We start from the raw sequence: 1,069,061 nt of genomic DNA on the forward strand, positions 1-1,069,061 counted from the left end.
GCTTTCTGAGGTGTAATATAATCCAAAGAACGCCAGCGCAGTTACTACTGTGGTGTTGGGGGGCACTGAATGGGGATGTACTAGTTACAACCTGGAAGAAGATTTAATATACTAAGTCTGAAAATTTAGAGTTGTGACTTTTCAGAGAGAAATGGGCAGGCTGGGAATAATTAGAGAAAGAAAAGGAGCAATTTGGTGTCTAGACCATTTTCTAATGTCCTCTTTTCTTTTCACACAATCTGGCCACCCTGAATGGACACCATTATTATAAATAATGGTTCAAGAATCAGACTTTAAATCCAAAAATCAACTACTACTTACCTGTGAATCTTTGTGAAAAACATGTTACCTCTTCTTTTAGCCTTAGTTCCTTAATCAGTAAAATTAGTATAATAATATTAAGTGGAAGATTTATGTTCCTATTACTGTATTTCATTGAATCTAAGATATAATTGGTTATAAGATAGAAGTATTTTATTACAACTAAGAAAAGGAAAAATTACTGCCACTTGAACTGATGTTGGGGATGTTAAAATGTGAAATCTTGGAATCAATGAGATAGAAATATTTAATGTTAAGGAGTCTTGTAAAACATAAAGTACAATACAAATATTATTTATTATCTATTTATTGAAATGTACAATGACATGAACCTGATGGATACACACAAATGATTAACTTTCATCAAATTTTGGCACATGAGAATGAGGAGCTATCCCTTGAAACTTGAGAAAGCAGCAACTTTATGAGATATTACATTAAGGTTTGCAACATAAAAGTAGAAATAAATTCAAAAGATAAACATATTCTTACAAAACCACATTATATATGACAGGTGAAAATTACATACGTGTTAGCACATAAATATCTGAGGTCTATTACATATAAAGGTTATGCCATTCAGCTCTTTCCTAGAGAAAATGCAAGTGGTCAGATTCAGAGCAATAGGTTTTGTTACATTCACTGTAAACGTTGCAATGGATAGGTGAAATTAGTAAATGAACAATTTTTAGGAGTGGTTAGTGAACTTCTTAGTTATTTTTCACATCCCAGACTATTGACACTGCTTCACAAGGGAAATATTTTGCATCTGTAGTCTTTCTAAGGAGAAGAAAAAAAACTTTAGCAATGAAACTAGAAAGTGTAAGTGGTAGGTGACACTGGGGTCATCTGAAAATCCTATTTTCAATAATGATTAACATTATCTAAGATTTTTCTTAGTTAAACTGGAGCAGAAAATACTTTAAACAGAATTTTAACAGAGATATTTAGAGAATAGCATATTTACTGAACATTCACCTGATCCTTTAAAGTTATGAGTACACTTCTATTTCTTGAGCATTGAAAAGATACTGATGCCATTTCTAGAATATCCAAATCTAAATTGTATCTTCAAATAGAGTACAAAAGAAACATGGTTCAAAGTTGTGTTTAATTTAAACCTCATATATATTTGCCTTTCACATTTATCAGTCAGGATATTTCACTGGGATTTCACAACAAATAGCTAAAGCATGTTTTAAAAACTAGTCTTTGCAATATTGAGGAATTCTCTAGTTTCATCCTTCTGACCCAAATTATCATACAACTCCTCTTTACAGCCTGGACCATGATGAGGGGCATGGAAAATGATTGCTTTCTGTACAAGACATCCAACTTGGTCTCAAACTTCTCCTAAGTCAAGAGCATGTCTTGAAAATGGGAGTCTTAGAAAGACTTTCCCAATTTGGAATTTTTGTCAAAATATTGACAGGATTATATCTGAGCAGAGAAAGTGGAGAAGGATGAAGAAGTTGAGGGTGGGGGCTTTAAGATTTTGCTCTGTATTTTAAAATTTGATTTATTTACATAGAAAAAATATTGTTTATATAATTTATTTTAAATATTAATTTTCCTCTAATGAGTAAGTATAGAGCAAAATTAGAGGAAAAATGTTTGTGAAATATTTGTTATATAAAAAGTTCCGATGTGAATGCTTATAACAAAACTTCAAAACACATTTAAAACACTGATAGAAATGACAAATCCACAAGTACAAAGAGTTATTATAACAATGCTTTCTTAATAGCACAAGCAGACAAAAATCAGGAAAGATATAACAGATTTGAATAATAACTAACAAACTAATTGTCATTTAAAAAACACTACATTCAACAATTGCAGAATACACGTTATTTTCAAGGACACATGGAATGCTTATCAAGATGGATTATATGCTGGGTCATAAAACAAGCCTGAATACATTAAAGAATTAAAATCATACAAGCTATATTCTCTAACCCACCATAGAAAAGTCCAACTGTGTCCTCAGAAAGCTCAAGACAAAAGCCAGTGTCCTGAGTTTCTGGTCCATATTAAAGTATAGTCCAGTCCAGCATCTGACCAGCTTAGTGTGTGTTCCCAGCTGTAGCCTGCATGTGGAGTTGAATGGCCATATGTTGAGAACAGGAGGCCACACCATGTGAGTACAGGTCATGAGCAAGCTTTCTTCCTTCTTCCCCTGAGATTATATTAGCTTGGGTTTAGGAAAGTGCCCTTTCAAAGAACCAATCAACACCGCAAGTTCCACAACCTTGGGACTGTCCACCTCCACCTCCCAAATAATCTCTTCTTTCCCCAGGCTAGACTGACAGTCCTCTTTGATTTAACACCTTCCCTGCACTATTTTGACTTCTGTTGTACATGTGCCTGCTTTCCTGTGCTTTCACCTGGCAATCTGGTACAGGAGGTAGAGGGTGAAAGGAAGGAGTGTTAATCGTCTTGGCCCAGAAAAGTTGTAATTCTCCGGAGTGTGAAACTGCAGCTTCCTGGCTAGCAAGCAAACAGGTTTATGCTTCCTAGTTTATTAAAATCAGTGCCTATTTCCCTTTTGCTCTCCTTTCTCAAAGTCTAACTAAATATTGACAATAACTGAGATAATTAAGTTGAAATGAGTAAACAAAAAAAAAAAAAAGAAAGAAAGAAAGAAAGAAAGCCCTGGCTGCTGTGGCTCAGTGGATTGAGCGTCGGCTTGCGAGCCAAGTGTTGCTGGTTCGATTCCCAGTCAGGGCACATGACTAGGTTGCACATCAAGTCCCCAGTTGGGAGCGTGAGTGAGAGGCAATTATACAGTGATGTTTCTCTCCCTCTCTTTTTCCTTTCCCCTCTCTCCAGAAATAAATAAATAAACAAAACAAATTAATTAATTAATTAATTACTTTTAAAAAAGTGAGTGAAACCAAAAGTTGGTTTTCTGAAAATATCAAAAACTAAAATTTTTGATAAAGACAGAAAACACAAATTATCAGTGTCAGAAGGAAAGAGGGATATGACTATAGATCTATAGACATTAAAAGAATAGGAAATAATATGATTATTTGAGTAAATTTGATAACTTAGATGAAATGGATGAAAATTTTAAAGACACAAATACCAAAACACATGCAAAGTAATATGAATGCCAATACATTTGACCACTTGAGAGACACAAATACTAAACTTAATACAAATATCTTTACCTATTATTCAAAATCAGCTTAAGTGTACACTCAGAGAAGTTTTAATAGTCCCATAATTTTAATTAAAATGAGTAGATAAATCATTTGTAAACATATCCATAGATATAGTAATCTGCTTCATCTGCCATAACAAAATACCACACAGACTGGGTGATTTAAACAACCAACATTTATTTTCCCACAGTTATGGAAGTCAAAAGACTATCAAGTGCCAGCAAATTCAGTTTCTGGTGAGAATTCTCTTTCTCATTGTGTCCTCAGTGAGAAAGCTGAGAGCTCCTCTAAGAGAAGGGTCCCTTCTTCTTCTTACAAGGACAACAGCTCTACTTAGGGTCCTATTTTTATGAACTCATAACTCATATAATTATCTCCATAAAGTTCCTTTGCCCAAATACAGTTTGGGGTTGGTGCTTTAACATATGAATTTTGGGAGACACAATTCAGTCCATAACAATAGGACATAACAAAAAATGATATAATGAAAAGCCACCAAGTTTTTAAATTTAATCTTTATTATGTATTTTTCCATTACCATTTAGTCCCTTTATACCCCACTCCCCCCAGCAATCACCACACTGTGTCCATGCCCATGAGTTCTTTTTCTTTTTTATTCAACCGCTCCATCCCCTAACCTCCCACCAAGTGTCATCTGCTCTCGATCTGAGTCTGTCTCTGTTTCACTTGTTAGTTTAGTTTGTTCATCAGATTCCACATAAGAATAAAATTGTATGGTATTTGTCTTTCTTTGACTGGCTTCTTATTTCACTTAGCATAATGTTTTCCAGGTCCATCCATACTGTCCCAGAGGGTAAAATTTTCTTCTTTACTGCTCATTACAATTCCAATGTGTAACTTTCCCATAGTTGGTACTATCTACTCATCTACTGATGGACACTTGGGTTGCTTCTATATCTTGGAGATTGTAAATAAGGCTGCAACGAAAATAGGGGTGCTTATGTTCTTTCAAATTAGTGTTTTTGGTTCCTTTGGTTATATCCCATAAGTGGGATATCTGGGTCAAAAGGCAATTCTATTTTTAATTTTTTGAGGTATCTCCACATTGCTTTCTACAGTGGTTGAATCAGTTTGCATTACCACCAACAGTACAAAAGGGTTCCATTTTCTTCACATCCTCACCAGCACTTGTTTGTTGAATTATTGATGATTTCCATTCTGACAGGTGTGAGATGGTATCTCAGAGTACTTTTAATTTACATTTCTCTGATGATTAGTAATGTTGAGCATCTTTTCATTTGCCTATTGACCATTTATATGTCCTCTTTGGAGAAGTGTATATTCAAATTATTTGGCTGTTTTTTAATGGAGCGTTGAGTTTTTTCTGGTGTTGAGTTTTGTAGGTACTTTATAAATTTAAGATGTTAATCCTTTATCATGTGTATCAGCAAATATGTTCTTCCATTCTGTGGGGTATCTTCTATTTTGCTGATGATTTCCTTTGTTGTGTAAAAACTAAAGATTAATTAAGTTTCATTTGTTTATTTTTTTCTCCTGTTTTTATTGCCTGGGGAGAGAGAGCCAATAAAAAATTTCTACAAGCAATGGCTGAGATTTTGCTGCCTACGTTTTCTTCTGGAATTTTTATGGTTTTGGTCTAACATTTAAGTCTTTGATCCATTTTGAATTTATTCTTGTATGTGGTGTAAAAATGTGGTATAGTTTTATTTTTCTGCATGTATCTGTCCAATTCTCCCAACATAATTTATTGAATGAACTATCTTTAGCTTGTTGTATGTTCTTGCTTCCTATGTCAAATATTAATTGACTATAAATGTGTAAATTTATTTATAGGCTCTCTGTTCTGTGTCATTGATCTGTGTATCTCTTATTTATGACAGTACCATGTTGTTTGATTACTATGGCCTTCTGGTAAAGTTTGAAATTAGGTAGCATGATTCCTCCAACTTTGTTCTTCCTTCATAGGACCGCTGTTGCTAAGTGGGGCATTCTGTGGTTCCATATAAATTTTTGAAATATTTGTTCTAGAGGTAAGCAGTATGCACAGGTGCACAATAAGATGCTGCCAGCCAGGGATGCAGGCTGGTGCTGCAGCTTGGAGGCAACACAGAGACTTTTTTGGAGGAGGAGGATTGGAGACAGGACCTAAAGCTGGGCAGGGACTAGGGGCTTGTTCACTGGCTTTCCAGCAGCCCAGCATTGTTAGACAAGCCTGAGGAGTGCTGGAGGGTGCCACAGGACAAGTGGGGAGAGACTCAACTCAGTGTGGCTCACAGCAGGGAGCTGCAGCAGGTCCATGAATGAGAGAATAGCAGGCTCGGAATCCAACTCAATTTCCTCACAGCCAGCCAGCCAGAAAAGATTTGAAATCCATGGAATTCTGACCAGAGGCATATCCAGAAAAAGAAGGACAGTGCCCAAAACATCTCATCAAAAGAACTCAAGACAAGGTGGGCAGAGTGACTCTCAATTAACTAGCCAGAGGGAAGGTTCCACTAAAGAGTAACTGAAATATAACCAGAGAGCTTAAACAAAGGACATAAAGGGCATCCGAAGAGCATCAATCTCAGGAGATTAAAGAGACTGCACCACTGAATCCCCCAGGTCTCCAATACAGAATCTTATACCATGAAAGCGGGAAATCGAAGCAGATGAATCTAAGAAACAAAAACAAAGAAGAAGCATACAATATGAGGAGACACAGAAACAACCTCCCAATGAAAGGAAGAGAGGAATCCCCAGAGACAGAAAGCGAAATGAAACAGAGGCAAGCAAACTATCAGACACGGAATTCAAATGATTGGTAATAAGGAAGCTCAATGAACTTGACAAACTTAGAGAAAACTACAACGAACTCCAGGGTAATTACAAAGAACTCCAGGGAAGCTATAAGGAACTTACGGAGAACTACACTAGCATGAAAAAGGACACAGAAACTATCAATAAGGACCAGGAAGAAGCAAAGAATACAATTTCTGAACTAAAGAACACAGTAGAATCAATCAAAAGCAGGCTAAATGAAGCAGAGGATCAGATCAGTGAATTAGAGGACAATATAGAAAAAAATTCCCAACAATACAACAAAATAAAAAAGGATTTAAAAAGAATGAAGAGGGTTTAAGAGAACTGAAGGATGACATGAGATGAAACAGAATTAGATACATAGGAATACAGGAAGGATCAGAAGAGGAGCAAGGGTTAGAAAACCCGATTGAAAAAGTAATAACAAAAAATTTTCTTAACTTGTTGAGAGAAAAAGTTATGCAAGTCCAGGAAGCACAGAGGGTCCCCATGAAGATGAACCCAAAAAGGCCCACTCCAAGGCACATCATAATTAAAATGGCAACACTCAAAGACAAAGAGAGAATCCTAAAAGAAGCAAGAGAAAAACAGCAAATAACATACAGTGAAGCTCTGATAAGGCTATCAACTGATTTCTCAACAGAAACACTACAAGCCAGAAGGAAATGGTAAAAGAAGTTTCAAGCAATAAAAATCAAAAACCTACAACCAAGACTACTCTACCCAGCAAGGCTCTCCTTCAGAATGGAAGGTGAAATAAGGAGTTGCCCAGACAAAGGAAGACTAAAAGAATACATCTCCACCAAACCTGCATTGCAAGACATGCTAAAGAGAATGCTTTAAGAAAAAGAAGAAAAATAGAGAGGGCGAGAAACACAGGTACAAAGGGAAATGAATAAATACTTGTCAATAATAACCTTAAATGTAAATGAGTTAAATGCTCCAATCAATAGACATAGGGTAGAGGAATGTATATGAAAACAAGACCTACATATATGCTGTCTACAAGAGACACACCTCAAAACAAAAGATTTACACAGACTGAAAATGAAGGGATGGAAAAAGATATTCCAGTCAAATGAACATAAAAAAAAAAAAGCTGAGGTAACAATACTTCTATCAGACAAAACAGATTTCACACCAAAGGCCATAAAAAAAGACAAAAAAGGAGCATTTCATAAGACTTAAGGAAACAATCCATTAAGAAGATATAACCCTGGTAAACATATATGCAGCCAACATAAGAGCACCCAAATATATAAGGGAAATACTAAAAGACTACAAGAAGGATATCAACAGCAACACACTCATAGTATGGAACTTTAACACTGCATTATCAACAATAGACAGATCTTCAAACAAAGAAACACCAAGGATGTGAGGCATTGAACAACACACTAGATCAAATGGACTTAATTGATATATATAGAACTTTTCACCCCAAAGAATCAAAATATACATTCTTTTCAAATACATATGGGACAATTTCAAAGACAGATCACATGGTAGGACAGAAAACAAGCTTCAACAAATTCAAGAAAATTGAAATTATATCAAGCATCTTCTCAGACCACAATGCTTTGAAACTCTAAATCAACCTCAAGGAAAAAACTCAAAGACACCCAAACTCATGGAGAATGAATAACATGCTTTTAAATAATAAGTGGGTTAACAATGACATTAAGGAAGAAATAAAAAAGTTTCTGGAAACTAATGATAATGAACACACAACAACCCAAAACCTATGGGACACAGCAAAACAGTCCTAAGAGGGAAGTTCATAGCAATACAGGCATATCTGAAAAGGATAGAAAACTCTCAAATAAAAAATCTAACCCTAAAGCTACAAGAACTAGAACAACAACAACAAACAAAGCCCAGAGAGAGTAGAAGGAAGGAAATCATCAAGATCAGAGCAGAATTAAATGACATAGAGTCTAAACAAACAATTCAAAAGATCAATAAAACCAGGAGCTGATTCTTTAAAAAGATAGACAAAATCAGCAAGCCTTTAGCCAAACTCATTAAGAAAAAAAGAGAGAAGACCCAAATAAACAAAATCAGAAATGAAAGAGGAGATATCATGACCGATATCCAATAAATACAAAGGATTGTTAGAAATTACTACAAACAACTGTACAGCAAGAAACATGACAACCTACATGAAATGGACACATTTCTAGAAACATATAACCTTCCAAAACTGAATCAAGAAGAAGCAGAAAGCCTAAACAGATCAATAATAACTAGTGAAATTGAAGAAGTAATCCAAAAAACTCCCAGCACAGAAAAGCCCTGGACAGATGGCTTCACATGTGAATTTTACAAAACATTTAGGAAAGTACCAACTCCTATCCTTCTCAGACTATTCCAAAAAATCCAAGAAGAGGGAAAAATCCCAACTTTGTTCTATGAAGCCAGTATTATTCTAATTCAAAAACCAGATCGAGACACAACTAGAAAACTACAGGCCAATATCACTGATGAACATAGATGCTAAAATCCTCAACAAAATATTGGCAAACCAGATCCAGCAACACATTAAATAGATCATACACAATGATTAAGTGGAATTCATCCCAGGGACGCAAGGATGGTTTAATATTTGCAAATCAATTAAAGTAACACACCATATAAACAAAATGAAAGACTAAAATCACATGATTATATCAATAGATGCAGAAAAAGCATTTGATAAAGTACAACACCCATTTATGACAAAAACACTCAGTCAAAAGAGAATAGAGGGAGCATACCTCAACATAATAAAGGTCATATACGAGGAACCTGAAGCCAACATCATACTCAATGGGCAAAAAACTGAAAGCATTCCCCCCCAAGATCAGTAACAAGACAAGGATGTCCACTCTCTCCAGTCTTATTCAACATAGTGTTGGAGGTTCTAACCATAGCAATCAGACATGAAAAAGAAATAAAAGACATCCAAATTGGAAAAGAAGAAGTAAAACTGCCATTATTAGCAAATGACATAATAGTGTACATAGAAACCTTTATAGACTCCACTAATAAATACTCTATATTATAGGTGAATTTGGCAGAGCAGCAGGGTACAAAGTCAATATTCACATATTGAACGCATTTCTGTACACCAACAATAAAATTTTAGAGATAGAAACTAAAAAAATTAAAATCCCATTTACTAGAGCAACAAGAAAAATAAAGTATATAGGAATAAACTTAACCAAGGAGGTAAAAGACCCTTACTCAGAAAACTAAATATCTCTGAAGAAAGAAATTAAGGAGGATACAAATAAATGGAAGTAAATAACATGTTTATGGATGGGAAGAATCAACATCATTAAAATGTTCATACTACCCAAAGCAATTTACAGATTGAATGTAATCCTTATAAAAATATCAGTGACATATTTCACAAACCTAGAACAAGTACTTCAAAAATTTATATGGAACCAAAAAAAAAAGACCCCGAATAGCCACAGCAATCTTAAGACAGAATAACACAGTAGGAGGAACCACAACACCTGAAATCAAACTATACTACAAAACCACTGTGATCAAGACAGCCTGGTAACGGCATAAGAACAGACATATAGATCAATGGAACAGAATAGAGAGCCTGGAAATAAACCCACATCTATATGGTCCACTAATAATCAACAAAGGGGAAAGGAACATAAAATGGAGTGAAAAGAGCCTCTTCAACAAATGGTGCTGGGAGAACTGGACAGGGACTTGCAACAACAAAAAAAAATGAAACTAGACCACCAACTTATGCCACACACCAGAATAAACTCAAGATGGATCAAAGACTTAAATATAAGCCGTGACACCATAAAAGTCTTAGAGAAAAACATAGGCAGGAAAATTTCAGATATCCCCCGTAGCAATATTTTTACCGATACATCTTCTAAGGCAAGGGAAATAAAGGAAAAAATAAACAAATGGGACTATATCAAACTAAAGAGTTCCCGTTCAACAAAAGAAAACATCAGCAAGATGAAAAGGGAACTAAACATATGGGAAAATATATTTGCCAATGATAGAAAGAAATTGATTTCTAAAATATATAAAGAACTTACATATCTCAACACCAAGAAGACAAACAGCACAATTAAAAAACGGGCAAAGGACTTGAACAAACACTTTTCCCAGGAGGAGACACAGAGGGTTCATAGACATATGAAAGAATGCTCAACATCACTAGCCATCAGAGAGATGCAAATTAGTACCACAATAAGATACTTTACTCCAGTCAGAATGGCCATCATCAACAAATCAACAAACGACAAGTGTTGGCAAAGATGTGGAGAACTGGGAACCCTAGTACACTGTTGGTGGGAAGGCAGACTGGTACAGCCACTATGGAAAACAGTATGGAATTTCCTCAAAAAACTAAAAATGGAACTGCCTTTTGAACCAGCGATTCCACTGCTAGCACTATACCAAAAAAATTCTGAAACCACAATTCAAAAGAACCTCTGGACCCCTATGTTCATAGCAGCACTGTTTACAATAGCTAAGTGCTAGAAACAGTGTAAGTGCCCATCTATAGACGAGTGGATTCAAAAACCTGTGGTACATTTACGCAATGGAATACTATACAGCAGAAAGAAAGAAGGAACTCCTACCATTTGCCACAACATAGGTGGAACTAGAGAGAATTAAGCTTAGCGAAATAAATCAGGCAATGAAAGAAAAATACCATATGATATTACCTAATATAGGAGACTAATGAACACCACAAAAAAATGAACAAAATTGAACAAGAAACAAAAAACAATTATCAAGGGCGGGGGGGGAAGGGGTAAATAGGGGAAGGGTTTTCTAGTAAAGGAACTAGTATAAATAACCCATGGATATGGACAACAGGGTGGGGAATGACTATGGGAGAAGAGGTCAGCTGGGGGGGAGGGGGAAAAATGGGACAACTGTAATAGAAAAACAATAAAATAAAATTAAATTTTAAAAAAGAAATATTTGTTCTAGTTCTGTGAAATACATCATTGGAATCTTGATAGGAATTGCCTTGATTCTATAGATTGCTTTGGGTAGTATGGACATTTTAATTATGCTAATTCTTCCCATCCATGAACATGGTATGTACTTCCATTTATTTCTGTTTTCTTTATTTCTTCAGTGTCATAATTTTCCAAGTACAAGTCTTTTATATCCTTAGTTAGATTTATTCCTAGTTATTTTATTCTTTTTGAAACAATTGAATGGGATTATCTTCTCAATTTCTCTTTCTGTTAGTTCATTATCGGCATATAAAAAAATACAACTGATTTCTGGATATTAATTTTGTATCATGCTATTTTGCTGAATTCATTTTTCAATTCTAGTAATTTCTCGGTGGAATCTTTGGGGTTCCCTAGGTACAGTGTCAAGTCATCTCCAAATAAAGATAGTTTTACTTCTTCCTCTCCAATTTGATGCCTTTTATTTCTTCTTCTTGTCTGATTGTTGTGGCTAGCACTTCCAGTACTATGTTGAATAAGAGAAGTGAAAGAAGACACCACTGTCTGGTTCCCCATCCCAAGGAGAATTCTTATCATTTTTGCCCATTGAGTATGATGCTGGCAGTGTGTTTGTCATATATGGTCTTTTTTATGTTTAGGTATGTTCCCTCTATTTCCACTTTGCTGAGTTTTTATCATGAATGGTGTTCAATTTTATCCTCTATTTTGTTTATGTGGTGAATCACATTAATTGATTTGCAAATGTTGTACCACCTTGCATTCCCAGTATAAATCCCACTTGATCATAGAGTATAATCTTTTTGATGAATTGTTGTATCCATTTGCTCATATATTGTTGAAGATTTTAGAATCTATGTTAATCAGAGATATTGACCTATAATTTTCTTTCTTTATAGTGTCTTTATCTGTTCTTGGAATTAGAATAATGATGCCCTCATAAAATGATTTTGGGAGCCTTCTCTCCTCTTGACTTTTATGAAATAGTTTGAGGAGAGGTGTTAGTTCTCAAAATGTTTGGTAAAATTCACCTGTGTAGCCATCTGGTCTAGGGCTTTTGTTTGTTGTGAGATTTTTAAAAAAATTTGTTACTGCTTCAATTTCATTATGTGTAAACTGTATACTCAGATTCTCTGATTCATCCTGATTTACTTTTGGAACAATGTATTTTTAGGAATTTATCCATTTCATCCAGGTTATCCTGTATGTTGGTATATGATATACTCATAATATTTTCTTACAATCCTTTGTATTCCTTGGTTCCAGTTGTTTTTTCTCCTCTTTCATTTCTGATTCTATTTATTTAGGTCTTTTTTCTTTCTTTCTTGATTAGTCTGGTTAAAGGTTTGTCCATCTTGTTTATCTTTTTAAAGAACCAGCTCTTCAATTTATTGATGTTTTGTATCATTTTTTTAGAGTCTATTTCATTTCTTTTTGCTCTGATCTTTATTATTTACTTCCTTCTCATTTTGGGCTTTGTTTGTTGTTCTTTCAAGTTCCTTTAAGTGTGAAGTTAAATCGTTTACTTGAGCTTTTCCTTGTTTTTTGAGATAGGCCTGTAATGCTATGAATTTCCCTCTATGATGGCTTTCCTCGTTTCCCACAGATTTCAAATTATTGTGCGCTCATTTTCATTTTTTTTCAAGGTATCGTTTGATTTATTATTTGATCTAATTGTTAACCCATTCATTGTTTAGTAAGTTATTTAGCTTCCTTGTCTTCACATGTTTTTCAGTGTTCTTGTGATTGATTTCCAGTTTCATAGCATTGTGATGAGAGAAGATATTTGATATGATCTCAATCTTCTTAAATTTCTTGAGATTTGTTTTGTATCCTAACATGTAGTCTATCCTAGAAAACATTCCATGTGTACTTGAAAAGTGTGTATTCTTCTGCTTTGGAGTGAAATGCTCTGAAGATATTTATTATATTTATTTGATCTAGTATATCCTTTAAGGTTGTTATCTCCTCATTGATTTTCTGCCTGGGAGACCTATCCATTGGTATAAATGAGGTGTTAAAATCCCAGACTGTGACTGTATTTCTGTCTCTCTCTCCTTTTATGTCCATCAAGATGTGCTTTACATATTTAGGTGCATAAAGGTTTACTAGGGTTATACCCTCTTGTTGGGTTTTTCCCTTTATCATTTTGTATTGTCCTTCTTTGTCTCTTATTATAGCCTTGGTTTTAAAGTCTATTTTGTCAGATATAAGTGTTGACCCCAGCTTTTTTTTTCTTTCCATTTGCATTAAATTTCTTTTTCCAACCCTTTACTTTGAGTCTGTGTGTATCTTTCAATCTGTGGTGGGTCTCTTTGACGCAGCATATATATGAGTCTTGTTTTCTTATCCATTCAGCTACACTCTGTTTTTTGGTTGGAGCACTTAAGCCATTTATATTTAAGGTGATTATTTGTAGACACATATTCAGTACCATTTTATTATTGGACTATTTTCCTCTGCTTTGTTTATTTTTTCTCTTTCTCTTTCTCTTTCTCCTTTTCTGAAACATGTCCTTTATGATTTGTTGCAGTACTGGTTTGGTATTAACAAACTCCTTTAGCTTTTTCTTTCTGGGAAGCTTCTTATTTCTCCTTCTACTTTGAATGATTGTCTTGCTTGGTAAAGTAGTCTTGATTGTAGGTCCTTGCTTTTCATCACCTTGAATATTTCATGCCACTCTCTCTGGCCCGAAATGTTTCTGTTGAGTAATCAAATGCCAGTGTAATTGGTGCTCCCTTTACATAGTTCCCTGTTTTTCTGTTGTGCCTTTTAGGATTCCCTCCTTGTCTTTAAACCTTGTCATTTTAATTATAATGTGTCTCGGTGTATGCCTCTTTGGGCGAACTCGTTTGGGACTCTATGAGCTTCATGGACTTGAATGACTTTTTCATTCACCAGGTTAAGAAAGTTTTCAGTTATTATTTCTTCCAATATCTCTCAGTCCCTTGCTCACTCTCTTCTGTTATTCCCGTAATGTGGATATTGTTAACTTTATGTTGTCCAAAATGTTTCTTAAGCTCTCCTCATTAACAATTTTTTTTTTCTTTTGCTGCTCTGCCTGGGCATTTTCTCTATTATGTCTTCTATAACACTGATCCTATCCTCTTTTTCATGTAACCCACTGTTTATTCTTTCCAGTGTATTATTTATTTCAAATACAGCTTCTTCATTTCTGACTGGTCCTTTTTAATGGTTTCTATGTCTTTTTTCATGCTATTGAGTATCCTTATAATTGTTACTCTAAACTCTCTGTCTGATAAATTGCTTGCTTCCATTTCATCTAGGTCTTCTGGAAAATTCACTTGTGCTTTCATTTGGAGTCTGTTTCTTAGTCTTCCCATTTTGGCTGCTTTGTATTCTCTGCCTTAGCTGTTAAACTAATCAGCTGTTAAAGTAATCATATGTTAATCTAATCATGCTATAATCAGTGGCCCAGCTTAAGCACCACAGGTTGGGACAGAGTAGTTCTTGGGGAAGCAGAATAGTGACTATTACTTCCCCTCAGGCTGTTGCCACTTGCAGAGGCATGCTCTGCCTGAGAAAGATGGCTTCTTCAGTATGGGGAATGACTCAGCACAGGGATTCTGGTGGATGTTTTTTTAGTTTTCTCCTCATAGCCACCAACCCCAGACTTCCCTGAAGAATCTCTGTTCTACTCTGCCTCCCTTTTGCCAGCACCCAGGGTAAGTGGCTGCAAACAAAATTTTGTGTTTTGGCTCTCTAAGAGGCTCTCTCTGTCTCCAGCCATCTCTCCCTGGGAGACAGAAACTCTGCTGCTTTTCACAGCTGGATATTATCTGGGTTTTTTTTTTTTTTTTTTTTTTTTCAGCTCTGGTGTTGTAGGCTGGGGAGCTTAGCTTGGGGTTTAGACATGATATATCTCAGGACCACTGAAATAGCTCTCTTGCATTTCAGCTGTTGCCCTTGGAAGCCCAGCCAGATCTCTTGTGTCTCCTCTGAACCACCTACCAGTCATGTTGTAGAGAAGTGGTGTCTCCTGTCTGTTCATGGTTATAAGGCTTCCCTCCAGCCAGTGTTCAGTTGGTTTTTCTGAATGATTTCTCTACAATTTAGTTGTAATTCCAGATTAGTCCTGGGAGGAGGTTAGTGTAGCTTCTACTTACGCCTCTGCAATCTTGGACCCCCCACCACCAAATTTTTTAAAAAGCAATTCTGGCCTTAATTTTGAAAACCCCTCCTTGCCCTTTGTAACCCTTTGTATCCTTGTGCAAAGATAACCGTTATCTTGAATATTGAGTTTAGCATCATCTTGCTTTTATTTAGAATACCACAAGTTTGTGTACCTAAGTAACAGAATTCATGTATATAGAACCATAGTGTAACCTAACAAAAATGGAAGCTCAATCGCTTGTCACCACAAAAGCCAAAATTGCTAGGCAGATGCTGGTGCAAAAAAGAAAGGTTTTATTCAGGTGCTGTCCTACTTGGGAGAATGATGGACTCCCAACTTAAAAACTATCTCATCTTTCTGATATGGAAAAAGTTCAACCATGTCCTCAGCAAGGCCAAAACAAAAGCAAGTGTCCAGAGTTACTGCTCCATTTTAAAGTATAGTCTTTTAGCCCACAGGCAGCTGCTAAATGGTCTTAATCCCAATCCAGGTAGCTTAGCTTGTTCCTGGCTGCTGTCCATATCGGGCTCCTTCCTAGAGCCTGCATATGAAGCTCACATGTCCATGAGCCATGTGGGTGCTGGAACCATTTGGTCACATGCTTTCAGGTGAGAAAGCATGCAGACATACCGGCAAGTGCATCACCAGATAAGCAAGACACAGAGAGAAGCCTCTTCTCCGAGGTCATGGAGCTAAGGCCTCATGACAATCAGGAGAACAGGTGTGTGTACAATGTGAGTTCAGGTCATGAGTAAGCAGACATTTTTGTTCCCATGGGATTATATTAGCTTGGGCTTGAGTCCAGGTACTTTCTTAAAATGACCCATCAATTTTCCAAACTTTCTACTGCTTTGAGTTGGTCCACCTCCCAACCAATTCCTTCTTTCTCCAAGCTAGACTGATAGGCCACTTTGGTCAGACACTTCTCTTGTGCCATTTTGACTTCCATGGTGCATGTGCCTGCTTTCCCCTGCTGCCACCTCAAATCTGGTGAGAGGGGCATTGAAGGGATTTTTTTCTCTATCCAATTATCTTGCCAGCTTTTTGAGTGCTCAATGTAAGAAATTACCCCTGCCGACATCTTGACCAATGAGGGACACCCCCATCATTCTGACTAACTTCCTTATGGTTATAATAGTGCATGTATTTTTCTGTAACTGGCTTATATTGCTCAACATTGTGCTACTGTGATTACCTTGTTTTTATGCTGCATAATAATTAAATAGTGATGAAAATCTTAGTCTCTTTCAGTTTCTTGCTATTAAAAACACTGCTGCTCTAAACATTCTTATAGGTATTTTTGGTGTAAAAATGCAATAATTTCTTCAGGTCATGGCTGGAAAACTTCTGTTACAGGTTAAAAAGTAAATGTTTTTTGAGAACTTCATGGTCTTTCTCTGTACTATCTAACTCTGCTCATATATTGTGAAAACAGCCATAAACAAGGTATAAAGAAAGGGACACATCTGTATGGCAATAAAATTTTACCTTAAAAAAGCAGGAGTTGGGCTGGATTTGGCCCTTGTGGCATAGATTGCTGACCTCTGTTCTAGGTTATTAACTAAGAGTCAACTGCTGAGTCATATTTAGTGTATATGTACTTTTAACTTGACTAAATAGTGTCAAGTTGTTTTCCAAAGCGATTGTTTCAATTTAAACTCCCACCAGCTTTTAAGAAGATTTTTGAGGTACGTCCATCACCAAGTCCTGAAAAGATTGGATGCTTTCCTTTTGGCTAATTTGAAAGGAATAAAATGACATCTAATTGTTATTTTGAAACGCATTTCTTTGTTTACCAATGAGATTGAACATCTTTTCCTATGTTTTCTCTTCTGTGAATTATTTATTGAAATGCTATCTCCATTTTCTATTGGGTTATTTGTTTCATTTTTATCATTTTGAAGGGGTTATTTATATATGAAAATTCTAATTTTTTTCCACTTCTAGTTTTGAAAATAATGTTTTCCCATTTTGTGGTTTGTCATTTTATTTTCCTCACAGTAAATTTTTAGACATGAAGGATTATAATTTTGATGTTATAAAACTTACCAATCATAAAAGATTGGCTTTTATTTTTGTGTTTAAACTCTGTTTAGTTTGATATTAATACTAAGTTTCTTTTGATTATAATTTGCATAGATTATTACCTTTGTTTATGTTTTTATTTTCACACATACCTCTTCTAAAGAGCAGAGTTAGATTTTGATCTTTCAAGACAATCTTACAATATTTTCTACTTTATTGGATCATTTTGTCTGTTTTATATACTTACATATATTAATATATATCTACATCTTATTTTATGCTTTTTTTCTATATGTCCTGTGTATATTTCTCTGTCTTTTAAAATTTTTATTTTTATTTTCTTAATAAGATTTGAAATTCATTAATAGGTCACTTTCATGTCTGGTCTAAAGTAAGGGTTGTATTACTCTCCCCATCTTACCTAAAAAAGTCAGACAAAATATGCATAACAATAGCTTTCAGATATGGTGCAACAGGCAGCAAAGAACAATGATCTCTAAGAGAAAGAATGAGTTGAACATTGTAAGTGCACTAGCTTATAACTAGAGACCATTTAAACACCACATAATGCAGTGGGGGGAACTCCAGGAAGACCCCAGTAGTCTTATTGAGTTGAAGAGATGAAGTTTGGAAACTAAAAGCAACTGGAATATTTTTTGTGTGTGGGAGACACACAAAGAGATGGAGAGAGAGAGAGGGAGAGAGAGAGATGCAGAGAACAGTTTTTGGCTGGGTACCAGTCTGTAAATATCTCCAAGGAAACTACTGAGCTTGGGAAAAGGAGTAGACAGAATAATTTTGAGAGCTCACAGAAAGTCAGGAGGAGTTTTTTATCACCAGCCAGATGGAAAGACCTCCTAACACACAGGCTATCAAGCAGAGTTCTCAGGAGTGTTTTTGTCAGCAGTGGGACCAAATGAGATTTAGACTAAAGACTTCTCTGCACACAAAGTGTAAAAGTGATGCTCACCACGATCAAATTGATTCCAAGTACCTTAACTGCATTCCAGAACAAAGACCAAAATCACTTAAAGAAATAATAATAACAAATTCATTCACCCATGTAAAAATTTAACAGTCTGGTAGCCAATGAGAAATGACCAGGAATACAAAGAAACAGGAAAATGCAACCCATAACTAAGAAAAATATGAATAAAAACATTCTCACAAATGCCACGGATGATAGATTTAGTGGACAACATTCAGACAATTATTATAAATATACACCACATGTTCAAGAAGGTAGAGGAAATTGTAAGCATAAGCAAAAACACCCAAATAAAGATTTTAGAGTTTAAAAAATAGAATACCTGAAAGTTAAAAGCCAATGAGTGGGATTAATAGCATATTAAACACTGTAAAAAGAATGATTGATAATCTTAAAGACAGAGTGGTAGAAACTATGCAAAATAAAACAAACAGATTAAAAAGACTAGGGGAAAAATGAACAGAGCATCGGTAAGCTCTGTGACCTATCAAGTGCCCTGACCTACATGTAAGTGGTAGAGATGGTGAGAAGAAAAAACAGAAGATATAAAAAAATTTCTTTGAAGAAATTACCTTAAAGCAGAAGTTTGAGGAAAACCAACACACATTATAATCGACCCTCTTAAAAGCATAATCTTTTAGACGTAAAAGCAGTTAGAGAAAAGGGACAGATTACATACAGAGGAACAAAGATAAGAATGAATAGCAGATTTCTTGTTGGAAATGCACTGAAAAACAGAAGACAGTGGAGCAGCACCTTTAGAGTACTGAAAAGAAAACAAAGCTGTAAAATTAGAATTCTATATCCAGCAAAAATGTCTTCCAGAACATAAGGCTAAAGACCTTTTTAGACATACAAAAGTTAAGAGAATTCATTGCCAGCAAACCAGCACTATAAGAAGTCCTAAAGGAACACCATTAGGTAAAAAGAAAATGATACCAGATGAAATTTAAGTCTACTTAAAAAATGAAGAGCACTGTGAATGATAAACACGTGGTAAGTAAAAATATACAAAAGATATTTTTGTTGTTATTTTAAATCTTTATGAGCTTAATTATGTCAGGAAGCATATCTCTTTTGATTATGGTATTTAGTACCTGATAGGCATTGTGTAAATATTATTGAATGACTTAAGTGCTCATGCAAATAAATATATCTATGCAAATTATAATGTAAAATGTACTGTAAAATAAAAGCAGAGAATATAGAAAGGAAGAGGGAGCCAAATATGATATTCTGCTCTATGGAGAAGAGACATTTAAGCTGAGACCTTAAGACCTCATCTAATCCTGTCTGCACCGCTGCCTCCTGAGACTGAACAGTTTGGCTGAACTAAGTGGTTGGGTTGGTGAAGTATGGGGTGATCTGTGGGCTTCACTTTAAAACTGGTTTCTCTTTTCTATCCTAATGGCTTGGACAGAAAGGGCCCAGAGGTCTGAAAGAGGGGGAAACCTAAAATATTCCCCTCAGCCCAAACTAAGTATAGTGGGCAAAAGGGCTTTGGACAGGTGCGGCGTGCCTTGCACACCTTCCTCCAAAGAAGCCTTTTTTTTCCGAATGTGGGACATTGAAAAATTAATCCTTGCCTTTTGTCATCTAGTGGTTATGAACTGAATGATGCATTTTAACCCTGTTGCCAAATCTTTTGCCCCCAGAATACAAGGATGCCAGCTTGTTAAACTGAGAATGCCATTGCCCAGGGACAGCCAACTGACCTGGAGTCTACAAGATCCTTCCCCATGTAGGAAGGCCACCCTCCCCTCCATACCCCAACACTTGTTAGGGATTTCTGGACCCAAGGGTAGGTAAGACAATGACCATGTCCAGCTTGAAGCAGCTAGAGGAGCATGAGAACTTTGCCTATTGTCCTTTATAGGATTATAAAGGGTCTTAAGTCTGAGAGAGGGGAATTGTTAGCAAGTGGGGGTCCCCCCACAAAATAAATAAATAAATAAGTTAATTAATTAATTTAAAAAATTAGTATAGGAAAGGGTGAAGCCAAAGAACTTACATGCATGACCCATGGACATGAACTAAGGGAGGAAGGATTGCTGGAGGGATGAGGGATACCAGGTGGCAGTTGGGGGATGGGACAACTGTAATAGCATAATCAATAAAATATACTTAAAAAGATAAATAAAAAAATTTTTAAAAAGTGCCGAGGCTGATGAGGCACAACAGACCAGGCAGTGCAGTTGAAGGAGCTTGTGCAGGAAAAATCTCAGCACTTCTTAGTAATCCAGAGCAGACCCAAAGAACTGGAGGTCAGAGAGCAAAAGGGAGAATCACAAGGAAGGAGTTTAAAAACTAGGTAGGGAAAGTTCTTGAGTAGGGAACAATTATGGGCCAAATTGTGTGTGCCCCACCACCACCATCTACAATTCATATGTTAAAATCTTAAATCTTAGTACCTTAGAATATGGATATATTTGGAAATAGGGCCTTTAAAGGGTAGCACAGTTGGTTGTAGCATCATCCCATACATCAAAGAAGGTTGCGGCTTCAATCCCAGTCAGGGCATATATGGGAAGCAACCAAGTAATGTTTCTCACTTCTCTCTCTCTCTCTCTCTCTATGTTTCTTTTCCTCTCTCTTTGAAATCAATAAACACATCATTGGGTGAGGATTAAAAAAGAAAGATAAAGTGGGATCATATAGATGGGCCCTAAGAAGAGAAGATTAGACACAGACACAGACACAACACAAGGAGGAAATAGCCCTCCACAAACCAAGGAGAGAGGCCTTGGAAGAAAACAATCTTTTGATTTTGACACTTTGCTTTTGGACTCCTAGACTTCAGAATTGTGAGAAAATACACTTTTGTTGTTTAAGACATTCAGTGTATAGTACTTTGTGATGGCAACATTTACAAGCTAATATAAGGATGCTTTGTGATATTTCAAAGCATTTAATTTTAATTGGTTTTTGGTAATCATGTCACTATTAAATACATATCAAATAAAGCTTCAGGGAATTATTGTGTGGATAAACCACCAGCATAGTCCTAAACTGGCTTTTTAATCTTCAAACACTAGATAAATACCCAAAGAGAATATTTCCCTCTGACCTTAATCATGGGTAAGATTGGTGAGAAAAATGTCTCTATGATATTTAACCTCTTATGCCCTGTCTAAAGTATATTTCATGAGGTGTACAGTAGTTAGCAAAGTTACCAGATGAGGTGCTTGACAGCTAAGTTCACTGATATTTGTGGGCTAACTTCATCTGCAGCATTAGCTTCTCTCATATTTAAAAAGACATTCTTGGACCACAGTTATCTAACCTTTCTTGGAGGATATGGGTTGGGTGGTCATTTAAATTTCAGGGTTCTTTCAAATTTAATATTAGAGGATTCTGCTGCTTTAAAATTTGTTTTTAAATTTTTAGATTTTCACCTGAAAATATGTTCATTTGAGAGAGAGAGAGAGAGAATTGAGAGAGAAACATTGATCAGTTGCCTTCTGCACATGCCCTGACTGGGACTGAACCCACAGTCTTTTGGTGTGCAGGAAGATGCTTCAACCAACACCTGGCAAGGGCAGGATTCTGTTGCTTTTTAAAACAAATCCTCATCCAAGGACATGCTTACTGATTTAGGGAGAGGGAAAGGGAGGGAGAGAAACACTGATGTGAGAGAGACATAGATTGGTTGCCTCTCATTTGAGCACTGGGGATTGAACCCATATTCTAGGTATGTGCCTGACTGGGAATCAAACCCATGATCTTTTGGTTTATGGGACAATGCTCCAACCAACTGAGCCACATCAGCCATGGCTCTGCTGCTTTTTAATCTATTCTGTTTACTGTGCTCAACATGAAGACTATGGAATACTTGTAATTGCAAATATTAACCTTCAGATATACATGCACAGTTATAGACAAATGTTATTGTCTGTGTTTAGCTGTTCCAAAACTAAGAATTCTTAACATCTAAGTCACTGCATTGGACTGTTAAAATAGCCTCTTTGATGCATTCTTAGCCTGCTATTCAGTTAGATATAATTGTGTCCATAGTGGAAGGTATGTTAGAAATACTCATAGCAGGATATACTTAAAGTAACTCATATTGTGTGGAGTTACATTATTCAAACTGAAAATGTGGTGAAAATTTTGTTACAGTGTTCCTTAACAAGTTAGATGTCTCATTTGGAGGGATATGATTATGATTTGCCATTTATTATGAAGTCTGCCTTTTATATCAATAATTGAGTAAAAGAGATAGCAAAAGATGTCTTGGATAAGAGTTTTTCAGGATAGCATCAGAAACTTTCAAATACAGTGTTAATCATTTGCTGTGGTTGGAACACAAGAAATAACAAAATATCATAGGTTTTATTTTGGTATATGGTCTCTAGCTAGTTACTCAGTAAGCAGTAGATATTCAGTATAGAATCAAGAAACAAAGTTAAGGAAAGGTAAACAGTCTAGTTTTGGAGGGTTAGGAAGAGTGGATTTAGAAGAAGAGTGCAATATAGCCAGAAGATCAAGATTTACATATCTCAAAAACAAAAAAGTCCTTCTCACAGTAAGAACACAAACCAAAAGCTATCCAGGACAAGGACCTCCGCAAGAGTTGTGAGAAAGTTATAAAAAGCAAATGAAACTTAAAAAAGAAAAGTGAATAAGTGAAGATCTTAGATGGATAGTAATGCAATTATTATAGATACTAGTAGTATATTTCTGGTGGTTTCTATTCCTATGTGTATGCTTTTCTGTATATACTAAACTTTACAAAAAGGTGCATGCATTTTTTTAATCAGGAAAAAGTTACTACAATTGTACTCCTTAGTTTTTAGTGCTGAAAATACCCTTGTATGCTGAGTGATAGCATACAGTTGGTGATTTAGGGGTCCATTGTCATTGCTTGAGACTGCAGGGCTTCTGTTTTGCACATTCATTTCTGAGAGTACCCAAGTCTATGTGAATAGCACTCATTAGAGTTGTGCAGTATATAACCTAAGCTGTTCTACTCGGTGACCTGCCTGTTTCTGCACACTGAGAGTTTTTTGTTCTTGCTTTTTTTTCTAATGTGCAAGAGAAATCTCTTATTCTTTCTTAAAAAATTTTTTAATAGATAATTTACTGTACCTAAGAGGTCACATCACCAAGTTACAGAAACATCAGCTGACTGAAAACATGACTGTTGTAAAGCTCTGAAGGTATTTTAAAGCTCTCCACTGCTTTAATGAAAAAGCAGCACACCCCATCAAAAACTTTCTGAACCCTAGACAGAATTTTTCATCTGAAAGGGAATGTAAGTGTTGGTTGGAAAGGCAGTCATTAGTTGCCCTTCACTCAGTAAAATAGATAGTAGAAATAATGCCAAATTGATTACTGATTGTGCTATAGAAAGGACAGATTTTGGATTTAAAACACTGTCAGAACTATTAACTTTCATAAATGAATATGTAATCTCATATTCCTTTGCAAAATCTAAATGTACAATAAAGTGTAAAATTTTTGTTTCACTTTTATTAAGTCCTCAGCAATGTTTGTTTCATATTTCTTTCAAATAGCAACAATGAGTTTATAATCCACATTGAACACGCTACATAGATTTCAACAGAGGCTACATGTGTGCTTTCTTGAATAGAATTGGAGATTTAGCTGAATGAATGCACTGTTTCTTTAGTAATTATATAAAGAAACAGAAATGGCACAGGAGCATGTATTACCCAGCAATGTGCTTCAGTAATGTCATCACAAGAAAATAAAGACTGAATAAATGTTGCACATTAAAAAAAAAAAATGAGGAGGGATGTGTGGAGGAGTAAGAGGAAGTTACACTAACTTCCTCCAAGGACCAATCTGAAATTACAACTAAATTGTAGAGAAATCATCCTGAATAACCAACTGAACACTAGCTGGAGAGAAGTCTTATAACTAAGGACAAACAGAAGAAACCAGTTCACCACAGCAAAACTGGTAGGGAGTGCAGAGGATGCACAAGAAGGCTGGCTCAGCTCCCATGGATGGTAGCTGAAGTCCTAGTGTAGGGGAACCAGATATTCCTTGTAAAAAGTTGCAGAGGCCTGCTAAATATGTAAATATGTAGAGGCTTCAGATGTTCTCTGTAAGAAGTAGCAAAGACCTGCTAAAAAGCCTTAAAAGGGAGGAATGTTACAGCCACTCAGTGGTTTACAAGTTAAAAGACCCCAGCTTAGCCCCTATCTCCTTCTATTTGCTTGTGACATGTTTATAACTCTTGTAAAGTTATGTCTCACAGAATGTCTAGCCTTTTTGCAAAAATAATTGGTTTACAAAAAATTCAACCTAACTAAGAGGATGCAGCTGCAGCTAAAGATAACCTTAGAGCCTTTCGATTTTCTTCTGTTCCTGTTACTGCCAAGACATTCCTGCAGCCTTGCCCAGCCCCTGCTTCCCAGGACTGCTTCCCAACAAAGGAGAAACAAAGAAGCACAGCCCCCTTTATAAACCTGGCCCTAAACCCATTAATCGTTGGAGATTTTTTAGAGACCTGCTCAGGGTCTCTGCTCAATCACTGGTAATTAAAATCCTTTGCTTGCCTTATACACTGCTTCAGAGTGTTCAATCTCACCTATGCAGCTGCAACACTAGAGGGGTATTTCAGTTGCTGGGGGTTCCCTCTGAGAAGTGTGGTATCTAAATCCCAAGTGGAGCTCCCAACCTATAGCATCAGAGCCAAGAAATGAATCCAGCTAACATCCAGCTGTGAAAAGCAGCACGGTTTCTGTCTCAAAGAGGGAAACATCTGGAGATAGAGACAGCCTATTAAGGGGGCAACATGCAAAATTTTGTTCACAGCCAATTACCCTGGACTCAAGCAGAAGCAACAGGATGCATTAGAGAATCACGAGGAGAGTCTGGGGCTGGTGGCTCTCAGGAGAGAACTGAAGGACCAGCCACAGGATCCCTGTTTTGAGTCATTCCCTGTACTGCAGAAGTGATCTTTCTCAGGCAGAGCACTCCCCTCCAAAGAGCAACAGCCTAAGGGAAGCAATAACCCCACCCACAGGAATTAATCTGCCCCACACTGTGGAGCTTAAGTCAGCTGCTGAGTACAGCTTGAGGCTATATCATGATTAGTTTAAGAAATAAGGCAAATCTCTGAGAACCCTGAGACTTTAGTGGACCCTCCAGCAGGCATGGTGTTGGTAAAAGCTGGCCTTGGTGTGCAGCCTGGTTTTTATGCATACATCCAGGCCCAGCAGAAAGAGCCTCACACTGTGGATCACTGATAGCTCAAACAGGTTACCCAGGGCCAATCATGGTCAGCATCTGACAAAGGCCTGCGTCCGTCTCTGCAGATCTACCTAATACACAGAAACAAATACAAAGAAGTAGCAAAACTGGAAAGACAAAGAAACAGACACTGATTGAAAGAACAAGAGAATCTTGACAAGAAGAAATGGAGGCAAACAATTTTTTAGACAGAGAGTTTAAAGTAATGATTACAAGGATACTCAACAACATGAAAATAAGACATAGAAATCACAAAAAAAGGACCAGTCAGAAAGAAAGAAAGCAATATTTGAAATAAAATACACTGGAAAAAAAATTAAAAGTAGGTTAGATAAAACAGAGAATTGAATCAGTGGGTTGGAAGACAATGTAAAAAACAAACAAACAAACAAATCAACAAAACAAACAAATAAAACACCCAAGCAGAGCAGCAAAAAGAAAAAAGAATTTTTAAAAATGAGGAGAGCTTAAGAAATATTTTGGACAACATAAAGCGTAACATCTGCATCATTGGACTACCAAAAGGAGAAGACAGCAAACAAGGGACTGAGAGCCTATTTGAAGAAATAATAACTGAAAACTTCCCTAATCTGATGAAGAAAAAATATACACAAATCCAGGAAGCTTAGAGAGTTCCAAACAAGTTGAATCAAAAGAGGCCTATACTCAGACACATCATAATTAAAATGGCAAGGCTTAAAGACTAGGAGAGAATTTTAAGAGCCACAAGAGAAAAAACAGGTAGTTACATACAAAGGAGTACCAGTTAGACTGACATTTGGTTATTCAACAGAAACATTTCAGGCCAGAGGGAGTGGCATTAAATATTCAAGGTGATGAAAAGCAAGGACTTACAACCATGGCTACTTTAACAAACAAAGCTATCATTTAAAGTAGAATAAGAAATAAGAAGCTTCCCAGACAAGAAAAAGCTAAAAGAGTTTGCTAACAACAAATCAGTACTGCAACATATCTTAAAGGGCTTGTTTTAAGAAAAAGAAGAAAAAGAGAATAGGAAAAAATAGCAGAGGGAAATAGTCTAACAATAAAATGGAATTAAATACCTATCTATTAATAATCACCTTAAAAGTAAATAGCTTTAATGTTCCAATCAAAAGGCATAGTGTAGCTGAATTGGTAAGGAAACAAGACCCATATATATGCTGCCTCAAAGAGATCCACCACAGATTGAAAGATACACACAGACTAAAATTAAATGGTTGGAAAGAGATATTTCATGTAAATGGAAAGAAAAAGAAGCTGGGGTAGCAGTACTTATATCAGACAAAATAGACTTTAAAACCAAGGCTACAGTAAGAGACAAAGAAGGACACTGCATAATGATAAAGGGAACAATCCAACAAGAGGATAAACTGTAGTAAGCATTTATACATCCAACACAGAAGCACCTAAGTATGTAAAACACATCGTGATGGACATAAAGGGAGAGATTGACAGAAAATATAGTCATAATCAGGGATTTTAACACCCTCTTTGACTTCAATAGATGGATAATCTAGAGAGAACAATCTGGCCTTAAAGAACATATTAGATCAAATGAATATAATTGATATCTTCAGAGTATTTCACGCCAAAGGAGAAGAACATATACTTTTCAAGTGCACATGGAATATTTTCTGAGAAAGAACATGTTAGGACACAAAACAAGTCTCATTACATTTAAGAAGATTGAAGTCATATCAACTATCTTCTCTGACCACAATGCTATGAAACTAGAAATCAATCACAAAAACACTGAAAAACATGTAAAAACATAGAAGCTAAGTAACAGGTTATTAAACAATGAATGGATTAATAATGTGATAAAGGAATAAATCAAAAGGTACAACAAAACAAATGAAAACGAGAACAAAACAACTCAAAATCTGTTGGAAATGGAAAGAAATTCTATGAGGGAAATTCATAGTATTACAGGCCTATCTCAAAAAATAAGAAAAAGCTCAAATAAACAATCTAACTTTACACTTAAAGAATCTTGAAAAAGAACAACAAACAAAGCTCAAAGTAGGTAGAAGGGAAGAAATAATAAAGATCAGAGCAGAAATAAATGAAACAGTCTTTAAAATGATACAAAAGATCAATAAATCAAAGAGCAGGTTCTTTGAAAAGATAAGCAAGATTAACAAACTAACTAGACTAATCAAGAAAAAAACAGAAAAGATCCAAATAAATAAAATCAGAAATGGAAGAGGAACAATAACAACTGACACCAAAGAAATACAAAATGATGTAAGAAAATATTATGAAAAACTATATACCAACAAAGTGGACAACCTGGTTGAAAATGATACATTTCTGGAAACATACAATCTTCCAGAACTAAATCATGAGGAATCAGAGGATCTGAATGGATTGATTACACCTACTTAATTAAAACAGTAATAAAAAGACTCCTAACAAATAAAACCCTGGGCTGGATGACTTCACAGGTGAGTTTTATCAAATATTATGAAAAGAACACTTCTTCTCAAGCTATTTCATAAAATTTAAGAGGAGGGAAGGCTCCCAAGCTCATTTTATAATGCCAGCATTATTCTCATGCCAAAACCAGATAAAGACACTATAAAAAATGGAAATTATAAGCCAATATCCCTATGAGCATAGAAGCTAAAATCTTCAACAAATATTAGCAAACCAAATACAGAAATGCATCAAAAAGATCATACATCATGCTCACGTGAGATTTATTCTAACATTGTAAGGTTGGTACAACATTTGTAAACCTAGAAATGTTTACCACATAAAGAAATGAAGGATAAAAACCACATGCTTATATGAATAAATACAGAAAAGACATTTGATAAAATCTAGCACCCACTTATGATAAAAACCTCAGCAAAGTGGGAATAGAGGGAACATACGTAAACATAAAAAAGGCCATATAAGCAAAGTCACTGCCATCATCATGCTCAACGGATAAGATCGTGAGCAAGATAGGGATGTTCGCTTTTACCTGTCTTATTCAATAGTGTACTGGAAGTCCTAGCCACAGCAATCAAATAAGAAGGAGAAGTAGAATACATCAAACTGGAAAGGAGGAAGTAAAGCTGTCTATATTTGCAGATGATACGATACTATGCATAGGGAACCCCAAAGATGCCACCAAGAAATTACTAGAACTGATCAATGAATTCAGCAAAGTTTTAGGATACAACATTAATATCCAGAAATCAGTTGCATTTATATGCCAATACGAACTAACAGAAAGGGAAATTAAGAAAACAATCCCATTCATAATTGCTTCAAAAAGGATAAAATAGCTAGGAATAAACCTAACCAAGAATGTATAAGACCTGCACATGAAAAATTATGAGACATTGAAGAAAGAAATTCAAGAAGATACAAATAAATGGAAGCACATACCATGTTCATATATAGAAAGAATTAACACCATTAAAATGTTCATACTACCCAAAGCAATCTGTTGATTCAACACAATTCTTATCAAGATTCTAATGACATATTTCACAGAACTAGAACAAGTATTTTAAAAATTTATATATAATCACAAAAGGCCCTGAATAAGAACAGCCATCCTGAGGAAGAAGAACAAAGTTGGAGGAATCACACTACCTAATTTCAAACTATACTATAAGACCATAGTAATCAAAACAGCATGGTACTGGCAAACAAACAGGCACACAGATCAATGGCACAGAATAGAAAGCCCAAAAATAAACCCATGCTTTTTTAGTCACTTAATCTTCAACAGAGGAAACAAGAACATACAATGGACTAAAGATAGTTTATTCAATAAATAGTGTTAGAATGATTGGACAGATACATGCAGAAAAATAATACTAGACCAGTTTCTTAGACCACGTGACAAGAATAAATTCAAAATAGATTAAACACTTAAATGTAAGACACAAAACCATAAAATCTTCAAAGAAAACATAGGTATCAAAATCTTGGATATTGACCATAGTAATATTTTTTTGGATATATCGCCCCGGGCAAAGGAAACAAAAGAAAAAATAAACAAATGGGACTACATCAAACTTAAAAGATTTTGCAAAGCAAAGGAAAGCATCAACAAAGTAAAAAGACAACCCACAGAATGGCAGAACATATTTGCTGATACATGTGATAAGAGGTTAACAACCAAAATTTGTAAAGGACTTAAAAACTCAACACCAGAAAAAAATAAACAATCCAATTGAATTGAAATTTCTCCAAAGAGGACATACAGATGGCCAATAAATATATGAAAGGGTGCTCAACATCACTAATCATTAGAGAAATGAAAGTTAAAACCACAATGAGATATCATCTCACACCTGGCAGAATGCCTATCATCAATAAATCAACAAACAACAAATGCTGGTGAGGATGTGAAGAAAGGGGAACACTTTTGCACTGTTGGTGTGAATACAGACGCGTGCAGCCACTGTGGAAAGCAGTATGGAGGTACCCGAAAAAATTAAAAATGGATCTGCATTTTAACACAGCAATTCCATTTATGAGAATATATAAGAAGAAACTCAAAGCATTAATTTGAAAGAACTTTAGCACCCCTATGTTCACAGTAGCATTATTTACAATCCCCAAAATATGGAAAGAGCCCAAGTGTCCATCAGTAGATGAGTGGATAAAACCACTATGGGACATACTACTTGGCTGTAAAATAGAAGAAAATTTTACCCTTTGAGACAGTATGCCTGGACCTAGAGAACAGGTGAAATAAGCCAGTCAGAGAAAAATAAAGATACCATATGATTTCACTTATATGCAGAATCTAATGAACAAATTGAACTAATGAGCAAAATAGAGACAGATTCATAGACAGAGAGCAGGATGACAGCTAAGGTGCGGGGCAGGTCAGGGAGTGGAGGGACTGAACGAAAAGAAAAAAAGGACTAATTTACATGGACACCAATGTGGTGATTGCTTGAGGGGGGAAGGTACAACGGGACTAAATAATAATGAAAAAAATACGATAAAAAAGAAATGCTAAACTGAGAATGTCAAAAAACACACATGAGAGAAAAATTTTAAATCACTCAATTTTTTTTTACTGGACATTTGGTTTTAAAACAAAGTAGAGATTAAATTAAAGAAGATTTTATTTTGTTAACTTACTAATGAAAATTATTAATTTTAAATTCAATTTTTAGTTAGAATTACAAGAATATATAGGCTTATAGTTAAAAAGTGAAATAATAATTCAAGGCTATAATGGAACACAGCTGTCCCTTTTGCTATACACTGGTATTTCCTTTCTCTTCTCTTCCTAAAATGGCAAACAATAATTTCTGGTTTAGCCCGTTGTCAGAGTTTTAACTTTATGACTGTATCTGTTAGCTTCCATTGGAAAGCACCTGCCTGGAATATCCACATACACTCTGTAGGGAGCAGCTGTAGCATCTTCTCTTGGTAAGTGCTCTATTCCAAGTAATCAGCATCTTAGACCACCTGGCTCAGTGGATTGAGCGTCGGCCTGCGAGCTAAGTGTCGCTGGTTCGATCTTCCAGTCAGGGCACATCAGAGAAGGGAAACTCTGACTCCAAAAAACCTCCGCTGCCTTGCGGCATACCTCTTCAGGGGAAAGGCTAAGGGAGTAAACCCCAACAGAAAATCCAGAGCCGGAGTCCCTAAGGCGGTTTGACGTTGTAGTCAACACTGGCAACTCCTGCGGCGCACCTGAAGCCAAGCTGTATTGACTCCTTCTTTCCCTTGGACCCTTCAGCTGCGAAGAGAGGGGGGGTCTGCTGCATGGGCAACAGCAGACCCTCCATATCACCCCGCCCAGGCTCTGTAGCTTCAGCTTCACTGGAGAGGACACTCCAGCGTCATCGCAAGATGTCGATTCAACACGGGAGGAGACAGATACCGTGTCACTCCCGAGTCGGACTGCACAACCATTTTCGGCAGTGCAGATAGACTCTTAAGAAGCTACACCATCGTCTCTTGAGACGGATGGCTGCCGAGAGACCACCTGGTTAATGAGTCAAAGTAGCACATGAAAATTGATACCTAATATCTAAAGATGTGCATCACGTATTTTGACTCTTCCTATAGGTAGGGGATGAAAATTGCAGGAATTTGTTCTTTATTTTGGAGAAAATATCTCAACATGCCATGGAACACTGACCCCTAGAAACTTCAGATTGCAGAGTTTTGTGTTCTAGATATTTACCCATACCTTCTGTCATGCCTATGTGTCATCACAGCATCTAGGGTACCTGCTCCTTCTAGATTTTTAGGCCCTTTCAGCAACAAGTTGGTGGGGTTCAGAACAGACCATCCCAAATTATGCCACTTTGGCATATTGGTTATTTTGAATTAAAGTTAGTTGAGAAATAGCTGGTACAAAAAGAACACTCTGACCCTCCTTTGTCCCTCTGAAAGCAGAAAATAAATCTCCCATGTGAAGTTATCCTTTCTGTACCAAGAAGATAAAAGTCCTCCTTATTGCCAGAGAGGAAATTTAAAGCCAAGAACTAAATAAATACACATTGTTACTTCTTCATTAATTTGCTGTCCCAAGCAAAAACCTCTTGTTTTGTCAAATCTTCACAAATGTTTCCTTGTCTAAAATGTATAAAAGCCGGCTGCTTTGGTTACTTCTTTGACTATCGTATCTTTGGGATTTATATATGTATGAAATTAAATTTGATTTTCTCCTGTTAATCGGTCTTATGTCATTTTAATTATCAGGCCAGCCAAAGAACCTAGAAGGTTATAGAAACTTTTTCCTCTCCTACAATGTCATTAAGATAGATGACCAGTCTAGTGTCTTGTCTTGTGGGATTAAACTTGCATTTCTCTATTAATGAGGAGCATAAAATAGACTCTATTGACTGTGTGTGATATGTTTAGCTTGGTTTTACTACTTTGCTTTTTCTAAATCTTCAGTTTTTGTTGAAATAATCAAGGATTTTAGATCCATACCATGCTTACTTCTTATGTAAATTATCTCATAAGTAATTATTTTTGTTATTTTTATTTTGACTTTCACAAATCAAGTTTCAAAACCAATTTTCAATAGAACTATCATTGTTCCTGAAGACTTTGTTAAGATCTCAATATTTCACCTTTGGAAACTCAATGGTTTAACCAAGATTTATAAACATTTTCAATAAGTTTGCATTCATCCAAGTTACCTATAGCTCTGAGTCTGTCTTCTAAATTTTCAAAGTTCATTCTACATTTTGTCCCAATGCTTCCAAAACATGCAACAGACTCCCTTCTCCTTAATTCTTCCATCCTTCAAAATGCTATTTGGTGAGGGAGGAGCATGTGCTTGTTTTTTGAAGTTTCAGGACAGTAACAGTGAAAGTAGGTGATGAGAAGATGGAAGGTAATGTTGGGTTTATTTCAGCATCATATAGTAGACAACTGAAAGCATAAGAGTAAATACATGCTCTTAAAAAGCCTCAATTCTATCAACTCAGCTCCAGCTTCTCTCTGACGTGCAGTCCATTCCCTTTCCTCTCCTTTACTCTTCTCTTGCCCCCTATACTCAAATTTCCACTGTTAACAATTACTGTCCTAAAGCACTAACCATGTACTTGGTGCTTTATGTAGATTGCCCACTTAAAGCTTTCACAACCCTGTGAGGTAAGTTACTATTATTTCCATTTTACAAGTGAGAAAATTTAAGTAGAGAAAGGCTCAGTAAAGTCAAAAAATACACATTTTATGGTTGTCTTTGTTTGCTATCTCAACCTGCTAATGAAGACATTGATCTAAATGAAGAAGTTTCTATTTTAGGAGGAAGTCAGGTGATAGTTGATAAAATATGACTTTTATTGATTCACCATATGTATTTAGATATCACCCCAAGTTTTACAGGTTTCACTGCTCTCTTCCTTTGGACTTCTTAAGACCAATAGTTGAATTTATTACCTTGGTTAGTTTCATTGAGCTCTAGAATATTTGTTTGGGTGTTGTATGTGTAAGAGTTTTTTTATGATTAAAAAAGTTTTTAAAATTTATTTTAGAGAGAGACAGGAAAGAGAAGAGAGAGTGAGAAAGAGGAGAGAGAGAGAGGAGAGAGAGATAGAGAGAGAAAGAGAGAGAGAGGGAGAGGGAGAGAGAGAGATTTGTTGTTCCACTTATTTATGCATTCATTGGTTGCTTCTTGTATATATGCACTGACAAGAGATCTAACCTGCAACCTTAGCATATTAGGACCGCATTCTAACCAACTGAGCTACCTGGCCAGGGCTGAGACTTTTTTAAGTAGTCCAAGATGAGAGACAAAGATGAAGAATTAATCAACTAGTTATAGTTACCCTCATGCAGAAAATAAAGCACGTTGACCAAAAAAAGAAACGTATTAGACTTATACGAGAAAAAGTTTAGAATTGAAAAAGATCCCAGATAGAAGATTAAGCCCACCAACCACGTGTCAGAAATGATGAACTAGGGAAAGAATAGAAAACATTCATCTTGGAGACCATTCTCTGACAGTAGGAAGATACCAAAAGGCCATGCAGCATTTTTTTTTCCAATTACTTGATGAACTTCATGAGAGAGTTGTGGCAAACATAAGAGCTGGAGATAAAGGAAACAGGAAGCCCACAGCTGATTTTATAACTACTGAAAATAACCTACTGAGCAAAGAAAAGTACATTAGAGAAAATGTTAAAACACAGTGGGTCCAGATATTCCAAATGAGGGGATTTGGAATAAAAGGAGAACAATGTTCCTGGGTTATGGGTGTTCCTTGTCCCAACTCCCCTCCCAAACCATGAACATCCAGTTCCCACACCACTAATTTTATCAGGAAAAGATTTAATCTCTATGTAAGTAAACAAGGATAGGAGTTGAGAAAGACCCAGCCATTAATGTTCTTGGCAAAATCATAGGTATAAATGCAACTGGCACCATTCCAACATGAACAAACCAAAAGCTATATAAATCATTATGAAACCCATACAAATATTCTGCAAAGGTATGCAATAATAAATTAGAAAAATGTAGGCTGCCAATAACAGACATAATTAATAATAAATGGAGCAAAAAATAGTCAAAGATATAACAAATTTAAACTTCTCAGAAGTGAAAGACTGAATTTGTTCATCAAAATGGCTTTCCTTGTTTCTGAAAAAATAAATAGATAATGACCAAGAATATGGTTTCTTTTATGAACGATTTTATACTCTAGGTTAAATAATTGCATACTTATGTTAATATGATTTTGAACTAAAATATTTATCATAAGAGAAAACAGGGACAAGAAATAGAGGAATAAAATAAATGAAGTAAAGGAAATCTCTGATTTGAAATTTTGAATTGGAAATATTGATGTGAACTCATAATTTTCATCTCAATGTTTTTTTCTAAATTCTTGATATCTTAAATATTGCATAATCATTGGATCTACATATCATTCTTTTCTAAAACAAACCTAGAACTGGTGTAGGAAATGTACAGGAAGATTCTGGAGCATCTAGTTGGCACAAAAAGCAAAGAAGCTATTAAAGGCTGATGGAATCACATCAAAGCTTGATGAATGTCCATGGCAGAAAATGTGACTGGAGCATCAATGAGAGTAATGATTGCAATTGTTAAAAACAAACCAAAAATATAAAACAACTTGAGTTATTCATAATATTAAAAAAATAAAATATAACTCATTGTAAAATGTTGGAGGTTGCTAGAGTATAAGCTCACTTTGAAAACTTATAAGAAAGGAAGAGGACTGAGCATTTGTCCTGTCTTAGCGTATGAATTGTGCTTCAGAGGAACCACATATCTCCAGTGGATGAAGGCAAGATTTTTTCTGTGCAAAAACTGCTAATACATGCAGAAGAAATTACAGCACTAGAAAAATTGTCATTTTGCAACTTCTAAAGCATAACAACTTCAGACAATGGTTATCAATGGACCATAAAATTGTTAGGTGAAATGTCAATAAACATTTTTATAATAAAGCACCTGAATATTGAACTTAGTATCCCCAAAATTGAGACAACCAGACTTTAGGTGTCTCCTAATAAAATGCAATGTACAACTACAGCACCACCAATGATGAAGTTTGTATCTGAATATAAGCAAGTCTATAGATGTAACTCTCAGTCTGCAGGAGATACAGGAGACAAAGAAACAAGTTAAATCATATTAGGAAAAAACAATCAGCAAAACTCAGAACATGGAGCAGATTCAGTTACTCCAACATTTAAAGTATAAGAAACAAAATGAAGAGGAGATGTTTTGTAGTAAGAGTTATATGAGAAACTTAAAGAAATAAAAAAATAAAAATAAACATTTTTAAATCTTAATTCAACCAAACAGAAATAAGACATTTTTGACAATGTATCAATTATGAGAGTTTGAATATGCACTGAATATTATAATACTAATTATTAGAATGTAAGAATTTGGCTAATAGGATTTTTAGTGTATTTTATTGATTATGCTGTTATAGTCATCTCAGTTTTTTCACTGATGAACATAGTTGCTAAGATCCTCAACAAAATATTGGCAAACTGATCTAGCAACACATTAAAAAGATCATGCACCATGATCAAGTGAGATTCATCCCAGCGATGCAAGGATGGTTTAATATTGGCAAATCAATAAACAAAATACACCACATAAACAAAATGAAAGACTAAAATCACATGATTATATCAATAGATGCAGAAAGAGCATTTGATAAAGTACAACACCCATTTATGACAAAAACACTCAGTCAAAAGGAAATAGAGGGAGCATACCTCAACATAATAAAGGTCATATACAAGAAACCTGAAGCCAACATTATACTCAATGGGCAAAAACTGTAAGCACTAAGATCAGGAACAAGACAAGGATGTCCACTCTCTCCAGTCCTGTTCAACATAGTTTTGGAAGTTCTAGCCACAGCAATCAGAGAAGAAAAAGAAATAAAAGGCATCCATATTGGAAAAGAGGAAGTAAAACTGTTATTATTTGCTGATGACATGAAAGTGTACATAGAAAATCCTATAGGCTCCATAAAAAGAAACTACTCAACCTGATAAGTGAATCTGGCAAAATAGCAGGGTACAAAGTCAATATTCAGAAATAGAAGGCATTTCTGTACACCAACAATAAAATATCAGAGATAGAAACTAGAAAAATAAATCCTGTTTACTATAGCAAAAAAGAAAAATAAAGCACTTAGGAATAAACCTAACCAAGGAAGTAAAAGGCCTGTACTTGGAAAACTACATAACACTGAAAAAAGAAACTAAGTAATATACAAATAAACGGAAGCATATACCATGTTCATGGATGGGAAAACTCAACATTATTAAAATATCCATACTACCCAAAGCAATTTATAGATTTAACACAATCCCTATTAAAATATATTTCACAGACCTAGAACAAATATTTCAAAAATATATATGGAACCAAAAAAGACCTCAAATAGCTACAGCAATCTTGAGGAAGAAAACAGTAGGAGGAAACACAGGACCTGGTATCAAACTATACTACAAGATTACTGTAATCAAAACAATCTGGTACTGGCATAAGAACAGACATGTAGATTTATGGAACAGAATAGAGAGGCCAGAAATAAACCCAGGTCTTTATGGTCAACTATTATTTGACAAAGGGGGAAGGAGCATAAAATAGTACTGGGAGAAATGGACAGGGACATGTAAAAAAATGAAACTAGACCACCAACTTACACCATACACCAGAACAATCTCAAGATAGATAAAAGACTTAAATGTAAGATGTGACACCATAAAAGTCCTAGAGGAAAACATAGGCAAGAAAATCTCAGATATCCCACGTAGCAATATTTTTGCCAATATATCTCCTAGAGCAAAGGAAATATAGGAAAGAATAAACAAATGGAGCTACATCAAACTAAAGAGTTTCTGTTCAGCAAAAGAAAACATCAGCAAGATGAAAAAGGAACCAACTGTATGGGAAAATATGTTTTCCAATGATACCTCAGGCAAGAGTTTGATCTTCAAAATATATAAAGAACTTATAAGACTCAACACAAAGATGACAGAAAATACAATTAAAAAATGGGTAAAGGACCTGAACAAACACTTCTCCAAAGAGAACATTCAGAGAGTCCATAGGCATATGAAAGAATGCTCAACATCACTAGCCATCACAGTGATGCAGATTAAAATCACAATGAGATACCACCTCACACCAGTCAGAATGGCCATCATCAACAAATCAACAAACAGTAAGTGCTAGTGAGGATGAGGAGTAAAGGGAATCCTAGTGCACTGTTTGGTTGGCATTACACAATCTATGATCAATTTTTGAAGAATTGAGCCTTCCAACACATAAATGTAGTATATCGGTCATTTACTTAAATCTCTTAATTTTTCTCAGCAATACTTTCTACTTTTAGTGTAGTTTTTCACATTTGTGCTGTATTTATCCCTACATTTTAAATATTTTTATATTATTGTAACTTGTATTTTAATTATAATTTCTGATTGCTTATTGCTAGTATATAGAAAGTAATTGGATTATTATATATTACTCTTAAACCTGGCAACGTTTCTAACCTCATTTATCAGTTCAAGTGTTTTTTTAAATGGATTTTATTAGAATTTCTAAAGTTTTAATAAGAAAGTAACACAGGAATGCTAATTTTTCTTATATTTTTGGGAATGGGAAGAGATAGTACTAGAGGCCACAGTTCTGAGGACTTTTTCTATGAAACAAAGCAAGGAAATAGGGTGAGAGCTGAAAGAGGTTCATCAGATAGGTGCTTTAAAAGATAATTTAGTGTGCTCTTTATGCTAATGGGCATACTCTAATAAAGATAGAAATTTTACTGATGCAGGAGAGACCAGGAAAGATTGTAAGAACAAAATCCTAGAGTAATTGAGGGGGAACAGATCTTGTGCACAAGCTGCACCATTCTTTTTATTCAGAAGCATGAGGCAAGGGACAGCATTGGGTACAAATATACATAAGTTGGCAGATTTGGTGGCAGGAGTGGGTGGACTTTCTCTCCCTCTGTGGTGTGTTGAAAGCAGAAGCAGAGTCATCTCTGAGAAGGAGAACTTATGGGATTGTTGCAGATTTTAGGTGGGAGAAGAAAATGAAGAATTGTACATCTGGAAAATGGGAAGCAATTGGACCAGGAGAAAGGCATTGGATTGCAGGCAGTACCAAGGTCTCATCTCTGGTAAATGAGCTTACAATAAGGCCAGTGAGCATGATTTTGTGTATTTCTCCTCCTACATTCTTACACTTGGCTATAGGAACAGAGTAGGAAAATTGCTGGATTTAATGTAGGCTGGGTTTTCCCATTAGTCTGACTGGCGAAAAGAAGGTTAGATTGTGCTTAGTGCAGTGCCCTCTCTGTGCAGTGCCCACTCTGGGGGGGGGCAGTTCTAGGGTTCAGATGGACAATCAAACCCATGAGAAACAATGGGCTCCACAAAGTCCCAAGTTTACTTAGATTTAAGAAAGAATAAAAGATGGACAACAAAGGATGCAGAGTGATGGCATAGAAAAGGTCTGTGACCCTTCAATGAACTACCAATTTCCCTGTCATTTTGTACTTGGAATGTATATACTCACAAGATAACGTCAACTGAGGGAAGTTATGGGCTCAGGGTCTCCAGCTTTTATACTTAAATGGTCTTGTAGCACCCTCAGGAGCAAGTTCTCAACTCATCACTCCCAAGATCTTGGTCTGATACCTAGTCCTCGACCAGATTCTCATTCTTTAATCTGATATAACATCTACCCCTTGTGTTAAAGTTTCAGGAGGAACTCAAATGCTAGCCAGATTCTTAGGTGTCCCTGAAGCTGAGTAAAGCTCACAGAACCAGCTGTTAATGCTTTCCTTGTAACAAGGAAATGATTATTATTATGAGCCATAAAATTTAAGCTTGTGAACTTCAGGCCAAGAAGGAGGCCTAGACTGACACGCTCCATCTCCCTCCATAACTTAGAAGGACTACAACTATCGCAAAGCCAGAAATAACCAGAAGTTCCAGAAAATAAAGCTACATGGAAGTCCAACGTATGAAGTTATAAACAAGTGGTGCTTATCCGGACGGGTAGGAGGGGCAAAGCCGGGGCAGAGAGGTCAAGCTGTGCTGGCAGTGGCAGCAGCGGTGACCGGCAGCAGGATTGCGGTAAGCACAGACACCTGTATTTAAGGGGAGGTGAGAAGCACCTGTGGAGCACCCCTAGCTGCAGACCAAACCCATCAGCTTGCGATTCCAACACCAGGGAAGGCAGACGCCCATTTCGTTGGACTTTGAGGCCCAGAGGGTGTGGGAATTGAGAAGGAGGCTTCTGGTCTTTCAACATAGAGAGAACGGAAGGAATCCATTTTGGACCCCCGCCCCCACACAAAGCACCACAGCATGGTGAGAAGGGTTGCCCGGTAGTGACGAGTGCACTGGGCTTCACCCCCTATAGCATGGGAGGGGCAACAGCCCTGCCCAGGAAGGAAAAACTGCCAGAATGGCAGGGATAATGATAGAGATCCCAATCACACAGCTGACCAGAAAGCAAATACATGAATTAATGGACGAACAGATAGATAACATTCCTGAGGCTCAGTTCAGAGGTATAGTTATAAGACAGCTTACAGAAATAACAGCGGGATTTAATCAAGATGGGGAAGAAATGAAGACTAGTCCTGCTCAAATGAATGAAAACACATATGAAACAAGTGGTGAGGGAAAGAAAACCAGGGATCAAATCAACAAATCAGAATGTAGGGAGGGAACAAACAGTCAACCAGTGCAGAAAGAGGAAACAAAAAGTGAGGAATGTGAGGAGAAGCTCAGAAACCTCTGGAAAACTATAAGAGAGTGAACATTTGAATTATAGGGTTGCCAGAAGGTGAAGAGGAAGAACTAAAAATTGAAAACTTATGTGAAAATATAATGAAGCAGAACTTCCCTAACTTGGGGAAGGAAATAGACTTACAGGTCCATGAAGCATAGAGTTCAAAATAAACTGGACCCAGGGAGAACCACATCAAGATACATTATAATCAAAATATCAAAAATTAAAGATAAAGAGAGAATCTTAAAAGCAGCAAGAGAGAAGAAGAGAATTATGTACAAAGAGGTCCCAATTAGACCATCAGCTGATTTCTCAAAGGAGACTCTGCAGGCAAGAAGGGACTGGCAAGAAATAGTCAAAGTAATGAAAAGCAAAAACCTACAACCATGATTACTCTATCCAGAAAAGCTGTCATTCAGAACAGAAAGGCAGAGAAAGTGCTTCCAGGACAAATTAAAACTGAAGGAGTTCATGAGGTCAAAACCACGGTTATATGAAATGTTAAAGGGACTTGTTTAGGAAAAAGAGGATCAAAACTATGACCATTAAAGTGAAAACTGTATCACAACAACCAACAACTGAAGCTAGGGAATCGAAACCAAGGCAAACTACGCAACAAGAGGGGAAAAAGAATTATAGGTATGGGGAACATATGGGGGGAGGTCAGTGGGGTTGGGGGATGGGGAAAGGGAGGGAGATGATGCGGGAATTAAGAAGCATAGTAGGAGGGAATGGAGTAGACAGGAAGATGTTGAGAAGAACTATATGCACAACCAATGGGCATGGACTAAGGGGGGGGTACAACTGGAGGGAGGGGTGTCACTGGGTGGAGGAGAGCAGAGGGAAAAGAAATTGGGACAACTGTAACAGCATAATCAATAAAACATATTTAAAAATTAAGCTTGTTAAAAAGTGAAATAACATCAAAGAGGATAGATGTCAGTGGTTTTGGGTATCAGTGGAATGATGAAATTGTGTTAAATCCTAGATATACGGAGGGTCAAAGGTGACTGGGACGCCTGGATTTGAGATAATAAGTTGCAGTTTTTGGTAGGATCTAGATTTGACTCTGGGAGTAACTGGCTGAAATGGCTGGGAGACAAGAACACTACACATGAGTAGGCAAAAGAGTCATCTACTGGTTAGTAAACATATTGTTTAATGTCTACGATTAAGATAGATTAAGACACTAGTTGTTGACCGCTTGGGTTTGACTGCTGCTACTAGAAACAACTCAAAAAGACATGGGTGCTTAATAAAATTTATCATTTTTAGTTGCATTTAGAATAATTAATTTCTTTAAGTGTAATTTTTTTGTGTTTTAAGCTGCATTCCCATCTTATTACCAGATCGACTTTTCTCTTCATGCTGACTGAACCCAAAGGCTAATTTTCACCGGTACTTTCACTGTATTATTTCTTGCTATCAGCAATTAATCTTCTGATTATTTCTCACCATTGCTGGCTCCTTGGTATCAACACCAACAGCATCTGTAAATTTGAATGCATTCAGTAATGTGATTGTGAAACAAAACAAGCATTTTGTGGTTTTATTGATGTCCCTATCATTTCTGTTTATAAAGAGGGTCCCAAATTTTGATATGCTACAGCAAATACAACTATACCTATGAATTTCTCTATACCAAGGTGGCATCCCATTTTTCTTGTTGTTTCATAACTTATAATTTTTTTCTTATTTAAAATGTATTTCCAGAATGCAACACTATTACTTAAACTCCAAGTTATATGCACTATATTCTGTAGAAGAAAAGAAGGAAAGTAGAAAAAGGGAATTACAATTTGTAAAAATGTACTATTATTCCAAGCAATGTGATCGGTATTCATGAACAATGCCATTTAAAACTCAAAACAGCCATCAGGTCAGGTGAGATCAGCCAGTTCTTTGACAAGTTAGGTAAAACTGATGCAAGCCTAGCCTATCATGCATCCTTCATGGATTGGCAAAACTTTTGTGAATTCTCAGAGGTAGTTGTAGTAGACTTTTTTTTTTAATTGTCCTTCTTTCTATTCAGCATTGTCTCTTTTTCTTAAAACCCCTGATTGCAGTTTGTAGATTCACATGTTTTCAGGGCTTCTGATTCTTGCCTCCAGAAGACTACTGCAGTAGGTCACACAACTGAGGCTAAGCCACCCTGTGTATTCTAGCTTATTGACAACAGAAATTGAGGGCTGTCTGGGTAACCTAATTTGGTCTAATCAGAGAGAATTTCCTGACTCCTGTTGCCATATTTGAAACAGAGTTTCTCTCTCCTGTTTTGGATGGTGTGGTTGTGGTGCCATGTAAGGCCTGGAGCTGTTGTAGCCATTTGCTATCATGAGGGAAGCCAGTCAAAGCTAAACAAATATTCAGATTGAAACAGAGACAAGAGATCCAAGTAGAGAGGTAGTTCTATTGGCATTATAAACCTCTAGATCAAGCCTACTCACCTCTGTACCTTTTAGATTTGTGAGACAGCAAATTCCTTACGTTGTCCAAGAAAGAATACAGTTTTGCATTTTGCATATGATAACAGATACTAGTTTATGTTCTGTCACTTCATTCAGACTCTGATTCTTTTCTTTTTCTTTTTTAAATCTTGACCTGAGGACATGTTTTTCATTTATTTTGAGAGAGAGAGAGAGAGAGAGAGAGAGAGAGAGAGAGAGAGAGAGAGAGAGAGAGAGAGAGAGAGAGAGAGAGAGAGAGAGAGAGAGAGAGAGAGAGAGAGAGAGAGAGAGAGAGAGAAAGAAAGAGAGAGAGAGAGAGATTGATGACTTGCCTCCTGTACACAACCCTGCATGTGCCCTGAGCAGGAATTGAACCTTCAACCTTTTGGTTCACAGAATAATGCTGCAATCAATTGAGTCACATGGCCAGGGCTGCATCTCACTTTCTATAGCTCTTCTGTTTGCCTGTTGCTATTGACTCAGATGTGAAATTCAGCTCTTCTGAAAAACAAATGCTCATCACACAACAATTTATGTATGTAGTAAATTTTGCTGAAGGTTTGGGAATCAAAGAGTAGGTACAATGCAGAAAAAAAAAAAAAACAATAGCAACACCATATTCAATTAGCATTGAATGTTAGCTGTTCCTGTTTGTAACACTCTTTTTCATTCACCTCATGGGATATGGTAGAAAATTTCTCACCTACTCCTCCAATGCTCTTAAGATCCTTGTCCTTCTTTTCTGTTCTCCCTGACCTTGAATTTTATTTTAGTTTGCTATGCCTTTGTTGCTTGTCTTCTTCAACTTTGCTTTTGGGCCTTCCTGGCTAAGCAGTTTATCAAATATTTTCCTGAAGAAATAAAATTCCTTCCCTAAAAGGATAATTCTGAATGGCACGGCTAGATAATTATGCATTACATACATTCTGCTCTACTTAATGGGTGTCATCACTTATTTTTTATTTTTGTCCAGCACTTCCAATTATAGTTTTATAATCAAATAAATGTTTAAGAATTGTGTATTATTCTTTTATGTTCTGTGTAGATCTGTTTGCCTACTTGACATGGGGATTTGGCAGGTACAAATGTTATAACTGGAAAGAGTGTTAAAAGTCCAACACCTTCATTCAGGCCCAATGTCATAAAGATGTTAGTGGCAGAGATAGGAGTGGAACCGGACAATTATTATTTTGGGATTTACTGGTACTTTGAGGCATGCGGCAGTCACCAGGGACACTTTTTAGTTACTGTGACATAGATCTGATACTGATCACAAGTGAGAATTTTATATAAAGCCTTTAAAGACCCTAATTTAATAATTTTTATAAAGCTCCCATTTAGGATGTGTTGCATATCTCAGTTTATTTATATATAAAATTATTTTTTGTATATCTCAGTTTACCTATATACAAAATTGTTATATTGTTTTGTTGATGTCTAAGAACCTTTGTATTCATAATAGTTAAAATACTGTAATCAGTGTCCCCATTTGTAAAATCAACATAAAAATCATCTCCCATCTAAAGGCAGTGTGAGGATAAAATGCAGCAATACATATGAAATGGTTAGGATAGTACATGGCATATAGTAAATACTCTATGGTGTCTGCAACTCTCCAACTTTTTGCTCTTTGTGCTTCTTTATTATTATAAAATTATTTAGCATCCCAAAAGCTTTTGTGTCTGTGGGTTATATTCAAGAAACTTAAAAAATATTTATTTGTGGCTGTGGCTGGGTGGCTAAGTTGGTTGGAGTGTCAGCCTGTACATCCAAAGGTTCTGGCCAGGGTACATACCTAGGTTGTGGGTTTAATTCCTGGTCAGGGCACATATGGGAGGCAACCATCAATGCTTCTCTCTCACATTGATGCTTCTCTATCTTGCTCAGTGTCTCTCTCTCTTCCTCTCTCTCTAAAATCAATAAACATACTCTCTCATGAGAATGTTAAAAAATGTTTATTTGTGAAGTCACTTAAATAACTACATAATAACATAATTTTTAAATGAAAAAGAAATCTATATTTTCCCCAAATGGAATTGTGAGAAGAGTGGCATTGTTTTATATTTTTACAAATCTAATCTTGGTAGTGCCTGGCTTACAAGAACATACTTTGAAACATATCTACTTCTGCATTCAATCTTCTATGAAACCACAAGTCAAGAAACCTTAGAAAAACTCAGTTGTACTCTCCTCATATAAATGAGAGGGGAAAAGACAAATCTCATTTTCTTATTATTTTGAGAAAGTTTTGACTCTATGGGCCCTCTAAAAGAGTCTCAGGGACCCTCAGGAGTCCGCAAACTAAACTCTACTTTGAGAACCACTCCTATATTTTCTATTGTTAGTATTGTTATGGTTATCGATAATGGTTATGAGAGAGAAATATATTTTCCAAAGTTAGAGCTGAAAGTTGTGAAGTTCTCTTAATGAAACTGGTTCCATGCAGACATCCATTTTAAAATGTGGGAGTCAGAGCAGGGCAGGGGAGAGCAATGGGGAAAAATTGGGACAATTGTAATTGAATAAAAATAAAATAAATTTAAAAATGCTTGTCTTTGAAAGAATGGAATCAGGTTAAAGTTTTAGTGCTGTGAAACTACTGACATAAAAAAGAGCTTTTTTAGGCATATGAAGCTATAGCCATGAAATAAAGAGGAAAAGCTCCTCTAAGTATTCTTTTTTGAAAACTTTATTTTTATTGTTGACGCTATTACAGATGTCCCCATTCCTCTCCCTTGCCCACTTCCACCCAGCCTTCACCTCTTCCCTCAGGCCATCGCCACACTGTTGTCTGTGTCTATGGGTCATGCATATGTGTTCTTTGGCTAATCCCTTCACCTTCTTTCATCCAGCGACCACAATCCTCTCCCCTCTAGCAGTTGTCAGTTTGTTCCATGTATCCATGCCTCTGTTTTATTTTATTAGTCAGTTAATTTTGTTCATTAGATTTCACATGTAAGTGAGATTAGCTGGTATTTGTCTTTCTTTGACAGTTTGATTTCACTTAGCATAATAATCTCCAGGTCCATCCATGCTGTTGTTAGGGAGTGGGGGGTCTCCAAAAATCCCCAGAGCCTGTGGGTTGGGGGATGGGGAAAAGGGAACAGCTTTTAAGATGCCTTTGCATGACTATGGCTAGTAGTTAGTGTCTCAGTTATGCAATGGCTTTGGTTCTTCCAAGGCCCCAAGAAGGTGGGAGGGGTTTTGACTATGGAATGGTGCAGAAACAGCACACAGAGCCTGCACAAGGTTCTGTGAATGATCAGAACTGGGTACCACACCCACTGCATCACAGGACTCAGGGATTTAAAAATAGGTGGCAGGAATTTTGAAGGAGAGAACTCTATTCAGCTTGGAAAGGAAAGAAAGAACTCCATGAGGTTTACAAGAAGGCTGGGAACTCCATGTGGTTCTGCATTAAGAGCTGGAGGGCACCACAACACAGGCAAAACTCCCCCAGTTAGGCTCAAATGATCGGGAGCTGCTGGTAAAACTGAACTGTGTCTGGGGAGTAGGAAAACTATATTTCTGACTTTTCTAAAACTAGCCTGGTTTGGTAGGGGGAGGCAGAACTATATGTTTGTGGGAGTTTTAAAAAAAAATAAGACTTAATGGCAGAAATCTGCCAATAATCTAAATCTGTATAACCTTTAAATAAACAAATTTTTTTCCCACCAAACTCTGGTATTGAGAGTTATGCTTCTGGTGGCAGGCAGTTGGGCCCCTCATAACTGAAGAGTTCGTGGGTTCTGCTACAATGTGGTAGAAAAGGTGGCAAAGTCAGAGGTCTAATAATGCATTACTATGTTCACAGGCCATCCTTGCTGGGAGTCCAAAGGCTTTTGAACTCTTCAGCTATTTATTTGAGAGGTGAAATTTTGTCCCTCTGTCTCAGGGGAAATTATATTGTAGAAGAAATCAAAATCACAGGTCCTCACAACAAATGGTGCCTGGCTCAGCATTGCCAAGCCACACCCCATCCTGTACCTGGGTCTTGGTGCAGTTTCCATCTTCCTGTTCTCTTATAAAAATAATCACTTGGCTTTGGGTACTTTTTCCTGGGCTAAATTTACCTAGGAAGATGAAGATAACCATAACAACAACAACAACAACAACAAAATCCCAGGATTTTAAAGTGCCCACAGAAATAAAATCCATCCAATGTTGCTTAAGGAAATTGATGGTGGTTGAAAAGACCATTCCAGAAAAATGACCTACAAAACTTGAAAGTATAGGCAAAAATGTGGTATTGAGCAGAGTGCAAAGAGAGAAAGCAATAGATCATTCCTAACGCTTATGGTGCGAAATGAAATTCTGGGGAAAAAAAATGACCTTAAAAAAGAGTGCAGGAGTTGTGCCAAAGGGGAGCGAACTGAAGACTGTGGAAAGGGAGTCAGCAAGAAGTCTTGACTATGTATGTACTTACTCCCACTGTGCTGTTTCTCATTCACCTGTTACCTGCTTTCTACATCAGCTTTGAAAATCATGCAGCAGCTGTATGGTGAATAAACTCTAGAGAATGCTCTGCCATGATTTATATTCTAGGAAAAAGGCTAAAGTAACATGGACATGTAAAGAAATGGGGGTAGTGGGAGATTGGAGTAAAACATAACAGAAGTTGAAGGAATGGTGAGATTGATTTTTTTTAGAGACCAGGAAGCAGAAGAATAAAAGGTGAAGAGAATTAGAGAAGTAAAAAAAAAAAAAAAAAAAAAAAAAAAAAAAAAAAAAAAAACTAACAAAGGAACAAACAGTAAGCAAGAGAAAGAGCAAGTTTTAACAGAAAGGGCAGGAGTATAGAATTCAAGTAAACCTACATGTTGTAATAGCATAAATGGAAATATAGTAGGAGTTGATTCTTTTTGATTTTTGTTGAACATTTTCTCTTGGTTCTGGCATTCTGAGGCACTCAGCTATACAGTAACTGCCCCCATCCAATAGTTTCACTTTCCATAGTTTCAGCCACCCACAGTCAATTCTGATCCAAAAATGTTAAATAGAAAATTCCAGAAAAAAATTGCTAGTTTTAAATTGCATGCTGCTCTATGTAGTGTGATGAAATCTCTCGTCACCTGACTCTGTCATTAATGGGACATGTCATCCTTTTGTTCAATGTCTCCACTTTGTATACATTAGTCACTTTGTCACTTAGTAGTTGTTTTAGTTATCAAATCAGTTACTGGAAGGAGGGATAACCTCATTTACTAATTTTTATTACAGTATATTATAATTCTATTTTATTAGTTATTGTTATTAATCTCTTACTGTACTTAATTTATAAATTAAACTACCATAGGTATGTATGTATAGGAAAAAACACAGTATATATAGGGCTCAGTACTGTCTACAGTTTCAGGTATCTGCTGTTGATCTTGGAACATATTCCTCTCAGATGGGAGCAGGGATTACTGGATTTTCTCTTCTCATCTAAAACATTGCAAAAGATTTACTGAATACCAGCGATGACTGATACATCTACTTGATCTTGGTTCTCTGTAAAACATTTACCTCTCAGTATACTTTATGGTTTAATGATTAAGAAATTAAGAATATCCCTATCCCAAGAAGTTGGGGACTAGATTCAATTTGTAGTGACCTGTTGTTATCTTGTATAGCAAATGGTCAGCATGAGGAATAGGGCAGGTCAAGTAGGTCTCTGATGTAAGGAGGGAGACTCAGATGACTGGGAAAAGCATAATTTTATAGAAATTTGGTGGAATGAAGGGGGAGCAGAGGAGGTGATGGTAATAGTAAATATTTCACGCATGGAATTTTCTTTCCTAAATTCTATTGTGGAAGTGGGAGTAAAAATTAGTTGAAATACATCTAGTCCTTTTCAACTTGTTTTCCATTGTTCTGATCTTAAAAGTCACTGCCACCCACTCTGATGGAGGAACAGATGGTTTTGCTCATGCCATTTTCTTTGACCTGAATAAAAGATGACCTCTGTTTATATCAAAATCCTCCTATCATCTCCATGGAGCCTTCCTCATTTCCCCTGCAGAACTCATCTTTCCTGCCTCTCCATAATCCTCACATATGAGAAAATAACTAACATTTGCTGGGTGCTTACAGAGTATAACTGAATATGCTCTCACAAAACATTATCTCCTCAATCCTTACAGTACCATTGAGGAGTTCTCAGAAACTCATGACACAAAAATGTTACCACACCTTATCAGAGGTAAGGAATGGAGTAGATCTTAATCCGACCTGTACTTTTTGGTGCTTAAAAATGGAAGCATCTTCAACCAAGTAGAATCAAATGATCACCATAGATATATATATTTATGCATTTAGTGTAGGGGACCATTTCGTGTGGTGGGAGGCAGCCTGCCTCAATTTATTTTTTAAAATACAATCTGTGCTGTATTTGAGTCATTTATATGTGTCTGTATTTCCCACTAGATTATTAATCTTTGAATTTCATGAAGCAGGTACTTATTCAAGTCTTTGTATTATCCAAAATGCCTACCAGGAGGTGGCTACATATAAATTGTTAATTGAGCTGTTAGGTAGAAGCTAGAAATGAACAACCAGAGGAGAAATAAAGGCAGAGCCTTCACCACCACAATTCAACAAATAACTTAATACAGGAGGTTAGAAGCAAAAGGAAAACATGTCTCACCAATAAACTCAGCAGTCCTGAGCTTGGTTTGATAAGATTGTGAGGTGTCTTAAACATTGCAAGCAAAATAGAGCAGGAGGAAAGAGTACTTGAGACTGTGCTGAGAAAAGAAGCTTCTGTAGCAATCTCTCTAAGAATGTGGGATGTTCTGAACATCACAAGTGGGAATTGCACAGGAGAAAGAGAGGGGACCTATTCTGGGAAATGGAGCCTCTGGAACAATTTCACTCTCTAAGACACAGAATCTTTACTGAGAAAGAAAACCTTTGTAGTTGTACATTATTTCCAAGGGGAAAGAGGGGAACCTAGAAGGTATATAACTCCTGAACCCCAATAGCTGGTGTACTTAGATTAGCTACATACCCACTTGTAGCCTTGGCTCAAGTGTATAGAACAAACTTATTAACAAACTTACTAACAACTTTATGGGTGCCTGCTGGCAGCTTTGTGCTTGTATATATTTCATAAATAAACTTGCTATCTCATTCCCACTATATGTGTTTGCCTCTTGCTTGAATTATTCTCTTGAGATTAGACAAGAACTGAGGTGGGGGAAAGAGGCCTCCTGACTCGGGTCTATATCTCTCTTCATCCATAATAGAAAAATTTAAAACTACCTTTGTGGTTTTTTTATTTTTATTTTTTGGTTTTTCAATTACAGTTGTCTCATTTTTCCCCCATTTCTCTCCCCCAACCAGCCCACCACTTCTCCCACAATCATATCCCTCCCCGTTGTCCATGTCCATGAGTCATTTATACATGTTCTTTGACTAAACCCTTCCCTTACTTATCCCCCTTCTCTCCCTAACCCCCTTCCCCCTATTGACTGCTATTCTGCTCTTTGTTCTATTTAGTTCTTTTGTTTGTGTTGTTCTTTAGTTTTCTGTATTAGTGATATCATATGATATTTTTCTTTCTTTGTCTGGCTTATTTCACTAAGCATAATTCTCTCTAGTTCCATCCATGTTGTCGAAAATGGCAGGAGTTCCTTCTTTCTTTCTGCTGCATAGTATTCCATAGTGTAAATGTACCACAGTTTTTTGATACACTCATCTACAGATGAGCATTTAGGCTGTTTCCAGCACTTATGTATTGGAAACAGTGCTACTATGAACATAGGGGTGCATAAGTTCTTTTGAATTAGGGTTTTAGGATTTCTCGGGTATAATCCTAGCAGTGGAATTGCTGGTTCAAAAGGCAGTTCCATTTTTAATCTTTTGAGGTAATTCCATACTGTTTTCCATAGTGGCTGCAACAGTCTGCATTCCCACCAACAGTGCAGTAGGGTTTTCGTTTCTCCACATCCTCGCCTGCACTTGTTGTTTGTTGATTTGTTGATGATGGCCATTCTGACTGGTGTAAAATAGTATCTCAAGGTGGTTTTTATTTGCATCTCCCTGATGGCTAATGATGTTGAGCATTTTTTCATGTGTCAATGGACCCTCTGTATGTCCTCTTCAGAGAAGTGTTTGTTCAGGTCCTTTGCCCATTTTTTAAATTGCATTCTTTGTTTTCTTGATGTTGAGTCATATAAGCTCTTTATATATTTTGAAGATCAGTCCCCTCTCTGTGATTTCATTGGCAAATATGTTTTCCCATATGGTTGGTTTCCTTCTCATCTTGCTGATGTTTTCTTTTGCTGAGTAGAAACTCTTTAGTTTGATGTAGTCCCATTTGTTTATTTTTTCCTTTATTTCTCTTGCCTTAGGAGATGTATCCGTGAAGATATTGTTACATGGGATACCTGAAATTTTCCTGCCTATGTTTTCTTCTAGGACTTTCATGGTGTCATGGCTTACATTTAAGTCTTTGATCCATCTTGAGTTTATTCTCGTGTGTGGTGTAAGTTGGTGGTCTAGTTTCATTTTTTTGCAAATCCCTATCCAGTTCTCCCAGCCCCATTTGTTAAAGAGGCTCTTCTCACTCCATTTGATGTTCCTTCTTCCTTTATCAAATATTAGTTGACCATAGAGGCCTGCGTTTATTTCTGGACTTTCTATTCTGTTCCACTGATCTATATGTCTGTTCTTATGCCAGTACCAGACTGTTTTGATCTCAGTGGCTTTGTAGTATTGTTTGATATCTGGTGTTGTGATTCCTCCTTCTGTGTTCTTCTGTCTCAAGATTGCTTTTGCTATTCGGGTTTTTTTTTGGTTCCATATAAATTTTTGGAGTATTTGTTCTAGGTCTGTGAAATATGTCATTGGTATTTTAATAGGGATTGCATTGAATCTGTAAATTGCTTTGGGTAGTATGGCCATTTTGATGATGTTGATTCTTCCCATCCAAGAACATGGTATTTGCTTCCATTTATTTGTATCTTCCTTAATTTCTTTCTTCAATGTTATGTAATTTCCAGGGTACAGGTCTTTTATCTCTTTGGTTAAGTTTACTCCTAGGTACTTTATTTTTCTTGTTGCTATAGTAAACGGTATTTTCTTTTTTGTCTCTTTTCTGCTATTTTATTGTTGGTGTACAGAAATGCCTTAGATTTCTGTATATTTATTTTGTACCCTGCTCTTTTGCCAAATTCACTTATTATATCAAGTAGTCTTTTAGTGGAGTTTATAGGGATTTCTAGGTATACTATCATGTCATCTGCATATAGTGATAGTTTTACTTCTTCTTTCCCAATTTGGATGCCTTTCATTTCCTTTTTTGTCTGATTGCTGTGACTAGGACTTCCAACACTATGTTGAATAGGAGTGGAGAGAGTGGACAACCTTGTCTTGTTCCTGATTTCAGGGGGAATGCTTTCAGTTTTTGTCCATTGAGTATGATGTTGGCTTCAGGCTTCTCATATATAGCCTTAATTATGTTAAGGTATGCTCCCTCTATTCCCGTTTTGCTGAGTGTTTTCATCATAAATGGGTGTTGTACTTTATCAAATGCTTTTTCTGCATCTATAGATATGATCATGTGATTTTTGTCTTTCATTTTGTTTAGGTGATTTATTATATTTATTGATTTGTGAATATTAAACCATCCTTGCATCACTGGGATGAATCCCACTTGATCGTGGTGTATGATCTTTTTGATGTATTGCTGGATCCTGTTTGCCAACACTTTGTTGAGGATTTTAGCATCTATGTTCATCAGTGATATTGGCCTGTAGTTTTCTTTCTTTGTTGTGTCTTGAACTGGTTTTGGGATTAGAAAAGTACTGGCTTCATAGAAAGAGTTTGGGATTTTTCCCTCTTCTTGAATTTTTTGGAATAGTTTGAGGAGGGTAGGAGTTAGTTCTTTCCTAAATCTTTTGTAAAATTCGCCTGTGAAGCCATCCGGTCCAGGGCTTTTGTGTTCAGGGAGATTTTTGATTACTGTTTCAATTTCCTTCTTTGTTATTGGTCTGTTGAGACTTTCCACTTCTTGATTCAGTTTTGGAAGGTTATATGTTTCTAGAAATTTGTCCATTTCTTCTGGGTTGTCAAATTTCTTGTCATACAGTTGTCTGTAGTAATTTCTTACAATTGTTTGTATTTCTGTGGTATCAGGCGTGATTTCTCCTCTTTCATTTCTGATTTTGTTTATTTGGGTCTTCTCTCTTTTTTTCTTGATGAGCCTGGCTAGAGGCTTGTCGATTTTTTTCATTTTTTCAAAGAAAGAGCTCCTAGTTTTGTTGATCTTTTGGATTGTTTGTTTATTCTCTATGTCATTTAGTTCTGCTCTGATCTTGATGATTTCCTTCCTTCTTCTTGCCCTAGGCTTTGTTTGTTGTTGTTCTTCGAGTTCTTGTAGCTTTAGGGTTAGATTTTTTATTTGAGATTCTTCTAGTCTTTTCAGATATGCCTGTATTGCTATGAACTTCCCTCTTAGGACTGTTTTGCTGTGTCCCATAAGTTTTGGGTTGTTGTGTGTTCATTATCATTAGTTTCCAGAAATTTCTTGATTTCTTCTTTGATGTCATTGTTAACCCATTCATTATTTAATAGCATGTTATTCATTCTCCATGAGTTTGGGTGTCTTTGATTTTTTTCGCTGAGGTTGATTTCTAGTTTCAAGGCATTGTGATCTGAGAAGATGCTTGATATAATTTCAATTTTCTTGAATTTGTTGAGGCTTGTTTTGTGTCCTATCATGTGGTGTAACTTTGAAAAAGTCCCACGTGCATTTGAAAAGAATGTATACTTTGCTTCTTTGGGGTGAAAAGTTCTATATATATCAGTTAAGTGCATGTGGTTTAGTGTGTTGTTCAATGCCTGTATATCCTTGGTGTTTCTTTGCTTGGATGATCTGTCTATTGTTGATAATGGAGTGTTGAAGTCCCCTACTATGAGTGTGTTGTTGTTGATATCCTTCTTGTGGTCTTCTAGTATTTTCTTTATGTATTTGGGTGCTCCTATGTTGCGTGCATATATGTTTATCAGTGTTATATCTTCTTGATGGATTGTTCCTTTAAGTATTATGAAATGTCCTTTGTCTCTTTTTATTGCCCTTGCTTTGAAATCCGTTTTGTCTGATATGAGGACTGCTACCCCAGCTTTTTTTTCAGGTCTGTTTGCTTGGAATTTTTTTTTATATCCCTTTATTTTCAGTCTATGTAAATCTTTTGTTTTGAGGTGTGTTTCTTGTAGACAGAAAATATGTGGGTCCTGTTTTCTTATCCATTCCGTTACCCTATGTCTTTTAATGGGAGCATTTAATCCATTTACACTTAACGTTATTATTGAAATGTATTTATTCATTTCCCTTTGTACCTCTGTTTCTCTCCTTTTTTTTTTTTCTTTTCCTTTTTCTTGGAACATTACCTTTAGCATCTCTTGCAATGCTGGTTTGGTGGAGATGTATTCTTTCAGTCTTCCTTTGTCTGAGAAACTCCTTATTTCACCTTTTATTTCGAATGAGAGCCTTGCTGGGTAGAGTATTCTTGGTTGTAGGCCTTTGTTTTTCATTGCGTGAAATATTTTTGACCATTCCCTTCTGGCTTGTAATGTTTCTGTTGAGAAATGGGTCGATAGCCTTATCGGAACTCCCTTTTATGTTATTTGCTGTTTTTCTCTTGCTGCTTTTAGGATTCTCTCTTTGTCTTTGAATGTTGCCATTTTAATTATGATCTGCCTTGAAGTGGGTTTTTTGGTGTTCCTCTTCATTGGAACTCTCTGTGCTTCCTGAACTTGTATAACGTTTTCTCTCATCAGGTTCGGAAAATTTTCGGTCACTATTTTTCCTATCAGTTTTTTAATTCCATGCTCCTTTTCTTCTCCCTCTCTTATTCCAATGATTCTGATATTATTTTTCCTCATGCTATCCTGTAATTCCCTTACATCTTGTTCATATTTTTTCAATCTTTTTTCATTTTGCTGTATTGTCTGGGAATTTTTCTCTACATTATCTTCTATCTCACTAATCCGATCCTCTGCTTCATTTAGTCTGTTTTTGACTGATTCTACTGTGTTTTTCAGTTCAGAGATTGAATTCTTCATTTCTTCCTGGTTCTTGTTAATAGTTTCTATGTCTTTTTTTATGCTGGTGTAGTTCTCTGCAAGTTCCCTGTAATTTTCTTGGAGCTGCTGGTAACTTCCTTGGAGGTTGTCATAGTTGTTTTTAAGGTTGTCAAGTATATTGAGCTTCTTCACCACCATTGTTTTGAATTCTGTGTCTGACATTTGGGCATGTCTATTTCACCTACCTCTCTTTCTGGGGATTCCTCTATTTTTTTCATTGAGAGGTTATTTCTGCATCTTACCATGTTGGATTCTTTTTGTTTGTTTTTATTTTTTTGGGTTTGTCTGCTTTGCCTTCCCACCTTTGTGGTATGAGATTCTTTATAGGAGATCTGGTGGTTCCAGTCGTGCAGTCTCTTTGATCTCCTGAGCCTGATGTTCTTGGGTTAACCTTTATGTCATTTGTTTATGCTGTCTGGTTATATTTCAGATGCTCTTTGGTAGGATCCTTCTGGCTAGTTGATTGAGAGTCACTCTATCCACTTTGTCTTGAGTTCTTTTGTGGAGATGCTGTTAAAAACATAAACACACAGCCCAGGCAGGAGACCCACACCCTCAAAAATATCCCCCACCCTCTCTCCCACTATCGTCAGCCAATGAGCCAGTATTAATATAAATGTAGAGAGATTAGAGCTTTTATACTATAGGAAGAATAGATAAGAGTTGTTTTTAGGGAGGAAAAGTGTGATTTTTGATAGAGGGGATGATAGATTAACAATAGTTGAGACTATGCAAGACAGTAGGTAATACTTACATTGTATGTTAATAAAAATAGAAGAAAAGGATGGAAAAATGCAGAATACAGTAAGAAAGTGGGATTGTATAGTATTAGATTTATATAGTAATTATATTCTATTTATTTAGAGTGAAAGGGAGGCTAAACTAGACACACAAAGAAATAAACAATGATTAAAGAGGAAGAATGAGAAGGAGAGATTATATAAAACGAATTAGAGATATAGTTGTTATTTTTTTCCCTTTCTCTCTTCTCTTCTTATTTCCCTTTCTTAAGGAAGGGGGGAAAAAAGAAAAGAAAAAAAGGAAAGGAATGTTTTTACTCAGTTCAGTCTTCATGTGTCATCTTCTTTTTCTGGGTCCCCAGCTGGTCTAATGTGGCGGGTCAGAGGTTCTTGTTCCTTGCATCAGTGGCATGCTCCCTTGGAGCCCGCTGGAGCCAGCTGAGGTGCCTTTGCGTGCATGCGCCTGCGCATGCAGGGCGGCCCAAGAGCTTACCTTGGGCCTGTGGAGCAGAGCTCTGTGAGCTGGTTTCTCACCTCCCAGGATGGGTTCTCAGACACTTGGACACAGTGGATGTGAGCGATTGGCGCCTATTGAAGCTGGGCCTAGGTGTTTCCGCGCTCGCACGCCGATGCGCACGCAAGGCGGCACGTGCGTACACAAGGCGGCCCGAGAGCTAGCCTAAGTCCCGCTGAGCTGAGCTCCAGGAGTTGGTCTCTCGCCTCTTAGGGTGGGGCCCCATACACTTGTGTACAGTGGAATTGAGCGTCTGTGAGATGCTGCCGCCCGCTGTTCCCATGACGCAGCCGCCCGCCGTTCCCGCACTGGTCTGGATGGGCACGAGCAGAGCCTGAGCATGTGGTCTGCATTCTGGCCTGGGGCCTGGCACCCAATGGAGCTGGCTGGGGGTGTCTGTGCACAGTCTTCTGCGTGTTCAGTGGGCCCTCCCTGTGCCCATCGGGGCACTGATCTTATGTTTGCTGGGGTGTGTCCAAGGGGCACCTGGACTTGTGGCCGCGCACCTGGGCCAGTGAATGAGGGCACTTCCCTATGCACGCCTGCGCGACCCAAGGGGAAGGTTGGGGAGTGGATGAGCACACCTCTGTGCCTGCACTCCTCAAGAATGTCCTACCACCCCCAAACTTTCCACCCCTCTCCGCAGTCCACAAGAGAAAAATATAAAGTAAAATTATGTTCTCACCTGCACATCAGTACGCTGTCTCCTGTCCTTCAGCGCTAATGCCACTTGGTCAAGTCCCATCTCTACCAGTGGGCAGATATCCACTCTCCTCCTGACTCCTCTCTGGGAAAGCTGTGGTCACCAAAAAGCCTTTGTGTACTTCCAGCCACAGCTTGGGAAGCCAACCAGTCAGAAATCTCATTTTGTCCCCTTTTTCTCTGCTATCCTCACTAAACAGGTTGTTCCCAGATGGTTTTTCTCTAATCCAGCAGTGCCAAGGCTCGACTCCTGCCAGTGTCCAGCTGCTCACTGAGATGTTCTGTCTGCAATTAGTCCAAACTGCAGACAGGTATCTGGATCCTGAAAGCTCAGCCTCCCCTCATTCTTCTGCCGTCTTCTCCAGTGTTTATCTTTGTGTTTTTATCTTCAAATCCTTCCTGCCATTTCCATGTTAGACTTGGAAACCAGTTTTTTTAATTTTATTTGGGCAGGGTCTTAGGGTCACAACCATACTTTCATGCCAAACTGAGATGACCAAATTCATGCCATGTGGAAACTTTTCATGATGGGGGCTCCTAAGAATGGTTTTGGTTATCAATTTTATGTTGGTTTCCTGGTAGGAAGATTTTCATTAACTCAATGCCAGAAGCACAAACATGTTCCAGAGCAGCTCAATGGAAGTGCCAAGAACCTTGATTTCCCCTCAGATGAACATTACCTGCTACTCCCTGGTTGTGGGCACATTGCTTTATCCCTCAGCTCCCTAGATTTTTCTTTTTAAAAAGGGGATAATCATTGATACCCTGAGGATTGTAGTAAAGTTAAATCTCAAACAAAAATTATGATACCTACCACACTCTTCCTGTCAGGGCAGCCTTGCTCTGAGAAATCACCCAGAGACCACTGTGGGATCAGGCAACAGGTTTATTGAGCAAAAAATGAGGAGAAGGGTGGAAGGGAGAGGCAACTCCTGGACCTACTCAAGGGCTGTAGGAGCAAGGGAACGGGGAATGGGGGCTCGCAGTCTTTCTCGTGGGCCCATAGAAGTCCCACTCACACTTCTGCAGGCACCTTTTTTATACAGTAGTCCCTCTCTATATCGCAGTTCACTTATCGCAGTCTCACTGTATTGTGGGATTTTAAAAAATATTATATTTAGGAGATTGGAAGATGGTGAAGGAGTGAGGGGAGGCTGCACTTTCTAGCTCCCAAGATCTGTCTGTAGTCTGGACTAATTGCAGACAGAACATCTCAGTTAACATCTGGACACTGGCAGGAGGTGAGCCTTGGCACTGCTGGATCAGAGAAGACCATCTGGGAGCAACCTGTTTGGTGAGAATAGCGGAGGAGAAAAAGACAAGATAAGATTTCTGACTGGGTTGGCTTCCCGAGCTGTGGCTGGAAGTACACAAAGACTTTTTAGTGACCACAAGCTTCCCGAGAGAGGAATCGGGAAGAGAGCGGAACCATGAGTAGGCCAGGTAGCATCTGGAGCTGAGAAGCAAGAAACAGCATACTGCTGTGTATGTAAGAATGTGTCTTTCCTCTTTCTTTTTCTCTTGTTTTCTGCGGAGAGGGGAGGAGAAATTAGGGGTGGGACAAGGTTCTTGAGGAATGCAGGTGCAGGAGTGCTCTTGCCCACTCCCCAACCCTCCGCCTGGGTTGCACAAGTGCTCACAAGGAGGTGCCCACGTCTGCTGGCCCAGGAGCACAACCAACTCGCTGACCGCCGGATCCAGGTGCCCCTCAGGCCCGCCCCAACACGCACAAAATTAACGCGCCAGCCAACAAGCACAGACACCCACCTCTGCTGTGCTCAGGTGCCTGCGGCCCCACCCCAATGGGCGCAAAATCAACCTGTTGGGCACACAGGCCACCGTGCGCAGGCATCCCTGGCCCGCCCCAATAGGTGCCAAACCAACGCACTGGCCACTTGCCCAGGCGCTACTTGCGCACACCCAAGCGGGTACAAGAACAGCGGGTGGCCACAGTTCATAGACACCCACCTCCACTCTGCACAGGTGTCTGGGGCCCCACCCCAACGGGTGAAAAACCAACTCCCTGGGCACAGCTCAGCAGGTGTGAGGCTGGCGCATGCACAAGCACCCCGGCCAGCTCCAACAGGCACAAAACAAACACACTGACCACCATGCACGGGTGTGACCCGGGCGCGGCATGTGACCCAGCGGGTGTGAGTCAAGCGTGCCCAATGCCGCACGCAGGCGCACACAGCTGCTGCTGCTCCCAGGACCTTCTGGCCCGCCTCAATAGGTGCCAAACCAATGTGACAGCCACTGCCCAGATGCCACCCGGACACGCCCCAGTGGGCGTGAAACCAATGCGCCATTCACCCCAATAGGCCCACAACAAACCCACCCACTGTTGAGTAGAGGAATCACCCTTCGCCGGAACAGGAGAGCAACCAGTCTGCCTTGGACCCACCCACCCCGATGCACAACAGGTCAACCTGCCCCTGGTCTTCACAAGGGAAGGCACTTGATTCTAGCTGAGGACAAAACACAATGAAATGAACTAGAGGCACTTTGTAATAAGTTATGGGTGCTGGCTCTTGAGAAAGATCTGGGAGAACAGCAGACTAGGTCCAAGTACAGAAGCATCCCAAGTGCTACAGGAGAAATCACTTAAGCAAACTGGTCCCCTCCAAGTAGTGTCAACTGGAGAGAACAGCTCAACAACTGTATGCAAGAAGTTCACACCATAAAGGCAGAAAATAAAAGAAGATCAATCTGAGAAGCAGAAACAAGACCAATGCCCAAAATGGGGAGGAAGAATAACACCCCACCAAACAGAAACAACACTCCACCAAAAAGAAAGGAGAAATTCTCAGAAAGAGGGATAGACAAAATAGAAGCAAGCAAGCTATCAGACATGGAATGCAAAACAATAGTAATGAGGAAGCTCAATGAACTCAACAAACTCAAAAAAATTATAACGATCTCCAGGGGAGCTATAAAGAGCTCCAGGGAAGCTATAAGGAGCTTACTGAAAACTATACCAGCATAAAAAAAAGACATATAAACTATCAACAAGAACCAGGAAGGAAAGAAGAATACAATTTCTGAACTGAAGAATGCAGTATAATCAATCGAAAGCAGGCTAAGTGAAGTAGAGGATTGGATCAGTGAGTTAGAGGACAACATAGAAAAAAATTCCCAAACAATACAACAAAATGAAAAAAGACTGAAAAGGAGCAAATAGGCTTTAAGAGAACTGCAGGACAACATGAGATGAAAAAATATTCAAATCATATGGGTACAAGAGGGAGAAGAAGAGGAGCAAGGGTTAGAAAACCCGATTGAAAAAGTAATGACAGAAAATTTTCCTAACTTGATGAGAGAAAAAGTCATGCAAGTCTGGGAAGCACAGCGGGTCCCATGAAAATGAATCCAAAAGGGCCCACTCCAAGGCACGTCATAATTAAAACGGCAACATTCAAAGACAAAGAGAGAATCCTAAAAGCAGTAAGAGAAAAACAGCAAATAACATACAAGGGAGCTCCAATAAGGCTATCAACTGATTTCTCAACAGAAACACTACAAGTCAGAAGGGAATCATCAAAAATATTTCAAGCAATGAAAAACCAAGAATACTCTACCCAGCAAGGCTCTCATTCGAAATAAAAGGTGAAATAAGGAGTTTCTCAGACAAAGGAAGACTAGAAGAATACATCTCCACCAAATCAGCATTGCAAGAGATGCTAAAAGGAATGCTGTAAGAAAAAGAAGAAAAAGAGAGAGGGAGAGGAACACAGGAACAAAGGGAAATGACAAAATCAAAAGACATAGGGTAGTGGATTGGATACAAAAACATGACCCACATATATGCTGTCTATAAGAAACACACCTCAGAACAAAAGATCTACACAGACTGAAAGTGAAGGGATGAAAAAAGTATTCCAGGCAAATGGACATGAAAAAAAAAAAGCTGGGGTAGCAATACTCATATCAGATAAAACAGATTTCACAGCAAAGGCCATGAAAAGAGACAAAGAAGGACATTTTATAATTCTTAAGGGAAAGTTGCATCAAGATGATATAGCCCTCATAAACATATATGCACCCAACATAGGTGCACCGAAATATATAAGGAAAGTATTGGAAGACTACCAAAAATATATCAACAGCAACACACACATAGTAGGGAACTTTAATACCCCATTGTCAACAATGGACAGATCTTCGAAGCAAAGAAACACCAAGGATATACAGGCATTGAACAACACACTAAACCAAATGGACTTAATTGATATATATATAGAACATTTCACCCCAGTGAAACAAAATATACATTCTTTTCAAATGCACATGAAACTTTTTCAAAGATAGACCACATGGTAGGACACAAAACAAGCCTCAAAAAATTCAAGAAAATTGAAATTATATCAAGCATCTTCTCAGATCACAATGCCCTGAAACTAGAAATTAACCTCAAGGAAAAAACTCAAAAACATTCAAACTCATGGAGAATGTATAACATGCTATTAAATAATGAATGGGTTAACAATGACATCAAGAAAGAAATCGGGAAGTTTCTGGGTACTAATGATAATGAACACTCAACAGCTTAAAGTTTATGGGACACAGAAAAAGCAGTCCTGAGAGGAAAGTTTATAGCCATACAGGCCTACCTTGAAAGGATAGAAGAATCCCAAATAAAAATCTAACCATACAGCTACAAGAACTAGAACAACAACAACAAACAAAGCCCAGAGAGAGTAGAAGGAAGGAAATCATCAAGATCAGAGCAGAATTAAATGACATAGAGACTAAACAAACAATTCAAAAGATCAACAAAAGTAGGAGCTGTTTCTTAGAAAAGATAAACAAAGTCGACAAGCTTTAGCTAGGCTCTTCAAGAAAAAAGGAGAGATAACCCAAATAAACAAAATCATAAATGAAAAAGGAGATATCATGATCAATATCACAGAAATACAAAGGATTGTAAGAAATTACTACAAGCAACTATATGGCTAGAAACTTGGCAACCTAGATGAAATGGAGAAATTTCTAGAAACATATAATCTTTCAAAACTAAATCAAGAAGAAGCAGAAAGCCTGAACAGACCGATAACAAAGAGTGAAATTAAAACAGTTACCAAAAAACTCCCGGTGCACAAAAGACCTGGACCAGATGGCTTCACAGGTGAATTTTATAAAACATTTAGGGAAGAACTAACACCTACTCTTCTCAAACTATTCCAAAAAATCCAAGCAGAGGGAAGACTCCCAAACTCTTTCTATGAAACCGGTATTACCCTAATTCCAAAACCAGGTCAAGACAGAACAGAGAAAGAAAACTATAGGCCAATATCACTGATGAACATAGATGCTAAAATCCTCAACAGAATATTGGCAAACCAGATCCACCAACACATTAAAAAGATCATACATTATGATCAAGTGGGACTCATATTTGCAAATCAATAAATGTAATACGCCACATAAACAAAATGAAAGACAAAAACCACATGATCATATCAATAGATGAGGAAAAGGCATTTGATAAATTACAACGCCCATTTGTAATAAAAAAACATTCAGCAAACTGGGAATAGAGGAAGCATACCTCAACATAATAAGTGCCATATACAGGAAACCCAAACCAATTTCATACTCAATGGACAAAAACTGAAAGCATTCCCCCTAAGATCAAGAACAAGACAAGGATGTCCACTCTCTCCACTCCTATTCAACATAGTATTGGAAGTACTAGCCACAACAATCAGACAAGAAAAAGAAATAAAAGGCATCCAAATTGGAAAAGAAGAAATAAAACTGTCAGTATTTGCAGATGACATGTAGTATATGTAGAAAACCCCATAGCTTCCACCAAAAAGCTACTTTACCTAATAAATTAATTTGGCAAAATAGCAGGGTACAAAGTCAATATTTAGAAATCGAAGGCATTTCTGTACATCAACAATAAAATATCAGAGATAGAAAGTAGGAAAAAAATCTCATTTATTATAGCAAGAAGAAAAATAAAGTACCTAGAAATAAATTCAACCAAAGAGGTAAAAAACCTGCACTCAGAAAACTACATAACCCTGAAGAAAGAAATTAAGGAAGATACAAATAAATGGAAGCATATACCATGTTCATGGATGGGAAGAATCAACATCATTAAAATACCCATACTACCCAAAGAAATGTATAGATTCAATACAATCCCTATTAAAATGCCAGCAACGTATTTCACAGACCTAGAACAAGTAACTCAAAAATTTATATGGAACCAAAAAAGAGCCTGAATAGCCACAGCAATCTTGAGACAGAAGAATGCAATAGGAGGACTCACAATACCTGATATCAAACTGTACTACAAGGCCACGGTAATCAAAACAGTTTGGTACTGTCATAAGAACAGACATATAGATCAATGGAACAGAATAGAGAGCTCATAAATAAACCCAGGCCTCTGTGGTTAACTAATATTTGACCAAGGGGGAAGCAACATAAAATGAAACGAGAATAGTTTCTTCAACAAATGGTGCTGGGAGAACTGGACAAGGATGTGCAAAAAAGTGAAACTAGACCACCAACTTATGCCACACACCAGAATAAACTCAAGATGGATCAAAGACTTAAATGTAAGCTGTGACACCATAAAAACCCTAGAGGAAAACATAAGCAGGAAAATTTCAGATATCCCACGTAAAAATATTTTCAATGATACATCTCCTAAGGCAAGGGAAATAAAGAAAAAATAAACAACTGGGACTACATCAAACTAAAGAGTTTCTGCTCAGCAAAAGAAAACATTAGCAAGATGAAAAGGGAACTAACTATATGGGAAGACATATTTGTCAATGATACATCAGATAAGGGAGTGATCTCCAAAATATATAAAGAACTTACACATCTCAACACAAAGAAGACAGACAATACAATTAAAAAATGGGCAAAGGACCTGAACAAACACTTCTCTAAGGAGGATATACAGAGGGTTCAGTGGCATATGAAAAAATGCTCAAAATCACTAGTCATCAGAGAGATGCAAATAAAAACCACAAAGAGATACCACCTCACACCAGTCAGAATGGCCATCATCAACGAATCAACAAACAACAAGCGCTGGCGAGGATGTGGAGAAATGGGAACCCTAGTGCACTGTTAGTGGGAATGCAGACTGGTGCAATCACTATGGAAAACAATATGGAATTTCCTCAAAAAACTAAAAATGGAACTGCCTTTTGAACTAGTTATTCCACTACTAGGTTTATACCTGAAGAATCCTGAAACCCTAATTCAAAAGAACTTATGCACCCCTAGGTTCATAGCAGTGCTGTTTACAATAGCCAAGTGCTGGAAACCACCCAAGTGCCCCTCTGTAGATGTGTGGATTAAAAAACTTTTGTACATTTACACAATGGAATACTACACAGCAGAAAGAAAGAAGGAACTCCTGCCATTTGCAACAACTTGGATGGAACTAGAGAGAATTATGCTTAGTGAAATAAGCCAGGAATGGAAAAAAAAGAATCTTATGCTATCACCCAATACAGGAGACTAATGAACAGCACAAATAAATGAACAAAATTGAACAATAAAGAGAGTAACAGTTATCGGGGGGGGGGGTGAGGGAGGGAAGGGGGTAAGTAAGGGAACAGTTTAGCAAAAGAACTAAAATAACTAACCCACGGACATGGACAATGGGGTCAGGATGGACCATGGGAGAAGGGGTGGGCTGTGTCGGGGATAGCAATGAGGGAAAAAGTGAGAAAATTGTAACAGAAAAACAATAAAAATAAAATTAAAAAAATTTTTTTTTTATTTATTGCAGATTTTTCGCTATATTGTGGAATTTTGTGGTACTGTATATGTATTTATATGTGCAGTATTTATGATTTTAATAATTTTTGCCTAAAAATTTTAAAAAATATATTAAAATATGATAAATGATTCTAATATTAAAAGAATATTAAATTGAAATAAAATAACTCTAACATGAAAAGAATATTAAATCGAAATAAAATACTGCACACTGTTTACAGTACATATTTTTTGCGGTTGATCACATACATTACTCTGAAAACAAGATGTACACTCGAGCTCATTTGCCTACATGAGATTGTACACTGCACACGTTTGGCTGATTGATGGAAGGCGACCAACCAGAGCATTGTCTGGTGTATCTTGGGTACTAATTGGCTCAGTAACCATAGCATCAGTCTGTCTGCTATCCCACACTGTGTACATACATTCTGCATCTTGCCTTGTCCACTTCACTACTACCTCCAATCTCTGTGTGTAGTTTTGCTCTGCGGTGTTGTGTTTTGTGAAATTTTCCTTAAAGACTGAATTTATTGCAAGCCCTACAATGCCACCCAAATGTTCTGCATCTTCTAAGGATTCTGGCAGTGAACTCAAGCACCAGAGGAAGATGCTTACCATAAAAGAGAAGGTGGAACTTCTCAACATGTTGAAGGAAGGGAGAAGCTATGTGTATGTTTGCTGCCATTATGGGATCAATGAGTCTATGGTTTGCTATATAAAGAAAGACGAGAAGAATATCAGGTCTATAGGCATCAGTGACTTTCAACAAAACAGCAAAGAGGGTGGTTATTTCCCGCAATAAGATCATTATGAAGATGGAGTCTGCATTAGCTGTGTGGATAAGTGATTGCAGAGAAAAGAATATTTCGCTGGATACAAACACCATCCAGACAAAGGCCAAGCAACTGTATGATCATTTAGCAGCAAAAAGGGATGATAATGATGGTGATGAGAATGAAGAGGATGATGATGATAACGCTGAAGCAGAACCTTCTAGTGCTTCTCCAACCAGACCAACCCCATTCAGTGCCAGCATGAGCTGGTTTGACAAATTTCAGAAATGCTTTGGACTCAAGAGCATTTCTCTGCATGGAGAGGCTGCCTCTGCAGATAAAGCTGGAGCCGAGGGGTATGTGAACAACATGTTCAAAGACATCATAGAGGAAGGAAGCTATAAGCCTGAACAGGTTTTCAACATAGATGAAATGGGCTTATTCTGGAAATGGATGCTGTCTCGCACTTTCATTATGAAGGAAGAAGAAAAAGCCCCTGGTTTCAAGGCCCAAAGAGATAGGGTAACTTTAATCATGTGCAGGAATGCTGCGGGCTTTATGATAAAACCAGGGCTTATTTATAAGTCCAAGAACCCAAGGGCCCTAAAAAAACAAAAATAAGAATGTGTTTCCTGTGAATGGGATGCACAACCCTAAGGCTTGGATGATGAAACTCCTCACGACTGATTGGTTTCATCAATGTTTTATCCCAGAGGTTAAGGTTTATCTGGCAGAGAAAGGCCTTGATTTCAAAGTGTTTCTGTTAATGGACAATGCTGGAGGCCATGCTGTCGATCTGACATCTGATGGCGTCCATATAGACTTCTTGCCGCCGAACACCACATCGCTCATTTAGCCAATGGATCAAGGCATTATTTGCACTTTTAAGGCTCTCTACACCCGAAACGCCCTGCAAAACCTTGTTGAAACTATGGACTTGGATGAGGACTTCTTGCTAAAGACATACTAGATGAGTACACAGTTGCATCGTGTCTCCAAAATATTCAAAAGGCCATAAAGGAGATGAAGAGTGAGATTTTGAATGCCAGCTGGAAAAAATTGTGGCCAGAAGTGGTCCATGATTACAAGGGATTCTCTCCTGATGAAATCCATCACTCTGTGGTGGATAGGCCATGAAGCTGGCAAAAATACTGGGAGGAGAGGGCTTCAGTGACATGACTACTGAAGATGTAAATACCCTGATCAATGTGCACTCTCAACTGTTGATGGACGAAAACCTGAAGGAGCTGACTAAGTCAGCAAGTGAAGAGGATGAGGAACAAGATGAACAACTGGTTGAAGAAGAAAAGGAGGTTGGCCTAACACTTGATCATCTTGCAACCATGGTCAGAATGGCCAAAGAACTTCAACAAGTGGCTGAAGAATGGGACCCCCATATGGTTCGTTAGTTGCAGTTTGCAAATTCAATCAACAGTTCCATGTCAGTTTACAAAAATATTCTCAATCAGAAGAAGAAGCAGTGCCAGCAACTCCCCATAACTATGTTCATCACTCAAACGAAGAGGTCGGTTACTATCTGCACCGCCGAGAATGGCTGTGCAGTCCGACTCGGGAGTGACACGGTATCTGTCTCCTTCCGTGTTGAATCGACATCTTGCGATGACGCTGGAGTGTCCTCTCCAGTGAAGCTGAAGCTACAGAGCCTGGGCAGGGTGATATGGAGGGTCTGCTGTTGCCCATGCAGCAGACCCCCCCTCTCTTCGCAGCTGAAGGGTCCAAGGGAAAGACGGAGTCAATACAGCTTGGCTTCAGGTGCGCCGCAGGAGTTGCCGGTGTTGACTACAACGTCAAACCGCCTTAGGGACTCCGGCTCCGGATTTTCTGTCGGGGTTTACTCCCTTAGTCTTTCCCCTGAAGAGGTATGCCGCAAGGCAGCGAGTTGTAGTATACTTCACTGGTAAGTACCCATATAAAATTTTACAGTACTGTATACATATGTTGTTAAAGTTACATAGGTTTTAAGGGTGTGGAATATGTTTAAGAATATAATTAGTGTTTATAAAAGTGTGGAAAAGGTTAATAAGGGAGTGGGAAAGGTTAATAAGGGACTGGAAACAGTTTATAAGTGTGTGGGAAGGGTTTATAAAGCCTTAAAATATATATAAATACTAAAATAAATGTAAGGTTCCTACTTCCCGGATTTTCACCTATCGTGGGGGAGTCTAGAATGTAATACACGCATCAAGTGAGGGATCACTATACTTGTCAACCACACATTTTGGTGAGGGTGAGTTTGCTTATCAACATATTTAGTAAGTCATTTACATCTCATTGCTTCCCCTCCCCACCCCTACCAGGTTAGTTAACATATCCTCTGGGAAGGGCTAGGTCCATCAGCATTTCCTCTGGGAGCCAGCCAGGACCAGGTCAATTAGCATATATCAAAAGTCCAGGTATGCATTCTAGCTGCTTTCATGTTCTGACACTCCCAACAGTCTTCCTGATTCCCCAGCTCAAGAAGTGGCATCACCATCTGTTCTTTTTGTGCAAATCAGAAACATATCTCCCTCTTCTTCAAGATCCAATATCAATAAACCACCAAATTCTGTGGATTATACGTCTTACTTTGAAATCATCAGTTTTCTTCATCACCAGCACTATCACCCTATAACTAACTGGTATCACCAAATTCACTTTTATTACCACCACCACCACCCCTAACTTTCCACTATAGCCAGAGACATATTTCAAATTAAATGTGAGACTACACTGCTTAAAGTACTCTAAGTGGCCAACCCAGGAGAGCCTGTGTGCTCTGCTCTGCCTCCAGCCTCTCTCCCTTGCTGTGCTCCACAAGGGCACCCCACTTTCTTTAAACTCCAATAAGTCATGCTCCCCCCCACATTTTTCACATTTCTTCTGTAGAGAATGTTAACCCCCATCACCCAATTTCCCCCTTTCCTGTGTTCTCCTAACATTTTTCCAGTTTTAGTTTATTTCAAGTCAATTGCCTAGGGAAAGTTTTCTGACTCCCCTTTGCTCACATACACACCCAACACTAGGTCAATGCCTGTCATATAGGTTCTCATATTACTCTTTTGCTTTTTTCCATAGCTTCCAGCATAGTTTAAAAGTGTACATTTCTGTGATTATTTGACAAATATCTCTCTAAACCACTAGAATGTAAGATTTCCAACGGACTCAGTCTGCTTTGCTGCACTGCTAGCACATAATACAACACATAGTACAGGCTCCATAATATTTATTGAATGAGCTCCACTCAGAATGTTCCTTGACTTTCAGGTTTCATACAAAAAGCTCCATCTTTGAATTCAGAGCAGGTTCAAATCATGCATGGCTCTGTTTATCTTGAAGAGTTATTTTGTTTGTTTGTTTGTTTTCCTTTTTTTTTTTTTTTTTGAAGTCTTATTGGTTAAACGGAAATAATTGTGTCCACCTTACTGAGTTGCCATTGAGGATTTAGTGAGTTAATGTAATGTCAGTGTCTGATCCAGAACCTGGCACAGGAGTCCCATCAGTGTTGGCTCGTTGTGATTGTGATTAATATAGGCCAGATGATCAGGTAAATAACCAGAGTGTAACCTGCCTTGTCTCTATGCCGACCTGGACCACTATAAGTTAGAAGATGGAGCTTCAAAAGGAGTCTGCTGCCTCCTTCTGCAACCCGGATACCTCCCCATCCCTGCACTTCCCTGGGGAGGCGCCCAAGAAGCTTAGATCCCAGAGGGAAGTTGAGCCTGCTGTGAGGTGGCTTCAAGTGCCATCCCAGCTGTGGTATAGAGGAACGGAGCTGCAGCACAGCCCGAGGCTCACTTCCACGACCCCCGCGAAGGCGCAGGAGGTGCAAAGCAGGGCTCTTGGGCGACTGATAGGGTAGCGCCACTGAGGTTGGGGGCTCGGGAGCTAGTGGAGGCCACTCAACTCGCTCTTCCTCCGCAACTTTCCCTGGTTCCCCCATACTCCGTGCGTGTCTGGCGTTTGCGTGGGCAGGGTCCCAGGAAGGCGACAGCAGAATCGGTCGCGCCGCATATGCCCTCTGCGAGCCCGCAGGGCTTCGGGCAAGTTTGGCACAGCCCTGGTTGGTTCCCATCACGCTCGGGCCACTTCCCGGTTCAACTGCCACTGCTTCTCTCTCCTCTGCCAGAGGTGGCGACGGACCCGCAAGCGGCATCCGGATCTGGGGAGACTGCTGGAACACAAGGGTAGGTCTGTCTCTATCTCCAGGGGCGTGGACAGGGTTTCAGCGCCTGTGCATTTCAGTCACGTTTAGGAGGACTTTTCCAGTCGTCAATTTCCAGTTTCTGGGAGGGCTACCCAGTTGGTTTATGGTTTCACTTTGGGGATGCTGTGTGTGTGTGTGTGTGTGTGTGTGTGTGTGTGTGTGTGTGTGTGTGTGTGTGTGTGTGTGTGTGTGTGTGTCTTGTGGGGCAATGCTTACTAAGTCTATGAGACTTCAATCTCCTAAAGCTTTCTTTTAAAATGTTGAATTTCTTCCCCTTTAAGTTCCTTTTATTTAATTTTAAGCTATGATATAATACAATGTTATAAAACACATAATAGTATTTATTCTGTATTAAACATTTCCCATAACTTATCTACCTCTCAATTCTGATGTTAATTTTGTACCTTGAAAAAGCATCCCCATTTTAATAACACAAAGTTTTACTGTAATTTTTTTTTTTGAAAAGTTAGGGTGGCCCAAGTAATGAACTTAAATTTAAAAAGTGGACAAATGCAAACTTTAATAACTCCACAAAGCTACCAAGTTAATGAGTACTATTTATGGATTTTCAAAGAGCAACCTTGCAATATATGTCAGGTTGTATTGAAAATCAGGTTCTCTAACAAACAGAAACAAAAGAGCAAAACAGAACTAGAAGCACGCAAACAAGGAACAGACTGAGAGTGACCAAAGGGGAAAGGGGAGAGAGGGAAAGAGAGAAAGAAGGGGAAGGGTCTAGTCAAGGAACTAGTATAAATGGCTCATGGACATGGACAACAGGGTGAGAATTGACTGTGGGAGCAGGGGAAGGTGGGAGGGGCAGGGGAGAACAATGGGGGCAAAATGGAACAACTGTAATAGAACATAATTAAAAGAAAATCAGGTTCTGATCTTAGTCCTGAAAGGGTTAAATAGCTACTAGGTTATATCCATGTTACCCTTACAATAGCTGATCCATAACACACCAACAATCTATCCCAGAATGTGTATTTATTTTAAATAAATTAAATGAAAAAAAGTTGAAATATTTGTCATCATGTTATATCAGTTTAGATGAGCTGCATGTAAATCATTTCCTAACTGTTCAGAAGATGAAAAGTTTAGTGACTACTATTAACACACTTTGAATATTTTATATTTTAGTGGTCATCACAGCTTACACAAATGATTGTTTATATCCATTTTTAATCAATAAATATCAGGATATCTTTGTTATGCAATGGTTAACTTTTATGGCATATATGGGACAGTTAACATCTCAAGCTTTTCTAGGAGGTGATGTTAAATAAAACTGCAGATTACGGCATATTGTCAAGAGGTCATTTATGAATGTGAAAATAAAATCATTAGATACAGCATAAGAGAAGCAGGGTAATTAATTATAACTGAAAAAATTTATATGGTATGTGGAAATCAAAGTCTCAATTAGCACACGAAACAATTTTGTTTTGTTTTAAACATAGGTTCCTAGAACATTTAAAAAATCCTTTTAGGTTTGTTAAACCATTAGTGGAAGATTACAGGCAACGTTTTGTCTTTGGTGTTAGGCTGTTTGTCTCACTTTATTTACTTGGTATTGGATATTTGTCAATGCCATTTCATATCTACAGAAAATTCTTACACTCTATGGAGGTACTGAACGTGTGTGTGCATGCCTGCCGGAGGTCACATGACGGTTTCATCTTATTTGGTGGAGCTGCTTGACTTTTTTTCCCCTTGCTTTTGGTGATGGTGGTGAGTGCAGAAGTTGATTGACAGATGCATGCCAGAAACACCTATTCTCCTTTTCAAAGACAACATATGATGGATTGCAATCTCTCGGCCCAGCAGAACACGGGAACCATGCAAGCTGTAATTGGTCAGGTATGGAGTCAGCCATTTCTCAACTCCCCTTTTTTTCACAAGGGTCTCACCATATCATTCACATAATTCATATTTACAGTACCATCTTTCTATCTGTATCTCCAGCTACCTGCCAGTATAGTGCTGAAAGTGCAAAAGGTAAAAGGCACCCATTAAATCTAGCCAGGAAAACTCAGCTTAAAACTTCATTGCAATATTTAAAAACTAAAACTAAAACAACAACAAAAAAATTGAAGAACAAATCTAATTTATAATTTGATCTAAATGTTTTAAAAAATCTATTTGTAAGAATTTATTTTCTGTTGAGATTGTGATTCTGAAAGAAAGAAAGTGTGAGAATAGTGTTATGTTGCCTAGGTAGTAGTTAAAATTTTTCTGTTCAATATTTTTATTTTGATATTTTTTGTATTCTCTCTTCTCTCTCTAGAAAATATAAGTATATAAATACACATGCTTTAACTTCAAAAACAGAAGGTGTGTAATTGAGCTTGGTAAATGTAGTAGTGGTCTTGGCTGCTGCAGAGGGGCAGGCTGCAAATTAAACACTGACACAATCTGAAAGGTCCAGGTGGTCTGCTTGTGTTTCCTAATGTAATCCAGCACAACAGCTTTAATAAACAGCTCTGTTTAGTTCTTCCTCCCTGGATACTGGTCTGGGGCTGCTGTGATGAAATGCTAGAAGAATATCTCTAAGAGGCCTCACAGGCTGATTTTTAGAGCTTTCCTGTTCTGTCGTCTTTGTCTTCCAAATGGGTCAGTGAGTCTTGCTTTCTGTTCTGTGCTTTCAGTTAAATCCATACTTTCTGTTTGTGTTGAAATGTTTGTGTTGTAAGCTAATGGGGAGAGAAAAGGATCATTGTATTTTCATTTGAATGCCAGTGCCTGGTTGCAAAGGAAGGGTGATTTTTCTGATTATGATGGGGGTGGGGTGAGGAAAAAGTGAATATATGTGGTTTGTTTGTTTGTTTTTTGTAATGTATTTTTGACCAAAAATTTTCTAAGTTTTATATGCTTATCTATGAACTGTTAACTTATCAATCAGAATATGGTTATGAATATTGATAAAAAACTAAGTTTTTTTTTGCACACTTTCCAATCAAGACATGCTGGCAAAGTGATGGCATAAAATTTGTTTGCTGTATGTTAAAAGTATGGGGGGAAATATACCATCTTACTCTGTTTTCAACAAAATTATAGCAAAGCATGTTAGGGTTCTGGAAGTACATGGTTTAATAATACCAGCATGATTCATAATGTACTCCTAGATGGAAAATGTCACATATATAATAATACCACATTTCTACAGGCTTATACTCTTTTAAAAGCTGTAGGTTTCTGTTTTAACAGAACAATATCTTTTTAAACTTTCAAGTTGGTTTTGTTATACAGATATTTATAAAGAGAAGTCTTCAGGCATATATTTGTCAGGAGAGAATATGTAAGGACTGAATTTATATACTGTTAATACCCATTTCAGTGTAAGTGTTCAATGATGAGCAAGTAAGTATATGAAATATAGAAAAAATAAATTTGGCATACAGAATTAAATATCTATTTAAAAAGACCTTTTTGTGTATAAATTAAACAAGCTCCTGATGACTGCCTTGTCCTGTTTAATAAAACTTTACTTAGATTGCAGACATGTTCTATCTTCCACATGTCATAGTATGATCTTAATGTTGTGGAAAACTACTGTGTTTCATTTCCAAATAAAAAATAGTATTTACTTTGTACATGTTTTCTTATTTGGGAAAAGAGAGGTTGGGAAAAAAAGATACACTTGTGATTTGTTATTTAATAATGTTTACTGGAAATAGTTGCCAAGATATATACTTTTAAAAGGTTCAAGTATATACTTAGCAAAAGGAGTCAGTATACACTTTACAGACACCAGATTTAACTTATAATTTGTCAGGATTTAAAATTGGTTATTATTTCATAGCTCTGTATTTTCTATGTACTCTTAATTTTTAAAGGCTCAGTAGGTTCAGGAACTATATATGTTAATGACTTATTATGAATACTTTGTAAATGTGTTGAAACTTTCTGAAGATTTAATTTATCATAAATTATTTGTTTACTTATGTCAAGCTAGTAAATTATAAAGAAATTGTTCTGAAGATTGTAAAATTTTCTATAGTAAAAATGTAGAAACTAAAATGCATTTTACTTTTTAGAATTGAAACACTAAGTATTCAAAAGTAAAGAAAAATAGTATACTGTCCCATATGCATAACATAAAAGTCAGAAAACCTAAATTTAACCCACATCTATAAATAAAAAAAGAAAGATGGCATATGGATTTGAAATGATATTCTTGTTATAGCACTGATAAAAATATTGACTCAAATGACTACTTCTAATAGTAAATAAAAGAATGTGAAAATATTTTTTATTGCTTTGGAGTCAGTCAGAAAGAGATGGTTTATTTTTCAGCTCTTGATTTCATTATCACTTATCTCTACTAACCAGGTGTGACAGTTCCATTTGATAGTGTAAATGCTTGTGTGTATTTCTTCTTAAATACATATTGCAATAATTATTTTTGTCCTTTTTTTCTTTTTTGAGTTCTGTTCCTAAATGACTTGAGGCTGGAGGAGTAAACAACCAGTTTTCAATGACATTTTCCATTCAGAACACTGAAAGATTCCCTTGAAATATGATCTTTAGGTTTTTAAAATTCATCTCTAAAATCAAATACCCAGTTGCTTCCACGGGAAGGGAAGAGTAGACCTCTGCGTTGCTGGCCATGATCCAGCTCGGGAGAGTGTACTGGCTTCATGGAGCAGATGTTGCTCATATATGCCTTTCCCCCATGATTTTTTCCCCTTAGCAGGCAATTAAGCAGTCTAGTACTTAACATAACTTCTGGTCTAGTATATCAAGGGCAAGAAACTTGGTTCATTCATACAGTTTTGGGAAATAAATCCAGATTTTTGATAGTTATCTGCAGCCAGCTTTCTAAACCTTGGAACCATAAAATGGATTGTTACCTGCAGATGATTTTTTAGATTATTCCAACTAAACATTTAAGCAGGTTCTGAGCCATATATTTGAATATCATTTAAAAACAAAGACTCACATTTCCACCTCTCATGGTCATTAAATGTTTACTTCATCTTTCCTTTTTTTGTGAGTGACATATTAGTTCATCAGTATTACAGATCTCCTTTTTTTTTTTTTTTTTTTTTTAATCTCATGAAGATGGGTCACCGTGTCCAATCCTCCTTCTGGCATTTCTGTCCCCAGGGGACCTTGGCCAGCCTGCCATCTAGATGTGCAGGCCTGAGGGTCTGAGCTGGCAGCATGTGTTTATATACTGACTACTGCAAATATTACAGAACAGAGGATATTAAATTAGTTGTTAATAAGAAAACAACAGATGAGGCAAATGAGATAAAATATTTATCAAGCATTTCTATGAGTGTTTGTGGGAATGGGACAGATACAGCAAGTTAAAAGTGCTCATGGGTACACTTGCAATGCACATGGCTAACATACTAGTGCAAAAATGAAGAAATCAGGTTTAAGAGCATTGCAAGTGCAATAAAAAGTTTTTGCAATCTTCTTACCAGTAAAATGAGTCTTTTTTCAAGGTAAATTTAGAAAATTTTAATGCAATTAAAAGTGGCACATTAGGAAGTGAATGCAGTTGTTCCAGACAATGCTCAATGTACTAATAATGGCTCAAAAAGGGAGTGAAGATAACAATTCATTTGGCTTAACAGTATCTCAGTGCATATTTTCTCATATGAAGTAAAAGACAAAAATACTTTATTATTCTAGTGCCAGAACAAGTTTATGTATCATTATCATTTTATTTTTCTCTCCCTTGTTCCAAAAAGTATTTAATGTGGCTCTAAGAACAATGTGCTTACTTAGAACATACTCAAGCTGATGTGAAACCGAGGTGGCCTAAGGGAGGGGATCCAGAAGTAATAATACAGCTGTAGATTGTTCTCAGTCCATTCAGACTGACTTTCATACCCTCTATGTGAAAATTAAACTTTGGGGCTAACCTAATGCTGTTTTACATATACTAACCATAACTCATAACCTAAAAAGTCATTTTTGTACATGTGACTATCCCTTTCTTTGAAACTTATATATCATTTCAACAAATTTATATATTTTGGAGATGTGAAGTTGTTGTTTGGATTTAATTACAAATGCTTTTTTTCAGGGTATTACAAGAAATAGTATACTAGGAAAATACAAATTAATTAAATATTATTCTTTCTGAATACAAAATTGTGCTAGTATTTCTTCTATAAGTGTGGGACTCACCAAAATTGAATTAATACTATAGATTTCTAATTGACCTTACACACTTCATTCAATACTCCACTTAAACTTAGAGGAAGTTTGATGTTAGCTTTTTATATTCTATTCATGAATTCAGTTTTTATTACTTTTAAAAAAATAAAAATTAAAGTTCAGTGTATTTTACCTGAGCAGGTGTTTAAATTGTAAAGCCAGTTTTGTCCATTAAAGTAAAATTTACCAATATATTCATAATGCTACAGAATACTGTTAATAATAATACTGAACAACCAGCACATGAAATCTGACTTTGAAACCAAATTTTCTTTTCAATTTCTCAGTTCAATTAATGGAACTCTCTATGTATATTATTCATTCAGTATTTAAGAATTTAAAGTTTTTGAATTCATATCTCTCAATTGTGGAGAAAAGTTGCTGAAACACATAAAATATAAATGCTTATGAAAGAAAGTTTGAATGTAACATGATTGTGTGTAAAATCTATAGCACTTGTTGTGAAGATGAAAGAAGGCATTCCTTTGTTGACTGATTCTTCACTGTGTAAAGTATGTTTTCTTAAAGTTTAAAACATTTTTCTCTTTTCATCTTTATTGTTTACCAAAATTAGAATTTAACTAATGTCTGCAAATGCTGTAGAACCTTTTAGGTTGCATTGTGATATCCTATAAGTTGTTGCTTTTTTCTAACACTTGATTGAGTAGAAAGTAAGGTTGTGAAATAAGATTCCAATGAAAAGAATCAGATTTAAAGAAAAAATATGGAAAAAAATAAATATTGACCATAATTTGAACACTAACAGAAAGTCCAAATTATGCAGCTTTTAAATTAATTTGTATTTTGTGGCCAAACTTTTACTTGAAACGTAATAACTGTTCTAAATATAATTTTAAACCTGCATTTATGTTCTTCTTTTTCTCCCTCCCTTTCTTTCTTCTTTTCTCTCTCACCTTTTCCCTTTCTTCTTCTTATTATTACTATTATTATTGGTAGTAGTATGTTCTGGTATCACATGTCAACTACTCTGTTAGCCATGTTGTCCTGATCTGGTTCAAAATTGTAATCAGAATTTGTACCAATTTCACTTTTTACACCTTCCTTCTTAATCTTAGATTGAAGAAGGGGTTCTGTGAGACTGTCAATACTTTTTAGTAAGATTCATTTTTCTTTCTATTATTTACTTGTTCTCCTCTTGCTCTGTGAGCAAATTATGGCAAAAATTGCCTGCTTTTTATATGATAACTTTCTTTTTGGATATCCCTATGCTTGTGCTATTTTATTTACTTCCCCCCCACCTATGGTTGACCATAGTTATTTCAGAGCTACCACTCCTTCTAAATATAAAACCATTGTATGTAAACAGTAAAAAAATAATTGCATACATTTCTGATTATTGTATTAAAAGCTGCTCTATAGGTTTAGAAACACTTTATTTTTCAATTTGGTTAGTTTCAGAAAGTAACTTTTTGTTTTATCTCTAGCTTTAAAAACCCCATGATAAGAAGGACTCTTTCTTCCAAAGACAGAGATTAACTGTTGATACTTGAACCTGATTCCTTGTGAGCTGCAACCTTATTCCTATTCAGTAGCATTTTTCTAACCTTAAGAACAGGAAAAAAAATCGAGGATCAACAGAATATTCTAAATTTTAGCTATTTTCAGTTTTTTCCCTCCTCAGATGATAGATTATTCCAGTGGGAAGAGACCAATACAATTTCCAGCTCCCACTTGAGGTCAAAGATGCAAAATAACATGTTGACAACTTGAAGGAAAAGGATATACAGGTAGTTACTCAAATGCATTGGTCTGGTATTTTGCTCTCTTCCTTCACTGTCATTTCTCCATCAGTTTTTCTTCTCTTTTCCACTGTAATCCAGAGTGAGTTTGATGAGTAATAAATGAAAAGTGAATCCTTGTGGGCTTCCTTAGGCAGCCAAGGGCACTGGAAAGATACAATACCTGAAGCAAAACAAATCAAAACAGTAGCAGAAAACTCACCAACATACTTGGTTCTGTAGTTAGCATTTTTGTTAAGTTATTTTGTAAGCTTACTTTATCTTACCTAGCAATTTTGTATCACACAAGTAAGCAGTAAATACTTTAGGAGAAAAATAAAATGAAAAAAACCAAACCAAAAAGAAAAAAACACTTTACAGTGCTTGTGCCATGGAACATGAATTTTGAAATTAAGGAACACTTTGTTTTTGGATCTCTTTGCATATTTTATGACTTTGATTTTTTTCATGACTAATTAGAAGTTATTTTAAGAAGAAAATATCCCTGGCACCTGAAAACTTAAAGAAACAGACATATTTTAAAAAAAAATTAAATACCTATTAAATGGTATTTCCATCATGGTTCTGAAAAACTCACTCAGGTAAACTCTGGAAAAGAATAAAGTGCATCACTTATAGAGATCTTAGTTTTCAATGCAGAATACATATACAGATGTTTTAAAATAAAATTATTTTTGAGAGTGAGAGGCAAATACGGCAACAATACAAATGCATGGGTGCCAGAAACCTCAACAGTTACTGAAGCTATATGAAAAAATAGGTAGATATTTCTTAGATCGTTGGTTGTATTTCTCCAAAATTGAAGGCCAGGGCAAGAATGGAACCAGGCACACAACACTAGGCTGTAACAGGACAGACTTACTTCAGACAGACCCAGTTAACTTTGCAAACTTTAAATAACACTGAAAAACAAGCCTCTTTCAACCTTTAGGAGAGAAGGTTGAAAGTTGGGACGAATGTAAAATGCTGCTCAATGTTCATGAATAAAGACAAGAATATCAAGCTCATTTCACTTAGTGTCAATCTCAATGATTCATCATTATGATCAGGGCAAACTGTGGTCTCTGGGTTGCAACAATTTTATCCATTTTTTAAAAACAGAATGTTCCAGCTTGGATCTTATATCTTTAGTGTTACAATATTGAATTCTGAATCGGGAAACTTAATCTTGCAGCCAGATTTGACAAGGTGCTGGTTGAATGGAAGGCACAAGTGATGATCATGGGATGAAATGCCCCAGGTCAGAATTTGGGAAACTAAGAGGTTTTGTGGAAATTTGATTGTGATACAAGAACCTCAACTTTTGAAAATTTCTCACTATTCACATCAGCAGATGATATTCTAGGGTCTGGAAAGTAGATCACTGGCATATTCATTTTCTTTCCTTCAAATCTTTCTTTAACTGTGAGTTTTTACACATTCTTAGATGTATTTCTTAGTGCATGTCTAATTTTGCTAATATAAAAGATGTTTCTAGAAATTTTCAAAAGGTTTCTGGGAATAAAGCATAACATTATTGCTCAAGACAAGACAATTATACTTTGTTTCTTGGCAAAATGTTAATTATTACTGAATTTAGGAACTAAAATAGTTTCTTTTTTGAACACTTTTTCCATTTGTAAATGAAACAATAACTAGATTCCCAGGAACTAAAGAATTTAGAATAAAATTAAAACGAGGCAATCTAGTAAACACACACACACACACACACACACACCTTAGACATTTTAGGAGTAAGAGAATATCTAACCTCTAATAACCTAAAAATATTTTAAGTCTCTCTGTTTTCAAGTTTAATACATTATGGTAAGTGTTTACTTAAAATACAGCTCCTCTCAACTAAGTTGCTCAAGAGAACAGTTCAGGCAGAGCTAATGGAGCATCTGTATAAAACCTACAGAATTTGAACTCTATTATATGGAGATGACCGAAGTGAGTTACATGGCAGAATCTTATGAGTCTATTAGAAATTTTTATTAAACAAAGTATAAAATTAGTATGTGCTTAGGACAAACAATTTCAACAATGAATGAGAGTATAAAGTGGAAATTAAGTGCCCTATCATTCCACTCTCCACAAATAACCACAGTAAATAACTTCTTATATATTCTTTCAGAAATTTTCTATGTATACATAAAATTGGTAAAAATTTTATACAACCTGAGTAGATCCATAGTATGCATAGAATTATGCAACTTGCCTTTACATTTTAAAAATATATGTTGGCCCTGGCTGAGTGTATCAGTTGGTTGGAGTATTGTCTCCTATACCAAAATTTGGTTACTTGTCAGGGCATAAAACTAAGTTGAGGGTTCGATCCCTGGTTGGGTTGCATATTGGAGGAAACCAGTTGATGTTTCTCAATCACATCAATGTTTCTCTCCCTCTCTCCTTTCCTATATCTCTAAAATCAATAAACATATCCTAGGGTGAGAGTTTTAAAATGTTATTTTCTTCAATACTAACAAGTAGAGATGTTTAATTTCTTCTAGCATAAAAATTCCAGAATCTTGCAAATTGGTATAATTTTAAAAGTGAAAGATAGCTTTCTACCACAAGATAGATGTTTGTCATTGATATATTGAATACTCAACCCAATTATTAAAATAGCAAAAAAGATCACAATATTTTATTTAGTAACAAAGAAGTAAAAATAAGAGATAATGACATAAAAGCACCACTTCTCAAGCAAATACATTATGACTTTAAAACTTCTATGTTTGGACTTCCGGCCAAGATGGAGGCATAGACTGATACACTCAGTCTCCCTCTACAACTAAGAAGGATTACAACTACTGCAAAACTAAAAATACGAAGTTCCTGAAAATAAAGCTACATGGAAGTCCAATGTATGAAGTCATAAACAAGTGGTGCTCATTCGGACGGATAGGAAGTGCGAGCCCGCGGCTGAAAAAAATCAAACTGTGCTGGAGGCAGCAGCCGCAGCAGCAAACAGCGGGACTTGGTAAGCAGACACCTGTATTTGGGTGGAGGAGAAAAGCACATGGGAGCTGGCCCTGGCTGCAGACCAGATCCGTTGGCTCACAATTCCAATGCCTGGGAAGGCAGACCCCATTGGGAGGCGGTCCTGTTCCTCAGCAGAGAGTAACAGCAGGCATCCATCTTGGACCCCCGCCCCAATGCAAAGCACCACAAGGTGGTGAGAAAGGTTGCCAGGTTGTGACGAGCACATGGGGCTCCACCCAATATAGCATAGGAGGTGTGACAGCACCCTGCCCAAGAAGGAAAGATAAAATGGTCAGAATGGCAGAATTAATGATTGAAATACGAATCATACAGCTAACAAAAAAATAAAAGCCTTGACCGATGAACAAATAGCAAATCTTTCTGAGGCTCAGTTCAGAGCTATAGTTATCAGACAGCTTACAGACCTAAAAGCGGGGCTGAATCAAGACAGCGAAAGAATGAAGGCTAGTCCTGCTGAAATGAACAAAAATACATACAAGACAAGTGGCGAGGAAGGGAAAGCCATGGATCAAGTTAACAAATTGGAACATAGGGTGGGATCAAACAGTCAACCAGTGCAGAAAGAGGAAACAAAAAGTGAGAAATATGATGAGAGGCTCAGAAAACCTCTGGGACAGCTATAAGAGATCGAACATTTGAATTGTAGGATTGCCAGAGGGCGAAGAACTAGAAATTGAAAAATTGTGTGAAAAAATAATGAAGCAGAACTTCCCTAACTTGGGAAAGGAAATAGACTTACAGGTCCAGAAAGCAAAGAGAGTTCCGGATAGGCTGGACCCAGGGAGGACCACACCAAGACACATTATCATCAAAAGGTCAAAAATTAAAGATAAAGAGAGAATCTTAAAAGCAGCAAGAGAGAAGAGAAGAATTGTGCACAAAGGGGTCCCAATAAGACTATCAGCAGATTTCTCGAAGGAGACTGTGCAGGCAAGAAGGGACTGGCAAGAAATATTCAAAGTAATGAAAATCAAAAACCTACAACCACGATTACTCTATTCAGTGAAGCTGTCATTTAGAATAGAAGGGCAGAGAAAGTTCATCCAGGACAAAGGAAAACTGAAGGGGAGTCTGTTAGATCCAAACCACTGTTATACGAGATGTTAAAGGGACTGGTTTAGAAGAAGGAGGATAAAAACTATGAACACTAAAATGAAAATTGTATCATAACAACCAACAGCAGAAGCTAGGGAATCGAAACAAAGGCAAACTAAGTAGGCAATGAGAAGGGAAAAAGAATTATAGGTACAGGGAACATATAGGGGGGAGGTCAGCAGGGAGGGGGAAGGGGGAAAAGGGAGGGAGATGATGCAGGAATTAAGAAGCATAGTAGGAGGGAGTGAAGTAGACAGGAAGATGTTGAGAGGAACTATATGCACAACTAAAGGTCATGGACTAAGAGGAGGAAACAACTGGAGGGAGGGGAGAGAAGGGAGGAAAGAAATTGGGACAACTGTAACAGCATAATCAATAATAAAAAAACATTTTTTAAATCTTCTATGTTTGTTCCAACTACCAATTCAACTGAACAAAATGCATAGCTTATTTTCTTTCATGGGCCTCAATGCTATTTATTAAGGTAATTGACAGAGATAAATGTTTTCAATGCATTATTCAGTTTGTACACCTAGATTAGTGAAAAAGAGCCCAGAAGAAATTTGTGGTAATTAATGTGAGTTAAATTCCTGTCTTCTATATTTCACATTGTCAGATCAATCTTTCAACATGATTCATAGGTTAAATAATGCAGTCAGGAGAAGGGATGAATCAAAACTAATCAGACATAGGCATTGAATTCAACTAACTTAGAGTTTTGGTAAGGTAGACAAAATAGATACTAAAGTATTTAAGAGAATGTGAAAAACTATAGTCTACATTTCTTTTAGGATATGTCTCTGCTCATTTATCTTAACCACATCCTTTCACACATGCTAAGAAGAAAGTGAAGAGGGTAGTAACAAAATCTTATATTTGTATGAGGTGGAAGTGTGAGCTGACCGTGATATCTTTCTCAGAATTGATTCTGTGGAACTGCTGGTTAGGTGGGAGTATTTTCTTCCTTTCTGTCCTTCCCTACAGATGCTGTTACAAGTACCCTGGATAGGAAATGATAAAGCCTCACTTACAGTTTTAAAAGCAGCTGGCTCCCTCACTGGAGGTTCAAAACAGGTTCTCATGAGCAAATTATAGAGCATATAATTGAGGGTAATGTCCTCATTTGAAACTTTCACGTGTGAGAAACAGCTACAAATTATCATTGTAATTTTATGGACATAAAAACTGACTCAGAGAGGTCATGTATTTTATAGCCAGCTGCTGAGTAGAAGTGAGGTTGGAAGCTAGACATTCTTTCTAAGGATTCACTGTTTTGCTCTAAACAGATCTTAACTTTGGTTGCCTTTTAGAAACATGTGGAACAACTACAGTAGTCTTTCTCTATATTGCAGTTTATTTATCGCAGCCTCACTGTATCACGGGATTTTAAAAAATATTATATTTAATTGTTTATCGTGGATTTTTCGCTATATCGTGGGATTTTGTGGTACTATGTTGCTAAAGTTACATAGGTTTAAGAGTGTAGAATATGTTTAAGAACATAAGTAGTGTTTATAAAAGTGTGGAAAAGGTTAATAAGGGAGTGGGAAAGGTTAATAAGGGATTGAGAATGGTTTATAAGTGTGTGGGAAGGGTTTATAAAGCCTTAAAGTATATATAAATACTAAAGTAAATATAAGGTTCCTACTTCGCGGATTTTCACCTATCACGGGGGGTGGGGGTGGCTAGAATGTAATACCCATGATAAGTGAGGGAATACTGTATTGAAAATATGATCTGCAAGACCCATTCCTAGAAATCTGATTCAATTTATTTGGGTATTGATATTTAAAAAGGTTTACAAGTGATTCTAGTGCATTGTATAAAGTGCCTCTTAAAATGAATGAAAGTTATTTGAAATACTATGAAAGGAAGCAGTAAAGATTAAATAACGTAAGCCCCCCTACCCCATCATAAATTCACAAGAGATGAGTGTAGGTAGTCTGGTATTTAGTGAGAGAGAGAGAGAGAGAGAGAGAGAGAGAGAGAGAGAGAGAGAGAGAGAGAGTGAGAGTGTGTGTATTCGGTGGGAATCTTATAAGCAGAAAAAATGGAAGCTACAGCCACCTGCTCCCCACCCCAAACCAGATTTGCAGCTAAATTATAGACCAATCAACCTGAATAACTAACTCAAGTCTAGCAAAACTGAAAATAATAACTGAGGACTTACAGAAGAAGCCATACACAGATTGGTAAAAATGGTGGAAATGCAAAAATGGACTGGCCCTTGTACCCAGGTGTGACAGTGGCTTAGAACCCAGAGGGATATCATGGCTGCACAACTCTCTCCTGAGGACCTGGGGTTTCAACCCCATGCAGGGATTCTCAACCCAGACCAACAGAGATGAGAAGAGTCTACATATCATCTGGTGGTGCAGATCAGTGGGATTCAGTCTGCCTGAGAGACCCCAGATGTTACCTTCCCAGGTATAAGCACTCCTATTGTTTTAGAACCAGTCTGGGAAGTTCAGTGGCCAGTCTGACTGCTGGAAAGGCCATGCTGCCATACTCGGCTCCTGTAAAGGGATCTGCTGCCTGCATGCAACAGTGACTTTTGGGGCCCTCTTTTTCTGGGGAGGCTTTTAGCAGAGACTCAGACGGTGATTAAACTATGTGGCTTGGGAAAGAGGGCCAGTCTTCCTCAGCTCGAGTGCACAGCCAAGCGCCTTTCTCCACACTTGTTGGATAACTTGGCAGGCCCTGTCCTGCTGAGTTCAGTGGTGCAGGGAGACCAGAGTACCAAGCAGAACTGGAACTTTCATACTTTGTCTCCTGGGGAAGCTTTTGTCTGGGAACTAGGTGGGCATGTGCTGATGGGTGTGACTACATTGCAGAGGGGTGAAAATCCTAGCTCCCCTCTGAGATCAGCCCACATTACTACCCCAGGAAGGGGAAGAATTCCCCGTCCCCTCTTATAGCCTTGCAGGGAACCATCCTCAATGGGAGGTTGTTAAGATCAGCCTTACCAAGTCCTGGATACCCCATCTCACTGGGCTCAGTTCAGTGGAGGGGATGAGAGAATGACTCAGAGCTCGGACATTTGAAATGTGAGTCCCTCAAAGTCTATTCTCTGGGATTAGGACAGAGAGTTTAGCTCCCTCCTGTGGGCTAGGCTGGCATCACCCCCAATGGAAGACTTGATCTTTCCCCCTCACCCAGGGTGGCTGAGATTTCTTCCACGGACTGGATGAATGGCTGCATCTGACCTGCACCTGTGCTGAACCCTACTAGGGGAACTAGAATTGAAGACTTTAGCAGAGACTGAGTGGTTTGGCTCTGGAGCAGAGGCCACTTTCACCTCACTGAGTGCCTGACTACATGATTCCCAAGTAGGAAACCCACTAGCCTTGTCCTCCCGACCCTTACCAAGCTCGCAAACCGTGGAAGGTGCTGTGGTTTGCAGCCAGCTTGGGCCCACCCTACAGTCTTCTTTAAAGGCTCTGGAGTAAGACCAGGAAACCTTGGGGAGGTAGAGTAGTTGACAGGTAGAGGGTAACTTCAGGGAGACTTGGTCCTTTTATAGATCTGCCCCTAGGTCTAAGTGGGAGGAAGCCAAGAATCACAAACACATTGCACCCTCCCAGGCACACCAAGGCCCAGTAAACACAGCCACAAATAGTGAACAGTGTGGTAGTTCCAGACAGGTAGCCCAAGGCCTGTTGCACATAATGTCTGACATTGACGTATGCCTGAACTCTGCCGAAGTGGATCCAGAAACAACACAACCAGTAGTGGGCATCATACCACATGAGAGCTATACCCAACTAGCCACACAAACACCATATCCAAAGGGAGATTCTGGCAGGCACAAGACCCTGCTGGGAACACCTCTGCCTCAGGGAACAGCCCCTGCACAGCATCTCATTATGGTGATTGAGTTTACTCTTATCATCAGTCAGCCTGAAAGATTAACTCCATCCAAAAAGAACCAACAGTATTCAAGGTTCAATTACAACAGGAGGGTGCAATTAACCCACAAGAAACATTCCTGGAGCACAGCTCAGGTGACCTGGAAGATTGTGTTGCTGAGCCCAACAAGACACCTTCATCATTAAGCCATTATTAAAAGTTTGGGAGTCATAGAAGATGTACCTAATACACAGAGACAAAATTGGAGGACAAATAAATATGCCCCAAATGAAAAAACAATAGAAATCTCCAGAAAAAGAATTAAATGAAAAAGAAGCAACCAAAATACCAGATGCAGCATTTAAAGGAATGTTTATAAAGGTGTTCAAGGACCTCAGGAGAAGAATGAATGAACTCAGTGAGAACTTAAACAAAGATAGTAAGCATTAAAAAAGACATAGAAATCATTAAAAAGAACCAATCAGAAATGAAGAGTACAATATCTGAAATGAAGAATACCCTATAAGGAATCAATAGCAAGTTATATGAAGCAGAGGATCAAATCAGCAATTCATACAACAAGATAACACTAAGCACCCAAACGGAGATTCAAAAAGAAAGAGAATTTTTAAAAATTAGGAAAATCCAATAAGACGGTCTTACAGATTTAGAGACTTGTTTGTGGGTTATGTTACATAAATTAACATGTGTTTTCTGTTTTCAAAGGGCATAAGCCTATGATCTCATTACCTGAGTGATTGTCTGTACGTATAAGCCTCACTTAATCCTGTCTGCAGCGCTGCCTCCTGAGACTCAATGGTTTGGCTGAACTAAGTGGTTGGGTTGGTGAAGTATGGGGTGGTCTGTGGGCTTCACTATACAAAACCGGTTTCTCTTTTTTATTCTAATGGCTTGGACAGAAAAGGCCCAGAGGTCTGAGAGGGGGAAACCTAAAATATTTTCCTCAGTCCAAACTAAGTATAATGGGCAAAAAGATTTTGAACAAGTGTGACGTGCCTGGCACACCTTCCTCCAAAGAAGCCCCTTTTTTCCCTAATGTGGGACATTGAAAAAGTAATCCCTGCCTTCTGTTATCTAGTGGTTATAGATTGAATGATGTGTTTTAAACCTGTTGCCAAATCTGTTGCCCCCAGAATACAACAAGGATGCCAGCCTGTTAAACCAAGCTCGCCATTGTCTGGGGATAGCCAACTGACCTGGAGTCTGCACGATTCTTCCCCATGTGGGAAGGCCACCCTCCCCTCTGCACGCCCACTCTTATTAGGGATTTCTGCACTCAAGGGTAGGTAGAACGACAACCATGTCCAGCTCAAAGCAGCTAGAGGAGCTGAAGACCTTCGCCCATTGTCTTTTATAAAATTATAAAGTGTCTTAAGTCTGAGAGGGAGGGACTGTTATTTTTTATTGTTAAAATAATTAATCATTTTTTATTAAAAAAAAAGAAGAAGAATATATGAAAGGGTGAAGCGGGAGAGTTTGTACGTATGACCCATGGGCATGGACTTGGGGGTTATTGCTGGGGGAGGGGGGATGCTGGGTGGAGGGGAGCAAAGGGGAAAAATTGAAACTATTGTAACAATATAATCATCAAAGTATACTTAAAAATAATAAAATAAAAGAACCTCACTTCCTAATCTTTATAAAGATACACATAACAAGATGTACCTATCCATCCATGTTAATACCTCTTTAGCAGAAAAATTTAGGCTGGTTTTATTAACACATAATATGTTAGAAGTGGGATCTCTATATACAGTTATTTTTTCTTGAGGTGACCTTAACTCCTACATAGGTGTAATAAAACTGTCAGGGGGATTTTACCCCAAACACATTAACGAAAAAAAAAAAAAAAAGAAAATCTAAGGGATATCTAGGACAACTTCCAGTATAAAAACATCTACCTCAGAGGGGTACCAGAAGGAGAAGAGAGTGAACAAGGTATAGAGAGCCTGTTTGAAGAAATAATGACTGAAAATTTTCCTAGCCTGATGAAGGAAACAGTCACACAAGGGAGCACAGAGAGTTCCAATCAAAATGAACCCAAAAAGACCCAAACCAAGACACATCATAAATAAAATCACAGAAAAATAAAGAAAAAAATGGCAATAAATAGGTACCTATCAGTAATAACCTTAAATGCAAATGGATTAAATGTTCCAATCAAAACACATAAGTAGTTGAGTGTCGGCCTGTGAACCAAGTGTCGCTGGTTTGATTCCCAGTCAGGGCACATGACTAGGTTGCACGTCAGGTCTAGTTGTGGGCCCAAGTGAGAGGCAACCACACAGTGATGTTTCTCTCCCTCTCTTTCTCCTTTCCCCTCTCTCTAAAAATAAATAAATAAATACACAAACAAATAAATAAATAATTTTATAAAAACAAAACAAAACACATAAGTAGTTGAATGAATAAGGAAGTGTGTCCCATATATATGATGCCTAAAAGAGACTCACCTCAGAACAAGATATACACACAAACTGAAAGTGAAGGGATGTAAGAAAATATTCCATGCTAATGAAAAACAAAACAAAACAGTATTGAGTTATTGATATAAGTATTGAGGTAGCAATACTTACAGACAAAATAGATATCAAAACAAAGACCATAACAAGAAATAAAGAAGGTTACTACATAATGCTAAAGGGATCAATACAACATGAGGATATAACTTTTGTAAACATATATGTACCCAATATAGGAACACCTAAATATATAAAGAAAATCTTGTTGGACATTAAGGAAGAGATCAACAGCAATACAGTCACAGTAGGGGATTTTAACATCACACTGTCATGATGGGTAAAACTTTCACACACACACACAAAAAAAAAAAAAAAAAATCAAGAAGAAAACAATGACCTTGTTGGATTTAATTGATATTTACAGAACATTTCATTGTAAAGAAGCAGAATATATATTCTTCTAATCTTAAGAAATTCAAGAAGATTAAAATCATATCAAGTATCTTCTTGGATCACAATGGTATGAAACTAGAAATCAACCACAATAAAAAAACTGAAAAAATATTCAAATATATGGGGGCTAAATAGCATGTTATTAAACAATGAATGGGTTAACAATGAGATCAAGGAAGAAACAAAAAATTACCTGGAAACAAATGAAATAAACAAAACCTAAAATCAATGGAACACAGCAAAAGCAGTCCTGAGAGGGAAGCTCAAAGCATTATAGGCCTATCTCAAGAAAAATCTCCAACAAACAATCTAACCCTAGACCTAAAAGAGTTAGAAAAAGAGCAACAAACAAAGCTCAGAGTAAGTACAAGGAAAGAAATAATAAAGATCAGAGTGTAAAAAATGACTTAAAAAAATACAAAAAAATCAATGAAACCAAGAACTGGTTCTTTGAAAAGATAAACAAGGTTGACAAACCTTTATCTAGACTCATCATGTAATAAAGAAAGAGGAATCAAATAAATAAAATCAGAAATTAAAGAGAAATAATAACTGACATCACAGAAATAAAAAGGATTGTAAGAAAATACTATGAACAACCATATGTCAACAAATTTGACAAACTGGGTGAAATGGATAAATTCCTAGAAACATACAATCTTTCCAGATTGAATTGGGAAGAGTCAGAAAACCTGAATAACCAATCACAACTAATGAAATTGAAGCTAATAAAAAAATTCCCAACCAACAAAAGTCCTGGACAGATGGTTCCACAGGTGAATTTTACCAAACAATCAAAGAACTAACACCTTACATTCTCATACTATTCCAAAACATTCAAAGGAGGGAAGAATTCCAAGCTCTTTTTACAAGGCCAGCATTACCCTAACTCAAAACTAGATAAATTTTCTACAAAGAAAGAAAATTATAGGCCAATATCTCTGAGGAGCATAGATGTTAAAATCCTCGACAAAATACTAGCAAACTGTAACCAGCAATACATTAAAAAGATCATACAACATGATCAAGTGGGATTATCCCAGGGATGCAATGTTGGTGCAATATTTGCAAATCACTAACTGTGATATATCACATAAACAAAAATGAAAGAAAAATCACATGATCATATCAATAGATGCAAAAATACATTTGATAAAATCCAGCACCCATATATGATGATAACCCTTAGCAAAGCAGGGATAGGAGGATCATATCTCTACATAGTAAAGGCTATATATGATGAGCTTACAGCCAACATCATACTCAATGGGCTAAAACTAAAAGCATTTCTCTTAAGATTAGGAACAAGACAGGCATGTTTGCTTTCAGCTCTCTTATTCAACATAGTACTGGATAATATACATAGTAATGTATATTTTGCTTCTTTAAAATGAAATGTTTTGTGGTCAGACAACAAGAAGAAACAACCCTGAATGGTGTAGCTTAGTGGATTGGATGTTGTTCTGTGAATTGAAAGGTCACCAGTTTGATTCCTGGTCAGGGCATGTGCCTGGGTTGCAGGTCAGGTCCTCAGTTGGGGGCATGAGAGGACAACCCATCAATATTTCTCTTGCACATTGATGTTTCTCACCCTCTCTTTCTCCCTCCCTTCCCCCTCTCTAAAGATAAAAAAATAGAATCTTAAAAAAGAAGAAAAAAGGCATTTAAATTGAAAAGGAGGAAGTAAAACATTACTTGCAGATGACATGATATTGTACAAAAAAACTAATGACTCCACCAAAAAGTACTAGATCTAATAAATTCAGCAAAGTAACAGGATACAAAATAAATATTCAGAAATTAGTGTTATTTTATACACCAATAATGAACTATCCAGAAGTGAAATAAGGAAAACAATCCCATTTACTATTGCAACAAAAATAAAAGATACCTAAAAATAAATTTAACCAAGGAGGTAAAGATCTGTACTTGAAAAACTATAGGACATAGAAGAAAGAAATTGAGGAGATACATATAAGTCAAACCATATATGTATCATGTTCATGGATTGGAAAAATTAACATCATTAAAATAGCCACACTACACAAAGCAATCTATAGATTTAATGCAATTCCTACTGAAATACCAATGACATATTTTGTAGACCTACAACAAATATTCCAAAAATTAATATGGAACCAAAAAGACCCTGAATATCCTCAGCAATCTTGAGAAAGAAGAACAAGGTTGGAAGTACCAAACTATACTACAAGGCCATTGTAATCAAAATAGTCTGGTACCGGCATAAGAACAGGGATATAGATCGATGGAGCAGAGGAAAGAGCCCAGAAATAAACCTATGCCTTTATGGTTAGTTGATATTTGACAAAGGAGGCAAGAACATACAATGGAGTAAAAACAGTCTCTTCAACAAATACTGTTGGGAAAAATTGGACTGGTATATGCAAAAAATTGAAACTAGACCACCAAAATACACCATAAACAAGAATAAATTCAAAATGTATAAAAGACTTAAATGTAAGTCATGAACCATAAAAGTCCTGGGAGAAAATATAGGTTGTAATATCTTAGATATTGTGTAGCAATATTTTTGCTGATATATCCTCTAGGGCAAGGGAAACAAAAAATAAATAAATAAGACTATTATACCAAAGTAAAAAGCTTTTGCACAGTAAAAGAAACCAACACGAAAAAGAAAAGGGAACCCACTGTATGGGATAACTTATTTCCCAATGATACATCTAATAAGGGTTTAAATTGCAAAAGATATGAAGAACTTATGCAACTCAACACCAGGAGAACAATCCAATTAAACAGTAGGCAAAGGACCTGAACTGACAGTTCTCCAAAGAGAACATACAAATGCTTAAAAGATATATAAAAAATCATCAAAAAGATGCAAATTAAAATCACAATGAGATATCACCTCACATCTGACAGAATGGCTACCATCAATAAATCAATAAACAGCAAATGCTGGCAAGGATGTGGAGAAAAGGGAACCCCAGTGCATTGTTGGTGGGAATGCAGATTGGTGCAGCCATTGTGGAAGACAGTATGGAGTTTCCACAAAAAAGTTAAAAGTGAAAATGCCTTTTGACCCAGTGATCCCACTTCTCGAAATATATCCTAAGAAATAGAAACACTTATTTGAAGGAATATATGCACCCCTATGTCCAGTGCAGCATTATTTACATTAGCCAAGATCTGGAAACAATTCAAGTGTCCATCAGTAGGTAAGTGGATAAAAAAAGCTGTGTGCATTTACACAATGGAATACTACATGGCTGTAAAAATGAATGAAATCTTACCTTTTGTGACAGCATCGATGGACCTGGGGATTATTATGCTAAGTGAAATAAGCCAGTCAGAGAAAAACAAGTACAATATGATCTCACCAATAAATGGAAACTAATGAACAAAATGAACTGATGAACAAAATAGAAAGAGAGGCATGGATACATGAAATGAACTGACAGCTGTCAGATTGGAGGGGGAAGGAGGAATTGGATAAAAGAAGGTGAAGGAATTAGGCAAAAAATGCATAGACATAAACAACAATGTGGTGATAGCCAGAGGGAAAGGGGGATGGGAGTTGGTAGAGGTGGGCAAAAAGGGGGGAAATGGAGACATTTGTAGTACTGTCAGCTTTAAAAATAAAGTTTACAAGTGTTTAATAACAATTTTCATCCAGAAAAGAGCTAGATATCATCTCAAAAGTAACAACACTAATTAATCTACCAATTAGTAGCACTTGCTAGATGCTGAGCGTAATTTATTTCTCAACAACTGTGAGGTAATTACTGTTGTTCTCTCCATTTTTCTAATTAAGTGTTTAAGGAAGTGGCATAAAATGATGCAGATACTAAGAAGCAAAAATTGAATTTGACCTAAGGACGTTAGAGACCAGGGTGTAAATCCTTAATTATACACAAAATCATGGACTTGAAACCTTTGGGAAGTATGATCCTTAGTATCATCTTTTGACTAAAGGCAGATTTTTTTAGGTGTTACCAATTTTATTGTTGTCATCATTACCTGTCACAATAGGGCTGTACATAGTGGCTTAGAAAATGATTCTTTTATAAAAAATAAAACAATAGAATAGATGGTCAGTAGAAGGGTGGAAGAGAAAGTTGGTGCTCTCTGCCAGGCTTCCTTAAAGAGTTGCTCCCTACTAAGTAGTAGTGCTGGCCTTGATTTTCTAGTAGTTCATAAAATACACCTTCAGACCCAAAAAATCTTAAATACAGTGGCCGGTAGGTACCGTTTTGTTTTGTATGTATGAGGAACACAATTTCTGTAGAAAAATTAAAGGAAGGTTTAAAAATAAGCTTATACTTTATTATATATAATATATAAAATACTTATTTTTTATAATACCAATTATATATTATAATGCATATAAAATAGAAAAAAAGTTTATATTTTAATAGTCCTCACTATTTGGGATTAATATTCTATGTTTTGTTTTTCATCTTTTAACTGATTAATATTATATTATATCTATCATCTATCTATCTATCTGATTAACATTCTTTCCTGAATTTAAATTTAGGCATTAAATTTGCAGAATAAGCTTGTTTTCTCTTTTCATTCTTTTTTTTAAATTGTGTTTTTCTATTATCATTTAACCCCCTTACATCTACTTCCCCCCGTAATCACCACACTGTTGTCCAAATCCATAAGTCCTTTTTCATTTTTGCTCAATCCCTCTACCCTCTAACCCTCCCCAATAGATGTCATCTTGCTCTCTATGAGTCTGTCTCTATTTTGCTTGACAGTTCTGTTTGTTCATTAGTTTCTATATATGAGCGAAATAATATGGTATTTGTCTTTCTCTGACTGGCTTATTTCACTTAGCATAATGTTCTTCAGGTCCCTCAATCCTGTCGCAAAGGGTAAAATTATTTTTTTGGCTGAATTGTATTCCATTATGTAAATGTTTCATATTTTTATCCACTTACCAACTGATGAACACTTGGGCTGCCTCCATATCTTGGCGATTGTAAGTAATGCTGCAATGAACATGGGAGTTTTGGGTTCCTTCGGATATATTCTTGTGAGTGGGATCACTGGGCCAAAAGGCAGATCCATTTTTAATTTTTTGAGGAAACTCCATACTGTCTTCCACAATGGTTGCATCAGTCTGCATTCCCACCAACAGTGCAAGAGTTTCTTTTTCTCCATATCCCTACCAGCACTTGTTGTTTGTTGGTTTATTTATGATAGCCATTCTGTCAGGTGTGAAATAATATCTCATTGTGGTTTTCCTTTGCATTTCTCTGATGACTAGTGACCTTGAGCATCTTTTCATATGTCTATTGGCTATTTGGATGCCCTCTCTGGAGAAGTATCTGTTCATGTCTTTTGCTCATTCCTTTAATTGGATTGTTTATTTTTTTGGTATTGAGTTTTGTAAGTTGTTTATAAATTTTGAATATTGACCCGTTATGAGATGTATTGGTGAATATGTTCTCCCATTTTGCATGTTGTCTTTTTTGTTTTGTTGATGGTCTCCTCTGTTGTGAAAAACCCTTTAATTTGATGTAGCCTTATTTGTTTTGTTTGTTTTGTTTTGTTTTTCTTACCTGGGAAGATATAGCAGATAAAATATTGCCTATGCTTTCTTATAGAATTTTTTATGGTTTGGGGTCTAATATTTAAGTCTTTAATCCATTTTGAATTTATTCTTGCATAAGGTGTAATAATATGGTAAGTTTCACTTTTCTGCATGTATATATCTAATTTATCCAACACCATTTATTGAATAAACTACCTTTAGCCCATTGTTTGTGCTTTCTTTTTCTGTTGAATAGTAATTGACTATAAAGGTATGGATTTATTTCTGGGCTCTCTATTCTGTTCCATTGATCTATGTGTCTGTTTTTATGTCAGTACCATGCCATCTCATTCTTTATAAAAACTCAACTAAATTCCAGCCAAATGTGCTTCAGAATCTCTAAACTAATTTTTATGAACTAATTGCATAATTAAGACTTATGGTTATGGGAAATTTTTGATTGTGCCAAGGGTATATTCTTAATGTAAATTTTGGAAAACTTTTAAAATAATATTGTGGTTTTTATTCTATTTCAAACTTTCTTAAAGAAATTGAAATAAATATAGAGTATCTTTTAGCCTGCTTAATTGTTTTCAACTAAATTTCTCCTTGTAAAGAGGCATTTTCAACATTTGTGGCCCTGGAGGCTATAGTGGGGTTGGAAAAGATAAATCTCTACTCAATAGTTTGAAATTGTTTCCTTTGCATTTGTGTTATGGATGCAGGACCAAGTAGAATTTACTCTTAAATATATCGTTAAACTTTTCCACATAATTCAGTTATGTTAGAACTTATAGATATGTGGTTAAGAAACAATATGATGATTTGGTGAAATGAATCACCACGATCTTAAACAAAGTACTAACTGGCTTTGGATCTTCAGAAGTGAACATAATGCTTGGTAAAGACTGATTTTTGGCTGAGGCTTGTAATTCACTGTAGTATATCTTATATCTTGGCCCACTACCTCTTCCACACCTACATCCCTTCTCTCAGTAACCACTCTGAGCAAAGGAAGGAGACGTGGTCATTGTTTAGACAGATGAGCTGAGTCTTGATAACATCTCCTGCAATAGCCCAGCAGTGTGGGAAATTACTGAGATGGAATACTAGTGAAGTGTGTGCTAGAATTTAATAAAGTAAAGAAGGATATGTGTCAAAAATTTTGTGCATCAAAATCTTTGAAGATTTTGCTCATCTATTCACATCTGTCTTCCGTCAATATTTCTTGACAGGTTTCTTTCCAGCTGGACCAAATCTTTATAGAAATAGAGTTTTAAAGGAAACCAGAAGGTGAAGGATCATTGTGCCTCCTGGTTATTTGGATAAAGTCAGTACATGAAGTTGATACCACATCATAACACAGGGAATCAAAGTTTGTTTATGAGCAAGTAAATGGGAGAGTGTATTTCTGATCCATCAGCCATTATTTAATTTGAGGGAAAAATATGATTATAAATTAATAAAAAAGAGAGATGCCTCATGCTTTCATATCTTTTATTCTTATTGTGGTTTCAAGGGGCAATAAATGACATACTTTCTTTAATTGCTGAGTTTATTTTTACTTTATTACTTACAGAACTTGTTGAAAATGTGGCTTTACGTATAAACCAGGATCGGCCTGCTAATTTCTCATGTGCTTACATTTTTATCTTGGAACATCCTACCAAAGGAAAGTTTGAGTCTAATGAAGAGATCCGTTTACCCTGGATTTTGCCTCTTGTTGGGAGTGGGGCAAAGAGAAAAAAAAAAGTCAAATTCCTGTATGGAAATGGAGGACCATGAATATCAGACTTGTCACTCACCATTATGATACAGAATTTCTCTTGTTGTAGGTGAGAAGTCCATTCACAGGAAAACAGAACTTCCTCCACTATCCATTTTCTAGGAAATTCCTTTTGGTCCACTTTGCATGAAATTGGTAGTATTGGTGTCTTATTGGAGCCATTGTCAGACTGAGAATCCAAAGGTGTTTGATTAAAATCAGGTCCTGGGATTTTTGTATTTTTAGATTAGACTGGTACCAAAATGCCTTCTTTTCCTTTTCTTCTCCATCTCTGTACTCATGCTCCTCCCACTTTTCACCCTACTTTCCCTCTTACTTCCCTTCCTTTCTTACCTCCTTACTTCCTATCCCCTCTCCCTCTCTTTCATCCATCCATCCATCCATCCACCCACCTTTCTTTCTGTGAAAATGGCCAATAATCATCTTAGAATAGTTACAGAGTTGAAAGAGTTGCTATAGGCCATGCAGATTTTTTCTCTCTATACTCACCATCTTATGCTCTCCCCTTGTTCTCTACTTTCTTAAACAACATTTAGGTCTTTCTAGAGGTAAACCTAGCATGTAGCTGGTACTCAATAATTGCTTTGAACATTACAACCATCACTCTTCTAGTATTTATCTTGATAGAATACTCTTCTCACATGGTTTTAAAATTTCAAGTTGCCCTTGCTCCATTTAATTCCATCTCAACATTACTTGTTTGAGAATTTTTTTGTGTGTTTTCTACTCCTAGTTTTATTTTGGAATATGTAAGTAGGTTATCCTTGAAAATTATTATTTGCTTTTTAATATTTATATATAAAAGGAAAGGGGCTTTCTTAGCTATAGTTTCTTATTCATATTCCATGCTGCATTTAATTTAAGCAACCATCACCAAATTATCCAGTGGATTCTTATTTTTAGCACATCATAATGTTGAATCTTAATACATGAAGGAGGGTTGCAAGGACCTATTTAATAGACTTTAAACGACAAAGACAAGTGAAGAACAGGAGCACAGAATTTGTGTTTCAAAAGTTTATATTCACTAGATGTTAAGTTGTATGTGGATCAAATAAACAAGACATAACCAAAAAAACATGACTAAAATACATCTTGTAAATCTAATATCATAGTTTTCAGGGATTTCATGAAAATATTCTTATATTGGTTTAGTGGTGAAAAGAAATCTGTTAACAACCACATATTTCTTAAAATATTATTGTAGGTGGAATGATTACTCACTAGTAATGTGTTATGCAATACAAATCTATTAACTGTGAATAATTTTTCTTTCTACTGTCTTAGAAATTGGTTATCCAAATTATGCTTTAAAACTTTTAATACCAAAGGCCACAGAGTAATTGGCATCTACATGTGTGTTTATAAATTGAAAAAGGTAATGAATAAAAAAATAATGAATTAAGAGATTATTTTGGTACTTGGAAAATAATGCCCTAAATTTAGTATCTACTCTAGTTGTTTCTAGAATAAATTTCTCAATATAAACTATAAGCAAAGTTATGTTAATGAACTATTTTATAGTTTATATTTCTGTGGGCTACAGAAATGGCAGTATTTGAACATTTGACATTACTTTTTTTCTTGTTTTTTCTCCTGAATTTTAAACATAATATTTTAATGAAATAAGTGTTGCTCCTCTGCATAACAAATTGAGGAAAAAGGAAGACAGGCATAGTTAGAAAAAAAAAGACTTTTAGACCAGATTAGTAAAAAATGAAATATTGATTGTTTGGTTTCATTTATTTAAATGAAAAACAATTATGAGTTTCAAGTTTCAAATTAGAATTACGTAGTTATAAAATATGAAATGGTATTTATAAAGGAAAACATGAAATGTCAGGGTTAATGTTTGAGGGCAAAATGGGGATTTTTCAGGGGCTGCAGATTTATGATTCCAAAAACAACCTAAAGGAGAATGGCTACCATCTTGTGGAAGACTGAGCAACACTGATATTTGAATTTCAGGACATTACACACATGCATGCGCACACACATGCATACATGCACACATATGAATCAATTATTTTTCCATATAGAAAACCTCTATTTTTTTCTTCAAAGGGATCAAAGCTTGTAACCTCTAATGTACTTTATGTTTGATGCATCACCATAAAATTCCATGGAAGAGGAAGTGTCTGGTGCTCTGAGAGCATCGAGTCTCTAAATAGGCAAGAGGAACAACACGTTCTATGGGTTTGGGCTCTCCCTCTGGGGGAAATTTTTTACTCCAGTTGTTCCATAGTACTGTTTACTGCCTTGGCTAATATTCATTTTCTTGCCTCTCCTAAAGGTGATTTTCCTGCTTGGCCTAACAAACCTTTTGCTCACCTAGAATTCAAAGTATCTGAGGCCAATACAAAGGCAAAAAAAAGCAATTTTGTTTTTTGACAACTCTTCATTATTCTCAGCTTTCTTGTATTAACAGATTTGGATAAACATTCCTTCCAGAAGGAATGGGAACTACAAGCTACAGCAGTGGTCCATGGATGAGGCCTGGTGAAGAAGCAACAACCTAGGAGTAGGAAACATACACTGGGAGAGTGGGACAGGAGAGGTAGAGCCTGCAATAGAGGTAGAGTGTCATAGAGATGTAATGACTGGCACCTAGCAGGTTTCAGAGTAGGTAAGGGAGTAGGAGGGAGAAAAAAAGGAGAAGGAGATGAATTCTGCAGGTCGCAGAGGAAGAAAGGAAGAATGATTCAGCAAGGAAGATTCAATGACCAGGACCAGGGTGCTGAGGGAGGTTTGGGCACAGAAACAAGGTGACTGCCTGACTGTGAAACACAGTGCAGTGCACAGGGACAGAGTAGGACTAGAAGGCTGACATATGCCAGTGGTGCTTCTTTTGCCATAATGGGGCTTTTTAGACAGAGCTTGCGTCAGCCTGAGCTTGAGGTGCTTGGTCAGTGGCCCTCAGAATGAGGAAGGGTTGTGTAGTCAGAAAACAAAACTTCTCTACAGAAATATGAATTTCACTATGGCTATAGAAGTTTTAGAGGAAAGAGAACATCAAGTCCAACTGATCCAAGCCCCTTGTTTTATTCAGGGGTGAAATGATTTAACCAAGGTCAGTAGCAAAATCTGGATGAGAGAGACCCCATTCTCTGGGCATTATGTCACAGTTCTTAGGCTATTTCTGATTGGCCCTAAGCATAATAGCAGAAAAGTGGGTGAAATGGGTGAAACAGATTGTTTTTGCAAGACTATCTTTATACCCTATTTTCTGTGACCATTTTTATAATGATTAAGTATTTTATCTTTCCCTTCTTTCCTCTCTATCCCATCCCTGTCATCAAACCCCTCCCTTCTAACAATCTGGTGAACAGTGTACACACTCTTGTTGTGCTGTCTATAAATGTCACAGTTAATAAGTAACCTGTGACATCACCTAGACCCTGAAACTCCCTGAAGTTAGGAGTTGGGGAGGAATGTTCTCCCAAGTTCTTTATCAAGTACACCCTAGCTTGCACTGTCATAAGTGATTAAGGTATACTAGAGTGAATGTTAAGAACTCAGGAAGGTGGGATTTTAGCCAGCTCCCAATGAGAGAGGGAGTTTACATGACATACAACATGTCTCATGTTTAAACAGCATACCTATATCTAGACGTAAGTATATTTTGATAGTTTCTGAGATTTCATGGGCTACATAGCAAGCGTTATGCAATCGGAACACATATAAAACACACAAACATGCTCTTTAAAGTACTTTTAATTCAAGGAGAATGTTAGGAAAATTTAAGCAGTAAATATTTTCGGCGCTTTATTGTATTTGTTGTTTTAAGGGTGAGTTGGAAGAGGTCAAGGGAAGGAAAAGTAGACCAACACATTAAGTTTAAAGATCCAGCAGTGGAAAGCTCAGTGATGGGCATTGGAGGGTAAGCTTTAAGGAGACAGTTGCTGGAGTTGAAGTAGTAGGCATTTAAGGGTAGTTTCTCATAGTATTTACACTTTACATACTTCTCCACATGGCGTTTGAAAGATACTGTGAGAAGTTTCTGCTAATTGGCCACAGAAGAAGGAATTTCCCATTCCTTGTAGAACAACTGGAAGGTCCCATTGGATATATTTTCAAACAAACTACTTGAGGCAGGGGCCATATTTTCTCACAGATTCTAGCACAATGTTTTACACATAGTAGGCACCCAATAAAGATTTGTTCAGTGTATGAATGCATAGGGTTTCCATAAAGACATGATCAAAAGCTTTTTGGGTGGTTCTTACTCTATTTTTACTGCCATTCTGAAGTTATAGCTCCCATAGCAACAATAACTTGTACCCCTGGAGCACACGTAAGTGTTTAGTATTTCTGTATGTGGTGTCAACTTTCATGCCGTCTCATACAATATATGTAACTGGTTAAATTACAGTTGTTTTGGGAACCACAGGCCTTTTCCCATCCATACTAAGCTCTTGCTGACCATACTAGTCTATGCAGTGGTAACATTCCTGTACAACCTTTCATGCCTAACTTCCTCTCCCTGACCCTGGACCCTGCTTGGTTGACACATCAAGTTGCAAACTTGTGTGCTGATTATATAATGATAATTCTGTGCTTAATAGTGTTTTTGCAAGTAACACTATGGCATTAATAGTTCTAAAGGTTATTGTTATATTTACTATTGTTTTGTCACAGGTACTTTTATATTATACATACAGTTTGAAAGGAGGATCAATTCAAGATTTGGGTTGATTATGTAAGGTGTTCCTAGGGACAATGACAGGATGTTACTTCATCCTGTCTCATGCAAGTGAAGATGAAATGCAATGGCTTTGTTTTCTTAAAGTAGATACTTTAACTTTTCCTTTTCTGTTTATAATTATAGATTTTAAAAAGGGAGTTTATTGGAATTTAGAAAAATAACTAAATTTCTTAGTTCTTCTCTTAGTTCTTAATTGAGCTTTATGAAGAGAAAGCCAAGGAGTGTGCTGGTAAGAGGGTGGTTAGGGCAAGTCAAGTGGAGTGAAATGCTCTCTTCTCCAGGTTCCAGCAGCACTTTCTGGTGGATATTGGAGTACACTCTTTAAACAGACTGGCTGTGAGCCAGCATATACTGCTGTTTGTGTTATTTGAAGCTTAGAGAGCTATCTGTTGTACTCTCTAAGGGAAAATGTCATCATATGTACATCTTTCTAAATTGAGAGCACCTTATTGTTTAAGACTGATTTATTTATAAGACTTTTACCCTTCTGGTGTCACTCAAACAGTTAGTGAAGCAAATATGATATTTTACCAGTGTTTATTACACATCAGCAATTAGCATCAGGCTCTTCTCCAGAGCACAATATAGTTATCTTTTATTTTTAAATTTGGGAGATTTAATCAGTGTTTATTACACATCAGCAATTAGCATCAGGCTCTTCTCCAGAGCACAATATAGTTATCTTTTATTTTTAAATTTGGGAGATTTAATGGCATGAAAAGAATCTCAGTCACTTTGTTAATTGGGGAAAGCAAGTTATAATACATTATGAACTACATGCTGCAACCTTATAAATAATACAAAAATATAAAATGCAAGGGCCATCGATGATGCACTGATGTTAATCTATTACTAGTGAGATACTTTGAGAACACTTTCTGTTTTTTCCTTCACTAATTTCTAAAATTGCAGCAATGAAGTGGCTACTTTTAAACATAAACCACAAAATAATAGGTTGTTTTGGCCTTTGACCTGGTAATTCTAGTAATTTAGAAAATAATCAGAGATCTGGGGGAACAAGTTATGCCACTTCAATCACTTATATTAGCACACACAAAAACAAAGAGTTTGATTTCATAAAAGAGGGGAGTGGTTAAGTGTATTAAGGTAAATTCATAGATCATGTGACATTCAAATTTTGTTTTAACAAGTTGAATGACCTAGGTGTATGCTTCTGATTTAATGTGTAATGCACATTAAATGAAAAAAATTAGCTTACATAAGTAAGATACTAATTATGTAAAACATAAAATGTATGTGTTGGAAAAAGATCATAGAAAAATAAGCTAACTTCTAGCAATGTTAATTTCTAGGTTTAAGGAATCATGTTCTTTAATTTTTCAATCAATAGGCATTCCCTTTAAAATGAGATATATAAACATTACTATATTTTTTTTTAATTTTTTAATTTTGGTTTTTCAATTACAGTTGTCCCCTTTTCCCCCAATTTCTCTCCCCCACCCAACCCACCCCCTCTCCCACAATCATATCCCTCCCCGTTGTCCATGTCCATGAGTCTTTCATACAGGCTCTTTAATTAAACCCTTCCCTTACTTATCCCCCTTCTCTCCCTCTCCCTTCCCCCCCTATTGACTGCTATTCTGCTCTTTGTTCTATTTAGTTCCTTTGTTTGTGTTGTTCTTTAGTTTCCTGTATTAGCTGATATCATATGGTATTTTTCTTTCTTTGCCTGGCTTATTTCACTAAGCATAATTCTCTCTAGTTCCATCCATGTTGTCGCAAATGGCAGGAGTTCCTTCTTTCTTTCTGCTACATAGTATTCCATTGTGTAAATGTACCACAGTTTTTTGATCCACTCATCTACAGATGGGCACTTAGGTTGTTTCCAGCACTTAGCTATTGTAAACAGTGCTGCAATGAACATAGGGGTGCATAAGTTCTTTTGAATTGGGGTTTCAAGATTCTTCGGGTATAATCCTAGTAGTGGAGTCATTGGTTCAAAAGGCAGTTCCATTTTTAATCTTTTGAGGTAATTCCATACTGTTCTCCAGAGTGGCTGCACCAGTCTGCATTCCCACCAACAGTGCAGTAGGGTTCCCGTTTCTCCACATCCTCGCCAGCACTTGTTGCTTGTTGATTTGTTGATGATGGCCATTCTGACTGGTGTAAAATGGTATCTCAAGGTGGTTTTTATTCTGCATCTCCCTGATGGCTAATGATGTTGAGCATTTTTTCATGTGTCTATGGACCTTCTGTATGTCCTCTTCGGAGAAGTGTTTGTTCAGGTCCCTTGCCCATTTTTTAATTGGGTTGTTTGTTTTCTTGATGTTGAGTCGTATCAGCTCTTTATATATTTTGGAAATCAGTCCCCTGTCTGTGATGTCATTGGCAAATATGTTTTCCCATATGGTTGGTTTCCTTTTCATCTTGCTGATGTTTTCTTTTGCTGAGCAGAAACTCTTCAGTTTGATGTAATCCCATTTATTTATTTTTTCCTTTATTTCTCTTGCTTTAGGAGATGTATCCGTGAAGAGATTGTTACGTGAGATATCTGATATTTTCTTGCCTATGTTTTCCTCTAGGACTTTTATGGTGTCACGGCTTACATTTAAGTCTTTGATCCATCTTGAGTTTATTCTCGTGTGTGGTGTAAGTTGGTGGTCTAGTTTCAATTTTTTGCAGGTCCCTATCCAGTTCTCCCAGCACCATTTGTTAAAGAGGCTCTTCTCACTCCATTTTATGTTCCTTCCTCCTTTATCAAAGATTAGTTGACCATAGAGGCCTGGGTTTATTTCTGGACTCTCTATTCTGTTCCACTGATCTATATGTCTGTTCTTATGCCAGTACCATACTGTTTTGATTACAGTGGCTTTGTAGTATTGTTTGTTATCTGGTGTTGTGATTCCTCCTGCTGTGTTCTTCTGTCTCAAGATTGCTTTTGCTATTCGGGGTCTTTTTTGGTTCCATATGAATTTATGGAGTATTTGTTCTAGGTCTATGAAATATGTCATTGGTATTTTAATAGGGATTGCATTGAATTTGTAAATTGCTTTGGGTAGTATGGCCATTTTGATGATGTTGATTCTTCCCATCCATGAACATGGTATTTGCTTCCATTTATTTGTTTCTTCTTTAATTTCTTTCTTCAATGTTATGTAATTTTCAGAGTACAGGTCTTTTATCTCTTTGGTTAAGTTTACTCCTAGGTACTTTATTTTTATTGTTGCTATAGTAAATGGTATTTTCTTTTTTGTCTCTGTCTCTGCTATTTTATTGTTGGTGTACAGAAATGCCTTAGATTTCTGTATATTTATTTTGTACCCTGCGATTTTGCCAAATTCACTTATTATATTGAGTAGTCTTTTAGTGGAGTTTATAGGATTTTCTAGGTATACTATCATGTCATCTGCATATAATGAAAGTTTCACTTCCTCTTACCCAATTTGGATGCCTTTTATTTCTTTTTCTTGTCTGATTGCTGTGGCTAGGACTTCCAACACTATGTTGAAAAGGAGTGGAGAGAGTGGACAACCTTGTCTAGTTCCTGAGTTCAGGGGGAATGCTTTCAGTTTTTGTTCATTGAGTATGATGTTGGCCTCAGGCTTCTCATATATAGCCTTAATTATGTTAAGATATGCTCCCTTTATTCCCATTTTGCTGAGTGTTTTCATCATAAATGGGTGTTGTACTTTATCAAATGCTTTTTCTGCATCTATTGATATGATCATGTGATTTTTGTCTTTCATTCTGTTTAGGTGATGTATTATATTTATTGATTTGCGAATATTAAACCATCCTTGCATCCCTGGAATGAAGCCCACTTGATCATGATGTATGATCTTTTTGATGTATTGCTGGATCCTGTTTGCCAATATTTTATTGAGGATTTTAGCATCGATGTTCATCAGTGATATTGGCCTGTAGTTTTCTTTCTTTGTTGTGTCTTGACCTGGTTTGGGGATTAGGATAATACTGGCTTCATAGAAAGAGTTTGGGATTTTCCCCTCTTCTTGGATTTTTTGGAACAGTTTGAGGAGGATAGGAGTTAGTTCTTCCCTGAATGTTTTGTAGAATTCGCCTGTGAAGCCATCCGGTCCAGGGCTTTTGTGTTCAGGGAGATTTTGGATTACTGTTTCAATTTCCTTTTTTGTTATTGGTTTGTTGAGACTTTCCACTTCTTCTTGATTTAGTTTTGGAAGGTTGTATGTTTCTAGAAATTTGTCCATTTCTTCTAGATTGTCAAATTTCTTGTCATACAGTTGTCTGAAGTAATTTCTAACTATCATTTGTATTTCTGAGGTATCAGTCGTGATTTCTCCTCTTTCATTTCTGATTTTGTTTATTTGTGTCTTCTTTCTTTTTTTCTTGATTAGACTGGCTAGAGGCTTGTCGATTTTGTTGATTTTTTCGAAGAACCAGCTCCTAGTTTTGTTGATCTTTTGGATTGTTTGTTTAGTCTCTATGTCATTTAGTTCTGCTCTGATCTTGATGATTTCATTCCTTCTTCTTGCCCTAGGCTTTGTTTGTTGTTGTTGTTCTAGTTCTTGTAGCATTGTGGTTAGGGTTTTTATTTGAGATTCTTCTAGCCTTTACAGATATGCCTGTATTGCTATAAACTTCCCTCTCAGGACTGCTTTTGCTGTGTCCCACAGGTTTTGGGTTGTTGTGTGCTCATTATCATTAGTTTCTAGAAATTTCTTGATTTCTTCTTTGATGTCATTGTTAACCCATTCATTATTTAATAGCATGTTATTCAATCTCCATGAGTTTGGGTGTCCTGGATTTTTTTCTCTGAGGTTGATTTCTAGTTTCAAGGCATTGTGATCTGAAAAGATGCTTGATATGATTTCAATTTTCTTGAATTTGTTGAGGCTTGTTTTGTGTCCTATCATGTGGTCTATCTTTGAAAATGTCCCATGTGCACTTGAAAAGAATGTATATTTTGCTTATTTGGGGTGAAAAGTTCTATATATATCAGTTAGATCCATGTGGTTTAGTGTGTTGTTCAATGCCTGTATATCCTTGGTGTTTCTTTGCTTTGATGATCTGTCTATTGTTGATAATGGAGTGTTGAAGTCCCCTACTATGAGTGTGTTGTTGTTGATATCCTTTTTGTGGTCTTCTAGTATTTGCTTTATGTATTTGGGTGCTCCTATGTTGGGTGCATATATGTTTATCAAAGTCATATCTTCTTGATGGATTGTTCCTTTAAGTATTATGAAATGTCCTTCTTTGTCTCTTTTTATTGTCCTTGCTTTGAAATCCATTTTGTCTGATATGAGAACTGCTACCCCGGCTTTTTTTTCCAGTCCGTTTGCTTGGAATATTTTTTTATATCCCTTTACTTTCAGTCTGTGTAAATCTTTTGTTTTCAGGTGTGTTTCTTGTAGACAGCAAATATGTGGGTCCTGTTTTCTTATCCATTCCGTTACCCTATGTCTTTGTATTGGAGCATTTAATCCATTTACATTTAAGGTTATTATTGACGTGTATTTATTCATTTCCCTTTGTACCTCTGTTCGTCTCCTCTCTTGTTTTCTTCTTCTTTTTTTCTTAGAACAGTCCCTTTAGCATCTCTTGCAATGCTGATTTGGTGGAGATGTATTCTTTCAGTCTTCCTTTGTCTGAGAAACTCCTTATTTCACCTTCTATTTTGAATGAGAGCCTTGCTGGGTAGAGTATTCTTGGTTGTAGGCCTTTGTTTTTCATTGCTTGAAATATTTTTGACCATTCCCTTCTGGCTTGTAATGTTTCTGTTGAGAAATCAGTTGATAGCCTTATCGGAGCTCCCTTGTATGTTATTTGCTGCTTTTCTCTTGCTGCTTTTAGGATTCTCTGTTTGTCTTGGAATGTTGCCATTTTAACTATGATGTGCCTTGGAGTGGGTTTTTGGGGGTTCCTCTTGATTGGAACTCTCAGTGCTTCTTGGACTGGCATAGTTTTTCCTCTCATCAGGTTCGGAAAATTTTCTGTCACTATTTCTCCTATCAGATTTTCAATTCCATGTTCCTTTTCTTCTCCCTCTCGTATTCCGATGATCCTTAAATTATTTTTCCTAATGCTATCCTGTAATTCCCTTACATCTTGTTCATATTTTTTCAATCGTTTTTCATTTTGCTGTATTGTCTGGGAGTTTTTCTCTACATTATCTTCTAACTCACTAATCCGATCCTCTACTTCGTTAAGTCTGCTTTTGACTGATTCTACTGTGTTTTTCAGTTCAGAGATTGTATTCTTAAGTTCTTCCTGGTTCCTGTTAACAATTTCTATGTCTTTTTTTATGCTGGTGTAGTTCTCTGCCAGTTCCCTGTAATTTTCTTGGAGCTGCTGGTAACTTCCTTGAAGGTTGTCATAGTTGATTTTAAGGATGTCGAGTATATTGAGCTTCTTTACCACCATTGTTTTGAATTCCATGTCTGACATTTGGGCTATGTCTATTTCGTCTATCTCTCTTTCTGAGGATTCCTCTTTTCTTTTCATTGAGGGGTTATTTTTGCGTCTTACCATGTTGGATTCTTTTTGTTTTTATTTATTTATTTATTTATTTATTTATTTAGGGGAGGTAGTCTGCTTTGACTTCCCTCCTTTGTGGTGTAATATTCTTTATCGAAGGTCTGGGAGTTTCAGTGGTGAAGTCTCTTTGATATCCTGAGCCTGATGGTCTTGAGTTACCCTTTATGTCGTTTGTTTATGCTGTTCGGTTATATTTCAGATGTTCTTTGATAGGATCTTCCTTCTGGCTACTTGGTTGAGAGTCACTCTATCTGCTTTGTCTTGAGTTCTTTTGTGGATATGCTGTTAAAGACATAAACACACAGCCCAGGCAGGAGACCCACACCCTCAGAAACTATCCCCCACTCTATCCTGCTATCGTTAGCCAACTAGCCCGTATTAATATAAATGTAAAGAGATTTGAGCTTTTATACTATAAGAAGAATAGATAAGAGTTGTTTTGGGGGAGGAAAAATATAATTTTTGATAGAGGGGTTAATAGATTAATAATAGTTGAGACTGTGCAAGCCAGTTAGTAATATTTACATTGTATGTTAATAAAAATAGAAGAAAAGGATAGAAAAATACATAGTATAGTAAGAAAGTGGGATTGTATTGTATTTGGGTTTATATAGTAATTATATTATATTATTTAGAGTGATAGGGGGGCTAAGCTAGACACACAAACGAATAAACCACGATTAAAGAGAAAGGATGAGAAGGAGAGGTTATATGCAACACGTTAGAGATAAAGTTTGTTATTATTGGAAGAGGTGAAGGAAAAACACCCCCCCAAAAAATCCCCAAGAAAATAGAAGAAAGAAAAGAAGAGAGAAAGAGAAGAAAATAAAAAATTTACCACAAAACCCCCCTAAAAAAAAACCCAAAAGGGAAGAAAGAAAGGAACAAAGAAAGATAGAAAAGAAAGAATAAAGAAGAAAGAAAGAAAGAAAAAAGAGAGAAAAAAATTTAAAAAATATATATATATGTACCCCCCAAAAACCCCCCAAAAAAACCCCAGGAAAAGAATAAAGAAAGAAGGAAAGAAAAGAAATAATTAAGAAGAAAGAAAGAACAAGGGAGAAAAAATTTGGGAGAAAAAATTTGGAAAAAAAAAATCGATGTTTTTACTCCGTTTTAGCCTTGGTGCGTTGCCTTCTTTTTCTGGGTCCGCAGCTGGTCTAGTGTGGCAGGTCAGAGGTTCTTGTTTTTTGCAGGACTGGTGTGCGCCCCCGGTTGCCGCTATGGTGCGCGCCCGCGGTTGCCGGCACGGCGCGCTCCCTTGCTGCTTGCTGGAGTCAGTTGAGGTGCCCTTGCGCGCAAGCCCCTGCGCTCTCGGGCGGCCCAAGAGTTTGCCCCGCAGTTGGAGCCCACTGCTGCCGGGCCGCGGCGGTTCCCAGTTCGCGCCGAGGTGTCCCTGCCCGCGCGGGCGGCCCCAGCTCTTTCCCCGGGATTGGCTCCTGCTTTCACTGGGCCGCGGCGGTTCCCCGTTCGTGCCGAGGTGTCCCTGCCCGCGCGGGCGGCCCGAGCGCTTTCCCCGGGATTCGCTCCTGCTTTCGCTGGGCCGCGGCAGTTCCCCGTTCGCGCCGAGGTGTCCCTGCCCGCGCGGGCGGCCCGAGCGCTTTCCCCGGGATTGGCTCTATACTAGTTTCTGATAGCAAGGATTGACACAACCTAGGTCTACATTTGCTTGGGCAGGCTCCAGGCTTTGAGATGTCAAAAAGGTGATGCCACCAGGCATGCCTGAACAGAGTCGGGCTTTGCAGAACTTGAGGAGCTCTGATGGAGGAAGAGAAATGATGGTGGTGGAGGTGATGGTGATGATGATGATGAAAGAAAACGATGATGATGAATGTCACCTGACCAGGTGTAGCAGCCCAGCCGCTGCAGCGAGGATGCTGCGAAGAAGGAGTCCACAGCCAGGAGCTACAGCGGCTGCTGCGCCTGCCTCAACATTACTATATTTTTTTTAAAAAGGATCAGAACAAGATGACCCAGATAATTTTTCTTACTGTTTTGGTGAAAATAATTAGACCTAGAGCATGTTACTTTTTTCTATGTTCATCTAGGGGCTTAAATGAACAATAACAAATAAAAGCCTTGAATTTATTGGACACTTCTCATATACTGTTAAAACTGTAGAGAAACACAAAGAAGTCTCAAGCTTTAGGATAGAACTAGTGGATTGTCTAATCAGTTATAGCTCAGACATATTATTGTTAATATGATTGTTAGACACATTATCAACTCTGTCCAATTGATTAGGAGAGTTCAGTCAGATTAATAAGAAACAGAAGGGCTACCTAAAGGTTTTGTTGCATACTGGACATATGGAATAAGAATTGGCTGTATTAACCTCAGTGCCCCAGTTAAGCTATAGGACAAACCCAATAGATGAACTGACCCAATCTCTTAGGCATCCCTGGATCCATGGGTTGGGGGAAGAAAACCTGTGAACTAGCAGTGACCTGCGCAGAGGAGGCCCCACATATATAAGTGAATGATTGCACCTAAAGCAATTTGGTCCTGCCTATATCCCATTTCATAGTAAGATACATAAAGTTGACATTGGAGCATCATGGGTTTGAACTATGTGGGTGCACTTATATATAGATTTTAAAAATACTGTAAGTGCATTTTCTGTTCCTTATGATTTTGTTAGTATTTTCTTTAGCTTCATTTATTATAGAAATACAGTATATTGTACATATAACATAAAACATGCGTTAATCAACTGTTTATGTTATTGGTAAGGATTTCAATAGTAGGCTGTTAGTAAAGATTTTGAGGAATCAAAAGCTATACACAGATTTTCAGTTGCATGTGTGAGGAGTGTTGGTGCCCCTAATCTCTGCATTGTTCAAGGATCAACTGTACATTATATATGACATTTACATGAATGGTATCTATCTGGGGTAAAAAAGTAAAAACAGGAGAAGTAATTGCAAGATGCTGAAAGTCTTGGTTGCCAATTATTGTGTACCTGCTGTAGGCCAGGCCTGTGCAAGAGATGCTGGCATTTGTTTTGCCATAATCATTGACTCCTGCTCTTGATTTGTTCTAGGACTTGTCCTTGCCTGATGGTTATAACATATAAAAAGACACAATGGCCAGGCTCTTGTTAACCCTTTACTCACTTTACACCTCTCATTTTTGGTCTGTGCCTTGATGGTGTTCCATCTAGGTCTGAAGCAGATGAGATTCAAAGTGAGAGAAAGAACAAATCCTGTAAGATAATTCTGTCACTCACCTCATCTTCATAATCTTTCCTGAGCTTCTTCTGCTGCTCACCCTGGTATTGATCATGTCACAGGCTATAGCAGACCGAGGCAGGGGGCTGAAAACCTTTCCTCATAAGCCTCACCAGTGCCCCTGTTTCAGCTCCAAAAATAAACGACTGCTGTGAAAACAATCAGTGCATTTGCTTTAGATCTAAGTGATTTCAACGAGGTCGATGCTTCATGCTGATGTGATGAAAACATTTAAAAAATTTCTTAAAGTTTGATTTCTACTGGAACATTGTGGCATGTGTCTCAATGTCTGAGTCTCTGCGGTTATTATTTCTCATGAATGCAGTGACAATTGCTTCCTGACACAACACACAAAAGCTGTAGGAAGAGAGAAGGAACTCCTACCATTTGCGACAACATGGATGGAACTAGAGAGAATTATGCTTAGCGAAATAAGCCAGGCAGTGAAAGAAAAATACCTTATGCTATCACCCAATACAGGAGACTAATGAACAATACAAACAAATGAACAAAATTGAACAAGGAACAGAGTAACAGTTATCAGTGGGGAGGGGGGAGAGAGGGAAGGGGGTAAGTAGGGGAACGGTTTAGCAAAAGAACTAATATAAATAACCCATGAACATGGACAAGGGGGTTGGGATGGACTGGGAGAAGGGGTGGGCTGGGTGGGGGGTAGCAATGAGGGAAAAAGTGGGACATTGAAACAGAAAAACAATTAAAATAAAGGTGTAGGAAAATGGAGGCTTTTGTCTGCATGGATATTTACTAAGAAGGCTTTTCTTTGACAGGGGGTGAGGAACATGTGTGCAGATCTGTTTGATAGCCACATGCTATATTGACCTGCAGTGGTAGGGTTTTTGTTTCTGTTTGGTTTACTCCTGAAGTGAATATGATCTAATGTTAATTGACTGTAAGTATGAAAGAATGCACAACTTTCTTGTTTGGTTTTGAGTTTTGATATTTTCTTTGTTTTGGCATATTTTTCCTAAAGCCAACCATTTATATTAGTCCCAAGAGTGGCTTATTTTCTAAAAGATCCACCAGAACTCTCCAAATTAATATTTATATTCAGAAATGACCGGACCTCTTCATCACATCTTGGAATCAAGTAGCAAAATAAGCCTTACTGAAAGGAGCTATCTGCATTAAAGTTAATATTTATTTAATCTGTGGCAAAGACCTGAGATAGTATTTAATTGTAGAATGTACAGTAACAAATTTTCCACCTGTAAAATAATCCCCAAAGAAAGGATATGCTGCACCAAGCATTTACATAGTGTTGGGGAACATGATTCAGGGTTGGGATCTAGTTTGAAAGTGTGGGGTCAGGGGCATTTATAAACATGCTATATTTGCTCACCTTTCTAAGCTCCTCATCCTGGTTACTAATGATAAAGCCCAGGATATGTTAAGAACAAAACAAAACTAATCTACAATCCATACCTTCAAAATTACTTTTTCTTTATTTCAGGATGAAGTCAGAGGATTGACATTAAGGCTTTTTTGTTTTTCCCATACAGCTCTATGGCTGAATAAATGAGAACTTTGTTGTTTAGTGTTCTGTCAAGTCCTATTAAAAGTATGTGTGTTGTTTCAGCTGAGTGTTTTAGGGAATGCCACCATTTAAACCAAATGTTGGGGTTCTCTTCTAGGAATGAACTCTCTGGTGTTGTTTCACCCTGTGTGCTGTTTGCTGTCAAGATGCTGAGAGAATGTTCTTATAATGATCCAAGAGGAAGTGGCAAATGAATGCTCTTCTTCAGGTATTTTGTTGATTTTTCAGAAAGCCTACCAATAGGAAAATTTCCTCAAAACTATAATCTGTTAGTTTATTGTATAAATCTAAATGGGGGAAGCATTGTTATGTTTCCTTTACTCAAATGAGTGAGACATCCTTTTACTCTGATATGCTGCTTTTCCAAAAGGTTAGATTTATTTTACACCAGAATTATTCCCTGTTCATCACCTGTTCCCACCTGTGTTTAGTCTTGTATCCATGAGTGATACAATGGTTTATTTTGCTGAACACTGAATTGAGTACATATTGTTCAATACTAGACTATTAGAATTTATATATATATATATTTTTTAAGTATATTTTATTGATTATATTGTTACAATAGTTCCAATTTTTTCCCCTTTGCTCCCCTCCACCCAGAACCCCCCCTCCTCCAGCAATACCCCCAAGTTCATGCCCATAGGTCATACATACAAGCTCTCCCGCTTCACCCTTTCATATATTCTTCTTTTTTTAATAAATAAATGATTAATTATTTTAACAATAAAAAATAACAGTCCCTCCCTCTCAGACTTAAGACCCTTTATAATCTTATAAAGGACAATGGGAGAAGGTCTCGAGCTCCTCTAGCTGCTTTGAGCTGGACATGGTCGTGGTCCTACATACCCTTGGGTCCAGAAATCCCTAATAAGATTGGGGGTGTGGAGGGGATGGTGACCTTCCCACATGGGGAAGGATCGTGCAGACTCCAGGTCAGTTGTCTGTCCCTGGACAATGGCGTGCTTGGTTTAACAAACAGGCTGGCATCCTTGTATTCTCTGGTTCAGTTTTGCTCATTTGTTTGTGTTGTTCATTAGTTTCCTGTAATAGGTGACAGCATAAGATATTTTTCTTACATTGCCTGGCTTATTTCACTAAGCATAATTCTCTCTAGTTCCATCCATGTTGTTGCAAATGGTAGAAGTTCCTTCTTTCTTTCTGCTACATAGTACTCCATTGTGTAAATGTACCACAGTTTTTTGATCCACTCATCTACAGATGGGCACTCAGGTTGTTTCCAGCACTTGGCTATTGTAAATAGTACTGCTATTAACATAGGGGTGCATAGGTTTTTTTAAATTGGTGTTTCAAGATTTTTCCGGTATAATCCTAGCAATGGAATTGCTGGTTCAAAAGGCAGTTCCATTTTTAGTTTTTTGAGAAAATTCCAAACTGTTTTCCACAGTGGCTGCACTAGTCTGCATTCCCACCAGCAATGCACCAGGGTTCCCATTTCTCCGCATCCTCTCCAGCACAAGTTGTTTGTTGATTTGTTGATGATTGCCATTCTGACTGGTGTGAGGTGGTATCTCATTGTGGTTTTTATTTGCATCTCTCTGATGGCTAGTGATGTTGAGCATTCTTTTATATGTCTAAGGACCCTCTGTATGTCCTTGTTAAAGAAGTGTTTGTTCAGGTCATTAGCCCATTTTTTAATTGGGTTGTCTGTCTTCTTGGTGTTGAGTCATATGAGTTCTTTATATATTTTGGAGACCAATCCCTTGTCTGAGATATCATTGGCAAGTATATTTTCTCATATGGTTGGTTTAGAGTTTATATTTTAAATACAAACAGCATATAAGTGATCTTTTATGGACTTTTTATTTTCTATTGTTATATTTCATTAAAAAAATAAGATAGAGTGAGGCTCTTATAGGGAACAACACTATAGATTTTTGAGTAATTATTTTACACTTGCATTTCCATATAATCTGTTTATCTGGAAAGCCCAAAGTGTTTTCAGGGTGTTAAGCTAGTGATACTTTTATAATTTCCTTATGAAGATTGGTAAGGAAATTTCAAAGGTATGTACTTACTGTGTCTGAAAGGCACAAAAGACTTGTGTTGTGTAAGGGTGCCTAGGTCAGTGCTGATGGCTCTAGAAACATAATTTGTCTACTGCTTTCTAATTCTCTTCTTCTTATATTAGATATATGCTTCTCTAAAATGGGTCAAGTCTTCAGAATGTCTCAGGGGATAAACTTTTAGAACCCTGGGGATGATATAATCAACTGCTTTTTCCATGAAAATACTATTTCACAGTGTTCTGTGGTATAAAGAAGGCAGCATGTATGTAAAACCTTGCTACTTTCTTTCTAATAACAACAGCATTTGTTTAAAAACATTAAGATAGTAGAGCAGTTACAAGTCAATGAGTGGGGAAAATAATTCTAAAATGTCATCTTTCCAGCATCATATCATTCATTTAAAAAATGAACTCTTTGGGTGTGCTGTAGAACTACTATTTCTACTTTATATGTACTATCAAGAGCCCTATTTGTATAGACTTTATGTACTTAATTTATGTGTTCAGCTTGTTAAGTTACTTTGTTTCCAGATCCGCCCCCCCCCCCCAGAGCCATGGGGAGAGTCCACATGAGTTAGAAAAGGAAGTATAGGCTTATAATAAGCTTATACTGGCTCATGTGTGAAAGTTATGCTACTGTAGATTTTCCAAAGAATAAAATATGAATGTTGCAGAAATATATTTTCTATAAACAGTTACTTAAAAACCAGTGTTTAGCAGCCAGACTTTCAGAGAAGCCTTACCCAATGGGGACAGTTCAGTAAAGCTGCTTTAAATGAACATTTCCCCGCCCCAAAAGTGATTACTTCAGATAGGCCTGTGAAAATGGCAGATGGCATGGAATACTCTTCCTGCTAATTGGAAGAGCATGCTTTCTCTAGAGTATTTGCTGTAACTATAAAAGATGAACATACTGAAAAATAAGTGGAGAAAATTGGTTTTACAGAAATAATAAAATTTTATACATTTTTTAGCAACTTTTTAATGTTAAAATACTCTTTCTTCTCTGCCGTAGCTATTGTGAAGACAACATTACTGAATAATTTAACGAGAAGTCTATGTATAGGGTTAGGCTTAATTAACTTAATGAATCCCACTGAAATAGTGTGTATGGAATCGTATGGATTCAGAAAGAGCTGAATTGTAGAATTTTCATACTTTGTCAATTTATTTTTATTCCTTTTTTACCTTCTACTTATCATTATTACTTAGACTTGCAAAGGAAGCTCTGCAGGTTGTGTTTTAATTTTTTTCCTAGTTTTTTTCCTCGCCTTCTCTGAACTTCAAAAGGGTCACATAGAGAGAGTCATCTCACAAATGTTGGAGAGTTCTATTTCACAGTAGGCAATAAAAATATATCCATGGTTTAATAAGTGGTGGGTTTTCCCTAGTTCTTAGTTTCCTTTTGGCAAAAACTGAGTTATTTCTATGAAGCTATCACTTCCTTCTTTTTACTGCTGTTGACTCTTCTCTTCCATTAGGGGATTCAAGAGCCTTTTGGCAAAAGAATGTCATATGAGAATAAATTATTGTTTCCCTCTCATGGTTCCATTCAGATGACCACTGAAGATATTTACCTTTTTAATATGGATTTAAAATGACAACACTGAATTTAAAAAATATATATTAGTAATGGTCAGACTATATTATTTTGTTTACAAGAAGAATTAAAATAAAACCTTAAATGCTTAATAATTTCTTGCTTTTCAAAACTATTTTCTCTTCTGTGTTTTAAAAAATAAGTATAGGTCTGATTGTATGCCTATGCTTCCTCTCATGGTATAAAACAGAAAGAGATTTAATTCAGAAGTAGAAGTTGGTTTTAGGAAAAAATTATTTTGCCTATTAATTTGGTTTATTATTCATTCACTAATTCATTCACAAGTTAATGAAAATATATTTGTTCAGCTTTATTATTGGTAGGCATTTTGTTGAATTCTGAAGATAAAAGTAAAAACATACATAGTTTCTGTGATCAGGGAGCTTCTATTTATTATAAAAATGCCAACAAATAATTGCAATATAATGATAATTGTTCTAATTCATCCAACTAACAAATACTTATTGAATCCCTACTGTGAGCCAAGCACAGTTCTAGGAGTGGGGATATGATAAGTATGGTCCCTTTCAACTTAAAGTCCAGTAGGCTTCATCTCTTACCATCTGTGCCATTGTCCACTCTGACCATTCTTGCAGTTCCTCAAATGTGCCCTGCATACTCTCAACTTAGAGGCTTTTAACTTTCTGTTCCCCTTGCCTGGATGCTCTTCCTTCAAACAGTTACATGACTCTGAAATTACATAAGACATTCAACATTCTTACTAAGCTTATTTCTACATATTGTGTGTATATGTGTAATTTGAATGTATTGTTTTTCAGAATTCTCTTAATTTATTAAGAAGTTCCCCTGGATTTTAATTATATTATCTGTTAATTATGTTAAATTTTATTCTTTTTTCTAATAGTTATACTATTTATTTTTCTTGTATTGGCTATTATTCTCATGTCAATGTAGGAATCTCATGGTGATGGCAGGCATGGTTGTTTTCTTCCTAGCCTATTGAATGCTCTTGTGATTTTTTAAAAATATAGAATCAATCTGAACTCTTTTAGTTACAAATGACAGAAACCCAAATCATACTGTTAAGCAAGCTAGTTTATGTAATTGATAAGTCCAGGGATAAGACTGTCTTCAGTCAGAGACTTTGAGGTTCAAATAATTATTTCAGGGCAATGTTTCTGTCTCTTATCTTTCACCATTATTTTCTTTTGTGCCAGTTTATTCTCAGAAACACTTCCTCCATGTAGTAGGAAATATGGAATAATTCTGATTGGTCTTTCTGGGGTTATAAACCCACTCTTTACTTCAATTTATCTGTCCAGTGGCAGGATTAACCATGCTTGAGGCAATGACCTGAGTTTATTTGTACACAAAACCTGTCTACAGAAATGTTAATAAGTATGATATTCCAGAATGTGCTGGAAGTGTTACTTGATATATAGTCTAAGTAGTCTACTGTCCTTGTAAAGTCTATGAAATTCTGGGTTCTGGTTCATATCTTTCTTCAATGGAATCACACACAGGATTATGAGCCTGTAAAATTAAGTTTTGTATATTTATCTGTGAGTTGAGATGGGAAAAATTTTAGTATTTGAAATATTCACTATAAAGCAAAACAGAACAGGAGCGACAGCTCTACCTAAGACACGGAGGCAAATACCACAGGAGACTTCTGGCCAAGATGGAGACCTAGACTGACACTCTCCATTTCCCTCCACAACTAAGAAGGAATACAACTACCACAAAACCAGAAATAACCAGAAGTTCCAGAAAATAAATGAAAGTCCAACGTATGAAGTTATAAAGAAGTGGTGCTTGTCTGGATGGGTAGGAGGGGCGAAACTGGGTTGAAGATGTCAAGCTGTGCTAGCTGCAGCAGCAGTGATGGTGGCGGGATGGCAGTAAGCACAGACACTGTATTTAAGGAGAGGCAAGAAGCGCCTGGGGAGCACCCCCAGCTGCAGACCAGACCCATCCATCAGCTTGAGATTCCAATGCCAGGGAAGACAGGCCCCTGTTGCTTTGGACTGTGAGGCCTGCAGTGGGTGGGAATGGAGGAGGAGGCTCCCAGTTTCTCAGCAGAGAGTGAATGGCAGGAATCCATCTTGGACACCCACCCCCACGGAAAATGCCACAGCATGGTGAGAAGGGTCACTTGGTTGTGATGAGTGCATAGGGCTCCGCCCCCTATAGCACAGGAGGTGTGACAGCCTCACCCAGGAAGCAAAGGTAAACACAAAACTGTCAGGATGGCACAGATCTTGATAGAGATCCCAGTGATGCAGCTGACCAGACAGCAAATATTTAATCTAACAGATCAGCAGGTAGGAAATTTTTCTGAGGCACAGGTCAGAGCTTTGGTTATAAAAATGCTTACAGACCTAATAGCAGGTCTTAAACAAGACAGGGAAGGAATGAAGGCTAGTCCTGCTGAAATAAACTAAAACACATATGAAACTAGTGGTGAGGGCAAGAAAACCAGGGATCAAATCAACAAATCGAACATATGAAAGGAACAAACAGTCAACCAGTGCAGAAAGAGGAAGCAAAAGGTGAGGAAAATGAGGAGAGGCTCAGAAACCTATGGAACAGCTATAAGCGGGCCAACATCTGAATTATAGGGTTACCAGAAGGTGAATAAGAACTAGAAGTTGAAAAATTATGTGAAAAAATAACGAAACATAACTTCCCTAACCTGGGGAAGGAAATAGACTTACAGTTTCAGGAAGCACAGAGAGTTCCAAAAAAACTGGACCCAGGGAGAACCACACCAAGAAACATTAAAATCAAAATGTCAAAAATTAAGGATAAAGAGAGAATCTTAAAAGCAACAGGAGAGAAGAAAAGAATTACATACAAAGGGGTCCCAAGAAGACTATCAGATGATTTCTCAAAAGAAACTCTACAGGCAAGAAGGGACTGGCAAGAATTATTCAAAGTAATGAAAGCAAAAACCTACAGCCATGATTACTCTATCCAATGAAGCTGTCATTCAGAATAGAAGGGCAGAGAAAGTGCTTTGAGGACAAAGTCAAACTGAAGGAATTCATCAGATCCAAACCACTGTTATATGAAATGTTAAAGAGACTTGTTTAGGAGAAAGAAAATCGAAACTGAACATTAAAAAGAAAATTGTATCACAACAATCAACAACAGAAGCTAGGGAATCGAAACAGAGGCAAACTAAGTAGGCAACAAGAGTGGGAAAAGAACTATAGGTATGGGGAACGTTATTGGGTGAGGTCATCAGGGAGGGGGAAGAGGGTAAAAGGAGGGAGATAATACAGGAATTAAGAAACATAGTAAGGGAGAGTGAAGTAAGCAGGAAGATATTGAGAAGAACTATAAGCACAACCAATGGGCATGGACTAAGGGGTGGGGAGAGAACTTGAGGGAGGGGGGTCACTAGGTGGAGGAGAACAAAGGGAAAAGAAATTGGGACAACTGTAACAGCATAATCAATAAAGCATATTTAAAAAATCAGAGTGTTTCATAGGTTGACATATAATTTTATGTCTTTAAAGCAATGTCACTAAAATTAGAAATAAAATTAATAAAAGTTGGAAGTAGGGAGTGAAACAGAGCAGGGTAATTTTACTTTTAAATATTTTAATATGCCTTTACTTCTTCATCAAGAATAATTACTTCTTCTACAAAGAAGTTTATTATTTGGAATTAATTTGCTTATGGGAAACACTCCATTCAGAGTTCCAGGATTCCAAGTTTTATTGCAGCCTGGCTTTCTAGATCCACTGTGTGGCCATGTCTTGGAATTTATTTTCATTTTGATGGCTTATTTGTTGCATGGTTGCTTAAATATCATCTTTTCCTTACTCTTAAATTTTATTTTATTTTTTTGTTGCTGTTATTGTCAGTGCACATTTTCAAGTATTTCTTTAAAAACAAATCTGTAGATGGTAAATTTTGTCAGTACCTATATGTCTAAAAAGGACTAGGTTCGAAATAATTTTCACTCAGAACTTTTAAAGGCATTACTCTAATGTTTTCTTGGCATCCAGCATTGTTTATAAAAATGTCTGAAACCAATTTGCTCCTTCTTTCTTTAAAGATAAATGTTGTAGTCTCTGGATGCTTTTAGGATCTTTAGAATTCCGGTGTTCTAAAATTTTATGCGGATAGACCCCCCCACCCCCAGTTTTTTTCTGCTCAACAGTAGATAGAATCTTTTAAAATCAGGGCATACTTATTGCTGGTTTGTTTAAGTTTTGGGTATTTTCATTCTTTTATTCCTTTGATAAATTGCTCACATCCTTTTTCTTAGTTGCCTCTTTCTGGAACTACCAGTTGGATGTAGATCCTCCTGGACTGTGTTGAAATCTTTCACGTTTTGTTTGTCATTTTTTCCCGGATACTAGGAGGTTTCCTTGACTTTTTTCATCTAGTATTCTATCAAGCTTTCAAATATCAAGAGTTACATTTTGAATTTTCACAAACCATTGTCCTTTCACCATTGCAACTTGTTCTTGTTTTATGGAGAAAATAATTTGTAGATCTCTCTTATAAAACCAATTAAAATTATTTTAAGATTCTCTTCTCTTTCCTGAATTGTTTATTTTCTCTAGCATCAGTGGATTGTTTATTCTTTTTTTTTTTTTTTTTTTTTGCTTATTTGATGTGATTTTCAAGAATCTGACAATAGTTGGTTGTTCAATTGAATTTATAAATGAAGTAGTAAGATAATTATTATGTGTCCTGTCATGGCTTTCCTTTGAAGCTTACCTATGTCAGATTTCACTCTGTTATGTCTGGAACTAGGAGCAGGTGATCAGGTTGGGTGGCCTTCCCTGACCCCAAAAGGAAGTTGATCCCCATTCTGGGATACCATCCTCACTCTGGACATTAGTGCTGCTATTTTAAAAAGTGTTGACAAGGATCAGAGTGGACTGCCTCATTCAGGCCCTGATTAAATAATTGTCTTTTTATAGGGCTCTGAGATGAAATGTACACAATGGTAACAGAAAGGAATAAATAATATTTATCTACTCAAAATATTCAAATACATACTCAGGATATTATTATGTAGTGACTTGATATCACTGATATTGTTTTCTCAGTTCACTATTGATGTGATTTTTTTAATTTCCAAAGGTTGTGCAGTAGTACAAATTTTTGCAATTATGGCACTGAGGATAAAATGTGGGCTAACTGGTATTTCTGCTTCGAGGATTTTTTGAGATGGTCTTTGCAGTTTCATCTATGTTCTTTTTCATCACTGTTTCATGAAAATCTGAAAATAAAATCTGTTTTTTCACCTGAAAGATAAAATGTTTTTTCTCTTATCTTTTTCTTCAATAAATCAAACTCCTTAATTGTGTTATTCAAGTACTCTCTGTATTTATCTACTTGATCACTAACATGCTGAAAGAGGTATGTTAAAAATTGAAGTTTCTGCCACCTTCTCATTGTGTTTCTAAAAGTTTTTTGTCTAATGTATTTTGAAATTAGATTTTTTTCAATGTATAAAGATTCTTGACATATCTGTTTGGCAGAATATGCCTTTCATAAATATTAAGTATCCCATTTAATGATTTTATTCCAGCTATACTCTGATAGTAATATTGCCACCTGCTTTTATTCTGTTTCCATTTATCATATTTTCAAACTTATAATTTAAAATGCTCTTTGAAACAGCTTCCAGATGGATTTTGCCTTCTTTTCTTGTTGTAATTATAGACATAGTCTTTTATAGAAACATTTACTTTATTTCATTTATGTTAATTGATTTGTTTGGTCTTGGTCTTATTCTTACCTGCTACATTTTATGTTGTGTGTGTTCCTATCTTTTGCTATCTTTCTTGACAGTGATCAATATTTTTTCTTTATTTGGAAGTTCTAAATCTTGTTTCTCTTGTACTAGTAGGTAATATTAATTTTTATAAGAAATATATTTGACTAAATGCATATATTTTTTTCTAACAGCAAAATCTAAATTGTATTTGTAGCCTATCTCCATAATCCTAGGATAAGATAAAATTTTTAATATTCACTTATTCCAATTCAGTTTGCCTTATTTTATTGTAGGTACATGAAATTTTAGTTCTAGAATTATTAAAATTTAATTTATTATTTTTTCTTTTAAAGAATACTTTTTTCATAATTGAAGAAGCTTCAAAACCGTATTGTTAACAATTACTTAGAATATTTATTTCATTGGTTTTATTCACAAAATATTTCCTGCATACCAAATTCCCTGCATTCTACTACATTTATGTTGAGTCATATCTTCCACAAGTAATATTTCACAAAGAGCACATAATGTCATATCTTAACCCTTGCATTAAAATGTATAAATATGATGATTTCCATAAGAATAAAATCTCAGGAGAGTAGTTCATTTTGCAGAAGACTTCTAGAAATCTATTATACACTAAATGTTTGAAGATTTTCACATGAAAATATATTTACTGATCTTCAAAGAAACAAGAAAATAACAATTATGTTTGTGCATATATATGTATATTTTTGAACAATGTCTGATTATAATTTTGACATATATTTTCTGCTTTTTTGTGGTGACATTAGATGATGGTGATGGATCATTATGACATAAATTTTTTTACTTGTATGAATAAGATTTGGCAATGATTTTTAAAAATGTTATATTGGAACCTCAAATCCAATTCTGTAAACTCAATTATAGCACTTTTTCCTTGAAAGTAATCTTTCTCTTTCTTCTCTCTACTAACATTCAGGGTTATCTTTGTCCTTAAAATTCAGAAATTTGTCAGGATATCTCAAGAAATGGGGCCCTTAGAAATAATCCTGCCATAACTTTTTTTTTTTTTTTGCCTGAAAGCATTTATTTTATTTTACTTTTTTCTACTCAGTTCTTTTTAAAGTACATTTTATTGATGTTGCTATTACAGTTGTCCCAATTTTTCCCTATTTACCCCCTTCCACCCGATACCCCCTTCCCTCCAGCGACCCCTCCCCTTAGTTCATGTCCGTGGGTTGTGCAAATAAGTTCTTCAGCTTCTCCATTTTCTATACTATACTTAACATCCCCATCTACTTGGTACCTACCAATTATGCTTCTTAATCCCTGCACCTTTTCCCCCATTCTCCCCCTTTCCTCTCCCAGCTATTGATCCTCCAAATCATCTCTGTATCTATGATTCTGTTACTGTTTTTGTTGTTTGCTTAGTTAGCTTTTGTTTTTATTTTTTAGATGCACTTATTGATAGTTGTGAGTTCACTGTCATTTTAATGTTCATAATTTTGATCTTCTTTTTCTTTAAGGAGTCCCTTTAACACTTCATATAATAATGGCTTGGTGATGATGAACTCCTTTAGCTTCACCTTGTCTGGGAAGCATTTTATCTGACCTTCCATTCTAAATGATAGCTTTGCTGGACAGAGAAATTTTGGTTGTAGATCCTTGTTTTTCATTACTTTGAATACTTCTTGCCAGTCCTTTCTTGCCTGCAAAATTTTTTTTTTTTAATCAATTGATAGTCTTATGGGAATTCCTTTGTAGGTAACTCCCTGCTTTCTCTTACTGCTTTTAAAAATCTCTCTTTATCTTTAACGTTTGGCATTTTAATTATGATGTGTCTTGGTGTGGTCCTCTTTGGGTCCAACTTGCTTGGGACTCTCTGTGCTTCCTGGATTGTATGTCTATTTCCTCTGTCAAATTAGGGAAGTTTTCTTTCATTATTTTTTCAAATATGTTTTCAATTTCTTTCTTTTTCTTAAACTTTATTTGTTGTTTTTCTATTAAAGTTTTCTCACTTTTTCCCTCATTGCTCCACCAACCCCGCCAACCCACCCCTCCACTGCCAATCCCATCCTGTTTTCCATGTCCATGGGTCATTTATATTAGTTCCTTGACTAGACCATTCCACTTCTTTCCCCCCTATCCTCTCTCTAGCCTCCTCCTTGGTCATTGTGACTCTGTTCCTTGCTTACATGACTCTTTTGCTTTTTTGTGTTGTTCAATAGTTTCTTGTATCAGGTGATATCTTATGGTATTTTTTCTTCTGCTCCCTGGCTTATTTCTCTAAGTATAATACTCCCCAGTTCCATCCTTTTTGTTGCAAATGGTAGAAGTTCCTTCTTTCTTTCTGCTGCATAGTATTCCTTTGTGTAAATGTACCATAGTTTTTTATCCACTAATCTACAGATGGGCACTTAGGTTGTTTCCAGACTTGGTTATTGTCAATAGAGCTTCTATGAACATAGGAGTGCATATGTTCTTCGAAATTGGTGTTTTGGGATTCTTCAGATAAAATCCTAGCAATGGAATCGCTGAATCAAAAGGCAGTTCTATTTTTAGTTTTCTGAGGAAATTCGATACTGTTTTCCATAGTGGCTGCACCAGGGTGCATTCCACCAATAGTGCACTAGGGTTCCCTTTTCTCCACATCCTCACCAGCATTTGTTTTTTTGTTGATTTGTTTATGATGGCCATACCGACTGGTGTGAGGTGGTATCTAATTGTAGTTTTAATCTGCATCTCTCTGATGACTGGAAATGCTGAACATTCTTTCATATGCCTATGGGCCCTCTTTATATCCTCCTCGGAGATGTGCTTGTTCAGCTCCTTTGCTCATTTTTTAACTGGATTGTCTACCTTCTTGGTTTTGAATCATATAAGTTCTTTATGTATTTTGGAGAGATCAAACCCTTGTCTGAGTTATCATTGGCAAATACATTTTTCCACAAAGTTGGTTCCCTTATCATCTTATTGATTTTTTTTTCCACTGAGCAGAAACTCTTTAGGCAAATGTAGTCCCATTTGTTTATTTTTTCCTTTATTTCCCTTACCCTAGGAGATATATCAGCAAAAGTATTGCTATGTGAAATATGTGAAATTTTACTGCTTTTGTTTTTCTCTATGATTTTATGGTGTCACGGCTTACATTTAAGCCTTTTATCCATCTTGAGTTTATTCTGGTATATGGTGTAAGTTGGTGCTCTAATTTCATTTTTTTTCATATCCCTGCCCAGTTCTCCCAGCACCATTTGTTGAAGAGGCTCTTTACATTCCTTCCTCCTTTTTCAAATATTTGTTGACCATAGAGACCTGGGTTTATTTCTGGGCTCTCTAGTCTGTTCCATTGATCTGTATGGCTGTTCTTATGCCAGTACCAGACTGTTTTGATTACAGTGGTCTTGTAATATAGTTTGATATCAGGTATTGTGATTCCTCCTACTGTGTTCTTCTTCCTCAAGATTACTGCAACTATTCAGTTTTTTGTGTGTGTGTGTTTCATATAAATTTTTGAAATATTTTTTTCTAAATCTGTGAAATATGCCATTGGTATTTTAATAGCAATTGCATTGAACCTATAAATTGCTTTGGGTAGTATGGACATTTTAATGATGTTGATTCTTCCATTCCATGAACATGGTATATGCTTCCATTTATTTCTATCTTCCTTATTTCTTTCTTTAGTGGTCTGTGGTTTTCTGAGTATAGGTCTTTTACCTCCTTGGTTAAGTTTAATCCTAAGCACTTATTTTTCTTGTAGCTATAGAAAATGGGATTTTTTTCTAGTTTCTATCTCTGTTATTTTATTGTGGGTGTACAGAAATGCTTTCAGTTTCTGAATATTGACTTTGTACCCTGCTATTTTGCCAAATTCACTTATTAAGTCAAGTAGTTTTTTAGTGGAGTATATAGGGTTTTTTATGTACACTATTCTGTCACCTGCAAATAATAACAGTTTTACTTCCTCTTTTCCAGTTTGGATGCCTTTTATTTCTTTTTCTTGTCTGATTGGTGACCTAGAACTTCCAAAGCTATGTTGAATAGGAGTGGAGAGAGTGGACATCTTTGTCTTGGTCCTGATCTTAGGGAGAATGCTTTCAGTTTTTACCCATTGAGTATGACGTTGGTTTTATGTTTCTCATATGTAGCCTTTATTATGTTGAGATATGCACTCTCTAGTCCCACTTTGCTGAGTGTTTTCATCATAAGTGGGTATTTTATTTTATCAAATGCTTTTTCAACATTTATATGAGCATGTAATTTTTGTGTTTAATTCTATTTATGTGGTGTATTATGTTTATTGATTTGAGAATATTAAACCATCCTTTTGTTCCTGGGATGAAACCCATTTGATCATGGTGTACAATCTTTTTAGTGTGTTGCTGGATCCATTTTGCCAATATTTTGTTGAGGATTTTAGCATCTATGTTCATCAGCAATATTGGTCTATAGAGTTCTTTCTTTGTTGTGTCTTGACCTGGTTTTGGAATTATGACAATGTTGGTCTCATAGAAGGAGTTTGTGAGTCTTCCTTCTTCCTGAATTTTTGGAATAGTTTGAGAAGGATAGGAGTTAGTTCTTCCCTAAATGTTTTATAAAATTCACCTGTGAAGCCATCCAGTTCAGGGCTTTTGTGCTCTGGGAGTTTTTTGAAGACTGTTTCAATTTACTGGTTGTTATCAGTCTATTTAAGCTTTCTGCTTCTTCTCTATTCAGTTTTGGAAGATTATATGGTTCCAGAAATTTGTCTATTTCATCTAGGTTGTAAAATTTCTTTCTGTATAGTTGTTCGTAGTAATTTCTTACAATCCTTTGTATTTCTATAGTATCGGTTGTGATTTCTTCTCTTTTATTTCTGATTTTGTTTATTTGGGTCCTCTCTCTTTTTTTCTTGATGAGCCTTATTAAAGGCTTGTTGATTTTGTTTTTCTTTGCAAAGAACCAGCTCCTGGATTTATTGATTCTTTGAATTGTGTGTTTAGTCTCTATGTCATTTAATTCTGCTCTGAATTTGATGACTTTCTTCCTTCTACTCACTCTGGGCTTTGTTGTTGTTCCTCTAGCTCTTGTCGCTGTTGGGTTAGATTTTTTATTTGAGATTTTTCCATCCACTTTAGGTAGGCCTGCATTGCGATGAATTTCCCTCTCAGGACTACTTTCACTGTGTCCCATAGGTATTGGACTGTTGTGTGTTCATTATCATTTGTTTCCTGAAACTTCTTGATTTCTTTCTTGATGTTGTTTTTAACCCATTTATTATTTAATAGCATGTTATTCATTCTCCATGAATTTGATTGTTGTTGAGTATTTTCTTTGAGGTGGTTTCCAGTTTCAAGCTATTATAATCTGAGAAGTTACTTGATATAATTTTAATTTTCTTGAATTTGTTGAGGCATGTCTGAATGAAATAAGAAAGGGGTATCAAAAAGTATTAGGCTTATACAGAAGTTATAGAATATATAGTTAGTGTGAGAGTGAACATAAACAAAACAACAAAAATGAAGAAGTAGAAGAAGAAGAGGAAGAAAAAGTAGGAAACAAATTTCTCCCCAGTACTATGGACAACCTTTAGGCTATGTTTGATATAGGTGAGATGGGAATAAGAGGGAAAACAGAAAGAAAGAAAAGTTTAAGAGGTGTCTAAAGGAAAGTGAAGTGAATTTGAAGTGATAGAGAGGGTAGGTTTACTAAGAATGGGGAATTAAAACCTGGCTAGGAGAGAGAAAACATTTCAAATTTAAGCTGAAAGAAGGAAAAGGCTGGAGGATGGTATTAATGGAGTAGGATAGGGGGACTATAGAATTTAAGATTTGGAATACTGAAAGAGTGAATATTGATTGATGCGTAAAATTGCAGTAATGCCACAACTACCACGATATCACAATTAATGTGCAGATTGATCAAGATGGAGAGAGAATAAGTGTATTTTATGAACCAGAAAAAGAGTGTGAGATGACTAATGACAAGAAAAACAGTTTTGAGAGGCTGTAAAGGGGAAAAATGGTAGTACAAAATGGATACTAGTCATAGTAAGAGAGGAGATAGAATTTAATACAAAAGTAGAAGAGAAGATTGGATGTAAAAGTGGAGTAATAGAGGGGAGGAGCAAAATATGATATTTGGAATAGACTATAATATAACAACTAGTGACTTAAAATGCATAAACTGGGAGGACAAGAAAATAACTCATGAAGAATATTGTGGTGGTATTTTTCCCAGTAATATCTGTTTTTTAGTGCTTTCTTCTCTTTCTGGATCCACCCCTGATCAAAGTTCCATGGGTTTCATGTCCTCCTTTCTGGCTGGCTGGCTGTGAGGAGATCTAGCTGGATCCTGAGGGTGCTATTCTCATGCCCATGAGTCTGCTTGCCTTTCCCCTTACCTCAGCTCTCTGCTGTGAGCCACACTGAGTTGTGTCCCCCCGACTGGTCCTGTGGTACTTTCTAGCCCTTTCCATTTTTGTTTAGTAGTACGACTATGCTGGAGCGCTGGTATGCATGCCCAGATTCCTTGCCAAGTCTTGGGTCTTGTTTCAGCTCTTCTTCCAAAAAAGTCTCTGCATGGCTTCTGAACTACAGCACTGGTCTATGTTTTAGTTCAGCAGATCCCTTGTCCTTGTTCACAGGCCTGCAAGCCCAGGGATCCTGAAAGAGTTTCAGTCTCGCCTCGGCTTTCCTTTGTGAGGGCCCCTCTCTGCGGCCCTGGTCTGTATTTTTGTTTAGCAAAGCCCTTGTGCCCTCATGCAGGCCTGCCAGCCCAGGAGTCCCTACCAAATCTCGAGTTCCTTCTCAGCTTTACTCTGTGTGGGCCTCTCTCTGTGGCAATGGTCTGCATTTTTGTTTAGCAGAGCCGTTGTGCCTGGGTGTAGGTCTGTAGCCTGGGGGTCCCTACTGAGTCTCTGTCAACCTCAGCTTTCCCCCCCTTCCTGTGGCTCCAGTCTGTGTTTTTGTTTAACAGATCCCTTGTGCTCATGCACAGGCCTGCAAGACCAGGGGTCCCTGCCGAGTTTTGGTTCCACCTCAACTTTTCTTCTAAAAGAGCTTCTGTGTGGCCCCCACACTTCAGCACCAGCCCCTGGGGGCTCTGATCTCCATGCTCTCCCTCACTCCAAAATCCAGTCGTTTGCAATTACGGCTGGCCTCTGTTTTCCCATCCCTCTTACAGTTTCATCTAAACCTTCTCCCTGACTCCCTCCCAGACATCACTGGACAGGGCACCTACAGTGGGAATGTTGTTTCCAGGCAGATCCCAGCTAACGAGCCAGTCAGCAGCTGACCCTACGTGATGCAGAGGAGGCGCTGGGTTGGGCAGCCTGGCAACTCCAGTTGGAAAGTGCAGGGCATAGTTCCCACGCTCCCATCCCTGTTCACCCTCTCTGAAAGCCTCTCTCACTCACTTTCCCAACTGTGTTTATATTCCAGGTCCTTCTGCATTGGGAGCAAGCAGACAAGACTGATACTTACTTTGCTGCCATCTTTTCCCCTCTCTCCCAGTTTTCAATTTCTGGCTCTTCCTCTTCTCCTTCCGGCATCCCTGTGATTTGGATGTTGGCACTTTTGGAGATGTCCCGGAATCTTTGTTAATTCTCCTCTTTTTTTGAATTCTTGTTTTTTCATTTTGTTCCTTATGTTCCAAATTGTTGATTTCAATCCAGGCTTTTTTCCCTTCACTTTTGGTTTCCTGTAGGTTTTTCTTTACTTCACACAGTGTAGCCTTCATGTCTTCCCTTATGCTTTTGAATGAAATCTCTGAGCATCTTTATCACCAGTGTTTTGAACTCTTCATGTGATAGGTTGGCTATCTCTGCTTTGCTTAACTTTTTCTGAGGTTTTGTTCTGTTCTTTCATTTAGCAACCTCCCCATGTTTGTTTCTCTGTACTAGGTAGAGTTTCTTTGACTCCCTGTCTTAGCACACCTGTTAAGTTATTTAGGGAGTATCCTTGGGTATTGCCAGTGTGGAACAACCTACTTCACTGCTTTGTGGCTCCATGTGTAGGGGAGGGGTTGGAGAGGGGACAATGCTGCTGTTGTCTGATTTCTGGAGGCTTGCCGGTCACTCGCCTTATTTCCAGTTATTTCACCACTTCCTATATTTGACTGGCACCCCTCCCATCACAGCCCTGGTGGTGGTTCCCAGAGTGGGTGGGTTTGTGTATGTTCTGGGCCCATGCGGTCCCTTTAAATGGACTCTCCTGAGCAACTTGCAGTTTCTTTCGCCACCCCAAATCCCACTGGTTTTAGCAGCCAGAAGTTATGAGGCTTTATTTTTTCTGGCGCTGGAACCCTAGGCTGTGAAGTCTGGCCTGGGGATGGAATTAACAAAGTAATCCCCCTGAGTTTTATCCACCTCACTTGAATGTGGGACCTCCTGTTCCACCAGCCATCACCACCTCACTGCTACTGTCTTGCCACTTCCACACTTTGTCCTCTTCACCCTGGCTCCCTGGCTCCTCCCTTTCTACCTCTCTGGATGAATATAGTTTCTTTAAATCCTTGGTCGTTGGACTTCTATACAGTTCGGTTTTCTGGCAGTTCTGGGTGTTTTTTGTTTTGAGGTTAGTTGTGATTCTTCTTATGGTTGTACAAGGAGGTGAAGCGTGTCTATCTACACCTTCATCTTCACCAGAATCCTGCCTTGCTTTTAGGAAGAGCTTTGGATGTAAAGACTTGACTTTCTTCAACTCAGGGAAAACTTATTTGGTTTTATCACTGATTAATGCTTTTCTTCCATTTTTTATGTGTTCTCTCTTTTCTTTTATAATATGCTCTATTTGTTATTTTCTCTCTGGCTTTTCATTTTACTAATTTGTCTTCTTAGTCATTTGTTAATTGCTTATTTTCCATGCTGATTACTCCTTTTTTCCTGGATAAAATGTCTTCTTAAAATTTTCTAAAATGGCTAAAATATGGATATTTAATATTCTGCAGTTTCCTACACTCAACCTTTTCTGTAAGTGTTAATCCTGATTGTTCAGTCTGTTTATCCCTTGTCCCTCATTTTTTATACTAAAATACACAGATGTTTGTTACAATAACTTTCGACACATGTGTATACCTGTGTAACCACTACTCCAGCCAAGGCATAAACACCTCCATGGGCACAGAAAGCTGCCTAATGCTTCAGAAGCAGCCACAAAAATTGATTTTGCCATCACAATTTAATTTTTCCCGTTTTAAGGTTTTATATAAATAGAATTATACTGTGTGTACTCTTTTATGTATTGCTTCTTTCCCTCACCAAGTCTGTTATATTCATTGATTTCTTAAAAGTTGATTTTAGGGTGATAGGAAGGGAGAGAGAGGGAGAAACATTGGTTTGAGAGAGAAACATGGACCAGTTGCCTCCCATAGGATCCCTGACCAAGAATCAAACCCTCAGCTTTTTGGTATATGGGTCAATGCTCCAATCAGCTGAGCCACCTGGCCATGGCTCATTAATATTCTTGCATGTATCAGTACTTCATTCTTTCTTTTATATTTTTTATCTTTTTCTTTTTTTCCCCTTTCCCCCTGGAGCTAAAACTGTTCACAATTATGAGGTCATATATACAGCTGAGCTTATTTCTTTCATCTTTCTTTTTATTTACTATATGCACATAACTATTTCTATGCATCTCTCTGTCACTCTCCTCTTTTTTGAGACATTTTGAGTTTTCGAAGGGTCCTTTATATTTTTACCGTTTTGTTGTCCCTTTTCTGATTTAGAACTTTTACACTGTTTCGATTCTCTAAGTGGTTACATTTTGATATTTCTATTTTGTATATTTAACTATTTTTTAAATCCTCACCATTACTGATTTTAGAGAGAGGGAGGGAAAAAGAGGAAGGGTGAGAGAGAGAGAGAGAGAGAGAGAGAGAGAGAGAGAGAGAGAGAGAGAGAGAGAGAGAGAGAACATCAATTGATCTGCTGCCCTCTCATGTGCATACCAGAAATCAAACTTGTAATCTTTTGGTCTGTGGGAGGATGCTCCAACCAACTGAGCCATACCAGTCGGGGTGGTGGAGATTTTATTTTATTTAAAAAATTCTACACTTTACAACTTATAGAGGAAAGTTCTGAGCTCTCTTTGGAGCAAAGATGTTGTCATGGAACGAGCAATGTTGGGAATCTATTTTGATAATGGAGAGCATTACAAAAAGAAACACATTTAGTATAGGAAACAGTGCTTGGCACTTTAGTAATCTCTCTAGGTATATTAATCAGCCCTGTTACTTGGTCATATTTATAGCTTCTGTTCTGCAGATGAAGAAACAGAGTGTTTAGTTAACTTGTCCAAGTTTGCCAGGCTGGTAAAAGGAATTTGATCCCAGCAATCTGATTCTAAAGCCTGCTCTTCTAACTTGTTCAACTGCTGCCTCCAACATCACTGGGCTCTCTCTTAATTTTACGCCAGACTTTATCTTTCTGTACCTTTGTAGAATTGGACAGAATTTAAAAAACTTTCTTGGAATTCCTGCCTGTATATAAAATGATATTTTTGGTGATGTTACAGATTTTGGCTTGTCAACTAATAGGAAGAGATATTAATTTCAAAATCTTGGAAGTTTGCTTTCTCTTCTGGAGAAGAGAGAATTGTCCAGCTAACTTATATATAAAATTAATAATTCTAATAAAATTTCTGTTTACCATAAAATGTTATTTATTTACAAAATAATAATTATAAACATATTTATAAAATAAATAATGCTAGTTATGTTATATCTCCTTTGAAAAGTACATCTATCTGTGTGCAGAAATTTATCTGCAAGGGTGTTCATTACAACTTTGTTTAGAATATAAAATTTGGAGACAGGCTAAATATCCAGAAATGAAGACTTACATTCCCTTTTCAATTGAAAAAAAGCTTCTTACAAAAATGCCATTTAGAGCAGAAGTTGGCAAGCTTTTTCTATAAAGTCCCAGATAGTAAATATTTAAAACTTTATAGACAACCAATATTGAGGGTATTACGTAGGTATAAGAATCCACTTGAAATCTGTACTAAAAACAGGTGTTTGGCTGGATTTGGCCATGAGCTATAGTTTGCTGATTCCTGATTTAGAGTATAATGCAGTTTTTCTCCACCCTCCAAAATCCACATATAAGCATAGAAAAAAATGGCCATGATATTATCACTAGGTTATGCGAGTCTCATTTTATTTATTATCATTATTTGACTTAATTTTCTAAATTTTCCATAACAAATATGCATTGCTTATATACTTAGAAAAACAATGATTATTATCATTATTATTCTAAAATCCTGTCCTCAGGATATGTTTATTGATTTTTTAAAAAAGATATTTAAGATTTATTTTTAGAGAAAGGGGATGAGAGGGAGGGAGAGAGGGAGAGAAACATGGATGTGAGAGAAAAACATTGATTGGTTGCCTCTCATTTGTATCCCATCCAGGGACCAAACTGAAACCTGGGCATGTGCCCTGACTTGGAATTGGACTGGGGACCTTTCTCTTTGCTGGACTATACCCAGCCAACTGAACCACATGGATCAGGGCTATTGATTTTTTTTTTTTTTTTTTTTTTTTTTTAGAGAGAGAGGAAAGGGGAGAGAGAAAGAGAGACATTGAAGTGAGAGAGAACATCCATCAATTGCCTCTTGTACACACTGACTGCGGATCAAACCCACAACCTAGGTGTGTGACCTGACCAGGAATCAAACCCTCCAAACCCTGTGGAATACAGGATGATGCTCCAACCAACCAAGCTCGCCCAGAAAGTGCATCGTATATTTAACTTTAAAAAAGGCTTACAGCTAAACACTTTAACTTCTTTAAGAAATAATAAAGGGATATTTTTAAAAATGTAATTTCACCTCTGGCTCAGTTGGTTGGAGTGTCACCCTGTAACTAAAAGGTTGTGGGTTCTATTCCTATCGGGGTGCATACCTGGGTTGTGGGTTCCATCCTGGGTCCAGACACCTGCCATCCCTGGTACAGGCATGTATGGGAGGCAAACAATTGATGCTTCTTTCTCACAGAAATGTTTCTTTTTATCCCTTCCTCTCTCCCTTCCACTCTGAGCAATGAAAGAAAATGTCCTGAGGTAAGGATTAAAAGACTAATTCCATTCAGTCCTTTCCCTATTGTATATGTTTCTGGTGTGCCTTTTTTTTTAATCCCTTCACTTTTTACACTCAGTCTCCAAACCTTGCTCCCCTCTGACAGCTTTCAGTCTGTTCTCTGTCTCTGAGTCTGTTTCTATTCTGTTAGTTTATTTTGTTCATTCAATTTCACATATAAGTGAAATCATATGGTGTTTGTCTTTCTCTGAAGGATGATTTCACTTAGCATAATATTCTGTGGATCCATCAATGCTCTCACAGAAGGTAAGATTTTCTTCTTTTTTATGGCTGAGTAATATTTCCTTGTGTAAATGTACCACAGCTTTTTTTTTTGTACCACAGTTTTTTTTATCCATTAATCTACTATTGCCACTTGGGCTGCTTTTAAATCTTGGCTATTGTGAGCAATGCTGCTATATACACCAGGGTGCATATATTCTTTTGAATTAGTATTTTTGGTTTCTTCAGATATATTCCTAAACTAAAATGGGAACCACTGGATCACAAGGCAGTTCCATTTTTAATTTTTTGAGGTATCTCCATACCACTTTCCATAGTGGCTATGCCAATCTGCAATTCCACCAACAATGCACTGGAGTTCCCTTTTCTCCACATCCTTGCCTGTACTTGCTGTTCTTGCTGTTTATTGAGTTACTGATGATAACCATTCTGACAAGTGTGAGATGATATCTCATTGTGGTTTTAATTTGCATTTCTCTGATGATTAGTGATGTGAGTATCTTGTAATGTCAATTGGCCCTGTATGTCCTCTTTGGAGAAGTGTCTTTTGAGTCATTTGCCCATTTTCTTTTTAATTTTTTTAATGTGTTTTATTGATTATAATGTTACATTTGTCCCAATTTCCCTTCCCTCTTCTCCCCTCAACCCGGTGGCCCCCTCCCTCCAGTTGTCCCCCCCTTTTAGACCATGTCCATTAGTTGTGCATATAGTTCTTCTCAACCTCTCTCTGTCTATTCCATTCCCTCCTACCATGCTCCTTAATTCCTATATCATCTCCCTCCCTCTCCCCTTCCCCCTCCCTGCTGACCTCCCCCCAATATGCTCCCCATACCTATAATTCTTTTTCCACTCTCGTTGTCTGTTTAGTTTGCCTTTGTTTCAATTCCCTAGCTTCTGTTGTTGTTTCTTGTGATGCAGTTTTCATTTTAGATTTCATAGTTTTGATCCTCCTTCTTCTAAACCAGTCCCTTTAACATCTCATATAATAGTGGTTTGGATCTAATGGACTCTTTCAGTTTTGTTTTGTCCTGGAAACACTTTCTCTGCCCTTCTATTCTGAATGACAATTTTGCTGGATAGAGTATTCGTGGTTGTAGATTTTGGATTTTCATTACTTTGAATATTTCTTGCCAGTCCCTTCTTGCCTGCAGGGTCTCCCTTGAGAAGTCAGCTGATAGTCTAATTGGGACCCCTTTGTACATGATTCTTTTCTTCTCTCTTGCTGCTTTTAAGATTCTCTCTTTATCTTTAACTTTTGACATTTTGATTATAATGTGTCTTGGAGTGGTTCTCCCTGAGTCCAGTTGTTTTGGAATTCTCTGTGCTTCCTGGACCTGTAAGTTTATTTCCTTCCCCAAGTTTGGGAAGTTCTACTTTATTATATTTTCACTTAATTTTTCAATTTCTAGTTCATCTTCTTCGCCCTCCGGCAAACCAATGATTCTTATGTTGGGCCTTCTATAGTTGTCCCAGAGGTTTCTGATCCTCTCATCATTTTCCTTGCTTCCCGTTTTTTCTCTCTGCACTGGTTGACTGTTTGTTCCTTCTTTGTGTTCTGGTTTGTTGATTTGAACTCTGGATTTTATTTCCTCACCATCTGTCTCGTATGTGGTTTTGTTCCTTTCAGTATGAGTGTTTTTCGATTCTTTCTCATCTTTTTCCAGATCTTTTGTTAATTCTGTAAGCCACCTGATAACAATGGCCCTGAACTGAGCCTCTGACAGGTTTCTTATTTGTTCATCTGTCAGATTCTTCATCTGTTGCCTGGTGAGCTGCGCCACCGGGATTTCTATAGTTGTCTGCCTCATTTTGACAGATGCGTTTTGTTTTCTTGGGCCGGCTATAGGGGGCAGTGCCTGTGTACTCGTCACAACCCAGCGACCGCGCAGATCCGCAACCTTTCTCGCCGGCGCTTTGTCGTCACTGCCCAGCGACCAGTGGTGATCCACAACCTATTTCCCAGCCCTGTGGGGGTTTGTGTGGGGGCGGGGGTCCAAGATGGATTCACACAGTTATTCCGCTAGGAGACCGGGATCTGTCCTCCCAGGTCCAAGATGGATTCACACAGTTATTCCGCTAGGAGACCGGGATCTGTCCTCCCACCCCCTGGGCCTCACTGTTCGAGGCGATGTGGTGGCTGCTTCTCCCAGCGTTGGGGTCGCGAGCTGCCGGGGTTTGACTGCAGCCTGGATTGTCCTCCCTGCTGCTGGGATTGTTCTCCCTGCCACTGTCCCTGGTGCGACCGCAAACAGCACCGCCCCCTTTCACTCTTCCTACCTGCCCAAAGAGCGCTGCTGGTTTATAACTTCATACCTTGGGCTTCCGTGTAGTTTTATTTTCTGGAATTTCTAGTTATCTTTTGTTTTGAAGTAGTTATATTCCTCTCTAGTTGTAGAGGGAGGCCGAGCATGTCCGTCTAAGCCTCCATCTTGGCCGGAAGGGTTTTTGCCCATTTTTTAACTGGATTGTTTATTTTTATTTTTTGGCATTATTATAAGTTCATTATATATTTTGGATATTAACACTTTATCAGAGATATCATTGGAAAATATATTCTCCCATTCAGTGGGTTGTCTTTTCATTTTTGAATAATTTTCTTTGCTCTACATAAACTTCTTAGTTTGATGTAGTCCCATTTTTTGTTTAAAAAATATTATTATCATTATTAAAAATATGTTTTATTGATTATGCTGTTACAGTTGTCCAAATTTCCCTTCCCTCTCTTCCCCTCCACCCGGTGGCCCCTGTCTCTCCCGTTGTCCCCCCCTTTTAGTCCATGGACATTGGTTGTGCATATAGTTCTTCTGAACCTCTTCCTGTCTATTCCATTCCCTCTTACTATGCTTCTTAATTCCTATACCATCTCCCGCCCTTTCCCCCTGACCTCCCCCTAGTATGTTCCCCATACCTATAGTTCTTTTTCCACTCTCGTTGCCTATTTAGTTTGCCTTTGTTTCGATTCCCTAACTTCTGTTGTTGGTTCTTGTGATGCAGTTTTTATTTTAATGTTAATAATTTTGATCCTCCTTCTTCTAAACCAGTCCCTTTAACATCTCATATAATAGTGGTTTGGATATAATGAACTCCTTCAGTTTTATTTTGTCCTGGAAGCACTTTCTCTGCCCTTCTATTCTGAATGGCAGTTTCGCTGGATAGGGTATTCATGGCTGTAGGTTTTTTGATTTTCATTACTTTGACTTTTTCTTGCCAGTCCCTTCTTGTCTGCAGGGTCTCCCTTGAGAAGTCAGCTGATAGTCTAATTGGGACCCCTTTGTACATGATTCTTTTCTTCTCTCTTGCTGCTTTTAAGATTCTCTCTTTATCTTTAACTTTTGACATTTTGATTATAATGTGTCTTGGAGTGGTTCTCCCTGAGTCCAGTTGTTTTGGAATTCTCTGTGCTTCCTGGACCTGTAAGTTTATTTCCTTCCCCAAGTTCGGGAAGTTCTGCTTCATTATTTTTTCACATAATTTTTCAATTTCTAGTTCTTCTTCGCCCTCTGGCAATCCTACAATTCAAATGTTCGATCTCTTATAGCTGTCCCAGAGGTTTCTGATCCTCTCCTCACTTTCCTTACTTTTTGTTTTCTCTTTCTGCACTGGTTGACTGTTTGTTCCTTCCTTATGTTCTGGTTTGTTAATTTGATCTCTGGATTTTATTTCCTCACCACTTGTCTCATATGTGTTTTCGTTCATTTCAGTATGAGTGGCTTTCTTTCTTTCCTTCCCTGTCCTGTTCCAAATCTTTTGTTAATTCTGTAAGCCACCTTATAACAATAGTTCTGAACTGAGCCTCTGAAAGGTTTCTTATTTGTTCGTCTGTCAGGTTCTTCATCTGCTACCTGGTGAGCTGAGTCACCGGGATTTCAATCATTGTCTCCTTCATTTTGATAGATTTATGTTTTGCTCTGCTTCCTGGGCAGGCTGTGGGGGGTGGAGCCCCATGTACTCATCACTACCTGGAGACTGGCGGCAGTCCCGACCTTTTTCTCTGCGCTGTGGTGCTTTGTGTGGGGGCGGGGCTCCAAGATGGATTCCTCCTGTTATTCTCTGCTGGGAGACTGGGATCTGTCCTCCTGCCCTCTGGGCCTCACCATCTGATGCATTGGGGGGGCTGTCTTTCCCTGCATTGGGGTCATGAGCTCCCGGGGCTCGACTGCAGCTGGGATTGCTCCCTCTGCTGCTCTCCCCACTGCTACCACAAACAGCGCTGCCTGACCTTTCCGTTGTGGTTCTGATTTCACCCCTCCTACCCATCCAGGCGAGCACCACTAGTTTATAACTTCATACGTTGGGCTTCCATGTAGTTTTATTTTCTGGAATTTCTGGTTATCTTTTGTTTTGAGGTAGTTGTATTCTTTTCTAATTACAGAGGGAAACTGAGTGTGTCCATCTAAGCCTCCATCTTGGCCGGAAGTCTAAAAATATTATTATTATTTTTAATCCTCACCTGAGGATATCTTCACTGATTTTAGAGTAAGAGGAAAGAGAAGGGGTGGGTGGGAGAAAGAGAGAGAGAGAGAGAATAAAGAAACATCAATGTGAAAGGGAAGCATTGATTGGCTGCCTTTTGTACATGTTTGACTGAGGATCAGACTTGCAACCTAGATATGTGCTCTGATTGGGGATCAAACCCAAAACCGCTGGTGTATTTGACTATACTCCAACTAACTCCAATTGAGCCACTTGGCCAGGGCTCCACTATATTTCTCTACTCAACTTTTATATTTTTATTTTGTTTATTCCTCTGTAATGCATCCTAGAAAATTTCTTTAGCTATATCTTCTAGTATTTCAATGTTCTTTTTGGGTATGTTTAATTTACTTTTAGGTTAACCTATTCAAAAAAGTGCTACTGAAGCAGAGAGATGAAGGGGAGGAAAAGGGCATCATTTAGTTATTTAGAGGAGAAGCATCTAGGCAGAGGGACAGCGCATGCCATGACTCCAAGAAGAGAGTGTGCTAGGTGCCTTAGGAAAACTGCAGAGACTGGGATAGCTGTAGCAGTGGGAACAAGGGGAAGCAGCTGGAGACAGGGTGGATAGGAGCTGGTGGGCTGAGTCATAAATGGTTCTAGGCCATTATAAGGACTTCGGCCTTTTTTTCTTAGTAAGTGAGAAGCCATCACAGCTTTTATTCAGAGTGACATAATATGAACAAGGATTCTTGTTGACAAGGGTGACACCAGTTAGGAGTCTATTGAAATAATCCTGGTGAGTAGTGGCATGGGCCAGGGTGGAAGTGGTGAAGATGGTGAGAAGTGTTAGGATCTGGATATATTTTTATTTATTGTTAGACTGGATATAGTATGTGGGAAAAGAGGAGTGAAACACAACCCCAAAGGCTGCTAGGAGGATAAAATTGTCATTTGTTAAGGTGCAGAAGCCTATAGGAGGAACAGATTTTGCAGGGTGAAAAACAGTCATTCAGTTTTTGACAAATAAAGCATAAGATGCTATTAGATATTTAAGTAGAAATACATTGAGTGTTTGAATATTTGACACTGGTACTTAGAAAACAGATCTAGGTTAGAATTAAGTATTTCAGCATATGGATGGACTTTAAAGCCAGAGCTGGAGTAATGGCTCCATGGGAGAAAAGTTATATATAGAAAGAAAAAAAAAAAGCAGGGAACTGGACTCGAGGGTACTTTAAAGCTCAGAAGATAGAAAATGTGCTTGCTTCTTCTGTAGAATATTAATTGACTATAAAAGTGTGGGCTTATTTCTAGGCTTTCTATTCTGTTCCATTGATCTATGTGTCTCTTTTTATGCCAGTACTGTGTTGTTTTGATTACTTTGGCCTTATAGTATACTTTGACAGTATGTAGTATAATTCCTCCAAATTTATTCTTCTCTCTCAGGATTGCTGTTGCTATCTGGGGCCTCTTGTGGTTCCATAAAAAATTCTGAAATATTTGTTCTAGTTCTATGTAATATGTCATTGGAATCTTGATAGGAATTGTGTTGAATTTATAGATTGCTTTGGGTATTAGGGACATTTTAATGATGTTAATACTTCCTGTCCATGAACACAGTATGTGCTTCCACTTATTTGTATTTTTTTCAATTTCTTTCTTCAGTGTCTTATAATTTCCCAGGTACAGGTCTTTTACATCCTTGATTGGGTTTAAAAATAGTTTATTTGATAAATGGTGTTGGGAAATTTGGACAGATACATCCAGAAAAATGAAACTAGACCACCTTCTTACACCACACAAGAATAAATTCAAAACAGATTACAGACTTAAGTGTTAAACCCAAAACCATAAAAATCATAGAAAAAAACATAACAATATTTTATCAGATGTATATCTCCCCAGGCAAGGGAAACAAAAGAAAAAATAAACAAATGAGATGATATCAAACTTAAAAGTTTTAGGACAGCAAAGCAAAATGTCAACAAAATAAAAATACAACTTATAGAATGTGAGGTATATTTGCCAATGCATCTGATAAGGGATTAATATGCAAAATTTATGAAGAATTAATAAAACTCAACATTAAAAAACACCCCAATTTAAAAATGGGAAAAATACCTGAATACACTTCTCCAAAGAGGACAGATAGCCAATAAACATATGAAAAGATAGTCAACATCACTAATCAACAGAGAAATGAAAATTAAAACCACAATGAGATATTGTCTCACACCAGTCAGAATGCTTATCATCAATAAATCAACAAACAATAAGGGCTGGTGAGGATGTGGAGAAAAGAGAACCCTAGTGCACTCTTGGTGGAAATGCAGATTGGTGCATCCACTGTGGAAAGCAGTATGGAGATACCTGAAAAAATTAAAAATGTATCTGCCTTTCGACCCAGTGATCTCACTTATTGGAGTAAATCTGAAGGAACCAAAACACTAATTCAAAAGAACATAAGCACCCCTATGTTCACTGAAGCATTATTTACAATCTCCAAGATAAGGAAGCAGCCCAAGTGTCCATCACTAGATAAATGGATAAAACAACTATGGGATATTTACACAGTGGAATATTACTTGTTTGTAAAAAGGAAGAAAATTTTACTCTTTGTTACAGTATGGAAGGACCTGGAGAACATTATGCTAAGTGTAATAAGCCAGTCAGAGAAAGACAAATACAATATTATTTCACTCATATGTGGAGTCTAATGAATAAACTTAACTAACAGGAAAACTAGAGACAGATTCATATAGAGAACAGGATGACAGCCACGGTGGGGGAGGTTAGGGGTGGAGGGATTGAGTGAAAAGGAAAAGGACTCATGAACATTGACAACAGTGTAGAGGGGTAAAAGGGGACTAAATGGTAATAGAAAAAATACAATAAAAAAAAGTAAATCAGTAGCTGAATATTAATAAAATGCAAATGAAATGTGAAAAACAAAAGAAGATGGGAAATGAAGAGGAACTTGCAAAGATATTGCTAAAACCTTAGAAATAAAAAAATACTCTATGAATGTAGTGTCCTGGAAGCAAAAAGGGTTTTAAGGAAAAGGGAGTGATTGTATCAAAGTGTGCTCAAAGGTCAAGTCATATGAGAACTGAGAATTGGCCACTGGATTTAGCAGTGTGATGTACCTGGTGACCTTTTATAGAGTGATATGTATTAAATAGTACTTACTTCCTCGGACTGTTGGGGAGGGCACATCGCACAGTATAAGCATTCAATAACTGTCACCATGATTGCTAATCTGCTGCATTTCAGCTTCAACTCCACTTTGGAGGACATAGATGCCAAGAAGAATAGGCAGAGCTTTCACATACACTTGTGATGCTACTTCAGAGGTACAGGGTCTAATAAGTGGGCCAACAAAGGCCATCCCTTATGTTCTCCCAGTGACTCGAGCACCGGAGCCGTGGTCACGCCATTCCCTCTGCTTCAGTGCAGCCATTCGCATTAGGCAGATGAAGCCAGGCACTAGAATTCAGTTAGCGCTGTCAACCTTGAGTGGTCCTCAAGATGAGAAGAGAGGACTTGAATAGCCCAGGGGACAGGGGTGGGAGACACTGCTGCTATTGCAGCAGAACTGAAAATCTTCGTTAGATCCAAAATAGTATTGATCCTGTCCCCTTCTAATGATTGATATTTGCAGAGAATGAAACAGCAGAGGAGATTCATAAAGAATGCCTGGTGAAGTAGGAGGAAAGGCTGGCAAAGGCAACATCCTGGAAGCTAAGTGAAGTGTATCAATGATCTGTGTTCTATCAGAAATTTTTTTTCTTGTACTAAAGAAAGCCCTGTGTCTGCTGACCAAAGAGCCCATTTAATACAATATCTGTTTAAAAAGTGTTAGAAACTATCTCACATTGTACACCAAAATTAATTCCATATTGACTTAATAGTTAAATAAATTAGGTAAAGAAATTTTAGAATAAAGAAATAGGAGAAAATTTATTTGCTACTAGTTTTCCCAGGTGTAAATAAGCCTGGAATAAGTAAAAAATGTAGAAATCTAAGAGATGTGACTTAAAAAAGTGAGAAGCTTCTATTGGTCCAAAATATGCTATAAACAAAATTCAAGGGGGAAACTAAAAACTTAAAAATATTTACATGAGTATGACAAGGGGTTGGCATCATTACTATAAAAAAATTATTTATTGTTTAAGAAAAATAATACTCCAAGTAGAAAATATTCAAAGAAACAATAAGCATGTGAAATAATAAACATATGAAGAAGTGTTTAGGCACACCCAAAAATTAAAGAAAGAAAACTAAAACTAAATTTACAATATGCTGTTCTTTATCTGAAAAATTTACAAAAATTAAAACAATTGAAAAACATAGACATTTCAGAAAAAGAGGGCGTTGCAATGCAAAGTGCTTAGATCTTTTTTTGAAAATAACTTGACATCATTTTAGTCAAAGCAGTGTGACTATCATAGTTAAAATTATTAATATAAACTTAAGGTGAAGTAATTTTTCATATTAGAAACTATCATATAATTATAGGGATCCAGACAAAATACATAATAAATTTATATGTGTCTGTATTAAAACAAATCAAATAGTATGACTGTTGGTCATTTTCTAATACATATATTTGTTTTCCAAGTTGTCTTTAGTAAACATGTGCTTCTTTAAGTATTATTATTTATTAACATATTAATTCTTATGTATTATATTATTAATAATCTTTATAATATTAAGTAATATTTTAATACCAAGAAGTCAGAGGAAAAGAGAAAAAATAAAACCAGAAAGTGATAATACCGAGAGCTATAGAGTTTATCTGAGGCCATTTAGGAGTAAAGGGGAATTTTCTAAAGCTGGTGCATTTTTCCGTTTTTCTCAGCTGTCCTTAGGGAGCAAAAGTTGCAGATCCTTCCCAAACTTTGAGGAAGTCAGCCCAGGGAGACCCATGGAATGATTTCCATGTTGCTAAAGACAATCATTTGGATCACTGAAATCATTTCCTTGCACCAAGAAAGTGTTTCATAGTGTAGATGAAGTTGGACAAGAACTGCTCAATTCACGAAAACCTTGAAGCAATAGTTTCATTATGGTCAGCTCATGATGTTGCTCAAGAAGTGATGCCTTTGGCTAGAACCTACTGTTATGTAGGTTCTGTAAACCATTTTATTTGAAGTTTAATAAAAAACAGTTCTTACGATCAGTAAGATAATTTTTGATACTAATACTTTTCATATTTAGTGTGCAAATTTAAATAGCAGAGAAAACATTTCATTTTAAGTTTCCCATGTGAATATGAGCACGTAACAAAACACCTACTCTATTTCTCCACCAGTATTTTATTTACTAAGCAGCCTCTATTTCCTTTTTAAAAAGGGTCTGAATTCCTTCCCTTTTATTACTTAGCTTTCTTAGAGCACTTGTCTTATGATAGGTTAGATGTAAGAGTCCATGTTATATCATAAGCCCTCATGTGTAGAAGTGTGAGTTTTCATATTTTAATAGTTGAATATGACTTGTGAATCCAAAGGAATGCTACTTATGATTTCCAGATTGAGGATCTATTTTGGATACATGAAAGAAGACATTTCCTTAAAATGTTGGGAGATACTGTTACCTGATAGGGGCCTGGCTCTAGTGGGTCTACCTAGGGCCATCTGTAGTGTGTGGATTCTTGACTTCATGTAGGAAAGATTTCACAACATGAGTCCAGGTGACTATGAGGATGTTTATTAAAGCTGTGGACAATGAAACAAGGAAGGGTTTAGCACAGAAGAAGCAACAGGAGAGCCTAGGCCTAGGCTGGGCTGCCTTACTCACTGGGAAGTCAAAGAAAAGAGGCTTTAGGGAGAGGTTCAGGGGATCAGCCTGGGACAAGCTGCCAGCTGCCTTAGAGTTTAGGAGACGCACGTCTGTGTAGAAAAAAGTGGATGGGGGTGGGGAGAAAAGAGGAAAGGAAAAGGCTAGAGGCTGCTCCCCAGAGGGAGCGCACACAGGCACTGCTTTGTCCTTTGTCTTGAGGCTTTTATTTCTCTTACAGGCAGTAATCTTAGGGGAGGTATCAGGAGGATTTCAGTAGAATATTCATCAGTTCTCCAGGTGTGCCCTTTCAGGGTCATGGTCACTGACATGGCAGGGGGTCTTCAGTCATTGCAGTTGATCCTGGTTTTGCCCACCTTGTTTTGCTATTTTTCTGGGCCTGGAGCTGAAATACAACTGAGGCCTAGAAGTTATCTCCAGGAAAGAAAGGCCAGTGAAAGAAAGGCTACCCTGGGGGATGAGATTCTTGTTTCCCAGTTTTGCCCCTTGCCCCAGGCAGTCAGGCTTTCTGCCCTGGTGACCATCTGCACCTGGCTGTAAATTGCTTGGTCATTGTTTTCAGCTATCTGCCTTAGTTTCCCCATTCTACTTGCCAAGGAATTTTCCTAGCTTCTTATTATCCTGTCTCAATACCAGAAACTAGCTCCACAGACTTTCCTGTCAGTATACTGTTTACTAGTTGGATGATGGACTTGATGGAGAAACTGACTTTCGTTTTTGCACCTCTTACATCCTCTGGTCAGAAAACATCACAAAGGCCAGATGGTGGGAGAGATTATAATTATAGTGAAGCCTTTTCATATCCACAATAAATGATAGTCCCTCTCTATTGTATCTGAATGTGTCAATATAGTATTATTCAATGAAAAAGGAGGAAAGGAGGCATTTAATAAGACATTTCAGCACAGCTTCTACCCCCGAAGAGATAGTATGGGGACAGTTGAAGGAAGTTTGCATACACTAATCATACCTGTTTACAAGGGTTTAACACTTTTTGTCCAAGGAGAAAGATAGTGCATTCCATGGAACAGCTTTTTATTCCAAGAGGAGCTATCCTGCTGTTAATTCTGACATAAACTTGCATGCAGTACAGGGAAATTCAGAATTAAGCCTGCCATGCTGAGAGTTTGCTTGGTTTTATCCAGGTATTACAAGAGACAGGATATTCAGCATGCTCCGAGGACCCTGAAGTACCTTTCTACCACACGGACCATATTTTTTAATAACCATTTTAACATAGTGCAGGGGAAATCTCAGCCACACACAGCTCAGGCTGCTATAATCAGGGAGCCTCCTGGGAGCAGTTGGTCCACTCCTAGGCTTGTTTTCTCGTGACACACATCTTCTGTCTAAATTATTTCACAAGGCTTCTCAGCCTTGGAGCTGTTAAGAGCATAGACTTCCTAGTTGTGAGACAAATAGAGAATACGTTAGTCGGGAAGGGCTGGTAGCTACACCAGGCCTGTGTCATCCAGTGTGTGTGATAAAACCAGTGACTAGGTCTCCTTGGTCTTTGCCTGGGAAGAGAAAGAAATAGTCCTGGGAAGACTAGTAACACCCACGATTCTATGCACACCACATTCCAGGTATTTTTAAGTATCAAGGGATATACAGTATGCATTGATAAACAGGTCCTACCTAAAAACAACACAGGTATAGATCATTGAGGAATGTCTGAAGCTTATAATGTGGCTACCCAGAGAACTGATGTGGTTAGAAACATAGATGTGTGTATGGTTATAATGACATTTTGTTGTATCACATATATCAGGTCACAAGCAGCTTATAATTTTTTTTCTAGTCACAGTCAAACATTATAATGGTACAAATCATAAATCACATCAACATGGAACACAGCCTAGCAAATATAAATGTATGTGCATTGCAAAATGATCTGAGATTACAAAAATACATCAGAAGTCAAAAGTAGCTGGTAGAGAAATACTATGTCTTTAGGTTATTGAGATTGTTTGGAGGATCCTAATGTACTGTCACTGCAAGAATAATTTTTCCTTTACAATCTAGTTAGCAAAGATTTATTGATTCCTTTCCCTTTCATAGAGAATTACTGATCCATTTTAGAAAATCAGATTTTCACACCTTTCAGGAGAATGTGCCCAGCACAGTTCTCAGGGGACTGTACAGGAAGTTGACTTTGACATGTAGTCCCTTGGAACTTGCATACCACAGCTGAGAATCTCATCACTGATTTGTTGCACCAGGCAGTAAAATACTTTCATACATTTATAGAGAAATGATTGTACTGCAGGGCTTATTTTTCCATGCTAGTGGCTGTGTTCAGGGTACTGTTATTTGTGTAAACAGCATTTTTTAGCTGCAGTGCTTTTTCTTTCTTACCCCTGTCTTCTCAGTTGTGATGTTATGAACAGTAAGGCAAGATAAAAGTTGTTGAAATTCAGGCTACAAAGCCATGGGATGCTGTAGAATTTCTTAGCGTGTGTGTAAATAATTGGAGATGTACATGTCTGCTACCCCTCATTATGGGAGTATCAGAGTAGAGAAGCAGTCAGCCTACTGTACTGAGGTATGCATCATAATGAAGGTGATTTATTATAATTAAAATTGTGTGGAGAAGGAGCTTTGTATTAGACATACTGTTTCACAGAAGAGCTTAATAAAGAGCATTATTATTAGTTATGGGTTTGGGTGAAGGATGCTGTTTACTGGGAGTTATGTGAGCATTACTCAAAGTCTGAAGTTGCTCTTTGAGTTGTGTTGCATTTGGAGGGAAGAAATGTTCAGTAAATGAAAATTTTTAATACTGGCAGGCATCTATATGTGTTTCCATGCAAGTAGGAGAGAGAGAGGAGAAAGAGAAGGAACTGATGTGCACCTGAAGTGTTCTCCACAGGAGCAGTTCTAGGATACTTTATTACATATCTATGGAGACAATGGCATAGACTGTAAGTAGCTCCTGTCTCTCGATATAATAATGCACATAAAGTTGGGGTCAGACTGGGTTCGCTCTGGGTTCTTATGTTGCGGAAGGTCACTAGGGGAATCGATGGACCAAAATGAGCCCTGAGTTTCATGCAATCAATGCGATTTTTCTGTTTAAAGGGGACACTGCTGGATGTGAGTCTCAAGCATCACATGGGGTTTGGCTCAGTTTTTCAGATCAAGAGCAGAGTGCAGTGCAAATAAACTGTTTATTGTCATGATTGAGATGAGATCATATGGTAAATGAAGAAGAGGAGAGGCAGTCTGCAAATGCTGCTTTCAAGTTTGCTGCCCTGTTTTTTTAGCAAGCAAATTAGTAGCCACTTGATTGCTAGGGGATACCTTGCATTTTGCTATTTTTCATGAATCAAAAAAAAATCCTTTAAAAATGAAAAACAAATTGTTGCTAAAACCAAATACATTTAAATCTTTTTAATATTCTACCTATCCATCCATCCATCTATCCTTCCATCTATAATCTAGCCATTCATCATCAGTTTTCTAATGAAAAGATAGGAGGATTTTCCAATATATGTAGTTTTCATCAATACCATTTATAAAATAAATGTTTAGAATGTTTTGTTTGGTTAGAATGTGAATGGAAGACTTTTATAGCCCATGAAGCTAGAAGAGTTCTGATGTTGCATCAAATTCTTTAAGCTCTCTTACTCCCTGCAGTGGAAAGCAGCTTCCTATTTAAAAAGACAAATTATAAATGCTGTTTTCCCACCATAATAAAAGTTCTGAAGCTGCTGAAGGATCTTTTATTGGTCTCTCTTCATCCTGTCACATTGCCACTGGGATATGCTATATGTCACTGAAGAAACAGGTTATGGGGGGAAGGCCCTATCTCTTTCTGTTTGGGGGAGAAGGCAAGTGAGAAAAGACTGGGGTTTATAAAATATAGTCTAAGTAAGGCTATGGAGGACACCTCTTTTGCTCTTTCCCACAAGAGGTATACCAGTTCCTAAGATAAAAGTAACTGGCAAATTCTGCATTTTACTTAGGCTAAAATTTTACTTCTTCCTGTGAATAAGGGCTCTAATCTACTGAGAAAAACAGCCCAAAGACCAGTTATTAAAGGTCACGAAGCTGGAGAAATTGAGGAATATTAGCCTTCCATGACATTAAAACACATTTGCTTCTGAATTGGTGTTTGATATTTTTTCATACACTCTAAAAGATAACATTGCTGCCCAACTTTTAATTTAAACTTAATTTAATTTGAAACTCTAGGGTTTTAATTTAGTAAAAGAAGGCAATAGGAAATAAGTTCAAATCACTCTTGACCCATGGCAGAGATCCAAGTTCATGCATCTTCACAGAGGCCCTGGCAGACTTTCACATTCAAGTATATGTATTTTTTAAAGTGTTAATTGTGTATATTTGTAACAGTGCAGTTCAAATCCAAAGGGATCTAAATTTATTTACTGAAACTGAAAAAATGCCCCCGGAGAATAGGAGGTGATCAGAATGAGGGAGGAGAGGTGTGTTAAGAACAAGAGAAGGATTTTGCCTATGGCACGTTATTATCAGGGCCTTTGCAACTGAAACAGGGTGTCTTTGTGCCTGCAATTATGGGTCCTTGTATGTAGTCCCAATTGTAGTAGTTTGGTTTGCATTATCATCTTATCCCTCAAAAGTCTTCTTTTGATGATCTTTAGGAATGATTAAAGTTCTTAGCCAAACCATTTTGAGTTTAATTATAATAATCCCCAAAACAACTCAGAAATAAGTTACTAGAAATGACATTTTAGAGTATGTTTCCATTTTGTAGAACCTTAAATTCTGGAATTTGAAATACTATATAAACCTCTAGAATATATGGAAAGAATGATTTCTTGGTAATTAATTGTCCTGAATGATGCTGTATTGTTTGATTCTAAATTATTCTTTAATGATTAAATTATTTTTTTAAGAAAGTCATCAACATTTATTTTACAGAATACTAAATACAAAATTTGACTTAGGAGAATTTTTTTTCTTTAACCAATGATTCTATAAGACATGTGACTTTTAAAAATGAGAGGGGGGGGACTTTGAAATTTGCTAATTGTGATCCATACTTTCCAAAATAATTATTATGAAAATAATAAGGTGTTTTAATTTTTTTCTGACACAGATATGTTTTATCTTCCATGAAGGAGTACCTGGTAAATGCAATTTGCATAGAAACTTACAACATATGTGATTTTATATGACATTTATTTATTTTTACTATTCTTTAATATTTTTCATTTCATTTATATTTATATTTATTATTCTTTGTATTTATTTTACTTTTATATTTAATATTATACTTATTATTCCATTTAACTCTTAGTGTCCTAGTATTTTAACTTGTACAGTCCATAGTAAAAAGGAAAGAGTTCCCCCTCATTGATTATGATTTTGAGATCTTTCTTATTTAGTCCTCATTTGAAAATGGGTTTGACAGACTCAGTCACTGTTTAAAGACTCTGAGGCCTTTTTGGGGAGGGTGAATTAAGATTGCCACTGTGATGTTTCTTTCTACAAAATTACTTTCTTTCAGATGAGGATACTGAAAAAATCTTCAATCTCAAAAGCCACCCTGAAAAAAAAAGACTTCAATCTGAATGTGCTACCCTGAAAATTAACCTGAATCACGCCCTCTCCCAACTTTCATTTATTTTTCTTTTTTGAGATCTCAGAAAAATTGAACATATAAATTAAAGAGTCCCTTTAACTGCCAGAACTTACACAGTCACATTCACTGAACAGAATTCTGGGGTTCAGAGACCTTGACAACATCACCAAGGTCATATTTTCACCCAGATGAACTGCTCATGATCAACTTTTTCAACATCTTAAACCCAAATGGGTTTTTCTTCAATTTCAGAGATGAAGGCTGTCTTTTTTTTCTTACTTTTTTTTTTTTTTTTTTTTTTTGAGAATACACTTATTGTGTTTATTTTTTGGAAAATCCCACTTTCCTCTGATGTTTGCTTTCTACAGTGCATCATCAGCAATATGTTAGGCAAATAAACAGGCATAGGATCTGATTCTGCACTTACATGGCTTGTTTTCATTTTTATTTGGAGGCACCCTTTCCATGTTTTCAGTACCACACAGACTGACAAGCCATGTTTATTGATCTTTTTAAAAAACTGGTCTAGTTCTAAGGAAAGGTTTTGATTGATTATGTTCTCCAAGAGATCCTTTTCTCATCAACTTGATGGTTTAGAAATATCATGAGTAGAGGTTAGGATATTTTTCTAGTTTCATGAAGGCCAAGAGTAAATAAAACATCTTTTTACAATTTATCACCCCAAATTAGATTTGGCAAAGAGGAAATGTGCAGTAAGCAATTTCCCATAAATCTCCTGAAATTCAAATAGATAGTAGATTTATGTTGATGGTTTTGAAGAAGGGGCCTTGTTGGAACCTTTTATTCCTGGATAATCTACTGAAGGGACAGTAGAAGCTGCAGCCTACTGAGCGTTGAAAGATTAAGAAGGAAAGTGCTTTACCAAGTCTGGAGTCCCTGTCTGTGTAGCATAGGATTGTTCTTTCCACTTGGAAGAACTATTGGAAGACATACTCTGTCCACCAAGATGCAGGTACAGTTCCCATTTTTCTGCCATGTACATGATTCTCTTACTCAATTGACTTGAACAACATGGGTTTGAACAGCATAGGTCCATTTATATGCAATTTTTTTTTTCAGTAAATACAGTTGACCCTTTATATCTGTGGGTTTTGCATCCATGGGTTCAACTGTCCAGGGATGGAAAACAGTATTTTCACTTTCCCAGCCTTGATTAATTGAATTTGCAGATGCAAAGAGCCAACTACGGTATAGGCAAGACTTTGCAGAGTCAAGTTATACATGGATTTCAGCTGGTGGGGATCAGCACCCCCCAATCCACCCTGCTAGGTTTACTGTACTTTTCTATCATTTAGCTAATCTAATCCCTCTGGGTATTAAAATTTGCATTTGTTTCAAAAGAAAATTAAGCTATTTCTAAAGAATTTGAATATGCTATGAACATGTGACACCTCTGTTTCACAGAAAATAGTAGCTTAATTTTGCCAAGAATTAATGTATTTGAATCCCAAAAGGTTTAAGTTACTTTAAAAGAAGATAACTAATAGCAAATGTCCCCCCCCACACACACACAAAATTCACATCTCTAAAGTAGCCTTAAGGCACTTTGAATCTTGGAAAAATGTCTTAATTTTCTAATCTGACCTGACTTTGTTATAACCTTGGAATTAAATGTATTGTTTATTCCTTCTTGTAAATCCCTAAGAAACCTTTTTTGTAATGCTGCTAAACTCCTAAAATCCTTACCTTATTATCTATACTCACTCTGGCTTTTCCTGTTACCATAATAAACTCTTTCAGTCCTCTGGTTAAACCTTGACTGCTATAGAATATGCCCTATTGAAAATAATACTATGTGGACTGACCTTAGTTGCACCTTTGTGATTTTGGGGGGGCAAATAAGAGAGCTTCCTCTTACCCTTGTATCTCCTTCTGTTGACAGAGAATACTATGTCACCACAGAGACAGCAGAGAAGAAAATGTGGGTGCTTAATAACCGTGGAAGACAAAACTGCCTATAAAATGTCTTTAGTTCCTTGGGAAGAGGTGATATCTCTTTCTCAGAGACAGAGAGAGAGAGAGAGAGAGAGATTAAGGCATAGATTTAAGCCACTTTGAATTCACATGACTTTTATTGGACAACTGTATCACAATATTGACTCAAGTCCAAATTAGGGCCTCTGGGGTGTCCCTTTCTCTGCTGATTTTCAGTTTATCAGTTCCATGATTCCTTTACTCTATCTGATCTTCACAACATTCCCCTTGCTGTCTTACTATAGTCAAAAGTTCGGTTTGGGAATGGCAGATATAAGAGGTTAAGCTTGTATTGTATAGATGCTGGTATCACGTTCAATTTTCTTGATTCTAGGACATTCACTTTGTTCTCTACAATTTTTTTTTAAGTAGAATTGATGGTTGAGAAACCTTATTAATTTACATTGAAATCTGACTTTTCTTTTTGTCATCTATTTCCCCTGATGTTGTTTTCTTTAATTTGGCAAAGTATAGATGAGTCCCCTTATGGATAATACATTAACTAAGTGAATTTGCTTAAAGAGCAAAAAGAGACTATTTTTTTCTTTACTCACTTACTATGGACATTCCCTGTAATTGCAAAAAGAAAAGAAAGATACAATAGTGATCCCAAGTAATCCTAATTAGTTCAATGGATATTTGGGCTCTGTCAATTACTTAAATACCTTAGGGAGTGGAAGTGTGTTGGGTAAAGAACTATTGTCATGTGGGTTGGTAGCCCCAAGTAAAAGAATTGGCTTGAAACACAGATAGTGAATGCCCCAGACTCGGGTCTTGAGATACCTTTGAATATAGTGCCTGATGGAAGCCATTTCTAAAAACTTGCATTTCCAGTTTTTGAGCAATTAATTTTGTGCAAGGGTTAGGTGAAGAATACATTTGGAATTTAGACTGTGAAACCAGAAGTTTGACTGGGGCTGGACCAGTAAGGTATTAGATTAGCTATAGAGCTGGATTTGATGACTTCAAATCCCTGTTGAAGGCAGGTGACTGGAATTCTGGGCTTAAGCGGGTTGTACTGAATTCCCTTACTTGCTTCTTTTTATCAGCAGCTGTATTGACAATATTTTTCATTCTTTCTTGCACTGGCTTGCTTTATTTTTCTTGTTAGTTCGAGATATATATATATATCGTCGTCGTCGTCGTCGTCGTCGTCGGCGTCGGCAGCCGTCCGTCTCGAGAGACGATGGTGTAGCTTCTTAAGAGTCTATCTGCACTGCCGAGAATGGCTGTGCAGTCCGACTCGGGAGTGACATGGTATCTGTCTCCTCCCGTGTTGAATCGACATCTTGCGATGATGCTGAAGCTACAGAGCCTGGGCAGGGTGATATGGAGGGTCTGCTGTTGCCCATGCAGCAGACCCCCCCTCTCTTCGCAGCTGAATGGTCCAAGGGAAAGACGGAGTCAATACAGCTTGGCTTCAGGTGCGCCGCAGGAGTTGCCGGTGTTGACTACAACGTCAAACCGCCTTAGGGACTCCGGCTCCGGATTTTCTGTCGGGGTTTACTCCCTTAGCCTTTCCCCTGAAGAGGTATGCCGCAAGGCAGCGGAGGTTTTTTGGAGTCAGAGTTTTCCTTCTCTGATGTACCCTGACTGGAAGATCGAACCAGCAACACTTAGCTCGCAGGCTGACGCTCAATCCACTGAGCTAAACCAGCCAGGGCACATATATATATTGTCGGCAGCCGTCCGTCTCGAGAGACGATGGTGTAGCTTCTTAAGAGTCTATCTGCACCGCCGAGAATGGCTGTGCAGTCCGACTCGGGAGTGACATGGTATCTGTCTCCTCCCGTGTTGAATCGACATCTTGCGATGTCGCTGGAGTGTCCTCTCCAGTGAAGCTGAAGCTACAGAGCCTGGGCAGGGTGATATGGAGGGTCTGCTGTTGCCCATGCAGCAGACCCCCCCCTCTCTTCGCAGCTGAAGGGTCCAAGGGAAAGACGGAGTCAATACAGCTTGGCTTCAGGTGCACCGCAGGAGTTGCCGGTGTTGACTACAATGTCAAACCGCCTCAGGGACTCCGGCTCCGGATTTTCTGTCGGGGTTTACTCCCTTAGCCTTTCCCCTAAAGAGGTATGCCACAAGGGAGCGGAGGTTTTTTGGAGTCAGAGTTTTCCTTCTCTGATGTGCCCTGACTGGAAGATCGAACCAGCGACACTTAGCTCGCAGGCCGACACTCAATCCACTGAGCCAAACCAGCCAGGGGCAATATATATATAATGTATATACATATGTGTGTGTGTGTATATACACACACATATATATAATATATATACATATATATGTGTATATGTGTGTGTATATATATGTGTGTGTGTATATATACACACACACAAGTAAATAGAAGCCATTGGTATCTCTATCATTTTAGACACTACAAATTTCATCATCTTTTCCATTTATTAATGGTCCTGCTTTCTCTCTAATACCTCTTTTCTTCATGACATATCTGTGAAACACTTTTTCTTCCCTTTAAATTTCTTTATCTGGAATTAACCCAGGCTACTTACACTGTCTTTTCTGTTTAAACACCACAGGGCTAACAATTTTCTTCATATAATGTAAAAAAATATATAACAAATATAAGGGTGGGCAAAAGTAGATAATACAATAATTAATATAAGAAAAACTTTTGTATACTCACAACTGTAAACCTACTTTTGCCAACCCCTGTATATTAATAGCATTTCTTTATCTCTATTGCCTTAAAAACCTATCTACAAGATTTTAGTAAATTTAAGAAATAAAATCTGGCTGCATAGTATTAGCACCAATTGCATTGAATAAAATTTAATCATCCTTGACTTCTGGCCAAGATGGAGGCATAGACAGACATGCTGCATCTCTCTCCACAACTACGAAGAAATACAACTACCTCAAAACTAGAAAAAACCAGAAGTTCCGGAAGATAAAACTACACAGAAGTCCAGCAAACGAAGATATAAAAAAGAAATACTCATCCAGACAGGTAGGCGGGGCTGAGCAAGGGCGGAGAAGACGCGGTGTGACGGAGGCAGCAGCGATGGCAGCAGCAGGCCTGCAGAAAGAGCAGTCACATGTTTTAAAAAGTCAGGAGGAACACCTGGGGAGCATTCCCACCTCCTCACCAGACCTCGCAGCTCACGGCAGTCCCAGCACTGGGGAAAAATCAAGCCTCATTACTTCTGACTGTGCAGACCAGTGGAGGTTAGGGTGGAGGCAGAAAATGTTGGTCTCTCAGCAGAGTCCACTTGTTTAAAGGGCCCCCAAGGTCCTAGAATGTCCGCAGACCCACCCACTCAGAGAATGATGACCAGGGCAGCAGCTAGAGAGGCTCCAGTCTGGTGCGGAAGTGGGAGAGGTGCCTGGAAAAGAAACGAGTGCTGAGCAAGTGGCATTATTCCCTCTCAGACCCCTTCCCCACATACAGCGCCACAACGTGGTGAAACACATCGCCCTGGACTGATGAATCCCTAAGGCTCTGCCCCTTAAATGTAACAGGAGTGACAGCTCTACCTAGGACGCTGAGGCAAACAAACACAGGAGCCTGTCAGAATGAGGAGATAGAGAAATATGGCCCAAAAGGGAATGGATCAAGTTCCAGTGGGAGACCTAAGTGACGAGGAGATAGCCAACCTCACAGATGAGGAGATAGACAACCTAACAGATGCAGAATTTAAAACACTGGTGATAAAGATGCTCACAGGCCTGACAGATATGCTTGAGTATGGCAAATGCATAAGAGAGAAGTGAAGGCCATGCTAAGTGAAATAAAGGAAAATCCACACAAAAGCAATGGTGAAGGGAAGGAAACCAGGGTACAAGTCAATGATTTGGAACATAAGGAAGAAAAAAACAGTCAACCAGTGCAGAATGAGGAGGCAAGAATTGAAAAAAGCGAGGAAAACTTCCCAAATTTTATGAAGGAGATGGACGTACAGGTCTGGGAAGCACAGAGGTTCCCAGATGAGGTGGACTCAGAGGGACCACATCGGGACGCATTATGATTCAGATGCCAAAGGTAAAAGATAAAGAGAGAATCCTGTGGGCAGCAAGAGAGAGGTGGAGAGTTGCCTACAGGGTGGTGCCTATAGGACTATTAGCTGATTTCTCAGAGGACACTTTGCATGCAGGAAGGGACTGGCAAGCAGTATTCAATGTGATGAAAGACAACCTACAACCAGGATTACTCTATCCAGCAAGGCTATCATTTGGAATGGAAGGGCAGATGAAGTGCTTTCCAGACAAGGTAAAGCTAAAGGAGCGCATTATCACTGAGCCCTTATTATATGAAATATCAAAGGGACTTACTTAAGAAAAAGTAGGTCAAAACTATGAACACTAAAATGACAACAAACTCACAACTATCAACAACTGAATCTAAAGAAGAAAAACAAAATCCAACTAAGCAAATCAGAATAAGAACAGAATCATAGGTGTGGGGATCATTTGGAGAGTTATCAGCTGGAGGGGGGGGAAGGGGAGAAATGGGGATATGGTGCAGGAATTAAGAAGCATAATCAGTTGGTACAAAATAAACAGGGGGATGTTAAGAATAATATAGGAAAGGGTGAAACCAAAGAACTTAAATGTACGGCCCATGGACATTTACTAAGGGGGGTGAGATTGCTGAAGGGAAGTGGGGTACTGGATGGAGGGGAGAAAAGAGAAAAAAATTGGGACTACTGTAACAACATAATCAATAAAATATACTTAAAAAATTAAAAATATTTAATCATCCTTTCTTTAAGATATATTTTATAATCTTACCTTTAAACAATAATTAATATCACTTATACAATAATAAACAATATTATTTCTTAAGGAAATAATCAGAAGTAAAGTCAAAAGTTATGTACAATGAAATTATTCACAAAATGTAAGCTTGGTTAGAACAAACCCAAAGCTATGTTTTCCTGAGAAAAGCAATTGGGAGAATCTACACCAAAATATTAACAGCAGTTATCCTGAAGAAGAATATTATGGGTAGTTTATATTTTCTCCTTTATCCTCTTTTGTATTTTGCAATATTTCTAAGGTAATAATATATTGTTTTTGTAATAAAATACTTAAATCTTAAGTATGAAAAGTACAAAATGGTGCTTTGCATCTGGTCCTATTATGATTTTGCTCTAGTTTCCGTTATATTTTCTGTGCCTTGATGCTCACATGCAAATACATGTTCACATACTTATACACATATGTACTTTTTAAAAAATGAAAATAGTCCCGTAAAATGGCTTGCAGAATTTTGCAATCCAAATATTATTTTTTTAATGTTTTTTATTGATTATATTGTTACAACAGTTCCAATTTTCTCCCCCTTGTTCCCCTCCCCCCAGCACCCCCCTCCCCCAGCAATCCCCCCCAAGTCCATACCCCTGGTTCGTAAAAATTAACTATCCCCCCCCTCTCAAATATTAGGACCCTTTGTAATCTTGTAAAGGACAATGGGCGAAGGTCTCAAGCTCCTCTAGCTGCTTCAAGCTGGACATGGTCGTCGTCCTACCTACCCTTGGGTCCAGAAATCCCTAATAAGAGTGGGGGTGTGGAGGGGAGGGTGGCCTTCCCACATGGGGAAGGATCGTGCAGACTCCAGGTCAGTTGGCTGCCTCCGGTCAACGGCGTGCTTGGTTTAACAGGCTGGTGTCCTTGTTGTGTTCTGAGGGCAACAGATTTGGCGAAAAGGTTAAAAGACATCATTCAATCCATAACTACTAGATGACAAAAGGCAGGGATTAATTTTTCAATGTTCCATATTAGGGGGAAAAAAAAGTTTCTTTGTAAGAAGGTGTGCTAGGCACATCTCGCCTGTCGAAAACCCTTTTGCCCATTATACTTAGTTTGGGCTGAGGTAAATAGTTTAGGTTTTTCCCCCTCTCAGACCTCTGGGCCTTTTCTGTCCAAGCCATTAGGATAGAAAAGAGAAACCCGTTTTAAAGTGAAGCCCACAGACCACCCCATTCTTCCTCAACCCAGCCATTTAGTTCAGCCAAACCGTTGAGTCTCAGGAGGCAGCGCTGCAGAGAGGATTAAGTGAGGCTTATGCGTACAGATAATCACTCAGGTAATGCGATCATAGGCTCATGTCCTTTGAAAACAAAAAACACGTGTTAATTTATGTAACATAACCCGCAAACAAGTCTCTAAATCTGGAGAAGAAACTTTTAAGACGGTTAGTTGCCCTGTTTTATACTCTACTACTGATCATTGTGATTTTCCTTGAATAATAATTTTTCTCCCTAAGGTTACCCTCCTTGTCTTTAAAGGGACTACATTAAGTCCATTTTTAATTTATCCTGTTCGTTTGCATAAACATAACAAGAGCAGCAAATGATCACTTATGATCTTTAGTTCTGCTTTGCTGGAACTTACCCAAGGAATATTTGGGGTGACCTTCAGTCTGTTCTTCAGGGCACAGAAGCTGTGCCACATATCTGGCATTCATCCTTGCCTGTACACACCTGTTTTTTCCAAGTCTTTCTGGTCTTTCCTTGTGCCTTAAGGTCCCTTCTAGCCATCTTTCAGGAAAACAACCTTCGTTCCTTCCCTGGAAAGATTGCTGTGGACCGCACAACCAACCATGGTACCAGGCCTTTTATCTCACGGGCTTTTATTACCTTTGAAAGTCATTCCCAGTTCCTCAGGGCTTTCTGGTAACAATCTGAGCCCAAGTATGTTTCCTTTAGGCTTGACATTCCAGTCAAAGACTTGGTCAAAAAAAAAAAAAAAAGAACCTCTGTTGACAACTGGTCTTATTAGTTCTATGCAAAGGAACTTATGTCATTATTTACTTGTTTAGAATGCCAAACTCTGGAGGGATCAAATAGGGAGAAAAATATACAACGTGAAGGAAAATCTTTGTCCTAATATTCACTGAAGTGGCATTTCCATTCTTCATATTTTCATTTTTCCCCCACTAAAAAATTTTTGTTTGATTTTCCATTACAGTTGTCTCACTTTTTTAGCCCTCTTGTTTCCCTGCACCCTGTCCCTCCCCTCCCCCACATTTAGTCCCCACTCAGTTGCACCTGCCTGTGGGTCATTCATATATATATATTTTTTTTTAACTTGACCCATCCCCTTACACCTTTCTTTTCCTCCCCCCCGCCCCCTTGTTACTGTTAGTCTACTTCTTGTTTACATACCTCTGGTTCAATTTTGCTCATTTGTTTGTGTTGTTCATTAGTTTCCTGTAATAGGTGACAGCATAAGGTATTTTTCTTTTGTTGCCTGGCTTATTTCACTAAGCATAATTTTCTCTAGTTCCATCCATGTTGTTGCAAATGGTAGAAGTTCCTTCTTTCTTTCTGCTACATAGAATTCCATTGTGTAAATGTACCACAGTTTTTTGATCCACTCATCTACAGATGGGCACTTAGGTTGTTTCCAGCACCTGGCTATTGTAAATAGTGCTGCTATGAACATTGGAGTGCATAGGTTCTTTTGAATTGGTGTTTCAGGATTTTTTGGATATAATCCTAGCAATGGAATTGCTGGTTCAAAAGGCAGTTCCATTTTTAGTTTTTTAAGGAAATTCCAAACTGTTTTCCACAGTGGCTGCACCAATCTGCATTCCCACCAGCAATGCACCAGGGTTCCCGTTTCTCCGCATCCTCTCCAGCACAAGTTGTTTGTTGATTTGTTGATGATTGCCATTTTGACTGGTGTGAGGTGGTATCTCATTGTGGTTTTAATTTGCATCTCTCTGATGGCTATTGATGTTGAGCATACTTTCATATGTCTATGGGCCCTCTGTATGTCTTCTTTGGAGAAGTGTTTGTTCAGGTCCTTTGCCCATTTTTTAATTGGGTTGTCTGTCTTCTTGGTGTTGAGTCGTATGAGTTCTTTATATATTTTGGAGATCAATCCCTTGTCTGAGATGTCATTGGCGAATATATTTTCCCATATGGTTGGTTTCCTTTGCATCTTGCTGATGTTTTCTTTAGCTGAGCAGAAACTTTTTAGTTTGATGTAGTCCCATTTGTTTATTCTTTCCTTTATTTCCCTTGCCTTAGGAGATATATCAGTGAAAATGTTGCTACGTGGGATATCTGAAATTTTCCTGCCTATTTTTTCCTCTAGGACTTTTATGGTGTCACGGCTTACATTTAAGTCTTTGATCCATTTTGAGTTTATTCTGGTGTATGGTGTGAGCTGGTGGTCTAGTTTCATTTTTTTGCATGTCCCTGTCCAGTTCTCCCAACACCATTTGTTGAAGAGGCTCTTTTCATTCCATTTGATGTTCTTTCCCCCTTTGTCAAATATTAGTTGACCATATGAACCTGGGCTTATTTCTGGGCTCTCTATTCTGTTCCATTGATCTATATGTCTGTTTTTATGCCAGTACCAGACTGTTTTGATTACCGTGGCCTTGTAGTATAGTTTGATATCGGGTATTGTGATTCCTCCTACTGTGTTCTGCCTCAAAATTGTTGTGGCTATTCCGGCTCTTTTTTGGTTCCATATAAATTTTTGAAGTATTTGTTCTAGGTCTGTGAGATATGTTGCTGGTATTTTAATAGGGATTGTATTGAATCTATAAATTGCTTTGCGTAGTATGGACATTTTAATGATGTTGATTCTTCCCATCCATGAGCATGGTATACGCTTCCATTTATTTGTATCTTCTTTAATTTCTTTCTTCAGTGTTATGTAGTTTTCTGTGTACAGGTCTTTTACCTCTTTGGTTAAGTTTATTCCTAGGTATTTTATTTTTCTTGTTGCTATGGTAAATGGGATTTTTCTTTCAGTTTCTATCTCTGAGATTTTATTGTTGGTGTATAAAAATGCCTTCGATTTCTTAATATTGACTTTGTATCCTGCTATTTTGCCGAATTCACCCATTAGATTGAGTAGTTTCTTTGTGAAGTCTAAAGGATTTTCTATGTACACTATCATGTCATCTGCAAATAATGACAGTTTTACTTCCTCTTTTCCAATTTGGATGCCTTTTATTTCTCTTTCTTGTCTGATTGCTGTGGCTAGAACTTCCAAGACTATGTTGAATAGGAGTGGAGAGAGCGGACATCCTTGTCTTGTTCCTGATCTCAGGGGGAATGCTCTCAGTTTTTGCCCATTGAGTATGATGTTGGCTTCAGGTTTCTCATATATGGCCTTTATTATGTTGAGGTATGCTCCCTCTATTCCCATTTTGCTGAGAGTTTTTATCATAAATGGGTGTTGTACTTTATCAAATGCTTTTTCCGCATCTATTGATATGATCATGTGGCTTTTGTCTTTCATTTTGTTTATGTGGTGTATCACATTTATTGATTTGCGAATATTAAACCATCCTTGCATCCCTGGGATGAATCCTACTTGATCGTGGTGTATGATCTTTCTAATGTGTTGCTGGATCCGGTTTGCCAATATTTTGTTGAGGATTTTAGCATCTATGTTCATCAGCGATATTGGTCTGTAGTTTTCTTTCTTTGTTGTGTCTTGACCTGGTTTTGGAATTAGGGTTATACTGGCTTCATAGAACGAGTTTGGGAGTCTTCCCTCTTCTTGTATCTTTTGGAATAGTCTGAGGAGGATAGGAGTTAGTTCTTTCCTAAATGTTTTGTAGAATTCACTTGTGAAGCCATCTGGTCCTGGGCTTTTGTGTGCTGGGAGTTTTTTGATTACTGCTTCAATTTTGCTAGCTGTTATTGGTCTATTCAGACTTTCTGCTTCTTCTTGATTCAGTTTGGGCAGACTATAGTTTTCCAGGAATCTGTCCATTTCCTCTAGGTTGTCAAATTTCTTGCCATACAGTTGTTCGTAATAATTTCTTATAATTCTTTGTATTTCTGTGGTATCAGTTGTGATTTCTCCTCTTTCATTTCTGATTTTATTTATTTGGGTTCTCTCTCTTTTTTTCTTGATGAGCCTGGCTAAAGGCTTGTCAATTTTGTTTATCTTTTCAAAGAACCAGCTCCTACTCTTGTTGATCTTTTGAATTGTTACTTTAGACTCTATGTCATTTAATTCTGCTCTGATCTTGATGATTTCTTTCCTTCTACTTGATCTGGGTTTTGCTTGTTGTTCTTCCTCTAGTTCTTGTAGCTGTAGGGTTAAATTTTTTATTAGAGATTCTTCTAGCTTTTTTAGGTAGGCTTGTATTGCTATGAACTTTCCTCTTAAGACTGCTTTCACTGTATCCCATAGGTTTTGGGTTGTTGTGTGTTCATTATCATTGGTTTCCAGGAACTTTTTGATTTCTTCCTTGATGTCATTGTTAACCCATTCATTATTTAATAGCATGTTATTCATTCTCCATGAGTTTGAATGTTTTTGAGTTTTTTCCTTGAGTTTGATTTCCAATTTTAAGGCATTGTGATCTGAGCAGATGCTTGATATAATTTCAATTTTCTTAAATTTATTGAGGCTTGTTTTGTGTCCTACCATGTGGTATATCTTTGAAAATGTTCCATGTGCACTTGAGAAATATGTATATTTTGCTTCTTTGGGGTGTAAACTTCTATATATATCGACTAAGTCCATTTGATCTAAAGTGTTGTTCAGTGCCTCAATGTCTTTGGTGTTTCTTTGCTTTGAAGATCTGTCCATTGTTGACAATGGGGTGTTAAAGTCCCCTACGATGAGTGTGTTGCTGCCTATATCTTTCTTGGAGTTTTTCAAAATTTTCCTTACATATTTGGGTGCTCCTAAGTTGGGTGCATATATATTTATAAGGGTTATATCTTCTTGATGGATTTTTCCCTTAAGTATTATGAAATGCCCTTCTTTGTCTCTTTTTATGGACTTTGCTATGAAATCTGTTTTGTCTGATATAAGTATTGCTACCCCGGCTTTTTTTTCATGTCCATTTGCTTGGAATACATTTTTCCATCCCTTTACTTTCAGTCTGTGTAGATCTTTTGTTCTAAGGTGGGTCTCTTGTAGACAGCATATATGTGGGTCATTCTTTCTAATCCATTCAGCTACCCTATGTCTTTTAATTGGAGCGTTTAATCCATTTACGTTTAAGGTTATTACTGATAAGTACTTATTCATTGTCATTTTCCCCCTTTGTACTCGTGTTCTTCTCTGTTTCTCTCTGTTTCTTTATCTTTTTAGAGCAGACCCTTTAGCATCTCTTGCATTGCTGGTTTGGTGGAGATGTATTCTTTTAGTCTTCCTTTGTCTGAGAAACTCCTTATTTCGCCTTCCATTTTGAATGAGAGCCTTGCTGGGTAGAGTATTCTTGGTTGTAGGCCTTTGTTTTTCATTGCTTGGAATATTTTTTGCCATTCCCTTCTTGCTTGTAGTGTTTCTGCTGAGAAATCTGAGGATAGCCTTATTGGAGCTCCCTTGTATGTTATTAGTTGTTTCCCTCTTGCTGCTTTTAGGATACTCTTTTTGTCTTTGGATGTTGCCATTTTAATTATGATGTGTCTTGAGGTGGGCCTGTTGGGGTTCATCTTCATTGGGACCCTCTGTGCCTCCTGGATTTGCGTGACTCTTTCTCTCCTCATGTGAGGGAAGTTTTCTGTCATTAGTTTTTCAAAGAGGTTTTCTATCCCTTGCTCTTCTTCTTCTCCTTCTGGAATTCCAATGATACGGATATTGTTACGTTTCATGTTGTCCTGCAGCTGTCTTAGAACCTCTTCAGTCTTGTTCAGTCTTTTTTCATTTTGTTGCATTGTCTGGGAGTTTTTGTGTACGTTGTCCTCCAGCTCGCTGATCCGATCTTCTGCTTCCTCTAGCCTGCTTTTAATTCCTTCTACTGTGTTCTTCAATTCAGAGATCGTATTCTTCATTTCCTCCTGGCTCTTATTGATAGCTTCCATGTCCTTTTTGATGCTGGTATAATTCTCAGTAAGTTCCTTATAGTTCTTCTGGAGTTCACTGTAGTTTTTCTGGAGTTCTTTGTAGTTTCCGCTGAGCTCATTTAGCTTCTCCATAATCCATGTTTTAAATTCTGTATCTGATATGTTGCTCCCCTCTATTTCATTTAGCACTCTTTCTGGGGATTCTACCTTTCCTTTTGATGGGGGGTTGTTTCTCTGTCTCCCCATTTTTGTGATTCCTTTTGTTTGTTGGTGCTTCTTAGAATGATCAGTTCTTCCCGGATCTGCCTCTGGTAGCGTCAGATCATGTACCAGACTGGCCCTAGGCAGCCTGTTGGAGACTTCCAGTGATCTACTGCCTTTGTCTCTCTTCTTTAGTTGTTACTATACTCAATCTGTGATCAGCCGTCAGGCTTAAGGACCGTGGGTGTGGCAACTTAATTCCTGTAGGCAGGGCTTTTATTTCCCCTTAGTATGACACCACTTGGAGGGGGATGGTCTGTCTGCTGTACTGGGGCTGAGTCAGCACTGGCTGGTCCTGGGAGGGGGTTAGTGTAGCTTCCACTTACTCCTTCGCCCTCCTGGATCTCCGTCTGTGTTGTCCTTGATGATATTTCTTTAATCTGTCTGGTTGTATTTCAGCTACTTTTTGGTGGATCTTTTTCTCTGGTTAGTTGATTGAGAGTCACTCTGCCCACCTTGTCTTGAGATCTTTTGTGAAGGTGCTGCTAAAACATAATTACACAACCCAGGCAAGAAACCCACACCCTCTAATGTCTCCCCCAAATACAATCCCACTATAGGCTGCAAATGAGCCCGTGTTAATATACTTGTGGAGATACTGGGACTCTTATTTCGTAGGAGAAACAGAAAGGAGTTGTTTTAAATGAAGGAAGGGTAATTTTTGAGCTGGAAGTTGATAGAGTATTAATATTAGCAATTGGGATCAAGGTTATGTAAGAGAGCAATTAACACTTACACTGTCTGTTTGAAAAGGAGGGGAGGGTTACAGTGTGGAGAGAGAAAGTGGAAGTGTATAGTATTAGGATTATATAATCGTTATATACTATATGATTAGCGTGGGAGGTAGGGTAGACACAACAGACATCCAGGTAGACAGACAGCCAGAAATTGAAAGAGAGGGCTGGGGAGGTTAGAAGGTAGGAAATAGATTGAGAGAGAATTTTTTAAGGATAAAAATACAGAGTAGAAAATAGCAAGACTGGAAGGGAGAGAGGAAAGAGAGAGAGAAAGTAGAGAAGAGAAGGGTAGGAGAGAGAACAAAAGAAGAAGGGGAGGTAGAAGAGAGGGGACTGGATTAAAATTCTTTTTTAAATTATATGTTATAAAAAAGATTAGGAGATTAAAACATGATATAAAGTTGCAAGATAGAGAGAAAGGTGAATATAGAGAGAGAGGAATAGGAGATAGGAAAGCAAGAGGATTTGGGAGGAAAAGAGCTCAGAGGAGGGAAGGAAATCAGGAGGAAGAGGAGATATTAGGGAGGGGAGGATTGAAATTGAATAGTTGGCAAAAGATAGGATGAAGGAGAGAAATACAAGAGGTAGGGAAAGAAGTGGGGGGGTGGGGTAGAAAAAGAGAAGGGGTAAGAATAGGAGAGTAAAGGGAGAGGGGGATAGATTAGAATTATAATTTGAATATTAAGAGATTAGAATATAAAGTGTAATAGGGAGAGAGAGAGATTATGTATAGGGAGAGAAGGAAAATAAGGACAAGAGATGAAAGAAAAATGAATGTAGACTGAAGGGGGACAAAATAAAGAAAGAAATTTAATAAAGTTGAAGGTGAATAGCGCAGAGAAAGGAGAGGGTGAGAAAGGGAGAGAACTTAAAATTATAAAATTAACTGCGAATAGGATGCAGGGGAGAATGCTAAGGGGAGAGAAGGGGGGGAAGGGGAGGGGAGAAAAGGAGCGAGAATAAGAAGGGACTGACGGTAGGGGTAGTTAGAGAGAGAGTGAGAGATAAAAGAATGAGGATTTTAACTCAATTCAACTTTTATGCACAGTCTCTGGGTGTTTTTGGTTTGTTTGTTTTTTGGTTTTTCCTTGCTTCCTTCCTGAGTCTGCTCCTATTCAAAATTCCATGAGTTTCAAATCTTTTCTGGTTGGTTGGCTGGCTGTGGGAGGGTTCTGCTTGATTCTGGGGTTGCTAGTCTTTTTTTCGTGGGCCTACCACCGCTCTGCTGTGAGCTGCCTTTAGTTGTCCCCTCCTGAGGCAGCCTCAGCCCTCCTCAGGCTTGTCCAGCTACTCCTTCCCCCTGTTGGTCCAGCCTGTGCCTGCCAGCAATCCCCGCCCTGCCTCCAGTCCTGTCTCTATTCCCAGGCTACAGCTTCTGCTCTCTTCCCTGTCTATATGCCTGCGCACCCCACCTCTCTCCCTGTCTCAAGATCGTCCTTTTGTTCTGCAGGACTCTGGCACAGTCGGTCAAAGTGCCGGGCCCAGTGGCCCTTTCCTGCCCAGGGCCTCTCCCCTAGTCTGGAGCTTTGCAGTGGCTTTCCTGCCTGTGCTCTTCTCCTTGCCCCAAAACTTTCTCTATTCCGAGCTACCGCTTCCGCTGGCTTCCCTGTCTATTGGCCTGCGCGCTCTATCTTTCTTCCCGCCACAGCACCGTCCCTTTGTTCTGTGGGACTCTAGTGTGGTCGGTCAGCGCAGCACTCTCCTACCCCGGAGCTCTCTGCCGGTCCGGAGCTTCACAGCAGCCCCTCCCCGCGGGCCTTTCTCCTTGCCCTAAAACCGTCTCCCCTCCAGAACCTCCGCCTCCGCTCTCTTCCCTACTTACACACCCTGCACGTCCTATTTCTCTCTTAGCCCCAAACCCGCCTTTTGTTCTGTGGGATTCTAGCGCGACTAAAGAGCAAACACTGATTTCAAGAACACAGTTCTCCCCCGGTCCGGAGTTCCGAAACAGCTTTTCTGTGCAGCCCGTCTCCTAGCCCCAAAACTGCTCCTTTGTTCTGTAGGGCCCTAGCGCAAGTGCTGGGTGCGCCCGGGATGCCGAGCTTTCCGTCGGAGGTTGCAGCTGAGGATGTTTCTCTCTAGACTCAGGTCACACAGTTTCTCCCAGTCCTGGTTGTTCACTGTTCTCTCACTCCTCTGGCTTTTTCGGCCAAATCCTCTCCCTAACTCCCTACAAGAATTCATTCCCGGCTAGTGAGCTCTCCGGCTTGATACTGCAAACGCACGGAGTCTCAGAATGACTCAGCCTGCAGTTTGTGATAAACCCCTCCACCCCCCTCCACGCTGCTCCCACGATCTCTTCCCCATTCACGTTATCAGATATTCCCACTCACTCAGTCATTCCTCCCCGAGTTTGTTCCTCCTGGATTGTCTCCTTAACAGGAGCGAGCTGAGAACACTGTTACTACTCCGCGGCCATCTTGGTCCCCCCCAAATATTATTAAACATTGGTAGCTGGAGTGCAGCTATGATGAGAGTGTTTACTTAACTGAAATCAACATATGCTAATAAGGGCTTTCTTTTAATTAATTAATTAATGTGTTTGCTTATTTATATTTTATTTATTCTTAGAGGAGAAGGGAGGGGGAAAGAGAAGGAGAGAAAGTGGATGCCAGGGAGAGGCATTGATCAGTTGCCTCTCCTATGCACTCAGACTGGGGACCGAACCTGCAATCCAGGCATGTCTCCTAACCAGGAATCAAACCAGTGACCTTTTGCTTTTGGGGAGGATGCCCAACCAACTGGGCCACACCAGTCAAGGCAAGGCTTTCTTTTGAAATGACACCTTGCCCTGGCCAGATGGATCAAGTTGGTTGGAGCATTGTCCTGTACACCAAAAAGATTGCTGGTTTGATTCCTAGTCGGGAAACATACCTAAAACTTAGTTGAGGGTTTCATCCTCAGTCCCTGGTTGGGGCATATTAGACTTCCCAATATCCCACAGAAGAAAATCTCCTTAATTTTATTCTTTTGTAAATTTTATATTTATATAATAGAAGTGAAGGTTTTTTTTTCTTTTTTGATTTGTTATTTTGTTTTTTATTTTTCAATTAACACTTTACATCCAATATTATTTTATATTAGTATCAGATGTACAGCATAGTGGTTAGACAAAGTGGTCTCCCTAATATTTCAAATACTCACCTAGCTCCGTACACAGTTATTGACAATATTAATATTTCCTATGCTATACTTTACATTTTCATGACTATTTTGTAACTATCAATTTGTATACCTTAATCCCTTTACCTTTTTTACCCAGTCCCCCAATCTCTCCCCTTCTGGCAACCATCAATCTGATCTCTGTATCTGTCAGTCTGTTTCTATTTTATTTGTTTATTTTGCTCCTTAGAGTCTACATATAAGTGAAATCATATGGTATTTATATTTCTCTGTCTGGCTTATTTCACTTAGCACAATACCCTTTAAGTCCATCCATGCTGTCACAAAAGATAAAATTTCATTCCTTTTTATGGAGAAGTAAATTCTATTGTGTTGTGTATATGTACCACACTTCTTTATCCACATCTACTGATGGGCAATAGGGTTGCTTCTATATCTTGACTACTGTAAATAACACTGCAATCAACAAAGGGGTGCATATATGTTTTAAAGTAAGTGTTTTGGGCTTCTTTGGGTGTATACCCAGATGTGGAATTTCTGGGTCATATAACAGTTCCTTTTTTTTTTTTTTTTAAAGAACCTTCATACTGTTTTCCATAGTGGCTGCACAAATCTGCATTCCCACCCATGGTGCAAAAGGATCCCCCTTTCTCCACATTCTTGTCAACCCTTGTTGTTCATGATTTATTAATGATAGCCATTCTGACAGACGTGAAGTGATATCTCATTTGGATTTAATTTGCATTTCCCTGATGACTAGTGATGTTGAGTGTCTTTCATATGTCTACTGGCCATCTGTACGTCCTCTTTAGAGAAGTGACTATTCAGGTCCTCTGCTCATTTCTTAATTTGATTGTTTGTTTGTTTGTTTTTGGTGTTGAGTTCTATGAATTCTTTATAAATTTTAAATAATAATCACTTATAGGATATATCATTGGTGAATATGTTCTCCCATTCATTGGGTTGGCTTGTAATTTTATGGATGATTTCCTTTGCTGTGCAAAAACTTTTTAGTTTGATATAGTCCCATTTGTTTATTTTTCTTTTGTTTCCCTTGCCTGAGGAAATATAGCAGAAAAATATCGCTAAGAGGAATGTCAGTGAGTTTACTGCCTATGTTTTCTTCTAGGAGTTTTTTATGGCTTTAAGTCTTACATCCATTTTGGGTTTATTCTTGTATATAAGAGGAGGTTTAGTTTAATTTTTTTGCACATATCTGTCCGATTTTCCTAAAACCATGTATTGAGTAGACTTTCCTTACCATATTGTATGTTCTTACCTCTTTTGTCAAAAGTAATTGACCATATAGGTGTGGGTTTATTTCTGGGCTCTCTATTCTGTTCTATTGATTCATATGTCTGTTTTTATGCCAGTACCATGCTATTTTGATTACTGTAGCCTTGTAGTGTAGTTTAATGTCAGGTAGTGTGATTCCCCAATTTTGCTCTTCTTTCTCAAAATCATAATGGCTATTTGGGGTCTTTTGTAATTACACATAGATTTTGGGGTTATTTGTTTTAGTTTTGTGAAAAATGACAGTGGTATTTTGATAAGTATTGGGTTGAATCTACAGATGTTTGGGCAGTATGTACATTTTAATGATGTTAATTATTGCTATCCATGAACCCAGCATATGCTTCTATTCATTTGTATCTTCTTCAGTGTCTTACAATTTTCGAAATACAGGTCTTTTACCTTCTTTGTTACATTTATTCCTAGGGCTTTTTTGGATGCAATTGTAAATAGAATTGTTTCCTTTTTTTTTTTCTTTTTTCTTTTTTGATTATTGTTTTTCAATTACAGTTGTCCCATTTTTCCCCCATTGCTCCCCCCACCCAGTCCACACCTTCTCCCACAGTCATATCCTGCTCCCATTGTCCATGTCGATGAGTCATTTAAACATGCTCTTTGAATAAACCCAACCTTTACGTATCCCCCTTCTCTCCCACCTCTCGCCACCCACACCACTGTTCTTCTGTTCCTTGTTCAATTTAGTTCATTTGATTGTGTTGTTCCTTAGTCTCCTGTATTAGGTGATATCATATGGTATTTTTCTTTCTTTGCCTGGCTTATTTCACTAAGCATAATTCTCTCTAGTTCCATCCATGTTGTTGCAAATGGCAGGAGTTCCTTCTTTCTTTCTGCTGCATAGTATTCCATTGTGTAAATGTACCAGTTTTTTAATCCACTCACCTACAGATGGGCAATTAGGCTGTTTCCAGTACTGGGCTATGTAAACAGAGATGCTATGAACATAGGGGTGCATAAGTTCTTTTGAATTGATGTTTTAGGATTTTTCGGGTATAATCCTAGCAGTGGAATCGCTGGTTCAAAAGGCAGTTCCATTTTTAGTTTTTTGAGGTAATTCCATACTGTTTTCCATAGTGGCTACACCAGTCTGCATTCCCACCAGCAGTGTGCTAGGGTTCCCATTTCTTCACATCCTCTCCGGCACTTGTTTGTTGATTTGTTGATGATGGCCATCCTGACAGGTGTAAAGTGAGATCTCATTGTGGTTTTTATTTGCATCTCTCTGATGGTTAGTGATGTTAAGCATTCTTTCATGTGTCTATGGACCTTCTGTGTATCCTCCTTGGAGAAGTGTTTGTTCAGGTCTTTTGCCCAATTTTTTATAGGGCTGTCTGTCTTCTTGGTGTTGGGACGTGTAAGTTCTTTATATATTTGGAGATCAATCCCTTGTGTCAGTTATCATTGGCAAATATGTTATCCCATATGGTTGGTTTCCTTTTCATCTTGCTAATGTTTTCTTTTGCTGAGCAGAAACCCTTTAGTTTGATGTAGTCCCATTTGTTTATTATTTTCTTTATTTCCCGTGTTTTAGGAGATATATTGGTGAAAATATTGTTACGTGGGATATCTGAAATTTTTCTGCCTATGTTTTCTTCTAGGACTTCTATGGTGTCACGGCTTACATTTGAGTCTTTGATCCATCTTGAGTTTATTCTCGTGTGTGGTGTAAGTTGCTGGTCTAGTTTCATTTTTTTGCACGTCCTTGTCCAGTTCTCCCAGCACCATTTGTTGAAGAGGCTCTTCCCACTCCATTTTATGTTCCTTCCCCCTTTGTCGATTATTAGTGGACCATATAGACATGGGTTTCTTTCCAGGCTCTCTATTCTGTTCCATTGATCGATATGTCTGTTCTTATGCCAGTACCAGACTGTTCTGATTACCGTGGCCTTGTAGTATAGTTTGATATCAGGTATTGTGATTCCTCCTACTGTGTTCTTCTGTCTCAAGATTGCTGTGGCTATTCGGGCTCTTTTTTGGTTCCATATGAATTTTTGAAGTATTTGTTCTAGTCTGTGAAATATGTAATTGGTATTTTAATAGAGAATGCCTTGAATCTATAAATTGCTTTGGGTAGTATGGACATTATAATGATGTTGATTCTTCTCATTCATAAAGATGGTATATGCTTCCATTTATTTGTACCTTCCTTAGTTTCTTTCTTCAGGGTTATGTAGTTTTCTGAGTACAGGTCTTTTACTTCCTTGGTTAATTTTATTCCTAGGTACTTTATTTTTCTTGTTGCTATGGTAAATAGGATTTTTCTTTTAGTTTCTATCTCTGAAATTTTTTTGTTGGTGTACAGAAATGCCTTCGATTTCTGAATATTGACTTTGTACCCTGCTGTTTTGCCAGATTCACCTGTTAGGTCGAGTAGATTTTTTGTGGAGTCTATAGGGTTTTCTATGTACACTATCATATCATCTGCAAATAATGACAGTTTTATTCCTCCTTTTCAATTTGGATGCCTTTTATTTTTCTTTCTTGTCTGATTGCTGTGGTTAGAACTTCCAAGACCATGTTGAATAGGAATGGAGAGAGTGGCCATCCTTTTCTTGTTCCTGACCTCAGAGGGAATGCTCTCAGTTTTTACCCATTGACTATGAAGTTGGCTTCAGGTTTATCGTATATGGCCTTTATTATGTCGAGGTATGCTCCCTCTATTCCCATTTTGCTGAGAGTTTTCATCATAAATGGGTGTTGTACTTTATCAAATGCTTTTTCTGCATCTATTTATATGATCATATGGTTTTTGTCTTTCATTTTGTTTGTATGGTGTATTACGTTTACTGATTTGCAAATATTAAATCATCCTTGTATCCGTGGGATGAATCCCACTTGTTTGTGGTGTATAATGTTACTAATGTCTTGCTGAATCTGGTTTGCCAATATTTTGTTGAGGATTTTAGCATCTATGTCCATCAGCGATATTGGCTGGTAGTTTTCTTTCTTTGTTGTGTATTGACCTGGTTTTGGAATTAGAGTAATACTGACTTCATAGAAAGAGTTTGGGAGTCTTCCCTCTTCTTTAATTTTTTGGAATAGTCTGAGGAGGATAGGAGTTAGTTCTTTCCTAAATGTTTTGTAGAATTCACCTGTGAAGCCATCCGGTCCAGAGCTTTTGTGTGCCGGGAGTTTTTTTATTTCCGCTTCAATTTTACTAGTTGTTATTGGTCTCCTCAGGCTTTCTGCTTCTTCTTGATTCAGTTTTTGAAGATTATATGTTTCTGGAAATTTGTTCATTTCATCTAGGTTGTCATATTTCTTGCCATACAGTGTTCATAATAATTTCTTACAATCTTTTGTATTTCCGTGGTATCGGTTGTGATTTCTCCTCTTTCGTTTCTGATTTTATTTATATGAGTCCTCCCTCTTTTTTTCTTGATGAGTTCAGTTAAAGGCTTGGTATTTTTGTTTATCTTTTTAAAGAATAAGCTCCTAGTTTTGTTGATCTTTTGAATTGTTTGTTTAGTCTCTACGTCATTTAATTCTGCTCTGAATTTGATGATTTTTTTCCTTTTCTCGCTCTGGGCTTTGTTTGTTGTTTTTGTTCTAGTTCTTGTAGCTGTAGGGTTAACTTTTTTATTAAAGATTCTTCTATCCTTTTTAGGTAGGCCTGTGTTGCTATGAACTTCCTTCTCAGGACTGCTTTCGCTGTATCCCATAGGTTTTGGATTGTTGTGTGTTCATTATCATTAGTTTCCAGAAACTTCTTGATTTCTTCCTTGATGTCATTTTTAACCCATTCATTATTTAATATCATGTTATTCATTCTCCATGAGTTTGAATGTTTTTGAGTTTTTTCCTTGAGGTTGATTTCCAATTTTAAGCCATTGTGATCTGAGAAGATGCTTGATATAATTTCAATATTCTTGAATTTGTTGAGGCTTGTTTTGTGTCCTGCCATGTGGTATATCTTTGAAAACGTTCTATGTGCACTTGAAAAAATGTATATTTTGCTTCTTTAGGGTGAAAAGTTCTATATATATCAACTAAGTCCATTTGATCTAGAGTGTTGTCCAATGCCTCAATATCTTTGGTGTTTCTTTGCTTCAAAGATCTGTCCATTGTTGACAATGGGGTGTTAAAGTCTCCTACTATGAGTGTGTTGCTGTCTATACCCTTTCTGAAGTCTTTCAAAATTTTCCTTACATATTTGGATGCTCCTAAGCTGGGTGCATATATGTTTACAAGGGTTATATCTTCTTCATGGATTTTTCCCTTAAGTATTATAAAATCTTCTTCTTTGTCTCTTTTTATGGCCTTTGCAGTGAAATCTGTTTTGTCTGATATAAGTATTGCTACCCCAGCTTTTTCTTTTTTATGTCCATTTGCTTGAAATACTTTTTTTCATCCCTTCACTTTTAGTCTGTGTAGATCTTTTGTTCTAAGGTGGGTCTCTTGTAGACAGCATATACGTGGGTCATGCCTTCCAATTCATTCAGCTATCCTATGCCTTTTGATTGGAGCATTTTACCCATTTACATTTATGGTTATTACTGATAGGTACTTATTCATTGTCATTTTCCCCCTTTGTGCTTATGTCCCTCTCTGTCTCTCTCCCTTTCTTCATCTTCAGAAAGCAGACCCTTTAGCATCTCTTGCAATGCTGCTTTGGTGGAGATGTATTCTTTTAACCTTCTTTTGTCTTGGAAACTCCTTATTTCATCCTCCATTTTGAATGAGAGCCTTGCTGGCTAAAGTATTCTTGGTTCCTGGCCTTTGTTTTTCATTCCTTGTGACATTTTTTGCCATTCCCTTCTGGCTTGTAGTGTTTCTGCTGATAAATCTGATGATAACCTCATTGGAACTCCCTTGTATGTTATTATTTATTTCTCTCTTGCTGCTTTTAGGGTTCTCTCTTTGTCTTTGAGTGTTGCTATTTTAATTATGATATGTCCTGAAGTGGTCCTGTTGGCATTCATCTTCATTGGAACCCTCTATTCTTCCTGGACTTGTGTGACTCTCTCATCATGTTAAGGAAGTTTTCTGTCATTAGTTTTTCAAACAGGTTTTCTATCCCTTGCTCTTCTTCTTCTCCTCCTGGAATTCCTATGATACGGATATTATTATGTTTCATGTTGTCTTGCAGCTGTCTTAGAACTTCCTCATTCTTGTTTAGTCAGTCTTTTTTCATTTTGTTGCAGTGTCTGGGAGTTTTTTTCTACTCTGTCTTCCAGCTCGGTGATCTGATATCCTGTTTCCTCTAGCCTGCTTTTAATTCCTTCTACTGTGTTCTTCAATTCAGAAATTGTATTCTTCACTTCCTCCTGGCTCTTATTGATAGCTTCTATGTCCTTTTTCATGCTGGTGTAAGTGTCAGTATGTTCCTTGTAGTTTCCCTGGAGTTCTTTGTAGTTTTCTTTAAGCTCGCTGAGCTCATTGAGCTTCCCTATAATCCACGTTCTGAATTTCATATCTGACAGTTTGCTTCCCTCTATTTCCTTTGGCACTCTTTCTGGGGATTTCTTATTACCTTTTGATAGGGCATTGTTTCTCTGTCTCCCCATTTTTGTGACTCTTCTTGTTTGTTGCTGCTTCTTAGATTGATCTGCACTTTTTGGATCTGCCCTTAGTGGTGTCAGATCGTGTACCAGTCAGGGCCTAGGCAGCCTGTTGGAGACTTCCAGGGATCTACTGCCTTTGTCTGTCTCCTTTCATTGTTAATGTATTCAATCTGGGATTAGCCTTCAGACTTAAGGACCGAGGGGTGTGGCAGCTTAATTCCTGTAGGCAGGGCTTTTGCTTCTCCTCAGGCTGATGCCACTTGGAGGGAAATGGTCTGCCTGCAGTATGGAGAATGAGTCAGCACTGGGACCCGGTTGGCTGCTCACTCAGTTATCCCCTCAAAGCCACTACCCCAAATTCTCCCCAAGCATCTCTAGTCCTCTCTGTCCTCCCTCTGCTTGAGCCCAGGGTAAGTGGGTGCCAAAATATTTTCCTGTGTGATCCACTTAAGAGCTCTTTTTTTTCATTTGTTTCTCTCAGGCCAGCAAGATACCCTGTAGCTTTTCGCGTTTCACAGCTGGGTACTATTTTATTTCCTGCTCTGTTGTAGGCTGGGAAGCCCGGCTGGGGGTTTAGACCCTGCCCTTCTCAGGGGGAATCCCCAGTTGCTGAGCTGTTTCTCAGTCCCTTCAGCTGCCACCCGTGGGAGCCCAGCCAGCCCTTTCGCGTCTCCGCACTTCCTATTGGTCACACTGTGATGTAGTGGCCTTTTCTGTCTCTCTGTTGTTATAAGACTTCTCTCTAGCTAGTGTTCAGTTGGTTATTCCAGATGATATCTTCCACAATTAAGTTGTAAATCCAGACTGGTCCTTGGAGGAGGTTAGTGTAGCTCCCACTTATTCCTCTGCCATTTTGGATTCTTTATTACTTTAAATTTACATTTTAAAATCAAAGCAATATAAACTAATTTTCTTTTGCTTTTAAAAAAATTAAATTTATTAGGGTGACATTGGATAATAAGATTAAATATGTTTCATGTGTACATTTCTACAATACATGATCCATATGTTGCATTGTGTGCCTACAATGCCAAGTCAAATCATTTTCCATCACCATATATTTGACCCTTTTTACCCTTTACTACTCCACTTCCCCTTTCCCTCTGGTAAACACCATACTGTTTTCTATGTCTATGAGTTTTGTTTTTTGTCTGTTAATTTGTTTCTTTCAGTTTTATAACCTACAAGGTGAATTCATATCTGCGATCATTCCAAGGACATAAGTTTGCCTTTTTTGGAGCCCTCCCACATACAAATCTTATGTGATCTACTTTGCAACACCTGTTTAAAGGCAGGCTGGTTAGAGACTTCTAGTTAGTGACTTCTGGGGGTATATCAATACCTCTCTTTGCAATGAGTTTCCTTGAAACTCTTTGAGGTTGTCAATAATCTAGTTATAACTCTAGTACACCTTTCCATCTGTTTCAACTCCTCACAGCTATAAGCATCATGAATTCACACCCTGTGCTCATATCTTGAATTAAGAAATTGTCAGCACCTCTGTTAGCCCCAGGATACAGTTGTTGGCAGCCAGAGGAGGTGGGCTCCCCACTCACACCTTAAAATATAAGAGAGCACTAGGGTTTCCAAAACACAAACTGTGGGCAACGCAGGTCTCATTCATCATCACAGAGGTGGAAGGAGTAGTTTCCAAGCTAGGTTTATATTTCGTTTTGTTTTTCTTTCCAAGACTGCAGACACATAGACTTTATCGTATTTTCCAATATCTGTCAATTTTTAAAAATTTCTTTCTCTTCTGACTCCTCTTACATATTACTTGCATCCTCGTATTGGAACTAAGCTCTTTGGAGTAATAACTGGCTTTGATTTAAAAAATATAAACTTTATTGTGGCAAAAGTTACATACCATACCCTCATTCATTGTAAATGTACAATTTAATCACTTTTTGTAAATTTACTGGGTTGTACAATCATCACCACAAACCAGTTTGTGAACATTTCCATCATTCCAAAATGTCTTCCTTAAATTACACCTTTAATTTCTCTCAGTACTTGTTTATAGTTTTCAGTGTACAAGTCATGTACTTTGTTAAATTTATTAAGAATTTTATTCTTTATCGTTATGTTGTGAATGAAATTATCTTCTTAATTTAATTTTCAGATTGTTCCTTTGTAGTATTTGAAACTAAAGTTGATTGTTGTATATTGTCATGTTACAGAACCCCTGGGCTGTTCCAGTTGAAAACAAACCCACGGGCTCTTTAGTTAGGGGCCCGATTGCCCGCCGCCAAAATTATAACTCTCAATACCAGAGTTTGGTGAAAAGAAAAAGAATTGTTTATTTAACAGTTATATAGATTCAGTTATTTGCGGATTTCTGTTGTTAAGTCTTATGCTCTTTAAAATACCCACAAACACATATCCTTGCCTCCCCCCCTTCCAAACCAAGCTAGTTTTAGGAAAGTCAGAGAAACCGTTTCCCTACTTTCCAAACACAGTTCAGCTTTACCAGCAGCTGCCAATCATTCAATCTGATTGGGGAGGTCCTTTCTGTGCTGTGGTGCCCTCCAGCTCTCAATGCAGAACCACCTGGATTCTCAGCCTCCTTGCAAACTGCCTTCTTCCTGCAAACCGCGTGGATCTTCTCTCCTTCTCAAAACTGCATGGCGAGAGCCTCTTAAAGCAGCCTGGAGACCCCTTCTCCAAGCCACATGGAGAAGGCCCCTTCACCAAGCCATGTGGAGGGAGCACACAAGAGAGCGAGAGCAAGAGAGCCCGAGAGCTAGAGTGAGAGAGAGAGTCAGAGCGCCAGAGCCAGAGCGCGAGTGAGAGCCCGAGTCAGAGAGCGAGAGTCTGAGCACCAGAGCGAGAGTCCCAGAGTGAGAGCACGAGCGAGAGCCAGAGAGAGTCTCCGAGCTAAAATGTCTGCAGCTGCTTATATATCCCTGACTGCGTCATCTGACGCAGTGGGCATTGCAAACAGTTCTGACCATTCACAGGTCCTTACGTAGGCTCTGTGTGCTTTCTCCATACTGTCCCCTGGTTCAAGACTCCTCCCATCTGCCTGAGGCTTTGGATGCATTAAAGCCATTTGCATAAGAAAGACACTAGCCACCAGCCTCAGGCATGTGGAGGCATTCCAAAAGCTGCTTCCTTCTCCCCATCCCCCAGCTGCAAGCTCTGGGGATTTTTGGACTCCCCTGTTTCTGTAACCGTCATATATTGTGCTACTTTGTAGTAAGTTTATGTGTATGTGTCTATTCCTTAGAATTTTCTCCATGTAAAATATGTCATCTGCAAATAAAAGCAATTTTAGTTCTTTCTTTCCAAGCTGGATGTCTTTAATTTTTTTTTTTTTTTTTTTTTTAGTAATGGTGAGGAAATTCCCTTCTATTCCAAATTCGTTGTCATCTTTTAAAAATAATCATGAATGGATGTGAAGTGGTCATGTAATATGATTATCAGACATTAAACCAAACATGCATTCTTAAGATAAATCTCACTTGATTATGGTGTAAAATATTTTTTATCTGTTGATGGGTTTTGTTTGCTAGTTTTTAGAAATATTTTTGCCTCTATATTTAATGAGGGATATTGAGCTACAGTATTATTCTCTTGTGACATGTAGCTTGTTAGCTATTACTGAAAACTTCACCTGGCGTGGGATTCTCCAACTACTTCTCCAAATCAAGTCATTTTCCTCCTAAAGTGAATCTGCTGGTTATTCAACACTTGCGCTGCTCAGTTGGAACTACTGTGAAGAGCTGGGGAAGAGAATGGAGGCATGCCCAGGCATGAACATGATGAGTTCCCACTGATTTTACCCCAAATTAAGTAATTTTTTATTAACTAAGTGTTCATCAGTTTGTTCTAAGCATTTGGTCATTTTCTAGGGTACTAAAACATTATTTTCGATACATTTGTCCACTTTTAAAAATACTTGTGCAATTAAAAAAATATTTTAACATTTATTTTTAGAGAGAGAGGAAGGGAGAGAGAAAGAGGAGGAGAAAAACATTAATGTGTGGTTACCTCTCATGCACCCCAAACTAAAACCTGGCTCACAACCCAGGCACATGCCCTAATTGAGAATTGAATTGGAAACCCTTTGGTTCATAGGCCAGCACTCAACCCACTCAGCCACACCAGCCCGGGCCATTTGTCCACTTTCATAATTGCTATTTGGTGAAAAGGTTTGGTGATTGGCTCACTCCATCAATCCACTAGTGTTCCTTTTTGTGTTCCCATAAACTGCAGCATCTTGGATGTTGCAGGTCCCAAGCCTAGTCCAGTCTACAGGGTGCCTCATGGAGCTAGCTTATAGCTTTGATGATGGGACTCAGACATCCTGAGGAAGAAAGAATTAAATCAATTTTTATTCTTTTGTAATTTTAATGCCAGTGAGCTTCTGTTAATTACTTAGAGTGAGTCTTGGCTAGGCAAACTTCCTGCTAGCAAAAGGGACACCAAGAGGGCAAAGGGCACTGATCTACATGTTGACTTCACTGAAAGCAACTCAGTTTCTATTTTTGCTTGAGATCAAACTGTAGAGCTGGCTAGTTTCATGATGTTTTGTATCTTATTGTATATGTTTGAAAGTATTTAGTTAAGAAATGCCCATTAGAGCTGATGCTCAATAGTCTACTTGTTACTCTGCATGCACATAATATTCAGGGTTTGAGATATTTGATAGAAAAATATTAGAACATTCAAAGAATGATCCCATTCATCCACCTGTGCTTTTCAGAGATAATCTGCAGAAATATTAATTTGTAAAAAGTCAAAGCTTTTAGTGTGTAAATTGAACAATATCTGTAAAAGACATTTAGTACACTGGGGAACACAATTTTCATTGAGTTAGATCTCTTGTTTTTTACTAACTTTTGGCAACTGATTCCAAAAATTAGACCAGTTTTTCTCTATCACGTCATCTTTTTAAGGTACAGGATACCCTCCCTTTGTCCCAAAAGTCATACAAAATGTACATACGAAGGAAAAATTTTAAAAATTACCTTAATATACTGTGTATTTAGAGTTATTTTATTCATATAAAGGCTATATATTGTTACTGTGAGTCAAATTGTGCACAAGTAATAAAGTTCTGCTACCAAACATACATATTAAAGTAAAAATTTAGCCTTATAGCATTTTGAAGTTCTCTAAGAGTTTCTGGACAATTTTGGTGTAATTCTGCACTTGTGTATTTCCAAGAAAGTCCTTGACAAAGTTTTTGAATGACAACGAAGCATTCTTTTGGAGTTCTGACATTGTCCCAATGAAATGTTCATCTTTAATAAGCTGACAAATTTGTGGACTGTCAGACACACCAGCCTTTATCTTTTCAAACGACAGGCTAGGAAATGCCAAAATGAGATACTTGAAACAGTCTCCTTCAGTTGGCAAAGCTTTAACAAATTGCTTCATGAGACCCAGTTTTATGTGCAGAGGTGGGAATATAATGTTCTTTCTGTCAACAAGTGGCTCATGTAGAGTTTGGATCACCAGGTTTTAGATCAGATCTTGGAGGCCAATTCGACTCCACCCAATGCTTCTCACGAGCTCTGCTGTCCCACATACACACAAAATATGGATACTTGGTGTATCCACATTGCTGACCAAGAAGGAAGTAGACCATTTTAAGGTCAACACAGATGATCCAGTTGCACTTGTGATATTGCAACTGATCAATGACTCTCTTTATGTCTTCATATTCTCCATGAAAACAAACTGAATGGCCAACTGGGACTGCACCAAATAAGTTGCCATTGTGGAGGAGGACACACTTCAAGCCCCACTTTGAGCTATCAATGAACAGTTGCCATTGAGTTGCATTCTAGATTGGAATTCCCAATTCCTTCATTAAACCGTATATGTTATGGCAATACACAAAGCCACCATCACTTCGAAAGTACTGCAGAAATGTACTATCTTGACCGAAAGTAGGGTGCCTTAGCTCCTTTTTCAAGCAAATTTTTCTCGTGCAGTCTTGATGCTAGAAGTTCTGAAGCCTTTTTGGATAGTCCCAATTCTTGTGCCAAATCATTCAACTCATGCTGATCAAATCCCTTATGAACTGAGTCATCTTCAATTTCAAAATCTTCATTGTTTCTGTTAATTAGTTCTTCACCATACTCCTGTTTTTTAAAAGAGGGAAGTTCAATGAAAACTAGCACTGGGATTTCAGCTGAACTAGGCACTTGTAGTATAGCTGATGGTAGACTAGGATACTCTATTTTACATTTATTTCTCTTGTTATATCCTGATGTTTTCACTATCCAAAAGTAACAGACACTTGAATGATCTCTTTGCTCTCGCCAAACCATAGGCATCCCAAATGGCAATTTATCATGTATTCCCTTTGTCCACATCCATAAACTCTTGACACACTGCATGCACATCTTGTGAGGGACCCAAGACTTACCTTGATCATCAAGTTTTACTTTAAAATATGCAAAACAGGCTTGCCTGACAAATGCGCTCATGTTTGTCCTTTGAAAATGGTGAAATTGCCACAGATATAACAAAATGAATCAGGGTTGTTTAGGCATTTATGATGAGAAATAGCAGAGGCAGACATGATCTGAAGGAAAGGAAATAAGTACATATATAAATAAAAAAAATTCTGCTAACTCCTTGTATACAGACAAGAACTTGGACTACACTTTGGAATATGAATCACTCTATAGAGTAGCACACAACCCCTCACCACACTGTCTCATGTGTAAATGAATAGCCTAGACAAGTATGAATCTGTCGCTGGTCTCCATGGTTGTGTCCCACCCCTCCCCACTCAAGGGATGTTTGCTCTCAGCTGATAGGAGAGCACTAGTACTTCCCTCAATCCAGGCTCAGTCCAGAGTAGAGTGGTCACATTAAGATAAGCTGTACAGAAAAAACTTGACATGATAGAAGAAAACTAACTGCAGTTTTGAAATCAGCATGTCTATTTAAGTCTAAAACAGCTGAAAAATCAAACTCAGCAGGAATTATGTTAAAAATTGTTCCCCTGTTTAATGAAATAGTCCCTTTAGGATGATGGGAGGAGAAGAACTTAGTTCTTCTTTTTCAGAAAAACTCCTAAAATGAAGAAGGAAAATTCCAGGGGCAGCATCACAGCTCTATCATATGGGCCTTTTATGATTATTCCAGAAAGTAAGCAGTCACTGGGGAAAGTTTACAATGTATTAATTATTTCCAACTGCCTTTTCTACATTGTTCTCTGGTAACTCTGTTCATGAGGGACTCTCTAATAGAGAACCTTGATGACTTCTTTTTCTTACCTTCTTTCTTCTCTCTTTCTTCTCCTACTTTTTTTCTTTCTCTCTTAGATATATTAAATATATGTACACATTTGGCAACAACACTATCTTTTTCCTCTCAGAAGATCCTTAGGGTAAAGATGAGTTACTTAAAATACTTTTTTTCTGAACATATGAAATGGATACGTTTGATTTGCAAATATATGTTATAAGCACAGTAGTCCTCACTTATCCACAGAAGATTCATTCCAAGACTCCCAGTTGATGCCTGAAGCCATGGATAGTACCGAACTCTACAAATACTATGTTTCACCCTATACATACATAAGTATTCTTTTAAAGGAAGCACTTGCAGATCTGAATAACCAGCATCATTACCCCATGTGCTTTGGGGCCATTAATAAGTAAAATTAGGGTTACTTGAACATAACACTGCAATACCGTGCCAGTGATCTGAAAATGGAGGTGGCTAAAAAGTGGCTGACAGGCAGGGAGTGGACTTAATGTGGAGGTGGAGACAAAGGGATGATTCAAATCTCGGGCGGGACTGAGTGGGGATGGCATGAGCTTTCATTGTGCTAATCACAATGGTGCTCAATTTAAAACTTATGAATTATTTATTTCTGGAATTTTCCATGTAATAGTTTTGGACTGAAGTTGACTGCATGTAACTGAAACTGCGGAAAGCAAAACAATAAATAAAGGTAATTACTGTAATTGTTCATTTTCTGACAGCAAATGCAGTTGTTCTGAACACTAATATTGCAGACAGATTCAAACCTTAAAAAATTCTACCTTCAAGAGTGAGAATATCAAACAAATAATTTTATTGCGGCTACTCTGCCTATTAGAGATATTTATCCTTAAACCCTTCAGTTAGCGGAAATGGAAATTTTTTCTTCCTTCAAACTGTGACTTTTTTCCTTCTTCTTTCCTTCCTCTATTAAGTCTTGTTTCTTTCTTTCTTTTTTTTTTTTTTTTTTGGTCAGAGTCTATGTGCTTGACCAATAACGAAAATTAAAGCAGGTAAATAAAATTCTAGACATTTGTAGAAAAAAATACTCCTTAAATTGAAAACAGTAGATTCCTTCTCTACACATAAAAACACAATATACAAAGCTTCCTTTTCTGTATAATAATGTGACTGTCTTTTCTTAAAATTTTTTTTACTTAAAGTATTTTTTTTATTGTTCTATTACAATTGTTCCAAGTTTTTCCCCATTGCTCTCCACTGCCCTATCCATCCCTTTTCTCCCCTAAATCCCCTCTCCCATCCTCCAGTCACTGTCATTGTGTTCCTTATTTCCATGCATCTGGTTCTATTTTGCTCATTTGTTTGTTTGGTTCATTAGGTTCTTGTTATAGGTAAGATTATGTGGTATTTGTATTCACCACCTGGCTTATTTCACTTAGCATAATATGCTCCAGTTCCATCCATGCTGTTGTGAAATGTAGGGGTTCCTTCTTTCTTTTTTTTTGCTATGTAGTATTCCATTGGGTAAATGTACCAGTTTTTGATCCACTCATTTACTGAGCACTTAGGCTGTTTCTAGCACTTGGCTATTGTAAATAATTCTGCTATGAACATAGGGATGCATAGGTTCCTCTGAACTGATGTTTCAGGATTCTTAGGTTATAATACCAGCATGGAATTGCTGGATCAAAAGGCAGTTCCATTTTTAGTTTTTTGAGAAAATTCCATACTGTTTTCCACAGTGGCTGCACCAGTTTGCATTCCCACCAACAGCGCACTAGGGTTCCCTTTTCTCCATATCCTCACCAGCACTTGTTGTTTGTTGATTTGTTAATGATGGCTATTCTTACAGGTGTGAGGTGGTATCTCATTGTGGTTTCAATTTGCATCTCTGATGACTTTGTATGTTGAACATCCTTTTATATGTCTACTGGCCATCTGGATGTCCTACTTGGAGAAGTGTCTATTCAGATCCTTTGCTCATTTTTAACTAGATTGCTTGTCTTTCTGGCATTGGGCCACATGAGTTCTTCATACATTTTGGAGATCAAACCCTTGTCTGAGGTATCATTGGCAAATATGTTTTCCCATATGGTTGCCTCCTTTTTCATTTTGCTGATATCTTCTGTAGCTGAGCAGAAGATTTTCAGTTTGATGTAGTCCTATTTTTTAATTCTTTTCTTTATTTTCTTGCCCTAAGAGATATAAAAGTGAAAATACTGCTGCATGGGATATCCTCTATGACTTATATGGTGTCATGGCTTACATTTAAGTCTTTAATTCATCTTGAGTTTATTCTGGTGTATGGTGTAAGTTGGTGGTCTAGTTTCAGTTTTTTTGCATTTACCTGTACAGATCTCCCAACACCATTTATTGAAGAGGCCATTTTTACTCCATTGTATGTTCATGCTCCCTTTGTCAAATACTAATTGATCATAGAGATCTGGGTTTATTTCTAGGCTCTCTATTCTGTTCCATTGCTCTATGTGTCTGTTCTTATTCCAGTACCAGAGTGTTTGAATTACAGTGCCCTTGTAATATAGTTTGATATCAGGTATTGTGATGCCTCCTACTTTGTTCTTCTTTCTCAAGATTGCTGAGGCCTTGAGGTAATTTTTGGTTCCATATACATTTTTGAAATATTTGTTCTAAGCTTGTGGATTATATTCATTGGTATTTTAATGGGGATTGCATTGACTCTATAGATTGCTTTGGGTAAAACGGACATTTAAAAAATGTTAGTTCTTCCCTCCATGAACACAGTATATGCTTTCATTTATTTGTATCTTCCTTATTTTCTTTCTTCAGTGTTCCATAGTTTTCTGAATATAGGTCTTTTACTTCCTTGATTACATTGATTCCTAGGTATGTTGTTTTTCTTGTTGCTATAGTAAATAAATTTTTTTCCCTAGTTTCTGTTTCTATATTTCATTGCTGGTGTACAAAAATTCCTTCAATTTCTGAATATTGACTTTGTATCTACTTGTCTTGTCAAATTCACTTATTAGGTAAGTAGTTTTTTGGTGGAGCCTCTAGGGTTTTCTATGTACATTATCATGTCATCTGCAAATAATGACAATTTTACTTCCTCCTTTCCAATTTGGATGCCTTTTGTTTCTTTTTCTTGTCTGATTGCTGTGGCTAGAACTTCCAATAATATGTTGAATGAAAGTGGTGAAAGTGGAACTCATGTTTTGTTCCTGATCTTAGGGGGAAAGCTTTTAGGTCTTGCTTGTTGAGTATGATGTTGCCTGTAGGTTTCTCACATATGGCCTTTATTATGTTGAAGTATGCGCTCTCTATTCACACTTTGCTGAGGGTTTTTATTATAAAAGAGTGCTGTACTTTGTTAAATGCTTTTTCAGCATCTATTGATATAATCATGCAATTTTTGTCTTTCATTTGTTAATGTGGTGTATTAAGTTTATTGATTGATGAATATTTTACCATCCTTGCATCCCTGAAATGAATCCTAGTTGATCATGGTGTATGATCTTTTTATTGTATTGCTGGAATCAATTTGCCAATATTTTGTTGAGAATTTTAGCATTTATTTTCATCACTGATATGGGCCTGTAGTTTTCTTTCTTTGTTGTATCTTGACCTGGTTTTGGTATTAAGATGATACTAGCTTCATAGAAAGAGTTTTAGAGTCTTCCCTCTTCTTGACTATTTTGGAATAAATTGAGAAGGATAGGAGTTAGCTCTTCCCTAAATGTTTGGTAAAATTTGTTTGTGAAGCTATCCAGTCCCAGGCTTTTTGTTTTGATTACTGCTTCAATTTCACTAGTTGTTATCAATCCATTCAGGGTTTCTGCTTCTTCTATATTCAGTTTTGGAAGATTATATGTTTCCTGAAATTTGTCCATTTTGTCAGATTGCCATATTTCTCGGCAAATAGTTGTTCATAGTAATTTTTTACAATCCTTTGTATTTCTGTGTTATTGGTTGTGATTTTTCCTCTGTAATTCTTGATTTTATTTATTTGGGTCCTCTCTTTTTTTCTTGATGAGTCTGGTTAAAGACTTGTTGATTTTGTTTATCTTTTCAAAGAATGAGCTCCTGGATTTATTGATCCTTGAATTGTTCTTTTAGATTCTGTGTCATTTAATTCTGCTCTGATCTTGATTATTTCTTTCCTTCTACTCTGAGCTTTGTTTGTTTTTGTACCTCTAGTTCTTGTAGATGTTTAGGTTGTTTATTTAAGACTTTTCTGTCTTCTTTAGGTAGACCTGTATTGCTATGAACTTCCCTCTCAGAACTGCCTTAATTGTGTCCCATGGGTTTTGAACTACTGTATGTTCATTTTCATTTGTTTCCAGAAACTGTTTGATTTCTTTCTTGATCTCATTGTTAACCCATTCATTATTTAATGGCATGTTATTCAGTCTCCATTAATTTGAATATTTTTGAGTTTTTCCCTTGAGGCTGGTTTATAGTTTCAAGCTATTGTGACCTGAATGATGCTTGATATTATTTTAATTTTCTTGAATTTGGTGAGGCATGACTGTGTCTTGATGATAATGGTTATGTGTCAATTTTTCCTTAGGAAGGAGTGGGACTATTTTAAACTCTTGATTTGTCTTCATTCATTTCTAAAAATTGTTATTTTTTCTATTGTTTTAGAGGATAGCTAAATGTAGTTATTTTTAAAATAGTTTTTACTGTATTTTTTTTCTTATCATTTAGTTTCCTATACCTTCATTCCCCTGCAATCACCACGCTGTTGTCCATGTCCATGAGTCTTTTTTTTCTCAATCCCTCCATCCCCTAACCTCCACCACCTCTTAGCTTTCATCCTGCTTTCTATATTTAAGTATGTTTCTATTTTGTTCGTTAGGTCAGTTTGTTCATTAGTTTCTATATATAAGTGAAATCATGGTATTTTGTCTTTCTTTGATGGGCTATTTCACTTAGCATAATGTTCTCCACATCCACCCATACTGTCACAAGTGGTAAAATTTTTCTTCTTTTTTGTGGCTGAATAGTAAACCATTGTGTAAATGTCCCATAGTTTTTTATTCATTCATCTATTGATGACCACTTTTGCTGCTTCCATATCTGGATGATTGTGAATAATGTTGCAATGAACATAAAGGTGCTTATGTTTTTTTAAATTAGTGTTTAGGGTTCTTGTGGATATATTCCCATAAATGGGATTCCTGGGACAAAAGACTGATCCATTTTTCATTATTTTAAAATGATGTTATTTATTTATTTTCAGAGAGAAGGGAAGGAGGGAAAAAGTGAGATAAAGAAGCATCCATGTTTGGTTCTTTCTTATGTGCCCTCAACTGGGAACCTGGATGGCAACCTGACTGGGAATCAAACCAGCTACCCTTTGGTTTGCATGCTGGCACTCAATCCACTGAACCACACCAGCCAGGGCCATCTTTTTATTTTTAGGTATCTCCATACTGCTTTCCACAGTGGCTACACCAATCTGCATTCCCACCAACAGTGCAAAAGGCTTTCCCTTTCTCTACATCCTCTCCAGGTGTTCGGTGATATCTCATTGTGGTTTTAATTTGCATTTCTCTGATGATTAGTGACATGAAGCATCTTTCCATATGTCCATTGGTCATCTGTTTGTCTTTTTTGGCGAAGTTTCTATTCAGGTTTTTGCCCACTTTGTTATTGAGTAGTTTGTTTTTTGGTGTTTTACAAGTTCTTTATAAATTTTGGATATTAACCCCTTATCAGATGTATTATTGGTGAATATGTTCTCTCATTCTGTGGGTTGTCTTTTTATTTTGTTGATGTTTTTCTTATCTGTGCATATGTGTGAGGTTTCGCTGCCTATGTTTTCTTCTATAATTTTTATGTTTTCAGGTCTAACATTTAAGTCTTTGTTCCATTTTGAATTTATTTTTGTGTGTGGTGTAAGAACATGGTCTAGTTTCATTTTTTTCGGCACATATCTGTCTATTTTTCCCAACATCATTTATTGAATAAACTATCTTTTGCTCATTGCGTGTCCTTGCTTCCTCTGTCAAATATTAACTGACTATAAAGGTGTGAGTTTATTTCTGTGCTCTCTATTCCGTTCCATTGTTTTATGTGCTTTTTATTTTTTTTATGCCAGTATCATGTTGTTTTGATTACTATGACCATACAGTGTAGTTTGATATAAGATAGTGCAATTCCTCCTAATTTGTTCTTCTTTCTCAGGATCACTGTTGATGTTTGGGCCTTTTGTGGTTCCATATAAATTTTTGAAATATTTGTTCTAGTTCTGTGAAATATGTCATTGGAATCTTGAAAGGAATTGCATTAAATCTATAGCTTTCTTTGAGTAGTATGGACATTTTAATGATGTTAAGTCTTCTTATCCATGGACATTATATGTGCTTCCATTTATTCATATCTTCTTCAATTTCTTTCTTCAGTGTCATATAATTTTCCAAGTACAGATCTTTTACATCCTTGGTTAGGTTTATATCTAGATATTTTTTTTTTTTTTGGAAGCAATTGTCAATAGGATTGTTTTCTTAATTTCTCTCTCAGTTTTTATTGGCATATAAAAATGCAACTGATATCTGGGTATTAATTTTTTATCCTGCTACTTTGTTTAATTCATTTATCAGTTCTAGTAGTTTCTTGGTTGAATCTTTGAGTTTCTCTATGTATAGTATCATGCCATCTGCAAATAAAAACAGTGTTACTTCTTCCTTCCCAAATTGAATGCCTTTTATTTCTTCCTCTTCTCTGATGGCTGTGGCTAAGACTTTCAGTACTCTGTTGAATAAGAGCAGTGAAAGCAGGCATCCCTGTCTTATCCCAATCTTTAGGGGAGTCCTTGTATTTTTTGCCCTTTGAGTATGATGCTGGCAATGGGTTTGTCATATATGACCTTAATTATGTTTAGGTTTGTTCCTTCTATTCCCATTTTGCTGAGAATTTTTATCATAAATGGGTGCTGGATTTTATCAAATGCTTTTTCTACATCTATTGATATGATCATGTGGTTTTTATCCTTCATTTTGTTTATGCGGTGAATCACATTTATTGATTTATGAATGTTATACCAACCTTGTATTCCTGGAAAATATCCCACTTGATCATAATGTATAATCTTCTTAATGCATTGCTGATTCAGTTTGCTAATATATATTTTTTGGAATTTTAGCCTCTATGTTCATCAGGGATATGGGCGTATAATTTTCTTTTTTTTTGTAGTGTCTTTATCTGGTTTTGGAATTAGGATAATGATGCCCTTGTAAAATGAATTGGGAGCCTTCCTTCCTCTTGAAGTTTTTGAAATAGTTTGAGAAGCAGAAGTGTTAGTTCTTCTCAGAATGTTTGGTAAAATTCACCTGTGAAGCCTTCTGGTCCAGGGCTTTTGTTTGTTGGGAGTTTTTTGATTACTGTTTCCATTTCACTAGGTGTAATCTGTCTATTCAAACTCTCTGATTCCTCCTGGTTTAGTTTTGCAAGACTGTTGTTTCTAGGAATTCATACATTTTGTCCTGGTTGTCCAGTTTGTTGGCTCATAGTTGTTCATAATAGAAAATGTTATTAAAGTATCCTGAATTTTTCCCTAATATTTTGGTTTCTTCTTCTGGTAATCACTTTGAACTTAATTTTGTCTGGATTCCTTGCCTATAAATATCTTTTTAATCTTTTAAAACAACTTTTTTTTTGTTTTGTTTCTCTTTAATTTTCCTTGACTTTTGATCCAATTGCTATATTTTCAGCAATGTTTATGCTCCTAGGTGTGGAATCAGTAACTTAAGATATGCAATTGACTCCATCTTACTAGCAGAAAGTGGCAATAATCTCAAATGAGTTCTAATGAAAGTGAAAGAAGAAAGTGCCAAAGCAGGACTATGTTTGAACATCATGAAGACAGAAGTTATGACTACAAAAGAAATACACAACTTTCATACAGAAAATGTAGACATTGAAATTGTTAAAATTTTTTTATTATCTTGGTTCAGTCACCAGTTCAAATGGAGACTGCAGCCAAGAAATCAAGAAAAGGTTGAGACTTGGAAGGGCAGCAATAGAAGAGTTATGAAAAACTACCAAGAACAAAGATATGTCATTAGGGACTAAGATCATCCACACCCATGTATTCCCACTTCTATGTATGGGTGTAAAAGCTGGATTGTGTAAAAGGCTGATAAGGAAAAAATTAATTCATTTGAAATATGTCATTGGAAGAAAGTTCTACAGATATTTACCTTGGATGGTTCCTAGAGTAAATAAATCTGAAACATCACTGTAGAGAAAAAGAACAAAACTGAAGCTGTCCTATGTTGGACATATTATGACAAAGCAGGGTCTTTTGGAAAAGACAACAATAGTGGGGAAAATAGAAGGCAGTAGTAAAAGAGGAAGACCAAATATGAGATGGATTGACTCCATCAAATAATTCATAGGTATGAGTCTACTGGAGCTAAGCAGGGTTGTTGAGGACAGGACATTGTGAACATCACTCACTCAGGGTTACGAAAAGTTAGAGCTGATTCAATGGCAGGTAACATACACATTCTTATTTTATAGAGGTAATTGTTCTATTAGATTTAAAAATGTAAAATAATATATTTGGACATTTCCTTAAACTGCCTCATGGCAGAAGTTTTCTGGTGACTGTTCCTTGGTGCTTTTTTGTTGTTGTCTTTCCCCCTGTCCTTTTTATAGATTACTTTTATGTAATTAAATATATTTTTAAAATTATAATTCTCTAGGAACTCAGGACTTCCTAGAACTCAGAACTAGAATTCCACAGAAGCTATGTGTGTGTGAGGGTGTGGGATAGTGAGGGTGGTAGTTGCCAATGCTAGGTTCCATGCCAGCAAGAATGTTTTAAATGACAAGATTGTGCATACGAGGGTGTTTTTTTAGACTTTACTTCTCCCCAATCAACTGAGATAGGCATTACAAGGTAGTTCCCAAGTTGAAAATCTTCTTTACACTGTCATACCAATAGAATGCTTTCTGAAAATATGACTTGCTATATGATTCTTCTCTTCTCATTGGAATCAAACAAAATTCAGGGAAGATTTATTTCTCTGTTAGCTCTTGTTTTCCAGTTCCATTGTTAAAAAGTGATAATTGTTGGTTTTAACCTCAGTGTACCCTTCAGTTCGGAGAAGGGTGCATTGATAGCATTTTCTGAGCTCTGCAGTGATGGCTTTCCTTTCTCTTAAGTCTTTCCTTACTCCATTATATCTTCATTGCTTTTATGGTTAAAGGTTTAAGATGTCTCTCAGTTTTGTTGAAGGTAGACTTTGTGCTTCTGTTTTTCTTTCTCCTTTTTACTTTTGCATGCATTTACAGAGATAATTGGGGAAATACATTCACACCATTATTCTAAACCAAAATTTTTTTTAAATAAAATCTTTTTAATTTAAAGAAATGGTCTATCATGTTTAGTTTAATGCACATTTCCTTTAATATTACTCATATGACTTTTTAAATCTTTTCATATTTTTTCTAATGTACTTCTTTCTTACCTTTACTCATTTTAATTGTTTATTTTTTAATTTGCAAGTGAACATTAACTCATTATATCTCTAGTTTGTTGCAGTTATTAGTCTTAGCTTGACATTTGCCTCCTAGAGGTTTTAGTGTTTGTGATTTCTTCTGCTGCTCTGTGCTTAGAAAATAGCTTCCTACTCCAAGACCAATTAATTTTTACTATTTTTTTGAAGTTTCACTTTTTGTGTTTAGCTCTTTATTCTATTTTAATTTATTTCAGTTTTAATATGAGGTAAGATTTCAGTTGAGAGTTCCCCAAATAGTCACTGAGAGTTCCCCAAATCATTAATTGAAAAATGCCTTCCTTTCCCATTGATTTATGATGTTTACTGTAGTATTTTCTAAGTCGATCTATTCTTCATGTAATGAAACCCTGAATGGGTGTTGATTCATTCCTCCGGATGGAGATCAGTATTGTTTTTAGCTATCCCCCCATGTACTCAGCTCCTGGCTGACCAGTGATATCAGTGAACCTAATCTGTCTATTTCTGATGCCCAGCAGGTCTTCAGGCTATTTGATTGATTCAGGTTAATGTCTCCCCGCTTTCAACTCTTGGACTTTTTCATCATTCCAAAAAGCCAGAAATAGTACCTATTTGCTCTTTATTTAAATGTGCTACATGAGAGGCAGCATATTCTAGCATGTATCCTCTTCTCCAAGACACCCTCAGTTCTCTCATGTAAGTTGTTCTCAAAGAGGGCAATTCACCAACATGTAGGTGAGTTCTGTACTAGTACTCAACCAGTTTTAAAATGAATTGGGAAAGCGAGCACAGCTACTGGTTGGGTGGAGGTGGGATTAATGGGTAAAAGGATGGAAGAATTGTTAGTGGTGAATCCTTGCATATCAGTAGTGCCAGGCAGAGATGTGAACCAACTAGTCTCCTGCACAGTGCAGAATGCCTGTGTTTTGCAATTGCATTTCTACAGTTACCCCAGTTCTTCACCAACCACTGACACTGCAATTGCTCTACATCTCCCTTTGGAATTTGGGAAATCATCTTTTTTTTCTTTCTTTTTTTAGTCTGCTTTCTTGTTTCTAATGTCTAGTCATTTGGGGTTCCTAATGAATAGAATCTGGAAATGAGTATCACTATGGAAATATGGAATTACAAAGAGTAGAGTTAGGTGATTTTAACATTTGCAAAATCTTAGGAAATAAATTCTTATTTGCATGATTGGATATGCGTAAGGGGTTACTGACTTATCTGTTTTGTATTGCAAATATTCATTAACATTTTCATGTAATTTGAATGATGGAGAGATTATCCGCCAAAATTCAAATTATAGGTGATTTATACTAGTACCAGGATTTAAAAAAATTTTTGAGTATTTACAGCTGCTGACTACAGAAGCATTTTATTTTTTAATTTATTTTTATGAAAGCAATCTATATTTTTTGAAAATTGTTTAATTTCTTGAGAAAGCAAGAAATTGTCTCAAAGACTTAGAAAAATAAAGATGTAAAAACCCTACAACTTTTAGAAAAATGCTGTGAGAACAAATGAAGGTCCCTGGTATGTTTTCATATTGGACTTTTTACCTTCTTGGTAAGCTGACAAAACAGCAGGGAAACAATGAAACAGCATAATAATTTCCATAATAATTTCCCAGAGAATGACTATATAATTCTTAAGTGTTCACATAGGGACTCAATCATAAGCTTTGAGAAGAACTTTAGAATATTACACTTAGAGAAAGATTTTAATAGGAAAGGAAAGCAATATTGAGATATTTTAATTATGTTCTTAGATAAATGCATATATACTTCCAGGACACTCAGGAGAACAAAAAAAAAAAAAAAAAAAAAAAAAAAAAAAAAAAAGAAGCAAAGGGAAAGGATTAACTGGAAAGCTTTAGAAACTTGCATATAATATCTAAAATGGATGGTCAGACTTCATTTATAAATGTAATATTTAAAACATGCATAGTTTCTTAAAGCCACAATAAAATACCACTTTACACCCACTAAGATGGCTATGATTTTTAAAAAGTGGAAAATAACAAGTGTTAGAAAAGATATGGAGAATTGGAACCCCTATTTATTTCTGGTGGGAATGCAAAATGGTGCAGCTTCTGTGGAAAAAATTGCCAATTTCTTCAAAAATTGAAACACATGATTATCATATGATCCATTAATTATATTCTTAGGTACATTTCTAAGAGAATTAAAAACATGTACATAAAAAATGTATACAAATATATATGGTAGCATTATTCATAATAGCCAAAATATTGGGAATAATCCAGATATCCAGCAATTGATATATTCAAACAATGGAATATTATTTATCCATAAGAAGTAGTGAAGTACTGAGACATGCTACAGCATGGATGAATCTTGAAAACATTTTGCTAAGTTAAAAAAGACAAACGCAAAAAGTCACATACTGTATTGACTTCATTTCTAGGAGATGTGTAGAGGAGGTAAATCTATAGAGACAGAAAGAATATTAGTGATTTCTTGGGGCTAGGTGACTGAGTAGATGGGTGGTATAGCTAAAAGATTATTTTTTCAAAGTATTGAAATATTCTAAAATATATTTGGTGATGGTTGTATAACTGAAAGTAGTTAAACAACACTGAATTATATATTTTAGAATGGTTAATATGGCATGTTAATTATATCTCAATTTTTAAAAAAAGTTCTCATCTTTATTTTTTTCAGAGATTTTATTTTATTTATTTTTATTTTTTTTAATTTTTGGTTTTTCAATTACAGTTGTCCCCTTTTCCACCAATTTCTCTCCTCACCCAACCCACCCCCTCTCCTGCAATCATACCCCTCCCCGTTGTCCATGTCCATGAGTCATTTATACGGGTTCTTTGACTAATCCCTTTCCTTACTTATCCCCTTTCTCGGCCTCCCCTCTACCCACTATTGACTGCTATTCTGCTCTTTGTTCTATTTAGTTCCTTTGTTTGTGTTGTTCTTTACTTTCCTGTATTAGGTGATATCATATGGTATTTTGCTTTCTTTGCCTGGCTTATTTCACTAAGCATAATTCTCTCCAGTTCCATCCATGTTGTCGCAAATGGCAGGAGTTCCTTCTTTCTCTCTGCTGCATAGTATTCCATTGTGTAAGTGTACCACAGTTTTTTGATCCACTCATCTACAGATGGGCACTTAGGTTGTTTCCAGCACTTAGTTACTATAAACAGTGCTGCAATGAACATAGGGGTGCATAAGTTCTTTTGAATTGGTGTTTCAAGATTCTTCGGGTATAATCCTAGTAGTGGAGTCGCTGGTTCAAAAAGCAGTTCCATTTTTAATCTTTTGAGGTAATTCCATACTGTTCTGCATAGTGGCTGCACCAGTCTGCATTCCCACCAACAGTGCAGTAGGGTTCCCGTTTCTCCACATCCTCACCAGCACTTGTTGTTTGTTGATTGTTGATGATGGCCATTCTGACTGGTGTAAAATGGTATCTCATTGTGTTTTTTATTTGCATCTCCCTGATGGCTAATGATGTTGAGCATTTTTTCATGTGTCTATGGACCTTCTGTATGTCCTCTTCGGAGAAGTGTTTGTTCAGGTCCTTTGCCCATTTTTTAATTGGGTTGTTTGTTTTCTTGATGTTGAGTCGTATCAGCTCTTTATATATTTTGGAAATCAGTCCCCTGTCTGTGATGTCATTGGCAAATATGTTTTCCCATATGGTTGGTTTCCTTTTCATCTTGCTGATGTTTTCTTTTGCTGAGCAGAAACTCTTCAGTTTGATGTAATCTCATTTATTTATTTTTTCCTTTATTTCTCTTGCCTTAGGAGGTGTATCCGTGAAGAAATTGTTACGTGAGATATCTGATATTTTCTTGCCTATGTTTTCCTCTAGGACTTTTATGGTGTCACAGCTTACATTTAAGTCTTTGATCCATCTTGAGTTTATTCTCGTGTGTGGTGTAAGTTGGTGGTCTAGTTTCATTTTTTTGCAGGTCCCTATCCAGTTCTCCCAGCACCATTTGTTAAAGAGGCTCTTCTCACTCCATTTTATGTTCCTTCCTCCTTTATCAAATATTAGTTGCCTATAGAGGCCTGGGTTTATTTCTGGACTCTCTATTCTGTTCCACTGATCTATATGTCTGTTCTTATGCCAGTACCAGACTGTTTTGATTACAGTGGCTTTGTAGTATTGTTTGATATCTGGTGTTGTGATTCCTCCTTCTGTGTTCTTCTGTCTCAAGATTACTTTTACTATTTGGGGTCTTTTTTGGTTCCATATGAGTTTTTGGAGTATTTGTTCTAGGTCTGTGAAATATGTCATTGGTATTTCAATAGGTATTGCATTGAATCTGTAAATTGCTTTGGGTAGTATGGCCATTTTGATGATGTTGATTCTTCCCATCCAAGAACATGGTATTTGCTTCCATTTATTTGTATCTTCCTTAATTTCTTTCTTCAATGTTATGTAATTTTCAGAGTACAGGTCTTTTATCTCTTTGGTTAAGTTTATTCCTAGGTACTTTATTTTTCTTGTTGCTATAGTAAATGGTATTTTCTTTTTTGTCTCTGTCTCTGATATTTTATTGTTGGTGTAGAGAAATGCCTTAGATATCTGTATATTTATTTTGTACCCTGCTATTTTGCCTAATTCACTTATTATATCGAGTAGTCTTTTAGTGGAGTTTATAGGATTTTCTAGGTATACTATCATGTCATCTGCATATAATGAAAGTTTTACTTCCTCTTTCCCAATTTGGATGCCTTTTATTTCTTTTTCTTGTCTCATTGCTGTGGCTAGGACTTCCAACACTATGTTGAAAAGGAGTGGAGAGAGTGGACAACCTTGTCTAGTTCCTGAGTTCAGGGGGAATGCTTTCAGTTTTTGTCCATTGAGTATGATGTTGGCTTCAGGGTCCTCATATACAGCCTTAATTATGTTAAGGTATGCTCCCTCTATTCCCATTTTGCTGAGTGTTGTCATCATAAATGGCGTTGTACTTTATCAAATGCTTTTTCTGCATCTATTGATATCAGCATGTGATTTTTGTCTTTCATTTTGTTTAGGTGATGTATTATATTTATTAATTTGTGAATATTAAACCATCCTTGCATCCGTGAAATGAAGCTCACTTGATCATGATGTATGATCTTTTTTTTTTTTTAAAGGTGAAGTCACATATATTTCCTTTATTTTTATTTTTTTAATGTGTTTTATTGATTATAATGTTACATTTGTCCCAATTTCCCTTCCCTCTGCGCCCCTCCACCCGGTGGCCCGCCTCCCTCCAGTTGTTCCCCCTTTTTAGACCATGTCCATTAGTTGCGCATATAGTTCTTCTCAACCTCTCTGTCTATTCCATTCCCTCCTACCATGATCCTTAATTCCTATATTATCTCTCTCCCTCTCCCCTTTCCCCCTCCCTGCTGACCTCCCTCCAATATGCTCCCCATACCTATAGTTCTTTTTCCACTCTCGTTGCCTGTTTAGTTTGCCTTTGTTTCAATTCCCTAGCTTCTGTTGTTTCTTGTGATGCAGTTTTCATTTTAGATTTCATAGTTTTGATCCTCCTTTTCCTAAACCAGTCCCTTTAACATCTCATATAACAATGGTTTGGATCTAATGAACTCTTTCAGTTTGGTTTTGTCCTGGAAACACTTTCTCTGCCCTTCTATTCTAAATGACAATTTCGCTGGATAGAGTATTCATGGTTGTAGATTTTGGATTTTCATTACTTTGAATATTTCTTGCCAGTCCCTTCTTGCCTGCAGGGTCTCCCTTGAGAAGTCAGCTGATAGTCTAATTGGGACCCCTTTGTACATGATTCTTTTCTTCTCTCTTGCTGCTTTTAAGATTCTCTCTTTATCTTTAACTTTTGACATTTTGATTATAATGTGTCTTGGAGTGGTTCTCCCTGGGTCCAGTTGTTTTGGAATTCTCTGTGCTTCCTGGACCTGTAAGTCTATTTCCTTCCCCAAGTTTGGGAAGTTCTACTTTATTATATTTTCACTTAATTTTTCAATTTCTAGTTCATCTTCTTCGCCCTCCAGCAAACCAATGATTCTTATGTTGGGCCTTCTATAGCTGTCCCAGAGGTTTCTGATCCTCTCATCATTTTCCTTGCTTCCCGTTTTTTCTCTCTGCACTGGTTGACTGTTTGTTCCTTCTTTGTGTTCTGGTTTGTTGATTTGAACTCTGGATTTTATTTCCTCACCATCTGTCTCGTATGTGGTTTTGTTCCTTTCAGTATGAGTGTTTTTCGATTCTTTCTCATCTTTTTCCAGATCTTTTGTTAATTCTGTAAGCCACCTGATAACAATGGCCCTGAACTGAGCCTCTGACAGGTTTCTTATTTGTTCATCTGTCAGATTCTTCATCTGTTGCCTGGTGAGCTGCGCCACCGGGATTTCTATAGTTGTCTGCCTCATTTTGACAGATGCGTTTTGTTTTCTTGTGCTGGCTATAGGGGGCAGTGCCCATGTACTCATCACGACCCAGCGACCAGCGGCAATTCGCAACCTTTTTCGCCATGCTGTGGCCCTTTGTCATCACAACCCAGCGACCGGCGCTGTTCCGCAAATCTTTCTCACTGTGCTGTGGTGCTTTGTCATCACAACCCAGGACCGGCGCCTATCCGCAACCTATTTCGCAGCCCTGTGACGCTTTGTGTGGGGGCGGGGGTCCAAGATGGATTCACACAGTTATTCCACTAGGAGACCGGGATCCATCCTCCCGCCCTCTGGGCCTCACTGTTCAAGGCGATGTGGTGGCTGCTTTCCCCAGCGTTGGGGTTGCAAGCTGCCTGAGTTCGACTGCAGCTGGGATTGTTCTCCCTGCTGCTGGGATTGTTCTCCCTGCTGCTGAGATTGCTCTCCCTGCCGCTGTCCCTGGTGCGACCGCAAACAGCACCACCCACTTTCCCTCTTCCTACCTGCCCAAAGGGTGCCACTGGTTTATAATTTCATACGTTGGGCTTCCATGTAGTTTTATTTTCTGGAATTTCTAGTTATCTTTTGTTTTGAAGTAGTTATATTCCTCTCTAGTTGTAGAGGGAGACCGAGCGTGTCCGTCTAAGCCTGCATCTTGGCCGGAAGTCCTGTATGATCTTTTCGATGTATTGCTGGATCCTGTTAGCTAAAATTTTATTGAGGATTTTAGCATCTATGTTCATCAGTGATATTGGCCTGGAGTTTTCTTTCTTTGTTGTGTCTTGACCTGGTTTGGGGATTAGGATAATACTGGCTTCATAGAAAGAGTTTGGGATTTTCCCCTCTTCTTGGATTTTTTGGAACAGTTTGAGGAGGATAGGAGTTACTTCTTCCCTGAATGTTTTGTAGAATTCACCTGTGAAGCCATCTGGTCCAGGGCTTTTGTGTGCAGGGAGATTTTGGATTACTGTTTCAATTTCCTTCTTTGTTATTGGTCTGTTGAGACTTTTCACTTCTTCTTGATTCAGTTTTGGAAAGTTATATTTTTCTAGAAATTTGTCTATTTGTTCTAGATTGTCAAATTTCTTGTCATACAGTTGTCTGTAATAATTTCTAACTATCATTTGTATTTCTGAGGTATCAGTCATGATTTCTCCTCTTTCATTTCTGATTTTGTTTATTTGTGTCTTCTCTCTTTTTTTCTTCATTAGACTGGCTAGAGGCTTGTCGATTTTGTTTATTTTTTCAAAGAACCAGCTCCTAGTTTTGTTGATCTTTTGGATTGTTTGTTTAGTCTCTATGTCATTTAGTTCTGCTCTGATCTTGATGATTTCGTTCCTTCTTCTTGCCCTAGGCTTTGTTTGTTGTTGTTCTTCTAGTTCTTGTAGCTTTATGGTTAGGTTTTTTATTTGAGATTCTTCTATCCTTTTCAGATATGCCTGTATTGCTATGAACTTTCCTCTCAGGATTGCTTTTGCTGTGTCCCACAGGTTTTGGGTTGTTGTGTGCTCATTATCATTAGTTTCTAGAAATTTCTTGATTTCTTTTTTGATGTCATTGTTAACCCTTTCATTATTTAATAGCGTGTTATTCATTTTCCATGAGTTTGGGTGTCCTGGATTTTTATCTCTGAGGTTGATTTTTAGTTTCAAGGCATTGTGGTCTGAAAAGATGCTTGATATGATTTCAATTTACTTGAATTTGTTGATACTTGTTTTGTGTCCTATTATGTGGTCTATCTCTAAAAATGTCCCACGTGCCTTTGAAAACAATGTATATTTTGCTTCTTTTGGGTGAAAAGTTCTATATATATCAGTTAAGTCCATGTGGTTTAGTGTGTTGTTCAATGCCTGTATATCTTTGGTGTTTCTTTGCTTCGAAGATCTGTCTACTGTTGGTAATGGAGTGTTGAAGTCCCCTACTATGAGTGTGTTGTTGTTGATATCCTTTTTGTGGTCTTCTAGTATTTGCTTTATGTATTTGGGTGCTCCTATGTTGGGTGCATATATGTTTATCAAAGTCATATCTTCTTGATGGATTGTTCCTTTAAGTATTATGAAATGTCCTTCTTTGTCTCTTTTTATAGCCCTTGCTTTGAAATCCGTTTTTTCTGATATGAAGACTGCTACCCCGGCTTTTCTTTCTGGTCCGTTTGCTTGGAATATTTTTTTATATTCCTTTACTTTCAGTCTGTGTAAATCTTTTGTTTTCAGGTGTGTTTCTTGTAGACAGCAAATATGTGGGTCCTGTTTTCTTATCCATTCTGTTACCCTATGTCTTTTAATTGGAGCATTTAATCCATTTACATTTAAGGTCATAACTGACGTGTATTTATTCATTGCCCTTTGTACCTCTGTTCCTCTCCTCTCTTGTTCTTTTCTTCTTTATTCTTAGAATACTCCCTTTAGCATCTCTTGCAATGCTGGTTTGGTGGAGATGTATTCTTTTAGTCTTCCTTTGTCTGAGAAACTCCTTATTTCACCTTCTATTTTGAATGAGAGCCTTGCTGGGTAGAGTATTCTTGGTTGTAGGCCTTTGTTTTTCATTGCGTGAAATATTTTTGACCATTCCCTTCTGGCTTGTAATGTTTCTGTTGAGAAATCAGTTGATAGCCTTATTGGAGCTCCCTTGTATTTTATTTGTTGTTTTTCTCTTGCTTCTTTTAGGATTCTCTCTTTGTCTTGAAATGTTTCCATTTTAATTATAATGTGCCTTGGAGTGGGTTTTGGGGGGTTCCTCTTCATTGGAACTCTCTGTGCTTCCTGAACTTGTATAAGTTTTTCTCTCATCAGGTTCGGAAAATTTTCTGTCACTATTTCTCCTATCAGTTTTTCAATTCCATGCTCCTTTTCTTCTCCCTCTCTAATTCCTATGATCCTGATATTATTTTTTTAATGCTCTCATGTAATTCCCTTACATCTTGTTCATATTTTTTCAATCGTTTTTCATTTTGCTGTATTGTCTGGGAGTTTTTCTCTACATTATCTTCTAACTCACTAATCCGATCCTCTGCTTCGTTTAGTCTGCTTTTGGCTGATTCTACTGTGTTTTTCAGTTCGGAGATTGAATTCTTCAGTTCTTCCTGGTTCTTGTTAACAGTTTCTATGTCTTTTTTTATGCTTGTGTAGTTCTCTGCAAGTTCCCTGTAATTTTCTTGGAGCTGCTGGTAACTTCCTTGGAGGTTGTCATAGTTGTTTTTAAGGCTGTCGAGTATATTGAGCTTCTTTACCACCATTGTTTTGAATTCCATGTCTGACATTTGGGCTATGTCTATTTCATCTATTTCTCTTTCTGAGGATACCTCTATTCTCTTCATTGAGGGGTTATTTTTGCATCTTACCATGTTGGATTCTTTTTGTTTGTTTTTATTTATTTATTTGTTTGTTTTTTGGGGGCGCTGGTCTGCTTTGACTTCCCTCCTTTGTGGTGTGAGATTCTTTATCAGAGATCTGGGGGTTTCAGTGGTGCAGTCTCTTTGATATCCTGAACCTGATGTTCTTGAGTTACCCTTTATGTCATTTGTTTATGCTGTTTGGTAATATTTCAGATGTTCTTTCGTAGGATCTTTCTTTGGCTAGTTGGTTGAGAGTCACTCTATCCCCTTTGTCTTGAGTTCTTTTGTGGATATGCTGTTAAAAACACAAACACACAGCCCAGGCAGGAGACCCACACCCTCAAAAAGTATCCCCCACTCTCTATCCCGCTATCGTCAGCCAGTGAGCACGTATTAATATAAATGTAAAGAGATTAGAGCTTTTATACTATAAGAAGAATAGATAAGAGTTGTTTTGGGGGAGGAAAAATATAATTTTTGATAGAGGGGTGATAGATTAATAATAGTTGAGACTGTGCAAGCCAGTAGGTAATATTTACATTGTATGTTAATAAAAATAGAAGAAAAGGATGGAAAAATGCATAATATAGTAAGAAAGTGGGATTGTATTGTATTGGGTTTATATAGTAATTATATTCTATTATTTAGAATGATAGGGGGGCTAAATAAGACACACAAACAAATAAACAACGATTAAAGAGAAAGGATGAGAAGGAGAGGTTATATGCAACATGTTAGAGATAAAGTTTGTTGCTCTTTTTGGAAGGGGAGGAGACCTCCCCCAAAAAAAACCAAGAAAAGAGAAGAAAGAAGAAGGGGAGAAAAAAATTTGAAAAAAATCACACAAACCCCCCCAAAAAAATACAAGAAAAGAGAAGAAAAAAAGAAAGAAAAGAAAGAAAGAAGAGAGAAAAAAATTGAAAAAAACACACAAAAAACCCCCATGAAAAACCAAGAAAAGAGAAGAAAGAAAAGAATAAAGAAAAAAAGAAAGAAAAGAAAGAATAAAGAAGAAAGAAAGAAAGAAGAGAGAAAAAAAATTGAAAAAAAAAAAAAAAGCGATGTTTTTACTCTGTTTTAGCCTTGGTGTGTAGCCTTCTTTTTCTTCGTCCGCAGCTGGTCTAGTGTGGCGGTTCAGAGGTTCTTTTTTCTTGCAGCACTGGTGTGCACCCGCGGTTGACAGCACGGCGCGCTCCCTTGCTGCCTGCTGGAGCCAGTTGAGGTGTCCTTGCGCGGGAGCCCCTGCACGGGGCGGGGCGGCCCGAGAGCTTGCCCCGTGATTGGCGCCTATTGTCCTCGGGCTGAGGTGTTTTCGTGCTCGAGTGCCTGTGCCCTTAGTCCCGCAGAGCCGAGCTCCAGGAGTTGGTCTCTCGCCTCTTAGGGCGGGGCCGCGGACACTTGTGCTTAGTGGAAGTGAGCATCTGTGAGTTACTGTCGCCCTCTCGCCCTCTCTTCCTGCGCTGCAGCCACCCGCCTTCCCTCACCCGTCTGGGCGGGCACGAACAGAGCCTGCGCTAGTGGTCTGCTTTCTGGCCTGGGGCCCAGCACCCACTGGAGCTGGCTAGGGGTGTCTGCGCACGATCCTCTGCATGTTCAGTGGGCCCTCCCTGTGCCCGTTGGGGCACTGATCTTATGTCTGTAGGGGAGTGTCCGAGGGGCACCAGGACTCACGGCCCACGCACCTGGGCCAGTGAGTGAGAGCACTTCCCTATGCGCACCCCCTCGACCCAAGGGTAGGGTTGGGGAATGGATGAGCATGCCACTGCGCCTGCGCTCCTCAAGAATGGCCTACCACCCCCAAACTTTCGTCCCCTGTTCACCGTCCACTAGAGGAAAATATAAAGGAGAATTATGTTCTCACTTGCCCGGCAGCACGCTGTCTCCTGTCCTTCAGCGCCAATGCCACTTGGTCAAGTCCCGTCTCTGCCAGTGGGCAGAGATCCGCTCTCCTCCCAACTCCTTTCCGGGGCAGCCTGTGGTCACCAAAAAGCCTTTGTGTACTTCCAGCCGCAGCTTGGGCAGCCGCCCCAGTCAGGAATCCCGTTTCGTCCCCTTTTCCTCAGCTATCCTCACTAAACAGGTTGTTCCCAGATGGATTTTCTCTAATCCAGCAGTGTCTTGGCTCGACTCCTGCCAGTGTCCAGCTGTTCACTGAGATGTTCTGTCTGCAATTAGCCCAAACTGCAGCTGGGTCTCGGGAGCCTGAAACCGCAGCCTCTCCTCATTCCTCCGCCATCTTCCCTCATCTTTCCACTAAGTATATGAAGGACCTGAAAACATGACAATTTTATTTATTTATTTTGTTTGTTTATTTATTTATTTTAAGTATATTTTATTCATTATGTTGTTACAGTAGTCCTAATTTTTTTCCCTTTTCTCCCCTCCATCCAGTACCCCCCTTCTCTTCAGCAATCCCACCCTCCTTAGTTCATGTCCATGGGCCGTACATTTAAGTTCTTTGGCTTCACCCTTTCCTATATTATACTTAACTTCCCCTGTCTATTTTGTACCAACCAATTATGCCTCTTAATCCCTGCACTATTTCTCCATTTCTCCCCCTTCCACCTCCCAGCTGATAACCCTTCAAGTGATCACCACACCTATGACTCTATTACTATTCTGGTTTGTTTAGTTGGATTTTGTTTTTCTTTAGATTCAGTTGTTGATAGTTGTGTTTGTTGTCATTTTAATGTTCATAGTTTTGATCTTCTTTTTATTAACGAAGTCTCTTTGACATTTCATATAATAATGGCTTGGTGATGATGAACTTCTTTAGCTTTACCTTGTCTGGGAAGCACTTCATCTGCCCTTCCATTCTAAATGATAGCTTTGCTGGATAGAGTAATCTTAATCGTGGATACTTGCTTTCCATCACATTGAATACTTCTTGCCAGTCCCTTCTTGTCTGCAAAATTTCTTTTGAGAAATCAGCTGACAGTCTTATAGGCACCCCTTTGTAGGCAACTCTCTGCTTTTCTCTTGTTGCTCTTAAGATTCTCTCTTTATCTTTCACTTTTGGCATTTTAATGGCGATGTATCTTGGTGTAGTTTTCTTTGTGTCTAGCATGTTGGGACTCTCTGTGCTTCCTGGACTTGTATGTACATTTCCTTTGCCAAATTTGGGAAGTTTTCCTTCATTAATTTTTCACATAAGCTTTCAATTTCTTGTTCTTCCTCTTGTCCTTCTGGCACCCCTATGATTCAGATGTTGACATGTTTAAAGTTGTCCCAGAGGTTCCTAAGGCTCTCTTCATTTTTAAAATTATTGTTTTCTCATTCTGTACTTGTGACTGTTCATTTCTTCCTTATGTTCCAAATCATTTATTTGAACCCCAGTTTCCTTCCCTTCACCATTGCTTTTGTTTGGATTTTCCTTCATTTCATTTAGCATAACTTCACTTCTTCCCTTATGCGTTTGCCATACTCAAGCATATCTGTCAAGCCTGTGAGCATCTTTATCACCAGTGTTTTGAACTCTAAGTCTGTTAGGTTGACTATCTTCTCATCACTTTGTTCTCCCAAAGGAACTTTGATCCATTCCCTCTTTTGGGCCATACTTCTTTGTCTCTTCATCTTAATAGGCTCCTGTGTTTGTTTGCCTCTGTGTCTTAGGTTGAGCTGTCACACCTGTTACATTGTAAGGTTGAACCCGAGGTATTCATCAGTACAGGTCGACCCAAATTTACCACATTGTGGCGCTGTATGTGGGGGAGGGGTCTGAGAGGAAGCAATGCCACTTGTTCAGCTTTCACCCCTTTTCCAGTCACTTCTCCCACTTTTGTATGTGACTGGTACTTCTCTAACTGTTGCCCTGGCCATCATTCCAGAGTGTGTGGGCCTGAAGATGTTTTAGGTCCATGGGGGCCCTTTAAACAAGCAGACTCTACTGAGAGATTGGCAGTTTATTCCTCTACCCCAATCCCCACTGATTTGCTCAGTCAGAAGCAATGAAGCTTTATTTTTCCAATCACTGGAACCATGAGTTGTGTGGTCTGGTCTGGTGCTGGGAGTGCTCCCCAAGTGTCCTTCTCTAGTTTTGAAAATGTGAGACTGCACTTTCTGCTGCTGCTGCTGCTACCACACCATGTCCTCTTCTCTGCAGCTCTGCCCCTCCTACCTGTCTGGATGAGTATTTCTTCTTTCTTTCTTTCTTTGTTGGATTTCCATGCAGCTTGACTTTTCTGGAACTTCTGGTTGTCTCTAGGTTTGAGGTAGTTGTATTCCTTCTTAGTTGTGGAGGGAGATGTAGTGTGTCTGTCTAGGCCTCCATCTTGGCCAGAAGTCCAAAACATGACAACATAAAAAATCTCCAAGTAAAATTAATATATGAGAGAAAATTTTACTGACTTTAATATAAATGAAATATGAGTGATGCAGTTGATGGTCCAAGAATGCCATATGGCCAGAAACATAAAATTGAAAGTTGTCCCTTTCTTTCTGCACAGAATAGAGTGGTGGTTCTCAAACTTTTTAGTCTCTGGACTTCATTACAGTCCCCCAAAATATTGAGAATGGCAAATAGCTTTTGTCTGTATAGGTAATGTCTATTAATATTTATCAAATTAAAAGCACAAATGGGTAAAATTTGAAATATTACACACGTATATTAATGTATTTAAAAATAATAATAATTGTTATTTACTCATACTAACATATATCTTATTAAAAACTAAATTTTAATAAAAAATTATTTTTTCAAAATGAAAACAGTTGGAATTTTATATCTACCTCTGCATTTAATTTTGCTGTAATATATTCCTTTGGTAAAAGCTTATGAAGAAATCAAGTGTCGCCCTGGCTGCTGTGGCTCAGTGGATTGAGCATCAGCCTGTGAGCCAAGTGTCGCTGGTTCGATTTCCAGTCAGGGCACCTTACTAGGTTACATGTCAGGTCCCCAGTCGGGGGTGCAAGTGAGAGACAACCACACAGTGATGTTTCTCTACCTCTCTTTCTCCTTTCCCCTCTCTCTAAAAATAAAATAAACAAACAAACAAATAAATAAATTATTTAAAAAAAAAGAAATCAAGTGTCATGCAAAAAGGAAGGATAATTTTTTTGTTTTTTAGAATAATTGTGGTTATTCTTTGGTACTACAACAAAGTCTGACAAGTGGTAGTTTTATAAAGCTTTATTGTCATGTAGATTCGAAAATAATATTAACAAAATTTTTGTACTCATTTACATTAAATGTGCCTTGTACTTTAAATGAATCTTTTATTTATACAAAATTTTGCAACATCATGCATCAATCATTGGGAAAATATTGAATCGTTATGTTAATGCAGTTTTTCCAAATGTTGGCACATTTCATTAAACAATATTAAAAAATCATGTTTATCAGTATCACCACTTACTTTACCAGACAAGTGTTTATGTACTGGAAAGTTCTCAAAATTTTAGTGGCAGGTAGAAGTTTTCAAAAATTCTGATTTTCTCTTTAGAGCTCAAATTTATCATTGGCAACAAATACTTTCTGTTATTTTCATTGAAATGACAGACTCATCTTATTCACACACAAAAAAATTCTCAAAAAGAACTAAAAAATTACATTCTCTGCCATAATATGTTAAAATTCAAAAAGTATAATAAAGGCCTAATTTAAAAACTGTCTGCTATACTCAAAATATCTCCAAAATAATTCTTGGGTCAAAAAACAGAACAAAAATGACAAGATCAGCTACTTAACTAATTTACAAAATATAAAGAAAGAAACTGAGGATTCACAGGACATGTCAGACTTATAAACATTATTTTTATTACTTTAATAGACTGCAAATTAACTAATTGTGAAAATAAAGGAACATAAGGCCATTGGGCAGACAGATATATTAAAGATAAGAGAAATAAAATAATTTTTTAAGTTGACAAATTCAAGAGTTAGTTCTTTGAAAAAGAATAAAGATTTGATAAATCTAAGCAACATAAATTAGTAAAAATACAGCAACATGAATGAGACAAAATTTAACAATGGAGGTGAAGGACATTAAAATGATAAAAGGATATTATATAAAATTCCATTCAAATATACTTAAAAATCTTAATAAATATGACTTGTCTAAATTGACTAAGAAATAAGTAGGATAATACTATAGTAAAATTATAATATTATTTTTAAATTGATCCAATAGGAAAAAAGAGAAGAAAAATGATTCAGTGCAAATAATTTTACTGAAAAATTATTTTAAATTTTCAAAAGACAACTATTCCTCTGTTGCATTAATTATTCCATAGATAGTAAGACATGAAAAATGACCTGAATCATATTATAAATCAGTCTTCATCTTGACACTCAAATACAACACAGCAATTGAAAAAATTTACATTAGTTTTATTTATAGCCGATATCAATTCAATGCATAATACTCAGTAAAATACTCTGAAACCAAAATTCAGCTTAATTTTCAACAGAATATTTCTGGACTCCAAAGATGCTTTACTGTTAGGAAACTTACCTGCATGATATTCACATCAGGAAGTTAGCTGAAAGAAAAAGTGAAAACATCTGATATAATACTATGGCCATTTTTTACAAAGAAAATCCTTAATGAATTGGGAGTTTCTTATATGATGAAGCCGAGTTTAAACCAACACCAGAAATTTTACAAATACCTTACTTAATTGAATCAGAAACATTCCAATTAAAATCAAAGCCTCATATTTCTATTGTTATGCATTGTATTTTCTTACAGTGTTATAGAAAACATGAAACTTCTATAAATAGAAAGGAGATAACTATTTTTGTTTATTAATTTATGAATATATATATGGTTCTAAAAGAATCAACTGAAAACTCAATAGATTTTCTGTAGAAGAGCAGTAACCATATATAATTTAATTATAAAAAGAGAAATTGATATTATTCACAATAGAAACAAAACAAAATATTTGAAAGTTTTAAAATAAAAATGTCTGTAATAGATATGGAAAATAGCCACATATGATTTATAATAACAAAACAATATTTAAATAAATGAAGACAACCAAGTCTCTTGACAGTGACAATGAATATTATAAAAATGACATTTATCCATCCCCCTTTTAAGTTTAGAACTTTACAAAATGATTCTGAAGTTCATTTGGAAAGGAACAGTTGAGAATACATAAGAAGAGAATTTTTGCTCTATATATGTTACATAATATATACTCATATCTAATTACATAAAAATATATATTAAAATATATCTAAAATACATATACTGTATATAGCATATATTTATATACTTAACGTGTGTGTGTGTGGCATTATATATGGTCATACATACTTATGTTGTCCAAAATCAGACCTGAGATTCCATTAGAACTTGGTTTTTGATTCAATAAAGAAGAAAGCGACTTCCGGCCAAGATGGAGGCTTAGACGGACATGCTCGGCCTCCCTCTACAAATAGAGAGGAATACAACTACTTCAAAACAAAAGATAACTAGAAATTCCAGAAAATAAAACTACATGGAAGCCCAATGTATGAAGTTATAAACCAGCAGCGCTCTTTGGGCAGGTAGGAAGAGTGAAAGTGGGTGGTGCTGTTTGCGGTCACACCAGGGACAGCGGCAGGGAGAACAATCCCAGCGGCAGGGAGGACAATCCCGGCTGCAGTTAAACCCCGGCGACTCGCGACCCCAACGCTGGGAGAAGCAGCCACCACATCTCCTTGAACAGTGAGGCCCAGGGGGCGGGAGGATGGATCCCGGTCTCCTAGCGGAATAACTGTGTGAATCCATCTTGGACCCCCGCCCCCACACAAAGTGCCACAGGGCTGCGAAATAGGTTGCGGATTGCCACTGGTCGCTGGGCAGTGACAACAAAGCGCCGGTGAGAAAGGTTGCGGATCGGCGCCGGTCGCTGGGTCGTGATGAGTACACAGGCACTGCCCCCTATAGCCGGCCCAAGAAAACAGAACGCATCTGTCAAAATGAGGCAGACAACTATAGAAATCCCGGTGGCGCAGCTCACCAGGCAACAGATGAAGAATCTGACAGATGAACAAATAAGAAACCTGTCAGAGGCTCAGTTCAGGGCCATTGTTATCAGGTGGCTTACAGAATTAACAAAAGATCTGGAAAAAGATGAGAAAGAATCGAAAAACACTCATACTGAAAGGAACAAAACCACATACGAGACAGATGGTGAGGAAATAAAATCCAGAGTTCAAATCAACAAACCAGAACACAAAGAAGGAACAAACAGTCAACCAGTGCAGAGAGAAAAAACGGGAAGCAAGGAAAATGATGAGAGGATCAGAAACCTCTGGGACAGCTATAGAAGGCCCAACATAAGAATCATTGGTTTGCTGGAGGGCGAAGAAGATGAACTAGAAATTGAAAAATTAAGTGAAAATATAATAAAGTAGAACTTCCCAAACTTGGGGAAGGAAATAGACTTACAGGTCCAGGAAGCACAGAGAATTCCAAAACAACTGGACCCAGGGAGAACCACTCCAAGACACATTATAATCAAAATGTCAAAAGTTAAAGATAAAGAGAGAATCTTAAAAGCAGCAAGAGAGAAGAAAAGAATCATGTACAAAGGGGTCCCAATTAGACTATCAGCTGACTTCTCAAGGGAGACCTTGCAGGCAAGAAGGGGCTGGCAAGAAATATTCAAAGTAATGAAAATCCAAAATCTACAACCACGAATACTCTATCCAGCAAAATTGTCATTCAGAATAGAAAGGCAGAGAAAGTGTTTCCAGGACAAAACAAAACTGAAAGAGTTCATTAGATCCAAACCACTGTTATATGAGATGTTAAAGGGACTGGTTTAGGAAAAGGAGGATCAAAACGATGAAATCTAAAATGAAAACTGCATCACAAGAAACAACAACAGAAGCTAGGGAATTGAAACAAAGGCAAACTAAACAGGCAACGAGAGTGGAAAAAGAACTATAGGTATGGGGAGCATATTGGGGGGAGGTCAGCAGGGAGGGGAAAGGGGGAGAGGGAGGGAGATGATATAGGAATTAAGGATCATGGTAGGAGGGAATGGAATAGACAGAGAAAAGTTGAGAATAACTATATACAGAACTAATGGACATGGTCTAAAAGGGGGGGACAACTGGAGGGAGGGGGCCACCGGGTGGAGGGGCGCAGAGGGAAGGGAAATTGGGACAAATGTAACATTATAATCAATAAAACACATTTAAAAAAAAAAAAGAAGAAAGCATGATATGCCAATGGGTTATTCAATTAATTGTGCTCTAAAAATTGACTATTTGGGTAATTGCAAGATTTTCAATTAATGACACATATCCACATAAATTCTAGATAGATTCTAAAATTACATTAAAAATGAAATATAAAAATAAAAAATATTGGTGAATATTGATTTCTTTTCATGGATGATTTCTCACCATAAGAGCAATGGAATAAAACATAAAGGAAAGAATTGATAAATATGGCCAGATAAAAATTCTTGAAATCTTAAAAAAAAAATTAACATTAATGGAAATCAAGGGGAAACAATAAATTCTAGCAATGGGGGTAAATTCATACAACTGTAATAGAACAATAATAAATAATAAAGAGACAGATAAGAAAAAACTATTTTGAATCCTTACAGTTTGAAATCAGGAAGATTGCCAAATTATATGTTATTTAACTTCATTTATCTCAATTTCATCAGTGTAGGAATAATAATGCTGTTGGTTGTTTAGAAGGTTAGAAATAAAGTATATATTTATAGCACAGCCAGTGCTCAAAACAGTGTTAGCCATTATTTATTATAATTATTACTATTTGTATGTATCTATGCAAACTTCAGTGAGAAAAACACTTAGATCTCAATAGAAAAACAGGAAAATTATATGAGTAATTTATGAAAGAGGAAAGTTAGTTAGCTAATAAACTTGAAAAATTTAGCCTTGCTAATCAAATGCAAATTAATAAAATGCCAGTTTCCAGCTAATGAATTAGACAAAGAACTTTTAAATATAATACAAAAGAGAAGCCTTCTCATACACAGGGAGCATAAAACTTCCACCACCTGACTTTGAAGGCAATTCTTTCACCTGTAATTTCACTCTTGAGAATGTATTTAAAACTGCCAAAATTTTACTTTTGTGTGGATAATTGAGCATATCTTAAACCAAGGGACTCAGTTTTATTGTGATAACCCAGTTTTATCAACAGAAATATTTTTTACCACGTACTCCTAATATACATACATTTATTTTTATCTGTACTATAGACTTTTACCACTGAAAATATAAACAAATAGAATTGAAAAAATCGAAATGAAATAGAAATTCTAATACTTTCTTTCTGTACCTCAATATATTGTCTTACAACATCTAGTGTGCATGTACCTCATTGCAAAGATCACATCCCAGAATGTTCTACCGTTAGAGAAGAGTTAAATCATGGCACACCCATCAGAGTAAATATAATGTAGCCATTTGAAATCACAACTTTGGATAACATTTAATTTTGAGAACATGATTGCAATACAATACAATAACATCTATGAAGGCAAATATATTGCCTAACTGGTTCACCATTTTATCCCCAGGACCTGGGTGTGTACTGTGCATATGAGTGACTCAGTAGAGCGATGGGCTAGGATTGAAGTGGAGACTTAAAAAACGCAAGCTTCTTGCCAGTGCCACTGCAGAACCAAAAGTTGCATTAAGAAGAGAGCTCTTAAAAGCAGGGATCCCTAAACTGAGGTCTCTACAAGCCATTGACAGGCTTTTTATCATGCGGAGTTAGTTCACAAAGTCCAGAATTTGAGGGACCACGTGTGGTAGAAGAGACTTGCTTCCAGAGGTAGAGCAGAGGCTCCTCCCAAAATGATACTAGGCTATCGGAGGAGCATGAATACCTGAAAAAGGAGAGTCTTGGAGAGGATGGTTTTTGTTTGTTTGTTTTGGTTTGGTTTGGTTTTTTTTCTGACAAGTTCAAGGCTGTGCATATTTCTTATGCCCCACTAGGAAGTGACTGGTATTGTTTTAGCTGAAGGAAATATTCAGAGAAGTGAAAGTGACGGTTCTAAGATTGTATTGGGAGCTAATCAGGTGTCAAAAAGAATGGACTTCTGTGATGTTAGTAAGGACGGAATCCTTTCCCCACCTGGCCTCAGGTATGGAAGAGGCAAGAAGGAAGCAGCCAGTGCAGGTTCTGCAAAGGCAGGTAGAGCTGAGAGATCATTTATTTGGTTACTTCTCAAAAGAAATTAAGTTAAAGACTGTTGAGGTAACATATTAAGAAAAAAGTGTGGCTTATATTTGGATTTTCATAAGATTTAGGTTATTGAAAATTTCTCTGGTCCCAAATAAATGGTACAATAGTAGACCTTTTATATGATACAGTAGATCTTTTGCAATCTTTTATTTTTAATGTAAAATTTAATCAAAAGATGCATAAGGAAACTTTTGAAGGTGATGGATATGTTTGTTACCTATATCATAGTGATGATTTCAGGCATGTATGCATATGTCCAAATTCACCAAATTGTATATATCGAATATGTGAGTTTTTATATATCAGTTAGATCTCAATCAAGCTGTTATTATTTTTTTAATCTCCTAGGGTCCCTTATCTGTGCAACCTCTCTTGATCACTTTATGTAAAGTTCACACTCACACTCCTCCACACACTTCAGCCTTTCTGTTTGTAACACTCATCACTACCCAACACTATGCTATTTCCTTAATTGTTTGTTTGGTTAGGATCAGTCTCCCCACTGTCATTCCAGTTGCAGGAGGGTCCACGCTGGTTCAATGATGTGTCCCCATCATGGCATACAGGACTCTCTCAATACATATTTGTTGAATAAATGAATAAATAGCATTAAAAACACTCCCAATATCTAAGTTAAATGAGAGGAAAAATATCCAATAATCCTTGTGTAACAAGAAACCAAACTGTTTTTCACTGGATTTAAAAACATTAAAATTTTCAAGATATATCATAATTGACCATACAGTAGTCCCTCTCTATATCATGGTTCACTTATTGTGGCCTCACTGTGTGGCAGGGTTTTAAAAAATATTATATTTAATTATTTATCACAGACTTTTCTCTATATCACAGGATTTTGCAGTACTATATACGTATGTTGTTAAAGTTACGTAGGTTTAAGAGTGTAGAATGTGTTGAAGAACGTAAGTGGTGTTTATAAAAGTGTGGAAAAGGTTAATAAGGGAGTTGGAAAGGTTAATAAGGGACTGGGAATGGTTTATAAGTGTGTGAAAAGGGTTTATAAAGCCTTAGAATATATATAAATGCTAAAATAAATGTAAGGTTCCTACTTTGCAGATTTTCACCTATCACGGGAGGGCTAGAACATAATACCCATGATAAGTGAGGGAATACTGTATTTACTTTTATATTAAAAACTTGGGAATTTGTTTCCTATTTTATCCTGATGCTAATTTGAGTTCACTTTTCTGCTTACATTTAATAAAAAAGATTATTTCTTGCTGATTTTTTAAAATAAGTATGCTGCAGATTTGATTAGAGTTTTGCTTGACATAACTAAGGAAATGAGTGCCCATAGGTGGCCCCATCAAGATCCATGATCTAAAAGCCAAGGGCAAGCCTTGCAGGCAGAATGCAGATCCTGCAAGGCTTCCCAGCATGACTGTCTATTAGTGGGTGTGACGGAAAGTAGATGTGGGCCCTTGTAGTGGAAGTAGTGAGAAAGTTGGAGAACCCAGCAATAGTTCATTTCTCATTTGTTTTGTGCAGAAAACAGAAAACTTTTCAGGCAATGTGCATATGCAAGTGGAGAAATAGTGCAGAAACTCAGTGGAGTTGAATGAAAGAGAGTTGTGTACATAATAAGGCTACATTCCAGCCATGGCTGATTGAGCCTTCTTGGGGCACTGTTAATGTCATTGAAATGGACCCTCTTACATAGTCAAATTTGGTAAAATTCAGCAGTAGTAAGTTGAAATGATCTATTCTAATCCATGAAGCATTAGTCTAAACAAATAATGGTAGAGGGGTGGAAATGGGGGTAGATGGAGGCTTCTAAACCCACTGAAAAGAGCAAATTGTTTATAAAGACTTTAGCACATCTATATTTATATGTTTTTATGAGTGTGCCTTACTGATTTGTTAAAACGAGTCTGTTTTCCTCTTAAGAACACATTACCCATTCTCATTACTGTAGATGTGTGAGGATATTAAGGAAGCAGTTCTTCAAAAATACTCAGTGACAAACAAAGGTGCTTTGTCTGCTCCATTTGGCAGTGCAGCCCTTGGTAGCCAGAGAGCCTATGGATGGTTGTGTTCACTCCCTGTTATAGTGTGTGAGTCAAAAGACAGTGTAATTAAGTCTAGACAAACTGAGTTGATACTCTCTGGGAGGAGCAGCATGTTTATTTATTAGCATCTGTAATAATGTTAAAATAGTGCTTCAAAGATAGGGTGTTGTGTATGTGCATGCATGCATGTGTGTGTGTGTGTGTGTGTGTGTGATCCACATGCTTAGTACACATTGGCATCCTACAGAAATGGAGGGTCAACGATGCCAAGAAAATGTATCTATGAAAGAAAGTATACTAAATTCATTGAAGATGTGCAATAGTGTTTCCTTTACTGATGTCTACTAGATGGTGACATTTTTGATGGTAGCAAATATTTCCTGATCCTTACATTACCCATAATCCCTAGCATAGCACTGCATACAAGATGAACAGTCAATAAATATTTGTTCAATTGCATCAGTGTGGTCTTACGTAGTCCCTGCTTCAGAGCCACCCCAATTATGCAAACTAGAGGACATAAATAGCTGTTAATAAAAACCAGCCTTGTTTTAAAGTTGCCCTCAGTTTCAAAGGTTAGAGATTTAAGGAAATATTTACTTGTCTTTTTATAGCTTGGGTTGGAAAAAAATATTTTTAATAGGAGTTAATAAGATAGCAGATGGGGTGGGGAGAATCCATAAAAAACAAACCACCCAATTCATGTATTTGTGAAAGTCCAAATCCCCAGGAATGAGAAGATCTAGCTAATCTTTTCAATCACATTCTCCTATCCTGCCTCCCCAACCCCATCTCCTTGGAATTATGTTATCTCTGCTTGGTTTAAAAGCTCAGAAGCCTTTTGAATTGGAGGGACATTCAAAGGACAGTCAAGGGTCACCCTTGGAATATTAAAGGAGAGTGCATTACAGGAGAGGGAGGGAAAGGAAACAGCTGGGGTCAGGCGTAGCCAAGTACAGACCCATGCAGAAAATGAGAGGAAAACTCTGCAGGAGCAGCTGTTGGCTGAGAGAAAGCTGCCCGTATTGCTAGGAAAGGCAGGAAGTAGCAAGGCAGCAACCCACATTCAGTGTCCAGAGCCAGTGCTAGTGTACTTTGAAGGCAAAGGAAAGGAAAACACATATTAGTGAAATCAATTAGGCAGTGGCCTTTTGAACAGAAAAATAGCATGGTTTCTTTAAAGAACGTGGATGCATGAACCTTGGAAAATTAAAAGCCAGATAACATTTAGAGATACAATTCTACAGAATTTACAGCCCTCTGATGGTTAATTTCTTAAAATAATAAAGCCTTGGGATTTATAAAGTAAATTTCTTCTCAAAAGATGTCAAAGTAACTTAGTTTTCAAAATCTATTTTTGACCTTTCTTTCATCATTTATAAAAATTGATTCTTGTTTTGTTTTTCAAATAAAATCAATGGATATTTAGTGAAGGCTTATTATGTGCCAAGCACTGCCCTAATATTTGGAGTGAGAAGATGCAGTGACAGGCCCTTATGCCTCAGCGGTGGTTACTTACTAATTTTTTGTTGGGGGAAAGATAGGGAGGTGGAGCATAAATCTCTCTGAAAATCTGATGAAGGCTAAGGAGCTTTTCCATAACAAAATGGACACACAGTGCTATTTTGTCAGAAGAGTCACAGACAAAGAGCAGTATATACATCTCTTATAAGGCCTATTCTGAGAACTATTTGTGAATTATTTATTTAATTTGCATATAGTATACGTCTCTCGTGAGACATATACCATAATTACTCCCATTTCCTTTCAGGAAAACTGAGGGTCAGAGAGATGTAATAACTCCCTTACCCCAGGCCCTTCAGTGAGTATAAGGTGACCCCCGGTGTGCATATGGGCTCTTGGTTCCAGTGTCCAAGTTCTCACCCTGGCACCACAGGCTTTGGATGTGCAAGGTCCTGGTGGGGCAGGCCAACAGGAGCCAAAGGGAGGGCGTCTCTGCATTTAGAGCAGGCAATGCCCTGATACTTTATTGCTACTTGCCAGAAAGTCATCTCAGTGTGTTTGCAATCATTACAAAAATGTGCACAGCATATTCTGTGGCTGTGCAGTAACTATATGCTGCAGTTGCTGTACCTGGGCTGAATGTGGAGGTTCTGGGGTGTTAAGCAGGGCTTTGACCCTAACTGAGAAGGTAGAGGAAACTGTCAAGTTTCAAACTGGATTTTTAGGAATATTAGTTTCTCAGCAGGGGGCAGAATGGAGTTTTCTATTTATTTATGAAACTATAAGGAAATGGATATTTTCTGAATCTGAATAAAAAGATTTTCTCCTCAACTGTGTGTTCTTTGCCATTCAGAATGAAAGGATAGAATTATGTGTCTCAACATATTTAGTGTATTATTCATTTAAATGAATACTTGCCTCTTAGAAAAATGATAGAATTAAAACATTTATAATAAAAGTGTATTTCTAATAGGCTTAATGTGTGAGATGATACTGCTCCTGAATAACGATGTTGGAGTGATGTCAGCTCCCCTTGGTGAGAAGGAAACTCTTCCAGGCTGAACAAGGGGCATGGCTAGAGCTGTCAGGCTGTTCTTGGCTGGGGCCACCCTGAGCTCCAGTGCTTGTGCTTTTGCTTGGGTGAGATTTTCCCCTGGACCAGTGGTAGCTTTTCTCCCATTCAATCTCAGTTCCAGGGAGGGAAAACAAAAAACAAAAATACTTTCCTTTCCTCTTTCAGTGTTGCTATTAAAGTCTTGCATTTTGTTCCATAGTAAAATGAAGTAACACAATCACATAAAACTAAACTTCCATCTCTAGAAGCAAAATATGGGTTAGTGTATATGTGTGAACATGCCAGACAGGTAGGATAGTCAGGTGAGGCCTTGGTTTAATATTGGGTAATTTCAGACATGATTAAGTATATTCTTAATATATTAAAAATATCAACCAAGAACAATCCCTGACCTTAACCAATCAACCTTTCCCCCCTCTCTTCCTTCCTTCCTCCTTCCCTCCCTCCCTCCGTTCCTCCTTTCCTTCCTTTCTTTCTTCCTTCCTTCCTTCCTTCCTTCCTTCCTTCCTTCCTTCCTTCCTTCCTCACAATCAACTAATCAATGAATCAATAAATCAACACACATTTATTGAAAGCCTATTCTGTATCAGATACAATGCCCTCCCTGTATTGGGGATTCTGAAACATGCCTGCCTGCAAAGGACTCAGACATCTCAGCTGTAGAGTCTAACACTTAAGTATTTTGGAATGTCCATAGAAAAAGTGTTGTGATTTTATTACATATTTTAAATATGTAATATGGACAGACACATGAAACCCTTTTTTCATGTATATTGAAGACTCCATGTAAAATAGGTCAGAGGAACGAATGTGGTGTTAAACACCGAGAGTGGGCACTTTGGTCCTCTCTTGCCTCCCTTTGAGTACTTGGCAGCATCTCCCTAAACACTTTAGGGCTTCTCAGTTCAGTGCTCAGTTTGAAAACTCTGAGACTAGAAACCAGGTATTCTCATCTGTGAACTGACTGTATCATCCATTTTCTCAAAAGTTTACATATGTTGAGACCCAAAAATTATATATATGCACACAAAATATTTATATATGTATACACATATATATTAAGTATCTCTGTTAGAATTTCTAAGATGCTGAAAGTATGCTTTTTTAGACTAAAGGTTGGATGCTCTCACTTTATACATTCAAGTCATTAAATGCAAAATCACTTTAATCTGAGTTATATTCTGATTAAATTTTGATACCCATTTGAAGCCATCAGATTATGAAGAATGTATGAATATGGGGTATGTGTATGCAATGTCGATACTGCTGCATAAACCCATTACCAAAAGCCCAGATCTAGATGAGCCCAGATTGAACTCTTATTGATGCTTTTTCACAAAAGCAGCAGAAATTGAATTGATGGTGCTATTAGTCTGTCAATACCAGAGTCTCCCTTTCTTCCCAGAGAAGTATACATGAAGCATCACCCATACAGTCATTTTAACCTCTTGTGGGCAAAAGAGCTGTAAATGTTCAAGGTGATGATCTAGATGAAGTGTGTCTAACTGCGCAGTAGATGCTTTGTAGAAGTTAAAAACCGGCAGATTCCTGTTTAACTGATGATTATGTTGTTATTTCAGCCCACAGGTTTGAGTTGATGAGCTATTTTGCTATTATTATTTGCTTGTTTTTGTTGAATTAGCTATTTCTAATGCTTCAATCTTTATTTTTTAGTATATTTTATTCATTATGCTGTTACAATTGTTCTAATATTTCCCCCTTTGCCCCCTCTGTCCGGTATCCCATTCCCTCCAGCAATCCCCGTCTCAGTTTGTGTCCATGGGTCATGTGTGTAAGTTCTTTGGCTTCTCCCTTTCCTGTATTATTTTTAACATCTCCCTATTTTTTCTTACCAATTACACTTCTTCATCACTGCACCATATCCCCCATTCTCCCTCTCCCCACTCCCAGCCTGATAACTCTCCAAATGATCTTCTTAACTATGATTCTGTTCCTGTTCTGATTCTTTGCTTAGTTTGTTTTTTAGATTCAGTTGTTGATAGTTGTGAATTTGTTTCTTTTTTAATGTTCATAGTTTTGATCTTCTTCTTTTTCTTAAATAAGTCCCTTCTTTAATAGTGTATACTGGCTCAGTGGTGATGAATTCCTTTAGTTTTACTTTGTCTGGGAAGCACTTTATCTGCCCTTCCATTCTAAATGATAGCCTTACTGGATAGAGTAATCTTGGTTGGAGGTTCTTGCTTTTCATCACTTGGAATATTTCTTGCTAGCCCCTTCTTGCCTGCAAGGTTTCTTTTGAGAAGTCAGCTGATAGTCTTATGGGAACTTTTTTGCAGGTAACTCTCTGCCTTTCTCTTGCTGTTTTTAAGATTCTCTCTTTATCTTTAACCTTTGGCATTTTCTTTTTTTTTTTAAGTATATTTTATTGATTATATTGCTACAATAGTTCCAATTTTTTCCCCTTTGCTCCCCTCCGCCCAGCACCCCCCTTCCCCAACAATCCCCTCTCCAAGTCCATGCCCATGGGTCATACATACAAGCTCTCCCGCCTCACCCTTTCATATAGTCTTCTTCTTCTTTTTTAAAAATAATTAATTAATTAGTTAAATATTTTAACAATAAAAAATAACAATCCCTCCTTCTCAGACTTAAGACCCTTTACAATCTTATAAAGGACAATGGACGAAGGTCTCGAGCTCCTCTAGCTGCTTCAAGCTGGACAAGGTCGTCGTCCTACCTACCCGTGGGTCAAGAAATCCCTAATAAGAGTAGGGGTGTGGAGGGGAGGGTGGCCTTCCCACATGGGGAAGGATCGTGCAGACTCCAGGTTGGTTGGCTGTCTCTGGACAATAGCATGCTTGGTTTAACAGGATGGCATCCTTGTTGTATTCTGGGGGCAATAGGGTTAAAGGATATCATTCAATCCGTAACTACTAGATGACAAAAGACAGGTATTAATTTTTCAATGTCCCACATTAGGGAAAAGAAGGGCTTCTTTGGAGGAAGGTATGCCAGGTACATCTCACCTGTCCAAAACCCTTTTGCCCATTATACTTAGTTTGGACTGAGGGAAATATTTTAGGTTTCCCCCCTCTCAGGCCTCTGGGCTCTTTCTGTCCAAGCCATTAGGATAGAAAAGAGAAACCAGTTTTAAAGTGAAGCCCACAGACCACCCCATTCTTCACCAACCCAGCCACTTAGTTCAGCCAAACCATTGAGTCTCAGGAGGCAGCAATGCAGACAGGATTAAGTGAGGCCTATACGTACAGACAATCACTCAGGTAATGAGATCGTAGGCTTATGCCCTTTGAAAACAGAAAATACATGTTAATTTATGTAACATAACCCACATACAAGTCTCTAAATCTGTCTTATCGGAAGGAAAAACCTTGTCCTTCTAATATTCACTGAACTTGCATTTCCATTCTTTATATTTTCATTTTTTCCCCCCACTAAAAAATTTTCTGTTTGTTTGTTTTTCCATTACAGTTGTCTCACTTTTTTTCCCCCTCCTGCTTCCCTACACCCTGCCCTCCCCACATCCAGTCTCCACCCAGCTGTCCATGTCCATGGGTCATCCACACATGTTCTTTTACTAGACCCTTCCCCTTCCTACCCCTTCTCTCCCTCCCATCTCCCCTCCTGTCACCGTTAGTCTACTCCTTGTTCACATACCTCTGGTTCAATTTCGCTCATTTGTTTGTGTTGTTCATCAGTTTCCTGCAACAGGTGATTTTCTTTTGTTGCCTGGCTCATTTCGCCAAGCACAATTCTCTCCAGTTCCAATCATGCTGTTGCAAATGGCAGAAGTTCCTTCTTTCTTTCAGTACTTATTCATTGTCATTTTCCCCCTTTGTACTCGTGTTCCTCTCTGTCTCTCTCTGTTTCTTCATCTTCTTAAAGCAGACCCTTTAGCATCTCTTGCAATGCTGGTTTCGTGGAGATGTATTCTTTTAGCCTTCTTTTGTCTTGGAAACTCCTTATTTCACCTTCCATTTTGAATGAGAGCCTTGCTGGGTAGAGTATTCTTGGTTGTAGGCCTTTGTTTTTCATTGCTTGGAATATTTTTTGCCATTCCCTTCTGGCTTGTAGTGTTTCTGCTGAGAAATCTGATGACAGCCTTATTGGAGCTCCCTTGTATGTTATTAGTTGTTTCTCTCTTGCTGCTTTTAGGATTCTCTCTTTGTCTTTGAATGTTGCCATTTTAATTATGATGTGTCTTGAAGTGGGCCTGTTGGGGTTCATCTTCATTGGGACCCTTTGTGCTTCCTGAAGTTGTGTGACTCTTTCTCTCTTCATGTTAGGGAAGTTTTCTGTCATTAGTTTTTCAAAGAGGTTTTCTATCCCTTGCTCTTCTTCTTCTCCTTCTGGAATTCCTATGATACAGATATTATAACATTTCATGTTGTCCTGTAGCTGTCTTAGAACCTCTTCAGTCTTGTTCAGTCTTTTTTCATTTTGTTGCACTGTCTGGGAGTTTTTGTCTACATTGTCCTCCAGCTCGCTGATCTGATTTTCTGCTTCCTCTAGCCTGTTTTTAATTCCTTCTACTGTGTTCTTCAATTCAGAGATTGTATTCTTCATTTCCTCCTGGCTCTTATTGATAGCTTCCATGTCCTTTTTGATGCTGGTATAATTCTCAGTAAGTTTCTTATAGTTCTTCTGGAGTTCACTGTAGTTTTTCTGGAGTTCTCCATAATCCGTGCTTTCAATTCCATATCTGATAGTTGGCTCCCCTCTATTTCATTTAGCACTCTTTCTGGGGACTCTGCCTTTCCTTTTGATGGGGGGTTGTTTCTCTGTCTCCCCATTTTTGTGACTCCTATTGTTTGTTGGTGCTTCTTAGAATGATCTGCACTTCCTGGATCTGCCCCTGGTGGTGTCAGATCCTGTACCAGTCTGGGCCTAGGCAGCCTGTTGGAGACTTCCAGGGATCTACTGGCTTTGTCTGGCTTCTTTAGTTGTTAATGTATTCAATCTGTGATTAGCCATCAGGCTTAAGGACCGTGGGTGTGGCAGCTTAATTCCTGTAGGCAGGGCCTTTGCTTCCCCTCAGGCTGACGCCACTTGGCCGGGAATGGTCTGCCTGCAGTGTGGGGATGAGTCAGCACTAGGACCCGGCCGGCCGCTTCCCCAGCTCTCCCCTCAAAGCCACCACACCAAACTCTCCCCAAGCATCTCCAGTCCTCTCTGTCTTCCCTCTGCTTGTGCTCAGGGTAAGTGGGGGCAGAATATTTTCATATGTGATCTGCTTAAGAGCTCTTTTTCCCCAGCTGTTTCTCTCCGCCTAGCAAGAAACCCTGTGGCTTTTCGCTTTTCTCAGCTGGATACTATTTTACTTTCCACTCTGTTGCTGTTGGCTGGGAAGTTCAGCTGGGGGTTTAGACCCTGCCCTTCTCAGGGGGAACCCCTGGCTGCTGAGCTGTTTCTCAGTCCCTTCAGCTGCCACCCATGTGAGCCCAGCCAGCCCTTCCGCGTCTCCGCACTCCCTACCGGTCACGTTGTGATGTAGCGGCCTTTTCTGTCTCTCTGTGGTTATGAGACTTCTCTCCAGCTGGTGTTCGGTTGGTTTTTCCAGATGATTTCTCCAAAATTAAATTGTAAATCCAGACTAGTTCTAGGAGGAAGTTAGTGTAGCTTCCACTTACTCCTCCGCCATCTTGTTTCTCCAACCTTTGGCATTTTCATTATGATGTGTCTCAGTGTGGTCCTCTTTGGGTCCAACTTATTTGGGACTCTCTGTGCTTCCTGGACTTGTAAGGAAGTTTTCTTTCATTATGTTTTCAAATAAGTCTTCAATTTCTTGCTCTTCCTCTTCTCATTCTGACATCCCTATGATATGAATGTTGATACGTTTGAAGTTGTCCTGGAGGTTCCTAAGCCTCTCCTCATTTTTTTTTATTGTTGTTTCTTCTTTCTGTTCTGGTTGAATGTTTATTTCTTCCTTTTGTTAAAAATAATTTACTTGAATCCTAGCTTCGTTCCTTCACTATTGGTTTCCTGTAGATTTTTCTATTTCACTTAGTGTAACCTTCATTTCTTCCTTTATCTTTATGCCATACTTTATGAGTTCTCTGAGCATCCTGATCACCAGTGTTTTGAACTCTGTATCTGGCTATCTCCATTACATTTAGTTCTTTTTCTTGGGTTTTGTTCTATTCTTTCATTTAGGCCATATTGCTTTGCCCCCCTCAATTTGGCAGCCTCCCTGTGTTTGTTTCTGTGTATTAAGTAGAACTGCTTTTACTCCCTGCCTTAGTAACATGGTCTATGTAGCAAAGGCACTTGTAAATTGTGTGGGGTGGAGTCTTAGATAATTGGCAGTGTGGGGCACCTCACTTTACCTCTTTGTAATTCTGTGTGTGGTAGGGGGCTTGGAGAGAGGACAGTATCACTGCCTGGCTTCTGGCAATTTGCCTGGCACTTTCCTCATTTCCAGTCACTTCACCCACTATCTTGTATGTGATTGGCACCATTCAAGCTGCTGCCCTGGTGTTTGTCTATGTTCTAAGACCATGCAGGTCCTTTAAGCAGCTAAAACCTGGCCATTTCTTTTGCTGCCCTGTGAGGGGCCTTTAAGTGGCAAAACATGGCAGTTTCTTCCACTGCCCCAACTGCCATTGGTTTTTACAACCAGAGGTAATGAGGGTTTATCTTCCCAGTGCTAGAAGCCTGGGCTATGCAGTCTGGCCTGGTGCTGGAATTACTCACTCCCAGGATACCCCTCCCAATTTTTATCCACCACATATAAATGTGGGACTATCCATCTACTGCATCCACCACCACTGCTGCTTCTCCACACTATACCACTTTTCTGCCCCCACCTTGACTCTTCACTTTCTACCAATCTGGATGAATGTGGCTTATGTTCTTGGTTGTCAGACTTTCATATAGCTTGATTTTCTGATGATTCTGGTTGTTATTTGTTTTTGAGACCTGATTGTGATTCTTTCTATGGTTGCATGAGGAAGCAAAGCATGTCTACCTATGTCTCCATCTTGATGTGAAATCTCTAATGCTTTAATATTTAGTTGGAGTTGTCTCTAGAGTATAAGCACAGCTAAGAGGGCTCTAGGTGGGGACTGACAGAGGAGAAGGACATTGCACACTTATATGGGGGTCAACAAAAAGATGAGACTCTTAAACTGTGTTCATATGTACATCCTTAAATGAAATACCATCCTCTGACACCAAAAAAAATTTAGATATTTTGCTCTCTTATTTTATTCTTTCAGAATGATTCTGGACATTCACCTTAACTAAATATGTTCTAGATAAGGATATTTTTATCTTTTATATGTGAGCAGCAAATAGTGTGATTTTCCCAGGACATATTCTGAACACATGTTTTAAATCCTATTTCACTCTGTAATGACCTTGCCTGCCCTAAGTCAATGTCATCTAACTGTGGGTCAAAATCCAGTAGAGAGGGTTGTCCTGCAAATGTCCTACAACAATTTTGTATGCACACTTATTGGGTTCTTTTTGGTAGATAATGATAATCAGTAATGGTTAGAGATTGGTGAGAGCTTTCTGCATCCCCAAAGCCTAGCTACCTGGTTATAATAAAAAGAAGCTCTGAGACCAAAAGCTGCCACACACAGGGATATTTATTAAGTGCACTTTTATTAACATATGATCTCAAAATAGTTTCTTCAATCTGTCTATAAGCTTGATGAAGTCATATTTCTGTTATTTTTAGTGAACCTAACGAACTTTGGTGGAAGGTTCATTAAGGCAGATATAGGAAAATTCTAGAAGCAAGTTGTTTTTATCACAGTCAGCATCAGGCAACTAGAACTCTCAGACTCAAAGACTGGTTGGACATGGAACACTATGGGGATCAATCCTTAGTCCCCTGCCCCAAGAACACGGGTTACAGGACTTGCTAGATTCTTAATAATCTCTCATTCCACACAAGGAATGTGAAATTTCTCTAAAATACTTTAACTAATACATATTTCAACCTCCATCAGTGTTGATCAAGTCATGAATTTAACTCAAAGTTATATAAATTATACTAATCAGCAAAATGCAGGTTGAGGGAGTGATTGGCAGTGAACAGTGAACAGAGGTAGAGCTAAAGTTTGTGGTGGCCAAGCCTGGAGGGGGAGTTTCTAATGAAATGATAGCCCTTGCACATAAACATTGATTGAGGGAACTTACTGAACCTAGGGTGGAGCTCAGGGGTCTACAACCTTTTCTGTAAATAGGGAGAGAGTAAGTACTTTAGGCTTTACATGCCTTAGGCAAAATGTGGGATGCCCTGAGGAAAGGACGTAACCTTGCAGAGACAGTTCCCTTCAGGCAAAGGCAAGTCATAGGAAAAGACTCCTCTGTGAGCCATCCTCAGCCACCGTTCATGGAAGCTGGGAAATTAGTGAGTTGGTCCTAAAAAAGGGGATCTGGACATCACACCACAGCATTCATTACAGCATATTCTCCTCTTCCAAACTGAAGGTGTGGGGAGAAAAATAAACCACAATCACTTGCTTCCCTTAATGTAGGAGACACTATGAAGGAAATGTCTATCTGTGTGATATTTTCTATCTTTCAAATCATATTAATATACATTATCTGTATATTACCTCACTCAAGTCTCACAATTCCTCTTGAGGTATATAAAGCCATTTTGGTATGGAAACCAAGATGGAGGTCATGAAGGTGCTTAGGTGCTAAATCAGGGAGCAGCCAGGATGTCTCCTGAAGTCCCCTCAGTACCTCACACTCTAGACCCAGCATTCATTTTGAATTTTAAATACTTTGTTTAATTTTCACACCCAATACTCAGTTATTTTGGAATAGAATAAAAAATTAAATAAGATTTCAGCTACACTAACTGTCAAGTGGAGATATAGTGGGTGGGGGATAGATAGTTGAGATTATTGGGTTGAGAAAGAAAATACAAGTTGGGGTTAACACTGCTGTGAAAATCTATTGTGGAGCAAATATGTTTATTGTAATTAAGTTAATTATAATGCAAATTTATACCTGTTTAGTATTTGCTAAAGATGTGGAATTTTCTGCTTTTTCTCCAAACAATTTATGTTTGCAGTTTGGGAAGTGATGTGAAAATAAAATAATCAATGATGAGTGAACTTATGGTGTGTCTGTTGATCATCATTAATTCTCAAAATTTCAACTATATATATATTATATATCTTTAAGTCAATAAAAACATAAAAATTATGTTCTTATTTTTAAAAGTCAAATCAAATGTGATAGGAGAAAATATTAATGATTAAAATTAGAAAATCTTTGTAATTTTTGCAAAAACAGCACTCTGCTTTCAATATCATATTAAAAACTAACCTACTTAATAATATTTGGTAACTGGTAAAAGAAAGATAAAAATCATTTTTCTTCATGACTAAGGCAACAAAATACACACTTAAAGTTTTCTTTTCCCCTAACCTAAGAAGGTCTAGCTCCTTCCTCTTAATTATTTGTGATTTTTACTTTTACCTCTTCTCAGTGGGAAAAATTAAATACAAAATATGATGCTGTCTTTGCATCTTAAAATGGCTGTACATACTTTGTTTTCACCTTTTTTTCTGATTGAAATGTGGCATTTTATGGTGGGGGGGGAATCCAATACATTTTTTCTTTATAATAAGTATCATTTTTTTTATTGATTTGTTGAGTCTAACTTTGTCATACTCTGACTCTTCACAAACAAATGAATTGTTTCCTTGGATTTTGGAAGCCTGCCTGTCTTATTTACATTTTTTTTCTAAAAGCCCTTCTGATTGCCTGTTTCATAGTTGTTTTGTATGTACATAAAAGTATGCTGGACCTAGTTCAAGCTCAGTTTAGAGAGGTGTGGGTATTTCCATGACATGGCTGCCACTGGACACGGATGCTTTGCTGAGTTAATAATTCACTATCTTTAGTTTCTCTGACTATAAAATGACAATGATTATGCTAACAAAACCTCTGCTGTTTAAATTATTTAAGGTCTTTAGCTGAAGTATATCTTTGTTTATCTGGTGTTATTTTAAACAGCCTGGTAAAAGCCAGGTTGAATTCTCCTCCTTCATACAATGCCCTATATCTATTCTTCAAATAAAGTTTTTACAAAAAGGCCATCTTTATTTAAAAATTTTATTTAATAATATCAGGAATTAGTATATGCTGAGAGTATATACAGTTATTATTTACTAATCTGTATTTAATTGTATACAAATAAATGGTAAGTAATATTAATTAGGTAAAAATTTTTAGAATGTGAGAAGCACTGGACATGTGTGTACTTGTTGAAGTTTTCTAGCATATTATTGCAGAATCATTAAAAAAAATTAGAGCTCTAACTTACATTAACTAATTTACATTAGCTGCAATCTGTGTACATTCTAAAATGAGTTTCAAGAAGCACTAGATCCATTAGATAATCTAATAAACATGATAAAGGAAAGGACTTCCATGGTTGGATAATTTGGGAAAACATTAGGTTAAGGAGAGTTGAATTCGTTTCTTTTCTGGTAGACTTATCTGTTTTGTTTTTCATGTGACTATGTTTGCAAAACTCTTTTATTGTAGAATATCTTTTGGGATAAGTGTTCTGTGGTATGACTTTGAAAAGTATTGTTTTATTCCAACCTTTTCATTTTCCAGATGAGAGCACCAAGGGTGAAAGTGGTTAAGTGATTTGCTAAATTTATGTAGAGAGTGAACCTGAATGTGCACCTGGGTATTTGACACTACTTGATGTCCTGTCTACTACATCATGTCACCCCACAGATTTCACCAAGCAACCTCGGACAGAGAAGTGTTCCTAGAGTCTGAAGGGAAGAAGATACTAACAGAGTATGCTCTGGGAATCCATTATCCAGGGTTTAAGATCCTTCAGGGTACATAACTCAGATTCTGGAAAACACCATGAATTCCTAAATCAATGAGACTTGATTTTTCACCCAGTGCCTACTTGCAGTATAAAAATATGTCTTTGGAGATGAGTCTATAAAGGCGCAAAATACAGTTTTACCACTTACTAGCTATATGGCTTTGGGATGAATCACTTATCGTCTCTGAGTCTCAGTGTTTTAACCCTAAAATGGGGTTAATATGTGGCACAATTTGGGTGACAAATATATCTGAAGCCCTTATCTGGTAAGGCATTTGGTAAGTGGGACCTATTTTTATTCTACAACAATGTCTGAATTATATTTAAATAATTTTTGTGTAGTTCTGATGTTAATTGCAGTCCTTTCATTGTAGGACATGGTGAAATTTTTGTTGAGATTTTGCTAATAGAAACTCTCCCGCCTCTTTTTTTCTTGTTGTCTGGCTTGGGTCTTTGATGACCCTTGTGAGTATCCTCTATTGGCACATACCATGTCCTATTCTTGTACATATTAACCATTGTTCATATTGAACCAGTCACTTCTTTCTATTAGGGCTAATAAATGAATTGCACAGAAGTCCTATCTTCTTCAACTGTAGTGTGACAATTTGAGATTTTCAAGTTAGATGTCTTAAGCAATTCAATTTTTTGCCTGCACTAGATATTTCTGTTCCTGTTTGCTGCTGCAGGGAACCTTGTACATGTTGAACTCATAACTCTATTACATTCCTGCAAGCACCTATGTTGGTGCACATTGGAAAATCCCTTCTTCACTCTGGCAGCAAGGAATTTTAGAGACCACCATCACTTTTGGCAGGAAGAGAATGACTTCCAAGCTGAGTACTGCTTGAAAGAGGCACTCCCCCATTACTTATACAGCTATACTCAGTGGTTACTGTTTGTGACACATTTTCAAATGAATCCCCCAGTGGCTGCAGCTGTGATTAAAAGCTGTCTGCTCTCTGCCTCACTGGGGTTTCCTGTTTAACCATGTCATGCATATATATATGTGAGCTGCAGCTGTATCATGGCAAATGTAAACTGTTCTGTAAGATGAAAAATCAAATGAATACTTGAATGACTAACTCCTGAATTTTCCAAGCTTGAGTCACTGAAAGACACTGGTTGGGAACCAACCACAAACATTTCTCACTGGGTACATAAAGGTGACTTAGAAAAGAAGAGCTAATGGTCCCATGCTCTGCACACATCAACCAGACTGAACATTGTTAAAAATTTAAGTGCGCTTGAACTTAGCAGCTATATTTCAGCTCCTCTGTGTGACTCAGGCTTCAGTTTGACCATTCACAAATAAATGTTCTTGTTTTAAGATTACCAAATATTCAGTGATACATTAGTAACCATGTTTGGATTATCATGATGATAGTGCATGCCATCCTAAATACAAGTTTACCTTTAACAGTACCTTAAAATATGTTCAAATGAGCAATGTGTCCTCAAAGACTGGGTGTCTTGAAGGCACAAGTCACACCCTTTGGTTTAGATCAGAGCTGTTAAGTAGTCAACATTTTATAAAATAAAAAGAAAATATTAGAATGTAAATCTGGGTTCTTTACCTTCACATAAGGAGCATAGTTATCAAAGCCATGAGGGAAAACGGTGTTCCATTTTTAACCCACTACTCTCCACTAACTGAATCAGAAGAATCCAAACACATATTCTTTCTAAGAAAGAAATTTGGAGAAAATTTGAGAATTTTGTGTCTCCTTTCCCCTCTACCTGCTTCCCCTTGAATTTTAAGCTCTCCAAATCTCAGTGATCAAACACAGTATATGAATTGCTAATCTCTCCCCAGCAAATTTAGGCTGACAATACTGGGAACTGACCACATTGATTACATTGATTATATTTCAAATATTTACCATAAGGTAAGATAAGCCTGATTTATTTTCTAAAGAGTTCAAGGTAGGTATCACTGTTGCAGAGGAGGGAAACAATGGAGAAGTGTTTGTGGTTGCTATCTGCAATAATCTGATGCTGACAGAGAGTAGTATTTTATTTAGTAATTAACAGTGTAAAGGGGAGAGGAGCTGTCATGTTGGTTCTTAAGCTGGGGAATGTGATGAAAGATGATATCTGCGATCTCATCCTTTCCACTTGTTTAGGATTGTCAAGATGAGAAATGTCAGCATTATGAAAGCTCGGCTCTGCTCTTGATATGATAAAGCCCTTCAAAAGCCAGTCTTTCCCTCGCCTTCGTCCCCCTCCCTTCTCACGCTCTCTCTGCACTTGCTTTTTGTTTATCCTGTTTTGTTAGATGGCAGAAATATAATTCTTTTCTTTCTTCCTATTATAAGCCACCATTTTTGTTTTATTATATGTTTCACAACCCCTAATGCCCCACTGAAAATTACCTTGTTAAATGACAGTGTTTCAAAGCCATGAATCCTTTCCACCATTCCCTCGGAGGTTTGAAACAGTCAACAGACTGTAAAGAATAAATAATAAAAAAGTATTGATTATTTTGATGACTGTGAGATTCAATTAAGTATTAATTTTGCCCTCCAGTGGACCTATCAAGGTATTCAAAAGGGAGGATTCAGCTCAGCTAAATGCGTGTTGAGTGCTTCAGCCTTAAATAGGGAGAAAATGTGTTTACCTACAGTATTTGAAGAAGAAGTGCATTGATGCACAGAGTCCAATATTTAAGTGCTGTGCAAATTAAGCCCTGGTGACAGCGACATTGTTTTCAGTAGTATGAGTATTGACTAAAGAAGTGCATTTGATGACAACTTAAACTATTTGTATTGATTAACATTTTCATAGATTATCATGTGTCATATCAAATTCACTTTTCAGGCATGAATACATTAAAAAAAAAATAACCACAAGCAAACTGCAACCAATGTATGATGGAACAAGCGAGCATGTGGCCGCACCAGCCCCTGCACTGGTCACCTGTTTCCTGCTCAGGAACCATTTAGGCATGAACTTGGCAATAAATAGCTCCCAGATAACACAAAAAGGGCACTTCTTGCTTTTCTTTTCCTTCTGCATCCAATATTTTTGCTAAATCAGTATCATGCATCTTGGTTTGCAAATGGAATAAAAAGGTACACTTGGAAAATATTTCTGATCCTAAATTGCTCTTCTAATGAGCTGAAGATAAAGCATATTTAAATCATTGGAACTGAAAAGTTTGGCTTTTTATAAGGTGATTTTTGTTTTCGTTAATGCTCTGGGCGTATGATGCGCTAGGTTTCCAAATTATTGCACACAGTTTGTAAGTATTTTTCCAAATCTTTTAAAATGTTTAAGTTGATTTTCATATATTTTGTCATGTATTGTTTGCTTTGAAATATTCATTTAATTTGGGATTAGGTTCAGTCCCAATCAGGGACCGGTGGACTCAATGTCTAAGGATGTTTATGGAATTTACATAATAAATCATTTTTATTCCATTGACAACGTTTTGCACAGTCTTTTCTCCCTATCTCTGCTCTGGGTATTAGATTTAATTGCTTGACTCCCAGGGAGCGGTCTTCTTAAAATAGCCAGCGGTTCCTCCATAGGGTGCACCTTCCTTTTCGGTGTGTTGCTGAAGTACAAACCCAGCACATTCTTTTTTTCTTACTGCATTAAAGACAGAACGAGGTGTAAAAACATTCACACAAAAGCACATCCCACAATTAAAGCTGTGTTGGTTGGATTGCTTTCAAATAAGTTTTTTTTTTTTTTTCTTCCTCTGAAGCCTCCTGAATCTCTCACATGCTAGTTGAGCTTTAATAGGGTGGGGAGTAATGGAGAACTCCTCGAATGTGTAATAGCTCTTCACTTGACTGCAGCCAGCAATAACAGCGGGAGCAGCCAGAGATAAGAGAGCGAGGAGAGAGGGAGAGTGAGTGTGCGTGTGGAAGAGAAAGAAGAGAGGGAGAGAGAGAGAGGACACGCACATTAAAGCTGCCACTTTTTTTCCTCCCTTCACTCTTTCCCCCATCCTAGGATCCAATGATAGCTGGACAAGTCAGTAAGCCCTTGCTGTCAGTGCGAACTGAAATGAATGCGGAGTTGAGAGGTGAGGACAAGGCTGCTACTTCAGACAGCGAGCTGAATGAGCCCCTGCTTGCGCCTGTGGAATCAAATGACAGTGAGGACACTCCCAGCAAGCTCTTCGGTAAGTCTGTCTAGGTATTTCATTTCAGTCCTACCATGTTGTCCGGAAGAGCAATCCACACACCCACCCCCCTCTTTTTTTCCTGTTGTTCGTTCAATTTTCTTTTAAGTTCTAAAAAGGAAAGACTCGCATCTTGGAGGAACTGAGCCACTGAAATTGATTCCCGCTGGCTAGGACGATGTCCTCCAAACTTTTTCCAACAAGGAACTTCCCCACTGCCCATTTTGACTTGTCAAATATTGCTAAAGTCCCCAAGATAGAAGAAAAAAGAAGATGGTAATAATAATCAGGAAATCAGTTCCATTGTGAGAATTGGTTAATGTTTATTGAACAAATATCGACTAGGTTTTGGGTTGCTTTGCAGTCTTTTGTTAAGGGGAAGGAGAGTAAAGTGTTATTATCTGTAGTCAAAAGACCAGAGAGGGGAACTAAAAAATATCAATACAAGTCATTCTATGCCAGGTAAACAAAGGTGGTTGTAGGAACTGCTCAAATAAATAACATTTTGTAATTACAATTAGTGTCTCCTTTTAAAAGGGTAATGAGAAAAGAAAATAGGTCCTTTATGTCCCTCACCTGACCCTTTCCCCTTTAACAGATGTTTACAGCCTCCTCCTAAGTACAGAGGCAGCTCAGGACCTTTTAGGAATCTTTGTTTCATAAACAAATCAAGAACAAGCAGAGGGCCACTCTAGCAAAGACACCCGTCACTCAAACAGATGACACTCTGTAAGCTAACTCAAGCAACTGTAATCTCTAAAGAGAAAGGGGAGTGGTTTTTGAGGCTGGTGTCTAAGTGATGGATGGTGATAGATGTCTCTGCTGGAAAAGCACTTTATGGGATAGAGTGACTGTCGGCTTCCAAACAGTTGCTCCTGAAACACTTACTTTTAATTATCTTCTAGCATTTATATCACTAAATTTCTATATATCTACTTCTGTCTCTCTCATACATACTTATTTATATTTATATTAGTTTGATATATGTAGCTGAAATATATATATGTACATATCAAGCAGAGAACTGCTTGGTCTCAGGTTATAAACAGCTATGTGCCTGAACTTCAAAAATAAAAATAAAAAATTAGTGCATAGACTTCTTTGTTAAGAAAGTCATAAATTCAGTTAAAAAATGAGCTTTATTTTTGTTTAACTTGTAAAAAGAAAAGAGCTTTTATAGTTTGGGAACTCTAGGCCAGCTTCACCTGAGGAACACTTCTCTGATTTCAAAATGCTCACTCAATCAGACATTAGATGGGTGTTGCAGAGAAACTTTGTTTCAAATTTTCTATTGGTAAAATACTCTTTTATAGTTAAGAATATAATAGATTTCAGTTTCAAGAAATTCTATCATATTATCTTTTCTTCAGAAAGCAGCAATTCTACCTCTGACATACATTTTACATACCTAGGCGTTAAGGTTTAAGCATTTTCACTTTAAAGAAATTATTTTGTTGCAATCTGTTTTTATCTGTGTGGGAAGAGTTATGTCCTAAAACACTCATTTCATTTTAGTGGGTAAGTGAGAGAAGTCAGATAAAATTATAAATTACAGAAAGGAAAAAGCCATGCTCCAGCCTCTCTGATGTTGAGTATTTTAATTCTAAGCACTTTGACTTTTCAATTGTGAATTAAATGTAATTGCAGATAATGGATTATTCGTCCCTAAACTTTCCATGCATTTTTAAAAAGTAAATGCATTTTGTAAACTTTGACTTATAACCCCAACTTGGGTTTTCCCCCATTGACTTCAATGGATGGGTAATTAATTTCACTTCTCAACATTTACTTAGGTTTTCCACTGTTGAAAATTTTGCAGATATATGTCACTCCATACTGATTTGCTTGTGTAAAGAGATAGCTTTAAAAAATTCAGGAGAGTCAAAGAAATTTGAATTAAAACTTCATTGAAAATATAAGTGCAATCAAAAACAAAAAGAAAATGTAAGTGGAATCTTTATGGTTAAACTAGGAATCAGTTTAGTTTAGAAAACATAGTAGATTTTAGAAGGTACTCATCTTCACTTTGGAATTCTTCTGAATTTGTGAGAGAGAACCCAGCACAATCTACATTATATCTAATATTCTTTATTTATTCACTTAATTGTATTTGGTCTCTAGAGTGCTTACCAAACACACTGTGAATATTTTCCAGTTTCCAATTAGGTAAAGATGAAATCAGTAGATGAACAGTTTTGAAAACGTGAGAAAAAAACTGGAACTAGTATGAGACAGAGGAAATAGTGCATTGGGAGGAAAGCATCCCTGTGTTCTTTAAGGGCTCCTTAGCTATTGGGTATTATGCGCCCACTTTTCAGTATCATGGGACCTTTGCTTAAGAATTCTAGTTTATGTAACTGACTAAAACTTCCTAGAATAATTCTCTCCCAGAATTTTTAGCAACTGTGGTAACACTTACCGGGTGACAATTTAATGGACCATTATTTTATTTGTCATAAATATTTTCAACTTTTTTGTTTTTATATGTAGTGTTAATTTTACTCTTTGCTTGATAATAAAGAATTACATTCTTTCTGAATAACAGATTATCCAAGTTTATCTCTAACAATGACTTTCTAATAAACTTTAAAGCATCATTCTTATAATATATGCATTATATTTTTGAAAACTGTGCTTCTATAAAGAAAAAAGCAGATTAAGACAAATCATGGGCATCTTGATATATTTACTTTTGTGGTGAGACATTAAGCAACACCAGGAGATAAGAAGAGCTCAGTGTTCTCTAGTACCTGAAATTTTAGTATAAATGGATTGATTTGGAGCTTTTTCCTTTTTCTGTGTCTTGTTCAAATTAGCAGTCCAGAGGACAAGTCTGTTTCTCTCACAGTATGACATCTTCAGCACAAAACTGCAGGAGAAAGGCTAATACTGATGCCCTCTATGGATAAACAAAGGAAATTCCAGGAACCATTGGGCCTTTTATGCCTCCCCTTAAATTGCACCTCTGCACTTAACAGCATCTAAGGAGAAACATACTGTGCAGAATATTTCAGTGCTCTGAGAAACTCAGAACACCAGACGGAGAAACTAGAAACCATATGCCAGCCTAAGTATAAAGTACAGAAAAGCGCCCTTGTGTTTTATAAAGTAATTACATCAGAAGTAACATTTTGCTTAACTTGAACAACCATGGAAACTAAAGTACACTTAAGAGAGATGGATTCGCATTTCATCCAGAAACACGTGGGTAGGTCGTTCTCTGTGATATCATTAAGTGGTGCATTATTTACTCTTGAAGGCTGTAGAATAAACTATCTCCTTTTTCAGTTCCTGACTGTATTATGCTAAGCTCCAAGCCATAGGAAACAGTTTGTAGGAGAACAGACTGGCATGCCATGCGGTATTATCAGAGAATCTGGTTCTGTGTCTTAATGTATTTCAGCTGCATGATCAAATGAGTGATGCCACACTGGGCCAGTCATATAATATGTGACTAGTAATGTACATATTTGAAACCATTCTCTACAGCGAACTTTGGCAAATGATCTCAAAGGAAGAGGTTGCCGTGTTTCTCTAGTGACATTTATAGCACTCGTGTCAGTGTGGTGCTTCATTTTTAGTTATGCCCATCAAGAATTCAGTGTTCCACATTCAGTCAAGTTGGATGCTAAAATTCAAAAGGTAGCATCAACAACTTGGTCAGGAAAATGGCCACAGAAAGGATAAAAGTAATATATATCCCTAGAAAAATATCTGTACTAAAGTTTGCCCATGCAGTGTCAGCCAAAGAAGTGAGACCACATAAAACATGCCCTAAATATTTTCTCCCTTATATCTTTGAAATTTGAAAGATGATTTATTAACAGCTTTCCTCCCAGGAATATTTTAATTGTTTCAAGTTAAACCTCATGATTGCTTTTCTTAAAATCCCAACTACATTGGGTAGCTGGGTCAGTCTCTGTGGCTTGCTTTTCTGAGTTGTATCACACTATACATGAATTGTGGCACACAACTCGAAAGCCTTGGGCTGAGAGGTAAACAAAAATCCATTTATAAACATTGTACCTGAAATAAAAATTGGTAGTTCGTTTTCTGTTAGGATATTATGCTTTTCTAGGGCTAAAAACAATTGCATGCAATGATACTTATAGGAGTGGGCATTTTCAATGCCATTTATCTGTGAACTATTGGAAAAGGGTTGAAAGTTGGGTCAGTGATTCTTCCTTGCTAGAAAATGTATTGGACTTGTTCTTTTCCTTTTTTTTTCTGTTGCCTCTCTCATAGAAACATGCATTATAAGATTATTTTTTAAATTGCCACTCAGTTTGACTTGATTAGAATTTATGGCAAGTAAAGTCATTTTCAATGACAAAAGGATAAAGGATTAAATTGTCTGTCACCCCTTGAGACAGTGGTCTCCGCAGGTCAGTGTGGAGGTCATTGGTAGGGCATTATTAGGACTGTACTTTACAGTGATGCTGCCTCTCATCTGTGCATAAGTGGAGCCTTAATTATGTCATCACTGTCTTTATTACTTAATTTAAACATTGCTCTCAAGGTTTCAATGCCTTGGACACTTATAATATTCTGATAAAATATGCTAGGGCTGGTAATCAGGACAGAGGGCTTAAGCCCAAGAAGGATTTAGCTGAGGGGTGATGAGAAAAATTCCCTAGAGAAATAATATTTATTTAAAATATGTATCAGGATCTGATATTTTTGTAAGTTTCAATATTATATCAATTACAATTCATACAATTCTTCATTGAAGAAAGTGCGTTTTGCTAGGGAAACATTAAAACAGAATATTTTTAGATCAACTAAATTTCTGTCATAGAGTCCATGCAAAAAGAGTTATTTAAATGAAATCAGTAGAAGCCTGTATTTGTGTAAGTAAATGGGTTGCATGTAAAGTATTTGTCAAAAATCATTATGGCTTAATAAACAAGCCCTTGTGGTGCTGCTCTTTGACTATTGAGGTGGAAATGAACATTTAGATAAATTTCTTAACATATAAGAAAATCTAATGCACTAAGGTATTTCTTTAAAAAACCGAGGGGGAGAGTCTGTGTTTCAACAAATTTAGCTGAGTGTTTTTTACCCTGAAAACCATTGTTAATACTGTTCTGATAAATAAATCTACTTTAAATAGCACATGTAAGCTTCAAAATAAAAGTAAATTCATGTTAAATGTCTGTGGTGTCCAAACTTTTCACTATGTTCCTTTGTTGAGCCATGCTCATTTCTAAGTGGCATTTTAATGAGGATAGGGCACAATCTCTGACATGAGGTTCGGTGGAGACTTCCTTAGTGCCTTCCTTTTCTGTCCACTTGCCATGCTTGGGATGCTCAGGTCAGACCTCTGTTTAAAGAAAGGAGTTCAATATGGCAGTGTCTGAGGATGCTACTACATTAGTAACACATTAGCAAATGAAAGTACTGATATGGTTTTACCTGTTTTCTTTTATTTTGATTGCTACGATTCTTATTTGCTTGTTAACGGTGTTACGATCAACTCAAAATAAGACAGAATATTAGAAATTATATTGATCTGCACCATCACCCCCATAAAATGATACAGTTTTAGTTTTTATTAAATGTCTTGGGTGTTTCTGACTTAAAGGTTACATAGCATTATAGTGTTTTTGTAGTTTGCCCAGACCAGTTTATGTCATAATTAATAAATATAGATGCATTCCAGATTCAAGCTCCCAAGGCTCAGCCCTTAACTAAATTGCCCTCTTTCTCAATTACCTGATTAAATAATAGAGTTAGCATTGTTCTTTTCAAGAACTGACCCAATAAAATTTTCTTTCACTTCAAAAATAAGACGTGACTCTTGGAAGTGGACCTTGCTTGTTATTAGACAGTAAACATAATTGGTGAGATAACTGGTACTTTCTTTGATTGGTGACCTTGCTGGTTTATGTTTGGGGATTAATAATACATCAGACACTCGCACATTAAAAAGAAAGTAGATGTGAAGGAGACTGGTTGGAGGGTGCAGTTCCACTATCAGGCGGCTGCCACTCATTATTCAGACCTTCTCTGGGAACGGAGACCGTTGGAGGAGCAGTCACATTTGCCCAAATATGCACCTGGCTCCATGTAACACGTTTCTTGATTTTCTTATTCTAAAGAAAACGATAGTAAAGTGTTTACACCAAAATGGCATCCTGTCAGGGGGCAATCTGTATAAAGTTCCCTGCTGTCAGGTTAATAAAATTTTAAAAAATATCCAGAGGCAGAGGGGTAGCTGGAGAAAGCTCATAGTAACAGTTGCCATTCTTCAGCAGATGGGTTTGTCTTTAATATCCAGTGCGGCTCTGAAATTTTCTTGTTTTCTGTCTTCCTAGGTTCTATACTTTGCTAGTGTTTTTGTTCAGTTTTTTCTTTCATTAATTCTACTTTGGTTTTATTTTAAAATGTTTATCCTCTTAAAATTTAAGTGTCTTTTAAAGGAAAATGAGTGAGCATAATTTATTTCAATATGATATTTTACAGTTACACATACACCTTATACTGTGAGACTAATGAGTTTCTAAATCTGTCAACAGTGGACTTTTCTTTAGGAAGACCTTTAAGTAATATTTATATTAAAATTCATTCATAAAGGAATATTTAGGATTTGGCAATAGGGGGACTTCTAATGATGTCTGTTTATTAAGCATGTTGACCTGACTCAGTACTTTAAATGTAAACTCCCACCCTCTGCTTCTCAAAGTCAGCTTTCATAAAAACATGAAACAAGGGCACACTAGTTTGGTGACATCTCTTACTCTACCTTGTGACAATATTGTGAGCTATCAAAAATGGTCTTAGCCTTTTTAATGTGAACACAGAGGTAAAAAAAAAAAAAACAGACTCTCTTTCAGTTAAAGCAAGTTTGTAATTCTCAGAGAATGGAAATTAACTTTAAGTATGCAAAAGTCACTTTTAAAAACCACTTAATGAAGATGCATAGTTCCTGGCATCTCTTTTTAATAGTTAGCTGCTACTTTAAAAAATATTAGTATATTATGTGAATGTCTACATTTGAGAACTTAAAAGAAAATTCACGCTCAAACTTATTAGTCTTTTTCTTCAAGGGCTTTTAAGGTCTTATACGTGGCAAGAATATGCTGTTTTTCATTTTAGTTAAAAAATTAGCTGCTTGGAACAACATAACTTATATAGTCTCATTCACTTTTATTAGAGGACTACACTGTGATCAAAACTATTTGAAAATATGAGGAAAAATTATAGATTATGATTAGACGAACTAAGTAATATCATTACACAGAAACTAAATGTTTAAAAGGTTTGTTCTACTGAAGACCATTTGAAAATAGGATTCTATAATGAAACCTTCATTTATTAAGATGCTTAAAAATATTCTTAGTAAATATCTAAAATAAAACCTGTTAATTTAGCGTGAGAGTGAGGTAAAATTAAGGCATTTTTAGGACAGTTATAATGTACCAATGATAGCTAACATGAAACCATTTAATGATTTAATGAATGTGTTTGGCATTAGCAGTTTTGTTAGTATTTCATTTTTTTCTGTAAAATAATCAGTGTTCTTTAAATTAATGTAATTTCCAAATATCTTGTGTACTTTAATTTCATTCTATTAATAAGGAAAAAAATTCCAATAGTAATAAAAGTCTGTGAAAGCTAGGAAATATATATTTAAATATTGATATTAACAGTGTTTTAAAATAACAATTTTAAATTTTCTTTTTCTTATCAATTTTATACTTTATTTTTGTTATCCTGTGTTTTTTTTCCTTAGGCACTATGAATGCACAGTGAATAAGTGTGATGCTACCCCTCTAAAATGTGTGTGTGTGTCCATGGTGTGTTCTCTATATTTTTTCTTGCATTTGTATGAGACTTCAAATTGTCTTACCAAATTTTTAGTGTGCATGTATTTTCTCTGTTATAAAATGAATGAAGGCTAATTTATAATATTTTTGTTTATACTATACATACATCACTTAATGTACTTCTCCTGTACTTATGTATAGTATTAAAAAGAGTTTCCAGATAAGCTTATTAAAATCAAGTTTGCAAATGAAGGACACCTAATTATATTACAGTGTTGCTTCACGAACAGTTGGGCTATAATCCAACTTCCCGTGTCTTCTTTGAAGCTGCTTTTACACTGAGCAGAAGAGACAACAGGATTTCTCAGAATTTGTGCAGTTTAATTCAGTAATTTGGGAGATTTCTGCACACTTTGATTTATATATATATTTATATAAATACATGCATTTAAATATTTAAATACATACATATATTTAAAGCATACCAGGATTGCCCAAGCTAAGGAAGACTTTTGGAATCTAAATATTGGGAACCTAAATATTTGTCTATTTGTGGAATATGCATATATTATAAGATAAACATCTTTTTGTTTTACTTAATAGTTAGTAAGCACAATTTTTATTACGCATTTCTGTAAGGATTTCATGTGCTTAAATATACATTTATTTGTACACATATCAAGACAGTTGCACAATAAAGAAGTCATGATTTTAAACATTTGCTATTAAAATAGCATGGTCTTTTTAATCTCCTTTTGCAGTTCTTGATGGCCACCTATGTGATGATTTGTCTTTTAATATCAATATAGCAAGATTTGCTTTCCTAAATTAATGATTTTGGGCCACTCATTGCATGAGAATTATCACTGTTGAAATAGAAGAGGGCTGAGGGATTTGTTTGATTTAAAAAATTTAAACATTAAAAGTGTTTAAAAAGCATGAAAAATTATTATTCTAGAATGAATTTTTTCCCATAATCAGCCTAGTACTAGGAGAGAATTAAAAAGTCAAGTGGAAAAAAACATTGTCTGTATTTAAAAATGTATAGATGTGGAAGTGGTGTAGGGTAAAATGCCCTTTCCAAAGCCTGCATTTTCCCTTAATATATCTAATTTCATTTAGCAAAATATTGTAAGACAAAAATGTGTCAAAAAGAAAGCATACAGTCTGCAAAAGAAGAAGCATGAAAGAAATATTGAATAAAGCTAACATTTTAATGGATTCATTAAATTATATCCATAGTAGTACACTGTAGTGTATGTGTGGGTAAATATTCAGAACAGGCTTTATCTGGATTATGTAAGAAGACTTCCATAAACTTTCAGAAAGAAATAGACATTATTGTTTTAGGTGTTTATTGGCTCATTTTTTTATAATTCCTAAGAGTAAGTCAGGTTTTATTCCTAAGAGGTATCTAATAAATTATTCCAATTTTCAGGAATATTGGTCTATTTCTTTGCTTTAGTTTGGAACCCTTACTTCTCGCGTTAGATTCTATGTTTGTAGTAATTTCATAACAATTCAATCAGAATCTTCAGGCAATCAGTAACGTGTTCAAAATTAAACATCATGCTTTCAAAGCAGTTGATGTCTATAGGTGCCTGTTTAAGAAAATAAAAAACAAAACTGGTTATATTGGAGATTGCTGATGACATTGAGCAGGTCGCACTAGCCTACAATGATAGCTACACATCTTGTCATCTGTAGTGTATCAATATGTTTTTATAATGATACAATAACCTGAACCCTATAACAGTTTATGATCCTTTGGAGAATTCTTATGGATTCTTAGAGTGACGGAGGTCTGAGAAAAGATCCTGAAAGCTTTCACAAAACCTGGCTGGGTGACAGAAAATGGGCATGGCTGTGATTTAGTTACTAAGGAATCCTATTGATGAGAGAGCATCATTAAACTTTTAGTTTAAACAAAAACCACAAAACAAATGGTAGATACAAAGGGTAAGGGTACCAAAAGAACAGCAGAAGATGAAAAGTGCTGAAGGGTCTGAGATGAAAAGCAAAACTCAGCAAACCCAATGTTGCTCTTGATATCCTACTTAGAAATAAGATTTTGTTTAAATACTATTCTGAATATTGCAATGTGCATTGGAAATATGTTTATTGTTTTTCCTTCATGGAACTGAGCAGACTTAGTTGCTGGTTTTTTATTTTGCCTGGCTATTTTTAGTCAATGATAAACAAAGAACTTGAATTTTGAATTTGGCACCAGTGAGATACATACAAAGCCAGAAACTGCAAGATGAGTAACTTCACACCAGCATATGCATGAAGACCTCAGTCTTCTTAACATTTGTAATATTGCTAATTTCTATAGGCTTTTAAAAATACACTTCCACATGAGCTCTCAACCCTATAAAAGTATGGCATGTAAAGTAAATTGTTTGTCACTTGCCAATGACCTGCCATATTTATTGTCAGGAGAAATGGACGTTAGTTGGAAAAGCAGTTGTTAAAGGCCAAACAATTTTTAAAGATGGCAAAGATGTGTGAAGGTTTCCCTTTTTCTAACAATGAGCCACCCCTTCAAACATCAAAAGACAAGATAATAAGACACTTCAAGCACAATTCAAGATTATATTCAACATCTAAAGGCTCATCTCTTGTCAGTTTGCATGTTCTCTCCCAGGGATGTGATGCTTCTATCATCTTTCTGTCAAGAGGAGTCTGGCAGAAGAGATGAGGGCTCTTATTTCACACACTTAGTGTTTTTTACCAAATAGCCCACACTCATTCTGATTCAGCCAAAATGGGGGGATAATTTGAAGAAGGTCATGCACAAGCACAAAAATCTCATACTAATTTGTGTGATTAGAAGGCAGTAAAATCGCTGAGCTATTTTGTCAGTTTATTTGGTAATACACTTTTGAAGCCTAGAAAAAAAAAGACAAAATTTAAAAACAGATGGCTGAAAGTCGAAATTATTTCCTTTAATATGACTATATTTGAACATTTAACAAATGAACATAAAAATAATTTAATGCCTTTATTTTAACAATATTTGAAATCAGCTTATATAATGAAATATTTCGTGCAATGTAAAAGCAAAATAGCACAACTGTGCTGATCAGAGGAAAGAAATATATATGTGAAATTACTTTTAAATGCTTTAAAAATTGATTTCATATATTTAATATATAGATAAAAGGTGTTGACATTTTCAATATAAATGTGATTATGTGGGTACTTTATAATGGTTATCAAATTTTTAACATGCTGCACCCTTTGAAATTACAATGTCATTATATTTGTCATTCTATGCCTTTTCCAGAGAGGGTACTAAAGAATAAATAAAGTAGCTGTTAAATTATTATTATTATTCTCTGTCAAAATTCATCACATTTTCTCCTTTGCTCTCTGATAATCACAAAGCTGTGCAAAGAAACATTTTCTTTTCTTTTCTTTCTTTTTGGAGAGGGGCACATCTATAGAAATTAAAAGAACCAGCCTTTCCTTTCAAAATAAAACAATTGATGAAAATAAAACCATAACATCCTGGGATCGTTTCTATATTATAACTTTGAAATTACCTTGCCTAAGAATTTTCACCAACTCTGTGTGTCCATTTCTTATATTTCTCGACTTTTCTGTGAAACGTTTTGAAACTGATATTCTTATTTTTGTGCTACTTTCACCTGTAAAAAGAAAGGAAATGTTTCCGACCTAGGCTGGTTCACCCCTCCTTAGGCAACCTGGTGGCTCCCCCACTCCTGACTCCAGAGCCTTGACTGCCTACAGTATATTATGCATTAAGCAAACATGAATTCTGAAAGAAGAGTTGAGATAGGAGAGACAGGGAGGAAGAGATAAATCTAGTTCATCCTCCCTTTGGACATGACGAAGAAACAATTCTAAAGAATGGCATTTGACAGCTGTCAGAGGAGAGAGGGTTCGGGGGCCAAATTTGATGCCAAATTTAGTATGGACAAGGGGTTGGCATAGTGCACTAGAGCCAGGAACTCCTGGGCTCAAGCGATTCTCCTTCCTCAGCCTCCTGAGTAACTGGGACTACAGGAGTGCGCCAACATCAGCTGAGAGGAGAAAGGGGGAGAAGTGGGGAAATGGTGCAGGGATTAAGAAGCATAATTGCTAGGTACAAAATAGACAGGGGGATGTTAAGAATAGTATAGGAAAGGGTGAAGCCAAAGAACTTACATACATGAACCATGGACATGAGCAAAGGGGGGTGAGATTGCTGGAGGAGTGCAAAGGGAAAAAAAAATTGGGACAACTGTAACAGCATAATCAATAAAATATACTTTTAAAAAGGAAAGGAAATGTACATGCAGGGTGAGACAAATGTAGGTTTACAGTTGTATGTGAAACAGTTTATTCTTATACTACTATTTATTAACTATCATTTTCCATATGAACGCCTGTGAACCTACTGCCCCACTCTGTATATACAATGTAGTTACAGTGTGGTGTAATAGAAATAAAATTCTTACTTTGTCCTATTTATTATATAGATCTTTTCTATACTATACAGTTCATGCAGTAAATTCATCTACTCAACAAATAGTGTGAGCTCCTGCTCTGTGGCAGGAGCTGTGCTGGTTCTGGGGCCTTGGTGGAGAATACACAAGACATAACTAATCACCTAGTCTAGCTCATCCACTATAGTGGATGATGAGGGTGCACAAATGAACAAGGCACGGTCATCCCACTTTCTAATAGCCCACAGTCAACATTACATATTGATCTTCTGTTTACATCATTATTTCATGTGACTCTTCAGGAAATCTTAAACTTCAAACTCATGAGTTTAAGAAGTTGTTCATTGGTCAGAAGCCTAACTGTTACCCCAGAAGTGAGGAAGAAGAAATAATTATTAAGTGATTCAGGACATATTACATTTACAATATTTTAATCAGAGTTTGGTGCTTACTGTTGTAAAACAGAAATTCCAATATAGAAAATTAATTGGGGTCAGACATTCATTAGTAAGTTATATAGGTTTCAGGAGTACTATTCAATAATATATCATCTGTATATTATACTGTGTGTTCACCACCCCAAGTCAAGTCTCCTTCCATCCACCATTCCCCACCACCACCACAATCGCTTTATTCTCTCCTACCTCCCCCACTCCTCTTCCCTCTGGTAATCACCATATTGTTGTCTGTCTATGAGGGTTTTTTGTTTGTTTGTTTGTTTGCTTGCTTGCTTAATCCCTTTACCTTTTTCACCCAGCCCCCAAACCCTCCCTCCTCTGACAGCTGTCAAATGCCATTCTTTAGAATTGTTTCTTCGTCATGTCCAAAGGGAGGATGAACTAGATTTATCTCTTCCTCCCTGTCTCTCCTATCTCCACTCTTCTTTCAGAATTCATGTTTGCTTATTGCATAATATACTGTAGGCAGTCAAGGCTCTGGAGTCAGGTTGTTTTGTGTTAGCTGTTTGGGCAAGGTACATTTACATTGGACCTCACCTTTCCAATTTCTAGATGGAGGTAATGGTGGCACTTAACCCATAGAGCAAGCTTGAAGCTGAAATGAGGTGACATGTGTAGAGCCCTATTGAGTGCCTGAAACGTATGCAGCTCTGAATGAATACCAGTCATACCACACTTTTTACTAACATTTGAAAATGGACTTTCCATTTTTAGAAGGAATTTTATTACTTTTTAGCAACAGGTATCAGAAAACCAACAACAAGAAACCTGAGACCTTCATAATTAGCCATGCTCCTCTCTAAGGGAGCATCAGCCCTCAGGACTCCCTAGGCTAAAGAAAAGTTCTGAGGATCCCTTTCTCCTGATGACAACAACCCCTTCTTCCTTCAGGTACATTAGATACTGCTTTCACTGACAGTCCATTCAGGAAAAGATTCAGACATAAGTAGATCATGAGCAGTTTCTAGAAGAGACAATGATTCACTGTCTATCTTGGACAATATGTAGGCAAGGTGGTAAACATGGATGGAAAGGAGCAGTTACATATCTTATTCTCTAAATTTAATATATTAGAATGTGATTCTTTTGAATCATAGGGATTTAGGGGTTTTAAAAAACAATTTTGGCATTAAAAATAATATGAAACAGATGTCTGTGGGCAACAGCAAATGCTTCTCTAACTTGTGGTTCAGCCAGATACCCTGATGGCAGCCTGCCTTTGGACAGTGCTTCTCCACCTTGCATGAGCCGTCTCTCCAAAGGAATTTGCCAGCTCTTAAACCAAGCTTCTTCTTTCTGTATTGACCACATTGTTGCCCAAACTAGGAACACAGCATTTACCTCCAATTAAATGCACAGAGATCTTTCAGAGGATGCTTTTGTGACCATATCAAGGTGAACTACACAAAATTTCAGGGCGAGAGCAACATCCAATTGAAGTCACATGAAAATAGGGTTTGAATTAGTGCTCTTGACCTTTGCAGAGGAGTGTTTGAATGTGAGAATTCAAATAACAATCTGAGAGGGTGCTAAAGATTATGGAAAGGAAGGCAAGTAAGGTGTCTGCAAATGGGAATGTTTAATAAATGCAAATGCCTTTCCCCCACTTAATAGAACAATAGTATATCTTTCTCAGGTCTGAGAAGAGACCCTGTAGGGAGTGTGGATCTGATACTAATGATCACATGAGGGGGAGGGTTTGTGATGGTAAGGTCTAATTACCTAATCAAAGTTTCTCCATAAAAGTCAAAACTCAAGCTAGATATAGAGAGAATTACCTCTACTCAAGAAGTAAAAAGAATTCGATTAGGTTGTGGGTTTTCTCTGTCCCAGTGGGGATCTCTTTTCTGCCTCCAAAGTGAAGCACTTGTCTGAAAGGGCTAGTTATAAGTTAGGTACTGGGACATGGCTGCAACTACATATCCATGCTGTCTTAATTCATTTGAGGATTTTTATAGCCAATGTTTAAATAGGGTTTTCTAATCTTTAAGAATAAACCTTTTATTTTTTTTAAAGAAATATACCAAAGCTAAGATAACTTCAATTTTTTTTTCAGTGCAACACTTCTAAGAATTGAACATACTGTGAATATTTAAGTAAGTTACATTGACATTTAAAACCATATTTGGGGAAAATATGTTTTCTTTACTAAAGATATTTAGAGATTTGGGCTGAGATTACTAAAACCTACTTCTTTTTATAGATACCAAAGTAGTTAGGATCACTAAAAGAGAATCTTTGTGTTGTTGTTGCTGTTACCATGGCAACCCCACACTCTTTAAATTGTATATTTATTCATGTCCCATGCACATCTATCAGAAATTATTGGAACTTCTAAAACCACTTATTTAACATGTGTCCCCTGATATCAACAAACATATGGTGATATTGAAAAATATTAAATAGTGTTTTCAGATTGAATTAATGTACATGTTTGTGTTAACATTAAGAAGAGACAAACTCTCTTTGAAGCCAGTGACAGTGACTGTCTCCTTCATACACTGTGTTTTTTGACTGTGTTGACTTTTTTCACTCAGTTTATAGGATGTTCACCCCTTAAATGTTCCAGCTTTTATTGTTGTTCCTTCTTCTTTGTGTGTGTGTGCATGTGTGCTTTTATTTTTTTTAAAAATTAATTTATTTTTTATTTTTTCCTTTTCATTAAATTTATTGGAGTGATACTTGTTAATAAAATTATAGAGGTTTCAGGTGCACAATTCCACAACACATCATCTGTACACTGTATTGTGTTGTTTACCACCCCAAATCAAGTCTCCACCCATTATCATTTATCCCTCCTATACCTTCCTCCACCACCCTCTACCCCTTCTCCCCTGGGCAATCACCACATTGTTGTCCATGTCCATGAGTTTTTTTTCTCTCTCTCCCTCTCTCTTGCTTAATCCCTCTACCCCACCACCACCTGACAGCTGTCAGTCAGCTCTCTACAAGTCTGTCTTTATTTTGCTTGTTAGTTCATCTTGTTCATTAGATTCCACATGTCAGTGAAATCATATGGAATTTGTCTTTTTATGATTGGCTTATTTCACTTAGCATAATGTTCTCCAGGTCCACTCAAAGAGTCGCAAAAGGTAAGATGTTCTTTTTATATGGCTGACTCATATTCCATTGTGTAAATGTACCACAGCTTTGTTATCCACTCATCTATTGATGGACACTTGAGCTGCTTCTAAATCCACAATTGTTGGCTGGGATGTGGGAAAAAGGGAACCTTCATGCACTGTTGGTGGGAATGCAGATTGATACAGCCACTGTGGAAAGCACTATGGAGTTATCTCAAAAAATTGAAAATGGAACTGCCTTATGGCCCAATGATTCTGGGACTTCACTGAAGAAACCCAAAACACTAACTTAAAAGAATATGTGCACTTCTTTGTTCATTGTAGTGCTATTTATAATGGCCAAGATTTATTGCTGTTTCTTCTGAGGTTTTGTCATTGGGTAACTAAACAGATCTGTCTCTACTTGGCTGCACCATTGGGTAGCATTATCATGAAAAGAATAATATTGGAAAAACTAACACAAGGCTGAGTTCTGTTAAGGGGTTTATATTATATAGAGGGAACAAAAGCCACCTCATCGTATTGTGCTACAGATTGGGTACAGATTTATTTATTGAGCCTTCTATCCAGCTCCTATGTACCTTTTTAACAATGCTGCCTTCTAGCCACCACCTGGAAATTACTTCATCAACATTTTTATAAATGTTAAGTTATGTTCTTAATAAACCTTGACTAAAAGTCAGTACTTAGGAGAATTGCCTCTTCTATGTAAGATTTTTTAAAATATTGATTTCTCTGATTTTATGCTTCACAGTGGCTCAGAATCTTTCTTCCTCAAAATCCGTGAGACTTCAGCAGTCCTAGACACCCTTAGTAATTTGTAGTTTACTTTCTTTATTAAAATATTAAAATAGGCCTGCTCACTTTTAGGAAATACTTTTGTACTACCCTTAGAAAGGACACATGGTGCTTGGTCTTCTCATTCTTCAGAGATACATTTTTTCCTCTATCAGATATTAGCCTTTTAGAGAGAAACCTATATAATCTGTATAGCAGTACACTGTTAGCTAATAGCACTTCATTTCAATTATTCAAAAGAGCCAGGTGCAAATAATCATTTCATGTCTGATGTGTTCTCTAAGTTGCTTATAATGAACTGATTGAGAGGTTAATTTTTTAGGAACAATGCATGTGCCCTAGTCTGCTGCCACCCCTCTTTTGGTGATCAAAATATTTTGGCAAAGCTTCTTGATTTACCATATTATAATGAATGTTGCCTTTTCTTGCTTTCCAACTATTATTTCATTTATTAACTTCTTTTACAGACCTTCCCAATGTTTTCCCAGTATTATCATGATGTGTATTTGTCTGCCTCCCTTGCTGGGTAGCAAGCCCCTAAAGGAAGCTAATAGATCTTGCATATATTATGTGCTGGATAAATGTTTTTTTAATTGATATGCTTCTTAATTTGTTGTTTCTGGACATCATCAACACTTGGTAAATACTGAATATCAAGGAAAATAGACTTTACCCACAAGAGTCTACCATTCAGCTAAAGTAAGAATAAGTGTGTTTGTATTGTGCATCAGCAAAAATGAATAACAAAACAAGTTAAAGAAGTGTTTGTTCACATATTCAATAAATATTTATTGAGAAACTTTCACTATTGAACTAAGGTCTGAGAATTCAGTGATGAATTGAACTAAATAGATTCCTGTTTTCGTAGAGTTTACAGATATTAGGTGACTCAGATACTAAACAATGATTATCCAGAAATTTAATAACTTACTGTTGTGAGACATGTTCTGGAAGAGAAGTACTGGATGCTATCAGAATGAATAATATAGAGGGACATGACTTAGTTTAAAGGATATGGTGTTATGGTGGACATTGAGTAGACAATAATGTGGTTATTACTTTGGTAATTACTCCCCTTCAATTAGAGACAGTCTTGGTGAAACTGTCAAACCAGATATTCTATCTTTGCCTGGAAAAAGGAATTGTATGTGCTCTAAAGTAGTTAATCAAGTGCTCTCTCCTAGGGAGATAATTTTTGGACTGAGTGATCTAAGGACTGAAAAGCAACCAGACTGTGTATAAATGGTGGTAATTGTAGGGACTGCCACTGGTTTTTACCACCTGGATTCCCAGAAGAATCTTGATTATTATCTTCAGAGATTTGTATCTTTAGCTTTCTCCCTTTGACAATGTGAGAAACTTCCAGCTCCTAAAACAAGTTTTTCTCTCCCTTTCTCTTTTTTGCATAAGTAAGCCAGAGTAGTCTCATGTTACCTGCAACTGAATACACCCTTCTACTGGGTGCTCATGATCTCCAGAGCTGCGTTTAGACAAGACATATTTCTAAAATTGTTATCTCAAAGTTAGGACAGAGAAGGCATTCCACGTTGGGTAAACACCATGGGCAAAGGAACAGAGTGAGAGAACTGTGTTCAGCTACAACTCTCTCTGATGGGTGATAAAGAATTAAGCCTTCCTTCTAGAAAAAGGGGCAGGGCCAGGTGGAGTGTTAGTTAGTACTTGAATCTTCCTCTGAATTCACAAAACTGGAAAAGCTTGAGAGAAACTTTATGTGCTAAAATTCAACAGTTGCCTCCTATTTTTCCTGCCTAGTCTCAGACCCATCCAGAACACCCATCACCAGCCCTGAGTGTCTCCTACTAAAGTGTCATTTAAAGTACCACTAATTCTTTTTTTAATTGAATTTGTTGGGGTGACATTTGTTCACAAAACTATACAAGTTTCAAGTGTACAACTCAATAAATCATTGGCACACTGCATCATGCATCCATTGACCCAAGGAAAGTCTCTTTCCATCCCAATTTCCCCACCCTTTGCCCACTTCCACTTACCCGCAGGCCTCCCCTTCCTTTGGCTATCACTACACTGTTGTCTATGTCTATATATGTTTTTCGCTTAATCCCTTCACATTCTTTCATCCAGTCCTCCAACACACATCCCTTATGACAGCTGTCAGTCTATGTGTCCATGTCTCTGTTGCTCTTTTGTTTGTCAGCTTATTCTGTTCATAATACTCCACATGTAAGTGAAATCATATGATATTTGTCTTTCTTTGATCATCTTATTTCACTTAGCTTAATAATCTCCAAGTCCATCCATGCTGTCACTAAACATAAGAGTTCCTTCTTTTTTAAGGTCACATAGTATTCCATTATGTAAATGTACCACAGCCTTTTTATCCACTCTCTACTGGGGGATACTTGGGCTGTTTCCAGATATTGGCTATTATAAATAATGCTTCAATGAACATAGGCATGCATATATTCTTTCAAATTAGTGTTTTGGGTTCCTTAGGATATATTCCCCAAAGTGGTATCACTCAGTCAAAAGGAAGTTCCATTTTTAATTTTTTGAGGATACTCCATACTGTTTTCCACGGTGGCTGCACCAGACTACATTCCCGCCAACAGTGCATAAGGGTTTCCTTTTCTCCACATCCTCTCCAGCACTTGCTTGCTGATTTATTGATGATAGTCATTCTGGCAGGTTTGAGGTGATATCTCACTGTGCTTTTATTAGGATTTCTCTGACGATTAGTGATGTTGAACATTTTTTCATATGTCTATTGGTCAGGTGTATATCCTCTTTGAAGAAATGTCTATTCAGGGCCTTTGCCCATTTTTTAATTGGATTACTTGTCTTCCTGGTGTTGAGTTTTTTAAGTTCTTTATATATTTTTGAAGTTAACCCCTTATTGATGTGTAATTGGAAAATATGTTCTCCCATTCAGTGTGTTCCCTTTTTATCTTGCTGAAGATGTGCTTTTGATGTGCAGAAACTTTTTAGTTTGATGTAGTGCCATTTGTTTTTTTCCTTTGTTCCCTTTGCCTGAGGAGATATATTGGTGACAATAATGCTATGCAAGATGTCTGCGATTTTATTGCCTATGTTTTCTTCTAGGATTTTTATGGTTTTGAAACTTACATTTAAGTCTTTTATCCATTTTGAGTTTATTCTTGTGTACAGTGTAAGTTGATGGTCTAGTTTCATTTTTTTTTTTGCATGTACCTGTCCAAGTTTCCCAACGACACTTATTGAAGTGACTATCTTTACTCCATTGTATGCACTTGCTTCCTCTGTCGAATATTAATTGGACACAAGGGCATGGGTTTATTTCTGGGCTCTCTGTTCTCTTTCATAGACCAAAATGCTTGTTCCTATGCCAATAGCAGGCTGTTTTGATTACAGTGGCCTTGTAGTATAGTTTGATATCAGGTATTGTGATATCTCCAATCTTGTTCTTCTTTTTTAAGGTTGCTGAGGCTATCCAAGGTCTTTATATGGTTGTCTCCATTATCTATTACTGCATTATAACCTACTCCAAAGCTTAGTGGCTTAACAATGACATTTATTTTGCTTATAAATCTTCAATTTGGGGAGTGGTTGGTAGAAACAGTGTATTTCTCTTCCACTTGGTTTCATCTGATATAGTTTAGTTCAAAGGCTGAAGCTGGAATCATCTGAAGGCTTTTTTTTTTTCACATGTCTGGTGGATGTTTCTGATTGTTAGCTGGAACCTTATCCGGGGTTGTTGAGTAGAATACCTATGAGTACTTCTCCATGTGACATGGCCTTGCTCACAATATGGTAGCTGTGTTCCAAAGGCAAGGAAAGGGACAGAGGGAGAAGGATGGGGAGAGGGAGAGGGGAAGGAAGAGTGAGAGAGAAAGAGCTAGGAGAAAAAGAGAGAGAGGTGGGGGGTGGAGAGGGCAACAGATAGGGAGAAGGAGATTGAGTGGATGGGTGGGGATGAGAGGGAGAGAGAGAGAATGAGAATGAACAAGGTGAAATCTGGCTTTCATAATGAGACTAATCTAACCTGTCCCAGAAGGTCAACAACATCTCTTCCACCACTTTCTTTTTATTGGAATTATGCCATTAAGGTTGTCTTATATTCAAAAATAGGAGAATTAAACTACTTTTTTGATGAGAAGAATGTCATAAAAGCAAGGGAAAAGTATAGAACCACCACAAAGGCAATTTTACTTATACACATCTATTTGTTTTCTCACTGATAAATTAAAATATAAATTTATTTTGACAGCAGTATTCTCTTGTTAGTGAATAGACATTCCTAATGAATCATAAGATCTTGTTTGGGGCAAGGTTAAACAGAGCTAAATTTTACACCACATAATAAGGACAGCTCAATGTTTTCTAAATATTTCACTGTTAAGTTCTACTGAAATTTAGCTTTTTATCACTTCCATTTTTCTCAGAAATTAAGAGGTTTAGTTTAGATTTTGGAAACTGGGTTGTTACTCTCTAAACATAAAGAAAATAAAAGTCTCAGTCTTATGGTGTCAGGGGCAGATTGAAGATAGAACCTGAAAGTCCACTATGTCCATGTTTATGACAGACCATTGGTTATAGCAAATGAAAATAGATTTCCCAAACCTAACATATTTAGTTCAATACATTTCTCTTTTGTAATAACAGACAGAAATTTCAGTTATAATAAACCATTCTGAGTCTTTATGTCTACCACTGGACAGTCAAAATAAGGATGAGCTGGTGAAAGAAAGTTGATATGTTTGAAGGCATTTCATAGTAATTATTGTTTTTTTATAAGAAAATCATCTGTACCACAATTTACTAAAAATAAATTAAAGTTAAATTCTAAATTTAAGAATTTTCTACCTCAAATGTTCCTGCTTATATCTAGAATATTCCCTCTTCAAGCATATTGAATTCTTATAAAAATTAATTCTATATTTTCAAATGTATGAGGATTTTTATTAAAAATTATAATCAGAGACAAGAATGCACATACTTGGTGTCATATATATATATATATATATACATATATATATATTATATAAAGTATAAAATTATTTCTGTTCTGTTGAGGAAAATGGGGTAGCAAAAGACCCCATTAAAACTTAGATTTAGCTGTGTTTATTTTAAGTATGGACTCAGAAAGTTAAAATGTGCTCAACTGCTATGTGTTGGTCAAGTGGCAGACTGAGCAGTTCTAGTAACTAAAAAAATCATGAACTGAATTCTGAATTATTTTTATTATGATAAGAATTCTATCCCAGAATCTTGTTTTCCTTAGACCAATACTATCCAGCCCTCCTTTCTCCCCAGGAATTCTTGATAAGTCTGGGTAGAACTTTGCTGGTGCCTGCCCTCACACACAGAGCTGTCACCAAATGTGCCTAGAGGGGAAGGGGAGTAGGGTATAATGGGAAAATGTTGAGTCTGGTGCTTTCAACCATATTCTGTAGATCATGGCTTATGCCATAAACATACAATATGAAATGCCAGTCTACACAAACCTTTACAAAGGCATTTCTTTTAAATCTAGTTAGAACTTCATAATAAAGCAGATTTCTGAGAGTATCTACAGGCAAAACTTTCTTTTAATTAAAAAAATTTTCAATTAAAGTTTACATTAAATATTATCTTATATTAATCTCAGGTATACGGCATAGTGGTTAGACAATCATAGTTTACAACGTGTTCCCCCTGATATTTCCGGTACCCAGCTGGCACCATACAGATTTATTACAATATTATTGACTATATTTCTTGTTATGTATTTTACATCCCCATGAATATTTTGTAACTATTAATCTCTACTTCTCAATCTCTTCCCCATTTTTACCAAGTCCTCCAAACCCAGCTCCCTCTGGTAACTGTCAGTCTGTTCTCTGTAACTATGAGTCTGTTTCTGATTTGTTTGTTTATAGTGTTCTCTAGATTCCACATGTAAGTGAAATGATACAGTATCTGTCTTTCTCTTACTGACTTGTTTCACTGAACATAATACATTCTTGGTCCATTCATACTGTAGCAAATGGTAAGATTTCATTATTTTTTTATGGCTGAGTAATATTCCCTTGCATATATGTAGCACCACATTTTTATCCACTTGTATGTTGATGGGCACTTGGATTGCTTCCATAGCTTGGCTATTGTAAATAACACTGCAATGAACAAAGAGGTGCATATATTCTTTAAATTAGTGTTTTGGGTTTCTTTGGATGTAGCCCCAGAAATAGGATCACTGGTCCAAAAGGCAGTTCTATTTTTAATTTTTTGAGGATATTCCATACAGTTCTCCACAGTGGCTGCACCAGTCTGCATTCCCACCAACACTGCACAAGGGTTCTCTTTTCTCTACATCCTTGCCAATACTTGTTGTTTGTTGATTTACTGATGATAGCCATTTTGGCAGACACAAGGTGATATCTTATAGTGGCTTTAATTTGCATTTCTCTGATGACTAGTGGCATTGAGGATATCTTCATATGTCTATTGGCCATCTGTACGTCTTCTTTGGAGCAGTGTCTATTCAGGTCCTTTGGTCATTTTTTAACTAGATTGTTTGGATTTTTTTGGTGTTGAGTTTTAAAATTTCTTTATAAATTTTGGATATTAACTCCTTATCAGATATGTCATTGGTGAATATGTTCTCCCATTCATGGGGTTATCTTTTCATTTTGTTGATGATTTCCTTTAATGTGTAAAAACATTTTAGTTTGATGTGGTTCCATTTGTTTAATTTTCCCTGTTTCCCTTGCCCAAGGAGATATATCAGAAAATAAATTGCTATGAGAAATGTTTGTGATTTAATTGTCTATGTTTTCTTTTAGGATTTTTATAGTTTTAAATTTAACATTTAACTATTTTATCCATTTTGAGTTTATTCATGTGTATGGTGTAAGAAGGTGGTCTAGTTGTATTTTTTTGCATGTATTTGTCCAATTTTCCCAACACCATTTATTGAATAGACTACTTCTACCCCATTGTATGTTTTTGATTCCTTTACCAAATATTAATTGACCATAATATTTCTGGGCTCTCTATTTGTCCCATTGATCTATGCATCTGTTTTTATGCCAGTACCATGCTATTTTGATTACTATGGCCTTGTAGTATAGTTTGGTATCAAGTAGCGTGAGTCCTCCAACTTTGTTCTTCTTTCTCAAGATTGTTGTGGCTATTTAGAGTCTTTTGTGGTTCCATGTAAATTTTTGGAATATTTGTTCTAGTTCTGTGAAATATGCCATTGGTATCTTGACAGGAATTCTGTTGACTCTATAGATTGCATTAGAACTATGGATATTTTAATGATGTTAATTGTACTTATTCATGAATACAGTATATAACACAGTATATGCTTTTACATATTTTTGTCTCCAATTTCTTTCATCAATGTTTGGGTTTTGTTTTTTTTTTCTTTAATTGATTTCTATTTCATACCGCTGTGGACATAGATGATGCTTACTTAAATTTTTGAGAATTTTGTGTCTTAATATGTTGTCTATCCTAAACAATGCTCCATATGTACTACAAAAGAATGTATATTCACTGCCTAGGATGAAATGCTCTGAAGATATCAATTAAATCCATTTGGTTTAGAGTATCATTTAAGGTCACTCTCTTCTTGTTGATTTTATGTCTGGAAGATTTATCCATGTATGCTACTGGGGTGTTAAAACCCCTTATTATGACTGTATTACTGTCCATCTCCCTTTATGAGCATCATTACTTGACTTATATATTTAGGTGTTTCTATGTTTGGTGTATAAATGTTTACCAAGGGTTATATGCTTTTATTGCATTGACCCCTTTGTCATTACATAGTGTCCTTTTTTGTCTTTAAAATCTGTTTCATAGTCTTTTCTTTAAAATCTGTTCTGTCTGATATAAATATTGCTAACCCAGCTTTGAAGGATTTCTATTTGCCTGAAATATCTTTTTCCATCTTTTTACTTTCAGTGTGCTTGTGTCTTTTGTTTTGAGGTGGATCTCTTGTACACATCATATACTTTATATAGTATATCCATTCAGGTAGCCTATGTCTTTGATTGGAGCATTTAAGCCATTTATATTTAATGTGATTCTTGATGAGAATGTATTTATTGCCATTTTATTCTTTATAACTATGATGCTCTTTTTTATTTTTCTTTCTTCTTCTCAAAGAAATCCCTTTAACATTTTGCAATACTGATCTTTTTGGTAATGAACTCCTTTATCTTGATAGAGTAGTCTTGGTTATAGGCCCTTCTTTGTTATCGTCGTCGTCGTCGTCGTCGTCGTCGGCAGCCGTCCGTCTCGAGAGACGATGGTGTAGCTTCTTAAGAGTCTATCTGCACCGCCGAGAATGGCTGTGCAGTCCGACTCGGGAGTGACACGGTATCTGTCTCCTCCCGTGTTGAATCGACATCTTGCGATGACGCTGGAGTGTCCTCTCCAGTGGAGCTGAAGCTACAGAGCCTGGGCAGGGTGATATGGAGGGTCTGCTGTTGCCCATGCAACAGACCCCCCCTCTCTTCGCAGCTGAAGGATCCAAGGGAAAGACGGAGTCAATACAGCTTGGCTTCAGGTGCGCCGCAGGAGTTGCCAGTGTTGACTACAATGTCAAACCGCCTTAGGGACTCCGGCTCCGGATTTTCTGTCGGGGTTTACTCCCTTAGCCTTTCCCCTGAAGAGGTATGCCGCAAGGCAGCGGAGGTTTTTTGGAATCAGAGTTTTCCTTCTCTGATGTGCCCTGACTGGAAGATCGAACCAGCGACACTTAGCTCGCAGGCCGACGCTCAATCCACTGAGCCAAACCAGCCAGGGTCATATGAATATATACATATATAATAATATACAAATATGTAATTTAGGAATGAGTATAGTACTAACTTGGAAAGATCTCCAAGATATATTACTGACAAAAAGCAAACATATATATTTTATTTATATATATAAAGAAATGATAATACATATTTATAATATATTTGTACATGCAGAGATTATCTCTGGAAGAATAAACAGAAATACCAGGGAGGGGAACTGGGTAGATGAGAGACAGAGCAGGGAAGGAGACTTACTTTTTAGAGCATGCCCTATGAATCTTGTACTGTGCGTGTATTACCTACACAGAATCATAAATTTTTATAGAAAAATGCTCTCACAGATATTTCAGCAATTTATTACATGTGCCACACATTTCATCTGTGATTTAATGTGATTGAGACAGTGTTAGTAGATCAACACTGTTCTTTGATAATAGTTGTAGGAAACATATACATCTTTAATATTAATTGTATTTACATTTTTATTGTAAATTATTTTAAACATAAACAGAAGTAGCTAAAACTGTACAAATCAAGGGTTGGAAAATTCTTTCTGTATAGGGCCAGAGAGTATAGTGTTTTAGGCTTTGAGGGCCAGATGGTCTCTCTCGCAACAACTCAACTCTACCATTGTAGCAAAATTTGCCAGGGAAAACATATAAACAAATGGACAGGGCTGTGTTCCAATAAAACTTAATTTTCAAAAACAGGCAGTGGACTGGATTTTGTCCTCAGGCCATAGTTTATTGATCCCTGATATAAGTGAGCCCCTATGGACCCAGCCCTAGCCCTCAGCCCCCAGCCCCAACTAACCACCAACCCTCAGCCAATGTTGCCTCATCAACTGGCCTCCCAGTTACTTGGAAGAAAATCTCAGACATCATACCATTTCACATTTAATGTTTCCAAATAGACTTCTCAAAGATAAGGACTCATTTTTTAACATCACACCTAAAAAGTCAACAACAATGTCTTAATGTTATCAAAACTCAGTCACTACTCAAATGTCTAATTGTCTAATAAAGGTAATACATTTTAATATAGTTTTTATCAGATACAATTAAGTTTCACACAATGCTTTTAAGCCTTTTACTTTTATATTAATTCTATTTTTATGAATTTAACACTATATTGGATTTATCTAAAAAATAAAAACGTAAAGTCCAACAATTCCCTATGCTTCCTCCAAATATTTTTATTACTACCTCAGGAACTGCCACCAAGTAGAAAACAATACCAAAATTATGGAATCATGATCTCAACAGCCAGTCACCTGTTCATGGTTGGTTAAATAAATAAAATATGGTTGCACAAAGTATTAACCACTCCCCTGTGAGGCTTCAAGTATTTGAAAAAGAAAAATTCATCTGCTTGTGCCAGTCATCTCACTTCTAGGAATTCATCCCTGGGCTGCTTCTTTGTTATCACTTTGAAAATTTTGTGCCAATCCCTCTGGGCTGAAATGTTTCTTGAGGAATTATATGACAGTCTTATGGGAGCTCCCTTGTATGTAACTAACTGTTCTCTTCCTGATTTTATGATTCTTTGTCTTTTTTATTTAAGTATATTTTATTGATTATATTGTTACAATTGTCCCAATTATTTTCCCTTTGCTCCCCTCTGCCAAGTACCACCCTTCCCTCCAGCAATCCCAGTCCCCTTAGTTCATGTCCATGGGTCGTGCATATCAGTTCTTTGGCTTCACCCTTTCTTATGTTATTCTTAACTTCCCCCTGTCTATTTTGTACCAACTAATTATGCTTCTTAATCCTTGCACCATTTGCCATTTCCCCCACCCCTAGCTGATAACCCTCCAAGTGATCCCCATACCTATGATTCTGTTCCTATTCTGGTGTGCTTAGTTGGATTTTGTTTTTATCTTTTAGATTCAGCTGTTGAGAGTTGTGAGATTGTTGTCATTTTAGTGTTCATAGTTTTGATCTTCTTTTTCTTGAATATGTCCCCTTAACATTTCATATAATAATGGCTTGGTGATGATGAATTTCTTTAGCTTTACCTTGTCTGGGAAGCACTTTATCTTTCCTTCCATTCTAAATGATAGCTTTGCTGGATAGAATAATCTTGGTTGTAGGTCCTTGTTTTTCATCACCTTTAATAGTTCTTACTAGTCCCTTCTTGCCTGCAAAGTTTCTTTTGAGATATCATCTGATCTTATAGGCACCCCTTTTTAAGTAACTCTCTGCTTTTCTCTTGTTGCTCTTAAGATGCTCTGTTTATCTTTCACCTTTGGCATTTTAATTATGATGTGTCTTGGTGTGGTCCTCTTTGGGTCGAGCTTGTTTGGGACTCTCTGTGCCTCCTGGACTTGTATGTCTATTTCCTTTGCCAAATTTGGGAGTTTTCCTTTATTATTTTCTCACACAAGCTTTCAATTGCTTGCTCTTCCTCTTTTCCTTCTGGCACCTGTATGGTTTGGATGTTGGCATGTTTAAACTTGTCCCAGAGAATCCTAAGCCTCTCCTTATTTTTTTTCAATTCTTGTTTCCTCATTCTGTACTGGTTGACTGTTTTTTTCTTCCTTATGTTCCAAATCATTGATTTGAACCCCAGTGTCCTTCCCTTCACCATTGTTTTTGTGTGCATTTTCCTTTGTTTCACTTAGCATAGCCTTCTCTTCTTCCCTTATGCATTTATCATACTTAAGCATATCTGTCAAGCCGGTGAATATTTTGTCACCAGTGTTTTGAACTCTGCATCTGTTAGGTTGGCTGTCTCTTGTCTGTCAGGTTGGCTATCTCCTCATTGCTTAGTTCTCCCACTGAAACCTTGACCCATTCCCTCGTTTGGGCCATACTTCTCTTTCTCCTCATCTTGACAGGCTCCTGTGTTTGTTTGCCTCTGTGTTTTAGGTAAGCTGTCATTCCTGTTATGTTGTAAGGGGCGGAGCCTTAGGTATTCATCAGTACAGGGAGAACTGTTTCACCACATTGTGATGCTGTGGGGGGGGAGGGGTCTGAGAGGGAACAATGCCACCCACTCGGCATTCAGCCCTCTTCCAGGCACCTCTCCCACCTCCATATGGGACTGGCACCTCTCTAGATGTTGCCCTGGTCATTCTCTCCAGAGCAGGTGGGTCTGCGGACATTCTAGGATGTGGAGGCCCTTTAAACAAGCAGACTTTGCTGAGAGACTGGCCGTTTCTTCCTCTGCCCCAATCCCCACTGTTTTGCACAGTCAGAAACAATGAGGCTCTTATTTTCCCCAGCCTTGGGACCGAGAGCTGTGCAGACTGGTCTGGGGCTGGGAACACTCCCCAGGTGTCCCTCCCAACTTTTTAAAATGTGTTACTGCATTTTCCGTTGGCCTGCCACTGCCGCCACACTGCCACCACCACACCACCACCACTACACTGTATTCTCTCCACCCCTCCTACCTGTCTGGATGAGTATTTCTTCTTTATATCTTTGTTTGTTGAACTTCTATGCAGCTTCATTTTCTGGAACTTCTGGTTGTCTCTAGTTTTGAGGTAGTTTTGTTTCTTCTTAGTTGTGGAGCAAGATGCTGCTTGTCTGTCTATGCCTCCATTTTGGCCAGAAGTCCAAGATTCTTTGTCTTTAACCTTTGCCATTTTAATTATGATGTGCCTTGGAGTGGGATTCTTTGAGTTCACCTCATTTGTAATTCTCTGTGTTTCCTAGACTTATATGTCTTTTTTCTTTACCAGGTTAAGATATTTTCAGTCATTATATCTTCAAATAGGTTCTCAATCCTTTGTTCTCTCTCTTCTTCTTCTGGTATCTTTATAATCTTGATATTGCCACACTTGATGTTTTCCCAGAGGTACCTTAACCTATTTTCATTAAAAACACACTTTTTCACCCTGGCTGGTATGGATCAGTGTATCGAGTACTGGCCTGAGATCCAAAGTGTCACCAGTTCGATTCCCAATCAGGGCACATGCCTGGGTTGTGGGCCAGGTCCCCAGTTGTGGGCGCATGAGAGGCAACCACCCATTGACATTTCTCTCCATCTCTTTCTCCCTCCCTTCCCCTCTTTCTAAATAAATAAATAAATAAATAAATAAATAAGTCTTTTTTTTTTTTCTCTCTCTCTCTTTTTGCTGTTATGATTGGGTGTTTTCTGCTTCCTTGTCTTCCAAATCACTTATTTTATCCTCTGCTTCATTCAACCTACTGTTAATTTTTTCTAGTGTATTTTTCATTTCAGATATTATAGTCTTCTATTCTGACTGGTTCCTTTATATAGTTTCTCTGTTCTTTTTTATGTTGTTCCATTTTTTGAACTCTGTACTTTATAGATTGATTACCTTCATTTTATTTAGTTCTTTTTCTTGATATTTCTCCCATTTTTTTTTCATTTGGGGCATATTTGCCTCTCCATTTTGGCTGCCTCTCTGTGTTTGTGTATTAGGTAAATCTGTTATGTCTCCCAGTCTTGGTAGTGTGCCCTTATGTAGTAGATGTCCTATGCAACCCAATGGCACAGTCTCTTTGGTTACCTGAGCTGGTGCTCCAAAAATGTCCCTTGTGGGGGTTATATGAGCCCTCCTGTTGTAGTTTAATCTTGATTATTGTTGGCCTGTTTATGCATGGGGTTGACCCTCAGGCTTGCTGACTGTAAGAACTGACCCCAACCACAATGTATGAGCGGTTGTTTTTGTGCTGACCACATGAAGCAGAATTCACCTCAGCAGGGTCTGGTGCCTGCTGAGATCTTTTGGATGTATTTCTTGTGGAGCTAATTGTGTCCTGCTCTGATGTTGTCTGAAGCCCACTACTGGATGTGTTGTTTCTGGGGCCTCTTAGGAAGAATTGTGGTGCAGATTTATGTCAAGCACTGCTTATGCCTAGTCCCGGGCTGCCTATTTATAGCTACAAACTGATCTACAGTTTGTGGCTGCCTCTCCTGAGCCTGAGTGTGCATAGGAAGGGCAAAGCTGTGTACCAAGGCTGGTTTCCACCAGCGACAAGCCTAGGAGCAAGCCAGCAAAAGGCCCAAGTCACCCCCAAATCTGCCTCTGTCTGCCTCCACCTGCCAGCTGCCTCTTAGGTTCAGTCACTGAAAAAGCTTCTGGCAGTACATAAGTTGTATAAGGTAGATTCTCAGTGAGTCACCAGGTAGGGGTGAGTGGTGTTCATCAGACTGATACAGATTCAAACTTCATGACAGTGCTGGGTCTGAGGCTACTCAGCAAAAGTTCCAGGATATAGAAAGGCAAGTTGACACCTGCCAGGTGCCTCCCAGGTGCTTTTCTGGTGTGGCAGGGTTTCAGGGAGTTGTCAGTGTGAGGCTTCCATGTATTTATGATGCCTAAACAGACCACAATTTTGTTGTATGAAGGGAGGACTCTACACCCGTTTGGTGTGTGAGGGATAAAAGCCCCACCCTAGATTCACACAACTCAACCATTCTTGGATTCTATCCAGATCTCCCTGAGAGCCCAAGCTGAGGAGAGCAGGCCACTGGGAGTCAGGAGGGTGGGGCTAGTAGATCTCCCATGAGGGAATGATGTTGGTCAGGCTTTCTGGAAAAGGGACAAAATGGCCACCACCCCAGAGCCAAACAACTCAGTCCCTGAAACCCTCAGAGTCCACTGGAACCTCTAAACTAAGGTCCAGGGAGCTGACTTCTCTGCAATGCCTTAATTCTGCAAGGCAAGGTGACAGGAAGTCTGGAGGGTGGGCTATTTCATTCTCCCAGGCTGATGCCGTATAGAGGAGAGTGCTCAACCCAGAAAAGATGGTGTTTGTTGGTGGTGTGAGGGAGGGACTCAGCACAGCGATTCTAGCAGCTACCTCTTCAGCTTTCTCCCAGGAGTCACACAACCCAGTCTCTCCATGCAGAATTCTAGTCCACTTTGATATGCCCCCCCCTCCCTGTGGAAGCGTAGGATGAGTCGCTGTGAATGAGATTTTGTGCATTGGCCTTTTAAGAGGGTTCCCTATTTTCTAGAAGACTATTGTCTCTCCCTGGCAGTTAGAATCCACAATGATTTTCACAGCCTGATGTTATATGGGCTCTTCTTCCTGGTCTGATGCTCTGGACTGGTGAGCCCAGCATGGAATTGAGACCCCACGCTCCTCAAGGTGTACTTAGGAGCTGAGATATCCCTCCAGAATCTCAGTGCTGTGGGAACAAGGCCAGCTAGTTTTGCATCTCTGCCCTTCCTACTAGTTTTTTTATTTTATTTTATTTTTTGTTATTCAATTACAGTTGTCCGATTTTTCCCCCATTGCTCCCCCCTCCCAGCCCATCCCTTCTCCCACAATTATATCCCTCCCCGTTGTCCATGTCCATGAGTCATTCATATACGTTCCTTGACCTGACCCTTCCCTTACTTATCCCCCTTCTCTCCCTCCCCCCTCCCCCCTACTGACTACTATTCTAGTCTTTGCCTATTTAGTTCGTTTGTTTGTGTTGCTCTTTAGTTTCCTGTATTGGGTGATATCATATGGTATTTTGCTTTCTTTGCCTGGCTTATTTCACTAAGCATAATTCTCTCTAATCCCATCCATGTTGTCGCAAATGGCAGGAGTTCCTTCTTTCTTTCTGCTACATAGTATTCCATTGTGTAGATGTACCACAGTTTTTTGATCCACTCATCCACAAACGGGCACCTAGGCTGTTTCCAGCACTTAGCTATTGTAAACAGGGCTGCTATGAACATAGGGGTGCATAAGTTCTCTTGAATTAGGGTTTCAGGATTTTTCGGGTATAATCCTAGCAGTGGAATCACTGGTTCAAATGGCAGTTCCACTTTTAGTTTTTTGAGGTAATTCCATACTGTTTTCCATAGTGGCTGCACCAGTCTGCATTCCCACCAACAGTGCAGTAGGGTTCCTGTTTCTCCACATCCTCGCCAGCACTTGTTGCTTGTTGATTTGTTGATGATGGCCATTCTGACAGGTGTAAGGTGGTATCTCATTGTGGTTTTTACTTGCATCTCTCTGCTGGCCAATGATGTTGAGCATTTTTTCATGTGTCTATGGACCTTCTGTATGTCCTCTTTGGAGAAGTGTTTGTTCAGGTCCTTTGCCCATTTTTTAATTGGGTTGTTTGTTTTCTTGATGTTGAGTCGTATAAGCTCTTTATATATTTTGGAGATCAGTCCCCTGTCTGTGATATCATTGGCAAGTATGTTTTCCCATATGGTTGGTTTCCTTTTCATCTTGCTGATGTTTTCTTTTGCTGAGCAGAAACTCTTTAGTTTGATGTAGTCCCATTTGTTTATTTTTTCCTTTATTTCTCTTGCCTTGGGAGATGTATCAGTGAAGATATTGTTACATGTGATATCTGAAATTTTCCTGCCTATGTTTTCCTCTAGGACTTTTATGGTATCACGGCTTACATTTAAGTCTTTAATCCATCTTGAGTTTATTCTCGTTGTGTGGTGTAAGTTGGTGGTCTAGTTTCATTTTTTTGCAAGTCCCTGTCCAGTTTTCTCAGCACCATTTGTTAAAGAGGCTCTTCGCACTCCATTTTATGTTCTTTCCTCCTTTATCAAAGATTAGTTGACCATAGAGGCCTGGGTTTATTTCTGGGCTCTCTATTCTGTTCCACTGATCTATATGTCTGTTCTTATGCCAGTACCAGACTGTTTTGATCACAGTGGCTTTGTAGTATTGTTTGATGTCTGGTATCGTGATCCCTCCTGCTGTGTTCTTCTGTTTCAAGATTGCTTTTACTATTCGGGGTCTTTTTTGGTTCCATATGAATTTTTGGAGGATATGTTCTAGGTCTGTGAAATATGTCATTGGTATTTTAATAGGGATTGCATTGAATTTGTAAATTGCTTTGGGTAGTATGGACATTTTGATGATGTTGATTCTTCCCATCCAAGAACATGGTATTTGCCTCCATTTATTTGTATCTTCCTTAATTTCTTTCTTCAATGTTGCATAATTTTCAGTGTACAGGTCTTTTATCTCTTTGGTTAAGTTTACTCCCAGGTACTTTATTTTTATTGTTGCTATAGTAAATGGTATTTTCTTTTTTGCTTCTGTCTCTGAGATTTTATTGTTGGTGTACAGAAATGCCTTAGATTTCTGTATATTTATTTTGTACCCTGCTATTTTGCCAAATTCACTTATTATATCAAGTAGTCTTTTAGTGGATTTTATAGGGTTTTCTAGGTATACTCCGCCCTGGCTGGTTTGGCTCAGTGGATTGAGCGTCGGCCTGCGAGCTAAGTGTCGCTGGTTCGATCTTCCAGTCAGGGCACATCAGAGAAGGAAAACTCTGACTCCAAAAAACCTCCGCTGCCTTGCAGCATACCTCTTCAGGGGAAAGGCTAAGGGAGTAAACCCCGACAGAAAATCCGGAGCCGGAGTCCCTAAGGCGGTTTGACGTTGTAGTCAACACCGGCAACTCCTGCGGCGCACCTGAAACCAAGCTGTATTGACTCCGTCTTTCCCTTGGACCCTTCAGCTGCGAAGAGAGGGGGGGTCTGCTGCATGGGCAACAGCAGACCCTCCATATCACCCTGCCCAGGCTCTGTAGCTTCAGCTTCACTGGAGAGGACACTCCAGCGTCATCGCAAGATGTCGATTCAACACGGGAGGAGACAGATACCGTGTCACTCCCGAGTCAGACTGCACAGCCATTCTCGGTGGCGCAGATAGACTCTTAAGAAGCTACACCATCGTCTCTCAAGACCGACGGCTGCCGATACGATACTAGGTATACTATCATGTCGTCTGCAAATAGTGATAGTTTTACTTCTTCTTTCCCAATTTGGATGCCTTTTATTTCTTTGTCTTGTCTGATTGCTGTGGCTAGGACTTCCAACACTATGTTGAATAGAAGTGGGGAGAGTGGACAGCCTTGTCTAGTTCCTGATTTCAGGGGGAATGCTTCCAGTTTTTGTCCATTGAGTATGATGTTGGCTTCAGGTTTCTCATATATAGCCTTAATGATGTTAAGGTATGCTCCCTCTATTCCCATTTTGCTGAGTGTTTTCAACATAAATGGGTGTTGTACTTTATCAAATGCTTTTTATGCATCTATAGATATGATCATGTGATCCTACTAGTTTTAATGTGGCTTCTTCTGTAAATCCTTTGTTAAAAGACTTCTGTTCAACTAGTCTTTGGTTGGATATTCAGATTGATTGTTCTATAGTTTAGTTGTAATTCCAATTTCGTCCTGGGAGGAGGTGAGCATAACTTCCTCCACCACTATCTTGGATCCCCAAGCCAAACTTCTCCTTTTTGGATTTCTTTGGTGATGATAATGATAGTTGCATAGATTAGCATTTTCAAAATATTTTTACTCTCAGAAGACCCAAGATGTCAATATTTACCAGGATTTGGCTTTTAGACCTCAAGTAATATAGAATTTATAAAGTTATGAGCATAGTTTTTATCTACTATTTAAAGCTTTTGGTGGTTTTCTGGCTCAGAATACATTTCAGACTTCCATAACATAACTTCTATGTTCCAGATGACATGTTCTTGCTTACCCGTAGGTAATCTATAACCATGCTGTAATAAAGTGTTTTTATAGTTTGTTTTTTATTTTAGCTTATTTGTATGAAACCATATATGCTAAATATTTTTCTATGCAAGCATTTTTATAGAAACATCTCAAATGACTATGAAATATTTTCATATGGGTATTCCATAATTTATTTATTTGCCATAGTTGGACAGCTAGGTTGTTTACAATTTTTCAATTTAAATATTTAAATTTAAACTTTGTTTATATGCTTATTTGTGTTCTTAAGATAAAGAACTTAATTGTTTAATTACTTTATTTATTTATTTAACATAATTACTAGATTAACAGGTTTGCCCATTTTAAGGTCCTCCAGAAAGGATATGCAATTTTTACATTCATGCATTTGAGACTATCCATTTTCTGATTCCTTTACTAAACCTAATATATTTTAGCCTCACCTGATGACATTTTAAAAAATTGTTAGAGGAAGAGAAGAGCGTATACCCCTGGGACTGTGGATTATATGCATCTGGATTCAGGGTTGCATGCACCCATGCCTGGGAGGGAGATTGAACCTGCAACCTAAGTATGTGCTCTGACTGGGAATTGAACCCACAGACTTTCAGTTAAGGGATGATGCTCCAACAAAATGAGTCACAGTAGCCAAGGCTAGACCTAATTTTTATCATTACTTTTGATACTGGATAATTCAATAAGTGAAAAATTATCTCTTTTACTTTGCATTTTTTTGTTTACTAATCAGGCTTAATAGACTTATTGTGATTTATGGCTCTTGGTAATTCCTCTGTGAATTGCCTGTTCTTAACTTCTATTGGAGAATTCATCTTTCTTTCTTACTGCTTTTTATGTGCTCTTCACATAAAAAGACACCAGTATTAATGTTCCCATATTTATAAACATCCTCAAACTTTACTAGATAAAAGCAAATAAAACACATTAGTAAAACTTTAATGGGGAAATGTTTTCTTTTGAATTGGCTCGTGTTATAAAAACTACCCATTGTTAACGTATGGAAGAATATTATAGTAGTTGTTTTAGTCAGGATCTTGGCAGGAAAGAGATGGCACACTCAAATTGGATAAATTAAGGAGAGTTTAATAGTAGTATTTATAAAGGTTTGGACAGAATATGGGGAAATACAAGCGATAGTGGGAAACTCCTTTCTGAAAGATTAATAACACAGTGTCCTCATAACCCTTGGACCAGTGCTCTCTCCCTTCACCTGAAAGGGTAAAGGAGAAGGAAGATACCAAAACCCAGAAAGGGAATACCATTTGCAAAGTACCACTTTTTTAGGATGCAGCCATTTCGTTCATGCAAAGGGAAGCAAAGGGAATAAATCCCCCAATTGTGTTCCTTTTCTCCCTCCATTGACAAAACCCAACTGGAAGCCAGAGGGAAAAAAAGGTTTTGATGTAGTCATGTAGATCAGCTTCCCAGGACACCAAACAAGATGGAAGCAGTAGAATATAACCCATAGGGACAAATGGTTTCAGCTCAATGATGTAACTATGAATCTGGGATTGGTCTCAAGAATGCTCAATTCCCCAGCCTTGCCACTTAACTGTTACTTAACATCTATGACCCTCATCTGTAAAATGAAGATAACCAACTATCACAAAAACTGTACCCACTTCTTATGATTTTTACGATAGAAGAAGTTTAAGCACTTGATATAGTCTTGGCATATAGTATATATTGCAGTTAAGGGTCTAAGGAATCTGGGGTGTTTTGTTGATGTCCTCTTTCTCTTTCCCTTTTCCCCTTCTTTAATAGTCCCCACATCTATCCTCACCTGGTTGCTGGTGGCGATTCAGATGGTTACCCAGAGTATAAGTCACTAGTGGTCCACCCTATTACTTTCAGCCAAATAGTTTTTGGTGATGGCTCCCACCTGGTATCCAGACAGACCTGCTTATCTCCTTATGGATCCTCCTACCACTGACTCAGGGGAGGCTCTGAGCTACCCTGTGCCAGGGTCTACAGTATTTTATTTATCATACTCCTCCAGCCTAAGTACTTCACAGTTGTGTCACATATACTCAAAGTCTTTCCCAGAGGTGCTTTCACTCACTCAGAGAAATTACTTCCCTCAGAAAAAGGTTTTTTCTTGTTCTCACAATAACTGTATAAGATGAGTCTTTAGAAGCTATCTACAGACTTTTGTTTCAATATTTGCTTTCTAGAGAAAAAATAAATAAAATCATCAACCCAACAAAAAAATATGAGAAAAGGTTTGTGTAATTGAGTATACATTAACACAAAGAGTTATATATACTCTTCAGATTTTCTAGGTAATAGTTTGCAACAAAAAGCATACCTTCTCTTGGAGCATTAATAGAAGAATTTTCCAATCAAAACTAGAAGAAAATTTCACATATAAAATTACAAGCAAAAATTACTTCCTGGAAGCATTTAGTTGTCTTTGTGTTGTTATTTGCTAATTTTATTGTTGATTACTTTCTGAATGAAATAAGGATAATTCTACATATAACTATTATCATTTTCATCCTCACTAAGAGGTATGACATTGATCCCTTTTTATTAGTTGGTACTTATCAATGGCATTGCTATCAAGCTTGAGTTGGCATTTGGAGAGGAATAAATGTTGATTGATGAATATTAGCATAATGTGACCATGCATGCACTGAAGACATTCCCTCCAACTGCTTGATGGAGATTTTAGATTCTTCAAAAAGCAACTTTAATTCTTGTATATAGGCTTATAATATTTGTATAGAACAATAAAATTGTTTAGTTTGATAGAGCCATTTACAGTATATTTTAATGACAGAATAAATATTAGATGTAATTCTAGTACATTTATTACATAGTAGGAAATGTAAACATGTGGGTGGCATTATTGATGAACTTATTTTGGCTTTAAATTTTGAGTAATATTTCTAGTTTGAGTCTACATGATTCCAGAGCTCAGGGAAGTCTATTAGATCAAGGTAGATTTTTTAAAATTGAGTATCCATGTCTATTACCAGTGGTGTGCTGGAGCCATCCCATGCTGGCTTGTGAGAGACAATAGTTATATTCAGGAATTTTGTGGGCCAGTTGTTAAACATCATCACTGTTAAGAATTAAATTATGCAATCTTGTAATTATATAAATTATATTTAAAGATAAAGTTATTAGTACTCAAAACTAATCATTTCCTAAATATTTTGCTGTACTTTATTATCTGTGCTCTTGGGATTATTTACATTTCTTGTATTTGCATGATGGAAATACTATATGTAATGATATTGTGCATTTTCTCCCACTGTGCATTCACTAATACCATGTTGGTAGCTTGAAACTGGCCGTAAAGAATGTTTTTACCATAGAAATTGGCAAATGCTAAAAATTAGGACTGCATTTATTATCTTGTTGATTATTTAGACTTGAGAAAGTGATCAAGGAAATGTTAATACTATGGATTAAACTTAAATGTGTGTTTCTCTATTGGAATTATATTGTGAAGAGCACAAAGAAATGAAGAAATATTCTTCCATTATTCCAAAAATACATGAGTCTACAAAAAAATCACTTATATCTTCACCTTCATTTCATTTGTTAACATTAAAATATCAGCCAGCATTCAGTCAGAATGTTTGCCAATGGTATGAGTGAAGTCTTGCTGAATTAAGTAATAATCATTTATTTGGAGTCTTAATTTTGTAACACTATTGTTATAATAGATACAACAGATTTTGTAAAGAATAGTAAATCACAGAATTATAAGTGTATATTGTATATTTTGTTATTATTTGTAAATTGTTACAATTCTTTCTCAGTTTATAACAAGTGTATGTACACATATATATGCATACTTTTTTTTTTCCACAGAGAGCTGGCCATTAAGCAATTAACAGCACACAATTGAGTGAATGTTATTAACCTTAAAAACAAGTCTGAGACACTCTGCATCTTGGTCTAGATATATCAGCTGTAGGTTTATGAAGATCCACAAGTAGTTAAGAAATTCTACTAAGATTTATTTGACCCCAGAAATACAATGAAGACTTTTTAGGAAAGGTTATTGTACTGGCATTTTGGTTCCAATACCACTTTCTTTCTTTCTTTTTTCTTGTCTTAAAAGAAGTAGCTGTTGACTGGCAATATTGTGCTTTACTTAGAAAGCCTACATTTTGACATCTCTTAATGATGGCTTAATTTGGGATATTTTAAATCCATGATATTAAATCAAGCTACCCATTAAGAAGACTTCTGATCAAGATGGAGACCTAGACAGACACACTGCATCCCCCTCTACAACTAAGAAGGAATACAACTGCCTCAAAACTAGAGACAACCAGAAACTCCAGAAAATCCAGCTGTGTTGTGTGGAAGGCCAAAAAAAAGATATAAAGAAGAAATACTCATCCAGACAGGAAGGAAAGATGGGGCCTGGGTGGAGAGGATGCGATGAGGTGGCAGTGGCAGCGGTGGCAGTGGCAGGCCAGTGGAAAGTGCAGTCAGCTGTTTTAAAAAGTATAAAGGGACACCTGGGGAGCATTCCCAGCTCCTGACCAGACCATGCAGCTCAGTGTCTTAGAGCCAGGGAAAATCAAGCCTCATTGCTTCTGACTGTGAAAATCAGTAGGGGTTGGGGCAGAGGAAGAAAGTGCAGGTCTCTCAGCAGAGTCCACTTGTTTAAAGGGCCCCCATGATCCTAGAACATCCGCAGACACATCTACTCTGGGAACAATGGCCAGGACAACAGTGAGAGAGGCACCAGTCCCAAACGGAAGTGGAAGAAGTGCCTGGAAAAGAGGCGAGTGCTGAGAAAGCATCATTTTTCCCTCTCAGATCCCTCCCCCACATACAGCACCACAACATGGTGAAATGCATTGCCCTGTACTGATGAATACCTATGGCTCCACCCCTTACAATGTAACAGGAGTGACAACTCTACCTAAGACACAGAAGCAAGGAAACACAAGAGCCTGTCAAGATGAGGAAACAGAATTATGGCCCTAAAGGGGGAACGGATCAAGGTTTCAGTGGGAGAACTAAGCGATGAGGAGATAGCCAACCTGACAGACAAGAGACAGCCAACCTAAGAGATGCAGAGTTCAAAACACTGGTGATAAAGATGCTCACAGGCTTGACAGATATGCTTGAGTATGGCAAATGCATAAGGGAAGAAGAGAAGGCTATGCTAAGTGAAACGAATGAAAATGCACACAAAACCAATGGTGAAGGGAAGAACACAGGGGTTCAAACAAATTAGTTGAAATATAAGGAAGAAAAAAACAGTCAACCAGTACCGAATGAGGAAACAAAAATTGAAAAAATGAGGAGAGACTTAGGATCCTCTGGGACAACTTTAAACATGCCAGCATCTGAATCATAGAGGTGCCACAAGGAGGAGAGGAAGAGCAAGAAATTGAAAGCTTACGTGAAAAAATAATGAAGGAAAACTTCCCAAATTTGGTGAGGAAATAGACATACAAGTCCAGGAAGCACAGAGAGTCCCAAACAAGCTCGACCCAAAGAGGACCACACCAAGACACATCATAATTAAAATGCTAAAGGTGGAAGATAAAGAGAGAATCTTAAGAGCAACAAGAGAAAAGCAGAGAGTTACCTACAAAGGGGTACCTATAAGGCTGTCAGCTGATTTCTCAAAAGACACTTTGCAGGCAAGAAGGGACTGGCAAGAAGTATTCAATGTGATGAAAAGCTAGAACCTACAACCAAGATTAGTCTATCCAGCAAAGCTATCATTTAGAATGGAAGGGAGATGAAGTGCTTTCTAGACAAGGTAAAGCTAAAGAGTTCATTATCACCATGCCATTGTTATATGAAATGCTAAAGAGACTTATTTAAGAAAAAGAAGATCAAAACTATGAGCACTAAAATGACAACAGACTCACAAATTATCAATAACTGAATCTAAAAAATAAAAAGAAAATCCAACTAAGCAAACCAGAATAGGAACAGACTCATAGGTATGGGGATCATTTGGAGGGTTATCAGCTGGGAGGGGGAAGGGGGAGAAATGGGGAAATGATGCAGGGATTAAGAAACATAATTGGTTGGTACAAAGTAGACAGGGGGAAGTTAAGAATAGTATAGTAAAGAGTGAAGCCAAAGAACTTATATGCAAGAACCATGGACATGAACTAAAGGGGGTGAGATTGCTGGGGTATATGGGGTACTGGGCAGAGGGGAGCACAGGGGAAAACACTGGGACTACTCTAACAACATAATCAATAAAATATAGTTAAAAAAAAGAAGGAGCTGTTTATGAACTATTCTTAGGATTTAAGCTTTGGTGCATAGTAAAATTAAATTGAAATCTAGCGTCTCTGCCCAACCATTTGTTTTTTTTTTGTTTGTTTGTTTGTTTGTTTGTTTTGGTTTCACGTTTGTCTGCCTAATAAATTCAAGAAATATAAAATCATGGGTGTTACCTATTACATTTCTTAGCTGCATTAGAGACCTATATACTTAAAGAGATTAGATATAAGTACGGATAAATGTATAGGTGTATAGATATATGTTCATAGACAAAAATGACAGGATGTGCTCTAAAAAGTGAAGAACATTCAGTTTTACATGCTGCCCTGTTTAGAAGTGAAGAACTACAGCATGTTCAGGTGAGAGTGCTCTGGAAGATGAAAGGATTCATAACCATGTTACAGAGGACTGAATAATGACACAGAAGAGTCAACCTGCAGTAATGAAAATTAGAAGGCCTTGACCGAGGTCTGCAAATATTGGAAGATTTAAAAAAACAATGTCGGAGAAAGACTGGGCTTATTCTAGGTGGTTTCAGATGGCTTAATATATCCAATTATATCAAACTTAGGTGGGTGGATTTGGCACAATATAAAAAGAATTAACTAATAATTAGAACTCTCCAAAATTAAAACATGCCTCCTAAAGAAGCAGTGATTTCTTCATCACCGGAAGTCCTCAAGCAGAGCTGAGACTTGTTATAGATGGGATTCAGATGACCTTAGTGGCCACCCTTTCACTTCTGTAATTATGAGTCACCTGACTTCTCACTTATAACAAAGGAGGAGCCAGCCCTTGTAAATGTCTCTAATTTGAAAATTGGCTCAACATGTTGGTTGAGAAAGTTAAAATATGAAGTTAGTCTTTTAAATGTGATAACTAAAATATACACATGATCACATACTACTTTTAAATGAGTGAATTAAGGTAAAATCCCAATGGAGCAAATCCTTCTGTGAAGAAGTACTCTCTGTAATAAAAATATTTCTGTATACTGGTAGCACATAGCACATAAGCCTTGTGATCTATTAACAGTAGATGATGTATTATTTTATGTTTATACTACTGGACTATGCTTAACAAGATTCCCTTTATGCCCACTTAGTTTTCAGTACAGTTATTTTATAGCTAAAAAAAGGTGGAGGGAGAAACGCAGAGATGAAACATTCAAAATGCTATTTAAACTGAATTGTCACTGGCAAGTTATTTCAGTAAGTAGCCACATAGAGTTGCTTAGGACATAAAAATTGAGTGGGATTTTCCCCTTTTCCTTTTAAAATACATTATACCCTCTAGGGGCCAATTATAGGCCCCAAATCTGTTTTAGTTGAGAAAGTTCATAGAGCAAAAGAAAAAAAAAGAATCTTTACTGGCAGACTGGAATATTAATTAGACTTGGAATTTAGCTATATAATAACTATGTACTGAAAAGATCTGTGTTGATTAGCAATGCTAATCAGATTTCTCAAGTTTCTGTTCCCCAGAGAAAAGATACTGCCATCTTAAGCTATTATGGATTAGATGTTTATAATTTTACCCCCCTAATTAACTATTCTTGATTTGTAAAAGATAATGAAAATTTAAAATTTTATTCTCACAAGAAAAAAACTTTTCCTGAGATAAGAAAACTCACATAAATATCCTAGTTTTATCCTTGAGTCTGCTTTAAAAATAAATGACAAAGGTCCACAAGATATAAAAAGAAAAATACAAGTATATCATTGTCTTGAATTTAAGGAAAGCACCTTTTGAAACCTGCTTTATGAAAATATATCACCATTTTTTGCAAAACAATGAAAGTAGGAATAAAGTGCCCTTATTATAGTTTTAATGTAATTTTTTAAAGCATCAGAAATTTAAAAAAAGAACACCCTAAGCAAAATGAATAGGTAAAACTTGCCAGAATTTTATTATTATTTTTTAAAATGTTTTATTGATTATGCTGTTACAGTTGTCCCAATTTCCCTTCCCTCTGCTCCCCTCCACCCGGTGGCTCCCCTCCCTCCAGTTGTCCCCCCCTTTTAGTCCATCGGTTTAGTCCATCGGTTGTGCATATAGTTCTTCTCAATCTCTTCCTGTCTATTCCATTCCCTCCTACTATGCTTCTTAATTCCTGAACCATCTCCCTCCCTCTCCACCTTCCCCTTCCTGCTGACCTCCCCTCAGTATGTTCCCCATACCAATAGTTCTTTTTCCACTCTCATTGCCTACTTAGTTTGCCTTTGTTTTGATTCCCTAGCTTCTGTTGTTGGTACTTATGATGCAGTTTTCATTTTAATGTTCATAGTTTTGATCCTCCTTCTTCTAAACCAGTCCCTTTAACATCTCATATAATAGAAGTTTGGATCTAATGAACTCCTTCAGTTTTATTTTGTCCTGGAAGCACTTTCTCTGCCCTTCTATTCTGAATGACAGTTTCACTGGATAGATTATTCGTGGCTGTAGGTTTTTGCTTTTCATTACTTTGAATATTTCTGCCAGCCCCTTCTTGCCTGCAGGGTCTCCCTTGAGAAATCAGCTGATAGTCTAATTGAGACCCCTTTGTACACGGTTCTTTTCTTCTCTCTTGCTGCTTTTAAGATTCTCTCTTTATCTTTAATTTTTGACAATTTGATTATAGTGTGTCTTAGAGTGGTTCTCCCTGGGTCCAGTTTTTTGGAACTCTCTGTGCTTCCTGGATCTGTAAGTCTATTTCCTTCTCCAAGTTCGGGAAGTTCTGCTTCATTATTTTCTCACATAATTTTTCAATTTCTAGTTCTTCTTCTTCGCCCTCTGGCAATCCTATAATCCAAATGTTCAGTCTCTTATAGCTGTCCCAGAGGTTTCTGCTCCTCTCCTCAATTTCCTTACTTTTTGTTTCCTCTTTCTGCATTGGTTGACTGTTTGTTCCTTCCGTATGTTCCGGTTTGTTGATTTGATCTCTCGATTTTATTTCCTCACGACTTGTCTTGTATGTGTTTTTGTTCATTTCAGTATGAGTGGCTTTCATTCCTTCCCTGTCTTGTTCCAAATCTTTGTTAATTCTGTAAGCCACCTTATAACTATAGCTCTGAACTGAGCCTCTGAAATGTTTCCTATTTGTTCATCTGTCAGGTTCCTCATCTGCTGCCTGGTGAGCTGTGTCACTGGGATTTCAATAGTTGTCTGCTTCATTTTGACAGATTTGTGTTTTGCTTTGCTTCCTGGGCAGGCTGTAGGGGGTGGAGCTCCGTGTACTCATTACTACCTGGCAACTGGCGGTGGTCCACAACCATTTTTGCTGTGCTGTGGTGCTTTGTGTGGGGGTGGGGGTCCAAGATGGATTCCTGCCATTATTCTCCGCTGGGAGACCGGGATCCATCCCCCGCCCTCTGGGCCTCTCCGTCCAAGGCAATAGGGGGCTGCCTTTCCCAGCGTTGGGGTCACGAGCTGCCTGGTCTCAACTGCAGCCTGAATTATTCCCCCTGCCGCTGTCCCTGCTGCTACCACAAACAGCACCTCCCAACCTTTCTGTTCCAGTTACAATTTTGCTCCTCCTACCTGTCCGGACAAGCACCACTGGTTTATAACTTCATACATTGGGCTTCCATGTAGTTTCATTTTCTGGAATTTCTGGTTATCTTTTGTTTTGAGGTAGTTGTATTTTTTTCTAGTTGTAGAGGGAGACCGAGCATGTCTGTCTAAGCCTCCATCTTGGCCAGAAGTCCAGAATTTTAAAACAATACCACCAAACAATCTTTTCCTTGGGGCTGCCTGCTAAAGGAAAAACAAATCTCATGTTTTCTCAAATCAGAATAGTAAGGGAGAAAGATATGCAAGGAAAGAAAATAGTTAATGGAATAGAACAGTCTTCTTAAACATATAGTGAGGGTACAAGAATTGAAATTAGCCAAAGTAAAATCAAGGCTCCTGAATATCTAGCTACCAGCCTGTCAACTTACAAATGAGGTATAAACTCAAAGAAGTGGATATGATAATATTGCACCTCTTATTCTAAATTTGTTTCTTTTTATTGCAAATTGACTATTCAGGGACTAAGCCTCAGAAATAGTTCACCTCTAGTTTCTAAAAGCTAGGGCAGTGCCTCATTTCAATAAACTATACCCTAGATCAAAATAACCTGTGACACACACTTATAATGGAGATCCACCAGCACACATTTGCTTCCAACATGGTGCAATCCTGTTGGTCACAGGCAAACAGTATGGACAGTGGAGCATGAGTACCCATTGTTAGGGAAAAGAATTCATGGAAAATGTCTCTCTGGTTAGATTCACAGCATACTTTTAATTTGTAGAGGTCAGCAGGTTGTGTTGCTTAAGAAACAGTTTAATTGAAAGCTAATTTTGGGCCCACTAGGATGTTGACTATAAGCTTTACAAAAAAATCATAAATGCATCAATATATAGGTAAACATGTTGAATATGAACATGAAATTACAAAGAAAAGTGCTAGATCTCTCTCACACACACACCACATCAATATTACAAAGGAAGTTATTTGGTAAAATCAAATTTTTTTTTGTCATTGTTGTCATCATTAACAGCCAAGAGATGGTGATGGTGGTCATGATTATTACCTTTCAACTAATAATAAAAATTTTATCCATCTTAGAGTATTTTAAATAAGAGGCAAGCTCACTCATCTATTCTGAAGGGTTAGAATGGGATATTTGACTATAGAAACTTAGCATTTACCCTTCACGGGTCATTGGATAGGTGATTCTTAAAACCCCTTCAGGTGAAGATTATTCTAACAGAAACTTCCTCCAGCTCCTGATTTTCAAAGGCCCAAAGCAATACTCCATATTTCCTAGAATAAATACAGTGAAATGTAGTGAAAATGCAGATAAGCTATCATTCATATGGAAATTATCACTTCAAGTTAATGAAAAGGTGATTTTTCTGGAAAAAAAAGAGATGGAACTGATTATTGATGGTATTATAGGCAAGGAATTTTATTTAAAAAATCGTTGTTCACAAGGTGTTGAGTTATAGTTCATTGCCATAAAAATAAAGATGCTAAACTTTACACCAAAGGAAGATTGTCTTCTAACGTGTATGTGTATATAAATATATATAGTGCTGGAACACTGACCTGCTAATTTGAGAAATTACCAATGTACCTTAGCTGAAGAGGGATTTTAAATTTTGTAAAATACACAACAAAGAAATTATACACACTTACGTGAGTGCAGATACAGATAGGTAGATATGTATATATCTGTGCATTTTTATAATATGCTTGTATTCCTTTGGTTTACAAAGTTATAAATCATAGTGATTTAGGTAGTTAAAATACATTCTTAGCAGTAAAAATATATTCAATTAGCAGTTATTGTGAAAAGAGAGAAGAGATATCTCCCTGGATTATAAAAGTATTTGATTATAGACCATATTTGAATTTGAGCACTTGTTCTCATTTACAGATGAGAGAGTAATAGATTGTTCAAGGTTAAATAACTCATCCACTCTCTTGCAGTGAGTTGGGGAAAAGTCTACTCAGCAGACCTGCACCTTCAATCTAGGTATTATCTTTTTGCTTCAAGATACTCAGGGCCAGCACTATTTAAAATTATGAAGCAAGTTATCATGATCATGATCAGTATCATTAACTGCTATTTATTGAGCATTTACAAAGTGCCAGGCACTTTGCTAAATACTTTTCAAATATAACTTCATTTAATTCTTAGAACCTTTGAAATGTATATTATGACCTCTTTTACAGATGAGAAAACTATGAGAGAGGCTAACTGTTCAATATTACACAGCCAATTGCAAAAGAAGAAAATGATGCTACAAAAAAAAAAGGACTTTCAGAGGGCAAACACAGAGAATGAACATAGGATAGAAAAAATTAAAAAGAAAGTTGGAGATTATAACCTGGAAATTCACTATCTGCTTACAGGAGTGGGAGAAGAATGGAGAAAATGGAAGGGAGGAAATTATCAAATAAATAATACAAAAACAATTTCCCATAAATAAAGAATGAGCTTCCCAGTCAAAAGGTCCACTAAGTACCTCAAATACAATGAATAACAAATGATTATGTTATTGTGAAATTTAGAACATTCTAAACATTTTTAAAAATAACAAAAGGCACATATCAGGAATTGAGATAATATCAGATTTCTCAATAGTAACTTGAGAAGTTAAAATACAAAAGAGAAGCAGTTATCACCTTTTTCATCTCATGGCACACAAACTAATTACTAAAATTTTGTGGCACACCAAGACATATATATTTTGCTAGTCTGGCAGAAAAATAGGTATAATTTTGATTCATTAACACTGGACAGCTATTGTGTTGGCTGTTGTCATTTTTTTAATTTGACAATCTAAGGAAAAAGAGTCAGTACTCCTGACTAAGTAGTCAGGTATTGCATGTTTTAAAAATTCTTGCAGCACACCAGTTGAAAATTGCTGCAATAGAGCAATGCTTAGAATTCTAAGTTCAGCAAGTGATAATTTTCATTCACTTCTGTACAACTTTCAAAAAATACATCTCCCATACACTGCTTCTTGTGAAGCTATTGGAGGATGTGCTCCACCAAAATGAAAGGATAAACCAAGAAGGAAGACCTGAGAGCCATAACAAGGTTATGATTCAGGACTTAGGTGGAGGAAATTCCCAGGAAAAGGATAAAACAAGGCCTGGAGAGCTGGCAGTCCTGTTGGGAACAGGAGAACACTGAGAGGTTCAAGGGTGTCTCTAGGATTTACAATGCTTGATTTGTTTGACAATGCTGAAGGCATGTTACCAAGAGTTTGGAAGAAAAAAAAACAATAATTTGCAGATAGAAAATTGCTAAATAAAAAGACAAGGCAAGTATTAATTACCAAAAAAAGTTTTAAGAAATAATTAAACACCGTAATTGCAGTGTTTCAATTGTGAAAAATAAGTTTATGATAATAATAATGTAAACATCAAAAACAATTTATTTAAGGGCAGGTATCATTATTTTGGGAGGGGGGTAAAAATAAGGAAAAAAAATGGGCTAGATAGAACTAAGAAGAGAAAGCCATGAATAATGGCTTAGGTAGGCAAATCAAGAATAGCACGGCAAGTGTATATAGAAATGTGGGTGTGGAAGTGAACTAAGGAGTGAAGAAGAGTGGGACAGGATAGGTAGTTGCTGCTATAAGCCTTGTACTACTTTAAAAAAATTCTGCCGATGTACTATTTAGTAAAAATTAAAATGAACTTAAAAAACATGAAAACCTGGCCTACAGAAAAAGTACTATTATTTAAGACCAAAAATAAATTAATAGTGGCTTTGATGCCTCATTCCATAATTTCTCCAGATTAGTAAGAATATATGTCATAGTGGTAGGAAGGTGGCAGAGGAGTGAGGGGATGCTGTGCTTGCTTGAACCCAAGACCTGTCTGTAGTTTAGGCTAATTGTGGACAGAGCATCTCAGTTAACATCTGGATACTGGCAGGAGATGAGCCTTGGCACTGCTGGATCAGAGAAAACCATCTGGGAGCAACCTGTCTGATAAGGATAGCAGAAGAGAAGGAAACCAGATGAGATTTCTGGCTGCCTTGGCTACCTGAGCTACAGCTGGCAGTGTGCAAAGATTTTTCAGTGACCTTGGGTTTCCTGTGAGAGGAGTTGGGAGGAGAGCATGGCTATGCCTGCTAGCAGAGCTAGGAGTGGGCCATGTGGCTCTGAGAGGCAAGGAACAGTGTACTTGTGTGTGTGTGTGTGTGTGTGTGTGTGTGTGTGTGTGTGAATATATTTTTCTTTTTCTCTTTTGATTTTTTTTTTTTTTTTTTTTTTGGACAAAGGAGGAGAGGCTGGGGATGGGGCAAGATTCTTGAGGAACACAGGTTTAGAAGTGCACTCGTCCATTCCCCAACACTCCCCCTGGGTTGCACAAGCACTCACACTGAAATGCCCTGGTCCACCCACCCAGGCATGCAATCAATCTGCCTGCCAGTATGCAGAGGTGCCCCCAGCCAGCTCCAACAGGCATGTAAATAAACCTCCTGCTGGCGCGCAGAGGTGTCTCCCTCCTCTGGAACAGCCACACAACCAGTCTGCCTACTGCTGGCCAAGTGCCAGTGCGCAGAAGAGCTTTGTACTTGCCCACCCTGGTGTGCAACTGGTCAAATTGCCCCTTGCCTGTGATAGGAAGTGCACTCACCCCTGGATGAGGCCAAAGGAGGGTGAAGTGAACTAGAGGCACTTTGTAAAAAGTTTTGGGTACTGGCTCTGGAGAAAGAGCTAGGAGAGCAGCGGACTAGATCCCAGCACAGAATCATCCCCAGTGCTACAAGAGAAATCACTTAAGCAAACTACTCCTCTAAAGTGGCATCAGCTGGAGGCAGAAGATAAACTGTATACAAAAAGTTCACACCACAAAGGGAGAAAATAAAAGCAGATCAATCTAAGAAGCAGAAATAAACAAGACCTTCCACCCAAAAGTGGGAGGCAGAATAACACCCCACCAAACAGGAACAACACCCCACCAAAAAGAAAGGAGGAATTCCCAGAAGGAGGGGGAGATGAAATAGAGGCAAGCAACCTATCAGACATGGAATTCAGAATAATAGTAATGAGGAAGCTCAATGAACTCAACAAACTCAAAGAAAACTACAACAAACTCCAGGGGAACTCCAGAGGACTCCAGGGAAACTACAAAGAACTCCAGAGAAGCTACAAGTAACTTATTGAGGACTACAGCAGCATAAAAAGGGACATAGAAGCTATCAATAAGAACCAGGAAGAAATGACTAATACAATTTCTGAACTGAAGAACACAGTAGAAGCAATCCAAAGCAGGCTAAATGAAGCTGAGGATCAGATCAGTGAGTTAGAGTACAATGTAAAAAAAATCCCCAGACTGCAACAAAATGAAAAAAGACAGAAAAAGAATGAAGAGGGTTTAGGAGAACTACAGAAAAACATAAAATGAAACAATATCTGTATCATAGCGATACAAGAAAGAGAAGAAGAGGAGCATGAGATAGAAAACCTGATTGAAAAAGTAATGACAGGGAACTTTCCTAACTAATGAGAGAAAAAAATCATACAAGTCCAGGAAGAACAGAGGGTCCCAATGAAGATGAACCCAAAAATGCCCACTCCAGGGCACATCATAATTAAAATGGCAACATTCAAAGATGAAGAGAGAATCCTAAAAGCAGCAAGAGAAAAACAGCAATAACATACAAGGGAGCTCCGATAAGGTTATCAACTGATTTCTCAACAGAAACACTACAAGCCAGAAAGAAATGGAAAAAAGTGTTTCAAGCAATGAAAAACAAAGGCCTACAAACAAGACTACTCTCCCCAGCAAGGCTATCTTTCAAAATGGAAGGTGAAATAACGAGTTTCACAGGCAGAGGAAGACTAAAAGAATACATCTCCACCAAACCAGCATTGCAAGAGATGCTAAAGGGAATACTTTAAGAAAAATAAGAAAAGGAGAGAGGGAGAGGAACACAGGTACAAAGGGAAATGAATGATACCTGTAAATAATAACCTTAAATGTAAATGGATTAATGCTCCAATAAAAAGACATAAGGTAGTGGAATGGATATGAAAACATGACCCACATATATGCTCTCTATAAGAGACACACCTCAAAACAAAAGATTTACACAGACTGAAAGTGAAGGGATGGAAAAAAGTATTCCAAGCAAATGGACATGGAAAAAAAAGCTAGAGTAGCAATACTTGTATCAGACAAAACAGATCTCACAGCAAGGGTGATAAAGAGAGACAAAGAAGGGCATCTCATAATACTTAAGGAAATAATTCATCAAGAAGATATAACCCTGGTACACATATGTGTACCCAACATAGGAGCACCCAAATACATAAGGAATATCTTGGAGGACTACAAGAAGGCTATTAAGAGAAGCACACTAATAGTAGGGGATTTTAAAACTCATTGTCAACAATGAACAGATCTTTGAAGCAAAGAAATACCAAGGATATTGAGGCATTGAACAACACTTTAGGTCAAATGGATTTAGTTGATACATAATAACTTTTCACCCCAGTGAAGAAAAATATACAGTTTTTTTCAAGTGCACATGAAAATTTTCAGATAGGCCACATGGTAGGACACAAAACAAGCCTCAACAAATTCAAGAATATTGAAATTATATCAAGCATCTTCTCAGATCATAATGCCTTGAAACTAGAAATCAACCTCAAGGGAAAAAATCAAAGACATTCAAAGTCATGGAGAATGAATAACATGCTATTAAATAATGAATGGGTTAACAATGACATCAAGGAAGAAATAAAGAAGTTTCTGGAAACAAATAATGAACACACAACAGCCCAAAACCTATGGGGCACAGCAAAAGCAGTCCTGAGAGGAAAGTTGATAGCAATACAGGCATACCTAAAAAGGATAGAAAAATCTCAAATAAAAAATCTAACCCTACAGCTATAAGAACTAGAATAATAAAACAAACAAAGCCCAGAGCAAGTAGAAGGAAGGAAATCATTAAGATCAGAGCAGAATTAAATGACATAGAGACTAAACAAACAATTCAAAAGATCAACAAAAGTAGGAGCTGGTTCTTTGAAAGGATAAACAAAATCAACAAGCCTTTAGCGAGGCTCATAAAAAAAAAAGAGAGAGAGAGGACCCAAATAAGCAAAATCAGAACCTATAGGGGAGAAATCACAACCAATACCACAAAAATACAAAAGATTGTAAGAAATTACTACAAACAACTGTATGGCTAGAAACTTGATAACCTAGATTAAGTGGACAAATTTCTGGAAACATATAATCTTCCAAAACTGAATATAGAAGAAGCAGAAAGCCTGAACAGACTGATAACAAAGAATGACATTGAAACAGTAATCAAAAAACTCCCAGCACACAAAAAACCTGGATTGAATGATTTCATAGGTGAATTTTACAAAATATTTAGGGAAGAATTAATGCCTACCCTTCTCAAGCTATTCCAAAAAATCCAAGAGAGAAGACTTCCAAAATATTACTATGAAACCAGTATTACCCTAATTCCAAAACCAGGTCAAGACACAACAAAGAAAACTATAGGCCAATATCAGTGATATACATAGGTGCTAAAATCCTCAACAAAATATTGGCAAACCGGATTCAGAACCACATTAAAAAGATCATACTCCATGATCAAGTGGGATTCATCCCAGGGATGCAAGGATGATTTAATATTCGCAAATTAATACACATAATATACCACATAAACAAAATGAAAAACAAAAACATATGATCAATAGATGCTGAAAAAGCATTTGATAAAATGTAACACCCATTTATGATAAAAACACTCAGCAAACTGGGAATAGAGAAAGCATACCTCAACATAATAAAGGCTATATATGAGAAACCTGAAGCCAACATCATATTCAATGGACAAATACTGAAAGCATTCCCCCTGAGGTCAGGAACAAGACAAGGATATCCACTCTCTCCACTCCTATTCAACATAGTCTTTGAAGTGCTAGCCACAGCAATCAGACTAGAAAAAGAAATGAAAGACATCCAAACCGGAAAGAGGAAGTAAAACTGTCATTATTTGCAGATGACATGACAATGTACATAGAAAACCCTATAGACTCTACTAAAACACTACTCGACATAATAAATGAATTTGTCAGAATAGCAGGGTACAAAGTCAAAATTCAGAAATCGAAGGCATTTCTGTACACCAACAATAAAAAATCATAGATAGAAACTGGAAAAAAATTTCATTTATTATAGCAACAAGAAAAATAAAATACCTAGGAATAAACTTAACCAAGGAGGTAAAATACCTGTACTCAGAAAACTACATAACCCTGAAGAAAGATATTAAGGAAGATACAAATAAATGGAAGCATATACCATGTTCATGGATGGGAAAAATCCACATCATTAAAATGTCCATACTACCCAAAGCAATATATAGATTCAACTCATTCTCTATTAAAATATCAGTGACATAGCCCTTGCTGGTGTGGCTCCATTGATTGAGTACTGGGCTGTGAACCAAAGGGTTGCTGGTTCAATTCTCAGTCAGGGCACATGCCTGGGTTGTGGGCCAGGTCCCCAATTGGGGGTGCATGAGAGGCAACCATTGATGTTTCTCTCCCTCTCCTCCTCCCTCCCTCTAAAAATACCAGTGATATATATCACAGACCTACAATAAATACTTAAAAAATGTATATGAAACCAAAACAGACCCTGAATAGTCCCAGCAATCTTGAGGAAAAACACAGTAGGAGGAATCACAATACCTGACATCAAACTATACTACAAAGCCACTGTAATCAAAACAGCCTGGTACTGGCATAAGAACAGACATATAGATCAATGGAACAGAATAGAGAACCCAGAAACAAATCCAGGTCTATATTGTCAACTATGATCAATTAGTATTTGACAAACGTGGCATGAGCATACAATGGAGTAAAAATAGCCTCTTCAATAAATGGTGTTGGGAGAACTGGACAGGGACATGCAAAAAAAATGAAACTGGGCCACCAACTTACACCACACTCCAGAAAAACTCAAGATGGATCAAAGACTTAAATGTAAGATGTGATACAATGAAAGTCCTAGAGGAAAACAGAGGTAGGAAATTTTCAGATATACCACGTAGCAATATTTTCACAATACATCTCCTAATACACGGGAAATAGAGGAAAGAATAAACAAATGGGACTACATCAAACTAAGGAGTTTCTGCTCAGCAAAAGAAAACAGCAAGATAAAAAGGAAACCAACCATAAGGGAAAACATATTTGCCAATGATACCTCACACAAGGGATTGATCTCCAAAATACATAAAGAACTTACATGTCTCAACATGACAGACAGCCCAATTAAAAAATTGTCAAAGGACCTGAACAAACACTTCTCCACGGAGGATATGCAGAGGGTCCACAGGCATATGAAAGAGTACTTAACATCACTAGGCATCAGAGAGATGCAAATAAAAACCACATGAGATATCACTTTACACCAGTCAGAATGGCCATCATCAACAAATCAACAAACAAATGTTGGCAAGGATGTGGAGAAATGGGAACCCTAGTACACTGTTGGTGGGAATGCAGACTGGTGCAGCCACTATGGAAAACAGTATGGAATTTCCTCAAAAAACTAAAAATGGAACTGCGCTTTGAAACAGCAATTCCACTGCTAGGATTATACCCCAAAATCCTGAAACCCTAATTCAAAAGAATTTATGCACCCTTATGTTCATAGCAGTGCTATCAATAGCCAAGTTCTGGAAACAACCTAAGTGCCCATCAGTAGATGAGTGGATTAAAAAACCGTGGTACATTTACACAATGGAATGCTATAGAACAGAAAGAAAGAAGGGACTCCTGCCATTTGCGATAACATGGAAGGAACTAGAGAGAATTACTCTTAGCGAAATAAGTTAGGCAACAAAAGAAAAATACCATATCATATTACCTAATACAGGAGACCAATGAACCACCCAAAGAAATAAACAAAATTGAACCAGAGACATGTAAATAAGGAACAAAGTAACAGTTATCAGGGGTGACAGGGGAGAAAGAGAAGGTGGGTACGTAGGGGTAGGGTTTAGTAAAGGAACTAGTATAAATAACCCATGGACATGGATAACAGGTAGGGTGGGGGATTGACTGTTGGAGAAGGGAGGGTGGGTAGGGGGAGCAATGGGGGAAAAGTGGTACAACTGTAATATAAAAACAATAAAATAAATTTAAAAAAAGAATATATGTCATAAATTGTTCAAATAAAATGAATGCCTTTAAGAGCTTGCAAATTGTAAGAGGAAAAAGTCTATGATAAATTCAAGTTTTTAGGGTGGGGGAATGCAAGGCCCTTATTTAATGTTTGAAATGGCATGAAATAAAATCCAAGCCAAGTTTAAGACCTGCATGGTAAGAAGAAAAATATAAAATAACACTTTTTCACGAGTGCTTGATAAACATCACACCAGATGTTTAGTGACCTGAAACCCATTAATTCCATGAATATAATAATATTTATCAAATTCCATACTATATTAAAGTTCATGTATCTGATTATAGGGTCCAATATACCTAAAATAATTACTTATAATACAGGAATAAAACACCAACCAACAACAGACTATTATCTCTTTCATGAAAATGCATACTTTTAATAAAAAGCAACACAGTATTATATGTAATGTATGTCTGATGATCATGCCAATTTGTTGAACAATGATATATACTTCTTTCTTTTTCTTGTAACTATTTCATGATAGAAATAGCTGAAGAGAAAATCCAAATGTTCTACTTTATTGACTCAATTCAATAAGGGGGAATCTTTATACTGAAAATATTTCTATTCCATTCTTCTCTTTTATTTTAAAATGTTGATTTCCATTTAGTGTCACGAAATCAATGTAGTAGGTTAATAACAAAATTTATTTAAGAGTGGAATAAAGTAGAATGTTGCAGAATAATATGACATGAAATAGCGTATTTATGACCCCTAATTTGAAAAACACAGCACTCTTATAACTAATGCTCCTTAACAGAAACTACCATTTTCATTATACTTCTCCAAAGCCTCGGTCCTCATTGGAATCTGATACAGGAGTTCCAGAGTGGTGAGAAACATGTAAACTAGAGAAATTTGGTGAACTAACAGTTTTGGTGTTCTGATAGACTTTCTGGCCAGCTTGCAAGATTCGCTTAGCTATTTTTTCAATCCTTTAAAAATTATTTTTATCATTGCCTGCAATAAAAAAAAAAAAAAACACGTCAGCATGCAAAGAATATAATTAAGGGTGGTTAGTGTTCTGTAAAACTTTTGTTTCAGTGTGTTTGTGTGTGTGTGTGTGTGTGTGTGTGTGTGTGTGTGTGTGTGTGTGTGTTTGTGTATAAAACTCAGGCAAGTTGCTTATCCTTTGTGAACCTCAATTTCCTAATCTGTTAAATGCTAATATCTTCCTTGTAATTCTTTCTGGGATTAAAAGCAATAATCCCTATAGGAACACTTTCCCCAGTTAATAGCAGAGAGAAAATCCTCAGTAAGTGTTGGGCTTGCATTATCAAGTGTTTTCTCCTCTCAAAACTTGTCTTTCACATGCCTTGCTACATAGCAGAGTTAAGACTGACAACTTATAAGTGATTTTTCCCAATTGGATAGAAGATATTGGTCAATATTTCCTTTCAAAACATGTACTTCTTGTTCTTCTTCATTCATTACCTTATAATAGGAGATAATATGTTTTCTTATTTAACTTATGCATTTGTTGAGGAAATCTTTTCTTTAAAAGTTTGAATGCCCACCCAGGAGAAACAGATTCGTGTCCATTAAGTTAGTTTATATGGTGCCATATAGACAAATACTTAATAATCAGGTTTTGATAATGGTGGTTGGTGATCACTGAAAATATATCAAGAATAAAAGATCTGATTCCATTCCCACTGTCATACCTAATTTGCAATGTACTCTAAATCCTATCATTTGAGCCTTTTGGCAAATATGTTTTATGAAATATTGTAGAAGAATTCTACACTTTGCAAATGTTGTACTATAACTTACCTTTAAGTCATGAACTTCCTTGTGTGTTTAGAATGGGACAAATTTATAAAATTCCCATAATTCACAGGCTCTAGGATCTGGGCAGAGCACAAAATGCAGCATGACCTAGTGGAAAAGCACCTGCTCTGGTGCAGCCACACCACCACTCAAACGGTAGCTCTCCAGCCTGCTAGGGAACCTGGTGCAAGCTGACCTCTAAAGAGACTCAGTTTCCCCATCAGTTGAATGGGCATAGGTGGTCATAGGCCACTGTGTAAATTAAAGTTTGTAAAATATTTAGCAAAGGACCTCATGCAGAATAAGCAGTTAAAATATATTTAACAAGAGAGCTTGAAAATATAACCGGGGAGGGTGGAGTCTAAGGAAGCATGAACATTGCCTTTCCTTGATGCTCTTTTTTCTCTCTTCTTACTTCTAAACTGACCATTTCTGTCTCAACTTGCTTGCTGACTGGGGTTCAGTGAAGGCCTAAATTTGGGAGGTCATAGATACAGATGACTCTGAACACTCTATCAGATATGAGCTGTGCGATCTGGACAAGTTACTTAATTTCTCTGAGCCTCAGGTTTCTCATATGTAGATAATAAACCATGTTCACTTGTTGTGCAGATGAGAGCTGATGTGCATAAATCAGACTTCATGATAACTGACAAAATAGTCGTCGGCAGCCGTCCGTCTCGAGAGACGATGGTGTAGCTTCTTAAGAGTCTATCTGCACCGCCGAGAATGGCTGTGCAGTCCGACTCGGGAGTGACACGGTATCTGTCTCCTCCCATGTTGAATCGACATCTTGCGATGAAGCTACAGAGCCTGGGCAGGGTGATATGGAGGGTCTGCTGTTGCCCATGCAGCAGACCCCCCCTCTCTTCGCAGCTGAAGGGTCCAAGGGAAAGACGGAGTCAATACAGCTTGGCTTCAGGTGCGCCGCAGGAGTTGCCGGTGTTGACTACAACGTCAAACCGCCTTAGGGACTCCGGCTCCGGATTTTCTGTCGGGGTTTACTCCCTTAGCCTTTCCCCTGAAGAGGTATGCCGCAAGGCAGCGGAGGTTTTTTGGAGTCAGAGTTTTCCTTCTCTTAGTAGCACTTAGTAGGTCCTCACTAAGTGCTAAAGTTGTGAAATTAATTATTCAGGCAATAAAAGCTATTGTCCTGTCGTGTTTTATATAACACGTACTTGCTCTTTTTTTATCAGTCTGCCTTCCTGTGGCAGAGATAGATACACAATCCTCAGCCCCTGGGGAAAACAACTGGAAGGTTAGCTTATTTATCAAAGAAATATGAAAATCCCAAGCATAGACCTCCATCAACAACTAAGGAATTAGGCATTCACAAAGTTGGTAGGAGATAGAACACTTGTTTGGTTAGATACCTGTGGGAAAAAAACGTTAATTTTCCTTGGTTTGAACCAAATTAAAACTAAAATGTAGTTCCTGATAGATAAGCATGATTTTCTCAAATACTACTAGAGAATCAATTGTTGGCAAATTTGGGGCAATTTCAAAAACTTTTGAGGAGCTGCCTCTCTAGTTCATTTGGCTTGGCTAGAGTTTAAAATACAGTAACATTTCTACTATCTCTTGTTCATTTTCAAAATGTCATGGATATTTTTAAGGCATCCATTTTGATTGTACTGCTCTAGAACAATGACTCCTCAGTTTCTTGCAGAGGGAGTTTTAGCTTTCCTTGATTGTACCTTTATTTTCTTTTGATGGTATGTATACTGATATTTCAACAATTTCAAGTATGACAAGAAGAAAAGTTAACTAACTAGTTTTGGAATCTGTCAATTAATAATAAGTATTTATAAATATATATAGACTATAAATTAAATTGCATACATGCATACTTACAGTGACTAACCATGATTAGGAAACCAAAAATGTTCTTCAGCTTTTTATAACCTTGCTCTGGCTTCATTCCCTTGTTCACAGAGTGGCTTTCCCTGAGTTAGGTTCATGCAGATCTGGTGCAGATTTATAAGTTAACCTCTATGGGACATTGTGTCTGAACACTTCAGTAAACAAGGGCCATGGAAGTGAAGAACAATTCCCAGCTCCTTTGCTATGAAATTTAGTTGCTAGTAAATTTCCACCAATTTGGAAATTATATTTATCTTTGTGTGCTTTCAGAAATGTAATTGCACTATTTGAATGTACTCTTTGGTGACTGAAAACTATATTTTAATGAAACAGCCAGTTGTATTTTGAAATAAATAAGAATAACTTCCCAGTGTAGAGACTTTTGCTATTGTCATTACAACTGTCATCATTCTGGTGACAACAGTGGCTTCCGAGACATATTGAAGAGTGTAATTCTCGAATGTTTTGCGCAGTACTAGGGGCCCGCTTCATAGAAGCAGATTAAAAATAGCAGCAATAACCACAACAACCAAAAGCTGATTGGTGAAGACTGAGTCTTGTGGCAAAACCACAACAAACATTCAGTGGACACAAGTTATGTGACTCACAGAATAGCTCCAAAGGCATGGAGGTTCATCTAACAGGTTTTCCTAACTCTGTACAGCCAGACATATTTTCAACAGTTGAATTTACCTATATTTTAGTTGGGGAAGTTAGCTGAGATAACAAATATATCCATGAGCATTTGGTTAGGACTTACTTTTCTTCTCTTTTTCTATTTTCTTTGAGTGTGTGGTTTTCTATGGAGGAAGCCAAAGTTGCCTAAAGAAACATTCATAAACTGACCACAAAATCCACGTGTGTGAGGCACCTAACATAAAAAGTTTATTAAATGTCTGTGTATAATATAATCTATATAATATATAAAATTATAGATCATGGGGCCTTATGTGAAAATACTTATCACTATCCTCTTTATCCTTCCTTCTTTTTAATGGCACTTAACTTCCATAGAAAATACTTTTTTTTTTAAATTTTTAAGTATTTTATTTTATTTTTTTTAATTTTGGTTTTTCAATTACAGTTGTCCCCTTTTCCCCTAATTTCTCTCCCCCACCCAACCCACCCCCTCTCCCGCAATCATATCCCTCCCCGTTGTCCATGTCCATGAGTCTTTCATACATGTTCCTTGACTAAACCCTTCCCTTACTTATCCCCATGCTCTCCCTCTCCCCTCCCCCCTATTGACTGCTATTCTGCTCTTTGTTCTATTTCATTCCTTTGTTTGTGTTGTTCTTTAGTTTCCTGTATTACGTGATATCATATGGTATTTTTCTTTCTTTGCCTGGCTTATTTCACTAAGCATAATTCTCTCTAGTTCCATCCATGTTGTTGCAAATGGCAGGAGTTCCTTCTTTCTTTCTGCTACATAGTATTCCATTGTGTAGATGTACCACAGTTTTTTGATCCACTCATCTACAGATGGGCACTTAGGTTGTTTCCAGCACTTAGCTATTGTAAACAGTGCTGCAATGAAGATAGGAGTGCATAAGTTCTTTTGAATTGGTATTTCAAGATTCTTCGGGTATAATCCTAGTAGTGGAGTCGCTGGTTCAAAAGGCAGTTCCATTTTTAATCTTTTGAGGTAATTCCATACTGTTCTCCATAGTGGCTGCACCAGTCTGCATTCCCACCAACAGTGCAATAGGGTTCCCGTTTCTCCACATCCTCGCCAGCACTTGTTGCTTGTTGATTTGTTGATGATGGCCATTCTGACTGGTGTAAAATGGTATCTCATTGTGGTTTTTATTCATCTCCCTGATGGCTAATGATGTTGAGCATTTTTTCATGTGTCTGTGGACCTTCTGTATGTCCTCTTCGGAGAAGTGTTTTTTCAGGTCCTCTGCCCATTTTTTAATTGGGTTGTTTGTTTTCTTGATGTTGAGTCGTATCAGCTCTTTATATATTTTGGAAATCAGTCCCCTGTCTGTGATGTCATTGGCAAATATGTTTTCCCATATGGTTGGTTTCCTTTTCATCTTGCTGATGTTTTCTTTTGCTGAGCAGAAACTCTTCAGTTTGATGTAATCCCATTTATTTATTTTTTCCTTTATTTCTCTTGCTTTAGGAGATGTATCCGTGAAGAGATTGTTACGTGAGATATCTGATATTTTCTTGCCTATGTTTTCCTCTAGGACTTTTATGGTGTCACGGCTTACATTTAAGTCTTTGATCCATCTTGAGTTTATTCTTGTGTGTGGTGTAAGTTGCTGGTCTAGTTTCATTTTTTTGCAGGTCCCTATCCAGTTCTCCCAGAGAAGGAAAACTCTGACTCCAAAAAACCTCCGCTGCCTTGCGGCATACCTCTTCAGGGGAAAGGCTAAGGGAGTAAACCCCAACAGAAAATCCGGAGCCGGAGTCCCTAAGGCGGTTTGACGTTGTAGTCAACACCGGCAACTCCTGTGGTGCACCTGAAGCCAAGCTGTATTGACTCCGTCTTTCCCTTGGACCCTTCAGCTGCGAAGAGAGGGGGGGTCTGCTGCATGGGCAACAGCAGACCCTCCATATCACCCTGCCCAGGCTCTGTAGCTTCAGCTCCACTGGAGAGGACACTCCAGCGTCATCGCAAGATGTCGATTCATCACGGGAGGAGACAGATACCGTGTCACTCCCGAGTTGGACTGCACAGCCATTCTCGGCGGTGCAGATAGACTCTTAAGAAGCTACACCATCGTCTCTCGAGACGGACGGCTGCCGAAACCTATCCAGTTCTCCCAACACCATTTTTTAAAGAGACTCTTCTCACTCCATTTTATGTTCCTTCCTCCTTTATCAAATATTAATTGACCATAGAGGCCTGGGTTTATTTCTGGACTCTCTATTCTGTTCCACTGATCTATATGTCTGTTCTTATGCCAGTACCATACTGTTTTGATTACAGTGGCTTTGTAGTATTGTTTGATATCTGGTGTTGTGATTCCTCCTGCTATGTTCTTCTGTCTCAAGATTGCTTTTGCTATTTGGGGTCTTTTTTGGTTCCATATGAATTTATGGAGTATTTGTTCTAGGTCTGTGAAATATGTCATTGGTATTTTAATAGGGATTGCATTGAATCTGTAAATTGCTTTGGGTAGTATGGCCATTTTGATGATGTTGATTCTTCCCATCCAAGAACATGGTATTTGTTTCTTCCTTATTTTCCATTTATTTGTTTCTTCCTTAATTTCTTTCTTCAATGGTATGTAATTTTCAGAGTACAGTCTTTTATCTCTTTGGTTAAGTTTACTCCTAGGTACTTTATTTTTATTGTTGCTATAGTAAATGGTATTTTCTTTTTTGTCTCTGTCTCTGCTATTTTATTGTTGGTGTACAGAAATGCCTTAGATTTCTGTATATTTATTTTGTACCCTGCAATTTTGCCAAATTCACTTATTATATCGAGTAGTCTTTTAGTGGAGTTTATAGGATTTTCTAGGTATACTATCATGTCATCTGCATATAATGAAAGTTTTTCTTCCTCTTTCCCAATTTGGATGCCCTTTATTTCTTTTTCTTGTCTGATTGCTGTGGATAGGATTTCCAACATTATATTGAAAAGGAGTGGAGAGAGTGGACAACCTTGTCTAGTTCCTGAGTTCAGGGGGCATGCTTTCAGTTTTTGTCCATTGAGTATGATGTTGGCCTCAGGCTTCTCATATATAGCCTTAATTATGCTAAGATATGCTCCCTTTATTCCCATTTTGTTGAGTGTTTTCATCATAAATGGGTGTTGTACTTTATCAAATGCTTTTTCTGCATCTATTGATATGATCTTGTGATTTTTTTCTTTCATTCTGTTTAGGTGATGTATTATATTTATTGATTTGTGAATATTAAACCATCCTTGCATCCCTGGAATGAAGCCCACTTGATCATGATGTATGATCTTTTTGATGTATTGCTGGATCCTGTTTGCCAATATTTTATTGAGGATTTTAGCATCAATGTTCATCAGTGATATTGGCCTGTAGTTTTCTTTCTTTGTTGTGTCTTGACCTGGTTTGGGGATTAGGATAATACTGGCTTCATAGAAAGAGTTTGGGATTTTCCCCTCTTCTTGGATTTTTTGGAACAGTTTGAGGAGGATAGGAGTTACTTCTTCCCTGAATGTTCTGTAGAATTCGCCTGTGAAGCCATCCGGTCCAGGACTTTTGTGTGCCGGGAGATTTTGGATTACTGTTTCAATTTCCTTTTTTGTTATTGGTTTGTTGAGACTTTCCACTTCTTCTTGATTCAGTTTTGGAAGGTTGTATGTTTCTAGAAATTTGTCCATTTCTTCTAGATTGTCAAATTTCTTGTCATACAGTTGTCTGAAGTAATTTCTAACTATCATTTGTATTTCTGAGGTATCAGTCGTGATTTCTCCTCTTTCATTTCTGATTTTGTTTATTTGTCTTCTCCCTTTTTTTCTTGATTAGACTGGCTAGAGGCTTGTCGATTTTGTTTATTTTTTCGAGGAACCAGCTCCTAGTTTTGTTGATCTTTTGGATTGTTTGTTTAGTTTCTATGTCATTTAGTTTTGCTCTGATCTTGATGATTTCGTTCCTTCTTCTTGCCCTAGGCTTTGTTTGTTGTTGTTGTTCTAGTTCTTGTAGCATTATGGTTAGACTTTTTATTTGAGATTCTTCTAGCCTTTTCAGATATGCCTGTATTGCTATAAACTTCCCTCTCAGGACTGCTTTTGCTGTGTCCCACAGGTTTTGGGTTGTTGTGTGCTCATTATCATTAGTTTCTAGAAATTTCTTGATTTCCTCTTTGATGTCATTGTTAACCCATTCATTATTTAATAGCATGTTATTCAATCTCCATGAGTTTGGGTGTCTTTGATTTTTTTCTCTGAGGTTGATTTCTAGTTTCAAGGCATTGTGATCTGAAAAGATGCTTGATATGATTTCAATTTTCTTGAATTTGTTGAGGCTTGTTTTGTGACCTATCATGTGGTCTATCTTTGAAAATGTCCCATGTGCACTTGAAAAGAATGTATATTTTGCTTCTTTGGGGTGAAAAGTTCTATATATATCAGTTAGATCCATGTGGTTTAGTGTGTTGTTCAATGCCTGTATATCCTTGGTGTTTCTTTGCTTTGATGATCTGTCTATTGTTGATAATGGAGTGTTGAAGTCCCCTACTATGAGTGTGTTGTTGTTGATATCCTTTTTGTGGTCTTCTAGTATTTGCTTTATGTATTTGGGTGCTCCTATGTTGGGTGCATATATGTTTATCAATGTCATATCTTCTTGATGGATTGTTCCTTTAAGTATTATGAAATGTCCTTCTTTGTCTCTTTTTATTGCCCTTGCTTTGAAATCCATTTTGTCTGATATGAGAACAGCTACCCCGGCTTTTTTTTCTGGTCCGTTTGCTTGGAATATTTTTTTATATCCCTTTACTTTCAGTCTATGTAAATCTTTTGTTTTGAGATGTGTTTCTTGTAGACAGCAAATATGTGGGTCCTGTTTTCTTATCCATTCCGTTACCCTATGTCTTCGTATTGGAGCATTTAATCCATTTACATTTAAGGTTATTATTGACATGTATTTATTCATTTCCCTTTGTACCTCTGTTCCTCTCCTCTCTTGTTTTTTTCTTCTTTTTTCTTAGAACACTCCCTTTAGCATCTCTTGCAATGCTGGTTTGGTGGAGATGTATTCTTTCAGTCTTCCTTTGTCTGAGAAACTCCTCATTTCACCTTCTATTTTGAATGAGAGCCTTGCTGGGTAGAGTATTCTTGGTTGTAGGCCTTTGTTTTTCATTGCTTGAAATATTTTTGACCATTCTCTTCTGGCTTGTAATGTTTCTGTTGAGAAATCAGTTGATAGCCTTATTGGAGCTCCCTTGTATGTTATTTGCTGTTTTTCTCTTGCTGCTTTTAGGATTCTCTGTTTGTCTTGGAATGTTGCCATTTTAACTATGATGTGCCTTCGAGTGGGTTTTTGTGGGTTCCTCTTGATTGGAACTCTCAGTGCTTCTTGGACTTGCATAGCTTTTTCTCTCATCAGGTTCGGAAAATTTTCTGTCACTATTTCTCCTATCAGATTTTCAATTCCATGTTCCTTTTCTTCTCCCTCTCGTATTCCGATGATCCTTAAATTATTTTTTTTAATGCTATCCTGTAATTCCCTTACATCTTGTTCATATTTTTTCAATCGTTTTTCATTTTGCTGTATTGTCTGGGAGTTTTTTCTCTACATTATCTTCTAACTCACTAATCCGATCCTGTGCTTCATTTAGTCTGCTTTTGACCGATTCTACTGTGTTTTTCGGTTCAGAGATTGAATTTTTCAATTCTTCCTGTTTCTTGTTAACAGTTTCTATGTCTTTTTTTATGCTGGTGTAGTTCTCTGCAAGTTCACTGTAATTTTCTTGGAGCTGCTGGTAACTTCCTTGAAGGTTGTCATAGTTGATTTTAAGGATGTCGAGTATATTGAGCTTCTTTACCACCATTGTTTTGAATTCCATGTCTGACATTTGGGCTATGTCTATTTCATCTATCTCTCTTCCTGAGGATTCCTCTTTTCTTTTCATTGATGGGTTATTTTTGCATCTTACCATGTTGGATTCTTTTTGTTTGTTTTTATTTATTTATTTATATTTTTTTGGGGGGGAGTAGTCTGCTTTGACTTCCCTCCTTTGTGGTGTAATATTCTTTATCGAAGGTCTGGGAGTTTCAGTGGTGCAGTCTCTTTGATATCCTGAGCCTGATGTTCTTGAGTTACCCTTTATGTCGTTTGTTTATGCTGTTCGGTTATATTTCAGATGTTCTTTGATAGGATCTTCCTTCTGGCTAGTTGGTTGAGAGTCACTCTATCCCCTTTGTCTTGAGTTCTTTTGTGGATATGCTGTTAAAGACATAAACACACAGCCCAGGCAGGAGACCCACACCCTCAAAAAGTATCCCCCACTCTATCCTGCTATCGTTAGCCAACTAGCCCGTATTAATATAAATGTAAAGAGATTTGAGCTTTTATACTATAAGAAGAATAGATAAGAGTTGTTTTGGGGGAGGAAAAATATAATTTTTGATAGAGGGTGTGATAGATTAATAATAGTTGAGACTGTGCAAGCCAGTAAGTAATATTTACATTGTATGTTAATAAAAATAGAAGAAAAGGATAGAAAAATACATAATATAATAAGAAAGTGGGATAGTATTGTATTTGGGTTTATATAGTAATTATATTATATTATTTAGAGTGATAGGGGGGCTAAACTAGACACACAAACGAATAAACAACGATTAAAGAAAAAGGATGAGAAGGAGAGGTTATATGCAACACGTTAGAGATAAAGTTTGTTATTTTTGGAAGAGGAGAAGGAAAAACAACCCCCCCAAAAAATCCCCAAGAAAATAGAAGAAAGAGAGAAAGAGAAGAAAATAAAAAATTTACCACAAACCCCCCAAAAATACCCCAAAAGTGAAGAAAGAAAGGAACAAAGAAAGATAGAAAAGAAAGAATAAAGAAGAAAGAAAGAAAAAAGAGAGAAAAAAAATTAAAAAAAATATATATACCCCCCAACCCCCCCCAAAAAACCCCCAATAAAAGAATAAAGAAAGAAGGAAAGAAAAGAAATAATTAAGAAGAAAGAAACAAGGGAGAAAAAAATTGGGAAAAAAAAAGCGATGTTTTTACTCCATTTTAGCCTTGGTGTGTTGCCTTCTTTTTCTGGGTCCGCAGCTGGTCTAGTGTGGCAGGCCAGAGGTTCTTGTTTTTTGCAGGACTGGTGTGCGCCCCTGGTTGCAGCTATGGTGCGCGCCCGCGGTTGCCGGCACGGCGTGCTCCCTTGCTGCCCGCTGGAGCCAGTTGAGGTGCCCTTGCGCGCGAGCCCCTGCTCGCTCTGGCGGCCTGAGAGTTTGCCCCGCGGTTGGAGCCTATTGTTGCCGGGCCGCGGTGGTTCCCCGTTCGCGCCGAGGTGTCCCTGCGCGCGTCCCTGCCCACGCGGGCGGCCCGAGCGCTTTCCCTGGGATTGGTGCCTGTTGTTGCTGCGCCGCGGTGGTTCCGCGTTTGCACCGAGGTGTCCTTGCACGTCCCTGCACTCGTGGGCGGCCCGAGAGCTTTCCCCGGGATTGGCGCCTATTGTCCCCGGGCTGAGGTGTTTTCGCACTCGCATGCCGCCCCGTGCCCTTAGTCCCGCTGAGCTGAGCTCCGGGAGTTGGTCTCTCACCTCTTAGGGCAGGGCCGGGGACACTTGTGCTCAGTGGAAGTGATCGTCTGTGAGTCGCTGCCTCCAGCTGTTCCCGTGCTGCAGCCGCCCGCCTTCCCTCACCCGTCTGGGCAGGCACAAACAGAGCCTGCGCTAGTGGTCTGCTTTCCGGCCTGGGACCCTGCGCCCACGGGAGCTGTCTAGGGGTGTCTGCGCACGGTCCTCTGCCTGTTCAGTGGGCCCTCCCTGTGCCCGTAGGGGCACTGATCTTACGTCCGTTGGGAAGTGTCTGAGGGACGCCTGGACTCACGGCCCCACGCACCTGGGCCAGTGAGTGAGAGCACTTCCCTATGTGCGCCCCGCGACCCAAGGGTAGGGTTGGGGAGTGGATGAGCGCACCTCTGCGCCTGGGCTCCTCCAGAACGGCCTACTACCCCCAAACTTTCCTCCCCTCTCCACCATCCACTAGGGAAAAATATAAAGGAGAATTATGTTCTCACTTGCCCGGCAGCACGCTGTCTCCTGTCCTTCGGCGCCAATGCCACTTGGTCGAGTCCCGTCTCTGCCAGCGGGCAGAGATCCGGTCTCCACCTGACTCCTCTCCGGGGCAGCCTGTGATCGCCAAAAATCCTTTTGTGTGCTTCCCGCCGCAGCTTGGGCAGCCGCCCCAGTCAGGAATCCCCTTTCGTCCCCTTTTTCTCCGCTATCCTCACTAAACAGATTGTTCCCAGATGGATTTTCTCTAATCCAGCAGTGCCTTGGCTCAACTCCTGCCAATGTCCAGCTGCTCACTGAGCTGTTCTGTCTGCAATTAGCCCAAACTGCAGACGGGTCTCCGGAGCCTAAAACCGCAACCTCTCCTCACTCCTCCGCCATCTTACCTTGAAAATACTATTTTTTATTTACAAATGAAAATATACCATGCTGTTAGTCTTGAAATCATGTACTAGCTTACTACTTACATTGAAAGTTGGGAACTCTGCATATGTGAGGTAGGTATTTATGTATCTGTGGAATGTGTTGACAGAAAGACTCCTATACAGTTGGAATTCAATGCTAGATTGTTTTTTAAAGCTGAAATTAGATTCTCTGCTTTGATTATTCCATGTGGGTCCCCAGTTATATTTTAGTGTCCTTCACCCTTTCCTCCTTTATTTATAACCTGCACTCTTTGAGCAATGACCAGTACTAATCTGTAATCTTCTGTCCTTCTGCCTGATTCGCTGCCTTTTTTGAAACTCCAAGATTGACACATATATTCTGAGATTTTCTGTTAAAAAATGTTACATTTATTTTGTAGTTCTGAGTCTGAAATAAGAGTCAGTCCAAGGTTTGCTTGTCTCATTCATTTTTAGCAGGCCAGCTTCAAAAAAAAATTAAAAAAGAAAAAGAGAGGCAGGTTGGGGGGTGGGGAGAGAGACAGAGAGGGGAAGTATTATAAAGAAGTCATGCTTTTATATTCATTATGTTTTAATATTTCTCACATGAACAAAACTATTCTTTTGCATATACTTCTGTTAAAAACATTTTTGTTTTGCTATCTTGATTGTTAGATTAATGCATTGGGTTTTTCTTGCTTCTGTTGCCTCTTTTTCTTTCTCTATCCACAGCAGCTGGACCCAAATAATAATAAAAACAAGGAATAGAAATTCATTTGTACATGATATGTGTTAAAAAGAAGTGGGACATAAAGTGGGATTAGTGGTAAATTCCCTGAGGACCAAAGCTTTCCACTGGTTCCAGTCTGCTGAACGGTGCCTGTCCCTCCCACTCAGCTAATGACTGAAAGGGGATCTGTCACTACCCAGAGCTTTTAATTTCTTTACCTTGTTCAGGTCATTCTGATATGAAGAAAAGTGACAGTTTCCATTTCAGTCTGGCTCATTATCAGGTCTTACACAAGACAGCAGGAACACACATCTTTATCTGCACATTGGACCTAACCCTCCTTGCCATGTAAACTTAATTCAGCCTTGGCTACGGTGTAAGATATAGTATTGTGGGCATATGCGCAAACCACATCATATCCAAAGGGACCATGAAAAAGAAAAGTGTAGGCAAGGCATGGATTCCTCAGAATTCACAAATTGAAGAATTTATGTGCTTAAAATTCACAGCTTGGAGGGCAGGAAAGCCTCCAAGGAAGGGCCAACTGTGAGAAGGTAAAAGCAAATCTGAAGTGTGGATCTGGAAATGAATGCAAGGCTCCTTGGTTCTCCCTATGTCTACTGTTGACTGTCTTGTTTGGCCATGAGCACTCAGGTATTTACTAGGATACTGAATCAGCTCATGCCCCTTAAGTTTGTGCTGTGAGTTTCATTTTCTTTCAGAAATAGCTAAGTGGACTATGGCATGGTTCATGGATTTCTTTGTTTAGAAATAAAAGCATATCTGGCCTAGGCTTTTCATAAGCAGCCCTCAGCAAACAATTCAAAGACAGTCTAAATTCTCAGTATTTTGGTGATCCAGTCCCCTTTACCTGGAAGGTAACACAAGACACTGAATATGAGGAAGCGGAAATCAATTCTGTGTATAATTTTTTAAACATACACAGAGATACACATAGATATTTATATCAAGATGTGATTATCTGCTAGGTGCTCACTAGTATCAATTGAGTGGAGGTAAGGTAAGTTAGGCCAGTGACCTAAAGAAATAGATAAAGGACTTAAAAATCTAAGTGAAATATGTGTTAAATATGCTTTATTAGCATTATCCAGTAGAAATTTAATGTGCACCATACTTGTAATTTAAAATTTTCTAGTAGCCATCTTTAAAAAGTAAAAAGAAACAGGTAAAATAAATTTTAGTGTTTTATTAAATCTAATATATAAAATGTCATTATAACATATCAGTTAAAATTATTTTTAATATAAAATAAAAATTATTAAGATAGTTTACATTCTTCTTTTGTTTTTCAGTCTTTGAAATCCAACATGTAGTTTACACTTACAACACATTTCAGTCATATTTGTCACATTTTAAGTGTTCAGTAGCCACATGTGGCTCATGGTTGCTATAATGGGCAGCACAGCTTTAGGTCTGGTTCCTTACCAAAATGTGGTCATTTAAGAAATAATGAAGAGGGATTGTTTTAGTCTATTCAGGCAGCTATAACAAACCACAGACTGGATGGCTTTAAAAACAACAGAAGTTTTATTTCTCACAGTTCTTGGAAGTCTAACTCAGGGTGCCACCATGGTTGGATTCCAGTGAAGTCCCCCTTCCAGGTTGCTCATTGATAAATTCTCACTGTGTCTTCACATTGTGGAAGGGAAATGGGATCTCTGTCGGGTCTCTTTTATAATAACATTAATCTTGTTAATGAGGACTCTACCCTCATAACCTGAGTACCTCTCAAATGCCCTACCTTCTACTTTATCGCATTGAGCATTAGGATTTCACCATAAGAATTTTGGTGGGACACACATTCAGAACATAGTAGAGATTTTGATAGAATCTTGGCTTAGCCAAACAAAAGTTAACCACTTATTTATCTATTCAATCAATATCCACAGCCTACCTTGTACTAGGTGTATAGGGAATGTGAGACACATGTCATGTAAGGAATGGGTACAGTGTATAGAAGTGACAAGACCAACAATGTCTCTTCTATCATGGGGCTAACAGTCCAGTGGGGGATACAGGAAGAGGGAGATAAATGAATATGTAATCCATCAGAGGGAGACAAAAAGCTATGAAGAAAAATAAAGCAAGATAGAGAACTGAAAAGTGATGGTGGTGCTGTGCTAGATTAGAGGGTATCTGATAAGGCAACTCCTGAGTTGAAGTCTAAATGAAGTGAGACATTGGGTCATGTGTATGTCTGGAGAAAGAGTATTTCAGGGAGCAGCTACAAAGGTCCTGATACAGGAAAGTATATTTTATATGATCCTGTAGGCCACTATAAGGACTCTGGCTTTAATTTACTCTAAATAAGATGGGAAGTCTCTAGAAAGGGGTGAGCCAAGGCATGACAAAATCTACCTGGATTCTCCGTGGAAAATAAACAGTTTAGGCAATATTATTTATATACATTTGCATTTATATTTTAATTTACTTTAGTTGATTAGTTTCCCTTTTAACCATATAATCTCCCTAAGAATAAATTCAGTATGGGGCAGAATTAAATTCCTAAACTCTACTTAAATGATACTTTTATTAATCAAGCAACTAATGGTAAGATCTGCCTTCCAAATATAGAAAAGCAGAATCTTAGACATAAATTTCATGTTAGGGCTGGTGAAGAGATTAGATAGCTAATCTGAACATTAGCAAAAATTGGGACATGTGGATAATTACATATAAACTAATCAATAATTACATATAAAATACACAATATATGTGTATATTAACTTGATGATTATTTATGGCAAACATTTCTGCATAAGGACTGTATGTTTGGAAATTATGGTGTGTAAATGTAAAATTCTAGTATTCTGTTATCTTTACACAAAATTCTGATTATCATCAGTGAAAATGTGCACAGGATGAAATTGATGGTATTTCATTCTTATTCAATGTGTATATCATTAGGAAATAAGATAGAAGACCAAAGGTATCTAGGGTTGTGAATCTGTGATCACCATGTGTTCAGGCAACCTGGCAGCCAGATATAAGCCATTTCTTATCTTCTATTAGAATCACAGGTTATCCTTGCTTTCTGATTTAAGTCTTCTGCAGAGTGAAGAAAGTACATTTACCTCTGAAAAGGAATTTGACTGAAATTCTGTGGGAGCATATTGAACTTTAAGAACAAATCTCTTGCCAGCATTCTTATTTAGTAAAAGACTCTCTAACTTCATTTAGGATAAAATCCAGGATCAGGATAAGAGTAGATATTGCTTTTGGAATATTATGATGAAAATAAACATATCTGAAAAGGCATGAATGCCTCTCAGTAGTTTAGACTGAATGCTTCAAGCAGGAGACTCTTTATCTTGAGAGTTGCTCATTTCTTACTGTTGTCAGAAAAATTGTTTTTAAGTTGTTCCTGACCACTAAATCTATGCTTTCTTAGAATAGCTTCCTTTTTGGGAACATCAAGATTTAGTAACACCAAAGAAGTTGGTTAGAATCCTAGGCTCTCTGAGAGTAGAAACTGTGTTCACCATTGCCTTCTTCTTGTCCAGAAAAGCAGTTACCCAACAACAGACGCTCTATAAATACCAGTTAGATGAAATTTGACCTAAACTGACTTAAATATTAAACATTCTTTAGGAAAACCTTTAGAACTAGATTCCTCTACTCCACACTTCCACACTTCCACACTCAATTTTGATTTGGAGGTAATGGACATTCATTGTGATTAAGTGCTCCTTACCTGTTATTTTTAACAGAATTTGAGGGATTTTTAAAAATCAGGTAACAATTCAAATGTTAAATGAAATTATTATACTTATTTTTAAATGTTTTCACAGCATAGACTCTAGTAAAATATCATCTAAAAAAACTGAAGAAAGGTGTGTGTGTTTGTGTGTGTGTGCACATCTTTTAATGCTTTTTCCTTTCTGTATGATCTTCTTTATTAATTGGTAAAATTACATTTCATATCAGACAAAACAAAAAAGGTAATCAATTTCAAATAACTTCTCATCTCCTGGAAAGCAGGGAAACACTGCACCCATAGAACAGGAGACCTGCATTTTTCCTTAAGGATTTTACTCTTTAAAACTAGGATGCCTGATTTAGAAATAGGAGACAAAGCTATTTGACATTGTTGACAACATATGAAACTGCATCACAGCTGTAAAAAATTCACTTGAGAGAAGCTATGTAGGTATAACCAACAAGCTGAGCTAAGCATTCTATGGCTTGGAATTTTCTGATTTAAAGTGTTTCCTAATCTCTACACAAAAGTAAAAATGAAACTCATACAACAAATTAGGGAATCCTCCATAGATTGTTTTTTTAGAAAACAATTTCGCAAATATTTGTGGAAAAGGCACCTAATTACAATGAAGTTTATTATTCAGAACATCAACACCAAAAAACAGGTTATTTTTTCAAAGAGGAATAAAATAATCTGTTTAAAAACAATCTATCCTGGACTATGTCCTAACATACTTTGGAATTTTTAGATGCTAAGTAGTGTTGGGGTAGGATTTTCAGTCACTGGAAATGAACAAGTGGTAGCTGAAAAGGCACGATTTAATTAAAAGGACACACTTGGGATTTCGTTGTTCTGTGTTTGGAAGAAATTTGGACCATCAACGCTCCCACCTGCTGCCCAGCACGCTGCTAGTGTTGTTGCTGTGACTCCCGCTGCAGGTGAACCACTTTCACAGTCCAGAAAGCATGACATTCCCTGTTACTAGTGGGAGGAAGGGCTAATTGAGAAGTGTGTATAAAGGCTGTAATGAGTAGCATTTACATGTATTGATTAGAAGCAGGGCCACCGTTTCTCATTTATCACCACCAGCAGCTGTGAAATTTTCCCCACGTCAATTGGCACGGCTCATATCCCCGTTCCTCCAGTTCTTTATTGCTTTTTTTCCCCTTCCCCTCCTGAACCGGAGTGCTGATCCACCAGCTGGAATGGCCTGGTAATTACTCCAGCTCCTGTACCAGCTGCCACAATTGCCAAACCGCTGGAGTGAAAAATTCCATTCCGTATTTCCGATTTTTTACATTACCATTGCATAATCATATTTGACGAATAATTAACCTGGGTTAATCCTTCTGGGAGCCATTTGCAAGTAAATTGATAAGCTGAATGCTGTAATGGTGCACAAGGGCTGAGGACATGGTGGTGGTGTGCTGCTGCTGCTGTTGCTGCTTTGGCCTGCTGCGTTCAGGGGAGTATTCATCTGACCACCTCAACTGACTAAAACTGTCAGCTTTCAACAACAGCCCTTGACTGTGGCTCAGCTGGGGCAGAGGAGCAGAGACTAAATTTAAGGTCACCTTGAATGCTGAGGAGCTCATTTTTCTCAAAGAGTTGCCCTCATTGTCCATATCCTGGATTTGGAATGGGAGTTTTAAGTACCGTAAGCTCATTTTGTAAAATTTACTAACTCAGGATACTGTGGGCTAGTGTTTAGAACATTACTGACCTAAAATGGAGAGGCTCTTTTGCCTGAATGGAGAGTGATGTGCTTCACCTTCATGAAAGTTACAGCCACTTTGGAAGTAAAGAAGAGATGCACTAGTATATTTATGGGTGTGTGAATGCATGACAGAGAGACTTGGTGGAGTAGTGAATAATAACCATATTTCCAGATCAAAAATAATTTGGCTGGCCATTTTGGAAAACTATTCATAAGACTAAAGTAATAGAAGAACATCAAAGTCTAACTATTTGAATTCAAAGTGTTCCTAACCTTATTTTTTGTGACCCATTGGGATAGTGAATATTTTTCAGTTGCTTATTCTAATACCTCTTGACTTCTTATCTTTTCACTTGTTCATTTTGGGCCATCCTGTCTTTCAAGGTTAATCAAAGGGACAAGTGATGGCCTTGTGATTTCAGAAATAATACTTATATCATGTGGTTGGGCTTTGACATGTGAGCTGAGTGTTCTAAAGTGGAATCAGTATGCACAAGCCACACAGGAAGTCAGCGCTCAGTATTTGTCACTGTGTGAGACTTCACAGGGAAAACCAGTTCCTTTTCAGACTCGACTCTAACACTAAGTGAAATCAATGGCCAAACAATGTAACACAATTGGTCACATATTGATAGAATTAAACATTGCTGTTAATGCGACTTGCCATTGATCAGACAAACACGGAGTTCAGGGCAAAAGTAGCCTGAAACTTTTAGACTCTGTGTTTAAGGGGAAAGAGAAATGTGAATTATTTTGTTCCATCTACTTGAAACATGATTTTTGTTTTCTCTAGTCACTATGTTTCATTCTGGAACATTTTCATGACCTCGACTTTTTTTCCATTGGTGATATTAAAGAGGGAACTAGAAACAGCTCATTTAAATTTTCAGATGTGTTACACTCAAGAAACATTTCTCAACAATATGGAGATACTTCTTTGACAGAAGTCTTATAGATTCCTGCAGGCAATGAAACAAGTCAACCCAGTTCATAAAACACCACATTCTACTATATCACACATCTCTGCCTATGAACAGGAATCTGCTTGATGAATACAAATTCTCAAAGTATTTTCCATTATTTACATGCAGTCAGATAATGTTGCAAACTATTGTGGCTAGGAGGACAAGGCCATATTATTCTGCTTTTTCCTCTGTGCATTATAGTCAGCTGTTTGGCGACTCCATCTGCCAAAGCATGCATATGACTAATAAGAGAATGTTCTGGCAGACCAAGTCAGCTGCTGTGTGTAGCCTGTGTGCTTGGTTTGCCAAAAGGACCCACATCAATTGCTGTGATTTATGAAGTTCTGTATAAGAGGGATCAGGGCTGTGTCAGTGCCTGCAATGAATAAAGTCAAGAGAGGGATGGGATATGTTTGAAAGGGGGAACTCTTTCCTTACTGTGTTTCAAAATGATTGTGGGTGCATTGGTGAATATATGCAAGGATTTAAATATGAAATATTTTTCTCCATAGTGTAGCCTGTTTGGTTTCTTCAAAATGCTTTCCCAGTCTATTATCATCTTATGCATTTAATTGTCTCCCTGAATAGAATGAGTCTCCTCAAATAGAATGTATACTCTGAGTACAATTGCATTGTCTGACCTAATACCAGCCTAATGCATAGCTGGAGTGGAGTAATAACATGTGGTTTGGTAGATTGTGCTGTGCATTGCACAACTCCAGAGGGTAGTATTCGTGTTGAGTACAATGTACAAACCATGTAAGCTCCATATGGTATCACTGAGAAGCTAGAATACAGAATATAATAAATATTTTTGAAATGAATGAATATATTTTTTATGTTATTATGGACAGATAAATTACCATATCCTTTACTGAATAATAAATGCAACAAATAACTATAAAACAGTGGTTCTTTAACATGCATGAGAATCATCTGAAATGTGAATTGAAAACACAAATTGCTGAATCTCACCCTCAAGGTCCCTGATCTGGAGCAGGGTCCAAGATTATACATTTTAACTTCCTCAGGTTATGCTAATGCTGCTGAGAACCATTGCTGTAAGGTCCCACAGATCATGATGATTATAATGGCGATAGTGATGATGCCAAATGACAATTCCTCTCTCTCCTTCTTCATTCTATCTTTCATATTGGAACTTCAGAATTATTTTCTTAAAGAACTGATTGAATCTAAGCTTTAACTTTGCTACAGACTTTTGATGATGCTTGTATCTACAGTACAGCACAAAGTCCAAACCCTTCCATGTAGTGCTTAAAGCTACCTGCCATCTTTGAGAGTAACCAGCCATTCTCCTCTACTCCACCCCAAACCCCAGATGCAGGCACAGTAGAACTATGAGTTGGAATAACCCGTGGAGCTCTCCCAAAATACAAATGCTTGGGTGCTATTCCAGAGATTTTGTTTGAGTAGGTCTTTGGTGAGTTCTCTCTGCCTTTATTTATTTATTTATTTATTTTTGGTTTTTCAATTACAGTTGTCCCATTTTTCCTCCATTGCTCCCCCCCCCGCCGAGCCCATCCCTTCTCCCACAATCATATCCCTCCCCTTTGTCCATGTCCATGAGTCATTTATACACGTTCCATGACTAAACCCCTCCCTTACTTATCCCCCTTCTCTACCTCCCCCCTCCCCCCTACTGACTGCTATTCTGCTCTTTGTTCTATTTAGTTCTTTTGTTTGTGTTGTTCTTTAGTTTCCTGTGTTAGGTGATATCATATGGTACTTTTCTTTCTTTGCCTGGCTTATTTCACTAAGCATAATTCTCTCTAGTTCCATCCATGTTGTAGCAAATGGCAGGAGTTCCTTCTTTCTTTCTGCTACATAGTATTCCATTGTGTAAATGTACCACAGTTTTTTGATCCACTCATCTACAGATGGACACTTAGGCTGTTTCCAGAACTTAGCTATTGTAAACGGGGTTGCTATGAACATAGGGGTGCATAGGTTTTTTTGAATTAGGGTTTTAGGATTTTTTGGGTATAATCCTAGCAGTGGAATCGCTGGTTCAAAAGGCAGTTCCATTTTTAGTTTTTTGAGGTAATTTCATACTCTTTTCCATAGTGGCTGCACTAGTCTGCATTCCCACCAACAGTGCAGTAGGGTTCCTGTTTCTCCACATCCTCGCGAGCATTTGTTGTTTGTTGATTTGTTGATGATGGCCATTCTGACTGGTGTAAAGTGGTATCTCATTGTGGTTTTTACTTGCATCTCAGATGGCCAATGATGTTGAGCATCTTTTCATGTGCCTATGGACCTTCTGTATGTCCTCTTTGGAGAAGTGTTTGTTCAGGTCCTTTGCCCATTTTTTAATTGGGTTGTTTGTTTTCTTGATGTTGAGTCGTATAAACTCTTTATATATTTTGGAGATCAGTCCCCTGTCTGTGATATCATTAGCAAATATGTTTTCCCATACGATTGGTTTCCTTTTCATCTTGCTGATGTTTTCTTTTGCTGAGCAGAAACTCTTTAGTTTGATGTAGTCCCATTTGTTTATTTTTTCCTTTATTTCCCTTGCTTTAGGAGATATACTGGTGAAAATATTGTTACGTGGCATATCTGAAATTTTCCTGCCTATGTTTTCCTCTAGGACTTTTATGGTGTCACGGATTACATTTAAGTCTTCAAACCATCTTGAGTTTATTCTTGTGTGTGCTGTAAGTTGGTGGTCTAGTTTCATTTTTTTGTGAGTCCCTGTCCAGTTCTCCCAGCACCATTTGTTAAAGAGGCTCTTCTCACTCCATTTTATGTTCCTTCCTCCTTTATCAAATATTAGTTGACCATAGAGGCCTGGGTTTATTTCTGGGCTCTCTATTCTGTTCCATTGATCTATATGTCTGTTCTTATGCCAGTACCAAACTGTTTTGATCACAGTGGCTTTGTAGTATTGTTTGATGTCTGGTATCGTGATTCCTCCTGCTGTGTTCTTCTGTTTCAAGATTGCTTTTGCTATTAGGGGTCTTTTTTGGTTCCATATGAATTTTTGGAGTATTTGTTCTAGGTCTGTGAAATATGTCATTGGTATTTTAATAGGGATTGCATTGAATCTGTAAATTGCTTTGGGTAGTATGGCCATTTTGATGATGTTGATTCTTCCCATCCAAGAACATGATATTTGCTTCCATATTTGTATCTTCCTTAATTTCTTTCTTCAGTATTGCATAATTTTCAGTGTACAGGTCTTTTATCTCTTTGGTTAAGTTTACTCCTAGGTACTTTATTTTTATTGTTGCTATAGTAAATGGTATTTTCTTTTTTGCTTCTGTCTCTGAGATTTTATTGTCGGTGGACAGAAATGCCTTAGATTTCTGTATATTTATTTTGTACCCTGCTATTTTGCCAAATTCACTTATTATATTGAGTAGTCTTTTAGTGGAGTTTATAGGGTTTTCTAGGTATACTATCATGTCATCTGCAAATAGTGATAGTTTTACTTCTTCTTTCCCAATTTGGATGCCTTTTATTTCTTTGTCTTGTCTGATTGCTGTGGCTAGTACTTCCAACACTATGTTGAATAGAAGTGGGGAGAGTGGACAGCCTTGTCTAGTTCCTGATTTCATGGGGAATGCTTTTAGTTTTTGTCCATTGAGTATGATGTTGGCTTCAGGTTTCTCATATATAGCCTTAATGATGTTAAGGTATGCTCCCTCTATTCCCATTTTGCTGAGTGTTTTCATCATAAATGGGTGTTGTACTTTATCAGATGCTTTTTCTGCATCTATAGATATGATCATGTGATTTTTGTCTTTCATTTTGTTTAGGTGATGTATTATATTTATTGATTTGCAAATATTAAACCATCCTTGCCTCCCTGGGATGAATCCCACTTGATTGTGGTGTATGATATTTTTGATGTATTACTGGATGCTGTTTGCCAAATTTTACTGAGGATTTTAGCATCTATGCTCATCAGTGATATTGACCTGTAATTTTCTTTCTTTGCTGTGTCTAGACCTGGTTTTGAGATAAGGGTAATACTGGCTTCATAGAAAGAGTTTGGGATTTTTCCCTCTTCTTGGATTTTTTGGAATAGTTTGAGGAGGGTAGGAGTTAGTTCTTCCCTAAATGTTTTATAAAATTCACCTATGAAGCCATCCGGTCCAGGGCTTTTGTGTGCAGGGAGGTTTTTGATTACTGTTTCAATTTCCTTTTTTGCTATTGGTCTGTTGAGACTTTCTATTTCTTCTTGATTCAGTTTTGGAAGGTTATATGTTTCTAGAAATCTGTCCATTTCTTCTAGGTTGTCAAATTTCTTGACATATAGTTGTTTGTAGTAATTTCTTATAATTGTTTGTATTTCTGTGGTATCAGTCGTGATTTCTCCTCTTTCATTTCCGATTTTGTTTATTTGGGTCTTCTCTCTTTTTTTCTTGATGAGCCTGGCTAGAGGCTTGTCAATTTTGTTTATTTTTTCAAAGAACCAGCTCCTAGTTTTGTTGATTTTTTTGGATTGTTTGTTTAGTTTCTATGTCATTTAATTCTGCTTTGATCTTGATGATTCCCTTTCTTCTTCTTGCCACAGGCTTTGTTTGTTGTTGTTCTAGTTCTTGTAGCTTTAGGATTAGATTTTTTATTTGAGATTCTTCTAGTCTTTTCAGATATGCCTGTATTGCTATGAACTTTCCTCTTAGGACTGCTTTTGCTGTGTCCCATAGGTTTTGGGCTGTTGTGTGTTCATTGTCATTAGTTTCTAGAAATTTCTTGATTTCCTCTTTGATGTCACTGTTAACCCATTCATTATTTAATAGCATGTTATTAATTCTCCATGAGTTTGTGTGTCTTTGATTTTTTTCCCTGAGGTTGATTTTTAGTTTCAAGGCATTGTGGTCTGAAAAGATGCTTGATATGATTTCAATTTTCTTGAATTTGTTAAGGCTTGTTTTGTGTCCTACCATGTGGTCTATCTTTGAAAATGTCCCATGTGCACTTGAAAAGAATGTATATTTTGCTTCTTTGGGGTGAAAAGTTCTATATATATCAGTTAGATCCATGTGGTTTAGTGTGTTGTTCAATGCCTGTATATCCTTGGTGTTTCTTTGCTTGGGTGATCTGTCTATTGTTGATAATGGAGTGTTGAAGTCCGCTACTATGAGTGTGTTGTTGTTAATATCCTTCTTGTGGTCTTCTAGTATTTGCTTTATGTATTTGGGTGCTCCTGTGTTGGGTGCATATATGTTTATCAGTGTTATATCTTCTTGATGGATTGTTCCTTTAAGTATTATGAAATGTCCTTCTTTGTCTCTTTTTATTGCCCTTGCTTTGAAATCCGTTTTGTCTGATATGAGGACTGCTACCACAGCTTTTTATTCAGGTTTGTTTGCTTGGAATATTTTTTTATATCCCTTTACTTTCAGTCTATGTAAATCTTTTGTTTTGAGGTGTGTTTCTTGTAGACAGCAAATATGTGGGTCCTGTTTTCTTATCCATTCCACTACCCTGTGTCTTTCAATTGGAGCATTTAATCCATTTATATTTGAGGTTATTATTGACATGTATTTATTCATTTCCTTTTGTATCTCTGTTCCTCTCCTCTTTTTTTGTTTTTTCTCTTCCTTTTTCTTAGAATATTCCCTTTAGCATCTCTTGCAATGCTGGTTTGGTGGAGATGTATTCTGTCTGAGAAACTCCTTATTTCACCTTCTATTTTGAATGAGAGCCTTGCTGGGTAGAGTATTCTTGGTTGTAGGTCTTTGTTTTTCATTGCTTGAAATAGTTTTGACCATTCCCTTCTGTCTTGTACTGTTTTTGTTGAGAAATTTGTCGATAGTCTTATCGGAGCTCCCTTGTATGTTATTTGCTGTTTTCTCTTGCTGCTTTTAGGATTCTCTCTTTGTCTTGGAATGTTGCCGTTTTAACTATGATGTGCCTTTGAGTGGGTTTTGGGGGGTTCCTCTTTATTGGAACTCTCTGTGCTTCCTGGACTTGCATAATTTTTTCTCTTATCAGGTTCAGAAAATTTTGTGTCACTATTTCTCCTATCGGTTTTTCAATTCCATGCTCCTTTTCTTCTCCCTCTCTTATTCCGATGATCCTGATATTATTTCTTTTCATGCTATCCTGTAATTCCCTTACATCTTGTTCATATTTTTTCAATCTTTTTTCATTTTGCTGTATCATTTGAGAATTATTTCCTACATTATCCTCTAACTCACTAATCCGATCCTCTGCTTCGTTTAGTCTGCTTTTGACCGATTCTACTGTGTTTTTCAGTTCAGAGATTGCATTCTTCATTTCTTCCTGGTTCTTGTTGATAGTTTCTATGTCTTTTTTTATGCTGGTGTAGTTCTCTGCAAGTTCCCTGTAATTTTCTTGAAGCTGTTGGTAACTTCCTCGGAGGTTTTCATAGTTGTTTTTGAGGTTGTCAAGCATATTGAGCTTCTTCACCACCATAGTTTTGAATTCCATGTCTGACATTTGGGCTATGTCTATTCCATCTACCTCTCTTTCTGGAGATTCCTGTTTTCTTTTCATTGAGAGGTTGTTTCTGCCTCTTACCATGTTGGATTCTTCTTGTTTGTTTTTGCTTTGCCTTCCCACCTTTGTGGTATGAGATTCTTTATGGTAGATCTGGGGGTTTCAGTGGTGCAGTCTCTTTGACCTCCTGAGCCTGATGTTCTTGGGGTACCTTTTATATCATTTGTTTATGCTGTCTGGTTATATTTCAGATTTTTTTTGTTAGGATCTTCCTTCTGGCTAGTTGATTGAGAGTCACTCTATCCACTTTTTCTTGAATTCTTTCGTGGAGATGTCAGTTCAGCCTTTGTGTGTTGTCTTGTTTTTCTGTATCCACAGCTGGTCTAATGAGGTGGGTCAGAGGTTCCTGTTCCTTGCAGCAGTGGGCCTCCCGCATGGTGCATTCCTTCGGTGTCTGTTAGAGCTAGCGAAGGTGTCTTTGCAGGCATGCCTGTGAGCGGGTAAGGTGGCCCAAGAGCTTGCCTCAGGCCTGTCGCCCACCGCTCCAGGAGTTTCCCAAGGTGGCCAGGGAATTAGCCTCAGGTCTGCCGCACTGTGTTCCAGGAGTTGGTCTCTCGCCTGCCAGTGCTGGGCTCCAGACACTTGTGTACAGTGGAAGGGAGCGATTGGTGCCTATTGATGTCGGCGAGGTATTTTTGCACTCGTGCCCCTGCTCGCCCAAGGCAGCCGGGGAGCTAGCCTCTGTGAAGTGCTCTGGGTGATTGTCTGTGAGTCACTGCTGCCTGCTGTTCTGGCGCCACAGCTGCCCACCATTCCTGCACCCGCCTGGGCGGCCACGAGCCAAGCCCTAGCGAATGCTCTGTGCTCCGGCCTGGCACTCGGGCCTGGCTCCCACTGGAGCTGGCCAGGGGTGACTGCGCACAGCCTTCTGTGTATCCAGAGGTCCCTCCCTGCGCCCGTTTGGGCACTGATCTTATGTCTGTTGGGGTGTGTCTGACGGGCCCCTGAACTCTCGGCCCTGCGCACCTGGGCCAGTGAATGAGGGCACTTCCCTATGCGCATCTGCGACCCAAGGGGAGGGTTGGGGAATGAGCGCATGCACTTCTGCGCCTGCACTCCTCAAGAATGTATTTTCACCCCCAAACTTTCCCCCCCTCTCCGTAGTTCACACGAGAAAACTATAAAGAAAAAAAATTACGATTTCACTTGCTTAGCAGCACGCTGTCTCCCGTCTTTCAGCGCCTATGCCACCTGGTCGAGTCCTGTCTCTGCCAGCTGGCAGAGATCCGCTTTCCTCCTGACTTCCCTCTGGGGAAGCCTGTGGTCGCCAAAAAGCCTTTGTGTCCTTTCAGCCGCAGCTCGGGCAGCCACCCCAGTCAGGAATCCCGTTTCGTCCCCTTTTCCTCCATTATCCTCACTAAACAGGTTGTTCCCATATAATTTTTCTCCAATCCAGCAGTGCCAAGGCTCGACTCCTACCAGTGTCCAGCTGCTCACTGAGATGTTCTGTCTGCAATTAGTCCAACTACAGATGGGTCTTGGGAACCTGAGAGTGCAGCCTCCCCTCACTCCTCCGCCATCTTCCTCTCTTCCATGCATTTTTCTATGTGTATATGCAAACACAAGCCCTGGCTGGTTTGGCTCAGTGGATTGAGCGTCGGCCTGCGAGCTAAGTGTCGCTGGTTCGATCTTCCAGTCAGGGCACATCAGAGGAGGAAAACTCTGACTCCAAAAAACCTCCGCTGCCTTGCGGCATACCTCTTCAGGGGAAAGGCTAAGGGAGTAAACCCCGACAGAAAATCCGGAGCCGGAGTCCCTAAGGCGGTTTGACATTGTAGTCAACACCGGCAACTCCTGCGGCGCACCTGAAGCCAAACTGTATTGACTCCGTCTTTCCCTTGGACCCTTCAGCTGCGAAGAGAGGGGGGGGGTCTGCTGCATGGGCAACAGCAGACCCTCCATATCACCCTGCCCAGGCTCTGTAGCTTCAGCTCCACTGGAGAGGACACTCCAGCGTCATCGCAAGATGTCGATTCAACACGGGAGGAGACAGATACCGTGTCACTCCCGAGTCGGACTGCACAACCATTCTCGGCGGTGCAGATAGACTCTTAAGAAGCTACACCATCGTCTCTCGAGACGGACGGCTGCCAACGACGACGATATGCAAACACACCAAGAAATATAGAAAAAATGGACTTATATAGTCATATTCTTATTTGTGTTTAGTGTTTTGTAACTTAATTTTAATATGTTATATGTTTTAAAAATATTTTAGCTATTGAATTTTTTATAGAATTACTTTAAATGACATGAATAAATAATTTGGGGCATAGAGAGCAGTCTGGTGGAAAGAAAATCCCTTGCCTGGGGGTTGTCTGCTCTGCAACTAACATGCTGTGTTACCTTGGGCAAATCACTGTACTTTTATGGATATCAGTTTCCTATGCTTTAATTGAAAGTTATAAATAAAGTAATTTCTACCAACTCACCACCTCCACCTCCATGGAGGAAGTTACTGACTTGAATTACCAGCCCTCCACAGTACCTTGGGGAGCACTGGGGGAAGCTTCCTTCAACAGGCTGGCTCCATCTCTTCCTGCCCACCACTGGGCACATCCTTTCTCTTCTCCCTTAAGTGTTACTCCTGCTATCAAATGTATGAAAGTTTATGATTTAGATTTGGTGTACTCACTGTACCCCAACTACATTACATCTCTACTGCTTTCATGATAAAAAATCCAACACATGACTCTTTGGATAATACCTATCAATGGCCCATGATTGCTCTTAAAAAACGTTTGCTTGAACTGGCCTGCACTGACCTTGCCAGCCTCATTTCTCACTCAGTTTCCTGCCCTCCTGCTCCTTTCAGTTCCTCAAAGACATCAAACCATGTGATCTCTGGGCTTTGACACACACTGTTCCACTAGCCTGCTATAGCTACATTAAGCATTCTGCTATTACTGCCTGTCCCCATGCCTCCAAATGCAGTTCATCCTTCAAGGAAAGCTAATAACATCCATCCTTCCATAAAGTGGCTTTATGTTTCCAATGCTTGTCCTAAAGTAGTTTTAGAGGTCAGCATTAATTAATAAATCATTCTGATCACATGTATCCTCTCTAGCGGCCCATTACCTGGGGAGGGTGACTTAGTCATCTTGCCATCAGCCTTCTTAGCCCAGAAGACCTAGAGACCACAAGTTCAAATCCTTGTTGAGCTGATGTAGCTCTTGACTCTTCTGAGGAGATAAATTGAGTTTCACCTAGTTTGGTGTTCAGAGTCCTATGAAACATAAGCTGCTCTTCAGTGTCATACAATATCCTTTGCTCTTTTATTTAAAGTGAGACAATGCTTGACTCTGTCCATGTATCTTCTCTTTCTATCTGTTTAATAAGACATATTCATGGCTTCTGAAATGGCTGGATTAATTTGATTCTTCTAAATAAAAAATCATGAAAATGACAACTTTTGTGGATAATCCCACACCCTTCCTTGTGTATAGATGCTGTGAGGGCTTAGGAGAGATACAGCTTTAAATTTGGTGGTTCTCAATTGGCAGGAGAGGATTGGAGTCAGCAATTAATAAAGAATGGGACTATTGTAAACCCTCTTGGAAGAAAGAAAATTGACTTTTTTCCACATGCTGCCCTGTGTAATCCCAAGACAGTGCTGGAAATGTTGGTGCAAAGGTCCCATTGCCTGTATGCTTCCTGTCAGGTGGTAACAAAGATTTCTGTAAGTATTATTTCTCTTTGTGTCTTGTGACTGATCAGATTATCAGGATGAAAGTAACATTCAGGCTGCATTGTCTTCCTTCTGTAGCCAAGAGAGCATGTGATAGAGAAAGAAATGATGTGCTGGCTGAGGGACATTGTTCAACTGTGTATTTATGTAAGTATACTAATGCTCATGTCCTGGCTGGTTTGGCTCAGTGGATTGAGCATCGGCCTGCGAGCTAAGTGTCGCTGGTTCGATCTTCCAGTCAGGGCACATCAGAGAAGGAAAACTCTGACTCCAAAAAACCTCCGCTGCCTTGCGGCATACCTCTTCAGGGGAAAGGCTAAGGGAGTAAACCCCGACAGAAAATCCGGAGCCGGAGTCCCTAAGGCGGTTTGACGTTGTAGTCAACACCGGCAACTCCTGTGGCGCACCTGAAACCAAGCTGTATTGACTCCGTCTTTCCCTTGGACCCTTCAGCTGCGAAGAGAGGGGGGGTCTGCTGCATGGGCAACAGCAGACCCTCCATATCACCCTGCCCAGGCTCTGTAGCTTCAGCTTCACTGGAGAGGACACTCCAGCGTCATCGCAAGATGTCAATTCAACACGGGAGGAGACAGATACCGTGTCACTCCCGAGTCGGACTGCACAACCATTCTCGGCGGTGCAGATAGACTCTTAAGAAGCTACACCATCGTCTCTCGAGACGGATGGCTGCCGACGATGACTAATGCTCAGCATACTGAAAGGAAGTCCTAAATAGTCAGTACATAATTAATCCTCCTTAAAGAATACCTGGGAATCAAGCAAGGGTCAATATTATTTTCTGGGCTTGTGGAAGGGTAAGTGGCCCCTATTATCACTGCAAGCAAAGATATATAGAACATATTAAAATGGACATTATATTATTGTGGTGAGAAGAAGTAACAAAAAATGGTGGTAGGGACTGACCCTGGCAATTGTTTATTTTAATAGTCTGGTAACATCACTAGAATCATTCTGTCCCCAAAAGATTTGCCTGTTATCCTGGCCACTGGAGATAGATGCTAGGAAATGTGTGGGGTTGCAGTTCTCTTTGTGGCCCAAACCTCTCTTCCCTTATCCCTGTACAAAGAGGTTTCCCATTACTGTTGGCAGAACCTCCCAAGAAGTGGTAGATGGGTGAGCAGTGAGGGGTGGTAGCCCAAGAGCCGTAGTCTCTCGGTGGCAGGGCTGGCTGAGGTTCCCAAGGTCACTCAGTGATTTGCTGCCAGAGTGGAAATCTGTTGCTAGGATCCCTGACTCTGCCTCCTGCTCTCCCTCCATTAGATCATGCAACCTTTCACCATCAACAGGACATACTCAGGACACTTAAATTTCAGAGTTTGATTCCATGTCTACTTTTCAGCTATTTGCTACAACACTCTGGGAAAGTAACGTTTAAATTTCCTACAATCCAAACCATTTTCTGTTGTATTTATAAGTGATTCTGAAACAAGTTGGCCCTGGAAACCTGAAAACTTGATAAAATGCATCTTTCAAGTCAACCTAGTGCTGCTTTTATATATAGTTAAATCATCCAAATCCAGAATGCCAGGTTCAGAAATGGAGATCTTCTGTTCTCAGGCTTCCTGTCACTTTGGGTAAAAATACTCACACAGTTATGCTCACTTACACTTTAGTGAAGTGTGGTCTTTTAGGAAAGAAATAAGCACTGGCTTTTGTCAAGTTTATCTGCTTTTAGCCAAAAAGAAATGGTTTCTGTGGTAATGTGCTTTGGATAAACATAGTTTTGGAAGACTTAGTATCAAATTATTATTATTATTATTGTTATTATTATTGTTGTTATTATTGTTATTATTATTGTTATTATTATTATTATTATTATTATTATTATTATAGGGTTGAAGAGCAACCCTAAACATTCAACCCTAATGATGACAGTTTCGAAAGCTTTAGAATATAGCTTGATCTGTATTTGAACTGGCATGGCATCTATTCATGACACCAGCTGAGACTGATATGACATACCTAGTACTTTCCCTGCACCAGTCAAGGCTCCCAGATATAGTGGCTTCTCTTATTTTGCTACAATAGTTGCATTCTTTCCTTTGGGGCCAATAACATTAAAAAAATTAAGAATAATTTCAAAACATCTAAATTTGTATCCAGAGATTTTAGATTTCAACAAAAGTGTTTCGATGCATTTCTATTTTGGGGTAAATCAGTGAGTTTTGATACCACCACCGTACTTGACAATTCATTAAAATTAATTAAAAGAAGGGAACAGATACAGTTGATGCTCTTTCAATTTCAAGAGCTCAAATAAAATTGTGGTGCTACTTGCTCGATTTATTTCCCTTCATGTTTGTATGAGGTTTGTCTTTCTAAAGAGTATATTGGCAGCCGTCCGTCTCGAGAGACGATGGTGTAGCTTCTTAAGAGTGTCCTCTCCAGTGAAGCTGAAGCTACAGAGCCTGGGCAGGGTGATATGGAGGGTCTGCTGTTGCCCATGCCCATCCGTCTCGAGAGACGATGGTGTAGCTTCTTAAAAGTCTATCTGCACCGCCGAGAATGGCTGTGCAGTCCGACTCGGGAGTGACACGGTATCTGTCTCCTTCCGTGTTGAATCGACATCTTGCGATGACGCTGGAGTGTCCTCTCCAGTGAAGCTGAAGCTACAGAGCCTGGGCAGGGTGATATGGAGGGTCTGCTGTAGCCCATGCAGCAGACCCCCCCTCTCTTCGCAGCTGAAGGGTCCAAGGGAAAGACGGAGTCGATACAGCTTGGGTTCAGGTGCGCCGCAGGAGTTGCCGGTGTTGACTACAACGTCAAACCGCCTTAGGGACTCCGGCTCCGAATTTTCTGTCGGGGTTTACTCCCTTAGCCTTTCCCCTGAAGAGGTATGCCACAAGGCAGCGGAGGTTTTTTGGAGTCAGAGTTTTCCTTCTCTGATGTGCCCTGACTGGAAGATGGAACCAGCGACACTTAGCTCACAGGCCGACGCTCAATCCACTGAGCCAAACCAGCCAGGTTTTACATTCTAAAGAGTAAGAATGTAAAAATCAGTAGTCGAGTGCTTGAACATCCTGGCAAAAGACTGCAGTACCACAACTGGCCTTTGGGGTAAAGAGGCTGGACTTTGATAAATGCATTCAGCCAGGTTACTTGGAGAGCAAGAGACCAGACAGGTCCCCTTGCCACTGATAGTAAGGGTAAGTGACAGCTAACTTAATGTTCCTGGCCACATATAGTGTTCACAAGTAAGTGGTAGGTACAAATAAACATAAATAGGATCTACTAGGAATCTGGCTAGTCTGTGGTGTTACTGGCTTTAAGAAATGAAGGCATATTATTTAAATTGTGAGAAATAGTGTTTGTTTGGGGACACAAATAAATACAACATAATATTTGCCTTTTCTCTAGCCAAGGATTTCAAAGTACAAACATTAACCCAATGAAGCTGTTTAAAATTAACTTACAATGCCTATGTTTCTTTTTTTGACCCAAACTCCCCACTACTCTACTCTCTGACCTGGTAGTTGTGCAATGCATGTAAGATAGTCATTAGAACATGGGCTTTGGAGGAAGGTTGAGCTGGGTTTGCATTCTGCTTCTACAGTCCTGTATGGCCTTAACTTATAAGTTCTTTTGGCCCTGGAATAATAATGCCCATATAAGGTTTCTGTAGAATTAAATGAGCTGAGGTATACAAGGTGAGGCAAAATTAGGTTTCAGTTGTAGATATGGAAAAAAATACAATAATTAATAAATAATAATACAAGAATAAACTCTGTGTTTCATGTATTCACCACAGCAAACCTACTTTTGCTCCACCTTCTATATAGTTCTTTGCTTAGTTGCTTAGTAATTGGCACAATAGGTGCTCACCTAACAGTACCTATGAGTGTATTGTGCTCTTTATGTATCTGATCATTATGTATAAGTTCATTAACATATAAAATCCTTAAGAGCAAGTTCTCCTCTAAGTAATTTTGCATATTACTAATTGTTACACATTTTATTGGAATTAATTGGATTAGAAATTGCAACCATGTGTAGAGCCATTCCCAAGTGTTGATGAATCCTGAGTGAAAGTTGCATAGAGGTGCTGTGGTAAGGTCAGGGCCTCCTGCCGAGGGAACCACCTTTACTGCAGTGAATGTCCTAATGAGTGTTGTGGGTCAAGGTATGGTCAGCAGCTGTGAATCTAGGGAGAACCACAACAATGGAGAGGCTGGCTCTGTTTCTACAGTGATCTCAGGGTTCAGAAATAGGAAAATAATTGAACATCCCATCCAACTAATATTATGTGCTGATTCACACTTCCAGGACAGTTGATATTTGTGCAAGGGAGGTAAACCTGTTAGATAACATGAGCTCAGTACACAGGTCCAAAAAGAAAAAGAAAAAAAGACCCACACCTGACAGGTCTCCTTCCTAAGGTCAGAAGGTCAACCAGTGCAGAGCACAGAGTAATACAGCAACTCAGACAAAGCAAAAGCACATTGAAGATAAAGCACCTGGAGGTTTGAAAGGACCTGAGCAACTTTGAAAGGAATGATAATCCAAACCAATATTTCTCTTGCTTTTCTTGATATTTTGAGAAGTTCAGTATTAAATAATTTTTTAGTAGTGAGAAAGAGAAACTTTTTGTGAAAAGGGACGAAGAGGTGAGATGGAAAGAATATTAAGTATCTTTTTCACTATAGCCAAAATATCTTGCTTTCCAAAAGTCTGTGAAGATGGAGTAAAGTAGTTTTTATTTTTTGGAAAAAAGATGAGAATAAAAGGGTCACCTTTTGAAAGACTTTCTAAAAGAGTATAATTTACATTTGGAAAAAAACAACTTGCAAATTGTGAGCTCTGAAGTCACAAATATCTTTGGAAAACTCTGTTAGCACATTTAAGTCAAATGTATTCTGTAATATTTGTCTTCAACTGATATCAAGTTTACTGTTATGTTTTAAATTTGAGGCAACTCCATGTTGTATCAGAGGATGAATTAAATAAAGGCCAAACACCCAAATATATAATACACATTATAATTTGGTGGTCTTAATCTTTGGCTCCTAAGCTTCCTAAAAAGAAGAGACTTGAGTAAAAATATTCATTTTAAAGGTTGTTAATTTAGTATTTAATCTTTAGTGTTAAAATTTAACCTCTATATTTAAGATAAAATATATAAATAACAATATGGCAAACACTATTTACCAACCACTCAGTTTAAACAATACAGTGTGGGGCAAAAGCAAATTTATAGTTGTTTTTATGGAAAATAATACAATAATTAATAAATAATGATACAAGAATATACAGTAATAAACTCTTTTTCACATACTCACAACTGTAAAGTGACTTTTGCTCCACCCTATATAACACTACCACAGTTGAAGCTCCTTAGTACTCCTCTTTGAACAAATTTCCCTCCCTACTTCCACATTATTTTTTATGTTAAATAGCTATGAGGCACTTTTCTAAAATATCAAATACACATTTTGACTAATAGGGACACAAGAGTCTATGAAAATGTCCATACCTTGCTCTAAATCACCAAGTAAAATCGCGATTGTGAGCTTCATTTCTGGCCGAGATACAACACAAATAATGGAAGGAAATATATGCTATGACTATGATTACTGAGTTATGGTATGGGAGCTAAACATGCATTTTGCAAAAGGCCATCTTAACCATAGACCCTTATCAGGTAATTTAGTTAGAATGATCATGAAAGAATTGCAAGTATTCATTGACTTTTGAGACTTTTTCATTATTCAATAGTTATTTTGTAGTTTCATGTTAGTTTGCCCTTGTAGTCCTGTCTTTAGTCTTTACCACAGCCACATAGTTTATGTTCAAGATATGCTTTAGATTAATTGAGATAATATATGAAAAAGGTCTAGGGAACTGTGCAACATGAGACAAATGTTATAATTGCTCTGCCACTGAGAAAGAAACTGGGAATTTCAGAGGTACTAGTTAGAGGACAATGGGGGGAAATTTCAGAATGGGCTTTGCAAATTAGTTACCACACATGAAAGATTTACTCCTAGATTTTTAGAGTTTTGTAGCAGGAAGGAATCTTCAAGACACTCTAGTTCAACCTACTTATTTAATGAGAGTTGTGTAATTTGCTCAAAATCATTCAGGATCTTTCATAATACTCAAGGCTAAAATCAGCTCTCCCCACTACTTGCCCAGGACTCTTTTTGCTTCTGAGCTGACTTCTTCAAGAAAGGGCAGATGGGAAGGGATATCTAGGTTTTCACCATAGACCACATAGGTGTAAACACAACCTGATGTCAAAATAATGCTTTTGTGTTACTTAGCCAGGCAGCACCAAAGAGAATAGCTTTCTTCATCATCAGACCTTTGTAAGGAACTTATCTTTTTTTAAGCAGAGGTTTCTTTTGTTTCACTTTAAAGAAAGTAGTCTCTCTCATCCTAGCCACCACCAGGTAGTCCTCAGAACTTCTTTGTATTTATTGTGAATATTGTGTTTTACAGCTTGTAAATTAGATATAGAATTGAATACTGAGGCAGAGCACAGAGTGTTAAAAATGTTCAATTCCAGTGGGAAAACAAGTGAGCAGTTAAGGCCTGGTGCATATAATACTACTAATACTAATATTACATTAAGTACTATGTTATTGCATGAAATGTTTATTGTTAATGTCTGTGGGGAGGATCCCTTCCAAAGATTTCAATTTCAATAAACAGATTACACAGCTCCACCATATACAATTAGGGAGGTGGTAATGAAATGGTTTTAAAATCCCATGTGGATCTGTCATCTTTTTTTTAATTTTGTAAATAGAATCAGAAGCATTCTAGAGGGAAGTGCTTATGCATTTATTTATTATTGATTTTAAAAAAATACGCTTAACATTACTAGTTATTGCAAATCCAGTCTCAGTGAATTGAAGAAGATAAGCTGTTTCTACATTATTAAATGCTTGAATGTATAGGGAATTGTGAAGAGGTATCCTTCATATAACTATATTAAATATTAATGAATGATGATTCCAAGAAATTAATTTACAGATACCTTTACTTGATAGATAAAATATTTTCAAGGCTTTACTCTTTTGTTGCACATAAAGTGTGCTTTAAATACATCCCTTTGGTGAATGATTTGGGTGACAAGTGATTCTGTCCTACAGCTGGATCATGCACCACTGCAGAGAATCAAGTTGGATTAACAGGCATACTTTCATCAGGCAACTAATTGTTGGGAGGTGACTTCAATAAGCTACCAAAGTTTTGAGGTATCCCTAAATGGTTCATTGTTATTCCATATGGGGACTATAATAAAGCAGTAAAAATGAATTCTGGATGGTCAGCAGCCAATATTTCTCCTTGGGGTATGATGCTCAATACCGTAGATAAAAATTCAAAAATTTACCCACAAAGCCATTCTGCAAGGTGAGGAGCAGGGGAGTGAAGCAGGCTGATTGGATTCTATTTGTCCGTCGTCAGCAAGTTGTGTACCTTCTCTGAGCTTCAGTATCTTTAATTGTAATGCAGAAGTAATAGTAATATATTCTTCTTAGGGTGTTATGGAGATAAAGGAATAATACACATTAAGCCCTAAACAACATATATTGTTCATGGTGCTCAGTAATTGTTAATTATTTTAAAAAGTGGTTTCCATTCATTCATGCATTCAGTGATGATAGAAAGGAAGGAAGGAAGGAAAGAAGGAAGGAAGGGAGGAAACAAAGCAAAATGCAATGTTATGCAGAGAGTTGAAACTGGGAGTTAGGTGTTGAGGAGAAAATGAGAGGGTAGCAGGTGGCAAAGTACGGAGAAAAGAGAGGAAGGGAGGGAAGGGAAGAGACAAAAGAAGAATCTACTTAATCTGGTCAAAAAAGGACACAGTAAACCAGTGGTTCTCCTCCAGAAAAGCACACTTCAGAATCTTTGGAAGACCTGGGCAGTTTAAATAAGTCCACCCTAAGTCCTGAGATCTTGATATAACATTACTTAGTGTCGCTGAGTCAGGAAGAGTGTGGGAAGAAATAGAATCAGTAAGGGACTCCAGAAAGTAGGAGTCAGGGGGATATCAGGAGACATGGGTGAGGAAAATATCCCAGAATTTGAGAATTTCTAAAAGAGGATGTGGCTAGTATAGACTATATATCATAGCTCCTAACATATGATAAACACTTAATAAATACTAGTTATTAAAATCATTGATAAATTCTGTATAGAGGATCCAGTAGAATGAAGACTAAGAAAAAAGAAGTGGGTTTTTTAATTTCAGGAAATGGGTGAAAGGGTGATTTTAGAGCTTAGGTAAGAGTAGTTCAAGAGAAAAGGTCACTCCAGTCCCTCTTACTTCTGTGTCCCATTGATGCTCTCCTCATTCTTTCTACCTTAGTATCTCCCACTGGTCTCTTGGCTGAAAGTCCTACTCCAATCTGTAGCTCAAAAACCTTAGGTGTCTTCCATTACCACTAATGTGTGACAAACTCTGCAACTATCTATAAGAGAAGGTCATTCTGTGTTCTGCTTCATGAGATGTTGCTTCTTTGTTTGTATCTGATATTCATCTAACACTACCCCTTGTCTTCTTGCTTCTGGATCTTTGCTCAAAGTCATCTCATCTCTGTTCATTGAAATCCTGCCCATACCATAAATTCTATTTATAAATCAGTATATTTTATGAATACTTTGCTGATTAATTCTTCAGAATTGGTTTATTCCTCTGACTGGCCTTAATGTTCTTAAAGGGTATATAATATCCTAACTCGTGTGATAGTCATGAACTTGTAAAAGTTTCCTTGCCAGATTTAAGGAGGGCCTGGAGTGTAAGTACCCACAGGATAACTAGTCAGAGGATCAATGAATGAGAAAATTACCTGTTTTTGTACTTTGTCTAGTGCCTAACATATTGTCTTGAGCATGGTAGTTGCTTGTTAAACAGATATTAAAATGAGTCCGTGACAGTCACCAATGCCTTTTATTTACCCTTAAGTCTTCATACTCTGTGCACAAGGTAGGAATAAGTTCTGATGGAAATTTTGGATCAGGCCATCAGAACTGCTTGGAGCTTGGGAGAAGCAAATGTAGTTATCTATTCTAGCCTTTCACCTATTGTAGTCGTCATCTGGTTCTAACTACAATCCTATAGACTCTTTCTTTTCCCTTTATTTTCTCTGTTGAAATGCATCAAACAAATATTTTGCTAGAACATTCACTTGCATCTTATTGAAACTGATATGCTATCTGAGTCATCTAAATCTGCTTCGAGTATATTTCTTTGTGCTAACTTATTCTCATTTATGCAAAGGTCAGTAGAATATTAGTACTAAAATTTATTATTCCCCTAGTTCTTAATCTGCCAAAGTCTGCTGTATGACAGATATGTTGGTAAAGGTACTGAACCTGCCAGGCTGATCCATATCGGTGTCTTTGTTTTATAGATTAGAAAATAGGAGCCCAGAGAGATCAAGTGATTTGCTCAAAATAGTTGGCTTCAGAATGGCCTGTGTAGACTGATGTGGTATCTTTCAAGTTTTGAGAACAAAGCCATGTGGGTATTTCTTGACTCATGATCTCACTGGTCAGTGCAGATCCCTTGTCTCCCCACAATTTCATGATTACAGTAAAATTTCCTTAGCAGTACCATAGAAATCAGGGAATATCAGGGAAAAAGCTGATGAAGATTGGGGGAAAAGATAAATAGATCATCTATGAGAGGAGATAAACTGCCCTGCCCCTGCTTAAGTCCATTTTGCTATAATATTTAGGACCAAGAATTTGGTGTCTTCTTGTGTTTCAGGATCCCATGAGGTATACATATCATTTTCAATGTTCATTTAACCTGCACGGCATAGTAATGTCCTTCAATCAGAAAATAATTCACCTGGCCCACCATTCATCATGACACAGGCTTTGGATATTTTTTCTGTTTGTGGGGTTGCCTCCTTGCTGATCCATTTGTACTCTCTCATAAAGTTTCCATCATGACCAGGATGCATTTTTAAGACACATGGTTAGGGGCTATGGGTACAGTCTGTGGCTGTAGAACATAAAGAAGCAAAGTACATGTAGCAACAGAGAAACTGTAAATGCAGCCATGTAATATTATGGCAAGAGTATAAGGGAAGAAGATGGGAATGTGAAAATAAGACTAAGGAGCATTTAAAGTAATTACGACTTCCTTTTTTTTTGCATTTAGATTTCTAAAAATGGAAACTCTATAGAAGTGCGGTACATGTTTACTAAGCAGGCCTGGTTGCATGACAACTTGAGAAAGTTTTATGATTGGCAGCCCTAATTTTATCCCAGATCAGATAGTCTCCATTTTAGCAAGTCAGATAAATCCCCACAATGCAAGATGCTATCACTCCTATGGCATAGTGTTTCCCAAAGTGTGGAGTACCACTTCAGCAAGGTGTTCATAGGTATAATACACAACTATAATTCTGTGGTGAGATACATTTGGTATAAACAAAATTAAACAGTCTGGCTTTCTCTGGGCCATCATGCCATTCTGCTGGTACATTTCAAAGGGGGAATAGTACTCAGTTTTCTATACATTTTAATAAATAAAACACTTTTCCCTAGAACATATATTAATATCTCTTGGAAAATGAAGGCATTGGGTAAATGCTGTTACAAAGCCTGGGTTTTTCAGCATCTGTGACATTGTTCATCATCTCACTGAGGGAAGGTTAAGGCAGGAACAAAGCTGAACCTAGGAACTGTGTGTTGCTACTGATTTCCTCCACCCTCTGGAAGATCCACACACCACTGTGTCAGCAGCTTGCTTAGTTTTTAAACAGCTGGCTTGTGACCTTTGGCACATAAGTTTAACCCTTATTTTCTCATCATAGAGGATGTGATCAAATACAACCAGACTGAGGTAAAATGACTATCAAGCCCTGGTATAGGTCAGAAAGTGGACTGGGCTATTAATTAGATGATTTCTAAAAAGCTATAAAGAATCATATCTAAATCATCAGTATTGACTGAAAGGAACTATTTTTGGTTCCTGTTTGAATCTCTAGTGAGAGAGGAAGCTGCCAATTAGAGTGGAGCAAAGTCGTAGAGAAGTTTCTAGGAGCATGTAGTTCTGGTAGAAGCTATAGCACAGAGAACAAGGCATCGTGGACTAAGGAATGTCTGTAGTGGGAGGAATTCTGGATGGAGAGTCAGGGTCTAGTCCCTGCTTTGACACCTTACTTATAAAGTGACTTTGAAAAAGTCCCTTAAAACCTCTCTTCTTTTTTAACATACAAAAGTTAAACCATTGATATTTTTCACCATCTTTTCCATCTTACATCCATGTTTTTTCAAATGAAACCATTTCTATAAAGTGGATAATAGTACATGTGCCAAGATTGAAGTGGGGGTCAGAGTTCCACTACTCTGCCAGTCTGTTACTTCCCAAGGGAAGCCCTTAATATGCCCCCCCTGGAACACCAGGCAGGACTCTGTGGGCAGGCTATGAGCACCATTGCTCTCTAAGGTTCCCATCAGCATTCAGGCTCTGTGCTCACTAAGACCTAATTATTTTAGTATTTTTTTTATCCTCATCTGAGGACATTTTTTTCATTGCTTTTAGAGAGAGGAAGGGAGAGAAAGAAACATTGATACAAGAGGGAAGCATTGATTGGTTGCCTCCCATATGTACCTGGACTGGGGATCACATACACTCAGACCAGGGATCAAATACACACCCTAGGTATGTGCCCTGACCAGGAATTGAACTCACAGCCTTTTGGTTATGGGACAATGCTCCAACCAACTTAGCCACATTGACCATGGTAGCTAAGACCTAGTGTTGGGTACAGTGTTGGCTGGAAAGTGAGATTAAGGATGGATGTACTCACTGACCAGAGTTGTGAATGGTTATTAGGACTGGCATGGATACAGGCTCAGAGTTCAGAGAGGGCTGTATGGAGGTGCAGTCCAATGTAGATGAAGGAGAAACAGGGCATGTTGGCTTTACATGCTCATACAAAGAAGGGAGGAAAAAGTGAGAAGAAAAATCTCAGGTCTACCCTTTAAAGTTAAACGTGTGTTTCTACCAAGGATTTTGTGTCTGCTAGTTATTTGTTTATGGGGGGCTTTACAAAGTGTTGTTGGTCCTATCATGAGCCAGGTAAGCTTTTCTACCCTTAATTAGCTCAATTTCTAACTTTGCATAAAGTATGATTCCACCCTTCCTTCTCATTAATATTCATCACCATGCCATTCATTATTTTCATTTCTTTGAGGTCATTTTGACCTATTTATTTAAATTATGAAAGGAGATTATATTTCCTAAGATTACAACTTTATCAAGCTCAATTATTATGTCATGCTTCTCATAGCAAACCCACTCAGTATGGTCACAAGGCTTTTCCAGGCCAACTATAATCTAATGCATGTGATTAAAATGCAGCTTCCTAAAAAGTGGCACCCCAGGTGAGGAAGATGGCAGATGAATGAAGAGACGCCCCCCTTGTTTGCTCCCAAGACTGGTCTATAGTTTCAGCTAAATGTGGACAGAGCATCTGTTAACATCTGTATACTGGCAGGAGTTGAACCTTGGCACTGCTGGCAGTGGAGGAGGCTACCTCTGAGTGACCTGTCTGGTGAGGTTCATGGAGGAGACATGGGAGAGGCATGAGTTCTGGCTGGCTTGGCTCCCCAGGCACCAGCTGGCAGAACACAGAGTTTTCTCAATGCCCCTGGGTCTCCCCTGAGAGCAGTTGGGAGTGGAGATCACAGCTGTGCCCGCTGGCAGAGCCAGGAGTTGTCCAGGTGGCATTTGACTGTAGAAGACTAAGAGCAGCATTCTTTGTTGTGTGTGTGTATTTTTTTTTAATTTATTGATTTTTTTTTCCTGTGGATCAGAGAAGAAAGGCTAGGGGTGGGGCAATATCCTTGAGGCGCACACACAGAGGAGCTCACTTGCAGGGGCGGCTTGGCCCTAACACCCACCACCCCAGACAAGTGCCCACTGGAGCAGGGGGATGTCACTGGGCAGGTGGCATGGCCGCTGGTGAGGGGGGAACACTGTTGGCCCACCTCTCAGCATAGGGGAATGCCCCCCAGCCCTCAAACCTGCCCACTTCCCTGGCCCACCTGCTGGCTGGCAGGAAAAACCACACTTGCCACACTTAACCAGAGCTGTAGCCAAAAGAGGGTGAAATGAACTAGAGGAGCTTTGGTGTACTTTGGACGCTGGTTCTGGAGAAAAAGCTAGGGGAGCAGCAGACCAGATCCCAGGGCAGACTCAAGTTAAGTGCTATGGGAGAATTCTCATAAGCAGACTACTCCCCTCCAAGAGGCATTAGCCAGAGGCAGTTCAACAACTTTCAGAAGTGGACAGAGTGACTCTCAGTCAGCTAATTTAAGGGAAGGACCCACCGAAAAACAACCCAACAACCGAAACCAAAATACTACTAGAGAGTCCAAATAAAAGGCATAAAGGGAATCCCAAGAGCATAAAGTTAAGGAGATCAAGGAGTCTGCACCACTGAATCACACAGATTCCTATAAGAGAAGGTCACACCACAAAGGCAGAAAATAAAACAGATCAATCTAAGAAGCATAAACAAACAAGACCTTCCACCCAAATAGGGAAAGTGCAACAACATCGCAGTAAACAAGAACAACACCCCAAAAACGTGAAAAGAGAAATTCCTAGAAGGAAGGATAGATGAAATAGAGGCAAGCAACCTATCAGATGTGGAATTCAAAACAATGGTAATGAGGAACCTCAATGAACTCAACTGACTCAAAGAAAACTACAAAGAACTCCACAGAAACTACAAAGAACTCCAGGGAAGCTACAACTTACTTACTGAGACCTACATCAGCATAAAAAAGGACATAGAAACTATCAATAAGAACCAGGAAAAAGTGAATAATATAATTTCTGAACTGAAAAACACAGTAAAAGTAATCAAAAGCAGGCTAAATGAAACAGAGAATCAGGTCAGTGAGTCAGAAGACAACATAGAAAAAAATTCCCAGGCAACACAACAAAATGAAAAAAGACTAAAAAAGAAAGAAGAGGGTTTAAAAAAACTGCAGGACAACATGAAACAAGCAAAAAAAATCTGTATTATAGGGATACCAGAAGGCGAAGAGGAGGAGCAAGGGATAGAAAACCTGATTTAAAAAGTAATGACAGAAAACTTCCGTTACTTGAGAGAAAAAATCATGCAAGTCCAGGAAGCACAGAGGGTCCCAAAAAGGCCCACTCCAAGGCACATCATAATTAAAATGGCAACATTCAGAGACAAAGAGAGAATCCTAAAGGCAGCAAGAATAAAACAACAAATAATTTACAAGGGAGCTTTGATAAGGCTATCAATTGATTTCTCAACAGAAACACCACAAGCCAGAACAGAATGGCAAAAACAATTTGAAACAATGAAAATCAAAGGCCTACAATCAAGACTACTTCAGTCAGCAATGGTCTCTTTCAAAATGGAAGGTGAAATAATGAGTTTCCCACACAAAGGAAGACTAAAAAAATAAATCCCCACCAAACCAGCATTGTAAGAGATGCTAAGGGGAATTCCTTAAGAAAAAGAAGACAAACACAGAGGGAGAGGAACACAGGTACAAAGGGAAATGAATAAATACCTGGCAATAATAATCTTAAATGTAAATGGATTAAATGCTTCAATCAAAATTCATAGGGTAGCAAAATGGATAGTTTGAAACATGACCCACATATTTTCTGTCTACAAGGGACACACCTCAAAACAAAAGATCTACACAGACACACAGACTGAAATAGAAGGGATCGCAAAAAGTATTACAGGCAAATGGACATGAAGAAAAAGCTGCGGTAACAATACTTACATCAGACAAAAGAAATCTCACAAGCAAAGGCCATAAAAAGAGACAAAGAAGGACATTTCATAATACTTAAGGGAACAATCCACCAAGAAGATATAACCCTCATAAACATATATGCACTCAGCATAGGAGGACTCAAATATATAAAGAAAGTCTTGGAAGATGACAAGAAGGATATCAACAACACACTCATAGTAGGGGACTTTAACACCCCATTGTCAACAACGGACAGATCTTCGAAGCAAAGAAACACCAAGAATATTGAGGCGTTGAACAACACTCTAGATCAAATGAATTTAGTTGATACATACAGAAATTTTCACCCCAAAGAAGCAAAATATACATTCTTTTCAAGTGCACATGGAACATCGTCAAAGATAGACCACATGATAGGACACAAAACAAGCCTCAACAAATCCAAGAATATTAAAATTATATAAAGCATCTTCTCAGATCACAATGCCTTGAAACCAGAAAGCAATCTCTCAGGAAAAACTCAAAGACATTCAAACTCAAGAATGGATAACATGATATTAAATAATGAATGGATTAACAATGATATCGAGGAAAAAATCAAGAAGTTTCTGGAAATAAATGATAATGAACACACAACAACCCAAAACCTATGGGACATAGTGAAAGAAGTTCTGAGAGGAAAGTTCATAGCAGTACTGGCCTAAAAAGGATAGAAGAATCTCAAATTAAAAATCTAACACTACAGCTACAAGAACTAGAAGAATAAAACAAACCAAGCCCAGAGCAAGTAGAAGGTAGGAAATCATCAAGATCAGAGCAGAATTAAATGACATAGAGACTAAACAAACAATTCAAAAGATCAATAAAACTAGGAGCTGGTTCTTGGAAAAGATAAACAAAATCTAAGAGCCTTTAGCCAAGCTCATCAAGAAAAAAAGAGAGTCCGGCCAAGATGGAGGCCTAGACAGACATGCTGGTCTCCCTCCACAACTAAGAAGGATAACAACTACCTCAAAACTAGATACAACAGGAAGTTCCAGAAAATCAAGCTTCATGGAAGTTCAATGAAGATATAAATAAGAAATACTCATCCAGACAGGAAGTAGGAGCGGAGCCCGGGAGGAGAGGATGTGGTTTGATGGTGGTGGTGGTGGTGGTGGTGGTGGCAGTTTGGCTGAAGCGTGCAGTCACACATTTTAAAATGTGGGGAGGGACACCTGGGTAGTGTTCCAAGCTCCTGACCAGACCACACAGCTCACAGTCCCAGCACCAGGGAAAATTATGCCTCATTGCTTCTGACTGTGCAAACCAGTGGGGGTTAGGGCGGAGGAAGAAACAGCCAGCCTCTCAGCAGAGTTCGCTTGTCTAAAGGGCCCCCATGGTCCTAGAAAGTCCACAAACTTACACACTCTGGAAATGATGGCCATGGCAATAGCTAGAGAGACACCAGTCCTATACAAAAGTGGGAGAAGTGCCTGGAAAAAGGGCAAGTGCTGAGCAAGTAGCATTGTTCCCTTTCTGACCCCTCCTCCACATACAGTGCCACAACGTGGAGAAACGGGTCACCCTGTACTGATGAATACCTTAGACTTCACCCCTTAAATGCAACAGTAGCGATAGCTCTACCTAAGACACAGACGCAAACAAACACAGGAGCCTGTCAAGATGAGGAGAGAAGTATGGCCCATAAAGGGGAACAGATCAAGTTTCCAATGGGAGAACTAAGCGATGACTAGTCAACCTAACAGATGCAGATTTCAAAACACTGATGATAAAGATGCTCACAGGCTTGAGAGATATGCTTGAGTATGGCAAATACCTAAGGGAAGATGCGAAGGCTATGCTAAATGAAATGAAGGAAAATTCACACAAAACCAATGGCGAAGGAAAGAAAACCAAGGTTCACATCAATGGTTTGGAATATAAGGAAGAAAAAAACAGTAAACCAGTACAGAATGAGAAACAAGAATTGAAAAAAAATGAGGAGAGGCTTAGGAGCTTCTGGGACAACTTTAAATGAACCAACATCTGAATCATAGCGGTGCCAGAAGAAGATGAGGACGAACAGGAAATTGAAAGCTTATGTAAAAAATTAATGAAGGAAAACTTCCCAAATTTGGTGAAAGAAATAGACATACAAGTCCAAGAAGCACAGAGTCCAAGACAAGCTAGACCCAAGGAGTTCCACACCAGGACACATCATAATTAAAATGCCAAATGTTGAAGATAAAGAGAGAATCTTAAAAGCAGCAAGAGAAAAGCAGAGAGTTACCTACAAAGGGGTGCCATAAGACTATCACCTGATTTCTCAAAAGAAACTTTGCAGGCAAGAACAAATTGGCAACAAGTATTAAATATGATGAAAACCAAGGACACACAATCAAGATTACTTTAGCCAGCAAAGCTATCATTTAGAATGGAAGGGTAGATAAAGCACTCCCTGATATAGTAAAGCTAAAGGAGTTCATCATCACCAAGCCATTATTATATGAAATGTTAAAAGGGCTTAAGAAAAAGAACAACACTATGAGCATTAAAATGATAACAAACTCACAACTATCAACAACTGAATCTAAAAAATAAAAACAAAATCCAACTAAGCAAACCAGAATAGGAAAAGAATCATAGGTATAGGGTATCAGCTGGGAGGGGGAATGGGGAGAAATGGGGAAATGGTGCAGGGATTAAGAAGTATAATTGGTTGGCACAAAATAAACAGGGGGACGTTAAGAATCATATAGGAAAGAGTGAAGCCAAAGAACTTATATGCACGACACATTGACATGAACTAAGGTGGGGTGGTATTGCTGGGGTAAGGGAGATACTGGGCTGAGGAGAGCAAAGGGGAAAAAAACTGGAACTACTGTAACAACATAATCAATAAAATATACTTAAAAACATTAAAAAATAGAGAGGACTCAAATAACAAAATCAGAATCTATAGAGGAGAAACCACAACTGATATCACAGAAATACAAAGGATTGTAAGAAATTGCTACAAACAACTGTATAGCAAGAAACTTGACAATCAAGATGAAATGGACAAATTACTGAAAACATATAATCTTCCAAAACTGAATATAGAAGAAGCAGAAAGCCTGAGCAGACCAATAACAAAGAGTAAAACTGAAGCAGTAACCAAAAAACCCTGGCACACAAAAGCCCTGGACTGATGGCTTCACATTGAATTTACAAAACATTTAGGGAAGAACTAACACCTACTCTTCTCAAACCATTCTAAAAAAATACAGAAGAGGGAAGACTCCCAAACTCTTTCTATGAAGGCATTATTACCCTAAATCCAAAACCAGGTCAAGACACAACAAAGAAAGAAAACTACCAGTCAGTATTGCTGATGAACATAGATACTAAAATCCTCAACAAAATATTGGCAAACCGGAGTCAGTAGCACATTAAAAAAACTCATAGACCATGATGAAGTAGGATTCATCCCAGGGATGCAAGAATGGTTTAATATTTGCAAATCAACAAAAATAATACACCACATAAACAAAATGAAAGACAGAAATACATAATCAATAGAAGCTGAAAAAACATTTGATAAAGTACAACACCAACTTATGATGAAAACACTGTGAAAATGGGAATAGAGGTTGCATATCTCAACATAATAAAGACCATATATGATAAACCTGAATCCAACATCGTACTCAATGGAAAAAAACTAAAAGTATTCCCCTGAGATCAGGATCAAGAGAAGGATCTCCACTCTCTCCACTCCTATTCAACATAGACTTGGAAGTTCTACCCACAGCAACCAGACAAGAAAAATAAATAAAAGACATCCAAACTGGAAAAGAGGAAGGAAAATTCATTATTTGCAGATGATGTTAGAGTATACATAGAAAACCCTATAGACTTCACTAAAAAAACTATTTGACATAAGTGAATTTGGCAGAATAGCAGGATATAAAGTCAATATACAGAAATCGCAGGCATTTCTGTACACCAACAAAATATAAGAAATACAAACAAGAAAAAAATTCCATTTACTATAGCAACAAGAAAAACAAATTACCTAGGAATAAACTTAACCAAAGAGATAAAAGACCTGTACTTGGAAAACTACATAACACTAAAGAAAGAAATTAAGGAAGATACAAATGGAAGCATATACCATGTTCATGAGTGGGAAGAATCAACATCAGTAAAATGTTCATATTACCATAAGCAATTTACAGATTCAATGCAATCCCTGTTAAAATACCAGTCACATATTTCACAGACCTAGAACAAATACTTCAAAAATTTATATGGAACCGAAAAAGACCCTAAATAGCCACAGAAATCCTGAGGAAGAAGAACACAGTAGGAGGAATCACAATACCAGACATCAAACTGTACTACAAAGCCACTGTAATCAAAACAGCCTAGTACTGGCATAAGAACACACATATAGAGCAATGGAACAGAATAGAGAGCCCAGAAATAAACCCAGGTCTATATGGTCAACTAATATTTGACAAAGGGGGAAGGAGCATAAAATGCAGTGAGAAGACTCTCTTCTACAAATGGTGCTGGGAGAACTGGACTGAGACGTGCAAAAAAAATGAAACTAGACCACCAACTTACACTACACACCAGAATAACCTCAAGATGGATCAAAGACTTAAATGTAAGCTGTGACACCATAAAAGCCCTAGAAGAAAAGGTAGGCAGAATGTTTCAGATATCCCATGTAGCAATATTTTCACCAATATATCTCCTGAAGCAAGGGAAATAAAGAATAAATAAATGGTACTACATCAAACTAGAGTTTCTGCTCAGCAAAAGGAAACATCAGCAAGATGAAAAGGGAACCAATCACATGGAAAAACATATTTGCCAATGATACCTCAGACAAGGGATTGATCTCTAAAATATATAAAGGACGTATATATCTCTACACCAAGAAGAGAGAAAACCCAGTTAAAAAATGGGCAAACGACCTGAACAAACACTTCCCCAAAGACGACATACAGAGGGTCCGTAGTCATATGAAAGAATGCTCAACATCACTAGCCATCAGAGAGATGCAAATAAAAACCACAATGAGATACCACCTCACACCAGTCAGAATGGCCTTCATCAACAAATCAACAAACAAGGTGTGCTATCAAGAACGTGGAGAAAAGGGAACCCTCATGCACTGCTGGCGTGAATGCAGACTGGTGCAGCCACTATGGAAAACAATATGAAATTTACTCAAAAAACTAAAAATGGAACTGCCTTTTGAATCAGAGTTTCCATTGCTAGGATTATACCCAAATAATCCTGAAACCCTAATTCAAAAGGATTTATGCACCCCTATATTCATAGCAGTGCTATTTACAATACTCATGTGCTGGAAACAGCTTAAGTGTCCATCAGTAGATGAGTGGATCAAAAAACTTTGGTACATTTACACAATGAAATACTATGCAGCAAAAAGAAAGAATGAACTTCTACCATTTGCAATAACATGGATGGAACTAGAGAGAATTATGCTTTGTGAAATAAGCTAAGCAATGAAAGAAAAATACTATATGATATCACCTAATACAGGAAACTAATGAACAACACAAGCAAATGAGAAAATTGAAATAGAGGCATGTAAACAAGGAACAGACTAAAAGTTACCAGGGAAGTGGGGTGGTAGAGGAAGAGGGTAAGTAGGGGAAGGGTTTGGTAAAAGAACTAGTATAAATAATCCATGGACATGTACAACGAGGTGGGAATTGACTGTGCGAGAAGGGGTGGGCTGGGTGGTGGGGGGAACAATGGGGGGAAAAGTGGGACAACTGTAATAGAGAAACAAAAAATTAATCAAAAATTTTTTTAAAAACGTGGCACCCCAGGTGGGACTTCCTCACCTTCATATGTTAACCCTTTCCAGCCAGGCTTTGACTATGTGTTTATGTTTGATGGGATAAAAACTCATTGCATTTGAGGGCGTGAGGAAATCTTAAGAGACCACATAATCTATCCTATTGCATCCTATTTCATATGAGAGAATGAAGAGAAGTGGTTTTCCAAAATAAAGATGAGAATATTATAATGCAAACATTTATACATGTTTGCTATATGCCAATAACAGACTAAACATCTTATATATCATTATGTTTAATTTTTCTGTAACACTACCAGGAGGGAATTAATAGCCTTGTTTTGCAAGTGAGGAAGTTGAGGACTACAGATCTTAGGTAACTTGTCCAAGTTTATGAATGTGCACAGTCATTTGTGAGAGCTGGATTTGATTGAACTCCTTCTGTTTGGCTCAGTGTGTATTCTTTCTTCACCTCCCAACCTCCCTGACCCCATTACATGACTTCTGGCTCTGGTACTGTAACCTTTCAGTCTTTTTGTCCTTGCCACATTTTAGTATATTAGAGTTTTTGGTTGCTTGCGAATTTAAATGTGATTCCCATTTAAAAAAAAGCAATAGCAACAACAAAATAAAACAACCTTTATACAGTGTCCACTCTTTTTCCCTGGCAAACTACTTTGCTGTTCCACTAGAGTTGCCCTGTGTCCAAACAACTCTGTCTTCTGGATGCATATCATTCTTACACATTCCATTTCACATGAATTTGTGGTTTACATTTTATCTGCCTCTTACTTACAGCTATCCCATTTTATTTTATATCGCTGAACTCTGCTTAAAAGTCTGTCCAACAGACATCATAGTAAATATTTTTTCAGTTGTAGAACAGATGAATGATATACATTCATCAAAATCTGGCAGCCCAAATTACAAGACTTTGCAGCCTAACCTAGACCATGGTACACCTGTTGAGATAGACTAAAGGTCAAGTTCCTGAACCCTGTTTGAGCATTCTTTGTATTATACTTGAACTGGATTCCACATGCCTTAGTAGTTGCATTTCTCTTCTGTATCAGAGAGATCAATCAGTTCTTTCCTTCTCTTCTTATACTTCTAGCATTAAGATCATGCTCCTGAATTATTAATTGACTTGGAAAAAGCTATTATTTATCAGTAACAGTAATTGTCAGTTAATAAATAAAACACTTATAGAATTGTTTTTGGCTGTATCAACATTTTATTTCATTTTAATAAATATTTATGAAACACCAAAAATGTGTCCATGTCTCCTCTAAGTATCATGGAAAGGAGTAAAGAGATATAACACATTGTCTTAGCCCTTTTGGAGCTTATAGTCTGTGTGAAATAAAACCTATCCCATGAAGCAATTTAACAAACCTTGCAAATAATCATCACAGATGGCAAATGCTCTCAGAATTGTTAAAAGAAAATAATCTTTGGGATTCAGTGACTTGAATCAGTCCTCCAATAATGGGTTTGATCATGACGAATGGAAAGAGAGCATTGCAGGTCTGGAGATGGCAGAAACAGAGGCACAGAGCCGCAGATGAGCTTATGTAGGTAACTCATTAAGAATGATTGGAAAGGCTGTGGCTAACTTTACTCTGCAACTTGAGCAGTTCTGGGAAGTGAGGGTCATTTTTGAAAGATCGGTCCAGAGTCTAGGATAGAGGATTCAGAAACTACCTTGAAGATCTATGCATTATTTTGAGAGATGGGAGGCACTAAAGAGATGTGAGCCTAGGAAAAGTTCAATGACAATGATGCATGATGAACATCAATGAGAAGGCAATGGATTGGAGACACTAAAGTAAGGGACACGAGAGCCAGCAGAGAGAACAGTCCAGAGTCAATTATAGCAATTCAGGCATGAGATGGTGAAAACTTGGAATAGAGGAAGCAAGATAATTTGCTAAAAGGGACAAAAGTTAATGACTAGTTAGACATATGAAATGAATGGAATGAGTTGAAATTAACTTCAAGTTTTCAAACTTTGGTGTTTGTAGAGCTCCTGTTTTGAGGGAGAGCCCCAACATCTATTGAGAATCCACTTTATAAACACTGTATTACACACTATAATTGCCCTGGCTGGTTTAGCTCAGTGGATTGAGCGTCGGCCTGCGAGCTAAGTGTCGCTGGTTCGATCTTCCAGTCAGGGTACATCAGAGAAGGAAAACTCTGACTCCAAAAAACCTCCGCTGCCTTGCGGCATACCTCTTCAGGGGAAAGGCTAAGGGAGTAAACCCCGACAGAAAATCCGGAGCCGGAGTCCCTAAGGCGGTTTGACGTTGTAGTCAACACCGGCAACTCCTGCGGCGCACCTGAACCCAAGCTGTATCGACTCCGTCTTTCCCTTGGACCCTTCAGCTGCGAAGAGAGGGGGGGTCTGCTGCATGGGCAACAGCAGACCCTCCATATTACCCTGCCCAGGCTCTGTAGCTTCAGCATCATCACAAGATGTCGATTCAACACGGGAGGAGACAGATACCATGTCACTCCCGAGTCGGACTGCACAGCCATTCTCGGCGGTGCAGATAGACTCTTAAGAAGCTACACCATCGTCTCTCGAGACGGACGGCTGCCGACGACGACGACACACTATAATAAAAGCTTTATATGCATTGGTTCATTCATTTCACAGATTACCTTGAAAGTCAGATATAAATGCAGACCTTTCACTCTGTGCATGAAGATCCCGCAGGGTCAGGGAGGTTATGTGACTAGTCAAGTTCACACACCTGACAGTGTCAGGGCCCCAGCCTCTAGCTTCAAAGCCTACATTTACCTATTGGGTTATCTGCTATTTAAACACTGGTGTTTTTGAGGGTTTTGTCCCCACACTCTTCCTGGGCTGTATCTATAGCCCCAAATTTCCCTTACTATATATGCAAAAGACTCCAACATTAGTTTTTCTATCTCAAAACTATTTCTGGAGCATGGGACTCATATCTACCTGCGTCCAGACTGTCTCCATCTGGATGACTCATAGACACCTTAGACTGAACATGTTTGCTATCTTTCTGTACAACCTCATTTACTTCCTATTGATCTTGTGGTTTCTGTTTTTGTGTACCAAGAAGTACTGCCATGTACCTGGCATCCCAAATTAAGGAGACAATTAGTCTAACCCATCACTTTACAGATGAGAAACACCTCTTACCTACTGTGTTAAGTCATTCCCTGTTGTAACTCCATGAACTTGGAGACATGAAGTCTACTTCCAAGACACAACTCAACTTTGCACAGAAGCTTTTTTAAATTAGAAGCTCCTAATTAGCTCAATTTGCCTTTCTCATATAAAAAGAGGTGACATTCACACAGATGATGGATATAAAAGTGAGTCTGGAATGAAAGGATGGTGGATATGTTTAAATGTCAATGATGCTTAAACTGAGTTTAGCCACTTAGAAATACTGTGAATTCACTGCAAAAATCCTACTAATTCAGAAAATGGTGACAGTTCTGAGAAATATAACTATGAGGCTACTGTTTTTCCCCACCATACAAAGAATTCTTGGTATGATTAGTGATGTGGAAGGTGAAAGTTTTGTTCAAGTTCTATCAAAAATTCATATCTCCCAAGTTTAGAAAATAAATTACTCAAGGGTTCTCTTTTGATGTAAATACGTTCAACTATTCAAAGTTGCTTACTCTTTGACCTCAGACCATACAAGAGAATTTATTTCCACTAAAGTATGAAATATCGAAGTTAAGCAAGTTATAAAATTAATTGCCTAAAACAATGATATTTTATGAGTCCCTAAAACCCTAGAAATTCTGAAGCAGAAGTTGCACTTCATTAACTATTTTTATTGTTTCAGAGCCTAGTAAGACATATACATTTACTTATATTGAGCACTTAAATATGAGGTTTCTTTCATTAGGTTGAAATTATATTATTTCGGTGGATCAGTGCTGACATTCTGAAAATTATTTATGTGTGTTTTTGTTTAAAAAACGAGATGGAAATATTACTAAATAAGATCAGTTTATTTGGTTAAAAAAAAGTTTTCCAGGACATATATGCCTATGAGAAAAAATTGGTGGAACCTTTTTTTAAATTTTATTTTTATTGTTTTTCTGTTATAATTGTCCAACTTTTTTTCTCATTGCTACTCCCCACCCAGCCCACCCCTTCTCCCACAGTCATTCCCCACCCCATTGTCCATGTTCATGGGTTATTTATATTAGTTCCTTTGCTAAACCCTTCCCCTACTTACCACATTCCCTCTCTTCCCCCTCACCCCTGATACCTGTTACTCTGTTTCTTGTTCAATTTTGTTCATTTCCTTGTGTTGTTCATTAGTCTCTTGTATTGGGTGATAGCATATGGTATTTTTCTTTCATTGCCTGGCTTATTTCACTAAGCATAATTCTCTCTAGTTCCATCCATGTTGTCACAAATGGCAGGAGTTCCTTCTTTCTTTCTGCTGCATAGTATTCCATTGTGTAAATGTACCAAAGTTTTTTAATCCATGCATCTACAGATGGGCACTTGAGTGGTTCCCAGCACTTGGCTATTGTAAACAGTGCTGCTATAAACATAGGGGTGCATAAATTCTTTTGAATTAGGGTTTCAGGATTCTTTGGGTATAATCCCAGTAGTGGAATCTCTGGTTCAAAGGGCAGTTCCATTTTTAGTTTTTTGAGTAAATTTCATATTGTTTTCCATAGTGGCAGCACCAGTCTACATTCCCACCAATAGTGCACTAGGGTTCCCATTCCTACACATCCTTGCCAGCACATGTTGTTTGTTGATTTGTTGATGATGGCCATTCTACCTGGTGTAAAGGGGTACCACATTTTGGTTTTTATTTGCATCTCTCTGATGGCTAGTGATGTTGAACATTTTTTCATATGACGCTGGACCTTCTGCATGTCCTCCTTGGAGAAGTGTTTGTTCAGGTCCTTTGCCCATTTTTTAATTGGGCTGCCTGTCTTCTTTGTGTTGAGATGTGTCAGATCTTTATATATTTTAGAGATCAACCCTTATCTGATGCATCATTGACAAATATGTTTTTCCATACAGTTTGTTCCCTTTTATCTTGCTGATGTTTTCTTTTGCTGAGCAGAAACCCTTTAGTTTGATGTAGTCCCATTTGCTTATTCTTTCCTTTATTTCCCTTGCTTTAGGAGATATATTGGTGAAAACATCGCTACGTGGGATATCTGAAATCTTCCTGCCTATGTTTTCCTCTAGGATTTTTATGGTGTCACGTCTTACATTTAAGTCTTTGATCCATCTTGAGTGTATTCTGGTGTGTGGCATAAGTTAGTGATCTAGTTTCATTATTTTTGCACATCCCTGTCCAGTTCTCCCAGCACCATTTGTTGAAGAGGCTATTCTCATTCCATTTTATGTTTCTTCCCTCTTTGTCAAATATTAGTTGACCATATAGGCCTGGGTTTATTTATGGGCTCTCTATTCTGTTCCATTGCTCTGTATGTCTGTTCTTATGCCAGTACCAAGCTGTTTTGATTACAGTGGCTTTGTAGTATAGTTTGATATCAGGTATTGTGAGTCCTCCTATTGCATTCTTCTGCCTCAAGATTGCTGTGGCTATTCAGGCTCTTTTTTGGTTACATATAAATTTTTGAAGTACTTGTTCTAGGTCTGTGAAATACGTTGCTGGTATTTTAATAAGGATTGCATTGAATCTCTAAATTGCTTTGGGTAGTATGAACATTTTAATGATGTGGATTCTTCCCATCCATGAACATGGTATATGCTTTCATTTGTCTGTATATTCCTTAATTTCTTTCTTCAAGGTTATGTAGTTTTCTAAGTACAGGTCTTTTACCTCTTTGGTTAAATTTATTCCTAGGTACTCTATCTTTCTTGTTGCTATAGTAAATGGGATTTTTTTCTAGTTTCTATCTCTGATATTTTATTGTTGGTGCATAGAAATGGCTTTGATTTCTGAACATTGACTTTGTACCCTGGTATTTTGCCAAATTCACTTATTAGGTCAAGTAGTTTTTGGTGGAGTCTATAGGGTTTTCTGTGTATACTATCATGTCATCTGCAAATAGTGACAGTTTTACTTGTTCTTTTCCAATTTGAATGCCTTTTTTTTTTCTTGTCTGGTTGCTGTGGCTAGAACTTCCAATACTATGTTGAATAGGAGTGGAGAGAGTGCACATCCTTGTCTTGTTCCTGATCTCAGGGGGAATGCTTTCAGTTTTTGTTCATTGAGTATGATGTTGACTTCAGGTTTCTCATATATAGCCTTAATTATGTTAAGGTATGCTTTCTCTATTCCCATTTTGCTGAGAGTTTTCATCATAAATGGGTGTTGTACTTTATCAAATGTTTTTTCAGCATCTATTGATCATGTATTTCTGTCCTTCATTTTGTTTTTGTGGTGTATTATTTTTGTTGATTTGCAAATATTAAACCATTCTTGCACCCCTGGGATGAATCCCACTTGATCATAATGTATAATTTTTTTAATGTGTTGCTGGATCCTGTTTGCTAATATTCTGTTAAGGATTTTAGCATCTATGTTCATCAGTGATATTGGCCTGTAGTTTTCTTTCTTTGTTCTGTCTTTACCTGGTTTTGGAATAAGGGTAATACTGGTTTCATAGAAAGAGTTTGGGAGTCTTCAGCTTCTTGGGTTTTTTAGAATATTTTGAGTAGGGTAGGTGTTAGTTCTTCCCTAAATGTTCTGTAAAATTTGCCTGTGAAGCCATCAGTCCAGGGTTTTTGTGCACCGGGAGTTTTTTGATTAATGTTTCAATTTCACTCTTTGTTATCGGTCTGTTCAGGCTTTCTGCTTCTTCTTGGTTCAGTTTTGGAAGATTATATGTTTCTAGAAATTTGTCCATTTCATCTAGGTTGTCAAGTTTCTAGCCATATAGTTGTTTGTAGTAATTTCTTACAATCTTTTGTATTTCTGTGGTATCAGTCATGATATCTCGTTTTTCGTTTATGATTTTGTTTATCTGAGTTCTCTCTTTTTTTTCTTGATGAGCCTAGCTAAAGGTTTGTCGATTTTGTTTATCTTTTCTAAGAAACAGCTCCTACTTTTGTTTATCTTTTGAGTTGTTCTTTAGTCTCTATGTCATTTAATTCTGCTCCTATCTTGATGATTTCTTTCCTTCTACTTGCTCTGGGCTTTGTTTGTTGTTGTTGTTCTAGTTCTTGTAGCTGTATGGTTAGATTTTTTATTTGGGATTCTTCTATCCTTTTTACGTAGGCCTGTATTGTTATGAACTTTTCTCTTTGGAGTGCTTTCGCTGTATCCCATAGGTTTTGGTCTGTTGTGTGTTCATTATTATTTGTTCCCATAAATTTCTTGATTTCTTCCTTGATGTCATTGTTAACCCATTCATTATTTAATAGCATGTTATTCATTCTCCATGACTTTGAATGTTTTTTAGTTTTTTCCTTGAGGTTGATTTCTAGTTTCAGGGCACTGTGATCTGAGAAGATGCTTGATAGAATTTCAATTACCTTGAATTTGTTGAGGCTTGTTTTGTGTCCTACCATGTGGTCTATCTTTGAAAATGTCCAATGTGCATTTGAAAAGAATGTATATTTTGCTTCTCTGGGGTGAAAATTTCTATATATGTCAATTAAGTCCATTTTGTCTAGAGTGTTGTTCAATGCTTCAATAGCCTTGGTGTTTCTTTGCTTCAAAGATCTATCCATTGTGGACAATGGGGTATTAAAGTTCCCTACTATGAGTGTGTTGCTGTTGATATATTTTTGGTAGTCTTCCAATATTTCCCTTATATATTTCGGTGCACCTATGTTGGGTGCATATATATTTATGAGGGCTATATCATCTTGATGCATTTTTTCCCTTAAGTATTATAAAATGTCCTCCTTTGTCTCTTTTTATGGCCTTGCTGTGAAATCTATTTTGTCTGATATAAGTATTGCTACTCCGGCTTTTTTTTCATGTCCATTTGCTTGGAATACTTTTTTCCATCCCTTCACTTTCAGTCTGTGTAAATTTTTTGTTTTGAGGTGTGTCCCTTGTAGACAGCATATATGTGGGTCATGGTTTCATATCCAATCCACTACTCTATGTCTTTTGATTGAAGCATTTAATCCATTTACATTTAAGGTTATTATTGCCAGGTATTTATTCATTTCCCCTTGTTCCTGTGTTCTTCTCCCTTTCTCTTTTTCTTCTTTTTTCTTATAGCATTCACTTTAGCATCTCTTGCAAAGCTGGTTTGGTGGAGATGTATTCTTTTAGTCTTCCTTTGTCTCAGAAACTCCTTATTTCACCTTCCATTTTGAAGAAGAGCCCTCCTAGGTAGAGTCATCTTGGTTGTAGGCCTTTGTTTTTCATTGCTTGAAGTATTTTTTGCCATTCCCTTCTGGCTTGTTGTGTTTCTGTTGAGAAATCAGTTGATAACCTTATCGGAGCTCCCTTGTATTTTATTTGCTGTTTTTCTCTTGCTGCTTTTAGGATTCTCTCTTTGTTTTTGAATGTTGCCATTTTATTTATAATGTGCCTTGGAGTAGACCTTTTTAGGTTCATTCACATTGCAACCCTCTGTGTTTTCTGGACTTGTATGATTTTTTTCTCTCATAAAGTTAGGAAATATTTCTGTCATTACTTTTTCAATTAGATTTTTCTATCTCTTGCTTTTCTTCTTCTCCTTCTTTTATTTCTATGATTCAAATGTTTTGTCTCATGTTGTCCTGCAGTTCTTTTAAAGCCTCTTCACTCTATTTCAGTGTTTTTTCATTTTGTTGTATTGTTTGGGAATTTTTTTCTTCATTGTCCTCTAACTCACTGATCTGGTCCTCTGCTTCATTTAGCCTGCTTTTGATTGATTCTACTGCATCCTTTAGTTCAGAAATTGTATTCGTCATTTCTTCCTGGTTCTTGTAGATAGTTCCTATGTCGTTTTTTATGCTGGTGTAGTTTTCAGTAAGTTCCTTATAGCTTCCCTGGAGCTCTTTATAGTTCCCCTGGAGTTCATTATAATTTTCTTTGAGTTTGTCGAGTTCATTGAGCTTCCTCATTACTATTGTTTTGAATTCCATGTCTGATATCTTGCTTGCTTCTATGTTGTCTATCCTTCCTTTAGGTATGTCCTCCTTTCTTTTCGGTAGAGTGTTATTTCTGTTTCGTGGGGTGTTATTCTGCCTCCCATTTTTGGAACTGGTCTAGTTTCTGCTTCTTAGATTGATCTGCTTTCATTTTCTGCTTTTATGGTGTGAACTTCTTGTATACGGTTGTTGAGCTCCTGTCTCTAGTTGACGCCACTTGGAGGGGACCAGTCTGCTTAAGCGATTTCTCCATTGCACTTGGGATGCTTCTGTACTTGGACCTAGTCTGCTGTTCTTCCAGCTCTTTCTCAAGAGCCAGCACCCAAAACTTATTACAAAGTGCCTCTAGTTCATTTCACTGTCCTTGGTCCTCAGCCAGAGGCAAGTGCCTTCCCTTGTGCAAGCCAGGGGTGGGTTTACCCATTTCACAACAGGGCGGGTGGGTACAAGGCAGTCTGGTTTCTCTCCTGTTCCGGCAGAGGGGGAGGCTGCAAAATCCTGCAATATAGAGAAAAATCCATGATAAATAATTAAATATAATATATTTTTTTAATTCCACAATACAGTGAGGCCACGATAAGTAAACCATGATATAGAGAGGGCCTATTGTATTCCACCGGTCCTCCCTCCTGGCATAACACTGCCATGTCTCCAGCACTGGGCCTAACCATCCTACAGTACAAATATCTGTTTTTATCTCATCAACCAGACATGTCTCTTGACATGTTCACTAACCTGCATAGTGTCAAACATAAAGTATTTCATCAATAGTGCTTTAATTAAAAAAGAAAAAGGAGCCTGCTGCCAAGACCTAAGATATTTTATCATTTTAGATTCTATTTTTTGAACAGTGTGGCAACCTTTAAAAATAACTTTGGAAAATGCCATTACTAGAATTTCCTATAGATGTTCACAGTACATTTTACATATTAAAGACAGACATTGTCACTAAATTAAAGTTGGCTTGACATAGGATATCCCAAAATTATTTGATCTTGGAAACTTTATTGTTCCACTAAATTATTGTTCCCAGGGAACTAATGTTCTACAAGACACTGGTTGGGAATGGGTCTTTGAAGAAGGGAGATGGGCTTAGGAAGAAGTTCAATGGGCTTCATTTTTGGCAGAGCCCACAGTCAGTCTGACTATCATCTATGAAAGCTGGATTATATCACCAGTGATTATAAAGATTACACTACCAGGGAACTGGAACCTTGTCCTCACCTGCTCCCACTCCGAGGCTTTCAGAGCCTTTTCTTTACTCTGTGATTCGTGTTTAGCCCTAATTAGTCCTTGGTTAGAACCCATGAACTGTTAAACCTACCCGGGGAATGTAGAGTTAGGATGTTTCACCCCCCTAAGAAAGGCAGAAAGCCTCTTTAAATTAGGTTTACTTCTAGAGGATAAAGGAATCATTTTGGTGGCTGTGTCCCAAACTTGGGTGAGGTTTCCCCACAGACTACTGTTAGCTTAAGTTTTATATATATGAGGATATAGAAATTTAAAATCTTGGGAATTTTATTTTTATTTTTTTGGTTCTTGCTCTTATTACAAAATAAATATGCTTATTGTAGCATATTCAATCAATATATACATTTTGACTCACTGCCTCACATTTCACTCCAGTAAACATTTTGCATAGTTTGTTTCAAATTCTTCAAGACAGTGTGCATACTCAAACAAAATTTATATATATATATATGGTAGTAAATATATAAGTATATAAGTACAGTTTTGTTTTGTTACAAACTAAACTCATTCTACTCATATTATTGAGAACTCTATTTTTAAGTATATTTTATTGATTATATTGTTACAATAGTTCCAATTTTTTCCTTTGCTCCCCTCCGCCCAGCACCCCACCTCCCCCAACAATCCCCCCCAAGTCCATGCCCATGGGTCATACATACAAACTCTCCTGCCTCACGCTTTCATATATACTTCTTCTTCTTTTTTAAACAATTAATTAATTAATTTTTTTTTAATTTTTTTATTTTGGTTTTTCAATTACAGTTGTCCCCTTTTCCCCCAATTTCTCTCCCCCACCCAACCCACCCCTTCTCCCACAATCATACCCCTACCCGTTGTCCATGTCCATGAGTCTTTCATACAGGCTCTTTAATTAAACCCTTCCCTTACTTTTCCCCCTTCTCTCCCTCTCCCCTCCCCCCTATTGATTGCTATTCTGCTCTTTGTTCTATTTAGTTCCTTTGTTTGTGTTGTTCTTTAGTTTCCTGTATTAGGTGATATCATATGGTATTTTTCTTTCTTTGCCTGGCTTATTTCACTAAGCATAATTCTCTCTAGTTCCATCCATGTTGTTGCAAATGGCAGGAGTTCCTTCTTTCTTTCTGCTACATAGTATTCCATTGTGTAAATGTACCACAGTTTTTTGATCCACTCATCTACAGATGGGCACTTAGGTTGTTTCCAGCACTTAGCTATTGTAAACAGTGCTGCAATGAACATAGGGGTGCATAAGTTCTTTTGAATTGGGGTTTCAAGATTCTTCGGGTATAATCCTAGCAGTGGAGTCATTGGTTCAAAAGGCAGTTCCATTTTTAATCTTTTGAGGTAATTCCATACTATTCTCCATAGTGGCTGCACCAGTCTGCATTCCCACCAACAGTGCAGTAGGGTTCCCGTTTCTCCACATCCTCGCCAGCACTTGTTGCTTGTTGATTTGTTGATGATGGCCATTCTGACTGGCGTAAAATGGTATCTCATTGTGGTTTTTATTTGCATCTCCCTGATGGCTAATGATGTTGAGCATTTTTTCATGTGTCTATGGACCTTCTGTATGTCCTTTTCGGAGAAGTGTTTGTTCAGGTCCCTTGCCCATTTTTTAATTGGGTTGTTTGTTTTCTTGATGTTGAGTCGTATCAGCTCTTTATATATTTTGGAAATCAGTCCCCTGTCTGTGATGTCATTGGCAAATATGTTTTCCCATATGGTTGGTTTCCTTTTCATCTTGCTGATGTTTTCTTTTGCTGAGCAGAAACTCTTCAGTTTGATGTAATCCCATTTATTTATTTTTTCCTTTATTTCTCTTGCTTTAGGAGATGTATCCGTGAAGAGATTGTTACGTGAGATATCTGATATTTTCCTGCCTATGTTTTCCTCTAGGACTTTTATGGTGTCATGGCTTACATTTAAGTCTTTGATCCATCTTGAGTTTATTCTCGTGTGTGGTGTAAGCTGGTGGTCTAGTTTCATTTTTTTGCAGGTCCCTATCCAGTTCTCCCAGCACCATTTGTTAAAGAGGCTCTTCTCACTCCATTTTATGTTCCTTCCTCCTTTATCAAAGATTAGTTGACCATAGAGGCCTGGGTTTATTTCTGGACTCTCTATTCTGTTCCACTGATCTATATGTCTGTTCTTATACCAGTACCAGACTGTTTTGATTACAGTGGCTTTGTAGTATTGTTTGATATCTGGTGTTGTGATTCCTCCTGCTGTGTTCTTCTGTCTCAAGATTGCTTTTGCTATTCGGGGTCTTTTTTGGTTCCATATGAATTTATGGAGTATTTGTTCTAGGTCTGTGAAATATGTCATTGGTATTTTAATAGGGATTGCATTGAATTTGTAAATTGCTTTGGGTAGTATGGCCATTTTGATGATGTTGATTCTTCCCATCCAAGAACATGGTATTTGCTTCCATTTATTTGTTTCTTCCTTAATTTCTTTCTTCAATGTTATGTAATTTTCAGAGTACAGGTCTTTTATCTCTTTGGTTAAGTTTACTCCTAGGTACTTTATTTTTCTTGTTGCTATAGTAAATGGTATTTTCTTTTTTGTCTCTGTCTCTGCTATTTTATTGTTGGTGTACAGAAATGCCTTAGATTTCTGTATATTTATTTTGTACCCTGCGATTTTGCCAAATTCACTTATTATATTGAGTAGTCTTTTAGTGGAGTTTATAGGGTTTTCTAGGTATACTATCATGTCATCTGCATATAATGAAAGTTTCACTTCCTCTTACCCAATTTGGATGCCTTTTATTTCTTTTTCTTGTCTGATTGCTGTGACTAGGACTTCCAACCCTATGTTGAAAAGGAGTGGAGAGAGTGGACAAACTTGTCTAGTTCCTGAGTTCAGGGGGAATGCTTTCAGTTTTTGTCCATTGAGTATGATGTTGGCCTCAGGCTTCTCATATATAGCCTTAATTATGTTAAGATATGCTCCCTTTATTCCCATTTTGCTGAGTGTTTTCATCATAAATGGGTGTTGTACTTTATCAAATGCTTTTTCTGCATCTATTGATATGATCATGTGATTTTTGTCTTTCATTCTGTTTAGGTGATGTATTATATTTATTGATTTGTGAATATGAAACCATCCTTGCATCCCTGGAATGAAGCCCACTTGATCATGATGTATGATCTTTTTGATGTATTGCTGCATCCTGTTTGCCAATATTTTATTGAGGATTTTAGCATCGATGTTCATCAGTGATATTGGCCTGTAATTTTCTTTCTTTGTTGTGTCTTGACCTGGTTTGGGGATTAGGATAATACTGGCTTCATAGAAAGAGTTTGGGATTTTCCCCTCTTCTTGAATTTTTTGGAACAGTTTGAGGAGGATAGGAGTTACTTCTTCCCTGAATGTTTTGTAGAATTCGCCTGTGAAGCCATCCGGTCCAGGGCTTTTGTGTGCAGGGAGATTTTGGATTACTGTTTCAATTTCCTTTTTTGTTATTGGTTTGTTGAGACTTTCCACTTCTTCTTGATTTAGTTTTGGAAGGTGGTATGTTTCTAGAAATTTGTCCATTTCTTCTAGATTGTCAAATTTCTTGTCATACAGTTGTCTGAAGTAATTTCTAACTATCATTTGTATTTCTGAGGTATCAGTCGTGATTTCTCCTCTTTCATTTCTGATTTTGTTTATTTGTGTCTTCTCTCTTTTTTTCTTGATTAGACTGGCTAGAGGCTTGTCGATTTTGTTGATTTTTTCGAGGAACCAGCTCCTAGTTTTGTTGATCTTTTGGATTGTTTCTTTAGTCTCTATGTCATTTAGTTCTGCTCTGATCTTGATGATTTCATTCCTTCTTCTTGCCCTAGGCTTTGTTTGTTGTTGTTGTTCTAGTTTTTGTAGCATTGTGGTTAGGTTTTTTATTTGAGATTCTTCTAGCCTTTTCAGATATGCCTGTATTGCTATAAACTTCCCTCTCAGGACTGCTTTTGCTGTGTCCCACAGGTTTTGGGCTGTTGTGTGCTCATTATCATTAGTTTCTAGAAATTTCTTGATTTCTTCTTTGATGTCATTGTTAACCCATTCATTATTTAATAGCATGTTATTCAATCTCCATAAGTTTGGGTGTCTTTGATTTTTTTCTCTGAGGTTGATTTCTAGTTTCAGGGCATTGTGATCTGAAAAGATGCTTGATATGATTTCAATTTTCTTGAATTTGTTGAGGCTTGTTTTGTGACCTATCATGTGGTCTATCTTTGAAAATGTCCCATGTGCACTTGAAAAGAATGTATATTTTGCTTCTTTGGGGTGAAAAGTTCTATATATATCAGTTAGATCCATGTGGTTTAGTGTGTTGTTCAATGCCTGTATATCCTTGGTGTTTCTTTGCTTGGATGATCTGTCTATTGTTGATAATGGAGTGTTGAAGTCCCCTACTATGAGTGTGTTGTTGTTGATATCCTTTTTGTGGTCTTCTAGTATTTGCTTTATGTATTTGGGTGCTCCTATGTTGGGTGCATATATGTTTATCAAAGTCATATCTTCTTGATGGATTGTTCCTTTAAGTATTATGAAGTGTCCTTCTTTGTCTCTTTTTATTGTCCTTGCTTTGAAATCCATTTTGCCTGATATGAGAACTGCTACCCCGGCTTTTTTTTCCGGTCCGTTTGCTTGGAATATTTTTTTATATCTCTTTAATTTCAGTCTGTGTAAATCTTTTGTTTTGAGGTGTGTTTCTTGTAGACAGCAAATATGTGGGTCCTGTTTTCTTATCCATTCCGTTACCCTATGTCTTTTAATTGGAGCATTTAATCCATTTACATTTAAGGTTATTATTGACGTGTATTTATTCATTTTCCTTTGTACCTCTGTTCCTCTCCTCTCTTGTTTTTTTCTTCTTTTTTTCTTAGAACAGTCCCTTTAGCATCTCTTGCAATGCTGGTTTGGTGGAGATGTATTCTTTCAGTCTTCCTTTGTCTGAGAAACTCCTCATTTCACCTTCTATTTTGAATGAGAGCCTTGCTGGGTAGAGTATTCTTGGTTGTAGGCCTTTGTTTTTCATTGCTTGAAATATTTTTGACCATTCCCTTCTGGCTTGTAATGTTTCTGTTGAGAAATCAGTTGATAGCCTTATCGGAGCTCCCTTGTATGTTATTTGCTGCTTTTCTCTTGCTGCTTTTAGGATTCTCTCTTTGTCTTGGAATGTTGCCATTTTAACTATGATGTGCCTTGGAGTGGGTTTTTGGGGGTTCCTCTTGATTGGAACTCTCAGTGCTTCTCGGACTTGCATAGCTTTTCCTCTCATCAGGTTCGGAAAATTTTCTGTCACTATTTCTCCTATCAGATTTTCAATTCCATGTTCCTTTTCTTCTCCCTCTCGTATTCCGATGATCCTTAAATTATTTTTCCTAATGCTATCCTGTAATTCCCTTACATCTTGTTCATATTTTTTCAATCGTTTTTCATTTTGCTGTATTGTCTGGGAGTTTTTCTCTACATTATCTTCTAACTCACTAATCTGATCCTCTGCTTCGTTAAGTCTGCTTTTGACTGATTCTACTGTGTTTTTCAGTTCAGAGATTGTATTCTTAAGTTCTTCCTGGTTCCTGTTAACAATTTCTATGTCTTTTTTTATGCTGGTGTAGTTCTCTGCCAGTTCCCTGTAATTTTCTTGGAGCTGCTGGTAACTTCCTTGAAGGTTGTCATAGTTGATCTTAAGGATGTCGAGTATATTGAGCTTCTTTACCACCATTGTTTTGAATTCCATGTCTGACATTTGGGCTATGTCTATTTCGTCTATCTCTCTTTCTGAGGATTCCTCTTTTCTTTTCATTGAGGGGTTATTTTTGCGTCTTACCATGTTGGATTCTTTTTGTTTTTATTTATTTATTTATTTATTTATTTATTTTGGGGGGGTAGTCTGCTTTGACTTCCCTCCTTTGTGGTGTAATATTCTTTATCGAAGGTCTGAGAGTTTCAGTGGTGCAGTCTCTTTGATATCCTGAGCCTGATGGTCTTGAGTTACCCTTTATGTCGTTTGTTTATGCTGTTCGGTTATATTTCAGATGTTCTTTGATAGGATCTTCCTTCTGTCTACTTGGTTGAGAGTCACTCTATCCACTTTGTCTTGAGTTCTTTTGTGGATATGCTGTTAAAGACATAAACACACAGCCCAGGCAGGAGACCCACACCCTCAGAAAGTATCCCCCACTCTATCCTGCTATCGTTAGCCAACTAGCCTGTATTAATATAAATGTAAAGAGATTTGAGCTTTTATACTATAAGAAGAATAGATAAGAGTTGTTTTTAGGGAGGAAAAATATAATTTTTGATAGAGGGGTTGATAGATTAATAATAGTTGAGACTGTGCAAGCCAGTTAGTAATATTTACATTGTATGTTAATAAAAATAGAAGAAAAGGATAGAAAAATACATAGTATAGTAAGAAAGTGGGATTGTACTGTATTTGGGTTTATATAGTAATTATATTATATTATTTAGAGTGATAGGGGGGCTAAGCTAGACACACAAACGAGTAAACCACGATTAAAGAGAAAGGATGAGAAGGAGAGGTTATATGCAACACGTTAGAGATAAAGTTTGTTATTATTGGAAGAGGTGAAGGAAAAACACCCCCCCAAAAAATCCCCAAGAAAATAGAAGAAAAGAAGAAAGAGAAGAAAATAAAAAATTTACCACAAAACCCCCCCTAAAAAAAAACCCCAAAAGGGAAGAAAGAAAGGAACAAAGAAAGATAGAAAAGGAAGAATAAAGAGGAAAGAAAGAAAGAAAAAAGAGAGAAAAAAAATTAAAAAAAAATATATATATATACCCCCCAAAAACCCCCCAAAAAAACCCCAGGAAAAGAATAAAGAAAGAAGGAAAGAAAAGAAATAATTAAGAAGAAAGAAAGAACAAGGGAGAAAAAATTTGGGAGAAAAAATTTGGAAAAAAAAAATCGATGTTTTTACTCCATTTTAGCCTTGGTGTGTTGCCTTCTTTTTCTGGGTCCGCAGCTGGTCTAGTGTGGCAGGTCAGAGGTTCTTGTTTTTTGCAGGACTGGTGTGCGCCCCCGGTTGCCGCTATGGTGCGCGCCCGCGGTTGCCGGCACGGCGCGCTCCCTTGCTGCTTGCTGGAGCCAGTTGAGGTGCCCTTGCGTGCAAGCCCCTGCGCTCTCGGGGGGCCCGAGAGTTTGCCCCGCGGTTGGAGCCCACTGCTGCCGGGCCGCGGCAGTTCCCAGTTCGCGCCGAGGTGTCCCTGCCCGCGCGGGCGGCCCGAGCGCTTTCCCCGGGATTGGCTCCTGCCTTCGCTGGGCCGCGGCGGTTCCCCGTTCGCGCCGAGGTGTCCCTGCCCGCGCGGGCGGCCCGAGCGCTTTCCCCGGGATTGGCTCCTGCCTTCGCTGGGCCGCGGCGGTTCCCCGTTCGCGCCGAGGTGTCCCTGCCCGCGCGGGCGGCCCTAGCGCTTTCCCCGGGATTGGCTCCTGCCTTCGCTGGGCCGCGGCGGTTCCCCGTTCGCGCCGAGGTGTCCCTGCCCGCGCGGGCGGCCCTAGCGCTTTCCCCGGGATTGGCTCCTGCCTTCGCTGGGCCGCGGCGGTTCCCCGTTCGCGCCGAGGTGTCCCTGCCCGCGCGGGCGGCCCGAGCGCTTTCCCCGGGATTGGCTCCTGCCTTCGCTGGGCCGCGGCGGTTCCGCGTTCGTGCCGAGGTGTCCCTGCCCGCGCGGACGGCCCAAGAGCTTTCCCCGGGATTGGCGCCAACTGACCCCGGGCTGAGGTGCTTTTGCGCTCGCGCGCCGCCCCGTGCCCTCAGTCCCGCTGAGCCGAGCTCCGGGAGTTGGTCTCTCGCCTCTTAGGGCAGGGCCAGGGACACTTGTGCTAAGTGGAATCGAGCGTCCGTGGGTTGCCGCCTCCCGCTGTTCCCGTGCTGCAGCTGCCCATCTTCCCTCACCCGTCTGGGCGGGCACAAACAGAGCCTGCGCTAGTGGTCTGCTTTCCGGCCTGGGGCCCTGCGTCCACGGGAGCTGTCTAGGGGTGTCTGTGCACAGTCCTCTGCGTGTTCAGTGGGCCTTCCCTGTGCCCGTTGGGGCACTGATCTTATGTCTGTTGGGGAGTGTCCGAGGGACACCTGGACTCACGGCCCCGCGCACCTGGGCCAGTGAATGAGAGCACTTCCCTATGTGTGCCCCCGTGACCCAATGGTAGGGTTGAGGAGTGGATGAGCGGGCCTCTGCGCCTGGGCTCCTCCAGAACGGCCTACCACCCCCAAACTTTCCTCCCGTCTCCACCGTCCACTAGAGAAAAATATAAAGGAGAATTATGTTCTCACTTGCCCGGCAGCACGCTGTCTCCTGTCCTTCGGCGCCAATGCCACTTGGTCGAGTCCCGTCTCTGCCAGCGGGCAGAGATCCGCTCTCCGCCTGACTCCTCTCTGATTAATTATTTTAACAATAAAAAATAACAATCCCTCCTGCTCAAACTTAGGATGCTTTGTAATCTTATAAAGGACAATGAGCGAAGGTCTCAAGCCCTTCTAGCTGCTTCAAGCTGGACATGGTCATCCTCCTACTTACCCTTGGGTCCAGAAATCCCTAGGAAGAGTGGGGGTGTGGAAGGGAGAGTGGCCTTCCCACATGGGGAAGGATCATGCAGACTCCAGGTCGGTTGGCTATCCCCGGACAATGGCATGCTTGATTTAACAGGCTGGCATCCTTGTTGTATTCTGGAGGAAACAGATTTGGCAACAGGGTTAAAAGACATCATTCAATCTATAACCACCAGATGACAAAAGACAGGTATTAATTTTTCAATGTTCCACATTAGGGAAAAGAAGGGCTTCTTTGGAGGAAGGTGTGTTAGGCACATCTCCCCTGTCCAAAACCCTTTTGCCCATTATACTTAGTTTGGGATGAGGGAAATAGTTTAGATTTCCCCCCTCTCAGACCTCTGGGCCTTTTCTGTCCAAGCCATTAGGATAGAAAAGAGAAACCAGTTTTAAAGTGAAGCCCACAGACCACCCCATTCTTCACCAACCCAGCCATTTACTTCAGCCAAACCGCTGAGTCTCAGGAGGCAGCGCTGCAGAGAGGATTAAGTGAGGCTTATGTGTACAGACAATCACTCAGGTAGTGCAGTCATAGGCTTATGTCCTTTGAAAACAGAAAACACATGTTGCTTTATGTAACATAACCCACAAACAAGTCTCTAAATCTGTAAGACTGTTTTACTGGGAAGACATCCAGTTGCAAGGCACTTGACATTCTACTTGCCTGCAACTTGAATACCTTTGATGATATCACAGACATGGTTTAAATTTCAAGTGAAACCATATTTTAAATGAGAAGAAAATTTTAAGATGGTTAGCTGCCCTCCTTTCTAGTCTCCTACTGATCATTGTGATTTTCCTTGAATAATGATTTTTCTCCCTAAGATTACCCTCCTTTTCTTTAAAGGGATGGCACTAAATCCAGTTTTAATTTATCCTGTTCATTTGCATAAACATAACAAGAGCAGCAAATTATTACTTATGATCTTTAGTTCTGCTTTGCTGGAACTTACCCAAGGAACATTTAGGGTGACCCTCAGTCTGCTCTTCAGGGCACAGAAGCTGGGCCACATACCTGGCATTCATCCTTGCCTGTACACACCTGTCCTTTCCAAGTCTTCCTGGTTTTCCATTGTGCCCTAAGGTCCCTTCTAGCCATCTATCAGGAAAACAACCTTTGTTCCTTCCCTGGAAAGATTGCTGTGGACCGCACAACCAACCATGGTAGCAGGCCTTTTATCTCCCGGGCTTTTATTACCTTTGAAAGTCATTCCTAGTTCCTCAGGGCTTTTTGGTAACAACCTGAGCCCAAGCATGTCTTCTTTAGGCTTGACATTCCAGTCAAAGACTTGGTCAAAAAAAAAAAGGAAAAAAAAGGAACCTCTATTAACAACTGGTCTTATTAGTTCTATGCAAAAAAACTTATGTCATTACTTACTTGTTTAAAATGCCAAACTCTGGAGGGATCAAATAGGGAGAAAAACATACAATGTGAAGGAAAATATTTTTCCTAATATGCACTGAACTGGCATTTCCGTTCTTCATATTTTCATTTTTCCCCCACCAAAAAAAATTTTTGTTTGTTTTTACATTACAGTTGTCTCACTTTTTTCCCCCTATTGCTTCACTGCACCCTGCCCCTCCCTTCTCCCACATTCAGTCCCCACTCAGTTGCCCATGTCCGTGGGTCATTTATACATGCTCTTTGACTTGACCCTTCCCCTTCTTACCCCCTTCTCTCCACCCCCTACCCCCCTTGTTACTGTTAGTCTACTTCTTGTGTACATACCTCTGGTTCAATTTTGCTCATTTATTTGTGTTGTTCATTAGTTTCCTGTAATAGGTGACAGCATAAGGTATTTTTCTTTCATTGCCTGGCTTATTTTGCTAAGCATAATTCTCTCTAGTTCCATCCATGTTGTTGCAAATGATAGAAGTTCCTTCTTTCTTTCTGCCACATAGAACTCCATATTGTAAATGTACCACAGATTTTTGATCCACTCATCTACAGATGGGCATTTAGGTTGTTTCCAACACTTGGCTATTGTAAATAGTGCTGCTATGAACATTGGAGTGCATAGGTTCTTTTGAATTGGTGTTTCAGGATTTTTCGGATATAATCCTAGCAATGGAATTGCTGGTTCAAACGGCAATTCCATTTTTAGTTTTCTGAGGAAATTCCATTCTGTTTTCCATAGTGGCTGCACCAGTCTGCATTCCCACCAGCAATGCACCAGGGTTCCCATTTCTCTGCATCCTCTCCAGCACAAGTTGTTTGTTGATTTGTTGATGATGGCCATTCTGACTGTTGTGAGGTGGTATCTCATTGTGGTTTTTATTTGCATCTCTCTGATGGCTAGTGATGTTGAGCATACTTTCATATGTCTATGGGCCCTCTGTATGTCTTCTTTGGAGAAGTGTTTGTTTAGGTCCTTTGCCCATTTTTTAATTGCGTTGTCTGTCTTCTTGGTGTTGAGTCATATGAGTTCTTTATATATTTTAAAGATCAATCCCTTGTCTGAGATGTCATTGGCGAATATATTTTGGTTTCCTTTTCATCTTGCTGATGTTTTCTTTAGATGAGCAGAAACTTTTTAGTTTGATGCAGTCCCATTTGTTTATTCTTTCCTTTCTTTCCCTTGCTTTAAGAGATATATCAGAGAAAACGTTGCTACATGGGATATCTGAAATTTTCCTGCCTATTTTTTCCCCTAGGACTTTTATGGTATCACGGCTTACATTTAAGTCTTTGATCCATGTTGAATTTATTCTGGTGTATGGTGTAAGTTGGTCGTCTAGTTTCATTTTTTTTTGCATATCCCTGTCCAGTTCTCCCAACACCATTTGTTGAAGAGGCTCTTCTCACTCCATTTGATGTTCTTTCCCTCTTTGTCAAATATTAGTTGACCATATGAACCTGGGTTTATTTCTGGGCTCTCTATTCTGTTCCTTTGATCTATATGTCTGTTTTTATGCCAGTACCAGACTGTTTTAATTACTGTGGCCTTGTAGTATAGTTTGATATCAGGTATTGCGATTGTTCCTACTGTGTTCTTCCTCAAAATTGCTGTGGCTATTCGGGCTCTTTTTTGGTTCCATATAAATTTTTGAAGTATTTGTTCTAGGTCTATGAAATATGTTGCTGGTATTTTAATAAGGATTGCATTGAATCTATAAATTGCTTTGGGTAGTATGGACATTTTAATGATGTTAATTCTTCCCATCCATGAGCATGGTATATGCTTCCATTTATTTCTATCTTCTTTAATTTCTTTATTCAGTGTTATGTAGTTTTCTGAGTACAGGTCTTTTACCTTCTTGGTTAAGTTTATTCCTAGGTATTTTATTTTTCTTGTTGCTATGGTAAATGGGATTTTTCTTTCTGTTTCTATCTCTGAGGTTTTTTTGTTGGTGTATAAAAATGCCTTCGATTTCTTAATATTGACTTTGTATCCTGCTATTTTGCCGAATTCACTTATTAGGTTGAGTAGTTTTTTTGTGGAGTCTATAGGGTTTTCTATGTACACTATCATGTCATCTGCAAATAATGACCGTTTTACTTCTTCTTTTCCAATTTGGATGCCTTTTATTTCTCTTTCTTGTCTGACTGCTGTGGCTAGAACTTCCAAGACTATGTTGAATAGGAGTGGAGAGAATGGACATCCTTTTCTTGTTCCTGATCTCAGGGGGAATACTCTCAGTTTTTTTCCATTGAGTATGATGTTGGCTTCAGGTTTCTCGTATACAGCCTTTATTATGTTGAGGTATGCTCTCTCTATTCCCATTTTGCTGAGAGTTTTTTATCATAAATAAGTGTTGTACTTTATCAAATGCTTTTTCTGCATCTATTGATATGATCATGTGGTTTTTGTCTTTCATTTTCTTTATGTGGTGTATTATGTTTATTGATTTGCGAATATTAAACCATCTTTGCATCCCTGGAATGAATCCCACTTGATCGTGGTGTATGATCTTTCTAATGTATTGCTGGATCCTGTTTGCCAATATTTTGTTGAGGATTTTAGCATCTATGTTCATCAGCGATATTGGCCTGTAGTTTTCTTTCTTTGTTGTGTCTTGACCTGGTTTTGGAATTAGGGTTATACTGGCTTCATAGAACGAGTTTGGGAGTCTTCCCTCTTCTTGTATCTTCTGGAATAGTCTGAGGAGGATAGGAGTTAGTTCTTTCCTAAATGTTTTGTAGAATTCACTTGTGAAGCCATCGGGTCCTGGGCTTTTGTGTGCTGGGAGTTTTTTGATTACTGCTTCAATTTCACTAGCTGTTAGTGGTCTATTCAGAATTTCTGCGTCTTCTTGATTCAGTTTGGGAAGACTATATGTTTCTAGAAATTTTTCCATTTCCTCTAGGTTGTCAAATTTCTTGTCATACAGTTGTTCGTAATAATTACTTAAAATCCTTTGTATTTCTGTTGTATCAGTTGTGATTTCTCCTCTTTCATTTCTGATTTTATGTATTTGGGTCCTCTCTCTTTTTTTCTTGATGAGCCTGGTTAAAGGCTTGTCAATTTTGTTTATCTTTTCAAAGAACCAGCTCCTACTTTTGTTGATCTTTTGAATTGTTAGTTTAGTCTCTATATCATTTAATTGTGCTCTGATCTTGATGATTTCCTTCCTTCTACTTGATCTGGCCTTTGCTTTTTGATCTTCCTCTAGTTCTTGTAACTGTAGGGTTAAATTTTTTATTAGAGATTCTCCTAGCTTTTTTAGGTAGGCCTGTATTGCTACAATCTTTCCTCTTAAGACTGCTTTCTCTGTATCCCATAGGTTTTGGGTTGTTGTGTGTTCATTATCATTAGTTTCCAGAAACTTTTTGATTTCTTCCTTGATGTCATTGTTAACCCATTCATTATTTAATAGCGTGTTATTCATTCTCCATGAGTTTGAATGTTTTTGAGTTTTTTCCTTGAGGTTGATTTCCAATTTTAAGCCATTGTGATCTGAGAAGATGCTTGATATAATTTCAATATTCTTGAATTTGTTGAGGCTTGTTTTGCGTCCTCCCATGTGGTCTATCTTTGAAAATGTTCCATGTGCACTTGAGAAGTATGTAAATTTTGTTTCTTTGGGGTGAAAACTTCTATATATATCGACTAAGTCCATTTGATCTAGAGTGTTGTTCAGTGCCTCAATATCTTTGGTGTTTCTTTGCTTCGAAGATCTGTCCAGTGTTGACAATGAGGTGTTAAAGTCCCCTACTATGAGTGTGTTGCTTTCTATATCTTTCTTGGAGTCTTTCAAAGTTTTCCTTATATATTTGGGTGCTCCTAAGTTGGGTGCATATATATTTATAAGGGTTATATCTTCTTGATGAATTTTTCCCTTAAGTATTATGAAATGCCCTTCTTTGTCTCTTTTTATGGACTTTTCTGTGAAATCTGTTTTGGCTGATATAAGTATTGCTACTCCGGCTTTTTTTTCATGTCCATTTGCTTGAAATACTTTTTTCCATCCCTTTACTTTCAGTCTGTGTAGATCTTTTGTTCTAAAGTGGGTCTCTTGTAGACAGCATATATGGGGGTCATTCTTTCTAATCCATTAAGCTACTCTATGTCTTTTAATTGGAGCATATAATCCATTTACATTTAAGGTTATTACCGATAAGTACTTATTCATTGTCATTTTTCCCCTTTGTACTCGTGTACTTCTCCGTCTCTCTCGATTTCTTTATCTTCTTAAGCAGACCCTTTAGCATCTCTTGCATTGCTGGTTTAGTGGCAATATATTCTTTTAGCCTTCTTTTGTCTTGGAAGCTCCTTATTTCACCCTCCATTTTGAATGAGAGTCTTGCTGGATAGAGTATTCTTGGTTGTAGGCCTTTGTTTTTCATTGCTTGGAATATTTTTTGCCATTCTCTTCTGGCTTGTAGTGTTTCTGCTGAGAAATGTGATGATAGCCTTATTGGAGCTCCCTTGTATTTTATTAGTTGTTTCTTTCTTGCTGCTTTTAGAATTCTCTCTTTGTCTTGGAATGTTGCCATTTTAATTATGATGTCTCTTGAGGTGGGCCTGTTGGGGTTCATCTTCATTGGGACCCTTTGTGCTTCCTGAAGTTGTGTGACTCTTTCTCTCCTCATGTTAGGGAAGTTTTCTGTCATTAGTTTTTAAAAGAGGTTCTCTATCCCTTGCTCTTCTTCTTCTCCTTCTGGAATTCCTATGAATCGTATATTATTACGTTTCATGTTGTCCTGCAGCTGTCTTAGAGCCTCTTCAGTCTTGTTCAGTCTTTTTTCATTTTGTTGCACTGTCTGGGAGTTTTTGTCTATATTGTCTTCCAGCTCACTGATCCGATCTTCTGCTTCCTCTAGCCTGCTTTTAATTCCTCCTACTGTGTTCTTCAATTCACAGATCATATTTTTCATTTCCTCCTGGCTCTTATTGATAGCTTCTATGTTCTTTTTCATGCTGGTGTAAGTCTCAGTAAGTTCCTTGTAGTTTTTCTGGAGTTCCTTGTAGTTTCTGCTGAGCTCATTGAACTTCTGCATAATCCATGTTGTGAATTCCGTATCTGATATTTTGCTCCCCTCTATTTCATTTAGCACTCTTTCTGGGGATTCTACCTTTCCTTTCAATGAGGGGTTGTTTCTCTGTCTCCCCATTTTTGTGATTCCTATTGTTTGTTGGTGCTTCTTAGAATGATCTGCACTTCCTGGATCTGCCACTGGTGGCATCAGATTCTGTACCAGTCTGGGCCTAGGCAGCCTGTTGGAGACTTCCAGGGATCTATTGCCTTTGTCTGACTTCTTTAGTTGTTAATGTATTCAATCTGTGATTAGCTGTCAGGCTTAAGGACCATGGGTGTGGCAGCTTAACTCCTGTAGGCTGGGCTTTTGCTTTTCCTCAGGCTGATGCCACTTGGAGGGGGGCAGGGGATGGTCTGCCTGCAGTACTGGGGATGAGTCAGCACTGGGACTTGGTCGGCTGCTTCCCCACTTCTCCCCTCAAAGCCACCACAGCAAACTCTCCCCAAGTGTCTCCAGTCCTCTCTGTCTCCTCTCTGCCTGAGCCCAGGGTAAGTGGGGGCCAAAATATTTTTGTATGTGATCCACTTAAGAGGTCTTTTCTCTAACTGTTTCTCTCCCGCTAGCAAGAAACTCTGTGGCTCTTTGCTTTTCACAGCTGGATACTATTTTACTTTCCACTCTGTTGCTATATGCTGGGAAACTCAGCTGGGTGTTTAGACCCTGCCCTTCTCAGGGGGAACCCTCGGTTGCTGAGCTGTTTCTCAGTCCCTTCAGCTGCCACCCATGTGAGCCCAGCCAGCCCTTCCGCGTCTCCGCACTCCCTACCGGTCATGTTGTGATGTAACGGCCTTTTCTGTCTCTCTGTGGTTATAAGACTTCTCTCCAGTTAGTGTTCGTTTGGTTATTCTTGATGATTTCTCCAAAATTAAGTTGTAAATCCAGACTAGTTCTGGGAGGAGGTTAGTGTAGCTTGCACTTACGCTTCTGCCATCTTGTTTCTCCCAAGGACTCTTTTATAACAGAAAACATTATTAACATTTTTCTATAGTAGAAATCATTTTTTAACAGCTGCTGAGTAACCTAGTTTTCCATGTTATGGATGATTTATAATTTACTTAATCTCATTGATTGATTAACCTTTAAGTCATTTGCAAAATATTCACCTATAAAGATAATATCTCCATGAATATCTTTCTACCAACATGTTTGTAGTAATGTGACTCTCAGTATAGAAATAGAATTTTGGGGGGGCCCTGTATGAATGTCTTTTACTTTAATGGATAGTACCAAGTGTCCCTTCAAAATGACTGTACAATTGTAAACACCTCTCTAATTACTAGTGATGTTAGGCAGCTTTGCCTTTGTTTGTTAGCTATTTGTATTTCCTTTATAAATTGTCTATTCATATATTTTACTTATTTTTTATTGGGTTGTTTATCTTATTATTGATTTATAGGCAATTTTATATGATATGTATATAAATACTCTGATTATTTTATATATGAAAATATTTTATATCAATTTTTCATTGTTTCCAAAATTCATTTATGCTTCAGAGAAGTTACATGTTTTTTTATATAATCAATATGTTACACTTTTTGTTTTTGGCTTTTAGGTTTTGTCTAGGTTAGTAAGGCTTCTTATATAGCAGAGCTACAAAACTATTCCCATATTTTCATTTAGTGTTTTCTCAAGTTTATTATTATTTTTCACAAGTATCAACTTAGAATATCTGGAATTTATCTTTGTAGGTAGCATGTGGTAGGAATTTTCAAGCTGAGAAGAATACCACAGAAAACACATTGACAATGGTAACATTATTTATGTCTTATAAAATTTTTTTCCTTTCTTTTTCTTTTTTTTTCTTTTATTATTTTGTTTTTCAATTACAGTTGTCCCAGTTTTCCCCTTTGCTCCCCCCGACCCAGCCCACCCCTTCTCCCACAATCATATCTCTCCCTGTTGTCCATGTCCATGAGTCATTTATACATGTTCCTTGACTAGACCCTTCCCTTACTTATCCCCCTTCTCTTTTACCCCCTAAAATTTTTTTTTCATCTTAGAAAAAATAACATTAGATATTTGGCCAAGCATTAACTATAACCTATGTTTATTTTCTCAAGAGTCATAATATGACAAAATGCCTTATATTTACATAGCATCTTAAAATTGTGCAATTTTGTATGTTTTTTTTTTCAGCATCATAATGACCTTAATGAGGTAGGTAGAGCATATGTTAGTATCTGTTTTAAATGATTGGTATAAGGTCTCTAAGAAAACTAATAGTTTCATTGATGCTAGAAACCAGCTCTCTATACTTTCCTCATATTCCTCAACTAGTTTTCTACTGTTATGAAAATTATAACATGTACATCAGATATTAATTCGCATTAGAAAAAAAATCCCAAGACCAAAAGTCTTGTTTGTAATAAAAGGGAAAGCCTTAAGTTAATCAAAATAGATTTGTTAAAACCACTGGTCACAAGCCTTTTCTCCTTGTCTGACCTAACATAAATGGTTGTGACTGACTTACAAAAACCTGCTGGAAATGGTTCTGGTGTGGGTGCCTATGCAGGCTTAACTAGAGAGGTGCAAATTGTGCCAGTGTAATTCCTAATACCAGACAGTGGGAAATTGCTAGTACAATTGCGAGTTGTTAACACAATAGGAAGGACTCTGAAGGAAAACATGATGTGTCTCTCCTGCATCTTTTTTGTCCCCACTGCCATTTTCTGATGGGATAAAATGAGACGACATTGGGAAGAAAAGTAACACACCAGAGCCAGCAGTGATTGCTACTTTGAATGCTGCGCAGCTGTGCCAGTGTGACCAGATTGATCCATTTCAAGGCAATGGTCATTATATTGCGTTTTACTTTAAAAATGCAGTGCTTTTCTGTTTCCCAAATTATCTGTTGTGATAAATAGTATGGTCCTCTACCTCAGTACATTATTTTATGTTTAACAACCTTGCATTGTGTAATTAACTGAAGTACATAACTCAATAGTATCCCCAAAGAAAGCCTGGATTATGAAAAGAATGCAAATTAGGCAAGAGGAAGTGTGAATAGCAGAAAAGAGTTTTATTTTGTTCAAACAACAGCTTTTAGATCTGATTAGATCCAGCATCTATTTTTTTACACCATTGTCTTAATACCTACCTATTTCTATTCTCAGAGAAAATTTCTATCCTTAAAAGAGTGGACTTGAAACCCCCTTTAATTTCTCTCCCTTATTCACTTTAATTAACCCTGGCTGGTTTGGCTCAGTGGATTGAGCGTCGGCCTGCGAGCTAAGTGTCGCTGGTTCGATCTTCCAGTCAGGGCACATCAGAGAAGGAAAACTCTGATTCCAAAAAACCTCCGCTGCCTTGCGGCATACCTCTTCAGGGGAAAGGCTAAGGGAGTAAACCCTGACAGAAAATCCGGAGCCGGAGTCCCTAAGGCGGTTTGACGTTGTAGTCAATACCTGCAACTCCTGCGGTGCACCTGAAGCCAAGCTGTATTGACTCCGTCTTTCCCTTGGACCCTTCAGCTGCAAAGAGAGGGGGTGTCTGCTGCATGGGCAACAGCAGACCCTCCATATCACCCTGCCCAGGCTCTGTAGCTTCAGCTCCACTGGAGAGGACACTCCAGCGTCATCGCAAGATGTCGATTCAACATGGGAGGAGACAGATACCGTGTCACTCCCGAGTCGGACTGCACAACCATTCTCGGCGGTGCAGATAGACTCTTAAGAAACTACACCATCGTCTCTTGAGACGGACGGCTGCCGACGACGATTTACTTTAATTTCTCAAAGTCATTATGCTCTGAGAATGAGAGTTTTGGGGGAAATTGTTATTCTCGTTAAGCATATGTGTAAACCGAGACATAGTCATAAAGTATCAGGGACCCCAAAAACAAACAAACAGGCAAACAACAAAAACCTGTCTGAAGGGTGTAGAGTGTTAGCATGTAACAGGTACACATGCATTGCAGTAAATAAAGTGCCATCAAATCATACAATGTTTAAAAATTTCTGCATGAAAATGTAACTTCTATATTCTTTGGCTTAATATAGACACCTAGTCAGATTGTGACTAAATATATATATATAACTTCCATCGCTCCCACTTGATTGAAATGTGACCTGTAAGAGCGCAAAGAACAGGATTTGAGCATGGTGCCACAATTATTTGTTGAATGACTGGGTAAATTAATGAAAGAAAAATGAATGGAGAACAGTGTAGTGATTTCTGAGGAAGGGGGTATAAGGGGACTAAATGGTAATAGAAAGAAATACAATATAGATTAAATTTTAAAAAGTGTATGCTCAGAATAAAATATTCATATCCTTTAGTAAAATTATTTTAAATTAAATGCTATGTCATTTTGTGAAAAGAAATTTAACTAAAAGATGAAATATCCTATTGCTTCTTATGATGTTTTTGGTTAGGCCCTCCATATTTCTATCTCTTACTATACTTTTAACTTTGCATATTGGAGGGTTAGATTGTAAAATGCATATTCTTATATTTTGTCTACCTTCTTCAAAGGAAAAAATGAAGTAAAAGTTAGAAAATAATACAAATCCTTTGTAAACTATGTGGTACATATAGACTTTGATGATTTTATTAAAACAATTAGGTCTGCATACTATGAATGAGTTCATATGACCAGGAAAACTGGAAATTTCCAATTTCCTGACTTTGGACAGCATAACTATGCACTTTTCATGTTGTAATATCTTACATATGTTTAATCATATACTAGGAACGAAAGAGACAAAAGATATGCCTAATCTTCATTTAATTCAAATGCTTTATATCCCCACACAATTATTAACCATTTTATTGATTACTCAGCAAAGATGGAACAAAAATCAAAATTGAAATGGAATTCACATATACCTTAGATTTATTTTAAATATATACTTATACTACAAATTCTTCTCTAAATACTGCTGTGAGTTTCTCTATTTTCCTCTTTCTTTTATTTTTTTCATTTTAAGTGTTTTTTTATTTTTTTAATATGCTTTATTGTTTATGCCATTAGTTATCCCAATTTCTTTTCCCTTTGTTCCCCTCCACCCAGTGACCACCCTCCCTCAAGTTGACCCCTGCTTAGTCCATGGCCATTGGTTGTGCATATAGTTCTTCTCAACATCTTCCTATCTACTCCACTCCCTCCTACTATGCTTCTTAATTCCCATACCATATCACTCCCCTTACCTCCATCCCCCTCCCCACTGATCTCTCCCAAAAATGTTCCCCATATCCATAATTTCCCTCCAACTCTCATTGCCTACTCAGTCTGCCTTTGTTTCAATTTCTTAGCTTCTGTTGTTGGTTGTTGTGATAAAGTTTTCATTTTAATGTTCATAGTTTTGATCCTCCTTCTCCTAAACAAGTCCCTTTAACATTTCATATAATAGTGGTTTGGATCTGATGAACTCCTTCAGTTTTACTTTGTCCTGGAAGCACTTTCTCTGCCCTTCTATTCTGAATGACAGCTTTGCTGGGTAGTGTAATTGTGGTTGTAGGTTTTTGCTTTTCATTACTTTGACTATTTCTTGCCAGTCTCTTCTTGCCTGCAGGGTTTCTTTTGAGAAATCAGCTGACAGTCTTATTGGGACCCCTTTGTACATAATTCTCTTCTTCTCTCTTACTGCATTTAAGATTCTCTCTTTATCCTTAATTTCTGACATTTTGAGTCTAATGTGTCTAGGTGTGGTTCTCCCTGGATCCAGTTGTTTTAGAACTCTCTGTGCTTCCTGGACTTGTAAGTCTATTTCCTTGCCCAAGTTAGGGAAGTTCTGCTTCATTATCTTTTCACATAATTTTTCAATTTCTAGTTCTTGTTCTTCACCTTCTGGCAGCCCTATGTTTTGGATGTTGGCACGCTTATAGCTGTCTGATAAGTTTCAGAGCCTCTCCTCATTTTGCTCACTTCTTGTTTCCTCTTTCTGCACTGGTTGACTGTTCCTTCCCTATGTTCCAATTTGTTGATTTGATCCCTGGTTTTCTTTCCCTCACTACTAGTTTCATATGCATTTTTGTTCATTACAGCAAGACTAGCCTTCATTTCTTCCCCATCTTGTTTAAGATTTGCTGTTATGTCTGTAAATTTTTTTATAAGCAAAGCTCTGAACTGTGCCTCAGAAAGATTTCCTATTTGCTGCATCATTAGATTAGATATTTGCTATCTGGTCAGCTGAGTCATTGGGATCTCTCTCATGATCTGTGCCATCCTGACAGTTTTGTGTTTACCTTCGCTTCCTGGGCAGGGCTGTCACACCTCCTATGCTAAAGGGGGCAGAGCCCCGTGCACTCATCACAACCAGGCAACTCGTCTCACCACGCTGTGGTGTTTCCTGCAGGGGTAGGGGTCCAAGTTGGTTTCCTGCTGTTCACTCTCTGCTGAGAGACTGGGAGCCTCCTCCTCTGTTCCCACCCCCTCCTGCCTCACAGTCCAAGGCAATGGAAGTCTGCCTTCCCCAGCTTTGGAATTGCAAGCTGATGGGTCTGGTCTGCAGCCAGGGGTGCTCCCCAGACGCTTCTGGATTCCCCCTAAATATGGTTGTCTGTGCTTACCACTGTCCTGTTTCTGTCGCAGCTGTTGTGGACAACACAGCTTGAACTCTTCTCCTGGCTTCATCTTTCCTACCTGTCTGGATGAGCACCACATCTTTATAACTTCATATGTTGAACTTTCATTTATTTTCTGGAACTTCTGGTTATTTCTGATTATGTGGTAGTTGTATTCCTTCTTAGTTGTGAAGGGAAATGGAGTGTGTCAGTCTAGGCCTCCATCTTGGCTGGAAGTCTCCTGTGTTTGTTTTCCTCTGTGTCCCAGGGAGATCTGTCACTCCAACTATGTTTTAAGGGGCGGAGCTTTAGGTATTCATCAGTAACAGGCGAACCTATCTCACCACGCTGTGGTGCTATATGCAGGGGAGGGGTTTGAAAAGGAACAATGGTGCTTGCCCAGAACTTGCCCATTTTCCAGGCACTTATCCCACTTTTGCACCAGACTGGCGCCCCTCTAGCTGCTGCCCTGGCTGTCATTCCCAGAGTGGGTGAGTCTGCGGATGTTCTAGGTCTGTGGGGTCCTTTAAACAAGCAGACTCTGCTGAGAGACCAGCAGTTTCTGCCTCCATCTCAACCCTCACTGGTTTGCACAGTCAGAAGCAATGAGAGTTGATTTTCTCTGATCCTGGGATAGTGAGCCGTGCAGTCTGGTGAGGGGCTGGGAACGCTCCCCAGGTGTCCCTCCTGACTTTTTAAAACGTGTAACTGAGCTTTCCGCTGGTCTGCTGCTGTTGCCGCTGCTGCCACCACCACACCGAGTCCTCTCTGCCCCAGCTCCACCCCTCCTACCTGTCTGGATGAGTATTTCTTATTTATATCTTTGCTGGACTTCCATGTACTTTGATTTTCTGGAACTTATGGTTGTTTCTAGTTTAAGGTAGTTGTATTTCTTCTTAGTTGTGGAGGGAGATGCAGCATGTCTGTCTGTGCCTCCATCTTGGCCAGAAGTCTATTTTCTTCTTTCTTTTAAATCCTCACATGAGGATATATTTATTGATTTTTAGCGAGAGAGAGAGAAACATCGACATGAGAGAGAAACATTGATCAGTTGCCTTCTGTATGAACCCCAACCGGGGATCAAATCTGCAACCTATTGGTGCCAGGGATGACGCTCCACCAATTGGGCCACCTGGCCAGGCTGCTGAGTTTTTCTATAAAATTATTAACTAGAAGTAAAATACTTTTTCTTAATCAAAATTTATTAGTAGTTATATATAAACATAGAATATCTGGCTTTTAAGTATCAAAGCACATTTTACTTTGGGAAACAAACAATCTGTAAATCACAAATTTCTATTATTTAGATTTTGTCCAGTGAACTACCATTGGCTCCATCAATTGGACCAGTGAAGCAACACTAGAAGAGGCAACAAAACAGGGGAAGCTTTCTCTTTACAAAATATGTTTCCTCAATCATCACTGTCCATAGATGTCTGACTGATGACTTTGCTATCCTGGTTTTGAAATGTTCTCTCATCCATAGATGAACAGAAAAGTTTTTAAAATACCCCACATGTATAATAGGCACGTACCCTACATCCTGGGTTAGCAATAGATAACAAATGTTAAAATTCTAGAACATTGAAATTTTCAAATACCATTTGAAACATAATGATGTAAGGGTCCATAGCATTAAGCATAGGAAATAAATCAGCAGGTCCTGAGCCTACTAAAACCCAGGAACATATTAGTGCCTACAAGAAAAAAGTTAATGCACATAATTAAAAGAGCAATTTTATCAATACTGGAAGGATGGTTCTTATTCAAATTTCATCTACAGTTTCATGGTTTATTCTTTAATTAGCCTATCCTTTCTATACATGTCTCGGTTTTAGGCACCTTCACTATTTTTCAAGTACAATGTACAGTTACCTGCATTTGCCCCTTATATAATTTATTTTTATAATAACATTTGGGCCCAAATAGGGGAATATACATGCATAACTCAGTGTCCATCATTCATTGTACTTATCCCTAGGATGCCAGCCTTTGTTGTCCTTCACATGAGCTCTACCCCCAATTTTACGTGACTCAGAACCTGGAAGCATTTACTTGGGACTTACCTTATCCTGCCTTTGTACAGAGCTCAGGACAAGGATCAGTTAGGAGTATTTATGCCAGGAGAATTCTGAGGAAGAGCGTCAGGACTGACTAGCAGTGTCTGCCATGGAAGTCACTGGGGAAATGAAAGTTCAAGTGCTGTTTTTTTTTTTTTTTTTTTTTTTTTTTGCACTGGTTGGGATCAGAGAGAATCCTAAATTTTTGAAAGAAGAGAAATAATTTCTTCTTAGATATATAGTTTAAAACAACACAGAATAGATAAAACAAACAGAGGCAAAGTCATTTTCAACAGACTTAAGAGGTTTGGTCAGCCAAGGAGCCCCAGAAGTGGGCAGAGTTCCTTCAAACATTGTACAGGGGAGGGGCTTCAAGACCTCAGAATCTGCCTAAAAGGCCCTGTAGTGTTCTATAAGCTTAAGCTCATAGCCTGATACCATTAAATATATGAGATTCCACTCTTTCTTTCTTTTAAGATTTTTAACGTTTTCAAATTAGGAATTGTTTTAGAATCAATTATACTTTTGGTATAGCATTTTATCTAAGAGTTATTACATTGACACTATTTTAAAGTCAATGCTGTTTCTCTGAAGAGATGAATCTAATATGCATCTTACCTCTCTTGCTATAAACCAGTTTACAAACATAGATTTATCATTGTAAACTGTATTCCATGTAGCTTTGCTTGTATCATTTTTTTCAAGATTTAAAACTCTCTCTAAATATAAAAATTTTACTATCCCTCATTTGTAATGCTCTATTCCTTCCTCCTCCACCCTCATAATCTATGATAGTCTCTAGTCTATGTATTGTCATTGAATAAGAAGAGTTTATAGTTTTACATTCTATAGTTTGATTACAAAAAGATTATTTTTATTTTCTAAGTATGATATTTTATAAATATAGTAAAATTATTTTATAATTATAATATTATATATACATTTTTAATTAACCATACAGAAATTCTCTCGAAGGTGAAGCATGGCCTACTGGGAAAGAATATGTTGTTATTAGATTAAATTTAATATGTTGCCATTTTGGTGTCTATAAACCTTATGAGTTTGATAATTGTGAGTCTGTCTTTGAAAAAAGCTTCTCCCACCCTTGCTGGTGTGGCTCAGTTGGTTGGAGTATCGTCCCATAGACCAAAAGTTGGAGTTTAATTCTGGTCAGGGCACATACCTAAGTTGTGGGTTTGATCCATGTTTGGGATGCAAATAGGAGGGAACCAATTGGTGTTTCTCTCTCACATCAGTGTTTCTCTCTCTTTCCCATCATCTCTCTCTAAGATCAATAAATAATTTAAAAATTAAAAAAAATAAAAGCTTTACCCTGTGAACCAATAGAATTATAGAAATCAAGTTGAGAGACAGCAAAACTGGGAGCAGACCAAGGACTTCAATGACCTCACCAATGGTAGACCCCTGATGGAGTTGCTGGTAAGAAAACCAGACTGCCTTCTCTCCAGAGGCCTGACATTGATTGCTAGAGGCCCTTCTGGACAGTGAACTTGCATCTGTGTGCTCTCTACTCGTTGTCTCACTTATTTTTGTTGGCTATAAAAAAAAAAGACCCTTTTCTAGATATTTTTTCCCATTAGAGCATTTCTTTTTATGCCCAAGATAAGGTAAGCAAGTGCGTTTCTTGGGGGAGGATACTCTCAGCTGAGTTTTATTAGGGGAATAAAAGTTGCCTTTTCATAATTAAAGAACTTCAGGGTCTTCTCTACAGGTTTTCTAGAAGCCTGAGTGTCCAGGGTTCTGGCCTCCAGATAACTGGAGCTAGAATTTCAATTTGATAGTATAATTGTTTTCTACTTTATTATAGCATTATTGGTCAGTGTACAGAGAATGTTGTCTTAAGAGCCGTGAAATGATCCTGAAAGACCAGAGAGGTTGTTCCTTCACTTCACTGGTGAGATAGAGTAGCATAATGCTTGAGAACCAGCATGTTGGTGCCTCATTGCTTGGGTTCACATCCCAATGTGGACACTTTTACTAGGTTGGGCAAAGTTACTTAACTTCCCCATGCCTTGCTTTGGCTGTTTGTAAAATGTGGATCATAGTGGTACGCTCCCCTCGTGTGTTGGGTAGCTAGGTTTGTCAGAGAGATTGTTAGTATATATCACATGTTTATAGTCTAGCACCTAATTGTTATTATCCATGGCACTCAAGAAAGACAACACACACACACACACACACACACACACACACACACAATCTCTAGCAGTGGTTCTCAATCTTTGACACAAGATACACATAGAAAGCACCTGGAAATTTCTCCCCTAGTTTTATCAAGAAATAATTGACATGCATACAGTATGTATTAGTTTAAGGTGTATAGCCTAATGATTTTACTTACATATATCACATATACACAGTAAGTTCAGTTATAAGGTTGGTGCAAAAATAATGTCTGATTTCAAGGTCTGTTTTAAAAATGAAAAAGCACATAATTATGAAAATATTTATTCGTTAACATAACCTCCTTTGCTTTAAGAACTTCATTCCATATGTCAACTAGCTTATAAAAGCCACACCTGTAAAATTCTTTAGATTTTGAAGCAAAATATGAATCCAACTAATTTTCAACCTCTTCTCTTGATGTCAACCTAAGACCATCAAAATGGATCTGTAGTCCAAGAAACAAGTGATCACACTGGGGAACACAATTTTTGTTGAGTTAGATCTGACATTTGTTTTTGAATAAATTTTGGCTTCTGAATTAAAAAATGACCCAAATTTTTCTCTATCATGTCAACTTTTTAAGATACAAGATACCATCTCTTTGTCCCAAAAATTATATAAAATGTACATACAAAGGAAATTAAAGAAAAAATGACCTAAATATACTCTTTATTTAGAGTTATTTTATTCATATGAAGGCTATATATTGTTACTATAAGTAAAATTGTGTACAAGTAGTGAAATTCTGCTACCAAACATACATATTAAGGTATTTTATCTTTTCAAATGACAGGCTAGGAAATGCCAAAATGAGATACTTGAAAAAGTCTCCTTCAGTTGGCAAAGCTTTAATAAACTGCTTCATGAGACCCAGTTTTACGTGCAGAGGTGGGAATATAATGTTCTTTCTGTAAACAAGTGGCTCATGTAGAATGTTTGGATCACCAGATTTCAGGTCAGATCTTGGAGGCCAATTCAACTCCACCCAATGCTTCTCATGAGCTCTGCTGCCCCACATACACAGAAAACAGGGATACTTGGTGTACCCACATTGCTGACCAAGAAGGAAGCAGACCATTTGAAGGTCAACACAGATGATCCAATTGTGCTTGTGATATTGAAACAGATCAATGACTCTCTTTATGTCTTCATATTCTTGACAAAAACAAACTGAATGGCCAATTGGGACTGCACCAAAGAAATTGTCGCTGTGGAGGAGGACACTCTTCAAGCTCCACTTTGAGCTATTGAAGAACAGTTGCCATTCAGTTGCATTATAGATTGGAATTCCCAATTCCTCCATTAAATCATATATGTTATAGCAATACACAAAGACACCATCGCTTCAAAAGTACTACAGAAATGCACTTTTTCTTAATTGGAAGTAGGATGCCTTAGCTCCTGTTTCAACCAAGTTTTTCTAATGCAGTTTTGATGCCAGGAGTTCTGAAGCCTTTTTGGATAGGCCCACATCTCATGCCAAATAATTCAACTCATGTTGATTAAATCTCTTATGCACTGAGTCATCTTCAATTTCAAAATCTTCATTGTTGCTCTCAATTAGTTCTTCCCCGTACTCCCGTTTTTCAAAAGAGGGTAGTTCAAATAAAACTGGGACTAGGATTTCAGCTGAATGAGGTACTGGTTGTATAGCTAATGGTAGACTATGATATTCTATTTTACACATATTTTTCTTGTTCTATCCTGACATTTTCACTATTCAAAAGTAACAGTTGCTTGAATGATCTCTGGGCTCTCGCCAAACCATAGGTATACCAATGGCAATTTATCACGTGTTCCCATCATCCACATATGTAAACTCTTGACACAATGCTTACACACCTTGTGAGGGGCCCAAGACTTATCTTGATCACCAAGTTTTACTTCAAAATATGCAAAATAGGCTTGCCTGACAAATACGCTGATGTTTGTCCTTTGACTGGGAATGTTGAAACTGCCACAGTTATAACAAAATGAATCAGGATTGTTTAGGCACTTACGATGAGAAATAGCAGAGGCAGATGTGATCTGAAGGAAAGGAAATAAGTACATATGTAGATAAAATAATAAATTCTGCTATCTCCTTGTACACAGACAAGGACTCGGACTACACTTTGTAATACGATTCACTATATGGATAAACACAGAACCTCTCACCACGCTGTCTCATGTGTAACTGAATAGTCTAGACAAGTATGAATCTATCCCTGGTCTCCAAGATCATCCCCCACCGATCACCACTTGGGGGAAGTTTGCTCCCAGTAAATAAGACAGCACTAGTGATTCCCTAGATCCAGGCATGATCCAGCCTAGAGTGGTTGCATTAAGATAAGCTGTAGAGCAAAAGCAGTCCTGAGAGGAAAGTTCATAGCAATACATGTCTACCTGAAAAGAATAGCAAAATCTCAAATAAAAAATCTAACCCTACAGCTAAAAAAACTAGAACAACAACAACAAACAAAAACGAGAGCAAGTAGAAGGGAGGAAATCATTAATATCAGAGCAGAATTAAATGACATAGAAACTGAACAACAACTCAAAACAAGAGTAGGAGCTGATTCTTTGAAAAGATAAACAAAATCGACAAACCTTTAGCAAGGCTCATCTAGAAAAAAAGAGAGAGGACCCAAATAAACAAAATCAGAAATGAAAGAGGAGAGAACTCAACCGATATCCAGAAATACAAAGGATTGTAGGAAATTACTACAAAAAACTGTATGGCAAGAAACTTGACAACCTGGATGAAATGGACAAATTTCTAGAAACATATAATATTCCAAAACTGAATCAAGAAGAAATAAAAAGCCTGAACAGACTGATAACAAAAAATGAAATTGAAACAGTAATCAAAAAACTCCCAGTGCACAAAAGCCCTGGACCGGATGTTTTCACAGGCAAATTTTACAAAACATTTAGGGAAGAACTGACTTCTACCTTTCTCAAACTATTCCAAAAAATCCAAGAAGGGGGAAAACTTCCAACTCTTTCTATGAAGCCAGTATTACCCTAATTCCAAAAACAGGTCAAGACACAACAAAGAAAGAAAACTACAGGCCAATATCGCTGATGAACATAGATGCTAAAATCCTCAACAAAAATATTGGCAAACCAGATCCAACAACACATAACAAAGATCATACTTCACGATCAAGTGGGATTCATCCCAGGGAAGCAAGGATGGTTTAATATTCACAAGTCAATAAATATAATACACCACATAAACAAAAGGGAAGACAAAAATCACATGATCATATCAATAGATGCAGAAAAAGCATTTGATAAAGTACAACATCCATTTATGATGAAAACACTCAGCAAAATAGGAACAGAGGGAGCATAGCTCAACATAATTAAGGCTATATATGAGAAACCTGAAGCCAAGATCATACTCAATGAACAAAAACTGAATGCATTCCACCTGAGATCAGGAACAAGACAAGGATGTGCACTCTCTCCAATCCTATTCAACACAGTGTTGGAAGTTCTAGCCACAGCAGACAAGAAAAAGAAATAAAAAGCATCCAAATTGGAATAGAGGAAGTAAAACTGTCATTATTTGCAGATGACATGATAGTGTACATAGAAAACCCTATAGACTCCACTAAAAAACTACTTGACATAATAAGCAAATTTGGCAAAATATCAGGGTACAAAGTCAATATTCAGAAATCGAAGGAATTTCTGTACACCAACAATAAAATATCATAGACAGAAACAAGAAAAAATTTCATTTACTGTAACAACAAGAAAAACAAAGTACCTAGGAGTAAACTTTACCAAGGATGTAAAAGACCTGTACTCAGAAAACTGCATAAAACTGAATAAAGAAATTAAGGAAGATACAAATAAATGGAAGCAAATACCACGTTCTTGGGTGGGAAGAATCAACATCATTAAAATGTTCATACTACCCAAAGCAATTTAAGATTCAACACAATCTCTATTAAAATACCAATGACATATTTCACAGACCTAGAACAAACACTTCAAAAACTTATATGGAGCCAAAAAAGACCCAGAATATCCAAAGCAATCTTGAGACAGAAGAACACGGCAGGAGGAATCACAATTCCAGACATAAAACAATACTACAAAGCTACTGTGATCAAGACAGCTTGGTAGTGGCATAAGAACACACATATAGATCAATGGAACAGAATAGAGAGCCCAGAATGATCCATATGGTCCATATGGACAAGTAATAATTGATAAAGGGGGAAGAAACATAAAATGGAGTGAAAAGAGCCTCTTCAACAAATGGTGCTGGGAAAACTGGACAGGGATGTGCAAATAAATAAAACTACACCACCAACTTACACCACACACAAGAATAAACTCAAGATGGATCAAAGACTTAAATGTAAGCCATGACATCATAAAAGTCCTAGAGGAAAACATAGGCAGAAAAATTTCAGATATCTCACGTATCAATATTTTCACTGGTACATCTCCTAATGCAAGGGAAATAAAAGAAAGAATAAACAAATGGGGCTACATCAAACTAAATATTTTCTGCTCAGCAAAAGAAAACATCAGCAAGATCAAAAGGAAACCAACCATATGGGAAAACATATTTGCCAATGATACCTCAGACAAAAGATTGATCTCCAAAACATATAAAGAACTTACACATCTCAACACAAAGCAGACAGACAGCCCAATTAAACAATGGGCAAAGGACCTGAACAAACACTTCTCCAAGGAGGACACACAGAGGGTCCATAGACACATGAAAGAATGCTCGACATCACTAGCCATTAGAGAGATGCAAATAAAAACCACAATGAGGTACCACCTTATACCTGTCAGAATAGCCATCATCAACAAATCAACAAACAAGTGCTGGCGAGGATGTGGAGAAACGGGAATCCTATTGCACTGTTGGTGGAAATGCGGATTGGTGCAGCCACATGAAAAACAGTATGGAATTACCTCAAAAAACTAAAAGTGGAACTGCCTTTTGAACCAGCAATTCCACTGCTAGTATTATACCCAAAGAATCCTGAAACCCCAATTCAAAAGAGCTTATGCACCCCTATGCTCATAACAGTACTGTTTACAATAGCAAACTGCTGGAAACAGCCTATGTGTCCATCTGTAGATGAGTGGATTTAAAAACTGTGGTACATTTACACAATGGAGTACTGTGCAGCAGAAAGAGGAAAGGAACTCTGGCCATTTACGACAACATGGATGGAACTAGAGAGAATTATGCTTAGTGAAATAAGCCAGGCAATGAAAGAAAAATACCATATGATATCACCTGATACAAGGGACTAATGAACAAGACAAACAAATGAACAAAATTCAACAAGGAACAGGATAACAGTTATCAGGGGGAAGGGTGGGGGATGAGAGAAGGGGAGTAAGTAGGAAAGGGATCTAGTCAAAGAACATGTATAAATGACACATGGACATGGACAAAAGGGTGGGGAATGACTGTGGGAGAAAGGGTAGGCTAGGTGGGGAGGAGCAATGGGGGGAAAATGAGACAACTAATTGAAAAACAGTAAAAAAAAAAAAAAGTTAAAAAAGATAACCCGTAGAGAAAAATTTGATGTGATATAAGAAAACTAACTGTATTTTTGAAATTAGCATGCCTAGTTAAGTCTAAAATAGCTGAAAAATCGAACTCAACATGAATTATGTTAAAAATTGTTTCCCTGTGTAATCAAAAGGAGCAAGGTCAGGAGAGGATGGAGGATGAAGCAATATTTCTGAAACAAGCTCTTTCAAAAATTTTAGTTTTTATTTTTTTCTGGTTTTTCAATTACAGTTGTCCCATTTTTTCCCCATTTCTGTCCCCCACCCAGGCCACCCCTTCTCCCACAATCATATCCCTCCCCTTTGTCCATGTCCATGAGTCATTTATACACGTTCTTTGACTAAACCCTTCCCTTACTTATCCCCCTTCTCTCCTCCCCCCTCCGCCCTATTGACTGCTATTCTGCTCTTTGTTCTATTTAGTTCTTTTATTTGTGTTGTTCTTTAGTCTCCTGTATTAGGTGATATCATATGGTATTTTTCTTTCGTTGCCTGGCTTATTTCACTACGCATAATTCTCTCTAGTGCCATCCATGTTGTTGCAAATGTTGTTGCAGGAGTTCCTTCTTTCTTTCTGCTGCACAGTACCCCATTGTGTAAATGTACCACAGTTTTCTGATCCACTTATCAACAGATGGGCATTTAGGCTGTTTCCAGCACTTAGCTATTGTAAACAGTACTGCTATGAACATAGGGGTGCATAAGTTCTTTTGCATTGGGGTTTCAAGATTCTTTGGATGTAATCCTAGAAGTGGAATCTCTGGTTCAAAAGGCAGTTCCATTTTTAGCTTTTTGAGGTAATTCCATACTGTTTTCCATAGTGGCTGCACCAGTCTGCATTCCCACCAACAGTGCAGTAGGGTTCCCGTTTCTCCACATCCTCGCCAGCACTTGTTGTTTGTTGATTTGTTATTGATGGCCATTCTGACTGGTGTAAAATGGTATATCATTGTGGTTTTTATTTGAATCTCCCTGATGGCTAATGATGTTGTATGTCCTCTTCAGAGAAGTGTTAGTTCAGGTCCTTTGCCCATTTTTTAATTGGGTTGTTTGTTTTCTTGATGTTGAGAAGTATAAGCTCTTTATGTATTTTGGAGATCCATCCCCTGTCTGTGATGTCATTGGCAAATATGTTTTCCCATATGGTTGGTTTCCTTTTCATCTTGTTGATGTTTTCTTTTGCTGAGCAGAAACTCTTTAGTTTGATGTAGTCCCATTTGTTTATTTTTTCCTTTATTTCTCTTGCCTTAGGAGATGTATCCGTGAAGATATTGTTACATGAGATATCTGAAATTTTCCTGCCTATGTTTTCCTCTAGGATTTTTATGGTGTCATGGCTTACATTTAAGTCTTTGATCCATCTTGAGTTTATTCTCGTGTGTGGTGTAAGTTGGTGCTCTGGTTTTATTTTTTTGCAAGTCTCTATCCAGTTCTCCCAGCACCATTTGTTAAAGAGGCTCTTTATACTCCATTTTATGTTCCTTTCTCCCTTATCAAATATTAGTTGACCATAGAGGTCTGGGTTTATTTCTGGACTTTCTATTCTGTTCCACTGATCTATATGTCTGTTCTTATGCCATTACCAGACTGTTTTCATCACAGTGGCTTTGTAGAATTGTTTGATATCTGGTGTTGTGATTCTTCCTGCTGTGTTCTTCTGTCTCAAGATTGCTTTTGCTCTTCAGAGTCTTTTTTGGTTTCATATGAATTTATGGAGTATTTGTTCTAGGTCTGTGAAATATGTCATTGGTATTTTAATAGGGATTGCATTGAATCTGTAAATTGCTTTGGGTAGTATGGCCATTTTGATGATGTTGATTCTTCCCACCCAAGAACATGGTATTTGCTTCCATTTATTTGTATCTTCCTTAATTTCTTTCTTCAATGTTGCGTAATTTTCAGAGTACAGGTGTTTTATCTCTTTGGTTAAGTTTACTCCTAAGTACTTTATTTTTCTTGTTGCTAGAGTAAATGGTATTTTCTTTTTCGTCTCTTTCTCTGATATTTTACTGTTGGTATACAGAAATGCCTTAGATTTCTGTATATTTATTTTGTACCCTGCTATCTTGCCAAATTCATTTATTATATCGAGTAGTCTTTTAGTGGAGTTTATAGGGTTTTCTAGGTATACGATCATGTCCTCTGCATATAATGATAGTTTTACTTCTTCTTTCCCAATTTGGATGCCTTTTATTTCTTTTTCTTGTTTGATTGCTGTGGCTAGGACTTCCAACACTATGTTGAATAGAAGTGGAGAGAGTGGACAGCCTTGTCTAGTTCCTGATTTCAGGGGGAATGCTTTCAGTTTTTGTCCATTGAGTATGATGTTGGCTTCAGGCTTCTCATATATAGCCTTAATTATGTTGAGCTATGCTCCCTCTATTCCTATTTTGCTGAGTGTTTTCATCATAAATGGATGTGGTACTTTATCAAATGCTTTTTCTGCATCTATTGATATGATCATGTGATTTTTGTCTTCCCTTTTGTTTAGGTGATGTATTATATTTATTGATTTGTGAATATGAAACCATCCTTGCATCCCTGGGATGAATCCCTCTTGATCGTGGTGTATGATCTTTTTGATGTATTGCTGGATCCTGTTTGTCAATATTTTGTTGAGGATTTTAGCATCTATGTTCATCAGTGATATTGGCCTGTAGTTTTCTTTCTTTCTTGTGTCTTGAACTGGTTTTGGGATTAGGGTAATACTGGCTTCATAGAAAGAGTTTGAGACTTTTCCCTCTTCTTGAATTTTTTGGAATAGCTTGAGGAGGGTAGGAGTTAGTTCTTCCCTAAATGTTTTGTAAAATTTGCCTGTGAAGGCATCCGGTCCAGGGCTTTTGTTTGCAGGGAGATTTTTGATTACTGTTTCAATTTCCTTCTTTGTTATTGGTGTGTTGAGACTTTCTACTTCTTCTTGATTCAGTTTTGGAAGGTTATATGTTTCTAGAAATTTGTCCATTTCTTCTAGGTCGTCAAATTTCTTGCCATATAGTTGTCTGTAGTAATTTCTAACTAACATTCGTATTTCTGTGGTATCAGTCATGATTTCTCCTCTTTCATTTCTGATTTTGTTTATTTGGGTCTTCTCTCTTTTTTTTTTTTGATTAGACTGGCTAGAGGCTTGTCGATTTTGTTGATTTTTTTGAAGAACCAGCTCCTAGTTTTGTTGATCTTTTGGATTGTTTGTTTAGTCTCTATGTCATTTAGTTCTGCTCTGATCTTGATGATTTCGTTCCTTCTTCTTGCCCTAGGCTTTGTTTGTTGTTGTTCTTCTAGTTCTTGTAGCTTTAGGATTAGATTTTTTATTTGAGATTCTTCTATCCTTTTCATATAGGCCTGTATTGCTATGAACTTCCCTCTCAGGACTGCTTTTGCTGTGTCCCACAGGTTTTGGGCTGTTGTGTGCTCATTATCATTAGTTTCTAGAAATCTCTTGATTTCTTTTTTGATGTCATTGTTATTCCACTCATTATTTAATAGCATGTTATTCAATCTCCATGAGTTTGGGTGTCTTTGACTTTTTTCTCTGAGGTTGATTTCTAGTTTCAAGGCATTGTGATCTGAAAAGATGCTTGATATGATTTCAATTTTCTTGAATTTGTTGAGGCTTGTTTTGTGTCCTATCATGCGGTCTATCTTTGAAAATATCCCATGTGCATTTGAAAAGAATGTATATTTTGCTTCTTTGGGGTGGAAATTCCTATATATATCAGTTAGGTCCATGTGGTTTAGTGTGTTGTTCAATGCCTGTATATCCTTGGTGTTTCTTTGCTTTGATGATCTGTCTATTGTTGATAATAGAGTGTTGAAGTCCCCTACTATGAGTGTGTTGTTGTTGATATCCTTCTTGTGGTCTTCTAGTATTTGCTTTATGTATTTGGGTGCTCCTATGTTGGGTGCATATATGTTTATCAATGTCATATCTTCTTGATGGATTGTTCCTTTAAGTATTATGAAATGTTCTTCTTTGTCTCTTTTTATTGCCCTTGCTTTGAAATCCATTTTGTCTGATATGAGGACTGCTACCCTGGCTTTTTTTTCCGGTCCGTTTGCTTGGAATATTTTTTTATATCTCTTTAATTTCAGTCTGTGTAAGTCTTTTGTTTTGAGGTGTGTTTCTTGTAGACAGCAAATATGTGGGTCCTGTTTTCTTATCCATTCCATTACCCTATGTCTTTTAATTGGAGCATTTAATCCATTTACATTTAAGGTTATTATTTTTGTGTATTTATTTATTTTCCTTTGGACCTCTGTTTTTCTCCTCTCTCATTTTTATTTTTATTTATTTATTTTTTTTCATTTTCTTCTTTTTTCTTAGAACACTCCCTTTAGCATCTCTTGCAATGCTGGTTTGGTGAAGATGTATTCTTTTAGTCTTCCTTTGTCTGAGAAACTCCTTATTTCACCTTCTATTTTGAATGAGAGCCTTGCTGGGTAGAGTATTCTTGGTTGTAGGCCTTTGTTTTTCATTGCTTGAAATATTTTTGACCATTCCCTTCTGGCTTGTAATGTTTCTGTTGAGAAATCAGCTGATAGCCTTATTGGAGCTCCCTTGTATGTTATTTGCTGTTTTTCTCTTGCTGCTTTTAGGATTCTCTCTTTGTCTTGAAATGTTGCCATTTTAATTATGATGTGCCTTGGAGTGGGTTTTTGGGGTTCCTCTTTATTGGAACTCTCTGTGCTTTCTGAACTTGTATAACTTTTTCTCTCATCAGGTTTGGAAAACTTTCTGTCACTATTTCTCTTATCAGTTTTTTAATTCCATGCTCCTTTTCTTGTCCTCTCTAATTCCGATGATCCTGATATTATTTCTTATCATGCTATCTTGTAATTCCCTTACATCTTGTTCATATTTTTTCAATCTTTTTTCATTTTGCTGTATTGTCTGGGAGTTTTTCTCTACATTATCTTCTAACTCACTAATCCAATCCTCTGCTTCATTTAGTCTGCTTTTGACTGATTCTACTGTGTTTTTCAGTTCAGAGATTGAATTCCTCAATTCTTCCTTTTTCTTGTTAACAGTTTCTATGTCTTTTTTTATGCTTGTGTAGTTCTCTGCAAGTTCCCTGTAATTTTCTTGGAGCTGCTGGTAACTTGTTTTTAAGGATGTCGAGTATATTGAGCTTCTTTACCACCATTGTTGTGAATTCCATGTCTGACATTTGGGCTTTGTCTATTTCATCTATCTCTCTTTCTGAGGATTCCTCTTTTCTTTTCATGGAGGGGTTATTTTTGCATCTTACCATGCTGGATTCTTCTTGTTCGCTTTTATTTATTTTTTTGGGGGGGGTGGATGATCTGCTTTGACTTCCCTCCTTTGTGATGTGAGATTCTTTATGGGAGATCTGGGGGTTTCAATGGTGCAGTCTCTTTGATATCCTGAGCCTGATGTTCTTGGTTTACCCTTTATGTCATTTGTTTATGCTGTCTGGTTATATTTCAGATGTTTTTTGGTAGAATCTTCCTACTTGCTAGTTGATTGAGAGTCACTCTATCCACTTTGTCTTGAGTTCTTTTGTGGAGATGCTGTTAAAAACATAAACACACAGCCCAGGCAGGAGACCCACACCTTCAAAAAATATCCCCCACCCTCTATCCCGCTATCGTCAGCCAACGAGCCTGTATTAATATAAATGTAAAGAGATTAGAGCTTTTATATTATAAGAAGAATAGATAAGAGTTGTTTTTAGGGAGGAAAAATATAATTTTTGATAGAGTGGGTGATTGATTAATAATAGTTGAGACTATGCAAGCCAATAGTTAATATTTACATTGTATGTTAATAAAAATAGAAGAACAGGATGGAAAAATGCATAATATAGTAAGAAAGTGAGATTATATCGTATTGGGTTTATATAGTAATTATATTCTATTATTTAGAGTGATAGGGGGGCTAAACTAGACACACAAACAACGATTAAAGAGAAAGGATGAGAAGGAGAGGTTATATGCAACACATTAGAGATATAGTTTTTTTTCTTTTTGGAAGGGAAAAAACAAGAAAAAAGAAGAAAGAAAAGAAGAAAGAAAGAAAGAAAGAAGAAAGAGAGAAATAAAAGTGGGAAAAAAAAAAGGATGTTTTTACTCAGTTCAGCCTTGGTGTGTAGTCTTCTTTTTCTGCGTCCACAGCTGGTCTAGTGTGGCGGTTCAGAGGTTCTTGTTTCTTGCAGCAATGGTGTGTGCCTGCCGTTGCTGGCACAGCGCACTCCCTTGCTGCCCGCTGGAGCCAGATGAGGTGTCCTTGCGCACACATGCCCCCTGCATGGGCGGGGCGGCACAAGCGCTTGCCCGGCAATTGGCGCCTGTTGTCCCTGGGCCGAGGTGTTTTCGTGCTTGCGCTGAGGTGTCCCCGCGTGGGCGCCCCTGCACCCGCGGTCGGCCCAAGAGCTTGCCCCGCGATTTGCGCCTATTATCGCCGAGCTGAGGTGTTTTCGCGCTTGTGTGCCCTTGCCCTTAGTCCCGCTGAGCCGAGCTCTGGGAGTTGGTCTCTCACCCTTTAGGGCAGGGCCCCAGACACTTGTGCACAGTGGAAGTGAACGCCTGTGAGTCGCAGCTGCCTGCTGTTCCGGCGCCGCAGCTGACTGCCTTCCCTCACCGGTCTGGGCAGGCACGAACAGAACCTGAGCTAGTGGTCTGCTTTCCAGCCTGGGGCCTGGCACCCACTGGATGCTTCTTGACAGTGCTTTTGTCTGCACCATAAGCTTGATCCCAGAATTGTAGCCACAACTCCAGCCTTACATTTTTTCTGCCTTGGTCATTTGCCTTTGCTCAGGGTAGGGCTAACCTCATGGATGTGTGATCTGTGCAGTTGCACAGGACCCCACATTCTAAATAACTTTTGAATAAGGAACACTGAATTTTCATTTTGTACTGGGGCCCAATGCTGGCTTCTTTTTTTCTCCTCTCTCTACCAATCGCCCACTGATGACTTTCCTGCCAATCCTCCCACTTTTCCTCTAGAACAACTTTTAATTTTCCCCACTTATGGTTCTTGTTTGTCTACACATCCGTATTACCTGAGGCATTTTAAATAATACTGCTATCTAAATTCTGGCCCTGACAATTAGACTGGCTTTGCTGGTCTGGGTCCCAGATATGCATATTTATGTTAAGGTATGCATGTAATTATAGTGTGCTATCCTGTTTGCAGAAGGCATTCTCTACCTCCTGGTTTTAACTGAAAATTGGCTGTCCCCTATGGACATAGGTTTCTTTGAAGTCCTTCAAGTAGAGACTGCTGACTTTTGTTCACTCACACACCATGGCATCAGAAGGTCAGAATTGTCACATCAACCAAATGTTGCTAACATACCATTACTTCTCTACTGTATTTTGAGAACCTTGCTCTTTTGCAATACAATACATATTTCAGTTCTGTTATTGAAGGCAACATTCTTTGTCTCCCTCAACTTCAAAGGTCTTCACATTCTCTCCATGGACATGCATTCTCATATTTAACACTGTCATCACCTAGAACTCTTCCATTTCCAAAATCATATGCTGAGCCCAGCCTCACTCTATATTATCTCTCAGCCCTTTGTTCCTACCATGCCTATTCTCTCACTCCAAATAATGTAACATTTACATTCTCTGGGGATTAGGACATGACTGTATCTTTTTATTTTGTTATGAGGGAAGTATATAAACTATTGTGACTTTTCAGATTAGAGCCACAAAAAGTCTTCAGCCTCTTCACCCATTCCTGTTACTTATTCACAAAAAGTTCACATTTCTAACCCTTTCAACAGCTATCTAAAATGCCACCAATCAGCCCTCTGAAATCAAGCTATTCCCTCTCTCACACCAGTTGAATTGATGTCCTCTTTCACTTGGAAAATTAAAATAATCAGGTTTCTTTTCCACCAGCCTCTTCCATATTCACTCATTCTCTTTCCTTCCAGTCCCAAAGGGTGATCTTTCTTTTCTCTCACTCAGACTTCTTTTGGAGACCGTATTCCATCATGAGAACCAACTTTCTTACTAGTATTTTTAACCTTTCCTTCTTAACTAGCTCCTTCTACTCAGATTATAACAAGCCCTAGTTTCAACCTCATTTAAACAAACAAAAAACCCTTTATTCATATCATTTTTTGCTTTCTAATCCAGTGCATTTTAAACATTTTTACTTCAATTTACAGTACAAAGCATATTTTATATTGGGACTTTGTATACACATAAATATAATACATAATTGAAACAAAAATTCTTGAAATAATACTTGCCTTTAACATGTGCTAAGCACTCTGTTATTTCATATTTTATTCTACTCCATTCTATTACATTCTTTACTATTTAATTTTTTTAAACGCTGGTTGAAACCTACTAAACTTATTTCATATCCCACTAATAGACTACAACCCACAGTCTAAAAATCACTAATGTGGCCTTTCCTGTCTGTTTAAACACATAGATACACTTCTTCACTTGCTATACATTTCTTTACCCACAAAATGCGGCCTCAACCTCCATTATTCCAATGAAACTTCTCGTATTAATGTTTACTTATCCAAATAACATTTTAATTAGCTAGTATGTGTTAACATATTAACAAGTGTAGTAGACGTTTTTCTCTTCTTTTATCTGATCTTCTAAAGGACTTGGAATGACCAATTTACTGTCTTGCAAAATCTCTCCTTCCTTGGGCACTGGATGATTGTGAACTCAGTTCTTTTCTCAATTCATTGAGTATTTCTCCCCCGTCAGTTCCTGGGCTCCTCTTTTCTGCTGCAATCTCAAACTGTTGGTGTTCCTCAGATTTGCATCCTAAGACTTTGTTCTTTTAACACACTTTTCCTGGGTGTTAATTCACTCTGTGATTTTAAATACCACTAGTTGGTTGATTGTTCCAGAGCCTGTGTCTCCACTTACCCTCTCCTCCTTCTGCATCTGGCAATATCAACATCTCCACTGGAATCCCACAAGCACTTTCTATGAATTGTATCCAAATTTGAACTTTTTATTCCAGCAAAAAGACAATGAGGAAAATCATGGGCTCTGTAACCTGGGTTGACGGCAGTTGAAAGTATCATCTAGAGCTATAATTCTCAGATTTTCTTAGCCTTGATAATGCCAGGAATTCTTTAGACCAGCATTTCCTAGAATTTTCATTTGCCAAAGAGTAAATTTAAAAGTTGGCATTATTATTCATGGTCTACAGTGGTGAATATGATTTCTTATTATTATAATACAGAATGTGCTATGTAAATCTGAATTATTATTTCATGCGTCAAGCCAATGTACAAACACATCATGTTCTCAGTATAAAACCACTAAGGATCCAGTATTTCACCCACCCAACTAAGGTCCTTAAGTCCAGGCTGGCACCTGCGTTCCCTTTCAAGTCTTGTACATGCCAGGGACCTCATTTCCCAAAAGTCCCAGTCCTGTTCTGGTAGATAATAAAAAGGGACATCTTCATGTATCAGTCTAGTCCATGGGAGAGAACAAGTTGGTTCATGTGAATGGGCCATTAAATCGTGGACTTATTGGCACAACAATAGGATCATCATGAAGATTGGATCATCTATTAATTTTCCTTTTTCTCTATTTTGGTTATCTTTCCCCTCTCAGGTGCAAAAAAAAAATTGGATCAATGCCAATTTGTTGGATTTTTTTAAAATGATAAATGCAAAAAGTATCAAGCAGTCCTAAACTCTTTTAGTGAGCTCAACAAGCATCAAATCAATTAAGCAGATTGCTTTAAAAAATAACCTACCAACTCCAAATAAACCTCTTTCCTTCTTCAGAGAAAGCATATGCCAAGGTTTATGCAGAGCAAATTTTTCCAGCTAATTACTAACTTCTCCAAATTGTATATTTAAAATGGAAATGCTGACACAACCTCAGCCTCAGTAGCAGAAGGGTGAGGCTCTAGTCCTAACCCCTAATGACAGCAGTTAGGTACAATGGGGCCAAAGTGGTCTGCAGACACCATACCTATGGCTGTGAACTAGTTTACTTGTGCTTTCCTTGGGGCACTCATATTAAAAATATCTGCACTTTGACATACAAAACAAAACTTTTTTCTCTCTTCTTTCGTTTCTTTAAATAAAGAGTGACATTTGAAACCCCACCTGGGTGGATGGGTTTCTTTTTGTTTCTTCTTTCACTTTGTTTGCCACATCCCCTCTCACCTACCTTTTAATAAACAGCAGGACAAGATTTGTGTTTTCTTTGCAGTGGTAATATGTAACCAGAACAAACAGAGGACATAGGGAAGGTGGATAAAAGTTAGATATATAAGCAAGAAAAAGTGAGTCATTGATTTTATTGACTGGTCTGTTAACTTCTGACATTGCAATAGTCTTATTTATTTGTATACATAAGACTCAATTACAAGACACATATCATTTTAACAACTGGGTTATTTACAGAAGAATTGCAGCTTCATAAACAATACAGACCTGGGATTCCTCTAACTGCTGTTTATACACTGTTACATAAGGAATGGTGATGGCTACAGATACAACTCTGTGAAGTCATTAGAACAGCATTACAATAGGCTAGAGAGAAGAAGGAGGGGGGCAAGGAATGCCCCCTGCCCCAGCTGAAATTTACAAAAAAATCATCCTGAGATGATGGGATCCCAGACAGAGTTGCTGAATTCCTCCTTCCTGCCAGCACAGGACTGTTGTCATGGCAGTTGGGTTAAAGGACCAAAGTCTTTAAACTTCTGCTTTAATTGCAAAACCCATTAGGATTATATTACAGATTTGGTTTTTTAAACGTGAAGAATATGTCTCAAAGGAAGTTTTATAAGAATAGGATCAACTATTCCCAAGCACCTTCTCTTGATGGTACAACCGATATAAATGGAGAGGGAGATCTTGGTACTGCCCCTAGTTCTCTAGGATTCCCTGGAACCTTGTTCGGGGAGTCTCTTGAAATAATTCTTTCTTTAATGATATTAGTCTACTACATAGTTTCCCTGCTAGGCTGTAAATCTCAAAAGGTCAGGAACAATATCTGGTCATTATTCAGTAAATATTTGTTGAAAATGAGTACACTAATTAAGTAATGAGGAGAAATGGGACAACACAGTATTATTTTCATGTGTCCCTAGTACATTGCAAACACCCTCCACCTAACAAGAACTTAATAATATCCTGAAGAATGAATGATCAGAGAATTGTGTTAGTATCCCAATTTCAGGATGAGGTGGCTAGAGCCCACAATTGGTAATAAACTTGGAACTCAGACCCAGATCTTGGAACTTAGAATCCTCCAAGGACAGCTCCCCTGCAGGGCAAGGAAAGACCACAGACCACTCGGAAGCAAGTGCAGATTAAGGGCAAGAAAATAACAAACATACTTTGTGAATAGTGTTTCAATAAATGTAGTAGTGCAGAATCTCCTTGAGATCCTGATTTTAATCCTTTTGAGTATATACTCAGAGTAAGATTGTTGATTGTATGGTAGTTTTATTTTTAATTTTGGGGGGAAACTTATACTATTTTTCATAACAGCTGTACCATTTTACATTCTCACCAACAGCACACACGAGTTTCAATTTCTTCACATTGCCAAACTTATCTCTTTTTTTTTTTTTGATAATGGCTATTTTAACAAGTGTGAGATGGTAGCTTAATGTCCACAATAGCCAAGATATGGAAATATCCTAAATTTCCATTGATGGATGAAAGGATAAAGAAATTGTGGTATATACATAGAATGGACTACTATTCGGCCTGAAAAAAGAGGAAAATCATAGAAATCATGGCAAGTGGGACATGGATTAACCTGGAGGACATTAAATAAGTCAATCACAGGAGGACAAACACTTCATGATTCTACATATTTGAAGTCTCTAAAGTAGTCAAACTCATAGAAACAGAGAATAGCATGGTTGTTGTCTGGAGTTAAGGGGGAGAGTTGCTTTTCAATGGGTATAACATTGTAGTTCTAAACATTAAGTTTATATCAGTTAAGATGAATAAGTTCTATAAGTACAACATTGTGTCTATAGTTTACAATACTGTATTGGGCACTGCAAAATTTGTTGAGGGTAGATCTGATGTTAAGTGTTCTTACCACAAAAATAAAAATAATCAAATAGAAAATACAAACAGGATCCAGTCTGGGCTCTGAACAATCACTCTTTCTTACCCATGAGAACTGTCACCACCTCCTTTGTAGCTGTTGTCTAGCTCATCCTTATTTCTAAAGTGTATATATATATACACTCTTATTAGGGATTTCTTGACCCAAGGGTAGGTAGGACGACGACCATGTCCAGCTTGAAGCAGCTAGAGGAGCTCGAGACCTTCGTCCATTGTCCTTTATAAGATTGTAAAGGGTCTTAAGTCTGAGAGGGAGGGATTGTTATTTTTTATTGTTAAAATATTTAACTAATTAATTAATTATTTAAAAAAAAGAAGAATATATGAAAGGGTGAGGCAGGAGAGCTTGTATGTATGACCCATGGGCATGGATTTGGGGAGAAGATTGTTGGGGAAGGGGGGTGCTGGGCGGAGGGGAGCAAAGGGGAAAAAATTGGAACTATTGTAACAATATAATCAATAAAATATACTTTAAAAAAATAAAGAGAAATACAAAAATAAAATAAAGAACAGAAAGTGATGATGTGCTTCCATCCCTGGCAGAACAGTGGGAAAAGGAGGACTGCACACTTGACAATGGAAAGGGGAAACCAACCAAACCTTTTTGTAATCACTAAAAAAAAAAAAGAAAATACAAACAGGATCCAGTCTGGGCTCTGAACAATCACTCTTTCTTACCCATGAGAACTGTTACCACCTCCTTTGTAGCTGTTGTCTACCTCATCCTTATTTCTGAAGTGTATATATATATATATATATATATGTATATATATGTGTGTGTGTGTGTGTGTGTGTGTGTGTGTATTACATTTGTGTTTATGATCCAATTAGGAGCCTAGTTCTTTTTTTGGACACATATTCAAATACAACTTCTGCCCATGTGTAGATTCATAGGCTCCAAGTGAATAATTTTGGTCAGAGCCATCCCTGCCAGACATTGTCCTGAAAATGATACCACATGTTCTGAAGTATAATTTCTTTCATTCTTTCCCACTGCAGCTCATACATGATGGCATGCACTTCTTTCTTGAACTCTATCTCCCCTGTGTCTGATCCCTGAACTGTACCTGTCATCTCCCTAGCACAGAGTCTGTTCAAACTACTAGGGGAGGTTGCTGTCAAGTTCTGCTCCATCCTATCTCTGTGCCCCTCTCCTGACACACCTGTAGGCTCTATTCTGCCCTTGAGGCATTGACATTTGAGGCTAATGCTTAGAATCTTTTCAGATAAAACAGCTGTGACCACATTTCCCAGGCCTGCCACCTGGAATGCCACCTGATTTGTGTACTGAAGTCCTGCTGGGTAATATGGTGATATGTCTAGCAATTTGGACCCCAGGATGGGGCTCTGTCTCCCTCCAAAAAGAATAATAATGATGAGAAAACTGACATGAGTGTTAACCATGTGTTAGAAACTGTGATTATGCACTTTGCTTATGTAGATTGTACTTAATCTTCACTTTATGAGGGAGGTACCATTTCTATTTCAATTGACATGATGAAACTGAGCCCAGGAAGATTAAACCTCTTACCTGAGGTCTCACATTTGGTAAGTGGTGGAGACTGGCACTCTGACTTCAGAGCCTGTGTCCCTCACCATAAAGCTATCATGCTCTAGTTATTCTCTCCTGGTGCTGGCCTGGATCACTGCCAGGTCTCCCTGTGGAGGCTGTCTCCTTACACACACACTCCACCCCAAACCTTTACACCCTCACTTCTAGAACCAGCTTTCTGTCTGAGAGGTAGGGGCCAGAGTGAGGGCATCTGTTAGTTTTACTCAGTGGCAGTATTTACTGGTCTTACTGCCATCAGTGTGTAGGATGAGAAGGAAAAGAGTAGACTAGTCATGGTGATTATGCCTGTGATCTAGGTAAGTGACAATGAGGGCAGCTGAAGCAGAGAAGGGAACAGTTGTCAGCAATATTGGAGTGCAGTATTTGGGATTTGGCAATTGGTTGCAGGTGAGGCAGAGGGACCAGGCAAAAGTAATTTGGATATTTGTTTTTGAGTGTGTGTGATTAGAATGATGAACATGAATGGAAATTGTGAAGTTAGGAGGAATTGGAGAGTTTTTGTTTGTTTTGTTTTTTTTTTTTTTTTTTTTTTTTTTTGTACGTATGGGAGATGTGTTGTTTAGAAATACTGGACAGGAGCTCAGTGGAATTTTTACATGTAGCTATAAGTTATCATTCCTCAGTATTCTTGCATTTTCTCCTGTACTTGAATTCATTCTTTTTTTTCCAAATTTTTATCCTCTTTTTTTAAAATGTTTTATTGATTATGCTGTTAATTCTCCCAATTTTTTTCTCTCTTTTCCCCTCCACCCAGTGACCCCTGTCCCTCCAGTTGTCCCCATTTTCAGTCCATGCCCATTGGTTGTACATATAGTTCTTCTCAAACTCTTTCTGTCTTCTCCATTCCCTCCTACTATGCTTCTTAATTCCTGCATCTCTCCCTCCCTTATCCCCCTTCCCCCTCTCTGCTGACCTCCCACCTATATGTTTCCCATACCTATAATTATTTTTCCATTCTCATTGCTTACTTAGTTTGCCTTTGTTTCAATTCCCTAGCTTCTGTTGTTGGTTGTTGTGATACAGTTTTCATTTTAATGTTCATAGTTTTGATCCTCCTTCTAAAAAAGTCTCTTTAACATATCATATAACAGTGGTATGGATCTAATGACCTCCTTCAGTTTGTCTTTGTCCTGGAAGCACTTTCTCTGCCCTTCTATTCTGAATGACAGCTTCGCTTGATAGAGTATTCGTGGCTGTAGGTTTTTGCTTTTCATTCCTTTGAATATTTCTTGCCAGTTCCTTCTTGCCTGCAGAGTTTTTTTTTGAGAAATCAGCTGACAGTCTTATTGGGACCCCTTTGTACATAATTCTCTTCTTCTCTCTTGCTGCTTTTCAGATTCTCTCTTTATCCTTAATTTTTGACATTTTTTTTAATGTTATTTATTGATTATATTGTTACAACAGTTCCAATTTTCTCCCCCTTGTTCCCCTCCCCCCAGCACCCCTCTCCCCCAGCGATCCCCCCCAAGTCCATACCCCTGGTTCGTAAAAATTAACTATCCCCCCCTTCTCAAATATTAGGACCCTTTGTAATCTTGTAAAGGACAATGGGCGAAGGTCTCAAGCTCCTCTAGCTGCTTCAAGCTGGACATGGTCGTCGTCCTACCTACCCTTGGGTCCAGAAAACCCTAATAAGAGTGGGGGTGTGGAGGGGAGGGTGGCCTTCCCACATGGGGAAGGATCGTGCAGACTCCAGGTCAGTTGGCTGCCTCCGGTCAACGGCGTGCTTGGTTCAACAGGCTGGTGTCCTTGTTGTGTTCTGAGGGCAACAGATTTGGCGAAAAGGGTTAAAAGACATCATTCAATCCATAACTACTAGATGACAAAAGGCAGGGATTAATTTTTCAATGTTCCATATTAGGGGAAAAAAAAGTTTCTTTGTAAGAAGGTGTGCTAGGCACATCTCGCCTGTCCAAAACCCTTTTGCCCATTATACTTAGTTTGGGCTGAGGTAAATAGTTTAGGTTTTTCCCCCTCTCAGACCTCTGGGCCCTTTCTGTCCAAGCCATTAGGATAGAAAAGAGAAACCCGTTTTAAAGTGAAGCCCACAGACCACCCCATTCTTCCCCAACCCAGCCATTTAGTTCAGCCAAACCGTTGAGTCTCAGGAGGCAGCGCTGCAGATAGGATTAAGTGAGGCTTATGCATACAGATAATCACTCAGGTAATGCGATCATAGGCTTATGTCCTTTGAAAACAAAAAACACGTGTTAATTTATGTAACATAACCCGCAAACAAGTCTCTAAATCTGGAGAAGAAACTTTTAAGATGGTTAGTTGCCCTGTTTTATACTCTACTACTGATCATTGTGATTTTCCTTGAATAATAATCTTTCTCCCTAAGGTTACCCTCCTTGTCTTTAAAGGGACTACATTAAGTCCATTTTTAATTTATCCTGTTCGTTTGCATAAACATAACAAGAGCAGCAAATGATCACTTATGATCTTTAGTTCTGCTTTGCTGGAACTTACCCAAGGAATATTTGGGGTGACCTTCAGTCTGTTCTTCAGGGCACAGAAGCTGTGCCACATATCTGGTATTCATCCTTGCCTGTACACACCTGTTTTTTCCAAGTCTTTCTGGTCTTTCCTTGTGCCTTAAGGTCCCTTCTAGCCATCTTTCAGGAAAACAACCTTCGTTCCTTCCCTGGAAAGATTGCTGTGGACCGCACAACCAACCATGGTACCAGGCCTTTTATCTCACGGGCTTTTATTACCTTTGAAAGTCATTCCCAGTTCCTCAGGGCTTTCTGGTAACAATCTGAGCCCAAGTATGTTTCCTTTAGGCTTGACATTCCAGTCAAAGACTTGGTCAAAAAAAAAAAAAAAAAAAAAAGAACCTCTGTTGACAACTGGTCTTATTAGTTCTATGCAAAGGAACTTATGTCATTACTTACTTGTTTAGAATGCCAAACTCTGGAGGGATCAAATAGGGAGAAAAATATACAACGTGAAGGAAAGTCTTTGTCCTAATATTCACTGAACTGGCATTTCCATTCTTCATATTTTCATTTTTCCCCCACTAAAAAATTTTGATTTGTTTTTCCATTACAGTTGTCTCACTTTTTTAGCCCTCTTGTTTCCCTGCACCCTGTCCCTCCCCTCCCCCACATTTAGTCCCCATTCAGTTGCACCTGTCTGTGGGTCATTCATATATATATATTTTTTTTAACTTGACCCATCCCCTTACACCTTTCTTTTCCTCCCCCCCGTCCCCCTTGTTACTGTTAGTCTACTTCTTGTTTACATACCTCTGGTTCAATTTTGCTCATTTGTTTGTGTTGTTCATTAGTTTCCTGTAATAGGTGACAGCATAAGGTATTTTTCTTTTGTTGCCTGGCTTATTTCACTAAGCATAATTTTCTCTAGTTCCATCCATGTTGTTGCAAATGGTAGAAGTTCCTTCTTTCTTTCTGCTACATAGAATTCCATTGTGTAAATGTACCACAGTTTTTTGATCCACTCATCTACAGATGGGCACTTAGGTTGTTTCCAGCACTTGGCTATTGTAAATAGTGCTGCTATGAACATTGGAGTGCATAGGTTCTTTTGAATTGGTGTTTCGGGATTTTTTGGATATAATCCTAGCAATGGAATTGCTGGTTCAAAAGGCAGTTCCATTTTTAGTTTTTTAAGGAAATTCCAAACTGTTTTCCACAGTGGCTGCACCAATCTGCATTCCCACCAGCAATGCACCAGGGTTCCCGTTTCTCCGCATCCTCTCCAGCACAAGTTGTTTGTTGATTTGTTGATGATTGCCATTTTGACTGGTGTGAGGTGGTATCTCATTGTGGTTTTAATTTGCATCTCTCTGATGGCTAGTGATGTTGAGCATACTTTCATATGTCTATGGGCCCTCTGTATGTCTTCTTTGGAGAAGTGTTTGTTCAGGTCCTTTGCCCATTTTTTAATTGGGTTGTCTGTCTTCTTGGTGTTGAGTTGTATGAGTTCTTTATATATTTTGGAGATCAATCCCTTGTCTGAGATGTCATTGGCGAATATATTTTCCCATATGGTTGGTTTCCTTTGCATCTTGCTGATGTTTTCTTTAGCTGAGCAGAAACTTTTTAGTTTGATGTAGTCCCATTTGTTTATTCTTTCCTTTATTTCCCTTGCCTTAGGAGATATATCAGTGAAAATGTTGCTACGTGGGATATCTGAAATTTTCCTGCCTATTTTTTCCTCTAGGACTTTTATGGTGTCACGGCTTACATTTAAGTCTTTGATCCATTTTGAGTTTATTCTGGTGTATGGTGTGAGCTGGTGGTCTAGTTTCATTTTTTTGCATGTCCCTGTCCAGTTCTCCCAACACCATTTGTTGAAGAGGCTCTTTTCATTCCATTTGATGTTCTTTCCCCCTTTGTCAAATATTAGTTGACCATATGAACCTGGGCTTATTTCTGGGCTCTCTATTCTGTTCCATTGATCTATATGTCTGTTTTTATGCCAGTACCAGACTGTTTTGATTACCGTGGCCTTGTAGTATAGTTTGATATCGGGTATTGTGATTCCTCCTACTGTGTTCTGCCTCAAAATTGTTGTGGCTATTCGGGCTCTTTTTTGGTTCCATATAAATTTTTGAAGTATTTGTTCTAGGTCTGCGAGATATGTTGCTGGTATTTTAATAGGGATTGCATTGAATCTATAAATTGCTTTGGGTAGTATGGACATTTTAATGATGTTGATTCTTCCCATCCATGAGCATGGTATACGCTTCCATTTATTTGTATCTTCTTTAATTTCTTTCTTCAGTGTTATGTAGTTTTCTGTGTACAGGTCTTTTACCTCTTTGGTTAAGTTTATTCCTAGGTATTTTATTTTTCTTGTTGCTATGGTAAATGGGATTTTTCTTTCAGTTTCTATCTCTGAGTTTTTATTGTTGGTGTATAAAAATGCCTTCGATTTCTTAATATTGACTTTGTGTCCTGCTATTTTGCCGAATTCACTTATTAGATTGAGTAGTTTTTTTGTGGAGTCTAAAGGATTTTCTATGTACACTATCATGTCATCTGCAAATAATGACAGTTTTACTTCCTCTTTTCCAATTTGGATGCCTTTTATTTCTCTTTCTTGTCTGATTGCTGTGGCTAGAACTTCCAAGACTATGTTGAATAGGAGTGGAGAGAGCGGACATCCTTGTCTTGTTCCTGATTTCAGGGGGAATGCTCTCAGTTTTTGCCCATTGAGTATGATGTTGGCTTCAGGTTTCTCATATATGGCCTTTATTATGTTGAGGTATGCTCCCTCTATTCCCATTTTGCTGAGAGTTTTTATCATAAATGGGTGTTGTACTTTATCAAATGCTTTTTCCGCATCTATTGATATGATCATGTGGTTTTTGTCTTTCATTTTGTTTATGTGGTGTATCACATTTATTGATTTGCGAATATTAAACCATCCTTGCATCCCTGGGATGAATCCTACTTGATCGTGGTGTATGATCTTTCTAATGTGTTGCTGGATCCGGTTTGCCAATATTTTGTTGAGGATTTTAGCATCTATGTTCATCAGCGATATTGGTCTGTAGTTTTCTTTCTTTGTTGTGTCTTGACCTGGTTTTGGAATTAGGGTTATACTGGCTTCATAGAACGAGTTTGGGAGTCTTCCCTCTTCTTGTATCTTTTGGAATAGTCTGAGGAGGATAGGAGTTAGTTCTTTCCTAAATGTTTTGTAGAATTCACTTGTGAAGCCATCTGGTCCTGGGCTTTTGTGTGCTGGGAGTTTTTTGATTACTGCTTCAATTTCGCTAGCTGTTATTGGTCTATTCAGACTTTCTGCTTCTTCTTGATTCAGTTTGGGCAGACTATAGTTTTCCAGGAATCTGTCCATTTCCTCTAGGTTGTCAAATTTCTTGCCATACAGTTGTTCGTAATAATTTCTTATAATTCTTTGTATTTCTGTGGTATCAGTTGTGATTTCTCCTCTTTCATTTCTGATTTTATTTATTTGGGTTCTCTCTCTTTTTTTCTTGATGAGCCTGGCTAAAGGCTTGTCAATTTTGTTTATCTTTTCAAAGAACCAGCTCCTACTCTTGTTGATCTTTTGAATTGTTACTTTAGACTCTATGTCATTTAATTCTGCTCTGATCTTGATGATTTCCTTCCTTCTACTTGATCTGGGTTTTGCTTGTTGTTCTTCCTCTAGTTCTTGTAGCTGTAGGGTTAAATTTTTTATTAGAGATTCTTCTAGCTTTCTTAGGTAGGCTTGTATTGCTATGAACTTTCCTCTTAAGACTGCTTTCACTGTATCCCATAGGTTTTGGGTTGTTGTGTGTTCATTATCATTGGTTTCCAGGAACTTTTTGATTTCTTCCTTGATGTCATTGTTAACCCATTCATTATTTAATAGCATGTTATTCATTCTCCATGAGTTTGAATGTTTTTGAGTTTTTTCCTTGAGGTTGATTTCCAATTTTAAGGCATTGTGATCTGAGAAGATGCTTGATATAATTTCAATTTTCTTGAATTTATTGAGGCTTGTTTTGTGTCCTACCATGTGGTCTATCTTTGAAAATGTTCCATGTGCACTTGAGAAATATGTATATTTTGCTTCTTTGGGGTGTAAACTTCTATATATATCGACTAAGTCCATTTGATCTAAAGTGTTGTTCAGTGCCTCAATATCTTTGGTGTTTCTTTGCTTTGAAGATCTGTCCATTGTTGACAATGGGGTGTTAAAGTCCCCTACGATGAGTGTGTTGCTGCCTATATCTTTCTTGGAGTCTTTCAAGATTTTCCTTACATATTTGGGTGCTCCTAAGTTGGGTGCATATATATTTATAAGGGTTATATCTTCTTGATGGATTTTTCCCTTAAGTATTATGAAATGCCCTTCTTTGTCTCTTTTTATGGACTTTGCTGTGAAATCTGTTTTGTCTGATATAAGTATTGCTACCCCGGCTTTTTTTTCATGTCCATTTGCTTGGAATACATTTTTCCATCCCTTTACTTTCAGTCTGTGTAGATCTTTTGTTCTAAGGTGGGTCTCTTGTAGACAGCATATGTGTGGGTCATTCTTTCTAATCCATTCAGCTACCCTATGTCTTTTAATTGGAGCGTTTAATCCATTTACGTTTAAGGTTATTACTGATAAGTACTTATTCATTGTCATTTTCCCCCTTTGTACTCGTGTTCTTCTCTGTTTCTCTCTGTTTCTTTATCTTTTTAGAGCAGACCCTTTAGCATCTCTTGCATTGCTGGTTTGGTGGAGATGTATTCTTTTAGTCTTCCTTTGTCTGAGAAACTCCTTATTTCGCCTTCCATTTTGAAAGAGAGCCTTGCTGGGTAGAGTATTCTTGGTTGTAGGCCTTTGTTTTTCATTGCTTGGAATATTTTTTGCCATTCCCTTCTTGCTTGTAGTCTTTCTGCTCAGAAATCTGAGGATAGCCTTATTGGAGCTCCCTTGTAGGTTATTAGTTGTTTCTCTCTTGCTGCTTTTAGGATTCTCTCTTTGTCTTTGGATGTTGCCATTTTAATTATGATGTGTCTTGAGGTGGGCCTGTTGGGGTTCATCTTCATTGGGACCCTCTGTGCCTCCTGGATTTGCGTGACTCTTTCTCTCCTCATGTGAGGGAAGTTTTCTGTCATTAGTTTTTCAAAGAGGTTTTCTATCCCTTGCTCTTCTTCTTCTCCTTCTGGAATTCCAATGATACGGATATTGTTACGTTTCATGTTGTCCTGCAGCTGTCTTAGAACCTCTTCAGTCTTGTTCAGTCTTTTTTCATTTTGTTGCATTGTCTGGGAGTTTTTGTGTACGTTGTCCTCCAGCTCGCTGATCCGATCTTCTGCTTCCTCTAGCTTGCTTTTAATTCCTTCTACTGTGTTCTTCAATTCAGAGATCGTATTCTTCATTTCCTCCTGGCTCTTATTGATAGCTTCCATGTCCTTTTTGATGCTGGTATAATTCTCAGTAAGTTCCTTATAGTTCTTCTGGAGTTCACTGTAGTTTTTCTGGAGTTCTTTGTAGTTTCCGCTGAGCTCATTTAGCTTCTCCATAATCCATGTTTTAAATTCTGTATCTGATATGTTGCTCCCCTCTATTTCATTTAGCACTCTTTCTGGGGATTCTACCTTTCCTTTTGATGGGGGGTTGTTTCTCTGTCTCCCCATTTTTGTGATTCCTTTTGTTTGTTGGTGCTTCTTAGAATGATCAGTTCTTCCTGGATCTGCCTCTGGTAGCGTCAGATCATGTACCAGACTGGCCCTAGGCAGCCTGTTGGAGACTTCCAGGGATCTACTGCCTTTGTCTCTCTTCTTTAGTTGTTACTATACTCAATCTGTGATCAGCCGTCAGGCTTAAGGACCGTGGGTGTGGCAACTTAATTCCTGTAGGCAGGGCTTTTATTTCCCCTTAGTATGACACCACTTGGAGGGGGATGGTCTGCTGCTGTACTGGGGCTGAGTCAGCACTGGCTGGTCCCTGGAGGAGGTTAGTGTAGCTTCCACTTACTCCTCCACCCTCCTGGATCTCCGTCTGTGTTGTCCTTGATGATATTTCTTTAATCTGTCTGGTTGTATTTCAGCTACTTTTTGGTGGATCTTTTTCTCTGGTTAGTTGATTGAGAGTCACTCTGCCCACCTTGTCTTGAGATCTTTTGTGAAGGTGCTGCTAAAACATAATTACACAACCCAGGCAAGAAACCCACACCCTCCAATGTCTCCCCCAAATACAATCCCACTATAGGCTGCAAATGAGCCCGTGTTAATATACTTGTGGAGATACTGGGACTCTTATTTCGTAGGAGAAACAGAAAGGAGTTGTTTTAAATGAAGGAAGGGTAATTTTTGAGCTGGAAGTTGATAGAGTATTAATATTAGCAATTGGGATCAAGGTTATGTAAGAGAGCAATTAACACTTACACTGTCTGTTTGAAAAGGAGGGGAGGGTTACAGTGTGGAGAGAGAAAGTGGAAGTGTATAGTATTAGGATTATATAATCGGTATGTACTATATGATTAGCGTGGGAGGTAGGGTAGACACAACAGACATCCAGGTAGACAGACAGCCAGAAATTGAAAGAGAGGGCTGGGGAGGTTAGAAGGTAGGAAATAGATTGAGAGAGAATTTTTTAAGGATAAAAATACAGAGTAGAAAATAGCAAGACAGGAAGGGAGAGAGGAAAGAGAGAGAGAAAGTAGAGAAGAGAAGGGTAGGAGAGAGAACAGAAGAAGACGGGGAGGTAGAAGAGAGGGGACTGGATTAAAATTCTTTTTTAAATTATATGTTATAAAAAAGATTAGGAGATTAAAACATGATATAAAGTTGCAAGATAGAGAGAAAAGGTGAATATAGAGAGAGAGGAATAGGAGATAGGAAAGCAAGAGGATTTGGGAGGAAAAGAGCTCAGAGGAGGGAAGGAAATCAGGAGGAAGAGGAGATATTAGGGAGGGGAGGATTGAAATTGAAAAGTTGGCAAAAGATAGGATGAAGGAGAGAAATACAAGAGGTAGGGAAAGAAGTGGGGGGGTGGGGTAGAAAAAGAGAAGGGGTAAGAATAGGAGAGTAAAGGGAGAGGGGGATAGATTAGAATTATAATTTGAATATTAAGAGATTAGAATATAAAGTGTAATAGGGAGAGAGAGAGATTATGTATAGGGAGAGAAGGAAAATAAGGACAAGAGATGAAAGAAAAATGAATGTAGACTGAAGGGGGACAAAATAAAGAAAGAAATTTAATAAAGTTGAAGGTGAGTAGCGCAGAGAAAGGAGAGGGTGAGAAAGGGAGAGAACTTAAAATTATAAAATTAACTGAGAATAGGATGCAGGGGAGAATGCTAAGGGGAGAGAAGGGGGGGAAGGGGAGGGGAGAAAAGGAGCGAGAATAAGAAGGGACTGACGGTAGGGGTAGTTAGAGAGAGAGTGAGAGATAAAAGAATGAGGATTTTAACTCAATTCAACTTTTATGCACAGTCTCTGGGTGTTTTTGGTTTGTTTGTTTTTTGGTTTTTCCTTGCTTCCTTCCTGAGACTGCTCCTATTCAAAATTCCATGAGTTTCAAATCTTTTCTGGTTGGTTGGCTGGCTGTGGGAGGGTTCTGCTTGATTCTGGGGTTGCTAGTCTTTTTTTCGTAGGCCTACCACCGCTCTGCTGTGAGCTGCCTTTAGTAGTCCCCTCCTGAGGCAGCCTCAGCCCTCCTCAGGCTTGTCCAGCTACTCCTTCCCTCTGTTGGTCCAGCCTGTGCCTGCCAGCAATCCCCGCCCTGCCTCCAGTCCTGTCTCTATTCCCAGGCTACAGCTTCTGCTCTCTTTCCTGTCTATATGGCTGCGCACCCCACCTCTCTCCCTGTCTCAAGATCGTCCTTTTGTTCTGCAGGACTCTGGCACAGTCGGTCAAAGTACCGGGCCCAGTGGCCCTTTCCTGCCCAGGGCCTCTCCCCTAGTCTGGAGCTTTGCAGTGGCTTTCCTGCCTGTGCTCTTCTCCTTGCCCCAAAACTGTCTCTATTCCGAGCTACCGAGCTACCGCTTCCTCTGGCTTCCCTGTCTATCGGCCTGCGCGCTCTATCTTTCTTCCCGCCACAGCACCGTCCCTTTGTTCTGTGGGACTCTAGTGTGGTCGGTCGGCGCAGCACTCTCCTACCCCGGAGCTCTCTGCCGGTCTGGAGCTCCGCAGCAGCCCTTCCCTGCGGGCCCTTCTCCTTGCCCTAAAACCGTCTCCCCTCCAGGACCTCTGCCTCCGCCCTCTTCCCTACTTACACACCCTGCGCGTCCCACCTCTCTCTTAGCCCCAAACCTGCCCTTTGTTCTGTGGGATTCTAGCGCGACTAAAGAGCAAACACTGATTTCAAGACCACAGTTCTCCCCCGGTCCGGAGTTCCGAAACAGCTTTTCTGTGCAGCCCGTCCCCTAGCCCCAAAACTGCTCCTTTGTTTTGTAGGGCCCTAGCGCAAGTGCTGGGCGCGCCCGGGATGCCGAGCTTTCCGTCGGAGGTTGCAGCCGAGGATGTTTCTCTCTAGACTCAGGTCACACAGTTTCTCCCAGTCCTGGTTGTTCACTGTTCTCTCACTCTTCTGGCTTTTTCGGCCAAATCCTCTCCCTAACTCCCTACAAGAACCCACTCCCGGCTAGTGAGCTCTCCGGCTTGATACTGCAAACGCACGGAGTCTCAGAATGACTCAGCCTGCAGTTTGTGACAAACCCCTCCACCCCCCTCCACGCTGCTCCCACGATCTCCTCCCCGTTCACGTTATCAGATATTCCCACTCACTCAGTCATTCCTCCCCGAGTTTGTTCCTCCTGGATTGTCTCCTTAACAGGATCGAGCTGAGAACACTGTTCCTACTCCACGGCCATCTTGGTCCCCCCCTTAATTTTTGACATTTTGATTCTAATGTGTCTTGGTGTGGTTCTCTCTGGGTCCAGTTTTTTCTGGAACACTCTGTGCTTCCTGGACCTGTAAGTGTATTTCCTTCCCCAAGTTAGGGAAGTTCTGCTTCATTTTCTTTCCACATAATTTTTCAATTTCTAGTTCTTCTTCTTCACCTTCTGGCAATCCTATGATTCAGATGTTGGCCCACTTATAGCTGTCTGATAAGTATCTGGGCCTCTCCTCATTTTCCTCACTTCTCGTTTCCTCTTTATGCACTGGTTGACGTTTGTTTCTCACTATGTTCCAATTTGTTGATTTGATCCCTGGTTTTCTTGCCCTCACCACTAGTTTCATATGTGTTTTTGTTCATTATAGCAGGACTAGCTTTCATTCCTTCCCTGTCTTGTTTAAGATCTGCTGTTATGTTTGTAAGCATTCTTATAACCAAAACTCTGAACTGAGCCTCAGAAAGATTTTCTATCTGCTGCTTTGTTAAATTAGATATTTGCTGTATGGGCAGCTGAGTCACCAGGATCTCTCTCATAATCTGTGCCATCCTGACAGTTTTGTGTTTACCTTTGCTTTATGGGCAGGGCTGTCACACCTCCTATGCTATAGGGGGTGAAGCCCCGTGCACTCGTCACAACCAGGTGACCCATCTCACCATGTTGTGGTGTTCCTGCAGGGGTTGGGGTCCAAGATGGTTTCCTGCCATTCACTCTCTGCTGAGAGACTGGGAGCCTCCTCCTCTGTACCCACCCCCTCCGGGCCTCATAGTTCAAGGCAATGAAAATCTGCCTTCCTGGATTTGGAATCGTAAGCTGATGGGTCTGGTCTGCAGCTCTGTGTGCTCCCCAGGCACTTCTTGCCTCCCTCTAAATACGGGTGTCTGTGCTTACCGCTGAACTGCCTTTGTCGCTGCTGCTGCTGTGGACAGCACAGCTTGACCTCTCCTCCCCAGCTTCACCCCTCCAGACAAGCACTACTTCATTATAATTTCATACATTGGACTTCCATTTATTTTCTGGGACTTCTGGTTATTTCTGATTTTGTGGTAGTTGTATTCCTTCTTAGTTGTGGAGGGAGACAGAGAGTGTCAGTCTATACCTCCATCTTGGCTGGAAGTCTCCTGTGTTTGTTTGCTTCCATGTGCCAGGGAGAGCTGTCACTCCTACTACATTGTAAGGAGCAGAGCCTTAGGTATTCATCAGTAACGGGTGACCTGTTTCACCACCTTGTGGTGCTGCATGCAGAGGAGGCATCTGAGAAGGGACAATGCCACTTGCCCAGCACTCGCCCCTTTTCACAGCACTTCTCTCACTTCCACACCAGACTGGCACCCCTCTAGCTGCTGCCCTGGCTGTCGTTCCCAGAGTGGATGGGTCTGCAGATGTTCTAGGTCCATGGGGGCCCTTTAAACAAGCAGACTCTGCTGAGAGACTGGCAGTTTCTGCCTCCATCCCAACCCCCACTGGTTTGCACAGTCAAAAGCAATGAGGTTGATTTTCCCTGGTGCTGGGACAATGAGCTGCGCAGTCTGGTGAGGAGCTAGGAATACTCCCCAGGTGTCCCTCCTGACTTTTTAAAATGTGTAACTGCTCTTTCCACCAGCCCGTTGCTGTTGCTGCTGCTGCCACCACCACACCGTGTCCTCTCTGCCCCTCCTACCTGTTTGGATGAGTATTTCTTCTTTATATCTTTCTTTGCTGGACTTCCATGTAGTTTGATTTTCTGGAACTTCTGGTTGTTTCTAGTTTTGAGGTAGTTGTATTCCTTCTTAGTTGTGGAGGGAGATGCAGCATGTCTGTCTATGCCTTCTCTTGGCCGGATTCCTCACTAAGTCTTTTCTTCATCTTCTGGCAACCCTATAATTCAGATGTTTGTTCGCTTATAGCTGTCCCAGAGGTTTCTGAGCCTCTCTTCATAGTTCTCACTTTTTGTTTCCTCTTTCTGCACTAGTTGACTATTCGTTTCTTCCCTATGTTCTGATTTGTTGATCTCTCATTTTCATTTCCTCACCACTTGTTTTGTATGTGTTTTCATTCATTTCAGCATGACTAGCCTTCATTCCTTTCCTATCTTGTTCAGTATCTTTTGTTAATTCTGTAAGCTGCCTTATGACTATAGCTTTGAACTCAGTCTCAGAAAGATTTTCTATTTGTTCATTGGTTAATTTCTGTATTTGCTTTTTCGTTAGCTGCATGATTGGTATTTCAATTATTATTCCTGCCATCCTGACTGTTTTCATTTATCTTTCCTTCTTGGGTGGGGTTGTCACACCTCCTATGCTATGGGGTGCAGAGCCCTGAGCACTCGTCAAAACCCAGCGACCCTTCTCACCACACTGTGGCACTATGTGTGGGGGTTGGGGTCCAAGATGGATTCCTGCCATTCGGTCTCCGCTGAGAGAACGGGAGTCTCTCCCTCCGTCCCCTCCCTCCGTCCCCACTCCCTCTGGGCCTCACAGTCCAAGGCAATGGGGGTTTGCCTTCCTTAGTGTTAGAATCATGAGCTGTTGGGTCTCAACTGCAGCCAGGACTGCTCCCCTGGAATTTCTTGCAGTCCTGCTGCTGTTGCTGCTGCAGCCGACACCACGGCTTGACCTCTCTGCCCCGGTTTCACCCCTCCTACCCATCTGGACGAGCACCACTTGTTTATAATTTCATACGTTGGACTTCCATGTAGTTTTATTTTCCAGAATTTCTGGTTATTTCTGGTTTTGTGGTAGTTGTATTCCTTCTTAGTTGTGGATGGAGACAGAGCGTGTCAGTCTAAGCCTCCATCTTGGCTGGAAGTCTCTGAATTTATTCTTGAATATCAGCTGTATGCATCTAATTTTATGGGCTCCTCATGTCCTCCTACTAAAGAATGTCCTCTGTGGCCACATAGCCTCCTCTTTCCTTCTTTATCTAGATTGTTTGTGGTTGGACAATCATGTCAATGTTACCTATGAAAGTATTCCAATAATAATTGATAGTACAGTAAACATTATTGAACGCTTATTATGTGCCAGGCACAATGCTGGGCATTTTTCATTCAGTAATTTCTACATCCATTTTATAGTTGAGGAAACTTAAGACCAGAGTCATACATATAGCACATGTAATATAAAAATGAAAATGAAAATCATTCTGACTTGACATTGTATTGTGGGGAATGTTATTTTTAAAGACTTGTGTTTCCTTCTTTTTATGAGTTCTAGTTATAGGAAGGATCATGTGGATAATTTTTTAAAGTATATTTTATTAATTATGTTGTTCAGTAGTCCCAATTTTTTTCCTTTTGCTCCCCTCTACCCAGTACCCGCTTCCCTCCAGTAATTCCACCCCTTCTTAGTTCATGCCCATGGGTCGTGCATATAAATTCTTTGACTTCACCCTTTCCTATATTATTCTTAACTCCTCCCTGTCTATTTTGTACCAACCAGTTATGCTTCTTAGTTCCTGCACCATGTCCTCATTTCTCCCCTTTCCCCCTCCCACTGACAACCCTCCAAATGATCCCCATACCTAAGATTCTGTTCCTATTCTGGTTTGCTTAGTTGGATTTTCTTTTTATTTTTTAGATTCAGTTGTTGATAGTTGTGAATTTGTTGTCATTTTAGTGTTCATAGTTTTAATCTTTTTCTTAAATAAGTCCCTTTAATATTTCATATAATAATGGCTTGGTGATAATGAACTCTTTCAGCTTTACCTTGTCTGGGAAGCACATTATCTGCCCTTCCATTCTAATTGATAGCTTTGCTGGATAGAGTAATCTTGGTTGTAGGTCCTTGCTTTTCATAATACTTCTTGCCAGTACTTTCTTGCCTGCAGTTTCTTTTGAGAAATCAGCTGAGAGTCTTATAGACACCCCTTTGTAAGTAACTGTCTGCTTTTCTCTTGCTGCTTTTAAGATTCTCTCTTTATCTTGAACCTTTGGAATTTTAATTATGGTATCTCTTGGTATGGTTCTTTTTGGATCTAGTTTGTTTGGGACTCTCTGTGCTTCCTGGACTTGTATGTCTATTTTATTCACCAAATTTGGGGAGTTTTTCTTCATTATTTTTTCACATAAGCTTTCAATTTCTTGTTCTTCCTTTTCTCCTTCTGGCACCCCTATGATTCGGATGTTGGCACATTTAAAGTTGTCCCAGAGGTTCCTAAGCCTCTCCTCATTTTTTTTTTCAATTCTTGTTTCTTCATTCTGTACTGGTTGACTGTTTTTTTCTTCCTTGTGTTTCAAATCATTGATTTGAACCTTGGTTTCCTTTCCTTCACCATTGGTTTTGTGTGGATTTTCCTTTGTTTCACTTAGCATAGCCTTCACTTCTTCCTTTATGCGTCTGCCATACTCAAGAATACCTGTCAAGCCTGTGAGCAACTTTATCACCAGTGTTTTAAACTCTGCATCTGTTAGGTTGGCTATCTCCTCATCACTTAGTTCTCCCCATGGAACTTTGATGCATTCCCTCTTTTGGGCCATACTTCTCTGTCTACTCATCATGACAGGCTTCTGTGTTTGCTTGCCTCTGTGTCTTAGGTAAACTGTAACTCCTGTTATGTTGTAAGGGACAGAGCCTTAGGTATTCATCAGTATGGACAACCCATTTCACTATGCTGTGATGCTATATGTGGGGGAGGGGTTTGAGAGGGAACAATACCACCTACTCAGCACTCACCCCTTTTCCAGTCACTTCTCCCACTTCCATATGGCACTGGCGCCCCTCTAGCAGTTGCCCTGGTCATCGTTCCCAGAGTGGATGGGTCTATGGATGTTCTAGGACCATGGGGCCCCTTTAAAGAAGCAGACTCTGCTGAGAGACTGGCAGTTTCTTCCTCCACCCCAACACCCACTGCTTTGCACAGTCAGAAGCAATGAGGTTTGATCTTCCCCCATGCTCCTCAGGTGTTTTTCTCAGTTTTTAAAACATGTAACTGCGTTTTCTTCTGGCCTCCTGCCACATCTGCTGCTGCCTCTGCTGTCGAATTTGCTGCTGCCAACACACTGCATCCTGTCCACCCTGGATCCACCCCTCCTACCTGCCTGGTTGAGTATTTCTTTTTTATATTTTTGTTTGTTGGACTTCCATGCAGCTTAATTTTCTAGAAATTCTGGTTGTCTCTAGTTTTGAGGTAGTCATATTTCTTCTTAGTTGTGGAGGGAGAAGCAGCGTGTCTGTCTATGCCTCTATCTTGGCCCTCATGTGGATAATTTTTCTGAATCTTTAGGACTCTGATTTTCTAGACATACCACATTCTGCCTCATATTCCCTTTCTTGATAAGTAAACTTTCTATAAATATATGGTCACATTATCCCATGGGTTCTGTTACTTCATTGTGGCCCTATTGATCAGAATTAAGTCTAGACTAAGAATACCATTCTGTTTCCAAAACCTCCTGAGAGTTTCAATTGTCAGGCAGGCTCACTAGAAACTTATCAGATATCCTGCTTTTAGCAAACACTTCTAGGAGAAGCTAGTTCTTCATTACCAAGTTCTTCTCCTTTGGAAAAAAAATTATATTATAATTAGCTTATATAGCATCAGCCACATCTTCCAAATGGTTTGGGGTCATATACCCTCAAACTGAAACTTTTACTTTTTAACTGAGAAGGAGAAAAGCAGCCCTGATGTCTAGAAACTGGCCTGGCACTTATAGTTGGGCCTTGCTGCCCTCCTGCAGAACAAAAACAATTCCATAGAACACCAACATCAAACAAGGCCACTCTGGTCATGATAGATCAGGAAAAAACCATGTCGCTCCATCTGAAGACAAAGATACCAGGAACATTATCCAAACCACGAAATGACCAGATAGTCCCCCATCCTGGCAAATGTGTGTGAATGTCATCCTTTCATCAATCACAGCTTTTGCTTTGCATCACCTCTCCTATCTTCTACACAAGAATTATTAAAATATTTAATCATACAATTGCCCTCACTTCCAGAGACAATCTAAATTTTGAGAGTATTTTAGAGGTTGTATGTAAAATTTCCATTTTATTCTATTTCTATTCTCCATGCCAAAATTTATAGATATATAAAGGCCAGTAAGTGCTGATGTATTCTGTGGTACAGAAAGAAATTGTTACACATTTGAAATGGCCATGTAATAGAGTTAAACTGATGATAAAGAATATTCTAAACAAGTTCTGTGAACTTTGTTATATTTGTCTTTAAGTGGAACAATATCTTCAGAACAAGAGGACAACAAAATAATGATTTGCTGAAAGGATAAGTGAATCTGACCTAAATCTATGAATGCACTCAAGTTAATAGGATCTTGAGCAATGGATAGCTTTTTGTTTACAATAATGCTAGGAAATAAATAGGCTAAGTGAGAGCAAAATGGTCAGAGACACATGAATTGGACTAGTTGTTTGGCTGTTTGGTTTTTTTATAACCAACTCTCAGCAGGGGGAAAAATATAACCAACAATCTATTGATGGGCCATTAATTTGAGATTTCATATTCTAGATCTACTTAATCTCATTACAGATGCAATGTTTTGTTACTACATCTCTGAGGAAGATGTTGTAGCACTTGGCAGTTTGTTCATAGTGAGTCGTGCGACTCCCTTCTCTTCCTGAACAAATTTGTGTCATAGGAGCCCCATTATCATAAAGGGTTGCTAACTGTGTGATACTACAATTTCATGCAATGTAATTCCTCTGGGGGTTCTTCTTCCTGCTCTTTGCTGAGTTCTAAATGACCCCACTGTCACCAATCTTTAGTTGTACACAAGAGTGACTGCATATGCTACCCTTTTGGAGTGTCACTGTAGAAATGAAGTTTTATTTCAGCTTTAAGGGATTTCAATTTTTTATTCCCCTTTTAAAAAGTGGTGTTTTGGCTACTTTTGCAAAATGTGGTGTTCTGAGAGCAAATAACTGAAAGGATTGGCCAGACTTATGTTTATGGACTCTCACAAATGGAAAAGCAAAGATAAGGATATGGAGGAAGAAAGTGTCAGGAAACTTGCCATAAATTGCAGAGCCAAGGTATTGGGCTACATTTGGCTTCAGTTTTGTTGTGTTTTAAAAAGGATAAATATGTTACACTTCCCTTTAAGAATGTAAGACCAGTTCTTCCTGCTGTGAACTTCTTTACTGGGATTCCTCCCACCAGGCACATGGAATGAGGATGGTCAAAGGTTATTGCTGTGATTGAGAGTATTCCCTGTGAATGGTTTCTTTTCCTACATTTTCATCCATGCTCACTCTGACATTTGTGAGATAGGATAAAAGTTAGGTATTTTAGGTAAATTTATACTTAAATTCTCCTCAGGTAAAAGAAAAAAGAAAGGAAGAAAAGAAGGAAGGAGGGAGAAGAGAAACAAGAGAGGGAGGAGGGAAGGAGAGAGCGATGAAGGAAAGAAAGGAAGAGGGGGAGGATGGAAGAATGGAAGGTGAGAGGGAGGGAGAGGAGTTATAAACTCCAAACATCACCTGGGGATTTTGTTTCAATGCAGATTCAGATTCAGTGGGTCTGCGACCTGGGTGGACTAGGACCTACAAACCCACGTTTTTTATAACATCCCAGGTGATTCTGATGTTGGTGGTACAGAAATCATGCCTTGAATAAGGAGATCCTACACTAAGAATGCAGCCATTGTTTATGCCATTTCCCTCTTCCATCATCCACTTTCCCAGACCTGGACCTAGAGGTCTCTGGAGTCAGGCTCCACTAGGCAAATATCTTAAAAACACAATTTCTATCATGGCATTGGGTATTTATTGTGTTCTGTCTTCCTGAAATGTTTGTATTTGATGCATAGGGTAGTGTAGTCTTGGAATCTAATGGAACTGGGTTTAAATTCTGATCTGTCGCTCAGTAACTGTGGGATCATACATGAATTATTTGACTTATCTAAACCTTAATTTCCACATCTGTAAAATGGGAGTGATAATCCTGACACCACAAGGCTTCTGTGGATATTAAATGAGAAAATGTATATAAAATACTGAGCAAAGAGTCTGGCCCATACTAAGTATTCACTAAATGGTAGCTATTAGAAAATATTTGAGCAGTAGATAGTCTAGGTGATGAAGATATGGCCTTCCATTAATCAGATAGCTTGGGATACAGTTGCTTGTCTGTCACTTCCTTGTTATGTAATAGAAAAGTGAGTGAACCTCTATAAAGCTTAGTTTCCTGTATAAATGGACATAATAATCATAAACTCCTTATAAGGTTATTATAAGACTTGACAAAATAATATATATATATAATAATTAATGCATTACTTGACACGTAAAACTTTATAAAGAAAATTATGTGATGTTTCTAATAAAAGAATTGAGGAAAAAGAGGACTTGTTTATTCAAAAGAAGAAACACTTCATTTGGTCAGACATTGCTTGTGCCTGCAGGAGTAGAGGGAGAGGGCATGCTGATTCATTCCACAGATTCTACCATGTCCCCAGAAGCTCCCAAATGCTCTGTGATAGAGAAGTGTCCCACCACAACAAAACAGACACTGGTTGAAGGGGGAGAAAAATTCTAATGCAGTGAGTTTTTCATCAGGCTAAATTTCTTCAACTTAAAGGATTGTCCTGCAAACGGAGAATACATCCTTTGGGGAAGGGGAAGGGCATTAAAATGTCTTTATTGTATGATAATGCCAGTGCATAACAGTTTTTAATGATGTTTTTACTAGGCAAAATTAAATGTTGAGACCTTTTTAATCACACAGTTATTACTGTGCTCCTTTAATTTGACTGCCCTATGAAATCTCAAAGTCAAGCAAAGTCAATGTTCTGTGGTTATCTAATCACCTGCTCTTTGCAGTCACAATGTAGCTACTGTGTTGGGGGGTCTCTGAGATGTTGTACCACGTGTATTATCAGAAGTGACTGCAGTCAGAAGCCACCATTTCCAATTGAAATAATGTTTTTTTCTACTGTAGTTAATGGTTAAATCATATTCTAGTTGTCATATCAGTGGCCTCCTTGCTGCTTAAGGGATCTGCAAAGTTCAGACCTCTGGAAGGCAGCTAGGAAATACATCACTGTGATTTCCATCTAACTTGTCTGAGCCCAGAGTTTGGACTCATGTTACTATGACGAGCTATCTCTATTGCATTCCCACATCCTTTTCACACTAGGGTTGCCAGATATACATGTGGGGTTGCTGGGCTAAGAATCTCAATAAACTGAAAACAGTTAAAAAATTCATGATAAGGTTTTTAATGGGGCAGCCCTTAGGCCTATAAGGCTGCAAAGAGAGCCTTGCAGATACATGAAAACAAACCCAAACATTGCTGGAAGAAGCTGGAGGATAGGATACTGCAAAAACAAACAAACAACAACAATAAAAAAAAAAAGAGTTCTGACCCTACCATTTGAACCCATAGTACTAATAATACAGGTGTTAAGTAAGAAGAACAGGCTATTTCCCCTTCCTTTTCTCAGTCTCATCTCCCCACCCCAAAACATGTATATCACGTGCACACACACACACAACACACACACACACACACTTCACCTAAGCTAGTACCAATATTTTAAAGGAGATTTTAAACAATTTGAACATTTTTCAAGCACATTTAAAGTCAGTTCCTAGTAATTCTTGCATGCTTTATCAATGGTAGGTAACTGGCGAGAACTTTAAAACAGCTAACTACATTGCCTTGGAGTATCTAGATGATGGCCCCTTGTCAAGTTTGTTGATGATATAGCCGACAGTCAGGCTTTGTTTGCTTTTGTTAGAGCTAGGTCTACAACTGAGAAGAGATGTGACATCTTCAATAAGATTACTCTTTTGAGGAATTCGTGCCTCATCTCTCCATTATTGGCATAGGTAACTGAAGGTTGATAGAAAATAAAACAATATTTCATTTTAATTTTTCACCAAATGATATATTTAGGTAGCCATTGATAAAAATGTAATATAGATACATTAATGATATATAAGTTCAATTTCTTGTTGGAGAAAAAAAGCCATATCTAAATTCCTCTGTAGATATACTATTTAAAATTTGCACTGATTTGGAAAAACAAGTCTTAATGAAATTGTAAACTTAGGTGTAATTTTTAAAAATTTGAGGACCTTTTCTAAGGAGGTTTTCTGGGTGAAAAATTAGTATCCCAGAATTGTATAGAAACTGAATCCATAGATGATGACAGTGACCTACGGGCAAGTCTCACTTTAAGGGTCAGTAACCTGCAGGCACACAGGGCTCCAGACCCAGTAGGTTTAGTGCCCGAGGTCACCATATTGTGATTCTTAATAATTTATCTTTGTATGCTTTGTGAATAAAGTCTGATGGGACAACAACAGCATGTAGGTGGATGGGTGGCTTGGAGCATTGAGTGGTCTAGCTGCTCCTTCCTCACCTCTTCTGGAGAGGGTGAGTTCTTGGCCACCTGCTCCATGCCTCTGGCACACCCAGACCCTTGGAAGTCTAAGTATGGCTGTCACCTTCTCCCTTCTGCCCTTCTCAGGAGTCCGACTCAGTGTGCAACTCAAAAGGGGATTCATGTTTACCCCTGATTCAGATGTCTAGTGCATCCCAGCAGAGAGGTTGCAATCCCTTGGCTTCACTCATCTGCCATCAGTTGGAGCAGCAGCCCTTGGGATAGGATAATGACTTCCCAGGCCCAGACCAAGCACCTGCGTTTTCATTTTCATCAGCTCCACAGATTACCTAGCTGTCCCTGGTGTAGGACTGAGCATAGATGGAGCATGAGAAAGGGAGCTCTGTAGATAGGCATAAACACACAGGATATATATGACCATGACATTCATAGGGTTATGCCAGAGTCCCATCAATCAGTTGTGAGCAAAGACTTCATCCCTGATTGAGTACAGTGTGGAATATTTCCTGTAGCAATGACCTTCATGTGATTATGTTTGCACTAATGAAAAGAGAACAGTAACCCAAAAGCTCTCTCTGCAGAACCTGAGTCATTAAAAATGCATTGGCTATTAACAAGAGAATATGGATTAAAAAAGACATTTTTAGATTAGGCAAAACATCCTCAGGCAGTTTAAACCTGTGTCTAAATTTTTTTCAGTTTACTCTGATACATACCACTATCCCCTTTTGAGTTGTACACTGAGTCAGACCCCTGAGAAGGGCAGAAGAGAGAAGATGACAGCGATACTTAGGCTTCCAACAGTCTGGGAGTGCCAGAGGCATGGAGCAGGTGGCCAAGAACATACAATTATATACACAAACACTGACATGCATATATACACACCTGCCAAGGCCCAGAGCTGGCCTTCAGAAGGTACAAAGTTGAGTTAAAAAGAGTCTTTGCCACAAAAAAACTTATACTATTGTAGACATAGCAGTACTCAGGAAAAACCCATACCCCAAAGCTCCCTATATGCCAAGAGTCTGTCATGGAATTTTGCCAATGTTTGATGACTCCTTCCATTTTTATCTATTCTGAAAGAAAGTATTTACAGAAATTGAGACCTTTATTAACCTGGATATTACAGGACATCAGTTCTGCTTTTATTAAATGTATGTGATTAAATAATTGGTGGAGGAAGACTGGGGGAGATTTTTTAAATTTTGAAAGAATAAAATGTATTTAAGAAGTCTTCTATAACATACATAGATTAAATCTACACGTAGAACTCAAGCAAATATTGAATAATTTTGGTAAATATTACAAAACATTTTCAGATAATCAAGTCCAAATAAGGGGTTTGTAGGGTTTCTTGTTATGCATTTTATCTAGATATCCCAAATCTCACTTTGACATTTCATGCTTCTATGAAGCCTTTAAATAAAGATCATCAATTAGAGTCACTTAAGACCTAGACCCTTCACACAGAGAAAACTGGACTTCCCTCCACCAGAGGTGGGATAAGTTACCGCTAGAAGAAGAAAGGAATTCATTTTGTGTATTAATATAATCAGACATTCTCTGTTCTCTAGACCTCAATAGGTGAAGTTACAAGTACTTGACAAGAGAACTTACAAAAACACACAAACGCTTATGTGAATTAATGAATATTTGATTTTCAACTGTGGATAATTACTTTAGAGTCTCCAGTTCCACTAGATTTCTGTACAGTATTCTGTACATAAATATGTGTGTGGCCAATATCATAAAGACCTCCCTCCTGGCAATAAAAAGTGACAAACAGTGGCAATGTCTCTGAAAAGACTTTTATAGACACCTTCACTAAATGCCAAGTCCCTCCTTGGCATTTAGTAATCTTGAAGAAATTGGAAGGAAAGGAAGTTTAATTTAGAGGAGACTACTGCCCTGCTTAGCTGGGTTCATATGCCTAACATAAAATAATAATATACTCAACAACCCATCTTATAATAAGCAAACATTGCATCACCTTGCTCACTGGTGAAAACTGCAAACAATTTGGTAAAAAAGGTATGAATACTAGGAAAAGCTGAAGGATCCCTGTAACCTTCATGTGATTATGTTTGTGCTAATGTAGAGAGGACAGTAATCCAAAACCTCTCTCTGCAGAACCTGAGTCATTAAAAATATATCGGCCATTAACAAGAGAATATTGTGCATTTGAATGGGGAGGTGTGTCTGCCACATTGGAGATGGTACAACTGGTTTATTTGGGGTGAGCAATTCACATTTGCAATTCTATTTCCTTCTCAATGCCATGGTCATTGAATCCTTTTTGCAAAGGTGATGTGATAAGGCTCCAGAAAAGGGTATACCCTCTCAGGATTAAAAATGTTTTGTTTGTTCCTTAAAATGACTTACTTGAAAGTCAACTCCAAAATAGGGGGCAGGGTAGGATTTAAAACTATACTGGGGCACACATCTACCTTACTTTAGAATAGCTAAGAGATGCCAAGACTAGTTTGCCTTATTTAATGAAAACCGTTTATACCAAATGATGGTCAATCAGGAAATCTGACCTTGAGTTGGGTGGGGAGGGTGGAATTTATGAGGGTCTCTCCTCAGGAGGACTCTGAAAGGAAGAGTCCAGGGCCTGGGGTAACACCCCTCTTGGTTCTGCAGGTAAGTCCAGTCCCTCCAGAGCAGAGTGATCTTCAGGCAGCTTTCCAGGTTTCAGATGTGAGATCAACACTGAGAGGATGGTGTTGAATAAACCAGTGCACTGACAAGCATGTATTTTAACAAATAAAAATAAGTTTTACATTCTTTAGATGGGGGATATGTACATTTGATGTTTGGGAGTCTCTTATAAACATATTGTAGTCTGGAAGAGTGTGTGAGACAGCCAGTGGTGTGGGGAGAATCTAACAATACACTAGATGAAAGAATACCAAGGATGTTTCCTGCAAAGTTACCTTAAAATCCATATTTTTAAATCAATGCTGTTTTCATAAATACCAGACAGAAACATGATGCTCATTTGGCATTCAGTTTTCACACTGCAAAAGTACAAGCAATTCCGAGATGACACAAGCCTTTGTATTCTAGCACCAACCATGCTCTTTGGCATTTTTAATTGCCAGATTTTCTAGGAGAACAATAGTGTTACTTTCAGATCAAGCCCAACTACCCAATTGCAGATTTAAATAAAGCAATATGATGAAAATGTAATCGCCACCCCCCCCCAATAAGTTTTAGCCTAGTTTACCAGCCAAACTCTTAATCGGTCTTTCAGTATCTTCACCATTTATGACCTATCTTTCCTATAATAAACTTTTAGCAGGGGTCCCTGTATTTGCAGAGAATTAATTCCTATTAAATAGGTATTTTAAATTTTATATTATAATCCATCTATAATCAGTTTTTATACTCCTTGAATTAACAGTGAACAAATCATAATTGCAAAATAGATGTATCTGAGATGGTTCTTCTCCTTGCTAAGCTATAAATCCACAAGGATTATGATGGGAAAATGTTGGAGGTGAAGAAACTTGAAAGGTCAAGCAGGTAATGCTAGCTGATGACCCATCAGCTGCTCATAAAACTAATTGGAAATGCATCTTCTATGTAAAGGAGATTCAGACTTGCCCCATCAGTCTAAGTCACTATTTTCTCCCATGGTCTTCAATCATTGGTGGAGTTTTACAAAACACACATGTGAGCCACCCCTTAGATGATCTGTTGCATGATCATGAGATGTGAGCCTCTGTGTTCAAGAATCTCTGCAGACTCTTCTGATTCACAGACCTGGGTAAGAAACTACTGGTCTAAGCCAAGGTCTGTGTGAGAATTTGGAAGCTATTTGCCAGTGTCCTTCTGCTATATTTTCTGATCATGCTACTATGGACTAAAGGAAGCATTATATATAAACATCTCACTTTATAGGCTCCTAAAGGCCCAACTCTTTAGTTCCTTTACCAACATTCATCAAATGGTACAGAGTATGTAGTTAGGGTGGTGTGTGAGGGAATGTGCATTTGTACACACGGGGAGTATGTACTTAGTTGACTTGGGGTAGGTGAATATTATGGGCAAATTAAATAATATTAAATATATTAAATACAAACTAAATCTTGTTAAATAAGAATAGTCAAGAGAAATAACACATATGTGACAAGTAGGCACTGTTCCAGAAATTTACTTATTTTCTCATTTAATATTCACAATAGCAACCCTATGAGGGTGGTACTATTATTTTCTCAGGCTTTTATAAGCAGAGGCTGATACATGAAGAAGAGGGAAAACAAGCCCGAGTTCACATACTTAGTGAAGTGGCAGAGCAAAATTTAAACCCAGGCCAAGTTTAAAATTTAAGAGTCCTTGCTTTTAAACTGTACACCAAACTGCTTTTAATATCTAAATTGGAATTGAAGTCGAATTTGCCTACAAGCTAATAATTTAAAGATATTTCCAAGGTTTCTGTTAAACAGTTGTAAATAGTCAGGTGGATGTCAATACCTCTCTTGAACAGATTGTACCAACCCCAAGTTTCTATTGAGTGAATATTTAATCGATGTGAGTGAAATGCCTACAACAGGCCTGGGCATGAGTGGTGAACGATGGAACACAGTATCTGCCCTACTGGTGTTCACAGCTGCTGCCTGAAAAACACAGTCTATTAAATTCAGAACAGAGCACAAATAGCTTTCCGGACATTCTTGGTGTCCAAAGAGGTAACACGTTTCCTATGATGCTGGTCAAGAGGAAGCTGCCCAACCCATCTTAAATTTATATTTTCATGTCTGTGCCCATGGAAATAGCTTTAAATCTCTCTAAAACCCTTAGCTATGTCATTTATCCATCTGACTGCTGGATTCTCCCACTGGCTCCAAGAAGACCCTTGATTTGGGAGCTGCCTTACAACCAGACAGATTAGTTTATAGTTCTGCAAAGTTAAACGTGATACATGTGTTTGGGGAAAATGGAGATGTGCATTAAGAAGAAACGTTACTTTTTGATCCAGGCAGGAAAGCATATATAATCTCCTCTAGAGCCTGTGAAAGACTTCATTTTACACATAAAATTGTGTGCAATTGCCCTGTACCGTACTGAACAGGGTTTTTGAAAATAACAAGCCTTAAAAAAAGCTGCTGTGTGCTAGTGAGGGCCTCCAGCAACAGAGAATAAAATATAAGCAAATGTAATCTGTGTAAAGTTATGGGTAACAGACACACTTTTGTTGACATAGTGCCTGAATAAGACAAGTCCTAAACCCTTTGTTATTAGGAACAGAGTCAAAAGTGGGCACGGTACTCATGAAAGAAATATGAAACTGAAGAGCCTAGCATAGCATGGACAATTTTTAAAATTATGTTATATCTTTTTTAATTGTGTAAAAGGATTTTTCTCTTTTTCCATGCACTGTAGAACTCCTTTCACAGTCTGGTGTAAATATCCATACCTGGTGAGTATGGGGAAGCAACTAAAATTTTAAAACAACTTCAAAGACTAAAACAAAGTGGGTTTTTAGCCACTTGAAAATTTACCTGAATATTTACCTGAATCTGACTATTTTACCAAAAGCATCACTTGAACCTTGCTAGTTCTGTAAAAGTACATAAAGCTCTGCTGACAATTTTAAGGTAAAATAGGACTTAGGTATATAAGAAGAGAAGTGGTGAGATTTATAATGCATAAAACACCTCCCAATTTAAAGTGCCCTGCTATACAAGCACAATAAGTAAATCACACATAAAAAATTTACAAGAAATATCTCCTGCACATTATGGGGAAATTACTGACATCTTATGATGGGTCATCTTACCCTTGTTATTAAATGACAGCAATCATTAAAATGTCAAACATATTTTGACAGAATTCACTTTATAAAATGTCAGCAAGTCTGTGTTTTTATTAGTTTGTTCTAAATCAATTTAGAAATTTCAATAGAATGCTTGTAAGTATTCCCCAAGCAATGTCTATTCCTGACTTTCTGCAGAAAAACAAATTAATCAGATTTTCAGATTTATGCATAATGGCTTTGCACATTTATTGTTTAATCCCATTATAAAATGCCATTATGATTGACACATCACAACGGAGATAGAAGTCAATTGAATAATATGTAGCAGTCAATTTTATTTGTAGCTTAATGTGCTGAAGTATTTTTTTCCACATTTCCATTATTTATAAGTCTGTCCATTTGGAGAATATAGAGAAGAATTTGTTTTAAGTGAGCCAATAATACCTTATTTAAAATTTATAAGTGTGACAGACCCATTCTCTTTTTTTCTTGGTCATCCATGGCACACCAGTAAACAGAGTTGTCTTCCACATGTTATTTATAGGACAAATATCAGGAAAGAGGGCCTTGTTAAGGATGGCTTGGAATTGGATTTCAACTACCAAAAAAATAAAAGTTACCAACTAAAAACCTTCAAAAAATTATGTTAGCTATATTTGTTTGTTGCTTATTCATGTGTTTATTGTTATTGCCACTATCTTACCTGCCATGGTTTGTTTTGAAACAAAACACATAAAACCACACAGAGAAACTATAATGTTTAAGAAGGCTTGAAATCTCTGCTATTTTGGTGGCATTTCATTTTCATGCTTTGGTGTCCAACAGGATCTCAGCAAAGGAATTAAGTTGTGTTCTATGCTTAGCATAGTGGTGCTCCTTGCAGCTAATGTAGAGTTCCTGCTATTTTAGTTAGCACCCAGGAAGTTTGTTTAAAGAGATCCATATTCTTCTTTAGATCATAACATAAGGTGACATTGAAAAAGGCTTTGTTTTTAGGAAAACACATTTGTAAGATTCATTGTCTGAAGGTGTCTGGAGAAGGGCTTAAGTGTATGAAGTCATATTAAGAAATAATATAGTTGTACTAAATCATGTCTGAGATCATACTTTCTCTGGCTTTGGGAAATCAGATTAGCTGTTGCCCATTTATGCATAAAGGATGCAGTTTCCCACACAAACAATGCACTGGCCTACCTCATGCAAACTGATGTATAGTGCAAGCCTATTAATACCACTGATGATAGTATCATTTTCTCTGTTGTCATAGCCTGCTACCTCCTGGAATGACTGGCCATCCTGAATGTTCACTAGCAAAATTTATGTAGTTGATGAGTGATTTGAACACTGGAGTTTTGATAGATCACTCTGGTATATCATCTGTGCCTTAATGTTATGTGATGTGCAGGCTGGGTTGTATGTTAAAGGAGTACTTCTCTTTTGAATTCCAGGGGCCAGGGGAAACCTGGCACTATCAGACCGAAGCACTCCTGACCAACACCAGGCCAGTCAGACCCATCCCCCATTCCAGGTTGGTTCACAGGTCAGTATGTCTCAACTGCTTTCTATTAGGCTGCATATAGGATGATTTAACCATATAAAGAACCAAATAAATAATAATGAGTTCAATCCAATTAACTCTAACAGAGAATATATGGTGATAAATATTTGTATGGGAAGCTGTCTGACTACATTATTTATTAAATACCATCAAGAAAAAAATGTGTTTGCAGAAATTTTCTCTCTTGTTTTTTTTTTTTTACAAAAAAATATTGGTTTTAATGATTTGGAATCTTGCTTTTTTTCTTCTTCTTAAGATCTACTACACCTATGCTCTTGGTTACCATGCAGTTTTCTAGAAAGTAAAACTTTAATGACTGGAATGTGAAGAAAATTAAGTTATTTCAACCTTACTATAGCCATTTTTGAAATACAAGATGTGATTTAATATAAAAATGTTAATGCATTTTTAATGCAAGTTCAGCTTATTGGATTTGACAATACTGTACATCACATACAGCCCCTGCATTAATAAAGAAATACATTCATTATTTTTTAAAGTCTAATATTTGTTTTTCATAGCCTTGTATGGTTATATGGAGGTGAAGAACACAATCACAAAAGGCTGGGCTTTTATTTTTCTTTTTACCTCAGTCATTTAGTGTGAAACTTTTGGAGTCCACCCTAATTCTATGGGAAATGAAGCTGATATTCAAGCCTTTTTCTCTCTTTTGCTGTCATTTTTGTTCCTGGAAATTTCTCACTTTTAGTACTTTGAGGGTTCACCAGTTCCACATTAGAAAACCCAAGTTCAGACCTTGGGTTGGTCTTGATTTTCTTGTTTCAGTGCCAGCAAGTCCTCCTATGGCCTCAAATCCCAAAGTCCATCTTGGATGACATGGGTTTGAGGAGAGAAAGCCTGGGGAGATACCTACTCTTTAATGGAAACCCAGAGAGAGTTTACTGGGGATATCAGAAACCAGCTTTCTGTATGTGTGTGTGCGCGCGCGTGCGTGCGTGCGTGTGTGTGTACATACCAGGAGTAGCAAATTCTAAGACTTCCAGATTATATACTCTGCACAGCAGACCCAGACAGTAAGAACTGGTGGACAACTTGAAAAACTGGAGAGTGTATGCCTGACTTTATGCTTGCAAGTTCAATTTAAAAGAATGCTACAAGTCAAAACCCCCAAGTCTGTGGCCTGTATGTAGTCTGAGGATTACCCATTTGCCTTCCTTGCTATCTTGAATTACTATTTTAAGTGATATAACACCAGCAATTTAAGGACCAGCTTATAGTTTTGTATTTGTTTCTAAAAAATATGTTTATTTTTGTGCTTTAGAGTACTTTTTTAAAAAATAAAAGGCACAGTTATTCTGGGTGAATTTAGCAAAGTCTATAAAATATATTAGGAGCCAGGCCCACAGAGCCTAGAGCAGTGGTTCTGAAAAACTAGGCTTCATGGAGTCCTATAGCTTCTTTAGAGGCTCTCCAGAAGGAGCCTTGAGGGAAGACTGTAGGAAATGGCCAGAGAGTGGGTTCAATCCTCCTCCATTCCATTGTGCAAACAAAACAGCCCCATTTCTCTAAATCTTCTCCATGAATTGAGAAGATGTGATTAGAAAGGGGTGCAATGTGGGCTCTGGAGCAGCCTGTCTGGACTTGAGGCCCTCACTCTGACTAGACATGGGATTTGGGGCAAGTTACTAAACTCTCTGTATCTCAGTGATAGGGTAACAGTTAATACACATATGGCAAAACTAGTGCCTGGCTGTTAAACACTGGACTTTGTACTATGCCTATATTGCATTACCTTTTACTTTATAGAATCATACTGCATTAAAACAAAAAAGTTGAAACTGCTCCATAAGAGTTTTGTATTGGTCTGTCTAAAAAAAAAAAAAAGAAAAGAAAATGAACATAGGATTATTTCTCACAAAGCTATCACAAGGGCAAAGTGAAAGTCGTGGATCATCTGGCCTGGCCAGGGCAGGAACCCTATCTACGTCACCCTGATGAAGAGCCCTCACCAGCTCAAATATGTTGATGCTCAAAGTACATACCTATGAGACTGCCTTTCCATGTCAAACATGACTATTGGCTAAATAGTGGACTTAAACATGTATTTTTTAAAGGTTAAATTAACTTTTTTATTGTATATTTTATTATGTTGTTACAATAGTTCCAAATTTTTCTCCCTTTGCTCCCCTTTGTCCAGTACTCCCTTTCTCCCATCAATCCCACCCCTCTTTGTTCATGTCCATGGGTCATGCATGCAATACAAATTCTTTGGCTTCACCCTTTCCTATATCCTTCTTTTTAAAAATTAATTAATTAATTTTATAACAACAAAAAATAACAATTCCCCCCTGTCAGACTTAAGACCCTTTATAATCTTATAAAAGACAATGGGCAAAGATCTTCGTGCTCCTCTAGATGCTTCAAGTTGGACATGGTCATTGTCCTACCTACCCTTGGGTCCAAAAGATCCCTAATAAGAGTGGAGGTGTGGAGGGGAGGGTGGCCTTCCCACATGGGGAAGGATCTTGCAGACTCCATGTCAGTTGGCTGTCCTGGGACCACAGCATGCTTGGTTTAACAGGCTGGCATCCTTGTTGTATTTTGAGGGCAACAGATTTGGCAACAGGGTTAAAATACATCATTTAATCCATAACCACTAGATGACAAAAGGCAGGGATTAATTTGTCAATGTCCCATATTAGCGGAAAGGAAAAAAAAAAAGCTCTTTGGAGGAAGGTCTGCCAGGCACGTCACACCTGTCCAAAACCCTTTAGTACACTATACTTAGTTTGGGCTGAGGGAAATATTTTAGGTTTTCCCCCCCTCTGAGACCTCTGGGTCCTTTCTGTCCAAGCCAGTTTTAAAGTGAAGCCCACAGACCACCGCATGCTTTACCAACCCAGCTACTTAGTTCAGCCAAACCATTGAGTATCAGGAGGCAGCAATGCAGACAGGATTAAGTTACAGACAATCACTTAATGAGATCATAGGCTTATGCCCTATGAAAACAGAACACACATGTTAATTTATGCAACATAACACACAAATCAGTCTCTATATCTGCAAGACTCTCTTATTGGAAAGACATCAAGCTGCAAGGCATTTGACGTTCTTCTTGCCTGTAAATTAAGCATCTTTGATGATGTCACAGACCTACTTTGACTTTCAAATGAAAGAAAACAAACTTTAATGAAAAGAAACTTTAAAGACAGTTAGCTGCACTACTTTATAGTCTACCACTGAGCATTGTGGTTTTCCTTGAATCGTGATTTTTCTCCTTAAGATTATCCTCCTTGTAATTAAAGGGACCGCATTAGGTCCAGTTTTAATTTATCCTGTTCATTTGCATAAACACAACAAGAGCAGCAAATGATCACATATGATCTTTGCATCTGCTTTGCTGGAACTTACACAAGGAAGCTTTAGGGTGACTTTCAGTCTGTCCTTCAGGGCACAGAAGCGGAGCCACATACCTGCCATTCAGCCTTGCCTATAAACACCTGTCTTTTCCAAGTCCTTCAGGTTTTCTATTGTGCTTTAAGGTCCCTTCAAGCCATCTTTCAGGAAAGCAACCTTTGTTCCTTCCCTGGAAAGATTGCCATGGACCGCACAACCAACCAAGGTACTATGCCTTATTTTTTGTGGGCTTTTATTACCTTCAAAAGTCAATCACAGTTCCTCAGGACTTTTTGGTAACAACCAGAGCCCAAGCATCTCTCCTTGAGGAATGGCATTCCAGTCAAAGTCATGGTCAACAAAACTTTTATTGACAACTGGTCATATTAGTTTATACAAAGAACCTTATGTCATTGCTTAATTCTTCAGAATGCCATATTCTGGAGGGATGAGGTAGGGAGAAAAGTATACAATGTGAAGGAAAACCCATGTTCTTTTAATATTCACTAAAATTGCATTTCCATACTTTACATTTTCTTTTGTTCACTGTCCTACATCTGAGGTTTCTTTTTTTGGGGGGGGGTTGGCTCATTTATTAATTTATTTTGCTTTCATTTGTTTCCTCCACTAAAACATTTTGCTTGTTTTTCTATAGAGTTGTCTTACTTTTTCTCTATTGATTCCCCGCACCCTTCCTACCCCTTTTCCCAAAGTCAGTCCCCACCCATTTGTCCATGTCTATGGGTCATTTATACATGTTCTTTGACTAGACCCTTCCCCTTCTAACCCCATTCTCTCCCTCCCCCTCCCGCTTGTCACTGTTAGTCTACTCTTTGTTTATATACCTCTGGTTCAATTTTGCTCATTTGTTTGTGTTGTTCAGTAGTCTCCTGTAATAAGTGATAGCATAAGATATTTTTCTTTCATTGCCTTCCTTATTTCTCTAAGCATAATTCTCTCTAGTTCCATCCAAGTTGTTGCAAATGGTAGAAGTTCCTTCTTTCTTTCTGCTATATAGTACTCCATTGTGTAAATGTACCACAGTTTTTTGATCCACTCATCTACAGATGGGCACTTAGGTTGTTTCCAGCACTTGGCTATTGTAAATAGTGCTTCTATGAACATAGGGGTGCATAGGTTTTTTTGAATTGGTGTTTCAGGATTCCTCGGATATAATCCTAGCAATGGAATTTGTAGTTCAAAAGGCAGTTCCCTTTTTAGTTTTTTGAGGAAATTCCGTACTGTTTTCCATAATGGTTGCACCAGTCTGCATTCCCACCAGCAGTGCATGAATGAGGGTTCCCTTTTCTCCACATCCTCACAAGCACATGTTGCTTGTTGATTTGTTGATGATGGCCATTCTGATTGGAGTGAAGTGGTATCTCATTGTGGTTTTTATTTGCATCTCTCTGATGGCTAGCGATGTTGAGCATTCTTTCATATGTCTATAGACCCTCCGTATGTCCTCTTTGGAGAAGTGTTTGTTAAGGGCATTTGCCCATTTTTTAAATTGGATTGTCTGTCTTCTTGGTGTTGAGTCATATAAGTTCATTATATGTTTTGGAGATCAATCCTTTGTCTGAGGTATCATTAGCAAATATATTTTCCCATATGGTTGGTTCTCTTTTCATCTTGCTTTTGCGGAGTGGAAACTCTTTCATTTGATGCAGTCCCATTTGTTTATTCATTCATTTATTTCCCTTGCCTTAGGAGATATATCAGTGAAAATGTTGCTACACAGGATATCTGAAATTTTGATGCCTATGTTTTCCTCTAGTACTTTTATGGTGCCATGGCTTACATTTAAGTCTTTGATCCATCTTGAGTTTATTCTGGTGTATGGTGTAAGTTGGTGGTCTAGTTTCATTTTTTTGTATATCCCTGTCCATTTCTCCCAACACTATTTGCTGAAGAGGCTCTTTTCACTCCATTTTATGTTCCCTCCCCCTTTGTCAAATATTAGTTGACCATATAGACCTGGGTTTATTTCTTGACTCTCTGTTCTGTTCCATTGATCTATATGTCTGTTCTTATGCCAGTACCAGGCTATTTTGATTAGTGTTGCCTTGTAGTATAATTTGGTATCAGGTATTGTTATTCCTCCTACTGTGTTCCTCTTCCTCAAGATTGCTCTGGCTATTCGGGGTCTTTTTTGGTCCCATATAAGTTTTTGAAGTATTTGTTTCAGGTCTGTTAAATATGTCTTTGGTATTTTAATAAGGATTGCTTTGAATCTCTAAATTGCTTTGAGTAGTATAGACATTTTAGTAATGTTGATTTTTCCCATCCATAAACATGGTATATGCTTCCATTTATTTGTATCTTCCTTAATTTCTTTATTCAGTGTTATGTAGTTTTCTGAGTACAGGTCTTTTACCTCCTTGGTTAAGTTTATTCATAAGTACTTTATTTTTCTTGTTGCATTGGTAAATAAGACTTTTTTCTACTTTCTATCTCTGCTATTTTATTGTTGGTGTACAGAAATGCCTTTGATTTCCGAATATTGACTTTGTACCCTGCTATTTTGCCAAATTCGCTTATTAGGTTGAGTAGTTTTTTTGTGGAGTCTATAGGGTTTTCTATGTACACCATCATGTCATCTGCAAATAATGACAGCGTTATTTTTTCTCTGATTTGGATGTCGTTTATTTCTTTTTCTTGTCTGATTGCTGTGGCTAGAACTTTAAGACTATGTTGAATAGCAGTGGGGAGAGTGGAGATCCTTGTCTTGTTCCTGACCTCAGGGAGAATGCTTTCAGTTTTTGTCCATTGAGTATGATGTTGGCTTCAGGTTTCTCGTATATGACCTTTATTATGTTGATGTATGCTTCCTCTATTCCCATTTTGCTGAGAGTTTTCATCATAAATGAGTATTGTACTTTATCAAATGTTTCTTCTGCATCTTTTGATATGATCATGTGGTTTTGTCTTTCATTCTGTTTATGTGCTGTATTACATTTATTGATTTGTGAATATTAAACCAAACTTGAATCCCTCGGATTGAATCCCACTTGATCGTGGTGTACGATCTTCTTAATGTGTTGCTGGATCTGGTTTGCCAATATTTTGTAGAGGATTTTAGCACCTATGTTCATTAGCGATATTGGCCTGTTGTTTTCTTTCTTTGTTGTGTCTTGACCTGGTTTTGGAGTTAGGATAATACTGGCTTCATAGAAAGTGTTTGGGACTCTTGCCTCATGTTGGATTTTTTTGAATAGTCTGAGAAGGTCTGAGAAGGATAGGAGTTAGTTCTTTTCTAAATATTTTATAAAATTCACCTGTGAAGACATCCGGTCCGGGGCTTTTGTGTGCTGGGAGTTTTTTTTATTACTGCTTCAATTTCACTGGACCTTATTGGTCTCTTTAGGCTTTCTGCTTCTTCTTTATTCAGTTTTAGAAGATTATATGTTTCCAGAAATTTGTGCATTTCATCTAGGTTGTCAAGTTTCTTGTGATACAGTTGTTCGTAATTATCTCTTACAATTCTTTGTATTTCTGTGGTATCATTTGTGATTTTCCTCTTTCATTTCTGATTTTATTTATTTGGTTCCTCTGTCTCTTTTTCTTGATGAGCCTGGTTAAAGACTTGTCAGCTTTGTTTATCTTTTCCAAGAACCAGCTCCTGCTCTTGTTGATCTTTTGAGTTGTTTGTTTAGTCTCTGTGTCATTTAATTCTGCTCTGATGTCGATGATTTCTTTCCTTCTACTTGCCCTGGGCTTTGTTTGTTGTTGTTGTTCTAGTTTTTGTAGTTGTAGGGTTAGGTTTTTATTTGAGATTCTTCAGCCCTTTTCAAGTAGGCCTATATTGCTATGAACTTTCCCCTCAGGCTGCTTTTACTGTATTCCATAGGTTTTGGGTGTTGTGTGTTCATTATCATTTGTTTAGAAACTTCTTGATTTTTTCCATGATGTCATTGTTAACCCAGTCATTATTTAAAGCATATTATTCATTGTCCATGTGTTTGAACGTTTTTGAGTTTTTTCTTTGAGGTTGATTTCCAATTTTAAGCTATTGTGATCTGAGAAGACGCTTGATATAATTTGAATTTTCTTGAAAAAATTGAGGCTTGTTTTCTGTTCTACCATGTGGTCTATCTTTGAAAATGTCCCCAGTGCACTTAAGAAGAATGTATATTTTGCTTCTTTGAGGTGAAAAGTTCTATATATATCAACTAAGTCCATTTGATCTAGAGTGTTGTTCAATGCCTCAATATCTTTGATGTTTATTTGCTCCGAAGATCTGTCCATTGTTGATAACGGGGTGTTAAAGTCCCCTACTATGAGTGTGTTCCTGTCTATATCATTTCTAAAGTCTTTAAAAATTTTTCTTACATATTTGGATGCTCCTCTGTTCGGTGCATATATCTTTACAAGGCTTATATCTCTTGATGGTTTTTTCCCTTAAGTAGTATGAAATGTCCGCTTTGCCTCTTTTTATGGCTTTTGCTGTGAAATCTGTTTTTTTCCGATATAAGTATTGCTACCTCAGCTCTTTTTTCACATCCATTTGCTTGAAATACTTTTTTCCATCCCTTCACTTTCAGTCTGTGTAGGTCTTTTGTTCTAAGGTGGGTGTCTTGCAAACAGCATATATGTGTGTCATGCTTTCTAATACACTCAGATACCCTATGTCTTTTGATTGGTGCATTTAATTTATTTACATTTAAGGTTATTATCGATACATACTTATTCATTGTCATTTTCTTCCTTTGTACTTGTGTTCCTCTCTGTCTCTCTCTGTTTCTTTATCTGCTTAAAGCAAACCCTTTAGCATCCCTTGCAATGCTGGTTTGGTGGGGATGTATCCTTTTAGCCCTCTTTTGTCTTGGGAACTCCTTATTTCACCTTACATTTTGAATGAGAGCCTTGCTGGGTAGAGTATTGTTGGTTGTAGGCCTTTGTTTTTCATTGCTTGGAATATTTTCTGCCATTCCCTTCTGGCTTGTAGTGTTTCTGTTGAGAAATCTGATGATAGCCTCATTGGAGCTCCCTTGTATGTTATTAGCTGTTTCTCTCTTGCTGCTTTTAGGATTCTCTCTTTGTCTTGGAATGTTGCCATTTTAATTATGATGTGTCTTGAAGTGGGCCTGTTGGAATGCATCATCATTGAGACCATCTGTGCTTCCTGGACTTGTGTGACTTTTTCTCTCATCAAGTTAGGAAAGTTTTCTGTCATTAGTTTTTTAAACAGGTTTTTTATTCCTTGTTCCTCTTCTTCTCCTTCTAGTATTTCTGTGATACTGATATTATTACATTTCATGTTGTCCTTCAGCTGTCTTAAAACCTCTTCATTCTTGTTCAGTCAGTCTTTTTTCATTTTGTTGCACCATCTGGGAGTTTTTTCTACATTGTCTTCCAACTCGGTGACCTGATCTTCTGCTTCCTCTAGCCTGCTTTTAATTCCTTCTACTGTGTTCTTCAATTCAGAGATCATATTCTTCATTTCCTCCTGGCTCTTATTGATAGCTTCTATGTCCTTTTTCATTGTGGTGTAATTCTCAGTAAGTTTTTTGTTGTTTCCCTGGAGTTCTTTGTAGTTTTCTTTAAGCTTGCTGATCTCATTTAGCTTCCTTATAATCCATCTTTTGAATTTCATGTCTGATAGTCGCTTCCCTCTATTTCATTTAGCACTCTTTCTGGGGATTCTTCCTTGCCTTTCGATGGGGCGTTGTTTCTCTGTCTCCCCATTTTTGTGATTCTTCTTGTTTGTTGCTGCTTCTTAGATTGATCTGCACTTCTTGGATCTGCCCCTAGTGGCGTCAGATCATGTACCAGTCTGGGCTTAGGCAGGCTGTTGGAGACTACCAGATATTTACTGCCTTTGCCTTTTTCCTTTATTATTTTTTATTTTTTAATTTTTTTATTTATTTTACTTTTAGAGAGAAGGGAAAGGAGAAAGAGAGGGAGAGAAACATCACTCTGTGGTTGCCTCTCACTAGTGCCCCCAACTGGGGACTTGACGTGCAACCTAGTAATGTGCCCTGACTGGGAATCGAACCAGTGACACATGGCTCGCAGGTCAATGTTCAATCCACTGAGCCACAGCAGCCAGGGTGCCTATTTCCTTTAGTTGTTAATCTACTCAATCTGTGATCAGCTTATGGACCGAGGGTGTGGCAGCTTAATTCCTGTAGGCAGGGCTTTTGCTTCCCCTGAGGCTAATGCCACTTGGAGGGGAATCGTCTGCCTTCAGTATGGGGAACGAATCAGCACTGGGACCCGGTCGGCTGCTCACTTAGTTCTCCCCTCATAGCCACTATCCCAAATTCTCCCCAAGTGTCTCTAGTCCTCTCTGTCCTCCCTCTGCTTGAGCCCAGGGTAAGTGGGTGCCAAAATATTTTCCTACGTGATCCACTTAACAGCTCTTATTCTCCATCTGTTTCTCTCAGGCCAGCAAGAAACCCTGTAGCTTTTCGCCTTTCACAGCTGGATAATATTTTACTTTCTGCTTTGTTGCTGTAGGCTGGAAAGCCCAGCTGGGGGGTTAGACCCTACCCTTCTCAGGGGGACCTTCCAGCTGCTGAGCTGTTTCTCAGTTCCTTCAGCTGCCACTAGTGGGAGTCCAGCCAGCCTTTTTGTGTCTCTGCATTTCCTACTAGTCACGTTGTGATGAAGTGGCCTTTTCTGTCTTTCCGTGGTTATAAGACTTCTCTCCAGCTAGTGTTCAGTTGGTTATTCCAAACGATTTCTCCACAATTAAGTTGTAAATCCAGACTTATCCTTGGAGGAGGTTAGTGTAGCTTCCACTTACTCCTCCGCCATCTTGGATTCTAAACATGTATTTTTAATGTTGTTTTAACTAGACAAAGAATGTTAGAGTATAACAAAGGAAATATTTAAAACATTTAAAAATTATCCACATTAAATATTTTTCTAGAAATTTCTCTTTTGATCCTTTCATTATACATATACAAGATAATCTTCCATTTTAACAATGATTTCATTACCATTTGCTTAATCACTTTCCATTTTATGCATATATTCTTAAAAACTTTTTCTGTTTTCTAAAGAAGGTGTCTTAATGATTCATTTTAAAAACTAGGTGATATCTTTTCAAGCTTAGTAGTTTAACAAACTATTTTCAGCATTTATGTATTTTAATATGTAATGCCCACTTTCATGCATTTATCCTTCTTTTGTTTGAATTATATATGGTTCTCCAAAGTGCTTTCCAAAAAGCTTATGACAGGGTACATGTCCTAAATCCACATAATGGTGTCATTACAGACTCACTAGCATGAAGTAAATCTTTCACATTAATTTTGCTAATTTAATAGATGAGAACAGAATTTTATTGTTATTTTTGAAAAAAAAATCTATGGATCTCAATAAATTCTTTTCTGGGACAACACAATAAATTAGCAGAGTTTCATAAATATAAGGGTAGAATCAAATAAAACTTAATTGGAAAAATAATATGTAAGTGTAAGGTATTACTTTTAAAGGTACTTGAACTCCTTAGAAGATGTTAGAACAAAATGGAATTTTCCAAAAATATAAGTAAAATGCTATTTCTATTTTTTTTCTACCAATCTTTTTTTTTTTTTTTCCTGGACTAGAACATGTTTCTTTACTACTTGTCCAGGAACTTTACTGACCCTGAATAAGTAGAAGAAAAGATGCTCTAAAGCCTTGGCTCCACTGGAAAGTGAGCTGGGATTATCTATTTCCTTGCAGTCACTTCTGACGGCGCAGCAGTTAGCCTCTGCTCTCACTGGTGTGATGCCAGGAGGTACACCAGCCCTCAACCAGCCTATCCTCATCCCCTTCAACATGGCCGGACAGCTAGGAGGGCAACAAGGACTGGTCCTCACATTGCCTACTGCGAATCTCACCAACATCCAAGGGCTGGTAGCAGCAGCTGCAGCTGGAGGCATTATGACTCTGCCATTGCAAAATCTACAAGGTAAGCCATTGTGTCTGTGTGTCATGTATGTCTCTGTCCACTGGCCAGTGTTTTATACAGTGGTCAAGTACCCTGAATGATGAATGTGGTTCAGAGCTGCTTTCACCATAAAGAATATAGAAGGCTTAAGCAGGAAGCAAAGTTTCAAATTGTCTTGTGACTCCTGAGCTTGCTCAAGCCCTGAGCTTTATTAGTCCTCATTTCCTAAGGTTAATTTCAGGTCCTCTGGAAATATTTATGAGCAATCATCATCAAAAACTTGCATTTAAAATTATTGTGTTTTTACTTGAGGACCTGAGTTATAGCCTCATGAGTTCTCTAATTTAGCCATCTTCAACCAGTGAGATGTGACTGGTTTGTGCATGAAGTGGTTGAAACATCTCAACAAGGAATCATTTGGAGTAATTAGTTTAATTGTTATTTTGTTTACTAAGTATATTTCAGTTATAATTATTAAGCAAAATTATACTTTTTGAGATGATAGTTTATTATGAGAAAAACAAACTCAACTATTGCACCTTTCTATTACATGAGCATATAGCAAGAGTTGAACTCTACTCCGAAAGGGTAGTTTCCTTGACATTATGAAGGTTTTGACTTTTCTTTAAAAGATTTGGTAACACTGACTCATAAACCGATTTACAAGAGACTCCTTAAAAGGAAATATTTAATGATAGGAAATGACTGGAGTATAATTAAGATACTTAATAAAGAGTAAACAAATTTATTTTGGACTAGGCAAAGATCTTTGTTTTCTCCATTGATATAAATATTAGCAACTAAGTTTCTTTCTGCAGAGTGAGAGTTTGGTTGGGTATGTTTTCAGAACAACCATATAAAGTATATTTTTAGTTGATCAAGTGTCAGGGCTCCTTATAACCTATTAGATTGGTCAGTGCACCAGTCCACAGATTAGGAAATACACCAAGTAAAAACTAATTAACTCTTGACTCAAGCTTCTTTACATACTGTTATGTTCTAATATCCCATCGCTGTTGCTACTTCTTAACTTTTATTTTAATGTTTAAAACTAAGTATCCCTTCTACCAATAAACTGTTCCAAGAAAACAGCCATTCATAAATCATGCATGCCCAGGACATGTTAATGCACAAACTTTGCTTGTTGCAAATTTGAGAGTGCCTGAGAAGCCAAGATCTCAACATTAAACAAATATGTCAAGAATAAACATGGCGAAAGCAAAAGCAATGAAGTGTAGGAAGAGGCTTTTTAATGTTGGTGGATGATGAAATCTTAATGAAGAAATGGGCATTATCAAAATGCAGTCTTCTATTTGGAACATTTGTGCTTTTGGGAATATTGGATATTATAAATAAACATAAGCTTGTGGGGCTTGTAGGTCATGAATTAATCCTGCTTGGTTAAAATAAACACCAAAGTCAGATTTCAAAAACCTGGGCTTTTTAAAAACTTTATTACAGTTTGGTATTCTTAGGGCTTTATTACTTAGTCATTTTAAGGGTTCAGAATTAGTTACCGGTCCAGTATGAATTTCCAAACTTCCATCAAGTTTCTCTCTCTCTCTCTTAAAAATATTAAATATGTCCTGTGTCTGGGGGTTCTCTTGAGACATGGGACTGTTACTGTGAAAACAAGAAAGTGCCAGGCAAACCAGAAAGAGTTAGTCACCATGCAAAAAAAAAATCCAAGGGCAGTGAGGACAGTAATAGTGAAATATCTCATATCTCCAAGGTGCCCAAGACCGGTGTCTACCATCTGAAGGGCAGTGCTAGTCAGTCACTTTGTCAGCCCAGTGATGATCTCACCAGCTTTTGAGAACTGCAGCCCTTGACAATCCTCTTTCAAGGGCACTGATCTTATAAATGGGCTACATGATACCTCAAAAGGAGTCCTTACACATATTTATATAATCAAGAGGGTAGAATGCTGTGCCCCTTCCCCATGGCCCACCCCTAGACAATGAGCACAATAACCTTAGCCTCAGGCTTCTAAGAATCTTTGGAAATAACCAATAAGTCTGTCCACCTGTAATAGATACCCCACCTTATCAGGTAGTTTTATAAGAGAGATTTTATTGGTCAGTGTGAGGGGGAGAGATTTGTGTTAAACCCCTAGTCTGAAGTAGGGCCTGCTTCCATATGACAGGCTTAGTTATGGATGGTTTCATTTTCCTCATTGTGAAAGGTTAAGGTTTTATTCATGAAACAAGTTGACCAGCTGGAATTGTCTCTGACTATTCTCTAACTTATGTGTCCAGTCCTCCAGCCTATCTGTTCTTCTAACTCAAAAGCAACAAATTTTCTAAGAAAAAAAAAAATCACTGACATCAGTGTTTTAATGGGTTAGAATTCAGGAATACATTTGCAAGTGTTTTCCTCTTTACTAAAGGCATTGAGAGCTGGTTCATTTATGTTCCCTATCAAATGACATAAAATAGCTCTCAGAGTCTCAGAGGCTGTGATTCATGCATGTATTTTAATGAGTACTAATGACATAATGTTACACATGCATCTTTCTTGGCTTAGGAAGCAAGGGTTTTATCACAATCTCTCCTAAGCATGGTCACCAGACCAGTAGCATCAGCATCTTATGGGAGCATATTAGAAATGCAGACTCTCAGGCTTCACCCCAGACCTACTGAACAGTCTTCATTTTTTAAAGTATATTTTATTGATTATATTATTACAATAGTTCCAATTTTCTCCCCTTTGCTCCCCTCTGCCCAGCACCACCTCTCCCCCAGCAATTCCCCCTACCCTGCCCCCAGTCTATGCCCATGGGTCGTACATACAAGTTCTCCAGCTTCACTCTTTACTATATTATTCTTTAAAGAAATAAATAAATGTTTTTAACAATAAAAAATAACAATCCCTCCCTCTCAGACTTAATATCCTTTATAATCTTATAAAGGACAATGGGCGAAGGTCTTGAGCTCCTCTAGCTGTTTCAAGCTGGACATGGTTGTCATCATACCTACCCTTGGGTCCAGAAATCCCTAATAAGAGTAGGGGTGTGGAGGGGAGGCTGGCCTTCCCACATGGGGAAGGATCGTGCAGACTCCAGGTCAGTTGGCTATCCCCAGACAATGGTGTGCTTGGTTTAACAGGCTTACATCCTTGTATTTTGGGGGCAACAGATTTGGCAACAGGGTTAAAAGATATCATTCAATCCATAACCACTAGATGACAAAAGGCAGGGATTAATTTGTCAATGTCCCATATTAGCGGAAAGGAAAAAAAAAGCTCTTTGGAGGAAGGTCTGCCAGGCACGTCACACCTATCCAAAACCCTTTAGCCCACTATACTTAGTTTGGGCTGAGGGGAATATTTTAGGTTTCCCTCCTCTCAGACCTCTGGGCCCTGTCTGTCCAACCCATTCGGATAGAAAAGAGAAACATGTTTTAAAGTGAAGCCCACAGACCACCCAATTCTTCACCAACCCAGCCACTTATTTCAGCCAAACCGTTGAGTCTCAGGAGGCAGCAATGCAAACAGGATTGTGAGGCCTATATGTACAGATGATCACTCAGGTAATGAGATCATAGGCTTATGACCTTTGAAAACAGAAAACACATGTTAATTTATGCAACATAACCCACAAACAAGTGTTTGAATCTGTAAGACTGTCTTATTGGAAAGAACAGTCTTCATTTTTAAACGATTCCCAGGTGATTCTTATATGTACTGAAGTTTGATAAAAAACTGGACTAGGGAGCTTTTGCAAAATTTATTTGGCAACTCCACCACTGTCTCTGGATTCTGAGCATCTCGGGGTAATGGGAAGCTGTGTGACTGTGATAAGTGCCCTCATTAATTTTCCTGCTGCCCCTCACCACCCCAGGCCTCTGAATGAAGGTAATGATTAAAAGGAATAATTTATTTGGAAATATTTTTGCTTCTGTTAGGACATTCATGTCTCCAAGACTAAAGGGTGTTCTCTTGTATTACTAAAGCATTATTGAAACCATTGCTCTGAGATTTTTTAAGGTATATTTTATTGATTATGCTGTTAAAATTGTCCCAATTTATTTTCCCTTTACTCCCCTCCACCCAGTACCTGCCTTTTCTCCAGCAATCTCACCCTCTTTAGTTCATGTCCATGGTTGTGCATGTAAGTTCTTTGGCTTCACCCTTTCCTATACTATTCTTAACATTCCCCTGTTTATTTTATACCTACCAGTTATGTTTCTTAACTCCTGCACCATTTCCCCCTTTATCCCCATTTTCCCTCCCAGATGATAACCGTCCAAATGCTCCCCATACCTATGATTCCCTTTTGATTCTACTTGTTTGCTTAGTTTGTTTTTGTTTTTAATATTTTTAGTCAGCTGTTGATAGTTGTGAGTGAGTTGTCATTTTAGTGTTCACAAATTTGGTCTTCTTTTTCTTAAATAAGTACCTTTAAAATTTCATATAGTAATGGCTTGGTGATGATGAATTCCTTTAGCTTTACTTTAGGATAAAGTAATCTTGGTTGGGGTCCTTGCTTTTCATCACATTGAATACTTCTTGCCAGTCCCTTCTTGCCTGCAAAGTTTCTTTTGAGCAATCAGCTGATAGTCTTATAAAAACCCCTTTGTAGGTAACTCTTTGCTTTTCTCTTGCTGCTTTTACCATTCTTTCTTTAACTTTTGGCATTTTAATGATAATGTGTCTTGGTGTGGTCCTCTTTGGGTCTAGCTTGTTTGGGACTCTCTGTGCTTCCTGGATTTGTATGTCTATTTCCTCCACCAAATTAGGGAAGTTTTCTTTTATTATTTTTTCACTAAGATTTCAATTTCTTGCTCTTCCTCTTCTCCTTCTGGTACCCCTGTGATTCAGATGTTAGCATGTTTAAAGTTGTCCCAGAGGTTCCTAATCCTCTCCTTTTTTTTTTTTTCCACTCTTGTTTCTTCATTGGTTTCATATGGGTTTTCCTTTGTTTCACTTAGCATAACCTTCACTTCTCCCCTAATGTGTTTGCCATACTCAAGCATGTCTGTCAAGACTGTGAGCACACTGGTGGTCCAGTGTTTTGAACTCTGCATCTGTTAGATTGGCGATCTCCTTATCACTTAGTTCCCTGACTGGAACCATGATCCACTTCTTTTGGGCCATACTTCTCTGTCTCCTCACCTTGACAGTCTCCTGTGTTTGCCTTTGTGTCTTAGGTAGAGCTGTTGTACCTGTTACATTGTAAGGGACAGAGGCTTAGGTATTCATCAGTGCAGGGCTGCCCATTTCACCATGTTGTGGCACTGTATGTGGGGGAGGGGCCTGAGAGGGAACAATGCCACTTGCTCAGCACTTGCCCCTTTTCCAGGCAATACTCCTGCTTCCCATATGGGACTTGTTCCCCTCTAGCTGTTGCCCTGGTTGTGGTTCCCAGAGTGGGTGGGTTTATGGACATTCTAGGGCTGTGGAGGCCCTCTAAACAAACGGACTCTCCTGATAGATTGGCAGTTTCTTCCAGCACCCCAACCCCAACTGGTTTTCACAGTCAGAAGCCATGAGGCTTTATTTCACCAACACTGGAACCGTGAACTGCATGGCCTGGTCTGGGCCTGGGATTGCTCTCCAGGTGTCTCTCCTATCTTTTATAATGTGTGACTGTGCTTTCTGCCAGCTGGCCACAGCCACTGCCTTGGACCACCACACCGCATCCTCTGTGCCCTGGCTCCACTACTCCTACCTGACTGGATGAGTATTACTACTTTATATCTTTGTTGGACTTCCCTGAAGTTCAATTTTCTGGTAGTTCTGCTTGCTTTTAGTTTTGAGGTAGATGTAATCCTTCTTATGGTTGTGGAGGGAGGATAAATGTGTCTACCTTTGTCTCCATCTTGGCCAGAAGTCCCCTGCTCCAAGATTTTACCCAGCAAAAGCTTTTTATTGCTGAGAGAGAAATCCCACCTGCATAGCCTGTGACTGTTCTCCCTTCTCAGATCCTCCCATGCAAGAAAGAGATGCAGTCCTGTCTCATAAATGGTATGATCTTTTTGAAGGAAACAGATGGGAATAGGAAGTTTAAAATCTTATAAAATTTTAGGAGAAGCCCTCCCTCGGGGTTAGTGGAATAAGATTTGGGGATTAGGCAATCCAGTGAACCAAGGGGCTGCAAGCTGCATCATTCTCCCCTCTGAGAAGACAGAAGATGACCTCCTCAGCCAGGGTTACTAATAACCTGTCTCCTCTCCTCCTGCTCTTCCTCTTGCCTGTCCTCTACTGCATTGGTTGACATTTTGGCTAACTCATCATTTTGGTCCACTCACGTCCCATTTTGTCTTCCTAGAGTACATGCATCTTTCCAAATCATGCATCTTTAGGAAAACTCCAATGTTATCTTTATCTTCACATCTTTATCTTTATTCTTATCTCCACAGCTGTCTAAAATCCAAACTCCTCAAAACTCAAGTTTTTGTTGGGGTGAATCTTTTCATTCCAGCCTACCTCATCAGCTACTGGCTAGACTAAAGATTGACTGCCCTGTGTTGAAGTGTCCACTCCTGTCCAATCAGCTATAATATGGGTGTAAGGGGGAAGCCTCGATGATGTGGTATGGAACACAGGCAACATGTTGAAGAAGCATGCTAGCACTTCCCTCAAAAGCAGAGGGCTCTGAGCAGGATGCATGCTGGCCTGTCCACTGGAATTACCTATAGACCTGTAAGGACCTACTGTGGGCATGGATTGAGATTGAGACAGACTCTGAACTCAGATTCCAAAGGTGGGGCCTAGGTTCTGAATATTTTAAGGAAAGTATTTTGGAGTTCTTGCTTGCATTCAAGCCCTGAAATATTCTAAACTCAGATAAGACCTAGAAATGAAGTAGGTGAAGTTTATGTTGTTTCCTATCTTACTTTTGAGAGCCCCTTTCCCTTTCATGTACCTCCCACTACCACTACATTGGGTCCCTCCATTCTTATGTCCTTTGTCTGTTGTGTGCTCATGAGGATTTGGTTTCATGTAACTGTCATCAAAACACCTGTGAAACAAGACTAATAATGATGATAAACCTCAGGGAAAGAAAATGACTACGTTTTCTCTGTCACATACTTTATGAACTTCTTTAAAAATCAGTGTCTTTCATTTTACTTATTAGTTTGAAATACAGATAGCTATACAAAAATATAATTTGCATTTGTCCTAGTATGAAAATTGGATGATTATTTGATGTGGCAAAATAAAGTTCTCATTATGGAACTCATTCAAATATATTGGATTTTTTGCTTTTTTTTTAGATTTGAGCATAAAATGTAGATAAATACAGCCTCAACATGTGACAAGTAGCAAAGAGGTTAGTGGGACAGCAGAAGTGGGTCTGCATTTAGAATTGATGATTCAGTTTAGTGACTTGCTCTCCTTATACAGGCCAGGTGGGATAACCCACTAATCACTGTGGGTGACATAAATGGAGAATATAAATGTCTACCTAGGAGATTTACATCAAATTGTGAACATTCCAGTTAACTCCAGGATAACATTTAAATTAATAATCAAAAGTACATCAGAGAGTGCACATAACCTGAACATAGAAAAGCAATTAGATTCAAAGCAAGTTGAAACTCAAGGCCAAGGGTGGTTTTTCCTGCCCTTATCTCTGGCAGGAAATGTGCCCTGGTTTGCTCTGTCCCTCCAAATTAAAGGATGTGCCATGTAAAATATGTGGGAATAGTTTTGAGGTTAGAAATTTCATGTGCAGGTTACCTATTATTCTCTTTTTGATTGCTTTTGTTGTCATTTTAATTGAGGTGTTATTTACATACAATAAAATACATGACTCTTAAGTGCTCAGTGAGTTTTGATAATTGTATACACTCTTGCCATCTTCATCCACTGCAATCATTACATAAAACATTTAAGTATCTCCAAAAGGTTCCCTTATGTCCCTTTGCAGTCAATCTCCTTTCTCCAATGAGGCAACCCTGATCTTCTTTCTGTCAATATCCATTAGTTTGGTCTGTTCTAGAACTTCATATAAATGGATTCATGCAGTAAGTATGGCTTTTCTTGCTCAGCATAATGTCTTTGTGATTCATTCACATTATGCAGATCTTTAGTTCCTTTCATTTTCAAGTAGTGTTCCTCCATAAGAATATTCCACAATTTGTTAATCCATAGCCATTTCTGTGTCCTAGAGACAGACATTGTGAAGATTCTCTCTCTTGGGGACAGGGAGAGGGTCCACCATTGGAGTCTCTAGGAAAGATCCTTGGTCACCCTTTTCCGGGCACTTGGCTACACTGCTGGGAGATTCTTCCCTGTTCATCATCTGAAGAAAAAGTTGAGGAATATACCTTTCTTTGGAGACTTTCTCAGCTTAGGTATGGCTTATGGAAGCTTTGGGACCAGCAGTTGCTTAGTGTTCAGCAGTTAAAGACTTGTGGCTTTTTTGGGAATCTTGTTCTCTCAGAAACCAAGAATGCTTCTGACCTTTTGCTTTTAGTTAGTTTCATGTGCCAAAGGTTTTTCCAAGGTACACATGTTTGGTTTAATTTATATTGCTTTCTGAGCTTCACACCTCTTTCAATTCAGTCAGGCTTGGTGTGAGGGCATCTGGCCTCCCTGGTGTTCTTTGAATATGCTCTTCTCCAGGAACCTTTGGTCAGGCTGTTCCCTCTGCCTGAAGCACTTTTCCCCCAGAATGCATCAAACCTGCTATCTTCCTTGTACTCCCTCAGTATTTCTGTTCTCCTTTACCTGCTTTCCTTTATTTATTTTTCTCATAACACATATTACCTTCCACATAGCCTTAAAATCTCAAAGATTATTGAGTCTTTTCCACCCCCCTCTTTCTTTTAAAACACTTTGGGTCATAACTACTAGTGTAGCCATGCAGAGCAGTAGAGGCCACACTGTGATGAATGACCCTGGTTCTGTAGAGAAGCATTTCCCATTTAATGTGTTGGCAATATGTATTGTTTCTCTCTGGCCCTGCCCCTAGAATGTAAGCCCCACGATAGACATCTTTGGTCCAGTGATATGGTCCAAGTACTAGAACAGTGCCTGGTTCATCACAGGTACTCAGAAATAAATAAATGAATGAAGGAATGGAGAATGGATGCATGGATGGATGAATCAGAGAAATGAATTTTGAAGAATTAGTAAGAGCCAGTCAAGTGAAGAGTAAAGTCAAGGGAACATTCAATGTAAAGAAAAAGAAATGAAAAGCATAAATTCTACAGAGTTCTGTGAATAGCTTTGGTTGTTGTTGAAGTGAATATTATGGAGCCTGAGGTTACAAGTAATGAGGAGCAGGAAGGGGTAACACTGGACGGCCTTCTTGGCATTTTCTGTGCATGCTAAGTGGCCATAATAGGGCCTGATGTATTAGAGACAGGTGTACTTAAGCACAATGAAGTTATGCCATGATATTTTCATGGGTATATGTTTGCATTTACTTAGTTACATCTCTGTAATTCCAAGAGCTTGAAGCACCTTATAATATAAGAAGTGTGAAAGACCAAAAGCTGTTTATTAAAGAGAAAAACCTAGACAAAGCTTTGGAACCAGAAGACAAATCAAAGGGCAGACATATCATGTTATATAGTTTTAATTACCTGATAGTAAAAAGAATCATGCCAGCTTAACAAGAAATAGGCTTATTTATTTTTGTTTTCCACTAATTTTATTCATTTACTCAACAAATATTGAGTTTTCATAGTGTACTAGGCCATGATTTTGACTTAGAATGCAGAGAATCCCTGAAGGTACTTCTCTGTTAGTCCACAGATTAATGCAGATGGAGGGGATGAGGGTGGCAAGAAGGGGATGTGATGTATTTTGTACAGGGTCATCAGTATCAGTCTCTTCACTGGATAGAGACCCAGAGGACACAAGGGACCTGGGAAGAGTGTCCCAGGGAGAAGTCCTAAGTGCTGGGAAAATTTAACTATAGATTCTCGATAAAGAAACATTGAACAATCCGATGACAGAGGTTAGTATCTTCAGCTTTCCCCTAGATCATGCTACAGTAACAAACATGTACAAAATCTCACTAAGATATAACAAAAATTTATTTATTTATTTCATAATGCATGTTGACTGCAGGTCAGCCAAGGCTTTGCTGTACATCTTCATTCTAGGAATTCTGAGCTGTAGCTCACAAGTGGCCCACATCCCCTTACATCTTGGTCAGGCAAGTTGCCTAGTAAGGCCTGCTGCCAGTGGGACTGAACGTACTTTTGAGAAGAGAGTGCTTTTCCTACCTGTGATCGAAAACAACACGCTACATTGTTCAATGACCACTACACTGAAAATACACCTCATGAGTATTTGACTTAGATTTTTAACATTCTTTCCAACACTGAGATTCTATAATTCCATTTGGTGAGCCCATTAGGTTGCCTGGACTATCTGTGGGGTTCCTTACAACACAACACATTAACTATTTCTTAAAGTATATTTTTTATATTTATAAAATTTGAATAATAAATATAAAAGTGGATAATTAATATGTGGGACAACTGGGGAATATTTAAAATAACAAATTAGCACATATAAATATGACTCTATTTATGTAACATTTTAAAAAGGCAAAACTATAGGGACTGAAAAAGATCAGTGGTGACTAAGGGTGAACAGGGATGAGGTAGGTGGAGGAGTTAACTGTAAAGGAGTTCAAGGGAATTTGAGACTGATGCAATGCTTCTTTGTGTTGGTTATGGTGGTGGTTACAAGATTATATGCATTTATCAAATTTGTAAAACTGTACACAAGAAATGATAAATTTTAGGTTTGTAAAATATATCTCAATTTTTTCATAAAAGGAAAAATATAAATGGGTACTGTGGTGCTTATAAAATACCAACTTGTTTTAAAACATTAAAAATAATGGGTGAATACAAAACTAGTAAAATGAAATCTTGTAAAATCCTCATGGAAATGAGAAACTCATTGTAGAAAATGTTAATGGCTCTATTTCTCAGAGGCAGATGCTAACATTAAAATAATAAAGATTTCAAATGCACACAGTTTGGTCCCAATTCTTTAAAAGAAGCCTCTCCCCTGACCCCGCCCCCACACACACATAGCACAAAAAAAAGAAAAATACTATGTACAACAATGTGTTACTGTGGACTCCAGACAGTGAGATGTTATGAATGACTGCTTTCCTTCTTAAAGATTCTACATTAATAAATATTATTTCAAAAATCAAAATACCTTGTATTCATTAAGGTGAAAGATCATATCCCAAGCATCATTACTAGCATTGTCAAATTTAAGTCTATGGGTCTGTTGTCTTGACCTTCTAACTGCCTCTGTAAGAAAGCACCATTTAACTCAAAGTGGATTAATTTTCAAATTAAACACAATACAAACACAAAGCAACTCTGCATTCACTTTGTATGAGCAACATTTAGTATTAATAAAATTGCATTTAAATGCCTTGATTTTATTGACCACAGGAAAAATTATTGGTGGGGAGTGGTTGAGGGTAGGTGGGAATGTGAACTGATCATTCTGGTATCATTCTTGAATAAGAAAACAAGTAGGTGGCCATGTGCAATGTTATTCCTTGTGATTTACTTTTAAGCTAGGCTCATGATGCCCACATTCAGAAAGTCACATCCCTAGGGGCATTGTGAACCTGTGAGCAGAGATCTAACTGTCACTCACAAAAAGAACAAAGGACTATGCACTACCTGCCACAAAAATGAGGAGAATGGACTCTGGCTTTTAGAATTGTAGGTAATAATTTCTCAGTCTCTGGTTAATGGCTTGCTCACAAAGTCCAATATTAAAAATACTTACTGGACTTCTGGCCCAGATGGAGACTTAGACACGCTGCCTCTCCCTCCACAACTAAGAAGGAATACAACTACCTCAAAATTAGAGACAACCAGAAGTTCCATAAAATCGAGCTGCATGAAAGTCCAACAAACAAAGATATAAAGAAGAAATACTCATCCAAATAGGTAGGAGGGGCAGATCTGGGGTAGAGAGGACGTAGTGTGATGGCAGCAGCACTGGCAGCAGCAGCAGGCCACTGGAAAGCACAGTCACACATTATAAAAAGTTGGGAGAAAAATCTGGGGAGCACTCCCAGCACCAGACCAGACCATACAGCTCATGGTCCCAGTGCCGGGGAAAATAAAGCCTCATTGCTTTTGACTGTGCAAACCAGTGGGGGTTGGGGCAGAGGAAGAAACTGCTGTTCTCTCAGCAGAGTCCTCTTCTTTAAAGGGCCCGCAGAGTCCTAGGATATTCGTAGAGCCACCTACTCTGGTAACGACAGTCAGGACAACAGTTGGACAGGCTCCAGTCCCATAAAAAGTGGGAGAAGTGCATGGAAAAGAGGCAAATGCTGAGCAAGCAGCATTGTTACCTCTATGACTCCTCCCCCACAAAAAGTGCCACAACGTGGTAAAATGGGTCACCCTCTACTGATGAATACGTAAGGCTCCACCCCTTAAATGTAACAGGAGCAACAGCTCCACCCAAGACAGAGGCAAACAAACACAGGCACTTGTCAAGATGAGAAGACAGAGAAGTATGGCCGAAAAGAGGGAATGGATCAAGGTTCCAGTGGGAGAACTAAGCTATGAGGAGATAGCCAACGTAACAGACATAGAGTTCAAAACACTGGTGATAAAGATGCTCACAGGCTTGATAGATATGCTTAAGTATGGCAGATGCGTAAAGGAAGAAGTGAAGGCTATGCTAAATGAAACAAAGGAAAAATCCACACAAAACCAATGGTTAAGAGAAGGAAACCAGGGTTCAAATCAATGATTTACAACATAAGGAAGAAAAAAAGAGTCAACCAGTACAGAATGAGGAAACAAGAATTGAAAATAATGAGGAGAGGTGTAGGAACCTCTGGGACAGCTTTAAGTATGTCAACATCCAAACCATAGAGGTGCCAGAAAGAGAAAAGAAAGAGCAAGAAATTAAAAACTTATGTGAGAAAATAATGAAGGAAAACTCCGAATTTGGGGAAAAAAATAGACTTACCAGTCCAGGAAGCACAAAGTCCCAAACAAGCTAGACCCAAAAAGGACCACACCAAGACACATAATTAAAATGCCAAAGATTAAAAATAAAGAGAGAATCTTAAAAGCAGCAAGAGAAAAGCAGAGAGTTTCCTACAAAGGGGTGCCTCTAAGACTCTCAAAAAAACTTTGCAGGCAAGAAGGGACTGGCAAGAAGTATTCCAGGTGATGAAAAGCAAGAACTTTCAACCAAGATTACTCTGTGCAGCAAAGCTATCATTTAGAATGGAAGAACAGATAAAGTGCTTCCCAGACAAGGTAAAGCTAAAGGAGTTCATCATCACCAAACTATTATTATATGAAATATCAAAGGGACTTACTTAAGAAAAAGATAAAAAATAATGAACATTAAAATGACAACAAATTTACAACTATCAACAACTGAATCTAAAAAATAAAAACAAAATCTAACTAACCTAATCAGAATAGGAATAGAATCATAGGTATGGGGGTCATTTGGCAGTTATCAGCTGGGACGGGGAATGGGGAGAAATAAAGAAATGGTGCAGGGATTAAGAAACATAATACTTTAGTACAAAATAGACAGGGGGAAGTTAAGAATAATATAGGAAAGGGTGAAGCCAAAGAACTTATATGCATGACCCATGGACATGAACCAAGGGGGGTGGGATTGCTGGAGGGAAGGTGGGTGCTGGGCACAGGGGAGCAAAGGAAAGAAAGAATTGGGACTACTGTAACAATATAATCAATAAAACATACTTAAAAGAAAAAAAATACTTAGTGCATAAATTCACATTTGCAGTGTAATTCAGAAGAGCCCTACATGACATGCCATACAATAATACCAAATCCACTATAAAGAAGTTACAAAAAAGTGTTGCAACATGTCTTCCTTTGGCAGTTTTTTAAACCTTCATATCTCCGAAGCTTCAGACTTTTTATTTAAAATACCTGGAGAGCCTGTTCTGTAGTACATTATCCTTGAAGCAGGTGTTACTGAGGCACTGGGGCATGGATTAAAGTGGAAGTGCATGAATGAGGAGTATGACTAGTATACTGTGTACTTAAAAGATACTGTCAATGGAATAAAACATTGTCAAAGGATAATGGTTTCCAGCTGCCACATAAATGTCAAAGCAAAGCCAAAGCATTTAATTTCAATGCAAAAGTCAGGGCAGTAATGTGATCCCCAGTTTGCACATAATAAAACTATAAATCCATCAGTGCTCTTGATGGCATCTAGCAACATGTCTACACTAGGATCTGCACATTGGATTAGATTCCAAGCCGGACATTAGAGCTCTTTTCAAAATGGTTGCCACTACAATGGCACTGATGCTTAAAAGGGGGAAGACTTGAAATGCTTCTCAATCTCATTCCATTATCACAGATGAAAGGGAACTGGGATTATTCAAATTTTCCTCAGAGCCAAATACAGGGGATTTCTGTATCTGAAAGAAGCGAGGGGTGGGGGGTGGGGGGGCAAGGACTGGGGAGATACTGAAAACAAGGAAATTAGAGATGGTCCCCAATTCCCCTTTGCCCATTGTTTACAGACCAGAGATGCCCTGGCTGGTTTAGCTCAGTGGATTGAGCGTCGGCCTGCGAGCTAAGTGTCGCTGGTTCGATCTTCCAGTCAGGGTACATCAGAGAAGGAAAACTCTGACTCCAAAAAAACCTCCGCTGCCTTGCGGCATACCTCTTCAGGGGAAAGGCTAAGGGAGTAAACCCCGACAGAAAATCTGGAGCCGGAGTCCCTAAGGCGGTTTGACGTTGTAGTCAACACCGGCAACTCCTGCGGCGCACCTGAAGCCAAGCTGTATTGACTCCGTCTTTCCCTTGGACCCTTCAGCTGCGAAGAGAGGGGGTGTCTGCTGCATGGGCAACAGCAGACCCTCCATATTACCCTGCCCAGGCTCTGTAGCTTCAGCGTCATCGCAAGATGTCGATTCAACACGGGAGGAGACAGATACCATGTCACTCCCGAGTCGGACTGCACAGCCAGTCTTGGCGGTGCAGATAGACTCTGAAGAAGCTACACCATCGTCTCTCGAGACGGACGGCTGCCGACGACGACAGACCAGAGAGCTAACACTCTCCAAGAAAGTCCTATTTTCTCTTATGTGTGCACTTGCTGCAGGGCAGATTCCCAGTGAGAGGTCACAGCCATTATGTCTCAGCCCCATCTAGTGAAAAACTAAACCTCATTTCTTCCCATGAACTGTGCACAATGATGGATCAAATTCAAAAATACTTACTAGGATGTGATGGCGATCTGGCAGCGACATCTGTCATCCCATTGTTCATCAGGGTTGATTAGGCTAATCTGGCTGGCTAGGCTGGTATCCCCTTCCTCCCTCACCAATCCATGTGCCTTCCCTCCTTGAAGCAGTGCTCTTGGTCGAAGAGAACAACCTTCCCAACTAGAGGAGAGGACCGGTCTTCAGTCAAGGGTATCTGAGTGGCTTTGCTCCCCTGCTAGGACCTCCAAACAAGCTCTCAAAAATACTTACAAAGCATCTGCTATTTGCCAGGTACTGTGGTAAATCCTCCCATCTAGTTAGGAAGGAGGCTTTTGCAATAATCCAGGAAAGAAAGAATGTTAGTGTCACTGATGAAAAGCAGAGGACTGATTTAGAAGACATAAACAAGTTGGGTTTGGTAGCACTTGGTGATGAATTAAATGTAGAATAAGATTAAGGAGAAAGATGGCTAATTCAATTTGACATGATTAGTTCAAGTTTCCTGTAGGAAATTTAAATGGAGATACAAGTAGCCAGTTGAAGTACATGGATCTAAAACTCAGAATGGAATTGGTGGTGGAGATCCTGAAACCATCAATATATGTGACATAGCCAGGGAGGGAAGAAACTTCTGAGGGAGAAGAGGTTAGGGAAGGAACACAGCAATTCAAACCACTGGCAGAGGAAGATGTTGGCCAATGGAGACTGAGAGAATTTCCAACATGTGTAGTAGTTCTACACCAACTTATGCTGGAGCTCATGTAATTCCCTGGATTTAATACTCTTTTACTGGACATAATCTATGCATTGATGATGAAGTTTTTGATTGTTGCTTACCCTTATATAACCAGAGTGCAATAAGAAGCCAAAAATGTAACTGTCAGTTTGTTTTTTATCTTCTAAAGACACGCCAAGCTACCATGTATGAAGAAGATATTTTAGGAGCTTGTACATAAAAGCTTCAACAGTGTTTGCTCTTTTGCTGAAAAGTAATTTAATTGATCTAGACATATTATTTAAAAATGTATTTGAGCCTTTAAATTTCAAAATGAAAATGTTTAAGGGTTTTTTTTTCTTCCTTCTTTTTAAAGCACTTTGGTTCATGCCTACTATAGTACAGCCCTGCAGGGCAGTGTTGTGTTTGGTGCTAGAGGAAAGAATGTCTGTGCTTGGGAAAACTGTAATTTAGATAATATAGTTTTAGTTTTTAGAAATGGCTTATCTTGGAACATTATGTCTTACTATAAGTGAAATTAATCTCTGAAAACCTTTTGTTTCTACATTAACCTTTTCCTTGGGTGTCTCAAATTAGATTAATCAACTGTGCTCATCAAGTTTATAGCCAAAATTATCCCCAAAACACAAACAAACAAAAACAACAAGAACAAAACAGTATGTTTGCCATTTGTCACTGGATTAAGATTAGCACAAACATGCAGGTGCATTAACACATTCTTACACACCTCAATTCCCTTGTATGCCATTATTTTAGAAATTCTTAGCAGAACACACACACATAGATACATATATATTCACAATTGTCAAAATAATTTGAGTTTTCTGTGTTTGGAAAATAACTCACATGGGAGAAAGTGGCATTAAATAAATAATATAGATAAAATTTATACTTCCATATATTTCAAAGCTTATGTCACTAACTTACAATGGAATTGTAACATGAAGACACAGTGCTATAATTTGATTGATTTGTTTTGACAGCGGCCAAATAATTGAGAGTGAAAGGTGTCAGCACAGATGAAATAGTGTGTAAGCCATGTTCAAAAGGCAACCCTGGCAGCAGCAGCAACTAGAGTTTTATTTCTTTTGATTCCATACTGGCACTCACCTCCAGTTTATTATAAAACCATAAAAGGTGTACTACTTCCCCAATTAGGGAGACTTTTATGGAGAGGCTAGGAATAGACGTTTGTCAAGTAGTTGAACAATAGATATAGACAAAAAGATCGAAGGTGGCTAGAGTGAGCTGAGCTTAATTGTATCCGCCTTTCCCTTTCTTTTGCAAGTCGCTGCTTTCCTGCATTTTACCTTATTTTGAAGGGATTCTGAGTCAAAGCAAATATTAGATCCTATTCTCCACTCTTGACAAGAGATGGGCAAAAGAGAGGGGTGTGCATATCACCATCTCTCAGACTAGATAAGGTATTTACCCAACTAAAAATCCAAATGCCTGGTAAGAATATGATTTGAGTTCTTCAGTTAATACAGAAGCTAAATGGACTGGAGAGGATTAACTAAGGAGAAAGTCTCTGCCCATAGACGACATTTGAGCATGGTGGTTAATAGTGTGGGCCATGAGTCACATTAACCTGATTTAATTCCAGCCCTACAACTTCCTAGCTATGTGACCTGGGCAAGGCACTCTGATTTCTATTTGCTTTTCTCACGTACATTGTTTTAATATTATTAACAAGTGTTTTATTTCTGGAAAGAAATGTTTATTGGTATTTCTTAAAAAAAATGTTTCTCTCAAATATCTTACAGGGTGGTTTGGATGATTAAATGTAAACTGTACAGAACATGCTAGTGTAAGTGGCTGACACTTAATAAGTGCACAGTAGATGAGAGGTACTTTGATTATGTAGAGCTGCAAAGTCCAGTGTGGTAGCCATGAGATATGCTGTAAATGTAAAATTCACACACGTGCAAAAAAATCTGACTAATATCTCTATCTTAGTAACATGCTAAAATTATATTTTGGATATATTAGGTCAAATATAATATAATATTAAAATTAATTCCACCTGTTTCTTTTTACTTTCTTAATATGGGTACTAGAAACTTTGAAATTATCTAGGTGGCTTTCACTGTGGCTCACATTATATTTCTACTGGATAGCATGGGCCTGGTGTGGAAGAGCTCCATAAATCTCATTTACATGTGGCAATAGTTAAAAAGCTGTATTCATTAAAATACAAATAATTAACACACATTTGAATTTTGGACCTTCAGACAGAAAAATCACAAAGCATCGTCTTTGGTACAAAAGTTAGAGAGAACATATTTTCATAGGTCCTCTGCTATGGTTTAGAAACTTCTTGGGATTTTTATGCATATAGAAAGAAAAAGGATGAAATTTTTATGAATAATTTTCATTGATCAGAATCTAAAATTCTCTTTTCTTTTGAAACATTATTATACTTTATAGACTCAAATATAGAGGAAAATATGTAATAAAATGATCTAGAATTTTAAAATGTTAACATTTTGCCATATTTGCTTAAGATCTTTTATCTTAAAAATGAAATTTTATGAATAATGCTAAAATCCTCCTTTACCTCTGCCTCTCCCCACAGTCATTCCATGGCATTCCCTCTTTCCTAGAAAGTACCCACTATCTCTTCAGTGCATGTGTTTATAAATTTACTAACTATATACATGAAATATATAGTATTATTTTAGGTATATTACAATTTTACATAATGGTAGCACATTTATATTTTTGTATCCTGCCTATTTCTTTCATCATTTTGCTTTTGAGATTTATCTGTGTTGATATGTAGACTGTGATATAGTTTAATTTATTTTGATCATCTTGCTTTGTGAGTTTTTTTTTAACCATGCTTTTTCTGCCCTTTTCCTCTTGTCTAGCATTCTCATGGATTTATTGAGTATTCTTTCTTCAAATTACTGAATTAGAAGTTAAGCCTTTATTTTTATTCTTTTAGTTGTTACCAGGAGATTTCAAACATGCTTTTGCTTTAAATAGTCAAATCAATATTCTCATTTTTTCTCCTCCATAACATCACAACTTATTGATCATTCCTTGCAATCTTCTAATGTTATTATTGCCCAGCATTAATTATTATTATTAGTTTATTTACAATATAACTTAGATTTCATTACCTTTGCAAAACTTTTTACTCATCATTATGTTTTGTATCTCATTCCTTTCTTCCAGAGCTTTCCTATTTTTTCAGTGAAGGTCTCTGAGTGATAAACTGAATTTTATTTATTTTAAAATGCTTCTTTTGCCCTTTTTAAAACAATTGTTTAGCTGGGCTTAAAATTCTAGGTTAATAATTATTATTTTTAGAAAATGAATTACCTTCTGGCTCCTATTTTTTGCTAATTATGAAGGAATGACTGCATAGATAAAATGCTTTTTTATTTTATTTTTGAAAAGATTTTTTTTCATTTTTTATTTTAGTTTTTTTCCATTACCATTTAAATTGTGTTAACAACGGGCGAAAATTGGGACAACTGTAATAGAACAACAATTTTTGAAAAGAAAGAAAAAATTGTGGTTGATATTAAGATTTTTCTCTTTGTCTTTGAGATTCACAGCTTTATTATAAAAGACCCTACCATGAATTTATTATTATTTATCCTGCCTAGGACTTGTGATTCCAGACATTTCAGTAATTATCTCTTTTCCCTCTTCTTTCAATTGTTTCGTGAAAGAACTCCTATTACATATATACGGAATCATCTCATTCTATCTTCTATGTCTTTTAACCTCCCTCACCTATTTTCTTTTTATATTTTGTGCTACATTTTATGATTTCCTTATACCTGTTATCCAATTTACTAATTCTCCCTGCAGTTATATTTAATTTTATGTTTCACCTTAATTTGTTTTTTATTTTAAAGACTATATTTTTAACTTCTAGAACTTATATTTAATTTTTTGATGCTTTCTATTTTTCTTATTTGTTTATTACTTTAAGTATACTTTTTAAACAATCTTCTTCAGACTGCCATTTAGCTTATGTACTTGAGGAGCTCATTATGGCTTTCTCTGACTTCTTCATAGAGCAATATTTTCTTGTGTGGTGGTAAATTTTTACCTAACCTACTTTAAGTAGCGGTAGTTTGTCTGTGAAATTATATAAACTCTGGGTTGCATAATAACTGCCAATAAGAGGTTTTGCATTTGCTTCTGCCAAATGGCTAATATATTCCACCAATTGATCTTTCTGTTTGAAAATATGTGTATGTACTGTGTACACAGTATAACTTTATACTCTACTCTATAAAATATTCAGATCTGATATTTCTTAGAGATATTTTTCCCTACCCAGGTCTTTAAACAGATACAATCATCTTTGTTAATTCCCTGGGCTAGTGAACAGGGTTTGTCTCATCTCTTTACACTGTTGGGGCAGCCCTTTCAAGGTTCTGGATTTTTATAAGTCTTGGTTCAAACATCTCCCCTTGCAGTGCCTCTTTGTTTATACCCAAACATCAGCCCTGATATGGCCAGTCTTTACCCATTTCTGCTCTGTAGGTTACAGAGTGGTCTGCTGTTCTTGATTTCTAATGACTGAGGTTTTCCTTTTTGTGTGTATATTTACATTTTTGATATATTTTATCTACAATGACTACACTCTGGAAGCAGAAAAGATGTTTGTGTTAGGTCAATCTAATATTTTGCTATGTAAGTCTGTTCCTCTTCCTTTTGTCAATTTCTCTAGGTAGATCAAGTCTGGATAACTAATTGTTAGCAGCTAGATAATTCATAATATTTTCAAGCATTTGATTGAATATGGTAGTGATTTAAGTCTAATGTTTTCTGAAACTTTTATTATTTGCAAAATTTCTCTATGGAATTACTGGAAATGTTTAGTAAGACAGCAATAGACCCATTACAAATATATTTAATATACTCCACCATTTCTTCTGGGATACTCTTGAGTGATAGTCATAACTGTTTCTTATTAAACAGGCCAAATTCTGTGTGTCTTCCCAAGGTTATTCAAATAACTTTTGGTCTTGAAAATAAGTAGTTATAGGAATCATAAATAGATTAAGAAATTTTTCAATTTTAGAAAACATCTAAAATTTAAATATTTTTAATTTTTAGATTTTTTACATTTCTATTTTAATGTTTTTTAATTTAAATTTTTATTAAAATAAAATCTAATTTATTAATTTTTAACTTATTAAAGATGTAAAAATTAATTCTGAATTTTTATAAAATTCTTAATGTTTTTATTTTGAAATATTTAAATCATAACAGAGCAGTACAGTGAATAACATAAAGAATACTTATGTACCTATCACACTGTTCTACTAAATTCTAACATTTTGCCCTTCTTGTTTATATTGTTTCTTTTTAAGTATAGAGCTGAAGCACCTTTTGTAACAACCCAAGATCCAATTCACCTCCTTTATTTTTTGCTCTTTTAAAAAAATTATGGTAAAGTATGCATAGCATAAAATTTACCACTTTAACCATTTTTCAGTGTATAATGTAGTGGCATCAAACACATTCACATTGTTGTGCAATAATCACCACCATCATCTCTAGAACTTTTTCATCTTTCAAAACTTAAACTCTATACCCATTATACAATAACTCCTCATTACCCCTTGCCCACAATCCCTACCAAGCACCATTATGCTTTCTACTTCTATGAATTTAACTAATCTAGGAACCTCATCTATGAGGAATTGTACAATATATGTTTTGGGGTTTTCTTTTGTGGTTTATCTTTGAAAATGTTCCATGTGCACTTGAAAAGATTGTATACTTTGCTTCTTTGGGGTTAAAAGTTCTATATTTATATCAACTAAGTCCATTTGATCTAGAGTGTTGTTCAATGCCTCAATATCTTTGGTGTTTCTTTGCTTCGAAGATCTGTCCATTGTTGATAATGGGGTGTTAAAGTACTCTACTCTGAGTGTGTTGCTGTCAATATCCTTCCTGAAGTCTTCCAAAAATTTCCTTATATAACTGGGTACTCTTATGTTGGGTGCATATATGTTTACCAGGGTTATATCTTCCTGATGAATTGTTCCCTTAAGTATTATGACATGTCTTTCTTTGACACTTTTTATGGCCATTGCTGTGAAATCTGTTTTGTATGATGTAAGTATTGCTACCCCAGCTTTTTTTCATGTCCATTTGCTTGAAATATTTTTTTCCATCCCTTCACTTTCAGTCTGTGTAGATCTTTTGTTCTGAAGTGGGTCTTCTGTAGACAGCATATATATGAGCCATGTTTTCTAATTCATTCAACTACCCTATGATTGGTGCAATTAATCTAGTTATATTTAAGGTTATTATTTATAGGTACTTATGATTTGTCATTTTCCCCCTTTGTACCTGTGTTTCTTCAGCCCCTTAAAGCAGTCCCTTTAGCATCTCTTGCCATGCTGGTTTGGTGGAGATGTATTCCTTTAGCCTTCTTTTGTCTGGGAAACTCCTTATTTCACCTTCCATTTTGAATGAGAGCCTTTCTGGGTAAAGTTTTCCAGGTTGTAGGCCTTTGTTTTTCATTGCTGGAATATTTTTTGCCATTCCCTTCTGGCTTGTAGTGTTTCTGTTGAGAAATCTGATGATAGCCTTATTGGAGCTCCCTTGTATGTTACTAGCTGTTTCTTTCTTGATGCTTTTAGAACTCTCTCTTTGTCTTTGACTTTTGCCATTTTAATTATTATGTGTCTTGAAGTGTGCCTGCTTCAGTTCATCTTCATTGGGATCCTCTGTGCTTCCTGGACTTGCATGACTTTTTCTCTCCTCAAGTTAGGGAAGTTTTCTGTCATTAATTGAGAGAGACTCTGGTTCCCTCAGAATGGATGAAGAAGCTACTCAGACACTCACCATCTGAGGAAGGGAGGGAGGGTTTTTTTTTCTGAGGAAAATCACCCCGTTTCTTTATTAACCATTGTTTTTATCTACTTTCTACATGTGGAAATGCATAAAAAAAACATGCAGCCCTTCACCAAATGGTTGGGAGTAATAAGAAAGGGAAATGCAGATCGATACAGTGTTGAAATGCCCAGGTATTTTACACAAGTTCAAAAATAGTTCCTCTTACTTAATTGTTCTGTTTTTCACACTCTACTGACAAGAATTTTGGGCTATTCAGATAAAAAACAGAGCATATTCCTTTTTTCTTAAAAGCCACTTTGCATTTCTATTCTACCTTTAAACCCCCCAGGGGGTGGGATTCATAGCAAGCACAAAAGACAAAAACCAGCTGGTTAAGATCCAAGTTCCCGTTTTTGGGCCAGGCTCCATACAGCAGTTGTCAAGGTCTTTTGAACCATGCCTGCCTGTCTACCACAATTACTTTTTAAAACTTATTTTCAGTCCCTTGCTCCTCTTCTTCTCCTTCTGTTATCCCTATGATATGGACATTATTACATTTCGTATTGTCCTGCAACTCTCTTAACACCTCTACATTTGTTGCACTGTCTAGGAATTGTTTTGTATGTTGTCCTGCAGCTCACTGATATGATCATCTGCTTCATCTAGCCTGCTTTCTATTCCTTCTACTGTATTCTTCAGTTCAGCAATTGTATTCTTCATTTTCTCCTGGCTCTTATTGATGGTTTGTATGTCCTTTTTAATGCTGGTGTAGTTCTCAGTAAGTTCCTTGTAGCTTCCCTGGAGTTCTTCATAGTTCCCCTGGAGTTTGTAGTTTTCTTTGAGCTCACTGAGCTCATTGAACTTTCCTATAATCATTATTTTGAATTCTATGTCTGATGGTTTGCTTACCTCTATTTCACTTAGCGCATTTTCTAGGGATTCCTTCTTTTCTTTTGATGGGGCATTGCTTCTTTGTCTCCCCATTTTTGTGACTCTTCTTTTTCATTTCTCCTTATTAGATTGATCTACTTTGATGTCCTGTCTTTGTGTTCTGACATTCTGTGGTACGAGACCTGTGGGATTCAGTGGTGCAATCTCCTTGATCTCCTGAACCTGATGCTCTTGGGATGCCCTTTATGTCTTTTATTTGGGCTGTCTGGTTGTACTTGGATTTTGGTTTTTGTTGTGTTGCTCTTTGGTGCGACCTTACCCCCAGCTAGCTGACTGAGAATCATTCCTCCCACCATGTCTTATATACTATTTTAGAGGTGCACTTTCTTTACTTCCTGGATCCACCCTTGGTGGCATCAGATCATGTCCCAGTCTGGGCCTAGGCAGCCTGTTTTAGACTACCAGAGATCTACTGTCTTTGTCTGTCTCCTTTAGTTTTTAATCTATTCAATCTGTCATCAACCATCAGGCATCAGGCTTAAGCACCAAGGGTTGGGCAGATTAATCCCTGTGGGCAGAGCTATTGCTTCCCTTCAGGCTGACACCACTTGGAGGGGAGTGGTCTGCCTGCAGTATGGGGAATGAGTCAGCACTAGGACCTGGTTGACTGCTCCCTCAGTTCTCTCCTCAAAGCCACTGGCCCTAAACTCTCCATTCTGCTCTCCCTCTTCTGGAACCCAGGGTAAGGGCATGCCAATGTATTTTCATATGTGGACCCCTTGAGCTCTTTGTCTCCAGCCATTTCTCTCAGGCCAGCAAACCCCCCACCCCCACAGCTTTTCACTTTTCACAGCTGGATGCTATTTTACTTTCCTCTCTGTTGCTGTAGGCTGGGAGGCCCAGCTGGGGGGTTAGACCCCACCCTTCTCAAGGGGAACCCCTGGCTGCTAAGATGGTTCTCTGTCCCTTCAGCTGCCGCCTGTGGGAACGCAGCCAGCCCTCTTGTGTCTCCATACTTCCTACCAATCATGTTGTGATGAAGCAGCCTTTTCTGTCTGACTGTGGTTAAAGGCTTCTTTCCAGCTAGTTTCGTTGGTGATTCCAGATGATTTCTCCACAATTAAATTGTAATTCCAGATTGGTCCTGGGAGGAGGTTAGTATAGCTTCCACTTACTCCTCTGCTATCTTGAATCCCTTAGAATTTCCTTCCTTTTTAAGACTACATAATATTTCATTGTATGTATATGCCACATTTTGTTTATCTTTTCATCTGTTGATAAATACTTAGATTGCTTTTACCTTTTGGCTACTGTGAATAATGTTGTCATGAACATGGATGTAGAAATAATCTTTGCCCCTGCTTTCAATTCTTTTGGGTCATTTTACCACATGACCCAGAAGTGGAAGTGCTGGGTCATGTGGTAATTTTATGCTTAATTGTGTGAGGAGTTGCTGTACATTTTTCTTAGTGATTATACCATTTTACACCCCCAAAACAATAATGCACATTTCCAGTTTTCCACTTCCTTGACAATACTTGTTATTTTCTGGGTTTTGTTTCTTATGTTTTGATTGTAGCCATCTTAACAGGTAAGAAGTGGTTTCTCATTGTGGTTGAAGGATCATTTTTGAGGTAATAATTACTCACCAACTTCTCACATTGCTTAAACACATTTATACATGATTCCAAATTTTGAAATAATCCTAAGGAGAATGTACACTTTAGAAGATGATTTATTTATGCTTTATGCACTTCAAATGGTAAATATTATAATTATAGTATTATATAATTGCAGTTGGATTTTTACATATTTATATATATATGTGTGCTACATATGCATATATTTGCGATATTTGCCATAAAAAAATTTCTGCAACATAAATGCTCTTTTCCTATTGACTTTCATTATAACTAAAGATTTCACTGGGCAAAAAAAAATTGTTTTATTTATAGATAAAATGAAAAAGTTCCTTGAAGAATACTTTCAAGTAGTGGCCTGCTCAGTGGAATGCTAACTGTTGAAATTAAACAGAAGTAGTCTTTGAAGAGATTCAAGACCTAAACGATAGTTCTCTTTTCCTTTGCAGTATTTGTTTTTCCAATCTTGAAATCATCCCTTCCTTTGAGAGCTATCCAAGTTCCTTCGCAAGTCGTAAAAATTTCTTCTATGCTGGGTATTGCTTTATCTCCTGCTTTGAATGCTATGAATGTATCTACCATGTTCATGTTTTGGTCTGGTTGGGACCACTTTCTAATAAACCAGAATATGATATTTTGTTTTCTAGTAACTGCTGTGCTCTAGTTCTTATTTTATTCCAGCCTAAATTTTTATCATTTAAGCTTCGATTCACATTTTAAAAATAAGTTGGTTCTCTCCTTTACAAATTTCTATCCAATCTTATATGCCTAATACATTTATTAAACATTTCTGGTGCATTTTCATATATAATAGATGGTATTGTTTAAGTCACATGTGAACTGCACTTAGCAGAGCTACACTTTACCAGCAAGTATTTTTACATCTTCAGAATCTGTACAATGTGCCCTATACTCTGGCAGAGAACAGAATGCAGAATATAGTAGGTAGCTCACTTCAAAGAAATGAGCTGATTTTAAAAAGCCTTCTCAAAATCGTAGTCATTTATACTCATAAACCATATTGCATACTTTTTTCAGGAGATTAATGAGTGAGTCGTAAAATAGCATTATTTTTTTTGACCAAATTCCAGTCACAAAGTTGTGTTTCCTTAGTAGTGCTCTTTCAACTGCAAAAGCCTTGCTCTGAGAATATTTGCAGTACAAAACACTAGTGCTATTACATTTCTTCACTTAAAAAATAAAAATAAGAAAAGTAGCTATTGAGATCAGTTGACTATATAGTTATTTCTGCCCGGTTTTGTACTCAGTTATGTTTTCAGCTAAACTTCTCCCTACAGGGATTAAAAAGGAGGCGTTTAGGGCAGAGTACTACTAAGGATATACTGGGACCCACACATCTGGGAACCTTCTTATCCTAACCAGCAACTATAAAATATAATTTATTGTTTACAGGAGTGATAATATCATGAAATGCAAACCGAAAATCAATTACTGCTACTGGGGAAAAGTACAGTTGCTCAGCCCCTGAAATCTCTGTAGTGACACAGCCACTCACATAGTGAATAAAGAAAAAGGATGTGGCCACTAACCATCACAGCTTTCCAGAAACTTTAAGAGCCTCTCAGTACCTGCAACTGAGTGTGCAAGTGCAGTTTCTCTCTGAAACCTGGGATAGCCTTCCATGTTGATATTTGTCTCCTGAATGTTCCAGAATATTATGTGACCATGGGATATACTGATTTACAGTTATTTGCCAACTGTTTTTTAAAAATGAGAACTCAAAGCACTTCTCGCCTGAAATATTCCAATACTGTGTTCACATAGAAATACCATTTATAAATTAAAAAGTACTTTAAACCACTTTCAATTTTATAGGCTATTGTGAAAATCAGGAGTATTATCAAAAACAAAAAAACAATTCAATTCAGAATACCATTAAAATAATAAAAATACCATTAAAATAATAAATTCTTAATTAAGGAGCTAAAACTGAAAAAGAGCCTTGTTTTATAATGATTTTTTTGACTCCATAATTGCCCAAGTCTCTCCCAAGTTGTTGTTTTAATCAAGATATTTTACATTCTCATAACAAAAGCCTAAGGTGGCCTTTTCATAGAAAATCTCAGTGTATTGAGGTTGAACTCCTTTTGCTTGACTAAAGAGAAACCCAGATTTCAAAGTGTGTTCCCTCACAGCAAAATTTTCATCCACAACAGAATTATCAGGTATAAAAGAGACTTTATCTAAAATTTGATCTATAATTTTATTTTTAAAACTAAACTATGTGGCTACATGCCTGTGTGTGTAATAGATGTGTGTGTGTGTGTGTGTTTTCTACTGTACTTTATGTCAGTGTAAAATGTTGCCATATTTGTTTTGTCATGACAGGTGTTTGACCACATGTAATTTCATGCCTTAAAAATACATCTGCATTTTAGGGGGAGAATGAGATGCTTTGTTTCTCATGCCAGCATTTAATATAAAATTAATTCCTTTAAAAGAAACATTTTAAAACACAACATTTTTCTAATGTACATTAAGGATGTTGGAGAAGTTCACTGAAGCATAGACTCTGAGCGTTCAGAAGCAATCTGTAGTCAGGCATTTTAAATGAAAATTGATTTGTGATTTACATGGTCAGTGGAAAGAAAATTAACTTATGGAAGGTTGTAATGATATATTAGACAAGTAAAAAAGTAGATGGTGATCTAGTGGAACTAAAAGTCCCATCTGGAAGAATTCTGTGACATTTTTACATTTATCTGTGTTCTGCATGAGTTGTAATGTTAGTGGTAATTTTATAGGACTGAACTGAAATGAAAAGGGTGTTATCACAGATTGCCTACAATATAGGATTGTGTTCAGTGGAGAGTCCTGTATCCTTTTCTCCATTTTCCTTTAATATGACTCATTGCACTTTTTTAGCTACTGTTGTTGAATGCATTCAGCCTTTTACTTGAGGTTATTAAAGAAGAACATCAAATGCTCACAAATGCAATCTTACCGCACATTTAAAAGCATACTGCATCTTCCCCTTAGTTCTGCATTGCTTAGATAATACCCAACAATAAACCTTCAAAATATACATGAAAGAGGCAAGTGCACTGAATATAAAGCTTTTTACCTTAACCTTTTTTTTTTTTTTTTTTGTCTCAAAAGTATGATTAACACTTCACTAAAGCCTAGGACATGTTGGCAAATGATGAATTTATATCTTCTCAGAAATGGTCATTGAGAAATTATATATTTTCTCCCTTATTTTTAAATTTTTTCAAAATCAATCACAATTGTGTCTGTTGTCAGAGAAGTATATTCTTGTTTTTAAAAAATGAAACTGCTTCCCTTTCTGTTTGATAAGAAATGTCCACCATATTTCAATATTAATTAGCCGATGTGAATTTTTAAAGAAAGAATACACAATAGGCTTAATTCCATATTATTCTTTTTTCTTTTACACTTAAAGATGGTCTTGACTTTTGAAAGTATATAATTTATGAATTACGGTACCTTAAACGTTATAATTTAAATACTTTGACCCTGTGCTAAAGCATAAGCAATGAAATTATTTGCCTTAAATTTCAAAGTCCAGTGTCTGTCTCTTTTCTTTCCTTTTACCTCTTCCTCTATGAACCAGAGCTGAAAATAAATATAACTTATAAAAAATTATAAACATTGAAGTCTTTGGCTAAATTCATAGTTTTATTATATTTAAACAAACAAATCCACAAAATGTAAAAAACCTTACTTTTAAAATTGCCAGTTTGGATTGCCCTCTCTTATTTAAAATTATTTTTATCAAGTAATTTTTATTTTTGAAGTTTCTTACTTTTACTTTTTGCGTTATTTTCTCTATTAAGAAAATAGCTAGTTGTTTCAATAGATTAAAAGTGTATCATCTTTATTTCAACCACAATGGTAATGTCTTACCCTTGCAACTACAGTGCTCTCAAGCAGAACTGCCCATTAGAATCACTGGGAGCTTTGTAGAGAATATCAGTTCCTAGCCCCCATCACAGAGGTCTTATTTAAAGGACCCAGTGTACCTCCTGCCATTGGAGCCTTTTAAAAACTCCTTGGTTGAGTTGAATGTGCAGCCAGGGTTGAAACTACAGCTTTGTAAAAACAGGCAAACTCTTCTTGAAATTAGTGGAGAGAGAAGAGGAGATCAGGGAAGGTGGAGGGAGCAGGTGGATTCACCCTTGCTTTACCCAAGGGACACAACTCCACCCTCTTTTTCTGCATGGTGTTCTTATGTTTCAGGAATTATTATTTGACCCACAGAACTTGGATTTGTGCATTTGACCCAAATACAGATACAATCACATTATAAGAGAATTCACTCTGTTCATTTGATTATGTTTTCAATCGTATGCTCAAAATATAGTTTGAATTTTAAAAAATATTTGATGACTTAAATTGAGATTTCTGGTCTGATTTAAAATAAAAAAAAATTTAAACTGAAAACTTGCTCCTGAGAACCAGCTAGAAGTGGTTTTTTGTTGTTGTTTGTTTGTTTGTTTTTGATAGACAAAGAATAGCATATTGCTTCCATCCTTTTAGCTTGATTTTCTGTTGTTTCATGCAAATGGAAGCAAATAGGCCCATACCAAAATGTCCTCTAATGTCAGGATCCAAGACTGTAGCTGTGGGTGCTGACTTAGCATTTAAACAACCATTTGACATCCATGCCTCCTGTCATTTCTGCAGCTAATTCATTTCATAACATTTGTAGGGGAAAGGTCATGAATCTGCCACTAGCAGTGTTTTTGGCATTCGGAAAATAAAATGGGGTGGTTAATGATAGCTGGGGCAGCCTTCATAATCACAGGATGTGGCTGAGGTCAATATTCTGTATTGGCTTTCCATCTGTCCATCCAAAACAATATATTGCAGGAAACGTAATCCATAAGTGATTGCCAATGAATCTCTTAGGGACATCAGCACTACAGAAACAAGAGATTCAAGAAGAGATGCTAAATGGATCTTTGGGTTTGTAATTGCAGCCCTGGGAGTCATCACCCTAATTGATAGCTGCTAAACCCGGGGCCCTTGTTCCTGGGCACATGGGTGAGTTTGCAATTGCTGTTCTGGGAATGTCTTTTGTGCTCTTTAGAAAGTATCAGTGGGGTAAACAGACCCTGGGGACCAGAATCATGCACCAGGAAGCATCCTACCCCCATCTTTTTCTAACCACAAGAACATTCCTGGTGATCAGATAGCTCTCTCCACAGACCACAAGGTGGTGAGTGGTGATGGTATAATAGAATGAGATCCATTTCAGCACTAAGTTCCTGTTTAGTAAAGAGAACCTTAAATATATGCTGCTTTTGGTGGATGGATAGCCCTGATGGTAAGGGAGAGAGCAGCCCTCTTGACATTTCCCTTGAATGTACAAAAGAGCTCAAGAGAGCAAATAACAGGACTACTTTTGTTTGTGTGCCTCCAGCCCTACTTCACTATCTTTAAAAGATGGCAAAACTCTTGTCTGAAGGGTCACCCACAGGCAAAACTGTGAACAAGGCCAAGTTTGTTTCCAAGCCCTTAGTTTTCCTTTGCCCTCTTTAAGGATGCTCCATTCCTCTCCCCCCACTTACCCTCTTTCAACCATCCAGGTTGCTAGGGTCTATGTCCCTTCTTCTGGTCCAAACTTCCTTTTGGGGAAAGTCCCCATGAACTTGCCCATCTGAGCTATAATTCATAATAATGCTTCCAGAAATATTTGTAGAAAAGCAAAAACATGCGCCAGGCATCAGTTAACTGGATTTGAGGTAATTTTGGAAAGGAGAAGAAAACCTCCATATTATATCCTCATCCTGTGACTTCCCTAAGGTAGTATTAGTTATTGATGAACTGATATAATGATTGATTCATTGACTGATTTACTAACTGTATAAGCTGATGTGTGAAGAACCACTGCTGATTAAAGTTTTCTCAGCAATATCTAAATATTATCTATGCAAAAGATGTCATCCACATCCACACTTTTCAAATGTGTTAGGGAAACAGGTGGGCATTTTATAATATCAGTAAATGTCTCTATTTACCTTGTAATCTTTCCTCTATATGGCCCATGTAATCATGGAGATTGTGAGGGAAGAGGGGGTACTAATTTAATATTAGCACCCTCAAAACTTAACTCTCACAAGCACTCTGTGAAATGTCCATTATTCTCCTGATGTGTACTTAGTAGTTACACAAAGCACATATGTGATTCAGAAATTTTCCCACAAAATAAAATCAGAAAGCAGCAGAGCCTGAGTTTGAACTTGAGCTTTCTGGATGGGACTCCCTTGTTCCTTCCACTGTAATGTTATAATGACCTAAGGAGTGTTTACCTGCCATTGGTTTGGAAAGTTTAAAATGACTCCTACAAGCTCTATAAAATGTTCAGTATAGAATGGTTGGATTACATAATTCTGGTATGCTTAATAGTAATATGTGCTAAATTAAATTATGAATTGAACTGATTAATAACAGCATCTCTTGCCTCTTAATATAATATTTCTACTTCCCACAGCAATGGAAGAATTTTCAAGTAAAGCCTCAAAGGGATAAAATCATTGAGGTTCTACAGAAGTATCAGAATTTGTTCAAGTAGTTTGTGCCATTCTTAAAATACATAAACCAGGAAAGACTGCCAATTAGTGCTGGTCATTATACAAGGGGGACCGAAAAATGGAATTTATTTTTTTAATTGTGTATTTATTCCTACATGTTTAAACATCAGTTACATTCAAAGTACTCTCTTTTTGGTGCAATATACCTATGAAGACATTTTTGTACTGTTCAAAACAGGTTTTGAACTTGTCATTTTGATGCCTTTAAGTCTTCTGGTGTTTTTGTTTCACTTCTTCCACATTGGCAAAACATTTCTCTCTGAGGACTTTTTTCATCCAGGAAAACAAAAAAAATGTTGCTTGAAGTGAAATTGGATGGGATGGTGAGGTATCGGGGCCATGACTTTTTTGGTCAAAAACTGCTGAACAGTCATCTTAGTGTGGGCAGGTGTGTTCATAAATAACCCATCATGAAGTGGGAAAACATATTGAAAGAGCCTTCAGAAAAAAATTCACTGAATTTAAACAGAGCCTCTCACAACAATACCAGCTGGTACACTGATACAGATGAGTTTCTAGAACACCCTCCTAGCAGGGAAAGGATGTATTACTACAAGGGGCCTACGCTCCAGAAGATAATTCTGTGGTTTTTTTGCCCCTGCCCCCATAGTTAATGTGGCTTTTTTTGTGTGTCTGATAAAAATTGTTGCTAAAATCTAAAAATTAGAATTCTAACCCCCCAACACACACATAGTTCTGTGTGCAAAATGTGTAAGAAGGTGCTGGGAAAAGGATTAGAACAGTGGTTTTCAACTGGGAATGATTCCTTTACCCTAGAAAACATTTGTCAATACCTGGAAACACTTTTTGTTATCACAACTTGAGGTGGTGATGCTACTGGAATCTAGAGAATAGTGGCTAGGGATGCTGCTAAATATCTTATAACACACAGGATAGCCCTAACAACAAAGAATTTTTGGATCCCAAATATTAATTGTACTAAGGTTGAAAAACCCTGAATTATAGAATTAATGTTAAGGGGAAAAAATGACAAAGGGTAAACCCAGACCAGTTGGTTGGGCACTGTTCTGCAAAGAGAAAGGCCACTGGTTCAATTCCTGGTCAGGGCATATGCCTGGGTTTCAGATTTGGTCCCAGAGCCAACTCATCAATGTCTCTCTCACATTGATGTTTCTCTCTTTCTCTTTCTCTCGCCTTTTCCCCCTCTCTAAAAATAAGTAAATCTTTAAAAAGTGACAAAGGGTAAAGAAACATGATTGAATTTACAATCTTAAAATGAAAGTATGTTCTGGATAAAAATTGTGATAAGAAAAGTCTTAATGTTGTTAGTATGACTAAAAAATTATTTCAACATACTTCATAGATTTATAGAATTAATAACCTCATAAGAAATTTCAATCTGATGGAGTTAAATCTCTGGAAAACAGCAATGATATCACTAGCATTTTTTGGCTACCTACTGTGTGCCAAATATTTTTTTATGCTTATAAACAGCTTATTTAATTATCACAACTCTGAAGTATGTATAATTATGTCCTTTTATATTTGATAAAATGTTGGCTGTAATAGATTAAGTGGTGTGGCAGAGATATTTATTTTGGTATTCACCAAAACCCATTTCCTTTTCCTCCTGGATGCACAAACCACATTGTCTGTCCTCTTTTGCAGTTGAGTGAAGCTCTGTCACTGATTCGGTCAAGGGAATATGGGAGAAGTGAGATATACTTTCCCAGGACTGGCTCCTAAAATTTTATCCATGCAATCATTTGCATGTTTCCTCTTCTTTTAGCTGCTGGCCAGACACAGAGGATCTAGTAGAGGACTACAGGGATCCTAAGGAATGGCCTGGATCTTTGAATGGCTGTGTAAAGCAAAGCCCCCACTTACCCTTGTGGCACCTTAATGTAGAAGAAAAAAAAACTTTATTGCAGTTAATTGCTAGGAAATTGGGATTGTTTCTTGAAACAGTTTGCCTTGATTAATATAAGAAACTTGTAAGTAAGCTGGAATTTGAACTTATGTTTTTCTGATCTCAATGCCCCTGTTCATGACTACTACATAATGCTACAAACAAATAATTATTAACCTTTTCAAAAGAAGTAAAAATTACTTTCAAGAAATAGATATAAAAAGATACCTATGATTTTCTCTGTTTTTTCTAGATAGAAAAGCCAAAGTTTATAATTATTGCATTTTCTCATTATTAAGATTTATAAATTAATACAAATGCATCCCTATAGTGTATATCTATTCAACAGTTTTAGAAGCAGATAAAAAAATGTATAACTTTATGATTATCATATGAATAGACACTATTCTTGACATGCTCTTCAGATATTAAGTAGATGCCTACTACTCAGCTTTACAGGGAAATAGATTACAAAGATTTCAGAAAAAAAATGGAAAGAAGATAGAAAAGTTTTCTAGACTAGAAGAACTAAGGGCTGCTTACCCATTCCTATTCCAAGTCATATTCAAATGCTGACTCTTGGTGAGTGGTAGAGGCCATAAGCTAGGAAGACAAGCATTGCATTTCCAAGCTCGAGAACAAAAGGGAGCACCTCTGAAATAACTAAGATCCATGGGTACTAGATTGAGAACTCCTTAATAGAAAAGATACAATTTTATAAGAATATGTATTGCTTCTTCCAGCATATAGTAAGCATTCAAATGCCTATTGAATGAATCTGAACAGTACTATATTATTACAGTTGTAAGATTTAAATGCAATTAACACATACTAACTTCGCTGGTAGAATTTTTTCACTTGCTTCCAATGATTTAATTAAATCCAAAATATTGAGCAAATATTATTACAGTGGCAATCATTTTATGTAGCCCTGTCATGTGAAGATCAAAAGTATTTAGTATTTGTTTCCCTAAAATGATGTACTTGCTAAAGGTATGGAATTTTCTTGTGTGTCATCCATTTCCGTGGCTTTAATCTAAGGACTTGCCCATGAAATGAAGTTTTGTACTCTCTCAAGTACATCTATGGAACGTCTTGACTTTGTGTGTAATAGTTTTGGGGAGTATTTTTTGTTTGTTCTTAAGCTTTTAAGTTTATTGTCAATAATATTCTAGCTTATTGTAGATCACATTGTAGCCTGTCATGTATTTAAGATATTTTCTTACAAATAATGTACAATTTTTTCATTAATTCACATATCCATCAGACAATTTATTAACTTCCTACACCATGCTGTACTCAGGAGATATCAGTTATCCAGCACCTCAACCCAGTCTCAATATTACAACTTTCTAACACCAGTAAAACAGGGCTCATAGTTTAGTGGGAAAAGTAGATATATAAAAAGATAATTTACAAATAATATAATAGAATATGGGCATAAAATGTGTGTTAAAGAAACAATGGTCTTATCTATCTTACCAAAACAGTATTTGTATTAAGTGGGCTGCGATCTGAATTTAGCATTTGGTTTTTCTCAAAATTATCATTAACTTATCTTCTTAATTAAGTTGCCAATTAAGTTATTGGTGATTGAATTACTATTTTTAAAAAGAAAAGCTACTGCAAATCTTCTTGCCCTATTTGCTCACATTCTTTAGGATTGTGGGAAGGGTCCATCCCAAGGATGATTTACTCTCTGCTTTCACTGAACAGAGAGGAAGCATGCCCTGGGGGGATTGGGTGATGTGCTGGTTATGGAAAGTTGGGTATAGGACCTGGATATCCTTGTCCTCATCCAGCCTCCCTCCACACAACCATCACTACTAATACGGTAGCAGGGTTCTGCTAACATTAGATATCATCTCCCCAGAAGAAGTGAGTGTCACCCCACACAATGTGGTTACATTAATGAACCTCCTGATGACTCCTTTTCTTCTGCACAGCTGAGTCTTTAAAAAAAACATAAAACCCAATAACTTTAATTACATCAACCCATCTGCTTGGTTGTTGCCACTTGTGTTTTCTAGGCTCCCAGTTGTGAAATCAGAGCATGTGGATATTTCCTCTGAGGCTTTTCATTAAATGGTATTCAGCACAAAGAAAGGCAGTGTTGAATTTTTAATGTTCTGCTACTCATATATATGTGGGCTTCCTGTCATTGTTTTTATATAAGTTTTAGGGGACTCTATATCTTTAGTATATGCTAAGCATGTAGTGCCATAAGAGCCCCACCCCATGGAAGGTAATCCAAGGATATTGTAATTTCTCTATTAGATAAAATGCACATTTGCCTTTTAATGATAAATTGGCCCACCCAAATATCTAATAGGATGGTACTCTAAGGACTTCTTGTAATTAAAATTAGATTATAGAGGGGAAAAAAGAGTTTGGATGGAAATATTTTCTGGGCCTTTGATTAGTGCTTGGGTACCTTCAGTACTGCCACATTAAATACCCTTCCCCCTGTATTCCAGGTAAATGCCCCCCATCCCAGAAGACACCATGTAAGTGGTGCCCCCCTGGTATTGTACAATGCCATGCATGACTTGGATGCTCTTAACCTTTGCCTCTATGAGATTTGATGTGCAGAAGATTATTTCAATTCATTATTGGGTTTAGTGATATTTTCAGGTGAACACAAAATGTAGTCATGTTGCTGTGTGTCCCTCTCTAAAGAGGAAATTGACCATAAAGGAGTGACATCAAACTTGATGCTTTAGAAACTCACTTTTCTTTGTGTGTGTGCTAGTTTATTGGCTGCCACATATGCAACCTCTCTCTAGATTCAAAAGCATCTTTTGTTCCAATAATACCACTTACCTTGTTTTCATATGAGCAAAATTACTATTTAATCCAAGCTTATCAAGAAATTTGCTCTCTACTAATGTCAATTTTCTGGCCAATACATTGCATTGTCCATGCATCATTAATGCCATCATTCCCATCCATTTCTGTTACACATAACATTTTTCTAGAAGTAAAACTGTCCAGATAAAACATCAGCCAATAAAGTAATCTTTTTGCCAGACTGCTCACTGAATACAAACTGTCTTGGACATTATTCCCTGGGGTTGGCTTTATCACTATAATCAGAAGCCAATTCTTTCATGCTACTGTAACAAAACACCTTTCTTTCCACTTTTAGTTCATGCATTTCTAATGCCTTGTAGGTCCCTACTTTGAGTATAGGGCTACACTCTATACTACCAAGATGGTAGTTCTGGTTCAGCCTCTTGGATTCTATGATTGCTACTTTTAGCTTCCTAATTATTATGTCATGTTTTCCTTTCCTCACTGTATAAATACCTGCTTTGCACATCCTCACCTCTCTTAGCACCTTACCTTTATTTGACTCAGATCTATAGACCCTCATTTTTATAAAAGAAGAAGGAAGCAACAAAAACAGTATATTAGATGTACGTGGGCAGATCATAATAAAAGTACGTTCCTTGTATCAAGTACTGTGCTTAGGACTTTCCATCTATTATCATATTTTTACATGTAATGTTTTAGTGAGGTTGTTATATCATCTCCATTTCTTTTGTTCAAGGTCACACATCTAAAATGGTGGTGCTGAGACTAAAAACCAAAGTGTCCCTGGTTTAACCACTGCAAAACACTGCCCTTTCTCCTTCTAGTTCCTTGGGCTTTCTCCTCCCGGAGTCAAAGTCTCATCTTGCCTTCTCTCTGAGGCCTTTAATGTAGACAAGACCTCTGTCTACATCAGATAATGTTTCATTTCTTTATTTCCCATGCATTGTCTTTACTGAGCTTTTTAACATATAAGAAGCTCTTCCTTAGATTAGCTGTCACCTGGGCCTATTGTAATTTATACCTATTGACACAATCCTACAGGTAATTCACCCTTGTAAACTGTCACTCTCCACTGTCACCAGAAAAGAAAAATCTTGTCCATGGTACCTATCAACAGAGTGCCTTGATGTCACCTGATGCTTATGTGGAGGAAGATGAGCCTGTACCTCTTGGATCACAGGGATGTCTTGTTTCTGAGCAACAGCATCATTTGATAACTGAGAGAAACAGAAGGGAGGATTAACCCCTAAGATATGAACATTATTGAAATAAAATACTGAACAGATACATCTGCATTTTCTGGAATTTCTCTCCTGTAGATCTTTCATTGTTGTGTTAAGTAGCAAAATATAATTGTAATATTCTTCTAAGAAACTATTAATATAATATGTATTGAAAAACAAACTGCACTGACTGCTTCCTTTTGAGCACTCAAATAATCAGAGACCTATGGAGTTTTCTTTAAGTGGAAGAGACTTTAGAAATTATTTGTCCACACCTTCTCTTAACAACTAAATAAATTGAGGCACAGAAATATTAAGAAACTGGTGTAGGGAGGAACATGATGAGGACTCCTCAAAAAGTATAACTGAAGTGTCTCTCAAATTAATATTGTGGCAGTTATATACATTTCTATCTATACTCCTTACTTTTCTCTGCTTCAGTGGTGCCTATATAAAAAATAATTTACAAATTCAATAATAGTGCAAACATATTCCTGCCTACAGAGGTGTTTGCATTTTTTCTCATCCTTGTGGTTTGAAACAGTTAAAACATCAGCCCCAACCAATATGTAGCTGAATTTAAATTTACTGTCTGATGTTTCTGCTTTTCATTTTTTACCATTTCACACCTTGTTCACATCTTGAGCAAGCTTGTAAGTTTCCAGTGCATCCATTTCTTGTGATGATATATTGTCCTGGTGGAAAATTTCATTTACTGGCTGTGCCCTTTGCTGAACCTGTTGCTAGTCAGGGAACATGATAAGCGTATAAGTAGCATGCTACTTCATTTATCATACATCGTTTTAGGCACTCAAATATCTCATGTACAATTCTGCATTTCACACAAAGTGGAACTACCCAACTTATAGGAAAAAAATCTTCAAATAAATTGTCAGTTTTGATATATAAATGTATCCTCTTAATAAAAATTTATCATAGTTTATAATAGATCTGTAAGTACCCTTTATTTTTTATAACCTTGCTAACCACCTGCCATCAAACACTAATAGGAAAGATCTGGCTCTTGTGATTTGGTGTATAAGAGAATTGGAAGATATAAAAAATGCTGTCTATTTTCAATAATTAAATTACATTGTGAAATAAATCAAGGCATTGAAGATCTCAATGGTGTTTCAAAGGTTCTCCGGTGTCACACTTCTTACCAGAAGAAGCCCTTTAATATTTTCTTCCTGTTGCCTTATGTGAAAACTGCCATACGTCAGAACCACATTCTGAGAAGTTGGAATTGAGGTGGAGGAGGTGTGCATCTGTTAATGCAGAGCAAGGAAACAAAGCTCCAAGTGTCTACCTTAGAAATTCTTTTTTTAAAGAGTGATTTTTGGAGGCTGCTACAGGAGGTCAGGTCTACCTAATTTCAGTAACTTTTTATGTATTGATTTCTGCTCTTCCCCTGCCCGTCATTACAGTGTTTTTACTAGCACTCATGTTTTTATGTATAGTGTAAAAATACACTATACATAATGGGCCCTTGAAAATTTGAAAGCAAAACTTGATTTATGTTAACCACTGTTTAGGCGAATTAGGATTTTTCTCAAAGGAACTGTGAACATGAAATACAACTAACAATTACTTGATTGCTGTCTTCTTGTTTCTTGCAGTCCAAGAAGAGCTTTAGCCAAATAGAATCCATGTAGAAAAATGAAGGCTATGGGCACTAACATAAAGATATAAATATCTATAGAGACCCTGACATTCTTATTTATATGGGACAATTGTTTTCAGAAACAACAGTATATGTCAGCAGCATGCTCATTTAGCCACATGTAAATATGGCTGAGCTGGGCCTGCCTTGCAAGGAGTGCTCACTCAAAAGGAGATGACTTTAAGATGAAAACTCAGTTTTATAAAGAAGAATGCCCCTTTCTGGAATAAAAGGTTAGGGCACAAGATTTAAATGTAACATCACTTCTCGCAACTGAAAAAACACCTTGACTAGATATATGGCAACAAGCCATTTGCTTTTCTCCATTTTTGCATGTTAATAATACTCTCTAAGTATTATTTCTTCTTGCTCTTTGGATCACAAAGTCTTTGAGATGCTCAGCAGTGGATCTTCTCCATAGGAAAATGCACATTTCCTGGGACACACAGAGCTCTGCCTATGATTCAGGGGGTGCAATGCTCTGATGCTCACCCTTGGATCCCTAAAGACAGTGGAAAGGGTACTGAATTCAAATCATTAGCTACAAGCTGGGGCAGGTGAACCAAACTATCTGAAATCAGTTTGGGCACCTGTAACACCAACACAAAAATAGAACTTGCCTCAGTGGGTTGTTGTAGAGAGTAAGTGAGACAATAAGTATACAAGGACAAATTCTGCCTGATATGTGGTAGCTGCTCAGTCAATGTCAGTGTCCTTTTTAGATCACTTCCCCAAAAAGGCAAGTCATCCACTGACCCATCATCATTTTTTTAAAATAAAGCTGTATTGAAACACAGGTATACCCACTTGCTTACATATTGTCTGTGGCTTCTTTTGTTGTCCTGATTGGAGGAATATGTTGATCTCTATTGTGACCTTGCCCTATTAGAGGTTGGATCTGGGGTAGGAGTTGACAGTTGGTAACAGTAAATCTGATGGTTAAGACTCCAGCTCTAAACTGGAATCAACTCAAACGTCCATCAAGAGGAAAATGGATGAATGCATCATGGCATATCTATACAGTGAAAATAACACACAACAATGGAAAGAATGGATTACTGCAACACAAAGAAACATGGATCCAGCAAAAGAAGCTGGTTGTAAAAGGTTACATACAGTTTCATAAAGTTCGAGAACATCTTAAATATTTATGGTGATATGAGTCAGAGTTGTGGGGGAAAGGGTGGTCTCTGGGAAAGGAGTAAAAAGAAAGCCTTCTGCTAAAAACCTTGATCATTTAGCTCAAGATTGTAGTTAAATTTGTTTAGCTGTATATTTAAAATTAGTGCACTTCCTATATTTAGTATTTATGAGGGAAGAGGGGATGATGTTCTGAGCTGAGCTTGTCAAGATTTTATTCCACCACTGACTAGTTATGGAACATGGGGCAACTCTTTTCTTCATACCTCAATTTTCTCAACTATAAAATAGCCAAATAGTTGCAAAGGTGAAAATTTTCTTATCATCAATTCCAAAATCTACACAACTCTGAAAAGCAGAAATATTTTCATAGTTCACTTTAGAAAAAAAAAAAAACTGAGCTTGACTAGTATCAGGATATTTATGGTTTTTATTGATCCCAGTGTAAAAAGTAATAGGTTTTGTTACAAAAATACTAATGTGTTTGATTATTAAATGCTGTCCTAGATTGTACTAAGGATGTTATGTGATGTGTGGTATATGTTTTTCACATTAACTTTCTAAAATATAAAAAATTTTGAATTCAGAAACATCTGCTCCAAGAGTTTCACATAAAGGATTGTGGGTTAATACCTGTCTAATGGAGTTTATGAGAATTAAAAAATAACACCTGAAGAGCCCTTAGAACAATTAATATTATTATTAATTGTGGTCTCTATTCCCATTCCAAGAAGGCTTATGGTTGTTGTTTTCCATAGGGACAGCTGACACCAATTATGAAAAACCATCATGAGTCCAATCTCTAAGGACCATCTTTTATAAACTTTCCCTTGAGCAAACTTTATAGGAAAGAGGCAGAAAACTCACAGTGGGACAAAGCCATGAATCACCAGGACACCTTCACACATGGGACTCTCTTAAAAGAGATTGTTTTCTACCACACCATCAAGTGGCTACTTCTTCCACTAAAACAGAAATTGCTAAGTGTTCTTGAGTAGGTATGAGGATTTCTCTGAAGGAGCAGGAGAGGGGTCTTGTGTAGTGCTGATTCTGCTTGAGTTAAAAACTACATCATTTCCAGCATTCCTGCTCAACCATGCATATATATTTGAAACATTCTATGGACTCCACTGTCCCTGATAGCTGTATTTGTGCTGTGGTTAGGGTGACTGTGAGCAAGAAAATTCCCCCACATTGAAACAAGGGTAGGAAAAATTAACCAGAGAAACAAATTGAATAAATTATCCTTCAGAAGAATTTTTAGTACCTGGAAATAATCAAAATAAGAGGTCCCTGCTTTAGTGGAAAAGGTTATGGCTCCGAGTACCAAATTTTGGTTCCAGCTTCTATCACTACTAGCTGGAAAACCTTGGACAAGCCATTAAACTCTCTGTGCCTCACTTTCCTCATTTGTAAGTTGAAGAAATCTTATAGATTGAAATTAATTTCCCATATTTCTTCCAATTGTATGAATTCTATTTGTCTCCATTTTGGAAGGCCAAAAACAAGTTCTTAGCAATAACTTCAAATTTATTCATATGACATGACTTGAGGATCTACAGATAATGACAAAACCTTACAAAGCAGTTGTTAAAATGTGGTTTTGCTTTATGTACTGCTACATCCCCAGAATCTGAAGGTAGGTACTCAACAATTATTATTGAATACATGAATAAATTATTATTTTAGTGATATATCTGTTATTAAGGTAGAAATGGTTTCTTTGATAAATAGATATTAAGATTGTTACTTAATGACTTGCAAATAATGAGTAGGATACTTTTAGCCATGCAAAAAACCCCAAGTCAAAATGATTTATAAGGAAGAAGTTTCTTTTCATATAACTAGAATTCAGAAGGTAGACAGCATCATGATTAGCTTATTTGGGGATCAAGAAGGTCATTGAAGATCCAGATTTCTTCCACATTCTGCTCCACTGTCTTTGGAATATAGGCTTTCTTGCAGCAGGCTCATGTGTGGTTGTAAAATATCTACTTCATTTCTAAGTGTCACGTTTTCCAGGAGATCCCAGCAGACTTCATCTAATTTATTATTGGCCAAAATTAGGTCACATGTCCACCCTTAACATATCACTGGCAAGAGGAGTGGGATTCATGCTGTCTTAGATAATGTAGGGAAGATGGTTATCTTCTCTGAATAAAGTCATGTTCTCTTAAAAGAAAGCACAGGGATCTATTAGCATGGTCAACTTATAGTGATTGCCCCAGTATTAAATATATATGTAGTAAATAACTGATCAATAAATAAAAGAATAAATGAATGAATGGAGAAACAAATGACATTAATATAAAAAGCTAAATATTAAAATGACAAATGAGTGATCCAAAGAATAAGTGCCAGAGGAGTTTTCTAGAGATGTCACTGGGGATGTCATTGAACAAGAAGGGGCCACTGAGAGAATGGCACATGGTCTGTACTTGGGTGGTTTGTTATGGCTCAAGGGCTGGTGAAGGCACTTCATTTGTAGGGACAGTTTGATTCAATGTAAGGAAGTTGAAATACATATAAAGGTAGTAATGGAAAGGGGGACACTGAGTGAAGCAAGGGAGTTTCTATAGTGGACAGTCATTGAGACTCTCTGGAAGTATAGATTTTATTGCTCAGTTAATTAGTTAGGCAAGGATTTCTTTTTTAGTCTTATTTATTGAGCATTATTTTACATAAAGTAAAATTCACCCTTTTTAGGACACATACACCACAAACAAGATAGAGAAGAGTTCACAAAAATGTTCCTTCATGTCCTTTTGTAATCAACTCCTTCTTGACCCCCAAACCTGGAAACCACTGATCTGTTTTGCTTTTTCCCAAATGTCTATGTAACCTTTTGAGTCTGGCTCCTTTCACTTAGTGCATACAAGAGCTTCACCCATAGCAAAAGTTAGTTCCTTTTCATTTGAATGGGATTTCATTGTATGGATATGCCACAGTTTCTTTGTACATTTGCCCACTGAAAGAGATTTGGATAAAAAAATGAGAATTTTTCATTTTTTGGCAATTATGTATGAGGCCACTATAATGTTTACATATAGGTTGTTCTGTAAACATAAATTTGTATTTCTCTTTGGTAAATATTTAAGAATAAGATTGCTGGATTATATGGTACCCGTGTGTTTAACTTTATAAGAAATTGCCAAACTGTTTTCTAAAGTGGTTGTTTGCTTGGAATATTTTTTTATATCCCTTTACTTTCAGTCTATGTAAATCTTTTGTTTGAGGTGTGTTTCTTATAGACAGCAAATAATGTGGGTCCTGTTTTCTTATCCATTCCGTTACCCTATGTTTTTTAATTGGAGCATTTTATCCATTTACATTTAAGGTTATTATTGACATGTATTTATTCATTTCCATTTGTACCTCTGTTTCTCTCCTCTTTTCTTCTTCTTTTTCTCAAAACATTCCCTTTAGCATCTCTTGCGATGCTGGTTTAGTGGAGATATATTCTTTTAGTCTTGCTTTTTCTGAGAAACTCCTTATTTCACCTTCTGTTTTTAATGAGAGCCTTGCTGGGGTAGAGTATTCTTGGTTTTAGGTCTTTGTTTTTTAGTGTTTGAAATATTTTTGACAATTTTCTTCTGGCTTGTAGTGTTTCTGTTGAGAAATCGATCAATAGCCTTATCGGAGCTTCCTTGTATGTTATTTGCTGTTTTTCTCTGCTGCTTTTAGGATTCTCTCTTTGTCATTGAATGTTGTCTTTTTAATTATTATGTGCCTTGGAGTGGTTGTTTTGGGGTTCCTCTTCATTGGGACTCTGTGTGCTTCTTGAACTTGTATAACTTTTTCTCTCATCAGTTTGGAAAATTTTCTGTCATTACTTCTCCTATCAGCTTTTCTATTCCTCGCTCCTCTTCTTCTCCCTCTTTTATTCCAGTGATCCTGATATTGTTTTTTCTCATGCTATCCTGTAATTCCCTTACATCTTGTTCATATTTTTTCCATCTTTTTTCATTTTGTTGTATTGTCTGGGAATTTTTTTCTATATTGTCCTGTAACTCACTGATCCGATCTACTGCTTTGTAAAACTATATTTTTAAAAGACCAAATTTGTGATATTTTATAATAAATCTCAATTACTATTATCAACTTTAGATTGAGCTGTGTCATTCCAAAATGTAGTTATATTTGAAATTGTTTCTAAAAGAAAGACAGAAGACAACGTCTTACCCCACCCCCCATACCTGTCTGTACTGTGGCAAATCCCACACATCTGCCTTTTGGTTAACTGCAGGAAAGTCTGATTTTGTGGCAAGAGTCAGGCTTCAGTATTACCCCACTCACTATCTATGTGGCCATGACAAATTTCTGTCTCATAAACCAAATTTTCTCATCTATAAAGTAGGCATAATATTTACACTTATAATATCACTTATATGTGGAATCTAAAAAAAGCCAAACTTATAAAAACAGTAAAATATTGGTTATGTGGGGAGAAGGCGGTCGAAGATAAGATTGATGGTGTTTAAGAGTACAAACTCACAATGAGTAATAAGTAAGCCATAGTAATGTAAAGCACAATATGATGAATATAAACAACATTATTGTACTATACTTATCAGACTTGCTGAGACTAGAACTGTATTCAAACCACTAAAAAGAAAGGATAATTATATAATGAAATAATTATATCATGCTAAGTATTGTTGCAATGGTAATCATATTACAATATGTAAACACAGAAAATTAGCATTGGTATACCTTAAGTTTACATAATATTATATGTCAAATGTATGCAACTAAAAATAAATCAAAAAAATTTTATAGGTAAAAAAAGAGGATAATTAGAATCAATGAAAGAAAATGATGGAGGAAAACAACAAAAGACTAAAAAAATTTAGTCAATAAATAGTGTTACCTACCAAACGCTTTACATATGATAAAATATGAAGCATAAATTTCATTATTAATCCTTTTATTTAAATTTTGTACCCAAATAAAATTATTTGCACTTAAAAAAGAATATTAATACTAAGGGTTGTTATGAGGATTTAATACATTAATGTGTGCGAAATACCTGAAACAGAATAGTCACTACTGTATTGATAGTTCCTTTATGTTAAAGTTATATCATAAAATCCCAAGGAACCTTATGTAAACTTATCAGTTATTCCAGTGTATGTGCATATACATGCACACACAAGCAGTTTAGACATGTCATATAATATTAACACAGGAAAGATCATAGCCCCCAAATTATATACAATATGAAGTTTCTAAATCCAAGCCAGGTATTTAAAATCATGGTTCTCATTCATACTTACCATGAACAGAATCACCATCTTCATTCAACTCAGAAGACCTAAAACTGCCATCAGTTCTTCCTCAGTATTACTTTATACCTGCCCCTTGCCTAGAAATGGTTCTTCTATTGTAAGTGATTTGATTTATAAAAATTCTACATTTTAAGAATCCAGAAGTCAGTAACAGCCACAAATACTCCAAATAGCTTTTAATATTTCCAAAAGACTCTTAGGAATCTCTGAACTTCACAACAACCCATGAAAAAATGTCCTGAAGATATCAAAACTCTATAATCTTGTGCATATTTTATAGAAATAATGTGGGGCTTCAGATAATGAATTACTGAAGTTAAGAATTTTGTTAATTACTATCAAGCAAAGCTAATGTCTACTTCAGTTCTATACATCATGGAGATAAAAATCTTTAAAGTTAAACGTGCTAGAAGAAAATATCTGGCCCTGCTTTAAGATCTTGAGTTGAAGATAATATCAAATTAATTTATTCATAAAATTTGACCCAAGTACAAATAACATGAGGACTACCCAGTTTTCCCCTGCTTCTGAAATCAAAAAAGTGCAAACAATATGTAATTATCTACCCTAAACTTTTTTCTTTTTTATTTTATAAGTATATTTTATTGATTATATTGTTACAGTAGTTCCAGTTTTTACCCTTTGCTCCCCTCCGCCAAGCACCCCCCTTCCCCCAACAATGCCCCCTCCCCAAGTTCATGCCCATGGGTCATACATACTAGCTCTCCTGCTTCACCTTTTCATATATTCTTCTTCTTTAAAAGAAATTAATAATTAATTAATTAATTTAACAATAAAAAATAACAATCCCTCCCTCTTAGAGTTAAGACCCTTTATAATCTTATAAAGGACAATGGGCGAAGGTCTCAAACTCCTCTAGCTGCTTCAGGCTGGACATGGTCATTGTCCTACCTACCCTCGGGTCCAGAAATCCCTAGTAAGAGTGGGGGTGTGGAGGTGGGTGTGGCCTTCCCACATGGGGAAGGATCATGCAGACTCCAGGTCGGTTGGCTGTTCCCGGACAACGGCATGCTTGATTTAACAGGCTGACATCCTTGTTGTATTCTGGAGGAAACAGATTTGGCAACAAGGTTAAAAGACATCATTCAATCCATAACCACTAGATGACAAAAGACAGGTATTAATTTTTCAATGTCCCACATTAGGGAAAAGAAGGGCTTCTTTGGAGGAAGGTGTGCCAGGTACATCTCACCTGTACAAAACCCTTTTGCCCATTATACTTAGTTTGGGCTGAGGGAAATAGTTTTGGTTTGCCTCTCTCAGACCTCTGGGCTCTTTCTGTCCAAGCCATTAGGACAGAAAAGAGAAACCAGTTTTAAAGTGAAGCCCACAGACCACCCCATGATTCACCAACCCAGCCACTTAGTTCAGCCAAACAATTGAGTCTCAGGAGGCAGCAATGCAGACAGGATTAAGTGAGGCCTATATATACAATCACTCAGATAATGAGATCATAGGCTTATGCCCTTTGAAAACAGAAAACACATGTTAATTTATGTAACATAACCCATATACAAGTCTCTAAATCTGTAGGACTGTCTTATCGGAAAGACATCCAGTTGCAAAGCATTTGACACTCTTCTTGCCTGTAAATTAAACATCTTTGATAATACCACAGGCATAGTTTAATTTTCAAATGAAGACAAACTTTAAATGAAGATAAACTTTAAAGACGGTTAGCTGCACTACTTTATAATCTACCACTGAGCATTGCGATTTTCCTTGAATCATGATTTTTCTCTCTAAGATTACCCTACTTGTCATTAAAGGGACTGCATTAAGTCCATTTTTAATTTATCTTGTTCATTTGCATAAACATAACAAGAGCAGAAAATGATTACTTATGATCTTTAGTTCTGCTTTGCTGGAACTTATGCAGGGAACATTTAGGGTGACCTTCAGTCTGCACTTCAGGGCACAGAAGCAGAACTACATACCTGGCATTCAGCCTTGCCTTTAAACACCTGTCTTTTCCAAGTCCTTTGTGTTTTCCATTATGCCTGAAGGTCCCTTCTAGCCATCTTTCAGGAAAACAACTTTCATTCCTTCCCTGGAAGAATTGCCATGGACTGCACATCCAACCAAGGTACCAGGCCTTTTATCTCATGGGCTTTTATTACCTTTGAAAGTCAATCCCAGTTCCTCAGGGGTTTTTGGTAACAACCAGAGCCCAAGCATGTCTCCTTTAGGCATGACATTTCAGTCAAAGTCTTAGTCAAAAATACCTCTATTAACAACTGGTATTATTAGTTTTATGCAAAGAAACTGATGTCATTACTTACTTCTTTAGAATGCCAGACTCCGGAGGGATCAGATAGGGAGAAAAATATACAGTGTGAAGGAAAATCCTTGTCCTTCTAATATTCACTGAACTTGCATTTTCATTCTTTATATTTTCATTTTTCCCCCACTAAAATTATTTTTGTTTGTTTTTCCATTACAGTTGTTTTACTTCCCCCCACTCTTGCTTCCCTGCACCCTACCCCTCCCTTCTCCCACATTCAGTCCCCACCCAGTTGTCCATGTCCATGGGTCATTTATACATGTTCTTTGACTAGGCTCTTCCTCTTCTTATTCCCTTCTCTCCCTCCCATTTCCCCCTTTGTTACTGTTAGTTTATTCCTTGTTTACATACCTCTGGTTCAATTTTGCTCATTTGTTTGTGTTGTTCATTAGTTTCCTGTAAAGGTGATAGCATAAGGTATTCTTCTTTCGTTGCCTGGCTTATTTCACTAAGCATAATTCTCTCTAGTTCCATCCATGTTGTTGCAAATGGTAGAAGTTTCTTCTTCCTTTCAGTACTTATTGTCGTTTTCCCCCTTTGTACTCGTGTTCCTCTCTGTCTCTCTTCTTTCTTCGTCTTCTTAAAGCAGACCCTTTAGCATCTCTTGCAATGCTGGTTTGATGGAGATGTATTTTTTTAGCCTTCTTTTGTCTTGGAAACTCCTTATTTCACTTTCCATTTTGAATGAGAGTCTTGCTGGGTAGAGTATCTTGGTTGTAGGCCTCTGTTTTTCATTTCTTGGAATTTTTTTATTTATTTTTTATTTTTTATTTTTTGCCATTCCCTTCTGGCTTGTAGTGTTTCTGCTGATAAATCTGATGATAGCCTTATTGGAGATCCCTTGTATATTATTAGTTGTTTCTCTATTGCTGCTTTTCTGATTCTCTCTTTGTCTTTGCATGTTGCCATTTTAATTATGATGTGTCTTGAAGTGGGCCTGTTGGGGTTCATCTTCATAGGGACTCTTTGTGCTTCCTGGACTTGAGTGACTCTTTCTCTCCTCATATTAGGGAAGTTTTCTGTCATTAGTTTTCCAAAGAGGTTTTCTATCCCTTGCTGTTCTTCTTCTCCTTCTGGAATTCCTATGAATCGTATATTATTATGTTTCATGTTGTCCTGCAGCTGTCTTAGAGCCTCTTCAGTCTTGTTCAGTCTTTTTTCATTTTGTTGCACTGTCTGGGAGTTTTTGTCTACATTGTCTTCCAGCTCGCTGATCCAATCTTCTGCTTCCTCTAGCTTGCTTTTAATTCCTTCTATTATGTTCTTCAATTCAGAGATCATATTCTTCATTTCCTCCTGGCTCTTATTGATAGCTTCTATGTCCTTTTTCATGCTAGTGTAATTCTCAGTAAGTTCCTTGTAGTATTTCTGGAGTTCCTTGTAGTTTCCCTGGAGTTCTTTATAGTTTCCACTGAGCTCATTGAGCTTCTCCATAATCCATGCTTTCAATTCCATATCTGATAGTTGGCTCCCCTCTGTTTCATTTAACACTTTCTGGGGATTCTACCTTTTCTTTCAATGGGGGGTTGTTTCTCTGTCTCCCCATTTTTGTGACTGCTATTGTTTATTGGTGCTTCCTAGAATGATCTGCACTTTCTGGATCTTCCCCTGTACCAGTCTGGGCCTAGGCAGCCTGTTGGAGACTTCCAGGGATCTACTACCTTTGCCTGACTTCTTTAGTTGTTAATCTATTCAATCTGTGATTAGCTGTCAGGCTTAAGGTCCGTGGGTGTGGCAGCTTAATTCCTGTAGCAGGGCTTTTGCTTCCCCTCAGGCTGACGCCACTTGGAGGTGGGGTGGGGAATGCTCTGCCTGCAATACTGGGGATGAGTCAGCACTGGGACCTAGTCGGCTGCTTCCCCAGTTCTCCCCTCAAAGCCACCACACCAAACTCTCCCTAATCGTCTCTAGTCCTCTCTGCCTTCCCTCCGCTCGAGCCCAGGGTAAGTGGGGGCCAAAATATTTTCGTATGTGATCCGCTTAAGAGCTCTTTTTCTCCAGCTGTTTCTCTCTGGCTAGCAAGAAACCCTGTGGCTTTTCGCTTTTCACAGCTGGATACTATTTTACTTTCCACTCTGTTGCTGTAGGCTGGGAAGCCCAGCTGAGGGTTTAGACTCAGCCCTTCTCAGAGGGAACCCCTGGCTGCTGAGCTGTTTCTCAGTCCCTTCAGCTGCCACCTGTGTGAGCCCAGCCAGCCCTTCTGTGTCTCTGCACTCCCTACTGGTCACGCTGTGATGTAGTGGCCTTTTCTGTCTTTCCGTGGTTATAAGACTTCTCTCCAGCTAGTCTTCGGTTGGTTATTCCAGATTATTTCTCCAAAATTAAGTTTTAAATCCAGACCAGTTCTGGGAGGAGGTTAGTGTAGCTTCCACTTACTCTTCCGCCATCTTGTTTTTCTACCCTAAACTTTTGTACCAAGTCATCAGGGTCTCTCCATTCTGTTTATTAGTTGACCCAGTAGGATAATGTTAGCACAGTCGTTAGCCCAAGAATTTGTCTCAGTAGTAATATCTACCACTTTGAAAGGAAATCCTCTTTACAACTTGGTTTTTGATCAATTTTTCACTCTGAACTTAAACTTATTAATGAGACTGCTGTCCCTTACATGTTTTTCTTTATCTGGCAGTCTGTTAATTCTGTATACTGAGTTAGTATTAAACACAAGTGTGAGTCTCTTTCCATCTAGGATAAGCTTAGTTGTTGTAGGATAATATGTTATCATCCCCAGTAAAAACATTGGTTGTCCCCAGTAAAACAAGGTATGCACATAGTTCTAGCTAGATAAGTAGAGGGCACTGATAGGATGAAATACAATCCTTAAAAAGTAGAAGGAAGACCAAACAATTTGACCAAGCACATATCATGACTCTGATGGTCTTTGCTACTGCCTTCACCACTATTTCAAACCTTTTTTTCCTACAAACATAGTTAAGGCAACAAAGAGGACATTTGGTGATGAGCAATAGATATATAAAGGAAAAACTTAAATATTATTCATGATTCAGCTTTTCCCTTTCCTCTCACTGACCATATCAGGGAGTGCCTATCTCTGAGTCTTGGGGTAACTAGTAAGAGAGAAAGAAACAAATAAGACTTTAACATGATTAAAACTGAACCTAAGGCTTTTTTTTTTTGCCACCTGATACCTCCTTTTAAAATTATCTCATTGGATTAATACTTGTCAGCTTTTGGAGCGGCAATCAATAAAATCATGTTTTTCTTCCATTAGCAAATATGCACTGAGTTCCTCCTGTCCCAGGCTTTGAGGTTGGCACTGGGACTATAAAAAAGGATCCCAAAAACTTGGTTTTCCAGGAGATATTCCAATGAATGGCAGTTATTTATCAAAGAAGTGCACAAACAACATAGTACTTATCAGTAGTATGAAGAGGAAAAACAGTTTCAAGATAGAGAAAACAAGGGGGCTGTGATTTAGATCAAAAAAGTTCATGTTTGATTCATCATGAAAATAACATTTAAGGAACATTAATGGTTAAGTCAGGTTGCCTGGTATTGAGTCCCAATTCCAGCCTAGTTATTTGACCTACTTAACTTGCCTGAGCCTTGGTTCTATCATGCAAAATTGGGATGAAAACATGAGCTATCCATCTTGTGAAATTAATGCCCTGATTATGGGCATTATCTGAAAATGAGCTCACTCTTATAACTGGTTTAATAAATATCAGTATTATGACTTCTGGCCAAGATGGAGGCTTAGACGGACACGCTAGGTCTCCCTCTACAAATATAAAGGAATACAACTACTTCAAAACAAAGGATAACTAGAAATTCCAGAAAATAAAACTACACGGAAGTCCAACATATGAAGTTATAAACCAGCGGTGCCATTTGGGCAGGTAAGAGTTAAAGTGGGCAGTGCTGTTTGCGGTGGCACCCGGAGCGGCGGGCGGCAAGGAGTCCCGGTGGCCAAGCCCCTGGCGGTGCACGACTTCGGAGCTGGGGAGAGCGGCTACGCAAGCCCCTGGCGGTGCGCGACTTCGGAGCTGGGGAGAGCGGCTACGCAAGCCCCTGGCGGTGCGCGACCCCGGTGAGGAGCCCCGGTGGCCAAGCCCCTGGCGGTGCGCGACTCCGGAGCTGGGGAGAGCGGCCGCCGCATCGCCTTGAACAGTGAGGCCCAGGGGGGCGGGAGGACGGATCCCGGTCTCCTAGCTGAATAACTGTGTGAATCCATCTTGGACCCCCGCCCCCAAAGAAAGCACCACAGGGCTGCGAAATAGGTCGCGGACAAGCAGGCGCCGGTCGCTAATTTGTGACGCGTACACAGGCACTGCCCCCGACAGCCAGCCCAAGAAAACAAAAAGCATCTGTCAAAATGAGGCAGGCAACTTTAGAAATACCGGTAACACAACTCACCAGGCAGCAGATAGAGAACCTGACAGATGAACAGATAAGAAACCTGTCAGAGGCTCAGTTCTGGGCCATTGTTATCAGGTGGCTTACAGAATTCACAAAAGAGCAGGAAAAAGATATGAAAGAAGCGAAAAACTTTCATAACGAAAGGAACAAAACAGTATACGAGACAGAAGGAAAGGAAATAAAATCCAGAGTTCATTTCAACAAACTGGAATATGGAGAAGGAACAAGCAGTCAACCAATGCAGCGAGAGGTAATGGGAAGCAACAACGAAAGGATCAGAAACCTCTGGGACAGTTATAAAAGGCCCAACATAAGAATCATTGGTTTGCCAGAGAATGAGGAAGATGAACTAGAACTTGAAAAATTGAGTGAAAATATAATAAAGGAGAACTTCCCAGACTTGGGAAAGGGAATAGACCTGCAGGTCCAGGAAGCAAGGAGAGTTCCCAAGAAACTGGACCCAGGGAGAACCACTCCAAGACACATTATAATCAAAATGTCAAAAATTAAAGATAAAGAGAGAATCTTAAAAGCAGCAAGAGAGAAGAAAAGAATTATGTACAAAGGGGTCCCAATTAGACTATCAGCTGACTTCTCAAGGGAAACCCTACAGGCAAGAAGAGACTGGCAAGAAATATTCAAAGTAATGAAAATCCAAAACCTACAACCACGAATACTCTATCCAGCGAAATTGTCATTCAGAATAGAAGGACAGAGAAAGTGTTTCCAGGACAAAATAAAACTGAAAGAGTTCATTAGATCCAAACCACTGTTATATGAGATGTTAAAGGGACTGGTTTAAAAAAAAACAGAAGCTAGGGAGATGAAACAAAGGCAAACTAAATAGGCAACGAGAGGGGAAGAGGAACTGTGGGTATGGGAAGCATATTGGGGGGAGGTCAACAGGGAGGGGGAATGGGGAAAGGGAGGGAGATGATATAGGAATTGGGGATCAAGGTAGGAGGGAATGGAATAGACGGAGAGAGGTTGGGAGGAACTGTATGCACAACTAATGGACATAATCTAAAAGGGGGGGACAACTGGAGGGAGGGGGGCCACCGGGTGGAGGGGAGCAGAGGGAAGGGAAATTGGCACAAATGTAATAATTTAATCAATAAAACACATTAAATCTGGAAAAAAAAATAAATATCAGTATTATCACTACCACCACCACCATCATCATCCATAGTGTCATTACCAGTAGTAATAGTAGTAGCAAGCTGAGACCCAAAGAATCTCATGAACCAGGATAATTTTTTCACTCAGGTTTTCCTTAATCACTTGCTAAATGAATGTTTCTAGCCAAAAATAGAGATTGAATGTTGTCATTCTGGTCAGTTTTGAGACACATTCCAGCTCACCTCAAATCCTGGATAGCTATGTTTTTAGTTTGTTTTGGGTGGGTTTTTGTTTGTTTGTTTGTTTGTTTTTCTTTCTTTTTTTTTTTTTTTTTTTTTTTGTTCTGCCAGAAATCATTCTGATTGAGGAGCAAGTTAAAGAACAAACATTTCTTCAATGTCTTCTAGTGGTGTTCTGTGTTAGGTGCTGCCTCATAGAATGTTAGTATAACCATTGTTGGTTAAAGATCATTTCTACTGTACAGATGAGGAAATGGGGGCTCAAGAAAGCTCTAGACATTTGATTAATGTCACATAGCTAATAAATGGCAAAAAAGAATTCTGATTGAGGATCTCCAACCTCAAATTCAATGTACTTTCTACACTAATGTAGTCACTGAGGCATCAGCACATTCACTAATACACTAGGTACTCATCAATACCTATTTAATGACCAATCTCACTTCCATAAGAAAGTTTAGCAATTACTTCCCTAGACTAGCATTTGTTTCCACCAAAATCAAGAGGTTACAGACTCTCAAGTTAATGATCACTTGTGACAAAATATTTCAGAGCATCCAGTAGGTGGTATCCTTTTGAGAGCCTGAAAGTCCTCTTCTGTTTTCTGAGCACCTCTAGAATTACTTTATTTTCCACTGACATTTCTGGGTAGCGGTTAGGTCTTTCCTGACAGTCTGAGATGGATCCTTTCCCCAAGAGATTATAAGGTACATTTAATTCCTAAATTATGTATGCTTTGTGGAAGCCTCAGAATACACTCAATATTAAAGATAGGATTTAGTGTGCTGATTCTGATAGACTTCAAGGACAGTGTTCTCTTTTCTAGGACAAAAAAGCAGAGTGGCATTACTACTCTGGGAGAAGTGAATGTAGTGACTGAAGTGAAATTCTTGAACTTTCAAGTGCCAGAAAGATACTTAATAGGATATGGGATTAAAATAATATTTCTGACCAGTGAGCCCACTTTCATACTAAGCATTAGCGAAGAGCAAGTTGTTAAAATAGCATCTTCACAATTTAAAAACAAAACAACACTTAGGAAAGAATCCTTACCAGGGGACTAATGTAAAAGTATTTCATAATGATGAGGTGTGTTCAGGAGAGCACAGAGGATGAAAGACCAACTGTGCTGCATCCCTTGCCTTTCCTGTCCTCAGCCAACCACAGACCCTGAGCCTGAGGATGTTCCTAGTGTATTTGGATGTCTGTGCCATTCTACCATAACATGGCAACCCAGTGATAGTGGAAATCCTTTGTGCATTGAGTTTTGAACCCCAAAGGCCCTTTGCAATGCATGCATGGATAAAACTTTAAGGTGGGTAATTTTTGCAAAATGCATCCACAGTACATGCTATATCCACATTTTAAATTCTTATTATCATAATAACCAATGTGCTTCCAGCACTTTTCAGTAATTCTGTTGTTTATTTTTGGAACACACACATAAAGCAACTTTCATGCTATTTAGAGTCTGAAGTCACTTAACTTGGCTGCCATAGTCTAGTTGTGTGTCAAATGCTGAAAGAGACAGGCTAGCTTTGTTTATCACCACACAGGAGCTCTCCTATTGTCACTGAGCTGACTGCCCATCTTGCTCGAGGGTTTTCAGAGTTGAAAACAATAGCACTTCCCACTTTCCCCTGGGACAAGAACACATAAGCACAGTCTTCCAAGGATCTCTCTCCTACCACACTTTAACCTCCAGATCCGTGTTACAAAGACTGATTGTGGTCCATGGTTTTTCTACCTGGTTCCCTGCCCAGTCTCTGTATGCTGTGCACCCACCCCTCTGATCTTTGGGCCACAACAGAATCTTCATAGCAACAGGATTTGAAGGATAAGAAAAAAATCTTATCTGATGTTGCTGACTACTTAACGTGCGTTCACACAAAACTTTGAGCTCCTTTCTGACTGAGTTAATTTCAAGAATATTTTTTTTGCTTCATCATTAAATTCCAACTTGTAAACCTCCCTGAACCCCCACTTAACAAATTCTACCACCATTTGCAACCAGGGTTCATACAGGTCTCCTTCTCCATCTTCTGCAGCACCTCTGAATTGTACTCTTCATACAAAACCTCAGCTGCTTAATGTGTCTCTTTCAAAACATACAGTATCCACTCCATTTCTGCTCTTTCTAAAATCATGTCTGGGGAAACTGAGAAGCTCCTTTTGAAGGATTACATTATGGCTTTGATTTTTATTTGTAAAACATACAGGACTAATATATATCAGTTAGAACATTTTGCTTTCAAAGTGCATTGTAGCAAAATAATTGGACAGCAGTTGTGGTGTGAAATATATGACAGCTTTACAGGACATAAAAAGCAGCTTTTTCTTTGTAATAGTGTAATTGCCTTAAACCCCACAATCATAATTGTTATCAAAAAATAATCCCAAGGAAAGGCTAATATAAGGTGAGCAGACTATTGTAAGAGCTCTAATACACTCAATTCCTTTAACAGCAAATGCAGCTCTCAATCTCTTCGTGCTTTTAGTGTCAGTCAGAGAGCATTCAGTCATTTCTGTGCATCAGCCTGCAGTATTGATTTTTCCACTGACTGAAACAGCCATATAAGCATAAATTTTGCATGAGCCTTTCACTTTGTAGACTCTCTTTTGGTCCGATGACACATGATGTGAACATGAAGACTGTGTAATAACAATGCATGGTCAACCTGCAGGCATTAAAGTGTGGGCTCTCACAGCTCTGAAGGACAAAAGCTGGATGGGGAGAGTGTTGCCTCGCAGGTGCAGTGTGAGAGAAAACAAATATCATCTCCATCTTGGCAGCCCAGGTGTAATTTTATTTTCTACTTCCCTCCTGTATTTTCACATCTCCTTTCGAAAAGCCCCCACAACATACATACACACTCATTCCCTCACACACATCTTATCATTCCACCCACTCCAGGTAAAATGGCTTTGTAAAGAGTGCCACTGTGGTAATGACTGAACCTGCTTACTGTACCTCCCTCTGGTTTTCTCCATGTTGTTTTGTTGTGTGGCATCCTTGAAGTCATTTCTTTTGTGCCAGCCCTGGAGACTAAATAATGTGTAACAACATTTGATAAGATCTGGTATCACACTGAAAAAAAAAAAAGCCTTATCTAAAGATGTGGCTCATTGATACACAAGTACAAGAAAAACCAATTCTTTTTAATAGCCACATTCCATTTAACCTGCCTTGGCCCTGTTTGAGATTTCCTTATTCATTAATAGTTCTTTATCTCATGTCTTTATGATTTAAAATGTTCTGTGTGAAGTGCAATCATTCTGTTAGGAGATTTTGCTAGTAGAAACAAGAAGCAAGCATAATCCTACCCCACAGTGTCTGATATCACCTTATTCCAGGTAGCATAATTGCTAGGTCACAGCTACCGTGCCCAGTCACATGAATTTAGGAGATTTGATGTAATTAGTTTATACTGTGATATAAAGAATTCTAAAGATTAAGTTGAATTGGCCTGGGGAAGGAGGTTAACTTCTTTTAAATCTCTATTGGCTGGGTAGAGTCAACTAGAAGGTCACTATTTTCTTTTCAATAAAGATCATGATGCAAAGCAAGGACTTACTTTAATGAATATTTGCAAATGCATTCAATTTTTCCTTTTGTAGCCACTTGGAATAACAAAAATAACATTCACCTGGAAGCTTACTAACCTGGAGGAAGAGAGGTGCTGAAATTCAAATATCAGTATTGTATGAAGGATATAAACTCCACGCTTGAGCAGCATTAGCTTTGGCAAATGGAAACATGATCTGATTTATTTTTTAAGAAGTGGACCCGAGTTCATTGAGAATCTTTCCATTGCTTAGAGAAGAGACACAGACTCTCTCATCCTTAATTCTTTTAATATTTTCCTATTTCAGAGGGGGTGCCTGACTTTGGTGATTGGCTTTATCAATGCTGTTCACTGTTTGAAAAGAGTTTTGAAAATTATTCTTTTTATCTTCTGGCATCATGGGAGATATTTTTACTTAAAACCAAAGTTATTATAGTGAGTAGTGTTCTCTGAGATGAGCCTTGGCCAAGGAGAATGAGCAAAATGACACTTATGAGCCTAAGCTTGTAGATGAGCTTGTTTTCCAAGCTGGAGAGTGAGGGGAAGGACTGATTTGTTTGCTCTTTATAGGAAACTGAAACCTGAAGAAACTATAGTAAACTCTCTTGCTAATGCTTTATTTGATGACTTCTCTCCTTAAAATTGGTTCAAATACCAACTGGTCAAAATAAGGATGCTTTGTTGTTAAAGCAAAAGAAGTAAAAATGAGGTGAGAGCTCCTCAACCCAGCTGAGCTCCCACTTCTAAGACTCTGGCCCTCATTTAGGAAATTTAGGAAATGCAATTTCAAGACTGGGATCCTGGAAGATGTTGACAAATACATGGGGGTCTGGGACATGCACAGAAACCAGAATCTGCTCACCAGATTTTTTCTTCCCTCTCTTTCTTTGCTCCTTTTACTGTCCCTTGCCCGTGACTCAGAACATTTAATTATACTTTAGGGACAAAAATAAGGAGACTCAAAGACATCAAAAGGTTGATAATAGACTCGGCAGTGGTTACTTCAATGACTGTTGCCTTGAATCCATCCTTATGTCTAAAAATTGTTCCTGCTTCCTCAGTGACTTTTCTGAAATGTGATGGCCAGCTCTACATCCTCCTGGTGTCCTTGTTGTCTTCTCAGGTCTCTGTGGAAAGATCAGCATGAAATGGCAAAGGAGGCTAAATAGCTGATGGCAGAGTCTACTTAGTGGGCCCTAGGAGGATTTCTCACCACCTTCTCATCAAGGCATAAATACCTCAATATGCTTCCCTTTACCTGTTGTTCCTCAGTCTGAATGTGGGCACAGTTACCACTGAGCCAAAGAGGAAGTTTAGAGGAGGTACACAGTTTAGGGCCACAATTACCAGAAACACACACACACACACACACTTCTGAGAAGACCCAGAACTTTCCTAGACCCTGTGGGTATTTAAGAATGAGCATTATAGAAGGCTGCATAAACAGCTTCCTAGAGCCTCTTCTTTTGCTACATCTGGCTGGATAGCGGTGGTGATGGTGGTTTGTGTGTATGTAAGAGAGAAAGAGAAAAAGAAAGAGTAAGATAGGGCAGTGTGGGGCTGGGGGTGGGGAGACACTTGTTTATTAAGCACCAGGCAGGTAGCTAGGTGTTTATAAATGCTGTAGAACTTAATCTTCATAACACTTTCTGAGTATGTAGAATTTTAAAAATTTTACACATAAAAAAGTGAGGTGGAGAAAGAAGTGACTTGGCAATAGATAACATAATAAGGATTTGCATTTTGGTCTAATTCAAAACTCCTTTCACTGTATCAGAGAGAAGTTTCTTATGTACCAGCAGCTGTTATCATGACATAAGCTCTGGTGTTTGCTTAGGAGAGAAAATGAGGAAGGAGTCTGTCTGTGCAGGCTCATCTTGGGGTATAAGTGGTAAAGTTGACCCTAGTTCAATTGTAAGTATTGCAGATTGTGAAAAAATCCAACAGAATGAGTGCTTGAAATAGAGACATCTTTACTAGTGTAAAATGAAAGCTTTAACCAAAAACATGTTTCGAAGTACACACAGCTTTTCCTTTCATAGAAATTGTCCTTACATAAAATTGTGAAGAGCGTCCTGTGTGCAGAGGTCGGACACTTGTGTTTGGAGAAACATACAACCTCTGCTTTTGTTCACACATGTTCAGAGTCTGTGCTTGCTGTTCTCTTCCCCTGGAATGCTTTTCCCTTCAATGTCCATGTGGCTTTCTTACTCACTGTGCCAGGGGCTGCTTATGGCATCTTATAAGTGGTACCTTCTTGGACCACCCTATAGAATATAACACCCTTCTGGCACAGTTTATGCCCTCTCCCTGCTTTATATTTAGCCATACCTCTTAACACCATGTGACAGACCCTATATTTCCCTGCATATCTGTCAATTTTCTGTCTCCCCCATTGAATGTACACTTTAGCAGGGCAGTTTCTGTGGGTACTCTCTGCTGGCCTCCCAGCTCCTAAGATTTTGGCCATTCCATTGACATTTCTTCCCTGTGCTGAAGGGAGCCTAAATGGCTCTCTCAGATTCCACCTTAAATGGAGGAAAGAAGCCATCTAGAAACAGAAATGTCCCCTGACCCCAGGATGCTGTACTGGGGTGCTTGAACTAAGCAGAGAGAATCAATGAAAAAACCCTTGTACCTCCCCTGGAATGGTGGTTTAGAGGCTGGAAAATTTTCTAGAAGATGCAAGACCCTAGACGTATCTGTTGCTTTCATTGCCTCAAAGAGAGAAAGAGAACTTGTGTGCTGACAGAGGCAGGAGGCAGGGGAGGTGCAGTTTGCTGACTGAGTTGCCAGGGAATGCCTGGCCTTAGCCTCTATTCTACAAAGGTCTACATTGGCTTGTGATAGACAAGCCTTATAAAAATAATAGCAATAATACCCTTTATTTAATATTGGTATTTCTATTTTTTTTTGTACATTGCCTTTGAGCAATGTGCAGCTTTAATAAATAAACACACATCTTCTAATGAGGAAATGAAATTACAGAATTGCTATCAACTCCAGAACAACAGCAGCTCGCTACTGCCTGTGGTCACCTAAATGAGAATCATATAATATAGGTTACAATATTGAGAAGTCTGGGACCCCAGTGTCATGCAAAGTGGTAAAGCAGGTAGAGGGGGAAGAGAGAGAGCGTGGAAATGCCTAAAGCAACCAGCAATCACTGAAATTGGGGCACTCTGTAGAAAGCTTTATTTCTTTTTTCTTCAATGTTTATCATGAAGTTATTTAACTGTTTGTTTCCTGTTATGCTCCCCCATTAACATAGCAAACCATTTTTTTTCTCATAGAATTTATTCATCAAAATTCTGGCTCTTTATATTTGGATCCATCTCCATTATAAATGGAGATGTCCTGTATTTTGTAAATACAGGGCAGTAAGCTACAAGTTGCTGCCATGAGCCCAATCAAAAGCCTGGACACACTTTAGAGTCATTGGAAAATAAGTGTAAAGGAAGTGTTCATTAATCTATGCCTTTTGCCCCCATAGCAATGGTACTTTGTGGCATAATTTTATCACTATGCAATCTCCCCACCCCTTTCTCAGAGGCTAGACATCTTGGGGACAGGTACAGGCTTATATGTTTCTGGATTTGAAACCCCAGCACAAATATTTGCAGGAACGGTGAAAAATTGAATAATTTGGAAGCCAATGAAAATAAGATTTGATTTTCTTATTTCTTTGCTAAAATATTTCCAACAGCCTAATGCCCAACAAGCCACTATCTTCTTTGCACATTGCCTTCAGAAAAGAGAGCAGCTCTTGCATTACCACCAAAAGTTATCAAATGAGAGAACCGAGATTTGTAAAATGAATGAGCTTGACTAGGTTCATCCCCAGTCCATGCTGGTCTTGCTCTTTCAATGTCAAAAGTAGAGCTCACTCAAATTGATTTAAGTAAGAGAAAGTTTATATAAATATTAATGATGATTTCTTTAAAATCTAAGAAAGAGAAAAACTATTGAGTCTGAGAGAACCAACTTTGAGAAGCTGTCAGGAATCCATGTAGTACTTTCAGTGGCCAACATTTTGTTTCTCACAGCATCTTAGCTTCTCTTCATGCACCTGCCCCTTCCCCCACTCTCTACAAATTGTAGGACTCTGATTAGTCATAATTCTCCTACACCTTTGGCTTCTATAGCCATTTTGACCACCCTCCATCTGGTTTCTGTCTCGTTTTTGTAACTTCAGTGTCAGTGCCCCTTGCTAAATATCTCAGTTCCTAATTTTACTTTTCAGAGAGAAATATGTTTGGGGCCCTGCTCATTCATTTGAGCCACAACACATACATCTTCTAAGAGAAAATTAACTGTGACTTGCAATGCCAAGGAGGCCTTATAAAGAAAATGAGCCCAGTTCAGGGCCTCGGCAGAGACATAAGCTCTAGATCTAAAGGGTTTTAAAATCTTTTAATTCTATTCAACCCATCCAGGTCATTTTGCAGCCCAAGAACAACTGCACAGATTAACCTACAGAGAGGTTAAATAATCTGGTAGATTTATAAAATATCTAGATAATTTTGGAAGTGTGAATATATACTTTGATTAACAATTGAATATACAAATTTAAAAGATAACTTGTAACAGTTCTAAGAAATAAAAGTTTGGTTTCAAAGAAATTAACTCTTGAAAATTAATGTGGTTTCTTTAAATCAAAGTAAAAGTGGCCTTCTCATTTAACGATAAACATTTATTGTTGTCAAAATTATTTTCACAGGTATAAAAGTATACCTTCACAGAGTAAATGAGTATAAGCTCCACTAAATTATTAGATATGCCTAATGGAAAAGAAATACTTTATTCTATTCTCCATGTTATAATTCAGGACAAAGAAGCATGCCTTTTTCAACTTCATGTGTCTGGTGTTGAGCTCAGAATCTGACACATATTTGGTGGTCAATAAATGTTTAAAGAATTAGTAATAAATTAATCTGCTTTTGATATTTTTGGAAATGGAGCAGAATGTAAACTACTTTGGGAAGTAAAAATGTTTTAGTTCAACTTATTTAAAAATTAAACAAGCTAAATGCTTGGTTCAGATTTACCAGCCATCAGAGAAATCATTGTTAGCCTGACACCTGTCTAACTTCAGAAGTGACAGTCACGGTCCTAGGCAAGGTAAGACATTTCAGGCAGGCTCTCCTTCCAAAACTCAGGGCACTCTCAGAGATTCCAGATGATTTAGTCTAAGAAAGTTAGTGTATATATATCTGTCTCTTTATTTTCTTCCCCTTTAAAAACAGCCCTGCTGCCTCTCTCCCAGTTTTTAACTGTGAGCTCCTTCAGGGAAGAAACTAAAGCTTTCTGCTTTTTCTGCTTCTAACAACACAGTGCCTAGTACATGTCTGCTAAGTGAATGGATTGCTCCATACATGAATAAAATTAAAAATCACCCAGGAGTGCAGGACAGGGTCTCAATTGGTTGACAGATTTGAGAGGGCTACAAGTATGAGAACAATTTCTGCCCCATGCAACTTGGTCCTCTGAGTTTTCTGTTCATGCTTCTTTGTGTGCCACACTGAGATCATCAGGTGTACTCTTCTGGATCCTGTCATTTTCCTCATTCATAACTTTGATAACTCTCAGCTTATTATCTCTATAATTCTATTTCAATTTAATAAAACACATGGCCTTGCATACAGTAGGCCCTAAAGTACAAAAAGGATGAAATCTGAGCAAATGAACAATATGCCCAAAGGCCAGGGAGCAAAGGAAGACTTGGGTATTGAAATCCCCCTGAGAGGATGGCATGGGGCTAAGGTAAAAAGAGAGAGGTCATTAATTCCTTATGGGGAAAGAGGTGAGTTAGGAAGCCCAGAATAGAATGTATTCTATATCAAACTCTCCATATGGTAGGCAAAATAATGCTTACCCTCACCACCAAAGATGTCCATGTTCTCATCCCTGGTACCTGTGAATGCCTTATATTACGTGGCAAAGGGGAATTAATGTTGCAGATCAAATTCAGGCTGTTAATTTGCAGGCTTTAAATAGGGAGATTATCCTGGCTATTGTGTGGACCCAATAAAAAAGGTTCTAGAAGCAGAAGTGGGAACCCTGGCCAGTGTGGCTCAGTTGGATTGTTATCCTGTAACCAAAAGGTTGTGAGTTCAATTCTCAATCAGGGCACATTACCTAAGTTGCAGATTCAATCCCACTGTCCAGATGTGTATGGTATGCAACCAATTGATGCTTCTCCTTTACATTGATGTTACTTTCCCTTCCTCTCTCTCTAAAAATCAATGAAAAAAATATCCTCAGATGAGCAGAATAGGTAGTTGAAAAAGGATTCAGAGTTAAAGAAAAATATGTGATGACAAAAGCAAGTCAAAGATATGCAATGTAAAAAAGACTCAACAAGCTATTGCTGGCTTTCAAGATAAAAGGAGGGGGTTATGAACCAAGAAATGTCAGGCACACTTAAAAATGAAAAAACGAGAAAACAGATTCTTCCATGAACTTTCAGAAGGAATACAAGCTCTGTGACACCTTATTTTAGCCCAGTAAAACCCATTTCAGATTTTTGACCTCCAGAAACCTAAGATAACAAATTCATGTTATATATAATGCTAAATTTGTGGTAACTTGTTACAGCATCAAATAGAAAACGAATACACACCATGGGAGTCTATCATGAGTTGGCATATATGCATCTAAAATTTATCAATTCTTTTATGAGGAACTCCTATCAAACCCTCTTAAATGAAGGTTGTCACATCTGTTTGGTTCCGCAAGCCAAAGCTAGGCTCACTAACCTCAAATATTTATATTTTGGGAAACTTAGCCTAGATAATAAATAAGAATGGGTACTCAAGGGAAGGGACAATGGAGACTTTCCACTTTCTCATATCATGATTGACATACTTGACATACTTACTACTACTTTAGGGAAAACTCATCTGCTTGAAGTAAAGAGTAACTCAAGTTCTGGAAAACCTAGATATTATTAGTCATTGTAAAGCCAGTTAGAGTTTCAAATAATTTAATATGCTAAGATATAATTTTCAACTTTTTTATGTAAAAGAATAAAAATAGAATAAGCATGGGGTACAGTGCATGTATCAATTTCCCCTATGCTCAGTATACTTCCTAGGCACAAAGTTTCAGTAACTTGTGTTTTCTGAGTGGAATTTGTGACTGTATATGACTTTTATTCAGATGCATAAATATTATCTTTTTAGGTGTATTTTATTGATCATATTGTTACAGTAGTCCCAATTTTTTTTCCCTTTGCTCCCTTCTTCTCAGGATACCCCCTCCCCTGGAAAAGAATTTTAAGGTAAATCAAAACTAAACATAGGTAAAAACATTAAATATCCTTAGGTTTCATATCCTTGGATGGTAGCATTGACTTTCATATAATGCCATGCAGATGACTTGATTATGATTGTAACTCACAATAGAAATATAGTCATATATTTTTCTGTTTTTATTTATTTGTCTCCCAGAAAGCAAAAATACCCAGAGGCAACAGTACTTCTCTGTACTCTGAGAGATTTGAAGGGAAAAGATATGCCTTTTACTTTTGGAATATATTTATTGGGTGTAGATGAGAACACTGGCAAGGAATGTTAATATCTTTATGATGGAGCTTTAGATTTTATCCAGAGAACTTTGATGTTGATTATACATTATGTTTCAGTTCAGTCCATCCTCATTGGCAGCTGGTTTTACATTTCAAGAAATTTATGCCTAAACCTTGTACAAAATAAATTAACCAACCCATCATTTTCTTGGTCATTTCATTCTGTAGATAATCTTCTAGACAGTCTGTAGTGTGGTAACACAAATGTCTCTTGCTAATTTCTTTCTGGGCTCAAATTATGCTTAACGGTTTTTTGATATCTCAGGTATAAAAATCACCAATAGCCACAAACTGTTTGTTGAATGCTTTGTGTATTTTCACTCTACATGGTAAAAGTGGGGAGGGGTAGGAGTTGTGATGTTGTAAAGTGATCCAGGAGGACAGAAAATCACCGTGGCAATTATAAACCACCTTGTTCATTTCATATCACAAAGAAGGTAAACATAAATGGAAAGGAAGAAAGCAAGCTAATTGTAGGACATTTATAACTGTTAAGAATGAGTAAACCTATTATCCTTCTCCTAGTATAACATACTATTCTAGGTGAATTGCAACTAATTTTTTTCTTGTTATGCCATTTGAAGGGCAGACTGATTCTTTACAAAAATTGCTTCAGGGCCTCAGGGCTCATGAAACATGTTTAATCATAATTGTTATTTGATAGCATTAGCTGGTAATCACTCTATCAAAAATTAGATGAGTACTTAGAAGCAGAGACATTTAAAGACCATAGATTGATTAAAAACAAAAACAAACAACAACTGGCTCTACCTTCATAACAATACAGTCTATGATCTTAAAAGCAGCTGACTTTTATTTTCCAGTCTCAATGTTGTCCTGTAATCAGAAAAAGAAAAAGAAAAAAACCAAAACAAAACAAACTAAAACAGTGGCAGCTTTTTGAGCCAATGAACTATTTTTCCAAATGTAATCCTCAGTAACTTTGTTAGCCTGACTGAGTGTCGATACGTTTCCCAGTTTTCTTGAAAATAGATTATTCTTCTAAATTATTTACAAACTACAACTTGTCCTTGAGGAGAGAGAAAAACAAAATGGCCTGTTGGGCCCTCATAGGGAGGTGGCAGGGCCATTTAAATTGTATGGGTAGGTCAAAGGCAAGAGGCCATCCCAGAGAGCAGGCCAGTAGCATCCCAGTGGGTGAAACAAGCTCGGGGATACACCTATAGTCTTGGTCCCAAATTCCTCCCTGAGAACTTCCCAAGATCAGTGCTCCTCCTCCAAAGTCAATGATGATCAGTTTGCTCTGGGGCACCCAAGTAGCCTGGCCTGTGTATTCTCAATTTTCCATACCTTAAGAACAGAAGTGTGGGACCCAGAGAAGCCTATCCAAGCATCAGTTTAGCTCCCACGCTTGCCCTTTGTTTCTCTGAATGAAGCTTTTTTCTATCCAATCACTACCTCCCATCCCTTCCACCCCAATACCATTCACTTTTGGTATGTTTATCCCATGCGAGTACTTGTGTATGCACTAGACATTTCTGTGTCAAAGCTCTTCATCAGGCTATTCCAGTTTTTATCTCTCTATTTGTCTCCTTTTACTCTCCAACAGCCTCCTCTACTCCTTTGGAAAATTCACTCACCCTCAGCTCCTGACTTTTTTATAAACCAAGCAGAACCCAGATGCCCAGGGCTTCCTCGTCTTGTGAGCCTAACTGCAGCCGCAGGCCCTGCAGGATGACAGTGGGGCTGAGAGCCCATGTGCATGCCTGTGTGCACATACACATGCACCACCCCCCAAATCTGTCTCCTGAATCATTCAGCCAACAATGAAAGTTGCCATGGAGATGCTCCTAGGCAAAAGTTCTGGAGCTACCAATTCCATAACCAGCCAGGGTTACCAGGTTGGCTGTCTTGCAGGGAACATTATATAATAGGAGGCTGCTCCCTTCAGTAAGGCATCTGCAAAATGTTGAATTCCTCCCTAAGACCTCCTCAGCTAACTCCTTACGTCCCCTAATTAAAATATATATTTCAATTGATTACCTTTTAGTACTTATCCAAGCCATAAGTGTATTTTTATGTTTGCTTGGAATTAATTTCCCATTTGGGGCTATCTTGAAGAATTAGCTTTTCTGGACTTCAATTTTATAAGGCATTATTCTCATCAATTTGCTTGACATTTCTCACTGAATCTTCCCTACAGTCCTCAGGTAGGTGCTATTATTAATTTTTTTACAGAACAGTAAATCGAGGCACAGAATGTTTAACTTGTTCACAACCACTCAGCTAGTAAATAGCAGAAGCAGGACTTGAACTTTGATCCAACCACACTACACTCTGCTGTGATTTCTCATTGAAGAGATGGCAAAACGAGCTAAACTCCGTAAAGTCCTATTCATCTCTCTAGTTCTGTGATTTGTTTTATCCTATGCAGTTTAGGTAAATGAGTTTTTATTTTTGCTATATTTATGCAGATTGGCTTAACCAAAAAATTTACTATTACTTAAACCTTTGAGAAGTCAGAACTAATGGAAAGGAAATGAGACAGTAAATCTAAAACACATTCAATATTTTCTCTCATTCTGATTTTAGACCTCATGGGAATGGTGAGCCAGGGAGAGCTTGGAATACATTTTCAGAGTTGGCTGCTGCTAAAAGCAGTGCAGAGGGAAGAAGTAACACTGGAAAGGGGTCTGGGAATCACAAAAGTTGTTCAACAGCATCAACTTGGGAACACCTCTCAAGGTTCAAAATCTGTTATCTTAAATAAGTTTTTAGATAAATATGAGCCTCATAGATTGCATACCTAATTGAAAAGCAGTGGCTCTAAAGATTCCTGTTAGTGATTTTAAAATGGGTGGGGAGGTTGTTGTTGGGCCTCAGGGGAATGAACAACAAGAGGAAGAGACCCAACTACCAAAAGTTAGATTTTAAAAAAGACAACCTAACAGGACAGGACTATTGGTCCCTGAGCTGCCTATTCACTGGGGCCCATAGTCACAGTGGCTGGAGACCTCAACAAGCCATCATGTCTCAATAGGTGCTTATTTGGTCTCAGTTTTAGAGCAGTTTTCTTTTCTGTGCCTTAGTATGAGTAAAAGTTTATTGATGGACAATCCTCTTTGTTCCACAAGTGCCAAACCCACATCGGGTGCTGTGTAGCTACATGGAACAATTTTATACTCCTCTTTATAAATAACTAAGTTTTATTTTAATACTTAAGAAAAACATAATAACATTGATCAACACCACACCAGGAAAACTTTAAAGTTATCAGCCCAGAAACATGCAGAATTCTCATATCAGAACATAAACTTCTTTACTTTCAAGTTTTATAATATACATTTTATTTATAGCATCACTATAGTTTGTTTTTTTCCTAACCTACATGAATCATGGAGTTGGACTTTTTTTAAAACATAAAATGCATTGGAACCTGTAACATATACTTAACAAAATTACCCAGTGCATTTTCTGTGAATAATACCAACTCCTTTTCCCTTCTTTTCTGACGGCAAGAATGCTATTGCTCAGAAAATCACCATTTCCTTTCACTTTTATTTGACTGAAAACAGCCATGTTTCTATGGGTTTCCTAAGGCAGGTTGTTCAGTTCATCTGATACGAGATCACCTTAAAAATGATTGTGGCAATTTGTTTCCTCTTGTTGTGAAACCACATGCTGTCCCCAGAAATTCAATCACATATTCAGACCTCTTTTGTATGCTTTTATTATTATAAAGACATATATTCACAACTCAAAAATTTTTTAAATGCAGTAAAGTATTAAAAAGAAAACTAGAATCACTCCTAATTTGTTATGAATTAAGGACATTATTGTTTCCTTTTTTTTCTTTTATTTTAGGTTTAGCTTTATTAAGATACAATTAACAAATAAAATTGTGATATTTAAAGTGTATATCATGATTTGGTATATGTATACAGGGTTGGGAAAGAGTAGATTAACAGTTGTGATTATGCAAAATAGAGTTTTTTCTTGTATTATTATTTATTAATTATTGTATTATTTTTCCATACAAACACCTGTAAACATACTTTTTTCTCCACCTTGTGTACTATAAAAGGATTCCTCTATTTAGTGAATGAACACATCCATCACTTCACCATTTTATTTACTTAGGTAAGAACATTTAAGTTCTCTTAGCAAATTTCAATTATGCAATACAGTGTTATCAACTATAGTTTTCATGTTACACATTAGATTCTCAGAGCTAATAAATATAGTTGAAAGATTGTACCATTTTACCAACTTCTCCCTCTTTACCCCACCTCTCAGCCCCTGGAAATCAATTTTATAATCTCTGTTTCAGAGTATGACATTTTTTTTAGGTTCCCCATATAACTGATGCCAAGCAGTATTTGTCATTCTCTGTCTGGCTTATTTCACTTAGCATAATTCCTTCAAGGCCCACCCATATTGTCACAAACAGCAAGATTTCCTTCTTTTCTCATGACTGAATAATATTCCATTGTGCAGGTGTGTATCATCTTCTTTTTTTTGTTTTGTTTTTTTTTCTTTTTAGTTTTTCAATTACAGATGTCCCATTTTCCCCCATTTCTCTCCCCCACCCAACCCACCCCTTCTCCCGCAATCATATCCCTCCCCGTTGTCCATGTCCATGAGTCATTTATACAGGTTCTTTGATTAAACCCTTCCTTACTTATCCCCCTTCTTTCCCTCTCCCCTCCCTACTATTGACTGCTATTCTGCTCTTTGTTATATTTAGTTCCTTTGTGTTCTTTAGTTTCCTGTAATAGGTGACAGCATAAGGTATTTTTTTTTTCTTTGCCTGGCTTATTTCACTAAGCCTAATTCTCTCTAGTTCCATCCATGTTGTTGCAAATGGCAGGAGTTCCTTCTTTCTTTCTGCTACATAGTATTCCATTGTGTAAATGTACCACAGTTTTTTGATCCACTCATCTACAGATGGGCACTTAGGCTGTTTCCAGCACTTGACTATTATAAACAGTACTGCAATGAATATAGGGGTGCATAAGTTCTTTTGAATTGGTATTTCAAGATTCTTCGGGTATAATCCTAGTAGTGGAGTCACTGGTTCAAAAGGCAGTTCCATTTTTAATCTTTTGAGGTAATTCCATACTGTTTTCCATAGTGGCTGCACCAGTCTGCATTCCCACCAACAGTGCAGTAGGGTTCCCATTTCTCCACATCCTCGCCAGCACTTGTTGTTTGTTGATTTGTTGATGATGGCCATTCTGACTGGTGTAAAATGGTATCTCATTGTGGTTTTTATTTGCATCTCCCTGATGGCTAATGATGTTGAGCACTTTTTCATGTGTCTATGGACCTTCTGTATGTCCTTTTCGGAGAAGTGTTTGTTCAGGTCCTTTGCCCATTTTTTAATTGGGTTGTTTGTTTTCTTGCTGTTGAGTCATATAAGCTCTTTATATATATTGGAAATCAGGCCCCTGTCTGTGATGTCATTGGCAAATATGTTTTCCCATATGGTTGGTTTCCTTTTCATCCTGCTAACGTTTTCTTTTGCTGAGCAGAAACTCTTTAGTTTGATGTAATCCCATTTATTTTTTTTTCCTTTATTTCTCTTGCTTTAGGAGATGTATCCATGAAGAAATTGTTACGTGAGATATCTGATATTTTCTTGCCTATGTTTTCCTCTAGGACTTTTATGGTGTCATGGCTTACATTTAAGTCTTTGATCCATCTTGAGTTTATTCTCGTGTGTGGTGTAAGTAGGTGGTCTAGTTTCATTTTTTTGCAGGTCCCTATCCAGTTCTCCCAGCACCATTTGCTGAAGAGGCTCTTCTCACTCCATTTTATGTTCCTACCCCTTTATCAAATATTAGTTGACCATTTAGGCCTGGGTTTATTTCTGGACTCTCTATTCTGTTCCACTGATCTATATGTCTGTTCTTATGCCAGTAGCAGACTGTTTTGATCACAGTGGCTTTGCAGTATTGTTTGATATCTGGTGTTGTGATTCCTCCTGCTGTGTTCTTCTGTCTCAAGATTGCTTTTGCTATTCGGGGTCTTTTTTGGTTCCATATGAATTTTGGGGGTATTTGTTCTAGGTCTGTGAAATATGTCATTGGTATTTTAATAGGGATTGCATTGAATCTGTAAATTGCTTTGGGTAGTGTGGCCATTTTGATGATGTTGATTCTTCCCATCCAAGAACATGGTATTTGCTTCTATTAATTTGTATCTTCCTTAATTTCTTTCTTCAATATTATGTAATTTTCAGAGTACAGGTCTTTTATCTCTTTGGTTAAGTTTACTCCTAGGTACTTTATTTTTCTTATTGCTATAGTAAATGGTATTTTCTTTTTTGCCTCTGTCTCTGATATTTTATTGTTGGTGTACAGAAATGTCTTAGATTTCTGTATATTTATTTTGTACCCTGCGATTTTGCCAAATTCACTTATTATAACGAGTAGTCTTTTAGTGGAGTTTATAGGATTTTCTATGTATACTATCATGTCATCTGCATATAATGATAGTTTTACTTCCTCTTTCCCAATTTGGATGCCTTTTATTTCTTTTTCTTGTCTGATTGCTGTGACTAGGACTTCCAACACTATGTTGAATAGGAGTGGAGAGAGTGGGCAACCTTGTCTAGTTCCTGAATTCAGGGGGAATGCTTTTAGTTTTTGTCCATTGAGTATGATGTTGGCTTCAGGCTTCTCATATATAGCCTTAATTGTTTTAATATATTCTCCCTCTACTCCCATTTTGCTGAGTGTTTTCATCATAAATGGGTGTTGTACTTTATCAAATGCTTTTTCTGCATCTATTGATATGATCATGTGATTTTTGTCTTTCAGTTTGTTTAGGTGATGTATTATATTTATTGATTTGCGAATATTAAACCATCCTTGCATCACTGGAATGAAGCACACTTGATCATGATGTACGATCTTTTTGATGTATTGCTGGATCCGGTTTGCCAATATTTTGTTGAGGATTTTAGCATCTTGTTCATCAGTGATATTGGCCTGTAGTTTTCTTTCTTTCTTGTGTCTTGACCTGGTTTTGGAATTAGGGTAATACTGGCTTCATAGAAAGAGTTTGGGATTTTCCCCTCTTCTTGGATTTTTCGGAACAGTTTGAGGAGGACAGGAGTTAGTTCTTCCCTGAATGTTTTGTAGAATTCTCCTGTGAAGCCATCCGGTCCAGGACTTTTGTGTGCATGGAGATTTTTGATTACTGTTTCAATTTCCTTCTTTGTTATTGGTCTGTTGAGACTTTCCACTTCTTCTTGATTCAGTTTTGGAAGGTTGTATGTTTCTAGAAATTTGTCCATTTCTTCTAGATTGTCAAATTTCTTGCCATACACTTGTCTGTAGTAATTTCTAACTATCATTTGTATTTCTGTGGTACCAGTCGTGATTTCTCCTCTTTCATTTCTGATTTTGTTTATTTGGGACTTCTCTCTTTTTTTCTTGATTAGACTGGCTAGAGGATTGTCGATTTTGTTGATTTTTTCGAAGAACCAGCTTCTAGTTTTGTTGATCTTTTGTATTGTTTGTTTAGTCTCTATGTCATTTAATTCTGCTCTGATCTTGATGATTTCGTTCCTTTTTCTAGCCCTAGTCTTTGTTTCTTGTTCTTGTTCTAGTTCTTGTAGCTTTACGGTTATGTTTTTTATTTGAGATTCTTCTACCCTTTTCAGATAGGCCTGTATTGCTATGAACTTCCCTCTCAGGATGCTTTTGCTGTGTCCCACAGGTTTTGGGCTGTTGTGTACTCATTATCATTAGTTTCTAGAAATTTCTTGATTTCTTTTTTGATGTCATTGTTAATCTATTCATTATTTAATAGCATGTTATTCAATCTCCATGAGTTTGGGTGTCTTTGACTTTTTTCTCTGAGGTTGATTTCTAGTTTCAAGGCATTGTGATCTGAAAAGATGCTTGATATGATTTCAATTTTCTTGAATTTGTTGAGGCTTGTTTTGTGTCCTATCATGTGGTCTGTCTTTGAAAATGTCCCATGTGCATTTGAAAAGAATGTATATTTTGCTTCTTTGGGGTGAAAAGTCCTATATATATCAGTTAGGTCCATGTGGTTTAGTGTGTTGTTCAATGCCTGTATATCTTTGGTGTTTCTTTGCTTTGATGATCTGTCTATTATTGATAATAGAGTGTTGAAGTCCCCTACTATGAGTGTGTTGTTGTTGATATCCTTCTTGTGGTCTTCTAGTATTTGCTTTATGTATTTGGGTGCTCCTATGTTGGGTGCATATATGTTTATCAATGTCATATCTTCTTGATGGATTGTTCCTTTAAGTATTATGAAATGTCCTTCTTTGTCTCTTTTTATTACCCTTGCTTTGAAATCCATTTTGTCTGACATGAGGACTGCTACCCCGGCTTTTTTTCCCAGTCCGTTTGCTTGGAATATTTTTTTATATCCCTTTACTTTCAGTCTGTGTAAATCTTTTGTTTTGAGGTGTGTTTCTTGTAGACAGCAAATATGTGGGTCCTGTTTTCTTATCCATTCCATTACCCTATGTCTTTTAATTGGAGCATTTAATCCATTTACATTTAAGGTTATTATTGACATGTATTTATTCATTTCTCTTTGTACCTCTGTTCCTCTCCTCTTTTTTTTTTTTTTCTTCTTTTTTCTTAGAACACTCCCTTTAGCATCTCTTGCAATGCTGGTTTGGTGGAGATGTATTCTTTTAGTGTTCTTTTGTCTGAGAAACTCCTTATTTCACCTTCCATTTTGAATGAGAGCCTTGCTGGGTAGAGTATTCTTGGTTGTAGGCCTTTGTTTTTCATTGCTTGAAATATTTTTGACCATTCCCTTCTGGCTTGTAATGTTTCTGTTGAGAAATCAGTTGATAGCCTTATCAGAGCTCCCTTGTATGTTATTTGCTGTTTTTCTCTTGCTGCTTTTAGGACTCTCTCTTTGTCTTGAAATGTTGCCATTTTAATTATGATGTGCCTTGGAGTGGGTTTTGGGGGGTTCCTCTTCATTGGAACTCTCTGTGCTTCCTGAACTTGTATAACTTTTTCTCTCATCAGGTTCGTAAAATTTTCTGTCACTATTTCTCCTATCAGTTTTTCAATTCCATGCTCCTTTTCTTGTCCCTCTCTAATTTTGATGATCCTGATTTATTTCTTCTCATGCTATCCTGTAATTCCCTTACATCTTGTTCATATTTTTTCAATCTTTTTTCATTTTGCTGTATTGTCTGGGAGATTTTCTCTAGATTATCTTCTTACTCACTAATCCGATCCTCTGCTTCGTTTAGTCTGCTTTTGACTGATTCTACTGTGTTTTTCAGTCCAGAGATTGAATTTTTCAATTCTTCCTGTTTCTTGTTAACAGTTTCTATGTCTTTTATTATGCTTGTGTAGTTCTCTGCAAGTTCCCTGTAATTTTCTTGGAGCTGCTGGTAACTTCCTTGGAGGTTGTCATAGTTGTTTTTAAGGATGTTGAGTATATTGAGCTTCTTTACCACCATTGTTTTGAATTCCATGTCTGACATTTGGGCTATGTCTATTTCATCTATCTCTCTTTCTGAGGATTTCTCTTTTCTTTTCTTGGAGGGGTTATTTTTGCGTCTTACCATGTTGGATTCTTCTTGTTTTTATTTATTTATTTGTTTGGTTTTTTTGGGGGGGGGTGGGATGGTCTGCTTTGACTTCCCTCCTTTGTGATGTGAGATTCTTTATGGGAGATCTGGGGGTTTCAGTGTTGCAGTCTCTTTGATATCCTGAGCCTGATGTTCTTGGGTTACCCTTTATGTCGTTTGTTTATGCTGTCTGGTTATATTTCAGATGTTCTTTGGTAAGATCTTCCCTCTGGCTAGTTGATTGAGAGTCACTCTATCCACTTTGTCTTGAGTTCTTTTGTGGAGATGCTGTTAAATTATAAACACACAGCCCAGGCAGGAGACCCACACCCTCAAAAAATATCCCCTACCCTCTATCCCGCTATCATCAGCCAACGAGCCTGTATTAATATAAATGTAAAGAGATTAGAGCTTTTACACTATAAGAAGAATAGATAAGAGTTGTTTTTAGGGAGGAAAAATATAATTTTTGATAGAGGGGGTGATAGATTAATAATAGTTGAGACTATGCAAGCCAGTAGTTAATATTTATATTGTATGTTAAGAAAAATAGAAGAAAAGGATGGAAAAATGCATAATATAGTAAGAAAGTGGGATTGTATTGTATTGGGTTTATATAGTAATTATATTCTATTATTTAGAGTGATAGGGGGGCTAAACTAGACACACAAACAAATAAACAATGATTAAAAAGAGGATGAGAAGGAGAGGTTATATGCAACACATTAGAGATATAGTTTGTTTTTCTTTTCCTTTTTACCTCCCCTCCTCTCCCTCCTCCTCTCTCCTTTCTTTTTTTGGAATGGGAAATAAAAAAACCAACAATAACAAGAAAAAAGAAGAAAGAAAAGAAGAATGAAAGAAAGAGAGGAAAGAAGGAAGAAACAAGAAAGAAATAAAAAAGAAGAAAAAAGAAAAAAGAAGAAAAAAACAAGAAAAAAAAGAAAGAAGAAAGAGAGAAAAAAAGAGAGAGAGAAAAGAAAAAAGAAAGGATATTTTTACTCAGTTCAGCCTTGGTGTGTAGTCTTCTTTTTCTGCGTCCGCAGCTGGTCTAGTGTGATGGTTCAGAGGTTCTTGTTTCTTGCAGCAATGGTGTGCACCTGTGGTTGCTGGCACAGCGCGTGCTCCCTCACTGTCCGCTGGAGCCAGCTGAGGTGTCCTTGCGCGCATGCCCCTGCACGGGCAGGGCTGCCGGAGAGCTTGCCCCGCGATTGGCGCCTATTGTTGCTGGGCCGAGGTGTTTCCTCGCTCGCGCTGAGGTGTCCTTGCGCGTGCGCCCCAGCACGTACAGGCGGCCCAAGAGCTTGCCCCGCGATTGGCGCCTATTGTCGCCAGGCTGAGGTGTTTTCGCGCTTGCGTGCCCGTGCCCTTAGTCCCGATGAGCCGAGCTCCAGGAGTTGGTCTCTCACCCTTTAGGGCGGGGCTGAGGACACTTGTGCACAGTGAAAGTGAGCGCCTGTGAGTCGCAGCTGCCTGCTGTTCCAGCGCCACAGCTGACTGCCTTCCCTTACCTGTCCGGGCGGGCGAACAGAGCCTGAGCTAGTGGTCTGCTTTCCAGCCTGGGGCCCAGCGCCCACTGGAGCTAGCTAGGGGTGTCTGTGCACGGTCCTCTACATGTTCAGTGGGCCCTCCCTGTGCCCGTTGGGGCACTGATCTTATGTCTGTTGGGGAGTGTCCAAGGGGCACCCGGACTCACGGCCCTGTGCACCTGGGCCAGTGAATGAGAGCACTTCCCTATCCCTTCTTTCTTTTTTCAGTATTATTAAATTTAAAAAGTGTTTTGAAATCATTAGAATCTTAGAACTCAGTTTGCTACTGGTAATATTTTAGTGTTTTCCCTCCTACTGTTTGATCTAATCATATATTGTGTCCATATTTTTAAATGTTTAAATCAAACTTTCTATAGTAGTCAGGGTTTTTCATTTAGCATCTTATTTTGAATATATTCCTCAAACTATACCTTTAGCTTTGAACTTAAGGGGATCTTTGGAGATCAGAGGACTGTATATTTATTTAATTAAGATATACATAGTTATATGATGTAGCTTTTTTTAAGATACAGTGTATTGAATAAAGAAAAATAAAGTCAAAAGCAGAGTATCGGATATAACTTATACTGGTTTTTGAGTTGTGAAACTTACTAGGTATGCATACAATTACAGACACATTCACAAACACACACACACACAGAGGTATACTGGTGCCTTAGCACTTGCTATTCTCTCAACCTGGAAGTTTCTGCAAAGCTTCACATTTTCTAATCCCCCTTATGTTGAATAGTGAGGTATTATTTACAGTCTATTCTTCCCCCACCTCTTATCACCACCACCCACGCCCAAATGTAACCTACATCAGGGCAAGGACTTTGTTCACTTCACCATCGTATCTCCAGAACCTAGAACAGTGCCTGACACATAGTAGGTCCTTAACAAGTGCTTGTGAAATAAAGATACCTACAGGCTACTTCCTATCATGAATTCCATCCCTCAGTCTGGCATCTGGTTCCTGTTTCCTGATTTTGTGCTCATCCACAGGAAGGACGGACTTTGTCAGGTACTTCACGGCAGTCTGAAGGTCTCTAGGACATCAAAACTGAAGTCCAGCCTTCTCAGTGTGGTGATCAGGAGTGTGAGCCTTGAAGCTGGCTTCCTGGGTGTGGGTTCCAGCCTGTGCACTTCCTGACTTTGCTGGTGTGGGCAACCAATAATTTAATATCTATGAAGCTCTTAGAATAAGGCCTGGTTCATAACAGATGCTCTATGAATGAATGTTAGTGGTTATTAAGGAAAATCATACAACAAAGAAGGAAGAAGGTAGGCTCGTGTTTTAAATGGACTTGGATACCCAGCCATCTGACTGGCCCCTGCTTTTGTTAGTGCCTTCACTCACTATTTAGCCTGTCTCTTTCAAAAAAAAAAAAATGTCACTGGCCTAGAAAGGCAAGTTGAAGTGTGTGCCTCTGGGAGGTAGATGACAAATAGGGGAGTGAGACTTGAACATGGGATATTGTTCAAGTTTCATTTAGAATAAACTGCCTGGGTAGAAAATCTAATCCCTGTGTTATAATGAAGATCTGAGCATACCTTTTTGATTCCAAGAGTAGGCTTGTGGCTCAAAAGTTTATTCCCTGAAGGTATTGATTGGGATGTGGTGAGGATTACAGCTTGTGCCTGAACTGTGTACACCTCTGATTTTGCCCAGCCTGGCCATATCTGGGTCATCAGTTATTTGCCCATCTGACTCCCATCCTATTAATATATATACCTGTACCTAGCTTAGAGCCTGCCACCTGCTTAGTAGTCAATAAATGTTGAATAGGTGAGTAAATAAATTAAAAATATTCAACAGTTTAGGTGTAGATACACACACACACACACATGTTCCTTATGTACCACAGAGAATTGTATTAAAGACTAAATCTAAAAGGTATCCAAATTGATTGACAAAACTGCAAAAAAACAACAAAAAAAAACACTTGCTCTCACTGTCTGGTGTGGTCAGAGAAGGATTATTAGAGAGATCCTGAGGTTAGGTCCTGAGTTGAACTTTGAAGAGAAGGTACAGTTTGGTCTGGCAGGGGAAAGCTGGTGCAATGAAATAAATGGAAAAAGTCAGACTGTGTACTGCAGGCAGTTCTTGATTTTCTGTTTTATAGAAAAAATAAAGGTACCAACCTTCCACCCCCACTTCGAACCCAGTAGTTATGCTGGGTCCCCTGGATTTTGAGTATTTGGGATAGGAATCGAGGCCGCAAAGTGGGCCCCAAGCCTGGGGCTCAGGGTATTTGGTCTGAATATGCCCAGCTCCCCAGAGACAGCAGACCTGTGGGGTGTTTGGGGGCCAGGTGGCTTTGGCGCATTACTGTCCTTTCACTCTGCCTTCCTTCAGAGAGAAAACCAGAGCACCACAAAATCTCAGACCCAAGGCTTTACTTCATAAAATCTAGCCCACGTTATTATTACTTATGTTTAGTTCATTTGATAGTAAAGTACATACATTTACATGTGTTTATATGCATGTTTCAAGAAAAGAATGCAGTTTTAAATGTAATTCAAAATGTTACAATTGAAATACTCCCCAATTTAGAATCTATTATTAAGATTTAGCTAATAATTTAGTTTAATTGGCAGTGGTTTTACTTGACTCAGTGCTCCCAGAGCAAGGATTTTCATGGTGAGGCAGCATCACAGGCCAGCAGGTGAGGTTTCCATCTCATTCTGACACCTTTAAAGTGAACTTCTATAAACAGACATCAATTACAACAAGCTTTAAAGGTTTTTAAATGCAATCCAACAGTGCTGCTTAACTAAATGAATCCCAGGAAGTGATCTCCAGTGAATTAATAGAGCAGTGTGCAGACAACACACTACGGGTCTAAGTTAATGACTGAAGATCAAATTAATTACAAGTGTCTCCAAGGAGTTTACAAGAGGACTTCTTTCTTATCAGTTCAAGTCTTTTAACCCTTCATGTTCAAAGTATGTATATTATCTAATTGTTAAAATATCGAGTAATACTGGGGATAAGAAGGCAGGTCTACTTTCTTTTTCTAAGTGTAGGTCTTCAGATGTATCAGCGCCTATCATCCCACTGGGAAGGAAGAATTTCCATGAAGACACTGTGATTTTCATGAACTGGAATCTAGGTGGGTTCATGCTTGACCCATCAGCTGAGTCATCTCAGCAAAAATCTATGGGAGACTTTAATAAAGTTTTTATGCTTAAAAAGTGTCCAAGATAACTTTAATTGGGTGTGAGAGAAATCTATATGAGCAGAGTCAAGGTCATCAGACGTTATTTTGCACCGGATCACGAAAATGTAGTAGCTCATCAGCAAAGAGCTCCTGGCTGATTTTCCAGAAAATCACAGAGGGGCCATGACTAGGTCCTGATCCTCTGGACTGCTTATCTTGCCTCCAGGAAACACACTCAACCAGCTCTGAGTTTTGGGCCTTGCATTTCCCTGTTTAGTGATTTTGAGATGAAGAGTCCGTCTTTTGAACACAAACTGCCCTGTATTTTATTATTATCATGACCAAGAATTATCTTGGTGGGTGCTGGAGTGGAGTGCTAGCATGAATAGCATAACTGGAGAGTAAAATGGCAGAAGTATTAAAACTGAAGAAGACTCAGGTTGAAAATAAGAGGTGAATTGCAGTATGTGAGTATGGGGAATAAGAAAGAGAACACACACATGAAAATGATATTGTATTTGGAAGCAACCAAGATGTCCTTCAGTAGGTGAATGGGTAAGTAAATTGTGCACATCAAAATGTGGAATATTATTCACTGCTAAAAAGAAATTAGCTATCAAGCAATGAAAAGACACATAGGAATCTTAAATGTATATTACTAAGTGAAAAAAAAAGCCAATCTGAAAAGGCTACACACTGAATAAACCCAACTAATGACATTCTTGAAAAGGCAGAACTACAAAAATGATAAAAACATCAGTGGTTGTCAGAGATTAGGGGGAAGGGAAAGATGAATAGGTGGACCTCAGAGGGTTTTTAGGGCTGTGAACATATTCTATATGATGCTATAATGGTGGATACATGTCATTATACATTTATCCAAATCCATAGAATTTACAACGCCAAGAGTGAACCATAATGTAAACTACGGACTTTGGTAATTTTGATGTGTCAATGTAGGTTCATCAGTTGTAACAAATGTACCACTCTGGTGCAGGATGTTGATAATGGAGGGAGGTTATGCATGACTGAGAGCAAGGATATATGGGAAATCTCTGTACCTGCTGCTGCAAACATAAAACTGCTCTGAAAAATAAAGTCTATTTAAAAAATTATATTGTAGAAAAGACAAAAGGAATTGAGCTCCTGGATTCTCTTTTCTTCAACTATAAAGTGTCATTTTCTATAGTTTTCATATCCTTTGCACATTCCTTATTTTAATTTGTTCCTGAATTAGTACATTTATGTATTCAGTAAATGTTCATTGAGTGCCTCTTCTGAGCAAGTCATGAGCCAGGCCCTGGGAGTGGGGGGCAGCAAGGAGTCCCACATCTGATGCCTGTCACTGCATACCATTTGAAGGTCTAATTTGTGACTGGTTTGACATAGGGAGAATCCAGGTAGCTTTCTGTCATTTGCATAATTTGGACAAGATATTTTATAAAGTAACATGCCTAATAGATAACTACTAGTTATTGACTTTTCAAGAAAATTTTAAAGATAAATTGAGCACATACAATTAACTATAAATTGCCAATCTGCTGACACTTTAATTCCTCTTCTCAGATTTTTTTTCAATATTAAATCTATTAATAATATGAGGCTTCCCTGCTCAAGGTCTTTGTCTGTTATGTGATTGAATAAGGTGACTAGTGTACAGCTTGCTTGTGAATAGATGGGGTTACTGAGGTTGATCCTTGAGGTGCATCCTGCAGCAACGCTGAGCTTCTGTCAAAATATGCTTATTCCAAAGAAGCATTAGCTCTTAGTGACTTCCTCAGTTTCAGCCTTTGAGATAACCTGCCATGTTTTTATGTGTTGTCTGCATAGGGAGATGTGGCAACAGAGTGTAAAAATCATGGAGTCACATGTCACATGGATTGCAATTTTGTTACCGCTGTAAAGTCCATCAAAGATAATAGAAAGTAGATAAAGTAAAATCATATGGCCATTCAGCACCCACTCGAGTTGAAATTTTAGTGCCTGGACACTAAATGGTGCCAGTTTAGATCTGCCTGATGTTATCTTTATGAGTGTTTGTACTTGCAGGGCAATCATAGGAAACATGTCAGGGTGATGGCTCACATGGGGAAAGAGAGGGAAGTACGGGAAGTACCGAAAGCACTGTGGCAAAAGGTGCCTGATGGACTTTTAGTGGATGCATTTAAACTGAGACATAGAATTGTTGTTGCTCAAGCAGAAGTGTCTACAGGGCATTCAAATGCAGTGTTTAGAAAGAGCTCCTTTGTGGCTTAGTATTCCATAGAATAATAGGCGAGGGACAGAGAAATTAGTGTCCCACAACACATGGGCCAGCCTCACACAATGAAGAGTTGCCCTGATCCAGCATGACTCTCAAATGTCCTGCCAGATATTCATGTTCATGAACAAACTTTTTAAAGTGATCTGAGCTGATAAACTCAAATCCATTTTATGTACAGAACTAATACACAGCAAATTTTTCAGAAATTCAACTCCTCAATTTGACATCAAGGGAGGATCGAACTTTGTTTTGTTCAGATTTGCTACCAAATTTATCAAGTTTTCACTGCTTTGAGAAAGGCTCCAATTCAGATGTTGCTGGTGGTATTTAAATTGCTAATTCATGTTTCTGTTTCATTCTATTAACAGTGTAACCCTGTGGGATTCTACCTATAGAAACAAAAGTCAGACTACTTTACCATGTCTTTTAATATAGTCATGTCCAAGCATTTTCAGGTGGATATATGTGTGTTTCTTTCCTATACATTATTTTCCTTTTGCTTTTCCTTCATATTATAGTTGAATAATTGTATTTTTAAAGAAATCATTTGCTTAGGTAGGGTATACTGTTTCATTTCAGGCTAGTAAACAGGTTGTTACAGAGAAGTGGGCATGGGTCTGATGTGGTGGAGAACCATTGTACAGCCTGCAACCTGCACGAAGATTCACACATGCTGCTGGCCACCCCAGGGCATGTGGGTTATCTAATTTTCATGTGATGTTGACTTTCCCTGGGTAACTTTTCCTAATATGAGAATGTATTTGCTTTAGGGATCAGGAAGGAGGCCTTGACCTTCCAGAGGTTCCCACTGGGACACTCCTGAGCCCCTCCTGGTGGGTGCAGATGGTCTACAGGCACAAAGACACAGCCTGGCCTAAAAAGCCAGACATCCAGTTGCAAGTTGTTTCCTTAATTCACCGTGCATCCCTTTCCCCTTCATGTGCTTCTCCTTCCTTCATTAGCTCCTTGTAACTTGGGCCATAGGATCTGCCTCCTTAGGATGTCTCATCTTCTAGAGTTTGTGGCAGGTTTGGTTGCCTGGCATGTCTTCTCCTCAGGAGCCCCACCCTGGTCTGTTGGAGCATAGTCTGCTGTGCTTTATATTCAATTCTGGTACAAAGCAGGGATTTATGATGTGTTCTTTTATGATTGTTTGCATGGAAAAGTGAGGCAATAGGTGAGAGATGTATAGTCACAGGCCATATTGCCAATACTTTGTTGCCATTGCAAAGCCCATCAAAGATGAAGGAAAGTAGATAAAATAAAATCACACTGCCCCATTCCAGACTCACCAAAGCTGGAATTTCAATGCTAGGACAAAGTCAAGATGAGCTCTCAACATTTTTTTAAAACAGGAAGTAGTTTTATCAGTATTGTAGTTGAAACAATAGTCATTAGGAGAGGAGCCACACCGTGCATCAGAAAGCAGTCCCTGATCATTTCTCCCTGCCTTACCCTTCAGGGACACAGGACAGCATCACAGGTAAGAGAATGAGCAGACCTGGCTTCACTTGCCAGTGAAGGAGCTTTGGGCAAGTGCCTTGCCCAAGTCTTGGTGTCCTTAAATGTGACATGTTATTTGTAACTGCTTTGTAAGTGTCATTCTCAGGATGGTAGGAGAGAGCAAACACCTACATAGTGTCAAACACTATCTTAAGCACCTTGTAGATACAATCTCATTTAATCCTCATAACAATCCTGTTTTACAGATGAGTAAACTGACAGAGAGAAGGTGAAGAATTTGCCAAGGTCCAATACAGAGCACATAGTAGATAGGACATGCACCCAGGCAGTTTGACTTCAGAGATCATACTTTTAAAATATATGCTATACTCCCTCTAGCAAATGTGTGTAGCAAATGATACTATTATTTTATTGCTATTTTCTCTTCCCTTCTCTGTTGGGTTGGAAGGTAAGTGAAGGAGCACAAACCTTTTTAGGTTTGAAGGGTCAGTGGGGCTTTCTCAGCCTACATTGCCTAGACCTGACTTCTGTTAAACAATAAATTAGGTTAGAGAGCAACATTCTATCTTATCCCTGTGAGTCTTGGAGGGTCACATTGCCACTTCAACTTTAGGTTTCCACCAATTACTTCACATTCTCTAAAATGGGGAATAACAGAAAGATGGCTAGATTCGAGGGTCATAACACCAGTATTCTGGTTCCATCTAGTCACTTAACTTCAGCTCATTTACTTCTCTGAGACTCACTTTTTTCATTGTAAAACAAGACTGTTTTGTTTCAGTGTTTTTCAAGATCTGTTCCTACTTGAGGATTCTAAGATTTTCTTTCAGAGTCCTGAGTCAGTCAGTGTCCACATCACACAGCCCACAGGGCACAGAGTAACTCCTTCACCAACAAGGAGACCAGTCTTGCCCTAAGGCAGCTGGATAATGCATCCCTGTCCTCATCTGAATGAAGGTCCTGACCAATGTGACTCAGCTGGTTGGGCATCATCTCTCAAAAAGTGAAAGGTCACCAGTTTGATTCCTGGTCAGGGTTCATGCCTGGGTTGCAGTTTGGTCCCCAGTCAGAGGCACCTACGAGAGGCAACCAATGAATGTTTCTCACATCAATGTTTTTCTCCCTCCTTTACCCCCTTCCCCTTCCCCTCTGTCTAAAAATAAATAAATAAAATATTTTTGAAAAGTTAAAAAACATCAATCAAAAGTCAGCCCAGCCCTGATTTTAAGTGGTTGGAAAAAATCAAAAGGAGAATAATCTCTCATGACACATGAAAATTATATAAAATAAAAATTTCAGTGTTCATAAAAAAGTTTTATTGGAACATAGCTCATTTATTTATATTTTGTGTATGACTGTTTTTGCACTCAATGGTAGAGTTGAGTAGTTACAACAGAGACCATAAAGCCATGAAGCCCAACATCTTTACTATCTGGCATTGTACAGAAAAAGTTTGTGAGCCTGGATTTCAATGAACAGCAAGAGAAAAAATTTCCAAGTTAGCTTTGTTTTCCTTTTTATTTTTAAACAAAGGAAATCCAGGTACTGTTCTGTGTTCAATCAGTGAAACAAATAACCCTTATGACCAGGGAGCAGTCCCTAGAATCAAGAAACTGCAGAAAGCCCAAGTGCTGGCAGTGTGCCAGCAGAATTGTCTGTGGTAGTTGTGAGCCACATGGAGTGGCTGATTATCACAGCAGTGTGAGCTTTTTGAAATTCCTGTCTCATGGCTGAGGAAACCTGCTTAATGTGCCACAACTTTCCATCAGTAACGTACCTAAATGCTCATTTTTAAACATGATCTCTGCCAGGAGGGATAATTTGCTGTAATGTGGGGGTGAGAAATCCAGGAGTAGTTCAACCAGTCATTCGATTTACTTTATTTATTTATTTTTTACTCCAAATCCTGGAAATGGAAATGTTTTTGGAAAAACCAATTTGCTGTGGAAGAAAAAAACCTGAGAAATTTGATTATTTCTAATCAAGAAGGAAGCTGGAATGATTTGATCCATAAGGTTATGAAGGGGATGAGGTACTGGTATTTGTATATGTGTGTGCCTATTGTTAGGTCAGATTATAAAATAGCTAGTGTTCCTGACTCTCTTTTTTTTTTTTTTACTTGTTGTTGTTGACACTGTTACAGATGTCCCCATTTCTTCCGTTCTTTTGCTCACCTCCTCTCAGTCCCCACTCCCTCTTCCCTCTGGCCATCACCACACTGTTGTCTGTATCTGTGGGTTAATACATATGTTCTTTGGCTAATACCTTTACCTCTTTCATCCAGTCTCTCTCTCCTCCCACCCCTCTGGCCAGCTGTCAGTATGATCTATGTGTCCATGCCTCTGTTTCTATTTTGTTCATCAGTTTATTTTCTTTTTTAGGTTCCACATATAAGTGAGATCACATGATATTTGTCTTTATCTGACTGGCTTTATTTCACTTAGAATAATAAACTCCAGGTCCATCCATATTGTACGATTTCCTTATTTTTTATGGCTCTGTATATTCCATTGTATAAATGTACCACATCTTTTTTTATCCACTCATCTACTGATGGGCACTTAAGTTGTTTCTAGATCTTGGCTATTGTAAATAATGCTACTATGAATATAGGGGCACATATGTTCTTTCAAATTAGTGTTTCTGAATTCTTAGGATATATTTCCAGAAGTGGGATCACTGAGTCAAAAGGAAATTACATTTTTATTTTATCTGAGGAAATTCCATACTGTTTTCCACAGTGGCTGCACAAGTCTGCATTCCTACCTGGCTACTTTATATTTTTAAAAACATTTAGGTGGTAAATGTGAAGATAAATTTAAACATTATGATAATTACATAAACAATTCAGAAGGTCCAGAGATAACATAGGATTGTGAGGAAGAAACTATATATTGTTTTTAAGAAAACACACCTCTAATTAGTTGTTTAGAAAGAGATGAGTCATAAATACCAAATAGAAATTTATTAAGAACTAGTCAATTCATTATCCTCCCAGCTACCGCAGATAGGTGCAGAGTCCAAGCTACCTCCTACTTCACCCTTCCATCACAGCCAGTTGCTAGTCTTCCAGATGCTTTTATCCTTGCTCCTCTCTCTGGGCCAGGGATCCTCCTCTGAGCCCTGACAGCACTTATCAGATTGTATTGAACATCTCTATTGATATGCCTTCCTTTCCTACCAACCTGGAAGTCCTTGGAGATCAGGGTCATATTTTATTCTGCAGTGGATCCAAGGACTGACTGCTCTCCAGGACAGAGCAATAATAAGGCCCCAATAAATAAAATGTGTAAAATTAAACCAAATTAGATCAATTTTGGGGAAATAATAAGGGGAGGAGTAACTTTCTATTGACTTTAGATCTCTCTGAAAATAAATGTGCTAAGTATTACAGCACCAAATTCTTTAAACCTAAATTTCAAGATCAGCCTCTTCAAATATTAGTTAAATGCACATTAACAAAAAACAGAAGTTAATTTGCTATATTTTGCTTTGGATTCATAATTATTTATTTCTAGAAAGACCTATTTTTAAGAAGAAAGGCCAATTCTTAAATAAGATAACTTAGTGACAAAATCTCCCCTTTCCCAAATTCTTCTCTTCTACAATGAGTAGGACTAGTGGACATGAACAACAGTGAGGTGATTGCTCGGGGGAGGGGAGATAAAGGGACTAATTGGTAATGAAAAAATACAATAAATATTAAATTTAATATTTAATTAATATTTATATAATATTTATTGTATAAATGAAATAGAAAAAATAAAATGAACAGGAAAGGATTAGTGAGCATTTTTTAAAATACGCTTTATTGATTATGCTGCTACAGTTTTGCCAATTTCTTTCCCCTTTGTTCCCCTCCACCCAGTGACCCCCCTCCCTCCAGTTGTCCCCTCCTCCTTAGTCCATGCCCATTGGTTGTGCATATAGTTCTTTTCAACATCTTCCTATCTACTCCACTCTCTCCTACTATGCTTCTTAATTCCTGTACCATCTCCCTCCCTTTATCCCCTTCCCCCTCTCCACTGACCTCCACCCAAAATGTTCCCCATACCTATAATTCTTTTTCCACTCTCATTGTCTACTTAGTTTGCCTTTGTTTCAATTCCCTAGCTTCTGTTTTTGGTTGTTGTGATACAGTTTTCATTTTAATGTTCATAGTTTTGGTCCTCTTTCTCCTAAACAAGTCCCTTTAACATTTTATATAACAGTGGTTTGGATCTGATGAACTCCTTCAGGTTTACTTTGTCCTGGAAGCACTTTCTCTGTCCTTCTATTCTGAATGATAGCTTCACTGGATAGAGGAATTGTGGTTGTAGGTTTTTGCTTTTCATTACTTTGAATATTTTTCGTCAGTCTCTTCTTGCATGCAGAGTTTCTTTTGAGAAATCAGTTGATAGTCTTATTGGGACCCTTTTGTATGTAAGTCTCTTCTTCTCCCTTGCTGCTTTTAAGATTCTCTCTATATCCTTAATTTTTTTTCCCAACTTTTCTTTATTGATTTTATTGTTACAATAGTTCCAATTTTCTCCCCTTTACTCCCCTCCACCCAGCAACTCCCTCCCCCAGCAATCCCCCCCCAAGTCCATACCCATGGTTTGTAAAAAAATAACTATCCCTCCCTCTCAGATATTAAGACCCTTTGTAATCTTGTAAAGGACAATGGGCGAAGGTCTCAAGCTCCTCTAGCTGCTTCAAGCTGGACATGGTCGTCATCCTACCTACCCTTGGGTCCAGAAATCCCTAATAAGAGTGGGGGTGTGGAGGGGAGGGTGGCCTTCCCACATGGGGAAGGATTGTGCAGACTCCAGGTCGGTTGGCTGTCCCCGGACAATGGCGTGCTTGGTTTAACAGGCTGGCATCATTGTGTTCTGGGGGCAACAGACTTGGCAAGAAGGGTTAAAAGACATCATTCAATCCATAACTACTAGATGACAAAAGGCAGGGATTAATTTTTCAATGTTCCACATAAGGGGAGAAAAAAAAGGGGGGGGGCTTCTTTGGAGGAAGGTGTGCTAGGCACATCTCACCTGTCCAAAACCCTTTTGCCCACCATACTTAATTTGGGCTGAGGGAAATAGTTTATGTTTCCCCCCTCTCAGACCTCTGGGCCCTTTCTGTCCAAGCCATTAGGATAGAAAAGAGAAACCAGTTTTAAAGTGAAGCCCACAGACCACCCCATTCTTCCCCAACCCAGCCATTTAGTTCAGCCAAACAAATGAGTCTCAGGAGGCAGCGCTGCGGAGAGGATTAAGTGAGGCTTATGCATACAGACAATCACTCAGGTAATGCAGTCATAGGCTTATACCCTTTGAAAACAGAAAACACATGTTAATTTATGTAACATAACCAAAAAACAAGTCTCCAAATCTGTAAGACTGTCTTATTGGGAAGACATCCAGTTGCAAGGCACTTGACATTGTACTTGCCTGCAACTTGAATCTCTTTTGGTGATATCACAGACATGGTTTAATTTTCAAGTGAAACCATATTTTAAATGACAAGAAACTTTTAAGACGGTTAGCTGCCCTACTTTATAGTCTACTACTGATCATTGTGATTTTCCTTGAATAGTGATTTTTCTCCCTAAGATTACCCTCCTTGTCTTTAAAGGGACTACATTAAGTCCATTTTTAATTTATCCTGTTCATTTGCATAAACATAACAAGAGCAGCAAATGATCACTTATGATCTTTAGTTCTGCTTTGCTGGAACTTACCCAAGGAACATTTAGGGTGACCCTCAGTCTGCTCTTCAGGGCACAGAAGCTGGGCCACATACCTGGCATTCATCCTTGCCTGTACACACCTGTCCTTTCCAGGTCTTTCTGATTTTCCATTGTGCCTTAAGGTCCCTTCTAGCCATCTTTCAGGAAAACAACCTTCGTTCCTTCTCTGGGGAGATTGCTGCGGACCGCACAACCAACCATGGTAGCAGGCCTTTTATCTCGCGGGCTTTTATTACCTTTGAAAGTCATTCCCAGTTCCTCAGTGTTTTTTGGTAACAACCTGAGCCCAAGTATGTCTCCTTTAGGCTTGACATTCCAGTCAAAGACTTGGTCAAAAAAAAAAAAGGAACCTCTATTAACAACTGGTCTTATTAGTTCTATGCAAAGAAACTTAAGTCATTACTTACTTGTTTAGAATGCCAAACTCTGGAGAGATCAAATAGGGAGAAAAATATACAACGTGAAGGAAAATCTTTGTCATAATATTCACTGAACTGGCATTTCCATATTTTCATTTTTCCCCCACTAAAAAAATTTTTTGTTTGTTTTTCCATTACAGTTGTCTCACCTTTTTCCCCTTCTTGCTTCCCTGTACCCTGCCCCTCCCTTCCCCCACGTTCAGTCCCCACTCAGTTGTCCATGTCCGTGGGTCATTTATACATGTTCTTTGACTTGACACTTCTCCTTCTTACCCCCTTCTCTCCCTCCCACCTAACCCCCTTGTTACTGTTAGTCTACTTCTTGTTTACATAGCTCTGGTTCAATTTTGCTCATTTGTTTGTGTTGTTCATTAGTTTCCTGTAATAGGAGACAGCATAAGGTATTTTTCTTTTGTTGCCTGGCTTATTTCACTAAGCATAATTTTCTCTAGTTCCATCCATGTTGTTGCAAATGGTAGAAGTTCCTTCTTTCTTTCTGCTACATAGAACTCCATATTGTAAATGTACCACAGATTTTTGATCCACTCATCTACAGATGGGCATTTAGGTTGTTTCCAGCACTTGGCTATTGTAAATAGTGCTGCTATGAACATTGGAGTGCATAGGTTCTTTTGAATTGGTGTCTGAGGATTTTTCGGATATAATCCTAGCAGTGGAATTGCTGGTTCAAAAGGCAGTTCCATTTTTAGTTTTTTGAGGAAATTCCAACTGTTTTCCATAGTAGCGGCACCAGTCTGCATTCCCACCAGCAATGCACCAGGGTTCCCTTCTCTCCGCATCCTCTCCAGCACAAGTTGTTTGTTGATTTGTTGATTATGGCCATTCTGACTGGTGTGAGGTGGTATCTCATTGTGGTTTTTATTTGCATCTCTCTGATGGCTGGTGATGTTGAGCATATTTTCATATGTCTATGGGCCCTCTGTATGTCTTCTTTGGAGAAGTGTTTGTTCAGGTCCTTTGCCCATTTTTTAATTGGGTTGTCTGTCTTCTTGGTGTTGTGTCGTATGAGTTCTTTATATATTTTGGAGATCAATCCCTTGTCTGAGATGTCATTGGCGAATATATTTTCCCATATGGTTGGTTTCCTTTGCATCTTGCTGATGTTTTCTTTAGCTGAGCAGAAACGTTTTAGTTTGAGGTAGTCCCATTTGTTTATTCTTTCCTTTATTTCCCTTGCCTTAGGAGATATATCAGTGAAAATGTTGCTACGTGGGATATCTGAAATTTTCCTGCCTATTTTTTCCTCTAGGACTTTTATGGTATCACGGCTTACATTTAAGTCTTTGATCCATTTTGAGTTTATTCTGGTGTATGGTGTAAGTTGGTGGTCTAGTTTCATTTTTTTGCATGTCCCTGTCCAGTTCTCCCAACACCATTTGTTGAAGAGGCTCTTTTCATTCCATTTGATGTTCTTTCCCCCTTTGTCAAATATTAGTTGACCATATGAACCTGGGTTTATTTCTGGGCTCTCTATTCTGTTCCATTGATCTATATGTCTGTTTTTATGCCAGTACCAGACTGTTTTGATTACCGTGGCCTTGTAGTATAGTTTGATATCAGGTATTGTGATTCCTCCTACTGTGTTCTTCCTCAAAATCGCTGTGGCTATTCGGGCTCTTTTTTTGTTCCATAAAAATTTTTGAAGTATTTGTTCTAGGTCTGTGAAATATGTTGCTGGTATTTTAATAGGGATTGCATTGAATCTATAAATTGCTTTGGGTAGTATGGACATTTTAATGATGTTGATTCTTCCCATCCATGAACATGGTATATGCTTCCATTTATTTGTATCTTCTTTAATTTCTTTCTTCAGTGTTATGTAGTTTTCTGAGAACAGGTCTTTTACCTCCTTGGTTAAGTTTATTTCTAGGTATTTTATTTTTCTTGTTGCTTTGGTAAATTGAATTTTTCTTTCAGTTTCTCTGACTTTTTATTGTTGGTGTATAAAAATGCCTTTGATTTCTTAATATTGACTTTGTATCCTGCTATTTTGCCGAATTCACTTATTAGGTTGAGTAGTTTTTTTGTGGAGTCTATAGGGTTTTCTATGTACACTATCATGTCATCTGCAAATAATGACAGTTTTACTTCCTCTTTTCCAATTTGGATGCCTTTTATTTCTCTTTCTTGTCTGATTGCGGTGGCTAGAACTTCCAAGACTATGTTGAATAGGAGTGGAGAGAGCGGACATCCTTGTCTTATTCCTGATCTCAGGGGAATGCTCTCAGTTTTTGCCCATTGAGTATGATGTTGGCTTCAGGTTTCTCATATATGGCCTTTATTATGTTGAGGTATGCTCCCTCTATGCCCATTTTGCTGAGAGTTTTTATCATAAATGGGTGTTGTACTTTATCAAATGCTTTTTCTGCATCTATTGATATGGTCATGTGGTTTTTGTCTTTCATTTTCTTTATGTGGTGTATTATGTTTATTGATTTGTGAATATTAAACCATCCTTGCATCCCTGGGATGAATCCTACTTGATCGTGGTGTATGATCTTTCTAATGTGTTGCTGGATCCGGTTTGCCAATATTTTGTTGAGGATTTTAGCATCTATGTTCATCAGCGATATTGGCCTGTAGTTTTCTTTCTTTGTTGTGTCTTGACCTGGTTTTGGAATTAGGGTAATACTGGCTTCATAGAATGAGTTTGGCAGTCTTCCCTCTTCTTGTATCTTTTGGAATAGTCTGAGGAGGATAGGAGTTAGTTCTTTCCTAAATGTTTTGTAGAATTCACTTGTGAAGCCATCCGGTCCAGGGCTTTTGTGTGCTAGGAGTTTTTTGATTACTGCTTCAATTTCACTAGCTGTTATTGGTCTATTCAGACTTTCTGCTTCTTCTTGATTCAGTTTGGGAAGACTATAGGTTTCCAGGAATTTGTCCATTTCCTCTAGGTTGTCAAATTTCTTGCCATACAGTTGTTCGTAATAATTTCTTATAATCCTTTGTATTTCTGTGGTATCAGTTGTGATTTCTCCTCTTTCATTTCTGATTTTATTTATTTGGGTCCTCTTTCTTTTTTTCTTGATGAGCCTGGTTAAAGGCTTGTCAATTTTGTTTATCTTTTCAAAGAATCAGCTCCTATTTTTGTTGATCTTTTGAATTGTTAGTTTAGACTCTATGTCATTTAATTGTGCTCTGATCTTGATGATTTCCTTCCTTGTACTTGATCTGGGCTTTGCTTGTTGTTCTTCCTCTAGTTCTTGTAGCTGTAGGGTTAAATTTTTTATTAGATATTCTTCTAGCTTTTTTAGGTAGGCCTGTATTGCTATGAACTTTCCTCTTAGGACTGCTTTTGCTGTATCCCATAGGTTTTGGGTTGTTGTGTGTTCATTATCATTAGTTTCCAGAAACTTTTTGATTTCTTCCTTGATATCATTGTTAACCCATTAATTATTTAATAGCATGTTATTCATTCTCCATGAGTTTGAATGTTTTTGAGTTTTTTCCTTGAGGTTGATTTCCAATTTTAAGCCATTGTGATCTGAGAAGATGCTTGATATAATTTCAATTTTCTTGAATTTGTTAAGGCTTGTTTTGTGTCCTACCATGTGGTCTATCTTTGAAAATGTTCCATGTGCACTTGAGAAGTATGTATATTTTGCTTCTTTGGGATGAAAACTATATATATATATCGACTAAGTCCATTTGATCAAGAGTGTTGTTCAGTGCCTCAATATCTTTGGTGTTTCTTTGCTTCGAAGATCTGTCCAGTGTTGACAATGGGGTGTTAAAGTCCCCTACGATGAGTGTGTTGCTGTCTATATCTTTCTTGGAGTCTTTCAAAGTTTTCCTTATATATTTGGGTGCTCCTAAGTTGGGTGCATATATATTTATAAGGGTTATATCTTCTTGATGGATTTTTCCCTTAAGTATTATGAAATGCCCTTCTTTGTCTCTTTTTATGGACTTTGCTGTGAAATCTGTTTTGTCTGATATAAGTATTGCTACCCCGGCTTTTTTTTCATGTCCATTTGCTTGAAATACTTTTTTCCATCCCTTTACTTTCAGTCTGTGTAGATCTTTTGTTCTAAGGTGGGTCTCTTGTACACAGCATATATATGGGTCATTCTTTCTAATCCATTCAGCTACCCTATGTCTTTTAATTGGAGCGTTTAATCCATTTACATTTAAGTTATTACCAATAAGTACTTATTCATTGTCATTTTTCCCCTTTGTACTCGTGTTCTTCTCTGTCTCTCTCTGTTTCTTTATCTTCTTAGAGCAGACCCTTTAGCATCTCTTGCATTGCTGGTTTGGTGGAGATGTATTCTTTTAGCCTTCTTTTGTCTTGGAAGCTCCTTATTTCACCCTCCATTTTGAATGAGAGCTTTGCTGTGTATAGTATTCTAGGTTGTAGGCCTTTGTTTTTCATTGCTTGGAATATTTTTTGCCATTCCCTTCTGGCTTGTAGTGTTTCTGCTGAGAAATCTGATGATAGCCTTATTGGAGCTCCCTTGTATGTTATTAGTTGTTTCTCTCTTGCTGCTTTTAGGATCCTCTCTTTGTCTTTCAATGTTGCCATTTTAATTATGATGTCTCTTGAGGTGGGCCTGTTGGGATTCATCTTCATTGGGACCCTCTGTGCTTCCTGTACTTGCATGACTCTTTCTCTCCTCATGTGAGGGAAGTTTTCTGTCATCAGTTTTTCAAAGAGGTTTTCTATCCCTTGCTCTTCTTCTTCTCCTTCTGGAATTCCTATGATATGGATATTATTACGTTTCATGTTGTCCTGCAGCTGTCTTAGAACCTCTTCAGTCTTGGTCAGTCTTTTTTCATTTTGTTGCATTGTCTGGGAGTTTTTCTGTACGTTGTCCTCCAGCTCGCTGATCTGATCTTCTACTTCGTCTAGCCTGCTTTTAATTTCTTTTACTGTGTTCTTCAATTCAGAGATTGTATTCTTCATTTCCTCCTGGCTCTTATTGATAGCTTCCATGTCCTTTTTGATGCTGGTATAATTCTCAGTAAGTTCCTTGTAGTTCTTCTGGAGTTCACTGTAGTTTTTCTGGAGTTCTTTGTAGTTTCTGCTGAGGTCATTGAGCTTCTCCATAATGCATGCTTTCAATTCCATATCTGATAGTTTGCTCCCCTCTATTTCATTTAGCACTCTTTCTGGGGACTCTACCTTTCCTTTCGATGGGGGGTTGTTTCTCTGTCTCCCCATTTTTGTGACTCCTATTGTTTGTTGGTGCTTCTTAGAATGATCTGCACTTCCTGGATCTGCCTCTGGTGGCATCAGATCATGTACCAGTCTGGCCCTAGGCAGCCTGTTGGAGACTTCCAGGGCTCTACTGCTGTTGTCTGTCTCCTCTAATTGTTAATCTATTCAATCTGTGATTAGCTGTCAAGCTTAAGGACCGTGGGTGTGGCAGCTTCATTCCTGTAGACAGGGCTTTTGCTTCCCCTCAGGCTGACGCCACTTGGAGGGGAATGGTCTACCCACAGTACTGGGGATGAGTCAGCACTGGGACCCAGTTGGCTGCTCCTACAGTTCTCCCCTCAAAGCCACCGTGCCAAACTCTCCCCAAGTGTCTCCAGTCCTCTCTGCCTTCCCTCTGCTTGAGCCCAGGGTAAGTGGTGGCCAAAATATTTTCGTATGTGATCCACTTAACAGTTCTTTTTCTCCTGCTGTTTCTCTCTGGCTAGCAAGAAACCCTGTGGCTTTTCGCTTTTCACAGCTGATACTATTTTACTTTCTACTCTGTTGCTGTAGGCTGGGAAGCCCAGCTGGGGGTTTAGACCCTGCCCTTCTCACGGGGAATCCCCGGCTGCTGAGCTGTTTCTCAGTCCGTTCAGCAGCCACCCATGTGAGCCCAGCCAGCCCTTCCGTGTCTCCGCACTCCCTACCGGTCAAGTTGTGATGTAGCAGCCTTTTCTGTCTCTCCGTGGTTATAAGACTTCTTTCCAGCTAGTGTTCAGTTGGTTATTCCAGATGATTTCTCCAAAATTAAGTTGTAAACCCAGACTGGTCCTGGGAGGAGGTTAGTGTAGCTTCCACTTACTCCTCCGCCATCTTGGATCTCTATCCTTATTTTTGACATTTTGATTATAATGTGTCTTGGTATGATTCTCCCTGGGTCCAGTTGTTTTGGAACTCTCTGTGCTTCCTGGACTTTTAATCTATTTCCTTCCCCAAGTTAGGAAAGTTCTGCTTCATTATCTTTTCACATAATTTTTCAATTTCTAGTTCTTCTTCTTCACCTTCTAGCAACACTATGATTCAGATATTGGCCCACTTCCAGCTGTCCCATAGGCTTCAGAGCCTCTCCTCATTTTCCTCACTTCTCATTTCCTTTTTCTGCACTTGTTGACTGTTTGTTCCTTTCCTATGTTCCAATTTGTTGATTTGATCCCTGGTTTTCTTGCCCTCACCACTCGTTTCATATGTGTTTTCATTCATTTCAACAGGATTAGCCTTCATTCCTTCCCCATTTTATTTAAGATCTGCTGTTAGGTCTGTAAGCATTCGTATAACCAAAGCTCTGAACTGAGCATCAGAAAGATTTCTTAGCTGCTGAGCCATTAGATTAGATATTTGCTGTCTCATGAGCTGCATGACTGGGATCTCTATCATGATCTGTGCAATCCTGACATTTTTGTGTTTGCCTTTGCTTCCTGGGTGGGGCTGTCACACCTCCTATGCTATAGGGGGCAGAGTCCCATGCACTCATCACTACCAGGCGACCCTTCTCACCACACTGTGGCATTTTGCGTGCGGTCGGGGGTCCAAGATGGATTCCTGCCATTCACTCTCTGCTGAGAGACCGGGAGCCTCCTCCTCCATCCCCATGCCCTCCAGTCCTCACAGTCTGAAGCAATGTGGGTCTGCCTTCCCTGGTATTGGAGTCGCAAGCTGATGGGTTTGGTCTGCAGCCAGGGGTGCTCCCCAGGCGCTTCTTGCCTCTCCTTAAATATGGGTGTCTGTGCTTACCATTGTCCTGCCATCATCACTGCAGCTGCTGCTGCCAACACACCTTTATCTCTCCTCCCTGGCCTCGCTCCTCCTACCCATCTGGATGAGCACAACTTGTTTATAACTTCATACATTGGACTTCCATGTAGCTTTATTTTCTGGAACTTCTGGTTATTTCTGGTTTTATGGTAGTTGTATTCCTTCTTAGTTATGGAGGGAGACAGACCGTGTCAGCCTAGGCTTCCATCTTGTCCAGAAGTCCCAAATTCGTGAGCATTTAGATTACATTACAGAACAAGTAGTTAACACTAGTTATACAAAAACCAGTGAGAAAGTTAGAATTGCTGACTTTCTTCCAGAATTTTTTGATAATGGGGAAAAAAGACAACTTCAAGCAAACTATAAACATTTTAAAGACTGAAAATATAGGCGATGAGGGGGGAAAGTATGGGAATACGAGCCTTTGCAGGGTATTAATCAAGAAGCTTTAGAGACTAACACAGGTGAGTCAGAGATAAGAAAAGGATAAAAAGGAGTCTCAAATATTCCTTAAAGAAGATTTTTAAATAACATACACATATATGCTCTGCCTTCCAGGAGCTAGAGCTTAATTCTTCCTTTTTCCTCACTTCATTCTCCAGGATGGTCTAGACTTTGTGACTTGTTTCCATACAACAGAGTATAAAAAGGGGGAAAATAGTAACTTCACATTAAACAAACCTGGTAAATGTTACTTTAACAAGTGATGAAAGTTAACTCTTCCAGTTATGTGAAGTGAATGTCATGTACATCTTGCTGTGATGTGATTAGAAAGATACATCACACCTGTGCTATTTTCTTCAAAATCCCATAACTTTTGAATCCATATAGAAATATTAGACAAACCTAGATTGGGGTACATTGTATAGGATATGTAACCAGTACTCCTCAGAACTTTGAGGTCGTTGAAAACATTAAAAAGACTAAGAAACTGTCATATACTAGAGGAGACTGGGGAAACATGTAACATGGTACCCAGGGTGGATTCTGAACCGGGAAGAGGACATTGTTACAAAATCTAATGAAACTCAAAGTCCAGATTTTACTTAAAAAGAAAAAAAGGGAGTGGCATAAGAGGAAGAGTACTAATTCTCTCCATCCTTTAGCTCAGTAAATGGCAACTTGCCAACTACTTTCTCAATGTATCATTTTTGCTGCCTGAGAAGAGTTAAAGTAGATTCCAGTTTATAGAAGGCTTGTTGAGATGAATATGGCCTGAGGATCTAATGTGAAGCATGGTGATTAAAATTGATAATATTGTATTATATATTTGAAATTTGCTATGAAAGGGGAACTTAAGTGTTCCCACCAAAAATAAATAAATATACATTTGTGTGAGGAGATGGGTGTGGTTGTTAACTAGGTGGGTGGGATCTTTTCACAGTGTATTCGGGGGGGGGTAAGCAATTAATTTGGCAACAAATAGAACCTCTGGACACTTCCTCCTTGGAATGCTGCTGGGCACTGCAAGTCAGCTCCATTCACCTACATCCAGGGAGTACAAGCCAATGGCATTGACCTTGTTTACAGACACCTTCCATGTAGTATTGGGGCTGAGGGAAGTTTGCTCACCCTGTTTTGTTCATTCTCCACAGAGGTCAGACAGAGTCCACAAGGCCAAGGTTCCAATATATTTTACCTCTGACCTTCATTAAAAGAAGTTAGTAGAGAATGGCTGAACTCCCACTCTAATGAGAATGTTTTCCTATGTATACAACTCACCGTGTATAGGGGGATGCGGTGAATAAAGGGTGTCAGTGGATTTCCACATTGGTTTCTAGATCTTACTCATGACTGTGACTAGATAGCAGGTGACTCAGTCTGGAGATTCATCCTGCACTTATCACACTGTGTTTTATGTAGCAGAATCTGCATTACTGTTTTAGGGACCTTCTTTCTTATCACTGATGACCATTAGCTTGTTCACCACAGGGAAACCCTTTCACTCAAGGGCCCTACATGGCTGCCTTTTCTTCACACCAGTATTGTATCAAGAGGGCTATATGAGTATGAATAATGTGATAGTGCCTATTACTAAGTCAAGCACATGACTCAGCTGAGAAGCATTTTCATGCATTTCATCCTGTGTATTTATTACCTTTATCAGTCAAGGCATCACCATCTAAGTTTCCTCAGGCTGGAGAACCGAGACTCAGACTTCCTTCCCTCTCATTGCCAACAATTTCCAAACCCATGAACCTTCACAAACTTTCTAAAATAGCATCCAAATTCACTTCCTGCTTCCTAATCCTACTCTCATACACTGAGTTTCAGCCCTTATTGTTTCTAACTGGAGCTAGGAACTGCTAGGCCTCCCAACTTCTCCCTGATAGCTCTAGTCTCTCCAAACTTCCTGGCATGACATACATAGCCATTCACAATTGGGCTCCAACTGCCCTTTCCAATTTCCTCTCATCTCCTCCTATATTCTAGACATGCAGAACTGTTCTTGTGTTTGCTTCAGCAGCACATATACTAGAACTTCTCTTCATACAGCATCCTCTTCCTTCAAATCACCCTGAAAATCTCCCTTCTCCACTGAGTAAACTCTGCCCATGTTACAAACCAAAATCACTTTCCCAGACACCCTAAGCAGCTCTTACCTATGACACCCATATGACTTTTTTTCCAGTCCTTATCTTTCTGAGCCTCAGTTTCCTCAAAGAGAAAAAAGTAGTATTTCTCCCACAGAGTAGTGGAAATGAAATGAAATAATGTATTGACTTCCTAGACCTGCCAAAATAAAGTATCACAAGCTGGGTGCCTTAAAACAACAGGGTTTTATTGCCTCACAGTTATAGAGGTTAGGAATCCATATTTAAGGTGTTGTCAGGGCCTTGCTCCTTCTGACAACTGTAGGGAAGCCTTCCTCACCTCTTCCTAGCTTTTGGTGTTTTGCTGGCATTATTTGGCATTCTTCGCTTATAGATGCATCACACCCATCCTCCATCTTCACAAGGTTCATTTCTGTGTCCATATTTCTCCTCTTATTAGGATGCCAGTAATAATGGATGAAGACCCTCTAATGACTTCATTTTAACTTGATTACCTCTGTGAAGACATTCTTTCCGAGTAAGGTCATATTCGAGGTTAGGACCTCAATATATATTTTGGAGGGAACTTAATTCAACCTGTAAGAAATAAAAATACTAAGTTTGGGTCTGTGCTAAGCCCATGCTTTCCCAGAGTATATTCAGATGGCTTGCTCACTCCACTCTCAGGGACAACCCCAGGGCCCAGTAGAGTCAACTAAAAGTATGAGTTCAACAAAGAAAAGACAATTGGTGCTGCTCCCCTACCCCAGGAGTTCACAGCTGACCTCTAGGAACCCCAGAGTCTGAAACTATGCCACTGAGAAATAATACAAGCCCAAAGATAAAGATTCAAATGGACCATGTCTCTGGAACTTACTCTTCTTTCAATTGCTGCTACAAATTGCTGGAGAGGCAATTACAGCTACATGTTGGTAATGGAAATAATTATGACTACTCTCTCTGAAATTATGTATTTAATATATTTTCCATAGGTAAAATATAAAGTGGGATAGGTGGGTTCTTTTGCTGAAAGCTCACACTAAATAATTGAACAACATAATGGAAGAAGAAAACTACATAAATGAGCCTAAGATAATGCAACCAAGAGAACATAAGTTAACATGCTGATTGCTTTGGGATTTTACTAAAATCTCACACTGAAACACTGGGAAAAGTTCATGAGTAAAGGTATCTTCTGCTTACAAAGCGATCATCAAATACCATTTTAGGTCCCTAAAGCAGTGATCCTCACAAGTTGGCAGACACCAGAGAATTTCCAGACATTTATGATCTTGCTAGAATCCAGAGCATCCTGGTGCAAACTCTCTTAGGGTGGCACAAAAGGATAATTTGCAAGATAAATATATCATCTAAGAGTTTTAGCATTTACTAAAGGAACATATCAGGAAAATAAACAAAGAATGCAAGACATATAAAAGCAGATTCAATTACAAATCATGGCTTTTTTATTTTTAACTTTTTAAAATTGTAATAACATGTTCATAACATAAAATATACCATTTTAACCATTTTTAAGTGTATAATTTAGCAGTATTAAGTACATTTACACTGGTGGTTAACCATCACCACTCTGCATCTCCAGAACTTTTCTATCTTTCCCAAACTGAAACTCTGTGCTCACTAAACAATAACTTCCTATTTTTCCCTCTCTCCAGCCCCTGGCAACCACCATTCTACTTTCTGTTTCTATAAATTTGACTACTCAAGTACCTTATATAAATACAGTTTTTGTCCTTTTGTGTTTAGCTTATTTTAATGTCTCCAAGGTTCATCCATGCTATAGGATATAAAGAATTTCCTTCCTTTTTAGACTGACTACTATTTTATTACATGTATATGTCATGTGTTGTTTACCCATTGGTCCATTAAGGGACACTTGGATTTTTTTCATCTTTTGATTATAGTGCAAATAATGATATTTTTAAGTATATTTTATTGATTATGTTGTTACAGTAGTCCCAATTTTTCCCCTTTGCTTCCCACTGCCCAGTACTCCCCCTTCCCTCTAGCAATCCCACCTCCCTTAGTTCATGTCCATGGATCATGCATATAAGTTTTTTGACTTCATTTTTTCTATATTATTCTTAACTTCCTCCTGTCTATTTTGTAACAACCAATTATGCTTCTTAATCCCTACACCATTTCCCCATTTCTCTCCCTTCCCCCTCCCAGCTGATAACCCTCCAAATGATCCCCATACCCATGATTCTGTTTCTATTCTGGTTTGGTTAGATTTTGTTTATATTTTTCAGATTTAGTTGTTGATAGTTGTTAGTTTGTTACCATTTTAATGTTCATAATTTAGAGCTTTTTATTCTTAAGTTCCTTTGACATTTCATATAATAATGACTTGGTAATGATGAACTTCTTTAGCTTTACCTTGTCCGGGAAGCACTTAATCTGCCCTTCCATTCTAAATGATAGCTTTGCTGGATAGAGTAATCTTGGTTGTAAGTCCTTGCTTTTCATCACCTGGAATACTTCTTGCCAGCCCCCTCTTGCCTGCAATTTCTTTTGAGAAATCAGCTAATAGTCTTATAGGCACCCCTTTTTAGGTAACTCTCTGCTTTTGTTTTGCTGTTTTTATGATTCTCTCTTTATCTTTTACCTTTGGCATTTTAATTATGATGTGTCTTAGTGTGGTCCTCTTTGGGTCTAGCTTCTTTGGGACTCTCTGTGCTTCCTAGACTTATATGTCTATTTCCTTTGCCAAACTTGGGGAGTTTTCCTTCATTATTTTCTCACGTATGCTTTCAATTTCTTGCTCTTCCTCTTCTCCTTCTGGCACCCCTATGATTCAGATGTTGGCACATCTAAAGTTGTCCCAGAGGTTTCTAAGCCTCTCCTCATTTTTTTAAATTCTTGTTTTCTCATTCTGTAGTCCTTGACTGTTTTTCTCTTCCTTATATTACAAATTATTGATTTGAACCCTGGTTTTCTTCCCTTAACCATTGGTTTTGTGTGGATTTTTATTCGTTTCATTTAGCATAGCCTTCACTTCTTCTCTTATGCATTTGCCATATTTAAGCATATCTGTCAGACCTGTGAGCATCTTTATCACCAGTGTTTTGGACTCTATGTCTGTTATGTTGGCTATCTCCTCACATGTTAGGTTGACTATCTCCTCATCGCTTAATTCTCCCACTGGAACCTTGATCCATTCCCCCTTTTGGGCCATATCTGTCTCCTCATTTTGACAGGCTCCTGTGTTTGTTTTTCTCTGTGTCTTAGGTAGAGCTGTCACACCTGTAACATTGTAAGGGGCAGAGCCTTAGGTATTCATCAGTATGGTGACCCGTTTTACCAAATTATGGCACTGTATGTGGGGGAGGGGTCTGAGAGGGGAAAATGTGACTTGCTCAGCACTCGCTCCTTTTCCAGGCACTTGTCCCACTGCTATGTGGGACTGGTGCCTCTCTAGCCATTGCCCTGGCCATTGTTCCCAGAGTGGGTGGGTCTGCGGGTGTTCTAGAACCATCAGGGCCCTTTAAACAAGTGGACTCTGGTGAGATACTGGCAGTTTCTGCCTCCACCCCAACCCCCACTTGTTTGCACAGTCAGAAGCAATGAGGCGTGATTTTCCCTGGCGCTGGGACTGTGAACTGTGCAGTCTGGTCTGGTGCTGGAAGTGCTCCTTAGTTGCCCCTCCCTACCTTTTAAAATGTGTGACTGCACTTTCTGCCAGCCTGCCACTGCCAGCACTGCTGCTGTCACTACACCGCATCCTCTCTGCCCTGGATCCGCCCCTCCTACCTGTCTGGATGAGTATTTCTTCTTTATATATTTGTTTGTTGGATTTCCATGCAGCTCAGTTTTCTGGACCTTCTTGTTGTCTCTAGTTTTGAGGCAGTTGTGTTCCTTCTTAGTTGTGGAGGGAGATGCAGCGTGTCTGTCTAAGCCTCCATCTTGGCCAGAAGTCCCCAAATAATGATATTTTAAGCTTACTTGAACTCATTCCCAAGACCCACAATTTTGTTTACTGAACATGGCAAAGAAACACTGTTCTGAATAGCTCACCCAAAAGACACAAACCATTTTCCTTTCTAACTTATGAAAAAAACTTAGCACCTACACCCTCTCAAAATATGAGACCTGCATTATTATTGCAATTGTTTGTGAGGGTACAAAAGCTTAGTTTTTTTTTTAATGACTTGCCTAAACACACATATAGTAAGTGACAAAACTAGAATATAAATCCCATCTCTCTACCTTAGAGTCTGAGGCCTTTTCCTACACCATCCAAGCCTTATCCATATTATCAAGATCCTGTAGTATCGAGAAGCCAGGCAAGTCCTTTGTAGAAGAGAATTGGTAGTGAAATAAAACTTCCCTGTATGCATGTGATTAAGACAGATCCTGAATATGTATGGTGGAGATCTGTTAGATTCCAATGAACACATCCCAGGAGGGACTGATGCAATTCTGGAGACATAAATGCATATTTGTAGCCTAAAGTCTTCACAGTGGGGAGCAAATTTGCAAGGTGGGGATATAATAAACCCTTGTGAGCTCTGGACTTTCTGCAAGTTTTGTGGCTGTGACAGTGGCTGTTCACAAGAGAAAGGGATCTGGTAGAAAATGAAAAGACTGCCATGGTTGCTTGTATTTTCTCCAATGAATGTGCTATAGAAAATTTCTCCTGACAGGTTATTATGACTCCTTTAAGGTACATATGAGTAGCTGTCTGGAAAAGAGTTCAAATTATAAATTGTTCATAAGTATACTGACATGCAAGAAAACAGCACAATGTAGCACTAAAGATTTAATTTGATCTTTTTTCTTTAAAATAGCGGTACTGCCTTCTGAGTTGGAGTAAGACACTATAGTCTTTGGAAAAATACATATCTTTTTTTTCTTTGTGCTAGCTTTTAAATACTTTCTGTTTGGGAAGTGCTCAACATTAAAATCATAACAGGTTTGCGTTTCTTCATGACACTCAAGGAATAAGAAATGGCAACCCCCCTCCCAACTTCAGTTCAGTCAAGGTTGGTAAGAATATGTTATTAGCCATTCAGAGCTGTCTCCTCCTCCTCTGACCATATAAGACCCTTGAGTATATATTGCCCTCAATACCTGGATGTTCTGAGTCCTCAGTCAAGGGTGTTCTTTGCAACCATTGCTTCTTGGCTAGACCTGTGGGGTCCACTCAAAGTGAAGGCTGAAGGCTCTGTGCCAAGATCATCCACGATCATCTCCACCTAGCCCTGGAGCCTACAGAATCCACAGGGGATAACCTTCCATCTTATAGCTGTTGCCTTGGTCATATAGGGTGTGGCAAAGCCTACATTTCACTCCCAAGTCTTCAGATGCCAAATGAACAATTCTTTCTAATTTGTCTCAGCTGAATTTGGTTGATTTTCCCCTCTGCAAGACTGTAACTCATCTTCAGTTTCCTGTAATGTATCCTTTCATTCCAGATGCTGTGGTTGGCTATGTGTATAATGCATAGATGAACAAAGGGACAATATATGTTTTAAGACTTCTTCAGAAACCTGGGATGTATGACACTATATCTACTGTACTGGGTATATTAGTCACCCATAGTTTTTGTACCACTGACCAACTAGCAAAAAGATGTTTAAAAATGAGGTTTGTTTTCATAGCCAGTAACAAAGGTTCAGGAATTTCTACTTGTAAATATAGGTAGTATTACCAGCTTATTTAAGAAAATGTAGGACCCAATTGCTTTAGAGTGTTTCTAAAACTTGCATCTTAAATGTATGGATCCTGACATTTTGCAAAACTAAGATTGTTAAAGAACTAAAACCATTTTTAATCACATGAGTTAGATTTTGAAAAAAATATGTATTCCAGTGAGCCACAGAGGAAAAGATCTGAAATTACACAACGTGCCCTAAAAGGACTTCCCTTGGCTCCTACTGGAGAATGGAAGATTCTCAATACCATCCCAGGACTCCATGGTTTCCCCTCTGTGCAGCTTCTCTGACCCAGTTCCCAACCCAGAACCCTCCTTCCCATCCTCATATGTAAACCTGAAACCATTTATCCCTGACTTGAGGAAGTATGTGTCTCTATATTCCTGGTAAGTGACACTTATTGACTCTCAGTAAGTATTTATTGATGGAGTGAATTAGTAAGTCAATGAATGAATAAAAGTCAATGAGTCTTATTCCACCACAATTTGTACATGAAACCTCCTCTGTACTGTTAACTTAATACAGTATTTCTCTTAAATAAAGGAACTTTAGCCCACAGAAAGGATTGAGAAAGTTGTTCGCAAAGTTAAGATTTTGAAAGCATGGCTTGTTACTCAATGGGAAAAAAACTAAAAGGATTTCCCTTAAGATCAGTAACAAGACAAGGATGTAAACTTTTATCACTCTTATTCAACATAGTACTGGAGGGCCTAGGTATAGCTATTAAACAAGAGGAAGAAATAAAAAGCACTCAAATTGTGAAGGAAGAAGTTAAGCTCTCATTATTTGCAGATGACATGACACATACTGAGACAACCCCAAGGACTCCACCAAAACACTACTAGAAATTATAAATGAATTCAGTACAGTAACAGGACATAAAATTAATATTCATAAATTGGTTGCATTTTTATATACCAGTAATGAAATATCAGAAAGAGAAACTAAGAAAATGAATCCATTTACAATTAAAACAAAAAAGTAAAGTAAAATAAAATAAAATACCTAGGAATACAAATTTAACCAAGGAGGTAAAACACTTATACTCATAAAACTATAAGGCACTAAAGAACGATATCAAAGAAAATACAAATAAATGGAAGCATATACCATGTTCATGGATAAGAAGAACAAACATCATTAAAATGTCCATACCACCCAAAGTAATCTATAGATTGAATGCAATACTTGTTAAAATACCAAAAAATTTATACATAACAATAAGAAACTCTGACTAGCCTTAGCAGTATTGAGAAAGAAGAACAAAGTTGGAGGTGTCACACTGCTTAATGTCAAACTATACTACAAGGCCATAGTAATCAAAATAACATGGTCCTGTCATGAAAACAGGCATATATATCAATGGAACAGAATACAGAGCTCATAATTAAACCCACAGCCTTTGGTCAATTAATAGTTGACAAAGGAGGCAAGAACATGCAATGGGATAAGTACAATCTATTCAATAAATGGAGCTGGGAAAGCTGGACAGATGTGCACAAAAAAATGAAACTAGACCATTTCCTTACACCTTACACAAGAGTAAATTCAACATGGAATAAAGACTTAAATGCAAGATCTGATACCATAAACATCCTAGAAGAAAACATAGACAGTATGATTTCAGACATCTCACATAGTGATTTTTTTCCTGATATAACTCTTAAGGCAAAAGAAAACAAAAGAAAAAAATAAACAAATGAGATTACATTAAACTAAATGGTTTTTGCACAGCAAAGGAAACCATCAAAAAAACAAAGAGACAACTGACTAAATGGGAGAACATATGCACCAATAATACCTCTAGTAAGGGGTTAATATCCTAAATTTATAAAGAACTCATACTACTCAACACCAAAAACAAACAAACAACAACAACCAAAAAAACCCAAACAATCTAATTTTTAAAAAAATAGGCAGGGAATTTGAATGTCCAAAGAGAACATACAGATGGACAATAGACATATGAAAAGATGCTCAATGTCACAAATCATCAGAGAAATGCAAATTAAAAACAACAATGAGATATCACCTCACACTTGTCAGAATGGCTATCATCAATAAATCTGCAAATAAAAATTGCTGGCAAGGATGTGGAGAAAAGGGAACCCTAGTGCTCTGTTGGTTGGAATGCTGATTGGTACAGCCAGTTTGAAAAACAGTATGGAATTTCCTTGAAAGATTAAAAATGGACCTGCCTTTAGGATCCAGTGATCCCATTTCTGGAGATTTATCTGAAGAAACCCAAAACACTAATTTGAAAGAATATATGCACCACTATGTTCACTGCAGCATTATTTACAATACCCAAGTGCCCATCAACATACAAATGGGTATAAAACTATAGTTTATGAGGTATGTCTGGAAAAAGTCCAGCCATTGTTAATATAACAAGAATGATTTGCACATGGATGTAACCTGGCAGCCAAAGAAAGTGGACTGGAATGTGCATGGATGAACAATGACAATTTCACTGTACTAGTCAGTGGGGATGGTAGACATCATTGAGTGAACATGTGTACTATGTGGCCATCACATTCAAAATGACTGAGTGAGTAGAGCAACAAATCTGCACCAAATGTTGCATTAGGTTTGAGTATTCCTCCACAGAAACTATTCAGATGATTCAGAAGACCACAGCTATGAGCTACTGGTGATTGGCAGCTTCATCATGACAAGGCACCCACTACTGCACCATATCTTGTGCAGAATTTTTGATGAAACATCAAATCATCCAGGTGAATCAGCCCTGCTATAGCCCAGATTTGATGCCCTGTGACTTCTGGCTTTTCCCAAAATGAAAGTCACCTTTGAAAGGGAAGAGATTTCAGACCATCATGAGATTCAGAAAAATACAATGGGCCAGATGGTAATTTGGAGAATTGTGTGCGATCCCAAGGTGCTTACTTTGAAGAGGACTGAGGTGTCATTGTCTTATGTACAATACTTCTTATATCTTGTATCTTCTTCAATAAACATCTTTATTTTTCATATGACATTGATGGAAACCTTCTGGCCAGACCTCGTATGTATACAATGGAATATTACCCAGCTATAAAAAAGAGTGAAATCCTACCATTTGCAACAGGATGGACGGACCTAGAGAGTATCATGCTTAGTGAAGTAAATCAGCCAAAGGAAGAAAGATACCATATGATTTCACTTTTATATGTGAAATCTAAAGAACAAAATAAATGAACAAAATTGAAATAGATTCATAGAAAAAGAGAGAGAACTGTTGGTTGCCAGAATGGAGAAGGTTTGGGGGACTAGGAGAAACAGGTGAAGGGACTAAGAAGCCCTAATAGGTAGCTACAAATAGTCACAGGGGAGCAACATATAGGAAAAATAGACAATAATAGTGTGAGGACTATGTATGATTTCATTTGGGATACTGTAAATATCAAGGGGAACACTATGTAAATTTTATGATTGTCTAAGCTGTATACCCCAAACCAATACATTATAATAATAAAAAAGAAAGCATGGTTTGTATGGGTGTGGATCTATCCTGCTTACCTATGAGATGTGTCTCTGTGCCACATCATATAAACTCAAAGAGCTGTTACATTGACCAAGGATTACAAAAATATTTCTGTAACAAGATGGCTGGGGCACATATGGTTTTTAAGTGGAAAACATCCTGACTCAACAAGAAATATAAATTAAATTTATTATTTACAGTCTGTTTATAAAGTTGTTTCTTAATGTGTTTGTTTTAATACCATAACATGTTTTAGTCTTACTGTTAAATTATAGGACAAATCAACAAGACCACTCACAACACAGATAGTATTATAACACCACCCACATGTCCCTTAAAATGGCATGTATTTTCAGGTGTGCTCAACTTGCTCTCAAAGCAAGTCTTCTGGCCTCTCCTTGAACATTCCTAATAATGAGAGTTTATTACTTTGAACAAATTATATTGTTAGAAAGTTTTCCTCTTTATTACTCTGAAATTGGCTTCCCTGAAACTTTCACTCATTGGTCATAACTCATCTGTTGACATCAGCATTTTCCAAAGTGTGTCTTGAGGATACTAATTAGTTTCATGGAATGTTAAGAAGCATTATTTTTTGTAAGGAGAAGTGATGTCTTGGGGTCAAATAAGAATTAGAATCCTGGTCCTGGTTGCTGTAGCTCAGTGGATTGAGTGTCGGCCTGCGAGCCAAGTGTCGCTGGTTCGATTCCCAGTCAGGGCACATGAATAGGTTGCACGTCAGATCCCCAGTTGGAGGCGTGAGTGAGAGGCAACCACACAAAAAAAGAAAAAAAAAGAATTAGAATCCTAAGTTAAAAGATGTAAGGGTCTGCTTGCCTGCAAGACTAGGGGAGCACTGAATAAAAAAGGCTGTGAATCTCTGTGAGGAGTGGGCACAGACATTCTCCTTAGCGCAGTATCACATTATTTACAGAGCAGTTCTCAAAATTAATAACCCAATGAATAACCCAATGAGCAATGTTTGCAAACAGTTATGCAAATGAACATAAATCTACTTTCCCTTCCATATACAGCTCTCCAAGTATCTCAAGAAAATTGTAAGAAAGATAAGTTATAAATCCCAGCTAAGCACCCTCATTTCCTAGAGGATTGTACATGGGATAAGGTTTTACACCTCCTCAACATCCTGGACCCTCTTCTCAAGATTCTCCTCTCAATACATTATAACTTTTCTAAAGCACAACAAGTTGAAGCAGAACTCCAAATTTGTAATTGCTGCTGGCTGTGTTAGGTATCCTCTATGTGCCTCAGTGTCCTCACAAAAATACGGGGAAAGTTATAATCTACCTACCTCACTAAATCATTTTGAAGATTAAGTATGTTAATGTATTTAAAGTACTATGTAAATGTATTCTATGTGCTGTTTTTTAATCTTCTCTTTTACTTAGGGCCTATTCCCTCTTAAATATGTTTTGGTCATCCCGTTCCCATTCAGATTCCAGGAGATACACAGAGGGAAAATATTGCATCAATCATATAATAATCTAATTCTACCTGCCTGAGATCATTCTTTGGTTCTCAAGAGACTGGATACTCCAATATCACCTGGGAACCAGTTAAAAATGGGCAATCTCAGACCCCAGCCCAGATCTACTGGGTAAGAATTTGCACTTTCTCAAGATCTCCAGTTGACTTCTGGGTATGTGAATTGAGAGGTGCTGGCCTAGAGGGTGCACACAGCAGTGAACTTCTCCATTCCTCAGGGCACCCAGCCCAGGGCTCTGCACCCAGCAGGAACTCACTGGAAATTTCTAGCATCAGTGTTTATTAACTGAACTTGTATGAAACCTATTAGTAGGGGGGTTGCCGATTGGGAAATTCTGACATCAAATGCATGCAGAGGGTAGATGGGAGGGAGCTTGCCTCATAGCAATTACTATAATTTAATTAAATAAAATCAAAGAGCAGATATAGTTTTAAACATTAATAAGTAAAGACCCAGTTTTTGAATTATTTTAAAGTTGTTTTTAAATTACTTAATCTCTTTTAATTATAACCAAAGCTTTATATTGTGAGAGATAATGTTAACAATTCAGTAGATTATCTATCCTTAAGGCAATAAGATGTATTGTCAAGACCATGATCTTTGCATTGAGATAGACCTGAATTAAAAGTTTAGCTCAACCACTTATCAACTGTGACACTGGGTAAATCACCTCACCTCTATGAGCTTCTTTGTCTTCACCTGTAACAGATAATGCCTATCTCATTAGGCTGAGAAGAATTAACAAATACAATGCATATAGAACTTCTAGCATAGTGACTGACATGTAAAGTCACTCAGCAAATTTTGGTTCCTTACTTCTTCACAACATACCAGCTTTCTCATCATGAAAATCATAACGAAGGGGAAAATCAAAAGATTTTTTAGATGTACAGCCACCAAGTTCATTCTTTTGCAGCCCATCATTGAAGCATGGATAGTGAGCCATCTGTCCTACAATGCTTGCAATTATCACAATGAACAAAGGGGCAAGTTTTCATACCCTTCTCCAATTACCCACAATAGAGACTGCATGATTAAGAAGCAGTCAAATCTGCATTCCATGTGGATGTTGATAACACCAGATACTTCACATGAAAGATGCTCAATCAATGCTTTCAAATTTATTTATCAATTGGGTGCTAAATTAATAGTTATACAGCTGTAGAGGACATCTAGTCCAAGCCTCCATCTTATTCAGCTATTCTTCCATGCAGGTGATCACACGGTCTCTGTCTATAGATACCCAGCAGTAGGTGCTTAGTGCTTCTCAATATAGCACATTCCATTTTCATAATCAAATTATTAAGCCTTTATCTTTATTTTGGGCTCAAACCCCACCTTCCTTCAGCTTCCAAATATTGTTCCTGACCTTGTCCTAAATTAGAACTGCACTATCTAACTATAAGCACTTTTTAAAGAACATCTTAAAATAAGTTAAGACAGCACCCAGGCTCCCATTTCCTGTTCATCATTCCCCCATAATCTCTTTCACTTTGGAACCTGCTTCCAGCTGCCTTGGTAGGCACTAGTGTTCATTCTGCCTGGCCATAGGTATTTTCTTCCACCCCAGCATTACCCTACATAGGCCACACTTATGTAAGACCACCCAGCCCCCATACTGGAAACTAGACAGCAAAGCTCAGAAGGGTTGGTATATCTTTGGTTTGGATTTCATTCCAGCTATTAAACTACCCACCATCACATGACCATTTCATAGCTATGTCAAATTGTTGGAATATAATCAGCTAAAATCTTTTGTTTGTTTCATATGCATTGCTATTAAGCCAAATTTTCCTGGCCTTATATTTGTAGAGCTTTTTTGTTTGTTTGTTTTTCTAATGGAAAAGTAGGACTTTTTTCCCATTAATACCCACATTAAAAACAGTTAAGGTCTTTTAACATTTTTATTTCAGTTGTGGAAAGTATTAGCTATCACCTTTTTTTACTGGTATGTCTACCAGTGATCTGGTTTCTGGCTTTTGCAATTCTAATGTGGCTGTTGATCATTTGATAGCATTAAAATGGTCTTTTTTTAAAAATGTAAATAATTAGTTTTAACAGTTTTCTCCAATAATCTGAATTTATGGTTTGAAACAGTTGATCCTGCTTTTGATAGTCCATTAGAACAAATACCATAGCCTCACAAGATAAAATATAGGTCATTTACAGTTAGAGATGCTACATTCTCATTATTATTTGTAGTTTTGGACAATCCTTGGGGGCTTATTATGTCATATCTGGACTGTGCTACTCATTTTTGCTGTCAGCAGTGTGAACATTGTTACTGTTAAGACATCTTAGTCTAACAGCATGGACTTGGGTCTTTGTGGTGACCATCAAAGAGCCCCAGTGTCACTTAAAAAGAATAAGCACAAGTGTCATAATAAAATGTAAAGTCATTCTCTTTTATTACAAATTATCAAATGAAACACTTGAAGTTGTAAAACTTTTGTAACATAACATTTTAACAAATTTATTTTTAATTTCTTTTTAATGTACATAAATTTCAAGTTTTTAAAAAAATTCATTTTATATTTTGGGTTGTCAGCTTCTGCTTTCATGTTAGTCTGTCTCCTCATTGGAGAACTGCCTGATTTGCTCTTCACAACTCTCACCCCCAGAGCTTCCCATCCACACCCATCCCCTTTCAGAATACAGATCTCACTTTCAGGATTCTTGTTGCTGCAGATAGTCAGCTTTCACCTTGAGCACCTCCTTGGAGCAGGGTTTAAAACTTAAGGCTGCCTGGGCAAGTCTCTCCACCAAGTCACTCTCATACTGATTTTTTCTCTGACATATTTGCTCTTACATTCCAGATTATAAACATGGCTATGTCTTCTTTCTTTTCTTTTCCTTTTTCCTTTATTTTTGTTGTTGACACTACTACAGATATATGCAGATTGGTATAGCCAACATGGAAAACTATGAAATTTCCTCAAAAAATTAAAAATGGAAGTGCCTTTGACCCAGGAATCCCACTTCTAAGAATATAGTCTTATTTCTTTTGTATGGCTTCTTCAAACTGAACCTGATGAAGGACTTTGCACATGCCATTTTTCAAGGACCAAGCATATTGTGCTAGAAAATCAATAGGTTCTATATTCAAAGTTATTTATCATTTCTTAGTAGATTGAAATTAGCCTAAAATTTCATTGAAGGTTTTGTTTATTTTTATCATTATTTTTTCTCCCTAAGACAGAGATCAAGTGTTCATCTTACACAGATCCAGCCCTCTCTTTCCAGCCTCCTGAGATACTCAACAGGACTTTTTGGGGTGACTGCCATCCCTTAGGGACAGCAGGCCTGTGATCATGAAAGGAGCAAAGAAAATTTGATAGCCCATATAAGACTTTAGCTACACTATAGAGTTGTCGACCAATAAAAATGACCTGGGCTGATGAAAATTACAAATACTTGTAGAAAAGATTAGACAAGTGGTCCAAATAATGTCACTACTATAAAGAAAAGCCTAACCTAGATTTATTAATCCACTTTTCTCCAAGTTTCTGTACTAACAATATTTAGAGACAAAGAGGACAGCAATCAGAACAACATAGAAATACAAAATAAGGAACTCATCATCATTGCTATAGGTTGCTATCCAGTTGTAGATGTAAATTTGTGGATATATATGAGTTACCTCTATAATCTAATAACATTTGGCAGACCTATGCTTAAAAATCCAGAAATTAATTCCCACCTAATTAATCATCATTCTCTTTCATTTTAGGGAAGTTAAATATGAGCTAATGAAGTGAGTCTTTTGGAGGTGAAATTATTTGATAGTGTTAATCTACATTTGACCTGCTGTAGATGGGATGTCATGTTAACCTCCTAGCAAAATACATTCATTGTTTTAGGTTTTACATTATGTTGTCATGAACAGCTCTAATTATAAGGTGATAATTTCTTTTCTTTGTGTATGACACATAATTTTTGATGGCTTCCATATTTTATACCTCATTTTATTTTCCTCTTTATGAGATGCAAAAATATCACAACCATCAATTATGTTGGATCACAAGCTTTACACTTGCTATGATTTAATTACATTTTTGTTCATTTAAACATTTATTCCTTGTGTGTGTTTTCAAATCATTCTCACTCTAGTGGCAGTTTTCCAATGTGTCTGTGGGAGAAAATGGCCTTTGAAATGGTTCTTTCTCTGTAGTGCTTAAGAAAGGGAGGCAGCATGTGAAGAACCTCGGAAGATTAGGTCCAGGCTTGAAGCATGGTTTCATTAATACTGGATGGCAGAAAAGGAGCCAAGTCCCAGATAATGAGGAAGGAGTTGCAATTTTTTTAAAGCTATCTGGTGACAGGGAAAACAAAAATGACATTCAGCTGACAAATGAGAGGAGTTTGACCTAGCCTTTTGACCCTTGACAATCAATCTTACCTGATACTTCATAAAGAATTATAGCTCTGCCACTCATATTTGACTCTGAATTTTTATTATTCCCTTTTACCTTTTTTTTAATACATGGTCCAAGAAGATAAATGTTTGTGTTGTATATAACAGAGAGGAGGAAATATGGAATATTCAGAGAGGGGGGAAAAACAGAGAGGAGAGAGCAACAAGACCAACAGCCATAAATGGTTTATACATGCAATTCAGAATTCTCAGGGATATTTTTTATGTGACTGACTAAAATAGAAAGTGGAAATAACTGATGACCCCATACACCTGGTCTAGATGCAAAACCGGGAGAGTTGGGATGAGATCTAAGCCTGTCTTCTAGCCCAGCCCACCTTGGCTCCCCCCACACCAAAGACATCACATGAATTTTGATAGATCCATTCCCCGTCCACAGGCTCTGATTATGGTGTGTGCTGTCAAGGGTTTCAGTGCCATCATTACAGGAAAGAAAGGGCATTGAGTCCAGGCCACCAAGCTGTCTTTATTATGTGTTAAAGGCACCAATGCAAGCACTAACCGGTCTGTGCTCTGTCCTCCCTGTGTCCACTGAGGGGGAATAAATCAGCAGGAGTGAAGAGGCTCTCCCTGGAAGGGAGAGCAGACACCTTAGGAATGAAAGATAAGGTCCTCTGGCATTCCAGGTGCTTTGTTTTTATATATAATTTGGCGCAGTTTGTCTCAAGACACTCAAACTCAGGTTTATCAGTGAAAGCAACTTTATGGAGCTCGCCCAGTACAAAAGCTGGCCGTGGGGACCTCTTCTTGCCTTTATAGAATAGAGATTCTTTTTCATGACTGCCCTGGAGACTTCAGCACAAACTCAGTCTCAAAGAAGTGGAATGAAATCTTCAACCATGTAATCCATTCAGGATCACTGGAGACTCAAAGCTGTTTCCCACATCCAGCCTGAATAAGAGAACCAGGTTGGGTGGTGGGAGATGGATGGCACTTGGGTAGCTCTCAAACACAAAAATGAAACATCAAAGTAGGCTGTGCACAAATTTCCCCTTTCTGTAGCCCATATCCAAACTTGAATTATGTACCTTTGTTTCTTGTCTCACTGTGAAGAGAGAAAGCATACAGGCAAATTAAAGAAAAATCTTGGTTGTTACATGAAATTCCACCAATCTGTCACTGACACCTTCCTTAATAAATAGAGATAAATTACACTTTGTTTTTAGCTGCTTCCTTCCCAGACCTAGTCCAGTGCTTGCCTCCCCAGCCTTGACTATGCCAGGCTCCAGCTGGCGGGCTGGTCTCCAGTCACTGCCCTCCCTTTCTTTGGTATGGAGTTTGTTACTTCCAGAATCACAAGGCTGACAGGCTGTTTATGAGGTGTTTCTTTGCTGTGTGTATGGAAAGAATCTCCCCTTATAATAGGGTGAGCTCCTTAATGGAGGAAGTGAGGTCAGTGCTGCTGACAATCCTAACAAGATGACAGAATTTATGAAGCACTTGGTAGAAAGATGGAGTTATCTGCAGTCTGTTCGCATAATAAGGCCACTGGGGGCCCATCCTTATGGCCCTTGAATTTGTTTTCCTTTCTCCATTCTTTTGTTGACCAGTTCTTCTTGGTTTCCCCTCCTGATCCACATGGAACCATGATTACTGTGGATGTCACCGTAGCTGAGGTAAAAGGCACACTTCCTCATAAGGTTCAGTGTGAACCATGGGGACAAGAGAGAGCTTTGTGGGCCAAGCCCTTGGGTCAAATTATGTGTAATATCTAAATGTGGTATCAAAGCAATGGCATCTTAAGGCCAAGTTAAAATTTGCAGCTTTAGAAACTGGTGGAAGTTTCCTTTTAAAGTCCACTGTCCTTTTGTTTCCAATGAATGGTAACATCTCTTTCTTCATAACTCTTTGAAGTGGGAGTGAATTCTATTGTCCAGGTATAAAATCTTCATAGCCTGAATAATTAGGGAAGACTTGATGGTAATGCACAGCATGGGCTAAACAAGCATAGAGCAAAAGATGTGAAAACTCTAAGAGAAGAAGGAAAAAAGATAAGCTAACCCATTTCTGGTACTAAAAGGAGCAGAGAGTCTGCTAATAGATTTTATTAGTTATAAAAACTAGTAACAGGTTAAGTCAATTAGTGACAGGGAATAAAATAATCCCTGTTTTTAAATGTTGAGAATTAGGTCAAATAACACATCCAGCCTGAGTAAGAGAAACAGGTTGGGTGGTGGGAGATGGATGGCACTTGGGTAGCTCTCGAACACAAAAATGAAACATTAAAGTAGGCTGTGCACAAATTGCCCCTTTCTGTAGCACATTTCCATACACACAGCACAGAAACACCTCATAAACAGCCTGTCATCCTTGTGATTCTGGAAGTAACAAACTTCATACCAAAGACAGGGAGGGCAGCGGGAGCCTGGCATAGTCATTGCTGTGGGAGAATCAATCACCTGTGCAGAAACCCACAACTATGGTGGAGGCGGTTGACTCAGTTTTTACACTAATCAAATATTACTTGTCCATTAAGAGTATTGAAAATAGGTTTTCCCAGCCAAGTTATTAACAAGATGCAATGTGTATAATTTTACCTAACAGTACTTCACAGTTCATTAAGGAAAGGAAGAAATAAAATTACTTATCTCAGGTAAGAAAAACAAAAACACACTACCCTTTTTCTCTATCTAAACCCAACCTATAAAGTAGCAAGTGATCCAAGTCTATCTGACTCCAGAACAAAGTTTATGTTAACTTTGATTTAAAGAAAAAAAAATTCATATTACCCTTGAATTTTATGGATTAAAAATGTTGGTTGGTTGACCAGCTGCTGTATTATTGGGGTCCACCAAATGCATCCTGGTCCATTCCAGAACTCTCTTAAGAAAGAGACAGGCTGACCTTGGTAAAACCATATTACCAAGAGACTGCAGGACCTGTAGTCTGCCTCACATGGGTGACTGATATTTTACCCAGCCTGATTTGCATGTGACTGTGATGTCACTTGACCTCCACCTCCCTGAAGGCTGACTTGTATTTGACCCCAGGAAAGTGGTGGGACATTTGCTGGACTGAGCTCATGACATGAGAACGTTCCAGAGTCAGATTTTGGACTTGCATCAGTGAATGCTCTGCAGTGGAATCAGGACTTGGGTCAGTGAAACACAGCCGTTCAGTCTGACAGGTGAATCTACAGCATGGATTCTGAGAAAAGAATTGTTAAACATATTCCCATCTCTGGGTCATGTTACTAATTACTCTAAAGTCAAAAGACTCTATTTATGAATTTGAAGTCTTGTAGTGCTAAGCAAGTTTATTTTTTCTTTCATTAAAAAAAAATTATTGTTGTTCAGTTACAGTTGTCCCAATTTTTCCCCCATTGCTCTCACCTTCCCTTCCCACCCCCTGCTCCCACAGTCAATCCCCACCCTGTTGTCCATGCCCCTGGGTCCTTTAAATTTGTTCCTTGGCTAAACTCGTCCCTTTCTTTCCCCTATTATCCTCCTCACCTCTCCCCGTTGGTCTCTATCAGTTTGTTTCTTATTTCCATGCTCTGGTTCTATTTTGCTCATTTGTTTGTTTTGTTCATTAGGTTCATTAGGTTATAGGTGAGATCATATGGTATTTGTCTTTCACAGCCTGGCTTATTTCACTTAGCATAATACTCTCCAGTTTCATCCATGTTGTCATGAAGGGTAGGAATTCCTTCTTTCTTTCTGCTGTGTAGTATTCCATTGTGTAAATGTCCCACAGTTTTTTTATTCACTCCTTTACTGATGAGCAGTTAGGCTGTTTCCAGCACTTGGCTATTGTAAATTTGTCTCTGTACTGTACTCTTATTATTGCTCTTCCTTCTACCCTCACAAAATCACTTTTCTTTCAGTTAGTCATTTCATATTTTTTCCCTTTTTTATAACAGTCTTAATCTCTTATACCTTTATTAATGTTGGCTGTTTCCAGCACTTGGCTATTGTAAATAATGAAGCTATGAGCATTAAGGTGCATAGGTTCTGTAGAAATGGTGTTTTAGGATTCTATGGGTACCATCACAGAAATGGAATCTCAGGATAAAAAGGCAGTTCCATTTTTAGTTTTATTTATTTTTTATTGTTGATTATGCTGTTACGATTGTCCCAATTTCTTTCCTCCTTCTCCCCCCTCTCTCCAGTTGTCCCTCCCCCCTTAGTCCATGCCCTTTGGTTGTGCATATAGTTCTTCTCAACATCTTCTTGTCTACCCCATTCCCTCCTATGCTTCTTAATTCCTGCATCATCTCCCTCCCTTGTCCCCCTTCCCCCTCCCTGCTGACTTCCCCCCAATATGTTCCCCATACCTATAATTCTTTTCCCCCCCTCATTGCCTACTTAGTTTGCCTTTGTTTTGATTCCCTAGCTTCAGCTGTTGGTAGTTATGATACAATTTTCATTTTAATGTTCATAGTTTTGATCTTCCTTTTCCTAAACAAGTCCCTTTAACATCTCATATAACAGTGGTTTAGATCTAATGAACTCCTTCATTTTTACTTTGTCCTGGAAACACTTTCTCTGCCCTTCTATTCCGAATAACAGCTTCACTGGATAGAGTAATTGTGGTTGTAGGTTTTTGATTTTCATTACTTTGAATATTTCTTGCCAGTCCATTCTTGCCTGTAAAGTCTCCTTTGATAAATCTGCTGATAGCCTAATTGGGACCCCTTTGTACACAATTCTTCTCTTCTCTCTTGCTGCTTTTAAGATTCTCTCTTTATATTTAATTTTTGACCTTTTGATGATAATGTGTCTTGGTGTGGTCCTCCCTGGGTCCAGCCTATCCAGAACTCTCTGTGCTTCCTGAACCTGTAAGTCTATTTCCTTCCCCAAGTTAGGGAAGTTCTGCTTCATTATTTTTTCACATAATTTTTCAATTTCTAGTTTTCTTCTTCACCCTCTGGCAATTCGATAATTCAAATGTTTGATCACTTATAGCTGTCCCAGAGGTTTCTGAGCCTCTCATCATATTTCTCACTTTTTGTTTCCTCTTTCTGCACTGGTTGACTGTTTGATCCCTCCCTACGTTTTGATTTGTTAATTTGATCCATGGCTTTCCCTTCCTCACCACTTGTCTTGTATGCATTTTTGTTCATTTCAGCAGGACTAGTCTTCATTCCTTCCCTGTCTTGGTTCAGCCCTGCTGTTAGGTCTGTAAGCTGTCTGGTAACTATAGCTCTGAACTGAGCCTCAGAAAGATTTGCTATTTGTTCATTGGTCAAGGCTTTTGCTTGTTTTTTCATTAGCTGTGTGATTGGTATTTCAATCATTAATTTTGCCATTCTGACCATTTTGTTTATCTTTCCTTCTTGGGCAGGGTGCTGTCACACCTCCTATGCTATATTGGGTGGAGCCCCATGTGCTCGTCACAACCTGGCAACCTTTCTCACCACGCTGTGGCGCTTTGCGTGTGGGCAGGGTCCAAGATGGATGCCTGCTGTTACTCTCTGCTGAGGAACAGGGCCGCCTCCCAATGGGGTCTGCCCTCCCCAGCGTTGGAGTTGCGAGCCAATGGATCTGGTCTGCAGCTGGGGCCGGCTCCCAGGCACTTCTTTCCTCTTCTCAAATACGGGTGTCTGCTTACCAGGTCCCACTGTTTGCTGCTGTGGCTGCTGCCTGCAGCACAGTTTGATCTTTCTCAGCCGAGGGTTCACACTTCCTACTTATCCGGACAAGAACCACGTGTTTAAGACTTCATATGCTGGACTTCCATGTAGCTTTATTTTCAGGAACTTATTATTATTTTTAGTTTTGCAGTAGTTGTAATCCTTCTTAGTTGTAGAGGGAGACAGAGAGTGTCAGTCTATGCCTCCATCTTGCTGGAAGTCCATTTTTAGTTTTTTGAGGAAATTCCATACTGTTTTCCACAGTCTGTATTCCCACCAACAGTGCACTGGGATACCCTTTTCTCCACATCCTCACCAGCACTTGTTTGTTGATTTGTTAATGATGGCCAGTCTGACCTGTGTGAGGTGGCATCTCATTGTGGTTTTAATTTGCATCTCTCTGATGGCTAGTGATGTTGATCACCTTTTCAAATGTCTATGGGCCTCCTGTATGTCTTCTTTGGAACAGTATGAGAATAGGAGTTAGCTCTTCCCTAAATGTTTGGGAAAATTCACCTGTGAAGCCATCTGGTCAGGGCTTTTGTGTACCACGAGTTTTTGATTACTGTTTCAATTTCACTAGTTGTTACTGGTTTATTCAGGCTTTTCAATTATTCTTGATTCAGTTTTGGAATATTATATGGTTCCAGAAATTTGTCCATTTTACCCAGGTTGTTAAATTTCTTGGCATATAGTTGTTCATAGTAATTTCTTACAATCCTTTGTATTTCTGTGGTATCAGTTGTGATTCCTCCTCTTTAATTTCTAATTCTGTTTATTTGGGTCCACTTTTTCTCTTTCTTGATGAGTCTAATTAAAGGCTTATCGATTTTGTTTATCTTCTCAAAGAACCAGATCCTGGTTTTATTAATCCTTTGAATTATCTTCTAGTCTCTATTTCATTTAATTCTGCTCTGATCTTGATTATTTCCTTCTTTCTACTTGCTTTGGACTTTGCTAGCTGTTGTTCCTCTAGTTCTTGTAGCTGTATGGTTAGGTTGTTTATTTGAGATTTTTCTATATTTTTTTAGGTAGACCTGCATTGCTATGAACTTTCCTCTCAGGACTGCCTTCATTGTGTCCCATAGGTTTTGAGCTGTTGTGTGTTCATTTTCATTTGTTTCCAGAAACTTTTTTTATTTCTTCCTTGTCTCATTGTTAACCAATTCATTGTTTAATAGCATATTATTCAGTCTCCATGAATTTTAAATGTTTACGAGTTTTTTCCTTGAGATGGTTTTTAGTTTCAAGCCATTGTGATCTGAGAAGATGCTTGGTATAATTTCCATTTTCTTGAATTTGTTGAGGCTTCTTTTGTGTACTACCATGTGGTATATCTTTGAAAAAATTTTATGTACACTTGAAAAGAATGTATATTTTGTTTCTTTGGGGTGAAAATTTATTTATATATCAATTAAGTATTTTGATTTAGAGAGTTGTTCAATGTTAAAATATCCTTGCTCTTTCTTTGCTTGAAAGATCTGTCCATTGTTGACAATGGGGTGTTAAAATTTCCTACTATGAGTGTGCTTCTGTCAATATATATTTCTTGAAGGCCTCCAAGATTTTTCTTATATTTTGGGTGCTCCTATGTCAGGTTCATATATGTTTACAAAGGTTATATCTTCTTGATGGACTTTTGTTTTCTTAAGTATTATGAAGTGCTCTTCTTTGTCTCTTTTTTATGGCCTTTGTTTTGAAATCTATTTTGTCTGATATAAGTATTGCTACCCCAGCTTTTTTTAAATGTCCATTTGCTTGAAATATTTGTTTCCATCCCTTCACTTTCAGTCTGTGTAGATCTTTTGTTCTGAGGTGGATCTCTTGTAGACGGCATATATGTGGGACATGTTTTCTTATCTATTCAGCTACCTTATGTCTTTTGATTGGTGCATTTAATCTATTTACATTTAAGGTTATTATTGATAGGTCATTGCCATTTTTTCCCTTTTTACCTGTGTTCCTCTCTTTCTTTTTCTTCATCTTAAAGCAGTCCCTTCAGCAGCATCTCTTGCAATGCTGGTTTGGTGGAGCTGTATCCTTATAGCCTTGTTTTTTGTCTGAGAAACACCTTATTTCACATTCCATTTTAAATGAGAGCCTTTTTGTGTAAATTAGTCTTAATTGCATACCTTTGCTTTTCATTACTTGGATTTCTTTCTGACTTGTAGTGTTCCTGTTTTCACAATGAGCTAATAACTTTATTGGAGCTTCCTTGTTTGTTACTAGCTATTTCTCCCTTGCTGCCCTTAAGATTCTCTCTTTGTCTTTGAATTTTGCTATTTTAATTATAATGTATCTTGGGGTGGGCATCTTTGGGTTTATCTTGATTGGGACTCTCTGTGAGCTTCCTTGACTTCTGTGACTTTCTCTCATCAAGTTAGGGAAGTTTTTTGTCATTACTTTTTCAAACAGGTTTTTTATCCTATGCTCCTCTTCTCCTTCTGGTATCACTATGATATGAATATTATTCCATTTCGTGTTGTCCAATAGGTCACTTAAACACTTCATTCTTTTTGAGTCTTTTTTGTTTAGTTGCTATGTCTGGAAATTTTCTCTACATTGTCCTCCAGCTCACTGAATTAATCTTCTGCTTCATCTAACCTGCTTTGAATGCCTTCTACTATGTTCTTCATTTCAGAAATTGTGTTCTTCATTCCTCCTGGCTCTTATTAATAGCTTCTATATTCTTTTACACACTGGTGTAGTTCACAGTAAGTTTCTTGTGACTTCCCTGGAGTTCTTTGTAGTTTTCTCTAAGCTTGTTGAGCATCCTTATCATTATTATTTTTAACTCAATGTCTGATAGTTTGCTTACCTCTATTTCACTGAGCACTCTTTCTAGGGATTCCTCCTTTCCTTTTGATTGGGGATTGTTTCGTTGTTTCCCAATTTTAGGTTACTCTTCTTGTTTGTTTCTCTTTCTTAGATTGATCTGCTTTGATTCCTTGTCTTTGTCATGTAATCTTCTGTGGTAGGAGACCTGTGGGATTCAGTGTTATGGTACTTTTGATCTACCAAACTTGATGCTCTTGGAATGCTATTTATGCCATTTCTTGGATGGGGAGCTCTGGTTGTAATTGGGCTTTGATTGTTGTTGGGTCACTCTTTGGTGGGTCCTTCCCTCCAGCTGGCTGATTGAAAGTCATTCCACCCATCACATCTTGTATGCTGTTGTACAGGTGCTGTCAGAACAAAACCAAACAGTCCAGAAAAGAAACCCACATCCACAAAAATAATCCTCCTTCCACAATCAAACTATTATCAGTGAATTAGCCAGTATTAATAAAGGTGTAAGGTAACTAAGACTATTATAAGAAAGGAAAAACAAATATGAGATGACTAACTGAAAAAAACATTATTTTGAGACTTCCGGGCAAGATGGAGGCCTAGACAGTCATGCTGTGTCTCCCACCATAACTAAGAAGGAATATAACTACCTCAAAAATAGAGATAACCAGAAGTTCCAGAAAATTGAGCTGCATGGAAGACACAAACAAAGACATAAAGAAGAAATACTCATCCAAACAGGTAGGAGGGGTGGAGCCGGGGCAGAGAGGACATGGTGTGGCAGCAGGCTGGTGGAAAGTGCTGTCATACGTTTTAAAAAGTGGGGAGAACTCCCAGAAACTGCCTAGACCACACAACTCATGGTCCCAGCGCCGGGGAAAATTAAGCCTCATTGCTTCTGACTGTGAAAACCAATGGGATTTGGCTCAGGAGAAGAAACTGCTGATCTCTCAGTAGAGTCTGCTTGTTTAAAGTGCCCCCATGGTCCTAGAACATCTGCAGACCCACCCACTCTTGGAACGACAGCCAGAACAACATCTAGAGAGGCACCAGTCACATACGTGGGAGAAGTGGCTGGAAAAGGGGCAAGTGCTGATCAAGCAGCATCATTCCCTCTCAGACCCTGCCTCCACATACAGCACTACGATGTGGTCAAATGTGTCGCCAGAATTGACGAATACCTAAGGCTCCACCTCTTACAATACAACAGGTGTGACAGCTCTACCTAAGACTTAGGAAAACAAACACAGGAGCCTATCAAGGTGAGGAGACAGAGAAGTGTGGCCCCAAAGGGGGAACAGATCAAGGTTACAGTGGGAGAACTAAGCTATGAGGAGATAGCCAACCTAACGGATGCAGAGTTCAAAACACTGGTGATAAATATGCTCACAGACTTGACAGATATGCTTAAGTATGGAAAATGCATAGGAAAAGAAGTGAAGGCTATGCTAAATAAAACGAAGGAAAATCCACACAAAACCAATAGTGAAGGGGGAAAAAACGGGGTTCAAAACAATGATTTGGAAAATAAGAAAAAAAAAACAGTCAACCAGTACAGAAAGAGGAAACAAGAATTGAAAAAATATGAGGAGAGGTTTAGGAACCTCGGGGCAACTTTAAATGCGCCAACATTCAAACTATAATAGTGCCAAAAGGAGAAGAGGAAAGGAAGAAAATTGAAAGACTATGTGAGAAAAGTAGTGAAGGAAAACTCCCCAAATTTGGTGAAGGAAATAGACATACACTTCCAGAAGCACAGGGAGTCCCAAACAAGCTAGACCCAAAGAGGACCACACCAAGATACATCATTATTAAAATGCCAAAGGTAAAAGATAAAGAGAGAATCATAAAAACAGCAAGAGAGAATAGGAGAGTTGCCTACAAAGGGGTGCCTATAAGACTATCAGCTGATTTCTCAAAAGAAACTTTGCAGGTAAGAAGGGGCTGGCAGTAAGTATTCCAGGTGATGAAAAGCAAGGACTTACAACCAAGATTACTCTATCCAGCAAAGCTATCATTTAGAATCAAAGGGCAGATGAAGTGCTTCCCAGACAAGGTAAAGCTAAAGGAGTTCATCATCACCAAGCTATTATTATACAAAATGTCAAAGAGATTTGCTTAAGAAAAAGAAGTCAAAACCATGAACATTAAAATGACAACAAACTCACACCTATCAACTGAATCTAAAAAATAAAAACAAAATCTAAGCAAACCAGAATAGAAACAGAATCATAGGTATGGCGATCATTTGGAGGGTTATCAGCTGGGAGAGGGAAGGGAGAGTAATGGGGAAATTGGGAAATGGCGCAGGAATTAAGAAGCATAATTGGTTGGTACAAAATAGGAGGAAGTTAAGAATAATATAAGAAAAATGAAGTCAAAAAACTTATATGCATGATCCATGGACATAAACTAAAGGAGGTGGGATTGCTAGAGGGGAGGGGGAGTACTGGGCAGAGGGGAACAAAGGCAAAAGAAATTGGGACTACTGTAACAACATAATCAATAAAATATACTTAAAAAAAGATAAAAGAAAAAACCTAGATGATCTAATTGGCACAAACTTGAAGGATAAGAAATGAATGTTTAAAAGCTATGCAAGAGAAAGAATACCACAAATCATGAAGAAGACTGTGGTGGAATTTATCTCAGTAGTATCTAGTTTTTACCACTTTCTTCTTTTTCTGGATCTGCCCCTGGTGCTGTCAGATGGTGTCCCAGTCTTGCCCTAGGCAGCCTATTGGAGGTTACCAGTGTCAGTCTGTGGCTGTTTCCTTTAGTTGTTAATCTAGTCAATCTGTATTCAGCAGTCAGGTTTAAGAACCACAGGGTGGGGCAGAGTAATTCCTATGGATAGGAGTTTTGCTTTGCCTCAGGCAGATGTCATTCAAAGAGGAATGGTCTGCCTGAGCAAGATGATTCCTGTGGTATGGGGAATGACTCAGCACAGGGATCATTGTGGCTGATCCCTCAGTTCTCTCCCCAAAGCCACCATCCCCAAGATCTCCTCAAGTGTCTCTAGTACACTCTGCCCTGCCTTTGACAGAGCTCAGGGTAAGTGGCTGGAAATGAAATTTTATGCATTGGCATTTTAACCCTTTGAGTGCCAATGTCGCTGTGACCAACCTTGACAAATTTTCCCAAGAGTGCCAGCGTCACTCCCAGTGACTCTTTTTTTGATGGGTATAAATGTAAATAACAATGGAATAATTCATATTTTATGTTTTGTTCTTTTTTTTGTACCTAGGTTATATATTCATATAACTTTTTCTCATGTTAGTTGGTCCAAATTTTGAATTTTTATGCTTGTTCAAATACTGACATTAATTCTGTTATAATTTTTACTTACATTTTAAACAGTCCATTGAATTTCATTTATCTTTGCAATAATCATCAAAACTCTGTGCAGTGTGCATGATAAGGCAGCTTTTGCTAATGGACATTTTCATTGCTTCATGGTATAACGTTAGCATTTTGTTTATAAACTGTTTTTTCTGTTGATATTGATATATGTCTCTAGTGCGAATGCCATTTCTGTTCAATTTTTTGTACATTATGAAGTTTACTTATTTTTTCAAAAATTTATGCAATATTTGGCATACTTTTTGCTTGTTATCCATGTTGCTATGTGTTTTTTCAAATTATAATTATAGGTTTTATATTATGCCATATATTATACTTCAAAAGCCATATTGAAGAAAATAATTTATTTTTTCTAAAATAATTGTTAAAATAAAATAATTTTAATGTGACAATTTATTTTTTTACAAATTGTGTCAAAGAACACTGCTTACAAAAGAAGAGTGTATTTACTATATGCTATGAAATTTTCAGAAAATTATTATGAGTAATAATGTTTTATGGACATTTTTAATAAACTCTGCATTTTTCAGCAAAATAGCCTGGCATTTCTCACACATTTTAGCAATTATGTATGGCACTCAAAGGGTTAAAAGGCTCTCTGTGAGTTCAGCCATCTCTCCCTGGCAGGCAGAAAGCTTACCCCTTTTTGCAGCTCGATGCTATCTGGGTTCTGTTCAAACTCTGATGCTGTAGGCTGAGGAGCCCAGCTTGGGGTTTAGACCCTACACTTCTCAGGGGGAGTCCCCTGGCCAATGATATATCCCTCTGGCACCTCAGCTGCCGCAGATGGGAGCCCAGCCAGCCCTGTCGCATCACCTCCATACTTCATACCAGTCGCATTGTGGTGAAGCGCTTTCTTTTGTCCCTCCGTGGTTATGAGTCTTATCTCCAGCTATTGTTCAGTTTGTTATTCCAGATGATTTCTCCACAATTTAGTTGTAATTACAGATTGGTCCTGCAAAGGGGTTAGTGTAGCTTTCACTTACTTCTCCACCATCTTGGCTCTCCAGTGCACACACATTCTTTCCTTAGAGTAAATTAAGCATGCCTATTGGAAGTCTGGAATTATGTACCATAACCATCAACAGATTTCTATTTGCATTTTACCTTCACTATAAGACAACAGTTTAAGTATATATCTTTGCCTCAGACCAATGCCTTATATGATTATTCCTAGAACCAGAAAGTTAGGGGGACCAGAAATCCATTGCTGTAACATTTTCCATTTTCCATTGAATACATTCTGCAGTCTTAATTCCAGTCTTAAATAAAAGTATGTGCCTGCCAGGTATTGGTACAAAATAGCTGCAAGCCTGGAGCTGTCCCTTTTGTGAAATGTCACTGGCAGTATGGGCTGGGATCCATCCAGCAGTCAAATTAAAGTGCCCCTCAACTGCTATGGAAGCCTGGCCTGTCAGACATTTGCAGTTTTATTTTTCATCACTTACTTCACATATTTCTTTTTCTTTTTCTTTTTTTGAATAAACAGTTATCTATTGAACCATTTGGCTACTACTGCTGCGTTTTTCATCTACCTCATAAAGCTCTGTTTGGGTCCACTTAAAGAGAGGGCCCAAATAATTAATAAACCTCATTCCCTGAATTGTTTCCACAATTTCTGAAAGACACTGAAAATAAACAGAACTAAAAGAGCTAGAAGCATGTCAATTTCACAGCAGGCCATGAAAAAGACCCTCTCTGCTGAGCAGAAAACTACTGCTAAATAGGTAATGAGGGGCTGGAATTGTTTCACATTTGGTATAAGCTTCATTCATAATTGAATGTTGACAACTAAAAATTGTGAGAATTAAGTACACTGGATTGATGGAGCCTTTGCTTAAAATGTAAACAATGCTCAGAGGCTCCCATCTTACTGGCATTTGCAAAGCTTGCACGTGGGCCCTCATTCAACTCAGAAGAGCCTTTGCAGATGTCAAGGTCCCTCAGGCAGGAAAGGCCCAGGAGAATTCTCAGCCAGGAAAAGAGTGGTGAGCCACACCATGATTAACTTAGCACTCATACCTTTGCCCTAGGCAGCTTCCTTCAGGCCATGTTTTTGGCTGTCCAATAGCTACTGTCCTTTCATTTCTCCCAGCCCATAGGAAGATTCCTTCTCAGCATCCTTGCCTTCCTTTCCAGCAGTCCCAGAGCACACTCCCTGACCTCTGGCTGGAGAACCAAAGCCAAACAGGAAAGCCCTGCAACCCGGTTCGTTTCCCCTAATTAGCCACCTTCAGTCACTAATGAAAGCCTAAACCAATTATAGAAAACAGTATACTTCACAAAAAAAAAAAAAGTGTAAGAAAAAGATGAATAAATTTGACTTTATAAAAGTTTAAAACATGACTCACCTTAGCATCATAATAAATAACCAGAAATAAAGTAGAAGTGAGAATTTAGTTAACTGAGGTAGAGGTGTTCCAAATAATAGGGGATATGCCGAGATTCCTGAAGACCAGGGTAAATATGAAAACCTGGTATAGAAGTGAGAGTGACGTTAGTAATGTACTTCAAAGTGCCCAGTGTCACAGGAGTGGAAAGTGCCAGGGGGGGTGCTTATGACTGTAAGACGCACTCTCCAAGGCAGGTGACATATGCTGGAGCTGGAGGATAGCCACCATATTCAGCCCTTGCTTAACTTCTGTTCATCTGCTTAGGCTGCTGAAACAAAGAGCCACAGACTGAGGGGATTAAACAAGAGAAATTTATTTTCTAATAGTCCTGGAGATGACTGCAAGTCTAAGATCAAGGTTGTTTTCTTCTGAGAGCTATGAGGGAAAGATTTGTTCTAGACTTCTCTCCCTGGCTTGTAGATGGCCATCTTCTTCCTGTGTCTTCACATTGTATTCTCTCTCTGTCTGTGTCTATGTCCTAATTTCCTCTTTTTATAAGGAGCCTGCTAATGACCCCATTTTCAGTTTAAGTCCTCTTTGAAGACCCTATCTCCCAAATAGACTAATATTCCAAGATACTAGGAGTTAGGACTTCAACATACAAATTTGGGGGGAGACACAATTCAGCCCATGACAACCTTCTCACTAGAAAGTTTCCCACTCAGTCATTTTCCTTAGAATGCTCATTTACATTTTATAGTTAAAATTTTACCCCATTTGTATTTTGAGCAAATGCAGTAATTTTACCTTTTTATTCTTAAAATTTTTGCATTCAGTTCTCTGTTTGAAAAAAGTTATCTAGAAATTCAAAAGTCTTTTCAGTGTTATTTAATAATTTTTCAACTCCTTTCCTTGACCATATTGTGAAATTAAAATTGGCCCATTTCTAGAAGTTTCAATTTTGTTTATTTTAGGGTCTTTCAGTGTTATCAAGAAATAATGGAATTCTTCTCGATGCCCTCTTGTAAATCATGGCATCCAGAACTGAACACAATATTCCCCAGTAGGATCAGCTAGCTTTGTGTGCAAGTGTTTTTACAGCCTTTGTTCCAGGCTCTGTTCTTTTGTCGATCACATTAGCTCTGGGCAACCACATCTTTCTGTTGAATGTTGTTACTCATTGTCATCCAGAACCTGTAAGGCTTTTTAATGTGTGCTGCTGTTACCCGTGGGTCCCCAATCCAGCACTTCTGCAGAGGCACATGTATGTGTATGGGTGTGTGTTTTAAACCAGCACATGGATTATAACTTTATCTTTATTATATTTTATTTTGCAACATTTATTTCATCATTCCAGCCTGTCATGAACTTTTTGGACCTTCATTCTGCCAGTTATGACTTTAGCAGTCATTCTCTGTATATATTTATTCTAATCACACTAATGAAAATGTTAACTAGGAAAGGGTGAAGACAGATCTTCAAGGCAGTGCATCAGAGAACTTGATCTGGGTTGACATAGCCCCATTTGCTTCTCAGTAATTTATGAACATTTCCCACTGTAGCCTAATTTTTCCAACTTATTTACATGGACAAATGATAAACTTCATTGATTATCCTGCCTGAACCCAAATAATAATAGTAATTTGTTTACAGTTTCTCCCAAACCTACAAAGGTAGTAATTTTCTGAAGAAAAATACAAATAATTCTTCCTTTTAATTTGTTCATGGTTATGACTTCAGCTCTCAATTGTAAACACTGCCTCTTTTAGGCAGTTACAAATCACTTATTTCAAACATTAGCCGTGAGTTTAAATGAGAATAAAGTTGTTTTCTCCAATATATGTTTCAAGAACCATATTCTTTCCTCTGGAAAATTTTCACATATTCTCAATTTTACACCCCATTTTCCTGTGCCAATTCAAAAGTTATGAAATAATTTGTGTTCAAATAAGGTTTGAATTATTGCTACCTAAGAACTCACCAAAAAAGGGAATAAAGGACTATAGGGTGGCTCTGCCACAATCCAGGAATAAAGATCAAACCAGATGAACCCAATACCAAAAATGTGGGCTTTTAGTAGTGATATTTATTTCCCTCACACTCCATGCTCTTAGGGACTTTATGCCAAAGCTGAAATGTTTGGATAAAGCAGTCATCTGAAAATTCATAGAGTGGAAAAGGAAGGACTCTACATACTCCAGGGTTCTACTGCTGAATTGAGTACTTAATCCACAAAGTGTCTTGACACTGCTTCTTTCCTGCATATCTGGTTGGTCCTGATGAAATGCTAAGTTCCTTGAGGGCAAGGGTTATGTCTGATCTTCTTCCCTTAGGAGCCCCCACAGTCACTAGCACAGCGTAAGACTTACAGAATTTCAATAGGTATTAGTTGTCGGGACTTGAGAGCCAAGAAATTGAAGTAAAATCAAAACTACATTTTTCATAAATGACATGTGCAGCTGCATCTTTTCTTTCTTTGAAGCTTAAGTGTCAGTCCACCTTAGAGCCAGTTGCAGGCAGCATAAAACAAGTGCTTGCAGAACTGAACACAGTAGCATTCAATTATTGTTGAGTGATGAGTGACTGAGTCAGAGATCTAGATCTGAGGGCTAATCTATTCCAGTGAATCTCACCCTTGACATGCATCAGAGTTACTTTTAGGACTTGTTAAAATACACTGGTGGGCCCCACCCAGAGTTTTCTCTCAGTTGGTCTGGGATGGAGCCAAAAATTTGCATTTCTAACAATCTCCTAAGCGATGCTGCTGCTGCAGGATGAAGGAACCACTGCTCTTGTCAATGTGTTTGAAAAAGCTACAGCTGTTATAGCATAGATACAACATTTACTGTATATACTGCTTTATGTGTTAGTTACTCTGCTTGGATATTACCTATGGATGTAGAAAAACATCTCACATTCTAAGATTATAATTCTTTTTTTAAGTGTATGTTATTGGTTATGTTGTTACAGTAGTCCCAATTTTTTTCCCTTTACTACCCTCTTCCCAGTACCCCGCTTCCCTCCAGGAATCCCATGTCCCTTGGTTCATGTCCATGGGTCATGCATATAAGTACTTTGGCTTCAGCCTTTCCTATATTATTCTTAACTTCCTCTGGTCTATTTTGTACCAACCAATTATACTTCTTAATCCCTGCACCATTTCCCAATTTCCCCATTACTCTCCCTTCCCTCTCCCAGCTGATAACCCTCCAAATGATCACCATACCTATGATTCTGTTTCTATTCTGGTTTGCTTAGATTTTGTTTTTATTTTTTAGATTCAGTTGTTGATAGGTGTGAGTTTGTTGTCATTTTAATGTTCATGGTTTTGACTTCTTTTTCTTAAGCAAATCTCTTTGACATTTTGTATAATAATAGCTTGGTGATGATGAACTCCTTTAGCTTTACCTTGTCTGGGAAGCACTTCATCTGCCCTTTGATTCTAAATGATAGCTCTGCTGGATAGAGTAATCTTGGTTGTAAGTCCTTGCTTTTCATCACCTGGAATACTTACTGCCAGCCCCTTCTTACCTGCAAAGTTTCTTTTGAGAAATCAGCTGATAGTCTTATAGGCACCCCTTTGTAGGCAACTCTCCTATTCTCTCTTGCTGTTTTTATGATTCTCTCTTTATCTTTTACCTTTGGCATTTTAATAATGATGTATCTTGGTGTGGTCCTCTTTGGGTCTAGCTTATTTGGGACTCCCTATGATTTCTGGACTTTTATGTCTATTTCCTTCACCAAATTTGGGGAGTTTTTCTTTATTATTTTCTCACATATGCTTTTAATTTTTTGCTCTTCCTCTTCTCCTTCTGACACCCCTATGGTTCAGATATTGGCACTTTAAAGTTGTCCCTGAGGGTCCTAAACCTCTCCTCATTTTTTTTAATTCTTGTTTCCTCATTCTGTACTGGTTGACTTTTTTTTTTTTTCTTCCTTACGTTACAAATTATTGATTTGAACCTTGACTTCCTTTCCTTCACTATTGGTTTTGTGTGGATTTTCCTTAGTTTCATTTAGCATAGCCTTTGCTTCTTCCCTTATGCGTTTGCCATACTCAAGCATATCTGTCAGGCCTGTGAGCATCTTTATCATCAGTGTTTTGAATCCTGCATCTGTTAGGCTGGCTATTTTCTCATCTGTGAGGTTAGCTATCTCCTTGTCACTTAGTTCTCCCACTGTAAGCTTGATATGTTCCCCATTGTGGGCCATAATTCTCTGTCTCCTCATCTTGACAGGCTCCTGTGTTTGCTTGCCTCTGTGTCTTAGGTAGAGCTGGCACACATGTTATGTTGTAAGGGGCAGAGCCTTAGGAATTCATCAGTACAGGGCGACCTGTTTCACCACATTGTGACACTGTATGTGGGGGAGGGGTCTGTGAGGGAACAATGCTACTTGTTCAGTACTGGTTCCTTTTCCAGTCACTTCTCCCACTTCTGTATGGGACTGGCACCTCTCTATCTGTTGCCCTGGTCGTCGTTCCCAGAGTGGGTGGGTCTATGGATGTTCTAAGACCATGGGGGCCCTTTAAACAAGCAGGCTCTGCTGTGAGACTGCTAGTTTCTTCCTGTATCCCAACCCCCACTGGTTTTTACAGTCAGAAGCAATGAGGCTTTATTTTCCCTTGCATTGGGACCGTGAGCTGCGGGGTCTGGTCTGGTGCTGCGAGTGCTCCCCAGGTGTCTGTCCTGACTTTTTAAAACAAGTTACTGTGCTTTCTGCAAATCTGCTGTGGCCGCTACAGCTGCCACCACCACACTGCATCCTCTCTTCCCTGGCTCCACCCCTCCTACATGTCTGGATGAGTATTTCTTCTTTATATATTTGTTTGTTGGACTTCTATGCAGCTCGATTTTCTGGAACTTCTTGTTGTCTCTGTTTTTGAGGTAGTTGTGTTCTTTCTCAGTTGTGGAGGGAGATGCAGCGTGTCTGTCTAGCCCTCCATCTTGGCCGGAAGTCCCTAAGATTATAATTCTTTTTATCCTCTATTCTTTTCACAATATTCTTATTCCTGCAACAGTTGGAAGATGCAGAAAAAGTTGATCTTGTGGACTGCATTGGGTCGGTGATGCTTTGATGGTTAGACTGACTTCCTTTCCTTCCGGAAATATGGGAGCAAAATGTTGGTACTGTGCCCCATGTGATGAGAGAGGCTCACAGCACACCCAGCCACACTACTCCCCTCAACCTGCAGCTTTAGGAATACTATGCTACCTGTATATTCATATAAAAGGAAAGGAAAAAGTAAGAGATGAATGTGCAGAAAACCTAAGAAATAGTCTAATTAATTTCTCGTATAGAAAAAACGTAGTTAGGCGATGTGATTCATGAAAAACCTCCTAGTTCAACCTTTATTATTTCTTACCTAGACTGTTATACTCAGTATTTCTCATCTTCCATTTCAGTCCCCTTCACTGCCCTGAACTGTCATACTCTCTCAGGCCAAAGGTAGAGAACAAGTGAGCACCTAACAGTGGCCCCTCAGCAAAACAGGGGGTGAAGGAAACAAATATGGTTCCTACTGACTCCCCTGATGGATCTCAGTTTGCTCCTTTTTTATGGAGAGAAGGTCATCCTCTACAGAATGTACAAAGTCTTGCAATATTTACCCTTCCATCACTGTATTAATTTTTTTTCTTTAAACCCAAATCCCTGCCTCACTTTGTCTCTACAAGATGTTCACAGCAAAAACATGTTTGGTCTGTTTTTAGATTCTTGAAGAATTAAACAGTCTGTCTTAAAAATATATATATATATATATATACATGTATATATGTATATATGTATATATATATATAATCAGAATAGTTTCCTAAACCACAGTCCTAATAATGACACCCATGTGCAAACACCTGTTAGTGATATTTATCTCATCTCAAATGGGATTAGGCATTTCTAAAAGTAAAGGCAAAGGAAAAGAATCCATTAAAGAAAATCTTCAAATATTTGATATATAACAATGTAAAAGATCTCTATATTAAAAGCCAAAAAAGAAATGACAAATTGAGAAAAAATAGTTGACATAAATGACATAAGAAATACATTCAATAGTGAAAATTCTGCATCATTTATAAAAAGATAAATATATTACGAGAAAAATGAGCAAGGACACAAAAGAGAAAGTATATAAACTACAGAACAATCTTTGGAGAGATTTATAGAATTCAAATCAACATCACTTGAGCCAATATTGGGTGGGTCTCTTGGACTTCTGAACAAGTGCATGGCCTCAGCTGTTTCACCATGACAGGCTGCTATTGAACCTCCTCTCACCGGTCTCTATATTAGAAGCATGTATATCACAGGATATCTTCAAAATTCTGACTCAAATCAGATCCAGAAGGTTAAGTAAAACAAAACCAATTAAAAACAGGAGTAAAGAAATAAAAACACCATCTTAATATGAATCCTGATGGAAACAACCTATAAACAGTCTTCTGGCACCAGAAATAAAAACCTATTTGGGATTAGGCATTTCTAAAGTGGGTTTAGACAGAGGACTTCATCCAAAGATGAATATAAAAATGATGCTCTCTGCAAACAGAAAATAGACACAAACTTCATGTCTTTCTATTTGGAAATAAAAGCCCTAGGTATTTAGTATTCTGTAGAAAATTCAGACTTTCTAAACAATTTACTGGAATTTAGTTAGATACTTAGATTAGGTAGTAACCCCAAATGTAAGTCTAGGGCTAAAATCCCTGACACAATTATTACTATGGATTCCAGAGTGTAATAATAAATTCTAAAAAATAGAATCATACAGACCATCATTTAGATAAGTTTTTCAGTTAAGTTATTTTTAAAAGAGACAGAAATTATACTTTCAGGCCAATCCTTCCCCAGCCAACTTCACATACAATATGTAAAAAACAAAAACAAAGATGAATACTTTTTTTTATCAGCAATATGTAATATACAAATTCACAAGTTAGCATACTTGGTTCCAAAATCAATATTATAGGCAAAAATAATAATAATTACCATTTTGAATATTTAGTGCTAAGGTAAGCTAACCAGATAGATTATTTCATTTCGTCTTCACAGAAACTTTATTTAGAAGGCATTCCCGCAATTTACTCTTGAAGAAGTTAATGTTTAATAAAATAATGTAACTTGCCTGAAGGCGTATAATTAGTAATAATGTTGTCATTATTTTTGCAGTTCTTACTTTATAACTAATGGCAAATGCTTATCTAGTTATTTCCTAAAATGTATTTAACTCAAACATGTCTTTTTTGTGACTCCTAATAGGTAACAAACATTAGAATAACACTTTAGACTTCCAGCCAAGATGGAGGCATAGACAGACATGCTGCATCTACCTCCACAACTAAGAAGGAACACAACTACCTCAAAACTGGAAACAACCACAAGTTCCAGAAAATCAAAGTGCATGGAAGTCCAACAAACAAAGATATAAAGGAGAAATACTCATCCAGACAGGTAGGAGGGGCGGATCTGGGGTGGAGGGGATGTGATGTGGTGGTGGCAGCAGCAGCGGCGACAGCAGCAGTCCAGTGGAAAGCAGTTACATGTTTTAAAAAGTCAGGAGGAACACCTGGGGGAGTGTTCACCAGACCACGCAGCTCATGGTCCAAGCACTGGGGAAAATCAAGCCTCATTGCTTTTGACTGTGCAAATCAGCGGGGGTTGGGGCAGAGGCAGAAACTTCCAGTCTCTCAGCAGAGTCTTCTTGTTTAAAGGGCCCCCACAGACCTAGAACATCCATAGACCCACCCACTCTGGGTAGGACAGCCAGGGCAGCAGCTAGAGGGGCGCCAGTCTGGTGCAGAATGGGAGAATTGCCTGGAAAAGGGGCGAGTGCTGGGCAGGTGGCATTGTTCCTTCTCAGACCCCTCCCCCGCATACAGCGCCACAATGTGGTGAACCAGGTCGCTCATTACTGACGAATACCTAAGGCTCCACCCCTTACAACGTAGTAGGAGCGACTGCTTTGCCTGGGACATGGAAGCAAACAAACACAGGAGACTTCCTGCCAAGATGGAGGCCTAGACTGACACACTCCATCTCCCTCCACAACTGAGAAGGAATACAACTACCGCAAAACCAGCAATAACCAGAAGTTCCAGAAAGTAAATGGAAGTCCAACGTATGAAGTTATAAAGAAGTGGTGCTCATCCAGACAGGTAGGAGGGGCGAAGCCGAGGAGGAGAGGTTAAGCTGTGCTGTTTGTGGCAGCAGCAGTGATGGCGGCAGGACAGAGGTAAGCACAGACACCCGTATTTAAGGGGAGGTGAGAATTGCCTGGGGAGCACCCCCAGCTGCAGACCAGACCTTTCAGCTTGTGATTCCAATGCTGGGGAAGGCAGACCCCATTGCCTTGGACTCTGAGGCCCGGAGGTGGTGGGGATGGAGGAGGAGGCTCCCAGTCTCTCAGTGGAGAGTGAACGACAGGAATCCATCTTGGACCCCCATCCCCACAGAAAACGTCACAGTGTGGTGAGAAGGGTCACCCAGTTGTGATGAATGCGCAGGGCTCTGCCCCCTATAGCATAGGAGGTGTGACAGCCCTACCCAGGAAGCAAAGGTAAACACAAAACTGTCGGGATGGAACAGATCATGATGGAGATCCTGGTGACGCAGCTGACCAGACAGCAAATTTCTAATCTAATGAAGCAGCAGATAGGAAATCTTTCTGAGGCACAGTTCAGAGCTTTGCTTATAAAAGTGCTTACAGACCTAACAGCAGGTCTTAAACAAGACAGGGAAGGAATGAAGGCTAGTCCTGCTGAAATGAACAAATACACATATGAAACTAGTGGTGAGGGAAAGAAAACCGGGGGTCAAATCAACAAATCAGAACATAGGGAAGGAACAAAGAGTCAACCAGTGCAGAAAGAGGAAACAAGAATTGAGCAAAATGAGGAGAGGCTCAGAAACTTATCGGACAGCTATAAGCGGGCCAACATCCGAATCATAGGGTTGCCAGAAGGTGAAGAAGAAGAACTAGAAATGGAAAAATTATGTGAAATAATAATGAAGCAGAACTTCCCTAACTTGGGCAAGGAAATAGATTTACAGGTCTAGGAAGCAGAGAGTTCCAAAACAACTGGACCCAGGGAGAACCACACCAAGACACATTAGAATCAAAATGTCAAAAATTAAGGATAAAGAGAGAATCTTAAAAGCAGCAAGAGAGAAGAGAATTACATACAAAGGGGTCCCAATAAGACTATCAACTGATTTCTCGAAAGAAACCCTGCAGGCAAGAGGGGACTGGCAAGAAATATTCAAAGTAATGAAAAGCAAAAACCTACATCCACGATTACACTATCCAGCGAAGCTGTCATTCAGAATAGAAGGGCAGAGAAAGTGGTTCCAGGACAAAGTAAACCTGAAGGAGTTCATCAGATCCAAACCACTGTTATATGAAATGTTAAAGGGATTTGTTTAGGAGAAAGAGGATCAAAACTATGAACATCAAAATGAAAACTGTATCACAACAACCAAAACACAGAAGCTAGGGAACCAAAACAAAGGCAATCTAAATAGGCAGCGAGAGTGGGAAAGGAATTATAGGTATGGGGAACATTTTGGGGGGAGGTCAGTGGGGAGGGGGAAGGGGGAAAGGGAGGGAGATGGTACAGGAATTAAGAAGCATAGTAGGAGGGAGAGGAGTAGATAGAAAGATGTTGAAAAGAACTATAGGCAAACCAATGGGCATGAACTAAGGTGGGGGACAACTGGAGGGAGGGGGGTCACTAGGTGGAGGGGAACAAAGGGGAAAGAAATTGGGACAACTGTAACAGCATAATCAATAAAGCATATTTAAAAAAAAGAATTGCACTCTAACTTTATACTGGGTTTATTAACATTTGACAAGTATGAATCCGGTGGGTTGCAAGTGTTCATGCTACAATCAGCTTGTTTATATGGATGTTCAGGAAGTGTTTATGGTTTTATTAGTAGTTATAGTCATCAAGGTCCTGGCGGTTTGGCTCAGTAGATTGAGCGTCGGCCTGCGAGCTAAGTGTCGCTGGTTCGATCTTCCAGTCAGGGCACATCAGAGAAGGAAAACTCTGACTCCAAAAAACCTCCGCTGCCTTGCGGCATACCTCTTCAGGGGAAAGGCTAAGGGAGTAAACCCCGACAGAAAATCCGGAGCCGGAGTCCCTAAGGCGGTTTGACGTTGTAGTCAACACCGGCAACTCCTGCGGCGCACCTGAAGCCAAGCTGTATTGACTCCGTCTTTCCCTTGGATCCTTCAGCTGTGAAGAGAGGGGGGGTCTGCTGCATGGGCAACAGCAGACCCTCCATATCACCCTGCCCAGGCTCTGTAGCTTCAGCTTCACTGGAGAGGACACTCCAGCGTCATCGTAAGATGTCGATTCAACACGGGAGGAGACAGATACCGTGTCACTCCCGAGTCGGACTGCACAGCCATTCTCGGCGGTGCAGATAGACTCTTAAGAAGCTACACCATCGTCTCTCGAGACGGACGGCTGCCGAGACGAGACGATAGTCATCAAGGTAAAAATTTTGAGAATGTTTTCATATTTAGAAGACATCTATTTACATATGGGGACTCCTGTAGAGGATTTTTCCCTGTTACAATTCCAATGAGAATATACAACCTGAACAAGAAATATTGGCTTAAATTGGCAGTATTATACTGTTTAAAAAATGTAGAATGGAGACAATAACTTTCCATCAAGATGGCAGCATAAGTAAATGCAGTACTTGCATTCTCCCACAACCACATCAAAACTACAATCGTCGGCAGCCGTCCGTCTCGAGAGACGATGGTGTAGCTTCTTAAGTGTCTATCTGCACCGCCGAGAATGGTTGTGCAGTCCGACTCGGGAGTGACACGGTATCTGTCTCCTCCCGTGTTGAATCGACATCTTACGATGATGCTGGAGTGTCCTCTCCAGTGAAGCTGAAGCTACAGAGCCTGGGCAGGGTGATATGGAGGGTCTGCTGTTGCCCATGCAGCAGACCTCCCCTCTCTTCGCAGCTGAAGGATCCAAGGGAAAGACGGAGTCAATACAGCTTGGCTTCAGGTGTGCCGCAGGAGTTGCCGGTGTTGACTACAACGTCAAACCGCCTTAGGGACTCCGGCTCCGGATTTTCTGTCGGGGTTTACTCCCTTAGCCTTTCCCCTGAAGAGGTATGCCGCAAGGCAGCGGAGGTTTTTTGGAGTCAGAGTTTTCCTTCTCTGATGTGCCCTGACTGGAAGATCGAACCAGCGACACTTAGCTCGCAGGCCGACGCTCAATCTACTGAGCCAAACCGCCAGGACCTTGATGACTATAACTACTAATAAAACCATAAACACTTCCTGAACATCCATATAAACAAGCTGATTGTAGCATGAACACTTGCAACCCACCGGATTCATACTTGTCAAATGTTAATAAACCCAGTATAAAGTTAGAGTGCAATTCTTTTTTTTAAATATGCTTTATTGATTATGCTGTTACAGTTGTCCCAATTTCTTTCCCCTTTGTTCCCCTCCACCTAGTGACCCCCCTCCCTCCAGTTGTCCCCCACCTTAGTTCATGCCCATTGGTTTGCCTATAGTTCTTTTCAACATCTTTCTATCTACTCCTCTCCCTCCTACTATGCTTCTTAATTCCTGTACCATCTCCCTCCCTTTCCCCCTTCCCCCTCCCCACTGACCTCCCCCCAAAATGTTCCCCATACCTATAATTCCTTTCCCACTCTCGCTGCCTATTTAGATTGCCTTTGTTTTGGTTCCCTAGCTTCTGTGTTTTGGTTGTTGTGATACAGTTTTCATTTTGATGTTCATAGTTTTGATCCTCTTTCTCCTAAACAAATCCCTTTAACATTTCATATAACAGTGGTTTGGATCTGATGAACTCCTTCAGGTTTACTTTGTCCTGGAACCACTTTCTCTGCCCTTCTATTCTGAATGACAGCTTCGCTGGATAGTGTAATCGTGGATGTAGGTTTTTGCTTTTCATTACTTTGAATATTTCTTGCCAGTCCCCTCTTGCCTGCAGGGTTTCTTTCGAGAAATCAGTTGATAGTCTTATTGGGACCCCTTTGTATGTAATTCTCTTCTCTCTTGCTGCTTTTAAGATTCTCTCTTTATCCTTAATTTTTGACATTTTGATTCTAATGTGTCTTGGTGTGGTTCTCCCTGGGTCCAGTTGTTTTGGAACTCTCTGCTTCCTAGACCTGTAAATCTATTTCCTTGCCCAAGTTAGGGAAGTTCTGCTTCATTATTATTTCACATAATTTTTCCATTTCTAGTTCTTCTTCTTCACCTTCTGGCAACCCTATGATTCGGATGTTGGCCCGCTTATAGCTGTCCGATAAGTTTCTGAGCCTCTCCTCATTTTGCTCAATTCTTGTTTCCTCTTTCTGCACTGGTTGACTCTTTGTTCCTTCCCTATGTTCTGATTTGTTGATTTGACCCCCGGTTTTCTTTCCCTCACCACTAGTTTCATATGTGTATTTGTTCATTTCAGCAGGACTAGCCTTCATTCCTTCCCTGTCTTGTTTAAGACCTGCTGTTAGGTCTGTAAGCACTTTTATAAGCAAAGCTCTGAACTGTGCCTCAGAAAGATTTCCTATCTGCTGCTTCATTAGATTAGAAATTTGCTGTCTGGTCAGCTGCGTCACCAGGATCTCCATCATGATCTGTTCCATCCCGACAGTTTTGTGTTTACCTTTGCTTCCTGGGTAGGGCTGTCACACCTCCTATGCTATAGGGGGCAGAGCCCTGCGCATTCATCACAACTGGGTGACCCTTCTCACCACACTGTGACGTTTTCTGTGGGGATGGGGGTCCAAGATGGATTCCTGTCGTTCACTCTCCACTGAGAGACTGGGAGCCTCCTCCTCCATCCCCACCACCTCCGGGCCTCAGAGTCCAAGGCAATGGGGTCTGCCTTCCCCAGCATTGGAATCACAAGCTGAAAGGTCTGGTCTGCAGCTGGGGGTGCTCCCCAGGCAATTCTCACCTCCCCTTAAATACGGGTGTCTGTGCTTACCTCTGTCCTGCCGCCATCACTGCTGCTGCCACAAACAGCACAGCTTAACCTCTCCTCCTCGGCTTCGCCCCTCCTACCTGTCTGGATGAGCACCACTTCTTTATAACTTCATACGTTGGACTTCCATTTACTTTCTGGAACTTCTGGTTATTGCTGGTTTTGCGGTAGTTGTATTCCTTCTCAGTTGTGGAGGGAGATGGAGTGTGTCAGTCTAGGCCTCCATCTTGGCAGGAAGTCTCCTGTGTTTGTTTGCTTCCATGTCCCAGGCAAAGCAGTCGCTCCTACTACGTTGTAAGGGGTGGAGCCTTAGGTATTCGTCAGTAATGAGCGACCTGGTTCACCACATTGTGGCGCTGTATGCGGGGGAGGGGTCTGAGAAGGAACAATGCCACCTGCCCAGCACTCGCCCCTTTTCCAGGCAATTCTCCCATTCTGCACCAGACTGGCGCCCCTCTAGCTGCTGCCCTGGCTGTCCTACCCAGAGTGGGTGGGTCTATGGATGTTCTAGGTCTGTGGGGGCCCTTTAAACAAGAAGACTCTGCTGAGAGACTGGAAGTTTCTGCCTCTGCCCCAACCCCCGCTGATTTGCACAGTCAAAAGCAATGAGGCTTGATTTTCCCCAGTGCTTGGACCATGAGCTGCGTGGTCTGGTGAACACTCCCCCAGGTGTTCCTCCTGACTTTTTAAAACATGTAACTGCTTTCCACTGGACTGCTGCTGTCGCCGCTGCTGCTGCCACCACCACATCACATCCCCTCCACCCCAGATCCGCCCCTCCTACCTGTCTGGATGAGTATTTCTCCTTTATATCTTTGTTTGTTGGACTTCCATGCACTTTGATTTTCTGGAACTTGTGGTTGTTTCCAGTTTTGAGGTAGTTGTGTTCCTTCTTAGTTGTGGAGGTAGATGCAGCATGTCTGTCCATGCCTCCATCTTGGCCAGACGACCTGAGAATATTTTGATGGTTAACAGATGGGAGAGGTTTGGGTGGATGGGTAAAAAAAGTGAAGGTATTAAGAAGTACAAATTAATAGTACGGAATAGTCATGGGGATGTGAAATACAGCATAAGAAATATGGTCAATAATATTGTAATAACTATGTATGGTGTCAGATGGGTATGAGATTTTTAGGGTGATCACTTAGCAAGTTATATAATCTCTAATCACTGGGTTGTACACTTGAAACTAATATAATAATGTATGTCAACTGTAATTGAAAGTAAAAATTTATCTAAAGTCAAAAAATAAAAATACAGATGGTGAACGGACCTATTTTCTAAGAATATCCTGAAATGTGATAACTTGAATCATCACATATGTGATTTCCACCAAATATATGTAAAATAAAATAGTAATGAGCTAAATTTATTCCTAGAATGCTTCAATAGATAGCTTTTTGTTGAAATAGAATAGTAAATTCTTTAACCACTCTGGAATAAGAAATTATTTTCTTTCCTTTAACAATTATCCTCATTACTGTTATTTTTTTTCCCTTTTCTTATTTGGAGTTACTTAACTGTAGAGAGAGGCATTACATTTGCAAATTCAGTCTATGAAATCCTGTATGTAACAATATTGAAATTTCTGAGCCTCTAACAAATAGAAACCAAATTCACAATCAAGACAGACCAACCCAGCTTGGTCTATCAACCAAGCAGAACTGCCAGCTTGTCATTAGCCAATAAATTATCATTGTTAAAAATAAAGTCATGCTTGCTTATAAAAGCAGATATAATTGATGTCTAAGACTCTGACCTTCAAACAGCATGGAGGCATAAACACACAAAGGAAATAATAGCAATCATTTTTTTAGTATCTACCAGTATCCAAAGCACTGTATTTGTTCTTCCTAACAAACTTGCAGTTGGGTATCATTAAGCTAGGATTGTGGATGAGGAAACTGAGGCTGAGAGGTTAAGTAGCATGACCAGGGTCACTTAGTAAATTTAGATATTCATACCCAGTTCTCCAAAGTGCATGCTCCCCCTACTGCACCACTCTATAACACCATAGAGGTGCCAGTTAAGACTCTTCTATATCATTTCACTTTCTAGAATATGTTATTACAGTCTTACATCCATTGTGATCATTGCCTCAGGGTTTTTAGCTCCAGGCTAACTTTTGAGGTCATTACCTAATCTGAATATTTTATAAATTTAAAAAACTGGGAATTAATTCAGAAATTTCTTCAGGACACCAAAAGCCTAGGGGCTTCCATTACAGTTGGTTGGAGAGTCACTCTGTACACCAAAAGGTTGTGGTTTTGGTCTCCAGTTAGGGAATATACATGGGTTGCAGGTTCAATCCCCAGTCAAGGCACATGCTGGAGGTAATGCATCAATATATATCTCTCACATCGATGTTTCTCTCTCTCTCTCTTCCTCACTCTAAAACCAATAAACATATTCCTGGGTGAGGATAAAAATATAAAAAATTATAATATCAATTTCTGTAGAGTTAATCTTTTTGAAGAAGCTTAGAAAAGTTTCTCAGAGCTTCTTTTGTTACTGGGCATGTGAAGTTTTAGTATTCTTTTTTAATTTAAGAAAAATCTCTATTAGTTAGTTTCCTTAACAGAGTTGTGAGATTGGGAATAATTTTTCACAATTTAGCTTCCAGCTTTGCACAATTCAATTGTTGCCTTCATTATTCAGCATTGAATAGTGCTAGGCATTATTGAACAAATTCCTATATTGGTGCATGTTCATATCACAGGAATGGGTGGTAAGAATATTCCTTGAAGCCCTTCTCCCTAGAGTAAGATATCTAGCAGTAACTTAACTATTACTAGAAGGAATGCAAACCACATAAAGATATCTCACTAAACCAGTACTAAATATACCCCCATCTCAACTTCCCCATGAATCCTCACAACCACTGCAAGTACCACCTGATGTAATGAAAGGGTTGTGGCAGGGAGTGAGATGGAGATCAAAGTGGAAAGAGAAAACAGACTAGCCAACTTCAGTTAAAGTATCTGAGTAAAGCATGTCATCATGAGGACATACAGGCTAGGCAAAAGTAGGTTTATAGTTGTAAGTACACAAAACAGAGTTTATTTTTGTACTATTGTTTATTAGCCATTGTATTATTTTTCATACTAACAACTGTAAACCTACTTTTGCCACACCCTGTAGTGTTGGGCCCTCTCCCATGAACTATACATGTGAAGGGCCTGAGGCCTACATTTTACTAACTTCATAGTAAAAGGGAGATTGCCAGTCTGCTCCTACAAGCTTTCTAATTCAGAACCCACCCAAAACCGGGTCTGGGCTACAGACATAAATGAGAATTTAGGCCAGGTTTCTATGTAAAAACTAGCCTCATAAGTTCAACTGGAATATCAGAACAGTTTCTTCAAAAACAGTGAGATTTGGGATTCCTTTGCTCCCCCACGCCCACCTCTATACTAGGCAAGAGAAGCAGAGCATCATCCAGTTCCAAACAGCTGCTGTGGCTTGTCAGGACAGCTGAGGAGTGACTCTGTTCTGTTATGCCAGGACTGAGGCACTGCAAGTCCACCCCTACTCACGCTGGGAAGGACTGGGAGATTTAATGACCTTTATTTTCTGTGCTCTTCCTTTTCTCCTCTAGTTGCTAAATAGCAGGGGAGGCAGGATAAAATGAGAAAGTTCCTGAAAGAAATGAAGGAATGGAGATGTTGAAGGAAACCCCAAACAGTGGCCATGACCAATGGCTGAGATAGCCAATCCCCATGGCTATCCATAAAGAGAATGCAAACAAGAAGGAGATTGCCTAGCTATAGATATCTCACACTTAAAAAATGTTCCTCAGGTTCACAAACTGAAGGACATTTAAAGAAAACTGAAGTGCTAATATAATGTCAAGGTTAACATTTTAATTGCATAAAACACCATCAATGCCTACGCTTGTCATTTTTACAAGGTTACCTTTCCTGTACAATGGAGGCTTTTCTCTAACAACTATATATGAGTTGCTGGCATGATATAAAATGTGATTTTACTTAAATGGAAGAGCTCACACTCTTTTTTTCTGCATAACTCCTCCAGAAGACACCATCAAGTAGCTAAATTGTGGCCTTTTAAACCTTTCCTTACAGGTAAAAAATACACATATATGTGTCAGTTTTTAGTCTTAAATGCACATGACTTAATTCTCCTGTAATATGTCAGGTCCCCCAATATGCCCAGAGCCCCGTCAACTTCAAAGAAGGGTTTCCAAGTGGAATGGCAAATGAGCAGCAGAGAATTTAGTTCTTCTGGACACTGTGATCACCTAACAAAAGGCCGCTGTAACCCTGCAGGAAAGCAATGTTAAGATTACTGTTGGAATCTTAACTCTGAATTCCCTGAATCTATTGTAGTACAGAGTATATAGCCTCATAGTGCTAGTCTTCACAGTGTTTTACAGTGAGCAAAAAAAGAAAAGAAAAAGATCTTGTAAAAGGTGGAAAGCCTTTCAGATCTGTGCATTGAATCTTCTTTCTTCTTTTTTAAATTTTTTAAAAAATAACTTCCCAAGATTGAAAAGTAGCTAAAGTAAGTTTCAACACATTATAGACACTTAGGAAAATAACAGTTTCATATATAAGATGTGGAAGAGATAAGTGTCCTTATTGGTTATACACAAATGTCTATAACACTTTTATTTAATAAGACCAGAAACAAAAAGGAGGCTGTTATCCATAAACACAGACTTATTCATTTTAAAAGACACCTCATTTCCACAATCAGTCTTTAGATAGAAATACAAATTCCCAAGTATTGATGAAAAACATGTCATTGCCTTAAATATCAAATTGAAGATGCGTTCCCCTTAAAACAGAACTGATTCTTTTAAAAATTATTAGAACAACACCAACACATGTCAGTTTATATTTGTTATGTTCAAGGGGGGTGTTAATTACATTAGTTTTATCCTCCTGGCCAGGAGAAAAGTAGGACTATATAGTCACTCAGAGCTAAAAACGTGAATTTGGCTGAATGAAAGAATGAAGAGAAAACACATGAGTCAAGAGCCACCAGAGAGAGAGCCCTAGCAGAGGTCCCTATCCCACCTCTGACCAGGGGCTCCTGCCATTATTTTCCTGTTGCCATCTTCTGTCTAAGAGAGGAGTGAGGTGGGCTGCTTAGGAGGGAGGATGAAGACAAGAAACAGAGAAATGAACACATAGAGTTGACCTGTTTTGTTTCCAGTAAAAGGAACTTCAACCTGAATTGGAGAACAATCCAGAGAGAAAGTCTCCAGAGAAGCTCCTTCCCTGTTTTGGTAAAGTCATTCTGGTATATGGTTTTTGACAATATCTCAGAAAAGGAGAGTAAGGAATGGATTACCAAGTAGCTGTTCAAGATTCCAGTTGACCTTTCTCCTCCTCCTTACTTCCTTAGTTAATGAACAGCCTCAGCCTTCAACTGAGTTCTGAGGGGCAAGTGTTCACTGATGAAGAAAGAATAGACCAAGAAGAAACCATTCACAGTATGCAGAAGGAAATAGTGGCCAGAATAGGGCGCATGTTATAAAAGGTAAAAAGTAGACAGGGTATTTATTTTATTTTATACATCAAATCATATCACTCTTCTGCTCAAAGCCCTCTAATGGTTTTTCATTTCTGCTTCATAATTTCCCATAACACTTATTACCTTTTCACATGTTATATAATGTACCTACTTATTATGTTTGTTAACATTGTGTCTCTTCACTAGAATGGAAGCTCTACAAAGACAGAGATTTTGTTTTTATTCCTCATTCTTCTTTAGTACATAAATAGTACTTGGTTCTTAATAGGTATTCAATAAATACTTGTCTTGTTGAATAAACTAATTAGTTAATTAATTTTCCATGGATGCATAATGTTACATTATTAAACAAGATATAAGTCAATTATTTAGCTATGTCAGTGATGGCATAAAGATATAGATGAAAATGACTATAGTTACAAATAAAGTCACATGTAAAAGCAGAGATAGATATAAAATAAAGGAAAAAAGTATGTAAAATCCAATTGAAGAATTCATCCTGGAAGAAATTTAAAATAATTTTAAAAAATTCTCTATAAAGAAAATTTAAAAAAACAAAATTGTGAAACAGGACCTCAAAGAGATTGAATGAAATGTATAAAGTAAGAATTCAGGAGCTCTGCTAGATTTTTCTCTTTAGCAATTATTACCAGCTAACATACTCTAGTTTCTTTATGCATTTTGTTTCTTATATATCTCCCCTTAAGTTCCCTAAGGACATGAACTATTTGTTTTGTCTATTTACTTATCCCTGGAACAGTGCTGGGACATAGTAGGCATTTAAATATTTCTTTAATCCAGATTATAGGAATACAGGAATGAGAATAAGAAAAACAAGGGATAGGAAAAGTAATGACAGAAAATTTTCCTAACCTGATGAGAGAAAAAGTCATACAAGTCCAAGAAGCACAGAGAGTCCCAATGAAGAGGAACCCCCAAAAACCCATCTTAAGGCACATCATAATTAAAATGGCAACATTTAAAGACAAAGAGAGAATCCAAAAAGCAACAAGAGAAAAACAGCAAATAGCATACAAGGGAGCTCTGATAAGGCTATCGACCAATTTCTCAACAGAAACACTACAAGCTAGAAGGGAATAGTCAAAAATATTTCAAGCAATGAAAAACAAAGGCCTACAACCAAGAATACTCTACCCAGCAAGGCTCTCATTCAAAATGGAAGGTGAAATAAAAACTTTCTCAGAAAAAGGAAGACTAAAAGAATACATCTCCACCAACAAGCATTGCAATAGATGCTAAAAGGAATGATCTAGGAAGGAGAAGGAAAAAAAGGAGGGAAAGGAACACAGGTACAAAGGGAAATAAATAAATACATGTCAATAATAACCAAACGTAGATGGTTAAATGCTCCAACTAAAAGACATAGGGAAATGAATACGAAAACAGGACCCACATATTTGCTGTCTACAGGAAACACACCTCAAAACAAAAGACTTACACAGACTGAAAGTGAAGGGATATAAAAAAGTATTCCAAGCAAACGGACATGAAAAAAAAGCTGGGGTAGCAATACTCATATCAGACAAAATAGATTTCAAAGCAAGGGCCATAAAAAGAGACAAAGAAGGACATTTTATAATACTTAAGGGAACAATCCATCAAGAAGATATAACACTGATAAACATATATGCACCAAATAGAAGCATCCAAATATATAAAGAAAATACTAGAAGATCACAAGAAGGATATTAACATCAACACACTCATAGTAGGGGACTTTAACAGTCCATTATCAACAATAAACAGATCTTCAAAGCAAAGAAACAATAAGGATATTCAAGCATTGAACAACACACTAAACCAAAAGGACTTACTGATATATATATATAGAACTTTTCACCCCCAAAAGCAAAATATACATTCTTTTCAAATACACATGGAATATTTTCAGATAGACCACATGATTGGACACAAAACAAGCCTCAACAAATTCAAGAAAATTGAAATCATATCAAGCATCTTTTCAGACCAAAATACCTTGAAACAAGAAATCAACCTCAAAGAAAAAAATCGAAGACATCCAAACTCATGGAGAATAAATAACATGCTATTAAAAAATGAATCAGTTAACAATGACATCAAAAAAAAAAAAATCAAGAAGTTTCTGGAAACTAATGATAATGAAAACACAACAGCCCAAAACCTATGGGACACAGCAAAAGCAGTCCTAAGAGGGAAGTTCATAGCAATACAGGCATATCCAAAATGAATAGAAGAATCTAAAATAAAAAATCAAACCTTAAAGCTACAAGAACTAGAAAAACAACAACAAACAAAGCCTAGGGCAAGTAGAAGGAAGGAAATCATCAAGATCAGAGGAGAACTAAATAACATAGAGACTAAACAAACAATTCAAGAAATCAACAAAAGTAGAAGCCGGTTCTTTCAAAAAATAAACAAAATTGACAAGCCTTTAGCCAGGCTCATCAAGAAAAAAAGAGAGAGGACACAAATAAACAAAATCAGAAACAAAACAGGAGAAATCATGACTGATACCACAGAAATACAAAGGATTGTAAGAAATTACTACAAACAACTGTATGGCAAGGAATTTGACAATCTAGAAGAAATGGACAAATTTCTAGAAACATATAACCTTCCAAAACTGAATCAAGAAGAAGTAGAAAGTCTCAACACACCAATAGCAAAGAAGGAAATTGAAACAGTAATCAAAATTCTCCTGGCACACAAAAGTCCTGGACTGGATGCCTTCACAGGCAAATTTTACAAAACATTTAGGGAAGAACTAACTTCTACCTACTCAAACTATTCCAAAAAATCCAAGAAGAGGGAAAAATCCCAAACTCTTTCTATGAAACCAGTATTACCCTAATTCCAAAACCAGATCAAGACACAACAAAAAAGGAAAAGTACAGGCCAATATCACTGATGAACATAGATGCAAAAATCCCTAACAGAATATTCACAAACTGAATCCAGCAACACATTAGAAAGATTATACACTATGATCAAGAGGGAGTCATTCCAGGGATGCAAGGATGATTTAATATTTGCAAATCAATAAATATAATACAACACCTAAACAGAATGAAAGACAAAAATCACATGATCATATCAATAGATGCAGAAAAAGCATTTGATAATGTACAACACCCATTTATGATGAAAAAACTCAGCAAAATGGAAATAGAGGAAGCATACCTTAACATAATTAAGGCTATATATGAGAAACCTGAAGCCAGCATCATACTTAATGGACAAAAACTGAAAGCATTCCCCCTGAGATCAGGAATAAGACAAGGATGTCCACTCTCTCCACTCCTATTAAACATAGTGTTGGGGTCCTAGCCACAGCAATCAGAAAAGAAAAAGAAATAAAAGGCATCCAAATTGGGAAAGAGAAAGTAAAAATATCATTATATGCAGATGACACGATAGTATACATAGAAAACCCTATAGACTCCACAAAAAAACTACCAGATATAATAAGCGAATTTGGCAAAATAGCAGGGTACAAAATAAATATACAGAAATCTAAGGCATTTATGTACACCAAAAATAAAATATCAGAGACAAACAAAAAATAAAATACTATTTACTATAGCAACAAGAAAAATTAAGTACTTAGGAATAAACTTAATCAAAGAGATAAAAGACGTGTACACTGGAAATTACATAACACTGAAGAAAGAAATTGAGGAACATATAAATAAATGGAAGCAAATTCCATGTTCTTGGATGGAAAGAATCAACATCATTAAAATGTCCATACTACCTAAAGCAATTTACAGATTCAATGCAATCCCTATTAAAATACCAATGACATATTTCACAGACCTAGAACAAATACTCCAAAAATTCATATAGAATCAAAAAAGACCCCAAATAGCAAAAGCAATCTTGAAACAGAAGAACACAGCAGGAGGAATCACAATACCTGATATCAAACAATACTACAAAGCCACTGTGATCAAAACAGTCTGGTACTGGCATAAGAACAGCCACATAGATCAATGGAACAGAATAGAGAGTCCAGAAATAAATCCAGGACTATATTGTCAACTAATATTTGATAAAGGGGGAAGGAACATAAACTGGAGTGAGAAGAGCCTCTTCAACAAATGGTGCTGGGAGAACTGGACAGGAACATACAAAAAGATGAAACTAGACTACCAACTTACACCACACACCAGAAAAAAACTCAAGATGGATCAAAGACTTAAATGTAAGCCGTGACACCATAAAAGTCCTAGAGGAAAACACAGGCAGGAAAATTTCAGATATCCCATGTAGCAATATTTTCACGGATATATCTCCTAAGGCAAGAAAATAAAGAAAAAAATAAACAGTTGGGACTACATCAAACTAAATATTTTCTGCTCAGCAAAAGAATACATCAGCAAGATAAAAAGGAAATCAACCATATGGGAAAACATATTTGCCATTGATACCTCAGACAAGGGACTGATTTCCAAAATATATAAAGAACTTATACAACTCAACATCAAGAAAACAAACAACCCAATTAAAAAATGGGCAAAGGACCTGAACAAACACTTCTTCAAAGAGGATATACAGAGGGTTCATAGACACATGAAAAAATGCTCAACATCACTAGCCATTAGAGAGATTCAAATAAAAACTACAATGAGAAACCACTTTACACCTGTCAGAATGGCCATTACAAATATATCAACAAACAAGTGCTGGCGAGGATGTGAAGAAATGGGAATCCTACTGCACTGTTAGTGGGAATGCAGAGTGTTGCAGCCACTATGGAAAACAGTATGGAATTACCTCAAAAAACTAAAAATGGAACTGCTTTTTGAACCAGCAATTCCATTGCTAGGATTATACCTGGAGAATCCTAAAATCCTAATTCAAAAAATCTTAAGCACCCCTATGCTCATAGCAGCACTGCTTACAATAGCTAAGTGCTGGAAACAGCCTAAGTGTTCATCTGTAGATGAGTGGATCAAAAAACAGTGGTACATTTACTCCACGGAATACTATGCAGCAGAGAGAAAGAAGGAACTCCTGCCATTTGCGACAACATGGATGGAACTAGAGAGAATTATGCTTAGTGAAATAAGCCAGGCAATTAAAGAAAAATACCATATGATATCACCTAATACAGGAGACTAAGGAACAACACAAACAAATGAACTAAATAGAACGAGGAACAGAATAACAGTTATTAGGGGGGAAGGAGGAGGGAGAGAAGGGGGATAAGTAAGGGAAGGGTTTAGTCAAGGAACGTGTATAAATGACTCATGGACATGGACAACACGGGGGGATATGATTGTGGGAGAAGGGATGGGTTGGGGGGGCAATGGGGGAAAATGGGACAAATGTAATTGAAAAACAAAAAAGTAAAAATTAAAAATTATTAAATAAACAAATATTTATTTTTTAATGAATTCATAAATACCCTGCAGTACAAGACCATTTATTTCCATTCATTTTTTACAATTTTTGAATTTTAATAGTACACTGAGTCTGCAAACTAAATCTGTTAGGACAATCTAATGAATACTTAACTTTTATGTTAATTTACCTTAAGTATATTAATAGGAATCTCAAAAGAAGACTTGTATGGCTCCTTTGGTATTGTTGCAATAAAAGGTAGAATTTGGACATTTACAGAAAAGTACATTTTCAGCTGTGCAAGAAAATCACCTTACAGTCAGAGCTAATGATTGGACTTCTCCTAGACACTGAGCTCCCTGCCAGTGGGGATGTGGAACAGGATGTTGGATGTTTTCTGACAGAAACCCCATAAATGAAATTCCCACCATGTGAAGAAGCTTAGTCCAACTCATTTAGCAACCACCTCCAAGTTTTCTTTCTGCTCTGAGATTCTGGATTGTTATGCATGCATGGCACATGTATTTTCCATCATGTGTGATGGTGTTTTGTAGATGTTTACATTTGGCGACTGGAACTATACTCCTGACTGGGTTGCTGGTGTTTCACTAGTTCCTACTGACTATGCATTGAATTGCAGCATTGCCAAAGGGTAGGAGCCAAGCATAACTGGCTGACTGGTTTTTCTTGAAAAGATTCTCAATTCAGCAGTAGTTTCAACCATAGAAAACTATTTACTGTAATTTAATAAGCAGATCATCTCCTATTTCTTTTGAAAATTACAACTACAATACATTAATATGATCTGTAGACAACTCCTCCAAGCTAGACATGGGCCTTGTTTAGAGAAGAATTCTGTATTTCCCTGCAGTAAGGATGAAATACCTTATAAGAAGGAGCAAAAGATTCAAAAGAGTTGAGTTAGTTCTAGGCATTTTGGTGAGAAGACACATTCTTGCCAGGATGTTGAAAAGAGGAGCATGAAACAAGTGTTTTTTGTTTACATTTTGATTTTGTTATCATTTTTTAATAATCATATTTTGTGTGAGTCCAGTTGACAAGATATAGAATTCATAGTAACAGTCATTTAAACAGTCAAAATTCAAACCTCTTATGCCTGTATAAAAAATACTTATTTAGACTGGAAAGTTGGAAGCTAAATTAATTATGATTTTATTTTATAGGACACATGAACTAAACTGTAACAAAGACATTAGAAAGATTTGAAGCTCTGATGGGGGGATGGGGGAGAAAATTAATTATTCCCAACTGTTCATTAGAAACATATCTTCTGAAATCCAAATGAAATTCATCAGCCTCTTGAGTTTTAAAGTTCAACTTTTCAACAATCTTTTGGCATTGGAACCATAACAATGATAATCTTCCTAAAGATGGTCTAGGTGATCAAAATTAAAACATAACAAAACCCTAAACCTTTATGGTCTTAAGTACACTTCACTGTGTTTCATAGCATTTCCATGACTGAGATTTTTGGTCCTGTCAGTTTTAATATCCTGCTTGACAACCACAGAAAGGTTTGTGTTTCCCATTCACTGTTGAGTGAAAGATCACTATATACAGGTTAGAACTTTTAAGGTAGGCTTGCTGGATAATTCTACAAGCCATCTGAGAGATTCTTCTCTCCACTTGTAAATGTTTCCTTAGAAATTTATAATGTTACTTTTTCCAGAAAAGCATACAGACCATGGGTTCACTGCAAGAAGGACTTTCCTGACTGACTTGTATCTGGTCATTTGCATAGGTCCTTAAGCTGGCTGTGCAAGTTAACCACCATGGGTTTTTAGGAGCGTGACAAGAGGTTGAGAGTGCCACATAAGTACTCAGAGAATGATCACTAAACTTTCTGATTGTGTTAGTGTTTTCAGATGGATAACTCTATATTGTTAGAAAAATAAATACCTACTATTTTACAGACAGCTTCTGTTCTCCATCCCTCTGGCAGACTGCCTACCTACACCACTGGCTTCTCATTATGGCTACTGGAGAAATGTAGCCCTGCTTTTCTAGAAGAACAACTTCCCTTTATACCTCTTTATTCCATTACTTTTTCTCCTTCAAACTCCCCACCTGCCTCACAGATCTCACATTTCAGTCCAGCTTGGAGTCTCTGGTAGCAGGAATAGTGGTGAGTTAGAGAAAAAGGAAAGGAAAGAATTAATACTTTGGATATTTTTACTTGGTGAGTGGCACTGAGCTAGGAGCTTTACAAGCACTATGAGCACTGTATCATTTTAGCTTTATTACATCATGTGGAGTTGCTAAGTTTTCTGATTTTATAGACAGAAGACCTAAAATTCAGTTACACAATTTGCCCAAAATTTATTATTTCATTCTTTTGACATACTTGTTCTGTTAGGAAATTCAGCCAGTTAAGGTAGGAGAAGTTGGTTGAGAGCAGATTGAAGCTCCTCAAATTCAAGTTCTATTTAACACTGTGTTCTAATAATAGTGGTAACAATACAAGTAACAGCAATAAGAGTAGTCATAGTAATAATAGTAGTAACAGTAGTAAAGACAGTAGCAGAAATTGTGTAAGTCATATATCTCTGGATCTATTGACAGGGTTTAGTACTCAACTTGTCTTTCCAAAGCTAGGAATCTCAAATGGTTCTATTCAGGTTCCTGAGTTTATAGATTTGAGTTTATCTTGTTTCCAGGGACCTTCTGAACACTAGTAAGGATGTAGTGTTTTGATTTTCATTTTTAACTCTAACACTAACAGAGTGATTGTGATCTTAAGCAGAACTGCACTGGACACTCATCTTAACCAGAACCAGGGACTCAAATGAGATTTGACAACAAAGAATTGGAATCTCAGGCAATGCAGCTGAGAAATATCTATCAATGCAGTTTGCCCCCAGAGCCCTTTGAGTTCTAGCAAGTGCCCACTGGTTGCATTATGAGTGAGTCACACCACAAAGGTGCAGGGAAAATCAGGGCAGGGGCACAAGAGCACCAAGCAGTTCCCATATCTGCAAAGATTTCTCTATGAAGACTTAGGACTTGGGAGTTCCTAGATCTGTATAGCACATGGTGCTCTGTGCATAGTATCATCTGAAAAATGTTTTCTTTCTTACCTTCCAAAGTTAGGGTTCATATATGTATATATGTATATATTTCAATGTAAATATTTATGGCAGCAGCCGTTTCCTCCATCCTATTACTCCATTTTACTATAACTAGCAAAAGATGAAATGTTGTTGCAATTATGACTTTCAGAATAGAAGCTGATCTTATTAACTGCCTAATAATAACAGAGAAAAACTTGCTAATGTGGGTTTAAGTTTTTGAGTACCCATACTCTGTTTAAATTCTTTCACTTGAAAAATGAGGAAAAAAAACAGAGGGTAGCAACACAACAAGCATGGCCCAAGCTTCCAGAACCTTCCCAGTGATATGAAATTGCCTCAGTCTGTGAGGAATCAGGAGCTCACCTTCCTTCCTGAGATGAGTGAGACACTCTATTCCAAAGCAGGAGTTTCTTTTTCTCAAATCCCCTATCCTCTTAAATAAGCCATTGTTTAGGTTAGAAGGAAGTATATGTCACCAAGATGCTTTACCTGTCCTTGAATGCATTTGAGGGCCAGTTTCCCAGAGGATCCCTTAATTCAATAGCGTGTAAAACTGACTCTCAGTCAGCTGGACCAAGAAATTGGCTGCCCATGTGGCCAGCACACACCTAGAAAAAGAGCTGCAGTGCTTTCTAATTTGAATGCCTTGTTCTTTAAATTTCAGATTTACTTGAGAGCAATCACAGTATCTGAAACACAGTAGGCTCTCAGTAAATACATATTGCCTGAACAAATGAAGATTTATACACACAATTCAGTTTTTGTGTCAATGATACTTTTCAAGTTTAATAATTTATGTTCAGAAGCTAAGAGATAATAAATTACCATGGAGATTTCTTCACTTACTTGTTTTATCTTAGATAAAATAGTTCTTTAAAAATAAAGTTTTAGAGGCCTTTCTAATTATTTCACTCATTTAATTATATATTTACAGGGATTTTGACTATTACATTATAACTGCCTCTAGAATTCTAAGCCAATAAAAGACCCCCACTGGTATAAGTGGTTATTGGTTTAAGATATATCTAAAATATACAGATAAATAATTCTCTCCTTTCCTCTGTGTGTGCTTGAGCAAACCACTTAAAGCCTCTGGGTCTCATCTTCCTTATTTCTCAAGGGTAAGGCTGTGTTGATGAGTTCCAAGAACACTGCCAGCTCTGATTCTTAAACATTTGGCAGAATTCTGGGAGAATAATTCTTAAATTATAAGTCACTCTTTCACTGTGACTGCCCTCTTAAAGCTTTGGTCCTTTGTTTTCCCTTTCTAATCAGCCTTACTCACCTACCAGTAGGAACACCTGTCTTTCTTGGCAGTTACAATGGGTTTTCTCTCTCTTTTCCTACTAATCCTATTGCTGTCCTATAGTTTATAAATAACTCCAAAGAAACACATGCTCAGATATGTCAAAAATGTGCAGGCTGTCTTATCTGCACATGCCACCAAACTTTTATGTTTTGAAGGTTAGAAATATGCCTGGGTGTTTGTGGCATCAAAGGTACACAGCACAATGCCTAAAACCCAGTAGAGACCAGAGCTACTCAAGTATGTACTGATTACCTCCAGCATCAGAAGCTTGTTTAAAAGGCATCATTCCTTAGACTACTGGAGACCCACTTAATCAAATTCTGTGGCTGTAGAGTCCTGGAATCAGCATTTTTACAAGCACCTTAGATGATTCTTCGGCATCCTTGAAGTTTGACAGCCTCTGCAGTATACAGTCAATAAATATGTGTGGAATGCTGAATGAATGCTTCCAAAGAAAAGGGAATTTACCCCTCACACCCAAAGGTCTTAGATTCACAAGGGCAACACCAGGGAGAAAAGGAGAAAAGACAGGGAAAAAGATGAACACTTAAACCCAGCAGTTAAGTGTTGTCTGCAAAGGCATCTATCTGCCCTCTTAGGAAAAACAAATCAAGGTTTGATTCCTATAAGGTTAGTGTAACCATATGTTGAACAAGTAGGACTTGTTCAGCTTTATTTTGACCCCCATTGTCACTCTCAGTTTATTGACTCATGCTGGTTCTCCCCCTGTGCCCTTATGACAATGCAAGGAGGTCCCACACATTCTCTGGTCACTCCTAGGTAATACAAATAGAACTTCACTTCAGAAGAACAATGTGCAGGCACAGGCACTAGTCAAAACTCCAACCTGATTTAAAGTTTCAGCTCTCTTCACCTCCCACATCCTGTAGTTGTGGAATGGGTTAGTAGCTCTCTGTCTTCCTGAAGTTACAGCTCCTCTGCACCTGATTATCTTCAGTTTTGACACCTTCACAAGTGAGAAAAGCAGGGATCCACTCTGTCAGCTGGCTTTCTCATTGGACTGGGAGATATATATAGTTGACTTTTTTTGAAGGGTATTTTTTAAAATTTGGAATCCCCCCAACTCTGGCTTCTCAAACATAGATCCCTTGGTACATGTGTTCTAACTGCTCTCTGATGAGATCTGGTCAACCCTCTGTAAGACTCTCTTAGAAAGTGGTTTCTCCTGTCTGTTCATGGTTATAAGGCTCCTCTCCAGCTAGTGTCCAATTGGTTATTCAGGATGATTTTACAATTCAGTTCTAATTTCAGATTAGTCATGGGAGGAGTTTAGTGTCATTTTCACTTACTCCTCTACAATCTTGGATCTCCTCCAGGTAAAGGGGAAAGAGGGCCTACTCCCTGGAGAGGTGGGAGTATTCTTTTATAATATCATATTTCTTTATAATACAGGTGACAAATTAAGAGGTGTCCGCTTAATTTTCAGGCAGTCTCTTTAAACATATGCCCCTTGGTCTAGCAATGCACTGTAGTGTCTGATATCTGCCACTGTAGGGTTACCTTAAGCTCCCAAAGCAGAATGAGATTCTGTTAGAATATTTAAACTTGTGATAAGTGGGAGCAGAAGAGACTGCAGAGAAAGATAATCTGGATTTTGTAAAAGTTTAAAGTCATGATGAAAAGAAACAGGGGTAAAAACAATTTCAGAAAGTGGAGCATGAGCGAAAACATGGACACAGGAAAGCCAAGTGTGTGCAGACAATGATATTCAGTATATCAGCTATAATGGAGGTTTTACATAGGAGAATAGTGGGAGCTAACACCATAAAATGGGCTTGGGACTAAGTTGTGAATGATTTCAATGTGAAGAGTGAGAATTTATATTTATTTGGAAGGAAGTAAGAAAACAGTGAAAATCATTAAACAAGAAGATATTAACATGTCACATTGTATTATGATTGAACATTTGCATGCCTCTTTCCCCAGACAGAAGGGGAACAAAATGTGGGAAGCAAAAACAAAATGTAATTCCCCTTTATGTTTCTTGCACATTTTCTGGCATACGGTAGGTGCTTAATAACTTTTTACAGTAAGAACAAAAGATGAATAGAAAGAAAGGAATTGAAAAAAGTGGAGAAAGAAAGGAGGAAGACAGAGGGACAGGTGCCAGAGAGGAGCAGTACTTTACATATTATATACAGAGAAAACAGCATCCTATCACTTTGGTCATTACAAGCAGAAATAAGAGCCTTCATGTAGGGAGTAACATTTGTAAGATGCTATGTTGCCATAAAATTCTATTTCTCATCTAGGTCCTGTAAATAGCTTTTATGTAACCTGTTTAGGATTTGTAATTAATGTCTTTTTAAATTTTTATTATTTTTATATATACTTAATTATATATTTATTTTGGAGGGGGACCCTGCTCTGTAACAATTTCTCCCTCTCATACTTAAGACCCTTTATAATCTTATAAAGGCCAATGGGCAAAGGTCTCGTGCTCCTCTAGCTGCTTCAAGCCGGACATAGTCATTGTCCTACCTACCCTGGGGCCCATAAATCCCTAATAAGAGTGGGAGTGTGGAGGGTAGGATGGCCTTCCCACATGGGGAAAGATCTTGCAGACTCCAGGTCAGTTGGCTGTCCCCGGGCAATGGCATGCTTGGTTTAACAAGCTGGCATTCTTGTAGCATTCTGGGGGCAAGAGATTTGGCAACAGCGTTAAAAGGCATAATTAAAACCATAACCACTAGTTCAATTCCCAGTCAGGGCACATTACTAAGTTGCACATCAGGTCCCCAGTTGGGGGCACAAGTGAGAGGCAACCACACAGTGATGTTTCTCTCCCTCTTTCTCGTTTCCCCCCTCTCTAAAGAAATAAAATAAATAAACAAGCAAATAACTAAATAAATTTTTTAAAAAACCATAATCACTAGATGACAAAAGTCAGGGATTAATTTTTCAAGGTCACACATTAGGAAAAAATAAAGGCATCTTTGGAGGAAGGTGTGCAAGGCATGTCACACCTGTTCAAAGCTCTTTTGCCCACTATACTTAGTTTGGGCTGAGGGGAATATTTTAGGTTTTCCCCCTTCTCAGGCCTCTAGGACATTTCTCTCCAAGCCATTAGGATAGAAAAGAGAAACTAGTTTTAAAGTGAAGTCCACAGACCACCTCACACTTCACCAACCCAGCCACTTAGTTCAGCCAAACAGTTGAGTCTCAGGAAGCAGCGATACAGACAGGATTAAGTGAGGCCTGTACATACAGACAATCACTCAAGTAATGAGATCATAGGATTATGCCCTATGGAAACAGAACACACATGTTAATTTATGCAACATAATCCACAAACCAGTCTCTATGTCTATGAGACTGTCTTATTGGGAAGACATCCAGTTGCACGGCATTTGACATTCTTCTTGCCTTTAAATTAAGCATCTTGATGATGTCACAAACCTAGTTTAACTTTCAAGTAAAAACAAACTTTAAATGAAAATAAACTTTAAAGGCAGTTAGCTGCACTACTTTATAGTCTACCACTGAGCATTGTGATTTTCCTTGAATTGCGATTTTTCTCCTTAAGGTTACCCTCCTTGTCATTAAAGGGACTGCATTAAGTCCATATTAAATTTATCCTGTTTATTTGCATAAACACAACAAGAGCAGAAAATGATCACATATGATCTTTAAGTTTCCTTTGCTGGAACTTACACAAGGAACATTTAGGGTGACCTTCAGTCTGCCCTTCAGGGCACAAAAGCTAAGTAAGCCGCATACCTACCATTCAGCCTTGCCTATAAACACCTGTCTTTTCCAAGTCCTTCAGGTTTTCCATTGCGCTTTAAGGTCCCTTCTAGCCATCTTTCAGGAAAGCAACCTTCATTCCTTCCCTGGAAAGATTGCCATGAATTGCACAATAAACCAAGGTACCAGGTCCTTTCTCTCGTGGGCTTTTATTACCTTCGAAAGTCAATCCCAGTTCCTCAGAGCTTTTTGGTAACGACCAGAGCCTAGACATGCCTCTTTTAGGCATAACATTCCAGTCAAAATTTGGGTTAAAAAAACCTCTATCAACAACTGGTCTTATTAGTTTTATGCAAAAAACTTTGTGTCATTACTTACCTCTTAAGAATGCCAAATTCTGAAGGGATCAGGTAGGAAGAAAAATATACAGTGTGAAAGAAAATACTTGTCCTTCTAATATTCACTAAAATTGCATTTCCATGATTTACATTTTCTTTTGTTCACTTTCCTACATGTGAAGGGTTTTTTTTGGTGGTGGTGGGGGATTTGCTAGCTTTTTTATTTTTCTTTCATTCTTCTTGCCACTAAAAATTTTTGTTTGTTTTTCTATTACAGTTATTCCACTTTTTTGCCCATTCCTCTCCCCAATCCTGCTCACACCTTCTCCCACAGTCAATCCCCACCCTGTTGTCCATGTCCATGGGTCATTTATACATGTTCTTTGACCAGACCCTTCCTCTTCTAATCCCCTTTCTCTCCCTCCCTCCTCCTGCCTTGTCATTGTTAGTCTGCTCCTTGTTTATATACCTCTGGTTCAGTCTTGCCTATTTGTTTGTGTTGTTTATTAGTTTCCTGTATTAGGTGATATCATACATCATTTGTCTTCCATTGCCTGACATACTTCACTGAGCACAATTCTCTCTAGTTCCATCCGTATTGTTGCAAATGGTAGGAGTTCCTTTTTTAGTTCTGCTACATAGTTCTCCATTGTGTAAATGTGCCACAGTTTTTTGATCCACTCATCTACAGAAGGGCACTTAGGCTGTTTCCAGCACTTGGCTATTATAAATAGTGCTACTATGAACATAGGGGTGCATAGGTTCTTTAAATTGGTGTTTCAGGATTTTTTGGTATAATCCTAGCAGTGGAATTGCTGGCTCAAAAGGCAGTTCCATTTTTAGTTTTTTGAAATAATTCCATATTGTTTTCCATAGTGGCTGCACCAGTCTGCATTCCCACCAACAGTACACTAGGGTTCCATTTTCTCTGCATCCTTGCCAGCACATGTTGCTTATTGATTTCTTGATGATGACCATTCTGGCTGGTGTGAGGTGGTATCTCCTTGTGGTTATTATTTGCATCTCTCTGATGGCTAGTGATGTTGAGCATTCTTTCAGATGACTATGGACCTTCTGTATGTCCTCTGGAGAAGTGTTTCTTCAGGTCCTTTGCCCATTTTTTAATTGGGTTGTCTATCTTGGTGTTGAATCATGTAAGTTCTTTATATATTTTGGAAATCAATCCCTTGTCTGAGGTATCATTGGCAAATATGTTTTCCCATGTGATTGCTTCCCTTTCATCTTGCTAATGTTTTCTTTGCTGAGCAGAAACTCTTTAGCTTGATGTAGTCTCATTTGTTTATTCTTTCCTTTATTTCCCTTGACTTAGGAGATACATTGGTGAAAATATTGCTACCTGAGATATCTGAAATTTTTCTGCCTATGTTCTCCTCTATGATTTCTATGGTGTCACAGCTTACATTTAAGTCTTTGATCCATCTTGAGCTTATTCTGATGTATACTGTATGTTGAGCCCTGGCTGGTTTAGCTCAGTGGATTGAGCGTCGGCCTGCGAGCTAAGTGTCGCTGGTTCGATCTTCCAGTCAGGGTACATCAGAGAAGGAAAACTCTGACTCCAAAAAACCTCCGCTGCCTTGCGGCATACCTCTTCAGGGGAAAGGCTAAGGGAGTAAACCCCGACAGAAAATCCGGAGCCGGAGTCCCTAAGGCGGTTTGACATTGTAGTCAACACCGGCAACTCCTGCGGCGCACCTGAAGCCAAGCTGTATTAACTTTGTCTTTCCCTTGGACCCTTCAGCTGCGAAGAGAGGGGGGGTCTGCTGCATGGGCAACAGCAGACCCTCCATATCACCCTGCCCAGGCTCTGTAGCTTCAGTTTCACTGGAGAGGACACTCCAGCGTCATCGCAAGATGTCGACTCAACACGGGAGGAGACAGATACCGATTATAAGCTCATCCGATTGGCGAAGGAAACGAGCGTCAGGGGTCTCCTCTGATGGTGGGAGAGGTCATCGCACCTCACTGGACAGCTACCGCCCGCCTCAAGCTGGGCAGCCCCAGCCAATTAGGTGCCGTCTCGCCATGGCTCGCCTGCCCCACTGGGTGCGTGGGGATCAGAGAGGCGCCTCTCGAAAAGTGGGCCACAAAACACCCGCACCAGTTAATTCCAAGCAAACAACAAGAAAGAAGCCTCTGGTTCTTCGCCTCGCTAGCTGGAACATCAGGACCATGTGCCCCGGACTTACTGCAGACCTTTCGTGGATCAAGGGTGCCAGGAAAACCGCTGTCATCGATAGGGAACTGGCACGACTAAACATCGACATTGCGGCTCTACAGGAGACCCGGTTGGCCGACAACGGAACTATCAGAGAAACCAACTACACCTTCTACTGGCAAGGGAAGTCTCCGGACCAACCAAGACAGCACGGTGTTGGGTTCGCTGTGAAGAACACGCTTGTTAACTCCATAGAGCCACCCACAGGAGGCACAGAGAGATTACTTACCCTCCGATTGTCAACAACTTTCGGCCCAGTCAGCATTCTTAGCGCGTACGCCCCAACCCTCTGCGCCACCATCGAAGAGAAAGAACAGTTCTACCATGCACTGGACGAAGCGTTATCCAAGATCCCCAGAAGTAACGCTCTCTATCTCCTTGGAGACTTCAACGCAAGAGTAGGAGCCGACCACATGGCCTGGCCCACCTGCCTTGGAAACTTTGGGAGAGGAAAGATCAATGAGAATGGTCAGCGACTGCTTGAGCTTTCGTGTCACCACGGCCTGTGCGTGACAAACACATTCTTCAAGTGCAAAGAGATCCACCAGGTGTCATGGAGGCACCCCCGCTCCCGCCATTGGCACCAGCTTGACCTCGTCATCACCAGAAGAACGGATATTGGCAGCACCCTCCTCACCCGCAGCTACCACAGTGCAGACTGCGACACGGACCATGCCCTCGTGGTAAGCAAGGTGCGCATAATGCCGAAGAGGTTGCACCACTCCAAGATGAAGGGTCGCCCACGCATCAACACCAGTTGTGCCAGCAACCCAGTTAAGACCCAGCAATTCATCAGCAAGATGGAAGATGCACTCGGCAAGGGAGTGGCGGCAGATGACATTATCGAATCCAATTGGCCACGTCTCCGCAACGCCATATACAACTCCGCCATTATTGCTTACGGGAAGAAAGAGCGGAAGAACGCTGACTGGTACGAGGCTCACTGGGAAGAAATGGAACCTGTGATCGAGGCTAAGAGGAAGGCCCTACTGGCTTACAAGGTCACGCCCACTCCCAGTACACTTCAAGCTCTACGGGCTGCCAGGAACAAAGTCCAGAAGACCGCCTGCCACTGTGCCAACACCTATTGGCTAAACCTGTGCAGAAGCATCCAGGAAGCCGCCGATATAGGCAACGCACGAGGAATGTATGAGGGTATCAAGAAGGCAACAGGCCCAATCCCCTCCAAGATCGCCCCCCTTAAGTCCAAGACAGGTGAGGTCATCACTGACCAGGAACAGCAAATGCGGCGGTGGACCGAGCACTACCTCGAGCTGTACGCAACGAAGAACACCGTAACAGACACTGCTCTTAACGCCATCCCAGACCTACCAGTCATGGAGGAGCTAGACACCCCACCTACTGCGGCAGAGCTCAGCAAAGCCATCGACCGCCTCGCTTGCGGGAAAGCACCAGGAAGCGACGGAATCCCTCCAGAAATCCTAAAGAGCGGGAAACCAGTCCTGCTACAGCCGCTCCACCATCTACTCTGTCGCTGCTGGAAGGAGGGTTACATCCCCCAGGATATGAGAGATGCCAACATTATCACCATGTACAAGAACAAAGGAGACCGCAGCGACTGCAACAACTACCGGGGCATCTCTCTCCTCAGCGTCGTCGGCAAAGTATTCGCCCGGGTTGCTCTTGCCCGCCTGCAGACCCTTGCTTCCCGCGTCTACCCAGAGTCCCAGTGTGGCTTCAGAGCTGGCCGATCAACAGTGGACATGATCTTCTCCCTACGCCAGCTGCAGGAGAAGTGTCACGAGCAGCATAAACCACTCTACCTCGCCTTTATCGACCTTACGAAGGCGTTTGATCTGGTCAGTCGAAGCGGTCTCTTCAGCTTGCTACGGAAGATTGGCTGCCCGCCACATCTGCTTGCTGTGGTCATGTCCTTTCACGACAACATGCACAGCACGGTGTCCTACAATGGCGCAATCTCTGAGGCCTTCCCAGTCAGCAGCAGAGTAAAGCAGGGCTGCGTCCTTGCGCCTACGCTGTTCGGAATCTTCTTCTCCATGCTCCTCCAATACGCCTTTAAGGACTGCAGCGAGGGTGTCTTCATTCACACCAGATCCGATGGCAAGCTCTACAACCTGGCCTGTCTACGAGCCAAGACCAAAGTCCAAGAGGTGCTCATCCGTGAGATGCTCTTTGCCGACGACGCAGCTTTGACATCACACTCCGAAGAGGGACTCCAGCAGCTAGTCACTTGCCTTTCCCACGCATGCAAGGAGTTCGGACTAGCCATCAGCCTGACGAAGACGAATGTTATGGCTCAAGGCACGGGGACTCCCCCATGCATCACCATCGACGGGTACACCCTGGAGGTTTTCAACGACTTCACTTACCTCGGGTCCACCATCTCGAGCTCTCTGTCAGTCGACTTGGAGGTCAGCCGGCGAATCGCCAGGGCAGCCACAGTTATGGCCAGACTGAACCGGCGAGCGTGGAACAATTCCAGCCTCACTGAGAAAACCAGACTGCGCATCTACCAAGCCTGCGTACTCAGCACTCTCCTCTATGGCAGCAAGACGTGGACCACCTACGCAAGGCACGAAAGGAAACTCAACAGCTTCCACATGAGGTGCCTGCGACGCGTCCTGCATGTCGCCTGGCAGGATAAGGTCCCCAACACCGAGGTGCTGAAGCGAGCCAATATGAGCAGTTTGCATGCAGTTCTTAGCGAGAGACGCCTCAGGTGGCTCGGCCATGTCAAAAGAATGGATGCAGGCCGTATCCCCAAAGACCTCCTCTACGGCGAGCTAGCAGAAGGCAAGAGGATGACAGGGCGCCCAAAACTGCGGTTCAAAGACATCTGCAAAAAGGACATGACACAATGCTCCATCAATCTCAACACATGGGAAGTTCAAGCAGACGACCGCCTAGCCTGGAGGCTCGCGGTCAGGCAAGGTACGTCACGCGCAGAGGCTGCGCGCAACGAGGAGGCGGTCCAGAAAAGATCGAGGCGGAAGCAGCGTCAACAGCAGCAACAACAGCCATCTGCCTTCACCTGTAACAAGTGTGGCAGGGATTGTCACTCCCGAGTCGGACTGCACAGCCATTCTCGGCGGTGCAGATAGACTCTCAGGAAGCTACGCCATTGTCTCTCGAGACGGACGGCTGCCGACGACGATGGACATTTTAATGATGTTGATTCTTCCCATCCATAAACATGATATTTGCTTCCATTTATTTGTATCTTCCTTAATTTCTTTTTTCAGTGTTATATAGTTTTCCAAGTACAAATCTTTCACCTCTTTGGTTAAGATTATTTTTAGGTACTTTATTTTTCTCTTTGCTATAATAAATGGGATTATTTTTCTAGTTTTTATCTCTGATATTTTATTGTTGGTGTACAGAAATGTCTTCAATTTCTTAATGCTGGCTTTGTACTCTGTTATTTTGTCAAATTCACTTATTAATTTGAATACCTTTTTTGTGTGGTCTATAGGGTTTTCTATGTATACTATCATGTCATCTGCAAATAATGACAGTTTTACTTCTTCTTTTCCAATTTGGATGCCTTTTATTTCTATTTCTTGCCTGGTTGCTGTGGGTAGATCTTCCAAGACTATGTTTAATAGGAGTGGAGAGAGTGGTCATCCTTGTCTTGTTCATGATCTTGGGAGGAATGCTTTCATTTTTTTGCCATTTAGTATGATGTTGGCTTCAGGTTTCTCATATATGGCCTTTATTATGTTGAGGTATGCTTCCTCTAGTCCCATTTTTGTGAGTTTGTTCATGATAAATGGGTGTTGTACTTAATTAAATGCTTTTTCTGCATCTATTGATATGATCGTGTGATTTTTGTCTTCATTTTGTTTATGTGATGTATTACATTTATTGATTTGTGAACATTAAATCAACCTTGCATCCCTGGGTTGAATCCCACTTAATAGTGGCGTATGATCTTTCTAATGTGTTGTTGAATCTGGTTTCCTAATACTTTGTTGAGGATTTTAGTATCTATATTCATCCGTGATATTGGCCTGTAGTTTTCTTTCTTTTTTGTGTCTTGACCTGGTTTTGGAATTAGAGTAATACTGGCTTCATAGAAAGAGTTTGAGAGTTTTCCTTCTTCATGGATTTTTTGGAATAGTTTGAGAAGGATAGGAGTTAGTTCTTTCCTAATTGTTTTGTAAAATTCACTTCCGATGCCAATGGGTCCAGGGCTTTTGTGTGCCAGGAGATTTTTGATTACTGCTTCAATTTCACTCTTTGTTATCAGTCTGTTCAGGCTTTCTGCTTCCTCTTTCTTCAGTTTTGGAAGATGATATGTTTCCAGAAATTTTTCTATTTTATCTAGGCTGTCAAATTTCTTGTGATACAGTTGTTCATAATAATTTCTTACAATCCTTTGTATTTTTGTGGTATTGGTTGTAATTTATTTTCTCTCATTTCTGGTTTTGTTTATTTGGGTCCTCTCTCTTTTTTTCTTGATGAACCTGGTAAAGACATGTCGATTTTGTTTACCTTTTCAGAGAACCAGCTCCTGGTTTTATTGATCTTTTGAATTGTTTGTTTGGTCCCTATGTCATTTAATTCTGCTCTGATCTTGATGATTTCCTTTCTTCTACTTGCTCTGGCTTTATTTGTTGTTGTTCCTCTAGTTTTTGTAGCTGTAGAGAAAGATTTTTTATTAGAGATTCTTCTATCCCTTTTAGGTAGGCCTGTATTGCTGTAAAATTTTCTCTCAGAACTGCTTTCACTGGGTCCCATAAGTTCTGGGTTGTTGTTTGTTCATTATCATTTGTGTTCAGAAACTTTGATTTCTTCCTTGATGTCATTGTTAACCCATTCATTATTTAATAGCCTGTTATTCATTCTTCATTAGTTTGAATGTTTTTGAGTTTTTTCCTTGAGGTTGATTTTCAATTTCAAGCCATTGTGATCTGAGAAGATGCTTGATATAATTTCAATATTTATAAATATTTTAGGCTTGTTTTTTGTCCTACCATGTGGTCTATCTTTGAGAATGTTCCATGTGCACTTGAAAAGAATGTATATTTTGCTTCTTTGGAGTGAAAAGTTCTATGTATATCAATTAAGTCCATTTAATCTAGAGTGTTGTTCAATGCCTCATATCCTTGGTATTACTTTGCTTTGAAGACCTGTCCATTTTTGACAATAAAATGTTGAAGTCCCCTACTATGAGTGTGTTGCTGTCTATATCCTTCCCGAAGTCTTTCAAGATTTTCTTTACATATTTGGGTACTCCTATGTTGGGTGCCTATATGTTTACAGAGGTTAATCATCTTGGTGCATTTTTCCCTTAAGTATTGTGAAATGTCCTTCTTTGTCTCTTTTTATGGCCTTTTTTGTGAAATCTGTTTTATCTAATATAAGTATTGCTGCCCCTGCCTTTTTTTCATGTCCATTTGCTTGAAACATTTTTTTTTCCATCCCTTCACTTTCAGTCTGTGTAGATCTTTTGTTCCGAGGTGGGTCTCTCTGTTTATTCATCTTCTGAAAGCAGACCCTTTAGCATCTCTTGCAATACTGATTTTATGGAAATGTATTCTTTTAGCCTTCTTCTGTCTGGGAACTTCTTATTTCACCTTCCGTTTTGAATGAGAGCCTTGCTGGATTAAGCAGTCTTGGTTGCGGGCCTTTGTTTTTATTGCTTGGAATATTTTTTGTCATTCCCATCTGGCTTGTAGTGTTTCTATTGAGGAATATGTTAGCCTTATTGGTGCTCCCTTGTAAGTTATTAGCTGTTTCTCTCTTGCTGCTTTTAGGATTCTCTCTTTGTCTTTTAATGTTTCTATTTTAATTATGATATGTTTGGAAATGGCTTGTTTGAGTTCATCTTCATTGGGACCTTCTGTGCTTCCTGTACATGCATGACTTTTTCTCTCATCAAGGTAGGAAAGTTTTCTGTCATTACTTTTTCAAATAGGTTTTCTATCTCTTGCTCCTCTTCTTCTCCTTCTGGTATTCCTGTGATATAGATATTATTACCTTTCCTGTTGTCCTGCAGCACTCTTACATCCTCTTCATTCTTTTTCAGTCTTTTATCACTTGTTGTACTGTCTGGGAATTTTTTTCTACATTGCCCTCCAGCTCACTGATATGATTTTCTGCTGCCTCTACCCTGCTTTTCATTCCTTCTACTATATTCTTCAATTCAGAAATTCTATTCTTCATTTCTTCCTGGCTCTTATTGATGGCTTTTATGTCCTTTTACATGCTGGTATAATTCTCAATAAGTTCCTTCTAGTTTCCCTGGAGTTCTTCATAGTTTTCTTTGAGCTCACTGATCTCAGTGAGCTTTCCTATAATCCATGTTTTGAATTTCATGTCTGATAGTTTACTTTCCTCTATTTCATTTAGCACTCTTTCTGGGGATTCCTCCTTTCCTTTCGATGGGGAGTTGTTTCTCTGTCTTCCCATTTTTGTGACTCTTCTTGTTTGTTGCTGCTTCTTAGATTTATCTGCACTTCCTGGATGTGCCCCTCGTGGTGTCAGGTTGTGTACCAGCCTGGGCCTAGGCAGCATGTTGGAGACTACCATATATCTACTGCCTTTGTGTGTCTCCTTTAGTTTTAATCTATTTAATCTGTGATCAACTGTCAGGCTTAAGCACTGAGGGTGGGGCAGATTACTTTCTGTAGCTTGGCTTTTGCTTCCCCTCAGGCTGATGCCACTTCTAGGGGAATGTTCAGCCTGCAATATGGGGAATGAGTCAGCACTGGACCTGGTCAGCTGCTTCCTCAGTTTTCTCCTCAAAGCCACTGCCCCAAATTCTCCCCAAGCATCTCTAGTTCTCTCTGCCCTCCCTCTACTTGAGCCAAGGGTAAGTGGGTGCCAAAATATTTTTATTCGTGATCCCTTTAAGAGCTCTTTATCTCCAGCCATTTCTTTCAGGTCAGCAAAGAAACCTGTGGCTTTTTCACTTTTCACATCTGGATGCTATTTTACTTTCCGCTCTGTTGCTGTAGGCTGGGAAGCCCAACTGGGGGGTTAGACCCTGCCCTTCTCAGAGGGACCCTATGGCTGCTGAGCTGTTTCTCAGTCCCGTCAGCTGCCACCTGTGGGAGCCCAGCCAACCCTTTCACATTTCCCCACTTCCTACCAATCACATTGTGATGAAGAGGCCTTTTCTGTCTTTCTGTTGTTATAAGACTTCTCTCCAGCTAATGTTCAGTTTGTTATTCTGGATGATTTCTCTACAATTAACTTGTAGTTCCAGATTGGTTCTGGGAGGAGGTTAGTGTAGCTTCCACTTACTCCTTCGCCATCTTGGATCTCTAATGTCTTAATTCATTATAAGTAGAAAAGGTCTATATGTGTTGTTTTATCAATACTATTAGTGAATTTGTGTTTATCCATTCTATACTTTTCTCCAGTTTTTCTGATGATGCAGCATGCATTTGTTGATGGCAAGTAGCAGACTTTGGTCATAAAAGGAGGAGGTTGTAACTGACCCATGGGACACTGGCAACTACATTGTGAGTCTGCTCGGTCACCTAACAGGACAACACAATTGTTATACTTGGCTGATTTTCACCTGCTACTAGCGCAGACATACTAAAAACATGACCTTCAACTAAAACTCACTTAATCCATATGCTCTGTGATGTTTCTTCTTGGATTTGCTGGAATTTGTGTCAGCCGTGGATTGTGATGACATTTTTTATTCTTCCAGATTATGATTCAATTTTTCCATCTCAGACCCCATCTGAAGCATTTTTCTGTTTTCCCAGATAATATTTTAGGGTTTTCTAAACTTTCAATTTACTTCTGACCGCATTTTATATACATACTGGTACTTCATGTTAAATTTCAATAGCACACCTTCAAGTCCTGAATTCTTAAATGTTCATTCACTTTCTTTATGAACTTTCTTGGTCACAAACAAAATTATTCTACAGAATTTTTAGGACATGGCTACAGGTGTGTCAGGATAGCTACTTTTGCCTATTAATTATAAAAAAGAAACACAAAAATTGTATGTAACTCAAAATAAATCTACACTTTCCACAATTTTTTTTTTTTACAACTTACTAACACAGTGGTATATTTTGCATAGTTGTTTTTTTTTTTTTTTTTGAATTTTATTTTTTGGTTTTTCAATTACAGTTGTCCCATTTTTCCCCCATTGCTCCCCCCTCCCAGCCCATCCCTTCTCTCACAATCATATCCCTCCCCGTTGTCCATGTCCATGAGTCATTCATGTACGTTCCTTGACTAGACCCTTCCCTTACTTATCCCCCTTCTCTCCCTCCCCCTTCCCCCCTACTGACTACTATTCTAGTCTTTGCCTATTTAGTTCGTTTGTTTGTGTTGCTCTTTAGTTTCCTGTATTAGGTGATATCATATGGTATTTTGCTTTCTTTGCCTGGCTTATTTCACTAAGCATAATTCTCTCCACAAAATTCATTGTAGATCCTGGCATGCTCAAAGGTCACATTACTTGCATGTAGTCTCCTAGATGTATGACCAGTGGATCTCCTCAAACTCAACAATGTCCCCATGATATATATTCTTTTTGAGCCACGCCAGAACAAGCATATGACACAGGTTAAGAAGAATAAGGTAAAGTTGGCAAGCGGCAAATCAAATTGTAGTTCCCTGCTATTATGATTTCTCAATTATTTAATGAACATCCACTATATGAAAATTACTGAGAGGAGGCAGAAGGATTTGGGAAAAAAAAAGACCTGACTAAAACAGAGCTACCTCTTATAGGAAGCTATTTTGTAAAACGGGACAACCAGATGCACATTACTCATTGTAGTGCAAGGCACCATATGAATGTTCCCTTATCCTTATGAGAGTACAGAGGAGAGCAATTCATCCTGACTACCATGGGTACCAGCCCTACCTGGCAGGATATTTACTACTCACCTCCAGTTCCCATACAGAAACAGTAATCATGTAGCCAAACTTTCTGAATTTTCTAAAGAAAAATGGACAATGCATATTTTATGTAGACTCCTGATTTTTTAATGTTGTCAACTAATTCAAAATATTAAAACCCTGTTTCCATAAGCTGTGTTGAACCATTTATCACCAATTTCTATTTCTGAACTAGAAATGAGAGTATTCAGAGAAGGTCAGAATGACTCTGGTAAGATGAGCTGTAGCCAGAGTGCAGTCATTCTCCAATATGGTCCAAGCACCATGGCTTCATTCCCTGGATGATGAGAACTATCATGCTTTTAAAAAATTAGTGCTATAATCCTATCTGTGCTTTAGAAAGATAATTCTTGTGGCAGATGGGCAGCTGAAATGGTTTGATAACAGTTGCTGAATTAATGAATGAGACAGAGAAAGATTAGGGAAGATAAGAGATAAGAGGCCAGTTCATACGCTCTTTCAGTGATCTAGACAAGGCATAAAGTGACTAAATTTGGAAAAATGGACATGGAAAAAACTAATAAATACAGAAATTATCTGAGAGGAAGAGTGATACCTTTGTGGAGTCAAGTAATGCTGTTCACTAATTTTTCTGGCTCTTGTCTTTGTGAGTTAATAGCATGGCACTTTGTGGTCCCTTATTTTTGAGTGATACTGTGTGTCTAGTGCTGGCTAATGAGTTGTGAGAGAGAGTGACAGGTGTACTTGCAAGCTATAGCATATAATTCCCATCCTGAAAGGCCCTTTTTTTTTTTTTGGCATCATCAAACATTAAAGATGGTGACTGCGGACTTCTGGTCAAGATGGACACATAGGTTGATATGCTTCCACTCCTTGTGAAACCATAAGAAGGATCCAACCTCAAAACAAAAAACACCCAGAACTACCAGAAAATCAAACTATGTAGAAGTCTGACAGCCAAGGATTTAAAGAAGTCATATTCACCCAGATAGGTAGGAGGGGCAGAGACAGGGAGCAGGGTATGAGAGGATGCAGTGTGGTGGCAGTGAGGCAGCAGTTGCTGGAAAAATGGGCAGTCCCACATTCATGTGTTGTGGATAAAAAATAGAGAGGAATACCTTGGGAGAGAGTGATCCCATTGCCAGACAAGACAATGTAGTGCCTGGAAAATAAAGCCTCATAACTTCTGGCTTTAAAAACCAGTGGGGATAGGGGTGGTGGAAGAAACTGCCCACCTCTCAGGAGAGTCTGTTTAAAGGGCCTGCACAGTCCTAGAACATATGCAAACCGACCCACTCTGGGAACCACTACCAGGAAAATGGCCAGAAGGGTGCCAGTTGCATATGAGAAGGGGGCGAAGTGACTGGAAATGGGGCAAGCACCAAGCAAGCCTCCAGCAGTCAGACAGCAACATTGCCCCTCCCTGATCCCTCCCCCACAAACAGAGTCACAAGCTGTGAAGTGGGTTTCTCTGCTCTGGTGAATACCTGAGGCTGTGCCCCACACAACTTAATAGTTATGCTAAGAAAGAGAGTCAAAGCAGTTCTACCTAATACACAGAGGCAAACACAGGAAGCTGTAAAATTAAGGAGACAAAGAAATATGGCTCAAATTAAAGAACAGAACAGAACTCCAGAAAAAGAACTAAACAAAATGGAGATGGAAAACCTATCAGATGTAGAGTTCAAAACACTGATGATAAGAATGATCAGAGAACTGACTGAGTACAGCAAAAGCATAAGGGAAGAAATGAAGGCTATGCTAAGTGAAATAAAGAAAAACCCACAGGGAACAAACAGTGATGGGAGAGAAACTGGGATTCAAATTAATTATTTGGAACATAAGGAAGAAATAAATGTTTGACCAACTTAGAATGAAAAAGTAAGAATTTAAAAACAGGAGGGAATAAGAAGACTCTGGGACATCTCCAAAAGTTCCAACATCCAACTCATAACGATACCAGAAGGAGAAGAGGAATAGCACAAAATTGAAAACTTACTTGAAAAAATAATAAAAGAAAACTTCCCTAATTTGGTGAAGGAAAAAACATACAAGTCCAGGAAGCACAGAGTTCCAAACAAGTTGGGCCCAAAGAGAATCACATCAAGATACATCATAAGTAAAATGCCAAAAGTTAAAGATAAAGAAAGAATCTTAAAAGCAGCAAGAGTAAAGCAGAGAGTTACCTAAAAAGGAGTTCCCATAAGGGTATCAGCTGATTTCTCAAAAGAAACTTTGCAGGCGAGAGACTGGAAGGAAGTTTCCAGGGTGATGAAAAGTAAAGACCTACAATCAAGATTACTCTATCCAGCAAAACTATCATTTAGAATTCAAGAGCAGATAAAGTGTTTCCCAGACAAGACCCTTATTATATGAAATGTTAAAGGGACTTATTTAAGAAAAAGAAGAAGATAAAAACTATAACAGTAAAATGACAATGAACTCACAACTATCAACAAATGAATCTAAAAAAAAAAACAAAACAAAACAAAATAAGCAAACAACTAGAACAGAAACAGAATCGTAGATTTGGAGATGATGTGGAGGGTTACCAGTCGGGAGGGGGCAGGGGGAAAATGGGATAAAAGGTACAGAGATTAAGAAGCATAATTGATAGGTACAAAATAGACAGGGAGATGTTAAGAATAGCAAAGGAAATGAAAAAGCCAAAGAACTTATACATATGACCCATGCACATGAACTAAGGGTGAAGATTGCTAGAGGGAAATGGGGTACCAGGCAGAAGGGGGAAAAGAGGGAGAAATTGAGACAATTGTAATAGCATAATCAATAAAATATACTTTAGAAAGATATGACTGTTCCATTAGCTTGAGCACTTACGGACTACAATGAGGTAAGACCTCCTGCCATCTTAGGATGGTATGAAAACAAATCAACTTTCTTGGGCATAGTCACAGAGATTTTTAGGGCTGCTGTTACCACAATATAACCTAATCTGTTCTTACTTAAATATTTGTATTTGCTTCTCATGAGCATACTGCATTAACAAAGTAAAAATACAACTACTTTACTTCCCATAAGCAAGATCAACCAACCTGCCAGGGATTCATGAGATATTTGCAAAAATATTTGTATCCATATAGGTAATAAAACCATATTACATTCTAACCTCATTAATTTTCCAGCCTCTATTGCTTTTTATAAATTTTCCCAAGATTCTTTCTTTGATGACTCTTTTCTTTCAGTAGAATTATCATTAATGTAATTAATAATTTCATTAAAATTATTAGTCTTTTTTTTATCCTCACTTGAGGATATGTTTATTGATTTTATTAGAAAGAGAGGAAGGATGATTGAGAGAGAGAGAGAGAGAGAGAGATAAACATTGATGCGAGAAACATTGATCAGTTGCCACACATAAACACCCCAACAGGGGATCAAACCCAGAACCTACGTATGTGCCCTGACTGGGAATTGAACCTACAACCCTTTGGTGTACTGGGTGATGTCCCAACAAATTGAGCTACCCAGCCAGGACTAGTCTTCTTTTTAACTTATCACATATGAAAACTTAGAATGGACTATATAAATTGAATGGCTAATTTGCACTTAAATACAATATAACTAAATTAGCCATGCAGTGTATGAATTTTCCTACTAAGGAATTCTACCATAGATACATAAAGAGGAAATAAAAATGAGAATATTAATGTTTATGATATAATATGAGTAAGTTTTAAATAGTAAACATTTTGCTGCACAATTAAAGTCATTTTGTAATAGGCTTTTTTTAAATGAATTTGAAATGGAGTTGTAAATATGTCAAGGGTATGTTTTTAATTTTTATGTTTCAAAATACAAAAATAGATGTAGCTTAAAGAAAACATTATAATTTATAGTGCAGGCCAGGAAAAGCTAGGATACACATGTTCTAGAATCATGTGTATATTTCTTCATCTGTAAAGTGAAAAGAAATACATGCTATCTCCTCTTCTCAAACAATAAATAAGAACCAAATGGCATAAGATATATAAAGTTTGTTGGCAACCCTGAAGTTGTTGTATAGGAACAAAATTGAATGATCTGTTTAAGGAGTTTAAAGTTCAGCCTATAGAAGAAAGGTTTGTGGTAATATGGGAGAAGTTAAAAAGAGAACACAGTCGTATTCTCTAATATGACTAAAGAAATCTTTGCTATACAAGTCTAGCATCCACAGACTTCTAAATGAATCAGCCACCACATCTTTGCCACTTAACTTTTTTTAATCTGAACTGACAGATCACTGGAGAACAACTAGGGAATAATCTGCACATGCTTAAAATGTAAACTGCACATGCTTAAAATGTACAATTTGGTAATTTTTGATATACACATACACATATGCAACCATCACCACAGTTAAGATAATAAATATATCCATCATTCCGCAAAGATTCTTAGTGTTCCTTTGTAATCATCCCCTCTTCCCTCTCCCTGCCACCTCACTCCACCATTCCTAAACATATTGATCTGTTTTTTGTCACTAGAAATTAATTAGTTTTGTCTACAGTGTTATAAAAATGAAATCATATACTATAAACTTTTTTAAAAATACTTATTAGACATTATATTATATAACTTATGAAGTGATCATTCTGGCAAAACTAGCTCCTATCTGACACCAGAAATAGTTATTACAATATTCTTGACTAGATCCTCTATGCTATACACTAGGTGCCATGACTATTTGTAACTATCAACTTGTATTTCTTAATCCATTCTTCTCCTTCACTCATCTACCCTAATCCCCTTCCCATCTGTCAACCATGAAAATGTTCTCTGTAACCATGAGTCTGTTTCTGTTTTGTTTGTTCACTTATTTGTTTTTTTTTTTTAGACTCCACACATAAGTGAAACCACATGATGTCTGTCTCTCTCTCCCTCTATGACTCACCTCACTCAGCACAGCACCCTCAGGTCCATCCATGTTGTTACGGATGGCAAGATTTCATTTTTTTATGGCTTAGTCATATTTCATGGTATATATGCACCATTCTTCTTTATCTATTCATTTATTGATGGACACTTAGGTTGCTTTCATATCTTGGATATTGTAAATAATACTGAAATGGACATATGGATGTACAGTGGTCCCTCTCTATATCGTGGTTCACTTACCGTGACCTCGCTGTATCGGGGGATTTTTTAAAATATTATATTTATTTATCATGGAATTTTCACTATATCATGGGATTTTGGTACTGTGTACATATGTTGTTAAAGTTACATAGGTTTAAGAGTGCAGAATATGTTTAAGAACATAAGTAGTATTTATAAAAGTGTGGGAAAGGTTAATAAGGGACTGGGAATGGTTTATAAGTGTGTGGGAAGGGTTTATAAGGCCTTAAAATATATATAAATACTAAAATAAATGTAAGGTTCCTACTTCGCAGATTTTCACCTATCGCAGGGGGTCTATAACATAATATCCGTGATAAGTGAGGGAATACTGTATATGTCTTTTTGATTTAGTGCTTTGGGTTTCTTCAGACAAATATTCAGAAGTGGAATTGCTGTGTCATCCTTCTTTGTCTCTGATATAGCCTTTGCTGTTAAGACTATTTTACCAGGTTTAAGTATTTCTACCCTAGCTTTTGTTTTTTGTTTGCATTTCATAAAATATCTTTTGTTATCCCTTTACTTTCAGCCTGTAGTGTGTTTTTTTACCTGAAGTGAGTCTCTTGTAGACAGCATATGTGAGGGTCTTGTGATGGTATCTATTCCCCCACTGTATATCTTTTGATTGGAACATTTAATCCATTTACATTTAAAGTCATTGCCATTTTGTCATTAATATTTTCCATCTTTTTTTCCTTATTTTTAAAGAAATACTTTTCACCAGTTTTGGTGGTGATGATCGTCTTTAGTTTTTTCTTGTCTGGGAAGCTTTTTATCTGTCTTTCTATTCTAAGTGACAACTTTGCTGGGCTTTTAAGATCCTCTCTTTTTCTTTAACCTTTGAATTTTCATTATGATGTGTCTTGGTGTGGGCCTCTTTGGGTTCATCTTGATTGGGACTCTCGGCACTTCCTGAGCTTGTATGTCTATTTTCTTCACTAGGTTAGGAAATTTTTCTGTCATTATTACTTCAAATAGGTTTTCAGTTTTTTGCTCTTGCTTTCTCTACTTCTGGTACGCCTATGACATGGATGTTGATATGCTTAATGTTGTTCTAGAGGCCCCTTAAACTGTCATCATTATTTTTGGATTTTTTCCCCTTTGCTGTTTTGATTGGGTGTTTTCTGCTACCTTATCTACTAACTCACTGATTTGAGCTTCTGTTTCATCTACATTGCTATGGACTCCCTCTAATATATTCTCCATTTCAGTTATTGTATTTTTCATTTTTAACTAATTTTTCATGGTTTATATGTCTTTTTTTATGCTGATGAAGGTCTTACTAAGCTCCTTGAGTGACCTTACAACCATTGTTTTGAACTCTGTATCAGGTAGAATTCTTACCTTCATTTCATTTAGTTCTTTTTCTGGCAATTTCTCCTGTTCTTTCATTTTGGGATGCTTCTCTGTGTTTGTTTCTATGTATTAGATAAAGCTGTTATGTCTCCCAGTCTTGGTAGACTGGCCTTATGTCCTGTGGAGCCTAATAACGCAGTCTCCCTGGTCACCTGAGCAGGTGCTTCAGGTGTGTCCCCTGTGTGGATTTTGTGTCTGCCCTCCTCTTATAATGAGCTTTTATTGCTGTTTGGAGGAATTGACCCTGAGGTTGATTGGTTATAAGGACTGGCTGTGACAACAGTGTAGGAGCGGTTATGCAGGGGCTTACCCAATGTAGCAGGATTTGCTTTAATAGGGCTCTGGTGCCTACCAAGTATGCCCTTTGATTTTTTTCATTTGTTGAGGTGGTTGAGTAGTGCTCTTGTGTCATATGATGCTTTCCACCAGTGGTATTGATTCTGGGGCCTCTTGGAGGGTGCAGTCCAAGGTCAATTGCTGTCTTTGCCCTTCCCAGAGCCATCTGGTATGAGCTACAAAATGATCTACAGATGGTTGCCACTTCTGCTGGGCTTGGGTGGGGGAGGGGGATACTTGGGTGAGGCTAAGTAGTGAACTGAGGCCAGCTGCCTCTAGCTCTAGTGCTGGAATGGGGGCTACTTAGCAAGAGGTATAAGGCATGCTAAGGTCAGTGCTGCTTTATTTGGCTTTGTGAACCTTTGAGAGATTTTAGGAAAGTTCACAGCATGAGCCAAGAAAGGCCATTTGTATGGAAATGCCCTGGAAATGTCTTGGGTGGGCCTGAAAGTTGGGTGGGGCAGACTCAGGGAATCACCAAGATGGGGCAAACTATGTGAGCCAGGCTGATGGAAACTCAGATATAGTGCTTGCCTTGGCCTGCAGTGGGAGGCTTAGCAAAGGAATAATGGCTTCTGCCAGCACTTTTGTCTAGCCCTTCCCCAGAAATATTCAGTTCCTCCCTGTATCTCCCTGGTGCCTTTTAAGCTCTGCCCCAGCACCTGATCTCAGAGTGAGTGATTCCATCAGTAAGTAAATCCATGTGCAGGAGCTTTAGGAGGAATGCCTGGGACTCCAAAAGCCCTCCATGTCACTTAGCCATAACCCCACTAGTTTTCATAGCCAAAAATTATGGGGACTTCTCTTCCTGGCACTAGAACCCTGGACTTGGGAACCTGGTAGGGGCTGGGACCCCTTGATCCTTGAAGAGACATTTGCAGCCAAGATATCCCTCCCGTTTCTTACCATTTCTTAACCATCACACATGAGTGTGGGACCAGGTCATTGTGTTACTCCAGCCCTCCTACCAGTCTCAATGTGGCTTCTTCTGTATATCCTTAGTTATAGGATTTCTGTTTAGCTAGACCTCAGGCAGTTCTCAGCGATGGTTTTTCTGTGCTTACCTACTCAGCCATCTTGGCCAGAGGTCCCTAGTTTCTTGTTTTTCTATGGCATTGAATCCATTCAATTTTTCTTCTTGGAGTTCAATAAATTCTTATTCTAATTTGGAATAGCTGCTACATTTCTAGATTGTGGCTTTCTCTACAGCTTTGTTTTATCTATAGTTTCTATTTCCTTTCTTTTTTCCATATTCTCAAATCCTTCCGAAAGTTGAAGTGTTTTATCACTTCTATAGAATTCCCTTTTCTCTGTACATATTATATCTAGAGCTTTGTCTTTATCCTGAAGTCTGTACTGGGTGGTCTCTAAAACTCTGTAAAGCTGTCACAGTGTCTCTTGTATTGCTTTCCTGGGAAACATATACTACTTTCTGGATTCTAAATCTTTCTTGGTGCACCACCTTATTTTGCTGAGGTACCTATTCAACTTCCTAAGAAAAAGTGTGTAAAAATAAGATCAGTAAATCTTTGTATATTCCAAAATGGGCCTTCTCTGCCCTTGCTATTAATAGATAATTGAGTCAATAATAGAATTCTTGGCTGGGACCTTTTCTTTCAGAACTTTGAAAGCATTGCTCCACTGATTTTAGCCATATAGCTTTGTTAATGAGAGGTATGATGCCAGTTTGGTTTATTTTTCTTTTTAGATGGTATTTTATTTGTCTCTCTGAAATCTTTTAGGATTTTAAAAAATATTTATCTTTGGTGTTCTGTATTTCCATGGCGAAGTATCAGGATATAGTCTTTTTTCTTTCACTTCAGTCTGCACTCAATAGGAAGCTGGAGGACTTCCTAAGAACTTGGAGGAGTGATTGGGAGCTTGATGTATTGGGGTGAGTTGCAAACAGACTGGTTTTCATAGGTTGAATCAGAAGAGAAGGACTTTATGTTGGGGTGCTCATATCCACATTAGAAACCTTAATTCTTCCCCAAAGAATTTTAAAAATTTCTCTATAGATGAGCCTTCCCATTATCTTCCCAAGAATTTAGGTCTAGCTATAGGCCATTCTGCAGGTGGAAATGGTAGGAGGTCAGTTGTTTCATAGAAAGGCCTTAGCAAGTACCCCTCGTAATTCAGGAGGGACTTGCCACCTCTGGCCCCTCAGCCCCTCTGAATCATTGTTGGGTGGGTACAGCTCCTCTTTGGGTGGTCCATGACACTACTTCTTCACTTTGCTTTACAGTGGGCATTTGTCCTTTATTTTTCATCTTCCCTATTTAGTGGGGCAGCTAAGAGCTAACATTATCACTCAGATTAAGATTCTTCAAGAAGAGTGCTCCCCCAAAAGTCAATAAAGACAGTAATGGTAGTCAATTGTCCTAATATCTAAAAAAAGGTACTGAAGAATTCTGGAAGGTTCCCAGGTGTTTGTTTTCTTTCAAACAAGTGATGACTATGTGTATCTGTATATATATATATCGTCGTCGGCAGCCGTCCGTCTCGAGAGACGATGGTGTAGCTTCTTAAGAGTCTATCTGCACCGCCGAGAATGGTTGTGCAGTCCGACTCGGGAGTGACACGGTATCTGTCTCCTCCCGTGTTGAATCGACATCTTGTGATGACGCTGGAGTGTCCTCTCCAGTGAAGCTGAAGATACAGAGCCTGGGCAGGGTGATATGAAGGGTCTGCTGTTGCCCATGCAGCAGACCCCCCCTCTCTTCGCAGCTGAAGGATCCAAGGGAAAGACGGAGTCAATACAGCTTGGTTTCAGGTGCGCCGCAGGAGTTGCCGGTGTTGACTACAACGTCAAACCACCTTAGGGACTCCGGCTCCGGATTTTCTGTCGGGGTTTACTCCCTTAGCCTTTCCCCTGAAGAGGTATGCCGCAAGGCAGCGGAGGTTTTTTGGAGTCAGAGTTTTCCTTCTCTGATGTGCCCTGACTGGAAGATCGAACCAGCGACACTTAGCTCGCAGGCCGACGCTCAATCCACTGAGCCAAACCAGCCAGGAAATATATATATATATATATATATAATTCAAGGTATGGCCATATAATATGAAAATAAGGACATTTATTGAAGAAGATACAAGATACAAAAAACATTGCACATAGGACAGTGATGCCTCAGTCTTCTTCAAAATATGCACCATGGAACCTCACACAGTTCTCCCAATCACCATCAGCTGCCCTGTCATATTTTTCTGAATTTCATCAATGGTCTGAAATCTCCTCCCTTTCAAAAGGTTATTTTAGTTTTGGAAAAAGCACAGAGTGTCAAATCTGGGCTGTAAGGAGACTGAGCCATCTAGGTGATTTGATGTTTCATAAAAAAACTGAAGTGATGCATGAGTGGGCACATTGTCATGATGAAGCTGCCAATCATCGGTTGCCTGTAGTTGCAGCTTTCTCAGTCATCTGAATAGTTTCCAAGGAGGAATATTCAAACTTAACACAAACTTTTATGCAGAGTTGTTGCTCTACACACTCAGTCATTTTGAATGTGATGGCCACACAGTACACATGCTCACTCAACGGTGTCTACTATCCCCACTGACTACTACAGTGAAGATGTCATTGTTCATCCATGCACATTCCAGTCCACTTTCCTTGGCTGCCAGGTTACATCAATGTTGCACAAACCATTCATGTTGTATTAACAATGACTGGACTTTTTCCAGACAAACCTCATATATATTACATTATATCTAGATAGATAGATAGATAGATAGATAGATAGATAGATAGATAGATAGATAGATAGATGGATAGACAGATATAATAAAAGGACAGATTCATTTTTTTTGAAAAACAATATTCTCAAAGTTATGGAGATGAATAAGCAAGATGGATCTTGTTGAAGGCCAAAAGCGAATCACTCATTCTGCTTCTCCTACTGGACCTGCTCCCCTGGGGTGGGTCTTTAGAATGCAGATTTTGTTCTATTCTCTAGAATATGCTTTCTAACAAGCTCCCCAGGTGATTCTGGTCCACAATTTGAGATAGGCTGCTAAACTTGGTGAAAATAACTGATCTCAGAAAGAAGCTTAGGTGGTTCAGGCAATACATGGAAATGTGTAGGGATGTTTTAATTGGAAGAATTTTTCTCTTTGCTTTCCCCCAACGTCTCAAGAGATATTTAGATCTCTGCCTTAAATGCAAATGACAGACTAAAGATATTGTAGCACTGTTTCTGGAGCTGAAAACACTGAGATGATATGAGAAGGTTATACATCATAATCTTTGAGGCAGAGCTGATATTGTTTATTTTTGACATTGTTGCCAAAAATAAAGACAAATTTCCCATAACTTTTTTACCTTCTGCACTTTATGAAAATCCCAAGTCCCTGACCTGACATTTTCCATCTACTCTACAAAGCTTCTGTGTGCCAGTGCGGCTGGGAATTCCCTTAGTGAGGGCACCAGAAAGAGTTCCTGACCTGCACCCTTGCTTCAGCTACCTTAGATGTCATTACTTAGATGGAGAAATGCAGAAGTCTTAGCAAATCCTTTGTCATATTAAATTATGTATTTGGGAAGTTTCAAGCCACTGGTTTTCCACAGTGCTCCCTTCTCGCTAGGAAATTCAGAGTGTGATGGAATTTTTTCCTGTGTTTCTCTTTCAAATTTTTAAGTTTTAAAAATATTAAATGGCCTAATATAAATTTCTATGCATCTTTTTTTCATATCTACTGTTATTGTAGTTAACTTTTACATTTAACATTGGCCTGTATAATACAGTAACCAGACATAGAGGAAACAATCATTAAAAAAAAGTTAAATAACAGGGAAGAAATTAAAGTCTTTAATCTTTCATAAATAGAGTCAGAGTTTTATACCCCCTCAAAGTTGTCATTTTATCTGCAAACATTCTCTATAGTTCAACTATGTTCTCAAACCTTCTTAACTTGTGTCCATAATCCAGTATGCTTTATACAATTAGCCATGTAGAGGCTTCATATTTTAACCTTTTTTTTTAATTTTTATTTTCATAACTATTATGTAGGTGGCTTTGGCATTTTTTAGACAAGCACTACATTACATTGTTGAACAATTCCTTCACACCTTTCTTTGCATCCAGGATATACCTGAATGTATTGTATTGTCCATGATTTTTTACTTTCAGATGCCAAATTAGTTTATGTAATGCAGGTGTTTAGTTTAGGTTATGCATTTCCAGGCAAGCTACGGGTCATGGGAAAGAAATAGCCAATGTGAACTCACCAACATAAAGGAATGAAGACAAAGTTGAGACTTTGTCTCATTAGTAGGTTAGGGTCTACTGAACCTACCCGTCTGCCAATATCTACCTGCCAATATTCTCTATTCTTTCCTCTTTTTAACTGCTGATTTAGAGAAATGCTTTTCTATCCAAAATAAAACAGGATGGTATTTAAGTGAACCATGAAAATAAGCACTGACATATATGTCCTGAAAGATATCAGGGCAGGCTTAGTTTGAATCAGGCAGGCGGACAGATGCAATCAGCTTCCCAAAAATTGTAAGTCCACCCAAAGGACACATCCAACCCCACTCACCCAGGATCCTCCAGATTGCAGAATATCCTGGGAAATAAGAATTGAGCTGGGCTCCAAGACCTTCAGTAAGATATAATTTTGTACAATAGGAGCTGGGAAAGGGAGAATGGCAAAACCAGACCATACTCTTCAAGTCCCAATAAATAGGACGATGACTGGTTATTTTTACTATATAGACTTTATTTCTTCGACAGGTTTTAGGTACACATCAAAATTGAGCATAAAGTTCAGAGAGTTTGTACTGACTGGGTATTGCCCAGCCTGTCTCATGCACACCACCTCCACCTCTAGAGTTCCAGAGCACTCTGGTTTTACATGCAAGGCAGAACACATACCACACTGAGAATTTGAGCAGACCTAGAGTAATTCATTGACCCAGTGAGGACTTGCCATCCCAGTGGTCCAAGATACCTGAGAGCACAGAATTGGTATTTGGTGTCCCTGGGAAGTGTCAAGCTATTCGTCGGCAGCCGTCCGTCTGGAGAGACGATGGTGTAGCTTCTTAAGAGTCTATCTGCACCACCGAGAATGGCTGTGCAGTCCGACTCGGGAGTGACACGGTATCTGTCTCCTCCTGTGTTGAATCGACATCTTGCGATGACGCTGAAGCTACAGAGCCTGGGCAGGGTAATATGGAGGGTCTGCTGTTGCCCATGCAGCAGAACCCCCCTCTCTTCGCAGCTGAAGGGTCCAAGGGAAAGACGGAGTCGATACAGCTTGGGTTCAGGTGCGCCGCAGGAGTTGCCGGTGTTGACTACAACGTCAAACCGCCTTAGGGACTCCGGCTCCGGATTTTCTGTCGGGGTTTACTCCCTTAGCCTTTCCCCTGAAGAGGTATGCCGCAAGGCAGCGGAGGTTTTTTGGAGTCAGAGTTTTCCTTCTCTGTGTCAAGCTATTATTTCACCACTAAGTTATACCTTACTTTAAACAAACCTGAGTCTATATTTAAAATCTGATTTACACCAGGGGTTAATCGGGAGTGATGCATCTTCCTACCACTTTCACAGGATAGGTTCCTTACCTTCTCTAAGGTCTAAAGTCATTCAAAACTTCCCAAGCCTCTGTTCCAGGCAGTCCATTCTCCAGATTGTCCTTCAGAAATATCACCTGAGCCATGCAGGCTTCTGGATGTTTCTCCAGTCCAAGATATCTTCTCTTGGCCACTTGGTTAGTTTCCACACTGTTGACCACTTAGTCAACTAACTGATGTGTATCAGCATCTGTCATTAGCAGGACTCTGTAACAAGTTACCCCCATGCTTGATCATTTTTTATGAGTTAATTTTATCTCCACAAATAAATTATGAACTCCTTAAAGGCAGGAATATATCTCCTTTTTAAATACTATATACTATCCATTCAATAAATTTTACAAAATGATTCTTAACTTCACAAAGATAGTCACTGGTTGATTGTAGTACAGAGAAAGTTCTCTAGGTTTTCTCAACATATGGGTCAATGTACACACAAATATGTTCACAAGAACATGTTTGTAGGAAGACAGGTATGAGATATGTCACTTTACAGAATCACTAGATTTTTTTAAGGAGCAGATTTTTACAAACAGTGACTAGTTTAATGTTGCAAACAGGAGTTATTACCTTTGGAAACCTGTACAAGTTCAAGGTAAGGGAGGAGCAGGAAAACATTGCAGGAGTATGTGTTCAACATTAATCCTAATAGTTATTTGTAGCCTTTGTGGAAAGCTTTTATACTGAGATTCAGGCAAAGAAGGAAGTGAACTTGTAGCAGTAATTTTCTCTAGATCATTCTTTGGCCAAGCTAAATGTCTACCTGCTTCAGAAATTTTTCAGAGGCAGATGGGCATCTGAGAACAAATTTAGTGTGCTCAGTGTAAAGACAGCTCATCCCACCAACTCTTGCTTTTCACATAACAAGAAAATCTTGAAAGATGATTTTATTCTCTCATTTTCTTGTGTGTCCTTGAGGTGCTAATGTGTCTAATCACCACAGTGTACAGTTCATGGTCTCCTACTATAATCCTTGCAGTTTGAGGGGATCTCTGTGTCTTTGATCAGCAGGCAAAAAAATCAAGCTCAGGATTTTGACTCTGCAAAACAGAGAAGCATGTATTATCATTAAACTTTTTAAAAACTGTATAAACTTGAAACTAATATGTCTAAACAAATTGGCAGAGGTCTAAAGTATCAAGTGAAAATGGCATGATTAATAGCATTGATGATGAAAAGATTACAAACTATTTAGTTTCCTGTTTTTAACCCCAGTCGACCCTTTACCAAATGAATTAAAGTGGTTGAACTTTAATCTAAATCAAATCTTGAAAGCATAAGTGTGTTTCCCAAGCATTGTAGAAAGGAAGAGAAAAAGGACTTAAACATGACCTCCGTTTCTAGTGTATCTCCTTCACTTGTAGTGCTCAATACCATTCAAAGTAATATAATACTCTGTTGTGGTATATTCTTGTCCTCCTTAAATTTTAAAATTCTACCAAAAAGTGACTCTTTCCTCAAGTGCCCCCACGGGCCTTTTACATAACAAAGAGCTTCAGGTTGAGAGGGTAAACCTTTCACACAGGACAACCTACCAAAGACACACAGCAAGGTGTTTTGTGGTGTTTGTTTCACTTCCACGTTTCTTCCTTTCCTTGTAGCTACCTCATCCCTGAACTCCCAGCTCCAGCAGCTCCAGCAGCTCCAGCAGCTCCAGCAGCAGCAGCAGCCACCTCCTCCACCGCCTGGCAGCCACCTGCATCCAGTTCCGCAGGTGCCCCCGCAGTCCCAGCCAGCCCTGCCTCAGCAGTCGCCAGCTCCGCCGTCACTATCCCAGCAGGCTCAATCCCAGCCCCACATTCAGAACCAGAACCAACTGTCTCCGACTCAGCAGAGTGCAAGCCCCACTCAGAAACCAAGTCAGTCTCCAGGACACAGCCTTCCGTCGCCACTCGCACCACCCAATCCTCTGCAGGTATGCTCCCCACCCCGGCCCCTGAGCACAGAGAACCTTTACATGGGGTTGTGCCATCCCCAAAGTCAGAAGGCCAGCAAAATTTAGCATCCATTTCTGCAGCGTATAATTCAAATTGATCTCTTAGACATAAGGAAGAGGAAGCAAACAGCAGGCAACTGGGGATGCATGTAAAAGAAACAAATAGAACCCCATTGGTGTTACCCTCCAAAGGATAAATGTTATCTGTTTCCTCCTGTGAGAGGCCTGCACTGTAAGTGCACTTGTAGCCTGTAATAATTCCATTTTATGATACTTTCTGAAGACAGCAAAGATAGCATCCAATTAAAATTATTACTAGCACAGTTTTGTAGCCCCACGGAGAACTGTATTTCCGGTCCATGAGGCATGGTGGTTATTTCTCTATATTATGAATACAACAGTGTCTTAACTTAAGTACTTTGTGCTCTTTTGTTCCTATTTTTCTAAAGACTCTCTGGGGTTAGGAGGGTAAAGAAATTTAGCCCCAGTCTTATGTCCCAGATTTCAACCATCACTCCATGGACTAAGAAGTCCTCTAAATTCATGCCCAGAGCCTAAACAAATTTGCATTATAAGGATTATAAAAAATAGTAAGGCTTCTGTATATTTATTTCATTACTGTGAAGCTTGAGGTTATGCAATATAGATATTTCAAGCTAATCATGAAAAATCACCTTCAATCTATTATCATTGAAGAGCAATGGGAGCATTCAGTAATCTATAACTTTATAGTTCAGAAGCCCATTCTTAAAGTCCTTTAAAATAAATTAGCTTCAAAACATAATGACTCTGATATCAACACATCAGATCCAGAAATTAATAGCTCAGTTTTAGACTCACATAATGATGTTTTCCCCAGTGAGATCCCAGATTATTTAGTCCCTTTGTAGTGCAATGACAAAGCCGCGCAGAGTGAGCAGTCCGTGCACTCATCTCAAATGCCAACATTCCCTCTCCTTGATGGTGGTGGTACACAAACCTCACTACCTTAGGATAACAATAGCAATTGCATCCTTAGGGAAAATAGGAAAAAATACAAAGTCACAATAAATTGGTACACAAACAAAGGCAAGTAGATAAGAGACAGTATTTTAGAACCAATTTTGTTATGTTAGTTATTTTAGAACCAACTTTTTTCCTATTCATTTGGATTCTCAGTGGTGGCCCAAGGTTTTCCTGGAAATAAAAACATTTAGGTGAGATGAGTAATTGTGTTTCCCCTGGCTCTTAAGTCATGGCTGCTTTCAACTTGAATGTTTTCCTGAGTTGGGTTTGAAGATATATTTTTTAAAATATCACAAGTTTAAGACAATACAATACCTTTGACATAGGACTGAAATAACAGACTTAAAAAGTCTTCACTGTACATTTGACATCTACAGGGATAGTAGATATAATCAAATTTACAACATGTATGATTACAGCAGTTCTAATGTTTTCAGTATTTGGAAATCAACTCTATTATCCCAAAGAATGAAATTAATGCTTTCTAAGAGCAGTTAAACTACATGTACCTGTACACTATGTGATTAAACATTTCTTTCCAAGCCATCAAAATAAGTGAAATTACAACAAACAAACAAACAAACAAATTAAAAAACAAAAACAAAAAACCCTGTCCCACTCTGAGGAAGGGGATTACATAACTCTGTCTTCAGTTGTATATAGTCCAGTAATCCTTACAGCTGAGTGAAAGCTTTGAGTTCTGTGATGTCAGCCTTCTCTGAACACTTTCAGTTTATAAATCTCTATCGGCCAGTGAAAGTCAAGTGGAGATGACCCATTTGAATGGCTGTGGACAGGACTTCCAATGGGGTGACCACTCAGCCTCAGGGAAATAAGTTGTATTATGAGAATTTGCCATGAAAACCTAAACACTGTTTTGTTTTGTGTTTGCAACAAATGAAGGCTCAGAGCCACAATTCTATCTTCATAACCCAGAAAGAATATTCTAATTTTTTACTTTTGAAGTTTTAACTTATAAGCTTAATAAATACACTGGAAAGATAATACTCTAAGTTCTTCTGTGGATCTAATGAGTAACAACCAAAGGAGTGATTTGGTAAATTTTTAAAAGTATTACCAAGTAGATAAAGAACTAATTTTGAATAAATCTATATCAGGAGGAATAAGAAGAGTATCTTTCTTTACTATAGACATGTGTAAAGGAAATGGAAAATTCCATGGTTTTGAAATATTGGTTTTTTCTACACTAGCTGAAGGGTTTTTGAGTTTGTGAAATAAGGAATATTTGAACTTTCAGAGAAGAAAACTATTTAAAGAGAACTTCAAAGGTCTTTATGAACTAGAAAAAGGGTTTTTGTTTGAAGATTATTAAGGGAATAACGATCAACTGAATTTATCCATGACAGCTTAAATTCTACTTAAAATGTTTTTATTTTCATGTGGGCTTTATCTTTTTACCTTATTCAAAACCTGTCTGAGAAATATTAGTTTAGAACTATGCAACTTAGATTGTCAAAGAAAGCCAGTAATTCGGAAGATTTTTTGTTAAAAAAAAATTGAAAGATAACAATTATTTCTTTGACTGTACAGATGTTATGTTTTCAGAAAAATATAATATATGGGAGTTGCTTGTGTAGGTATATTTAGGTGAGGTCATTTTTTGAGATTAAAAAAAAATTAATAGTGTTTGCAGGAAGTAATACTCTAGACTAAAATTCTCCAAATAGTTCTTGTCAGGTATCCCCATAATATTACAATATAATTATTTTTCACTCCTTAACTCAATTCCATGAAATAGATTGCATTTACAAAACCAAGTGGTTGTTTCAAGACATATATGAGTCTAAAGTATTATCACTTCAGATAAGCCAAGATAAGGACCTAACTTAATTCACCAATTTTGACCATTCAGGGTTAAAGGAGGGCTAGTAGTTCAGATTGGAGGTCTGTCTTTACAATCTCCATTGAGACTCAGTACCTGCCTACCCCATGAATGTTTGGAAAGAAGTTCTGAACATGGATCATAAACACAAAAATGTTTAGGGGCCAGGCAGCCAGTATAACTAAGTAAGCAGACTTGGGTATAAAGCTAAAATCAAATTTTTAAAACAGTGTGTAGAACAAACAAATACATCTGTGAGATGAATTCAACTTTTGGTTCCAGCGCAGTTATCAACTGATGCTCCTATTTTTGCTATAGTTACTCCATGTACTTGCCCTGGCTGGTTTAGCTCAGTGGATTGAGCGTCGGCCTGCGAGCTAAGTGTCGCTGGTTCGATCTTCCAGTCAGGGTACATCAGAGAAGGACAACTCTGACTCCAAAAAACCTCCGCTGCCTTGCGGCATACCTCTTCAGGGGAAAGGCTAAGGGAGTAAACCCCGACAGAAAATCCGGAGCCGGAGTCCCTAAGGCGGTTTGACGTTGTAGTCAACACCGGCAACTCCTGCGGCGCACCTGAAGCCAAGCTGTATCGACTCCGTCTTTCCCTTGGACCCTTCAGCTGCGAAGAGAGGGGGGGTCTGCTGCATGGGCAACAGCAGACCCTCCATATTACCCTGCCCAGGCTCTGTAGCTTCAGCATCATCGCAAGATGTCGATTCAACACAAGAGGAGACAGATACCATGTCACTCCCGAGTCGGACTGCACAGCCATTCTCGGCGGTGCAGATAGACTCTTAAGAAGCTACACCATCGTCTCTCGAGACGGACGGCTGCTGACGACGACGACGACGACGACGACGACTCCAGGTACTAGCTATGTCAGAATTTAAATTAGAGTGTGTTGGGTAGAAGCAGATCAGAATCATAAATGGAAGCAACTAACTTTTTGCGGAAGGGGGATATGTCCTAATCACTACTGGGTAGCAAAATGTACAATTTTAATTTCAGTATATAATTTTGATTTGGATAAAGATTCCATAAGCATAATAATGTTGAAATAAATATCTCCTTTCTATGCCCTTTGAGATGACCTTTCTTCTCTTGGGAGTTTTTATTTGCACTAGAGAAATTCCAAACATTGTGTAAAAACCCTGATGTGTGCTTATTTCTTCCTGATCTGGAGATGAGGACAACATAATTGAAGCCTACTCATGGTGCCATGGGAAGGGGGAGCTTGATGGTTTGATGCCTCATTCTAGTTCTAACCCTGCTTCCAACTAGCTCACAAGTTTGGACAAGTCACGTTGGTTCTCTGGACTTTGTTTCCTCATCTGTTAAATGTGTAGGGTATATGATTTTTAAAATTATTTTCAGATATATGAGTCTATGATCTAAATGTTAGCAGCCCTCTGGAATTTTACTAGGTAATGAAAACCCAATGGTTTTAAAGATTCTGTAAGTATTCTTCAAGGTCAGGTTAATTTCTTCCCACTCAGCTGGGTGGCAGAGTGGAAACAAGAGTGGGGACAAGCATAAGTGGGATAATGATAGCAAAAGCAGATTGTATCTTAGCCAGGGAGTCCAAATTAAAGTCAAGTTTTTATCCTCAGAAAGTCACCACTATAAGCTCTGGTCCCAGATTGCTTTTCCACACCTATCCATTAGAGAAGCTTAAGAAACCAAATGTTGCATTTAACCTTGGCCTTCTGCATACCGTCTTGCATGGCAGGAAACATGATAATCTTTTCTTTTTCTTCTTGTATTGCACGTTTTAATAAATAACAAAGGGAGAGACAGCGCCGTGGAAGCAGTTAGGGGAGAAAAAGCTATCTGCGTTTGTATGAGAAATGAGGGGCATGGTCACCTCTTAAGAGGTGAAGTTGCTCAAGAGATAGTGTAAAATCATTTCTGACTGTGAGCATTTGCTAATGTAAAGGTCTTTCTACCTACCACTCAGGCATCCAAAACTGAACTGTACCTGAATTCCTTCTGTTAATTAATTCCTCCTCCTTTGTGACCTTCTCATTTGGGATATTTTCGCACCAGGAAAATTTCAGTATTAAGTTCCAAAGTAGATGAGTGATAGAGAGGGTGCTACATGATCACTTTTTTAAACTAAAAGCCCAAATCCTTGAACATAGTTAGACCTAGACCTACACGACTTTCATTCTTTTTTAAATTAAGTGGTCTCCAATCATGGCTCATTTTAATAGAAAAGGACCAGGACACCCCTTTTCTCCCTAGCAGTTTGTTTTAATAAATTTAACATGATATTAGTCAAAGCTTTGTACATATAAGTTTTTTTATTTATAAAGGGAAGTTATAAAATTATTCAATAAATACTTTCTAGCGCTCCTTCCATTCTATTTAGAGTTTTATGTTACAAACCCTTAGAACTTGGTGATATATGCAGGTGCAAGAAAGAAAAAAATTGTTTTCATCTACTCATCCTAGATCCTTAGACTGGAGCTGTATAAATTAGACTAAGGAAAGACAGGCAAATAAGTGAAAAACAGAAGTTTATTAACATGTGCAACACATGTACACATGGGAGCATTCAGTGATGAGCAGCTCAAAAGGGTGGTTAGTACTTGGACTGATGTAGTATCTTAACAAAAGAACAGTAAATTTTTATTTTATTTATTTACTTTTCATTTTATTGAATTTAATGGGGTAACATTGGTTAATAAAATCATACGGTATTCAAGGGTACAACTCAATAAAACATCATCTGTATACTGTATTGTGCTTTTACCACCCAAAGTCAAATCTCTTTCTATCCCCTTTTATTCCCCCTTTGCCCATTTCTACCTCCCCTATTCCCCCTTTCTCTGATTCTCTTGCTATCACAATACTGTTGTCCATGCCTATGCTATGTGTCATATATATATGATATATATATATGATATATATATATCATATATATATAAATCCCTTCACCTTTTTTCACCCAGCTCCTCTATCCCCTTCCCCTCTGACAGCTTTCAGTCTGTTCTATGTATCTATGCTTCTGTTTATATTCTGTTATTTTGTTAATTAAATTTTATATATAAATGAAATCATATGGTATTTGTCTTTTTCTGACTGGTTTATTTCACTTAGAATACTGTAATAATTTTCAGTTCCATCCATGCTGTCACTAAAGGTAAGATCTTTTTTACAACTTAGTAGTATTCCATTGTGTAAATGTACCACAGCTTTTTATCCACTCATCTCTTGATAGGCACTTGGGCTGTCTCAAGATTTTGGCTATTATAAATAATGCTGCAATGAATATAGGGGTGCATATATTCTTTCAAATTAGTGTTTTGGGTTCCTTCAGATATTGTTCCCAAAGTAGGATTGTTGGGTCAAAAAGTATTTCCTTTTTTACTTTTTTTGAGGAAATTCTATACTCCATACTGTTTTCCACAGTGGTTGCACCAATTTGCACTCTCACCAACAGTGGACAAGAGTTCCCTTTTCTCTACATCCTACTTCTCCACATCCTCATCAGTACTTGTTCTTTGTTGATTTATTGATGATAGTCCTTCTGATAGGTGGGAGGTGATAGTTTATTGTGGTTTTAATTTGCATCTCTCTGATGATTAGTGATGCTATTGCAGAAAAACAAAAAACAAAAAAACTAAAGTACCTAGGAATAAATTTAGCCAAGGATGTAGAACAGGTAGAAAATTATACGTACTAAAGAAAGAAATTGAGAAAGATATAAATAAGTGATAAATGGAAGCATATACCATAGCCATGTATTGGAAGAATTAATGTCATTAAAATGTCTATGCTACCTAATGCAGTCTATCAATTCAATGCAACTCCTATTAAAATACCAGTGGCATATTTGGCAAATCTAAAACAAATATTCCAAACATTTATATGGAACCACAAAAGGCCCTGCATGGCCTCAGCAATGTTGCAAAAAAAAAAAAAAAAAAGTCAGAAATATCATACTACCTGATATCAAACTATGTTACAAAAAGAAGAATATATTTCTAGAGAAGTGACAAGACAAAGGAAAAGGACTATGAGCTTTTAGGGGTGGCAAATTGTGGGAAGGTGAATACTTGGAGAAACTAAAATAGATAGGGTTAGTTCTAGTAAGACATGTACAAATTTTTCTGGTGCCATCCCTGGACTGAAAAGGACCTACAGTTGTCTCCAGTAATTAATTTCTGTCCTTTCTGATAGAGAGAAGGGGGGGGGGACACCTTTACACATTTATGTTCTGCTTTTGGGTAAATAGGGGGATGATGGAAAGTTTTTCTTCTATTTTCTTAATTTTCTTCAGCTCAGAAAAAAAAAAACCCTCATGCTGCAGTGGCACACTTTGAGATGGTATATTCTCCACATCCTCATCAGCACATATATTCATATGACCCCTTTGTGGTCATTGTAAATTCTAACAGAACTCGGATATCTCCATGCCTACACAGGGATGAATCACTGTGTAGAATTTTCCCAGCCAGGACAAAGACTAAGGTAAGGCAAGTGAGGTACTCATCTCAGATGTAAAACTCAGGGTACACACAAGCATGCACCCTTCAGTTAGAGCACGACACTCTGACCAACTGAACCACATTGGCCAGGGCTATTTTGATTTTTAAAAATACTGAATTAAATATAAAATTAGATGTTATTTATTTTTCTTAAATTTTATTTATTGATTTTAGAGAGAGAGAAAGATAAAACAAAACATCAATTTTGTTCCAGTTATTTATGCATTCATTGGTTACTTCTTGTATGTGCCGTGACCGGGGTTGAACCTGCAACATTGGTATATCGAGATGACACTAACCAAATGAGCTACCCAACCAGGCAGATGTTACTGTGTTTTCAGGAACACCTTGAAATTTTGTGCCTCAGGTGAGTGCCTAACTCACCTCATCTTGACCGTTCCCAGCTTGGCTACCCTTTGTGTAAATGATTTGGTTAGCAAGTATTATCCAAGGGCAATGGGATTCTGTCCACTGTAAATTTCAGCTAGATCATGGATTTCACTTTCTTGTTCAATTTGAAACTGGTGCTAAATTTTGTGCAGTAGAAAAGCCCAAATACGTGTTGGGTAATAGATGGAGCAGGGAAGTGGAATGGAAATCCATCCTCCATAACTGTGTGTTGCACAGGTCTAATAAGTCAATCATTTTTTATTCAATTGAAATGTTAGGACAATCAAGCAAGCTTTTTGGCTGACATTTTTTGCTAAACTAATTTATGACTTTTATCATATTGAGTAAGTTTGGTGAAAATGACAAATGTAGCCAACATTCTCCCATAGCAATCCAAGCCCTCAGAACCTTTTAAACACTGGAAGAGTCCACACTGACTGAGTAAGTCTTCCTTTTGGGCTAAAATACCAAGACAGTTTATTATTATGGATGAGAAAATCCATCCAAACCTAGGAAGTTATCATGAAGATTAAATATAAAGTATTGTTGAAAATGCTTTTTATGCTATAAATTTGCTAAGAAACTGTTAATTATGCTACAGATATGAAAGAGTATGAATTTATTTCTGTTTATACTACCATCCAGCAAATTGAAAGCTTCATTCATTATTCACTCATTCAACAAGAGGTTGGGTAGGAAATGGGGGTTCTTTTACCCAACTGTAGTCAGCACTGAATAAAATAAACAAAACATATTTACCCACATTGTCTTTTATGAAAGAAAGAAAATCTCCTTTTTAAAAAAACCTTCAGTTCAATATTACTGACATTTCAAAGAATTTATTACAAGTATTTGAGATCCAGGAGGAACAACAAAGTTTATATTGCTTTGAGAGTGGCAGGGGGAAAATTAGTTTACCAAGAATATGCTTTATATACTGTAGTGCTTCTTTGTCATTGTCTAGATTTACCATTTCCAGGTGCCACTATGTAGATTAGTCAAATCATGTAGAAAGGGGTTTAACAAAACAGGCAGTTTGTTCACACCACTGACTTTCGAAGCTCACATCAAGTATCGTTAGATGGAAATGGTACCAGACTCAAATGGGGGTGGAAGTATTCTTGCAACATTTGACCATGGCAAGTTATAACTTCTCAAGGAAAACAGCACCGCTCTGATCATGACAGAGGCAGATCCATGGCCCCTGCAGCAAGCTCAGCAGTGAGCTGGGAGCCTCATATGCCATCCAGTCCCATCACTGTCTGTTGGATGAGGCTGATAAACTAATCCCAAAGTTTAGCTCAGGGTGCTTCTGGAACAGTTTTGCCTCCATTTGCATAGATGCAAGTTTTAGTGGCAATCTGAAATACCCAAAATGTGCTGGCTGGCACTTCACTCTGAATGAACAAAACATAACCAATATTTATGTTAACTTAATACAATGTTCTTGAACTTTCATGATCAAGTGCTATTCCTCATATTTTAGCCTCAATTCATTTCCTACAGGTTTGAGATAAATTTTTCACAGCCTTTAGAACTGATTTCCAAAGTATAGACTTGCAAGTGAATATTATCTAGGTTATGAAATAACAATTTTATTGTTATCTACAAACATTTATCAAGCATCTGTGCAGTGCATTGTGGCCCTAGGGAAGGTTTGCAGAACAGACAATGTGGTGCCCTAGTGAAAACATGGTCTTTAGAAGCAAACAGGCTTGGGATCCAATGCAGGCTCTGCTGAGCACGTCAGCCCACCCTTCTGAGTCTCAGTTTCCTCATTAGTGGGAGGGTTGATGTGGGGATTAAATGACGTGACAAGTAAGAATATCTAATTCAGTTCCTGACAGATGGCTGGCACTCAAAAAATATCATGGGGATATAAAAAAGCATGTGTACACTATAAAATTATTCACCACACACTAAAGAAACACATATAAGCTAAAATGAGGCTAATAATTACACATGTGTTTTGTAGTATTGAATCAGAGCAGGCAGGGGGATTTCTGCAAAGGAGACTTAGCAGAGGGGTCACAGGGCACACACAGCAAAGGGCATGCCTGCACAAAGACCTGGGAGAGTTAGAGCAGGAAGAAAGAATTGTGGTCATGTGCTCATGTAATCTTGAATTATTTCTTTAATTATATTTTATTGTTTATGCTATTAAAATTGTCTCATTTTTTATCCCTTTGTCCCCTTCCACCTAGCAACCCCGACTCCCTAAGACAATTCCCACACCATTGTCCATGTTCATGGGTCCAGCTTATATGTTCTTTGGCTACTCTATTCCCTATGCTGTATCTTACATCCCTGTGACTATTCTGTAACTACCAACTTGTACTTGTTAATCCCTTCGGCATTTTTACCCATCCCTCTGACCCCCCTCCCATCTGGCAACCATAAAAACTTTCTCTGTATCTATGATTCTGTTCTGCTTGTTTATTTATTTATGTTTTTAGTTGCAACTGTTAATAGATATATATTTCTCACCAATTTATTGTTCATATTTTTTCTTTTTCTTGTTAAAGAAGACCCTTTCACATTTCATATAATACTGATTTGGTGATGATGAACTCCTTTAGCTTCCTCTTGTCTGGGAAGCTCTTTATCTCTCCTTCAACTTTATTAATAGTAGCTTTGCTGGGTAGAGTATCTTGATAGTAGGTCTTTGCTATTCATCACTTTGAATATTTCTTGCCAATTCCTTCTAGGTTGCTAAGTTTCTTTGGAGAAATCAGCTGACAGTCTAATGGGGATTCACTTAGAGGTAAATAATTGCTTTTCTCTTGCTGATTTTAAGATTCTCTCTTTGTATTTAACCTTTGGAATTTTAATTATGGCATTTCAATCCATCTTGTTTGGGACTCTCTGTGCTTCCTAGACTTGTATGTCTGTTTTTTCCACAAGTTAGGGAAGTTTTCTTTCATCATTTTTTCAAATAGGTTTTCAATTTCTTTCTTTCTTTCTTTTTTTCTTTTTTTCTTTCTTCCTTTCTTTTCTTCTTCTTCTTCTTCTTCTGGCACCCTTATGATGCAAATGTGGGTATCCTTGAAGTTGTCCAAAGGCTGCTTATACTATCCTTATTTTTTTTATTCTTTTTTCTTGTTTCTGTTTTTATTGGTTGTTTTTTGTTCCCTTAGGTTCTAAATCGTTGATTTGATTCTCAGCTTTATCCACTCTACTGCTGTTTTCCTGTAAATTGTGTTTTATGTCAATTAGTGTATCCTTTGTTTCTGACCGGATCTTTTTTGTGCTGTTGAGGTTTTTACTGATTTCCTTGAGCATCCTTATAACCAGTGTTTTGAACTCTGCATCTGATAGATTGCGTATCTTCATTTTGTTTAGTTCTTTTTCTGGAGTTCTTTATTTTGTTCTTTCATTTGGGTCATGTTTCTTTGTCTCCTTATTTTGGCAGCCCCCCCCCCGCCCGTGCTTGCTTCTATGTATTAGGTTGAACTATTATGTCTCCAAGTCTTGATAGAGTGGCTTAATGAAGCTGAGCTGCCTCCAACGCCCTGGCTCTGTTGGAAACTTCTCTGTGCAGCAGAGGTTTCACGACCATGGCAGAACAAATTTATCCAGGACACTGTATTTTGCCTGGGGGTGGAAAGGAGGTGGCTGTTCCCTCTAGTGGAGAAAGTACAAGGCCTTCATTCCTCATGCCTTTTATTGAGAAAGGTATGCATGGGAGATACAAGATCAAAATTCATAAATCATCAATAGCTTTTTAGGTGCCTGGATTATAGTTGACAGTTACAGATTACAAGTATAAATAAAGAGGGTGCACCGACCAGTCTGTGTCAGGGTCCATCAAACATCTTGATGCCATACTGGCACTAAGTGCAATGTTTCATACATTCCTTGCTAGAGATTGTTTATAGTTAATTGAGAGACAAGAAAAGCAGAGCAAGCTCCAAAGCATAATAAGCATTCTTCAAATTCAATTCCCATAGAAACCCTCTGCGTGGCCTTTGGTCCTGTCTGCCTCAGCCTTCTAGTTTTATGTTGAGACTTAGAGGCTTCCCAAGAAGGGGCTGCCTGGCTCACAGCTTGGGCTACAATTCCCAAAACCACAAGGAGCAGTTCCCCACAGCTTAATATAGTAAGTGTCCTGGAGGATCAAAGACACAACCTACACTATTACCCCAGCTGAGTACTCAAGTTGGGCCCATTGTATAGGCTGTGTACACCCTCCTCTTGTAGTTGAAACTTGATTACTGTTGGTATGTCCAAGGTAAGCCACTGCTTATGTTCTGTCTGGGGTCACATAGCATTAGATATGAAGCAATCTGCAGATAGCTGCTACTGTGCTGGGACTGAAGGTTTCCAGGAGAAGCCAAGCTGTGAACCAAGGGAGCTGCTACTAGTGCTGGATCTGGGCCACTTATCAAGGGGTGTGGGGCTTGCTGAAGCCAGATGCTGTTTGTTTGAGAGAATTTAGGAAAATCTGAAGCATAGGCCAAGACAAGCCTTTCATTTGGTAAAGCCACTGGAAACAGCTTATGTGGGCCTGAAAGTTGGGTTGGGGCTAGGCCTCAGGTTATCACCAGGGAAGCCCAAACAGTGGAGTCTCAGGTATGGTGCCTTCCTGCTGCCTCTATGGGTGGGGGAGAGCTCAGAAAAAAAAAAAAAAAAACAATGGCCTGTGCCAGCACTTCTCTCTAGTAGAAAGCTGCCCCCAAGCTCTCACCCTGATGCTGGACGATTTGGTTCCTTCTATATATCTCTGGTGCCTTTTAGGCTGCTGCACTGGCACTGGAGCTCAGAAGGAGTGAGTCTGAGTAAGTCTGTGCATGGACACTTTAAGAGGAATTGCCTGATATTCCAGCAGTTTCTGTTTTCCACAGCCTCAATCCCCACTGGTTTTTACAGCCAGAAGTTATGGAGACTTATCTTCCTGGTACTGGGACCATGGACTGGGTATCCTGATATGTGGCTGGGACCCCTCACTCCTGATATATCCCTCACAATTTGAATCTGCCACATGTAGATATGGGGCCAGCCCATTCCATGTCTCTGTCCCTCCTATCAGTCTGGATGTGGTTTCTTCTTTAATTTTATAGTTGTAGAATTTCTGTTCAGTTCAATTACTGATGGCTCTTAATGATGATTGTTCTATAGTTTAGTTGTCATTTTGATATGGTTGTGTGAGGACACAAACCATGTTTACCTATGCCTGCTCTAAAGCTTGTCTAAATAATTTTCGCTTCAACCCAGAGTCTTGGTTTCTCCATCAAGGTTAAAAAAAATTATTTTTTTTCTTCTAAATCACCCAAATTGTGGTTTTTAGTGTTTGGGTAAACAGGAAGAATTTTGGTAATCCCAGTTCTGCCACTAACTAGCTGCATGATCTTATACAACCACCAACTCTCTGGAATTCAGTTGTGTCACTCGTTACATGGAAAGTTTATATTAGATGATTTTTAAATCATTTCCAGCTCCATATTCTATTTATAAATAGCACATGTTAGGTGCTTTGAATTGCATGAAAAGAAAGAACTATATATGTACACCATAACCCATGACACATATGCAATATTAAAGAAATATGCTTGATAATATTTGGATAATATTTGCAATGTGTTTTCAAATTTACAAAATGCATTTTTCTATATATTTATTTCATGCATTGGCTTCATGGATTCACCATTCTAATCAGAACAATCACTATCATTTAGCAAATGTAACTATGTATCTTATATTCACTAAGTACTTCAGGCTCTCATTTTCTCCTCTCCCTTAGAAGAGGAAAAATTCTTTTCTTTCATTTTAATCCTCACCCAATTTTAGAGAAAAAGGGAAAGAGAGAGAGACGTCAATGTGAGAAACATTAATCAGTTGCCTCCCATATGCAATCCAACCAGGAATTGAACCTGCAATGTTTTGGTGTATGGGATGATGCTCCAATTAAATGAGCCACCCAGACATGGCAAAAATTATTTCCACTCAGATCTAAGAAAAGTGAGTCTCAGGAAGTAGGAGCAACTTTCTCAACATCAGTGACCAGATTTCCAAGCACCTCCATTTATATTTTTCTGTCTCTACAGTGTTCATTTGGGTTGTTAGTAAAATATATATTCTTATTTCCTTATTGGCTTCCAGAATTTCCTAAGACAGTGTTTCCTAAGTGTCTTCCACAAAATACAAGTCAAATATATATATATATTAAAAACAGATTCCAGACTTCAGCCAAGATGGAGGCCTAGACTGACACGCTCCATCTCCCTCCACAACTAAGAAGGACAAAAACTACCACAAAACCAGAAATAGCCAGAAGTTCCAGAAAATAAAGCTACATGAAAGTTCAACATATGAAGTTATAAACAAGTGGTGCTTGTCCGGATGTGCAGGAGGGGCGAAAACAGGGTAGAGAAATCAAGCTGTGCTGCCAGTGGCAGCTGCAGCAACGAGTGGCGGGACTGCGATAAGCACAGACACCTGTATTTAAGGGGAGGTGAGAAGCACCAGGGGAGCATCCTCAGCTGCAGTCCAGACACGGGAGCTCGTGATTCCAATGCTGGGGAAGGTAGACCCCCATTGCCTTGGATTGTGAGGCCCAGAGGGCATGGGGACAGAGAAGGAGGCTCCTGGTCCAAGAACGATAGGAATCCATCTTGGACCCCTGCCCCCACACAAAGTGCCACAGTGTGGTGAGAAAGGTCGTCCAGTAGTGATGAGTGCACGGGGCTCCACCCCTTATAGCATAGCACATGTGACAGCCCTGCCCAAGAAGGAAAGGTAAACAAACTTTTCAGGATGGAAGGAATAATGATAGAGATACCAATCACGCAACTGACCAGAAAGCAAATACACAAATTGACGGACAAACAGATAGATAATCTTTCTGAGGCTATAGTTATAAGACAGCTTACAGAGATAACAGCGGGACTTAATCAAGATGGGGAAGGAATGAAGGCTAATCCTGCTGAAATGAACAAAAACATATACAAGTGATGAGGGAAGGAAAACCAGGGATCGAATCAACAAATCGGAACATGTGGAAGGAACAAATAGTCAACCAGTGCAGAAAGAGGAAACGAGAAAAGAGCAAAATGAGGAGAGGCTCGGAAACCTATGTGACAGCTATAAGCGGGCCAACATCTGAATCATAGAGTTGCCAGAAGGTGAAGAAGAACTAGATATTGAAAAATTATGTTAAAAAATAATGAAGCAGAACTTCCCTAACTTGGGGAAGGAAATAGACTTACAGGTCCAGGAAGCACAGAGAGTTCCAAAAAACTGGACCCAGGGAGAACCACTCCAAGACACATTATAATCAAAATATCAAAAATTAAGGATAAAGAGAGAATCTTAAAAGCAGCAAGAGAGAAGAGAATTATGTACAAAGGAGACCCAATAAGACTATCAGCTGATTTCTCAAAGGAGACTCTGCAGACAAGAAGGGACTGGCAAGAAATATTCAAAGTAATGAAAAGCAAAAACCTACATCCACGATTACCCTATTCAGCAGAGAAAGTGCTTCCAGGACAAAGTAAAACTGAAGGAGTTCATTAGATCCAAACCACTGTTGTATAAGATGTTAAAGGGACTTGTTTAGAAGAAAGAGGATCAAAACTATAAACATTAAAATGAAAACTGTATCACAATAACCAACAACAGAAGCTAGGGAACTGAAACAAAGGAAAACTAAGTAAGCAACGAGAGTAGAAAAAGAATTATAGGTACAAGGAACATATTGGGGGGAGGTCAGTGGGGAGGGGAAAGGGGGGAAAAGTAGGGAGATGATGCAGGAATTAAGAAGCATAGTAGGAGGGAGTGGATTAGTCAGGACAATGTTGAAAAGAACTATATGCACAACCAATGGGCATGGACTAAGGGGGGGCAACTGGAGGGAGGGGTGTCACTGGGTGAAGGGGAGAAGAGGGAAAAGAAATTGGGACAACTGTAACAGCATAATCAATAAAACATTAAAAAAAAACAGATTCCATGGTAGGTAAGTGGGTATGTAGATAGGTGATAGGTAGAGAGATGACAAGTGATTAGATAGATAGATACTGCCCACTGTTTGTCATTCCTCAACAAGGTGCCTTTCTCAGTCTTAACTCTGAACAAGGGGCTCCATATTTTTGTTTGAGTTTAATTTTCAACAGTGGGAGATGAAAGAGGAGGAAAACACAAGAAAAAGAGCCAGGATGGGAGCAATGCCCCACAAACATGGAGTTTGACAGCCTGATATTATAGAGAGTCCCCTATAGCTATTTCTAGTCCATTAGCTATTTCTAAATAAATATTATAATACTGAGAGCTAAAAAACATCTTGCAGTAGAGCTATTTAGGTAACATGGTTTAACCAAAGAATTTCCTAACTTATGTAACCACTAGAGTTTTTAAATTTTTTTCACATAACATTATTTAAAATCCCATAAAAAGTCTTTCAGGAACCATTACTCTAAGGCCTCCTTTTTTAATTATTGTAGTATCCACACAACTAAAATAACCTTACATTTCCTTACCTAAAACATCATGTGAAAGTCCACAGACCCACTCCAATGAACAAGACAGAAAGAAAAGAAAGTTCAGAAAGATGGGGAAAGAAGAAAAGGAAAAACTCAAAGCAAGAACAGGAAAAGCTAAAACCAAGTATGGCTCTTATATTTGACAACAAGCAAAATCACTTAGCCAAAACAATAAGGGAAGATCTGGTTGGGTTGGCCCTCATGGCAGCTGAGGTCTTGGAGACCTTGTCCTTAAGATGATGATTTCTCCCCCTCCTCTTTTTCACTGCTCATTATTCCTGCTGTTCACACACCTCTCCCACCAGGGCATGGAGAAGGGAAAGGGCACCACTGGACCACTTAACCCCAAACCCATGGATTCAAGAGGAGTGAGAGGGCATGCTCTCAACTCACCTTACCTCTACCCTTTCATCTTTTGACCAATGAATTTCCAGTGGTCAGAAGAGTCCTCATTTTCCTGAGAACTTCATTCTCTACCCCTTGTTTCAACAAGATTTGAGTTCTAAACAACAGGTCAAATCATCTGAAATCTGTATGGTAATTGGGGACTAAGTCCTCTATAGTATCAGGCTGTCAAACTCCATGTTTGTGGGGCATTGCTCCCATCCTGGCTCTTTTTCTTGTGTTTTTCTCCTCTTTCATCCCCCACTGTTTAAAACTAAATTCAAACAAAAATACGGAGCCCCTTGTTCAGAGTTAAGACAGAGAAAGGCCCTATGTTGAGAATACCAGTTCCAGAGTCTCTTCTTTCATGCATAATAGGAACCCACATGGCAAAGGTTCAGGGGCTCCTCAGAGTGGTTGTTGGCCAGAAAAGGCAATACTGTGTCCTTGGCCATTTGTTGGCAATGCCCATGAGCCAGAAGTGAATGCCATAGTGGAGGGAACACTCTGTATTTGTATGTGACACCTCTCCTCTGGGAGCTAGTGGTCTTTGTCTAAAGGCCCAGATGGGTTTTCAATCATGCAAACTTTCCAGCTGACACATTTTGTCTGAACTGTCATTTGACAGGGATCAGCCTGGCACCACCACTTTGTTTTCTACAACAGAAGATTTTTAACTGTTATTTTTTTTACAAAGTAAAATTTGGGATCTCCTTTTCTCAGCTGGGCTCCATCTCCTTGCAGAGGCTGGCTGTTCTTTCTGCACTGAGCTTGCCATCCTTGCATTTGAGGCTACAAATATGGAACATAAAGAGAACAAAGCAACATGGAAGGGGTCAGAGAAAAGGTTTTGGAGGCACTCTCCCACTTCCCCCAAGGAAAACTCTCCTGAGTCTGGTTGGCTTGAAAACTTCTACTTTTTAAGTCAGGGGGAAAATAGTCTTGTATTCCTATCTAAGGTTCTAAACTTTAACTTTCCTTAGAGGAGCTACCACCTTCAGTACTCTACACCACAGGGAAGGAATTTGATCATTTTAAGGCTAAAATAAATGTTTTTTAGACCCAACCTGGACAGAAAGTTATTAAAGTCTTACAGCAAAATTGGGATATTCTCCAAGTTTTCTGCATGTAACAATCACATCACATTCACTTCAAGCATCTTCAAGGCACAACCTGCATAGCGTTTTTATTGCTAGTGAGCTTTCTTAAGTGATATAGTGATTTCTGGACCATGGGTGCCATCTAAACCTTGCCTGAACCTTCCTCCCCCTTTTTGACTCACCCAAGCCACACCATCTCCAAAGAACTGAGGCCACTGTGTTTTGTTCATTTCTTTGCTTTCTTTTTCAAGAGAAAATTCCCAAACTCAATGGCAGTATTTCTCAGTGTTGGACAACCATAGGCCATGTCAAAGCACCATCACTCTGTCCCTGCAAAGCTGATTCTCCACAAAGGGTAGAGGTCGGTTGTCAGTGATCACAGCCAATCCTTGCAGCTGACAGGCCTGCATAAATCCTTCCCATTGATCTGCCAACAGCAACCAAGGTTCAACTACAAGAGGAGAGGGTACTTGAGCACCCAGCTTGGGTGATAGGGAACGCTGTGCCAGTGGACCCTACAGGACACCTACTACTAAGACACAAAGTCAAAGTAGCTCTACTTAATACATAGAAACAAATACAGGGAGGCTGCCAAAATGAGGAGACAAAGAAAGATGGCCCAAATGAAAGAACAGACCAAAACTCAAGAAAAAGAGCTAAACAAATGGAAATAAGCAATCTATAAGATGCAGAGTTCAAAACACTGGTTATAAGGATACTCAAAGAAATTAGTAAAGACCTCAAAAGCACAAAAAAAGAACCAGTCAGAAACAAAAGATACACTAATATAAACAAGGAACAATTTACAGGGAAACAACAGTAGAGTGGATGAAGCTGAAAATCAAATCAATGATTTGGAACTTAAGGAAGCAAAAAATAACCAATCAGAACAAGAAGAAAAAAGAACCCCCCAAATGAGGATAGTATAAGCAGCTTCTGGGACAACTTCAAGAGGTCCAACATTCACATCATAGGGGTGCCAGAAAGAGAAGAGAAGGAGCAAGAAGTTGGAAATCTATTTGAAAAAATAATGAAAGAAAACTTTCCTAATTTGGTGAAGAAAATAGACATGCCAGTCCAAGAAGCAGAGTCTCAAACAAGAAGGATGCAAAGAGGCCCATGCCAAGACACATTATAATCAAAATGCCAAAGGTTAAAGATAAAGAGAGAATCTTAGAAGCAGAAAGAAAAAAGAAGTTAGTTACCTACAGAGGAGTTCCCATAAGACTGTCAGATGATTTCTCCAAAGAAACTTAGCAGGCTAGAAGGAGTTGACAAGAAATATTCAAAGTGATGAAAATCAGGGACCTATAGCCAAGATTGCTCTACCCAACAAAGCTATCATTTAGAATCGAAGGGCAGGTAAAATGCTTTCCAGACAAGAAAAAACTAAAGGAGTTCATCATCACCAAACTATTATTATATGAAATGTTAAAGGGACGTATTTAAGAAAAAGAAGAAGATCAAAACTATGAACAATAAAATGGCAAAAATTCATATCCATCAACAACTGAACCTAAAAAACAAACTAAGTAAACAAGAACAGAGACAGAATGATGGATACAGAGAGCATTTTTGGTGGATGCCAGAGAGGAGGGGCGTTTGTGGAAAGGGTGAAGAGGTGAGAGGATTAAGAAGTACTAATATGTAGTTACAGAATAGCCACAGGGATGTAAAGTACAGTATAGGAAATGGAGTAGCCAAAGAACTTTTATATACATGATCCATGCACACAAACAATGGTGGGGGGATTACCTGATGGAGTCGGGGGGTACTGGGTGGATGAAGGCAAAGCGGGTAAAATCAGGATAACTGTAATAATGTAATTAATAAATATAATTAAAAATGAAAAATAAAAGAAATCATATAATAATTTTCTTTCTTGCAGATGAAAATAGAGATAGACCTGCTGTTGGAAGAAAGACTCTTCCCCATCTGGTCTTTCTTGCAGCTCCTGATCTAAATCTTGATCTTATCATTGGTCAAGAACCAGTAACTTTGAGGTTGGTGGTGAAAATGTCGCTACACATTCTTCTCTTTCTTTAGTAAATATACAAATTTTGTTGAAACTGTTTCTACCAAATTGAAACTCAAATACAAAGAGATTAAAGTGGTCTGTGACCACTAACTAAAGTAGAGCTAAGAGAGCTGACAGGATCTCTGTGAGAAGTCCAAAGGTCTAGTTCCAATTTTTAGACCCGAGATTGCCTAGATCTATGAGGACTGTGAAGACCACACTCTACCTACATTCCCACCACCTTTCATTCAGCAATAAAAGTGTATTAGTCTGTCTGCCTCAGCAGAGGGTAAGGGAGTCTTTTTGGCACCATCATTTCAACACTTTTTTTTTCAGGAACAAAAGCTAAGATGCATGTTAAAAAGTAGCAAAATCATCCTCCAAATGTAAGTAGAGGCCATACACAGAGTCAGAATGTGGTTCTGTTGACCGGGTAAAAAATCCTATAATGTAGTTTGTAGAAGCTCTTTGCCTTCTTAATCAGGAGTGTGGGAGCTGTGTACAAAATGACATTAAGCAATTTTACTCCAGTCACATGTTTGTTTTCCAAAACGGCCATTTCTATTATAAGAGGGAATTCACTTTGTGATTATTGGGAGCTGTGGCATCATTGTAATGTTTTCTTCATAAAAGTGCAAATAGAGTCTTCAAAAACATCCACTCTTTTGAAGTTCTCAGTCATTTTGTATTTAGCATAAGTGGACATGTAGACCTAGTAACCCAGGCAAATGCTTGATGCTTTCCCGAAGTCTGCAGGTAGCAGATTGGACAGGTAGGTCCTGCTGATTAGATAGCTTTAGGGGAAAAATCTCATTAACACCTTCATCTTCAAAGAAGAGGAACCTAATAGAACTTGTACAAATATCAGCCACTAGCTTTAGGATTCAAAAATAAATTCATGAGTTAACCTAAAAGAAAACAAACTGGGAATATAAACTCTTAAACCCTGCTAATTCAAATCTAACACGTGGATGGCTATGTGCCTCCATTAAACAGTTAGATTATATATGTGTATGTGAACTTTAAATCCTCATACTTATATGTATGTGTGTTCCATATTTGTGTGTACCCATATTTGTATTTATTTGATATATACATATGCACATATTTATTTAGAATCTTTTTTAGGAACACCAACTCAGGGATTCTATGAAGTGTCTACTTATAGGGTTATCCATGAATTGTCAGCAAATCAGTGTGGAATGTGAGCACAGAGATAGGAACGACATCCTCTGGGGCTTTTTTTTTTTCTTTCCTTTTCTGCCTGAGATTTTTTTTTTTTTTTTTTAAAGAGAGAGAATGACTAAGCAGTGCTGGAGATTATGAATTTGTTTAAGTGTGAATGGCTGATTGCTGAGAGCAGCACCAGCCCTCCCCCAAGATGATTGACTGGGGCTGCAGGTCTTCACACTTGATGCCTGGATTTGACTCAGAAAGTCTGCCAAGTCTTTTACTGGGATATTTATCTTAATTAGATCTGAAAGACCTGCCACAGCAGAATAGTCACACTGATTAAAATGAAAAACAGGAGAAATTACTGATCAAATTAATCATAATGTCGGGTTACAGCTGTAGGTCTGATGTAATTTGCCACTCCAGTGAGTTACATCGGCCTGGCCCAGGAAAGAGAGCTGGTTTTACGCTGATCCGTAACACCCTCCCGCTCAAGGCAGCCTGGCAGGAGGCTGGCTCCATTCATTTTCTTGGCTTGCTCTGACCTCCCTGCTGCAACTAGAAACAAATCAGGCAACAAACAAATGGTGTGGGGAGAGGAAATATTCTCTTATCCAAGTGATTGTACTATTTCAAAATGGTGAGCTTCTAAAACTTGGCTGAGCAGGCTCCAGGCTTTGTGCTTGTTGGGCTCTTTGTTTTGGTTTTTTTCCCACTTAACTTCCTTTTAGTTTTGCCTGCAGTGACCTGACATTGATTACAGATGCAGGATGGGAATCAAAAGGTCAGAGGACAAAACCTTTGGCTCTAAGCAATGAGAAAAACCTTTTGAAAAATCTCCTTGCCAAAATGACTCTACGACTGGGGCATGGATTGAAATAATCTAGAGTGTCACAACAGGGGGAAGGAATAACTGAAGCTCTAGTAAGAGCTGATTGTTCCCAGGAAGCCATCATCCTAGTATTCTAAGTTTTAAATAAGCACCACTTTATACCATACCATGTGTCTGGTGTAAGATGGGTAACAGATACTATTTTTTAAGAAACAAATGAGAGCCTAGGTTTTTTTTCAATGTACAGCCCTGAGCTGTGATTCATCATGACTTATCCCTTCAGAGCTCTGGTCAGGAACTGGGTCCATAGATTGTGGCCAGAAAAAACATGGGCTGTAAGGGTTTCATATCCAAGGTTCCTAGAACTTTCCTCAGTTCTCCCACTTGGTGCAGGCCCAACCCCCTCGACCTGGTTTTATTGCTTGACCCTATTTTGCTTCTCCCTAATCCAATCCATTGTGCAAACTATTGCAAAGCTATTTCCCTAAAATAACATGTTTTCACATCACCCTCACACTCAAAGCCCCTTTCAGCCTGGCCTTTCTCTCCACCCTTTCTCCCACCTCCCTCCACTGTGTTTAGCCTCTCCTGGTACCTGATGTCCCTGTGCAGTCCACTCTCCTGGCTCTGCAGGTGCTATGTCCACAGCCACAAGTGCCTCCTTTTCTCAACACTGGTACCTCATGGCTTCCTTCTCTTCCCACCCCTTCCATGAAGAGCCCACACTTGACCAGCCCTCTTCTCTGAACTCACATATTGGTACTTAGCCTGTAAAATTTAATCCTTTTTTTCATAGTTTATATGGAAAAGTTTGTGATTTTATTTGAATTATAAGCCCCTTAGGGACAGACACTATGTCTTGTACATCTGTATATCCCAGAACTATCAATAATTGCTGTAAATGATGATTTATTACTTATTAGTTACTCATTTTGAAAATATGTAAGTGCCTGTTATTAGACCATCTTAAATTTATTTACAAAATTACTTAATAAAGATAATAATTACTAATGAAAGAAACATAACCTATTAATTTTTACATTTAGAACAATGCCTGGCATATAGCAAGGACTATAAATAAATAGATCTTATATGACTATGATTCCTTTTAAGTTATTTTAGCCCTATTACTCTTTACACTATCTTCTCAGTAGGCTTTGAGCAATGCAGACTTGATTTAGACTGCTTCAAATAAGCTTCTGTCACTTGGGAAGAAATGTACATCAAAGTAAGGATCATCATTTCCTAATTAATCTCCTGTTTCCTTTCCCCATCATCTTGACAATATATGACAGTCCTTGGCATTCAGATTATAACAGAGAGAAGAGCAGGTCTTCTTAATATTGTGTTGGTCTGACTCATCTGAGTTAAGTCATATTTTCCAAAGCATAAAAGTGTATAAAGTAGGTAGACCCAAGGAAAATGGCAGCGGATCTCCCACTATGGGTGCATCTCTGGCTCTACTACTGGAATCCAGAAACTCTCACATGATGTACTCTGGTTGCCTAGACCCACTGGTAAAGTGGACAAACACATATAGAATCTCCCAGTAGAAAAATGGTGATCCAGTTTGAAAAATAAAAATGCTATTGGGCATTTGACACATATCAGGCATTGTGCTAGGCATTTTGTATACATTTCCTACTTATGCCTTGACATCACTTTCAGGAGGGAGGAAACCAAGGCTCAGAGAAGCTGGAACTCACTGAAGGCCTGCAGCTTCTCAGAAGTGCGGCTAGGATTTGAGCCCCATCTGCCTAGCTCCAGCCTGGGAGACCTAACATGCCATTTTAACTGGACAGTCTCTGTCTATGTCTGTTGTCCAGTGTAGTTACTAATAGCACCCATTTCACTCTCATAACTGTCCTGGTTTGGGAAATAAATTATTTGGCCAACTTTTCATGCTCACTAAGCCACCTCCAACATTTATGCAAACTACTCACATCTGCTTCTATTCTACTAGATGCCACAAAAACTAAGACATTTGTATATCTTCTTATAATAACAGAAATATGTCAACAGTAATTTTTATAAATATATTTTATTCTCTCTACCTGACAACTAATAATTTTTCAAAATGTGATCCTACTTGAGAAAAGAGAATGCTTGGGTGAAGAGCAACAGGAAACACCCCCTTCTTCCAAATGATTTGGAAAAACATGACAGGAATATTTTCTAGAAACTGGCTGAAGTGACTGACAACATGCTAGCAGAATTATAATTTAGAATGAAGAGGTTCCTCTACCAAAGAAAGGTGATGTTCAGTAAGGAAAGGAAAAGAAAGCACTCTCTCTCGCTCTCTCTCTCTCTCTCTCTCTCTCTCTCTCTCTCTCACACACACACACACACACAAATAGAACATATGATTTTTTTAAATCTCAGGGTGAACAAGAGTCAAAAATGAAATGTTATTAAAAGGCTTGCAGGTGACATGGAGGGAAATGAAGCCAAGGTTTCATAAACAAGGTGGGAGCTTCAGCCCCTCTCCTAGATAGCTCCTGAGAGTGCTTCAGAGCAGTCATGATTCCCAGAATGACTACACATCAAAACAACATGGGAATATTTCTTCAAAAAATAAACTTTAAGATAAAAAGAGAAGGAAGAGCAAAAGAGGAAGAGGAAGAGGAGAGGGAGGAAGGAGAGAGAGAAGAGGATGAGGAGGAAGAGGAGAAGAAGGTCTGAGGGATTTGGACCTGTAGATCAAAAGACCCAGTAACCAATCTCATTATGTGGATCTTATTTAGATTACAATTTAAGCAAACTGTTCAAAGGGAAGAGTATGAAATTCATGAGACAATTGGAAATGTGAGCACTGACTAGGTATCTGATGATATTAAGCGATTATTTTTAATATTTTAGGAATGATAAAGGTATACCTTTTTTAAAAGAATATCACTTGAAGATACATACTGAAATACAAATAAAATAATAGGATGTCTGGGATTTTTTCTAAAATGACATATGTAGGAGAGGGAAAATAATATGGGTGGGGGTGGTTGGATGGGGTACAGATGAAAGGAGACTAGCTATGAGTTGATAATGATTAAAGCAGAGCAATGGATCCATGGGAGTTAATTATGCTATTGTGTGTTCTTTTATATGTGTTTAATATTTTCCACAAGAAAAAATTAAAGAGAAAGTTTTAATCACCTGGGTATTCTTTCATAAAATATATTCCCTTCACCCAAACCAAGAACTACAAAATCAGAATCTCTAGGGTGAAGCCAGTGATTTTGGTGATCAATGAGGCTTAAGAACTCCTACTCTATGGAATTATGAAAAATTTGTTAGATCAAGATAGGTTAGTTAAGGCTCAGTGACAATACACACACACACACACACACAAATTGTTAATGGATTGAGACATGGTATCTTTAAAAATAGGATTTTCAACTGAAAGATTAAGTAACTGAGGATACAACTGTTAATATCTGAGTAATTAAAAGAAAAGAGGAGGTAATATAAAACTAAAATAGAAAATGTCTATTCAATTCTCAAAAAGAAAAAATGAGAGAGCTTTCCATTAAATGAGGTAGATTGAATATGTGTGTTTATTTCTACACCCTCCTAAAACTCCACTAAAATGAAATTAAGAGAAAATGTTTTAAATGGAGAAAAGACAACAGCAGACAAGCAATATCAACAAACATTTGGAAAAGTAGGTAGTTAACCAAGCTGAGAAAACTAAATACCAAGGGCCTGAGAGAGGGACACAATGAGAAGCAAGGCATCTCTGCGGCTCCCAAAAGCCTTGGGGGTTGGAAACACCAGCTGCTGTGGAAGGTGGGAAAGAGGAAGGTGTGTTGCTAAAGCAGGAGGATAGTTTAATGACAGCATAATGAATAGTTAGAGCCTCATGTTTCTCCCCAATTGAAGCAGACAGATAACTCTCTCTTCAGCATTTTTTACATGAGAAATTCTATACATGGAGACATTGACTGTAGCTACATGCTGGGGAGAGCGCCTTACTAATGACCAGGGCATCAAGGGAAAGTCTGCATCCTGAATGATAAGGCCGAGTTTCATTGGGCCACTCAGGTTACACATAGGTGTTCAAGTAAGCAGACATCCTGCTATCTTCCAACCTCACCACCACCCCAGGTAATTGTGGGATTCTTCTCTAAAGAAACTCCCCAGCTAGTCAGAGAGGAAAGACTTACTTATTAATCTTTGAGGTCTCCAAAAACATAGGTCACTGCCTTATTCTTATATTTAAAATGACAACAAAGAATGATTATATGTTTAAGAAATGCCTTTGTCTTAAATCAGAAACCAAAATAAACTGGAGAGTAAAAGGAATTCATGGGAAAAAGAGGCAACAGAGAAGGAGAAAATTTTATTAAAAACTAAAAATTAAACTTCCTTCCAAGATGAAGGCCTAGACAGACACACTGTGTCTCTCTGCACAACTAAGAAGGAATACAACTACCTCAAAACTAGAGACAAACAGAAATTCCAGAAAACAGAGCTGCATGGAAGTCCAACAAACAAGAATATAAAGAGAAATACTCATCCAGACAGGTAGGGGGGTGAAGCCAGGGTGGAGAAGATGCAGTGTGGTGGTGGCAGCAGTGGCAGCAGTGGCAGGCCAGCGGAAAGCACAGTCATAGGTTTTGAAAAGTCAAGAGGGACACCTGAGGAGTGTTCCCAGCACCAGACTAGACCAAGGACCTCACGGTCCCAGTGCCATGCAAACTAGTGGGGATTGGGGCAGAGGAAGAAACTGCCAGTCTCTCAGCAGAGTCCACTTGTTTAAAGGGCCCCCACACTCCTAGAACATCCACAGATCCACCCATTCTGGGAAAGACAACCAGGGCAACATCTAGAGAGGCACCAGTCCCATATGGAAGTGGGAGAAGTGGCTGGAAAAGGGGCGAGTGCTGAGCAGGTGGCATTGTTCCCTCTCAAACCCCTCCCCTCCCCACTCAAAGTGCCACAAAGTGGTAAAACAGGTCGCCCTCTACTGACAAATACCTAAGGTTCTGCTCCTTACAATGTAACTGGAGTGACAGCTCTACCTAAGACACAGAGGCGAACAAACACAGGAGCCTGTCAAGATGAGGAGACAGAGAGGTATGGCCCAAAAGGAGGAACAAATCAAAGTTCCAGTGGGAGAACTAAGCGACAAGGAGATATTCAACCTAACAGATGAAGAGTTCAAAACACTGGTGATAAAGATGCTCACAAACTTGACAGATATGCTTAAGTATGGTAAACGCATAAGGGAAGAAGTGAAGGTTATGCTAAATGAAACGAAGGATAATCCACACAAAATCAATGATGAAGGGGATGAAACTTGGGTTCCAATCAATGATTTGGAACATAAGGAAGAAAAAAACCATCAGCCAGTACAGAATGAGGAAACAAGAATTGAAAAAAATGAGGAGAGGCTAAGGAACCTCAGGGACAACTTTAAACATGCCAACATCTGGACCATAGGGGTGCCAGAAGAAGAAAAGGAAGAGCAAGAAATTTAAAAATTATATGAGAAAATAATGAAGGAAAACTCCCCAAATTTGGTGAAAGAAATAGACATACAAGTCCAGGAAGCACGGAGAGTCCAAAACAAGCTAGACCCAAAGAGGACCACACCAAGACACATCATCATTAAAATGCCAAAGGTTCAAGGTAAAGAGAGAATCTTAAAAGCAGCAAGACAAAAGCAGAGAGTTTCCTACACAGTGGTGCCTTTAAGACTATCAGCTGATTTCTCGAAAGAAACTTTTCAGGCAAGAAGTATTCAATGTGATGAAAAGCAAGGACTTACAACCAAGATTACTCTATCCAGCAAAGCAACCAATTACAATGGAAGGGCATATAAAGAGCTTCCCAGACAAGGTAAAGCTAAAGGAACTCATCATCACCAAGCTATTATTATATGAAATGTCAAAGGGACTTACTTAAGAAAAAGAATTTCAAAATTATGAACATTAAAATGATAACAAACTCACAACTATCAACAACTGAATATAAAAAGTAAGAACAGAATCCAACTAAGCAAACCAGAATAGCAACAGAATCATAAGTATGGGGATCATTTGCAGGTTTATCACCTGGGATGGGGAAAGGGGAGAAATGGAGAAATGGTGCAAGGATGAAGAAGCATAATTGGTTGGTACAAAATAGAGGTAATTTAAGAGTAATATAGAAAACCGAAGAACATATATGCATGACCCATGGACATGAACTAAAGAGGGTGGGATCGCTGGAGGGAAGGGGGTTATTGGGCAGAGGGGAGCAAAGGGGGAAAAAATTGAAACTACCGTAACAACATAATCAATAAAATATACTTTTTAAAAAACCTAAAAATTAATATCCTAGAGAATATCTATAGAAAAGACTATGCATCTACAAAACATACTAATAGGTGCTCTACACAAGAAACCTTTAAAAACAATTCGGAGAATATTTAGATAACAGCTTAAATAATTATAGCTGAAATTAAAAAATTCAATAGAAGGTTTAGAAAACAAAGTAAAGAAAATTCCTCACAATGTAGAACCAAAGAATGAAGATAGAGAAAAAGAGAAAACAGATAAGTAACAAAGGAGAGAATGGCAAATCAATCCAGAAGGTCCAACTTTTAACTAATAAAACAGGGGTGGGGGCGGGAGAGATGAAATTACCGAAGAAATAATTCAAGAAAATTTTACAGATTTGAAATCTGCTACCTCATTGAAAGTTGTCACTTAATGCAAAACTCTTAAATGAAAAAAAAAAAAAAAAGGACCCACCTCAAACACATAATTGTGAACATTTTCCAGAGCCGGGGTAACAGGTAAAATACAAGGAATCAGAATAGCATTGGGTTTCCACAGCAAAACTTGAATCCTTCAAAATTCTGAAAGAAAATTGTTTTCAACTTGTATTTTATATACTACCAAGCTATCTATCAAATTTGAGTATAAACCAGAGTCAGATGCAGAATCTCTAGAAAATTTATCTCAAACTAATCTGTCATGTATCCTTCCAACTATATTGGAGGAAATGTTCCACCAAAAGAAGAGAGTAAACCAAAAAAAAAAAAAAAAAAAGAAAAGAAAAAGAAAAAGAAAGAAAGAAATATTGGAGGTTGACCAGAAGAAAGGAGCAAAAAGAAACCCTAGGCTGACAGTTACAAAAGCAACCAGACCATCTTGGGGCAAAACTGTGGAGAACTTCCGAAGAGGCAAAAGAGGGGAAGGAAGGGAGTAGAAGAGAAACTAAGAATGCTCCGTATGGTTGATCTTATGAAAAACAGAAGTTTTGCCTTTCTTGTAATGAGTTCAGAGAGAATTATGGACAGAAACAGAGAAGAGTAAGCAAACAAACAAGAAAGCAATAATTGACTTTAGTAAGAACAAAAATTTTTTATAACAAAGGAAGTCTAAGCATGGTATACCAATAGGCTCCGCAGTAAGCAGAACTTTCATAGTCAAAAAAGAAATTCTGATTAAGCCAGAAACTTAGAAACTTTGTTTTTTAGGTTTGAAGTCTTATTTTCTTTTAAATATTTTATTTTTGGAGAGCAGGTTTAGATTCACATCCAGATTAAGAAGGTACAGGTTTCCTATATACCCTCTGACTTCACACATGCATAGTCTCCCCCATTATCAACACCCCCCACAAGAGCAGTACATTTGTTAGAACTGATGAACCTACACTGACACATCATAATCACCCAACATGCATAGTTTACATTAGGATTCACCATTGGTATTTGACAATCTATAGGTTTGGACCTATGTGTCAGGATGTATTCATTATTATAAGTATCCTACAGAGTATTTTCACAGCCCCTGATAACTTATCTTTTTACTGCCTGCATAATTTTGCAAGAAGTATTTTTAATAAAAAATTCTCCCTAGATATCAAGGAAAAAAGGGCAGTTTAGATAGATGACAAACTATAAGTAAGGCTATAAAGTCACCAAGAAAAACAGTAGCTTTGTTGGCAATAAAGATTGTTAAATAAATGAGAGAATGACTTGGAATTTCTTAAGTGACAGTAGCAAGGATTTTTTTTTTAATGGTTTTTAAAATGTCTCCTTAAAAGCAGATTTTAAGTGGTATGATAATAAGTAGAAGTGAAATCAGAGAGCAATCAACATGCCAAACTCAGTTCCTCTAAATTAAACTGTTCAAAAGAAAGTTGGAAATAAGAGACTTCAGTTTGAAAGGCTATGAGTTAGAGATCTAAGTTATTCTCCACAGATGTCAGTTCAAAGTATAAGACAGATAAGAAATACAAAGAGAAAGGAGAGAGCTGAGGACTGATTTATAGAAATTCTGCATGATTACAAATTGGATAAAGGGCATACTTAAAAATATTGGAGAAATAGTGAAAAGACAAAAGATGGAGGAGTGGCAAAATTATAGAAACAACAGGTAATACAGTATTCCCTCACTTATCATGGGTATTATGTTCTAGACTACCCAAAATAGGTGAAAATCTGCGAAGTAGGAACCTTACATTTATTTTAGTATTTATATATATATTAAGGTTTTATAAACCCTTCCCAACACTTTTAAACCATTCCCAGTCCCTTATTAACCTTTCCCACTCACTTATTAACCTTTTCCACACTTTTATAAACACTACTTGTGTTCTTAAACATATCCTACACTCTTAAACCTATGTAACTTTAACAACATATGTATACAGTACCGCAAAATCCCTCAATATAGTGAAAAATCCACTATAAATAATAATATAATATTTTTAAAAATCCCACGATACAGTGAGGCTGCAATAAGTGAGCCGCAATGTAGGGAGGGTCTACTGTACATGAGAGCTTCCAGAAGGTACAAAATGGCCAGTGCTTCAAGGATTGCATACATTAAAGAGTATAAAAGGAGAAAAATATATAATTTGGTGATTGCAAGAGTATTAAACTCAAAATCTGATTCAGAATTAACATAAAAAGATAGTGGTTAAATAGCAATGATAAAAATTTAAATGAGGAGGAAGGTTAACTTACTCTTTAATATCAGATTTGGATGAAACTTTGAGAATGCATTTTGTCCTAATGATATATGATTAATCTGAGCTCAAGTATTTTTCATTTTTAACTTGTATTTTATGAAAAATGAAAATAAATTAGTTTGCCATCACTATGCATTTGCTATAAGGAAGGCCTACTTGTTAATCAAATAAATGTTTTAAAATAAGAAAATTTTCAATATAATACTTGTACTTTACTCTGGAGTTTGACTGTACTGATCCTTGAATTTCCTGACAAGGAATTCTCTAGGAAAGTACAAGGGGAAAAACACTATGTTAGCTTCAAACTGTTTTATTTTCACATTTTAGGAAAATCTAGATGTTTTAAATGGAAGAAAGTAAAAAACTAGTAAATCATAAAAATTATAATATCTCAAGTTATTTACTTTAAATGGTCATTTTATTATATCTCCAGTATTAAAAATATAATTTACTTGAGTCTTTGAAAATTATCTGGTATTCTATCATTTGGTAATTATTGTATTCCTATAAATTACAGTGATTGTTTGTCTTTCCTGAACTTACAAGTCTATTTAGTTTTAGTCAGAAAAACCACTCACTAGCCTTGATTTATCAATAGCTAGTGAGACTTTACTTTTACTTCTACAAGTCATGTATAAGGAAATGTGTGAGCCAAATAATTATTTATTACATGGGAATATGTGTAGTTAAATAATAATTCTCCTACTTTCCTTTCCCTCCTTCTTCCAAATGTAGAGAAACTTAATGCAATTGGCTTCCTAACATTTCTGTTCAGTGACAGTTTTAATAACTATGACTGATTTTTACTGAGCTTAGAACACTGCTATCAATTTGAATCTTTAATTAGAATAAATAATAAACGTCTGAAAAAATGAAGGGAAGTAGGAGGAGGGAAAATAGTGTGGGTATCAAGAGTGCGCAACTCTCATCTTCCATAATGGAAGCCAATAGATAATGCCCAAAACTGACTAATCAAGAAAAACTCTTTCAGCATATTATTTAAAAATATGGAGGTAAATACCAGAAAAATATCTAAAAGAATTTGGAGAAGATTCTTAGGGGTAAAGAAGCTTTAGTTATATAAGTTTATGCTATTTCAGTGTTTGACTTTCTATACTAAGTAAGGCCTTTGTGCCTACCGTTCCCTCTGCCTGGATATGTTTCCCTTAGATAACTAGCTTTCTCCTTCATTTCATTCAGGTCTTGGCTTAAATTTTGCTTCATCAAAGAGCAATTCCACTTCTGGGATTTTATCCAAAGAAACTCAACACACGAATTCAAAAAAATATATGCACCCCTATGTTCATTGCAGCATTATTTACAATAGCCAAGATTTGGAAACAGCCCAAGTTTCTATCATTAGATTAGTGAATAAAACAGCTGTTGTATATTTAGACAATGGAATACTAATTGGAGATAAAAAAGAAAACTTTACCCTTTGTGACAGCATGGATTGACCTGGAGAACACTATGCTAAGTGAAATAAGCCAGTCGGAGAAACACAAAAACCATATGATTTCATGCATGTGGAATCTAATGAACAAACTGAACTAACAAAATAGAAACAGACTCATAGAGAGCAGACTGACAGCTCTTGGAGGGGCAGTGGGAGCGGTGAAGGAATTGAGCAAAAAAGAAAAAGAAAGAAAGAAAGAGATTATGAATGCAGACAACAGTGTGGTGGTTGTGTGGGGAGGGGGTGGGTGCAGGTGGAAGAAGGTATAGGGGGGATAAATGGTAATGGAAAAAAATTAAAATGAAGAATCCTTCTCTTACCATCTTATATAAAATTGTACATATAGCACCTGTTTCTTCATCTTCTTACCTTCCTCCATCTTCCTACCTTCCTCCATCTTCCTTCAGAGGACTTTTTAGTACATAACATATATTTTCTTATTTTCTTCTTCCAACTAGAATGTAAATTTCATAATCACAGAGGCTTGGTATTGTTTATTGCTGTATCCTAAAAACAATAAAAGTACTCAGAGTGGTAGAACTAGGATCAGTGGGTACAAACTCTAGAGTTTACTAAGAGCTGTGTGCAAAGATGGAGTGTGCTGTCAGGTGAGCTGGCAAGATGCCCCATGGGAGAATTGGCAACCACATGACTGGCTTTCTTATAGTGTAGAGATGTTGGGCCAGAAGATCTCGGTGGTCCTGTCCAATTCAGCTTCTGTGGTCAGCCGTGAAAGTAAAACAAGAGAAAATGTTAGACATCTGTGTAAAAACTGGATTTGAGAGAAAAGATGCTTTTTATCACCAGCTGAATTAAACTGTGGATAAAGGAAAGTTAAAGTACCTCCTTGGTGTACTTCAAACAAAGACTGTCTTACAGCATAGGCTTGGTTTAGTTCATCTATGAGTCATTCACTTCTATGTCCTTCAAGCCTAATATAGAACCTAGAACATGATACATATAAAATATGGCTAATTGAGTGCTGTGACATTCTCAAATTAGTTTGTTCCTTGAGATGACTCCCACAAGGAAATGAGTGTTGTTTTTCTGGGCTTAGTAGCCAAGGAGAGATAATGAATTTCATATGGAATAAGCATCCAGCACTCTGTCAGGTAGTATGTCAAGGATTTCCCCATCTCTACTGTTGTGTTTTGAAATGGGAGGTACCACTTCTAAGTCTTACTGCTATTTGGCCTCAAGTTTGAGAAACACCATCTTACTCAGTAAGATAATCTTATATTTTTAAACATTCTGTGGATTTCTTATAGAAAAATTATATAAGTTTATAGTTTGTGGTGTTTATTACCAGAACTATAAACTTTTGTGTTGAAATATTTTTTAGGTAAAGCATCTGCTTTCAGACCAAATTTATGCAAATGAGAAAATAGGTATATTATAGGCTTTAATTGCTTGAATTACACATTCTTAGACCAAGAAACAGGGAGAAATAGAAAAAAAAACTAGAGGAATAAAGTTTTATCTTTTGGATACCAAGTCATTCTATAACAGCTGATCAGCGTGCTGTCAAATGTACCAATGACAGGCTTCCCAAAGTTAATTTTTCTTATAATACAATAACCAAATTTGTTTAACACTTGAAAAGGCCCATCCATACTAAAAAGAATCAGTTGCTTAATCTTAAAATTAAAGGTTATCGAATGCAAGAGAAAATAATTACATGCTCAAAGTATGGAAAAAATAAAACTTTTTCTAATATGTAGGTATTTGTATAATTAAAGACTAATCAACCATGAAGGGCTGCTGACTAAACCAGAAAATGAGATTATTGGCAAGAAGTATTGTAATGTAAATGCCATTTTTGTTTAACTACTGAGAAGCTGGAGAAATGATATCCTGAACAGATTAAAAGCAAACAGCATTTATAATAAATATTTATCAGATTTCAGATGCAACACAAAGGATTTTTATATATTGTGTGCAAGATTTATTTGCACTGAAGTATTCAAGTACTTCTTAAGGGACTAGTTAATATCCTTACTTAGAATTGCATTTTCAGGTGAGAAGTATTAACTAAGGAAAAGTGTCCCTTTTGAGACATACCACCCACAATATAGTTACCTATTAGAATTTTGTTAATTGGTATTACTTAGTATTAGGTGAAGACTTTGTAACAAATATACTGAATATATTCTTAGAGATGAGGTACAAGCCACACAATTGTTAAATTATATATATATATATACACACATATATACATCGTCTCGAGAGACGATGGTGTAGCTTCTTAAGAGTCTACCTGCACCGCCGAGAATGGCTGTGCAGTCCGACTCGGGAGTGACACGGTATCTGTCTCCTCCCGTGTTGAATCGAATCTTGCGATGATGCTGGAGTGTCCTCTCCAGTGAAGCTGAAGCTACAGAGCCTGGGCAGGGTGATATGGAGGGTCTGCTGTTGCCCATGCAGCAGACCCCCCCCCCCTCTCTTCGCAGCTGAAGGGTCCAAGGGAAAGACGGAGTCAATACAGCTTGGCTTCAGGTGCGCCGCAGGAGTTGCCGGTGTTGACTACAATGTCAAACTGCCTTAGGGACTCCCCGGCTCCGGATTTTCTGTCGGGGTTTACTCCCTTAGCCTTTCCCCTGAAGAGGTATGCCGCAAGGCAGCGGAGGTTTTTTGGAGTCAGAGTTTTCCTTCTCTGATGTGCCCTGACTGGAAGATCGAACCAGCGACACTTAGCTCGCAGGCCGACGCTCAATCCACTGAGCCAAACCAGCCAGGGGGAATGTGTGTATATATATATATATACACATATATACGTGTGTGTATATATATATGCACATTAAATGTAAACAATTTCTCTAAACTTCAGGTACATGGTTTAAAATAGAAAGAGTAGAAACTTTGAAGTCACATACAAACATTTGGAGATTTTCTACAACTGTGAAATAGTACACACCACACTCAATTTGTCATGAAGATTAAATAACATAGATAAAGGACCTTACAATACCTAAGACATAATAGTCACTCAGTGAATCTGAATTTTGCTCCCTTTCTGCCCTCTCCTCTGCTGACTGAATTAAATCTGCCCATTCACATATCTATTCTCATAGAGACTATGTTGCCTCTGGAGACCCTGCTAAAGCATCCAATTCTGCATTCTTGGTAGGCTCAGAGAGCTTGACCAGATCTGACCTCTGAGCATTCCTAAGATATGAAAGTAGTCATTAAGAGTGGGGAGTCTAAGGTTTTCTCTTGATAGGCGGGAAGTTAGAAATCCAACTACTTACCATAAAGGGACAAAAGATTTTCATCTAATGATACCCTTGCTATAAAATTTACTTTCAGTTTGTATGTGGTAATTTTTCTGTGTTCAAGAGTACTCAGTTCTGATTTGTCTTATAAATCAGGAGTTGCTGCATAAATGTAGGTGTGAGCTCTAAAAAGCAGAATTCCTGGCCTACTAATAAAAATATGAATTAATAAAAAGTAGCTTTATATTTTATTTTTATTAAATTTAATGGGGTGGCATTGGTTGGTAAAATTATATAAGTTTCAGGTGTACACTGTATCGTGTGTTCACCACCCCTTCCATCACCATTTCTCTCCCGTTTACCCTCTCTTACCTCCTTCATGCCCCTTTCCCTCTATTAATCACCATGTTGTTGTCTGTGTTTATGAGTTTTTTCTTTGCTTAATCCATTCACCATTTTCACTGAGGCTTCCAACCCTCCTTTCCTCTGACAATTGTCAGTCAGTTTTCTATATGTCTTTTTCTATTTTGTTTGTTAAGTGTTTTTCTTCATTAGGTTCTATATATAAGTGAAATCGTATGGTACTTGTCTTTCTCTGACTGGCTTATTTCACTTAGCATAATGCTTTCCAAGTCCATCCATACTGTTGCAAAAGATAAGATTTCCTTTTCTTTTTTTCTTTAAGGCTGAATAGTATTCCATTGCGCAAATATACTGCTGCTTTTTTTATCCACTCATCTAGTGGCTATTGTAAATAATGCTGCATGTATTCTCTTGTGTTATTATTTCAGGTACCCTTAGATATATTCCCAGAAATAAAATTGCTGGATCATAAAGCAGTTCCATGTTTAATTTTTTGAGGTAGCTCTGTACTGCTTTCCACAGTAACTGCATCAAACTGCTTTCCCACCAACAGTTCATGAGGGTTCCCTTCTCTCCACATCCTCACCAACACTTATTTGTTGATTTACTGACAATAACCATTCGGACCAGTGTGAGGTGGTATCTCATTGTGGTCTTAATTTGCATCTCTCTGATGGCTAGTAATGTTGAGCATCCTTTCATATGTCTACCGAAGCAATATATATATTCAATGCAATCCCTATTAAAATACCAGTGACATATGTCACAGATTTAGAAAAAATATTTCAAAAATGTATATGGAACCAAAAAAATGACCCTGAATAGCCTCAGAAATCTTGAGAAAGAAGAACAAAGAAGGAGGAATCACAATACCTGATATCAAACTATATTACAAGGCCATTATAACCAATAACAGTCTGGTACTGGCATAAAAACAGACACATAGATTAATGGAACAGAATAAAGAGCCCAGAAATAAACCCTGGTCTCTTTGGTCAATTAATATTTCACAAAAGGGGCAGAAGCATAAAGTGTACTAAAAATAGCCTCTTCAACAAATGGTGTTAGGAGAACTAGAATTGTACATGCAAAAAAAAAAAAAAATGAAACTAGACCATCAACTTACACCATACACCAGAATAAATTAAAAATAGATAAAAGACTTAAACATAAGCTGTGACACCATAAAAGTCCTAGAGGAAAACATAGGAAGTAAAATCTCAGACATCCCATGCAGCAATATTTTTGCCAATATATCTCCCAGCACAAGGGAAATAAAAGAAAGAATAAACAAATGGGACAACATCAAATTTAAAAGTTTCTGCATGGCTAAAGAAAACATCATCAAAATGAAGAGGGAGCCAACTATATGGAAAATTATATTTTTCAATGATACCTTGGACAAGGGTTTGATCTCCAAAATATATAAAGGACTCGTACGACTTAACACCAGGAAAACAAACGATTCAACTAAAAAATGGGCAAAAGACCTGAATGTTTTAAGGTATCTTTTAATTTCTTCCTTGGTCTCATTTTTAACCCATTTATTGTTTAGTAACATGTTATTTAGCCTCCATGTCTTTGGGAGCAGGCCAGCCCTTTTCATGTCTCTGTCCTTCCTAGCAGTCTTGATGTGTCTTTTTCTGTGAATCCTTGGATATAAGACTTCAGTTTACCCTACCGTGAGTTGGTTATTCAGGCTGGTTGTTCTATATTTTAGTTGTAATTCCAGTTTGGTACTAGGAGGAGGTTAGTGTAACTTCCACATATTCTGCCTCCATCTTGAATCTCTCACAAGGAGCTTTTAAAACTGAAATGTTCTGCACAGAAAGTATGCTGCCCTCTTTCCACCACAAAGCATAATTATAGATAAGATTTGAGGAGAAGAGGCAAGACTGACACATTTTTACGTTCAAAAACAGTATAAGATTTACATTTAGGTTTCTAAATTAGAATCTGTCAGTTTGCTGCCTGTTTTTCTTTTGGGTGTACTACATATGACAGAAGTTGAAAGCTTGTGGACCTACTGGAGTGCATTTGGGGTTTTTCAGAAACAGGTTATTGAGTGACAATATACTAACTTTCAGGCATGCTGCTGAAAACACTTATTTAACTCATTTTCTTCCTAATGTAACAGTAACATGTACCAAGTTTCTGAAGATTGCAGAACATCATCAAATGACAGTTCAAAAAACATTTTAAAGTTTATTCTTTCTCTTTTCTATGTAACTTACTTTGAGAGTCAAGAAACAGTAGAAGATATGTTTCTCTGAGTGCTTCATGTGACTCACACATTTTGAAGAGGTCACAGTGAAATTGTGAGTTCTTGAATCTGAAGAAAGAACACTCATAAATGTTTGAGCTTAGGTTTTAAGAGGACCTGAGGTTATCCATAGAATCAAATGGGTCAGACAATCAGGAGGAGCCCACAGAAAGTGTCTGTCACATAAATACAGTATGTCCCTTTGCCAGTGGACAAAGCTCCTGGCCAACCTGGACATCCCCAAACACCTTTTTGGTGCCATCTCCTGGTGGCAGTGTCAGAGAGTACAAATGTTAGCTCATAGCCTACATTTCTTCAGCAATCTTTGCCAACCCTTGTCTGAGGATGTGCAGTGGCTATTTTGTTGAATCCCCCAGAAGTAATTCTAGCTTTAAATTGTTTTTAAAAACATCTTCCACTAAAATACATCTTGAAGTTTCCAATATTGACCAAAATTCAGAGAGCATGCATTTAGGCAATGTCTTTTTACTTCTCATTGAAAGTTTGCCAGGAAAAACAAAAGAGAGGGATAGGAATAGGGTAGGAAATGCAAATGTTTATTCTAGCAAGTACAACTATAAATATAACTTGAGTTGGCCAAGAGAGAACCTGCGTGTATGCCCTTGGTAGGCCTTGCCTTTCTGGACACATCTGCTTTAAAGAAGAGCAAAACCAGAAGGATTCATGGAGTACTGAGATTCTCAGAGGAGTCTATGGCAAACTGGCACAGACATTATTATCTGGGGAACATTTTTTTTAACTTTTATGTTAGACTTTTGATGCCATTTAATCTTTTGAGTCATACATTCATTCATTCAATAACTATGTGTTCAGCATCTACAAATGTCAAGCACTATTCTTGAATCTAGAACAGCAATCAAGGTTATGTACAAATAAAATAAAAATCAAGAAATCCTTAAAGATTTAGTATATCAAGCTCTGATAATTGCTAAGGGTGAATAATAAGTGGGGTCAAAGGGAAAAAAAGTGACAGAAAGGAGGTTACTACTTGACATAGGTTGATAAGAGAAGGCATCTCTATTGGAACAGGCCTATTGGAAGAGAACCTGCCAATGTTTGGAAAGTATGCACTCCAGAGGAGGGGACAAGTGCAAATCTCAGAGGTTGAAGGATGCTGGGCAAGTTCAGAGAAGAACAGAAAGAGTAGCAAGGCTGGAGCCAAGTGGGTGAAAGGCAGAGTGCAACAGATGGGGTCATAGAGGAAGTAGGGGCCAGATTATCTTGGGTCTCACACCACCATCTGGACTTTCACTAACACTCTGAATGAAACAGGAAGCCCCATAGATGCTGTGAAGAGAATACAGGTGAGGCAAAAGTATGTTTACAGTTGTGAGTATGTGAAACACAGACTTTATTCTTCTGTTATTATTTATTAATTATTGTATTATTTTCCATGCAAACAACTGTAAACATACTTTTGTCCCACTCTGGAGACTGTGGAGGGTCAAGAGAAGAAACAGGAAGTCCAGTTAGGAGGCAGTAAATCGGACAGAATAATGATGGTTTGCATCAGGCTGGATGTAGTGGAGATGGTAAAAAGTAAGCAGACTGTATATATTTTGAAGGAAGAGCTGGCAGAATCTGCTGATGGGTTGGATTTTTTTTTTTTGTATATTTTATTGATTACGCTGTTGCAGTCATCCCAATTTCTTTTCCCTTTGCTCCCCTCTGCCCAGCACCCACCCTCCCTCCTGCAATCCCACCCCCCTTAGTTCATGTCCATGGGTCATGCATATAAGTTCTTTGACTTTACCCTTTACTCTACTATTCTTATCCTCCCCCTGTCAATTTTGCACCCTCATAATATGCTTCTTAATCCCTGGACCATTTCCCCCCTTCACCTCCTTCTCCCTTTTCTCCCCTTTATCCCTTCCAGCTGACACTCCTCCAAATGCTTCCCATACCTATGATTCTGTTCCCACTCTGGTTGTCCACTTAGTTTGTTTTTGTTCTTATTTTTTTAGATTCAGTTGTTGATAGGAGTGAGTTTGTTGTCATTTTAATGTTCATAGTTTTGATCTTCTTTTTCTTAAGTCCCCTTAATATTTCATATAATAATGGCTTGGTGATGATGTACTCCTTTAGCTTTACCTTGTTTGGGAATCACTTTATTTTCCTTTCTGTTCTAAATTGATTGTAGATCCTTACTTTTCATCTCTTTAAATATTTCTTGCCAGTCCCTTCTTCCCTGCAAAGTTCCTTTTGAGAAATCAGCTTATAGGTATCCCTTTGTAAGTAACACTTTTCTTTTCTCTTGCTGCTTTTAAGATTCTCTCTTTATCTTTAACCTTAAGCATTTTAATTATCATGTGTCTTGGTGTAGTTCTCTTTGGGTCTAGTTTGTTTGGGGCCTACTGTGCTTCCTGAACATGTATGTCTACTCCCTTCCCCAAATTAGGGAAGTTTTCTGTAATTATTTTTCACATAATTTTTCAATTCCTTTCTCTTCCTCTTCTCCTTCTGACACCCCTGTGATTCAGATGTTGATATGTTTAAAGTTGTCCTAGAGGTTCCTAAGCCTCTCCTTTTTTTTCAATTCTTGTTTCTTCTTTCTGTGCTGGTTGACTGTTTATTTCTTCCATATGTTCCGATTCATTGATTAACCCTGGTTTCCTTCCCTTCACCACTAGTTTCATGTGGATTTTCCTTCATTTAAATTACTATAGCCTTCATATCTTCCCTGTCATACTTAATCTTGTCTATCAAGTCTGTGAACATCATTATCACGAATGTTTTAAACTGCAGATCTCTTATGGTTGGCTATCTCCTCACCACTCAGTTCTCCCACTGGAACCTTGATCTGTCTCCTCAACTTGACAGCCTCCTGTGTTTGTCTCTGTGTCTTAGGAAGAGCTGTTGCTCCTGTTATTTTGTAAGGGGTGGAGCCTTAGGTATTCATCAGTGTGGGGTGACCCATTTCACCACATTGTAGCACTGTATGTGGGGGAGGAATCTGAAAGGGAACAATGCCATGTGCCTTGTACTTGCCCCTTTTCCAGACACTTCTCCCACTTTTCATACTAAATTAGCTGAATCAGTTGGGAGATCGACAGTTTCTTCCACTACCCCAGCCCCCACTGGTTTTCACAATCAGAAGCAAGGAAGCTCTATTTTCCTAGGGGCTGGAACTGTGGACTGCTCAATCTGATCTGGGCCTGGGATCACTTTCCAGATTTAAAATATATGACTGTGCTTTTCACCGTGGCTACAGTGCCTGGGCCACTGAAGCCACCGCCAGCCACGCTGCCAGCTGCTGCCACCAATCACTGCTGCCAAAGCCACTGTTGCCATGCCACACCTGCCACACCACAGCACACTCCCTCTGCCATGGCTCCACCCCTTATACCTGTCTGGCTATTGCTTCTTTATTTTTGTGTTTGTTGAACCTCCATGTAGTTTGATTTCCTGGATCTTCTAGGGTTTTTTTTATTTCTTTGTTTGTTTGTTATTTTAGTTTTCAAGTGGTTTTAAAATTCTTCTTAGTTGTGAGGAAGATGCAGCATGTCTACCTATACCTCCATCTTGGCCAGAAGTCTGGGTTGGCTTTTGGGTGTGAGAAAAAAGAGGAGTCAAAGGTGTCTCTAATAATTTTGATTTGTACAACTAAAACTATGAAGTTCTCCACTTGTTGAGATGGGAAATACTATGCAAAGAGCAGGTTTTGGGACACCTTTTGCTTAGCATTTTAGTTTTGGACAGGTTATGTTTAAGAAACCACTATATGTTTGAGATGCTATGTTAAGGAAGCAATTGAATTAATCAAGTTTTAGAAAAAGGTCCATGCTGGAGATATAAATTTTGGAGTTTATGAGTGTACTGCTGGTATTTAAAGCATTAAGCCTGAGAAGGGGAAGGGCCTAGTCAAGAACTAGTATAAATGACCCATGGACATGGACAATGGGGTGGGGATTGATTATGGCAGAAGGGGTGGACAAGGTTGGGGGACAACGGGGGGGAAGTGGAGCAACTCTAATAAAAACAACAACAAATAAATTTTAAAATAAATAAATAAAGCCTTTACCCTGGATAAGATCACCCAAAGAGTGAGCATAGTAGAAAAGAGGTTGAAACACTGGGCCTTAGAGGACCCCAATATTGAGAATTCTTGTGGAGGGAAAAAATTTGGCCAAGGAGACTAAGAAGAGGGGCCAGTGAGGTAGGAAAGAGGACACCAAGAAGCCAAAGTAAACCAGGTGCTTCAAGGAAAGAGGGATCAACTGTCTCAACTTATTTTGGTAGATGAAGTAATAAGGCTAAGCATCAACATTTGAACACCTCGACATAAATAACATCCTTGAGAATAGCTTCAGTAATGTGGTGGTGATGAATTAAAGTAATTAAAGTGGATTTTTTTAAAAAAATACAAAAGGAGAAAAATTGAAGATATTAAGAATAGACAAATCGGGAGATCCATGATGGCAGAGGAGTAAATGGAAGCTATACTAACCTCCTTCCAGGACCTATCTGGAATTATAACTCAACTGTAGAGAAATCATCCATAATAACCAACTGCACACTAGCTGGAAAGAAGCCTTATAACCACGAACAGACAGAAAAGGCTGCTTCATCACTGGTAGGAAGTGCAGAGACATGAGAGGGCTTGCTGGGCTCCCATGGGTGGCAGCTAAAGGGATGGAGAAACATCTCAGCATCCGGGGGTTGCCTCTGAGAAGGGTAGGGTCTAAACCCCCCTCTGGGCTTCCCAGCCTACAGCAACAGAGCAGAAAGTAAAATAGTATCCAGCTGTGAAAAACTAAAAGTTGTGGGGTTTTTTGCTGACCTGAGAAACAGCTTGGAAAAAAGAGCTCTTAAAGAGACCACATATGAAAATTCACCAGCACCCACTTACCCTGGGCTCGAGGAGAGGGAGTGCAGAGTGGACTAGCGACACTTATGGAGAGTTTGGATTGGTGGCTTTGAGGAGAAAACTGAGGGAGCATCTGACCAGGTCCCAGTGCTGACTCATTCCCCATAATGGAGACAGACCACTCCCCACCAAGTGGCATCAGCCTGATGGGAATCAATAACCCTGCCTACAGGAATTAATATGCCCTGCCCTCAATGCTTAAGCCTGACAGCTGATCACAGATTCAACAGATTAACAATTAAAGGAGACAGACATAGACAGTAGACCTGTGGTAGCCTCAAACAGGCTGCCTGGGCCAAGACAGGGACATGATCTGATGTCACCAGGGGCAGATCAGGAAGTAAAGAGAGTGCACCTCTATAACTACATACAAGACATGGTGGGAGGAGTGACTCTTAGTGAGCTAGCTAGAGGGAAGGACCCACCAAAAAGCAACACAACAACAACCAAAACCCAAGTACAACCAGACAGTACAAATGAATGGCATAAAGGGCATCCCAAGAATATCAAGTTCAGCAGATCAAGGAGAATGCACCACTGAATCCCATAGGACTCCTATGACAGAAGGACACAACATGAAGACAAGAAGTCAAAGCAGATCCATCTAAGAAGCGGCAACAAACAAGAAGAGTCACAAAAATGGGGAGACAAAGAAACAACCCCCCTTAAAAGGAAAGGAGGAATCCCCAGAAAGAGTGCTGAATGAAATAGAGGAAAGAAAACTATCAGACATGGAATTTAAAATAATGATTATAGGGAAGCTCAATGAGCTCAGTGAGCTCAAAAAAAACTGCAAAGAACTCCAAGGAAGTTAAAGAAGCTTACTGACAACTATACCAGTATGAGAAAGGACATAGAAGCTATCAATAAGAGCCAGGAGGAAATGAAGAATACAATTTCTGAATTGAAGAACACAGTAGAAGGAATCAAAAGCAGGCTAGAGGAGGCTGAAGATCAGATCAGTGAGCGGGAGGACAACATAGAAAAAATTCCCAGCCAGTGCAACAAAATGAAAAAAACTGAAAAAGAATAAAGAGGTTTAAGAGAGCTAAAGAACAACATGAAACATGATAATATCCATATCATAGTAACCCAGAAAAAGAAGAGGAACAAGGGATAGAAAACCTGTTTGAAAGAGTAATGTCAGAAAACTTCCCTGACATGAGGAGAGAAAAAGCGATGCAAGTCCAGAAAGCACAGAGTGTCCCAATGATGATGAACCCAAATAGCTCCACTCCAAGACACATCATAATTAAAATGGCAACATTGAAAGACAAAATGAGAATTCTAAAAGCAGCAAGAGAAAGACAGCAAATGACATACAAGGGAGCTCCGATAAGGCTATCATTAGATTTCTCAACAGAAACACTACAAGCCAGAAGGGAATGGCAAAAAATATTTCAAGCAATGAAAAACAAAGGCCTACAACCAAGAATACTTTACCCAGAGAGACTCTCATTTTAAAAGGAAGGGGAAATAAGGAGTTTCCCAGACAAAAGAAGGCTAAAAAAATACATCTTCACTAAATCACCATTACAAGAGATGCTAAAGGATCTGCTTTCAGAAGATGAAAAAAGAGAGAGAGACAGAAAGGAACACAGATGCAAAAGGAGAAAATAACAATGAAAAAGTTCCTATCAATAACCTTAAATGTAAATAGAATAAATGCACCAATCAAAAGACACAGAGTAGATGAATATATAACAAAACATGACCCACATATATGCTGTCTACAAGAGACCCACCTCAGAACAAAAGATCTACACAGACTGAAAGTGAAGGGACGGAAAAAAATATATTTCAAGCAAATGGACATGAAAAAAAAAGCTGGGGTAGCAATACTTATATCAGACAAAACAAATTTCATAACAAAAGCCATAAAAGGAGACAAAAAGGACATTTCATGATACTTAAGGGAACAATCCATCAAGATTATAACCCTTGTAAACATATATAAACCTGACATAGGAATACTCATATATATATATGGAGGAATTCAAGAAGGATATCAACAGCAACACACTCAGTAGGGGGCTTTAGTACCCCACTGTCAACAATGGACAGATCTTCCAAGCAAAGAAACAACAAAGATATTGTGGCACTGAACAATTCTCTAGATCAAATGGACTTAATTGATATATGAGGCAAGTATTACCCTAAATCCAAAACTAGGGAAAAAAACAACAAAGAGAGAAAACAACAGGCCAATTATCATTGATGAACATAGATGCTAAAATCCTCAACAAAATATTGGCAAAATGAATCCAGCAATACATTTAAAAGATTATACAGCATGATCAAGTGGGATTCATTTCAGGCATGTAAGGATGGTATAATATTCACAAATCAATAAATGTAATACATCACATAAAATGAAAGACAAAAATTACATGATCATATCAATAGATACTGAAAAAACATTTGATAAAGTACAGCACCCATTTATGATGAAACGCTCAGCAAACTGGGAATGGAGGGAGCATACCGCAATGTAATAAAGGCCATATATGAAAAACCTGTTGCCAACATCATACTCAATGGTCAAAAACTAAAAGCTTTCCCCCTAAGATCAGGAACTAGACAAAGATGCCCACTCTCTCCCCTCCTATTCAACATGGTCTTGGCAGTTCTACCCACAGCAATCAGACAAGAAAGAGAAATAAAAGGCATCCAAATGGAAAGAAGAAAATAAAACTGTCATTATTTGCAGGCATAATGGTGTACATAGAAAATCCTATAGACTCCACCAAAAAACTACTTGACGTAATAAGTGAATTTGGCAAAATAGCAGGGTACAACATCAACATTCAGAAATTGAAGGCATTTCTGTACACCAACAATGAAATATCAGAGATAGAAACTAAAAAAAAAATCCCATTTACTATAGCAACAAGAAAAATAAAGGTCTTAGGAATAAACTTAAGGAAGTAAGATACCAGCACTCAGAAAACTTCAGAACACTGAAGAAAAAAATTAAGAATAATACAAATAAACAGAAGCATATTCCATGTTCGTTGAAGGGAAGAATTAACATCATTAAAATGTTTGTACTACCCAAAACAATTTATAGATTCAATCTTTATTAAAATATCAATGATTTATTTCACAGACCTAGAACAAATACTTCAAAAATTTATATGGAACCAAAAACAAACCTGACTAGCCTCAGCAATTTCGAAAAAGAAAGTTAAAGTAGGGGGTATCACAATACTTGATATAAAACTATAATACAAGGCCACTATAATTGAAACAGTCTGGTAATGGCATAAGAACAGATTTATAGATAAATGGAACAGAATAAACAACCCAGAAATAAACCCAGGTCTCTATGGTCAATTGATACTTGACAAAGGGAGAAGGAGCATATAATGGAGTGAAATATCCTCTTCAACAAGTGGCATTGGGAAAACTGGATAGGGACATGCAAAAAAATGAAGCTAGAGCACCAACTTACACCATACACCAGAATAAACTCAAGATGGATAAAAGATTTAAATGTAAGCCATGACATCATAAAAGTCATACAGAAAAACATACACAGTAAAATCTCACCTATCCCATGCAGCAATATTTTTGCCAATATATCTCCCAGGGCAAGGGAAATAAAGGAAAGAATAAACAAATGGGACTACATCAAACTATAAAGTTTCTGCTCAGTGAAAGAAAACACCAGCAAGATGAAAAGGGAACCAAGTATATGAGAAAACATATTTGCCAATGATACCTCAGACAAGGGTTTGATCTCCAAAATACACAAAAAATTTATACGACTCAACACTGAGAACACAGACAATCCAATTAAAAAATGGACAAAGGACCTAAACAGACACTTCTCTGAGGATGATATACAGAGGGTCCATAGTGATATGAAAGAATGCTCAACGTCACTGGCCATGAGAGAGATACAAATAAAAACCACAACGAGATACCACCTCACACTGGTCAGTATGGCCATCATTAACAAATCAACAAAAAATAAGCGTTAGCGAGGATGTGGAGAAAAGGGAACCCTAGTGCCCTGTTGGTGGGAATGCAGACTGGTGCAGCCACTGTGGAAAACAGTATGGAATTTCCTCAAAAAACTAAAAATGGAACTGCCTTTTGATCTAGTGATTCCACTGCTAGGATTATTCCTGAAGAATCCTGAAACACCAATTCAGAAAAACCTATGCACACCCATATTCATAGTTGTACTATTTACAATAGCCAAGTACTGAAAACAGCCTAAGTGCCTATTAGTAGATGAGTGGGTCAAAAACCTGGTATATTTACACAATGGAATACTATGCAGCAGGAAGAAAGAAGGAACCTTTTGTGACAACATGGATGGAACTGAACAGTAGTATGCTTAGTGAAATACGTAAGCTAGGCAGCAAAAGACAAATACCATATGACCTTAACTAATACAAGAACCTAATGAACAAAACAAACAAATGAGCAAAACAGAACCAGAGGCATGGAAACAAGCAACAGACTGACAGTGACCTGAGGGGAGGAGGGAGGGAGAGTAGTGGAGAAAGAAAGGGAAGAGTCTAGTCAAGGAACTAATGTAAATGACTCATGGACTTGGACAATGGGGTGGGGATTAACTGTGCCAGAAGGGGTCGGAGGGGTGGGGGAAGCAATGGGTGAAAAGTGGGACAACTTTAATTGAACAGCAATAAAAAGAATTGGGGAAAAAAAGAATAAACCAGTCTTTCCAGGTATTTTCCTCTGAAAGGAAGCAAAAGTGAAGTGGCTGGCAGGATGTGTGGTTTAAAAAAAAATTTTTTTTAGGTCAAAACCTGAAACTTCAAATTTATATGCAGTTTGTAGCGCTGCTGGTGGAGGGGGAAATTTGATTAAACAAATCTGGGTGTTCTTGAATAGGCAAGAGGCACAGGATCTCTTGCACTAGTGGGAGGTTTTCTTTAGAAAGGAGCTCAGTGTGCTAATCAGAACAAAACACATGTAGATAAAACACCTGATCAGTTCCTCTTTCTCAGTGAAAGCAATAATGCTCATTGAGAGCAATAAAAGGCAAGGAGGTGCTGGAAGTCTGAAGAGAAATGAGAAGATGTAAAATGGTCTTTCTAGGGGGTGGGAGAGTGATCTGACCTGGGAAATGTCATAGGCTTGCTAAAAGGGAACAAGAACCTGTCTACCTAAAGTTAATGGTTTTATATTTTAAGTGAGACTGGTAAGTACAGTTGTAGAGTTTTCTCCAGCCAGATTCAGCTATGTGGATGTAGGCACAAAGTCAAAAAAGAGTTGGGCCATAAAATCTAAGCTGAGTAAGGGAGAAAGTACTCAAGACAGGGAAGTAAGGGATGGTATAAAGGTGGTAGGACTCCTGGATTATAGATTCCAGTGTGTTAAAGAAATTGTTGGGGTTTAGAGTATTAGAGGGAATGAACTGGCAACATAGGTGGGAGAGGCCAGAGAGCGGGATGCTTGTAACAGAGCCGGTGACAGGGTGTGGTCATTGGATAATTCCAGAGTTTGACCTTTAGAGAGATGGCTGAGATAAGATGAAGGACGTGTTCCTTAGGCAACATCAAGTTAAACAACTAAGAGTCCAAGGAATCAGAAGAATACAAAAATTACACGTGTACGCATATACGCGCGCGCGCACACACACACACACAGCAGTTTTGACTCCACAGAGAGTAACAGAGAGCAAGGAACTAAAACATCAAGGAATGAGGTGGGGTGACACTTGGAGATCTACAGATCATTGCAACAAGGGATAGCAAGTAGTGTATGTAGTCTGAGAGCATGAGCTTCAAAGCAGAGATTTTTGAGGAGATGGGAGGGAGAATGGCCTGAGAGCACCAAGGAGAAGCAAGCAGGACACCTACCCTGCCTCCCTGCCCAGAGACTAGGAATAGTAGATAACAGCCACCAGCCCTGAAGTCTTCAGGGAAGCAGGGCCCTCAGGGGAGAGTCAGATTTCTGTTGGGGCAAAAAGGTGACAAACACAAATGAGGATACAGGATGCACGGTTTACTCTTAGTGGCCTGGAAGACAGACTATGAAGAGAGGGTTTTTTTCTGTTTAAATCAATAAACATTTATTATGTCATTCTTCATGGAAGTGACATACACTAATTTTTTCAGTATCCTACTGATTACACAAGTCAGCTCTTATTTACTGTGGGAGTGGACTATACTAAGGCATTAATGTCAGGAGTTGAGAACCACTGAGGCCATCTTGAAGACTGGTTAGCATAGTCTGCACTCTGGCCATCACTGATTCATGTCCACCTTACATGCAAAATTTAGTATCCCCCTCCCAACACCCCCAAAAGTCACATCCCATTACAATATTAGCTCTAGGTCCATAATTACAGAGGATTGGAGACTTTTCCGGAAGTACAAAGTTTTGGGGCTCATCTTTATTCCTGAAGATAAAGGTGAAAACTAGGAGAGGGGCAATATTTTGACAATCCCAAGGTCTTCGGGCCCTGTACACTCATGCCAAACACATTAAACAACTTATCAAAAAAATGTTGATGAATTAGAAAATTCTGACATATTTAAATTGGAATCTTTAATTTTAAATTAAAACATGCAAATATATAATGAACCTGGGAAACCATTTATCTAGTAGGTACCCATTACATGAAAATAAACATAATTTTAAAGTCTAAAAAGGCATGTAGTTTTAAAAACACATAATGGAGGAATATCAGGATAGTATAGGAACATCTTTGCCATACATTACCCTCTAAGAAATATTCCTATTGATAGCTGAGTTTTCCCAGAACAGCTAAGTGTTAAACCTTTTAGAGTTAGAACTATAAAATTTATAAAATGCATTTTACTCCCATGCCCTGTCTTCTTAAATAGAGTATCATGGTAATAAAAATCTTCTATTTCTATCATTGCTTGTGGTTTACAAAGTACTTTCATAAACATTATATTATTCTTCAACAATCTGTCATAGATTCACTGGGGTGTGAATTGCCCCAATGCAGATTAAAGTGAACATAATTGCAATTTCTTGATGACTTTGAGTCATTATTGTCTTTAGATTACAAAGATGTTTCTGTAAGGCAAGAATAACATACAGTATAAGAGAACTTAATGAAGGATCTAACTGTGGGCAGATAGCAAGTGCTCTCAGAGATGCAAAGGGGTGTCGAATAAGGACTGAAGTGTCTGAAAGGACTTCTGGAGGCAATGGAACTTGGGCAGAGCTCCAAAGTTCTAGCAGAATTTAGAAGGGCAAGAAGAGCCAGAGAAAGATATCCTAAGCAAAGCATGCTCCTGGATATTTGCATCAGCAGTAGTTATTCAGTTGTATATCCCTATTTTGCAGCAAATGGGTACTGCTGCCTTGGCCAAATGTTCCCTTTTCCCACCAATCATCCCACCCCCATATAAGTTAGCCTTTGTGATGATTAATTTAATGTGTGTACCTGACTGGGCCATGGTGTCCAAATATATGTGGTCAGACATTATTGTGGACCTTTCTGTGACAGTATTTTTTAATGATATTTACTACTAAATCAGAGGAATTTTAGTGAAGCAAATTGCCCTCCATAATGTGGGTGGGCTGTATCCAATTAGTTGAAGGCCTGAATAAAACAAGACTGACTTACTTCCCCTGACCAACAGGGAATTCTGCAGCAGACAGCCTTCAAACCTGAACTTCAACACTAGCTCTTCTCTGGTCTCCAGCCTGCCGCCCCCCACCCCCTTGTAAGTTTTGGACTTGCCAGCCTCTGTATTCTCATGAACCAAGTCCTTTAAATAAATTTCTCTTTCTCTTTCTCTCTGTAATATAAACACACACATACTATTAGTACCACATTTCTGTAGAACCTTGACTAATACTGTCCCTTTCTCATACATTATATGAATTTTCAGAAAGACAAAGGGGATAGGATTTTCCTTTGAAGAACATGGACCTGTGCAGTAGGTAAAAGGAAGAAATTACCTATAAAGTTGGTAAGATCGACGATGTTCCTATTACAAAAGAAACCAGACTCTAGGGAGTGATTCTCAAAGTTCTCTCTGAGAATAACCTAGCCACAGATCTTTAAAAGCCCTGTCTTTCAGCCCTCAATGTTCTACTCAGAACCAGTTCATCAATTAGCATGTCACCTCTACCAGTTTTATCTTTGAATCAGCTCTGTGGCTTTCCCTAATACCATCCAAGTGGAGAGTTATGCTGGATACACTGTGGTTCTCTTTTGCCAAACAATCAATAAATGTGAACAATTGATCAAAATAACTGCTACTTCACATTCCACCACAGACTCATTGCTATAGTTCAGGAGGTAGCAAACATTTTATGTAAAGTGCCATATAGTAAATATTTTAGACTTTGTGTGTTAAGAGATAAAAATTGAAGATATTCTTTTTGTATTTATATAATGAAAAAAAGCAAATTTCCATAAAATTTTTACTGGTAAAATTAAAAATATAATAATAGTAATGGAGTAGAACTTTTTGTAATACAGGTAACTAATGAGAAGAATTATGTGTTACATTTATTAGATATAAATATATAGATATTTCTTTTAATGAATTGACTCATGTGATTATGGAAGCCAGCAAGTCTAAAATTGGCAAAGCCAATACCCCAGTTTGACTTCTAAGCCTACAGGCAAGAAAATTTCCTTTCTTGTGGGAGGGTCAGCCTTTTGTTTTATTCAGACCTTTAATTGATTGAATGAGGGCAGTCTTCTTCACTCAAAGACCACCAATTGAATGTTAATCTTGTCTGAAAACATAGAAGTGTCCATAATAATGTTTGGCCAACATCTGGGCACTCTGTGACCTAGTCAAGTTGACACATAAAACTAGCTGTCACAGGGAATATCATTTCACTTAACTGAAGTTCAGAATTCGTTGTCTTCATCATCACATAAATTACAAATATTACCTCATGAACCATAAAAAACAAGCTGAGGGACATATTTGGCTTGTGAACAGTAATTTGCCAACTCTTGCTATGGAATGATATTTTAACGAAAATAATAATAGTTATGCCCTTAAAAATAACGATAATGAGAGTCAGTATAGTGTATAGTTAGGAGAGGAAGCTAAAGCCCAACTGCATAAGTTAAAGCTGCAACTCTCTCATCTAGTAACTGCATGAGCTTAGGCACTTTGTTTAGTCATCCTATGCTTGTTTCCTCCCTTTTAAAATGCAAGTAAAAGTATCAACCCTACTAGCAACTTAAATATGGGACATATTCTTGTATTCCAAGTACTAAAAGTCCTGGTCTTGTGTTGTAGCCCAATCATTAGAATTATTCCTATTTAGTTTATTATAGGCTCAGAGGAGTATGGGCTGGGAGAAAGGAATGTGGAAGAATTTTGTCATTAGAAATGATTCAGAACCCAGCATACAGGAGATAGACTTGCCTACCTAGTTTTAGCTAACTAATTTTACTGGAGGGGCAATAATTTTACAAAAAGACTGGAAATTGGTGTCCTTATTGAATTAAGAATAAGCACCCAGATTTACATTGATTGATTTCCTTTTCTTTTTTTTCTTTTTTGTTTTGTTTTGTTTTGTTTTTTAATTTTTTATTTTTGGTTTTTCAATTACAGTTGTCCCATTTTTCCCCCATTGCTCTGCCCCACACAGTCCACCCCTTCACCCACAATCATATCCCTCCCCGTTATCCATGTCCATGAGTCATTTATACACATTCCTTGACTAAACGCTTCCCTTACTTATCCCCCTACCCTTCCTCCCCCCTCCCAGCTATTGACTGCTATTCTGCTCCCTGTCCTATTTAGTTTATTTGTTTATGTTCTTTAGTTTCCTGTATTAGGTAATATCATATGGTATTTTTCTTTCTTTGCCTGGCTTATCTCACTAAGCATAATTCTCTCTAGTTCCATCCATGTTGTCGCAAATGACAGCAGTTCATTCTTTCTCTCTGCTGCATAGTATTCCGTGGAGTAAATGTACCACTGTTTTTTGATCCACTCATCTACAGATAGGCACATAGGCTGTTACCAGCACTTAGCTATTGTAAACAATGTTGCTATAAACATAGGGGTGCATAAGTTCTTTTGAATTAGGGTTTTAGGATTTTTTGGGTGTAATCCTAGCAGTGGAATCACTGGTTCAAAAGGCAGTTCCATTTTTAGTTTTTTGAGGTAATTCCATACTGTTCTCCATAGTGGCTGCACCAGTCTGCATTCCCACCAACAGTGCAGTAGGGTTCATGTTTCTCCACATCCTCACCAGCACTTGTTGTTTGTTGACTTGTTGATGATGGCCATTCTGACTGGTATAAAGTGGTATCTCATTGTGGATTTTATTTGCATTTCTCTGATGGCTAGTGATGTTGAGCATTTTTTCATGTGTCTATTGACCTTCTGTATGTCCTCTTCAGAGAAGTGTTTATTCAGGTCCTTTGCCCATTTTTTAATTGGGTTGTTTGTTTTCTTGATGTTGAGTCATATGAGCTCTTTATATATTTTGTAGATCAGTCCCCTGTCTGTGATATCACTGGCAAATATGTTTTCCCATATGGTTGGTTTCCTTTTCATCTAGCTGATGTTTTCTTTTGCTGAGCAGAAACTTTTTAGTTTGATGTAGTCCCATTTGTATATTTTTTCCTTTATTTCTCTTGCCTTAGGAGATGTATCTGTGAAAATATTGTTACATGGGATATCTGAAATTTTCCTGCCTATGTTTTCCTCTAGAATTTCTATGGTGTCACAGCTTACATTTAAATCTTTGATTCATCTTGTTTTTATTCTCGTGTGTGGTGTAAGTTGGTGGTCTAGTTTCATTTTTTTTAGCACGTTCCTGTCCAGTTCTCCCAGCACCATTTGTTAAAGAGGCTCTTCTCACTCCATTTTATGTTTCTCCTTTTTCTGTCAAATATTAGTTGACCACAGAGGCCTGGGTTTATTTCTGGGCTCTCTATTTTGTTCCACTGATCTATATGTCTGTTCTTATGCCAGTACCAGACTGTTTTGATCACAGTGGCTTTGTAGTATTGTTTGATGTCTGGTATTGTGATTCCTTCTGCTGTGTTCTTCTGTCTCAAGATTGCTTTTGCTATTCGGAGTCTTTTTTGGTTCCATATGAATTTTTGAAGTATTTGTTCTAGGTCTGTGAAATATGTCATTGGTATTTTAATAGGTATTACATTGAATCTGTAAATTGCTTTGGGTAGTATGGCCATTTTGATGATGTTGATTCTTCCCATCCAAGAACATGGTATTTGCTTCCATTTATTTGTATCTTCCTTTATTTCTTTCTTTAGTCTTTTATATCTTTGGTTAAGTTTATTCATAGGTACTTTATTTTTCTTGTTGCTATAGTAAATGGTATTTTCTATTTTGTCTCTGTCTCTGATATTTTATTGTTGGTTTACAGAAATCCCTTAGATTTCTGTATATTTATTTTGTACCCTGCTATTTTGCCAAATTCACTTATTATATTGAGTAGTCTTTTAGTGAAGTTTATAGGGTTTTCTATGTATACTATCATGTCATCTGCATATAATGACAGTTTTACTTCTTCTTTCCCAAATTAGATACCTTTTATTTCTTTTTCTTGTCTGATTGCTGTGGCTAGGACTTCCAACACTATGTTGAATAGGAGTGGAGAGAGTGGACAGCCTTGTCTAGTTCCTAATTTCAGGGGGAATGCTTTCAGTTTTTGTCCATTGAGTATGATGTTGGCCTCACGCTTCTCATATATAGCGTTAATTATGTTAAGGTATGCTCCCTCTATTCCCATTTTGCTGAGTGTTTTCATCATAAATGGGTGTTGTACTTTATCAAATGCTTTTTCTGCATATATTGATATGATCATGTGATTTTTGTCTTTCATTCTGTTTAGGTGTTGTATTATATTTATTGATTTGTGAATATTAAATCATCCTTGCATCACTGGGATGAATCCCACTTGATCGTGGTGTTTGATCTTTTTGATGTATTGCTGGATCCTGTTTGCCAATATTTTGTTGAGAATTTTAGCATCTATGTTCATCAGTGATATTGGCCTGTAGTTTTCTTTCTTTGTTGTGTCTTGACCTGGTTTTGGAATTATGGTAATACTGGCTTCATAGAAAGAGTTTGAGATTTTTCCCTTTTGTTGGATTTTTTGGAATAGTTTGAGGAGGGTAGGAGTTAGTTCTTCCCTTAATGCTTTGTAAAATTCCGGTGTGAAGCCATCCGGTCTAGAGCTTTTGTGTGTCGGGAGATTTTGGATTACTGTTTCAATTTCCTTCTTTGTTATTGGTCTGTTGAGACTTTCTACTTCTTCTTGATTCAGTTTTGGAAGGTTATATGTTTCTAGAGATTTGTCCATTTCTTCTAGGTCGTCAAATTGCTTGCCATACTGTTGTTTGTAGTAATTCCTTACAATCATTTGTATTTCTGTGGTATCAGTCGTGATTTCTCCTCTCTTTTTTTCTGATTTTGTTTATTTGGGTCTTCTCTCTTTTTTTCTTGATGAGCCTGGCTAGAGGCTTGTCGATTTTGTTTATTTTTTCGAAGAACCAACTCCAGTTTTGTTGATCTTTTGGATTGTTTGTTTGGTCTCTATGTCATTTAATTCTGCTCTGATTTTGATGATTTCCTTTGTTCTACTTGCCCTAGGCTTTGTTTGTTGTTGTTCTAGTTCTTGTAGCTTTTGGGTTAGATTTCTTACTTGAGATTCTTTTATCCTTTTCAGATATGCCTGTATTGCTATGAACTTCCCTCTTAGGACTGCTTTTGCTGTGTCCCATAGGTTTTGGGCTGTTGTGTGTTCATTATCATTAGTTTCCAGAAATTTCCTGATTTCTTCTTTGATGTCATTGTTAACCCATTCATTATTTAATATCATATTATTCATTCTCCATGAGTTTGGGTATCTTTGGTTTTTTTCTCTGAGGTTGAGTTTTAGTATCAAGGTATTTTGGTCTGAAAAGATGCTTGATATGATTTCAATTTTCTTGAATTTGTTGAAGCTTGTTTTGTGTCCTATCATGTGGTCTATCTTTGAAAATGTCCCATGTGCACTTGAAAAGAATGTATATTTTGCTTCTTCGGGGTGAAAAGTTCTATATATATCAGTTAAGTCCATGTGGTTTAGTGTGTTCTTTAATGCCTGTATATCCTTGGTGTTTCTTTGCTTCGAAGATCTGTCTATTGTTGATAACAGAGTGTTAAAGTCCCCTACTATGAGTGTGTTACTGTTAATATCCTTCTTGTGGTCTTCTAGTATTTTCTTTATGTATCTGGGTGCTCCTATGTTAGGTGCATATATGTTTATCAGTGTTATTTCTTCTGATGGATTGTTCCCTTAAGTATTATGAAATGTCCTTCTTTTCCTCTTTTTATTGCCCTTGCTTTGAAATCTGTTTTGTCTGATATGAGGACTGCTACCCCAGCTTTTTTTTCAGGTCTCTTTGCTTGGAATACTTTTTTATATCCCTCTACTTTCAGTCTGTATAAATCTTTTGTTTTGAGGTGTGTTTCTTGTAGACAGCAAATATGTGGATCCTGTATTCTTATCCATTCCATTACCCTATGTCTTTTCATTGGAGCATTTAATCCATTTACATTTAAGGTTATTATTGACATGTATTTATTCATTTGCCTTTGTCCCTGTGTTCCTCTCCTCTTTTTTTCTTCTTTTTTCTTAAAACATTCCCTTTAGCATCTTTTGCAATGCTGATTTGCTGGAGATGTATTCTTTTAGTCTTCCTTTGTCTGGGAAACTCCTTATTTCACCTTCCATTTTGAATGAGAGCCTTGCTGGGTAGAGTATTCTTGATTGTCGGCCTTTGTTTTTCATTGTTTGAAATATTTTTGACCATTCCCTTCTGGCTTGTAGTGTTTCTGTTGAGAAATACGTCGATAGCCTTATCAAGCTCTCTTGTATGTTATTTGCTGTTTTTCTCTTGCTGCTTTTAGGATTCTCTCTTTGTCTTGGACTGTTGCTGTTTTATTTTTTTTTAATGTGTTTTATTGATTATAATATTACATTTGTGCCAATTTCCCTTCCCTCTGCTCCCCTCCACCCGGTGGCCCCCTCCCTCCAGTTGTCCCCCCCTTTTAGATCATGTCCATTAGTTGTGCATACAGTTCTTCTCAACCTCTCTCTGTCTATTCCATTCCCTCCTACCATGATCCTTAATTCCTATATCATCTCCCTCCCTCTCCCCATTCCCCCTCCCCCCAATATGTTCCCCGTACCTATAGTTCTTTTTCCACTCTCGTTGCCTGTTTAGTTTGCCTTTGGTTCAATTCCCTAGCTTCTGTTGTTTCTTGTGGTGCAGTTTTCATTTTAGATTTCATTGTCTTGATCCTCCTTTTTCTAAACCAGTCCCTTTAACATCTCATATAACAGTGGTTTGGATCTAATGAACTCTTTCAGTTTTATTTTGTCCTGGAAACACTTTCTCTGTCCTATTCTGAATGACAATTTCGCTGGATAGAGTATTCGTGGTTGTAGGTTTTGGATTTTCATTACTTTGAATATTTCTTGCCAGTCCCTTCTTGCCTGCAGGGTCTCCCTTGAGAAGTCAGCTGATAGTCTAATTGGGACCCCTTTGTACATAATTCTTTTCTTCTCTCTTGCTGCTTTTAAGATTCTCTCTTTATCTTTAATTTTTGACATTTTGATTATAATGTGTCCTGGAGTGGTTCTCCCTGGGTCCAGTTTTTTTGGAACTCTCTGTGCTTCCTGGACCTGTAAGTCTATTTCCTTCCCCAAGTCTGGGAAGTTCTCCTTTATTATATTTTCACTCAATTTTTCAAGTTCTAGTTCATCTTCCTCGCTCTCTGGCAAACCAATGATTCTTATGTTGGGCCTTTTATAGGTGTCCCAGAGGTTTCTGATCCTCTCATCGTTGCTTCCCATTTCCTCTTCCTGCATTGGTTGACTGCTTGTTCCTTCTCCATATTCCAGTTTGTTGAAATGAACTCTGGATTTTTTTTCCTCACCATCTGTCTCGTATGTGGTTTTGTTCCTTTCGTTATGAGTGTTTTTCGCTTCTTTCTCATCTTTTTCCAGATCTTTTGTGAATTCTGTAGGCCACCTGATAACAATGGCCCAGAACTGAGCATCTGACAGGTTTCTTATCTGTTCATCTGTCAGGTTCTCCATCTGTTGCCTGGTGAGCTGTGCCACCGGGATTTCTATAGTCGTCTGCCTCATTTTGACAGATGCGTTTTGTTTTCTTGGGCCGGCTGTAGGGGGCAGTGCCTGTGTACTCGTAATGACCCAGCGACCGGCCACCGTTCGGCAGCCTTTCTTGCTGTGCCGTGGTGCTTTGTCGTCACAATCCAGCGACCGGTGCCTGTCCGCGACCTATTTCGCAGCCCTGTGGCGCTTTCTTTGGAGGCGGGGGTCCAAGATGGATTCACACAGTTATTCCGCTAGGAGACCGGGATCCGTCCTCCCGCCCCCCTGGGCCTCACTGTTCAAGGCGATGTGGTGGCTGCTTTCCCCAGCGTTGGGGTCGCGAGCTGCCGGGGGTTCGACTGCAGCCGGGGTTGTTCTCCCCGCCGCTGTCCCAGGTGCGACCGCAAACAGCACCGCCCCCTTTCGCTCCCCTTACCTGCCCAAAGGGCGCCGCTGGTTTATAACTTCATATGTTGGGCTTCTGTGTAGTTTTATTTTCTGGAATTTCTAGTTATCCTTTGTTTTGAAGTAGTTGTATTCCTCTCTAGTTGTAGAGGGAGACCTAGCGCGTCCGTCTAAGCCTCCATCTTGGCCGGAAGTCCTGGACTGTTGCTGTTTTAATTATGATGTGCCTTGGAGTGGGTTTTTTGGGGTTTCTCTTCATGGGGACTCTCTATCCTTCTTGAACTTGCATAACTTTTTCTCTCATCAGGTTGGGAAAATTTTCTGTCATTATTTCTCCTATCAGCTTTTTTATTCCTCCTTCTTCTTCTTCTCCCTCTTTAATTCTGATGACTCCGATGTTGTTTTTCCTCATGGTATCTTGTAATTCCCTTACATCTTCTTCATACTTTTTAAATTTTTTTTTCATTTTGTTGTATTGTCTGGGAATTTTTTTCTACATTATCCTCTAGCTCATTAATATGATCCTCTGCTTCATTTAGCCTGCTTTTGATAGATTCTACTGTGTTTTTTAGTTCAGAGATTGTCTTCTTCGTTTCTTCCTGGTTCTTGTTAATAGTTTTTATGTCCTTTTTTTAGCCTGGTGTAGTTCTCTGCAAGTTCCCTGTAATTTTCTTGGAGCTGTTGTTTTTGAGGTTGTCGAGTATATTGAGCTTCTTCACCACCATTGTTTTGAATGCCATGTATGACATTTGGGTTATGTCTATTCCATCTACCTCTCTTTCTGGGGATTCCTCTTTTCTTTTCTTTGAGAGGTTGTTTCTGCATCTTACCATGTTGGATTCTTCTTATTTGTTTTTGTTTTTTGGATTTATCTGCTTTGACTTCCCACCTTTGTGGTATGAGATTCTTTATAAGAGGTCTGAGGGTTTCAGTGGTGAATTCTCTTTGATCTCCTGAGCTTGATTTTCTTGGGGTACCCTTTATGTCATTTGCTTATGCTGTCTGGTTATATTTCAGATGCTCTTTGGTAGGATCTTCCCTCTGGCTAGTTGATTGAGAGTCACTCTATCCACTTTGTCTTGAATTTTTTTGTGGAGATTCCGTTCAAAACATAAACACACAGCCCAGGCAGGAAACCCACACCCTCAAAAATATCCCCCACTCTCTGTCCCTCTATCATCAGCCAATGAGCCAGTATTAATATAAATATAGAGAGATTAGAGCTTTTATACTATAGGAAGAATAGATAAGAGTTGTTTTTAAGGAGGAAAAATATTATTTTTGAGAGAAGGGATAATAGATTAATAATAGTAACAAGTAGTGTCGAGACTATGCAAGACAGTAGGTAATATTTACATTGTATGTTATTAACGATAAAAAAAGGAGGAAGAATGCAAAGTATAGAAAGAAAGTGGGATTGTGTAGTATTAGTTTTATATAGTAGTTATATTCTGTTTATTTAGTGTGAAAGGGAGGCTAAACTAGACAGACAAACAAATAACCAAAAATTAAGGAGGAAGGATGAGGAGAGATTATATGAAACAAATTAAAGCTATAGTTTTTTAAAGAAAAAAAATTTTTAAGTAAAAATTAAAATTATAATTAAAATTAAAAATAAGAAATTTAAAAAAATTAAAATAAAAAAATACAAATAAAAAAACTAAAACAGAAATAAAAGTTTAAAAATATATAAAAGGAATGTTTTTACTCAGTTCAGCCTTTGTGTGTCATCTTTTTTTTTTTCTGGATCCACAGCTGGTCTAATGAGGCGGGCCAGAGGTTCCTGTTCCTTGCAGCAGCGGTGTGGGCCCGCGGTGGCCAGCCTTTCTTTGGCACCTTTTGGAGCCGGCAGAGGTGCTTTTGCACACCTGCAAGTTGGCCTTCACATTAGCCTCAGGCCTGCTGAGCCACGCCCTGGAATTGGTCTCTTGCCTCTTGGGGTGGGGCCCCCGACACTTGTGCACAGTGGAAGTGAGCATCTGTGAGTCGCTGCTGCCTGCCGTTCCCGCACCTGCCTGGGTGGGCATGAGCAGAGCCTGAGCAAGTGATCTGCGCTCCAGCCTGGCACCCACTGGAGCTGGCCAGGGGTGTCTGCGCACGGTCTTCTGCGGGCCCTCCCTGCCCCCACACTGTTTCTTGTCTTTCAGCGCCAATGCCACCTGGTCGAGTCCTGTCTCTGCCAGCGGGAAGAGTTCTGCTCTTCTCTTGATTCCTTTCTGGCAAAGTCAAACAGGTCATTCCCAGATGGTTTTCTCTAATCCAGCAGTACCAAGGCTCAACTCCTGCCAGTGTCCTGCTGCTCACTGAGATGTTCTGTCTGCAATTAGTCCAAACTACAGACGGGTCTCAGGAGCCAGAAAGCACAGCCTCCGCTCACTCCTCTGCCATCTTCCAGTCACCACCCACTGAGATTTTGAAGAGAACTCTTTTTCCCTGCACCCTCAGATCTGCCCATGACTTTCATTGGCCAAACCCAACTGGAAACCAGAAATTTCCTAGGCATCAGCGCCTTTTTCCCCTGAAACTAGTTTTGTCTTTCCATGGTCCCTCCCTCCACGCTAGCCTTTTTGGCTTACACTTTTGCTCCAACATGACCTCAACGAGGGACTCCCTGCACCTGGTCCCTGCGGATGCTTATTTGCTCATGAGATTTCTTCCATCTAGCTGAAACTCAAGCTGCCACAGGAACTGCAAGCAAGGTGGAATGGAGATATTCAGCTCAATCACACTTCCCTAGCCCCGTCCCTCTACATTCATTGATTTTCTATTCAGTTTCTATCTCTGTTCATCATGTTGAATTTCTTCTCAATATCCAGAAATCAAACCACTGTTAAAGCAAATGTATCTACAGCTGTGCCCCTATAATGCCCACATCTTTGTAATGTGGGCAACTTTTTATAGATCTTAACTCAATTCTACTTATTTCAAAGAGAAGATTTTTTAAAAAGAAATGAAATAATGAATTATGAAAAAATATCTAGGCTTATTGCCTTGTTGAATATTTGCTACCCATGATCCTTTAAATATTGAATTTGGGCTATAAGAATATTACTTCTTATTGATCACATGGTTATTAAAGTGAGTCAGATGCTGAATTTATATGTCAAACACTTGTAATATTTCCTATAAATATTAAGGCAAAGGGAAAAGATGATTATGCCATTGTGAAGAGTCACGTCAGATTCGCTCAACTCTATGTAACAGAGAAAAAATAAAACTGTCATCAAGAATTTTATTGTATATGCCAAGCACTTGTCAAAAACTGCAGCACATCATTTAGGCATGTGTATGTGTCCCTGTATGAGCCAAGAAAAAAATGCACACGTGTGACATGAGGAGAATGGAGTGAAGAGCAATTGTGTGCCTATTCACCAATGCTAGGTCCACATAGTCTGACAGTTGCTGGGATTGTGCAGCAGCCCCTGTATACAAACACACTTGGGTTCACTTTTGCTTGAACTCCCACCTACAGTGGGATGCTGACTCTCTGGGTCTGGAGGAAAGCCTGGGAACTCAATAAGTCAAGGAATACTAACCAAGAGTTTAAGGCAGATTTTTAAATCCTCTCAGATTCTTAGCGATTCCATCTAATGATTTTCAAGAGTTCTTTTGGGGTGAGGTCAGTATAGAGATCCTTAGAGATAAGATACAACTTTCCATATAATAAGCAAATGCTTTCAAATGAGTAACAGAAAGAAATAATTAGTCAATCACAGGCACCTTTACCAGGAGACTCATTGAAAGCCCAGGGGAAGGTATAGGCATTTCTAATGGTATTTTGATGTACATGCACAAAATTGATGTCGGAAGGATTGTTGTAAAGTCCCAAACAGTGGAATATTGAGGACATTTTCAGGTGGCAGTCTTATTCTGGCTGGGTAAGTCCAGTATATTTTCTCATGTCACAGTTGATTAGGTTCACAGGAAAGTGGAAAGAGTAAAAAATTCTCTTATTACTGTAGCAATGCCGCTTCAGCCTCTTTTCTTTTTGAATGCAACATTAGTTTTTGTCCAGAAGTCTAACTGCTTTCTACAGTTTGGGGAATTGTAAAGCAGAAACAATTTTCCCAGCCAGGCTGACCTTCACAGTAATGAGAAATGACTGGAATTTTTCTCTATTTCTCTGGCATTTGGGGAGGTTTTGGAAGGTGGGGGAGCGAGGGGAAGAAAGAATATGCTTGTTTTACCTGATATTATGTTGTGGGCGTCCATTTAGCACTTTGAGCCTAATTTTTTTTCGTTCAGGGGATGACATGGACTGTTGCACCATATGACCCAGGAGCCAGACCACAGTGTACTGAGAACTGACAGTAATGCACTTTGAACATTTTGTTATCACAACAGAGATGGCATTTTGTTTCCACTACTAAATGAATAAATATTTTTCTCCTGGGGATGGCTATTTTCATTTACTTTTCAGTTCTTTCTTAGGTGATGAGCTCAGGGTGGAGAAATTAACCTTCATTCAGACTATGCCCTTAGCATCCCCCAGCCTTTGAGACCTTCAGTGGGACCCTCCACTAGCCAGCCTAAGGGTGCTCCTTTCCAGTGACTTCTGCCTGGCCCCTTGATCACCATTTGCCTTTCCCTTTGTCTGGATGGTGGAGTTAATGAGTTGTCTGTCCAAGGCCTGCTTCCTCCTTGATTCTTTCAAGTACTTAAATCTCCTATTTAACTGCAGAAATGTAAAAGCTCCCTAGAAGGAGGTGCAGAAGAAAAAATTTAACTCAGCCCACTCCCACACCCCAGGAGAAGCAATCAGCCCTAAAGGAGAAACTTAATCCTGAACCATCCTTTGTCTAAGTGTTCAAGGTGGCTTTCATCACCCCAACTATGATGACAATGATGATGGCAGAGAGTAATGTGTTGGGAGACAGATCGTTTTGTAACTCCTCTCCCTGCACCTCAAAGGTAGTCAGTAGAACATCATGATTATACTGAATTTAAATCCTACTCTGCCACTCACTACCTATGTGATTTTGGGCAAACTGCTTAATCTCTCTGAACCTCAATTTTCTCATCTGTAAAATGGGTCCATAATAGTACCTACCTCTCAAGGCATTTTCATTTGAAGGGGAAAATAACACTGCACATTTTCTGCCATGTGCCTCCTACTGTATTATTAGCTTAATTTTATACTTTTTAAAGGTATATTGTAAGTAAGTTGATAATTAATTTGCCTTATGGTATTATACAACATTCCACTACTGATCTGTTCACTGCCATGTGCTATAGAAAGGTGTTTTGGAGAACCACTTTAGGACAGAAACTTTGTTTTTTTCTGGACTACAATACTGCCTGAACCTTACCTGAAATGGAATAGTGAGACTAACACTAACTGTTAAAACAAACAAAGTAAGTATTGGAGGAGTGGGTGGTCATATTTCATTTTTCATATCCATTTCCTTCTCTCTGTCCCCACTGCCACCATTGTAGGTTACAACTAGGATGTAATAACTCTTGACCTTCTTCCAAGTCTCTCTGACTCAATACTTCCCTGAGACCCCACCCAACCCATCCTACAGGCCAAGCCAGCCATCCTGAAACTCAAGCAATGGTCAGTTTATGTTGGTGGCATAACATACCATGGTATGGTATGACATAGTATAAAGTGACATCACATGGCATGGCATGGTATCAAAGAGCATGAATCAAAGAGTCCAAAGACAGAGTTAAAGCAAATCCTGGCCCTGCATATCATTCTATGCCCTGTACATCTGTTGCCATCACTGAGCCTCCATTTCTATATCTGAAAAATGAGCCCAACCATAGCTCATCTCTAAGACCTTTTCTTTATCCAACATTGTGACATTTATCTAAGAAAACACAGGGCATCATCCTTGCAAATTGGGTCATTCAAAAAGTAGAAGAAACTTCAGATTCTAGGAGGACTGATGTGAGATGCTTATTAGATTACTTCTGATAATTTGAAAGACTTGCAATTAAAGTGAGCACAGAAATGTCTAATATTCATATTGTGACTGAATTATGTAGTTATTCAAGATTTTTTTTCCTGTGGGGAAGGTTAATTAAAAGACAGAAACATTAGACACAAATTCAGGAGGATGATCTTGTAATCATCCAAATGAGAAGAGATAGGGACCTTAACTAAGCCAATGATGTGGAAAGGAGGAGAAATGGATGGATCTTCAAAGTCAAAATAATAAGATTTAGTCATTTATGGAAGCTTGGTAAGGAAAGAGAGAAGCCAGGAAGAATGACCCATGCATTGAGCAGGCGGGACTTTAGGGGGAGGAAATTGAGCTCCATTTTGAACAAGCTGAGTTTTAGGTGCCATGCATCATTACATGAACATATACAGTGAATCCTTGGGATTCATCTGGAGGCCACAGTCAGAGCTAAAACCATAGGTTCTCATATGGAAATCACAGCTACTAAAATCTCTACTGAAGTGAACATGGCCTTTGCTAACCTGCTCTTCCTCCAGCAATCACTCCCCTGCTTTTATACTCTTGGCTTTATAGTCACTATTGCACTTTGAAAGTCCATGTAGCCACTTTCCCCTTCTATCCCCAAACTACCATCCCTCTTCACCTCTCACCTACTTCCTTTCAGCTCTTTTCCTTAAGTTCCAGCCCTCCTAACTTAGATGTCAATGAACACACATATATTGTTTATGTTTCTCTCCTGCATGCTCCATTACTAAATGATCCCCAGTTCCTGCAATCCTACAGTGGAGCTAGACAGTTTACAAGCTTTGCTATTTCCCACATGGTTACTATTGCTCTCCTTTATCCTTTTCTAATTTTTTTTTAAACAAAATGAAATCCAGGGTCAGTTTCTCCTCCTGATTCCACCACCCTGCCTCCCTTCCACATCTCCAATGCTGACTCCTCTAGTTTTCAGAGCAACTGCTCACCTGGGTCAGTATGTGAAAGGATGTCCCTCCTCAAAATGAAAGTTCTCACATTTTGAGGTAAAATGCCCTGCTAGACAGAGCTGTATGACTTTCTGGAAGAGGGCATTTATAGAACCTCAAATAGATTAATCGTTTTCTTTCGAGCCGGAAAATGTATTTTACTCTTCTTGCTTCATCTGGGATAGAGCCCATTCATTTCATTTTTTTATGCTTTCCTGTTTTATTTTGGAATGATCTATTTATTCCAGCCTAGTTGAAGAAATATAGATAACTCAGGAAAAAATTGCTGTATTATTCACATGAGTAGTGTAGATGTTCTCACTGAATATTTTCATGGCTACATTTAATTTAAGCTGTATAAACCTGGCCTACAAAATGCTCTTTTATTTGTTATGCTATAAGAAGGCAGCATAATCCCTGGGGTGAGTGAAACCCAGATTCTAATTACAGTTGTGCCCTGACCCTTGGTTAAGTTATTAAACTTCAAGCATAATAGAATCTATATTTCACAGTGTTGTGGGATTAATTGAGTTGTTAAGCATCTGAAATATACTATGTTATATGGTAAATAGTGTAACATGCACAATCATATTTTTCAGGAATCTTTTTGTAAACCCTAGTATTGTCGATCTTTATCACTCTGCTAACCTAATTGGGATGGTGCTCTGTTTTACACCTTTATTCTCAGTTCAGCACTGCTTGTATTGCAAATGGCAGGTGTTTAAACTATAATAAAATGAGTACATTGTAATTGTAAGAGTGCTAGGTGCAAGCAAAAAAAAATAATCATCAGAAATTGAATTCTCGTTTCTGTAACTATTTTTTACTATCATGTTACTATTTAACTGCTGTGATAACTGTCTTACAGAAGCAAAGCAGTGAAAAGTCTCAGAAGTGCTGCCTCCTACCCTTTTGCTTCTAGAGGTCTTCCTTTTCTGTGCTTTCTTCATTGTAATATTTAGTAATGTGAGACAGATTTCACAAAAGATCCCCAAATCCTGTTATGTCCACCAGAAATTCTATTCATAGTAGACCACTAATTTCTCTGGTAGTCCTCAGTGGAAGTTGTCACATAACATTCAGGGGGAGAGTTGTATGCCCTTCAATGACCTCATCCCCCAGACAAGGACATCGTTACCCATTGAAGATTCCATGGCACATATGTGATATAGGAAAAATCTGATCAACAGTCTGTCCAGTCTCTCATCTTTTCACACTTCCACAAGTTTGTGGGCTCTCTCTTCCTCCCCCCTAGACACTAGGCAATTGGTTCACCTTGATTTATCTCTCATCAGCCCATCCAAAACTACTTTCAAGAGAATGCCAGCAAAGTCTTTTGTTATGGGTTGCAAAAGACTGATTTGTATGTATAGATGTTTTTCTTCCTCAGGGTATTTGTATGATCAGAAACCATGTCCTTGTTCTAATTTAAACAGAAAACCAACCTAATTATGAAATGGAGTCTCATAATCAGTTGATTAGATTCCTGATTTCTGTTTATTAATCCATTTTATGTCTTTAGTAAAGTTTACAAACTCTTCTAGAAAATGTTTATATCTTTTTTAAAATATTTTTTATCCTCATCCAAGGACTTTTTTTTTTTCATTTATTTTAGAGAAAGAGGAAGGTAGACAGGAAGAGAGAGAGAGAAACATCCATCAGTTGCCTCTGGTACCCATCTGGACCGGGGATCACACGTGTCCTGACTAGAAGTCATAGGTGCTCTTAGGGGAAGAGTTGCTCTTAGAGCAAGGCCAAGGACATCCGAGAAAAATGTCACTGCCTGCCAGTATTGGAAGATACAGAAGCACACAACCCAGAAAGCACAGCCCTCTGAGCCTGTGTGGGGTGGAAGCAGAGTACAAATTGTGCATTAGCCATGAGGGCAACACCAGCTCTGAGTCTCAGGGTGGAAGGACCTAGAGGAACAAAGGCTCTGGAACAGACATCAGCCACAGATCCCAGCAGAGGAGACAGCTCAGCACCCGTAAATTTCCCAGGCTGACATGACAAAGGCCCTGCAAGGCAGGTGAGATTCAGGATAGAGCCACACTCCATTGGGAGGCTGGGAGAACAAAGTGATGCCCAGACTGGAAGGAGTAGCACCTTACAGATGAAGGGAGAGAACATGCTTGTGACCCTGTTAGCAAAGCTTGGAACAGAGCAAAAGTCAGAGTGGCTCTCAGGATGCAGTTGTTCTGAGAGGGTTGAGTTCCCCAAACCAAGATCCTTAAACTACCTGTGAGGACAGGACAGGAACAGACAGACAGGTAAGGCACATTATATTAATTGATTTTCATAATGATGCCCTGGAATCATCAAGAAAGAGAAATTCCACTAAATTTAGGAAGGCACAAAAATCTTATTGGTATGAAAGTATATGAATTATATATAATGCAGTAAAAAAGGTAAATAAAAAGGATGATCTTTGCCCCAAAATAACTATATTGTGTCCCTATTACTGTTAAAATATACATCACCTGGGAGAAGTACAAGAGGACAAACACAATTTGGCATTGGTATCTCTGGGGGAAAGGGGTGGTTTAAATTTATGTCACACTTACTTTTCTCTATTTTACAATTTTCTGAAACAAACAGGTACCTCATATGTAATAAACCAACTAAAGAATAAAAGAGGGTAGTGATGTTGACAAGCCATTTTTAATATTAAAAAAATAATTTTTAAAGCCTTCATCCAAGTTCTAGTGATCTGACATGATTCATGCCTCTGGAAATGCCAGAGAGCTGATATTTTCCTTCATCTGTAAAATGAGAACCTCAGCTTAAACCATTGCTGACAGAACTTTGCATACTGCTATCTCCTGCATTATTTTAGCTTATTCTCATGAGAAAATGTTAATTTCTTTTGACCAGGAGATCAAAGACCCCTAGTTAGATCAACACAATGGTAAAGTTCTTTGGCATCAAGAGCCATGTCTTTGACCACTTTTGTCTTCACACAGGGCCAAAAACAGCACTAAGTCCATAGAAGCCAGTCAGGGATGTTCATCTTTGGATCAAAACTCAAAAGGGTTATGTGAAGGTTTTCATGGTCACAAAACAAACTAGTGCTTAGGATGTTACAACCCAGCCTCTGAAGACTGGCTTATGATCATATCTACCCACCAAAGCCACAGTGATTATCCAAAGTGCTTAGAAAGCTGCACATGTTCTAAGTACAGACAGTACCAGACAACAATTGTTTGACTTATAACTGTTCAATTTACAATTTTACAACTTTACGATGGGGCAAAAGCATTACCCATTTGTAGAAACTGAACTTCAAGTTTTGAATTTGTATATTTTCCTCAACTACCGATATGTGCTACAATTCTCTCAATTTTTAAAAATTTTTTGTTGTTTTTCAAATACAGTTGTCCTATTTTTCCCCCATTGCTCACCCCAACCCAGCCCATTTCTTCTCCCACAGTCATTCCTCGCCTCATTGTCCATGTCCAATTGTCATTTATACATGTTCTTTAAATAGAGCCTCCCCCAACTTATCACCCCTTCTCTCCCTCCCCCGATCCCCCTGATAACTGTTATTCTGTTCCTTGTTCAATTTTGTTCATTTGTTTGTGTTGTTCCTTAGTCTCTGTATTAGGGGTTATCATATGGTATTTTTCTTTCTTTGCCTGGCTTATCTCACTAAGCATAATTCTCTCTAGTTCTATCCACGTTGTTGCAAAAGGCAGGAGTTCCTTCTTTCTCTCTGCCACATAGTATTCCATTGTGTAAATGTACCACAGTTTTTTAATCCACTCATCTACAGATGGGCACTTAGGCTGTTTCCAGCACTTGGCTACTGTAAACAGTGCTGCTATGAACATAGGGGTGCTTAAGTTCTTTTGAATTGGGGTTTTAGGGTTTTTTGTGTATAATCCTAGCAATGGAATCACTGGTTCAAAAGGCAGTTCTATTTTCAGTTTTTTGAGGTAATTCCATACTGTTTTCATAGTGGCTGCACCAGTCTACATTCCCACCAACAGTGCACTAGGGTTCCCTTTTCTCTACATCCTTGTCAGCACTTGTTTGTTCATTTGTTGATGATGGCAGGTGTAAAGTGGTATCTCACTGTGGATTTTATTTGCATCTCTCTGATGGCTAGTGATGTTGAGCATTCTTTCATATGTCTATGAACCCTCTGTATATTCTCCTTGGAGAAGTGTTTGTTCAGGTCCTTTGCCCATTTTTTAATTGGGCTGTCTATCTTCTTGGTGTTGAGATGTGTAAGTTCTTTATGTATTTTGGAGCTCAATCCCTTGTCTGATGTATAATTGGAAAATATGTTTTCCCATATGGTTGGTTCCCTTTTCATCTTGCTGATGTTTTCTTTTGCTGAGCAGAAACTCTTTAGTTTGATGTAATCCCATTTGTTTATTCTTTCCTTTATTTCCCTTGCCTTAGGAGATGTATTGGTGAAACTACTGCTACATTGGATATCTGAAATTTTTCTGCCTATGTTTTCCTCTAGGACTTTTATGGTGTCACAACTTACATTTAAGTCTTTGATCCATCTTCAGTTTATTCTGGTGTATGGTGTAAGTTGGTGGTCTAGTTTCATTTTTTTGCATGTCCCTGTCCAGTTCTCCCAGCACCACTTGTTGAAGAGGCTCTTCTCACTCCATTTTATGCTCCTTCCTCCTTTCTCAAAAATTAGTTGACCATATAGACCTGGGTTTACTTCTGGGCTCTCTATTCTGTTCCATTGATTTATATGTCTGTTCTTATGCCAGTATCAGACTGCCTTGATCACAGTGGCTTTGTAGTATTGTTTGATGTCTGGTATTGTGATTCCGCCTGCTGTGTTCTGTCTCAAGATTGCTTTGGATAGTCAGAATCTTTTTTGGTTTCATATAAATTTTTGAAGTATTTGTTCTAGGTCTGCAAAATATGTCATTGGTATTTTAATAGGGATGGCATTGAGTCTATAAATTGCTTTGGGTAGTATGGACATTTTAATGATGTTGATTCTTCCCATCCATAAACATGGTATTTACTTCAATTTATTTGTATCTTCCTTAATTTCTTTCTTCAGTGTTATGCAGTTTTCCAAGTACAGGTCTTTTACATCCTTGGTAAAGTTTACTCCCAGGTACTTTATTTTTCTTGTCGCAATAGTAAATGGGTTTTTGGGGTTTTTTTTTTTTTAGTTTCTATCTCTGATATTTTATTGTTGGTGTACAGAAATGCCTTAGGTATCTGTATATTTACTTTGTACCCTGCTATATTGCCAAATTTACTTATTATGTCAGGTAGTTTTTTAGTGGAGTCAATAGGGTTTTCTATGTACACTATCATCTTATCTGCAAATAATGACAGTTTTACTTCCTCTTTCCGAATTTGGATGCCTTTTATTTCTTTTTCTTGTCTGATTGCTGTGGCTAGGACTTCCAACACTATGTTGAATAGAAGTGAAAGAGTGCATATCCTTGTCTTGTTACTGATCTCAGGGGGAATGCTTTCAGTTTTTGTCCATTGAGTATGATGTTGGCTTCAGGCTTCTCATATATAGCCTTAATTATGTTGAGGTATGCTCCCTCTATTCCTATTTTTCTGAGTGTTTTCACCATAAATGGGTGTTGTACTTTATCAAATGCTTTTTTTGCATTTATTGATAGGATCATGTGATTTTTATCTCTCATTTTAAGTGGTGTATTATATTTATTGATTAGTGAATATTAAACCAATCTTGCATCCCTGGGATTAATCCCACTGATCATGGTGTATGATCTTTTAATGTGTTGCTAGATCCTGTTTGCCAATATTTTTTAAGGATTTTAGCATCTATGTTCCTCAGCAATATTGGCCTGTAGTTTGTCTGGGAAACTCCTTATTTCACCTTCCATTTTGAATGAGAGCCTTGATGGGTAGAGTATTCTTGGTAGTAGGCCTTTGTTTTGCATTGCTTAAAATATTTTTTTGCCATCCCCTTCTGGCTTTTAGTGTTTCTGTTGAGAAATAAGTTGACCACCTTATCGGAGCTCCCTTGTATGTTATTTGCTGTTTTTCTCTTGCTGCTTTTAGTACTGTCTCTTTGTCTTTAAATTTTGACATTTTAATTATGACATGCCTTGGAGTGGGCTTTTTTGGGTTCATCTTCTTTGGGACCCTCTGTGCTTCCTGGGATTACATGACTTTTTCTCTCTCAAGTTAGGAAAATTTTCTGTCATTACTTTATCAATCAGGTTTTCTATCTCGTATTCCTCTTATTCACCTTCTTGTATCCCTATTTTTTGAATATTTTTCCGTTTCATGTTATCCTGCAGTTCTCTTAAACTCTCTTTATTCTTTTTAAATCTTTTGTCATTTTGTTGTATTGTCCGGGGTTTTTTTCTACATTGTCCTCTAGCTCACTGATCTGATCCTCTGCTTCATTTAGCCTGCTTTTGATTGATGCTATTGTGTTCTTCAGTTCACAAATTGCATTCTTCATTTCTTCCTGGTTCTTATTGATAGTTTCTATGTCCTTTTTAATGCTAGTGAAGTTCTCCGTAAATTCCTTGTAACTTCCCTGGAGTTCTTTGTAGTTTTCCTGCACTTCTTTGTCATTCCCCTGGAGTTTGTTGTACTTTTCTTTGAGTTTGTCAAGTTCATTGAGCTTCCTTATAACCATTCTTTTGAATTCTATGTCTGATAGTTGGCTTATGTTTGTTCCATCTATCCCTTTTTCTGGGAATTCCTCTTTTCCTTTCATTGGGAGGTTGTTTCTGTGTCTTCCCATGTTGGATGTTTCTTGGTTGTTTTTGTTTCTTAGATTTATCTGCTTTGATTTCCCGCCTTCATGGTATGAGATTCTGTGTAGGAGACCTGGGGGATTCAGTGCTGCTGTCTCTTTGATCTCCTGAGCCTGATGCTCTTGTGATGCCCTTTATGCCATTTGTTTAAGCTGTTTAGTTGTATTTCAGTTACTCTCTGGTGGATCCTTCCCTCTGTCTAGTGGATTGAGAGTCACTCTGCCCACCTTGTCTCGAGTTCTTTTGTGGAGATGCTGTTTAAACATAAACACACAAACCAGGCAAGAAACCTACACCTCCAAAATATTCCCCACCCACAATCACACTATCAACAGCAAATGAGCCAGTATTAATATAAATGTAAAGAGGTTAAGACTATTATACTATAGGAGAAACAGATAAGAGTTGTTTTAAATGAGAGAAAAAATTGTTTTGGGGAGAGAAGATGATAGAATAATAATAGTAGCAAGTAGAGTCAAGGTTATGCAAGACAGTAAGTAATATTTACATTGTATGTGAAAAAGGGAGGGAAGAATGCAGAATGAAGTGAGAAAGTGGAAATGTATAGTATTAGGTTTATATAGCAGTTATATGCTATATGTTTAGTGTGAGAGGGAGGATAAACGAAACAAATAAACAAAAAAAATTAAAGAAGAATAGGAGGGAGAGAAGGTAGAAAACAGATTAAGGAAAGAGTTTTTACCCAGTACAAACTTTGGACACTGTCTTCTTTTTTCTGGATCTGCCCCTGGTCAAAATTTCATCGATTTCAAATCTTTTCTGGCTGGCTGGCTGTGAGGAGATGTAGCTTAATTCTGAGGTTGTTATTCTCTCACTTGTGGGCCTAGTGCAGCTCTGCTGTGAGCCGCACTTATTTGAGTCCCCTGCCCCTTTGTCCTGTGGCACCCTCAGCCCTTCTCAGGCTTGTCTAGCAACACTGTTCTGCGGGTGGGCTAGCGCACACATGCCAATAGTCTCTGCCCAGCCTCGAGTCCTGTCTCCGCTCTGCCAAAAAAGTCTCTGTGTTGCCTCCAAGCTGCAGCACCAGCCTGCATCCCTGCCTGTATGCCTGCGTGTGCCACTTGTCTGCCTGGGGTCCCTACCAAGTCTGCAGTTCCACCACAGCTTTCCCATTTGGGCCCCTCTCCCTGGCTCAGTTCTGCTTTTTTGTTTGGTGGAGCCTTGGTGCGAGCACCCAGTGCGCAGACTTGTCAGCCCAGGGTTGCCAGCCAAGGGAGTCCTCACCTGGACTCAGTTCATACAGTTTCTCACAGCCCAGGCTGTTCACTGTCTTCCCACGCCTCCGGCTGTTTCAAACAAAGCTTCTTGCTGACTCTCTCTGGGACTTTCCTGGTTGGTGCGCCTATGGCAGGTGGAAGCTTTCAAGAAGATCCTAGCTAATGAGCTGATCAGCAGCTGCCCATTTTGGGTGCAGTGTGGTGAAGGCGCTGGACCTCCACTTGGAGAGCGCTGGTTGAGCTTTCTGCCCTCTTTCACACTGCTCCCACACCTCCTTCCCTGTTCACACTATCTGAAATCTGCACTCACTCACTCTTCTCCATGTTTGTACTCCAAGTTCTTCCATGATGGGAGCAAGCAGACAACACTGCTACCTCCTCCACTGCCATCTTTTTTCCTCACTATAATTCTCTCTTGATGTAGCCAGCCACACAATCAGGAGAATAAAGAACTGAGACTCAACAGTGTGTAGTGTTGTCAGCATTTGTTAATATTGTGTTCTGAGTATGTTTAAAGTAGGCTAGGCTAAGCTACAATGGTCAGTAAATTAGTTGTATTAATGCATTTTCAACTTACAATATTTTCAAATTATGATGGGTTTATTTGGATGTAATTTCATTATAAATTGAGGAGTATCTGTAGTAAGGGCTTTCTGCACCTATAAGAACCTGAACAACTTCTCTGGGCTTCATTTTCTTCATTTGTCTGGTGTCTACCTGTCAGCATTCCTGTTGTGTGAGGTCATATGGAAATGCATCTTCAACTTTTCCTGTTCCCTCTCATTCTTTTTTGCAAGGGCAGCATAATTTAATTCTATCTTCTCCCAAAATGCTTAATTTGAATATGATAAATACCCCCTCTAGATAGGTGTCTTAAAATAGGTGGTAGATACTGAATAACAAATCATTTAAACATAAGGAACCCAAAGATCATTAATCAAAGGCTTATTCAATAATCTAAAGTACTGCTCAGTTAGAGGTCAGGGAGTGGGGAATAAATCCAAACGGGCCCCAGTGGTTCTGGTTTATTCCACTAACATCTAGAGAAAGGAATTTTATTGTCTGTGGCTCATAAAATAATAGTTACTTCATCATTAGAAATAATTGCCATTAGTATATATCAAATTCGCTAGGCTTGAACCAAACACCATGATTGGGCTATTTCCTTTTTGCAATAACATGAAAAATTGCATGTCAAAAACCTTATAAAGTTTTTTTAAGTTTTAATGAAATACACTGCAACTCAAAGTATGCTGATACTGGTGACTGTGTCTGAAGTCTACGTAAATGTATGGTAACAAATTAATTGAAAACTGAAGAGTTAGTTGGGGTCTATAGTTGATTTGTATTTATTTACCAAGGTAAAAAGAATAATCTGCCATGTGTACTAGGTTAAAATAACCAATATTTAAATAATTACAAATGTTTTTTAATAATTTATTTATTTGTTTGTTTGTTTATTTTATTTTTAGAGAGAGGGGAAAGGAGAAAGAGAGGGAGAGAAACATCACTGTATGGTTGCCTCTCACTCGCACCCCTGACTGGGGACCTGACGTGCAACCTAGTCATGTGCTCTGACAGGGAATCAAACCAGCGACACTTGGCTCACAGGCTGATGCTCAATCCACTGAGCCACAGTAGCCAGGGTTTAATTACAAATGTTTTTCAAACCCGGGGCTTATAAAAAGCCTTGCTTGTTTCTGCCTCAGAGCCTTTGCACTTGCTGTCCACCCCACACACACACACACACACAGTTCTGTGTACAGCTATTTACATGACTGACTTCCTCTCACCTCTTAACTCTCATCTCAAACCTCACCTCAGAAATGTCTCCTGACCACAGTATCTAGAGTATCTTCTCTCTCTGCACCCACCAGTCCTTCTATCATATTTTCCTGTTTAGTTTCTTCTTAGCACGTCCTACTACCTTAAATTGTCTGTTCCTTACCCATTTACTATTGGTCTTCCCAACCACTAGACTATAGGCACTTTTTCCCCCTGTCAGTCTTGCTCCCTAATATACCCCCAGGACCAAGAACGGTGCCAGGTATGTGACAGGCACTAAGAAAATATTTTATTTTTATAAGTATATTTTATTGATTATATTGTTACAATATTTCCAATTTTTCCCCTTTGCTCCCCTCCGCCCAGCACACCCCCTCTCCCAACAATTCCCCCTCCCCAAGTCCACGCCATGGGTCGTACATACAAGCTCTCCTGCCTCACCCTTTCATATATCCTTCTTCGTCTTTTTTTTTTAATAATTAATTCGTTAATTAATTATTTTAACAATAAAAAATAACAATCCCTCCCTCTCAGACTTAAGACCCTTTATAATCTTATAAAGGACAATGGGCGAGGGTCTTGAGCTCCTCTAGCTGCTTTGAACTGGACATGGTCATCGTCCTACCTACCCTTGGGTCCAGAAACCCCTAACAAAGTAGGGATGTGGAGAGGAGGGTGGCCTTCCCACATGGGGAAGGATCATGCAGACGCCAGGTCGGTTGGCTGTCCCCGGACAACGGCATGCTTGATTTAACAGGCTGGCATCCTTGTTGTATTCTGGGGGCAACAGATTTGGCAACAGGGTTAAAAGACATCATTCAATCCATAACCACTAGATGACAAAAGGCAGGTATTAATTTTTCAATGTCCCACATTAGGGAAAAGAAGGGCTTCTTTGGAGGAAGTTGTGCCAGGTACATCTCACCTGTTCAAAACACTTCTGCCCATTATATTTAGTTTGGGCTTAGGGAAATAATTTAGGTTTCCCCCCTCTCAGACCTCTGGGCTCTTTCTGTCCAAGCCATTAGGACAGAAGAGAGAAAGCAGTTTTAAAGTGAAGCCCATACACCACCCCATGATTCACCAACCCAGCCACTTAGTTCAGCCAAACCATTGAGTCTCAGGAGGCAGCAATGCAGACAGGATTAATTGAGGCCTATACATACAGACAATCACTCAGGTAATAAGATCATAGGCTTATGCCCTTTGAAAACAGAAAACACATGTTAATTTATGTAACATAACCCATATACGAGTCTCTAAATATGTAGAATTGTCTTATCGGAAAGTCATCCAGTTGCAAGGCATTTGACATTCTTCTTGCCTGTAAATTAAACATCTTTGATGATACCACAGACATATTTTAATTTTCAAATCAAAACAAACTTTAAATGAAGATAAACTTTAAAGACAGTTAGCTACACTACTTTATAGTCTACCACTAAACATTGTGATTTTCCTTTAGTCACGATTTTTCTCCCTAAGATTACCCTCCTTGTCATTAAAGGGACTGCATTAAGTCCATCTTTAATTTATCCTGTTCATTTGCATAAGCACAACAAGAGCAGAAAATGATCACTTCTCATCTTTAGTTCTGCTTTGCTGGAACTTACACAAGGAACATTTAGGGTGACCTTCAGTCTGCACTTCAGGGCACAGAAGCATAACCACATACCTGGCATTCAGCCTTGCCTGTAAACACCTGTCTTTTCCAGGTCCTCCTGGTTTTCCATTGTGCCTTAAGGTCCCTTCTAGCCATCTTTCAGGAAAACAACCTTCATTCCTTCCCTGGAAAGATTGCCATGGACCGCACATCCAACCAAGATACCAGGCCTTTTATCTCATGGGCTTTTATTACCTTTGAAAGTCAATCCCAGTTCCTCAGGGGTTTTTGGTAACAACCAGAACCCAAGCATGTCTCCTTTAGGCATGACATTCCACTGAAAGTCTTAGTAAAAAAAAAAAACCACTATTAACAACTGGTCTTATTAGTTTTATGCAAAGAAACTTATGTCATTACTTACTTCTTTAGAATGCCAAACTCTGGAGGGATCAGATAGGGAGAAAATATACAGTGTGAAGGAAAATCCTTGTCCTTCTAATATTCACTGAACTTGCATTTCCATTCTTTATACTCTCATTTTTCCCCCCACAAAAATTTTTGTTTGTTTGTTTTTTCCATTACAATTGTCCCACTTTTTCCCCCCTCTTGCTTCCCTGCACCCTGCCCCCCCTTCTCCCACATTCAGTCCCCACCCAGTTGTCCATGTCCATGGGTCATTTATATATGTTCTTTGACTAGACCCTTCCTCTTCTTACTCCCTTCTCTCCCTCCCATCTCCCCCTTTGTTACTGTTAGTTTATTCCTTGTTTACATACCTCTGGTTCAATTTTGCTCATTTGTTTGTGTTGTTCATTAGTTTCCTGTAATAGGTGATAGCATAAGGTATTTTTCTTTCATTGCCTGGCTTATTTCCCTCAGTATAATTCTCCCTAGTTCCATCCATGTTGTTGCAAATGGTAGAAGTTCCTTCTTTCTTTCAGTACTTATTCATTGTCATTTCCCCCTTTGTACTCGTGTTCCTCTCTCTCTCTCTCTCTCTCTGTTTCTTCATATTCTTAAAGCAGACCCTTTAGCATCTCTTGCAATGCTGGTTTGTTGGAGATGTATTTTTTTAGCCTTCTTTTGTCTTGGAAACTCCTTATTTCACATTCCATTTTTAATGAGAGTCTTGCTGGGTAGAGTATTATTGGTTGTAGGCCTTTGTTTTTCATTGCTTGGAATTTTTTTTTTTTTTTTTTTTGCCATTCCCTTCTGGCTTGTAGTGTTTCTGCTGATAAATCTGATGATAGCCTTATTGGAGCTCCTTTGTATGTTATTAGTTGTTTCTCTCTTGCTGCTTTTAGAATTCTCTCTTTATCTTTGAATGTTGCCATTTTAATTGTGATGTGTCTTGAAGTGGGCCTGTTGGGGCTCATCTTCATTGGGACCTTTTGTGCTTCCTGGACTTGCGTGACTCTTTCTCTCCTCATGTTAGGGAAGTTTTCTGTCATTAGTTTTTCAAAGAGGTTTTCTATCCCTTCCTCTTCTTCTTCTCCTTCTGGAATTTCTATGATACGAATATTATTACGTTTCATGTTGTCCTGCAGCTGTCTTAGAGCCTCTTCAGTCTTGTTCAATCTTTTTTAATTTTGTTGCACTGTCTGGGAGTTTTTGTCTCCATTGTCTTCCAGCTTGCTGATCCGATCTTCTGCTTCCTCTAGCCTGCTTTTAATTCCTTCTACTATGTTCTTCAATTCAGAGATCGTATTCTTCATTTCCTCCTGGTTCTTATTGATAGCTTCTATGTCCTTTTTTATGCTAGTGTAATTCTCAGTAAGTTCCTTGTAGTTTTTCTGGAGTTCCTTGTAGTTTCCCTGGAGTTCTTTGTAGTTTCCGCTGAGCTCATTGAGCTTCTCCATAATCCATGCTTTCAATTCCATATCTAATAGTTGGCTCCCCTCTATTTCATTTAGCACCCTTTCTGGGGATTCTACCTTTCCTTTCAATGGGGGGTATTTCTCTGTCTCCCCATTTTTGTGACTCCTATTGTTTGTTGGTGCTTCTTAGAATGATCTGCACTTCCTGGATCTGCCCCTGGTGGCATCAGATCCTGTACCAATCTGGGCCTAGGCAGCCTGTTGGAGACTTCCAGGGATTTACTGCCTTTGTCTGACTTCTTTAGTTGTTAATCTATTCAATCTGTGATTAGCTGTCAGGCTTAAGGACCGTGGATGTGGCAGTTTAATTCCTGTAGGCAGGGCTTTTGCTTCCCCTCAGGCTGACGCCACTTGGAGGGGGGGGGAATGGTCTGCCTGCAGTACTGGGGATGAGTCAGCACTGGGACCCGGTCGGTTGTTTCACCAGTTCTCCCCTCAAAGCCACCAACCAAACTCTCCCCAATCATCTCTAGTCCTCTCTGCCTTCCCTCCACTCGAGCCCAGGGTAAGTGGGGGCCAAACTATTTTTGTATTTGATCCACTTAAGAGCTCTTTTTCTCCAGCTGTTTCTCTCCAGCTAGCAAGAAACCCTGTGGCTTTTCACTTTTCACAGCTGGATACTATTTTACTTCCCACTCTGTTGCTGTAGGCTGGGAAGCCCAGCTGGGGGTTTAGACCCTGCCCTTTTCAGGGAGAACCCCTGCTGCTGAGCTGTTTCTCAGTCCCTTCAGCTGCCACCTGTGGGAACCCAGCCAGCCCTTCCACATCTCTGCATTCTCTACTGGTCACGTTGTGATGTAGTGGCCTTTTCTGTCTCTTCGTGGCTATAAACCTTCTTTCCAGCTAGTATTCGTTTGGTTATTGCAGATGATTTCTCCAAAATTAAGTTGTAAATCCAGACTGGTCCTGGGAGGAGGTTAGTGTAGCTTCCACTTACTCTTCCGCCATCTTGTTTCTCTCCAGCAAATATATGCTTAATGATTAATTCCACTTATTTCCCCCTTAATCTCAGCATCTATGTTTTTGTCCTGTGGATCATATTTAGACAAGATTCCCACCATATCTTAGCTATATCCCGTAAGCACAGAATAGGAGCAAACTATATGAATCAGATGATTCAGAACACATTTGGATACTATCATTCTATAAACAAATCCTTATAAGTGAAGGGATAAATTTTAATCAAAGAGTAATACCTAAGTGTTTTTCAAAGCCAGAATTTAGAAGATGTTATTTGCACATATGTAATTTACAACCTGTCTACTTCCAAAAGTGAGCTGAGAGAGCTTATTATCAAAAACATATAATTCTCATAAGCAGAGTCAATAAAACAAACACCTAAATCCATGCAGAGTGAAAGGAAAAGAAAACACCAAATACCTAGGCTAATATTTCTACAACTGTCCATTAAACTTAATCCTGAACCTTTAGGGTGAATATAGGAAAGGAAACAATGGGATCTATAAATCTCAAATCCTTACATCTACACAATGGAATACTATGTAGCAGAAAGAAAGAAGGAACTCCTGCCATTTGCGACAACATGGATAGAACTAGAGAGAATTATGCTTTGTGAAATAAGCCAGGCAAAGAAAGCAAAATACCACATGATATCACCCAATACAGGAAACTAAAGAGCAACACAAACAAACAAACTAAATAGGCAAAGACTAGAATAGTAGTCAGTAGGGGGGAGGGGGGAGGGAGAGAAGGAGGATAAGTAAGGGAAGGGTCTAGTCAAGGAACGTATATGAATGACTCATGGACATGGACAGCGGGGAGGGATATAATTGTGGGAGATGGGATGGGCTGGGAGGGGGGAGCAAAAGGGGAAAAATGGGACAACTGTAATTGAATAACCAAAAAATAAAATTTAAAAAAAAAGAAAGTATTGATATGTCACAAATGACCCCTTCTCTCTTTCATGTATTCATTCAACAAACACATTGCTTGCGTAGCAACTAGGAGTAGAGGGAGGAAGCAAAGAGTAGTGAGACATATCTCTGCTCTTGTTTTGCTCATGGTCCTGGGGGAAAAGAAGAGGATTAGACATGGCTGTAATTAATTATAATACAATAACAATTGCATTAAAATCAGATACCAAGTGCTATGGGAATAACAGAGGAAGGAGCCATTTATTATGCCTTGGGGTAGGCCTTGAAAGGAAGATTGTGTTGGCTCTGGGTTGGGAAGAAGCTCATTAATGAGAAAGAAGTGTTCTAGGCAGAGTCTTCCGAGGTTTGGAAGCATGTAGGGTTCTAGGAGGAGAAAATCATTAAGAGTGGCTAGAGCATTAAGAACACAGTGATAATCATATAACAACATGTTTTTTGAGCATTTACTGTGTGCCTGGGCATTGAATTTCAGACAGATGCCACAAGGTGTATGCTTTTTTCCACCACTGACACTGGAGGAAACTGAGGCTTAGGGAGGCTAGGTGTGGTGGACACTATAAAGTACTCCCTCTCTCCTAGATCCTCCTTCAATGCAAGGGAAGTTGAGTCATGTTGTACCAGCTATCTTCCACTGTCAACAGCCTCAGTTGCAGAGAAACCTCATCTAAAGCCTTGCCCAAGGCCATGCTCCTTTTCAAGATGACCCACATCTAGTGACCCACCGTTGTGGAGGTTTAAAGGCCGAACTCTGACCACTCTACTCTTATGGACCATTCTAGCTCCAAAGATTCCCCATGGAGCTGGGAGAGACATCAGGCCCGAATCGAAGCTCACTTATCCTCTGCTCTCTCCTGCTTCCGCTGCCCTCCTTCAGGGGTCCTACTGGCCAAACTGTCAGTCTGCTTTCAGTAAACCCACCTCTAACACAGTCAAGGTGACAAGAGGACAAAGCCTTGTTTAGAAACCAAGTGATATGATTCCAAAGCTTTAAGTCTTGCTCTGACACTTGAGACAGAGTGAAGATGAGACTGGAATTGTAAATTTGGACCCATTAATGCCCTTATGTGTCATCCCAAAGAGGTGAGATATTATCCTGTGCCCAAGGGAGAACCAGCAAGGATTTTAAATGGGAGTATGATATCTGCAAATGTTTTAGTACAGTCACTCTGGCAATAGCACAGGGAATGGGGTATAAGAGGCAAGGTCACCTAATTGTCATAAAGGTTGTGGTTGGGTTAGAGTTCCTTCTTATTTTATTTGCAATCCCATCTTTATCTTTCTGAGGATAATGCGAAAGAGAGCAAGGATAATTTGGATCAGAGAGTGCTGGGCACAATTTTCCTGTGCATAAAACTTAGACAGATGGCTGACTTCCTGTCTATTTTTAACACAAAGAGGCTTTTGAATATATAGTACATAGGCCAGTAGGAAGGTGACTCTAAGAGTCAGTATCATGTTTCCCCTGTTTCTCCCCTATAATTGGGCTCATGGCACCAGCCCTAAATGTGGGGCAGAAACAGTCTAAGCATCAACTGTTCAGAGAAGCCATGTACCAGCTGGGAGCATGAACTGTCCAGGGCTGGTTATATCCAGAGGCCCTGTGGCAGGTTAAGTCCACATGGAGCACAGCCTGTTATAGGAATAGGAAATTACTGGCTCTGACCAACTCATCACCAAAAACCTGGTCACCCAGTAGAAAGTCCTGCCTATCGCTCCAGTGGTTGTCTCCATGAAAAGTTGCTTATAACTTATTTTATTGTCTATCTTTCCATCTTTGAAGATATGTTACAATGGTGAAACTGATAGAAACCTAACATCTGTTTCATAGTTTACATAGCTGATAGTATACTTTCTACAATTCCATCATGTCTCTAGCAAGTACATTTTTCCCCTGTAAAGAATAGGGGATTGCAGTGAAATGCTGGCGTAAGGTTAGTTAGTATGTTGGGAAGCACGTTGTATCAATATGAATCTCCATAAGGTGGAAGGTCCACACCTGGTTTATTAGGATACAATAGAATTTGTGCCAAAAGCAGTTGCCTTCGTTTGATCCCATTGCTCTTGAGCTGTCGTTTTGACAGTCATCAGGTGTCATGTTTTAATCAAACATTAATAGAGAGTCCTTAGTATGTCAGGCACTAAACAACATGCAGAGGTTACAGAATGAATCTAATATTTAACAACTGCCCCTGAAGCAGATATCTAGCATGTTCACCTGATTCTTAAGGCAATTACATGTTCAGAGGAGGAAAACCAGGTCTTCTATTTGGAGAACAGTCATCTTATCCACCTAAAGCCACTTCATATCATTCACTGAATGAATAAAAAAAAAAAAAAAGGGACACCAGGAAAAGTTATTTCTAGGAAGTGAGAAAAACTTGGGTTATGACACTTTGAGAAAGGAGCAGAGCAGATGCTCTTCAACCCTTTTTTTTTTTTAGTTTTATTTTTTGTTATTCAATTACAGTTGTCCCATTTTTTCCCCCATTGCTCCCCCCTCCCAGCCCATCCCTTCTCCCACAATTATATCCCTCCCCGTTGTCCATGTCCATAAGTCAATCATATACGTTCCTTGACCTGACCCTTCCCTTACTTATCTCCCTTCTCTCCCTCCCCCCTTCCCCCTACTGACTACTATTCTAGTCTTTGCCTATTTAGTTCGTTTGTTTCTGTTGCTCTTTAGTTTCCTGTATTGGGTGATATCATGTGGTATTTTGCTTTCTTTGCCTGGCTTATTTCACTAAGCATAATTCTCTCTAATTCCATCCTTGTTGTCGCAAATGGCAGGAGTTCCTTCTTTCTTTCTGCTACATAGTATTCCATTGCGTAGATTTACCACAGTTTTTTGATCCACTCATCCACAGACAGGCACCTAGGCTGTTTCCAGCACTTAGCTATTGTAAACAGGGCTGCTATGAACATAGGGGTGCATAAGTTCTCTTGAATTAGGGTTTCAGGATTTTTTGGGTATAATCCTAGCAGTGGAATCACTGGTTCAAATGGAAGTTCCATTTTTAGTTTTTTGAGGTAATTCCATACTGTTTTCCATAGTGGCTGCACCAGTCTGCGTTCCCACCAACAGTGCAGTAGGGTTCCTGTTTCTCCACATCCTCGCCAGCATTTGTTGTTTGTTGATTTGTTGATGATGGCCATTCTGACAGGTGTAAGGTGGTATCTCATTGTGGTTTTTACTTACATCTCTCTCATGGCCAATGATGTTGAGCATTTTTTCATGTGCCTATGGACCTTCTGTATGTCCTCTTTGGAGAAGTGTTTGTTCAGGTCCTTTGCCCATTTTTTAATTGGGTTGTTTGTTTTCTTGATGTTGAGTCACATAAGCTCTTTATATATTTTGAAAATCAGTCCCCTGTCTGTGATATCATTGGCAAATATGTTTTCCCATATGGTTGGTTTCCTTTTCATCTTGCTGACGTTTTCTTTTGATGAGCAGTAACTTTTTAGTTTGATGTAGTCCCATTTGTTTATTTTTTCCTTTATTTCTCTTGCCTTAGGAGATGTATCCATGAAGATATTGTTACGTGTGATATCTGAAATTTTCCTGCCTATGTTTTCCTCTAGGACTTTTATGGTATCACGGCTTACATTTAAGTCTTTAATCCATCTTGAGTTTATTCTCGTGTGTGGTGTAAGTTGGTGGTCTAGTTTCATTTTTCTGCACGTCCCTATCCAGTTCTCCCAGCACCATTTGATAAAGAGGCTCTTCTCACTCCATTTTATGTTCCTTCCTCCTTTATCAAAGATTAATTGACCATAGAGGCCTGGGTTTATTTCTGGGCTTTCAATTCTGTTCCACTGATCTATATGTCTGTTCTTATGCCAGTACCAGACTGTGTTGATCACAGTGGCTTTGTAGTATTGTTTGATGTCTGGTATTATGATTCCTCCTACTGTGTCCTTCTGTTTCAAGATTGCTTTTGCTATTCGGGGTCTTTTTTGGTTCCATATGAATTTTTGGAGGATTTGTTCTAGGTCAGTGAAATATGTCATTGGTATTTTAATAAGGATTGCATTGAATTTGCAAATTGCTTTGGGTAGTATGGCCATTTTGATGATGTTGATTCTTCCCATCCAAGAACATGGTATTTGCCTCCATTTATTTGTATCTTCCTTAATTTCTTTCTTCAATGTTGCATAATTTGCAGTGTACAGGTCTTTTATCTCTTTGGTTAAGTTTTTTCCTAGGTACTTTATTTTTCTTGTTGCTATAGTAAATGGTATTTTCTTTTTTGCTTCTGTCTCTGATATTTTATTGTTGGTGTACAGAAATGCCTTAGATTTCTGTATATTTATTTTGTACCCTGCTATTTTGCCAAATTCACTTATTATATAGAGTAGTCTTTTAGTGGAGTTTATAGAGTTTTCTAGGTATACTATCATGTCGTCTGCAAATAGTGATAGTTTTACTTCTTCTTTCCCAATTTGGATGCCTTTTATTTCTTTTTCTTGTCTGATTGCTGTGGCTAGGACTTCCAACACTATGTTGAATAGAAGTGGGGAGAGTGGACAGCCTTGTCTAGTTCCTAATTTCAGGGGGAATGCTTTCAGTTTTTGTCCATTGAGTATGATGTTGGCTTCAGGCTTCTCATATATAGCCTTAATGATGTTAAGGTATGCTCCATCTATTCCCATTTTGCTGAGTGTCTTCAACATAAATGGGTGTTGTACTTTATCAAATGCTTTTTCTGCATCTATCGATATGATCATGTGATTTTTGTCTTTCATTTTGTTTAGGTGATGTATTATATTTATTGATTTGCGAATATTAAACCATCCTTGCATCCCTGGGATGAATCCCACTTGATCGTGGTGTATGATCTTTTTGATGTATTGTTGGATTCTGTTTGCCAAAATTTTATTGAGGATTTTAGCATCTATGTTCATCAGTGATATTGGCCTGTAGTTTTCTTTCTTTGCTGTATCCTGACCTGGTTTTGGGATGAGAGTAATACTGGCTTCATAGAAAGAGTTTGGGATTTTTCCCTCTTCTTGGATTTTCTGGAACAGTTTGAGGAGGGTAGGAGTTAGTTCTTCCCTAAATGTTTTGTAAAATTCGCCTGTGAAGCCATCCGGTCCAGAGCTTTTGTGTGCAGGGAGATTTTGGATTACTGTTTCAATTTCCTTCTTTGTTATTGGTCTGTTGAGACTTTCTACTTCTTCTTGATTCAGTTTTGGAAGGTTATATGTTTCTAGAAATCTGTCCATTTCTACCAGGTTGTCAAATTTCTTGCCATATAGTTGTTTGTAGTAATTTCTTATAATTGTTTGTATTTCTGAAGTATCAGTCGTGATTTCTCCTCTTTCATTTCTGATTTTGTTTATTTGGGTCTTCTCTCTTTTTTTCTTGATGAGCCTGGCTAGAGGCTTGTCAATTTTGTTTATTTTTTCAAAGAACCAGCTCCTAGTTTTGTTGATTTTTTGGATTGTTCGTTTCGTTTCTATGTCGTTTAATTCTGCTTTGATCTTGATGATTTCCTTTCTTCTTTTTGCCCTAGGCTTTGTTTGTTGTTGCTGTTCTAGTCCTTGTAGCTTTAGGATTATATTTTTTATCTGACATTCTTCTAGCCTTTTTAGATATGCCTGTATTGCTATGAACTTCCCTCTTAGGACTGCTTCTGCTGTGTCCCATAGGTTTTGGGCTGTTGTGTGTTCATTGTCATTAGTTTCTAGAAATTTCTTGATTTCCTCTTTGATGTCATTGTTAATCCATTCGTTATTTAAGAGCATGTTATTCATTCTCCATGAGTTTGGGTGTCTTTGATTTTTTTCCCTGAGGTTGATTTTTAGTTTCAAGGCATTGTGGTCTGAAAAGATGCTTGATATGATTTCAATTTTCTTGAATTTGTTGAGGCTTGTTTTGTGTCCTATTATGTGGTCTATCTTTGAAAATGTCCCATGTGCCTTTGAAAAGAATGTATATTTTGCTTCTTTGGGGTAAAAAGTTCTATATATATCAGTTAAGTCCATGCAGTTTAGTGTGTTGTTCAATGCCTGTATATCCTTGGTGTTTCTTTGCTTTGATGATCTGTCTATTGTTGATAATGGAGTGTTGAAGTCTCCTACTATGAGTGTGTTGTTGTTAATATCCTTCTTGTGGTCTTCTAGTATTTGCTTTATGTATTTGGGTGCTCCTATGTTGGGTGCATATATGTTTATCAGTGTTATATCTTCTTGATGAATCATTCCTTTAAGTATTAAGAAATGTCCTTCTTTGTCTCTTTTTATTGTCCTTGCTTTGAAATCCGTTTTGTCTGATATGAGGGCTGCTACCCCAGCTTTTTTTTCAGGTCCATTTGCTTGGAATTTTTTTTTATATCCCTTTACTTTCAGTCTATGTAAATCTTTTGTTTTGAGGTGTGTTTCTTGTAGACAGCAAATATGTGGATCCTGTTTTCTTATCCATTCCGTTACCCTATGTCTTTTAATTGGAACATTTAATCCATTTACATTTAAGGTTATTATTGCCAGGTATTTATTCATTTCCCTTTTGTATCTCTGTTCTTCTACTCCTTTTTTGTTTTTTCTCTTCCTTTTTCTTAGAATATTCCCTTTAGCATCTCTTGCAATGCTGGTTTGGTGGAGATGTATTCTTTTATTCTTCCTTTGTCTGAGAAACTCCTTATTTCACCTTCTATTTTGAATGAGAGCCTTGCTGGGTAGAGTATTCTTGGTTGTAGGCCTGTGTTTTTCATTGCTTGAAATATTTTTGACCATTCCCTTCTGGCTTGTAATGTTTCTGTTGAGAAATCGGTCGATAACCTTATTGGAGCTCCCTTGTAAGTTATTTGCTCTTTTTCTCTTGCTGCTTTTAGGATTCTCTCTTTGTCTTGGAATGTTGCCATTTTAACTATGATGTGCCTTCGAGTGGGTTTTTGGGGGTTCCTCTTTATTGGAACTCTCAGTGTTTCCTGGACTTGCATAACTTTTTCTCTCATCAGGTTCAGAAAATATTCCGTCACTGTTTCTCCTATCAGTTTTTCAATTCCATGCTCCTTTTCTTCTCCCTCTCTTATTCCTATGATCCTTAAATTATTTTTTCTATTGCTATCCTGTAATTCCCTTACATCTTGTTCATATTTTTTCAATCTTTTTTCATTTTCCTGTATCATTTGAGAATTATTACCTACATTATCCTCTAACTCACTAAGCCGATCCTCTGCTTTGTTTAGTCTGCTTTTGACTGATTCTACTGTGTTTTTCAGTTCAGAGATTGCATTCTTCATTTCTTCCTGGTTCTTGTTGATAGTTTCTATGTTTTTATGCTGATGTAGTTCTCTGCAAGTTCCCTGTAATTTTCTCAGAGCTGTTGGTAACTTCCTTGGAGGTTGTCATAGTTGTTTTTGAGGTTTTCGAGCATATTGAGCTTCTTCACCACCATAGTTTTGAGTTCCATGTCTGAAATTTGGTCTATGTCTATTCCATCTACCTCTCTTTCTGGGGATTCCTCTTTTCTTTTCATTGAGAGGTTGTTTCTGCATCTTACCATGTTGGATTCTTCTTGTTTGTTTTTGTTATTTGGATTTGTCTGCTTTGCTTTCCCACCTTTGTGGTATGAGATTTTTTATGGTAGATCTGGGGGTTTCAGTGGTGCAGTCTCTTTGATCTCCTGAGCCTGATGTTCTTGGGGTACCTTTTATATCGTTTGTTTATGCTGTCTGATTATATTTCAGTTTTTTTGTTGTTGTTGTTAGGATATTCCTTCTGGCTTGTTGATTGAGAGTCACTCTAGCCACTTTATCTCGAATTCTTTTGTGGAGATGTCAGTTCAGCCTTCTTGTGTCATCTTCTTTTTCTGTGTCCACAGCTGGTCTAATGTGATGGGTCAGAGATTCCTATTCCTTGCAGCTGTGGTGTGTGCGAGGTGTCCAGCAGGGCGCAATGCAAGGCAGCCAAGAGCCCACCTCAGGTCTGCCATGCTGTGCTCCAGGAAAGCAGGCCACGCTGTGCTCTGGGGAAGCTGGCGAAGTGTTTTTTATTTTCATTCAAGCATCAGTGCGCGCCCAAAGCAGCTGGGGAACTAAGCTCAGGACTGCCGCACCATGCTCCTGGAAAGCAGGCCGCTCCAAGCTCCGGGAAAGCCCTCCAGGTGTTTTTTTTTGGCTCGAGCACCGGTGTGCGCCCAAGGTGTCCGGGGAACTAAGCTCCTGGCCTGCCGCACCGCGCTCCCAGAAAGCTGGCCGCGCTGCGCTCTGAGAAAGCCCTTGAGGTGTTTTTTGGCTCCAGTGCCGGTGTGCACCCAAGAGGCTGGGTAGCTAGCCTGGGCAAGTGCTCTGTGCTCTGGATTCCGGCCTGGTACTTTGGCCTGGCGCCCACTGGGTTGGCCAGGGGTGACTGCGCACAGTCTTCTGAGTGTCCAGTGGGCCCTCCCTGCGCCCGTTGGGTCACTAATTTTATGTCTGTTGGCGTGTGTCCGAAGGGCACCTGGACGCGCAGCCCTGCGCACCTGGGCCAGTGAATGAGGGCACTTCCCTATGCGCACCCCTGTGACCCAAGGGGAGGGTTGGGGGGTGGATGAGCACACTACTGTGCCTGCGCTCCTCAAGAATGGCCTACAACCCCCAAACTTTCCTCCCCTCTCCACCATCCACTAGAGAAAAATATAAAGGAGAATTATGTTCTCACTTGCCCGGCAGCACGCTGTTTCCTGTCCTTCAGCGCCAATGCCACTTGGTCGAGTCTGGTCTCTGCCAGCGGGCAGAGATCCGCTCTCCTCCCAACACCTCTCCTGGGTAGCCTGCGGTCGCCAAAAAACCTTTGTTTACTTCCAGCCACAGCTCCAGCAGCCATCCCAGTCAGGAATCCCATTTCGTCCCCTTTTTCTCTGCTATCCTCACTAAACAGGTTGTTCCCAGATGGATTTTCTCTAATCCAGCAGTGCCTTGGCTCGACTCCTGCCTGTTTCCAGCTGCTCACTGAGATGTTCTGTCTGCAGTTAGCCCAAACTGCAGAAGGGTCTCGGGAGCCTGAAACCACAGCCTCTCCTCACTCCTCCGCCATCTTCCCCCCTCCGCTCTTCAACCTTTATATAAAAGAGAATGGAGAGGTTTTGGGTGAAAGCAAGGACTGACCACATATCTGTTCTCACAGTGTTACATTGTTTTCTGCAGTGCACATATGGAAAATTTAACCACCCCAAGGACAGAGGCAGGGACTTCTGTATAAGTCCTCACAGACCACCAATCAATAAAAGTACCCTCCTTACCTCTGTTGTTTGAATGTCCAGTTGGTATCCTTGTTTGATTATCAAAAGGATTTTTAAACAAAGAAAGTTTGACTATGGAATGACTGTCTTAATTGTGAATCGAATTCCCTGAATAGTTATTTTGCTGCCAAGTTCATCTTTTATTAGTTCTGCTAAATTAATGTCTAGTACATTAATTCCGTTTTATATTCAAAATCATCTCCGCATGAGATAACCTTTTCTATAATGTATCCCATGATTACTATTTGAAGAGTAGGTGACAAACTTCATGAGAGAGAAATGCATTAAAAATGTTTAGAAAATTATAGCATTATTTCAAAAATTTTCTGAAATGGAATGCAATTTTTACTACACTGCCTTGGTTTGTTTACCATAGCTTTATTGTTTTACTTCAGGCAATTTATAGATATTTATATACATCAGTTTATTGATTCTTTCCCTTTCTGGAAAAGATGTTTATCACAAAGAACTATATCTGTAGTGTTCATAGTGTTAGTAATAATGGCTATAAGAAGGAAAAATAGTGTCATTCATTTTCAGAAATATCAAGTCACTACCATATTACTTTTCTATACACTTAGTGAAAACTATGCAAAAAGACAGTATCACATGATTGTATCATGTTTTGAATAAATTAATTTCCCAGAACAATAACTTTACATGCTTTAGTTTTATTCTGACATACTTCAAAGTAACCTTGTCATTGACAAGTTTTAAAACAAGGTTGATTTACTTTAGAATCAGTTTTTAAATTGTAAGATTTACAATTTATTGTAACTCTATTTTTTGTTAAGGAAAATTTTTTTTTGGGGGGGTGGACTTTGGATATAGCCAAACCATCACCTTTTAGTAACTTGCCTTTACTGTAATTGTCAAGCAACTGATCTATATAGATGCAAATAAACTTAGCCATGAATATTTCTAAGGTTTAAGAAAATGCTGTGGCTACAAAAACTAAGGAGAATAGAGGACCAAATGTAAATCTGTAAAGTTGCTACTACACACAAAATATTTCTTCTTAATTGTAATATCCTATATATATAAAAATTTGTGTTTTGTTAACACTGAGGTTTCAAAAACAAGATGAAAGCCTTAATGGCCCTTTGGTTTCCCTCTGTTTAACCATTATTCACTAGGGCACATGCAATAAAAAATAATGAAATATTATTTTGAACCTAAAATTAGATACATCAGTAACAGATCAAGTTTAAAAACCAATAGTTGCTCCATAAAAATTTGAAATATTTGTTCTAGTTCTGTGAAATATGTCATTGGAATCTTGATAGGAATTGCACTGAATCTATAGAGTGCTTTGGGTAGTATGGACATTTTAATGATGTTAATTCTTCCTATCCATGATGAACACAGTATGTACTTCCACTTATTTGTATCTTCAATTTCTTTCTTCAGTGTCATGATTTTCCAAAAACAGGTCTTTTACATCCTTGGTTAGGTTTATTCCTAGGTATTTTTTTCTTTTTGAAGCAATTGTGAATGAGATTGTTTCCTTAATTTTTCTATTAGTTCATTACTGACATTTAAAAATGCATTTGATTTTTTAATATTAATTTTGTATCCTGCTATTTTGCAGAATTTGTTTATCAGTTCTAGTAGTTTCTTGGTGGAATCTTTGGGGTTCTCTATGTACAGTACCATGTCATCTGCAAGTACAGTTTTACTTCTTCCTTTCCAGTTTGGATGCCTTTCATTTCTTCTCCTTTTCTGAATGCTGTGGCTAGGACTTTCAGTACTATGTTGCATAAGAGAGATGAAAGCAGACATTCCTGTCTTGTTCCTGATCTCAAGTGGAATGCGTATAATTTTTGCCCATTGAGTAGTATGATGGCAGTGGGTTTGTCATATATGGCCTTTATTATTTTTAGGTATGTTTCCTCTATTGTCACTTTACTGAGCGTTTTTATCATAAATGAGTGCTGGATTTTATCAAAACTTTCTCTGCATCTATTGATATAATCATGTGTTTTTTATCCTTCATTTTGTTTATGTGGTGAATGACATTTATTGATTCATGGATATTGTACCGACCTTGCACTCCTGGAATAAATCCCACTTGATGATGGTGTATGATCTTTTTAATGCATTGCTGTATTCAGTTTGCTAATATTTTGTTGAGGATTTAGCATCTATATTCATCAGGGATATTGGCCTATGATTTTTTTTTTGTGGTCTCTTTAGCTGGTTTTGAAATTAGGATAATGCTGACCTCATAATATGAGTTTGGGAGCCCTCCCTCCTCTTAAATTTTATGAAATAGTTGAGAAGAGAGGTATTATTTCTCATAACATTTGGTAAAATTCACTTGTGAAGCCATCTGGTCCAGGGCTTTGTTTGTTGTTTTTGATTACTGCTTTGATATCATTAGGTGTAATCTGTCTATTCAGATGCTCTGATTCTTCCTGATTTATTTTTGGAAGATTATATGTTTCTAGGAATTTCTCCATTTCAACCATGTTGTCCAGTTTGTTGGCACATAATATTTTCTTACAATCCTCTGTATTTTTTTGCTGTCCGCTGTTATTTCTTCCCTTTCATTTATGGTTTTATTTATTTTGGCCCTTAGTCTTATTTTTGTGATGAATCTGTTGAAGATTTTCAATCTTGTCTATCTTTTCAAAGAACCAGCTCTTGGCTTCATTAATCTTTTATATCATTTTTTTAGGTTTTATTTTATTTATTTCTGCTCTGATCTTATTTCCCTCCTTCTACCCACTTTGGGATTTTTTTGTTATTCCTTTTCAAGGTCCTTTAAATGTAAAGTTAGATTGTTTATTTGAGCTTATTCTTGTTTTTTGAGATAGGCTTGTAATGCTATGAGTTTCCCTCTTAGAATTGCATTTCCAGTGTCCCATAGATTTTGGATTTTTGTGTCCTCATTTTCATTTGTTCCAAGGTATGTTTTGACTTGTTTCCTGATCAAATTGTTGACCCATTCATTGTTTAGTAACATGATAATTAGCTTCCATGTGTTTGCCAGTTTTTCAGTGTTCATCTTGTGATTGAATTCTAGTTTCATAGCATTGTGTTCTTAGAAGATGCTTAACATGATTTCAATTATCTTAAATTTATTAAGACTTAGCAACAGTGATCCTGAGAAAGAAAAACAAAGTTGGAGGAATCACATTACCTCATATCAAACTATATAAAAATGCCATAGTAATCAAAAGAGCCTGATACTGGCATAAAAACAGACATATAGATTAATGGAATAGAATAGAGAGCCCAGAAGTAAACTCACACCTTTATAGTCAATTAATATTGGACAGAAGAAGCAAGCACATACAATGGGCTAAAGATACTTTATTCAATATATGGTGTTGGGAAAATTGGACAGATATATGCAGAAAAATGAAACAAAACCACCTTCTTACACCACACACAAGAATAATTCAAAATTGATCAAAGACTTAAATGTTAGACCCAAAACCAAAAAATCCTAGAAGAAATCATAGGCAGCAAAATATCAGACATTGTTCATAGAAATTTTTTATCAGCTATATCTCCCCAGGCAAGGAAAACAAAATTAAAAATAACAATTGAGACTACAACAGACTAAAAAGTCTTTGAACAGCAAAGGAAGTCATCAACAAAATAAAAAGACAACTCACAGAATGGGAGAACATCTGCACAGAAATATCTGATAAGGGGTGGATATCCAAAATGTATAAAGAACTTACAAAACTCAACAGCAGAAAAACAAACAACCCATTAAAAAATGGGCAAAGGATGTGAACAGGCTCTTCTCCAAAAAGGACATACAGATGGCCAATCGACATATAAAAATATGCTCGACGTCACTAATCATCAGAGAAATGCAAATAAAAACCACAAGGAGATACCATCTCACACCTGTCAGAATGCCTATCACCAATAAATCAACAAGTGCTATTGAGGATGTGAAGAAAGGGGAACTCGTTGGCAATGTTAGTGGGAATGCAAACTGGTGCAGCCACTGTGGAAAGCAGTATGGAAATACCTCAAAAAATTTTAAATGGATCTGCCTTTTGACCCAGTGATCCCACTGCTGGTAATATATTCAAAGAGACTCTGAACACTAATTTGAAAGAGCATAAGCACCCTATGTTCATTGCAGCATTATTTACAATCACCAAGATATAGAAGCAGCCCAAGTGTCCATCAGTAGATAAGAGGATAAAACAACTATGGAACATTTACACAGTGGAATTCTACTCAGCCATAAAAAAGAAAATTTTACCCTTTGCAACAGTATGAATGAACCTGGAGAATATTATGTTAAGAGATATAAGCCAGTCAGAGAAAGACAAATACCACAAAATTTCACTCATATGTGGAATCTAATGCATAAAATGAACTAACAAGCAAAAAAGAGACAGACCCATAGATGGAGAACAGATGACAGCTTGCAGGTGGGGGGAGGTTAGTGGGTGGAAATACTGAGCAAAAAGGAAAAAGTACTCATGGACATTGACCACAGTGTGGCGAATGCTGGAGTGAGGGGCTGTGAGGGGACTAAATGGGAATGGAAAAAAAACATAGTAAAGATTGAATAATATTTTTAAAAGACCCCAAAATATATATATTTCTTAAAATATACATGAACACACGTGGTCCTTTTCCAAATCCCCACATACAGGTACAGAGAAATAGCTTTCAGATTTCCTTTCATGTTGTTTTTTTATCTAACAGGTGTGCTTGCTTTCCACTGAATTCTATTCTATTCCAACCTCTTCTCCTCTGACATGTAAAGGATGCCACCTCATGTGCTAATGATAAAAATACCATCAGACACCATCATGCTCACTTAATGGTGACATTTCACCTAATAGTAAAAGAGAAATAGTACCTTTGTGCACATTTAATGATAATGCAAATGTATGTGTGAATTCTCAAAGGTTTCTCTCCAGGATTCTTTTTAAATAAATAAATCTTATCTAAATCAATTTACATAAACATTAACAAAAGCTTCAGAGGGAATTTTATTCAAATCTAGCTGGCTTGTGGAGCATCTAGATTTGGAATATAAAGTCATTTCTATAGATATAGTTGATGAGAAGAGCCAAGGTAGACTACAAGCTTATTGCATTAGCCCATTTGTTAAATCTACAGATGACAAAGCAATACATCATTCAACTTTTCTCAGAGTGTATAACATAGAAATCGAGCTAGTGTTACATGCAAAGGGGACACTATGAGCAAACATTTTGGGAAATACAGAGTTAGAAAAGTTGAACGGGTTTCTTTACGTGTGGACAACTTTCAAAAGCTTTAACATTCTGAGATGCATTGTAAATCACCAAGAGTTCAATGCTTCATGTGGTGTTTTCCAAACCTTTTATTCCACAACAAATCCCAAGACCAGAACAGCACTAAATGCACTTTGGGAATTGCTGTAATTTTCAACTGTTGCTACAAGCTAAAAATAGATTATTCTAAAGACGTGAACTTCCCATTCATTTTGATAAAGTCTTAAAAATTATACTTTCCTTTGTTACTTGATAGTTCTTTTTTTGGAAGCATTTTATTTTTTTAATATATTTTTAATTACAGTTGACATACAATGTTATGTTAGTCTCAGGTGTACAGCATAGTGATTAGACATTTATATACCTTGCAAAATTATCATTCTGCTAAATTTAGTATACATCTGGAAGATGGTATTTTTTTAATAAGTCATGTGAAAAGTAAACTTGTTTATTTAATAGATTTTTTATTTTTATATTTTATTTTATTTAAGTAATTTTTTCTGTAAAATGATTATATAATCACCTCTAAAGTTATATATTTTCTATTCTCTCTTTTTTACACTTGACCATTTTGCTTTATTTTTTCTCCATGTATTACAATGGAGAAGCATAAAGGCATAATAATTTGAAAATGTGATCTTATTTTTTAAAGCAATATTCCAACAGAAACTAAATTATGTGCATATTAATCTCAAAAATCAAATAAAGCATGAGTAATGCTTTCTACCACCAGGCACAGGAATACAACTCCAAAACCCAAATAATTTAAGTGTTTCATACTAAAGCTATACTGACACAAATCCCCAGCAGATGTATCTGCATGAGTTTCATAGCAATGACCAGCCCTCTTTTCTCTGTTCTGCAGTGGTTTTCTTTGGTATTTGGCAAAACTGGGTTATGTCAGTTCTTAATTTTTGCAAATGTCATGAAACCCTTTGCTTGGCTGACTTGTAGTTATTTATCTTTTAACTTCAGGTAATTCACTTTGTATTAAAAATCTATTATAGATTTCAAATTCTATTGCTATTTCCTATGGTAGAGCATGTGAACATGTTGGAAAGGCCTACAGCCCAGTCTCAGGCCACTGTGGTCATGTATGGTGCTGCTGCCCATTGCCTGTGGAAGCCAGCCCTGAAGTCAGTGAACAGCACAGATGTCAGACACTGGCTGTGGGCTTTTACCTAAGCATTTACTTCCAGCCTTATTCTCCACTTGCTAAAGCAATTTAGAAAACATTTTAACATACTTATTTAATAACTCTTATAGAAATGGAACTCAAAAAATTATGGCACTATTCTGAATTCTATTCAATCATTTTAGCATCATCATAGAATTCTACTGTTTGAAGAAGACTTAGATATCATCTGGTTTGGGGTGTTCAGGCTTTAATGTGCATCAGCATCATCTGAAGAGCTGTTGAAAACCAGATTGCTGTTCCCTTACAGAAGTTTTAATTCAGCAGGTCTGGGGTAGAGGCAAAAAAAATGCATTTTTAACAGTGTCCAAATGAGGCTGATGTTGCTAGTCCCAAGACCCCCATGTTGAGAACCTCTGTGGCAGAAGCTCTTTCTTCCAGCCTACTCTGGAGAACCTGAGCATTCCTGGAGTGGGCCTTCAAACCAAAACCTGCAAAGTGGTCAGGAAAGGGAGGAAATCATGATTTCTCCAAGCCTCAGAGCAGCATGAAGGATGATGGATTGGTGGCCATCCATGCTTATCAGGGGCACTCATCAGGAAAGACTAACTCAGTAACATGGGTCTCTAAAACCATTCTGGCTCCTCTGCCTATCAAGGCCCATTTTGGGGAACCACTGATCTCACTCAACCTTCTCATTTTACAGAAGGAAATGGAGGCTCAGACAGGGCAAGATGACATGCTCAGTTAGCTGCTGACTCAGAAGAGATGCCAGGTGCCCTGACTTCCACTGATTTCACATTCCCTCCTCCATCACTAGTTTTCTAGATTCTGCCTATGTATACACAGCCAGTCCTTTCTCAATAGGTGTCAGTATTGGCAAAAAAATTTTTAAACATATTTTCATCTTTGCTGATTTGATTGATTGATTTCTTCAGTCAATGAGTTTCTACTCTTTTCTTTAAATAGGGGAAATTTTGACACAGCTTTGTTTTTGCTCTTGGTGAGATTAAGCTCTATGTTTTTTTTTTGTTTGTTTGTTTTTGTTTTTTTAATCTCATATACATATATTTTTAAATTTAATCTTTATTGTATTTTTTTAATTACCATTTAGTCCCCTTATACCATCCTCCCACCAGCAATCACCACACTGTTGTCCATGAGTTAATTTTCCTTTTTGTTCAATCCCTCCACTCCCTAACTTTCAGTTTTACTCATGGAAAATTCCCAAACAATCTAAACAACTTTTTATATTTTCTTAACTTACAGCTCCTGCAGGCAGTGGTCCTTACTATTAACTTAATGTTTTTAGAACAACCTATAACCAATATATTTTGTAAACACAGAAGAATTTATTTACCTCTGAGCATTCTGGTGATGGTTGGTTTTCTTTTGTTTTTTGGATTTTTTGTTTGTTTGTTTGTTTGGTTTGTTTTTTGCTTTCTCTTTCATGTATTTCTCTTTCTGTTTCTACAGTCATATTTTCTCTAATAATTTGAACCATTTGTTTTTTCTAATGGCAAATTTCTCTTGTGGATTCTGAGGCTGCAGTGAATCTGTTACAGATCTGGCACCTGCAAAGAATACCTCTGTAGTCTTTACAGTAAGTTTTAAACCAGGACTGCATATGGACACCCTCTTAAAGACAGGTGTGACATTACCAGAAATAGCATTTTCTTCTCCATATAGTCTAAAGCTGATCCTTATTTGAGGCGGAGATGCCTCACACACCCTAGGCTCGGTTGGAAGCTGCTCTGTCCAGCAGAGTCTTCATGACCATGGCGGAACAAACTCTTACCTAGGACACTTTATTATTTCCAATGAAATAACTTTTACCCAGGACACGTCTTTATGTCTGAGGGAAGGAAGGTGACTGCCTCTCTAGTGGAGAAGAACAGCTAGACCTTCATCCCTTATGGTTTTTATTGAGAAGGATATGCATGGGAGATACAAGATCAACATTAATAAATCATCAATAGCTTTCAGGTACCTAGGTTACAATTAACAATAACTGAATACAAATTCCAATATAGCAGGTACAATGAATAGTCTGTGCCAGGGTCTATTAAACATCTTGACCCCACACTGGCACTAGGTACAAGGTTTCAAATACTCCCTGCTAGAGATTGTTTATTCTTAATTATAAGATAAAGGAAAGCAGAGCAAGTTCTAAAGCATATTAATATTCTTTAAATCCAATCCCCACGGAAACCCTCTGAATGGTTTTCGAGTATGTCTCCCACGCAGCCATTGTTGAGACTTAAAGACAAGCACAGCCGGGGTGCTGGTGGCAGGTCATGCTCAGGCCAGGGCTACAATTTCCTAAACCACACAGAGCAGCTTCCCACACTTATTGTGAATTCAAGGAAGTAGATACTCAAAAGTTCAATTGCATACCAATTGGTCCTTGGGAAAAAATAATTCATGACCCAAATATAGTATTGTTTTGTGGAAAGAATAGCATATCTTCTGACTAGCTTTCTTCTGCAATAGCTGTTCAGTGAATAAATCTTATGAGGCAAGCAAGCCATTATGCATAACAATAAAATTCACTAACAGCTTGCCCATGAATAGATAAAATCAAGATATTATGTATAACATTTGTTATAAGCACATTTTAATAACCAATGTGGTTATTGAGATGCAAGGTAAAAAACATATATATTTTGTTCTTTATAAGTGATAACTGAACTGATTAGACTTATGAAAAATTTCTTAAGTTTTAATAGTAAAATTAATACCTAATAAAAATATGCATATTCAGGAGTAAAATAGCCCCAAAGTAGATAAGAGACTTCCGTCTTCTCTGGGTAGATTCTGAGACCTGAAATCTTATCATAAATGAATATAACCCTCATAATTAATTTATATTATTATAATTCACAGCTCAGTCTTTAAACATAGATGTAGTTATGGATACAATGATGGCCCTTCATAATATATCTTTGTAATTTTTTGTAAAAGAGAACATTTTGTATTTTAAAAGATGATGGCTTTGTTTTCATTACTCAAAATTCAACTGTTAATTTTTGGTCAGTCAGTATTTTAGATTTCCCTTCAATTGGTGTTGTTTCCTAAGCTGCAAAGCTGTTAAGGCTATCTCCATAATCTTGCAAAAGGGTATAAATATTGAGGGGCCTTCATTAGCAACAGTTTATAGGGAAATTGCTCAGGAGACACTTGATAGCATATGAACACATGCATGCCATTCACACACATACATATGTTTCTTCACTTTCTTTCTCTGCCTTCAGAACCCAGCTCAAAATTTTCCTGCCTAATTTACCCCAGACATTTAGAACATACCAAACATTCTGTTGTTCCCATAATTTTGCACTTGGTCTTTTTCAGCTCTAAATGTCTACTTACTTGATCTACCATTTATTCCGGATTGACTTATCAGTTGTTTCATGAAACTTCCCTGACATCCCTCTTCTTCCTACATTAAGGAAGTCAGTTCCCCAATGTTCTCTCAGCTCACTGAGCCCACCTCCACCATGGTTGGTACCCACGAGCTCACAATTTATCTGTCTACATATCTGTCCCTGTACAACCTGGAAGGTCTTTGGGAAAGAGACCACATCTCTGTGCCTGACATACATAAAGTTGATGCTCAATGTTTGCTGAATCAATGAATAGTAAACTAGACTGTACTTAAATGTACAAAGGTACTCAGGCCACACCCTTCTCCTAGTGAAGGGCAGCCTTCTGCCTTTGTCTTTGCTTCATCAGTCTCTTGTTCTCCTTCCCCTCCAGTCTGACCTGCCCCAACTCCAGTCCAACTCCATCTCCAAAGTGACCATTCTAAACTTCAGGCCCAATCATGTTCCTCTGCCTTTGCCTATAGAATAAAGGACAAGCTCTGTAAAGTGACATACCGAGTCCTCTCTTCATAAACTCACAATTTACCTCATCATCTGTCACTTCTTTTCTTCTTAATATTCCCAAAATAACCATTTGCCAGCCTAGTGGCTCCACACTCACAAAATGCTGTCTCTTACCTTCATGTCAGTGACCACACCATACCCAGTGGTTTGGAAGCCTTTCTCTTTCCTTCCTACCTCCCCAGTCAACTCCTAATAATCCCTTCAGATATGGTGATAAAGTGGTTTGGTTGTCTGAGGTCTCATCTGGGCTTCATGCTTCCCTTTTTTTACAGCACAGGTTCCAGGGATAGAAATCAACAGTTTATTAATTATATTGGAAGCCCCTTAAGACAAAAGGCTCTATCCTTGTTCACCACCATTTTATCCCTGGGACATGGCTATTTATGGGAAGTAGCTAGTGAACAGAGTTGAGGCTCCCTAGGGCAGACCATACTCTCTGTCTTTCATCTTTTCTTATCTTTCTTCTGCCCTTGATAGCAACTATTTTCCCTTCAGGGACTGAACAAGTGTTGGGAAGTAACTAAGTAAAGTAGACTTGGGAGTGGAAAGAATGTGCTGTGTGTTCTCATAGCTCAAAACTAAAATAATACCTATTACTATAGTATGGCAGCAATTTACTTCTTTAAATAAAAAAAGTATAGCCTTTTTTCTTTCATCACAGGAGTGTTCCCAATCACTTGTTTAAACTTGATGATAGAATAAAAAAATAAAGAAATATCAACAAATTCACCTAACTAATGTGCCATGACAGTAGGCAATTGGTAAGAGCACTATTGTACGTAAGAAAATAGCATGAAACTCAATAAAAAGATAGATTTTCAGGTTATTAAATGGAGGACTAGACAGAACAGGAAATGAAATGTGTAGGCTTGTGGTAACACAGTGTTTGTCTACATATAACTTAGATGAAATTTGATTTAGAGTTGGTGTGTTTCCATAATGCTGACCTCACTATTCAAAATCAAATGTATTGGGTTAAGTTAAAAGCTATTTTTTCCCTCATCTCTGGGCTTGACTATTTTATCAGTAAATTTAAAACTAAAGGGAAATACCTCCTTCTGGAGAGCTTTCTTATAGTTTGCCACCAAATCATAGTGTGCCAGCCAGACTTATTTATTTCCTTCTCCTCTGTCAAAGGTTCCCCATTTCCTCAGTGCTGATGTTGTTGATAATCCTGCACAATCTGACCTGCGCTTCTTGAATAATCTACCTCTTTCTACAGTGTACTTCTAGAACAGTCTCACAGATATCCACATATGCTCATAGGTGCAATTGAGTTCAGGGTTCATGATATCTGACTAGAGTTTCACTTTTGACCTTGTATCCGTCCAATGATCCTAGGAGCCACAAACTAAATGCCAAAGTGGATAGATACCCTGTGATGTCCCACCACAGTGAGGTTACACAAAAGGAGATCATGCCCTCTCATTCTCTGATGTCACCTCCTATATCCTGGCCTGAAAGCAGTGTTGCTTGTGCCCAGGAGCACATGACTGCATCCTTCTCTTCCCAGCCATGCTGTTGTCAACATGGGCTTTGTTCTAGTTCCCAACGCTGGGTTGCAGATGTAGCCTACATAGTTCAACTTTATCTCTTCCACCACAGCCCAAGGATAAAAATACAAAAGCCCTCATTCACTGAGACCTTACCCTTCAGTTCCCAAATAATACCAAACTGATAGATTAAGCCCTCTGCCCAGCCATATTCCCACTCAGTTCCAGCTTTGAAATTTCTAGGTATGTCAGGGCTTTTGATCCAAGATGTCCAGGGAATGTCTAGGTCTTCATCTTCAGATGCTTTCAATATTGAGTTTTATATCCTGGGGTATTCCCAAACAGTCAGAAAGACTGCTCATTGCACTTTTCACCTTGTGGGGATCTACCTGGGCAAACGAGGAAAGCTGTAAAGGGCTGGTGCCAACTCATATGATTGACACATCAGGAATTATTCAAGAGCCCTCAGGACTGTGTCACCCATGTTCCAGGCTCTCATCAGTCAGTCAGCACAATGTGAAAAAATGTAAAGCATGGTGATGTATTTTTTAAAAGAGTTTAGACAAATTTGCCTCCAAATTTTTACCCTTTTCCATAAATATTGAAGGATCAAAACTTCCACCAAGTTCCTAGTGAGGTCCCTTCTTCAACTCCCTTCTTCATACATTTATTCAATTAATAATTGTTGAGGGATTACTGGGTGCCTGGTACTGTTGAAGGAGCTGAAGACATAGTGGTCAACCAAAATATACTTTCTAGAGAAAGGAATGAAAATAAACAAATGAGTAATATACTATCAGATTCAGAATGCTGTGAAACAAGTAAGATGAGTTGAAGAGGGAAGAAGAAATTTTAAAAACATTTTATTATGGAAAATTGCAAAAAGTACAAAAATAGTACAATTGATCCTTGAACATGGGGTTGGGGGACTAACTTTCCACACAGTCAAAAACTCATGTATAACTTTTGATTCCTCAAAAACTTAACTACAGCCAACCCTTCATACCCATAGGTATCACCTTTATGACCAACTACAGATCAAACATGGTATTTTTGATCCACCATTAAGAATCCGTAGATGCATAGGGCTGACTGTACTAATAGACTACTATTGACTAGAAGACTTAACAATAATGTAAAGAGTTGGTTAACACATATTTTGTGTTATATGTACTGTATACTGTATTCTTTACAATAACATAAACTAGAGAAAAGGAAATATATTTACTGCATTTATTTCAAAAATCTACATATGAGTGGATGTGCACAGTTCAAACCCATGTTGTTTGAGGGTAAACTGTATATCCACCATTCTGCTTCTATAATGATCAACCCAAGACTCTCTCCTCTCTCGCCACCTCACCATGAATTATTTTGAAACAAACACAGACATTATATCATTTCCTTATACATGTTTTTGAATAAATTTCTAAAAGGAAAGGAATGTTATTTACATAGCATACTCAAAAAGGTGTCTCTTAGGAGTTAATCTGGGAAAAGAGATGTGTGAATGGGAGAGTTACAGACGCAGAAACAGCAAATGCAAACATCCTGACATCATTGAGAATCCATAAAAAGGCCATATGACAACCCTGGAGGGAGTGAGGGGCAGAGGGGACTTAGTTATAAAACAGCAGTATGACCAGGATTTTCTAGAAAGAATAAAAATTATTAGCAAAATTTATATGGTGCTTACTATGTGCTAATGACTCTTCTAGCGTTTTGCTCATATTAACTCATGTATTTTTCACAACTCCCTATGAAGTCATTAGCACTATTATTATTCCCATTTTACTAAAAGTGAAGAAACTAGGACACAGAAAGTCTGTTTGGGCTGCTGTAACAAAATATCACAGATGGTTGCTTATAAACAACAGAATTTTTTCTCACAGTTCTGGAGGCCAAGATGTCCAAGAGCAAGGACACAGCATGATCATGTTCTGATGAGACCCCTCTTCCTGGTTCACAGCACCTTCTCTCTGTGTCCTCATGTAGTAGAAAGGTCCAGGGATCTCTGTAGAGTACCTTTGATAAGGGCACTAATCTCATTCATGAGGGCTTTGCCCCTGTGACTTAAGCACCTCCCAAAGGTTCCACCTTCTAACAACATCATCTCTAAAGGTTAAGATTTCAACATATGAATTAGGGGTGAAGAGACACAATCTTTCAGACAATAGCATAAAGGTAGTTACTGGAAGCTTAGAACTGGAACCCAGACAATCTGGTTCAAGAAGTCAAGTTCTTAACCCTTAACACTGTGTTGCTTCCCTTTTCAGATACAGTGACTCATTCATTGCCAGTCACATTTCTGTGCAACTCCAAGCAAGTACAGGTGCAGAGACTCGGAGCTACCCCTCCCAGGTCTCTTTGAACCCATATTCTCTTCTTTCATTGACCCCCACCCCAGACTGCCACCATGTTTGGATCCTGCTCCCTGGTCCACTCATTTTTTCCTACTTCTCTTTCCTTCCAAACAAAAGCTCTTTCCTTGTTTAACTATAAGTTAACATGTCAATTTGTCATTCACAGTCTATCCTCACAGAGCCCCCAAAACATATTGGTACTGAATAAATGTTTGTGGGATTAAACATTAAGTGAAAGGGAGTGACATTTGCACTGGAAACCATAGTGTTAATGTTCCACCCATAACCCCTTAAATCTCTTTTCTGTGACTTCCCCCATGCCTTTAAGAGGGGTTTCAATGACCAGCACCTGCATCCCTCCTCCCAAGGACTTCAAGTTTCCCCTAAGACCAAAGAGCCCTCTTCTTGACTCCAGTTTTCTTGCCTTAGAGTGGGACATAATTTATACTCCAGAACCTCTGGGGGATTGGAATTCCTTCCTTCCTCATCCTTTCTGGGGAACCTCTGACAGTACGTAATCTTAAAAATTCCCCTGTTAACCAACATGACTGGGTATTGGAACGTTAATGGAAAGTTAATATATTTAAAGTTTCACCACAAAATTAAAGTAAAATATAATTCCTTCTAAAACTGTACTGAAATCAATGTGATTTTTACATTGATGAATCAAGGCATTTTAGAATGTTGAAATGTCGGGCAGTCCAGGCTGAGGCTTCTCAAAACTGAAAACAGAGACTTCCGTTGGCAGAAAGTTGGATGGTCAATATCTAGGATGTTGTCATCTCTGTAGAGAAGTGGGCAGAGAGCAGCAGGAAAGCTTCGCTCAATATTCAACTTCGCAAAACTTATTCCCAACTGTTATATGAGTTTTCTAACATGTGATAACCATGCGACCAAGGGGGAAAGCCTAGTATGATAAAACACACATCAAGTAGGTTGCTGAGATGAATATAGCCACCGTTCCTGTATGTGTTTGCTGGAATTTCCTTGATCTTTGAAGAGAAGGCATGAGGGTAACAAATGGAGGTACTGATTTAGTTTTGAAAAATTCTAAAGAACCACAAGATACAGTTTTCACATATACGGTATAAGAAAAGTAAGGATATAATGTATGTGAATGAACTCAAAAAGTCATGTTTGTCCCCCTGTTTCCAGGCAGCCATTTCATGTCACTTTTTACCTCAGATAAGGAGTGAATTGTGATGAATGCATTTATGAATGCATTTAAAAACAAATTGCACCACACTTTTAGGATTCTAAATTGAAAAGTTAGTAGCAAAGCGAGTTGCTCCAAAATCCATACTCAATAAAATCTGCATAGCTCATGAGGAGAATGATAAAACTATAGATCATGAGCCTAAATAAAGGTTTTGAGCCTGTATTCTTAAACCCCTCTTGGAATAAAGGCATAAACACAGGAATATAATACCATAGCTATACTGCCTCATCCTGCCACCATTTTTTTGTAAATACTACTTATAATAATACAATAACATCATCAGCAAAATTTCATGTAAAGTATCACTACTACTAATGTTCATATCCAAAAACCTAAATTTTTTACCAAGCTGTAGAGTGTTCATCTTTCAGAGAAAAAGAAGATGGAGCAAGACTTGGATAAAGATATCTCCATCATGTAGTGGCGTCATCTATAGTGACACTTATTTGATGTCATACATATGACATAATCTAAGAGTGCACCTTTAAGAGACTTTATCAAAGTTTTTCTTCTCATTACCATTTATTGTCCACAGAAAACAAGGATGTGCACAAAGCACTATAGATTTATACCCAATATCCAATGTTGATATATTAATGTAGAAATTGAAAATGCTAAAAAAAATTTTTTATAAATGTTCCTGCATGCCTTTACTATCAAATCAACAAGTGCAGGATAGATTTATGCACAGTATTTTGACATGAGACAGAAATTAAACTCCAAATTGATATCCTTATAGAAATCTAACAAATGTAAACTAAGTGGGATGATAACATACTAGAAAGGAGGTTTCCCTTGCTGGTCTGTCACATACTGACCCTGGCCTCAAATTAAAACACCACTTTTCCCGTAAGTTTCTCTATAAATAATCAAATATGAGAGGCCCAAGACAAGCAGCTGAAATCGTGTTTTAAATGCTTCTTTCTGATGTCCTCTAGTCTGAAATAGTTTTAAACAACTTATTTGTCTTTTTAAGCATAAAACTCACCTTATCTAATCATCATGTTAGTTAGCTAATATTTTCTTTCAAGCTACCCTTACAAAATTAACTACAGTAAAATTAAAGAATACATTTAAAATATAAAAATAGAGAATATAGTTATCTGGGTTTACATTGTTTAAAAAGTGAAAAGATATTTGTGAAGTTGAGCTCTAATTTTGATAAGTTGATTAGTCCAACATCCTCATGCATAATATGAATTGTTAGAATAATAGCTAGCATCTATTAAGAACATGATATATGCCAAGCATATGTCATCTCACTTAATTTTCATCATAACTCTGTGTGTTTCTGAAATAGGTAGTATTTTTTAATGGATACTTTTATTCACTTATATCATAAGCATTTCCCATCTTACCACATAATAAAATAGATGCTCTTATTACACCAATTTACCCATGAGAAAATGAGACATGGTTTACTGAGGCACAGCCAAGGTGCTCTGGTTTCAGAGCTGATGCCCTCAGCTGCATGAATGGAGAGTTTTATAGATTATTCTGTTATTTTATTCTCCAAAATTCACTGGTGTGGGGTGTCTTAAGAAATTACTGTTTCTATTAGTAGGTTTTTTGACTGTCTGAGCATTCCGGAGCTATAGCTTGGTGTATTCAAGGATCAGAATCCATTTGGATGGAACATGAGAACTTTTGCCCTCTGTAAATCCTTGCTTTGAGGGCTTCTCCATTTATAAATAAGCATCAGAAATTAGCATGTTTTTCAAGTTGGTTTGTTGAAAATACAAGTATGTAATGCAGTCAGACTTTATTTGGGCCATTCTTTGCTGGTCAGGTACATTGGCAATGAAAGATCTGAAGGCATAAACTTGGCAGCAACTTCAAAATATCCAGTTGGTCACAGAATGGTCACATGCTCATTATGTGCACTTACAGTGCCTGCATGCTTGGCTGTCCAAATCTACCTCGAATCTCCAATCAAGAGGAAGTATTGATAGGAACAACACTAATATGACATGACTGGGGACAATACAGAGTGACATGACCCGAGGTGATGAAGAGAACACTTATGGTTTCTTTACCTTCCCCTCCTGCCACATAACTAATACATATGACATCCCTGCCTTGTCAGTCACAGACAGAAAAACCAAAAGATATTTATGAAACTGCATCCATCAACAACCCAATGGTCCACTTGAAGTGCTGCCAGCTTACAGATTGACTTGTAACTGCTGTCTGCACATACCACACTCTCACCTTTAGTTCTAGTTCTACGTCCGCAGCCAGAAAAGCATCTCCCCAGAGCCCATTCACTTTTCACAAAAACCTAGGGATGGCAGACAAGAAATAAAAGAGTCATCCATTTGGCATTTGCACCATTAAGAGAGAGAGGCAGGAAAAAAAGGAACAAACTAGGTTTCAACCTAGGCCCAGGATGTAGAGAAAATAAACATTAAAAATAAACAAAATCTATGCATTTTTGGTTGCTTTAGCAATCTTCCAAAGCAGCAGAAGGGTACCCATTCTTGGTCCTGTAATACAAAGGCTCAGAGCTCACTTTTAAGCATCCAAGTTGTTTTATATTTAGAATATTTCAACCTTTATATAACGCCTGCATTTATACAATACACAAGTGGCTTAAATGTAGGAAATTCTCAATCTACACTATTGTATTCTATACAGAGAGTAATTCCATAATTTCCTTTATGAATTTTTTATTTATCTAGATGTTAGAGAAATGTCTTAAAATTTCTAAAAAAATATTTTCTCTTCATTAAATAAAAATCTGTCTATTTTCTTCAGAGAACACGCCATATATACAGTATTGACTTAAATTATTCACCCAAAATTCTACATTCAACACTAAAACTAAACTGCACATAATTTAATCTTTCTTTGAGGATTAAGAAGATTATTTTGAGATCTTTCTGAATCTCAGGAATTTCATTATGATTTCAACTTGTAAATATAGCAGCTGGCAGATGACATGAGAATAATGTACCAATGGGCAGTGTTTGTCCTGGCAGTTTGGGCTTCCTCAAGGGGTAGCTTCACTGTAGGAGTGAAAAATGAACACAATATGAACTCTATCACTTTAGATACTCAAGCCAAACATAAGGAGAGTTTTCTCTTAATATTACCATTACTTGCCTCATATACACTACAAAAATATACTCAGAAAACCAAGATCAAGGCCAACCTCAATTTTAAATCTCATGGTGGTAATCTGGCATAAGACAGGGTTTCTCTTTAAGATAATGAATTAGATTTTTTTTCTCCTTAAAAATAAAATCATTGTTGTCTTTTAGGAGAGAGATAAAGGCAAAAAGCACCTAAAATAATGAGCTTAAAATGGATTTTCATTTCTTTAAAAAAATATGCTGAGTCAATGAAATTGTAGAACTAGTTACATGAAAATTGGTTATAAATGAATAAAGAAACCAATAAGACAAAGATATCACATTAATGAAAAAATAATTATTAAATTCCTGTCCTTTTTGACATTCTTCCAACAATTACTATTTCCCTCCTTATGGGATGATATAAATTCTAGGCAAATTTCCAAAGGAATTAAATAATAAAATATGTTTTGAGGGAAAGAAAGTGGGAAGAAGGAAAAGAAAGAGAGAAAGAAGAGAAACTGAGACAAAGAATGGAGAAAGTAAAGAAGAAGGTTTAAAAGGAGGGGTGGGCATTTTTTCAAAGAGCTTCCAGGACTTGAATTAAGTATGGCATTAATTCTTTTTCCCCCAAGTCTTAGTCTTGGCAGGTTAATGATAAAATGCAAGAATTTCATGTATGTAGAAACTGGTGATAGAAAATTCACTATTACACTCAACAATTGTTGTACTTGGTAGGAACTATATGGGAAAAAATAACACCCTAGAATAAATACAAATGAAATTCATGTATCAAAACCAATACTGTGAAAATAGTTTAAATTTTTCTTGAATTTATATCTAGTTATTAACCTAAATGCAGATTTTTGTTCAAGGTATACTCCTGCCTCATGGTCAGAAGGCCTGAAAACCTGTGGTGTGGAAAATTGGTAGGATAAAGAATATTGAATTGGTCTCCACGAGAAACTGATTTTGGCAGCCATAACTTCCACCTTGAATGCACCCCCTCCAATCAAATTCTTCTTCCTATTTCACTCTTGTCCCAGGAAAGAGGCCAAGGGAGCAGTATATATTAGCTAAAACAGCCAACACATGGCAACCTGGCCATTCACCATAGGACCTTTCACATTGGCCTTGAATCTCATAGTCAGAGAGAGCTCCTGTGCCAAAAGTCCAACCCTAGACTTAACCTCTGATAGCACAGAGGTTGGAGGTTTCCATTTCTACTGACTGGTTTCCTTCTTCCTTAGAGAAGGAAGTGGAGTGAGTCATCTGCCTTACCTAATAACCCTAAAAGAAACTGCAGTTCTCAAATGAAAAAGATCAAGTTATTTGCAGAAAACCTTAAAATCTATTTCTCTCTTTCACCCCTACTCCTGTTTTAATCTCACATTCTGTTGGGTATATCATAGAAAGTAGGCATTTCCTTGGAGTTTTATTTAGTCTAGAGGACAAAATCCAGGGTCTTCTCCCAAATCATTTCTCCACCTGGTAAGATCCTAATGGCTCATCCCACCCCTGGGGTCCACCTAAACCCAAACTCCATTAAGCAACCCAGGGTCAGTGGAGAATATTTTTCTTCCAGCCTCATTTCGAACATCCCCCAATCCCAATAGCTTCAGAAGGAATGTTCACCAGGACTCCTCAAGTGGGTTCTGGGTCCTTTGCATGAGCCAGCTGGGGCAAGAACTTTCTCCCCCAGTGAATGTTGTATTCATGTGCTGTACCTGTACCTCACTTGGTGGTTTCACCCTGATCTTTTCTCTCTTTGCAGCTGGTTAATAATCCACTAGCAAGTCAGGCTGCAGCGGCTGCAGCAGCAGCAGCCATGGGCTCCATAGCAAGCTCACAGGCCTTTGGCAATGCCCTCTCCAGTCTTCAGGGGGTCACAGGTCAACTAGTTACTAATGCACAAGGACAGGTGAGTGGGAGATGGGAACAAGAGTGAATTTTTATGGCAGATTGAACTCGGAAAGGAAATGAATTTCTTTTGCATGACAGTGATACGTAACCACATCCATTTGAGACAAATAAATAATGTTTACTAGCAATGTCAAGAATAGGAGATGGGTTGGGACATTTTTCTATATTTTAGAAGGAAGACTTTTTTTTTTCCTTCCTCTAGAATGTTTGTTTTATTTTATTTTTATTTCTTTATGATGACTTACATTCTGACCTTAATTGAAAAAATTACTTTTCAGAACACGGCATTCTTTAAAAAAACAATAAACTTAAAAAATAAAATTTTGGTTTTGCTTTTCTATTTTTTTTCATTCTTTTAAACTTTAATTGTAAGGGAAACTGGTAAGTTTTCTTCCTTAATTGCTCTAAGATTTCTAAACTTATAAAATTGGCTTCAATGAAACTAATTTTTCAGTGTATGGGGAAATGATGGGAAAAGACTGAAGAAGTCATGTAAAAACATTTTAAAAAAAGGGTGAGTTAGAGTGAAGCCCACTTCAATGGGCTGCACATGCTGGGCATCTTGCTGATCCTTCAGTCTGCCTGGTCCAGCAAATCTTCCTCCTGTCCTGAGCAGTATGCCTGTTCCCTTACACCACTAATGTGCCAGCTTTGCAGTCACCAAGATACTGATGGAGCTTAAGATGAGGGTGGCGCCCTCTTTAAGACCCCAATAAATATAAAAGCTACTTGAAAAACAAACAAGAATTGAAGATGATGGTGTTGGGGAGCACTCTATTTGAAAGCCTGACACTCAATTTCAATTGTTGCTAATTCTGATGATGAAACACAAGGGAGAAGGAATTTACATTCTCTCCAAGATTTTTCCTACCAGAGTAATTTACCCAGCAATGAGCTAACACATTCCTGCTTGGCCTGCTCTGTGGAGAAAAGGAACTATGATATTTTGAACCCTGTTTTTATTTTACATAAAGTAAACAGAGATGCATTATAAGCTAAACCATCTCCATCTACATCTCAGTGGGGGAAAGCTGACCTTATTATATTTCCTGGGCGGGTACAGGATTGTCCCATCAGAACCTCAAGGCCTGAACGATGGAGCTTGTCAAAGAGCCACCCCAGGTAATGAATCATCTTATCACAGGTGCACACCACACATATTGAAGGAGGGCTGTATGAACACCATACCCTCCACAGTCACCTTTCAGTGTCAGTTTTAACACTTGTTCTAATCCTTTTTCATTATAGAATCATTTTATGCAGTAGCTCTAAATGGGGCCTCCGAAAAGCCTATTAAAATTTCTGGAGGGACTGGGTATTAGTGTGGAGGAAAAGTTGGTTATAATATCTATAACTCATTCTTGGATCAGGCTGTCCTGGAAGCTGTTTCCTAGAGTTGTGCTCAAAATAGAACACCTGATTCATTCCTGCCAGGCCACTGGCCCTTGAGATGTAAATTTTAAGAGTGCAAGAAAGAAACCATATCCACTGATGTGTATTTCCACCTGATTTTTCTCTTCCAGTGCCTAAGTAAAATGTATCACTGTCCCCTCACCACTTGAGAATTTGTAATGAAGAAATTCTTTATTGTTTAGAAGGAATGATTAGGAGTTTATTCTTCTGATAATTTAATGGTTGATCATTTTGCCAGTTACAAATCCATCCCCTTATTAGGGGTTAGAGTGTCAATCTTTGCTTTGTTTGGACTTTGCCTGCTCCCATCTCCCAGCCCATAGTTAATTACCCATAAGGAAATGAGCTTCAAAGTATAAGCTTGATTGGTCTCTGCATACAGTGAATAAGTGTTTATTTTATTTAACATTTTTTTTATTTTAAAAACTGTGTTATGATAATTGATTTTATATGTTATACAAAACTAAAGTGAAAAAAATTAATTTACAGAGAAATTAATATTGCCTACTCATGAAGTCTTGTCTGAGAGTTTTAGAAATAATATGCTCAATGGCATTATATCCTCCTCCAAGTGCCAGGAGTGACCAAGATATTTAGTTCCAAATTAGATGAATTGGCCACATTTATGTAACACTATGTTTTTTGTAATAAAAATACAATCATATTCTCAGAAAAAGGTGTATGACCAAAATTTGTTGGCACAGAGATACTTGCTCAGGTCTTATGAATTGATCAAATTACACCAAAAAGAAAAAAAGGAGAGCAAATATTATTTGCTCTGTGTTTGTGTGTTCCTTTGGCTTGAATTAATGTGGTACAAAAAATAAGAATATATTAAAATCAGGTTAATACAATTAGCTTTGCTCAAAACACTGCACAATATAAATTAATACATCCAGCCCATTTTCAATTCCTTAAAAATCTCCACAGAGCTTTCCCAGAAAAGTCACAAAATGAAAACTCAATATATTTAAACATTCTTTTAAGTTCTTGACATTAACTATTTTTCATATTTGAAAATTCATTCAGAGGTAATAACACTAAAATCTAAATGTACATTTAGAAAGCGTTTTACTCCACTGATAATTGGTAAGGTAAGCCTATAGAGAAGGCATTTCTACTGTTAAGAAGTTTCTTGGCTCCCTAGAAACCATAATGGGTGAGCCAATAGCTAAAAGCCTTGACTGAATTCAGACCTGCCTGGGATTAGGCTTAGACTTCACGGTTTTCTAGTTATATGACCCTGGGGCAATGACTTAACCTTCCTAAGCCAAAGCCTCATCCTCAAACTTCTAAGGCAACCTTTGTGAGGCAGCCTGGGCCAGTGGCTTGTGCTCCCTGGGCAAGTGGTCCTAGGAGGCAGATGCCCCTTCTCATAAGGAGATATGTCAGAATCCCCCTTCAGACTCTTGGCCTTCAACTCTCAACAAGGAGTCCCACCACCTGGGACTTGCAGTTTTCCTTTGTTGTCTGGAATCTAAGTGTCCATTTACTAGAAAATCTTGATATATTTGAGGATTTTTGTTTTCTGTTCTTTTTCCCCAATCAGTAATTATGAATAAATATGGAGGAAAAACTATAGTCATTTTTTTAAATTCTAAAGCCACAAAGTACATATTTTACCCAGAGATGTTAAGGTATTTTAAAATTATATCATACACAACTTCACTCTGAGGTAGGAAGATAGCAAGCTTCCTATTGGTGATCATGAACTTCACAATGATTATTATAGTGCTGAGAAGAATATTCTAGTTCTCTTTACTTACCAAATCAGGAGCTCATGCAAGCATGGAAGATAAAGCAATGCAATAAGCACTAACTGTAGACTTGTTTGAATTCCCAAGTGCTCTTAAGCAAATTACTTGAGCTCTCTGAGCTTCAAATTCACTATACAATGAGGATAATAACATCCCTAGATTATGAACATTAAATGAGATATGGGGGGCGGGGAGCCTACCATACTGCCTGTACATAAAGACTCAGTAAGTAGTTGCCATCATCATCATCATTATAGTTCAGAGTTTTGTCTAGCATTTTCTGGAAACCTGTATTTGGTTTGAAGATACAGCAAGAGATAGTACAGTGTACAGGCAAAAGAACATGGGGTCTGAAATCAGACTGCCATTTATCAGCTGTGAGACCTTAGGCAATAGACTTACCTTCTCTGTACTTCAATTTCTTCATCTGAAAAATGGGGATAGTAATGGCACCAGCTTCAGGATTAAAGTGCTTAGAATACAGTCAGGCACATAGTCACCATTCAATAATGCTATTACTCAGTAAATGCTATCTGTTGTTAATAATCAAGATGTTATGTGGTTTCAATTCATAACTGGGCACACAAACCCGCTTTATGTGTAAGCAGTTTGAAAATGTGAGAATCTTAGTAGAAGGACAGTAAGTTATTTTAGGGAAACTAATCCTCACCCTGAATAGTTCAGAGTGTGTGTGTGTGTGTGTGTGTGTGTGTGTGTGTGTGTGTGTGTAACACTCATTTAGTGAGTATGTTTAGGATTTGGCAAGTAGACTTAGATTTTTTTCAACAATAGAATTGTCTTCCCTTATGCCCCTGACAATATCTCCTTATTAGTATTATTGCAGAAAAATAAAATCAAATGAAAGTTTATTTTATCCTGGGGCTAAAGAAAGCCTTTTTTGTTTTAACTGAAGCTCAGAATGTTTCCTGATAAGATTATCTCTTGATTATTGTGAAGTTTTCTTAAGTGGCACCAAGTCAAATTTAAGACCATCCCTTAGGTCTTTAAAGAAGCAGTCAAGTTAAAAAAAAATCAACTAAATGACATTACTCTTTGAATATATAAAAAGAAGAAAAAACTAAAAAGACTTACCCAGTCAAGTGACCCACAAATACACACACCACCTTACGAATAAACAATGGTTGAGCAGAGCTAGTTTTGCAAGGGGAAAGGATTTGCTATAGGACAGGAGCTGCCTCCTAAAAGGACCACAAGGCCCTGATCAAAGAAAGACAATCTGTTGATACTAACAGAAGCCTGTGCCTGTGGATTAGATTGTACAAAACAATTCATGGTGAGTTACCTCTATTCAACAGCTCTGGGCTGGAGAGAGGTGGGTGGAGATGCAGGAACACCTCCAGCACCACACTTGTACACACCAACTGGAAGACCATTCTAATATGTGTATTATAATTTTCAAATGTAGTGAAAAATAAATGTCTTAGAATTGAAGAAACATGATGCTTACATTGGGATGTTCCTCTGAATTATAATAATATTAAGCTAAATAGTATCTCTAGAAGGCAATAGAGTATATAAGAGCATGGGCTTTGAAGGAAACAGGTCTGACTGGAACACATTTTTAGCTTTGCGCCTGTTTCCTCATCAGTAAAACAGAAGTGGTAAGACTTCTCACATACATTTTTGTTGTAGGGCTAAATGTATAATAGCAGGAAATGCTTAGCATTTAGTAAATTATATTAATTGATTAATAAATTAACTTTACAGTTATTCTTTTTAGGATAAAAACACCAACAATTGGCCCTGAACTATAGGTTGCTAAAGTAATTCAACACATAAGTTAAATAGAAAGACAAAAATATTGTACAGAAAAAAAGGACTACAAGATGATTGAAGATTAAGTTATAATAAATACAGATCTTAACCAAAGAATTGAGATATAATGAATTCATTCAGTGAGTGCCCACTGAGCCCTTCGGTGGGTTTTACTAGATCGGATGGGAGAACTAACAAATCCATAGCTGCCCACATTTGTAAAACTAATTTCAAACCCTGTGCAAAAGAGATAAAGTGTATCACTTTTACAATGTTACTAGAGCAAATGAAGTGCATTAGACTCATCCAGCTAAAGCCAGTTGATAAGGAAAGTAGGGAAATTCACACAGTACTCTTTCCTTGCATTTTTAACAAGGAAATGTATTAAATGTATAGAAAAAATTTTAAATTTTTTTTCAAAAAATTAACACAAACATCCTTGCTCACCACCTAGATATTACCATTTTTCATATAAGCCTCAGTTCAGTTCTCCTTGTTATTTTTAAAAGAAATAAAACATTACTGATACAGCTAAGGCATTAACATCTTCTTTTCCCATTCGCCTCCTTCCCTTCCTAAGGTGATTACTCTGATAAAATTGGTGATTCCTTTCATGCAGGTTTTTCATTTTTTATTACAAAATATTGATTTTAAAAAGAGCTGTACAATCATATGTACAGAATACCATTTTTAATACAAAACACACAATATATTCTTAAGACATTTGCATAAATAAGAATCAAACACCTTTTGTTGAAAATTCAGCATAGGTATCTAAAAATTCAGAGCTGTTGTCTCTATATTTCTACCCAAATATTCTGCGCAGAGCAATCTATTTGTTATATGCTGAACTAATAATGAATTTGGCCATGTTTCTAAACCAAAACTCAAAAATATCTAACAAAGTATTTTTCTCATTTGCAAATATCATTATATGAAGTTTTAAAAAGGGGTAAAATTTCAATCACATTCAGTTAAATACATATCAAATGCCATTTGATAACAGAGTAACATTTTTTTAAATAGGCTCTTTCAAGAGACTGGGAAATACATGTTCATGGGGTTCGTAACATTATAACAATTTTACACTGGCTTCATCTGAGTAATAAGGATAAAACATTAACAACAATGAACAGCCTCAATCTTTCTCCTAACATACAAAATTCCCCCTTTGAGCCCAGTTGATAGCTTTATTTCCCTCCTTTCAGGAGAGGCCATAGCGTTAAAGTGATGTTTCCTATGTGTGTGATGGAAAGAGGGGGTGAGCGGGAGCCCCTCAAGCCGCTCCACAAACAAGGATTCCCAGGTGAGACGCAGAAAGAAGCCTGCCGCCCTGCTGCCGGCAGCCCTGTCGTCCATCGCGCAGGCATTACAGGGCCAGCGCTCAGAGAATTCAGTCCCAAAGGCTGATGAATGCGGATGGGGCCTCCGGTGCGCCACCCTACCCAGCTGACGCGCTACACACTCTCTTTTTTAATGCTGCTTTTCCCAATTAACTGTCCACCACCCAATAGTCGTAGGATTTCGGGTCGCAGAGGACACTTTAGGAAATGCTTCAGGAAGTAACTCACATTCGTTTCTGTCCAAGTTTCCTCCTGTGAAATAAAGGTTTAAATTAGAAAGGAACGCCCTCCAGGGAGGCTCCTCTGAGCCACAGAGGCCTGACAGTGATTTCCGTGCCACTTGGTACACACTCGCTTAGCGGTTTTGTAGGTAGAAGGGACCTCACACCTCCCGAAGAGCTACCAGGACTGCGAAGTGAACACCCAGGGCAGAGGAACGCGTGCCACTCCCGAGACTCCAGGGATAGTTCCCTCCCTGGAACTTTGTAACATGCTGAGACTAGCCAGAGGTAGAGGAGTGGAGGTGGGAGCAGAGTGAGACTGGGCTGGCCCTCTGGCCAGGATCTCGTGGATCTGAAGGGTGTGGCGCTCTTGTGAGTGAGCCCTAATGGCCCTGGCCGGCTCCAAGGTAAGTACTCTAGAGATGGACTTGGGAGGCTCCTGTTGTGTCTCAACTGCTGAAATGCGGGACGTAATCAGGTCTCAGAGCTGATCACACCATCAGCAGAAGCTAGGCCATGTCCCTCAATATCACAGAAAATTGTTCAGCCCAGACCTTCGCTGCCCTGCCAAGGTCGCGCCTCCTTCCCCCTCCATCTTTACCACTCTCACTTCTGAAATGAAAGGGTTAATCCCATTGGCGTCACCAGTGCAAAGAGCAGGCAAAGAACTGAAAGGAAAGCACCCTCTGAAAACTTTATTCCTTCCTCCCCAGCAAAAATCAGCAGTGCCACCTGTCATATACAATTAAAGGGGTAGGCAAAATCTACAATAAAAATCCAGTTTGGGGGATTGCCTCTGAAGATTCAGCCACAGAGAGTCAAGGCCTATTATCTAAAGCAGGACTTTCAAATGAAAACAAACTTTAAATGAAAATAAACTTTAAAGAGAGCTGCACTACTTTATAGTCTACCACTGAGCATTGTGATTTTCCTTGAATCACAATTTTCTCCTTAAGATTAACCTCCTTGTCATTAAAGGGACTGGATTACATTCAGTTTTAATTTATCCTGTTCATTTGCATAAACACAACAAGAGCAGAAAATTATCACATATGATCTTTATGACTGCTTTGCTGGAACTTACACAAGGAACATTTAGGGTGACTTTCAGTCTGCCCTTCAGGGCACAGGAGCTGAGCCACATGCCTGCCACTCATCCTTGCCTGTAAACACCTGTCTTTTCCAAGTCCTTCAGGTTTTCCACTGTACCTTAAGGTCCCTTCTAGCCATCTTTCAGGAAAGCAACCTTCATTCCTTCCCTGGAAAGATTGCCATGAACCTCACAACCAACCAAGGCCTTATTTCTTGTAGACTTTTATTACATTCAAAAGTCAATCCCAGTTCCTCAGAGCTTTTTGGTAACAACCAGAGCCCAGACATGCCTCTTTTAGGCATAACATTCCAGTCAAAATTTGGGTTAAAAAAACCTCTATCAACAACTGGTCTTATTAGTTTCATGCAAAGAACCTTATGTCATTACTTACTTCTTCAGAATGCCAAATTCTGGAGGGATCAGGCAGGGATAAAAATATACAGTGTGAAGGAAAACACTTTTCCTTCTAATATTCACTAAAATTGCATTTCCATGCTTTACATTTTCTTTTGTTCACTTTCCTACATGTGAGGTTAATTTTTTAGGGGGGGGTGGAGGTTTGCTGGCTCATTTACTAATTTATTTTGCTTTCATTTTTCCCCCTCACTAAAAATGTTTGTTTGTTTTTGTATTGCAGTTGTCCCACTTTTTTCCTTAATGCTTCCCCACACCCTGATCACCCCTCCTCCTACAGTCAGTCCTCACCCAGTTGTCCATGTCCATAGGTCATTTATACATGTTCTTTGACTCCTTCCCCTTCTTACCCCCTTCTCTCCCTCCCCTCTCCCCCCTGGTCACTGTTAGTCTACTCCTTGTTTACATACCTCTGGTTCAGTTCTGCTCATTTGTTTGTGTTGTTCATTAGTCTCCTGTATATATGCTATTTTTCTTTCATTGCCTGGCTTATTTCACTAAGCATAATTCTCTCTAGTTCCATCCATGTTGTTGCAAATGGTAGAAGTTCCTTCTTTCTTTCTGCTACATAGTACTCCATTGTGTAAATGTACCACAGTTTTTTGATCCACTCATCTACAGATGGACACTTAGATTGTTTCCAGCACTTGGCTATTATAAACAGCAATGCTATGAACAGAGGAGTGCATAGGTTCTATTGAATTGGTGTTTCAGGATTCTTTGGATATAATCGTAGCAATGGAATTGCTGGTTCAAAAAGCAGCTCCATTTTTAGTTTTTTGAGGAAATTCCATACTGTTTTCATAGTGGCTGCACCAGTCTGCATTTCCACCAGCAGTGCACCTAGGGTTCATTTTTCTCTGCATCCTCATCAGCACATGTTTTTTAATTTGTTAATGATGCCCATTCTGACTGGTGTGAGGTGGTATCTCATTGTGGTTTTTATTTGCATCTCTCTGATGGCTAGTGATGTTGAGCATTCTCTCATAAGCTTATGGACCCTCTGTATGTCCTCTTTGGAGAAGTGTTTGTTCTGGTCCCTTGGCAATTTTTTAATTGGGTTGTCTTCTTGGTATTGAGTCATATAAGTTCTTTATATATTTTAGAGATCAATTCTTTGTCTGTGGTATCATTGGCAAATATATTTTCCCATATCGTTTGTTCACTTTTCATCTTGCTGATGTGGTCTTTTGCTGAGCAGAAACTCTTTAGTTTGATGTAATCCTATTTGTTTATTTTTTCCTTTATTTCCCTTGCCTTAGGAGATATATCAGTGAAAATATTGCTACATAGGATATCTGAAAATTTCCTGCCTATGTTTACCTCTAGGACTTTTAAGATGTCACAGCTTACATTTAAGTCTTTGATCCATCTTGAGTTTATTCTGGTGTATGGTGTAAGTTGGTGGTCTAGTTTCATTTTTTTGCATGTCCCTGTCCAGTTTTCCTAACACCATTTGTTGAAGAGGCTCTTTTCACTCCATTTTATGATCCTTCCCCCTTTTCAAATATTACTTGACCATAGAAACCTGGGTTTATTTCTGGGCTCTCCGTTCTGTTCCATTGACCTGTATATCTGTTCTAATGCCGGTACTAGACTGTTTTTATTACCATGGCCTTGTAGTATAGTTTGGTATCAGGTATTGTGATTCCTCCTACCACGTTCTTCTTCCTCAAGGTTGCTGTGGCTATTCAGGGCCTTTTTTTGGTTCCATATAAATTTTTGAAGTATTTGTTCTAGGTCTGTGAAATATGTCGTTGGTATTTTAATAGGGATTGCATTGAATCTATAAATTGCTTTGGGTAGTATATACATTTTAATGATGTTGATTCTTCCCTTCCTTGAACATGGTATATGCTTTCATTTATTTGTATCTTTCTTAATTTCTTTCTTCAGTGTTATGTAGTTCTCTGAGTACAGGTCTTTTACCTCTTTGGTTAAGTTTATTCCTAGGTACTTTGTTTTTCTTGTTCCTATAGTAAATGGAATTTTTTTATTGTTTCTATCTCTGATATTTTATTGTTGGTGTACAGAAATGCCATCGATTTCTGAATATTGCATTTTACCCTGCTATTTTGCCAAATTCACTTATTAAGTTGACTTTCTACTTCTTCTTGATGCAGTCTTGGAAAATTATATGTTTCCAGAAATTTGTCCACTTAATCTATGTTGTCAAATTTCTTGTGATACAGTTGTTCATAATAATTTCTTATAATCCTTTGTATTTCTGTGGTATCGGTTGTGATTTCTCCTCTTTCATTTCTGATTTTATTTATTTTGGTCCTCTTTCTCTTTTTCTTGATGAGCCTGGTTAAAGGCTTGTCAGTTTTGTTTATCTTTTCAAAGAACCAGCTCCTGGTTTTATTGATCTTTTGAATGTTTTGTTTAGTCTCTAAGTCATTTAACTCTCCTCTGATCTTGATGATTTCTTTCTTCTACTCACTCTGGACTTTGTTTGTTGTTGTTCCTCTAGTTCTTGTAGCTGTAGGCTTAAATTTTTTATTAGAGATTCTTCTAGTCTTTTCAGATATGCCTGTATTGCTATGAACTTCCCTCTTAGGACTGTTTTGCTGTGTCCCATAGGTTTTGGGTTGTTGTGTTCATTATCATTAGTTTCCAGAAACTTTTTGATTTCTTCCATAATGCCATTATTAACCCGTTTATTATTTATTAGCATGTTATTCATTTTCCATGAGTTTGAATGTTCTAGAGTTTTTCCCTTGAGGTTGATTTCCAGTTTCAAGCCATTGTGATTTGAGAAGATGCTTGATATAATTTCAATTTTCTTTAATAAATTGAGGCTTTTTTTATGTCCTATAATGTGGTCTATCTTTGAGAATGTTCCATGTGCACTTGAAAGAATGTATATTTTGCTTCTTTGGGTTGAAAAGTTCCAAATATATCAACCAAGTCCATTTGATCTAGAGTGTTGTTCAATGTCTCAATATTCTTGGTGCTTCTTTGCTTCGAAGATCTGTCCATTGTTGAAAATAGGGTGTTAAGGTCCTCTACTATGAGATTGTGCTGTGTATATCCTTCCTGAAGTCTTTCTTAATTTTCCTTACATAATTGGGTGTTCCTATGTTGAGTGTATATATGTTTACAAGAGTTATATCTTCTGGTGGATTTTACCCTTAAGTATTATGAAATGTCCCTTTTTGTCTCTTTTTATGGCCTTTGCTGTGAAATCTATTTTGTCTAAGTTTTGCTACCCTAGCTTTTTTTTTTTTTCATTTCTTTTGCTTGAAATATTTTTTCCATCCCTTCACTTTCAGTCTGTGTAGATCTTTTATTCTGAGGTGGGTCTCTTGTAGACAGCATATATGTGGGCCATGTGTTCTAATCCATTCAGCTACCCTATGTCTTTTGATTGATGCATTTAATCCATTTACATTTAAGGTTATTATCAATAGGTACTTTTCATTTTCATTTCCCCCTTTGTACTTGTGTTCCTCTCTGTCTCTCTCTGTTTCTTCATCTTCATAAAGCAGACCCTTTAGCATCTCTTTCAATGCTAGTTTGGTGGAGATGTATTCTTTTAGCCTTCTTTTGTCTTGGAAACTCCTTATTTCACCTTCCATTTTGAATGAGAGCCTTGCTGGGTAGAGTATTCTTGGTTGTAGGCCTTTGTTTTTCATTGCTTGGAATATTTTTTGCCATTCCCTTCTGGCTTGTAGTGTTTCCTTTGAGAAATTTGCTGATAGTCTTATTGGAGCTCCCTTGTATATTATTAGCTGTTTCTCTCCAGCTGCTTTTATGATTCTCTCTTTGTGTTTGAATGTTGCCATTTTAATTACAATGTGTCTTGAAGTGGGTCTGTTGGGGTTCATCTTCATTGGGACCTTTTGTGCTTCCTGGTTTTGTGTGACTTTTTCTCTCATCAAGTTAGTAAGTTTTCTGTCATTAGTTTTTCCAACAGGTTTTCTATCCCTTGCTCCTCTTCTTCTCTTTCTGATATTCCTATGATATGGATATTATAATGTTTCATGTTGTCTGCAGCTCTCTTAAAACCTCTTCATTCTTGTTCAGTCTTTTTTCATTTTGTTGCACTTTCTGGGAATTTTTTTCTTCATTGTCCTCCAGCTCACTGATCCAATTTTATGCTTCCTCTAGTCTGCTTTTAATTCCTTCTACTGTGTTTTCAATTCAGAAATTGTATTCTTCATTTCCTCCTGACTTTTATTGATAGCTTCTATGTCCTTTTTCATGCTGGTGTAATTCTCAGTAAGTTTCTGCAGTTTCCCTGGAGTTCTTTATAGTTTTCTTTGAGCTCGATGAGCTCATTGGGCTTCCCTATAATCCATGTTTTGAATTCCATGTCTGATAGTTTGCTTTCCTCTATTTCATTTAGCACTTTCTCTGGGGATTCCTCCTTTCCTTTTGATAGGAAGTTGTTTCTCTGTCTCCCCATTTTTGTGACTCTTCTTGTTTGTTGCTGCTTCTTAGATTTATCTGCACTTCCTGGATCTTCCCCTGGTGGTGTCAGATCATGTACCAGTCTGGGCCTAGGCAGTGTGTTGGAGACTACCAGAGATCTATGTCTTTGTCTGTCTCCTTTAGTTGTTAATCTATTCAATCTGTAATCAGCCATCAGGCTTAAGCACTGAGGGTGGGGTCATTTAATTCCTGCAGGCAGGGCTTTTCTTCCCCTTAGGCTGATGCCACTTGGATGGGAATGGTATGATTGCAGTATGGGGAATGAGTCAGCACTGAAACCTGGTCTGCTGCTCCCTCAGTTCTCTCTTCAAAATCGCCGCCCCAAATTCTCCCCAAGCATCTCTAGTCCTCTCTGCCTTCCCTCTACTTGAACCCAGGGTAAGTGGATGCCAAAATATTTTTATACGTGATCTGTTTAAGAGCTCTTTGTCTCCAGCTGTTTCTTTCAAGTCAGCAAAAAAATCTGTGGCTTTTTGCTTTTCACAGCTGGATGCTGTTTTACTTTCTGCTCTGTTGCTATAGGCTGGGAAGCCCAGCTGGGGGTTTAGACCCTTCCCTTTTCAGGAGGAACCCCCAGCTGCTGAGCTGTTTCTCAGTCCCTTCAGCTGCTACCCATTGGTGCCCAGCCAGCCCTTCCACATTTCCATACTTTCCACCAGTCATGTTGTGATGAGGCAGCCTTTTCTGTCTCTCCGTGGTTATAAGACTTCTCTCCAACTAGTGTTCAGTTGGTTATTCCAGATGATTTTTCCACAGTTAAGTTGTAATTCCAGATTGGTTCTGGGAGAAGGTTAGTATAGCTTCCACTTACTCTATCGCCATCTTGGGTCCTCTCCAACTTTCTTCAATTTTTTAAACAACTTATGTTTCAGGATTGTTGTAAGAAGCAAAGGTAATAAATGATGTTAAGTGCTTGGTACAGCACCTGGAACATGGTGCGTATGAGCAAGTTCTGCCTCTCCCACCTCATTCCCTTTCAAGACCACCTTGATCTTGAAACCCATGGTTACTCCAGCAGGCAGAGAGGGACACTCTGATGATTTTGAGTCTGCTGCTCACACCTGTGTGCAGGAGGGTACAATGACTACCTTGTTTTCTCTAGATTGTCAACAGCAGAAGACTAGCCATCTTTGGCTTGCCTCTCTAACATGACCGTGTGGCTGCTGGACACAATCACATCCACTTTTTCTTATAACAAAACGTTGTATTTCATTTAATCAAAAGACAGAGCCACAGGGGTATTACCTGCTAGGTTGATTTAACTATTATAGGTTTCCCCTGATCCTCTAGAATAAAAGCATTTCCATCTGCCTTTGTGAATCTGCACGTAAGGCTAGCAAGCTAACCCAGACAGCTGAAAGGAGATCAGTGATATGTACAGCTAGAAAAGCAAAAGCTGGTTTTAAATTCACATGGAATTTGAGAATTTGGTTGCAAATTTAAAAAGGAAGCCTTCTCAGTATCATTGAGTTATAAATGAACTACTTAGGATTTTAAATATAAAGAGTGATATCCTTAAGAAAAAGTATCCTTCAATCATTAATGTGTAAAAGGTGATAACAATTACTTACATGAACACAAAAGAGATGGCATGCTACTCAGGATTCTAAGAACTCATTTTGATATTTTGAGATCAAAAACTCTTATACATTTTAAAATATTTAAAAAGTAGAGTTGCTACCCCTCTCAGTTCACATGGAGATAATACAGTAGAAGGGAAGATCATATGGATGGTTTTGCACATCTAGGCTTGTTACTGCAATCTGGTATCTGGATGAATCAGAAAAGTACTAAGAACTTACCTTTCTCAGGTACCAAGTCTGTTACCACAAACATTGCTAGAAATATCTCAAAAATTTTTGAGAAATTAAGCAGATAATATTTTTAGTCCTGAGTTATGGATTAAGTAATAGTTTGTGATTAAATATCTTAATTGTCCTTCAATGTAAGAATCACTATACTAACTTCTAGAGTACTTAACTGTACATGTATAGTTTGTGAATGATTTCATCAGACAAGACCACAAAGCTTATTCCTAATAAGGCTGTACTTCAAAAATAGTTTTGAAATTAAAAGTACCAAAACTTATACCATAGGTATAAATTAAAAATTATTGAATTTAGAACAGCCCAGTTACATTTTTCTAGACCCAAATTTGAAGCATCAGAATATGAGAAATCACAGCTGGAAGAATTCATTGGCCCCTTGACCTAAATCTGTCAAAACCTGCCTGATGTTTAGGGGTAAGAATACAGATTGGTCACCTATGAAAATGAGAATGCAATTTTGTGAGAATAATTCATCAGCATAATTCTAATGAGTTATGGTCTTTGTTATAAGAAATAAGAAATTCTGTGGCCTCACCCTAAAGAACATTAAGAAAATATTACTAAGAGGAAATTGAAAAAGTAATATACATTAGTGATGAGAGCTTTTTTCTGATTGAACAGATAGATAAACATTGCACACAAGTATCAAAATACATTTAATTTTGCCACAACAATAGATCTCCTCATCACAAAAATCATATTAATCATCTTGGACTTATGAAACTGGGCGGTGATAAACTAATGCATTTTTAAAGACAGGCTTTTTTTCTTACAGGCCTGTTTTGTTGTTTATACTAATTTAAATTCAGCTTTGCAGCTTGAATGCATTTTCAGCACTACGTGATGCTAAATGCATGCAGCACTTTCTTGAGCAATTGCCAAATATTCCCTTCACTAAATCCATTGCTCCAAAGAATTTGGAATATTGGAGATCACTGGTTCTCAATTTAGATTACTTTTGCTCTGATTGCTGTAGCTCTTTTTCTCTCACTTGGAAGAAATATAAGATAAACAGTTCGTAAGCCTAGGGCTACACTTAGGAATATTTACTAAAGCTTCTAAGGACCAAAGCTGAGTTAAACTAAAAACTGTTCTTCCAAGCAATAAATATATTTAATCTGATCTAGTCACTTAATCTGCTATCAACAGGCAAAGCAGAAATACTTGCCCAAATTCTAGGTGGTTTTTTCTGGCATTAGAACTTAAAGTCTCAGACAAAGCCGTATAAAGGCTTACAGAGTTGATCGTGCTGTAAAATTATGACTTCACCACAGAAAAACGTGCAGAAGTGATGAAAAGAAATGTTGCCAGTTCGTCCTTACTAATTTGTATTTGTTTCTGGTCTTTGTCCTACTGGAAAAATATAATGAATATCATAATAAAATGTAAAACCTCTAAAGAAAGTTGGAAAATGAAGTCACTAGATCATATTACAAATATTTTCATTTCCTCCCATTGAAAATAAAGTGAGAAGCTACAAATTGAAACCAAGTTTACAATAAAGGAATTTGCCTTTGTATGATGTGTCACACTTGCTCTTCTTAAGTATAGATTGAAATATACATTTCAGTTAGAATTCTACAAATGGAAAAATTATAATAAAGGTTATAATATTAAATTATATAAATTAATATAACATATTTATAGATGAAGGTGGAACTTTGAGACCTTGGTGGAACTGAGTTGTTGTTTGCCACATAATGAATTCATATGGATCCTTGTGGTGGAATCAGGAAGGCAGAGGTTGTTATTACTGTGGTGTGGTCACTGAGGAGAGACAATGTGCTGTGTAAACTGAAGGGCATTCCCCACTGTATGCCTGACATTTTTACTCTCCAGCAGAAACTAGCAGTTTTAATCTATGTTCTTGGAGACCAGAGGTCCCAGTGAATTTACTTCCCATGTACCTCCATAAAGGAACTCAGCCCTGTTTATTATCTGACTTCTGCAAGCATTTTAACCATCTTCTGTTTTATAATCAAAGTGATTTTAAAACAAAATTTACAATCATCAGATACTTCTCAGACTTCCAAAATCTAGGACAGTGCTTGAAATAAAATTTCAATAATATTAGACTTGAAAGATTTTTTAAAATTACAATTTTTCGAAAGAAAATAAGAATCTATTTCAATGAAGGGTGAATTAAGAAGTCCAATGACACATCTGAGAGTGCAAACAATCACAAGAGATCACCTCAACTCATTAACAATTACAGCAGTTTTCCAGCTGAGAAAAGAGCAGGCAAGATTCTTGTCAAGAGCAGGGGTTTTACCCTTATATAAACTGCAACCATCTTGACTGTCCAAACTACTGGAAGCCTAGACTCTTCCTCACTGGTAGGTTACGAGTGCCATATATGACAAGATTTACAGAATGTTCCTACTAAGCCAAAAGAAAGAATTTTCATAAATTCAGATGGCTAATTTCCCTGTCTTCTACCCAAGGAACACAAGTAATATGGTATGGCTTGGTGTTGGGCACACAACAGGCCCCCAGAAGAGCTTTGGCTGAGTGAGTGGGTGGGTGGGTGAGTATGTGAATGATCAATTTGTGCATGAATCAATGCATGAATAAAACAAACTCTTAATTTTGAAGTCATTCAGAATAAGGCAGAGAGGTTTCAAAAATCACCTGCATTTCCAGACAAAGTTGAGATTTTTATTCATTTGCCAGAATTATCTACAGTTATCCTGCTGCAATATGCCCATATTATCTATCCATATAGGGATACTTTCAATATGTAAAGTATTAATAGTTGTGTAAGCAACTAAATTTATGTACTCAAGTCTTTCATTATATGCTAATAAAATAGTCAATAAGTATCCAAGCAGAAGTCTTAGGCATGGAACAAGTGGCAAATTCTGTATTTCCCAAAAGGTTTCTCCAAATCCCACTTTCCTTGCCCAAGGTGAATTGCATGTAGTGCTGAGAGTCTGCTTATTTGACCTTTGCTAGGATAGCCTACTTTGTATCATGGAATATTTCTCCCAGTCACAGATGAAGCCAATAAGCCTTTGATTCCAATATCATGCCCAAACAAACCTTAGACTACCATTTCGCAGAACTGACTCTTCCCTTTTCTGCCTTCCTCATCCCACCTTCTAGTAGAGTAAAAAGGAATCAGAGCAATAGAGGGAAAACAGCACCATGGAAAAACCAAGAACTCCTAAATAATTCAGTTTGCCGACATGATTTTTAGTACAGTAGATCTAGAATTCAGATATAATTTTTAAACTTGTGTTGATGGTGGGCACCTATACAATGTTCACAAAAAGAATTTCCGTGGCTGGTGTGGCTCAGTGGATTGAGCTCCAGCCTGTGAACCAAAGGGTCATTGGTTTGATTCCCAGTCAGGTCACATGCCTGGTTGTGGGCCAGGTGTTCAGCTGGGGGCAAGCATGAGGCAACCACACATTGATGTTTCTCTCCCTCTCTTTCTCCTTCCCTTCCCCTCTCTCTAAAAATAAATAAATAATTTTTTTTTCAAAAGGATTGATTTCCTGGACACCGATCCCTGACCATTAGTCACTCCAGAATAAGCCATGCAAGCATTAATAATGGCTCCTCATTGTCATCTCAACATAATATCATCTTGTATAAACTTAATTTAATCTTTTGATCACACGCTGGATCAAAACTTTTATTCTTTCAATGTTTTCTAGCACTTGAGTGAGAATCCAAATTTTTTTAAAAAGCAACTATTACAATTATAGCAAAATGTGTATGAACAGATATTATGATACATCTTAAATTTTTTAATTAAAAAAAAGAGAAACACCTGCCTCCAGACTGTACAGTGTGCCAGTTCAGCAGTAGTATTATGGTATTAGGAACTGCCAACAGTTTAGAGCATGGCTGTAGCTGTTAAGTTTATTTTGCCAAAGGACTTGAGAAAGATTCAGTATAATAAGAAATAGCATTGTATCAATTGTGTTGACTTTTTTGGTAGACCTGTCAGTTACTGAGAAGTGGACTTTCTTCCATGCTGTTTGCTGCTCATGGGCTGCATAACTAGGGTTCAGGTTGTATGCTCCATAAGCATCATTCCTTCAAAACACCTTTGAAACTGACATTGCAACCAAAAACTCAGGTTCAGCTGCCTGCTGCAATGACAGCCAGACTCATGAGACAGGTGCTGATGTAAGAGAAAAGAAGTTTATTTAGGTACTCTGACCTGGGAGGATGGCAGATCCTGTCTCAAGGACCATCCTGCTCAAGGCCAGCAGTTCTTAAAGTGATGGGGAGTGGAGGGCTTTCTTTTTTCTTTCTTTTTTTTTTCCTTTCTTTCTATCTTTTTAGCTTTTGGCACATTCAGGTCATGTTCATTCATCTTTCTGGCTTTTGACATGCTCAGTAAAAGAATCTCCCTCTGCGCCATCTTGGTCAATGGTGGAGATTCCCCATGCTCCCTAACTATCTACCAGTATCAGTGTCAGTGGGAAGGGGAAGAGGGCTGCACAACCCAACCCTGGGAAGCCTGGAATGCCAAAGCCCTCAGCCAAACTTTTGGCTGGACACAGCACCCACACATTTGGGGGAGCTGGTTGGAGTCGGTGGGCCACCCCCTGGATCCTGGTGCTTTCCTGTTCCAACTGAGGGCTGCCTATGGTAACATCATTCATTCTGTCTCACATCATTAAGATCTAGTAGGATCATTTAACCTTGCTTCATTGTTTGTAATTGGAAAACAAAAGCATACACATTATATTTCTCCTTTCTCAACAATTAAACAAAAGACAGACTGTTGCCAGTAGTGAGTGTAGGAGTTTAGGGTAGTCTTGTGTTCAACTAAAGCTAAGAAAGGAAAGGGAGACCCATAAAAGCACATCATTATGGTACCTTATAAATATTACTGATTGCTAATGAGAATAATCTTGCTAACATAATTGCCAGAAGATTATGTCAAAATTCCTCCTGACTCTTTTATTTGTTGTCACTATGTTCTCCCATGATGGGCTCTCCCTGTTAGAACTTTCAGGTTTTCAAAAGCTTCAGAAGATCTTTAGCAACTAAGACATTTGAATAGTATCTGTTTTTCAGTCAACTGGAACTTCAGTAATCAACATTATAAATAGCAGAAACTATCACTCAGAAATAAACAGAATTCATAGTTTATGGGAAAATGTATGTTCTCCTCACAATTTTAAACTTTCTGTATCTAGTAACTTGTTAACTTCCCTCCCCTCTCTTCTTCCATGTTCCCTTCTTGCCTTCCTTTCTCCTCTATTTTTCAAACATTCTTAGTTAACAAAGCCCTTACAGTATAACCTATGGAATCTCCTTTTTTAGTATTATTGACCTTATAAAGGTAATGGCAGTCCCTTCTCTTTACCTGACTTTAAAATTTTGGATAGCAATGACTAAACAATGCTCACTAATATTCATGGGAAAGTCATGGGTATTGTTTAATTTATACAAACTACTTAATTCTAAGCCCAAAATATTAAAGTTAAATTTTAAAATAAGAGGACAATACATTATTCTCACACTTGACCCCCTTGCACATACAATGGTAAGATAGCCTAGAGGGAGTGAAGGATTAGGAGAGAATTACAAGCTTGAATTGCTTTGTCTAGTAATTTGTGATTACAAACCCCTTCCCATATAAGTGGGGAAAGAGGACAGGATTGGTATTTGGGGATGTAATCATCAAAGCTTTGCACTGTCCCTTTCAACCTTCTGGACCCTGCTCCCTTGATAAAATCTGGGAATCTTTTCCTGTATCTTTTCTTAGGCTCTCTTAAGGACTACAATCTTCTATGGTCACTTTAAATTGCAAGTAAGATGCCCAGTTTCCTGACAATAACAAAAGCTTAACCTAAAAAACATCCCACCACCACCACAGCAGCCCCAGCTGAGCCTTCTTCTTGCTGCTTGCTACTATGGGAAAGGGTTGCCAGGTCCCACTTTCTTTCCCTGTGGAATGACTCTCCTTTCCTCAGCTTACTAACCCTGTTTCTGATGGGTCAGGTTGAAGTGGGGAGAGGACAGGCAGGGCATAAGAATGGCCCCCTTTCACCAAACTGTCATAAGATGGCTTCTTCTCTCAAGCCAACTCCTGTAAGCATTTCATGAGATCTTCCAAGGCCCAGCTGGGACCTTTCAATGGCATACTGCTGTGGGCAATGTGTTTTCTTTCAGCTGCTCACTCCCTTCTCAAGGCATGGTTTCTCCAGGTCCATTATCAAGGCTCTCTCTGTGATACTGCCACAGTGCTCATTCCCCAGGGGGTTCTCTGGGACAGCATTTTATGTGGTTCAGACTCATGATATTAAGTCCAGGGAAATATCATACATCATTTCCCTCTATCAGTGGGAATGTAGCAGGCGCCCATACAGTGCTGAAGCTCTCTCTTTCTTCTCCTTCTTCCTATTCTTCCTTTTCCTCTTCTTTCTCTAATTCTCCTCCTTCCTTTTCTTGCCATTTTTCTCTCATCCCTTCTCAGCTCAAAAGCCACAGTCTCTCATCTGTATATTCCTCAGTGGAGGTGGGAGGGGAGGATATCTCCCAAATGTAAGGGTACAATGTTAATTCAACCACTTTCATTAACCTTGAAGGAAGGAGAAAGCCTCCCATGCCACATCCCTGAGAGTGAGGAAGACACACCATTTCCAAACTGTGAGGGTTGAGTTCTAGACTGTCGGAATGGGTTTCAAAAACAGCCTATGTCTATTCAGCATGAAGGTCTCATCCATCCTTTGGAATGTGACACCTATTGAATCTCAGGGCCTCCGTGGAAAGTTCTAACTTAGCACTCTATTACAAGAAAAGAAAGAGTTTGTTATTTTCCATGGTAAACTGCTATTTTCTTTGCAGTAAACTATTTTCATGGTGAAATTATAACATTTAGAAAAATTCAAAAGGTCTTTTACAACTTAGTGCAAAAACCCAGGAGTTACCACAAAAGCATGTAAGCAAATGAAGTTAAGAATAAACATTTATTAAACACCTTTTTTGGTTGTTAAAGCACTGTGTTGAATATTTTGCATGCATTATATTATTTGGTCCTCACAACAACCTTATGAAGGGGGTACTATTATCCCCACTTTATAGATGAGCAGACTGAGGTTCTAAGAAATTAAGTAATTCACCAACAATATTCCACGAGTTAGTGGCGTAGCCTGGGCTTGAACCCAGCCAGTTGGAAGTTTTTCTCTTTCTCTATATATCTTAAACTGTATTAAGAATTACCTTTAATGACTTTTTTAAAGTTTTAAGGGAGAAAAAAATGTATTGTTGTTATTTATGCTTTTACAACATCAGTTTTCATGCAAATTGTCTTTCTTATAAATGTGACTGAAAGTGACATTTTAAAGATCATGACATCTCCATTCTTTAATCTTGTCTATGAATGTGTTTCTAAAGTTGAAACCAAATATACAGCACTCAGCAAGGTTCCTAATTCTAACTGACAGTGAAAAGCGTTGAGTAGATAGGTATTCCCAGGAGTAGAGTACCTATTAATACCCATAATATGAGCATGAAATTGTGTACCTTATAAAGTTCTATCTCACAGTTGCTCATTAAGGAAATGTGTGTCATCCACTTCTTTCAGGTTGGTCTAAAATAATTTGTCTCATATCCTGAGCTTTTTCAATTATGTCACTTTGGGGTACAGTGCCATTCCCTATGTCCATACCATTCATTGGCAGCCGTCTGTCTCGAGAGACGATGGTGTAGCTTCTTAAGAGTCTATCTGCACCGCCGAGAATGGCTGTGCAGTCCGACTCGGGAGTGACACGGTATCTGTCTCCTCCCGTGTTGAATCGACATCTTGCGATGACGCTGGAGTGTCCTCTCCAGTGAAGCTGAAGCTACAGAGCTTGGGCAGGGTGATATGGAGGGTCTGCTGTTGCCCATGCAGCAGACCCCCCCTCTCTTCGCAGCTGAAGGATCCAAGGGAAGGACGGAGTCAATACAGCTTGGCTTCAGGTGCGCCGCAGGAGTTGCCGGTGTTGACTACAACGTCAAACCGCCTTAGGGACTCCGGCTCCGGATTTTCTGTCGGGGTTTACTCCCTTAGCCTTTCCCCTGAAGAGGTATGCCGCAAGGCAGCGGAGGTTTTTTGGAGTCAGTTTTCCTTCTCTGATGTGCCCTGACTGGAAGATCGAACCAGCGACACTTAGCTCGCAGGCCGACGCTCAATCCACTGAGCTGGAATTAGATGTTGTCATAGTTGCACGACTATACCATACCAATGTCAGACATTGTTAATCATCATGAAACTGTTTCTTCCTGAACCTGGAACCTTCAGAGCTTGAGGAACCAACAGCCAACTGATTGATGTAGCCTGCAACATTAAATATATTTGTCCTTAGTTGAGTGTCTTCCTTTAATTGAACTCCCTGATCGGCTCATCTTCATGCTTTTAGTGTTCTCTAGTTCAGACATGCTGCTAGAGGACCATCTCAACATTCACACTTCTCTTGATCCCCATCTTGAACAGAGCTCAATGCAAGAAGGAACTTGATTGCATCTTGCAAAAAATAAATAATTGTATTGTCTTACTCTTACTGGAATCAACATCAGAGCTACCAAAATAATTCTGTTAATTTAACCTTAAACAATGAGACAAAAATGCATATATTATATAAAGAAGACAAAATCATCCCTTGGAGGAAGAAAGGAGAGTGGCTGGGGCCAGACCAGGAAACTAGGGGAAGGTAATTAGCTGTTTTCATTCTTGTGAACTCTCCCACCAGCTCCTTGGCTCTCAAGTTCTAAAAGCGCTTTGTTAAAGAAAGGACAGAGTGATGTCAGTGTTAACAAAAGCCTCTTGATGAAAAAGTGCTGAGGTTACACAAAAATTTGGCAAAGAATTGTCTCCGCTGATGGAGTGAAATATATGAGCAAGTCACCAATTTACAGCATTGGTGGGTTCTTTTTCTTAAAGATATGTGGAACAAAATTACTTGTCAATTTGACATCTGTAATCTCATACTCTGAAGCAGAGTTTAACAGCATGTCATAGACTATTACAACATGTGGCCCATCAGAAAACTTGTCTGGAGGCCTTGGACTTCTGTGATATCAAGTTCAACTGCTGCTGCTGCTGATTACATCTACATGTTAGCAGTGAATAAATTCAGCACATGCTACCCTCCATTGGTTATAACTCATCCCTACTGAATACCTCAACTAGACTGAGGTTCATAAAGTCATCTTTTAAAATCTGCACCCAAGGATATGTTTTCATTGATTTTTAGAGAGAGAGGAAGCGGGGGAGAGAGAGTGTGTGTGTGTGAGAGAGAGAGGGAGGGAGAAAGAGAAACATCAATTTGTTGCCTCCCATACACACCCAATCAGAGATTGAACCTGCAACCTTTTCTGATATATAGGACAATGCTCCAACCAACTAAGCTACCTGGCCAGAGCATAGGGGCATTTTTAAAAACTGATTTGAGAGAGAGAAAGAGAGGGGGGGGAGTGGAGAGAGAGAGAGAGAGAGAGAGAGAGAGAGATCAATTTGTTGTTCCACTTATTTATGCACTTACTGGTTGATTCTTGTATGTGCCCTGACTGGGGATTGAACCTACAACCTTGGCATATAGGGACAACACTCCAACCAACTGAGAGCTACCTAGCCAGTGTTAGTTGCATTGTAATAGCAACCTGATGACCCAAATGAATGATATGGCCCTGAATTGGCAGGGTTTGCTATAATTGCAAGATAATCTTTATGGTGGCTAAAGTTTAATTGCCACTGCATTAATAATAGTCACATTTATGTGTAAGCCACCCAAATTCTTGGAGAAATAGTGACATGTGTGCTAATGAACACAAGTAGTCATTTTAATATTTTTAGTTGCTCCTGCAACATTGACTTCTTAACTCCTCTAAGGATGCAACAGAGGAACATGAACAGCAAGAACAAAATAAGTGCCCTGTCAGAGAGCCTTAAACTCTTTTAGGTCACAAATTATCATTGCTATACCAGTATGGACCTTGGCCTGGTTAAAGCATTCATCAGAGATAAATCATTGCTGTTGAAGTCAGGGCAAAGACATACAGGATCATTGCAAATGATGCCTTAGCTATTTGCTGTGGGATTGATGGGGCAATAACCTCACTCAAAAATTTCTAGTGTTGCAACCTAGGCATAAAGTATGCCATGCTTTTTGAATTTAAGTGGAAGTGAACCAATCAAGCAACCCCTCTGTCAAAGATTCATTGAGGCACTTGCTTCACACTTGGACAACTTCAATAGCATCCGAGTGACTAAGCTCCTGGTCTGAAGTCTTTTGCCCATTTCAGTCCATTCTATCCACACCGTTGTGTTCACAGCTGAAATAGCTCTGTTTCAGCACTCTTCTTCACTCCCTCAAAAACCATTCATGGAAACTTCTTTCCAGATGGTATTTGATCCTTTCAGGCTGACCCGTCATTGCTCCACTTTCTCTCCTTCATTTGCATCTATGTTTTTCACCTCCAGGGTAGAATCTTGTTTGGAATAGTTTCTCTGCCTTTGCAAATCCCACCCAACCTCCAACACACTGCTCTACTTCCATTTCTTCTGTGAAAACTTTCCTAGCCATCTCCCTCTTTCTTTCTTTGAAATCATTCATTGATTCCCAAAATTCTCTTGAGAACCCACCACACAAGTACAGAGATTCTTATCAGAAAGTCCTTGTGTCTCATTTGGCACATAGCATTTCTCTACTGGATTATTAGAATCTTTGCATGCTATGTGCCTGTCTTATCTCCCCCTTCCCTGCCCCATAGCATCTTCTGGTGTCCCCCATGGTATGTGACACCATGCCTTACATAGAGAATGGCCTGCAGGTACTAGGCTGTTCTGCCAAAGTCCTTAGCATCTTAACAGAGCTGTAATTTCTCTTGTGAAGGTAATGCATTGAGCAGGAGTCACAGCCTAGTGTCTGTGTTTCCTCAGTGACATGTCCTTAGCTCTGGGAGCCAGAAACTCAAATTCCAAAAGCTAGTTCTAGAATCACAAGTGTCTCAAAAGCATCTTCTTTCAATCTTTGCCCTCAAGTCATAATTTCCCTAATGTCAAATTTTAATTTTAATTTCCTGATGTAGTTGAAATATATGTGCATGCAAATACTTTCCTTGCATATGAAAAGGCCTTTAATTTAAATCACAATTTCCAAAAGTAAAATTGCCAACTTTTAAGGAGTGCCAAGATCCTCACACCTTGGCTGCCTTGGCTCTTTTTTTTTTTTTTTTTTTTTGATCATTGATATCAGAATCTTAGGAGGAGTTTTTGCATAACCTGTGGAAATGCTAAGAGGAATGGGAACCAGCCCTAGTGAAATAAGCACATCCTGAAATTTTTAGGCAACACAATGTGCAATCATCTCTATGCTTATTGTAATACATTGGGGAATACTAGAAAATTCACCAGAATACACTGCCAAGTTTTTGACATGCTGAAATGGTGATTCCAGCTCCCCTGAAAGGTAAACAAAAATGAGAAATGCATGATTTCACAGAAGGATTCCTGACCAGAATGGTCCCTGCCCCTGCCCCCATGCTGAAGGCAAATTCTCCTTATTAAAGTTTTCTTCAATCATGCCATTCCATATCCCTCTGGCTCAAACACTAGTGCTGTCCTACCTTTGGTAAGTGATTCTGGGGCTTAAGAAAGAAGAGAGGAGCAGGTGCCACCATGTTTTAGTAATGTCACAGCACAGTGTGTGGATGCAAGATTGCATGTAAGGAAGAGGCTGGTGAGTTGTTTGCATTTTCCTTTCTTCTTCTTTCCACCCAGAAAGCAGGCAGAGTATCACATTACACAGGAGAGCACAGACTCCTGTCAATCATCTAGGAACAGAACACTTTTCTCCACATCACAGTATGTTTTATAACTGTCAAGTGCTGTGCCTCACTCTGAAGCCTTCTCCCAGGCTACTTACTCACACAGCTTCTAAATGTGCTGACGTCCTGCCTAAAATAGAACCCACAACCCTGCCACCTAAATGAAAACAGCTTTCAACTCAGGCCAGTTATAAGGAGTGGGGTTTCTTAGGCCTATGACATGGGGAAGCCAAAGTGGTTGGGTCAGCCACTGAGTTTTCATAGTGCATTGTGGGAAGGAGGATGGTAGAGTTCACAGTGCAACTGTGGAGAGGGGGATGGTAGTGTACACAATGTACGTGTGGATAGAGGGATCGTAGTGTACACAGTGCAAGTGTGGAGATGGGGATGGTAGGGTACACAGTGCAAGTGTGGAGATGGGAATGGTAGGGTACACAATGCAAGTGTGGAGAGAAGGATGGTAGGGTATACCGTACAAGTGAGGTGAGGGGGTTGGTAGTGTACATAGTACAGTGTGGAGGGGGTAATGTAGGGCACACAATGTATTTGTGGAGAGGGGGATGGTAGAGCTCACAGTGAAAGTGTGGAGAGTGGTTAGTACAGTTCACACTGCAAGTGTAGGGAGAGGGATGGTAGAGTACACAATGCGAGTGTGGAGAGGGGCCATATACAGTGTGGAATCTGGAAAAGGACTCCACTCCCTATGTCTTTTTACACTGTCTGTGAGGTCATAGGAATAGCCATTGCATACTCAGCCACTTAATGTGAGACCACTCATCAATAAAGTACTTATGTGCTCTGATCTATTGATATGGACTTCTCCTGACCTTGCTAGTACTGATGTGACATGCTCATTGCTGATGTTTTGGGCTTGATCAGTGAGACTGAGGTGCTGCAAACTCCCTAAGGGAATGCTGACCACTCTTAAAATGATTATTTGACCTTAATCAGCAACCATTGACATCTGCCATTGATATGTGATAGTCGCACAGATCCTCCATTAGTGCCATCTGACAGGGGCTTTTGTGGTGGAAGCAAGAGTGAAATAAGGAGAGAGATGGAGGGAACAATTTTGTCACTGTGTGGTGTGGTCTCGCAGTTCTTCTGCAGAACTGAAGTTGCATCTGGAATCCCAGAGAGAGCAGAGTCTAGAAGACATACACTTATTGAGAAACTATGTTTAAAAACCTGTTTATGGTACTGTTGGGGTAGAAAACATATCATTTATGTGTAAACTTAGTCCTGAAGCAGCTTATTTTTTTGTGGGAAAATGCAGACAGAATGCAATGTTTTTTTAAAGAGCTGGCTTCCTCCAATGTTCTCCATGTGGTGAGAGCCAGGTGATGTAACATAAAAGCAAGCATTTGGGGGTCAGCCAGATCTGGACACCAGCTCCAGCTTCATCACTTACAAATTCCTCTTTTAAGTCACAATCGAGCTACCCTTGTCTTACCTACTAAACAGGGTGGAACTCTACCATAAGAATAGCTGTTGTAAGAATGTGGACTGAAAGGAAGTCATACACATGAAAGCACTTCCTGAAAAGCATCATTTATGTCTTGTTGGCCTCCATGCCACGTCACCCCAGTGCCACTCTGGGAGGTGGCCATGGAAGATGACCAATAGAGCAGAGCTGCCTAACCATCCCATGGAGTGCAGAGGGCAAGTCCTCCAACCTCAAGCTCCATGACTTCCCCAGGATAGTCTATAACATTGGAAACATAGATCAAATTTCTGCTTTTTACAGATTCGGTTTGTCTCTAACAATGTATGAATGTGTCTAGACCTCACAGACATCTCGTATACTTGCTGCCCCACTCACACTGCTTTTCTTCTTAGTACAGTAATGGGATCCAGCCAGACCCCTCTCATGATGCTCTGCATGATCCCATCATTGAGGCCAGCAGTCCCTAGATGCAAAGAGAACAGTCCCTGCCACCTGCCACAGAAGCCCTGACCTCTAACCGTTAGATCCCAGTTTAAAATGCACCTTTTTATTTTACACTTCAGTACGTGGTAGCAATTTCATCTCCATTTTAGGACTTTCAAACACTTGTTTATGATCCCAACTCTCTCAAGCCTCAGAAAGCTTAGGTTTCCTGACTAAGGTTCTAGAGCCAATAGGTGGCACTGCTGAGAGTGGAAGCCTATTTCCCTGATGCCAGAACCTGGTCTCTCAACCATGAGCACCAGGGTGCTGAGGCCCCTAATCCTGCAGGGGTGTCAGAGAGCTGACGCCTGACTTGGGGAGAGAAATGGGATGTTGGTTAAGGAAAGGAGAGAGGGAGAGAGCAGAGAATTGAGGCAAGAAAAGGATGTAAGGGACATCGTGTTTGAAGAGCCAGTTTGGGCAAGGGATGTGACTCCCTAGCTGGATGAAGGCTGAAGTGCCAACACAAGTTTGTCCCCCGCCTGATTCTGAGATGAAGCAGACGTCTGTGCTGCCCTGGCAGCAATCAGATGTTTCTGCCATCATTGATGCTTTGTTTTGTTTTTAAGTAAGATATTTTCCCTTTCAGTCTATCTCTCCAGATTCTCATTGCCTCCCACTTTCTTCCATGTATGAATCTCCAGATCTCCAGATCTGTTCACAGATCCTGAATGGCCTCCCAGGGAGCTTCCTACAGAGACCAGGAAAGAGAGGTCTTCAGGTGTAGGTGCAGACCCAGAACAGAGCCTCACCTCCAGGCCTGTCTCTTGCAGATAATTGGGACCATTCCTCTGATGCCAAATCCGGGGCCATCGAGTCAGGCAGCGAGCAGCACTCAGGGCCTTCAAGTGCAATCAATCACCCCCCAGCTCCTGACAAATGCCCAGGGCCAGATCATCGCCACGGTCATCGGGAACCAGATCCTGCCTGTGATCAACACCCAGGGCATCACACTCTCACCCATCAAGCCCAGCCAGCAGGTAAAAACTCCCTGTCCAGACAGACAAGGAAACCTGGACACCTCACCTTGCAATCTTTTTTCTCTTTGGTCTGTCAATGGAAAGTAATTTTTAGATTATAAAATATTTAATTCCACTCATTTTAATACATCAATACTCATAAACAAGCAAGTAGCTTTATTTTTTTATTCTTAGTGGATATGGGTGAGAACTAAATAGTTCTGTAATATAAAATATGAATATATTAAATTATAAACAGAGGAAGTGGCCTAAAATAGGGATGTGTTCTTACCTATCTATACTATGATGCTTAATTTTCAGACAATTCAAAAAGGGGTCAAGAAGGAGCCAAGACCACTGATGCCTTAACTTTAATTTTTAAAAAAATTATTAAACACCAAGAAATCCCATCTTGGTGCTTCTGAGACTGCTGACTACAAATTAAGAAATGCAAAATAGGAAGTTCTACTTGGTTGAATTTCATTAAAAGCCTGGCAATCCAGTTCATTTTTTTTCATTCAGATATCAGTGGAGCACTTTCTATGTGTCATGCTAGAGCAGCGGTTCTCAACCTGTGGGTCGCAACTCCTTTGGGGGTTGAACGACCCTTTCACAGGGGTCGCCTAAGATCATCAGAAAACACATATATAATTACATATTGTTTTTGTGATTAATCACTATGCTTTAATTATGTTCAATTTGTAACAATGAAAATACATCCTGCATATCAGATATTTACATTACGATTCATAACAGTAGCAAAATTAAAGTTATGAAGTAGCAACAAAAATAATTTTATGGTTGGGGGCCACCACAACATGAGAAACTATATTAAAGGGTCATGGCATTAGGAAGGTTGAGAACCACTGTGCTAGAGGCTGAGTACAGAGCACTGAAGAAGAAAATATGGTCCTTGACTTCAGGGGGCTTCTGGTTAACTGGTTCCTCTAACAAGCATTTTTTAAAAACCAACTATATAGCAGGACCCTACTAAAGGAATTAAAGAGCAATGCTTCCTGATTTTAAGGATCTCGTAGTCTTCTAGAGGACACAGATACATAGCAGAGCCACACTGTAAAATAAAGCATAAAATGTCCTATAACAAGACAAATATGCACAAAGTTTAGTATCATCACAGAGATGGGAGTAACCAACTTTGTCTAGAGGATTTTGTATCCTCACAGAGAAAACAATTTGGGGACTGAGCCCTAATGCATGAGTAAAAGTTAATCATGTAAATGATGAGTGGGAACAGTAGGCGCAGAGTCAGGGGACTATGAAGGAAGGTGGAGTATTGAGAAACAAGATAAAGTCTCATGCAATTGGAAGATAGAGGGAAGCTGAGAACAATCATCAAAAGAGCTTTGTAATCAAGCTGAAAATGATGGGCTTTGTCTCTGTGTGTTCTTGAACACATTACACATCATCTTTGTGCCCCAGTTTTTTCAGCTGTAAAATGGGGATAACCAGTGTCTACCTCACAGGACAGCTGTGAGAATTAAATGAGTTCATATACATATTTAATGGTTAGAACAGTGCCTGGCACATACAGTAGGCACTTATATGATGGTGATGATGATTTACCCTGCAGAGTTGGTAATCTATAAGAAGTATTTAGGAGAAGGATGGTATACTCAGTTTTATTTTTCAAGAAAGCATCTCTGGTAGCAAATGGAGGTTGAAATGAAGTGGTGAGACATCCATTGTGAACAAACTATTTAGGAAACTATAGAAAAATACAAATAGAAATTCATGAGAGCTGGCACTAGATAGTTGAGACTAAGGGCCTCGAATGGTAGTAGAGCTCAAGTCAGGACCTGAGCACATACATTGCAGTTAAAAACAAGACATCCAAAGAAATCATGAAGAGCAAGAGATGGAAGAAAGACAAAGGAGTCATCCTGGGAACCATCAGCATTTAAGGGATGAAAGAGAAAAGGAGAGAGAGAAGAAATGGCTAAGTAAGTAGGAGAGGAACCTAGAGCAAGGTGGTCTAGCAGCCAAGGGTTTTAAAAAGCTAAGAAGTAGACAACAGTGTCAAAGCTGCAGAGGTGAAATCAGGTAAAGCAATGGAGAGAAATCATATCCTCTATTTCTTTGTTCTAACATTTTAAGGTCTACATTGTTTCTATTTGAAACATTTGAAACAGGTGACTGGGTAAGTTAAGAAGAAAGAGATGGGCAAGGCTGAGGCCCAAATTTACAGATGGAGGATGCACCAACAAAGGTGGTGGAAAGAAAGATGGAGACTAACAGTGAGTGTATGACTGAGTATAGTACTTTTTGAGTAATTAGGAAACTGTACAATGTAAAGGATTTAGCAAGGAAATAACATACAAACGAAAAGGGATAAGAAAGCACTGATACATCATTCTTTGGCAACAAAGTGTAAATGTCCTTCCAGAGACTCCCACCATTTGGCTTCTGAGCCAACCATGAATACAGCCTATTCTTGCTGGCACTCTTGATGACTATGCTTCAAATATCCATTTGCTTGTTCAATAAATATTTTTAAATTCTTAATATAAATATTTATTGGCCACCTGCTCTTTGTCAGGCACTGTAGATGGAAGCTAAGCTAGTGGACAAGACAATACCATGAGCCTTTCATGGAGTTTTCAGTCTAGTGAGGGAGATGGACATTCATCAAGACTTACACAAATAATGTCCCTAAGATCTGTGGTAAGTGCCATGAGGAAGCAGTAAAGGGATCTGTGAGAGTGTCCAGCAAGTGCACCACCCCCAGCAAGGATGTCAACACCAGGAAAAACCAAGCCAGGCCTGAATATACTCCACAGGGATAGAGACCTCTGTCTACTCCCTCTGATTCTCAGTTTAAATCTAAATCACTGCTTGGGGAGCTAAGGTTCCTAGCCATACTCTTCTTCCTCAGCTTTGTCCTGGACAGGGGGCAGTCCCTGTCAAATACATCAGTGAGTACTTTCATTTCTTCCCCAGCCCCTATTTTTCTGCTGGTTTATTTCTTTCACCATTTATAAGATTCCATTGCATTCTGACCTTCCAAATAGTTTCCCAAATAAGGCAATATTCTCTATCTTAGTTCGTTTTTTTTACTCCCTAATTCTATCTGTTCAAACATATGTTCAAAATTCTCTCTGGGGAGGGGGGCGTGAAGACATAACCTCTTTTTATATAATATGCTAAAAACTTTCTGCCAGCAAAGCCAAGCTATAAATTGCCAGAAAAAAATGTGATGAATTAATTAGAAATCATCAACATTTACTTCAAAGTAGATCTCTCTTTCACCTTGAATTTCAGAGGATGGTCACATGTATGCGCATGCTGAGAGGACACATGCCCACAGATGAAAAGAGCAACATGAGAACCTTTCTGAATCCTCAAGTTACAGCGGGCACTGACAGTTCCATCCCTTTTGTTCAGGGCATGTGCCAGGAGTCTTTCCTAGTCCCAGAAAGAACAAGGGAACTGATGGTGAATCTGGTCAGAAATATCAGGGAAATGGTAAAAACAGATTAATAACTATTGCTATTTTTTGGCAGCTGCTGTGGTTGAAACACCTTAGGACATGTAGTAAATTAACAAGTTAGATGAAGTTGACAAGAGATTCACAAATGTGAGTCCCATTTCTAAAATCTGGGATTCTGAGGATAGAATATCATGAAATGCTCAAAGTCCAAACGTATAAAGCTCAGAGCTGGAGATGTAAGGACAGTGTTCTTCTATTTTTTTCCTTTAAATATTACACATCATACAGCAGAGAAGTTTCTCCATTTATCTTTTATGTGATTTATGATAAATGCTTGATCTCATAAAAGCATAGTTTCAATAATAAAATAAGTCATAAATTACAGCACACATATCCTTTTTATTGTATTTTTCCATTACCATTATTCCCTTTATATCTTCTTCCATCCCTACCACAACCACCACACTGTTGTCCATGTCTATGAGTCCTTTTTCTCTTTTGTTCAACCCCTCCACCCCCTAACCTCCACCTCCTGAGTTATCTGCCTGCTCTCTACCTATGAGTCTCTCTATCTTGCTTGTTTGTTCAGTTTGTTGATTATATTCCACATATGAGTGGAATCATATGGTTTTTGTGTTTCTCAGACTGGCTTATTTTACTTAGCATAATGTTCTCCAGGTCTATCTATGCGGTCACAGAGGGTAAAATTTTCTTCTTTTTTATTGTCAAGCAATAAAATGTAAATGTACCATAGTTATCTTATGCACCCATCTACTGATAGACACAGGCTGCTTCCTAATCTTGGCTACTGTAATAATGCTGCAATGAACATAGGTGCTTATTATCTTTCGAATTACTGTTTTAGGTTTCTTCGGATAAATTCCCAGAAGTGGAATCACTGAATCATAAGGCAGTTCCATTTTTAATTTTTTGAGTTAGCTGCACCAATCTGCATTCCCACCAACAGTGCAAAAAGGTTCCCCTTTCTTCACATCCTCATCAGCACCTGTTGTGTGTTGATTTATTGTTGAAAGCCATTCTGACAGGTGTGAGGTGATATCTCACTGTGGTTTTCATTTGCATTTCTCTGATCATTAGTGACATTGGACATCTTCATATGTCTATTGTCCAACCGTATGTCCTCTTTGGAGAACTGTCTATTCAGGTCCTTTGCCCATTTTTAAATTTAATTTATTTATTTATTTTTTTTTTTTTGCTGTTGAGTTTTACAAGTGCTTTATAAATTATTGGATCTTAACCCCTTATCAGATGTATTATTGGTGAATATATTCTCCCATTCAGTGGGCTGTCTTTTAATTTTATTGGTTTTTCCTTTGCTGTGCAAAAACTTTTTAGTTTGATGTAGTCCCATTTTTTATTTTTTATTTTATTTCCCTTGCCTGAGGACATATATCGGGAAAAAAATTCTATGAGCAATGTCTAAGATTTTGTTGCCTATGATTTCTCTTGGGATTTTTATGGTTTGGGGTCTAACATTTAAGTCTTTGATCAATTTTGAATTTATTCTTGTGTGTGGTGTAGCAATGTGGTCTAGTTTCATTTTCCTGAACATATCTGTTCAATTTTCCCAACACCATTTATTGAATAAACTATTGTTAGCCCATTGTATGTGCTTGCTTCCTCTGTCCAATATTAATTGACTATAAAGGTGTGAGTTTACTTCTGAACTCTCTATTCTGGTCCATTGATCTATATGTCTGTTTTATGCCAGGACCATGCTGTTTAAATACTCTGCTCTTATAGTATAGTTTGATATTAGATAGTGTGATTCCTCTAACTTTGTTCTTCTCTCTCAGAATTTTTGTTGTTATTCAGGGCCTTTGTGGTTCCATATAAATTTTTGAAATATTTGTTCTAGTTCTGTGAAATACATCATTGATAGAAATTGCATTGAATCTATAGTGTTTTGAGAAGTATGCTCATTTTACTGATGTTTTAATTTAGATTTTTTTATTATTGTTTTTCAATTACAGTTGTACCATTTCCCCCCAATTGCTCCCCCCACCCAGCCCACCCCTACTCCACAGTCATATCCCACCCCGTTGTCCATGTCCATGAATCATTTATACATGCTCTTTGATTAAAACTTTCGCTTACTTATCCCCCTTCTCTACCTCTCCCCTCCCCCCTGACAATTGTTATTCTGTTCCTTGCTCAGTTCTGTTCATTTGTTTGTGTTGTTCCTTAGTTTCCTGTATTAGATGATATCATATGGTATTTTTCTTTCTTTGCCTGGCTTATTTCACTAAGCATAATTCTCTCTAGTTCCATCCATGTTGTCGCAAATGGCAGGAGTTCCTTCTTTCTTTCTGCTGCATAGTACTCCATTGTGTAAATGTACCATAGTTTTTTAATCCACTCATCGACTGATGGACACTTAGTCTGTTTCCAGCACTTAGCTATTGTAAACAGCGATGCTATGAACATAGGGGTGCATAAGTTCTTTTGAATTGGGGTTTCAGGATTTTTTTAGTATAATCCTAGCAATGGATTCGCTGATTCAAAGGGAGTATCATTTTTAGTTTTTTGAGGTAATTCCATACTGTTTTCCATAGTGGCTGCACCAGTCTGCATCCTACAAACAATGCACTACAGTTCCTGTTTCTCCACATTCTCACCAGCACTTGCTCTTTGTTGATTTGTTAATGATGGCCATTCTGACATGTGTAATGTGGTATCTCATTGTGGTTTTTATTTGCATCTCTTTGATGGTTAGTGATGTTGAGCATTCTTTCATGTGTCTATGGACACTCTGTGTATCCTCCTTAGAGAAGTGTTTGTTCAGGTCTTTTGCCCATTTTTTTATTGGGCTATCTTCTTGGTGTTGAGATGTGTAAATTCTTTATATATTTTGGAGATCAATCCCTTGTCTGAGGTATCATTGGCAAATATGTTTTCCCATATGGTTGGTTTCCTTTTCATCTTGCTGATATTTTTTTTGCTGAGCAGAAACTCTTTAGTTTGATGTAGTCCCATTTGTTTATTCATTCCTTTATTTCCCTTGCATAAGGATATGTATCAGTGAAAATATTGCTATGTGAAATATCTGAAATTTTCCTGCCTATGTTTTAATCTAGGACTTCTATGGTGTCACTGCTTACATTTAAGTCTTTGATCCTTTGAGTTTATTCTGGTGTGTGCTGTAAATTGGTGATCTAGTTTCATTTTTTTTTTGCACCTCCCTGTCCAGTTCTGCCTGTACCATTTGTTGAAGAAGCTCTTCTCACTCCATTTTATGTTTCTTCTTCCTTTGTCAAATATTAGTTGACCATAGAGGTCTGGGTTTATTTCTGGACTCTCTGTTCAGTTCCATTGATCTATATGTCTGTTCTTATGCCAGTACCAGACTGTTTTGATCACGGTGGCTTTGCAGTATAGTTTGATGTCTGGTATTGTGATTCCTCCTGCTGTGTTCTTCTGTCTCAAGGTTGCTTCAGCTATACAGGGTCTTTTTGGTTCCATATAAATTTTTGAAGTATTTGTTCTAGGTCTGTGAAATAAATCATTGATATTTTAATAAAGATTGAATCTATAAATTGCTTTGGGTATTGTGGACATTTTGATGATATTGATTCTTGCCATCCAGGAACATTGTATCTTCTTTAATTTCTTTCTTCAGTGTTACATAGTCTTATGAGTAAAGGTCTTTTATGTCTTTGGTTAAGTTTACTCCTAGATACTTTATTTTTCTTGTTGCTATAGTAAATGTGATTTTTTTTTTTTAGTTTCTATCTCTGATATTTTATTGTTGGTGTACAGAAATGCCTTAGATTTCTGTATATTTACTTTGTACCCCGCTATTTTGCCAAAATCGCTTATTATGTTGAATAGTTTTTTAGTGGAATCTATAGGGTCTTCTATGTATACTGTCATGTCATCTGCAAAGAATGACAGTTTTACTTCCTTTTTCTCAATTTGGATGCCTTTTACTTCTTTTTCTTGTCTGATTGCTGTGGCTAGAATTCACAACACTACGTTGAATAGGAGTGGAGATAGTGGACATCCTTGTCTTGTTCCTTATTTCAGGGGGAATGCTTTCACTTTTTGTCCATTGAGCATAATGTTGGCTTTAGGTTTCTCATATATAGCCTTAATTATGTTGAGCTATGCTCCCTCTATTCCCATTTTGCTGAGTGTTTTCATCATAAATGAGTGTTGTACTTTATCAAATGCTTTTTCTGCATCTATTGATATGATCATGTGGTTTTGTCTCATTTTGTTTAGGTGGTGTATTATACTTATTGATTTGTGAATATTAAACCATCCTTGCATCCCTGGAATGAATCCCACTTGATTGTGCTGTATGATCTTTTTAATGTGTTGCTGGATCCTGTTTGCCAATATTTTGTTGAGGATTTTAGCATCTATATTCATCAGTGATATTGGCCTGTAGTTTTCCTTCTTTGTTGTGTCTTGACCTGGTTTTGAAATTAGGGTAATACTGGCTTCATAGAAAGAGTTTGGGATTTTTCCCTCTTCTTGGATTTTTTGGAATAGTTTGACAATGGTATGAGTTAGTTCTTCCCTAAATGTTTTGTATTTTCTCCTGTGAAGCCATCCAGTCCAGGGCTTTTGTGTGCCAGGAGATTCTTCATTACTGTTTCAATTTCACTCTTTGTTATTGGTCTGTTGAGACTTTCTACTTCTTCTTGATTCAGTTTTGGAAGATTATATGTTTCTATAATTTTGTCCATGTAATCTAGGTTGTCAAGTTTCTTGCCATACAGATATTTATAGTAATTTCTTACAATCCTTTGTATTTCTGTGATATCAGTAGTGATTTCTTCTCTTTCATTTCTGATCTTGTTTATTTGGGTACTTTTTTTTTCTTGATGCACTTGGATGAAGGCTTGTCAATTTTGTTTATCTTTTCAAAGAATCAGCTCCTACTTTTGTTGATCTTTTGAATAGTTTGTTTAGTCTCTATGTCATTTAATTCTGCTGTGATCTTGATGATTTCCTTCTTTCTACTCGCCCTGGGCTTTGTTTGTTGTTGTTCTAGTTCTTATAGCTGTAGGGTTAGATTTTTTATTTGAGATTCTTCTATTATTTTTAGGTAGGCCTGTATGGCTATTAACTTTCCATTCAGGACTGTTTTTTCTGTGTCCCATAAGCTTTGGGCTGTTGTGTGTTCATTATCATTAGTACCCAGAAACTTCCTGATTTCTTTCTTCATGTCATTGTTCACACATTCATTATTTAATATCATGTTATTCATTCTCCATGAGTTTGGATATCTTTGATTTTTTTCCTTGAAGTTGATTCTAGTTTTAAGGCATTGTGGTCTGGAAAGATGCTTGATATAATTTCAATTTTCTTGAATTTGTTGAGGCTTGTTTTGTGTCCTATCAGGTGGTCTAACTTTGAAAATGTCCCATGTGCATTTGAAAAAAATGTATATTTTGCTTCTTTGGGGTAAAAAGTTCTATACATATCAGTTAAGTTCATTTGGTTTAGTGTGTTGTTCAATGCCTCAATATCCTTAGTGTTTCTTTGTTTCAAAGGTCTGTCTATTGTTGATAATGAGGTGTTAAAGTCCGCTACTATGAGTTTGTTGCTGTTGTTATCCTTCTTGTAGTCTTCTAGTATTTTCTTTATGTATTTGGGTCTGCCTATGTTGAGTGCATATATGTTTACCAGGGTTACATCTCCTGACTGGATTGTTCCCTTAAGTATTATGAAATGTCCCTGTTTGTCTCTTTTTATGGCCCTTGCTGTGAAATCCATTTTGTCTGATATAAGTATTGCTACCTCAGATCTTTTTTCATGTCTGTTTGCTTGATATATTTTTTTCCATTCCTTCACTTTCAGTCTGTGTAAATCTTTGTTTTGAGGTGTGTCTCTTGTAAACAGCATATATGTGGGCCATGTTTTTATATCTATTCCGCTACCCTATGTCTTTTAATTGGAGCATTTAATCCATTTACATTTAAGGTTATTTTTGACAGGTATTTATTCATTTCGCTTTGTACCTGTGTTCCTCTCCCTCTCTCTTTTTATTTTTTTTCTTAAAGCATTTCCTTTATCATCTCTTACAATACTGGTTTGGTGGAGATATATTCTTTTAGCCTTCCTTTGTCTGAGAAACTTCTTATTTCACCTTCCATTTTGAATGAGAGCCATGCTGGGTAGAGTGGTCTTGGTTGTAGGCCTTTGTTTTTCATTGCTTGGGATATATTTTGCCATTCCCTTCTGGCTTGTAGTGTTTCCATTGAGAAATCTAATGATAGCCTTATCGGAGCTCCCTTGCATGTCATTTGCTGTCTTTCTCTTGCTGCCTTTAGGATTCTTGCTTTGTCTTTGAATGTTGCCATTTTAATTATGATGTGTAATTGGAGTGAGTCTTTTTGAGTTCATCTTCATTGGCTCCCTCTGTGCTTCCTGAATTTGCATGACTTTTTCTCTCACCATGTTAGGAACATTTTCTGTCATTACTTTTTCTATCAGGTTTTCTATCCATTGGTCCCCCTCTTCTTCTTGTATCCCTATGATTCTAATGTTGTTTAGTCTTGTTTGTCCTGCCGTTTTCTTAAACCCTCTTCATTCTTTTTAAGTCTTTTGTCATTTTGTTGTATTGTCTGGGAATTTTTTTCTACATTGTCCTCTAACTCACTAATCTGATCCTCTGCTTCGTTTAGCCTGATTTTGATTGATTCTACTGTGTTCTTCAGTTCAGAAATTGTATTCGTCATTTCTTCCTGGTCCTTATTGATAGTTTCCATGTCTTTTTTTATGCTGGTGTTGTTCTCTGTAAGTTCCTTGTAGCTTCCCTGGAATTCTTTGTAGTTTCTTTGGAGTTCCTTGTAATTTCCCTGGAGTTTGTCGTCGTGTTTTTTGAGATTGTCAAGTACATTGAGCTTCTTTATAATCATTCTTTTGAATTCCATGTCTGATAGTTGGCTTATGTCTATTCCATATATCTCTCTTTCTGGGGATTCCATCTTTACTTTCATTGAGAAGTTGTTTCTGTGTCTCACCATTTTGGATTCTTCTTGTTTGTTTGTTTTTTCTTAGATTTGTCTCCTTTGATTTCCTGCCTTTGTTGTTTGAGATTCTTTATAGGAGACCTGAGGGATTCAGTGGTGCAGTCTCTTTGCTCTCCTAAGCCTGACCTTCTTGTGATGCCCTTTATGCCATTTGTTTAAGCTGTCTTGTTGTATTTCAGTTACTCTTTGATGGATGCTTCCCTCTGGCTAGTGGATTGAGAGTTACTCTTCCCACCTTGTCTTGAGTTATTTTGTGAATATGCTCTTAAAACATAAACACACAACCCAGGCAAGAATCCCACACCCTCAAAAATATTCCCCACCCACAATCCCACTATTGGCAGCAAATGAGCTAATATTAATATAAGTGTATAGAGGTTAAGAATATTATATATAAGAGAAACAGATAAGAGTTGTTTTAAATGAAACAAAGATAATTTTTGAGAGGGAATATGATAGAATAATAATAGTAGCCAGTAGGGTCAAGGCTATGTGAGACAGTAAGTAATATTTACATTGTATGTTAAAAAAGGGAGGGAGGAATGCAGAATGAAGTGAGAAAGTGGAGGTGTATAGTATTAGGTTTACATAGCAGTTATATGCTATATGTTTAATGTGAGAGGGAGGATAAACAAAACAGACAAATAAACAAACAAACAAAAATTAAAGAAGAAGAATAGGAGGGAGAGAAGGTAGGAAACAGGTTAAAGAAAAAGTTTTGTTTTTTTTTTTTAAATAAAAAAAAGGGAAGAGAAAAAAAGGAAAGGGAAGGAAAGAAAAGAAAAAAAAAAGGAAGAGTTTTTACTCCGTTCAAACTCTGGGCACAATGTCCTTTTTATAGATCCACACTGGGCCTAAATTCCGTGGGTTTAAAATCTTTTCTGGCTGACTGGCTGTAAGGAGACCTAGCTGGTTTCTGTGGCTGTTTCTCTCTCACCCTTGGGCTTGCTGAAGCTTTCTGCTGTGAGCCGCACTGAGCTGGGTCTCTCCCTGCTTGTCCTGTGGCACCCTCCAGCAATCCTCAGGCTTGTCTACCAATGTCGTTCTGCTGGCTAGCCAGTGCGCATGTCCCTAGTCCCCGCCCAGCTTTGGGTCCTGTCTTCGCTCTTCCTCCCAAAAAGTCTCTGTGCTCCAAGCCACAGCACCAGGCTCCATCTATCCCTGGCCGGCAGCATCTTATTGTTCGCCTGTGCATACTGCTTGCCTGCCTGGGGTCCCTACTGAGTCTGTGTTTCCTCTGCAGCTTTCCTGTATGGGCCCCTCTCCCTGGCTCAGTTCTGCTTCCTTGTTTGGTGGTGCTGTGATGCGCACACCCGGGGCACAGAATTGCCAGCCCAGAGTTGCCAGCCCAGGGTGTCCCCACGTAGACTCAGTTCATACAGTTTCCCACAGTCCAGGCTGTTTTTTCACTGTCTTCCCACACCTCCAGCTGTTTCAAGGAAACCCTCTCATTGACTCCCTTCCAAACTTTGCTGTTCCCAGAGCCTCTGGCAGGTAGCAGTTACTAAGCAGATCCTGGCTAATGAGCCGGTCTTCAGCTGCCCCTTTGGGGTGTGGGCATCATTGGCGCCAGGCTGGGGGTCCCAGTGACTGGGCTGGGAAGCCCAGTGACTCCTTTTGAGAGCACAGGCAAGCTTTCTGCCCTCTTTTATGCCACTCCCACACTTCCTTCCCTGTTTGCACTGTCTGAAATCCACACTCACTCACACCTTTCCATGTTAGTACTCCAAGTTTTTCCGCGATGGGAGCAAGCAGACAACACTGCTATCTACTCCGCTGCCATCTTCTCCCTTTCCCCATTTTAATGATGTTAATTCTTCCTAGCCATGAACACAGTATGTGCTTCCATTTATTTGTATCTCCTTCAATTTCTTTCTTCAGTGTCTTATAATTTTCCATGTACAAGTCTTCTACATCTTTGGTTAGTTTTAATCCAAGGTATTTTATTCTTTTTGAAGCAGTTCTGAATGGGGTTGCTTTCTTAATTTCCCTTTCTGATAGTTTGTTATTAGCATAGAAAAATGCAGCTAATTTCTGGATATTTATTTTGCACCCTCCTACTTTATTGTGAATTCATTTATCAGTCTGATAGTTTCCTGGTGGAATCTTTAGAGTTCTCTATGTCCAGTATCATGTCATCTGCAAATAATGACAGTTTTACTGCTTTCTTTCCAATTTGGGTGACTTTATTTCTTCTTGTCTGATTGCTATGGCTAGCACTTCCAGTACTATGTTGAATAGGAGAGGCGAAAGCAGACATTTCTACTTGTTACTGATCTTAAGGGAAATGCTTGTAGTTTTTGCCTATTGAGAATGCTGTTGGCAATGTGTTTGTCATATATGGCCTTTATTATGCTTTGGTATGTTTCCTTTAGTCTCACTTTGCTGAGAGTTTTTTATCATAAATGTGTACTGGATTTTATCAAATGCTTTTTCTGCATCTATTGATATGACCATGTGGTTTTTATCCTTCATTTTTTTATGTGGTACCTTACATTTATTGATTTGCAAATATTGTACCAATCTTGCATCCCTGGGATAAATCTCACTTGATCATGATGTATGATCTTTTAGATGTATTGCTCTGTTGGTTTGCTAATATTCTGTTTAGGATTTTAGTGTCTATGTTAATCAGGGATATTGGCCTATGCTTTTCTTTTTTTGTTGTGTCTTTATCTGGTTTTGATACTAGGGTAATGTTGGCCTCATAAATATAACTTGAGGGTCTTCACTTCTCTTGACATTTTTGGAATAGTTTGAGAAGGAGAAGTGTTAGTTCTTCTTGGAATGTTTGGTAAGATTTACCTGTGAAACCACCCAGTCCAGGGCTTTTATTTGTTGAAAGTTTTTAAATTACTGCTTCAATTTCACTGGGTGTAATCTGTGTATTCAGATTCTCTGGTTTTTCCTGACTTAGTTTTGAAATAGTGTGTTTCTAGGATTTTATCCATTTCATCCAGGGTGTTCAATTTGTTGGATTATAGTTGTTCATAATATTTCTTACAATCCTTTGTATTTCTTTGGTGTCAGTTGTTATTTCTCTTCTTTCATTTATGATTTTATTTATTTGGATCCTCTCTTTTTTTCTTCATGAGTCTAGTTAAAGATTTTTAATCTTGTTTATCTTTTCAAAAAACCATCTGTTGAATTTATTGATCTCTGTAATTTTTTAGACTATTTCATTTGTTTTTGTTTTGATCTTTATTATTCCCTTCCTTCTACTCACTTTGGGCCTTGCTTGTCCTTTTTTAAATTTATTTTAAGTGTAAAGTTAAATTGTTTATTTGTGGTTTTTCTTATTTCTTGATATAGGCCTGTAAATGCTATGAATTTCCCTCTTAGGATTGCTTTCCCTATGTCCCACAGATTTTGAGTCATTGTGTTCTCATTTTCTTTTGTTTCAGAGTATCTTTTCATTTCTTACATAATCTCATTGTTGACCCATTTATTGTTTAATAACATGTTATTTAATCCCCAAGTCTTTGTGTGTTTTTCAGTTTTCTTCTTATGATTGATTTCTAGTTTCATAAAGAAAAGATGATTGATATGACTTCTATTTTCTTAAATTTATTGAGACTTCTTTTGTGTCCTATCATGTGGTCTATCCAAAAAACATTTGACATACACTTGAAAAGTATATGAAGCAAAGAGATCCTTAATTTGCACTCAGAAGGAAGTTCACTTGCATAGGTTACAAGTACAGAGCTCTTTGGAGGACCGCCCCCAAATTTAATTAATTAAAATTAATTAATTTTTTCAAAAGTTATTGTGGGAGAAATATATGCTCTTTATAAATAAAATTAAAACAGTTTGACAAATATTTTTTTAAAGTACAGGGCTCTTGGACAACCTGGAGTTTTCTTTTTTCACTGTATTAATATTTATTATTATGCTATTAAATTTTATAATAAATTATGTAATAAGAAACAATAAGAATAGTTTTATAAAATACTTGTGTTGTATCAGGCAATTTTTGTATATTATCTCATCTATCTCTGTATTATATGGATGGAACTTTCACATTTTTTTTCTTCAGAGGAAATTGAAACTAGGCAAGACTGAGTAGCTTGCTTAAGATGTGAACACAGGTCTGAATCGCTCCACATATATGCTCTTAAATATTTAATGTCTATAATTCCACATCTGACTTTGTTTGTTATTGTTGTTTTTAACTTCCAAACATCTGATCTGAAATTCCTTTCTTTATTTTCCATTTTTTTATTGTTCTATTATAGCTGTCCCATTTTTCCCCCATGCTCTTCCTTGCCCTGCCCACCTTGCCCATCTCCCACAGTCAATCCCCACCTTGTTGTCCACGTCTGTGGTTAACTTATATTAGTTCCTTGACCATACTCTTCCTCTTCTTGCCCTCTTTCTCCTCCTGACCCCTTCCCCCTCTCCTCTGGTCACTGTCAGTCTATTCCTTGTCAACAAGCCTCTGGATCTATTTTGCTCATTTGATTGTTTTGTTCATTGGGTTCTTGTATTAGGTGGTATCATATGGTATTTGTCTTTCACTGCCTGACTTATTTCACTAAGCATAATGCTCTCCAGTTCTATTTATGTTGTTGCAAAAGGCAGGAGTGCCTTCTTTCTTTCTGTTGCAGAAATGTACCACAGTTTTTTTATCCACTCATTCTTTGATGGGCATTTAGGCTGTTTCCAACATTGGACTATTGTAAATAGTATTGCTATGAACATAGGGGTGCATAGGTTCTTCTGAATTGGTGTTTCAGGATTATTTGGGTATAATCCTAGCAGTGAAATTACTGGATCAAAAGGCAGTTTCATTTTCAATTTTTTGAGGTAACTCCATACTGTTTTCCACAGTGGCTGCACCATTGTGCATTCTCACCAACAGTGCACAAGGGTTCCCTTTTCTCCACATCCTTACCAACACTTGCTGTTAACTGATTTGTTAATGATGGTCACCCTGACCTGTGTGAGGTGTTATCTCATTGTGGTTTTAATTTGCATCTCTCTGTTGGCTAGTGATGTTGAGCATTCTTTCATATGCCTATGGGCCCTCTGTATGTCCTTCTTGAAACAGTGTCTGTTCAGATCCTTTGCCCATTTTTTAATTGGATTGTCTATCTTTTTTTAAAAATATGTTTTATTGATTATGCTGTTACAGTTGTCTCAATTTCTTTTCCCTCTGCTCTCCTCCATCCGGTGGCCCCCCTCCCTCCAGTTGTCCCCTTATTTTAGTCCATGTCCATTGGTTGTGCATATAGTTCTTCTCAACCTCTTCCTGTCTATTCCATTTCCTCCTACTATGCTTCTTAATTTCTGTACCATCTCCTTCCCTTTCCCCCTTCCCCCTCCCTGCTGACCTCCCCCCAATATGTTCCCCATACCTCTAGTTCTTTTTCCACTGTTGTTGACTACTTAGTTTGCCTTTGTTTTGATTCCCTAGCTTTTGTTGTTGATTGTTGTGATGCAGTTTTCAATTTCATAGTTTTGATCCTCCTTCTAAACCAGTCCCTTTAACATCTCATATAATAGTGGTTTGGATCTAATGAACTCCTTCAGTTTTACTTTGTCCTAGAAGCACTTTCTCTATCCTTCTATTCTGAATGACAGTTTTGCTGGATAGAGTATTTGTGGCTATAGGTTTTTGCTTTTCATTACTTTGAATATTTCTTGCCAGTTCTTTCTTGCCTGCAGGGTCTCTTTTGAGAAATCCGCTGATAGTCTAACTGGGATCCCTTTGTACATGATTCTCTTCTTCTCTCTTGCTGCTTTTAAGATTCTCTCTTTATCTTTAATTTTTGACAATTTGATTATAATGTGTCTTGAAGTGGTTCTCCCTGGGTCCAGTTTTTCCAGAACTCTCTGTGCTTCCTTGACCTGTAAGCCTATTTCCTTCCCCAAGTTCGGGAAGTTCTGCTTTATTATTTTTTTCACATAATTTTTCAGTTTTTAGTTCTTCTTCTTCACCCTCTGGCCGTCCTATTATCCGTATGTTCCATTGCTTATAGCTGTCCCAGAGGTTTCTGATCTTCTCCTCACTTTCCTTACTTTTTGTTTCCTCTTTCTGCACTGGTTGTCTGTTTGTTCCTTCCCTGTGTTCTAGTTTGTTGATTTGACCTCTGGATTTTATTTCCTCACCACTTGTATGTGTTTTTGTTCATTTCAGTATGAGTAGCTTTCGATCTTTCCCTGTCTTGTTCCAAATCTTTTGTTAATTCTGTAAGCCACTTCATGACTATAGCTCTGAACTGAGCCTCCAAAAGGTTTTTTTATTTGTTCCTCTGTCGGGTCTCTCATCTGCTGCCTAGTGAGCTGCATCACCAGGATTTCAATCGTGTCTGCTTCATTCTAACAGATTTGTGTCTAGCTTTCTTCCCGGGCATGCTATAGGGGGTGGAGCCCCAAGCACTCATCACTGCCCAGCGACCAGCAGTGATCAGCAGCGATCAGCAACTTTTTTTGCTGCTCTGCAGCACTTTATGTGGGAGCTGGGGCCCAAGATGGATTCCTGCCATTACTCTCTGCCAAGAGACCAGGAGGCTCTTTCCCCACAGCCTCACCATTCAAGGCAATGGGGGGTCTGCCTTCCCCAGCATTGGAATCGTGAGCTTCTGGGTTTCAGCTGCAGCCAGAATTGCTCCCCTGGCATTTCTTGCAGTCCTCCCACTATTCCTGAGGCTACCGCAGACAGCTCAGCCCGATCCTTCCATCCCAATTCTGATCTCGCCCCTCCTACCCGTCCAGACGAGCACCACTGGTTTATAACTTCATATGTTGGTTTTCCATGTAGTTTTATTTTCTGGAATTTCTAGTTATCTTTTGTTTTGAGTTAGTTGTATTCCTTCTTAGTTGTAGAGGGAGACTGAGCATGTCAGTCTAAGCCTCTTTCTTGGCTGGAAATCTCTAGATTGTCTACCTTATTGGTGTTAAGACATGTAAGTTCTTTATATATTTTGGAAATCAAACCCTTGTCTGAGGTGTCATTAGCAAATATGTTTTTCCATATGGTTGGTTCCCTTTTCATCTTGCTGATGTTTTCTTTAGCTGAGCAGAAACTTTTTAGTTTGATGTAGTCCTATTTGTTTATTCTTTTCTTTATTCCCCTTGCCCTACAAGATATATCAGCAAAAATATGGCTGCATGGAATATCTGAGATTTTACTGCCTATGTTTCTGGTGTCATGGCTTACATTTAAGTCTTTTATCCATTGTGAATTTATTCTGGCATATGGTGTAATTGGTGTTCTCATTTCTTTTCTTTTCTTTTTTTTTTTTGCATGTCCCTGTCCGGTTTTCTCAACACCATTTGTTAAAGAGGCTATTTTCACTCCATTTTATATTCCTTCCCCCTTTGTCAAATATTAAATAACCATAGAGACCTCAGTTTTATTTCTGGGCTTTCTATTCTGTTTCATTGATCTATATGTCAGTTCTTACCAGTACCAGACTGTTTTCATTACTGTGGTCTTGTAATATTGTTTCATATCAGCAATTGTGATTCCTCCTACTTTGTTCTTCTTTCTCAAGATTGCTGAAGCTTTGGGGGTCATTTTTGGTTCCATATAAATTTTTGAAGTATTTCTTCTAGGTCTGTGAAATGTGTCTTTGGTATTTTAATAAAGATTACATTGAATCTATAAATTGCTTTGGGTAATTTGGACATTTTAACGATGTTAATTTTTCCCATCCACAAACATGGTATGTGCTTCCATTTATTTGTATCTTCCTTAATTTCTTTCTTCAGTGTTATGTAGTTTTCTGAGTACAGGCCTTTTGCCTCCTTGGTTAAGTTTATTTCTAAGTACTTTATTTTTCTTGTTGCCATAGTAAATGGGATTTTTTAATGTAGTTTCTATCTCTAATATTTCATTGTTCATGTACAAAAATGCCTTTAATTTCTGAATATTTGTACCCTGCTATTTTTCCAGAATAACTTCTTAGGTCGAATAGTTTTTGATGGAGGCTATAGAAAGTATGTTGAATAGAAATAAAGAGAGTGGACATCCTTGTCATGGTCCTGATCTCAGGGGGAAAGTTTTTAGTTTTTGTCCATTGAGTATGATGTTGGATTCAGGTTTCTCCTATATGGTCTTCATTATGTTGAGGTATGTCCCCTTTATTCCCAGTTGCTGAGCGTTTTTATCATAAATGGGTGCTGTACTTTATCAAATGCTTTTTCAGCATCTATTGATATGATCGTGTGGTTTTTGTCTTTCATTTTGTTTATGTGGTATGTTACACTTGTTGATTTGCAAATATTATACCATCCTTGCATGCCTGGAATGAATCCCACTTGATCATGATGTATGATCTTTTGAATGTATTGCTGGATCCAGTTTACCAATATTTTCTTCGGGATTTTAGCATCTATGTTCATCAGTGATATTGGCCTGTACTTTTCTTTCTTGTTGTGTCTTGACCTGGTTTTGGATTTAGAATAATACTTGCCTCATAGAAAGAGTTTAGAAGTCTTCCCTCTTCTTGGATTATTTAGAATAGTTTGATAAGGGTAGGAGTTAGTTCTTCCCTAAATGTTTTCTAAAATTCACCTGTAAAGCCATCCAGTCCGGGGCCTTTGTGTGCTGGGAGTTTTTTTATTACTGCTTCGATTTTACCAGTTGTTATTGGTTTATTCAGGCTTTCTGCTTCTTCTTGATTCAGTTTTAGAAGATTATATGTTTCCAGAAATTTGTCCATTTCACACAGGTTGTCAAATTTCCTGTCATAGAGTTGTTCATTGGGGTTTTTTTTCATTTAATAAAAATACATCTTTAATTTTTATATCTGCCTAGCCTAATAAAGAGAGCCTAAATAAAATCTGAGTGAAGTGGCTACTACTCCTGATGATGATTTATTTCAATGAAGAAAGCTCCATGACCTGCAAAGTTATCATCTGAAATGCAAACACTTCTTTAAATAATTGGTACCAGGATTTGATAGCCCTAGATGTAGCTTACAATATCACATCAGAGATCCTTGTTGAGCATTATAAGAAAATAAAGGTCAGAAAAGGACTAGAAGAAAGACACAGAGAGAGACAGAGAGACAGAGAGTGAGCTAGAGAGAGAGAGAGAATCTTTCTATGCATGAAAATATTATTTAATACAAAAATATTTGGTGGAGCTTAAAATAACCCTTTGCTCCCTCCATAGGACTTTGCTGCTAATAGGAATGGTGGTGAACTCCAATCCCCCAAAATTAGAGTGTTCCAGACTCCCTGGTTTGCCCTTATTAACCTGTGACTGTGAATTACTGATTTCTTCATAAGCAGCAAAGACATCATTTTTGTATATACTTACTCTTTCATTGATTAAGTTCCAACAAAAGTTGAGAGGAATAGTGCTGCAATATGTAAAATCAAAGCGTCAATATTATTCAAAAATTAAATACCATATCTCTAATACTTGGAGAGTGTGATCCATGAAGGTACTTAATTGATCTTCAAAAAGTAAACTTGTTAATAGGAAGCAAGAAGAAGGTGGTTTTTCTAAGCTCTCTAAAATGCCATATGATTATTCACCTCCATCCATTTTTTCAGCTAATTACAAAAATGTTCTTGCTTATCTATTCTTGAAAATCAACTTCCCTTCCCAATCCTTGCCTGCAGTAGTGGTTCCCATTTTTTCCTTCAAGCCTCCCAGAATGTGACCTAAATGAGGCATTTCCACACACAAGGGTTCTAAAATAGCATAGGGGTACTCCTAGAAGGATGAAATGTATATCAGTAACCCCAGTACAAAACAACCCTTGACCTTCCAGCCATACATCTGGGTACCTCACCTCTCGGGTCTCCTCTTGTCACTCCCTGCCAAGCCTAGCCAACAGGGTATGTGCTCCCTGAGCATTCTGTGCTCCTGGCCTGGAATGCCTTACCCACATTCTCTGTCTGGCAATCTCCTGCCATTGTCCCTTTGTCCAGGATCCCTCCTTCATAAAGCTTCACTGCATTGCTACCTCATCTCTGTTTATCCCATGCTCCATTCATGTTCTCAAACTATACTGTCATTAACAGTCTACTCCTGAAAGGCAGGGACCAGACTGATTCAGTCTTGTTTGGACCCTGGTGCATGGTGGGTGTTCAGTCAATTGAGTTCAGTTTAACTGTCGACAAATTGTAGTGTTTCCCCATCCAAGGCACTAGCACCCCAGAGCCATGCTTCCAAAGAAACCTAGTTCAGGCCCTTCTGTAGCTTTTTGGTTCTGTCATTTTCCAATACATTCTAAGTTAGCACCTGAAGGCAGCTTAAGAAGACCTTCCACACAGCATTGTCTTCTTTATTAATCTCTTTAAATTATCAAACCATTCCCTTTGCCACACTCTCCCGCTTTATCATCTCAGCTACATTAAATCCCTCATTTTCTGTTCTGTACTAATATCTAACTCTCATCTTGTCACTGTCCCTGATAAGCCCTGCTGTGTCACAACTCTGTCTGAGGACTGACTTGGCCTTCCCTACCTGTGTCTGGGTATCTTCCATGAATCCTGCTCTCATCTTACTCCCCTCACTTCCTCAGGTCCTCACAGCCTAGCAGGAGCCACACTTCTTTCAGCTCTCTTGAGACTGTTGGCGCTTCTCTCTTACTTACTTTCCTGCAGACAATAAGTGGAGCTTTACATTTGAGGCTCCTCCTCCTGCTTAAAGGGCTGTTTTCTAGTCATGGAAGAAAGATGGATGGAAGATCCAGTAAGTCTCCTAAACTCTGCCAAAAGGATAATTCCCTCCTTGCTTTTCAAACATTCCACAAAGATAACTAAAATCTCTCCTAGATCTCATGGTCCAGGTCCTCATAATTTTTCAGTTAGATAATCCTGATGTCAAGCCTAACTCTTTCAGCAAATCTAAGACTTGCACGCTTGTCCTGTCCACAGTAGAATGAACTCTTCAGTAACACTCAGGCATTCATCATGTCCTCCTAATTATTGAAGGTTCTGATTACATCTGGGCTCTGGCTTTTCCTGTCTAAGCATAATGAATCAATTTACTTTACCTTTATTTTTAAAGAGAAGTTTCTTCCAAAATTGTTAGAAACACAACTTCTTGAGCCCTACCCCAGACCGACTGCATCAGAGACTCTGGGGGTGGGGCCCAGTGATCTGTGTTTTAACAGTTTGCCCACAGGTGAATCTGCCAAATGTTAAATCTTGAGAACTGATTTAATTTCTCCTACAGCTGTCATAAAGTACAGAGTACTCAGACAAATGCCAGCCAGTGCAGATAGAGAGGGAAGTCACAAAGTCTTGCTTGTTCTCAATTCTGCTCGACTTCCTGGGGCGATATTCACTTTCTCCACTGAACCACTTACAGATTTACACATCGTTGATTGTGGCTCCCTGACATACTTAGAAAAGCCCAGATCACCTTCATTTTTCACTTGCATGTTTGGAGAATTGTTTCCTCTCCAAATGAATTTCTCTATATTTAATCCCATTTGAATTTTACTGTTGATATATATTTACTTTTCCAACCTGTCTAGCATGTTCTGTATTTTATTCCATATTCCAAGACACTTGTCATCTCACTTATTTTTATATAAATTATGAATTTAATTAGAAGATACTTTATTCCAGAAACTAAAACATTATTAAGGATCTAGTTTGTTACACACAGAAGATATATGGAGAGTAGTGGCACCAAAAATCAAGAAAGTGTTTAAAGTGTGCTTGTACTTGAATCTATTTTTGTTGAATATATTAAACACTCTGGCAGTGCCATCCAACACTAACAAAACAATGAAGCCAGCCTGTGAGTGGCAGCAAGTAGTACAGACACATCTCAGATGTTTCAGGTTCAATTCCAGACCACCACAATAAAGCAAGTGTCACAATAGAGTTGTAATCTCTGCTGATGGAGGGTCCTGCTTCAATTTTAAGAAATGCAGTATCTTTGAAGCACAATAAAGTGAAATGCAATAAAATGAGATGTGCCTGTATAAAGCTTTTTAGACTCTGAATCCTGTTTTTCCCTGTTTCTTATTCATTCTCATTTATTCTCTCCTCTGATAATGCAGAGCCCCAGGATAACATGAACTGTCCCTTCCCTCTGTTTTTTGTTGACCTCCAGTCTCTCAGCCTGTATTATTAGTCAGCTCAGGCTGCAGTGACAAAGTGCAACAGATCAGGTGGCTTAAGCAACAAAAATCTATTGTCTCACAGTTCTGAAGGTTAGAAGTTTGAGATCAATGTATCAGTGACTTCCAAGGCTTTTGCTTGGCTTGCAGATAACCATCTTCTCCCTGTGTCCTCATAGGACCTTTCCCCTCTACCTGTCTGTGTCCTAATCTCCTCTTCTTAAAAAAAAAATCACTCATATTAGAAGCGGTTCCACTCTAATACCTCATTTTAGCTTAATTACCTCTTTGAAGACCCTATCTCCAAATATAGTCACATTCTGAAGTACTGGAGGTTAGGACTTCAACATATATGAGTTTAAGGTGGGACACAATTCATCCCATAACACAACCTATTGTATTTACATCAACTTAAAGCTCAAAAAAATTCAGGAAACTGATTATCACATCTAGCTGGGGGTAAAATTCATCTCCTTTAGTAGTTTAGTGAAGCTATAGTAAATAAAATAGAAACTATGGTCATATAAACAGATACTGAGAAAAATGAGTTTGGTGTACAACAGGTAACCAGGATTAGTTTTACTAACCAAAGGACAATCTAAAAGCAACTCCATCTGAGAAGTGTCCTAGACTATACCAAAATTGTTATATTTTTAGATAACATTCCAGCCATTCAAAGACTATCATGTTTTCTTTAAAATTATGAAAATTTACATACTTTGGAACCTTTAAAAAATAACCCTAAACTAGAAAAATATTTAAATTTTCATATTTTAAAAAAACAGATGAAATGTATTCAAATTGACAAATCACAATCTACACAAGTGCTGTCATATCTAAAGTACAGTTCACCATGCTCAGCTAGAATACATCTCATTTGTTCCCATACCTCCCAACTAAGCTTCCTGCTATTTTTTTGACTCATAACCACTAATCATGAGTGGTAGCCAGGAGTTGAGATGCTCCCAGTCAGCCTTACCTGAATTCAAAGCTCACTTATAGTAGCTGTGTGATCCCACATAGCCATTTAATCTTTTAAAGTCTATTTTCTCTTCTGTAATCATTATCATCAATACCAAAGAGGCTAGTTCCAGATTTAAAAACAATGTGTGTAAGAAGACATAGGAAGCATATAATAAATGGAGTCCGTAGAGATAGCCTCTCAAGATCAAGGTAATATAATAAAATATCGGCCTTTATTTAAGCTTCTAAATTTTCCTTTCTCTTCACCTATTTCTGTTGCCAATAATTTTCAATATAATTACATATTATTTTCACAGTCGTCAGTGTCTGTAAAAACATGATTAAATCTAATTAAATAACATTTTCTAATGCTGTTTACTTAAATCATATTAAATATTTATATTGAATCCCAAAGTTGTCTCATAAAGTAGCTTAAATCTTGCCTTTCTCTTTTATTATTAAGCATAAAATTTCTAAGATCAATGTATTAAAATCATTAAACTAAGAATATCAAAGATAAGGCTATTTTTAAAGTTTACCTGAAAGAATTGTAGTTTTAGGGATGAGAGGTAACAGAAATGTTACCTCTAATATCCTCCTTTTTTGAGGGCAGAATTTATGAAATAGAAATCAATCTCTGGGTTTATTTTGATATGCACAACAAGCTAGTCTACATGGGCTCACAAGTGATTCTGTAATTAACAAATATATGTCTACCCTAGCAATTGGGAGAACATACATAGGCTCCATTAGTATGTTACTACTTATATAGTCTTGATTCTTGATAAGTTAGAAACATTTATTTATTTATTTATTTATTTATTTATTTATTTTTTAGTTTTTCTGAACCATCTGGTTGAACTCTAGAGGATATACGGGACCCCAGTGTCCTTTAAAAATATTTATTTCCCTTAGAAGAAATATATCTTTCTTAGATTTTTAGATATCTTAGATTCATCTTGTTCTTCAACTGTGTAGACATAGGACTAGTTTGTTTTTCTCTCAGATTCCTTCTCCTGCATAGCTAAATGCATAAGCCCAACCTTGCTTTTGTATAACTTCTAAGTGAGATTGAAGCCTAGTAATTTTTTCTTTACTGAGTTGTATCTGAGGGAGAAAAATTAAATTGATTATTGTCTTATGCAGTTCTTTGATGGTACTTTACCACACCCAGGTCCAATAAAATATTGATGAAGTGGTAAAACTGAAGACTATCTCATGAGTCAGTAAGTCAAAACTGTAAAAAATATTTTGTCTAGTAACAATATTTAGAAGTACAACTCAATAGGTTAGAGGGGGGGAAACTAACATGCAAATATCCATCACATTTTATTAAACAAATTAAAATAGATTTAATCTTTAATGTGTGTTCCTACAGAACAAAATTATTGGATTTAATTGTTGATTATGTGCTCGGGAGATTGGCTATCAATTTGGATTTCATGTCAATTATAACTATCTTTAGTTCACAATCTAGCCTCCACTTAGCAAAGCTGAGTAACAATAGGATGTTCACTTGAAATATAACTGCAGACAATTCTGTAGGGGGACAGGATGGCATCATGAAGCCCTGAACTATAGGTGGAAATCTGGATCCTAATGTTCAGCAGACCACATGACCTTGGGCCAGTTGTTAACTTCTCCAAATCATGCCAGGTGCATCTGCATAAGAATACAGTGAGATTCCAGACAGCAAAAGCATTATCATAGGGAACCAAAAAAAAAAAAAATAGCTTCTTAAACATGTTTCCAAAGTAGCATCTTACTAACAATTGTTTGAAGATAAAATGTTAATTGATGGTTAAAAACACTTTAGGGAATTAAAAAAATTGGTATTCCCAAGTTTTGACAATGATGTAGAACAACTATGTTGCTGGTGAGACTATAAATTACCATAATGCAATCACTTTGGATAGTGGCTTGGTAGTTTTTTAAAAATTAAATACACGTTTACAGTAAGATCCAGTAATTTCCACAAATCCACTTCTAGGTGTTTACATAAGTGAGAACATAAGTACACACAAAGACTTGTAAATAAATGTTTATAACAGCTTTATATGTAAAAGCCTCAACCTGTCTATCAACTAATGAGTGAGTAAACAATCTATGGCATAGATTTATATACAGATATTTATTGTATATACTATTTAGCAATTAAAAAAAGGAATGAGGTACTGATACATGCCGCAAAATTGATGAATCTCAAAAGAAAAGTATTCAAGCAAAAGAAACCAGGTACGAAAAGAATACATGTTGAATGATTCCATTTCTAGAATCATGCCAAACAAAACGATTGGTGTCTGTTTTACAGTTGTCTCTTACACCAAAGTTCAGGGCCTGACCTGATTTTACTCCCAGGATGACATCCTTAAGCCACTCTATCAAGTCTTGGAGACATAGTAGCTCTACCTAATACATAAAAACAAACACAGGGGAGCTGCCTAAATGAGGAGACAAAGAACATGACCTAAATGAAATAACAGAACGAAAGTCCAGAAAAAGAACTTTTAAAAATGGAGAAAAACAGTCTATCAGATGCAGAATTCAAAACACTGGTTATAAGGATGTTCAATGAACTTAGTGAGAACCTCAACAGCATTAAAAAACCCAGTCAGAAACAAAGGATACACTAATTGAAATAAAGAACAATTTATAGGGAATGAACAGTAGAGTGGATGAAGCCAAGAACCAAATCAGCGATTTGGAACTAAGAAAGCAAAAACAAACCAACCAGAACAGCAAAGAAAAAGAATCCCAAAAAGTGAGGATAATGTAAGGAGCCACCAGAACAACTTCAAGGGATCCAATATTCACATTCATAGAGGTGCAGGAAGGAGGAGGGAAAGAGCAAAAAATTGGAAATATATTGAAAAAATAATGAAGCAAATCGCCCCTAACTTGGTGAAGGAAATAGGCATAAAAGTCCAGAAAGCCCAGAGAATCCTAAACAAGATGGACTCACTCCAAGACACATCTTAATTAAAGTGTCAAAGGTTAAATACAAGGAGAGAATCTAAAAAGCAGTCTAAAAAGCAGCAGCAGAAAAGCAGTTAGTTACCTACGAGAGAGCTCCCATTAGACTGTCAGCTGATTTATCAAAAAAAACTGCAGGCTAGGAGGGACTGGCGAGAAATATTCAAAGTGATGAAAAGTAAGGACCAACAACCAAGATTACTCAGCAAAGCTATCATTTAGAATCAAAGGACAGATAAAGAGCTTCCCAGACAAGAAAGAGCTAAAGGAGTTCATCATCACCAAACCAGTATTATATGAAATGCTACAGGGTCTTCTTTAATAAGAAGATCAAAAGTATGAACAATAAAATGGCAATAAATACATATCTATTAACAATTGAGTGTTAAAAAACAAAATAAACAAGCAACCAGAACAGAAACAGAATCATAGATACAGGGAACATCTTGATGGTTGCCAGATGGGACAGAGACAGGGGGAATAGGTGAAAAAGGAGAAGGAATTAAGAAGTACAAGTGGGTAGTTACAGAATAGTCATGAGGATGTAAAGTCGTCGGCGGCGGCAGCCGTCCGTCTCGAGAGACGATGGTGTAGCTTCTTAAGAGTCTATCTGCACCGCTGAGAATGGCTGTGCAGTCCGACTCGGGAGTGACACGGTATCTGTCTTCTCCCGTGTTGAATCGACATCTTGCAATGTCGCTGGAGTGTCCTCTCCAGTGAAGCTGAAGCTACAGTACAGCATATGAAATAGAGTAGCCAAAGAACATATATGAAGGACCCATGGACATAGACAATAGGGTAGGGATTGCCTGAGGCGGGGTGGTGCTGGGTGCAGACAGAGAAAGGGGGAAAATTTGGGACAACTGTAATAGCATAAACAATAAAATATAATCTATAAACAAATAAATAAATAAATAAATAAACTTTCCTCACCTCTCTAAGTGGGAATATGGCTATGAAAGCACTTTGTAAGCTAAAAAGGGCTATGTCCAATTAACAAATGTGGCAGGTGGCTACTGTTGAGGGTCCTGGGCTGCCCTTTTGACAGCTTTCTAAGAAGGCAAGACACAGATCAAAAGAGATCTCTCTTGGCTCTTTAAGTGGAACTGGCACCTGCAATCATTTCCTTTTCCTCTCTCCTTTCCTCAGCTGAGCTCTTCTCACCTCTCAGAACAACAGTCCTTTGATAACCTGTGAAAGAGTCATATCTAAATGGGCATAGAAACAGCCTTCCGTAAAGCACACAAAATATTTTAAATTAAGTAAATTCTTACTTGTGGCATTGTTACTAAGAGCTTGAGCCCAAGGTCAGACTTCTTATGTCCACAGACCAGCTTCTCCACACCTGCCAAATGAACCTACAAAACCTCACATTTCAATGCCTCAGCTTCCATGTTTTTAAAAAATAGCAGTCAACCTGGCTGCTGTGGCTCAGTGGATTGAGCGTTGGCCTGCAAGCCAAATGTCGCTGGTTCGATTCCCGGTCAGGGCACATGACTAGGTTGCACGTCAGGTCCCCAGTTGGGGGCGCAAGTGAGAGGCAACCACACAGTGATGTTTCTCTACCTCTCTTTCTCCTTTCCCCTCTCTCTAAAAATAAATAAATAAATAAACAAACAAATAAATAAATTATTAATAAATAAATAACCTTTTTAAAAAAATAGCAGTCAAAGTAATAACGCACTTCTCAAGCTGACATGAGAATTCGATAAGAGAATGCATGAAAGTCCTGAACGGAGTGCTGCCACAGAGTAGGAAAGTGACAAGTGAGATCTACAAATGTTAATAGATATTTCTGTCCTGGTTGTACCAACTTCTTTCTTAATTTTTTATAGGATATTAGAGATCCTTTTTCCCAACTGCACAGTCATACATCCAGACCCTTTGGTCTGGGAAAGAAAAAGAGTTCCTATATATATTTAACCTTACTAAATTGGAACGTTCTTAAAAATACCACTTACATAAGACAACTGGTTGAACATAGCCACATCTTTATATTGAGTTTTGTATTCCAAGTTGATTGTAAGCATTATAGTTTATCTATATATACTTGAGAACTCTGTCAAATGTGCTGTAATTGAACAGGCAGAAAGAGTCTAGCTACACATGGTGGTCAGGAAATGTAGAAAATTAGGTGTTCCAGCAAACCAAGTAGGGAATTAATAATATATTTAAAATTACTAATGAAATGCCTATTAAGCAAGCAGCAATATATTATATACAAAAAATAAAAATAAAACAAATAAAATAAAACCTGACTGTTGTGTAGGAGGATGTTCACTCTTCCTGAGAAGTACCGGTATATATTCTTGGAAATAAAATGATTCAACCCCAGATGAAATTTTGTTCCCTAGTATTTTCCCCCTAATTTGTCATTCATTTGTGTATTTTTTACATCCCCCCTATGTAGCTCCACCAACCCTCCCAGACGTCAGTGGGTCAAGCAGCCTCCCAAGGTAATCTTCTGCACCTGGCCCACAGCCAAGCATCTGTGTCTCAAAGCCCCGTCCGGCAACCTTCCTCTTCTTCCTCCTCGTCCTCTTCTTCTTCAGCTTTGAGCGTGGGCCAGTTAGTCAGCAGTAAGTATTCTTTCTGGCTCAGTTAAATCATGGTGGCCTTCTTGTTGCCTGTTTGCAATGCCTTCCCTTTTCTCTCTCTCCCTTTATTACTCTTCTTTAGCTCTAGCTCTAGTTCTAGCTCACTGTTTCCCTCCTACTCTACCTCCCTCACTCTTTCCTATTCTCTCGACCTCAAAGAGGAATTTCCTGTCCCTACTAAGCCAATATTTCAATGAATTCCATGTCATGGGCCACATGGTTCCTTTGGTATGCAGGCCCCCAAAGCACATCCCCATAATAAGTCCCTGTAAGGACTAGTTTCCACCTCTTGTGCTTTCTCATATGCTCAGTCAGTCCTGCCACTTCAGAAGGGAGAAACTGATCAGCTTGCAAGGCATAGGCTTTATAGCTCATAATTGAAATAACCAACAACAGGCACTCAGCCCATAGGTCCAACTGCTTTTCTGTGTGTTTGAAGTCCCCTACCATTCTATTTGTGGATGTCAGGGAAAATAAAAGAGAGGGAGCCTATAAATGGATAGCTGTGTGTGCACAATGAACTGCCTCCAATGTCATGTGGGTGAAGCTGCATGGGCTGGAATCCAATGGAAAATCTCTGGACAACCACTCATAAAATAAAATAAGCCTGCAAGTCTACTTCCCTGAGTATAAGCCATATAGGTAGAAATGGTAGTTGACCATGGGTGAAGACAGCATATGCATCACAAGCAAATACAAACATGTTAAGAAGAGTGGGACAATGGCCTAATTTAATGTCAATTATTCACATTTAGCACAATTTTTGCTTAAATATAACATGGCACAACTTGTGCATAGATTGTAGTTCTCCAGGGGGCAAAAATCCAGTAGTTACAGGATTTAAAGGCTAAAGCACTTCATAGGTATCTGTGCCATAAAACAAGGACAGATGTGAGTATCTATGTTTGGTGAAGTGTCATGAATGGCCCATTCTAATGGAAGCAGTAAGGATCCTCACATATCACAGGCAAACTTAGTAATGGATAGCAAATAGAGAATTGCCATATCCTCTCCACACAAATTATTCCCCTCAAAAAGAATATATATATATATTATATATATTCATTTATATAGGTATATATACATATATATGTGCATACATGTTGTTAAGATGTTTTTGGATTGAAGGAGAGAATAAAGAATTATGGAAAGATATTAAAATACCCAAGCACTTCAATCGGTTAGCCTAAATGTTCTTGATTTTAAAGATGGGTCAACATCAAACAAAGTTTCAGGATATACATGGAGCTTGCCATCAACCTGTTATTTTAGATTGTTTAGATTTTTTTTAAAAACTCCTCTCATTTTGGCCAGAAACTCTAGTTTTCCTTAAATAAAATCATGGATAAAATTAATTTAATTACAGTCAGATCTTTTCCTCAATAAAAAACTGATCATATGATTGTTGTGGGAAAAAATCAAACTGTATCCCAATTCAATATTCTGCATAACTTTCTATAAAATGTTCTATTTCTATATGGCAGCAAGGTAATAAATTTGGGATAGGCAATTAAGCTTTGATACTTAAAGAAAATAAAACAACACCAAATATCTTATAGGGAATAATAAGTTAAATATGAAGTAAAAGTACAAATAACCCCACAAATACAGTACTTTACACAAGGTAAAAACTGTACTCAACATATGTTGGGTGGATAGAGAGATGAGTGAATGGATAAATGGGCATACAGATGAATGAATGGCAGGACTTAGTCCTCACTTGTCTCAAGCTGTGCAGGGAAAGATTTTTCCTTTTTTAAGAAATCAGTAACAGAGCAACTTAATGGCCAGATGGGATTTCCATTGCACAATGGCCAACAGGGCATCTAAGTCCTAAATCTAAAATTAATGAACCATATTACATATCCCTGATTTAAAATGTAAAGAACTGGGGGAGAGAAAGACTCCTTTAACACAGGTACTTAAAACAGGAAACTCAAAACTCACATGCAGAGGCAGAAGGAGGAGCCTTCTTCGGAAGATATGAGAGGGTCAATCATCAGGTTTTACACAAACCCACTGTTGGATTTATAGTTGCTACAGATTTTGAGCATGTTATTTAGTTAATTTCCTTTTCTCTCACAACCCAACTACAGGTTGAATAATACATGGAATATATTCTGATAAATAATACATGGAGTATTTTCTCAAACCACTGTTTAAGCTTCTATTTGTAGAATTTTTAAATCACTTCCAATATTTTACTCATTTTTATACTCACAATAAGGTATTATAAATGCTCATTTTCAGATATTGAAGCTAGCATCAAATAGATCCTGAAAAGTGCAACCCATATTGACCATTTTATGTCAGAGGAAACAGATACATACAATCTTAGCTGAGAGAACATAAAACCCTGTGTGACAAATCTAATGGGTGACAAAGATGGGTTGATAACGGTCAATGGGCTGTACACTAGAGCTTCTGTAAAAGACAAAATTTTACACATAAATTTTATCCAGTTAAATTTGAATGACAAAATATATAAATCACTTGAATATCTTTGAATGCTTTTTAAAAGCCTGGGCACATGCCTTACAATTAAAATATAAATTTTTCTTTGAGCTTCTCTGAAAAGAAAAACTAGACATATTGCATATTATAAAATTTATATTCAAGCATAAAATATTCAATTAAAATTAGTTTTCTCTAAGATTAAACTCACTAAATCTGCAGATAAGCTAATGTGGGGACACCAAATCCCATACTTCAGATGTAGTTGTTATGTAGGTTAAATTACAGGGAAAAAGAAGGGTCAGAGTCAGTCAACCTTAAAAGAAAAAAACCATTTATTGAGCACTATGTATATACAGGCACAGGGATAAAAATTAATAAAGCAAAAGTAAGCAGGATGTCCTCCCTTCCCTGGGGGAAGTCATGAACTGATTACAAAGAAACACAGAGAACAAAGCAAAATAAATGCTATCATCAACTTACATATAGGGACAATGAGCATATAGTAGATGGTTATCTCATTTTTAGAAGATAAAATAAAACAGAAGGACTTGGTATAGTACCTAATCTTTAAATTGAGTTTGAATGGTTAATGGAGTGACAAATCTTTCCAAAAGGCAAGGTCATAGTTTGAACTGGGTCAAACTGGACTTGAAACTGTGGTCAAAACCTGGGTCAATGAACCCACCCATGTCATGCTCAAAGACTTTCAACTTAGCATTGCGCCAGATGAACTGGAATGGGCAGATTATCCAAAAATATTCCCCACTCCAGGAAAAAGAACACAGAGTTAATGTGTTAGCAATGATAACAGAAACTTCATGTACAAAGAACACCACATCTGGGCTCAGAATTACCAGATATGCACACTCATTAATTAGAACACCTTCAAAGAAACCTACACAGCTTGTCCTATGTTAAACTTTGTTCAGTCTCCAGTCATCAGAGGTAAATATAGTTTCTATAAACAGAGATTTAGGAAAATCTAGAAGAGTTAAACAATTGACTTGACAAGGTCTCAAATTTGTTTAAGATTTACATAGTACTGTTTAAAAATAGGTAGATTTGATATTTTTATTCTTTGCCAGGTTTGGCTTTTCTGTACACTTTTCTTAAACCCCTGGCCTGTAAACTTGATTCTTAGACAGCAAAGGACTGACAGTCAATACCAGAAAAACCAAAACTATAAAGTGAACATAAAGAGGCATGGTGATAGCTTATGGCACAGTGGAACCCCTGATTTAATTATCACAATCTACATCATTTTCTACAACCCAGTGAAGTCACCATATTACAAGTAAGCTGTTCTCCCAAATTGCATTGTATGTTCCCAAATGGTTTCTTATTTCCCGAAATATTTGGTAAATATGCCCATTATTTGCTATGTGAATAGCACTAAAAAGCAGATGAATGTTTACATAAGGCAGTTAATTCATACCTGGCAGCTTCTTTAAAGATGAATACTTTTTTTTATAACAATCCCACAAGCAGAGGTTATAGAAGGGTGATGTTGAGAGATGGTGGCTTTTCAACAACCCATTTAGCAACCCCTTACACTGATGCCCTGTGAAATGTTAATATTACAGCCACACTGCATATCTGTTCTGTTTATGTACTATGGCCCTTGGGGGAGGGAGGCACAACCATTGCACTACCTAATATTTTTCCACCATCCCCACCAACAGCCAGCACCAATCTCACCCCCCCTTCAGAAGGCAAGACAAGTTCAGCAAGGCAACAATTTTGAGAAGGGCTTGGAGATGAGCATGATGACCGGATGAAAGAATAGCCAGAATCAGTTCCAGCTCACTGATTGTTCCCAAGTGCAAATATAGTCCTGATGCAGTCAAATCTTCTAACATTTTCAAAAGAACATGAAAAATCTAGATTTTTCTTTAGAAATCTCCCGATATTTGATTGTTGGCAAGTAATTCAAAAAATGTGTAAGCACTAGAAAAGCTGAGTTTTATTTGCAGGCTGCCCATTTGCAACTTCTGCTCTAGGAATTTTTTAAAGGAAGAACTGAGAGAAGGGGCTCAAAGGTGCTGTGCGTGTGGATGTGACTTCCTGAAATCCCTAGCAAATCTTTCAAACGGCTCCAGGCTGCTGCGCTGGTGGGATTTAAGATCCTGAGGGCATAATCCACCAGCGACAACCCAAACAAGTCTTTTACTAGCCAAGTGCTGCTGGTTTTGTGGGAGGAATTTTTGAAAGAAAAGGCAGTATTTTAATTAATCTTAACAACCAAATCAGTTTTATAGTAACCCTCTGCCCCTTCCCATCTAGTCTCAATGTCCTACACTGAAATATTCACCACTCCTACTTCACCCTACCCCACTCCATCCTACCAAAACCCTTGCAGGCTTTGCTCTTCCTGCATCCTTGCCTCTCTGTCAGCTGTTCCCACTGACCAGAATACAGGCCTTCTTTCTCTGAAAGCTGCTCGCTGGGTATGATCCAGATGAATTATCTCTCCTGTCACCTCTCCCTTCTCTGCCAATTCCAGTGTGGATGGTTATACCATCAGTTTTTGATGATACTCTGCCTTGTATTTTTCTCTAATTTTTTCTCATTCAGAGTATTGGGCCCCTCCCTCCACTCATTAGGGATCCCAGGAGTCACTTAAATACAGACTGATTGCTGTGGTTATACCACTTTTTAATTTTTCCACAATGAAATTATGACTAATGACATGTAAAAATCTGATAAGTACAGTGTACATCTGTATTGCTGATTCTTTTGAGTCCATTTACCATATAATGAGAGAATCTATACATAAAGCTCCAAGCTCCCCAGAAATTTTAACATTTTTACTTAAAAGTTCTTGAAAAATTGGCCCTTGAGATGCAAATATTTATTTCTTTTCATGATAACAAGTGTGTCTAGAGCCCTGAGCCCAGAAGAGTAATATAGTTGACCACAGTCCTTAGACAAGTACTCAAATTTACTGAAATTGATGGGTGATTGTGCAGAAAGAGGAAGAGAACAACTTTTCACCTAAGTCCTAGAAATGAGGTGAGAACAATAGAGTTGCTGGCAGGGAGAATGGCTTCACTGTTGGCAGGATGGAACAGCACTTTGAAAGCTTCCACCATCCCCAACCCATGCCGTCTCCAGGTTGGTGTGTGCTTTCAATTATCCAGGGATCAGTAGCCAGGGGAGGAGAGTTTTGTTCTCCAGCTGCTGTGTCACTTCTCTCTGTAAGTCCTAAATTGACCGAGTTAGCTGGCACCAAAGGGGACTTCCTGCAGTAGGCACTTTTTATTATGTGCCCTTTCAGGGACAAAGGCATCCGTGTCAGTAAACTGCTTTGTGGGAATGGGATATATTATCCTCACAGCTCGATAAGCACACTCTTTGGAAGGGTTAATGTGAACATAAGAAATTAGGCAACATTTCCATCTGTTAGCCTGGCTGCATTGGTGATCGAGTGAAGGAAAAACACAAAATACTATTTTCTTCAAGGGTAATTTTTAGCACTAAAGATTTCAATTAAAACATTGCAAACAGAAACCTTTTTATTTTTGTATTTTTGTACAATATTTGGACATATATATGGGCTAAATGGAGTTGCTTCCCCCACAGCAGTTGCCTTCCTGAACTATTTGTTAAGCCCTAAGGAACATGTTCTCATATTGTGGAAGTGGCAATGTGAGCAGCCCTGGAATATCTGGAATAGAAATATCTCGAAGAATGATTTGTGGAGGTGTAATGAGTTGAGGATGAGGGTCTGGTACATCACTTGGAAGACAAAGATAACATCATGTAATGTTGGTTCCCTCACTGCTGTGCTATTAAAAAGGGCCACTCTCCCATAAATCATAATAAACAAATATTGCTTAGTTGCGTGATGATGTATTGAACCTATTTTTAAAAACATCTCCACAGATCCTCAAACAGCAACGGGTGAGGTGGATGGGGTTAATCTGGAGGAGATCCGAGAATTTGCCAAAGCTTTTAAAATCCGGCGCCTGTCCCTGGGCCTGACCCAGACTCAGGTGGGACAGGCTCTCAGTGCTACAGAGGGCCCTGCGTACAGCCAGTCAGCCATCTGCAGGTAACCCGCGCCCGTATGCTGTTACCTCTCCGGGCCAGCCTGGGCCTCATTTTTCCTTTCGGCTCAGCTTTTCTTCGGGTGGGCAAAGCTGGAGGGGTAAAGTGTGGGAACAAAGTTTAGGGTGGCTGTATGTTGAAATTGGTGATACTGATGGAGATTAAAGTGCTAAAGCAGACCTGCAGGCACTGGCTTGATAACTCTTGTCAACTAGCAAAGAACCTCCAAGGCGGTCTCATTGGAAATACACTATCCTACCCTCCTACAGAGCTGAGAGCCACTGTTCCTGTCTGGAGATAGGTGTCCTGTGCAAATGTAAAGCTGCCAGACTTGGTTGGTGTTTACACTCCCACCATTTCTGCAAGGAATGGCTATCAGGATTTCCCAAGAAAACGCATCTTAAAAAAAAAAAAAAAATTAACCACCATGTGACCTCAAAGGAATTTTTTTACTTGCCTTCTCAAACCCAAGTTTAAAATCACATTTTTAAAAAGAAACTGCTTGATATGGCTCAGAAAAGGGTATTGAGAATCTGGCCTAATCTGGCCTACCCCATCCCACCTTCCACCCCCAAATAAAACAAATAAATGACAGAATACAGCCTTGGTTATGTTCAAGTTGATCTGGGTCAAGTCACCAGAAGCAGACCCCATGCATGCATGTGTGTGTTGCACTAATCCCATGTTTATGCATGAGGTAACAAAGGCACTTTGATAAGAGCTTTTTCCTCTTGGGCAATGCCTTATGAGTCCTCCTCCATCAGGAAAAGCCAAGAAACCAACTCTAAACTCATTTAAGTGGATTTTGTTCTTGGTGATCCATGAAATGCTGTCTTTATCTGCTCTTTATACTTTTAATGTATTCCCGAAAGGACGGAAGTATACTTTTCCTGCAGTTTAAGACTAAGGTTATAAATAACATCGGTATGGGGTTGTAGCTTGCAGCTTACATTTTGCTCAGTGATTTTCCATAAAACCCATTGATTGTTCTTAAATACAAAAAGCACCATAGGATCCTCTCACTTCTATGGCCTCCCCTACTGTTTTTTCTTATAAGATACCTCCCTATAGAAAATAACCTTTATTCAGTCTGTACAAGGATACCACTGCTGGGAAATTTGTTTCAAGGCTTGTATATGTTAGTCCAAACAATATGTATGGAAGCATCAACACTAACAAGCAGCATCAATGATATGAATACTATTACTCCGTGTCAGGAAACATTAATTTTGTTCCATCTTGACAGCCTTTTGATAAAGGCAGCCACAGGTTTTTAAATTGTTGTCAATTTGCTATCGTTGCTAAAGTCCTCTTTGGCTTATTTTTAGTACTATCTGATTTCTTTTTATTGATTTAAGTGCTATCTAATGTTTTATACTAACATAGGTAGTATTTCTTGGGCATTCCCAATCAAATATGTTAATTTCTAAAGTCTTCCCCAGAGAAAGCCAAAAAAGCTATAGCTGAAATTAAAAGAGACCTTAAGAATTCACTGTGTAACAGAATATGTCAGATGCCTTGGCTTTTTGGCCTTTCTCTAGCTTCTGGTATTTCAGTTAGGTAATTTTAGGAGCTAACTACCAAGAAAAAATTAAAGCCTTGAAAGAAACCAAACTCTTTGAAACAATTCAAGTTAACTTAATGGTGAAAAGGAGTCTGCATTTGAGTTTGCATCCCCAAGGGTCACTTCTCTCTTAGCTGCAGGAACTCCTGGGTGCTGTTGGGATAAGTCCTTCCTTTTGAGAGACACAGAGAAAAACACCACCAATACACTGGGCACCCCATCATAAGCTTTCTCCCTGTGCCATGGCCCTGTTAACCCTGGATCATGCTATCAAGAGCTTGAGTTTTGGAGCTTTTATAGTGAATGATGGCAAAATGTGATAGTGGCAATTAACAGGACAGTGAGAGCTCTGGGAAAGCTTGCCACAAGTGACAAGCTCATTAAATGACACTAAATGATTCTTTACTTTGCAAAATGTACTTCTTCCCTCTTTGACTAGTACTAGAAGTTGGGTTTTTCTAAAATAAACAAAATAAACAAAAACTCCTTGAACTATGCTTGGAAAGGAACGCTACAGAAATCACATTAAAATTTTATACCATTTGTACTTCTTATCACAGCATAAGACATCTAAAGTGAAGCTCCAAAAGTAAGATTATTGTACATAAAAGAAGCTTATCCTTTTGTGTTCTTTTGCAAGCATCCTTATAAAACATACCCTGACTGACTCAAGCAGGTTCATTTTAGCTCCATGAAAACAGATTATTGTAATAAGATGCACTCTGCAGTCAGACAGTTGTTTTTCAACTGCACTGAACTTTAAAAGAAAGCAGGTTGTTGAATTTGGAATTAGAATAAACAAACAAACAAACAAACAAAAGAAATTGGTATGCTTTTGTATTTAATTGAAAATGAATATGAAGTTTATACCAGGATGACCTATTTAAACTCTGTACATAATTTTGTCCAAGACGCTTTATATTTTTTAAAGTCAGTGTAGCAAAAAATTGGTGATGGCAATTGATATACAGAAGACCTCATTTACATAAAATAATATTATTCAAGTACCATTTGCAAATATCACACATTAAACACATCTTGGTGCCCTGGTGCAAAAGTACACTTACACTGAACAGGTTTTAGAAAGCACAAGGTGGCCTTAGCACATCTTGGGAGGGGTGTCCATAGTAATTACAATGTGTCCAGCTTTTTGAGTCCAGCAGTAAAGTAGCAACAGGACATGTTTTACCTGAAAAAGGAACATGTTACTGACTTACACATGGTGAAAACTGTTTGTTACCAGAGAGTTGGAGGTGGAAGAACAGAGAGAGACAGAGACAGACAGAGATTAAAATAAGACCCCGATGAAAAGAGAGCTATAAAAGAAACTTGTCCTAGTTGGCATCACCATTATAATAGATGTAATATTTCTATAATCAAATAAATGGGGGAAATTTAAGGAAAGCCAAATGTAAAACATCAAAAGAATCATTTTAAGCAAAAGAACATGACAGCTGTTGTCTTTGATGTCACTTTCTGGTGTTAATTTTTACTTTAAGGTTTTTGAAGATTGGGAAAATGGTGGTGGTATGATTAAAATAAAAGCATAGATCTCAAGAGCTTACAGGAGGAGAAAGATCTGCAAGTTGTTTGTTTCCATTGTGAAGGCTGGCATGTCGTGTTTTCTCCACCTTCCTCACCATCACCTGTGTTTGTGTGTGCAGTGCAGGCTGCATGCACTGGCATGAAGCATGCTGGGAGGGTGGGTGCTGGCTTGAGTGGGATCAGTTACCTTGCATCTGGCTGATAATCTGGAGTGAACTCGCTCTGCCAGTCAGTCAGTCAGGCAGGCAGGCAGCCCACCCTGGCAGAGGACTCAGTGTAAGACTGTTCTTTCTCAATTTTCCCCCCAGACACACCATCCTGAGAAGCCACTTTTTCCTACCACAGGAAGCCCAAGAGAACACTATAGCTAGCAGTCTGACAGCCAAACTGAACCCTGGCCTTTTGTATCCTGCCAGGTTTGAAAAGCTGGACATCACCCCTAAAAGTGCCCAGAAGATCAAGCCGGTGCTTGAGCGGTGGATGGCTGAGGCTGAGGCCCGCCATCGAGCAGGTATGCAGAACCTGACCGAGTTTATCGGGAGTGAACCATCCAAAAAGCGCAAGCGGCGCACCTCCTTCACACCCCAGGCCCTTGAAATCCTCAATGCCCACTTTGAGAAGAACACACACCCATCTGGACAGGAAATGACCGAAATTGCTGAGAAGCTGAACTATGACCGGGAAGTAGTTAGAGTTTGGTTCTGCAATAAGAGGCAAGCCCTGAAAAACACAATTAAACGCTTAAAACAGCATGAGCCGGCAACAGCTGGTCCCCTGGAGCCCTTAACAGACTCTCTGGAAGAAAATTCCTAAAGGGATACCCACCCAGAATCAGAAGCAAACTCCGCAGAAACTCCATCCTTGTGACTTCACCAAACAATAAATAAATAAGTAAATAAATAATAAATTAAAAGTAAAATTTTAAATAGACCTATTCATCCTCCTGTTAGTAAAAGACTAAGAAAACTACCAAGTGGACAGAATGGTTTATACCTGTCCGTTGGTTTTCCAAAAAGAAAATAAAGTTTTTTTGAAATTTTTAAACAAGGAATGTCCTCCATTACAGGTGTGTGTAATAGGATAGTTACCTCTCCCACCTGCCTCCCCAAAGCCACTTTTTTTAATGGACTAAAAGCAAACCAAATAACCACTACTTTTTTTATATTATGAAAATGTGAAACATTTTAAGGAAAAAGAAAAAGAAAACTAAACCAAAACAACAACAAACCAAAACTCTGATCTGTTCAAAGCGAATACAAGCCTGCCACCTGGAGGAAGGACTGCATTCTTTCAGGTTTTAAGTGCTGATTTCACTATGAAACCTATTAACCAAAGTCATTGCAATAGCGATCGTCAGTCTGCTCCTTTCTGCGTGTAAAGTTGTGTTAACGAATTTTTACCTTTGTACTTACCGGAAAACTAAGAAACCTGATTTCTCCCATCTTTCCTGTCTATTGTCACCACCTAAGGAGTGGGTACCATTGTTGAAGCAATTCGGTGAGGCTCACTATTGGTTTTTACTTCAGCTGGACAAGGTTCTCTCTCTTTCTCTCTCTCTCATTTTTGTTGGAGGTGAGCATCCTGGACTGTGTGCCAAAACATTTGTTGCTTTCTTCTCACTATGACTTGTGGATTTGAGAGAAGAAAATGGAGCTCGCATTTCTCTTTTTCCTCCATTTTTCATCTCCCTCATGTGTGGCCTCCAGTTTGCTGGAAGGCCACAGAGTGGGAACAGTGTCTTTTCCACTCATACCCCAGTGAAATGCAAAAGAGACTCCAAAATAACTAAGACTTTGCTCAATGAACTGTCAACACTGGCATAACCTATAATTGTGCTCACTGTCCACACCAGAGCTTGGGATTTTTCTCAGTCTTTTGGCCATGTACATGGAGAGCTGACCAAAACTAATTTTGTAATATAAACATAAAGCTGCACATTTGGTTCAATATTTACATCTATGCTATGCTTCTGCACAAAGCAATTTCTCTCAGAAGTCTGATAGCCAAAGAAATGTCTCAATATTTCAGTCAAAATACACACATAGCATGCACACACCCATATAAACACATGCAAAGAAAACAAACCAAAAAGAAAGAGATAGTGACTGGATCTTTAAAGGCCATCGTGTATCCTGTAAATCCCATTTTTTTCTGCTACTACTTTCATTCCAATAGCAATGGCAGACTTTTTTGAAGCGGGGTGGGGACAATTGTTCTTGGGATATATAAATGGAGCTGAAAGTTGACAGACAAATTAAACCTATTGGAATTGGGCTTTGAGTTCTAGAGGGGGAAAGAAGTTTTAACAATGAAGTGCCTCCTCTGAAAGGGAAAATACAGAGTGGCTTATCTATAAACACCAGAAGAGCCTTCACTATTGAAACTTAGGAATTAATTCATTTTTCAAAATAAGTTACTCAAAAGATCTGTGGGGCAAAATAACCTAGTTAGCCAGAAGGAAAAGTGAAATGTGAGGATGGCTGTGCAGGTGATTGAGCACTTGGAACCTGTGGTTTGTGTTTTCCACAGGTAAAAGGTGCTCAGTTAAAGGAGCAGGCAAAAGAAAACTATCAATTTGCTTTCTGTTGAAATGTAAATATTCCTGAATAAGTTATTAATAAGCATGCTCATGTACTATTTACAAGTAAATTATAAAAGAAAAAAAAGAAACCCTCACCTCAAGTTGCCCAACTAATTAGAAATGTTATCTTTCCTTCCTGATGAGAATTTGAGTCTCTTCTGGTGACCCCTTTGCTGGTTGCATAAATGCAATGGTATAATTATCTCCCTCCCCCCAGATGATTCATGCAGCAATCAGGAGATTACCAGCAAGAAAACTCTAAAAGAAAAATCTTGAAAGTGGAAGCAGTCACTTGCAAGGGTGTTTCCATTTTGCCAGTCTTATGCTAATTGGACCACAGCTAACTTGATATTCAATGGAAATGACATCCTGGTACCCATTTTGCCTCCTCAAAAACTGCACAAATATACCACCCCAGAGATCCAAAAGTGTATTCATTAAAAAGATTCTGTATTCTCCAAGACCTGCTCCAAATTCCATCAAGAAAAGCTCCCAAAGAAAAGTTAACAAGATAACATATGATGGGTGCTAAATGTTTAAACATATGCTAGCAGCAGTTGCATAAGACCTGCTCAGTTTCAAGATCTGTAATTGGGAGGGTATAACTAAGACAATAAAGATATAAAAGTAGTCTTCCAGAATGGAATATAAAAAAACTGTATTTATCCCACAGTCATAAAACCATTCATGTGCAGTGATTTTTTTATAGTTTTATAATTTTGTATTGTTATATAAATTATTTATAAGGTATTGTAATGCTTCTTATATTAATTTTTTACAGATAAATTTTTTGTAAAGGCATAAAAAGGTGCCTGAACAGATTCTTAGGAATATAAATTATACTGTGTATACAAGTCTTCAGGACACCTATTGCTTAATTTTATTGCTTTTCTTATTTCCACTTGTAAACAATTTCATATGCCAATAGCATTTAAGTACTTTTTATGTTTTCATGAACTGAAAGTTAAGGTTGCCACAAACAAAAAATAAAAGCCACTTTAGGCATATGTGATTGTAATTCAAGCTTCAATATTTTTCTTATATATCTTTAAATTATTGTCATCTTCATTGTCTTCATTGTTTGATGAAAAAGAGAAACAACTGATGTGATATCTTACACTTGTTTAAACATTTTGAACAGTTAAGGATTTTTATTGCATTGCAATGTTTTGGTTTCTTCATATTGTAATAACATAAGCACATGCATGTGCACATATGCACACACACAACAAAAGAAAGAACAAAAAGGCAAAAAGAGCTAGGAAAAAAAAAAAAAACAAGTAGAGGTGTATCAAAGAACTCAAGCTATAACCAAAAAGAAATTGTAAAATGCCTTTGCTCATCTTCTCTATGCTGGACCAAAGCTCAATATTTGTAGGGATATGCACATTGTATAGATATGGCTAAATGTTGCTGACAATCTTGCAATACTAAACTTTTCCTATTTTAAGAAAAAAAAAAGAAATAAGCTGTTCATCAATGTTTTACCTCAGCACTCTACTTGTACCCAGTTAATGACCAAGCTTTAAAAAATGGAGAAAAAGGAAATTGATTTTCATCTAAATGTTTGACTGTAAAATCTGTTTGGATAAAATTTTGTAGTAAGTTTTTTGTCATATGATTTGCCTGTCTTCAACTTGAAATTATGTGAAGCATATCTATTTATTTGTTGTTAAGGAAGTGATTTTTTTTTTTCCCTATGTGCTGTGATCTAGACAGGTCACTAGGGTCACTGATGAGGCACCACAAAGAAACTGCTTCTCTGTGCCTGGAGCAGACAGTAGGATGGAGTGCAGGAAAACAGACTGGGTTGTTTTGAAAAAATCATCATGATGAGAAGTTGACATGATGGACTTGTGACCAAGAAACCAAACTGAATATTTAAAAGCTCCTTACTTGCCCTGACATTGAAACCAAAGCTGATTTATCTGCACTGGTTGCTTAACATTAAAAAAAAAAATGACAAAACTGTGCTTAATCTAGAGCAATATCTGTATGGTCAGTAAAACTGCACTTGGTGTATTTCTTAACAGCTTCAGATCTGTCACTTTTAATTCATACCATAAAAAATAAAGAATTGTTTGACATGAGCTTCTAGGCTAAGTGTATCTTGAACTCAAATATGTCATTTAAATTGTAAGCCTGTATATAAACATATGTAATAACCTCAGATGTTAACAAAAGGAAGGGATTAATATGATTATTTTAAATTAACTACTATATGAATTAAGACTCCTTTAGTTGCAAGTAACAGAAATCCAATTCAAATTTAACTAAACAGAAAGAGACTATGCTGTCTGACTTGACTGGGAAGTCTGAGTGTGGACCTCAAGCACAGCTGGATACAGTGGTTCCAAGGATGTCATCAGTCTGTCCTCCTTGGCTTCCTTCTCAGACAGAGACCCCAAGATGTTGAGTCATGCCTCTGTCTCTAAACTAAGGATTGTTTGGGGTGATGTGTACTTGAATAGGCCACTCAGGGTCACATAACTACCCTTGTCTGTAGTACAAAGAGTGGGCCTCATGATAACAACCCCATTGGACCACAAGGATGAAGGAAGATATTTTGATGAGAACCAGAAGACAGAAAGTGAGAAACCAGAGTAGGCAGATAAACCCAGAGCCACCAACATCTGCTACCAAGGTCTACTATTAACACCTAGCTGTCTACCAAGTGTTGTAGAGGACTCTGCTGGGAAGGAAATTTGCCTACTCTTAAGTATTACTTATCATCACATGTTTTGGAAAATTTAGAATTTAAAATATGCTCCTGCTTGATATTTAATGTGGGTAGGAAGGGTAAGTTAATTTACTAATTAACTAAATTGAAAGAAAGATAGGAACATCTTGGTAAAAATATCAATAAAATTTTGTAAGTATATTATATTGATTATGTTGTTACAGTAGTCCCAATTTTTCCCCCTTGCTCCCCTCTTCCCAGTACCCGCCTTCTCTCCAGAAATCCCACCCCCCTTAGTTCATGGGTCGTGCATATAAATTCTTTGGCCTCACCCTTTTCTATATCATTCTTAACTTCCCCCTTTCTATTTTATACCAAAGAATTATGCTTCTAAATCCCTGCACCATTTCTCCATTTTACCCCCTTCCCGCTCCCAGCTGATAACCCTCCAGATGATCCCCATACCTATGATTCTGTCCCTATTCTGGTTTGCTTACTTAGATTTTGTTTTTACTTTTTAGATTCAGTTGTTGATAGTTGTGAGTTTGTTGTCATTTTAATGTTCGTAATTTTGATCTTCTTTTTCTTAAGTAAGTCCTTTTGACATTTCATATAATAATAGCTTGGTGATGATGAACTCCTTTAGCTTTACCTTGCCTGGGAAGCACTTTAGCTGCCCTTCCATTCTAATGGATAGCTTTGCTGGATAGAGTAATCTTGGTTGTAAGTCCTTGTTTTTCATCACATTGAATACTTCTTGCCAGCCCCTTTTGCCTGCAAAGTTTCTTTTGAGAAATCAGCTGATAGTCTTATAGGCACCTCTCAGCTTTTCTCTTGCTGCTTTTAAGATTCTCTCTTTATCTTGACCCTTTGGCATTTCAATTATGATGTGTCTTAGTGTGGTTCTCTGTGCTTCCTAGACTTATATGTCTATTTCTTTCACCAAATTTGGGGAGTTTTCCTTCATTATTTTCTCACATATGCTTTCAATTTCCTGCTCTTCCTCTTCTCCTTCTGGTACTCCTGTGGTTCGGACGTTGGCAAGTTTAAAGTTGTCCCAGAAGTCCCTAAGCCTCTCCTCATTTTTTTCAATTCTCGTTTCCTCATTCTGTACTAGTTGACTGTTTTTTTCTTCCTTATGTTCCAAATCATTGATTGAAACCCTGGTTTCCTTCCCTTCACCATTGGTTTTGTGTGGATTTTCATTCGTTTCATTTAGCATAGCCTTCACTTCTTCCCTTATATGTTTGCCATACTTAAGCATATCTGTCAAGCCTGTGAGCATCTTTATCACCAGTATTCAGAACTCTACATCTGTTAGGTTGGCTAGCTCCTCATCGCTTAGTTCTCCCACTGGAACCTTGATCCATTCCCCCTTTGGAGCCATACTTCTCTGTCTCATCTTGACAGGCTCCTGTGTTTGTTTGCCTCTGTGTCTTAGGTAGAGCTCTCGCTCCTGTTACATTTTAAGGGGCAGAGCCTTATGTATTTGTCGGTGCAGGGTGACCCATTTTACCACGTTGAGGTGCTGTATGTAGGGGAGGGGTCTGAGAGGGAACAATGCTACTTGCTCAGCACTCGTCCTTTTTCCAGGCACTTCTCCCACTCCCATATGGGACTGGCACCTCTCAAGCTGTTGCCCTGGCTGTCGTTCCCAGAGTGGGTGGGTCTGCAGATGTTGTAGGACAGTGAAAGCCCTTTAAACAAGCAGACTCTGCTGAGAGACTGGCAGTTTCTGCCTCCATCCCAACCCCGACCAGTTTGCACAGTCAGAAGCAATGAGGCTTTATTTTTCCCAGCGCTGGGACTGTGACCTGCATGGTCTGGTCTGGTGCTGGGGCGCTCCCAAGGTGTCCCTCCCAACTTTTTTAAATGTGTGACTGAGCTTTCTGCCAGCCTACTGCTGCCACCACCACAGCGCATCTTCACCACCTCGGATCCACCCCTCCTACCTCTCTGGATGAGTATTTCTTCTTTATATCTTTGTTTGTTGGACTTCCATGCAGCTCAGTTTTCTGGAATTTCTGGTTGTCTCTAGTTTCGAGGTAGTTGTATTCATTCTTTGTTGTGGAGGGAGATGCAGCATTTCTGTGTAGGCCTCCATCTTGGCTGGAAGTCTCAATAAAAGGTTTCAATTAGAATCACAATTTTAATATTTTTAGTGACCTTTAGCAAATATTTCTTATGGTACATAAAGATTCATATATCAACTTCATGTTATGATTGATAATAAATGCTTTGAAACAAGCAACAGAACCAAAAATTGAGTGCCCATACATTATAAACATTCAAGCACAGTGGCCAGGAAGATCCCTCACTGACTTTAAGAGAAACAAAAAGATGCTGATGCTGCTAACTTCATGAGTGGAGAAAGACTAAATAAAGTTATTTTCAAGCTTCCTTTCCATCTAAAATACTCAAAATATTCTTGGTGAAGGTCCAACCTATGATAATACCTAGTATAAAATATGTTTGACTCAGGAAATTCTAAAATGTGTTCTTTAAAAAGATAGCCATCTCTTTCTGCCCCATTTATCTCCCCTTTTCCCTCTTCCACCTCTCCCCACCCTCTTTCTTTCTGGATATCATGATATTGTCTGTGTCTCTGTTTTTTATCCCTTCACTGTTTTTACACCCAGGCCCCAACTTCCCTGCCCTCTGACTTTTGTGAGTCTGTTCTTTATATCTATGCTCCTGTTTCTATTTTGTTTGTTAAATTATTTTGTTCACTAGATTCCACATATAAGTGAGATCATATGGTATTTGTCTTTCTTTGTCTGGCTTATTTCATGTACAATAATATTCTCCAGGTCCATTCATGTTATCACAAAAGGTAAAAGTTCCTTCTTTTTTAAGGCTAAATAACATTCCATGGTGTAAATGTACTACAGCTTTTTTATCCACTCATCTCATGGTCATTTGGGCTATTTCCATATCTTGGCTATTATACATAATGCTGCAATGTTTATTGAGTTGTACACTTGAAACCTGTGTGGTTTTGTTAACCAGTGTCATCCTAGTAAACTCAAAAAAAGAAGAAAAAAAGATAGCATAATCTGGAAGACAAAATTTGTGGATACGTAGTTTAATTTTAACCTCAATTACATATTAATTTCTGTTTAGGACATAATTTTTTCAGGATTTAGAAACATATCTGAATAGGCTGTTGTTATGACAGTACATCTTCAATGGAAATAAAAAAGAATTGTAAATCAGAATTAAGAGAAAACAAATAGATAAATACATAGCCATCATTTAAATTCAGTTAATTTAATATTCCACAAATATCTGCTAAGAACATGATATGTGCCAGAAAGGTTTATGTGTCAGGGTCTCAGAAATAAACAAAATGAATCCTGCCTTCAATAAGCTCATAGTGATTGTACAAAAACCAGTAATATCTCCCCAGAAATTAAAATCATCTCATGTTTCTTGTACCACAATATTTTACAAATAAAATAAATTTCAGAATTAAAATGATGAAAAGCAATTTTAAGGCTGACTTTGAAACAGTATATAGTAAGAAGTAGCCTAGGCTTACAAGTCAATCAGCAGTATGTATTTTAAACAATTCCAAAAGCTGTTCCAAAAATAATTTTCCACTAAACCATCCGTATACACATAGTATTTTCCATGGCAAGTATAGCAGAATAATGGTTGATAAGTTTAATCAAAAATCTATAGTTGCAAAGAGTTCAAAAGCAGTTGTCACAAAGTAGATGAAAGTAGCTCTTTACTAACACATAGCTCTGGACTTCTAATCCATTTTTCTGTCCTTTGGCTGGAGTCCAAGCAAGCCCCTCTTCTGACACATTTGGCTTAGTTGCTGTACCATGAAGAGAGCCATGGCCAGGGGAAGAAGACGATATCTAAAGAGGTTTTCAAAAAGATGAAGGGATAAAGAAAAAAAAATATCATAGACACAGACAACAGTATGGTGATTACCAGAGGGAAAGGGGAGTGGGGGAGGTAGAAAAGGGTAAATGGGAGATAAATGGTGATAAAAGGGAACTTGACTTGGAGTGGTGAACACACAATACAATATACAGGTGATGTATTATAGAATTGTACACCTGAAACCTATATAATTGGAGTAACCAATGTGCCCCAATATTTTCAATGAAAAAGTAAAAATAAATAAATAGGTTTTGAGTATATTGGATTAAAATCTAACTAAAACCTATGACACCTTTCAGTTGGGGTTTTTTTGTTTTGTTTTGTTCCCCCACTTTTTTTCCTATTCTTATATTCACTAAAATTGCATTTCCATACTTCACATTTACTTTTGTTTCCTGGCTCATTTATTAATTTATTTTGCTTTCATTTTTTCCCGCACTAAAAACTTTTATTTGTTTGTTTCTCTATTACAGTTGTCCCACTTTTTTTCATATTCCTTCCCTGCACCCTGCCCACTGCTTCTCCAACATTCAATCCTCACCATGTTATCCATGTCCATGGGTCACTTATACATGTTCTTTAACTAGACCCTTTCCCTTCTTACCGCTCTTCTCTCCCTTCCCCCTTCACCCTTGGCACTGTTAGTATACTCCTTGTTTACATGCCTCTGGTCCAGTTTTGCTTGTTTTTTTCTGTTTCACATTAGTCTCCTGTATTAGGTGATATCATCTAGTATTTTTCTTTCACTGTCTGGCTTATTTCGCTAAGCAAAATTCTCTCTAGTTCCATCCATGTTGTTACAAATGGTAGAAGTTCCTTTTTTCTTTCTGTTATATAGTAATCCACTGTGTTAATGTACCACAGTTTTTTGATCCACTCATCTACAGATGGGTAATTAGGCTGTTTCCAGCATGTGGCTACTGTGAATAGTGCTACTGTGAACATAAAGGTGCATAGATTCTTTTGAATTGGTGCTTCAGGATTCTTTGAATATAACCCTAGCAATGGAATCACTGGTTCAAAAAGCAGTTCCATTTTTAGTTTTTTGAGGTAATTCCATACTGTTTTCCATAGTGGCTGCAACAGTCTGTATTCCCACCAACAGTGCAGTAGAGTTCCCGTTTCTCCACATCCTCGCCAGCACTTGTTGTTTGTTGATTTGTTGATGATAGCCATTCTGACTGGTGTAAAGTGGTATCTCATTGTGGTTTTTATTTGCATCTCCCTGATGGCTAGTGATGTTGAGCATTTTTTAATGTAACTGTGAACCTTCCATATGTCCTCTTCGGGGAAGTGTTTGTTCAATTCCTTTGCCCAATTTTTAATTGGGTTGTCTCTTTTCTTGGCGTTGAATCGAATAAGCTCTTTATATATTTTGGAGATCAGTCCTCTGTCTGGGATATCATTGGGAATATGTTTTCCCATATGGTTGGTTTCCTTTTCATCTTGCTGATGTTTTCTTTTGCTGAGCAGAAACTCTTTAGTTTGATGTAGTCCTATTTGTTTATTTTTTCCTTTATTTCTCTTGCCTTAGGAGATGTATCCATGAAAATACTGTTACGTGGGATATCTGAAATTTTCCTGCCTATGTTTTCCTCTAGGACTTTTATGGTGTCATGACTTACATTTAAGTCTTTGATCCATCTTGAGTTTATTCTCGTGTGTGGTGTAAGTTGGTGGTCTAGTTTCATTTTTTTCACGTCCCTGTTCAGTTCTCCTAGCACCATTTGTTAAAGAGGCTCTTCTCACTCCATTTTATGTTCCTTCCTCCTTTATCAAATATTAGTTGACCATAGAAGCCTGGGTTTATTTCTGGACTCTCTATTCTGTTCCACTGATCTATATGTTTGTTCTTATGCCAGTACCAGACTGTTTTGATCACAGTGGCTTTGTAGTATTGTTTGATGTCTGGTATTGTGATTCCTCCTGGTGTGTTCTTCTGTCTCAAGATTGCTTTTGCTATTCGGGGTCTTTTTTTCTTCCATATGAATTTTTGGAGAATTTGTTCTAGGTCAGTGAAATATGTCATTAGTATTTTAATAGGGATTGCATTGAATCTGTAAATTGCTTTTGGTAGTATGGCCATTTTGACGATGTTGATTTTTCCCATCCAAGAACATGGTATTTGCTTCCATTTATTTGTATCTTCCTTAATTTCTTTCTTCAGTGTTATGCAGTTTTCCGAGTACAGGTCTTTTATCTCTTTGTTTAAGTTTTTCCTGGTTACTTTATTTTTCTTGTTGCTATAGTAAATGGTATTTTCTTTTTTCTCTTGTCTCTGATATTTTATTGTTGGTGTACAGAAGTGTCTTAGATTTCTGTATATTTATTTTGTACCCTGCTATTTTGCCAAATTCACCTATTATATCTAGTACTCTTTTAGTGGAGTTCACAGGGTTTTTTATGTATACTATCATGTCATTCGCATATTATGCTAGTTTTACTTCTCCTTCCCTATTTAGATGCCTTTTATTTCTTTTTCTTGTCTGATTTCTGTGGCTAGGACTTCCAACACCATGTTGAATAGAAGTGGAGAGAGTGGACAGCCTTGTCTAGTTCCTGATTTCAGGGGGAATGCTTTCAGTTTTTGTCCATTGAGTATGATGTTGGCTTCAGGTTTCTCATATATAGCCTTAATTATGCTAAGGTATGCTCCCTCTATTCCCATTTTGCTGAGTGTTTTCATCATCAATGGGTGTTGTACTTTATCAAATGCTTTTTCTGCATCTATTGATATGATCATGTGATTTTTGTCTTTCATTTTGTTTAGGTGATGTATTATATTTATTTATTTGTGAATATTAAACCATCCTAGCATCCCTGGGATGAATCCCACTTGATCGTGGTGTAGGATCTTTTGATATATTGCTGGATCCTGTTTGCCAATATTTTGTTGAGGATGTTAGCATCATGTTCATCAGTGATATTGGCCTGTAGTTTTCTTTTTTTGTTGTGTCTTGACCTAGTTTTGGGATTAGGGTACTACTGGCTTCATAGAAAGAGTTTGGGAGTTTTCCCTCTTGTTGGATTTTTTGGAATAGTTTGAGAAGGGTAGGAGTTAGTTCTTCCCTACATGTTTGTAAAATTTGCCTGTGAAGCCATCCACTTCTTTCTACTTCTTCTTGATTCAATTTTGGAAGGTTATATGTTTCTAGAAATTTCTCCATTTCTTCTAGGTTGTCAAATTGCTTGCCAAACAGTTGTTTGTAGTAATTTCTTACAGTCGTTTGTACTTCTGTGATATCAGTCGTGATTTCTCCTCTTTCATTTCTAATTTTGTTTATTTGGGTCTTCTCTCTTTTTTTCTTGATGAACCAGGCTAAAGGCTTGTTGATTTTGTTTATTTTTTCAAAGAACCAACTCCTAGTTTCATTGATCTTTTGAATTGTTTGTTTGGTCTCTGTGTCATTTAATTCTGCTCTGATCTTGATGATTTCCTTCCTTCTTTTTGCCCAAGGCTTTGTTTGTTGTTGTTGTTCTAGTTCTTGTATCTTTGAGGTTAGATTTTCTATTTGAGCTTCTTCTATCCTTTTCAGATATGCCTGTATTGCTATGAACTTCCCTTTTAAGACTGCTTTTGCTGTGTGCCATAGGTTTTGGGCTGTTGTGTGTTCATTATCATTAGTTTCCAGAAATTTCTTGATTTCTTCTTTGATGTCATTGTTAACCCATTCATTATTTAATAGCATGTTATTCATTCTCCATGAGTTTGGGTGTCTTTGATTTTTTTCTCTGAGGTTGATTTTTAGTTTCAAGGCATTGTGGTCTGAAAAGATGCTTGATATGATTTCGATTTTCTTGAATGTGGTCTATCTTTGAAAATGTCCCATGAGCATTTGAAAAGAATGTATATTTTGCTTCTTTGAGGTGAAAAGTTCTATAAATATCAGTTAAGTGCATGTGGTTTAGTGTGTTGTTCAATGCCTGTATATCCTTGGTTTTTCTTTGCTTTGAAGATCAGTCTATTGTTGATAATGGAGTGTTAAAGTCCCCTACTATGAGTGTGTTACTGTATATATCCTTCTTGTGGTTTTCTAGTATTTTCTTTATGTACTTGGGTGCTCCTATGTTGGGTGCATATATGTTTATCAGTGTTATATCTTCTGATGGATTGTTCCCTTAAGTATTATGAAATGTCCTTCTTTTCCTCTTTTTATTGCCCTTGCTTTGAAATCTGTTTTGTCTGATATGAGGACTGCTACCCCAGCTTTTTTTTCAGGTCTCTTTGCTTAGAATACTTTTTTATATCCCTCTACTTTCAGTCTGTGTAAATCTTTTGTTTTGAGGTGTGTTTCTTGTAGACAGAAAATATGTGGGTCCTGTATTCTTACCCATCCCGTTACCCTATGTCTTTTAATTGGAGCATTTAATCCATTTACATTTAAGGTTATTATTGACATGTATTTATTCATTTGCCTTTGTACCTGTGTTCTTCTCCTCTTTTTTTCTTCTTTTTCTTTAAACATTCCCTTCAGCATCTCTTGCAATGCTGGTTTGGTGGAGATGTATTCTTTTAGTCTTCCTTTGTCTGAGAAACTCCTTATTTCACCTTCCATTTTGAATGACAACCTTGCTGGGAAAAGTATTCTTGGTTGTAGGCCTTTGTTTTTCATTGCTTGAAGTATTTTCTGCCATTTTCTTCTGGCTTGTAGTGTTTCTGTTGAGAAATTGATGGATAGCCTTATTGGAGCTCCCTTGTATGTTATTTGCTGTTTTTCTCTTGCTGCCTTTAGGATTCTCTCTTTGTCTTTGAATGTTGCCATTTTAATTATGATGTGCCTTGCAGTGGGTTTGGGGGGTTCTTTTTCATTGGGACTCTCTGTGTTTCTTGAACTTGCATAACTTTTTCTCTCATCACGTTGGGAAAATTTTCTGTCAATATTTCTCCTATCGGCTTTTCTATTCCATGCTCTTCTTCTTCTCCCTGTCTTATTCCAATGATCCTGATATTATTTTTTCTCATGCTATCCTGTAATTCCCTTACATCTTGTTTATATTTTTTCAATCTTTTTTCATTTTGTTGTATTGTCTGGAAATTTTTTTCTACATTGTCCTCTAACTCACTGATCTGATCCTCTGCTTTGTTTAGCCTGTTTTTGATTGATTCTACTGTGTTTTTCAGTTCAGAGACTGTGTGCTTCATTTCTTCCTGGTTCTTGAAAATAGTTTCTATGTCCTTTTTTATGCTGGTGTAGTTCCCCATAAGTTCTCTCTAATTTTCTTGGAGCTGTTGGTAACTCCCGTGGAGGTTGTCATAGTTGTTTTTGAGGTTTTTGCATATATTAAGCTTCTTCACCGCCATTGTTTTGAATTCCATGCCTGACATTTGGTCTATGCCTATTCCATCTACTTCTTTCTGGGGGTTCCACTTTTTTTTTTATTGAGAGGTTGTTTCTGCGTCTTACCATTTTGGATATTCTTGTTCGTTTTTGTTTTTTGGATTTGTCTGCTTTGACTTCTCACCTGTGTGGTATGAGATTCTTTATAGGAGATCTGGGGTTTTCAGTGGTGCAGTCTCTTTGATCTCCTGGGCCTGATGTTCTTTGGATACCCTTTATGTCATTTGTTTATGCTGTCTTGTTATATTTCAGATGCTCTTTGGTGAAATCTTCCCTCTGGCAAGTTGATTGAGAGTCACTCTGTCCACTTTGTCTTGAGGTCTTTTGTGGAGATGCTGTTAAAAACATAAACACACAGTCCAGGCAGGAAACCCACACCCTCAAATATATCCCCCACCCTCTATTGTGCTATCGTCAGTCAATGAGCCAGTATTAATATAAATGTAGAGAGATTAGGGCTTTTATACTATAGGAAGAATAGATGAGAGTTGTTTTAAAGAGGAAAAATATGATTTTTGAGAGAGGAGATGATAGATTAATAATAGTAGCAAGTAGTGTCAAGACTATGGAAGACAGTAGGTAATATTTACATTGTATGTTAATATTGATAAAAGAAAAAGAGGAAAGAATGCAGAGTATAGTAAGAAAGTGGAATTGTATAGTATTAGATTTATATAGTAGATATATTCCATCTATTTAGTGTGAAAGGGAGGCTAAACTAGACAGACAAAAAAATAAACAAAAATTAAAGAGGAATGATGAGAAGGAGAGATGGTATGAAAAAAATTAAAGGGATATTTTTTAAGAAAGAAAAAACAAATTTAAAAAAGAAAAAATTTAAATTAGAAATCAGAAATTTAAGAAAATTAAAATCAAATAAGATACAAATAAAAAAATTAAAACAGAAATAAAAATTAAAAAATATACAAAAGGAAAGTTTTTACTCAGTTCAGCCTTTGTGTATCGTCTTCTTTTTCTAGATTCACAGCTGGTCTAATGAGGTGGGCCAAAGGTTCCTGTTTCTTGCAGCAGCAGTGTGGGCCCACGGTGGCCGGCCTTGCTTTTGCACCTTTTGGAGCCAGCCGGGGTGCTTGTGTGCACCCGCAACTTGGTCTTCGCATTAGCCTCAGGCCTGCTGAGCCATGCCCTGGGAATTAGTCTCTTGCTTCTTGGGGCGGGGCCCCCGACACTTGCGCACAGTGGAAGTGAGCGTCTGTGAGTCGCTGCCACCCACCGTTCCGGAACCAACCTGGGCGGGCATTAGCAGAGCCTGAGCAAATGGTCTGTGCTCCGGCCTGGAGCCCACTGGAGCTGGCCAGGGGTGTCTGTTCACGGTCTTCTGCAGGCCCTCCCTGCACCCATTGGGGCACTGATCTTATGTCTGTTGGGGTGTGTCCAAGGGGCACCCTGACTTGCGGCCCCACGCACCTGGGCCAGTGAATCAGGACACTTCCCTATGCTCGCCCGCGTGACCCAAAGGGAGGGTTGGGGAGTGGGCGAGCACACTTCTGCGCCTGCGCTCCTCAAGAATGTCCTATCACCACCGACCTCCCCTCCCCTCTCCGCAGTTCACAAGAGAAAAATATAAAGGAAAATTATGCTTTCACATGCACAGCAGTACACTATTTTTTGTCTTTCAGTACCAGGTGTCACCTGGTGCAGTCCTGTGTCTGCCAGAGGGCAGAGATCTGCTCTCCTTTCAACTCCTCTCTGGGGAAGCCTGTGGTCACCAATAAGCCTTTGTGTACTTCCAGACTCAGCCGGGGAGCCAACCCAATCAGAAACCCCGTCTCATCCCTTTTTCCTTCGCTATCCTCATTAAACACATCATTCCCAAATGGTCTTCTCTGATGCAGCAGTGCCAAGACTCAACTCCTGCCTGTGTGCAGACGCTCACTGAGATGTTCTATCTGCAATCATTCCAAACTACAAATGGGTCTCGGGAGCTAGAAAGCGCAGCTACCCTCACTCCTCCACCATCTCCCCCACCCCCGCCCCAAGGATGTCTGAATTTCTAATGTGTTGCTGGATCTGGTTTGCCAATATTTTGTTGAGGACATTAGCATCTGTGTTCATCAGCAATATTGACCTGTGGTTTTCTTTCTTTGTTATCCTTTGACCTGGTTTTGGAATTAGAGTAATAATGGCTTCATAGAAAGAGTTTGAGTCTTCTCTCTTCTTAAATTTTTTGGACTAGTTTGAGAAGCATAGGAGTTAGTTCTTTGCTAAATGTTTTGTAAAATTCACCTGTGAAGCCATCCAGTCCAGGGCTTTCTATGTGCTGGGAGTTTTTTGATTACTGCCTCAATTTCACTTGTTGTTATTTGTCTGTTCAGGCCTTCTGCTTCTTCTTGATTCAGTTTTGGAAGATTACATGTTTTCAGAAATTTGTCCGTTTCATCTAACTTGTCAAAATTTTTGTGATACAGTTATTCATAATAATTTCTTACAATCCTTTGTATTTCTGTGGTATCGGTTGTGATTTCTCCTCTTTCATTTCTGATGTTATTTATTTGGGTCCTCTCTCTTTCCTTCTTGAATAGTCAGGCTAAAGGCTTGTCAATTTTGTTTATCTTTTCAAAGAACCAGCTTCTGGTTTTATTGATCTTTTAAATGTTTTATTTAGTCTCTATGTCATTTAATTCTGCTCTGATCTTGGTGATTTCCTTCCTTCTACTCGTTCTGAGCTTTGTTTGTTGTTTTAGTTCTTGTAGCTGTCAGGTTAGATTTTTTATTTGAGGTTCTTCTCCTCTTTTTAGGTATGCCTGTATTGCTATGAACTTTCCTCTCTGGACTGCTTTTGCAGTATCCCTTAGGTTTTGGGTTGTTGTGTGTTCATTATCATTTGTTTCCAGAAACTTTTTGATTTCTTTTTTGATGATATTAACCCATTCGTTATTTATTAGCATGTTATTCATTCTCCATGAATTTGAATATTTTTGAGTTTTTTTTCCTTGAGACTGATTACCAGTTTCAAGCCATTGTGATCTGAGAAGATGCTTGATATAATTTCAATTTTCTTGAATAAATTGAGGCTTGTTTTGTGTCCTACCATGTGGTCTATCTTTGAAAATATCCCATATGCACTTAAAAAGAATGTATATTTGCTTGTTTGGAATGAAAAGTTCTATATATATATATATATCAACTAGGTTCATTTGATCTAGAGTGTTTTTCAATGCCTCAATATTTTTGGTGTTTCTTTGCTTCTAAGATCTGTCCATTGTTGACAATGGGGTGTTAAAGTCCCCTACTATGGGTGTGTTGCTGTCTATATCCTTCCTGAAGTCTTTCAAAAATGTCCTTACCTATTTGGGTGCTCCTAGTTGGGTGCATATATGTTTACAAGGCTTATATCTTCTTGATGGATTTTTCCCTTAAGTATTATGAAATGTCCTTCTTTGTCTCTTTTTATGGCCCTTGCTATGCAATCTGTTTTGTCTAATATAAGTATTACTATCTCAGTTTTTTTTTTTCATGTCCATTTGCTTGAAATATTTTTTTCCATCCCTTCACTTTCATAGTGTGTAGATCTTTTGTTCTAAGGTGGATCTCTTATAGACATCATATATGTCGGTCATGTCTTCTAATCCATTCAGCTACCATGTGTCTTTTGATTGGTGCATTTAATCCATTTACATTTAAGGTTATTATCTATATGTACTTATTCATCGCCATTTCCCCCCTTTGTACTTGTGTTCCTCTCTATCTCTCTCTCTGTTTATTCATCTTCTTAAAGCAGACCCTATAGCATCTCTTGCAATGCTGGTTTGCTGGAGATGTATTCTTTTGTCTGGGAAACTCCTTACTTCACCTTTCATTTTGAATGACAGCCTTGCTGGGTAGAGTAGACCTTTGTTTTTCATTGCTTGAAATATTTTTTGCCATTTTCTTCTGGCTTGTAGTATTTCTGTTGAGAAATCTGATTATAGCCTTATTGGAGCTCCCTTGTATGTTATTAGCTGTTTTTCTCTTGCTTCTTTTAAAATTCCGTCTTTGTCTTTCAATGTTGCAAATTTATTATAATGTGTCTTGAAGTGGGCCTCTTTGGGTTCATCTTCTTTGGGTCCCTCGGTGATTCCTGGACTTGCGTGACTGTTTCTCTCATCAAATTAGGGAAGTTTTCTGTCATTAGTTTTTCAAACAGGTTTTCTATCTCTTGCTCCTCTTCTTCTCCTTCTGCTATTCCTATGATATGGATATTATTATGTTTCATTTTGTCCCGCAGCTCTCTTAAAACTTCTTCATTCTTTTTTAGTAGTTTTTCATTCAGTTGCACTGTCTAGGAATGTTTTTCTATGTTGTCCTCCAGCTTACTGATCCACTCTTATGCTTCCTCTAACCTGCTTTTCATTTCTTCTACTGTGTTTTTCAATTCAAAAAATGTATCCTTCATTTCCTCCTGGATTTTATTGATAGCTTCTACGTCCTTTTTCATGCTAGTGTAATTCTCAGTAAGTCCCTTGTAGTTTCCCTGGAGTTCCTTGTAGTTTCTCTGGAGTTCCTTGTAGTTTCTCTGGAGTTCTTTTTAGTTTTCTTTGAGTTCACTGAGCTCAATGAGCTTCCCTATAATCCATGTTTTGAATTCTATGTCTGATAGTTTGCTTTCCTCTATTTCACTTAGCACTTTCTCTGGGGATTCCTCTTTTCTTTTCGATAGGGAGTTGTTTCTCTGTCTCCCCATTTTTGTGACTCGTCTTGTTTGTTGCTGCTTCTTAGATTGATCTGCACTTCCTGGATTTGCCCCTGGTGGTGTCAGATCGTGTACCATTCTAGGCCTAGGCAACATGTTGGAAACTACCAGAGATATACTGCCTTTGTCTGTCTCCTTTAGCTGTTAATCTATTCAATCTGTGATCAGCCATCATGCTTAAGCACTGAGGGTGGGGCAGATTAATTTCTGCAGGTGAGGCTTTTGCTTCCCCTCAGGCTGATGCCACTTGGAGTAGAATGGTCTGCCTACAGTATGGGAAGTTAATCAGCACTGCGACCTGGTTGGATGCTCCCCCAATTCTCCCTACAAAGCCACCACCCCAAACTCTCCCCAAGTGTCTCCAGACCTCTCCGCCCTCCCTCCGCTGGATCCCAGGGTAAGTGGGTACCAAAATATTTTCATATGTGATCCGCTTAAGAGCTCTCTCTGCTGAGCTGTTTCTCAGTCCCTTCAGCTACCACCCTTGGGAGCCCAGTCAGCCCTTTTGCATCTCTGTACTTCTAACTGGTCATGTTGCGCTAAAGCAGCCTTTTCTGTCTCTCCTTGGTTACGACTTCTCTCCAGCTAGTGTTCAATTTATTATTCCAGATAACTTCTCCACAATTAAGTTGTAAGTCCAGATTGGTCCTGGGAGGAGGTTAGTGTAACGTCCACTTACTCCTCCGCCATCTTGGAACTTCTTCTGTTTTCTTAAAGGTGATTGTGGATGTAATTCTTGAACTTTCCTCTTCTGTTTGCTTTATCCTTCAGCCATCCAAAGCAGAACAGTCATTCTGATCCTTGTACACACACACACACACACACACCAAGTCACCAAAAAATCCTAGCAACTGCTTCATGAATTCCTTTGGACTTGGTCTCTTGGTCTCCAACTCCTTCCCAAAACCCCCATTGCCACGACTTAGTTCAAACCCACCCACTTCTGACCTAACACCATAACATGGGCCTGGAGAAATCATTCTAAAAGACCAATATGAATATGTCTCCCTTTTATTTAAAATCTTTCAATGTTTACCGTTGTCTTCAGAATAAAAAACAAATTCCAGCATAGCATACAGTCCTTTTCATGATTTAGCCCTTGTTTACTTCTAAGCCTCATCTCTCATCCATTCCCAGTTCATACAGTTGTTTCCTAGCCTGACCAACCTGTCTAAAATATCTTCAAATCCCAAAGCATTGTTGAACTACAGTGTTGAAATACCCAATTTCTGCTCATTATTTGAGACTCATTTCTGTTTAACTTTACAAGTAGTTATTGTACTCCTGCCATGTGCTGGACATTGTGCTGCCTTCATCGTAGTATGTACCAAATTTGCATTATCAGCCACGACTTTCATGTGACAAAATCGACTGCCAAAGATCTCTGAATGACTTATGGACTTTGTTTACAGGTAAGTGTACTTTGACAATATACTCCTTTAGCTAGTTTTTATTTGTATGTAACATATCTTCCTTACCTAATAAGAGTAACAATAATCTCATATTTATATAGCTCTCAAGCTCTTTCATGTACATTGCTAAACTTTCTTCTAACATAAATAAGCCTTTGGAAGTATAATTATTTCTATTTATAGATGAGAACTATGAATTATAAAATAATTAATAGGCTTGATCAGTGCCCCAGAGTTCATAAATAGAGCTGGCATTTCAATACATTAAGAATTAGAGTATTCACCAGTGTGGATACTCACTGAGCACCAGTGAAATGGTGTCTGACACCACTACATCTTTGAATCACCAGTGTAAAGTATAGTGGCTGATATATGGAACAGTTCAGGAAAGTCTTACTGTCGTTGACAATAAATTCCAATTATCTAATTACTAAGTCCACTATCATTTAGCCTGAATAATTAGTGCTTGGCAGATATAGTAAAAGATACATAAAGGAAAATTAGAAATGCCTATATATGTTATGCCTTTTCATTATCGCTGTGAATTAGGGGCTCAGATAAGAACAGAGAGCGTTTCAATCATTCCAAAGGCAAGTTAGTCAAAGTCATTAAAAGGTAAGAGAAATTCAATAAATTCTACATGTTATTTGACTAATCCCATCAGCAAATGAAGACCATGCAATGTGTGTAGTAACAGGAAGCTGGTCTGGGACCTAGTCTGGTGGGTCAACTCCAGAACTTTCTCTGATACTTTCATGTTGCTTTTAAGAATTTCAGTTGTCCTCTAGCTGTTAAGGGATTCTAGCTTTACCTGACCCAATAAGACATCATTTAGGAACAAATCACACTTTCCCATTGTTTTATTAATACCACTGAAGTCTGCATGTGTTCATGGGCTTCATTATTGAGGTCACTACTGCATCATATCTGAGGGGAGATGATCAAGGGTGTTTTGTTATTTGCACATATGCAATGGTAAGAGAGTCAACATAACCATGCAGATCCAGAACTGAGTTAGCTCCAAAACTAACTTAAGTAAAGGAGCAAGGGCCTATATGCAATAACAATAGTCATGGTGAACTATATAATATTGACATCCTTTGTAGGTGTTTTTAAAGTTTCTGGGTAAAAGCAGAGAAGAAACTGGCATTTCTTTCATTTTGACCATTAGTAGGTATTACTGTCCTCCTCTCCAAATCTTCCACTCTTATCTGTGATAGATGCCTGCTTAGATATACTTATGCTACTAAAATTTGTTCTTATAGAGGAAGATCCACTGAGACTTATTTGCATCTAGGAGTTTCATCATAAACTCCTTAACTAACCGACCATTGAAGTAGGTCACTGGCCCTCAGGCAAGTACATTTTGTATCCAATGGATACCCTTGGGCCACATCTATAACTACAGAAAAAGGAAAAGATATTAATTGAGAAATATTTTTGATTATTTTTCTTTCCAGTTTTTGTTGTTTTTGAAATCTTGTATTATAAAAGTAATGTTTGTTGCAGAAAATTATAAAATACAAAGAAACAAATATATTTCTATTGTAAGCATACCATAAGTTAACCATTTATCTTTATAGTGCTCTATTTTAACATTTTGTGATCTTTTCTCAATGATTATCTGGAATGCAGAGACAGAGGGTAAATTAGGAAATCAGAAATGGAACTCATGTATCTTGAAATACTCTCTATGAAATACCACAGCTGCATGAGTTGCCCAAACTCAGAAATATTTAGCCATAATCTTAACTAAACCATCATTTAGCTCATTTTGGAGGGAAACACAACAGTTTGACACTGCTTCCAAGCAGACTTTGTTCAAAAATGAAAAGGCACTAGTGAAGAAAAAGTTGACTTAGTCATGAGCCATGCATCCCCAGGTATTGCCAGGATTGTGATAGCTGACATCATGGACTCTTTTTTAAGGTGAGATCCCCTGCCTTATATTTTAAAAATGTTTTGTCTTCCAAACAATCAACATGTCATATATTTTTTCCAAACAATAAGCATTATGCACATGCACTTTGTGGGAACCAACTTAGGATATAATGGCTTGGAAAGAGAATTTAAACCATCAAAACCATTCTCTGCCATCTAATTTGACAATACATACTCAAAACACACACACACACACACACACACACACACATCAAATATGTTTAGTTGTTTCCAGTAACACAAGCTTCATGCTTACCTTCTAACACACCCCTACAGTGCCATCAATGTTCAAATGCCTACTTTTGCTTTGTTTTTTATGTTTTGCTTTTATTTTTTGGTATTTATTGAATTCATTGGGATGACATTGGTCAAAATTATATAGGTTTCAGGTGTACAATTCTAAAATACATCATCAGAATTTTTTTTAAGATTGTATTTATTTATTTTGAGAAAGGTGAGGGAGAGAGAAAGAGAAGGAGAGAAACATCGGCTGCATGCCTCTTGCACATCCCCAACTGGGGACTTGGCCCACAACCCAGGCTTGTGCCCTGACTAGTAATTTAACCAGTGACCCTTTGGTTTGCACGAGGGCAACTCAATCCACTGAGCCACACCAGCCAGGGCCAACATCAGAATATCATATCATGTGTTCATTCCCCCAAGTCAAGTCTACTTCCATTACCATTTATCCCCTCTATACTCACTTCTACCTTCCTCAATTCACTTTTTCCTCTGGCAATCACCATACTGTTGTCTGTGTCTATGAGGTTTATGAGGTTTTTTTTTTTTCTTTTCTTTTCTTTTTGCTTAATCCCTTCATCTTTTTCAACTAGCCATGCCACCCCTCCTCCCTCCTGAGAGCTGTCAGTCTGCTCCCCATCAATGAGTCTGTTTCTATTTTGTTTGTTAGTTTATTTTGTTCTTTAGGTTCCATATATGAATGAGATCATATAGTATCTGTCTTTCTGTGACTGGCTTAATTTGCTTAGCATAATGCTCTCCAGGTCCATCCAGGCTGTAGCAAAGGGTAAGATTTTTCACTTTGTTACAGCCAAGTACTATTTCATTGTGTAAATATATCATAGCTTTATTTTGTTAATCCACACATCTACTGATGGGCACCTGGGCTGCTTCTAAATCTTGACTATTGGAAATAATTCTGCAATAAACATAGGAGTGCATATATTCTTTTGAATTAGTGTTTCTGGTTTCTTTGGATATGTTGCCAGAAGCTGAATCACTGGATCATAAAGCAGTTCTATTTTTAATGTTTTGAGGTAATTCCATACTGCTTTATACAGTGGTTTCGCCAATCTCCTTTCCTAACAACCGTTCATGAGAGTTGTTTGTTGATTTATTTTTCTTTAATTTTTTATTATTATTCTACTATAGCTGTCCAAATTTTTCCCCACTTTGTCCTCCTCTACCCAGCCAACCTCTGTGCCCATAGTCAATCCCCATACCATTGTACATGTCCATTGGTCACTTATACTAGTTCCTTTGCTAGAACTTTTCCCCTTTCTCCCCCTTTTCCCCTTCACCCCTCGCATCTGGCCACTTGTCAATCTTTTCCATGTTTTCATATCTCTGGTTCTATTTTGCTCATTAGTTTATTGTGTTCATTAGGTTCCTCTTATAAGTGAGATCGTAATGTATTTATCCTTCACTGGTTGGCTTATTTCACTTAACATAATAGACTCCAGTTCCATTCATGCTGTCACAAAAAGTAGGAGTTTCCTTTTTCTTTATGTTATGTAGTATTCCATTATGTAAGTGTCCTATATTTTTTTGATCCACTAATCTACTGATGGACACTTAGGCACTTGGGTATTGTTAATATCTCTGCTATGAACACAAGGGTGCACAAATTCTTTTTAATTGGTGTTTTTGGATTCTTAGGCTATATTCCCAGCAGTGGAATTGCTGGATCAAAAGGTAGTTCCATTTTTAATTTTTTGAGGAAATTCCATACTATTTTCCACAGTGGCTGCACCAGTCTAAATTCCCACCAGCAGTGTATAAGGGTTCCCTTATCTCCACATCTTTGTCAGCACTTGTTGTTTGCTGATTTATTAATAATGGTCATTCTGACAGGTGTCAGGTGATATCTCATCATGATTTTAATTTGCATCTCTCTGATGGCTAGTGATGTCTAGAATCTTTTCATAGGTCTATGCACCATCTATATGTCCTCCTTGAAAAAGTGTATTTAGGTCCTTTGATAATTTTTTAATTAGATTGTTTTCCTGATGTTGAGTTGTATAAGTTGTTTATATATTTTGGAGATTGAACCATTGTCTGTTGTATCATTGGCAAATATGTTGTTCCATACAGTTGGTTCTCTTTTCATTTTGATGATGGTTTCTTTATCAGTGCAGAAGATTTTACCTATTTTGAATTTATTTTAGTGTATGGCATAGGTTGGTGGTCTAGTATCATTTTTTTTTGTATGTACCAGTCATCTCTCCCAACACCACTTATTGAAAATAAATGCCCCTTTGTCAAGTATTAACTGACCATCGAGACATTGGTTTATTTCTGGGCTCTCTATTCTGTTCCATTGATCTAGAAGTTCGTTCTTATGCCAGTACCAGAACTATTTTGATTACAGAGGCCTGGTAGTATAGTTTGATATCAGGTATTGTAATCCCTCCTTTGTTCTTCTTTATCAAGATTGCTGGAGCTATTCAGGGTCTTTTTTTGGTTCCACAGAAATTTTTGATATATTAATCCTAGATCTGTGAAATATGTTATTGGTATTTTAATAGGAATTGCATTGAATCTATAGATTGTTTTGGGTAGTATGGACATTTTAATGATGTCAATTCTTCCAATCCATGAACACAGTATATGCTTCTATTTATTTACATCTTCCTAAATTTATTTCTTCAGTGTTCTATAGTTTTCCATATGCAGGTCTTTTACCTCATTGGTTAAATTTATTCCTATGTACTTTATTTTTCTTGTTGCTATAGTAAATTAGATTGTTTTCCTAGTTTCTCTTTCTTATAGTTCTTTGTTGGCAACAAAGATGCCATCAATTTTTGAATATTGACTTTGTATCCCACTTATCTGCCATGCTTACTTGTCAGGTTGAGTAGTTTTTTAGTGGGAACTATAGGGTTTTCAATGTACACTATCAGTCATCTATGTATGACACTTTTACTTCATCATTTCCAATTTAGATGCCTTTTATTTCTTTTTCTTGTATGATTGCTGTGGCTAGAATGCCCATACTATGCTGAATAAGAGTGGTGAAAGAGGACACCTGTGTCTTATTCCTGATCTTAAGAAGAAAGATTTTAGTTTTGATGTTGGCAGTAGGTTTCTCATATATGTTCTTTGTTATATTGAGGTATGCTCCCTCTACTCCCACTTTGCTGGGTACTTTTATCGTAAATGGGTGCTGGATTTTTTCTAATGACTTTTCAGCATCTATTGATATGATGTGATTTTTGTCCTCCATTTTGCTTATGTGGTGTATTACATTTATTTATTTGAGAATATTGTACCATTCTGGCATATCTGGCATAAATTCCATTTGATCATGGTGTATGATTTTTTTCAATGTATTTTTGGATTGAGATTGCCAATTATTTTGTTGAGGATTTTAGCAACTATGTTCATCAGAGATATTGGCCAGTACTTTTCTCTCTTTGTTGTGTCTTAGAATAATGTTGGCCTTGTAAAAAGAGATTGGGAGTCCTCCCTTTTCTTGAAATTTTTGGAATAGTTTGAGAAGAATAGAAGTTAGTTCTTCTTTGAATGTTTGGTAAAATTTACTTGTCAACAGAGGCAAATACAGGAGCCTGTCAAGTTGAGGAGACAGAGAAATATTGTCCAAAAAGGGAACAGATCAAGGCTCCAGAGAGACAACTAAGCAATGAGGAGATAGCCAACCTAACGGATGAAGAGTTCAAAACACTAGTGATAATGATGTTCACAGACATAATTGAGTACAGCAAGTGCTTAAAGGAAGACATGAAGGCAACACCAACTGAAATTAAGAAAAATACACACAAAACCAATTTGAATCATAAAGGGGAAATAAACAGTCAACCAGTACAGAATGAAGAAACAAGAATTGAAAAAAATGAGGAGAGGCTTAGGAAACTCTGGGACAACTTTAAACATGCCAATATCCAAATCGTAGGGGTGCCAGAAGGAGAAGATGAAGAGCAAGAAATTGAAAACTTACTTGAAAAAATAATGAAGAAAAACTTCCCAAATTTGGTGAAGGAAATAGACATACAAGTCCATGTAGCACAAAGAGTCCCAGACAAGCTAGACCATAAGAGGACCAGACCAAGACACATCATAATGAAAATTCCAAAGGTTAAAGATAAAGAGAGAATCTTAAAAGCAGCAAGAGAAAAAAAGAGTTGATGAGCTGACTTCTCAAAAGAAATGTTGCAGGCAAGAAGGGGCTGGCAAGAAGTATTCAATGTGATAAAAAGCAAGGACCTACAACCAAGATTACTCTATCCAGGAAAACTATTATTTAGAATGGAAGGGCAGATAAAGTGCTTCTCAGACAAGGTAAAGCTAAAGGAGTTCATCATCACCAAGCCTTTATTATATGAAATGTTAAAGGGACACATTTAAGAAAAAGAAGATCAAAACTATGAACAGTAAAGTGACAACAAATTCACAACTATCAACAAATGAATCTAAAAAACAAACAAACAAAAACAAAGAAAACAACCAGAACAGAAACAGAACCATAGATATGGACATCATGTGTGGAGGATTATCAGCTGGGAGGGGCAAGTGGGAGAAATGGGAAAATGGTGCTGGGGTCAAGAAGCATAATCAATAGGTACAAATTAACAGAAAGACATTAACAATAGTAAAGGAAATGGAGAAGCCAAAGAACTTATATGCATGACCCATGGACATGAACTAAGGCAAGGGGTATTTTGGAGGGAAGAGGGATACCAGGCATAGGGGGACAGTGGGAAAAAAACTGGGATAACTATCAATAATCTATAAAATATACTTTGAAAAAATAATTCACCTGTCAAGCCATCTGGTCAAGAGCTTTTGTGTGCTGGGAGTTTTTTGATTACTGCTTCAATTTTACTAGTTGTTATCAGTCCATTTAGGCTTTCTGCTTCTTCTTGATTCAGTTTTGGAAGATTTTGTGTTTCTAGAAATTGATCCACTTCACCCAATTTCTTGGCATATAGTTCTGCATAGTGATTTCTTACAATCCATTGTATTTCTATGTTAAAGGATGTAACTTCTCCTATATTATTTCTGATTTTATTTATTTGGATCCTTTCACATTTTTTCTTTATGAGTCTAGATAAGGATTGGACAATTTTGTTTATCTTTTTGAAGAACAAGCTCCTGGACTTATTGATTCCTTGAGTTGTTCTTTGTCTCTGTCATTTAGTTCTGCTCTGATCTTAATGATTTTGTTTCTTCTACTCTCTCTCTCTTGGCTTTGTTTGTCGTTGTTCCTCTAGTTCTTACAGATGTAGGGTTAGGTTGTTTATTTGAAATTTTTCTATCTTTTTTTAGGTAGGCCTGTATTGGTATGAACTTTTCTCTCAGGACTGTCTTCGCTGTGTCCCCTAGGTTTTAGGTTGTTGTGTGTTCATTTTCATTTGTTTGCAGATAGTTTTTTAAATTTCTTCCTTGATCTCATTGTTAACCCATTCATTATTTAATAACATGTTATTCAGTCTCCATGTATTTGAATGTTTTTGAGTTTTTTCCTTGAGGTTAGTTTCTAGTTTCAAGCTATTATAATCTGAGAAGATGGTTATTATGATTTCAATTTTCTTGAGTTTGTTGAGGCTTGTTTTGTGTCCTACCAAGTGGCCTATCTTTGAAAATGATCAATGTGTGTTTGAGAAGAATGTATATTTTGCTTCTTTAGGGTGAAATGTCCTGTAAATATTAATTAAGTCCATCTGATCTAGAGTGTCATTCAATGGCACAAAATCCTTGTTGATTTATTGTTTCAAAGATCTATCCATTGTTGACAGTGAGGTTTTAAAAACCCCTGCAATGTCTGTATTGCTGTCAACCTCTTGAAGTCCTGCAAGATTTTTCTTATATATTTAGGTGCTTCTATGTTAGATGCATATATTTTTAAAAGAATTATATTCTCTGGTTGGACTACTCCCTTAAGTACTATGCAGTGTCCTTTTTTGTCTCTTGTTATGGCCCTTGTTTTGAAGTCTATTTTGTCTGATATGAGTATTGTTTCCCCAGATTTTTTTTATGTCCATTTTCTTGGAATATTTTTTTTTTCTGTCCCTTCACTTTTGCTCTGAAGTGGGTCTCTTGTAGATAGCATATATGTGGGTCATGTTTTCTTATCCATTCAGCTACCCTATCTTTGATTGGTTCATTTAATCCATTTACACTTAAGGTTATTATTGATAAGTGTTTATTCATTGTCATTTTTCCTTTTGTATCTGTGTCCCTCTCTTTTTCTTCATCTCCTTAAAGTATTTCCTTTAGCATCTCTGGCAGTGCCGGTTTGGTATAAATATATTCTTCTAGACTTTTTTTTGTCTGGGAAACTCTTTATTTCACCTTCCATTTTATTTTATTTTATTACTACATTTAATAGATTATATTGTCACAATAGTTCCATTTTTTCCCCTTTGTTCTCCCCCTCGCCCAGAACCCCCCTCCCCCAGCAATCCCTCCATTCCCCAGTCCATATTCATGGTTCCTGCATGCAATCTCTCCAGTTTCTCCCTTTCCTATGTTACCATTATTTTAGAATTACTTCATTAATTGATTTTTCTATAACAATAAAAAAAGTAATATCCCCCCTCCCAGACTTTAGACCCTTTGTGATCTTATAGAGGACAATGGGCGATGGTCTCCTGCTCTTCTAGCTGCTTCAAGCTGGGCGTGGTCATCATCCTACCTATACTTGGGTCCAGAAATTCCTAATAGGAGTGGGGCTGCGAATGGGAGGGTGGCCTTCCCACGTGGGGAAGGGTCCTGCAGACTTCAGGTCAGCTGGCAGTCCCCAGACCATGGCGTGTTTGGTTTAAGAGGCTGGCATCCTTGCTGTATTCTGGGGGCAACAGATATGGCAACAGGGTTAGAAGGCATCATTCAATCCATAACCACTAGATGACAAAAGGCAGGGATTAATTTTTCAATGTCCCCAATTAGGGGAAAAAAAAAGAGGGGCTTCTTTGGAGGAAGGTGTGCCAGGCACATCATATCCATCCAGAACCCTTTTGTCCATTATATTTAGCTTAGGCTGAGCGAAATATTTTAGGTTTCCCTCCTCTTAGACCTCTGGGTCTTTTCTGTCCAAGCCATTGGAATAGAAAAGAGAAACCTGTTTTAAGGTGAAGCCCACAGACCATCTCATTCTTCACCAACCCAGCCACTTGGTACAGCCAAACCATACAGTCTCCAGAGACAGGGATGCAGACAGGATTAAGTGAGGCCTATATGTACAGACAATCACTCAGGTAGTGAGATCCTAGGCTTATACCCTTTGAAAACAGAAAACACATGTTAATTTATGTAGTATAACCCACAAACCATTCTCTAGCTCTGTAAGCCTGTCTTGATGGGAAGACATCCAGTTGCAAGGCGTTTGACATTCTTCTTGCCTGTAAATTAATCATCTTTGATGATGTCACAGATCTAGTTTGATTTACAAATGCTGGATAACTTTAAATGAAGAGACTTTAACGACGGTTAGCTGTATTACTTTCTAGTCTACCAATGGGCATTGTGATTTTCCTTGGGTCACGATTTTTCTCCCTCAGCTTACCACCCTCTGTCATTAAAGGGACTGTATTATGTCCATTTTTAATTTGTCCTGTTCATTTGCATGAACTCAACAAGAGCAGCAAATGATCACTTATGATCTTTAAGTCTGCTTTGCTGCAACTTACATATGGAACACTTAGGGTGACCTTCAGTCTGCCCTTCAGGGCGCCAAAGTTGGGCCACATACCTGCCATTCAGCCTTGTCTGTAGACACCTGTCTTTTCCAAGTCCTTCAGGTTTTCCATTGTGCTTTAAGGTCCCTTTTAGCCATCTCTCAGGAAAGCAACCTTCATTCTTTCCCTGGAAAGATTGCTGTGGACCGCACATCCAGCCTAGGTACCAGGCCTTTTACCTCGTGGGCTTTTATTACCTTCTAAGGTCACCCTTGGTTCCTTAGGGCTTTTGGTAACAACCAGAGCCCACGCATGTCTTTTTTTGGCATGACATTCCAGGCAAAGACTTGGTCAACAAGACCTCTATTAACCACTGGTCTTATTGTTTTCATGCAAAGAACCTTATATCATTACTTACTTCTTCAGGGTACCAATTTCTGGAGGGATCAGGTAGGGAGAAAAATATACAGCATGAAGGAAAATCTTTGTCCTTCTAATTTTCACTGCAGTTGTGTTTCCATTCTTTATATTTTTTTTTCTCCTTCCTCTCTCCTCCCCCCACTAGAGAGGAAAAGAGAAAAGAAAGAAAAAAAAAACAATGTTTGTTTATCTATTAAATTTGTCCCACTTTTTTTTTCCTATTGCTTCCCCACTCCCTGCCCACCCCTTATCCCACAGTCAGTACCCACCCAGTTGTCCATATCCATGGGTCATTTACACATGTTCTTTGACTAGACCCTTCCCCATCTTTTCCCTTTCTGTCCCTCCCCTCTTGCCCCTTGTCATTGTTAGTCTACACCTTGTTCACATACCTCTGTTTCAATTTAGCTCATTTGTTCGTGTTGTTCATTAGTGTCCTGTAATAGGTGATAGCATAAGGTATTTTTCTCTCATTGCCTGGCTTATTTCGCTAAGCATAATTCTCTTCAATTTCATCCATGTTGTAGCAAATGGTAGGAGTTCCTTCTTCCTTTCTGCTATGTAGTACTCCATTGTGTAAATGTACCACAGTTTTTTGATCCACTCATCTACAGACAGGCACTTAGGTTGTTTTCAGTACTTGGCTATTGTGAATTGTGCTGCTATTAACATAGGAGTGCATAGACTCTCTTGGATTGGTGTTTCAGAAATTTTCAGATATATTCCTAGCAATAAAATTGTTGGTTCGAAAGGCAGTTCCATTTTCAGTTTTTTTAGGAAGTTCCAAACTGTTTTCCATAGTAGCTGTACCAGTCTACATTCCCACCAGCAATGCACCAGGGTTCCCTTCTCTCATCCTCGTCAGCACACGTTGTTTGTTGATTTGTTGATGATAGCCATTCTGACTGGTGTGAGGTGGTATCTCATTGTGGTTTTTATTTGCAACTCTCTGATGGCTAGTGATGTTGAGCATCCTTTCATATGTCTATGAACATTCCGTATGTCCTCTTTGGAGAAATGTTTGTTCAGGTCCTTTGCCCATTTTTTTTATTGGGTTCTCTGTCTTCTTGGTGTTGAGTTGTATAAGTTCTTTATATATTTTGAAGATCAATCCCTTGTCTGAGGTATCATTGGCAAATATATTTTCCCATACGGTTGGTTCCCTTTTCATCTTGCTAATGTTTTCTTTTGCTGAGTAGAAACTCTTTAGTTTGATGTAGTCCCATTTGTTTATTCTTTCCTTTATTTCCCTTGCCTTAGGAGATATATCAGTGAAAATGTTGCTATGTGGAATATATGAAATTTTCCTGCCTATGTTTTCCTCTAGGACTTTTATGGTGTTACAGCTTACATTTAAGTCTTTGATCCATCTTGAGTTTATTCCAGTATACGATGTAAGTTGGTGGTCTAGCTTTATTTTTTGGCATGTCCCTGCCCAGTTTTCCCAGCACCATTTGTTGAAGAGGCTATTCTCATTCATTTTATGTTCCTACCCCCTTTGTCGAATATTAGTTGACCATATAGACCTGGGTTAATTTCTGTGCTCTCTATCCTGTTCCATTGGTCTATATGTCTATTCTTATGCCAGTACCAGACTGTTTTGATTACCGTGTCTTTGTAGTATAGTTTAATATCAGATATTGTGATAACTTCTACTGTGTTCTTCTTCCTCAAGATTGCCGTGGCTATTCGGGCTCTTTTTGGTTCTATATAAATTTTTGAAGTATTTGTTCTAGGTCTGAGAAATATGTCTTTGGTATTTTAATAGGGATTGCACTGAATCTATAAATTGCTTTGGGTAGTATGGACATTTTAATTATGTTGATACTTCCCATCCATGAACATGGTATATGTTTCCATTTATTTATATCTTCCTTAATTTCTTTCTCTAGTGTTATGTAGTTTTGTGGGTAAAGGTCTTTTACCTCCTTGGTTAAGTTTATTCCTAGGTACTTTATTCTTCTTGTTGCTATAGTAAATGGAATTTTTCTTTTAGTTTCTATCTCTGATGTTTTATTGTTGGTGTACAGAAATGCCTTCAATTTCTGAACATTAACTTTATACCCTGCTATTTTTCCGAATTCACTTATTAGGTCGAATAGTTTTTTCGTGGAGTTTATAGGATTTTCTATGTACACTATCATGTCGCCTGCAAATAATGACAATTTTACTTCCTCTTTTCCAATTTGAATTCCTTTTATTTCTCTTTCTTGTTTGATTGCTGTGGCTAGAACTTCCAAGACTATGTTGAGTAGGAGTGGTGAGAGTGGACATCCTTGTCTTGATCTCAGGGGGAATGCTTTCAGTTTTTGGCTATTGAGTATAATGTTGGCTTCAGGTTTCTCATATATGGCCTTTATTATATTGAGGTATGCTCTCTCTATTCCCATTTTGCTGAGTGTTTTTATCATAAATGGGTGTTGTACTTTGTCAAATGCTTTTTCTGCATCTATTGATATTACCATGTAGTTTTTTCCTTTCATTTTGTTTATGTGGTGTATTACGTTTATTGATTTGCGAATATTAAACCATCCTTGCATCCCTGGAATGAATCCCACTTGATCGTGCTTTACAATCCTTTTAATGTGTTGTTGGCTCCGGTTTGCTAATATTTTGTTGAGGATTTTTGCATCTATGTTCATCAGCGATATTGCCTGGTAGTTTTCTTTCTTTGTTGTGTCTTGACCTGGTTTTGGAATTCAGTTAATACTGGCTTCATAGAACGAGTTTGGGAGTTTTTCCACTTTTTGGATTTTTTGGAATAGTCTGAGAAGGATAGGAGTTATTTCTTTCCTAAATGTTTTGTAAAATTCACATATGAAGCCATCCGGTCCAGGGCTTTTGTGTGCTGGGAGTTTTTTGATTACTGTTTCAATTTCGCTGGTTGTTATTGGTCTACTCAGGTTTTCTGCTTCTTCTTGATTCAGTTTTGGCAGATTATATGTTTCCAGAAATGTGTCCATTTCATCTAGGTAGTCAAACTTCTCGCCATACAGTTGTTCATAATAGTTTCTTACAATTGTTTGTATTTCTATGGTATCAGTTGTGATTTCTCCTCTTTCATTTCTGATTTTATTTATTTGGGTCCTTTCTCTTTTTTTCTTGATGAGCCTGATTAAAGGCTTGTCGATTTTGTTTATTTTTTTCAAAGAACCAGCTTCTACTTTTGTTGACCTTTTGAATTGTTAGTTTAGTCTCTATGTCATTTAATTCTGCTCTAATCTTGATAATTTCCTTCCTTCTATTTGCTCTGGGCTTTACTTTTTGTCCTTTTTCTAGTTCTTGTAGCTGTAGGGTTAGATTTTTTTATTAGAGATTTTTCTGTCTTTTTTAGGTAGGTCTGTATTGTTATGAACTTTCCTCTCAGGACTTCTTTTGTTGTATCCCATAGGTTTTGTGTTGTTTTGTTTTTGTTATCATTTGTTTCCAAAAATTTTTTGATTTCTTCCTTGATGTCATTGTTAACCCATTCGTTATTTAATAGCACGTTATTCATTCTCCATGAGTTTGAATGTTTTTGAGTTTTTTTCCTTAAAATTGATTTATAATTTTAAGCCGTTGTGATCTGAGAAGATGCTTGATATAATTTCAATTTTTTTGAATTTGTTGAGGTTTGTTTTGTATCCTATAATGTGGTCTATCTTTGAAAATTTTCCATGTGCACTTGAAAAAAATGTATATTTTGCCTCCTTGGGGTGAAATGTTCTATATATATCAACTAAGTCCATTTGGTCCAGGGTGTTGTTTAATGCTTCAATATCTTTGGTGTTTCTTTGCTTCGAAGATCTGTATATTGTTGACAATGGTGTGTTAAAGTCTCCTACATGAATGTGTTGTTGTCTATATCCTTCCTGAAGTCTTTCAAAATCGTCTTTACATATTTGGGTGCTTTTATGTTGGGTGCATATATGTTTATAAGAGTTACATCTTGTTGATTGATGTTTCCTTCGAGTATTATGTAATGTCCTTCTTTGTTTCTTTTTATGGCCTTTGCTTTGAAGTCTGTTTTGTCTGATACAAGTATTGCTACCCCAGTGTATTATTCATGTCCATTTGCTTGATAAACTTTTTTCCATCCCTTCACTTTCAGTCTGTGTAAATCTTGTTTTGAGGTGTGTCTCCTGTAGACAGCAGATATGTAGGTCCTGTTTTCATATCCATTCTGCTACCCTATGTCTTTTAATTGGAGCATTTAATCCATTTACATTTAAGGTTATTATTGACAGGTATTTATTCATTTCCCTTTGTACCTCTGTTCCTCTCCTTCTCTTGTTTTCTTCTTTTTCTTACAGCATTCCCTTTAGCATCTCTTGCAATGCTGGTTTGGTGGAGATGTATTCTTTTAGACTTCCTTTGTCTGAGAAGCTCCTTGTTTCACCTTCCATTTTGAATGAGAACCTTGCTGGGTAGAGTATTCTTGGTTGTAGGCCTTTGTTTTTTATTGTTAGAAATATTTTTTGCCATTCCCGTCTGCCTTGTAGTGTTTCTGTTGAGAAGTCAGTTGCTAGCCTTATCGGAGCTCCCCTGTATGTTATTTGCTGTTTTTTTCTTGCTGCTTTTAGGATTCTTGCTTTGTCTTTGAATGTTGCCATTTTAATTATGATGTGTGTTGGGGTGGGCCTGTTTGGGTTTATCTTTCTTGGGACCCTCTGTGCTTCCTGGATATGCATGACTTTTCCTCTCAAGTTAGAAAATTTTTCTATCATTACTTTTTCAATCAGGTTTTCTATTTTTCTTTTTTCTTCTTCTCCCTCTTGTATTCCTATGATTCTAATGTTGTATTGTCTCATGTTGTCCTGCAGTTCTCTTAAACTCTCTTTGTTCATTTTTTTAATGTGTTTTATTGATTATAATGTTACATTTGTCCCAATTTCCCTTCCTTCTGCTCCTCTCCACCCGGTGGCCCCCCTCCCTCCAGTTGTCCCCCCCTTTTAGACCATGTCCATTAGTTGTGCATATTGTTCTTCTCAACCTCTCTCTGTCTATTCCATTCCCTCCTACCATGATCCTTAATTCTTATATCATCTCCCTCCCTCTCTCCGTTCCCCCTCCCTGTTGACCTCCCCCCAATATGTTCCCCATACTTATACTTCTTTTTCCACTCTCGTTGCCTGTTTAGTTTGCCTTTGTTTCAATTCCCTAGTTTCTGTTGTTGTTTCCTGTGATGCAGTTTTCATTTTAGATTTCATAGTTTTAATTCTTTTTCTAAACCAGTCCCTTTAACATCTCATATAACAGTGGTTTGGATCTAATGAACTCTTTCAGTTTTGTTTTGTCCTGGAAACACTTTCTCTGCCCTTCTATTCTGAATGACAATTTCGCTGGATAGAGTATTCGTGGTTGTAGGTTTTTGCTTTTCATTACTTTGAATATTTCTTGCCAGTCCCTTCTTGCCTGCAGGGTCTCCCTTGAGAAGTCTGCTGATAGTCTAATTGGGACCCCTTTGAACATGATTCTTTTCTTCTCTCTTCCTGCTTTTAAGATTCTCTCTTTATCTTTAACTTTTGACATTGTGATTATAATGTGTCTTAGAGTGATTCTCCCTGGGTCCAGTTTTTTTGGAACTCTCTGTGCTTCCTGGACCTGTAAGTCTATTTCCTTCCCCAAGTTAGGGAAGTTCTGCTTTATTATATTTTCACTTAATTTTTCAATTTCTAGTTCATCTTCTTCGCCCTCTGGCAAACCAATGATTCTTATGTTGGGCCTTTTATAGCTGTCCCAGAGGTTTCTGATCCTCTCATCCTTGCTTCCCATTTCCTCTCTCTGCACTGGTTGACTGTTTGTTCCTTCTCTATGTTCTGGTTTGTTGATATGAACTCTGGATTTTATTTCCTCACCATCTGTCTCGTATGTGGTTTTGTTCCTTTCATTATGAGTGTTTTTTTATTCTCTCTCATCTTTTTCCAGATCTTTTGTTAATTCTGTAAGCCACCTGATAACAATGGCCCTGAACTGAGCCTCTGACAGGTTTCTTATTTGTTCATATGTCAGGTTCTTCATCTGTTGCCTGGTGAGCTGTGCCACCAGGATTTCTATAGTTGTCTGCCTCATTTTGACAGATGCCTTTTGTTTTCTTGGGCCGGCTGTAGGGGGCAATGCCTGTGTACTCATCACGACCCAGTGACCGGCGGCAATCTGCAACCTTTTTCGCTGCACTGTGGCCCTTTGTCGTCACAACCCAGCGACCGGCGCCAGTCTGCAACCTTTCTTGCTGCGCTGTGGTGCTTTATTGTCCCAACCCAGTGACTGGCGCCTATCCACAACCTATTTCGCAGCCCTGTGGCGCTTTGTGTGGGGGCGGGGGGCCAAGATGGATTCACACAGTTATTCCGCTAGGAGACCGGGATCGGTCCTCCCGCCCTCTGGGCCTCACTGTTCAAGGCGATGTGGTGGCTGCTTTCCCCATCGTTGGGGTTGCAAGCTGCTGGGGGTTCGACTGCAGCTGGGATTGTTCTCCCTGCTGCTGGGATTGTTCTCCCTGCCACTGTCCCTGGTACAATGGCAAACAGCAGCACCCACTTTCGCTCTTCCTACCTGCCCAAAGGGCGCCGCTGGTTTATAACTTCATACATTGGGCTTCTGTGTAGTTTTATTTTCTGGAATTTCTAGTTATCTTTTGTTTTGAAGTAGTTGTATTCCTCTCTAGTTGTAGAGGGAGACCAAGCATGTCTTTCTAAGCCTCCATCTTGGCCGGAAGTTCTTTGTTCATTTTTAATCTTTTATTGTTTTGTTGTATTGTCTGGAAGTTTTTTCTACATTATCCTCTAATTCACTGATCCAATCTTCTGCTTCATTTAGCCTGCTTTTGGTTGATTCTACTGTGTTCTTCAATTCAGAGACTGTATTCTTCATTTCTTCATGGTTCTTGCTAATATTTTCTATTTCCTTTTTTATACTGGTGTAGTTCTCTGTACGTTCCTTGTAGCTCCCCTGCAGTTCTTTGTAGTTTCCTTGGAGTTGTTGGTAATTTTCCTGAAGTTTGTTGTAGTTTTATTTGAGGTTGCCAAAGTCATTAAGTTTCATAATAACCATTTTTTTGAATTCTGTGTCTGATAGTTGGCTTATGTCTGTTCTATCTATCTCTCTTTCTGGGGATTCCTCTTTTCCTTTCATTGGGAGGTTGCTTCTGCATCTCCCCATGTTGGATTCTTCTTGTTTGTTTTTGTTTATTAGATTTGTCTCTTTTGATTTCTCACTTTCATTATATGAGATTCTTTATAGGAGATCTGGGGGGTTTGGTGGTCCAGTTTCTTTGATCTTCTGAGTCTGATGCTCTTGTGTTGCCCTTTATGTTGTTTGTTTAATCTGTCTGGTTGTATTTCAGCTACTCTTTGGTGAGTCTTTTCCTCTGGTTAGTTGATTGATAGTCACTCTGCCCACCTTGTCTTGAGTTCTTTTGTAGAGGTGCTGTTAGAACATAATCACACAACCCAGGCAAGAAACCCACACCCTCTAATATCTCCCCCAACTACAATCTCACTATCTGCTGCAAATGAGCCAATATTAATATACTTGTAGAGATATTAAGACTCTTATTTCACAGGAGAAACAGATGGAAGTTGTTTTAAATGAAGGAAGGGTGATTTTTGAGAGGGAAGTTGATAGAGTAATAATATTAGCAATTGGGGTCAAGGCTATGCAAGACAGCAATTAACATTTACACTGTATGTTTGAAAAGGAGGAGAGGGTTGCGGTATGGAGTGAGAAAGTGGAAGTGTATAGTATTAGGTTTATCTAGTAGGTATATGCTATATGTTTAGTGTGGAAGGGAGGATAGACAAAACAGACATCCAAGCAGGTAGATGGCCAAAAATTGAAGCAGAGGGATGTGGAGGTTAGAAGATAGGAAACAGATTAGAGAAAGAATTTTTCAAGAATATAAATACAGAATAGAAAATATCAAGAAAGGAAGAGAAAGAGGAAACAGAGAGATAAAGTAGAGAAGAGAAATGTAGGAAAGAGAAAGAAAAAAGAAGGGGGGAGAAGGGGGAAATAAATTAGAATTAAAATTTTTAAAAGATTAAAACATGATATAAAATAGATAGAAATAAAGAGAGAATATAGAGAGAGAGGAATCAGAGATGGGAAAAGGAAGAAAAAATAAATGAATGGGGGGGCAAAATAAAGAAAAAAATTAATAAAATTAAAAGTACTTAGAAGCAAAGAAGGATAGAAAGAAGAAGAGGGGGAGGGAGGGGGAGAATGAGGAGGAGGGAAGGAAATAGAAAGAAAGAGGAGAGAGTAGAGAGGAAAAAAATTCAAATTAAAGAATTGACAAAAGATAGGATGAAGGAGAGACATACAAGAGAGAGATAAAGGAGAGAAGGAGTGGGAAGGAGCGAGGAAAAGGGTAAGAAGGGGAGGGAGAAGAGGGAGGGAAATAGATTAAAATTAAATTTAAAAAAAGATTAGAAAATAAAGTAGAAAAGGAGAAAAAAGAAAGAGAGAACATATATAGATAGAGAAGAAAAATAAGGGAGAGGGAAGAGAAAAAATGAATGGAGAGGGAAGGGGGATGGAATAAAGAAAGAAATTTAATAAAATTGAAAGTACTTAGCACAGAAGAAGGAAAGAGAGATAAAGGAAGGGGAGGGAGGACAAGGATAAGGGGGTGGGAAGGAAATAAGAAGAAGGAAATAGGAAAGAAAGGAGAAAAATTAAAATTAAAAAATTGACAAAGAATAGGATGAAGGAGAGACATGCTAAAGAGAGAGAAAGGAGGGAAGAAGAGAAGAGAGAATAAGAAAGGAAGGGAGGGGGAGTAAGAGAGAGAGTAAGAAATAAAAGAATGAAAGGATTTTAACTCAATTCAACTTTTAGGCACAGTCTCTGTTGTTGTTTTTTTCTCCTTCCTTCCTTCCTAGGTCCGCCCCTATTCAAAATTTCATGGGTTTCAAATCTTTTCTGGTTGGTTGGCTTGCTGTGGGAAGATCCTGCTTGATTCTGGGGTTGCTAGTCTTATATTCGTGGGCCTACTGCCGCTCTGCTGTGAGCTGAGTTTAGTTGTCCCATTATGCGGCACCCTCAGCCCTCCTCAGGCTTGTCCTGCTATGCCTTCCCACCGTTGAAACAGCCTGTGTCTGCCAGCAACCCCCACCCTGCCTCCAGCCATGTCTCTATTCTTGAGCTACAGCTTCCGCTCACTTCCCCATCTATAGGCCTGCGCGCGCTACCTCCCTCTCCACCCCAGCACCGTCCCTTTGTTCTGCAGGACTCTAGTGTGATCAGTCAATGCAGCGTTCTCCTGCCCAGGAGCTCTCCCCAAGTCTGGAGCTCCGCAGTGGCCTTTTTGCTCGGGCCCTTCTCCCTGCCCCAAAACTGTCTCCACTCCTGGGCCACAGCCTCCACTTGCCTCCCTGTCTACTCGCCTGCGCGCTACCTCTCTCCCTGCCCCAAAACCATCCCTCTGCTCCACAGGACTCTAGCGGGACCAGTCAGAGCGCCAGGGCTAGCTGCGCTCTCCTATCCAGGAGCTCTCCCCTGTCTGCAGTTCCGCAGCGGCTCTCTCGTGTGGGCCTCTCTTCTTACCCCAAAACTGTCTCTATTACTGAGCTACAGCTTCTGCTCGCTTCCCCATCTATATGCCTGCGTGTGCTACCTCCTTGCACGCGCTACCTCCTTCCGTGCCCCAACACTGTCCCTTTGTTCTGAAAGACTCTAACGTGATCTCACTCACTGCGCAGGGCTGAGCAGCGCTCTCCTGCCTAGGAGTTCTTCCCCTGTCTAGTGTTCCGCAGTGGTCCTTCTGTGCCAGCTCTTCTCCCTGTCTCAAAACCATCTCCACTCCCGAGCCACAGCCTCCACTCACCTCCCTGCATGCTCTACCTCTCTCTTTGCCCAACACCTGACCCTTTGTTGTGTGGGGTTCTAGCACAATAGCTCAAAGCGCCGGGGGGCATGCAGTGCTCTCCAACCCAGGAGTTCTCCCCCGGTCAGGAGTTCCGCAGCAGCTTGGCCTGTCTCCTTGCCCCCAAACTGTCCCTTTGTTCTGTAGGGCCCTAGTGCGAGTGTCACGCATGCCCCGAATGCGGAGCTTTTGGTTGGAGGTTGCAGCTGAGGAGGTTTCCCTCTAGACTCAGATCACACAGTTTCTCCCAGTCCTGGTTGTTCACTGTTCTCCCCCGCCTCTGGCTCTTTCAGCTGAATCCTCTCCCTAACTCCCTACGAGACTTCACTGGCCAGTGTGCCCCTAGCAGGGGGAGCCTCCAAGCAGCTCCCAGCTAACGAGCCCTCGGGCATAGTACAGCAGATGCACCAGGTCCCAAAGTGACTCAGCCTGTAGTGCACTGTAGACCCCTCCACCCCCCATCACGCTGCTCCCACGCTCCCTCCCTGTTCACACTATCCAAGATCCACACTCACTCATTCACTCCTCTCAGCATTCACTCCTTAAGTCCCTCCGTAACAGGAGCGAGCAGGGAGCACTGCCCCTACTCCGCCGCCATCTTTTTTTTCTCACCTTCCATTTTAAATGAGTGCCTTGCTGAGTAGAGTAGTCCTGGTTGCAAGCCTTTGTTTTTCATTACTTGGAATATTTCATGCCATTCCCTTCTGGCTTGTAGTGTTCCTGTTGAGAAATCAGCTGATAGTATTATTGGAGCGCCCTTGTATGTTATTAGCTGTTTCTCCATTACTGCATTTAAGATTCTCTCTTTGCCTTTGAATTTTACCATTTTAATTATGATATGTCTTATAGTGGGTCTCTTTGGTTCATCCTGAATGGGACCCTCTGTGCTTTTGGGACTTATGTGACTTTTTCACTCATCAAGTCAGGGAAGTTTTCTCTCATTATTCTTTCAAGCAGGTTTTCTATGCCCTGCTCCTCTTCTTCTTCTTCTGGTAATCCTATGATGTGAATATATTACATTTCACATTTTCCTGCAGCTCCCTTAAACAATCTTTGTTTATTCTGACTCTTTGTTCATGTTGTTCTGACAGGGTATTTGTTTGTTTTTCTACCTTGTATTACAACTTGCTGATTTGATCCTCTGCTTCATTTAACCTTCTTTTAATTCCTCCTAGTGTATTGTTTATTTTGGATATTGTATTCCTCATTTCTTCCTGGCTCTTATTCATAGTTTCTATGTCCTTTTTCATGTTGCTGTATTTCTCACTAAGTCTTGTAGCTCCCATAGATTTCCTTGCAGTGCTCACTGACTTCCCTGAGTATCCTTATAACCTTTATTTTGAATTCTATCTCTGATATATTGCTTGCCTCAATTTTGTTTAGAGCTCTTTCTAGGAATTCCTCCTTTCCTTTTGATTGTGTGTTATTTCTTTGTCTCCTCATTTATGTGACTCTTTTTGTTTGTTCCTCTGTGTTAGATTGATCTGCTTTGATTCTCTGTCTTTGTGGGGTTGCTGGGTGGAAGGAAACCCGTACGACTCAATGGTGCAGTCTCCTTGATCTCCTGAGTTTGATGCTCTTGGTACTCCCTTTATGCCATTTATGTCGGCTCTCTTGTTATAATTGGGTTTGGCTGTTGTGCTGCCAGAACAAAACAGAAGAACATAAGAAACAAAACCCACACCCACAAAAGTACTCCCCAACTACAACCACACCTATCAATAACAAATGGGTAAGTATTAATAAAGGTGGAAAGAGATTGACTTTTTTAAATTTATTTTTTATTGTTTTTCTATTATAGTTGCCCCATTTTTCCCCCTTTGCTCTCCCCTGCTTCACCTACCTCCCCCCTCTAAAGATTTTATTTATTTATATTTACAGAGAGGGGAAGAAGGAGAGAAAGTAAGGGCGAAGAACATCGATGTGTGGTTACCTCTCACATACCCCCAACTGGGAACCTGACTCACAACCCAGGCATGTACCCTTCCTGGGAATCAAACCAGCAACACTTTGGTTCACAGGCCGGCACTCGATCCACTGAGCAACAGCAACCAGGGTAAGACTCTTATAAGCAAGGGAAAATAAGTATGAGATGACTAACAGAAAGAAAAATGGTTTTGAGAGGATGGAGGGAGTAGAAGTCATAAGAGTAGCAAATAGAAATTAGGTGAAGAAAGAAAGCAAAGAAAGTTTACAACATAAATTAAAAAGGGAGGGAAGGAAGCAAAATGGAGTATGAAAACGGAAGAGTATAGAATGAGATTTAAATTTTTTTAAAATAGGAACAAAATTGAAGAAAATAACCACCACAACAATATCAATGACAAATGAGCAAAGATTAATAAATATTGAAGGAGAATAAGAGGAAAAAAAGAAATAGAAAATATTATGAGGTGTCTAAAGAAAAGAAAAGTGATTTTGAGAAGACAGAGTGAGAAAAAATAATAAGAGTAATGAAAAAAGAATACTAAGGTGAAAAATAAAATTTTAAATGAAAAAATAAAGGGCAAGACAAAGGTAAAATGGAGTAGGAGAGGTTAACAGTAAAATTTGATATATGAAATACAAAAATATTGAACACCTAGGAATAAAATTGAAGAAATGTAACAACTGCCATAGCAACAACAAATGAGCAAAGATTAATAAAGGTGGAGAGGGAAGATATTATAAGAAAGTGAAAAAGAATGTGAGATGACTAATTGCAAGAAAAAGGGTTTTGAGAGGCTGGAGGGAGGAGAAATAGTAAGAGTGCAGAATAGGAACAAGGCATAGAAAGGGAAAAAATAAAATTTAAAACAAAAATAAGAAGAGAGAGGAAGAATACAAATTAAGAGTAAGAGAAGGGAAAAGTAAAATATGATATTTGAAAGACAACTAAAGTTAAAAAATAGTGAGATAATAGGAATAAAGTTGAAGAAGAAGAAAAGCTATGCCAGAGAAAGTAGCACAAATAATGAAGACCAAGGTGAAATTCATCTCAGCTGAGTCTAGTGTTTGCCACTATTTTATCTTTCTGAATCCACACCTGGTAATGTCAGATGGTGTCCTAGTCTAGCCCTAGGCAGCCTGTTTGTGGCTACAAGCCACCCACCATCTATGGTTATCTCCTTCAGGCCTAGCTGGTCTTCCCTGTTCCATCAGTACAAGGCCCATGAGTGGTTCATCTAATGCCTAAGACTACTGCAAGTACCACCACCACCTACCTCCAGAGGGGGCCACTGGTGAAATTAGGAAGGTGGATTCCCTAAATACTCCTGGGGGCCACTGTTCAGTCTTTAGGAAAGATGGTTAGAGTGTTTCCTTGCCCCCCACCACATGTCTGGTATGGACCAGATTATTCCCAATAATGTATAGTTTCTGATGAATTATCTGTCCATTTCCTGTGAAGGGCCAATCTGTATAAAAGGGCCAGCACTTTCCTGCTTGGCACTGATGGCAGTTCTGTATAAGAACCAAGACTGGGCAGGGCCCTGAACACCACTTGTGCCTCTGCCTCTAATCTCTCTGCTCTGCTGGTTTCAGTGGATCCAGCATAGCTAATAGTGTCTGCTAAAGTTCAGAAAAGGCCCTTTTAAAGATTTTTCTTCTTTCCTATATGGATATTTTCTCAGTATGGGGCTGTGCAACTGGACTCAGTGGGGATTAACTGTGTTTTCACTCTGGTCTCTTTGTTGGCTGAGCCATTACACATGTGAGCACAGGATCCCTGCCCTGCCATGTCTCAGATCACCTTTTAAGAAGTCTCTATGTGGTACCCACACTGCAGTCCCAAGCCATGGGCCAGCTTTCCACATGCTCTACCTCTGCAAAAAGCATAGTCTCTCTTGGTCAGGACTGTCCACAACCTGCCAGTGCCTCTGGCAGTTTTAGGACACAGTTTCTCTCTGGAACTCTCCCATTTGGTGCAGCAGCTATGAACATGCTGTTCACTGTGTGTGTGCAGCCTAAGTCTCCAAGACTTTGTATATCCTTCCAAGGGCTGAAGGTTTCCAAGGGCCCTTCTCTGGGAGGGGAGAGAGCCACTAAGCTGTTTTCTGTCTGATCTCTCCTCTGATGCAGGTGCGTCACACAGGGCATTCCCCCCTCAACTTATAAAACCTCTTACCATATGGTGCAAAGCATCCTCTGTACTCCTTGGCTTCAAAAATTCATATCAGCTCAGATTCCATTGATTGTTCAGGAATATCAGCTGAAAATCCATGCTGAGGGCACAAGCAACTTCCAACTACTCAGCTACCATCTTCTTCCCTCTAAATTAATGATAACAACCCTTCTGACAGGTGTGAGGTGATATTTCACTATAGTTTTTATCTGCGTTTCTCTGATAATGGTGACATTGAGCATCTTTTCATATGTCTAAAGGCTACCTGTATGTCTATTCAGGTCTTTTGTCCATTTTTAAATTGGATTGCTTGTGGTTTTGTTTTTTGTTTGTTTATTTTAGGCATTGAGTTTTATAAGTTCTTTATAAATTTTGAATATTAGCCCATGATCAGATGTATCATTGATGAATGAATATGTTCTCCCATTCAATGGATTGTCTTTTAATTTTGCTTATGGTTTTCTTTGATGTGCAAAAATTTTTTACTTGATGTAGTCCCACTTATTTATTTTTTGATTCCCTTGCCTAAAGAGATATATCAGAAAAAATATTGCTGCAAGAAATGTCCAGGATTTTAATGCCTATGTTTTCTCCTAGAATTTTTATGGTTTTGAGTCTAACACTTAAGTCTTTAATCGATTTTGAGTTTACTATTGTGTCTGGTGTAAATTGGTGGTCTAGTTTCATTTTTTTTGAAACACCATTTGATGACTGGACTATCTTTATCCCATGTATGTTTTTGCCTCCTTTGTCGAATATTAATTGACTATAAAGGCATGGATTGATTTCTGGGCTCTCTATTCTGTTCCATTGATCTGTAGGTCTGTTTGTTATGTCAGTACCATGCTATTTTGATTACTATTGCCTTGCAGTATAGCGTGATATCTGGCAGCATGATTCCTCCAACTTTGTTTTTTCCCCTCAAGATTACTGTTGCTATTCAGGGTCTTTTGTGATTATATAAATTTGGGGGTTATTTGTTCAACTTCTATGAAATACACCTTTGGTATCTTGATAGAAATTTTGTTGAATCTATAGATTTCTTTGAGTAGTGTGGACATTTTAATTGTGTCAGTTCTTTTTATACATTAAAATGATATATGCTTCCACTTATTTGTATCTGTTTTGATTTCTTTCATCAGCGTCTTATAATTTTTCAAATACAGGTCTTTTACATCCTCTTGTAAACACTTATGTACCCAACATAGGAGCACCTAAATATGTAAAGCATATCTTGATGGACATAAATTGACAGTAATACAGTCATTGTAGGGAATTTTTACACCCCAATGACATAAATGGACAGATCTTCTAGACAGAAAAGCAATAAGGAAAGAGTGCCCTTATGACACATTAATCAGAGGAATTTAAAAGAAATCTTTAGAGCATTTTATCCAAAAGCAGTAGAGTATACACTCTTTTCGAGTGCACATGGAACATTTTCCAGGATAGACCACATGTTAGGACAAAATGAGTTTCAATACTTTTAAGAAGATTAAAATCATACTAAGCATCTGCTCTGACCGTAATGGTATGAAACTAGAAATCAATCACAAGAAAAAGAATCTGACAAACACACAAAGACATGGAGGTTGAATAATATGTTACTAATAAATGAATGTGCTAACAATGAGATCAAGGAAGAAATCAAAAGATACCTTAAAACAAATGAAAATGAGAACACAACAACCAAAAATCAATGGGACACAGCAAAAGCAGTCTTAAAAGGGAAATTCATAGCACTACATGCTTTATCTCAAAGAACAAGAAAAGTCTCAAATATACGATATAACTTTATGCTTAAAGAAACTTGAAAAAGAATGACAAACAAAGCCCAAAGTGAGTAGTAGGAAGGAGATAATAAAGACCAGAGCAGAAATAAATGAAATAGAGTCTAAATGTACAATACTGAAGATCAATGAAACCAAGAGCTGGTACTCTGAAGATAAATAGACAATTTTTTTCCATTTTTTAAAAAAATTATTATTGTTCAATTACGGTTGTCCCAATATTCCCCTCATTGCTCTCCCCTGCCACACCCACCCCCTACTCCCACAGTCAATCACCACCTTGTTGTTCATGTCCATGGGTCCTTTGTATTTGTGCCTTAACTAGACCTTTCCCCTTCTTTCCCCCATTATAAACAAACAAGCAAAATAGAACCAGTGACATGGAAATAAGGAACAAACTGACAGTGACCAGAGGGGCAGGGGGATATGGATCAAGGGGGAAATTGACAAATCTTTAACCAGGCTCATCAAGAAAATAAAGAGAGAAGACCCAAATAAACAAAACCAGAAATGAAAGAAGAGAGGCAACAACTGATACCAAAAAACTACAAATGTTTGTAAGAATATATGATGAACAACTATATGTCAACAAATTGGACAATCTGGAACAAATGGATAAATTCTTAAAAACATACAATCTTTCTAAACTAAATCAGAAAGAATCAGAGAACCTGAATATACACATTACATCTAGTGAAATAGAAGCAGTAATCAGAAAACTCCCAACAAAAGTCCTAGAACAGACAGCTTTACAGGTTAAATTTACCAAACATTCAAAAAGAAGTAACACTTATTTTCTTAAACTATTCAAAAAAATTCAAGAAAAAAAATGACGCCCAAGCTCATTTTACAGGACTAGCATTATTCTAATTCTGAAACCAGATGAAGACACTAGAAAGAAAGAAAAGTATAGGCCAATATCTCTTATGATTATAGATGCTAAAATCCTCAACAAAATATTAGCAAACTAAATATAGCAGTACATTCAAAAGATCATACACCATGATCAACTGGGATTTATTCTGGAGATTCAAGGTTAGTAGAACATCTGCAAATCAGTAAAGTGATACACTATATAAACAAAATTAAGAATAAAAACCATATAATCACATCAATAGAAAAATGCATTTGACAAAATCCAGCATCTATTATGATAAAAAATAAAAACCTCTCAGCAAAGTAGAAACAGAGGAAACCTACCTCAATACAATCAAGGCCACATAGGATAAGCCCACTGCCAGCATCATACTCACCACCCTTATTCAACAGAGTAGTGAAAGTGTTTGCCACAGCAATCAGACAAGAATAAGAAATAAAAGGCATCCAAATTGGAAAGAAGGAAGTAAGACTTTCATTATTGGAAGATGACATGATACTACTTAGAAAGAACCCTAAGGATTCCACCAGAAAACTACAATAACTGATAAATGAATTCAGTAAAGTAACAGGATACAACATATTCATAAAACAGTTGTGTTCTTATATTCCAATAAACTATCAGAGAGGGAAATCAAGAAAACAAACCCAAGATGGCTGCAGAGTAGGGACAGTGTTCTCAGCTCGCTCCTCTTAAGGAGAGAATCCAGGAACGAATGCAGAGAGGAGTGACTGACAGCACCTCCACAAAAGATCTCTAGACAAGGTGGGCAGAGTGACTCTCAATCAACTAACCAGAGAAAAAGATCCACCAAAAAGTAGCTGAAATACAACCGGACAGATTAAAGAAATATCATCAACGACAACAAAGATGGAGATCCAGGAGGGCGGAGGAGTAAGTGGAAGCTACACTAACCTCCTCCAAGGACCAGCCAGTGCTGACTCAGCCCCAGTACAGCAGACAGACCATCCCCCTCCAAGTGGCGTCATACTAAGGGGAAATAAAAGCCCTGCCTACAGGAATTAAGCTGCCACACCCACTGCCCTTAAGCCTGACGGCCAATCACAGATTGAATAGATTAACAACTAAAGAAGAGAGACAAAGGCAGTACATCACTGGAAGTCCCCAATAGGTTGCCTAGGGCCAGTCTGGTACATGACCTGACGCTACCAGAGGCAGATCCAGGAAGAGCAGATCATTCCAAGAGCACCAACAAACAATAGGAATCACAAAAATGGGGAGACAGAGAAACAACCCCCCATCAAAAGGAAAGGTAGAATCCCCAGAGAGAGTGCTAAATGAAATAGAGGGGAGCAAAATATCAGATACGGAATTTAAAACATGGATTATGGAGAAGCTAAATGAGCTCAGCGGAAACTACAAAGAACTCCAGGGAAACTGCAAGGAACTCCAGAAAAACTACAAGGAACTCACAGAGAATTACAAGAGCATGAAAAAGGACATAGAAGCTATCAATAAGAGCCAGGAGGAAATGAAGAACACGATCTCTGAATTGAAGAACACAGTAGAAGGAATTAAAAGCAGGCTAGAGGAAGCAGAAGATCGGATCAGCGAGCTTGAGGACAATGTACACAAAAACTCCCAGACAATGCAACAAAATGAAAAAAGACTGAACAAGACTGAAGAGGCTCTAAGACAGCTGCAGGACAACATGAAACGTAATAATATCCGTATCATAGGAATTCCAGAAGGAGAAGAAGAAGAGCAAGGGGTAGAAAACCTCTTTGAAAAACTAATGACAGAAAACTTCCCTCACATGATGAGACAAAGAGTCACACAAATCCAGGAAGCACAGAGAGTCCCAATGAAGATGAACCCCAACAGGCCCACCTCAAAACACATCATAATTAAAATGGCAACATTCAAAGACAAAGAGAGAATCATAAAAGCAGCAAGAGAGAAACAACTAATAACATACAAGGAAGCTCCAATAAGGCTATCCTCAGATTTCTCAGCAAAAACACTACAAGCCAGAAGGGAATGGCAAAAAATATTCCAAGCAATGAAAAACAAAGGCCTACAACCAAGAATACTCTACCCAGCAAGGCTCTCATTGAAAATCAAAGGCGAAATAAGGAGTTTCTCAGACAAAAGAAGACAAAAGAATACATCTCCACCAAACCAGCAATGCAAGAGATGCTAAAGGGTCTGCTCTAAGAAGATAAAGAAACAGAGAGAGACAGGGAAGAACACGAGTACAAAGGGGGAAAATGACAATGAATAAGTACTTATCGGTAATAACCTTAAATGTAAATGGATTAAACGCTCCAATCAAAAGACATAGGGTAGCTGAATGGATTAGAAAGAATGACCCACATATATGCGGTCTACAAGAGACACACCTTAGAACAAAAGATCTACACAGACTGAAAGTAAAGGGATGGAAAAAAGTATTTCAAGCAAATGGACATGAAAAAAAAGCCGGGGTAGCAATACTTATATCACACAAAACAGATTTCACAGCAGAGTCCATAAAAAGAGACAAAAAAGGGCATTTCATAATACTTAAGGGAAAAATCCATCAAGAAGATAAAACCCTTATAAATATATATGCACCCAACTTAGGAGCACCCAAATATATAAGGAACATTTTGAAAGACTCCAAGAAAGATATAGACAGCAACATACTCATCGTAGGGGACTTTAACACCCCATTGTCAACAATGGACAGATTTTCAAAGCAAAGAAACACCAAAGATATTGAGGCACTGAACAACACTTTAGATCGAATGGACTTAATCGATATATATAGAAGTTTTCACCCCAAAGAAGCAAAATATACATATTTCTCAAGTGCACATGGAACATTTTAAAAGATAGACCACATGGTAGGACACAAAACAAGCCTCAATAAATTCAAGAAAATTGAAATTATATCAAGCATCTTCTCAGATCACAATGGCTTAAAATTGGAAATCAACCTCAAGGAAAAAACTCAAAAACATTCAAAGTCATGGAGAATGAATAACATGCTATTAAATAATGAATGGGTTAACAATGACATCAAGGAAGAAATCAAAAAATTTCTGGAAACCAATGATAACGAACACACAACAACCCAAAACCTATGGGATACAACGAAAGCAGTCCTAAGAGGAAAGTTCATAGCAATACAGGCCTACCTAAAAAAGCTAGAAGAATCTCTAATAAAAAATTTAACCCTACAGCTACAAGAACTAGAGGAAGAACAACAAGCAAAACCCAGATCAAGTAGAAGGAAGAAAATCATCAAGATCAGAGCAGAATTAAATGACATAGAGTCTAAAGTAACAATTCAAAAGATCAACAAAAGTAGGAGCTGGTTCTTCGAAAAGATAAACAAAATTGACAAGCCTTTAACCAGGCTCATCAAGAAAAAAAGAGAGAGGACCCAAATAAATAAAATTAGAAACAAAAGAGGAGAAATCACAACTGATACAACAGAAATACAAAGGATTATAAGAAATTATTACGAACAACTGTATGGCAAGAAATTTGACAACCTAGAGGAAATGGACAAATTCCTGGAAAACTATAATCTTCCCAAACTGAATCAAGAAGAAGCAGAAAGTCTGAATAGACCAATAACAGCTAGTGAAATTGAAGCAGTAATCAAAAAACTCCCAACACACAAAAGCCCAACCGGATGGCTTCACAAGTGAATTCTACAAAACATTTAGGAAAGAACTAACTCCTATCCTCCTCAGACTATTCCAAAAGATACAAGAAGAGGGAAGACTCCCAAACTCGTTCTATGAAGCCAGTATAATCCTAATTCCAAAACCAGGTTAAGACACAACAAAGAAAGAAAACTACAGGCCAATATCGTTGATGAACATAGATGCTAAAATCCTCAACAAAATATTGGCAAACCGGATCCAGCAACACATTAGAAAGATCATACACCACGATCAAGTAGGATTCATCCCAGGGATGCAAGGATGGTTTAATATTCGCAAATCAATAAAGGTAATACACCACATAAACAAAATGAAAGACAAAAACCACATGATCATATCAATAGATGCGGGAAAAGCATTTGATAAAGTACAACACCCATTTATGATAAAAACTCTCAGCAAAATGGGAATAGAGGGAGCATACCTCAACATAATAAAGGCCATATATGAGAAACCTGAAGCCAACATCATACTCAATGGGCAAAAACTGAGAGCATTCCCCCTGAGATCAGGAACAAGACAAGGATGTCCGCTCTCTCCACTCCTATTCAACATAGTCTTGGAAGTTCTAGCCACCGCAATTAGACAAGAAAGAGAAATAAAAGGCATCCAAATTGGAAAAGAGGAAGTAAAACTGTCATTATTTGCAGATGACATGATAGTGTACATAGAAAATGCTTTAGACTCCATAAAAAAACTACTCAACCTAATAAGTGAATTCGGCAAAATACCAGGATACAAAGTCAATATTAAGAAATCGAAGGCATTTTTATACACCAACAATAAAAACTGAGAAATAGAAACTGAAAGAAAAATCCCATTTACCATAGCAACAAGAAAAATAAAATACCTAGGAATAAACTTAACCAAGGAGGTAAAAGACCTGTACACAGAAAACTACATAACACTGAAGAAAGAAATTAAAGAAGATACAAATAAATGGAAGCATATACCATGCTCATGGATGGGAAGAATCAACATCATTAAAATGTCCATACTACCCAAAGCAATTTAGAGATTCAATGCAATCCCTATTAAAATACCAGCAACATATTTCACAGAGCTAGAACAAATACTTCAAAAATTCATATGGAACCAAAAAAGAGCCCGAATAGCCACAGTAATTTTGAGGAAGAACACAGTAGAAGGAATCACAATACCTGATATCAAACTATACTACAAGGCCATGGTACTCAAAACAGTCTGGTACTGGCATAAAAACAGACATATAGATCAATGGAACAGAATAGAGAGCCCAAAAATAAACCCAGGTTCATATGGTCAACTAATATTTGACAAAGGGGGAAAGAACATCAAATGGAGTGAAAAGAGCCTCTTCAACAAATAGTGTTGGGAGAACTGGACAGGGACATGCAAAAAAATGAAACTAGACCACCAACTCACACCATACACCAGAATAAACTCAAAATGGATCAGAGACTTAAATGTAAGCCATGATACCATAAAAGCCCTAGAGGAAAATATAGGCAGGAAAACTTCAGATATCCCACGTAGCAACATTTTCACTGATATATCTCCTAAGGCAAGGGAAATAAAGGAAAGAATAAACACATGGGACTACATCAAACTAAAAAGTTTCTGCTCAGCAAAAGAAAACATCAGCAAGATGAAAAGGAAACCAACCATATGGGAAAATATATTCGCCAATGATATCTCAGACAAGGGATTGATCTCCAAAATATATAAAGAACTCATACGACTCAACACCAAGAAGACAGACAACCCAATTAAAAAATGGGCAAAGGATCTGAACAAACACTTCTCCAAAGAAGACATACAGAGGGCCCATAGACATATGAAAGGATGCTCAACATCACTAGCCATCAGAGAGATGCAAATAAAAACCACAATGAGATACCACCCCACACCAGTCAGAATGGCCATCATCAACAAATCAACAAACAACTTGTGCTGGAGAGGATGCGGAGAAACGGGAACCCTGGTGCATTGCTGGTGGCAATGCAGACTGGTGCAGCCACTGTGGAAAGCAGTTTGGAATTTCCTCAAAAAACTAAAAATGGAACTGACTTTTGAACCAGCAATTCCATTGCTAGGGTTATATCCAAAAAAATCCTGAAACACCAATTCAAAAGAACCTATGCACTCCAGTGTTCATAGCAGCGCTATTTACAATAGCCAAGTGCTGGAAACAACCTAAATGCCCATCTGTAGATGAGTGGATCCAAAAACTGTGGTATATTTACACAATGGAGTTCTATGTAGCAGAAAGAAAGAAGGAACTTCTACCGTTTGCAACAACATGGATGGAACTAGAGAAAATTATGCTTAGTGAAATAAGCCAGGCAACAAAAGAAAAATACCTTATGCTGTCACCTATTACAGGAAACTAATGAACAACACAAACAAATGAGCAAAATTGAACCAGAGTGGTTGAAAAATGAAAATATGAAGAATGGAAATGCCAGTTCAATGAATATTAGGACAAAGATTTTCCTTCAGATTATATATTTTTCTCCCTATTTGATCCTTCCAAAGTTTGGCATTCTAAACAAGTAAGTAATGACATAAGTTCCTTTGCATAGAACTAATAAGACCAGTTGTTAATAGAGGTTCCTTTTTTTTTTGACCAAGTCTTCAACTGGAATGTCAAGCCTAAAGGAAACATACTTGGGCTCAGGTTGTTACCAAAAAGCCCTGAGGAACTGGGAATGACTTTCGAAGGTAATAAAAGCCCACGAGATAAAAGGCCTGGTACCATGGTTGGTTGTGCGGTCCACAGCAATCTTTCCAGGGAAGGAACGAAGGTTGTTTTCCTGAAAGATGGCTAGAAGGGAACTTAAGGCACAATTAACCAGAAGGACCTGGAAAAAACAGGTGTGTACAGGCAAAGATGAATGCCAGATATGTGGCTCAGCTTCTGTGCCCTGAAGAACAGACTGAGGGTCACCCCAAATATTCCTTGGGTAAGTTCCAGCAAAGCAGAACTAAAGATCATAAGTGACCATTTGCTGCTCTTGTTATGTTTATGCAAATGAACAGAATAAATTAAAAATGAACTTAATGTAGTCCCTTTAAAGAAAAGGAGGGTAACTTTAGGGAGAAAAATCATTATTCAAGGAAAATCACAATGATTAGTAGTAGAGTATAAAATAGGGCAACTAACCGTCTTAAAAGTTTCTTCTCATTTAAAATATGGTTTCACTTGAAAATTAAACCATGTCTATGATACCATCAAAGATATTCAAGTTGCAGGCAAATGGAATTTCAAGTGCCTTGCAACTGGATGTCTTCCCAATAAGACAGTCTTACAGATTTAGAGACTTGTTTGTGGGTTATGTTACATAAATTAACACGTGTTTTCTGTTTTCAAAGGACATAAGCCTATGATCGCATTATCTGATTGATTGTCTGTACGCATAAGCCTCACTTAATCCTCTCTGCAGCGCTGCCTCCTGAGACTCAACGGTTTGGCTGAACTGGATGGCTGGGTTGGTGAAGAATGGGGTGGTCTGTGGGCTTCACTTTAAAACTGGTTTCTCTTTTCTGTCCTAATGGCTTGGACAGAAAAGGCCCAGAGGTCTGAGAGGGGTAAAACCTAAACTATTTCCCTCAGCCCAAACTGAGTATGATGGGCGGGGGGTTTTGGACAGGTGAGATGTGCCTGGAACACCTTCCTCCAAAGAAGCTCTTTTTTTTTTTTTTTTTTCCTTTTTTCTTCTCCTCTTTTTTTTTCTTTCTTTCTCCTAATATGGAACATGGAAAAATTAATCCCTGCCTTTTGTCATCTAGTAGTTATGGATTAAATGATGTCTTTTAACCCTTTTCGCCAAATGTGTTGCCCCCAGAATACAAGGATGCCAGCCTGTTAGACCAAGCACGCCGTTGACCGGAGACAGCCAACTGACCTGGAGCCTGCACGGTCCTTCCCCATGTGGGAAGGCCGCCCTCCCCTCCACACCCCCACTCTTATTGGGGTTTTCTGGACCCAAGGGTGGGTAGGACGACGACCATGTCCAGCTTGAAGCAGCTAGAGGAGCTTGAGACCTTCGCCCATTGTCCTTTACAAGATTACAAAGGGTCCTAATATTTGAGAGGGGGGGGATAGTTATTTTTTACGAACCAGGGGTATGGACTTGGGGGGGGATTGCTTGGGGAGGTTGATGCTGGGTGGAGGGGAGCAAGGGGGAGAAGATTGGAGCTGTTGTGACAATACAATCAATAAAAAACATTAAAAAAAAAAGACAACAACCCCATTCACAATTGCTTCAAAAAAAATAAAATAAAATACCTGAGAATAAATTTAGCCTACTTTTGCTGTGACTAGAAGGGGAAATTTTACACAGGCTCCTGGGTCAGCTTCTGGCCAGGATATCTGTCTTTCCAATAAATAATGTGGGCTGAAGCATTTGCTATGAATGTATTCTTTATTTTTCTTTCTAGAACTATCAGACTCCTCAGGAGAAACAAAAAGATGGGAGATGGATTTATCTTAAGGTTCTGAAGGGGATAAAAACAGATGATTTCTCCATTACTCCCTTTCACAGAAAGCATTAACCTCTGAAGAGGACTATTTATACTTGCTGCAGAGGGCAAAAAGCTGAGGGAGACACCAATGCCATCCACTCTTCCTTTAGAGGAGCAACCAACTGACACTGCTTCTCTTCTCACTAGTCTTTAGTTCTCTGCTTCTCTTTTCTAAACTTACATTGTCCTTGCTTTCCCTAAAACTGACATGGTGAGAAGCATCACGACTTTAGCCAGATGAGACAATTTGCTGCTTTTTGCACTCTCCCTCAACTTTCTCGGCCAACAAACTCTTTACATTTTGTGTTTTCTTGCCCTGTTGTTCCTTCCCTATCCTTACTTCCAAATCTTGATCAGTTTCCATGGTCCAGATGAAAAACTTGAGAGGTTAAAATAGAATAACAGTGTAACCAAATATTTGAAGCTATTCTCAAGATGACAATAGCTTTTTATTACAGGGGGTGGCAAACTTTTTCTGTTAAGGGTCAGAGATAGCAAATATTTTAGGCTTTGAGGGCCATACTCTGATGTTCTATCGCAAAAGAAACCTTGGACATTATGTAAATAAATGGAAGTGGTTGTGCTCCAATAAATATTAACAAAAAACATCAGCTGACTGAACTTGGCCCATGGACTAAAGTTTCCCATTCCCATCTATTAGGCTAAGTTGGTTTGGAAGCCATACATAAATCTTCTATTGACTCTGGACATGTACACATATTCTGCTCCACCCAGATCCCCTAGGATTCTTTTACCTGTTTCTGTGCACCCACCTACCTGCTTCAAAAATCTTTATCCTCAAAATTGTGCACCTGTGACTCTTCTGGAGCACTTTCTCAGGCTACTGGAGTCACCTTGTCTGTAGGAGTACGCAGTCCCTGGTGGCTGGGAAAGTGTGTCCCCTCACTCCCCACCATGGGGTAGCTCTTAACTGACAACTGATAGGTACAGGAGGATGACTACTGGGCCCTCTGACTCTGGTCTGGACACCTCTGAGAATTCTGCACATTCCAGATTCACACAGACTGAGGGATCCAGCTGCTACCATCCTCTCTTGGGATCTGCCTGAATTTTCTCCCCCCTCTGTCCTGCTTCTCCACTCCCTTATCGGTTTTTCCTGTAAGCTCTTCCTTGATAAATCACTTATACTGAAATTCTCATCTCTGGGAACCTGACTTCAGTCATCTTTCATAACGTTCCAGAAACTTATTGCCTCCATGAAATGTTGTTGACCTTGGAACAGATGCTCAGGCATATACTTAGATTTGCATGGAACCTAGGTGCCCAGGAGGAAAGACCTAACCCACAGCCCACAATTGAGGTTCAAGCATGAGGAATGCATGCAAAATTCTGCATTTGGATTAAAAAGGTAAATTAATTTTATGAGGTGAAGATATGACAGTAGCAGTTCACATGACAATGTTTTGTGGTTTTATTTTGACTTAAAGTTCAGTGTGGGAGACTTTGAAGTGACGTGGCCACCAAACCGTCATTAGAGAAAGAAGGTGGCCCTTGGAGTCTTACATTTGGTTATGAGTATTTATTCCTTGTGAAACCAAATTAAGTTTTACAAAGTTTAAAATGCTTTATATATATATATATATATTATGATTTTACTAGCTCTAGTAATGTGATTAGAAGTTAAGGTATATGTATCAACATTACAGGATTTATTGAACTTGGGATTTTGATGTTTAAATGCTGAATGCTATCAAGTAAATGCATGTATTTGGAAGGTATAAGTTGATGACAAAAAATAGCCCTGGACTTATATGAAGATTTTTACACATTTATAATAAGTGTATTGACTTGCAGTTTCTGCCTTAACATGTAAAGAGCTTGAAAGTCTTCACTCTCCTCTTCACACTAAAGGTGGGGAGCTATTTATCCATATTTTTCTCTCCATAAGACACACTTTTTTCCCAAAAAAAGTGGTGGGGGAAATGTCTGTGTGTCTTATGGAGCAAATATTGCATCACAGAAAACTGAGGTTCAGAAAGGCTGAGTAAGTCTAATGGCCCCAGCCAGGTAGTGGCACAGCGTAGATGAAGAGACAGACATTCTCACTCCCACAACGGCATGCTGCTTCTTCCCTTTGGCCAGGATTCTAAGAAGTCCACTTAAGTCCTCAGTGAATATTTGTCATTTCTTGCTATCCCAATTCAAAACTTTTTCCTCTTTAGAGAATTTCTGCCCATTGTATAGCTCAGAGATTACTTCCTCTCCCTGCCTTCTGATTGTCAGACGGTGTGGATGCATGGCCCACGTGAGGTAGCTCTCAGGTGCTCCCATTTGGGACTTTGACCCTTAAATGAGTAACTTAGAAGTGCAGAGACCATTAGGCACTTTGACGGAGGCAGAGATAGGAGCCAGAAAAGGACAAAGAACCAGTGACTCCAGAGGCACCTCCCTAACCAGACACTTCTGCAGCATGGCCTTAGCGATACACAGTTTCTCAGCCCCCTCCTTTTATTAAGCTTGTTCTACACACTTCTCATTGATTCTATGAGTTACCTTAGATCCTTCCAAAAAATTTCTTTTCTGATGAAATTAACCAGAGGAGGTTTTTGCTATTTGCAGCCAACAACCCTGACTAAAACCGCATCCCAAATTAGCATTCCCAAGTGTATGGATATTTCAGTCTAGTTCTCAAACAATCTATAGTGAACGACCAGTTATATATTTTGTTTCTCCAATCCCTCATACCAGATTGCCAGATTTTGAAAATAAAAATACAGACAGTCCAGTTAAGTTTGAATTTCAGAAAAATAATGAATAATATTTTAGTGTTAAGCATACCAGATATAATAGCATCAACAATGTTAATAGCATTAACAGTATAATAAACACCACTATTTTTTTATATTAAAATCAAATTTGATTGGGTTTCCTGTATGTTATCTGGCAACCCTACTTATAGGCCAACATACAGTCCTCATATCATGTTCAGAAAACAGCTCATCACATAAGACTCATCACACAAGTTTGACATCACCTGAAATGGCTATACTCTTCAAAGAGATGAGTGACAATACTCCTGTGCTCTACCTTCAGAGATCCTGATTTAATAGTTATTTTATGGGACCAGGACATGGGTCTTTTTTAAAACTTTCTAGGTGATGTTAATGTGTAACCAAGATTGAGAACTTCAACACAGTTGGAGAGAGTTTTAGTTAAAGTTCACATGCTGTACCTAGTTAACTTCAGACATGGGACAAACAGCCAAGGCTCTCTGTGTTGCTCATAGTTGAATTGAGTTCAAGGTCAGAAACTCCATTATGTAACCATCTCAGGTCACTAGCTAGCAAGGGTTATTGAGGACCTAAGCTCAGCCCTAAGTGCACAGAGCATTTTGGCTCCTCTCATAATCAAAAACTGGTCCTTCTTGGTGAAAATCTAGCCCAGGCATGGACTGCAATAGCCAAAGATACAACCACTGTGACTATAATACAGATCAGAAAAATCTAAGGAGCTAAGGGAACAATTCATTTACTCTGGAAATCTTTACTTGCTGCTGATACTTTCCATGCAGCATTATATTTGCTGAGAATATAGTGTTATGCATCAAAAAGCAGTTCTCTGTCCTCATAAGGCTCACACTCTGCTAAGCAAAGAGTCACCAGGATGGTGAACAAAAGCTATCTGTGACACACACCACCTCATCACCATTTCCAGTGGGTACAGTCTCCCTCTGCACTCAGAGGCCCCCTGAATCCCTGCTCCTCTTAGACAATCATCCAACGGTCACTTTACATTGTAAGCACAGCCTACCTTCAGTAACTAACTTAGCATTCAATCTTCTCCCTTTGCCCAGCCTAGATCTTCCTCCGACCGGGAGCAGTCAGTCAGAGAGGAAGTGGTCCTTCTGCAGCCTTCTCAACCACTCGCTAGTTACTTCTCACTGCCTGAGGTGAGGCGGGGAAAGGGAGAAGAGGTGAGAGACAAAATAGTTTTCATTTGGTTATATGGCTTTGGACTTGTTGGGGTTAGATGGAATCTCTTCTGTGTCTCACCCACATGGTCCTGTGGGAAACTCTCCTCTGAGCCCTCTTCTGAAATTCCTCTGACCAATAGTGATGCATCTCCATTCCAGGAGGGTGTTTTACTCTTTCTTTAGCTGGGGGAAGCAACTGTTCACCAGCCCTTTGTGTTTCAGTCCCATGTCCTTCCCTGATGTCCTAATGAACAGGACTTAGGACTATTCTGCACAAGTGACGACTGCTTCCTCACCAATAACAATCCTTACCCCACTTTGTTCCTCTCACCTCTTAGATAAAAATTAGTGAGATGCCCAATCATTGAATTTCCTCCAATTCTTGATAGCACTCCGTCTAGAATTTGTCATCACTTCTTTAAACCCTCCCCAGTATCATCCAGAAAAAGCGCAAGTTTTATACTGAGTCTCTCCTGATTCCTCCCTATACCAAGTCTCTCCTAATTCCTCTACCTAAGACATTTACCCATTATTCCCCTGGTCTGCAATTTCCTTGCTGCAGCAAGTTAATACATCTAATTTTGTTTGATCCTCGGTATTTTTCTGGTGAGTTTTGCTGGGTAAGCTTCAACAGTATTTAGAAATAGGTTCTACTATAATAAATACTTTAAATATGTGAAACTGGCTAAGAAGGCAATTAGTGCATTAAGGAATCAGTTATTAAAGGCTACCCATCAAGAAGTGGTGAAACCGTCACCACTGATTTCTTGGAAGGTAAATAATAGTCTTAGTAAACTTACAGCTCTGGGAAAATGGTTGGAAAATGGAACAGAAATAGTATGTATTGGCTGTTGTTGACTGCTGTTGACAAGGTATCACAAGAAAAGGATATGTTCAGAAAAGTATTTGCAGGTGTACAAGTAAGAATGATAGAGAAAAGAGAGTTTGGAAATTCAAGGACTATAGGCTAAAAAAAGAAAACTATCCAACCCCAAATGGTAAAAACCCTCTGAGCAATGAAGGCCAAATAAAACTTAATCTTGAGATGAGGGTCAATTCAAGATCACTGCTGTCAACTCATTGAAAAAAACCTTTGGATTGACCAAGGTGCCTCAGAGTAAAGGTTCAACTAAAAGTGTGATGCCCAGAAAAATCTATTCTATTGGAAGAACATCTTAGCCAATAGAGACTAAAAGTGTGGATCTTATTCCTAAAGACACTGGACAATTAGGGTGAGAGAAAGAAACAGTTCTAGGAATGAGAATTTCAAAAATTAATAGAAAAATCTAAGGATCATGTCCAGAAAAGAATTGCAGGGTGGTTACATGGAACTAAGAGGAATCAACTAGATCAAGGATCAGCAAATTTTTTCTATAAAGAGACATATAGTAAATATTTTAGGTCTTGCATGCCATCTCATTTCTGTTGCAACAACTTGATTCTGCTGTTGTAGTCAAAACAACCATAGGCAACATGTAAATAAATGGATGTCTCTGTATTTCAATAAAACTTTATTTACAAAAATTAGTGGTGGTCTGGACTTGGCCCATGAGCCCTAATTTGGTGACCCCTGAACTAGATCAGATTAAAAGCCCAAAAAAGTTGTATGGCCAAGAAAACCACAGCCTAGATTTTAAAAGTCTCTGACTGAATTTGAAACATAAAACAACTCTGTTCCACATTGCTGTTCCACAGAGTTCTGTCCTAGGTTCTTTCCTCTCATTTATATTCTCCCTGGTAAGCCTAGTCCTTTGGAAGCAAAAAATAGTAAACTTCTTGAGCTAGACTGAGTAAAAAAAAGGAACATTTAATTACAATGGCACAAGCTTTGTTAATAATAAAAGCTCTTAAAAAGCCAAGCAGCTAGCTACTCAATAAATTTCTCTCTCTCTCTCTCTCTCTCTCTCTCTCTCTCTCTCTCTCTCTCTCTCTCTCTCTCTCTCTCTCTCTCTCTCCCTTTCTTCCTATTCCCATCTTTCTGGACTCTGATTTATTTCTATCTCACTATAAACCAGTTTCTATGTTCCTCTGTAAATATACTGGACGATCATCTTTAAGTGCCCACCCTGGTCTAACCAGCTATGTTCAGAGGAGCAGAGTCCACAAGACACAAATGTGGATTCACCACCCTTGGTGGTGAAGTCATTTAATGATGTTTTCAGTCGAAGGGGAAGGCACTGGACTGGGTAGATAGCTCAGAAAGTATCCTACAAGACCCCATGCCCTTTCCTGATGTAGCCCTGAATACCTCTCAACCTTATCTCTCACTACTCCTCTGCAGTGCTTTATGCCCCAGCCATCCTGCACTAATCTTGCCATCCTCTTTCTCTCTCATCTCCAAGTTTTCACTCAAGCTGGTCCTTTTGCATGAGAGCATACTTTCCTCTCTTCTCTTGGATAACTCCTTCTTGACTATCAGGTCTTCATGCAGGTTTAATTTCCTTCAACCAATCTTACAAGACAAAGTTAGATGCTCCTCTTCTGTTCTCCTCCAGCTCCCAGATTACTGTAGTGGTTAACACACCATACTATGTACTTATTTACCCCTCAAACTTGTCCTCAAACTTCTCAAGGGAAGTTTTTCTAGAACTTGTACCTGTACTTGCCTGGGATATTGTCAGTGACCAATAAATACTTGTTAAACATATGATTCCATCAACTCCCTAGATTCCCCTTCCTTCTCTGCTCCACTCAGCTGAACTTCCTAATCAATCACTCCAACAACTGTATAAACTTCTTAGTCCCCTCTCTCTCTATTTCTCTGCCCTACCAGTCCTGCTCATCCTCAACCCTGATTCAACTCCAACCTCCCTTTTCTTCCTGGGCTGCCTAACACTGCTAGAAAAATTGCAGACAGATGTTGAAAGGAACAATTTCCTTAGAAGGTCTTTGGTAGCCATGGAGCAGTGAGTGAAGTTCAGCAATTTTGAAACTTTTCCTTAGTCTATAAATAGATTTTCCATTCCCTTGGCAGCTGTTCTAAAACTTTCCCAGCATGGAGTCTCAGCTTGATACTGACATGTTCTGACCTGCCTGGAAATGTTGGGAGAGCTGTTAAGAGAGGGTTCTGTGAAGTCCTCTGACATGGGGATGTAGGTTGTGCCCATAGCTATGTTTTAGACTATATAGTGGGGTGAAGCAGGAGACGATGGAATCTACAGATACCTTCAAGACAGAAGTCTTGTAGGGCACAGTGATGTTTACTTAATCATTAGAACATAGCAGGGATCCTGAGAACAGCAAGGAGGCCATTATTCAAATGTATGCCTAATCCAGTCCTTGGGTATTTGTCTGTATACAAGGGAGAAAGAAATAAAACCTGAAAGAGCTGTTTCCCTTCATACTGAATCCCATGAAGACTTTGGAGCATGCTAACAGAGAGCACTCAGAGGCACCAGCAGTAGGAAACTGCCAGGTCATAAGAATCACAACCCAGAAAAGCAGTGTAGGGTCAAAGAATTGGCATCTGTATGTGGCTGTGCAGCAGCAACCTCCCACTGAGGTCACTGGCATGGAATCTATGGTGCTCAGTGGGCATTGAGGGGACTCTGATATCACAGAATGAACACATCCTTGAGCAAATGAAAGATTCTCTGGTAACTCCTGAAATACTTGAGGGGTTTTTGAAGAGCTGCTAGATCTAGTGAAAAAGATGAAGAGCTAGAGTGACCTGGATTACACTCGATTACACTGGATTCATCTTGTCCCTGGGCACTGAATTTGTCCTCTACTCACGGAGAAAATAAACTCTATTAGATATAGACTTCCACCATTTCTTGCCTCATCTCCAAATACTAAGTCAAAATTCTTGACCTCTCTTCCTGTGAGAGAAACGACAGGAATGAGAATGAGAAAACATGCTAGAGTACCCATCAGGGGTTGAAGGAAGCCTTGATGAGAAGGAGAAAAAGTAGAGCGATCGAGTCTACGTCTACGGTGGATGAACTCAGGGCCTTACCTTAGGGAAACTAAAAAAAAAAAAAAAAAAAAAAAGCTGAACTTTATAGCATTATTGTCTTTCTTTAACAATAGTTGCTTCTTAATAACCATTCTATTTCCAACAGTACAAGTGCCTAGTAAAAGCATGATGAATAAATGAAGGAACAAGAGAAGAAATTAATGAATCCTTTAACTATATGACATGATGTCTGCTAGAAAAAAAAGAGAGACTTGAGAAAGATAGACTTAATAGCTAAAATAATATTGGCCCTGGGACCTTCTTTAGGTTCATGAATAGGCATATGGGAGATGCTGCCTGTCTTCAGTATAGAGGCTTACTCTCTGGGGAAGGAGGAAAAGCTCACACACAAATTCAGACTATGTTTACATCAATACTTCACAATATTTTTTAATTACATGGCCCACTTGGAAAGGCCTTACCTGTAATGGTCCTTCACTGTGAGGGTTGAAGCCTGGGAGGGAGTGGTCTGCAATGAGCAGTGGGTGGGCTTTGAAAGGACACTTATAAAGTAGCAAATGAGAAGAAGAAACAAGGGAAACAGAAGAAACAGCAGACTTTATAAACACAAAACCAAGCTTCAGTTGGGAGGGAAAGATACCTTCATCTGGGCTATGACTGACTTAGGAAGGAAAAGGGAGCTCCATTGCTGTGATTTGCCTAAATCCATTTACAAATAAACTTTGAATCAAAATGTGTTCCCAGAAATGGCTTTCCTAGGCCTGTAGGTAAGATGCACCAACATTCAACTTAAGCAATGGCAAAAAAAAAAAAAAAAAAGGCTTGGTATGGAAATGCAATAAACTTGAAAGGAGTAGGTCCATTACTTTTTCTTAAGATTGACATTTATCAATAAATATCAACTTATACCTGGCATAGACATGTGATATTTAGTAATACATGTCATATCTGAAGTGAAAAAGTTCACTGACTAAAATAAAATAAAGCCAGTTATTTAAATTAGATATTTTATTTATTAAATTTCATTTCTAGTTGCTTTAACTTAACAGAATTTTTTTCTTAATTTCAAACCATATAATGCCTTTTGAGCAATGATTATCTGTCCAGTCCAATGGCTTTTTTTCTGTCAATAGCAATTAAATACACAAAGATGATTTGCTTACTATTTGAGATTCTTATTTTCCATTTCACATCAGAAATTTTGCTCAAGTCAACTAAATTTTGTAAGGAAAATTTTATTTGATAAGAAAGGATCCCAAATCCCTAACTTAAAATGCAAACATCTTAGGGGCATGCCACTGTGAAGTGTTTTATTGTGTAATTACTATAGGGCTTTGTAATTATTGATAAGCTGAAAACCAAATCTATTGGTCTTTTTGTTTTCTTAAAGTGTATTTTTTGGGATCACCTAATATAAACCTCCACAAATATTTTTCAATATTCTATAAGACTGCATGGCCTCATATTTTTATGTGGGATTTTAAATCTCATTATTTCAAGTGATCCTTACTTACCATTTAGTGAGCATGGGTGAATTTTTTAGATAAAAGTGAACAAAACAGACCCCAAAGCTATTTTTTAGAAAACTTTGCATTTAAAAATACTTGATAAACCATAATAAATATAAATATCCAAATCAGATTAAAATACAAAGTTTTGATTCTTCCTTTTTTCACTTGTTTCTGAACTCTGCAAATCAATTATATATGTGTTATTGAACTTTAAATGGTTTCAAAACCCAAACTTAAACACTTTACTCATTCCTCTGACAGTGGGATTATACTCTTTGAAACACACACAATCCAATTGACCCCAAAGTTCATATAGAATGTCACTTTTGTCTGTTTAGTTTTACTTAGCAATCTAAATGCAAATAGATTTAACCAATGACCAATGAGGAGTACCTAATGCAGATGTTTAAAAAGAAAAAGAAAGTATATTTAAAAACTCTTTATTTTAGATCCAGGTTTGAGGTGGGAGAAAATTAATGTCTTGCCCCAAATTGTCCAGATAGGAGAGACAAACCAGCCTGTACTCCATTATGTTCACAGGAGGGACCTGGTCAAGAGGACCTGAGATGTAGTTTTCCTCCTTTTCACTTTAACTGAGGTCTAGACCTTAGGCAATCATACTTCTGTTAAGATTTTTTGTATTTTGGCTTAATACAAAATGTGCCACCATAGATATTTGCACAAAGCTATTTAGCTTTAATAAGAATAGTAACTGCTACTTACTAAAAACTGTTTCTACCAGAAACTGAACTAAGTGCTTCACAAAAAAAAAACCACTGTGTGTGTGCACACATGTTTGTACCTACATGTATTAAATTTTCCCATCACCCCTTGAAGAAGAATTTATTACCTCCACTATAAGGATGTGAAAAATAAAACTTAGAAAGTTTAAGTAACTTAGCCAAGAAAATGTCAGAGGTAGAAATTAAATCCATGCCTACCTGATTAATAGTTCTTTCCCTGAATATCTCCCAAAAATACCTATATCATATTTGTTATACACTCCTCATATCTAAAGTACTTCTCACCCAAGAACACTGCCTCTGGCCCTAAAATTATTGGTGCAAGGTTTCCATTCTAGTGGAAACCAAGAGCAAAATTTCCTCAACTTTGGAGCTTCCAGGGGCTTCTAGAATTTCCCAGCATAGTGGTCTGCATAAGCAAGCAAGTTGACGTGTTGTGTGGGTTCTCTGAAAATCACTGATTCCTGGAAGTCAGTGAAAAGAAATAACCAGTGCTGACCTCATTGGAAATTTCCCCCACCTTGTAGGCTCAGAGAAATAATTAGCTGCTTTTGCTGCTTTGAAGACTGTTTCCAAAATACAGGTCAAACCACAAATATAAAAGAAAATGTTAATTCAAAGATGCTGAGGAGAAAGTGGAAGCTAAACTAACCTCCTCCCAGGACCAATCTGGAATTACAACTTAATTGTGGAGAAATCATCTGGAATAATAAACTGAACACTAGTTGGAGACAAGTCTTATAACCATGGAGAGACAAAACAGGACACTTCATCACAATGGGACCGGTAGGAAGTGTGGAAAGTTCCACAGGTGGAAGCTGAAGGGACTGAGAAACAGCTCAGTAGCCTGGGGTTGCCCCTGAGAAGGGCAGGGTCTAAACCCCAGCTGGGATTCCCAGACTGCAGCAACAGAGCAAAAAGTAAAATAGCATATAGCTGTGAAAAGTAAAAAGCCACAGGGTTTTTGCTGGCCTTAAAAAAGCAGCTGGAGAAAAAGACCTCGTACAATGGATCATTATGAAAATATTTTGACACCCGCTTACCCTGGGCTCAAACAGAAAAAGGGCAGAGAGGACTAGAGACACTTGGGTATAATTTGGGACAGTGGCTTTGAGTAGAGAACTGAGGGAACAGTCAACCAGGTCCCAGTACTGACTTATTCCCCATACTGCAGGCAGACCATTCCGCTCCAAGTGGTGTCAGCCTGAGGGGAAGCAAAAGCCCTTCCTGCAGGAATTAATTGAACCGACCCTTGGTGCTTAAGCCTGACAGCTGATCACAGATTGAATAGATTAACACCTAAAGGAGACAGACAAAGGCAGTAGATCCCTGGAAGTCTCCAACACGCTGCCTAGGCCCAGACTGGTACACAATCTGACACCACCAGGGCAGGTCCAGGAAGTGCAGATAAATCTAAGAAGCAGCAACAAACAAGAAAAGTCACAAGAATGGAGAGAAGAGAAACAATGCCCCATCAAAAAAAAAAAAAAAAGAGGAATCCTCAGAAGGAGTGCTAAGTGAAATAGAGGAAAGCAAACTATCAGACATGGAATTCAAAACACGGATTACAGGGAAGCTCATTGAGCTCAATGAGCTCAAAGAAAAGTACAAAGAACTCCAGAGAAACTACAAGAAATTCCAGGGAAACTAAAGAAACTTACTGAGAATAACACCACAATGAAAAAACACATAGAAGATATCAATAAAAGCCAGAGAGAATGAAGAATACAATTTCTGACTGAAGAACACTGTAGAAAGAATGAAAAGCAAGCTAGAGGAAGCAGAAGATCGGATCAGCAAGCTGGAGAGAATGTAAAAAAAGTTCCCAGACAGTGAAACAAAATTTAAACAGACTAAAAAAGAATGAAGTGGTTCTAAGAGAGCTGCAGGACAACATGAAATGTAAATACCTATATCATAGGAATACCAGAGGGAGAAGAAAAGAAGCAAGGAATAGAAGACCTGTTTGAAAAACTTATGACAGAAGACGTCCCTAACTTGATGAGAGAAAAAGTCACACAAGTCCAGGAAGAACTGAGGGTCCCAAAGAAGATGAACCCAAACAGGCCAACTTCAGGACACATTATAATTAAAATGGCAACACGGAAAGACAAAGAGAGAATCCTAAAAGCAGCAAGAGAGAAACAGCAAATAATATACAAGGCAGCACTGATAAGGCTATCAACTGACTTCTCAACAGAAACACCACAAGCCAGAACGGAATGGCAAAAAATATTTCAAGCGATGAAAAACAAAGGCCTACAGCCAAGAATAGTGTACCCAGCAAGATTCTTATTTAAAATGGAAAATGAAATAAGGAGCTTCCCAGACAAAAGAAGGCCAAAAGAATATATCCCCACCAAACCAGCACTGCAAGAGATGCTAAAGGGTCTGCTATAAGAAGATGAATAAACAGTGAGAGACAAAGAGGAACACAAGTACAAAGGGGGGAAATGACGATGAATAAGTACCTATAGGTAATAACCTTAAATGCAAATGGATTAAATGCACCAATCAAAAGACACAGGGTAGCTGAATAGATTAGAAAGCATAACCCACATATATACTGTCTACAAAAGACCCACCTTAGAGCAAAAGTTCTACACAGATGGAAAGTGAAGGGATGGAAAAAAATATTTCAAGCAAATGGACATGAGAAAAAAGCTGGGGTAACAATACTTATATCAGACAAAACATATTTCACAGCAAAGGGCATAAAAAGACACAAAGAATGACATGCCGTGATACTTAAGGGAAAAATCCATCAAAGAGATATAACCCTTGTAAACATATATGCACCCAACATAGGAGCACCCAAATATATAAGGAAAGTCTTGGAAGACTATAAGAGGGATATCAACAGCAACACACTCAGAGTAGGAGACTTTCACACCCCATTGTCAACAATGGACAGATCTTACAAGCAAAGAAACATCAAGGATATTGAGGCATTGAACAACATTATAGATCAAATGGACTTAGTTGATATATATAGAACTTTTCACTCCAAAAAAGCAAAATATACATTCTTTTCAAGTGAACATGGAATATTTTCAAAGATACACCACATGGTAGGATACAAAACAAACCTCAACAAATTCAGGAAAATTGAAATTATATCAAGCATCTTCTCAGATCAAAATGGCTTGAAACTGGAAATCAACCTCAAGGAAAAACCTCAAAAACATTCAAAGTCATGGATAATGAATAACGTGCTATTAAATAATGAATGGGTTAACAATGACATCAAGGAAGAAATCAAACAGTTTCTGGAAACAAATGATAATGAACACACAACAACCCAAAACATATGGGATACAATGAAAGCAGTCCTGAGAAGAAAGTTCATAGCAATACGGGCCTACCCAAAAAGGGTAAAAGAATCTCTAATAAAAAATCTAACCTTACAGCTACAAGAACTAGAAAAACAACAACAAAGACCAGAACGAGTAGAACGAAGGAAATCATCAAGATCAGAGCAGAATTAAATGACATAGAGACTAAACAAAACATTCAAAAGATCAATAAAACCAGGAGTTGGTACTTTGAAAGATAAACAAATTTGACAAACCTTTAACCAGGCTCTTCAAGAAAAAAGAGAGGACCCAAATAAACAAAATCAGAAAGGAAAGAGGAGAAATCACAACCCACACCATAGAAATACAAAGGATTCTTAGAAATTATTATGAACAACCATATCACAAGAAATGTGACAACTGGACTTCTGGCCAAGATGGAGGCTTAGACGGACACACTAGGTCTCCCTCTACAACTAGAGAGGAATACAACTACTTCAAAACAAAGGATAACTAGAAATTCCAGAAAATAAAACTACACGGAAGCCCAACATATGAAGGTATAAACCAGCAGTGCCATTTGGGCAGGTAAGAGTTAAAGAGGGCAGCGCTGTTTGCGGTCGCACCTGGGACAGCGGCGGGGCGGCGAAAAATCCCGGCTGCAGTCAAGCCCCTGGAAGTGCGCGACCCCAGCCTGGGGAAAGCAGCCACCGCATCGCCTTGAACAGTGAGGCACAGGGGGGCGGGAGGACCGATCCCGGTCTCCTAGCTGAATAACTGTGTGAATCCATCTTGGACCCCCGCCCCCAAAGAAAGCACCACAGGGCTGTGAAATAGGTCGCGGACAGGCGCCGGTCGCTGACTTGTGACGCGTACACAGGCACTGCCCCATACAGCCGGCCCAAGAAAACAAAACGCATCTGTCAAAATGAGGCAGACAACTATAGAAATCCCGGTGGCACAGCTCACCAGGCAACAGATAGAGAACCTGACAGATGAACAGATAAGAAACCTGTCAGAGGCTCAGTTCTGGGCCATTGTTATCAGGTGGCTTACAGAATTCACAAAAGAGCAGGAAAAAGATAAGAAAGAAGCGAAAAATATTCATAACGAAAGGAACAAAACCACATACGAGACAGATGGTGAGGAAAAAAAATCCAGAGTTCATTTCAACAAACTGGAATATGGAGAAGGAACAAGCAGTCAACCAATGCAGAGAGAGGAAATGGGAAGCAACAATGAGAGGATCAGAAACCTCTGGGACAGCTATAAAAGGCCCAACATAAGAATCATTGGTTTGCCAGAGAATGAGGAAGATGAACTAGAACTTGAAAAATTGAGTGAAAATATAATAAAGGAGAACTTCCCAGACTTGGGGAAGGGAATAGACTTGCAGGTCCAGGAAGCAAGGAGAGTTCCCAAGAGACTGGACCCAGGGAGAACCACTCCAAGACACATTATAATCAAAATGTCAAAAATTAAAGATAAAGAGAGAATCTTAAAAGCAGCAAGAGAGAAGAAAAGAATTATGTACAAAGGGGTCCCAATTAGACTATCAGCTGACTTCTCAAGGGAGACCCTACAGGCAAGAAGGGACTGGCAAGAAATATTCAAAGTAATGAAAATCCAAAACCTACAACTACGAATACTCTATCCAGCGAAATTGTCATTCAGAATAGAAGGACAGAGAAAGTGTTTCCAGGACAAAATAAAACTGAAAGAGTTCATTAGATCCAAACCACTGTTATATGAGATGTTAAAGGGACTGGTTTAAAAAACAGAAGCTAGGGAGATGAAACAAAGGCAAACTAAACAGGCAACGAGAATGGAAAAGGAACTGTGGGTACGGGAAGCATATTGGGGGGAGGTCAACAGGGAGGGGGAGTGGGGAGAGGGAGGGAGATGATATAGGAATTGGGGATCATGGTAGGAGGGAATGGAATAGACGGAGAGAGGTTGGGAGGAACTGTATGCACAACTAATGGACATAATCTAAAAGGGGGGGACAACTGGAGGGAGGGGGGCCACCGGGTGGAGGGGAGCAGAGGGAAGGGAAATTGGCACAAATGTAATATTTTAATCAATAAAACACATTAAATCAAAAAAAAAAAAAGAAATGTGACAACTTAGATGAAATGGATAAATTTATGGAATAATATAATCTTCCAAAACTGAATCAAGAGGAAGCAGGAATCCTGAACAGACCAATAACAACTAGTGAAATTGAAGCAGTAATCAAAAAACTCTAGCACACAAAAGCCCTGAAGCGGATGGCTTCACAGGTGAATCTTACAAAACATTTAGGAAAGAACTAACTCCTATCTTTCTCAAACTATTCCAAAAAATACAAAAAGAGGGAAGACTCCAAAACTCTTTCTATGAAGCCAAAACCAGGTCAAGACACAACAAAGAAAGAAAACTACAGGCCAATATCACTGACAAACATTGATGCTAAAGTCCTCAACAAAATATTGGCAAAGCAGATCCAGCAACACATTAGAAAGATCATACTTCACGATCAAGTGAGATTCATCCCAGGGGTGCAAGGATGGTTTAATATTCACAATCAATAAACATAATACTCCACATAAATAAAATGAGAGGAGGGAAGATGGCAGTGGAGTAGGTAGCAGTGTTATCTGCTCACTCCCACCATGGAAGGACTTTGGGTGCAAACACAGAGAGAAATGAGTGAGTGAGTGCGGATTTCAGACAGCATGAACAGGGAAGGGAGTATGGGAGCAGCATGAAGGAGGGAGGAAAGTTTGGCTGTGCACACCAGGCTGAGTTGCTGGGCTTCCGGGACTGGCACATCTGTCATACCACACCTGAGGGGGGCAGCTGCTGACCGGCTCATTAGCCAGGAGCTGCTTGGAGGCTTCCCCCTGCCAGGGGTGCACCGACCAGTGAAGTCTCGCAGGGAGTCAGCAAGAGGGTTTGGCTGAAAGAGTCAGAAGTGTGGGAGGACAGTGAACAACCCATACTGGGAGAAACTGTATGAACTGAGTCTAGGTGGGGACCTCCTTGACTGCAACTCGGGACTGAAAGCTCTGCACTCTGGGCATACACAGAGCTTGTGCCAGGGCCCTACCAAACAAAGGGGAAGTTTTAAGGCAAGGAGAGGGGCCCACACATGAAAGCTGTGGCGGAACTGCGGACTCAAGGCGTGGTGGGGGGACCCCCTAGGCCAGTAGGTGGCGCATGCCCCTGCACTTTGAGTGATCGCACCGGGGCCCTACTGAACAAAGGGGCAGTTTTGAGGCAAGGAAAGAGATCCATATGGATCCTCTGGAGCAGATCTGCAGACTCAACGGTGACCCCAGGCTGGCAGGTGGCATGCGTAGGTATATAGGCAGGGACATGACTGGATGCTGTAGCTTGGGAATAGAGACATGACTGGAGGCAGAGCAGAGATTAATGGCATGTGCACGCTGGCCCAACAGCAAAAAAGCATTGCTAGACAAGCCTGAGGAGGGCTGAGGGGGCCGTAGGAGGGGACAACTAAACATGGCTCACAGCAGAGCGGCGGTAGGCTCAAGAGTAAGGGACTAGCAACACCAGAATCAAGCTGGATCTCCCCAAGGCCAACCAACCAAACAGAAGAGATTTGAAACTCAAGGAATTTTGACTGGGAGCAGATCCAGAAAGAAAGGAGACTGTGCCTAAAAGTTGAACTGAGTAAAAACTCTTTGTTTCTTTTTCTTTTTCCATTTTCTTTTTCTTTCCTCCTGTTATGGCTACATAGGTGAGATTGAACACTCTGAAGCAGTGTATAAAGTTAAGCAAAGGATTTTTAATAATGGCCAGGAGTTGGGCAGACCCTGAGCAGGTCTCTAACATGCTACAACCCACAATGGAGTCTAAACACTGGGTTTTTATACTGGTGCAGTCTCTTTGTTTCTTCTTTGGTGGGAAACAGCCTTAGGAAGAGGGGGCTGGGAAGGACTGCAGGAATGTCTTGGCAGTAACAGAAACAGAAATTCGCAAGGCTATAAGTTTATCTTCGGCGGCAGCATAGCTTTTCAGCCAGGGATGAACTCCCTGTGAAGCAATTTATTTTCAAAGGGCTAGACATTCTGCAAAGCACAACCTTCACAAATGTTATAAACCAGACACAAGCAAGCAAATGGGAGATGATAAGAGGCTGAGGTGCTTTTAGCTTGTAAATCACTAATTGCTATAACACTCCTTCTTACATTCCTTTTTCCAAGGCCTTTTAGGAAGTCCTTGCTACTTCTTACAAAGAACATTTAAAGCCCTTACGTACTTACATATTGAAACTTTTTACAGGGACTATTTGGTGCCCCTACACTCTCTTCCCCTTCTTTTCTTTCTCTCTCCCTTTCATTTCTTTCTTTCTTTCTATTTGTTTTTCATTTTAATTTTCCCCCCTCTCTTTCTTTCTTTCTTTCTCTTCCTTTCTTTTTTTCTTCCCTTCCCCTTATATTCTTTCTCTCTCTCTTTCTTGCTTTTTTAAAAATAATTTTTATAACTCTTTCTTTAACCTGTTTCTTACCTTCTATCCCTCATATCCTTCTGCTTTTATTTTTATTTGTTTTGTCTCTTTGTCTGTTTTGTTTATCCTTCCTCTCACACTAAACATATAGCATATAATTGTTATATAAACCTAATACTATACACTTCCACTTTCTCATTTCATTCTGCATACTTCCCCTCCTTTTTAAACATAAAGTGTAAATATTACTTGTTGTCTTGCATAGCCTTGACCCTAATTGCTAATATTATTATTCTATCATTTTCCCTCTCAAAAATCACCTTTCTTTCATTTAAAACAACTCCTATCTTTTTCTCCTATAAGAGTCTTAATCTCTCTACATTTATATTAATACTGGCTCATTTGCTGCTGATAGTAGGATTGTAGTTGGGGGATATTTTGGAGGGTGTGGGTTTCTTGCCTGGGTTCTGTGCTTATGTTTTAACAGCACATCCACAAAAGAACTCAAGACAAGGTGGGGAGAGTGACTCTCAATCCACTAGCCAGAGGGAAGGATCCATCAAAGAGTAACTGAAATACAACAAGACAGCTTAAACAAATGGCATAACAGGCATCACAAGAAGGTCAGGCTCAGGAGAGCAAAGAGAATGCACCACTAAATTCCCCAGGTCTCCTATAAAGAATCTCATATCACAAAGGTGGGAAATCAAAGCAGACAAATCTAATAAACAAAACCAAACAAGAAGAATTCAACATGGGAAGACAGAGAAACAACCTCCCAATGAAAGGAAAAGAGGAATCCCCAGAAAGAGAGATATATGGAACAGACATAAGTCAACTATCAGACACAGGATTTTTTTAAAAAATGGTTATAAAAAAGCTCAATGACCTTGACATCCACAAAGAAAACTACAAAAAACTCCAGGGAAATTGCCAACAACGCCAAGGAAATTACAAAGAATTGCAGGGAAGCTACAAAGAACTTATGGAGAACTACATCAGCATAAAGAACATAGAAACTATTAGTGAAAACCAGGAAGAAATGAAGAATACAATTTCTGAATTGAAAAACACAGTAGAATCAATCAAAAGTAGGCTAAAAGAAGCAGATCAGATTAGTGTGCTGAAGGACAATGTAGAAAAAAATTCCCAGACAATACAACAAAATAAAAAAATATTTAAAAAGAATGAAAAGAGTTTAAGAGAACTGCAGGACAACATGAAACTAAACAATATTAGGATCGTAGGAATACAAGAAGGAGAAAAGGAAGAAAAAGGGATAGAAAACCTGACTGAAAAAGCAATGACAGAAAATTTTCCTAACCAGGTGAGAGAAAAAGTGATGCAAATCCAGGAAGCACAGAGGGTCCCAATGAAGATGAACCTAAAAAGGTCCACTCCAAGGGTTCTAATAATTAAAAAGGCAACATTAAAATACAAAGAGAGAATCCTAAAAGCAGCAAGAGAAAAACAGCACATAACATACAAGGAAGCACCGATAAGGTTATCAACTGACTTCTCAACAGAAACACTACAAGCCAGAAGGAAATGGCAAAACATATTTCAAGCAATGAAAAACAAAGACCTATAACCAAGACTACTCTACCCAGCAAGACTCTCATTCAAAATGGAAGGTGAAATAATGAATTTCTCAAACAAAGGAAGGCTAAAAGAATACATCTCCACCAACCAGCATTGCAAGACATGCTAAAGGGAATGCTTTAAAAAAAAAAAGAAAAAAGAAAAAAGGAGAAGGAGAGGAACACAAGCACAAATGAATAAATACCTGTCAATAATAACCTTAAATAGAAATGGATTAAATGCTCCATTAACAGACATAGGGTAGCGGAATGGATACAAAAACACGACCCACATAAATGCTGTCTACAAGAGACACACCTCAAAACAAAATATTTACACAGACTAAAAGTGAAGGGATGGAAAAAAGTATATCAAGGAAATGGACATAAAAAAAATATGGGGTAGCAATACTTACATCAAACAAAACAGATTTCACAGTAAAGGCCATAAAAAGAGACAAAAAAGGACATTATAAACTACTTAACAGGAAAATCCATCAAGATATAACCCTTATAAACATACACACACCCAAAATAGGAGCACCCAAATATATAAGGAAATTTTTGAAGGACTTCAGGATGAATATAGAAAACAACACACTCATAGTAGGGGACTTTGAAGCCCCATTTTCAACAATGGACAGATCTTATAAGGAAAGAAACACCAAGAATATTAAGACATTGAACAATACTCTAGATCAAATGGACTTAGTTGATATATATAGAACTTTTCACCCAAAGAAGCAAAATACACATTCTTTTCAAGTGCATATGAAATATTTTCAAAGATAGACCACATGGTAGGATACAAAACAAGCCTCAACAAATTAAAAAAAAAAAGAAATTATATCAAGAATCTTCTCAGATCACAATGCCTTGAAACTAGAAATCAACCTCAAGGAAAAACCTCAAAAACATTCAAACTCATGGAGAATGAATAACGTGTTATTAAATAATGAATGGGTTAACAATGACATCAAGGAAGAAATCAAAAAGTTTCTGTAAACAAATGATAATGAACACACAAAACACAAGACCTATGGAATACAGCGAAAGCAATCTTAAGAGGAATGTTCATAGCAATACAGGCCTACCTAAAAAGGAGAGAAAAATCTCTTAACAAAAAAATCTAACCCTACAGCTACAAGAACTAGAGGAAGAACAACAAGCAAAGACCAGAGCGAGTAGAAGAAAGGAAATCATCGAGATCAGAGCAGAATTAAATGACATAGAGACCAAACAAAAAATTCAAAAGATCAACAAATGTAGGAGCTGGTTCTTTGAAAAGATAAACAAAATCGACAAGCCTTTAAACAGGCTCATCAAGAAAAAAAGAGAGAGGACCCAAATAAACAAAATCAGAAATGAAAGAGGAGAAATCACAACCCACCCCACAGAAATACAAAGGATTCTAAGAAATTATTATGAACAACTGTATCACAATAAATGTGAAAAACTAGATGAAATGGATAAATTTATGGAAACATAATCTTCCAAAACTGAATCAAGAGGAAGCAGAAAGCCTGAATAGACCAATAACAACTAGTGAAATAGAAGCAGTAATCAAAAAACTCCAGCACACAGAAGCCCTGAACTGGATGGCTTGACATGGGCATTTTATAAAAACATCTAGGAAAGAAATAACTCCAATCCTTCTCAGACTATTCCAAAAACTCCAGGAAGAGGGAGACTCCCAAACTCTTTCTATGTAGCCAGTATTACCCTAATTCCAAAACCAGATCAAGACACAAAAAAGAAAGAAAACTACAGGCCAATATCGTTGATGAACATAGATGCTAAAATCCTCAACAAAATATTGGCAAACTGGACCCAACAACACATAAGAAAGACCATACTTCACGATCAGGTGGGATTCACCCCAGGAATGAAAGGATGGTTTAATATTTGCAAATCAATAAACATAGTACACCACATAAACAAAAAAAAAGATAAAAACCACATGATCATATCAATAGATGCTGAAAAAGCATTTGATGAAATACAACATCCATTTATGATGAAAACATTCAGCAAAATGGGAATAGAGGGAGCATACCTCAAAACAATAAAGGCCATATATAAGAAACTTGAAGCCAAAATTACACTCAATGGGCAAAAACTGAAAGCATTCCCCTTGAGGTCAGGAACAAGACAAGAATGCCCACTCTCTCTACTCCTATTCAACATAGTCTTGGAAGATCTAGCCACAGCAATCAGACAAGAAAGAGAAATAAAAGGCATCCAAATTGGAAAAAAGGAAATAAAACTGTCATTATTTACAGATGACATGATAGTGTACATAGAAAACCCTATAGACTTTACCAAAAAACTACTCGCCCTAATAAGTGAATTCGGAAAAATAACTGGATACAACGTCAATATTCAGAAATCAAAGGCTATTCTGTACACCAACAATAAAATCTCAGAGAAACTAAAAGAAAAATCCCATTTACCATAGCAACAAGAAAAATAAAGTACCTAGGAATAAACTTAACCAAGGAGGTAAGAGACCTTTACCCACAAAACTACATAACACTGAAGAAATAAATTAAGGAAGATACAAATAAATGGAAACATATTCCATGTTCATGGATGGGAAGAATCAACATCATTAAAATGTCCATACTACCCAAAGCAATTTATAGATTCTATGGAATCCATATTACAATACCAATGACACATTTCAAAACCTAGAATAAATACTTCAAAACTTCATATAAAACCAAAAAAAGACCCCGAATAGCCTCAGCAATCTTGAGGAAGAAGAACACAGTAGGAAGAATCACAATACCTCATATCAAACTATACTATAAGGCCATGGTAATCAAAACAGTCTGGTACTGGCATAAGAACAGACATATAGACCAATGGACCAGAATAGAAAGCCCAGGAATAAACCCAGGTTCATATGGTCAACTAATATTTGACAAAAGGGGAAGGAACATAAAATGGATTGAAAAAAGGTTTTCAATGAATGGTGTTGGGAGAATTGAATAGGGACATGGAAAAAAGAGAAACTAAACCACCAATTTACACCATACACCAGAATAAACTCAAGATGGATCAAAGACTTAAATGTAAGCCATGGCACCATAAAAGTTCTAGAGGAAAACATAGGCAGGAAAATTTCAGATATCTCATGTAGCAACATTTTCACTGATATATCTCCTAAGCAAGGTAAATAAAGGAAAGAACTAACAAATGGGACTACATCAAACTAAACAGTTTCTGCTCAACAAAAGAAAACATCAGCAAGATAAAAAGGAAACAAACCATATGGAAAAATATATTTGCCAATGATACCTCAGACAAGGGATTGATCTCCAAAATATATAAAGAACTTATACAACTCAACACTAAGAAGATAGTCAGTCCAATTTAAAAATGGACAAAGGACCTAAACAAACACTTCTCCAAAGAGGACAGAGGGTCCACAGACATATGAAAGAAAGCCCCACATCACTAGCCATCAGAGAGATGCAAATAAAAGCCACAGTGAAATACCACCTCACACCAGTCAGAATGGCCATCATCAACAAATCAACAAACAACTTGTGCTGGTGAGGATACGGAGAAAAAGGATCCCTAGTGCACCGGTGATGGGAATGAAGACAGTGCATCCACTATGAAAAACAGTTTGGAATTCCTCAAAAAATTAAAAATGATACTGCCTTTTGAAGCAACAATTCCATTGCTAGGATTATATCCAAAGAATCCTGAAACACCAATTCAAAGGGACCTATACACCCCTATGTTTATAGCAGCACTATTTACAGTAGCCAAGTGCTGGAAACAACCTAAGTACCCATCTGTAGATGAGTGGATCAAAAAACTGTGGTACATTTACACAAAGGAGTACTATGTAGCATAAAGATGAAACTTCTCTACCATTTGCAATAGCATAAATAGAACTAAAGAGAATTATGCTCAGTGAAATAAGCCAGGCAATGAAAGAAAAATACCAGATGCTATCACCTATTACAGGAGACTAATGAACAACACAAACAAATTAGCCAAATTGAACCAGAGGTATGTAAACAAGGAGTAGACTAACAGTGGCAAGGGGAGAGGGGGAAGAAAGATAGGGAGGTTAGAAGGGGAAGGATCTAGTCAAAGAACATGTATAAATGACCCGTGGAAAAGACAACCGGGTGGGGACTGTCTGTAGAAAAAGGGGTGGGCATGGTGCCAGGAAGCAATAGGGAAAAAAGTGGGACAACTATAATAGAAAAACAAACAAAATGTGTAGAGGGAAAATAAAATGAAAGCAAAATAAATTAATAAATTATCTAGCAACACCCCCACAAAAAAAAAAAACCTCATATGTAGGAAAGTGAACAAAAGAAAATGTAAAGTATGGAAATGCAATTTTAGTGGATATTAGAAGGACAACGATTTTCCTTCACACTGTATATTTTTCTCCCTACCTGATCCCTCCAAAATTTGGCATTCTGAAGCAGTAAATAATGACATAAGTCTCTTTGCATAATACTAATAAGACAAGTTGCTAATAGAGGTTTTGTTGACCAAGACTTTGACTTGAATGTCATGCCTAAAGGAGGTATGCTTTGGCTCTGGTTGTTACCAAAAAGACCTGAGGAACTGGGATTGACTTTTCAAGAAAATAAAAGCCCAAAAGCTAAAAGGCCTGGTACCTTGATTGGTTGTGTGGTTCATGGCAATCTTTCCAGGGAAGTTATTATGGTTGCTTTCCTGAAAGATGGCTAGAAGGGACCTTAAGGCACAATGGAAAACCTGAAGGACTTGGAAAAACAGGTGTTTTCAGGCAAAGCTGAATGACAGGTATGTGGCTCAGCTCCTGTGCCCTTAAGGGCAGACTGAAAGTCACCCTAAAGGTTCCTTGTGTAAGTTCCAACAAAGTAGACATAAGGATAATACATGATCATTTGCTGCTCTTGTTGTGTTTATGCAAATGAACAGGATAAATTTAAACTGGACTTAATTCAGTCCCTTTAATGACAGGGAGGTAATCTTAAGGAGAAAAATCACGACTTAAGGAAAATCAAAATGCTCAGTGGTAGACTATAAAATAGCACAGCTAAATGTCTTTAAAGTTTATTTTTGTTTAAAGTTTGTTTTCATTTGAAAGTTCAAATTGGTCTGTGACATCATCAAAGATGCTTAATTTACAGGCAAGAAGAATGTCAAATGCCTTGCAACTGGATGTCTTTCCAATAAGACAGTCTTGCAGATTTTGAGTCTAATTTATGGGTTGTGTTGCATAAATTAACATGTGTGTTCTGTTTTCTAGGGCATAAGCCTATGATCTCATTACCTGAGTGAGTCAGTACATATAGGCCTCATTTAATCCTGTCTGCATCGCTGCCTCCTGAGACTCAATGGTTTGGCTGAACTAAGTGGCTGCATTGGTGAATCATGGGGTGGTCTGTGGGCTTCACTTTAAAACTGGTTTCTCTTTTCTATCCTAATGACTTGGACAGAAAGGGCTCAGAGGTCTGAGTGGGGGGAAACCTAAAATATTCTCCTCAGCCCAAACTAAGTATAATGGGCAAAAGGGTTTGGGACAGGTGTGATGTGCCTTGCACACCTTCCTCCAAAGAAGGATTTTTTTCTCCTAATGTGAGACATTAAAAAATTAATCCCTGCCTTTTGTAATCTAGGGGTTATGGATTCAATGATGCCTTTTAACCCTGTTGCCAAATCTGTTGCCCCCAGAGTATAACAAGTATGCCAGCCTGTTAAACCAAGCATGTCATTGCCTGGGGACAGCCAAATGACCTGGAGTCTGCAAGATCCTTCCCCGTGTGGGAATGACATCCTCCCCTCCACACCCCAACACTTATTAGAGATTTCTGGACCCAAGGGTATGTAGGACAATGACCATGTCCAAGTTGAAGCAGCTAGTGGAGCACAAGACCTTCACCCATTGTCCTTTATAAGACTATAAAGGGTCTTAAATCTGAAAGAGAGGAATTGTTACAGAGCGGGGGTCCTCCCCCCCCAAAATAATTAATTAATTAATTAATTTTTAAAAATTATCATCATTTGAGAATAAGAATAGTGGTTTCACTCAAATTTAAATTTTTTTATTACAGTAGAATCACTGATGTTTTTTAAAGGGATAAATTTTGAAATTTACAGTTATGAAAAGTGCTGTTTCCCTCTAAGGCACATGCATATGACAAGCATTTTGTGACCATTAGTGGAGTCGTTAAAGCACTTCACTAATGGACTGATCCACTTTGATTTAACATTTTTAAGGAAGATAAAAGATGGCACTTTTTTAACTGAGCAGATGTTTTCTTTAATTTGTAGGTAAGAGAAAAAAAAGAGCTCTTCCACAAAACATATGTGGAAAGCTGTTGAACTATGCTATTTTAATAACTGTTTCAAATACAAGGGGTTTTATATCACCACTTACTACAACCTATAGTTTAACTTCCTCAAAACTAATTATATGCTCTTCGATTGTTCAAATGATATTATATCTATTTTTCTTAATTGAACATTTTTTTACTAAACTGAAATTTTAAAAAAATTAGGCATAATAATTGTAGATTCCCCCCCCAATTAAAGAACAAAACAGAGGTGAAAGAGCTAGACGTTCTCCCATCCTGAAGGCAAAGAGACAGGAAGATGGAGTCTTTGAGAATTTCCAAAATATTAATTGATGTATTTTCCCCATTTTTAAAAATTTATAATTTCAGAAATTATTAAACATCAGTTGGTATATTCATTTCTGATTTGTGAAACACTTGGAAACAACTTCTTTGATGGTAGAAGAAAAGAAAAAAGAAAAAAGTGAATTTTTTAGTCATACATATTAGTAATGGCTTTGTTCTCAACAGTTTGTAACTTTTGATTTCCAACAGGGCAAATAAATATAACTGAAATAGTTTAAGACAAAGTCAATTTTCTCTTATCAGCAACCAAAAGTTTTCTTATGATCACAAATGTATTCTGACTTAAGGATGAAAACAGTAGATTGGTAATGTTATCAATTATTAAGAATCTACTATATGCCAATACTTTACCAAATGCACTGCATAAGTTATGTCATGTAATTTAATTCTTATTTTACATATTAATAAACTAATGCTTGTGAGGGTTCTAGTACCAGGAAGCAACACAATGTGTTGGTAAGACCATCTTTTTTGTTTGTTTAAAATGTGTGATTGGCCCTGGCTGATGTGTCTCAGTGGACACATCATCTTGCAAACAGAAAGGTTTCTTGTTCAATTCTCAGTCATGGCATATGCCCAGGCTGCAGGCCAGATCCCTCATTGAGGGTAAGTGAGAGGCAACCAATCGATGTTTCACACATCAATGTTTCTTTCCCTCTCTATCCACAAGCAACTTAGGCTATTCCATTCATTCCTTCACTCATACCTCCAGTTCACCTCTCTCTAGCAATCTAATTCTCACTTCCACCAGGACCCCACTCTTAGCTTCCAGAAAGCTTTCTCTGACCTGATACTTTCCTTGCTCATCACTCTTTACTGCCTTTTTTCATCACTCCATACAGTGCTTGGAATCTTGCTTCTCCAGCAAGACTGTAAGTTCTGCAAGGGCCAATATTTTACCTCTACTTCTCCTGTCTCTCCAGATGCCTGTTCAATTGATTCACTAATAATAATATTATTATTCTTTAAGTTCAAGACATTGAATACAGAGGATGTGACTTCCAAACCATGCTAATCTGTCAGGATACCTATGACTTAGGGATTTTGTAAGACTGCTTAATACATTATTTATTGATTGATTCTATTTTCCATATATAATAAATGTATGTGCCTTCTTCCCAAATAATATGTCAATAAGTATAATTGAACTTCACTTAAAACCTGCCACTGGTTTCTATTAGCTGCTTAAGAATCTATTTGTTATGTGTTCAGAGCTCTTGGGTCTATCAGAATTTTTGTTTTTAAGTGAATCTTCTTAATTATTAACATCAGTTCTCATTAAATAATTCTACCCATTTGTTAGTTCAGCTAACCTATGGTGGGATATCAAGTAAACCTGGATTTCTTGGTGGTTTTATAACACAAAAGTCTGGATTTAACTCACACAAGTCCTTGCTTTGAAAAGCAAGGTTCTCCTCCAGTCACTATGGCTAGGGTATGAAAGCACATGCGGAAGGGATAATTGCCTCCACCTAAGTGATTATACATCTCTTCCACTTATAGTACATTGATCAGTACTGGTCACATTGTGTCAACTCACTTGCAAGGAAAGCTAAGAAATGTAATAAAGCACATACACATTCAGTAAGCATTTATTAACAGTCTGTAGCACACCATCTTTCACAGCCCAACTAAAATGTTTTTTCTTCACAAAGTTTTCTGCAATCTCCTCCAAATAGGTGAGGTGTCATTTTGGCTACAAACTCCCAAAACCACACTGGCCCATGTTCATGTCTTCCAGTTTACATTCTCTGCCAGAGATGGAATATGCTTGTTTTGTTTTGTTTTAATTTAAATTATATTTTATTGTTTATGCTATTATAGTTGTAAGTTTTCTCCCTTTACCCTCCTTCACCCAGATGCCCACACTCCCTAGGCAAGCCCCACACCATTTTCCACATCTATGGGTCATGCATATGTATTACTTGGCTACTACATTTCCTATGCTGTACTTTACATCCCCTTGACTATTCTGTAACAACCAATTTGTACTTCTTAATCTCTTCACCTTTTTTGTTGACCTCCCCTACCCCACTTCCATCTAGAAACCATGAAAACATTCTTGTATATATAATTGTTTCTGTTCTGCTTGTTCATTTATTTTGTTTTTTAAATTCAATTTTTGATATATATGTATTTATTGTCATTTTATTGATCACATTTTTTATATTTCTAAAGAAGACCCTTTAACGTTCCATATAATACTGGCTTGGTGGTGATGAACTTCTTTAGTTTTTTCTTGTCTGGGAAGTTCTTTATCTGTCCTTCGATTCTAAATTATAGCTTTGCTGGGTAGAGTAATCTTGGTTGTAGGTCCTTGCTTTTCATCACTTTGAATACTTCTAGCCTGCCAAGTTGCTATTGAGAAATCAGCTGACAGTCTTATGGGAGCTTCTTTGTAAGTAACTAAATGATTTTCTCTGGCTGCGTTTAATAATATCTCTTTGTCTTTAACATTTGGCATTTTAATTATGATATGTCTTGGTGTGGGCCTCTTTGGGTTCATCTTCCTTGGGACTCTCTTCACTTCCTGGACTTGTATGTCTATTTCTTCACCAAGTTAAGAAAGTTTTCTTTCATTATTTTTTCACATAGTTTTCTAATTTCTTGCTCTTTCTCTTCTCCTTCCAGCAGCCCCATGATGTGAATGTTAGTACACTTGAAGTTGTCCCAGAAGTTCCTTATACTAGCCTCATTTGGGGGGATATTTTTCCTTCCTGCTCTATTGATTGGGTGTTTTTGCTTCCTTATATTTCAAATCACTGATTTGATTCTTGGCTTAATCCACTCTACTGTTGCTCCATGTAAAATGCTCCTCATTTCAGTTAGTATATCCTTCATTTCTGATGGTTCTTTTTTATGTTTTCTATGTCCTTTTTAATGATGTTTATGTTACTCTGAGTTCACCTACCTTTTGCCTAAATTCATTGAGCATCCTTATAACCAGTGTTTTGAACTCTTCATCTAGTAGATTGCTTGTCTCCATTTTGTTTAGTCCTATTTCTGGAGTTTTGTTCTGTTCTTTCATTTGTGACATGTTTTTTTGTCTCCTCATTTTGGCAGCCTCCCTGTGTTTGAATTTCTATGTATTAAGTAGAGCTGCTACATCTCCCTGGCTTTGAAGAGTGGCCTAATGTGATGAGTGTCCTGTAGGGTCCAGTGGTACAGCCTCCCCTAACACCCAAACAGGGTATTCAAGGTATTCCCAACATGTGGGCTGTGTGCACTCTCCTCTTGTAGTTGAGCCTTGATTTCTGTTGGCACATCAGTGAGAGGGATTTACCCTGTCCTATAAGCTGCAAAGACTGGCTGTGACCACTGACCACCAATCAACCTCTGACCAGCATGGAGGATCAGCTGTGTAGAGGCCCACTTCACAGAGCAGAACTCATCTCAGCAGGGCTCTTGTGCCATCCGAGTCCACCCCTTGAGTGTGTCACTTATGTAGGTCATTGGGTGGTGGTATCCCAAGATGGTCTGTAGTTGTCCACTGGGTATGCTGGCTCTGGGGCCTCCCTGTAGTTGCATGCCAAGGTCAGTCATCAGCTGTTTTCTGTGTGGTGCCACTTGGCATAAGTTATACATTATTCTGCAGATGGATGCTACTTATGTTGGGCTTGGAGGTGCCCAAGAGAGGGAAAGCTGTGAAACAAGGACAGCTTCTGCAAGTGCCAGGCTTGGGGGCTACTTAGCATAAGGAAAAGGGCATACTGAGGCCAGATGTTGCTTGCTTGTGAAAATTTAGGAAAATATGAAGCATGAGTCAAGACAAGCCATTCATATGGAAAACCCACAGGGATAAGCTTGGCTGTGCCTGAAAGTTCAGTGGGGTGGAGCCTCAGGGAATCACCAGTGTGAGGCAAACAATGTGATCCAGGTTGATGGAGTCTTAGGTATGGCATCTGCTTGCCAGCTCTGTGAGGAAAGGGCTAAGAAAAAGAACAATGGCCTCTGCCAGCACTTCTGTCTGAGTGAAACCTGCCCCCCAGCTCTCACACTGATGCCAGTCACTCAGTTCCTCCCTGTATGCTTCTGGTACCTTTCAAGTTGCTGCTCCAGCACTGGAGCTCAGAGTGAGTAAGTCCAAATAAGTCTGTGAATGAGCTCTGTAAGAGGAACTGCCTGGGACTCCAGAAGTTTCTGTGTTCCACAGCTTCAGTCCACACTGGTTTTTACAGCTAGAAGTTATGGGGACTTCTTTCCCTGGTGCTGGAACCCTGGCTGGGGGGCCTGGTGTGGGGCTGGGACCCCTTGCTCCTGTGATATCCCTCCCAATTTTTATCCACCACATCTGGGTGTGCAACCAGCCCATTCCCTATCTCCACCCCTCTGGCCAGTCTAAGTGTGGTTTCTTCTTTAATTCCATAATGTAGAACTCCATTCAGCTCAATTTCTGGTGGTTCTGAATAATGGTTCTCCTGTAGTTGTTGTAATTTAGTTGTAATTTTTATGTGGTTGTGTAAGGAAGCAAGCTGTGTTTACCTATGCCTCCATCTTTACCAATAGTCCACTGGGATGAGCTTGTTTTGTCCACACTTTCTGAACTCTAAGCTCCTTAAAGTAGGGGGATATGTTATAGTTAACTTTTTAAGGCCACTTTTGAAATCTAGCACTGCTCAAGAATCTTTGCTGAGTCCACAAGAATCAGATAGGGGCCAAAATATATAGAATATGAAAGCACCTTTGAGAAAACAAAGTGGGGAAAGGCAGCAAGGTTTATAAAAATCATAGACAAAAGCCTCCCTTTGGAAAATGTCTGTTTGTTTTCTCATGTTTTGTGGTAACAGCAAGATGGCATCATTTGAGAACATTGGCTATGCCTAAACAATGCATTACATATTTGTTTAATATTGGCAGTTTTGAAACGATGTTCCTTTGAAGTCTCAGCAAAGGGAAGTTCTCTCTCCCAGCACTGCTGTAAGAGTTAGAAGGCAGCTTTCTGCCCACTCTAAATTTCCAGATGTGAAGTATCAAGTCATAAATACACCCCAGTGACTGCCTGGGCTAGTTGGTATGAGTTTTTTCCCTTATACTTTGCAGAAAGAAAAGACAGTAAAAAGTTCCTTCAGCGAGCTGCCAAGGTGCTCCCAGGCCATTGTGCAGAATCATTGTCAGCTTAAATTAGGGAGTACAGACTCCATGAGTGTAAAAAAATCAATACTTGATGGAAGATTGCTCCCCGGAAAATCTGTTTTGATTCTAGGATTAATTCACTACCAAAGGCTTCTGTAAAATGACATGCCATTAGTCAGAAAATGAACACATTTTATACTTGAAATTGGATGGAAATATGTCAGCTGATTGACCCATTCATTCTCCTTACTCTCTAGAAAGAAAAAGTGGGTGTAGTAGCTTATGAATTAGTGCCCCAAACATGGTCCATTCTCAAAGCAAGATTTAAAAAAAATTTTTTTTGAAGTTCAAAGTACAGTGTGAGTAGTCTCCAGGCCACTATTGGAAAGCTATTGCAAAAAAGCTCTGTCAAGGCAAGTGCATTTGTCTGGAAGGTCTGACCCTCCTGAGTTTTCTAAGCCTCAGAATAAACCCTACTAAAAATCTTAAAATAAAATAAGAATTTTCCCCCAAAAGCAATGACCTGCAATATTAATGTCAATGTAATGTCTTTGTCATATATAAATAACGTTGTAACAGAACCCCTGGGCTGCTCTGATTGAAACCTAGCACCCACAGGCTATTTAGTTAGGGCCCCAATTGCCCGCTGCCAGAATTATAACTCTCAATACCAGAGTTTAGCAAAAAGAAAATGAACTGTTTATTTAACAGTTATATAGATTTAGATTATTTGCGGATTTCTGCCATTAAGTCTTATGTTCTTTAAAACACCCACAAACACATAGTTCAGCCTCCCCCTACCAAACCAGGCTAGTTTTAGAAAAGTTAGAGATATAGTTTCCCTACTTCCTAGACACAGTTCAGCTTTACCGGTAGCTGCCAATCATTCAATTCTGATTGGGGAGGTCTTTCTGTGTTGTGGTGCCCGCCAGCTTTCAATGCAGAACCACGTGGATTCTCAGCCTCCTTGTAAACTGCCTTCTCAAAGCCACATGGTGTTTCCCTCTCAAAACCGCATGGAGAACTTCTTCACCAAGCTGCATGGAGAACTCAGCTCCTATAATCCGCATGGAGAACTCCCTTCTCAAAATCACATGGAAAACTCCCTTCTTAAAGCAGCATGGAGAGAGTCCTTCTTAAAGCCTCATGGAGAGTGCTGCTAAAATGTCTACAGCTGCTTTTTAAATCCTTGACTGCGGCCTCTGATGCAGTAGGTGTGGTAATCAGTTCTGACCATTCACAGAAACTCACGCAGGCTCTGTAAGCTCTTTCAATGCCATCCCATGGTTCAAGACCCCTCCCATCTTCCTGGGCCCTGGAAGCATCAAAGCCATTTGCACAACAAAGTTAGCAGCCACTAGCCCCAGGCATGCAAAGGCATCCTAAAAGCTGCTTCCTTTTCCCCATACCCCAGCCACAAGCTCTGGGGGTTTTTGGACACCCCCATTCTGTAACAACATTCCTCTCACTCGTATCTGTTAGGTTTCTTCAACTAAAAACTTTTGCAAGAGGCAAGTTCCAGCTCTTCATTTGTGCTAATGTCATCAAGTTTGGGGGCCTTCCCCAACTGGTACAGTTAGATCTGCTGCAAGGCGAATTTCATTCCATAACCCTAATATATGTAACTATCACTTGCTGAATTTCCTTTAAATCAAATTAAGTCTAATTTTGAGGACACCAGTCATGATTAGAAATGTTTCTCCATCTCCAGAGTGATGAAAAGGGCCAAGGAGCAAATGTTCAGGGACATCTTTCTGTTCTTCTGTCCAAACTCATCACCAAGCCTGAGCTTGAATGGTTCCTTGAAGGCAGATTGTTCTAACTCAGACACAGCAAACCTTGCCAGCCTTGGAGTTTCAGTGCCAAAAACCAGGCTTCCTTCTTTTCTATGCTTTTTGTTCCTCTCTCTCTTCCCTTAATTTTCTCAGTAAGCTCATCAATGCAAAAACCAACACAAGGAAAAGGGTTGTTTTCAAACAACTGAACTTTCCAGTCTGTTTGGCAAGACAGCACATATTCCTAGTTAGCTTTTGGGAATGGGAGAGGGAAATTAAAGGAAGTCAAAACCCAGAAAGACACCCTAAAGGACTGCTTCTTCAGCATCTCTACTGAAGCTTTTTGCCCCTGCCCTCCCCACCAAGACACAGACCATCTCAGCACAAACAGACATTTGCTGATATATTCCTGTTCCACACTATGACTGCAAACAATGTCAAACATGCTGAATGTGTGGAGCAGAAGAGGGACCATGACATCAGTTGTTTGTACTCATTTCATTGAGAGAGGAATCATCAATGTGAAACTCCATCTCTGAGCACCTTATCCTGCATAATCCAAAGACAAAGACAGTAGTTGTACAGCCCATAACGAGGCAGCAGAAAGAGTCCCTGCAGGAAAGGACTAGTTTAACTACAAACCTCATTATCTATGGTGAGTGACTTCATTAGAATCTTCTTATTCAGGAGTAAATTGGGTTCACAGGAGATTGTCTTGAAACCCACATTTAAAAAAAGAAACTTCAAAATTGATGTGTAGGTGCTGGTGCTCCAGATGGCCCAAAGAGCTCCTTGTTATTCCAGCTTAGCAGCTCAACCCCCAGACTAGAGTTCATGTTGGCTACATTTGATGTTCAGAGACACAACAGGAACTTAGAGAAGAAACAGATACCAACACCCAATGGATGACACACCAGCCTGGGGTCCCACATAGGACATCTAATTCAGATAGTTCATTTGCTAAAGCAGCCTGAGCCCCTTAGTCACCTGAATTGTACCAGGATACAATTACAATAGCATAAATCTTCACTCTTTAAAAAAATTGTGAATTATTGTAAAACTAAATAAATAGGATGGTGTGACTCAGTTGGTTGGAGCACTGTCTTGTAACAGAAAGTTACAGGTTTAATTCCCAGTCAGGGTACACACCTAGGTTGTGAGTTTGATCCCCGGTCTGAGTGTGTATGAGAGGCCACCAATCGATGCTTCTTTTTTGCATTAATGTTTCTCTATCTACCTTCCTCTATCTCTAAAAGAAATGGAAAAAAAAATTCCTTGGATGAGGATTAAAAAGAAAACTAAATCAATAAACTATATGACTAAACAAAGATATATGAGGTTTTCTCACCATTGTTTGCAAATGGGAAGAAAATAACATTAAACACCAATATGTTCTAGTAACATAATAATCATGTTTATTATTTTGCATGGTTGCAGATATTAGTAGAGCTATCATAAAATAAAGATTTCTGAACAAATGGAAAGAGAACTTTCAAAATCCAGCTCCTTCTAGATGTGAAAGAACAGTTTCAACTGAAATTAAGACCTCAATCTCTAAAGTATTTCCCGAAGTAAATAAACATGGAAAAAGTTAGCATTATAATTGATTACATCAAAACATTTCCACTTTCATACAAGGATCTTAAATATTAGGGTTCAGTTGCTGAAAGTTCTCTTTTATTTCTACTTAGAACATCATTCTCCCATATACCTTTCCAGTCTCATCACAGTAAACTCTAGGGCCTGGAACACTGAATAAGGAATCTGTAAACTTAGGTTTTGTTGGACTGTCATCCACCAACTTCAGAATTCTAGGTGCTCCTACAAAGTACATGACTTTTCTAAACCACAAATATTTAGGGAGATTTTTAAATCATGTCCTCAGAACTCCTAGTATTCTTTTTTGCAGACATATAGGCTGGGGCAAAAGTAGGTTTAAGATTGTGAGTATGCAAAACACAGCATTTATTGTTGTACTATTATTTATTAATTATTGCATTATTTTCCATATGAACAACTATAAATCTACTTTTGCCCCAACCTGTATTGTAGAAGAGGTGCTTTCAAACACATACAATGAAGATGTGGTATTTGTACATGCACTGGAAGTAGATTCTATTGGGTCTCCAAATGTGATCAATTTTGAAGAGTAAATGATAACCCAAAATGATGACAAGATCCCCTCTGACTTCGTTTGCTCTAAGACAACTGGATGCCAAAATTCTCAGTTGACTAATAATGTTTACAGACAGGGCATACACTTTGTTTATATTCAGATAACTTGTCCCAAACCAGCCTTGAAATCATTTTAAAAGAGAAAGTAGATATTCAAGACATAACTGCAACAATTCAAGAATCTCTCCTTAAACATTCTAAAATGAAAGAATTATTGGTTATTCTCCCCAAACTATATAGTGAGAATACTTTTAGGGCTAGCAAAGGAGAAAAGATATTTCTTGAGAAACTCCTTGCTCATTCTTAAGTAATGTCATACATGTCCTCTGAAAAAGTAATTGATTTATTTGAATCACATTTTTTGGTCTGAAATGTTTCATCTTAACCATTATTTTGTGAGGAGTTGCAGAGATGTGAACTCTAAATGGTGAACACAAACAGAAGAGCAAGAGAGCCTAGAATTCCATAAGCAGAACTCACTCACCTGCCCACCTCTCCTTTGTCATGGAAGCCACCAGAGAGCTGTGTAATCAGGGATGCCAGAGTGGTGCACCTATTAACACAAACGTGCACGCATGCAAAGCTGAGATGCTTTCTCAGCTATGGAAAACATAGTTATGCCATTGCCGTCAGAGTTGATTTATAGGCTGCCCCACACCTGCTACATCACTTCCACCTCTACTTTGGCTCAGAGAATTCTACCTTTCCTAATTAATTCAGCCTGCAGTGTCCTTTCCCTTTCTTCCATCTCAATAGCACTTCCCAAGCACACTGACATCCACTGTTTCCTGATTATATTTTTTGGAGGTCTTTATTCTAAGTGGAAGCATGAAGCACTAGGGAGGCATAACATATGGGATCAAAATGAATTGCAATTAAGATATAATTGCGAGACCCTTGCGAAATGTATTTAAGCCTGCTCAGCCTAACTTCTGGTCCCATTAGCCACCTGAGAGTTCTTGATTCCAAAGAATGGCCTTGAGCACTGGTTCATGGTAGATGTTCTGTACATCTTTAGCCATCAACTTGCACTTTAGATCCTCTCCCATGAGCATACTCCTTGTGTTTCCAACTATATTATGAACTCCTCAAATGAAGTGAACTCTTACTAGGCACTTTAAAAGTGGCATGGTACGATTTGAAATTAAAGATAATGGGTTCAAATATAAGATTCTCCATCCACCATTTCCCTTCCTACCTGTGAAAGTGTGAACTTATTGTGTCTCTTGAAGTTCCAACTCCTTCATTCAGCCCTCTTGAAGTGGGGCTGTGAGAAACGCTCACAATAAAAACTGGGACACAGGACTTGAGCAGTAAAGCGAGGCCTTTATTCACGAGTCTGCAGAGCCGGGCACACCCTCACAGCCAGGAGAATGTGCTTGCCAAGTAGACAAAGGAAACTGGTTTTATAGTCTTAGCTTCCTCACCCTGAAATTGCCACCCTAAAGCGATTATGTTCTCCACCCTAAAGTGATTATGTTCCTTGCCCTAAAGTGAGAGTGATTAGCTTCCCTGCCCTAACACTATTAGCTCCCCCTCCCCTCCCCTTCTTCCCTGTTTCTCCATGACTGGTTACTCTGGAGTTACAATCTAAAACGGTTATCTAAATGCCCCTTCTGTGGTTTGTAGATATGCCAGTGCTGTCAACACCCTTCTCAGAGATCCTCTAATTACATTTGCCCTTAAGACCCTTTAATTACATTTGCCCTTTGTTACTAATGACTTTTTACTGGTTTGGGAGTCACTATGTCCTTGTTTCTAACAATCCCCCCCCCTTCTCTTTTGGAAAATTGACTACTCAAACCATTCTATTTATCCCTTCAAATTTAAGGAGGATTTCTCGACTTTCTTCCTCATGGTTAGGATTCCCTTTGGTCTTCAGGAAGAGATTATGAAAAGTTGCTGGCATCTGTTTAGTTAGTGCAGTCTCAATTAGTCTTTGAACTAAACTTCTGACGCATGGAATGATACAACAGCCTAAAGCTGTGAGGACACCTGCTACCACTATGAGGGATACCAGAGCTGATGAGATCATTCCTTTCCAGCTCCCAAACCAATTTTCTAACCATCCTGTTATGGGATTGTCAATACCTGAGTTTTCCACTAACTCATTTGCTAAGGTAGTTAGTCCCTGCAGGGCCTTAGTGATAGATCCATCAGGGGCTGTATTATTAGGGATAAAGGTGCAACACTGCACCAAGCATTACACATACACCTCCTTTTTCTGCCAACATTATATCCAGTGCCATCCAGTTCTCCCAAACCACTCAACTGGTGGCATCTAATTGTTGAGCGATTCCTTCTATAGTTTCGGCAGCCATCCATCTCGAGAGATGATGGTGTAGCTTCTTCAGAGTCTATCTGCACCGCTGAGAATGGTTGTGCAGTCCGACTCAGGAGTGACACGGTATCTGTCTCCTCCCATGTTGAATCGACATCTTGCGATGACGCTGGAGTGTCCTCTCCAGTGAAGCTGAAGCTACAGAGCCTGGGCAGGGTGATATGGAGGGTCTGCTGTTGCCCATGCAGCAGACCCCCCCTCTCTTCGCAGCTGAAGGGTCCAAGGGAAAGACGGAGTCAATACAGCTTGGTTTCAGGTGCACCGCAGGAGTTGCCGGTGTTGACTACAACGTCAAACCGCCTTAGGGACTCCGGCTCCGGATTTTCTGTCAGGGTTTACTCCCTTAGCCTTTCCCCTGAAGAGGTATGCCGCAAGGTAGTGGAGGTTTTTTGGAGTCAGAGTTTTCCTTCTCTGATGTGCCCTGACTGGAAGATCGAACCAGCGACACTTAGCTCGCAGGCCGACGCTCAATCCACTGAGCCAAACCAGCCTCTGTTGGTTATAATAAATATAGTTTATCTAATCAACAGAAGAGCACTGACTCAAACCCTGCTGCTATCTGATTTCTAGCTTTAAACTTATTTGGAACTTCTCTGGGGACTCCAATGGTGTCACTATAGATATGAGGATTATAGGATTCACCGGGTGCCACTGACCTTTTTTTTTCCTACCAGGGGCAGTCTGGATCGGTTTTGGAAATGCTAGGAAAAATGGGATAGCCAATTGGACCAGGGTACATGTTCCACTCCACCTGTCAGGTAGGATTTTCCAGAAACTCCTCTGCCCACAATACCACCAGACATCTGTTCCGGGGATTCAGAGGGGAATATAGTTGCTGGCCCCACTGTGAAGGTGGCTCGTATTTCTGGTATGAGTGCATGTTAGGAGTTCTTCCGCAGGGGTACCCAAATTCGCTTCCCACCTAGAGAGGTAAGAAGAGTAATTCATGGGTCCCACTGAGTATGAAGGGAGGGACTGAGTCCCATTACTCCTCATGGAGGGAAAGAGGAGAGACAAGCTTCTTCAAGTCTCATTTCCCCATGCATTCTCATCCTGATAGCAAGCATACAGGCCATTCCCGAGGGGTCAGAGTCCCAACCTAGTGGAAATGGTACGACCTGTGCCTGGGGTCTCCCTGTGGTACAAGCATAACAGTTGCTTTTATTCAGGGATTTAACGGTAAATTTGACCCATTCTACCCAAGCATTTGGGTCTCCATACCCAGTCTCTATCTTTAAGGTTTGTCTGAGATCTAATACCTCAAAAACTTTTCCCTTGGCTGGATTATTCTGGGGTCTTTTCTGAGGAGTTTCTGAGGTCTAGTGGGAGAAGTTAGATTTTCTAGGGAAGGAGGAGTTGTCACTAAGTGAAGACCTAGCCACCGTACTGGATTTATGCCAGATACATCCACTCCTAAGCCATAAACTTTGGTAGCCACATGGAGTTCCTGACTTAAGGCCTGTGGCTGGTTAAGTCTTAGAAGAGGGTTGCACTGCAGAGACTGGCAGTTTGGGGGAGGAGCTTCTTTGCTTAAAGTTATTTTAGGCAAAAGAGACCAGTTTTAAAGTGAAGCCCACTGGCCAACCCATACTTCGCCAACCCAACCACTTAGTTCAGCCAAACTGATGAGTCTCAGGAGGCAGCAATGCAGATGGGCTTCTTAAGTGAGGCTTGTATGTACAGACACCCATTCAGGAAGTGAGATTATAGGCTTATGCCCTATGAAAACAGAAAGAACACACACATGTTAATTCACACAACACAATTCACAAACCAGTCTTTAAATTTGCAAGACATCCAGTTGCAAGGCATTTGACATTCTTCTTGCCTGTAAATTAAGCATTATTGATAATGTCACAGACGTGGTTTAACTTTCTAATGAAAACAAACTTTTAATTAAAATAAACTTTATAGACACAGTTAGCTGCACTAGTTTATAATCTACCACTGAGCATTGTGATTCTCCTCAAATCACGATTTTTCTCCTTAAGATTGCCCTCCTTGTTATTAAAGGGACTGCATTAAGTCCAGTTTTAATTTAGCCTGTTCATTTGCATAAATATAACAAGAGCAGCCATTGATAGCATAAATCTTTTAAGTCTGCTTTGCTGGAACTCACACAAGGAACCTTCAGGATTACCTTTAGTCTGCCCTCTGGGCACAGAAGCTGAGCCACACACCTGCCATCTGGCCTTGCCTGTAAAACCCATGCTTTTTACAAGTTCTTCAAGCTTTCCATTGTGCCTTAAGTTTCCTCCTAGCCATTTATCAGGGAAGCAACCTTCGTTTCTTCCCTAGAAAGATTGCCATGGACCGCACAACCAACCAAGGTGCTAGGCCTTTCCCTTATAGGCTTTCATTAGCCTAGGCATGCCTCCTTCAGGCATGACATCCCAGTCAAAGCCTTGGCTGACATAACCACCATTAGCAATTGGTCTTATTAGTTTTATGCAAAGGAACCTTATGTCACTTCTTACTTCTTTACAATGCCAAATACTGGAGGGTTCCTGTAGGTAGAAAAATATAAAGGCGTGAAGGAAAATCCTTGTCCTTTAAAACTGCATTTCCATGCATTATACCTTCTATTACTAAAACCATACAATTTCTTCTCAAAATCTTTGTAAATTTCTAACAAACCTTTTCATTTACATGCCTTACACCTTTCCTGGTTCCCTTTTTTTTATGTGAAGTTTTAAAATTTCCCTGGGAAACCTCAATTTTTCCTTTCAGAGCATAAACAGAACACAAGCAGCTGAGGTTTCCTTTTCCCAAGTTTAAAGCTTCCATAACTTTCCCTTTTATTATTACAACTTTTCTTAGGCCTTCTGCAGCATTCACAAACTTTCTAAATACACTTTACTGCTTTAGATTTAACCATAACATGCTTCCAATCCTTGTTCTTTTCCACACGGTAAAGGACTGTACTTAAACTCACTATCTGGCAGCTAAAAGTTCCTAGATTTGCAGAGATATCCTGCAGCTTTTTGAAGTTCCTGCTTCTCCTCCTCTCTTCTAACATACACTTTCTGATCTTTCCTGAGGAGTTTTTCAATTGCTTTATTTGGCCCATTCATTTACTTTTTGCAATTTCTTACAAATATTTGGCCAGTTTCTGTTACAATGGTGACTTTTAAGAGTCCTGTCCTACAGCATTCTCTGGATTTAGACCAGAATATTTCCTTATTTTGTCCCTGAGCTTCTGCAGGGATCTGATGGAGCTGTATTTCGAATGCCTTGGAGACATTCTGTGCTTGGGGAATGGACTCCTTGGTTCCCCTGATGATGAGGCTCCTAAGGTCTCTCATCTGAGCCCTATCCTCCAGCCTGTTATCCCATTCAGGGTCTATACTGGGAAACTTTTGTTAGGCTGGGACAATTCCCTGACCGGGAGGATGTTCCCTTTCCCATATCCTCATAGCAACCCATCTGATCACTCCCTTTTCTTTCCTACTGAAGATGTCTAGTATAGACATTAATTCTGTCCACATGTATATGCTGGGTCCAGGGAACTGGTCTAGTTCTGCCAGTCCAAGGGGGTCCTCTACCAAGTGCTTCATATTGCACTTGAAGTTTCTAACTTCAGTGCTTGTTGAAGGAGCATTTGACATATCTAATATGTCCTGGACCCATGGAGACCTCCCTAAGGGGAAACCGGCTGCTCTGAGGGAATGGGGAAGTTCTTTAGGTCTTGCTTACATTGTTTCAATTTCTTTCTTAATTTAGATAAGTTGCCACCAGTGCCTTAGGTGTCATGGGGCGGATACTGGTGGGGTATCTGCTAGGTGTTCCTGGCCTCTTCCGTCTGTACTGTCCATCTGTGGTGCCTGTACCCAGTTGACCGCTGGCTGGCCAGGGCCATAAGGTGGTGGAAGACATGACAAAGGGTCCCAGGCTTTATCTTCTTTTTTTTTCTTTTCGTTTACAGGGAAGAGGCCCGTAGACCCGCTGGTAGGTTGCAACCAGAAGAGAGCATATTCTTTCTCTTCCCTAGAAGCTGATGCCTGATCACTCACATAAAAAACCAGGGCTTGACAAACCCAACATTCATCAGACCCAAATTGGGGCCAGAAGACAGATCTCCCCTTAATGGGTTCCTTTGGCCAAAGGAGACAACAGTATTTTACCACTGTCTGTTTTTCCTTACTTTTGGTCCAGGGATCCTCTCCCCAATGCTCTAACATTCTCCCTAATGAACTGTTTGATGGGATGTTTATGGGGCCTTCCTTGGCCCCACCCCTAGGCCTAGAATTTCTATTTCCCATCCTCAGCTGATTCCCATGGCTGAATACGGTTGTGTTCTCAACCTCCTTCACCAGAGATCTATTGAGAACGGACCCAGCAGAGGGGCACTCCACACTCGCTTACTTGCACACAGACGGAGATGCTTTGTTCATCTCCGGCCGCTTCCCTCACAGGACAACGGACCCAGCAGAGGGGCACTCCAGCAACTTCCTCACAGGACAATGGACCCAGCGGAGGGGCTCTCCGGCTGTTTCCCTCACAGGACCATGAACCCAGCGCAGGGGCACTCCACACTCATACCAGCCACACACACAACTCGTACCAGCCGCACGCACAGGCACTCCACACTCGTACCAGCCACACACACAACTCGTACCAGCCACACGCACAATCAGCTTCCCGAGGATGCCCAACCACCAAGGCAGTACTTAAGTCCAATTTTCCTACCTTGGCTCGTGCACGAGGTTGCCGCGGTGTTTGCTTTTGTTTCCCCCCTGCGTCGATCCACTGCTGTCCCAACAAGAAGTCTCGGGTCGTTTCAGAACACTGAGGCAGGTGGGCCCTGGGTCAAGCGGGCCACCCAAACGTGGGTAGGACACGTCTCCCCACCTTGACTCAGAGCCCCTTCCCGCACACAGGCGGAGGATCCCTGACGAGCCCCCAAATTGTGAGAAATGCTCACAATAAAAACTGGGACACAGGACTTGAGCAGTAAAGCGAGGCCTTTATTCACGAGTCTGCAGAGCCGGGCACACCCTCACAGCCAAGTAGACAAAGGAAACTGATTTTATAGTCTTAGCTTCCCCACCCTGAAATTGCCACCCTAAAGCGATTATGTTCTCGACCCTAAAGTGATTATGTTCCTTGCCCTAAAGTGAGAGCGATTAGCTTCCCCGCCCTAATGCAATTAGCTCTCCCTCCCCTCTCCTTCTTCCCCATTTCTCCATGACTGGTTACTCCAGAGTTACAATCTAACACGGTTATCTAAATGCCAACTAGTGGCATTAGTACTTAGCACATTATGGGTACTTGGTTAAGTGTTTAATAAAAAAATCATATTTTTCCTAATGATTGTTCTTTCATTTTTTATCAAATGTATCCAGATAATGCTTCTGCCTGGTTCTCAGCAGTAAAAGGGATGGAATTTTCTCCCTTCTTTTTGGTCAAAAATTCTCCCAAAAATCATGTCTCCTCATTCATTGCACACTGAAGATTCCTGACCCAGAGAACAGCTTAGTGAGGCATACAGCAGCCCAAACTAAACTGATAGAGCAATTCATTGAATAAACAACAGTTAATTTTAGGATTTAGTGTTAATCCCAATTTTCCTCATTCTTTCCTTCCAAAATTTATCCTCCTAGGAGGATGCAGCAAGGAAGTCAACATTAAGAAAAATTTCCCAGAAATATCATTTATTTACTCACTTCTTAGGTGTGGAGAGGATGATAGAGATGAATTACAAAGGCAAAAAAAATGGCTGGGTTATTAAATACCATATTTTTAAAAAAATGACTAAGATTTTATCACCAAATGAAATTTTCCTGCAGAAGCTAGGACAATAAAACTTAGAACAAGAATCAGATTTTAGTTTTGAAGTTCATTTAGGCATTTCTTTAAAAAATTAGTTTGTGGACTTTTCTACTTTGTTAGATAAAGGACGATGAACTTTTTATGTGACTTTCCATCAGAGCTTACAACTGTAGTTCACAGGAGTTAATGACTTCTTTTCTCTTCAATTTCACCTAGCAAAATAAAACTGAGCTCTCTAGAGTTTTCCTATAGCAAAATGACTGGTCAATACCTTGCTACTTGTTCTGTCAATGCTATCAAAATATTGTTTAATAAATTAGGAACAAGCATGTAATTTTCTTCTCTAGTAAGAGCAAATTAGGTACTTATTAAATAATTGACAAAAATACTTAATTCTAGAGATGTCTTGAGGACTTGATATTATTTTTAAAAATTGAAATAAAATTTTCCTTCAACTACTAAATATGTTATTTTTATTTTCATGCCTGATGATGAAAACTATATTAGAGTTTGTCTCCCCACCAATCCCAATTTCCTGACTCAAAAGTGGTATCTCTATGGGGTGTGCATGTGTGGGGCTCAAGTGGGTTAGACAGAGCCCCTTTTCTTTAGGCTTTCACCAACCAGGAACACCAATAGGGCACAAAAAAGTTTGGTTCTTAGAGTTTTAATCTCAAATAATGAGATGCTGTCATTGAGGACATTTATACTTCGAGCCCTTTCCTCTGGCCATCTGCCAAGACAGCTGCACCCTCACCCTCAAGCTGTCAGACTGAGATCTCTCTATTCATTCAGGCCCTCTTAATTACCCATTGACTGGCATTTTACTTAACACTTAACTACTGAAATGCCCTGGGTAGATTTGTTACAGAACCCCTGGGCTGCTCCAATTGAAAACAAACCCACGGGCTCTTTAGTTAGGGGCCCGATTGCCCGCCGCCAAAATTATAACTCTCAATACCAGAGTTTGGTGAAAAGAAAAAGAATTGTTTATTTAACAGTTATATAGATTTAGTTATTTGCGGATTTCTGTTGTTAAGTCTTATGCTCTTTAAAATACCCACAAACACATATCCTTGCCTCCCCCACTTCCAAACCAGGATAGTTTTGGGAAAGTCAGAGAAACCGTTTCCCTACTTTCCCAACACAGTTCAGCTTTACCAGCAGCTGCCAATCATTCAATCTGATTGGGGAGGTCCTTTCTGTGCTGTGGTGCCCTCCAGCTCTCAATGCAAGACCGCCTGGATTCTCAGCCTCCTTGCAAACTGTCTTCTTCCTGCAAACTGCGCGGATCTCCTTTCCTTCTCAAAACCGCATGGCGAGAGCCTCTTAACGCAGCCTGGAGACCCCTTCTCCAAGCCACATGGAGGGAGGCCCCTTCACCAAGCCATGTGGAGGGAGCACACGAGAGAGCGAGAGAGCGAGAGCCCGAGAGCTAGAGTGAGAGCCCGAGTCAGAGCGCCAGAGCGAGAGCGCGAGCCAGAGAGAGTCCGAGTCAGAGCGCCAGAGCGAGAGCCAGAGTGCCAGTGAGAGCCAGAGCCCGAACGAGAGCTTGAGAGAGAGAGAGAGTCCCCGAGCGAGAGTCTGAGAGAGTCTGAGTCCAAGCGTCTGAGAGCCCGAGCGCCAGAGCCCGAGCGCGAGTGAGTGCTTGAGAGAGTCTGAGAGAGAGTCTCAGAGTGCCAGTGAGAGCCAGAGCCTGAACCAGAGCTTGAGAGAGAGTCTGAGCTAAAATGTCTGCAGCTGCTTATATATCCCTGACTGCGTCATCTGACGCAGTGGGCGTTGCAAACAGTTCTGACCATTCACAGAACCTTACGTAGGCTCTGTGTGCTTTCCATACTGTCCCCTGGTTCAAGACTCCTCCCATCTGCCTGAGGCTTTGGATGCATTAAAGCCATTTGCATAAGAAAGACAGTAGCCACCAGCCTCAGGCATGTGGAAGCATTTGAAAAGCTGCTTACTTCTCCCCATCCCCCAGCAGCAAACTCTGGGGATTTTTGGACTCCCCTGTTTCTGTAACAGATTCACAATTCATAGGCCAGCATCTTAACCCTCAACTTTACAAGACCTTGTGGCTGGGGTATGGGGAGAAGGAAGCAGCTTTCAGGATGCCTTCACATGCCTGAGGCTACGGGCTAGTGTCTTTGTTATGCAAATAGATTTGATGCATCCAAGGCCTGGGGAGATGGGAGGGGTCTTGGACCATGGGATGGTATGGAAAAAGCACACAGAGCCTGCGTGAGTTTCTGTGAATGGTCAGAACTGGGGACCATGCTGACTGCATCACAGGACACAGTCAGGGATTTAAAAATAAGCAGCAGACATTTTAACGAGACTCACCATGCGGTTTTGAGGAGGGGACCAACCATGCGGTTTTGAGAAGTTCTCCATGCGGATTACAAAGGAGTGTACACCATGCAGTTTGAAAAGGGTACACCATGCAGCTTTAAGAAGGGAAAATTCCATGCAGCTTACAAGGAGGCTGGGAATTCACATGGTTCTGGATTGGAAGCTGGTATGCACCACAATCAGAATTGAATGATTGGAAGCTACCGGTAAAGCTGAACTGTGTTTAGGAAGTAGGGAAATGATATCTCTAACTTTTCTAAAACTAACCTGGTCTGGTAGGGGGAGGCAGAAATATGTGTTTGTGGATGTTTAAGGGACATGAGACTTAATGGCAGAAATCCGCAAATAATCTAAATCTATATAACTGTTAAATAAACAATTCTTTTTCTTTTCACTAAACTCTGGTATTGAGAGTTATAATTCTGGCGACGGGCAATTGGGACCATAACTAAACAGCCTGTGGGTGCTAGGCTTCAATTGGAGCGTCTCAGGCATTCTGTAACAGTAGTACCAAGTCTTCTGTCCCTATTTCAACAGTCACTTTAGAGAATGTTCTCATCTCTCATAAGGACAAGTCCAAGTATAATACTTTAAATTATTCAAATAAGAGTTTTCTTCCCCCACTCTCTGTGCCTTTCCCCCCTCTCTCTCCAGCATTTCTCCACATTAACCTAATATCAAGGGAATAAAGGATAGCATCAGACTACCTCTCTGATACCACCCTCTCCCCACCTGCATAATGAACACTGCAGCTTCCCTAGGAGTTGACATTTCTTCACTGTCCATCATGTACTGAGTATTGTTCTTGCCCCATTATCAGCATGAGTGACAGGCAGTTATACAATCCTCAAACCCTCCTCACTTACAGAGACACAAAAGTTACTCTAGAGACTACATTTTTGGATGATAGTATAATCAGAATTCTAGTAGAGGATGATGTTCTAACAATACTTAGCTTTTTAGGTTGTAAAATCTAGGTTACTTTTCTTAAACTATTTTTTAAATGTTTTCAATTACAGTTAATGTAACAGAACCCATGAGCTTTTCAGTTATGAGGACCCAATTGTCCGCCACCAGAAGCATAACTCAATACCAGAGTTTGGTGAAAAGAAAAAGAATTGTTTATTTAAAGGTTATACAGATTTAGATTATTGGAAAATTTTCTGTCATTAAGTCTTATTTTCTTTAAAACACACACAAACACATAGTTCTGCCTCCCCCTACCAAACCAGGCTTGTTTTAGAAAATTCAAAAATATGATTTTCCTAATTCCAGGAAACCATTCAGTTTTATCAGCAGCTCCCAATCATTCGAACCTGATTGGGGAGGTTTTGCCTGTGTTGTGGTGCTCTCCAGCTCTTAATGCAGAGCCATGTGGAGTCCCCAGCCTCCTTATAAACTGCATAGAGTTTTCATTTCCTTTTCAAAGCCACATAGTGTCCTCTCCTCCCTTTCAAAGCCACATGGTATTCTCCTAGCCAAAATGCCTGCCTGCTATTTTTAAATCTCTGAATGCGTCCTGTGATGCAGTGGGCATGGTAACTGGTTCTGACCATTCACAGAACCTTGCATAGGCTATGTATGCTCTTTTCTCACGATGTCATAGGCAAAACCCCTCCCATCTCATTGGGGCCTTGGAAGAACCAAAGCCATTTGCATAACTAAGACATTAGTTGGAGAAACAAGATGGCAGAGGAGTAAGTGGAAGCTACACTAACCTCCTCCCAGGACCAGTCTGGATTTACAATTTAATTTTGGAGTAATCATCTGGAATAACCAACCGAAGACTAGCTGGAGAGGTCTTATAACCATGGAGAGACAGAAAAGGCCGATACATCACAACGTGACGGTTAGGGAGTGTGGAGACGCGGAAGGGCTGGCAGGGCTCCCACGGATGGCAGCTGAAGGGACTGAGAAACAGCTCAGCAGCTGGGGGTTCCTCCTGAGAAGGGCAGGGTCTAAACCCCCAGCTGAGCTTCCCAGCCTACAGCAACAGAGTGGAAAGTAAAATAGTATCCAGCTGAGAAAAGCAAAAAGCCACAGGGTTTCTCACTAGCCAGAGAGAAACAGCTGGAGAAAAAGAGCTCTTAAGCAAATAACATACAAAAATGTTTTGCCCCCACTAACCCTGGGCTCAAGCAGAGAAAAGGCAGAGAGGACTGGAGACGCATGGGGAGAGTTTGGTGTGGTGGCTTTGAGGGGAGACCTGGGGAAGCAGCCGACTGAATCACAGTGATGACTCATTCCCAGGACTGCAGGCAGACCATTCCCCTCCAGGTGGTGTCAGCCTGAGGGGAAGCAAAAGCCCTGCCTACAGGAATTAACCTGCTACACCCACGATCCTTAAGCTTGATGACTAATCACAGATTGAATAGATTAACTAAAGAAGACAGACAAAGGCAGTAGATCTCTGGAAATGTCCAACAGGCTGCCTAGGCCCAGACTGTACAGGATCTGACACCACCAGGTGCAGATCCAGGAAGTGCAGATCATTCTAAGAAGCACCAACAAACAATAGGAGTCACAAAAATGGGGAGACAGAGAAATAACCCCCCATTGAAAGGAAAGGTAGAATCACCAGAAAAAGTGCTAAATGAAAGAGAGGGAAGCAAACTATCAGATATGGAATTCAAAACATGGATTATGGAGAAGCTCAATGAGCTCAGTGGAAACTACAAGGAACTCCAGAAAAACTACAAGGAACTTACTGGGAATTACACTAGCATGAAAAAGGACATAGAAACTATCAATAAGAGCCAGGAGGAAATGAAGAATATGACCTCTGAATTGAAGGACACAGTAGAAGGAATTAAAAGCAGGCTAGAGGAAGCAGAAGATCGGATCAGCGATCTGGAAGACAATGGAGACAAAAACTCCCAGACAGTGCAACAAAATGAAAAAAGGCTGAACAAGACTGAAGAGGCTCTAAGACAGCTGCAGGACAACAAGAAACATAATAATATCTGTATCATAGAAATTCCAGAAGGAGAAGAAGAAGAGCAAGGGATAGAAAACCTCTTTGAAAAACTAATGACAGAAAACTTCCCTAACATGAAGAGAGAAAGAGTCACGCAAGTCCAGGAAGCACAGAGGGTCCCAATAAAGATGAACTCCAACAGGCCCACTTCAAGAAACATCATAATTAAAATGGCAACATTCAAAGGCAAAGAGAGAATCCTAAAAGCAGCAAGAGAGAAACAACTAATAACATACAAGGGAGCTCCAAAAAGGCTTTCATCAGATTTCTCAGCAGAAACACTACAAGCCAGAAGGGAATGGCAAAAAATACTCCAAGCAATGAAAAACAAAGGCCTACAACCAAGAATACTATACCCAGCAAGTCTCTCATTCAAAATGGAAGGTGAAATAAGGAGTTTCCAAGACAAAAGAAGGCTAAAGAATACATCTCCACCAAACCAGCATTGCAAGAAATGCTAAAGGGTCTGCTTTAAGAAGATGAAGAAACAGAGAGAGACAAAGAAGAACATGAGTACAAAGGGGGAAAATGACAATGAATAAGTACTGAAAGAAGGAACTTCTACCATTTGCAACAACATGGATGGAACTAGAGAGAATTATACTTAGCGAAATAAGCCAGGCACCGAAAGAAAAATACCTTATGCTATCACCTATTACGGGAAACTAATGAACAACACAAACAAATGAGCAAAATTGAACCAGAGGTATGTAAACAAGGAATAAACTAACAGTAACAAAGGGGGAGATGGGAGGGAGAGAAGGCGGTAAGAAGGGGAAGGGTCTAGTCAAAGAACATGTATAAATGACCCATAGATGTGGACAACTGGGTGGGGACTGAATGTGGGAGATAGGGGGGGCAGGGTGCACGAAAGCAAGAGGGGGAAAAAAGTGGGATAACTGTAATGGGAAAACAAACAAACAAACAAAATTTTAGTGGGGGAAAAAATAAAAATATAAAGAATGGAGATGCAAGTTCAGTGAATATTAGAAGGACAAGGATTTTCCTTCAAACTGTATATTTTTTTCCCTATCCAATCCCTATAGAGTTTGGCATTCTAAACAAGTGAGTAATGACATAAGTTTCTTTGCATAAAACTAATAAGATCAGTTGTTAATAGAGGTGTTTTTTTTTTTTTAACTAAGACTTTGACTGGAATGTCAAGCCTACAGGAGACATGTTTGGGCTTTGGTTGTTACCAAAAACCCCTGAGGAACTGGGATTGACTTTCAAAGGTAATAAAAGTCCACGAGATAAAAGGCCTTGTACCTTGGATAGATGTGTGGTCCATGGCAATCTTTCCAGGGAAGGAATAAAGGTTGTTTTCCTGAAAGATGGCTAGAAGGGACTTTAAGGCACAATGGAAAACCAGAAGGACTTGGAAAAGACAGGTGTGTACAGGCAAGGCTGAATGCCAGGTGTGTGGTTCTGCTTCTGTGCCCTGAAGGGCAGACTGAAGGTCACCCTAAATGTTCCTTGTGTAAGTTCCAGCAAAGCAGAACTAAAGATCATAAGTGATCATTTGCTGCTCTTGTGTTTATGCAAATGAAAAGGATAAATTAAAAATGGACTTAATACAGTCCCTATAATGACAAGGAGGATAATCCTAGGGAGAAAAATCGTGATTCAAGAAAAATCACAATGCTCAGTGGTAGACTATAAAGTAGTGCAGCTAACTATCTTTAAAGTTTCTTTTCATTTAAAATTTGTTTCATTTGAAAGTTAAACTCTGTCTGTGGCATTATCAAAGATGTCTAATTTACAGGCAAGAAGAATGTCAAATGCCTTGCAACTGGATGTCTTTCTGATAAGATAGTCCTACAGATTTAGAGACTTGTATGTGGGTTATGTTACATAAATTAACATGTGTTTTCTGTTTTCAAAGGGCATAAGCCTATGATCTCATTACCTGAGTGATTGTTTGTACATATAGGCCTCACTTAATCCTATCTGCATTGCTGCCTTCTGAGACTCAATGGTTTGGCTGAACTAAGTGGCTGGGTTGCTGAAGAATACGGTGGTCTGTGAGTTTCACTTTAAAACTGGTTTCTCTTTTCTGTCCTAAAGGCTTGGACAGAAAGAGCCTAGAGTCCAGAGAAGGGGGGAACCTAAAATATTTCCCTCAGCCCAAACTAAGTATAATGGACAAAAGGGTTTTGGACAGGTGAGATTTACCTGCCACACCTTCCTCCAAAGAAGCCCTTCTTTTCCCTGATGTGGGACATTGAAAAATTAATCCCTGCTTTCTGTCACCTAGTGGTTATGGATTGAATGATGTCTTTTAACCCTGTTGCCAAATCTGTTGCCTCCAGAATACAAGGATGCCAGCCTTTTAGATCAAGCATGCCATTTTCTGGGGACTGCCAACCAACCTGGGGTCTGCACAATCCTTCCCTATGTAGGAAGGCCCCTCCCCTCCATATCCCCACTTTTATTAGGGATTTCTGGACCTAAGGGTAGGTAGGACGATGACCATGTCCAGCTTGAAGCAGCTAGAGGAGCTTGAGACCTTCGCCCATTGTTCTTTATAAGATTATAAGGGGTCTTAAGTCTGAGAGGGAGGAATTGTTATTTTTATTGTTAAAATAATTAATTAATTATTTAGAAAAAGAAGAAGAAGAATATATGAAAGGGTGAGGCAGGAGAGCTTCTATGTATGGCCCATGTGCATGGACTTGGGGGGGGATTGTTGGGGGAGGGCGGTGCTGGGCAGAAGGGAGCAAAGAGGAACAATTGGAACTATTGTAACAATGTAATCAATAAAATATACTTTTATAAAAAGGCATTAGTCACCAGCCATAGTTATGTAAAGACATCTTAAAAGCTGTTTTTTTCTCTCCATCCCCGAACCCGCAGGCTCTAGGGATTTTGGGGGACCCCACTCTGTAATATTAACACTCAACATCATTTTTATTAGTTTCAGGTCTACATCATAGAAGTTGAAACAATCACATACTTTATAAAGTATTCCCTCTATATTTCAGGTATCCAACTGGTACCACATGTAGTTATTACAATATTATTGACTATATTTCCTATGCTGTACTCTATATCCCTGTGACTATTTTGTAACTACCAATCTACACTTCTCAATATCTTCATCTTTTATACCCAGTCTCGATCCCCCCTTCCATCAGTCTGTTTTATCTCTATGAGTCTATTTCTGATGTGTTTGTTCATTTATATTATTCTAAGATTCCACATATAAGTGAAATCATATGGTATTTATTTTTCTCTTACTGACTTATTTCACTTAGAGTAATACCTCCTGGGTCCACCTATGTCATTGCAAATAATAAAATTTCATAAAAATATGGAACACGAGAGATCCAAGATGGTGGAGGAGTAAGCGGAAGCTACACTAACCTCCTCCCAGGACCAGTCTGGATTTACAACTTAATTTTGGAGAAATCATCTGGAATAACCAACAGAACACTAGCTGGAAAGAAGTCTTATAACCACGGAGAGACAGAAAAGGCCGCTACATCACAACGTGACCGGTAGGGACTGCGGAGACGCGGAAGGGCTGGCTGGGATCACACGGGTGGCAGTTGAAGGGACTGAGAAACAGCTCAGCAGCCGGGGGTTCCCCCTGAGAAGGGCAGGGTCTAAACCCCTGGCCGGGCTTCCAAGCCTACAGCAACAGAGTGGAAAGTAAAATAGTATCAGCTGTGAAAAGCAAAAAGCCACAGGGTTTCTTGCTAGCCAGAGAGAAACAGCAGGAGAAAAAGAGCTCTTAAGTGGATCACATATGAAAATATTTTGGCCACCACTTACCCTGGGCTAAAGCAGAGGGAAGGCAGAGAGGACTGGAGACACTTGGGGAGAGTTTGGCACGGTGGCTTTGAAGTGAGAACTGGAGGAGCAGCCGACTGGGTCCCAGTGCTGACTCATCCCCAGTATTGCAGATAGACCATTCTCCTCCAAGTCGTGTCAGCCTGAGGGGAAGCAAAAGCCCTGCCTACAGGATTTAAGCTGCCACACCCACAGTCCTTAAGTCTCACAGCTAATCACAGATTAAATAGATTAACAATTAAAGAAGACAGACAACAGCAGTAGATCCCTGGAAGTCTCCAACAGGCTACCTAGGGCCAGACTGGTACATGATCTTATGCCACCGGAGGCAGATCCAGGAAGTGCAGATCATTCTAAGAAGCACCAATAAACAATAGGAGTCACAAAAATGGGGAGACAGAGAATCAACCTCCCATCAAAAGGAAAGGTAAAATCCTCAAAAAGAGTGCTAAATGAAATAGAGGGAAGCGAACTATCAGATATGGAAATCAAAACATGGATTATGGAGAAGCTCAATGAGCTCAGCGGAAACTACAAAGAACTCCAGGGAAACTACAAGGAACTCCAGAAAAACTACAAGGAACTCACAGAGAATTACACGAGCATGTAAAAGGACATAGAAACTATCAATAAGAGCCAGGAGGAAATGAAGAATACGATCTCTGAATGGAAGAACACAGTAGAAGGAATTAAAAGCAGGCTAGAGGAAGGAGAAGATCGGATCAGCGAGCTGGAGGACAACGTACACAAAAACTCCCAGACAATGGAACAAAATGAAAAAAGACTGAACAAGACTGAAGAGGCTCTAAGACAGCTGCAGGACAACATGAAACGTAATAATATCCGTATCATAGCAATTCCAGAAGGAGAAGAAGAAGAGCAAGGGATAGAAAACCACTTTGAAAAACTAATGACAGAAAACTTCCCTCACATGAGGAGAGAAAGAGTCACGCAAGTCCAGGAAGCACAGAGGGTTCCAATGAAGATGAACCCCAACAGGCCCACCTCAAGACATATCATAATTAAAATGGCAACATTCAAAGACAAAGAAAGGATCCTAAAAGCAGCAAGAGAGAAACAACTAATAACATACAAGGGAGCTCCAATAAGGCTATCATCAGATTTCTCAGCAGAAACACTACAAGCCAGAAGGGAATGGCAAAAAATATTCCAAGCAATGAAAAACAAAGGCCTACAACCTAGAATACTATACCCAGCAAAGCTTTCATTCAAAATGGAAGGTGAAATAAGGAGCTTGCAAGACAAAAGAAGGCTAAAAGAATACATCTCCACCAAACCAGCAATGCAAGAGATGCTAAAGGGTCTGCTTTAAGAAGATAAAGAAACGGAGAGAGACAGAGAAGAACACGAGTACAAAGGGGAAAAATGACAATGAATAAGTACTTATCGGTAATAACCTGAAATGTAAATGGATTAAACGCTCCAATTAGAAGACATAGGGTAGCTGAATGGTTTAGAAAGAATAACCCAGATATATGCTGTCTACAAGCGACCCACCATAGAACAAAAGATCTACACAGACTGAAAGTAAAGGGATGGAAAAAAGTATTTCAAGCAAATGGACATGAAAAAAAAGCCGGGGTAGCAATACTTATATCAGACAAAACAGATTTCACAGCAAAGTCCATAAAGAGAGACAAAGAAGGGCATTTCATAATACATAAGGGAAAAATCCATCAAGAAGATATAACCCTTATAAATATATATGCACCCAACTTAGGAGCACCCAAATATATAAGGAAAATTTTGAAAGACTCCAAGAAAGATATAGACAGCAACACACTCATAGTAGGGGACTTTAACACCCCATTGTCAACAATGGACAGATCTTCGAAACAAAGAAACACCAAAGATATTGAGGAACTGAACAACACTCTAGATCAAATGGACTTAGTCGATATATATAGAAGTTTTCACCCCAAAGAAGCAAACTATACATACTTCTCAAGTGCACATGGAAGATTTTCAAAGATAGACCACATGGTAGGACACAAAACAAGCCTTAACAAATTCAAGAAAATTGAAATTATATCAAGCATCTTCTCAGATCACAATGGCTTAAAATTGGAAACCAACCTCAAGGAAAAAACTCAAAAACATTCAAACTCATGGAGAATGAATAACATGCTATTAAATAATGAATGGGTTAACAATGACATCAAGGAAAAAATCAAAAAGTTTCTGGAAACTAATGATAATGAACACACAACAACCCAAAACCTATGGGATACAGCGAAAGCAGTCCTAAGAGGAAAGTTCATAGCAATACAGGCCTACCTAAAAAAGCTAGAAGAATATCTAATAAAAAATTTAACCCTACAGCTACAAGAACTAGAGGAAGAACAACAAGCAAAGCCCAGATCAAATACAAGGAAGGAAATCATCAAGATCAGAGCACAATTAAATGACATAGAGTCTAAACTAACAATTCAAAAGATCAAAAAAATAGGAGCTGATTCTTCGAAAAGATAAACAAAATTGACAAGCCTTTAACCAGGCTCATCAAGAAAAAAAGAAAGAGGACCCAAATAAATAAAATCAGAAACGAGAGAGGAGAAATCACAACTGATACAACAGAAATACAAAGGATTATAAGAAATTATTATGAACAACTGTATGGCAAGAAATTTGACAACCTAGAGGAAATGGACAAATTTCTGGAAACCTATAGTCTTCCCAAACTGAATCAAAAAGAAGCAGAAAGTCTGAATAGACCAATAACAGCTAGTGAAATTGAAGCAGTAATCAAAAAACTCCCAGCACACAAAAGCTCTGGACCGGATGGCTTCACAAGTGAATTCTACAAAACATTTAGGAAGACCTAACTCCTATCCTCCTCACACTATTCCAAAAGATACAAGAAGAGGGAAGACTGCCAAACTCATTCTATGAAGCCAGTATAACCCTAATTCCAAAACCAGGTCAAGACACAACAAAGAAAGAAAACTACAGGCCAATATCGCTGATGAACATAGATGCTAAAATCCTCAACAAAATATTGGCAAACCGGATCCAGCAACACATTAGAAAGATCATACACCACGATCAAGTAGGATTCATCCCAGGGATGCAAGGATGGTTTAATATTCACAAATCAATAAACGTAATACACCACATAAACAAAATGAAAGACAAAAACCACATGATCATATCAATAGATGCGGAAAAAGCATTTGATAAAGTACAACACCCATTTATGACAAAACCTCTCAGCAAAATGGGAATAGAGGCAGCATACCTCAACATAATAAAGGCCATATATGAGAAACCTGAAGCCAACATCATACTCAATGGGCAAAAACTGAGAGCATTCCCCCTGAGATCAGGAACAAGACAAGGATGTCCGCTCTCTCCACTCCTATTCAACATAGTCTTGGAAGTTCTAGCCACCGCAATCAGAAAAGAAAGAGAAATAAAAGGCATCCAAATTGGAAAAGAGGAAGTAAAACTGTCATTATTTGCAGATGACATGATAGTGTACATAGAAAACCCTATAGACACCACAAAAAACTACTCAACCTAATAAGTGAATTTGGCAAAATACCAGGATACAAAGTCAATATTAAGAAATCAAAGGCATTTTTATACACCAACAATAAAAACTCAGAGATAGAAACTGAAAGAAAAATCCCATTTACCATAGCAACAAGAAAAATAAAATACCTAGGAATAAACTTAACCAAGGAGGTAAAAGACCAGTTCTCCGAAAACTACATAACACTGAAGAAAGAAATTAAAGAAGATACAAATAAATGGAAGCATATACCATGCTCATGGATGGGAAGAATCAACATCATTAAAATGTCCATACTACCCAAAGCAATTTAGAGATTCAATGCAATCCCTATTAAAATACCAGCAACATATTTCACAGAGCTAGAACAAATACTTCAAAAATTCATATGGAACCAAAAAAGAGCCCGAATAGCCACAGCAATTTTGAGGAAGAACACAGTAGGAGGAATCACAATACCTGATATCAAACTATACTACAAGGCCACGGTAATCAAAACAGTCTGGTACTGGCATAAAAACAGACATATAGATCAATGGAACAGAATAGAGAGCCCAGAAATAAACCCAGGTTCATATGGTCAACTAATATTTGACAAAGGGGGAAAGAACATCAAATGGAGTGAAAAGAGCCTCTTCAACAAATGGTGTTGGGAGAACTGGACAGGAACATGCAAAAAAATGAAACTAGACCACCAACTTACACCATACACCGGAATAAACTAAAAATGGATCAAAGACTTAAATGTAAGCTGCGATACCATAAAAGCCCTAGAGGAAAAAATAGGCAAGAAAATTTCAGATATTCCACATAGCAACATTTTCACTGATATATCTCCTAAGGCAAGGGAAATAAAGGAAAGAATAAAAAAATGGGACAACATCAAACTAAAAAGTTTCTGCTCAGCTAAAGAAAACATCAGCAAGATGAAAAGGAAACCAACAATATGGGAAAATATATTCGCCAATGACATCTCAGACAAGGGATTGATCTCCAAAATATATAAAGAATTCATACGACTCAACACCAAGAAGACAGACAATCCAATTAAAAAAAGGGCAAAGGACCTGAACAAACACTTCTCCAAAGAAGACATACAGAGGGCCCATAGACATATGAAAGTATGCTCAACATCACTAGCCATCAGAGAGATGCAAATAAAAACCACAATGAGATACCAACTCACACCGGTCAGAATGGCCATCATCAACAAATCAACAAACAGCTTGTGCTGGAGAGGATGCGGAGAAACGGGAACCCTGGTGCATTGCTGATGGGAATGCACACTGGTGCAGCCACTATGGAAAACAGTTTGGAATTTCCTAAAAAAACTAAAAATGGAACTGACTTTTGAACCAGCAATTCCATTGCTAGGATTATATACGAAAAATCCTGAAACACCAATTCAAAAGAACCTATGCACTCAATGTCCATAGCAGCACTATTTACAATAGCCAAGTGCTGGAAACAACCTAAATGCCCATCTGTAGATGAGTGGATCCAAAAACAGTGGTACATTTACACAATGGAGTTCTATGTAGCAGAAAGAAAGAGGGAACTTCTACCATTTGCAACAACATGGATGGAACTAGAGAAAATTATGCTTAGCGAAATAAGCCAGGCAACGAAAGAAAAATACTTTATGCTGTCACCTATTACAGGAAACTAATGAACAACACAAACAAATGAGCAAAATTGAACCAGAGCTATGTAAACAAGAAGTAGACTAACAGTAACAAGGGGGGAGCTGGGAGGGAGAAAAGGGGGTAAGAAGGGTTAAGGTCAAGTCAAAGAACATGTATAAATGACCCACGGGCATGGGCAACTGAGTGGGGACTGAATGTGGGGGAAGGGAGGGGTAAGGTGCGGGGAAGCAAGAGGGGAAAAAACGTGAGACAACTGTAATGGAAAAACAAACAAAAAATTTTTTTTAGTGGGGGAAAAATGAAAATATGAAGAATGGAAATGCCAGTTCAGTGAATATTAGGACAAAGATTTTCCTTCACGTTGTATATTTTTCTCCCTATTTGATCTCTCCAGAGTTTGGCATTCTAAACAAGTAAGTAATGACTTAAGTTTCTTTGCATAGAACTAATAAGACCAGTTGTTAATAGAGGTTCCTTTTTTTTGACCAAGCCTTTGACTGGAATGTCAAGCCTAAAGGAGACATGCTTGGGCTCAGGTTGTTACCAAAAAGCCCTGAGGAACTGAGATTGACTTTCAAAGGTAATAAAAGCCCGCGAGATAAAAGGCCTGCTACCATGGTTGGTTGTGCGGTCCACAGCAATCTCTCCAGGGAAGGAAAGAAGGTTGTTTTCTTGAAAGATGGCTAGAAGTGACCTTAAGGCACAATGGAAAACCAGAAAGAATTGGAAAGGACAGGTGTGTACAGGCAAGGATGAATGCCAGTTATGTGGCCGAGCTTCTGTGCCCTGAAGAGCAGACTGAGGGTCACCCTAAATGTTCCCTGTGTAAGTTCCAGCAAAGCAGAACTAAAGATCATAAGTGATCATTTGCTGCTCTTGTTATGTTTATGCAAATGAACAGGATAAATTAAAAATGAACTTAATGTAGTCCCTTTAAAGACAATGAGGGTAATCTTAGGGAGAAAAATCATTATTCAAGGAAAATCACAATGATCAGTGGCAGACTGTAAAGTAGTGCAGCTAACCGTCTTTAAAGTTTCTTCTCATTTAAAATATGGTTTCACTTGAAAATTAAACCATGTCTGTGATATCACCAAAGAGATTTAAGTTGCAGGCAAGTAGAATGTCAAATGCCTTGCAACTGGTTGTCTTCCCAATAAGACAGTCTTACAGATTTAGAGACTTGTTTGTTGGTTATGTTACATAAATTAACATGTGTTTTCTGTTTTCAAAGGGCATAAGCCTATGATCTCATTACCTGAGTGATTGTGTGTACGCATAAGCCTCACTTGATCCTCTCTGCAGCGCTGCCTCCTGAGACTCAATGGTTTGGCTGAACTAAATGGCTGGGTTGGGGAAGAATGGGGTGGTCTATGGGCTTCACTTTAAAACTGGTTTCTCTTTTCTATCCTAATGGCTTGGACAGAAGGGGCCCAGAGGTCTGAGAGGGGGGAAACATAAACTATTTCCCTCAGCCCAAATTAAGTATGGTGGGCAAAAGGGTTTTGGACAGGCGAGATGTGCCTAGCACACCTTCCTCCAAAGAAGCCCCCTTTTTTTTTTCCTAATGTGGAACATTGAAAAATTAATCCCTGCCTTTTGTCATCTAGTAGTTATGGATTGAATGATGTCTTGTAACCCTTTTTGTCAAATCTGTTGCCCCCAGAACACAAAGATGCCAGCCTGTTAAACCAAGCATGCCATTGTCCAGAGACAGCCAACTGACCTGGAGCCTGCACGATCCTTCCCCATGTGGGAAGGCCACCCTCCCCTCCACACCCCCACTATTATTAGGGATTTCTGGACCCAAGGATAGGTAGGACGACGACCATGTCCAGCTTGAAGCAGCTAGAGGAGCTCGAGACCTTCGCCCATTGTCCTTTACAAGATCACAAAGGGTCTTAATATCTGAGAGGGAGGGATAGGTTTTTTTTACGAACCATGGGTATGGACTTGGGGGGGTATTACTGGGGAAGGGAGATGCTAGGTGGAGGGGAGTAAAGGGGAGAAAATTGGAACTATTGTAACAATATAATCAATAAAGAAAAGCTGGGAATAAAAGTATGGAACAGTTCATGAATTTGAATATCATTCTTGCACATGGGCCATGCTAATCTCTGAATTGTCCAATTTTAGTGCATGTGCTGCTGAAGTAAACACTAGGTTACTTTTTATACAGGGTAGGGTGTCATGATCAAATACACACATTATAGCAATTGAGATAATTAAAAAATAGTTTAGGTTAAAGAGAGAAGATGGCGGAGGAGTGAGGGGAGGCGGTGCCTTCTGGCTCCCGATACTCGGCTGTAGTTTGGACTAATTACAGACAGAACATCTCAGTGAGCAGCTGGATACTGGCAGGAGTTGAGCCTTGGCATGGCTAGATTAGAGAAAACCATCTGGGACTGACCTGTTTGGCTTCCCCAGAGAGGAATCAGGAGGAGAGTAGATCTCTGCCTGCTGGCAGAGCCAGGAGTGGGCCAGGTGTCATCTGGCGCTGAAAGACAAGAAACAGCGTATTGCTGTGCATGTAAGAACGTGATTTTCCTTTATATTTTTCTCTTGTGAATAGCAGAGAGGGGAGAAAAGGTCGGGGGTGATAGGACATTCTTGAGGAGCGCAGGTGCAGAAGTGCGCTCGCCCACTCCCCAACCCTCCCCTTGGGTCCTGCAGGCGTGCACAGGAAAGTGCCCTCATTCACTGGCCCAGGTGCCTGGGGACGCACATCCAGGTGCCCCTCGGACACACCCCAATAGACATAAGATCAGTGCCCCAACAGGCGCAGGGAGGGCCCGCTGGGCACACAGAAGACGGTGCACAGATACCCCTTGCCAGCCCCAGTGCACGCCAGGCCGGAACGCAGACCACTTGGGCGCGCTCTGCTTGTGCCTGCCCAGGCGGGTGCAGCAATAGTGGGCACCTGCTGCACTGGAACAGTGGGTGGCAGCGACTCCCAGAGGCTCACGTACAATGCGCACACGTGTCTGGGGCCCCGCCCCAAGGGGCTAGAGACAAACTCCCGGGGCGCGGCTCGGCAGATCTGAAGCTAGTGCACAGGCCACTTTGCACGAGCATGCACACATGCACACTAGCACCCCGGCTGGCTCCAATAAACACAAAACAAATTCACTGGACACAGCGGGCACACACCACTGCTGCAAGGATCAGTAACCTCTGGCCCGCCTCAGTCAAGCTATGGATCCAGAAAAAGAAGATGACACACAAAGGCTGAACTGAGTAAAAACTTTCCTTTTGTATTTTTAAAAATTTTTATTCCTATTTAGTTTTTAATTTGTATTTTATTTTATATTTATTTTTATAATTTCTTATTTTTTATTTTCATTTTAATTTTTGCTTTTATCTTTTTTATTTTTTTAAAACTATCTCTTTAACTTCTTTCACACAATCTCTTTTTCTCATCCTTCCTCTTTAATTTTTGTTTATTTGTTTGTCTGTCTAGTTTAGCCTTTCTTTCACACTCAATACATAGGATATAACTACTATATAAATCTAATACTATACAATTCCACTTTCTTACTACATTCTGCATACTTCCCTCTTTTCTTTTTATTATTATTAACATACAATGTAAATATTACCTACTGTCTTGCATAGTCTCAACACTACTTTGTGCTATTATTAATCTATGATCCCCTCTCTCAAAAATCATATTTTTCCTCTTTAAAAACAACTCTTACCTATTCTTCCTATAGTATAAAAGCCCTAACCTCCGTATTTATATTAATACTGGCTCATTTGCTGACAATAGCGAGATAGAGAGTGGAAGATATTTTTGAGGGTGTGGGTTTCCTGCCTGGACTGTGTGTTTATGTTTTTAATAGCGTCTCCAACAAAAGAACTCAAGACAAAGTGGACAGAGTGACTCTCAATCAAGTAGCCAGAGGGAAGATCCTACCAAAGAGCATCTAAAATATAATCAGACAGCATAAACAAACGACATAAAGGGTAACCCAAGAACATCAGGCTCAGGAGAACAAAGGGACTGCACCACTGAAAATGCAAGATCTCCTATAAAGAATCTCATACCACACAGGTGGGAAGTCAAAGCAGACAAATCCAAAAAACAAAAACAAACAAGAAGAATCCAACATGGTAAAATGCAGAAACAACCTCTCAATGAAAAGAAAAGAGGAATCCCCAGAAAGAGAGGTAGATGGAACAGACATAGCCCAAATGTCAGACATGGAATTCAAAACAATAGTGGTGAAGAAGTTCAATATACTCGACAACCTCAAAAACAACTATGACAACCTCCAAAGAAGTTATCAACAGCTCCAAGAAAATTACAGGGAAGTTATGGATAACTACACCAGCATAAAAAAGGACATAGAAACTATTAACAAGGACCAAGATGAAATGAAGAATACAATCTCTGAACTGAAAAACACAGTAGAATCAGTCAAAAGCAGACTTAATGAAGCAGAGGATAGGATCAGTGAATTAGAGGACAATGTAGAAAAAATTGCCAGACAATACAACAAAATGAAAAAAGATTGAAAAAATATAAACAAGATTTAAAGGAATTACATCATAGCATGAGAAAAAATAATATCAGGATCATTGGAATAAAAAATGGAGAAGAAGAAGAACAAGAAATAGAAAAGCTGATAGGAGAAGTAAGGACAGAAAATTTTCCCAACGCGATGAGAGAAAAAGTTATGCAAGTTCAAGAAGCACAAAGAGTCCCAATGAGCAAGAACACCCCCCAAAAACCACTCCAAGGCACATCATAATTAAAATGGCAACATTCAAAGACAAAGAGAGAATCCTAAAAGCAGCAAGAGAAAAACAGCAAATAACATACAAGGGAGCTCTGATAAGACTATCGACCAATTTCCCAACAGAAACAATACAACCCAGAAGGGAATAGTCAAAAATATTTCAAGTAATGAAAAACAAAGGCCTACGACCAAGAATACTCTACCCAGCAAGGCTCTCATTCAAAATGGAAGGTGAAATAAGGAGTTTCTCAGACATAATCATCGTCATCATCATCATCGGCAGCTGTCCGTCTCGAGAGACGATGGCGTAGCTTCTTGAGAGTCTATCTGCACCGCCGAGAATGGCTGTGCAGTCCGACTCGGGAGTGACAATCCCTGCCGCACTTGTTACAGGTGAAGGCAGATGGCTGTTGTTGCTGCTGTTGACGCTGCTTCCGCCTCGATCTTTTCTGGACCGCCTCCTCATTGCACGCAGCCTCTGCGCGTGACGTACCTTGCCTGACCGCGAGCCTCCAGGTTAGGCGGTCATCTGCTTGAACTTCCCATGTGTTGAGATTGATGGAGCATTGTGTCATATCCTTTTTGCAGATGTCTTTGAACCGCAGTTTTGGGCGCCCTGTCATCCTCTGGCCTTCTGCTAGCTCGCCATAGAGGAGGTCTTTGGGAATACGGCCTGCATCCATTCTTTTGACATGACCGAGCCACCTGAGGCGTCTCTCACTAAGAACTGCATGCAAACTTCTCATGTTGGCTCGCTTCAGCACCTCGGTGTTGGGGACCTTATCCTGCCAGGCGACATGCAGGACGCGTCGCAGGCACCTCATGTGGAAGCTGTTGAGTTTCCTTTCGTGCCTTGCGTAGGTGGTCCACGTCTCGCTGCCATAGAGGAGAGTGCTGAGTACGCAGGCTTGGTAGATGCGCAGTCTGGTTTTCTCAGTGAGGCTGGAATTGTTCCACGCTCGCCGGTTCAGTTTGCCCATAACTGTGGCTGCCCTGGCGATTCTCCGGTTGACCTCCAAGTCAACTGACAGAGAGCTCAAGATGGTGGACCCGAGGTAAGTGAAGTCGTTGACAACCTCCAGGGTGTATCCGTCGATGGTGATGCATGGGGGAGTTGCCGTGCCTTGAGCCATAACGTTCGTCTTCGTCAGGCTGATGGCTAGTCCGAACTCCTTGCATGCATGGGAAAGGCAAGTGACTAGCTGCTGGAGTCCCTCTTTGGAGTGTGATGTCAAGGCTGCGTCGTCGGCGAAGAGCATCTCACGGATGAGCACCTCTTTGACTTTGGTCTTGGCTCGTAGACGGGCCAGGTTGTAGAGCTTGCCATCCGATCTGGTGTGAATGAAGACACCCTCGCTGCAGTCCTTAAAGGCATATTGGAGGAGCATGGAGAAGAAGATTCCAAACAGCGTAGGTGCGAGGACGCAGCCCTGCTTTACTCCGCTGCTGACTGGGAAGGCCTCAGAGGTTGCGCCGTTGTAGGACACCGTGCTGTGCATGTTGTCGTGAAAGGACATGACCACAGCAAGCAGATGTGGTGGACAGCCAATCTTCCGTAGCAAGCTGAAGAGTCCGCTTCGACTGACCAGGTCAAACGCCTTCGTGAGGTCGATAAAGGCGAGGTAGAGTGGTTTATGCTGCTCGTGACACTTCTCATGCAGCTGGCGTAGGGAGAAGATCATGTCCACTGTTGATCGGCCAGCTCTGAAGCCACACTGGGACTCTGGGTAGACGCGGGAAGCAAGGGTCTGCAGGCGGGCAAGAGCGACCCGGGCGAATACTTTGCCGACGACGCTGAGGAGAGAGATGCCCCAGTAGTTGTTGCAGTCGCTGCGGTCTCCTTTGTTCTTGTACATGGTGATAATATTGGCATCTCTCATATCCTGGGGGATGTAACCCTCCTTCCAGCAGAGACAGAGTAGATGGTGGAGCGGCTGTAGCAGGACTGGTTTCCCGCTCTTTAGGATTTCTGGAGGGATTCCGTCGCTTCCTGGTGCTTTCCCGCAAGCGAGGCGGTCGATGGCTTTGCCGAGCTCTGCCGCAGTAGGTGGGGTGTCTAGCTCCTCCATGACTGGTAGGTCTGGGATGGCGTTAAGAGCAGTGTCTGTTACGGTGTTCCTCGTTGCGTACAGCTCGAGGTAGTGCTCGGTCCACCGCCGCATTTGCTGTTCCTGGTCAGTGATGACCTCACCTGTCTTGGACTTAAGGGGGGCGATCTTGGAGGGGATTGGGCCTGTTGCCTTCTTGATACCCTCATACATTCCTCGTGCGTTGCCTATATCGGCGGCTTCCTGGATGGTTCTGCACAGGTTTAGCCAATAGGTGTTGGCACAGTGGCGGGCGGTCTTCTGGACTTTGTTCCTGGCAGCCCGTAGAGCTTGAAGTGTACTGGGAGTGGACGTGGCCTTGTAAGCCGGTAGGGCCTTCCTCTTAGCCTCGATCACGGGTTCCATTTCTTCCCAGTGAGTCTCGTACCAGTCAGCGTTCTTCCGCTCTTTCTTCCCGTAAGCAATAATGGCGGAGTTGTATATGGCGTCGCGGAGATGTGACCAATTGGATTCGATAATGTTGTCTGCCGCCATTCCCTCGCCGAGTGCATCTTCCATCCTGTTGATGAATTGCTGGGTCTTAACTGGGTTGCTGGCACAACTGGTGTTGATGCGTGGGCGACCCTTCATCTTGGAGTGGTGCAACCTCTTCGGCATTATGCGCACCTTGCTTACCACGAGGGCATGGTCCGTGTCGCAGTCTGCACTGTGGTAGCTGCGGGTGAGGAGGGTGCTGCCAATATCCGTTCTTCTGGTGATGACGAGGTCAAGCTGGTGCCAGTGGCGGGAGCGGGGGTGCCTCCATGACACCTGGTGGATCTCTTTGCACTTGAAGAATGTGTTTGTCACGCACAGGCCATGGTGACATGAAAGCTCAAGCAGTCGCTGACCATTCTCATTGATCTTTCCTCTCCCAAAGTTTCCGAGGCAGGTGGGCCAGGCCATGTGGTCGGCTCCTACTCTTGCTTTGAAGTCTCCAAGGAGATAAAGAGCGTTACTTCTGGGGATCTTGGATAACGCTTCATCCAGTGCATGGTAGAACTGTTCTTTCTCTTCGGTGGTGGCGCAGAGGGTTGGGGCGTACGCGCTAAGAATGCTGACTGGGCCGAAAGTTGTTGACAATCAGAGGGTAAGTAATCTCTCTGTGCCTCCTGTGGGTGGCTCTATGGAGTTAACAAGCGTGTTCTTCACAGCGAACCCAACACCGTGCTGTCTTGGTTGGTCCGGAGACTTCCCTTGCCAGTAGAAGGTGTAGTTGGTTTCTCTGATATGCTGTCTTGGTTGGTCCGGAGACTTCCCTTGCCAGTAGAAGGTGTAGTTGGTTTCTCTGATAGTTCCGTTGTCGGCCAACTGGGTCTCCTGTAGAGCCGCAATGTCGATGTTTAGTCGTGCCAGTTCCCTGTCAATGACGGCGGTTTTCCTGGCACCATTGATCCACGGAAGGTCTGCAGTAAGTCCGGGACACATGGTCCTGATGTTCCAGCTAGCAAGGCGAAGAGCTGGAGGCTTCTTTCTTGTTGTTTGCTTGGAATTGCCTGGTGCGAGTGTTTTGTGGCCCACTTTTCAAGAGACGCCTCTCTGATCCCCACACACCCAGTGGGGCAGGCGAGCCATGGCGAGACGGCACCTAATTGGCTGGGGGCTGCCCAGCTTGAGGCGGGCGGTAGCTGTCCAGTGAGGTGCGATGACCTCTCCCACTGTCAGAGGAGACCCCTGGCGCTCGTTTCCTTCACCAATCGGATGAGCTTATAACCGGTATCTGTCTCCTCCCGTGTTGAATCGACATCTTGCGATGACGCTGGAGTGTCCTCTCCAGTGAAGCTACAAAGCCTGGGCAGGGTGATATGGAGGGCCAGCTGTTGCCCATGCAGCAGACCCCCCCTCTCTTCGCAGCTGAAGGATCCAAGGGAAAGACGGAGTCAATACAGCTTGGTTTCAGGTGCGCCGCAGGAGTTGCCGGTGTTGACTACAACGTCAAACCGCCTTAGGGACTCCAGCTCCGGATTTTCTGTCGGGGTTTACTCCCTTAGCCTTTCCCCTGAGGAGGTATGCCGCAAGGCAGCAGAGGTTTGGAGTCAGAGTTTCCCTTCTCCTAGATATTCTCACCACACACACAAAAAGATAATTTTGTGAGGAGACAGATGTGTTAACCTTATTATGGTAGTGATTTCACTATATATATATATCAAATCATCATGTTGTACACCTTAAACTGATTATGTATCAATTACATATCAATAAAGCTTGGGAAAAATTATAAAATATAATTGTTCCAAGTAAAGATTATTAGAGCACTCATCATGTGGTTAGAAAAAAAATCATCAAATAGTAAAACTAATTACATAAGCAAGTTGGAAAACAGCCAGATAAGCATGCAAGTCTAAGATTGTTCTCAAAATGTGCCTCCAGGGAACAGACTGCTGGTGTAAAGTTTTCTAATGGTTCCTTGATGTGACCTCTTATAGCTCAAATGTTTGTAATAAAACAGTGGCTACATAGTTATTGTTGGCATGAAATGAAAATGTATTTGTGATATTTAGTAAAATAAAACCTAGGCAAAACTTCAAAAAACAAAAAAGAAGAAAAGAAAACAGAGCCCTGACTGGTGTGGCTCAGTTGGTTGGGCATCATTCCACCATAAAGCAAAAGATCACCAGTTTCATCACAGTCTGGGCACATCCAAGTTGCGTTTTTGATCCCCAGGGGCAACCAATCGGTGTTTGTTCAATGTTCTCTAGCACATCGATGTTTCTCTCCCTGTCTTTTTCCCTTCCCCTCTTTCTAAAAATAAATAAATAAAATCATTTTTTTTAAAGAATTCTACTAATATTGTGTAAACTGATGTTTCTACTATCTGTTAGGTTATAATTTTTTTCCATCAGTATTCCATGGGAAATGCTGACCTATGTAACTTTAAAGGTCAAATCCAGTACTAAAAACTCTTCTGGCTCTAAGTCTGACTCAGAAATAGCATCTTAAGTATCTCAGGCTATTTCATTGTCTACTTCAGTGCTTCAGGACCTTTTGGCTTCAGCATTTTTCCCTTCCCAGTGAACACACTGTGAGCCAGCATCCTTCCCCAACTGTCAGTCTCAAAAATCTTTATCAAAGAACAGATACCAGGTGGAGCAAATACTCAGGTTTGCAAAAGAGATTCATGACCCTTTTACCTGCCGTTAGACCTACTATTTGCAGATGTGAGCCAAAACATCCGCAGAGCTCAGGCTGACCTCACCCAGGATGCTCAACTTGCTGGAGTCAAAAGAAATACTCCTAGTTACATTTGGAAAATCTCACTAAACACCCATCACAAATCTATCAACTCTCTTTCTGCTGCTTTCAAACCAGCTTCCTTTCCTGTGCTTGTGCAGGATGCAGGGAAAGAGGTGTGACATGGATAAAAGCATGCTGTGCTGTAAAGAGCAAGTGCATGTTAATTCTAGATGACACAATTTTGATAGCCACATCAACAAATGCAAAAGAAACAGGTATCTGGCCCTGGCCATTGTGGCTCAGTTGGTTGGAGTGTGGTCCATAGACTGAAAGGTCATGGGTTCAATACCCAGTCAGGGCACACATGAGAAAGCAACTAATCCATGTTTCTTTCTCACATAGATGTCTGTCTGTCTGTCTCTCTCTCTCTTTGTCTCTCTCTCCTTCCTACTCCTCTCTCTAAAAGCAATGAAAAAATGTCCTCAGGTGAGGATGAAATAAATAAATAAAATAAAAATTAAAAATAGCAATTACTCTTCTTTAAATTAAAAAGAAACAGATGTCTGAAACTAACATGTCCAAACCGAGCCCACTGCCTTCCTCCTCACACTGCCTCCTCCTCTTTGTCCACCGGCTCAATGAGCCACACCACAGGCCACCTGTCAGGCACACCTAAACCAGGGCATTATTCTAGACTCCTCCTCCCTCTCCCATCACCCCTACCCCAATAGTAATCAATGCCACTTCCTCAGTATTTCTTGAATCCATCGCTTTCTCTCTAACCCTTCCTCCTAGCAGGTCTCCCCAGATCCCCTCTGTCCCCACTGCTCTGCTCTCTGCACTGCAATCAGAGCTGATCAAAGTGTAATCTGACCATGCTCCTCAAGGTAAAAGTATTCAGCGTCTTACCATCACCTCTCTCCAGTGTGGCTTTCACACTTCTTTTAGTCACAAAACCCCTTTGCTCAAGGTGAAATCTTATTTAAGGGATGCCACATGTAAAACTAGAAATTATAAGTCACTCTGTCTAAGGTAAAGGGGCAATCTCAGAGCCCAGATTTGATGCCTCCATCTCCACTCCTACAAGGAATTCCTTGGGAAGATGTAAGGACACGCCTGCTTTTCAGTGTATCAGAACAGTAACAGGAAGAGAGTGGCATTTTCACTCTTGCTCCTGAATTAGTAACAGAGCAGGAAGAGGCAAACAGTAGGCACCTACACTTTAGAGAAGACCACAAACAACTAGGCTAGCACTCCCACCCAGGCCCTGCTGCTACCACTCTGCCCCTCTGAGGGCAAGACACAAGTGTATACACATGTCAAAACTTACCAAATTGTGCATTTTAAATACATGCAGTTATTCCTATGTCAATTATACCTTAATAAAGCTTTAAAAGGGGATGGGCAATGAGTTATCAGTAGTGTCATGTTCACAGAGAAATGCTGCCTTCGAACACTGCAAAGCAGTAAGCAGTTCTCCTCTAGGAGTGAGGAGGGGTGTCTGCAGGATGGGGAGACTGGCTATACACCTGTTGAGCTGAAAATCACCATGCAGTTACCTCAGTGGAAGGAGAGGAGGTAGTCCTTTAGAAAATTTCACATAAATACCCTAGATTTAGAAACAGATATGACCTCAGACATGAGTTCCTGCCTGTTCTCACAGGCTGGCTGGAGCTGCCAAGCCACAAAGCAAGGAGGCGCTGCAGTGAGGTCTGCCTGGGCCTCTTTCCCCATCATCACACTCCGTTGTGGCTCACTTAGGGATTCAGGTGAAGGCATATTCTAGCATAAATTCTCAGCTGGCTCTCTCTCTCTGAGGGATCCTTAGTTGTAAACTGGGTCCCTGAACAGAACTCCAAGAAAACCAGCAGCAAAGGCCACCAGCAGCACACAGAACCAGGTGGGGTCAGAGTGAGAAGAAGACACCTTCCCTCCACTGACAACAGCCAGTCACACAAGACAGACACCACTCAGGATCTTCAGCAACAAGGAGCTAAGCCCCAAAGTTTCGAAGAGAGGAGGTATCCTTGAAGCTAACTCACACCACTCCCCACTCCCAGCCCACAGCAAACCCAAGGCTTCCCAGCTCTGGGGGGTAGGAAGAGATGAGATTTGGTTTGTGATTGGAATGTTAAACTAGCTTAGCTTATACTGGACTGGTTGTTTTTACTCCTTTTAAAAAAATTATCTCAAGCCCTGGCTGGGTGGATCAGCTGGTTAGAGCATCATCCCATACACCGAAAGGTTAAAGGGTTTGATTCTTGGTGAGGGCACATACGTAGGTTTCAGGTCAAGGCATGTAGGGGAGAGAACTGATAATGTTTCTCTTTCACATCAATGTTCCTCCCTCTCTTTCTCTCTCCCCCTTTCTCGCTTTCTAAAATCAATTAGAAGAGGGAAAAAAACATATCCTTGGGTGAAGATTAAAAAAAGAATGTCTTAAAAGATATTTCAAAAACACACAAAAGTACAGAGAATATTGTCATGAACCCCTATATCTATCACCCCTCTACAAATATTATCAAGTAATGGCCAATTTTGTTTCATCTATACTGACTTCCCAACCAACCCTGAATTATTTTGAAGGAAATTCCAGACATAATATTATTTTACCCATAAATATTTATGTTTTTGTAAAAGATATAGACTCATATTTTTAAAAATATAACCATAATAATGTCATCATAACCTAAAGAAATACAGGGTTGAGCAAAAGTAGATTTATAGTTGTATACAAAACAGTTTATTATTCTATTGTTATTTATTAATGACTGTATTATTGATATTTTCCACATGAACAACTGTAAACCTACTTTTAACCCACCTTGTATAATAATAATTCCTTACAAATATCCAGTTAATATGCATATTTCCCCAATCATTTTATAATATGACTAAATTGAAAGTTTTCATAATCAAAATGGCCAGAAAATATGGAATCTGCCCAAGATGGTGCTAAGGGCAAAAATGATAACATAGTTAAAGGCAATGACTGGAAAGAATGAAACCCTACATGTGTACATTCCATTGCAGTCGGACTACTCAATAAACCAGATACTACACAACGCCCCCTAGGGACCAGCCCTGCCTGCCAGTCACCGTCACCCAACGCTTGCTTTATATGCCCTCACACCTACCACTTCCTCACTTTTTAAGACACTGTTTCATTTCTTAATGTCATTTTTTTAGCATATTTTATTGATTATGTTATTACAGTAGTCCCATTGTTTTCCCTTTGCTCCCCTCTTCCCAGGACCCCACCTCTGTCCAGCAATCCCACCCCTCTTAGTTCCTCCTCCTTCAGGTTTGGCTCCAGAAAGAAGTGCCTCTTCTCTGGGCTCCATACACCAGGAGAACTTCTCATAGGCAGGGACTGCTTTCTCTGGACCAAAAAGCTAAGAAAAGCTGAGGCAAGGGAAGACTAAAAGAATACATCTCCACCAAACCAGCATTGCAAGAGATGCTAAAGGGAATGTTTTAAGAAAAAGAAGAAAAAAAGAGGAGAGGAACACAGGTACAGAGGCAAATAAATGAATACATGTCAATAATAACCTTAAATGTAAATGGATTAAATGCTCCAATTAAAAGACATAAGGTAAACAAATGGATAAGAAAACAGGACCCACATATTTGCTGTCTACAAGAAACACACCTCAAAACAGAAGATTTACAAAGACTGAAAGTAAAGGGATATAAAAAGGTATTCCAAGCAAACGGACATGAAGAAAAAAATGCTGTGGAAGCAGTCCTCATATCAGACAAAACAGATTTCAAAGCAAGGGCAATAAAAGAGAAAAAGAAGGACACTTCATAATACTTAAGGGAACAAACCATCAAGAAGTTATAATACTGATAAACATATATGCACTCAATATAGGAACACCCAAATACATAAAGAAAATAGTAGAAAACCACAAGAAGGATATATACAGTAACACACTCATACTAGGGAACTTTAACACTCATTATCAAGAATAGACAGATCTTCGAAGGAAAGAAACACCAAGGATATACAGGCATTGGACAACACACTAAACCTAGTGGACTTAACTTATATATATAGAACTTTTCACCCGAAAGAAGCAAAATATACATTCTTTTCAAATGCACATGGGACATTTTCAAAGCTAGACCACATAATAGGACACAAAACAAGCCTCAACCATTCAAGAAAATTGAAATCATATCAAGCATCTTTTCAGACCACTATGCCTTGAAACTAAAAATCAACCTAAGAGAAAAAAATCAAAGACACCCAAACTCATGGAGAATGAATAACATGCTATTAAATAATGAATGGGTTAACAATGACATCAAAGAAGAAATCAAGAAATTTCTGGAAACTAATGATAATGAACACACAACAGCCCAAAACCTATGGGACACAGCAAAAGCAGCCCTAAGAGGGAAGTTCATAGCAATACAGGCATATCTGAAAAGGATAGGTGAATCTCAAATAAATAATCTAACCCCAAAGGTACAAGAACTAAAACAACAACAACAAACAAAGCCCAGAGCAAAAAGAAGGAAGGAAATCATCAAGATCAGAGCAGAATTAAATGACATAGAGACCAAACAAACAATTCAAAAGATCAACAAAACTAGAAGCTGGTTCTTTGAAAAACTAAACTAAATTGACAAGTCTTTAGCCTGGCTCATCAAAAAAAAAAGAGAGAGGACCCAAATAAACAAAATTAGAAATGAAAGAAGAGAAACAAGATGGCAGAGGAGTAAGTGGAAGCTACACTAACTTCCTCCCAGAACTAGTATGGATTTACAACGTAATTTTGGAGAAATCATCTGGAATAACCAACCGAACACCAGCTGGAGAGAAGTCTTATAACCACGGAGAGACAGAAAAGGCCGCTACATCACAACGTGACCGGTAGGGAGTGCGGAGACGCGGAAGGGCTGGCTGGGATCACACGGGTGGCAGCTGAAGGGACTGAGAAACAGCTCAGCAGCCGGGGATTCCCCCTGAGAAGGGCAGGGTCTAAACCCCCAGCTGAACTTCCCAGCCTACAGCAACAGAGTGGAAAGTAAAATAGTATCCAGCTGAGAAAAGTGAAAAGCCACAGGGTTTCTTGCTAGCCGGAGAGAAACAGCTGGAGAAAAAGAGCTCTTAAGCGGATCACATACGAAAATATTTTGGCCCCCACTTACCCTGGGCACAAGTGGAGGAAAGGCAGAGAGGACAGGAAATGCTTGGGGAGAGTTTGATGTGGTGGCTTTGAGGGGAGAGCTGGGGAAGCGGCCGGCCGGGTCCCAGTGCTGACTCATCCCCACACTGCAGGCAGACCATTCCCGGCCAAGTGGCGTCAGCCTGAGGGGAAGCAAAGGCCCTGCCTACAGGAATTAAGCTGCCACACCCACGGTTCTTAAGCCTGACAGCTAATCACAGATTGAATAGATTATCAACTAAAGGAGACAGACAAAGGCAGTAGATCCCTGGAAGTCTCCAACAGGCTGCCTAGGCCCAGACTGGTACAGGATCTGACGCCACCAGGGGCAGATCCAGGAAGTGCAGATCATTCTAAGAAGCACCAACAAACAATAGGAGTCACAAAAATGGGGAGACAGAGAAACAACCCCCCATCGAAAGGAAAGGGAGAGTCCCCAGAAAGAGTGCTAAATGAAATAGAGGGGAGCCAACTATCAGATATGGAATTGAAAGCATGTATTATGGAGAAGCTCAATGAGCTCAGCGGAAACTACAAAGAACTCCAGAAAAACTACAGTGAACTCCAGAAGAACTATAAGGAACTTACTGAGAATTATACCAGCATCAAAAAGGACATAGAAGCTATCAATAAGAGCCAGGAGGAAATGAAGAATACGATCTCTGAATTGAAGAACACAGTAGAAGGAATTAAAAACAGGCTAGAGGGAGCAGAAAATCGGATCAGCAAGCTGGAGGACAATGTAGACAAAAACTCCCAGACAGTGCAACAAAATGAAAAAAGGCTGAACAAGACTGAAGAGGCTCTAAGACAGCTGCAGGACAACATGAAACGTAATAATATCCGTATCATAGGAATTCCAGAAGGAGAAGAAGAAGAGCAAGGGATAGAAAACCTCTTTGAAAAACTAATGACAGAAAACTTCCCTAACATGAAGAGAGAAAGAATCATGCAAGTCCAGGAAGCACAGAGGGTCCCAATGAAGATGAACCCCAACAGGCCCACTACAAGACACATCATAATTAAAATGCCAACATTCAAAGACAAAGAGAGAATCCTAAAAGCAGCAAGAGAGAAACAACTAATAACATACAAGGGAGCTCCAATAAGGCTATCATCAGATTTCTCAGCAGAAACACTACAAGCCAGAAGGGAATGGCAAAATATATTCCAAGTAATGAAAAACAAAGGCCTACAACCAAGAATACTCTACCCAGCAAGGCTCTCATTCAAAATGGAAGGTGAAATAAGGAGTTTCCAAGACAAAAGAAGGTTAAAAGAATACATCTCCACAAACTAGTATTGCAAGAGAAGCTAAAGGGTCTGCTTTAAGAAGATGAAGAAACAGAGAGAGACAGAGAGGAACACGAGTACAAAGGGGGAAAATGACAATGAATAAGTACTGAAAGAAAGAAGGAACTTCTACCATTTGCAACAACACGATTGGAACTAGAGAGAATTATGCTTAGCAAAATAAGCCAGGCAATGAAAGAAAAATACCTATGCTATCACCTATTATGAGAAACTAATGAACAACGCAAACAAATGAGCAAAATTGAACCAGAGGTATGTAAACGAGGAATAAACTAACAGTAACAAAGGGGGAGATGGGAGGGAGAGAAGTGGTAAGAAGGGGAAGGGTCTAGTTAAAGAACATGTATAAATGATCCATGGACATGGACAGCTAGGTGGGGACTGAATGTGGGAGAAGGGAGGGACACAGTGCAGAGAAGCAAGAGGGGGAAAAAAGTGAGACAACTGTAATGGAAAAACAAACAAACAGAAAAATTTTTAGTGGGGGGAAAAAATAAAAATATATAGAATAGAAATGCAAGTTCAGTGAATATTAGAAGGACAAGGATTTTCCTTCACACTGTATATATTTTCTCCCTATCTGATACCTCCAGAATTTGGCATGCTAAAGAAGTAAGTAATGACCTAAGTTTCTTTGCATAAAACTAATAAGACCAATTGTTAATAACGATTCTTTGACTAAGACTTTGACTGGAATGTCATGCCTAAAGGAGACATGCTTGGGCTTTGGTTGTTACCAAAAAGCCCTGAGCAACTGGGACTGACTTTCAAAGGTAATAAAAGTCCACGAGATAAAAGGCCTGGTACCTTGGATGGATGAGCGGTCCATAGCAATCTTTCCAGGGAAGGAATGAAGGTTGTTTTCCTGAAAGATGGTTAGAAAGGACCTTAAGGCACAATGGAAAACCAGGAGGACCTGGAAAAGACAGGTGTTTACAGGCAAGGCTGAATGCCAGGTATGTGGCTCAGCTTCTGTGCCCTGAAGGGCAGACTGAAGGTCACCCTAAATATTCCTTGCGTAAGTTCCAGCAAAGCAGAACTAAAGATCATAAGTGATCATTTGCTGCTCTTGTTGTGTTTATGCAAATGAACAGGATAAATTAAAAATGAACTTAATTCAGTCCCTTTAATGACAAGGAGGGTAATCTTAGGGAGAAAATTTGTTATTCAAGGAAAATCACAATGATCAGTGGCAGACTATAAAGTAGTGCAGCTAACCGTCTTTAAAGTTTCTTTTCATTTAAAATTTGTTTTCATTTGAAACTTAAACTATGTCTGTGGCATTATCAAAGATGTTTAATTTACAGGCAAGAAGAATGTCAAATGCCTTGCAACTGGATGTCTTTCCAATAAGACAGTCCTACAGATCTATAAACTTGTGAGTGGGTTATGTTACATAAATTAACATGTGTTTTCTGTTTTCAAAGGGCATAAGCATACGATCTCATTACCTGAGTGATTGTCTGTACGTATAGGCCTCACTTAATCCTGTCTGCATTGCTGCCTCCTGAGATTCAATGGTTTAGCTGAACTAAGTGGCTGGGTTGGTGAAGAACGGGGTGGTCTGTGGGCTTCACTTTAAAACTGGTTTCTCTTTTCTATCTTAATGGTTTGGACAGAAAGAGCCCAGAGGCCTGAGAGGGGGGAAACCTAAACTATTTCCCTCAGTCCAAACTAAGTATAATGGGCAAAAGGGTTTTGGACAGGTGAGATGTACCTGGCATACCTTCCTCTAAAGAAGCCCTTCTTTTCCCTAATGTGGGACATTGAAAAATTAATACCTGTCTTTTGTCATCTAGTGGTTACGGATTGAATGATGTCCTTTTACCCTGTTGCCCCAGAATACAACAAGGATGCCAGCCTGTTAAACCAAGCATGCCGTTGTCCAGAGACAGCCAACCAACCTGGAGTCTGCACGATCCTTCCCCTTGTGGGAAGGCCACCCTCCCCTCCACACCCCCACTCTTATTAGGGATTTCTTGACCCAAGGGTAGGTAGGACGACGACCATGTCCAGCTTGAAACAACTAGAGGAGCTTGAGACCTTCGTCCATTGTCTTTTATAAGATTGTAAAGGGTCTTAAGTCTGAGAGGGAGGGATTGTTATTTTTTATTGTTAAAATAATTAACTAATTAATTAATTATTTTTTAAAAAAAGAAGAAGAATATATGAAAGGGTGAGCCATGGGCATGGACTTGGGGAGGGGATTGTCGGGGAAGGGGGTGCTGGGTGGAGGGGAGCAAAGGGGAAAAAATTGGAACTATTGTAACAATCGTCGGCAGCCGTCCGTCTCGAGAGACGATGGTGTAGCTTCTTAAGAGTCTATCTGCACCGCTGAGAATGGCTGTGCAGTCCGACTCGGGAGTGACACGGTATCTGTCTCCTCCCGTGTTGAATCGACATCTTGCGATGACGCTGGAGTGTCCTCTCCAGTGAAGCTGAAGCTACAGAGCCTGGGCAGGGTGATATGGAGGGTCTGCTGTTGCCCATGCAGCAGACCCCCCCTCACTTCGCAGCTGAAGGGTCCAAGGGAAAGACGGAGTCAATACAGCTTGGCTTCAGGTGCGCCGCAGGAGTTGCCGGTGTTGACTACAACGTCAAACCGCCTTAGGGACTCCGGCTCCGGATTTTCTGTCGGGGTTTACTCCCTTAGCCTTTCCCCTGAAGAGGTATGCCGCAAGGCAGCGGAGGTTTTTTGGAGTCAGAGTTTTCCTTCTCTGATGTGCCCTGACTTGTCACTATATATATGTATATACACACGCTCAGCCAGAGGCAGCATTACTTGCAGCGGTGACCAGCTTCCCCACGAAAGCCAAGCGTGGGAGCCATCATTTCGGTGGGTTTCCGTCCAATCCTCTCCCCGGGACGTCTGTGGTCCGCTGAACTACAAGCCCCAGAGTGCACGGAAAGGGACTACCAGGTTTCCGTGCAGAGAACCTTTGTGACTCAAACTGGGCGAGCTCGTTATTTTCCGGGGTTCCCCTCCCCCACGTGCCTCCAGGCGCACAAAGCTGCTTCCTCCCGGAAGTCTACCTTCACCGGTGTCCAGGGGGGGGAGCCCTCCCCTTGTTAGGCGAAGTGACTACACGACATTCACTTAAGTCGCGTGAGCGCTGGCACCTCAGCACACGTACACAGGACAATCGGCCTGTCGACGGTGCCCAGCAGCCGGACGAACTCTCGGGGAGTCGGGGCCTAGCTCCCCAGGAGTGAGTCCCGCGGCCCCAGCATCCGCTCCCGCCGGCCCACGGAGGCGCACTGTGGTTACAGGCGCCGGCCCGCCGGCTCAGCGCCGCCAGCACGTGACCCACACCGCCTGACCAAGCGCGGGGCCGCAGAGAAGCGCCTCTCGCCCGCCCCGGGGTTCCCGTCAGGCGTTTTGCTCTTGTCCTCCGGGCAGCCCCACGCCTTAGGCCCGCGGCGACGCCGGGCGGGGCACGCGCTGGAGGAGGCGACCCCTTTGGGAGCAGCGGGGAATCCCCTCTCCTCCGAACGTTCCCGATTGTAACAATATAATCAATAAAATATACTTTAAAAAAAAAGAAATGAAAGAGGAGAAATCAAGGCTGATACCACAGAAATACAAAGGATTGTAAGAAATTACTACAAACAACTGTATGGCAAGCAATTTGACAACCTAGAAGAAATGGACAAATTTCTAGAAACATATAACCTTCCAAAACTGAATCAAGAAGAAGTAGAAAGTCCCAACACACCAATAACAAAGAAGGAAATTGAAACAGTAATCAAAAATCTCCCAGCACACAAAAGCTTTGGACTGGATGACTTCGTAGGCAAATTTTACAAAACATTTAGGGAAGAACTAACTTCTACCTACTCAAACTATTCCAAAAAATCCAAGAAAAGGGAAAAATCTCAAACTCTTTCTATGAAGCTAGTATTACCCTAATTCCAAAACCAGGTCAAGACACAACAAAGGAAACTATGGGCCAATATCATTGATGAACATAGATGCTAAAATCCTCAACAAAATATCGGCAAACAGGATCCAGCAATACATAAAAAAGATCATATACCACTATCAAGTGGGATTCATCCTAGGCATGCAAGGATGGTTTAATATTCACAAATCAATAAATATAATACATCACCTAAAAAAAATGAAAGACAAAAATCACATGATCATATCAATAGATGCAGAAAAAGCACTTGATAAAGTACAACACCCATTTATGATGAAAACTCTCAGCAAAATGGGAATAGAGGGAGCATAACTTAACATAATTAAGGCTATATATGAGAAACCTGAAGCCAACATCATATTCAATGCACAAAAATTGAAAACATTCCCTCTGAAGTCAGGAACTAGACAAGGCTGTCCACTCTCTCCACTCTTATTCAACATAGTGTTGGATGTCCTAGCCACAGCAATCAGACAAGAAAAAGAAATAAAAAGCATCCAAATTTGGAAAGAGAAGTAAAACTATGATTATATGCATATGACATGATAGTATACATAGAAAACCCTATAAATTCCACTAAAAGACTACTCGATATAATAAGTGAATTTGGCAAAATAGCAGGGTACAAAATAAATATACAGAAATCGAAGGCATTTCTGTACACCATCAATACAATATCAGAGACAGAGACAAAAAAGAAATTACCATTTACTATAGCAACAAGAAAAATAAAGTACCTAGGAAAAAACTTAACCAAAGAGATAAAAGACCTGTACTCGGTAAACTGCATAACACTGAAGAAAGAAATTAAGGAAGATACAAATAAATGGAAGCAAATACCATGTTCTTGCATGGGAAAAATCAACATCATCAAAATGGCCATACTACCCAAAGCAATTTACAGATTCAATGCAATCCCTATTAAAATACCAATGACATATTTCACTGACCTAGAACAAATCCTCCAAAAATTCTTATGGAACAAAAAAAGACCCCAAATAGCAAAAGCAATCTTGAGAGAGAAGAACACAGCAGGAGGAATCACAATACCAGACATCAAACAATACTACAAAGCCACTGTGATCAAAACAGTCTGGTACTGGCATAAGAACAGACATATAGATCAATGGAACAGAATAGAGAGCCCAGAAAAAAATCCAGGAATCTATGGTCAACTAATATTTGATAAAGGAGGGAGAAACATAAAACGAAGTGAGAAGAGCCTCTTTAACAATGGTGCTTGGAGAACTAAACAGGGACATGCAAAAAAATGAAACTAGACCACCAACTTACACCACACATGAGAATAAACTCAAGATAGATCAAAGACTTAAATGTAAGCCGTGACACCATAAAAGTCCTAGAGGAAAACATAGGCAGGAAAATTTCAGATATCCCACATAACAATATTTTCACGGATACATCTCCTAAGGCAGGAGAAATGAAGGAAAATATAAACAATTGGAACTATATTAAACTAAAGAGTTTCTGCTCAGCAAAAGAAAACATCAGCAAGATGAAAAGGAAACCAACCATATTGGAAAATACATTTGCCAATGATAGCTCAGACAGGGGACTGATCTCCAAAATATATAAAGAAAACAGACAACCCAATTAAAAAATGGGCAAAAGACCTGAACAAACACTTCTCCAAAGGGGACATACAGAAGGTCCATAGACACATGAAAAAATGCTCAACATCACTAGCCATCAGATGCAAATAAAAACCACAATGAGATACCACTTTACACCAGTCAGAATGGTCATCATCAACAAATCAACAAACAACAAGTGCTGGAGAGGATGTGGAGAAACAGGAACCCTACTACACTGTTGGTGGGAATGCAGACTGTTGCAGCCACTATGGAAAACAGTATGGAATTACCTCAAAAAACTAAAAATGGAACTGCCTTTTGAACGAGCGATTCCATTGCTAGGATTATACCTGAAAAATCTTAAAACCCTAATTCAAAAGAACGTATGCACCCTTATGTCATAGCAGCACTGTTTACAATAGCTGAGTGCTGGAAATAGCCTAAGTGCCCATCTGTAGATAAGTGGATCAAAAAACAGTGGTACATTTACACAATGGAATACTATGCAGCAGAGAAAAAGAAGGAACTCCTGCCATTTGTGACAACATGGATGGAACTAGAGAGAATTATGCTTTGGTAAATAAGCCAGGCAATGAAAGAAAAATACCATATGATATCACCTAATACAGGAAACTAAAGAACAACATAAAGAAACGAACTAAATAGGACAAGGAGCAGAATAACAGTCAATAGGGGGAAGGGGGGAGGGAGTTAAAGGGGATAAGTAAGGGAAGGGTTTAGTCAAGGAATATGTATAAATGACTCATGGACATGGACAACGGGAAGGGATATGGTTGTGGGAGAAGGGGTGGGCTGGGTGAGGGGAGCTATGGGGGGAAAATGGGACAACTGTAATTGAAAAATGAAAAAATTAAAAAAAAATACCTTTCCAACAGTGAGCATGGTTAGCAGGTACATGCAACACACACACACACACACACACACACACACACAGTAGCTTGAATGTGGAGAATTTTTAATAACACATTATGTTTAAGACTTTACAGTTATTAGCAGACCCAGATGATATATACAAACTTTTTAAAATGTCATTTTAAATTGTAATCAATGTCTTAGATGTTCTCTAAGTACTCTCAATGCTGTCTACTGTGGACCACTGAGAACAGCAGGGACTTCTGCTCTGAGTGAACAGAAGATAGGCTGATGTTCCTGGGGGTCCTTGGTATCCTTACACAATTTTCAGCCTCAAATCTCCTCCCAAATAGAGGTGGTTTTATAGCACAATATTAATTTATATGGTGAGTCCCACATCTTTACCAAAATCTACCCAGGGAAAAGTCCCCCAAACCGTCAAGACATTTGTCAGAGTTTACTGACACAGAGGGAAGTTGCCTTTGAAAGGAGATAAAAGACGTTCAACACTGTGCAGTGGCTTTGCCAAGATACCATCCATGTCTGGATCACATCAACTTTCCTGCTGTTGGTATGGCATGCCTATGTTCACACCTTGGTTATTTAACTGTGTATACTTAGAGAAAGTGGCTGATCATAATCACCTCAGAATAGTACACACATGGTGCTTTTTTTAGCCTACTGCCTGGTGGAATGGTGTTTCCTTGTAATCACCAGGTAGTAAGTTCCATCAACAGAAGCCATTGTGCAAAAATGTGAAAGGACTAACCCTACTAAAAAATAACAACCATAGGTACCATGGCTACCATGAGAGAAGTGGATTGCCTATTGTCAGGGCAGTTAGAAAAGAATTTCTCTATAAGTTCAGGTTCCTCTAGTGCTGAGAATTACTGTTTGTCTTTGAAAATTCACCCTGTCAGAAGACCCACAAACTCCCCTCTGTAGGGTTTGAAGAGCACTCTTGTTGGAGAAATGGGGAATCTGTAATGGAAAGCATAATAACTGGACAATGCCATCCCCAAATGATAAGTGAGAAGTCTCTCTGTCATATTGGAAAGGTTAGATTTAAGGACAGGGAAGTAGGGAAGTTATCCCTCTTTCCCAGTACTGAGTATGGTAAGAGGGACACTTCCATTGAATTACACTCATTTTGCTGATGAGAAATTGACACTCAAAGGGTTTGCACCACAGCAAACCATTGATGTTGACAGGACTCATACTTTGATCCCTAAACACTGTGTCATTATAATTTTCCCCTCTTAAGCCTATCTTATACTTTGGCCTGGATAAGCACATATTTCTAGAATCCTTTTCAAACATTAAATGAAAAATATTATAGAAGTATGGAGTAATGTACAATCATTGGCCACCTGGGGAAGAGAAGATTTTCTTAATCACGCTTCTAACTAAGAGTCAAACTTTGAAAAAACTAATGATATTCCATCCATGTTCCTACTGCTCTCAGAGGCTGAATGAGTTTCAATTAGCATCAAAATATTTAAATAATGGTTCCAAAAGAGAATGTTGAAATACGTGGAATAAACACAGAAGACATAGGAGAAAAAGTTGTTCTCTGTTGGCCAAAGAATGACCTCCTGGTCATGTTTTGCCAAGCAAAGTGATTTAAACTAAGCTAAAGACATCAAGACAGTTAACCCTCCATACCATGTTCTCCTATCCCTTGTCTCATAGAGGACCTGGAAACATGAATAGAAGAGAGTGGGAAGAAAGGAAGAAGTCATTTTATTTTATTTTATTTTTTAAATATGTTTTATTGATTATGCTGTTATAGTTGTCCCAATTTCTTTTCCCTCTTCTCCCCTCCACCCAGTGACCCCCTCCCTCCAGTAGTCCCCCCCCTTTAGTCCATGCCCATTGGTTGTGCATATAGTTCTTCTCAACCTCCTCCTGTCTACTCTATTCCCTCCCACTATGCTTCTTAATTGTGTGCCATCTCCTTCCCTTTCCTCCTCCCCCTCCCTGCTGACCTCCCCCAAATATGTTCCCTATACTTATAGTTCTTTTTCTACTCTTATTGCCTATTAATTTGCTTTTGTTTCCATTCCCTAGCTTCTGTTGTTGGTTCTTGTGAGGCATTTTTCATTTTAATGTTCATAGTTTTGATCCTCCTTCTTCTAAACCAGTCCCTTTAACATCTCATATAATAGTGGTTTGGATCTAATGAACTCCTTCAGTTTTATTTTGTCCTGGAAGCACTTTCTCTGCCCTTCTATTCTGAATGACAGTTTTGCTGGATAGAGTATTTGTGGCTGTAGGTTTTTGCTTTTCATCACTTTGAGTATTTCTTGCCAGTCCCTTCCTGCCTGCAGGGTCTCCTTTGAGAAATCAGCTGATAGTCTAATTGGGACCCCTTTGTACATGATTCTTTTCTTCTCTCTTGCTGCTTTTCAGATTCTCTCTTTATCTTTAATTTTTGACAATTTGATTATAATGTGTCTTGGAGTGGTTCTCCCTGGGTCCAGTTTTTCTGGAACTCTCTGTGCTCCCTGGGCCTGTAAGTCTATTTCCTTCCCCAAGTTAGGGAACTTCTGCTTCATTATTTTTTCACATAATTTTTTGATTTCTAGTTCTTCTTCTTCGTCCTCTGGCAATCCTGTTATCTCAATGTTTGTTCGCTTATAGCTGTCCCAGAGGTTTCTGATTCTCTCCTCACTTTCCTTACTTTTTGTTTCCTTTTTCTGCACTGGTTGACTGTTCCTTCCCTATGTTCCGGTTTGTTGATTTGACCTCTGGATTTTATTTCCTCACCACTTATCTCATATGTGTTTTCATTCATTCCAGTATGAGTAGCTTTCGTTCCTTTCCTGTCTTGCTCCAAATCTTTTGTTAATTCTGTAAGCCACCTTATAACTATAGCTCTGAACTGAGCCTCAGAAAGGTTTCCTATTTGTTTATTTGTCAGGTTCCGCTCTGCTGCCTGGTGAGCTGTGTCACTGGGATTTCAATCATTGTCTGCTTCATTCTGACAGATTTGTGTTTAGCTTTGCTTCCTGGGCAGGCTATAGGGGGCAGAGCCCTGTGCACTCATCACTACCCAGCGACCGGCGGCGATTGGCGACCTTTTTCGCCACATTGTGGTACTTTGTGTGAGTGCAGGGGTTCAATATGGATTCCTGCCATTACTCTCCGCTGAGAGATTGGGATCCATCCCCCCACCCTCTGGGCCTCTCCGTCCGAGGCAATGGGGGCTCTGCCCTCCCCAGCGTTGGGATCATGAGCTGCTGGGACTTGACTGCAGCTGGGATTGCTCCTCTGGCATTTCTCTCAGTCCCACCACTATCCCCACTGCTATAGCAGACAGCACCACGTTTTCTTGCCCCTCCTACCCGTTTGGACAAGCACCGCTGGTTTATAACTTCATACATTGGGCTTCCATGTGGTTTTATTTTCTGGAGTTCCTGGTTATCTTTTTTTTTTTTTTTTTTGAGGTAGTTGTATTCCTACTCAGTTTTAGAGGGAGACCACATGTGTCAGTCTAAGCCTCCATCTTGGCCTGAAGTCCAAAGTCGATTTACTTTAAATCAGCAATTCCTGTTGCTACTGTGTTTGGGGTTCACCTTACTCAGGAATTTGCATCCTCGGCCTCCCTCTGACAGCAGGAGAGTAGTGAACAGGAAATGACAGGGACAACATACTTCTTGTGGGTGCCAGGGCAGATCATGTTAGATAAGATGGTGAATTACTGAAATAGGGTGAATTACTTGGTTCAAAAGTTGTAACAAAAATGTCCCTCAGTGACATGCACTGTTCCTCTAAAGGAGTACCAAGACCACTCTTTAAGAGATTCATGTAAATTAAGCAATCAGCAAGATGCTTGACTCCTAAACTGCTCTGCTAGTGGGCTTGACTTCCTAAAAAGAAGAGCTGATGAAAATTTCAGACACTTGTTAAAACATACCTCCTTCCTTATCCCACTCTCAAAATCACTTTCCACACAATACCCCTCTCAATGTTCCAGTACCTCAGCCCTAGCTCTGTGTTCCTTGACTTCTTTCAAAAAGATCTTTCATTCCTTAACTTGGTAGCCTCCATTATTCAAGCTCCTGGTATTTACCTGTAGCATAACCTTTTTACTTCACCTCTGGCTTGTCTCCTTGAGAGCAGTAGAAGCTTATTTTTGTTTTTAAATTTATGGTCTTTGTTTTCAGATTTTATTTTCCTCACAACAATCCTAAAGAAAAACAATCAGGAGCACAGTGAAAGCTTCTATGAAAGGGGGATTATATTAAATAATGAATCTCAAACTGATGGGTTTCTGATCCAACTTATCCTACAGTGTGTGGGTATGGAATGATGAAAGCTGTGTTTGCACAGGCTACTCTCAGAGGAAGGAATTTCTGGGTGTTACTTTCTTCTCTTGCTATCTTTGTCCAATCTACATTCCTGGGTACCTACAATGGTCATAACAGGACTGGATACACTCCAAAAAGCAATTTTAGATGAGATTTGTTTTTATTTTCCTTTAGAAAAATTGAATATTTTTGCCACTTGAGACCTCAGCAAAAGTACTATATGATCCACATCTTTAGGGAGTGTCAACTTTAGGGAAGAACCCTAGATCATTTGACAGCAGCAATCCCCTTAGCATTGCTGGTAACAGGGCACAGTAACCCACCAGTTAAATAAAAAGCATCGTATTTGTCTCAATCAGTAAGAGCATCAGATAGTTTCTTTCCAAGTTCAGTCTTTTAGCGCCACCTGGTGCTAACTACACTAACCAGTCTTTATTGAGCAAAATGAAAAAATACTTTTATGAGTTTTTTATTATTGGTGATGGTAGTAGTAGTAGTGGTAGTAGTAATAGTAGTAGTAGTAGTATTGCTGTTACAGTTGTCACAATTTTCCCCCTTCGTCCCCCTCTTCCCAACCCACCCCTCACTTCCATAGTAAATCCCCATGCTGTAGTCCATGTCCATGGGTCCTTCATATATGTTCCTTAACTAACCCCTTCACACTCTTTCAAACAGTCTCCAACCTCTCTCTGTCTCTCTTACCACTTTCAATCTATTCCATAATTCTATGCCTCTAGTTCTATTTTCCTCATCAGTTTATTTTCTTCCTTAACAACAGCAAGAGAAGAGAGTTACCTACAAAAGAGTTCCCATAAGTCTATCAGCTGATTTCTCAAAAGAAGCCTTGCAGGCAAGATGGGACTGGCAAGAAGTATTCAAAGTGATGAAAAGCAAGGACCTACAACCAAGATTACTCTATCCAGCAAAGCTATCATTTAGAATGGAAGGGCAGATAAAGTGCTCCCAAACATGGTAAAGCTAAAGGAGTTCATCATCTTCAAGCCATTATTATATGAAATGTTAAAGGGACTTATTTAAGAAAAAGAAATCAACACTATGAACATTAAAATGACAACAAACTCACAACTATGAACAACTGAATCTAAAAAATAAAAACTAAAACAGAAACAAGCTAAGCAAACAACCACTACAGGAACAGAATAATAGGTATGGGGGTCATTTGGAGGGTAATCAGCTGGGATAGGGGAGGGGGAGGAAGGGGAAATGGTGCAGGGTTCAAGAAGCATAATTGGTAGGAATAAAAAAGATAGGGTGATGTTAATAATAGTATAGGAAAGGGTTAACCCAAAGAACTCACATGCATGACCCATGGACATGAACTAAAGGGGTAACTGCTGAAGGGAAGGGGGTGCCAGGTGGAGGGGGGGGAAAGGGGAAAAAACTGGATCAACTGTAATAGCATAATCAATAAAATATACTTTAAACAAAGAGCCTGTGAGGTAAAAAAGCTATGCTAAGGGTCTTACTACTTTCGGGCTGCTATAACAGAAGTATCATAGACTGGGTAGCTTATTAACAACAGAAATTTATTTCTCACAGTTCTAGGGGCTCAGAAGGGGAAAGAGCTCTCTGGGGCCACTTTTACAGGGCACTAGTCCCATTCATGAAGGTTCATGACCTAATCATCACCCAAAGGTTTCACCTCATAATGCCATCACCTTCGGTGTTATTGTATGTGATGACCGAGGACACTGAGGAAATTCTAGCAGGCAGAATGTAGACGAATGGGGGGCTGCTGCACGCTCAGACAAGTGAGCCATGAGCAGAGCAAGCACAGTCCTTTTATTGAAATCTGAGGGTTACTAAAAATAGAATAGGGTGGGTAATGTTTACAACAAAGAATCCTGGCAATTACAGGATACACATCATATTGCTTAAAGGGAAAACAGGATACCAGGGTTCAAACATTAACTAGCTTAGATACAAAACAAAACTATTAATCCTCAAGGCTAAGCTTCAAACAAGATGATAAGACAAGGGAGCAATGGAGTACTCAGCAAGGTCTCTTTTTTCTCAAGATACCATAGCTCAGTGGCCTAGAACAGCTTGCAGCTGCTGGCGTCAGCAAGTCCAGCTTGCTTATCTGAGTCACAGGACACCTGGATGGAGGGGCATGGAAAATGCCCCTACCCAGAGACTTGATTTCCACCAACACTTTGGGGTTAGGATTTTCACATATGAATTGTCTGGGGACACAACTTTGCACTAAATGTTCTACATTTGGCTTCTTGTTTATTCCTCAAAACAGCATATGGAAGTGATTTTATGATCCTCCACTTAAAATAAAGTCAAGGCTCAGAAACATTAGATCACCTGTCCAAGGGGACCCAATTAACTCACAACAAGATCTGAACCAGATCTGGCTGGCTCTGAATATGGAATCAAGAATTGTGTGATGGGAACAGGGTCTTAATGTAGTCTGCTACTGAACACAGCACCCCCCAAAGGAAGTTACAGGAGTGTGGGCCAGCCCTGACACCTTACCAAAGAATGACAGGATCTGACTTGATATAGTTTGGCTTTGTCTTCTTACAGACTTCATTTTGTTCCCTGCTCTTATTTCACTTCTTTCTTATGCTCCTAGCTAATCAGTCATATTTCAAGTATTCTTCAAAGCTTCCATAAGTCTGTTTTTTAAAAACTCCTTAAATAAAAACAATATATACACAAAATAAATAGAAATGTGCTGACAACATAGATTCTAAATCACCTAGGACTAGAGTGGCCCAACTGAGATGTTATTGATTGAGGCAGGCGTGGGTCTGAATTGTGAGAGGAGTCTATGGCTCAGAAGAACCATAACACAATCTTTTTCTTTGTTTCCTTCTTTCCTTTCTTTCTTTCTTTCTTTCTTTCTTTCTTTCTTTCTTTTTAATTTCAATACTTCACACCCACTTTTCAGTTACCTTTTAAGAGCAGCTAAAGTGTGTGGTGCTCCAAAGTTGCTCACTTGGAATAAGGAATCAGTAACTGAAAGTACTTAAAAGCTTTTTAAAAACAACTAAAGGAATGCATCTAAGAGCTTACTTCTGAACCCCAGTGAGGATTGCAAGGCCCCAGGTTTTCTCTTACAGAATAGTTCTTTCTCACCTCACCACAGCATTAAGGCCCTGGGGTCACAAGCAGGCCTAAAGTAGTCAGACAGACCAACTGCAATTCTTGACTCCACCACTAACCAGCTACATGATCTTGGGCAAATTATTTCATGACAGTGGCCTCTATTTTCTTGTCTGCAAATTGGAAATAATAGTGGTACCCACTATTTGTAATTAGGATTAAACCAGATAATAAATATAATGTGCCCAGTAAATGTGAGTTGATAGCACCTCATGATTAGCAGCAGCTGTGGCATAATCCCTCAGATGGTTGTTCATCTTCTCTCTTCCACACATTCTTTCATAGGGCAGACACAAAGAGGTTTTAGTGGTGATAAGGGTTCATTGTGGACCTAGAATAATGTGCTGGGAATTCCACTTTACTGATAGAAAATCTTTTCCAGTCACCTCCTCCCCTAGCTGCCACCAGTGATTTGACATTACCATCCTCGAGTTCCTACCAATTATCCTCCAATACCATGGAAACATCTTCCATCTTTCTGTCTGCACAATTCAACCAGGCAATCATCCCATGTGAAAATGAAGACAAGGTTCCACAGATCTGGGAAGTCAAGAAGTTAGCCATCTATGTCAAGGAAGACAGAGGAATTGAATGCTCAGGACTTCCCCCTTTGCCTCTTTGTTTTGCTCTTTTTAGAACTGGGGTCTTTGTTATGGGATTTAGGAGAGTGCAAAATTAGGAATAAAATTGGGGGGAGATTGATATTTTCACAAGCACTAAACCAGAACAGCCCTAGCAATTTTTTTTTTTTTTGCAAAGCTTCTGTCTATATAAACAATTTGAGTCACCAACATTTAAGTATCAGTACATCAGTTGGCCCAGTTCTTCATGTGTTCCCACAAAGGAAGTACCAGCCAATGAGTAGGAGCTATCCATTCTCCTAGAGGCTGCCCTCTAGAACTGAGTCCCTGGCCCCAGAATGATATCACAGGTCTGACATACAGTTATTCTGGGGCATGGAATCAACCTCACATGACTGGTAAAGGGTGAGAGAATGCCCTAAAGGGGACAAATGGCCACCAAGGCCTACATGAATCTTGGTACAGAGCCAATGAATCTCACCTGAATGGCAATGCTATTCCTGCTTGTGTCCAGCATCAGAGAAGGAATAAGAAAAGCTCGAGGAAGGCACTCCAAAGACCAGAGTCCACTGAGGTACAGGGCTGGGCCAGGGCCTCAGGTGACCTAGGTCTCAGGACAGAACTGCATTTGATTCAAAAAGCCTCTGTGAAAGTTTCCCTCTCTGAGTCAGGCTCTGAAGGTAACACTACCTCCTTCTTCTAAGAATGTGTGGACATCATGGGATTCTCCTAATTCTGAACTTACTATTTGTCCTTTTAGTGACATAGCGGAGAGTTAAAAATCAACTGGGGTTGAATCTAGGGCAAGGGCAAGCCAGCTCAATTCGAGCAGGAATTATTTGAAAATTCAGTGTTTTTGTTTGAAAAATTGTGTCTGGACTCCTGCACAGGACTACCTCTAACAGTTGCATACCTAGGACAATAATACAAACGGAGGCCCCTGGCTGACAGCCCACTCATCTCTCTTTCCTCCCTTGGTTTTGCCCAGATCATAAAAGCCCTTTTTCCATGTGCATATGTGCATCCCAGCTCACCCAGCCATTCCTTGGCCACCCTTTGGGCACAAAGGTGGCACTATTAGACCTCAAAAGGACAGACCTAGGAAAGAAACTCATGCAGGCCTTGGTGTTTGGGCAGGGAAGTCCAGTGTCCCTGATACTTAGCATATGATCTAGACACCAGAGGCACAGGCTTCAGTGAGGGCACATTGATTGGCCTCCTAGACTTCCCATTCCATGGTAAAGGCATAGCTGGAGGAGGGCCACATCCAGGCCCTTAAAAGTGTGGGATCAGAGCAGAGGCCCATCTGCCTGGGTCTAGAGGTATTATACCCCACCATATGATTTCTAAACCCATGTCTTATTTCTACTTCACTTTTCACTTTCTACTTCCTCAATTTCCTTCAACCCAGTCACCAAATGCTCCTTTTATGTACAAGAATTCCTACTTCCTATTTTTGAGTCATCCTGAATCTGACCTTGAAGTTAGTGTTCTACAAAAAAGAGAGAGAGAGACAATGCATCTTTTTTTAAAAGTACAGAACCTGAATATTTATGATATACCAAATCAAGATGTCCTGGTAAAGAAATGTAATTCTCATCACCTATGGCTACTGAAAAATTACTTTCTGGATACACTAGTGGCACTTTTTATCTTCCACAGGCTGACAAATAATGGGATTGCAAATTTCAAGCAGTAATCTCCCCATCTTATTGTGGTTTCTGGTGACAGGGGTCGGGGCAGGCAGGAGAAGCAGCATAATTAAGCTCTATAGAGGACAAAATAACTCTCTACATGTAAAGGGGATAAATAGTAATGGAAATAATACAATAACACAAAATAAATAACACTCTACAGCAAGAAGGCCCTGTCCTGTAAGAGATATGAGGTAACTTACACTGTTTGCAAGGGAATTGACATTGTTCCATTTTGTGATTGAGGATACCAATAGAGGCAGGGGAGTGACTATGGGATTTTCCCTGGAAGTCAAATTCAGATTCCAGAATCCAAGTTCTTTTACATTACATGATATGATATCACAGTATGAGGTCTAAAAAAGAGTAACTGGTTTTTTTTTTATTTTTTATTTTGAAATCATGTAACACTTTCCTTGCAATTTCCTGATGGTGTTGTGATAAAATAGAAAGTAAATATTTGATCTTTGTCCTCATTTCCTGGCACATTGCTCCTATAACCTTTGGAATCCTGAAGTGATGAGTGACTTTTGTATGCTAATCAGAGAACTGGTGGCTGGGTGCCATAGCTTCAGGATAGGGGCTAGGAGCACCAAATGCCTTGATCAGAAGCTTGAAATTTTCAGCCCCACCCTCCAAACTTCAGGGATAAGAGAGAGGCTGGATACTTGAGTTGAATCACCAATGGCCAATGATTTAAACAATTGTACATATGTAATGAATCAACCTTCATAAAAACCTCAAAACAATAGGGTTCAGAGAGCTTCTGGGTTGGTGAACATATCCACATGCTTGGAGGGTGGTGCACCCAACTCCACAGAATGGGAGACCACTTCGGACCTCATCCTATGTAGCTCTTCTGCTTTTTACTTTATAATGTCCTTTGTAATAAAACAGTAAAGGTAAGCAAAGTGTGTTCCTGCGTTCTGTGAGTCATTCTAGAAAATCAAATATCTAAAAGGTTGGTCATTTATGGCTGGTGGGTCAGAAGTGTGGGAGGCCCAGTATTTGTGACTGGAATCTGAAGCAGGCAGGGGGGCAGTCTTGTGGGACTGATATCTGTGGGGTCTGTGCTAACTCTGGATAGTATCATAACTGAATTAAATCAGTGAACACCAAGTTGGTGTCTGTAGAATCAGAGAACTGGCCATTGGCATGTAAACACCACAGAATGGCTATCTAGCACTGCCCTATAATAGTCTTTTGTGGGAGTTTTTTCCCTCTTTTTGGTTATGTTTTCTTTGAGGGCAAAAACTGGGTCATATTCAGCTTTGTATCTCCCACATCTAGCACCAGGTCTAACCCACAAAAAGTTGAATAAATAATGTTGTACAGGTTCAAATTTGTTCTGTTGACTGCTCCTTGGGAAATCTTTACAATCTTGGATATTTAGGAAGACTGGCTGAACTAGGTTGGGCCATGGCTTATAGACACTAATCACTTAAAAGCATGTCATTTACAAAGGATATGTCTCCAAACCTTCTTACACAGAGCAATGAAGAAAGAATGGAAAGGGCTGCTATAAGAGGTAGAGAGGCTGGGCAACAAGCTGGGTCCAGTCACTAGCTAACTGACTCTCAGCTACAACTCCCTTGCAATTTTGGTGATTCCAATTTATGCCCCAGCAACTTTTGTACTTTATCTTATAGAATGGGCTTCCAGATCATAGTCAATTGACTTAAAATGTAAATCTTACAACAATAAGTGGCCAGAATCTACGGGCTTCCAGATCATAGTCAATTGACTTAAAATGTAAATCTTACAACAATAAATGGCCAGAATCTACTATGTGAAGAATTGCTGCGTATCCTAATCAACTGAGAAAGTGTCAAATAAACTGAATTAATGAGTCTAATGAGGGGAAACTCCCCAAGAACTGACTTATGACCTTCTCAGCCTCTATTTTTTAAATTAAAATATAATTCACATACATTACATTAGTTTAAAGTGTACAACATAACACAGGGGAACAATTTTTAACATTATTCCCATTGAGTTCAATTTTTCAGCTATTTTAGACTTAAATAGCCATGCTGATTTCAAAGCTACAATTAGTTTTCTTCTAACACATCAAGTTTTTTCTGTACAGCTTATCTTAATGCGACCACTCTAGGCTGGATAGAGCCTGGATTGAGGGAAGCACTAGTGCTCTCCTATTGGCTGAGAGCAAACCTCCCTCAAGTGGGAAGGGGTGGGGATGACCTTGGAGACCAGTGACAGGTTCATACTTGTCTAGGCTATTCAGTTACACATGAGACTGTGTGGTGAGAGGTTGTGTGCCGCTCTATATAGTGAATCATACTCCAAAATGTAGTCCGGGTTCCTGTCTGTATAAAAGGAGTTAGCAGAATTTATTTTTTTAATTTACATACGTACTTATTTCCTTTCCTTCAGATCATGTCTGTCTCTGCTATTTCTCATCATAAGTGCCTAAAAAACCCTGATTCATTTTGTTATATCTGTGTCAGTTTCACCATTCCCAAAAGACAAATGTCAGCATATTTGTCAGGCAAGCCTATTTTGCATATTTTTAAAGTAAAACTTGGTGATCAAGATAAGTCTTGGGTGCCTCACAAGGTGTGCAAGCAGTGTGTCAAGAATTTACAGATGTGGACGAAGGGAACACATGATAAATTGCCATTTGGTATATTTACGGTTTGGTGAGATCCCAGAGATCATTCAAGTGACTGTTACTTTTGGATAGTGAAAACGTCAGGATATAACAAGAAAAATAAATGTAAAATGGAGTATTCTAGTCTATCATCAGCTATACACCCAGTGCCTCATTCAGCTGAAATCTTAGTGCCAGTTTTCATTGAACTGCCCTCTTTTGAAAAACAGGAGTATGGTAAAGAACTAAGTGACAGCAACAATGAAGATTTTGAAATTGAAGATGACTCAGTTCATAAGGGATTTGATCAGCATGAGTTGAAGGATTTGGCACAAGATTTGGGACTATATCAAAAGGCTTCACAATTACTAGCATCAAGACTGCACAAGAAAAACTTGCTTGAAAAAGGAGCAAAGGTATCCTACTTTTGATCAAGAGGAAGCGCATTCCTGCATTACTTTCAAAGTGACGGTGGCTTCATGATTGCCATAACATACATGGTTTAATGGAGGAATTGGGATTTCCAATCTATAACGCAACTGAATGGCTACTGTTCATCGATAGCTCAAAGTGGAGCTTGAAGTGTGTCCTCCTCCACAGAGGCAACTTATTTGGTGCAGTCCCAATTGGCCATTCAGTTTGTTTTCATGGAGAATATGAAGACATAAAGAGAGTCATTAATCTGTTGCAATATCACAAGAACAATTGGATCATCTGTGTTGACCTTAAAATGGTCTACTTCCTTCTTGTTAGCAACACGGATACACCAAGTATCCCTGTTTTCTATGTATGTGGGACAGCAGAGCTCATGAGAAGCATTGGGTGGAGTCAAATTGGCCTCCAAAATCTGACCTCAAACCTGGTGATCCAAACATTCTACATGAACCACTTGTTGACAGACAGAACATTATATTCCCATCTCTGCACATAAAACTGGGTCTCATGAAGCAATTTGTTAGAGCTTTGCCAACTAAAGGAGACTCAAGTATCTCATTTTGGCATTTCCCAGCCTGTCATTTGAAAAGATAAAGGCCAGTGTGTTTGACGATCCACAGATTTAGTAGCTCATTAAAAATGAACATTTCATCGGCACAATGTCAGAACTCCAAAAGAATGCTTGGCTGTCCTTCAAAAACTTTGTCAAGGACTTTCCTGGAAATACACGAGCACAGAATTACATTGAAGTTGTCCAGAAACTCTTGGAGAGCTTCAAAATGCTATAAGCATAAATTTTTACCTTAATGTGTATGTTTGATATCAGAACTTTACTACTTGTATACATTCTGACTTACAGTAACTATAGCCTTTATATGAATAAAATAACTCTAAATAAACAGTATATTCAAAGGTAATTTTTTCTTTATTTTCCCTTGTATGTATATTTTGTATGATTTGGGGGAAAAGGGGAGGGTATCCTGTCCCTTAAAAAGTTGATGTGATAGAGAAAAACTGACATTATTTTTGGATTCAGATGCCAGAAGTTAGTCAAAAACAAGTGTCAGATCTAACTCAACAAAAATTTTGCTCCCCAGTGTAATGATTTAATATTTGTATATGTTGTGAAATGATCACCAACATAAATCTAATCAACATCCATCAAAATACACGGATTACAAATTTTTTTCTTGTGATGAAAAAATATACAATAGAATACTACTTGGCCATAAACAAGAAGAAAATTTTATCATCTGCAACACCATGGATGAACCTGGAGAACATTATGCTAAATGAAATAAGTCAGTCAGAGAAAGATAAATACCATATGACTGCACTCATATGTTGAATCTAATGAACAAGCTAAACTAACAGGCAAAACAGAGACAGACTCATAGATGGAGAGCAGATGACAGTTGGTGGGAGGGTAGAGGGATTGAATAAAAAGGAGAAAGGACTCAGGGCATGAACAACAGAGTGGTGATTGTGGGGGGTGCGCGGTATAAGGGGACTAAATGGTAATGGAAAAATTATAATATAAAATATTTTTTAAAGAAAAATTTTAAGATCTACTCTGTTAGCAACTTCCAAATATACAATACAGTATTATCAACCATAGCACCCATGCTGTACATTATATCCCATGACATATTAATTTTATAGCTAGAAGTTTGTACTTTTTAGCCACCTTTGCTTATTTTGCCCACCACCCTGTCCACCCCACTCCAACCTCAGGCTACCACCAATCTTTTCTCTGTATCCATAAACCTGAATTTTTTTGGTTGGTTGGTTGGTTGATTAGTTGGTTGTTTATTTTTGTTTGTTTCCTAAATTCCACAAATAAGTGAGATCATATGGTATTTGGTTTTCTCTGTCTGACATATTTCATTTACCATAATGTCCTCAAGGTCTATCATTGTTGTCATAAAGGCAAGGTTTTATACATTCTTTTTTTTTACAGTTGATAATGTTCACATATATACATTTTCTTTATCAATTCATACATTGATGGACAATTAGGTTGATTCTATATCTTAACAGTGAACATAAGGATACATATATCTTGTCAAAATTAGTGTTTTTATTTTCTTTGGCTAAATACAAAGATGGGGAATTACTGAGTATTTTGAGTGGTAGTTGTATTTTTAACTTTTTGAGGAACCTACATACTATTTTTTCAAAGTAGCTGCACCAATTTACATTCTCACTAACAGTGTACAGGGTTCTGTTTTTTTTCATATTCTCATCAACACTTATTTCTTGTCTTTTTGATTATAGCCATTTGGACAGGTGTGATATGATCTCTCATTGTGATTTTGATTTGTATTTCCCTGATAATTAGTAATGTTGAGCACCTTTTCATAAACCTGTGGTCTTCTTTGGAAAACTATCTGTTTAGATTTCCTATCCATTGCTTTAAATCAGATTATTTATTTATTTATTTATCTTTTGCTATTCAGTTGTATGAGCTCTTTGTATTTTTTTAAATACTTTATTTATTTATTTTTAGAGAGACAGGAAAGGAGAGAAAAAGAGAGGGAGAGAAACATTTATGTGTGAGAAATATTGGTTGCCTCTCATATACCCCCATCTGGGGACCTGGCCCACAACCCAGGCACATGCCCTGACAGGGAGTTGAACCAGCAACCTTTCAGTTCACAAGCCGGCACTCAGTTCACTGAGCCACACCAAGCAGGGTTTTCTTTTAAATATTTTATTTATTTATTTTTAGAATGTATGTTTTAGATAATAACCCTTTATCAGATTTATAATTTGAAATATTTTTCCATTCAATAAGTTGCTTTTTCATTTTGTTGATGAATTTCTTTGTTGTGCAGATTTTTACTTATTTTTTTCAAATGTCTTCACTGTAATTTACTCATTTTTTCTTTTTCTTTCTTTTTTTTTTTTTTAGTTTATTGGGCTGACACTGGTTAACAAAATTTATACTGGTTTCAGGTCCACAATTCTACAACACATCATCTGTAGACTGTAGTGTGTGTTCCCCAGCTGAAGCCAAATCTCCATCCATCACCATTTATACCCCTTATACCCTCCTCCACCTCCCCCCATTACCCCATTCTTCCTATCCCCAGAAATAAGACTCTTGTCTGTGTCCATGAAATTTTTTCTCTCTTTTTTCCTCTTTTGCTCAATATCTCCACCACCCTCATGCAGCCCCAACACCACCAGCCATCAGCCTGCTCTATACCTATGAGTCAGTCTCTATGTTGCTTGTTAGTTCTTTTTGTTCATTAGATTCCACTTATAAGTGAAATCATAAGGTACTTGTCATTCTTTGACTGGCTTATTTCACTTAACATAATACTTTCCAGGTCCATTGATGTTGCGGCAGGGGTAATGTTTACTTCTTTTTCCTGGCCAAGTAGTATTCCATTGTGTAAATGTACCACCTCTTTTTTATCCACACATCTGCTAATGGATACTTTGGCTGCTTCCAAATCTTGGCTATTGAAAATAATGCTGCGATGAACATAGAGGTGCATATATTCTTTAGAATTAGCGTTTTGGGTTTCTTCAGATAAATTCCCAGAAGTGGAATCACTGGGTCATAAGGCAGTTTCATTTTTACTTTTTGACATAACTTCATACTGCTTTCTACAGTGTCTGCACCAGTCTGTATTCCCACCAACAGTTCACTAGGGTTCCCTTTTCTCTACATCTTCACCAACACTTGTTGTTTATTGATTTATTGATAATACCATTCTGACAGGTGTGAAGTGACATCTCATTGTGGTTTTAATTTGCATCTCTCTGATGATTAGTGGCATTGATCATCTTTATATATCTGTTGGCCATCTATATGTCCTCTTTGGAGAAGTGTCTATTTAGGTCCCTTGTCCATTTTTTAATTATTGGATTATTTGGGTTTTTGTGGTATTTTTTATGAGTTCTTTACAAATTTTAAATATTGACCCCTTATGAAATGTGTCAGTGAATAAGTTCTCCCATTCATTGAGCTGCCATCTGTTTTGCTGTGCAAAAGCATTTTAGTTTAATGTAGTCCCATTTGTTTACTTTTTTCTTTTGTTTTCCTTGCCAGAGGTGATATATCAGAAAAAATATTGCTATGAGAGGTGTCAAAGGTTTTAGTACCTATGCTTTCTTCTAGAATTTTTATGATTATGAGTCAAACATTTAAGTCTGTAATCCACTTGGAGTTTATGAGTTTATTCTTGTGTTGATGTAAGAAGGTGAACTAGTTTCCTTTTTTTTTTTTTGCACATATCTGTCCAATATTTCCAACACCATTTATTGAGTGGACAATCTTTACCCCATTTTATGTTTTTGTCTCATTTATCAAATATTAATTGACTATAAAAGAATAGGTTTATTTCTGGGCTCTCTATTCTGTTCCATTGATCTATGCATCTGTTTTTACACAAGTACCATGCTGTTTTGATTGCTATGTCCTTGAAGTATAGTTTGATATCAGGTAGCATGATTCCTCCAACTTTGTTCTTTGCTATGTATATTTGAGGTATTTTGTGGTTCCATGTAAATTTTTGAAATATTTGTTCTAGATATGTAAAATATGCCATTGGTATCTTGCTAGGAATTGTATTGAGTCTATAGATTGCTTTGGGTAGTACGCATCTTTTAATAATGTTAGATTTACTATCCATGAACATGGTATGTGCTTCTACTTATATATATCTTCCTTTTCTTTCTTCAGTGTCTGTAATTTTCTATCAGCCTTCTACACCCTTGGTTAAATTTGTTCCTAGGTATTTTATTCTTTTTGTAGCAATCATGAATGGGATTGTTTTTCTTAGCTTCCCTTTCTGATACTTCATTTTTGGTGTATAAAAATACAACTAATTTCTAGATATTTATTTTTTATCTTGCTACTTTACTGAATACATTTATCAGTTCTAGTCTTCATTTTTTTGTGTGGAGTCTTTAGGGTTTTCTATGTACAGTATCACATCATCTTATCATGTCATCTGGAAATAGTTTTACTCCTTCCTTTCCAATTTAATAATATTTTTATATGATTGTTGTGGCTAGGACTTCTAGTACTATATAGAATAAACGTAGTGAAAGCAGACATTCCTGTCTTGTTCCCAATCATAAGGAAAACACTTGTAATTTTTGTGCATTGAGAATGATGTTGGCTGTGGATTGTGTTGAGGTCTGTTTCCACTATTTCTACTTTGCTGAAAGTTTTTATCATAAATTGGTGCTGGATTTTATTAAATTTTTTTTGCATCTATTTATATGATCTTGTAGTTTTTATACTTCACTGTGTCAATCCCTTCTGGCCTGTAATGTTTCTGTTGACAAGTCAGCTAGCAGTCTTATGAGAGCTCCCTTGTAAGGTAACTAACTGTCTTTCCTTTGCTTCTTTTAACACTTACTCTTTGTCTTTAATCTCTGGCATTTTGATTGTGATCTGTCTTGATGTAGGCCTCTTTGGGTCCATCTTGTTTAGGACTCTCTGCACTTATGGGCTTGTATGTCTTTTTCTGTCAGCAGGTTCAGGAATTTTGGGTGATTATTTCTTCATATGGATTTTTGATCCATTTTCTCTCTCTTCTCCTTCTGGTACTTCTAGATGTGGATGTTGTTACACTTTATGCTGTCTTAAAGGTTTCTTAAAACTAACCTCATGATTTTAATTTCTTTTTCTTTTTGATATTCTAATTGGGTATTTTTTCTACTTTGTCTTCTTAATTATTGACTCAATCCTCTGCTTCATCCTACCTACACTTTATTTTTTCCAGTGTAGTCTTCATTTCAGATATTGTGTTCCTCATTTATGACTGGTATTTTTATGGTTTCTATGTCCTTTTTCAAGCTGCCGAGTATCCTTATAAGCATGACTTTGAACTCTACATCTAATAAATTGCTTGCCTCCATTTTATTTAGTTCTTTTTCTGAAGATTTCTCCTATTCTTTTATTTAGGGCTTGTTTTTTGTCTTCCCATTTTGGTTGCAACTTTGTGTTTGTTTCTATGTATTAGGTAGATTTACTGTGACTCCAAGTCTTCATGTTGTGGCTTGGAAGCCTTATGTAGTAGGTGTCCTGTGGGATCCAGTGGAGCAGTCTCCTTGACCACCTGAGATAGGTGCTCTGGAAATGTCCCTTTTGTGGGTTATGTAGGCCCTCCTGTTAGAACTGAGTCTTGATTGCTATTGGCCCATTCATTGCATGGAATTGACCCTTTAGCTGGCTGACTGAGGCTCAACCTCAATCATGGCATGCAAGCTGTTGTGCAGGTGCTGCCCACATGAAGCAGAATTCACCTCAAAAGGATTTGGTGCCTACCTAGACCTCCATTTGGATATGGTGCCTGTGATTCTTACTGGATCTTGCTCTGATGTTTTCTGAAGTTGGCCACTGGGTGTGTTAGCTCTGGGCCTCTTGGGCAGGGATCTGGTGCAGACCAATATAAGATGCAGCCTGTGACTGGCTCTCAGCAACCTATTTGGAGCTAAGCATAATGCACAGTTTGTGACTGCCTCTGCTATGCCTGGGTATGAACAGAAAGAACCAAGCTGCCCACCAAGGCCACCTTTTACCAGCACCAGGCCTGGGTGCAGGGCCACAAAAGTCCCAAGGCACCTTGAGATCCAGCCTTTACCTACCACCTGCCTGTTAGGCTTTGTCTCTGAAATAGCCTTTGGCTGTGCTCCTCAGAAGGGCATAAGTTCCACAGGGTGGGGTGAGAGAGTCCAAAGGATGGGACTATTGCTTTCCCCCAGGCTGATGCTCTACAAGAGGGGAATGTTTCACCCAAGAAAGGTGGCATCTGCAGTATCAGAGAATGACTCAGCACAGGGATTGTGGCAGATGTACCTTCACCTCCCTTGCCAGAGTCACAACCCTGGACCTTTCTCATACTACTCTAGTTTGCTCGTGGCTCTGGTGGTCTGAGCTAGGGAGCCCAAATTGGGGTTTAAGCCCCAGGCTTCTTTGGATAAACACCCCCTTCCCCAGCTGAGATATCCCTCTGGAACCTTGGAAACCACATGTGGTAGCAGGGCCATCCCTTTCATGTCTCCACCCTTCCTACCAGTCTTGACGTAGCTTCTTCTGTAAATCCTTGGTTATAAGACTTCTCTTCAGCTAGTCTTCAGTTGGTTATTCAGGATGCTTTTTCTATAATTCCAGTTTCATCCCCAGAGAAGGTGAGTGTAGCTTCCACCCACTTCATCACCACCTTGGAATTTGCAGAAGCATTTTAGTTTGATTTTTGCTTTCATATCCTTTGTTTTTGCTATCAAATCCAAAAAATCATTGCCAAGACCAATGTCAAAGACCTTAATCCCAATGTTTTCTTCCAGAACTTTTATGGTTTTAATTATTATATCAAGTGTTTGATCCATTTTGAGTTGATTTTTGCATGGCGTAAGATAGTGTTTCAGTTTTGTTCTTTTACATGTGTATTTCCCAATGTCACTTATTGAAGAGACTCTTCTCCCCATTGTGTACTTTCAGCTGCTTTGTGGTAAATTAATTAACCATATATGTGTGAGTTTATTTGGGCTCTCTATTTTGTTTCATTAATCTTTGTGTTTTTTTTATGAAAATAACATACTGTTTGGATGACTACAGTTTTGTAAAATAGTTTGAACTTAGGGCACACAATGCTACGAGTTTTTCGTCTCTTTCAAGACTGATTTGACTACCCTGACCAGTATTGTTCAGTTGGTTGAGCATCATCATGCAAAGCAAAAGCTTGCCAGTTGACTTCAAAAATTTTATGAAACCCCAAAAAACCCTGCATAGCCACAGCAGTCTTGAGACAGAAAAACACAGTAGGAGGATTCGCAATACCTGATATCAAACTATACTACAAAACCCTGTAATCAAAACAGTCTGGTACTGGCATAAGAACAGACATATATATCAGTGGAACAAAATTGAGAGCTGAGAAATAAACCCAGGTCTATATGGTCAACTAATATTCAACAAAGGGGGAAGGAACATAAAATGGAGTGATAAGAGCCTCTTCAACAGATGGTGTTAGAAGAACTGGACAGGGAAGTGTAAAAAATAAAATTAGACCATCAACTTACACCACATACAAGAGTAAACTCAAGATGAGTCAAAGACTTAAATGTAAGCCATGACACCATTAAACTCCTAGAGGAAAACATAGGCAGGAAAGGGTCAGATATACCACATAGCAATATTTTCACTGATATATCTTTTAAGACAAGGGAAATAAAGGAAAGAATAAACAAATGGGACTACATCAAACTAAAGAGTTACTGCTCAGCAAAAAAAAAAAAAAAAAAAAAAAATCAGCAAGATGAAAAGCGAACCAACCATATGGGAAAATATATTTGTCAATGATACCTCAGACAACGGACTGATCTCCAAAATATATAAAGAATTTATATGTCTCAACACCAAAAAGAGAGACAAGACAATTAAAAATAGGAAAAGAACCTGAACAAATACTTCTCCAAAGAGGACATACAGAGCGTCCATAGGCATATGAAATAATGCTCAACATCACTTGAGCATCACAGATGCAAATAAAAACCACAATGAGACCACTTTAAACTGGTAAGAATGGCCATCATTAACAAATCAACAAATAAGTGCTGGCGAGGATGTGGAGAAAAGGGAACACTAGTGCACTGTTGGTGGGAATGCAGACTGGTGCAGCCACTACGGAAAACAACATGGAGTTTCCTCAAAAAACTAAATTTGGAATGGCCTTTTTTTTCAGAGAAGGGGAGGTGCTGGCTTTGTTATTAATTTATTTTGCTTTCATTTTTTCCCCCACTACAATTTTTTGTTTGTTTTTCTATTACAATTGTCCCACCTTTTTCCCCTGTTGCTTCCCCACACCCTGTATACCCTTTCCCCCACAGTCAGTCACCACCCAGTTGTCCATGTCCATGGGTCATTTACACATGTTCTTTGACTAGACTCTCCCCCTTCTTACTCCCTTCTCTCTCTCCCCTATCCCCCCTTGTCATTGTTAGTCTACTCCTTGTTTACATACCTCTGGTTCAATTTTGCACATTTCTTTGTGTTGTTCATTAGTCTCCTGTATTAGATGATATCGTATGTTATTTATCTTTCATTACCTGGCTTATTTCACTAAGCATAATTCTCTCCCGTTCCATCCATGTTGTTGTAAATGGTAGAAGTTCCTTCTTTCTTTCTTCTACATAGTACATCATTGTGTAAATGTACCACAGTCTTTTGATCCACTCATCTACAGATGGGCACTTAGGCTGTTTCCAGAATTTAGCTATTGTAAACAGTGTTGCTATGAACATAGGGGTGCATAGGTTCTTTTGAATTGGTGTTTCAGGATTCTTCAGATATAGTCCTAGCAATGGATTGCTGGTTCAAAAGGCAGTTCCATTTTTAGTTTTTTCAGGAAATTCTATACTGTTTTCCATAGTGGCTGCACCAGTCTGCATTCCCACCAGCAATGCACTAAGGTTGCTTTTTCTCCACATCCTCTCCAGCACATGTTGTTTGTTGATTTGTTGATGATGGCCATTCTGACTGGTGTGAGGTAGTATCTAATTGTGGTTTTTATTTGCATCTCTCTGATGGCTAGTGATGTAGAGCATTATTTCATATGCCTATGGACGCTCTGTATGTCCTCTTTGGAGAAGTGTTTGTTCAGGTCCTTTGCCCATTTTTTAATTGAGTTGTCTGTCTTTTTGGTGTTGAGACATATAAGTTCTCTATATATTTTGGAGATCAGTCCCTTGTCTGAGCTATCATTGGCAAATATATTTTCCCATATGGTTGGTTTCCTTTTCATCTTGCTAATGTTTTCTTTTGCTGAGCAGAAACTCTTTAGTTTGATGTAGTCCCATTTGTTAATTCTTCCTTTATTTCCCTTGTCTTAGGAGCTATTGGCGAAAATTGCTACATGAGATATCTAAAATTTGCTTGCCTATGTTTTGCTCTAGGACTTTTGTGGTGTCATGGCTTATATTTAAGTCTTTGATCCATCTTGAGTTAATTCTCATGTGTGATGTAAGTTGGTGGTCTAGTTTCATTTTTTTTGCATGTCCCTGCCCAGTTCTTCAAACACCATCTGTTGAAGAGTCTCTTTTCACTCCATTTTATGTTCCTTCCCTTTTGTCAAATATTAGTTGACCATGTAAACCTGGGTTTATTTCTGGGCTCTCTATTCTGTTCCATTGATGTATACGTCTGTTCTTATGCCAGTACCAGACTGTTTTGATCACAGTGGCTTTGTAGTACAGTTTGGTATCAGGTGCTGTGATTCCTCCTGCTGTGTTCTTCTGTCTCAAGACTGCTGTGGCTATTCAGGGTCTTTTTTGGTTCCATATAAATTTTTGAAGTATCTGTTTTAGGTTGTGAAATATGTCACTGGTATTTTAATAGGTATTGCATTGAATCTATAAATTGCTTTGAGTAGTATGGATATTTTAATGATGTTGATTCTTCCCACCCATGAATTGGTATATGCTTCCATTTATTTGTACCTTCCTTAATTTCTTTCTTTAGTGTTATGTGGTTTTCTGAGTACAGGTCTTTTACTTCCTTGGTTAAGTTTATTCCTAAGTAATTTATTTTTCTTGTTGCTATAGTAAAAGGGATTATTTTCTAGTTTCTATGTCTGATATTTTATTGTTGGTGTACAGAAATGTCTTCAACTTCTGAATATTGACTTTGTACCTGAATATTTTGCCAAATTCACTTATTAGTTCAAAGGATTTTTTGGTGGAGTCTACAGGGTTTTCTATGTATACTAACATGTTATCTGCAAATAATGACAGTTTTACTTCCTCTTTTCTAATTTGTATGCCTTTTATTTCTCTTTCTTGTCTGATTGCTGTGGCTAGACTTCCAAGACTATGTTGAATAGGAATGGGGAGAGTGGACAGCCTTGTCTTGTTCTTGACATCAGGGGGAATGCTTTCAGTTTTTGTCCATTGAGTATAATGATGACTTCAGGTTTCTAAATATGGCCTTTATTATGTTGAGGTATGCTCCCTCTATTCTAATTTTGCTGAGTGTTTTTATCATAAATGTTGTTGTACTTCAGCAAATGCTTTTTCAGCATCTATTGATATGATCATGTGGTTTTTATCTTTCATTTTGTTTATGTGGTGTATTACGTTTATTGATTTGCGAATATTAAACCATCCTTGCATCCCTGGGGTGAATTGCACTTGATGATGGTGTATAATCTTTCTAACGTGTTGCTGGATCTAGTCTGCCAATATTTTGTTGAGGATTTTAGCATCTATGTTCATCAGCGATACTGAAATGTAGTTTTCTTTCTTTGTTGTCTCTTGAAATGGTTTTGGAATTAGAGTAGTACTGGCTTTATAGAAAAAGTTTGGGAGTCGTCCCTCTTTTGGGATTTTTTGGAATAGTTTGAGAAGAATAGGAGTTAGTTCTTCCCTAAATGTTATATATAATTCGCCTGTGTACCCATTCAGTCCAGGGATTTTGTGTGGAGGGTTTTTTTTTTTTTTATTACTGCTTCAATTTCACTAGTTGGTATTGGTCTGTTCAGGCTTTCTGCTTCTTCTTGATTCATTTTTGGAAGATTATATGTTTTTAGAAATTTGTCCATTTCATCTAGGTTGTCAAATTCTTGTGATATAGTTGTTCGTAATAATTTCTTACAATCCTTTATATTTCTGTGGTATTGATTGTGATTTCTCCTCTTTCGTTTCTGATTTTATTTATTTTGGTCCTCTTTCTTTTTCTCTTGATGAGGCTGATAAAAGGCTTGTCAATTTTGTTTTTCTTTTCAAAGAACCAGCTCCTGGTTTTATTGATCTTTTGGATTGTTTGTTTAGTCTCTATATCATTTAATTCTGCTCTGATGATGATTTCCTTTCTTCTACTCACTCTGGGCTTTGTTTGTTTTTTTCCCTCTAGCTCTTGTAGCTGTAGGGTTATATTTTTTATAAGAGATTCTTCTATCCTTTTTAGGTAGGCCTGTATTGCTATGAATTTTCATCTCAGGAATGCTTTTGCTGTATCCCATAGGTTTTGAGTTGTTGTGTGTTCATTATCATTTGTTTCCAGAAACTTTTTGATTACTTCCTTGATGTCATTGTTAACCCATTCATTATTTAATAGCATGTTATTCATTCTCCATGAGTTTGAATCCTTTTGAGTTTTTTCATTGAGGTTGATTTCTAGTTTCAAGGCATTGTGATCTGAGAAGATGCTTGATATAATTTCAATTTTCTTGAATTTGTTGAGGTTTCTTTTGTGTCCTACTATGTGGTCTATCTTTGAAAATGTTCCATGTGCACTTAAAAATATATATATATTTTGCATCTTTGGGGTGAAAAGTTCTATATATATCAACTAAGTTTATCTGATCTAGAGTGTTGTTTAATGCCTCAGTATTCTTGGTGTTTCTTTGCTTTGAAGATCTGTCCATTGTTGACAATGGGGTGATAAAGTCCCCTACTATGAGTGTGTTACTGCCTCTATATTTCCTGAAGTCTTTCAAAACTTTCCTTATATAGTTAGGTGCTCCTATTTTGGGTGCATATATTTTTACAAGAGTTCTATCTTCTTGATAGATTTTTCCCTTAAGTAGTATAAAATGTCATTCTTTGTCTCTTTTTATGCCCTTTGCTGTGAAATCTGTTTTGTCTGTTATGAGTATTGCTACCCCAACTTTTTTTCCATGTCCATTTGCTTGAAATACTTTTTTCTATCCCTTCACTTTTGTTCTAAAGTGGGTCTCTTGTAGACAGCATATATGTGGGTCATGCTTTCTAATCCAGCTACCTTTCTAATTCAGCTACCCTATGTCTTTTGACTGGTGCATTTAATCCATTTACATTTAAGGTTATTATTGATAGGTACTTACTTAATCATTGTCATTTCCCCCCTTTGTACTCGTGTTTCTTTCTGTTTATTCATCTTTTTAAAGCAGACCCTTTAGCATCTCTTGCAATGCTGGTTTAGTGGAGATGTATACTTTTTGCCTTCTTTTGTCTGGGAAGCTCCTTATTTCACCTTCCATTTGGAATGACAGCCTTTCTTGGTAGAGTTTTCTTGGTTGTAGGCCTTTGTTTTTCATTGCTTGGAATATTTTTTTGCCATTCCCTTCTGGCTTGTAGTGCTTCTGTTGAGAAATCAGATGATAGCCTTATTGGAGCTCCCTTGTATGTTATTAGCTATTTCTCTCTTGCTGCTTTTAGGATTCTCTCTTTGTCTTTCAATGTTGCCATTTTAATTATGATGTACCTTGAATAGGGTCTGTTGTGGTTCATCTTCATTGGTACCCTCTGTGCTTCCTGGACTTGAGTGACTTTTTCTCTCATCAAGTTAGGAAAGTTTCCTGTCATTAGTTTTTCAAACAGGCTTTCTATCCATTGATCCTCTTCTTCCCTTTCTGGTGTTCTTATGATGAGGATATTATTATGTTTCATGTTGTCCTGAAGCTCTCTTAAAACCTCTTCATTCTTTTTCAGTCTTTTTTTATTTTGTTGCACTCTCTGGGAATTTTTTTTACATTGTCCTCCAGCTTGCTGATCCGATCCTCTGCTTCCTCTAGCCTGCTTTTAATTCCTTCTACTGTGTTCTTCAATTAAGAAATTGTATTCTTCATTTCCTCCTGGCTCTTATTGATAGCTTCTATGTCCTTTTTCAAGCTGGTGTAAATCTCAGTAAGTTCCTTGTAGTTTCCCTGGAATTCCTTGTAGTTTCTCTGGAGTTCTTTGTAGTTTTCTTTGAGCTCGCTGAGCTCATTGAGATTCCCTGTAAACCATGTTTTCAATTCCATGTTTGTTGGTTTGCTTAGCTCTATTTCATTATGCATTCTTTCTGGGATTCCTCCTTTCCTTTTGATAGGGGGTTGTTTCTTTGTCCTCCCATTTTTGTGTCTCTTCTTGTTTGTTGCTACTTCTTAGAGTTATCTGCACTTCCTGGATCTTCCCCTGATGGCATCAGATTATGTACCAGTCTGGGCCTATGCAGCCTGTTGGAGACTACTAGAGATCTACTGTCTTTGTCTCCTTTCATTGTTAATCTATGGCTTAAGCACTGAGGGTGGGGCAGATTAATTCCTGTGGGTGGGCTTTTTCTTCTCCTCCTGTTGACGCCACAGGAGGGGAATGGTCTGCCTGCAGTATAGGAAATGAGTCAGCACTAGGACCCGATCAGGTTCTCCCTCAGTTCTCTCCAGAAAGCCACCACTCCAAATTCTCCCCAAGCATCTCTCTGGAACTGCTTTTTGAATCAGTGATTCCATTGCTAGGATTATACAAAAAAAAATCCTGAAACCCCAATATAAAAGAACTTATGCACCCATTTGTTCATAGCAGCACTATTTACAATATCCAATGCTGGAAACCATCTAAGTGCCCTTCTGTAGATGAGTGGATAAAAAAACTGGTACATTTATACAATGGAATATTATGCAGCAGAAAGAAAAAAGGAACTCCTACCATTTGCAATAACATGGATGGAACTAGAGAGAATTATGCTTAGCAAAATAAGCCGGGCAGTGAAAGAAAAATACCATATGATATCACCTAATACAGGAAACTAATGAACAACACAAACAAATGAGCAAAATAGAACCAGAGGCATGTAAACAAGGAAGACTAACAGTTACCAGGGAGGAGGGTTGGAGTAAGTAGAGGAAGTGTTTAGTAAATGAAGTAGTATAAATAACTCATGGACATGTACAATGAATTGGGGATTGACTGTGGGTGAAGGGGTGAGCTGAGTGGCAGGGAGCAATGGGGGGAAAAGTGGGACAACTGTAATAGAAAAGCAATAAAATAAAAAATTTTAAAAATTATCATAGCTGATAATTATTATAGCTGTAAGTAACAAAATTTTGTCTAAGGTTGTTCTAATAAGCATATTCTTGACTTTGAATAATATTTGATTAGAAATCATAGACAATGCAAAAACTTTACCTAATTATAGGTGTTTAAACTGATTCAGAAAAAATTTCACTAGAAAATAAGTTGCAGACCATCACTTCTTACTTTGGATCCTAATTTTTAATCTTTTAGTAAGGTCTTCTCAATAGGATTTTAAAGTATTGTTAAATTATATCTAACAGTACAGTAAATTATATGGAAAAACAAGTTATCAAAAAATAAATAAATAAAAGGTTGCTGGTTTAATTCCTGGTCAGGGCACATGCCTGGTGTGCAGGCCTGGTCCCTGACTGGGGTACATGCGAGAAACAACTAATTAATGTTTCTCTTACACATCAATGTTTCTCTCCCTTTCTTTCTTCCTCCCTTCCCCTCTTTCCTAGAATAAATAAAGTATTCTTTAAAAAAAAGATTGCTTTGACCATTCGAGATCTTTTATAGTTTCATAGAAATTTTAGGGCTATTTGTTCTATTTCTACAAAAAATGCCTTCTCAGTCTCTTGATATGCTTGGTCCCTGTGCTTGTCTCAGATCCAGTTTTGTGACCATGTCAGCAACTAGTCCCAGCTCCAACTTCAAAGACATTTCCCAAACATAATATTTTTAGGTCAATTGCAATTCATTCAAAGAAGAGAGAAGAATGAGCAGCTTTCCTTCAACATCTTCACTCTGGAATCTCTTAGAGCTGAACTTGCTGACAGTTGAGGTCTGGCCTTAGGAAATTAAACCTTTTTCCACCACCTACCTCTTACCCCCACCCCACCCCCAGATAAAATCATTAACAATAGCTGAAAAACAGATAAGACCCTGAACATCTAACATGTCCCTGAGGCAGGAGCACAGAGGAGATTTAAATGGTAATTCTACAGACTTTACAGGGTTTATGCATTGTGAAACGGCCAGCAGACCTCATCAATTTCTATATCTCAAATTGATTATGGTAGGCTTGAATCCATATTCTCCTCCAAACCCCAGACCACAGGGCAGAGAGCAGCAGAGAGCAGACATGATACAGAAAAACCATGATGACTCATTCTCAGAGGAATACTTTCCAGACTTTCACAATCCCATATCTTGTTCCTTAATTTAGAGGAGAGTAAGAGAGGGAAGGAGAGGAGAAGAAGGGAGATGAGGAAAGAGGAAGTGAGGGGAAAGAAGAAGGGGGAGGAGAGAAGAAAGGAGAAAAGAAGAGAAGAGAGGAGAGGAGAAGTGTGGGAAAAGGTGAGGAGGAGATCACACTGTCAACCAGAGCAATGTGCAAAACAAATGCTTCCCTGAATAGCCTATTAACTAGCCAGGACAAGGGCATGTAGGCCCACCAGAGCTCAAATTCTAAAGTGATGTTTTTCAGTTCAGACTGGAGAAATTCATATTGGTTGTAGCAAAGGATTAAATAAAGCAAGAGTTACTGGGCACTTAGAATCATAACCACAAAAGACCACATTGTGGGATTTGTGGCTCTTTTATCTCACTCTCTGGACCACAGTACATTTGACTCCCTGGAGGATACTCTTCAGTATATCATCTAATCTATTCTCAAATTTTTTAAGCAGTGGGATTTTTCACAACTTCCCTTGGGAAGTTATTCTTAAAGTAGAATGGCAGGGGTATATTTTCTGATATTGATCATCCATCTTTCCTTTTATTAACTTCATCCCTGTTATTCTGTGGAATAAGCTTATACCCTCAGCATTGTCTTTTTCTGTTAGTGTTTACTGATGTATTTCCCAGGCATACTTACTGTACTACTTCAGGTCCTATGAACTCAAGCCTCGGAGATGAAGAATTGGCTAAGAAATGCAATGACAAATAAAGGCTCTTCCATTTGGCAGGCATAAACATAAATGATATGTGAGAACAAAATCTCAGTAAAGAAGGGATCATCACAAATACACCCTCCATGCAGAGGCCCATAACAACAACAGAATTATTCTCTAATGACTGCTTCTCTGCCAATAGGACTCTGTTCTCACCGTGATTCATTTTTACAACCTAATGAGTTCTTCTTCCAAATGATTTTATGTAGCACCAAATTTATCTTATCCTTTGTGTCTTTAATTTCATTCACCCAGCTTGTTACACTTTTATCTTCATTGTGCTATGGTGCAAAAACAGGTGTCGAGTGTATAAATTCTCATTGCACAAATTCTTGAGAGTTAAGAGCTCACTAGCTCCTTGTTTCAGGTAGAGGAATAAAAGTGGACTCTGAGAGCAGGCTACCCAAGTATATTAGCCTTGTTTTTACCCTGAGGAATGTGAAGGTATTTGGCTGTTTTCTCCCTACATTTAGAACCTTATTTTATAATCCAGAAAAACTCTAGATTTAAAAACATCTATGTAGCATTTAGTAAAGATGGTGGAGTAGGTAACTGCTATGCTATCCAAATTTCACAACCACATCAAAATTACAATTAAACTGCAGAACAATCATTGTTGATAAACACCTGAACACTAACAGAATGGATTTCTGGTCAAGATGGCAGCATAGGAAGACATGGCTCACCTCTTCGCACAACCACATCAAAATTACAACTAAAATATAGAACAAACATCACTCGGAACAGTCAGAAATTGAGTTGAATGGAAGTCTGACAATTATGGAATTAAAGAAACCACATCCATCCAAACTGGTAGGAGGGGCACACACCTGGAACAGGCTATTCTCTCACCTGTGTGAGGTGGATAAGTATTTGGGAGCCCCAGAAGAGTGTACACACAGATTCACCTACTCACTCACTCCCTCCCTCTGAGCTCCAGCACCCTGGAGCAACTTGAAAGGCACCAGTGGTATTCAGAGAGAAACTGAAGTGTCTGGCATCAAGACAAGCAGAGGCCATTGTCTCTTTTCTAAACCCTCCCCGCAGAGATCCAGCAAGCTGTTGGCATATCTGACTCCATCAACCTGGCTGACACTGTTTGACCCACTTGGAGATCCCCAAAGACTCTTCCCCACCCAATTTATGGGCCCACCAAAGATGCTTTCCATATGAATGACTGGTTGTGGTTCATGTTTCACAATTTCTTAAATACTCTCAAACAAGAAACAGCTGGCCTCAGTGAACCCCAGGCCTGGCAATAGCAGAAGACAGCCTAGATTCAGAGCTTGACTTTGCCTGGAAATCTCCAAGCCCAGCACAAGTAGCAGCCATCTCAGATCCCTTTATGGCTCAGGCAGGGTGCCCTGGGAAAATCACACGTGGGGGCTGACCTTGGCCTGCATCACCTGGGAAACTCCAAGGCCATCACAGCAGTGGACAGCTACAGACAACATCAGAGCAACACCACCCTGCCCCTGAACAGATGATTCCCCAAGGAGAGCAAAGGTAAGTGGTCACAGCTAATCCTTGCAGCTGACTGGCCTGGGTAAATCCCTCCCATTGATCTGCCAACAGCAACCAAGGCTCAACTACAAGAGAAGGGTATACTTAGACCACATGAAGTGTGCACCTCAAATACTCACCTTGGGTGATAGGAGAGACTGTACCACTGGGCCTTACAGGATACCTACTATATTAGGCCACACTACTAAGACACAGAGTCAAAGCAGCTCTGCCTAATACATAGAATAAACATAGGGAAGCTTCCAAAATGAGGAGACAAAGAAACATGGCCCAAATGAAAGAACAGATAAAAACTCCAGAAAAAATAGCTAAATGAAATGGAGATAAGCAATCTATTAGATGCCGAGTTCAAAACACTGGTTAGAAGAATGCTCGAGGAACTTAGTGAGGACTTCAACAGCATAAAAAATACCCAGTCACAAGTGAAGGATACACTAATTGAAATAAAGAATAATTTACATGGAAACAACAGTTGAGTGGATGAAGCCAAGAATCAAATCATTGATATGGAACACAAGAAAGCAAAAAACAACGAATCAGAACAACAAGAGGAAAAAAAATCCAAAAAATTAAGGATAGTATAAGCAGCCTCTGGGACAATTTCAAGAGATCCAACATTCTCATCATAGTGGTGCCAGAAAAAGGGAAAGAGCAAGAAATTGGAAATCTATTTGAAAAAAATAATGAAAGAAAACTTTAATTTGCTGAAGGAAATAGACATGCAAGTCCAGGAAGCACAGAGAGCCCCAAATAAGATGGATGCAAAAGGCCTACTCCAAGACACATCATAATTTAATGCCAAAGTTTAAAGATAAAGAGAGAATCTTAAAAGGAGCAAGAGAAAGGCAGTTAGTTACCTACAAGGGAGCTGGCATGACACTGTCAGCTGAATTCTCAAAAGAAACTTTGCAAGCTAGAAGGGATTGGCAAGACATATTCAAAATCATGAAAAGCAGAGACCTACAGCTAAAATGGCTCTACCCAGCTAAGTTATCATTTAGAATTGAAGAGCAGATAAAGAGCTTCCCAGCCAAGAAAAAACTAAAGGAGTTCATCATCACCAAGTCATTATTATATGAAATGTTAAATGGACTTATTTAAGAAAAAGATGGCCAAAACTATGAACAATAAAGTGTCAAAAACAAAAATCTGTCAATAACTGAATCTAAAAAACAAACTAAGCAAATAAGAAAAACAGAGACAAATAGAACAGTATAGGAAATGAAGTAGCAAAGAACTTATATGCAAGACCCATGGACATGAACAATGATAGAGGGGGTCTGCTGGGTGAAGTGGGGACAAGGGTGGAAAAATCAGGACAAATGTAATAACATAATCAATGAAGTATAATTTTAAAAAGACTAACTGAACAGGATTCCTATAATTAGGGATATGCAGAAGGAATATGGTAGGAGAGGCAGAGATAAGGAGCAGGCAGGTCCCATGCCTATGTGTGGAAGTTAGAAATCTTGAGGGATATCTCAGCTGTGGGGGTCTTCCTCTGAAGTGAGGAGCCCCAACCCCACACCGGGCTTCCCAGAGGAAGTACCAGTGCCTGAAAGAGGAGCCCTTATAACATCTGGCTGTGAAAATCAATGAAGATTGTGGCTGAGTGAAATGGAGGGTTTCAGGAAACCAAGGCACCCTCTTATAGGGCCCTCACATGAACTTGCTCACTAACTCACTCACTCTGAGCTCCAGCATTGTGGCAGCAACTTGAAAAGCACCAGGGGAACACATAAAGTAATAGAATTGACCACCTTCAGAATAATGGCTGAAGGGGCAGGGGTCAGGACAACTCTCTCTGGGAACAGAAGTGCTGGTAGGAAATATTGTTCCTTGGTTGAGCGCCCCTCTGACATAGCCTGTGAGTCATGGGCTGATGTAATTTCTCTGCTCAACATTAAAGGTCCAGGAACCATAAACAACAGCAGCTGACTTCAGTATGCCTTGTAACACTTGCTAAGGGACCCCAAGGCCAGCACAAGTGGTGACTAATCTCAAGTTGCATTTTAACTCCCATCGGATGGCCTCAAGCCTAACATAAGTGGCAGTTATTCTGAGCCCTGAAAGGTAACTTCAACTAAATGGCCACAAGCTTGGAATAAGTTGTGACTTGTGGCTTCAGTGCACATCAGGGTACCCACTAAAGCATTCCAAGCCTGGTACAAGTGGCAGCTAGCCTAGATTCACAGCATAGCCTCTTCCAGACACCTCTAAGCATAACACAAGCAGCAACCTATCACAGATCACTTTGTATCTCCTACCAAGAGGCTCTTAAGCCCAGCAAAAGTGTGGCTGATCTTGGCCTCACTGAAGAACCTAGCAAGAGACTCTATAACCAACACACTGGTGGCTGGGTTCAGACTACACCAGAGCACCAGCCAACCAGTTTCACAAATGACATACCTGAAGGCAGACTTGGCTGACACCAGAGCTTTGCTAAAGTCACTTCCACTCAATGGGGTCAGTCTCCTCACAACAGTTCACCCAATGTAGTCACATGCAGTCAGCCTGAGGGTCAAGCCAACCCACTGATATGCAAGACCAATTAAGGCCAACCAGAAAAGGAGGGCACACAAAACCCACACAGAAGACACCTCTAGAGCATCTACCTCAGGCGAATAGGGAGACTGCTCCACTGAGCCCCAAGGACACCTTCAACATAAGGACATTCTGTCAAAACTGGGAGACATAGCAGATCTACCTAATAAAGAGAAACAAACAGAAAATGACAGCAAAATGAGGAGACAAAAAAATTTGTCCCAAATAAAACAACAGGACAAAACTCCAGCAAAAGAACTAAACAAAATGAAGACAATCTACCGGATGCTGAGTTAAAAACACTGGTTATAAGAATGCTCAATTGATTTAGGAAAAAAAAAAATGACCTCAGTAAAAACTTCACAAAGAAATAGAAAAGATAATAAATAAATATAGAACACATAAAAAGAACAGTCAGAAATGAAGAATGCAATAACAAATTAAGAACACATTATAAGGAATCAATAGCAAATTAAATAAAGCAAAGAATAGAATCAGTAATCTGGAATACAAGGTAGCTGAGAACACCTATTCAAAAATGCAAAAAAAGAAAGAAAAATTTTAAATAAGGATTGTTTACTTACTTATTTACTCTTTTTAAATGAGGATAGTTTAAAGGACCTCTGGAACAACAACAAATGTACCAAAAATAGCAGCATAGGGGTACCAGAGGAAGAGGAAGGAGAAAGGGATTGAAAACCTATTTAAAAAAATAATGAACAAAAACTTCCCTACTTGATGAAGGAAACAGACATAAAAATCCAAGAAGTTCAGGCAGTCCCAAACTAGATGAACCCAAAGAAGCCCACATGAAGATACATCATAATTAAAACATGAAGTTTAAAGACAAATAGAGAATCTTAAAAGCAGCAAAAGAAAGGTAATGAGTAGACCTACAAGAAAGCTCTGTAAGACTGTCAGTTGATTTTCCAAAACAAAATTGGCAGGCAAAAAGGGATTGACACAAAATATTTAAAATGATGAAAAGCAAGTACATACAACCAAGACTGCTCTACCCAGAAAAACTATCATTTAGAATTGCAGAATAGACAGTTTCCTAGTCAAGAAACAGCTAAAAAATTTTATCACCACTAAATCAATATTATAAGAAATGTTAAATGGGCTTCTATGAGAAGGAAAGTAAAGATTAAAAAAAATAAATAAGAAAAATAAGAAAGAAACAAATTCTCACTGACAAAGGTAAATGGTAAAAATAGTGAGTTAACCAACTACAGAGCTAGTGGAAAGGTTAAAAAGCAGAAGTAGAAGCATTATGTGTTATTACAACAATAAATTAAGGGTATGCACAAACACACAAAAGAAGTTTTAAAAGAATGACAATAATGTAAACGTAGAAAGGATAAGTGAAAAGTATAATAATTTTAGAAAGTGTTCAAACTTAAACTACATTAACTTAAAATACACTGCCATAAACATAACTTGATAAATATGAAGCACATGGTAACCACAAACTAGAAACTTATAAGTGAATACAAGAAATGAAGAGGAAGGAATTCAAACAAGACTACAAAAAGTCATCAACATACAAGATAGCAAGAGACTAAGACATTAACAGTGAAGAACTACAAAAACAATCAGAAAACAATTAATAAAATGGCAAAAACTACATAGTTACTAATAATTTTATGTGAATAGACTAAATGCTCCAATCAAAAGACAAAGAGTAGTAAAATAAATAACAAAATAAGACTTGTACATATGCTGCTTACAAGAGACCCACTTCAGATTAAAAGATACACACAGACTGAAAGTAAAGGGATGGAAAAAATATTTCATGCAAATGGAAACAAAAAAAAAAGCTGAAGTAGCACTGCTTACATCAGAGAACAGAGACTGTTAAACGATGACTGTAAAAAGAGACAAAGAAGGACATTTCCTAATGGTGAAGGAATCAATCCAACAAAAGGAAAGAACTCATGCAAACATCTACATACCCAACATAGAAGTATCTAAACATATAAAACAAATATTGATGGACATAAAGGGAGAGATAAACAGCATGACACATAAGAGTAGTGAACTTGAGCATAACTGGGAGACTTCCCACCAAGATGAAGGCCTAGACTGACATGCTCCATCTCCCTCCACAGCTAAGAAGGTATACATCCACTGAAAAACCAGAAATAACCAGAAGTTCCAGAAAATAAAGCTACATGTAAGTCTAATGTATGAAGTTATAAACAAGTGGTGCTTGTCCAGATGGGTAGGAGGGGAAAAGCTGGAGCAGAGAGGTCAAGCGGTGCTGGCAATGGCAGCTGTGGTGATGGCGGCACGATGGTGGTAAGCATCAACACCCGTATTTAAGGGGAGGTTAAAAGAACCTGGGGAGCACCCCCAGCTGCAGACCAAACCCATCAGCTCACAATTCCAATGCCAGGGAAGGCAGACCCCCATTGCCTCAGACTGTGAAGGCCAGAGGGGGTGGGGATGAAGGAAGAAGCTCCCGATCTCTCAGCAGAGAGTAAAAGGAAAGAATCCATCTTGGACCCCTGCCCCCACACAAAATGCCACAGTGTGGTGAGAAGGGTCTCCCAGTAGTGATGACTACATGGGACTCCACGCCCTATAGCATAGGAGGTGTGACAGCCCCGCCCATTAAGCAAAGGTAAACACAAAACTGTCAGGATGGCACAGATCATGATAGAGATCCCAGTCACTCAGTTGACCAGACAGAAAATATCTGATCTAACAGATCTGCAAATAGGAAATCTTTCTGAGGCACAGTTCAGAGCTTTGATTGTATGAATGCTTACAGAACTGACCCAGATCTTAAACAAGATGGGGAATAAATGAAAGCTAGTCATACTGAAATGAACAAAAACACATACAAAACAAGTGGTGAGGGAAAGAAAACCAGGGATCAAATCAACAAATCGGAACATAGGGAAGAAACAGTCAACCACTGCAGAAAGAGGAAACAAAAAGTGAGAAAAATGAGGAGAGGCTCAGAAACCTATTGGACAGCTATAAGCGGGCTAACATCTGAATCATGGGGTTGCCAGAAGGTGAAGAAGAAGAACTAGATATTGAAAAATTATGTGAAAAAATAATGAAACAGAACTTCCCGAACTTGGGGAAGGAAATAGACTTACAGGTCCAGGAAGCACAGAGAGTTCCAAAAAAACTGGGCCAAGGGAGAACCACACCAAGACACATTATCATCAAAATGTCAAAAATTAAGGATAAAGAGAGAGTCTTAGAAGCAGCAAGAGAGAAGAAGAGAATTATGTACAAAGGGGTCCCAATAAGACTGTCAGCTGATTTCTCAAAAGAAACTCTGCAGGCAAGATGGGACTGGCAAGAAATATTCAAAGTAATAAAAAGCAAAAACCTACAACCACGACTACTCTATCCAGGGAAGCTGTCATTCAGAATAGAAGGGCAGAGAAAGTGCTTCCACAACAAAGTAAAACTAAAGGAGTTCATTAGATCCAAACCACTGTTATATGAAATGTTAAAGGGACTTGTTTAGGAGAAAGAGGATCAAAACTATGGACATTAAAATGAAAACTATATCACAACAACCAACAGCAGAAGCTAGGGAATCAAAACAAAAGTAAACTAAGTAGGCAATGAGAGTGGGAAAGTAATTATAGGTATGGGGAACATATTGGGGGGAGGTCATCTGAGAGGGGGGAAGGGAAAAGGGAGGGAGATGGTACAGGAATTAAGAAGCAAAGTAGGAGGGAGTGAAGTAGACAGGAAGAGGTTGAGAAGAACTATATGCACAACCAATGGGCATGGACTAAGGGCGGGGGGACAACTGGAGGGGGGGTCACTGGGTGGAGGGGAAAAAAGGGAAAAGAAATCGGGACAACTGTAACACCATAATCAATAAAGCATTAAAAAAAAAAGAGTAGGGAACTTTAACATTCTGTTGACATCTGTTGGATAGAAAATCAACAAGGAAAGAGTGGTTTTAAATGATAGATTAGACCAAAGTAACTTAATTGATTTTTTGAGCATTTCACCCAAAAGTAGCAGAATAGACACTCTTTTCAAGTGCACATGGGACATATTTCAGAATATACTACATTTCTCAATACACTTAAAGAGATTGAAATATTAAGCAACTCTATGATCACAGTGGTATGAAACTGGAAATCAGTTACAAGAAGAAAATTCAGAAACACACAAATACATTGAAGCTAAAATATGCTACTAAAAATGAGTGGGTTAACAATGAGATCAAGAATGAGATTAAAAGATACTTGAGACAAAAGAAAATGAACACAACACTCATAACATATGGGACACAGGCAAAGCAGTTTTCAGAGGAAAATTCAGAGCAATATAGGTCTATCTCATAAAAGCACAAAAATCTCAGATAAACCATTTTATCTTATACCTAAGGAAACTAGAAAAAACAACAACAAATCCCAATGTGTGTAGTAAGAAAGGAAATAATAAAGATCAGAGCAAAAATAAGCAAAACAGAGTAAAAAGCACAATAGAGAAGATCAATAAAACCAAGGGCTGGTTCTCTGAATAGACAAATTGATAAACCTTTAGCAAGACTCAGCAAGAAAAAAACAGAGAACCCCCCAAAAAAAATCAGAAATGAAAGAGTAAAACTAACAACTGATACCAGAGAAATACAAAAGACAATAAGAAAATACTATGAAAAATTATATGCCAATAAATTGGAGAGCTCAGAAGAAATGGAAAATTCCTAGAAACACACAATCCTACAAGACTGAATCAAGAAACAGAATTTGTAACAGACTGATAACTACTAACAAAATCAAATAAATAACAAAAAAAACCACCAATAAACAAAAGTGCTGGACAAAATAGCCTCACTGTTGAAGTTTACCAAATATTGAAAAATTAACATTGATCCTTCTTAAACTATTTCAAAAAACTTGAAAGAAGGAAAGACTCCCAAACTCATTTTACATGGAAAGCTTTATTCTGATACCAAAATCAAAGACTCTACAAAAGAGGACAGGTCAATGTCTCTTATGACTATAATCCTCAACAAGCTTCTGGTCAAGATGGCAGAGTAAGTAAATGGGGTAGTCACATGTCTCCCACAACCGCATACAAAGTACAACTAAACTACAGAACAATTCCAGAACCACCTGAATTCTAGCAGAAGTCCTACAACTAAGGATATAAAGAGAAAGCCACAAAGAGAATGGTAAGGGGTGTTCTTACAACACCCATCTGTGGGGGTTAAAAATTGGGATGTATATCCTGGCTGTGGAGGTCCCACTGAGTAGCAAAAGGTCCCAGTCCCACAAACAGGACCACCAGGTCAGATTCTGTGTTATGAAGAGAAGTTCCCATAATTTCTAGCTGCAAAAACCAGCAGAGATTGTGCTTAAGTGAGTTGGAGGGTTCCTGTAAACCCAGGCATTCCTCTTGAAGGGCCCATGCATAAGCTTACTTGGACTAACTCTCTCAGAGCTTCAGCATGAGGGCTGTAAGGGCAGCTCTCTCCAAGACAGAAGTGATGGAAGACGCCATTGTTTCTTTGCTGATCCCTACACCCCAGAAACAGCAGATATGCGCCATATCTGAGTCTCCATCAGCCTGGTTAACACTGGTCACTGTGTCCTGGTGATTCCTCACCCAAGCTATTTTCAATAGCTTTTCCATAAAGATGACTTGTATTGTTTCATACTCCAAACCTATAAAATCTCTCCAGTTTCACAAAATTCAAGTACCATCAGGTTTTGATGTACTCCATACCTCTTGCTAAGTCGCCACAGCCCCAACAAAAACTAGCCTTGGTTCAAAACTTAGCCTTTCCTGGAAACCTCCAAACCAAACAAAAAACAACCATCTGCAGATTGCTCTGTAGTTAGGCAGAGCACAGGCAATAGCTAATCTTGTTATGCAGCTTACAGGAGGTCTCAGAGCAAGGGCACCTGGTAGACAACTTCAAACCATGCTGGAGCATTACCCATCCACCTACACAAGTGACCCACTCAGTGGAGAAAATTCACTGGGCACCAGAGGTGCAGTGAAGCATTCTGTTCGATGGGGTTGGCCCCTGAACAGCAGTTTCTTAACTATAGTTGTAGCCAGTTCTCACAGCCCATTGGTCTAGGGGTAAATCCCTCCATTGACATGCAAACCAGAATAATGGATTATCTACAGCAGAATGGTCCACACAGCCCACACAAGAAGGAAGGGGGGTGCACCTAAAAATCCAAATTTGAGTTACTAGAGAGGCTGTGCCACTGAGACCTACATAATACCTACTACATAGGCCACTCTACCAAAACTGAGAGATGTAGAATCTCTACTTAATACATAAAAATAAACATAGGAGGACAGTCAAAATGTGGAGACAATGAAACTTGATTCAAATGAAACAACAGGACAAAACTCTAGAAAAAGAATTAAACAAAATGAAGACAAATGATCTACCAGATACTGTTAAAAACATTGGCTATAAGGATACCAGTGAACATAGGGAGAAAAAAAGTGATCTCAGTAAGGACTTCAATAAAAAAGTTTATTATTAGCATATAAAAATGCAACTAATTTCTGGATATTAATTTTGTATCCTGCTATTTTACTGAATTCATTGATCAGTTCTAGTAATTTTTAAGTATATTTCATTGATTATGCAATTATAATTGTCCCAATTTTTTCCCCTTTGCCTCCCGCTGCTCAGTATCTCCCTTCTCTCTAGCAATACCCTCTCCCTTAGTTCATGTCCATGGGTCATGCATGTAAATTCTTTGGCTTCACGCTTTCCAATACTATTCTTAATGTCCCCCTGTCTATTTTGTACCTACCAGTTATGCTTCTTGATCCCTGCACCTTTTCCCCCATTCTCTTTCCCTCTCCCCACTGACGACCCTCCATAGGATCTCCATATCTTGGTTCTGTTAATATTCTAGTAGTTTGTTTAATTTTGTTTTGTTTCGTTTCTTAGATTCATTTGTTGATAGTTATGAGTTTGTTGTCATTTCATTGTTCATAGTTTTGATCTTCTTTTTCTTAAATGTGTCCCTTTAACATCACATTTAATATGGGCTCGGTGATGATGAACTCCTTTAGCTTTATCTTGTCTGGGAAGCACTTCATCTGTCCTTCCATTCTAAATGATAGCTTTACTGGATAGAGGAATCTAGGTTGTAGGTCCTTGCTTCTCATCACTTTGAATACTTCTTTCCAGCCCCTTCTTGCCTGCCAAGTTTCTTTTGAGAAATCAGCTGATAGCCTTATAAGAATTCCTTTGTAGGTAACTTTCTTTTTTTCTCTTGCTGATTTTAAGGTTCTCTCTTTATCTTTAGCTTTGGCATTTTAATTATGATGTCTCTTGGTGCGGTGCTCCTTGGATCTAGCTAGTTTGGGATTCTCTGTGCTTCCTGGACTTGTATGTTTATTTCTTTCACCAAATTTGGGAAGTATTCCTTCATTATTTTTTCACATAAGCTTCCCATTTCTTGCTCCTCCTCTTCTCTTTCTGGAACCCCTATGATTCGGATGTTGGTATGTTTAAAGTTGTCCCAGAAGTTCCTAGGCCTCTCTTCATTTCTTTTCAATTCTTGCTTCTTCATTCTGTACTGGTTGACTGTTTATTTCTTCCTTATATTCCATGTTGTTGATTTAAACCCTGGCTTCCTTCCCTTCACCATTGGTTTCATGTTGATTTTTCTTTACTTCACTTAGTATAGACTTCACATCTTCCCTTATGCAATTGCTATACTCAGTCATGTCTGTCAAGTCTGTGAACATCATTATCACCAGTGTTTTGTACTCTGCATCTATTAGGTTGTATATCTCCTTGTCACTTAGTTCTCCCACTAGAGCCTTGATATGCTCCTTCTTTTGGGCCATACTTCTCTGTCTTCTCAACTTGACAGCCTCCTTTGTTTGCCTCTGTGTCTTAGGTAGAACTGTCATACCTGTTATGTTGTAAGTGGTGGAGCCTTAGGTGTTCATCAGTGCAGGGTGACCCATTTTACCACATTGTGGCACTGTATGTTGGGGAGGGGTCTGAAAGGGAACAATGTCACTTGCTCAGCACTAGCCCCTTTTTCCATCACTTCACCTGTGTTCCATATATGACTAGCACCCCTCAAGCTGTTGTCCTGATGATGGTTCCCAGAGTGGGTGGGTTTGTGAATGTGCTAGGACTGGGAGGCTTCTAAACAGACTCTCATGAGAGATGGGTAGTTTCTTCCAATGCCCCAGCCCCCACTGGTTTTCACAGCCAGAAGCAATGACGCTTTATTTTCTTGGTGCAACTGTGAGCTGCATGGTCTGGCCTGGGACTGGGATCAGTCCCATATGTCTCTCCCAGCTTTTATAATGTGTGACTGCTCTTTCTTACAGCCAGCCACAGCCACTGCTTTGTTGCCACTACAGCTGCCACACCACATCTTCTCTGCCCTGGATCAACCTCTCCTACCTGTCTGGATGAGTATTGCTTCTTTATATCTTTATTTGTTGGACTTCCATGCACTTCGTTTTTCTAGTAGTTCTGGTTGTTTTTTGTTTTGAGGTAGATGTAATCTTTCTTACAGTTGTGGAAGGAGGCAAAGCATGTCTACCTACACCTTCATCTTGACCGGAAGTCCTAGTAGTTTTGGGGGAAAATCTTTAGGGTTCTCTATATACAGTATCATGTCACCTGCACATAACAACATTTTTACTTCTTCCTTTCCAATTTGGATGCTTTTTATTTCTTCTTCTGGTTTGATCACTGTGGCTGGGACTTCTAGTACTATGTTGAATAACAGTAGTGAAAGTAGACACCCCTATTTTTTTCCCCAATCTTAAAGGGAATGCTTTTAGTGTTGGCCCATTGAAAATGATGTTAACTGTGAATTTGTCATATATAGCCTTTATTTAATTGAGGTATGTTCTCTTTATTCTCAATTTGCTGAAAGCTTTTAAAATAAATGGGTGCCAGATTTCATCAAATGCTTTTTCTGTGCCTATTGATAAGATCATGTGGTGCTTATCCTTCATTTTGTTTATGTGGTTATCATGTTTATTGATTTGCAGATATTGTACTAACCCTGAGCTTATGAAACTCAATGGCAAAACAATTAAACAGTCCAATATAAAAATATTGGCAAGGTATCTAAATAGGCACTTCTCCAAAGGGGACATAGAGGTGGCCATAGACATATTAAAAGATGCTCAACATCACTAGTCGTCATAGAAATGTGAATTAACCACTATGAGACATCACCTCACACCTGTCTGAATGGCTATCATCAGTAAATCAACAAAGGGCCCCACCCAGTCTGGTTCAGTTGGTTGGAGCATTGTCCCATAGACCAAAGGATCATGGATGCAATTCCCGGTAAAAGCACACACCTGGGACTTCCAGCCAAGATGGGGGCCTAGACAGGCATGCTGCACCTCCCTCCACAACTAAAAAAGAATGCAACTACCTCAAAACTAGAGACAACCAGAAGTTCCAGAAAATCAAGCTGCATGGAAGTTAAACAAACAAAGATATAAAGAAGAAATACTCATCCAGACAGGTAGGAGGGGCGAATCCAAGGTGGAGAGGATGCGGTGTGGTGGTGGCAGCAGCAGTGGCAATGGCAGGCTGGCAGAAAGCACAGTCACATGCTTTAAAAAGTCAGGAGGGACACCTAGGGAGCGCTCAAGCAACAGAGCAGACCGCACAGCTCACAGGCCCAGCACCAGGGAAAATAAACCCTCATTCCTTCTGACTCTGAAAACCAGTGGGGGTTCAGGCAGAGGAAGAAAATGCCAGTCTCTCAGTGGAGTCTGCTTGTTTAAAGGGCCCCCACAATCCTAAAACATCTGCAGACCTACCCACTCTGGGAATGACAGCCATGACAAGAGCTAGAGAGGTGCCAGTCCCACACAGAAGTGGGAGAAGTGCCTGAAAAGGGGACAAGTGCTGAGCAAGTGGCATTGTTTCCTCTCAGATCCTTCCCCCATAAACAGCATCACGACATGGTGAAACGGGTCGCCCATACTGATGAATACCTAAGACTCTGCCTCTTACAATGTAACAGGTGCAACAGCTCTACCTAAGACAGAGAGGCCAACAAACACAGGAGCCTGTCAAAATGAGGAGACATAGAAGTATGGCCCAAAAGGGGGAACGGATCAAGGCTCCAGGGGGAGAACTAAGTAACAAGGAGATAGCCAACCTAACAAACACAGAATTCTGATAACTGGTGATAAAGGTGCTCACAGGCTTGACAGATATGCTTAAGTATGGAAAATGTATAAGGCAAGAAGTGAAGGCTATGCTAAATGAAATGAAGGAAAATCTGCACAAAACAAATGGTGAAGAGAAAAAAGTGGGGTTCCGATTAATGAATTGGAACATAAGGAAGAAAAAAAGTCAACCAGTACAGAATGAGTGAAAAAGAATTGAAAAAAATGAGGAGAGGCTTAGGAACCTCTGGGACAACTTTAAACATGCCAACATCTGAACCATACGGGTGCCAGAGGGAGAAGAGGAAGAGCAAGAAATGGGAAGCTTATGTGAAAAAATAATGAAGGAAAACTTCCCAAATTTGGTGAAGGAAATAGACATACAAGTCCAGGAAGCACAGAGAGTCCCAAACAAGCTAGATGCAAAAAGGACCACACCAAGACACATCATAATTAAAATGCTAAAGGTTCAAGATAAAGAGAAAAACTTAAAAGCAGCAAGAGAAAAGAAGAAAGTTACCTACAAAGGAATTCCCATAAGGCTATCAGCTGATTTCTCAGAGAAACTTTGCAGGCAAGAAGGGGCTGGCAAGAAGTATTCAAAGTGATGAAAAACAAGGACCTACAACCAAGATTACTCTATCCAGCAAAGCTATCATTTAGAATAGAAGGGCAGATAAAGTGCTTCCCAGACAAAGTAAAGCTAAAGGAATTCATCATCACCAAGCCATTAGTATATAAGAATAAGAAGCTCAAAATTATGAACATTAAAATGACAACAAACTCAACTATCAATAACTGAGTTTAAAATAAAAACAAAATCCAACTAAGCAAGCCAGAATAGGAACAGTATCATAAGTATGGAGATCATTTGGAGGGTTATCAGCTGGGAAGGGGAAGGGGGAGAAATGGGGAAATGGTGCAGGGACTAAGAAGCACAATTGGTTGGTACAAAATAGACAGTGGTACTTTAAGAATAATATAGGAGATAGGCAAGATGGTGGAGGAGTGAGGAGAGGTTGCGGTTTCAGACTCCGGAGACCCGTCTCCAGTTTGGGCTAACTGCAGACAGAACATCTCAGTGAGCAGCTGGATACTGGCAGGAGTGGAGCCAATGCACTGCTGGATTAGAGAAAATCCATCTGGGAACAACCTGTTTAGTGAGGATAGCGGAGGAAAGGGGGACGAAAACGGGATTCCTGACTGGGGCGGCTGCCCGAGCTGCGGCGGGAAGCACACAAAGGCTTTTTGGCGAACAGAACACAGGATGCCCCGGAGAGGAGTCTGGAGGAGAGTGGATCTCTGCCGGCTGGCAGAGACCAGACTCGACCAAGTGACATTGGCGCCAAAGGACAGGAGACAGCGTGCTGCCGGGCAAGTGAGAACATAATTCTCCTTTATATTTTTCTCTAGTGGACAGTGGAGAGGGGAGGAAAGTTTGGGGGTGGTAGGCCATTCTTGAGGAGCGCAGGCGCAGAGGCGTGCTCATCCACTCCCCAACCCTACCCTTGGGTCGCGGGGGTGCGCATAGGGAAGTGCTCTCACTCACTGGCCCAGGTGCACAGGGCCGTGAGTCCAGGCGTCCCTCGGACACTCCCCAACGGACATAAGATCAGTGCCCCAATGGGCACAGGGAGGGCCCACTGAACACTCAGAGGACTGTGCGCAGATACCCCTAGACAGCTCCCGTGGGTGCTGGGCCCCAGGCCGGAAAGCAGACCACTAGCGCAGGTTCTGTTTGTGCCCGCCCGGACGGGTGAGGAAAGGCGGGCAGCTGCAACAGCGGGCGGCAGTGACTCACAGACGCTCACTTCCACTGAGCACAAGTGTCCGTAGCCCTGCCCTAAGAGGCAAGAGACCAACTCCCGGAGCTCAGTTCAGCGGGACTAAGGGCACGGGAGGTGCTTGAGTGAGAAAACACCTCAGCCCGGGGACAATAGGCACCAATCCCGGGGCAAGCTTTCGGGCCGCCCACGTGTGCAGGGACGCGCACAGGGATACCTCGGCACGAACGACCACTGCAGCCTGGCAACAATAGGCTCCAACCGCGGGGCACACTCTGGGCCCCCCCCCCCGGAGCGCGCAGAGGGTCGCGCGCAAGGGCACCTCAACTGGCTCCAGCGGGCAGCAAGGGAGCACGACGTGCCGGCAACCGCGGGAGTACACCAGTGCTGCAAGAAACAAGAACCTCTGAACTGCCACACTAGAGCAGCTGCGGACGCAGAAAAAGAAGGCAACACACCAAGGCTAAAAAGGAGTAAAAACATCGCTTTTTTTTTTTTTTCAATTTTTTTTATCCCTTTCCTCTTCCTTTCTTTCTTCTTAATTCTTTCTTTTCTTTCTTTCTTTTTTTATTCTTTTCTTTCTTCTCTTTTCTTGGGTTTTTTTGGGGGGGTTTTAGGGGGGTATTTTTTTTCAATTTTTTTTCTCTCTTTCTTCTATATTTTTTCTTTTCTTTCTTTCTTTCTTTCTTCTTTTCTATATTCTATTTCCTTGGGTTTTTTGGGGGGGGTGTTATTTTTTCTCCCCTTCCAAAAAGAATAACAAACTTTATCTCTAACGTGTTGCATATAACGTCTCCTTCTCATCCTTTCTCTTTAATCGTTGTTTATTCATTTGTGTGTCTAGTTTAGCCCCCCATCACTCTAAATAATATAATATAATTACTATATAAACCCAATACAATACAATCCCACTTTCTTACTATATTATGCATTTTTCTATCCTTTTCTTCTATTTTTATTAACATAAAATGTAAATATTACCTACTGGCTTGCACAGTCTCAACTATTATTAATCTATCACCCCTTTATCAAAAATTATTTTTCCTCCTCAAAAACAACTCTTATCTATTCTTCTTATAGTATAAAAGCTCTAATCTCTTTACATTTATATTAATATGGGCTCATTGGCTGACGATAGCAGGATAGAGTGGGGGATACTTTTTGAGGGTGTGGGTCTCCTGCCTGGGCTGTGTGTTTATGTTTTTAACAGCATCTCCACAAAAGAACTCAAGACAAAGTGGATAGAGTGACTCTCAACCAACTAGCCAGAAGGAAGATCCTATCAAAGAACATCTGAAATATAACCAAAAAGCATAAACAAACGACATAAACGGTAACTCAAGAACATCAGGCTCAGGATATCAAAGAGACTGCACCACTGAAACCCCCAGATCACCGATAAAGAATCTCACACCACAAAGGAGGGAAGTCAAAGCAGACTACCCACCTCCCCCCAAAAAATAGATAAATAAAAACAAACAAAAAGAATCCAACATGGTAAGACGCAAAAATAACCCCTCAATGAAGAGAAAAGAGGAATCCTCAGAAAGAGAGATAGATGAAATAGAAATAGCCCAAATGTCAGACATGGAATTCAAAACAATGGTGGTAAAGAAGCTCAATATACTTGACATCCTTAAAATCAACTATGACAACCTCCAAGGAAGTTACCAGCAGCTCCAAGAAAATTACAGGGAACTTGCAGAGAACTACACCAGCATAAAAAAAGACACAGAAACTGTTAACAAGAACCAGGAAGAACTTAAGAAAGCAATCTCTGAACTGAAAAACACAGTGGAATCAGTCAAAAGCAGACTAAACGAAGCAGAGGATCAGATTAGTGAGTTAGAAGATAACGTAGAGAAAAACTCCCAGACAATACAGCAAAATGAAAAAAGATTGAAAAAATATGAACAAGATGTGAGGGAATTACAGGGTAGCATGAGAAAAAATAATATCAGGATCATAGGAATTAGAGAGGGAGAAGAAAAGGACCATGGAATTGAAAAACTGATAGGAGAAATAGTGACAGAAAATTTTCCGAACCTGATGAGAGAAAAAGTTATACAAGTTCAGGAAGCACAGAGAGTTCCAATGAAGAGGAACCCCGAAAACCCACCCCAAGGCACATCATAGTTAAAATGGCAACATTCCAAGACAAAGAGAGAATCCTAAAAGCAGCAAGAGAAAAACAGCAAATAACTTACAAGGGAGCTCCGATAAGGCTATCAACTGATTTCTCAACAGAAACATTACAAGCCAGAAGGGAATGGTCAAAAATATTTCAAGCAATGAAAAACAAAGGCTACAACCAAGAATACTCTACCCAGCAAGGCTCTCATTCAAAATAGAAGGTGAAATAAGGAGTTTCTCAGACAAAAGAACACTAAAAGAATACATCTCCACCAAACCAGCATTGCAAGAGAAGCTAAAGGGAGTGTTCTAAGAAAAAAGAAGAAAAGAACAAGAGAGGAGAGGAACAGAGGTACAAAGGGAAATGAATAACTACACGTCAATAATAACCTTAAATGTAAATGGATTAAATGCTCCAATTAAAAGACATAGGGTAACGGAATGGATAAGAAAACAGGACCCACATATTTGCTGTCTACAAGAAACACACCTGAAAACAAAAGATTTACACAGACTGAAAGTAAAGGGATATAAAAAAATATTCCAAGCAAACGGACCGGAAAAAAAAGCCGGGGTAGCAGCCCTCATATCAGACAAAACGGATTTCAAAGCAAGGACAATAAAAGAGACAAAGAAGGACATTTCATAATACTTAAAGGAACAATCCATCAAGAAGATATGACTTTGATAAACATATGTGCACCCAACATAGGAGCACCCAAATACATAAAGCAAATACTAGAAGACCACAAAAAGGATATCAACAACAACACACTCATAGTAGGGGACTTCAACACTCCATTATCAACAATAGACAGATCATCCAAGCAAAGAAACACCAAGGATATACAGGCATTGAACAACACACTAAACCACATGGATCTAACTGATATATATAGAACTTTTCACCCCAAAGAAGCAAAATATACATTCTTTTCAAGTGCACATGGGACATTTTCAAAGATAGACCACATGATGGGTCACAAAACAAGCCTCAACAAATTCAAGAAAATTGAAATCATATCAAGCATCTTTTCACATCACAATGCCTTGAAACTAGAAATCAACCTCAGAGAAAAATATCAGAGACACCCAAACTCATGGAGATTGAGTAACATGCTATTAAATAATGAATGGGTTAACAATGACATCAAAGAAGAAATCAAGAAATTTCTAGAAACTAATGATAATGAGCACACAACAGCCCAAAACCTGTGGGACACAGAAAAAGCAGTCCTGAGAGGGAAGTTCATAGCAATACAGGCATATTTGAAAAGGATAGAAGAATCTCAAATAAAAAACCTAACCATAATGCTACAAGAACTAGAACAACAACAACAAACAAAGCCTAGGGCAAGAAGAAGGAACGAAATCATCAAGATCAGAGCAGAACTAAATGACATAGAGACTAAACAAACAATCCAAAAGATCAACAAAACTAGGAGCTGGTTCTTCGAAAAAATCAACAAAATCGACAAGCCTCTAGCCAGTCTAATCAAGAAAAAAAGAGAGAAGACACAAATAAACAAAATCAGAAATGAAAGAGGAGAAATCACGACTGATACCTCAGAAATACAAATGATAGTTAGAAATTACTTCAGACAACTGTATGACAAGAAATTTGACAATCTAGAAGAAATGGACAAATTTCTAGAAACATACAACCTTCCAAAACTGAATCAAGAAGAAGTGGAAAGTCTCAACAGATCAATAACAAAAAAGGAAATTGAAACAGTAATCCAAAATCTCCCTGCGCACAAAAGCCCTGGACCGGATGGCTCCACAGGCGAATTCTACAAAACATTCACGGAAGAACTAACTCCTATCCTCCTCAAACTGTTCCAAAAAATCCAAGAAGAGGGGAAAATCCCAAACTCTTTCTATGAAGCCAGTATTATCCTAATCCCCAAACCAGGTCAAGACACAACAAAGAAAGAAAACTACAGGCCAATATCACTGATGAACATCGATGCTAAAATCCTCAATAAAATTTTGGCAAACAGGATCCAGCAATACATCAAAAAGATCATACACCATGATCAAGTGGGATTCATCCCAGGGATGCAAGGATGGTTTAATATTCGCAAATCAATAAATATAATAAATCACCTAAACAGAATGAAAGACAAAAATCACATGATCATATCAATATATGCAGAAAAAGCATTTGATAAAGTACAACACCCATTTATGATGAAAACACTCAGCAAAATGGGAATAGAGGGAGCATACCTTAACATAATTAACGCTATATATGAGAAGCGTGAGGCCAACATCATACTCAATGGACAAAAACTGAAAGCATTCCCCCTGAACTCAGGAACTAGACAAGGTTGTCCACTCTCTCTACTCCTTTTCAACATAGTGTTGGAAGTCCTAGCCACAGCAATCAGACAAGAAAAAGAAATAAAAGGCATCCAAATTGGGAAAGAGGAAGTAAAACTTTCATTATATGCAGATGACAGGATAGTATACATAGAAAATCCTATAAACTCCACTAAAAGACTACTCGATATAATAAGTGAATTTGGCAAAATAGCAGGGTACAAAATAAATATACAGAAATCTAAGGCATTTCTGTACACCAACAATAAAATAGCAGAGACAGAGACAAAAAAGAAAATACCATTTACTATAGCAACAAGAAAAATAAAGTACCTAGGAGTAAACTTAACCAAAGAGATAAAAGACCTGTACTCTGAAAATTACATAACATTGAAGAAAGAAATTAAGGAAGAAACAAATAAATGGAAGCAAATACCATGTTCTTGGATGGGAAGAATAAACATCATCAAAATGGCCATACTACCCAAAGCAATTTACAGATTCAATGCTATCCCTATTAAAATACCAATGACGTATTTCACAGACCTAGAACAAATACTCCATAAATTCATATGGAACCAAAAAGATCCCGAATAGCAAAAGCAATCTTGAGACAGAAGAACACAGTAGGAGGAATCACAACACCAGAAATCAAACAATAGTACAAAGCCACTGTAATCAAAACAGTCTGGTACTGGCATAAGAACAGACATATAGATCAGTGGAACAGAATAGAGAGTCCAGAAATAAACCCAGGCCTCTATGGTCAACTAATATTTGATAAAGGAGGAAGGAACATAAAATGGAGTGAGAAGAGCCTCTTCAGCAAATGGTGCTGGGAGAACTGGATAGGGACCTGCAAAAAAATGAAACTAGACCACCAACTTACACCACACACGAGAATAAACTCAAGATGGATCAAAGACTTAAATGTAAGTCGTGACACCATAAAAGTCCTAGAGGAAAACATAGGCAAGAAAATATCAGATATCTCACGTAACAATCTCTTCACGGATACATCTCCTAAAGCAAGAGGAATAAAGGAAAAAATAAATAAATGGGATTACATCAAACTAAAGAGTTTCTGCTCAGCAAAAGAAAACATCAGCAAGATGAAAAGGAAACCAACAATATGGGAAAACATATTTGCCAATGACATCACAGACAGGGGACTGATTTCCAAAATATATAAAGAACTGATACGACTCAACATTAAGAAAACAAACAACCCAATTAAAAAATGGGCAAAGGATCTGAACAAACACTTCTCCAAAGAGGACATACAGAAGGTCCATAGACACATGAAAAAATGCTCAACATCATTAGCCATCAGGGAGATGCAAATAAAAACCACAATGAGATAGCATTTTACGCCAGTCAGAATGGCCATCATCAACAAATCAACAAGCAACAAGTGCTGGCGAGGATGTGGAGAAACGGGAACCCTACTGCACTGTTGGTGGGAATGCAGACTGGTACAGCCACTATGGAGAACAGTATGGAATTACCTCAAAAGATTAAAAATGGAACTGCCTTTTGAACCAGCGACTCCACTACTAGGATTATACCCGAAGAATCTTGAAACACCAATTCAAAAGAACTTATGTACCCCTATGTTCATTGCAGCACTGTTTACAATAGCTAAGTGCTGGAAACAACCTAAGTGCCCATCTGTAGAGGAGTGGATCAAAAAACTGTGGTACATTTACACAATGGAATACTATGTAGCAGAAAGAAAGAAGGAACTCCTGCCATTTGCAACAACATGGATGGAACTAGAGAGAATTATGCTTAGTGAAATAAGCCAGGCAAAGAAAGAAAAATACCATATGATATCACCTAATACAGGAAACTAAAGAACAGCACAAACAAAGGAACTAAATAGAACAAAGAGCAGAATAGCAGTCAATAGGGGGGAGGGGAGAGGAAGAGAAGGGGGATAAGTAAGGGAAGGGTTTAGTCAAAGAAACTGTATAAAAGACTCATGGACATGGATAACGGGGAGGGATATGATTGCGGGAGAGGGGGTGGGTTGGGTGGGGGAGAGAAATTAGGGGAAAAGGGGACAACTGTAATTGAAAAACCAAAATAAAAAAATAAAAAAAAACAAAATCCAACTAAGCAAACCAGAATAGGAACAGAATCATAGGTATGGTGACCATTTGGAGGGTTATCAGCTGGGAGTGGGAAGGGGGAGAACTGGGGAAATGGTGCAGGGACTAAAAAGCATAAGCAGTTGGTACAAAATAGGGGAAGTTAAGAATAATATAAGAAAGGGTGAAGCCAAAGAACCTATATGCACGACCCATGGACATTAACTAAGGGGGGTGGGATTGCTGGAGGGAAAGGGGGTACTGGGCAGAGGGGAGCAAAGGGGAAAAATTTGGAACTACTGTAACAACATAATCAATAAAATATACTTTTAAAAAATCACTAGGAAAAAAAAATATATAGGAAAGGGTGAAGCCAAAGAACTTATATGCATGGCCCATGGACATGAACTAAGTGGGGTGAGATTTTTGGAGGGAAGGGGGTTACTTGGCAGAGGGGAGCCATGGAAAAAAATTGGGACTATTGTAACAACATAATCAATAAAATATACTAAAAAAAAATAAAAGCACGCACCTGGAATGTCAGGTCTCTAGTCAGGGCATGTCCAAGGGCCTACCAATTGATGTTTCTCTCTCACATCAATCTTTGTCTCTCTGTCTTGCTCCCTCCGTTCTCCTCTCTCTAAAGTCAATGAGCATAATCTCTAACAAGGATTACAAATTAACAAACAAACAAACAAAGAAACACAAGTGTTGGCTAGAGTTGGGGGCGCGAATGTGAGGCAACCACACAGTGATGAAAAAAAAAAAAGAAAAAGAAAAAAAAAAAAAAAACCCAAGTGTTGGCTAGGATGCGGGAAAAGGGAAACCATGTGCCCTGTTAGTGGGAATGCAGATTATGGCACCTGTGTGGAAAGGGGTATAAAGGTACCTCAAAAAAAAATGGACCTGCCTTATTACCCAGCAATTCCAGTTCTGGGAATCTATCCAAAGAAACCAAAAACACTAATTCTACAGAACATATGCACCCCTATGTTCATTGCAGCATTATTTACAATAGTCAAGATTTGGAAGCAGCCCAACCGTTCATCAGTAGATGAATAGACAGAACAGTTGTGGTACATTTACACAATGGAATACTACTAGACTGTAAAAAAGAAGAAAATTTCACCCTCTACAACAGCATGGATGGACCTGGAGAACATTATGCTAAGTGAAATAAGCCAGTAAGATAAATATAAGTACCATATGATTTCATTCATATGTGGACTTTAATGAACAAACTGAACTAACATGTAAAATAGAGACAGGCTCATAGATAGAAAGCAGGATGACAGCTCTGCGGGGTTGGGGTGAAGGGATCAAGAAAAAAAGAAAAAAGATAAGAACTCATGGACAACAGTGTGGTGATTGTGGGTGAGGGGGTGATGGGATAAAAGAGGGTATAGGCAGATAAATGGTAATGGAAAAACAACAATAAAATAAAAATAAAAAGAAAGAACACTTCAGGGAATTCATATGCATTCAAATGAAATTAAAACTTCCCATTGGTCATACACAGTTATTAAAGATCTGGCGTTGTCTACTTATGTAACTACATTTCCTATCACTCTTTTCATGGCCCATCATATTCCAGCTCCACTAACCTTTATTCAATTCTTAGACTTCATAAAAAAGGCTCAGAGAGCTCAGCTGCCTAACTTTGACCATGTGAGGACACAACAAGAAGTTGCCAGTTAACGACCTGGAAGAGGGCCTTCACCAGAAACCAGTTAGGCTTGCACCCTGTTCTTGGACTTCCAGCCTCCAGAACTATAAGAGCAAGTCTCCTCTATGTGCTGTCCTCCTCCTCAGCATGACAGTGAAGTAAATGGCTTCTGCCACAGTGGTATAATAAAAAACTTGTATGGATGGACAACCTCCATCACCTATTATCTAATGATTTGAGAACAAAAACGGCCTCTCCAATGTTTAGTGATTTATACTTTTCCTCAAAAAAGTTAAAAATAGAAAATGTAGACACTTTTAAATCATAAAACTCTTGGCAATTCCAGTCACAATCTGTCATCCTTGAAGATTGAACATGATCCCTGTCTCTATTCACATGGAGAACTGTCACAGCTCCAGGGAAATTATTTTACCCTGAACTCAACAGATGATGAGAAGCTCTAGAGAAGATAAACAGAAAGGAAACAAAAAGAAGCCTTGAACACTGATCTACATTCAGATGACTCAACTAAATAAAAGGTGAGATTCAACTGCTACACATCACTATGCAGGGGAATGCTTTCATTTTATTACTGGAGTAAATTCAGAATAGAAAGTGACAGAACATTGGCTATTCATTCAAGGCAGCATCACATAGGCATACATGAACACGAGTGTACACACATATGTAAGCACACACTTCTACATACACATTCCCTGCCCAGCCCACTGAACTCTGTGTTGAATGCTTTATGAAAGCATGGGGGATAGCCAGAGATCACTGATAACATTCAAGGGATGGAATTTTATAAATCCTTTAGAAGAACTGGAACCCCTTGCCAATGGGGATTTGAAATATGTCCCTCCACTCATCTGTACAGAAAAATATCATAAACAACGTGCAGAGAATATATATTCCCACAGAACATATCACGCTTAAGCTAGGTGCTCACTGTCCTCTCTTGTTCTTTAAAAACTAGGAATTAGTGATGTTACTGGGGTAATACAGACCTGCCTGACTCCTTTAGTCACTGGACAAATTATAAAACAGAGGTACATCACTTCAGCTATTGAAATAAGGAGGCAGACTGACATTACCAAACAAGCAAGTGCAGTGCAGGGGTTTAAAAATGGGGTGACGTTTCAAGTGCTTAGAAAGTGACAGATTTTATGTTGAGCCACATTCACCACAGAGCACTGTATGCTATTTCATCAGGTGCAGGTATTGCATGAGGGTAAACTGTTCTGTGCACATTTGTAAAGTCTTTATATTCCATCAGCTTTCTTGCCAGTAGGAAAATAGTGGTTTTTTACTCACATGCCAGGTAAATTTTATAATGAAAACTACAGCTTGTTTCTAAGTAAAGTATTAAATCACCAGCTCTATAATGAAATGGAATTGTCTTTACTAATCTTCCATATAAAAGGTGGTCTTTTGTAGGAAATGACTATCCCAGGATAAGATAATTAATTGGATCACATGCTGCAAAATTTTTGGAAAATGAAGTAAATCAGCATTTGTTGAACAAAATGCCAGGCACTGTGTAGGCACTTGCTATATGATTTCACTAAATCCTAATACCAACTTACAAGAAAAGGATGATTTCTCCCATATCAGGAATGGGAACATTCAAAGAGGCTAGATCACTTGCCCAGAAACACAATGCTAAGATGTGGTAGAAATAATGTTTGAAAATCTAGGTCTTATTAAAACCTAACCTCATTCAAATGCTGTATGCAAACTCCCAATCTGGTCAAAGCTGGCCTACATCATCTTGCCATGGCCTTTCAAAACAAAATTAAATATAGTCTTTTCAATTTAATCTTTATTGTATTTTTTTCCATTACCATTTAGTCCCCTTAAAACCCTCCTCCTCCCAGCAATCACCATACTGTTGTTCATGTCTCTGAGTCCTTTTTCCTTTTTGCTCAATGTCTCTACCCCTTAACCTCACCCCACACACACATCAGCTGTCGTCTGCTCTCCATTTATGAGTCTGTCCCCATTTTCCTTGTTAGTTCAGTTTGTTCAGTAGATTCCACATATGAGTGAAATCATATGGTATTTGTCTTTCTCTGATAAGTAAGTCACATGTCAACCAATGTGTGCTAATGCCCATACATATTGAGTTATTGGTGGCAGACACTGTACTACATGTCATTCATGTAGACTATATACCCTATAACAGTTGCTGTTAGTAAACAACCAACAACAGAAGATAGGGAATCGAAACAAAAGCAAACTAAGTAGGCAATGAGAGTGGAAAAAGAATTATAGGTATAGGGAACATATTGGGGGGAGGTCAGATGGGAGGGGGCAGGGGGAAAGGGAGGGAGATGGTACAGGAATTAAGAAGCAGAGTAGGAGGGAATGGAGTAGACAGGAAGAGGTGGAGAAGAACTATATGCACAACCAATGGACATGGACAAAAAGGGGGGGACAACTGGAGGGAGGGGGGTCACTGGGTGGAGGGGAACAAAGGGAAAAGAAATTGGGACAACTGTAACAGCATAAGCAATAAAACATATTTAAAAATTTTTTTTAAAGTTGCTGTTAGTAACCATAAGTAAGGTCAGAAAAAATTTGTTTGTAAGTCTGCCCAAACCAACTTCAGCTTTAGTCAGAAATTCTATTTTATCCAATGTTCAATCAACAAGACTTTATTTATACTTCTTATTAAATTCAGGAAATAATGTGATATAATGTGCAGCCACCCATAATAAACATCAGGGCACATCCCGCTGCCTGCAGATACGCTTTAATACTAACCCACAAGCAGCCAATTAGGGTCCTGCAGAATCACATTTTCACATACAGCTTCTTCCCAGCCTCAGTCACGAGCAGGCCTGCAGTCAGACGACTTGGAATCAATAATGACAGTAAGGCCTTCTTGAGGCTTAGTTTAGAATGAACACTTTTCCCAGGAAATTTGTTTCTTCTTTCTGGATCCAGTGAATCATAGAATTCTATAAGCAACTTATCATTAATTTCAAAATGTTCGTGAAGTCATCTTCTCATATATACTTGTTATTATGGGACATCTTTTTTGTCTATATGATCAATGTGAATACAGATTTTTGGACATTCTTGGCAGAGAAATTCAACCATCGATGGAGCTTCTTTCCACTGCCCTTTATTTCCATAGTCCCTTCAAAAGCCACTGTAGCATCATAAATTGCAACTAAATAGTTCTTCATACAATCAAAAGCAACATGAATGACCTTTACTCTTGGTGTCAGCACATGTTTTAATACTATCAGGCCTTCTGGAGCAGCAAATGCTTGACTAGCTGAAATTTGTTATTTCTGGTTTATACCTTGTTCCCTCTGGAAAAGTCACAAGATACATTGGACTTCCTGCACTCACATAGCTCAGCAGCTTCTTTCTCATCTCTTTCTCATTAAACCTGGCCCTTCTCTTGATGTAGATCCCTCCATGCTGAAAAAAGTAACAGCCATACAACAGAAGCCATTTTAACCCATCTTTCAGCACATAGCGCACATGTCTAAGAGGGCTCTTCCCAATGGCCAAAATGGTGACAATCTAGTCGACAGTGCATTGGTGATTTGCTAAGTATATTATATATTTTCTTTACTTTTTGGCAAATATCCATAAAACAATATCTGTACCCCAGTGCAGTCCTCAAAGTAGAAGAGCACCATGCTCTAGTAGACACAGTAGAACCAGTCACCCACCATCTGGTAGAAGTGGGCAAGCAAGACCAGAACAAATTTTCAACAAGAGTTCAGTAGAATTGGAAGCTAAAGATCATCAAATTCACATTGCAATTTACTCACTAATTTATTTAACAAATATTTATTGAGTGCCTATGGGCCATATACTGTTCTATACACTGCAGATAAAGCAGTAAACAAAACATATACCATCTCTACTCTCATAGATCTTACATTCTAATTGTGCAGAAAGGCAATAAATAATATTTTTCCATAGAGAAACCTTGCAAACACTACCTTAACCAAGTGTTGAAAGTTAACATCACAAGTAAGGTCATGTGGTTGACATTTACCCCCTGATATAATGGAATAAAAATGGTACTTCACCCCTCTAGTACTCTTTCAAAAGAAGAAAACATAACTCCAGTCTCATTATGAGAAAAACATCAGGAAAACTCATGATGAGGACAATCTAGAGGATACTTAGCCAGTACTTCACAGGACTGTCAAGGTAATCATAAGCAATAAATTACAAACATGTGGAAACTAAACAAAACGTCCCTGAACAAACAAAGGGTCAAAGAATAATCAACAGGAAAATCAAAAAGTATCTTAAAACTAATGAAAATGGAAACACAATATACCAAAATCAATGAGATGCTACAAAAGTAATTATTGGAGAAACATTTATAGAAATAAATGCATATGTCAAGAAAAAAGAGGACATGGACAACAGGGTGGGGAGTGACTGTGGGAGAAGGGGTGGGTGGGGTGGGAGAAGCAATGGGGGAAAATGTGGGACAACTGTAATAGAAAAACAATTAAAAATGAGAAAGAAAGGAAGGAAGGAAGGAAGGAAGGAAGAAAAAAGAAATATCTCCAATAAGTAACATACTTTTGCACTATAAGGAACTAGAAAAAGAATAAGAAATTAATCCAAAGTTTACCAGAATGAAGTAAATAAACAAAAATAAGAACATAAGTAAGTGAAATAGACCATAAAAATAATAGAATAACAAAACTAATAGAAAATAATAAAACTTTTTTAAAAAGATAAACAAAATTGACAAACCTTTATCTATGTTAACTAAGAGAAAAATAATATGCAAATAATAAAATCAGAAATAAAAGAGGTGACATTATAACTAATACCACAGAAATATATAGGATCATGACATATTATTATAAATAATAACAGGTGGGGCAAGAGAAGGTTTACAGTTGTCCATATGGAAAATAATACAACACAAGAACAAACTTTGTGTTTTGCATACTCACAACTGTAAAACTACTTTTGCCCCACCCTGTATATGGCAACAAATTCAATAACCTAGAAGAAATGGATAAATTCCTAGAAACACACAACTTATCAAGACTGAATCATGAAGAGAAAACTAATCTAAACAGACCAATAATGAGTAAGAAGATTGATCAGTAATAAGAAACCTCCCAACACGGAAAAGCTCGGGACCAGATGGCTTTACTATTTAATTCTACCCAACATATAAGGAGGAATTAATGCCAATCCTTCTCAAACTTTTCCAAAATATTAAAAATATTTTCAAACTCCTTTTACAAAGTCAGCATTACCCTGATACCAGAACCAGATAAAAGTACTACTATAAAAGGAAATTATAGACCAAAATCCCTGAAAATATATAGATGGGAAAAAAAAATCAAAACAATATATTGATCAAACCAAATACTACAGCATACTAAAAGGATCATGCACCATGATCAAGTGGAATTTACTTCTGGGATAAAAGATAGTTCAACATATGAAATCAATAAATTTTATATACCACATTAATAGAATGAAAGATAAAAATCATATGATCATTTAAATAGATGCAAAAAAATCAATTGACAAAACACAACATCCTTTCATGATAAAACTCCTCAACAAACTGGGTATAGAAGGAACATACTTCAACATAATAAAGGCCACATATGACAAACACAGCTAACATCAGACTCAATGGTAAAAGGTTGAAAGCTTTTCCTCTAACATCAGGAACAAAACAAGGTGCCCACTATTAGTCTTATTCAATATGGTATTAGAAGTTCTAGCTAGAGCAATCATGCAAGACAACAAAAGGTATCCAAATCAAAAGAAAAGTAAAATTGTCTTTACCTCAAAATATGTTCTTATATGGAGAAATTCCTAAAGTCTCAACCAAAAATTCTGGAATTAATCAGTGAATCTAGTTGCAGGATATAAAATTAACATACAGAAGTTAGTTTCATTTCTATACATGAATAATGAAATACCTTAAAAAGAAAAAAATGTCATTAACAATAGCATCAAAAACAATAAAATACTTAAAAGTAAATTTGACTGAGGAAGTGAAATATCTGTACAATGAAAACTATAAGACTTGGATGAAAGAAATTGAAGACACAAACCAGTGGAAAGATACTCCATATTCATACATCAAAAGAATTAATAATATTAAAATGTCCATACTACCCAAAGTCATTCATAGATTTGAGGCAATCCTTATCAAAATTCCAATGACATTTTTCACAGAAATAGGAAAACAATCCTAAATTTCTATGAAACTACAAAAGACCCCAAGTAGACAAAGCAATTGTGAGAAAGAAGAAAAAACTAGAGGCATTACATTTCCTGATTTCAAACTATATTACAAAGCTGTAATAATTAAAACAGTTATGTTACTGGCATAAAAACAGGCAAATAAACCAATTGAGCAGCACAGAGAAGCCAGAAATAAACTCCCACATATACAGCCAACTAATATTTGACAAAGGAGCTAAGAATAGTCAATGGAGAAAGGATAGTCTCTTCAAGAAATGTTTTAGTAAAACTAAATAACCATGAACAGAACAATGAAATTAGACTATTATCTAATACCACTCACAAAAATTAATTTGAAATGGATTAAAGACTTAAACATAAGACCTGAAGCCATAAAACTCTAAGAAGAAAGCATGGGAAAAAAGCTTCTTGACATTAGTCTTGGTAATTATTTTGGGGGGGGGGGGAGATTTGGCACCAAAAGTACAAGCAACAAAAGTAAAACTCAACAAGTGGGAATATATAAAACTAGGAAGCTTCTGTACACAGTAAAAGAAGACATCAACAAAATAAAAAGGCAATCTATGAAATAAAAGATATTTGCAAACCATATATCTGATAAGAGGTTAATATCCAAAATATATAAAGAACTCATACAATTCAATAACAACAAAATAAACTGATTAAAAAATGGGCAGAGGCTCTGGCCAGGTAGCTCAGTTGGTTAGAGCATTGTCCTGATACTACAGAGTTGTTGTTCAAATCCCCATCAGGGTGCAAACAAGAATCAAGTAATGAATGCATAAATAAGTGGAAACCAATTGACCTCTCTCTCTCTCTCTCTCTCTCTCTCTCTCTTTCTCTCTCTCTCCCTCCCTCCTCTCCCCTCTCTTTCTCTCTCTCAAAATCAATAAATAAATTTTAAAAATAAAAGTAATGGGCAGAGGATGTCTTCTTTCCAAAGAAGACAATGAGATAGCACCTCACACCTGCTAGAATAGCTATCATTAAAGACAGGTGTTTAAAAGGTTGTGGGGGAAAAAGGGATCTCTTCTACGCTGTTGGTGGGAATGTAAATAAGTGCAGCCACTATAGAAAACAATATGGAAGTTCCTCAAAAATTAAAAATAGAGCTACCATATCATCAAGAAATCCCAGTTCTGGGTATATATTCAAATGAAAGAAAAACAAAATATCAAATATATATCTACACCGCCATGGTTATTGCAACATTATTCATAATAGCCAAGATATAGAAACAACTTAAGCATTTATTAATGGATGAATGAATAAATATGTGGTTTATGTACACAAAGGAATATTATTCAGCCATGAGAAAAAAAAAAGGAAATCATGCCATCTGCAACAACATGGATGAACTTTGACTGCATTATGCTAAATAAGATAAGTCATTCAGAGAAAGACAAATACAGTATGATATCACTTAAATGGGGAGTCTAGAAAAGCTGAACTCATAAAATTATAACACAGAGTAAAATAGTCATTACCAGTGACTGGGGGTGGGGGAATTGGGGAGATGTTGGTCAAAGGATATAAACTTGTGATTAGAAGATGAATAATCTGGAGACCTAATACACAGCATTAGCCAAAGGAGTCCACAAAAACAGTCCTGGAACTAATAACCAATTATAGCAAAGTTGCAGAATATAAGGTTAATAGATAAAAGTCAATCACGTTCCTATATACTATCAATGAACGACTGGATTTTAATATAAAAACACATTATCATTTATATTAACACTCAAAAATGAAATACTTAGGCATAATTATAACAAAATACATTACTTATGTAGGAAAACTACAAAACTAATCAAAGATAGCAAAGAAAAACTAAATAAATAGAGAAAGATTTCATGTGTATGGATAGAAAAACAATATTATCAAGATGTCAGTTCTCCCCAGCTTGATCTACAGACTCAAGAAATCCTCCAAAATCCTGGCAAGTTATTTAGTGGATATTGACAAATTGATTCTAAATTTTAAATAGAGAGGCAGAAGATCCAGAATAGCCAATGCAATACTGAAGGAGAAGAACAAAATCAGAAGACGGACACTATCCAACATAAAGACTTACTTTATAAAGATACAGTAAGCCAGGGAGTGTGGTATCAGCAAAAGAATAGACAAATAGGTCAATGGAACAGAATATAGAGCCCAGAAATTCACCCACATAAACATGGTCAACTGATCTTGGACAAAGGAGCAAAGGTAATTTAATGGATAAAAAGGTTGTCTTTTCAACAAATGGTGCTGGAACAATTGGAAATTCACATAAAAATAAATCTAGACAAAAATCTTATACCCTTTACTAAAATTAATCACAGACCTAAATATAAAATGTAAAACTATAAAACTTCTAGAAGAAAGCATATGGAAAAATCTAGATGACCTTAGTAATGGTGATTACTTTTTAGATACAACACAAAAACCATGATCCATAAACAAAAGAATGGATAAGATAAATTTTATTAAAATTAAAAACGTCTACAAATTGGCAGTTATAAAAATAGTCATGAGGATGTAAATTACAGCATAGTAAATACAGTCAATAATATTACAATAACTATGTATGGTGTCAGCTGGGTACTAGACCTATTGGAGTGATTACTTCATAAGATTATATAAATGTCTACTATGTACAACATAGCTACTATGTTCTACACCTGAAACTAATATGATATTGTATGTCAATGGTAACTCAAAAAATATTTTTTAAACTTCTACTGTGCAAAAGATGCTATTGAGAGAATGAGAAAATGAGCCAGAGACTGAGAGAAAATAATTGCAAAAGACACATCTGTTAATAGATTGTTATCTAAAATATGCAAGAACTCTTAAACTCAACAATAAGAGATTTTGAAAATAGGCAAAAGACCCGAACGAACACATCACCAAAGAAGAAACGTGGATGGCAATAAGCATATGAAATGGTACTCCACATCATATATCATCAAGAAAATGCAAGTTAAAACAAAAAGGAGAAACCATTGCACACCTATAAGGATAATCAAAATCCAAAACACTAATGACACCAAATGCTCTAAAACATGAAGTTTATTAATTAAAGAAAAAGTAAATAGCATCCAGTAAAATTCTAAATAAATATTAGTAGTTATTATTCTTCCTTTTATGTTTCCTTTGCTTATAACATTCTCTTAAGCCTTTGTTTCTTACAATTTTCTTAGTTTGGCCTTCCTGTTTTCTCCTATATGCTTATTCTACTTTGTGATGCATTCTTTTTCCAAAGTCAAGTATTTTCCTATCCTAATTCATCCTTTTTTTAAAATAGGTTTATTGAGTGAGGTATAATTGCCATGTACTTTTTCTTTAAGTATAACACAAACAGAAAAGTACACAAATAAGTACAGATAACACAGAAATTAAAAGAAAAAAAAAAAAAAGAATGGCCCTGACCAGCATGGCTCAGTTGGTTGAGTGTCATCCCGCAAAGTGAAAGGTTGCCAGTTTGATTCTCTGTCAGAGCACATGCCTGGGTTGTGGGCACAGTCCCTGGTTGGGGGCTGTGTGAGAGGCAACCAATCAATGTCTCTCTCACACATCGATGTTTCTCTCCCTCTCTTTCTCCCTCCCTTCCCCTCTCCTTAAAAATAAATAAATAAATTTTTTTAAAAAGTAGAATGTTATTCCAGATACTCCTTTGTTCCTTTTTTCACTCACTGCGTTTTCCCCTCTCAAGGGGTAACCAGTCCCCTAACTTCTAACATTATAGATTAATTCCACTTGTTTTTGAGTGTATTAGGCATGGAATTATACAATATATACTTTTTTTTATATATTTGGATCTGTTTTATCAATGTTATGCTGTGAGATTCACCCATATTATTTCATAAAGTTATAGTGTTTATTCTTATTGATGTTTAGTATTCCACTGCACGAACAGGGTATTCATCTATTCTACTGGTGATGAATATTTGGGTTATTTCCAATTTTTTAGGCATTAGAAATAATCTTTTGTTAATTCTATATACTCATTCCTTTGGCATATATACCTGGGAGTGGAATTGCTGAGCTATGTGGGATGTTTATGTTCAGCTCTATGTAATGTTTCTTTTCAGATAGTGCCAGTTTTCTAAACTGACTACAAATTTACATTCCCACAATCAGCATCTGAGAATTCTGTTTGCTCTACATCCTCACAATCCTAACCCCTAGTCAATTTAGGCAAAATCAACATAGTCACAATATTGTCGCTAATATTTCTTAATATTTTATTAATTTTAGCATAGCAGTTTTAAACATTTTTGTTAGACTTATTTCTAAGGATTTTTTTCTCCTCTTTATTGTATTTTTTCATTATCATTTGTCCCCCTTATATCCCCCACCCTGTCCCACAATCACCACACTATTCCCCATGAGTCCTTTTTCCTTTTTGCTTGATCCCTCCACAACTTAATTGCACCACCACCCTGCCCCAAGCTGTCAGCCTTCTCTCTAGGAGCCTGTCTCTATTTTACATGTTAGTTCCATTTGTTCATTAGATTCCACATATGAGTGAAATAATAGGGCATGCCCCATATTTGTTTTATCTAAAAAACAGAAGCACTCCTATGTTTATTTTGGTGTTATTTGCAATTGCCAAGATAAGGAAGCAGCCCAAGTATCCATCAATAGATGAATGTATAAAAAACAAACAAACTATGGGACATTTACACAATGGAATACTACTTGGTCATAAAAAAGAAAATTTTTACCCTTTGTGACAGCATGGATGGACTTGGAGAACATTATGCTAAGTGAAATAAGTCAGTCAGGGAAGGAACTTGAAAAAGAAAAACAAACAAAGCCCAAAGTGAGTAGAAGGAAGGAAATAATAAAGATCAGAGCAGAAATAAATGAAAGCATCTTAAAAAACAATATAAAAAGTCAATAAATTCAAGAGCTTGTTCTTTGAAAAAATAAACAAGATTGACAAATATTTAACCAGACTCATTGAGAATAAAAGAGAGGAGACCTCAATAAATAAAATCAGAATGAAGGAGGAGAAATAACTGACACCAAAGAAATACAAAGGATTATAAGATAATATTATGAACAACTACATACCAACAAATTGGACAACCTGGATGAAATGAAGAAATTCCTAGAAACAGACAATCCAAACATTCTGAGAAGAACTAACACCTCTCTTTATCAAACTATTTCAGAAAATTTAAGAGGAGAGAAGGCTCCCAAACTTATTTTATGAGGCCAGCATTATTTAATTCCAAAACCAGATAAAGACAGTAAATATTTGATTTTTTTAAGTTCAGTTCAATTTTCAGAATGATTTACAGCTCACACACATCCAAAAACTTATTACCAACTGCATTATTTGAAAACAAAGCAATAACTTGCTCTCCTCTGAGAGGACCAACAGAGCCTTCAGCAGCATGCTCTATCTCTCTCTCTGCTATCTCTGCCACTCCTATTGGTAGGATATATATGTAACAAACCTCTTAAGTGAAATTACAGAGCACACATGCTACATGGTGGGTGATTGTCTACTAAGTGGACAGCCTTCAGAGAATCACATATTTTGTCTTCAAACTGGGAAACTTGATGGGACTTTACAAGAAACTGAGAGGCCTAAATCAGAGATTGTGCTGAGAAGTGACGAGCTCCACGGAGCATGCTCCTGCCAATAAGACTAGCTTACTAATATCTGACACTGTGGCACAGATGCTGAGTTTTGCCATTCATAATGTTCTATTGACCCCTGACTTTGTGGCTCAGACTCCTGTCCCTAGCAAGCTCAGTGTGACCTTGCAGCAGTGTCCCCAAACCCCAGTTACCCAAAAGAACTCAAGGAAACTTTCAAAGAAAACTGGTCCCCAAACATATATTTAGCAAGTCTGGCTTAATTGATCTAGGGTTGGGACCAGACATCACTATTTTCAGGTGCAGAGCCCCCCGGATTATTCCAATGTAGCAGAGTTAAGAACCTCTGACTTCAGGTCCCTGAGCTTCAGTTTTCTCAGCTGTGAACTACAGGTAGTAGGCACTTACTTTGACAAGTTGTGTGAATTGTTAAATATCATAGCTCACACTAGTGCCTGGTCCACATTAGTAAGTCAATAAAGGCGAGTTGAATTAACCAGGGAGTAAACAAATATCAAGTTCTTGGCATGGTACTACATGGTGATCATCAATAAATGAGAGCTAACATTGTTACTCAAAATGCTTTCTAAATCCTTAAATTTACAGTTTCTGTCAACAAAAATGTTCATATTTGGCTCTTGCTTTTCAATTGCAGAGGCCTTGTTTCCTTCCAGGACCAGTGTTGTTGTTTCATTATCACATAAGAGGGAGAACTATGAAATCAGATACCCAAGAAACTACCATCATTCGGCATCTTCATGCATCTTTTTATTCTATAATAGTTTCCTATGTCCCGTATCAGTGGCATGGTGGAGAAGAAATGCATTCCTCATTTATTGAGAACATATTTTCCCCCATGACTAACTTCATACCGACATGGAAGAAGAAAAAGATGTCCCTAAATTCAACATGCTTGCAAAAACTGAGCCAATACTTTTGTTTATGGAGGCGAAAATCACAAAAGGAAAAATAATTTCATTAGAATGTTCATTTTCACTTTAGTGCCAACAAAGTCCTTTGCTATTCAAGTAGGAGTTGGACACCAGTTCTTTCTCTAAATGAGATGCGCCCCCTCCTAACGTACACAATGGAGTCATTGTGGCCCATTTCATTGACTGGCGCCAAGAGCCACACAGTCTGCTAGGGAAGTAGCCCTGAGGATCAGCATTGGTGCTGAAGGCAGCTGAAAGAATTACAGCCACTGAGCTGAGTTCCAGGGACAATAAATGACTGCAACTATAGACTTAATTACACCAGAGAAGGGCAGCCAGTGCTGTGGTTCACACAATTAATCAGGCCATTTACTTGAGCGTCATCCCTAATTCTTCCTTCTGTTTTCTCAACCTCAATCTCTTCGTAGTCATGATCTAAAACTTGCAAATTTCACTCAGATTTGGTCCCTGTAAAAGCCAACTTCAGGCTGCTCTTTAAAATATGAATATTTTTTCACTCCCTCCGCCAGTCAGGTGAGCACCCCCCGCGACATTCTTCTGAGACGCACGCTCCCCCAGGATTGCCTCCCACGCTTGCATCTTTGAAAAATATCCATCCTTAGGGTGCCGTGCTGCTCCGCTTTCATCTGCAGAACCTTCCATAGACGCTGCCTTGACGACAAACACCCAGAAGCCTCCTGCTTCTCCCAGCATGTCGATCTCACTTTACCCATCAAAGCAGCAGGATGTTCTCCATGGCGAGATGGTATAACTCTATATAAACTCCTCAGAGGGCTCTGGAGCCTTAGGCCTTGGCTGCCTGCCATACACAGAATCCCCCCAAGGGCCTATGAAAACACAGGTTGCTGGGGCCCGCTTCTGAGTTGATACTATAGGTCTTGGGGCGGGGTGGGGGTGCTGAGAATCTGTATTTTTTTTCCAGTAGTGGGAATTTGGAGGTTCATGTGTGTAGGTTCTTAAATGCCAATCTGAAGAGTTGAACCTTGTAACAACCAAAAGATTTTTCGAGTCACATCTGTGTTTGAATGAGAGACCAGCTCCACGTCCTTCTGGAATCATCTGTGGGCTCCTGTCCCGTTCCAGCCATCCAGAGACATCTCTGTAACCCTCCCAAAGAATTCTGTTGATTTTCATCAAACTCTGGATACTTTTCCATGTGACTTAGTAACTCCAGGGATTTCCTCCCAGAATATTCTCTGTAACTGGGTTGTGGAAAGAGAGCCCTTGCAATGCTGCGTAGGGATTCACCATCATGTAGACACAGAAGTGCCCCAATTCTGAATCCGTTCTTTATAATCTTCAGCTCAGTTCTGCCAAGTTGGGTTCCCATCCCGGCAGCCAAGGCAGAAAAAAGGGAAATGCAGCGCCACCTGCTGTCTGTCCACAGGGACCTGTTGGGAAATGCAGGCAGCTGCAGCACCATCATCCAGTCATCCTCCAGGAAGAAGAGCCCAAGAGCCAGAGCCAGCCAGTCCAGGAGCCAAAGAGCCTGAGCCAGAGCCTGAAAGAGAGCCAGATCAGGAGCCAGAAAAGCCTCAAATATTTGATTTTTTATGCTACTCAAATGTTATCATTTTAAAATTTCAATTATTACTGGTTTGCTAAGGTATTTATTGTAAACCAGTGGTTAATATTCTCCAGTGCTTGTGTTGCTTCCTTTGTGATGATCACCTCATTTTTATCCTTTAATCCCCTCAGAAATGCAGATTTATAAAGTATAAAATTCAATAAACATTGACATATCTATATGCCTATGAAGTCATCAGCATAATCAAGATAATAAACATATCCATCACCCTAAAGTTTCCTCAAGTCTTTTTATAATCCTCTCCTCCTCCTCTCCTTGCCCTTCACCAGCTTGTCCTAAGGACCACTGATCTGTTTTCTGTCACTAGAGGCTAATGTTCATTTTGTAGAGTTTATATAAATGAACTTATAGAGTATATATTCTTTTTTGTATGGCTTATTTCACTCAGCATAATTATTTTGAAATTTATCCATGTTGTTGCATGTATCAATAGCCATTCCCTTTTATTACTGAGTAATGGTATCCATGGGATGGATAAACTATAATTTGGCTAATCAAAAAAAAAGAAACCTTTGAGCATCGGCCTGCAAACCAAGAGTCACTGGTTCGATTCCCAATCAGGGCACATGACTAGGTTGCACGCCAGGTCCCCAGTTGGGGGCGCAAGTGAGAGGCAACCACACAGTGATGTTCTCCCTCTCTTTCTCTTTTCCTCTCTCTCTAAAAATAAATAAATAAATAAACAAACAAATAAATAAATAAGTTATTTTTTTTAAAAAGTAACCCTGCTATGATCATGTATGTATAAATGTATGGACATATGCTTATATTTCTCTTGGGCAAACATCTAGGAGTGGAATGGGTGGATTATGTGGTAGATTTTAAGAAACAAAAAAACTCTTTTACTAAGTGGATTAATATTTTATAGTATGCAATATCATAAGGCAGAATTTGAGAGTTCCAGTTCTTCCAAATCCTTACCAGCAAGTGGTATGGTCAGTGTTTTTTGTATTAGCTGTTCTAGTAAGTATGTAGGGGTGTCTTATTTTGGTTTGCATTTCCCTAATGACTAATGATATTAAGCATCTTTTCATTTGTATATCCTCTTTGGTGAAGTATCTGTTTTAATCTCCTGCACTGAATATTTTTATAATGACTACCAAAACTGAGGCATAGGGTCCTATCAGGACAATTTATTACCTCTTTTTATTCCATGCAGCCTCCTTTCGCACTATTACAAAATTTTATCTTTTTGTAAGAAGCTGCTCATTTAGCCCTGGCCAGATGGCTCAGTTGATTAGAGAGTCATCCCATACACCAAAAGGCTGCGGTGACTCGACTCCCATGAGAGGAGGCAGTGAAGAAACAAAAGACTTGGTGGATGTGAAACACGTGTGGAGAGAAGATGCCACTGCGGGAATGTCGGTTGCCTCTGAAGGCTCATCTCAGAGTGACTGTGTCACAGATAGACCCACCAGGCGTGGAAGGCTAGTAGGCCCACGATAAGGACCTCATCAGACCTACAAGGAACTGAGGAGAAGAAGGAGAGGCCAGAAGCCAACAAGAACATTGGTCATGACCAGCATGCCATCGGAAAAGCAGAGCATCGTCATCCAGATGGTGGCCAAGCTGAAAGGCTTTTAGGTGGCCCGTGAAGTGTGTGACAGCACCACGCACGTGCTGGCTGTACAGGCGCTGTGCACCCTCAACGTGCTGCTGGGCATCGCGTGGCTGCTGGATCCTTTCCTACAAGTGGGTGCTGTGGTCTCTGGAGCTGGGTCATTGGATTTCTGAGGAGCCATTTGAGTTTTCTGACACCTTCCCAGCAACTCCTCCGGTGATGCCATCTTATCATCAGACGTTTTTACTTGGTACGGGGCTGATGCTTCTGCTGAATATATAGAACCTCAGTGTGATAAGATAGGGTGGCTCCCGACTCAGTGGATATGCTTGTTGAGAGCGTGCAACACAGCGGAGCAGGGAGAGCGCCCCGCCCATCTGAGGTCTGTGGACTGACTCAGACCATGACAGTGTGGAGTGTAAGGGGCGGGGGAGGGGGGTGGCGTAGATGTCAAATCAGAGAAGAAAGTGGAATAAAGGACAAAACAAAAAACAAAAAACAGGGCATATATCTATGTTGTAGTTCAATCCCCAGTTGGGGCAACCGATCTATGTTTCTCTCTCTCTCCCTTTCTTCCTCTCTCTCTCCTTTCTTCTCTCTTTCTAAAATCAATAAACATATCCTCAGGTGAGGATTAAAACAAAAAAGCCATCCAGTGAAAGACAAATACCACCCAATCTCACTTATATGTGGAATCTAATAAACACAATAAACTAAAAAACAAAATAGAAACAGAAGCATAGAGACATGGAACAGACTGACAGCTGCCAGGTTGAGGTGGAGGGGTAGAATGGATAAAAATGGTGAAGGGATCAACCGAAGAACATTTATGTTAAACCCATGGACACTGACAACGATATGGGGATCGAATGAGGGAAGGAGGGGGTGGGGCTGAGTGAAGATGAGAAAAGGGAGAAAAAAGTGGAGATGACTGTAATAACATTAACAATAAAAAATCAAATTAGAAACAAGATAACGGAAGAGTAAGTGGAAGCTACACTAACCTCCTCCCAGAACTAGTCTGGATTTACAACTTAATTTTGGAGAAATCATCTGGAATAACCAAACGAACACTAGCTGGAGAGAAGTCTTATAACCACCGAGAGAGAGAAAAAGCCACTACATCACAACATGACCAGTAGGGAGTGCAGAGATGCGGAAGAGCTGGCTGGGCTCCCACGGGTGGCAGCTGAAGGGACTGAGAAACAGCTCAGCAGTTGAGGGTTCCCCCTGAGAAGGGCAGAGTCTAAACCCCCAGCTGAGCTTCCCAGCCTATAGCAACAGAGTGGAAAGTAAAATAGTATCCAGCTGTGAAAAGTGAAAAGCCACAGGGTTTCTTGCTAGCTGGAGAGAAACAGCTAGAGAAAAAGAGCTCTTAAGCGGATCACATACAAAAACATTTTGGCCCCCACTTACCCTGGGCTCGAGCGGAGGGAAGGCAGAGAAGACTAGAGACGATTGGGGAGAGTTTGGTGTGGTGTCTTTGAGGGGAGAACTGGGGAGGCAGCTACCAGGTCCCAGTGCTGACTCATCCCAAGTACTGCAGGCAGACCATTCCCCCCACCTCCAAGTGGTGTCAGCCTGAGGGGAAGCAAAAGCCCTGCCTACAGGAATTAAGCTGCCACACCCATGGTCTTTAAGTCTGACAGCTAATCACAGATTGAATAGATTAACAACTAAAGAAGACAGACAAAGGCAGTAGATCCCTGGAAGTCTCCAACAGGCTTCCCAGGCCCAGACTGGTACAGAATCTGACGCCACCAGGGGCAGATCCAGGAAGTGCAGATCATTCTAAGAGGCACCAACAAACAATAGGAGTCACAAAAATGGGGATACAGAGAAACAACCCCCCATCGAAAGGAAAGGTAGAATCCCCAGAAAGAGTGCTAAATGAAATAGAGGGAGCAAACTATCAGATATGGAATTCAAAACATGGATTATGGAGAAGCTCAAGGAGCTCAGCGAAAACTACAAAAAACTCCGGGGAAACTACAAGGAACTCCAGAAAAACTACAAGGAACTTACTGAGAATTACACCAGCATGAAAAAGGACATAGAAACTATCAATAAGAGCCAGGAGGAAATGAAGAATACAATCTCTGAATTGAAGAACACAATAGAAGGAATTAAAAGCAGGCTATAGGAAGCAGAAGATCGGATCAGTGAGCTGGAAGACAATGGAGACAAAAACTCCCAGACAGTGCAACAAAATGAAAAAAAGATTGAACAAGACTGAAGAGGCTCTAAGACAGCTGCAGGACAACATGAAACGTAATAATATCTGTATCATAGAAATTCCAGAAGGAGAAGAAGAAGAGCAAGGGATAGAAAACCTCTTTGAAAAACTAATGACAGAAAACTTCCCTAACATGAGGAGAGAAAGAGTCACGCAAGTCCAGGAAGCACAAAGGGTCCCAATGAAGATGAACCCCAACAGGCCCACTTCAAGACACATCATAATTAAAATGCCAACATTCAAAGACAAAGAGAGAATCCTAAAAGCAGCAAGAGAGAAACAACTAATAACATACAAGGGAGCTCCAATAAGGCTTTCATTAGATTTCTCAGCAGAAACACTACAAGCCAGAAGGGAATGGCAAAAAAATATTCCAAGCAATGAAAAACAAAGGCCTAAAACCAAGATACTCTACCCAGCAAGACTCTCATTCAAAATGGAAGGTGAAATGAGTTTCCAAGACGAAAGAAGGCTAAAAGAATACATCTCCACCAAACCAGCATTGCAAGAAATGCTAAAGGGTCTGCTTTAAGAAGATGAAGAAACAGAGAGAGACAGAGAGGAACATGAGTACAAAGGGGGAAAATGACAATGAATAAGTACTGAAAGAAAGAAGGAACTTCTACCATTTGCAACAATATGGATGGAACTAGAGAGAATTATGCTTAACGAAATAAGCCAGGCACCGAAAGAAAAATACCTTATGCTATCACCTATTACGGGAATCTAATGAACAACACAAACAAATGAGCAAAATTGAACCAGAGGTATGTAAACAAGGAATAAACTAACAGTAACAAAGGGGGAGATGGGAGGGAGAGAAGGGGGTAAGAAGGGGAAGGGTCTAGTCAAAGAACATGTATAAATGACCCATGGACATGGACAACTGAGTGGGGACTGAATGTGGGAGAAGGGGGGGCAGGGTGCAGGGAAGCAAGAGGGGAAAAAAGTGGGACAACTGTAATGGAAAAAAAATTTTTAGTGTGGGGAAAAAAATGAAAATATGGACTTCCGGCCAAGATGGAGGCTTAGACGGACTCGCTCGGTCTCCCTCTACAACTAGAGAGGAATACAACTATTTCAAAACAAAAGATAACTAGAAATTCCAGAAAATAAAACTACACGGGAGCCCAACGTACAAAGTTAAAAACCAGCGGCGCTCTTTGGGCAGGTAAGAGTGAAAGTAGGTGACAGAAAAGTAGGTGACAGGTGGTGCTGTTTGCGGTAGCACCAGGGACAGCGGCAGGGAGAGCAATCCCAGCTGCAGTCGAACCCCAGCAGCTCCCGACCCTAACGCTGGGAAGAGCAACCACCACATCGCCGAACGGTGAGGCCCAGAGGGTGGAAGGACGGATCCCGTTCTCCTAGCGGAATAACTGCAGGAATCCATCTTGGACCCCCACCCCCACACAAAGCGCCACAGCGCTGCGAAATAGGTTGCAGATCGCCACTGGTCACTGGGCAGTGACAACAAAGTGCCAGAGCATGGCAAAAAAGGTTGCTGGTCCGCCGCCGGTTACCGGGTAGTGACCACAAAAGGCCACAGCACAGCGAAAAAGGTTCAGGATTGCCGCCGGTTGCTGGGTTGTAACGAGTACACAGGCACTGCCCCCTATAGCCGGCCCAAGAAAACAAAACGCATCTGTCAAAATGAGGCAGACAACTATAGAAATCCTGGTGGCGCAGCTCACCAGGCAACAGATGAAGAACCTGACAGATGAACAAATAAGAAACCTGTCAGAGGCTCAGTTCAGGGCCATTGTTATCAGATGGCTTACAGAATTAACAAAAGATCTGGAAAAAGATGAGAAAGAATTGAAAAACACTCATAATGAAAGGAACAAAACCACATACAAGACAGATGGTGAGGAAATAAAATCCAGAGTTCAAATCAACAAACCAGAACATAGAGAAGGAACAGTCAACCAGCGCAGAGGAAAAATGGGAAGAAAGGAAAATAATGAGAGGATCAGAAACCTCTGGGACAGCTATAAAAGACCAAACATAAGAATAATGGGTTTGCCAGAGGGCGAAGAAGATGAACTAGAAATTGAAAAATTAAGTGAAAATATAATAAAGCAGAACTTCCCAAACTTGGAGAAGGAAATAAACTTACAGGTCGAGGAAGCACAGAGAGTTCCAAAACAACTGGACCCAGGGAGAACCACTCCAAGACACATTATAATTAAAATGTCAAGAGTTAAAGATAGAATCTTAAAAGCAGCAAGAGAGAAGGAAAGAATCATGTACAAAGGGGTCCCAATTAGACTATCAGCTGACTTCTCAAGGGGGATCCTGCAGGCAAGAAGGGACTGGCAAGAAATATTCAAAGTAATGAAAAGCAAAAACCTACAACCACGAATACTTTATCCAGCGAAGCTGTCATTCAGAATAGAAGGGCAGAGAAAGTGTTTCCAGGACAAAATAAAACTGAAAAAGTTCATTAGAGCCAAACCACTGTTATATGAGATGTTAAAAGGACTGGTTTAGAAAAAGGAGGATCAAAGCTATGAACACTAATATGAAAACTGCATCACAAAAAACAACAACAGAAGCTAGGGAATTGAGACAAAGGCAAACTAAATAGGCAATGAGAGTGGAAAAGAACTATAGGTATGGGGAGCATATTGGGGGGAGGTCAGCAGGGAAGGGGAAGGGGAAGAGGGAGGGAGATGGTATAGGAATTAAGAAACATCGTAGGAGGGAATGGAATAGACAGAGAGAGGTTGAGAAGAACTATATGCACAACCAATGGACATGGACTAAAAGGGGGGGACAAGGGGAGGGAGGGGGGCCACTGGGTGGAGGGGAGCAGAGGGAAGGGAAATTGGAACAAATGTAACACTGTAATCAATAAAACACATTTTAAAAAAATGAAAATATAAAGAATGGAAATGCAAGTTCAGTGAATGTTAGAAGGACAAGAATTTTCCTTCACACTGTATATTTTTCTCCCTACCTGATCACACCAGAGTTTGGTATTCTAAAGAAGTAAGTAATGACATAAGTTTCTTTGCATAAAACTAATAAGACCAGTTGTTAATAGAGGTTTTTTTTTTTACTAAGACTTTGACTGGAATGTCATGCCTAAAGGAGACATGCTTGGGCTCTGGTTGTTACCAAAAAGCCCTGAGGAACTGGGATTGACTTTCAAAGGTAATAAAAGTCCACGAGATAAAAGAACTGGTACCTTGGTTGGATGTGCGGTCCATGGCAATCTTTCCAGGGAAGGAATGAAGGTTGTTTTCCTGAAAGATGGCTAGAAGGGACCTTCAGGTACAATGGAAAACCCAAAGGACTTGGAAAAGACAGGTGTGTACAGGCAAGGCTGAATGCCAGGTATGTAGTTCTGCTTCTGTGCCCTGAAGGGCAGACTGAAGGTCACCCTAAATGTTCCCTGCATAAGTTCCAGCGAAGCAGAACTAAAGATCATAAGTGATCATTTGCTGCTCTTGTTGTGTTTATGCAAATGAGCAGGATAAATTATAAATGGACTTAATGCAGTCCCTTTAATGACAAAGAGGATAATCTTAGGGAGAAAAATTGTGATTCAAGGAAAATCACAATGCTCAGTGGTAGACTATAAAGTAGTGCAGCTAACTATCTTTAAAGTTTCTTTTCATTTAAAATTTGTTTTCATTTGAAAGTTAAACTAGGTCTGTGGTATTATCAAAGATGTTTAATTTACAGGCAAGAAGAATGTCAAAAGCCTTGCAACTGAATATCTTTCAGATAAGACAGTCCTACAGTTTAGAGACTTGTATGTGGGTTATGTTACATAAATTAACATGTGTTTTCTGTTTTCAAAGGGCATAAGCCTATGATCTCATTACCTGAGTGATTGTCTGTATATATAGGCCTCACTTAATCCTGTCTGCATCGCTGCCTCCTGAGACTCAATGGTTTGGCTGAACTAAGTGGCTGGGTTGGTGAAGTATGGGGTGGTCTGTAGGCTTCACTTTAAAACTGGTTTCTCTTTTCTATCCTAATGGCTTGGACAGAAAAGGCCCAGAGGTCTGAGAGGGGGGAAATCTAAACTATTTCCCTCATCCCAAACTAAGTATAATGGGCAAAAGGGTTTTGGACAGGGGAGATGTGCCTAACACACCTTCCTCCAAAGAAGCCCTTCTTTTCCCTAATGTGGAACATTGAAAAATTAATACCTGTCTTTTGTCATCTGGTGGTTATGGATTGAATGATGTCTTTTAACCCTGTTGCCAAATCTGTTGCCTCCAGAATACAACAAGGATGCCAGCCTGTTAAATCAAGCATGCTGTTGTCTGGGGACAGCCAACCAACCTGGCGTCTACATGATCCTTCCCCATGTGGGAAGGCCACCCTCCCCTCTACACCCCCACTCTTATTAGGGATTTCTGGACCCAAGGGTAGGTAGGATGATAACCATGTCCAGCTTGAAGCAGCTAGAAGAGCTCGAGACCTTCGCCCATTGTCCTTTATAAGATTATAAAGGGTCTTAAGTGTGAGAGGGAGGGATTGTTCTTTTTTATTGTTAAATTAATTAATTAATTATTTTTAAAAAGAAGAAGAATATATGAAAGAGTGAGGCAGGAGAGCTTGTATGTACAACCCATGGGCATGGACTTGGAGGGGGGTATTGGTGGGGGAGGGGGGTGCTGGGTGGAGGGAAGCAAAGGAGAAAAAATTGGAACTACTGTAACAATATAATCAATAAAATATACTTAAAAATAAAATAAAATAAAAAATTAAGTAAAAAGTTTTATAAACCTACTTTATTTTTTAGAAGAGTTTTAGGTTCATACCAAAATTGAGTGGAAGGAACAGAGATTTCCCATATAGTTCCTGTTTCTCCAACTCTCCCACAAGCAACATCCTGAACTAGAGTAGTGCCTTTGTTACAACTGATGAACCTCCATGGACACATCACAATAACCTGGAGCTCATAGTTTACTTTATGGTTCATTCTTGGTGCTATACATTCTATGATTTGACAAATTTATAATGACTTGTATCCATCATGGTAAAATATCATACAGGGTAGTTTCACTGCCCTAAATATTCTCTGTGCCTCACCTATTCTTCCCTCTCTCCCTGAAAACCTTAGTAACCACTGTTCTTTTTTACTGTCCCCGTAACATTGTCTTTTCCAGAATGTCACATAGTTGGAAACATACAGTATATAGTCTTTTCAGACTGGCTTCTTTTACTTAGTAATATACATTTAAGTTTCCTTTCTGTCCTTTCATGGCCTAATAGCTCATTTCTTTTTAGTACTAAAACATATTCCGTTGTCTGGTTACACCGCAGTTTATTTTTCCTTTTTGTATTTGTTTCAGGTATACAGCTTAGTGGTTAGATAATCATATACTTTACATAGTGTTCTCCTCGATATTTTCAGTACCCCAACTGGCACATATGTAGTTATCACAACATTATTGACTGTTTTCTATGCTTTACTTCCTTCCCCGAGAGTGTTTTGGGGGGGATGAGTTAAAGAGATGCAGGGACTAAGAACAAATTGGTAGTAGTACAGTTTATTTACCCACTGACATACCGAAGGACATCTTGGTTGCTTCCAGGTGGTGTCATTACAATTAGTTCCCAACTCACTCTCAAAAGTCTCCTAATGGACTCTGACTAGTGTGGTGCAGTTGGTTAGGCATTGTTGTGCAAAGTGAAGGGTCGCAGGTTCAATTCCCAGTCAGGAAACATGCTTAGGTTTCAGTTTGGTCTCCAGTCGGTATGCCTCTTAGAGACAACCATCAATGTTTCTTTCTTACATCAATGTTTCTCTTCCTCTGTTTCTCCCTCCCTTCCCCTGTCTCTAAAAGTAAAAAAAAAAAAAATTTTTTTAATCCTCCACTGGAACAATGCATCATATAGATTCTTTACTTAGGCACACAGCCTTGTTATTCATGGTGTTATAGAGATTCAGGGACATGAATGTGAAGAGAAACTCAGACTTCCCTGTCACCTCTCCCACAGCCTGTCCATAGTTGGAGGAGGGAAGACAGAGCCAGGAGCAGAAGACCAAGCAGCATGGGGACCAGGTCATGAACAAAGGAGGTAAGAGGAGGAGGAGGGAGCCAGTTACAAAAAAAGGATAGAGAAATCATTTTTCTATCATTTTTCAAGGATTACTGAGGAAAGCTGGACGAATGAAATGTTTTTCCACTTCTCCGTGCTTGATAAAATTCAACCTTCATATGCACAACATTGTACTGCAGTTAAACCCATAATAAAATTGTGAAATTCTTCCAGGCATAATTAAAGTTTAAAATAAGTTATCTGAAGTTTCCACAAGGAGAGAATAAAATTAAATGAGCACACATAAGGTCAAGTAAAAGAAAAAGGTCACATAGCCAGAGTTTTACATGAAATATATTAGGAATTAATTCCTAATTTTAGGTCCAATGTTTTGATGGTTGTCTGTGTTTACCTCTTTTTTTTTTTTTTTTTTTTTTTTGTGGTGGTGGTGGTGGTGGTGAGATTGCTTAAGATCTACTCTCTTACTGAATTTCAAGTATACAATAACACAGTATAATTTCCCCATGTCCCCACCCTGCCAGCCCCTGGTAGCCACCTTTCTAATCGCTACCTTCCATTTCAATAGTTTGCCTTTATTTTTTTAAACATTCTACATATAAATGAAATCATACAGTATTTGTCTTCCTCTGTCTGGCTTATCTCAACTAAGACAATGCCCTCCAGGTCCATCCATGTTGCCACAGAGGCATAATTTCTTTCTTTCTCATAGCTGGCTACTATTCCATTGTGTATATATAGCACATCTTCTTCATATGTTCATCTCTCAACAGACAGAGGTTGTTTACACATCTTGACTATTGTAAATCACGCTGCATGAACATGCTAGGGCAGATATCCCTTTCATGATACTGGTTTTATATCCTTTGAAAATATACTCCAAAGTAGAATTGCTAAATCATGTGGTAATTCTATTTTTAATTTTTTTAGAAACCTCCATACTGTTTTCCACAATGGCTGCACCAATTTGCAATCCCACCAACAGTACACAGGGTTCCTTTTTCTCCACATCCACGCCAACACTTATCTCTTGTCTTTTAATGATAGCCATTCTAACAGGTGTGAGATGTGATATCTCATTGTGATTTTGATTTGCATTTCCCTAATAATTGGTGATGCTGAACATCTTTTCATACACTTCTTGGCCATTTTTATATCTTCCTTGGAAAAAATGTCTTTTCACGTCCTTTGCCCATTTTTAAATCTGATTATTTGGGTTTTCTTGTTTGTTTGTTTGTTTGTTTCACATATTTGTTTGTTTTTTAAGTCCTACATAGGACTCTAAGTGATTTTTCACTTAGCAGAACTGTAAATGAGAACTAGGCATTTTTACTATTATACATCAATCCTAAGTCCACTATACATATGAAACATCTGAAGAGTAATTCACTTTAATTTACTTACAGATATATACAAGATATTCTTTTGTCTTTCTAATGGTCCAAGTAGATAAATTCCTGGAATCCATTGCACTTAAATATTTCTGGGGGGACAGCAACAAGAAGTGGAATAGCCCAGTTAATAAGAAGGTGGTCTCTGGAGTCAGACTTTGGGTTTTGAATCCTGGTTCCACCAACTCAGTCTTCTCATCTGTAAAATGGGGATGTTTTTAGTAAATGCCTCATAGGACTGTTAAGATTGTTTGTGGAAAATAATATGTGTTGAATAAATGCTAAAGATGATGATGATAAAGATGATGATGATGATTTGTGATTAGTTGGTAGAGAAATAGAAATATCTGAGAATTTAAATATAAACTTGAAAACAAGTGCCAAAGGCATACCTTAGAAAATGGGTTCACTTCTGCTACTCTAATAACAACCTTGGAACTCATTTGTTCATTGTTCCCTTTACCACACACAGTGACAAAATTCTTTCTAAGTATTTTCTGTCTAATAGAATGTGATGTCCTTGAGAGAAGGGATTATTGACATGTCTTTGTATTCTGAAATATGGAAAGTAATCAATAACCATTTATTGACTGGGCACCTGCCCCATGGCCAGCACTGACTATGCCAGATGCTAAGGACACATGCCTGGCTCACTGTTGGAGTTTAGTGAAGGAAAAAGTTGATAATACAAAGTCAGAGAAAAATTTGGGGTTCTGTGTGCTACATATAAATAAATCCACTATTTTCTTTTAAAAAACGACAACAAACTCCCAAGTATCAACAACAGAATCTAAAAAATAAAACAAAAACAAACTAAGAAAATGACCAAAATAGGAACAGAATCATAGGTATGGGGACCATTTAGGGGTTATAATCTGGGAGGGGGAAGGGGGAGAAAGGGAGAAATGGTGCAGGGATTAAGAAGTATAATTGGTAGGTACAAAATAGAAAGGGGGATGTTAAGAATAGTACAGTAAAGGGTGAAGCCAAAGAACTTATATGCACATGGACATTACCTAAGGGGGATGGGATTGCTGGAGGGAAGGAAAATACAGAATGGAAGGGAGAAAAGGAAAAAGAAATTGGGGCAATTGTAACAGCATAATCAATAAAATATACTTTTAAAAAATTCCCAGTCAGGGCACATGCCAGGGTTACTGGTCAGGTTCCTGGTTGGGGGCGTGTGAGAAGCAACTGATAGATATTTCTCTCATATTGATGTTTTTCTCCCTTTCTCTTTCCCATCCCCTCTCTCTAAGAATAAATAAATAGACTTCCAGTCAAGATGGCAGCATAAGTAAAAATGGCTTGCCTCCTCACATACCACATCAAAATTAAAACTATCCTACAGAACAACCATCATTCAGAATGGCCAGAAATCAAGCTGAAAGAAAGTCCTACTACTATGAAATTAAAAAAGAAGCCACATTGAAACTGGTAGGAGGGGTAGTGGCATGGAATGAGCTAGTCCCACACCTATATGTGGTGAATGAAAATTGGAAGGGATATCTCAGTAGTGAAAGATCCCAGCCCCATACCAGGCCCACCAGCCCAGGGTTCCAGTGCCAGGAAAAGAAGTCTCCATAACTTCAGGCTTTCAAAGCCAGCGGGATAGAGGCTGTAGAGGACAGAAACTTCTGGAGTCTCAGGAAATTCCTCCTAATGAGGTCATGTGTGGACTTCATCAGACTCACTCCCTCTGACCTCCAGCACAGGAGTAGAAGATTGTAAGGCAGCAAAGATATATGGGGAGGAATTGAATTGTCTGTCATCTGAGTGAGAGCTGGGGGAGCAGCTTTCTCCCAGACAGAAGTGCTGAAGCCATTATTCCTTTTCTGAGCTCTTCCCTCAGAGACACAGAGTTGACAGGCAGCACCACATCTGAGACTCCATTAACCTATCTCACACTGTTTGTCCCACCCTTGTGATTCCCTATTCTCAGCACCTTTTTCATATGAATGGCTTGTCTTGCCTCATGCTTCAGATTTTCTAAATTCTCTCAAACAAGCAGCACCTGGCCTCAGCAAATAGCCCCAAGCCTGGCACTAGCAGGAGCCAGCCTTGGTTCACAGCTTGGCTTTGCCTGGCCACCTCCAAGCCCAGCAAAAGTAGCATATGCTGATCACTTTGTAGATTATCCTGGGTGACACCAGAAAAAACTCAAGTGGTGGCTGACTTTGGATGTGTCAACGACCATCAAGGCTCAACTACAAAAGGAGGGTGTACACAGCCCACATAGTGGGTACACCTCAAGTACCCAGCTTGGCTAATCAAGGAGGCTGTGCCACTGGACCCTATAGGACACTTATTGCATTAGGCCACTCTAACAAGCCTGGGAGAAATAGTAGTTCTACCTAATATATAGAAACAAACACAGCGAGGCTGCCAAAATGAGGAGATAAAGAAACATTGTCCAAATTAAAGAACAAAATTCTAGAAGAAGAAAACTTCAACAGCATAAAAAAGATCTAGTCAGAAACAAAAGGTACACTAATGTAAATAAAGAACAATTTACACAGAATCAACAACAGAGTGGAATCAAATCAGCGATTTGGGATATAAAGAAGTAAAAAACACCTAATCATAACAAGAAGAAGAAGAAAGAATCCAAAGAAATTAGAATAGTGTAAGGAGACTCTGAGATAACTTCAAGCATACTAACATTTGCATCATGGGGGTGCTGGAAGGAGAAGAGAGAGAGCAAGAAATTGGAAACATATTTGAAAAAGTAATGACAGAAAGCATTCCTAACATGATGAAGGAAATAGATATACAAGTCCAGAAAGCACAGAGAATCCAACAAGATGAACCCAAAGAGGCCCACACCAAGAAACATCATAAACAGGACTTCTGGCCAAGATGGAAGCCTAGACTGACACACGCATCTCCCTCCACAACTAAAAAGGAATACAACTACCAAAAAAACAGAAATAACCAGAAGTTCCAGAAAATAAAGCTACATGGAAGCCCAACATATGAAGTTATAAACAAGTGGAGCTCATCTGGATGGGTAGGAGGGGTGAAGCTGGAACAGAGAGGTCAAGTTGTGCTGGTGGTGGCAGGAGCAGCGGCAGCTGTGGTGAAGGAAGCAGGACAGCAGTAAGCACAGACATCCATGTTTAAGGGAAAGTGAGAAAGGCCTGGGGAGCACCCCTGGCTGCACACCAAACCTGTCAGCTCATGATTCCAATGCTGGGGAAGGCAGACCCCTATTGCCTTGGACTGTGAGGCTCAGAGGGCGTGAGGACAGAGGAAGAGACTCCTGGTCTCTACGTGGAGAGTAACAGCAGGAATCCGTCTTGGACCACGCCCCACACAAAGTGCCACAGTGTGGTGAGAAGGGTCACAGAGTTGTGACGAGTGCTCAGGGCTCTGCACCAGATAGCATAGGAGGTATGACAGCCCCACCCAAGAAGGAAAGATAAACAAAAATGGTCAGGATGGCAGGAATAATGATTGAAATACCAATCATGCAGCTAACCAAAAAGCAAATACGGGAATTAACCGATGAACAAATAGAAAATCTTTCTGAAGCTTAGTTCAGAGCTATAGTCATAAGGCAGCTTACAAAATTAACAAAAGATATTGAACAAGACGGGGAAGAAATGAAAGCTAGTCCTGCTGAAATGAACAAAAACATATACAAAACAAGTGGTGAGGAAACAAAAACCAGAGATCAAATCAACAAATCAGAACACAGAAAAGGAACAAAGAGTCAACTAGTGCAGAAAGAGAAAACAAAAAGTGAGGAATATGAGGAGAGGCTCAGAAACCTATTGGACAGCTATAAGCACACAAACATTAGAATTATAGGGTTGCCAGAAGGTGAAGAAGAAGAACTAGAAATTGAAAAATTATGTGAAAAAATAATGAAGCAGAACTTCCTGAACTTGGGGAAGGAAATAGACTTACAGGCCCAGGAAGCACAGAGAGTTCCAAAACAACTGGACCCAGGGAGAACCACACCAAGACACATTATAATCAAAATGTCAAAAGTTAAAGATAAAGAGAGAATCTTAAAAGCAGCAAGAGAGAAGAAAAGAATTGTGTACAAAGGGGTCCCAATTAGACTATCAGCTGATTTCTCAGAGGAGATTCTGCAGGCAAGAAGGAACTGGCAAGAAATACTCAAAGTAATGAAAAGCAAAAACCTACAGCCACAAATACTCTATCCAGGGAAGCTTTCATTCAGAATAGAAGGGCAGAGAAAGTGCTTCCAGGACAAAGTAAAACTGAAGGAGTTCATTAGACCCAAACCACTGTTATATGAACTGTTAAAGGGACTTGTTTAGAAGAAGGAGGATCAAAACTATGAACATTTAAATGAAAACTGTATCATAACAACCAACAACAGAAGCTAGGAAATTGAAACAAAGGCAAACTAAGTAGGCAACAAGAGTGGAAAAATAATTATAGGTATGGGGAACATATTGGGGGGGGGTCAGCCGAGAGGGGGAAGGGGGAAAAGGGAGGGAGATGATGCAAGAATTAAGTATAGTAGGAAGGAGTGAAGTAGACAGGAAGAGGTTGAGAAGAACTATGTGCACAACCACTGGGCATGGACTAAAAGGGGGGGACAACTGGAGGGAGAGGGGTCACTGGGTGGAGGGGAGCAGAGAGAAAAGAAATAGGGACAACTATAATAGCATAATCAATAAAACATATTAAAAAAGATATAGAAAGTTAGCATTAATAATCCCTTTTTATGAATTGTAGAAACCCTTTCCACTGACCTCCCCCCTATATGTTCCTCATACCTATAATTCTTTTTCTACTCTCTGCCCTTCTATTCTGAATAACAGCTTCCCTGGATAGAGTATTTGTGGCTGTAGGTTTTTGACTTTCATTTCTTTGAATATTTCTTGCCAATTCCTTCTTGCCAGCAGAGTCTCCTCTGAGAAATCAGCTGATAGTCTAATTGGGATCCCTTTGTACATGATTCTTTTCTTCTCCCTTGCTGCTTTTAAGATTCTCTCTTTATCTTTAATTTTTGACATTTTGATTATAATGTGTCTTGGTGTGGTTCTCCCTGGGTCCAGTTGTTTTGGAACTCTGTGCTTCCTGGACCTGTAAGTCTATTTCCTTCCCCAAGTTCAGGAAGTTCTGCTTCATTGTTTTTTCACATAATTTTTCAATTTCTAGTTCTTCTTCTTCACCTTCTGGCAACCCTATAATTCTAATGTTTGTGTGCTTATAGCTGTCCAATAGGTTTCTGAGCCTCTCCTCATATTCCTCACTTTTTGTTTTCTCTTTCTGCACTAGTTGACTGTTTGTTTCTTCCCTATGTTCCAATTTGTTGATTTGATCCCTGGTTTTCCTTCCCTCACCACTTGTTTTGTATATGTTTTGGTTCATTTCAGCAGGACTAGCCTACATTCCTTCCCCATCTTGATTAAGTCACGCTGTTATTTCTGTAAGCTCTCTTATAACAATAGCTCTGAACTTAGCCTCAGAAAGGTTATCTATCTATTCATCCATTAATTCATGTATTTGCTTTCTGGTCAGCTGCATGATTGGGATCTCTACATTATCCCTGCCATCCTGGCAGTTTTTTGCTTCCTGGGCAGGGCTGTCAAACCTCCTATCTTATAGGGGGCGGAGCCCCATATACTCTTCACTACCGGGTGACTCTTCTCACCACACTGTTGCACTTTGTGTGGGGGCAGGGGTCCAATATGGATTTTTGCTGTTCTCTCTCTGCTGAGAGACCAGAAGCCTCCTCCTCCATCCCATGCCATCTGGGCCTCACAGTCCGAGGCAATGGGGGGTCTGCCTTCCCCTGCATTGGAATCGCGAGCTGATGGGTTTGATCTGCAGCTAGAAGTGCTCCCAGGCGCTTCTCGCCTCCCCTTAAATATGGGTGTCTGTGCTTACCGCAGCCCCACCGTCCATCACTGCTGCTGCCACCACCAGCACAGCTTGACCTCTCTGTCCCAGCTTCGCCCCTCCTACCTGTCCAGACGAGCTCCACTTGTTTATAACTTCATATGTTGGACTTCCATGTAGCTTTATTTTCTGGAAATTCTGGTTATTTCTGGTTTTTCGGTAGTTGTAGTCCTTCTTAGTTGTGGAGGTAGATGGAGCGTGTCAGTCTAGGCCTCCATCTTGGCTGGAAGTCTAACTTTCTATATCTTGCCAAGCATACTCTATCTTCCCCTATAACATCCTAATGTTAATAAATTTTTATTTAATTTCATCTAGATTTACAGACACTGTTATTACTACATAATTATAACTAGAATATGGAGTTGTTTATAATATAGTACTTGAAGAATTTTTATTGAATTTCATTCATTTATTTAGTAAATATTTATTAATGATTATATTCAGTAAGGATAAAACAGTTAACCAGGACATACAGTCCATACCTCAAGGAATTACAGAATAGTAAGAAATGTAGAAAAACAGGCTTTATAATATAATATGGTGAAGACAACTAACCCAGACTTAGATCAGAAATAACTTCCAAAGGAAGTACATCTAAAATAGGTAGTCTTTAGCAGAAGGATAGCCTACATTTCTAGGCAGAGGAAAAACTGTGTGGCAAAGGCAAAATGGCTATGTGTAAGTGAAGGGTATCAAGAAATGAGGCCAGAAAGGTGAGCAGGAGCCAGATCACACATGGCATTTGGTATAGGTATACCCTGTATACTATGATACTTTTATAACATGGTTTCATTCCTACATGGTTAGAGAATTGAGGGCCCACTCCCGTATAACACGGTACTTCTATAACATGGTTTTGCTCTAACATGGTTAGAGAATTGGCAAAAACTCCCATATAACATAAAATTCGGGAAATCCCCATACAATACTGAATGTGATAAAAGCTTTTAAGAGAAAAAGATAACTCATTTAAAATTTGTCATTCAAGCCCATACACCATACCAGATTTGCCTGTAGAATTTTAAAATTAATCAGAATTTTAAACCCATTTTGTTCATGGAGTATTAATTACACTTTAAAACTTTTATTGTTTTTCTTTTTGCTACATTACATATACATATATTAAATTTTGGGGGGTGAGTAATATCCAACCTTTTTTAAAGAAATGGTAATTTTGTTTTTATTTTTGTGAATTAATTTGTAGCCCTGAACTATGCTTGGCAGGAATAAAAAGACTACCTCTTAGAAGACATCTGATCTTGCTGGAACAAAAATTACAGACTTTGAATCGGCTTGAAAAGGGTGAAAAAATACCATATGTCGCAAAACCTTGGATTTAAATAAATCTAAAATAACACATTTTTTGCAAAAAAGTAGAGCATAGAAATTAAGAAAATGCTAAAGAAAGTTCAGAGGATGAGGATATCTTGTCAAAAAAAAACAACGCGTTCAGTAAATGAAGCTTAGTAGTGATCACGAAGAAAACATTACTTAATTCGTATTAATATGTAATACTTTCGATGAAAATTTTTTTAATAAAGATATTTCTCTTAATTATAAAAATATAATAGTATGTTTTTTTTTTTAATTTTTGGAACCCAGCCTCCCATTTTGTACTAGTTCTTTGTTGCATATAACATAGATTCACATAACACGGCATTTGTTAGGAACCTAACAACCGTGTTATACAGGGGTTACCTGTAATATGTAAAGGCATTTGAGCTGATCAAAGATGGCAGAGGAGTAAGTGGAGTAAGTGGAAGCTACACTACAGTAGTCCCTCTCTATATTGTGGTTCACTTGTTGTGGCCTCACTATATTGCAGGATTTTAAAAAATATTATATTTAATTATTTATCATGGATTTATCGTTATATCACGTGATTTTGCAGTATACATGTGTTGTTAAAGTTATGTAGGTTTAAGAGTGTAGAATATGTTTAAGAACATAAGTAGTGTTTTTATAAAAGTGTGAAAAAGGTTAATAGGGAGTGGGGAAGGTTAATAAGGGACTGGAAACGGTTTATAAATGTGTGAGAAGGGTTTATAAAGCCTTAAAATATATATAAATACTAAAATAAATGTAAGGTTCCTACTTTGGGGATTTTCACCTATCTCAGGGGGTTCTAGAACATAATACCCATGATAAATGAGGGAATACTGTAACCTCTCCCAGGACCAATCTGGAATTACAACTGAATTGCAGAGAAATCATCCTGAATAACTAACTGAACACGCTGGAGAGAAGCCTTATAAGCAAGGACCAAAAAAAACTACTTCACCACAAGACTGGTAGGGAGCATGCAGGAGGAGAGAGAGGGCTGCCTGAGCTCCTACGGGCTGTAGCTGAAGTGCCAGAAGGGTATTTCAGTTGGCCAAGGGGCTCCCCCTGAGAAGTGGGTCTGAGCCTGAAGTTGGGCTCCCCAGCCTACAGCACCAGTGCCAGAAAGGAACTCAGATAACATCCAGTTGTGAAAAGCAGCAGGGTTTCTGTCTGTCAGGGAGAGACAGCTGAAGATACAGCAAGCCTCTTAAAGGACCAACACACAAAATTTCCTTGGAAGTCATTTACCCTATGCTCCAGTAGAGGGAGGACAGAGTGGATCAGAGATGCTTGAGGAGAGTCCAGGGTTGGTGGCTCTGAAGAGAGAACTAAAAGAGCAGCCACCAGGAGCCCTATGTTGAGTCATTCCCCATACTGCAGGAGCCATCTTTTTCCTGCAGAGCACTCCCCTCCAAGTGGCATCAGCCTGAGGGGAAGAAATAGCCCCACCAGTAGGAATTACTCTGCCTGGCTATTTACAGCTTGGTTAGTTTAACAGCTGATTAGTTTAACAACTAAGGTGGGAAATACAAAGAAGCAGCCAAAATGGGAAACAAAGATACAGACCCCATTGAAAGAATAAGAAAATTGCCCAGAAGAACTAAATGAGAGGGAGGCAAGCAATTTATCAAACAGAGTTTAGAGTAATGATTATAAGAATACTTAACAGCATGAAAAAGACACAAAAACCATTTTAAAAAATCAGAAATAAAGAATGTAATATCTTAAATAAATAATACACTGGAAAGAATAAATAGTAGGTTAGATGAAGCAGAGGATAGAATCAGTGATTTGGAAGAAAAGGTAGGAAAAATACCCAGGCAGAGCAGCAAAAAGAAAAAAGAATTAAAAAATGAGGAGAGCTTAAGAAATATTTTGGACAACATGAAGCATGACAACATCCACATCATGGGAGTACCAGAAGGAGAAGAGAGTGAGCAAGGAATCAAGAACCTAGTTGGAGCAATAATGACTGAAAACGTCCTTAATCTGGTGAAGGAAAAAGTCACACAAGTCCAGGAAGCTCAGAGTCCCAAACAAGGTGTGCTAACGAGGCCTGTACTGAGACACATCATAATTAAAATGACAAGGCTTAGGGCAAGGAGAGAACCCTTAAAGCCACAAGAGAAAAGCAGGTAGTTACCTGCAAGGGAACACCAATTAGACTGGCATCTGATTTCTCAACAGAAACATTTCAAACCAGAAGGGAGAGTCATGAAATATTCAAGGTGATGAAAAAACAAGAACCTACAACCAAGGCTACTTTACCCAGCAAGGCTATCATTTAAAAATCAAAGAAGAAATAAGGAGCTTCCCAGACAAGAAAAAGCTAAATGAACTTGTTAACACCGAACTGGTACTGTAGCAAATGTTAAAGGTCTTGCTTTAAGAAGAATAAGAGAAAAAGAAAGAAAAAAGAAAAACAGAAGAAAACAGTCTAACAATAAAATGGCACTAAATAAGTGTCTATCAAAAATCACCTTAAATGTAAATGGCTTAAATGCCCCAACCAAAAGACATAGGGTAGCTGACTGGATAAGAAAACAAGAGATCTCCAAGAGATCCATCTCAGATCGAAAGACGCACAAAGACTAAATGTAAAGGGACGGAAAATGACATTTCATGCAAATGGGAAAGAAAAAGAAATCTGGGGTAGCAGTAGTAATATCTGACAAAATAGACTTTGAAACCAAGGCCATAGTAATAAACAAAGAAGGACACTAAATAATGATGAAGAGAACAATCCCATAAGAGGATATAACCCTAGTAAACAATTATGCACCCAACATAAGAGCACCTAAATACGTAAAGCAAATCTTGATGGACAAAAAGAGAGATCAACAAAATACAGTCATAGTCAGGGACTTAAAAACCCTGTTGACTTCAATGGATAAATCTTCAGGGAAGAAAATCAACAAGGAAACAGTGGCCTTAAACAACACAGTAGACCAAACGGACTTAACTGATATCTTCAGAGTATTTCACCCCAAAGCAGCAGAATATACATACTTTTCAAGTGCACACAGAACATTTCCTAAGATAGACCACATGTTAGGACACAAAACAAGTCTCAATAAATTTAAGAAGATTAAAATCATATCAAGCATCTTCTCTGACCACAATGCTATGAAACTAGAAATCAATCATAAGAAGAACACTGAAAAACATGCAAATATGGAAGCTAAATAACATGTCATTAGACAATGAATGGGTCAACAACGAGATCAAGGAAGAAATCAAAAGCTACATGGAAACAAATGAAAATGAGGACACAACAATCCAAAATCTGTGGGACACTGGGAAAGCAATCCCAAGAAGAAAATTCATAGCATTACAGGCCTATCTCAAAAAAAAAAAAAAAAACAAAACAAAAAAAAAAAAAAACAAGTAAAAGCTCAAATAAACAATCTAACTTTACACTTAAAGAAACTTGAAGAATAACAACAAAGCCCAAAATGAGTAGAAGGAAGGAAATAATAAAGAGCAGAAATAAACCAAACAGATCTAAAAAAAAAAAAAAAAAAAACAAAGATCAATGAATTCAAGAGCTAATTCTTTGAAAAGATAAACAAGATTGGTAAACCTTTAACCAGACTCATCAAGAAATAAAAAGGAAAGGTCCTAAATAAATAAAATCAGAAATGAAAGAGGAGAAATAACAACTTACACCAAAGAAATAAAAATGACTGTAAGAAAATACTATGAACAACCAACCATATGTCAACAAACTGGACAACTAGGATGAAATGGAGAAATCCCCAGAAACATACAGTCTTCCAAAACTAAATAAGGAAGAATCAGAAAATCTGAATAGATAGATTATATCCAGCAAACTGGAGCAGTAATCAAAAATCCCCCAACAAACAAAAGCCCTGGATCAGATGGCTTCACAAGTGAATTTTACCAAACATTCCAAGAAGAACTAACATCTCTGCTTCTCAAACAATCTAAAAGAATGCAAGAGAAGAGAAGGCTCTCAAACTCATTTTATGAAGCCAGCATTATCCCAACTCCAAAACCAGACAAAGACATTACAAAGAAAGAAAATCATAGCTAATATCCCTGATGAACAAAGTATTAGCAAACCAAATACAGGAATGCATCAAAAAAAAAATCATACACCATGATCAAGTGGGATTTATTCTGGAAATGCAAGCTTGGTACAACATTTACAAATCAATAAATATGATCCACCACATAAACAAAATGAAAAATAAAAACCACATAATCATACCCACAGATGCAGAAAAAGCATTTGATAAAATCCAGCACCCATTTATGATAAAAACACTCCACGACATGCGCATAGAGGAAACATACCTAAACATAATAAAGGCCATATATGACAAATCCACTGCCAGCATCATACTCAATGGGCTAAAACAATATGTGTTCCCCTTAAGATCAGGAACAATACAGGGATGTCCACTTTCACCTCTCTTACTCAATATAGTACTGGAAGTCCTAGTCACAGCAATCAAACAAGTAGAAGAAATAAAAGGCATCCAATTTGGAAAGGAAGAAGTAAAACCGTCTTTATTTGCCATTGACATGATACTGTAGAGAGTCCCAAAGATTCCACCAAGAAACTTCTAGAACTGATAAATGATTTCAGCAAAGTAGCAGAATACAAAATTAATGTCCAGAAATCAGTTGGCTTTTTACATGCCAATAACAAACTAACAGAAAGGGAAGTTAAGAAAAAATCCCATTCACAATTGCTTCAAAAAGAATAAAATATGTAGAAATAAACCTAACCAAAGATGTAAAAGACCTGTACATGGAAAATTATAAGACATTGAAGAAAATGAAGAAGATACAAATATGAGGAAGCACATACACTGTTCATGGATAAGAAGAATTAACATCGTTAAAATGTTCATACTACCCAAAGCACTATATAGATTCAACACAATTTCTATCAAGATTCCAATGACATATTTCACAGATCTAGAACAAGTAGTCCAAAAGTTTATATGGAACCACAAAAGGCCCTGAACATCAACAGTGATCCTGAGAAAGAAGAACAAAGTTGGAGGAATCAGGCTACCAATAACAAACTATATTACAAGGCCATAGTAATCAAAACAACATGGTACTGGCATAAAAACAGACACATAGATCAATGGAACAGAAGAGGGAGCCCAGAAATAAACCCACACCTTTATATTCAATTAACATTCAACACAGGAAGCAAGCACATAAAATGGGCCAAAGATAGTCTATTCAATAAACGGTTTTGGGAAAGTGGACAGATACATGCAGATAAAATGAAACTAGACCACCTTCTTACATCACACACAAGAATAAATTCAAAATAGATTAAACACTTAAATGTTAGACCTGAAACCATAAAAATCCTAGAAGAAAACATATGTAGCAAAATCTTGGACATTGCTCATAGCAATATTTTTGCTGATTTATCTCCTCAGGCAAGGGAAACAAAAGAAAAAAATAAATGCGACTACATCAGACTAAAAATTTTTTGCACAGCTAAGGAAATCATCAACAAAATTTTTAAAACCCCACAGAATGGGAGAACATATGCACCAAAACAGCTGCTAGGGAGTGGATATCCAAAATGTATAAAGTACTTACCAACTCAACACCAAAATACAAACAACCCAATTAAAATGTGGGCAAAAGACCACTTCTCCAAAGAGAACACACAGATGGCCAATAGGCATGCGAAAAGATGCTCAACGTCACTAATCATCAGAGAAATGCAAATTAAGACCACAAGGAGATACCATCTTACACCTGTCAGAATGGCTATCATCAATAAATCAACAAACAGGAAGTGGTGGTGATCATGTGGAGAAAAGGGGACACTTGTGCACTGTGTGTGGGAATGCAGACTGGCACAGCCATTGTGGAAAGATCCATTAAAAATAGATCTGCCTTTTGACCCAGTGATCCCACTTCTGGGAATATATCCAAAGGAACCCAAAACACTAATTCAAAAGAATATGAGCACTCCTATGTTCACTGCACCGTTATTTACAAATGCCAAAATACGGAAGCATCCCAAGCGGTACTCAGCTGTGAAAAAGAAGAAAATTTTACCCTTGTGACAGCATGGATGGACCTGGAGAACATTATGCTGAGTGAAATAAGTCAGTCTGAGAAAGACAAATAACATATAGTTTTACTCATATGTGGAGTCTAATGAACAAACTGAGCTAACAAGCAAAACAGACACTCATAGATGGAGAACAGATGGCCTCTTGCAGGGTGGGGGGGAGGTTAGGGGGTTGAGGGATTGACCAGAAAGAAGTAAGGACTCATGGACATGGACAAGTGTGGTATTGCTGGGGGAGAAGGGTATAAGGGGACTAAATGGTAATGGAAAAAAATACGGTAAAGATTAAATTTTCAAAAAGGAATAAAAATAGGAAAAGTATGTGTCTATTCGTTTCACTTTTTATTCAATCCCAGTGATTTCCCAGCTTTGCTTTCTCCCACCTTCCTACTCTATCACCAATTGAGTAGGAATCCTTAAGCCTCCTCCTTTGCTTGCCTTGTATAAATGAAAAAGTGCCATTTTCTGGAGCACTTTCTCTATCTGTTGAGATTTTGCTTCCCAGCAATTGCCCTCAATTTGGCTCAAATTTCATAAAAACTCCCTACAGGTTTAACGTTTCCTAAATTGATAAGCCAGTGAGCGAAAAGCCCGGACAGCAGGCAGGAAGCAACGGTGACTGCCCTCATCGCCACCATTTACACGCTCCACGCTCAGGCGCAGCCGCCCAACTGACACGGACTCACACTGATCAGACTCCGCCCCCCGCCCTCAAACCGGAAGGAGTTCTGGGATCTTCTAGTGCTCAGCGGCCTTCTGGTTACCTCGGTGATGTCTTGGGTTCATGCAGCAACTTTGGTCTCGGGTGGTGGAACGGAGGGGGACGTGTTTGATGAGGAAGCGGACGAGTCGCTACTGGTGCAGCGGGAATGGCGCAGCCACATGCAGAGACGAGTCAAAGTAAAGCTGGTGGAGGGCGCGGAACGGGGTGGTCCTTTGGTATGCTGGGTTGTAAGGAGAGAGGTTCGGGGCTGTGAAGAGGCTCAACGGACCGGAGATAGAGGACAAAGTGGCCCTGCTTGGCCCGGCGCTGCCTCCCTCCGCGTGGCCGCCCAGGGGGACCCGCATCCTGCTAAGGTTACCAGTGGGTTACTTGAAGGCCTGTGAAACCGCCGGGCGCATTCGTGGAGCGCCGGCTGAGTGGATAGATCCTGGGTCCCACCAAAGTAAACTGTCTAAACTTTGAAGAGATTGCAGTTTGATGAGGCTTGCGCGCAGGGCGGGGGTGGGTGGGGGGGTACACTTACTGTACTAATTATGGCTGTCAGAGGCCATGATCACAGTTTACAGGGTTGCTTGAATGGGTGAGGAACCTAAAGTTAGGGGTGGTAGTAATCAGTGTATGTGGAAGAAGTGAATGTAGGGATGTTGTCTAAGGATAATAAGGGAAAGCTAATATGGAATACTGGTGGCTAGGTAAGGAAGTATTAAAGTTGATTTCTTTTTTGTTAGGTGTGTTTTATCCATCTCTAATTTGTCTCACTATTCATTGAGACTAAGCTTAATACTATACACCCAATTTCCAGGTCGAGCACTCAGAGCTTAGTTCAGGACCAAACGGTAAGGTCCACTACCACTTAATATCCTTGCCAGCGATTAAATTGTCCTAAGCCTACTTTTGTTTAATGTTTCAGTAAAATAATTGCTTAGCCCACAGCCATGTTGTCAGTTTCAGAAATGCTTTATGTGAGAATGGGGTATCTTTTGATTGAGCACCTTATGAGCGCTGTGGCACCAAAGGAGATACAGGACAGAAAATCCCTGCCCATGGTGAATTTGTAGTTTAGTTGAATTTTGGTATCAAGCAAAATTTCTAAAGCCAGATTTCTTATTTTCCTTTTGCTAAACCAATTTCCTCTCTCCCTACTTCAGCTAACTATCCAAAACCTTTGATAATCCTACTTACTGCCTTGTCTCCTCACCTCGCCACACCAATCCAATCAGTGGCAAAAAGCCAGACATGTAATTCTCCATGTATTCTTTCTGTGCAGTCATTGCTAATGTAGGATTTTTAATGGGATAAACAAATAATACATTTTTATGAGAATTATAGTCTACTTTGTGTGGCTGTGCCATATATTTTAGAATCATTATGTTAAATAACACAGGAAAAGACTTGTGTTCATTGATTTTCTAAATTGATTTTATGACTTTCGAGAAAAACCAACGGTAGTCCACTTAATGTTAATTATAACTGTAGTTCTTCATTACTGATTTTTAGGAAGGCTATAGAGATGGGCTAGAGGCTGGCAAAGCAGTTACTCTTCAACAAGGCTTCAATCAAGGTTATAAAGAAGGTGCAGAAGTCATTATAAACTATGGACAGCTCAGAGGAACTTTGAGGTAATATTTAAAATTTAAATGCTGAGTCATTTTAACCTCAGTACTACTAGAGGATTTTTATAAAAGTATTATGTAAAAATAAAGTGTTTAAACTAAAATGCTTTTCCTAGTGTTAAATACACAAGAGTGCTGCAAAACATTAGAATAATAATATTGCCTTCAAAAAGTCAAGATTTAGTTCATTCATGTAATGTGTGAGCCAGGCGTCATTTATAGCAAAGAAAAAATAGGGAGGTGTATTTTTTTTTTTCTGCCTAAGTTATCACATGTCTATATCTCAAAGTAATTTAAAAGATCCTCAGGGTTTGAATAAAGCTTTTAGTTTTGAACATGTGGCAGAACACAGTGTAGCAGAGTTCCACACTAGATGTATATGATGAAAATTATAGCTGATAATAGAAAAATGATCCCATTTACTTTAGTACTGAACATTGAACACCTCTCAAGATTCCATAGCAATAATGGCATATATCAGAGCCAAGTGGTCTAATGGCACATGAAGCTAGAAGCATGACAGGATTATAATCTTTAAACTGCCCTCTATGGAGAAAATGATGCAAGAATCACTGATTTTTACCAGGGATAGAAAATAAAGTTAGCAAAAAAAAATCTTGTGTTTAAGGTTTTAGAAAATTCAATGGTCAGGAACCAGAATTTGTAGTCTACTACCATAGGAAAATGATCCGTTCATCTTTACATCAAGTTAATCTTTATTATAAACTTAGAAAGCTTATCGCATTTTTTTTTAAATCCTCACCCAAGGATATGTTTATTGAGTTTTTTAGAGAGAGAGGACGAGGGAGAAAGAGTGAAACATTGATTAGTAACCTCCCATATGCATCTTGACCAGAGGTCGAACCTGCAACCTAACCTGCAACCTAACCTGCAACCTAAGTGTTCCCTGACTGGGAATCGAACCCGCAAACCTTTTGGTGTAGGGGATGACACTCCAACCAACCGAGCCAGCTGGCTAAGGAAAAACATCATTATGTTTCACAACAACCATTTTATGTCATGATTATCTGAACAATTCGAATTTTTTTTTTTAAAGTACTATCTGTACTAGAAAAGCAAAGAAAAATATTTATTAGGACTAAAAGAATTTTAACCTTTTTCAAGAAAATTGTTAGTTAGCTGAGCAAACCGTGTCTACTTATAACAAAGTTGGGAATGTGAAGTTGCCTAAAAACTTTTTTTCTAACCTTCACTTTTGATGACAAGCAACTGCTGTATACCATTCAAACAATGTTTTTCTACCTTGGCTGCACCTTGATATCAGCTGGGCAGCTTTAAAAAATAACACCCCTAGAAATTCTGACTTAATTATTCTGAGGTATGACCTAGACCTTGATAGTTTTAAGAGCTCTCCAGGTGATTTTAATGTGCATGCAAGTTTAAGAATCACTAGTTAGAAGCAGTTTGCTTTCCTTAAAGGAGAAACTAATTTTTATGTTCTCTTTGTCAGTTATATCCCTCTTCAACAGAAGCTCCACAGCCATAGGGGAAAGTCTAAAATGAGGAAAAGTGGTTGTGGAGCTGTGAAGAAGAGGTTATGAATTAGGAACAGGTTATATGATTAAGTCCACTTGTTTAATTTGTTATTTTTAATCTTATTTACCGTTATTACTTTCCTGATTTTGACTTGCAGCATTATAATTCATTTGGTTTGCATGGTGTTATCTAGAAAAAAAACATGTAGGACTTAGCATCAAAAATTCTAAAAGCCTGTGATTGTTTAATTTTTTTCCTATTTAACTCTTGTTTATATTTTCATTCAGTGCTTTGCTCTCCTGGTGTCACCTTCATGATAATAGTTCAGCTTTGATCAGGAAAATAAATAATCTTCTGGATGCAGTTGACCAGTGTGAAGAATATGTGCTCAAACATCTGAAATCAGTCACCCCACAACCCCATGTTGTAGATTTATTGGACTCCATTCAGGATATGGATCTTTGTCATATAGCTCCAGCTGAGAAAAAGATTGATGAAGCTAAAGATGAAAGACTCTGTGAAAATAATGCTGACTGTAACAAAAACTGTAGCAAGAGTTTTAGCAGGGTAGATTATTCATCTTTAGAACATTGTGGAACACGGGAGCATGCATGTTCTGAAAATCCAAGCCTCACTTGGATTTTAGAACAAACAGCCAGTTTAGTAAAACAACTGGGAGTATCAGTAGACATATTACAGCACCTCAAACAACTATGAAAATTATCTTCTTTTCTAATGAAAATAATGTTCAGAACATTCCTTTAGAGCACTTTGTTTCTTAAAAAGTTTACCAAAATATGTACTGGTTTCTACATTGAACACTTTACTGTCCTTCATGGAAGTTTGAAAATCTTCAGAATTAACACTATTAAATATATTATAAACCTTTTTCCACTGTCAGTAGTAATTTTTATGTAGTTTAAGATATTCTCGGAAATTCCAGCTGTCATTGTCATCTTCAAATTTCTGATCAAAACCAAGCATTCTCAGACTCATTAGCAAAAGTGAATCAAACATTTTGTAAGGACCTAATCCTACTTTCTGTTTTGTCGCCATCATTGGCTAAGACCTTCTCCAGCTAATCAGACCAAAATTACCAAAAATAAAAGCTAACATTGTAAGTAGATATACATACATAAATATATATGGCTATGTTGGTCATATATTAAAATTAAAAGGCTGTAAGTGTAAGAAGCTAAAGAAATGTTCATAATGATGATTTAAAACATATAAATACTAAAATTAGTTTGTTTCATGTTAATTAAAAGTAAAAAACATACAATTCCTTGAAAAGTACAGAAAATATTTCATGCTCAAGTACTACTTCATTTTTTCCAAGTATTTAGGAGTTAGTACTGTTGCCTAAAAAATGTGACAGTTTATTATATCTAAACTATAGTTTTGCTTCATATCCACATAGGAATAAAACACTAAAACCACTAACTTGTAGCAATATTCTTAGTATGGCATAGATAAAATTGGGTACTGTTTTAGTACCTAAACATATAAAATCAGGAAAAGATTTTTCATCATTTTCATTGCCTGAAACATAAATTTATGTGAGGTACCAGACTTCTGAGGCACCCAAATAATTGCCCCTATTGATAGCCTTAATTGTTTTTTCACCAATATTTATATCTACCATCTATTCTAAAAGACATACTGAGATATAGAATCTGATAAAATATGTCTTTCAGAAGATTAAGAAAATGTAATACAATAATCTTACAACCTCCTCAAAGTTCACAGAACATTAAGGAATTGAAACAATGAATTTGAAATCAGAAGACCATATAGTGTTTCAGGACTTACTGAAACATGCTGAAGATAAGTGACATTTGACAGTTTTTTATAAAATGTTTATCTCTCTAGATATAAACAATATTTGAGAGATTTACTAACTTTATATTTATGGATGCAACAAAAGTCTCAAATCCTCATGGAATATTATAAGCAGTCTCTAAAGTCTTCATGTGATTCTGGCCTGCATATTAGACGTGAAATGTCCATTCTAATGATACATCTGCAGAAAGTCAAAAGTCACCCTGAGTAAATTTTGTAAGTGTAGCAACTCTTGAGATTTTATATGGTTTTATTCTGATAAGATTCCCTGAAGACAACAGCCCTTGCTACTACTGGAAATAGGGTATTTTCGTGTAGATGTTCATAGCAAAAGAAGTCAAGAATTAGCTGAGTTGGTGAATCTGTTGGGTTGAAAACATCTCTTAAATTTGCTTTGCCTTTTTAAAAATACAAGACTTCATGGACTGCAAAGGAATATTAATTATTATACCTGTGCTGTACTATTTTTCCCCTTTTTCTCTTGTTTCGTGTGTGTGTGTGTGTGTGTGTGTGTGTGTGAGTGTGTTTCTTACCCTCAACAAGAGAGGGAAAGAAACCTTGCTCACCTTGTATCTTTTACCTTGCCTCCCTCCTGTGTCACCAAGCCTTGCCATGAAAAGGCCCTAGATGAACATAAACATAAGGCAAAATTGCCCCACAACAGGCAACCAGAGTTTCAAGGCCTAGGACACAGTCTCTTATTATTGTCTTGTTTTATTTTTTTTTTAAGTATGTTTTATTGATATGTTGTTAAAGTAGTTCCAATTTTTTTCCCCTTTGCTCTTCTCCACCCAGTATCCCCTTCCCTCCAGCAATCCCACCCCCCTTAGTTCATGTCCATGGGTTGTGCATATAAGTTCTTTGGCTTCACCCTTTCCTATATTATTCTTAACTTCCCCCTGTCTATTTTGTAATAACCGTTTATACTTCTTAATCCCTGCACCATATCCCCCTTTCTCCCCTTCCCCCCTCCCAGCTGATAACCCTCCAAATGATCCCCATACCTATGATTCCATTCCTATTCTAGTTTGCTTAGTTGGATTTTGTTCTTATATTTTAGATTCAGTTGTTGATAGTTGTGAGTTTGTTGTCATTTTAGTGTTCATAGTTTTGATCTTTTTCTTAAGTAAGTCCCTTTGACATTTCATATAATAATGGCTTGATGATGGTGAACTCCTTTAGCTTTACCTTGTCTTGGAAGGACTTCATTTGCCCTTCCATTCCAAATGATAGCTTTGCTGGATAGAGTAATCCTGGTTGCAGGTTGCCTTTCATCACATTGAATACTTCTTGCCAGTCCCTTTCTGCCTGCAAAGTGTCTTCTGAGAAATTAGCTGATAGTCCTATAGGCACCCCACTGTAGGCAACTCTCCGCCTCTTGCTGCCCCCAGGATTCTCTCTTTATCTTCCATCTTTGGCATCTCAATTATGATGAATCTTGGTGTGGTCCCCTCTGGGTCCAGCTCGCCCAGGACCCTCAGTGCTTCCCAGACCTGAATGTCCATCTCCTTTGCAAAATTTGGGAAGTTTCCCTCAATTTTTTCGATTCTTGCTTCCTCATTCTGCACTGGTTGACTTTTTTCTTCCTTATGTTCCGAATCATTGATTTGAACTGCAGTTTCCTTCCCTTCACCATTGGTTTTGTGTGGATTTTCCTTCGTTTCACTTAGCATAGCCTTCACTTCTTCCCTTATGCGTTTGCCATACTCAAGCATATCTTTCAAGCCTGTGAGCATCTTGATCACCAGTGTTTTGAATTCTGCGTCTGTTAGGTTGTGTATCTCCTCATCTGTTAGGTTGGCTATCTCCTCTTTGCTTAGTTCTCCCACTGGAACCTTGATCCGTTCCCCCTTTGGAGCCATACTTCTCTGTCTCCTCATTCTAACAGGCTCCTGTGTTTGTTTGCCTCAGCGTCCCAGGTAGAGTTGTCACTCCTGTTACGGTGTAAGGGGTGGAGCCTTAGGGATCTGTCAGTACAGGGCGACCTCTTTCACCACGCTGTGGCACTGTATGTGGGGGAGGAGTCCAATAGGGAACAATGCCACCTGCCCAGCACTCACCCCTTTTCCAGGCACCTGTCCCACTTTCACACTGGACCGGCGCCCCTCTAGCTGCTGCCCTGGCTGTTGTTCCCAGAGTGGGTGGGTCTGCGAACATTCTAGGACCATGAGGGCCCTTTAAACAAGCAGACTCTGGTGAGAGACCAACAGTTTCCACCTCCACCCCAACCCCCACTGGTCTGCACAGTCAGAAGCAATGAGGCTCGATCCTCCCCAGTGCTGGGACTGTGAGCTGTGAGGTCTGGTGAGGAGCTGGGAATGCTCCCCAGGTGTCCCTCCTGACTTTTTAAAACATGTGACTGCACTTTCCACTGGCCTGCCACTGCCGCCTCCACACTGCATCCTCTCGCCCCTCCTACCTGTCCAAATGAGTATTTCTTCTTTATATCTTTGTTTGCTGGAGTTCAATGCAGTTTAATTTTCTGGAACTTCTGGTTGTTTGTAGTTTTGAGGTAGTTGTATTCCTTCTTAGTTGTGGAGGGAGACGCAGCGTGTCTGTCTCCGCCTCCATCTTGGCCGGAAGTCGTCTTGTTTTAAAAATCACTTGAAAACCAAAGATAAATCCAATAAAAGAAACAGTTTTGGGGGATATAGGAAGAGTGGTAAATGAAACAAAAGATTACAGTTAAGTCTAATGGCTGATCATATGTCTATGGGATTTCATGCTATATATTCCTAAGGTGGAGAGGCCTAAGATACAGGAATTTACTGTGTTTGTTTCTAATAATAAGCATTTCTATGAGACTTTAAAGGCTCATGTTACTTCATCTAATTCTATTCTATAGCCATTGGTATTTCTATATTATAATTACTTGGGTATATGTTTAATGTTTGCTCACTAAAATCCCCTCTCTGAGGAAAACATTTTTCACCTTAAGTATGTTATTTCTAGATGCTGACACAATCTTGTGGGTGTTTTTGCTTGTTTGTTTGTTTTCTCTAAAGGTGAGGGTGGAGAAGCCCACAATACTGTGCTTTCCTGACATTTCAGTTGCTAGAGCTGCTGAAGCCACCAACATTTTTGTGATAAATGAACAGGAAATGTGGGCAGCTGAACTCACATACCTGCATCATTATCTCATTTATGTCCTTAGCACTGCTATTAACTGCTTTGTAGCAACACCAAAACAAAAGCTTTGAACCAAGTCCAAGTTGTGATTCTCACCCATCTTCAAACTAAAATAAAAGGTTTGTGTTCCAGTCTAGTATATAGAGAAATAGTCAATATATAAAGACCAAAGGTAGATAGATAGATAGATAAGTGTAACTTAGTTTTTAAATATTTTTCTTAATTTCAGACCAATGGATGAAGCAAATATCATATGCTGTGTTAATAAACTACCAATCAGGCTTCTTGCTCTCCAGAAGTTTTCAAAGCTCTGTCATTAAGATACTTTACCACCATAGCTGGCTTTCTTGTTTCTCTCTTATTTACTGCTTTTTCCCAACAAACGTACTGTAAGAGGAGCGTGTTGTCACTGTCTCAGATTGTTTTCTCCCCACTCTCCTTGGCTTCAAACTGCTTTTTGGTAAGGTCAGTGATGGTAAAGTCCCACAACTGCCCCCAACTTGTTTGCAGTTCTATCACGTGTCTCCTTCACTGGACATGATCAACCATCCCTACTTTTATAATCCCTCCTTCCTTCTCCAGCAGCACTTTTTCTTCTACTTATTACTGTTTATTTCTACTGTTTAAATTATACACTTGAATTTTTCTGGACCCAACCAGCACTGTCAGTCTGATCTTCCATCCTGTCTTCTGCTCCCCAGCACACACCACATTTAATAGATGATGCTACAATGTTTTATGGATAATTTACAACTTGTAATATTACTCCTGATGCTTCTGCCCAGAATACTTTATTCCATGTCCTTTCCAAGAAAGTCCTGTTTATCCTTCAATAACGGCTCAAGTTTCAGTCAGATTTAGTTGCTCTTCCCAGTGTTCCCTCTGCATCATTCTAAGTATCTCTAACTTCAGTATTTCATTATTACATCACCAACACTGAGCACCATGCCCCCCATACATAGATATATAGGTGGTACTTGATGAGAGAAAAAATATTTAAATTCATGTACTAACCAAAATGAAAATCAGAAATTTAAAATTCTGAAATACATCATGTTACATACTTTTGTTTTTAGAAAAAGGAAAACCTTTATACTTGCCTTTCTTAATGTTTCTTTTCATTTTGCACATTATTAAAAATTCACATATATACTAAATTATAAGACGATCGTATTTACCAATCACTAAGAAAATTGCACTAATAAATAATTTTACAATAATTTTTAAAGATACAAAATTATATTTGTAGTAGTTTCAGCTAATAAAAGACAGAAACCAAAAAACTGGAAGAGCACACAAAAATATTAGTTTATCAGAATGCCTCTTGCATAGTATCTAATAACTAAGAAGGAGTTGAACGAAGTAGAGGTACAGAAAAGTAATCGCTAACACATGGTGTTAACAATATACGAGCACTATTCTGAAAACTTTGCATATATTAACTTTTTAATCCTCTTAACAACCCTATGCAGTAATGCTGTTAATTATCCCCATCCTAGAGGTGAGGAAATTAGGGCACCAAAAAGACTGAATAATTTGTCCACTTCACAGCCACCAAATGGCCCAGTTGAGATTTTAAAAAGGCAAGCATAGCTCCAGAGTTTGCTCAGGATAGAGGCATACAAAATAATAACAGCAGTAGTGATTGTGTTTAGTAGAGGCACTATGAACTATATTTTCCCTTTGCTGTTAATTTCTACTTTTCTGCATTTTTCAAATCTTACTCAACCAGCAAGTATTTTTTAATGTGCACAGTAATCAGCCACTACAAGGAACAAAAAATTCACCAGAAGTTTGTTTGCTATACATATAGAAAAAGAAATACCATTACCTACTGTGAGTAGAGAATCTTTGTCATCTAGAAAGTGGTATAGAAAGGTGTGTTGAGCTTATACAGAAACTAAATTCTCCTTGGACTCCTTAGACTTTCTATACTCCTGGTGGGGAGAATAATTTGTGTCACTTATTTTGAGGTAATATTTCAGCTTTCATAAACTCTTACTTTTAAAAAGTGTGTTAGCTCACTACTTACAAAATATATGTATTGCTACAGATCTGCCAAAAAGAGCCACAAGTCCTTAACATACACCAAACTCCATTTTCTTGCCCTATAAATAGTCTGATATTTCAAGAAAGTATGATAACAAGGTAAGATCAGAATTTCCTACAATGGATTCAATTCGCAAAAGTTGAGTCCTGGTGCTTTCATGCATGTGTAGGTAATATACTATCAAGAGAGACCCTGGACTTCTGGATCATATTTCCAAAGAGCTGATGAATTAGTTAGAGGCCACTGGGTGGTGCTGGTGCATCCTGATATGTAATGTGCTCTTTGCTTCGTTTTCATGGTAACGAGGACTATAAGCCAATGATTATCCCTAAAGTGCCAAACAGATTGACTCATTTGTAAGATTCAGTGGATGGGGAGAGTTTTCTCAGGTATGTCCAAAAACACAAAAAATTAGGGTGTCTCCCCATTATTTAATTCTAGACTGAGAATTTTTCTAAATGAAAATAAGCAACTATAGAAATGATCCCTGAAAATATAGTCCTTTTTTTGTGATTGTCTCTAAAAAGATTTATTTTCTCTTCTTGCTTGAATGTACAAAGGCAAAAAGAGTACATTGTGTGTGTGTGTGTGTGTGTGTGTGTGTGTAAACAAAGAACGTGGTAATGTACACTTTACAGAAGGGAAGAATCAGGAAGACTGAAACTAAATTCAACAAAGCAACTCCAATGGAACAAAAACTATAAGCAGCAACACTGCCCCTCCATCCCAGGCCTCTAGCTTGTCCCATCCTGCTCCCAATGCAGGCCTGAGTGCCAAGGCAAGTGGGTGGGCTGGGATGGGGCTTGGGAGGGGCTCAATGCCAGGGGGGGCCCATGGCAGAGGATCATCAGAAAGATTCCTGGGATGCCCTGGTGATAAAACAACAAAGACCCAAAACCATATGATCTCACCTATAAGAGGTCCCTAATGAACAAAACAAACAAGTGAGCAAAACAGAACCAAAGGCACGGAAATCAGGAACAGACTGACTGTGACCAGAGGGGAGGGGAAGAAGCGGGGCTGGAGGAGGGGAAGGTCTTGTCAAGGAACATGTATAAATGACTCACGGACATGGACAACAGAGTGGGTATTGACTGTGGAAACAGGAGATGGAGCAGTGGAGAGCAACGAGGGAAAATTTGGGACAACTGTAATAAAACAAACATAAAAAAAAAAAACAACCAATCATAAGGAAACCCATTCACAGGCAAAAAGGCACCTTTTATTTTCCAAATCACTAAGACCCCAAAAAAACTAGAATCCAGAGCATAAAGTCTTTAATCAGAAGTGACATAAAATAATTTCACATGCTTGAAGTATCTCTACTTTGTCAAGCAAACTCTTTCAAACAATAACCTTAATTTCTATTTCTCTATGTGTATATATATATATATATATCAGAGAAACACAACTCATTACAATTTAAACATATAAACAGTAATTTACTTTCTTAACATATCAAATATGTCACACACTTTTTTAATTCAATAAACCTACAAATGTTTTCCTCACATTGAATACATTCCAGCTAAATATTTAAGCCTGTTTCCCTATGAATTGCATAATCACCATCATATATTTTTAAATATGCTTTATTTATTATGCTGTTACAGTTTTCCCTATTTCTTTTCCCTTTGTTCCCCTCCACCCAGTGAACCCCCTCCCTCCAGTTGTCCCACCACCTTAGTCCATGCTCATAAGTTCTTCTCAACATCTTTCTATCTACTCCACTCCCTCCTACTATGCTTCTTAATTCCTGTACCATCTCCCTCCCTTTCCCCCTTCCCCCTCCCACAGACCTCCCCCCAATATGTTCCCCGTACCTATAATTCTTTTTCCACTCTCGTTGCTCACAGCCTTGGTTCCCATGCCATCCCCCTCCCCCTGCCCACCTGCAACTGCCTGGGAGTTTCCCATGATAGTGGGGTACATCAACCTGAGCTCCGTTTGGCCTTGCTGAGCCCTAGACTCACAGCTGCGAGATAAAAATTGAATTCAATAGTTTCTTTTTTCTTCCCCCTATAAAACAGCCCCTCCCTCCCTAGGACTCCGGAGTTGGGCCATTCATGGCATGGCTTCCTCCCTGCTTGCTAATTCCCTCAATAAACTTCTTTCTGTCTGCTCACTGCCTCCTCATGGTTCTCTGAGTGACACCGTTCTTACAGTTGCCTCCTTAGTTTGCCTTTGTTTCAGTTCCCTAGCTTCTGTTGTTGGTTGTTGTGATACAGTTTTCATTTTAATGTTCATAGTTTTGACCCTCTTTCTCCTAAACAAGTCCCTTTAACATTTCATATAACAGTGGTTTGGATCTGATAAAATCCTTCAGTTTTACTTGTCCTGGAAGCACTTTCTCTGCCCTTCTATTCTGAATGACAGCTTTGCTGGATAGAGTAATCGTGGGTGTAGGTTTTTGATTTTCATTACTTCAAATATTTCTTGCCAGTCCCTTCTTGCCTGCAGAATTTCTTTTGAGAAATCAGCTGAAAGTCTTATTGGGACCCCTTTGTACATAGTTCTCTTCTCTCTTGCAGCTTTTAAGATTCTCTCTTTATCCTTAATTTTTGACATTTTGATTATAAGGTGTCTTGGTGTGGTTCTCCCTGGGTCCAGTTTTTTGGAACTCTCTGTGCTTCCTGGACCTGTAAGTCTATTTCCTTCCCCAAGTTAGGGAAGTTCTGTTTCATTATTTTTTCACATAATTTTTCAATTTCTAGTTCTTCTTCACCTTCTGGCAACCCTATGATTTGGATGTTGGCTTGCTTATAGCTGTCCCATAGGTTTCTGAGCCTCTCCTCATTTTCCTCACTTTTCATTTCCTCGTTCTGCACTAGTTGACTGTTCCTTTCCTATGATCTGATTTGTTGATTTGACCCCTGGTTTTCCTTCCCTCACCACTTGTTTTGTATGTATTTTCATTCATTTCAGCAGGGCTAGCCTTCATTCCTTCCCTGTCTTGTTTAAGATCCACTGTTAGATCTGTAAGCTTTATTATAATCAGAGCTCTAAACTGAACTTCAGAAAGATTACTTATCTGCTGGTCTGATAGATCATATATTTGCTGTCTGGTCAGCTGCGTGATTGGGATCTCTATCATGATCCCTGCCATCCTGACAGTTTGTGTTTACCTTTGTCTCCTGGGTGTGGCTGTCACACCTCCTATGCTATAGGGGGTAGAGCCCCATGCACTTGTCACTACCAGGTGACCCTTCTCACCACACTGTGGCACTTTGTGTAAGGGCAGGGATCCAAGATGGATTCCTGCCTTTCACTCTCCGCTGAGAGACCAGGAGCCTCCTCCTCTGTCCCCACGGCCTCTGGCCCTCACAGTCTGAGGCAATGGGGGTCTGCCTTCCCCGGCGTTGCAATCTCTAGCCGACAGGTTTGGTCTGCAGCCAGGGGTGCTCTCCAGGCACTTCTCACCTTCCCTTAAATATAGGTGTCTGTGCTTACCATGGTTCTGCCATCTTCGACACAGCTGCCGCCACTGACGCAGCTGCCGCCACCAGCACAGCTTGACCTCTTCGCCCCAGCTTTGCCCCCCCTACCCATCCAGATGAGCACCACTTGTTTTATAACTTCATACATTGAACTTCCACATAGCTTCATTTTCTGGAATTTCTGGTTATTTCTGGTATTCCTTCTTAGTTGTGGAGGGAGACGGAGCGTGTCAGTCTAGGCCTCCATCTTGGCAGGAAGTCTCCCCATCATATAATATTGCTTTGTTATTTATAAAATAAGTACATGGTTCTGTATGGAATTTTCAGACATAAAGCAAATGATTTGTCAAATAAAGTAAAAGTGATTTGACAACAATAGTACTGACAGTCCTTGCCATAAAATGAAACAACTGAAGTGAGGGTATATTGTAAATATCCTGAAAATAAAATATCTTCCCTTTTCTTATTTGGAAACATTGCAAAAAAAAAAACAAAAAACACCTTGCTTCCAAAATCAGATCTTAAAATAACCAAGGACTCTAATATGTGAAACATCAAATTATACTTGGGGAACTTCAATGATGAAGTCATTTACTTGTTAAAAACTAACCATAAAATTTTAACTTAGAAATTACTGCCATGGAGTTGATTATGAAAGGAAAATTCATTTAATGCATTTAGACATTTAAATGTCAAGTGGGAGCCAATTAAACTTTTTATTTGAAATCATGTTTTTCTACTCAAGATACCAAATAACATATTATTAGTCTGTGTTTTTTAATCTTATAGGCCTGTATGAGGTTCATACAATGTCTGGAATCTTACACAGTGTTCATTATGACCCCATTTGTCAGGTCAGAGATCATTTTTATTTCTTTCAGTATGTTAAAACCAGACTGCAGTCAGCAGCAATGAGGTCAGAGATGTGATCCATGTTCACTCAGTAACTCACTGACTCCACCTCTTTACTGGAACATGAGACTTCTTACCTCATCATAGCTCACTGTTATCTCCAAGGAAATAACCAAGGGACAACTGGAAAAAGTGAGGCAGAGTATGTAGTGATTGACAGATGTCATTCAGAATCAGTGGAAAGAATGAGCAAAGAGGCTAACAAAGAAGCAAAATGAACATTGATACAGCTTTTGGTTTGATATAGTGAAGTATGTATTAAATCAAAGATATCCCACTTCTATAAATTTGATCTAAGGACATAAACAGGTAATAAAAACTTTCAGCACAAGGTATTTATTGTCAGATTCCATCTAGAGTAGAGAATAATTAGAAGCAACCTAAACGATCAACAATAAAAGAATTCCTAAGTAATTTATGTTAGATCCACTCAAAGAAAAGTTACACACCCATTACAGGTTGTTGTAATGAGAACTATAGAAAGGGAAAATAATTATAGAATATTTTTAAGTGAGTATGTTATTTAGACAATGTTTACAAATGTTTATTTTGCAAATTAAAACTGGAAAAGTATTCTCAGATAAGAGAACGTATTAATGTGGTAGGATTGAGGCTTTTTGTTTGTTTGTTTCATAATTTTATGTTGTGCTGTTTTACAATAAGAAAAGAAAAATATTTGGGAAGTATTGGTTTTGAAGAAAAAGAACTATGTGTGCTTTATCCTGGAACTTAATATGAAAAAAAAAAGCAACTTCAAAACAGTAATCAGGAAAAGATCCCCAGGCTACTATCTGGTAAGAGGGAAAACAAGAAGACATCAGAAAACATTTATTAAGTTTTTAATTTTTTTCAATTATACCAAAACCTAAAGTTTACTTCTTGAGACAACTTTAAACCTCACTGGAAGAGAAAGGGATATGGATATGTTAGAAGCCATTTCTACTTGCCTGTTATGCATTTTCTGACAGTCTTTGTAAGGTTTTTCTTCAGCTGATAAGAGCAATTACACCTACGAGGTGGTGCCCCAAGAATTTGAGGTATATTCCCAGTAGCATGAAAACTAGCTTTCTTAAAAATCTCTGGGACTGCCTTCTCTTAACAAAATAAAACAAAACAAAATAAAAATTAACTTTTTATTGGATTTGTCATAATATTTCTTCTGTTTTAAAAGAGAAACATCAGTCCACAAAAGTAGGACTATTAATAGAGCCCACTGAGCTATTTTTCATTAACTTCAGGGGAAAACCAGTATTATACATGTAAATCACTTCTCCACAATACAGCTTATCCAGTAATAAAATGTTTAGAACCTCAGAAAATTTGTTTCCCCACATTTTGATTATGGAGATAACTTTGGTTAAGTTTGCCATTATTTTGTAAATGTTTATAAACTTTATGCATACAAACTGTCTGCTTCCCAAAAGAGATTTGAGTCTCTTAGTTTCCAAACCAGTAAAATGGTAGCCATCTCATTGTTTCTGTGAGGACCACATGGTGTAACATCTGTATAGTGCTTAATTTAGTCACCCAGTAAACCCTAAGCAGGGGAAAGTGTGGTGGCTAAGCAAGGCAACCCTGAAGCCAGATCGTCTACTCTAAAGTGCAACTCCATTACTTGCAAGTCAGTTCACTTTCCTGTACTTGCATCTTCACTTATCAGATAGTAGTCCTACCTCACAGGGTTGTTTAAAGTATAAATGAATTTGTGTTATGTAGAGTACAGACAACAATTTCTGGCACATATTCAGTGCTCACTAAGCATTTGCTATTACTATATTTTCTCTTGAGCATCATGCCTGCAAATTGGATAAACTTCAGCAAAAGAGGTTTAGCTGTCTTTAGACCACTTTAGTTACCATAAAACTTTGCCATAACTCAGACACAGCCAACCTACCCACTGGCATAGCTGAAGGTAATTACCAGGATTTCTTCCTCTGCTATTATTTCAAAAGAAAAAGGAAGAAAAAGAGACAAGAAGAAAACATTTTAGTCATTTGCAAATATTAGTATAAAATTGTGCTTTAAGGTGGTGATGATCAATGGAGTTTGGGAAACTAGAGGCATTTTTTGGTTGCCAGAGTGACATAGGAAGAGTGCTACTGGCCATAGTTGTGCCAAGGGTTCGCTGTGCATCCTATAATGCTTGGCTTGATCCTTCACAACAAAGAATTTTTCTGCATCATGATTTTCAAATGTCCAGAAGACATTCATGTAAATGAAAAACCTGTTTAAAATTAGCCTAGAATCTAACTATATTTTACATATAAACACAAAGAATTTGTTTTGTTCTGATATTGCTTTTCTAAATTATAAAATTAATTAGGCTCCTTTTAAGATATTGAAACATTACAGAAACATTGGAGAAAATATTAGTTAGGAACAGTAAACCTTCCATATTGCCACTTGTTATGAACTGAATTGTGTCCCCCTGAAACTTATGCTAAAACCTTAGCCCAGTACCCCAGAATGTGACTGTATTTGGAGACAAGGCCTTTAGAGAGTTAAAAGTTAAAATTAGGACTTTAAGGTGGGCCCTAATTGAGTCTGACTGGTATCCTTTTAAGAAAAGATAATTTTGACACATGAAGAGACACCAGACATGTGTGAGCATAGAGGAAAGACCACATGAGGACAAAGCAAGGTGGCCATCTGCAATCCAAGGAGAGAGGCCTCAGTAAAAACCAAACCTGCTGGCATCTTGATTTCAGATTTCCAGTCTCCAGGAACTATGGGAAAATAAACTTCAGTCACCCATTCTGTGGAATCTTGTTATAGCAGCCCTAACAAACTAATATACCACCCCTCCAAATTTTTCCAGAATCTTTCTATACACATACAAGCAGATGGCATAGTTTTTATAGAAAGTCATTGTTTTAACAGATATTTACTAAATATCTACTATATTCAGAGAGGATACATTGGTGTGCAAAACAAAATGCATTCTAAAATGAGATCATACCAAATATACAAAAAACAGCTTTATCTTTTTACAGGTAACCCCTGTATAACACGGTTGTTAGATTCCTAACAAATGCCATGTTATGCTAATCCACATTATGTGAAACAAAGAACTAGAACAAAAAGGGGGGTTATGTTCCAAAAATTAAAAAAAATACTATCATATTTTTATAATTAAGAGAAATATCTTTACTAAAGCAATTTTCATCAAAAGTATTACATATTAATATGAATAAGTAATGTTTTCTTTGTCATTACTACTAAGCCCCATTATCTGAATGCATTTTCTTTTTGACAAGATACTCTCATCCTCTGAACTTTCTTTGGCATTATCTTGATTTCTATGCTCTACTTTTTGCAAAAAATCTGTTATTTTAGATTCATTTAAATACACAGTTTTTGAGACATATGGTACTTTTTCACCCTTTTTGAGCCGATTCAAAGTCTGTAATTTTTGTTCCAGCAAGATAAACTGTCTTTTAAGAGGTAATTTTTAAAAATATTTCTGCCAGGCATAGTTCAGGGCTACAAATTAATTCACAAAAATAAAAACATAATTACCATTTCTTTAAAAAAGGTTGGATATTACTCACCCAGATTTTTTAATATATGTATTATATGTGTAATGTAGCAAAAAGAAAAACACAATAAAAGTTTTAAAGTGTAATTAATACTCCATGAACAAAATGGGTTTAAAATTCTGATCAATTTTAAAATTCTACAGGCAAATCTGATATGATGTACGTGCTTGAATGAAAATTTTTAAATGATTTATCTTTTGCTCTTAAAAGCTTTTATCACTTTCAGTATTGTATGGGGATTTCCCTAATTTTGTGTTATACAGGAGTTTTCCCCAATTCTCTATGTTAGAGCGAATCCATTTTATAGAAGTACCGTGTTACACGGGGGATACCTGTACTTAAAAATATATCCTGCTCTGGTTGGTGTGGCTCAGTGGACTGAACACCGACCTGTGAACAAAAGGGTCGCTGTTACGATTCCCAGTCAGGACACATGCCAGGGTTGCAGGCCAGGTCCCCAGCTGGGGGCACACAAGAGGCAACCACACATTGATGTTTCCGTCTCTTTCTCCTTTCCTTTCCCTGTCTCTAAAAATAAATAAATAAAATATTTAAATATATATCTCATAGGTATCAGTCTACGTTCGTAATGGAACTATTATTTATTGTATGTTCCAGGCACTGGGATAAACACTTTGCTTATAGTGTATACCTAGACCTAGTAAACCCCTGGCTCTCCAAGCCAAATGGGATGATAGACTTGAAAGGCCTTTGGAAACTAAAGCTTAAGCTGCATGTAAAGGATTTTCCCCCAACAGCAGCCTTCATATATTCACTGACTACTAGCCATCAAGCCAGAAAGGAGCTTGTGAGGAAACTGAGGCGCAGAGAAACTAAGACCTGTCAAAGTTCTCAGTTGTGATCAATAAGTTGAGTCTGGTCAATGGAAGCCAAAATAATTTCTTGCAAGAACTTGGGGAACCAAGAGATAAATAACTAAGTTCAGAAAGTTAAGGGAGTGGCAGAACTCACACAGCCACTACTAGCTCCTGGAGCTGCCATGACTCTTGGCAGAACTCTTGCCCTGAAAATAATCTATAACTACTCCAAGGCTTTTGTCCACTCCCCTCCAATTCTAGACCAAGGCAAGAGTGTTCATTAATGGTTCTGCCAGGGACAGGAAGAGGGGCTGTCTGGTACCTTACATTGGGAGGAATTGCTGTGTCTCTGATCAAGCCTCACATTGTGGGGGTTTCCAAACCAAGGCAAGAGACTCAGATGTTGGCCACCAAAAAGAGCCAATGTTCACTACAAAGGGGAAAATTCAGGGCTTGAAATCAGGTGTATTGACTTTTAGTTCAATCTTTTTTTACAACCTTTTTTCTTTACAATTCTTGTACCATAGTTTCTTTAAAAATACAAAATTCCTTGTTTTTTTTGGTACAGTGTAATATACACTGAATTTTCTCAGGGTAAAACTACTGTCTCAATAGAGGGATGTTGTACTATGTTGTGTTTGGACCTTGCCAGCTGACAGTAACACTGCTCTTGATATCAAGCCCTGGTGCAACTCCTTTCAGACTGCCCTTCCCTACATCAGATTCTTCTGTTAGGCCTGAATGGAGTTGTGCCTAAGCATTTACATAGTGAAATAAAAAAAAAAATTTGCTGTTAATTATCTCCCTTTTATTTCTCCTCTATATTACAATTAGGACCCTATAATTTTTTAAATTATGTGTGTAAGTTATATTCTCTATAAATTTTATTTCAAAGCAGTACAGGGAGTATTACAATATATTAGTTATGGAACAAGGTGTGTGTCTTAAAAATGACAACTTATTTCAACAAATTAAATGAATTAGAAATGCTAGGGCTAAGGATATCCAAAATTTATATTTTTAGTCAAAACTGTAGCTTCCCTCTAATTGTAGTTACTCCTGATCAATTAGTCTCTCAGTGTTTGTTTTTGAGTGTTCAAACCATATAATACTGTTCAAAACGGAAAAGCATTCTATATCAGTGTCTTATTCTTTGATAGTGTGATATTACAGATATTACTCTTCTGTCATTGTTCTGCTCAATCATCATAGTCTTAATTCTTAATAGTCATCTGTATGATTTCATTTTCTTTTCTCCAGTTCCCTTGGATAATTAGTGTCTTTGTAACAGGTTTCTTAAGAGCTTGATTATGACTAAAATGTTAACCATTTCTCATGCATTGCAAATAAAATATCTTTTTGTTATTTTACTGTGGCATTTTATTTTTGGTTGTAAAAAGTTGTGTTTTGAAATATAATCATGTTCTTTTTTTAAAAAAAGACAACTTAGAATAAAATTTAGAAAACAAAAACTTTTGTCTCTTTTGCACTATTTATTTTTTAAATCACTATTTAATTACCATATTTTTTGCTCCATAAGACACACTTTTCCCCCAAAGGTGGGGGGAAAATGTCTGTGAGTCTTATGGAGCAAATATTGCATCACAAACCGTGAGGTGTATTACCTGACCTGTCCGCGGTGGCAACAACTGTTCAAAGAGGAGGTGGGGGGTCCCACGCAAAACCCTGGGGATGCTTAAACGTCCCACTTTACTGCTGAATCTCAGGGCGTCTGATCAGTATGAAGATAGCAAAGAAAGTGATATCAGTGATTGTGAGCAACTGAGCTCCATAAATTCTGACACTGGCGATGATGAGTTCTTGGGGTTCCCAGAAAACTAGAAGAATACTTGAACCTTAAAGTCTCTCCTCATTTGTTAAAGACAGTGATGATGGTTCTTAATACTGCTGTTGACTGCTGTTCACTTTACATGGTTGAAATATTATTCTGTTATTTTTTATTAAATATTTTAATACACCATTTGGTTCAGATTTTCTTTTGTTTGTTTTCCTCCTCTAAACCTAAGTGTGTCGTATGGTCAAGTGTGTCTTATAATGCATAAAATACGGTAATTTTCTTGGCTAATTGGCTCCAATTTATTCTTCATTTCTGCTGTATTCCAGGACTTTTAAAAGCTCTGAACTGTAACTATGCAAACTAGGCTTCGGCTGCTTGGTGCCATTTTATATGACCCAATGATATGTGTTGAAGGAAACAGATTTTTATTAACGAGTTCCAACCTTGTGGGGGCTGAGAGCACTCCTACACTGAGCCCTTCTTTCCCACGAGACCTAAAACTTCTCTTGCTCCCCAAAAGACTACAAGCCAAAACCATGCCCAGAAGTTCCCCTTTTCCTTCTGTCCTTAAGCCAGTCACACAAACAGATCTCCATCCTCTCTGGCATGCACACTTGAGGCCTTCAGAGTCACCATCGTCTCACAGCAGCTCTCTCCTTCAGGATCTGGGGTGTGCTGCTCCCAGTCTCCATGTAACTATCCAGAAACCATGTGCCATGCTACATTGGATCATAGTCGCCGAGAGGCTGAAGCCCAGGGAGGCATATGTCCCAGCATATGACCCTGCCTCCAGCAGTGGGCTCCCATCCATACAGGGTCTAAGTCCCTTGTGGGCCCAGCATCTGCCTGGTCCCACAAGTGCTCCCATCCATGTGGGAAGCAGGGCCAGAGGCTCAGAATGTCCAAATGCCAAAAGCTCAGAGAGAGAGAGAGTAAGGGGAGAGAACACGCAAGAGAGCAAGGGAGAGCCATTACACCGTTTATTTTTTAAAAAAGAAAATTTTATTGTTGTTCTATTACAGTTGTCCCATCTTCTCCCCATTGCTCTACCCTGCCCCACCCACCTCGCCCCTCTCCCATAATCAATCCCCACCCTGTTGTCCATGTTCCACACTTTACTTTAAAAGGCCCTCCTGAAATCCCACGAGCATAGGATGCCAGTGGGAGTGTCCACCATTTCCTATAGTGTATCCGTGTCCACCATTTTTGTCAGCTCCCCAGTGTTTTTGACACTTTTTCAGCTGCCATTTTTAGTCAGGGAAAAACCTTTCCAGCCACCTTCTACAGCCCCTCCTCTCAGGAAGGCTTGGGCTGCTTTATTCTGCCTTTGTTATGCAATGTGCCCTAAGCACTGTGCCTTCTGCTACTTCAGCTCCTCCCTGTTTAGAGAAGGCATGGTATTGCCTTTCTACACCCCCATCTTTTTGCAGGATTGGGTTGGTGTTTGGGGTGGTCGTTCCCCTGGACCTGTTTTCCAGGGATCTCTGGTCTGACCAACCCCATTACAAAGCCATTATATTTATATCTTAGAGATGTTAAAATGTCTCCAATCTTTCTTTTGCTCCAGCCTATATTGAATTAACATATTAAGTACTATGGACTTTTGATTTTGAAATGTTGGTGTTACTTAGTCCTTTGTACATGTAGTGAGATTGTAAGCTTGACAAGGCTTGGAAGAAGGAAAAAATATAGCTAATCCACATATTGCACGGCAATGACAGGAATTTCCATAGTGTTTATTTTCTAATGAGCCTCTCTGAGAGAAAGCTTCCCCACATAGGTGGCTACTTGCTTAGAAGCTATTCACTGATTATATCCACTTAGTTGGTCTTACTGTTACCAGACAGAGGGCCTGGCCCTTCGTGGGTCTTCCTAGAGCCAGCTAGTAGTGTGTGGGTTCTTAACTTCTTGTAGGAAGGATTTCACAACACAAGTTTAGGTGACAAGAGTATGTTTACTGAAGCTGGGGACAGTGAAACAAGAAGAGCCTAGGGTAGAAGAAGCAACAGGATATCCTAGGCTGATCTGCTTTAACTCAATGGGAAGTCAGAGAAAAGGGGGCCTGTGTACAGGTTCAGGGGGTTAACCAGAGTCAAGCTGCCTCTGACCATAGCTCCCCTGATTGCAAGTCTTGGGGTCCCTTAGACCTTAGATGGTATGTGCTTATGGGGAAGGAAGTAAGGCAAAAAGAGGAGAAAGGGAATTGTGCAGGCCACTCTCCAGAGAGAGAGACTGTGCTGGGTCCTTTGTCTTGAGGCTTTTATCTCTCTCTTGCAGGTGCATATTTTAGGGCCTCAAGGGAGGGTTTCAGCAGAATATTCACCAGTTTTCCAGGTGTGCCCTTTCATGGTTATCATCTCCACTATTGGTCAGTGCCAAGGCAGGAGGTCCTTAGTCATTGAAGCTGGTCTTGGCATTTCCCACCTGGTTTTGCTGCTTTTCTAGGTCTGAAACTGAAATACAACTAGGGCCTGGATGTTATCCCTAGAGATGACCTTCTGTATTTGGCTGTAAATTGCTCTGACATTTTGTCCAGTTATCTGTATCAGTTTCCCTATTCCACTTGTTCTGGCTTACTGGCCTGTCTCTTTATTAACAGATTAAACCAGGCTTTCTGTTTATTCCCTTGCCTGCTTCTGATTTCTAAAAAAATCACACTCTGTTTTTAGAATTTACTTTAGAAAATGTAAACATTATACAGTGTTAGTTTTAGCATAACTTTGTTTAAAATAAAGGACTTTTAAGTCCCTTATAGTGATTTCAGAGGCAATAGAAACTAATTTGCCTTACAAATTGATGAGTTTTGAAAACTGATAACAATAGATAAAAATTTCTATGTAGCTTTCTATTATAGCTAGTTCAATGGCCCCAAGAGCACGTGTGTTTTGGAATCTGAAATCTGAAATTTAAGCTATTTTTTGATTGTTTAGGAAAAGAATTCTTAAACACATATAAAAGAGTGCCAGTGTATCAAGTCTGAAATGTATTCTGCAGATGGGACATCAATTTTGCAGTATCTGGGTTGCATAATTAGAGTTAGTAGTGTTTAAACTTGAGGATGTGTGTAAAAATATTCATGGATAAATTATTTTTTAATATAATTAGGGATCCCAAATCCTGTTGGATCATCATAAAAGTCTCCACATTCTTTTTGATAAGGCATATACAGTATTCCCTCACTTATCACAGGTATTACGTTCTAGACTCCCCCGCAATAGGTGAAAATCCGTGAAGTAGGAACCTTACATTTATTTTAGTATTTATATATATTTTAAGGCTTTATAAACCCTTCCCACACACTTATAAACTGTTCCCAGTTCCTTATTAACCTTTTCCACACTTTTATAAACACTACTTGTGTTCTTAAAGATATTCTACACTCTTAAACCTACGTAACTTTAACAACATATGTATACAGTACCACAAAGTCCCACAATAAAGTGAAAAATCCGCGATAAATAATTAAATATAATATTTTTTAAAATCCCGCAATACAGTGAGGCTGCAATAAGTGAACCACGATATAGAGAGGGACTACTGTATAGCTTAAACTCAGTTCTTAGCTCTACAAGAAACCATATTTTCTTCTCCACACCTCCACACACCCCCACCCCCAGGGCAATAATCCCTTGTGACTTCCAAACTTATGAGAAATTCTGGTGTAACAAAAGGCATGTTTCTTATCTGGTAAGGCAATTATTAGATTTCAATAGGTAACATTATCATTACAGCCTACTATCTCTGAAAACCTTTTCAGTTATTTAGGGTTTCTCCTGAACTCCAATGGGAGACAGAAGTCTAATGCTGAATAAGAAAGAAAGAAATCAAGTTAATTGTTTGCTGATTGTTTGGATGAATTTGAGAAAAAAGAGAATCAATACAGAAATGTTTCTTGATGTGCATCTAACACTGTTCTAGAAAGAAAGGTTCCTTTAGCTGAGCACTCAGTCATGCTCAGGCACAGCTGTAAAATTCATAGTCTTAACTTCTCCTACCTTATAATGTTTGCCTGGGTTATTGGAATACCCTCCTAACTCCCCTCCTTACTTCCCACAGCTCCACTGTCCTCCACAATGTTGCCAGAAGATGTTTCTGAAACACTGCATGGATCATATTGTTGTCTTCCATGTCTTCATGATTGAAACAACTAGTCCCAGCCTTCCTTTCCAATTTCATCTCCTGTTAGTACAACAAAAGAGCTTCACACATCAGTAATAGTAATGTTACAGAATGGGGGTGTCCAAAACTCCCCAGAGCCTGCAGGCTGGGGGATGGGGAAAAGGAAGCAGCTTTTAAGAAGCCTTTGCTTGCCTGGGACTAGTGGCTAGTGTCTTTGTTATGCAAATGGTTTGATACTTCCAAGGCCCAAGAAGATGGGAGGGGTCTTGGACCGTGGGATGGGATGGAAAGAGCACACAGAGCCTGCATGAGATTCTGTGAATAGTCAGAACTGGGTACCATGCCCACTGCGTCACAGGACGCAGTCAGGGATTTAAAAATAAGCGGCAGACATTTTAACTGGATATACCATGTGGCTTTGCAAAGGAAGGAACACCATGCAGCTTTGAGAAGGGTGAATACCTTTGTGGTTTTGGAAAGGAAAGGCTGGGAATCCATGCAGTTCTGGATTAAAAGCTGGCGGGCACCATAACACAGACAAGGCCTCCCCAGTCAGAATCGAATGATTGGCAGCTACCGGTAAAGCTGAACTGTGTCTAGGAAGTAGGGAAATGGTATCTCTAACTTTTCTAAAACTAGCCTGGTTTGGTAAGGGAAGGCTGAACTATGTGTTTGTGAGTGTTTTAAAGAAAATAAGACTTAACGGCAGATATCCGCAAATAATCTAAATCTATATAACTATTAAATAAACTATTCTTTTTCTTTTCACTAAACTCTGGTATTGAGAGTTATAATTCTGACAGTAGGCCATTGGGCCCCTAACAAAACAGCCTGTGGGTTCTGTTTCAATCGGAGAGCCCAGGGGTTCTGTTACAGTAACACATCCTGTTTCCTAAATATTCTATGTCCTTGTAAATATTTGTTGCTGTTCCTTGGATAAATATTTTCCACTGTCTTCTTTAAATTAGACTAAAATATCAGCTCCTCTCATTAGACATTCTCCCAGAACTAAAGTAATAATTTGCTCTTCTGTGCTTCTCTAGTCCCTCTTATGTGTCACATCATGGATTATAATAAGTTCTCAGTGTTGCCCCATTAGATTGTGTGCTCTTTGAGGAACTAAACAGATTTTATTATAATCTGGATCTAAGCATTTAGCACAATGCTAGACATGTAGTGAGTGCTCAATATACAAGTAGTAAATAAACAGCATTCCACGGGGTAATTCTTTGAGCTCTCCCACAGTCTACATGAGATGTCTTTAAATTCATCTAAGTCCCTTTTTTGTGGGGAAGGGTGTCTTGAATGTCTGAAGATTTTCCCCACTGTAAAGTTATTGATGAATAAAGTGACGTAATCAATCTGGCTTGTTTAGCTCTCTTATATTTAGTTTATATAACTTAATTTGGCAGAACTTGATTGCTCTGACTGAACAGAAGAAATAAAATTTCTGAACACAAAGTAAGGGCCTATCAAGCATCTGACAGAACCCCCAAGACATCAACCTTGTGGGAATATTCAGATTTTTTAATCTTAATTTTTATTGTATCCTATTCCTGAAATCTTATCTTGTATTGCTTGGATATATATGAGATCTGTCCAGAAAAAGTCCAACCATTGTTAATATAATGAGAATGCTTTGCATGACATCAGTGGCAACCAAGGAGAGTAGACTGGAATGCGCATGTGTAAACAATGACAACTTCTCTGTACCACTCAGTGTGTCAGTAGACGCTGCTGAGTGAGCATGTGTACTGTGTGACTGTCGTGTTCAAAATGACTGAGTGAGTAGAGCAATGAATCTGCATCAAATTTTGCATTAAACTTGAACATTCCTCCATGGAAACTATTCAAATGATTCAGAAGGCCATAGCTATGGGCAACTAGTGACAATGCATGCACCTGCTCATGCGTCATGTCTTGTGCAGAGCTTTGGGCACATCAGAATTGGCACCTGGTTACATCTGGCTTTTCCCAAAACTAAAATCATCTTTGAAAGGGAAGAGATTTCAGACCATCAGTAAAATTTGAGAAAATATGACAGGACAGCTGATAATGATTGGGAGAACTCTGTGAGGTCCCAAGGTGCCTCACAGAGGGGACTGAGGAGTCATTGTCCTATGTATAATGTTTCTTGTATCTCCTTCAATAAATGTCTCCATTTTTCATATTACATGACTGATGCCTCCTGGACAGACCCCATAGACCCATTTGGAATTGCTTGGGGATACATGGTTATAAGCATTTTTAAATGGCTAACATTCTTTGACTATTCTGTTCAGTTATTGCTTTAGCCATTTTCATGGTAATGTGTAATTGTTTCCATTTTTTACTTTTGTCTTATTTTGGTATATCACTTTCTAAATTGGAAATAAGTTGGCTATCTCTGACTTTTTATCTGGGGTTTAATTGACTGTTTTCCTTGGCATTTGCTAAACTTAAGGAATTATTTTGGGTCATTATTTATTTATTTTCATATTTTTTCTAAATATTTGTTTATTAACATATTTCTTTCAAATATGAGATTAGTAATTTTTTTTAGTGGATTTTATTCACAACTGTGACTATAGCACTTAGAATTCTGCTTAGTAATACTTCTGCTTAATAAATGCTTGTTAAATGAATTAGGGAATATTTTTAAAGATTTTACTTATTTTTTAGAGAGAGGGGAAGGGAGGGAGAAAGAGTGAGAGAAACAACCATGTGCAAGAGAAACATCAATCAGTTGCCTCTTACATATCCCGAAATCGGGACCTGGCCCGCAACCTGGGCATGTGCCCTGACTGGGGATCAAACTGGCAACCCTTTGATTCAGAGGCTAGTGCTCAATCCACTGAGCCACACCAGCCAGGGTGGAATATTTTAAATCAATTAATTTTTTTTAACATCCCAGCTTCTCATACTGGTTATAATAAATACAAGTTGATTTTTTAATTGAAGTTGATGAAATGTTTATCATGCTTCTAATAGAAATAAAACTGTTAAAAATGTGTTTTTGGCCCTGGTCAGGTAGCTCAGTTGATTAGAGTATCATCCCAATACACCAAGGTCTTGGGTTCAATCTCTGGTCAGGGCATGTACAAGAAACAACCAATAAATGCATAAATAAGTGAAACAACAGATCAATGGCTCTTTATCTCGCTCTCTAAAATAAATTTAAAAATTTAAAATACATGTTTTTAACATTCTGCTAAATAAGACATTTAAAAAAAATAAATTGAGTCTTTGCAGGAAGCTCAGTTGGTTAGAGCATGATCCTGATACACCAACATTGCAGGTTTGATCCCCAATCGGGGCGTATACAGGAATCAACAAATGAATGCATAAATAGGTGGAACAACAAACTGATATTTCTCTCTCTCCCTCACTCTCATCAATAATACATTAAGTTGGATTTTTCAGTCTCAGGTATACGTTCTGAAATTGCTTTTTAAAACTACTGAAAATAAAAAGATAACCATTTTGATCACTAATTCTGTTATGAGCCTTTGTATTTTCTATAATTAAAGGTAATTTATACAAGTACTTGACATCTCTGTAACAAAATACTCTTCTGTTTGCCAGGAGGTCCCATGAGGCCTATCAAGGGTAATTCCAGGAATTCTGGTGGCAGCATCTACAGCAGTAACAAAGCTACTGCAGCCAGTCAGCATTTAGGGAACTGCAGCTTTATTTCAGGAAGCCACGGTTGGGGGCAGTAGGCAGATGAAAAGGTCACATGTTACCAGAAGACACGAAGATGATGACTCACCAAAAGCCACTTTTCAAACCTTGGGATTTAGAGAAAGACAACACCTGACATGTGTCACTAGTAAAATATGTATGTGTTATACTTTATAGTATGTGATTCAGGAACAGGAGGTTCAGAACACAGAGGAATATAATTTCAGTACAGACCAGCCCCATCAATGTGTATATAAATGAATTGCTATTGAATACATACATATACTATATAAGTGTTTCGTATATTAAGTATTTACTAAGATACTGTACTAAACACTATCAACCATAGTAACACAGTTAAAAAGATAATCAGACATAACTTATATTTTAGTCACTTTAATTACTAGAGATATATTTTTAAAATTATCAGAGAAGGAAAACTCTGACTCCAAAAAACCTCCGCTGCCTTGCGGCATACCTCTTCAGGGGAAAGGCTAAGGGAGTAAACCCCGACAGAAAATCCGGAGCCGGAGTCCCTAAGGCGGTTTGACGTTGTAGTCAACACCGGCAACTCCTGCGGCGCACCTGAACCCAAGCTGTATCGACTCCGTCTTTCCCTTGGACCTTTCAGCTGCGAAGAGAGGGGGGGTCTGCTGCATGGGCAACAGCAGACCCTCCATATCACCCTGCCCAGGCTCTGTAGCTTCAGCGTCATCGCAAGATGTCGATTCAACACGGGAGGAGACAGATACCATGTCACTCCCGAGTCGGACTGCACAGCCATTCTCGGCGATGCAGATAGACTCTTAAGAAGCTACACCATCGTCTCTCGAGACGGACGGCTGCCGACGACGAGATTTTTAAAATTATCATTTACCTGACTCTCACAGCTGTCATGAAATCAAATGATAAAATAATGGTACTTATTGAGCACTTATAAAATGTCAAAAACTAAGGGTTTTATATGGACTATGTTATTTTATTCTCATTAAATGGTAATATTACCTCTATTTTATGGATAAATAACCAGTAAGATTGAACCCATATCTGCCAGACTCCCAAGCCTGTCCTCTTAATTACTATGATTTCTAACAATATCTCTCAGGCCTTTACATTGGAGTACCCACTTTGGCTGTTGCTTACAGAGCTTAATAAAATATTTTTATTGGCTGCCTTTCTTTCCCTTTCTTCCCTCCCCACTTCTCTACTGTTAAACAAAAAATTTTAACTCCCAGGGCTGAAAGTCTTTTTAAAAGAAGGGTTAGGCCATTGCTACCAAAAAAAGAAGACTGATACTGGGGCATGAAAAGAGGTGAGGCAGAGCTAGTTCTGGGATAGAAGCAGCAGAGTCCATACCACAATAGGTAAAGAAGAAATGGAGGCTCCTGGGGTTGCAAGGTGCCTGGCTATTCTCTCTTTTGGATAATCACAGACATAGCCACCTGGAAATTACTCCTAAATTCCAACAAATATATATGAATGTGAGCGGTCTGTTGTCAAAGCTGGTCCACAGCTATTAATAGGCTAACTACTTTGTTCTTTCTCTCACCCTCTGGCCTCTGTAATTTTATTTAGAACATCTCAGGATTTTCTCCTTGTATTGCCATATTTCTGGGAGTGACCCATTGTTCTAGTTTGCTAGCACTGCCATAACAAAATACAACAGTCTGGGCAGCTTAAACAACAGAAAATTATTTCTCACAGTTCTGGAAACTAGAAATCTGAAATCAAAGTATCAACAGGTTTAATTCCTTCTGAGGCCTCTCTTCTTGGCTTGCAGATGGTGTCTTCTTGCTGTGTTGTCACAAGCCATCTCTGTGCACTCACATTCCTGGTATCTCAGTGTGTGGCTCAATTTCCACTCCTTATCAGGACAACAGTCGTGTTAGATTAAGGCCCATTCTAAAGCCCTTATGTAACTTAATCATCTCTTTAAAGACTTTATCTCCTAATACTGAGGGTATTAAGGCTTTAATATATAAATCTGGGAGGGCCAGGACAGACACAACTGCACCCATAACATCTACCAAATAAACTACTTCACTTGAAACTTGTTCCAGACTTGGCTTCTTGGGAAACATAAACTACTACATAGAACATGGAGGATGCTGTTCAGCACATAGTACTAAATATTTCTTCAGCATTTTTTGTTGGGCTGGTCTACAGAAAACAAATTCTCTTAGTTTTTATTTATATTAAATTGTCATTTATCACTTTCATTCTTAAGGATATTTAAAATATTTTTTTTAATTATAGTTGACATACAATATTATACTTGTTTCAGGTATACAATACAGTAATTAGACATTTATATGACTTATGACGTGATCACCTGAATAAGTCTAGTACCCACGTGACACCATACATATTATTGACTATCTTCCCTAAGCCCTGTAACTATTTTGCAACTGCCAATTTGCACTTCTTAATCATTGAAGGGCATTTTTGAGTAGAGATGTAAAACTCTAGATACTTTTATTAGATATAATTAGATTAAAATTCTAGGTTTTGTTTTCCTTCAGCACTTTATGCCATTCAATTGCCTTCTGGCTTCTGGTAAAAGTCTACTGTCATTACATATCTTTGTTGCCCTGTTTATTATATGCTGCTTTCTTTGGCTGGTAAAAGGAATTTCTCTTTAATTTTGAATTTCAGTAGTTTGATTACAATGTGCCTGGGGGTGTTTCTGTTTGTATTTATCCTACTTGGGGTTTGTCAATCATCTTGGACATTTTACTGAATTTGAAAACACTTTAGCCATTGATTCTTCAAATGTCAGTTTCTCTCTCTGTCTCAGATACACACACCCCAATCAACACAGCCACTAACACACACACACTCTCTCTCTCTCCTTATGGGACTTCAATTATACATTATGTTAGACTTCTTGGGATCTCTGGTCAAGATGGCAGCATAGGTAAACATGGTATTCACATCCTCCCACAACCACATTAAAATTACAACTAAACTACAGAACAATCATTATTCAGAAGCACCTGAAATTTATCTGACTAGAAGCCCTACAACTAGAGATTTAAAGCAGAAGCCACATCAAGGCTGATAGGAAGGACAGAGATGTGGAACAGGCTGGTCCCATCCCATGCATAGTGGGTAAAAATCAGGAGGGATATATATCTTGGCTGTGGAGGTCCCTGAGGATCAAGGGATCCCAGACTCACACCAGGCCTTCAAGCCTAGGGTTCCAATGCTAGGAAGAGAAGTCCTATAACTTCTGGCTGTTAAAACCAGGGGGAATTGAGGCTGAGTGACACAGAGGTCTTCTGGAGTCCCATGTGTTCCTCTTAAAGGGTACACACACGGCTTACTCTGACTCACTCTTTCTGAGCTCCAGCAGCAAAGCAGCAGCTCAAAAGGCACCAGAAATATTCAGGGAGGAACTAAGGTGTCTGGCATCAGAGTGTGAGCTGGGGGTGGGGGGACAGAGGCAGCTTTCTCTCAAACAAAAGTGCTGACAGAGGCCATTGTTCCTTTTCTGAGCCCTCCCCCAACAGAGAGTTCAGGCAGGTTCCATATCTGAGTCCCATCAAACTGGCTCACACTGTTTACCCAACCCTGGTGATTCCCTTAACCCCCGCCCCACCAAATATGTTGACCTACCCGAGATGCTTCCAGTCATTTTTCCATATGAATGGCCTGTCTTGGCTAACATTTCAGACTTTTCTAAAATCTCTTAAACAAGCAGCATTTGGCCTTGGCATGCCCCATACTGGTCACTAAGGAGCTCCAAGCCTGGCACTGGTTTACAGCTTGGCCTCCCCTGGTCAACTCTAAGCCCAGCACAGGTAGCAGTCATCTGCAGATCACTCTGTAGCTCAAGCTAGGTGGCCCCAAGCAGGACACAGCCAACAGCTGACTTTAGCCTGCATCTCCCAGGAGGTCCCAGAGCCAGCACACATGATGAACAGCTTTAGACCACATCAAAACACCACCCCATCACCTCCACAAGTAACATACTCAAGGGGTGAACTCAACAGGAACAGAGTCCAACTGAAGTAAGTCCTGCTGTGGGTTAGGCCCCTGCATAGCTGATCCTCCATGGTAGTCTGTTGTTGCAGCCAGTTCTTACAGAAAATTGACCTTTACATTGAGGTGCCAATAGCAATCAAGCCTCAACTATAACAAGAGGGTATACAAAGCCCACACTCACACAGGGTAGGGAGCCACTGGAGTGCCCAGTTTAGGTGATCAGGGAGGCTGTGTCACTGGATTTTACAGGACACCTACTACATTAGGCCACTCTACCAAGCCTGAGAGACAAAGAAACTCTACCTAATACATAGAAACAAACACAGAGAGGCTACTCAAATGAGGAGACAAACATGTCCCAAATGAAAGGATAGAACAAAACTCCAGAAGAAGAGCTAAACAAAACAGACAAGCAGTCTACCGCATGCAAAGTTCAAAACACTGGTTATAAGGATGCTCAATGAACTTAGGGAAGAGTAGTTGAACTTAGTGAGAACTTCAAAGGCATAAAAACGGATGTGGAAACCATAAAAAATAACTAGTAAAAAATGAAAGATACAGTAACCAAAATAAAGAATACTTTTACAAAGAATAAATAGTAAAGTAGATGAAGCTGAGAATCAAACCAATGATTTGGAATATAAAGAGACAAAAACATCCAATCAGAACTGCAAAAAGAAAAGAGAATCCAAAAAAATTAAGATAGTGTAAGAAGCCTCTGGGACAACTTCAAGCATACCAATATTTGCATCAAGAGGGTGCTATAAGGGGAAGAGAGAGAGCAGAAAATTTGTTTGACCTCTGGCTGGTGTTGCTCAGTGGCTTTAGTGCTGGCCTGCAAACCAAAAGGTCACTGGTACAATTCCCAATCCAGTCAGGGCAAATGCCTGGATTGCTGGCCAGGTCCCCATTAGGGAGCATGCAAAGGGCAAAAAATCAATGTATTTCTCACACATCGATGTTTCTCTCCCTTTCTCCCTCTCCCCCCGACCCCCCCAAAATAAATAAACTTTTAAAAACTTAAAAATAAGTAAAATCTATTTTTAAAAAATGTCAGAAAATTTTTCTAACCTAGTGAAGGAAATAGACTTACAATTCTAGGAAGGGCATGAGTTCCAAATAAGATGAATCCGAAAAGGCCACATGAAGACACATCATGAATAAAATGCCAAAGTTTACAAAGAGAAAATCTTAAAAGCAGCAAGAGAAAGCAGTTAGTTACCTACAGGGGAGCTCCCATAAGACTTTCATCTGCTTTGTAAACAGAAACTTTTCAGGCCAGAAGTGATTGGCAAGAAATGTTTGAAGTGATAAAAAATTAAGGAGCTACAACCAAGGTTACTTTACCTAGCAAAGCTACCATTTGAAATTGAAGAGCATACAAAGAGCTTCCCAGACAAGAAAAATCTAAAGAAGTTTATGACCACCACACTAATATTATACAAAATGTTAAAGGGTCCTCTTTAAGAAGGAGAAAAAACGATAAAAATACAGACAACTTATTTATCAACAAGTGAATCTAAAAAAGCAAAATAAAGAAGCAGAACAGAAACAGACTCATAGATACAGAGAACATTTTGCCAATTGACAAATGGAAGGGGGGTTGGGGGGAAGGGTGAAAAAGGCGAAGGGATTAAGAAGTACAAATGGGTTACTATGGAATAGTCCGGGCAAGATAAAGTACACCATAGGGAATATAGTTAATAATATTCTAATAACTATGTATAGTGTCAGGTAGGTACTAGATTCAATCCTTGTCTCTACTTATTGTTTCTGGTAGTGGCAGGCAGCATAAATGCCAACTTATCCAGTTTCTGTTTGAGCATCATCCTGATAGCCAAAAACAAAGAGCAAGAAATGTGGCAAAAATAAGAACTCTCAGGAGGCTTGATGTTTTGACCATAAAATACCCAACAAACATTTACAGAACTGATTTGTTTACTGTGATTTCTTCTCAGTGGAAAGACAGGAAAAATGCTAAAGCTACTTAACACATAATGGCATTATTAAGGTCTAATTGTAATTTTACATGATCTGGAATTTCATGTTATATTACATAATTTTAATTATTGTGTACTAATTCTCAGAATTTATTGATAAAGAACCTACCAAGTCTTTAGAAAACAATCAAATTTAGAATGCAAAAAAAAAATATTTCAAACAATGATTTCACTAACTATATAAAAGGCTTGGGGCTTGTAACTGAAGAAAAAAATGGAACTAATAGGTCCAGCAAATTTCTTTCTGGGTAAACATATCTGTAAGAAATTATTATCTTTAAAAGATATCTGTAATCTTACATTCATTACATCATCATTTGCAATAGCCAAGATATGCAAACAACCTATGTGTCCATCGAAGGAAACACATAAAGGAAATGTGATATATATATATGTATATAATTTAGCCATTCAAAAGAAGGAAATCTCACCATTTGTGACAACATGGATGAATCTTAAGGGTATTATGATAATGAAATAAATCATACAGAGAAAGACAAACACTGTATGCTCTCCCATATGTGGAATCAAATAAAAATCTAAATTCATAAAAACAGGCAAATTGGGGTTGCCAGGGTGCAGGGTAGGGGCTGTGGGGAAGAGAAGTGGAAATGGGTGAAGGTAGTCAAAGGGTACAAAGTTCCTTATAAGATGAATAATCCTGGGGATGTAATGTACTATATTATGGCCATAGTTAACAATAATCTATTGTATATTTTAAACAAGTTTCAATAAACTTAAGAAGATTGAAATTATATCAAGTACCTTCTCTGAGCATACTAGTATGAAGCTAAAAATCAATAACAATGAACAACAGAAAAACATGCAAAGATATGAAGGCTAAATAATGTGCTACTAAACAATGAAAGGGTTAACAATGAAATCAAGGAAGAAGTTTTAAAATACCTTGAAACAAATGAAAATGAGAACACAGCAACCCAAAATCCGTGGGACTCAGTGAAAGCAGTCTTAAGAAGGAATTCATAGCATTACAGACCTGCCTCAAGAAATATGAAAAATCTCAAATAAAAAATCTAATTTTATACTTAAAAGAACAAAGAAAAGAAAAACAAAGCCCAAAGTGAGTAGAAGAAAGGAAAATATAAATATTAGATCAGAAATAAATGAAGTACAGTCTAAAAATATAATACAAAAGATCAATGTAACTAATATCTGGTTCTTTGAAAAGATAAACAAGATTTGTATGCCTTTTTTAAAATTAAATGTATTGGGTGAGACCTGTTAACAAAATTATACAGTTTTTAGGTGCACAATTCCACAACACATCATATGTACATTGTATTGTGTGTTCAACACTCAAAGTTAAGTCTCTTTCTATCACCATTTATCCCTCATATCCTCCTTCAACTCCTCACAACCTCCCATTGCCATGGCATCACCACACTGTTGTCCATGTCCAGGAATTTTTTTCTCTCTCTTTTTTCTTTTTGCTCAATCCTTCAACACCTCACCAACTGCCCCCACCTGCCAACAGGATAAATCTTTAACCAAACCCATCAAGAAAAAAGAGAGAGGGCCTAAATAAATAAAAGCGGAAATGAAAGATAAGTAACAACTGACACCACAGAAATAAAAAGGATTATAATAAAATATTAATGAGCAACTATATGCCAACAAATTGGAAAACCTGGGAGAAACGGATAAATTCCTAGAAACATGTGATCTTCCAAAACTGAATCAGGAGGAAACAGAAAATCAGAACAGACTGGTTACAACTAATGAAATTGAAGCAATAATCAAAAAATTCCCAACAAATAAAAGTCCTGGACCAGATGGCTTCACAGCTGAATTTTACCAAACATTCAAAGAAAAACTAACTTATCATTCTCAAACTACTGCAAACTTTTTAAGAAGAGGAAAGACTCCCAAACTCATTTTATGAGGCAAGCATTGCCCCAGCTTTAAAACCAGATAGACACTATAAAGAAAATCATAGGCCCATATACCTGATAAACATAGATACAAACATCCTCAACAAAATATTAGCAAACTGAATTCAGCAATACATTAAAAAGATCATACTCCATGATCAAGTGGACTTTATTTCAGGGATGTAAGGTGGGTATATTACCTGCAAATCAATTAATGTGATACACCACATAAACAAAATTAAGGATAAAAGCCATATGATTATATGAATAAATGCAGAAAAAGCTTTTGACAAAATCCAGCACCCATTATGATGAAAACTTTCAGCAAAATTGGAATAGACCGAACATATCTCAACATAATAAAGCCCATATATGCAAGCCCACAGCTAACATCATACTAAATGGGGAAAAACTTAAAGCATTTACCTTAAGATCAGTAACAAGTCAGGGAGGTCCACCCTCACCACTCTTATTCAACACAGTACTGGAAGTCCAAGCCACAGCAATCAAAAGAGAAGAAATAAAAGGCATTCAAATTACCAAGGAAGAAGTAAAACTGTCACAATTTGCAGGTGACATGATATGTATACAGAGAACCTGAAAGATTCAACCAAAAAACTACTGGAACTGATAAATAAATTCAGTAAAGTAGCAGGATATAAAATATATTATAAAATCACACCTTATACACCAATAATGAACAATTAGAAAGGGAAACTAAGAAAGCAATCACATTTACAATTGCACCAAAAAAATTTCTAGGAATAAATTTAATGAAGGATGTAAAAGACTTGTACTCAAAAAATATAAGACACTGAAGAAAGAAATTGAAAGCATATACTGTGCTCATGAATAGGAAGAATTAACATCATTAAAGTATCCATACTTCCCAAAAGTATCTATAGATTCTACACAATTATTATCAAAATATCAATGGTGTATTTCACAGAACAAGAACAAATACTTCAAAAATTTATGTGGAACAACAGAAGACCCCAAATAGCCACAGCAATCTTTAGAAAGAAGAACAAAGTTGGAGTTATCACACTACGTGATATCAAAACATACTACAAGACCATAGTAATCAAAACAGCATGGTATTGGCATAAAAACAGACATATAGATCAATGAAACAGAATAGAGAGCCCAGAAATAAACCCATACCTTTATGGTCAATTAATATTTGACAAAGGAGGCAAGGACATACAATGGGGTAAAGATAGTCTAGTCAATTAATGGTGTTGGGAACATTGGACAGATATGTGCAGAAAAATGAAACTAGACCATCTTCTTACACCATTTACAAGAATAAACTCAAAATTAATTAAAGACTTCACTGTAAGACCTAATACCATAAAAATCCTAGAAGAAAACAGACTCATAGATATAGAAAACAGATTGATTGATTGATGCTTGTCAGAGAGAGGGGCCATGGAGGACTGGGTAAAAAAAGTGAAGGGTTTGATAAGTAAAGATTGCTAGTTACAAAATAGTCAAGGGATGTAGAATACAGCATAGAACACATAGTCTTTAATATTGTGATAACTCTGTATGATGCCTGTTGGGTACTGCAAATGTCAAGGGAAACACTTTGTAAAGTATATGGTTGTCTAAAGACTATGTTGTACACCAAAAGCAATACAAAATAATATTGAATATAAATGTAAAAAAAATTAAAATATAATCTGAAAGTCAAAAAATAAAAAATAAGAGAAAAAATTAAGATCACCTGCATAGCAAATTATATGTGAAACAAGGCAAGTATCCAAAGATGAACAAGTTTTTGGAAAAGGAACTGCAATCATAGTTCTCCATTTGGATCTATAATATGTAATATTTCATCTTCATAATGATGTAAACATTTATTGTTGATTTATCAAAAACAATGATGTTAGCAAATAGGAAGGACAGGAAAAGTTGAGGGGGTTGTTTCTAATTGAGCCAAATCATTATCTATCAAATTGTAAGTCAACAGATGTTTACAGTTGATAAAATAAGAAATGACAATGTAAGCCCATTATTGAGAAAGATGAATATAAATACTGGGGAAAAAAACAGATATAAAAGCTAAAAGTACTTGACTTTCAATATTATTGAAAGGGGGCTTTAAATATTATTTGATTTTTATATTTACAGTATGCATATCAGTTTGATAATGATTTATTGTAGTAGGCTGAATTGCCCCCACCCAAAAATGTTCATGTCCTAAATTCTTGGAACCTGTGAATATGTTCTTTCACATGGCAAAAGATATTTGATAGATGTGATTAAGATAAGGATCTTTAGATCAGGAAATTATCCTTGATTTTCTGGTAAACCCAATGTAATCCTAAAAGTTCTTACAATGGAGAGGCAAAAGGCTTAGAGTCAAAGAGGAGATGTGATGACAAATCAGAGGTTGGAATGATGTGATTGCTGACTTTGAAGATGGAAGAAGACTGTGAACCAAGGAATGTGAGTGGCCTCAAGATGCTGGAAAAAGCAAAGAATAGGATTCCCCCCTAAAGTTTTTAATAGAAACACAGCCCTGCCAAACCCTGTGAGACTTCTGAACTCTGGAACTGTAAAATAATAAATTTGTCTGCTTTAAGTCACTAAATTTGTGGCAACTGTTATAGCAGCAAGGAAAAACTAATACATCTATTTAGAAAATAAATAAGAAAAAATAAAACATGCTAAGACATGAATTATAGAAAACTTACCATCTACTGACAAAAGTAGTTCAAAATGAAGGACTAAATTAATCTGAATTAGAAAGGGATCATTTGAATACACTTATATGATTTTATGATTACTAATTTGCAGTAGGACAAGGTTAGGTAACTAAAGGCTAGTCATATGTGAATCAATGCTTAGCCACATTTTAATGTTCTTTACCATATGTATTTCTTATTATTCCTCCTCCCTTTCTTTCTTCCCCGCTCCTTGGTGTATCTTCTTTCTTCCTGTCCTGTTGAGATAGCTGTCTGGTTCCCCAGTTCAGTTATTCTATCATATCCTGGAATGGTCCCTATATCAGTGAAGGTTCTCCAGAGAAACAGAACCAATTATATATAGATTAATTTTAATGAATTGGCTCCCATTGTTGTGGGAATTGGCAAGTCCAAAATCCATATATCCATTTGGCAGGCTGGAAACTCAGCAGGAGTTGCCATTGCAGGCTTGAAACAGAATTTTCTCTTTTTCTTTGAAATATTTGTTTTTGTTCTTAAGTCCTTCAACTTCAACCCAAATTATCAAGAGTTAGTCACATCTACAAAATGCCTTCACAGCAATATCTAGAGTTTAGTGACATAACTGAATTCTATAGTGTGGCCAAGTTGACACATCAGATTAACCACGACAACCCCCAATTCTTGAGGAATGGTTGGCAGGCACTATGTTTGTGCTCTATTACTTCTGCTCACAGATTGCTGGTTCAAGAGTGAATATAATACTCTCACAAGACTATACAAAGACCTTACTAAGGACTTACTAAGGAAACTAGAAGAAAACAACAACAGTTAACTCTCTCTGGTGTGGTGGCAGCCATGAGATTTAAAATTTGGAAGGTATCAGTGGCCATATGAACAGTCAGTCACTCTGTACTGAAAGAGACTGAAGGCAACCTATACAAAGGAACAGAGACAAGATTTGGAAGAGCCTTGGTTACAAATAATAAAGCTCAGACTCACTCCTGCATTTTGAGTGGCTTAATTTCTTTCAGCTCTATGATCCTCTTATTCCCTTTTTCTTAAGCTAGATTGAGCTGGAATTTATGTCATGTGCAACTAAAAGAGTTTTAGGACTAAGAGAGGGTATGACATTCTTGGTTATATACAATTGTTTATGTTTTCCCTCTCCTTCTGGGTATGTCGGGAGGTTACTCATTTGAATAGGCATGACTACATGATTTGCTTTGTTAGTGAATTATGAATGAAAGTATGTCACTTTAAGAGTAATTAAAGATTTACCAGGTTCCCAGTGCCTTCAGTGATTTCAGAAACAGATTCACTTGATTACCCCCAACAGCTGAGTTTCTAAGTGTCAGTGAAAAGCAGGAAATCCCAGCAAACTGGCACTGTACTTGTATCATGAGCAAGCTACAAACATCTGTGATGTTAAGCCACTGAGATTTTCTGTTTTCTGTTACTGCATTATAACCTAGTTTATCTTGATTAAGACAGAGGGCACTTACCTTCAAAATTTTTCCCCATGATTCATTCATTTAAAAAATAATATTAATCTAATATAGGGACATAGCAGTACACAAAATTGATATAATTCCACCCCTCCCAAGTAAGAAAAACAAACAAGCAATCCCAATAAATTGTGATATGCGCAAAAAAAGTACGAGGCGAGGCGCAAAGGAAGCACAGGCCAATGTCACCTCCCACCTACAGGAAGGTGTGGAGAGGCATCCTGGATGAAGTGATATTAAAGGTGAGTGAAGGGGCCCTGGCTGATGTGGCTCAGTGGATTGGGCACTGGCCTGTGAACCGAAAGGTTGCCAGTTCAGTTCCCAGTCAGGGCACATGCCTGGGTTGCAGGCCAGGTCCCTGGATGGGAGGCGTGTGAGAATTAGCTAACTGATGTTTCTCTTGCACATCAATGTTTCTTTCCCTCTCTTTCTCCCTCCCTTTCCTTCTCTCTGAAAATAAACTAATAAAATCATAAAATATATATACGAGTGAAGGGGAAGTAGGAGGTTGAAGGGTGAGAAGTAGAGAGATTTTCTCTAGCCAGAAGAAATAGCAGGGATGAGAACACAGAGAAAGGTGGCATTGGACTTTACACATTAATCTTTTCCTAACTGAGCCTCTACTTTTTCTAGGCTGAATTGGGACCACAACATATCCACTCATAAAAATGTGAAGCTGTTATTACATAGTGGTGTTATTTGTCAATTAATAGTCTAACTTCAGAGTAGTACCACCTTTATTTTTATTTTTTTATTGATTTTGAGAGAGAGGGAGAGAGAGAAAGAGAGAGAGACAGAGACAGAGAGAGAGAGAGAGAGACAGAGAGAGACAGAGAGAGAGAGAGAGAGAGAGAATGTAGTTATTTATGCATTCTTGGTTGATTCTTGTATGTGCCCAGTCCAGAAATAGAACCCTCAACCTTGGCACAGAGGGGCAATGATCTAACCAACTGAGCTACCCAACCAGGGTCTATTTCACCTTTGTACAGTAGCATTTGTGCAGTTATTTACTGTATTTGAACTTAATATTTTATAAAACTTAATGAGGAAATGAAAGTGCTGCTAACAACAGTATAATTGAGACATAGGCCAAAAAAAAATCATAGATCTGTGAATCTTTAGGCTAAATCAGATGTTGACTGGACTTAAAATTGATTGACTATGAATTCATATATGAAGGAAAAGAACTACATTAAAGAACATTTGGGAAATACTGGAAATTTATCCATGACAATTGTGTCTAAAACATAAAATACAGTAACAAGAGATGGGAAGGTTATTAAAATTATAAACTGATAATTACCACTCATAAATATTTCAATGATACAACCACAGAAAGAGCATGGTATAAATGAAAACAGGGATGCAACTTACTAAAAAACCTGTTATTTAAGAGAAAGCTGGAATTCAAATTTCTCAGTAATGTTTCAAAGTTTATTTCAGTAACAAAAATGGCATCAATACTTTGCAAAATCTACATTATCAATTTCTTTCTAGTATGAAAATAAATTTTTTCTACTAAATATCACCTAAATGAAAGGTTTAAAATGTGAGTAGAGAAATTAATTTATGATATTTAATGTTTAATCTATGTTCTAAGTATATGAGGTCTCTCCAGAAGGTATAGGGCCATGTAATATGAAAAAATAGAGACATTTATTGAATAAGATACAAGATATAAGAAACATTGTATATAGGACAATGATGCCTCAGTCCCCTTCAAAGTAGGCACCTTGGGACCTCACACAGTTGTCCCAATCACCATCAGCTGCCCCATTGTATTCTCCTGAATCTCATAGATGGTCTGAAACCTCTTCCCTTTCAAAGTTGATTTCATTTTTGGGAAAAGCCAGAAGTCACAGGGTGTCAAATCTGAATTTTAGGGAGGCTGAGTCACCGGGGTTATTTGATGTTTCACCAAAAAATTCTTGATGAGATGTGATGCATGAGTAGGCGTGTTGTCATGATGAAGCTGCCAATCACCAGTTGCTCATAGCTGTGGCTTTCTGAATCATCCAAATAGTTTCCACGTAGGAATGTTCAAGCTTAATGCAAAATTTGATGCAGATTCGTTGCTCTACTTGCTCAGTTATTTTGAATGTGATGGCCACGCAGTACACATGCTCACTCAATGGCATCCACCAACTCCACTGGCTAGTACAGTGAAGTTGTCACTGTTCATGCATGCACATTCCAGTCCACTCTCCTTGGCTGCCAGGTTATATTGATGTCATGCAAACCATTCTTGTTATATTAACAATGGCTGGACTTTCTATGGACAGACCTTTTATGTATACATATGGAAGGGGTTAAAAACTAAAATTTTATACAACAGTTGGGAATTTTATAATATTTATGTTATAATCTTTAAAACCTAATATAATGTGTCTTACTTAACTTTTGCTCATTTAACTTTCACACATGTTTTTTGGACTACAGTGTGTACAAAAGCAGGCACCTATATTCTTGGACCTAGCTCTGTGTGTGTGTGTGTGTGTGTGTGTGTGTGTGTGTGTGTGTGTGGTGAGGGAAATGATGAGCAGAGATGAGACTACTGAAGTACACAAAAACTAGACTGTGTAAGACTGTATAAGACATGTGAAGGAATTCAGACTATCCTGAGATTAATGGAAGTATTGAAGGAGTTTAGGTTGAGAAGTTATATGATTCTACTTGCCTTCCAGAAAGATCATGATGGTTGCAGTGTGAATAGTGCAGTTAGAGGAGGAAAAGGCTGAACCCATTGGATCTATACTGCAGTAACAATAAGCAGGTAATAATAGCTTGAATTAGGGAAATAGTGGTAGAAATGGAGTGGAAGGAATGATCCTGATATATACTAAAGAAGAAGGTTTAACAGCTTGGTGATTGAGTGGATATTGAGGAAAAAGACAGAATTTTAAAGTAAACATTTAGATTTCTGACCAGGCATTGTGTATATAATATCATCAGTTCAATTTGGACATGCTGTGTTTGAGTTGGATACATATAAAATACCCAAGAGATACTAAGTAGAGAATTGAATGTATGGTTTTCAAGCTTAGGAGTGAGCTCATGACTAAACATCACCCACATAATAAAAAATAAAATATAAGCATAGATGAGATCATCCAAGGACGTGTAGTCTAGACTAGAGGGATGAGAGCCTTAGAATTTCTTGGAATGGCAATATTTAAGCAAAGACAGAAGTATCCAAAGGACAATGATGAATAGCCAGAAAGGGAACAAACAATAAATTGTGGTATTACAGAAGCTAAAAGATTGTTTCAAAAAGGCAAGAACAGTCAACAATTAAAATGCTGTTAAAACATTAAAAACTAAGAGATGTCATGTAATAAGGATAATATTGGTGACTTTATTGAAACTAATTTCATAGTAGTGTTGGGAATGTAAGCCCAATTACAAGTGATTGAAGAGTAACTTGGAAATGACAACATAGAGATGACAAGCATAAAAAATTGTCTCAAAATTTTCTCTTTAATAAAAGGAAGGAAATTTGGGGTAGAAGCTAGAGGGAGGGAGAATATGTATGAGGGAGACATTTTAAAAAATGACCATAATTGCAAGGAACCAGTTCTATGAGAAGTTGAAGACACAACAGAAAGAGAATAATTGATGTAGCAATGTTCTCAAGTAGACAGGAAGAATTGAGAGTCAAAATACAGACTGAATGATGGCCTTGTCTTATAAAAAAAAATGAAGGAATAGGTATGATTCAAAGGTTGTAGGTTTGATTATAATAACATGCACTATCTAATTTTTTCTTCCTTTTAATGGATTATTTATTTATTTTTAGACAGAGGGGA

The 1,069,061-nt window shown here is 38.4% G+C and overlaps 2 protein-coding genes, 1 non-coding gene and 1 pseudogene across 3 annotated transcripts; 2 read left to right on the forward strand and 2 right to left on the reverse strand.

Moving 5' to 3' along the window:
* The first annotated feature begins 71,312 nt into the window (after window positions 1–71,312).
* On the forward strand, window positions 71,313–796,269 carry POU6F2 (POU class 6 homeobox 2). The gene is made up of 10 exons (XM_090286751.1): window positions 71,313–71,417; window positions 230,607–230,778; window positions 420,109–420,200; window positions 431,253–431,481; window positions 617,609–617,922; window positions 727,713–727,859; window positions 756,626–756,832; window positions 785,654–785,822; window positions 792,183–792,351; window positions 795,765–796,269. The coding sequence occupies exons 1-10, from the start codon at window positions 71,313–71,315 to the stop codon at window positions 796,267–796,269; spliced, it is 2,109 nt and encodes a 702-aa protein (XP_090142877.1).
* A 114,428-nt stretch (window positions 796,270–910,697) lies between these two features.
* Window positions 910,698–910,800, reverse strand: LOC150001815 (U6 spliceosomal RNA). The gene has a single exon (XR_016513275.1). It is a non-coding gene; the product is annotated as a U6 spliceosomal RNA (small nuclear RNA).
* A 77,061-nt stretch (window positions 910,801–987,861) lies between these two features.
* LOC150001816 (1-acyl-sn-glycerol-3-phosphate acyltransferase epsilon pseudogene) lies at window positions 987,862–988,895 on the reverse strand (annotated as a pseudogene).
* Window positions 988,896–1,024,771: 35,876 nt separating this feature from the next.
* Window positions 1,024,772–1,028,778, forward strand: YAE1 (YAE1 maturation factor of ABCE1). The gene is made up of 3 exons (XM_090286752.1): window positions 1,024,772–1,024,955; window positions 1,026,277–1,026,398; window positions 1,028,177–1,028,778. Exons 1-3 carry the CDS (start codon window positions 1,024,827–1,024,829, stop codon window positions 1,028,604–1,028,606), a joined length of 681 nt encoding a protein of 226 aa, XP_090142878.1. The 5' UTR covers window positions 1,024,772–1,024,826; the 3' UTR covers window positions 1,028,607–1,028,778.
* The last annotated feature ends 40,283 nt before the right edge of the window (window positions 1,028,779–1,069,061 follow it).

The sequence above is a fragment of the Furipterus horrens genome, unplaced genomic scaffold (genome assembly GCF_987537825.1).
Source record: "Furipterus horrens unplaced genomic scaffold, mFurHor1.1.pri manual_scaffold_9, whole genome shotgun sequence".
Classification (NCBI taxonomy): Eukaryota; Metazoa; Chordata; class Mammalia; order Chiroptera; family Furipteridae; genus Furipterus; species Furipterus horrens.

Bases quoted from the DNA above. Each gene is read 5' to 3' on its own strand.
- POU6F2 (XM_090286751.1), top strand. From the start codon at position 71,313: ATGCATGCCAGAAACACCTATTCTCCTTTTCAAAGACAACATATGATG. The intron at 727,860-756,625 runs GTGAGTGGGAGA...TGTCTCTTGCAG, and splicing joins TTACTAATGCACAAGGACAG to ATAATTGGGACCATTCCTCT. The intron at 792,352-795,764 runs GTAACCCGCGCC...TTTTCCCCCCAG, and splicing joins AGCCAGTCAGCCATCTGCAG to ACACACCATCCTGAGAAGCC.
- YAE1 (XM_090286752.1), top strand. From the start codon at position 1,024,827: ATGTCTTGGGTTCATGCAGCAACTTTGGTCTCGGGTGGTGGAACGGAG. The intron at 1,024,956-1,026,276 runs GTAAAGCTGGTG...ACTGATTTTTAG, and splicing joins ACATGCAGAGACGAGTCAAA to GAAGGCTATAGAGATGGGCT. The intron at 1,026,399-1,028,176 runs GTAATATTTAAA...ATTTTCATTCAG, and splicing joins CAGCTCAGAGGAACTTTGAG to TGCTTTGCTCTCCTGGTGTC.